General features: G+C 48.4%; 5 protein-coding genes and 3 long non-coding RNA genes across 29 annotated transcripts; 4 read left to right on the top strand and 4 right to left on the bottom strand.

Annotated features, from left to right (window-relative positions):
* Positions 1 to 188,102: 188,102 nt before the first annotated feature.
* On the bottom strand, positions 188,103 to 314,402 carry LOC111754290 (uncharacterized). Its single transcript, XR_002788996.2, has 8 exons — positions 314,154 to 314,402; positions 307,585 to 307,708; positions 306,882 to 307,012; positions 301,004 to 301,089; positions 205,453 to 205,571; positions 200,412 to 200,589; positions 193,793 to 195,444; positions 188,103 to 193,226 (listed from the first exon to the last, which is right to left on the bottom strand). It is a non-coding gene; the product is annotated as an uncharacterized LOC111754290 (long non-coding RNA).
* Nfia (nuclear factor I A) lies at positions 311,672 to 732,819 on the top strand. 8 transcript variants are annotated; one of them, XM_063259700.1, is made up of 11 exons: positions 311,684 to 311,898; positions 449,981 to 450,512; positions 599,550 to 599,615; positions 636,893 to 636,967; positions 649,013 to 649,130; positions 652,840 to 652,967; positions 671,260 to 671,388; positions 686,680 to 686,843; positions 688,983 to 689,148; positions 704,119 to 704,210; positions 726,200 to 732,819. In XM_063259700.1, exons 1-11 carry the CDS (start codon positions 311,803 to 311,805, stop codon positions 726,215 to 726,217), a joined length of 1,584 nt encoding a protein of 527 aa, XP_063115770.1. In that variant the 5' UTR covers positions 311,684 to 311,802; the 3' UTR covers positions 726,218 to 732,819. The 8 variants fall into 8 exon arrangements, with proteins under 8 accessions (XP_063115783.1, XP_063115770.1, XP_063115775.1 ...); XM_063259699.1 differs by having other exon boundaries at positions 311,693 to 311,898; positions 686,680 to 686,858; XM_013142882.3 differs by lacking the exon at positions 311,684 to 311,898 and adding an exon at positions 442,018 to 442,199 and having other exon boundaries at positions 686,680 to 686,858.
* A 99,449-nt stretch (positions 732,820 to 832,268) lies between these two features.
* On the bottom strand, positions 832,269 to 859,389 carry Tm2d1 (TM2 domain containing 1). Its single transcript, XM_003478833.5, has 6 exons — positions 859,181 to 859,389; positions 856,498 to 856,571; positions 849,422 to 849,530; positions 846,879 to 846,970; positions 842,534 to 842,607; positions 832,269 to 832,694 (listed from the first exon to the last, which is right to left on the bottom strand). Exons 1-6 carry the CDS (start codon positions 859,345 to 859,347, stop codon positions 832,584 to 832,586), a joined length of 627 nt encoding a protein of 208 aa, XP_003478881.1. The 5' UTR covers positions 859,348 to 859,389; the 3' UTR covers positions 832,269 to 832,583.
* Positions 859,390 to 859,425: 36 nt separating this feature from the next.
* LOC134478407 (uncharacterized) lies at positions 859,426 to 863,192 on the top strand. Its single transcript, XR_010051030.1, has 2 exons — positions 859,426 to 861,688; positions 862,268 to 863,192. It is a non-coding gene; the product is annotated as an uncharacterized LOC134478407 (long non-coding RNA).
* A 2,764-nt stretch (positions 863,193 to 865,956) lies between these two features.
* Positions 865,957 to 1,064,110, top strand: Patj (PATJ crumbs cell polarity complex component). 8 transcript variants are annotated; one of them, XM_063259665.1, is made up of 45 exons: positions 866,015 to 866,048; positions 871,390 to 871,474; positions 872,537 to 872,592; positions 872,686 to 872,852; positions 873,609 to 873,806; positions 874,835 to 874,974; positions 876,714 to 876,918; positions 878,688 to 878,816; positions 884,020 to 884,241; positions 885,974 to 886,076; positions 888,331 to 888,422; positions 888,892 to 889,027; positions 892,120 to 892,263; positions 894,237 to 894,313; positions 896,600 to 896,656; positions 901,601 to 901,735; positions 904,961 to 905,125; positions 907,802 to 907,933; positions 921,307 to 921,516; positions 923,942 to 924,058; positions 925,504 to 925,884; positions 928,971 to 929,088; positions 935,252 to 935,414; positions 936,545 to 936,616; positions 937,913 to 938,090; positions 942,303 to 942,413; positions 946,238 to 946,315; positions 953,487 to 953,598; positions 986,729 to 986,925; positions 996,031 to 996,122; positions 1,009,602 to 1,009,668; positions 1,024,716 to 1,024,808; positions 1,033,082 to 1,033,199; positions 1,035,845 to 1,035,978; positions 1,045,809 to 1,045,892; positions 1,048,938 to 1,049,131; positions 1,049,686 to 1,049,833; positions 1,050,293 to 1,050,379; positions 1,053,165 to 1,053,279; positions 1,053,676 to 1,053,713; positions 1,054,624 to 1,054,746; positions 1,055,132 to 1,055,236; positions 1,060,073 to 1,060,179; positions 1,061,358 to 1,061,481; positions 1,062,755 to 1,064,110. In XM_063259665.1, the coding sequence occupies exons 3-45, from the start codon at positions 872,571 to 872,573 to the stop codon at positions 1,062,917 to 1,062,919; spliced, it is 5,655 nt and encodes a 1,884-aa protein (XP_063115735.1). In that variant the 5' UTR covers positions 866,015 to 866,048; positions 871,390 to 871,474; positions 872,537 to 872,570; the 3' UTR covers positions 1,062,920 to 1,064,110. The 8 variants fall into 8 exon arrangements, with proteins under 8 accessions (XP_063115744.1, XP_063115745.1, XP_063115740.1 ...); XM_063259664.1 differs by lacking the exon at positions 871,390 to 871,474 and having other exon boundaries at positions 865,960 to 866,048; XM_063259666.1 differs by lacking the exons at positions 871,390 to 871,474; positions 1,024,716 to 1,024,808 and having other exon boundaries at positions 865,959 to 866,048.
* LOC134478394 (uncharacterized) lies at positions 1,040,030 to 1,042,137 on the bottom strand. Its single transcript, XR_010051013.1, has 3 exons — positions 1,042,034 to 1,042,137; positions 1,041,329 to 1,041,420; positions 1,040,030 to 1,040,546 (listed from the first exon to the last, which is right to left on the bottom strand). It is a non-coding gene; the product is annotated as an uncharacterized LOC134478394 (long non-coding RNA).
* A 9,755-nt stretch (positions 1,064,111 to 1,073,865) lies between the features above and the next one.
* On the top strand, positions 1,073,866 to 1,084,149 carry L1td1 (LINE1 type transposase domain containing 1). 8 transcript variants are annotated; one of them, XM_063259688.1, is made up of 5 exons: positions 1,073,866 to 1,074,043; positions 1,077,343 to 1,077,502; positions 1,079,100 to 1,080,134; positions 1,082,308 to 1,082,454; positions 1,082,896 to 1,084,149. In XM_063259688.1, the coding sequence occupies exons 3-5, from the start codon at positions 1,079,202 to 1,079,204 to the stop codon at positions 1,083,769 to 1,083,771; spliced, it is 1,956 nt and encodes a 651-aa protein (XP_063115758.1). In that variant the 5' UTR covers positions 1,073,866 to 1,074,043; positions 1,077,343 to 1,077,502; positions 1,079,100 to 1,079,201; the 3' UTR covers positions 1,083,772 to 1,084,149. The 8 variants fall into 8 exon arrangements, with proteins under 8 accessions (XP_063115758.1, XP_063115762.1, XP_063115746.1 ...); XM_063259692.1 differs by lacking the exon at positions 1,073,866 to 1,074,043 and adding an exon at positions 1,074,068 to 1,074,431 and having other exon boundaries at positions 1,082,308 to 1,082,385; XM_063259676.1 differs by lacking the exon at positions 1,073,866 to 1,074,043 and adding an exon at positions 1,074,068 to 1,074,431.
* A 6,338-nt stretch (positions 1,084,150 to 1,090,487) lies between these two features.
* Kank4 (KN motif and ankyrin repeat domains 4) lies at positions 1,090,488 to 1,110,231 on the bottom strand. The gene is made up of 10 exons (XM_063259663.1): positions 1,109,995 to 1,110,231; positions 1,106,799 to 1,106,873; positions 1,101,594 to 1,103,405; positions 1,100,483 to 1,100,594; positions 1,098,373 to 1,098,579; positions 1,097,102 to 1,097,186; positions 1,096,493 to 1,096,712; positions 1,094,851 to 1,094,993; positions 1,093,104 to 1,093,304; positions 1,090,488 to 1,091,586 (listed from the first exon to the last, which is right to left on the bottom strand). Exons 2-10 carry the CDS (start codon positions 1,106,812 to 1,106,814, stop codon positions 1,091,473 to 1,091,475), a joined length of 2,910 nt encoding a protein of 969 aa, XP_063115733.1. The 5' UTR covers positions 1,106,815 to 1,106,873; positions 1,109,995 to 1,110,231; the 3' UTR covers positions 1,090,488 to 1,091,472.
* Between the last annotated feature and the right edge of the window lie 1,744 nt (positions 1,110,232 to 1,111,975).

Raw genomic sequence — 1,111,975 nt, 5'->3', positions numbered from 1 at the left:
ACTGGTTTAAGGAAGAGATTACAAGAGAATTGGATGATAAATCCAGTGATAAGTGGTAGGAGGTTCCTGAGCTACTTCTTCCTCTTGCAGTGGATTCCTTGTGACCCTGGGTCACAAGAGCTGGCCCAGGGTAACCTTGCACTGACTGTGATGAAGGAATGAAGCTCTATGACTATGAGTGCCACCTGTGCTTTGGGGCTGGTCTGTGGGACGCAGCAGAATTACCATGCTGGAACTGGTGATAGCAAGGCCAGGCCTGAAGCCAGTCACTCTGAGACAGACAGAAGCGCTTCTGTTAAAGCTTCTCTCCACCCATATCTGCCTGCTGCCTGAACTCTGGGAGCTCTCTGGAGCCTATGAAAATGCACTCAAAGACCCTAGAGGACACTGCATTACCCCCACAGTATATAAATTTTCAAGCCCCATTTTCAGACACAGCTCCTCAACTTCTCTTCCTTCAGTCTCTGCCACATGTTCCTTCTTCTAGAACCTGACTCTTGTGTATTTTGAGAGGTCCCCTCTGCTGGTACTGGAGTCTCCAGTGCTGGTTCTTCATTGACACGGTTGTCCTTTCCTCAGCTGGAAATGATGTTCTTGTCTCTTTAAGTCATGACGCATTTTCTGTGCTTTGATAGGACTCCTCATTACTCAACTCAGGCTACTCTAACAAAACTACCGTAGACTGCATAGCTTCAGTAACAACAAAAGAAATTACTTTCTTGCAATTCTGAAAGTTATCAGTGGAAAACCAAAGTTCCAGCTGGGTTTTGGGAAACCCTGTCTTCTTTGCTGGCAGATGGCCTTCTCCTGCATATAGCTTCATGTATCCTTTCTTGCATGGCAGGAACAGGGATCTCAAAGATGTTTGTACTTAAAAAGCATTAATCCTATTAGATAAGATTAATGTCCTTACTCTTATGACCTTCTTCAACCTACATTACTTCCTTGAAATTCCTGCTAGTTATTTTAATTCATTCAAAAAGATTCATTAATCAACAATATGCCACTATACTAGACAGTGAAAATAGAGGATTAAGGAATACTTTCTGAACTTAATGGCTCAAAACCTGGTAGAAAAGACATGAGTGTTAAACAGTACTATTCCACATCCAGGAAGCAGTAGCAGGATCAGTCACTTTGAGTATGAATATTGTTTTGTTTTGTTTTGTTTTGTTTTAGGTACCTGAGATCAAACTCACAAACTCGTACTTGCCAGGCAGGCACTTATGCCACTGGGCTAAATCCCTGGCCCTTGGATATTGTTTCCCTATTTGAAACTCAAGCTCCTTGAGCTCCTTCTTCTTTCTCTGCTTCTTGCTGCCCCAGGTTGAGCAGCTTCTTTCTCCCAGGCCGTCCAACCTACGTTTCTGCCTTGGACCCAGTAACTGTGCACTGAAACCATGAGCTAAAAGAAACTTTTCCTCCTTTCACTCGTAATTATTAGGCATTTTACCATGATTAAAACACCCTATATAAAGAGCAGAACTTGTCTAAAGCACCCATTCTCACTCTTCCTGTCAAATGTGGCTTTCTTCAGGCAAAGATAAAGACTTTATCTTTAATCTGACAGGCAGGAGGGGGAGCCATGAGTGGACTCAAGTATGAGTGTACACCATCTTCTGGCTCCATTGTGCATCCTGAATCAGATAGAGCTTTGTTTCCTTGGAGAATGGAATAGAGGAGAGCTGTGTGTCCATAGATCTTCCTAACAACTAGAGGGATAGCCTGTGCTGAGTATTTGTCCGCTGATTTACCTTGGATACCTAGTAGCCCAGGGCCTGGCCCATAGCACATAGGAAATAACTGAAGTACAATTGTCTTCTCCATGTTAATCTCATGGCTACTTGGCAAGCAGGGTTCCACTAATTTATCCCTTCGACAACTAGTTACGGAGTTGGATTGGTATGCTGAGATTGGGATTGATATTTCCCCAAAAACTTTATTATTAAAAGTTTCAAGCCTATAGAAAACTTGAAAATATTTAACTATGAACACCCATATTCTCAGCACTAAAATTATTTAATTAACATTTTACTATGTGTATTTCATCAGATACTACTCATCTCTCAAGACCCTCATCAACCTATTGTAATCCAGGATAACTCTTGAAATCTCTACTTTCATGCCATAACATTTATTGCAATCTTCATGCATTTATTTGCCTATTTAGATATATTGTGTGTCATCTCCTACCTGTCAGGGACTGTGACACATGCTGGGAGTGCACAGATTAATTAAAATAATCTCATCTATGAAGAAGTCCCCATAGAGAGAGGTAGATTGTGGTAGGCAAAATAATGACCTCCAAAGATCCCACGTTTTAATTGCTGGAACCCCGGAGTGTACTAGTCCCATGACAATGGAAGTGAAGCCTGAAGATGAAATTAAAAGTAAGGGCTGGAACTTCAGCTCAGTAGTGCAGCACTAGCCTGGCAAGAACAAGGTCCTGAGTTTGATTCCTGTCAACCTCCCACCAACAAAAAGAGAAAGTATAAGTAGCCCAAATTATCAAGGTGGGTCCATTTTAATCACAAGAGTCCTGAATTGAAAAAAGAGAGAGTAGAGAAAAAGAGGAAATAATGACTATGGAAAAAGTACAAAGTACATACCAAGCTGGTTGGGTTTAGAGATAGTGGAATAGCCACTGCCCAAGGAATATTGAAGCTGGACAATGCAGGGGAAGAAAATGAGTTCTCTCTTAGAAATTTAGGAATTGAGTCTGAGAACATCTTAATTTTAGTCCAGTTCAGACTTGTGAGCTACCCAACTATAAGACAATGAGTTTGGTGCTGTTTGCAGCCACTATGTTTTTGTGACAGCAAGCCATAGGGAAACCATAGAGAGATGGCATTCACACATTATTTTGCTCTCATATGACAAGTCTTAAAATGTAAGAACCCACATAGCTATGTCAGAAAACACAGCACAGTCAAGATAGAGTTCAGTCCTTTTGGGCAAATGAACAAGAAGTAACTTATCAGTCAGTCAAGCAGGAAAGGGCATTCTGAACAGAAGCATGTTTGTAAAAAAAAAAAAAAAAAAAAAAAAAAAAAAAAAAAAAAACAAGGGCTGGGGATTTAGTTCAGTGGCATAAGTGCCTGCCTTGGAAGCATATGGTTGTGAGTTCAATTCCTGGTACTGATAAAAAAAAATACAATGCATTCTCAAAATGCTAAACCAAATGAAGAGTTGTTGCAGTGATCCTTAATCTCTTTCTATAGCAAGTATTTCATGATGCTCCTTTATTATCTGAATTTTAAAACACAATTTACCTCATACGTATGTGTATATTTACTGTCATAACTATAGCAAAATGGACAAATAAAAATAATGTATAATAAAATACTATGCATTTGAATGCACAGTTGCTTCTCAGGCATGATTGCCTTTGAATATGTCATAGTCATTTGATTATAGATGCACATATTTTCACTGTGCATGTAATGAATACAAATGCAAACTAAAGCAGTGAATGGTGATACCTCAGTGCCAGTGTTTTTCAAAATGGGCAGTGGAAGGTTGGTAATGCTCTGGGAAACCAAAGTATACTTTTAGTTCCATGTAAAGGTAGCTGTATTTTTTATGGAAGAGCAAGACTAATGAAATCATGCCAAAAAAAAAAAAGAGAGACAAAGAAATGGTAGATGATGGAATACAGTGAAAAGATGCTTTGCTAATGAAAGCTAAATATAATGGAGGAGAAGCTTACATTTTCTGCCTCCAGTTAAGCCTGGAGATATGATGGGCTTGGAGTTGTCATGGACTTCTTGAAATCTAGATGGGACAGCTGAGGACAAAGGCAACATAATACTTTAATGATATCACTGAACCACTGATTTAATAAACACTGGAAATGCCCTGTGCTCAGAATTTTCATTAAATTAGGCACATTTCTGTTTGTTTAGACTAATTCTACTTTTTTCCTATTCCTTAGGGCTCCAGGCAAAGTGACAGACAAGCTGAGCAGTGTGAGCCCATCAACTGATGTACCACAGTGGATGGGGAGAAGACAGATGCTGATAATGACCTATCTATACCCTAACCGGAGTTGTTATGAGGACTCCAAAGAAACCACACCTGAGAAATTCTACACATTGCTGTGCAGGTGTTCAGTCCTCCATGACTGATGGTTATTACTCATGTGTTCTGAAAGATTTGCACTGGGTTGATGATCTGTGTATCAGATTCTTAGTGCCACCATAACTAATTATTATTATCCAGTGGCTCACGAAACACAAATTTGTGTTTCTGTACTTCAGATATCCAAAATGGGTTGACCGGGCTAAAATTAATGTTTTATCTGGGCAAACTTCTTTCTGGAAGTTCAATGGAAACTCCATTTCTGACCCTTTCTGGTTTCTAAAAGCTGTCCATGTTCTTCCTTCTATATTTGAAGCCAGCAATCTCATCCCCACAGATTCTGTCCATCACACTTGCTCTAACACTGATGCCCCATATCCCTCCTATGAGAACCCTTCTAATCACGTTGTTCCTATCAGAACAATGGCATAATCTTTGTGTCTAGATCCTTAACAATGCCATGTCTGCAAGACCTCTTTTGCAATGTAAAGTAGCAACACATGAATTCCTGCCTACTGCAAGTTGGACAAGAACAACAGCCGGATTCAATGGTATCACAGTTAGGAGAGCATTTGCAAAAACAAAACAAAAAGATGTCCTTCCTTGCTCAGCTCCTTTAATTTGTAGCTCCTTTCCTTAAGTACAAATCTTATCCAGAATACTTTGGACTGTAAATTACAGAAACTCAATATAAAATAACTCACTCAAACTAAGGTTTAAAGGCTCAATTCACAGAACCTGATGCCAAACTCAGTAGTGTTCATTGTCTACACTGTGTCAGGAGCATATCCCATTTTATTCCTTGATCAACTTCCTTTTGGGTTGTCTTTATTTCTAGGCAAGATGATCAGCGTGGTCCCAGGTCAGCATACTTGTAACAAGATTGGTTCAAGGAAAAGCCTCTTATTAATGATTTAGCTCCTCCCCCAAGCCTAGAGAGATAAAACAGTTTTCTCCAAAGTCACTGATACATGCAAGAGCAAGCAGAGAGCACTGTGGTGCACGGAAATGCTGTGTGAGTGACAAGACAATGAGTTGTCACTTGCATGTACCATCGACACCCCACTGTGTTGGGGCTTTATAAGCAAGATTTCATAAAACTATCACAAAAATTCTAAAGATAACTACTGGTGAAACGTGTGGCAACAGAAGCTTGGTAATGTTCAACTGCCTACCCCAAACCTCATAGCTTGTAAATACAATCATAAGATTGTCCATCCATCTGTAAGCTTCTCTACATCCTTACTGATCCCCTCATTCATGTGAGTATGCAAGACACACTTCAGGACCAAGGCTGATAATCAGCTGAGCAGGACAGGATCTGTGGCTGGAACTCTCAGATCATAGGAGTCGGGAAAGCAAAGCAAGGGCATTGTGTGCCCGCAGGTAACTTGCCATTCAGGTGGTAACAAAACTGCATAGAATGCAAAACACTTATGCACCATGTGTTCTGGTAGGTGGTGTACAGTTTGGCTTGCTTCATTAACATAACTTTTTTACATACAACATTATTCTCTTTGCCTTCTACATAAAGAATCTAGGAAACATAGAAGACAATTTTCCCAGGATCTGCCTGCTGATGAGCAGAGCAGCTCTGATGCATACATTGGCCTAAACATGTTAGGCCAATGTTCTTCCCACACATTAATCCCTAAACACCAAACAAGTGCTTGCCTGGAGCTGCATGGAGCCTGTATCTACATCACTGTAGGACTCACAATCCTGTGATTCTCTTTCCTTCTCACCTGTTACAGTCCTGCTGTTACCAGCTAATTTAATTACTACACTTCATACTGTTTTTCACAATCTGTTACCATTTCCTAGAAGTGCTTGTTCAGTCACCACAGTTTGCCATGAATCCAGGCAGGCTGAAAGTTGCCAACCATGAGCTCAATGACACAACTGCAGCGTAAGTATTGGAACAACTCCCACAGTCAGGAAGCTCATACAAGGAGCAGGTTCTTGTTCTTGACCTCTCGTCAGTTTTACCAAACCACAAAGCAAAGGGAGTGGTGAGGATGTGGCTCAAAGGCTCACTGCTCTGAAAATGTTTTGTTGTTTATTTGATAAGAGGGGAGCAAAATCAAATCCATTTCACAACAGCACAGCTTGCTTGTGCCAGCCAGCTCACTGCAGACATCCTGTTCCTGTGAACAGGAAAACCAGGCGAGCTAATCACGGTTCATGGGCTTGTTACATCCCATTGCATGCAATCCCCATGGACTTGGTTGATTACTTACTAACTACTTCTGGTGAAGAAGCTCAAATGTTTAGGGGTAAGTTCACTTTAGGATCCTAAATATGCACATGGGTGGAGGTGAGTGGCAGTGAAAGCCACTCTAAGACACTAGCAAGTCTTTCCAAAGCCAGAAAGTCTTGGAGGTAAAAAGGAGCAAGGCATTGCATGCATGTGTGCAGAGCGTGAGTGATGGAGGGGGCAGGTTGGCAGAAGTCCCAGGGTTTCCACCACTGGGGAAACCAGATCTGGGAAGCAGAATGGTGCAAGGCCATGAATGACCCTAGCACAGCACACTAGAGAATACTGAAACCAGTTCCTTGTTGCAAACAGGAAACAAGGGTGGGAAAATGAACTTCCCCTTCAATTTTGTCAGGAGGTGACTTCTAGTAAATCACAAATGACATTCCTGAAGCAGTATGGCACTTCAGGGCTCAGTGAAATTGAGACTTAGACAAGGACACAGTGTTGGTGAGGAATGGGATGATGACTTCCTACCAGGTCCAAGAACACCTAAACCTCTGTAGAATCAAGATGAGAAGAAGCCAGAGAGCCTGGTGACCCCAGAGCCACAGGAGAGAGAAAGAAGAACTTAGCCATCTTTGGAAAGGGGTGGAGTTTCCCAGGGATGGTGTTGTCCACTAATTGAAGGTAAAAATAGGGGATCTGTCAGAGGACCAGAGAGACAACCAAATGCTTCTGAATAATAGAGAAAATAAGGCTGGCAAGGTGGGGCAGAAGCCCTGATCTGCAAGTTTCTTTCAGAAAACCACAACTATAACCCAGACTGGGGTATCTGCCATATGCCTTCTAATGCCTAGGAAAGTGGAGAGACTATGCATAGCCCAGAGAAGGGCACAGAGCTCTCATCTTTCACAAACCTACTGCCCCTCAGTAGAAGAAACTTAGTATAAAATACCCTTAACTAGCATCTGGATGCTGTATATCAGGCCTATATCAGCCACTTTATAGGATAAAGATGAATAATCTTCACACATTCTCTTACGAGTTGAAATCCTGGCTCAATCACTTTCTCTACCAAAGAGGTATATGAGGTGTACTTCTTAGCATTGTCATCAAAGGAGAGCAAGATGGAGATATATCAACACAGAGTAGAAGTTTAAAAATCTATTCCTTTCACCTGCATATTCAATACCTCCAATAGTAATGCTAATATTGTTCTCTCATAGATACAAATGTGTGATTTAAAGTGCAAAGACTAGCTAAGGAGAAACAAGCCACTTTTCTCCAAAGGCAGTGTAGATTCTGTGGTTTCTCAGGTATTAGTAATTGTTTCTCTAACAACTACTCTAGAACAGGCCAGACACTGAGAAAGTTGCTTTATATGTATTAGATTATCTTCTTGGCAAATCTATGGACTAAGTATTTTTATTATGTGGATTTCTAACCCCATACTTTCAAAGTAAGTCTTTCACTGGAGTTAGGTTTTTATAACTTCTTAATTAAGAGCTAACTTCTCAATGCCACAAACTAGTCCAGAACCTCTGCCCTGCTACAGGGGCCCATGATTCTGTCTTGCACAATCCTGGGAGAGACCTGCCCACCCCATATTCCTTTTTAAAAACATATTTGGATCTAGTTGCAGGTATCCATTGGCCAATTAAGACACAGTTGGAAAAATATCATTTATAGTTTGTCTGGGAAACTACCAAAGATTCACAGCACAAACCTCTCCTTTCTCCTGCTGGGAAAGATAATTATGAGAGATCATAGAAAGCCAAAATATTGGTGTGGTTTCACATTCAAAACAGCCACTTCCACCAGAAGACTGAACCACAGAACCCAGAGGGGCAAGCAGGATCCAGAAGCCTGGATCGAAGGACCATCAGGAATCAGGGAAAAAAGGAAATGCAAATGAATCATTTTCTCTACTCTTCCACTAACATCTGTCCTTGTTCAACTGTTTTTCACTATTAATTACCTTTCAAGTATGTTCGGTGTGCTTCCCATTTGTCTGCTTAATTTTTATCCTGCAAGATAAACAGCCTCCAATTAATATCAAAGGAATCTATCTGTACAGAGGTGAATAAACTATCTAAGTCACAGAGTCGGGCAAGGGGGCAGGATGGCTTGGACTGAGATCCTTCCTGGTCTAAGTCTCTCAGCACCACCCTGTGCTCCTGCTTTCTGACCACACCTGTTTCCCCACAGCCTCACATTTGCTCACAAGGATCAAGAAAGCCTGGCTGCCCGCCACCAAAACTTGCACTATTTTAAGCACCGTTTCTCCATGGAATGCTTGTACTCTTTTCTTACTTTTATCCAAGTATGTGATCTACTTCCCTAATTGCATTTGGCTTTTTTTGTTCTGCAGCACTTATTTCTGCTCTGCAATAATTCTATTTGATTGACATATCCCTTATACTTTCAGATTTTCTGTGAAATCAGCCCCTGCTCATTCCTTGGATTTGCAGGAGAAATAAGTGTTTTAAATACATTAGTGTCACTGATTTAGGCCACATGCAGAGATACTTTTGTGTTTTGTCTTTGATCCTTGAAGCTCAGAACATTGGAATCTTAGGGAGGAGAGAACTTGGAGCCGCTTTAACCAGAACACGGAGGATTGAAGATTGACCAAAATAAAATCTCTTGGGGAAGTAGATGATTGCATGGAGTTTTAGGAATTGAGAGAGCCTGAGTCCTTGAGATAGAAAAAGACTGAAAGCTTCCTCTTCCTTAAGACATGGGGGACATTGAGGGGCAGGGGAGATTCAAGGTAGGACATGTTGACTTAGAAAGTGGCAAAGACTAGTGAACAGATGCCAGGGAACAATCCATACACCCAGGGAAAGTTAAGGAAAATAAGCTACTTTCCAAATCAAGGGAATTTTGACAGAGGGAGAAAGAGAGAGAGAGAGAGAGAGAGAGAGAGAGAGAGAGAGACAGAGACAGAGACAGAGACAGAGACAGAGACAGAGACAGAGAGACTGAGATAGGTGTAACTGGGAATATCTAGCAAATAAGTGCGAGCCTCCTAAACCATAGTCATCAGCCAGGGAGGCAGAGCTCAGAGCCAGGGAAAGCCCAACACCTGCCTCCTAAAGGGCCTCAGGAACTTGCACTCTACTATGGAAAGTGAGGAAAAAGCTGAAAGCCCTGGAAGGACTAGCCTACCCCTGAGATGAGCAGCTTACATGAAGAGGACTAAGAATGCATTCCTGAAAAAGATGAAATAGGGCTTTAGAATAACGATTCACACTAGAGTCATGAATACTTGAGATTTTAAATTGTTGGACCCAGAATACAGATATTATAAATTTGAACTAAGCAAATGTGAATTTGACATATTTCTAAGCAGAGAGCTCACAATGATTAAAATGCACTTTCATCTGGAAAGGTCTCTTCAGAATAAGAAACACCTCCACCCATTTTCCTAGAGTAAAAATAGAGCCAAAATTCAGGAGGAAGTTTCCGCAGGAGAGATGGCTGGTGGGATGCAGCTGGCCCCGTGGGCACATAGCTGGTCTTGAGCCAGTTGCTGGTCACTGTGGGGTCAGCACAACAGCCAGTTGCAGCCCCATCAACCATGCAGTCTTGTCGGAGAGTCCAGGTTCAGTGGATTGAAACATCCTTTATGTGCTTTCTGAGTCCCCCATTTATCTTTGTCACCACTTCTACAATAGACACAGCTAACTAAACAAGCACTTGTCACAAGATAGGCCCTGGGCAATGCATACAGTGTGCACTATTTCAAGGGACTCTACAATAACTCTTAGAGATGACCTAGAAACATCTCACATATATGTGAGAAAATGAGTACAGAGAGTATTGCGCTGTTTACAGAACACATGTCCCTCATGCCTACAACATGTCTGGACTACAAGTGAGTGTAACGTCCTCTCCTCCTGCATCTGCCCATCAAGGCTTTACTGTTTTGTGTCCATTTGTCACCTTAGAGCTCCTGCACCTCAGGGCTGCAAACAACTATGGGGCAGAGTCCCTGCCTTCCACCCACATCATCAATGGAACTTAGTGATCAAGAAGTAAACTTGTATTACATTAAAGTGTGGAGATTTTGTCTTTGACAGCATCATACACCACTTGAGCCAATGTTAATAGTGAGATAAAGTCACCCTCAGAGTTCTACAAAACTGTCATAGAGTAAGATTTTAATCAGGATGTGTAGCAGACTCTGCACATCTAGACAAAACGCTGCACTCACTAAATATTATTCACCTTGCTTCTTCTTATTAAGCTGAGAGTTCTTTGATGGATGAGATTTTATTTTTCATTTTTGAATTACCAGATTTTAGTCCTTGGGAGGAAGTCAAGTAAAAGGGAATTGAAAGGAATTAAATTAAATTGAATGAGGTTCTTTAGAACTTTCCCAGCATTGTTGCTCACATCTCCACCCTACTAGCATCTTCCATAAAGCTAGCATCTTCAAATAATTGTTGCTTTTCCTAAATCTGTTGCAAATTCCCAGAAGTTATTTGTGCCTGAGTAGAAGTCCAATCACTGTGTCATAATTCATCTTGACACTTTCTATGTAAGGAACTCCTTCGGAATTTTTCACATCCTGTTGATGTGGATTATTCAGATTTGGCAGTGACTGATTAAGTCCAGTTTGTGGGTTTGGCATTTTCCTGTGCTATTCATCGTCTCCACAACAGCTCTGTGGAGTAGGTGTTATTGCCATTTCACAGATGGGCAAACAACAAGCAGGCCAAGGCTCAAAGACACTCAGGGCCTAACCTAGGGTTGACTGTTGACAGAGTGGGGACCAGTACTATGCAGAATGTGTGTGTGTGTTACCATGCTATCTAGCGTAGTGGTTAGTCAATTTTTTCAGGGCTTTACATACAATAAGAGCTTCAAATTCTACTGATAGGACATGAATGCAAACTAAACAATGAATTGTCCTAGAAACAACGAGGCAAGAGCTACCTACAACTTCACTGAGCCACAAGGCACAGCAAATGACTGCTGTAGCAAGATGAAGCTTGGGGCTTCTCAATTGGAAGACAATGAGCCAAGTCCTCTCATGCATGACACAAGCTGGCAAAATATCCTTAAAAGACTGGGGGAAAAAAGCTGAAAAACAAGAAACAGACCTCAGGGGCTCAGGTCTAGAGAAAAAGTTCATGTTCTGAATAATGAAGACAAAATGTCTTGAGAACAGAATAACAGAGGGAATCGTAACCAGTAAGTAGCCCTAGAACTATTAAGGAAAACTCTGAGAGAAGAATCACAGTTGCAAAGTGCTGTCTGCACAAAGGAACATGGAAATGAGTAAATACATGGTTATATATCAAAAACATTATTCACATGTTCAATTTTTAAAAGATTAGTAACTAAAACAAAACTCATAACAGTGTATTGAGTGGCTTATTATAATTACATAAGTAAAGTATATGATGAGAACACCACAAATGAAGGGACAAAATCAAGGGCTAATTCTTAAAAGTGATGGGTTAGAAATCTTAGAAAAGCAATTAATGTTAAAACAAAGAAATGTGGCCAAAAATCCAATAACAGATATAAAATAGAATACTAAAATATGTTGAAGTCCTCTGGAAAGAAGTCAGGAAAAGTAGGTGGATAAAAGAAGAACAAAAGAAATAGAGTGACTAAAAACATTGTAAGACAGTATATTTAAACCTAATCAAATCTGTAATTACATCAAGTATACATAAACCAAGTGCCCCAATTTAAAGTATGCTATTATCGGATTATATGAAGAGCAAGTCCCTTTTAAATACTGTTTTCTAGAAACACACTTAAAATATAAAACTAGACATAATTATAGAAAAAGGATTGGAAAATGGTATATCATACAGGCACTAAATAAAAAGCAGCCAAATTGCCTACATTGATGGTACAGAAAAGAAGACTTCAGGACAAGGAGTATTACCATGGATAAAGAAAGATTTTTTATAATGCAGCTGTGGACTAATCAAAAGATCATAACATTCTTCCTTGTGCATGCACTAAGCTATAGAACTTCAAAATACAGAAAGTAAGATTTAAGGAAAATTAATCCAGAGCTACATTTGGAGATTTCAAGTTACATTTTAATATCTGATAAAGCAAATAGATAAAAAATTCTTTGTTTTCATTAAAGATTATCCTAAATAATATTGTACTATTTAAAAGTACTTTCTATTTATGTTAATCCTCCAATTCCAGAAATATTTTAAAATTAAACAGCATACTCTGATTTTTATCTAAGAGTTTTAGAAGAAACTCAGAGGCAATCCCAAAGAAATTCAGCAATTATTTTCATTTAAAATATAACAAAATTTCAACTTACAAAATCAAAGCATAAAAAGTGGACAATCAATGACAGTACAAACTATTCTGTTTGATGAACTAACAAAAACTTAGTAGTATGATTATCTACCTTGCACACTTAAACATACATACAGTTATATCCTTTAGAGAACTCTCTTAAACAACTACTTCTAAGATAACATTATGTAATTTATCAACTAGTGATTTCTTACTTTTTTGAAATTCTGTATTATTTCTACCCTTTTTTCTGTTTTCTCTAAATAATAAAAAAATTAAATTAAATAACCTATAAAAATATATAACAAAATCTCAAAACATCAAAAGTTGTATAATGCCTTAGAAAAAATTTAAGCTAGTATTTTATCAGAAAAGAATAAAACTCAAAATCTATTGTCTAAACATCTGTGTAAAAAACAAGCAATTCTTAAAAAGTAAACTCAAACTAAAGAGCCAGGTGGAAAAATAAAAACACAGAGATGTTTAATGACATAGACACACAAATGAGAAAGAAAAAAGGAAACATTTAAAAATCAGAGCAAACTGCAAAAGCAGATACAAACAGAAAAAAGGGTACAGAAGATCTTCAGAACAATGTCAAAACAATTAACAAAATAGCAGACAGAATTTATTACTTACCAAAAATAAACTTAAATGTAAGAGAATTAAATTCTCTAATGTAAGTAAAGATATGGAGTTCCTGAATGGATATATGAAGCAAAAATAAAAACAGAAGGTTCAAGACATGCTGATAAAGCAAATAGATAAAAAAAAGTCAGAGATTGTGAAAATAATTATAAGCAGGACACAAAATTTATATTATTTTATGATAGTCACCCAGAGTTAAACACAAGAAAGTGCAGGAAATCTGCCCATAACACTAAGGACCCAGAATATTCAGACAAGGGCTTGGATTCCACAACAATGTTCTGCATGAGTCCAACTAAAGACCCAGAGCCTGTGACAATGCCTCCCACAAGTCCAACTGGAGGTCCAGAGCCCGTGACAAGGACTCACACCAGTCTGCTTTATGGATCTATGCTGGGAAGGCCCAAAGGTGAGCGGTAGAAGCCAGAAAGTGTATGCCAGTGGGATGCAGGAGCTGTGCCAGTAAGCTGAGGGCTCTACACTGGAGCCGAGAAGTCATGCTCAAAATAAGGACCAGGACTGCTCTGAAAAGTATCACAGCCAACCTCAACAACAAAGAGGTCCCACGCCCTCCGTCAATGAGAACCACTGAGTACATGCCAGGAAGCCTGTGTGACAAGCTTCTCCTGGAGATTAAACAGCACACATCTTCTCCCTCTGGAGACAGGAAGCAATGCTCGATGTAAGGAGCAGAATTCCCCCAAAGTGAGCCACAATCACTCACCAACAAGGTTCCGAGCTCCTCTGATGATAATGGCTGAATTCATACCAGGGAAGCCAGCATGACAAGCTCCTCCAGGAGAACTAACATCTCAAAATAGCAACACTTTAGGAGAACCTACAGCACCTCAATTGTCTTTTCCACATCTCTGTTTATATTGGCAACTTTCCTCAGGTGGGCCATCTATGCTCAGCACTATGCTGATTTAATTCAGCTGATGTTAAGTTGGCCACCAGTTGGTTTTTTGTTTTGTTTTGTTTTGTTTTCGGTCTTTTTTCCTTTTTATCGGTACCAGGGATCTTGCCTGCTTGCAAGGCAGGCGATTATGCCGCTGAGCTAAATCCCCAGCCCTGGCCACCAGTTTTTAATACATAGCACATGCCATCTATAGGAAATTCACCTCATCTTAACAGTACACAGAAAAGGAGGTCTGAGAAATGGAAACAAATTCTCCATGCAAATCAAAACTAAGACAGTATGAATCACCATGCATGCATAATATCAAATATACTATAGATCAGAGCTAAAAAGTGACAAATGTCATTGTAGAATGATTAGGGATCAATTCAGCAAAAGCAGATAACAATGGTCAGAATATGTACCCACATCACCAGAACACCAAAATTACAAGGCAAATATTGATAGATTTACAGCGAGTGCCAGACTGCAAAATAATAGCCAGAGACTACCATTACCATTTTCAACAATGGACAGAGTCTCCAGACAGAACACTGAAAGGGAAATGTTCTGCTGAAATTGCACCACAGGCCAACTGGATCACACAGTCATTTACAGAACATTCCACTCAATGGCTGAAGAAGACACATTTTCATCAACTGCACATGAAATGTTTTCCAGGCTAGATTCTATGACTCAAAAACATCTGGACAAATTCAAGAAGACAGTAATCATACCAGATATCATTTCTGATCATAATGATGTAGAACTAGAAATCAATAGCAACAGAAACTTCAGGAATATTACAGAAACGTGGACATTAAACGTGTTCCTACCTAACCAATGGATCAAACAATAAATCCAAAGAGAATTTGAAACTGTCTTGAGGCCAGTGTGAAAGGAAACACATCTAGCCAAAACCTATGGCAAATATAAAAGAGTATTAAGAGGAAATAGCAATAAGCATCTACATCACAAAAGAAAAAAATTTATAATAATCCCAAGAATCTACCTAAAGAAACTGAAAAAAAGTAAAGAACCAAATTCTTTGGTATAAGGAAGAAAGCAATACTAATTCTTTTCAAAATAACCCAGAAAATTAAAGAGGGGGGATATTTACAAACTAATTTTACCTGACCAGTGTTACTCTGATACCAAAACCACAAAAGGACACACACACGAAAGAGCACAAATTCAAGCAGCTGGGAAGTTTAGCAACTTAGGAAGACTGTGTCAAAATTTAAACTTTAAAAAATTAAAAGAGGTTGGCTCAGTGCCAAAACCCTAGGTTTAATTTGTAGCACTACTTCTCCCATAAAGGAAACTCTGGGTCTTATTTCTAATGAACACACATGCAAAAATCTTAATGAAAAACTAGCAAACAAAAAACAACTGTACATTTTATCATTATGATCAAGTGGGAATACTAGAATACTTCAACACACACAGACTTTGTATAATACATCAACAAAAAGACAAAACCCATGTGATCTTTTCAAGGGAGAGAGAAAAAGCATTTGATGTAGTTCAACATTCTTCAAGATAAAAACTTCTCACTAAATTAGGTATAGAAAGTAGACATTGCAACACAGTTAAGGCTATCTATAACCAAGACCCAGGTGACATAATATTGAGCAGGGAAAGAAAAGCTGAAATATTTTGCTGTGAGACCAGGAACTAGACAAGGATGTTCGCTATTACCACCTCTATTAAACCTCTTCAGATGAATCAGGCAACCAAAAGATACAACTGTAATGTTCTGAATTTGGTTCCTTTATGTTTCCATATTTATGGAATCTAGAAAGGAAGAGAGTTGACCTTAAAGTAGAAAGGGCTCATGAGGGAAAATGAAGTGGTCAGATGCAAAATAAGGAAGTAAGAAGCATGGAAAAGGTCCAAATGTGTTATATGCAGGTATGGAAATGTCACCACACAACCCATCAATTTGCATAATTATTATGTGTGAATAATTATCATAAAATGTTAAATATGTAATTGCAGTTACAATAACCAAAACAGCATAGTACTGGCATGAAAATACACAAGAGTGGAACAGAATAGGGAGCCCAGAAATGAAGCACATACATACAGCCAATCGTTTCTGACAAATGTGCCATGATATTCTGCAAGCGAATGACAGTGTTATCCATAGTGGTTGCTGGGAAAATAGAATGTCACCACAGAAGGACGCTACAACTCTACCTCTCACCATAGACAAAAAACCAACTCAAAATGGATTGAAGACCCATATGTACAGCAGAAAATGATGAAACTACTAGAAGAAAACTCTGGAGAGATACCTTATGGCATTGGGCTGGGCAACGATTGCTTAGGTACAACTACAAAAGCACAGGTAACAAAACAGAAGTAAAGGTGTGGGCTTCTATTAACCTACAAAGCTTTTGCACAGCAAAGGAAACAATAAGCAGAAGGAAAAGACAATCTGCAGAATATTTGCAAACTATACATCTGACAGAGGGTTAATATCCAGCATATATAATAGGGATTTAAATAACATTATCAACATGCACACATGTGCAAACACATCATTTGATTTTTAAATGGCAAAATATATGAATAGGCATTTTTCAAAATGAAAATAGAAATTTCATTTTACCTAAATAGTCACCCTTTTGGTATCTTCCAAGGGGAGTTAAAGTTTATTAATGAATACCCATGTTTAGAGCAGCACAACTCATAATATCTGACTCTTGAAATGGCCTGTATGTCCATCAGCAGATGAATGGGTAAAGAATTATGGTGTTTATTCATAATGGAGTATATCTTGTCATAAATAAGGATACATTTGGGGCTTTTAGGTAAATTTCCGTACCCTGAGGACATAATATTAAATGAAATAAATCAGGCACACAAGTTTAAATATCCCATAACTTCTGTTATATGAGAAACTTAAAGTAGACATAATTTTTTAAAATAAAATAATAGGAAATGGGGAGATAGATGTTTTGCAAATGGGAACGGGACCAAGAAATAGAGGGAGGAGAAGGGGAAAAGAAGAATAAAGGAGTAGATACATCAATCTAAGAATTAAGTTAAGTGTATGTATGTATCAGCTCCCCAAGATGAATGAATCACTATGTACTGCAAACACATACTAATAAAAAATTGAAAAAAGAAAACATACTCAAAGCCAATAGATATACAAAAAGCCTGAAAATTACTAATCATCAGGGAAAGGCAAATTAAAATCACAGCGAGTGACCATCTCATTCAGTTAGAATAGCTATTAACAAAAGAGTGAAGGAAGACAAGTACAGTGGTGCCTCTGTTGACAAACTCTTTTGTTTGAGAAAGTTTGCTCACAAACACAAAAGCACTTGGCAAAATTTTATTTTTCCTGGTGAACTTTACATTGGGTGACAACGCACCCTGGCTACCTCTCCCTCACGAACATGAACATGTCCTTCTTTTCTGGAATCACGGAGTAAATAAAGTCAGTGAGCCCAGGAACCCGCTGTAGGGAGGACCTGAGAAAGAGACTACTTAGACACTGTTGGGGAGGTGTACATTTCTCCCGCCATTGAGAAAAGCAGAATGCTCCTGTAGAATTGACAACTGAGCTACCTTGGCTGCAGCACCTTCTATTGGGTAGACACATAGAAAACATGAAAGCGGCATGTCAGGGAGACATCTGCAGTGTAACGTTGGTGGAAGCAGGACTCACAAGAGCAAACACTCAGAACCAACCTACCTGCCCAGTGATAGAAAAGCACATAAAGATGATGCAGTATATCTACAAAATGAATGCTATACAGCCAGAAACAAGTGTAGTGAGGTAATATGAATAAACCTGAGGTAAATTATTTTAAGTAAATTAAGCCAGAAACAAATACAAAAGCCACACGTTCTCACATGTGGAATCAATAAAAGCCGTATGTCACAGAAATAGGGTAGAACAGTAATGCCAGAGACTAGGGAGTTAGAGGAGAAAGAAGTAGAAGAGGAAAGGTCAGTTAAATCAAAGTTAAAATCAGATGGGAAGCACAAAATCTGGTGCTGTATGATGCACAAAGGTGACTATAGGTAACAATAAGTACTGAATATTTCAAAATAGCTACAGGAGACTTGTTTAATGTTCTTACTACAAATAAATGATAAACTCATCAGTTGATGAATATCCAACTACCTTATTTAATCCATATACAATGTATATATACAGAAAAACATTGAATTATCTACCATAAATATGTATAAAATGTCCATAAAATGTTTACAAGTAGACAAAAAGAAGTCAGAAAATCCAAAGTGTAGTCCTTTGTGTATATCAATGCACTTAATCCTAGAGAGCATGATCAAATTTGAGAAGGAAGTGGGAAGAGAAATTGTGACACAGGGAATGAAAGACGGCTGTCATTCTATTACTCTAAGCCCTACATGTAGGAAAAGGCACAATATGGAAAATGATCTACAATTTTTTTGCCAATAAATTTGACAACTTCAGTAAATGTGGTTACTGCATTTATATGTATAGAGCAATTTATTTGTATTATGATTTGAAGACAAAATTAATTGTAGCAAAAATCTTTCCAATAGTAAAGATTTTTGTGATTATCTCAATATGTACAGATGTACATATACCAAATTCAACTCTAATCCATAATAAAGGCCCATAAACCAAGAATAGAAGAAACTTCCTAAACTTGATAAAGTAAGGCATAGCTACCACCACACTCCCCTCTGATAACTGGAATGAGATAAGGATGGTGTATCTCACAATTCCTACCGTATATTGTACTGAAAGTCTTAACCAAAGAAAGCAGAAGAGAAAAAGAAATAAATGGCGCGTGTGTTGGAATAAAAGAATTACTATCTTCACTCACAGACAACTAATTATTTATACAGAGAAACATTAGCAACATACGAAGTTCCTACAATCATTACGAAGTAAATACAGCAAATCTCAGGATGCAAAAACCTATTGTCTTTACATATAACAACAAAATCTATTTTTAAGACAATAATATAATTAGCACAATTTATAGTTACCTGGATAAACAAGTACACTTGGGAAACTTTCATAGCAGTTTTATTTTAACATCACAAAACTGCAAACTATCCAAATACTCATCAACCATCTTAAAGGTGAACATGCTTATCTGATATAAAACTACTCAGCAATAAACATCCTAAATCACTCATACATCCAGCAATGTGGATGAATTTGACAAACAAATAAGCTACATAGAATTTGTGTGTACTGATTCTATTTATTTGAATTTTCAGTTCCAGCAATTTTGTTCTGCAATAAAAGAAAACAAACTATTAGCTGGCATTCATTGTTTGTGTGACTGGGACAGACTTACGGTGAACACAGAATGATGGTAGTATTCCATGTCTTGGTAAAGATGTGTGTGACACAAATAGTTGCAATTAAAGAAATTGAGTGAACTATGAATCTGTTAGCTAGCTTTCTTGCCACTGAGACACATTACCTGACACACAATATAAAAGAGGAGAGGACACACAATTTCAGCCATGGTTTCGAGAGATTCATTCCATGCTAAGCTGTGCCCAAGGCAGGAGCATCACGGCAGATGGCTTTGTGGAACAGATGCTTATCATGGCAACCAGGGAGCATAGCAGAGAAACAATGACAGAGAGGAAGGTGTGGGGAGACTTTACAGAGTTCTAGATGACTCTTCCATGACACACCCACCCAGGCGCACTTAGAAGTGTGCCCACCAATCCGGGTGTATCCTACAGCCTATCAAGGTGACACAATCAAGCTTAACCATCACAGCATCTGATATGTGTACCTTTTATTGAATGAAATGTGTACTCTAATCACAATTAAACAAAGGCATAGAGAAGAATGGGAAACAAGGAGTGGGAGCAGGAAAGAGAAGGGGAAGATGTATGAAAAAAAGGAATGAGGGGAGAAAGTAACAGTCTCAAAGACAGGGAGGACCTGAGCCAACAGCTGAGCAGAGAGGAGAGCAGTGCTTGGAAGGGGCAGATCCTGGTCAGAATTCTACCACATCTTAAGTGGTCAAACTCAGTCTCGGTGCACTAGAAAAGCATATTTTGGAGACACAAGATGGAAAAGATGGCTCTGACCCCTAACTTCTGCTCTATTGGTTCTAAATACCAGTGGGAACTATAAACGTCCATTCTCTGGGACTCATCTGTATAGCTCTCTTGTTCAGCTCCTTAACTCAGAATATAGAAGTTGCTCCAAATTGCCCACTGTATTTCTGCCAAACTTTCCTGTGAAGAATTGGGTGGCAGGTGTTTCATTCTGTAGTCATTCTTAGAAGGGTTTGTTCCCGTGTTTGAATGGAGTCACTTGTGTGTGCCCCTCCCCCCATGCTCACTGCAGCCCTGCCTGAGCCTATTCTTCTGGGTACCATGGAATGTTAACCCATTCATAATTGCAGTGATCATTCATTTCTCTGTCTTGCTTTGCTGTGCCAAGCACATCAGAGCTAAATTCTTGGCAAAGGATCTTTTGCTCACAATAGTAGAAAATAGGTCTTACTCTGGCCTGAAATATTTGCACTGTACTAGAGGAAGATAAAGTAAAGCTACGAGAAGTGAGGAAGGGATTTTTCAACAGCAATTGCTCACATATAAAAGTCAGCTTCTACTGCAGTTATACCAAAGTATAACTCCAGATTGTGGTGATGAAGTCAGAAAAAAAACCAATAATCTACTATAAAATGTGTCAATTGAGACTGCATTATATTCCTCCAAATCACTCTACTTAATGCTCATTATCATTTCTTTTTGCTTCAAATGTTTAAAATGTACACTTAAAGATGGATGCCAAGTAACTTGGTAACAAAAAATAATAATATGTAAGCTCCACAAGTGGACTCAAAAATTTGTGTGACTAGTTCCATACTGTGCTGTGTTCTCCCTGTCTCCGTCTGTTTTATCATAATACCTCAAAGATCAACACACTGCCAACACTGATTAGATACTGAAGGAACATGTGTTAAATAAAAGATCTACACAAAACTTTCCCTATCTGAGAAATGCCTGAGAAGTTCTGCGACAAAAAAGTCTAATATGTAAGTTTGGAGCATCTCAGCTTTCTTTGAACCAGACAGCAAGGAAACCTGAAATATAATTAACCAGCTGAAAATTATGGTCTTTAGTAAGAAGACTCATGTATTTACAAGAACAAGCATTGGAATATATACTTATATTAATAAATGACAAAAAATTTCTGACATGGTTAGAAATTTCAATGAGTAGGCCCTAATTTATATCACCACAAAGATTAATCACTGCAGATAAGTTTTATCATTCTCATGAAGTTGTTTGAACTTCAAACTGCACTAAGATAACCAATCACAATCTATTCTGATCCTGATAGCCAGTCACATTCCAGCTGCGTTAGACAAGCTTGTCCATATAAGAGCAAGTATGATTACTTGGGTATTTTTAAAATTTACTTATTGTATTTTTTGTGGTTTTTATATTGGGCCAGGGGTCTTCAGATTTCACTGAAATCCTTGACATATAATGAAAATTTGGAGATATGTTATCTTTTGGGGGGAGATGAAAGATTTTGCAATTTCATAAAATTAGGGGTGAGTTCATGACCCTAAGACTATTCCAGGCATCAGAGCCTAAGAGGCACCCTTGGAAGCTCACTGTCTCAAGTTCTATTCTAGTGAAACAGTGGGGCAAGGGGACACAGGTGGCTTCTTTGACCTCTTTAGATGTCACTGAAGGACCCAATTTCATCTTAACACAATTTCTGTGATCATATGAGGACAACTTTGGGTCAATGGTTAGCAACTATTTTGTACAGTCAAGGATTATCACCACTGCAAGAATTTCACAGTGTCTTTTATTCACCAAGGGGCTTTGTCATGTACTGTAGTTGTCACCTTCCTGTGCTTTCCATGGAGCTATCCTCTGGAAGATATTTTTGTCTAGAATAAAAGAATGCCTTCAATGCACTTACAACATTGTAGAGTCTCCTGAACATGTAAAAATTCATGGTTATGATTCCAACTGTGCAGCACTTGAAAATAGAAAAACTACAGAGAGAGTAAGATGATTGGTGATCGGGGTTGGCAAGAAAAAACGAATGTGCAGACCACAGAGGACTGTTAGAACAGCAAAACTATTCTGCAAGATACTACAATGGCAGACACCATCAGCATACATTTATCAAAGCTCATAGATTTGTACACAACATAGATTTTGTGTAAATATTTACAACAATGCACCACTCTGGGGTGGCGGTGATGAGAGCGGGGAGGCTGTGCCTTTGCATTTCAGAGGGTTATAAGTGAATTCTTAGGGCATTCTATTCAATTGTGTTATAAACCCAAAATTGAGTCTTAAAAGCCTATTTTAAGAAACAGTTTTATGGCCTAACAGCAAATAAGGTCATATGTTTTAGTTAGCTGGACCGGTTCTCAGTGAAACTCAGTGTGAATTTTTTCTGATCCTGGGTTGAAATAATTTTTTTAATCTTTAAAACCAATGAAAGACTTCCTTTTCCCTTGGCTAAAATCAAGATGGCAAGGCGTGCAGTAAGGAGTCAAGCCTTGCTTCACTTCATCCATCCACCAAGGCTTAAAGAAGGAAAATGTGAATACTGGTAACAAAGCCACACACATGCAACCTCTGATCAGATACTAGCCACAAAAGGGACCCAATTTGACTAACGAAACTAGAAACTCATTTCTGAGGAGCAAGCAAGGAAAAGAAGATCAGAGAAGTAGATAAAGAGACACAAGCATGTATTTCCTGCTACATCCCTACTCATTTATATTACTCAGTACTCTTGTGCTACCCAGTAGTTTCCCAACAAGCTGTTCAGAATGATTGAATTCCCACATAGATTCTCCTTGAGAGGAGAGGCCAGCCAAGTGAAGCAGTTTAATCATCTTGCCGATTTGATTTTTGGCATTCTGGTATATTTATCTGTCTCCTGGTAGTTGTGCATACTTGTATATCCAAAGCTCAGCATGGTACCTACACATGGTAGACATTCAACAAATGATTACACATTATACAGAAAAGTTGTCCTGAAAATGAATATTATTAATCACTTTAAAGCAGCGATTTTAAAAATTTGGTCCCTGGACTACACAGCATCAGCTTCACCTAAGAAATGTTAAAATGCAAATAACCAAGCCTCACCCAAGACCTGCTAAATCAGGAACTCTGGGGTGGGGTGGGGGCAGAGACTCCTAAACTAAGATTCTTCAAGTGTCCCTGTGATTTCAGTGTCTGTTGACATTTAAGAAACAGTTCTTTAGACGTTAGTCTAATGAACTAATGATCCAGGCTAATAAAAAAATGATAAACACAAATTACAACTTTAAAACCCAAAATTTGAAGTAAGACTACCATTGCATTTCTTCTCTATGGCTGGACTGGCCTGGGGAAGTCAAGAAGCTTCTTAAAAAATAGGCAAACCCTAGAGAGTTTACAGGACAGTTCTCATGTTGAAGCTCAAATAACAGTAAAATGACTACTATTTTAAAATATTTTCTAGGTGCCAACCAGTTGGCCAAGTAATTTACATATGTTCTGGTATCTTAATTTCACACTGGTCCTACAAGTTGAATATAATATTATCCCCATTTTGCACATTAAAATACAGAGTTGAACAAGGTGGCCTACTTTGCTAGTAAATATCGGAGTCAAAATTTAAACTTCAGTCTGTCCCACAACCAAGCAGCTTTGTTGATTACTACCATCTTGCCACTGAACTGAGCAGCTCTCCCCAAAGTAGGGGTGATCCAGCCATAGGGCTCTAATCTGGCAATCTCTTTGCCAAGACTTTGTTGTGAGGACAAAGCTAAAATGAACTTTGCCATTGGCTTCATATATGACTCTTGTTTTCTTCTCCTGGTTTCTGCTACCTGCATGTCTTTAGTTCTAATTAGTTTGAGTGCCAGCCTTCTACAGTCCAGGGTTGCTTCTCACCCACGGGATGCTGTACCTCTGTGGTATCATCCATTGTTGATCTCACTATTTTTCTTCAAAGAGATAAAATATAATAGTATTTTTGCCATATTGGAATTCTCAAAGAAACTCCTCACAGTATTCCTCTGTTGCCAATTGCAGTTAAAATCAGCAAGTATAATGGAATAGACATTGAGGAGCAGGAAGCACATGCTCCAATTGGAAGGGAAACGGAAGGGAGAGGGAAGTGGGAGGAAGGGAGAAGGGAAAAAAGAGAGTGAAAAGAAAAATAGGAGCAAAGCCTTTGTAAATGGGAAGAGGGAGAAGGCTTGAAGGGAAAGGAGGGGAACGAGGAAAGAAGAACTAAGACATTTTATGTATAGGTACAAATTCCCTAGAATGCATGTGATGAGCATGTATGCAAAACACGTACTAATGAAATTTTTTTTTTGTCTTTTTCGTTTTTATCGGTACCAGGGATAGAACTCACGACTGCCTGCTTGTAAGGCAGGCGCTTATGCCGCTGAGCTAAATCCCCAGCCCCACTAATGAAATTTTAAAAAAAATAAAATTAATGAGAAAATTTTCTATAAAATAGAGACCATAGGCAGCATATTACAGCATTTTTACCATCGCACTAACTTCTCTGTCCTTCTTCACATAACCCTTCACTCCTACAAGAATGCCATTAAGCTGGTATTATTGTGCCAAGTTTAGTAATGACAACACCAAGATTTAAAGAAGACAAATTCGTGGAATGACTTGAATCAAGGTCTTCCTGTGCCTCAGTTTCTGCAGCCTCAAGAGAAGGTTTGATGGCTTCCTAGATATGTGTAGGAGGTCAGAGAGAAGAAAGGGAAAGAGTACTTTTTCCTGTCCACTATTATGCTTTTATAATCCCTTCCATTTGACAGTGTCTTTCTGTTACCAATACTTCAGCTGAGTTTGCTTCTCCTGTGGCTTTGAATAGCATAGCTATTAGGCAGCTGAGTCAGACAACCATCAGCATCCTTGGCCTGGAGACCAGGAACATTAGAGCAGGGGCATCAACTGCTTTATCTGGGTCACCTGCCTAAGAAATGAAGAGCTAGGAGCTTTACCCAAGTGCTCTAGTTCCTGAGTATTTGCAAAGATGTGTTCCAGTACAGAGAGTTCCTATGGTTTCCTACCTAGCAGGAAAGACAATTCATGGAGAAGCCACAGGTAGATTTTGGGAAATGACAAGATTATGACTACAGCATCAAATCATCCCCAAATATGCTGAAAAATTAGTACAATTTCCTAAATCTTAGACTAGTCCTGGAAAGAGAACCTATTTTCTATTACCTCTGTGAAATACATATTTTGAAGATAATGGGTGCCCTGGGAAATAAATATTTCTACTTCCCTCATTTCTAGGATTTCCCCACAAAAACAAGGGAGCAGAAAAAAAGAGAATCTAGGTACCAAGCCATGCCTACTTCCCTGGTCCTGTTCATGTTTTATCTTTAACAAGTCTATCCTCAGAATCATGGCCATGGGTGCCTCTCCTTGCAAGAGTACACAGCTCTTGTTTTGGAGGTCACTCGGTCTCTAGGTAGCAGAGAGCATGCTGTTTTCCTTTCTTTTCTTGGCACTCATTCAGATTCCCAGGGGCAAGTTAGTGACCAGAGACTCCAGGAAAAACACAAATCCTTACCTAATAAAACACCAACAGACTTTCCAGGCCTCAGGGATAATAACACCCCTGCCCTTTCTAATTCTCAGACCACATTCCAAGCACAAAATGAAATCATTTTTGTTTTCAAAGTGATGCTAATTTATTAGCCATGGTGCAAATGTTGACTGTGGTAATAGAACTTCAAAAAGAAATGTCTGCAGTCCAGAAAGCTTGAGGGGGAAAGGGAAATTAATCAGGAGGTGAACAGAATCCAGTAGGCTCTCCATTCCAGACTGACTACATTTAGCAATTCATCCACACACTTTCCTCCCCATTCCTCAACTCTTTTGTTACTGACCTGAGAGTCTGGGACTTTGCTAGAAATGAGGAGTACACAGATGTGTGATCTGTTTTCTCATACAAAGTATGGTGAACACAGGGACAGATGTGGAAACAAAGGACTGTTGCCTTCCGATAGAGCATGAGCTTGGTGCTACAACACTGGTGGGGCCGTGCTGACAGGGGTAACAGGGAAGGAGGTGTCATGGAAGCCAGGAGAGTCTGAAAAATGTAAAAGCTAATGGATATTGAAGGAAAGCTTACACAAAACTTATTCCAAACCCAAGATCCTCCAAGGAAGAAAGATACATATGCTAGAGGAAAATCTCTAGGTGAATTAAAAAAGTTCATAAGGGACACAAATACTATTTTAGCTGTTTTAATGTATTTTCTCTGCTGTTTCTGTGGATGCCTAGGTAATTAAAGGTATTATTTAGGTTTCCTGGTTACATGCAAAAGAAACTGACTTGCTCTTGTAAGCAGAAGAGGAAATTACTAGAAAACTCTTCAGAGCCTATTCCACTGACAACACAGTGGAAGAACAGATGTGAGAAATAAAGAGCCCCAGAACTACAGAAGCAGACAGGAGAGAGGGCACAGTGGACTGGGCAGGGGAAATCTCATTCCACTCTGCCTCAGAGAGCACGCGAGTGGTCTAAGGCCACACAGTAACGAAGTGTCACTGAGGCCAGCTGTGCTGGAGGTGACTTCTGAGCATTTCTTTTGGGCCCTGTTAGGAACACTTACCATTTTATCGTGCTACAATGCCAAAATAATTTTTTCTCATTGCGTTCCTTTTTTTTAACTTGATCATCTTTCTGATAATTTTTTTTAAAATTATGGTGATATGTACATAATATAAAATATATTGTCAAGTCAGTTCAGTGGCCTTGAGCATGCTGACTGCTGTGCAGCCATGACTACTACATCTCCAGAGCCTATCAGTTTTGAAGAACTGAAACTCTGCAGCCACTAAAGAAGAGTCTCCATCCTCTGAGCCCTCAGGTCCCAGCAACTATCCTTACATAAAATTTCTTCTTCTTTTTGAGGGCCCCATGCTGAATGACCCTGGAAAACCTGCAAGATCTCCTACTCTTTGCCCACATGAGCCAGGGAGTGCAGGGTAGGTTCACCCACTGAGGACCCTCTGCCAGGAATCTACTTCTCAGTAGGCACAGTGATATGCAGCTAGTAGATTCATGGACCTGGCCCAGCAGCATAGGATTCTCTTGTAACCAAGCTGAAGCATCTACCCAGGCAAACTGAAATCAGAATTCACACAGCGAGAGAGAGAGAAAGCTAAATTTTTGTCACTTACTGAACAGAAAATTGGTGACTTCCTTTATATGATACATCTTAAGAATACAAAACACATAAAGTTCTTGCTTTTAAGAATTAAACTTAAATGGGAATTTGACTGGCAATTATAATGCATCTTGATGGTCATTTTTATAATAATTAATGAGAATATATAGAAAGAAAAGCCTATATTATCTTAGAGTATTAGTAAGGATTTTCAGAAGGCTCAGAACTCACTATTCATCCTATTTTCTTCACTGTAACAAAACACCTAACACAGCTAAATTTCTATTTAGCTCATACAGGCTAAAGGACATGATGCCTCCACCAAGACGGTTCTGGTGAGGACATCATAGTGAATAGCTGATAGCAGTGGCAGGAATAGCAGTCAGGCCTGCTGGGGGAAACCTCAAAGCTCTCATGGGAGGATTCTCTGGCTGCATCCTTAGTGGTGCAAAGACCTCCAGGACCAGACCACGCCTTCCCCACAGTGGATTTTTATGCTTGCACCAGGTATGAAGATGCCTGATCCGTGTGCCTGACACACAGATCCTGGAGAGCCAGGAAGATGTAGGGGCACTGAAGTGAGACTGGCCGTGAAGTCTTACGCACTCCCAAGACACTCACAGATCAGTGAGAGGTGAGAGAATTCAGCATATGAGGTGAGGACATAGATTTGGAAGGTGAAGAGCCTCTAATGCCAGGCAAAGAAAACTTTCTTAGCTATCTAAGACTAGAATTATTAATAGAGAGCCCTCAGGTCCTCTGTGAGTTGATGAGATGTCACACTTCCACCATATCAGAGCATGGGTATGGGATAGTTTCCCTAGGAAGAAGACCTGTAACTGTTTATTGTGGGGTCGGGAAGCTATGGAGTGGGGTGAAGACTATGAAACCATTGCAGTACCCTGTTCTCAATGTCCAGGTGCCCCCAATATGCCCTCTCTGATCAGTAGCTCGTGTATAATCCCCCACTGGTCCAACTTCCACCACTAGTCTTTACTGGAGAGCAGTGATGGAGGAGGGAATATGAAATGCGAGGAGACTGGGTAATTTTCCCTAGGAGTAGTGGCACGCTGGTTGCTGAAACAATGCACTCATCACAGTGCAAATCCAGGAAGCTCCAGGTGAAAGAATTGTCTACTATTAGACTCCACCAACAGCAAGTGCTTTTGTTCCTTCCCATTTTAGGGAACCCCTGCAGTCATAATGTGTATAAACTTTGGGAACACTGAGCCCGCTTAATATAGAGGAACAGGAACTGTGGGAGTGAGACACTTGCACAAAAAGTGACTACTGGAAAACATCTGCACTAGAACAGTGTTCAGTTAACTGTATCCTTGCCAGTGGGGTGGTGGTAATATCTATCTTCTCTCTCCAGCTTTACTGTAGGCATTAAACCAAAGAACATTGCAATGTAATGTTTCCTCTCTTCCTTGGTACCTCAAACAATGCAGGGCATATAGGAAGTTCTTTAAAGCAGAATACTTTACTAACCTGAATCAAATCACAGTGTATCCATTTGCATATTACTCAGCAAGGGTGCTGTGGAAAACATCTCAAAATAATAGAGAAAAGAAAACAAAGTGATACAGAAAAGATTGGATGAAATGGACAATATGGACAGGGCCAATAACCAGTGTGGGGACAGGGAGTCCTTGGAGAGAAGTAGAAATTAGCAGTTGAGGTCAACTGAAATGACAAACAACCTTCTCATCTTGATAAACAATGTAACTTGGAGATTGAATTTACTCTACCAGTATTTTAGTGATACCACATTGAACATCGTGGTTCAAATGAATTTTCAGGTAGACCACTCAGGAGACATGAAGAGGGGACAGGTGACTCACCTAGCAAACTGAAGGCGTGAAGAGTTTTACAACTCCAGAAAGAGATAATGAGACTAAATTTAACTGGCAGCAGGAGTGGGGAACAAGAAATACAAGGATGATAGGATACCAAGGGTGAAAGTAACTACTGGTATCAAAAGACCCCTACATTTGTGTCTTTGGAATGAATTATAAGTAATAAAATTTGTCAATTAAATGCTTTTTTCTTTATCACTTATTGATATGTGTATTAGCATTTTTTCATTAAACACATGCTCTGATTCCAATCAACAACCCAAAGAGAGACAGTTAAAAAACAATTGCTGTAGAGATTTTACTCACATTACTTATGCTGGGCAACAAACCTGCTCCCATATTAGTTGTCTACAGCTACAACCACTGAAATACCCCTTATGATTGCCAGACTTAGCAGAGCTCAGCTCTGAGTAGTCCTGCTCCAGCAATGTCGGTTTGGGGTATAGTCAGTAAGCCCTGGTTGCGCTGGACCATCCCATCTGAGTCACTCTCCACCCTGGCACTGGTGTTGGTTGCCATCTGGGGGCTCCACTGGGATGGCAGAGGCAATGCCTCTGCTTCCTTTCTCCTGGCCAACCTCTGTCAGTCTCATATCCACAGGTAGAGGATGCTGGGCTTTTTACCCCCTGGACTTGTGACGCTTTGGTTATAACTGCTGCCTCCTCTTGGATAAAACCAGTCTCAGGAACAGTCCCACTGCAAGGAGAAGGTGCTAAACATCACATGGAGACACAAAGCACAGGGTGCATGCTCGACAGCAGAAGACTGTTAGGGACCATCTTCCAGGGCTAGTGATTTCAGCTGAGTTCTCCAAGTTTCAAACTGAAAGAATACTAACTTGGAAATAATTTTATTGATGATTGGGAATCCCAAATCAGTATCAAAAGATAATTGGTTGCCATTCTGTTTATATTTCCTTGCAGTCTCCAATCCCATATTTCCACTACTCTCTCCAAACTAAAGAATCTTGTTTACAGGGCCTTTCTAACAGAATCTTCCATAGACAGAGAATCAATAAAAATATTGAAGACATCCTCTCTTTTCTCCTACAATGAACAGGCCACAAAAGGACCTGGTATATTTTCCTGCTAGATATAAATACACAACATCTCTGATCATGATCTCATCTCTGTCAGTGATTTTCAAATTTTAATGTGAAAAGGGACCACTCAGGAATCCAGTTAGGATGAAGGTTCTTCTTTGACAGGTCTTTATCACATCTGCAGAGAATCCAGGTGCTGGTTGACTATGGGGAATATGGATTGAAATCACAGCACTTGAATTCATGTAGAATATTGTTTCATTTCCTTCCCAAAACTACCAGTGACCCCTAACTTGTCAATTATTCCTTCTAAGTATCTTCCAAACTGGCATCCTCTTGTCTTCTCTGTTTTTCTAGGCTGGTCCAGACCATTGTAATGATCTCACTGTGTCTCTGGTCTTGGCTCATATTAACACACCCTCCAGAGTGTGGTTAAGATTATTGTTCTCACACAAAAGCATGATTATAAAACCCACCCACTGGGTTAATATTTGAACAAATGTCTGAACATTCTGTATCCAGTCTCATATTCTTCCACTCCTGCAACTTTCCACTCTAACGTTCCCATTTTCCCACCTGTAACATACGCATACACATGTGTACACACTTTATGCTCCATGACACAGTGTGCTCTTGCCTAGCATCTTAGCCTTGGCACCTGCTGCTTCCCTGCGTGTGGTACAACTTGGCTTTAAATATTAACTAAAATATTATCACATTCATTATATCTGAATTGGGGTTGATTTGAAACTCTTTCTCCAAAATGCTGCCTGTGCTTTGTGTGTAACCCCAGCCAAGCAACCTTTTGTTATTGGTTTTCATGCTTTTTTCCCCACTAATCCACAGGAACTTTAAAAACCACTTCTTGCTAGTACTGTATTCCTAGTGACTATTCCAACTCAAAAAAAAAAAATGATTACAATAATGCATGTTAATATATGAGTAAGTGAAAAATGAACTAACATTATTATTTGACATTTGAATAAAACTCAATTATTAGCCCAACACAGTTTTTGGGAAGCAAATCTCTTGTGCTCCATGTGCAGCCATCAGCTCACTGTTATCTGACAGAAAAGCAGGCAGGAATATTATAAATAGAAGTTACACTTTTGAATGTGTATTTTACATATGTAAATGCTCATTTAACTTCCAGTTATGAAATTATATAATGTAAGATCACTTTGAGAAGGACATCAAATTTTGAAAGATTTCTAGGCCATGTAACAATCTCCTTCTAAACTATACAAGGACTAAAGAAAATTTCAGATGTGTGGCATGTGGAAACATAGCAGTCCTGTGATCCACATTTTCAGCCACACGTGGTCAAGGCTTCCAATCGCAGTCACCAGCATAACCTCACCATGGCCCTACTGCAACCAATAGTGTTCCACCTTGGCAGAAAGACTTGCATTACTGCAGCTTCAGGAGACAGGGCGCGTGTGACTTGGTTTTGTCTTTTCTTCTTAAAGCTGCTCTGTAATTTCTGTAAAGCTTTTGCTCTTCAAAGCAGTAAGGAAGTTGTTACAGAAAAAAGAAAGTAGAATTTATGGAATCATAGCTTCAAAGAAGCTTCTCCTAAGGAACATATTTTTCATTTCAAGATATTGTTTTAAACCTACAACATTCATTTTTGGGCCCAACTTACAGGAAGAATTGCAAATTTCCTTTCAACTTGATATTGGAATAATTCTTGAACTGATTTAAAGTTCAAGAATAAGCATAGCTACCTGAGCTGTATATATTTATTTATTCAACAGTTGCACAAAAATTATTAAAAACTTGAAGCTGCTATTTTGTTTGAACTTACCAGGACATATAAACTAGACACAAATCCTGCCAAAGAAGAAATCAAGGCCAATTTGTTAAATGGCAATTGAAGAACAATAATGAAAATCTCATTATATTAATTCACTAAAGAACTAAATAAAAGAAGTGTTATTTCAATAAATTTTAAAACACGTATTTTTATTTTACTGTTGTCCCTGTGTCCTGAGGTGATTGAACGCACCTCCTTTCATGTGTGTGCATTTGTGCATGTGTTATCCAGTAGTGGGTCTGTGTCCTCTCCTTTTGTGTTGCATTTCACCTATTGTGCGCTCCACCTTTGGCCCAGCACAGCAACTGTCTGTGGATACTTTCATCAGCATACAGCAGAGCTCCCCAAAACCATTTTTTCTCCAAGGCAACTAATGCAGTGAACTAATTTTTGGTGGCTTTTGGAAAACTGAATTTTAGGAAGCCAAGATTAGAGCCATCAAGGAGCTTACTCTAATGGAAGAAAATGAAAGCATAAATTGTCACTTCCAACAGAAGCATGTTCTTCAGAGTGTACTGCTTGCTTCTTGTTCACACCAGCTCAAGTATGACAACGAGGTGTACACGTATGTCACAGGAGCATGAACAGAGAACATGGGACACCATATTCACACCCAGTAGACATTAGGCACACATGCTCATGAACAGGGGATGCTACAGACTCAGGAAAGAAGGACAGAATTCTGCCAATGTGACATCATGGAAGAGCCTGAAGGACAGTGGGTAACAGAAATAAGCCAGACACAGAAAGGCAAATGCCACATAGCCTTACTCACATGTAGAATCTGGGAAAGTCAAATTCAGAGAAATAGAGAATAATAGTGGCTACCACGGCCCAGGGAGTGAGAGAAATGCAGACCTGTTGGTCACAGGAAAAGATCAACAGGAAGATGACATTCTGGAAACCTCACATGTGACATGGGATCTATACTTACCAACACCTTGTCATACATTTGAATTTTTTAAGACATTGGATCATCAGTATGTCCACCACCACACACACACACAGTCACTATGCCATGATACGTGTCAATTAGTTCGACTATGGTAATCATTTCACCAAATATAACCACAAGCGTATACATATAACTGTATGTATAAGTGTGCAAGATAGATAAACATACTACTAAATTTTTAATAGTTCATCAAACAGAATAATTTGTGCTGTCATTGTTTGATTGTTCATTTTTTATGCTTTGATTTTGTAACTTGATCAACTAGGTCTAAGATAACAATATGTAATATAGCAACTAGTGATGATTTCTTAATGTTATTTTTTAAAATTCTGTGTCATTTCTACCTTTTTTCCTGGTTTGACTTTTTTTAAATAAAAAAAGAGTTGAAAACTTTCTTTAACTTAAGGCAACATAGTCCCTGGAATAACAACGTTCCTTGGACACAGGTCACGGTGCAAGCTCAAAGCCCATGCCAATGTACCAAGTGCAAAATTCAGATTTGGTAAACTCCTCGGGTGATTCTCAGGGTAGGCTGCCTGGCCCCTGTGATGAGGAATGAGTGTGGTGACAGAGGGACAGGTCTATGCCCTACATGGAACCAAGAAAGTTGGGGACCAGCACAAGATCTCAAAGCAGCCTCCCCAGGGTGGTAAGCCTTGGACTCTGCCCAGGATTTATCTCAGCTGCTCCTCTCACCCTCAGTGCTGTCAGGCTGCTCACAAAGTCATGTGTAACGGGAATTTCTCCTCTTCTCCCTCTACTCTCTAGTGACTTTCAGCAAGAAATACAAGAAAAGGAGAGTTAATAAGAGAACCTAAAAATGATGTACACAGTATGAAAATTTCCAGTTTTCTTTAATGCTGCAAGATGAGAAGAGCATGTGCTCTGGGGCAGATTAACCCTGAGTTAGGTTTGTCAGATTCAGGAAATAAAAGTACAACATAGCCGGTTAGTGTAGATGTCAAAGGAAAATTAAAATATTTTCAGTAGTGTAGTATATTTTTTCCAATATTTCCTTATATTAAAAATTGTTCTCTTTTTTACATAAAATTCAATTTGATTGGATATCTTGAATTTCACCTAACTTCATTGTAGATTCATCATTATTTACCATTCACCTACTTTTTATTTTAAACTGAGATAAATAGCAGTAACAACATTTTCTGTTTACTATGTATTATCCAAAGATTACAGGAGAATTATCTTAATAAACCCTCACAGTGTTGTTTATTAGATTTCCATTATTGTAACAGCTTACCTGAGATAACTGGCCCTAAGAAGGATAGAGTTATTCTGGCCCATGGCAGAGCTTTTAGTTAATAATAGTTTGCCCCATAATTTTGGATGAGAGAGAGAGAGTGGGGGGGGGAGGGGGAGGGAGAGGGAGAGAGCAAAAAGAAAGAGGAGGAAGAAGAAGAGGAGGGGAAAGAAGAGGAAGAGGGGGAAGGAAACCTCCCATCAAGGGAGCATCCCATCAAGGGCACACCCCAGTGATCTCACTTTCCCCAGCCACTGCTCCCTAAAGACCCCCCACCTCCCTGTAGTGACACAAGCTGGGAATCGAGAACATCATTAAGGAACATTGGCTCTGGAGACACGTAGGAGCCAAACTTCCTCACATACTGTTACCACTCCATTAATACTCACAATGATGCTGAATCTCAGTAATCAGGTCACCAAAGCTAGCGGAAGATAGGAACAGAGTTGCAGTCCATATCAAGCCTGACTCCAGAACCACAGCTTTGAGTGACTTACTCTATAGCCTTTCTTTAATTTCCTTCACTGCAAAATTGTGAATCTCAATTTCTTCTCAGGTACTGTAAAGACGGAGATTGTGGATCGTACTTTCCTAGTGTGTGGCAACTTACTGACATACAGAAAGGCTTAGTAACATTTACACTCAGAATGACCTAAACATATAGTGAGTTACATAATAACACTTCCATTTTACTGCAGATACAGTAATGATACAGAGGAAGAGAAGTTCTGGTTTATCTGCCTTAGGCTTGCTGAAGGACAGAGTTAAAGTTATACAGTGTGGGAGGAGTTGACTCTAGTTATACGGAGGTGGACAGCGGAAGTGAATGTCCTGCTACAGAATGCCACAATCAGCGGTGGAAAAATGATGCCTTGAGCATTGTTCTGACTCCCAAGTGGCTCTCAACCCCCACAAGCCACACTACTCCACACAGAGAAGGGAAAAGCTTTGGTGACCACGGAGACTAAAAAGCCTGCAGAAATGGTGAGGGATGAGTAGGCATGGCCGTCCAAAATGTGAGACTTCAAGACTTCTTTGGTGGTTTGGGTTTTAGTTAAAAGTAATAATATATATAAAATCATCTGATATTTCCACTTTCACTTACAGGGCAGGAATCTGAGGACCAGAGATAGCAAATGAAATGTCAAAAGTTACATTACAAATAATCATGGACCTAGACTGGAATTCATGGTTTTTGACTCTAGACCTAGTGCACTTTCACCTGTATTAGTTCATCTGTCCCCTCAACCCCTGTGGCAATGTTTTAAAGCAGTTTTGTGTTTATTCTCCATCATAAATGTGATAAGGAGTCATTAAGGCAAGAGTAGGGAGATGAGAGTGTGGGACATTGTCTGTTAATCCCACCTGACTGTTACCATGTGGCTCAGAGAGCTCGAGTTCCCAAATGCAACACATCTAGAACAGATTCTCGAGGCTTTGAACTCTGCCTGAAGCTTCTCGGTGTGCTCTGCAGAAAGGGGTAACACAGCCCTGGCAATGCTGCGCGACTTCTACAAACCAAACCAAGGGAGATCTGCCCTGGCGCCATCTCCAGAACCCAAGTCTGTTTCCACTTTCCTTTCCAGTTTAAATCAGCAAGTTAGTCACTTTTCTTACTTTAATTTGCCCTCTATTTGTGACAAATTTGTGGCACATGCATCACTATTTGGAGCTATAAGTGTGCTTTAAAACTCAAATATTGCACTTGCAAGACTTTAGCATTTTCATACACAGCAATTATACTGAAAACTAATAATAAGTGAAACAAGCACCACCACAGTGCAGGCTTGGAAGCCCTTGGCACACCTGGTCAGAGAGGTGCTTGATGCTCTACTGGCCCTGAGGCTCGGCAGCAACCCGCAATCAGTCATCCCTGGGGACCAAGGTCTGGCATTGCTGCCTTGGAGAATAAACTCTTCTGCAGATGCAATACACATGTTCATGGAGGACAGGGTAGGAAAGTCAGAGTCTGGAATGAATGGAAGCAAGGATTTGGTTGTTAAGTTTTAAAGAAATGTAGGACTAGGAATGCCTTTTACTTGGGGTAAAATGAAGATTTACTTTTGTGAACATGTGATGACCATGGTTGTAGCTGTGTAAAATCCAAAGTAAGATCTCTGCAAGTGAGCCAATTGGCCTCCCATGTTGGGGGACTAGTGGATTCACACTCATTTCTGAGCAAGGAGTCTCTGTTTTCTAGGGAATTCCATGAACAATTGTAAGGCTAAAGAGGAAGAGTTCCTGCCATGGCCTCAAAGAAACTTGCCTCCATAGGCTGCCATAAATTTTCTGAGGATAAGCACTCCTGTCACATATCATTTCAGAAGCAGGTATTGTTCCATAATTTGCACATGCATTCTGCTGTCATGTTAATGTACTCTTACACAAAGTCTAACTTCTCTCCATGGAAATTGGGTGTTTGTCTGTAACGGGGACTGAACCAAGGGTCTTCCAGCTGAGCTAGCGCTCTATTCCCTTAGGCCTCACCAAGTCACTAAGTTGCCCAGGTTGGATTTGAACTTGCAGTCCTCCCTCCTCAGTCTCCCAGTGTGCTGGGAATCTAGGTGTGACCGACCACAGCCAATTGAATTGGGATTTTCCACAGTGGATGCAATGGCAAGCAGGAGCACCAAAACGACACTCAAGATTTGGAGGCAGATTTATTTACACTGACTGGCACTGATCAGGAGCATTCCCAGAATATCAGGGCCCAGTCTCTGGCAGTCTAGAGCTTATATGAGATAAGAAATGAAGAAGTACAAAGGCAGAGGCTTGTCCATTGGGGATTGGTTTATACAGTGTGCATCATAGTGACCAGCTGTGCATCACAGTGACCAGCCGTTTCTAGAAGACAGAAGTAACCAGAACTGCAACAGGAATTGTTACCTGGACAACTAAGAAACAAGTATACTGGCTCGGGGGAGCCATTTTCTGTCACATGGGAGGAGTGAACACTGCATTAGAACATTTGATTCTGTGTAAATATAAAGTTATTTAAAATAAAAGGTAAGAGAGAAAAAGTTTAGAAATAGAGACTATAAAAGAAATAAATATTAGAGAGACGAACCTAACTGTTGACTGCCAGACAAGCTGCCAGTCTTCTGCATGTTTATTAAACTATACAGTGGAGGCAGTCCCTGGCCTTAGGAAGGATTAAGTGAGAGCTGTTCATGGAAAGGCAACATGGTGTGTCTTCTAAAAGCCAGGTCTGGACCACACCCTGACTGTATAGTTTCAGGGTGAAACATTGCCCAGGAACTTGATCTTACCTCGGTATCTATGTTGATATTCTGATAATGCACCAACATCAGTTAGGAGGTTAATGTATGTAAAGAACTGAGAACAATATGCCTAGTACTTGGCAATATGACCTAGATGTTCACTATGCTGTAAAGAAATAATTTGCATTTTGTCCATTATCTTAGTTACCTCCATCATTGCTGGGACAATATTCAACACCTACAGCTAAGGAAGAAGTTGATTTTGGCTCACTTTCAGTCCACAGACTGCCACCAGAGGGGCCTGGTGAAGGAAAATTGCTCACATCATGGCAGATAGAAGGCAAAAAAGTGCATCAAAGTAGGAGTTAGGAAGGGAGATGTAACCTTTCAGGTCACATTCACAGTGACCTTCCTCTGCAGGCCAAAATCTACCTACTAACAGCAAGTCACTTTTCAAAGGCTCTTTTTTTGAGTGAATGAGGCTTTGGGACATCCAGATATACACCCAAACATCCACAAAATGTGAGTTTTCTTCCTTTCCCAATTCTAAATTCAAGTCCTTAGATAGGCAACATTTCAAAAGTAACACAGGTCAGGAATCATGGTCTATTAATACTATGAAGCAAGGAGTGAACAGTCTTCCACTAGAAGTAAAATAAGGATGAATGCCACAAACATAATAATGAACAAAAGGTTCATGGGCCAAAGAATGGTTTAATGTATAATGACAGGTTCATGAAATAGTAATAGGTGAAATAAACCATCTTGTTCTAGCTGTGATGGGGTAATTGGTACCAGAACAATCCTGCCACCAAAAATAAAAAAAAAACACCAAGAGAAAATGTGAAACTATTGTCTTCATACATTGAGAGACTAACATCACAGACTGTTCTGTAAGAGAAGATGAGATCTGTATTTGCCCCTTATTTTTACCTCTACACACACATACTCTATTTCCTGGTTTAGAGAAGGAGAAGCCAATAAGTGCAAGGTGGTATCATTAAGCTTAGGACACAGAGCTTGAACCTCAAAGAGGAGGTTGGAGTTTGTGACACAGAGTGAATGAGAAACAGAAGCAATATACAGAGAAATTTAAATTTGTATCAAGTCCCTTTGAGTCATGGGCTGAAGTCCAAGGTTCCAGGCACAGGTGGAATTCCATAAGCCACAGCAAAAAAAGAGTAATCAAGGGAAAGAACAGCTACCAGAAGCTGTAAATTCAACAACTACTAGATAGCCTCATTCTTACAATCTGTATGAAAAGGGTCTATGGACGGTCTGGAGCATGTGTGACCAAGACAAACCGAGTTCTGTAGAAGAGGCATCTCAGAACTGCACTCAGATAGTTTAAAAACAACTACAAAAAGAACAAAATAGTTTTCAAGTTAATTGACTGTTTTTTGAAACAAGGCACTTATATAACAAAATCAAAATAGCCAACAAATTAAAATCACAATGTCAAATGTCCCACAGAAAATTACTAGATATGCCATGATGTGAAGAAGAGAACTCAAAGCCAAGAGACAAATAGTCCATAGAAACAGACACAAAAATGTTAACAATGATGATTTACTGGATAAAGCTTTAAAATAGCTTTATATACCTATTTAGGGAAAAATGAATGTAATGAGGATGGAATAAGAACTATGATAGACAAAAGACCAGTTTGAAATTATAAGGTGAAAATGATTGCACTTAAAATGAAAAAAAAAATCACACAAATCATAGTAGTAAGGGCATTAAGAAAGGCAAAATCATTAAATCTGTAGTCCAGGAAACAGAAACAGCCCAAGGTGGATTGCATACACATAGACTTACACACCTGTCTACCGAGAAAAATGGCTGATACAGCCTGTGGCGAACAGCAAGTCGTCCTCGGTAGTTACGACAGAGGAAACAAAAAAAAACAAAAAAGAATCTCGAAAGAATAATGACCAAAGCATTCCTAAGTCTGATGACACATGAGTCCACAGACCTAAGACCTAAGCCCACAAACTTCAACAGATGATAAAAACAAAGCAAACCACAGCAAGTCACCTAATAATCAATCTGAATTAAAAATCCTTACACACAGAGGAGCTAATAACCAATACCAATTTTACATCAGAAATTAAGGAAGCCATGAGGCAATGGAACAACATTTATGTGTTATAAAAAAAGTTTTAAAAATCAATAAAATTCCATATCCCCAAAGTTATCCTCCATAAATAACAGCTAAAGAAATACAATCACAGACATCAAAATTTGAAAGGATGTATCACCTTTTAGCTTTTATATTTTGGAATGCATTTACTATATTTTTTAACATATGAATATGGGATATGTATGATTATGGCATATATGATAATAACATATGATTATGATATTGATTAAAGATAACCTGCACTGAATTTCATTTCCCCATTGACTAATTGCTGGGGAAACTATCTTTCTATAAGAAATTCACTTGAAAATCTTGTAGTGCCTATTATACATCAAAGGACATCAAGCACACTTATTTTCAAGAAGTCTTGCCTAACTCAACTTTTACAAAGTAAAGCCACTTCAAAGCACACTCATGAAACAATTTTTATATTGTAAATATAACTTTACCACTTACTGTTTCATAAATTTTCATTTATTTTTATGGCCAGTTATACATTTTATAGTACAGGATTTCAGAATTAGAATTTTAACACAGAATTTATGATATTATTCCTACATGGACATGGTTTATTTTTGTATACATTGCCACAACTGTCCAGAAACTAACTACAATCATCTCCTTGATTCTAGGTGATCCATCCCAAGAACCCAGTGGATCTGGAAGCCAGGGACTACAGTGAATCCTACATGTGCTGTGTTTTTCCTATACATACATATGCATCTAATATTTAATTTATAAATTGGGTACAGGAAGAGATTAATAATGACTAATGAGAAAATTTAACAACTATAACAACATAGTATTGTAAAAGGTGATTGTGGTCTCTTTTGAAATAGCTTCCCTTTTGTTGAAGGAGGTCACTAAAGCCACAGATAACAAGCTGTGGATAAGGTGCTCCAGCAGGCCCTAAGCCTAAGAACAGCAGCACAAGAAACAGGAAACACCTTCAAGGTCCTGATCAACTGTCACCTGCTTTCCAAGGGCTTGCTGCATCCCGGCAAGGCAGAAATAATCAGGACTGTGGGAGCAGGTGTGTTCTTTCCATTAGCATGTCAATGAGCAGAGTGATTGCTTGTTTCTGTCATGCTGCTTTAGCTATCATTGTGTGCTTGGCACCCACCACCATGTCTAAGTGCTGCAATGGGCTCTAAAGAGAGAAGGAAAGCAGGGAGCAGAGGAGAGGAGAGGTAAGAGGAAAGAAACAATTTTCTTAACTCCAGCAAATTAAGGGGAGTGATTCTCATTTGGATGAAGCAGTTGTTTGTCCAGCAAGCTTCAATTTGCATCTCCTGTCACAAAGCAATTATAATCTCCCTTGGTCCCTTCACAGTAAGACTGTGTGAACTTCAGAAGCATTACTCCACTGTTAGACTGGTGCTTCTTGTCCTACTATGCCATATGAATTGTTTCCCTTATGATCTGGGGACAGTAAAATATTTTACAAATATTATTGTGCCAAGTGAATATGTGTAAAACTTGTCCTCAGGGCTTCCAGTGACGAAAGCGTATCTCACAGCAAAATAAACACACATCCCCAACCCCCAGGCAACACTGTTCACTCCCTTCTCGGGTTCCCAGAGCACGTTATTCATTCCTCCAGCACTCAGCGAGGGAGTCTGTCTGCTGCCCTGTGCAGCGGTATTGTAAGCTTCTGTGGAGAGAGACTGCATCTTTGACTATTTGCACCCAGTTCCTAATACAGGGATTGGCACATGATAGGAGTTCCATACTTATTTCCTGAATGTTTCTTGGATTCAAGAAGGTCTTGTGATAGTGACATTTGAATAACTTAAACATTTAGTCGACCTAGCTGTGTGACAGTCAACTCTGAGGGAAACTTCAAAACAAGAAGCCAACAAAAGGTCTTTTGTTGGTTTCTCACCCCGTGGAAGCCACATTGTAAAAGAAAAGGGGTCTTAAATCATTCTCAATTTCCCAGGAATAGTGAGGTCACCCTCCAGGACAGAACCCTCTGATAGTAGGACCATTTTGCAGCATTTGTAGTTTTCGCTTGAGACTTGTCAAGGCCAGCACTTTTAGATTTGTAGTAAGAATGCAGAGAAGAACAAACTGAAGGACAGAAGTAGAAAGAAAGATCACTTTCTGTTTGAGCACAAGTACATGTGAGGTTAAACCAGGTCCTCAGGACTTGGTGTTGAATAAGATATGCTCCATAGACTGGTTTATGTATTTGGGAGTGGGGAAGAAGGTTTCTATGTAACTCTAAAACACTTACTGCTATAATCTCAGAGTCCACCCAGAGAGAAAAATACATGAGCATTGAGTAATTTGATGTTCAGTTTTGCTGTTCGCTTGGCTTTAAAAATCCTATAAAACGTATTTTTGATTTACCAACAGCACAAATAAGCCAATAAAACTAACTGCATGGGATCCGTATGGGTTCCAGAGGGACCCCTACAGATATGCAAGGCCCAGAGATGGACAAGGAGGCACATAGAATATGCCCACAGATCCACAAGGCACATCCTAAAGGTAACTGATGCCCAGTAAATAGGATGAAGTATTGCCAGCTTTTGAGGGCTCACTCCTTTTCTGTTTGAATCTTACCAAGAATCTTGAAAAGTACAAGACTTTTTACCTTTTGGCATCAGTCCTCGCTAATGATAACCATCAGAATGAAATGTGATATCTCAGCCTCTGACACTCTGCTGCATCCCTCATGGTGCAGGCTGCAGATAGACCTAGAGCTGAAGGCTCAGACACTTCAGACCATGCAGGCAGTGTGCATGTGTGCCATGATCTGGAGCACAGCAAGAAAAGTGAGCCAGATCCAGGCAAGGTGGAAAGAAAATGTCCTTCCCAAGAACATTCCATTCTAAGCTCCAAAGGGTAGAACTTCTCTGCTTCGAAGATTCAGAGAAATCTGTGCCAAAATCCCAGCTGGCATTTCTGCAGAAATTGACAAGTTAATCCTAAGATTCATATGGAAATGGAAAGGATCCAAAATAGCCCAAATAATCTCAAAACAGAGCTAAGTTACAGATTTCAGAGTTTTTGATTTCAAAATTTACCATAAAACTATGGCAAATGGATAGGGTGGCCATTGCATGGGATATCTTAAGAATCCCCGGGTCAGCAGTCCCAAAGCAAAACTCAGACTGGTGGTCAGTTGATTTTTGACAAAAGTGTCAAGAAGACTCAATGTAGAATGGGTTTTCATTTGAACCAAGAACTCTGGGACAATTTGATATACACTCACTAGAGGATGGCTTTGTCCACTGACTTTTTGTCATACACAAAAATTAACTCCAAACATACTCCACATTAAGTATAAAATCATAAATCCCTTAAAAGAAAACATAGGGTAAAAAATTGGTGATCCTCTTTAAAATATATGTTAGAATAGAACAGAATAGACCCTCCTTAAAATATTTGTTACAAAATTATGAGAAAATGCTTTTAAAGCATATATTGATATGAATCCCAAATAAAAGAATTCTTACAATTTTCTGATAAGACAAAAATTAACTAAATTCTAAATATGAAAAATCTGACTAGATATTTCACTAAATAAGCTACATAAATGGCCAATGACCTTGTGAAACATACCCAACATCATTTATGCATCAGGAAAATACAAATTAAAATCAAAAGCTATCCCTTTTTCCACTAGAGTGGTTGTAGTCAGAGATAAAAGCAAGTGTTGTGGATGTAGAGAACCTGGACACTGAGGCGCAAGATGAATTGGTCACTTTAGCAAGCTCTTTCAGTGGTTTCTTTTAAATGACTTAAATTTACTGTGTGAGCAAGCAATTTCACTCAGCATCTATGCAAGAGAAATGAAAATATGTCTGTCTATTCAAAGACATGCAAGTGAATTTTCATAGCAATATTATTCATAATAAAAAAAGTGGAAACAACACAAATGCCCATCAATTGGACAATGGTTAAACAAAGTGCGTCATATCCATACAATGGAATGCAATAAAAATTACTAGTATATTCCACAACATGAAGAGATCACAAATACATTTTGTTAAGTGAAAGAATTCAAAGAGCCCAAGTGCTGGATTATCTCTTCCTAGGAAATGTCCATGAAAAAGAGGTGAACTTCACTCTCAGCACAGACAAGGCTTATTTACCCAGAAAGAATCTGCCTAGAGCAAGGGTCTCCAGCCTTAAGCCAAGCCCCTTAGCTGGCTTCAGACTCCCAGCCACACTTCACTGTCAATCCTCTTCTGTATTTATTATCCTCGTTTTCTTTTCTTTCCCACTAGGAAAGCACCTTAAAACCATGAATATGACCCCAACTCTCACACTGGTTACTGTTATGGATTAAAAACTAGTGGTCAACTTAAAACCAGCTGAATTAAATCAACATGGTGCTGCGTGTAGTTGACCCACCTGAGGAAAGTTGCCAGCATAAATAGAGATGTGGAGAAGAGCTTGGCATTGTGGGTTCTCTAAGTATTTCTGTTTTGAGTAGTTGGTTCTCCTGGAGGAGCTCATCATGACTAGCTTCCCAGTGTGAGTTCAACCATTGTCATCAGAGGAGCTCGGGACCTTGTTGGTGGGTCGCTGTAGTTCACTTTAGGGGAGCTCTGGTCCTTACATTGAGCATTGCTTTCTGGCTCTGGAGAGGAAGATGTGTGCTGTTTAATCTCCAGGAGAAATTTGTCACTCTGGCTTTTTGGCATATACTTGACTGTGCTTATCATCAGAGGAGCTTGGGACCTCCAGGTTGCTGAGGATGGCTGTGGTGCTTCTCATGGAAGCCCTGGTCCTTGTTTGAGCATGACTTCTCAGCTCCAGTGTAGAACACTCAACATACCAGCACAGCTCCTTCACCCCACTGGCATAGATTTTCTAGCTTCCACCACTGACCTTTGGACCTTCCCAGCATGGATCCATAATACAGACTGGCTTCAGTCCTTTTCTTGAACTCTAGACCTCCAGTTGGACTCGTGGGATGCATTGTCATGGGCTCTAGGTTTTCATTTGGACTCATACAGAACATTGCTGTGGGATCCTGGCCCTTGATTGAACTGTCTGTATTTTTAGTGTTGTAGGCAGATTTCCTGTACTTTCTTGTGTTTAACTCTGGGTGACCATCATAAAATAATATTATAAATTCCATATCCTGTTTCTAAATTTTCTCCTCACAACCCCTGACTATCACAAGTACCTAAAGAGACTTGAGAATCCCCAGAATTCAAGGAGAAAGATGCTTCTTTCAGCATGTAGGCCTCCTCTTGATTCCTTCTTTCTTTCTTTCACTCATCAGCCTTGGTTCTGTGAGCCCAGTGGTGATCTGTGAAACCAGGAGGTTCTCATCACTTTGCCCTGTGATTCTTCTGAGTGCTGCTGAAGCTTTCTGTGTGGCAGAGCCTGGCCTACCCATTGGTCCTCTGTGGTCCACAGGGCCTTCTCTAGGCTCCATATTGGCACTGATCCCTGTAGCATCAGCTGGTGTTTCAGAAAGACCACCTAGAATCATATATGTGTCCCTCTCCAGGCCTTGAGCCTTGCAACAGCCTCTGCCTTTCCACTGCCACCTGCTCCCTTTCCTTCAATATATCACATTCTTGACCCCCAAACCCATGTTTCCCTGATACAAGCACAAGCAAAGACCAGCACTTGCCTTGAGTCATTGCTCAGTCACTTTGCCCAACACTGAATCCTTACACTTTTCATCTATCATATCTCATTATGTGTGTGTCTTCTACAGTTCTGCTAACATTATTAAATATTTCAAAACTGTGAATTTCTTTCTTTGCCTCCTTTTTAATGCACAGAAGGGGATCCCAGTTCAAATTACCCTACTTACCTACTGGAGACCCTGTTTCTCCCTCTCTGATGTCCACTGCTTACAAGTTCTCTCTGCCAGTGGCCCCAGGACAACTGGAGCTCAATAGTCCACAATGACATTAGGACATTTACTTGGCTCATGGCACACCGAACCATCCTCACATCTCCTGTCCCGTGAGCCAAAAGATGCCTTCAAAGCCACCTCCATCCAGCCTCCGGCTGCTGCTGCTCCCAGTGTTCAGAGTCAGAAAACCAGATGAAACCCATGTGGCCACCGCACTTAAGTCTCACTGTTCCCAAGGTAATGGCCCTCTAGGACATCTTGGGAGCTCTGTGAAAAAGAAGAAGGAGGGCTATGCATAGCAAGGGTAATGAGAGACAGAGTACAAGTGACTGAGAGGGATCCTGTCCTGGGAATTGTACTCCTAGGCAACTGCAAATGTCTACCACAAGTGACAGAGGGAATTCTGATCCTGGGTAACACCTGAAAGCCAAGCAGAAACCAAACCCACAGCCTCAGAACATCCCACGCATGCATGCTCTTGGTGCCCAGCTGTGGGGAGCCAGTCTCCAAGAGAAGGTCCCACATGAAAATCAAGGGAGAGCCTTGAAGCATGGCTCAGGTGGACTGTGGGGCTCATGAGTGATACCATAAACTTCACAAAGAACCTGTCTTCTTAGACAGAAGCTGTTAGTGTGAATTAAGACGTCTGTGTGTCAGTCGCCGAAGGTGCCACACAGCCACTGCTGACCGTGTGTCAGGTGAAGACAGTACTAATTACTGTGTGATCCAAGCATGTCTGTCCCCACTCCTCCCACACGAAGGTCACTGAGCTACGGTGACAGAGAGGTTTGCACAGTTTTGGATTTCGCCAAGTGGCAGGTGGCCTGACAAACACGCAACTCAGCATGTTTTGTTTGGTCCCCACAGCTGTGCTGCCAATCAGTTCCGGATGGATGCAAGTTAATGCTAATTAGCTTCTGTTGATCTGCATATTCCAACAGCCTCCCAGGATTCCCATTTTGATATGCAAGAGTGCCAGTTGGGTATGTGATCGAATTAGGAAGCAAAAAAGATTTTCTCTTCCATGTAAGAAGATATAGTTTTGAATCCCAGCAGAGGTGGTCCCCCTTCCTTCCTAGAGAGCAGCTCTGGCATCTGGGTGACAGCCCAGCTCCACTCAGTGGCACTGTGGCTGCACATAAAGACAAAGGGTGATTCCTTCACCTCCAGCCAGCGAGGGCCAAACCCTCCTTCCAGCTGGCCCATAAACGTGCACTGCCAACTTGGACAAGCAAGCAATCTATACCTTTGCATTTGGGTCCAGTCTTTGTCATTAGAAACATCTAACAAAAATGTACCAACTTGAAGAATGATCATCTGTGGTGTGCAGAAGGCCTTAATTCTAAGGATTGTTTCCAAATCCATTGGGAATCCTTTTACAAACTGCTGTACTGGGTCTTGGATTCTTCAAGAACCACAGGAAGAGGCTGTGTTGGGCTCTGTCAGAGGGAAGAAGGTGAACATGGGTTCAGCTCATATAAACCTCCAACTATTGTAATATATTTTAATAAATTTTTAAAATGTAAGCAGCTATTCAGCGCTTATTCTGTGCCAGCACTTTGCACATGGCTGGAGATTCCAATACGAACAAGAAATTACTCATTTTCCTCCAGGAGCATATAATGAACAGATAATTACAACCGGATAAACAGGGTTCTTCTTTTCTGCTATGAGAACAAAACAAGTCGTGAGCTTCCCACATTGGATAGTTTTGTTTTCTTGAGTATGCTACTGATATCTGTAAGCCTTGATTTCTCCTTCTGTAAAAATAATGCGCCCACATTGTTAAGGTACTGACATAGCACAGGCATCCAATACATAGTATTTTCCTTCTATTTTCTCTGTTTTGGGAGAAATTGTTAGAATCATGAGTTCAATAAATTCTGGGGTGGAGGACAAGTAGAAGACATAGTTGGGTTTCAGCTGAGCTAAGAAAGGAGCTTATTAAACAGCACTTTGGAGTGGATGTATTCAGACCTTGCACTTGTATTTCATCAGGGCACTGAAAATATGATCTCACTGGGCAAACATTACAAAACAATTTTCAAAAGTTTTACTTGGCTGCAGACATTAGATAGCTCTGTTTCCCTGAAGTGATTAAACAATATTTCTTGGAAAATGTTTCTAAATAAAATTGAAAGTGAGGATTTTTTCTTATTTTCAAGCTTTGAATCTGGGGGACCCAATTGGTTTTTTGTGGGAAAAGCTACTAAACCCATTGCTACACTTACATTTTATTTATTGCATATTTTACATTGTCATACTTGCATATATATAATATGTATATCTCCATTTTCTATGTATATGCACATAACACACATAAGCATGCGTGTCTGTGTATCTAGTGTATGTATTTAAAGTGGACCACCCTAAGCACAGACTTACGTTCACTATGAGTTGAGAGTTGCATGCAGGCACTCACACAGGCTCGTGGGTTCCATGACACAGCATCCATCTTTATCATCATTCAGGAATGTATTGCAGTGATTAAGAGCATAGAATTTGAAATTAGACTTGAATTTTCATTCCAGCTTTATCATTATTTTCTATGTAACGTAGACAACTTTTATCTTACATCTCAATGACCTTCTCTACCAAATGAAATAACAATTATACCACCGCAAAAGGTGGTCCTGAAGATTTCATTATGTAAAAGTACTTGAAATTAAACTTGGCAAATAAGAAGACCTTTTATATTATTATTATCACTGCTATTATGATGATGTTGTTTTATTGTTATGATTATTTCTATTATTTTGTTACTGTTATTTTTACTTCATTCACTTGGTAAGGATTTTTTAAAAATATTTTACCTAAAAATTTACATTTTTATTTTAAACAGAATAATAAACAATATCAAGAACAAAAAAATATAGGATTTTAAAACAAGATGTAAGAAATCGTCAATGGTTTTTATATTGCAAATCATTATTTTCAAAACAGTTACTCAGATTACACAATATAAGCATGCAAAATTAACCAATAATATAAGCACTAACTGTTCCTGTTCATGAACTATTAGAATTAGTAGTACAGTTATCTTAGCTATCATATATACATACATATATATAATCATAACAAGATATATGCATAATTTCTCCCTTATTTTTTCCTTTCCCCCATCCAAGTTCTTTTCTTTTGAGTAGCTTCGTCTCTTGTCACAGTATGTATTATACATTTTGGATCTTATAAACTCTGTCAGTTTCTTATACTAGGGAGACAATACAATGTTTACACATGTGAATTTGATTTATTTCGCTCATGGTTTATTATTGCATTCATTTACCTACAAAAGCTTCAAGATTATCTTTTTATATAGCTGAATTGTACTGCACTGTATAAAAATACCACATCTCTTTTATTCATTTCTTAGTTGATGGGTATTTAGGTTGTTTCCAAGATCTAGCTATTATAAATTGTGCTGCTATAAACATAGGTGCACATATATCACTGTGGTATAATGTTTTCAGTTCTTCTAGGAAAATACCCAGAAGGGGAATAGCTACATCAAATGGAATCATCAATGCAAGTTTTTTGAGGGTTCTCCACACTGATCTCCACAGTGGTTGCACCAATCTGTGCTCCCACCAAGACTGGAGAATGGTTACATTTTCCCTCAGCCCTACCAACATTTGTTACTGGTTGATTTTTTGATGACAGCCATTCTTCATGAAGTGAGATGCAATCTCAGTGTTGTTTTCATCTACATTTCTCAAATACCAATGACGTTAAACAACTTTTCATATATTCCTTTCCAATTTGTATTTCTTCATCTGAGAAGTATGTATTTATCTGGGCTGTCCATTATTGGATGGGGCCTTTGAATTCTGAGGGCCTCATTTCTTAAATTCTTTATATGTTCTAAAAAAGAACATATAAAGAAGTCCTTCGTCTGAGGTACTGTTGGCTAAAATTTTTTCCCAATTCATTGATTTTCTTTCATTCTGTTGGTAATATCTTTTGTTGTGCAAAAACTTTTAAAAAGATGTGATCCCACTTACTGATTCTTTGAAATATTTCCTGTGCAGTTTAGTATTTATTCATGAATTGTCTGCCTATCCCTATGTCTTCAAGATTTCTATCTACTTTGTCTTCCAGAAGATTTAGTGTTTCTGTTTTAATATTTAGAGCTTTGATAGATTTTGATTTTAGTTTAGTGCATGATGATAGCCATGGGTCTAGTTTAAGACTTCAGCATGTGGAAAACTATTTTTCTTCCAGTAAACATGTTTGGCCCCTTTTTCAATGATAATGTGGCTGAGTGTGTTTTCAGTTGTGCCTGCATCCTCTATTCTGTTCCACTGATCCTCAAGGCTGGTTGTTGTTGTTGTTGTTGTTGTTTTTGTAGCACCATGCTGATTTATCACTGTAACTTTGTAGTATAATTTCAAGTCAGGGAGTTTGATGCCTCCTGCCTTACCTTTGTCACATAGGATTACCTTTGCTATTCTAGGTCTCTTCTGCTTCCAGTTGAATTTTAGGAATGCTTTCTCTAGATTGTGAGGTATACTAATGGTATTTTGATTCAGATTACATTAAATCTATGTAACATTTTTGGGAGTATAGCCATTTTCACAATGTTGGCTTTTTCCTGTCCATGAACAAGTGGTATCTTTCCATTTTCCGAAATCCTCTTCAGTTTCTTTTTTAGAGTATTGTAATTTTCAGTGTATAAATTATTTCAGTTTTTTGATGGTATTGTGAAGGGTGTGGTTTCCCTAATTTTTCTCTCAGTGAGTTTATTATTTATGGACAGCAATGCTATTGATTTCTGAGTATTAACTTTGTACCCAGCTATGTAAATTAATTTGATTATTAAAGCTAGGTATCTTTTGGTGGAGTTTTTGGGGTCTTCAATGTACAGTAGCATGGTGTCTATGAGTGATCATGATTTAATTTCTTCCTTTCCTATCCTTATTCATTTTGTTTCTCTCTTGTCTAACTGCTCTGAGAAATGTGTCCAGGACTACATTGAATAGGAGTGGTGATAGTGGCCATCCTTGTCTTGTTCCTGATTTTAGAGTGAAAGCTTTCAGTTTTTGTCCATTTAGTCTGATGTTGGCTGCTGGTTTGTCATAGATGGCTTTTATCAGATTGAGGTAAAGTTGATCTATTCCAATTTTCTGTAGGGTCTTTTAAATTATGATTAATGTTGGACTTTTATCAAAAGCTGTTTTTGCATCTATTGAGATGATCATGTGATTTTTGTCTTTGTCTCTGTTGACATGGTGTAATACATCAATTGATTTGCATATATTGAACCATCCCTGCATTCCTGAGATGAGTGCCACATGGTCATGGTATACAATCTTCTTGATGATTTTCTGAATTCTGTTAGTATTTTATTGAGGACTTTTGCGTCTATATTCTTTAGGGAGATTGGCTTATAGTTCTCTTTTTTGATTGAGTCTTTCTTTAATTTTAGTATCAAAGTAATACTTGCCTCCAAGAAGAAGTTAGGGCGAATTGCTTCCTTTCAATTTCATTAAAGAGTTTTGAGGAGTATTGGCATTAAATATTCTCTAAATTTCTCATAGAATTCAGCTGTGTATACATCTGGACCTGGGATCTTCTTTTTTGATAAGTCTTTAATTATGTCATCAATTTCATTAACTAATATTGGGTTATACAGAATTTATATATATACTTGATCCAGCTTTAGAAATTCGTATGTTTCTAAGAATCTGTTCAGTTCCTCTGTGTTTTCCATCTTATGAGAGTAAAGATTTTTGAAGTAGGTATTAATGATTTGAATTTCCAATTTCATTGCACTATTGTCAGATAATATTCATGGGGTAATTTTAATTCCTTTAAATTTGCTTAAGCATTTTGTATGGGCTAGTGTATGTTCTATTTTAGTGAATGTCTTATGTGCAGCTGAAAAGAATGTTTATTCTGATGTTGTTGAATGGAACACTCAGTAAACATCTACTAGGTCCATTTCACAAATGTGATTTAGTTCTGTTATTTCTTTGTTGATTTTTTGTTTGGTTGATCTATCACTTTGTTGCAATAGAGTGCTAAGTTTGCCTGTTAGAATCGTGCCATTGTTTATTTGATTTTTCATGTCTATTAATATTTGTCTTACATATTTGGTTGCTTCTGTACTTGCTGCATATATATTTATAATTGCTATCTCTTCCTCTTGAAGCTTTCCCCTAACAAGTATGTGTCTCTTTTTATCATTGTTTGTTTGAAGTTTGCCCTGTCTACACACAGAAAGCTACTCTGCTTTTTTCTAGGTTTCTGTTGCATGAAAGATTATTTTCCATTCTTTGATTTTCAGTCTATAAATTTCCTTTTGAGTTGTGTGTTTCTTGCATACAACAAATTGTTGGATCTTGCTTCTTGATCCACACTGCCAGTGCATTTCTTTTGTTTGGTGAATTGAGGCCATTTACATTGATGGCTTTGACTGGTTTATATTGGCTTCTCTCTGTCATGATATTTTCCTGTTGTTGGTTCCCTACTTTTTCCCTGTACTTAATTGCTTACCCTACTTGGTGCTTTCTTTCTCTTGTTGTTCTTGAAATTATGGTCATTTTTATCTCTTTCTAGAATATCTTTCTGTATTCTTTGTAGGGTTGGTTTGTTGGTCATGAATTTCTTCAGTTGTTCTTTGTCATGAAAGTATCTTATTTCTCCATTAACTTTGACAGATAATTTTGCAGGGTACATCAATTTGATTTGGAAGCTATTTTCTTTCAGGACTTCAAATACTTCACTCCAAGCTCTTCTTGACTTGAAGGTTTGTGTTGAGATGTCTGCCGTGGTTCTGATGGACTTTCCTTTAAAAGTGATCTGGTTTTTATCTTTAACAGTTTTTTCCCATTCTGTTCTTGTGCTGAATTTCTAGAATCTTAAATGTTATATGTCTGTGTATAGATTTGTTTTAATTATGACTAATTGGAGTTCTACATGCCTCACTTATCTACATGTCAGGTTCTTTCTCCATGTTTGGGAAATTACTTCTGTAAATAGTCTTTTTATGTCATTTTTATTGATCCCTGCTTTTTTGCTGACATCTATCAGTTTTATTTTTTTTTTCTTTCCATCGTCTTGCAGTGGCTGAATTATTATTTCTTAATTCCTTGTTATTTTTAAAAGATTTTTCCTTTCATGATCACTAGCTTACATCTTATCTTCAAGGTTTGAAAGTCTGTCTTCAGTTTCATTCAAACTGTTTTGACAGCTTTTGGTGGAATTTTTTTAACTTCTTGGATAGCTCTTTTAATCTGTTTCGTGTATACTAATTCTTTTCTATGCTGTTCATTCAAGGTTTCCATAATTTTCTTATGCACCTATATTTTTAAATATATGTCTTTTTTAGATATACTCAGAAATTCTTTCATTATTGACCGGAGCCGCGGGAGACAGGAGACCAAACTCGAGCAGGATCAGCTCTCAAACTTTATTGCGTACAGCGAACCGGACCTAACAAGGTCCGCCACCCTCAACGTTGGTGCCTCTTCCGCCCGTTGGGGGCAGGAACAACCTCTTATAAGGGGAAGCAGTATCCAATCACAGAGAAGCGCGCCTAACAAGCTGATAGGCTAGCGTCACGGGTAACTGGGCAGACATGACAATTTGGCGGGCTTGTTCAGGCCGGGAAGAACCCGGAAGCAGGAAATGGGCGCCATTCATAGGCGGCTTCCCACACATTATGGTTGTCATTTCTTTTTTTACTTGAGAGATTATTTCTGGTCTCATATCCTCTACAGCCTCATGGAGTTGTTTCTTTCAGCTGCTATCATTTCAGAAATTTCAGATGTGTTGACTTTCAACTTCTTCTATGTGTATAGCTCCTGGACTTGTTCTGGGGGGCTGGGGATGGAGTTTGCATTTTACTCCCTTGTATTGTCATTTTCCTGAGTTTCTCTGGAGGAACTGATTGCTGAATCCTGGGCACTTGTCGCACTGGCTGCCCAACTACCACCTAGGAGGATGGATCAGGCACCTGAATTCCTCTCAACAGTGGCTCCAGTGTGCAGAGGTGGACTCAGTTTCTCTCCTCCTGTGGCTCACTAGGGCTCCCCCAGTGGTGGAGGGGTGATAGGTGGGCTTTCTCCCCTTAAAACTTTAAAAGGAGAAAATATTTTTAATGTTTCATTAGAGCATGTACCATTTTCCAAGTGGTAGATCTTTTCATCATGTCTTGAAGTATATCATTCCATATTTGAGTAGAAATGTATGGGTATAGGTACTGAGCTATGCACTGCAAAAGAACTATCCTACCCTATCCTACCTGGATGATATCCCCTTCTTGTAGAACATAGTGGAATAAACTGATGCATGTGTTTTAAACTAAAGAGATAAGTGTGCTGTTTGGCAATGCATACTGAATGTATACTTTAGCACCTTATTCCTTTGCATACTCCTTTGTTTCTTTGAGAGAAAGATTTCCTTATTAAGGAAAATAAGCTACTAATCATTACTCATTTACACTAAGATGAGTATGCTTAGCAACCAAATTGACAAGATTTGAATCTTCATTCCACCTTGCCTAGCGCTGAGACCTCAGACAAGCAGTGGATTTGTAAATAAACACCTGAGCCTTCAAGCAGCATTGATCAAGGCTGGTACTGGACTCTGGCCATAGAAACAGACAGCAGCTCTAGTGGGGAAAGATATGCTCAGTAAATGATGTGGACATTTCCACCATCTTCTTGCGAAGAGTTTAATCCCTGAACTGAAATGGGGATAGAGGTAAAACATTACATATACTATTGCTTTCTTTTTATTTCTTCAAGAAATCCACGTAATTGTGGAAGTAATGTTTACTAGACTTCTTTGTAGGACAATGATTAGTGCTAGGAACAGAGTGTTTGGATTCTGATAATCAAAAAAGCTCATAAAATACATAAATAAAAGAAATCAATGTGATAGTTGTTGCAGTAGAGTACAATAAATAAGTATATGCAAAAAAAATAAGAAACAATTCTCTTCTTGGATGAAAGAATTCCTTAAAAAGTAAGAAAAAACTTGAGCTGCCCTAAGCAAAGTGAATATAACAAATAGGAAATGCAGGATATTTCAGGCAAATGGAACATTCAAATTCACTAAGGCAAGACAATGAAAGAAATACAGGAAATCAACATAAGAATTATGTGCCTTGGTCTTAGAACAGGAAGAGAGAACAACAAAGAAGCCTGAAGAGTAATGTCCCATACCACACTGGCCTATAGGCACCATCCTGACCTGGCCAGTGCCTTTTTCTTAAGGGCAACGTGAGACCATGGAAAGGCTTTAAGCAGATGAAAGACTTACTTATCTTCATTTTTAGATTGTGCATTCTTACAGGTATCAAGTATAAAGATGAAAAGGGAAACAGGGGCAGGAAATGATTTAAGAGGTCTTTATGACAGTGGGACCAAGAATAACAAAAGTTAGAGCAAAAGATATTGTGGCAGAGATGGGGATTTAGTTCAGTGGCACAAGCACCTGCCTGGCAAGTGCAAGGTTGTGAGTATGATTTCTGATACCAAAAAAAAAAAAAAAAAAAAAAAAAAAAGGTGTTGTGGCAGGAATGAGTACAAAGAAATATGTGTATGAGACAGTCATCTCCAAGATTTTGAAATTGGCCCATGGAAGGAGTGGGACATGGGGGCATATTGGTTTCTCCTGGTAAGGTGATAGAATTAATATAAGGATACAAAAAAAGCAAGTTGGAGGAAGGACAGGAAAGGCAAGTTTAGCTTTGAAAGTTGTGTAGTTGTGATATTTGAGGGCATTCAAAAGGAAATTCATATTTGGATATAGGATTTACAGCTGTAGGAGGGGTTAGGGCTAGAGATAAGTATTTAGAAACAATTAGCTTACAGTCGACAAGTATGATTTTAAGAACAGAAGACACAGCCTCCAGAAAGCCTCTAAGCTGTGATGAGAATATGGACCAAGAGGAAGCACGGGGAATGGAAGTGTCAGTAAGGATGATAGCAATCCCCTGTCCACTTCCTGTTATCTTACAGGTGCTGGTCATTAAGCGAAACAAGGCCCTGAGTTTGCTGCAAGAGCCTGAATTCTCCTCAAGAAACATTGCATGCTTCAGAGCTGTTTGTTTTCTCTGCCATGGTGAGCCCTTCTAAATCTAGTGCCTAGAGAGGGAAAAAAGAGACATTAATTCCAATCTTAACAAAAGGACTGATAATTTTGTGGCCATTATTTTGAATGATACTCTCACATTGTTTTGGACCTAAAGAATAACAGGACTTTTGCTCTCCCTTTTAATTGGTCAGTATCCAAAGCACAAAACTTCACTACACAAAAATTTTGTTTCCCAACTAAAATAGCAAGAGTATTAAAGGCCCAACAGTAGTGATGAGTAGTGTGAGCTTCTCTTGGTGGAGGGTTGCATTGAGGCTCTGCACAAAAGGATCGAAATGATGTGGGATCTGTCATTTTTCTCAGCAATTTAATAAACTTAAGATGAGATCCAGGTCTCATTTGAATGGTAAGCTTGGTAGAGAATTCAGAGTGAGGAAGGGCCACTTCTAAATACCACGTTAGGGTGTTTCTGATGGATTAAAGACAAGTTTTAACAAATTGGAAGGAGCTGATAAAACCCTGAATTTTATTCTGCTCAGTACAAAGGAAATGACCTCATATGATAACACCAGTTGTGATCATAAGATATTTTTTTACCAAAGATAATTATAAATGAATTTAAAGTATTGTAGCTGCTAGATTCAGAAACCACAATATATATCAGAAATTTGTTGATTCTCTAGGAAAGAACTTTATGAAGATTTGATCTATGGTACATCAGGTACAATAGGTAATTTTTTTAAAGTAACAATGGGCATAATAAACTTCTCTGCTCTCCACTGTTGCCATGAACTTCACTTTGGTTGCAGCTTTCCGTTCTGTCCTTGTCTAACCAAGCATTTCCTGAGCTCGCCTTGGCTATGTGTTCTTTGCTCTCCCAGGAAGCCGTCTCCTCCTCTGACTTAGTGAAAAGTCACTCTTTGGGATCACAGTTTTATCTCCCTGGGTCTGTGCCAGCACACTCTGCTGTCTCTTTCTCTGGCCTCAGTGGTACTTGCATATATCCCCCTGTGAACACTGATGGATTTTACCAGTTCCTGGCATACATGTTTATCTCCACAGTTGGCAGTTCCAGCTGTGTGGCTCACACCTGGTAAGCTGCTATGGTGATTACTTCTTTAAGCCTAGTTATCCTTACTCTCTCTCATACCTGAACTTCACAATCACCACTCAAGACTGAAGGACACCTACATTTACTCCCATTTTTCAGATAAGGAAGGCAATAAAACTCAGAAAGTCTGAATATTCCATGATAAATAAGTGGAAGTCCAAAAATAAACTCCTCTTTTGACTTCACATTTAACTCACTACATTTAATTAAACAGAATGTTTAGAGCCACTCACGTACTCATACTTTTATTCCTTCAGGCTGTCCTGTTACATAAAAAGACCTCAGGAGCATGTGTTGGCTTAGTCATAGTCCCAGCTTCATCACAGCCATTGTGAGTTTCTGCACTTTCCTGATGCACATGTATTTGCTCCTAGTACCGCGAGTAATATGCGTGAATCCACCCTTTACCTGGCAAGTAAAATATCATCATTAACGGCATCTATGTGCTCTTCCTGGCCCACATGACTATCCCCAGATTTACTGCCCTAGTCTAAGCTATCTCTATTTTCCACTTTACACTGATCAAGCCTCTGTTTAATGCTTAATTTCATTTTGTTTATTTTTGCTTCCTTTAAAACTTTTATTAAAATTATCTTGTTACAGTCTTCTGATCTAGAATTTATAAACTCAGAATTGTATTATGTATTATGAATAGATATTCATGATATAGTTGTAGTTCCTTCATTTTCATCACTAGAAAATGTTTCATTACATAAATACTGCACAATTTATTTACCTATTGCTCAATTCATAAGCATTTTCAGTTCTTTGTTTTTGCTATGATCAATCACACCGCATATATTAGCTTTTGGTTGCTGTGATCAAATATCTGAGAAAAATACTTAAGGAGAAAAAGCTCATCACAGCCAACAGTTTTAGAGGGTTCAGTCCATGGCTAGCTTTTGCTTTACTATAGGCTGATGTGAGAATGTCATGGTGGAAGATGGTAGAGAAGAAAAGCTGCTCACCACATGGCTTCTAAGAAGCTAAGAAAAGGAAAGAGCTAAAGAGAAAGAGACTGGGTAGGACCAGATACAGTTCCCAATTCCATGCCCTTTTATCCAGTGTCTTCAATGAAGGCACACTCAGTTTCTATCATCTCTCAAAATTCATGAAATTATGGTCTTACCAGTGGTCACTCCACCAATGACCCATGACACAATTCCTTCTCCAGCTTCCACTTTTAATCAAGGGTATCCAATCCCCTGTGTACTGGCTTCTGGGTGGACACTTCAAATTCAAACCATACATACCCTTCAGAATTTTCCTAATTTCTGAGAGTGGGATTACTGAAACGTGTGTGTGTGTGTGTGTGTGTGTGTGTGTGTGTGTGTGTGTGTGTGTAATTCATGGGCTACAATTGTGAGAACATTTAATTTTACAGGAAAATGCCAAATTACTTTTGCAAAATGGTTATAAAAATGTATTAAGTTGTCAACAAGGTGAGCTGTATTCTCTGTAATGACTTTGTAAGGTTTTTAATATCTTTTCAATCATGTAGATATTAAATGATAGCTCATTTTGTTTTTGGTTTTAATTTTCTCAACTCCATACAGAGGTAGAGAATGTCTTCAGAACTTTATATATTTTTGATACAAATCCATCGTCAACTATATGCATTTTCAGCATCTCCACCTGATAACTTTTATAGTAGACACCGTTCAAAAGTAATTGCTAACTGATAATAGTTTCCGGGTGCAATCTCCTCCTGAGGACTCTGCCTGGTCAGTGGACTGGTCTGACACCCTGCAGTTATCCTACACCCAATCGCTTAGTACCTTACACAGATGTCACAGGTTGTCCCTCACCTCGAGACAAATATTCCTGTGGTTCAGTTTGTGCCCCAGAAGTCTGTGTAGGCTCAGGTAGATGATAGATACCTTCTGAGTCCTTTCCCTTCCTCTTCTTTTTTGTTTCACTGCAAGGTCCTCCGGAGAGCAGATGGTCAACAAAACACTTCAGCGGAGGTCTCCATCTTAGTTCTTGCTTCTAGGAAATCCAACATAAGACATGGTGAGTTACCTTTTTGATGAATAATGCCTAATTTAATATGATGAAATTGATCATTTTTTAATTCACGGATTTTGTTTTTAAACTAGAAATCCTTCCTTAACCTATAATCAGAAAGATACCCTCATCTGTTATTCCCTGCCACAAATTTTTAAGTTTTGTTTGGACATTTAAGTCTTCAGTCACTCAAGAACTGATTTCTAGATAAAGACCTAGTGTGCTTAATTTATAGATAAATAACATTTTTATCCATATTGATTTATTAAAATCTTATCTTACAAAGTAAGTGGCCTGGGGGGGGGGTCTCTCCTTATCATGTATCTTTTCAGAAAAGTAATGACTTAATAGACATTTGAAAATGTCTTCTACATATTAAGTTTTGTGCAGAAGTTGAAGATATCAACACAAAATTAATGTAAATATGAATAATCCACTGTTGTCAGACACTTGCAACAGAATGAGAAAGATTATAAACCAGAACAGCTGATTTCAGAAAGCCGATAGTTTTGTGCAGTAACCAAGGTGTTAGCAGGTGAGAACTGAGAAGAAGCAAACATCTATTCATACAGTCCTTTTTTTAGTGGTACCTTAATCACCACCTCGTGTCTCAGTACAGTTCTTTCTTCTAACAAGTATCCTATTTGCTCACACTGGCTGGAAGGGACAAGTGGACCCCAAACTTGGCCTTCTTGAGACACAAGGATTAGTCTAGACAATGTGCTGCAATTAAGTTATATTAGGATCCTGATATAAGAATGTGTCATAGAAAAATTTTTATCAAACATCTACACTATAAATTCTGTTAACAACCTTTCTGCTAACATTGCTTACTAGGCTCAAAACAATCATATTCTCCATCACACTGAGAAAACTTTGGTGAAGTTTGGTGCAGTAGAAAAAAAGCCTGTGTCCAGAACACAAAGATGAGACAGTACAAAAGTGAAAAACAAAAAGAAAGGTACAAATTCTCTATGATATCTAAAATGTACCAATAAAATCTGACTGGAAAAAAGAAAAGTGAAACTCATGCGCAAAAAGGAGTGCTCACCTGAAGGCCCAGTCCCACGCTGAGAGGACAGGAGGACATCTTTTGCAGTTCTTCCTTCAGTCTTAGGGCTCCTCAGATTTCACTCAGGAATGTAAGAAACGAATGTTGCTTATTCAACTAAGAGAAAAACAACTAAATCAAGCATTGATTTTATCCCAGTGACAAGAAAGAGTGATGAAAGGGCTTTTGTTTTTAACTGTAGGGGATCATGGTTAGAGTTACCTTATGGAAAGCTCCATATGACTGCTGGGTGGTGGAGAGATACAAGGGGTCAATAAAACCAAGGGGAGCCATACTGAAGAGGCGAAGAAAACTAGGAAGAGACAGGGTCTATATTTGCTTAATTTCCTCATTCAGTCTACCTCCTCCTCTTTCGCTCTTCTCTGAATACAAAGACCAGAGTATCTATGTCCAATAGTTCAACAACATGTTTTGGTGTCCTCAAGGAAATATTGATGCATATTTTTATTATTGATAAAAAGACAATGAATACTTGTCTTTAAAACTTGCATTTTTTGTAAATAATTAGGTAAATAATTAGGTATCATTCTGTAAACTTCTGGAAAACTCATTAAAAAATTAAATCATCTATAACCCAAGAAATTAAAGAAAAATACAATTAAATATGTACTGACTTATCCTTCAGGATCATAAAAATGAAGAACTAAAGGCTTAACAAAATGCAACTGAATTTATTACATTTTAAAGTAAATTCTATGGAATGTTTAATTTTCCATATGAAATATATTTTGAATTTTTAATTGCCACTTTTCATAGTACACAAATAATGCTGCTTAAACATCAGTCTGTTTTTGGACATTCTGTTTTTTCCAATCCTTATAATTTTGAAGAATACTACGAGACATTCAATGTGTGGATCTTTTTCTGCATTTTCAATTCTAAGTTGGACAAATTTCTAATGAAATTACCAAGACATAGGTTATATTCATTTTTAAGGCTCTTTGCACAAGAGGACTTTGCAAATTAGACTGTAGACAGTATTTCAGCAGAGTACAACAAGTTTACAGTGACTGATGACTTCAAGTCTCAGAATTTCCCTGTATTTAACAATGCAGGGCAACCAGTTTCAGTAACATGTCACCGTTTGAGGTATAATGTGATAGGGTGGTTTCTGTAGCACTTTTGACCAGTACACATTCTGTAAAGTTTTCTAACTCTTTGCACAAAATATTCTAAGAAGCACTGACCTTGAAATTTGGTTGAATCTGTTGAATGTTTCTGTTTCTTTGAGAGTGGGTTAGAGTTTGAAATATTTTCACTTTCTGAAGAGAGTCCTACATGTATATTTTACAGAATAGGGATCTTTTTGTTGGACATGGAATCAGGAGTTACACATTTATGATACAACTTAATATCTTCATATAGTATTTGAGACTTTACTTGGTGTAATAAAGAATACAACAGTTTTTCAACTAACTTAGAACATGTTTCCAGTTTCATCAGTTGCTTGTTGAACAACTTGAATTACCTTAATTAAGCTAGTAATAAGTCTGAGTTAAAGATACAGACTTTTCTGGAAATCATGCCAGGAAAAGTCTTGAATGTCTAGGAAGAAGAACATGAAAAAGTGAAACCTAATGTAGGATGTTACCAAGTTGGTCACTGGTGCAAATGACTGGTTCTTAGTCTTCCTCCATGCAAGATTATGAAATGCATCTTAGGACTCTTTGCTTAGAAAAAAGAGGGAATCATTTACTCATCAGCAACTGTATCAGTCATCTTTCCCATGGCTGGAATACAATGTTCAACACCCACAATTTAAAGACAAGGTTTATTTGGCTTATGGTTTTAGTGGCTTCAGTACATGGTCAGCTGATTCCAAGACAGAAATTTCATGGAAGAAGAGTATGGCAGGGAAAGCTGATAAATTCATGGTAGCCAGGAAGCAAAGCTGGGGAACAGTGCTAGAAAAGAACATTCCATGAACCATATATAGTATATTCAAGTCATACTTCTATGATCTACACTGACATATCAAGAAGTGTGCTTTACTAAAGTGTGCTTTAGGTGGTTTCCAAGCCAATCAAGTAGGTACAAACAAATAAGCTCATTGCCACTTTCCATCCTGAAAAAACTTGACAGCTAAGTACATCTCCTTAAACCATAATCTCCAAACAAACACAAAGTCATAATTCTCTCTACCATGAAACCACAATCCTTTTTATACAAACACAACACAGTAATCACCTTTCCAAATCTTCAACAGCCCCAGTATTGCTAAAAATTCCAAGTCAAAGCCTCTTTTCAGACTAAGGCAAACTTTTAGCTATGAATGCCCATAAAAATCAAAAAGTTGCATATTCCCAAAATATAATGGATAAATATTCCCATGCAAAAAGAGTGGAAAATACTGAAACTCAGAAGGGCAAATGTTAAGCCCTAGAGTTCACGTGTAGTATCCAGGGCATGTAATGGTCAGATGTGAGTTTCCACACCTGGGGTGGCTCTGTACATGGCTTATAGCTTTCCTCCACACACATTCCATATTTCTAGCATCTCCAAATTCACAAGTCTACTTTGCACCTTCAGTTTCATTCTTTCAGCTTCATTCATGATCCTCTTGGAGGCTCCTTGCCTAGTGTCCTAGACCTTCTTTAGAAATCTGGGTGGAAGTTTCCCTTATTTCACAGCTCTTACGTTTCCTATGCTGGAAAGATCAGCATCCTATGGATGATGCCAAGGTAGGCTGCCAGCTTGGGCAAGTCAGGCCTCCTTGGGCCGTAGCTGCAGTGTTTTCTGAGTACGTGAATAGCTTAGTCCATGGCATCTAGGAAGCAGAACCAAACAACAGTACCAGAGAGGGGCTAGGCCAGAGCCTATCTATAGTGCTCTAAGTCTTGCCTGCAGACATTTTGGTATGCACATGTATACATGGCTCCCAAACCAATCAAATTGATACAATTAAGTATAACCACCTCAGAAACCATTTCCCATTGATCAAGGATAGTCCCTGAGAATTACTTCTCTTGCTTTTTAGGTTATATTTGTAAGGAAGTACCTGCAGAGAACTCAGCAAAGACTTGAGTGGGGCAAGATGTATCTGACTGTAGTTGCACAATGATGTTCAGAAAAGGTCACCACAGTAGCAGTAGTAGCATATAGACCCAATAAGGATTTCATGTTGCTATTATAAAAGAGATGACCACAAATTTAGTGGCTTAAAATAACACAAATTTATTATATTATAGTAATATGGGTCAGAAGTTCAAAAATGGCTTTTATGTTACTAAAACCCAGGTGTCAGTGTAAATTTGAAAAATAAATAAAAGAAACATCTATGCGACCACCATCCAGTTTAAGGGAAAAAAAGCAACTACCCAAGAATTTCTATGCTTTTCTAATCCTATTGATCACTGATCATTATTCTGAATTTTATATTTGTCTTTTTTAAATCCTGTTTGCTTTTTGGAAATTATCTATATATGCCTAATCTGAATATTGGTCAGCTTTCTAACTACTGGTACAAAACATTCAACCCCCACAATTTAAATGGTGATAATTTGTTTGACTCATGGTTTCAGAAGTTTTAGTCCATAGCTGGCTGGCTCCAAGGCAGAAATGCCAAAGGGGAGATGATTTGGCATCAGATATGAGCCCCAGTGTCACCCTAATGGCCCATTCAGACACGTCATCATAAATGTGCTTCACTAATCCCCTGGGTAGCTCTCTAGCCAATCAAGCTGACACAAAACATATTGTTAGAATTTTCTGTAAAAGAAGGATACTCAAGTCTTTCCACTCTTCACTCATGCTAATGTGTATAGGCTTCTTCATGCATTTTTACTTTTTTATATTAACTCACTGCATTGGTAAGCTATTAATCCACTCACTTGTCAGTAACTTTTTGAGTTGTTTCCCTTTGGTAGTATTTGTTGTGTTCATTTTCTCTTGGCTGTTAAAAAGTACAAAAATATTTGTACTTATTTCATCATGTACATATGTAAGAACTTCTCTGAAGAATGGTTATACAAGAGGATTTTAAGGTGGGAATGCCTTTAAATGAGGAGAGAATTCTAAGTTGCTTTTCATACAGATTATAAACTGTAACTAGTTATCAACGATCATATGAATTACTTTATTGTACATTCTAACTAAAATTAGATATTAACAGGGTTTTCAATTTTTGCCATTCTAAATGTTAAATGATAGATTTTGTAAAATAGCCAAATGTGTAAAATGTATTTTTTTTTTGGCAGTGCTTTTTATCTTGTTTACAAAACCTTTCCTACCTTAAGGTCATATATCTTTCGATATTATCCCCCAAAATTATAAAATTCCTTCTAAAATTAGAGACTTTAACTAGGATTATTTATTACAGAAAGAGACCAGATTTAGCTTTCCTATATGTTTAATCATTTTTCTAAGAATTAAATTGTCTCTCCTGTAACCAGTGATTTGTATCGCTAGCTCTCTATACAGTAAGTTTCCATGTATCTTAATGTTTTTGCTATTTGTGGTCTAACTTCATTAGCCTGTTTGTCTATAACCAAATTAACACTGCACCTATAATGTTTTTTTAAACAAATATTTTATAGACAATGGGTCAGGCATCCTTCTTGCTGATTTCTTCCCCTCTCGGTATTTTTGTTGTTCATAGATCTTCTTTTATAAAAGTTTTAGAATGAACTTGTAAAACAGGAGAAACTTGGTAACTTTTAAGTACTGGAGTCCTCTACTCATGAACAGAGTATATTTTCCCATTTGTTTAGCTCTTCAATGATTTTAAGTGCTATAATTTATCTTGAAAACTCTTATAGTTTTTAATATGCATGTGTGTGAATGGATAGGTGGGCTGGTGAACTGAATAAATCTTTGCTGTTATTATATATGGTATATTTAATATTAAAACATTGGCTTTTTCTTGCTTATGTGACAGAAGTGCAATTATATTCTATGTGATGATATTGTTTTAATCACTATTAGAATATTCTCTGTTCAATTTTAGTCATTTACTAGTACATTTTTGCATTTGAAATGGAAATTACAGTGAATACAAGTAAATAATAGCAATACTATGACTTTTCTATATTGATATCTTTAATGTATTTTTACTGTACAAAGTCATTGAAAATAAATTATTGTAGTTCATGTTTTTCTCGCTCAAAATCCGTAAATATTAATATATTTCCATGTGTTTAATCACTCATACATTTTCTTCTAAATTTTTAAGCAAGTAATAACAGAAATGAAGACCACTGATTATTCAGTGAGTATTTTCATAAAAATATATTTTATTCTGGGCATAACTAACTGCAATGTAATTCCAAAAATCAGGGGATTTCTGGAGATATTCTGGGGCATAACTGCAATATAATTCCAAAATCATGAAACTTAACCTTAATCTATTTTTCAGCCTTCAGATTGCCTTAATGTTTCCCCACTGGTTCCTATATTATTTTCAAATCAAAATAAAATCTTGGCTTACATATTTCAGTCTTGTCTTTTATAATATTATTATTTTTAAGAGACCATAGCAGGTATTTTTTGTATATTTCTCAATCTAGAATCTCCTGGTGTTTTTAAGTGATTGCATTCAGGTAATGCACTTTTGTAAGAATACCTAAGAAGTGTTGTGTCACAACTTGTGTGAGAAATAAAACAGCACTATGTCATCTGCCTGGTCATGATGTCAGCCTTGATTCCTGGTTAACATTGTGCTTCGGGGTTTCTTCACTGTACAGTGCTGCTTTTAAGTATATCATGAAGTAAACTGCAGTGTTGCCAAATGGTTATTTTTCTAGTTCTAGCAATACTTCTTCATTTCTTAGATGGCCTTTTACTCCAAAGAAGAGCTTTTGCTTATCCCAAGTTTTTATTTTTATTTATTTCTTTTTTTTTAAATTTTATTTAAGGAGAAAAAAGAAAAAAACAGAAAAGGGGTACAAGTTATACAGAATTTCAGAAAAAATAAACAGTAGGAAATCACTAGTTAATTACATACTGTCATCTTAGAAATAGTTGTTGAAGTTACAAAATTAAAGCATGTAGAGGGGACTTTCAAACAGTAAGACTGCAAACAGTTTTGTTCAATGATCCAACAAAACTCAGTAATATTGTTTTCTATCTTATACACTTGAATATAGATGCAGTTATATCTTTTAGAAAGCTTTCTTTTCCTTTCTTTTGTACAATGACAATTACACATTTTGGGTTTTATTACTCCCACATTTCTTATTACTTTTTTTTTTTTTGAAGAAAGTAAAACCAAATGTGGCATACCAGGACAGAGTCAGTCAAATCAAAAGGATGGACATAATACATAATGTAAAAACAAAATATAAGGTGATCAACAATGGTTACCATAATGCCTCTTGTTATCTTAAAAAGAATTGCCTATATCATGAGTTATAAAAAATTTAACAAAACAGTAAAGAATGAGACCAATAAAACCAAAACATTGGAGACATTAGAGGACTTCAAAAGAAGATAATAGTCAACCAGAATGGGCATCACAATGAATCTTATTGTCTTCATAGTTGTTGCCTATACTTTCAAACTTGGTACTATCAAGCACAACAGAATAGAGGAAAATCAGTCAAAACAAGATGGTGAGAGCAATACAGAGTTTCAAATCAAGTTAATAGGAAATCAAAGTGGGTTACTATAATATATCCTGCTATTTTTTATTTATTTTTCCCTTAATTAAAAGGATAAAAATGAAAAAGTAGATAATAAAAAGGAGATTGAGATAAAAAAAAAAAGAGGGCATAACAACAAAACAGTGCAGGTCAAAACATAGCCATTTAAGCAAAATAGTGTTCACCACAAGATAATCCCAACATAATAGTAGTTACCATAGTATCTCTTCCCTTAAAATCTTTGGGTATAACTTTGTATACTGTAGCATCAAACGTATCAAGACAAAGTAAAACCGTTCAAGAGAATGACAGTATTACAGAGTATTTAGAATCAACTAACAGAAAATGAACAATGGTTTTTGTATAATCCCCTTGTCTATAAAAGTTTTTGTTTATATTATCACATATAATAAAATCCAATAAGATACAACACATTAAAACCGATGGAGACAGAAGAACAAAAGCTTGATGGGACTTCAAAACAAGAGGATATTAAATCAGCACTACCTATTATGATGTCTTGTTTTCTCCAAAATGGCTGTTCTTACCATCCAACCTTCTCTGCCTCATTTCTGTTGAGCTCTTTTTCTGTCATTAGTTGTCAGTTAGTCCTCTTCATTTCGCTTTCTGCTCCATTCATTGTGGCCGCTCTGCCACTGTTTCTGGAATCTTGGTATTTTTTATTTATTTCTTTCAGTATGTATATTTGTTTGGATCCATGTTAAAGAAATTCAGGTGGGCCAGGGATATAACTCAGCAGCATTAGTGCCTACCTGGCAAGCCCAAGGTCCTGAATTCCATTCCTTGCACCAAAACAAAACTTTGTGTTATAAGATTCTTGACTTCCATGGGCCTTGGTTCTTCTTTCATAAAAAGAAAATAGTAATATTTATCACCACGACTTGCTATGTAGATTAAAGAAGTATATACATGTAAAGTTCCCAAAAATGACCAGCAAATAATTGGAGGATTTTATATTGTTAGTAGTAATATAATGATATTTGTCTGATTTTTATTTTTATATCATGAGAGGTTTTAGAGGTACTGTTGGTTCAGCACTTTATGGTTTTGGACAACCTATTTGATCTCTATCATTCTCATGTTCTGTGCCAATAAAACAAAGAAGTTGGCTTAAATGGTTACTATGAATTAAATTACATTTTTAACATAAGAAACCAGGATTTATACCTATAAAAATATATGTATAGATCCGATTTATTCCAACAACTTGCTAAATATTCTGTTTTATCTTTACAACACTAGTATCTTCCATAATTTATATTTATATGTATTTTAGTGCTCTTCCAAAATAAATCTTTTGTGTCTGAATAAAAAAAAAACCTTAATCACTCCTTACATTTTAGCAATATTAGTTGGATGCAGCTATTTTCCAATATGCTGATGAGTTTTGACAAAATGTAAAATAGCTGAAGACAGATGGCTTGCAGCTCCAACTGTTCGGGTCTATTTTCCTCTGCCAGCAAGGTCATTGATCCTTCAACTTGGTACAGCCTCAGACCACATGACACTCTGATTTGCATGTTAGAGGAAGAAGATTCAAACACTTAAATTTCTCTTTAAAACATATAGCTGCTATCATGAAATGTGACCAGTATTGCTTGGAAGTTTAATATAGATAGCCTTGCATGTGTCTTTACACATTGTTGAAATTAAAAAATATGCTCATGGACAGCAGTAGATTGATGAATCTCAGTACCAAACACTACCCAAAGAAGAGATTGCCTGGGACACTGGAAAGAGTGCTGCACTTTCTTTTTAATATCTGGGCTTAAGTCTTAATTCTATCTAGTCTTCTGAGCTTCGAGTTTTATTTCACATTGGAATAACATTGCATATCTCACAGAGATGTGAGAAAGAAACAAGCCAGTTTTAGTGACTGAATCATGCTTATTAAAGGTGTCCAGCAAGTGTCCAGAAAGTATGGAGCTGGGTACCAAGATAAACAAGGTCCAGAACGGCCAGATTAGCCTCCTTGAGGGTTTTTTCTAAGATGAACTTGGAGAAGTTACATGGAAAGACACGTGCTGTGCTGTCTTCTACTTTGAGTGTCTCAAGACTCCAGATCATAGGTTTCAAAATATCCAGTAAAATAAAATGCTGGCACATTTTAGTGGTACACTCTGTATGACAACCACTGCAACATTAATTGTTCATCCTGAACTTAGTACCTGTGTCTCTAGACACACTTGGCTTCCCATGCTTGAAAGCTTTTCCCATGCTTCTCTGCTAAGTAGGCTCTTCATCTTTCAAGACTGAAGATCTTGTATCAAACCATCCTTCTCTGCCCAGTGAAATCCTCCCCCTCAAAAAAAATATGCTTACTGTCAGGAAACCATCCAGACCTGCAGGGTCCTTCTACAGTGCTCTAGCCCACAGAGGACAAGTCATGACTGAAGCCAGCTGGCAATGCCAGGCTCTCCGTGGTAGTGTAACACTTCCTCTCAGCTATGTTGTTGTTCTCCAGTCTTTGGTTACGTATGCTGATGATGCAAGTGAACCCCGAGACCATTGTTTCCACATCTCACATTTGTTTCATTTCATGACATTGTCCACGCTGTGTGGACTTGTGTATTAATACTGGCAAACATAGGTAACAGGAAAATCCACTTTATCTGATCTTGAAGATAAAGATCAATCAGGGAAATATGCAAATGTAGAGCTGCTAAGGGGAGAGAATGACTATCACTTAAAAATCCTCTTCTACCTCCCCAACACCAGACAGCAGACAGAGAAGGCACAGCCAAGCTTTGAAGATGAACACCTAACAATTAGATTTTCTGAATTTACATGTTTTTACACAGAATTATTTTTAAATTAATTAATTAAAAAACCTCTAGACCAGGACATACTCACTCATGGGTTATCTTGTGCTGCGGGGGACATTAGTCAATGTTTGGGGGAGAAATGTTTATCACAGTGAGGTGGTAGTATTGGAAGGGAGTGATGCTGAGAAGCATTCAGCAGAAACCAGGGGTCCTGCTAGGTATTCTACAGTGCTCAGGGCAGAATCCAACAGGGCAGTATCCATTCCAAATGTCAACAGTTCTGAAGCTCAGAATCACTGTTCCAAATGAAGTTTCAGTTACTAATCCCTGCAAGATGTATCCTCGAATGTCTGGCTTCTGCTGTTTGGGAGGAGGAATTTCCACCAAAACAGTTTGTGGCCCAAGAGCCTTGGGCTTTGCTTGAAGTGTTCATGTGGATTCAATTCGGTTGACCTAAAACCTTAATGTTTACCTACTGTGCAAAATGCATTTGGCTGTACACTGTTAGAGAATATGCAAATAATTACAGTGTGCCCCGTAACCTCAAAATGTTATAATTCATTTAATGTGCAAGTTCCTAGAAAATGGAGCCATCAGTTCTCAGTATCTATGTGGTAGGTGTTCAACAAATACCATATTAATAAAGTATGTAATGAAGGCCAATTGGTAATTTTCCAAAATCTTCACTTTTCTCAATTTTCAACGTCAATCTCAACTTTGTACTTTTTTTGTTTTTATTTATTTATTTATTTATTTTTGAGACAAGATTTCACTGTGTACTCCAGATTGGCCATCAACTTGCTATATAGCCCAGGCTGGCCTCAAACTCTTGGCAATCTTTCTGCCTCAGCCTCCTGAGTGCTGGATTAACAGGCATGCACTACCATACCTGGCTATCTCTTCACTTTTGCTAGAAAGCTTGGCCTTATATTTAGTAAAGGAAAGGGACTATCAGTGTGAGCCAAGTGGGGACTTTGTGTCTTCTCTTTTACACTTGTCTCCTCTTTTGCTTCCCTGTCTCCTTCAAGTTTTACAGAATGAGGAGTCTCTCATGCTACCCAAGGACAACTTCACCTGTTTCCTTTTTTTCTCCCTAAACTCTATGATACTTGAGATCTGGCTTATGACTTATCAATACCACCTAATTTGTGCAGTATTGGTGTGAAGCACATAATTTAGTAACCTGGATCTAGCAATCCATGATCATCTCTTGGACACTCATTCTTTGCCACACAGGGTCCCAAAGAACAGAATTATTAGAACAAAACCCTTATACACAAGAAATGGATGAGAAGTCTTAGAGGAGTGAATAATTCTGAGACTGCAAACCCAAATGCCTAGGAATATGGTGTTACTATTACACAGAAAAAGAGAAAGCAGACAAAGAGATGATATAGGAACTCAGGAGCCAAGTTGGCCATAGACATATTGTGACCAAGGAATAAACAAGATATTGATAGGAAATACCAATATTTAGAAATGGGGGGTTGTCATTCAATACCTGTTAAGAAGATTTCAGTTTACTGAGGACACTCTGAGTCAAGGATTAAATTAAGAATTTTAAAATTTTTATTCTTCAAGTATCCTCTCAGAAAGAGGAAAAAATGCAATATTTGGGTAAAAATTAAATGTCTAAGCAGTTACAGTATTGTGTTAAAGCCCTGGCATTATGATCAGACAGATGCAATAGATGAAAACTTAAATTTAATACATCAACCCTGTGATCTTAAGCAAACATTTAACCTCATCAAGTTCTAATATTCTTGCTGTAAAGTGATAACAACACTAGCACAGCATGTTGAGGATATTTAGACATAATGCAGAGAAGATTTGCTATAGTACATGGCATATGAAAGTGAGTAATTCTAATGATGGCATATTAATTTTCCTTAGAGTTTTTCATTAAATATCTATTAACCAAATCTTAAAAAATAAGAAGCCCAATATGCAAATTCTTCAAAGATCAATACTACCCTATTGTTAAGTTCTATGTTCTATGAGCCCAAAATTTTATATTTTATAAATTATAATTTCCTGGCATCAATATCTTGAATGTTCTGTACTTTCATCTATAAATAGGATGATGGAAATTTATGTCAAGTAAGACTTTAAAGGTTCTCAAGGTATTTACAAATAGCAGTTGAAATTAATGTAGACAAGTGAGTCATTTGTTCATCTATTAATTTATTCATTCAACAAACACAATAAGTTCATTCTATATGAAAGGAAAGATGACGAGTGTTGGGGATTCAGAATAGAAAAGATCATGCCCTTCAAAGCTTACAGCCTTATAGGGACATAAAAATTAATTTACTAATGTGCAAAACCATACAAACTGATAAGTTTCCTGGATAAAAGCTGCAGTTATGGGATCATGGAAGGAGGAATCTGCTGTCCTTGGCAGTTGAAAGCAATCTTTCCTGGACCACTTAAGGGCAATTAAAGACTCTGGTGGTTGGGATCAGGAGAGAAGCAATTCTGGAGGAGACACTGTTCATCAGGAGTCAGGGTACCATACGGAGAGGGCAGGAGGACTCGGAACTCAGTGACCATTGTGGCAGTTACAGAAAGAGCTGCTTGGGTTTACACTCAGAAACATTTTCTCTCAGGATCATGGTTGCCTGGCAACCTCCTGCCAATACTCCAGATCCAGAAAATTGGACCTATTGAGATCCAGCATTTACTAGGCTTCTTTGAGGTGAGGGCAGAGCATAGTAGGACAAGGACTGGTCACTCCCTCCTGACAGGAGACACTTCCATCAAGGGCTCTGCCCGGGGACCCCCATCAGCCTGGTCCACCTGCTTCATCCTATTCACCCTCCTTCCTGCCTTTCTGCTCTGTTGAAGGATCAGGAGGGCCACTCTGCCTGCTTCCATTCTCTCTACTTTATCACACACACACACACACACACACACACACACACACACACACACACTCCAGACACAGGCTCTCTGTTTCAGACCCTCTGTTTCTAGTGGGACCCACAGCATACAAGGACCTGATTCTCAGAAGGAATACAATCCTGCATTGCAGCTGCAAGGCCTCGCTCCAGAACCTCAGAGCTGTGCTGTGATTCTCCCAGCAGGGCTTGCCAGAAACACCTTCCCACCACGCACATGGTACTGTGGGGCCTGCACAGGTAACCACCTTGCTCCAACTGTAACCCAAACCTGCTACATTTCTCCCAGCCCTGAGAATGTGCAGAGAGCAGCACCACCCTACTAGGATGGGGAGAGGGACCTCTTCTGCAAGCCAAAGCTGACATCTCAGAGCAGAAAAAGCTTTGGGCACAGAGGAGTCTCAGTGATCTCAGAGAACAGGACCCATGCTCCAGCAGCCACACCTGCTATGATCTGCATTGCTGTGATTCAGATGTCTTCCCGGACACACCTACAAGAATCACCAGTCCTCAAGGAATCAGTGCCACTGCTGATGGAGGTCTAGGGCAAAAACTACCTGAACCCCGTGTTCCACTATGGACTAGAGTCTGCCTTGCTGGCCAGTTACGAGTGGACTAATCCTCAGACTTACAGTGTTACCAACACCTCTGGTGACCACTTTGTTTTTTGGACTGGTGATTGAGCCCAGTACTTCAGCACTGAGCTACATCTGCAACCACATTTTTACTTTTTATTTGGCAACAGAGTCTCACCAAGTCACTAAATGGCCCAAGCTGAGCTCAAATTTGTAATACTCCTGCTTTGACCACTCAGTGTTTGGTGTATACCCCACTTTTCAGATTAGGCCCACAGAGGATCAGACATCAAAATAGGATTTGACACACAAGAAAATGTACTGGAGGAAATACCCATCTGTATTACAGTCAAGCCTGGGTCGGGGTGACTTGAAAGGTACAGAAAGGAAAAATCTTCATCCTGAGCTATGAGCAGCGAACTTTTTCACCCACAGTATCTGAGATAAAGACTTCCTGGGTAGTGATTCTTATCTGATTACCAAGTGATAGTAAACTGAATGGAAAGACTGAGGTGTAAGACCAGCACAGAGCGTTTAGGTACAGAGAGGGATAAAGAGGTGGACATGAGAGGATGCAAAACATGGACAGCTTCACAGCACACAGGGACGGACATCAGAAGTATCTATTCTGGAAGAAGCCCTGAAAAGCAGAGTGGACAGAAGCACTCAGCCCATGGACACCAGCAACTTTAATCTTCAGCACTGTGAATGCAGGAGCCACAGAGGATCAAGTCCTGAAGGACCAGGGACATGGGCTTCCTTACAAGCTGGTCTGCTTCTACTGACTCAGTATCCACCTCATTGGACATCTCATAGTGAGATGGCTACCCCAGGTCGTAATTATCCTGATGGATCAGAAACTCATACACCCAGTCTGCTGAGTAAGTGGGAATCAGACAGCAAGGCTCTGGGAAGGGGGCTAAGGAGGGGACCAGGCCTTTGTTGGCTGCTTAGGGGCAAAAGGCAGCCATAGCACACATGAGAGCAGTTCTTATTAATTAAAACAGCATTTACATAAATATGAAAGAAGTCACATCCTGAGGTATGTCAGCAGCCTAGAAGTCCAGGTGGTTACAGTTAAGAGCTGAGGTCTTGAATTTGAAACTCCACTGCAGGAATTCAGTCAGTTTCCCTGTTGAAGTCTTAAGACAGAATTTCTTCCTCAGTTTTTCTCTATTGTTGCCATATGGTTTGGTGTCTGGTGGTTCCAAACTCTTTTTGTAGCAACAAGGAATTGACCAGGATAACCAATGAATAGGTAAATGCAACTTTTATTTAAAGTAAAGGAAACAAAGGAAAGAGTGAAGAAAAGAGAGGAGAAAAAAAAAAAAAAAAAAAACATGTCCAACACATAGAGCAGGCCACTTAGAAACAGGCAAGCAATAGAACTTAAAGATTGCAGTGCAGGTGAAGTCAGCTGCTGCTGTCTTTTTACCAATGTCTATGACCCATCTTTTTTCAGACTGGGTCACAGACATTGCTGTGCCCATGCATGCTGGCTGTGATTGACAGGTATCTGGCTGTTTAGTCTCTGGCCAGATCACGTTACATCCTGGTTGTAATTGTTATTCTGAATCTTTGTGATTGATAGGCTACATCCTGTTGTCCAATCACCTGTCTCACGGCTCTCTCACATTTTACTGTAAGTAGAAAGGAGAAGCCAAAACCTTTAGTGCTCTGCTTAGAAATGTGCTCTGCTAAGCATCAGCTCATTGCACTCTCTACTCCATAGATACTGTCCTATTTCTGTTTCTTAGCAGAGAAACCATATTTGTCTAGTGCATTTGAATGTTAAGACTTGGAAAGGGAAGGAGGTTCAGGAAAAATTTCTGCTGGTCTCATCCTTGCACAAATATTTCTGTTACAGATAAATTGTTGTTCTTTGAAACGTAAATCTTACAGCGTGTGATGCTCTACTTCAGCTCCTCTGGCAGCAGCCTACCTTCACAGCAAGACAAGTCTCCTCTCTCTAAACCTGCATGGAAGAGGCTTGCAGGGTACACAGGGAGAGGGAGGTGAAGGCACAGACTGGACCAGCGGCCTCCCAGAAACAACACAGAATGTGCTCAAGAAGCTGACACATGGGCTCCCTCCAAGGCAGGTGACCAAAAACATGGCAGAGGAACACAGATTCAATGGCTCCAGCCAAAGTCTTCACCACTCTATTGTTTCTTTTTTTCCTGAGTATGCAAATATTTATTGTTGAACATATTTCCCCCTCCATAGAAAAGGAGATAAACACATCAGATGGCATATGGGGCCATGTGTTCCCTCATAAGGTGTGATGAGCTAGGCATCTGTGCCAGGTGAGGCACATTTGTGGTGAGGGTGGGTGGGTGATGAGCTGGAGAAGCAGTTGCACTGAGCCCTCAGGGACAGAGCCTCATGGGATGCACTGTGGAGCCCAGACACCTGGCTTCAAGATGGGGATAATAGGCTCAGGTTTGACTCTGTTTATTTAGCACCTTAATGTGAGCCTAATGGATTTTAGGTCATAACAAGTCCCTGGTCACCTTACAGAAAATCATAAGCACACACTGAGTCAAGGACTCGAAGGAACTGGGTAAGGGTTCCCATAGCTCTGGTTTGCAAAGGTGAACATAGAAAGACTCATGCACAGGGCTTTAAAGTAGAGGGAAAGATGTGATACCTCTGCTCCTGTAGTTTTTGAGGCCACAAGTCCATCGCAGCATTGGACACTGTTACTGTCACAGTGGCAGGCAGTGCTTATACTGTGGCCCAGGAACTGAACTCCAAAAACCTCCTTGTACTACAAACGTGGAGCTGAGGTAGAGAGAGTGCAGGAAGGAACCTCTGAGAGTAGGACTCTGAGAAGAGCTGCTGGCTAGAGCCCAGACAACAAGTGTAGTGAGTGCTCAAGTGCAGAGGCAAGCGACCAGATGCCACCCTGGGGAAGACCAAGCAGTGTGTGAGTGAGAAGCCAGTTCCAGGCAGGAGGCCGCTGCCAAGCATGTCCACACTGCACTAGGGTTGGGAAACTATATCTAAATCAGGACAAGAATGTGTCTCTCTTCCTGGTCTGCTCCTGTGTTGCACAATAAACTCAGATTATGCCCAATTACAGGACTTTTGGGCAAAAGAGTTCAGCATGTGTGCAAAAGTGTTTATGTGTATGAACATGTGTGCATGTGCACACATGTTAATGGAAACAGATGAGGCACCTTCCAAATCAGTCACTGATGTCTCCTAAGCACCCCACAGCCCGTGGAGTCTAAGAGGAGGGCAAGAGATGGATGCAGCGCTGAGGTGCTGCCCTTGACTTTGAAGATCTTAAGAGCTCTAACCAGATCCCAGAACAGACTCTTCCCTGTGCCAGGCATGAAGCAGGGGACAGGAAGGAGAATGCTAACTGGACAGCAGTGGCATCAGAGGCACCCCTGTGGTGGAGGCAGCATCTCAGTATCCTGTGAAAGATGAGCAGGATTTGGTCTGACAGGAACATTGGAAGAATAACATTTGAGCAATAGATGAGAGGAAAATGATTTTCTCTCTCAGAGAAGGAATCACATTCAGCATCTTATTCATCTCCAGGAATAATGGAAAGAAACCACATATTCTAATAAACTTCCAAGATGAAGGCAGAAGTTCAGAGGTGAGGACCACTGGAGCAGATGCATTTTACAAAAGTGAAACATCTCCTTGAAAGGAAAGAACATTTTTAATCCTAATTTTCTTCCTGCTTGCATCTCTCAAGTGAGAATTGCATAGAAAGCTGAATTGCCTGAATTCCACTGTGAATCTGAACACACTTCTTGGAGTCACAGTGTAAAACAGAGAAAGTCTGTTTGGAAGCACTCTTTACACTCCACAGTGGTGCAGTGTTGGGAGGATCTGGGGTTAGTGATAGTGATGGTGAAGGCAGTGATCATATCATACATTGCTTTGGCATTTTCACTAATATATTTGCATTATTCTGTGTGGACTGGTGTAGGACAGTAACACAGTTGGGGTCCTGAACAGTAGAAACTTGCTTCCCACTGTTCCAGAACCTGCAGGTCCAAGATCCAGGTCTACAGATGGTGCAGGGCTATGCCTCTCTTCCTACCTGCAAATGGTAGCTTCTCTGTATCCTCTGGTGGCCTATCCTACATGTGCCCAAAGGGCACAAAGTCTCCATGTTCCTTATTCTTCTAGACTCCAGTCTTATAGGATTAGAACCTCATTTAGCCATAATTACCCCCATGAAAGTCCTGTCTTTGCATACACTGACATTGGGGTTAGGGTTCAGTGAATGAATTTGGTGTGGAAATGATCCAGTGTGAAATTCTCCTAGAGGCCAGAGACCCTGTATACCATAGTTTAGTTTTCTCCTGAATTCCCTAATCTTCTTCCTGCAAGAGTGTAAGTCATCTGACTTGGGTGGAATCACAATTACTCTCTCTCTGTGAGTCTCACCAACTCCACCATGAGACGGGAAAGCACTGTCCTTATTGTCCCAGATCTGTACCCAACAATTAAGGTTCACAGTAATCATGCAGCAACTGCCAGTTTTTGTTCTAAGCTCTGCTTACACCAACCATCATTATTGTCATTGAATAACAAGGAAACTGAAGCCCAGAAGGGTTGTACAGTTGCTCAAGAGACATCCATGAAGTCGCAGAGCCAGTCTCCAAACCCTCCTGGCTGGCTCCAGAGCACATTGCGAACCATACAGTTCTGCCCCTCTCCTGATGGCCACATTTGTGCCAGGTGACTTGGTGCCACAGTGAGTTATGGCAAATCTGATAGCTTAAAAAACAGAGATCTCCTGTGACAGCTTTAGAACCCAGAAGTCCAGAGTCAGCACATTGTCAGGGTCTCCTTCCTTCCCAAGGCAGCAGAGTAGGGTCCATTCTTGTCTCTGCAGCCAAAGAGGCTGTCATCTTTGGTTGTGCCTCTGCAACTCTGAATTCTGCCTCCATCCTTACATAGTCGAGTCTCCTGGCCTCACTTCTGGGAGGATTGGTCTCAGCATTGGACTTCAGACTCATGGTGATCTTGTCTCAAATTCCTGTATCTTTGTGGCATCTGCAAATCTTTTCTAAATCAGGTAACATTCACAGGCCCTGGGGTGCGACGTGGGTAATCTCTGGAGGGCAACACCCAGCTCACTGAAGCACCACATAAATTGGGACTCGGGACACAGGGCATTGGTAGGTTCTTTGCCGGGCACTTTTCTCCTCAGCCCTGGCTCCTTGCCCTTGTCCCCAATGTGTCATGGACAGTGGCGTGTGGTGTTCACTGACTCAGCTGGACCAAGATGCACCTTCCCTAAAAGGGGGCCATGACAGAAAAGGGACAGAAACTGGTAGAAAAGGGCATAACTTCCCAGTGGAGCTGAGATAGGGCACTGAAGTGTCACAGCTTAGAGCACGGTACCAAAGAGCCTAAAAGTGGACCTCATGGGATGTGGGGCAAGCTCCAGTTTGCTCGCCCCTTGCCCTAGCCCTATACCCAGAATGAGCAGTGGAGGATCGGACTCTGTCCTGTGGCAGGGGAGAGCAGGCAGACAGAGCACATAAGACAGTCCAACCCCGGCCTCGGCTCTCATTGGCTCAAAGCTTGATTGGATGTCTGCTGTTTGGCTCCTCAGAGCTCCTCGGAGAATATCTTTTTTCTTGTTTTTAATTGCCCAAATACAAGTTTGGTTTCTTTTTTGCAACCCAAAACAACTCCTGCCAACCTGCTGCCTTTTACCCTCTGATGCTTACCTTCCCATTATCTCCAAGGTGATAGACTGAGCTCCAGAGAATGGTGATTGCTGCAGAGCTGCAGCCCTGTCACCCTGGTCCCTCGAGTCGCCCTGGTCCCTGGGGCACTCCTGCAGGGTTCAAGGCTCTCAGAGGCGAGGCTGGGATTTCCCTTTTTGCTTTGTTTTGAAGAATATGCCTTCTGTCTTTTGGTGGATCCCATAGTAGACTCTTGCATGGTGATTTAAGAAGATCTGCTTCAACGTCGGTACTGCACATCCACATGGGCTAATTAACTCTATTTGGCTACTTCACTACATGCAAAGAGGGCCAGAATGCTGGGACTTTATTACTTTGCTGCTATTCTCTTGGTTTTTCTTCTTTTTTCATCTGCTGTTTTGAGTATGTTATGTCTAATATTTTCAGTATTTCACAAAATCAAAGGCAAAATAAATTAACATAAGCTAATCAATAATATTTTGTAGGGCAGAAAGCCCTTTGAGACCTTATCTCCTTCATCGCTCTCCTGCCAAAAGGAAGCTGTTTCCACAGGCTGTCTGGGAAGGTGAGGGAGGAGCAAACTTCTCCTGAGCACTCCTGGGTCCTCCCCTGTGATCACACACCATTGTCTATTGAATTAATATCACCTTCACCTGAGCTCTGAAGTGGAAGACAGGGTCGGGCGTGAGCATGAACAGACCCACATCACTGACACAGACAGCGTGCAAGACCCCACTCCCTGCAACAGAGCAAGAAATTCTCCCTGAGGAGTCTGTGGTAGAGTGAAGCAAGGCTTGAAAGCCAGTTCCCAGGATATTTAAGAGCACAGAGTACAGACAGATAGAAGATCAATGCTGGCCGAAATCATCCCTAGCCAAGTAACCTTGAATAAGTTACTTAACCTTCCTATCCCTTTCTTTTCATTATTTTTAAAATGGAAATCACAACTCTAAAGTCACGAGATTAAGAAAAGTAAACAATATTTATTTATTGAAAACATATAGTGCACACCATATGCCAGGAACTATGCTAGATTCCAAGAATATTGCTATACATATAAAATATAAATAACTCATACATAAAATGTTTATAGTATATTAAAATGCATTTCATATTTATAATTATTTATAATATAATTATAATTACATATAAATCCTACAGACTTTTTATATATTTTGTAATAGTACGTATAATATCTGAAAATGTCCCAGGCAGTATTAACTCTCCCCACCCTTTCTTTAATGGTACTGGGAACTGCACTCAAGACCTCGTACTTGGCGAGCAGGCACTGTGCCGCTGAGCTACTTCCCCAGCCACCCTATATTACCTTAATGCTTCTGTGTACTAGGAGCTGGGGGCAATTTCTGTTCCCATTCTAGGGATAAAGAAGGCTACCAGGAAGTGGAAACCCACGGCCCAGGCACCTAATGCAAGCTCTGCAAGATCATTGTCTCCTAAAGCTGTGCCCTTATCCCACATTCCCTGGCTCTTTAGCTGTGCCAGAGCACCCTACCACCACAGCACATGCCTGCTCCGACATAGGCAAGGACTTATGGGAAAATGTGGCTAGCAAACAGAGCCACTGGAGCAGCCAGCTGGAGCACCACACCTCCACATCCTGTGGACAGTGCTGCAGTGACCTGCACATCACCTAGACCAGTCTTAGCACTCTTGCTGGAGAACGAGACAGGAGATTTCTTTCCACTGAGTGAGAAAAGTGGTAGCTGCTGTTGGGACGGGAACCTGACCCTGAGATCAGTGGGGAAGGGAGTAGAGCCATTAGACCTTGGGAGACAGAGCTACAATGAGAGCCATTCCCACATCATCAGCTGCATCATATGTCACTTGCACACAAGTGCTACTGCCTTACATAGATAGCACCACCAGTCACAGGTTATTCTCACTAACAATAAATTAATCAGGCATGGAAAGAAAAGGTTGCCTGCAGGAGTACCTGCAAAAACACTAAGACACATGGGATCATCACATACTCACAGAGCCTGAAAGTCCAGATTTACCCTGTTAGGTCTTCTAGACGAAGAACTCACCTTTCATGAGAGCTATAGTCATCAACCAGAATCTTCCTCTCCATTTGTTGCATGCCCTCGACATTTTAGGTAACTATACAAATCCATTCTGCTTTGCTGCTCTTTCTACCTCTATGATGAGTTAGCTGAAACTGTCAAAGACTGCTCATCCCAGGATACTGTGTCTCCAAGATCAGCAAAGCATCATATTTGTGTTAATCACACTAAGTGACTTTACCACTCTGCTCTCCCCACTTGAGAGCTCAGCCCTTGCTGAGCAGCCTGCTTCTCTGCAAGTAATTATCACTACTATGACTTCTACTTCATGATGAAGAAACCAAGCCTCAGAAAGTAGTGAGATGGGATGGCATCACAATTAGACAGTGATGGTGCCAGCTATGAACCAAATGCATCCAATCCCAGGCCCACATTCTGGGTATTGTGCAACCTTTAACTAAACTTTTGGCCCAACTGATATAGGAGACTGGGCAGAATAATGCTACCATTATGTGCTTTCACTGAGACGATGTATTCCAGCCCCCAAGTCCCACACAGACATATAGGGCTGCCTCTTGAACCTGAGTGGGACACCAGTAGCATCATGAGCTGCCCAACAAGAGCACATGGAGCAGTCAGATAACCATGCCAGTCTACACTGGAGGGCTGACTGTGGTGGAGGCCTCTTGGATGTACACTTTGGGGCACTACTTGCTTATTATTATAGACCTTGAGCTGGAAGAGTGGAACCACAGGCTCTCACAATTGTGGATTTCATGGGTACTAGATGGGTATTCTGGGAGCCCTGAGAGCCCCACTAGAGTGCTAAAATGGCTTCCTACTACCCCCCCCCCGTTCCCACTCCACCCCCAGAGTCCTGTGTGCTCCCAACCCTTGGATAGCTCTCCACACTAGATAAGCCATGAGTCTCTCCTTTGCAACCTCTTAGCACCCCTGGGTGATCAGAGGAGAAGACTGGAGGCTGGAAAAAGCCTTCTTGTGCTTGGATCCATATCATGATGCTTCCTCTGCAATATGACCCAGGATATATGAGATGCAAAGAAATTCTTATCAATACATGGCCAGAATTTTCATTTTTCAAGAATTTGGGTTGCAGTCTTATTAATGGAAAGGATGAGAAATCTTCATGAAAGTATAGACCCAGAGCATAACTCTACCATGTTTAATAACTTTAGGCTCTTGACTATTAATAAGTGCATTTTAGAATTCTGTCTATCCTGGGGTTTGTCTGCTTCCATTATTTACTAAGAAGTGCCTAATTAGAGTCCCCACTGTAAGGTGGATCTGACTACTCTTTTTATTTCTGTTAATCTCTAGTTCAGGTTTTGAAGATATTCTATTATGTATATACAAGTTTAGAAATGAGAAATTTTGGTAGATTGACCCTACTGCCCCTTTATGTAGTTACAAGAAATCATTGTTTATCTCCATCTCATCTGATCTTGTACCAGTATTTTTATGATAAATATTCACATGGTGCATCCACTCCCACACTTTTAATCCCAAATGTTCTGGGATCTCATATTTAAGATATGCCTTTCCTGGTTGAATACCTGTAACTGAATACTTAGTTTGGCATATACTAACTTTTATTGAATATTTATTCTGATTATATTTAATGTGATCTTGTGCTTATTGACATATTTGGGTTAAAATCTACTACTCTCCTATTTTCCTTTGTAGTTTTTATTTTTTTCTTTTTATGTAGCCTTTTTTGATTTATGGTATAATTTTTATTATATCCATTTCCTTTTTTTTAGTGTACTCACCATTCATTACTTTATTTTGTTCTTTATGGATGTCCCATAGATCACAACATATTTCCTTAATTTCCAGAGCCTTTTAAAAATTAATAAGCAATTCAAGAATTTTAGACCACTTCATTTACCATTTGTACTACTATTGTTGTGGATTGTAATTGCATATATATTAAATAAAATAAACAACTAATATTGCTTTATACAGAAGTAAATATCAAACCTTAATCATTCTTTATATAAAAGTATTCTAAGTGAGGCATATAGCTAAATTTAAAACTAAAACGATAAAGCCTCTAAAATATTAGAGAAAATATTTTTCAACCTTGAAAAGGTTGACAAGGTTTTCTTATATATAAAACAGGCAATATCAGCTACATGAAGAAAGAAATGATCATCCAAGCCTCATCAGCATTGAATGAAGTTTTTGCCCTTCAAAGTGTTCCATTAAGTAAACCAAAAGGCAAACGGCAAAGTGGAGACACTACTTGCAATTCTTACATCAGAGGACTTATGTAAAGAATATGTAACAAATTCTTGGGGCTGGGGATTTAGCTCAGTGGCATAAGCGCCTGCTATTGTGAGCAGGCAGTTGTGAGTTTGATCCCTGGTACCGATAAAAAGGAAAAAGACAAAAAAAAAAAAAAAAAGAACATGTAACAAATTCTTACAAACCAGTAAGAAGAAGACAAATTAGCCAAACAGAGATTTAAAGTCACATAATGAATAAAAATTACATGTTAATTACTTGTCAATATCTATCACTTGTAGGATATTCAAAAAATGCATGATGACAGAAGCCACACATCTCCTGGGAAGACTGAAAATTTAAAAATTAACCACATATTACTTGATCTTACCAGAACAAATGTTGATACAAATGGAGAATAGCCAAAACAGTTTCACTTTGGTTGAACATACAAAATAGTACAACTAAATTGGGGAACAGTTTGGCAGTTTTTAAAAATGTGTGCATGTATCTGCTGTATATATATATATATATATATATATATATATATATATATAACGTATGCATGTACCTGCCAACTGTTCTACAGCTAGGTATTTACCCAGGATAATCAAAAACATATGTCCGCACCAAACTTTCCTAGGTATTTTTATTGCAGTTTTTTTTTTCAATGGGCACAGCTGAATGAACATCCCACATGCCAATACAGAGGTGGCTGGATAAACTAACACATAATCATGCGATGAAACACTGCTTGATAATAAAAAAAAAAGAATGAACTATCAATAGCTGGGAAATATGAATGAATGTCAAAATCACTGCTGAATAAAAAGAGTCAGGTGAAAAACAGTACATGCAGTAGTGCCTTATTCCTATGAAGCTATGGACTATCCTGACAGACCTTCATCAAAACCATGTGACTCACAGACCTCAAAGCCAAGCATCGCATGTGTGATGCTTATGGCCTTAGGCAAAGCCTGCATGTACACTTTGTTTTGAGGACAGTACCTGCTTTGTACATGGAAAGGGATCATTTCTCTGTCCTGGCCTCTTTCCTACAATGGGGACAGACATCTGAATGCTCCAGCATCCCGTTGTTACACAGCTTTGACAGGACGAACTGTACTTTTAACTGAACTCAGTTGGCTACTGAGGACAACATTATAGTTCTGAACCTAGCTTCTAAGAAGCCAAGAGTATGAAAATCATCCCAAAGCCCCAGAGGACCCTTGCAATTCTCCATGGGCACATTGGGCATCACTGTAACCTGCAGCTCTAGCAGAGCTGTGTCAAGCATTACAAGCCTAGCTGTGAGGTCCATTAGTATAGTTCATACTGCACAGACTGTGTACAGCAGGTTTCTAACCTGCAGGAATATCTGTTGTGGAATTTGCAAATGTAATACACAGGGCATTATCTCTTAAATTTTTAGGCTTGCAATGCAGACACATTTGGCTTCTAGCTTGCATCATATAGCATTATGTGCAGCAGGAAGAAATCTCTTCCTTTGCACCACCTGAGTGCTCAGCACTCCCAACGTAGAAAGAGAGGAATCTACCATGATGAGAGGCTTACCTTCCAGGACAACCTTGCTTTCTTCCTGGAGAGCCACTTCTCCTACTCCTGGAGACCCAAGCGGAGTGACACTGCAGCGCTCCTGGGTTCCAGGTTCCTCAGATGTTCCTCCAGTCTTCTTGGATACAATGCCTGGGGAATTAATGTGTAGGGGTGGCATTCAGGAAAATCTACTTTGCCAGATATATAAAAATGTTCTGTGTGTACATTCTAAAGGAAATGGAAGCCATATGTTTCTGATTCATTTACATGTAATCCATCAAAATATTATTTTGTAAGAGGTATTTAATGTCCAAGAAACCTGCCAAGCCTTCTTATGAACATTTTTTTTTCCAAAGGGCCAACTGCATTGAGGCAGCTGTATAAAAGTTATCCTTGGAAAATGGAACTTGTTTCAAAATCTCAAGTGCATTTTAAACTTCCCAAGGGCAGCCTGCATAACAGAAATACCACAGGCTTTGGACTCAAACAGACTCAGATGTAAATGCTAGTTTACCTCTTATTAACCTTCATAAAAACATTTCTATATGTTCATTCATTTGTTTGGTGTGTAACCTGTGCCAAGCTAAGGATACAATATTGAATCAAGATCCAACAGTGGTCAAGCAGAGTAAGCAGTAACCCTCTGCTCAGAAATCCAGTACTCAGTTTACCTGAGCCCACATTTTCTTATGCTGAGAACAGAAGCTAATAATGTGCATCCCAGAAGACCTCCATCGTCTGGCAGGTAACTTAACTCCAGCTGGGCAAAACGTACTCAACACAAAGTTCTTTTCCTTATCATCCTCTTTCCCTTTGAAGCCACTGTCCCGCTGCAGTCTGTCTGCTCACGACACTACCACTGCCTGTCATCAAATGCCTGAAAGACCACAGTCACTGTGGTATCTCATTATCCATCAGAAGCAGGGCACCTTCACCTGAAATCCAAGGCAATCTATTTGAGAGTAGGAGTAAATAATAGTTTGTATGATAGTGAAAAGAAGCATGAACTCTGGAGTCAGGCAAATTCAGTTTGAATTTTGGATGTGCTATTCACATTTTCATCCTAGTCAAATTTCTGAGTTTTGCCTAATACATCCATATAATGGCCTTAAAATCATCAAATATGCCATGCTGCTGTGACCAATGAAATAGAGAATGTGTAGATGCTTCAGAGCCCAAGAATGAAGATGATATCACTTCCATAAAGAGTAAATCAAAATTTTTTATGCTTAATGTCCAAAGCTATAATATTGTAATTTTCTTACATATTATAACCTATTTAATATACAAATTTGGGGTTTTATTTTTTAATGGAAAGTAATCCAATAAATTTATCAACTTTACCCACCAAAAGAATACAAATAGCCATTGAGTCTCTTAAAGATGCCCATGGTTAAATTTCTATAACAAGAATACAAATGCATGATATGCGACTTAATATCTCCAAGAGTGTTCCATTTCAGACATGACTAATCAATGATGGATAACTTTCTCACTAAGTATGTGCACCCTGAAACCCTTTGTCTCAGCACTTTCTACAACCACGACAATTCACTGGGAACCAGCAAGCTAAGAGCCTCTATTTGCATTACTGTTGTACCACCACATCAGCTTGCATAACCTGCTTTTCTAAAATGTGATGTCTATTCAACAGACATTTACTTGGCATTTGCTCTGCCCTGGTTGGTCATGCAGTTACAGGAAAAATTAAGCTATGATCCTGTCTATCACCTGTTGTAAAGGCAGCGTGAACAACTGCTAAACAGAGACACAAATCAAGACAGAGAGGAAGACTGCAGAATGAGGGTAGTGGGTTTATTTTTGTTCTGTTTGATCACTGCTCTATCCAGAATGCCTAGAGTTGGTAAATTGTGATGATCCAAAGCTGTCATCAAATGAGCAAAAATGGGATGGATTTGGTCAAAATCCATTATATGTATCGAAATCTAGTATTTTGTAAAATTAATAGGTATTGATAACAATGGACTTTCTGATCACATACTCTACTGCCTTTGAGCATTAGCTGTGTTTATTAGATTTTAGTCATTTTGAGAATGTTGCCCACAATCCAAAAAGTTGAGGGACATAGAAAGGAGAGAGGTGATGATCGTGATGGATCTTAAAGAATAGAACACTTCCTGCCAAAGAGGAAAAGATAGTCATTCCAGGCAGAATTGACCTAAGCAAATACAAAACAGAATGAAAGTTCACAACTTGATGATGTTTATATCCTTGCAAACTTGGAATATAGGCCTCAGCAGGCCACTTCGTAAACTTGGACAGACGGGTAACAGAGGCCTGTGGCCAAGTGGAATAGAAAGCCAGGTCAAAGGAAGACTGTGAGAGATGCCAAAGAGAGAAGCTGTTCTTCATTGGTTTTGGACTTCACTATTTTTCCCAGCAGGCACTGCTGCCCTCTTGATCATTAGCGCCCGAACATCTTGTTTGTTTCCACCAGACGGAAGTAATATACAATTATGCAAATCATCTTAACTCCAAGTAAGGAATCACGGTCCAGTCAATAATGTTGATGCATTATGAAAGGGCAGCTCCTCCTGGAAGAAATAACACGAAGCGCTGATCATAAGCAAACATTTTGAAGCCTGCAGAGAACTGGTCCCTGCAGCGCAATCTATTATCATATTTCCACATAATTAGTTTGTTTTCCACTTGAAATCAGAAAACGATTCGACATTGCCTTCCCTGCCTCAGGATGGAAGAGCATCCTGTGGAATCCTCCTGTGAAGTTTCATATGGTGAATAATTAGTGAGAATTAATCTGTGGAAATTAAAGTTTGGAATATTGTACTACTCATGAATAGTGTATGGGACCATTGGATGGAGGAATAAAAGAGCCCACTTCTGCAGCAATCGCTGAGACTGCTGGCAATCTGCTCTTTCATCAGCCCTGTGCAAGCCAGAGGGTGGGGCGTGGCTACAGGCACCAGGGAAAGGGGTTCAATCTGTTCAGGAGGGAGAGGAAACGTTGCTAGGGACACTGAGCTTTGTGCTCACTGCAGTTGTCTGTTTGGAAGGGTTACCCTATTACCTGTAGGGCTTTCTCTAGTCCGATGGCATGTGCTACTTCAACCCTCAAACCACCTTCAGTCTGTATTCTGTTATCTTCCATTTACTGATGAGGAAACCAGACATGCAGAGGCACAGCAACTGATGAGAACCGTTATCCTCTAAGCAGAGATGCTGAGAATGCAGCACAAGTCTTTCCGATGGCAAAAGCCAGCAGCATTAGGGTCAAAATTCTGGTAGAGTCTGGGATCAAAGTGATGGAGGTTCAAATTTTACTTCCTCTAAGTATCAGTTTCCCCAAATGAAAAGTGTCTGTGATGAAATTATGTATGCTGTAAAGTTGTCTGAGTGTTACATGAAATAGTGCATATAAATGAGATGGTATCTTTACAAACTAATGACACACTAAGTCATACTTATATGAAATATTATAAAAATGTCTTCCCACTGTTTACTCTGCCAATCAAAAACATAAGCATCTCATCAAACCTTGAAAATAATTCCTTTCAAATGATTTCGGGATCTAGTTATAACTCCCTTTCCTCTACAGTTCTGTGGTGGAACTTTTTCTAAGCATCTGTACCTGGAAATAAATTTAAATGGAAAACTTGCAAATGATCAGGGTTAATGTCTCCAATTATTAAGTGACTAGAAAAATGAGACAGCAGGAATACCCAGCAGGGGAGCATTTTTTAGATGTAGAAAAAAAGATATTTTGTGTAGATTATAGAATGGCTTTACTTTTCATGGCTGTAACACATTTCAGCAATGGTTGATTACGATTACTCAAACAAGATGGTCTCCAGGGCTGAAAACAGTGGAAGATAGTACACATTTTCAAAGAACCAGTTCATTTTCTTTTTTCTCTACAATCATAAATGTAAATTTTGATGTAAGGAAAAGGAGTGCAAAATAGAAACGATTCACCAAAAGAACCTCAATGACCTTTCTTATTAATGGTTTTGACATATTTTGTGTTTTGTTTTGTTTGATTTGGTTTCTTTGAGGGAGAAAGGGAACATATTTTTCCATAATTGTTATACTATATCTGCAATTAAAATTTCCATTTTCACCAAAGGATAACAAAAAGCTTTTATTTCAAAGATTCTAAAAAATGTGAGCACGTTTATAAAAGTAAGGCACAGTCATGCTACAGAAAATTAATTGTTCCTAAAGTAAGGGATTGTTTTCATATTCAAAGATCACCTTCTGTTTCTTTCTCAGAGAGAGTGGTTTTCAACCCAAATGAACATTTGCCTCTCCAGCATCTGCTGGATTTGGAAGACGCTTCCAGACTGGGTTGAGAAATGGTCATTATGGTTAAGCTGTAGCTCCAATCTTGAAAATGAATGAATGGATCCAGTCCAGTCCTTTGGCTGGAACCCAGTCTTTAAAATCCAGCAGAACAATGAATATGTGTCTTTGCAGCCAGCTAGTATCAGACTTGGGCAGAGAGAGTGTCAAAATATTAGTGACTTTTTTACATTTGTCAAAGCTGAGGCCAATACAGGAAGTGCAGACAGCTTGCAAATGTGAATTGTGCACCAAAGGGTGTGTGTGTGTGTGTGTGTGTGTGTGTGTGTGTGTGTGTGTGTGTTTTCAGTCCTGCCCACCGGATGTCAATATTTCTTTGCTTTCTGAATATATCTAGAGCAAATGCTGAGTGAAAAATCTTTTACTTTGAACATGAAAGCTGCTACAGATTCATCACTAGTATGTCCACCACTAATTTATTATGCCAGGCAACATACTCAGCAGGAATGAAGGGGCCATCAGCATTTCCATGGCAATCCCTCCTTTTCTTTCCTCGGTCTGCAACTCATCTGCTTACTCAGTTGTTTCTGAACCTGGCAGGCAGGGTCTCCATGGGAGAATAAATATATTTATACAAAATGCTTGAGAAATGCTGCCCACACTGAGTTAGAAAAATAAGCATATGCTAGTGCTGTCTGGCACTCTCCTTGCAATTCCTGTATCACTCCAAAAGGGAAAAAATCTACAACAGAACATTTTTATTTTATTTAAAAAAAAAAAAAACATTGCTGGCAGCCAATGTGCAATATGGGCTTGATGGAGATTTTTTTCCTCCTCTTTATCTTTGTCTTTGCCTTTTCAAGGAAAACTACATAGGAAAACAAACTCACTGCCTCTAGAATAAAATAACATCTATTATTAGCATACATCTATCACCAGAGCTTTTCTCCTCTCTGCGTCTCTGTTCCATACACCCTAGAGTTCTGTGCATGACACTCTGACAGTCTCGGACTCTGCACAGTGAGATGCAGAGTCAACCAGAGACCCTGGACTTGGGCCGCCTCCTATGGTCACTGGGGGCCTGGTGCAGCGTTGGCTCCTAACCCTCACCAGCAGATACTATTGCACAGGATGAAGAGGTCCCGAGTGTGGACAGGCCCTGCACCTGCCTGCTGATTGTATCAGAGATGTCTGCTGCTAATGATTCCCATTTTGTTGATGTGAAAACTGAAGGTTGCCTAACTTGGCCAGAGACTGGACATTTCGAGTGACTAACTAGAAAGGCAGGGTCCTGGTGGTGATGATCTTGAACTTTCAGTGGGCCCTGGGCTCCTGAAAAATGGCAAAGGCTCAGCACTTGTGGCAGCATTCCTGCTAAAAGCCTACTGCCATGAGCTGCCTTCCCATGGGCCTCCCAGGAGATTGTCAGTGAAGCCAGGTTCACTTATGACATAGTGGGCATGGACCCTGAGCCCACCATGTCTTGACACTGCCTGGCTCACTTGGATCTTTCCCCTGAGCAGTCTGGGCACTGCCCACAGGCTCCATGGGTTCTTACTCTTGACTTTATGCATTCCCCAGGTTAGCACCTCGGCTTTTCTGAGCAGTGGAGCTGGGGCCTCAGCCTCACCTTAGCAAGGCCCACCCCCTGCAGCTGACCAGGGCCAAGGGCAGGGGTTACAGCTGTCCCTCACATGACCCGCATGTCTACCACCTGGCCACTTCTCTGCGGTCTTCTATGTTCTGCCCTGTACAAGAAAATGGCCCTCCTGGGAGCACAGGAGACTCGTGCCAATCTGAAGGTCAAAGGACTTGCTTTCACGGTGGCCTCCCTTTCCTTGGTATTTTGTGAATGTCTCCTCACTCAAATCCAGATTTGTTTTTACTTGACATGTTAGTAATAATAATGGTTGCTAACATATGTATAGCTCTTAGAATTAATAAGATTGTCACAAGAATCATAACCTCTATTTTGTGCAGTGTCTAATAGTTATGTTTTTAAAAATGCTTCTTCATTAATTATCTTCTTCTTCAAAGAGTCATATTTCTTCTCTTCTTTTCAAAGACTCTTCCTTTCAAAAAGTCATCTTGATCTGCAAGACAATTATTCCCCCATTTTTTTAAACAAGTCCACTCAGACCAAGGAAATGAAGTGATGACGGTCTGAGCCTACAGAGGCTAGTGAAAGGGAATGGGCTATCCTGAGAGACTTCTGTGCTGGCCTGAAACCCCTCCTTGCTTCGTGGGGTCTAGCAGGTGGGGTGTTGTGGGGCTGAGGCCATCTTCCTTGAGAAGCAGAGGAGATGGAAGTTAAGCTGTGGGACTTTTCATCTGGGCAGGCTCCTCTCAAAACTAATTTTAACTCATCACTTCATTTTCATTTTTTAGAACTGCCACCAACAGTATCATCCTCAAGTCCCACAAAACCATGGATTCATCTCTGAGAATAATTAAATATGTGTGTTTCAGAAATGTATTTGTATATCATTCTCTCATGAAACTGCTCTTCCCAGGTAGGACAATACCAGCAGCTACATAAAGGCTATTTTCATTGTTTTATTTTCCAAAATGAGTTCTGCATAATAATAATTTTATTAGACATAAAATCAGAATGGAGTCAAACAAAGGAGAATCTAAGTTTAAAAGGTGTATTTTTAGTCTAAAGGACTCTTCAAACCCTTCCATATTTTAACAGAAATAATGATTCTCAAGAATTCTCTAAAATTCTTTTTGAGATGAGCATCTCTTTGTATTAATAATATTTCCAAGAACAGTTTTAACAAATTCTAAATAAAGGGAAGGAGGTTCCAAGGAACCTTCATTTAAAAGGAAAAACCCCAATGCTGGACCTCATGGAGTTATAACTATCTTCTGAGTAGATTTCAGATTCCAGAACCCTTTATACTCCAGGATAAATCAATTTATCAAGTGGATTTAGATTGTTTAAGAAGACTTGACACAAGAATACCAGAGAAAGATAGGTTTTAGAAGTAGAGAACGCTGTTCTGGCAGTCTGCCCAGGCAGACTGGATTCAGGGTGACTCAGGTACTTGGGGACAGATACCTCTGGCTCTCGGGAAAGCAGAGGGAAGACTGCAGGAGATGCATGCTCTTCCTAGAGAAGGACACCATCCCAGACAGCCTCACATGAGTGTTTAGCTAAGGCTCTGCTGGTTTATAGTTCCCATTTGATCCCTTTCAGAATAGCTAAGGTGTGAGGAGAAGAGCACTGGACTTAAAATCCAACAGCTTTGATCTTCCTGAGCCTCAGTTTCCCCACTTTGAAGGAGGATAGAGTGAAATCTACTCAGAAGATAGTTATAACTCCATGAGGTGCTTTCCAGTGAACATGCAAGAAGCCGGCATGTACCTAGCACAAAGATGTTGGGCTGGAGCCGAACTCAGCTCTGGGTGGCGCCGGGTACATCTCTCATGTATAGAAGAGGAAACTTAATGAAAATTCCCAGTCAGGTACCTCAGCCAGGAAGCAAAGCACAACCTCAAACCCTGGACCAGTGGCTTTGGATCCTAGCTTTTACTTGTCTTTTTCTACATGCTGCATGTGTGCCTGGGCATGTGCATGTGTGTGTGCATGTGTGTGTGTTTCTAAGCTCTCCTCTTCAGGGATGTGGACTCTTTCAAGAAGCAGTATGCAGGCTGGGTGGGGATCCCAATCATATAAATAGAGACCATGGTCCCCATCATGTGGATAGTGTCTGAACCTCTCCTAATGCCTCTTGCTAGCAGAGTGAGAGACACTGAAGTCACCTTTTAATGTCAATGAAGAGGGTGATGACTTTTCCCCTTCCAAGAGCCAGCTGCACTCCCATAGTCCAGCCAGGCCCACCCCCGTAGAAGAGACCTTGAGTTACAAGAGATTAATTTCATTTGGCTGTCAGGCAGGAGTGCTCACTCGGCGATTTTTAAATGCAAATCCAATTGTGTATTGCTCACAAAGTAATTTTGCCTTATTTTCTTCTCTTTTTTGAAAGTATTGACTAGGATGCAATTCCAAAGGATAATGACCACAACTAGTTATATTAAAATGTCAGATATAAAGTAGAAGTAATTATCCACCCTTCAAGAAAATCTTGATAGATGGAGTCCAAAACCCATTATATAGTCCATTCATCAACATTTATTCAATACTCGCTATGTACACAATATGGTACTAAATGCATGGGGAACTATCAAAGGAAGGTGGAGACCAGCTCTACTCTTAAGAAGCATAGAACCTTGACTAAAATAGATTGTTTGTGACCAAGAAACAGAGAATAGGCAACCAACTCTACAGGGCCCATGAAGACTTGAAAGAAGAGGAAGAATTAGTCTGAAGAAGAAATGGTTAAAGAGGAAAGCAATAGGTATTCATTTGACAGATGCTAAGCAGCAGTGATACAGCATCCATGGTCTGAGCATTTGAGGGATTCATGTAAACCCTGTATTCTGGTGCATAAAACCAATGAAATCAATCCACGTGGCTTCACATAAAGATAGTACTCGGTAGGGAATGAAATAAGATAGTGCAATAAAAGGATATGATGTGTAAATGAAGAGATAAGTAGTGTAGTTTGAGCTGAATCCTGCATGACATGAAGGACATAGTCATGAAGAAATTTCTAGGCTCAAGAAACAGCAAGTTGAGAAATAAGTAAGTTTAACTTTCAAGAAAAGAAAGAAGGTACGGAAACAAGGATGGATTACCAAGTGGAAAGTGAAATAGTTGGTTGACCAGAGGTAGGCAATGGTCAGAGATTTAAGATTTGTAGGGTAGAGTAAGAAGTTGTGTATTTTTAAAATATAATGGAACATTACTGAAGGGTTCTAAGCAACAAAGAGGCTTGAACCAATTATAGTAAGATAACCAAGAGGATCTTGGAGCAAGAAAATTGTGAGTTGTAAGAGTTACTAAATCCAAGCAGGAACGATATCTGGATTACTTGTAACAGACCAAGTGAGAAATATGGGTGTTTTAACCCAGTGCAGTAGTTGTAGGGATAGAACCAGGATGTACTTTAGATTCACTGATGGGTAGGATATGAGGGATGAAGGGAAGAATCATGGCAACATTCTAGAACTTTAACTTAACTGTGATGACTTGACTTTGGCGGGGAATCAAACATTTTGTGTTGGGGTAGAAAGAACTGGAGAGCCTAGATGGAGCCACAAAACATACCTGCAGCACAGGGAGAGGTCAGGGTTAAGTTTTTGACACAGGGGTAAAACTCACTAGGGGGTAATATTGTAAATGTATTCAAATGCTTGAAGAAGAGGAAATAGGGATCTGCAGAGTTTGGGACAATGGAACACAGTCACTAGCATCTGGATAAAGCATGTTGGAAATGTAGTTGTCTTGGTCTCATTCCAAGCACTTCTGGTCCAACAGGTTTGGGTTTCTATCCGTGCTCAATAAGTGACGTGTGTGGATTTTTTTTAACCTCACACGTGATCCTGAGATGGAGAATTACTGATTTGCAGGACAGATTGAATACAGTTAATGGTTTCCCACTGAAGGCTGGAGGAGCTTGTACAGAATACTGCTATAAATAGCAAAGATTTGAACTGAAAATCATTTCTTTGTCTTGGGTCTCCAGCTCACAGCACTGGGAAGCTCTACTCTGCAATGTATCACGCAGTACTCATGGTTGCTCTGTGAAACCCTCTAAATCCTTTGTATACCTTTTCTGTGGCCAATGCAAACAGCTCATGAAAGAGTCTTCTCAAAAATACAGTGAAATTTTTCTAAAGAGTCAGAGGGGAAATATCTTAGGCTTTGACAGATATGAGATCTCTGTCACAGCTACTCAACTCTGCTCATTTATTTAAAAAAAAAAAAAAGCCATAAACTGAAGGTAAATAAATGAGCATAGCTCTACTCCAATAAGATTTTACTTTAAAAAGTAGGCATGGGACAGGATTGGGCCTGTGGGTCACCATTCACCCACCCTGACTTAACATATGGCAATAGGTAAGGAGAAGGTGTCCCAGTAGCAATGATAGCTAAGCCTTGTTGGAAGTCTTTCTATGTCCTTGACAAGTGCTACATTCTGTAAGATAGAAGTAAAAAAATAAGAAGGCAGCTAGGTAGGCAACTTCAAACTGAGGGAAAAGTTGCATTATTTCTCTCTGTGATGTTGCTATTGAATATTATGGGCTGGAGGTTACACTATGATAGAAGAAAAGTGGAAATCTGGGAGGGGCGGGTGACTTAAGCAGGCTGCTCTTTGGTTCAGCGGCTGCCAAGGCATTCGGCCCCATCATGTCGTAGTCCTTCTGTAAGGTGGAGACAACACTACAACATTTCTTATTGGCTTACTCTAAGGACCAAAAACTAAGGACAGAGAAAATACACTGAAAAAGGAAATTGAAGATGATCTCAGAAAATGGAAAGACATCCCTTGCTCATGGATAGGAAGAACAAACATTGTGAAGATGGCCATTCTCCCAAAACTCTTATACAGATTCAATGCAATCCCAATAGAAATACCATCAACATACCTTATAGATCTAGAGAAATCACTCCTAAATTTCATCTGGAACCAGAAGAGACCTAGAATCGCAAAAGCAATTCTAAGCAGCAAAGACAAAGCAGGAGGCATCACAATCCCTGACTTGAAATTATACTACAAAGCAACAGTAGTAAAATCAACATGGTATTGGAATCAAAACAGAGCTGAAGATCAATGGAATAGATTAGAAGATACAACCACAACTACAAACACACTCAACCACCTTATCTTCGATAAAGGAGCCAAGCAGGTTCACTGGAAGAACGACAGTCTCTTTAATAAATGGTGCTGGAAAAACTGGCTCTCCATTTGCCAAAAACTAAAGCTAGACCCATGTCTATCACCATGTACTAAATTAAAATCTAAATGGGTCAAAGATCTGAATATTAAAACAGAAACGCTAAATCTATTGGAAGACAAATTGGGTAGAAACCTTGGAGACATAGGAGTAGGTAGAGAATTCATGAATAGGACTCAAACTGCACGGGAAATACTTCCCAGAATCAATAACTGGGACCACTTCTTATTAAAAAGTTTTTGCATGTCAAAAGAAATCTCCAGCATAGTGAAAAGAAAACCCACAAACTGGGAAAAGATTTTAGTGAACTCTCTCTCAGACAAGGGACTCTTGTCTAAAACATATAAAGAATTAAAAAAACTCAGACCTTCAAAATTCAAAGATCCAATCCAAAAATGGGCATCTGAGATGAATACGCAATTCTCAGATGAAGAAATGCAAATGGCAAATAAATACATGAAAAAATGCTCATCATCATTGGTCATTAGAGAAATGCAAATTAAAACCACACTGAGATACCATCTCACTCCTGAAAGAATGGCCAGGATCAAGAAAACCAACAACAACAAATGCTGGAGAGGCTGTGGGGAAAAAGGAACTCTCCTGCACTGTTGGTGGGAGTGTAGACTGGTACAGCCTTTGTGGAGATCTGTCTGGAGGTTTCTCAAAAAGTTGGGATTGGAAATCCCATTTATTCCAGCTATTCCACTTCTAGGCATATTCCCAGAAGAACTGAAAGCATCATACCACAGGGATATATGTGCACCTATGTTTATAGCAGCACAATTTGTAATCGCCAGATCTTGGAAACAACCCAAGTGTCCATCAACTGAGGAATGGATAAAAAAGTTGTGGTATTTCTATTATAGTAGTAACTCTTTTTGATCTCCTATTAACTTGTTTTGAAGTCCTGTAATACTCCCAAGATCTTGTTTTGACTGATTAGACTCTGTTCCATTCTGTGCGATAGTAGCAAGTTTGAAGGTATAGGCAACTAATTTGAAGGCAATAAGATTCACAAAGATGCCCATTCTGGTTTGACTATTGTCTCCTTTGGAAGTCCTGTAATGTTCACAATGCCTAAGTTTTATTGGTCTTGTTCTCCACTGTTTTGTCCGGCTTTATAATATCTAATGAGATGGACAATTCCTTTTAAGGAAACAAGAGACAATGTTGATAACCATTGTTGATGACCTTGTACTCTGTTCTACATCATGTGCTATGTCTATCCTTGGTTTGGACTTACAGCTTTGTTTTGCCATATTTGACTTTATTCTCTCCCCCCCAAGAGAGTAATGAGAACTGAGGAGTAATAAAATCCAAAATGTATAAATTTTGTTATAAAAAAGAGAGGGAGGGGAAAAAAAAAAGAGCTCTAACGGATATAACAACAAGTGTGTTTAGGGATGTTAAATAGCTGACTATATTAATGTTTTTGGATCATTGAACACAGCTGTTTGCAGTCTCTCTGTTTGAATGTCTACTTTGTATTCTTTGATACTGTGATTTGAGCAACTATTTCCAAGATGATATTATGTAATCTATTAACAGGTGATTTCTTACTGTTATGTTTTTTTTTTTTGTAGTTATGTATTATGTGTAACCTTACACTGCTTTGTTTTGTTTTGTGTTTTTCTCTTTTTCCTCTTAAATTAAAAAAAAAAAAAAGAAAAGAAAATACTCTAAAGCCATAATTATATGTGGACACTACTATGTATTTGAGTAATAAGAACTGTCAGTTTGTAAATAATACAAACAATACCTTATGTCCTCTGAGGGAGGAAGGCTGCTGGGCTCTGCAAGCACACTACAAGACGCTGCACTTCTGTCTCTGCATTTCACACTTTGGCACTGGGCCTTTTTTTTTTTAGCTCACTCATTAATTCTGAGGGGATCACGGTCCCTAAAAGGATTAAGATAGGTAATTTGTATATGAAGCAAATTGCACAGCAGACTTTTCTTCCTTCCCAGCATTCTGTCTTACCCAGAACATCCCTTTATACTGAGTCACCTCAGATATGACTGCTCCCTTAATCTACCCATTTTGTTCATCTATAGCAAAATAAAGTTTCTCTGAAGGGCTCACTGACATTACCCTAACGTCTGAAGTATGTGATGTGACATACAAAAACGTTAATGTGTGGGCATGCTAATCAGAAGGGAAATGTCAGATCTGCATACATTTCGAGTGACCCAGCAGCGTTTACCTTAGAGCTACATCTCCCATCGCCTCATGAGGGAGCGGCTCCTGCAGCACACCAGGCCCTGTCCCTGAGAGACCAGACCTCCACTGGCTTGTAAGCACCAGAAAGATGAATGTCACTGCCTTGCAGTTAGTAACCAGGCTAATGTGATTTGACAAATGATGTTGATTTGGAAAGGGTCAGTAACCACTGGAACTGTGGAGGACAAGAGTGCCTGGGAGCTGCACAGAACAGCCTACTTAAACTGTTTGTTATGTAAATGTGAGTCTTACCTGTCAAGAGTGGGCACCCTGCAGCATCCAGAGCCAGGACCAGGCCACACACCCGATGGGATGCACGGCTTTGAACAGAGTCCTCTGATGCACAGCCCAGGAAGTTGAGAATACAAGCTGATCAGTCAGCACTTGGAGCCTCTGCACTCCATCTCCTGCATTCCCTGCTCCATACTGGCAAAAAAGTCAGAGGGAACTGAGTTCTAAACCAGTTACAGCTGAAAACACTAACTCCAATAGCACAGAAAAGAGCTAAGGGTCTCTCTGAAAAGCCACCATGATATCCTTGGGAACTGCAGCACCTCAGAGCTACGATGCCTCCTCCTCGCCTCTTACTCCACAGAAAAGCCTCTGTCTCTGGAACCATTCACCTCCTTTTTTGTCAGAGGCTTTGTTATGTGTCTCTCTCTCTCTTTTTTTTTTAATGAAAGGATCCATGAGGACATCTGCTTCCACCCCTGTGCTCCACACAGTGACTGCCTGTCCTCCCCTACTTTTTGCTGCCATGACAGAGGCTAACACTTGGGTCATCTGCAGTAGCAGCAAAGTTGGTTCTGTGTCCAGAGCCTGGCACCAGCACCTGTGGCTGGCTTCATACCGTGTCATCGCATGGTGGAGGTTGGAAGGCCAGAGGGCCCTGGAAAGGGAAGCCAATGCCCTTCTGCTCACAAACCCAGTCCTGCAGCTACCACTCGCCAGGTCAGTGCCCCCAGGACAACTCATCTCTCAAAGGTCCCACTTCACAGCAAGGCTGGGCAAGATCTAATCTCCTGCTCGTGAGTATGGAGCACATGTTCAAACTGAGCACTATACCTTTCTCTCAGCCTGAGAGAGGCTCCTCTGTCTCTCCCAGGTGCTGTGTCATGTATGGGCGGGGCACCTCCCCTTTCTCTTTGGATTTGCTCCAAAATTGCCACCCAATGGACAGGCTTGACCCCATCACTGTGCCCCTAGCTGGAGCCACCCCTGAAGCAGACCCTCCCACCCTGCAGAAAAACCGGGACTGCAGCATTATTGTGGAGTTCCTTTTGCACCCCCAAATCTGCAGTGGAGCCAGGGTAACCCTGCTGATCTCACTTCCAACATCTTGTTTCCTGTGCTCAGTTGCTCAGTTTGTGGCTGTTGAACATCATGAAGTAACTGGCAAGCCATGGCACTCTTGTGAGACAGGGAGCCCAGGGGGTTCTGGGCAGTTTCTCATTTTATAGTTGGTAGACTACACTATGCCCTTCAAGGGCCACAGTGAAATAATATATGTAAAGCACATCCTATAAGTCCTGTTACATAATTGATGCATAATAAATGTTAGCTGCTGCCATTATGAACATTAAATTCATAGCCTCTTTACCTTGGCCTTTTCTTTATGTTTTACTTCATTTCTCTTTCTTTTGGTAGAGGGGAAGGTACATAATAAATGGAAAAGATGCCCTTGCTCTTGTGAGACTAATATATATTTCTGAAGAGTCTAACGAAAATCTAACAGTTCCAGACTACACATGCTTTTAACAACTGAACCAAAGCCAGATTTCTTGTTTTTAATATCTTCATGCCAGTAGCTAAAAGAACATCTTGAGGCTGAAGAAAAGTTAAAAGGGATCCTGATCGGCCTTTGTTCATTAATTCATCAACAATGTATTTGGAGCTCACCTATAAAGTGCAGTAGCTTCAAGCTCAGAAGTGCCATGTGAATGTCAATTCTGCAACTCTTTTAACACATGACTATGACTTCCCTATCTCTTCCAAGTCTGAATTCTTCAATATGGAAATAGCTTGGTCTTAAAATCAAGAGATAGAGACTGTGTCATAGGGATTAAAAAGAACAAAGAACATAGTACTTCTAAATGCTAGAGAGCTAAGAAAAATAATTTTTAAAGTGTGCCCATTATGTGAGAATCCCATTACCCTAAATTAACTAACTGCTAATTTGGAATAAATTGATTTGATTTATACCATCTTGAAAATTTTAATTTTCAGAATTGAGCACCTATTAGCTAGGTTCCCCTCTACTTCCTGTACAGGATATACAACCTGAAGCGTGTCTGCTCACTTAAGAGCACACCGTCATGTCTGCCCAGCACAGCCCGGGAGACTCTCAGTGGTGACCCAGCTCAGGGAGTGAGTGTAGCAGCTGCACCACCCTTGACACCCAATTTGGGTCTACTTTCATGGTTGCTAATTCTTACCGAGTCTATGAAGTGATTATTGATATCTCTATTTTTATTGGCAAGGCACACAGAGGTGAGCTCATTTTTCCAATGTTTTCAGTTGTTATGTAGCAGGACTGAGCTCTCATATCATTTAACCTTTTAAAAGAAGACCAATCTTTTGCAAGTGGGAAGGAAACCAAAGTGGGAAGGAGGGGTTGAAGAGGAGGGGACGTGAAAGAAGGAAGATGTGCTCTGTCCTCACAACAGCTCCCCACCATGAGCGCCATCATTATGTGCTGCAAACTTGTATTCATAAAATCTTTTATAAAATAGATATTTAGGTGCCTAGGGTTTAACTCAGCAGCACAAGAGACTGCCCGGCAAGTACTAGGTTAAGAGTTTGATCCCCAGTACCAATAATAATAATAATTATAATAATAGATACCTCTACAGCAGCTCACTGAGTCAGACAATGCTGGGTGCTGGTTTGTGACAGTGGACAAGGAGTTCCTGAAACTGGGTTTTCTATGTCAGACCTGAGCCCAGACCTGATCCCTTCCAAACTTTCTCATTTCACCAACCCTCGGTGCCCTCTGGAGACATGAGACAGACTCCAGCTCAGGGAGTTAGGATGGTCTCATGGGGGACATCCTGCCTTCATGCTTTAATCAGAACATTCTCTTAAATTAAAATACAGCTTAGTCACGCATATGATTTGTCCCCCCCCCCCTCAATGTTTTTTTTCCATAGGGATGTCAGTTTTGAAAACTGGCTTGATTTACACAGATATTTTATTCAGAAATAAATTGAATTAACAATTTAAAATGCAGAACAGAGCAGGCTGGCAGGGTGCTAACGGCTCCATTTTTCTGATGAAGAGGGCATTCTCCAAGACCAATAGAGGACAGGACAGTGTCTGCTCCTGCTTGGGTCTCAGGAGGCAAGTTCTGAATAGCGTCTCCTGGAGAAGGGATGCCCAAGCCAGGCCTGCAGCCAGATGGGCCTTCAGAGTGGCAACCAGGCACCCTTCTACCCTGCACCCTCCCGCTCCTCTGTGCTCACAGAACAAATACCACAAGTCCTTGCTCTCTGTGTACACCCTGATTCCTGAAGCCCTAGCCCTCCTGCCATACAGGAGTAGCAAGTTGGCAGGTGAGGCCCCACTCTGGGACATGCGAAAGCTGTCACCTTGGCCATGCACTGCATGCACCCGAGCTCCTCATCTATCCTGTCTACTCTCTAAAGGGCAGCGAGGCAGCCTCTCCTCTCAGACTCAGGGAGGCTGATTCGAGGCAACTTCAGAGCCTGTTCTTTCCACCAATCATAACCATTCGGCAGCAGGGAACTGGGGCAGCAAATGGGGTCTGCAGTAGCTCAGAGCATGGCCATCTGGACCTGATTAGCGCTGCCATACGGATGCCGAGCCGACTGCTCGTCCTCTAATAAGCAATTCTCTGACTTTTATCTTTTCACATAGCTGAAGACATAAAAAGCGAGGGAACTAATATGAAATAAATGTATAACTCAAACCTGACCACCCTTCTTATAGTACAGTGTTCATTACTTTGACCTCCTAATGCTCCAGTTCCCCCTATAAAACAAGCAGGAGCCCCTTCCCAACCTGCAGGGTAACGTGGGACAGAGACAGTAGGCTGGACTCCACCTCAGCAACTGCCCAGATGAGAGCACAATGTGCAGGAGTCATGTTTTGTAGCATCCTGGTAATGCTACATTGGTGCTCTGGCCAAGGCCAGGTGAATACTTCTCATAAAATGTCTGAGCAGAAGACACCCTGGCCAGTATGAGAGGGTACAGAACTTTGTACAGGGACCAAAATGGTTAAAACCACAGATGAAAAAACAACCCATTCAGAAGCATTTTCAAAGACCCTAAGAGCTGCATTCTAGTTGACTTCCTGTGTCTGAGGGTTTCCAGCACAGGTTTGTAGACAGCGCAGAAGGCCAACAGGGCCAACCTTCAAATGCTCCACATCAGATTTCCATAACATTCCCATCAGCTGAGGACTCACTCCTGTGTGCTATTGGCAGGAAGGGGCAGGAAAGCGTGGGAAGAGCAGATATAGTGGTCAGTGAGGATGTCTCTCTGCTGTAAAAGGAACTGATTCCATGGTATGAGCAGCCCTGCATCCGGGGAGATAAGAAAGGAGCCCAATGGGACTGCAGAGAGAGATGCTTTCTAACCAGACAGGACAGGCAGACAAAAACAGGAAGAAATGTTTCCCCTACAATGTACCGAAAATTGCTACATAGTATCTTATCTATCTGCCTTTATTATTAAAGCAAAAATTACTTTTAAAAGGGAGGAAGACTTTTATTTCAAATTCCTATCTATAAAACTTATCAAAGCAATTTATTTACTTCACTTAACATTGTGGTCTAAAGGTACATTCATTTTCCTACAAATGCCTCAAGTTTATTCTTCTTTATGACAGAATAGTACTCCATTGTGTGTAAATACCACATTTGCTTTATCTATTCATGTGCTGGTGGACCTGTGGGCCACTCCCAAGATTTACTATTATGAATTGTGCTGCTATAAACATGGGTGTGCTTCACTGTAATATGATGTCTTTAACTCTTTCAAGAAGACACAAGGATAATACCAAGGAATTCTAGTTTTAGTTTTTGAGGAATCTCCATTCCGATTTTGATAGTGGTTGTGGTCTACAATCACACAGGCAGTGTGGAAGGCTCCCTACTCCATGCTCACCAGCATTTGCTGCCATTTGATTTCTCAATGGTGGCCACAAACACATACTAATAGCATATTAACCCTGAGGAAAGCAGAGTGAGGTAGTGCTTAGACGCAGACACAAAACCAGAGCCCTGGCTTGGCCTCTACACCTGCCATGAGGGCACCACTGGGAATCGCATAGGCCAGGCCAGCGCCCTGGCAGGGTGTCCCCCAGAGGCTGGAGGAGCAGGTGTGATCTGTCCTCAGTTAGCAGGCAGTAGCACCCAGTCCACATGCTTGCCTCCGCCCTGCACCTCAGGACCCCGCCCTACCGATCAGAGCCCCGCCTTTCCCTCATCCTGCGGTGCCCTTCCTGACACAGCCCTGTAGGGAGGGCTTGGCATGGCACTGTTCCCCATGCAGCCCCCTTCCCTCTCTCACAGTCAGTACAGCATCTTCAGAAACTCCCAGACACAAGGGAAATAAGTGCAAAGAGTTACTGCTCCACACCAACAATAAACTTCCAAATCATTTCATCTCAAAGTGCTTCCTGTTGGTTAGTGTTTCTCTTGCTAGGTTCCAAGCAAAAATGCAGAGCAAGCAGGCGAGGCCAACGAGACTGACGCTGGAGACATTGTTCATTTAGCACAATGTGTCTACTTTGGGATACTTTCCAGATGTGGCCAGATGGATCACGGCCACATGGCCTCCTGGACACTGTTGAGTCTTTTCAGTCTGATAGCCAGCAAATGTCTGTGGACACAGAAAAAGATGCCAAGCAGGGTCTACTTCAACTCCTGTGCAAGTTGTTAGGTAAAACTTCTTGACTGGAAAAAAATATGCAAATATCAATTTTCAAGATTATCACTAAAATTAGGCTCTGTAGAAAAGACGCTGAATCTTTATAAAATGCTTTTTTGGGCAAAGTCATATACTAGGGATTGAACCCAGGACCTTCACATCAAGCTACACCTTCCACCCCATTTTGCTTTTAAACAGTTTTGCTAAATCACTAAGTTGCTAGACTAGGCTAGAACATGGAGTCTTCCTGCCTCAGGCTCCCAGAGGCTGAGATTAGAGACATGCAACACCATGCCCAATGGAAATGCTTTTTTTTTATCAGTGCACATATTATTCACACTCCTCATTTTCACACTCACACACACTGCTAGAGTAAGGTTGTGTCCAATACTCAGGAACAAATGGGCTTCTGATGAAATAGCTCCCAGAGGACATGTCTCCGCAAGATTTCGAATACACTGCTCACTTAGTCTCTGCTACTCACAGCCCTGTCTGAGATTCTTTCCTAGACTGTACCCAAACAATGGCAGGACCTGCATCGAAATGAGATAAGAACACTCCAGTTAGAGTACCCAGCAGGGAACACAGGACACACAAGGAGTAAGGACAGGGAGAATTCAGGATGAAAAGGGAAATAGCAGTGAAAGTTTTTGAAAGAATGGATGGAGTCAGATCACTTGGACCTGGGGTTTAGGACAGGCAATCTATGCTTTAAACATCAAGAATCTTGATGAAACTTTTTTTAGCAAAAGTAACATGACCAGAATTTTGCTCCAGGAAGGTAAACACAGCAGGTGTGTGACATATTCAAAGCAGGGAGAGAGAATTGGGTCAATTATTTAGGACTATCCTCGAAAATGTGACATGGGGTTTGGAAAGCAGAAAGCAGCATGGTGTCAGGAAAACACTAACATCGAGACCTAAGTGTTGTCATTTTTCCACCTGCAGAGATGTGAGGTGCCTAGAGCGAGGCAGTTCGTCTCTTTGTGAGGCATCAGATTCAGCCATGAGCTTTGTGACACAGATGTGTGTGCCCCTCTGTCACCAGCAGAGCTCAGGTGGATGCCCAGTGACCCCACATGGCGGACACAGAGCAGGAGGCATGAGGAGGAGGCATCCGGGGGTGGGGAGCTCTGCAGAGCAGACACAGAGACCCCAATGGGCTCTGTAAGCCTGATGATGGACAGATGCAACTCCCAGTCACAGCTTCAGAGGAGCAGGAAGGATAGACTGTGCCACGGCGGACCTGAGCCCCACACCCCACAATCACATCTCCCCAATAGCCTGCATAGAGACAAGGCAAGACCCTTATGAGGGTACAAACACCACCGCAGGGTGGGGCTGCATCTATGAGGACACCAACAGGTTGGGACTGTGCAACCCTGACATCTCAGAAATAGGTGCAGCTACAGCACAGGAAGCCAGGAGGGCTCATAGCCTGGAGCTGGTTGGAATCCAGAGCCCAGTGCAGCTTGGAGTGAGTCTGTCAAATAGTTTAAAGAATACTAGCAACTCATCTCCAGATCTGGTGGTTCAGATCCTTCCCATTAATTCTCAGGTTTCATGTCTGTGTTTTGGATGTGGCTCTTGAAAAAAATGTCATTTACTTGCAGTTGGGTGATGACAAGGGTGATGGTGATGATGCCACTATCATGATCTTCATCTTTGAAAAGGAGAACTTAGTTCATTCACATTTACAGCCATAACTATTTATTTCCATTGGCTACTATTATGTCATTATGCACCTTCTCTTTGCCCTGATTTTTCTGTTTATGCTGTTTCTTTATTTTCTTTTAAATTATTTTTCTCATTTTTTTACTCATGATCACAATGCTCTTCCTTAAACTTGTAGAAACATAACAAGTGCACTTTATCAAAGCTCTAGTTTCATCAGTAACTTTTTGCTGTTTCTCACGTATATTCACCCAAATTACATCTGATATTGTTGTCATGTGTTTTACCTTTACGTGTCTTAGCATCACTAAAATATTGCACACAATCAATATTTTTTCATTTTGTTGTCAAGTTTTATTTATCATTCTGCTTTACGTCTCAAACCCTTGATCTAACTTTTGTTAGTTTGAAATTCATACTTTGAAATTTTCTCCAATAAAGTTCTACTGGTGAAGTAATTTTGTCTTAATTTTCCTGTAGCTTTACTTCTTAGAGTGTCTTCACTGGTGATCCTGTTCTGGTTTGCGCTGTATTTCCCTGAGCCCAGGAGATGTCTTTCCAACGTCTTCCAGCTGCCATTGCTGTCTGAAAGTCAGCCGAGGCCCTCGTCAGTTTTCCCTGTAGACGGTCACTTTGTAACGCCTTCATCTTTAGAGCTCTGCGGTCTTAGCATGATGTGACCTTTAATGTGGGCTTATGTGTTTAAGCATAAATTTACTTTTATTTGTCTTTCTTGAATAAGAATTTTCTTATTTTTTTATGTTTTGGAAAATTCTCAATCAAAATTTTTCAAATATTTCATCCTCATTCATCCTCTTCTTCCTATTTAATCAAATACAAGAGATGTGATAAAAAAATACAAGAAAGTTTACATATTTGGAAATTTATTACAGTAGGAGACAATTGCCGTGAATCCACTCCCCTTACTTTGAGCACATTATCCACAACGCTTGCCACTTTCTACAGCAGCTCTGGAGCTCTCTCTCCTGAGTATCTTTAGTTGTGCTGAGTCATTTTCAAATGTTGACCTTTCATGGATCATTCTGACTTTAGAGAAGACCCAGAATTTGCATGTATCACATTCAGTGAATGAGATGGATGAGGGCATATTACAATTTTTTTGTTTGATCAAAATTGTGGTAAACATTTCAAATCAACCCATCAGTCATGAAAACAAACTTCCACAGCTACTTTAGAAAGTACAAGTACAATGAGATGAATATATTTAGACTGAGGGAATATTTTGAAAAATATTAATAGCAATGTAGTTTTATTATTATAATAATCTTTAAATTTTTAAATTTAAAATCCATGGTAGTTTTTAATTGTACCACATTTTGCATATCACTAGATTTTACTCTATCCATATTTTCCCCTCAATTCACATTTTTCTGGTTTTGTTACATTTTAACTAATATTTGTGATATGTAATAATGGCATTCATCTCAGGGAATCAGTACACACACATACTCCAACTACATCATTACACTTCCTCTCCCTTCCCCTGTCTCCTGTCTATCTTTTTATCTCTATGCTGCTTCTTATTAATGGTCTAACTATGACCTAACTTATTAATTCTCTCAACTAGAAAATTACTTAATCTGTTGTAGCATTTTCTTTGAAGCTTTATTTCAAAAATTGTATTTTCTGTACATTTACTGGATTCTTCAAATTTGTTTGATCATTTTTTACTCTCCTAATATTAATATTTTCAATGTCTTTTTGTTTATTTAAGCTCACTGATTGTGCTCATTTAGTAAATTGGTTGTAGCCCATGGAATATTTTCTCCCTGAGAGCCTGTTTCTGATTCCCTCTATGTTTGCTCATTCTGGTGGTGGGCAGGACTAACCTGGCCCAGAGAAAGCGCATGGACATGATAGACATGATGAATGAGCAGGGCTTCACATGTGCTTGAGTTCCCTGGCTTAGCCCCCATCCTAGTACAGTCTGCCCTTAGGAAATCATGTCCCATGAAGCTGGCATAACTTCTAACTAGGTTCCACAATTAGAAACTTCTAAAATGGACCTGAGGTGAATATTAGAACTGAAGTTAAGATCAAACCAACCACCAGATCTCACAAAAGCCGAACTGAGTCATAATCTACCTATAAATCCTCAGCAGGAAAATTACTTTATTTTGGCAAGCCACTGAATTTTGGAGTCATTTTTCTAGACACTGATAGAACATAGATTTATGTTTGTATTTTAGAGTCTGTAAAGTAATTTTAATTTATTGGAGTAAGTCTGATTCTTTTATCTAAAGCTTCTGCTGGCTCTCATGGCACGTACTTGCTTGTGTGCTTTTTAATTTGTGGCTGTTACTTTATAAACCTTAAAATTTTAGACATGGTTGAGGTCTAATGTAAGGATTTGTTTCTGTCAAGCATCATTTGATATACCTCAAATCTAGGACTCTTAACTCCCAACTTAACATTTTTGGCTTCCTGCTGTTTGATCTTGGGGTTTTCTTTAGCAGTGTAGGTAGTGTTGATTTCAGCTATACATCTCAAAGATCAATATTTGCTAGTAAGGATGTTTGGGATAAATTACTCCTCAACAAAGTGAAAGATTAAAATATTTTTCTTGATGTCTTTGTGGGGTTAGAGAGTTCAGACTTACCCAAAGAACTGAGCAAACGGGATTGTTAGGAATAAGAAGGGAGAAACCTCTGCATTAGGGTACTTGGGCCATTGGCTGGCTGTCTGTAGCCCCCAACAAGGTAAGGTCCATCATGTCCACCACAGACTTCCAAAGCTAAGGAGTCTGTAAAACTGTGCTTGCTTTTCTAGGCCCCTGTGTCAGTGTTGGCTTGGTCGCCTTTCCTTATGGCCAGCTACTTCATTTACTTTAACAGACTGGGAAGAAATCTAGAATTCTTGGTTAATCTCATCTGTCACATTCCTGAAATAGAGTTTCCCATGTGTGCTGCCTTTTATAAATTTGTTGAAATATCCCACCTTCCAGGGGTCCCTTCTCTGTTGTTGTGATGTTTACTCAGTCATCGTGTAGCATGCATTTACATAGCGAGCATACCTTCTCCAGGAATAGGATCCTAGGCTTTTCAAATTTCTGAAATTTTTTTCAGATTTTTGGAATATTGTCACATACATAATGAGATGTCTTGGAGATGAGACCTAAATATAAACACAGAATCCACTTATGTTTCCTGTACACCATATATACATAGGCTGCAGGTAAATCCTACAGCATTTATTGCCATGTGGTTATCACATAAGGTCAGCTACAGCATTGTCCAGTTTTGTCATGTTAATGCTCTACGAGTTTGAGATTTGGAATACTGCTGACTTTGGAGTTGTTAATTCAAGATACTGAATCTCCATCAAGTACCTACCAGGAACCAGGTCCTCCTCTAGGTTCTGGAGATATGTAAGTAAATGCACAAGAAATCATTAGCTATGTGGGCTGATTGATTTTAAACCTAATTATTTACTTTAATTGTATTAAAGTCAAGCAAGAAGGGATAACACCCAGAATGATCCATCAGTGAACATTAGCTGAATGTTCCCTTGAATAGTATTCCATTTCTATCCCTTTTATTGAGCTTAATACGTTCTATGCAGTAGTCAAAGTATCTATGTATATATGATATACTCCTGAAATATTTCACCATATGAATAAGAGTACTTTTTAACTTTGATGAGCCAAAAATTACTAAGTATCATTAACATTTCTTTATATACAAACTCAATAGAGGCAAGAGCATCTCAAACTTGTCACATAAAAATCATACTTTACATATGCAAAACTTCAGAGCATATTTACCAGTTGAAAGGAACCACTAGCAAGGCAACGATTGGCAAAAAATCTGACAACTCATCATATAATAGAATGGGACAAGACCAAGGCAGAGAATGAATGAAACAATCTCAGTCTACAGATGGGTAAACTACCAACCCCCAAGAGAGTAAATCACTTGCCCAAAGTCTTCTAACAACAAAACTGAGGCCAGGAAAAGGAAATGTATTAGAGTTTTTTAATACTAATTTAGCTATTTGCTAGGTTTTTAAATTATATTTTGCCTGTAAATGCCTCTGGATTTTCAATGTAAATGATTATATCATTAAAATAGTAACAGTTTTGCCTTTTAATTTCCAATTTTGTTCTATGCATGAATTTGTCTTAATCTGTTGTACTTCCTGGAATTTGAATATAAATCCCTTACCTGAAAAATATTGAGTTCATTATTAGTGCTGCTGATTTTGAATGTTGTTACTGCCTTTGGTTCTGGTACACTAGGAAGCACCGTGCAGTGAGTACCACGTCTCAGGCATTGTGTGCTGTCCTCACAACCCTATCACCCTCTGTATTCTACAAGTATGAAAACTGACAAGGTCAAATTAAGAAACTTACCCAAGTTTCTGCAGTTAGAAAAGACAGATACTGTCTTATGTGTTGGCATTTTTGTTTTAGAATGTACATTCTTGTTCTCCACTAGACTTCTTCACTTTACAACATTCAGAGGATAAAGAAGTGTGAGCTGCAATGTCAAATATCACATCATAGTCTTTCATACCATCTTCTGACAGAACTTCTGTGGACCTGAAGCTTGCTTCAAGGTCCATAAAGATGGAAATCACGTTCATCAGCAGCTGCATAACTCGGTTAGGGTTCTAATGGAACCAAGAGCTGGGGTTCAAGTTAAATTTTCACACCCATTGGCAGCAAAGCTATTTGATAAAACTTTGCAGTTTTTAATTCTTGAAATACTTGAAGAGGAGAAGCTTGAATTGTTTCATAGACTTAAGCCAAAGAAAAGATCACGTACATATACATTTCCAATATATTCCCTTCAATTCAAAATGGTCACGCTCAGTTTTTAGTGCGTGTATGGAATGGTGTCTGGGTTTCTAAGAGCAGGCTGAGTCCTTCATCTTGCATCCTCCATGCCTAAGGTGGGGCCTGCCTCCTTGATGCTACTCAACAACTTTCTCAAACCAGTAGAAAGCAGCAGCTCACAGGGGATTCATAATAACCTGCTCTTGGCAGATCATGAAAAGAAGTTTGCAAGAGTAGACCTCTGAGGTTACAAACTTGATCAGGAGCAAAAAAAGATCCAATCTCAGATTTTTTACCCAAAGCCACAATTTTTCCACTAGAATACACAATGCATAGAAAAGGACACACTTTACAACTAGACTGTGACTAAAAGTTATGTGTCTTTGGATGTCATTTGCATAATAATACTTGAACTTGAATGGAATTGAAGGAGAACACTAAATCATATGCTGAATTTATAAGCTGATCACTAAAAACAGTTTATTTTGTAAATATAGAAACATATGTCAGAAAAATATCTCAGGCTTATTTCTTACTAGAAAAGTTTTTATTTTTCTCTCAAAAATGACATCTTTTGCCAAGTCTGAATTTGAGATTGTGTTAATGAAAAGCTGTGGAAAAAAATTCAAATCTATATTAACATGAGAAAATCATGGAGAACTGGAGATATGCCAAAGGCAGGCTAAACTTGTTATAATTTTGAAAGAGGAAAATTAGTAATTCCCAAGACATTAAAATGTATAAGTATGGCTTTATCCTTGGCAAGAGAGATGGTCGTAAATAGATTTCCTGTTAGCAGTGGGAAAAGTAAATGGGTCACATGAACAAGCCATCGTGGGCTCACGTGAGATGGATTATAGAAACCAACCTCAGGACAACACCATGGAAAAAGCAAGTACGATAAATAACAGAATGCTACAAAGTCTGTCATGTAACAAAGTCTAGTGCCACAAAACAGTCTCTCATGATAGCCTTGCGGAGTAGAGGAGGAAGCTAAAATTAGCTGCAATGGTGAATACGACAACTGTTGGTAGAACAACTCTAATTAGTGGTGTTAACTCTTTATTGCCAAAATGCTAAGTCCATAGACTGTTTTCCAAGAATAAGGAGAGAAAAGATGCAGAAGGAGAAATGTTTTTTAAGACAATAGCGGACGTGTGGAAAGGAGCTAGCTACACCTGCGCTATGTCCTCACAAAGGCAAGACAGTCAGTGAGGCGCTGGACCATGCAACACAAGCCAAGGAGCCATCACCTTTGAGGACTTGAGGGCAGCTTCCGAAGCTATGGCAGAAGATTTAAACACAAGTCTTTCCAGGAATCCCACATGATCACAGTCACAAGAGAGGACAGGCAGGCTGATTCCTCTTCTCCAGCATCCCACTCTAGAAAAACATAATAGGAGGAGCAGACAGTCATCTCTCCTTCATACAGGGACACCGTACCCAATGGGTCTCCAGTGACCTGCATACTCCAGTTTCTCTTCTCTGTCTTCATCTTTCGTAGCCCCTCAGCAACCCTCCAGATAGACTACAAGACCTTGTTAGCATTCCAGAGAGGAAGCTCTCTGGCCACTCTCAGACTCTTACATTCCTTTTTCCTTATCTTTATATTGGGGTGGCCTCAGAACCAGTCCTGAGTCATCTCACCTTCTTTATCTGCATTCACTGCTGTGGAAGACTCCCCTGGTCTCATGGCTTTAAATGTCACACATATTTTGATATCACAGCTCTTTACCCTCAGCCCAGACTTTTGAACTCATAATAACAAATCCAACTGCATCTCAAACACCTCCATGTGGCCGTCCAATAAACACTTCTAGGTCAGTGTGCCCAAACCTTGAATTCCTTGCTTCCCCCTGAAGCATACTCCATCCACAGTCATTCCTACCTCAACTTCTAACAATTTCACTCTCTGGCAGCTGAAACTAAAATGCTCAGTTATGCTTTCCCCTTTTTTCTCTCAGGTAACACCCAAAGTGCCAGGAAATTTTGTTAGATGTATTTCCAAAATCCATCTGGAATTTAGCTGCTTCTCCTTAAGTGTTACCCTCCCAAGCCAAAGCCCCCAAAACTTACCATAGACACAGAAACTTCCCAGTATGCCTTCTTCTTGCATCTAGTCTAAAGTGGCAAAGTTTTCTTTCTGCCATCTTGATCAGATCAATTCATTGTCGATGAAAGGGACAACTGTCCAAAACCTCTCAACATCTCTCCATTTCACCAGAGTCAAAGCTTGCTATGCCCTTGCTATGCCCATCCCTGGCCCTCCTTGGCCTCCCACTCTGTCTCCACTGCGACTAAGTGATGCCCCCAGCTCACTCCCACAAACCCTCTACTCTGTTCCTTCTGCAGGGTTCGCTTCACCTTCCTTCAGCTTCCTCAGAGCTCACTTTTTTGCTCAGCTCTATTTTGCTTTTCCTCTGAAAGTAACTATGACCTTGCCAACCTATGTACTTTACTCATGTTTGTTTTGATTGCTTATTCTATGTCTGCTTCTGCTACAGCAAGGGAGCCCTGTGGGCAGCAGTCTGCCTCTCTTCTCATTCATGTACTTCATATACTTAGCAGAGCCCTTTAGCCCGGAGTCAGCAGCCAGTAAAAGTTGAATTAATGTGCTTTGGAATGTTCCTCACTCATCCCTTGTGCTTGTAACCAGGTCAGGCAGCAAGAGCTCTTCACTACCAGTACGAACCCAACTCTTGATGTTGAAGAACCCAACAAAATGTACCAGGACCTGGGGACACAAATTCTAAGACAGTTTCCAGCTGAAAGTATCAGAAAAGCCTTTAACTTTGAACCAGAAATGTCAGTTATTTTGTTCTCTCTTCAGGGCCAGACGGAAAAGTTATTGAGTGACTGCCTGAATGGTTGGTCCTTGGTATAGAGATTCAAAACTCTGACTCCTGCAATTAACTTACACCTTTTTCCACTAACTAAGATGAAGTAAGGACCCAATCATATTTAAGAGTACAAAACGTAACAGATTTACACCTTATTATCATATGTTTTCATTCAGCTTCACTCCCATGAACAGCGACAGGCATCCTCACCCTGGATGGACTTGGAATCCTTCAGAACTCTGCCATGGCCCCCTACAGAGTCCCTAGGGAACCCCTGCAGACTCACCTTCCTTCTCTATGATCCTAACTCACCACTTTCCTTTCCCTGGCTTTCTCCCACCTTGGCTACAGTCCTAGCTGCTCTTTCTTTCTTCTTCACTGGCTTTCTTGCATAGCCTGTTGATCTTTACCAAGAGGCACTGTACTACACTGTCCCTAACTCCCACGGTGCCCGCACTCCCCCCTACCACAGGGCTGGATGAGAATAAGAATGTGACAACCTAGAGGGAGCAGTACTGTGATTCCTGCTGTTACTCTTTGGCCGGATCCAGATCAAGGTTTTCCTTCAGTGAGTTGAATATAGACACATGTTTGTCAATGTTTCAGGTGACAATTAGTTGGTACATATAGGTAGTATGATGGATGACTGAGTCAAGAGCGAAAAAAATAACCTAAAGAGCAGCATAAAGAGTAGGCTGATGTGAAAGAAGTGCCCGCTGAGGAAGAAGGAGACCCACATCTAGCACATAACAGGCACCGTAGAATGATTCGGGATCAACAGCTGAGTTAATTAGGTAGACAGACTGATCTTCTAAAGACCAACTCTGCTGCACACAATAAGGAATCACCTGGAAAAGGAGCAAGTTTTTGTGGAATTAGATTTACGGAGTCTTTAGGTGGCAAGTGCCCTCTGCAGCTCTGTGCAAGAATGAGCCCACTGCTAGTGAGGGCTCCTCGGCTGCTCCTATGTGCCTTGTGGACTGCACACCTTCCAGTGGATACTGAGATTCGGAGATCCTGAGAAGTGTGATCGCAGTACTGGAAGGCTAAGTTTTGATTTACTCACTTACTCAGCACTCTTAGGTGCTGACTCCAGGGCAAGTCTTTGGCTAGGGATTAAGATGAAGTTGTTCACATATGCATGGCTGATAAAAATGAGCATGTTACTTATTATTTTTATTACTAATTGGTATTGTAAGAGAATTGTTAATAATTATATAATAATGAGAAAATATAAAATATAATATTTAAATAATAATTTGTTACAATAAAAGACACATTGTCACTAACCTCCCCAAAACCTTTCTCACTTCAAGCACAGCACATCATACTTGCTACTTCCTTTTTTTCAGTTTTAAAGTGTTTATTTGAGCAGTGATTGATGAACTAAACATTGTTACTTTTTAAATTGTTATTGGTACGTGTTTGCAGTATGTAGACGTGACACTCACCATAGGGAACTGGTCCATGAACACAGCACAGCTGGATTCTTTCCACGTCCCCTGCCCTGCTTCTTCCCCCCTCCCATTGTCTTTTGGCTCCCTTACCAATTTCAAAGACCTAGCTCTCTCTTTCCTTTATGTCTATCTCTTTAATTTGTTTTTATGTTGGGCTTCTCACACAGCAGAAGTCACACACTGCTAAAGTTTGTGAGCCTGATTTATTTCACTTCACACTATGCGCACTTTCTGCAGCAGTTCTGGAAGTCCTCATTTCTGCAGGTCTTTAGTTTTACTGTCCTGGTTACTGAGATGTCACCTTGACTTGGAGAAGACCAAGGAGTCACATGGTGCCAGATCTGATGAATAAGGAGGAGGACACAGCCTCGTGTTTTATGAGCCTGCTTTTCCACTGGATGTCATTTGGCAGCAACATTCATTGTATTTTTTATCATATCTTGGAAAGAGACTCAGGAAAGAAAACTCTCAGAGCCTCTTCAGAAAGTGGTGAGGACAAAGGGATAAGCACATTCAAAGAGAGGGAAAGTATAAAAATTAAAATTAAAAATCAAAGAGAGGGCAAGATCTATGATAATCTACCTTTTACTGTAGTAATTTCTTAAAACTTAAACATTCACTGTATCTTTTAATCATCCCTTATATATAATACATTTTTCATTATAATTATATTATACTATGTATAATGACTTAAAACTATAATATCATTGCCATATCATCAATATTACTATTTCCTTTTATTCCATGTTAGTGATCAGTAGTAGAAATATTATAGTAAACATTTTATCCGATAGTCTTTTATATTTTAGAATTTAAGTGGAAGCCAGAAGATCCATGAAAGCAAGTATCCACTACTCTTATACACAATTTACAGTTAAATACAAAGTCAAAGTATTTGAAAGATAATCAAAACACAGAACCATTTTAAACTTTTCCAAATATTATAATTTGTTGATTACTCATCTCTCGATGATATCTACACTGCACTCCTCTGTTGAGTTTTTCTGAAGTGTTCAGCCTACCTAAAAAGAAATGTTACATTAGTTCACCCATCACCAGGAAGAAGATAATTGCCCTAAGTGGCTCAGTAACCACTATCAGTGACTGCGCAAGCCAATGCCTAAACACATGCATGGACTTTCCATGTGTGGACACCAACCAGGATGCTCACAAGGAGACTGGGGGCCAATCTGAACAGTTTAAGTAGTTTTATAATGGCCACATGATAAGCACAAGTTCCACAGACATAATGATATTTGAAAGACAAATTTAACTTGCTGGGGAGCAATTCCCTTCAGGCTATTTTCGATAGTCCTGATAGAAATACTGGAGGCTAAAGCAGTGTTTCCCACTCCAAGGAGAACTTATTTTTGCCCTGGTAGGGACTAGGAACATAGCAATGAAGCTGAGCTGGAGGCCCCTGCAGCCATTGAGTCCACAAGAAACCCACACTAGCTCATCTGGAGGCTTTAGGGTTGTCCCTGCCATGACTGAGTGGTGTCCAGCTGAACCCCGTGATGCAACTTGGGCCTCCCCTCTTGCTCCTCAGTGCCTCTGCCTGAAGAGATAGGTGCTTCTAGGTGACGCAAGCCCTAACTGCCAGGGTCCCCTCCTTTGGTTTCTTCTCCCAAGTCTGACCCTGTGATTCTCTCTGCACTGAAAGAGTTTGTACTCCTACAAGCTGATGTGGTTGGTGGAAATGGAGGATTAATTTACAATGCTTTCTTCTGTATTATTGAAATCACCCCCTCCATGATTTCTTTGTAAACAATAATAGGGCCCCAGACTTGAGCTCAGAACACTGAAGCATTGTCAGTCTGTTCCCCAGTAGATGTGTTACTTTGGCACATTCTCTGAGTCTGTTTCCAGTGAAATAAAGTAAGGACTTTTACCTCCCTACCTTCATGGCTTGATGTACAGTTCATAAATATGGTGCACATAAAGCCATTATGAACTGCACAGTGTTAATTAATAGATAATTATGTGATTGTGTTCTTCTGAACCTGTGTGTGTTCAGTATGCAATGTGCATAGTTTGATTCCCAACAGGAGTGGGGAATGGAAACTGGTTACGAGTTAATATGCAGATTAGTTCATTCTTTGTCAATTTTGCGCTTCTGTTCATTTATTTCATTCATGTTTATCACCTGTCCCAGGACTGGCATCGAATGTTGGTGCTCCAGCGATGACAGAATAATGCCAGATTCTGCAACCCTCTCTAGGGCTTCCTGGTGCCTCTCGGGTTTAATGAACTCCTTCATGAGAGTGCAGTCTCCTGCCATTCTTAGCCTCCTGTTATAAATAAAGCAACTTCAAGATTTCCACTACTATCTTACTGCTTTTAAAATTTTTACTATTTGTAAAATGTCTGCTGTTACTACTAGCCTGGAAGACAATGAGAGTCACCATGCCCACACTGTCACCTGTAAATTATTGGTTTAAAAGGAAGAGATGGATGATGAAAAAGAGTTTGGACATCTGGTACAGTGGGATAAGAGGAAATAGTAAGACAAGAAAGGCAGATGGCAGGGCACTGGATGGCTTTTATCTTAGTGGAACTACAGGACACTGAGACAGGAGCACAGACAAGGCAAGAAGATACCCACATCCACTCAAGGAGCTGTTGCATCTAGTCCCTGATCAGAACATGAGGCTAGGCCACTGTGTTTGAAGCAATAGTGTGCACACCTTAATTCAAACAGGAAGAGGAAGGTGCACCCAGTGTCCCTCAGTGCAGGCTCAGCCCTGCTCTGGGGCTCCTTGCAGCTACCTGGCTTCCCAGGATGCTCCTCTGAGGGAAGCACAGTAGCACAGATTGAGATCACGCCTGTGTAGGCTGGAGTGCACAGCAGTGACATGCACTGACCGCAGATCTCTTGAGGCTGTCAAGGGTATTTCGGGACCATCAGCATGAGGATGTTGCCTGTCATGGTCTTGAAGGGGACCACAGCAGGAGAACCACACAAAGGATGGAACATGTGAATGGAAATCAGAGTTTCCCTTGCCAACTGGGCTCCCACCGGGGCCCTGGTCTGCCAGGTACCAATTCATCCACCCAACTGGCTGCATACCTGCCAGGGCCCGAGTACAACCAAGGCCCACTCTGGGAGCAAAGGTGAGCACATGCTCAGCCATGGATGTCTAGAAGTTGTGGTCAGAGCAGAGGAACGGCATGGGGTCCATTCTTCCTCCGAGAAGTACAGGGTGATAGGAAAGCACTGACCTGGAAACAGCCAAGTTGCACTCTCATTCAGGCAAACTTTGATTCACTGATCTCAGCATCAAGAAAAGAAGACTTAATGTTATACAGGTCATAAGGATTAAAACAAGGGAATATATGTAAGGTGCCAGAATAAAGTGAGTCCATGAGAATTGGTACTTAATAGTCCGCTTCTACCACTGAGGAATAAATGAACATGCTTGTTATCAACATTCATATCCCTTATACTTGGTGAGTCTCATGAGGTCTTTGTATATATAAACGGTTACCATTTTGAAAAATTAGCACAATATATGTGTGAAGGTGTAGGCACAACTCAGCCTCTGAAGTCTCTGGGAAACAAATTTTTATACAAATAAAAAATTCTGAAAGCAATTTTAGCCCAATCCCTTGGCAGCCAAGAAACTGCTAAAGGGCACCCTCCTGTCCTGAGACCTCTGCTTAGCAAGAAGAGGAAATACTGTGGACTGTGGACAATGGACTGTGGACAGTGGATCATGGACTGTGCACCATGGACTGGGGATCATGGACTACGGACTGTGGACTGTGGCTGTTTCTCAGGAGCATACAAGTTTATGACAAATGGCCCTAAACTTCTTGGAGTAATTTTCAACATCAAAATTCCCAGAAAGAAAAAATGAAATGCCTCACAGCCAACACTTTTTCATTTTGGCTACTGAGAAGCTCCTCAGAAGAATAAATACTGCTCTTCTCCTTAATGGAACAGAGGATAAAAACTGAGCCCTTCAGCCACAGTGGAGCCACCAGAGCCATTAAAAGGTGAGACACCTGGTGTGTGACTGCTTCCGCTGGACCCACTAGTAGCTGCTGTGTCATTCTCAACAGTGCCAAGGTTTGTGTTCCTTCCTCAAGTTAAGTCCACTAGTTTCAAAAGTGAGGCCAGAAAGAGAAAGGCCACAGGAAACCCACAACACCAAACCCTGATAGGTTATACTAGATTTTCTTTTGCTCTGGCTGCTGCAACAAAACATCATCAACGTGATGCTTAAAACCACAAAAAATCTATTTGCCTTTCAGATACGAGGATCTGGGTCCAGTGTGGGTACCCTGGGTTAAAATCAAGGTGTTCTGTGGCTGAATCTCTCTTTGGGAGATCCTAGAGAATCCTGTTCCTGTGTCTTCCCAGCTTCTAGAAGGCCCATTCCTGGTTCAGGCCTCTTTCCCATCTTCTAATCACAGCAGAGTATTCAATCCTGCTCATCGTGTGGCTCCCCAATTCCTCTACCATCCTCATCTCTGCCTGACTCCACCTCTCTGAGATGGAGTCACACATAACTGAAACAGCTGACACATATACTGCATCGCTAAGGACTATGGGATTAGACCAGACCCACAGGAAACCCAGGAACATCTTGCCATCTAAGGCCATGTCACTAGTCACATCTGCCCTATCCCGTCTGTGGCATAAGCTAAGGTATTTGTAGCTCCTGGGATCAGCATGAGCATCCTGGGCATGCCGTAATTCTGCTGATGACACCTACAGGTGCTTTTCATGTATTACTCCCAGGAAACCCCCAAGGTAAGTGAGCTAGTTACCTACCCATTCTCGTGCAACAGAGTATCCGCAAATTAAGTAGCTTCCAAGGACAACCTTTGCTCTCTTGGGTCCTCATGGGGCCCTAAGTGGCTGGGACTGAACTCTGCCAGGCATCTGCATGAGCTGCAGTGTTGGATGAAAGTTCAGTTGCAGACAGATCTACCCTCATGTGCACATTGTGTGGCTGCTGGTGACCTCATTACTTCCCAGGCTGTTCTCTGGGGCCCTCACTTCTTTCTAGATGTTAGGCAGAGGCCACCCTGCCTTCCTTGCCCTGAAGTCTGTCCATATGGGAGCTCTCTTCTTAAGAAGGAATAAGCAAAGAGCATGGGAGAGCCCACCAGTTAGTTAGAAAACGAGTTCCTAGGTTGGCAAGACCAGCCCACAGAGGAAGAGAGGGCATGCAGAGAGACCATCTCCAGCAAAGGATGTGGGAGCTGTTAGAGAAGTAGCTTCTCACTGCTCCAGTGTTTGTGTCATTTAGCTACTGCAGAGTAACAAGCACCATAAAGCTCAGTGGCTTGGAGTACAATGGCTCCTTCTTGTTCACATATCTATGGGTCAACTGGGGAGCAGGTGAGCCATTCAAGCTGCAGGTCTTCTTGTTCTTGGCTGTGTGATGTGGACTGAGTGCAAATTTGTTGCAAGGAAACCCAAGAAGAAAAGTAGAAAACTCCAGGAAAGTACAACGGCATAGAACAGGGCTGACCCTGTTCCACTGCCCTGATCCCACGGTCAATGGGATGCACAAACCTGAACCCTAAGGAAAAGGACAGTGTTATGGTTGATACATTGTGTTAACTTGAAAAATTTAGAAATTTAACTAAGAACTCAGCAGTTCTACATCCTGGGTCATAGAGGGCATGTCTTATTTGAGAAGTTTAAGTGATTCAGCAGGGAGCCAAGGCCCTCACTCTGTAAACACGCTGAGCCTGGTGAGTGGAGGGCTCGGAGACGATGTGGACAGATAACCTGCATACAATGTAAGGCAGGAAAGAGGCTTATTTCCTGCTTTTGCTCTTGCTGCTTTTGCTGTCTTCTGCCACCTTGAACTGTTGCGCCTGTGCCATGTCACCCTGCCTTGGTGCCAGCTGATTATGTACTGAAATTTCCAGAGACTGTGAGCTAGATAAACCTTTCCTCCCTTAATTTTCGACATTGAATATTTTGTCCCAATAATGAGAGAAAAATAACCAAGCCAGGCAGGAAAACCAGTTCTGGTCTGAAGTCGCAAGGTCAAGCCAAGGGCACTGGAGGAGGTGAATAATTGGGACCTCCCTGTGCTATTGCCTTTTCCCAGTAATGAGATGGAGGCTCAGGGCAGCTAGAAGTTGTGCCTGAGGTTGTAGGACTCTAATCCCCTGTCTGGCTTAAGCACTTTCTCTACTGATGCCTACCTACCAAAGGCTTCAAGGCAAGGTGTCTGCATCATTTTCTTGCAAATGAAGGTGTTCATAGTCCACACTTCACTTTGCAAAGAGTTCTCAGAACCCCATCTGTCTCCCTTGCTTCCTGCTTCACTTTACACACCGGCAGGAGTAGCATGGCAATAAGATGGGCTCTGTAAATGGGGAAATGGATTTTCTTGCCACCTTTTGCATTCCACACCGGAATCCACTACGCCCAAGCAGCAGGACCATGAATAAACCTTTTCCCCGCACAAGCTCTGTGGTGCCAACTCAGCACATCTCCTGCAGAGCCAGGTCTGCATCTAGTGAGGAGCAGAACTCAACACTCAGTCATGTCAGTGCTGAAGGCAGACAGGGATGCAGACTCAGTGAGAGTCTCGCGGACCTTGACTGTAGCATGACACTGCCCTTCTGGGAGCAGCCTTTGTCCTAGGGTGCATGTGGCACCAAGAGCTAGCCTACACAGCCTCAGGCCAAAGACTCATCTCCTAGGGTGATCCTTTGGCTTCCTGTCCATCTCCCTCACCTGGAGCCCATCTGTCTCAAACCACCTGCACTTCCCCAAGAAAACACAGGGTCTCCAGTCTTTTGCACTGCTGGCCCCTCTGTGCTGCAAGCTCTTCCTCCCTTTGCCTCTCTCATTTATCCAAGGCCCAGATACACCCTTTGCAGAACTCTGGCCTGGCTCGGCGCCCTCTCCCCAGCACACGTGGAGCAGCGGCACACATGGAGCAGGGCTCACCGCCCTCTGCTGAGAAGCCACATCCTGCTGACCCTGGACACAGAGCTCTGGGAACTAAGGACTTTGGGCTGAATTCACACAATCCCTGGCACAGTGCCAGTGGTCATTAGATGTCTGCAGAAGAAAAGAATAAGAAAGGAAGGGAAGTGTGAAATAGAAAAGGAAAAAGAGGAGGGAGGACAAAAGGAGCAGGAGGGAGGAAGAGAGGCAGGAAAAAGGGAGGAGAGGAAGGGCCTGACGGACGGGCCCTGTCACCCACTGGATATGCCCTGCCTTGCGCCTTGCTCAGGGCAGGCCTGCTTCTCCTTAAGGTTCCCTGCTCCAGGGTTGTAGCCCACCAGGAAGCCTGTGTGAACAGCTACATATACTTCACAGAGCAGAGCCTCTTAGCCAGCTCCTCTGAGTGCTCCAGTAGGATCAATAACCAATCCAGGAGACAGATTGATATTAAATACAGGCTGAAAGATGGCAACCGAAAGCATAGCTGGGGAGGATGAGCAGACTGTGCCCAGAACCACAGTCTGGAGCACATTCAAGGCACTTGCTGGGGTTCAGGGGTAAAAGATTGAAGACCAGGAAGACTGCGGGCTGGGCTGGGCTGATTTGAAGATTAGTGAAGGGAGGGGCTCTGGAAAAAGCTCTTGCTCCCACAGTAGAAACCAAGTCCCTAGTCAAACCAAGAAGGAGTTTGTGCTGTGAGGGAGCTGTCCCCATGCTGATCACAGCTCTCCCCACCTCCCTACCAGGGCTGAATGTGACTGCTTACAATTCTGGAGCTGCCTTTGAACTCTAACAATTGCTCTTTCCGATCTGCACTGAGGCATTACCATGCCTGACAAGGCTCTTGCTGGACATGTTTGTATAATGACTCAAGCAACAGGGCCCTGGGAAGACCATGCAGATAGAAGACAAACCACATATGCTCCTTGAGGTCGCTATAGCATACACGTCTTCTACTTCCTCCCTTCCACCCATGCCCACAGAAAGGCAATAACTAGGTGCCTTGAATGTGTTAAGTTTCAGAGATTTGCTAAAACTCTAGGAGCTTCGCTTCTCTGAAAATCCCGTTTGATTTCTACTATATGAAATCAGTACAACATGTAGCTAAGAGGAGAGAGCAGCTGCAGGCTTGGCTTAGGGTACTCCTGACCCTGGCACTACCTTTAAATGCACTTGATGGGAAAAAAAAGATGAAATCGAGTGACTCTAGAGCCACTTTGTAACTGAACTCTCTGAGACTAACAGGCATTTCAAATTTCCATTTGAAAATAAGTTATCTTCACTGCTGTGAGGATCTGATGAAGTTTGGTGAATCTAAAGCAAGGCAAAGACCAAGCTATTCCTAGCGATTGGTGTGGGAAGAGACATGAATGAGTATTCTCATTAGCCAGCAGAGCAGTTCCAGAGCACAGAGCACATGTGGTGGTGAGTTCGTTTGAGCTGGCATAGCGAATGCCACCAAGTGAGTCTCTTACATGACAGAAATGTTTCTGATGTCTGTGTTGGAGGCTGACATCCTAGCTGAGGGTCCCACAGGTTCAGCTCTGGGCAGGCAGCGCTCTCTTCCTGCTCTGCATCCAGTCTTGTCTTTGTGTGGACTTTCTTCAATGTTCACAGACACAGGGTCTCTGCTTTCTCTTCCTCTTGTCCCTGTTTGGTGATGACTTGATCTTTATATAAAGGGACTTGGGGTACAACCACTTATGCCCTTTCAAAAGTCCCTCTCTGCCATTAATGGAACTATGCATACATTTGAGTTTCAGTTATCATACTCTGATCCTGTTCAAAGTGTGAATTTTTGAAAGAAGACTTCTTTACTTTCCTCACATACTAATCCCCATTTTGCCCTTGCACCTGCTGAAAACTCCATGCTAACAGCACTCTGCTCATTTTCACTGACTGGGTCACTTAACAGGAGATCCCTCTGGGTCACAAGGCAAATCTTCCCTCAATTCTACATATTGAGAATTTGTGATATGAATATATTTTACCTTATGCACTGCAAACAACTTTAAAACATCAGTTTTGTCATTTTTTTCATTACTACAGGTACAGTTTAAAACTTTACACTCAAAACTGATTTAAAACTCATCTCTTTCTCTTTCTCCCTACTAAGTCTTGGTTTCTCAAAGTATAAGGTTAGAAATGAGGCTGAATAGACCTGACTGTGAGATCTACACAGAGAAATCATATAGATTCAGGCAAAACAGGCCATACTTGACTCTGGAGAACCAGCTTCACGTGGGTGATGTCTGTACTGGTCCCCTGATGGTGGTGCAGCTCACAGTCTGCACCTTCATCTCAGGAAGCTGGGCGTGAGCTCTTCTATTCCATTCTCCACATATCACTATTCTAGAGTATGACAGGGCCCAGAGAAGAGTAAAAGAGACAAGAGTCACCTTGGGTAGCTTGTGTCAAGGAAAGTCAGCTTTGCTGGCCCTATGCTATACACTCAAGTTTGGGCCTCTCCCGAGGAAAACCTACATTCCAAAACCTAACCCCCATACAGTAACATGAAAGGTGGGTGTGGAAAGACTGTACCTTTGTGGGTGTTCAGTACTCACATAGCCTCTTCCACCAGGCTGACAACGCTGCATCATCCTGCTGTCTATGGACCCAGAAGGCTCTCGGCAAGCACCAAGCCTGCAGGCTTTGACTACGACTTCCCAGCCTCACAACTGTGAGAAACATGTTTCTGTTGTTTGTTGGCCACCCATGTGATTTAGTTTATTATAATAAGCCAAGTGGACTAAGATATCCAGATTTTGTCTATTTATCTTCTGGACATGTCTATAAATAACTACCATTGAACACATTATAACTATGGTTGGAATAATACACCAGATGATGCTTCCTAAATACCACACTTCATAATCTATAAATTCTAATTCACATTTCTCAGATTTTGACATTTCTGAAATGTGGTTCATGATAAGTGATGTATTGTAATTTTTTTTTCTTTTTTTCTTTTTGGTCTTTTTCCTTTTTATCGGTACCGGGGATCGAACTCACGACTGCCTGCTTACAAGGCAGGAGCTTATGCCACTGAGCTAAATCTCCAGCCCCGATGTATTGTAATTTGGCTGTAGGTTGTTTTCCTTCTCTTAGTGCTACATAAAACAACCCTGCATCTAACAATCAATAGCAACTTCAGATTGATAAAGTACAGCACATGCAGGATTCTGGCCTAAGCACTGACAAATGTGAACACATCTAGCACAGCAGGAGTATGGCTCTTTTCCAGTTGGGAGCCTGGGATAGGGCAAGTGTGTGAGGTGTGGCTATGAGAAGGGTATGCATACATGTTAACCTCCATGGACACGTGCAGCACACAGAGGATACAGTGGTCTAATGTAGATGGAGAACCTGGCTTTCTTAGAGAAGGACTTGGTTTCCTAACTTGTATGTCCCACGGAACTCCTCAGAGCAGGGCCACCATGTCTAATTGGGTCACACTGAGGTCACTTCCTGGACATTCCCATAGCTCCTGCCACTTCTTTTTCCACCTAGGGCCTGTGAACTGCTAACATCTTCTTTTCCATTGTCCCTAAAACAGTCTTTCTCCATTCCTGATTGGATAACTTCATGGATCTTCTTGGTGTCCAACAAGTATTGTACACACAGGACAGCCCTTGAAAAAGAAAATCCTGTTCTCCACGACCAAAGAAACCTCCTTTCTTCTTAATCTTCTTCTCATTTTACTTGTGTGCAGAGACTTTGCCTAAGACTTATATTAAAGGTGGCAGATTGATTAATCTGGCAGAAGAAATTTCAAGGCAATCAGATGTTGAGGTGGTAGCATAGCTATTGTTGGGGGTTTTTAGCCAGATTTATGGTGTGAATCAAGAGCAAAGAATCTAGCAGGATAATTTAAAACATTGTGAGTTTGGCCAGAAAGCTTTGGACTGTAAAGATAGAGCTGAGATCTCAATTGCTGAGAAGAAACAGAAAAATTAAAAAGGTGGCTTGCAGGCATCACAGGAAGAGGCAGTGTATCTCCATCCTTTGCAGCCTCAAAACTGCAAAGGTGAAAGACTGGTTTGAGGAGAAAGCTGCAGAGCACCATGTTCCAGAATGGTTGGAGGGAGCCACAACAGGTTCTAAAACGGTAGCAGCTGAACCAGGTTCCAGAATGGAGGTGATAAAGAGAAGCTGTTCCTCATAATCAGCTTCAAAGTGTTCCAGGCACTTGACCCCTACAGCCAAGACGAGGAAAACCTGGCTACTGCTCCAGCTGGCAGCAGACTTTGGCAGTATCCACATGGCACTGACTTTAGGTGCATGGAGAATGCATAAGTTTTGAGGTTAAAAGGCTTCCATCTTGATTTCAGAAAGCCTGAGAGGCCAGGCAGTGCACCCCTGAGAGGGCAGTGTGTGAAGCTGTGAGTGTGAAGTCAAAGGTGCAATGGAGAACCCAGAAGTTTGGAAAAGCCAGAAGCATGGGTTGTCTGAGGAAAGCTTCAAGGAATAAGCAGAGTGGGCCTCAGAGAGAAATTGTGGGAGTTATAACCACCAGAAGTGCCATGGGGGTGGAGTCACACAAGGCCTTTGGAGCTCACAATTTGCTACAGATGATGAATGTGCAACTACAGGACTTAATGTTTTCCCTGTTGGATTTTGAACTTCCTTTGTTTCCATTTCTATATGTCCCCATGTTTGTGCTATTAGAATGGTAATGTTTCCTTATACCAGTATATGTTGGAAGTGTTTAACTTTTTTTTCATTTCTCACAGAGTTATAGCTACTAGTTTGCCTTCGATCTCAGAGGAAACTTGGGACTTGGACTTTTGAGCAATGCTAAAACTGTTAGAACTTTAGCAGTACTTGGAGATGGACTAATTGTATTTTGCATAAAAGATGTACATGAATATTTAGGGGCCGGGGTAGAATGTTGTGATTTGTTAAAACATCCCCCCAAACTTCATGCAATCATGGAGGTGGCTGAATTTAGCATTTGGGATTGGTTCATCATCTAGCTCTGGAATTGGCAGTGTGAGTGCTGTAGCCACCCAGGGACAGTAGCCAGAATATAATATAAGGAAGAGAGGGAGGTACACTTTTCCTCCTTTATGTCCTTTTCACTTGCCACTTGTTGCCACCATGAATGGCTGTCCCTTAGCCACGCCACCCTGCAGTGCAGCCAGCTGAGTATAGACTGAAACCTCCAAAAATTGTAAGCTAAATAAACCTTTCCTTCCTTCATTTTGGGTGTCAGGTATTTTGTCTTAACAATAAGAGAAAAGGAGGCAAGACAAGAGTCATCTATAAAGTGTCAGGCTGTTCAGTACTTCTAGTGCTCCTCGATCTTTATGCAGTGTTAGCTCTGAAAGCTCCAGGAGATCAGATCAGGGACTCTGGCCCGGGATTTAGCTCAGTGCCATAAGCGCCTGCCTGACAAGCATAAGGTCTTAAGTTCGATCCCTGGTACCAAAAAAAAAAAACAAACCAACAAAAACAAATCAGGGACTCAAGATTCTCCTGTACAGCAATGCAGGGTTGTGTATCACTGCCCTCCCATCTACTTTAATCACTTACTATAGCTAATAATGAAAGTGCTATATGAACAGCATTAACGAAATGAGTCATACAAAAAAAAAAATTCTGTACATCCAGCACTGACCCATTTTCCCCAGAACATTGTCTCGCTGGCCAGCGGAGGTTTCTGATGTGCCTCCCACAGACATGAACATGCTGCCTGTGCCAGCCTGCAGATGGTGCCAGGGACACTGCTGACCATCAGCTCCCATATCCACATTGCAGCCTTGATGTGGCCCCACACAGAGGCCGCTGCACTTCCTGGCTTCTGATCAGAGCGACTCCGGTCAGCCCAGACACATTGTCCTCAGATGTGGGAGGCTGCACCCTCTTCCTCTTGGTCCTCCTTCCTTCCATCCTTCACTACAACTACCTGACTTGGGCTGTGGTCTGAGGACTTCCTGCCTGTGTCTGTGTTATCCTCTCCAGTGTTCCCTATGTTGTTTCCAGAGCCCACATCCTGACTGCGAAGCAGACCAGGAACTGTCACATCATCTCCAAATCACATTGGCTTTTTCTGTAACTCTGATGGCCTCCCCAGAAGAATGAGGCCTATATATTCCCTAGACTATGATTTTGACCACTTCAAAGCAATCAGCTAATGAATGGATATATAACTTTTATTTCAGGGAAAGAACAAGGGTAATAGATAATTTATTCTTGGAAAAAAAAATAAAGTAGTTCCATATTAAAGAACTCAGGGTGCAATCATGGATTGGAACATCTGAGGAGGCAAATGGTTGGGGGATCTGGGGGAAGCTTCAGATTCTCTTGGCTTCCTCCGTCTCAGAAGCCCTGAAGGGTTCTTTTAGCCCTAGCTGCTTATATCAGCACACTTAGTGCAGGACAGTGTGGTTCACCACATGAGGCTGCATGCACAACTGCCCAAGAAAGCTGGACCTTCAGCCAAAGCACATGCCGCAGCCACCCCACACACAGGACCCTGGCCAGCGTCAGACCACGGCAAAGGGGGGCCTTAAGAGTAAGGTCAAAGAAAAGAGCAGCAACAACAAAAGAGGACAACCAAACTGTGTTTTGTGACCACAGGCTCAGCAGGGAGCAGAAGGCAGAATCTGGGTAAGAAAGGAAGGCTGGCATTTATGCTCTTCTGGGACACCTGTCCTCCTGTAGTACTAGGATGTGGGGGCAGGGGGAATGCAAAGAAGATAGTCTTTTTTTCCTTTTCTTTTAAATTTTAATTAGCAAATTGCTATGAATTAAAAACTAGTGGTCAACTTAACGCTGGCTGAATTAAATCAGCATGGTGCTGAGCATAGATATTCCACCTGAGGAAAGTTGTCTGCAAAAATAGAGATATGGAGAAGAGTAAGGTGTGGTAGGTTCTCCTACATGTTGCTGTTTGAGCCATTGGTTCTCCTGGAGGAGCTTGTCATGACTAACTTCCCCAGTATGAGTTCGACCATTGTCATCAGAGGAGCTCAGGACCTTGTTGGTGAGAGTGGCTGTGGTCCACTTTGGGGGAGCTCTGGTCCTTACATCAAACATCACTTCCTGGCTCCAGAGGGGAAGACATGTGCCATTTAATCTCCAGGACAAACTCATCATGCTGGCATTCTGGCATGTATTCAACTGTTCTTATCATCAGAAGAGCTTGGGACCTTCGTGTCACTGAAGATGGCTGTGATACTTTTCAGGACAGCCCTGGTTCTTATTTTGAGCACGATTTCTCAGCTCCAGTGCAGAACTCTCAACCTACCAGCACAACTCCTTCATCCTGCTGGCATAGACTTTCTGGCTTCCACTACTGACCATTGGGCCATGGATCCATTTAATAAACTGGTCTGAGTCCTTCTTGTGGGCTCTAGACATCCAGTTGGACTCATGGGATGCATTTTCATGGACACTAGGTTTTTCATCTGGACTCATGCAGAACATTGCTGTGGGATCCAGGCCCTGGGCTGAACATTCTGGGTCTTTAGTGTTGTGGACAGTTTTCTTGCACTTTCTTGTGTTAAACTCTGGGTGACCATAATAAAATAATAATATAGATTCTGTGTCCTGACTCTAATTGTTCTCCTCACAACCCCTGACTACAACACAAATAATTGTATGTACTAATGAGATAGTTTGATATTTTGATATATACATATACATTGTAGAATGATTAAGTTAATTAGCGTATCTATCGCTTCAATTAATTTTGTGGTGAAAGCATTTAAAATCTACCCTTAGCAATTTTCCAATATTCATATTATTAATTACAGTCACCATACCATGTGATAGATCTTCTAAGCTTTTCCCTGCAGGCTAAGGAAACTCTGTGATTTCTGAAAAGCCTTTCCCCAACCCCACTCCTGGGAAGCACTGTCTGCTCTGGGTCCTGCACGCTCAGGTTTGGTGGATTCCACATGTAAGTGACGTCATTGGTGTTTGTATTTCTGTTCCAGGCTATTTTACTTAGCCCATGTGACCCAGTCTCATTTGGTTACTGCAGATAACAAGATTTCTATGTGCCTCGGGCTGAACATTTTCCATTGACTCTGGGTGACACATTTTAATTCATTTGTCCTCTGATGAACATCTGGGTTCATTCCATGACTTCCTTGCTAAGAATAATGAGTCAATGAACATGGACAGGCATTGATTTCATTTCCTTTCAAACTATGCCTAACAGTAGGACTGCTGGATCACAGGTAGTGTATTCTTACTTTTTTGGAAGAATTTCCACACTGTTTTCCATGATAGTTATACTAATGTCCATTCTTGCTAGGGTTCTCTATTCTCCATATTCTGAAGACAGTCCTTTCATTGTTTTGACAATGGCCATCTCAACAGGTGTGAAGTGATATCTCATTGTGCTTTAAATTTGCATAATGTTGAGTGATGTCAACTGTTTTTTCACATAACTGATGGTCACTTGTATATCTTCTTTTGAGAACTGTCTACTGAGATCATTTGCCTAGTTTTAAATCTTCAATCAGGTTATATTTTCTTGAAATCGAGTTGAGCTTTTTATGTTTTGGATACTAATTCTTTATGAGATATATGGTTTACAAATATTTTCTCCAGTCTGTAAGTTGTCTCTTCACCCTCCTAATTGTTTCCACTGCTGTGCAAAATCTTTTCAGTTTGATGCTGTTCCATTTGTCTAGTGTTGTTTTTGTTGCCTGTGCTTTTCGGGTCATAGTGAAAAAAATCATTGCCCACATCAATATTACAGAGGGCTTTCCCCCATGTTTTCTTCTAGTAATTTTACAGTTTCAGATCTTTTATTCAAGTGACAATGTAAATTAACTAACAATGTTGGCTCTATAAATCAATAAACTTGAGATAGTTCTCCATTTGTTTTTGTCTTCTTCAATTTCTTTCATTCATGTTTTATAATTTTCAGTATACATCTTTTATCTCTTTTGTTAACTGTAATCCTAAGTATATGTGTGTATGAATTATTGTAAATGGGACTATTTTCTTGATTTCTTTTTTGAACAGATATCTGTTAATGTATAGAAATTGCCATGGTTTATGTCAGTGGACCCCAAGCCTCATGCAGTTATGGACTTGACCAAATCTAGCATTTGTGATTGGTTTTTTTGTCTAGTGCTTGGATTGGTGGTGTCACCTGTCTAGGGTTGGACCCAGGATACAGTGTAATGGCAGGAGAAGATGTGTCCCTCTCTCTTTTCCAGTTCATGCCTTGCAGTTTGTGACTGTCATGTACAGCAGCCCCGCCATGCCACACTGCCTTGAAGCCAACTGAGTATGGGCTAAAATCTCCAAGAACTGTAAGAAATAAAGCTTTTCTTCCCTAACTTTGGACATGAAGTATTTTGTCTCATCGATGAGCAAAAAGTAACTAAGACTGAATTTGATACTAGAGCAGTGCGGTTGTCAATGTGACTACACCTGACCATGTGGTTCAAGATCCTTTGGAAATGGCTTGTGGGCAGAGTTTAGAAAGGTTCAGAGATGTTGCCTGAATGCATAGAGCTGGAAAAACTTAGGCTGTTCTGTAGAGAAGATTCTGATCAGAGCTCAGGCAACAAGAGGGCAGATAAAAAGCCTGTCAGTAAAGATCAGGCTCAGGAGGTTTCTGCTGGGAGGAAGGATGGCATTGGTTTTTGGACCTCTCACGATGTATTTATGGCTTGGCAGAAAGTTTGTCTGCATTTTGCTCATGTACAGAGACTTTGCCTGAAACTGAGATTAAGGGTGGTAGACTGATTAATATGTCAGAAAAAATTTCAAGGCAGTCTAATGTTGAGGTTGTGTAATGGATATGGTTAGGGGCTTTTAGCCATATTTATGTTGTGAATCAAGAGCAAGGAGCCAGAGGATGATTTAAAACATTGTGAGTTTGGCCAGAAAGCTTTGGACTGTAAAGATAGAGCTGAGACTTTGATTACTGAGAAGGAATAGAAAAATAAAAAACATGGCCCAAGGGCATCTCAGGAAGCAGTGGATCTCCATCCTTTGCAGCCTCAAAACTGCAAAAGTGAAAGACTTTGCTCTGGGGAGAAAGCTGCAGAGCACCATGCTCCAAAATGGTGACAGAGGCCACATGAGGTTCCAAAATGGTGGCAGCTGCACCAGGTTCCAAAATGGCAGTGACATAGAAAAGTTTTTCCTCACAATTAAGTTCACAGAGTCCAACGATCCAGACACTTGACCCCTACAACCAAGAGAGAGAAAAACCTGGCTACCACTCCAGTTCACAGCAAACCTTGGCAGCAGCCACAATGCTACTGATTTTAGGTGCAAAGAAAATACACAAATTCTGAGGATAAGACAGCTTCCACCCTGATAGCGAAAGTCCTGGCAGGCCAAGCAGTATGCCCTTGAGAGAGAAATATGTAAAGCATACAAGTGAAGCCAAAGGTGCAGTGGAGACCCTAGAAGTTTGGAAAAGCTAGCAATGTGTATCATCCAAGGAAAACTGCAAAAACCAAGTAGAGGGGGCTTAAGAGAGAAGCTGTAGGAGTTAAAATCCCTGGAAGTACCGTGGGGAGTGGAATCACCCAAAGTTTTTGGAGCTTGCCAACAGTTTTTTGGAGATTGCTTCAAATGCTCAGCATAGAACTCTAGGACATGTTTGTCTTGCTGAATGTTGCACTTGTTTTGGTTCCAATGCTTTGGTTTCCAGTGGTTTCCAATGTCCCCCTGTTTGTAACTTTTGCAATGGTAATATCTGTCTTGTGTCTTTGCATTTTGGAAATGTTTAACCTTATTTCATTTGTACAGAGGGTTACAGTTAAGAGTTTGCCATAGATCTTGTAGGAGATTTGGGACTTTGACTTTTCAGCAATGTTGAAACCATTTGGCAACTTGGAGATGGACTAAATGTCTTTTGTATAAAGGATGTGCATGAGTCTTTGGGGGCCATGGGTGGAATGTCATGGTATATGTCAGTGGCCCCGAAGCCTCATACAATTATGGACTCAACCAAATCTAGCATTTGTGATTGGTTCATTGTCTAGTGCTTGGATTGATGGTGTGAGCGTTTCACCTTCCCAGCGGTGGTTTCAGGATACAATGTAATGGTGGGAACAAGTATGTCCCTCTCTTTTGCCGGTTCATGCCTTGCTATTTGCAGTGGCCATGAATGGCTGCCCTACTATGCAACACTGACTTGGAGCCAACTGAGTATGGACTAAAACCTCCAAGAACTGTAAGAAATAAACCTTTCCTCTCCTAACTTTGGGTGTCAGGTATTGTGTCTCAGCAATGAATAGAAAGTAAACAAGACAGAAATGCTACTGATTTTGTAGACTGATTTTACATCCTGAAAATTTTTTGAGCTCATTAGTTTCATCAGTTTTGGTGGTACCTCTAGCACTTTCTATATGTAACATCATGTTTTTATAAGTAAACAGATACTTAACTTTCTTTCTTTCCTGTGTGGCTGTCTTTCAATTCTTTCCTTGACTGGTTGCTATGGCTAGGAAAGAAGATGCTCTTCAAGCATGAAATGTGAAATGGGCCTCTGATAGCTCCCTCTCCATCTCAAGATATGGCACTAAGGGCAGTTGTTTGGAAGGCATTGGGATCCTCATGAGGCTGACTGTAAAAATGCCCAGCTCAGCATCCAAAAAGTTACAGTCATAGAGGTGACAATCACTATAGTGTGCTAGATTCCACAAGGCAGAGGTAGAGAGTATAGGAGGGATGCCTGGTAATCACTTGAGTAAAATTTTTTAAGAGGGCTTTTAATACTTCATGGATATTTGTGAATATTCAGTAGGTTATGAGGAATTAAAGAATTGAAGACAAACAAAATGGAATTACTTGAAACAGAGTTCAGAAAAATTAATTTGTATATAAAGAGCATGTGAATGAATTCACCAAGCAGTCAAGAGATGATCATAGCATTTTATCAAGCAAACAATGAGAAAGCAAAGACTCCTAGAAACTCATTTACTGCATTTGCAAATCTTAAATCCCATTTCAAAAAGCTGAACACTCTGAGGGCCTCTGCAGAGACTGCCCACGCTGACTGCCTTCTCGTCATCAAGAATCTGCCAATACATCAGACAGCAAGGAACCCAGGGAAAAGACTGCATTTTTTACTCTTCTGGCATCTGAGTATGGTAAAATTAAAGAAGCTTAGGCAATGAAAAATAGCATACTTAATGGAAAAACTTTGAAAGAAAAGCGAATTAGCTGGGAACGGGGTCTTCTTATCCTGTTCTGCTCCCTCCTTTGTTGGCATGAAATGCTGATGTGATGTTGTTCAGTAGCTGTCTTGAGCACTAAGGTAGCCTTGAATACAGCAGTAATGTGCTAACAGTAATGAATCAGGAAGTGGCCCTGACCATTTTTGAATCTTGTTTATGATTATTTGCTATGTCCCATAATATACCACTGAAGTTAATCATGACTAATGAAGCCTCTTTGCAAAAGTAAACCTTTTGGCTTAGACATACTCCTTAAAGTACTTTCCAGGGGCTCATGGCATGGAGAATCCTGGCGAGAGGATCCAGCCTGAGTGGTCATGTGGACAAGTCTCCACCTCTGGAATCTACTCTGTTGTCTCACCAAAATGACACTACCTTCTCTCTGCTCCTGAAATTCTCTGCCCAGTCTCCTCCTTACCACCCCTGCCACCGCTGCTTCACTCCATTCCTTGGGTTCCCTAGTGGTCTCCAGTTTTCCCAGCCCTCACTGTGCTCCTCTCTCGTTCCACACTTCCAACTGTGCACAGGGCCAGTTTCAAATTTAGCTGCGCTCTTCCCAGACAGAGAATCTTCCTAAGGCAACAGATTGCCAGCAGGGAATTGTCCTCAGCCTCCCCCAACCTCCTAACCTGCTCCACACTCTCCCATCCCTCTGGGTCCCTCTTGAACTCTCCAGGGCCCTCGTCCACACCTCCTGGACTCCATCTATAGTGCTTTCCCCACCAGTGGGCTTCTTGCATCCATATCTAAGGTGTGCTGATCACCCAGGACAGCACTTCACTGAGGTTTTGGTTTCAGAATCAGTGTCTACTCAAATATCACTGTGGCCCACAAAATCATTCACCTATGTCAGTTATATCTATTAAAGGATGCCATTTAGGAGTTTAAATGAGAATAATTTTGAATATTTTCATTTTAACTCACTTGCAAGTAACTAATATACACTAGCACATTAAAAATATAGTTTGAAGAATGCTTCTGATAAAAAGTGGCATCGTTTTACTTTTTTGAGAATTTTCTAACACCTGGCTTAGTGAAAGACAAGTTGTCATACCTGTACCTATATTTAATCTGTTTTGGTGATATTGGTTGAGTACAGGAGGAGTTTGGATGATTTTGTGAGTGTCATTCTCTGAACCTGAATGAAACTCGATGCACAGTCATTCGCTGCAATGTGGGTCTGAAACCATGCCATGAGCTTTTCCTAGTCTGCCATGCTGAGCTCTGCTGGTTGGCCTCTTGTAGACCTGTATCCATGAGGAGCGTGGCAGTTGTCTGCAGAACACTGGCTTTGCTAAGACATACAACTCACCCAGAGGTCAATACACTGACCACTTCATATCAGAAGTCCCACTTATTGGTACTGACACAAATCTCAGGAACGTCTTCAAGGATAGGCACATATCAAGGGTACAGTGGTGGATCCATGAGTTTCAAAATCCTGGTTTTTACTGGAAAACTCAAATTTTACCATTGACAGCCAACACTGATAACTACTTTCCATGAAATAAAAATAAAAATATTCTCCATGAAGCAAGGACCAAGTCTGAACAGTCATAGTTCGTCTGAGCATTGTTCTTATTATTCTGTGAACGCTGCAGTGAGTTGAGCTAACTGCCCAGCCACCACTCCTTAAGGGAGGCTTCCACAGCCCGTGAACAGAGAATGCAGGGCATAGCCACCTGACATCTAGACTAACAGGTTGTTGGGGGGCTTGAGGTTCAATAGCTTTTCCCTGCCTATTCCAGGACATTATTCAGGAAAACTGGGTCTTATAATGTTGAGTGCCAGATCCTGAGGAGAACAGGGCTTCTTGGGACCGTTGCTGGGAGTTGCAACAGCACATGGCAGGTTTCCAGATCACTGGAATTTGGGGTCAGTAAGAAAAGACTTTTGGCTTCTTGGCCTCCCTAACCAAGCCAGGTCTTCCTCGTGAGCCCACGGTCTGTGCTCTGAGAACCACCCATCTGCAGGAGAATCTCCTCTTACTGTACCTCTGAAGAAATTAACTTTTCAGCACCTCTGGAAAGCTCTGGGGGGGATCTTCTGATCCCTGCATGATCCTGCCCCACAATGTGTGTAGCTGGCCTGGGAGTGAGTCCTGGAGGCCTTGGCCACAGAACTGTAGAAGTGGAGAGTTCACCACAGAAACTTCCCCGTGTTGGAAGCTGTTAGGAGACAAAACTTTAGAAATGGCAGGGACAGTACTCCTGCAAAGTGGCCAATAGACAGAGCTGAGCGGCTCTGCATTAGTAAGGAAGCAGAGATGAGAGGTGGAGAGAAAGCTAATGTGCCCTGCTTTTCCACGGTCAGCTACACTGCCGTTCTCGAGTGCCATGAACACCTAAATCCTTACCTGAACACCTTCCTCCTAGGAAGAAATTGTGTGTATATGTAAGTTTTAAAACTATATAAAATTGTAAAATTTGAAAATTATATAAATCACAGTTGTAAAATTATGTAAAGTGTCCTGTCACTTAAAATTAAAAGCCTCAAGGGAATGAAACTTAGAGCGAAGGTAGAAGCAATTGTGGTGCGCTCCTGTGCAGTGAGACCTTGCTCACCTCCCTGTGGCCGCCCTGCAGGGTGGGAGAGCCTCTCCTGACAACATAAGTACAGGTTGTCTGACTTTTACTCAAATTTTAGCAAATTAAATGTATGAATGGATAATTAATGAAAGAAGAAGAGAAAAAAATAAGAACATATTGATCAGCCATAAAATATTCTATTTCTTTCCAACTAAATCCATTTGTCTCTGCATCTCCATGACCTACTGTAAAATACCTAGCCCCACTGATAGTGTTGAGTGACAGGACATGCTTGGAAATCCTCACTAGGCAAAGTTGTCCTCTCTTAGGAAGCTTACCCTTGACCATGCCATGGAGCTGCACGATCTACAATTCCTCCAATCGGAGAGCTGGAAAGCTCATAAAATGTGTATTTTATAAATCAGAGGCACCCAAGCAGGCTCCACCTACTTTCTACCTATTTGATTAAGTAAGAAACAAAAGTTGGTAATTAAGTCCCTCAAACCACTGAGGAGGACTGGCTCATATATTGATTCTATGCCTCTTTAACAGATCTTTTAATCTCCATTTCCTGTCTGTGGCTGAAAGACAAGATCGGCCTTCCGGTGGTGCTAGGTTTGAACAAAGTGGCATCATTAGAGCAGTGCCCTAATGGTGCTCAGCAGGGGAGAAACAGCATCCGTTGTTTCACCATGGTTTCTTCTCTCCCTGGAAGTGTATGTGCTTCAGGCTTCCTTAGGAAGTTCAGACTGAAATAGCACTGATAGATGAGGATGCATTAACTATAACCAAGACTTCAGTGGATGGACTCCATCCATTCACACAAAAGCCACACAGCCTCCTGGGCCATGTCTGCCCTCCCCACTCCTGCAGTTTCCAGCTCAGATTTTAGGTCAAAGAAAAGATGAGTACTTTCTGCCACCTTTGGGCACTTAACTAAGGAGTTTGCAGTGCACTGAAAGGCACAAAAGTGACCCAAGTTGACAACAGCATTTGAAGAGGACATCAGGAGCAAATCAGTGACAAGTGGGTGTGAGCTAGTACAGCAGTCCTTTTCCCATCCTCAGAATTTATTATTTATAATCCTATGGAAACATTAGAATCCTAGTGAATTAATCCCAATCTACCACCTCCAGTGCAACCCACAGTGAGAATAAAGACACTAATACATATTTGCAGTTAAGGGCAGCCAAGGGGTCCTGCGTCCAGTCCAGATGAGGGTTCACAGAACAAATGCCTCAACCCAGGGCCTAACCTGGATTTTATTAATTCACAAAGAAGGGAGTAGCTAGAAGTAAGTCACTGTGAGAATGGCAGGAGATAACGTGAGTACTGTGAGCAGGGATAGCTAGGAGCCACAGGGCTCCTCTGCAATATACAGAGAGAAGGGTATGCAGAAAGACAAATCTGCATAACACAATTGAGGTAGCATTTAATGTTTAGGGGTCAGTGTCTGATCTCTGATGAATAAACCTTCTCTTCCTGGGAGGTCATAGCCTTTAATCTCAAGACTGCAACCCAGTTGACAGCCCTAGAGCTGTGTGGCTGTGCCATCCCACTGAGCTCAACCATTTGGAGGGAGACACAGAGACAGGAAAACAGGACTGTCGATTGGCTTCCAATCACACATCAGCACCTCAGCTAGCCCTGTTTACGTTGGTTTGAGCCCATTGAGGGGAAAAGGAAATGGCCTCACCAGCTTTGTACATATCAGTGCATGCAGACAGGGCCAGGTTAGCTAAAGTGGAAATAATTGCTCTTCATTCAAGGAGAACCATCCAGGTGGTCCTCTACATGCTAGGAAGACAGGAACTTCCACCATGGCCTGGCACTGGTGTGGGGAGATGTGCTGGTTGGTTAGGCAGAGCAGGCACCAATTTTGCTCTGTGCTAAATGGAAGCATTGCTTTTACCCTACAGCAAACCTAATGGGCGTGGTGTCCAGGCACTGCACAAAGGATATTCCACCTAATTCTTAACACAGTCTTGTCAAAGTACACTAGCACTTCTATTTTTTATTAAAAGAAACTTGCAATTGACGAAGTTAATTTAAACTGTCCAGTGGATTCCCACTGTCTCAGCCGATGACCGACGTAGAAGACAGCAATGCAGTAAAACAGGAGATGAGAAGGCAAGCGCCCGCATGCAGATCCAGTGCCATTGGCTCAGGTAGAACTGTCCTTGCACCCAGGGGACCCGAGTACTTCCTGTCCCTGCACCCAGGGGACCCGAGTGTTTCCTGCCCTATCTGTACAGGTGCTTTCAGTCTAGTTTTTTTGGTTTGTGTTTGCAGCATGTAATGATTGCTGTCCTTCTGTGGAGTTGGCACACTCACAGAACACATCTTAGCTCCTTTCTCCATCCTCTCCCCTTTGAGAAAGACTTATCTCCCTACTTGCTTTTATCTATCCCTTATTTACTTTCTTTTCACTTTGGGTTCTCTAAGAAGAGACACAGAGCCTTAGCTTTAGGGCCTTCCTTCTCTGAGTACCAATCATGCATCCTGAAGTGACATCTGCTTCTCCAGACCTCAGTTTTTTCTACTGTAAAATGGGCAGAGTTGTAGTCTGGCTCCCAGGACTGTCGTGAGATTCTGGGAAGATTCCAACTGTGAAAATGCTGTGCTTCACAGAGCTCTGTACAAACGTGAGCTATTATTATTATTGCTATCACCATAATTATTACATGGTGTTCTTTGGGCAAGACATTTATGTTAAACTGACGCAGCACATAATTGGAGTGCTCAAGTTAAATAAATGAAGTCAGCTGTCTGATTCCTTTAAGATAAATGATGTTATTACAACATAATTGCATAACCCCATATAGCTTACAGCAGCAAAAGGATGTGTATTTCACATGCCCTCCTATAATTACATCCCCATTATAATTTTGCAGTTAGTTGCGATGAGCTCTGGTCATGAAAACATGCCAATTTTGTATGGGATTGAAGTCTGCCTAATTTTAGCAAATTGAGAGTCACACAAAAGAAAAGAGATAAATACTATGTTGTTATTTTTCATTACAGAATTGCTATATTAAGAGGCTGCAATCCAGCTGTGTTTGTTTAAATAAAAGTGTGATTTGAATACCTCCTACAGCTAATGTTCCTGCCAATGAATAAAAGATAAAAATGCGGCTCTGGTCGGACGGGAGTCACTGTGTTCTCGCTGACTTGGAGATTTATTGTTCCACAGAAGGAAGTGGGAAGTGTGGATAGGGACCACACGCAGCGGCTTTTTGTGTATTGTTTCAAGCCACGCCACTAATAGATTTCTTCCACTGCAGCTCCCAGCGATTCAGCTGTGCTCAAATGCTCCACTTAACTGTGAAAAAAAAATAAAAATAAAATAGTAATTATGCTTCAATTGCAAGTGAAGCCCAGCTCGGTGCCACAAGGAAGAAAGTAAACAGAAACAAATATCAGTCAGGGAAGGCACCCGTACTGTGGAGTCGCCGAGGTAATGGGTTTGAGCCTCTTTATTTCTTCAGACAGACCCTCCCTGCAGGCAGCACTGCCTGTCTCAAGTCTCCTGTGCTCTCTTCCAGCTGTTCATGCCCACAAGGGAACAGCAAAGGTGGAACCCACATCATGGTCCCCGTGCGTCTGAGGTGATGCCCACATAGACTGGCACACAAGGGAATGATGCAGTTCCACCTCTGCCCTGAGGAGGTCACAGCATGACCCCACATGCAAGGTGTGCATGTCCCATCTCTAAACCCCCAGGTCTGGCTGCTGTTTCTAATATCATATTTCACTGCTTGATCTTGACCACTCAGTTCTTGCCACTTTCCCCATGTTGCCCTTACAAGTAGCTAGGTATGATTCTGTATTCTTACAGCACACACAAGAATGCACACATGCACAAGTCATTCTCTCACCCCCAGGCACTGTGAGTGCTACCTGCCCTCTAGCTGACTTCCATTTACTCTCCTCATGTAGAGAATTCTCTTGATTTTTCATGATTTAATTCAGCATCATCACCCAGAAATCTTCCCTGCACTACCACAGTCCAAGCACAGGATGAAAACACCTGCCCGCATGGCAGGACCACCTTACCACCTGCCCTTCTGTGTCCAAGCTTGGGGCTGGATCATGCTAGAGAGATGTGATCTGTAGTGTCCTGCCCTGCCCTGGGCTGAGGAGAACATCTCTTCCTTCCTTTCTCCCCTTTGCCTTCCCATTGATCCTTATTATCAACAAGAATTATAGCTCATGCTGGGGGTACATTTTCCAGATGTGCTGAGCTTAAATGAAGAGGTCCCCACTTGTATGAACACATCTCCTCCATATCCTTCAAGGTGGGAACCATGTATTTTCATCCAAGTCCTCAGAGTCCCTGACCCTGCCTGGAACTTCATAGACATATAGTAAATGATGGATGGATGGACAGGTGGATACATGGAGAAGTAAATAAACACAATTTAGGATGGCTGACATGCAAAAAGTGAGAACAAATTATAATTAGAGCCAAAATGAGTGACAATTCATTTACAGCTCTAAAATCATGGAGAGTCCTTAAGGAGCAAGCGACCACTGCAGTAGAACAGGTAAGGGGCAGGGTATCCCCAGCCAAGAGCACAGTAAGAGTAAGTCCTCATCAAACACACCCAAACTCACACCTTCCAAAGTGAAAATCATCACTCTGACAGACAACGGTCCAGGAATAATCAGCCTCTGAACTCTGGAAATGTTCCTCCAGGTCTGCATTTGACATGAGTGAGCAAAGCGTGTCCAGTGGCTTTGTCCTGTTGCTTTTCACAAACCCACATCTGACTGACCAGCTCAATCCCCCTGCCTCTATTATTGGGTGTGGCTGTGCACTGTGTGCGCTATGCCTTAGAGGGGACTGAAAAGTACAGCGCTGCCACCACTGGAGAAAAGAGCTTCACATACTGCCTTACAGCTACAGCTTCCTGAGTCCAGGTCCTGCTGTGGGGAGGGAAAAGCACCACCGGTTAGAATTCAGCTCCATGCTTCTTGTTTTACCTTCTGGGCTCTCTTGCAAAATGACCTTACAGCGGTCGATCATAAGTTTAAACCACATGAAACTTTTGTTCCATAGATGAAAGATTAGCAATTGTGTGTGCTTTGACTTCAGTGATTAGAATACTGCAGACTCGAGCACCTCAAGAACAGATCTGATTGTGTGTGCATGGTAAACTCTAGTGTAGGCCTTATCTCTATCATTCACTGGCCGCTAAGGGGAAACATGGTATTCTAACCGCTTTCTGCTTGTCTGTAAAATGGAGTTGGTAGCACCTACTTATAGCTATGCCAGGAAATGTGAGAACAAAAAGAAATTCAAATTACCTGGGAAGGAGGGAAGGAGGGCAAGGAAGAAAAAAGAATCAAATGTGTTCTGTTCACGTAAACATAATTATTATGTACTGCAAACGTGAGCTAATAAAAAAGATATACAAAGCATGGATTACTTGGTACAAAGAATGTACTCAATGGATTGTGATTACAAAAGACCAGGACCAATAAAAACACTCAGTAGTTTGGAAGAGAGTGGTATTAGGAAGATTTATTAAACAGCAAGTTACCACAGTGGATGTTCCTGCCTGGTGCTAAAATGCTTTATTGAAATTCTGTGGCGTGCACACAGTTCTGAAGCACGGGTGCATGGATGTGGACTTTGTCAGATCCAGTGGGGGCCTGGGTAGCTGACCAACTCGGGAAGGTCAGGACAGTCAAGGAGTTGTACTTGCCCTTTCTCAGTCAATTAACCAAATGCCTAAGTCCAAATAATATATTCAAACAGTAATCTTCATGATCAAATTAGAGGCAAGTGTTTTTTTTCTAAGGGAATTGCACAGGGACCAAAATAAGGTCTGAAATCCCCAGAGGAATCTGAATGGCAGAGGTTTCCCCAAGAAGAAGATATAAAGAATGCGTCTGTTCCCACCATCAGAAAGGGTGATCATTAATGGCAATAATAACAAACTAAGCTATGAGGACTTGCTGAGGCACTGGACAGACATAGCTTTTATCAAGTGGATGATACCAACTTCCATGCAATATAGCAATGATTTTGGCTGCATCTTGGAAATCTAGAAGCAGAATGCAGGGCTGAGTGTGGGTCCTGCAGGGAAATGTTGGCAGGGAAGTGTGTTGTAGCGATGTTGGAACGTGTGCTTGGGGACTCCCTTCACACTCCAAATGGAGAGGGCACATCTTAATGCATTGCTGAAAATAGTCACCAAATCTCCAAGGTTTCTTCACTTAGAAGAATTTGGATGGAGCATGTTGTGAGGCATCCTCATGGGAATTTCTGTAAGATTATCATTTTGAAGAAGGGATAAAAGAAAGTAAAAGGCAGACAGCCTATACTACACTGTGAGATGTTCTGATGGGAAGGAGAGAGCTCTTTGTCCAAACCAGCCCTGGCCATCAGCTGCCCTGCAGATTTGGGACCAGGAGACCACAGAGGCCGAGGGTTAGGACACAAGCTTCAGGGCCTCCTACTCAGGATCTGAGGCCACCAACCTCAGATCTGCCTCTCCACACTCACCTTCTGAGGAGGCTGCTACCTTCTGCCTGGTGGGATGTAGCGGTACAGACTTTACGAGGCCTTGGGTAATATGTGGTGGCTCTCTGGACCCTGGCCTACTTAGTATCTCAGAGAAGGCTAAGCTACAGCAGGAGGGTCAGGCATGTGATGTCCCCTGTGGAAGAGCACAAGACATTCACAGAGACTGAGCTGGGAGATTCTGAGAAGCCCAGAGCTGACTGGCACTGCCGAGCCAGATCTGTACCTGTCTCAGAAGGGAGGGTGCCAGGACACCCTCTTTTCTGGCTGGCCCTGGGGAGGTGGCACTGGGGGACTGAGCAGATCCAGGCTGGTCTGATGGCTGAGGGATGGTGAAAAATGGTCTAGTTTTTCCTTTCAGAAGTCTGAAGCCAATTCTGTGTGAGACTCTGGCCAGAAAGAGCCAGAATGAGCACCAAGAGAAGTAGAGTGTGAGCATATCTTCTCAATATCCTGAGTGGATACAAATGGGAAAGTTAAGGAATGAGGAGGGTACAATGTCTCATCAGTAGCAACAGGAAACAGCTAAGATGTTTACAGGTATCCACTATAAACATACAAATAAAAATATTCGGTAGTCCACTTAGTCTGGAAAATGCATCCTACTATATTTACATCCATCTGAATAATGATTCCTATTAGTACAGTGAATGGTTAGAGAAAGCTTTTAATTTAAAGAAATTTAATCATGTTCAATCTTGCATTTAATCACGTTTAGATGTTGTTTTGTTTCATTCTGCTTTTAAAACACAGTGCCATAAACGCCTCTCAAAACCCCCAAGATCTTATGAGCTCCAGAGCTGCAGGGACAGTACGGAGCCAGGGCCCCACAGGGCCTTGCAGTGTGAGACCACTGCCTGTGCACAGCATCCTCTAGCAGACTGCAGGGCAGCTTCAGGTGCTACCTCCTGGACACCTGGAATTATAAGCCGTGTATCCTGCAAGCCAGGAGCCACGGCCTGCACCCACACGGGCCTGCAGGTTAGTACATGACTGCAGCTGGATACTCTCTGGTGAGACTCACAGTCTCTACTGAGCTGGGAGTTCTTCAAGTTCAGGCTTAGCATCAGGGCACCCTGCAGCCTAGCACCTGCCCTTCACAGTGTTGTGGCTGAAAGTCTAAGCCATTCTGAGACTTCCTCCACCAAGGTAATTGTGTAACCCTGCCTCATTTGTCTGCACAGAATCAGAGTACTCACAAGACAAGAAAGCTGAAAATACAGCTTCTTGCTTGCCAAATAAGCAACTCCTGTCTGTGGTGTATTAACATGCCTCAAGAACATTTGTTGTAGAAGTTTTATCTTCCCAAGAAGGCCGGCAGGCCTGCGGGCCACTGGACTCACCATGGCTCCCCTTGGAACTTGTCTTTTCTCACCAGCCATGCAGCAAGGTTTGAAACCCTCGCTGACCTTGGCTTTGGGTCTTTGCCCATCCTGAGTTGCACAACTTCATCAGCTATTCCATCGCTCCTTCGTTAGATATGAAGCAGTAGTATTCTCACCAAGTTTTGGTTTGCTTCCCTATATTTTAAAGGCTTCAAAAACAATGTTTTGGGTTTGTTTGTTTGTTTGTTTGTTTGTTAATTTTGATGTAACTAAGTGTATCATGTTTTTTATGGCTGTAAACTTTTTGATTCCTTAAGAAAGCCTTTCCAACCTCAAATTTGCAAAGATGTTCTCCTATATTTTCTTCTGGAATTTTTAAGTATTACACTTCTGTTTATGGTCAACTTTGAATTACTTTTTATTTGTGATGTAAGAGTCAAAGTTTTTTTTATTTTGATTTTTCCCAATGTGAATATTTAGATCCTTCAGCATGAGTTATGAAAATTACTATTATCCTATTACCAGGATTTTTTATTTTTTGGAATTTTGCTTGAAAATTAGTTGACATAATAGGAGAGTCTGTTTCTGGATTCTCTTCTGATTCACTGACATATCTGCTCTTTTTACAGCCATATCCCATTTTCTAGATTTCCTTTGCTTCCAGGTAACTCTTGAAATAAAAAAATGTAAATACTCCAGTTTTATTAGATTTTTCTAAACAGATTTGTTATTTTGTGCCCTTTGACATTTTCATGAGTATAGAACCATATCATCAATTTCTATACTTTAAAAAGCCTGCAGATATTTCAGCTAGTATTTGATTGAATCTAGAACTTTTTGGGGGGAGAACTGGCTTCTTTCAAAGTTCTGAAAAGTTTTGTTTCCAGTGTTTCTGGAAGTACGTTTCTGGAGCAATATGTTTGTTTCTCTATGTCTGCTTCCTGTTTAATTTGCTCTAAAATCTTTGTCTTTATCACTAATTTTCAGCAATTTCATTATAACATGCTTTACTCTGCTGTTCTTCATGTTTGTGCACTTGAGGTCTACTGATCGTGATTCTGTGTGAATATTATAATATATGCATTACATTAGAACTATTTTGGTGATTATACCCTCACATATTATCAAATATAATTATTTTTCTGTGTCCCTTTTCTGAGTCTTTAGGAACTCCAGTTACATCCATATTGGTCCACTTGAAGTCATCCCAACTTTATTTTTCCTCATATTTAAATATATTTTCTTCCTGTGTTTATATTTGGTAGTCTCTTGCTGTCTTCAAGTTCACTAAAATTTTCTTCTGCAGTGCCTAAGCTTCCATTATTATCATCAAATTTATTTATTTTCACACTCACAGTCTTCACTTCCAAAATCCTGAATGGGCCCTTGGTACACATCTGCTTCACTTTCTGAGCAAATAGAAGGTCCTCACACTATCTCAACACAGCTGTCTGCTGGTTCTCACCTTAGCTGCTCTGGGTCAGCATCAGGAGATTAAGTATTTGCCTCACCATATTTTCCTCATGTGTTGCACGTCTGGTATTTTTTTAATTTAATGCCAAATATTGTGAATTTTATCTGATTTGGTCTGTATATTTTTTGTATTACAATCAATATTTATAGATTTTTCTTCTTGGATAAGTCCAGTTGACTGGGAATAGTTTATTCCTTTCAGATCTCGCATTTAAGATTTGCTAGGTGAGATCAGAGCTGCTCCTCTCTGTGGCTTCAGGTGGAGTAAACCTCCCCTCTGTGGCCCCACTCGACCAGCACAGGACTTGGAGAGTTACCGTCTGCACCCCAAGATGCAGACCCTGAAGAGTCTGCTCCAGTCCTTATTTCTGCTCCCCATGAAACAACAGGTGTTCAGGCTAATTTCAAGATTTTCTCCTTTCCCTCTGATTTTAGTGGCTTTAGTGCCACATTAAGGCATTTTCTTTTAGGATGGAAATTGTTTGAGCTATCTAGCTCACTTTACTTGGGTTAGCCTGGCAGGGGCCTTCCTTTACGTTGTCTGGCCTACTCTTACGTTTAGCTTTCTTCTCACACTGCTGCTCACAGAGTGTCTGACTCTCTGCACACACCTGCACATCAATGCTCCTTGGCCTGGTGGTGTGGGGTGGAGTGCTCTCTTCTATTCTGACTAATGCCACCCCCAGTGTACTGCGTTCCTGGGGGGCGGCCTTTCTTGGTGATTTTGAGCTTGCCCTGCATTCTTACTCTGCTTTCCTTTTCCTTTCCTTTTAGATCACATGCTAGGGAAAATCTTTTTGAGAAGAAACTACTACTTTCTAGCTGTGAAACCTTAGGCTAGACTTAGAAGGAGTGAAGAGCACTCCAGAGCTGCTACAGAAAGTGATAAATGATGGGGTAAGTGTATTTAAAGCAAGGCAAAGTACTTTGAGGGGAACTGGTGGAAATTTGCCTTTTGCTACAATTTTTAACTTAAACATTCACTATCTCAGTTGATCAGATCTCATAATAACAAAGTATAAGGTTACCTACCAGAAAATAGTAATGCAAACCAAAGTCAACACAGAGCCAAAACTCAAAAATCCAGAAGATGCCAACCCAAAAACTCAGATGCAGTTTAGGAGATAGAGATGAGACTTGCCTGTCACCAGCCAGTGTGCACAAATAACCAGATGTGGGGATTGGTGATGGAAGCAGTCTAAAGCCAAAGGGCACAAAGTCCATAAAGAGTTCCAGCCAAAGTCACCTCTGAGGAATCGGTCCAACACTTGGATTTTTAACATTGCGTGATTTTGCTTAAATGCTCTCCCTTCCAGTTCCCATTTGCAGCCTCACGGGCAGCATAGGACAGCAGTCCATTCCTGAGTCTCATTCCACCCACCCTGGACAACTTAACATTGTGACCTTGGCCCAGTCTTGGATAATGGATGTCAGCACTCCTCTTAATTGCTTGTTGTCTAAACAACTTCCTGTTTGTAGAGTATTCTCCATCTTACAAGTACTGATGGGACAGAGCCTAATTTCTGGCACAGAAGATAAGAACACAAGACACTGCTTTTATGGTCCCCATAACAGACAAAGTTTGGCAAATTGAATCCACAAAATCAGCACATGGGTCATGGTTTTGTTCACAACCCAGAGCAGCAGGCTAGATGAATGCATTCCCTCAAGGGTGTCACTGTGGAACAGGGTGTAAGCCTATGCAACAAGACAGCAGCTAGGGGGGACTCTGAACCAATGTTCTGGTGTGGAGTTCTGGTGGAGGAACCTGCGAACCTGCTTTGCACATCGTTTTCTTCTAAGAAGTTTCTTTATGTGAATCTGACAAAGTCAGTTTCTTTGTCCTGAAAATTCACGCTGAGATGAACATAGCTTCTTAGCATCAGTCACCTCACCCATGGATGGGACAGTAATCATCTCTGTCAGTGGAGCACTGCAGCAGTTTAGTGAGTGAGGATATGAAATGCCTAAAGGAACTCTTAAAACTCAGCTTGTTCATGGTAAATGTTTGCCATCACTTTTGCATGTTTTGTGCTTTGCAGGGAAACTTAGCAAATTCTATGTCACTGAAAGCTTGCAACAGCACTGAAGAAGATATTAATTTTTATAACCTGGGGAATTCAGTTCCCTTAACATTAAATACCCAGAATGAAAAGAGATAGCATTACTGAGAAAACTGATAGCAGACACAATCATCATTGATATGGATTAGGGAACAGCAGGACTGGATAGGATTGATGAAAGAAAGGGCGCTTTCTTTCTCACAACTCCCTTTCCTCCCTTTCCATTTCTTTCCTTCAAATTTCTCTTCCAGATCACTGATTTCTGTGTTTGCTTCTTTACCTTACCCATTCCCCTTTCCTCAGTTCTTTTCCCGCTGACCTCACTGGGGTCCCTGAACTCCTGCTCTGCAAGTCCCAGGTCCTCCTAACTTCTGGAGGAGGACTGTGAGAAAAGGGCGCTGCAATGAGTGTTGACTCCAGTGTTCAGAGCTGCAAGGGGAGAGGTTAGAAAAGAACACTGAAGAGATGCAGCAAGGAGTGAGAACACAACAGAGATTGAACAAGAAGCCAGAAAAAACAGTATTTCCAGAAACAAGAGGGCAGTTGTTCTCCTGATTCAGATTCCTGCTCGTTTGACTCCGACAAGAACAGAGAGCAGGAGGGCCTTCAGGGATAGAGCAAGATGATGGGGACGGAGGGAACTGGATTAGGTTGGCACCACAGGCAACAGACACTGGCGTGATGGCTCTGAGAGTGTCCCAGAGGGTGTGAGCAGAGGCAGAGCGACCAGCCACAGTGCACCAAAGGGACCAGTACCATGCACCACCACCAATAGCTTGCTGGGAGCCTGTTACACTTGGGATTGAAGCATTCACTGAGATTCTTGGTCACTTTGGCTTTCAAAATATGATCTTGCTTTGTTATTCTGCTTGCATGTATAGCATATAAATAAAAAATGAAGCCCAAACAAAGAGGTGCGGTCAGTAGCCAAGCAGGCTAAGAGTCAAGCCAGGCCTACTACACTATCTGGGGCCAAAAAGGAAGAAAGAAACAAACAAAATAAACTAACACACAAGCTGGAAACAGCTATCAGTGCAGGGCCAGGACCTCGCCAAGCCCTTGCTGCCCAGACACCGCTGGCCACAGCACACAGGAAGCCAGAGGGACAGAAGAGTGAGGAAAGCTGGGGTCCAGGAAGTTAGCAGGACCTGGGACTTGCAGAGGAGTTCAGGGGCCCCAGTGAGGTCAGCGGGAAAAGAACTGAGGAAAGGGAATGGGTAAGGTAAAGAAGCAAACACAGAAATCAGCGATCTGGAAGAGAAATTTGAAGGAAAGGAAATAGGGAGGAAAGGGAGTTGGACTCCAGGGAGAGAATGAGAGAGGAAATGAGGCAGGGAATAGCTCGCATGTTAAGCAGGAACACCACAGCTGAATACGGGTGCAGGAAATCGCATCAGGACCCTATGCAGAGGGCACCAGGGCTCTTGGGTCAGCCGCGTTTGGGGCTGCTTTGGGTCTAGCTGCTGTGAGTATCAGCTCGCTGTGTTCAGTGCACTTATAAACAGATATCTTTTGGCAAGAGAATCAAAAAGGCCTCCACAAGACCTGAGATTCTGGGCTCCAATCCATTTACTCTGTGAATTAATTGACTTTATTTGAACTCTCCTGTTTTCAGTTGGAAAATTCACTGTGCACATGTTGTACACACCTCAGATATCAGATAGCAAATGTACTACAGCCAGATTCTGGAACAGACCCCAAAATTCTTCTGTAGTCAGACAGGGGTTTCTCTGTGATTAGAAAAGATAACCAGGAGATAAATAAATAAACGGCTAAACTTTCTGAAATATTTTCATGTTTCCCTTTCAGTTCAGAAGCAGAGGCTCCACTGAGAATTGCAATTTTACTCACTACAAGGTAGGTAGCAAATGTACCTTCTTCCGAAGTAACAGTTGTCCTTAAACCTCAGGTCCAATGTTTGCCTTGTATTTCTCAGGATATCATTTGCGAGCAACCATTATCTTCACAAAACCCATTGTAGCTTTCTCTTACAATAAATATGAGTCATGATCAAAATTTGCAGTGAATGTTTAATTTTTAAAAATGACTACAGTGAAAGAAATTCTGCCTTCAAAATACCCTCAACACACACACACACACACACACACACACACACACACACACACACACACAATCTCAAACACACTTACCCCATGATCCTTACTACTTTCTGAAGCAGTTCTGAAAATCCTTTTTCCTGTGCACAATGTCTCGAATGGATTCAGGACATTTTCCTTGCATGGGCATTTTGACTTTGGGAATGAACCAGGTCTGGTGAATAAGGTGGGTGAGGACATATTGTCATGTATTGATCTGACAGAAATTTGAATAAATTCCAGACGTTGGGACAGCCACAAAAAGATACTCCCAAAAGAAGCCTTGTAGAACTGCTTCAGAAAGTGGCAAGAACAATGGGATGACCATGTTGGAAGGAAAGAAGAGTGTTTTCAGGGAGATTCATGATAATCTGTCTTTTACTATGGAAAAGAGGTTCATGGTAATCTGTCTTTCACAGGTAATGTTTAAACACCTTACTTAGACATTTACTGTATTTTTTTTATCACGTTTGTTATTTTATTGCATATAAGAAGTTTCTTTGTGCTGAGGAGCCCATAAAGTGAGTATTCTGGTTATTTTTTTTAAGCTGATATATTCTAAAAGGTTAAACCACCTAACCTTGTAGTCAGAATTTATGAATTCATGGTAGATAGCAAAAGATAAATATTCCAGGTTGCTTACACCAGTTAGTGGCTAGATATATGTGGAGAGAGGAAATGAGATAAAGAAACAAGGAAAAGAGAGGAGAGGGTGGAGAACAAAGTTTACGAACTCCTACGAGATGCTGAAAGAAGAGGCTCTGGGCTGTAGCCCCCAAAGCAAACCACAGATGTGTCTCGTCTGGTCTACCTACCATGACTACTCAGTTATAACCAGCTAGATCCATGAATGTGCTCTCTGTCTATGTTTTATTTTTCCAGAGCCAAAATCCTCTCATTTCTTTTTCATCTCCGTTTTATGATTTATTCTTGGGCTAGGTAACATAGTGGTGATAGCTTTCAGGGATAGGAATAGAGTCAATAAAGGTCAGACGCAGAAGATTTCGGTTGAATAAAGGGCTCTAGTGACATCTAGTCTCAAGACCATATGTGCTGTGCTCTTGCAAAAAACAATTGTCTACATTTTGCTCAGATCCTGAGACATTGTGGGAGACCAAGAATAAGGGAGACAACTAATGGATCTGGCGGAAGAAATCCAAGACAGCCCAAATGCAACCATTAGTCATAATATACAACTTGGTTATATTGGTTAGAAATGCCTAGGAGATTAGTAAAGAACACTTCTAGGTGTGTCTGTGGGAGTATTTCCAGAGATGATTGGAACCCAGACCAGCAAACGGGGCAAGATGCCATGGGCTTGCACCCCAGTGGAATGAAAAATGAAAGAGGAAGTCTGCTATGTTCTTGTAGCTTTGTTTAGTTTTGTTTCTGAAAATCCATTCCATCAGAGCTAGAATGTCTTTGGCTGCTATTGTCCTCGTGAATAGTAGACACCAGTTTCTTTACCCTCCTAAACACAGACTCATATCAGGACTCTGAAAAAAGCATCTAGACCTTCGAGTTTAGACTGATGCTACATCCCTGACCCCTGTTTTCTTGTGGCTCCAAGCTTCTTGTGGCTGAGCATTTACTGGATCCTACTACATCCCAGAGTAGAGTTGATCATATGGACTCTTCCACCTCTGAAACTGTGAGCTACCTAATAAAAGTCCCTTTTGGGATTTTATGTATATATAATGTTGGTTTGTTCCTCTTGAGAACACTCCAATACAGCAACACTCAGGCTGTGGCATGGGTACTACTGGCCACTTTTGACCAAACTTATAGGCAAATTGGGGAGAAAAAAGAAAAAATTCTAAGATTTAAATTTTGGTCCAGAGGAATCATGTGTAAAATTGAAGGCCAAATGTAGTTGCTGAAAAGAATGCCACCACTAAAAAGAAGCCAAGTGTAAAGAATTAGTAACTGGTGGTCAATTTAAACACTAGCTGAACTGAATCAACGTGATGCTGAGCATGGATGGCCCACTGGAGGACTGTTATCAGCATAAAAAGAAGACCAGGAGAAGAGTAGTGTTGAGGGTTCTCCTCAGTGTTGTTTGAGGCCATTGGTTCTCCCAGAGGAGCTTGTCATGCTGCCTCAGCTGGTATCACATAGGAGGTCTGGATATTGTTTCTGAGAATGGTTGTGTTTCACTTTGGGGAAACTTTTGTCCTTATAGCATCACTTCCTGGTTCCAGAGGTGAAAGATATATGCTGTTTAATCTCTAGGAGAAGCTTATCATGCTGGTTCCTTATATGAACTCAGCTGTTCTTATTGTTGGAGGAGCTTGGGACCTCACTGTTGCTGAGGATGGCTGTGGTACTTTTCAGGGGAGCCTTAGTCCTTACTTTGAGCATTGCTTCTTAGCTCCAGTGTAGAACCCTTAGCCTGGTGGTGCAGATCCTTAATCCCACTGGAATACACTTTCTAGCTTCCATTTCTGACTGTTGGACCTTCCCTGCATAGGTTCATGGGATAGACTTACATGGGTCTTTGTCATGGGCTCTAGATTTTCAGCGGAACTCATGCAGATTATTGACATGGGATACAGGCTCTCAGCTGGATTTTCTTGGTCTTTTATGTTGTGAACACACTTCCTGCACTTTCTTTGTACTTGACTCCTTGGGTGAGCATTATTAAGAATAATATAAATTATGTGTCCTGTATTATCTTGTTTTCTTTGCAACCCTTGACTATAACACCAAGTACTTCATACAGGGACAGGAAGAAAGCTGCCTTGAGGGCATCTCAGAATCAATAAAAACCCACCCATCTCAGGCTCAATGGCACAAAAGTGAAAATCTTCCATTTGAGAAGAAAGCTCCTGTGCCCTCTACCCAAGAATGGCTGCCTAAGGACTTTGTTCCCCAGGATTACTGAGGCTGCTGCAGCAGTGGTCCAAAGGGGCCTGAGTATTGCTCCTCCTGATAATTATCCTTGGTGCTATCCATGTGATACTGGTTTTACCAGCATGTGGAATGCAGGAATTGCAGAGTCATGGAAGCTTCCACCTAGATTTCAAGAGAATACCTGGGAGGCCAGGCAAAGAGCCTCTGAAAGGGAGGGATATAAAGTTATGAGAATGAACCTAACAGTGAGGAGAGAAGAGGGTACTGCCAGCAAGGCTCTAAGGGTGGGACCTTCCAAGTGTGTCAAACTCACATCTCACCACCATATGTCACAGATACAAACATGGAACCACAGAAGTTAATATAAGCCCTGTTGGTTTCAGCCTTGCTTTGGTCTATGCTTTTCTATCCCTCCATTTCTCTCTTTTGGAATCATGTAACTTGTTACTGGGTTTTTCAGAGGTTCGTAGCTAAGAGCTTGCCTTGAAGCTCAAATGAGACTTTGACTCAGACATTTGGTAGAAACCGAAACTGTTAAAACAAAAGCAAAAGCAGACTGCAGCCCATCAATCTAAAAACTTCATTACAGAAAGGAAACAATTAACAAAGTAAAGGGACAAACTATTAAGCAAGAGAAAATATTTACAAATTTTTGTAAAATTATTTACAAATATTTACCTCTAAAAAGGGCTAATAGCTATAATATATTAAAACTTATTAGAAAAATAAAAACAATTAATACATGGGCAATTGGCCTAAGTAGACATTTCTCAAAAAAAACAGGGCCCAGGGATATAGCTCAGTGGCATAAGCACCCACTTAGCGAGTGCAAGGTCCTGAGTTTGATTCCTGTATTAAAAAAAAAGGCAATCAAATAGCTAAAAGGTCTATTAAAAACTACTCAACAGTACTGGCCATTAGGGAAATGCAAACCGAAACCATAATGAGACACTACCCCAGTCCAGAATCATGGTCACTGTTACCAGAAAGACAAAGATGTTAAGTGCCAGCGAGGATGTAGGGAGAAAGGAACACTCAGGCACTGTTGGTTAGAATGTAGAATAACACAGCCTCTGTGGAAAACGTTATAGAAGCTCCTCAGATAACTAAAAATAGTTCTCTATCAAATGGCCCTGCAGTCCCACTTCTGGGATACCTCCAAAGGGAATGCAATTAGCCTGTCCAGGAGACGTCCACCCTCCTGTGTTTATTGCAGCTCTGTTCACAACAGCCAAGAAGTGGAAATGACCTCCCTACTCATTAATTGGTGAATAAGTGAAGAAAAGTGTATATTCACCATGGAATACTATTTATCCATAAAAAAGAATAAAATGTCATCTGCCATAACCCTGATAGGACTAGAGAGAGAGCATTGTGTTAAGTGAACCACAGAGACAGGGACTGGTGACCTCTCTCAGCTGTGGAAGCTAAAACATTAACATCCTGGAAGGTGACAGTAGAACACTGACTCCTGAAGGATTGGGGAGAGGCAGGAACAGGGGAAGAGGGGAGGTTGACCAGTAGGTACTAAGGTATAATTAGGAAGTTCTGGTAAAGTAAACCAGACACAGAGAACAAATAGTGCAAGTTCTTACTCAGCCTTGAAAGCTAGAAATGTTGATCTCGTAAAAGAAGACAGTAGAAGACAGGAGGGGTATAGTGGAGGAGGACTAAGAGAGATTGGATAACTCGTACCAAAACACAAGGCGAAGCTGGGCTCAGCAGTGCACATCTATAACCCCAATTTCTATAGAGGCTGAAGCAGGAGGATTACAAGCTCGAAGCCAGCCTAGGCAACCTAGTGCCACCATGTCTCAACATAAATATTAAAAAGGTGTTAGAGAGGCAGCTCAGTGGAGTCCTGGGTTCAATCCTCAGCACTGAGAAAACAAAACATTAGATGCAAGGTACAGGTCCTAGTGTCCCACAGCACAGCAGAGTAACTAGAGTTTTCGACTCACTATGTATTTTTTCTGAGGAGCTAGAAGAGAGTAGTTTGTAGATGCCTAACACAAAGAAATGATAAAAGGGTGACGGAAATACTACTTACCTAATTTGAACATAACACATATGTTCACATATTTCATTGTCACACTGTGCCCTATAAACATGTACAATTATGTATCAACTAAAAATAGATTTAAAAAAGTAAATACCATGGTCAGGGTCTAGCCCAGTAATGCACAGTGATCTATAAGAATAATTGACTAATAATTTCAGCACATCGACTGACCATGGAGAAAAATCTTAAGACACAGATGTTAATGTTTGTAGCGGTACTTGTTAGCAAGCACCCAAGACTGAGAACATCCAAAGTGACCTATTCTGTAGTTAAGATAATGAATGGACACACATGGCCTCAAACCGAACAGAATATTATGCAGCAAATAGAAATAATGAACAACATGTGCATAGGAAAAGGCATAGATTTCATTTAAGTATTCAATGAAAAAAGTAAACAATGATGTACATGGATCTATAAGTCTACAAGTCTATTCACTTGAAAATACAAGCAATTTTCAAGGAAAGACCACCTCTCAGTGCCAGGCATTCATCAATTTCATACTGTGTACATATTGATCTATGTGCTTTGTCAAGCACTGCACAAAGACGAAGAAACTGAGGCACAGAAGTGCCGAACAGCTTGCCTGGGGCCTCACACTGTGACTTGGCAGAGTGAGGACGGACCCCAGCTCGAGTGCCTGCGCTCTCACCCCATGTGTGTGCAGTCTCTGACAGTGAGAGGGGCACACACCAACAGATGTTGTGGTGGCAGTCGTGGGGCAGGGGCAAAGCAGTGGAGGTGGGAGAGAGAGGAAAGAGAAAGAGAGCACGAAAACATACTAATGTGTAAACGCCTGCCAAGATCGAGCACCAATGAGCCAGGCCTAACAGGGTGACTGCCTTCAATCTATGAATCTGAATTTTTTTAAAGTGCTGACATTAGCCTAAGAAGCCTGATTACTCTCCAATCGTAGCGAACCATATACTTCAGATACACTGTTTGCCACTAATCATCAATTTTGCAGAAAACATTAGCCCAGCAGGTTTACAAACATGCCCTGAATACCTGAATTGCTCAGATGGACCACTGACCTACACTGCACATTCTAGGTCTCTGCTAGGATTCATTGACTGTTTCTCCAGTGCCTGGAGTTCAATACCATCGAGCTTCTGCCCTCTGCCTAGTGAGTGGGTGGACTGGTGACCATGATGCCTACTTCCCACACTGTCTTTCCTCTCTCAGTTGTAACAGTGACGCATGACACTCACTTTGCCTTGTGTGCATCTACATGACCATGCACAGATTCATTCAACAGACGCTGAGTCCTCACTACCTCATACCGTGCACTGTGCCAGGTGACAAGGACACAGGGACAATCAGACACTAACCAGGACAAGACAAAGCTCACTATTCAATAGGAAAGATTAACAAATAATAACAAAAAAGACTGCAGCAGAAAGGAACTGGTATTAAATAAAATAATGTAGGTAAATAATTTAAGATGTCTGTGAACTATATCACTGTGGTCAGTCCTCAGTGACCATATCAACTCATATCATACCTCTCAAAAAAAGGTAGCGACCTCACTCAGGTTACTCTGAAAAATTGGGTGCTATGCAAGGGTCTTGGGCAGGGTCGATCTGGACCCTTACCTGCTGTGCTCCTGATTCCAGAGCACTGAAACAGCTCTTGTGCACCAGGGATGAGATGCCCTTTAGGAGAGGAAAGGCCATGTGTGTGCTAGATGACCTTCACCCCACAACCATGACTCCAACATGGCTGCAGTGTAGCATACTGATGATTAGCATCCATTCACCTCTATATAGGATCCCGAGACTGGGGTATCTACCTGGGGACCCCACCTCATCTAGGGCCATCCACACTGGGGGGAAGCAAAAAGTGGGGAAGTATGGCAACCTCTTACCACTGAAGCCCAGAAATGAGTAAGGCACCATCACAGGTCCACCTCCATGCAAGATGGCACTCAATGGCCCCAGCTCGGGCAGCTTCCTCCCAGTAACAGCTCCACACTGGAGAAAGGCATGAGGCTTGATGGTGCAGTGTGACCTCAAACTGAAGAAGGGCTGCTCTGGGAACAGCACCCAGGCTCCACTGCATGAAGCAATCCAGGGCTTTTCCACACTCCTGTCTCCTGTCCTCTCCCCCAAGGTGGAAGTCAGAGAGTACCTGTGGATATCTCAGGGGCTGCTGGTGGATTGCTTGTCTGAGAAAGTAAACTTCTCTGCTTACCCAGACTACTAGCAATTGTTATGACAACTAGAATTGCACTAGTGAAAATGTATTGTGATTTTATTAATAAAAACTCAGTAAATAATAACAACACAGCTTAGCACTTTTCCTAGCACAGAGTTGAGCTGAATAATGTCACATACTTGTCCTTTGCCACTTCCTAGATGCCTTTTGGGGACTTCAGAATCCTCTCCTCGTGAAATCTCTCCCCACCCATTCCTTTTTCCTGCGACCCCAGCGGTATGGTTGCGTATCCACTGCTGCTCATAGTGATGCAAGAAGAGATAGCCCTGAGAGGGAAGCACATTGGGCCAGAGAAATCAAAAGGAGGAAGGAATACGGGAACTTTTCTACACCATTTTCTCCCATCTGTCTGCTCATTCTCAGACTTCATTGTCTCCTAGCTCATCTCTGCAGTAGAAAAGATGCCCCGTTCTTGAATACCAATTTAATCTTCTTTACTCTGTCTTTTTTAAGTGAAATATGCATATTCACATTATAAATAGCCATCAGTCCTTGCAACTTTTAAGAACAAATGGAGTGTGATGTGAGGCCAACTCGTGGTAAAAGAGGCCACGCACTCTATACAGATGTGCTTGGGCCATTTATAGGATTAGGGCCCTGCCCTGCAGCCTCATGTCCCCATATCCACCAGTTTAGAGGGCTTTTCTCCTGATGCATTTACACTGGGGTGAGGCAAAATTCACCACACCGTCCTTGGAGGCACAATCTCTTCATTCAATGAAGGTGCCACAGGATGAGGGCCACAGAACAATGGCAATGGAGCGAGGGCCACAGAATAAGGGCCACAAAACGGGGCCACAAACTCATACGATGCATTATAAAAGCCAATGGCTAATGCTGAAGATGCTTCGTTTGTCCCATCTCCTCCTGCTGAGCATCAAGGATCTGGAGCTGTCTGGGTTTATTCTTTGATTTACCTTTGCATAAAACAGAAGCTGAAATAGTATTTCCATGGCAAGAGCTTCCTGTTGAAGTGTAACCTGAGGTGGCTTCTGAGTCTGATTAATGTCAATTGTGTGACTTTGGGCCAAATAAAAAGAATAGTACATACTTTAAAGCTCACTGAAATGTCAGAGAATAAAGTACATAAATCACATGGTTCAGAATTTTCCTACTGCTGCTTTACCATAAGCTTAATGACTTGAACTAATAATAGACATCCATTCTCCTATAGTTGTAGAAGTCAAAAACTGAGATGTCTCTTATTGGATTAAATCAAGATATTGGCAGATGTCTTAGTTACTTTTTTTGTTGCTGAGATAGAATATTCAACACCCACAAGTTCAAGGAAGAAAGGTTTATTTTGGCTCACAGTTTGTAGAGGTTTCAGTCCATAGTAGCTGGCTCCAAGGCAGGGTGGCTTGGCAGAGGGCATCACAGAGGAAAAACAATCCATAGTATGAGAGGCAGAAGCAGTCAACAGCAGCAGCACCAAGCTGCTTTCTTTCTGTCTCTCATATTCCATCAAGGCTGAGTCTATTAATTGGTGCCACCCATACCAAGGATGGGGCTTCCATTATCCACACCTTTAATTCCAGTGTCACATCCTTAATCCTCACTCACACATCCTAATCCAGTCACCTTCAAAAAGCCGCATCAATGACCGTATGGGCTTTAGGGGGAACATCAACATACAGGCCATCACAGCAGAATTCTTGGAGGATCCAGAAATACATCAGCCTGCCACAGCGCTTCCTATAAATGTCCATCTTTCTCAGAGAAGGCCACTTCTCCTCACATGCAAATGCAGAGCTGGGGTTTGAATCCAGATCCATTTCCCTTCTACTGCACACTATTTTGATGGTTTTACTCAAAACAACTGGATCCATTCACTCCAAGATTATTGTATGTAGAATCTTTGCAACTTCGTTTCTGCTTGTGGAAATTGTACTCATCCTTCAAATCACTTCTCAAGTTATTTTATAAGTAAGAGTCTTGGTTTCTTCAAAGATCTTCCTATTAAGGAGATAGAAAACAATTAAATAGCATAATATATGAAAATGTTCCCAGGAAACTTAATAAACATGCTAAAATTCATTTGAAGATTATTAAAACCAAACTCACAGGCATAGTCATAAATTAATCTTTACAGCTAGTTCCCAGGTTATTCTAATAAATGATATCAGTAATCTTGTTTTGTTTTGTTTTGTTTTGTTTTTGTTTCTTTCTGTATTTTCCTTGTATGTGTAGGCAAGGGAGGAAAATCAGTATCATTGTTCTAACCGGTGCCCAGGGATGAGGAAGAACTTACTGATAACAGACATGGAGGTTCCTTTGTTGGGCATCCACTCCATGCCAAATGATGCTCTGCTTTCCACAGAGATGTGTCCATGCAGTCACCCAACTGCCTCACGAAGCAATAGTATTATCATTGCTTATTGGAAGAGAAAACCAAGACTCAAACAACATGTAAGGTATCCAAATTCACTCAAGAAGAGGGAAAAGAAGTTACTGTAGGAAGCATATGATCTTTGGAATTAACAGAGCTAAAATCCTATGAATTTCTACTCATAGGCAGTTGGGCCAGTAAGTTTGCAGCTTTGTAGGAGCTGCCTAAAATAATATCTGTGAAAGCCCAGTACTGAATAGTGCCCCCACCTTGTCCTGATGTGGGGCTGTGACTTGACTTCACTTCTGTCTGGCCCAGAAACGTACACCCTACCTTTGCCAAATTCCTTGCCGTGGAAAGCTGCCTGGAGCAGATTTGGGGCATGAGTTTTTATGCAGTGCAGTTAGAAATAGAGTATTTATTTATTGATCGGGTTTTATTTCAAATGATTTTCAAAAAGAAAATAACTCTTGTCTCCTAAAGAGTCAATTGGAATTATTAGCCTATAGGCATTTATGGAGCCATAACATATGGGACTCTAATAAAAGAGATTAACCCATCTCGTCCATATTTTACACTACACCAGGCCCTGAAAAAGAAGCCTGAGTAATAGATCTCTTTTGTGGTTTTAATCATAACAATTGTACCAAATGACTTCTTTTTGTGCATGTGATAACATCATAATGGAGAACTAAATCGATAGCATATTTCTCAATCTAATTATATGCCTTGCATTTCTAAACCAGTTTTAATGAAATACAATAAGTGGTAGTGTGGAATTAGAAAAGAAAAAAAAAAGCACTAGCACATAATACTGTCAGGGACGGAAATAGAAGTCTGAACTATGCCTGTCTCTGAATGCTGCCATTGTCACTGTGCAAGAAAAAGCACTTTAAAAAAAAAGAAGAAGAAGAAGGGGCAGGCTAATCCAAACAAATCATCATTTTAAGAAACAAGCATTTTCCTAGAACAAGCCAAGCTACATCATAAATACATAAGGACCACCAGAGGCTCCACTCCATGGAAGCCTCACCTTCCTAACCACTTCGGCCACCACCTTATAAACAAGCTAAGACCACTGCATGATTTTAAATAGCCTCTCTCTTTATTTTGAAGAGTAATTCATGATCATTATAGAAAATTTGGAAAATGTTTAAAGATTACAAAGCAACAAAAATATAACAATCCCAAATCCCACACCCTGAGGTGATTGACATTTTCTTGGTTTTCCACCAGGTTTTTCTTAGGCACATCTCACATGTTTAAAATGATACAGTAATTTGGTTGAAAGCCTAGATAGTTCAAAGCAATAAATAGCCCACAGGCAAACACTGCTAAAGATGTTATTTTTAAAATGCTAAATCAGTTCTCAATGACTACCCTAACAAAGCACCATAGACCAGGTGGCTTAAACGGCAGAAACAATTGTCTCGCACTTCTTGAGGCTGGATGTCCAGGAGCAAGCTGTCAGCAGGTGGCTGCCTTCCCCATGTACCTTGGCACAGTCCTTCTTCTGCACACATCTGTGTCCAAACTTCATCACCTTCTTCCAAGGAGGTGTGTTCCATTGGCTTCTGACCAGCCTAATGACATCATCAGGGGCATATAGATGGGTAAAGACCTCTGCCATTCTTCACTTTAAAGGTAACCACCAGTGCACCTCAGAAGCTGCACTGGGGGAATACAGAAAGCAGTCTTTGTGTTCAACCACTTGGTATTACAAACACTAAAGTACACACACATGTGTCGAAGTGTCAGCAGCTGAGTTTTACCCACAGTATGCTCCATGTTATATTTTTGTGTATTTTTAATTTATTTTATTAAATGCTTTTTTTTAATTTTTCTTGTGGACTTAGCCCAACTCAGTACAACGTCTCATGAATACCTGCTCTTACAACTTTGGGAAGAGGTCAAAAATGAGTCACCAGGTGATCTAGCCACCAGTGACCACTTAGATCATGTGATCCAAAGAAGTCATGGCAGTGAGCTGGAGTAAGGTATGACAGATGGGGAAGACCTCAATTCAGATGAAGAAGAAAGCAGCAATGAAAATAAATAATTGGCTAATCAAAATACTGCAAAATGGTCATGTGTATCTGCATGATCCAGTGTTAGAACTGGATCAGAAAATGTTATTAGGATCTTGCAGGGTGAAACTTACTGCCCAGAGTGCCAACATAGCGATACAGTGGTGGAAACTAACAGATGTCTGTTACACAAAGTTTTAAAACACACTAACAGTGAAATATAAGTAAAACATTCTATGTACATCAATAGGAATATGCAAAAATATATTCATTGTGACACCTGACCATTTGATCTAAAAGCCCTCATAGCAGGACATTATCATTGTAATCATCGGAATCTAAAGGATTTATGAAGATGTGATAGATGTGGTGTTGAGATTTTTGCAACAATAATGACACTCAGGAGATTTGGTTTCCTTCAAAATTGCCGAGGTTTTAGGATGACAAAAAGACTTGCCAAGAAAGAAAAAAATACAACAATTTGGCTGTTCGGCACTCATTTTTTTTTTTTTTAAACTTTGTTTCAAACTGTCAAGCAATTTATACACCATCCAAATACGGGACAATTTGCATCATTTCATGATGTATTTCGACAATACAATCCAAATAAACCTTCCAAGTTTGGTATGCCCTGGTAGATACTAAGACACTCTACACCTTGAACTTACAAATTTATCAATGAACTTAGCCTCTTGGTCTTTTTTCCTGTAGTAATAAACCATATGACACTGAGAACAGACTCACTGTACCTATTTCACAAAGTAACCCAAATGTCACCGTCAACAATTGGCTCACTGGTCACCATTGAGGTGACATTTGCTAAAAGAACACCAGTAGACCAGCCCAGGAAACTATTCACAAAAACAAAGCTCGAATTCCTGAAAACATGTTGCAAGTTCACAATAGAGAAATGTATACTACAATCTTGGATTTCAGAAAGACATTAAACTTGGACTCCTTATGGCAAAGAAAAACAAAGTAATATTGATGCTGTCAACATTACACCATGATGATAAGACTGATAGTGAAACCAGGCATAGTAATGCCTGTAATCCCTGCACTCAAGAGACAGAGGCAGGAGGATCCTGTGAGTTCAAGGTCAGTCTGTGCTACACAGTGAGCTCAAGGCTGGCCTGGATTACATAGCAAGACCCAATCTCAAACAACAACAAGACTGATAATGAATCAACTCAAGTGAAGCCAGAAATGGTCTTATTTTACAACAACAAAAAAAAAATGCACTAGATGTTGTTGGCGAATTGTGCAGCAACTATGATGTCACTAGAAACACAATGTACTGCTCAATGGTCATGTTTAATTCAGTCTTAAATACATCAGGCACAAATAGGTTGAGTATTTACAAAGAAATCAACTGCACAAAAAATCACAGATGAAGCTTCTTAAAGGATTTAGACTAGAAGGAATAAATGATCCAGAAGAGTAGTACATGTCTCCCCAAAGAACTCTACAAAAGAATTCTGGAGCAGAACAGGCAGGTGAAACATTCGAAGAACCTCCTAGAAAGCAGGAGCACCAGCAAGATGTCAAGTGTGTCCTATCAAAGAAGACAGAAAGCAAAACGCATGTCCTGTCCGTGCAGGTGGAACATGCTGTTTTCGTGTGTGAAAACTGCCTTAGGTGTGATAACTGAAATGAAGATTATTTTTCTGGTAATGTTCTGCTTTCATTGTAGTAAATATAGGAATTTATTTCTGTCTTTATATTCTATAAGCAAGTGAACAGTTGATGCTGAAAAATGTTGATGTTTAAACACCCACTATATATTTGATATTGTTTTATTGTTTTATTTTCCTATAAGTGTATGTTGGGTAATATAATAGAAGTTTCTGAAGGGGAAGAAGGAGCCAAGAAAGGTGACAAGCATGGCCTGTCAAGCAGGAAAGGGGATCTAAGCACACGTCCTGTGAGGGTTAGCTAGCCTCGTGTACGGAGCACATGTGGGGACTGCCGGGGTATCATAAGAGAAGCGAAGATTTCTGTGCTAGAGATTTCTGTGGGACAATTTTGTCTGTGTTTTCACTGTCATTCATATAGGAGGTTGTGCTATTATTTTTTGTATTTTATAAGCAGGTAAATGGATGATGTCAAAAATATTGATATGTATTCTAAATACTCACCATATATTAAAACTTTATTTTAGCGATATTTCATTTTCCTATTAAGTACATATTGCTTAATAAATAAAACTCATAAAATTAAAATTAACAATTCAGCAATACAAATACTCCTTTATAAAAATGGACATTATATGCCCCTAAAACACACCTTTCAAAAAATTTGCCATGATGCTCCTAGCAATTTACTAAATTTCAAGACCTATTTGAAGACCATAACTCCCACTGCAGTCAGAATCTGAAATTCTATGAGTTAGGACTTCAAAATATTAATGTGAGTGACAGGGTATAATTCAGATTATAAGGGCAACACAAATACACCCTATACCGAATAACATAAATGTGTCATATTTCAGCAGGCAACTGAAAGATAAAGATTAATGAACCAGGGGCTGGAGATTTAGCTCAGCAGCATAAGCGCCTGCCTTGCAAGCAGGCAGTCGTGAGTTTGATCCCTGGTACCAGTAAAAACGAAAAAGACAAAAAATAAAAATTTTTTAAAAAAAGATTAATGAACCAAATCTGTGGTTCTGAAAAAACCTGAGTCTGTAGGGACCGAGAACTATTGAATATGTGGAATTAAAGAAGATATTTTTATTCTGGGAATAAATATATCAAGGTTCACCTTATACGGTGTATCAAAATAAGTTCACGCTTTAAAACAATAAACATAAAGAAGGAGAAGAGAAAGATGAGGAGAGGGTTGGAGAGGGAAAATAGAAAGCAGAAATGTCATCCCCTGAGCTGTGAATGTGACAGGTATTCGGTCCCCATTTCGTTCTGTTAATAACCAACACTTACAGGGCAGGGTCCACCAGCCCAGGGTGAGCTGGGCTCTTGCTGCTGCACAGTGGAAGGAGCTGTGAGACTGTGACCATGCAAAACAAGCTCAAGTCTTTCTTCTGGCCTGGTTTGCACTGCCCATTCCTGTGCACCAGCATCGCAAGCTTCACGCAGGAATACGTTCCTGCGTAAACTGTTTACAAAGTAGTTCTATGTATCAGATCCTGTTAGAAATGCACAACGGGGCCAGCCTTTAACAGAGCTCCAAGGAAACTGGAGCAGAAGCGTCCTATGCCGTGAGAAGAAGCTTCCATGGCCTCGGCACTATGCCTTCTGTCTCCCTGTGCCCTGACTGCAGGCTACGCTGAGCCCATCCTCCTGCGGACAGCAAAGCCTGGAAGGGGCCACCTCATCTGTCTCCTCCATTGGCCATATCACAGTGAAGCATCCACAAGGGCTCTGGCCACGCTCATAGACACTGCTGGTGACGGGAAAAAAAGAGGGAAACAGCAAGCAGCGTGTGAGCTGTGGAGGAGCTTCCCACGTGCCTTCTCACAGGCAAGGTCCTGGGTCACACATGTAGCTCTGCAGGACAGCTGCCTGTGGGGTCCTGAGCAGACCCTGGTCCCATTTGTGTTCCCAGCATCGAGAGAAGAATTGGAAGATGACTGTAGAGAGGAGAGTGCTGGAGACTTCAGGGCCCTAGGTCTGGACAGTGTGGGCATCAGTGCTCAACTCCTCAAGGATGGCAAGCATCTTTGTTCCAAGTAAGGCAGAGGCTCCCTGAACTCACCAGTGCAGACTGAGTCCTGATAGAATCTGATAGCAGCTCAGCACTCAGGACTAGTTAGAGAAATGGGTAAAGCCCTGCTGCTGTCTTAGGGCAGGAAAAGGATTTATCGTTTGATCCAGCGATGCCTCTTCTAGGCATCTTCCCAAATGAGGGCATCACATTACATTGTTACATGCACACTCATGTTTATATCAGCACAATGCATAACGCCAAACCCTGGAAGCGGTCCATATGCTTATCAACAGATGGACAGGTAAAGAAATTGTGCATTTATACACAATGAGTGCTACTCCGCATAGAGAAGGAAAATGTGTGCCCCTTGAGGCCATAATATTAAGTGAGATAAATCAGACACACAAGCTCGAATATCACATGGTTTCTCTTATATATGAGAATCTCAAAATGTAAATAAAGTGCAAAATAAAAGACAGATAATAGGAAGTAGAAAGATCTTTTTCCAATGCAAATGAGATTAAAAGAGGGAAGCAGAGGAGGGAAAGTGAGTGCAAAAAAGATTTAGAATGCGTTGTGTACATGTGCCAACTCCACACAAGGAATGTGGTCATTGTGTACTGCAAGTGTGCACTAACACAAAAAAGTATACCAAAAAAGGTGGCTTTTTAATAACTGGCTTTATAATGTTATTGTCATTAAAATGAAGGTACACTTTCTGGTTGATAATTGCTGATTTCAATCAAGATGCAGTGACTCTAAAATTGTCAACTCGGTGTTTATAAAGAGAAGCATTGCTCCAGAATTATACCAAACATGGTCTATGCACACCTGGACTTGGCCCAGTGAGTGACTATTTCTACTGAGAACCAGGTGGCCTGCATCTGGAGGTACCAGTGATTGTGGGTCCTCACCCATCTCCTGCAGGTGAGCTTGCTCTGTCTGTGTAACATGGTTGATGTTCCATGTTCTGTAGCCCACGACCCATGGCTGAGGACACTTGGAGTCAGACGTCAGAGCTCCTTGCTTGGAAAGATGAAAGGCCCAGTTGGGGTAGCTCCAGGAGCAGCATTTCAAAGGTAGTGTCAAGACCAGAATAACCACAATATTCCAAGACCAAGCAGAGACACAGGATCAGAAACAGAGGATGACAGGAAACTCAGGGGTGGCAGAAGAACAGAGGCATAAGAGCTTGTTAGAGACTGGAAAAGCCACCTTCGCCCTAACATCCTCTCTAGCCACCAGCCCTCTGCCTGATGCCCAGCAACTGAGCTCCCTGTGGATTCCCCCAGCCCTTCCATGATCTCCTGCTCAGCTCCACAAGGTGTACCTCAGCTTCTTGCAAGCCCACGGTGGCTGCACTATGGAAAATGCTCCCCCTGCCTGTCCTGGATGCCTGGCCTGGGTCTGACTCAGCCTCACTGGATGTTTGATCTCTGCAGATGAGGAATGAATTTCCATGGTATTCAAAATAAAGCTTCTGATCCCTGCTTCAGAGGGAACCACAGGAGGAAACCTTCCCAGTGAAGGCAAAGTGTTTTGTGCAACCATCATACAGACCAGCTATGGCCTCGATGAGTTAGCAGAGAGAGTTTGGGTGCCAGCAGCTTCACCAAAGCTCTATGCTTACTCTTGAACTCTGTCCCTCCAAGACCTCCACAGTTGTCAACAGCTTCGCTTGGCAGAGGGAGCATGTGTGGACTTAGTTGTCATGGCACAGGATGACGTGCATACTCTGAGGGAAGAAACTCTCTGTGGCTGCACTCTGGCTGGGCTAAGGAGCCTCATGCTAGCAACTCACTGTCTTCCATATGTTGGAAGTCACCAGGCATGAGGGACAAGTAATGTGGAAGCTACTGCTGGATGCAGTAGTTGTGTCGTCCCTTGCAGTTTGCTCCTCCCTACTCATCCCAGCTCCAACACACATGCACACACGTGCAAGTTTGCAGCCAGAAAATGCCAAAGCCAGGTTGGGGGGAGGTCAGTAAGCTGAGGGCTTACAGGATCTCAGAGGCCTTCGCCAAGCAGGGCTCTTCTGCCAGCCGAAGTTCTGTCAGGGCAGGTCCTGCTTCAGGGGTCAGTGCTCTTAGACAGAGTCAGCTTTTCTCTGGAGAACTCAATGCAGAAATTCCTAGAGACTCCTCAGGCAAGAAGTTAGCAGATTTTTCCTTTATTAATAAGAAGGACCAAGTACTTGGATTTTTGGATAGGTAAGGTGAGAAATTCAGGAGAAGGTGAACAATCAACCTATTAATAAGTGTGTCATAGAAAACTCTATATGTACAAGATATATTACATTACTATATTATAAATAACATATAGTATAATATTATTCATATTATTTTCATAACTTGAAGAAAATGAGATAAACACATATTTTTCTCCATATCTTATTCTTTTTTAAAATTTATTTTTAAAAGATTAAGATAAAAGAGGACATAACAAACCAAATCAGAACAGAACAATTTAAGCAACACAGTATTTCACCACAAGACAACCTGACATAATAGTAGCTACCATAATGTCTTTTTCCTTGAAATATGTGAGTATACCTTCATACACTATAGTATCAAAAATATCAAAACAGTATAAAATCATTCAAGAGAATGAAAGTATTACAGAATATTCAGAACCAACTAATAGAAAATGAACAATGGTTTCTATATTATCTCCTTGTCCATAAAAAATTTTGTTTATACTATCACACATAATAAAATTCAATAAGATACAACATGATAGAACCAATGGAGACAGAAGAACAAAAGCATGGTAGGACTTCAAAACAAGATGATATTAAATCAACACTGGCTATTATAATGTTTTGTTTTCTTCAAAATAGCTGTTTATACCATCACAGACAATAAAATCAAACAACTTAGGATAAAACCATTTGAAATAATGAATGAAAACATAAGGCTTCAAAGTAATACAATGGGGAATCATGATTATCATATACTTTTATGTATTCTTACCATTTCTTACACCAGGGAGACTATGTGGTATTTATACATGTGAGTTTGATTTATTTTGCTTATGAGTATGATCCCAAGCTGTGTCCATTTATTTATAAATATCTCAGTGTGATCCTTCTTTATAGCTGAGTAGTATTCCATTATATAAAAATACTACAACTTTTTAATCCATTCTTCAGTTGATGGACACTTAGGTTGTTTCCAAATTCTGGCTATTAAAAATTGTGCTGCTATAAACATGGATGAACATATATCATGTGGTATGATGTTTTCAGTTCTTCTGGGAATATTCCTAGAAGTGGAATAGCTGGATCGAATGGGCCACAAAAACTAGTGTATTCTAGGTTGCTGGAAGCTGGGTGGGCCCTTGACCACTGGTGGCGATGATGTTAAACTCTCCTGGGGCTCTGGATGGTGCCCCGACACTCACCCCTGGCTGCCCAGTTCCCTGGAATGAGAGAAGTTCACTGCACGTGGCCCAGGCAGGCCTGAAACCTGCAGAGCTGGCCAAGTGTGACTGGAAGCTGGGCAATTCCTTGACCACTGGGAGCTATGATCTTAAACTCTGCCAGGGCTTGGGATGGTGAGCAGACACTCACCTCCAGCCACCCAGTTCCCTGTATTGAGAGAGGGTCACTGGAAGTGGCCCAGGCAGGCAGGAAACCTGCAGAGCTGGACAAGTGTGGCTCTGGCCACCCAGTTCCCCAGATTCTCCACATCTTATTCTTAATGACTGTTTTGTTGTGACTATAGAGAGTGCTCCCCAAAAGCCCATGTATACAGACATGGCCCCAGGGGGTAGGTGTTGGGGCGCAGTGGATCTCCAAGAGGTCTGTCCTGCAGGGAGGTCCGAGATCAGGCTGGGGAGTCCTCTCCTGCTACTTGATCAGGTTGTAATCTCTCCTCCTCCATGATGTGACCTCTCCTCCTCTCCCCACCATGATGTTCTGTGCTCTCTCCCAGAGGCTTAAACCCATGAGATGGCCCAGCCTTGAGCTTGAACTTCTGGACTATGGGCCAAGTCAGTCTTTCTTACTTTCTCAAGTTGCCGGTGTGAGGTATAATATTTCATTGTAGAAGTGGAACAATGACTATATTCACATTTCAGTTGTGCAACTCAACTATCCCAATACTTTCTATAGCAGCTCTGAGGGGCCCAGGGACGCTGTCCCTGTAGAGGTCCTGAGGGGGCTGGGAATGCAGTCTCTGTAGAGGTCCCAAGGGGCCCAGGGACAGCATCCTTACCTGTAGAGGCCCTAAAGGCCCGGAGACACCATCCCTATAGAAGTCCCCTTACCTGTAGAGGCCCTGAGGGGGCCAGGGACATTGTCTCTTAGAGGCCCTGAGGGAGCCCAGGGATGCCCGTCCCTGTAGAGGCTCTGAGAGGGCTGGGGACGCCATCCCTAGAGTGGCACTGATGGGTTTGGGGATGTCTCTGTAATCGTTCTAACGGGCCTGGGGGTTTGCCTGTGTCTTTTGTTTTCAGTGCTCCTGCTTTTTTGGTTCTCTGGCCCCGGCACGATCTGGAGTGATATTTCAGTTTATTACAGAAGAGGGATAACAACTGCCTTTTAATGGCTGTGGGATGGTGACTCACAGCCTGCCAGCTGTGTTACCCCTGAGCCTCGAGCAGGCCAGCAGGCAGCATTCTGTCAGAGACACGCATCAGGGATGTGGCCTTCTGCCTGCACAGGGCACCGCCTGCTGCTGGCTTGATGTCTGCCCTTCTGGGAATAAATGTGCTCTTGCTGCAGGCGACAGGGCAGGACAGACTCGCAAGGCAAGGCGGGAGAACCAGGCCAAGGCATCCTAGAGCCACAGCCCAGCTCCCACCCACCTACCTCCTTGCCTAGCAGGAATCCCATTGCCAGGCCAAAGAGCAGCCTCAGGTCCACTGTGCTCAGAGCTCCCCCTCCTCCTTCCACTGGCCTCTCATGAGCTATTTCTGCTGCTTCTTTACTCAGGCTCCAGAATTTCCTGAGTCTCCTCTCGGTGCCAGGCTGTTTGCTAGGTGCCAGGAACAGAAACCTGAGTCCTTGCTCCCTGTCCCTGCAGAGGCCCCAGCTTTGTGAGTGGACAAGACCCTGGAACCTAACAGCAGCCCTGCAAATACAAGGTGGGAGAAAGTAAGAGCCAAGCCAAGGGAGCACAGGCCTTGGGGACTCGGTCCCAGGGAAACCCCTGCTTCATCACTTCTCCCTACTGGGTCGGGCTAGCATAGTTATTTTATTAAAAAACAAATTCTCATAGCCAAATAGTAAGACAGTAACAATAATTATTACATTATCTTCAATGTAGTTACTCAGTACAAGCCATAAAGCAGAATGATTCTTACAAGAAAGATACAAACAGATAAATACCACAAATTTTCCTGTACACAGACTAAGATAAATTAGTATCAGTGGAACAAATAGCATATATATTGAAATATTTTTAAAACAACGGAAATTTAGGGAAATATTTAAACTTCTCCCCACTTCCTGTTTATCTCTTCCATGTGATATTTGAGTTTGTGTGCCTGGTTTATTTCACTTAGATTACGTTCTCAAGTTGGATGCATTTACCTGTGAGTGCCTCACCTTCCTTATGGCAGCATGGTACTCCGTTATATGTAAGTACCTCATTTTCCATATCCATTCATCTGTTGATGGACGTGCACACTGTTTCCAAGAGCTAGCTCTATAAACTGCTGCTTTAAACATGAGTATGCATGTATCCCTGTAATGTGATGATTTTAACTCCTTTGGGGAGATACCTAACAGGGGGATAGCTGGGTTAACTGGAATTTCTACTTTTAGTTTTTTGAGAAATCTCCATACTGATTTCCACAGTGGCTACACTACTTCACATACCACCAGCAATGGAGTAGAGTTCCTTATCCTCCACATCCTTGCCAGCATTGGTTATTAGATTTTTTGGAGATAGGAGTAAGATACTACCTCAGTATGGCTTTAATTTGCAGTTCTCTCATGGCCAGTGATGATGAGCATTTTTCACGTATGTACTGATCATTTTCACTTCTTTCAAAATTATGTATTCATTTTAGTTGCCCATTTTCTGATTGGGTCTCTAATTCCAGGTGGTCTAATTTTTTTAAAGTTTTTTTTATATTCTTAATGTTGATCCTCTGTCCATGGAACAGCTAGCAAAAATGTTTTCCACTCTGTGTTTTCTCATTGTGTCTTCATTCTGTTGGTTGTTTCCTTTGCTGCACAGAAGCTTTTTAATATGAGGTGATCCAGTTTTTTTTATTTTTGATATTATTTCTTGCGCCATTGGAATTCTGTTCAGAAAGTGCTTGCCTATACTGATGTCCTCAAGACATTTATCTATTTTATCTTCCAGGAGATTAAGTGTTTCTGCTTTAACATTTAGATCTTGGATCCATTTTGATTTTAGTTTAGTCCATGGTGAGATTTATGTGTCAACCCTCAATCTTCTGCCTATGGATGTCAATTTTTCCCACACCATTTATTAAAGAGACTACCTTTCCTCCAGTGTATGATTTTGGCACCTTGCTCAAAGGTCAAATACCTGTATTTTGTTTCCTCTATTCCATTCAAACACATACCTGTTTTTCACTAGTACCATGCTACTGTATCACTATAGCTCTGCAGTACAATTTCAAGCCCCCCCAAATTGCTCCCTGCTTTGTTTCTGTTACCCAAAATTGCTTTTGGTATTCTAGCTCTCATCTGATTGCACATAATTTTTAGTATTCAAAGTAAAGATTATTTCTGTAGTAGAATTTTATTTGTTCTTTATAGTTCACATAAGAATTTATTTTTGTTTATGTTTTTTAGATTTTGTAACCAAATAGTTGATGCAGAAAATGTTGATGTCTATTCTAAACACTTGTTGCATATATGATATTTATTTTATTGGTAATTCATTTTCTTGCCAAGTGCACATTGTATGATAGGAAGCTCCTGACAAAACAGGAAGCCAAGAGAAGAGACAAGTAGGGCCTACCCCGAAAGGCAGGAAAGCAAAACACATGTGTGGTCAGTGTACAATACATGTGTATGGTACATGCTGCTTTCACGTGTGAAAACTGCCTTCAGTGTGATCACTGAAGCAAAGATTATTCTGCAGTGGAATTTTATTTGTATTTCCATTGTGGTTCATTTATTTCTGTTGTTATTTCTTAGGTTTTATAAGCAAGAAAATGGTTGATGTTCACAATGTTGATGTTTATTCTAATATTCATTACAAATTAAAATATAATATTTTATTTTATTAATAGTTTTCCTGTTAAGTATATACTGTTTAATAAATAAAAACTCATAAAATTAAAATTAATAATTCACCATTAGACCTAGTCCAAAAAAAAAAAAAACATGGACATTATATTCCCTCCAAAATGCACCTTTCAAAAAACTTTACCGTGATGTCCCTTGCATTTGAGGATTGGTATTAGATCTTCCCAGAAGTTCTTATAGAATTTTCTATAATTCATCAGGTACAATGTTTTTCTTACTGGTATTTTTTTATTACTACTTCAATTTCATTGCCTGTTGTTAGATTATTCAGGTATTTTAAGTCTTCTTGGTTCAGTTTTGTAATTCATATGTATCTAGGAATCTCTTCATTTCTTCTGAGTTCTCCAATTATTTGACATACATGTTTGTGAAGTAGTTGCTAACAATTTTCCAGATGTTAGCAGTTTCTGTGTGATTTCATCTCTTTCATTTTTAATTGCATTAATTTGTATCTTTTCTTCCCTTCTTTTTGTAAGATTGGCTAATGATTTAACTATTTTATTTAGTTTTTCAGAAAACCAGCTCTTCAATTTATTTGTATATTGATTTATTAGTCTCTACTTCATTAATTTCTGCTCTGATCTTTGTAATGTCCTTCTTGTACAATCTCTAGGTTTAGATTGTTCTTATTTTTCTAAGACCTTGAGATGCATCATCAGGTTACTTATTTGGGCTCATTCTATTTTTCTGACATAGCATCCACCACTATAAATTTCCATAATAAGACTGCTTTCATTGTGTCCCATAAGCTCTAGTATATTATACTGGTATTGTTTAACTATAGAAACTGTCTTATTTCTTTTCAGTTTCCTCTGTAACCCACGACTATTCAAGAGTGTGTTGTTTAATTTCCACATTTGCATAGTTTTTGTGGTTTCTCTTGCCACTGATTCTATTGCACTGTGATCTGATAATATGCACAGCAAATTTTTTTTTGCATTTACTTTGGCATGTTTTATTCACTTACATGTGATCTACTTTGGAGAAAGTACTATTTGCAACTAAAAACACTATTTATTCTGTTGTGGTTAGATGAGATACTCTGATATTTCTTAAGTCCAGTGATTCAGAAGTTTTGTTCAACTCTGATATTTCTTTGTTGGTTTTTATTTAGTTGGTCTATTTGTGATAGCGGGGTTCTGAGATTCCCCACAGTAATTGGATTGATGTTTCACTAATCTTTCATGCTCATTAGTGCTTGTTTTACAAAATTAGGTACATTGTGGTTTGGTGCATATTTGTTTGTAATTGTTATTTATTCCTGTTGAATAGTTCTGTTAACCAATGTGCAATATTTGTCTTGATCTCTTTGGCTTGAAATCCACTTTGAAAACAAGATAGCTATTCCTACTTATTTTGGGATTTCCATTGTGTGGAATATTGTTTTCCAACTTGGAACTAATTTTTTCAATGTATCCAAGTGCCAGTGGCCCAGCAGAAAAGTATCATGAGAGATGATGACGTGAGGCCCCTGGATATGACACACAGTAAATACTGAGTAAATGTGGACCACTAGCGCTTGGGGCAACTCACATTTCACTGCCACCTCCAGACATGAGACTATTCATCTTCTACACCCAGGCAGGTGACCTGGGAGTCTAGAAAAAATGGAGGAGTGGAGTCTGGTAGGGGACCTTCAGCCTCAGAACAAAAGAAGACACTATTCATCTGGATCAAGAACCAAGCTAGACCACTAGGGCCTCATAAATTCTCTACCTGGACTGCCAAACAGAAGAAGCCAATTGGAGCAAAGGGACAGAATCCAGAGCACAAGCCTAGAAACTGGCAATGTTAGGCAAAACCCACCCAGGAAGGAAAGTGCTGTGTAGAGGGAAAAATCTAGAGCAACAGCACTTTGGAAAGACTAAAAGTCACTCAGAAAAAGTGGGTCTTGAGGAGAGAAAGTTATGAAGAGTGACCCTTGAAAAGTAGCAGTCTGAGGTCTGAGAGAAGAATGGGAACATGCAGTGAGGCACAGTGTCAGAGAGCAGAAATGGCAGCCTTGCTAGAGTGTGGAGATGTGGTGAGGTTGGAGGGCAGGACCTGAGGTGTAGGAGCAGGCATGTAGCCAGTGACCCAACCGTGCTCCACTGCCAGTGTGGCTGCTCAACAGAGCCACCAGCCAAGCCCACACAGGCAGTACATGGGCCACACAACCATGTCCGGGAAGAGCCTGGTGTTATGGCTCATGTTTACAACCCTCCCTCCCCCTCCCCCCCCCCCCCGCAAAGGCTCATGAGATCACTGAATCTAGCGTTTGTGATTGGTTCATTGTCTAGTGCTGGGATTGGCAGTGTGAGTGCTGCCTCTGCCCAGGAGTGGGGAGCTAGCATACACTATAAAGGAGGAAGGGAAGGATGCTTCCCCCTTTCGCCTTTTTCACTCTTGTTTGCTTGCAGCCATGAACAGCTACCCCTTAGCTACACCACCCTACCTTGGAGCTGCCTAAGTGTAGACTAAAACCTCCAAAAACCATAACCTAAATAAATTTTCCTTCATTAATTTTGAACATCGGGTATTTTGTCCCAGCAAAAAGAGAAAAGTAACCAAGACACCTTGTATGGGTGGTGTATAAGTTTCCTCACATGGTTCTAATGTTTAGTCCGGGCTGCGATACAACCACACAGGCAGTCAGAGTCCTGAGTCTCTCCTTCTGCACTCAGAGCTTCATGCAGCTAAAAGAAAACATTCCTTTAACCTCAGCAAACACCATGGACACCGTGGTGCTCAGCCTATGCCAGGGCTCTGCAAACTTGAGGCTGAGACTCCACTGCTCTCTGCCCCTCTTAGACTTGATGGAACCAATCTGTTCACCTTCAGCTCTCACCCCATCTCTCACCACCTCAGTCCTTAGTCCTGCCCTGACATTAGTGCTTGGGCTGCAGTGAAGAAAATCAATTGAGCGATCTTGCATGTAACAAAATCAATAGTACCAAATCAAGTGAGAAGGGGGAGAGCAAGGGAGAGAAAACAGAATCAAGCATGGCAGAAATGGAATGAGCTTACTGGAAGGAGGGAGAAAAGGGACTAAGAAGAGCAGGTCAAGGGCTGAGCAGTGGCTCCTGAGGGAGTTTGGACACAAGTCTGTCTCACTTGTCTTATGCAGCCTCTGCCTGTGCAGGACCCTGAATGTAAGGAAAACAAAATTGTCTGGGGGCAAACTAACTCTTGCAAGTTCCTGTTATAATGCTAAGCTGTTTTCCATGTGCAGATGCTATGTAATCCTCACTAATAGTAATTTGATGAGGACACAGAAATTCCTAAGATTCTAGGCACCAAGTTCATGAACTCATTCGTCTCCATTTAGAAATTCAGGAGGGAGTCACTGTGAACATGATGACACCCTGAAGTAAGGCTCCTTCCCTGGATCCAGACCCCACAGACCCCACAGATATTCAGGGTAAGAGCGGGCTCCTTGATTCACTTGCTCCAGATTGGACCTCAGTCAATGCCAAAACTCAACCACTCAGGGTCAGCAAGGAGGGTGAGACCGGAGGGAGAAAGCTCCTGTGTAACCACAAAGAGTGCTCTGTGAGACCCTCAGGCATTGGGTCCTCCCAGGGGTCACTTAAGGGACTACAGCTGTCCCTGAAGACTGGGATGACTGCATAGTGGGACATGTACATAGCACCCCAGCAGGGCGAGGAGTCAAGTCCACTGTGCCCCGCTATGTGGTGACTGCATGATGAAATCATGATTGCTTCAGTCTCCTACATGACTTGGGCCAGGCAGGCAGAGGGACAGGTCTAAGAATAGCCTAGCGCTCTGTCCCCCTGGTGCTCAGGGGTTGGTGATCGGGACCAGGACAGAGCTGTCCTGAGAATGGCTCCAGAGAGCTGCTGTGCCTGTCCCCCATGTAAGGACACAGAAATGAGTCTGCATGGGAATGAGTCCACCCCAGTCACTAAATGTGCTGGCTACTTGGTCCTGGGCTTTGCAGGCTCTAGAACTGGAACCTAAGTTTCTGCTGTTCATAAGCCACTCTGTCTAAGGCACCAAGTTGCCCAGTCAGAGCCAGATAGTGCTGAACAGACAAGCTCAGGAGTGTGTGGCTAGCATTGAGGGTCAGCACAGTAAAGCTGGACAGGAGCGATAAAGCCTGGCCTCTCTCTCCTCTGCCTTTATCTGGCTTTGCACCACTGATCTCCTTAACTATTGCAACACACTGGTGTCTGCGATAAAGTAGAAAATGCATCCACAAACCTCTCCTGACCCTCAGACAGGTTGCATAGATTGCACTCCCAGAGGACACTCAGGCCCTGGTTACTGCAGGGAAGCTCCCTGAGAGGATGTCTGCAAAGTATTTGGCCTGGTTTCGCCTGGGGTGGTCCCTGTGCCTGCAGTCAGTTGTGTCTAGGGAGCAAGCTCTGCTCACAGAATGGATTGGTGATCTCATGTGAGAGGAACAGCAGTGATTTATTCAGGGTTTTACATTCACACAAGTGGGGAAGGGAAGGTTTTTACAAAGAAGGCAGAAAAATTAGGGTCTGTGCCCAATTCAGCAAAGGGAGAAGTCCTTTCGACATCAGCAGAGAAAGGGTCAGATGTTGTAAAGATACACAGCATACTTATTAATGCAAAAACATCATCCAATAAAGAGAGAGGTGAGGCCTGGCCCTCATCCCAGTGCTCACATATCAAGGAGTGGTGGCCCCTCTCCTTACTGGACACGGGGAGCCCCCCCCCCACAGCCCACTGCAGTTGGGAGCAGCTGTATGGCTACTTATGAGCACTGAGGTGAAATGGGAGTCTCTTCCAGATCTGCTCCTTGAAAACGGTCCTCCACCTCCCTGCCTTTCTCACTTCTCGAAGAAGTCTGAGGAACTGACCTGGGGAGCTAGGGAGTCCAATGTTGAAGTTTTTAGAGCCTGGACCCAAAACCAAAACCTGCTGACCATGAGCAGGTACACTGGGCTCTTAGGTTAGCAACAAAAGCACTTTGAAAATTGAGAGTAAGAGATTCATTTACAATAGCTTCTATTTCTGCCTTTATTAATATAGTTCATAAACACTGCATTAGCTGGAATCAACCACTTCGAGTTCTAGGTCTGAATCAAACTTTCTGGTGGTCTTAGAGAAAATGACTTCGAGTCTCCCCATCAATCTTCTTTACATCACAGAAACCTCACTGATGAGCAGAGATGATCCACATGAGCAGATCTAATTGCTATGTCACCTCCCAACTGCAGGACAAAAGATTAGACACTTGTCTCTGTCTATCCTGTCATAGCTTAGATATGCCAAGATATCATTTTAGTGGCTTAGAAAGCTTTCAGGTTTCTCAGTGAAATTCTCCTATTCAATAACGGAGGCAATATAAGTTATAAGCTTACAATTTCTCCCCTAGAATCCAGAAGTTATTTGCACTTTGAATTTTCTTCAAGAAATGGCACTTAAATGTGTTTTATTTCCTACATTAACATTAGGAGAAAATAGCTTGATCACCACTGATATTATGGAACTTCATTAACATCTTCAAGGAATCCAGGGTGATGCAGGGAAAATTTTATAGCTCTGCCCTTAGTCTTTGACCTGGAACCTCTGACTCCAAGGCAGTGTCCCAGCCCTGATCCACTGCAAACCCTCTGCCAGGACACCCACAACCACACAGGTTCCGAGAGGCTGGAACAGGGTTTTTGAACTGCTACCCAGCTCCTTGGGGACCATTGGTGCTGGAGTTTCAGGGAATCAGTTCCACTCATGGTTGGCCAGAGCAGCACTGACTTCGCTTTTACATGCTGAGCTTCTGGAGAAGAGTGCCTTCGAACAAAGTGCTCCCCAATTCTTAAAAACAAAAAATTGGAAGCTAGTAAATCAGGTAACTTTGGGCTGATAGTCAGACAGCAAAGGAGACAGTGAGGCATTTCCTAGTGCCAGATATGACACCCTAAACCAGTGGCATCCGGGTCCCAGCTGTTGTCTGTACAATGAATCTAATAGGAGGAGAACTGGGCCAGCCCAGCCAGTGGCAGCAGGACTGCCTTCAGCACTGGACGGGGAGCAGACAAGGTTGGAGAACTGTGCATAGAGAGGGAGAGGAGCCCCAAGAAAGAGGCTTTACATTCATTTAAAATGCTCAGGGAGCTACAGCTGTGGGCTAAGAACCATACACCTCCCAGAGGAGCACTTCTGGGGCCAGACCTACCTGTGAGAGTCCATCACAGAGGACCAAGCTGCAGGGAGGAAAGGCTGCACCAGCTGAAGGGCACAACATTCTCAGTGTCTGTGCACAAACACAGATTTTTCCCAGACTCAGACTCCCTCCGTGCTGGCTCGGCCAGTTTTTCCAGCAGGTGTCGGAGGCTGGGAAGATCCAGGTCTTCCCTTCAGTCGCACACTTAGTTTTTTGTTCATATTGCCTTGAAAACACTTAGTGAGTACCTCCTGCTCCCACCCCAGAGGCCAGCACTGAGGTCCAGAGATGGTGAAGTCTGGCCCAACCCTCAGGATGCCTTCAGCCCCTGGGATGACTGGGAAGCACCAGCAGAACAATGTACCAAGATGGTAGTGGGTGACACGAGTGAAGGCGAGGTGAAGGGGGTCCCAACCCACCCCTCAGCAGCCTCAGGTCCGTACCCCATGGCCCCTCTCTCACCTCACCTGTGCCTCCTGGATGCACCTCTTGTGCTGAATCAACAAGATCAGCCAGGACTCTGCAGGAGGAAATAATGAGGGCACCAGAAGGTCGCTGCAGATTGGAGGCAGTTATGTTGCTCGGTGATTTAGAGCGCGAAACGGTACATTTATTTCCATTAACTGCAATGAGCTGCTGCTCACGTGGGTGACAACAGCGCCACTTTGGCCTTTTGGATACAGAGCCTTCCGTGTTGCCTGAGTATTGAAAGTTCCTGGAACATGGAGAAATACAGGCAATTCTGTGCTTTCTCTTCCTCACCCCCCTCTACTGATCTTTCTTAGTTATAGACAAAGTCCTCATTTTTCAATCTTTCCATTAAGAAATACTTACTGGGCCCTGGTGCGTGCAAGTCACAGTGCTTTTGACAGATATGGAGGTGCAAAAGCAACGGCCCTGCTCGGAAAGGCTCTGGGCTCGTGGGTGATTAATTCTGTGTGCTGGTGCTGCGGTAGAAGAAAAGCCTGGGGAGCGGCTGAGCTGGAGGGGTGCCTGCAGAGGGGCCGTGTCCTCCTGAAATAAGGAGGCCACCCAAGCTGATGCCAAAGTGACCCTCTCATAGCAGCCCAGAGCTTGGCAGGTCCTAAGGACCTGGGGCCAGAGGGGTCTGTGCCCTCGCCTGCTGCGGGGCATGATTGTGCAGCCAAAATGAAGAGGGAAAGTAGAGCATGTGTCCTGTGCTACTTACAGTCTGCGACTCCAGATGTGTCTGCCAAGGACCTCGCTGGGCACACATGGCATGAGTGGTAGGGTCTGCACGTGTGCACAGAGAGGAGTCTCGGCGGCACTGCATTTGCGGGGCTGACAGCAGCTACACCGTAACTGTCTATGTGTCCTTTGCTCCTCCAGGTCTGTCTCCAGCCTCTTGACTCTATCTCTGTGCTCTTGGAGCTTTCGAGACCCCCTTCTTGGCTCCCACGACTTCCAGAGGTTACCTTGCTCCTCTGTGGCCATCTCAGCTGCTGTATTGGCCTGAGGTCCCAGCTCCGACCCTGACAGCCCCTGGTGCCACTCCTGCTCTTTGGATCCCTTTGCCTGCTCTCTTGTGCTTCCCCACATACAAGGAGAACTGCGGCCAGGCTTCACCACGGCCGACCCATGCCTTTTAAGTAATTCTCTAATCGCCAGGTCGGTGTCCATGTATCTCGACAGACACATATTCACAAGGTCCATGAAGGAAGACACGTAGCTATGCAGGGATGAGAGCAGATACGGGGTGTGGAGGTGACCCCTTGAAGCAGGTACTCTCTACTGGCAACAGACGAGAAGCGGGGGGTCCTGAAGGCAGGAGGGATGGCTCTCCTTGCTGTCTCTTCCCAAGCTGAGGCAGCTGAGAACAGGCTTTACTGGTCTTTTATTCTGCACACCAATGTGAAGCTCAGAAACTGAAGCACAGAACGGGTGGTTGCTCAACATTTGCACCCATGTTCCCCAGAGCAGAAGAGAGGGGGTGCTGTGAAGGGGCAGAGCGTCAGAGGGGTGGAGAAAGGGAGGAAGAAGGGTAAAAGCCAAGTCCTATTCGCTGCTCCATCCGCCTCACAGACAAGCTCACACCACCACCAGGACAGTTAACACGTCAAGAACCCTCCTCACAGTCGTTTTAGTGTTAATTCACCCTTGGGAGCCCACAGAAAACAATGTTGCCTCACTATAAGATCCAGACCCACATCTTCAATTCTGGACGGGAGTTCAGCTTTTAAGTCAGGAGCACTGTGCAGGACAGAGGCTGGGAGGTTGAGGCCCCACTGCTGGGTGCAGGCCACTATGTGGGAGACCCCTCTGCAACTCTCCAACTCTGACAGAGGACAGGCCTTCTGGAGCCAGTGTAGCCTTTGCCTTCTGCAACTTGCTCTCTCTCTCTCTCTCTCTCTCTCTCTCTCTCTCTCTCTCTCTCTCTCCCCCTGAAGAACAAACATACCCCCAGGCCACATGTGAGCCCTTCCTGCCAACTCCCGGCCTTGGAGTGTTGGGAGAGAGAGCCGAACGGCCTACAAGGTGGGACTAACAGAACAAGAGGACTCTGGCCTGAAAGCACCCTCTGTGGGCCTGGTCTGGTCTCCAGCCGCTCAGTGGCCTTCAGCTGTCATCAGGGCTACCTGGAAAAGCACACTCCGGGGCTGGGACAGAAACAGGGAGAACAGGAGGGTGAGTTCCTTCCTGGACCTGTGACTGATGGACGGTCCCCGCCCATGGGAATGCAAGACTCCAGGGTGGGAGTAGTGGGGAGAGGTGGAGCCTGGGAAGAGGCAGGGCCAAACTCCCCCTGCCAGCCATGACCTTGGGCGAGTCACTTCCCCACTGTGGAGGGAGAGCGGGCAAGGCAGAGGCCTCCTCCTCCATCAATCACCAGCTCTGCACCCATCTCACATCTCTGCAGCTCTGCACAGCTCATAAAGTACCTTACCTCATTTCATCCTGCAGCTCAGAAGGCAAGACTCGGCAGGATTCAGTGCTGACCTTACTTTCCCGAGGACTTTCCCACTGGAATGCAAAACTCAGGGCACTGAGTCAAGTTGCTTCCTAACCACCATCTCCAGAAACTGCTCTCCACATACACACAGATACACAAAGACACATACAGAGACACACACAGACAAACACAGAGACACACACATAGATACACAGAGACACACACATAGGTAACACAGAGACACAGATTCACACACACATAGATGCACAGAGACACACATAGATACACAGAGACACACATAGATGCACAGAGACACACATAGATACACAGAGACACACATAGATACACAGAGACACACACATAGATACACAGACACACACACATGCACATATATACACAGAGACATGGAAATACACACAGAGACAGACATGCACACAGACACACACGCACACACAGACACACGCATAGAGTTTCTTAGGGACAGCATATTTTAAAAAAGAATTCCCACACTGTATTTCAAAAGTGTGCTTGCCCTGCCCCACCTTGAACTTGATGAAAATGTTCCACAGTGAAGGTTCCTTCCAGGGCTGGAGGCCCACAGAGGGAATGCTTCCCCAGAAGCCTGAGGTTCAGAATTTACCCGCCATAGGTCTAGAGCCACACTACCAAGAAAGAAATTTCAGGCGAGGCACAGAGGCATAGCTCTTCAATGTAGAACTTGAAAGTGTATAGTCCACCCTGATGAGTCCTCAGAACACAGACACACAGTTGCAGGAGGCACTGTGAGTCCCATCGGTCTCGATTCTAACGCTGTGGGCTGAGTAACCTAGAGCACGGTAACTACATCTCTGCACCTGTTTCCTCATCCAGAGTTAAAGATTGCATTAAACGATCACTAACATGCCTTTTAGTTTATTAATTCTTCATTCTTTTAATGTACATTGATTATCCACCTTTCATCAGATACCATGGGAAGGCAGTGGGATGGAATGAGAAGGTTAATTAAAAATTAAGAGAGAGAGAGAGAGAGAGAGAGAGAGAGAGAGAGAGAGAGAGAGAGAGAGAGAAGAGAGAGAGAGAGTCATACCCTCAGGGCTCATAGTTTGCAGCAAGGAAGAACTTTGTGCGATCATCATCTATCCAGGGGGAGTGTGAGCTGAAGAGTCAAGGACTCTTCAGTGAAAGAGACAGAGAGCAGGTGCTGGCGTTCTCTGGGTGAAGCATGCTACAGAAACCATGTAACCTGAGTGAACACAGAGTGGTGGAAGGAAAGGGGTGGCAGGGTCACCCGTGCACACAGAGCAGAACTTGCGTGGCCGACGCAGTGAGCGGTCACTGGTGCTGAGACCAGGGAGCGACAGGGTGGAGTCTCAATCCTGTGTATGGCCCTTTCTGTCTTTGGGAATAGACTGAAGGGAGGCAAAACTAGAGGCAGGACCCCACTAAGGAAATGGAGATCTCTGTGCTATTCCCAGGCGGAGCCATTGTGAACTGAGGTCAGCGGCATTTGTGGAGAGCAGGAGGAACATGTGAACTTGTAGCCTTTCTAGAACACTGATATGATTCATTTAGCAAATACTTATGTAGTTTCTGATATGTGTCAGGCTCTAAGTACTTAGAAATATTAACTCACTTAATTACTACACTGAACCTCTGAACCTGGGGTGGGTGAGATACAGGTGACACTAAGAGAATCTGAGTCACAGATGCATGCTCCTGAGCTAGTGAGTCCATGCCAGTGGTGGTGAGTCTTCTAGAGATGAGTGCCCAAACTGCAACCCAAAACCCACGTATCTATTGCAAAGTGCCAAACACTGCAAGCCTGAATACTGATCACCCTTGGGAAGTTCCCACTAGTCACTACTAGTAAGTTGCAGCTCAGACATCATCATCTGGCACTGCTACTCCTTTCCAAGAACATCCATGGCTCCTGTGTGTGCTGTCACTCAGTGCTCAGCTGCTGGGGCTATGCAGGGATGACCTGGCTCATGAGCTGACAGAGAAGTCTTTGCATGTCCACTGCAGCAGGCATGCCACAGGGTCACCAGCACTGGTCTATGTCCTTAACCACTGCTGCCACCCAAATGTAACTCCAAGGCTCTGGCTTAGGCTCCTTTTGGGTGGACAGCCACGTCAATTTTTTGCTGATGGGGAAGAGAACAGAGAGTAGGAGAGAACTGAGTTCGCTTAGGAGCATGGTAATCAAGGCCCCGAGATATCAGGATGGAAATGGCCCCCAGGAGTTGGACAAGTGGGTGTGGAAATGAGAACAGTTCTGCTGGAACTGTCCCAGCCTTGGAAGCCTTCTGTGTACATAGAGTGAAGGGTGGTGGGGGCCCTCCACTGTCACTGGTCTGATCCATATAAAATGGCAGGTAGAGGTCTTCACACTGCACATCTGGTCTTGATCACAGGCTAAAACTGTTCTTCATTTCCCATGGAATGTTTGTTATTCTGCTAGTTGTGAACTACCTCTTGTCAAAGAACGAGGTTATTTTCACTGGAGGGCCATGTTTGAAGTATTCCAAAATACACAAAAAGAATAAGCAATTGAGTTACTGAAAGGAAATAAGACTTTAAAAGAGAATCTATAATAAAAAATTGAGGTGGATGAAACCACTTGTAAGCCTTGATTTCACAAGATCCTGTTTAGTAATCCTGCTCTTTAAAACTTTAGAAACTAAATGTAATAATTGGTAGAAGATATTGAACCTGTAATTTGGTCATGGTAGTTATATATTCACATTTATTTTATTAAAAATTTAGTAGAACTGAATAATTGAAAAGAAAACAGAGCTTAAAAACTTTTGCAAATACAGTTAAAAGTTGAAAACTGACCTACTGGGTAATGGCTACATCTGCTTTAAAATTATGAGTGTTTAGCTTTATTCTTAGAACTCCAATGCTTCGGACACCATTTGTGGAAAGAAAGACAGGAGCACTGGCCCTGAGTGAGCCGCCTCCATCTCCCACAGCCCAGATCACGCTTTGGTCTCAGCAGTGGTGCCACTGGGTTTTACTCCATCGCAGCTGCCTAGAGAGGGACAAGGTGGTCTCCGTTCTGTAGTGCAGAGCCAGAGCGGGGAACTTGCCTGGCTGAGCTCCTGCAGGGATAAATGGTGGCACTGATCACTGCCCACCACAGCAAATCCACACTGGGTTTGGGTAGGAAGTAGCCTCTCAGGGCCCAGGTTCCTTCCCTCTTCCAGGCCAGCACTGTTCCTCCTGCTCTCCAGGACCCTTCAAGGACCCAGCTGCACCCTCCTTCCAGACACCTCTGGCCCCACCTCCCTGACCAACTCGAGGAAAATGCAGTCTTTGCTCTTGCTTATCTGCACCCCTGCATGGTCACATGGGACTGTGGGCTTCCCATGGGTCATGTCAGCCTGCCATGCCACACTGCCAGGCCTGTGCAGCCTGGACCTGCAAACTCTTGTGAAGTGAACCTCACTCAGGTTTTGCTGTGGGAGTGCTGTGGGGAGACTGATGAAGAAGTGTGTGATAAATAGCACATCCCTTGACCTTCAGAGTCATAAACAAACTGGGTAATAAGCAAAGGAGTGGCAGTTTAAAGTCATCAATTCAGAGCTACTCACTGAAGCTTCCTGCAGTCTTCTTGATTGTTTTAAGTAACTTTGGTGCCATCCCAGTCTCTACTCCCTCAGTCGCTGTTCTCGTAGTGAGTTATCCCACAGGCCAGGCCTTCTGACAGTACACCAAGAGCTTAGTTGCTCTCTACTTTTCTACTTCTCTACTTTTTAAATAAAGAGCCAAACATGCAACTTTCTGACCATAATACCACTTTCCCCAATTCTTTCCCTCAGTTCTTCCTCCCAATCACAACCTCTCTGCTCTCCATCTCTAGACTGTTTTCATATCTTCCCAGTCTAGTGAGAGCTCCTAGATGCTTACTTCAAGCCTCTCCAGTGTCTGGTCTTACCCCATCTCCTTGTGCCCCACCAACCAGCATGCCACTATTATTCTGTTTGCTTATTGCATTATTTTCCCTGAAAAATTATAGCTTATGAGGAGGCACAGACTTCTTTTTTTATTCATTTATGTTTGATTGACACATGATAACAATGTGTGCTTATGGGGCACACTCTGATCATTTGGTGTGTGCACAATGTGTGTTGATCAAAACAGAGTAAGAGGTATATTTATCTCCTTAAACACTTACCATTTGTGTTTGGAGCCTACAGATTCCTCCCTCTTAGTTCCTCATAAAATATACAATCAGTTGCCTACTATGGTAACATGACTATGCCACATAACACCAAGACTCATATGGAAATGATTTTAAGAAAATATTGATTTTAGTACTTGTACTGATAGATTGTAGGACATGGACCAGCATAAGAGTCAATATGGCTTTCTCAGCACCAAAACCAAGAGCCAGCATCTTGAGCTCAAGGAGAGTGAGAAATGTGCAGGGGCCCCAGAAGAGCGCCACACAGAAGAGATAGTAGCTGCAGGACGAGGTTGCTTCTTCCCAAGAGGAAAAAGAAAAGAGCACCCCAAATTATCCTCACCTGACTGAGGAGTCTTGTCACCTCTTCCAGGGCAGTGTAAGTCCATAAGAGAGAGAGATCAAGAGAATATAGAGGGAAAAGCATAGTTGTAAAGGGCATTTCCATCTAATGGTGGTAAATAACTCACCAAATCACACCCCACTGAGAGCAGCTCAATGAAGAATGGAGCATCCTTAAAGGATAATCATAACCTCATATTCATAATGAGATCATGTGGGGTACTCGCTGTACCCTAGGAATCCTGCCATGGCTTTAACTTATAGTTGCCAAATGTTGGCCACAATAGTACTCCCATTGAACAGATGAGAACAAGCAAAAACAAAATGCCCAAAGTCACACATGAATTAAGCAGCACAGTTAAAGCTCTAATTTTTCTAACTCTGTAAGCACTCAGGATGACAGCCTAAGCATCCATTCCCATGTTGCCTTCAAGATAAACAATTCCAAGTCATATCACCAATATGTGCAAAACTCTGTACACTGGCTTTCCTGAATCTGCTTCTCAGAAGTTGTTAACATTTCCTTCCTAACTTCTACTACTGCGATGACCTGTGTCAATGGCAAACATGCCAGCAGACTGGACACAGTGGTTACACGACACCCCTTGCTATGTCCTTAAAGTCCCAATGCCCAGGCTTGAGAACCTACATAAACATTGACTGACCATAGCAGGCCACTTTTAAGAAACGATTTGATATTCTGGAGCTATCTTTTTATATTTTTAATGGGACAACAAAACTTGCCTCGTGTCATTTCACAAGGACTTGGATGGTCTATTCAAAGTGCTTAGCACAAATTCTAGCACATAGTAAATATACAAGAAATTGTTACCAAAAAGAAGATGAAGGACAAGTGTGGATGGACGAGCAGAGCAGAATTTAGCCAAACTCTCCCAAGCCAGTGTTGCTACTAGCCCAGAATAGGGAGAGAGAAAAGGAGAGAGAAGAAGGAGGCAGAGACTACAGCTGGAGATATAAATGCAGACTCTTCCTGGCTCCCTGAGAGTGTTGTGACAGCAAGACAACGTGTGAGTGGCTGGATGTCCTGGGTCTGGAAGACACCTCTCAGAGGAGAACTTCATGAAGCCACGTGAGACGAGACTGGTCTAGACGGTCATCCTTAGGTCAGCTTTATCAGACAGCCCCTCCACCCAAGACCCTCTTGTCTGCATCTGACATACATACAGCACATTTCTTCACCCATACTGTCACAAAAGAGCAAAGCCACCTCCCCTACCACCACCGCCGCCTACATCAACACCGCCTTCCGTGAAAATCTGCCTGTGATCCAAGATTCAATCCTGGTCCTCAGTGTCCTCAGCTGTAAAGTAGCCACCCTCAAGGCTGTGACAGGAACATGAATAATAATCACCACATTTAAACCTTATTTTTGGATTGAATGGCCTCAGTATGCACACACAATGGCCCTGGGAGGGGAGGTGAAGGTTTGTACACAGCCAAGCATTCATCGTTGCTGTTTGTTGATTCCTATCCATCCTGCTTACTATAATCTGTTCTTTGGAGTTTAGATTAATGCACAATATCTTTTCTTATGTGACAGTAATAGAAGAGTTTAAGTGCATATATTTCAGCATCTACTTTTGAGATGTACCATCCCCAAACACACTTGGAGCTCTGAGAGGACACTATTGCCACCATCTTTGATTCCCTGAACCTCTCAGCACTCATGGTGAGGAAACACTGAATAATGAACAAAAACCAGAGTGGGACAATGCAGCTGTTGAGGGCTCAGGCAGGGGATGCCTGAGACCTATGCCTGAGGATGGAAAGCATCTGTGGTGTCTCCGAGATGAGCTCCTCTGCATCCCTGCTTTCCGAACACGTGTTCCCTGTCTTGGGCTCCGCAGCTGTGGTCCGCAGAGCCAGGTAAGAAGGAAACCCAAAGCTCCATCTTAGTGCCTTTCTCTCTCACATCATCTCATCCCAGGCTGAGCTGCCAGGGTCCTTTAGCCTCACGCAGAGTCCTGCCAAGCTGGCTGTTCTTCTGTGTGTGCCACGAATGTTAAACGTCCTTAAAGTGAGTTGCTACAGAATTCATTAGGGCAGGCAGTATCTGTGCCTGGATCACAGTAAATTAGTTTTGCATCAATATTGCTTTGTCTTTTCAGACCTATTACCTGGTCAGTTTACATTAAACCCAAGATTAGTTAAAGCTCTTAGCCACTGACTCTCAAAATTCAGCATACATCACAAACACCTGGAGCTTTAGGTCCCCATTTACGATCCAAATTCAGTTGACCTGCAATAGGCCAGACAATCAGTATTTTTAACGTTCTCCTCCTTCCCCGAGAATCCTAGTGCTGGTGATGTCTGGCATGCATTCTGACAGTGCTACAGTCAGTCTTTGTCACAGGTGCTTTCACATCCCCTCCCACTGGCATTCTGGGTGAAGCTAGCTTTGAAGGTCCAAGTTCATAACACTGCATGTATGGTGGGAAAAAAGAAGTGTGCACTTTGGCAAGACTTGTGTTCAAAACCTGGCTGTGTGAATACTGGCTTGGGCAAAAGAGATAACTGAATGAGTTTCCATACCCTCCTGTGTAAGTGGGAGCACACTCCTGCCTGGGGCACGATTCCCAGTGTTCTGTAACTGAGCAGCTCAGGCTTAGATAGAAAGTGCTGGTTCATTGGAGGTGCCCTCAGCTGGGGCCCCCCTGGATCCCAGCACAGGTCTTCAGCCAACCTGATATCATCTCCCAGCAAAGCAAATCTTCCTTCCAGTCTCACATCACTGGGAGATGTTATCTTACCACTGTCTCACTGTCAACAGTGACACTTAAGCAATACACAGTTTTCCCCCTGAGGGGCATACAATATTAACATCTTAGAAATACAGTTACTTAAGGTTTGTGTGGGATCCTTGGCATATATTTCCGCAGTGCTCGAGACTAAGGAACTACAGTGATACCTAGTTATGGAACTCAACTTGTTCCAAATGCATGTTTGAACAATGAAAAGTTCAACAACTGGACATATTTTTCTCATAAGAAATAATAAAAAACAATTGGTTCTGAGGTTCAAAAATTACATTAAATTTATTTTTCCAGAACTTTAACAAATTTTTCAATGATTTCTTTCTGTAACTCTGTTGTGATTCTTATAGTTTTTCTATCAGTTTTACCTTCTTTGGAGCCATGGTTACGATATTCTAACACAAAGCATGCAAAACAGCAGAATACCGGATGTTTAAACACGCTGACACACTGTACATCTACTGGGTGAGAGCGACGCTTTCACTGAAGCGTCACCCTCTGTGTCTGTAGTGAGACATGATTTTCAGTTCAAATGTCAAGCAAATTTATGAATATGAGCAGATGTTTTTCAAAATTTGCTGCTTGAGTAGTCGAAAGTTCAAGCTCAGAGTGGTCCGGCACCATGGTATTAGTGTATAAACTTAAAAATCTCTCAAGATCATTCTTACATACAACCCAATTCAGGAACTGCCTCTTTAAGTAATTGGCAATAATGTGGTTTACTATGTGGTATAGATTAAAATTGGTGGTCAACTTAGAGCCAGTGGAATTAAATCATCATGCTGCTGAGCAGAGATGTTCCACCCAAGGCAAGTTGCCAGCATAAGTAGAGACATGGAGGAAGGAGAAAAGAGGCATTGAAGCATTTTGGGTTCTCTTACGTGTTGCTGTTTGAGCCGTTGTTTCTCCTGGAGAAGCTCTGGTCCTCACATTGAGCATTGCTTCCTGGCTCCGGAGAAAAAGATGTGTGCTGCTTGGTCTCCAGGACAAACTCATCACGCTGGCTTCCTGGCATGTACTTGACTGTGCTTATTGTCAGAAGAGCTCAGGCCTCTGTGTTGCTGAGGTTGACTGTGGTGCTTTTCAGGACAGCCCTGGTCTTTTTTTTTTTTTTTTTTTTTGAGCGTGATTTCTCAGGTCTAGCATAGAACACTCAACCCACCAGCACAGCTCCATCACCCCTCTGGCATTGACTTTCTAGCTTCCACCACTAACCTATGGACCTTCCCAGCACAGATTCGTAAAAGAGACTGATGAGTCCTTGTGGGCTCTGGACCTCCAGTTGGACTTGTGGGAGGCATTGTCAGGAGCTCTGGGTCTTCATCTGGACTTATATGGGACATTGCTGTGGGATCCAGGCCCTTGGTTGAATATTCTGTGTCTGGTGCTGTGGACAAATTTCCTGAAGTTTCTTGTGTTAACTCTGGGTGACCATCATAATATAATATTATAAATTCCATGTCTTGATTTTAATTGTTCTCCCCACAACCCCTGACTACAACACTATGTCTCAAAAACAGGATTGACAGGCCTTTTAAGCTCTAAGTATTTACTCCCTGCATCCTAAGACAAATCATGGAAAAGTGCAAAGATTTGTATTCAAGAATGTTTAATGCACATCTCTTCACTGTAAGTAGAAAAAGAAGGAATGGGAAGAAGAGAAAGAGGGAAGGAGTTCGAGGAGGAGTTAGAAGAGAATGAGATAAAGGATATGACTACATGTATGTTTCAGTGTGTAGGATTGATGACCATATTATTAAGTTTTTGTTGGATTGTTGAGCAGAACTGTTTGAATGTCCACTTTTTATGCTTTAATTTTGTAACTTGAACAACTATTTCTAAGATGACAATATATAATTTATCAAGTAGTGATTGCTTAGTATTTTTTTGGAATTTTGTATTGTTGCTACCCTTTTTTCTGTTTTGCTTTTTTTCTCTTTAAATAAAAATTTTAAAAAAAAAGAAGAGAATGAGAAGAAAGAAAATGTCTGTAGTGAAATATTGTGTATCAAAGTTTTTTTTTAAATATGGTTCTCTTTATCATATCATGCAGTCCTAAAATAGACTGCCCTGTTTTATTATGGTTACAAAAGAGTACGAGAGGTATAATCACATCTTTTGTTTTTTAAATCTGTAACTATGAGAGGCATACAGCAGAATATTAGCAGTAATTTTAACTAGATGTTAAGTTATAATCTTCTACTAAATGCATCATTTTTACATCAAACCTTAAAATGTCCTATTTTCCATGATAGAATTTAGATCAAAACCATGCATGAGCACTGGAGACTGTCCTGGCTAATACTCCCCATTAATCAGGGTTATGTGGCCATCATCATTTAACCAGTAGGGAGGAAGGCAGTGGTTACTGAGAACAGATGAGATGTCTCACAGATGCCATCCAGAGTCTCACAGCCCTGTGCACTGCTATGGCTCTTGTTGTATAGCTGGCAAGGATGGAACTTGGCTAGATAAGTAAGCATGCCTGAGATGAACACATGAGAAGAGTCCATGAGCTCTCGTTGTGTCATTTCTCACATCTCACACCTATGGGTCTACAACTACCCCAAAACCAAAAGTTTAGCTTTTATAGAAAGCAGTTAGAGAGCATACAGCCCTACTGGCTAGGGCACCTGAATCTCTTCAGTCCCTCGGTGCTAACTTGGCCCCGTGGAGCTGCCCTCTGGTCTCTTGTGCACAATGTTGTCTTTCCAGGTTTCCTGAGGGACATTCCTGGAACCTCCTGCAGCCCAGCACATTGTGCTCTGCAGGGCAATGCTGAAGCTACCCTGAAGGCCATGCACAGGTCCGCCAGGTGCGGCAAGGGCAGCCTGGCAGAGCTGATGCCAAAGTAAGCATAGGGAAAGATGCAGGAGTCAGTGGGCACTTTGCCTGGCGAGGACTCTGGGATAGGACCCTCCATAGATATGCAAATTGAATTCTGTGTCATTTGTGCTTTTTCAATAACCTCAGCATGTGTTGGATATGTACAAAAAGAACCATAAAATAAAATTTCAGACAAAGGGGGAGTCAGAACATAGAAAGGGAAAGAATTGGTTGATTCTACAAACCAAACAATGGGTCATAATAAATTCGCCAGCCATTAGCTCTTTGGTTGCACAGAACAAAGAGATGGAAATGAAATGGGCGAACAGAGTTTTAGTTAACTGTTTGCTGGCTGGGCTGCTTCCAAGTAGCCAAGCAGACAGAACTTAGGAGGAGCCAGGGAGCTGTCTGGGCACCTGACACCTCTGGGGTCTATCCTCACTGCCTCCAGGGGACCCTGGCTCTTCTGCATGTTCAGGTGCCATGGGGTAATTTTTCCTTTGGAAAAACATGTAAGAAAAAGATCCAACTTGGGACTGGGATTGTAGCCCAGTAGTAGGGCACTTGCCTAACATACATGAGGTCTCAAATTTGACCCCCAGCACTGAAACAAAAACAACAACAACAAAAAAAACTTCCAAATGCCACCAGCTTATCCATAGGCACATGACCTCCAAAGAGCTATAAGACAAATGGGATATTAAGGGAGAAATAGATATAAAGAAAAACAAAATCAGAAATATACAGAAAGAAACTGATGGAGACAGTAGGAACCTGAACAGCCACTGTAAAAGCTGGATTCACAGCAGCTCCCTATCACTCCTGCCCCAGTCCCAAGGACAGCGCCATGAACAGAGCTTCGCAGCTGTCTGCATGCTCCCAGGAGCCTTTCAAGAATGCAGGGGAACATGTCTCTCTCAATCACTAAAGTCTCCATATTAGTTTGTATGTATCTCTTCATTTTTTCATTCCATTAGACTCCAAAATCCTTGAGAACTGTGACTAGAATTCAACTATGTATCCTAAATGCCAAGCATTGGGACTGACTCATTTTAAGTATTCCAGCAGTGCTGTAACATTTACTAAATGAAAACACGAGTTTTGGATAAAAGCATGGGTGAATGGATGGACAGAAGAATAGGGTGGGTGGGTGGATGAGTGTGTGTGTGGATGGGTGGATGAGTGTGTGTGTGGATGGAGGTTAGGCACACTAATCCTCATCCTATCGCTCTTTTAGGTGTTACTATTTCCAGTTAACAAATGAAGAAGACTGTCTAGACCCAAGTCTGACCCAAGCCTGACTTTCTACCCTTTAAAATGGCACCACTCAAACAGAATTCAGACCCCGAACAACAGAGAGGAGCAAAGCCCTGGAGAGGTTTGGGCAGCAGATGGGTGCAGAAAGAGGAAGAAAATGGAAGAAGACAGGTTGGAAAGAAATTGGGGCAGAGCTGAAAGGGGGTTCTGCTTGGTGCCCTCATTACAGAGGACAAAGCGTTGGCTGATTTGAGAAGTGACTAATGAAGTGTAGGATGAACATAAGCCAGAAATGTATGACATCATATTAGCATGGAATCGGAGTGTAAGAGGGACTTCTAAATCCTATTTGGCTCTGACAGCAGGTGGACTGGGGTTAGGGATTTGTAAACTGGCCAAGGTCATCCCTGGTAGCCCTAATGCAAAATGAAGGTCAACAGAGATTTGATAAATAAACAGAAGTGCTCGGAGAGTCTGCTGTCTGCATTAAAAAGGGGAAAGTGATCAGGCAGCTCTGCTCAGTGAGGCTGGAACACTCTCCCTCTTAAAGACATAAGCCCCATGGACCCTTCTTGCCATAATTTTCAGAGTAATATGATTTTTGACAAATTCATTAAGCAATAAGACATGACAGACTATAAATTGCTCCACTGTTAATTTATGTCCACTCTACTTTTAGGCATCCAGCCAAAGCCTGGTCTGATCTGAGAGCAAAGATATAAATTGCCATTGTGTAACCAGCATGTGTGAGGACCAGAGAAAGATGCCATTCTCGACTCCTCCACTCAGAGGATGAGAATTCACCCCTGCTAAGCATCAACATCTGCTGTGGGCCCAGGGAGGGCTGCATCCGGAGAGAGCTTATCAGGGCTTGAGGAATGCACATATAAGTGACAAGCCCACACTCCCACTGGCAAGTCCTTTCTTACAGAGCACAGGAAAAGGAGTGATTGGGTCTAGAGTTACCACTGATGAGGGAAGGTATCAGGAAGTCTTCAAAGAGAAGACAACCTTTGATTCTAAAATAAATGCAGACATTCCTCACATGGGGAATTGGGAAGTTCATGGTGGTCATGAGCCTCAGCGGCATAAGGTGGGCCATGTTCACAGACCTGGAGCAATTTGGTACAACTGTATCTTGGAGGCAAGTGGATTTCAGAGCAGTTTACTCCATTAGAGAGTACATCTGCGTCTGAGTAGGAGGCCCTGGACTCCACGCTGGACATCGAGGAGTTTATTCAGTGTTTCCCTCCTGTTCCTCTCCATGGCCACTTTCTCTTCTATGATGGAAGATTGAAGGCTCCCTGGAGAAGAACAATTAGATGAATATTTGTCAAGAAGGATCTAAATGTGAGACGGCATGCTGATTTGATCATTTAGGCAACAGACAGCAATAAAAAGAACAATAATTAATCTATGTTCCTTGCCATCTCCCTCCAGCAGCTAAAGCTGCAGCATGGGTTAGAAATGGCCTTCTGAGGGCTCAGTCCACTGGGGAGATCCCCAGGCCTTTGCCTCATTACACAAGCACAAGTCCAGGACTCTTACTCTACGCATCTGGGGAAAAGCCAGGGGAAAATTCCACTCTAAATAATCTCCATGCCACCAGCCCTGGTCTCACTTCATCAAGTGCAGGCCCTTCCACATAATCCTCGACTGGATGAATCAACCTCTACTCTGTGGACTGGTTCCTGTGTAAGTTTCCACCAAGCTAGAGCTAAAGAAAGAGGAAAGGAGGAGAGATTTCAGGAAATTTTTCCTAAACAGGCAGCAGAATCAAGGGACTCAGTTAATAAATGAACCAGAACTCTTGGGTTTTCCTCTGCCTTCTCACTCACCAGCCCCATGACCCTGGGCAGAGATGTCTCACCTCTCCAGGATGCCTTGGAAATTAGGAGGATATAATGCCTATATGAAACATCAAGAGCAGAGCAGGTCCTCAGAAGAAGCTGTTGGATCTGAAACTGCAGTCAGCCAAGGTTGATCTCCAGAAACTTGCAAAGTTCTGGTGGGGAGTATCCAGTATGTTGAAAAGGGGATCTTTTCCAAAAGCTCAATAAAGTCATCAGCATGGTGTCTTGGCTTTTGAGCTCTTGCAGTATTTGGTCCGATTGCTTTCAGCCACTGGGATCTTTTAACAGGCTGCTTTCTAGACCAATACTGTTCATGGGGTTGGCACACTTTATTTGTTTTCTTCAACTCACACAAGGAGACAAGTCCCAGGGTGGGGTGGACAGCAAAGTTTTGTTTCCTTTGAATCTAGCCATGTGTGACATACAAGTTCCTGGGGAGTCCTAGAGTGATTTAGACATGGCTTGCCTGCTCACTGCAGGAAACCTTGTGAAAGAGGACTGACTTCTAAGGGGAGGTGCACAAGTGGCAGAAAGATACTGTGGGTATCTCAGTCCTGGGATCCAAAGCTCCACCCTGTTACCAGGGAGACCTGGTGTAAAGTAACTTCTGAGACATAGTTGTCTTGTCTAAAATGTAAATTACAAGTCCTACTGAAAGGGAAATTAAAATTTTAAATAAAGCCTGCAAAGAACACCCTCAAAAATCAGGCACACATGTCTGGACAGGCCTGATAACAGAACATTTTTTTCATTGTATAACCCCTGCCTTTACTGTCTTTGTATAACTGATGGCCTTGCAATGAAACCTGAAATGTTAAGTTAATGTTTAAGCTCCCTTGGCAACCTGTGATGTCACCCAATCCTCCAATCATAATGCACTAAATCTGCCTCTGCACCTCCCCCTTGATCTCCACATGAAAGCCCCAAAATCCTTCTGGTTGGGGATCTGACTCTTTAAGAGAGATCCCAGTCAAACCTACCTGTGTAATAAGATGCCTCCTAAACCTCCTCACTGCTGATTTTTCCTGTGTTTGCTCTGTAACACTACTATTTGTTATTATTTGTTGGCTCATGATAAAACAAGTGACAGCACATTACAACTGCAAAGTGTCAACATTTGTGAGTATGTGTTATGACTCATCATCATTGCTCACAGTGATGGACTAACAGGCTTTGCTGCCTGTTACATCTTTTAATCCTTTGGTCCCTGTTACCCCTTGACTACTGCCTTGGTCATTCTGGATCACAGGCAAAAAAAAATTCCTTCCCAGATGGTTCAAATGTGGAGACCTCACTGCACTCCTATTTGGAGAATTATGAGCTCAATTAAGGGAATGGACAAGGGATGGTGCAGTTCCAAGCAACAGAGTGACAACAGGTCTGAGGAGACTTACTTTCCTTCTGACTACACAAATTTCCTGCAGGGCTGCAGCTCAATTTTAAAGTCACCAGGAAGGGAATACAAATAATCAGTTCACTGCTCAAACCCTCAAGTCTTTGTGGCCATGTGATATTTCCAGTATCTGCTCTCTGTCATGTTCTGTGCCTGTCACCCAGGAAGCAGCATCTCTCGTGGTCATGAGCAGTGCTCTGGTTCTGATGGTTTGTCTTCAAGTCTGCCATGTGCCAGCTGTGCAGCCTCGGCCTCTCTGAAGCTCGGTTTTCTCGTCTGGAAAAGGGAACTTACAAAATGTTAATTTCATAAGATAATGATAATATCAAAACTGTAATATTGGTAGAGCATTTTACAAGATGCATAGTAAGCACCATAAATATTAATGATGTTTCTGTTTTACTTCCCACAGATTCACTTTTATTGTCAGAAGTCTCTCTCTCTCTCTCTCTCTCTCTCTCTCTCTCTCTCTCTCTCTCTCTCTCTCTTTCTCTCTGGAAACTCTTTCCAGGCAAACCTCACATCTTTAACCTTTTTGATTGATCTACCCAATTTGTAACTAAAAACCAGGGTCTTCTTGGCAGAGCTTAGGAGTCTACTTCTTTTTACATTGACTTCTTGGCTGTATTAATAGAGATGGCCATTCTTAGAAGCCTTTTTCCCTGGACCTCTGTGTCATTATCACCTTGTTTTCATCGTTTCAGAGAGACTGTGTCCAAATGATTTGTTTTCTTTCCATAAGAAAATGCTCCTTTCCTCTTACCTTGACCTAGTATACCTACATCACACAATTGCTTCAACCTGAAGGTCTCACATCTTTCTTATTTCTTATGGCCAATAGTTATGAGGCTGTATATCATAGTCAGAATGCTGACATATATCTGGATCCATTTGTTTTTCTGTGTCCCTAACAGCAACATGTTTATGAGAAGCATCATCATCTTTTGCTAAATTCATTGAAATAATTTCTTAAGTGGTTTCACTGCCTCTTGTCTTTCTTTTTCTACTCATCCTCCACATCATTGCAGTCAGGAAGATGTTCTAGAGAAGACACTGTTTGTGTCACCACTCTTGCACTCTTGACTCTTCATTTCCTATATTAAAGGTACATTTTCATGACTGCTAGCAAGACCATCTAGATCTAACCCATCTCAGCACTCATCTAGAGAAACACTGTCTCACTCACCCAATTTTAAAAATGACTTACCAGGCCCCAGTGACCCAGCTTCCCTCTCCTGTGACTGGCACACCGGAACCCCACCCCACACTGTAGTCAGCTCTCACTCATCCTCTGTACCTCAGCCCAGGAGCTGCGTCCTCTGCGATCTTTCCTGACCCTGAAAGTTGTCCTTTCTCCAGGCATCTCTATGGTTGGTAAGTACCAGTTCTACAAAGGTAAGAATCACAGTCTTTCATCCTATTTTAAACTTTGAGCTTGGTCTCTAGCACTTCTGAATGAGGGAAGGTTCATCAGTGCCTCACACCGTTTGTCTGATCCCTATTTTCCCAGCTTGCCTCCCAAACAGGTAAAAAATTTGGAGACTCAAGAATGGTGTCCACCTTTGGCCAGTTAAGTTTAAGCTACATCTCTGTGTTACAGACATCATTTTAGATGCTCCAAAAGAACTGCATGGACCCTGAATATGCGCACAAAACAAAAGGTCAATCATCGTGAAGTGAAATGAGCTGTGAGTAAGGTAAATTAAAAGTTGCTTTTCACATGAAATAGGCCACATAGGTACTTGTTTTCCCAAGATTTCCTTTTTCATTTTAGGAAAGGCTTTCAGACCATTCACTCACGAGTCTAATACCTTCAGTGCACAGCTTTTAGCGCTGCACTAAACCAGGAATGCCCACCTTTCTGTCAGTAAGGCGACTCTTCAAACAAAAGACCTGTCCTGAATATTTTATTATACATGTTATAAAAAGCTGATTCACAGTCTGTTACTTTCCTTACTTTCCACCCGTTACTTCTATGTAGGCTGCCTTATTCCAATTTAATTATGTAATAAATTAAAATTTTTTATACACTAAGAACGTGTCATTTTCACCAATGAAAATTTCAAATTTAAGAATTAAGGTTTAACAAAAGTTTCTCAAACTAGTCTTTGTCACTTTCCTATTGCTGGGACTCAATATCTAACACCCACAAGTGCAAGAAGGGAAGGTTTATTTGGCCCACAGTGCCCAGTGAGTTCACTCCAAAATCAGCCAGCTCCAAGGCAGAAATGTGCGGTGGAAGAACCTGGCAAAGGAACGCTGCTCAGTCTAAGGCAACCAGAAAACAGGAGAAGGAGGGAAACTTTTGGGGGACGTTTTAGATCTAAACCATAACATTCCACCCCTGGCCTCCAAAAGAGTCATGTCCATCTCATTCTGCACAGTGCATTTAGTCCACCTCTAAATGTCACCAAACTCTTAACCATGCCAGCATTGCTGAAAAGTTCAAGTCCAAAGTTTCCTCTGAGACTCAAGACAAACTCTTAGCTATGAGCCTCTGTGGGAAAGAAAGGAAGGTTAACTACTTCAACATTCAATGCTATGGGTTAAAAATTCCCATTCCAGAGGGGAGAAATAAGAGATCCAAAGGGATTAGACCAGAGCAATACTAAAACCCAACACGGCAAAGCATTCCATCTTGTAGCAGTATGTCAAGCACCCAGGGCAAAGGATAGCCCTACCCACACAGCCTTCCCAGTTGCATCCCACATTGCCTGTAGCTTTCTTCAGCAGACCTTTCATGTTCCTGCCACCTCCAACGTCCTGGAGTCTCTACTGTGCTTTTGGCTCACTCACATCTTCACACACTGTCCACCCAGGGGCATACTACCAGGTCTTCCTTTAAGATCTATATAGAAAAGTCTTAATTATCTCATAATTCTACCACTCTGCATGTCCATAAAACTAGTGCTATATGGATGGTGCTAAGGTTTTCCAGCAGCTTAAGCAGTAGCTTAGACTCCTCATACCATAGCTACAGTGATCTTTGACTGCTTAAATGGCACAGCACAATAAAACGAATCCCAGGGAACTAATTCTTTAGGTAGCCTTTCTCTAAAAGGGAACCCAGGAGCTCTCTAAAGAGAGTTTGGCATCTCTGTGGAGTGATGGGTAAGTTACTGCTGATTCCTAAGACATCATCAAGCCATCTTTCTTATTGTCCTAATTAAAAGTACTTAACACCTTTTTAATGCAAAATTTTTTCAGCACTCACACACTTACACACACTTCCTTTCTCATGACATTGCAAATTTTTCATATCCATTTTTTGTTGTTGATTGTCACTGTAAATCAGTAGTATCCATGCCATATCCTGAATGTTGGATACTTTCCACTTTGAAATTCCCTCCACTAGATTAATTAATCAGGCGCTCTTAATCTTAGCCTCCCACAAAATCTAAGGACATACACAAGATGAAGACAAATTGATTGCCAGCATATAAATAAATGTGATCTAGAGTCTAATTGCCAATAGAGTCCTTGTTCCCCCAACTAAAACCTCCTGAGCCTAGCCTTTACTGTACTCATTTCTATCAGCATTCTGGTCTTCTGAGCTTCAAAAAAATCTCCCATCAATGTCTGCTTACAGTATTCTGCAGCTTTTCTAACAAGCATCTCCATACCTTTCCAAAACCTTCCCATAAATCAGTTGCAAAGGCATCTGAACCTTTGGTAAGGAAGAGTCAGAACAATAACCTTCTTGATACCAATATCTGCCTTAGTCATTTTCCCATCACTGGGACAAAATAGCCAGTAGAAGCATAGAGTACAAGGGCATGGTGGACAAAAGCTGCTCACTCCATGGCAACCAGGAAGCGGAGAAAGAAGGGACAGGAAGATATAACCTTACAGGCCATGCACCCAATGACTTGCCTTCTCCAGCTAGGCCTGCCTTCTATCAGCATGTTCAGCTCTGGATTCAACAGATTAACCCACTGATGGGTACAGTATCCCCATGATCTTATCCCCTTCTAACACATGAAACTTTTGGGGGAACATTGTAGGTATAATAATAATCCTATCAAATGAATACATGCTAGGTTGCATATTTCTATTGAAAGCAAAGGCAGTTCATCTCTAAGACATTACATAACAGCACATGAAGAGATGAAGCCCTAATATAATCTGAAGAAAACATATCTGTGCTTTAGTTACTACCAGGGATGGGCCATTATAACACACCACTGTCAACGTGGGCTACTTTTAATACATTGCACTGCCTTCCTTCAGGTAATCAAAGAAATACGCTTCAAGACTTTTACACTCATGAGGCAAACAATTGAATATACTTGCAACTGTCAAACAGAGTCAGAAATTATATAATCAATTGCAAAATACTAGGTTTTGAATGGCTTCCTGGGAATTTGGGGACAATTAATGGAAAGAAAAAGGAAGGGCACTCCAAAAGGCAGAGATGCTTTAATAAGAGGACAGAGATATGAGTAAGCACATCTTCATGGAAGACAGCAGAAACATAGCTGATGAAAAGCAGTGAGAAATAAAGCTAAACACGTAGAGATAGCCCACATTTTTAAAAGAAAGAATATTAAAATCTACATCTAAGTTAATGCCCAGCTTTATGAAAAATTGTCTTCAATTCAATTTAGCTATCATTTTGAATAAAAATATATTAGATGGATATCAATACTCTTGGTAAGGTTTCAACACTGGTAACTAAGTAAAATGATTTTATTTACCATTAATTTCCTATTTCCTACAGGGACCCACCATATTAAGTGCTTTGAATACATTACAATCATAGAGAATCTACATGATCATTCTATTTGTAGGTAAAAATGTGCTTCCCTTTACAATAAGAAGAAACTCAGACTAGAAGAACTATAACCTATTTCCAAGTCACAGGTTTCAGATTAGGTCTTCTGGAGTATGCCCTGAGTCTTTACTTAGCATGCATAGTATTCAACCTCTGATAGCAATTTGAGGGTGTTGACATTTGAAAATTTGAAGATACAGTTTTGTTTCTTGAAGGTTAATATAGAGTCTCTCTCTTCCACATTCCCAACCAAGGAAGCTGTTCAGACAAAGAAAAATTACAGGAAAGAAAACAGCAAAGAGATTGCCCAGTTCAGGATTTCTCTAACAGGTTGGTGTGACACACGTGGGTAAGATTGGTAGATGTAAGATTTTCCTCCCACTTTTTCTGTGTTAAGCTAGTCAAAGATGCAAAGCAGAACCAACCCGACATGCCATAGGGATGCTGAAAGAGGAGGTGCCACACCTACCTGTGTGGTCCAGGTCCTCTGGGGGAGTAATGGGTGTAAGTAGCAGACAAAGCAAGACAGCAAATGGAGACCGAGCTCCTGCATTAGGAAACCTGATTCCTCAACTGGAATTCCAGACACAGCCAATCACAAGATCTTCCTAAGCAACACAGAAGGAGCTGGGAAGATAGTGCTTTCCCTGCAGGCAGAAGAAGAAACAGGAGACAGGTTACCCCTCAATTTACCCTACACACATACACAGTAAGGATAAAGCCACACATTCAGATAGGTCCTGCCATTTCCTAAGCATTTTAAAATTCATTATTTCATTTGAACTTTACAACAGCCCTTCAGGAAAAAAACAAGGCACAAAATGTATAAGTGACTTTGCCCAGATTAGGAAGTTAGCAAACCATTTATTCAAAAGCTGCCAACCAACTTACCTACACCCAATGATGCTGTCATTCAGAAACAAAGGAGAGATAAACTTGCCTGGAAAACCAAAAGCTGAGGGACATTTTAAAGTATAAAAATTACTGGTGAAAGTAACTACACCATGTTAAGACTCATGCATGTGAAGAATCTATAAACAGTTTATGAGAACTGATCTTATGACACATGATGAAATGAACAGATACTCTGAAGAAAAAGAGACTAAAATACCCAGTGCTGATCCTGGAGTGTCATAATGTGAAACCCAGCAATAGTATTATTCTTTGTTCAGAATGATATTAGCCTGCTTGGATTTATTCAATCTAAACATAATTGAAGATATGGATAACAGCATGTATGTTTAAGTGTATAGGATTGATAACCATATTTCTAAGTTTTTGTTGGATAGTCAAACAGAAATGGTTGCAATCCCACTTTATATGCTCCACTTTAGTATCTTGCATACTATTTGTAAGAAGACAATCTAATCATCAACTAGTGATTTCTTACTGTTTATTTTTTTCTTTGAAATTATGTATTATTTCTACCTGTTTTGTTTAGTCTTTCTTTAAATAATTTTTTTAAAAAAGACACTACAGTACCCAGTGCTGATCCCAAAATATCATGATGTGAAATCCAGCAATACTATAATTCTTTGTTCAGAATGATTTTAACCTGCTTTAGTTTGTTTAATCTAAACATAAATGAAGATATCGATAGCTGCATGTATGTTTAAGTGTATAGGACTGACAACCATATTACTAAGTTTTTGTTGAACAGTTGAACAGAACTGTTTGCAGTCTCACTGTTTGAATTCCCACTTTATATGTTCCATTTTTGTATCTTGAACAACTATTTGTAAAATGACAATATGTAAACATCAACTAGTAATTTCTTATTATTTATTTTTTTCTCTGAACGTATGTATTATTTCTACCTATTTTCTGTTTTGTTTAGTCTTTCTCTAAATAAAATTTTTAAAAAAGTACACCAACAAAGCCAATATATTCTAATACTATAATTGTGTAAATCACACTTATATCTTTAGTATAAAGATTAAAAGACAAAACTATTAGTAATAATAATAACAGTAACTTTTTTGGAGATATGAAATATAAAAAGATGTAAAATGAATAATCCCAAATAGAGGATAGAGTGAGGTGATTTTGCTTTGTTTTTGGAAAACAAATTTAGTTACCAGCTTTAAATATCCTGCTATGACTATAATACATTTCTTCTTAGCTACATGGTAAATGCAAAGCAAAAACTTGTACTAGATGCACTGAAAACAAAAAATCAAGATATGGTATTAGAGAAATCATCCAAAGAGAAAGACAGTACAAGAAAGACAGATATAACCTATAATACAATTAGAAAACAGTTAACAAAGTTGTAGTACTAAGCCCTTATCTATCAATAACTGAGTATAAATAGATTAAATTCTCCAATTAAAAGATGTAAAATTGTGAATGGATTAAAAATAATAAAACACAACTATATGCTACCTACAAGATTGTTACTGCACATGTGAAAACATGAATAGTGAGGAAAGAAAAGGATCTATCTATTCCATACAAATAGAAATGAAAGTAGAGCAAGAATAGCTATACTGGGGGCTGAGGATTTAGCTCAGTGGCATAAGCACCTGCCTTACAAGCAGGCAGTCATGAGTTTGATCCCTGGTTCCGATAAAAACGAAAAAGACGAAAAAAAAAAAAAAGAATAGCTATACTTATAGCAGATAAAATAGACTTTAAATGACAAATTTTAGATGAGACCAAGAAGGTCATTATACAAGGATAAAAGGGTCAATTCAACTAGAGAATATTACATATATATATATATATATATATATATATATATATATGCAACACCAGAGCACCAAAATATGTAAAACAAGTATTCATAGAACACACTGCAATGTAACAATGGTAGGGAATATTAATATTCCACAGTCAACAATGGATAGTGCTTGCAGACAAAAAGTCAGCAAAGAAACACTGGAGTGACCCTCATTCTAGACTACATAGACCAGCAGACAATAGAGAATATACTTTCTTCTCAAATACACATGGAACAGTTTACAGGGAAAGTCATATGTTAGGCCACAAAACTAGTTTTAACAAAGATATTGAAATCATACCTAATATCTTTTCTGACCACAATAACATAGTATAAAAAATCAATGCCAGGATAAACTTGAGAAATACACAGAAATGAAATAACATGTTCCTGAATAACTAATGGATCAATAAAGAAGTTTAAATGAAATTTTAAGTTTTTGAGACAAATGAAAATGAAATGCAATGTCCCAAAACTTATGGCATTCAGTAAATCACACCTAAGAGGAAAGTTTATAGTAATCCATCCCTACATCAAAGAAAAAGAAAGACTGCAAATAAACAACATAGTACTGAACTTAAGGGAACCAGAAAAACAGGACCAATTTCAATTCTAAATTGGAAGCAGGACTTAAATAAAATAGAGGCAAGAAAAAAATACCAAATATCAATAAAATTAAGAATGGTTTTTGAAAAAAAAATGACAGTATTTAAATTAGATGCCCAACAAGATTGTTAAAATACCTTAACAGACTTCTGTTTTTAGAGCAGTTTTAAATTCATTACAATGAAATCGAGAGGATAGTGTGCAGAGTACACATGAGTCTCCCTCTGCCACACGTGTGCAGCCTTCTCAGCAGTCAGCATCCACAAGCGCATCACTACCAGAAGCCTAGCTAATGTTAGAGCTCGCTCTTGGAGTCGGTACTGATTAGGGTTTTCTAGAAGAATGGAATGGATAGAATATATACACATATACATAACTATGCAAGGGGCTTTATTAGGCGAGTTTACAAGATCAGAGGCAGGACAGTTCACAATGGCTGTTCACGTGCTGGAGCTGGGGGATCGCAGTCTAACAAACTGGAAGACACAGAACAAGGCAGATCAAGGAGGCAGCTCCCATCTGAGACAGAAGGCCTGGAAGCTCCTTGGAGAGGTGTTAGTATGTGTCTGCACTAGAAGCTAAAGAATTTGGGGTGTGCTGTCCGCAGGCAATAGGAGCAAAAAGTTAACCCACTCCAGCAGAATGGAGCTTTTCAAAACACTCACCAACTTCCTTCTTTCCCTTTCACTCCATCCTGGCTGCAATGGAGTGCTGGAAAACTGCACCGTGGGTAGGTGGGGACCTCGTGGGCATATACGAGAGAAAACTTCACATACAACACAAAGATTTTACACTCTCCGCTATGTATTATTGCCTACTGTGGAAACGAGAGAACAGGCATGATGCAGAGCAACATTATAGCACCCTGTATCATGTGCAAAAAAAGAGGACACGTGTCTCTATCTGTCTTCATTTACCCTGCACAAAGCAGTTCCAATAGCTGGCAGGAACTGGCACAGTGTGGCATCAGAGGAGCTATTCTGGGTGACCGAACACAGGATGTGAGGGATCCCCTCCCAGTGTACCACTTGAGGCTTTTGCACTTTAAACAGTATAAATACACCATAATCACATCCACTGTTAGGCCATGAGTGTCACCATCGGAGCTGGGCCTGCGAGTTCTGGGAGAACCCGGCATCACCAGCTCTCCACTTTTCCTAGTGATGAGTCATCAAGATCACTCAAATTCTTGGGCTGGTGAAGGGCATGTGCCTGGTTCCCTGTTCCAGGCACTCATTTAAAAATGGGCAAGAATGCATTAGGCACTCACTGTGCATTCCAGGCAGAGGAGACAATGGCTCACATTCAAGTGGGAGAAGCCAAACAGAGAAGCAAGGGAGTGTATGCACACATGAGTGTGTGTGTGTGTGTGTGTGTGTGTGTGTGTGTGTGTGTGTGTAGCTAAAGGGATAAATTTAGCTGTAATACCAGACAACTTAACACCCCTCAAAACTTTTATACCTTTCTAAACTCTACCAATAGTTCATGAAACCTCACAACTTTTGTAGGTTTCTTGAATATGTCCCATCACTGTGTAATCCTCACACATTAACTTCTAGATTACTTACCTGCTTTCCTTTGAAAATACATACGTCAGATTGTAAGGCCCTGAAATCCTGGCCCAGCTTCCTCACCTACCAGATGGACAGCACAGAAACTCATTTCATTTCCAGAAGCCCTGGTTTCCTTGATTGATTGATTGATTCCTATCTCTAGGAATTGAGTGACTTATATTTTAATCTTTCGATAAGATTTTACTTAAATTAATGGTGACAGCTGTCTTAGTTGCTTCCTTGTTACTGGGACCTGATAACCAACACCCACAAGTTAAAGGAGAGGTTTACAAGGCTCATATACTGTAGAGATTTCAGTCCATGACTGGCTGCACCAAGGCAGAGGGGCTGATGGAGGAGAAGCAGCTCATGGCAGCAGGTAGCAATCAAGGGAGAAGGAGGGGTACATCTGTCTCCTTCCAGGCCATGCCCACAGTGACACAGCTCCACTCACCAGGCCTTGCCACCCAACAACACATTTACTATAACCTTTCAATGGTCAGTGAACTAATCCACTGACAAGTACCATGTCTGCATGATCCAATCACCCCCCAAATCCCCATCTATGAATGCAAGAGGCTTTGGGGAGCACATTAATATACAAAGCATAACCTAAATGTGAAACTTACTCAGTGACACTCTGGTGAATTTGAGGACTTCCATGTTCTTCCCATGATGAAAAAGTTGTCATGTGTGGATGCCAAGTATGAGAAGCAAGTAGTGGGAGGCACACAGGAGGACCATAGTGCTGTCAGAAGGAACAGAGTGTTATTAAGGAAGGAACATGTGTATTATTATTATTAACCTGAACTGCCCAATGATTAAAATTAGCAGTGTGATCTTGAAAGTTACTTAGCCGCTCTGAGAGGCTGATTACTAATCTGTGACCTGTAGATAATAACCATTCTACTCATGGGATTCTTATAGGGAAGAGTTAAACATGCAGAGGTGAAGCACTTAGCACTAGGTCATCTGATACCAGGACACTGACACATCCTTGGAAAGCTGAGCTTATGCTTATCCATGTAACCAGGTGGGAGGTCAGCTAGCTGGGAACTGGAGCCCAGCGAGAGCAGAGAGCCCCAGGTGAGAGCCAGCAGGGTACTGGAACTGTGGCCAAGGAAGTCCCCATTTCTCCAAAATTAAGCAGGAGGTGAAAATCAGGGAGACCCAGACTTGAAAAAACAGTGCTGTGTCACACCCGAGCCACAAGCATGTCTGGGTTTGTTTGATCAGGGAGGTTCCAGGGCCTGGTAAGCAAGAGGTTGTGATTCAATAGACAGATGGACTTGGGATTTCATTCTTCTGGGAAACACCAATGGGTAACTTCAGGTCCCCGGCCCTCAGCTTCTTGGCAATATGCAGTCACCAGATTCAGTCACCACTGCAGCATGCAGAAAGCATTCTGCAGGTCACACAGCAGAGCCCTAGGGTCCAGCTGGCACATCCTCCCAGGTCACAGATCATCCTGGGACTTTGGCCAAGGTTTCCACACCTTCCAAACCGAGTTTCCTTAACTGGACATGGAGCATAATAAACATTTCTAATTACAGAGAGATAAGAAAAGCCCTGTTACAATGATGGCACACATTTTGTACTCAAAAAAAAAAAAATGCTGATTGGTATTGTTTATGACTACTTTTTATATTGTTTTTGTTTTTGTTTTGTTTTGTTTTTAAGCAGAGTGTTACTAAATCACTAAGTTTTCAGGCTGGGCTCAAACTTACAGTCCTCCTTCCAGGCCATGCCCACAATGCCTGGCTCCTAGAGTGCCGGGATTAGAAGCATGCACTGCCATACTGGTTTACGGTTGCTTTTTAATAGGCAGTGTGCCATGTGAGGGGGACATTACAGTCAATAAAAATCCTTTCATACATTATTTAAAGACAGATGCCGGCTCCCCCACTTCACACCCACTTCAGCCCTGCGTGACTTTGGCCCTGTGAAACTCCCTTCCCTGCCCTTTGCTGGGTGAGTCTGATTTGCCACTACACCTTTGCAATGTGACATCCAGCGTGGACACAGTATCCACCGTAACACCATAGTGTAATCCAGTTGAACATTATAGAATGGGACTCGACTCTGACCTCGACACTGTACCGTAGCTGTCCAGCCTGCATTCCCTCCTCATCTCCATTCCCACAGAAGCCCCAGAGGAACTGTGACAAGGCTGTCGGACCCATAGATACACTGTGTAGCCAGAGAAAGTGTTCAGTTATTTTTAAACAAGATTCAAACAATTAAAGATTCTGTATACAGATCCAAAGTAGAAGAGTGGCACAGAAAGAGTGTTTCATACCCTGTTTCTCTTGCACGAGGTCTAGATTGCTCTAAACTTGTGCAATGGAAAACACAGATGTTTTCATCTGGAAAAACAATTAAAATGAATAAAATGGCAAAGCTGAGCCAAGAAGAAGTAAACTTGAAAGATACTGTAAAGGCAAACTCCATAGTAAAGTTAAGAGCATCATTGTTATTAATGTCAAGAATCCTTTTATAAAGCTCATGAATTCCATTGAATAATGAAGGTGTAGCAGCTTTGTACCCCTCCTGAGGCAACATCTTCCAGGGACACCTCCTGATAGCCAGGTGGACCAGTGAAAGCTACACTTGGACACAGTTTGCAGGTCATCCCACAGCTGAGGGACTTAAGACCATGTACCTTCCTGTGGGACACAGAGCCCTACTGCAGAGATTGCACTCTCTGAATGTGAGGGAGGATTGTGTCTCATCTTTGAGACATGTGCCTAGGTACAAGCATCAGGGACTGAGAAATCATAGCTGGAAGAAAGAGAAGAGTTTAGCATGGACATCATATTTTAGCATCAGGGTTTGGATGGCCGAACAGCTCTTTAATCAAAGCCAGCCGCTCATCTCAGGCTTTGTGAGTGAGCTAATTAGCACTGGCCAGAGACTTACCAGGTTCACCAAATGATTAATCACTCAGTGGACTTCATTCCTCTTGCTTTCTGGCTGTCTTTGGTGCCTGTAGTTGGTTTTCTTGTATTTTTTTAAATTAGCATTTTAATAGGTGGCAGTCCCCATTCAGGGTTAAAAAAATGACATTGCCCTATTTTAACCATTTTTTGTTCAAATAAAAATGAGACAGAAGAAGTCCTTTTCTAGGACCGATTATGGGTTGGCCAAGAAATGAGAATCCTTTTCTGAGTAAATCTGGTGCATGGGCCAGAGCGGGTCAGCTGCTCCATGGGAGGGCTGGGCCTCCTTCAATACACATGCCTGGCTCAGGGAAGCCGCACGTGTCATCTTCCACCTACTTAATTTTTACTGCTTAACATAACTGTCAAGGGACAAGAAAGCTGACCATTTCAGGAAACTAATATGGGGAATAAAATGCAAATCACATAGTTTTGTTGAGCAAATTAAGTCTTACATATTTTGTTGAACATTTGACATGAGCAAACAGATTGCTTTAACTGAAATGGTCCAGCTCTGATTAATTCCAGATTAATGATATTCTTAAAAGTTTCGTTACTGAAATTGTTAAAGAGCACAATTATTTTTAAAAGACAAATATCATAGAATGGCCCAGTTTTGGTTGAATATTTTGGAACAGTTATCACCCACAAAACATGTAAGCAGCTAAAGGGAGTTATCACTGGCCAGATTGTCTCATTCAGGCAGTAGGAGCCCTCAGGACATACCTTGAGCCAGGTCCTCCGTGACCTGTGGCTCTTCACCATGCACCAGGAAAACAAATGTGTCCTAGTGACCAGTGACATTTATATGCATCCAGATAACAATTTATCAATGTGTTCATAATAATTCCTTTTCAGGCTCACTTCCTATGTTAGATTATAATCACATTATCATCCAAGGCTGTATGCGTAAAATTCCTACGCATCGTACATAGGAGGTGATTGAATAAATGCTGGCTTCAAAGCCAGTGTGGCTGGACCCTGACAGTGAGTGTAAATGGCCAACAGGCCTTCATCCTGTGCAATGTGCTCTTCAGCCCAGGAACGTAACACTGCGTGATTTACTTTTCCAATACTGTAGCAGTTTCCTCAGTGACTATGCTTTCTGAGGGGAGTGCGTCAAGCAGTGATGAGGTGGCATACGAGGAGGTGAGCGGGAGTATGTCTCTGTGTGTGTGTGTGTGTGTGTGTGTGTGTGTGTAATGACTGAAGGTGATGAAGGTCATCAGGGACTCTGAAAGTCAAATAAAAGGTTTTTTAAACTTTATTTTAAACAGAAAAACAAAAATGGATAGAAATGATAACAGAATTTCAAAAAATAGTAGGAAAATAACCCTAGGTAATATATTATGCATTATTATCTTGAAAGTAGTTGCTCAGGTTACATGATCAAAAGTGAAAAAATGATCCATCAAATGATGAAAGCACAAATTATTCTTTATGATGAACTAACAGGATTAGCAGTATAGTTATCTATCTTGAATATATATATACATAAATGTACATATATGTACACCTGTTTACATATAATCTTTTCCTATCTTCCTTTTCTCCTTTCCCCTATCCCAGTTGTTCTTTCCTTTTGAGCACTTTCCCTTTCATTATCACAATATCTATTGTATATATTGGATCTTATTACTCTTTCAGGTTTTTTATATAAAGGAAACAATATGATATTTACACATGTCAGTTTCATTTATTACACTTATGGGCAAGGTCTTAAGTTGCCTCCATTGACCTATAAAAGCCTGAAGTTCGTCCTTCTTTGTAACTATTGAATACTCTATGTAAAAAATGCCACCTCTTCTTTTATTCATCTGCAAATGATGGGCTTTTGGGTTGTTGTCAAGATTTAGCAATTACAAATTTTGCTCCTATAAACACGGGTGCACATATATTGCTGTGGCATGACATTTTCAATTTTTCTGGGAAAATACTCAGAAGGGGAATAGCTGGATTGAATGCAACTTCCAATCCTAGTTTTTTGAGGAATCTCTGCAGTGATTCCAAGGTGGTTGTACCAGGCTTCATTTCCACCAGCAGTGGAGAAGTGTTCCTTTTTACCCATAGCCCCACCAATATTTCTTATCGATTGATTTCTTGATGGCAGCCATTCTTTCTGCAGTGAGATGGAATCACAATGTTGTTTTCATTTGCAAATCTCGAATGACCAATGATGGTGAAAATTGCTTCATGTACTTCTTTGTCATTTGTATTTCTTCATCTGAGAAGTATATGTTCAGTTCATATGTTGGACTCATATATGTTGGACTGGATCTCTGAATTTAGAGGACCTGATGTTTTTCAATTTTTTGTATGTTTTGAGATATAGAATAGTTGGCTAAATTTTTTTTTCCATTCTGTGGGTTTTCTTTTCACTCTGTTGGTGATTTCTTTTGAAATGAAAAAAACTTTTTAATAAGATGAGATCCCATTTGTTGATTCTTTGAAGCACTTCCCATGCAGTTTGCATTTTGTTCATGAACTCTTTGCCTATTCCAATGTCTTCAAGATTTTTACCTACCTTGTCTTCCAGTAGATTTAGTGTTTCTATTTTAATATTTAGATCTTTGACCCACTTCGACTTTAGTTTAGTGCACGGTGATAGACATGGATCTAGTTTTAGTTTCTGGCATGTGGAAATTTTTCAACACTATTTATTAAAGAGGATGTCTTTCTTCCAGTAAGCATGTTTAGCCCCATTGTCAAAGATAAAGTGGCTGAGTGTATTTGTATTCATGTTTGCATCTTCTAATCTGTCCCATTGATCTTCCAGTCTGATTTTTCATTAGTACCATGCTGATTTTATCAGAGTAGCTTGTAGTATAATTTCAAGTCAGGGATTATGATGCCTCCTGCCTTGCCTTTCTTGTCCAGGGTTGCCTTTGCTATTCTAGGTCTCTTCTGTTTCCAAATGAATTTTAGAAATGTTTTCTCTAGATCTATGAGGTACATTAGCAGTATTTTTATCAGGATTGCATTAAATCTATGTAACAGTTTTAGGAGTACTATCACTTTTACTACATTGGCACTTCCTATCTAAGAGCAAGGGATATCCTGCCACTTTTCTGACATAATCTTCAATCTCCTTTTTTTTAGAGTACTGTAGTTTTCAACGTATAGGTCTTTTACATCCTTTCTTAAGTTGATTCCTAAGTACTTCATTTTTTAGATGCTATTGCACAAGGTATTGATTCCATAATTACTCTCTCTCAGTGAGTTTGTTGTGTAAAGGAATGTTATTGACTTTTGAGGTTAGCTTTGTTCCCAGCTACTCTGCTGAATTTACGTGTTAATGCGCGTAGTCTTTTGATGGAGTTTCTGCAGTCTTCTCTGTAGAGTATCATGTCATCTGCAAATAATGATAGTTTAACTTCATCCTTTTCCATTACTATTCCTTTTATTTCTCTCTCTTGTCAAGTTGGTCTGAGTCATGTTTTCAGAACTATATTGAATAGGAGTGGTGATAGTGGACATCCTTGTCTTGTTCCTGATGTCAGAGTGAAAGTTTTCAGTTTTTGTCCATTTCATACAATGCTGGCTGTTGATTTTTCATAGATGGCTTTTAAAAGATTGAGGTAGAGACCATCTATTCCAGATTTCTGTAGGATTTTTATCATGAACAGGTGTTGGACTTTATCAAAAGCTTTATTTTGGTTATGGCTGTTTGGAGTCCTATATGCCTCACTTATCTGTATATCAGATTCTTTTCTCCTGCTTGTGAAATGTTCTGCTATTACTTCTGCAAATAATTTTTTTAGTCATTTGTATTGACTCCTGCATTTTTGTTGACACCTGTCAGTCTTATATTGTTTTTGTTTGCGCTGTCTTGTTGTCTCTTGTTATTTTTAAGAGTTTTTTCCTTTCACGATCACTATCTGTGATTCAGTATTCAAGGTCTGAAAGTCTATCTTTAGTTTCATTCAAGCAGGTTTCAATGGAATTTTTAATTTCCTAGATACCTCTTTGAATTTGTTTCATGTATTCTATTTCTTTTCTATATAGTTCATTCAAGGTTTTCATCATTTTCTCATGCTCCTGTACTTTTATCTTTGTCCCCTCTAGCTATGCTGAGCAGTTCTTTCATTAAGGTTGTCAATTGTTTTTTGCCTAGGAGGTTATTTCTAATCTGATTTTCTCTATAGCTTCACGGATTTGCTTCTTTACTTCACTTGCTACCTTTTCAGAAATTTCAGGCATATGACTTCCAGTGTTCTCTATTTCAACATCTTCTGTACTTGTTCTTGATGGACCGGGCATTTGAGATTGCATTTTCTTTTTTGTTTTCTCATTTGCATCTCTTGGGTTAATATTTTGGTCTTTTTAATCCTGCTAGTCTCAGCTGGCATTCGGTGTGTCTTAGGGTCCTACTGTGTGGTTGATGTTCATCTAATTGCTGGGCATTATATTCTAGGGGAGGACTAGTACCCTGAGTTTCTCTTATAGAGCCTGTTGGGTAGAGTCCTATATTCTTAGACTGACTAGCCCAGGAATTTTGATGTGAGCCAACCCTTCGCTCATATTGTTACTGTGACTGCAGGCTGTTTCTGGCTACTAGACCCATCGTCTATAGTGTAGGCCCCATCCAGGACCCTACTGTGTCACTTGGTGTCTCACAGGCCCTTTTGGGTTCCTTGGGGTAGAGGGAGGCCTCACCAGACCTCTCAACTGCTCACCTGGGGTTATCTGTGTAGAAGAAGGATTCACCTGCACTCTTTTGGCTCACATGATCCTCCAGATGAGGGGAGGGTTTGCTAAGTCTCCTGTTGATCCACTGAGGTCCTCTGCTTGAGGGGGAACTCATGGCACTGTTGCTAGCCTGCTGAGGTCCTCTGGGTGGAGAAGAGGTTGCTGAGGCTCCCACCAGCTCACCACCACTGCTCGTAGGGGTTGCTGACAGTCCGTGGCTGCTAAGGTGAGGGGGAACAGCAGCTGAAGCTCCCTTTGGCTGCTGAGGTTTTCTAGGTGCAGGAGGGGTCCAAGGCTCCACTCAGCTTCTGAGGTGATCCAGATGTATGGGAAGGGAAGCTGAGGCTCCCCTCAGCTGCTGAGGTTGTCTGAGTGTGGGGGAAGAGTGGCTGACCTCAAATAAAAGTTTTCAGCAAGTGGATGTCCTGTAACATTACAGCAACATGGAGAAAACAAGAGGGTCCAGAATGCAACAGGAAAGATTGTATTCTAGTTATTATTTCCATTTTCACCACTGACCCTAAATGGTCAGATCTTCTAGAAGCTTATTAAATGGACAGAAATCGGTCCTTAAAATGGGGCTTTGATTATAAAAACGAAAGGTTTTTCAACAAACGCTTCTTTGATAACTGAAAAATGGTCATCACAAGAGAGTTCATGATAAAAAAAACTAAGTTTTCACTTCAGGCCTCAGATAGTTGCCCAGCCAGTAGTGGTCTGGAGGGAAGACATGCTCCCTCCAGAGGGAGACACTGGGTACCACCTAGCATGAAGAGCACCCCCAGAAATGTGGAGAGGTAGGTCATCATTAGTCTCCTTTCTTGTGGGTCTACCAGCCTTGGATCACTTATCTGGCACTCCAGGATAAACTTTTTAATGCAAAATTCAGTCTCAGAGTTCACCATAAATTCATGCTGCTTTGAATTTCCCTGCTGCCCTCCCTGGCTTTCTCTACATGATCACCAGGCCTACATTGTGCTTCTGGATTGCAGTAGCCCAGATTAGCCAATGTGTTTGCATTTTGTTCCCACTGAACTAATAAAGGAATTTTTGCCTTCTTTGAGCCTTTTCCTCCAAGCAATTACTGGATTTATGCAAATAAAATCTCACTCCTGAGCATAACGTCTCATGCAGGGTTCTGTACCTGACCCCCGAATGTATGCTCTCACTATGCCTTGATGGCATCCAACCAATCCTTAGACCAAGGTTTTATAAAGCAAGAAATTAAAGCAAAGATAGTTTTTAATTGGATTCAGAATAGATTTTCAAATTGAGAGATCCATGTTCACTTAGAATTAAAGCAACAGTCCCGTCAGGGGTAAAGACTGAAATTTTAAAGGGAAAAAAAAAGCAGAACAATGGAGCAGGGCAAAGTAACTCATTTTGAAACATTTTTATTGTAATATGAGTTATTTTGAATGAATTCAGCTTAGTATTGGGGGGACAGTCCGTTCATACAATGAGCCGTGCATAGTTGCCACGTGGTATCATGAGAGTGCTGTCAATAAACACTAAGTCTTTGAGACAGTCAACAAGCCAGAAGAAGCCCCAGAATTGAAAACTGTCACTTTCTGGTTCCTCTGAGCACATTCTTTACAAACTGTATCCTTCATTTGTAAGATAAAAATTGAGGCACCAATGTTTGTGGTAAACAGCAGTCTGTCCAATATGATTACTGAATCTCACAGAGCATGTGTTTTCTTTTCTTGACCAAATTGAAGACCACTTAATTTGTATTTTCATGGTTCCTTGGATACCTTCCCTTTGTCAAGCTTTACATTCGATGATACAAAGGATTCAATGTGCCAATGCTTCAAAAACTGTGGTAATATTCTGCTCAAATGGAGAATATGTCTTTTAAGTAAATTTTCAAGAACAGGAAAAGAATATGAAATATGTATCTTTTACCCCAAAATTTGCAAGTAGGTAAACAAAGCAATTATTTCTGTTTTTGATGTATGACAATAATGTGCTTGCTGAGTCCTCCCCGCTTTAAGACAAGGCAAAGCAGGCTGGGAAGCAAAGCCAAATAGCAGTTAAAGCAAGCACCTCTTCCCAAATTTGTGGCCTCTCTATTGCTTCTCCAGTCACACTGGGTTTCATCTGCCTGAATTCCACAAATGGAAACATCATGATTTGTTTCACAGAGGATCCTCGGTGTTTCCAAAAACTGAGCTCCATTGGGCCTGAATCTGAAGTTTTCCCAACATCCTCAGACAAGCCTGGGCCTGTAAGTTGACATGGCCCACACTGAAAGAAGACTCGGCTCAACCATAATTCATCTGCAATAGGAGGAAAAGTATTTGCAGCACAAGAAGCATTTGAGCCACATTTTGAAGAAACGTTAGAGTTTATGCAACACTGCAGTAATGATTCACAAGGCAGAAGTGTTACAGAGAAAAGAGAATCATTACAAAAGTCAAGTATTCAATCGATATTAATCAAAGTTAAAGATGTCCAGAGGAGAATAGCTTGGCCTTCTTTGCACTCCTGACTCATGGGAACAACTCAACGTGAATGAATGAAAGAATGATTATTTTATTGTCCTTGAGCAAATTAAAGCAAGGAAGATTCCATTTTAGTCACTTTTAAAGGAAATTTCCTTCATTTTTAGGGTTTTGAGAACAGTGTCAGAGAGTCACAGGAAGAAAGTGATAGTTAAGTGGATTGTCAGTGTGACTGGCTTGGGAGCCACCCAAGTTATTAAGCAAATCACTCTTTTGGGTGTATCTCAGTGGATCATGGAGGCCTGGCCTTAAGAACTGTATGTGGCTCCTAATGTCTTCCTCCCTGGCCTTGTACCCCTTCTCTGATTCTCAATCATCATGAACTAAATATCTTTGCTCTACCACACAGTTCTGCCATGACATTCGTGCCTTGGAGCCAAGCAATCACAGGTTGAATGTCCTGAAAATGTAAGCCAGATTAAGCACCTTACCTTTAAATTGTGGATATTGGGTATTGTGTCCCAGAAACATAAAAGTTGACTAAAAAAGGAAAATTGGGACCAGAGAAGTGGGGCCATTGCCTTTGCCTAACCATGTGGCTCACAAACCTTTGGTACTGATTTGAGGGAAGGTTAGAAAAGTTTAGAGATGGTCTGGAGAAATCCTACAATGGTTTGAGCAAAGCCTGATGAGTAGCTCTGGTTCATGCCCAGAGAATCAGATGATAAACATACAAACAGTAAAGGCCAGGCTCATTTGTGAGTTTTCAGGTGAGAATGAGATTTCTTTAGGCAGCTGGCAGAAGTCTATGCATGTTACACTCTTTTATATATATAAAATACATATATATATATATATATATATATATTTGTACCAGGGATTGAACTTATGACTTATCATATAATTGCTAGGCAGGTGCTTATACCACTGAGCTAAATCCCCAGACCCTGCATGTTACACTCTTGGAAAAAAAAAAGTCTACCTTTTGCCCATATCGCGAGACCTTGCAGAACACTGAAATTAAGGGCTATGCATTGACTGATCTGATGAAGAAAATTTCATGAAAACCCAACATTCAGTATGTGGTCTAGGTACTGATTCAAAAAGAAGAAGTATGACCGAAAAGAGAATCATTACAGAGGTCAAAACAAATGGATCAATTTTAATTAAATTTTAAGGTGTCCAGAGAAGAATATCTGTCGGTGTCGCTCCCGGCCGGCAGGAAAGACACACGACAAAGTCTGGCGGTGTGCAACCTTGTCTTTATTTGTCTCCGCGTGGGCCCCGCGAGGCCTCCACTCTGTCACCAGCCCTTTCTCGCCAGTGGACTTTCTCTATCTCTCTCTGTGCTTCTCTCTCATAGCAGGAGAGGCACTCACTTTTATAGGGTAACAGTGGCCAATCAGTTCAAAGCACGCGATGCGGGCTGATTGGCTAACATCAGTTGTTGCTAGGCAGACTATCTTACAGAGCGGGTTGTTTAAGTCGCCAGGGCAATCAAGGGGCAGGAAGCAGGCGCCAACTTGGCTCACTCGATGGGAGGGGTAATCTAGCTCAGGCTTTGTTCTTTCTTACAGGCCTCACGTCCGCCAAGTAAGGCGACCGGGCTCGGCCGCGGTTCCCAACATCTCCCCCTATTTTATTTATTTTAAATGAATGTACGCATCGCAGCCCGCCCTGGATTGAGTGCAGAGGCTTATGCCCTGTGTTGAGGCCCACCGTAGGCCCTTGGCTTGGACCCTGGTTGGCCGCCCCTGGGTCCGCCAAGGCCTTGAGACCCTCGTCCTTTTTCCAGGGCCAGGAGTGAACTGGACGGAACCTGGATGCACATAGGCATGCACTCATGCCCCTCCGTGTGATCCCCTCGGAGAGGCATCTAGATCTGGGCAGATTCTAGTAATCCAGCGGCTTTCGTGCAGTATGGGGTAGGGCCTGGCTTAGGTCGAGTCGTGCTGGGGAGGCACGCTCTTACCCGTCATTGACTCACCTACCCTGCTGTGTGGTGTCAATAGAGAAGGAGTGCGGAAGACCCGCCACATCTAGACCCGGTCGTAGGCCAGTCGAGCGAGCCATGCGTAAGCCTGGGGGTCATTGTGCCCATCACGGGCTGCTGCCAGGGCCGCATGGGCAACCAGGCGTACTTGACGCCGGGCCGCCGCAAGGCGCCCATTAATAAATGATGTAACCCATCGGAGCAAGAATGGTCCTACAAGTAAGAGCAGAAGCAAGGAGCACAGGGGACCTAACAATGGTAAAATATAGGGGAGCAAGCCGTTCCAGGCCCCCAAAAAGGGATTGTCCTGCAGTTCTTTTAGGGCTCATCTTGTTGTTGGGTCTGCGGTTGGCCTCTGGTGGAACAGGCCTGATCTTCAGTCGAGGGACTTGTCGCATGTCAACCTCTCTGGGACCTACAGTGGTTCTCGTCCCGGTTCCTGCAGAAAAACACAAACCGCACCTCGGTTCCAGCTGATTACCGGATCCGGGCCCATCCATTGTCATGCCATAGATAACCGCGCCTTTGGAGGCAGGCCTTGGCTTACTCCCCCTTTTTGTTTTTTATTTATTTTTTATTTTTTTTATTTTTTATTTTATTTTATTTTATTTTTATCGGTACCAGGGATCGAACTCGCGATTGCCTGCTTACAAGGCAGGCGCTTATGCCGCTAAGCTAAATCCCCAGCCCCTGTTTCTTCGACCGGCGTTTCTCTCAGCCTGCTCGGCAGAGAACTCTGTGTACCATGCTCGCCAGTCAAGATAACTACCCGAAGGAAGGCACGCCTTGGCCAGCTGCATCCAATCACCCGGTGTAAGAGGCTGAGAGGCAAGATTCTCTAGCATAGCTATGGTATAAGGAGCTGTGGGCCCGAAGGTCGTGACAGTGCTTTTTAATTTTCTAATCTGTTTTATTTTAAACGGTTCCCAAACATTGAGCCCTTGGCCTGGGGCCATTTGCACAGGAAATACTCCATAAGGACCGTAATCTATTCCTTGCATCGATGGATCCCCTCCGGGCCATCGTTCACCCCTCCATAGCCGCCCATGAAAATACCGTCCGCCCCGCGGCGCGACGTCATAGGACGGTGGTCGCGACAGAGTGGAACGGGGCGTCACTTCCTGTGCCGGCTGAGAGAAGGGAGGGTCCCCTGTAGCGGCCTCTCGGCGGGGAACCGCTTCTGGAAATGAGCTCCAGGGCGGAGCGGATGGCTCTCTATCTCCTCCCCGCCAGGGAGCGCTCGGGGGTCCTTTCTCCTCTCTCTGCTTTTCTCGAGCGGCGCATGCACACAATTTACGGCGCAACTCGGCATAGGGGTTTTGGGCCTCTCGGCTTCCTGCCCCACCTTCTAGTTCCTCTTCGCTATCTGAGTCGGAGGACTCCAGAGCTTGGGTGTCCTCTATCTTTTCCTGGATCTTTTCCCCCTGGACGGATCCCTCCCGAGAGCATTTCGATTTTGCCTGCTCAAAAGCCTTGCGTGCGTCCATGATTTCCGCGTCTCTAACTGCCGACGGGAACCCCTTCCCCTCCCCTTCAAGGCACGCATGTATCATTTCCCACAGGGGGCGAATAGCCGGCGAAATATCGCCTTCCAATTCCGCCGAGGCGAGGTCCCCACCTAACTTCTCCCATGACGGCAGGTTTAAATGCCCTGTGGGTAAAAACCAGGGAGCCACCCTATCTACCTCCGCTATGAATAGTTTCAGTGTTTTTTGACCTACCCTGAGGTCCCTAGATTTTAAAAGCTTCTTAAGGGCCTTTACCAAGGGCCGCGCCTCCGCGCTCGGTAAATTACCCATCCTTAACCTCCGAGGGTTGTTACTCACCGCGTGTGACTTAGAGAACCCGTCACCTACGCGTGAGCCTGAGGGGAGTCTAAAAGCCCTGTAGGTGCGCGCCACCCAGAGCCCAGGCTTATCCCCCACTCACCTGTCCGGCAGCACCACGCTGGAGCGTTGCACACCACCGAGGGGAGTGATCAATTCCCCGTACGGGCCACCAGATGTCGGTGTCGCTCCCGGCCGGCAGGAAAGACACACGACAAAGTCTGGCGGTGTGCAACCTTGTCTTTATTTGTCTCCGCATGGGCCCCGCGAGGCCTCCGCTCTGCCACCAGCCCTTTCTCGCCGGTGGACTTTCTCTATCTCTCTCTGTGCTTCTCTCTCGTAGCAGGAGAGGCACTCACTTTTATAGGGTAACAGTGGCCAATCAGTTCAAAGCGCACGATGCGGGCTGATTGGCTAACATCAGTTGTTGCTAGGCAGACTATCTTACAGAGCGGGTTGTTTAAGTCGCCAGGGCAATCAAGGGGCAGGAAGCAGGCGCCAACTTGGCTCACTCGATGGGAGGGGTAATCTAGCTCAGGCTTTGTTCTTTCTTACAGGCCTCACGTCCGCCAAGTAAGGCGACCGGGCTCGGCCGCGGCTCCCAACAAATATTCTGACATCTATAAGATCTCACTCACACATGGTAACAACTCAATAAATGTCAGGAATGTGGAATAGTTGCTTTCAGCCAAATTTATAGTGATTAGGGGCAAAAAGAAGCATAGCAAATTTTGAAAAATTCAAGTTTTGAACTTGCTTTGGTCCTGTTCCTTTGTATTCCCGTGTTTTTAACTTTCAGAATGAAAATGTTTATCTTATATCATTAATATGTTGGAAATATTTAACTTTGTTTTCATTTGTACAGGTAACAGTTTGACTTAAATGTAAGAAGAGATTTGGGACGTGCACTTTTCAGAAATACTTAAACTGTTAGGATTTTGGTAACTCTTAAAGATGGACTAAATGACTTTTATATAAAGGGATACGCATGAATCTTTGGGAGGCCAAAGATCATTATGTTCTAATGTAACATAATATACAATGTTATAGTTCTAATGTAATATAATGTTGATAGACATAATACTGATTCTTATGGATTGTTAAACTTGTTTTATAATGTTCAAGTCAGAAATGATAATAATAAGCATATCTTTGCATCTGGAAACTGGTTTAAAGAAATGTGTTTGGTTCCCAAGTTGACAGGGGTGAACTGTAATGGTTGATACATTGTGTCCACTTGAGAAGTTTAGAAGTTTAATCAAGTGATTAAGCAAGGGATCTGGGACCTCAGTTTGTAAACATCCTGAGCCTATGCAAAAAGAGGGCATGGAGATGGTGGATGAGCTCCACCTGCCCTGGGTGGTAGCCTGCTTACAATATAAGGGAAGAAAAGAAGCTTGTTCCCCCTTTTGCTCTTGCTGGGTTTGCTCTCTTCTACCATATTGAAGTGCTGCCCCTCAGCCATGCCATCTTGCCTTGGGGCCAGCCTATTATGGACTGGAATCTACACAAACTGTAAGCTGAATAAATCTTCCCTTCCTTAATTTTGGGCATTACATATTTTATCTCAGCAATGAGAGACTGCCTAAGAAAGAATCCAAAGGGGCTGTGGAGACCCCAGGAAGTCAGAGATACAAGAAATAAAGAGGGTTTTTGGAGGAAAGCTGCAGAAAGTGAGTAGAACCAGGCTGAGAGATATCATGTGGGCTGCAACCAGCAAGGCACAGTGGTGGTGCCATCCAAGCCCTCTGGAATTCACATGTAACCACCTCTGAAACCATGAGCTGAATTAATCCTCTTTTCCTTAAAGTTGTGGATGTTTGATTTATTTTCCATCAACCGCAAAGCTGACTAATATATGTTGCATCTGAAAATCAGGGTTTACTTACCATTCAGGACCCAGTGCTGCTGGACAAATGTCCTTTGTATAAATGGATCACCATACAGTCCTCTTAGTCCCACACAGGCTTGGCTACAGACCCTGCTTCATGAGTCTCAGTGGAAGCAGGAGCTCTAAGCCCCCTTGCACAGATTCCCTTAGCATCCTGTGCCTCTTGTACATAGCTCTGAGCTTCTGCCACTCCTGAAACACCAAGCACAGACTAACCCAGGTTCAACAAGAGAAGGGAAGCTCATCCCTTCCCCTCTGGATGAGATTCTCTCATCTCTGCACCAGCACATAGGCCTCTCCTGAGTTAACAAATCAAATGCAAGAGTGTGTGTCTTTCTCCAACTTATCACAATTTGCATTTCAATCCTGACACATAAAAGCTATTAACAACAAAAATTAGATTAGGAACTCAAACTCAGAACAGAGATAGGAATCTTTTATTATGTTAAATAAGAGGGAACATCACCTGCCTTTCAAGTCTCTTAGCCACAGCAAAATCCTAAATAATGTTGCAGATATTTTCTGTCCCCATTGTTACACTGATATCCATGTTACTATGGACAAGAGAGTGCAACAAAATGGAGCTGAGAGTGAAGACTGTACCATCCTAAACCCACCACCTCTCATCATAGAGCCATTTGTTCTTGAGCAAAAGCTGCCCCCACAGACCTCCCAAGACCATAGTGGAGAGCCAGGGAGAAAAATGTTGTAAATGTAGGGGACTGGGCAGAGAGGGCCTGCTACACCAACTACACTGAGTTGGAAGAAGCCCAGAAGAGCTGTGTGTGCTCCCCTGTGACCCTAGAAACCTGCTCAGCCCCCAGGAGTCTAGCTGGCCTCCCAGCAGGTTCTCATGCTCTTCACAGTTGGTCCTGTTGCTGTCACCCTGACTCTTGGCAACCTTGGAGAAAAACAGCCCTTGCAACAACCCACAGAAGGGCTCAGAAGAAACGCAATCTTTTCAGAGCGCAAAAGCAGGGCAATCACCTGCACAGGGCTCGCCATGGGCCTGAAAGGCTGTTTTATTCAGCTACCAACTGAGCTGTGAGAGGAAGGTGCTTCTCCAACCCTACCTCTAAAACCTGCACAAAGCATCAGTTCAGAGACTAGTTGTGGCCTCATTCCCTCCTAATGGCCCTCTGATTGGGTTTCCCTGCAGAAATCCTTTCTACTCTGCTCTCCACGCTGCTGAACTCCTCCTGCACAATATCCATGGAGGGCACAGGCAGAAATTATATTCCAGAAAGGAAATTCAATGCCCAGCTATGATACTGGGCATGGCAGGGGCACTCCCTCTTCTACAGAGCTTCAATGTCCCATAGACAATGGGCCTCTGTGCAGCCTGTCTCCTAAGGCAAGGGTTGTGTCCACACTGCATCCCTGGACACTTTGAACTGCTCAGCATCTGGGAACTATTGGGCTACCGAGGAGAGAGATGTGGAGTCTGTCCCTCCAAATAACTCTCCAGCAAATCCTGTAATTCCCCTGGGTGATGCCAGATCTTCATCGTTTCATTCTTTTACTCATGTTAACAGTCAGAATCTGCCGACTGCCTGCCATCATGTGCTGGGCATCATTCCTAGATGCTATGGAGTGACACTTGCTCCTCCAGGGAGGGAGAGTGGCTCTGCATGTGCACGTGGTGTGCAAGTATCTGAAGAAGCACTTTGCGAGCTAGTGTTGTGCCAGGCATTCTTTTGCCTGCTCACTATTATGCATCATATTGAACTTCCCTTCTGTCCTGATTCCCAAGCCCTTCTGGTTTACTAACATAGGAGAATAGCAGTCACAATGTTAGGCTTCCCAGGTGTTCTCTTAATAGGGAGACTATAAAACAGCCTCACACCTGTGGAGAGTGATCAGGCAGTGCACTCCAAAATTGCACATGTATTTATCTTTCAACCTGCAACCTCATTCCAGAAATTTCTTCTGAATTTATTCCCTCCAGAGGCCAAGGGCCCAGAAACCACCTGGAGACAACCAAGAGGAGTTTGTGACAGAGACTGAAAAAACTGAATACCGATATCCAAGGCAGCGGCAGCAAAGGACGCACTGTCTGAGCAGACTGAAGGTTTCCAAATGTGCACCAACTTCTTTTTTCTTTCCCTTTTTATTTCATCCAGGCCACCAGCCTATAGAGCGGTGCTGCGCACACATGGTGAGTCCCCCTCAACTTGTAGCTCATGTGGGATCTCTCAGGAAATGCCCACAGACACACCAACCTTCCCCTATCAGCAGGGAATTTCCTAGTCTAGTCAGGCTGACCTCTCACAACCCATGGTCACCATGTGCAGCAAAGAGAGAAAAATGGGGCAAATGAATCTGGAAAATGGTATGTGGCTGTATGTGCTTTGTACTATTACTTTTTAATTTTTCTTCCAGTTTGTAGTTATTTCCAATTTTTCTAAAGATTTTTTTTAAATGTTGAGCTTCCATTGACTCCATTTTGGGACAGAAATGTGAATCTGGTTGCTTTAACTTGTGCTCCAGTGAATATCAGCACATATATGCAAATAGCTCTTGGCTACCATGTGACCTCCCCAAAGCTGCTTTCTGAATTTTCAGGCCAGTGGGCATGTTCTAGGTTACTTCTGCATTGCTGTGCGTGGAAGGAAGAGTGAAGACAGTTAGAGGTATCCTTGGTGAGGATAGGTCTGGCATAGGCCTCCTCATGTCGTCTGGAATAACTACCACATGTGCACCAGAACTACGGCAAGAGCTCCACACAGTTTACCTCTTTTAATCCTCACAACACTGAGACGACAGCAACGGTGTCCTTGGGAGGGAAGCTCAGAGAGAGAGACTGAACTGTGGGAGCACATCCAGGTTGCCTGGTTCCAGATCTCTTTGATGTGTGAACTCCACCATACTAGAGAGGCCACACCCATCAGAACAGTCCTCAGGGATGCCAGCTCTTGGCCCAAGTGCTCCATCTTCTACCAAAAATGCTGCTGTCCAGCCTCCCGGCTCATAGGCCCACACCATCACCAAAAACAGGAAGGCAAATGCATGCATAATCTTGTTTTCTTGTTATTGCATCTCTGTTTTATTTTCTGGACTGTAACTTCCTTGAGACTAGAAATTGCCTTTTCTTCCTTATATTCCTAGCACCTCTGATAAGGCCTAGCCCTAACAGATAATCTCTAAATGCTTTTGAATTTGTATTAGGCTTTGGAAAGTACCCACTGAGCTTTTAAAACTGTTCTATAATGCTCTCATTTTATTCATACAGAAATCAAGGTTGAAACTTGAGCTTGAGTCAACAGCTTGATATGGTTTCTTGTAAAGGCTAATATGACCTTAAATCTCATTAACAGAAGAATCGTATAGAGAAAGAAAAAGGGAATGACCTAATCTAATCTGCTATCCCTGATCAAGCCAAGGCAGAGACAGACCAAGTTCTCTATCCACTTTCTGAAGGCAGATATAGTTCAACTGGTTACACCTGAGAGCAGAACAAGCACAGATGGTGCTCAAAACCCCTGCTATGCAAGCAAAGAGCAAAGGGACCAGGGCTAAGGACAGCTCAAAGGAAGTCATAGTGGCTATTTTTGACACCTTGGTGTACTCAGTGCTTCCAGGTAAGCACCAGAAGATGAGATTCAGCTCATGGCTAGAGTCACTGAGCAGGACTTTGGCTCAGTCCTGAACACTCTTCTTTGGTACAGCTGCCCAAAGACAGAGTGAACTGTGTCAGATGATAGCGCTCTGTCACTAGAAATGCACAGGCAGTGAGTGGAGGGCCATGCATCAGGAAAGTTTTAGGGCAGTGTCAGCAAAACCCTTACAGCTTTCAGAGACAAAATCAGTCCGTGCAGCATGTATGCCACAGGCTCACCACCCTGCTCAAAGGTGGCTCTGTGTGTAAAAGCAGCATGCTGGATTAGTGGATCTCAAATGTGGGTCCTTAGACCAACATAAACCCACCACTGACCCACTATAAAATAAGCAAAAATAAAGAAACAGTAAGAAATGTTTCACAACATTCTCAATTAATTCAACTGAAATTATTGCCTTCATTACAAAATTATGCTTTTTCCTAATGAAATGAGAATGATAGGAAATGGTGTTTTTAGTGTCTTGAATTGGCAAACAAAAGAGGCTGACTACCCTGTGTTGACTGCCAAAATGTCCTTTAAAATTATATTGGCCTATGAAACTCCAAAGTCTATCAGCTAATGGCCCAGACAAACCGCAATGCTCCTGCCATCCTGAGAGTGGATAGTTCTCCATTTCCTAAGCTCTGCACTCCAAGTCCCACCAACTCAACCCAGCATGACCCTGTGGTGTGGAATTGTAGGGGCCACTGCTCACCAGCCAGGAGATTTTGGTATCTTTGAACCTCAAGATTTTACTGCTAATATAAGAGTCCTTGACTTTGAAGCCCCAAACATATGATAACAATGCTAGTGTTTGTACTGCTTCTAGCAAGAGACAGAATCAATTTCTCCATCCTTATACCTATATGGAACCAGCACTGCTCTGGCAGAACACAGCCAAATGACATCCTGAGGTCAGAACCTACATGTCTGCCCACACCTGCCCTTGACCTGGGAATGTTCCTTGCATCACCTGCAGGCAGGCCAGCCCCACACTCTAGTCCAAACCCAGCCAACATCCAGGGAGATCACTCGAGGCCAGTGGGCCTCTGCCCCAGGGGTAGGAACTTCCAGTGGAGGTAGCCAAGCCTGACCTAGATCATCAGAAACACTCAGCCAGTCATTGGGCTCAGAAAGACTAGCAGATGGTAGTTACACAAAGCCACCACGCATTGGCCTAATCCATTATTCAGTGAAAGCTCACTGATACAGTTCCTTTTCCAGAGGTATATCTTCCAGACTAGTGACCTTGAGCAAGTGACTTACATGGTTTTAGCAGTGTCTGTAAAACACATGAAAGATTCCTGCTTTCAAAGTTTATTGTGAGAATTTGTGATATAATGTAATTAAAGTAATTAGCCCACAATGTTTGGCATATACTACCACGTCAGTAATAGCTGCCACATTATGACTGGTAATGCATGATAGTGACAGCAAAGTAGCAGTATGTGCCAGTTAATCTTGATTGTCAACAGGACAGGATTAAGAGATGGACCAAGCCATCGATGAGTTCAGAGTTTGAGTTGAAACTCCAATACCAAAAAAAAAGGTGGGGGGGGGGGGCTTAGTTGGAGGGCATGAGCCACGGAGGGAACATGAACTTGGGGTCTGACATCTGCTCCCTGGGCCCTATTTCTCCAGCTGTTTCCTTCCACTTTCCTTCTGGCTGCCGTGAACAGAGCAGCGCCGCCCCAGGCTACCCTCTTCCTGAAGTCTCTGTCTTGGGTCTAGCCAACTAGGGACTGATACTCTGAAACCGTGAGCCAAAATAAACCTCTGCTCCCTTACATTGTGTGTCAGGTGTCACATTCTGGTGACAGGAGGTGACTAGTTCACAATATGTCCACCACACTCCAGCTGCCCAGATTCCAACCCAGGAAGCTGCCAGCAGAGTAGTTTGAAGTAGTTGTTCATTCTGTGATGTTAAAGATACGTTATACATAGTTGGCTCAGCATAGCTTGATTTTCTACTTGTAACTCACAGTTGGAACTGTTCCGCCAGACAAGGTGGGTTCTAGGGTAGCTGGGAATACAGAATTTCCATTCCCCTCTGAGAGAGTTGACAAAGTGACCATTCCCAGAGACGAAGGGCTCCAACGGGACAGGAGGGCTCATTTTAAGACCATTGCTTGGACCTCCTTCCCAGGACTCACAGTCTTGATACAGCCATCTAGGGGTGAGCATTTTCACCCTGTGTTCTGATAAAGAAGAAGAGGCTGCTGAGTTACACCCATGGCCATGTGGTCAATGAGGGCAAAGCCATGGAAGCCAGCAAGGCTGCTCCATCTCTGAGCCTCACTTTTCTTCTCAGGGTCATGCTCGAAATCTCTCATGCAGTAGTGGCTTTCTTTCTCCCCCAAGCCCACTGGCTTCCCAGCCCACCAAGCCCACAGCCCTCCATCCTTCCCCTCTGCACACAAAGGAGTGGTCTTTTGTCTCACTGTGTCCAAGCTCACCCTCTGCAGTGGCCCCACCCTGCCAGGGTGACCTCTTGACACACCCTGGCTGTGTGGCTTGTGCCCCACACTCCTATCTCATCTCGGCCTCACAGCAGAATATCAGCACCTTCCACGCGGGGGCGCTCTGCTGCCCCTTCAACCACAGAGCCAGCCCTCACCAGGGCCTGTACACACCCGCTTCTCCTTACTGCCCATTCTTTGTGTCCAGTGTTCTGCTACCTAGGACCATGACTTCAGGACAAACTCGGACTTGATCTCTAGGTCTCTCCCCCAGTGCCCAGTGCTTTGCCCAGGCTTTCAGGAGAGCATTCCTTGAATTGCAGTTGTTCTCACATCTTGCGCATCAGAATCACAAAGCAACACCACCCAAAATCAGATTTTGATGAAACTATTTTCAATTGGTACCATGCTAACAGGGCAGGTTAGGATTGTGGCCTCTGCTGTTCAGTTAGGTGGCAAAAGACCAAGGCAGAAACAAGTCAGACATCTCTAATCAGTTCTCCAATCATAAGTAACTGGAGGCACTGAGGATCTCGGCTGTGCGGAGCAGGTTTCTGACAAACACCTCATTTACAGCTGCAGTAATTTTCAAAGCAGCCCTGTCTTAAGCTGAGAACACTGGGCTAAAAGAAAAGGACGAGGGAAATTCTGATGGGATAGATGGCAAAAACCTGCAGGCTTTGACTTTCAGAGGAGCCAGGGGCAGAACATAGTTTCCTTGTGGGCAGAACAAGGAAATCTGGGGAGAAGCAAGATCTTCCCAGAGTAGATGCTAAAGAAATTAAATCTGCAAAAAGATGGCCAAGGCCACAACCATGAGCCACGTGGTAAGGAAGAAAAGTGCTTGTTGGGCCAGCAGCAGAAAAAAAAAAAAAACAGTGAAAGGAAATGGAGAGGGAGGAGGAGGCCTCAGGGCAGCCTGGCCTGTGCCCTCTGCATAGGGTCCACTCTCCAAACCCAGAGGAGACAGGGGATTCACATGGACCACGGGGAACAGTCTGTGAGGAAAGCATGGCATCAATTCCTTGCCTGCACCACAGAATCACAGAACAACTCTCTCCTTCCAGTATGAAGATGAGCTTGCCTCAAGATCACTCAAAATGTGGAAACCAAAACACCCATGAGTGTCTTTACAAAGTCTGTGATAACAAGCAGCAATTTGAGAACACTTCAGACAAGAAGCACTCTCCGGCAGAAAGCAGCACTCAGCAGCTGGCGGCCCACTGTGGGGCTTGGTAGCCAGCAGGAGAGCAGATGTAAGTGGCCATGGAGAGACGTGGATGTGGCCCAGGAGTGCCATCTTACTGAGGAGAACAGGGAGCGTCAGGAGGACACCCAACACAAGTCAACCTGATAGTTTCGTATTTCTAAGACCATGAATGGGCACCCTTACCTAAAAATCAATGCCTGTACCTAAAAATCCTTTTCCTCATCCCCATAATGTATGCACAGTACTCCTGGCTTGTAGTACTCCTAAGACTCAGGGTCTCTTCTGGTGAAGTAACTGAGGCACAGAATCCTTACTGGTTTTTTCTTCCATTAGTGTCAAGAGAAAAGGAATACTGCTGCAGCATGAATATTTGATTTTCTAGGGTGCACATACAAACACTCATCTTCATACAATTTCAGTGTCCGTGGGGCTCATCCCAAGTCCTCCACAGATACCCACATCTGTGGATGCTCAGGTTCCTCATATATAAATTACATAAATTACAAACATACTCCTGTGTACCTTAGATCATCTCTAACTGATTTACAACGCCTAATGCCAGGTCAGTCTTTATAAAGAATTGCTCTGCTCTATTTGTTTAGGGAATAATGATAAGGCAAAAAAAAAAAAAAAAGACAAATTTTTTTCAAATATTTCCAGCTGAAGTTGGCAGGTCTCAGTCGCACGGAGCCAACAGCTTCACACGGCACACTTCATCACCTGCCATGCGAACACACCTGAGAACTCAGGTTAGATTTGACTCTCTCCTGCAAACTTTTCACAGCCGCTTGATTTTTATTCTTAGCAGATACCATATTTACAAAACCTAAGGAAGACAATTATTCCTTTAAGAAATATTTGGATGTAGTTTTTATCAAAATACCGAGAATTTTGGTTCTTGGGCCTATGGTGTCAGTTGCCTGGGGCCCTCGTAGGGAAAGCTTTTGAACTGCACCACACCTAGCAGAAGGCAATTCATGGTCCCCACAAGGAGGGAGGTCACACAGGCAACACAACAGCCTGTGGTCATGGATCGATTCATATGATCAGTACCTGAGCAGTCTGTTAAAAGTCAGACTAACTCTCTGTACAAGAATTAAAGACGCCGAGTGAGGACAGGCACTCAGATTGTTTGCTCCACACAGGCTGACTAATCAAAAATTTACCCATGCATGCCAGGTGGGGTGTAGACAGCCCTGAGAAGAAGGGGTGTCATTGCTTCCTAGTGGTCTCTACTTCCTATACACGGGACATTTCCATAATGGAAACTACTTTAAAATGGAAAATTAGAATAGAGTTAATGTAAAAGCTTCTGGCATTCCATGCATAAATATCACATTGTCTCTGTGGTGTGAGAAACTGAAAGTGTAAATAAGAACCAAAATGTATAATAGATACTGTGAAGTAGGAAGAAATTGTTCAAAGGGAAAGAGGACCTAGGGAGGGAGAGAGAGAAAGTAGGGAATGGAAAAGAAAGAAATGAGAAAAGAAGGAAAAATGGAAACGGCTTTATAAGTGAGAAGGGGAAGAAGGGTTAAAGGGAGGGGAGGAAATGGGAAATAAAAGAGGAATCAAGTTATACAACGTTCAGGTACAAACTCCCTCTGATGAATGTGATATATATATATATATATATATATATATATATCTCCAACAAACTTAAAATAAAATACTATTCTTGCATAGATATACTAACTGCATGAAAAACCATTTACCACATTGAGAGATCTTTTCAATAAAACCCTATTTTTGTGTGTAATCATCATCTGTCAATGTCTTAATGTGTAAATTTTTTGGACAAATGAGAACTAAAATAATGACAGTGATAATCACAGAGAAAATGTTACCCCTACATCAGAATGTTAGCCCAGATTTTTAAAATTTATATTTTAAAAGGAGGAACAAAACACCACAAGCAAGAGGTATGTGCAAAGCCCCACGGACACCTAGGAGGCAGGGGTAGGGGGCAGAGCGTCTGCTACCAGCTTCAGAATCCCTGCGGTCTCCTTCTGGAGGGAACACCAGAGGGAGGGGACCTCCTGCTGCAGCAGGAGTTGGAAAGGAGGCCACAGAGAGGAAGGAGTCAGGCAAGGGCCAGTGCGTGCTTCACACACAATTCCAGCCTCACACAGCACTCCACAAACACACGCACATGCACATGCACACATGCGTGGCTTGTCAATTAGGTAAATCATTACATTTAAATAAATCATTGAAATCTGATGGTGATTAGGGTTACAGAATTCTACACATACACTGAAGTGTTTGGATTTAAAACACATGATTGTTTTTCAAAAAATTGTTTTGAATTGTCACATCACAGGTGAGCTCCCTACCCTCAAGGAGAAAGGAAGGAACCTCCAAACAACAAGTAGTTTGGAGCTGCCGAGTGTGAAGCAGTCGGAAGGGTCCTTTGTTCTCAAGTCAGCCAGATTGACTGGCACAGGGTGGTTATGCAGCTAGGAACTTTATGTCCACAGCCCCTGGAGTAAGAGCTACAGAGGGAAAGAGGAGGGGACCCTAGATCCACCTACGATCATTGTAGAAATCAAATGTACAAGGTAGCTGTGGGAATTTCTGTCAGGGAGGCCTGGGGCCAGACAGGGAGCTGGCACAGGTACACCAGGCCTGGAAGTGCCCAGGCTGTTTCCTGGGATTCAGAATGAAAGCGGATCCCAGCTGCCTAGCAACCTCATGTTTATGCAAGGATCTGAGGCTGGCAGGAAGAGAAGGAAAACAGAGGCCAGTTCCTGGAGGACAGCTTTCTCAGGAGGACCCAGCCCTGCCAGGCCCAGGCTCCCTGGCTGGCGCTGACCCGGGAACTGAGCTAAGGGCTCTGGGGTGCTTGTCCCCACGAATCACAGCTCTCCAGGTCATGTCATTGTTTTCACAGCTGTTCAGCTGCTCCTGCTGGCAGGATGGACAAGTCCCAGTCACTGACAGACAGTGACACTCGCCAAAGACAGGATGCATGGAAAGGCCTGGGGAGGTTGGGAGGGACACAAAACTCTCCCTTCCAGTAGATGACCAAATGCGATGACTTCTTTTCAAGAGATCAAGGACAGAACTTGGGAGTAAACTATTCTGCAGCTCTAAATGTGCTAGCAACCAAGTTTTTCTGGTGAAGGTTATATTAGCTGATAAAACAAATAACATTAAAAAGCATCACAGTTTACATATCCCAGGCCATAGAAATCTGTTTAGTCCTCACCACATTCAGTAACAGTCTCCAGTACGAGAGGTAGGCGTCCGGGTTAGGGAGCAGAGGAGGAGGAGGTTCAATGACAGTGCAAAAGGAAATGGCTAACTTTATGCTCAGCACAGTCCGTGTGTCATCTCCCAGATCCACGCTACAGTGTAGGTAAAATTGTCTCATTCAAATTCATTCAGACACTATGGAAATCCGTGGTGGAGACTTCTCAGAAAGCTAAAGCTAGAAATCCCATGTGACTCAGCTGCTCCCTTTGTGGGTACCAAAGAGTTAAGTGCATCCTTCTCCAGCGATGCACACATATCCAAGTTTGTAGCAACACAATTCGTAATCACTAAATCTTGACAGTGGTCTCTATGTCCATCAACAGACAAATGGATAAACAAAATCTGGTATTTATACACAATGAGCACCACTCTGTCACAAAAGATAGACTCGAGTCATTTGCAGGAAAATGGATGCTCCTCAAGACCATAATGTGAACCGAAATAAATCAGGCACACAAGTTTACCCGAGAAACCTAAAACATAAGCAAACAGCAAACTAACAGAGAGAAAACAGGAAGGAAGGAAGGAAGGAAGGAAATGGATGTTCCTCAAAGGGAAAGCGGACTAAAAGGTGGAGGGAAGGCAAAGGGGGAAGAGCAGGGGACATAAAAAGAATTTGGGTGTGTGACCCTCACATCCGCTCCCCAAGATGAATGCAATCACTGCACACCACACTCATGCACTGATAAAAATAAAATTGAAAACAAAATGAGGAAAATGAGGCAGCGACTTGCCCAGGAGGGTAACAGTGAGGAGAGGAGGCTGCCAAGGTAAGAGAGACAATGGGATGGGTTCCAGGCTCCTCCTCACTGTGTCTGCCTGCTTCTAAAGGCAGCAATCTGGCCCACTGACCGGAAGTTGGGTGCATCTGCAGAGCAGCAGTCTTCCTGCCTCACCCTCTCCGGGCTTGAGTCTCCTCCTCCGCTCCCAATCCGCAGTCCCACGCTTGTCTTCCTGTGCTTCCAACTTCAATTCTAGTGGGCACCCTCAGCAACGCAGGACCGAAACCTCTGGTGTCCTTAGCTTAACCTCACCTCCAGGGTCTCATCGGCCCTTCAAAGTCACACAGTCCCAGAGCTGGGACCCCTGGATGGCTTGTGCAGCCAGCGTGCATGCTGTGATCAGCACACTCACCATGCAGGGCTGTACACAGATCTATTAAGGTTCTGTACAACCACGTCGTGTGCTTGAACAGGGACCACGTTTTACCCCTCTTTCAATCCTTCATTCCTAATAAATACTAAGTATGGGGCCAGGGATTTAGCTCAGTGCTGCAAGCACCTGCCTGGCAAGTGTGAGGTCACAAGTTCCATCCCCAGTACCAAAAAGCAACAAGGCTCTCATAAACATTGTTGTGCTAGACATACGAGTGATGAGGCAGTAAGATGGGCAGACTCAAGTGTGACTAATTGGAGTTCACCTTTGTGTCACAATATGAAGAACAGACACAAACACACGTTGGCCTTCAGTGACTGCCACGGAGCTCTGTGAACGCTGCCCCTGCCCTGCTGTGTAGACCTGGACCAGCCACACGCTCTGGGCCACCTTCCGCCCGAGAGGTCGCTGGGGGATCACCCTCCCTCCTCTCTGACTTCCCTGCCTGCTTAACCTTCATCCTCTTCATCACATTCTCAGACCAAGGGCGAGGCCTCTTTCTCCCAGAAGCCTTCTGTAACCTCTCTCTGTCTCTCCCTGTCTCTCTGTCTCTGTCTCTCATTCTGTCTCTCTCCCCCCTCTCTCTGTCTCTCTCTGTTTCTCTGTCTCTGTCTCTCATTCTGTCTCTCTCCCCCCTCTCTCTGTCTCTCTCTGTTTCTCTGTCTCTGTCTCTCAGTCTGTCTCTCTCTGTCTCTGTCTCCCTCTGTCTCAGTCTCTGACTCTCTCAGTCTCTCTGTCTCTCAGTCTCTCTCCCTCTCTGTCTCTGTCTCTCTCAGTCTCTGGCTCTCTCAGTCTGTCTCTGTCTCTCCCTCTCTGTCTCTCTCTATTCTCTCTGTCTCTCTTGGTCTCTCTCAGTCTCTGTCTCTCTGTCTCGGTCTCTCTCAGTCTCTGTCTCTTTACATCTCTGTCTCTCACTCCTTGTATCCTGTATCTCTCTCTCTGTCTCTCCATCTCCCTCTATCTCCCTCTCTCTGTCTTGCTCTCTCTCTCTGTGTCTCTATTTCTCTCTCTCTCTCTGTCTCTCTCTCTCTTTCTCTCTCTCTCTCTCTCTCTCTCTCTCTCTCTCTCTCTCTCTCTCTCTTTCTCTCTCTGTGTGTGTGTGTGTGTGTGTGTGTGTGTGTGTGTGTCTCTCTCTTATGCAGTGGAGGTGGCCACTTCTCCTTTTGTTAACACCCTGCTGGCAGCTTTGGTAGGAATACTGTACCACAGAACTTGGTGATGCCAACCCTCAGGACATCTCAGAGGCCACTGTTAAATATTCAGTTGCTGCACACACATGGCCCATGGGCCTCGATCCACACACCCAGCTCATAGCACCCTACTTACGTGCTCCACATACATAGCTCCACTCCCTGATTCCCACTCATTTAGAGGCTTCTGTTTGGATGCTGGTTCAACACAGGTTAGGCGCTCGTTAAAGAAGGAGCACAGCTCATCTTTTGAATTCCTGTCCAACTTCCTGACAAATGCCAGGTAGTCAATAAACACAGAAAGGATAAACAATAATATTGTAAAATTATCATTAAAATTTAATGAATACTCAATACTTACAACTAAGAAGCAATGAGCAAGAAAATGCTGAGGAGACTCTTCATCTCTAAAAAAAACTGCAATTACTTCTCCAAGAACCACCACCACCGTCATGGGTGCTGAGATCTGGAAAGCACGAGCCTTTTCTGACCCCGTGTGACTCTGCTGTGTGTGAACTTGTCTGGACATTCTGGCTGAACCGTTCCAGGCAAACACTGGATCCCGCGTGGGCAGGACCAGATCCACTCCGAGTCACCCAGCAGGCAGATGCGGAGGGAGAATGCTAGCCCTGGACCTCTGGTGTCCTCTTTGCTGCTCCCTCCCTCTGTGTCTCCCTGCCTTGGGGGAGGCAGCTGGGAGCTGAGGGCTTCCCTGGAGCACAGAAGGGGCACTCTCGGTGGTCCCACGGCCTGCCCTGTGTCTCTCATCGCTCATCCGCATGTGGCCCCCACCCTCAGCTAGGACAGCGGGCACTAATCACTTCAGCTGGCAGGAAGCTGGTCTCTAGCAGGGGACTGAGACCCTGGGAACATCCTCAGGCTGACTCCAGCTGGTCTCATGTGACACCCTGTGATCTCAGAGGCCTTACGCTCCTGATACTCACTGTACCATGCCTGAGGCCTGAGGAAGCACTAAGGACCTCCTCTGTGCCCATGAAAGGAAAAAACTGGATGAGAGAAACTGTTCTTTTGCAAACTTTGTTCTTTTGAAACTGCCTAGCTCTGTAACTGTTTCATGGCTTTGGAATTACTTTCTTGATTCCTGTAACCATGAGAACGTAACCAAACATACAAGATGTCTGATTGTAACTGATGTCATTGATCCAGCCTAGTAACCAATCTTCTCACCTTACTAGTAACCAGAAGAACTGGAGGTTGTTCTGGCTCTTTTGTACCTCCTGCTTATGCAGCATATGAAAGCCCTGCACCCTCAGAAGTCAGGGCCTGCTACTCGGGGAATGGCCCCATCAGTGCTCATTGACATAAATAAATCTGCCTCCAAATCCTGGGTGTCATTCAGTGCTTCCATTTGCCGAAGCATCTGGAGAACCCTGAATAATGGGTGGGGTCACCCTCCTCATGGTGCTGAGTCCTTCTGCCCCTGCTCCTGAGTTCAAAGAGTCTGTCTTCAACGTAGTGGACCAGAGAGGAACTCGCCTCCTTTGCCTGCCTTGCTGACTGGTGAAGCCCTGGGAACTCCGTTAGAGAGGGGAGAGAAGCTGACGAGCCGCCCTCCACATGAGCGTTTTCTCCCACCCACCACAGCCTGCTCTCCATGTTCCCCTGCATAAGGGGCAAGAACTGGCACACACTGCTTCATGGCTGCCATGCGGGGCAAAACCCACATGTGGCCAGGACTGGGCATCACAGCAAGGGCTCCTCTGGCCTCTGAAGGTAAAGCAGCAGCATCTTTTGCTCTAGCTGTGTGGTGCCCCACAATATTTTATTCCCCGTGATAGATTTCTGTGCATACCAAGGACTCCAGTAAGCATTTTTATAGGGATTATGTTAAAATAATAATCAGAACCTTAGTACAGATAAGAACCTTAAGTTTCTCAAAGGTTAAACCACATGCTCAACATAGCATAGAAAATAAATTCCATAGTAAGTTCAGACAGAAGTGGATTTAAACTAAAATCTTGGGTTTTTTGCTGCTGATAGCTTCGCTCATCTCAAACCTGCTCAGCTGAGGACCTGCCTGGTTCTCTGTACAAATCTCCTCACCCCTGGGGTTGGATTACCAACGCCATTCCAAATGTGTTGTGCCTCCAAGGCAAGATTATCAGCTCCCTTTATTAGAAGCATCTTTATTTGCTCATCACTGCCAAGAAACAGACAAGGAGGGAAGCTGGCACACAGCAGAGGCTGACGATGTTACAGTGCTCCCAGGCGGCCTGCCCTGCCTGCCCGAGGTAAGCCAGCTCATGGAGTCCCTCCTCACACTCAGGAAAGACCTTGGCTTCCAGAATCCACTTAAATGCCTCACCTCAACCACCAGATGGTTCTTGACCCCCAGTGAACACAAAGAGTGGATCACTGCAGAACTTCTGCAGTCCTATCAGTGAGGTTCCCAGAGTCTGCAGGCTTTCCAGCTGGGACTTCTGATCCCACAGCTTCCACCCCTCTCCTGACTCTTACCAGCCCAGCAGCCACATGGTGGACCAGCTCCTTCTGACTTTGGAGGTGAATCACATGGGGCATCCCCCAAATCTCACCAACTCAAGGGACAGACCTTGCACCCATTTCTGCATGCCTCTGATGGGTTGTCCACAGGACTTTGGAGGATAGTCCCATCTTCCCAGGGAAGGGCTGGGTCCTGCCTCTCCAAACAATGGCCAGGCCCCACCCTCTCCCCTCCTCAGTGAGAATAAGCCCAAGACCTTCTTTGTGCTCAGGAGTGCAGAATAGTAGCAAGGGAAGAGTCTGTTACCTCTTTGCTCTTCTCATCCACAAGAAATTACAAGTTCTGGGTAAAAATTCCATAATGAAAACCAAAATGATCATTTCGACCATGTCTTTATTTGTTTCAAGCAATCTTCTATTCCTATCCAACATTACCAATGTCATTAACCCATTCGGCACAGAAGCTCAAAGCCTAAGACTAATGTGCATGAAGTACATGTCACACCCCACCAGGACTGAGAATCAAGGTGGATGCACGCTGAAATAAACACCTGCACAGGGTGACACTGTGCCTCTACTCAGCTCCTGTGGCTATTCACAGTGATATGAAATAGAAAGTGCTTGCATTTCAGCAGGTTTGTAAAGATTTAGAGGCTGTCCTGAGGAAAAGCTGCCTAAGGCACTAAAGCTTCAATCTCTGTCTGGTTCTGTGGCTACTGATAAGTCCTCCCTCAAAGTCTAGTTCATTTCCTCCTCAGGAATGAAGAAGAGTAGGCAGGATAGGGGGAGCCCTTCTTCCGTACGGTCGCAGGACATCACATCGCTTGGCCTGCATTGCTTCTCAGCTCTGCTGAGGCCCACTCTGAATGCTCTGCTCTGCATGGCAGCCTCATCTTTCTAGCTCTGTCCTCCTAGTCTCCAGTTGAGACCCTGTAAGTGCTGATGTAATTCCAGGTGGAAGAAATTGCAGACCTCATAGATTTCAAGGAAGTGACCCATGTTAGTTAGCAGCCCCCACTCAAATGCCTGCAACAGCAGCTCACCAGGAGAAAAGCTCCTGACTCACAGCATGGGAGAGTCCAGGTCACATTGTGGGGAAGCCATGCACCATAGCAGGAGCATGTGGCAGCAAGAAGGCTCAGCAGTCCTCGGTGTGTCTCAGTTACACCACTGCATGGTTACTGCACCCACTGTCAACAGCAGAGACCCCTGCCCAAGATCCCTGCAACAGGAAGTGTCAGGTAAGACTTTAGCACCACACTACAACATTGTGCTCCCCGAAAAGGGGCCCTGGCTGGCACCCCAGCAGATGGATCTGGGGCAACTCCTCAAGAGAGAAATGCCTTCCTTCTTATTTCTATCCTGTAGTCCAGGGTCTCTTTGTCAGTGTGACCTTCCAGGAGAGCCCCTGAGTGCCCCCAGGACTTGTCCCTCCTGCTGTCACTCATACAAAACCTCCATACTAGATTCATGTCCCATTGCCCTTCTCCAGTTTCAAGCCTCACTTAACTCTGCCTTCTCTCGCCTTCTTTGTCCCTCTGGAGTGTTACTTCTGGGTGGCTGCTCCCTTACTCCCATGGGTGGGTTCCTCTCCCCAGGAAGTCTTGAAGAGGGGATGGGGCTGTTCTGGAGAGCACCCTGGGATTGCTTCATCTGGGTTTCAATTTCTGCTCCCCATTTCCTAGCTGAGAATTAATAGGGAAAATATCTGATTTCCCTTGGCTTCAGTCTCCTCAACTATAAAACGGAGGTCAGAATGGGATCTAAAAATAGGACTGCCTGGAGTTCCAAATGAGCCAATAATTCACAAGTCCTATATAGAATTTAAATCGAGTTGGTAGTATTCTTAAATTTGTTTTTATGACTCAAGAGTTATGTTTTAAAATCTAAATCTGTGAGCAGCTCTTCTGCACTAATCGACTGTCATGTCTAACAAGAACAAACAAAGATTAAAAAGCTTGCTGTGTGCAAAGACATGGGCTAAACCACTGTCCAGTCTTTGCCCCACCAGCCCCATTTCAGCCTGAGGGGTTTTGAAGAGGGGAAATACATGTGCAAGCACACAATCCCCCATTATTTCCAGAACTATAACTATGGAAGAGATTGCATTTGCAATATTTATTTGAAATAAGCCCAAAGTAAGTGATACCCCAAGGACTAGTCACTGCACTAACCTGTCAAAAAATAACCGGGGCAAGGAATTAGAGGCTCCTGATATCATCTGTATATTTACAAGAGGCTTCGCTTCAGAGAGGTGGCTCCGAGCCGGATCTCAAGACCTTTATTTGAACTCTGGGCTGCGGTGTAATTGACAGAGAGAATTAAAGGGGCTGGGAAGACCTGGGACTGAACTTTTTCAATAGTCTCAGCTCAGCTCATGTTGCTCATGATATTAGAGGCTGCCGTGATGATATTAAACGAAGCCGCGCTGACAGAGATTAACAGAGTATGCAATTAGATTTAAACGCTGTAATTGGAACATGCTGTTAAGTGCTGCCATCAGTCCTGGTCTCCCCTTATAGTGAGTACGTCTCTCCTTGGGCGGCTCTGAGAATTTAACACTGTCCTCTCCAGCCGGGTGTCTCCCCCCACCTACCAGGGGAGGCGACCTGCACCATGGCAAAGTCAGATGCACTCTCCTGCATGTCTCTGGAACTCCTGGTTTCAAGTGTGTCCAAGGTCAGTAGGCCTTTTGGGTTCTGTGACAGTCAATGTGGAGAGGAGGGCAGCTACCACAGCCGAGATGAAGCTGAAATGACACTGGTGACAGCACGTGCCCAGCTCTGCAGACAAGCCATGGATCTAACCTGAGTCCTTGACCCCAGCTCCCACACTGTCCTCAGGGCTGCCTGGGTGTGATCTGAAACTCCCTTCTGTTCACTGAGCACTCCTCTCCAGATGGTGGAGCACTCAGGCCAAGATAGGACCAGCCACCATGTTGATGCCCATTACCCATGTTCCCTAAGTGTCCCCCATCTCAGCTCCACCTGACACCACCACAGGTGGAGAAAGCCAGCCACACTTTATCCTTGGAAAGCCTGCTGTGCCCACACACTCGTAAGTACAGGCAAGAATAGCAAAAGAGGACCCTAAAATCTGTGTGACTCAGTTTGCTCTCTTGCAAAGCACAAAAGCAAAAACAGTGCCATCATTTGCAAGGATAATTTCTATAAACCTATTTTTCACAGATGCTCTAATTCTGATTTAGAGATCAGTTTTCTGTCATTATGACTCCAGTGGCCACAAAAGTCTTGAGGGAAAGGGGAAGGCTCATAAGCTGAGCATCCGGGACCGTGCTCCAACTGCATGCAGAGACACCTGACAGTTTGAGGCTTATTCATTCACACATATTTTAGACACTAGGCTTTAAAAGTAATGTGGAATTGCATCCGGTGGATATGGGATCTAAAGTCCCCAGAGTTACCTTAGCAAGTTTATCTCTCTCTCCAACATAGAAAGAGGAAGACCAGTGCAAAGCAAAGTAACTTTACTGTAGGAATTGCATGAGGAAGCAGTATAAAGCCACTCCATGGAGTGAGGGCCCAGAGCTGGGTCACAGCCACATCTGGCAGTCATGTCTTATGGGGTAGAGTCCCAACTCCACCCTTCTGAGGGTTGACACTGGATTGGTTGGGTATTAGGCTTGTTGCTAGAGGTTTGGGTTTTGCGAGCTAATAGGGCAATTTGGGTTGGCATGGCAATCTGCACAAGGAGGAACCAGGGAACACTGTCGCCTGCTTCAGAGGCAAAACTACAATCTGACATCTTCAGGAAAAAAACCATGGAAGTGCTGCTTTTTCCACCCTCTGAAAGGGCTGGGATCTTTTAATCCTCTCCAGGCTCTCTTCTGTCCCTATAGTAATTGTTACCCATGTTTCAAATGTCAAAGAACAGAAATCCTTCTTCTCATCAAGTCCATAGGTACCCACTTCCCTCTCTGTGAAGGAGCAAGGAAAACAAAACAATAACAAACAGCTCGCCATGAAGGTTAGTTTCATAGGCAACTTTTTGGAGACAACTTAATGACAGTTGAAGAAAACAAGAATATTTTTCCAGTTTTAAGAATTTATCTTGGAGATCTTCCTGCATTAATCCATGAAAAGCTCTATAGCAGATCTCAGGGTGCCAGGCCTCAGTGGTGAATCGAGGTTTGCCCAGGTTTGGTTACGGAGAATAATGTTGCAGAGGCCATTTCTCACACAGTAAAGCTCTTATGGTGGGGTTTTCTAGAAATCAACCTATAGAATCAAACAATAGATCATTTCCCATTTTGTTTGATATTATTTAGACTTCACTGCTTTTCATCCTACCAGCAGCTTCATGCAGTGTTGCCCACAAGAAGCTTCATCAAACATTTGAACTTTACCAGTTTCATAGGTAAGGCTATGGGAGAATGACTTCCAATTTTTCCCCCTCTTAGGCAAAAATTTGAGTGACTTTCCCTGTTATGAGACTTTCTAGTTGGAATTTTGCTTCTTTCTGATCTGAATAACATATCCCTTGCTCAATGGTCCTTTCCATATTGACTTGCCAAAAGTATTTATGCATTACAGATATTAGACCTTTGTCATAACAAACTGCAGAGGTCTGGACTAGGGTCAGATGACATTTTGTTGTGGCAAAACTGAGTCCAGGAAAGAAATGATACCTGAGGAAGTCAGGAGGCAGTAACTGGCCCTGGCTGGAATATGTTCCAATGAAAGCCAGGCAACCCAGTATCTGTGAGCCAGCATTTTATACAAGACACAAGCCGGGGTGAGGAAGGCGGGACAGGACAGCCTGGCAGGTCTCTGATTAGCTGGCAGGGTGAGGTCATTGGTTACAGGGCTAGATTAATGATCACCAATTACAATGAGTGACCATAAAACTCAGTACAGTCAGGTTCAGTTATACTCTTGTTACGGGATCATAAAAGCAACCATAGAGCCACAAAACAGTGACAGAGCTAGACAGTTCCAAAACAACAAAGCTTCAAAAAGAATGACTTTTCCTTGTACAGTCTTTCCCTTTCAATTTGACTCCATTCATAGCATTTTTGAAAGTAGATACTTTAACTGTACAAGATGAAATTTATCAACCTTTTTCTCGTCTAGCTTTCTTTGCATTTTGCTTAATATTTGAAAAGATTTTTGCCATTTCTATGTAATAAAATAATTCTCACATGTTCTCTTCTACTACTTTTGTGATTTCATCTTCACTTTTAAGTGTTTGTTGCATCTGAATTCATCTCAGTGGACAACATGACTATGAATCCAATCTTGTTTTGCAAATGGCTACTTATAACTATTAAGGTCTGGGCCAGTGACAACTGGCATTTTAAGAGACCAAGTACCCAAACTGCAACTCAAGTCCTACTTATTTATCGCCAAGTTCCAGCACTGCAATTAAACCTGAACACTGAGGTTTTGTCCTTAGGCTTATTAACATGAAGAATTTCGTCAGTACACATCTTCATACTGACTCTTCCTTACACTCCTGAAGTAACCCCTCTTCCTGTGGCACAGAATTCATTAATATGTCACTACATTCTTTGAGCTACCATTTCATTTGGAAGTTCACATATTAATTATAAAAATATTTTCAAGTGTGCAAACATTCACTAGTTGATCTTGAAGATCTCTTTAACTTGTAACACCCATTGAGCAAATTCTAAGAAACAGGGTGAGAAAAGTTAGAGGTTACATACTTTAGTGCTAACTATAAGACAAAGGGGGATATAAAGAATTGTTTTCTGGGCTCCCTACAGAGTCTAGTTCTAAACGGGTACACAAGATATGTTTGCTAAATAACTAAACAAATGAACAAGGGTTACAGGACATTTGGGAACCGCGTGATAAGGCAGGAGGTGGCACCAACATAGGGAGGCCCGAAGGCCAACCTGAGGATAGGCAGGACACAGGGCTGACCCCACAGGTCTGACATTGGATCCCACCTGTCCACCAAGGGTGAAGACTGGGATCCAACACTGAGCTCGCCTTACTGTCTGGGAGACAGTGAGAATGGTAGGAAGTATGGGGCCTACGGACACAGGAGGGAATAGTCTAGGTGATCAGTGAGAGCCTGCTTCATAAGAGCACACATGCTAGTTCAGGGGGTGAAGCATGACCGCACCTCACCCCACACACATGCACAATAATTGTTCTGCTCTGTTCTGCTCTGCTCTGCTCTGTTTTGGTTTTTGTTTTGTTTCACAGAAAGCAGAACAGCAGAACAGTGCAGGCTATGGTAGGAGCATTGGGTTTTCAGTGAGGCAGAACCTTGGTGGACTGTGTGGCCCTGGATGTGTTATTAAACACCCAGCCTCTTATCTACTGCTGTGAAAATGAGGATGCAACACTGACAGTGTCACTGTCCCTCTGAAATCTGGGCAGTGTCCTCTAGCTCCCAGGCCACAGCCTGACAGCACCCGGATGCTGCACAGCTGACAGGACACTGGGCCATCCCCTGACACCTGTGTGTTCTATCACTCAGGCCCTCCCACAGGGTGGAGCTGTGTAGCACCAGCCCGGGGCTGGACAATGGGAGCCATCCTATTCTGCTCTCAACCCTGGCCCCTGCTGCCTGGGGGGATGGACCTCACTGTTCCCACCTGTCACGACCTGAGGCTACTCGGCTCCTGTCCATACCCAGGGCCCTAGGTGCACACTGCCCTGTGCAGTTCATCAGGGTGGACCAGACAACGGTCTGCATCATAGCAGTGAGGCATGCATCGTGGAGGGGTGGGGCTTCTTGATGTGTGGTGTGGAGGCCCCTCAGTGGCACTAGGAAATCTCAATAGGTGCCCTCTCCCTCTCTGTTGCCCTGGTGTGATTTGCACACCTTTGCTTTGTCCCCATTCTTGTCTTCCCTCTTGCATCCCCTAGCATAGTAGCTGTCTCTTTTTGGGCAGCCTTCCCTAGCCCAGCTGGCCAGTGCTATTGTGGCCTCTGTGCCTGTCACACTTGGTGCCTGCCACCCTGTCACTCCTGCAACTGTTGGAAAGGAAGCCAGGAGCTGGCCCACATTCACTCAGGGTGTAATTGCTGCCAGGCACCAGGTCAGCACCTTGGAGCCAGCTTTCCCTGGTGAGCAAACATACTGGACAGAGCCTGGTCCTCCCAGGGAGCACCATTCTGCTGTCTCTATCCGCAGCTCCTCAGCCGGCTCAGCCATGGCCATTTCCAATCCTCTTCCTCACACTCCAAATGCTTTCCTGGATGCAGGGAGCTCAGCAGTATCTCCCTCCTATCTGCCACCCAAGAATCACCCCCATCTTTCCCTCTCCTTCTCAAGAGCTGTCTGCCAAGTTCTCACCCTCCCTACTCAGGCTGCACACCAGATAGGTACATGTGTGTGCACGGATGTGTGCCCTGAGTACCTCAGCCCGGGGCCAGCCCAGGAGCTCCTGAGGCATGAGCACACTCTGCTCTCCATCAGCCTATAGCTCTGTATGTGGTGCCTTCACATCTACGTCTGCTCACTGCCCATGACTGTGACCCCCAAGAGATACCCATCAGAGACCCACAGGCAGAGCAAGGAAGAGCTAAATCATGCTTGTCCTCTTTCCTCCAGGCCCCAGGCCCAGGCCTACAGTGGCTACATCCCTGTGGCCTTTGCCTGTGCCTGCAGAAGCCCCTCTCCAGGACTTCTCACCCACAGGAGACAGTGGCCTCGTTTGCACAGACCCTGGGCAGCCTCAGGGCTTCCCTTACCTGGCTTGAGTCACCAGCTTCCTGAGCTGATGGTCTCCAAGCCGGGATCAGTCCCAATGGAGGGGCAGTGCCTGACCTTAGCCACTGGTTCTCCTGCTACAGGGCCCGGGCTGTGTTTGAGAAGGAGCTCACAGCAATGTGGGACATGGATGCATTTCCTGCTGGGTGGGCTGGGTCAGTTAAAGCACAAACTCCCAGGTACCCCACCTCTCCTCCCAGTCAGGTTCTCTCCTTGGCACTTCCCGGCAGTGTGACACTCTGTACTTCTAAATTTTCATCTCTTTTCACATGCACATCAGCGCCTCCAGAAAGGAAACCCCAAAAAGGCAAGAACTCCTGCTTGCTTACATAATGCAAATCCTCTGCACATAATGGGAACCCATGAAGGACCTGTTAACAAATCAATTAGGTGTAGTGGTGCACCCCTATGGTCCCAGAACCTGGGAGACTGAGGTAGGAAGATGGCAAGTTCAAGTTCCATCTGGAAAGGTTAGGAAGACACTGTCTCAAAATTAAGAGATAAAAATAAAATGTGCTTAGGCTATAGCTCCATGCAAAGGCCCCAAGTTCAATCTCCAGTGCAAAAGTCAATCAACTGAGAGTCAGTGAATGGGTGACCAATGAATCATTAAAATAAGCACAGGGCCACAGGGCAAGTCAAACGCTAGGACCAAATACAGCTACCACCCAGGATCTGGGCTTTTCTCCACCAAGACTAAGTTGTGGCAGGGCAAAAGTCCTGGTCAGAGGCCCCCCGGGCATACACCTGGCCTGAGTCACCAGCTTCCTGAGCTGATGGTCTCCAAACCCAGATCAGTCCCAATGGAGGGGCATTGCCTGACCTTAGCGCCTGGTGGGCTGCAGCGGCTACTCAGTGACAGCCTCAGCCCTTGGAGAGCAGCGTCCCCTGTCAAAGCCTTGCAGAGACCAGGCTGTGATGCTCCAGGCTCCTCTACCCTCCTTCTTAGGCAGGAGGCTGAGCGGGATGCAGAGAGGAAGAGAGTCAGGAAGTGGCACAGCAGGTCGGCAGGAAAGCAGAACTCAGGGTGGTCTCTGTCACTGCTCAAGGTCTCACTTCATCCTGAAGCTGTCCTGATGTGGGGTGGCAGGGGCAGCACAGAGAAGGGTCAGAAGGTGGGAGGGACCTTTCTAGACTCACACAAACAGTTGGGCTCCATGGAAGCTCAGTGCCCGGAGAAGAACCAATCTCTGCAGTGAGTGGTTAATGGAACCCATGCGCAGAACATTTCCTTATACTCATTCATACATATTTATAAAGCATGCTTTTATGTCAGGCCCTGGGGTTATAAGGATCAATAAGATGAGTAGAGGGCTTGGACAACCCAGTGACTATTGGACACATTTTAGTGTTGGATTATTCCTGAAAAAGAACAAAAGCCATAGGTGCCAGGATGCATGTAGAGGACACAGGAGGATGAGGTAGGAAGAGGCGGACACCACATGTTCCAAGACCCCTGCAGGACCAGCAGGACTATTCATAAGAGAGAAGGATGAAGAGGCAGGGCTTAAACTGTGCTCCAATGATGAGGTCACCAGGCGCCCAAGAAAAACAGGGGCATGTGGAGGAGGACTGTCTTAGTTACTTTTTACTTCGTCGCTGAGACAAAATACCTGATGCCTAAGTTGGGAAAGGAAAGGTTTATTTCTTACAGTTTTTGGAGGTTTCAGTCCACACTCGGTTGGCTCCAAGACAGGCAGGCATGGCTGTACGCAGTTCATGGTGGCTGCAAACAGCAAGCCTGAACCAGCAAAGAGCAAGACACACCTTCTTCCTGCCATTACATCATGTCCTGGATCCACCCCTATGTGGGTGCAGCACTGACACCATCAATTCAAGCACTAGACAATGAACCATCACAAATGAACAATGCAAACTCATGAGGCCTGGGGGACAGACATAAACCATGACACGGACACTGCAGCAGAAATCTGGGTAGAAGTTGGCCATGTATGTTGGTGACCAGTAGGGATTTTGTTGGGGGATAAAGCTCTTTCTTGGGAGGCAAAGACACCAGAGCTTTCTGTGTCTAAGGCACAGGATTGAAACAGGACATTAGGGACACAGGTAGACACACCTCTCCTCTGCTGTCCTCTGCTGTTCCCTCCTGGTCCCAGGTGGCCCTCAAGTGCCTGACAGGGCTGCGCAGCTCAGCCCGTACCTCCTCCTCAGAGCAGCTCCCCAGGTCTTCCCTGCAGCCCCCAGACAACTCTGGAGTTGTGTTCACTCAGATGGACCAGTCCCTGGGTGCACAGCCTGAGCCTAGGAGTCCCAGCCCCAGGGGAAGGCACCTGGCAGAAGAGAGGTGGGCTCAGCTATCCCAGTCTGGGCCTGAAATCAGAGCAGCCCTGCTTGGGGCTGCAGGAGAGAAGAGCCAAAGGGATCCCCAGAGTGTCAGTTGAGAAAGTTCACCACGCAGCTTTAAAGTAAAAGATTTCCCACTCTTAAGCCACTGCAGTTATTTTTCGGGAAGTGTCAGCCAAGGATGGTGCCTTCTCCTGTCCAGAGCATTGGATGATCTAAGAGTCAGATGTTCTCAGAAGCCATTTCTCACTCCGTGAAGAGAAACCCAGGTGGCCACCAGACCAGTAGCCAAGCTGTGTATGCAGTGCAGGAGTTCATGTGTTTCCTGGACACCATCCGTATGGCTTTAGCAGGACCCTTGTACTGAACTCAATATTCCCTCCAAAGCCATTAATCCACTCACAGCTACTTCTGGAGGTTGGAATTTACTTGGCAACTGTGCCTGGAAGGTCCTGGGAGGGGAGAATGTCCTCCTGCACAGATTAGACAAACTTCGACCAGGAGACAAAGTCTGGCCTGGGAATTGGAAGTTAGGAAACAGAGTTCCTGTCTCAGACCTGCTGATTTCCAGTGTCACTGTGGTGCCTGTGAGAGGCAAAGATGCACATCATGAGATATGTTTATGTGTACACATAAAATGTACACACATGCATCATATGTATTTCATGTGCACATACCAGCATCAATAGTTTAGCTGCTATCGTGATGATTCTGTTGTTATGAAAGAGTCGGAAGCTATGACAATGGAAGAAAGAGCACTTTCCTGTAGCATGGACATTGAGTTTTACTTTTACAACTGATAGCCCTGAGCACAAGGCCTAATCCATTGCTCACAGTTAGTGTAATTTCCTTCTGTTTCCCCTGCTTATCAAGGAGGGGGAGGCAGGAAACACAGGGATGGCAAGCTGAATAAACAGCCCCTGTCCTCAAGAGCAGTTTCAGTAGAACCTGGCCTGACGAGGACCACGTAGTGTCTTGCAGACTGTGCGGGTTGAAGAGTCCAACATGCTTCCTCTGCCATCCTTTAAGGAACATGGGTCAAGCTCCTGAACAAGCTCAGCCTTCATATTCAGAGCTCTTGAAACATGAAATTAGAATAATTAAATAATTTGCCTAAGCTCCCAAGGGTACTTACTGGGCAAAAGGCAAACTAAAGCAGGTCCTCTACTGGGCATGGTTAACAGCTCAGACAAAATGCCTCACTTCCCAGTCCGGCCAGCTGCTGGCTATGGAGCAGGTGGAGTCCCAAGAACAAATCAGAGTGGCTGCAGTGTGAATGCTTTGCTGTAACAGCTCTGGAAGCACACCACACCCTTAATTGTCTCGGGTCTCTTTTTCTAGTCTAATAACTTTTTAAACCCAGAGACATATAAATGAATAAGACACATGAAGAAAAATCTTGACATTGCCATCACAAGCAAAAACATGACCCCTCACTTATTCCAGAGAACAGATGAATATAGATCCGGGTGGCACACTCACTGAGAGTGAACCAGAATGCTACTCTCCGTGTACAAGTGTCAAAAGATTCTCTAGTGTCCCTGGAGCATGGCTGGGCCAGTGCAGCATCCATCCTACACATGTGCACTGCAGCCACCCCTTCTCTTTCTGGACTTTGATTTTTTCCTTTCTGAGCTTTTAAAGGGAAACTTCTCCCTGCTTTTGGGTGCCCTGTACCCTACACAACCCTGCAACAGATAGTAATCTGAGTCAGCTCTCATGATAAACACATTGACTGGACACTAACTTACTATAACTGGGTTCCTCCAGAGAGCTTTCTGAGGACTGGAGCTTTGTGGTTCACACTTTCAGGAGGGTTTTACTTTTTTCTGGTGGAACTAGAGTGAACAAGCTGAGGCTGTTTCTTCAGAGCTCCTACAGCAGGGGAATGGCCATCTTTGCTGGATTTGCTCACAGATGCTCACAGGAGGCAGGGACCAGAATGTTTTGCAGTGGAGAAACGCAACAAAAGGAGAGGGCACCAGGGAGCCCTCTGTGGAGTCTGCAGCTGGAGGAAGCTGAAGCAGGCCACTAACAAGAGTGGGACACATGTTTGACCTGGTAAAAGGAGCAGATGTGTTTTTTTGGTTGGTTTTGAGTAGTAAATGGAGGTGAAGATAAGGAATCCAGTAGTCACTAACCAAGTCTCAACTGCTGGAACCAAAAGCTGAGATCTGAACCCCTGGGTCAACTGCTACAGCAGTTGTGGATCAGAGTTCAGCTGCAAGTGTGATCAGGCTAGGTTAGGGACAGTGTCCCTGAGCCCTTGCCTTTGGGCACTGTCTCATTTTGGAGAGGTTGATCAGTCAGGGAAGATAAAGGGCCCAGATCTTCACTGCCATCAGATTGTCTGGTTATCTCCATGGTCTTCTGTATCACAATGTTGTATCATCATATTGATCTTTGGTGGGTGCAGATGCACAGAAATGGTTAAGGCTCTGGACAGAATGCAGTGAACCAGCATCACAACTACTGTTACACAAACAAGAGTAAGTGATGGTCCAGGCCAAGCAGAGAGCAAACCCCAGACACCATGGAGAGTGACCAAAGAGACCGGTCTTGAGGACAACTTTTCCTGAGGGTGAAGTGTAAGCTACACTACTTTACCTATGCTATTGATTTAAGCCAGCAAGAAGTCGCAGCAGCAACATAAATACCACCATTCCCAGACAACCACAGACCCAGAGCAAAGCTACTGTCCCTCATTTCTACTGCCAACAGCTTGAGACTGATCCGCACCCTATCTAGGACAGGAGTGGTACCATTACAACTTCACAGGCTTAGTGATAAGTGTCTTGTAGTCTTTGCCATTTGTATGGTCTCACCATTGGGACACTGCTCTGATTGTCCACAAACAATGGGTGAGGTGCTCTAAATGGAAGGCCGAAAACCAAGTTTGGCTTCACAGCAATTGGGTAATAGAGTACCTTCCAATGAGCTTGGCGTGCCACTGTCTTCTTAGGTCCCTTCTAGAGGACAGAGCCCTGGTTGAAGGTCATTAGAAGCTTACTTAGGTAGACCCTAGATGGGGCTGTCCATACTAACCACAAGTGGTACACGGGTCCCTTGCAGGATGTAGCAAGGCAGCACCAAGCATTAGGGGTAAAACCCATTAATTCATGAGCCTTCCTGTTACCAGTTCAAGAGGACAGCTGATTGTCCCCCAAGGGACTGAACTGTGGGATGTGGACATAGGGCTAGTAAAATTACCTTGGTCAAGGAAACACAGAAGTTGTTATAACCACCCTAAGTTTAAGGATACCAGTGTGCATTTAAACCTTTCCAGAAAGTTTGAGCAGTAAAGGCAGGGTGGTTTTTTTAGTTTTTAATCATACCTTAATGCAGTTTATATTCAGTTATAAATATGCATTTATAAATATAAATATGCATTTATAAATATTCCTACAATGGCCTTGTGACTCAGTCATCTCTGTAGGTCAATTAAACAAAGCCTGCTGCCCATTCCCCTGCAAGAATAAAGCCCAGGTTCAAGCCCCAACATCAGAAAAAAAAATAATGTCACCCTTTAAGCCTGAGAAATCTTAACCCCTTCAAGTTTCTTCTGAGTAGCCCTCAAATGAATGATTTGCTTCTGATTCAAACATTCCCTTGAGTGGCCTTTGAAAGCCCAAATCATCCTGGTCAGACTATTAAGAGAAATGAGTGCAAAACTTAGAGCTATAATAGGAATACATTTAAGACTCAGGAGTTATTTCCAGCAGTTGGAGAGGATTTCTGCTTAACCAACCCCCTGAGACCAGTTCAAAATGATGTTTTCAACTGAGTGTGTCTCCAGACTCGACCCTACCAGCTGCTGTAAGGCAGGCAGCCATCTCAGCAGGCACAAAACTGGAGAAAAGGGTATCGCTGGATGCAAGCCAGGCTCTCCGGTCGAAAGAAATCTAGGTGGAAGGAGAACTTTATCCCATTTTATTGGTCACCCATGGCTAACTCTGCCTGGGAGGAGGCTATTCTGGTAAGAGTTACCAACTCCATGAGGCTAGCACAAGCACCATTCTACAAAGACCTTCAGATAGGAAACAAAGAATAGTAAAAAAGGGCTGAAGGGAATGACCTGAGCGCATAATGATGTTCCACAAATGGAACCCAAAACAGCTTCTACCCCAAAAACAGACAGCCAAGGACTCAACTCCAGACAGAGGTCAGACCCAGCCCTGGCCAATCCCATGGACACTGACCAGACCAGCTGGGAACAGGAAGATACAGGGCTTGTGGGCAGCACCTGGTCTGGGGCGAGGGTCCGAGTGATGGGCAACACAGCCCACGGACTGTGGACAACCAGAAACACTGAACAAAGACTCCCTGAACTAGGACAGACAGGACTCTGATTCTGAGCCAGCAGTCTAAGATCGTTGTTCATCCTTACTTGCATCTGGCAGAGACAAAGGGCAGGTGGGAAAGTGGGAAATCAGATGATGAGAGACGGGTGCCCACTGGAGAAATAGAAGATGCACCTGCTGTGGGCACGGGAAGCTCTCTCTTGTTAGTCCTGCAGTGGAATCAGGAGTGAGAAAAAGGACCATGTCCTGAGCCAACAGCTGTAGAGTGGGCTTTGTCCCCCAGTTGCTACACACACAGCTGGGCTCTGAGTTCTCATGTCTCCTGCAGGCTGGCCCTGTCTGCTTACACACTCAGCTTCTTGGTCTTCTATTTTCTAGTTCACTTTCTGCTCCTGCTCTCCATATTTTGTATTTATAATTAAAAAACTGGACACAGCCTAAGTGTCGAACAGCACGGGGTTACTGATGGCTATTTAATTTGTATCCTCCAGTGTCTTAAAGTTGGTCCTTTATCATTATTGGTTTATCAGTTCCAAAAGTAGAAGACACTAGAGATGCAACGTCACAGGTTCTCAAATAGGCTGGCTCCCGATTACATTGTCTAGCCCAAGTCATACTTGGTCGATAGCAGCACAGGCCCTCAGAAGAGCAAGGAGGGCAGATGCAGGAAGCCGTAACAACAGGAGCTAGTGTATTCAAGTCATTAAATCTTCTTTTGCATATTTTAAACACCTATTACTTCTGTGTTACAGATGAAGAAGCTGAGAGAGGCTGAGAAATGTACTACCCACGACACACAGCTAGTAAGCAACAAGGCAGGATGTGTGCTCAGGCTGGCCAACCTCTTCATCACCAAGTTTTTAGCCAACTTAACTAGGAAGCTGTGCCTGCAGGCAAACCAAGCTGTCTCTGGGCCAGTTATTACACCTGGGTAAGGAGTCCTAGCACTGCAGAGCATGCTGGCAGCACAGCTCTTACTCAGTTATTAACTCACATGAACTCTAAATTTCTCACCTGCAAAACAGGAATAATACACCCAGAATCAGACAAAATCTGTCAGGCATTCCACACATGTATACATGGTGCATCAAAGCACTTTGAAGGGGCCAGGGATGTTGGTCAGCAGCACAGCGTCTGCCTGGCAAGCACAAGAACCTGAGTCTGATTCTTAGTTCCAAAAACAAAACAACAACAAAAAGAAATCCTTAAATATGAAATGAAAAGGGCAAGAAGAAGTACCTTGCAGATATTCTTTCACAACATAGAATATCTAGCGAGGTGGAATATTTTAATCAATTGTTAGGCGAAGAAAGACAGTATTAAGTAACAATGAATAGTTGCAAAACCACCTTCTAAGAACAGGTGTGTCTTGTTAACAATAGGCATTTGTTTGGTAGAGTGCTTTATGAAACCTTAGACCACAGCTTATTTGTTCTGTAAGGAGAAATGGTGGCCTGGCAAACAGTAATTCCCCTCTATCTGCTTCCCCCAGATGATGCTCAGCCTTCCTAGAGTGCTGAAAATTAAAGATGACCAATTTGGAAAGGCACAAATTGTTAGCCCTCCACAACCACCATATCCCTTGGTCTGGTCCAGCTAAGGGTTCATTCACAGAAACATTACAAAGACTGAGAGCCATTAGGCATAGTGACACAATCTCAAATATTTAACTTTTTAATCTACATAAACAGTAATTTCATGTGCTTCCACCCAATATTAAGTATTGAGACTACTTTAAACCAGGCCTAGGCTTAGGGTAATTTCTTAGTAAACAGTAGCTAGCCTTATTGTCAATTACCAGGAAGGGGCCAGCTAACCTAGGGAACATCTAGCAGATAGCATTCATTATGGTTTATACCTGGATGTCCCCCAAAAGCCTCATGGGATCATAGGAGGGGTTTGGGGGAGGTGAGTAGATCATGAGTGCTATACTTCTAGAAAGCTTAGTCCATCCATGAGTTTATAGCTCAATGTGCTATCAGGGGAAGGGGCCTTTAGTTGTCACTGAAGGCATGACCTGCAAGCATTCATCTCCCTCCGCAGCTCCTCCCCTCTGTCTCTGCTTCCTGTCTGCCATAATATGACAGCTTTCCCTCCACCAAGCTCCTCTGTCAAGCTGGCCTGCCTGGAGCCAGCAGACCAAGGAATGAAAACATGAGCCAAGGTAAACCTGTCCTCCTTTCAGTTGTGAATGTTGAGTATTGTATCCAAGCAATGGGACAGACACTGAGTATTTAAAGTTCCATCTAATGGAGGAATCTAACAATTCATCCTGACATCATGGTCTGGAACGTCAGTGCACTTGAGGCACAATGTCTACCCATGGTGTTTGACTGGAGCACAACACCAGAAGTGGCCTAGCAAAAGGGAGGCTATTCTCACATTTCCCAGCCAGCAGCACTCCATCAAGGACCAGGAACGAGTACGGGACCGCACCAAAGTCCAGGTGTGGGAACGGCTAATGTGAAGAGAAAGGTGGACATGGAAAAACAGTGATTTGATTTCCTTCTGCTCTCACTCCCAAAATACTTCTCAATACATTAGCTCAGGTGTAAGCTTCAGGAAAAGCAGTGATGAGGGCAGGAACACCTAAGCACATGGAGGCCTTACCCTGCCCTTGATCACACATCCTTGCCAAGCACTTGCTCAGGGCTCAGAGATCCACAGGGAAGGCCCTACAAGTCTTACAATGAGGCAGTGTTCAATTGTTTCCTTTTACCAAACCCAGAATTTCTCAAATTTATTTAATAACTTTTTCTTCATAAAATGATTAACATTACCTGGAACCCAAATTGTCAAATGATGCTTTCAGACATGCTTTGTGGTTTATAAATTTCTTGTATGATATTCTGTGCACTTAGCTCAACCCTGAGCCAGGACGAAAGGCTGTGGTGGCCCTGAGTGTGGCTAGAGTCTTCTGAGCAGCATCTGGACAGCGGAGGAGATAACCAGCTCATTCTCCTACTCCTTGCCGCTCTCCACCGGGACAACTGTGGAATCCGGATGTGTCCCAGATAGTGAAACAGCATCAAAAAGACAGGATTCAAAGGCCACTCTGATTTGTACTTAGTAAAATAAATCTCTGCATTTCTCTAAAAGTTTAAGAAGGAACTTTGAGTAAAATGTAGTCAAGGAGAGCTTCCTAGAGAACTTCCTGAAGTTTTCATAATAAGAGTTGGCAGAAAGGAAGAGTCAGAGTAGTGAGCTTGGGAACAAAGAGAAAGACATCTACTGACTCAGACCGCTACACTTGTTTGTACATTTACAGGGCACCAGTTCTTTGAGACCTTTCCTGGAGTGATAGGATCAGTGTGCCTTCTCCTGGCTGCTTATCAGAAGGGACCTTATGGGATCATAGAGTCTCCCAACCGCAGATAAGCATGCAGCTTCATCTGGCTTTCTTGGGACATGTGGCTAATGCTTCTCTTTGGAACATTCCACTTTAGATCCAGCTGGGAGAATCCAGCTATACTGAAGGCCCGCACACCAGCACTCCACAGTGCCTGGGGAGCTGGGGGAACCAGGGGCTTCTAGAGTGACAGTACACCAATTCTCGATGCCAGGGAAGCTCTCTCCCCAGGCTGTGTCCAGGATTCCCACCATCCCACCAGGAAAAGAAGCTCATCTCCTCCAAGCCAGTCACTCAAACTTGCAGAAAGAAACATTGGCTGTGGATGCTGTATGCATTCCTGGGTTGATTCCAGGGGCCAATCTGTCTGGCCAATGTCTCCACTGAAATGCGTAAGGAAAGCAGGAGAACCACCCCCAAAAGAATGGGTTGCTCTGGAGGAACAAAGTCACTTGAAATCCCAACAGTGACTTAAAATCTTACAGCAGGGTGCTGTGTTCATAAAGCAGAGTAGCTCCCTGAACCTACGTGTAGTGCCAAATGACAAACGAGGTTGCTCCCCAACTGCACATGAGCAAAAACTCTTTAGCTCCCTCAAACTCGAGGAATGTATTCTCATGGAGTGTTAAAACCTGCCAGATGCATTCTGTTCTCTTTCCAAAGATGTGTTGTCTGTGCTCTTGCACTGGGTATTCTCTGGACACAGACCATGCTAGTTCTTTTTTGTGGGCCAAGAAAGTAGAGCTTGGAGGGTTTGGGTTTCCAGCCCAGGCTCATGTACTGCTAGGTTCAGACAGACACCCCAGATCTGGTCTTCAGTATCCAGATCCAGAGCCTCACATTCAATCCACTTTAAGAGAACAGAGGAAACCATTGAACCAAGATTTATTTATCTAAACAAAGCAAAATAATTATTAAATTTATGTGCACAAACTCTAAACATGAGTATGCGGAAGTGCTAGCCATTCAGACAGGAGGCAACAGTGGGTTAGGTCACAGAGAGACAAAGATGCTAACCGCAGCCCCAAGCTGTGTCTTCTCTGGTGCCTAAGTGCCCTTGCACCTCAAACAAACCCCACACTTCTTGGAAACTATTATCCCACTGAGAATCAGAGGAGGCGTGCAATCCAGTAAATGCAATTAGCAGTCTCTCTGTATGTTTCCTCGTCTGTTTTTCTCCAGAATTCAGAAAGCTCACATTTTCAAAATGCATTCTTCGTTCTTCTAAATGACCAGAGTCACCCACAGATTTTCCATAGATCCACCATGTCTACCCAGGTAGTCCTTGGGATACAGAGAAATATCTGCCAAGCACCTCTTATGAACAGCACAATATTCTAGGCACAAAGGGACATGGGGATAGGAGAAAGAAATGTAAACACAAAGGAAGAGTCAGCCAGCTGCAGAGATCAGGCAAGTGTGGCAGACTCCAGCACCGTATGGCTCTGAGGTGCTTAACTCCATCGTAACGTGGGACTAACCCTGCGGTGAGACGGGCACGTTTGTCTTAAACTCAGCCAGTCTTACAGAGCCAGGCCTTTCCATCCAAATGTCTGCTTCAGATTTGCTCTCAGATGTCTCACACAGCTCCCAAATCAATATGACCAACACTGAACGTGTGGTTGTCTCCTTCATTTGGCATCTTCTGTGATATTTTTGCCTTGGTAAAGCCTCACAGCAATTCCTTCCCAACATTCTCATCACACGAGGGATTTCAAACTTCACAAGTGCAACATGTCACACATACCAGCTTCTCGGTGCATCTGGTCCAGACCAACATCAATAGTATGCTCCTGGGCCCACGGCCAGGTGAGGCATGGGACTTGGGCCTGGCCTCTCACATAGACTGAGAACTCCCAGAGGGAATGGCCAGGGCTCCATGACTGTGCCTGGGGCCCACAGTACTCTGCATTGCTACCTGCAGTCACTGAACACCCCAGTCTAGCAGTCACATTCTTTGTAGTACTAGGGATACAATCCAGAACATTTACACTAGGGTTTTTTCCCCCAGTACTGGGGATCAAACTCATTACCTCACACTTAGCCAGGCAAGTGCTTATACCACTGAGCTAAATCCCCAGCTCCCTAGCAATCACATTCTTTTAGAATAATTTGAGAGAAGAAAAGGGCCATGCAGGCCACAGCTAAAGATCCTACCCTTTTTCTGCAGGGCCCTTAAATTCTAGGCACATTCCTTGAATCCTTGGCCCAGTCACAGCAGTGGAGCCCACATTGTCATGAGAGACATCACTGTGCTTCATTGGGCTGAGATTTGAAATTTAATGTCTTACCAACAAAGGAGATAGCTCGTGTGCACTGTGTGAGATGGGGCCCTGGAATCCCTCTCACCAGACTGAGAGCCTGGAGTCTGGGAGCTGAGTCCAAGCCAAGATTGCTCCCTTGTGGAGCCCGGCGCATGATCAATCTCTTCAGACTCTGGGCTTCCTGTGTACAGACGTAGATTCCCCCACATTTCACTTCTCATGTGAAATCAAGAGACACCAATTGCATTAAGTTTTAGTTCTCGGTTTTCAGTAATTGCATTTCAATTTGTGTCTTTCATTAAATGGAAAATCTGAGTTGACTTTGGTGGATGGTGAGCTCACCAAGTTCGTAGAGAAAGGGCATAAAGACCACTTGTCTTTTGACATCCTTTCTGTGAGTGAAGAATTTAAACCTTAAAAAGAAACCTGGACCTGTGGTCCACCTGGTGGGAGAGCACTCTCCTTTGGGTTGGACATGCTGTGCTCATCCACAGACAGGAGAGGGCCTCCTTTTCCTGAGGCTGTAGCCCCTAACAAGCAGCATATGTGTGGAAGCAGAGAAGCCACAACAAGCGGGATGGTGGCTGCAGATGCAGCATTTAGGGCTGACGGGGGCAGGGAAGTCCCTCACATGGTGCTGGGATCAATTTGGCTTTGCTCTCCCTGTTTCCAGCGGCCAGCACCTGTTTCACGTTTGCCTTTTCATAGCAGGCCCACGGGCTCACCAACTACATAGAAGCCTGGGTGCAGGATGTGTGTGGATGCGGCTTTTAGAGTAAAACTCAGAGGCACGGGAAACAGAAGGTAGAGGGAGATCATGAAGGCAATGGTATTTGCTCTCCCCATAATGGTGTGGTCCTGCCTGCCTGGGAGAAGTTTCTGGAATGCAAAAGTGACAGCAAACCCCCACCAACATGGACCTTTTGTCTACATCTCCGGTCTAGAATACTAGGGGCTGCACCAGTTTCTACCTCATAAGCAAGGCATCTGGTGGACAGATGGCAGGAGCAGCTCCTTAGCTACTTCCTGTTTCCTGAAGCTCACATTCCTCTGTCCTGATAGTGTTCTACTGCGGCTTCACCTTGCACGTTGCTGTGTTCTCCTCCTCGCAACCACTCTAATAGAGTCCTGGCCACGCTCAGTATTGTTCTCTCAGCTCCCTCCGGCCAGCCACCCTGCTTCTGACCCCAGATCCCCAGGCCTGAACCTCTGTCCCAGCCTAAGGGAGTGGACCTTGTCTGAGCCCATCTTTTGGCAGACACAGCTTTGACCCTTGGAATTACTCTGATCGTATAGCACCAAATGTTTGGAAGCATGAGGAATCAGGGAAAAGAAACTAAAAAGCAGCATCTAGGACAAGCGGTAGAAGTGACTGGAGACATTTAACCAGAGTTAAAACTCCACGCAACACTCAGACAACAGACAGACAGCACCATGTCTAGGTCTCGCACTTGTTTATATAGACTGATGTGCTTTCGTTGACAAAACAGAAACCCTCACCCCTCGTAAAGACACATAGAGTCATCTTCTCTGAGGAAGAGAGTGAAGGTGATGTGAGAGGCTGCGTGAATAATTATCTCCAAAAGCTAAGTCAGAAGGAAGTTCCCAGAAGTGCTGTCAGTGTGGGAAGAAGGTTCATTAAGTCCTGCCTGATTTGTTCTACAAATCACCTCAGGGAAGTCATGACAGGGGAGGGGCTCTTGTTAAAAGAAGACTTCTGGGGAAATCCCCAGCAAAACAAGACAAATGGATCCATGAGTGCAATGGCACCTGGGAACAAACCTTCCATCTATCCAACTTTCCTTCTGAGAAGAGGTCCAGCAAAAGACTCTCCTGACTGGAGGGCACTGGCAGCTGAATAGGTGGGAAGAGAGCCAGTAATTTCAGTACAACTCAGCCAGAACCCTGTACCAGCAGAGCAGGGCGTGCACCCCAACCAACCTGAACCAGAGGTTTCCCAGAGCGTATCTGAACCAGCTGGAAGGCTACATGAGAATGATTAGGATGGGCCTGGGTGTGGCTCAGGGCAGAGTGACAAATGAAAATCTCAGGGCTAGTTTCAGCCCTACCATGGTGAACAAGCCCAGGGCCTTGTCCTGGTAGGCAAGTGCTCTGCCCCACCCAGTGCACACATTCCAGGGCATGCAGCTGTGTAGTAAGATCCGGTCACAGAGAGAAAATGTCTGCACACACACAGGACAGGAGAGAACAGCATAAAGTTATTATTCTGACCACATAAGTTCTGGTTTTGATCTAAAAACAAAGAAACAGTAGGAGCTGAAAAAGCCAGGGAAAACGCTTGTATCTGTACAGGTTCCCTGGGGCAGGGGATTAATATTGTATATGTGATATGTGAAGGGTTTTTAGAGAGGCCCATTCTGGCCACCTGCGGAGTCGGGTGACGCAGCACAGGGGGGCCGCTGCACCAGGAGAGCAAAGGAGCGGGCTCACTGCAGTCCCATGAATCCACCTCAAGGGCAGAGAGTCTACACCAGCAGCCTGGAGACAACCGTCCAACAATGAGGAAGCCTAGAGCACTGCGGAGAAGCCAAAGCTGCTTATTCCACCCGTACCACAGCCTGGGCTGGCCACCCATGTCCAGGTGGGTTCTACCATTCCAGTGAGTCCATCACCTATACCCAGAACTGTGCCAAACCATCAGTAGGGCAATTCTTGTTCAAGTTGACACCACGACTACCACAGCACCTTTGTAAGCATTGTCAGGAGTATTCTGAGTATCACAGACTTAGAACCAGAGCCTTCAAATGCTGTTGAATCAGCCTGTTGCAGACCAGAGAGGCAGCAGATGGCAAATTTCCTTACCCAAGGTCACACAATCAAACACCAGTAGAACAAGATGGAGGTTTGTTGTTTGACTGAACACAGTTTTAGGGATCGAACCCAAGGCCTTCACACTAAGCCACAACCACAGTCCCTCTCCTGTTTTAAGACTGCATCTCACCAGGTATATTTGCATTTGAAACCTTCCTGCCTGTGTCTCCCAGAGTGTGCCACCATGCTTGGCTTGAGAGCTCTCTGAAAATACCTTCCAGTGAGTACTTCCAGTTGCAGAGCAGAGTTAGTGCTTAGTATTTGTGCACTAATGAATATCCTGTTCTGTAGGTTAAATCTAAGGCAATCTTAAAACACTGATTTTAAGAGAAGCAACTCTAGCTGAAGATGATTGCAAGAAGTCTTTGTCCCTCAAATGAACCACATGGGAGTCAGATTTCAGGTAGCCCTCGAACTGGTCTATTTCCCAATGGAATGGTGTAGTTTAATCAAGCACTGCAAACTCCGTCTCAGGAATCTTGTCCCAGAGCCTTCTATGTGCCAAAAAAAAAAAAGGTGAATAAAACAAACTCTGGTCCTAGGACTCCACTTTCCGGAGAAGGAAGATTATGTCCCACTCCTGAGGCATCTGACTTCATGGGGCAAATGTGAGTGTCGGGCTTACCCCACTGGGCCAAGGGCCTCTAATTTAGGTGGATCTGGGAGGGTTTCCTGGAAACACTTTCAGGCTCAGCCTTGTATAACAGCTGCATCCTCAAAGGTACCAGGAAGGCAAGGGTACCCAGTAGAGGACAGAGTGGTCACTCACGCAGGTTTGGTAGTGCTGTTCACAGTGGGCCCTGAGGGTCCAAAGCAGCTACACCAAGAGCAGCGCCCCTGAAGGGATGCAATGCTGTGCTGGACTGGAAACCAAGTACACCCAGAAATCCAGGTCCTTGGAAGCAGCAGCTAAAGTGACCGGCCACCATCTGAACAGGCCATTATTTGCAACTCTGCCCACAGGGGCTCCTCAGCTGTCCAAGCACTAGGAAGCACTGCCCCTCTCCTCTGCCCAAGCAATAATGTGTGTGAGCAAAGGAACAGCCCTGTGCCCTCCCCGGGGAGGTGAATGGCATCCCTGGGCACAAACCGCAGGCAGGATTAGGGCTCAGCTGCCCCTATTAGTAACTGCTCTCTATTGGTTCTTCATCTCTGTCTTCTCCTCACCTTCCTGAGTCTTGTCAGATCACCTTCAAGATCCCTGGCACCTGACTCAGAGGGTCAGGTTCTGTCTCTGTGGCGAAACCAACTAAGACATCATCAGGAAACCATCATTAACCACGGCTAAGTTATTACTGAGAAGCAGATCACACTGTGAAGAAGAAATTGCAGAGATAAGCCAGCAAGCCGGGAAGCAAGGGAAGGTGGCAGAAGGTGGAGAGCGCAGCAGCAGGAAGAGCCACAGAGGGACAGGGGTTGGGAACCAGGCGATGAAGCTGACCGAAAGCTGGAATGGGCCCACAATCTGGGTGAGACCAGGGATTCATGGGTTCTTGATCATTTTAATTTCTGGTCCTTTTTGAGATATCAATGAAAGCTCTGGACTTTCTAGCCTGACAAACAAAAATAAGTGCATACAAATAATTTTGCTTGCAACTTGAGGCATTTCCAAGCCCTAGGTTAAGAACCCTAATTAAAGTCTCCATGTAAGGCTGCACTTTGGGCCCTGACTGTTGCAGGAAACCGTGATACTGAGTCTACAGTTCTGCAGACCAGCAGGTGTTTATATCAGGGCTCCAGTATAGTTAGTTTTCCGTTCTGAATAGAACTCCGGAAATCTGTATACTTTTCACAGATTGAAAGGGAGTTTGGGGGAAAAGTGCACAAAGACTCCAAGTGTTGGCAACCAAATGCACAGTGAGGCTTCAAAGCTTGTGGCCTATAGAACCTAGATGCATCTCAGCGGTGCTGCAGGAGTCCCAGCCACATTCAAATGCTCTGTCTCCAAGATCCTGGAGCTGCAAGATCACCAAGCCAGAAACACACTCATGGCAAAGATGCTGCCCATGCAACCATGTCCAAGGGCATGACTGCGAGGGCCTGCAGTAGAACTAGTGTGGTGGTGAGAACGGAGCTGGGAAAGGAGCAGAGAAAGGTGAGGACCGACACAGCAGAAACACAGCTGCAGGAAATGCATGCTGATTCCAGAAAAAAAAATAATAACAGGCAGGATAAAAAGCAACTGGATGTGGAGGATTTGAAGGAGTAACAGAGAGAGGAAGGATGAAGGATTTATTTACCTCTTTTCTAAAAATGAAGTTAAACAATACCTGTCATTTTCTGAGCAGCTACTATCTGGAGAAGCAATGCTCAACATCACAACTTACAATAATCTTAAATAACATGCTAGCTCCCTGACACAGGTCACAGGCTATGTAGGATGTGACTGAGTTTGTCCCCCGCAGGTCCCTAGGAACTTGGAGAGGTGTAACTTCCGCCCCGACTACAATCAGCATGCATGCACCCACCAGAAGGACAAGTATGAACTCTCAGCCCTGCTGTCCACAGCACTCTTGGCCTCTGTCTTTCCTCCATGGCCGGGAAGTGAGTGGGCTAAGGTCAGAGGACACAGTGTGGGAAGGAGTAGGCAGCTCCGCAGATTGGAGTCCTGAGGTTCGCAGGGCTTTGACACATTTGCCTCAGGACCACTTCCCTGCCCTGTGGAGCTGTGCCAGAACCCTTCCTGCACTCTTATTGAAGAACCTCACTCCACCTCTCTGAGAGGGCAGCCAGGAGACACTTTTATTGGTAGCCATACTCAGGGTGTTGTGTCTGCCCCAAAGGCCATGTGTCCAGGGCTTGATTCCTGGGGGCCCCATGGGCAGAGGCACCCAGGACCCATGGAAGAGGTCTGGGACCCCAGTCTGGCTCTCTTCCTCTTCCACTCTGGCCCTGAGATAGCCCTTTCCACTCCAAGCATTGCCATCAAATCCCACCACGGAGACCTGAAAGCAGCAGCTCCCCTGTGCCACCTAGAACCTCTAAAGCCACAAGCCAAAACAAGCTTTTTCCTCCATGAGCGGACCCCTTCAGGGCCTTGTTATCTGACAGGAAGCCGGCTGATACGCTGGTCTAAGCCCACAGCTCCTTGTGCTTTGATCTCACCTTGCCTCCTGGAAAAAGTGCGGTGCTATCACTGGAGGAGTTTGTGAGCTGTTTAGCTCTTGTTCATTCAGTCAGTAAACACATGATACTCACCAACTGTGTGTCAGTTGAGTGCTAAATAGATAACTTTAAACGGGGGTGGGGGGACCCCCCACAAAACTCTGTTTTGCAGAAACTGCTGGTCCAGTATGAAGACAGAGAGGAAAATAGGATGTGGTCAGCTGCAAAGAATGAAGATCCAGCCCTGACTGGACCCACAGCATCTGCAGAGCTTTCAGCATCTCCTGCAGGAAGTTCGAGGCAGGACTCCTTGGAGAACAGCTCGGTGATGTCATGAACGCCTCCAAAGGCCTCCTCCTGCATGTTCATGTCTGGACCAAGGACTGGAAATAAAAGGGAGTGGAACAGTCGTGACACACTCTGGAGTTCAGGTAGCAGCTGCACAAAATCAGGTTCTTTCATCATGAAATGAGAGGGGTTGTGGAGTCACAGCCAGCCCATCCTGGGCACAGGCACCCTAAGAAGCCCATGAGGCTGTGCTGACACAGAAAGATGCTCTGGAGCCTTCAGGAGAGGTTGGAGGCAGAACCAGGAACAGCTGCCATGGGAGCAGTCTGTAGACTCGCACACACCTCTGGCTTCACTGACCTAGTGGGAGTCTCTAGGCCCTCGCTGTGGGACCCAAGGCTCAAGGCTGGAGATGAGGACCAGCCACTGTCAGGGAGGAGGGACACGAGAAGACAAGCAGAGGTCACCACGCATGGGGCCAATCTCACCCCAGGGCCTTCACTGGAGTCGCTGGGGCCCTCCCAGCAGAGACAGTAACTTGGGAGGAAGGAAAGACACCAACGGGAAATGAGGGAGACCAGCGCAATGTCTCTATTCAGATTTCAGATAAGACACGGGATTTGAGAACATAAGCATAACCGAATGATACACAACACATAGCAACACTGAAACATTTACCTGTTGTTAATCTAAAAGTGAGACTTACCCAGGCAACCCTAAATCAGAGGGCAGAGAAAATAGGGTGCATGTGAAAGTGCTTCCCTAGGGCTACAACAAACACTGAGATCCAAAGAAAATAGCCACAAATTACGATAATAAAGCATCACCTTCCAGGGAACTCCCAGGAGATGTGGGTACAGGGTACAGAGGGCCACAAAGCAAGCCCTGACTCCGTCACCAGGTCCAGGAATCCTGTCCACAGCAGCATTACTCAAGCTTGACCTCAGGGACTACTGAACAGCAGAGCACCAGGCCTGACACCCACAGGCCCACAGGCTTCAGCCTGCTAGGGTCACATGTTACAATCACTGGCCCCAAGATGACCCTGGAACTTAGATCAGGGGCCCTCCAATTTATGTGTGCAGAACATGCATCCCCACCCTTTCCCATGATGAAGCCTGGACACACAGGGAAGACTCTGGTGGAATCCCTGCTTGTTGGAAAAATGCTGATAATTGGATTCTACTAAGCTCATTCTGACATACACCCCTGATATGTATGTTTATCTAAATACAACTACTATTTTAAATCACAAAAATGTAACTTTTTTTTCTGAAGATGGCCTTACCCTCCCAGATTTGAGACCACTGAACTTGCAAGATCACTCAAAATGTAATCCAGTAAAAAATAAATAAATAAAATATGGTCTCTGCCCCAGCCATAGCCATACCATCTTTGAGTTTGGTGGGGCCTCCAGCTCCCAGCCCGCCATGGCTCCTGCATCAGGGTTTCTAGGCCAGGGCAGGTGGAATTCCCCTAGTTCTCTGAACCACCCAGGGACAGCAGGTCCTGGAAACCCCAGGCCACATGAGCAGTGAAACACAGTGCCCTGGGCCCTAAGACAGAGAGGACAGGACAGAGGCACAATCATAAGACAAAGCTGAGCTGGGGCAAGTTACTATACTCAGACACTGGAATTGTTCTTTGGAATTAAGAATTTTTAATAAACCATGATGATTACACTATTATCCAGCAGTCTAGAGTTATTTTGGTGCTGTTTCATGAGATAGTATTGTCAAAGAAAATTACCGATTCTATGCCATCCAAGAAAGTGTCCCTGCTTAGTGAAAACAATGATTCATTTCTCCCAGAGGTGAGGGTCATCTGAAGCTCAGGAGTCTCAGTACTCCAGAAAATCTGGGAAAATGGGGACGAGTGGTTACCTCACCTGGACTCCATTGTGCCACTGTTTGATTTTCCTAGAGAATCAACTCTGGTTCTCTACTCCTGTCTACCCCCTAAAGTCAGTGTGGACAGGGAGAAAGAAGCCCCTCTGCCTACAGACTGCTTCTCACCATCACAGAACAGCCAGGCAGCGTGCAGCAAGCTCAGTGCCGAGTCTCTGCTCATCATCTGTAGACTTAGGCAAAAACTCCTGCCACGGTCGCGGTCAGCACCAGGAGAGTGGTGCTGAAAAGTACCATCTGCATTATGGAGGTCCCTAGGGCTCCAAGGGACAGTCACTTGAATCTCAGGGGCACACAGGCTTGGGAGACACAGGTCCTCACTTCCCCCAGCCCCACACCTCCCTGGGCCCATTATTTTATCTCCCTGAGATGATCCTTTCTATCAGATGGGGATTCAAATTACTTTTCTCACAGAATATTGAGAAGATGAAAAGACAGTGGTCACAAAGTGCCTGGCATATTTGAAGGTCCAAAGTATTAGTTCCCTTCCCCATGATTAGAAGACATTCAAAGACTTAATGACAGTTTTTTGCAGTTAATGCCATGAATAGCGTCATTATGCTTGCTTCCTGAAGTGCAAAGCCACAATAACACTCCTCTCTGCGCCCAGGCTCTTTGATGTGGCAGGGCTGGGAAAGGGTGTTATTTCCACTCTGTGAAACCACGTCAGAGGGCTGCCCGCTTCCCCGGAGGGAGTGAAGGGGAGAGGCTTGGGTACGGCCGAGGGCAAAATTCACTGCGCCCCTCCAACTGGGGTGCCCACATGCCAGCCTCGGTCATCCCTTCACACATCAGACATGAAATAGACAAAAGTTTAGAAAATCATTCCCCAAAATCCCAAAACAAAAATCCCTGAAGTATTGGCAGCACCTGTCCTAGTAGGAAAAGGGGGCTGAATATCTCTTTCATGCAAGGATTCTGCAACATTTCATTTCTAAAAGGTTTCATTCATTTACCAACCACCAATGAGCCAGGTAAGATATACATGAATAGTCTCTGCTTGGCAAGAGGCTCAGGTTTAAAGTGAGCAAAGTCATGATCCTATGAGAAGGCATTGGTGAGGTGGTCAGGCTGAGGAACACGGGTGGCCAAAAGGCTTGGCTTAGAAACCCCATCCTCAAGTCCTCAGATAGCAGCCTGTTCCTCAATGGCAGTTGCAGCCAGGAACCCACATGCTGTCCGTGGAGGGCAGCCGGTGCTGGATGATTCCTGGTTCACAGGAACAGGGCCTAAACAAGATCAGAGATCAGAGGTCTGAGCCTTAAGGTAGCAAAAGTCTCAATCCCCCTCCACTTGGCCCACAGTCTGACGTCCACGCTCCTGTTCCAGGTCTGATGTCCATTCCAGGAGCACCCAGGGCAGAGAATCTATTCATTCCTATTTCCCTCTCCAACTAGCACTGGACCTAGCAAGGCACAGGCATTCATTAGGTGAAACAAGAAATGGCAGTGTCGTGTGCTCCTCCAGTACCACCACGGCTCCCACGGTCTTCCCAGCCACTGCTACAAAGATGAAGAGGATGCCAAGGAGTCCACAGACTGACATGACCCTCTGTGGCTCCACTGCACTCTCAGCTCACCTCACTTCCACCCTCTTTTGCAGCAATCACTTCTTGCCACCTGCCCACCTTCTTTTCCAAGCAGGAAAGTCCCCACCAATTTTCCTAAGCTGCCATTCAAATTCCAATATTCAAAAAGAGCACAGTGGCAGAAACTATGGAGCACAGATGAGAGAATTTGGATCTGTATCCTGAGCATGGGTTGACTTGGGGAAAAAGTATGGCCAAAAACTCGAATTTGAGACAGTGGTTAGAGGTAAAATAGGAGCTCCAGATTATAGAATTCTTGCCAACAAAAGAGGCCCCAGAGGGCAGAGACTGGATGTTGGAAAGGCCAGAAGCAGCTCCTGGAATCTCAGCAGGTAGCAGCAGGCAGGGAAGTGATCTGCCGGACTGCAGGCAGCCCCAACCTTGTGGAAGGAAGGTGAGGGAGGAAGATGAGGATGCAAGGTGAGCAGGAGCCTCAGCCTGGGTGAGACCCCAGAGAAAGCTCTGTGGAGAGGATGTCAGGGCTGGAGAGTGGTCCAGCCTCACCCCTCCTTTGCTCTAAGCCCTGCTCCAGAATCAAGCCATGGTCCATGAGGGAGCTTGGGGACACTCTTCTCCTGTGCAGTCTTCCCCACTCCAAGTGCTTTAGCTACAAGCATCTACTACATCTGCACATCTCTGTCCTTTCTTCTCTGCAACAGCATTTTCTGTCATGTCAAGTGCTTCTCTCTGTCTAAAGATGAACTGCACAATGGATAAGTCAAGCAGTTGGGCAATAGACACCAAGAACTTTGCAGTTGGTGTGAACACAGACATTGTGCACTGGGACCCTGGATGTACATGTGTGGTCGGCAACAAGCAGGGAAAATGGTGCGGGCCAGCATGGCCTCACCAATCCCAGGAACCAGACTCTGCAGCCAAGGCCAGGCTGAACAGCATAGCCACATCCTTTGCTTCACACTGGTGTGGCAGGGACTGTGCTAGACATTGCTCTGTTTTTAAAATCTCCATGATAGGTAAAAATTAATTGAGGCAGTCCTCTATAAAGAGGCATCAGCCTTCCATCGATTGTGTGATTCTGTGTCTCCTGATCTGCGGGCTGGCATGAGACAGAGAGCACTGTATGCAGGGTAACTACATCACTGAACCATGTGAAGCGATTCTATCTGGAATGTGAAGCGGGGCTTTGTTAGTAACAATGCCGGGGAAGGACATAAGAGGGGTCACTTCTGCCAAAGCAGTACTTGGTGACCTTCGTCTCCACCCAGGCCTTTCCCCTTCACTCCCAGGACCAAGGAGCCGAGGGGAAGAGACATGGCCAAGAAAGGCTGTGACAAGCTGTGCTGAACACTGAGCCCTTGGGGGTTGCATGAGGGCACAGACACAGGAACAGGAAAGGCAGGTCAAGCTGCAGGTCCAAAGGAAACTGGTGAGCAGGTTGGATCGAGTGGCACCAGGCTGAAGGTCCTGGCCGAGGACCAACCACAAGGGAACAGGCAGGCAACTAGAGTCCACTGCCTGAATGCCAAGGCAGAAGCTTCCCAGCAGCTTTCTGTCCTAGAATATGGCAGCCTCCATTATAAATAGAGCAGGAGTCCGGAAAAAGCACAGAGGATTCCAGAGGTTGGACATCATTTATCCAGCAATGTGGAGGGCAAATAGCCATGGCAAAGGCAAGGCCATTTTTTATTTTTCTAGTTTTGCTGAGTAGTCTCTTGAGAGTCCACTGGCACTAATATATATGGCCCCACTTTGAAGGCAGGTGACTGAGGGCACCCTAAATTGTAAAAATAAATAATGCCAATACAGTTTCAGCACACTGTACTTCCGTCTCAGGCTGCTCACACATATGAGGAAAATATAGTTCTTTTTCAAAATTCTACTGTTGACTTTTTACTTAGAAGACAAAAGAACATTGTGACCCTCAATTTGCAGAGATGTTCTTCCTGTGATCCAGGCCCTTACCAGCTATTTAAGAAGCTATTGTCTTTTTATTTAACACTTAAATCATACAGAGTGAACACAGCCAAGCCACATGGAGGAACACAGCCAGAGTGGTTGCTAAAAGTGAGTCCTGACTGGTCTGCAGTTCAGAAGAAGCACTGAAAATTTGGTACAGTATTAAACAGACATGAGGTCTTGATGTCAATTAAACCCAAATTTCTATCTTCATTCCACTTTTTCTTTAAACTCTTGAACTTCAAATATGGGCCTCTGTAATAAGCGTCTAAAACCTACTTCATAATGACTATCAAAAAAATAACTGAATTCTGTTGGTAAATTGCCAAGTATCATATCTAGGGTTTAGCCAGCCCCAGTGGCACTAACTCTCTTCTCATTTCTCCAGACATGCTCCTCACCCTGCTGATCATTAGGGTCAAGTCCACCAATTCCAATCTCCTTCTTCCATGACCCATTCAAAACATGATACACAGCAGTAACTTTCAAGCTCCTTTGACAAAGGGTCACCTAAGGCACTTGCGGTGAATGGAGTTTCAGCAGGATCTGAATGAAACCTGGAAATCCGTATTTTAGCATTCACTCACTCTCTGTTTTTCCCTGCTTCCCTCTCATCCTGAGAGTCTAAGGTATCTGAACACTTGGAAATCTCCTGACAGAAAGAAATCAGTTCAGGGGACTGTTTCACTATTTCCCTAAACCTTCTGGTGCTTCCAGAATCTCATATGGAGAAAACAAAAACTAGAGACTTAGGAGTCTTTAATTCAAGACCATCATTCATAAATAAGGTCTGGCATCTGTATTTTAGCAGGTTCACTGGTCATTCTGATGCTTAGCCAGGCTTGGAAACCATGGTTGATTCTGCAAGATTATAGTCTTCCCCTCTCCAATTCTGATGACCAATTTGCATAAAATCACAAAACCGCCCTGCACTGGATGTTACTGTCCTGTAGGAGTGGAAAGATTTTGTTACCTAACATTTCAGTCAGAAGCTTTCTTGGATGGGGTGTAACTCATAAGGGTTCATAATGACTTCGCTGCCCACAGCCAGCTGGAATTTGAGACCTGGGTCTTTAGTGTCACTTTTTATAAAAAACATGAAGTACAGGAGAGAGCAAAGTTCTTACATGCAAAGTTCTTACATGTTAGTCCTATCCTGGGAGAATGGCAGAAGAAAGAAGCGACATGGGGGCAGAGAATTCCCCTCAGTGTTCAGAGACAACAACAAAGAGTTGAACAAATTATCTTTGCCCAGCGTAAGTCACCATGAATTTCACAAGTAAGGCACTCACTATCCCAGACACCACGCTGAAGCCAGACCTGTGAACATCAGTAACAATGCTCATATCTGTTCCACTAAATGTCAATGCCTGTCCCTCACATGTGCTCCACCTCCTGCCGATCAATGGTCTCTAAAGTCTCTCATGGAAACTTTGAGCTGTATTCCAGTTTAGACTTTTTACTTACTGCATGCAGCTTCCTGAGTAGATCCAGCCTACACGTGCTAAGATGACAGGATTTTCAGCTTTGAGTGAAAGCTAGGCTGCAAAACCAGCCTCATCACCAGGTCATTGCCAGTCCAATGGGCTAGCAGAGAGGTACTTCAGCACTTTGAAGTCAATTCCATGAAACACAAAGATCTCAGAGGCTCCCTGTGTGTGAATGATCAACAGAATATCCGGGAACACACTGAAGCTCATCACCGCCTTCAAGAATAGACCATTGCCAGGGTCACAAGCAAATGCTTCTGGTCACGTTTGAATATTAAATTGTTCAGCAGCTCATATGATTATATTGAACCAGAAGCCCAAAATAACTGACTTCAAATCTATTTACAGGAAAGTCCTGAGAAATACAAGGGTAAATCAATCCACTAAGAAGATTGTCAAGTGTGTGAAAATTTCTCCTCCCAATATATTTCTGGTGGATTTATTGGATTCTCCCACTGAAGGAAGATGATGTTCCTGAAGACAAGGCTTGATTTGTTCAGAGCGGTTTTCTGTAATAGTTTTCTGTAAATATTAATACCTTCCTCTACAAGAAGCTATAGTGTCACAAAGGTACTACCAGTGGCAAAAATTTTTTAATCACATCTGTAACAGAGTGTCAACCTGACTGACTTTGGGATCTCCCTGAGGGTTGATGGGGCACACTTCTGAGTGTGTCTGGGTGGTCAAATAGGTGTGGCCCTGTGATCAGTGCTGGTCCCTTGCTCTATTTCCTTCCCACCATGAACTAAGCAGCTTTGCTTTACCCTGCCCTTTCACCATGAGGTCCCTGGCCTTGGAACCAGCTGACCATGGAGTGAACCCCATAAAACCTCTTACGGAGGAGATTAAACCTCTCCTCCTTTCAGGACCTATGCTGCTGAAGCAAACGAGCATCTTTGCCTTTATATTATGGGTGTTGGATACTCTCAGCAATGGGAAATGTACAATATTATTTTTAGACATTCTTGATTTTTTGAGACAAAATTTCACTGTGTAGCCCAGGCTCATCTCAGATTCTCAGTCTTACAGGAGTATGCCACCATGTCTAACCCATTTTTAGCAATTATAAGAAGAAATAATTAGTTATTAAACATTTACTGTGCATATAATACAATGGTGATATTAAATCATTTTTCCACTTCTTTCCAAATCTTCCTGCCTGTAAGTCACATTCTCTGACAGCCTTCGACCATTAAGTCAGATGGGAAGATCAAAGATCAAAGGGAGGCTAAATCACACCAAATTGATCTTACGTTAATGCAGAACAGCCTCACACATCCTTCACAACTCAACAGTCTTAATATCCAGGATTTGTAAGAAGAAAACAAATATTTTGAATTATGATAATTCCCTTTTTAAAACCCACGCTGACTTAGACCAGGAAAAACGGTACTGCTAATTTCAGAGAGAAGGTTTTTGACAAAAATTATATGAAATTTGATTAATGATTTGACCATTTTAACCTGCAAAAACGCCAGGTTCAGAAGATTTATCCTAATATTTCTTTCCACATTTTCTCCATGGCAAATATAAAGTCATTTTAAAATCCAAAAGTAAATAGTACTATTGTTACGAGGAGTTTATTGCAGGAGTCTCCTAGAGGTAGCTTCTAGTTCATTCTGTCCTGAACAAAGAACTGGTCGAGACAGCTTGTATGGCAGCAAGGTTTTACAGTTGTTGAAAGTAGGAAAAGAGCAAGCTTGGGCTAGGTAAAAGAAGGGAAGTAAGTACACTCTACAGCGTAACAGTGGCCGCAGTGAGAGAACAGAGTAGCAAAAGCTCAGTGTCACCTGCCTTTTTTTATTTCCCCTTTCTTAGGCTGGTGTCAGATCAAGACTTTCCTATGGAAAACCTGGTCAAGTTTTCATGAGAAATCCTCATTCAGGATTTAGATCCTGGATCCTGGAATTCCATAATAAACAGATCACACCTACTTCTCTATTATTTCTCCAGCCAGCCTGCTATGCCTGAATCCCCTGCCTCATTGTATGTGTTCATGTATGTGCATTTTTTATTTCCATCAGTACATGTTCGCAATACATAATGAGTACATGCACTTTGAGGAGCTGGTAGATGTATATAACATATTTTAATTCTTTCTAAGTCCCCTTTTCCTCCCCCTCTCTTATTTCTTTCTTTCTTTTTTCTTATCTCCTTTCCTTTTACAAAAGATTTTTTTGCTTCCTATTATCTATCTTTTATTTTGCTCTTTCACTCATTTTATATTTTGGTTTTCTTATATAAGAGAAACCATGCAATATTTAAGCTTGTGCACCTCATTTATGTCACTTCATATGACACTTCTGAAGTCCATCCATTTTCCTATAAATTACTCAAATTTTATCCTTCTTTATAGAAGAATCGGACTCCATTGTATATAAATATTACATTTTCTTTATCCATTCATCTATTGATCTATTCATCTATTGATGTGCATACAGGTCACTTCCAAGTCTTAGCACTATGAATTGTGCTGTTACAAACATGGATATACATAGATCATTGTAATATGATGTCTTTAATTCTTTCAGGAAAATAAGGAGAAGGGAATAGTTGGGTGCAATGGAATTTCTAACTTCAGTTTTTTCGAAAATCTCTATACTAATTTCCATAGTGGTTATACTAGTTTACCCACCAAAAATACAGAAGGTTCCCTTTTACCCCGCAGCCTCTCGAGCATTTGTTATTGATTTCCTGATGATGGCCATTTTTTCTGGAGTAAGATGGAATTTCAGTGTTCTTTTAATTTGCATTTCTCTAATGGCCAGAGACGATAAACATTTTTCATGTATTTATTGGTCCCTTGTACTTCTTCAGAGAAATTCTATCTATTTCAGTGGTCTGTTTTTTTTTAATCAGGTCTTTTATTTTGGCAGGTCTAATCATTTTTAAGATTAATAGCTCTTTTAAAACAGGTACTGACATAAATGTTTTGCTTGTATTAACTACTTGCACTCTCATCTCTTTTGTTTACAAATGTACTCCAATCTCCTAGAGCATAGCCTTGAGTACACAGAAACTTGATTAACATTTGTCTAGTAAGTAAACAACTCTGTGAAGTCAGGCTTTGTGCCGCACACCTGTCATCCTAATGTTCTGGGAAGCTGAGGGAGGAGGATGACAAGTTTGAATGCAACCTGGACTGGACAACTTAGTGACTTAGCCTCAAAATTAAAGAAAGAGAAAGTGCTGGGAGTATAACTCGGGGTGATGGTCCTGGTTCAACTGCCAATACTACAACCAATAAGTAAAGTAAACAACTCTATAAAATGATTATCTACATTTGTATATAAGGAGTAGAAGTGGAGTATTTATCTTCTCTAAGATTTTACAGTCAGTAAAAAGAGTCAGGGTTCAGAATAAGGGAACGGATTCCCAAAAACATCAAATGAGTTGCTCAAAGTTAACAACTTTAAATCTTCTGACTTAACCACTGTGGGTGTTTCATAGGACTATATACCAAGTAAAAATAAATTATATAGAGAGACAGGAAACAAGACAGAGAGAGAGAAAGAGAGAGAGAGAGCACCTAATATATTATTAGTGCCCACAAAATGCCAGCAGCTTCTCTTTCAGACCTATTCTAAGGGAAACAAGCATATCCATAGCTGTAAAAGTGCTTTGAATGATGTAAAACACATCCACACAAGGTGCCGTGAGAATATCCTGATTAATGTGGATCATACTTGCCCTGGGAAGCCTCAGACATGCAGATCCATCTTCCTTACCCAGGACCAAGTGCCAGCTGCTCCCTGCCCTGATGCAAAGGACACTACTTACCCTTAGGTCTGACAAAGGAGCCAACGGGCCATCCGGACACCACACTCACCCACTTTGTTTCAGGAGCCATACTCTCTGTTCATTGATTATCAGTACTCACTGAGCACCCGACACAGACATACACTGCCATGTGCCTCGAGGTCCCTGCAAGTCACCAAGAAGGAATGGCCTCTGTCATCACAGTCTCTCGGAAGGATGCTTCTCTCACGCAATCTCACTCTATTCCACAAACAGCCCCTGGGTTGAGTCCACTTGATGCTAGCCCACACTTCAAGGTGAAAAGATGTAGCTAAACAGGGTGAAGGGATTGCAGACTCCTCACAGGGCCTGTGAGGCTGGACTTGCATGTAGCTGATCCCAGACCCCATGGGAAATTTCTACAAACAACTCTCCTGGAGTCAAGGAGGACTTGCTGAAACTGCATGGCAGGCTGGAAGCATGATAAATAGTGGAGCAGGGACCTAATTCTCACCCATCCAGGGGCATAGCCACTCCACCACCTTGTTCAAGGGAAGCCTGAGAAGATGCCCAGCACCTGAAGGCTCCAGCAGAGATGGGCTCTGACCACATGCCCACAAAACTCCCCAAAGCATCCTATATGCAAGTTTTAAGGATAAAAATACCGTCTATCTTCAGCTTACAAATAAGGTACTATCTACCAAGGTATCAAAGATTTTAAATTTTAGTATTCACAACGCTGAAGTAGCATGTCTCTGGGAAAGCATGTGAATTCCATTTCCCACTGAGGAGGCAGCTTCCATGCAACACTCCCTCACATGGCACTGGCTTCATGTAACACTGTCCTTCACGTGGCTTCGCATGGCACGGCCCCTCACATGGCACTAAACACAGATCCAAGGCTGCTCATGCTTCCTGGTGTGCAAAGGAAACCTGATTAACATTTCATACACCCAGTGGCTCTGCGTGGATCCTGGGCTTATTTCTCTCCTCTCTTTGTAATTATCATCTACTCTTAGTTTAGCAGCAACATTGACTTAACACATTGGGTTGTTTCATGAACTGTGTAATACACGTGCATTTTTTGTGATCTGGTGGTTTTATAGTGTATCTGATGTGTGCATCGTGTACAGTAATTCAAACACCGATTTCCTGCAGAAGCAGGTGTGTGCTCAGTCAAGTTTCTTTAGGTGGTGCTAACTGGGTGCTGGTGTGGCCTGTGGGTCTGACCCTGTCCGAGTCTGATGCATGGGGCTCCCTTCCCAGGCCCTCCCCACATGGCTGAGAAAGCCCTGATGGAGCTGCATGTGCTACAGCTTCCAGACAGTATGTGAAGAACATCTACCTGCTGCTGCTGGGGAGTGAGAGGAAGAAGCGGAAAGAAGGGAACAGCACTGACGCTCTGCCCCTTCTACAGATTTAATCCTGCAGTCACTGTTATCACCACTAAATAACAAAAATGCCACTAGAGATCCCAAAGAACAATTACAGCTATTTTCTCCTGAGAAACTAGAGCTCAAGCTCTCTGACACCTGGTGCACAGAGGAGTCTCAGGGAGGAAGAACGAGAGGCCCGTGTGGGAAGCCACAAACCCTGCCCAGAGTCCGCTGACTCAGAGCATGTATGTGTGGGGCAGAGCACTGAGACCTAAGGTGGGACAAAACCACGTTCCACTTGCAAAGTTTCCAGAGGGCCAGATCTTCAGTGTGAGCACGAATCAAATTCTATCAGAACCACAAAAAAAGGAACTCTCATAAGAAGAACATGTGGAATCTGAGTCTGAAACATAGCAGGAAATGTCCAAGATACAACCCCAAATCCCTCAACATACAAAGAAACAGCAAGATCCACTCATTGTGCAAAGACAAGTTAATTAGCAGAGACCAACCCACAGGGTACCCAGAAACAGGAATTACTGAGCAACAACTGTAAAAACTCATGGTCTGGCCCAATGATGTAAGGGAAAATATAACAAATGAAAAACAGAAAATCTTAGAAAATTAACAGAAACTATAAAAAGAGAAAAAGAGAGATTCTAAAACTGAAAATGTAAAATTTGAAATTTTTAAATGTGTGGTGTTGACTTAATAGAGCAGAAAATATAGTAGAATCAACCAACCCAAATATAAGTTTAAAAAAATCTCATCTGATAGGAAAAAAAAGCTTGAAAACTTATAGGACAAAGTCAAATTGTATAACATGTATGTAAGTAGACATGCACACACACACACAGAGAAAGAGATTAAAAAAAGAAAAAAACACAAAAAAAATAAGTGAAATTTTCCCATGTTTCCTAGAATCAATAAATGTACAGATTCAAGAACTCAAAGACCTCAAAGTAGAATAAATCATTCTACTGTGATATGAAGAAAATCATCATATCACAGTTAAACTGCCAATGACCAAAGAGAAGGCCACCTCAAAGTCATCCAGAAAAAGAAGACACTTAGCCCCACAATGAGAGTGATTTCCTGAGGAGCACAAAGGGTAGAATACAGCCTCCCAACATCTTGAAAGGGCAGAAAGAAAATAATTACCAACCCATAATTCTAACCTAGCAAAATAGTCTTTCCAGAGGGAAAGCAAAGTGGGGCGTAGTCATGCATCCCTGAATCCAGCACTGGAGAGGCCCACGCAGGAGGATTGCTGCGAGCTCAAGGCCAGCCTGGGCTATGTGGTGAGCTCAAGGTCAGCCTGAACTGTATAGTGAGACCCTGTCTCAAAAAGATTTTAAAAAAAAAGAAAAAGAAGAAGAAGCAGCAGAGGAAGAAGAGAAGGAGGAGGACAATTAGGAGTAAAGCAAAATAAAGATCATACTGTAATGTTAAAGCATGAATTGCAAGCTCATGTTTTTCACTAAAACCAAAAAATAACTTACTTTCTATCATTCTTCCTAAATGAATTTTTAGCATTAAAGATTTTAAGCCATGGAGTTGAGGAATAGAAGAGAGGTAGGTGGTCAACACCAAAGACATCACTTCCCAAGGATGCTCCAAATGTCCTGCCACCCAGCCCCGATGGAGCCCTCAGAGCCCTAGGTGGCTTTGGCACTTTCTTCCACTGCACTCACACCTTGGCCTTCTGGGACACCCTCCTGTCTTTCTGTCCTAAGGCCCTTCATCCTGGAAATCCGCCTAACAGACCGCTCCACTCCACTCTGCACACCACAGCCAGGCTGATGAGGACCAAGGAACTTCCACCCACAAGCACTCACTGAGTGGCTCTTGTGGGCAGTGTGGCAGTGCTAGGCACTGATGCGTGGTGATGAAAAAGGCAGGTTTCGTCCTTCCCGTACAGGTGCTAGGGAGCCATTCATCCTGTTGGAGCAGGGTGTAGCCAGTGAAGCTTGTATTTATAAAAGCTCTGTAAAGAATAGGTGGAGAGAGATGCCCCTGAACGAAGGCAGAAGAACAGAGGACAAGGGGAAGGACAAGAGAAGCAGAGTGTTTGGAGGTGACTGATGATGTAGAGAATGGGGACAGTTCTCTGAAATTAATGTATGTGAGAATATCTTAGAAGAAAACTTCCAGGGCTTGGTGACAAATTGTTTACAAATGGTGAGGGAGAGAGTTTCAGAGTAATACCTTTTTCCTTTGTCATCAGCAGGTGAAGGAGGCGGTGTGTGAGCTGGTAACTGAGAGATCATGAGCTCCCTGGAAATCTTCGCAGTCTCGAATTGGAGATGCCCAGTGGACAGTTTGCTGTGTCTCATTCCATACACACCCTGCACCCAGCTCAGTGTATACTTTAAAGTAAACATCCAGGACAGCTCTATCAACTGACCTCTTTAGAATCAGAAGGAAAGGAGAGGTCACTTGCTAAGTATCGACTCGGGCAGGCATTTATCTACATGGTCCAAGTGAGCCTCGCCATAGCAGTTCAACTTTAATATTGCAATTTTGACTGTACAGAGAAGGAAACGGACCCAAGGAGATTAAGTGACACAGCAAAGAACTTAAACCAAGATTGAAACTTGGATCTGTCTGCTGAACAGTCCTTCGCAAAGTCTCCCCCCACCGCCACCACGATGCAGTGCTGATTTTGTGGAAAATGAAACCACTCCTGCTCAGCAAAGCTCTTTTTCCCTCGCTTTCCCACTCACTTCTTGTCCCTCCCTCAAGTCTGGATGCACCCAAATGAAACCAGCAGTTTCTCCTTTGTGTCTGCTCGAGATTAGGGGAAGGAGTCTCCTGCCTTCTCTGCTAGCACTTCACTCAGGAAAAATGCAAACAGAAAATGGAAAATGCTCCGAGTGCTACCAGATTACGGATGTGCTCATTTCATGTGCTGTTCTCAAAACTTTCAAGGGAGCTGAAATCTAATTTAATCTATTATGTGATTGTACTAAATTACTTGACCACATCAAAGCTCCCCCGGCCTCACACTCTGGGAAGGGACATTATAAAACGGTTTTCAAATATCTAATGCTGCCTCTCAGGTGCCTGAGCCTGGGACGCCAGCCCCAAACATAAAGTGCTCCTGACAGTTCGAGATCAAAACAACAGAGCCATTATTCGGGGGCTGGATGAAATACCACAACCATTTCTTATTAGCTTCAGTCATTAAAACCAACTTAGTAGCCTGGCTATTTATGTTGTGTTTTTTTCCCCCTCTCTTTCTTAAAAAGGAAGCAGGGTCGATCTTAATGGAATGGAAGAGGGGAGGATTTTGAAGATCAAGATTACGAGTAAATTTCCCATTAATTACATTGTTTTCTGCTTTCGAAAAGAAAACCAAAACCAGTTTTCCACTCTGCCTCTGTATCTAATCTTAAACATTTCAAGAAAGCAAAAAGGGATGTTACACATCTTGTTCTTCATCAGAGGGAAGAAACCGCTGCCCTCCACCACACTACTACTGGCCAAACTGTGACAATACTATGTGGGTGTGTGGTGAGGACCCAGGGAGTCCCACAGCACAAGGTGGGGAGGGTGGCTGGGTCGCCACCTCCCAGGCAAACTCCTGTGACACAGTGAACTTCGCCCATGTGAAGGCAGGACCTCTCTGTCTCTCCTGGCTGGGACCACTTTGAAAGTGACACAACCATAGCGGTGCCAGTTCAGCCTGTGCATGAGGTGGGGAGAGTCCAGGAGGGCTTAGTGTCTGGGGCGCAGGCTGAGGGACCTGGACCAGAACCAGAACCAGGCTGTTTTCCACCTCAGTGCTGCCTTGCCATGAATACCAGGGACCACTTTCTTCCCTCATACCACACCCAGCCCCCACACCTGTGCTGTGGCTGTGGAAATAGCCGTGTGACTTGCTGGGATGAAATAAGTTACTTCTTCAAGGCCCTTAGAATAGTGCCAGTCCCATAGCAAGCACCCTATAAAAATCAGTCACTGTCCACACTGTGCCAACATGCTTTATCTCATTCAGCCCTTCCATGAGCACTCCCAATTAGCATATCTATTTCAAAGATGAAGAAACTGAAGCCTATTGAGATCACACAGTTCACCAGGAAAACAATTAGGAAAGATATTCGACTGGTAGACCAGAGATCTAGTTCCAAGTCCCCATCTGTAATGCAGAGCTTTTGGGCACTGCCTGGGAAGATAGGACAGTGGGGTCCCAGGCACAGCCTCTCCTGGCCTCTCAGAGCCTATCTTTAATTCCTCAGCCACTGACTCCACAGCAGCAGGCACACATGCCTCTTCAAGACACAGAGTAGGAAGCTGCCACCACCTACCACCTGCACAGCCAAACTTTGTGGGTATCAGCCACTGGTTCACTGGCACTCAGGAGCCAGGAATGCCTGCTTGCTAATCTCTGCAGCTCCTGGCCCCTCTCTGAGTGTGAAATCCACGGAAATGCCACCATCCCATGACAGTGCTGAGCCTGGCCTTAGTAGTCCTTGAGGATGTACTTAGAGAAGGTGAAGGTGACAACCGTTTACAGTCAGGGTCACAAGGAACTGAAACATCACAGAAATCTGGAGGTCCAGACACAGGGAAACCCAAAGCAAGAAATGTTTCCCAGAGATGGACTGTGAAAGATCTAGGAAGCGTTTCCCTTGCAGGGAGACCCTGAAACCTAGGGTTCTCCTCCAGTCAGAGATGGGCAAAGAAGAAACAGATGAGAGGAACAAAACCACTCCACAGCCAGAGAGCAGACCTTCCAGCAGTGGTTTTCTAGGAAGAAGCTAGGAAAGGAAGGGTTTAGCCTCATGCTTCCTGATTTCCACGGCTTTCTCCAGCATACAAAACACTTGTTGGTTGTGTGTGTTTTGGATTATGAGGGAGCTTCCTTTAAGGAATCTCAAAACCGGAAGTGGAGCTGTCCTTAAGGAGCACCCACCACATATCAGCCCTGTGTTTGCACCTACAGCCTCCCCTACTCCTGTAAGGACTGACTGACTCCACAGCAGCAGGCACACATGCCTCTTCAAGTCCTAGGGTACTGAAGACTGATCCCTGCAGGGCTACAGTGATCCCTGCTGTAGCTCCCCAGGTCAGGGCAGTTCAGGGCCCCCCCAAACCACCTCGTCCACTTCAGGCACCACGTGGGTCTCTGGGCAGTGGCCTCCACAGCCCCTTCCAGTCTTGCTTTCAAGCACCAGCTATAAAAAGACATGCACTTCTCTTTTATTTTGTTGAGGTAAATGACACATAACTTGAAATTTACCATTGTAAGGCATACAGTTCAGTGGCATTTAGTGCACTTGCAAGGTTCTAGCCATCACCACCAGTTCAGATGCAGACATCCATTTCATCCCAAAAGGAAACTCCCAACCATGAAATTGCCCCTGGGCCCTACTCCGCCAGGAGCAAATTGGCCTCTATCTCTATTTCCTGCCTCTACTGGACCATTCATTCAAGGAGATCGTATTGTGTTGGCCTTTGGGTCTACTTATTTCAGTTGGGGTGCACCCTTTCCTTTTCAGGACTGTGTAATATTCTAGTGTGGGAACAAACCAAACTCCATTCCTCCCTTGTCAGATAACAGCATTTATGTCATTTCCACTGTTTGACTATTATGAATAGCATCACTACCAAGGGTCATATAGAATTTTTAACATCTGTTTTCAGTTATTTGTAGTCTATACTTAGGAATGGAGGTACTAATCACTACGGCACTCCTGGATTTAACCAACCTGCCCCTCCCCACAATATCTGCCCCACTTGAAGCTCCTCCAGCAATGTATGAAGCTGCCCATCTCTCCACACCTTCCTGGAACTTTCTATTTCTGTTTCACTCTGTTTTATTTTTGAATTACGGCCATCCCCGGGGTGTGGGGTATTGTGCTTGGTTCTGACTTGCAGTTCCCTAGTGGCGAAGGATGAACAGAGGCATCTTTTCAGGTGCTGTTGGCCATTTATTTACAGCATCTTCTTTCTGGGTGATGTCTGTTCACATCTTTTCCCCAGTTTCTTGAACTGAATTATGTAGGTCTTTTGCTCTAAAGCTGTAAGAATTTTTTATATATTGAGGCTTCGAGACCTTTGTCAAGCAGATGATGTGTAAGTATTTTCTCCCAACTGAGTTCTCTCTCTCTCTTGGCAGTGTTCTTTATTAAAAATAGAGTTTTAATTTTGACAACCTAACATCTAATTTTCTTTTGTGGCTTGTGTTTTTGATGTTATGCCTAAGAGACCATTTCCAAATCTAAAATTGTGAAGATTACTCCATGTGTTCTTCTAAAATTTGCCTATTTTTAATCACTCTGTTAAAGTACTTGATTCACTTTGTGCTGATTTTCTGTGTGGTGTAAGATAAGGCCCAATTCCATTCTCTTTATGTAAACTTAGAATTGTCCCAGTGCCATCTGTTGAAAAGACTATTATAATTTCCCCATTAAATGCATCAATCAACTCTATGTGCCTGGATTTATTTTGGAACCCTCAGTCCTGTTCAGCTGATCTATGTCTATCCTTACATAAGTACTACAATCTTCATTACTATGAAATACATTTTCTTTTTGCAGTATTGGGGATTGACCCAGGGCCTTTGCACTGAGCTGCATCCCCAGCCCCTTTTTAATTTTTATTTTGAAACAGAATCTCATTAGGTCACTAAGTTGTCCAGGTTGGGCTTACACTTGTGATCATTCTGCCTCAGGTTCCCATACTGCTGGGATTATAGGCATTTGCCACCATAGTGGAAGAAATCTCTACATTTTCAAGCAGCCTCTCCAGCCCTCCAATATCCCTACCCTCTGGTTAGAAATCCCTCCTTGCCTCATTGTTCAAGTAATTCATATGTCACTGCTAGCTGCTGGCCCCCTCTTTACTATCATTGACCACAGGGTGGTTCACTTTGAGGGAGCTCTGGTCCTTACTTTGAGCATCATTTCCTGGCTCCAGGAGTTGGGGGGAGAGATAATGCACTGTTCAATCTCCATAAGCTTATCATGCTGCCTTCCTGATGGCTACTCTCATCATCAGAGGAGCTTGGGACCTTGTCACCAAGAATGAGTTCACTTTGGGGATGTAGTGGTTGATTGACTGTGTTGAAACATTTAGAAGCCAAACTAAAGGGTGGCTCATCTCCTGGATGGTATAGAAAGGAAGGAGGAAGGGACCAATGAGGTTCTGTTCTTCAGAGACTCTCCAGTCATCACCTTTGGCTTGGACATTGTCTCCTGGCTCCTAGTGCAGACTCTTCAGCTTCCGCCTTGGACCTTCCATCGCAGACCCATCAGCCTGCTGCTGTGGACTTGCGTGGGACACTTCAGCGAACTCCAGACCTTGGATTGAATCCTTCAGCCTCAGCTTAGAGACTCCCTCTGCATGCTTTCTCATCCAGCTCAGTGGCTGACCATCACAAGCCAACTGCCGAGGATGGCTAAGGTACTTTTCAGGGGAGCTCTGGTTCTTACTTTGAATGTCATTTCCTGGCTCCATTGCAGAGCCCTCAGCCTGCTGGCACAGACTTTCTAGCTTCCACTGTTGACCTTGGGGCCTCCCCAGCACAGATCTGTGAAGAAGACTTGCATGAGACATTGCCATGGGCTCTGGCTTCCAGTTGGACCCATGTAGGATATTGTTGTGGGATCCAGGCCTGCAGTTGGATTTTTGGGGTATTTAATGTGTGGACAGGTTTCCTACACTTCTTGTATTTGACTCTTTGGGTGACTACTATAAATTATGCATCCTGCATTAAATTGTTTCCAGTGCAAACCCCAAACTACAACACCCTGCACACAAAATCAGTTTGAACACTGCACCTACTGAGAGATAACTACTTTCCTTTCCACCTTTGCGTCCCCTGGAAACAAAACATATTTGCCTTCCTGCTATCATTAAAACATCTATCTTGATCCATCAATCAACCAATCAATAAATAAAGCACCAAAAGCCTTGAGACCCTCTGTTTATTTTAATGAAAAAGCTTTTTATCTTAAAGGATAACCAACCAGCCTTCAGTTTCAGGCATCTTAGTGTAAATTTCTTGGAGAAATTCTTTCTAATATATCTTGTACTCTTTTGTTTTGTTTTGTTTTGTTTTGTTTTGTTTTGTTTTGTTTTTGGTACCGGGGATCGAACTCACGACCACCTGCTTGCAAGGCAGGTGCTTATATCACTGAGCTAAATCCTCAGCCCCATATCTTGTATTCTTAAATAGTGGAAAATCTTTCATGAAATTACAGACTAAGGTGCAGTCTATCCAATTTGTCCATAGCAGGAGCTTCCTCACGGGCTGAGGAAAGTCCTCCAAAGGGAAACCCAGATCTGTGTCTTTTGAAATCACTCATTCCATAAATGTGGAGTTGTGTTTTCCTGGGAACCGACAGAAGCCTGAGCCCTACTTTCCTGGGCTCAGTCCACAGGGGGTGGGAGCCCTACCTAGGGTAGGTTTATCAAGCTCAGAGAGGGCAGAGCCTGCGATGGAAGGCTGTGTGGTGCTTCCGTGTCCTGGGGGTGGGAGGAGATTCCCGAGTCTTCCTTGGAAGTAGACAATCTGCCACATACCTGTGTCTGTCCAAGGCATAATCAGAAGATTGTACTACGAGGCTCAAAGTCCTTCTCCTACCACATAATAGTTTATAGGCGGACAGTATCCCGGGACCACTCAGGAGCACAATTCTGGTCCCACCTTCCCGCTTCCATCTGCAGTGCAGGCCGGTAAGGTGGGAACACTGAGCCTGTCTCTTGACCCAGGGACCACACACATGTCCCTAAACCATCACCAGTCCCGATCCCTTAGCCAATCTAGGAGTTTACACAGATTAGAGAAACTGCAGGTTCTAGAACTACACGTACCATGTGGCTAAGCTAATGTTTTTCAGACTAACTTTGTGACACTAAAGAATATTTTACTTCTAAACATCAATATATTTATCTAAAAGTGGGAAGATCCTGCCTATCTAATAGGTTTTCTTAATTGACTAAATGTGCATCGAGTACTGTGATATTTTCATGCATGGGATAGAAAATTAAATTCTTTTCCTACTCTCACCACTTTGTCACTGATCTTTCTTCCATCCCTACATGACCCTGAGATGCACATAGAGGTCTGACCTCTGACACAAGGGTGACATCACATTACCAAAGTGATTCCCTCATCCACTCTTCCCCAAACATCTTCCACTGTAAGCATTTCCATTGGTAATTCCACTGACTGAGGATCAGCTATCGGTGCCTGGAGAAGTGAGCAGAGAATCCGAATACTGAAGATGTAGTATACCCTATGCACGGTTAGATACTACCTTTGTCTGTCTCACAACACCACAATGGGATAAGCATGGTTAACCTCACTGCACATAGAGCAAACTATGACTGACAGAGCTGGGAAGTGGAAGAAATAATACTTAATCCCAACATTCACGCAGGAACACCTCTGACAGCCTCCCTGAAGGAGGAACACTCAGCTTATGCTTGTCCCCTCCCTGAGCTGAGCAACTCTTTGCTTGTCTGCTAATTATGACAAGCTCTCTCCTAGCAGCAAGCATGCTGCCCATGAGTCGGGTGCTGCAGAGGTCCAGTGGTCTCCCAGACAGTTCACCTAACAGTCCAAAAACCATTGGTTTGTTTTGAATGAAGATTCTCCATCTTGCCTACAACATCCCAAGGATGATAATCCACTCTAGGGCCAGCTAAGATCCTAAATCAGCCCCAAAGCAGGAAGGACAAAGACAATGAGGAAAGCCATGCTTATTTACCACTTACACTGCCCAGCAGCAAGGGCACTGCAGGCGATGGAGAGTGAGAGAAATTAGACTATAAAGAAATATTTGACAGTGTTTCCTTAATCGTGGTCCACATCTGCTGATCCAGCCAGAAGCAGGGCAGAGGTGATCCTCACTATGCCACAGCGAATAATGCAATCATATTTCTGATATCGAACTACGTTTAACTGTCATATAAATCCTGTCTGACTCAGTACCGCACCTCGCTATCCCAGGGGAAATGCACGGCTTCTTTCTGCAAAGTCAAACGTGGCCTGACCCACGCCTCTGAGGCTGCACACAGCCATGTGGTCCCCACGCCAGCAGCCCAGGTTCCTGTTCACACACAGGGGCTTCACCAGGTGACACTGAGCAAAACACTCACCTCTCTGGAATTCAAGTCACCAGACAAGTCTCGTGCAGAAAGGTCAGCATGTGGCTCAAGGTCACAGTTAAATATCCATTCTAAGGCCATCAAACATCAAGCCATGTCTGTCTGTCTAGAATCACAAGCATGCTTTCCCAAAAGCCAAAAAGTTCTAGCACTGTAACTGCCGTCTCTGCCAGAAACTTAGGCATGAAAACCTTTAAGAGCGGCTTCCAGAATCTTACTCTCAGTAGACCAAACTGCCCAGGGTCTTGAAACAGGGAAATGTATGAAATAAGCACGATGAATGTTTAAACTTGACTTCAAGAAACATAGTGGGGGAGCAGAGATGATCATCCAGAAAGCTGGAGGGGTGCTTTCTTGACCTCTAGAAGGGAAGGAAGCAGATTTGGAAACTACCTATCTCACCCTACTTGAGAAGAAGAACAGGAAGAGAAAGAGGAAGAGGGAAAGGAAGAGAAAGAAAGAGGAGGAGGAGAAAGGCACAAGTCTGTAATTCTGCCTTCTTTCCAGCTGCGTGAACTGAAAAGCCCTGTGCAGGTTCAGGGCTTGAAGAGGAAACAAAAGGTCGCTTTGTGTCCAGTGAAACTTACCTCTGCAGACCTGCACTGCTTCCTGAGATACAGTCTGCAGATGTGCTGGGCTGAGAGACCTGCCCGCTGCTGCTTCTGGTCACAAGACAAGAATGGACACTTTGTGCTAGCTGAAAGTGACACTCTCTCTGGTCCCTGCTGGGGTTACTCAGTGGGCACACTTCCTGCTAGAGAAGGAGGGGTCAGTGGCAGGGGCGGGGGTGGTTTTGTTTTGTTCCTTTGTGAATTTGTTTAGCTACTTACAGAGCCCTGGAGAAAGCAAGTAAGTCAGCAGAGCATTTTTCAAACTGTATTCCATGGAACCCTTTCACAGGTTGGACAGTCTAAAGGCCGAGGGCATGGGGCAGAACAGCAGGATGGCTCGTCCCCACTCTGTGTCCCAGCCCTCCTTACCCAGCAGTCAGAGTGCTTCTGACAGCTGACACTGGCTCGTTCAAAATCTGAACTGATGCAAAAACAGTGTTGAAAACTATAGTCCTTGTAGGAAGATTCTAGAGGATACGGGTCCCCCTAGAAATCTCTTCTAAGTCCTGTTAAAATTCGGTGATTTTGCATCATTCACTTCAGCTCTGGTCTTAGTCTTATCACCCACAGAACCAAGAAGTCCTCACAGCCTGCAACTCTGGAGCACATACCTAGCCCATCTCATTCATAAGTGTTCATGAAAACACAGGGGCGGGCACTTCTGACTTCTGAAGAGGCAGAAGTGGAAAACAGAATCACTCTTGCCAGGAGAGAGCCCATGATACGGGCTCTACACAGAAAAGTTAATTGAATAAATACAACAAAATACAAAATATACCATGTCCAGGAAATGGGTAGTTATTTTAAACTGGATCCAGTAAAGTTTTCTGAGGTCAATTCCAGGTACTGAAGAAACTGAGACCTTCAATAAATAATCCACTCCCATGCAGGCATAAAGACCAAAGAAGGAGTAGAGGGTATCGTGCACCCCATCCACGGGACAGCCAGAAAAGGGGGACCCTGGAGGCCCATGCATGGCTCAGTGCCCAGGATGGAGCTCGAGCCAGCCACATTGCCATCCAGAATTGCTAACAACAGCACATAGGCTTCCACAGAGACTGGCTTCACTCTTCCACCCCAAATTCCAGGCTTTCAGATCCTTGTGCTGCATAAAACACAACTCGGGCACTTCAGGAGCAGGTGACAGCCCAGTGGGTCAGGTTTTGAGACGCCTCCCAGCAAACACGGGCCAGATCCCCCACCCAGCCTCACCACCAGCTGGGGTGTGATTCCGGCACTTCGCTTAACTTATGTTGTCCTGCCTTTCTTCATTTGTCAAATGAAATGACATCCACACTTTGGCTTCACCCTCATCTGCAGGTCCCTAATTTCTGAAATCCAGGGATTGGCCAGAGTCCTCTTCAGCCCCCTCAAGCCCTGTGCTTCTCCATAGTTGCTCCTAAGTAGGAAAAAGCTCTTCAGCAAAGGCTGAACTTCCACCACAAGAAAGATGGTGATGGGGAAATCACAAAATGCACTGGTTTACTTTAGTTCAGAAAAGGAATTGGTTGCAACAAAATAAGTACAGGTCTCTCCCAGAGGAGATCAGGAAAGAAGAAACTGTGTACAATGGTTTACTTTTCAATTAACATAGAGTATATCTCTTTCTGACCTTATTTATAGGCCTCAAGTTAGCAAGGGGTGCAAAACACACAGGAACTCACTGTCAGTGGAATTAAAATTGATGGAGTATTTAAAGCAGGCTTTTATAAAGGACATTAATTTTTGTCCAGTGAAAAGGATGAGCTATATTAAATTGATGCCTAGGTAATCAAAAAAGAGGATACTATACAATTAGGGAAAAATTAATTGAAGAGAGAGCATCGATCTTTTCTAATTGTGTGTACATATAGGAACTATTAATGGCATAAGATATAAATGAGTTTATACTGGATTATTTTGCGAGCTGTTAACTTAAAAATGTCTTCCAGAATCTCACTTTACCTGTGACCCTGACTTAGGTCCTGCGAGAGGAACTGTGTGAGCTTTCAGCAACAGTGGCTTCCCGCTAGCCCTATTCCGCCCACTTTGTGTCACATCTCGCCTACACCACAGGTGCTGGTGACCAGCAATAGTCTCGTGCCCACAGTCAGACACAGGGTCACAGAACCACACTGGTCGTCGCTGTACAGGGAGGTCCCACCCATGGATATCACCATGCACAATCACCACTGTCCTCTCCAGGTCCTCTGGACTCCAACTTCAGCATCTGCACTGATGCACCAAGAAAGTTGCTAGGGGTGTATTTCTTGGATCCTTTAACCCCCCTTCTGGACCTTCACATCATCAACACCTCCCACAGAGGTGTGAGATTCAAATGCTTGGTAAATCCCTGTTCAAACATTCACATTAGCTCTCCTTCCCTGATGGGCCCTTGGCTAATTCAGAAGATTCTGCATAAACACTGAGGAGTTTCCATGGTAGAAACCCAAAGACAGCATGGCCCCAAAGACTGCACACGAGGTAGACTGACGGACAACTGGGACATTGTTTGCAGAGGCTGAAAAACAGCAAGTAAATTGCTATCGGAGACCGGAGAAGAGGCAAAGCAAACCCTGTGGTGGTAAAACAATTGGTAAAGCTGTCACTGTGGTAATTGAGAAGACAGACTATGCATTTGATGGACTTGAGCATCTGCCTTTAAATTTTCCAAGCTGAATAGTAAAAGTATCAGTCAGCATTTTTTACCCATATACAATGAAGTAACTTAAGAGAGATGAACTAAAGAAATAAATGGTCGGTTTTAAGTGAGAGTGTTTTTTAAAATATACATGCAAATCAGGATGTTATGAGCAAACACTTCAAACACAAGCATGCGCACATGCATATTCATCATGAATTTGCTGCAATAGAGATGAAACAGTTTCACATTTTCAGTCCCTCCAGCCAGAACCAAAGTCCTCAGATTAATGACTCGCTTTGAGATAATATCAACGTATGCCTGTGACTCTAAGATTCTGTAATATGACCTCACAGAAGTTTAGGTCAATGACAAATTGATTTTTCTCAATTAGCAAAAAAGATTGTAAGAACCAAAAAGTATTGCCCAATAACATTCTGAGTAGCATAAATTGGAGAAATATTTCCAAAAAGACTCATTAATAATATGGCTGAATCCTAATAAGACACATAGGAAATCCATAAAATTTTAAGAGACTTATACTTTTAAAGGCAATGCTAAAATGGACTATTAGGAAATAAAACCATTCAAAGGATTTCTGTGGGCCCCAAAATTTCCATGGACAAAAAGTAAACTAACAATATGCTCAGCTGCATACACAAGTCATCTCTTAGCAAATTGTAAAGAACTCACAGGCTCTACCAAAAAACAGGAGTTTCAGGAGCAAAGGAGAACACTGGGCTAGAAAATCATACTCAGTTAAACAGTATGTCTCACCACCACCATAGCCAGTCACTCTAAAAGTATGTGGTTGTGGAAATTTCAAATTTCTACTCCATTCTCTGCCCTTTTAATAAGGCAATTGTCTTTTTTAAGTATTCTTTCTTGGTATCACCATCGTCTGCTGCATGTGTGAAGGAAACAGACCTGGCCTTCATTGTTCATAGATCTCCAATCAATAGCCACCACCTCTGTGATAGTCAATCCTGACTGTCAGCTTGATTGGTTTGAGAGCCACAACCTCTCTGTGTAATAACATACACTCTTTGTGAGTCCTGGTGGGTCTTAGATGCACAACACAAGACACAGTATTGGTCCCTGGCCCTTTCCTTCCTGGCACTTTTCCTCCTACTCTGATTCCTAGGTGCCATGAAGTTTCACTCCACCATGCTCTTCCATCACGATGTTCTTGCCTTGGAGCTGACCATGACTTAAACATCTGGAACCGTGAGCCAAATAACCCTCTCCCCTTTTATGTTCCAGGTGTCAGGTGATTTGTCACAGCAGTGAGAAAGCTGACCATGATGACATCAAGGAACCACAGTAGAGCAACTCCATCTCCATCTAGACATGCAGCAGATAATGAGACAATGAATGTCAAGCCTGTGAAATGATGGAGAGGAGTCTTTGAGAAGATGAAAATGTTTTATGTGGGAGCAATGTAAGTAAGTGCAGCTACAGAGTTTACTCCTGGGGAATGGCTAAGAATGATTACAAAGTCTCTGAAGTTCCTCCCATCAAGACGAGAAATCTGTTTCTCTATCCCTTCCATCTGTGATGGTTTTGTCACTTTCTTAGACAACAGAAAGCAAGAGAAGTCATACATTTTCTGCCTCTGAGTGCTTCTGCTCTCAGCATTGTTCAGGGTGCAGCTCCTACCTTTACCCTGATAGGCACTTCAGAGCAAACCCAGGCTAACTTCCTTAGAAATGAAACACTGCATCACAAGGGAGATAACGTCGAGGCAGGGAAAATCTATCATCTAAACTGTTGCGCCCACTCCAGATGAGCCCCAAGCACCTGAATATGGCAGTAGAGTCCAACCATTTCCAAGAAAATCCACGAATGACCTGAAGCTGCTTGCACTCGCCCAGACATCACAGACTAGGCCCATCTGAATTGCACCCCACAGGACCCTGCGTGCATAAGTGGCTGCTGGTTCAGCCACTAAGTTTTTAGCTGGTTTGTTGTGCAGCAATGGAAAACTGAGATAGTTAGAGAGAAACAAGGATTTACAGTTAGAAACCTGGGACTGATTCTCTGGAGCACAGAGCCAAGGGTAAGACTAATGAACATGGTAAGGAGACACTCAGCCCTCGTTTTGAGAAGATGTCTCGCATTTGTTCATGGATATTTCTCTCCTTTTGAGAACCTACATCCTGGTTCTCTTATCAGACTAGATTAAAAAGTGTTCATATCTCAAAGTACACTGCTAGCTCACAACACAAAGGAGAACACAGTCGCAAAAGTCAGCATCTATAGCACTCAGAGTCAAGTAAACTGGAAGACACAAGGTTGGCTGATGACTGGCTGCTGCATGGAACATGCAGCACACACAAGTTGGCAAGTTTTCTCCAGGTCATGGAAAATGCAGGGGAAATGGTGAGCTTAGTGCTCAAATATGGTTGAAGAGCAGGAAAGTTTCTTTGCACTCAAAGAGACCTTTATCTCACTTAGCCATAGGTGGAATTTTAACAAAACCAGACCAAAAATCCAATCCTAAAGAGAGCTGAACTACAACACAAAATATGTCACAGTGTCACAGGGGCTTTTGTACTAAAGTTATGGTGATGAATGAAAAAGATGGGTTTCTGTGGGGTTGGGGACTTTGAACCGCACATCATCTGAGAACCCTTTGCCAGTAGAAGCAACACTTCCTCTCGAATGCTTCTAGAAAAAAGCATGTTGTGACAGCTAAAAGGCACATTGCATGTGGCTGGAAATAGAGCTGCTTTGATTAGCAAATAACACATAGGTGAGAAGATGAGATCCAGCTCTAACACTATGAGGAGCTAGGCGTGATAGGAGATGGTCCAGAGCAAGAAACCAAGAACCAGTTAGCAGAGTGCATGCTACTGTCTCCAGATCAGAACTGTTTCTTGGCATTTCTTGAGAAAATCTTGCTTTTCCAAATCCTAAATCCCAAAATAAGCAGTCAAGAAATCAGAAAAATGACAAAGAAAATTGTCATTAAAGTTTAACAAACTACATAGAGACGTTATGCCGCTGAAAATCTAGGTGGCCATGAACAGGTCAACTAAAGCATCTGAGTTTTGTCCTGAGCTAAGAAATTTGGGTTAATCCTCCATGTTTATTCTAAATATAAAAATCCATGCAAATCTATGGTTATTTCAGAAGTTTAAAGTTCTGTTAAGAGTTCATCACAAATTCAGTAAGATGGTACCTCCTTAAAAATGTGTTGAAAAATATGAAAAAGAGAAGAATTTGAAAGAAACTATGAGCAAAACTTCAGAAATGACAGGAACCACAGCCTTTGAGAAAATGTAGTATGCTGGTTCTTCAGACACTGCCTATATGATTAATCGATTTCACTTTCATCCTTCTGTCTTTCCATTCAAGATCCATATCCCCAAGCGTGACACCAAGACTGTACTCCCACATTCTTGCTAGGGGTGGCTGAGAACCTCCCTGATATTCCCACTGGGAGAGCAGGCCATGGAGAAAACTGATTCCCTAAAGCTGACAGGTGATGAGCCCACAAAGTTACCAATGCCCACAGCTGGGACTTAAGCCAGGAGAGCTGGTACCGTGTTACTCTACTGATGCTTCCTTTTAAATTCATTAGGGAACTGTGTGTGTTGTACGAAGTCATTGTCCCCGAACCAAGGACAAACAACCTAGAAAATTCAGCCTCCAAAATTCAAATAAACTGATTAGGTCACCAAGATGCCTAGAGATTAGAAATGATGATTTTGAAATGAGATTCACTTCTTAGGAGCATGGAAAAGCAAAGACAAATGACTTGGTTTTGTTTTCATTAGACTCTTCAGCCACAGGCAAATACTCATAAAGTGAGAGAGTATTTAAATATATGAATGCAAATTCAAGAACTCCAGCAGAACAGGTGAATAATTTATAAGCATACAAATCAACCCAGCACTCCTCTGGCACCATCAGTGTGTGTAGACACCAAAAGCCAGGTAATTACTCAGTAATTATCCAGTTCTTAACTTGAGGCTTCAATATTAGCACTGAAAATTATGTACTAGTTATACTTGGAATGTTGTAAGGTTTTCAAGCAGAATGAAATTATCATGAATTAGCAGCTTGTTGGCATCTTTAAAGAGAATTTAAATATTTAGCGTTGAAATGGACACATTACAAGGGTCTGCATATGTATTAGCAACACATCGTATGTGCATTGCTTTCTATTCATAGGGCTATGTGTGCATGAATGTGGGTCTATTTACGTTACAGTCATAAACATGAACAAAGACGGCATTTTTTAGAAGATTCATTGTTCAAAATGTATTAGGCTGTGCTATTTACTTCAAGTGTTCCACTAATAATTAAAATGAATCTGTAGAGAAACCACTGTTCTCTGACTCAGTAAGCCCAGCTCTGGAGACTGTGGCACTTGGCTGGCCAGTGTTCTCACTGAAAAAGCATGGCACCCAAGCCTTTTGTCAAGCCAGCAATCTGGAGGAGAGTCCGGTGTTTGTGTTGTTAGGGCTCCCTGGGGAGTTCCAACACTCAGACCTATTCCCAGAACAAGGCCAGAGTGGCAGCCTCACCCCAGCCAGACCGATCCAATCAGAATGTCTCAGTGGGGACCAAGCCTGAGCACTCTGTGAAGCACTATGAGGCACAGACAAATAATATTTTCATGGATTCATTTCTTTCAGGTTATGGCACTTACTGAAAATGACTCTAAGTCACTCTAGGGCAAACCAGAGGATACTGAGGTGTTGATATATGGAAATATGGGCTTGGTTTTAGGAAACACTTTTTCATTATTGTGCTTGTTATTGTGGTTTACAGTTAAAATGGCACAGAAGCCTCAGGTGCTTGGAAGGGGATCCCAGGACTGCTGTCCCTGACTTCCTATGAGCAGGTGGGGCCACAGGGGACAACCTGGAAGGGACAGCTTCCCCTGTGCCCTTCCTCCCTTCCCTCTCGGATCCTGACCACTGTGAGGTGAGCTGCTCTCTGCCGCTGCTCTTGCACCATGCTGTTTTTCTATTTATATCATTGGACAAGGTCTGAAGCCATTCAAGCTGTGGGCCTCAATAAACCCTGCCTCCTTCATTGTCCTGGTGGTGGGTGTTGTGTCTAAACAGTGGGAAACCAACAAACACATTCATAAGGCTGTTTCTAAAATATTAAGAGAGACTAAATTTAGAACTTCTAGAAAACTTTTCAAGTATCTTCACAAATTGGAGTTTGCACCTGTGACTTGAACTTCCTTATCTGTGACCCTGTTTGAAATAAATACTTGCAGTTTTGATTAAGACTTTCTAAGACAATCTAGTCAAATTTTTAACAATCTCTGTGAAGGAAAAAATGTGTTATTTACAAGTAGGTGATAAAAAAATCCAAGTCATCTTTATTAAAACATAAGGCCATTAAACCCACAACTATGTTAATTGTCAGTTAAAGAGTGACTGTATGGCTGCACATCCCTACCATGGTGAGCACAGGGCTTCCCTTCACATCTCACCAGTGCTTGTTATCTCTACCCTTTTCAATAGCGCCTTTCTACCTGACGTGAGCTGGTCTCTCACTGCAGCTCCAGCTCAAGTTTCCCGGTGGTCAGTGATATGGAGCATGATTTTCACATTCCTTGGGCCATTTGTATGTTTTGAGAAAAGTTTCTTTAGATTTATCACCCATCTTTTAATCAGTAGTAAGAGAGAAGACCCTCCATCCATACGCCAGAAGAAAATGGTTCTACATGTGCAGGAATCTTCATGCCCAGGCCTTCTGAGAGAGAGGCTGGTCAGCCAGCTAAGGCACCTCCTCCATTCTGCATGCCTGTTCCACTGTTTCCCACTTTCTGAAGAGAATCTGCCCCTATTCTGAGGTTTTCACGTGAGAATGATGCTTGGCTCGACTCAGCCCTGAGCTGCAGACCCTCCATGACAGGTGTCCAGTGCCCCGAGTGAGTCTGTCCCATGTGTTGTCCTCCCGGGCCAAGCACAGAGCTGAGCCCTTGCTGGGATCCAAGGATGGTGCTGAGTGGCTCACAGACCTGGGGCAGAACTGAGGAGGAGGAGAAAAGTGCTCTGTGGGAGGAGGGGTAGAGAACAAGGGACCAGTAGCAGAAGAATCTAGGGTGCTGGTAAGTGCTCCATGTAAGGAACAAGTTCTCATTTCTCACCCATTAGCATCAGCAAGGCAGCAGCACAGGAAGCCCCAGAACCCACTGTCTTCCAGAAACCTGACTAAAAATATATGCAGAAACCTTTACGGGAACTGCAGAAGGTACACAGTTTTAAGCAAGTTCAAAGCCAAGAAGAGTCACAGTGAAATGGCTGTGCCAGGCATGGTGGCATGTGCCTGTGACCTGAGTCACTGGGAGGCTGAGGCAGGAGGACTACAAGTTCAAGGCCAGCCTGGGCAATGTAGGGAGGCTCCATCAAGAAAGAGAGATTGAGGGGCCTTCCTGAGACACTGGTTTCTGTATGCTTTGCGCATAGCGCTCAGGAGGGAGCAGTGTTCGCTGCACTTCTAGGGGCTGAGAGGACAGAGTGAGCTCAGCAGCTTATGGTTTTAGGGAGGTAAGAGAAGGGTGGAGCATGTGTCCACCATCCAGCTCACTCCAGGGAGCTCCCCAGGGCTGGACCTGACTTCCTGATTCTGTGGCAACTCAATGGAATGTGCCATGCTGCAAAGAGGCACTAGAGGGAGCAAGAGACTACAGGCTTTAAGAAGCCAGTAATCCCTTCACTTGGAGTCCATATCCACCACAGAGAAGGTGCCATTTCCGAAAAACTATGAGGTTCTGAGAACATTTATCTGGAGTAGCCAGTAAGTTTCCTTTCCTGTACAAAGCCAACATGTAAAGACTGAGAGAGGGTTCTTATTCAAATGCACAACTCCAGACAAAGCTAAACAGCACATAAAGAAACTAGAAGACATGGCCCAATCACAGGAACAAAATGAATTTCCAAACCTAGTGTAAAGAAATGGAAATGTACGAACTATTTGACAAAGAATTCAAAATAATGACAATAAAGATATTCAGTAAATTCACAAAAGTAAAAATAAACAGAATAATAGTATCACCAAAGATATAGAAAGGATCTTAAATAGCCAAACAGAAATTAAAGAACACAATTAGAGAACTAAAAAGTTCACCTTAGGAGTTCAAGAGTAGACTTGATAAATTAATTCGGAAACAGATATTTGCCAGATGTGGTGGTGTATGCCTGTAACCCCAGCATTTGACAAGCTGAGACAGAAGGATCACTGTGAGTTCAAGGCAAGTCTGGGATACATAGTGAGTTCAAGGCCAATCTGAATTGCATAGTAAGACTCTGTCTCAAAAGAAAAAAATACGGATCTCTTGCTATTACCCAGAGAAGCAACAATAAAAATGAATGAGAAAGAGTGAAGGAAGCCACAGAGACTTTCGGATGCCATCAAACTAACTAATAAATACATTTATGGGAGTTTTGGGGAAAAAGAAGAAAAAAATGGGGCAAACAGATTATTAAAAAAAAATAATGACCAAAACATCTTAAATCTGTGGGAGGAAATGGACATCTGGATTTAAAAACCCCAAAGGACCCAAAGTAAAATGGCTCTAAGGTCACATGCACTGAAAGAGATTATAATCAGAGACAGAGACAGACCTTGGAAAGCAGCAGAGAAAAGTGACTTATCACATACAAGGGAGATTCAATGAGGATATCAATAAATTTCTCAGCTGGGCCCTTTCAAGACAGAAGGGTTCAGGGTACATATTCAAAATACAAGGGTAGGAGGGACCTACCAGCCAAGACCACCCTATCTGCAAAAATTTACCTCCAAAAATAACAGAAATATCTTCACAGATGAAGAAAATTGGAGGTTCTCATTATCACAAGACCCATTTTTCAAAAAATGCTAAAAAAAAAAAGTCCCTCAAATTGAAATAATAGAAAAGCATATGAAAGTATAAAACTCAATGGTAGGGGTAAACATATAGACAAATATATAATGCCACCATGCTATAATAATGGTGGTGTATAAACCAATCTTAATTGTAACACTAGAGCAAACAGAGTCTAAAAATATTTAAAACTATAAAAATATGACAATATTTGAAATATATTGAAAATACAACTTGTGATATTAATAAAAAGGGGGACCATAAAGGTAGTTTTTTAATATACAGTTGAAGGTAAGTTTTATCAGCTTAAAGTTGGTAGTTATAAATATATGATGATTTATGTAAGCCTCACAGTAACCAAAAAGAAAATACTTGTAGAAGACACAAAAAGAAAAATGAGAAAAGGGCCAAGCCATGTCCCTGCAAAGGAACTCACCAAACAATAATAAAGAGAAAAAAAGAGGATCCAAGAAGCTATAAGACACACAAAACAATAAAATGGTAGTTATTAGTTCATTTCCATAAGTAATTACTTTAAATGTAAATGGGTTAAATTCCTCAATTATAAGACACAGAGCAGCTAAATAAATGGAATTTTAAAATCAAGATCCTACTATGTGCTATCTTCAAGAGACTCACATTAGATGGAACACACAAGCTGACAGCAAAAGTATAGATAAAAATGGTAACTTTTTGGTAACTAAGAAATAACAGAAGCTACTAGACTAATGGTAGGAAAAAAGACTTTAACATGAGAGACAAAGATGGGCATTGTATGTTATATAATGATAAAGGCATCAGTTCACCAGGAACATATAATAATTCTAAATACAAATAATTGTATTTATATGTACATATTCTATGTTAAAACACCCACATATATTGTAATGATTAAAGTTAATTATCAACTTGATAGGCCTGGTACTACCCAGGGGGTTAGTAAAGCACACTTCAGGGTGTGTCTGAGTGGATCACAGAGGTGTGACCTTAGAGTCTATGTCTGGTCCTTGACCCTTTCCTCTCTGACACTCTTCCTCTGCTCTGCTTCCTGGCTACCATGAACTAAGCAGCTTTGCCCCACCAGGCCCTTCTATCATGGTGCCTCTGCCTTGGATCCAGCTGACCATAGGCTGAGTCCCCTGAAATTGAGTCAGATTAAACCTCTCCTTCTTTAAGTGGTGTCAAGTGTTTTGTCCCAGCAATGGAAAACATATATATATATATATATCACCTTGATAGAAATAAAGGGAGAAATACACAAATACACAGCAACACAATAATGGTAGGAGATTACAGTACTCCACTTTCAATAATGAATGGAATATCCAAACAGAAAATAAATAAGAAACCAGTACATGTGAACAACACTATGACCAGATGAACTAAACAGACAGAAAAAAAACATCCCACCCAACTGCACCAGGACTCTCTCTCTTCCCAAGTGGAGGTGGAACATTCTTCAGCATAGACCATGTTAGGACACAAATCAAGTCCTAAATAACTAAAAATGGAAATCATACCAAGTACCTTTTCCAACCATAATGAAATGAGACTAAAGGTCACCATCAAAGAGGTATAGAAATTTAGCATTTAAAATGTGTAGAAATTTAGCAACACATTCTTGTGCAACCAATAGGTCAAAGAATATGGTAGAGCTACATTAGAAAATACCATGAGACTGATGAAAACAAAGCCACAACATACCAAATCTTAGGCTTTCAGCCAGGGTCTGCTTCCCAGCAAAAAATTTTATCTATGATAAAAAAAGACAGCTGAATCTAGAGTCTGTGATTGATTTGTTGTCTAGCACTAGATTTGGGAATATGACTGATATACCAGTCATAGGGCAGATACCCAGCATACAGTGTAAGTGAGGAAAAGAGACTCGATTCCTCCTTTTTCTCTTGCTGCTTTTGCTGTCTTCTGCCACCCCAGCTTCCATGATAGTTGCCTCTTTGCCATGTGCCACCCTGCCTTGGATCCAGTTGATTATGGACCAAAACCTCTACAAACTGTGAGCTAAATGAAACTTTCTTTTCTTAATTTTCGGTGTTGTGTATATTGTTTCAGCAGTGATAGAAAGGTAAATAAGAAGCTCACTCTTTGTCTTTTTCCTTCCCAACATTTCCACACTCTTTTCATGAAGCCATCATGTAGTAGTCAGGGGTTGTGAGGAGAGCAATTAGAATCAGGACACGATTTATATTATTATTTTATGATGGTCACTCAGAGTTTAACATAAGAAAGTGCAGGAAATCTATCCACAACACTAAAGACATAAAATATTCTTCCAAGGGCCTGGATCAAACAGCAATGAACTACATGAGTCGAGATGAAGACCCAGAGCCCATGACAGTGCCTCCCACAAGTCCAGCTGGAAACTAGAGCCTACAAGAAGGACTCACACCAGTCTCTTTTATGGATCTGTGCTAGGAAGGCCCAAAGCTCAGTAGTGGAAGCTAAAAAGGTTACGCCAGCAGGGTGAAGGAGCTGTGCTGGTAAGTTGAGGGTTCTACGCTGGAGCTGAGAAGTCACGCTCATAATAAAGACCAAGACTGTCCTGAAAAGTACCACAGCCATCCTCAGTGACACAGAAGCCCCAGTGATAAGCACAGTGGAGTGCACACCAGGAAGCCAGCATGATGAGTTTGTCCTAGAAATTAAACACCTCACACCATCCCGTTTGGAGCCAGGAAATGATGCTCAGTGTAAGACCAGAGCTCCCCCAAAGTGAACCACAGCCACTCACCAACAAGGTCCCAAGGGCCTCCGATGACAATGGTTGAACTCACACTGGGGAAGCCAGTTATGACAAGCTCCTCCAGGAAAACCAACGGCTCAAATGGCAACATGTAGAACTCAAAGTGCCCCAACACCTCACTTCTCCTTCTCCAAGTCTCTACTTACGCTGGCAACTTTCCTCAGGTGGAACATCTACACTCAGCAGAATGATGATTTAATTCAGCTGACGTTAAATTGACCACCAGTTTTTAATCTATAACACAGCATTATTCCAGTACCAAAGACAAAGACATTGCCAGAAAGATAAACCACAAGCCAATATACCTGATGAATATAGATGAAAATGAACAAAATACTAGTGAGCTGAATTCGTACCATGTAGAAAAGATTATATACTCTGACCAAGGACATTTTACCCTAAGATGCAAAAATGGTCTAACCTACAAAATTAATCAATGTAATATGCCACGTTAACAGAACAAAGTATTAAAATTGTGTTCATCTCAACAGATACAGAAAAACCATCTGACAAAACTCAACACTTACATAATATAACACCCAACAGGCCAGGAAGAGGAGGTAGTCCCCTTGGTGGGTATGCTGAGAGCCCCGTCTGACAAGCTCACCCTCACATGATATTCAAGATCTCCAAGGTCAGAAGAAGGTGAGGTGCCCAAGGTCAGCACTGCTGGTTGAGTTCTCAACACATTTGGGCTGGCAAAGAAGCCAAAAGACAATCACAGAAGAAGCATAATTATCCCTATCTATAGGCAGCACCATCTTATACGTCTGCAGGCCCCACAGAAAGGTAGTTAGAATTAATAAATAAATTTGGCAAATTTTCAAGATACAAAATCACACCCAAAATTTGTTGCATTTTTATACACTAACAACAAGCCAAAAAGGAAATTCAGAAAACAATCCTATTTCCAATAATATTAAAAAGATTAAATTATTTAGGAATAAACTCAATCCAGAAAGTAAAATACTATACAATTGAAAACTATAGTGTTTTGGGGAGAGATTAAAGACACAAGTACAGAAAATAACATCTCATATTCATAGCTGCAAAAACAGTATTAGTAAAATGTCGGTACAACCAACCAGAGCTACCAGCTTCACTGTGTGCCCTGTCAAAATCCCAATGGCACCTTTTTTGGCAGAAACTTCTTTTATTTTTGGCAGAAATATTTTTTAAAATTCCATCATTCACCTGAAATTTAAAAGTCCTGATTAGACCAAAAAGTCTTGAGAAAGAAGCACAAACTTGGAAACTCACCTTACTTGATTTCAGAACATACACCAGGCAGCCGTGAATACAACAGTCTGTGCTGCAGCTTAAATGCAGACTGACTCCAAAGCCGTGGTGTGTTTAGGAGGTGACTGGGTCTTGGGGTGCTGTATCATCACTGGATTGTCCACTGTGGAAGTCGGGAGGGCTCCACATCACTGGAAGGGTCCTCCCTCCTCGCTCTGCTCCCTTCTGCCACGACATGAGCAGCTGTCCTCCCTCCACACAGGCCCTTGCTTCAGGCCACTTCTGCTAACCATGGACTGAAACTCCCGAAACTGTGTCCTCCTTCAGCTCTGTGTCTCAGTAACAAGAGATGGGCTAGGATAGTGTGATACTGGCATGAGGACAGACACACAGTCATAGAGCACACTAGGAGCCCGGAAGCTATCCGGAGGTCTTATGATCAAATAACCTTTTACAAAGGTGCCAAATCTGTACAAGGGGAAATATAGTTTTCAACAAATAGTGCTGAGAAAAGATGCAAAAGAATGAATTTGACCTTATCTCACATTATACACAAACTTAACTCAAATTAGCTTAAAGACATAAGTGCAAGACTTGAAACTACAAAGCTCTTGAAAGGAAACATAAGTTGAAACTCCCTACTATTGGTCTTAGCAGTGTTTTTTTTACTATGATAGCAAGAAAACAGAAACAAAAGCAAAAATAAACAAATAAGAATGTGGTGCAATGGTGTATGCCTAGTAATCCTAGTCACTTGAGAGGCTGAGGCAGGAGAATCTCAAGTTTGAAGTTAGCCTGGGCAACCAAATGAGACCCTACTTGGACAGTAAACAGGGCTGAGGATGCAGCTCAGGGGAATAGCACTCCTGATCTGATCCCCTGTATTGCAAAACAATCCTGATGAATAAAGAGACAAACAAGCAGAACTACACTAAATTATGAAGCTTCTTCACATCAAAGGAAATAACCAACATAATGAAGAGAGAACGGGTAAAGATATTTGCAAATATATCTGATAAAAGTAGAATTCTAACTGCATTAACAAAAATAACCCAAAATCTGAGCAAAGAACTTACAAAGTTTTTTTCTCCAAAGAAGACACACAAATAACCGACAGGTATGTGAGAGGATGTTCTATACCACACATCACCAGGGAAATGTAAGCCAGCCCTGGTGAGATGACACCTCCACCCTGAGAGTGGCTGGGGGAAGCTGGAACGCTGTGCACCATGTGTGGACACCGAGCATGGCATCCCTGCATGGGAAATGGTGAGTAGGTTCCACTAAAAATTGACAACGGAACTACCGTGAAAGCCAGTAACCTCACTTCTGGGTAGTAATCCGAGCACTGAAATCAGGAATTTCAGAAAGATATTTGCATTCCCCTGTTAATCACAGCATTATGCACAATGTTCAAAAAGTAGAAACAACCTGAATGCTTACCCATAAGTTCACAAATGAATGGACAAAGAAAACATGATTCATACAGATAATGGGCCTTGAGAAGGGCATGGCGATACACACCAGAAGTCCCAGCATTCAGAAGGCTGAGGAGAAGGATGGCAAGTTCAAGGCCAGCCTGGGCTGCATAGCAGACCTTGTCTTAAAAAAGAAAAAAGACAAAAAGTAAAGAAACCCCCAGACATATAGTACATGACACGAGCCAGTCACAGAAGGACAAACACAGCATGATTCCACTTACCGAGACATCCAGATTGGCCAACTCACAGACGCTTGAAAGCAGAGCAGTAGTTGCCAGACGTGGACAGGGCAGGCAGAAACAGGAAGCTGCTGAGCAGTGAGCACAGTTTCAGCTGTGGGTGGGTTACAACGTCTGGGTTCAAAGCTTGGGTCACACTACTTGCCTCAGCCCTTGGGCCTCCCTTGGGTCAGGGAGCCATGAGGCCAGCAGAGATAAGGCGCCAGGAGGGAGCTTTGAGACCAGTTACCAGCAGCACACACGGCTTTTCAACACTGTATGCCCTTCAGTATAGAATTGGTACCTTTTCATTAACGGAACTTTTGACACTATGGAAGCCAACCAGAAAGAACACATAATTCCATCATTTATAACCACAAGCATTAACACTGAGGAGTATCTTCCTCCTGTCTTCTAACAAGTAAGTCGTGGGTTTTCCCCAGCCTGGGTTCCTTCTGCATGTTTTCACAGTACCACAGCAGGAGCAGTCTCCATTTGTAAGCGTTGTTCTCTTGTGGCTGTGGAGCAGACCTGGATGTTGCTGAGCCGCACAGAACTTCTTTTTCCCTTCATTTCTTCAGGGCTTTAAAAAATGTTAAAATGAGCATCAATCTGGCACAGTCATCAGACCACATTTACAGTGAGACTCCAGAGGAGAAATCATGGAGCTAGAGAAATCAGGGTTCTGAGTCATCCAATACATAGTAGGGTTAGGGATAAATTCTGGAAACAGAATAGAAATAAAAATAATAATGTTTACCCTTACTCCCTGTGGCCAAGAGGCAGACAACCCCTGAATACTCTAGTCTGTTCCTGCACTGCCCCCTAGAAAACCCACTGTGACACACAGAGACCAAGCAGAGCCCTCAGATGCAGCCTGGGGCTTTTGTAGGGCTCTTTGGGAGCAGATTCCCACATCAAGCCATGATACTAGAGAAGCAAGCAGACACACTGTGTCTGCCACTGCCAGTGTAGCCTTACTCCTGTCCCTTACCTGAGTCACGGTCACACATGGGGCCACCCAAGAGGACGGCTCTCCAGAGTCCCCGAGCGGCAGCCTCTCAGGGTTCCCCGAGGAGCTGGCCAGGCACAGATGCTGCTGTTGCAAAAGCATCTTCCCAACCAGAAGCCACCACAGAACACCCCCATGCAGTGCTCCCATGGGAGGACGCAGGCTGCAGTCTCAGGGGGGTCCCTGCTCCCCTCATCAGATGTGCACGAGGCCAAGTAGGTTGGAGAAGAAAATCTGGCGTCAGACTCTGCCAGTCCAAGTCATGGCTCTGCCTCTTGCTGAGATGGGACTAACCCTGCAGGCCTCAATCTCCCATCTGAACTATGATTCGGAGGGCAGCCACCTCCCAGCTCTGCGGAGGCTGGGACGAGACAGCAGGTGGAGTGTCGATATCAAGTCACAACAGGTGTCCCATCCCTTTCAACTGTTACTGTTATTTCCAGGAGTTGCGGCAGGAGCAGACACATCCTTCCCTTTCCCTGTTGATCTCTGATCAGAAATCACTTTTCATCATGGACAGTTCCTAAAGTAGGCATTATGGCCACGAGTCCAGGAGTTCACAATGTTATCACATTTACCTTATCTCAAAGGTTATTCATATCTCAAGGCAATCACAGTTGCCATCAACCGCTGTCTGTAAATACATTTATGTTGCCACTTGCTATCCTAGGAGCTCTGTATGACAATATCTTCTTCAATCTCTGCAAGACTGCAAGGCATTTTCATTACCATTTTGCCAGTGAGCAAATTGGCATGGCAGTTTAGGGCATCTGCAACAGTCCTGTACCTAGAATCCAAGCTCGTCAGTCTCCAGCCTGGCCCTTTGCATCTGCCAGGGGCCTCCCAGACCTTTCCAGTCAAGGAACAGAGAGTAAAGGTCCACGGCCTTTCAAGCCATCTGGTCTCAACCCTACCATCTCTCCTCTGGTCTCCCAGCACATGAACTGCTATAAACAAAGCATAGTGAATGAGCATGACCATGGCCCACAGGCCTCCTTGTGATCACTGAAACCTGGGTTTCATACAATTCCCTGTGTCATTGTACATTATTCTTCACCCATGTCTTCCAATCATTTGCAAAGGTGGAAGCAGCTCTTAGCCCGTGGGCCATACAGGAAAGGGCAGGTGTGCAGGCCATCCACAGAGAGAACAGTAGGATGCAGGGAGGTGAGACCCTCCCACTGTGCCACGGGAGACAGCTCAGAATGGGCTAGCACCAGGCCCTTGCTTCCTTGCGCTGCTCTTCATCCTGTGGCCCTTCTGCTCCTCCTCCCCATGCCAACATCTGCCATCCTCCTCACCACCCAGCAAGCCCACCCTCATCACTATGGCTTGCACGAAATGCAAATAGCCCATCCAACCCCACCCCACGCTGTGCTCCCTTAGTGTCACATCCTTCTGCTGCCTGTGTGCTGGAGGTCACCGCCTTGCATGGGGCCAGCTCTGTCCTCATTAGACAGTACCCTGTCTTCTGCACAGGACAGCTCTATGAGCACAGGAAGCTGGAAGAGGGAGAAGGGCAGGGGCTGAACATCAACTGTCGGTGCAAGCCCTTGAGCCCCGAGTGCAGCAAGATGTGGAGAGAAGCCCTCTGCCCACGAGTGGAGGGCAGCAGGAATATGGCCCACAGTGGGTGCAGGAATCCCATTCTCCCAAGGCGTGGTCCACGCTCCCTGTGAGGTAGAGTCCAGTATGTGGGGACAGAGAGGAAAGGCGCAGAGACAGGCATCTCCTCTTCTCCCTTCACAGCCCAGGGACAGGGCACCAACTGAGGCTCCAGTTCCCCAGGACCCCCATGTCTCTTGCAGTAGGTCCACTGCCCATACAATGGCAACTTTTTAAAATGTGGTAGCAAGTAAAAGGACCTGACTGGGGACCCAAGATAAAAAATTAGGGAGCTGGGGTGTAGCAGGAAGGAGTGCCTGCTCTAAGATCTTTTCCCATCCCCCTCCAAGCAAACTGTCTCTCTTCAAGACAGTACAGGAGCTTAGAGCTTTCTCCAAAGTTAACCTTTGGAGCACAAAATGTAACCACACGCCATTAATGCTGCAGATTTGGGGATCTCTTTTTCGTTTTCTGGCCCAGATGCTCTGTGGGAAAGATACACTGAGGCAGGAATACCTGGATAAGAAACACCGATTTCGCGTGCACACTGCCTTCTTGGCGCCCTCTCTCCATAGCAGGTTTCCAGCACAGAGCATGGGAGCTTCTCGCTGACTTTTACCTGTCCTCCCTGTCTGGAGACAAAGGCTGCTCCTGGATGCACCTGGGCCGTTCTGTTTGAATTGGACGTGGAGCCTCTTCCCTGCCTTCTAGGAAGTGACCTGAGTCATGGGCCTCGTGCTGTCAGCTAACTGAGCTATTGGACCCCCAAGCATGGAAGATCTGTGGGACGCCACCCCGGCTGGTGGGGACACTGGAGCTGGGATTCATGGGTTTTGTCTTTGCCACAGTCAAGCTAAGGGCTCTTCCTAGTCCACCAGGCTCACTCCAAGTGCTGGGGGTCCTGGCCCCTCGGCCCTAGCTCAGGAGGGCATTGCAGAGGCACCCAGCCTCCTGGGCCCAGAAGGTCCCATAAGTCTCCGTTAGGACCAGCCTGGTTTCTAACTTACCCTGCAGGTTCCAGTCTGGCTGGCCACCCAGGAGACTTCCTGTTCACAGACCTTCTGAGTCCCACACAAACCCCAACTTGCTTTTGGGGATCTCTCTGGGACTTCTGCACCTCTACTGCTACCCAGTGAGGAACAGCCCAGCCACTGGGGTGAAATGCAGCCAGGTCAAGCGGTGGCCAGAGCCCAGGTCATCAGAATGACACAGGACAATGCAGTGTTGGCAACCATGGTCCCTGTGGCAATGGCCCCACGAGCACCTGGCCCTGAATCCTGGTGACTCTGCTGGGCCTCGCTGAGTCCCCTCCTCTTTTTAAATGAAAAAAGTTCATTTTGGTAAAAGCTGTATCTCCTTCACCATAATCCAAAGCACACAGGAGGCACTGCATGGCTCGAGGCTCTGTGCAGCACCTCCACAGGCCAAGCCTGAGGAAGGAAGCCTGGACCCTGGGCACGGGACAGGCACAGGCCCAGCATGCAGGCAGGAGTAGAGGAAAGAGAGATCAATGTCTCTCCAGCACCTGCCAAGGGCCAGTACACAGGTTAGTGTTCATCTAACCCTGCACCAGTCCCGAAAGTCAGTCTCTGTCACCAACCCACTTACAGACAAGGCCAGCAGAGGACATGCCCCTGGGTGATGCCACATCTTTCTTCTTTGCATCCTGAGACCCTGCCTGGTGGCAACTACCTGTCCTCAAATCCGTGTTTATAACATAGATTAAGTGTTGTTGCTAGCATATTTCACATACTCAGTGTTGCTACTTCACTTCCATTTTTCTAAAAATGACCCACCAGAGCCAGGTGGAGGCCCAACCTCACATACGAAGGCAAGAGCACATTGCTCTGGTGTCCACAGAGAGCCTACCACCCGCCCGTGGGGTAGGACCCTGGCAAAGGAGCTGATGCTGCTACTTTGTGTGAGCTCAGGTCATCTTTGCCAGCTGGGCAAGGGCTCTGTGATGATCTCTGGAATTGCATGGTCCTGAACGTTAGCTCACTCAAGATGGTTCAGATCCTTCCTCTGACCATTTCAACCAAGCCCCTGGGAGCATCCCAGAGATATGCAGCATTCAAAGGGTTAAAGGAGGCTCAAGCCATCTCCCTGGATAGAAAACACTTTCTAACCCCATGAAGTAGTAAGTTTCAGGCAGCCTTTCCCATGATTTAACAAAAGATGTCTGAGCATTGTGCGTGTGTGCTGTGAGTGTGCGTGCACGTGTGCTGCTGTCCTGCTCCATAAGGAATATGGCTCCCCTGCTGTCTGGGAGAGATCACTTCCTCTGTAACACTAATACCGTGAGCTGGAAAGCCAGCCTGGTGAACAGAGCGCTCCTCACTGCACTTCTTGGCTCAGTGAAGAATCGGAAACAGATGGTCGTGCGGCTGGTTCCCACCCGAGCCCGTGCTGCCAGCCTGCGGTCTTCAGCGGGCTGCTGCTGGCAGCGTGTGACTGGAGCGTAGTAGGACAGTGGCAAAAGAAATCAAATCTTTTCCAATGAGCAGTGCATTCTAATGAAATTTGACAGATCTGACATTCTACACCCAACATCTAGTTAGAATATATTAACCTTTTAGTTTTCCTAAGCGCCTCACAGAAAGTTGTGAATGTGCTTATTAGAGGGTTGCACTGTGTTCGTTCTTTTTTTTCTTTTTAACAAGAGGCACAGAGTTTAGTCCAATCTTGGGTGACAGCTGGGAAACAGAGAATCCAAAGAGAGAGCAAAAGTCAAAAAGAATTTACGAGATGAAATGAGGCACAAGAACTGCCACCAAAAAGAAAACTAAGTCTTTTCAGGACATGGCAAAGAAAGAACACATACACATACCCACACGTGTGGCACACACATACACACTGCACATGCACGCACATGAACATACATGCTCACATGCACCCACACATATGCACACATGTGTGCACACATAAGCATGTGTGCACATATATGTACACACATACATACACATGCATGCACGCACACATAGACACATGCACACACTCACGATCCCCAGGCAGATCACCTACATACATGGGGGTGGCTAGATCTGGCAACATCAGGGTTGCCCTCTCCCTGCCTGGCATTTGCCTCTGCCATTTGGTGACACAGCCCTGCCAGGTGAGGTGGGACCACAGCTTATTCAAGTCACAAAACTCAACCCCATCGATGGTATGCACCTGATCAGGGATCATGGCCGCTTTCTCTGAAATGGGATAAATCTCCACCAAGAAACAGAGCATCTCCTGGGCTGTGGGGACTTAACTCACCTTTCAAGTGGCTCCTTCCTCTCAGCCCAGAGCCCACAGCCCACAAGTGATGAGACACCCAGGGGAGGGTCACACAGTGAGGCTCTGAGGACCATCTTCGTGTTCAACACCTGATTCCATTGGAGGAAGACCTAGGTGTGAATGGTAGATGACCTCTCCTCAATACAGACTTGTCTTGTCTTGTCTTGTCTTTTCTTGTTTTATCTTAGAAACCCATTGCCCCTTCCTGAACCTCTCCACAGCCTCAGCAACATTTCTCATTTCTCCATGTCCAGCATTGTTGTCACTCAAGGTCATCAATGTTTGTTAAGCCTCATATTTCACAGTGTAAACAAAAGGGAACATATCTCCCCAGAGCTTGGACCTGACAGGAGCCAGGCACAGCGTTCGGGGACGAATCCTCACTCTGCCTGTTCAGCTCGCAGCTTTTGGCCTGACCTTCCCCTTTCTCTCCCTGACCTGTAAATAGGAAGACGCAACATCACCCTGCTTGCATGGTACATGGCACCTGAAAGCACCTCAGGAGCCAGGCCAGCCACAGGTCCTGTGTCTAATCCCTCTCCACTTCTGGAGGCTGCACGACACCGATCATGATCCCCGCACTTGGGTGCCCCTCCACCTCTGACTCTGGAACCCTAACAAGTCCCCGTGCCCTCTGAAATCTGCTTTGCTGTGTGTAAAATGGCACCTCCTGAGAACCTACCTGGAAAAACAGAAAGAACTTGGAACAGTGCTGGGCCAAGAGCATACACAGGGTGTGTTAGCAGTGATTATATGCTGCATTCAAAGTCAAGTTGCTTTCCGAAGGTTTCACATTTCCAAGGGTCCTAGAAACACAGATTAAAAAGTAAAAGAAACTTAATTGGATGCACTGAAGAATTTGCCATTTAATGGATGAGTGAATGAATAAAAGACATATGTTCTTCAAAGACAGGCAATAATAACGCAGGCCATCTACATCAAGTACCAATGGGTAGTACAGGCACGGGAGGCAACAGGAAGCCGAAAGAGCTAGAGACACTGGGACCCGGCCAGCCAGGCACTAACATGGGGAGGCAGACAGTGAGCTACCAGGGAAGAGCAGCGCCAAAGTACAAGAAGAGGCTGCATATGAGAACAGTCCGGGACACAGGGCACCAGTGCTCTGCACCATCCTTCTCTGACCCGTGGCCTCCCTGCTGACTCCAGGCTCCTCAGGCGAGGAAGGCACAGTCCCTGCACTACCCCCAGGACTCAGGGTGATTCCAGCAGTGGGCACTGAGTGCCTCCGTGCTGGGAGCAAACTCAGGTTACCACAGAAGGCTGGAGGGAAGAAGCCTGGTGCAGCCTCCCAGAGCCAGGCCGGAAAGGGGGGCAGAGGGCTCCCCTCCTAGGAAACCAATAGAAACAAGCACCATCGCACGTCAGGAACCACGCACCAGGTGCAGGCTGTGCATCCAGCTGTGACTGTGTAGCCATGCACACGTGCACGCACACACACACACACACACGCACACACACACACAGCATTACAGCCTACTTTCCTGATCAGTATGGAGCACAGAGACTCCGAGAGGCTGAACAGCCCACGAGAGATCACATAGCCAGCAACCAGCAGAGCCAGTACGTGGACTCCCGGAGCAGTGCTCCCAGCCATGCTCTTGCACACACTGAGCAGCAGTCAGGTCCCTTTGCATGCTGCCTACATCCACACAGCAGACGCCTGTGTCTCTCCTCTGTGCCACAGACTTCACCCAAGTCCGCCGCAGGAGAGGCCAAGGGGAACCCCATGCTCTGCATGCTCGGGGATCTCCCAGTGAAAGGGGTGCTGGTTTATCTGGGGCGCCCTGGGTCCGTGAACAGAGTGGGCTGGAAGTGACTTGCACTGAGTCCAAGGTTCCCTGCAGTGACAAGTCAGGACCTTTCCCGGTACCTCTTCCTCTCCCCTCAGTGCCCACCCTGACTGCACTGCCCAGGGTCCCATTTCCTACTCATCCTCAAAGGGAGTGAGAAATCTCAGATTCCAGGGGCTCATTTCTTGACAGGAGCGCCGTTTCTGCCTTAGATTCACCCACATGCACTGCAGAGAAGTATTCAAATGACAAGAGTTAAATTCAAAACATGTAGCCACTTTCTGTTACATTTTTTTTCTGACTGAAAGCAAAGCATTTAGATGTTTGTTTCCAAAAAGGCATCTGTCAGCAATCAGAGGGGAAAAATGCATAAAGCAAATGAAATTGTTTGGAGTAGCATTTCCTGGATCACGTTAAATGCTTCAATTGCTCCCCATTATGCTCACCAAATAATTTTATTTCCCACAATAATTGCAATATTTAGCATGTTGTATTTAATCTTGTTTTAAGGCTATTAACAGCAGGCCGCACTGTGAAAGGACCGATTGCTGTGTGAAGAAGGACAGCTTCCACCAGTCTCTTAGAGAACAGCGATGAAGTTAAGCGCACCTAATTGTTCTGGATCTAAAACACTATTATCCAGTAATACGCTTCATGTCTGTGTTCCAACCCGCTATGCCACTGCCTCAGATCTTCCAGTTCCCACACGCACCGGGCAATCTGGACTCTGTGCCCCTGTGCCCTCTTCGTTCCTAGGTGCTGGGACAGGCCACTCCTTCCTCCCTCCTTGCCTGGCTGCTGCAGGACACGCTCAGGTCGGCAGACTGTGGCCAAGTCCAGAGCCTCTGGGCCTCCGAGCCTGGACCAGACCCTGAAGGCAGCGGACCCTGGTCCTGTCTGTCCATCAGAGACGAGAACAGTGGCTGCAGCAAGGCAAGAGGCAGACCCAAGACAACACACCCGCATTTCTTTTCCTATTTTCCTTTCCCTTTGGGGGAGGGGATCTATTTTATGTTTTATAGAGTTTGCAACTTCTTATCTTCCTCCCAACGGTGAACTGCAGCTTCCCAGAGCAGGTTTTGGCTGGCGGGGTCCTGAGGAAGGGCCAGCTGCAGCTCCCTGGGTCCCTGGGTCCCTGGGCACCGAAGCGGGGTGACTAAATATCTCCTGAGCCGCCCTCTCCTGAGGGGAGAGGCCCAGGTGACGGGAGAAAGTACACAGGCACAATGCCCTCCATAATTAGCCTCAGCCTCCTTCCCATTATGTCGAGGGTGACGAGGAACAGCAAATTATTTATTATATCTGTGCCTTGCTCTTAGATGCCCTCTGTGCATCATGCCTCAAATCAGAAAGCATTCCTGATGAAACTGGATGAAATTCACTTAAGTAAAATTATTTCTGTCAAAACAGCTAGGTACTGTATTACCATGACATTAAATAGTTAAAATAATACCTTCTAAAGAAGGTGTCAGAAATAAGAAATTTTTAAAAATACCAAATTTTATGGCTTCGTAACTTAAAATATGGCCTGAATAAGTTAATCTAAATATTATTCTGTCAAAAATGTGACTAGAAAGAAATCCAAGTGGAGCTGCAGGGGCAGAACTCTGCAAGCAGTCTCCCTGGGGAGGCCTTGAGAGTCAAAGGTGGGTGAATCCCCCCGCCCCCCGCCTGCTCGGCACGCTGAGAGCATGCAGCCCACAGACCCCAGCCCGGCTCCTGGGACGGTCGCTTAGGTCTCAGCAAATGAGGGGGCTTTGGTGCGTGCTCCAAGAAAGGGCCCTCTGCGGTCCCTGCTGTCACCCGTCTGAAGGAATAAACAGAACTGACACAAATCATTCACTCTGCTTCCTTCTGCCCACGTAGTCCTGGATAAAATGACTTGAAATGTAGCAGTTGTCTGAAGTTTTCCTCAGTTAAAAAAAAAAATGTTTTTTAGCCCTTCTTATTGGCAGGTCTATGTTGTGGATTCTCTCTCTCTCTCTCTCTCTCTCTCTCTCTCTCTCTCTCTCTCTCTCTCTCTCTCTCTCAGAAAAAAAAAAAACCCCTCAGTTTACAATCCCTACAAAGAAAATGACTAGCTTACAATAAAGAAATCAGAAGTGATCTTCCCCTAGTTAAGGAGGTACTTATGTCAATTATAGCCTCACTTGTTTTAAACTAATTGATAATGCTCAATTACTTTATTTAGAAAAACTGGAGAAGTCCAGAATTAATTTTTTTGAAAGGTTCCCCAAAATATAGGCAGTGTGTAGCCTGGGAGAGGCTTGTATCGGCAATGTGTTTCTTTACTCCCAGGGAAAACACATGTCTCCACAAAATGCCACTGAACCAAAACCCCAGGGGCTGGAAATCGGCTCCTTCACAACCAAATTCACAAGCAAATCCAATTTTTAAAAATAAGGTGAAGAAGGGGAATATTTTCTCCTGGAATTTTTTCTCCTCTTTGGAAAAACCTGTTCAGCTAGTCCCAGATTTAGTTTTAGACTTTTCAATTTGCTTCCAACAGAGATATGTAAGACAGCAAAACTGAAAAACTGAACTAAACATTTTTTTTAAATGCGCAGCTCACGTTCTAGAGAAAAGTGGCTGTGAAAAACAGATACTGAATCAGACTTAAAGCGAGGGGGGCTGGGGGAGAAAAGCCCAAAACATTGCATGATAGTCTCTAAGCAGTTCCATCTGTCAAGCAGAAATTTTAGGCTAATAGCCTGTGGCGATCTTCCTCCCGTCCACTACCTGCCTTTGTCCTATTAAATCTCTTTATTCTCCTTGGGGGTGGGGGGTCGTTGTTGGGAGGAGAGGGAAAACCTTGCAGACCAAAATCATCTGAGTGATGAAGCCCTAATTTTAACCACCTCCCTTTGATGTGAGCAGTGGGCTCGTGTTTGCAAAGAGGAGAGAGACAGTCCTAGCAGCAGACTCCCATCCACTTCACCTTGCTACTGGGTCTGGAGAGATTGGTTCATTGTCAAGGAGATGTTTTTACCCATGATTCCATATGGTGTGGACCGGACTACATGTTGCCCCACATGCCACCGCAAATGTTTTCTCAATTAGGTGTCTTATCTCCTGTGAGCTAGCATCACATGAAGCCTGCTGACAGCGTAATGGCAGGGAAAGCTTCCGACGGCTCCATCAAATGGCAGCTCTGCTACGACATCTCGGCCAGAACTTGGTGGATGGTGAGTTGGCAGCCGGGACTGCCTTTTTTTTTTCTTTTCTACTTTCCCTCCCTCTTTGACAAAATGTCCCAGACCTCACATTCATCAAATTCGCGTTTGATTTTTTCACACTCTTCAGCGAGGCAGTCACACTCCGCTTCTGCCTCCCCCTCTCTGCACTCGGCAGCTCCACTCCCAGCAGCGCTGGCCCTGTGTGCCGGGGGACAGGGTCTGGAGTTTGCTCCTCTGCTTTTAATTTTTTTAACAGTATCAGAAGTTTTAAGGTGGAGTGGGCGTTCTGGCCAGGCGATGTCCGGTACCAAACGAGACACTCGTCTGCCCCTGGGGCTTTGCCCTTGCTCCGGATGGCTTTCCTGGCTTTGGTGTTTTCTGAGGACGCATGTTGGGCACTGGGCAAAACCAGCCCCAAGTGGACGTGTGTCCTGCCCCGCTGGGGGCCTGTCTCGGTGACTGGTGCCAGTGCTCTGACTCCCCTCTACCTGTCCGCCAGCAGGGCAGAGCTGGCACTAATGTCCCCATTTGTTTGTGTCGGATCAGGTCCTGGTCTCTCAGGGGCTCCAGCTCTGAGTGGCAAAGCCTGCACCCCGCCTTCCAGGGCTCTGGGTAGAAGTCAGTTCCAATAAAGTTCCACCGTGCAGCCGCAGAACGAGTTAACTCCTGGTGCTGGTCACCCAGGACAGGCCACCTCTGCCCGCGAGGACTGAGAGGTGGGGCCGGCGGGAGGTGCACAATGGCTCATTGTCCGGAGGAAGCATGTCTGCGCCTCTCCGCCGCCCTCGTTAGGGTGGTGTCCGTTAAGGATTAATTCGTTAGCAGTGTATTTCTAGTTTTCCGTAATTATTATTCTTGCGGCAAGCGTGAATTCTTCCAGGGAGTGAAAAAAAAGTTGCTGCCAGGACAATGAATGTATTATCCGTTCCTAACTGGACCGTGAACTTCAGCTCGTTTCACATAGATATCAGTTTAAGAGAGCGAGGTTGAAGGGGAGACTGGTGAGTGGGACTACAAAACAGGACACGGTTGCGCTCGCCGTGCGATCTGCAGAGTCCTTTCCCCTGCGTGGACCGTAGCGGTGTCGTTGTGGCGACTTTTAGGAATTCGGAGGATGGAGAGGCTTTTAGAAGTGAGCTGCCACAGGATGCCATTCGGCTGCTTCTTGGGGTGCACAGTGTCTGTTCCAAGGACTTGGGCGAAAGTGCTTGTGGGTATGTGTGTACGTGTGCATTTTAACCTGCGATTTCTTAGCCGGATGTCAGGAACTCCACCAGTGATTTCCGGACAGTGTTACGTGCAGCTTTTGGCTAACGAGGCTGGCAGTAGACTATCCATTTCGACCCTGAACTTCTATTCAGGGCATTTACATTCCCATTAGCTTCTGCCAGCAAGAATAAAGTTTACTTATGTACAGCGATGCTGCTATTGCTTCACCCTCTGAGGCTTGTTAAACAGTAGAATTGAATGTACGGATTGGGCTATTATTTTCTAGACTAACTTGTAAGTTTAAAAAAAACTGCCTGCTGATGTCATATTCTGAGGAAAACATACTTCTTCTTTGTATCTTGAGAGTGCCTAGGTTTTATAGATTGCTACATTTTGTGGCAATTTGTGTCATCTTTATTTCTTGCAGAGACCACCAAATGCATCTTTCTTTAAACTTGGAAAACTGTAACTTCTTTTTCTGTAAAGTTTACTTGGAAGTTGCTTTTCATTTAAACTTATTTTACAGATGTTCTACCACCCGGAAGATAACATATAAAAGTAGTGGAAACATTTTGCAATGCAGCTGACTAAAAATAAACAATGCTGAAAGCTCACATGCTGCTTAGCTGCAAACACAAGGAAGTTTCTCTCAACTTCAGGTCTTTGCTTTGAAAAGGAGTGAGAAATCAGAGCGCTCTCCGAAGAAGCTGAGAGAACAAATCCATTTTTTTTCCCTTAAAGGCGACCATATAGCATAGCATTTTAGATTTACCAGTTACAAATAATGCTAGTGTAATGTCTTGTGATCAATGAGAAATTTCAGAAGAACTGGGTGAAGGGGAGAGGGCTAATTAAAATTACACAAATTTCACATTTGCTCTGAGCTCTCTCCTGGAGTAGTCCTTACCCCTCTCCTTCCGTTCTCTGTCTCACTACTCCAAACAATTTTCCCAACTGAGAAAAATTAAGCTTCCCCCTGTTGATAGGGATCTTTAATCAAAGGAGAGCACAAGCTCTGAGTTTCCCAGCAAAAGCGAATAAAGCTTTAAAATTACCTCACCGCTGTCCGGCTGCACGGGCTCTGCTCCTGGTGGGAGCCCGGCTGGGTGCTCCGCACAGCATACAAAGGCACGCAGTGAATGCCCTCCACGGCCGGCCTCAGCTGCCAGCTCTGGGATATGCAATTTTGCGTTTTAATGAATCGTAAACAATTTGTATGGCAAATGAGTTTGTTTGTTTTAGTTTGGGGGCATATGTTGGACCGGGTTGTGGAAGTCATCGCCCGCTCCAGAATTTTAGGTGACATGGGCTACAGCCCGGACCATTTTTAGTTTTCTAAGTAATAAAGACACGCTAGGATGAAAGAAACTGGTTAATAAAAGACTGGGAATAACAACCTCTCTTTGCTTTCTCCCCCTCCCCCACAACTCCGGCTTACAGTAGGGGATCAGTGCACTTTTTCATAACTTTGTGCCAGTCGGCTGACTCGACTAATCTTGGATTCGTTTTATATATAAAGTATAGCTGTCTTAAGAAAGGCTTTTTGTTTAAGAAACAGTTGCTTTATAACTTAAAATGTTGCTTGGGGACATCCCTTTTCAGTCACTTTTTGCTGCTGTTGTTGAGGCTTATAAGAAATGATAAATGTGTTTTTATGTCATAGGGGAGCAAGGAGTTGCTCTGAGTATCCCAAAGTCATTTGAAAACTTTTATTCAAACTTGCAGAGTGTAAACAATTTGAAAGTTAATGAGCGGCCAGGTCCGAGTGTGCACATTTGAACAGTAATTACCTTTGGCGCTGCCACTTATGAGGGATCTTTTGATATCTGAACCACTTCTCCACTGCTTTAATCATGCAAATCAAGAAATGGATATTACGTATCAGCTTCATCTAGCCGTGTTGTGACATCTATAGTTGAAATCTCCCGAAAGAAAACCCTCGTGAACATTTCCTTTGCTCTACATGAAGTGGAAGCACCTGGGTGCTCCGAGCTATCGTTCTGTCCGGGAGGGTCCTGCCTGTTCTACCCGCGGGTGTAAAAAAGAAGCCACAAAAAAAATTCTCCTCTCCATGAGGATTTAGCGATGCCAGTGTGACAGACAGGTTTTGTGTGAACTCCAAAATGCACTTGTCTTTCTCTGGCCGTTCAATTTAAAAACTCCTGGAGGCTCTGAATGGTGGTTCCCAAATCACACTACAACCCTTTTCGCCCAAGCCAGTCACTCGAGCACTTGGTTCAGAAATATTCTCTTTAGCAATTGATGTACAATCTTTCAAACAGTAATTGTGTGCCATTTAATCCAAATTTTTACAGCTCAAACTTTGTGCAATGGGAAAATGCTTGGGCAAGCAGGATATGCTGTGCCTTTTGGCATAAATATCTGTATTTAAAAGTAATCGTGGAAAAACTAGCAAAATTCTTCTATGAAACACAGTCTTGCTGTATTCAACAATTTTTAAAAATCTCTATCCCGCTTTCCACATGATTGGTAACTTTAACCACTGCAGACCCAAAATTAAGAAGTCATATTTCATGGAAAACTCTTGTTATTGTTACTTACTTGGATTCATATCTTAAATTGTATTTACTGTGTCAATTTTTAAAGTAATTTTCAACGATGTTTATTAGTGACTGCTTTCTCTGTTCCCCTGAAGACATTGCCTAATGAAGATTCGTCTAAGAATTTTCACTGTTTAGTAATAATGATGAAAATAACTTGGAAATTACCTCAGTGGCTGTAAATGAAAAACTTAAAAGGAAGAGAATCAGGAAATAATGAGGCTTATCATAGTTTCAGCACCTTGTACACTTTTAAAAGAGTCCTTAGTAAATACATTTGTATACCTTACACTTTATGCATTTGAGCACTGTTTTTTATTTTTTTGCAGAGTTTATTGACCCTACCACCTCAGTGTTTTTAAATGCACAGTTTAAAAATTTTATACACCATTGTAAATATGTGTAACTTTATTAGTTTTAAGAATATATTAATTTCAGCAGTTCCTCCACATTCCAAATATTATTTGCTCACAGTATTAGCAGTAATCAATTCTGAGCAAAATCTGATTTAGTTGGGGTAAGGGTTTTTTTCCTCCCACATATATTAAGTTATCATTATTTTCTTTTAGGTTAGCCCTGTACAACATTCTCTATCGTCTGCTGAGAGACACAAATACGTTAAACTTGTTCATTTCTCCTCTAAATCTAATTATGACCACAGTGTCCCTCATGCGGAAACGTGATTGGTGGTTCAGGCCAGCCTGTGGACTTCCACTGTCCTCTTTAAAATCTTGGTTTCCTGTTGTTACGCTCATATTTCTCCTGTGAACTTTAGACAGTGAAATAAATGCTCTGTCCTTACTTATTTTCTAGTTGATTTTCCTTCACCTGTCCTGAATATTGTCAGGAATGTTTCTAATTTAAAACCAAAAGAGTCAGGGGCTGATTAGAAGACAGGAAATTGAGGGATTAAACTGTCTGGTCCCACTTCCTCCCTTATCAGCTCTCCGTCACCCACTCTGGATTACAGACGCAACGGCATGGTCTTCACAGGGCATTGTTCCTGCTGGTGTCTGGCTGCACGCAGTGCCCTGTGCATGGTGGATGTCTGTGCATGCGTGCACGCACGCGTGCCTGCCGGGCTATGTCGGTAGGTCTGTGTGTGCTCTTGCGGATATGTCGGAAAGGGCTATCAGGGACTTACACGTGGAATAGTCGGGAACCAAAGGGGCTTATCCCATGGATGTGAAAATTTCCTTTCAAGACTATAATCCCAGAGTATTTTAAAACTTTATTGAAATGGTTTTGCAGCCCCCAGTAAATAACGTCACACTGTAAGGGAGAAAGCAAGAAGCATATTTTGGAAATGGAAACTAGATGACTCCAGCCCTTATGCTGCCTGCTCGCCTCATTTCTGCTCTGAGTAGCACACACTGCTGTTGTAGGATGGAGTGGGGACCCGGCAAGTGCCAGGGATTCGTCCAACAGCCTCAGAGCGCCCCAAGAAAGGCTTCTGAATGTTCCAAGTGGGAGAGTGTCAGGGAAGGGTGTTTGGCCAGTGATGAGACAGAAAATCAGGACAGCACTGTAAGGGTCGGTCCTATGCCCTCCGGTTGTGTAAAAGTAAAAACAGTGAGAGCAAACCTCTGCTCTAGATGAGTGTGTGCAGAGGTGTGTTCTGGACGCCAGATTGCGAGGGGCTCTCCTGCCCACCCCACCTGTCTGCCCTCAGGAAGCCTCGCCCGTCCAGCCACAGGGCATTCTCAATGGGTGTCGAAAAAGCAGATGAGGACAGACAAGCACAAGCTGATGACACGTGGTCAGGGTGGGCTGCACACACTGAGGGGCACAGTCAAGGGCGGCTCCCCAGTCATCCCTTCCTCCATCAGGTCACCCAGAGTGGACTGGACCCTCCTGAAGCCAGGATCACTTGCTGCTTCTGCCACTGCCATTTGGTGGGCTCCATGGCACCAAGGGCTTCTGAGCACCCACCAGAACCCACCACCCACCTGACTTGTGGGCCCAAAACCAGCTATGAGAGTCTGTGCTAGAGCTTTGCAGTTTGTTTCACAGAATTCTTGTCACAAGTCTACATAGCAGAGAACAGAGACCTAAGCAAAGTTTCTGGCTGCCCAAGAACATGCACTTGCTAAGGATGGGCTGCTTGCTTAATGGTAGGCCCAGTCAGTCTGCAACAGGTGGGTAGCCAGGGTGTGATGCTATTAGAAACCTTACATGATGAGGGCCCTCCACCCATAGAACAGCGTTTTGGGAGAACAAATCTGTTAAGACAACAGAGCCAGAAAAAGTACACAGCGTTTGAAGCAAGAGCAGGATGCTAGTCTTGGAATGTTACAGAGTTGTACCCATTCCTGGGGGCACAATAGGAAACACCCGGAAATCCATGAGGGGCCTGAGGGGCTCTGCAGAGGATGCGCTGTCCTGTTAACACAGCTTCTTAGCAGAACACGTGCAGGCCTGGGAGCCCTAATGTGCTCAAGTTCTTGCTGAATATTAGGGACATTTAATCTTTATTCAGCAAATATTTCACTTACAGTTTTAAATGAAGCATACCATTTTTTTAAGGCCATCTTTCCAAAGAAAGTTTCCTGGTTTTGGTTGTCTCTGGAATGCTAACATCAAATAGTATTGGTGTTCAACATTGTTCCTTGCCAAGGGAATCTCTAATTATGGGTTTATTCCTATGCAAAGTTTTCGGTAAGAAGAGACACAATGCAAGATATCTATTGCCTGATGCCAAAGATCTTAATATAGTTACTACAAGTAAACACTTATTTTCCAGTCAACTGCTGACTGTAAACACTGTGTCCTGGCCAAAGCTCTTCAATGACGCCACATATTGGGTAGATATTTTACTCCTTAAGATCCAAACTCTTTTCCTGATCCTGATGCACACGCGTTGTAGTCCTGCTGGCTGTGTGTGATGCACAGTCATCAGGAACCAGCACTGGGTCAGAGGTGGGAATCAGGATCCTGGGCACCCCGGGCAGAGGAGGGCGCCAGCATTTGTGGGCTGAATGGGGTGCTCGGTACCTGTGCTGACCTGCGTCCCGCTGTGTGACTCTGTGCAGAGAAGTCTGCACCCACCTGGGGGGGGACACTTCTGGGCCCAAGATGTCCACCTGCCCCCACCCTAAATGCCGCCATCTCTCTCCCCCAAAATGTGCCTTAGTCAGAGGCAACGCCTCACAGCCAGGCTCCATCAAACTCCTTCCAATATTCAAAAGATAAACACTGGCAGCTAAATAATCGATTTCACCCATTCATTTAAGAATCAGTTAAAATCATGATATGTTGTTTTGTTGTGTCTCACTATATTTCAAGAAACCAGTGACCCTGGTTTTCACAGTGTCTCTGTCTGGCCTCACTTCGAGGAAACAGGGACCTCTAGACCCTTGTAACCCACTGCCTGATGCTGAGGGCTTAGTTGGGACAGTATTGTTTGTAGGAATGCATAAGAAGAACAGGAAGAATTCAGCACAGGGTAACTATAAGTGAGCTGCTATAATTTCTTAATTGAAAAAGTCAAGAAATAATACAGGTTAACACAGATGCTCGCAAATGCAAGTGTCTTTACAGCAGAGAGGTCAGTAAGGCTCTAGAAGGGTGGTGATGAACCCCTCAGAGCTCTCAGTTGTAATTAACCGCAAATGTGGTGGGAATGGTGGAAACAGTGCCTGTTTACCACTCAGTAAACTGGGACTGATACAGTAACTAACAGAATACACCTGCTCCTTGGGGCTTACAGCTGCTCAGCATTGACATGGATCAGGAGATAGAAAGAGACTCTACCTCCAAATGTTTCTTTCCACAAAAAGGAAGAATCTTGGGGTTCACCCCTGGGGAAGGGGTTGCAGCAACATGAGGGCAGAAACCACGCCTGAGGCAGAACCCTTCACATGGGAGCTGCTCCTCCTGGCAGGCTGTGGTGGGTGGAGAGGAGAAGCACATGAGATCCTCAGAAAGCCGAGGGCTCTCAGCGAGGAGAGCGGTTAGCACTGCAGCTGGCCGTTACCAGAGGAGGGTCTGGGTACAGAAAAAAAGCCTGGTGACTGTGGAGCCACCCCAAGTCCTGCCCCGGCCTCAGACTCCTGCGGCACCTTGGCGTTGCTGGAGTCTGACAGCAGTGATTTCTACATGAAGGGTTCTTCCCAGCACTCCAGTTGGGAACTGAGGTCTGCAAACCCCAGCCTTCTGCAGGCCCAGGGCACTCGAGGTCCTGTCTGAGCACCATGGCTCTTTACTAGTAGTGTGCCAGTACTACTGGGCCACGCTGGTGTCTCCCAACCTGGAGTCACACTGCCCTGGGTCTCCTGGCAGGTACTCAGGGGGAGTGCAGCATCCATGGAGAAGCTACAGTGGTGTGGGTCCCCCTGACTCTGCTTCCCAGGAGCACCAGCTCAGAGCCTGCCTGGTAGGCCGTGAGCACAGAGACCCGTGACGTCCCTGTGCTGACCACTTGCTCTCATGGCTCCTGAGCCCAGCCCGTGCTCTGCACACAGCTGCGTTCCTCCTCCTTGTGTCCTGTGATATCGAGGTAGTCCTTCCAGGCAGCAGTGGGGAAACTGAGTCCTGCAACAAAGAAGCTGCACACAGTTTGAGAAGCTGGGAACTGTGCTTGTGACTCAGGCTGCATTGTGAGGCCAGGGCCTGGCACCAGCTCGTTCTGACTGGGGCTCAGAAAACACCATGCCCACTGTCTGGGCCATATCCCACCTGTATGAGAGAGAAGAAGGCCACATCCCCAAGGCTAATGCCCCCAGACTCGGGTTGTCATGAAGCTGGGTCTGGTGCGGGTCTCTGGTGACCATTCTGGGAAATGCCATGCAGGGTACCCTCATGGGGGGGTTTCTCCCTTCCTGAGTGGTGAGTTGACAAGAGAAATTTATGTTTTTCTCTATGCTTTTGTATATGTCTTTATTTATGTCCACACTTATGTCTCTATGCTTTTGTATATGTCTTTATTGCTAATAAGAATGGTGTTGAGCAAAGCTATGTTTTTGCAGACACCAGAGCTCTGCTCCTGGACCTCAGGAGAGCAGCAGCAGCACAGCTGCAGACACGCATGTCCTGGAAAGCTCAGGTTTGGGAGCTGCACTGCTCTCAGGGTCATGGGAAGGAGGGGTGCACACTCAGTCCCAGGTGCCACTTCTTACCTTGTACCTGCACTCTACTGCTGTTCCTAAGACTTACCTTCCTCCAGTGGCCATCTCATCCAGGTCTTCCCCTCCCAGAGCAGACCTGGGCAAATCCTGGCTCTGTCATGGACGGGCTGTGTGACAGGGAAGGGATGCTGCTGTGGTGTACTCTGAGTCCATTTCTGCTCCTTCAGATTGGAAATATAATCGTCAATGTGTGATTAAATGAAACAATGTGTATTGCACAACTCAGAGACGCCATACTCTTGCTTATTACTCCATGCTTCCCATTCAAAATAAACCCCATCAAATTTATCTCCCAAGTCATTCCTGCATCCTCTATTCTTTCCATCCCCGCCGCCACCTTGTCTAGCCCGCATTACCTCAGCGCTTCCTGACTCGGTTCACTGCATCTGGCCTCGCCCCCCCTCCAGTTATTCTGCAGCAAAGACTGAAGGACCTCCTTAGACACAATCATCACCATTTCAGTGGATGCCCTGCTCTCAGGAGCACAGCAGTCTGATCTGTGCAGTTCTGTCTCCCAGCCTGCCTGTTCTTCTTCTCTCACTGAACACACTCCAGCCACTAACCTCTGTCACTACAAAACTCTCCAAATCTCTGTGCCTACACATGTTTCTCCCTTCCCTAGGAAACTGCACTTTCTTTGTAGTTAACTTTCTCCATACAAACATGGTCTTTCAGGAAGGCTTCCCTGACTCCAGACCACATCAGAGAATCTGAGTCTCTGCTGTGAACGCTGCCAATACTTGGCGTTCACTTACGAATAAACAAGCAGAGCCCTCTTATGTTCATAACCTTGTGATGATATCTTTCTCTTTCTCTCCAAATACTGTAAGCTCCTCTAAAGATAATTTTGCTTTTATGTGTTTTCTCAAACCCAGGACAGTGCCTGGCACATAGCAGGTATGAAGTCAATATTGATCAATGCAGTGAGCATGTGGCTAGCAGAGTATTTACCACAGTGAACACTGACATTTGCTCATTATCCTCACTATTGTAATTATATTTTCCATACACCAAAAGGTAACCAAAAGCAGTTAAATTCTCCCTTATATGTCTTTAAAGAAAATCCGTTTCTCTATAGTAAAATAGAAATTAGAGACTCAATTAAGAACCTAGGTTTGAGACCTGACTGTCATGTGCTTAGGATATCGTGGCCACAGATTTCAAGTCTACTACCGCTGAGGGTTAAATGGGTCCATGAATTGGTGTGATTGGCACAGCGCATGGCCCATTGGTAAACGTTTAATAAGTGCCGCGTTAGTAGACATCACATTAGGATAGTCCAGAATCTTTCTCCACTAATCTGTGTGGACTTTATAATGGCCCTGACCTTTCTGCTTGTCAATTTCACCGTCTTCTAAGTTTTTGTCCCTCTCTCCACAAGGTTCAGAGCACAATTTCAAAGATCAAAAGACTTAGGAGAAAGAAAATCTTTGCAAATTATGAAGTGAGATATAATGTAGAAGGATGCTACTGGCAACCCTTAAGCCAGACTCCCAATAGCCATATCCAACCTCAGTCCACATGGCTTCTCCCATCTTCTTCCTGATAGACTTCAGGGGGGATGAAAGTGTTTCCACACAGAGCCACCAAGTATCGGACAGGAGAGGTCCTCGCACGGCTGTGTGAGTGGAGGGGATGGGAAGGTAACCCAGATGGGGTGACTCAGGAAGTCCCAGGCTCAGAGGCAAACGTGCCGAATTCCTCCTCCCAGTGCTTCAGCAGTCCAAGCTCAGGCACACTGAGAAGTGCAGCCAATAGCAGACCGCCCACCCCCTGGGTCGGTGTGGGGAGCAAATCACGGGGAAAAACCACTGAGAACACGCCCAGCACGTGTGAGGCACTTAACAAGGGCCAGTCAGCCTTGTGCTTTTCACCGCCACCATTCCTGTTAATCAGCGCATTTCGGGGCATGGATACTGCAAGGTCTAAGAAAATGGCAAAGTGGTTAAAGAATACCCTTCAAGATGGTGTGTTTGGGTTTGAAAAGAAAGAAATCGCTTTCCTGATGTGTGAGACCCGTCTGCCCTATCACTTCAGCTTGGGCACGTGGGTATCACGTGGTAAGGACAACTTCTTGGAAACAGAATTTACCACAAAACACCTGATGACTAACCTTCATCCCATACTGTGGATGTGATAAAATTTCATCCAAGCAAGTGTGGTCTTACTCAACACACAAACCCCGTTTTCCTAAATAACGGCTCAGTGAGAAAGAGTTGGAAGGATTGCTGTGTAGCTTAAATTCACGCTGTGTGAGTATGGCTTTAGTTCTTGGTCTGGTCATTTGTCCAGTTCAGCTCAACAACCCTTACTGGGCATTTCCTGGGAGCACCAGTGACCTCTGTGTCTGTGGGAGGTGGAGCCATAGCTAACTCTTGAGTTTTATTTACTACTGCAACCAGTAAGAGACAAAAATTGCTGTTGCAAGGAAACAACATTGAGAAACTATGAAAGTATTAACAATGTTTCTAAAAATAAGCGCAGCAGATCACAAGTATTTGAGCACACCATGTACCAGGCCCTCTGCTGTCTACTTACTGTCCAGTGCTGGGTGCCCACAATAGCCCTATGAAGTGCTCCCATTTTACAGATCAAAAGCTGAGAAGTTGAGTAACTGACCTAATGTTGGCTCACAAAGCTAGCTAGCTCTGTATCGTGGTCTAAAACTCATACCCTCACACCCCAAATCTCCTGAATATGCTACACAATTTATTGTGTGTTATAGTAATGTATGCTGTATATAATTTGTATTAGTCATTAATCACTAGTATTGTAAACATTTTCCACATGAAGAAAAATACCCCCAAAGCTCCTTGGGATCCAGACTCATGGTTGTAGACCTAAAGACTTTCTGCTGAGCATCATAATTAGCTCCCCCAGGAGCCAAGCCCTCTAAAAGAATTGCAGACCTCAAACCAGAAGCCCCTGGTGAAACCCCTCACCCCCACCCCTGCTCAGAAGCCAAAGAAAAACAACACTTCTTTTATTTTTTTTAAAGATTTTTGAAATTTTTTTATTTTAAAAAGATTAAGATAAAAGAGGACATAACAAAATAGATCAGAACAGAACAATTTAAGCAACATAGCATTTCACAAGACAACCCGACATAACAGTAGCTACCATAATATTTTTTCTTGAAATATTTGAGTATACCTTCATACACTATAGTATCAAACACAACAAAATAGTATAAAACCACTCAAGAGAATGAAAGTATTACAGGGCATTCAGAACCAAATAACAGAAAATGAACAATGGTTACTATATTATTTTTTTGTCCATAAAAAATTTTGTTTATACTATCACACATAATAAAATTCAATAAGATGCAACATGATAGAACCTATGGAGACAGAACAAAAGCATGGTAGGACTTTAAAGCAAGATGATATTAAATCAGCACTGGCTGTTTCTTATTTTCTTCACAATAGCTGTTTATACCATCACAGACAATAGAATCAAACAACCTAGGATAAAAGCATTCCAACTAATGGTTGAAACATTATAAGGCTTCAAAGTAATGTAATAGGGAATCATGATTACCATATACTTTTATGTATTCTTACCATTTCTTACACTCAGGAGACTATACGGTATTTAAACATGAGTTTGATTTATTTTGCTTATAAGTATGGTCTCAAGTTGTGTCCATTTATTTATAAATATCTTAGTGTGATCATTCTTTATAGCTGAGTAGTACTCCATTGTATAAAAATACCACAACTTTTTTATTCATTCCTCAGTTGATGGGCATTTAGGTTGTTTCCAAGATCTGGCTATTACAAATTGTGCTGCTATAAACTGGGTGCACATATATCACTGTGGTATGATGTTTTCAGTTCTTCTGGGAATATGCCTAGAAGTGGAATGGCTGGATCAAATGGGACTTCCAATCCCAGCTTTTTGAGAAATCTCCAGACTGACCTACCCCCTAACCAGTATGTAATGACCTTCTTTATCTCTTCAGATCATTCTTGGTTTGAAGTTCACATTGCTTGCAAACAGAATAGCTACTCCTGCTTTTTTTAAGGGGAGGGGGTCCTGTTGCATGAAGTATTGTTTTCCATCCTTTGACCTTCAGTCTGTGAGTTTCCTTTTAGGTTAGATGGGTTTCTTGCAGACAGCATATGGTCGGATGTTGTTTCTTAATCCATTTGGCCAGTCTGTTTCTTTTTATTGGTGAATTGAGACCATTTACATTCATGAGTATAACTGTTATATATTGGTTTATTGTTGACATGTTATCTGTCTGCTGTTACATCTTTATCTTTCCATTCTGCTTAATTGTCTGCTTTGCTTAGTGGTTTTTTCCTAAGTATAACTAAACTGTCTTTCAGTATTCTTTGTAGGGTTGGCTTGGTGATCATAAAGTTCTTCAGCTGTTCTTTGTCATGGAAGTATCTTATTTCTCCATCCATTTTGAAGGACATTTTGCAGGGTACATCAGTCTAGATTGGAAATCATTTTCCTTTAGGATCTGAAATACTTCACTCCATGCTTTTCTTGACTTCATTGTTTGTGCTGAGAAGGTTAGGGGAAAACTTTAAGAAGAAGAGATAACAATCTTAAATATATATGCACCAAATTTCAGAGCACTCAGTTATACAAAGCAAGTATTAATAGAAATGAAAAATCAAATAAGCAATAACACAATTATAACAGGAGACCTTAACATACCATTGACACCAAGGGACAGATCAACCAGACAGAAAATCAGCAAAGATATAACCGAACTGAATCACACCTGTGAACCAATGGACTTGATAGACATTACAGACTGTTCCATCCAACAACATCAGAATATACATTCTTCTCAGCAGTACATACATGGGACATTCTCTAAAACAGACCATATACTAGCCCACAGAACATATTTAAATAAATGCAAAAGAGTTGAAATTATCCATGCATGTTAACACTTCTTTAAAAATACCAACAGCCCAGCTGGGGATTTAGCTCAGCAACATAAGCTCCTGCTCGGCAAGCGTGCGATCATGAGTTCAATCCCCCAATACCAAAAATAAATAAATAAATAAAAATAGCGACAGCGAGTACTCAGGCTTGGCTCCCTGTCAATTCTGCAGAAAGCACCACTGACCACAGTGCTCTGACAATGATTGGATCATTCATAAGTGAGAGGCTCAAGTCTCCAAGCTCGCACATTACCTCCCTGTCCTGCAAGCTTGCACATTACCTCCCTGTCCTCAGAAGCCTACAAAGGACCCCCCTGCCTCGCCTTGGAAGCACCCCCAAGGGTCACCATATTTGCCCTTGTCCCTACTCCTGCAGCACAGGGGTCCTGCCAGCAGCATGTCAGACTTGGGTCCCATCCATGAGATATCTCATTTGCATATGCAAATATCTGTATTCCAAAATGCAAAGCAAAACTCCAAAATCTTTTTTTTTTTTTGTCTTTTTCCTTTTTTTATCGGTACTGGAGATTGAACTCACGACTGCCTGTTTGCAAGGCAGGCGCTTACACCGCTGAGCTAAATCCCTAGCCCCAAAACTCCAAAATCTTAAACCTTTGTGGTCTCCAGGACTTCAGGTAAGGACCACCTGGCCTGCATTGCAGGAAAGCAATTCCTTGTAGTCACCTGCATCAATCAGAGAGGGACATGCCAGGAAGCACATTTATGGTTACTTCTAACCGGATATAGACAGTGGCTGTCTGAGACTGCTATTAATTATGATAACAGCAATAAAAACTATAACTCCATCTTGTTCCTCTCTGTACTGAGCATTGATCTTTATCTGAAATGACAAACATTTTCTATGACAATTTGCTTCTACCCCAAACATCTGGTATCGGCTGGCAGCTGTAAGTTGATGCTCCAGCTTGGTGTGTGGTTCTGGGAGGGTGGGACGGGAGCCGAGAGACCACCGAGACCTGGAGACATGTGCTGCCCTCTCAAGAGCCAGAGCAGCCACCACGGGGGCAGAGGATGCAGATGGCCACGGCAGACAGGAGTGGGGAGGCCCGAGAGGACCCGGTGTGGGCATGAGCTGGAGCGGGCAGAGCTGGAGACGGGACAGCTCAGCTGGGAGAAGGGTGCCAGGCCTGAAAGGGTCCTCACCCTGGCACAGTTACCATACGGCCAGACCTAGTATGCTGGGCCCAGAGCCTGGCGGGGAGAGCCACTGTTCCTACCCAGGCACTGTCTCAGAAGGGGAAGCCCAGGAAATCCCAGCACTGCCCTTGTTCCTCTGTGACCTTAACTGATTCCCCGAGTCACTCAACAAAAACTCATGGAAAGCCCATGCCCATGATGATCCGGGCTTGATGGAGTGTTGTAGTCAGGGGTTGTACACAGAGAACAATTCAGATCAGGACATGGAGTTTATAATATTTTTATAATGGTCACCAGAAGTTAACACAGGAGAATGCAGGAAATCTATCTGCAACACCAATACCAACATAGATTATTTAGTCAAGAGCCTAAACCCCATGGCAATGTCCCACATGAGTCCAGATAAAAACCCAGAGCTCAGGACAATGCCTCCCACGAGTCCAACTGGAGGTCCAGAGCCCACAAGAAGGACTCACGCCAGTCTCTTTTACGGATCCATGCCGGGAAGACCCAAGGGTCAGCGGTGGAAGCCAGAAAGTCTAAGCCAGCAGGATGAAGGAGCTGTGCTAGTGGGTTGAGGGTTCTACACTAGAGCCGAGAAGTCACACTCACAACAAAGAGCGGGGCTGTCCTGAAAGGCACCACAGCTGTCCTCAGCAACACGGAGGCTTTGAGCTCCTCCGACAACAAGCACAGTCAGGTACATGCCAGGAAGCAGCGTGACGAGTTCATCCTGGAGACCAAGCTGCACATGTCTTCCCCCTTCGGAGCCAGGAAGCAATGCTCGATGTGAAGACCAAAGTTTCTCCAGGAGAACCAACAGCTCAGACAGCAACTCGTAGGAGAACCCACAATACCTCCTTAACGCCTCAACCCCTCTCAACACCTCCCTTCTTCTCCACCTATTTATCCTGGCAACCCTCCTCAGGTGGGGCATCTTCTCTCAATGCATGCTGATGTAATCCAGCTGGCGTTAAGCTGAAGAGGTCAAAGTTTTCAAATCATAACATGGAGAAACCAGCTACAACAGCAGCCAAAAGAGCCCTGGTCTCGGGAAGCCCAGCCACGACCTCTCTTGTGAGCTGGACTCCTCTACAGGTTTATGGTCAGGGCCTCAGTGGAAAAGCAGATGTGAAAATAAAAACTGCAAAATATTGACCAACGCAGAGATGAAAGCAGGTCCCACCCACACCAACTCTCAGCCCAACACTGCAGGCCCAGGCACTGACCCTCAGCGCCATACCACCTCACCCTGTGTCTCCACAGCGTTCCAAAGCCTCAGGGTCCCCGCCAGCATCAGTGCTGTGGAGCGAGCCTTGGTACACTCCTTAGGACCAGGAGGATTTGCCCAGTCCTCATATCATTCTGGGATGGAAGCTGTTTCTCTGGCACAGGAACTGTGAAAAGCCAGATGAGCTATCAGGGAACCCACGCCCTGGCCCCGCAGCCCAGTCTGGCTCAGATTCACGGAGTTCAGTGTGCCTTGGGAACCCAGGGCCCAGGGCAGGTGTCCGCTGACCCAGGGAGCTCAGGCACACTGTGGCCTACATCCAGTGCGAGTACAGGGTCTTGTTCTGTAAAGGTGATACCAGGTGTCTGTAAAACATCCCAGGGATCCACCCTGTCCCAAGCTTAGAGTCATCTTCATATTTCATCCTGCTGCCCAGCCTTCGAAACACTTTTTTAAAATTGTTAAGATAGACAATAAAAATCACTGTCTCAGACTTTCAGGGGCATGCTGTTCAGAGGTCCTGAGTTCCTCTGCCTGCCTTTGAGGGAGGCCTGGCTGTCTGCTCCATAGACCACTTGGGCCTTGCGAAGGTCCCGCCCGGCCACCTGTCTGTGAGCTATGGGGTTGGAACTGGAGCGAGGTTCTGGGTCATGTGGCAGTCTGAGTGTAGGTTCTGGGTACTCTACAAGCCGAGCCCACCCAGCTTTACACCTGGTTCCCTCCCTCGGTGCACAGGTCCTGCTTTCTCCACATCTGGCCCTGTGTCGTTGTGTCCAGCATTTGAATGTATGTTGTGTTGTTTTGTCTGTGTGGTGGAAGCTGCCCTAGAAGCTGGAATTAGACTCATTGAGGTTTTAGCCGGTTTTAACCCGTGTGGCCCTGGTGGCCAGAGGGGTCCTTTTCCCGCCTTGCCAAGGACAGGACACCTCCAGGGCCTCCTCTCTTGCTTGCACCTATTTGAAGGAACCAGCAGGTCCTTGGGAATCCTCTCTATTTACACAGCACACCATCACCCAGGCCACCTGGCCCCAACCCGCCTGCCTGGCCTGAGAGCAGCAGACAACGGCTACTTCATTTATGCACACACTGGCTGGGGCTCCACGCCGGAGAGACACCGTGGGTTAACAGTGTCACTAGAACTGCAGGAGGGCTATTCGTCTGTTCCCTCCTTCAGTAAACTCTTTCTGGGTTCGTCCTGGTGTGGAAGGCGGTCCAGACACTGAGGGAGGACAGCAGTGCCAATGCCATCCCCAGGCATGAGACAGAGGAGCAGGGAGGTGATTTACAGAGTTTTATTTCCTGCCCCATCCTTTTCTTGTCATGAGGCCACAGAGGCCACAGGAACCGCACTGCCCTGGGTGGTGCAGCAGGGATTCCAAGAGCAGCTCCATGCAGAGCCACCTCATAGGTAGCTGAGGAGGTCAAAGGCTCTCTGCCGCGGCAGTCCTGAATGTTGTGGTATGTGGTCCTGAATGTTTGCAAAGTGCACAGCACAGTGTCAGGTACATAATTTACACTCAAAGCTGCAGCCACCACTCTCTTAATTGTTAGGTAAGTGCATCTTTTTTCCCTTATTTGGGAGTTTTTCACTCTTCAGTCTTGGCTTTTTGGCTTTGGGCAGAGGAAGGAGGAGGAATTCTTTTATTTTGTTGTTTTCTCCTACAGTTCTATATGGCCCTCACTCAGGAATGTTCCTGTGTGTTTCACATCACACTAAGTCTCCTTAGAAAGAGATGACGAAGCTTATCCAATAGCCACAAATTTTATAACATGATTTCAGCAAAACAAGAACTTCCTATCACATATGGATCTGGAAAACAAAAATATTTATATAATTTTTTAAAACTTTTCTCCTGGAGAATCACTGCAGCAAAGCCAGACGGGGTGGGGGAAAGCCTGTCTTCAGGACATGGGAGTGGCTGGTGCCCCCAATCTGTGAGGACACGGCAGGTGGCTGTGCCCCCCTCCCCCCAGAGCCACCGGGCCATGTGCAGAGGTGGCAGCCGAGAGCCTGACAGAACCACTGTGGTCCTAGGGACTGCACAGGAAGGGGACATGCATCCTAGGCTGGCCACTTGCACTGGCTCCTGGACAGTGTACAGCCAGCTTCCTTTCTAAGCTGCCCAGCTTCGCGGCTAATATAAAAACAGGTGATTGAGGAACTCACTGCTTTCTTTGCTGGTGTTCTAAGCCTAGGCAAAAAAAGATCCTACAGAAAGCTCCCACTCAGGGGCCAGTGAAGTTCACAGACAGGAAGCAGCCCTTTCATGGCAGTGTCATGAATGTGGTCACCTGGAAGCCACCTTTGCACTGCCACCGACATTTTAGAACGAGAGACACACACGCCTCCCCCGAAAAGTTGGCAGTGCCTGAGTTCAGTGCTGAGTATCCCCCCTTGCAAACCGTGACGATGCTCTCCACCACCTGCTCCCCGCCGGAGCCCCTGGGGGTGCGCTCGGATCCCGGAGGGAAAGGTGTTGTTCCCACCGCAGGGGAACATATGGACAGGGAAAGAAAGTGTGTAGACACGTATGTTTCTGTTTAAACTCTGTGTGCAACACTGACTTTTATCTTATTTTGCCTTTAAGCTAAACTGCATGGGTCACATTTAGAGCATATGTTGTTATCACTTGCCTTTTTTAGCTCAAGAAAATTGAGTGAATGATGGCTATTGTTTCCCATTTGCTGTGGCCAAAGTGGCTGTTTGGAAATCTTCTCCTCCCCATTAGTTTCTTCTATTTTTACCACACAGAGGGTGAGGTAGAGGCGCTTACCTCCCTGTCTATCATCTGGGGGTATGGGCGAACCAGTTTTTGACATTTTCAAATCGGCAGAGTGCGACTTTACAAGTGAGGAGCTCTGTCCACTCCTCTCCATGAAGGAGTGCAGACAATAGGTCTCCATCTGCCTCTTGCTAGCAGCTCCTAACAGCCTGGTCCTCTCACTTGTTGCCGTCCCTGTAAGGAGCTTTCAGGATGCTGGCCTCATACTGTGAACTCAGTCTGTTTGCTACGGAGACCATGCTTTTCAGGAAGCCTCTTTCTCAGGCCCACTCTAATTGGCAGCCAGGTGATACACACCCAAGAGGGTGGCAGTGTCCTGGGGTATAAAAAGGAAGCAGTTTCTGTAACTGGATTAGTGCGGAGGCAGAGCTGGAGGAATGTTGTCATGACTGGAAAGCAGCATTGTTGAGCAAATGAATACATGAGAAGCACTTGCTAAACTAACTGGGTTTTGCAGTTTTATGCACATTTGTGTGATCCTCTTTATTGATGCCGGAAACAATTTGCAAAATAGAAACAAATTCATGAAGAAGAAATATGTTTAGAATTATTTGTTTATATAACAATTTTAAAAAACACACAGGAATCCAACTGCCACATTTCATGCACTAAATATACCATATGTAGAAGCCCTCCCTCAGAAAATTCGACGGCAACCTTTGCTATCTGATGTGACACAGGGTATCCTCCTGTCTTCGGCCTGCTGAGGTCACCACTTCTAAGCTGAGGGAGTTCTTTGTGCTTGTTAGTGAAGACACCTGTATTGTTGCTGTTTCTGTGTTTGGAAGCTGATGGAAAGATTCCTGATTTCTCTTAAGATGATGTAAGGAGGAATCGTGACTCCAGCGACGGATGATGATGATGATGATGATGATGAAAAATGACAGAGTGATATTTGCATGTTTTCCTGAAAACAGATCCATGTGTTTTTAAGGCCATGGAGCAATTTTTAAGGAAATGTGTGTGTTTAGAGCAGCCAGCCCTGTTCTTAACACATGGCCTCACAGTCATGCATCTGCTCAGCTCTGGTCACAATTCCCCCAAGAAAGTGTCATCCCCAGTCAACAGAGGAGGGGTGTAGAGGACACAGAAGTCAGCCAGCACTTAGTCACACAGCCATCCGCCAGGAGGCCAGGACAGAGTCAGGCAGGCGACATCATGCCTGAGCCCCACACACTGCACCCTGTGGTGGGGCTTGAGTCCGTACTTTGGTTTGTCATCTAGACCCCAAGCACTGTTCTTTTGGAGCTTAGAGTCTGTCTCTGTGCCTACTGGCTGTCCCCACCCAGGTACTCCTCTTGCATGCCTGCTCCCTGGGGCCCTGCTCTGAGAAGCACACTTGTTGCTGTCTGAAGCAGTGCAGGACTAGGAGACTTGGCCAGGCTGGACTCCAGGCTTGTAGGTGCAGGTTCCATAGCTCAGGACAGAGTGAGGGTAAAAGCTGGTACCTAGAGCCTGTGGTCAAGTGGTCTGCACAGGTCAGGCACAGGTGCCTGCCACCACTGCCCTGAGGGCCAAACACGCAGGCGACCAAGGGGCTGTCTCAGAGTTGTCTCTGGGCTTGGCGATCTCTGGGTGCTCCCCACAGATGCACCTGATCTCTCCCCTGGGCAGATGTGGCGTTCACAGTGGTTCTGCGGGGGTGGCTGTGAGGACCAACGTTTCCTAGGTGCCTGCAGAACATAGCTGTGGCAGGTTATCAATGCTGACAGCTGGGCCTCTGCCCACAGAGGACCTGCCCAGCACAGTGTGAGGTCGGGAAAAGCCGCCGGAGGTGGTCTCACTTGGGCCTTGAGGTTCCCTTTCACGGTCCTGATGCAGAATGACTTTAAAACACAAATAAAAGCTGTCTTTCCCAAGATCGCTGTTTTTCAAAGAACAAAAGTGAACTTGCTAGGACATATTCAAATACCAGCTGTTAGTTTCTCATTAATCTCAGCTGCCCGCACAATAGCGTTGCTGGTGGAATGAAAGCTGCCTTCCGGGGTGGCATGGCCAGTGCTCGAGGGTCCTGCAACGTATGCTCAGCCCTGGGAGCCTGGGAGCAGCTCCCCGAGTTGAGAGCCAACCCAGTGACTTCCATGCCTGTGGGCGACGTCCTCATCCCTCTCACTCCCTGAATCCAGCGCTGACTGGGCGAAGGCTCAGCTCTTCTACTTTTCCTCTGTTTAATTGCTTTTCTCTTCCCACCCCAGAAGAAGGGAAAAACTGTCACTGCTCAAAACAGGAGAGAAACGCAAGAACTCCGTTGCTGGGAACTTACAAGCTAAATGGCCCTGGCCACAAACAGCCCCTTTCTGTTCTGGTTTGTGGTGGAATGAAAGATGCAATTGTCTGGAAGGGATGAATATGGGATCCATGCTGGCAGGGGTCAAAGGCCTTCGTGTGCAAAGGCCGCTTGCTCTCTGGCACAGCTCCCTTTGTATAGCATAGTTTGGCAGGGCTCTCCTCGCACGCCGGCTACCTGCCAGTGCAGCTGGCTCCGTGTCTGGTGCAGACAACAAAGCGTCACTCAGCAACCAGCAGCTCCGCATGGGGCCGCTTTTCTCAGATGACAAAGAAAGATGGGCTATACATCCTACCATTGCTGCCCGCTGAAAGGACGCTTCGATTGCACGGCTACAAGTTATTGTTAATTATGCAGCAGTAACTGGAGCTGCAGGAGCTTCCGGGGAGGGTGCTGCTCTAAGCTGGGATCAGGAAGGGAAGGGTCTGCCTGCAGGAAGGACTAAGTGGGCGAGCAAAGCCTCACCCACAAGAAACCTGAGTGCATGAAGAAGGTGAACCCGTGGTTCCGCCACCTGCTGCTGCGGGTCAGTGACGTGACTGATGAAGGAGCAGTCAGTCGGCAGAAGGGATCTCTGTTATAGGCAGTTTGGAACTCGTCCTGCCCACACTCCCTTGAAAAAGCAGCACCAGAGGTTTCCAGCATTTCCATTTTTAAGAATAATTTTAAGCAATTTATCACTTGGCTGTAATGCACTCGCCCTGGGCTGAAATCAGTAAGTCCTGCAATGTGGAGATAAGGCCTGCTTGAAGGTTGGGGAGAGAGGACCACAGAGCGCCTGTTGTCAAATAGCCAGAAAATTGGAATTAAGGAGGTGTGCCTGCCCCCCTTGGCTAGCGGGGGTGGAAAGCAGCTCTGGGGTGCTACCCCCACCCCAGCCTCAGGGTGCTGCTGTGGGCTGTGAGAGACCATCCCAGGTTTAGAAATCAGCTCAGCCCATGTGGGCACCAGACAGGAAAGGCTTGGGGCTGTTCCCACAGGAACCTTTGTCCTGCTTGGAGTCTATTTGTTTCCCCTCATAGTCTCTGAGGGCTCCCAAGGCAGTGTCGGGGTTTGCAGTTCTGCTAATTCATCTGCTTGTCCCTCAAAACACACCAGTTTGCAAGAGGAGCCGCTCCTGGGGCTACATGAGCCCAGGGCTGATTTTGAGGGCTTGGGCTCTGAATGGAGATGAGGCTGCCAGGAAACATCTGGCCCATTTTCCACGATGCACTCCGAATTCCGTGGGAGAGGGTCCCACGTCCACGTCCCTCACCACGCGGCTCCCATCACTCTCCCAGTCCCACGCCCCAGCCTGCACCCAAGCCACACACCCCGCTCCCTGCCCAGCCTTTCCCAGGGCACGGAAGTCGGGGGTGGGTCAAACAGCCTGGGGCAGGTGAAGGTCCATGGTCTTTCCTTTCCAGCTCTCCTTCCTGGGTCTAATTTTCCGCTCCTCTGTCCCTCCCATCTCAGCTATTTGCCATAGTTATATATAATTTAACATTATACAAAAGCATTGTCATATCAAACATAGTGAAATGGATTCCAAAAACACCATCTGGTATTTGGGAATGCACTGTGAGTTGGGAACGTGAGAAGAGATATTCTTTGCCACTTTGCTTGGGATCCAGCCATTAGCAGTATAATTGCCAGGGAGAGGTGACGCTCCGCTCCGAGCGAGTGGGTCCCCCCACCAGGCACCTGTTAACTCTGTGAGTCCTGGACCTCACTGAAAGGGACCTGAGACGGCACAGTTCGTAGCAAAGACAAATGAGGAGGGGAAAAATGAGAGAACAAGACCACAAGACCAAATGAACAATGGAGAAAAACATGCTCCCTGTCATTACTGCTGCTGCTGCTGTTGTTTAAAGAAAATAGGATAAGAGGACAGGAAGTGAGGGATGCAGAAGGGTGAGAATGGGGATTGGGTTAATTGTGCTTTAAAGTTATGGGGTTTTCAGGGATTTGCATGATGAGCGCTTTAGTCCAAAGCCTGTTTCAAAATCCTCATTAGTTTCTCTAATCCACCTAAAATTATGAAGCCCTAGATTGTGAAGGTCATCTGTGACATTCAAACCTATTTAGTTTTGTAGAGGCTTGCATCCAGAGAGAGAGAGATACAGAGAGAGAGAGAGATACAGAGAGACAGAGAGAGACATACAGAGAGAGAGATACAGAGAGATACAGAGAGAGAGATACAGAGAGAGAGATAGAGAGAGAGAGATACAGAGAGATACAGAGAGAGATACAGAGAGATAGAGATACAGAGAGAGAGAGATAGAGAGAGAGATACAGAGAGATAGAGATACAGAGAGAGAGATAGAGACACAGAGAGAGAGAGATACAGAGAGAGAGAGAGAGAGAGAGAGATACAGAGAGAGAATAACAGGATAACTTGAAGTTGTCCCCAGATCTCTGGTCAGGGGCAGTCACCACATGAGGGAAACAAAGACATACAGAGTATACACGCCCAGAGGCCTGTTGTTTTCTTCATCAATTTGAGATGAGAACAGTTTTAAAATTTTTAAAGTGAGTTTGTGTAACAAGGAAAAGGAGTCATCCACTGGACAGAAATCAGAGACAGGACTTCTTAGCAGGAGATAAAAATAAGGAAAGAGCAAGAAAAGAAAAAAGAAAAATGCAAGACCCTCGCAGTTATGTTCGATCTGGCTTTCACCACCAGGGTCTGTGTCTGTTTCAGACGACAGAAATAGTCTGGGGGTCACAGTCCCGTCCCGCCGGCACATCGGAAGCTGGGAGTTGTGCGACCTAGAACTGCCATTCCATTACACGGATGAAATGATATCTGCGGTGGATTGCACGCCTGCCAGCGACGACACAGTGAAAGCGAGCCCTCTCTGTCTAGCTCCTGTTTTTAAATATTTATATCTCTGGCAGACTTTTGGGGGGTAGAGGAAACTGAAAGCTCTTTTGCTATCTGTCATTTCACCCAGGCAGGGGAGAGAGAGTCTCATGACTTGATTTTCCTCGAGTTTGGCACTGGGAACAGGCGCTGGCATTTCTCTGGGGCGGTGAATTTCTTCTTGTGGAAAGATGGCCTGAACCGAGGACTTTCACAAGAGCCAGCAGCCGCTTTCCATCGGGGCCTGGGGCAGGGCCAAGTTCCCATTAGCACTGCTGTTCAGCCCAGCCGCCTCACCAAGGGCCAGCGCCGCTGAGGTCATGGCCTCTTAGGAGCCTATCGAGGAGGCTGCCCTGGGTCACCCGGCCTCCTCACCTCCTACGTGGGTTCTCACTGTGATCCGCCGCTTTCTGTTTCCCACCCAACCCCAGTCACATTTACTGAAGGCCACTGACCTCAGCCTCTTTCTGAGACTGTCTCCTGCCTTGCTCTGAACCAGGCTCTGCAGTCTATGGCTTCAGAGGCCCACAACCTCAGCACAGCCTGGACCTCCTAGCACGTCCTCCTAGCATGTCCTGCCACAACCCAAGAGTCCCGAGACTCCCTGTAGTCTGCATGAGCCAGTTTGTCAGGGACCCAAGCCACCCTGTCACCCATTGGTCCCAGCACACCAGGTTGCTGTTACCCAACCAGCTGGTGCCTCTGGCTGCCTTATGATGCCTCCTCTTGCTGAGTATCTTGCTAAACACAAAAGTGCACATGTCCAACTCGGGGCCTGCCCTCAGGAAGCTCTCCAGGGAGAGACCAGCTCGTCCCCGTAAATAGCCATAACTGTCTTCTCCTAGTCACATGCCTTTTAATTTCTAAGGTTTGTGAGACTTTTCAACAGCATCATTTGGCAGTAATAATAAGCACGAATGTCCCAGTAGAGAGGATTCATTCAATCTTCCCTGCAAATGGGGCCTTTTCATCTACATTGCCTTGTTTTATCCCTCCAGAGCTCGGAGCCATGACCCTCAGCAGAGCTGGGCAGATATCAAGTGACCTCCAGGCTCATGCTGCTAGCCCCGCACCAGAGCCAAGTGAAGGGGACCACTTCTGTTTGTTTGGGTTGGAGGAGTGAACTTGACTCAACTTCCCAGTGCCGTTCCAGTTCCAACAGTGACTGGCTTAGAAGCTGTTTGCAGATAGCAGCAGAATAAGCCCACAGGCCATGGAAATTGTTCTTTAACCTAAGCATTTATCAGTGCCTGGGATGCCCTGGCAGACATAAATGTAATTCAGCGCTGATTCTTTCAAGAGGAGCAAAACCTAGGAAAGTCAAGGCAGCCTGTTTATAAGGAAACTGCAGTGAGGAGCCTTTCTGGTCACCAGGAGGAACATGCCAGCATAGGAAGCTCAGGAGGACACACGAGGGGCTGTGACGAGGCAGGCTCTTCTCAGGGGAGGGGCGCTCACAGGTAGGAATGGCCGTGTGCCACAGGTGCTTGGCCCTCAGTCTGAAGCAAGGTGTGCAGTGGCAGGGCCTTGGGAAAGGATGGCGCCTTAGCCAAGTCTTATGCACAAATTTGTTGCTTGATGAATATTCCTTGATGAGGACAACATATTACTTAATAGATGTTACTTAATAGATATTACTGAGGAAGGATACATGTGCTGAGCTTTCAAAAAAAACATGAAACAAAATAAAACAAGCCAGGTGTGGTGGTGCATGCCTATAATCCCAGCATTCAGGAGGCTGAGGCAGGAGGATCGTTGCAAGTTAAAGACCAGCCTGGGCTACAAAGTGAGCTCAAGGCCAGCCTAAACTGCATAGTGAGAACTTGTCTCAAAAAGACAAAAAGGAAAACAACCCCTTAGGGACTCAGTGGCACAGCACCCACCTGACAAGCACAAGATCCTGAGTTCAATTCCTGGTACTAATAAAAAACAAACATCCAGGACTCTTTTTCCTGTTGGCTCCCAAGAAGCACTTGGGAAGCACCAGGTGGGGCCTGAGGCCAGCTAGATGGTCACCTCCATCCTGCCAGCCTCAAAATTAGAAACCAGAGACCACCACGTGTGCTGAGGGGGAGCCAAGCATCTTGGGGAGCACATGCCATGGAAAACTGAGGAGGGGAGTTTTTAAAGGTAAAGGAGGTGGATGCTGTCAGATACTTTAAAGCGATCATCCTTGCCAGGGAGGAGGGGACCCGTGGCTGGGCAGGTGTCCTAATAAAGGCCTCTGTGGTAACTGAGAACCCTTCCTGCATAGCTCTGCCTTCATTGGCTTCTGTGGGTTTTACAGGAGCGACTCCATTTTGAGTCTGAAAATCCCTCTTTTCTTACCCAGTTCCTTTGAGAAATTTGCAACATGGGGTAAAGATGATGCTGTGAAGTAGTATTTCCGAAATCATCAGGAGGGCACTATAAAGGGATGCCACAAAAGGCCCTAGGCCTAGACAGGGCTGGGTGACACTGTTGCAGTGCTGGGCAGAGCCGCTGGGAAGATGCGGGTGGGGGAAATCTCCACCATAAGAACGTGGACACGCTGAGCAAAGAGTACCTGTCAGCTTCCTGCTCTCCCTGACACAGCAGCCCCAGGGGAAAGGAGGACTTTGTGTTTGGAGCTAGACCAACAGATGTTGGTCCCCTGGCCTCAGACATTGGGCAGTGGTATGCATGTTGCTATTTCACTGATACAGTGTTGCTTTGTCATTTCAAACTGATAATATTTACTCCATGTTCAACCATAACATTTGACCTGGGAGGTATGAGCAGTAATTGCAAACAAATCAGGCTCTGTATTGTCTCTATTTCAGGCCTCACGCAAATTCTGGTTATGCCAATAAGTAGTGGAAGCGGTAACATCTGTGGGTTCTTTGTTTGTTTTTTGCTAACAGCTTGACTGTCGATCTCAAGATACTCTTCATGTAATCATAGCCATTTTGGGAGTTGGGCTCAGGGCCTCTGTGCTAAGCTATAGCCCCGACCTTTTTTCTTTCCTTTTTTCTTTTTTAATTGTCTGACATAAGATCATACTAAGTTGCAGAGTTGCCCAGGAAGGGCTCAAGCTGATGATCCTCCTGTCTCAGCCTCTGGGAGTACAAGATTACACGTAAATGACACCATCTACAGACGGAGGCAGGAGAATGAGACGTTTCCACTTCCAAGTCACAAAGATAGCAAAAAGGGGCAAAGCATAACAACACTCACACAGCTGTGTGTGCGCCCTGGCTTTGGGCACCGTGGGGCCATACCAGGAGCCAACAGCTGCACACATGCTGTAACCGGTTCCCTAGGTGGACCCGCCATCACCAGTGCTCAGCTACAGTGAAGATATGACCAGAGGACAGACAGACAGCGGGACCCTGCCCTGGGCACCTGGGACTCACTTTCACAATTTCAGGCTAAAGTCCAAATTCTACAAAGATGGCACTCAGCGCAGTCTTCCAGTCGGCACCGCAGTCACAGCAGCTCAGCGGCCACCATGGCTGCAGACCATTGACTTCTGACACAGAGTTCCACGGCCCAGAAGGTCACTGGCCCCTGGTGCTTTGTTTGCCTTTTTCTGCATTATGATTTTCCTACAAAATATGCTCACAAAGACGAAGTTTACTTCTGAGCCCCTAGAAAACCCATAATCTAGCAGCTTGGACAATATATAAATATTACTGTAGGTGTGCAGACACAAACTGGTCATAAATGTGAACATAACATATAAAACCACTAACACTATGGATTTTGTTTCAATTTTCAAACTAGATAAAATGGCACAAAATAAATTCACACTGAGTACCTCCACAGCAGAACAGTTTTGTTTCCATGAAAGCACAGCTTCCCGAGCAAGACTGCCTCAGGGGTGCATAGGTATTTCTGTGTTAATGCGTATTTCCTGAAATGTGTGCTAAATATTGTTTTTCCTGGTTCCTGCTATGAGCTGCATTTTCCTTCTTAGTGTTATGATTTATAAAATTAAGGAAGTGAGCTAATTAAGCCACATTACTAAGTAACTAATAGAACAGGTGAGCACGGAGAACACTGCAAGGGTGAGAGGAGCTGGGAAGTCGGGCAAAGTTAGACTTGGCCCTCTGGGGTCCACATGGAAGTCCGAGCCCCATGAGCATCCTCACCAAGGTGGGAACCCACAGTGTGCACCCCGCCCCACCCCAGGGGACTTCCTCGTGGGTTGGGCTTTAGCATGGTCAGCCCACTCTGCTGACCCGGTCCCAGACCCCACTCAGAGATCTGCAGTCTCACTGATGGTCCAGAGATAAAGGAGGCCAGAGTGGTCAGCTCAACCTTTGAGGACTTTCTTGAGCAGAGCTAAATATTTTCAGCTGCTAAAAACAGAAATCATGATTCAAACAAGCTGAATTTCTCTTCTATCTGGGAAGGGCAGGACACCTAATCTCACTCTCCGGAAGCCCAAGACAGGAGGGTCACCAGCTCAAGGGTCACCACCTCAAGTTTTTAGACAACACAGGGAACCCAAGAAGTCCACCCTACCCACTCCAGCACTGGAACAGAGTCCAGGGTAATTGTGGGGAGCACAGAAGTCCCTACCATAGAGTGCTGGGGCCCAGCCTGGGGCCCAGGAAGAGGAAGCACTGGCCACTGTGGGGCCAACCCAGAGCAGGCCTGCTGCTCTTCCAACAGGCCTCACTGTGGCGGGCAGGGTGGGGTGCGTCCTCAAGGACCCAGGAGCCTGCAGGAACAGCAGCCCGCTGGACCTCAGGGTGCCAGTCCCAGTGCCAGCTCTCAGTGGGAGAGCAGGTGGCGGCTCCACCATCTCCCTTTAAGAATGCTCTCTCCATGGTCAGCCCTATTGCTCTCATCACTGAAAATCCACCCCTGACCCTCACGTCCCCTCAGCCAGCTGGACCCTGCTCCTCCTACCGGCCCCTCATGTTCCCAATCCCTCAAAGACACACTCAGCCCAGAAGTTAGCTTGGTTGCTACATGAGGGGGAGGGACAGAGAGTTTGAAACACCTAAGATCACCCAGCTTAAAGAAAACAAGCCCACTCTACCTCTTTCCTTCTGTGCATGGGCGGCCCCAAGCTAAGAGCAAGAGGGGACTTTCCACAGACACACCCCAGCACAAAAGCACACTTGAGATCCAGTTGTCCTAGGAGACCCGTACTCTAAGAACCTGGTGTGCTTTAAAGTTTTATGTGAAAAACCTCTTTATGCCTCTTTACAAAAGAAGAAAGTCCAACCATCTCACTGCCTCTAGCCCATGTAGCATCTCACCATGACTCAGTTTTCCCATGTGCCTTCTGTGGAGATTTGAGGCCAGACCCCCAGGGCTGCTTCCCCCTTCATCCATAGCTCAGGAGAAAGTCCTCATCCCCAGTCTGTACAGCCCATTGGGTCTGATAGGTCCCCGCCACCCTGACACCCACCCACAGCCTCCACTGACTGGAGCCAACCAATACTAGGTGCAGAGCTTCGTGGACCAGGGTCGCAGAGCTTCTCAGGTGTCTGAGGCTGCAGGGCTTGGAGGCAGCGGAACAGAAGCCCAGTGTACAGTCATTACAGGGACAAAGACAGCATGGTGTTACAGTGGGTCTACATGGGCAGCCTCCAGGCAAGTACCCTCTGCAAAAATGGCCCAGGAGCCACACCCTGGCTTCCAGCCACCTGAGTGCACAGATGCAGTCTTGGGCATCTGTGGGGAGTCTACTTGAGGAACACTGTGCAGGAGGAAATTACCCCCACTTTCCAGCCAGGCTGGGGCCCTCCTGAATGATGCTCTCAATACAGAGGCTGTCCAGAGCAGGATGGGGTGGCGGCTGTCACCTGAACTGCATCACCCGGTAGCCAGGAAGGGAGAGACGAACCGACTGCTAGAAGTCAGGGAGGTGTTCCATGAGGCCCAGTAGAGCAATGGCTCCCTGGGACCAGGCTGCTTGAGGAAGCTTGGCCTCCCTCAGCCCCTGAGTGCACATGAGACTCCTGCCATCCCTAAGCAAGAAGTCACCAGCAGCACCAACTCCAGGGCTGTTTTCCTGGGAAGGAGATTGCGTGTCAGTGGCTGCCAGAATGGGTGTGGAGGCCACACAAGTGAATTGTGAATTTCATCTGTCCCAGGCAAGCAGAGGTGTGGTGACCCCTGATCCCTTCCAATACCTTCAGACTTCATCCTGCGTGGACAGGCCACTGCGGGTCACCCTACCTGTATGCTTTTCCTCAACCTTCCACACCAAGGACGAGGGCTGCAGACCCCAGCCCAGATCCTGTCACCGCACTAATGGCGAGGCCCTCAAAGCTCAACCCTCACAGTCCTCCCGCCCCCCGCCCCCTGCCCTGCCCAGCAAGGCGCCTGGGCAGGTGTCCCTCGCCATATGCTGGGGCAGGCTGACAGGCCCCGGCTGCCTGCTCTGAGTCGCTCTCCGCACGGCCTGGCCCTGGCTGCGCCTTCCCGCGCCTGCAGATGCCAAGCGCGGGAAGGTATTTTTAAAGCCCGGCATCTGGCTCCTTGGCAGCCTGGGCGCTGGGCCGGGTGTTTTGAGTTGCCCTGGGCACTGCGCGTGACTTGGCGGCGGGCGGGCAGCGTCTGGGCTCTCGGGAAGGCTTTGCGCACGGGAGGGGCTACGGTGCACTCTGGCCCAGTCCCTCCATGGCATGGGCTTGGCCAAGGGCTTTTGTGGCATTTTCTCCTTCCTTCCCTTTAGAGAACATGAAAGAATGAGAGAAAGCTCAGGTCTGTGAGTAGAAAGGCGTGGCGCCCGCGCCCACAGAGCCTGCAGCGTCCTCCCTTCAGCCAGCTCTCCAGGGAGTGAGGGCTTCTTTCTCCTTTCGTTTTTTTTTTTTTCCTTTCTTTTTTACTTTTAAAGTCTGAGACTTTCTGACTATATTCAAATAGCTATTTAAAAAAAACCAATACCCACAGCAGCCTGTTACTGACAGCCGTGTTTGGCCTCTCTGTTCCAAGAAAGGTACATGCTAGGAGCCCACAGGCCAGGCCTGGACGCTCGGGGACCCCATGCAGGGTCTGGAGACTGCAAAATGATCCCTATGGGGCACAGATTCCAAGGTTACTAGCCTGCCTCCCACACATGCTGGCCAATGACCATGTGGGTTGCTGGGGGATACCAGGCCCAGGCGACCACAGGCCTGCTGCATGGAGGTGGTGGCTCTGTCCTGCCTCCTCCAGGACAATCCTGACCTCATGCCCACCCTTTGGGCTGGGGTGGGGTAGCAGAGCCATCTTCCCAGGGCAGCGTTACCCACCTTCTCCCTGGCAGAGCACAAGGGCAGGGGAAGGCACTTTCCTGGGGTCGCCCTGCTAGCAAGTGGGGAGAGCAAGACCTGCTGGACTCTGAAGCACAGATATAAAAATGGGCAGGGCAGCTGCACTCAGCATCCAAGACCAAAGCAGCTCCACTGTACTCTCTGGGAGGGGAGAGGAGGGGAGGGGAGAGGAGGGGGCAGGGGTCGGCCTCCCTGGGTGGGGAGGTACAGGGCAGGGCTCTGACCTGGACAACCAGGTCAAGATGAAACCCTTAGCCCTGCCTGGGCTGGGGGGTGCCTGAGGGATCCACCTACCTTCCAGCCCCAGCCCAAAAATAAGAGTTCACTTAGGGGAGCAGGCCTGTGGGGAGGCTCTGTGAATACTGAGTGCTGAGCTCACAGCATCTCTAGGTCACACTGCTGGTCTGCAGGGAGCACACATCAGGAAGCTCAGGGCCTGAGTCTGAGGGTGGAAGGTCATGCCCCACCTGGGCCAGGACGGCAGGACTGCGAGGCCTCCCATGTGCTCCTGGGACAGTGGGGGACCTGGAGACTCGGGGTGAAAGATGGCCCTGGGCATGGGCACAGGCAGAGCTGTGGCCACAACCCAAGTTCCAGGTGGGTGAAGGGGCAGTGGTGGCACAGCCCAGGGAAAAGAGGAGGCTGGCCCTGCCCGCCTGCTGCGTTCTCCATGCCTGGGTTCTTGGCTGCAGAGTGGCCTTGATGTTTCCTGGGGCAAGCGGACCTAGGGCAGTGCTAGGGGGCACCAGGTGCCCCCCATATTTCAGCAGCACTCATGGGGCCCTAGCACCTACATCAAAGGCTTTGCAGTGACTGAGGCCGAGGGATGAGCAGAGGGGTGAGGACACGCAGGACTCCCTGCCCGGCTTGAAACACTGGCACACGTCTGTCTCAGTGGTCCTGGATCCCACATCTGTGCCACAGCCCCTCAGACCCAGTGACAACAGAACTCACAGGTCCAGGGCTTCCAGGACCAAGATGCCTCCAAGTCTCAGGGCCACGGGGCACAGAGCATATTTCACCAGGCTTTATGTCCACGGTGGGGTGATGGGCTGGGATCTGCCCCTTACCGCTGCAGGACCTTCCAGGTTTTGGTTTCCTATCCATAAAATAAGACCTCAGTGCCATCTAGAGAGGCCTTATGATGTAGAGCAAAGGAGGAGAAGATGTGGACCCTGCGAAGCCTGTGTCCTTGTCCTCTGTGAAGCAAAGGTATCTGTCAAGTGACACACAGGGCAGCATCTCGGGAACACCCTTCCTGACGTAGTGTGGATCCTTGCAGAAAAGGACAGAAGGCTCCAATCCTCGCCGTCTCCCTGGGTGGACACAAAGCCAGGAGGTCTTTCTCCCCAGCCTTCATTTCTCATTCGATGGCTCCGATTCCAGCAAGTATTTCAGCACTCTTGCAAAGTGACAGCACTGGGGGCATGCATGTGAGCTCTCCTGACAACTGTGCCACTGTGCTGCAGAGCAGGACTGTGCTAGGCTCGGTTCCTCGGCCGCCTGGCACTAACCAGCCATTTCACTGCCCTGTCTGAGGAAAAAATATTATTTGCGTGATTTGCTTGTTCGTTTGTCAATACAAGCAACAAGTACACTTCAAGGAACAAGAATTTCATAGGGTTAGTCTTTTAAAAAGTATTTCATAGGCTGGGGATTTAGCTCAGTGGCATAAGTGCCTGCCTTGCAAGCAGGCAGTCATGAATTCGATCTCTGGTACCATAAAAAAAAAAGAAAAAAAGTATTTCATAGTCAAATAAGTTCAGTAGTTAAAAAAAAAAAGCAATTTGCAAACAGGATAAAATTTCTGTTTCCTGCATTTCCTAAAATTATAAAGCCGGTTAACTGATCACAGGTGAAAGACCTCCAGGATGGTAACCCTGAGGGCAGGTCTGGGCACGCTGTTAGTCCCCACCACACACTTGTTTCTGCAGAGCTGGTCCTGGGACTCACTGCCTTGGGGTAGGCAGAGCCTTGGCCTAGAGAATACACTGGGGCAATCACACCCCACAGCCGCAAGCCCTGGGCCTGCCACCGCCTCTGGACATGGATGTCTCCGTCCCGTCTGTCTCTTCCCAGAGATTGCTTGTCCCAGTTGTGATTTTGGCTCTCTGTAGCAGGGCTCGAGGAATGACAGAGGGATCCAGGGGAGTCACTGATGGGCCTCACCAGGGCCTTTGAGCTCTGCACTCCCTGGGCCCCAGGTGCCTGGCAGAGCCCAGCTGGCTGCCCTGACAGTGGCACCTCCTGTGTCTGTCACTGGCTCTGGGCCCCCAGCTGCTGGCATCCTTCCTTTTGGGCTGTACCATAGTAGGCTTAACAGAAGGCCTTGGGGGGGGGGCCCTGTAGGGGAGGATGGGCGACTCAGGTGGGGAACACAGGGTGTTCACCTGCATCACCTGCAACAGAGGGTGGGAGACCACAGTGGGGCCAGCAAGGGGTGAAGGGCTTGAAGGGACAGGCAGGGGAAAGCACTGGAAGAGGCCGTGGGGACACCGGCCTGCTCATCATCTGTCTCCTGGGGACAGCTGACAGGAGTGGGTCCAGGAGTCTATGGGAGCAATGGCCAGAGAGGAGGACACTCTTTCGCCACCCTCACTGTCCTGCCCTGAGTCACTCCTTCCCTACTCTGTGCCTGGCAAGATGCTCTCCGTTTGCTGTGACTCCATCCCAGCAGCGCCTACTCAGGGATTGATTTAAAAGAAAGAACTGAGCCTCTGCACACTGTCTGCACATCTGGGGCCAACATAGGTCCTGCAGCAGTCTGTTCTGGGCCCGCCCATCCTGTCCCCAAGGCCAGTGCCCAGGACACATAGACTGACGACCCGCTGGACCTCAGGGTCCTCAATCAGGAAAGGAAGGACTCCACACCTGTGACACAAAAAGCCCCTTTGAGCTCTCAGATTCCTGAAATGTACATGCGGTCCCCCAGGTGAGGCCCTCTTAGCTCTGTAAGGAGCTTCCTCCGAGTCGCTATGGTAACCAGAGAGTGCGGTAAGGGAGAAGGTTAGGAAACCTCAGGTCTCCAGCGAGAGGTGAAAATAGCCTTGTGGGAGTTGCCTCCAGCTTCCCAAGGAAATGAGCAATGTGGCCTTTCATGGGCTGTGTGAAAGCTAACCTGGGAGGAGTCGTTAGATTAAATGCTGATGCCCATGTGGACTGGGCACCCGCTGCGTGGCTGGCCCAGGTCACCTGGCTGTCAGCTGGGAAGATCGTCCTGTGAAAGGAGGTGTGTGTCCAGGGAAGACGACTTGGGATGAGCACTACTTAGAGGGCAGTGCTCAGGGAGCTGCCTGGTGGAGGTGATGTCCCAGCAGACACTGAAGGGTCCAAGGCGCACTAGGGCTATCCCAGACTGTGCGGACAGCATGCAGTAGTGGGCAGGGCCTGGAAAGGAGAGGAGGCCACATGGCTTAATTGGACAGCGAGGCAGACAGCAGAAGGCCGGCCTGGAAGGCAGGTGAACCAGTTGTGCCCACAGAGGGAAGCTCCCCCTTATAGTGGGTCCCTGCCTGTGTGTGGGCTGCAGCTGATGCGGGCACCAGTTCAGCCACCTTGCCTTTCACAATGTGCAGCTTCCTTATTGGATGCCAGTGAACCAGAGCTCATCTGGACAAAATCACCCTAACAACATCATCCAACCGAGAGCTCTCGGGTTGGGAATACCAGCTCCCTGCTGACTTAGCACACCACGAACAGTGACTGACAGGGAGGACCAGAGGCTGCCGGGGGGTGTCCTTGCCCGACAGGTGCTACAGTCCAGGGAGACACATGGGACAGCAAGACCATGTCCCGGCTCCTCAGCATTTGGACCTGGGAGGAGCAAAGAGCAGGAAAGGGATCACCTGGGACTGAGGGGTCCTGGGGTCTTCCCAGGGCCTATGTGTCCTCATTTGACCTCACAGTTTACCAACCCTAAATACACCAAACCTCTTGTGAGCTTGGTGAGGTCAGCACAGGCTGACACAGGGAGAAAGATGAGGTCATTATCAAGACAACCAAGACCTCCAGAAAAAAGATCCAAGTGTGAAGCCCATCAGTACCTCATGGGTCCTAACCAGCATCTGGCTGGGCAGTGCAACACCCGATGACTGGGCAGTCATGTTATTCCAGGGGCAGGTAGCACCTGAAACACACACATGTCACTTACCCAGCAAGAATTGCTGACAGTTGCTAAATCCTGGAGGAGTAGAGGCTGAGAATTGGGCAAGACACTGGCAACAAGTGGCTTGCAGGGACCAGTGAGCTGGGGTTAAGAATGGCAAAGGGTTGGCATAACATGCAGCAGAGGTAGGGCTGGAAGCCACAGGGAGATTCGGTGCCAAAGAAGGGGGAGGACAGTCCCAGCTGTGAGTTGGATGGGCAAAGATGAGAACAAACAGAAAGAATATAGAGGGAAGCAGGGAACCACTATTAAGGAGGTGCGGAAGTGACCAACTCAGAACTCAAGACAACTGAAAGCCTCAGATAACAGAGAGGTATAGGCTAGGGAGCTTTGTTACAGGCAGAATTGTGTCCCATAGAAAGACGAATATGTGAGCCTCTTTGGAGACAGAGTTGCAGGCATGATTAAGTTCTGAGAAGGTTACACTGAGCTGAAGCTCACCAAACATGTGCTGCCTCCTGAGTTTGCCAGGCACCACAGTGAGGCAAGAGAAAGAGTCCTGGAACAGTGACTGTCCAGTAGGACCGCTGTCTTCTAAGCGGCAGATGCTACACAAGGGGCTCTTGGTGAAGACACAGGTGGGGGCTAGGGGATGCAGCTGCCAGTTAAAGACCTCACAGGGCACCCAGGAAAGCACCAGGCATCAGGCCTGCTGAGGAAGGATTCATCCCGTGGGTGTCAGAAGGATCATGACCCTGCTGATCCAATTTGGGCTTCCATTTTCAGAACTGTGAGACTCCATTCCTGTTGCTTGAGGCAAACTCCTGGAGACAGTGGTTGCAGCGGCTGGGAACCTGCACACCCTATCTCCCAAGGAAGGTGCAATCCACAAGATACAGACCCCAGGAGGCCGAGAGGTTGCACTCAGGACTGATGCTCCCAGGAAGGGGCCCCATTGCTGGGGGAGGGTCTCTGTTTCTGTGCTGGGAGAATGCAGGGCACAAAGGAGCTGCCCCTGGCAGGGACAGAAGAGGAGCTCCCAGGGACTCAGCCAGGCAAGGTCACTGTCTTGGGCCTCATCTTTTCATCCACAAAATGGAGAAAATAATTGACTTGATCTCCTGGAGGAAAACAATTTTGAAAAGAAAGCGTGCCTATGACAGGGCACACAGCAGTGCATAAAATGGTGTACACAGTGTTACACACAGTGGTGCACATGAGAGTGCATGCATTAGTACACACAAGGATGCATATGATAGTACACACAAGGGTGCACATAATAGTACACACAAGGATGTATACAGTAGTACATACAATAATACACACAAAGGTGCATCCAATAGTACACACAAGGATGCATACAGTATACACACATGGTGCATACAATAGTACTTGCAATAGTATACACAGTGGTGTATATGATAATGCATACAATAGCACACACAATGGTGCAATAATAAATAGTGCATTAGTAGAGCATGCAACAGTGAATATATCAGTGTAGTGGACTGGTAACTCATGGTTAATTTAAACACTAGCTGAACTTAATCAGTGAGGTGCTGAGCTTGGACAGCCCATCTGAAGATTGTTGCCAGCATAAAAAGGAGACCTGGAGAGGAAGAATAATATTGTAGGTTCTCCTAAGGTTGTTGTTTGGAGACATTGGTTCTCCTGGAGGAACTCATCATGCTGGCTCCCCTGATATGAACTTAGCTGTTATCATCAGAGGAGCTCAGGGCTTTGTTGCTGAGAGTGGCTGATTTACTTTGAGGGAGCTCTGGTCCTCACTTTGAGCGTCACTTCCTGGCTCTGGGGCAGGGGAAGATGTGGGCTGTTTAATCTCCAGGAGAAGCTTGTCACGCTGGCTTCCTGATATGTGCTCAGCTGTTCTCATTTTTAGAGGAGCTCAGGACCTTGATATTGCTGAGGGTGGCTGTGGTATTTTCTAGGGGATCCATGGTCCTTGTTTTGAGTGTCACTTCTTGGCTCCAGTACAAAACCCTCAGCCTGCTGGCACAGATCCTTCATCCCACTGGCATAGACTCTCTAGCTTCCACTGCTGACCTTTGGGCCTTCCCAGCACAGATCTGTGGGATACACTTGCATGGATCACATCATGGGCTCTAGGTTTTCAGCTGAATTCATGCAGGTTATTGCCATGGGATCCAGGCCGTTGACTGGATTTTCTAGGCCTTTAGTGTTGTAGACAGATTACATGCACTTTCTTTGTATTTGACTCCTTGGGTGAGCATTATAAATAATACTATAAATTCTGCATCCTGTATGTAATTGTTCTTGCAATCCCTAACTACAACAACCAACAAATGTACACACCCCAGGATTCTGAGCTTTCCCCCACCTCTAAGCCCTCCCTGGAGTCCCCAGCACTCACACTCCCCCCTGTCTCTTACCACAACCCCTGATCCTCAGGGCCTGTTTCTGTCTCCAAGACCACCCCACAACACATGAACCTTTGTTCCATGAGACACCAAAACACAATCTGCCTTTCTCCGTTCACCTCGCCTTCGAGCCAGGTCATGAGGCCCCACTAAAAGCCAAAGGAAGATGAAGACAGGTGTATCTTCCACGAGTCAGTGCTTGCACCAAGTGGCCATGCCAGCCCCTTTCTTTCATAAGCCTTTACTTTGACTTTGCTCCACTCCAGCCTGTTAGGTAGAATAATACCCAGCACACAGTAGGTGCTCCTCTGGGCTAATGTCTTCATTCTTGGCCTGAGCTCAAAGCAAGGAGAAGCCAAAGAAAGAAAAGAGACAGCTGGTAGCTCCAGAGAACTCCTCCATCTTTCTGAGCAAATGGGAAATGCTGTCCTTGAAAAAGGACATGGGAGCTCAGAATTCCAACATCAGTCCTTCCAGGCAACCCTTGTACTCCCGAACCCTGCCGAGCTGGTCACCTAGCGAATTATCTGATTATTGGTGGCCTCAGTGCAGCTTCACTATAAGACGGCAATGAGCCCCAGTCTTGTTAGTGTTGGCTGCTCATGATGTAACAGGATCCTGGCCATGCTAAGTGCTCCATCTGGAGCCGGCTCTGAGCACCAGGAGAGCTGGGTCCACTATGCCTAAAGGTCTTCAAGAGATGGCTCAAGTTTCCCAGACTGTCACAGCATGAAAACAAACCCCTTTCAGCTGTTTAAACATAACCTCAGGGAGTGGTCTGTTAGGTCCCTATCTTCTGATACATTTGCTCCATACATTGTTACATTGTTACCTTCTCTCTGCCCACTGTTAGGTTGTTACATACACCACACACTGTTATGTTATTGCAGATCCACAAATTGTTACATGGTTGCATTCACTCTCTTCTTTTGTTGCACCCTTGCATTCATCCAGACACTGTATCTGAGCAGCAAGTTTGTGCCAGGCACTGTTCTGCTATTGAGTTCCCAGCAGTGAAAAAAGCAGGAAGACTGAAACCTGCAGAGAAGCCTGTGCTCTGCCTGGGGAAGCCTAAGGAAAGCAACCTGGGGAGGGAGGATGGGCCTGGAGAGCATCGGGCTGCCTCAGTGAAAGGGCTTCTTGGGGGCTGAAGGCAAAGTAGTCCCAGTGGGCTGGCTCCTCCTGAGTGACACACAGGGCTCTGTATCCAATCTGCTGGGCAGAAGTGGCCCTGTGTTTCCCACATCCTACACTGCTACCCCTTGTACAAATACCAGGCCCATCCTGATGACTCATTTCAACCTGATGACCTCTGTGGACACCAGTGCCAAGTAAGGCCATCCTCAAGTCACTCCTGTAACATAGGAGCATTCAGTCACCTAATGGCCAGATTCAGTTAATAATTTCTACTTTGAAGCAATCTTTCTGCCCATTTTGCTCCTCTTAAAAGTTCGGTAACACTCATAGAAGTGCCTGCTTGATGTAGGGTTGTGATTTCAACAGTTAGAGATGTCTCCAGCAACAGGCAGAGGAGAGAAGGAATGGGATAGCTTCCGGCCTGGGCAGGCAGTGTCCCAAGCTCCCGGCCCACACGTCAAGTCAGGGGCAAACTGAGATGGAGCAGGAAGCTCAAAAGCTGTGGAGAGATTTGTAATCATGTGTGGCAGGATCATGGCACATAATAACATGCTGATGCCCCAGCACTCACTGTGGCCCCGTGATTCTCCTGCACCACACAGGGCTCCTCACCAACCCGGTGCAGCTTCTCCAGGGCAGGGCCCTGCCTACCTGGGTCACCAGCCTGGGTACCACTTGTCCTCCTACTGCACACTGCCCTGAGCAGCAGACATACAAGGGTGCACCATGCACACACAGGAAAACACACATGTAAAGTCATGAATAGACACACATGAGCACACAGATACATGTACATGCACACACAAATACACACATACATGAAAGCATACATAAACCCATGTGTGCATGGATACACAAACACATGTGCACAAACTCAAGTATTTACACATACACAAAAGCACACGCATGCCCACATATTAACACATAAAAGAAAATGCACATACATAAACCCATGCCTGTACATGGGTACTCACATCCCACACACATAAACACAGGTGCGCATGCACACACACAAAAGCACACACATGTGCATAGCCTATGCACTTCCTTCCTGCTCCTCTAGACTCCTCAGCAGGTGTCACTGATCTCCAAGGTTCCTCAGACCCTGACAGAGGATTCTATTCCCAGGCGCTGGGTGGCACCTGTCCTGCCCTCCTCTCAACTCTGCCACACACACTTGAGGTTGCCTGCTCACCAGCAGGGTCAATCAGGTACCATTCCATCCTTCATCAGCCAATCTGAGTCACCGCCAGGTCACAGGTCCTTCCCAACTAGGAGGAGGAAGTGGCTCTAACTGGACCTGTCAGCCTCACCACAGGAGGTACAGAGCGAGTAGTTTTCACACTGAGTCAAGTTAAATTAGGCCTTGGATGTTACAGGGAGGCAGAGCTGAGGCTCTGTGCTTTAGGACAAGATGTGGGTCGCTGGTCAGTGGTGTCACGTAACCCTGCCCTGAGTGATAGAAGATCTGCACCCCTGGAGGGGCCATCTTGGACTGGGGGCAAGAGAAGACTAGGGGAAGGCCTGGCTTAGTTCAACCCATGGAGAAAGCCCCTTGCCAGCAGGGATGCAGCCACTTATATCTGACCAGGGCCCCCAGCATCCCAGAGTCCATCCTTTGCTCTTTTCCTGGGAGATCAGAGCTGCTGGAAATGAGGAAGTGACCAAGCTTTTGAGAAGCTGGGAGGTGTCTGTCCCAGCAGCCTTGCCACTCTGACTCAAGGAGCAAATACCAGGCTTCTAAATTTACAGAGAAAAAGGCCAGGCCTCTGGACACAGCAAAGTGCATGCCAAACAGGGCCCCTACTGGAGTGACGCTGGGCCCCAGGAGACCCTCCTGTTGTGTTCCTCAAGGATTCCCTAGGGTGCAAGCCTGAGGCCCGTGCAGCCCAGGGAAAGAGCCCATGGGACCCCAGGCTGTGCTGGGTGACCCAGCCAAGGGTCCTAGCCTTTACAAGAGATGGCTGGGGCAAGCCAGAAGTCCAAGTCAGGCAGAGTGGAGCGGGAGTCTTCTCAGTGAGGACTGAAGCAGGAGCCCCGAGTCAAGGGCTTGCTTTGCAGGCACTTGCGGCAAAGGATATGGGGCAGCAGTGACCCTCATCCCAAGCGAAGGCTGGCTTCTAGGCAGTGAGCCCTGGTTGTGTTCTGTGCTGCTCATCTAACGTAAGTGTTTCACGGTGCTGGCCCAGGACCAGCAGCACTGGCTTTGCGCATATGACACTCAGGCTGGTCCTGTCCTTTGGATCTAAGTGTCTCAAGGCTGTGTATTAAAGTCTCCTTGCTTAGTTCAGTGCTGCTGGGCCTGGAGGGAACTTTAGGGAGTGGAGAGGCTTGGCAGGAGTCCTGAGTCATGAGCTGTCCCATGTAGCAGACACTGAGACCTTGTCCCCCTCCTCTTTCTTGGGTCCCAGCCACCATAAGGTAAGCAACTTGCTCTGCCCTGTGGTGCCCCGAGCCAAGACCCCAACTGGGAGGCAAAGGGAACCATCGCACTTGTCAACTGACCACCTCAGATGCTTTGCTGCAGTCCTACAAAGCTGCCTGACACAGTGGTCGGTATGTCAGGGTGAGTGCTTTGGCTGTGACTTGCCTCACCAAAAGCTGGCAGTCTCCTGAGGCTGGGTCCAAAGCTCTGTCCACATGAAGGGCAGCCTGGGAGCCCAGAGGAAGCTGTGAGAGGAAAGCTCAGCCAGACACAGCCGCGAGGTGGATGGCAGTATCGACAGGTTTCTGCAGGTGACAGTGGATTTTGGCCAAGGGTCCTGGACCCCAGAGGTAGCCAGGCATTGTTTACCAGGTGGTCAGAGGCCAGGTCAGCTGGAGCTGCCCGGAGCCCGACACCCAGGTCCCCCTCCACAGGCATCTCTGTGGCCCTCACTGGCCCCACTCAGGGAACAGAAATCAGATCACACAGTGCCTGGAGTCAGATATGTGACCAGGCTCAGCGCTCTGTGAAAGACTTCACCAGCGATGAAAATAACTTTCGCCTGCTGCATTTAACATCTGGTGTCACAGATTTTTGCTGAGAGCCATAAAATCACTAACTTGCAGAGAAAACCTCATTGTTGAAAAATATATTTATGGGGGCGGGGTTGGCAGCGGAGTCTGGATGTATTCCTGGGCCGCCTCACCGCGCGCCTCGAGCAGCCCTTTGTCTCCAGGGTGGATGATGAATCTCCTGAGGCTGCAGGAGAAATCTGGGGCAGCAGAAGAACAGGCCCAGGCCAGTAGCTCTGCCCCGACTGTCGCGGCCCAGGGAAGAGCTCCTCACCCTGGAACATTCGCTTCCTTATCTACAAAACACAAGCAGCCAGCAAGCATAAAAATAGCCGCCGCTGGGGTCATGGGTGGGTGCTGCCTCTTCCTCCTTTTTCTTCCTTCGCTGCCCCTGACATTTCCTCTAGGGCCCAGTCTGCCTGAGCACTGATATTTGTCAAGGGCCATCTGCTCCAGGAGCCTGCCTCGCTTGGCCAAGGCCACACTCCACAGAGCCAGCTCCACCCTGCCCAGCCCGTGTCCCCTGGGGAAGTGAAGCCCTGAGGAGGGGACCAGCGATTTACCACGATGGGCACTGGGAAGCCCCTGTGCTTGCTGATACAGGAGGGAACTGTGGGGCAGAGGAGGCCACAGGAAGGGAGATGTGGTGCCGCTCTTTAGCCAGGGTGGACAGGGCCTGGGAACACAGGACTTAGTGACAACAGGTGAGCCTCAGCTTGCCTTAGGGTTACGGTGAGTTTTCTCCCTATGGAGTCTGTGGGGGCCCCAAGGTCCCTGGATCTGGCCTCCAGAGGTGGTTTCCACCCACCATTTCCCCACTGGCCCTGAGAAGGTCATCTGGGGAAGTGAACAGGGATGCATAGACCAAGCCATGCATGCCAGATGCAGCTGGGATATATGAGTGGAAGACCTCAGTGGTCCCTCAAGGAGAAAACTGGGCCCTTCTCAGTGTCCTCAGTCTTTACTGAAAGGTCTCTGTTGCTCCTTGATTACAAAAGTAATCATTTGCTGTAGTAAACTATTTTTGGGTTTTTTGTTGTTTTCTTTTTTGAAACAGGGTCTTTCTATATAGCTCAAGCTAGCATTGAACTCACTATGTAGACCAGGCTGGCCTCGAAATCTTAGTGATCCTCCTGTCTCAGCCTCTGGAGGCCGCATCCCTACTCTCACCCCTTTGAAGCAGGTTCACTATGTAGCTCAGGCTAGCCTTAAACTTGAAGTGATCCTCCTGTCTCAGCCTCCTGAGTGCTGGAATTACAAAGCATGTGCTACCATGCCCACCTAAGGAAAGTAGTTTTTAATATCAGCAGATACCAACAAGCCTGCTAACAGAAGACTAAGCCCAGAGAAAAACCTAAACTTGACTCAGTGCACTTATTAAGTACCTACCATGTCCAGAAGAGGCATTGGGGTTACCAAGACTGGTAAGGCAAGATCTTGTCCGGCTGGGGCTTGGAGATGCCAACTTGCAATTGTTGCTGCCCAGATGCTTTAAACTGAGCCCTAGAGCTCTGTCTGGGAATTGGCCCCACCCCCTGTACAGTTTCAGTGGAATTTTGGTCCTGTTCCTGCCCCCGCCACTAACCCTCCTTCTTATGAAGCTGACCCTGTCCACCCCCACCTAGGTTCCCCTGTGAGGAGTCAGCCCAGCCCAATAGATCAACATCTGGGCAGAGGGCAGGATGGCAGGCATGGGACAGGGCAGCAGCCTAGCTGTCCCCAGTGTGAGCCCAAACTCTCATCCCCTGCTGTAGCACAGGAGAGGGAAGGTATGCTCAGGAATGCCCGGGAAGCACCAGTCCCCTGGGCCTGAGGAGCCACTCACTCGGCCCAACCCTTAAGTTCCCAAACATTTGGCCACACATGGTAGAGACACTGGGGCATCCCAGGAAATTTGTTTTGGGGTGAGTGGTGGTGCAGTTATTATGCAAGCACATATTGTATTACTATTGTGCAAACAAACACTGGATTTGGTGTCCTGAGATCACCCGCCTCTCCCAGCCACTGTTGAAGCCCTTAGTGTTGTGCAGAGGTCAGCACTGGCCCAGCCCTGTCCACACTGCACGTCCTGCCCACTGCTTCAAATGTCTTAGCAGAATGAGCTTTCCAGCACTCCAGCCCGAGCTGCTTGCAGCACTCAGCTCCACAGGCCTCTGCCCTCCTCCAAGGCTGGACTCTGCTCTGTGGCATTGCCTAGAGCCTGGGAAGACCCCCTCCTGCTCTTGCCCATAGGTGCATGGACTTCTTCTGCTGGGTGGGCTCAGCCGCCTTCCCGGCTGTCTTCCTGCCAGTTTGGTTCATCGTGCTATCCCTGGACTTAGAGTACCAGGGCTGACTCACAGTTTTCTAATAAGAGATAGAAACTGGGCTGGAGATGGAGGTTAAACAAACCCCAGTGAGAAGAGATGAAGGAAAGAGACGTTTGGCGGGAAGTGTAGGCGGAGCCCCATTGTAAGTGGCATCTTGGTTTCAGAAGGGTTTCCAGCAGCATCGGCAATGTTCAGATGGGACAGTGGGCTGGCTGGGGATGGGAGAACAGGTTCTGAGGAAAGGGGACTTCAGACACAACAGCAGGAGGTCAGGAGGGAGCATGACCCAGAGCAGCCAGGGTGTTGGGTGCAAACCTGAGTCTTCAGCTCATTGGAGTCGCCTAAACTGCTCTTAGCTGGACTGAACTCCGCACAGGGCCAGGACTTGGCCACAAGTGCAGGCTAAATGGGGACACCTGGAGGATTAGAGGCATGCAGGGACAGGAAGGCATGCAGGTGCTTCTCACTGTGTGGCCTCCGCCTTTATTGTATAGACACAGGCTCCCACGCAGTGCCCACTGCACTCCCAGCCCCGTTGCAAAAATGCATCTTCAAGTTGTTTTCATTCATACCTAGAAATTAACCTCTGAGGGCCTGTCATCAGAGGTCTGCTCCCCACACCGGCTCAAATCCACGCTGCAGGCTTAGTTACATCAGGAATGGAGCAAAGACCATACATGCAAATTGTCTGGATGAGAGGAAGACAAATAAAAATATGTGCATGAGATTCTTTCTCCCAAGCAAGTTTGTATTCTGCTAGTAGCTGATGAGGCAAAAAATACACAGTTTGGGTCAGGGGATTTATTATATACATTATTAATACTGCAAAGACAAACACGGAGTTTGAAATATACTTTGTGTTATTTTATAGCCTCTTAATTTGGATGGAAATGATTTCTAAATAAATCCTAAATTCCTAAACTCATATCTAGACCACAAGTGAGGAGAAAGTGAGGAGAAGCCATCACACTAATTTAGGATGATGCTGTGGCAGTGTTGGTAATGGTGAGGAGATCCGTTAGTAAAATGGAGGAAGAGGCAGGGGGGCACCGTCAGTCTGTATCTGGGTGGAAATTCTAGGGAATAGGAGACGGTTTCCTGTTTGGCCCCCACTTCATTTATTTATTTGGTCTCCTGACAGCAATGAGAAAAGAAAAATGCTAGATGGATGGATGGCACTTCTAAAATGGGGATAATTTAAGCACCTGTGTGGTGTTTTCCCCCAAATCCACAATACTTTCTTAATGTTCTTGTACTTCCTGGAATGATTAAGACAAGTTTCTGTGTGACCCAGTATCAGCTGAGGTCACATCTGACTCTGAGATTATAATAAAATTGCTGAGATGCACCTTCACCCCATTCCATGTGGCTTCAATTTTTTTTCTTTTTTGGTACCGGAGATCAAACTCAGACATTGCTCTTGCCAGGCAGGTGCTTATGCTGCTAAGCTAAAGCCCTGGTCCCCTCACACCATTCTAAATCACAGGTATACTCTCCACACCATATCAAACTCTAGACTCCAGAGTTTAAATATTGTTTCTGTCTTGTTACTCAGGTTTCTATTTTCACTTCTGCTATATTTAAATAACATTCTTGCTTCCCTTCTGTGTCAATCAACTTTGTCTCACTGGAGCAGAATACCTGACACCAACTTGAAGATGAGAGATGTATTTTGGCTCATGGTTCAAAGATCTCAGTCCATGGTCAGCTGACCCCCAAGGCAGGAACAGCATGGTGGGAAGGTGTAGGGGAAAGTTGCTCACCTCATGGTAACAGTTCCGTAGAGGAAAGTCCGGGGACCAGACAAAGGACCCAAGATCATGACTCCACAACACCCCAGAGCCACCAGAAGTGTAATCCCCTGAGTCTCTCAAGCCAGTCAGGTTGTCAGCCAAGCATAACCATCACATCTTCTTGTACGTGTCATCTTCTTTCTGTTCTATGGGGACTGAGCCACAAAAGTTGCTGTTTCCCCTTGATCTAGACAAACATCGCTCCTGAGCAGCTTACTGAGAACACAGGGGACAGTGAGGGGTGGTTTCAAACAGAACAGGAGAGCACATGCCTGAGTCTTCACTAGGCAATTAGACATTTCTGTTCTAAACATTTCAGCATACCTGCTCTCTCCCACAGAGCTCCAAATCCCTGTTCTTTACTGTCTGTTTAGATCTCTCTTCTCCTCTCCTCAGAGCCCTGCCATGTGGTGACACAGAACCTCCCTACTGTCCTCAGTGGCCCACTGACCCAGCCAGCGTGCATCCTTCTCAGCACACAGTATAACTTAGGACATGTTTAGGGGTGCCTCCGGTCTCCTCTCCCACCTCCTACATTAAAATCAACCCCTGAGGGCTTAGAGATCCCACAAAATGCAGCAATGGTTGTTGGGACCATGTCCACAGCCCAGCTGCATCAGGCAGTAGGAACAGTGCTGCCCAAAGCAGAAGCCAGGCCCTCACGTCACTGAGGACACAGCCTCGTGGGAGGCAGAGTGGCTCAGGCTTCCTCAGGAGAGAAATGAGGACTCCAAAGTTAGATTCCTCAGCACACGTCAAAGTAGTCTGGGGCAGGAGATTCAAAGCCATGCCCAAGTCCAAACAAAAAGTTCTGCTCACAGGATTTTATGCATCTTTTTAACAAAAAAAAATTATTTTATATAATAAAGACATAACCAGGTGTGGTAGCGCATACCATACCTTAATCCTGGCACTTGGGAGGCTGAAACAGGAAAGTCAGTATGAGTTTGAAGTCAGCCTGCATTTCATAATGAGTTCAAGGCCAGGCTGGAATACATAGTGAGACCTTGTCTCAACAAAACAATATAAAAAATAAACACATAAATAACACATACTGCCATGGACAGACCTGTTAGATGGTATGTAAACATGACGCATGGTTACATAAGATCCTCTCTGAGCACACACATCATCTTGAGATACTGGAAAGAGGGAGAAAGCCAGCATGGACAGGAACTTGTATGAGCTTCTTGGGCTTCTCCGGGGAGGAAGAGTGACAGGTTGCACTCCTGTCACACTTGGTCTTACCCCAGCTTCTTACGTCTCACAGGGGTGCTGAGAGGACATTGCCAGAGGTGCTGGAGCCAGGTAGGGCTCAGCTTCTCCAGACAGGAAGTAGCAGGGCAGGGCCAAACTCAGGTCTTCCTGAACCAGGCCCTGCCATCTCTAGTACTGGACAGCTCCCCCTCTCCACGCAGGAGGACACAGAAAAGGGAAGGCAGGGGACAGCGCAGAAGCAACCTGGGATGGGGTTTGCCCCAGATCAGCCCTGGCCCTTCTATCCTATCCTGCCTCTGTGCTGCTGTTGATCGACTCATGGTTCCATCTCTGTTCTGACCTGTGCTCTGGTCTGTGGGTTGTGATCTGGGGACTCCTCAGTTCTACTCACCCCTGACTGGCCACCGGCCATGTAGGAGAAGGCTACTAATCCAAGCTTGGGTTTCTTCTCTTGTAGGAGGATTGTGTTGGAAAAGGAGGTCTGCACCTCACACAGCCTCTGTCTTGTGGTCTGTGCAAACAGAAAGCAGAATTCTCCCTTATTCTCCACTCGTCAAATACCGGTATCTGGGCCTTTCCTGGGGTGAGAGCTGGGGACCAACAGGGTCTGCTGTACCTTCCCTCTGCTCGGAGTGGCTGAACACCCCTGCAAGGCCCCAGTGCTGTGCTCAGGCCCTGCGGTCCACCAGGGTACACAGGAAGCCATTCACTCTCAGTGGAAAATGCCCACCCAGGCCCCAGTGCCTGGCACACTCCCTGCCACACAGAGAGGAAAAAACCGGGGCCAAACCCAGCCCTGAGCAAAAGACACATTTTCCACATGTGGTGCCTGACACAGCCACAGTCTTAGTGCAAGCTCTGGTGTGGGAGCCATGGAAGGTTTGGTCCTCCCCCTTTCCAGAGGCCACAGGAATCAGGGATATTGGGACAGGGGCCAAGGCCAGGGCCAGCAGGAACACGGAGGGACACACACCTGGTGGATGTAGTGTTGGGGCCCTGTAGCCAGCCTTGCTGAGCCAGAGGGAGGATGACGTGAACAGCGGGAAGGGAGACAGGTAGGCATGGTCGCTGGCCTCTCTCAGCAGCCCCGCAGCCTCCGGCCTTCTTCCTGCTCCTGCTGGGCAGAAGGATGAGGGCCGAGCAGGGTGAGAGCCGACCCCGGACAGTGTGGAGATGGCTCTGGAATCCTACAGAAAGCTGCGGGCCTTGGGCCATCATCAGAGGGTCAGTACCACTGTCCCCCACAGGATGCGTGCCCGTGGCCATCTGTGTCCCCAAGGCCGAGCACACACGTGTGTGGCCATTATCACCGGAAAAGTCCTCTGCCAACAAGCACAGACCCATGAGCCTCTGCCTTGCTCCCTTTTCTCTGGCTTTTCAGCTGACTCACAGAGCTGCCCCTGCCCTGTCTGCCAGCTTCCCCACCAGGAAACTCCAGGCCCTCAGCCTCCCCAGGCCCCTGCTGCGTCTGCAGGGCGTGGGGACCTCACCGCACAGGGACGGCCAAACCCAGAGAGGAAACTCGAGCAAAGTGGTTGCATCCTTTCGAAATCAAGCCTCTAAAAGCTGGCGGTCCCTGCGCTGTGAGAAGACTCGGCGTTTCCAGCGGGCCGCGTTTTATTTCACATAATTGTAACCATCTCGGCCGTCAATTAACGTTGAATGTTACCTTTGGGATGGGATCAATTAGGGACCTGCAGATTGAATTTAGAATCATGATTAGCCTGTTTTACATTTTGCCTCATTTTCTAAAATATACAATTGTCTGATTCTGCCTAGTTTTTAAAAACATATTGTAAACTTATTTATTTTTTTAAACCAAAACAGACACAGAAGGCCAGTTGGTCTCAGGAACCAAAGCGAAACGGAGGCTGGGGCAGGGTGGGGAGGGAGTGAGGTTTGCGTTTGATTAGAGTCAATTCTTAAGTTTCCACGGCAAGAAAATACTGAATGCAGGGTAATGGTGCTGGATTTTCTTAAGAACTGAAATCATTATGCCCTGGCTGCAATCCAAGTTCTCCCTGTTCTGGGTTGCGGCTCAAAGCAGTGTGGGACATGCCCCGGCACTGCAGTCATTCGTGTGATGTCGCTGAGCCGAGCTTCTGGAAGGAGACAAAGGACTTCGCGTCCCAAAATGCTCTGCTGGCAGAAAACCGACAGCAGCATGAGCTACGCCGTCCCTGGGCTGCTTCGACCCCACATGTGTGCTGACTAAAGTGGGGGGCGGCGAGCGCGCTTGTGTGAGGCTCTAGCGGCCAAGACAAAGCCCTAGTGGGGGTGCACGTTCATTCAGGGTCACTTGGGCCACAGCAGCTCCCTGCTTGCACTCCCACACAGGCACAGGGCACACGCACAGGCAGACATGGCATGAGGCCTGGGGCTGACCTGCCAGCCAGCCTGGCCTTCCTCGCCGGTGGAAGTCCCGGTCTGCAGCCCTGGCCAGATTCGTCAGCATGACAGGCGAGTCCAACTCCTCCAGCCAGGGACACAGTGCGCATGCAAATCAGGCGGAGCCTGGATTTGGCTGGGTATGTGGGGCTGCGCATGAGTCCTCACTCAGCTTTCTCCTTGCCCTGCACCCTTCGGGATTTGATGTCCACTGCTAGTGTCCATTGTGGAAGGAAAACTTGGAGCATGCGCGCTGGGAAAAGCACATCAACAGAGTCCCCTTCCCTACAAACTGCATGGCCGAACACGGACACACAGGGCTGCTGCCTTAGCCAGCAGGCAGAGGGCTCCATCTGGACAGAATCTCTTCCAACTGAGAGGCGTCCAAGGTGCCTTTGCTGGGTGGGTACAAGCTGCCTGTGGCGGCTCAGCCCTGCTCCCAGGCACCTCGGTCATCGTCCTCTGCCCTGACCCCAACCACCCACCAGAGCGGTCTACAGCCCATCCAGAGCAAACCAACATGAACACTTTTCTCCACCAGGGCAGCCCTGGCCCAGGGTAACCACAGTCCAGGGAGCCTACAGAGAGGCTCAAAGGAAACACTGGGCTAGACTCAGGCTCGGACAACTGCCACCTGCTCACTCCTCTGCTCCCATCCACTCAGGGCAACAGCAGAACTTTCTGTGAGGCCAGAGTGGCCCCTGCCCTGTGTCCCACATACGGTTCTGTGACCTTTGATGGCCCTAGCATCTGGGCCACATAGACACAGCCCTTGCTTTCCTGCTGTTATTCAGGGGCCCAATGGAGCATGCACTGTGTGGAGGACAAGAGACAGGTGGCACAGAGAGGCACATGGACAGCCCCAGCTGCATCCAGCTAGCAGGAACCTGCTTCTTCCCCTAGTGGAGTCTGAAGGCTCCCGAGGGTTTTTGGCAGGCCTGTGCTGTTAGGGTGACTGGAGCTCCAGCGCCTCAGGAAACGGCATCTCTGACCAGAGCTGTATCTGCCTGCTCCTGAAAGTGGCCATCAGTGAAAAGGTTCATGCCAGGCATTCGTGGGTTCAGCAGGTTTTGGGAAGACACTGCTGGAGTGTGGAAGGAAGGGCAGCCGCTGCCGAGGAACACGGAGGGAAAAGCCCTCCCTGAGCAGAAGTTCCCAGTGTGCCACACTCCTGCCCTCCACAGAACTCTGGTTGCCCCAGCCCAGACTCTGCCCCTTGTCCGCTGCCCCCGACTCTCTCTGGGAGAAGGCCCATCCCATCCTCAGGTGCAGCACTTGCTCTGTTCCCGGGCTGCCGAAGGCTGGGTCACAACCTCGGGCAGTCACATCACTGAGCCTTACCGATCTCACAGCCTTTTCCTCCACACGGCTTCCTCCTGAGGAAAGTCAGCGCCACACAAAAAGGGATCATGTGCTATGGATGCCCGAGGCACGTGCTCAGCACAGAAGTTCCTGCTGCTTCCTGAACACCCTCCACTGCGGTGCTGTGGCACTGTACCACACCCCACTCCCAAGAGTCCAGCTGTGGGAGCAGGTCCAGTCTCATGAAGTGAGTTACTTCCCCCAGTGTGAATGGGGTAAGAGCAGTGCCCCACCCGGGGGGCAGCTTCGGGTGAAATGAAATCATCGCTCCGCATGGGGCTTGGTGCCCGAGTGAGCCCTGATCGGGCCTGCCACTCCCCTCATGGTGGATGTAAAGCTATAGTCATGGCGTGTCGAGAGTGTGGCATTTGATGATGAGAGTCTCTCGCCCCTGAACGTCCTCCCTCAATTCGCTCAGACAGCCGGGCACCGAGTTAGCATGTGGACAGAGGGTAACAGACCTCTTCATCGCCGTCTACAGACCTGCTGGACAGCAGTATGATTCGTCTTACCAAAACCTTTGTATGTTGAAGCTCTTAAGTCTCGGTTTATATTTGCAGCAGACATTTGTTTGCCTGTTAATTTTATTAAAAGTACTTTTGACACGTGGTTGTTAATTTTTGGTACTCAACCTATCTAAGCTTTCCTGTGTGACTCCTCCCTTTGATTTCAAGCTTAGAAAATTCTTACCGCAGAGATTAGCAAGCTATTTACAATATTTTTGTTCTGGTGTAAAAATAGTTTTGAAATGCCAAGTGATTCATTAACTAAATAGATTCTGAAATTTAATGTTGATGGTTTCTTCTCTCACAATCAACCTTTATAGTCTACATTTGCAGAGGGGACATTCCTCATAATCTTGTTTGAGGGGTTAAACAAGAGTCAGAATTGAGTCCTTCCAAGAAGCCCTTTTCTGGGTTCAGCCCCTACCCCTATCCAGCTGGATGGACCCCTGGAGTCTGAGAAGACACATAGACATCTGAAGAGGCATTTGCCACAGCTAAGATTTGCTTGGTATGGCCTCAGCCCTCCAGGGATGCTCCTAGTTCTCCCCACAGAGAGATGTTTGCAGAGGAGCCATGGTGTGAGCCTCTGGCCCTTAGCCCTGAACTCACATAAACTCACATGAGAGAACCCCAGAGCCCCTCACTTTGCTCAAAATGGAGATCACTCTTCCAAGGCATGACACGATAATGCACATCAAGCTCTGTGGCCACCAGTGGTGGTGTGCTGCAAGGTGACTGCACTACTGGCCAGGGCCATGGTGCTCCCATCACCAACTGAGATAAACCTCTCTCTCCATGCAGAAAGGAGTGACTCAGACTTCAGTGACTCTGGCACCATAGCAGATGGGTGGCAGCAGGGTGAGCTGCTGGGTCCAGGGAGAGATCAATGGTTGCCCAAGCTCCCATGACAAATGACCACAGCAGGATCATTTAGCTGATACCAATGTTTCCTCCCCAGGGTCCTCTGGGCTCTGTGAGAGAGGAAATCTCAGCTGCAGAGCTGCTGCCATCGGCTCCTCCATAAGTCTTTCTTTTTAGACATTTGTCGCTAGATTTAGGACCTGAATAATTTCATTTTGAAATCCTTAACTACACCTGCAAAAGTCTTTTCCCAAACAAGATCCCATTCACACGCTCCAGGGGCCACTCTTCAATTAGCTTCACACAGCGCACCTTCTAAGGGAAGGAGGCAGGGAGATAATGGTCAGCGACACCTTGAGCTTCACCCTGAGTTATGGTCAATATATGAGCAGCAGCATTTTAATCATCTCCTCCAAACATCTAAATCAGTAGGAAACACAGATGCTGAAATGCATGGAAACCGGAAGCAAAGATGAGTGCCACATACATGTGACACCTAGAGTTCATCCTTGGAGGAATCCAGGGCCCCGCTGAAAACTCCAAAGACAAGAGAGTCAGGAAATCCTCAAGGTGTTTGAAAGGTGCCCCAGTTGGACAGAAGTTCGTAACACTTTCTTCCTGCTGCCTGTCTGGCTAGTGACAGGCAGGAAGTGTCCAGGTGATCCGGATCACTTCCTTGAAAACACAGACCCTTGGTAAATGTTAAAGATAAGGTGAGCTGACCATGGAGAGGAGCAAGGCCCTCGCTGCCCTCCTGAGACAGCTTCTGCCAAATGTAGTAGATCGTGGCTGTCATGTCCCTGTTCTGGAAGCACTTTGCAAAATGATCAGTGTGGCCACAACTGTGGCCCCATTTGAGCCCCATTTTCTTCCTTTTTCCAGATGAACTTCAAATGGCCTTTCAGGGTTTCCCCTTTCCTGAGATTTTGAATGCTCAAACATTATGATTCTTATAATGGCCAGATCTCTGAAGCTGGGTGGGCAGGAAGGACATGGCACTCATTAGGCTCTAAATTGTGAGGGTGACCTGACACTGTCCTGGAGCCCTGCCCCACACAAAGGTAGTGAAGCCCTAGAGTAGGCCCAGGGACGCAGGAACACCATGCCTCATCAGCACAGGAGTAACGCACCGTAGCACTCAGGCCTCAGTTTACCCTTCTTTAATTGCACTCCCTCCCTCCTGTTCCCTCCCCAGGGGATCCTCAGGCAGTCAGTCTTCTGGACCCACAGGAGACAGCCTTCAGTCTACCTCATCTCCCGGGCACTGCAGGGTGCAGCTGAGTTTGTGTGAATTTTAGATTGTCACTTGGTGAAGAGACTTTTGGATTCTTTTGGATTCTCTGCCTTGGTTTATCGCAGGCTCCTGTGTGTGTGTGTGTGTGTGTGTTTTGCCTCATCCTCCAAAGAGAACCCTCACCCTGTCTGAGGTGTTTCGGTAGTTTCCACTGGAATGTGAGCTTCTGTGGAGTCTAAGGTTAAGCTCTCGCTAATTCGGTTCACCAAGGATGAACAGCAATAAGACCAAGAGGGAGCAGGCTGGCGCGCACACTGGAAACCGGGTCACCAACCTCGGGGAAGGCTGTGGGGGAGGAGTCTGGCGACCATGGTCGCCATCCAATGACGGATGCAAGGGCCTCTCGTTCTCCCTCATACTCCTGGTAGCTGGCTGGTCACCAGGTCCCAGCTCCGCAGCTCAGGGATCTCCCAGGTCCGGCCTGCCTCCTCATGCACACAGAGCCTGTGTGTGTGCTGAGGCCTGGGGCTCTGTGGCCTGCTCGTATTTGTGCCTATGTGTCATGTGGGATCAGTCTATGCACAGTGGCTCTCGATGAGGGCTGGGGTCAAACTTCCTGGGGTTTTGTTTCCGTCATCCCCTCTACCAAGTGCACCAGTAAGTGATGATGGCACTTACTGAATGAATGAGTGAAAAATGATGAGTAAGTAGAGGCACTGGTGAATGAGATGATCGATGGAGTCACACATCAGTTACATCCTGCCCTCCCTGCAGCTGTGTGCCATCCCCAATACGAACACAGATGTAATCCTCCACATGTGTTAATTTCACAGCCAGCACTCACACTTGACAGTGTTTTCATGTGTGAACACTTTAAATCAAGGCAAAAGACCTTTCTTAAACTAACGTGATTACCCTTGACAGTAGCGGTATAAACAGACTTGTGTAGGAAATTTGTTAATTATCTTTCTGCTGTTAACATCCACTTTGTTAAAACCATGAAAAAACATCTTACTGTTGAACAGTAAGGGGCCTCCCGTGTGGGAATCTGCCAGAACGCAAGTGAAGAGTAATTGCATGACTTCTCCACGACTTTCTGCCAGACAAACCCAAAGGCCAGCAATTTGCCACAGTAGCTTCCTCTCCCTGTGTGAAGCCTTGGTGTCAAAATCCAGTTCAGTTATCCTTAGCTGGCAACCGCGAGGACCGAGGTGTTGGAGCAGCGAAGCTGTCCATCAGTGGAGAGCTGCAGGCATCTCCTTCCTGGTTTGTTTCTTTAAGGAGTGTTGATGTAGCTTCTCGCAAGGCCTCTTGCTAAACCCTGGTGACAGACAGGATAAAGAGGTGTGGTCCAGCAGGGGAAGCAAACATTAAGTCACAAGCAAACCAACAAACAGAAGTGACAGAGACCATGAAGTGCTTACCGGCAAAGGAGAGTCTGTGAAAAGGAAAGGCAGGTATAAGGAATGCACTTTAACGAGGGGTTTGGAAGAGACCATCATACGTGCTGCTGCCTACCTGTGACCCCCACAGTTCATGTTTCTGTGGACATAATGAGGGCTGGAATGAGCACAGGGAGTTCCGTGCAAAATAGAGGAAGAGAAACCAGACCTCCAGCTCCGCACTCCGAGGAAACAGGCTCTCTCTGGGTCTTGGGCAGGCAGAGAATGAATGGAGAAGGAGAAGGAAGGGGCAGCAGTCCCGGGACCAGTGTGCAGTGGACCAAGCTGAAAAGCAGAAGGAGCAGGTGGAGGGGCCACAGGTGCAGGCCGAGGAGCTGACCACTGGCCACAGGCAGGAAGAACAGCGAGGCCGGGGAAGGGTCTCGGGGCTCCTCTGCACTTGGCGTTCATTTGTAGTTTCACTTGTCCTCGTGTGCAGTGCACAAAGCTCCCGGTCCTTGCAGGGGACTGGTGACACAGGGACAGAGCACACCTGGATCCTCTTTCCACCCCGCCCCACCGTTCCCCATCTCTCAGCCCCTTCCCATTGGAGGACCTATCTTCCTACCTCCTAATATCTTTTATTTTGCTCTTTATTTATACTCTGGGTTTCTCATGTAAGAAAAACCACATGACATTTAAATCCCTTTGTCCAACGTATTTCCCCTAATACTGTAGTCTCAGGGTGTGACCCTTTTCCCACAAATGACTCCATTTCATCCTTTTTATGGCAGGGTAGTAGTACTCCTCAGGCTGTGAACACATTTTCTTTATCCATCAACGGACTTGCAGGCTGCTTCCAAGCTTTAGCTATGATGAATAGTGCTGCTATCAATATCACCATCAGGCACATGGCCACGCAAGATTAAACCAAGGACACTCGGGGCAGCAGGACACCCAGATCCAGGGGACATCATTAAAACAGCAGAACTGCCCAGCCTGGCAGTGCACCTCTGTAAGCCCAGCACTTGGGGAGGCTGAGGCAGGAGAATCACAACTCCAGTCCAGCCTAGGAAATTTTGTGACTTAGTGGGCCTCGGCCTCAGAATAAAAAATAAAAAGGCTGGGAATGCAGCTCAGTGGGAAGGGTCAGGGCCAGTGCTGAAAGCAAGCACAGCACAGCTGCTTCGTCCACAGCTCCACAGGTGGCCACAGTCAAGTTGGACCCCTGGGTCCCTGCACTGTCAGTTGCCCAGGGTTCATGGCGTGCTCTAGCCCTGCACCCTGTGCTCCCAGGTGCACAGCCTTCCCATCTCGGATGAGGATGCAAGGCTCTGCTCTGCTCAGCTCATGGCTGCCCCATGATGCAGGAGCCCAGTTCACAGTAGGCACGTGTGGACTGCTCTGCAGCTCCTTTTGCCCTGTCCCCACCTCCTCCTTGCTTTCCTCACCTAGGGGATGAGAAGCTGGAGGCCCCACTTCCTGCACCAGCCCAGGTGCCAGCCCGCTGTGGCCAGTGGCCACCCGAGACCCTCTTGCCACCCCTCCTCGCACCTCAGATGAATGTTTTTTTAATTTTAAAAACAAAGAATAAAAATGACACTCCAATAATAGGAGACTAACATTGGCTAATATATTGTGTATTGTTATTGCCAAATGAATTTTAAATTAACCACAACCTAAAAGATTTTAAAGTCAAAGATGGCAAGAGATGGAGCAAGTGGCTGCAGCCCCTGCTAGAGTGCACGGGGTGATCTGGTCCGCTTCCTCGGCCTCAGTCTCTGCCCGTGAAGCTGAGCTTCATACTGCAGTGTAGATGTGGATGGCTCCCAGGGCTTGGCAGCCTTTCCTGCAGCAGGAGTAGCACAGGCCAGAAGTGAGTTGGCGACACCACCAGCCTCAGGACCCAGCCCAGTGCAGTCTGGGGTGAGCCCTGAACCTGAGGACCAGATCCAAAGGGAGACCCCACCCTCACTACGTCAGGCTTCACTACCCCTCTGCCCCTCTCCTCCCTGCCTGGGCAGCGGGGCGCAGTCTCCCTGAAACCCTGCTGTGCTGATTATCCATGCAGTGGGCAGCACTGCTTTCCCACTTGCTGTGGTGGAAATGAAATCTCGAATTCCCCAATGCTCAGGAAAGGAGCACTGTGCGGCCTGACTCCCACTGCAAGCAGCGCTTGTCTTCCACCGGGGAATGCAAAGTGCATATAGCAAGTTCAGAGGGAAAGGAATGGTGGGGTGAGGGGTGGGGATTTAGCTCAGCAGCGTAAGCGCCTACCTGGTAGTGCAAGGTCATGAATTCAATCCCTGGGACTGAAAAAGAAAGAAAAAAGAAATTGTGGGGTGGTTCCATTCAACAGAAGGATTTGGGGTGAGGATTGGGACAGGCAGGTATTTTTAACCACAACCCGGTCCTTGGGGGTCTCCTGTCACACACCAGTCAGCTCAGGTCATCAACTTCTGTAACAGAGGCAGCAGGGTGGTCTCAGGGAGCAGGGTTCCTCCGTCGTCAGAGCCCAGGGCAAGGCAACAGCATCACTGTCAGTCATGATGGGAGGGGAAAAGAGGAGGGGCGTTGTCTGACCTCTAGGAGCAGCCCAGCCCTGCCGCTGGCCAGTGGGAGACCGCCTAAGCAGACTCCATCCAGATCACAGGAGAGGCCTCCCACTCCAACTCTGAGGAAGCTTCCTGTTTGCACAGGTTTTCACGGTCCATCTCTGCCCTGCCCTGAGAAAAGCAGTAACTGCAGCCCCTCCTGAGATGGGAAAGAAAGGGACATGCCTTCACCCCACTCGCAGGCCAGCCAGGCCCCTGGGCTCTCTGTGGTGCGTCTGCTACCTGGGCCCCGTTCCCCTGTCCCCTGCCCTTTGGCCACTGCTGGGGACTCAGTGCCCTTCCAGTCAAGCATACTTTGACTAATTAATTTATTCCATCTGTTCTTTCCTCTGGAACTTGGACCACAACACAAAAAGCTCTGAAACAGACTTGGTTATTCTGCTGATAGCCAGGTCACTCCTACCTGACAGAGCGTAGCACAGAAGGGCCAAAGAAAGGACTCCTAAGACTTTCCCCTTTCACCTGCCTGGCTACTTGGCCAATACCCCTTCATCCAGCCTGTGAAGAGCACAGAGACCTCTGAGGCTGTGTGGAAAGAAGTGAATCTCTACAAAGGAACTTTCAAAGCCTCACCCTGTTGAAGTCACTGGTGTGAGGGGTAGGTAGGAAAGGAATGCACGATTATTGAATGTATGTATGAATGAATGAATGTATCAGTGAATGAATGAATGAATACTACCGCTCCAGCCCTGCCCGTGAGCCAGCTCATCACCAAGAATTTTCTTATAGTCTTAACTGTAAGAATGACCCTGCGTGTCTCTCCTTGGTCACTCAGACCTGGAGTGACAGAGTACAGTCCAGACTCGGGCCTGAATCACCTAGATCTCTCCTCCTCCCCAGCTACACTGTTATCTGTGCATTTTTTCTGTGTGTCCCCCAAAATTATTTTGATTCCAAGTTTTCAGTAGGACCCCTCCTCAATGTGTCTTCAGGGGTTTGAGACACATTGCCACTCAGCCACCTCCGAGTGCTCCCCCAGTTTCTGACACTGACCCCATTGTTCTAGGGGGTTCTGCAGCTGCTCTGGAGTTGTCCTTCGTATCTCCAGCCACACTGTCCTGGTTCCCTCCATGTTCTAAACCCATGCCTGATGTTGACCTTCCCTGATCATTTTGACCTTGGGGAAGAGCCAGGAGTGATTGGGTGCCAGATCTGTTAAAGGGGATAGGGCTGCAGCGTCAGGTTTTTAGGAGGTGGCTTTCCATTGGATGGAGCAAAAGCTGCATCGCATAAAGACCCTCAGGGAAGAGGACTCCACCAAGGATGATGGGATGAGAATGAAGGGGGGGCCCAGGGGAACCATGGCAATTTGTCTTGCTCTGTGATATTTCTCAGTCTGAATCTTCACTGCATGTGTTATCACCCTTGCTGGCTGCTGTGGCCGAGGTGCCCTAACGCCCAGGGGGAAACCAGCACTGCCCTTAGCATGGGGGCGTGGAGGGGAGAGTGCCTTGGTGTAGTGCCATAGGGAGTTCAGACTGGGCCAGCTGGGCTGTCCCCAGCTCAGGGTGGTGCCCACTCCAGCCTGGCACAGAAAGACGTGGCCCTAATTGCAGGAAGGATGCACGGCCTCCACTCCCAAAGATGTGGCGTGGGCAGCTGTGCCAGTGCTCGGCCCTGCAAGGCCCCAGGTGTTTCTTTGTGCTCACGCAGAGCACTGACATGGTTTTCCCTCCTCTGGTTTGGAAGAGGCGGTCCAGTGTGTTTAAGTGACAGTGGTTGCAACATGTCAGAGTGGGAATTTATTATCTTGGCCCCAATAGGTCTTAATAAGCCTCCACAACTGTTTAGGCATTTATTCTATTAACGGCTGTTCATTCTGGTGGCTGCACCTGAATATTCATGATCTCCCCATCCCCAGAGCTTCCCGCAGCAGCTGTTAGAAACCACGGCAAATGTTCAGGAGAGTTCCACAGATACAAACCCAGGCGACGGCCAGCCCGGCCTTCCAGGCTGCAGCATGAAACATTTATGGCTGGTGGGTGGGGGGCAGTGCTCACCGGCCCGAACTAATCCAGCAGACAAAGGTCCCAGAGAGCCAAGGCCAGAGGCACCGGCCATCCTTTTCCACCGACTGGAAGGTTTTCAGTAAATCCTGGAGGAAAAGAGCCAGGCTCTGGGCTGTGGCAGGTGGCACACACTTTAGGGGACAGTGGGGCAGCTTGCATAGGGAATGCTTCCTATAAAAATATCAAAAGAGAAAGGATTGGCGGTGGCTTCTCCAAAGGGATATAACTGGGAATGACAGGATTAAATTAGCAGGAGGAGGATCTGACATGGAAATCAGCACAGTCTCCCCTCAAGCCTGTTTCCTGCCTTTCAAAGCATAGTGCAACGTGGGAGGGTTCAAGCCCATCTTTATGACTGAACAAATCTCCCCCTTGGGCAAGTCACTTAACAGCAGTGCCTCTATGTCCTGATTTATAAATGGGAGGGGTGGGAAGGCTGTCATGGAAGACAACATGAGGACAGCGTCTCATGAAGCAGAGCGGTACTGGCACACTGTAGATGCCTCCTGTTCTCTGTACATTGCCCAAGGAAGAGGTTTGCAGAGTTGGTATAATGCACAAAGCCAAGGAGGAGTAGATGTTTCCCTGCTTCACTATGGGAAGCCAGGTTCCCCTCGCCAGCAAGGCTGTAAGTGGGACACAGATGTGGACTGCACCCCAAGCAGCGTGGCTTGGTGCAGGGAAAAGAAGACTGGGTCGTAGTGTCAGAATGATGTATGTTTGCTTTTGCCCTGGCCTGTGGCTGGAGAAGGCAGGGATTTTAACTCATGCCTGTATCACATGTAGGAGAAAGGTATGAATGCCCAGGCCATGCAGCCTCGACGGCCACAGTGTGTTGGACCCAGCCCATCAGCTACCCCTGTGGGTCTTGCAAGGTGTGGACGGAGGGCTCTACAGCCAACTATGATGTCTGTAGCCAGGTACCACCTCTACCGAGCCAGAGTCACAGGGGAGGACAAACCACAGGTTCCCTCTGTCTGTAGGTGCCTCCTAACCTTGCATGTCTTGGGGTGCAGGGAGGGTGAGGAAGACCCAAAGCTTCTCCAGAAGAGGCTCCGTGCTCCTCACAGCAGGACTCATGCGCTATCACCCTGGTTCTGTTGCAATTCACACCGCTCATGGACAAATGCTCCCACCATGGGGATGCCGGCCTTGTATTCCCAAAAATCCTCAGATCCCCGCATGGCATTTGGAAATTCAACTAGAAGAGACAGCCCAGGGTGGTGATGCACCCCTGTAATCCCAGCTACTCATGAGGCTAAGACAGGAGAATTGCAAGTTCAAGGGCAGCCTTGGCCACCTATGATACCCTGCCCTAAATACAGTGAAATAAAGAAAATATAAAAGGAGATAAAGTAAAGGAAAATAGAGTAAAATAAAACAGAGCACAGCATGGTAATACGGGCCAGTAATCTCAGCACTCTGGGAGTTTGAGGCACAAGGACTGTGGAGTTCAAGCCCAGCTCGGGTGACTTAACAACTTAACAAATCCTACTTCACAGAAAAGAAGTTTAGGGATGTAGCTCATGGTCAAGCCCTGGATTCTATCCTGAGTGCTGAAGACACACGGCATGATGCAAGGAGGGAGGGAACTACCAGAGACACTGCACCATCACTGGGTTCATAAACTGTCAGTAATACCCACTGATTAAGCACAGTGACCAGAGTCTAACGCACTGTGCTATGAGAACGTAAGGCCTCCTTAGTCATGCTTTCTCAGTGGTAGACACTGTCTCGGGCTAACTTCAGCACCTGGAATGCAATATGAAAATAACTGATTTCTAACAGCAGAATCATGGTGTTGCCAGTGGTGCTGTGCATTGCTCCTGCTCGTCTCAGAAACGATGCACTGCAGGGCTGGGTTAGCGAACACACAGGTGTCGTCTGCTTCTCCCCCAAATCTGTAAATCCCTGACTGTGACTCAGGATCCTGGTTACCAGCCTGGGGCTGGGTTTCCCATCTGAGATGATGTGGTTTCTAAAGTTCTTAGGAGCAGAATGAGCTCCCTGCTCTCCTGGTGAACTGGGAAGCAGATCCCAGAGAGAGGCAGCTGCAGGCGGGCGGAAGCCTGCGAAGGATGGCAGCTGCTGTGAGGGCTCTGAGCCTCTCCCGGAAAACAGTGCACGGCGCTCTCCCAACACTTGGGGCAGCGCTCAGCTTGCTCAGGGAGAGATCTCAGGAGCGCCCACATGAGGGCGAGTTTCAGGGACCGTGCCTGGTTCCTGCAGAACCCCACCCTGAGCAGAAGTGGGTTCCAGCTCATAAGGGAAGAATACATTTCAGCAGATGAAAGAAGAGGGAACAGCACAGAAACCCGAGCAGAGGCAGTCACAAGGCCAGAACCTCACAATGGGACCCGTCTAAGGCATCCCGTACCCTTTGTCAGATATGAATGATTCCTTTTTCTGTGGGGCAGGTGGGGAGAACTTGAGAAGAAGGGCCTGAGTGCATTTTATGAACAAACCTCTGTCTAGCAAGCAGGGCCTGGGGTCAGGTTGCAGCTTCTGCGCGGCTCCCAGTGCTGGCAGAGGGAAGGGTTGAAAGATGCTCAGACCACAGCGCTGGGATGTACCATTCAAGCTCGCACTCTGGGTTTTTACTGAGTCTGTGCTGGCTCCTCTGAAGTCCTCTGCCCAGAAGTGAAACACACAGGGGCAGAAACAAACTTAATTAAGGTCCTGGAAAGGATGCTCGACCTGCAGGGCCATCCCCTGGGCCAGCGACTCTCAGGAATTGTCAGGAAGACACTCTTGCTCCAGAGGCCCACACAGCAGCTCGCTTTAAACATTTGAAAGCCAGGGTTTTTTAAAGCATCAAATAGATTTAATGAAATATTTCATCTCATTCTGAAGAGCTGGGATCTGTAGCTCTAGTATCAAAATAAAAGGGACCATTAGAGATACACAGAGGACCATGTGAACAAGAAGTGGCTCTTTTCACCCTTCCATTTGCCTGACTGGAAACTGCCCCCTGAGCGGCTTTGGCGGTTGGTGGGGGAGTGGGTGCTGGGGACCTAGGGAGGAACAAACCGAGGGCCTTACCATCTAGCAGACAGTGAAGGTTCGCTCCTTCCTGGAAGAATGGAACCTTAGCCTTCAGGGTGGCTCAGGTCACCCAGGAAGCATGTGGCAGCCCTGGGGCAGGGAGGCTGGGAATCCACGTCTATAAGGAGCACCACGGTCAATCTGGCCCAGGCAGCCCTGCTTCCCTGTCTTCGCCCCGGTGCTCCACACAGGAGGGCCTATTTCTGGCTCCGGGCCCTTCAGCCTCAGTATCTGCCCATATTCTCTTGGAGCTCAGTCCTTACAGACCAGGTCCCCGGAAAGCACTCATCCATGCCAGCTCGCTCTGACACCTTGCTGTGGCCTCCTGAGTGCTAACCCAAGCGTGCATCCCCACCTTTGCAGACACACAGCTTCTATAATGTGACACCAGCATGAGCAGGGTACAGCCACTCTCGGTGTGCTGCCATCCCCAGTGTCAACCTGGGACATGACTGGTCAGCCCTTTACAGCTGTTCGCACACACGTCCGTGGGTCTGCACTAAAGCACCTAGGTAAAACCTTTCCTCTCCTGGCTGTGATTTAAAGAGTTGATTTCCAGAGTCTCAGGTATAGACGCCATAGGGCTAGTGGGTCATTTGAGGGTCTGATAAGCCGCTATTCTACGTTTAGAAAACTACTGCTCAGAAGACCTTACTTGTCTGCCTATAGAGCACAGGGTGGGCCTCCTTGACACAACCCTGCCCACAGCCTGTGAGTCCAGAGCGAGGAGATGACCTATGAGTTCACTCCTCTTTGTGGTGGGGTGGTACTCATGGATAAATGCCATGTTTTCTTATCCACTCATCAGAGGGTGGACATTGAAGCCACTCCCAAGACTGAACTGTCCTGAACTACGCACCATAAACATGGGTACGCATGGTCACTGTAATATGATGTCTTTAACTCTCTGGGATGATACTTAGAGGGGGAAGAGCTGGGTCTGGTGGAATTTCTAGTTTTGGTTTTTTTTTTTTTTTTTTTGAGGCATCTCCTTACTGATTTCCACAGTGGTTATACCACTTTACATTCCCACCAACAATGCAGAAGGGTTTTCTTCCCCTACGGCCACACCAGCCTTTGTTGTTACTGTATTTCTTAGTTATAAGCATTCAAAGTAAGTTGGATCTCGGTGTTGTCTGAGTTTGCATTTCTCTCAGAGTTAGCAGTGCTGGACATCTTTTTCCTGCACTTATTGACCACTGGCACTTACTCTGAGAAGTGTCCATTGGGTAGCCCATTTTTTTTATTTTATTTAAAAGGAAAAAGAGAAAAACACAAAAGAAAACAAAGCGGTGTAAGGGTACATGTAATACAGAACTACAAAAAAAAAAACAGTAAGAAATCACCTGTTAATAGATTACATATTATCATCTTAGAAATAGTTGCTCAAATCATAGTATCAAAGATTACAAAGTGGACATTCAAACAGAGAGACTGCAAACAGCTGTGTTCAATGATCCAAAAACATTAATATGGTCAGCTATTTAACACCCCTAAACACACTTGCTGTTGTATCCTTTAGAGCTCTTTTTTTCCCTCTCTTTTTTACAACAAAATTTACACATTTTGGGTTTTATTACTCCTTAGTTCTTATAACTTTTGGGGGGGGGGAGAGAATAAAGTCAAATATGGCAAAACAAAGCTGTCAGTCAAAACCAAGGATAGACATAGCACATGGTGTAGAACAGAGTACAAGGTTATCAACAATGGTTATCAACGATGTCTCTTGTTTCCTTAAAAAGAATTGTCTATCTCATTAGATATTATAAAGTTGGACAAAACAGTAGAGAACTAGACCAATAAAACTTAGGCAGGGCAGCCCATTTTTGAATTGGATCTTTCCTTTGGGGGAGGTCTAATTTTTTTTAGTTCTTTTACTTATCCTACATGTTTGTCCTTTGCCTGTGGAATAGCTGGCAAAATGTGCCTGGGGTTGTTCCATTCCATTGACCTAAGCTTATCTATTTTTGTGCCAGTATCTTGTATTTTGTGTCACTGTAGCTCTGAGTATAACTTCAAATATAGGATTGTGATGCCTCCTGGTTTTTTTGTTTTGTTTGTTACCCAGGATTGATTTAGCTATCTTGAGTCTCTTTTGATTCCATAAAAATTTTGAGATTGTATTTTCTAGCTTTCTGAGGAATTCTATAGGTATTTTGACTAAGATTGCACTCAATCTATATATCATTTTCTGATAATATGGATATTTTGACTATATTCCTTCCACTTATCCAGGATCAGGGCCAGAGCAGCCTGGGCCTTCTGTGGGGATTATTTCTGATCTGCACCTCTGCCCCACAAGGATACACCACTTCCCCACATTACAAGGAAGGACATGAATACTCACAGAGCGACTTATGTGGCGGGACTGGATTAGAACCCAGATCTCAGCCAGTACTTGAAAACTGTCCTTTTGGAGAAAGGATTGTCCTAGCCAAGCTTTGAACTAGATCCGCTCCAGCTGACACACATTGGCCAGATTTTTATATTGACTGAGCAGCTGTTACCGGCAGCAATCCAGCATGGTACCACAGCCTTTGTTGCCGGTGAGGTCGCTGGCCTCCTTTGTTGCCTCTGCTGCCCAGGTAAGCTGGCCCAGGCACAGGGGAAGAACTTGTCCATGGCATCCTCCCCTAGCTTGAGTGATTGGGACCTGAAACACATTATCTCTCATTGCTGAGACAAAATACCTGAATAAAGGCCAAAGTAAAGGAAGGAAAGGTTTATTTAGCTTGAAGTTTGTGGAGGTTTCAGTCCATTATCAGCTGGCTCCAAGGCAGAGTGGCATATATTTCATGGCAGCAGAAACCAGCACAAGCAGCAAGAGCAAAAGGGGAGGAGCATGGAGAGAAGATTCTTTCTGTCCCTCATCTGATATGCAGGCCACACCCACCTGGGTGCAGCACTCACACTTATAATCCAGCACTGGACATGAGTCACTCACAAGCCTGTTCCCCTGACTGCATGAGGCTTTGAGAGATTATTCAGTCTCAAACCGTAACACACATCATTACCCAAGTCTGGACCACATTTGCAGCCTCCTCCCAGCAGCCTGAGAATGAAGGCGAGTGAGGGAACCCAGAGCTTCTGCCACAGAAAGAACAAAGCAGCTAGGACACTGCTCTCCTGCAGCCATCTCTGGAGACACAAGGATGGCCACTGCCATAGTGGCTCAGGGCTCATCTGCACCAGGCAGAGACCCAAGCCTTGGTGCTCATTCTCAGAGAGGAGGGCAATGCCAGCCTGCAGCTGGGCACAAGTAACAGACTGCAGAGGGGAGCTGAAGGAGCCTGGGAGGATGGGCTTTGTGCACGAGCCACCTGACAGCCACCATCACTGCTGCTGGAACAGCGCTGTCCCCATGGGGACACTGACTGGCAGGGCACCACACATTGTCCATGCAGAAAACATTCAAGCAGGAAGATGATGCAGATCTCAGCCTGAGCGAATCTGGAGCCCAGAACCACATCAGAGCTCAGGATTCTACAGAGCTTGCTCTGGTGAAACCTAAAGGAACCAAGCTCCCCTGTGGCTGAGGAAGCAGCTAAAGCCAGCTCTGAGTGTGGCCCATGAGTTGTAGTCAGAGGGAAAATGCGCCCATCATGTGTCCACTGTTCTGCTGGAAAAGGCATTAAATGAGACCCACATCCGCCAGCCTGTGCTCCTGCAGCTGGTCAGTTCTTCTGCAGATTGTGGGATTTTAGGTGCATACATGAAAACAGACTAAATTCAACTTAATCCCACAACATGCAAATCTTATTCTGAACAAAATAACATCAGGACAGCCTAAGAATCATTCAGCCCTGTGTGGTGTAGTAGCTACTCAAAAGGCTGAGGCAGTATCTCAACTTTAAAGCCAGCCAAAGTGATTTAGTGAGATGTTGACTCAATGTAAAATGTAACTTTTTAAAAGGGGTAGGATACAGTTCAGTGCTCCCCAGGTTCAATTCTCAGCACCACCTAAAAACATTACTCTTATTTTCACTCAACAAATATTAAACCAAGCTGTGGTACCTACCACACAAGATGTTTTGGGAGACACCCAGTTAATTAAAATCTAGAAGACTAGAGGAAACTGCACTGTGGAAGGATGGTGACCCTGTGTCTAGATAATAAAACCAATGATAGAAATGACAAGTGGGACTCCAGGCCAGGAGCGCAGATAACTTTCACAGTAGGACGGGGTCATGGTGCTGGGAGAGGGGCACCCAAAGACTCCCTAAATAGACGCTGAATTCTCTCTCATCCCTGCGCTGGTCTCGGATGAAAACCAGACTAGAGAGAAAGGACAATTCCCCAGGCAAGGATGGGAGCAGCAGCCACAACAGAAAGACAGAGCGGTGTCCACGTGGGCGGGAGGGTCAGCTCTAAAGGGGCTTTGTGGTAGAAAGGATGAAGGGGAAGCAGCCACTGCAGGAGGAAGAGAGGGGACAGAGCCCTGTGGCCAAAAAATGGCAAAGCTCTAGGAAGAGGCGTGGGGAGGCCAGATAAGCATGCAGCGAGGGATGAGGCAAAGCAGCCCCTGTTCCCGTCCCTAGGCAATGAGTGGAGAGTTGGCAGTGTAGGGCCTGGCAGGGCACACACTGGGGCAGAGGTGAGGGCCCCGGGGCCGCCTGGCAGGGCACACACTGGCAGGTAGTTCTGCAGAGGGCACTGAAGAAGAACAAGCACAGAGCATTGGGTAGCTGACAGCACGTGTCTGCTGTGGCATAAATTCCCATGCAAAACACTCAATACTGAGTGTACTGAGCAATTGCCCCTGAATAAGAGTGGGGAGAACATTTGTGCTTGTGGGCTTTCTCATTGCTGAGATGCACTACCCGCCCTCCATGGTTGAAGGGATTTTTAATGTGGCTCACAGTTTCTGTCGCTGCTAGCGAGGCAGGAACATCATGGTGGAAGGGCATGACAGGGCAAAGCTGCTTAGCTCATGGCAGACAGGAAGCAAAGCAGGGGACAGTACCAGAGAGGAAGGGGTCAGGGACACTGATCTCCCCAAGGCCACATCTCCATGGCCATCCAGACTCCCCCAGGAGTGGATCCCAAGCTAACCAAGTGCATACTCTACCCTAACTGCGCAGACCTAGCGCAGGCAGGAGCAAGGGAATGGCCAGGACCACCGAGAGTACAGACACACAAGATTGGGCCTGGAGGGAGGGAGGGATGAAAGCAAGCATGGGGTTGGCCCTGAGCAGGTAACTAGTTCTCCCCTCAGGCCTCAACACTAATCGAAAGGCTGGTGAGATCACCTCTGGTCCCAGGACAGCTGTGGCAAGGTTAGTGGGCACCATTCTCGTGGGCCAGGAAGAGTGGCTGCAGCCAGCCTTGGCCATCTGTGGCTGAAAGGCCAGAGAGTGAATGAGCAGATGAGAAGAGGGTAAAGAAAACCAGGGAGTGAGGTGGGAAGCTGAGGTTCCCCAGGAGAGGAGGGCATGTCAAGGACTCGTGTCAAGGCCTTGAAGGGCTGCAGGAAGCTTTCACACATGTCCGTTTCTGCCTCTGTCTCACTCAAGAGAAAGGCACTCGTAACTTGAGTGTAGGTGATGACTGGAGACGTCCCAGGTGTCGAATGGAAAAAGGAAAGATGGGAAGCCAGATTGCTCCATCCTCAGTGGGCAGCCTCGCACACCATACATGCCGTCCAGGGCCGAAACCTGAGCCTGACCACTTCCCTCAGCAGCAGGAGCATGGCCTTGGGTGCTGGGGTGGGTCAGGGCCTCAGCCAACTGGGTGACATAGCCCTACTGCGGCCCATCTCCTGCATGACTCCTGGCTTAACTTGGGTGAGACCCTCAGTGTGAGCTCTGGACGGAGCCTGGATGTGCAATGTGGTGCCACTGCAGCTCTCTGCAACCCTTCCTCTCGCTCGCTGATCACTGTCCTCTGTCAATACCTCGCAGCCCCATGTCACCCTTGATCCCAAGAAGCTGGCTGTCTGAAGTATCTGACACTCAGGGAAGTGTGGTGTTTCTGTCTCTGCACCTGAGGGCTTTCAGTGTCCCGTCCTCCTCCTCCTCCTCGAGCTGCACCTGAGCTGTGGTGCTGAGCAGGGGCCCCTCCCCAAGGCACACCATCCCCCCTCATCCATGCCTCACCCCTGACACCGGATTTCTCCGTGCCTTGGCTGAGGGAGGGGGCTGCAGAGGACGTGGGAGTGTTATCAGCCCTTGGAGCACCTGACCCTGCTCAGCATAGCACTGCCAAGGCACAGAGAGCTCTCGGGTGAGGGGTGGAGGTTTTTGCAGCCACATCTGCACTATCAGCTTGGCAGCTGCACCCCATGCATTGCTCTCAGTGTCCTAGGTTCTGACTCCTCCATGTTATCTCCAGACCCCTTCCTGAACTCTGGGGTGGCAGCATCACAGGGGCTTTTGGGAAGGACTGTCCCTCCCCAGACCAGAACCACCATGAGACCAGCACCAGATCCCCATGGTATCCATTTCCAGCATGTGGAATGCAAGTAGGATGCAGGGGTGACCAAGAGTGTGAGCTGTGGCCCTAGAGAGTGTAGCTCAAAGCATTTGCCACACAAAGAGTTAATGAGGGTGCCCATGCAGGGAGCCCCATGGAAGAGCGTTCTGAGTGTAGAACATGCGCTCTTACGGTAGGTGGTGTTCTTGTTACATGTTCATACAGACAGCGCTAATTAACCATCTGAAAGGCCACATCGTTAAATGATTTCCTTGCTTAAAACCCTGCAGGTTTAGTGCACCCCGAGGCTCAGGTCTAGGACTCCAGCCTGCTCTCCAGGCTGCATGCTGGCTGAGAGCAGCCTGCAACGGAGGGTGAGCTGGAGAAGAAGGAAGCCTGGCCAGATGCACCCGACACAGAGTGACTAAGGTGCTATGGTGCAGGAGGGTGGGCCAGTGGCTCCAGGCTGGCAGGGAATGCAGGCCCTGATACTGTTCTGTTCATGAGGATATGGAGAATCAGAGATCGTCTCAAAGACTATTCCTGAAAGTGCAAGTCCCTGGGTTTCTGCTTCCCATCCCTGACCTCATCCTGTGCACTAGGGTCTGAGCGAGGCACCTCCGTCCATCTGAACTGGGTTTCCCTGCAGAGAGGCTCTGAAGAACACACAAAGCCTCTTTGTCTCCACCAGGGAAATGGCCGAAGTACAGAGGCAGGAATAGGCTCCTTGCAGCAGAGAGAGGGAGAGAGACCTCTGCCCATTGCCGCCCCAGCCTGCTCCTGCTTGACTAGGTCAGGACACGTGCAGGCACAGAGCCCAGCTCCCTGGCCAAGTAGACACTTCTCTGGGACGTGCTTTGGCAGGCAGCATGATGACAGAGCCTCTCACTCGGAAAGTGCTGGTGCTCAGACACATCTGGGAGCTCACAAAGAGGCAGCAGTGCCTTGCCAGCTGGGCCTCCCCTTCTCCGCCGCAGGCACAGCCAGGGAGCAGTGTGCCCATGCTCGTGTGTCTCCTGGTGCCCATCTTCTCCCAGTGTCCATCTCCTCCCAGAATCACCCTGGGTGACCCAGGCTCTATGAGGACAGGGAACGTAGACATCACCCAGCAAGGACTGGGAGCCAGAGCCATGGCCAAGGTGGCAGGAGGCATTTCCTGGTCCTTCCTCCCCATCATCCTAGGGTGACGAAGAGGTCCAGAGGCACATGGAGTGGGGCTGGGACCTACCCTGCATCTCCCTGTCTCCAGCACTCAGTCCACCCTCACTGGCCTGACAAGCACTGAACCAATGGCTCTAAGTGGGCACTGCCCTCAGCACACGCAGGCATCTCTGGCACCCTGAGTAGTGCCACCAGTACTCCTGTGAGTTTCTGGGGGAGGATTTCTCTGGCCAGCTCCAGAACACAGCCTAGTTCCACTCAGCAGCAGGTCAATACTGACCCAGTGAGACAGTGATGTCCTGGCCTTGGACTTCCTTGTTTCTGCAATGGGAATCACACGCATTGCCCTGGGACACCACACTCCATGGTGGTCCCCAACTCCACAGTGAACGAGGAGCCACTGACAACTGAGAGGGTTTCCGCTTGGCCCAGTGTCCTAGCAGCCCCTCTGAGGGACCCTGGCACCTCAGGTCCCAGTTTATCTCTGCCCTGCAGCAGCAGCAAGGTGAGGGACAGCACCTCTCAGGAGCCTTCTGCAGATGCCTTGCTGGGCCAAGCAGTGTCTCAGGGCCCTGCCACCTTAGCCAGCAGAGACACTCAATCCTGGTCCAGTGTGGAGCTGGACAGAGTCACAGCTCTGAGGCTTTGTGGAGCACTATGCAGAAGGTGAGGCTGCAGCCCAGGAAGCTCCCAAGAAGGCGGGGCTTAGCTATCATCTCCCTCTGGGGTCAGACACCTGGTGCTCAACGCCACTCCCAGAGCCTTGGGGCTATTGGGCTCCTCCTGGTCCACCTGGGGCAGCCAGAGGAGAGCCTAGCACAGTCTCAGGCACATGAGAAGTGTTCCAAGAACTTAGAGGTCCTCGTCATCATCCTTCCCTGCTTTGGAAATTCCAGGCACACAGCACCCCTCATACTCAGTCTTGTCCCTCCCTCCAACCCAGGTCGGCGGTTAGGGTCTGAACATTTCCCTGACCCCTGCCCATAGAAGTATCTCTGCACCCTTCCCCAGGCAGAGCAGTGCTAGCTGAGACAGGTGTCTCCTGAAGTTTCTTCCATCCAGCCACACTCGCTAAAAATGTGAGACAAACCACAAAGCCAGTCCAGACCCTCAGGAAAGTGGCTCTGTCTCTGGATGAGGGTTGCTTCAAGAAATTTGACAGTTTTTACATTCTATCATAGTGATGTGCAAAACACACCTGGCCCTCAGAGTAATCAACTGTTTCTATCAGAATTTCTGTTCAGAAATTATTGCAGGGCCTTTTACAGGAAACAAGAAAATGTGTGCTATACTTTTCTCCTAGCACTGTGCTTGGTATTGGGGGGAGGAGAATTTAAAACATGTTTTTGATCACGTTTGCCCTTACAGTAATTAGCATCTAACTGGGCAGGGGAATGTGTGCACAAAGACAAATCTCAAGGCCAGAGGGAGTACCCACAAGGCAGCGGTAGAGCAGCGACCCCCAAGGACAGATGTGGCTAAGTCCCCTGGGTCTTACACAGAAGAGGGCGCCTACATCAGGACCACACAGGGCTGGGCTGGCCTGATGCTTGGGAAAGGACTCTTGGTGGGGAAGACCTTCAAGCGGTCTGGAAGGATGGTCAAAGTTGTTCCAAAGCACCAAATGGCTCCCTGCTGACCTTCTTCTGCCTACTCTTCTTCCTTTAGAAAAGCCTCCTTACACCCACAGTCAGACTTGGTGAGCAAAAGGCCCAAACACTGCCTGTCAGGAGGGAAAAGTTCCTGCCTGTGGAGAATGAGGTCAGTGGCTCTGTATGGAGCCCAGACTTCGCCCACCAGTGGGCAGGAGAGCCAACCTCTCTGTTTCCAGGGTCCACTTTCTCTCCCGTCATTTACAAAACCTCCACCACTCTCTTCCCACCACAACACACAAGTTTGCAAGCACAAAGAAAATAAGTACTGCTTATTTAAACTGAAATACCATGAAATCTGTCTTTAACAAAAGTCATAGAACAAAAACAAAACCAAGAAATTAGATTCAAATATTAGATCAGGAAACCATAGTATAAAATGTAATTTTAAAATATATGTGACTCATGATCATTTTAAAGAAAACTGTCAAACCAAGAGTAAATAAATGAGAGTCACTGGTTACCACACACCAAGCTGTCTGCTGGGCCGGGGGATGTGGGGTTGAGGGGCACAGTTGTTTCCCCATGCAGGGCAAACGCTGCCCCATAACACACAGTCCCTATACAGGGAGGACTCTTGGGGACCAGCGGGTCACACCCACACCATACCTGGATGGCAGAGGGCTCCCGGAGGGAATCATGCTAGAAAGAGAAAGGCAGTTTGAAGGCTAAATGGGGTTTCCCAAGGTGAATAAACAAGATGCAGGCTCCACATGGCAGCATCACAGAGATAGAGGCCGTCACATGCTGTGACCCCAGGACTGAGGAGGAGGCCGAAGGCAGAGAGGCGGGTCAGGATCACCACATGGCCTGGCCTGTGAGCATAACTGGGCTCCTTCCGGCCATCAGGATGAGCCATGGAAGGCCAGTGGCAGCTGTGAGAACTCAGTCCTCACTCAGAGCCATCATTCCGGTGTGGGCGGAGGCTGGGCTGGAGCAGGAGGCCAGGTCAGAACAGATCCCAGAGCAAATGGGTGAGCAAAGTCAGAGGCCTGGGGCTGGGGCGACAGCCATGGGACAGAAGGCTGAGGTCTGTGAGCTGCAGCTGGAAACATACACTAGAGGATGAACAGTCCCAGAGCGTGACCAGCAGCATCTGCCGTGGCTGCGTGTGTGCCTTCTCCATTTGCTCTCTGCAGGTGTGTGGTCCGCAGGGCAAATGCGTCTTAGTAATCTCTGGAGACAGAACCCCCACATCCTGGTCCCCTCCCAGTCACTGTCTGTGAGTCACTCATTCCCTCTGAGACCCAGAGTCCTTATTTATAAGTTAGTTCATAAGTCTTGCCTCTTAACTTTGCATAGTGATTTAATAGTCATGTGATATATTATTGCTTAGCCAAAGAAGTTGCAAAACTGAAGTAAATCATCTCGCGCTCTATCATATGAGAAATATTTTGGGTGCAAATGCCAGAAAAACAAACTGAGCTGGCTCACTAGAAACATGGACTTACCAGGGACCTGTGAGCAGAGCAGGCTTCAGACTCTGCTTGGGCCCAGACGTGGCCATAGATCTCAGCTTTGCTCCTCCATGATGGCTCTGTTCTCAGGCCCACCTTGTCTTGCCCTCCTGTCCTAGCGCCTTTGAGCACATGCCCCACCACACATAAGGCCTCTCCCCGTAGGCTCTTCACCAGCCTGGGTCCACTCTCTTGGCCTCAACTGGAACAGGCCGGGGGCCTGTGATAGGATGGGATTCAGTGCTGGCTTCCGATCATATCAAGCTCTCCACACCTAGGGCACCTGCAGGAACAGAATCAGAGGGAGGGAGGCGTGATTCTTTCTCCAAAAGCAAACTCGAGTATTGTCATGCAAAGTACAACAAACCCACAGTTCCTCCCTCAGGCATGGGCTGTTACAAGGTGCACCCCACCTAAGCCCCTGCCGCTGGGCAGAGGAAGAGGGCTCTGCTGGCCATGGGTGCCAGTGCACTGAGGCCAGTGCTAGAGAGGCCTTTTCCCATCATGAACGTAAAATGGTTACTTCTTCTAGAACTTTGATGTGTTCCTCTAAGTACTCTCTGAACCCTGAACACTGCCAGGGATCACTAAGAAACACAGTATGGGCGGGGGGGAGGCTCCTGCAGTGACAGCCGCCCTAATTGGCAGGAATCAGATAAGAGAACCTGATGGCAATCCATAGTAATAGGATTTGTAAAACCACTCTTTTCCTCCTAAACTTCCTTCTGATCCTGGCAGACCTCCCATCTCTGTAAGATGTAAGCCATTTCACCGTCTTTTAGCCAGCCACCTTGAGAGTCATTGCCAGCCTGCACCCCATCCAGACATGTTCAAGGGTGGTGCACACAGAACCATCGGAAAGGAACTGTAGAGGGTGCTTTGAGTCCTGCCCACCAGGTGACCCCCGAGAGACCAGGCCAAGGCCTCCATGCCCCCCAGCCTTGCACCCCAGTACTCCAGAGCTCAGGTTGAAAAGCAAGCACCAGGAGGGCAAGGCCACATTGCCTTCGTCCCTGACTCCACCACTGACCACAGCACTGGCCCACAGCAGACCTTCCACTGATGCCTCCAAACCAGGGCACTCATGGTCTAGGTGCCAGTAAACACGAAGACCTGAACGACGGGTTGGAGCTTGATCTTACAGCCTGTGTTAAACCTGGAGCACCTGACCAATGTAGAAAAGGCTCACACTGAGTGTGCTCTGAGGGTGTGTGGTCCTCCTGTCCCCACAGCACGCAGTTGCTTCTTCTCTGAGGCTCAAGACCACCCTGTGGCATCAACATAGCAAATCTGCTAGCTCCATCTTAGACCTGAGCTCGTGTGGGAGATGTGAGGAACAGAGATCCTCAGCCGAGCTCCTATGACTTACTAGTGGAGACCTGAGCCACGGCCCTGGCTGCAGTACCTCAGCCTCCCCTCCACTGCCCTGCCACCCACAGAGGACTGGATCAGGACAGTTTGGGATGAACACTGAAGATGGTCAACGAAGAGTTCACTGGAAATCTGGGATGTTCCCGAAGACCTGCAGTGTCAGCAGCACCGTCCTCATCCTTGTCCCTTCTGGTCACCACCCAGGTGTGCAGCTATTTCACAGACAAAAGAAGAGAGAACACGCCAGGATGTCCAGACCACACTAAATTGTAAAATCAGCTAACAATTGTGTTAAACCTAAAACCCAAGGCTCCTAAGTTACTGCTTCCCTTTTGCTTCCTGCTTGGGCTCAAAAACTCTGAGTCAGAATTCCTAGATGTGGGAAAAGAGGAGCCCGCATTCCAGGAAGACCTTTCAGCACCTGCCTGAGCAACTGTCCCTCCCAGCCACCTCCCTAGGCCAGCTCATCTGCTCAGGTGGACGGTGCACCTGCTGCATGTCAGGATCCCACAGGTGGGCATCTATGTAGGGCAGGTTGCACCTTTGAGAGGCTACAGTCATGGCTGGGCAAGGCAGGCAGGGCTCTGCCATCCACACAGCACTATCTGCAGCCAACATCCAAGCCCTGAAGACCCATGTCCTCCTGCAGACAGAGCGTTCAGACTGGGCAGACACCCGGCTCCCTGAGCACCGTTCTTCTGCTAGTCAGTAAAGGCTCAGGGCTCCCAACGCAGTGCCTGAGGTTAATTAAGAATATGTAGAAGTTTATAGTTTATACAGCATAATCCCATAAACATTCATTAGTATGCTAATAGACGGTAATGGCTATGTGAGCATAAAGTCACACAGCAGACAGGGGGCTGGCCTGCACAGCCAGAGAGCTGTCAGCCCCTCCCAGTCTTAAATCATGAGTACCAGTGTGATCAAAAATATGGTGAATGCATTTTTTTTTTAAAGCATACTACCAAAAAGTAATTACCAGAATTCCCCTCACTTTGGACACTCATCCCATCATTCTTGTCATTTTTTGATGCAGTTCTGGAAGTCCTCTCTCCAAAGCAACTTTGCCTGAGCTGTCGTGGTTGGCTCAATGTCCTGAATGGATTCAAACACTTTTGTTGTCATCACGATTTGGGGTGGTGGGGGAGCAGAAGTCACAAGATAACAGATCTGGTGAATAACATGGGTGAAGACACAGTGTGGTATTTTCATGTGATAGAAAATGCCACACCTAAGCAATGTTTGACACAGAATATCATAATGGTGACGTGTTTAGCCATTTTCCCATTTCTGGAGCTGGAGTGTACACACACCCTAAAAAGCCTGTGTGGCATTTGAGGTCCCCATGGTGTTCCTGGGGGCACACTCAGCCCCACGATTCCATCAAGGTTAGAAGCACAGTCACTGTCCCCTTGGTGCTGGATCTACACTTCACATGAGAGAACTGGGTGATTCTGGGGCCTCCAAGCCTTGGTCTCAAGGTCATAACTACCAGCCCAAGTTCTGTCTCCACAATGACATTTCTTAGAGATGGATCTGAAGCAGCAGGATCCTGTACCTCAGAAGAAACTAACCAAACTGCATGCTAAAGGGTCCGCGAGCCATGATTCACAGTGCATTCAGAACACACCTCTCCAACGGCAGCCCTCAAGGCTGAGCATGCCCTTCCCACACTGCAGACCCTGACAGTGCTCAACTGCAGCAGAGCTCGTGCTTTGTCACTAGGCAGGCACAGGCACAATGCCCCAAAAGCTCACTCCCCGGGTGAGCATGACTGGGCTGGAAGAAGGCTGGACTAGATCTGGAGACCAAACGCTCCACCCCCAGACATGGAGAGGAACAGATGTGTCCTGAGATGCACTCTGTCCCTGAGCTTTGCCAGGGACTTTTCCACTGACGTCCCCTCTCTGGGCTTTAATGCCTTTCTTCATCTCTGAGGCTTTTTGTTCTCTTGACTCCCTGAAAGTCTCACATCATCTCTTCCAAACACACAAAGTCAAAAAACGTAGATCAAGTCAACGACACAAAGCTGAAATCTTTCCACTTTCTTAAAGTCTACTGGAGGGCAGGTTAGTGCCAGAGAGGTGACACAAAAAGCATGTATCACCTGGGTCCTCATCTTCCCATCACCTTTGGTGACCAGGAGCAGGGACCTGGCAGCTTGAATCATGCTACGATCAGCATCAGAGGCCGAGCTATAGAAGGCCGAGCTGTGGAAGGCCGAGCTGTGGAAGACTGGTGGTCACCTGGATAGCAGGCCAGTGAGATCTCGTGATGCAGGATTCCTGGGAATACTAGAAACACAGCCCTCAGTGGCTTCTGTTTTACCTCACAGCCTGTGATGCACCTGGGGCCAGTTCCCTTTGCTGCTATGTAACGTGTCATCCTGCTAAGCCACAGCTGAGTTACCCCCTCTGGCACCAGGAACCTTCTACCCACCCACCGGGTGCTCAGGATACACGGGCACTGCCGGGACCACCAATATGTGCTTTTTTCTAGTGTGACTGAGGGCTGCCATGGACACATGCATGAAAGAGGTGCCCATACAATCACGGGGCTGTGGCTCTGAGTAGAGAGTGCACCTGGTGTGGGTGCCATCACTCTGCAGGAAGCCAGTAACCCGACAGTTTTCCAGCCCGGCTCCCTGCGTTCCTCTGGTGGTGGTTGAGGACAGCCCTCACCTGTCGGGGAAAACCGGGAGGGCCGGCCCTGGGCCAGGCACGTCCAATAGCAGGACGCGATCGCAGCAGCAGCTGGTGTGGGGCAGGAGGGCGCGTGGGCCGCCCTAGGTGCATTCACAGGGCCTCACTGTCTCCCAGAGCCCTCCTTCCACCTGACCTGGAGCATCCTGGCTCCAAGCACAGAGCCCGCTGAGTCAGCACCATGCTGGCGTGCAAGTGCACACTGGGTGCGGCCTGGGTGTAAGGCTGAGCAATCACATGCACACACACCGCCCGAGCCAACAGAAAGAAACTGTCGCATAAAACTTCCCATTGATTTGAGGCGGGTCCTTGTAAACCCCATGGGGCAGGGTTGCTCTCAGCATGATTAATATCCCTGCCTTCCCAGCATTCCTCTGTGCCTCCTCTCTCCCCCAGCCCGTGGGCAAACACACACTCACCTCTCCGTTACCCACTCACACACACATGCTTATGTCCTCCGGGTACAAGCTCACAAATTCATACAGATGCACACTCACACCCTCCCTGTCACATGCACTTACACCCTCCCTGTCATGCACTCACACACACAATGCACACACACCTTGCCTTGTTACACACACACTCACACCCTCCCTGTCACACACACTCACAATGCACACACACCTTGCCTTGTTACACACACACTCACACCCTCCCTGTCACGCACCTGCAGCCTCCTCCCCAGCAGGGGCATGCGTGCACCCGGGCTCCTCTCCCCCAGTCCGTTCCTGTCCCAGGGTTTTCACACTCACCCCAGTCCTGGCAAGCACCTGCCATGTGGCCAGCCTTTTCTCAGGAAATACTGAGGTCACAGGACCCAGCCTAGGACCCCCATGCATCCCTTGTCTGGGCCTGAATCACACCCACTGCTCAGCTGCTACCCCACGGGGCTCAGGAGTTTCCTGTCCTGGGCTGGCTTCCCAGGACTCAAGCAGGAAGGGCCTGGGACAGTATCTCAGCAGATTCGGCTTTGTGTCACATGGGCTCACACCTGCAGCCATCGGGAAGTTACCCCTCACCCCAAGTTCCCACCCCGCACCCCAAGCTTCTCCCCACCCAGGGCCCCAGACCAGACCGCAGCTTGCTGCTCACCAGGAGCACAGCACCCAGCCCATCACCTTCTAGGCCTTAGGGGACAGGAATGTGAGCACAGGCACCCCTCAACCACTGGACATGCAGCAGCAAGGGACAGACATGCTCCTGGTCCCTGGGTCACTTTCTGTGCAGGGTTCCGAGGTGTGGCACTTCGCCCTGCCATGTGCTGTGGCTCTGAGAGCAGCCAAGCTCAGGCACAAGAGTGGCCTTCTGGAACAGCTTCAGAGCATTTCCGTGAGTGTGTGACTGTCCTGTGGTCCTTTCTGTGGTGCCTGAATTCTGCCAGGTGCCTTGGACCACGTGTGTCCCATCTCTGTTCGTCCTCAGGGGAACCAGGGGCAGAGGCGGGGTGGGGATTCCCCCATTGTGGTGCAGACAGAAACAGGAGAGTGTCACCAGCGGCATCATGCCTTCCCTTGAGGAAACGGTCAGGCTCTGTGTGATCAGTGCATGGTCTCCGTGCAACTGACCCAGCTGCCTGAGTGGCCTGGAATTAGTAACCCATCACTTCCAGGCTTGAACACCTACAGCCATCACTCAGGGCATCCTTGGTGACTTTATGTGTCAGACTCTTCACTGCCATGCACAGTGAGAGCTCAGAGCCCACAGACAAAGAGGTGGAACTGAATAAACACTTCCAGCCACCATGTGTCACCTTGTGGGACCCAACCTTGCTGGGGGCCTTCCCCTGGCCATCCTAGCCCGAGTTCCCCCGACCCAGCTCTGTGTGACCTTGGGCAGGTGTCTCACCCTCTCCAACCTCAACTTTCCTCCCTGGTAAAAACTAGAATCATGATCACAAAACCCAGCTCTTAACTGAATGACACACACACACACATTTCCCAGAGCAAGCTTGGCTGGTGGCCATTCTCTGAGCACAGCATTATCTGGTGTAGCAATAATAATCAATGTGCCCTCCTTTGTATCAAGGCACCTCAGTGCATGGCTCTGTCTTCACAAGGAGAGCCACAGACATGGGACATGTGTCCACAGTTTGCAGCTACAAGATTAAAATGATTATTTTAGAAAGAAAGCCAGCAGCTTGCTGGAGGCAATGTTTAAAATAAATTCAGATCGATGGCCCTACAGATCCCGGCTGTCCCAACTTTCATGATAGAAGACAACGTGTTCCCAGTAGAGCAGTTTCATTGCTGACAGTGCTTTGATAAACTTAATCCAGCGATGTCCCTGAGTGAGAGGGGTCTACCAGCAGGGCTGGTAGAGCACCTGGGCTCTTGCTGGAAATCCTGCTTTGTTCCACATCAGGGCAAAGAAAGGCTCCTTCTCCTCCAGGGCCCAGGGTTATTCTGGAGAGGTGATGCCCAGTGCCTGCCTGACAGCCTAGGGAAGAAGTCCTCAAGGCAATCTGCTCAGAGACAGGGAAGTCCCAGCCAAGCCACTTGCAGGCTGTTTAATTTTTAAAACATGGGAAAGTGAGTTCTACGGCAAAGGTCCATCCAAGATTTCCTCAGACCCTCTGGAAAGTACTAACAAGCCATCTTCATCTGAAATGTGTGCTGCTCCAAGCCCAGGGCTATTTACTGTTTCCTAGGCTCCTGCTAGTTCCCAGTGGGGGCACTGAGGTCTGGTCACTGCATAGACATCCAGGGTGTTGCTGGGCAAAGACCTCCAAGCAGGCTTTCACTTCCACGGGGTCCTGGAGCCTGCACTGCACTGTGTGGAGAACTCAGCGCCCTTAAACCACTCACCCTCTCCTCACCCCACTCCAGACAGAAGCCTTCTTTCCAGACTCTCACACACACACACACATATGTGCACCTACTCTCAGAAGCTGAGTGCTGCTGAGAGAAGCTACGTCGCACACTTGTGAGAGTGCAAAACAGGGGTCACAGAGTCCCAGTCACAGTGGTGAGGATGGGCTATGCCCCTGGCTCCTGTATGCTCTCTCTACCTGTGAGGTCACCAGTCAGGGCCAGGAGGGCTTGGCCAATGTCATGAGGCCACCTGGCTATGAACTCACATCCTGGTTTTCACCCTGGAGATCCAGGACAGAGCCTCAAAGAAAGGGGAAGACATTGATCCTCAGCTCCAATCTGGTGACAGCTCGGCTAGAGACAGAGCTAGAGAGGCGGGGGGGGGGGGGGGGGGGCACGTCCATCAGGAGCTGAGCAGCCACTGTAGGCTTCCAGGAACTCTGGTCTGTGCTTTTCTGTGCCCATGTCACCACCGCCCTTGGGTGGTGTGACATACTCACCTGCCTCCAGTCAGGCTGCCAACGTATTGCCAGGGAAAAGCTGAAGCTCCCTGATATGAGCCACCACCCTCAGCATGAGAAATGTGATGCCACCAGCAGCAGACACCACCAGCAGCGGCAACAAAGTCACCCACAAGCAAGTGCTTAGCTTTTATGAACTTCATTTTGAATACACATTATTTAACTGGAAACTGCTGTAATCCCGTCTTTAACAACCACCTCACAAAATTCCTGCCAGTGTTAACAGCTGGCTCTGGTGGTAGCCATGGCCCATTCCACCCCTGGGCATCCCTTGGTCCCTTTGCCCCTTGGCCAGGGCTGACCAGTGCTCCAGGAACAGACTGGGACTCCAGGTGGCAATTCAAGGGGCCAGATGTGTTCTGATGACTGTGCGGAGCCATCTGGAGCAGAAGCGGCTGGGCCAGTGTTACAGAGAGCAGAGAGCCAAGCTTGTGGAGTGAGTCCTCATGCCAGGAGAGCCAGGCAGGCACCATGGGTGACACAGTGCAGAGGGAGGCCAAGCCAGGACAGAAAGGAAGGTTCTGGTGAGCGTGGCCACAATTCCATACCTGAGATGTGGCACTGTGGCCACTGAGCATGCTCAGAGCAGGCTTCCAGACCTGTGCTGCTCCAGATGCCAAGTATGCCATCAGCCGGCTTTCTGCCCCACAACAGAATGCGTGGTGACCAGCTCAGAGAGGGAGACAGTTACTCAGCTCACAGCTCAGAGGTTTCCATCCATGCCTGTCCCCAGCATGGAAGTGCTCAGGAAAGGAACTCCTTACCTCCTGGCCATGAAGCAGAGAGAGGGGTGAGGCTGGGTCCCACGGCCCGGAAGGGCTCACCCCGATGACCAGAGAAGCCTCTCAGCCCCATCTCCAGCGGCTCCACATAGGGACCCAGCTCTAACCCAGCAGCGCAGGGCCTGTGGATCACCGGCACTCACAATAGTGAGGCAGTGCCTCATTCAGACCTGTGGTCTCCTGTGTGTGCAGGGGCTTCCGTGTTCGCTACCTGCGGCCTGCTGTGCATGCAGGGGCTTCTGTGTGCTCTGCCCTTGGCCCACCGTACATGCAGGGGCTTCCCCAGGCTCTACCCATCGCTGACCTGGAGGGTAAGGCAAGGGGGTCTGCCCCATCTGTGCTGACCATAGTACCCCTCCCTGAGTCCCTGCCCACAGCTGTCACCTCAGAATGCAGCCCATACTCCCCATGTTGTAGGACAGGGAGCCCCCAGTGCTGTCAAAGACCAGGACCCACTGAATGCTTCTAGGGCAGGGTTTTCTGGGCTACTCTGTCCCTGAGTAGCCGGACTTGATGAACAGCCACTGGGAAGCATAAGTATGGTGGGTGCAGAGCCTCGGGAATTACATGGTCAAATCCCACCCCATTCTGGAAAAGTCACCATGGACTCATCTGCCTCTCACCCCAGTGAGTCTCTGTCTACCAATGCCTATAAGGGGAGAGGTCTGTTTCCAATTAGGACTTCTTTAAAAAGTGCTTTTAAATGGCCTGTAAATTAACCCAAGCAAGGCCATGAAGGTGGGTGTGGCCACCACATGTGGCACCCATCAGCCAGCAGGCAGGAGGTTGGGACACCTTAGAAAGTTACTTTGTGCAGTGAAGCTGCAGGGTTAGTGTCAGGCTTCAGCATGTCCTCCACCCAGCAAATCCAGGCTTTGGAGTTTCTACCTGGGGTGGACCTCGCCGCCAGGTCCAGCTGTCCTGAACCTGAACCCCAAGCACAAGCTACATTATGTAGTCCTACCTCAGACAATTTTCAACTCATAACTCTTGGTCAGACGGCAGCAAGACTGGGAGGGATGGGTGAAATCCTCAGGAAGATGAGGACTGAGGGGAGGGATGGCAGGATACTGGGGGTGGGGGACACAGGGACTGGGAAGTCTTCTGTCCTGGCAGCTGCAGAGTCTGCAGTACGCCTGTGTGGTGGGGGATCTGAGGGTCCCAGCGGCTAGGCAGAGCCATGGAGGGTGGCAAAGCTGTGGACGGAACCTGCTGGCCCACCTGGGAGGCAGAGGGCTCCACTGAGGCTCTGGTCAGCACTGAGGCTTATAAGTTAGGCCATGTTTTATCACAGATGTATGAAGCCTGACCAGATACACAGTAACTGTTAGATTCTTAAAGTTCAGTGACTTTAAGTAAAAGTAAACGACATGTTACCATGAACCCTGTCAAGATCTTCCCCTTCCCTCAGACACACTTGCACATCGTTCTTTTTGCTTTCTGAAGCAGTACTGGAGGCCTCCTCATAGAGACCTTCAGAAGGGAGGACACCAGATCCCCTTCAGGAAGTGGCAAGGTTGATGGGACACCTGTGTCACAGACGGCATACATGTAAGGCCACCTGTGAATGACAGGGGAGGTGCTGACATGGCTTGGGAGCCCCAACTCCTCATGACAAGCCCTCAAGGGCACAGTTCTGACTCCCTGGCCCACAGACCTCAAGTCACAGCTTAGTAAGTCACACAGTGTGAATCTGCATCTGGGCTTTGTGACCTCAAAGCACCTGGCAGAACTCTCCCCATGCTGAGCATCACAAGTGCACAGTGAAACACTACAGCGGATCTGGCCTGCGGGTCCCAAGCCTCATCTGGGTGTCACAGGCAGCACAGGTCACGTCTCTTGGGCAGGGTCTGCACCGTGCAGACAAACACTTCCTGCCTCACTGATCCAGGATGACCAGCAATAAGCACAGCCTGCACCTCAGAAAGACAAAAACCTTAGCCACAGTGCTGGCAGAGTCTGCCCAACGACACCAGGAGCAGGTACCATGGAAATGAGAAGGTGGTGGCAGCACGGGGAAAACCAGGGCATACTTCACTTGGACGGACAGGCAATTTTCAGTCCACTCCCATGGAAATCACTTGGGAAAAGTCTAGCAGTTATTAAATACGCCGGGCCTGTGAAAAGACCCATCCATCACCAAACGCCACGGCCGAGCTCTGCTTAGCACAATGTCGACATCACAGCACTTGATTTAGGCCTGGCACGAGAGGACACCGTAAATCCTGTCATACGGCAAGAGGCACAAGATGACAGCTCCTCCAGAAAGTGGAGCCAGGATGCAGATGCAGCGCAGGTCCGGAAACATCTGCCTGGGGAGAGACAGGACTAAAACAGACACAGCTTCCAAAGACCAGAGATTTCCCCGTGGAATTCCAGGACCTGGATCTTCAGTAGGCCTGAAAGGGTGCAGTGTCATCCCTGTGGCCACCTCCTGGGTTTGACTCTGGGCTTCTGGTCCCATCACACACCTGCTGGGCCACTGTAGGGCTTAAAGGATGGGAACTTGGCTGCCCCTGGCCTCCCCCTGCAGTCCACACCCAGAGCCTTGGGCCCCCCCCCCCCACAGTGCGCCCCTGGCTGCACTGCCCGGCCTCCCGTTCGGCTCCAGATGTTTGCTATGCCCTAACCCTCACCACCTGGTGGCAAAGTTGGGAGGCAGTGGTTCAGGAGCAGTGACAGTCATGATGTCCCTGCTGCAGGGACATCCATGTCACAGCTGGGAGAAAGCTGCGTGGACACAGTGCAGCCCTCACTGCCCCCTTCTGCTCTCTGCCTTTTACCTGGGGACGGAGGCCACCTCCAGAGCCTGGAAGAGGTGATCTCTGTTCATCATGTGTGATGCCCTCCAATCTCTGCTACAGCAGAAAACAGGCTGACACAGCACAATGCAGCATCCTCTCAACACTGCTGTGATCCCACTCACATGTCAACCTAGCTAGATGCAGCAAGCATGCCTATAATCTCTGCAAACTGAGAGGCTGAGGCAGTGGGGTGCAAGTTCAAGGCCAACTTGGGCAATTTAGTGACTCTGAAAATTTTGTCTCGAAATAAAATACAAGAAAGAGCTGGGGATACAGCTCCATGTAAAGGCCTTGGGCTCAGTCCCCAGTACTGAAAAAAGAGAGAAAGTCATGGTGCACTCGTGTCCCGTGTGTGCTCAGTCTCCACACAAGCACTAGGCTGTGTCCTTGAGCCAGCCTACAGCACCCACGCTGTTGGGGCTGCTCACCTACGGCTTCCAGCGTCTGCCTGTCTTCATCCTCTGACCAGGCCACCTGCAGTGACACCTCAGCAGCTGCAGTGTGTCCTGATGGTCGTACCCTCTTCCAACTCTAACTTTGCCAAAGGGAGGAGCAGAAAGGTTTGGTCCTCAGGTGACCTTTAGGAACCCTGGGGTAAATCGTGGGCTTTGCCCAGCCCTGCCACCTGAGCTGCTCACACGGGAAGTGGCCTGGCCATGACAGAGCCATCAAGCAGGGCTGGGGGACAAGGACATTGTGAGAGCTGTAACATCTATGCAGGGTAGTGTATGTCCCTCACTAATACCAACATGTCAGGTCTGTATGGGGTTCAGTGGTTACAAACCAGATGGGGCAGCAGGGTCACACTCTGCCTCTGTGTCCCATAAACCCCATGGCCTAGGCAACACCCACACCACACTTGCCCACTGTGGGAAGGGATGATTCTGCCTTCACTCCAAGGTGCCAGTGTAGTAGCCAGAGGACAGAAACTTTCCCGGCCACTGTGGGGTGAGCTCCTGCTTCTTAGTGCCAGCAGCCAGGGCTCTATGCCCCTCCTGGTCTGCTCCTTGGAGGCCCCAGGAGGCCATTGGGGCTCCCTCTGGAGTGTCCTCTGCCAAGCCTGTCCTTCCTCCTGCAGCCCTGGCCCTCAGGACCTCAGGCCCAGCCTGTGCTACCTGTCTCCGGGTACAGGAGCTCTCAGAGGAGGGAGGGCAGGGCCGGGAGGGAGCTGATGGCTGTGTGCTGCTCGCATCCATTTCCCTGCAAGTTGCTGACTTCAGCTTTCCAGAGCAGGCGCTGGCCATGGTCAGAGACAGCAGCAGCGCACACGGCACGGCTGTAAATCTGCAGGCCCTGTTATTTAAGAGGCCCGACTTTCCCACGTTGCGATATTAAAGCAAATCTGCCCACTGCCATAAATCAGCCAGGCTGCTTCCGGCCAGCCGCACGGCTGAGCTGGCTGAGATGCCCAGGACTCTATACATGCGAGAGCAGGGGCGGGGGTGTGCTTGCCTCCTCCCAGAAGAGTTCTGCACCCCTGGGCTTGCCTGTGACCTCAGGGCCACGAGCATCAGGAGCATTCCCCACAGAGACCTCGAGTCTCAGGGCTATGTGCTCAGCCTGGAGTTCTAAGCCGTGTCGAGGGCACTCCAGGAGATCCCGGACCACGTAGGGCAGCGTGACGGGCAACCCCCGAGCCCTGCCCAGGGCTCGTCCTTCACAGCCTCTGTGCATGAAGCCAAGATTCACGGGCGCCTCCCAGGGCCTACAGGGTGAGCCCAGCATAAAGCATCCACTGAGCCTGGTTGAGAGTCTGTTCCCTAGCTGGGGCCTCCAGCACACCAACAAACTCTGCCACTAAGTCCACTAATGGCCCCTATCCCCAAAGGAAGCCCTGCAATCCCAGCACAATACGGCAGGTGCTCTGATGCAGGCCCTGCCTTCAGCCTGGTCCCAAACCCATGTGGGGTTCTGTTGGGGTCCTCATGCCCTCTCCTTGGCTCTCTCCTCCCCAACTATGCTGTGGCCTTTGAACAGGGCCTCATCCAAGGAGGCCAGAGCAAGCCAGACTCCAGGTGCTCAGCAAATCCTGGGCTCCCAGCTTGAGGATGGAAAGCTGGAATCCCACACACAGGGTCAGCCACAGCTGGAACCAAAACACGGACATTGGCTCTGGGCTAAGACCACATCCTTCCTCCCTCCATCCTTGTCCTCTGTTAGTAGTGCTGTTGCCTGGCCTACCTGTGCACACTGAGCCACGGAGCTTACCCTCTCTGCGCCATCCTGGGTCTCCACTGCTGCTCAGCAACCCCACTCTGTCCCAGGAAAGAATCCTGCAGAGCACCCTGGGCACCTGGGGCCCTGTGGCTCTGGCCAGAGGCTGGTGTGACCAGGGCCTGGGAGTAGAGGGCGAGACATCTATACTGAACTGCCTGAAAAGCAAAAGGCCTTGCAAGGTACCACACGAATTTTACCAAAGATTCCAAAATGTGACTTAAGTACTCATGGCTTAAAGGGATTTTGTTTCTGATACTTGCTGGCAGAAAAAAGTATTACCCCTGCATTTCAATGAGGAGAAATACACAGCCTGCATTGGGCCAAATCCATTTATTTAAGTTATTTTCTAAAATGAGTGTAATTTGGAAATCATCGGTGTTATTTCCTCCCTGTGCGGGTTAATGCCTCACCCGTGGCCCCAAGAAGGGACGCTGTGTGCAGAGTTGCTGGCTTTTTATTTAGAATGGACTGTGCGAGTGATTTGTGGGTGGAAAAAACCTGAATAATTTAAAGTAGTCTCTATGTGCTGAGAGCTGCAGGTTTTTTTTAAAGTACATTTTAAATCTTGAAACTCTCAGAGATTAAGAGCGATTGGCCAGGGATTTATTTGTTGCAGTTTTCCTCTCGAGTCCACAGCTTTCCCAGCCCCGTTCTTCCTTGGGCCTTGTCTAGAGTGAGGAAAAGACTGTGGACAGCCTCCTCCTCTAGAGCCAGAACTTCTGCTGCTTCTGCGGCTGAACCCTGGGTGCAGAGAACACTCAGCACACCGCAGTAGAATGGGGGCCAGTTGTCCTCTGGAGTCCAGACTCAGGGGTGACAGCAGAGGCCACTCAGCAAGCACTGGGTATAGCCAGGCCCAAACAGTGCTCCCCACCCTGACCATGCTCACCCCAGGGCTCTGCTGCTGCAGCACCCAGCCAGCCCCTGACCCTTGCCTCAGTCTCTGCCCTCTCTCGGACAGCAGGAAAGGCAGCACCCAGGACCCTTGCCTTGCTCACGTCCCTCTGTGTCCCTTTGGGGAGGGCAATAGGCACCTGAGTGCTGACTCAGCGAAAGCAGAAGCGGTGAGGGCGCCTTGGTCCACCTGCCTCACCAAGGTCCAGACCAGGCTCCTGGCCCAGTCTGCGCCCCAGCCAGTGCCTTCAAGGCTTTGCTCACAGCCACACGCCTGGGATTCCTAGCTGATTCTGTGTGCTTTTATTGTTCCTGAAAGGCCTTTCATCCTGTTCCACATTGATATATCCAGGCTAGAGTTAGAAGACCGGCTAGAGAGAGCTCAGCTGTGTTTGCTGTTGTGTCCTGCAGTGATGGGGAGACATGGGGCATAGGCAGGACACTGGGGTCCAATGTGTTAATTCAGAACAAGATTGCAGAAACATGGTTTCTCCAAGCAGATCCTTCCCTGCCATCCGAGAGCTGACAGCCCACAAGGAGGCTCTGTCACAGCTCTGCCAGGGGCAGGGACCTGACCCACATGGGGCAAGGGTATCAGAGGGTGACCCCCAGGACAACCAGGAGCTCAGTGCCACAGATCCCCTGGCTGGAGCTGAGGCTGCCTGGACTCCACTCCATCGCACAGGTGGAGCGACACAGCTGAGCCAGCCTGGATCCTCCCCAGAGTGGGAACAGAGAACCAGCTTTGCCAGGCTTGCCGAGCTCCACCAAGCTCCCTGCCCAGAGTTAAGACAGTCGTGGTGGCTCATCCACCTGGAGACAGTGCCGACCCTGCCCACAAGCTAGGCACACTGGCCGCGCTTCCCTTCCCCTCCTTAGTGCATGGGGCTGATCTGGCTTTGGCCATCAGAAATCCCCCTCCAGCCTACACGCTGTTCCTGAAGAGTAAGGCACAATTAGTGACAACAAGAACAGCAGAGGCACACACATGGCTCCACTCCAGGGAGTCCGGACAGGGCAGCCAGGGACTGCATGGATGGTGAGGTCTGCACCCCCCACAGTCTGTGGAAATAGGGATCAGACCCCGGGCCACTGCAGGGACCCCAAAGAGAGGCGTCCTTGGGGAGCAGAGGTGGAGTGGCGTGGGAAGGGAGTGAGGGGCTGCAGGCCCAGCCTCGGCAGTGCACCTCATGCACTCCACGTCCTGTTCCCCTCCTCTCTAGCCACTGGCAGGGGCTACCGACTAGGAGCAGTCAGAGGGGCTGGGCTGCTCCGCTCCAGCTTCACAGAGGCAGTCTTTCTTCACGCCAACCCTTAGGCGGAAGGGATCCAAGGCTGAGGTGTGGCCCAGGGTGCCAAGGCTAGCATATATGAGGCCTGGGCTCAACTTGCAGCATCAACACAGTTAGGCAAGAGACAGAAGCAGAATGGTGAAGGTGCCCACAGCTGGGCCACCTGGATTCCCAGGGACGGCCTCACCGGGTCTGGCTCAGAAGACCTCCAGACTGGGGATATACGTAGACACCCAGGAGCTGGGTCAGAGGGAGCTGGGGCTGCTGACAGAGGACACTCAGGACCCCCTAAACTGTGCAGTGGGGATCCTGGCAAGAACCTGGTAGAGACAGAGTCTGGAGCCTGGTGTCGCCGACCTGCTCCCACAGCCCAGCACACAGCGGAAAGGAGCAGCAGAAGGGAGTGGCGCCTGTACCCCCAGTGTTCTGGGAGCCAAATGTGTGCAGGCTGACTGCTGTGAGCCAGAAGGCATCCAGTGCACTGGGTGCTGGTGTATTTTTCAGTACTGGGCCTTCACAATGAGCTACATCCCAAGCCCTTTTAATTTTTATTTTGAGACAGCTAACCTCAAACTTGTGATCCTCCTGCCTCAGCCTCACAGTGCACTAGGATGAGAGCCTGGCACCCACACACCTGACAAGTATGCCCTTTTTAAATTTGGTATCTCCCCCTCAAAGGGCTATATATCCGGCCTGACTTTTTGGTGCAGTGCTGGAGATCAAGACCAGGGCCTCCAGACTCTGGGCAGGGACTCTGCCACTTCCCTGCCCAAACCCACTTAGGCATCTGCGCCTTGCTGCCTACCTCAGGGATTCTGCAGGCCACAGAGCTGAATTCCAACTCTTCCATCAATTCAAATATCTTAGAACTGTTTTAAAGCTATTTTAATTAAATTCAACATTTATTGGTAATTTTTAAAACAGAGCTTTGTGAGTTAGAGATAGACACCATCTTTTACAAAATTTTCAGCAAGAAAGATACTGAAAGGATTAACATTAAAAATTCAGGGAAAAGGCCAGGCCTGGTGGTGCTCCCCTGTCTGTGGTCCCACTATTCGGGAGGCTGAGGCAGGAGAATCACTGTGAGTTTGAGGTCAGCCTAGGCTACATAGTGAACTCAAGGCCTAAACTGCATAGCAAGACCCTGTCTTAAACAAACAAAAACAAAATTCAAAAATAAGACAGCAATGCATACTATCATAAATTCTATTCAACATTTTTTCTGGAAGTTCTAGTTAACGAAATAACATTTAAAAAAGAAACAATTGGTTAAAACACTGAAAATAAAGGAAAAACTTGTTATCAGATAATTCAAAATATTAATCTACTAAGGACAAAGTTCCCAGGAACGTCCCACTGCAAGGGACCTGGCAGTCGAGCAGCAGCAGCAGCAGCCTGGGGCATGGCAGGTGCTGCACCTCTGCCAGACCTCTGCTCCCAGGCTTCCCCTTCCCTGGACACCATCATGAGAAGCAACAATCCCACGCCATCTCAGCAGACGCCCCCAGGGCAGCCCCTCCAGGAGGCCACACCAGGAGTCTGAGCAGCAGGTGGGGCATCAGGACCACAAAGGGATTTGTCTAGTGGACAAAGGACTGAAAGAACATCAGAGATTCTGGAGGGAACTGGAGGCTCACTGCACTCATCTGGGCTGGACTCCTCAGACAAAACCCACCTTTGCCAAGTGAGTCTATGACTTCCCTCAAGGAGAGCCTGCCAGAAACATCTTCTCTCCCTCCGTCCCATGGGAATCAAGTCTCGGGTTTAACTGGTAAAGCTGGAGTTCGGGTCTAGGGCTCACTCTGCCTTCTCCACCCAGCTTTGCGCTTCCAGTCTTCACACAGGAGCCCAGCAAAACAAACACCAGGGCCTCGGGCAAAGGGGGCACAGGTGTGGGTGCAATTTGGAATCTCCTATAAGAGACTGAGAGGAGGTGTGAGTGCTGACCTGCACGCCAAAGCTGTCAGGACTGACTGGATCCAACCACAGGACCTGGCGAGGCCAGCACAGGTGCTGGAATCCAGAGGCCCTGCCTGGAGTCCACAGTTTACTCATCCAAGAAGGCATCTGCTTAGGCCAGGACTACAGAGCAGTCTCATTCCAGTGTCTGTAAGAACAAGGTTGGGGGTGTCCAGGGAGATGCCACAAGGCAGCCAGGGACACAGCCCTGGTCTCCTTCTCTCTGGGTTTCCCACTGTGCCCAGCTCTGCCTCCAGTGACATCTGCCCCCAAAAGTGGGGAAGGACAACCAGGGCCGTGCACCTTCGGCTGGGGCATCAGTGCCGGGGGTGATGGATGGTTGCTGGGCTCAGTTACAGCCAGATTTAATCTGTCAAGGTGCGAGATCGGATTTCCCAGGCATTCTGCTGAAATGTAGAGGGTTCCCTAGAACCCCGTGAAAATAGGTTTTATTCTTGATTTCTGTTGCTAATTGTTGAGCAATTAGATTGAAATTTGATCTATTAATCACTATGAAATTGTACCAGTCAGATTCTTAGTGATCTGCATTTCCTACTCCAAATAGGGTGCACTGGAAAAAAGTGAAACATTTTGAGAAAAACTCTTTTTTAATTGACTCAATTAAAAATATAGTAGGACACCAGGCACAGTGACACACACATGTAATCCCAGCTACTGAGGAGGATGATACAGGAGGATCTGAAGTTTGAGGCCAGCCTGGGCAACTCAGCAAGACCCCACCTCAAAATAAAATTTAGAAGGGATGGAGATGTAGCTCAGGGATGGAGTACTTGCCTAGCATGTGTAAGGCCCGAGTTCTTCAAAGACGTATATATGTATGTGTGTGTATATAGGTATGTGTGTATATAGAGAGATACATGCATACTATACTGTGTATGTGCAGTATGTATATGTGTGTCTGTGTACCATATAGTATATCTTACACAACAAGTACTGTATGCTACACTCACACATAGTAGGAGGGGAACATCGGCCAAATGCAACGTTTCAGTTATGGGAAAAGGCTCGTTATCTTTGGCGCTCTGATGCACAGCTTAGCAACAATAGCAAAACTACTGCTTCCATACTTGCAATTGTTAAGAGGACAGATCTTCAGTTAAATCATACACATGCATGGTAACTACATGAGTTAGTGGGTGTGTTAACTAGCCTGATGGCAGTGGTCATTTCCCTGCAAGAATACACCATGCACACACACACATCAGGTTACACACCACATACCATGCACACACACATCAGGTTACACACCACACACCATGCACGCACACACATCAGGTTACACACTACATAAGCAGGACACTGGGAAGGTCTCGGGAAGTCCCGACAGACCTATGCCTGTCAGAAGGGAGGGTCGAGGCACTTCCTCCATCCTGCCCTAGAAAACTCAAAATGCATGCGGTGCTGTTTCTGATTCATGTTCCACTGGAAAGGTTGCAAATTAATTGCAATTATGCCTTCTGTATGCCAAGTGATAATTTACTTCCATTAATTATCAGAAGACGGACTGCTGTCAATTACGAGCCCGCTGCTGAGGGTGGGGCTGCCCAGCACTGCAGAATCTAACAAACCTATGTTTTGCTCTTTCTTTCCACTTTCAATTAAGCGATTATCATTGCTTTCACTATGGCAAACACAATGGTGAGACAAGTCCTTCTAACCTTCGCCTTAATCTAAGCATCAACAAGACTCCTGGAGCCAGGCGGCATTGTCACACCTGGCGGGGTACGTGGTTGGGGCAGGGGGGGCACACTTCAGAATTAATGAGTGCAGCTGTCTTTCTTGTGGCACTCACGAAATGGGCCTCTTTAAAGTGCCATCATCACAATATTGACAGAGTTATTCATAGCATCGCCATCGCTCCTGCCTCGGCAAACATGTTGCTGCCAGCCCTGGCCCCTCCAGACCAGGGATCAGCACCAGGTGGACCAGTTCTCCAAAGTGATCTGCAAACATGCTGACAGCTAGAGAAACTCTCAACAAGCCACTCTGATTGCTGTGGGGGCACCAGGGGCAGAGTGGCTGTAGCCTGAGGGCCAGGAACCCCGAGCAGGGTGGCAGCCTGTGTGGGGCAGCAGGAGCCTGAACTCAGGACTCGGGCAGGGGTGGGAGAGAGGGTGCTTCTGCTCCACCATGCTGAGAGGGCTCTGTGTGCCCCTCCGCAGCAGATGCCAAGGACTGACGGTCCCCAGCTCAGCTTGGTTTCATCAGCCCGCTGGGTGTTCGAGCCCCACTCCCAGTGTAATAAATCTGTGCGATATGGTAGTCAAGTACCAGGGACCCTTCAAGGTTGCATAAAACAAAAACATGGTACATCTGTAATCCCAGCTACTCAGGAGGTAGCTGAGGCAGGAGAATCACAAGGTCAAGGCCAACCTTAACAATTTACCAGGACCCTGGCTCAAAACAGAAAGTTAAATTACTGAAAAAGTTGGGGCTATAGCTCAGGATGCAGTATCCTGGGTTCAGTCTTCAGTCCTGCAAAAAAACACATACGTAAATCATCTTTTCCCTTTTAAGGATGCCATAGTCCGTTTGGAGACTCCGTTTCCTTTCTTTTAATGTTTTAAGGTAAATGTTCGAGGACTTTTAATGTTTTAAGGTAAATGTTCGAGGACTCTCTCCCTAGAGCAGCTTGGTGGGTGCAGAGCGGGACCCCAGCCTCCCGGCTCTGGGCACTGGAAGGGGAGTGGGGCCTGTGGAGGTTGATTCACCAGACAGGGCAGCAGGGATGCTCCGGCCACAGCCCTGAGCAGTGAGTGGGAACCCCGCACTGGCCTTCCCCTAGACAGGTGCCCCAGAGGTGGGGAGAGGGTGGTGCAGGGGTTCCCTCCCCAAACGGCAACTGCCCACGGAATGGGCCTGGCTCCCTGAGTCTAGGGTTTCGTGGCCTCGGGCATGGACTTGGGAACTGATTAGCTTTCCTGCCCAGATTCCTGCTGCAGCCTCACTGCTGTGCATTGCGACAGAACCTGGAAATCACTGGGGTCTTGAGTTTGTCATTTGGTGGCACTGAAGCTCCATGTGGGCTCCATGCCTGGGCAGGCCATACTCAATAAGTGCTTTTTAGATCAGACTCCTGCAGCAGGAGGAGTGGTCCTCCTGTGCCCTAAGGCTCTGCTGTCCCCTCCAGACTCCCCCTCTGTCCTGAGCACCTTGCTCCACACTGCAGGACCACTGGGACTGGGGTAGAAGCTGCAGTTGCTCTCCAGGACCTGGGGTGATGGGCAACGGGGTGTGCGCCTCCCTGTGGGACCTGGCACATGTCTGCAGTCCACACACGTCCTGCGACTGCTGGCTACGAGCCGGCTATTGATTGCAGGGGAGAGCGAAATGGGGTATTGGCATTCCAGTACTTACTTTATTGAGTGGTCCTTTTCCTCAGAAGTATTTAGAATGTTCAAAATAAAGTCAGAGAAATTGAATGTATTTCAAATATGAAAATTTAGCAAAGTGGCCCTGGGCTGTGGCAGGTTCCGACCTTGGTCCCTTTGCCTGGATCACCTTGAAGCAATGAATGTCACGGAGCCATCCTTATAGCCACTTGTGGGCAGCCCTGGGCTCCGAGCCCCATTCCCACACCAGCTGTCTGGTTCCTCTGCCTTCCTGGGCAGTGGCCTGGCTACCTGGGGAGCAGGAGGGGCAGAGCTCCACCCAGAGCTGGCCTGGTCACTGAGTCCTCCTGCTCCAGGGGAGGGGAGAGCACAGGCCAGGCTCTGGGAGCTGGGAGGAGGAGCTCCTGGGGCTCAGTCTGGCCAGGTTCAGCACGGTGAGATGAGCCCATTCTCCCACCTGAGCCTGGAGTGCCCAGACAGTGCGTTTGCGCCCCAGCCCTGGCACGACACCTACCGCGCAGCACACAGAAGGCGTCTTCCCATTCCAAGCACCTCTTGCTCCTTGTGTATCGCAAGGGTGTTGAACCTCAATGAGCAAAGAAAGACGGTGCTGCCGCTGAGCTGGGATGTTGCTTGCTAGCTGTGCACTGCTGTGGGTGGGTGTGCATGCATACGTGTGCCACATGTGCATGCATACGTGTGCCACATGTGCATGGATGGTGTGCACCTTGGGCTCCCAGCTCCATCCTGGACCCAGGACCTGGGGGAGCACCTTCTGAAGAATGAGTACAGGAGGCAGCGCTGGGCGGGTTTGCGGTTCTGTCCCATCACCCCCGAGTTGCCTGAGATCCCGTGTGCTCATTGCCCCCCTAAAAACAGTAGGGTTTCCCCATCACTGTGCCCCACCCCAACCAGACACCCTGAGGACCAACTGGGCAGGCTGATCAGTGAGCCAGGAAGGCCTTTCCATCAGCTCATCCAAAGCCCTGGAACGTACATGTTCACCAAGGGCAGCTGTATTGATTCTGTCTAATTGCACGTATTTCCTTACACTTTTACTGAGCCTATTTTCAAGGCACTAAAAGACCGTTCACATTTCTGAAAGAGGATAAGCAAGGTTTCAATTTGGTACCCTTTGGGCATGCTGTCACCCCCAGCCTGTGCCAGGTTGTTACAAGATGAGAGGGCACCACTACTCTCAGGAGGAGCAAGCCGCCTTCCCAAATTGGTCAGCACCAGAAAGCCCCACATGCCACTCACTCGTGCATGTGTCAGTGTGCCACGGCTTCTGAGTCCCTATGATGTGCTAGAAGTGCAAAAATGCATTGCGCCACACAGAACTGCTCTCCAGGGCTACTCAGGAGTGTGGAAAGGCAGGTGGATAAACAGCTGAGCTAGTTCACCACACACAGTGCACTAGGATCCTGCAGGACACCACTGTGGTTCAGAGCAGGCGGTGCTGATTCATGGGGTGAGAGCAGGGCAGGCTTCCCAGGGAGCATGATGCAGGCCTTGGCGTTTCCAGCCTCACAAGGTAAACAGGTCAGGCACTGGGGAGCTGCAGAGGCCCCAGGCTGGGGATCCACCACAGATCACCCCAGGCACACAGCCTGACCTCAGCACCATTGTCTACACCACAGCCGGCCACCCCAGTACTACAGTGAGCAGCCCGGATGAGGACCTCCCTGCCCCTCCTCCAAGCCCACCAAGGACTCTGTGGGTGCAGACCAAAGGACCAACAGCAGAGAGGGACTCAGAAGCAGCATGGCGCTCTCAGCAGAGGACAGAGCTAGGGGCAGACGGCCTGAACCGGAACCACAGTGACCCAGTCCACTGTGCAGCTCCTGGCTTCATGGGACCCTGAGTCCACCAGAGATGAGAAGCCTAGCCAGAAGGATACGCTCCAGCCAGCATCATGGACAGGACTCAGCAGATCCACAGCCCTTCCTACCTCCTGCTGTGTGCAACACAGGAAGCTGGTCACAAAGTCCCCAAGCCACTTAGCCCTGGTTTTGAGGGCATCAGAGAGGGAGGAGAAGGGAGTAGAAAACTTCCAGGACTTGTTTAACTGACCAAAACAATCCCATCCCATGGCTCCTCTAGGCCGAAATCTCATGATTCTCCATGGGCCAACTTCTATGCCTGTTTTGAAGCCATGCAAGGAATTCCTCCAGAAACCACCGTACCTGGCCACTCTCCTCACCCTGGGTTGCTGGGGGGCTGCATGTCCTTTCCTTCCATCTAATGGCCTGTCACAGGTGCTGCAGATCCTGCTTGAGAATCTGCGCCCCCCCCCACCAATTCCTGACCAGCCAGAGCATGGTTTCCAGTGGGCAGAGCCTTTCTTGTATCCACCCTTGGTACCAAGACACAGCATGCCCCGAGCAGGTTCTACTGGTCACAGGGGTGGCAGCAGTGGTGAGTAGGTCAAGCGTGAGCCTCCCTGACCTTCCACAGATCTATTTAGTGTGATATCCAGGGACTGGCCCCCAAAGCACCTCATGCCATCCACTAGTTCTGAGACTTCTCACAGACACCATTGGTAATGAAATCCCCTGAAGCTGTCCCTAAAAATCCTGGCTTGATAATGCTTCCCAGCTGCATTCTGAATCTGATGCTCACCTGTCCCTGCCTCCTTGCCCTCCAGATACATCCAGCCTGACAGTTTCCACCAGCTTGCCCTGCCAGCCAGGGCTGTGGGCTTCTGTGGTAGCCCAGTATCTGTCGGGGAGAAAGCCACTGTAGCAAGTACCGGCTTCCATTATATAAACACACACTACCAAGCCCTCGGTAGCATAAGCCAAGGCAGGCTTGTCAGGCTGCAGCTTAACATGTGTGTCACCAAGGGACACTGGATCCCAGCAGGCAGCCACCCTTCCTGACGTCCTGTCACTTGAGTCCTTCCCGAGTCTCTGAGTGACTCCCGCCTCATCCTCCACTGTCGAGGGCTCCCATGGCTGCACTAGCATGGTCAGGGGAGTCCAAGGTCACCTCTCTCAACTGCCCCTTGGCCTGTGAGGTAACAGAGAGCTCCCAAGGCAGGGGCAGTGGCAGGAACAGCAGGGGCAATGGAAAAGCAACACTGGACGCCTTTATAAACGTGTGTGGTTCAAAAGCCCCAAACACAAGGAAGAGAGGGATTCAGAAAGGGAACCCATCTTGAAGTGGAACACACTTCACAGCAGCATTTCCCAGCAGCGTATGAGAGCACATGTGGCAAGAGAACAGCAGCATGCGCTCTCATTGCAAAGCAGAGAAAAAAGAGATCAGAATCTCTGCACTCAAAGGCAACGCTTTAGAAGTCTCCCACTTTTTTGCCAAAATCACACAAATACACACACACTCATGAACTCCCACAGTGAGGTCATTTCTAATTGCAGTCATCAAACAGTAACTTTGAACATTCAAAAACACCCTCCCTGATAAATTATCACGCCATTAAATATTGCTGATGCCTCTGTCAGTCAACACTAAGTATGCGTTCCTGTAAGTTTTTGGAGGGAAGCATAAAACATATTTGGTTTGGTTCCATTTAGTTAGGAATAAAAATACTACTTCCCCAAATGATCGGCATCGCAAGAACACTGCAGCCGCACTAATTTCTGCCCGTCACACTTGCCTCGAGCTAACTTCGGAGAATTCGACATTACAGGGCTTTCAACCTGCCTCGAGGTCCTGCAGTGCCCCCACACAGCATGCTCTTCAGCAAACGGCCACACCCATCTGTGATGTGGACATTCCCTCCAAGCTGAGATGAGCAGGCTTGATGTGGAGAGGGCCTGGAGCAGGGAGAGGCCTCCGGCCACGTGGGGCTGCCGGGACTTGCCTTGGCCCTGAGCAGTGAACTGAGCTGATTCTCAAGGCAGTGAGGGAGGCATATAAATGCCACTATTTCAGAGATGCTCCTCCACTGCCCTGCTCAGAACTGCAACCACTGAGTCAGCCCTGGAGGCACAAACCTGCAGTTCCAGCTGTGAGGGAGGCTGGGACAGAAAGGTCCCTTGAGCTCAGGAGCAGCCTGAGTGCGATTCCATCTCTAAAGTGATAAAACTGCAAGCACTTTCCATACCACCTGCTGCTCCTACCTGCCCACCAGTGATCTCCTGCCAACCCACATGCTTGCCTCAGGACGTCCCTCCCTGGCCCACCTTGGAGCACTGTCCCTATGGCCCTGGCTGGCTCTGTTCATTCTTGTGTAGCTCGTGTGCCCTATCCTCAAAGAGATGTCAAATGAAGAAAGAACAAGAGAACCAGCGGAAGGACCAGGTGCAGTGCAAGGGGTTCTTTGAAGTCTTGGAGTGGAAAAGCATAGCAAAGGGAGAATGGAAGGAGAGGAAAAATTGGGGTGTTAGGAGGCAATAGAAAAACAAATAAATAGCTTTATTTATTTGTTTGTTTTGAAACAGGGTCTGATTTTGTAGTTCAGGCAAGCCTTGAACGCACAGAAATCCTCCTGACTCAGCCTCCTGCAAGCTAGGCTTACAGGCATATGCCACCATGCTTGGCAGAAATGCAGCTTTCAGGCTGGGGATGTGGCTTATTGGTAGAGGTCTTGCTTTATATGCAAAACACTCTGGGTTCAATCCCCAGCCCCACAAAAAAAGAAAAACAGTGCCCCACAAGGAGCTGTGGTTCAGGCATCAGGAGGGGCTCAGTGTAACACACCTCTCTGGGGAAGTGGAGAGCTGCTCTCCTGCGGAGAAGTGGCCTCACTGACTGAGGCAGCTACCAGGAGACGATGGGGTTCTTGGGGTAGAGAGATATTTGCCAGTTTTTCAAAGGCAGCCCCTTTACATGCCTGAGGATGGGATGCTGGGGGCTGGATCCATGCAGGGACTGCAGTGTGAGCAGGTGGTGTCTGAGCACCAGTCTGCAGTTTCCCAGCTCCTGCTTATTGAAGCATTGTGTTACTGTCCTGGCTGGAGGTCACTGACGCTGTGGTAGAGGCCAGCACTGCTGGGGAAACTCTGTCCCTTAGGGCAGATGGTAACATAGATGCTGATATCAGGGCCTCCTCATGGGCCAGCGGCACTGCATCATCGACAGGTGTTGGGCTCCTGGGCAGGGCTGGGTTCTCCCCTCTCATACTGGGGTCCAGTGCTTATTTTATAGTTAGGCAGCATCCAGCATCAGGACGATGAAAGCTGGGGTCCCGTTCGCTGCTGAATTCCAGCTGTGCTCTCTTTGCTGTCACAGAATGGATGTTCCCATGTCCTGCAGGGCCAGAGTGGACTCTTGCCAAGGGCACAGTCACACAGTCTGTGTGACCAGCCTGGCTGCTTCCTCCTCTGACTCCAGCATCTAGGCATGAGGGTGGCCTTTGTCTCCAAGTGGGCTCACTCCAGTGCTTCCAAATCCAGGGCACAGGGACAACTCCCAGCACTTCACGGTTCCTTCCCACAGATGCCCATGGGCCCTGGTGTTGATGACGCAGCAAGCCCAAGAGGTGACTTAGGATAAACTGGATGGATGGGAGCGCCATCCCCAATTCCCTCAGACTGCTCACAAATAGACTGGACGATGCCAGGCAACCAGTCAGCATTGCTCTTGGCTTACTCCAAGCCTGGGTGCCCCTTGGGGAGGACATGCTGGCTCGAGGTTTTGCCAGCCAGGCAGTGGCACAGGTGATGTTTTGGGAGAGCAGAAGCAGCTGCTGGGCTGGGCCTTCCCTCTCCAAATGCTAGCCCTCAATAGGCCCAGGGAACCACGTGCCCTGGGAGCCTTGGTATACGTGGTAAAATGAGAGTTACAGGAGCAGAATCTCCCAGGACTCCTGATGGTGGCCTACACTGCCCTTTTAGCACATTTCCTGCCGTGGTTACTAGGGTATCCACACATGGCAATAGTGTGTCACTGATGCTGTCTGAGCAATAACCAGGAGTGCAATTCTGGGTCAAACATTCCAGAATCAGATTTTCTTAAGCGCCCTAAAAATGCAGCAGATTCTTGTGTAAATGATCATCTCTGAAATCTCACAAAAGACTGGTATAGAATCTCTCCAGCCACATATCAGTCCACGAAGAGGAAGCTGTGGCGGGATGCCCTTCTTCAGGGCCCAGAAAGGCCACACACCATCTCAGGCCACCTCAGCCAGCCTCACTGCTGCAGGCAGGGTGGGACTCCCAGGTGCAGACAGCACTGCCCTGGTGCTAACACACCCAAAACTAGAACTGGGGCTTTGCACACCTGACTATAAAGCCAGGCAGCCGGCAAGCCCAGCCGCCCTGCACTGAAAGGCCCTCACCCTGCTACCATGCCAGACGGTCCCCCAGGCCCCCTCTCCTACACATTCTGCTGCTCCTGTTCTCCTTTGGACTGGCACATCCTCCTCTTAGACATGACATGCCTGACTGCCGTTCACACATGTGTATTTCTGGGCTCACCCCTCCAAGTGCTTCTGCACCAGTCTACTACCATCTATAACTGAAGTCTTAGTTTAGGGGAAGTTTCTCACTGATGCCTGTAGTGTCCTTTAATGAACAACTAAAATGTCTAGATATTTACCCAGGCTACTGACATAGCTCCAGGCATATGTGGTCGTGCCACTGATTTTTTACAGTCCAATGCCGAACTTTCCATGTATTCTTGTGAGATCTCATCTGTGGTTTTGGGCTAATGGTCTGGCCCGTGGAGAGTATTCTAAATCCAGATCCTATCCCCTGCCACCCGGCACTCTGTGATCTGTAGATGTCACTAACTGCAATATCCATTCCACATGCTAATAACAGATAGGAATGTTAAGATGCATGAATGCACGTGCAGACGGCCTGGGGGGGGGGATCAGCATGGGATAGGGAATTCTGGCCCCAGGACAGACCCTGATGGAGCTGGCCTCCCCTGCCAGGACACTCTGCTATGCCCCAGGCTGGCATGGGAAAGCTCCATCCCCTGCTCATAAGCCTGCCTGCCTTAATAATCAACACCTGTGAAACATGCTGGGGTCACAAGAACTGGGGATAAACAACTGAACTAATCGCCTTGTACACGGAATGCTGCTTGTAGAGAGGTAACATGGGAGGCCTACGCCTGCAAGATGGAAGACTGAAAAGAGCTAAGCGAGTGTGGGAATACTTGCTTGTAATCATAGGCTCTGGGAGGCTGAGGCAGGAGGATGACAAATTCCAGCCCAGTTTCAGTGACTTTGCAACTTAGCAAGACCCCAGAACAAAGGGCCAGGATGTAGCTCAGTGTGAAGGTCAGGGTCAATCCCAGTGCAGTCAGCCAATCAGTCAACCAACCAATAAGGATTCACCCAGGAAGAGGCAGCAGCACTGAACACAAAGGCCAAGAGTGCTTGACTGGAAAAGGAGTTGGAGGGGAAGACACTGTTCTCACCGGTCAGTTAGGAGGCTCGCTGTCCATTTCTGCATCCACACACTTTCATCAAAGGTCACATACGAAGGCCGCTCCAGCCACTTCAGCTCCACCAGTCGGTCCCTGCCTTGAAAACCCTGCCACAGGCCCTGTTCCACGTTCACCTAATCAACACATCCACTCTCTCTCCCACCCCACCTGTCTCTCAGGGAGACAGGTCCACCCCATGCTCTCCGGGGTCCTCCCACCAGCTTGCCTAGTTCCGGAAGCCAAGATAGCGGTGAGCAGGGTCCCAGTGCAAGAGCAGCAGGTACGAGGAAGTGACTCCTGGTGGTGCCCACTCAGCTCAGAGGGACCACGGAGCGCCAAGGTCTTCTTTTCATAAAAGAAAGCTCGCACTCGCTGCCCAGTCCTATTGTTTTCTAAGTGCAGCTCCGGCCTTTGCAGATCTGAGTTCTGGTTCCCGTGTCATGAGCTGTTGTTGATTTTATGCACAGTTTCCTTATTTCTATTCAGACATCATGAGCTTTGGAGGTGCTCACAGCAGGAGGGTGTGCACACAGACACTGCTTCCTCCACCCAGTAGGGGCACTCAGAAGAGGGCAGGAAGTGGCTGCACCACACAAGACAGCCCAGTGGTTAGTTAACAGTGCATCTCGGGGCCCCAGCCTGTGGGGGCGGGTGTCTGTGACCAAGCAAGGTGTGGTGATCAGCACGATCCAGGGCCAGGCCTTGGCCAACCTTGGTAGCCCAGGCCAAGGGACAAAGGACAATGCTGGCCATACCCTTTGCCTGCTTGCTTGGGCTTCACTGCACTCTGTGTACTGAATGGTGCCCGGGGCTGTGAGCCCGCTAGGCCAGCACAGGACCCACAGCTGTGTCCCAGGGAGCCCACATCCTTTCTTTTCTTCCTAGTATTGTCTCCCAGTAGATATCACTGCAGACCACAGTTTGGATTTGCTTTTTGTCTCTTCCTATTTGGTACTTTCCATAAGTCGTATTCTATGTGATAATTGTTCTATGGTTGGCTTTTTGGGATCAGTATTATATTTTTGAGATTGACCCATTTTTCACCAAGTTGTAATTCATCCATTTTTGCTATTGTGTAGGACTGCAAAGTGTGACTATGAGATGATTTTATTTATCCCATCTGCCAGTGGTAAATATCTAGATTGCTGCTAATTCCTAAGGAATTTCCATGCTATTGCTGTGAACTTCCTTACACATGTTTCTTAAGGCACAGTTTTCAGTGGGGTCCATACCTAGAGAGTAACTTTTGGGTCACAAGAGTCTTTGCTTCCCTTCCAGTCCATGATGCCACGCTGCTAACCATGGCACACAGACTCCGCCACTCTAGCACTGGGCAGGGCATCAGTAGCTCCGCCCCCCCCCTCGGGTTCAGGCTTGTTTTCTTTTGTGTGGTACTTGGGATTCGTCACTTTTCTGTAAACTGTGTCCTGGCCACAGCCTTTATCAGTCTTATCTTTCACAAGCACCTTTACCCCTCCCGGTGGTGTCCAGAGGAAAAAAAGATTTCAGTTTTACATAACTGTTGTCTCAAAATTCCTTTTTAAATTCCACGCTTTATTTTACAACTATAAGGAACTTTCTCCCAGCCCAAGGTGTAAAGCCCCTGCCCTGTGTGGTCTTCTAGAAGCTCTGCTGCTCTGCTCCTCACGTTTCCATTCCTGGTGATCTGGGATGAATCGTGAATTCGCTGGTTTGGGTCCAGTGGAAGCCGCGGGTTGGTTCACTTTTTCTATAAGGACGGAAACTGGCCCGGCTGTCTCTCCAAAGCAGCAACAACCTTGTTCCGAATGCAGCGCCCACACGTGCACTGAGTCACACAATGCCTGCATTGTTTCTTATTCAGGCAGCGGCCCTGCACGGATGCCTGTGGTGTTAACTCCAGTGGCCCGACTCCTGCCGCTCTTCTCAAGTGTCTTGGCTATGTTCCCCCTTTTAACTAGTGTGTGCTTGCAGCACCTAGCAATGCATCCACAGTGGGCATCGGCACACAAACGGATGGCACCCCTTCTCACCCCCTCCCCTCTCCCCACCCAGACCCCTTTCCACTCCACAAAGCTTGTCCCTGTTTCCTGTCACCTAGCTTCTATCTTGCTTCTAAATCACTTACACTCTAGCTTGACACATAAGAGAAACAGGCCATATTTAACCTTCTGTGTCTGAGCTACATCCACTTTGCTACCCTTTGCTACCACGACTTTGGTGGATGCTTCCTGGTGCTGAGGGTGGCTCCACCTCACATGAGCCCCCAGGTCCTTCCCCTCCGCCACTGTGGCTGCTTCCTAGATGGAGCTAGAGTCATGCTGCTGCAAACACTGTGACCCCAGGTCATTACCTCTCTCAGAAAGACGCCGGGAGGTGTATACACAGCTGGGTCAAACGGACCTCTAGTCCTAGTTTTCTGTGGCATCACAGCACTGATTTCCACAGTGGTTGTACTAGTTTACACTCCAACAGTGCAGGGGCTGGGGATTTAGCTCAGTGGCATAAGCGCCTGCCTTGCAAGCAGGGAGTCGTGAGTTCAATCCCTGGTACCGAAAAAGACAAAAAAAAAAAAAAAAAAAAAAAAAAAAAACAGTGCAAAAGGGTTCCTTTTTCCCCGTGGCCTCGCCAGCGTTCCTCATTATTTGATTTCTTGGTGACACTCTTTCAGGAGTAAGATGGAATCTCAGCATTGTTTCAATTTGCATTCCTATAATGGTGAAAGATTTGGAATATTTTTTTCATGTACTCATGGCCATTTGCACTTCCTCAAAGGAGTTGTGTCTGTTCACTTGTTTCCCATTTTTTGATGGGGTCTTTTATTTCGGAGCATCGTTTTTTGGTTTTTGGGGGGGCAGGGGGGTTAGTTTTTATATTTGCCAGACAAATTTGTTCCCTACCTGAGGAAAAACTGGCAGAATGTTTCCCCCAATGTAGGTTGTCTCTTCACTCAGTTGTTCCTTTGCCGCACACAGGCTTTTACTCAGAGATGATGCCACGTGCTCACTGCTGGGGCTACGGCTGTGTCTTCAAGGGTTTTACCAGTGTTTTATTCCAGCAGATTCTGTGTTTCTGTTTATATAAAGCTTTGGTCCATTTTCATCTGTCTTTAGGGCAGGGTGAGAGACAGAAGGCTGGGCCGTTCCTCTCCACGTGGATGACCCTTGCCAGCACCACCTGTTAAGCAGGCTGTGGGTTCTCCAGGGGCTGCCGCTGGCCTTTTGTGTAGCTGCAGGTGCCCACGCTTGTTTCTGCTTCCTCTGCTCTGTGCTACTGACCCGCATGTCTGGGTTTTGTCTGGTACCATGCTGTTTTTATCACGAAGCTCTGTCATATGATTTGAAATCTGGGACTGTGATGCCTCCTGCTTTGCTCTTGTTGTCCAGGGTTGCCTTTGCTATTCTTGGTCTCCTTTGGTTTCATGTAATTTTAGGATTTCTTTTCTAGTTCTGTGAAAATGCTGTTGGAATTTTCATGGGCACTGCATTAGAGCTATGGAATTTTTGTTAACATGGCCATTTTGACTTATTGATTCTACCTATCCAGGAGCAGGGGTGTCTTTCTACTTTCTTATGTTCTCATCAGTCTCTTTTTTCAGGATGCTCTAGCTTTCATTTCAGGGTTCTTTTACTTCATGGTTAATTCCTACATATTTAACTTTTTTTGACCTTATTGCAAATAGGTTTGTTGTCCTGCTTTCTTTCTGGTTAAGTTCATTGTTGGTGTGCAGATACATTACTGGCTTTTGTATATCGATTTTTCATCCAAAAATATAGAACACTTCACAGGTTTGTGTGTTGTCCTTGCCCTGGGCCACTCTGGTCTTCTCCAGTTTAGTATATGTCCTGTTGAGGCAAGCACCTTCTCAGCTGCTGATTTTATTTGAATTAACATATGCATTTAGAATAATCTTTTCAAGCTCCATTTTAGAAGTTCTACTGGGATTTTAATTAGAAATACATTAAATCTATAGATCTGGGGAGAATTTATATATGCACAATACTTTGTTGCTCAACTCTGAACATAACGCCTCCTTTATTTTTACTCGATACTGTTATATCATCACACATCTTCTGAGGCTTATTCCTGAATGTTTGAGTTTTTATCATTAATTTAAAATAATCTTTTAAAATTTTTGTTTTGTTACTGTTTGAAGCTATAAAGGTACAATGTTCTTGTATATTTATCTTTTATCCAGTGATATTTTAAGTTCAGTTTCTAATTTCAATAATTCATATATTTTGGACTTTCATTTCACTATACCATACACAAAAAATGAGTTTATTTCCTTACAAATGGTGTTTCTATTTTTAGTATTCGGTAGCTACTTTTTTTCTAACTAAGGAAGTTTCTTGTATTCCTTGTTTGCTGAGGTTTATTAATCATAAATAGATACTGACTTTTATCACATATCTGTATAATGATCATATCATTGTGATTTGTCTTCTGTACTCAATCAATGCAGCATTTTGGTTGAGTTTGGAGTGTCAACCCAAACCTGAGTTCCTAGAATAAATGCAAATTTGTCATGATATATTATTCTTTTATCTGACTGCTGAATTTTTCTTGCTAATATTCTATTTAGAATTTTATAACCATGTTCCTAAGAAAGATTTATTTATGAATATATTAAACTACTCCATAAAGATTTGGTTCTAAAGTTATGCTGGCATGATAGATCAAATAAGATACTGTGTCTCATTCTCCTTTCCTCTGGAGAAATTTTCAGAAGGTTAGCCTCACATACTCTCTAAATGATAGGTAAAATTCACTGGAAAAGCCAGTTCTAGATTTTTGTTAAGAGATTTTCAGTTATGGACTTGCCTTCTCTAATGATTATCAAACCATTCATATTTCCTCTCTACTATCATTATTTTGATAAATTAACTTTTAGAGGATTTGTCTATTTCATCTACATTTTCAAGTACATTTGAAGAGTTATTCTTACTATCTTTTCATTAAATTTTAAGGTCCCATTGTTTAAGGTGCCCATTGTCATGTCCTTTTTTATTTGTGATATTGGTTATTTATACTTCATATTTTGTTTTCTTTTCCCGTTTTTTGCTGTTTACTTTTTTCCATGAAAAGTTCACCTACTTCAGTCACCTCTTCAAATAAACTTTGGGATGTCTCAGCACTCAGTTCCTTTGTTTCTGCTCTATGATATTTCCCATCCTCTACTTCATTTGACTTTAATTTATAACTTTCTCTTTAAATTCATGAAATGACTGAATAGTAAATAGATTTCAGCCTTCACTATGTTTTAATATATATGTGAAACTACACATTTAATCTAAGTATAGCTTTATTATACAAATATTGATGTATTTCCATTATTTTGTTAGCTTACATCATCTTCAAACTTCAATTGTCCTCTCTTGCTCTGACTATGTAACTGCAGAACTATATTCACAATTTCCAGATATGTGGGGATTTCCTTTTACTCTTTGGTATTGATTTCTAGCTCCATTGCCCAAAAGGACATTTTCTGAAAAGATTTACAGATTTTTTTATGGTTTAGTAAGTTTTGCATGTTTGTGGGGAAAAGATATGTATTGTATGTAGTAAGGGATTTATTCTACATACACTTATTAATACAAATGTGATCATAGGGTTGTTAAAATCTTATTTTTATTGATTTGTGGGTTTCAGTTCTATTAGATACTAAAAGTGATTATTAAAATTTTCTTTAACATTATTAGTCTATATCAACTTTCAGTCTTGTCAGACCTTGCTTTATATGTTTTTGTGTTGTGTTATTGTGTACATACAGTTTCATAAACATTAAGTCTTTCTTCAGGGCTGTTTATCTGTCCGTAGCAATGCTACAGGATGCACAGAGCTATAACAATTATGCTCTGCCTGGTGCTTGTACCAGGTACACTTTTCCTCTCCTTCTAACTCTTATACCTTGTCCATCGGCATGCAGGTGGTAGGCTCCGTGTATCTGCAGTATCCAGGGCTCTGTGTCCATGTCCTGCTTCTTCTGCCAGTCCCCTTCCTGTCTTCCTGTTTCCTCCTATGCCTGGTTGTTTTCTTCTGACACAGAATTCACTTAAAGTGGGGACAATGTCCTCTTACTCAGAGGGAATCTGTGTGTGCCTCTGCCTTCCAGCTGCAGTCAGCTCAGTCCAATGCAAAGGTGACTCAGTTCCAAGTCCTCGTGTGGCCCCTGGCCAGCAAAAGCCCTTGATGGCAACCCAGGCCCATGTGTTAGTGTTGTCCTGGGCCTCACCCTCCTCTAATCTGGCCACATGATCTTCATGACCCTGCTAGGTCCTCAGAGATGCGGCAGATATCTTGATATTTCCATCTGCTTTTCTCACCATCCATGTGAGTGACCTGTCCAAGCCACCTCTCTGACATTACTAGATGGATAGAAAAGTTGGCTCCTATTTTTGGCTTTTAATCTAAAGGATAACTTACATTATTTTGACTATAGTTTCTTATGACTTCTTAGTAAAATTTAGAAAATGTCAAAATGAAAAGAATAATCACTTACAGTATCTCCAGTCTGAAATATGTTTCCTACTAGTCTTTCTTAGATGCAAATATTTGTAACAAAAGTGGATGACACTGTAGTTATTATCTTATAACATAATACACTCATTTGATACCCTGCAGAATCTTGATGGCTGTATAATACTCATGCTCATCTACCACAGCCTATCTAAACAATTCTCTAGAGAACTGGCTATCGGAAGTTCTCCAACTGCTCAGGAGTGTGCAAATATTGTCACAATGATTACTCCATTCAGTATCTGTAGGAAGCCTCTGCAACATAAAGACCTGTGGATGCTCACGTCCTTCATGTAAGCTGACAGTGTGCGCATGTAAGCTAGGTGCACACATGCGTGCACATATCCTGTGTGCCTGCTGACACCTGAAACAGTACGCGCTGTGTGCTAACTACACTGCTTCTTTGCCTATGGAAGGAGGGGAGGTGTATGTTCAGCCCAGTTCTCGTTGCAAAGGATCCTCTGTTGGCAGAATGCAGGTGCAGGGCCACAGATACAGACTTATCCAAGAGTTTGTGATTATCTCCTTAGAATAAACTTCTAGAAGAGAACTGGAAATAAATTTTAGTGGTATAGGGCCTGCTTGGGGTGGGAAAGACCTTGGATTCTGTCCACAGCAAACACACTCACAGACACACATGCACTCACACACATGCATTCCCAGAGTCAGAGTTGTGGGTCAGAAGACAGAAGACCTTACAGGCCTTATAAAGCTATCCTTTGGAATGGTGTTATTAATGTACACTTCCACCAGCAGCACTGGAAAGCGACAGAAACTTCTAAACCAGATTAGAGCTTCTGAGCACTTAATCCTGTACCCACATAAATACGATTTATCATTTTAAAAATTTATGAAGCACACCAGAAGTTTTCTGCCCCATTTCTGCCTTGAGAATGACTTTGATTTCTCTCTTTACATGGAAAATAAGCCAGGAGCTTAAAGACTAGCAATTGGGAACTTAGCAACTAGAGAGGAGCCACCTTTGTACTGGGCACCTGCACAAACCTGCTTTGTGGAGATCCCCAGAGACACTGACTTCCAGCCCTCCAGCAGTCTCAGAAGGCTCCTGTTGGGGCAGGCAGACACATAACTTCCTCTAAAGGAGTATACCAGCTCCTTCCACAATCCAGGAGACCAGTAGGAGACCTAAGACACTCCAGGGCAGACAAACTTCAGCTTGAATTACCCAGGATAAAGTCCAAACCCTTAACAAGGCCTGTGAGACCTGATCTGTGGCTCTCTGCTCCACAAAGATTTCTGCTTCTACCCAAGAAACTTGTACCTTCACAGCTGGACAGCCACACTCCCTCTTTCCCCACCACACTGTGGGTATGGTCTCCTTGGTATGGTCTCCTCTTGTCTTCTTTCACTGCCAACTCTGACTCCCCCTGAGATCCAGCCTGAGTCTGCTCCCTGTGACTCCCAAGGGCTGCAGCAGGGGTGACTCTGATAACACTGGCTGGTCTGGACTGTAATGCACACCGCAGGAACCTACCAAGCACTCTCCCAGCTTGTTGCTAACCGAAGACTCCTGACAGCAGACATCGTGTGGCATTTCCCTTCACTCATTGAGTACCGCACTGCAAAATGACACGTGCGGGGGAAATTGTACTAAACTACGCTTTCCTTCCCAATGGTTGCTTTCTTTTACTCATTCCTTTAAAGTCCAGCACTTTATTAAAGAAAATGCAACTAATTATCTCATTCCCACTAGTAGTAATGTAGAAAATGTAGTTGTGCAGCCTTCTAGAATCATCAGACTGGAGGAACTGACAACCATGAGCCAGGCCCCTCCCTTACCTTTGTAGTGAAGATAGCACACTTCAGGCAGATAGAGGCCACACTGCATTTTGGGTGAAAACAGCAGTGGTGCATGGGTCCTGTGCATCTGCACCAGTGAGATCGGGTCTCTCGGGGCAGCAGCCCAGAGCAAGGGCACTGACTCACAGAAAGATCTCTGCCTGCAGGCTTCAGCTGCTTGGAGAGACAGCACAGTAGCCCACTCCAGCCTCCCACCCTGCCCAAAGCGGTCAGCACAGACGTCACACAGGGGTGTTGCTCTGGGCTCACTGCTGCACATGACGGTTAAGCATAGAGGCCTAAGTTCAGCCTTTTTGAAGTTGGAAAAACAGAAGCATGCAGGCACTCCTGTCTTCTCAGCGAGGTGGCAATGGAGTCAGACCTCTACCCTAAGGCTCCCTGCTCTTGGTTACGTGCATGGAAAGCAAATAGCTGCTCCTGGGATATCTATCAGGATAGAAGCTGAGAAATCAGACTTGGCAAAGGTGTGTACCTGCCCCTGCAGTTATAACTCCCATATAGTATTTTAGCTTTATTTCTAACTATTACTAGAAACAAAGTCAATGGCAACAGGTCCCTATTACTAGAAACAAAGTCAATGGCAACAGGGTCACAGGATGGCAAAGGGAGGGCCTGGGTATAGGCATGCATGGGCTGGCAATGTCCGGCTGCCTTTGGCAGCAGGCAGCATCTCTGCCTGGGACTCCTATGGGGCAGGGGCAGGTCAGTTACCTGTATCCAGTGGCTGTTCTGCCGAGTGAGGACAAAACCTTGAAAGGTGCTAAGACCAGTGCCGTGATGGCGGGCAGGCTTGGTGTCCATCGGTGACTGCAGAGGGCACATGCATAAACCTAAATGGAACATAATCAACAGCTCTGCCCAGGGTGGGAGCTCCCTGCCGGGCCCCCAATGGAGGCCTGTGCTTCTGGAATCACCTCAGCGAACTGGGTGGCCAGCTCCCCAGTCTGGACCCATGGCATCCCGCACCCAGGAAAGACAGTCCGTGGGTCGGTGCTGAATGCCACGCAGAGCAACCCAAACCTGGGTTTCCGCAGAGCAGTTCTTCCGGATCATAATTAAGGGTTTGAAAGTCAAATGATTTAAGTGCTAGTTTTAATTACCGCTTGGTGAACTTCAGTGTGTTCCAATTGTCACAACTGTCCTCAAGGATTACTCCCAAGCCAGGCAATACACGGGGAAATTATTAGCTCCTACTCTGGAACAGCAATTATCTGCGTTACAAGGTTTATGCAATTAGCCGGTTAAGATGTCATTACGGTTCGCCATCTGGTGCACAGGAGCGGGCACGCGCTCCAGCGGCGCACCGCAGGGTCGTCCTCGGGTCTCCTCTCCCAGTGCCGCCAGGGGCAGGTACTCGCTCCCGTGCACCTCCTCCCCGGGGAGCACTTGCAGACGTACAGGACCACAGGGTCAGGCCAGACCAGGAGCCCCGGGCGCAAACGGAGCGCGGGACGGGGTTGCGGGCGCCCTCTGGTGTCCGCCGCGGGTGGGCGCGGACACTGTAGCCAGCCATTGCAGGCTGAGGCCCAGGTGCTCACGTGGGGCAGGACACCGCCGGCCCAATGCAGTCTGCACCGCCAGGTAGATCTGTACCCCAAGCCAGACCCGGACTTTGCAGGTGGTGCCTGAGCCAGGATGGAGTAGCCCCAAAGAGCAGATGGTGGGGGGTACCTGGCCAGGCCAAGCTGCCAGGGACACAGAACAGGAGCCTCTGTCCTGCTCACTTGGACACATGTATACACACGCACATATATGCAGGAGCACACACACATGAAGACACATGCACACATGTATATACATCCACACAGATGGTCACAAAGCAGGCATTCGCACACACACATACACATAGGTACCCACATGTGCACATGCATACATGCACATACCCGCACAAACCTACATGCACACACAGCTGAGGTTCTTCCTTCTTTGTGTGCAGAGTCTCCTTTGGTTAGGGTTGGACTGGATTTGTGTGGAGGGAATATCTTGCTGGGGGGAAATTAGAGTTCACTGGGGTCCATGGAGTCACCTCTGAGCCTGAGATCCTGAGGCACAGCAGCAGCATGGAATTCTGTGTGGGCCACCTGGGATGCAGAGAAGCCCTCTGCCCATGGGGGCTGAAGCCTTGGACACTGTGGTGAGGAGCAAGGGGCAGGAGGAGGAGAGCCATGCTTTCACTTCTGCAGAGGCCACATGGTGTACAGTGGGGCTCTGCACCCAGCAGCGAAGATCAGCCGAAGATGAAAATGGAAAGTCGCCATCACAGAACAAACCTCAGAAGCAGCAGAGGAGCTGACTGGATCAATCCAGGAAGCTGGCCGCACAGATCCAGGCACTGACCCCGACACTGGCTCCATCTCAGCTTCCCTGTGGGCATCACCCATCAGTGTTTAATACAGTCCAAGTGACAGTGCCAGGAAAGGAGCCATGGCCCTCACAGATGATAGTGCAGGCCAAGAAGGCTGAGAGTCTGGACAGGTGGCTGAGGCAGGGAAAGCACAGGTCCAGGTCTAAGGTTCGTCAGTGTGAAATGAGCTTGGTGGCACAAGGGTCCCACGCAATCACGTGGCCCTAAACACAGCAAGGAGTGACATGACCCCTTCATCCTTCTCAGCTGTTTCAGAATGGCTCCCATCATCCTGGGCTTCTCCGGGATCTTCAGGGGTTCTTCAGATAAACATGTGGCTGGACCCATGCTGTCTACAACCCTGTGGCCCCAGTGCTGGGGCCCAAAAGCTTGGCCCACCACCAGGGAATCCTCCAAAAGCCCTGTTGTCCTAGTGACCTGCTTGCTGAGCAGCAGCCCCCTGAGTCTTCTAGAGTCAGTGACTTGTCACACCAGTTTCTTGGCTGAAACTCCCATTGCCTGCCATCAGCAGCAGCCTTTCAATCTCTCCAACAGATCTCGTACCTGTCCATGGTAAAAAGCCTCCCCATTTTAATGAGCAACTGCTTTTCCAGAGCTGAGAGCACATAGAGCAGCAGCCCGCTGCCTCCCCTCACTCGGGGGGCCACCGTCCTGAGGGGCAAGGCTTCGACTCCACCAGGTGATGGGAGAGCAGCAGGGAGCTTCAGGGCAGCCCTGTGACAGCACGGTTGGACAAATGCACTGAAAGGAAAGAGCTAAGGCAAAGCGTAGACTCAGGCACACTCGCACAGCCCAGGCATGCCCCGGCACATGGCACAATCACACACCAGGGAATAGAGCAGGTGTCCCTGGGCACAGTGCTGCCTCTTATCAATACATGTGCATGTGACTGTGAGAAACGAAGCCAGAAGCTGCAGTGCCTGGCTTTTCTGAACCCCGTCTCTAGCAGGACATTGATAGAGTTCACCCTGAACGTGACCATGTGAGCAACACCAACATCATAGGATAGAGACACAGGCCACAGGGCGGAGCAGCAGCAGGTCAGGGCAGAGCTGGACATTAATCATCACCTCACTGATTCACACCGGAAGCATGGACTTGGGGGTAAGGGCTGGGGTTGTTCTGCTGCTTAGAGCATAAACTCCAGGAGGTGCACGCTTTGTATTTCCCTGCCACCTAGCAAGGCGTGGATCCCATAAACACATTCCACAAAAGTTCGGGTGCCAAAACTTCGGGTGCCAAATCCCTGTTGTCTGATTACCAACTGGCCCCAAAATCTGCTGATCCAGCCACTGACATTTCTTTTGATGAGGTTAAAGTGCTGGAAGCCCAGCAGGGTTTGTAGTGAAGCTGAAGGCTCCCAGGTGTAAACTGTGACAACCCTAGAAGCACACCCCTTCCCTGCATGGCAGCCAGGCCTGACTTGTCAAAGGCTGGGCTGTCCATAACTTGAGGCAGCAGGACTACGTGTGGGTCACAGGAGCAAGAAGGGGCACCGTGTGTTCTTCCAAGCTCCCATCCAACCCTCTCACTTGACTCAGGTCTTGTGATGAGGTTGGCTGATTGGTGTGGAAAGGCGCTGGATGGGAATGGCACAGCTGGATACTTGGGTGGGCCAGAAGAGCTCCTGAGAGATCACTGCACAGTGGTAATCTGAAAGTGATGGGTCAGAATACTGGGTATACAAACTCCATGGTGTTGCACTGAGGACACAGCTCAGTCGTTGAGTGCTTCCCTGGCACCCAGGAGGGCCCAGCCCCCTGGGTACTCGACTCGCCATAACCAGGTCAGCAGAGCTCCATTGCTCCAGCTTTAGTGCCTAGAGAACAGTCATCTTGCTGGGGCTGGGGCTGGGGCAGCAGCTGTGGCCCTGAGTTGTGGGTGGCTTGGGTGCTGGCAAGGAGCTGAGCCTCCTGTTTATAAAAATGGCCCCTCAATCTTAGCTTCTCTCATGGTCTCCTCCCCACTCCATGTTTCCTTAGGAAGCATGCTACTACTCTACCGTTAACAGACCGCCAGCCCCCTCTCAGTGTCCATGACCAGTACCCACAGGCTATCGTGCTGACCAAGACTGTGGCCAGGAGAAGGTGTGGGCTGTGAGGCCAGAACTGGATTTCCTGTGGCACCTCTGCGTGAGGACTGCAAGCCCCACTGCCCAGCCCCAAGTGAGACAGGAGACCCGCTGCACCTCTTCTGAGCTGTCCCCCACAGAGCAGCTCTTGGTCAGTTGCTCCAGGCAGTGTTGGCAGGGGAACTCAGGGCACAGGACACAGGAGCTGGAAGCTGGTGACCAGCCTGCCTTCTCCAAAATGGCAATGCTGCACACCACGTAAGACCATGGCGGTTACATGACCAGTGAGCCACTTAATACAGTGTGTGACTAGTCAGCAGCGACAGTCATCTGTGGCTCCCAGTTATCCCCTGTGCATACAGACAGCTGAGGGACCTCACCAGTTTTGGGCCCCCAGCGCACCAAAGGAAGGCTGCAGCCTCTGGAGCAGGTTGAGAGCTTGTGAGTTGAGTCAGGGTCTCCCCCAGGAGAGTGGGGTACCGCAGGAGCCAGGCCTGCAGGTTCACCTGGGAATCTCATCTGGTCTCTACGGGGAGGACACCTGTCACTAGTGGAGCCCTTGTGTCACACACCTGCCCTGGTCCATGAAGCATAGCTGGTCAGCTGGTGCTTCCAGAATTCCCAAGGACACCCCAGTTCCCCTGCACTGGTGTGGACAGGGACTCCTTAGCCCTTCCTTCCTTTCTCCCTCCTTTTCCTCCTAGTGCTCCCTCCCACCCCTCCCCTCCCCTCCCCTCCCCTTGCCCTCCTCCCTCCCTGCCCTCTCCCTTCTCTCCTTCCCCCCTCCCCTTCCCCCTCTGCCTCCCTCTTCTTTCTCTGCCTTTCTTGGGCTCCTTCCTCCCCCTTTCCCCTCCTTCTTCCCCCTTCCCCTCTTTGCCCTCCCTCCCTCCTTATCCTCCCTCCTACCCTTCCCGTCCCCTTCTGCCTCCCTGGCCTTCTCTCTGCTCCCTCCCTTCGCTCCCCTCTCCCCTCCCTCCTACCCCTCCCTCTCCATCCTCTCTCCCTCATTCCCCTCCTTTTCTTGATCTTCCTCCTCCTCTCCCTCCTATCCCACCCCTGCCCTCCCCCCTTCTCCTCCCCACCTGCGGGCCCCCTCCCAGACCCGCCCGCAGCTGGCTCTGCGCAGCTAGAGCGGAGAGGGCAAGGCCGGGTCCGGGGTGAGGGCAGACGCCCAGTTGCACCTGGCCTTTCGGTGTGCAAGCAGCCCCAGCGGGCTCAGGGTGAAGTCTTCAGATTGGAAACTGGGAACACCACGCTTGGGCCACCCCCATCTCCCACCTGGCTGCCAAGGGTCAGGGTCTCTCTCCCAGGTGACCCAAGGCACTGAATAGGGTCCTGTGTCGCAGCGGGCGGCTTCTGCAGGGCTGGTTCGGGTTTGGCCGAGGGCACGGCGCAGGACTTGGGGTCCCGTGGCCACCGCTGCTGGGGCGCAGGTCCATTTGCCCCATCTAAGACACTGAGACTACTCAACCGGCAACTGCGACCTGCGGAGCTCACAGTGTGGCGCTGAATTCGCTTTCCGGAAGAAACGGGACGGTTCCTTAATTGCCTTCGCGCCCTCACCAGATGGGGAACATTGAGAAGCCCAGGAAACAAGCGGCTGGGGAGCGGATGGATGAGAAACTGAGGACCCAAGGTGCGAGGGAGGCAAGGGTCCCACGGATCCTGGTGCCCCAGCAGGCAGAACCGATGGCCGAACCGTCCCTGCAGCGCCAGCTCAGAGCGCGGGCCCAGGTTCGCACCGTCTGCGACTCCGGCGTGCTTGGCCCGGGGCAGCTGGGTTCGATGACCCAGCACTTGCAACGCGGTCCCACGCGGCCGGCGTTGAGCACTGCGCGATTGCAGTAGACCAGGGAGCAAGAAACTTTGTAACAGTCGAGTCTGCAGGGAAGACAAAGCTGGAAGGGGCTACATTGTAGCGGAGTAGCCTAGGGGACGCAGCAGTGTGGCCTTTCTGCTCTGGGGAGGAGTGGGGACGGGGTGTAGCTCTGGCTCCTTGAATTCCCCAGGATACTTCCGGAGCCAGCAAGCCGCTCTTCCCCAGCCCAGTACCTTAGGTCACCTCCCCTCCCCTGGGGCATCAGGGTCATGCCCTCCACCAGGCCCCTGCCAGAGAAGTCGCAAAACCTACAAAGTCTGCACCTTCCCTCCTGAGTTCCTTAGACAAAGCCCTCCCGCCTGCACTCGCACTCGCCTTAAGGACAAGCGCAGACCCTGTTACTGCCTGAGGACCCAGCCTGACCAGGGACCCAAAGGGGAGGCTTAGCTCTGGTGTTGGGAGAAGAATTACTCCAAAGATAAATGTCTGGGGAGTTTCCGGGAGCTGTGAAAAGCAGCGCCCAGGTTCAGCCCTCAGCTCCAACCTGCCAGCCCACGCCCAACTTATCCCTGCCACCTGGGAAGCCCTCTTTGCAGCCCAGGCTGCACTGTCTCCCTTCCCTCCTCTGGGCCCTTTCTGGAGCAGGCAAATCCACGGGGTGCGGTGGAGGAGACTGTGCCTGGGATTTGGGTTTGGGCTTGGTTCTGTTGTCGGGTTTTGATTTTGGTTTGAAAGGCTAGAAGGTTTTAAACTCGTGCAGTAATACCTTTTTGAAAGAAAGGAAAACCTTGAGCCTGCTGCCTTCCTGTGATCTAGGCAGACAGGCTGGGCTCCCAGTGCAGCTGTCCCACCAGGCACCAGAGCTCCCAGGACTGGTGGGAAGGGCTTTTGAACAGTTCCTAGAGTCCTAGGCCTGCCAGAGGCTCCCCACCCCAGTTGCCAGTGTCCCATATCAAGTTTCCCAAGCTTCCAAAAGATCTTGGATTTCCTCTGCAGGTCACAGTCCCAGCAAGAGCATGGCTGCAGGGTCCCCTGGTCCCTTGAGGAGGAGGGGTGTGGATGCTTTGGAGCCCAGCCCTGTCCTGTCTCTGTGACCCTGCGACCCAGGGCAACTGCCAGCCCAGGGAACTTATCTCCGCACTCCAAGGAGCTTCCCACTCCAGAGCCCCAGCCCAGCCCACAGCCACCTGCCCATCCCACCCCAGGTCTCTCCCAAGGGAGTGTGCTGGGATATGGAGAGGGTCTAAGGTAAAGACTGAGAGGAAAGGAGGGACAGGCCAGTGGGGCCTGGGCTTTCGATTCCCCTGCAGAGGAAGCCTGGTTTCCTCCCCACCTGCAATCCAGCCTGGAATCAGGTCACAGGTGCTCAACACCCAAAGCCATAGTGCAGACCCCAGCACCCACTCACTCTGGCCTTGAGGACACAGTGAGGACTGCTGAGCTCCCACATCAAACAGAGCCGGCACTTGGGGCCCTATGAAGTCTAACCTGGCTTCCCTGGCTCACCCTGGAGCTATGACAAGGCTCCCATCCCATCTGAAGAGGTGCTGGGCTCCTGGGCCAGGCCTTCACTCCACTCTCAACCCTAAAATCTGACCCCACCCCAGGGCTGTGGGCTCACTCCTGGGATTCCTGCTCTGAGGCAGCACAGCCAGGGTTCTGCCTAGGATTGGAACCAGCTAGTGCTCTGGGTCAGTGTCAGCCCTGTCTCTCCCCACAGGAGTCTGAGGGGCTCTGCCTGCAGTTGATTTCTGGAAAACAGAGACAAGGAGGAGTTAATCCCATTAACCCTGCACGTCTAGACAGCCAGATCAGTGTGCAACTCTCACCAAAGGAAAGTTACTTTCTGTGAATTAGCTGAGATGCTAATTCACAGGTGTGTTTAGCAAGTGCTGATTTAGATGGGTGTGTTTCAAGTGCTGATTATTAATGAACAGGAGCACTGGAAATGGTTCCAATCCCCACACACTTTGACCCCTTGAAATGGTCTTTCTCCTCCCTTCAGAGATCTCACTTTTCCATGACATTCCCCTGAGCATGTATGGAGCACGATGCGTGCCCAGGGCTGGACAGTGACCCTCAACACAAACAGTTTCTCCCCTGCCAGGACTCTGGGCTGTGGCCACCCAGGGGCAGACAGAGCTGGAACCAGGGGACCTCCCTGATTCTCCAAGTCACTGCAGGACCCTACCTACACTAAGCCAGCACTGACAGTTGGCTGAGATCATGGTCCCTGCCAGCCACCACCTTTTCCTTTAGACGCTTGGACATCTCCAGACATGCGCACACTATCCTATATGATTTTCTTTCTGTGTTAAAATGGGGACTTTGCCCCACGGGGACACCCCCCCCCCCGCCAGCGTGCTCATGTGACTTGCACTGGGCGCCCCGCCTGTGGATTCTCTTAGTTTATTTGGTACCCCTGGTCCTTGCTACAGAGTCAGGTCAGCAGAGCCAGGGTCCAGTGGGGATGAGTTCAGCAGTTTTGTGTTCCCCTCTTATACTGAGCTACCCAGAGCCAGTTTTGTGTTCCCTTCTTATACTGAGCTACACACATGTGTAGGGTGCACTTATTGGGTCTGGGCCCAATAAGTGCACCCTACACATGTGTACCCTGCACTCAGGTACCTGTGAACCATGAGCGTGCAAGTGTGTGTGTGTGTGTGTGTGTGTCTTATAATTTAAAGTGACACAACCCAGAGTTACTGGTAGTGTGCATTTTTTTGGGATTACATGCAGTCTGCCCACCGGAGAGCTTTGAGCCCCGGGGTGGTAACCAAGGTTGTGCATTATAGCAGCAAGGGCGCAGTGATTCTCTGACCAAGTCTCTTCTGTGGCCCTTGCCACAGACAGAGGCGACCACAGAAGCCTTGAGGGATGTGTGCATGTGGCCTGGGCTGGCTGTGCCCCTGGGATTTCAGTTTTCCTTGGGAGTGGAGGGAATAGAGCCCGGTGAGAGCGGGGAGGCCTCAGGCTTGTCTCTTCCCTTCCTGAGCTGGTGGTGAGGGCTCCAAGGATGTCCATGGCTCTCTAGTCCCTCTGACCCCTCAGGTCACCACTCTTGGGTGGCCTTTGTCCTGGCTGCTTTCTGACTGACAAGTGGTCACCAATTTTCTCTCCTTTTGAAAGTGGTCCCTTTTGTCTGGTTATCAGGTTTTTTGAATAGAACCAGCCAGCTCCTGCCTGGCCTGGCTTCTGCCTGTGTATACAGCCCTGGCTGCCCTCTGGGGTGACCCAGCAGCCCCCCACCCCACCCAAGTGCTGGGTACCTTTCTGTAGCTGTGCTCAGAGCCACACCAACCAGTAGCTGTTTATTTCCCTTTGCTGGGGCCTGGTGCGCCCCCATCCTACCCCTGCTCTCCCAGTCCCCAGGAACCATCCACACAGCCTGGTGCTGTTGTGACCCCATGTCCTGCCTGCAGGAGGAAGGGTACCCAGGGTGCCCCACTGAGCATGCAGCACTGCAGATTCCTGACAGCTTCCCAAGGCTTGAGAGAGCAGGTGAGGAGTCACTGGGGCAGCCCTGCTCCCCATGCCCGCCTGTGGGTGCAGGAAGTGACTGCAGCCTCTGCAGACCTGCAGACCAGGAGAGTGGAAGGAAAAGCCACTCTGATGGCCTCCTTTGACCTGGGAAAATTGGCCTGGATGTGGAACACTCATGTTTAAGAGAAATTAAATGCCCCATGTAGCAACACAGTGAGACCCATTTAGAGTCAGTGTGAGTTGTGCTCAGCCACGTGAGCTACTGCACACAGCTGAGACACAGCTTTCTAACAGGAAAAATCCCAAAAAAGGCAGAACCAGTCCCAGACGATGACCAGCACTTGCTGCCGGCCTAGCTCCTAAAATGCACCTAGTCTGGCCAGTGGTTAAGCCCTGGAATCTTGCACCACTTCCCTGGTACTGGATTTGGGGGGGGGGGGATTTTAATGCAGTTACCAAGGAAGAGGCAGATGAAGTCCACAGGCCCCGAGGCCCCAGGGGACCAACACATCCCCTGTCCTAACCTTCTCGGAAACAGCCATGGTCCAGGCCTAAGAGCTGGGCAAGAATCTAACTTGAAGCTATAAAGTCAGTATATGTGACACATGGAAAGTAGGAATTCTCACAGCAATGAGGGAGAACTGACAGAGCAGGCCTTGTCAGCCAGGCAGGACCCCAATCTTGGACCAGCTCCCCTAAAATCCACCAGGCTGATGTTTTTTGTGGTGTCTTCTCCAAAGCCAGGCCTGGCCACTGCAGATCCTGTAGGACAGCAAGTGAGCTTTCTGGAGCTTTCTTGGTGTGGATTCTGCTGGAAAAATTTAAGATTTCTAAGTGTTTCTGCCTTAGGCTGTTTCACTAGTATTTCACTAGATGATCCTGATAAATATCTGAAAACCATAAATATCAATTATGGCATTTTCTTGATGGTTTTTATTTTTAAGTAACATACAATGCCATGATGAAAAACATCGGTTTTCTCATATTGGGATTGTTCCATCAGCGATGTGCTTTTTAATTTTCTACTTAGGATTCATGTGCCAAATTTAGGTACTACCAACTGAAAACCTTAGGGTCCCGTACCACTCAATCCAGTTGTTTTATCTGCACACCTTGGACATCTGTGGTTTTAGACTTAACCTGGAAGCTGAGATAACAGTTCATCATGGTAAAGTTTTTTTTGTTGTTGTTGTTGTTGTTTTTTTAAATCGAAGCAGAGGCTTTGAGCAAACTGAAACAACTGAGTGATCCAATATTAATGTCAAGACTATAGAGAGACTAGCAAAACTGGGGTGCTTTAACTTTATAAAGGAGGAGAACAAGCAAAAGGGAGATACTTTCTAAACCCGGCAGTATTTTTCAGTGAAGTACATTTAGCTTAGGAGATAACAGGAGTTTGTGTGAATGTTACCTACTAAGAAAAACTCTCTACCCCTGCTACAAAAATCAAAATAGTGTTTTAGATAACAGTATGGTAATAAATATTCTTTAACCTGTAACAGAATTGATTCCCTCTGAATCTGACTTTGAGAAAGTCAGTTGAACACTAGTAACTATTTCAACTCACTCTGCAAGAAGCATTATATCTGTACATTTTCAGAATTTTCCCTAATTTTATACTGTCACATTGGAGCACATTACGCACTGTCTTCTGATGCTCCAGGAGAGACTCAAAAGGTGTCAAGTAGGCACAGGAGATGGGCAAGGGAGTCAGTGGGCTGCCAGGGCTCACTGTGCCGGGAGCATCCTTGGCACTTGTCCTTGCCAACAAACCCATGGCAAGTGGGGTGACAGGCCTGCCACGGTCACTTACTCTTAGGGTGTTGATACAGATCTGTGGGTCAGGCTGACCTTTCAACTCACTATGTAGCCCAGTAAGGCCTTGAACTCACAGTGATCCTCCTACCTCAGCCTCCCAAGTGCTGAGATCACAGGTGTGTGCCACCACGCCCAGCTTCATGATAATTTACTTTTAAAAGACCCAATCACTTTTCCCCTGTCCCACAGACCAGAGCCACTGCTGCAGCACCAGGGATGTCTCCTGCAGGCAAGCCTGTCTGATCAAAATCAGAGGTCTTTCTTTTTGGTACCGGGGATTGAGCTCATGACCGCAAGCTTGCAAGGTAGGGGCTTTTGTGCAGAGCTAAATCCACAGCCCCCAAAATCAGTGGCCTTAATAAGCATGCTCCAAAAGATGTTAGGTAGTAAGTGTGAACTTGGGTCATGGACAGGCCTGGTGGAAATGCTTTGGTGGAGGAAAAAATGTGTTTCTCTTCACTGTCTCATGACAAATTAAAATATGCTTGACTTATGGCCAACTGTGTAGATCTCATGAGGACTGGCAGACTGATAGGGATAATGTTAAAACCAGAAATGCCCATTGTTCTTAGGCATCTTTTCTGAAAAAATAACTCATCTTTCAACATGTCATAAGCATACCAAGCACATGATAAACTTCAGCTTCTCAGCTCTCAGCCCAGCCCCCGTGACACCCTGGCAGTGCCAGCATCCTCACCAGTCTAAGGTGCCCTGCCCCATGGCTCTGCGTGGTCTTTCCTGGCTTTCTTTCTGTGATAAACACAAAGTAGAAATGACACCACACTGCAGAGATGCACTGTCCCCAGCATCTCAGGAGCCAGGAGGACCTGCTAGAAAGGACCAGAACATCTGAGTGTCGCACCCAGGCCACCTCCTGCTCACTTCATCCATGTTTCCCCAGACAATCCATTGCTGTTCATTTTTTGTTTGTTTGTTTGTTTGCTTCATTTTTGGTACTGGAGACTGAACTCAGGACCTCACACTTGCCAGACAGGTGCTTGTGCTGCTGAACTAAATCCGTGACCCAAAACCAGGGTTTTTTTTCCCTTGCCATAAAAATAATAGTCTTTGGGGATCATTCATTGTTTTCATAGGTACACAATTATGCTGATGCAGCACAAATTGTAACTTTTACAGAAGAGAAAATAAGAGCAAAATGGCATCACCATGCGGTTCCTTCATTTCACAATACTCCGTTACTTATGTGCAGAATAACATGTAAAGCCAGAGCTAGACTTCTCACACCCCAGTTCAGGAAAAATTCCACGTAGTCAAAGATGTACTTTGTAGAGTTTTCCACAAAGTGTAAATTGTGACAATGTGTGACATTTAGGATTTTCAGTGCTGGAGCTGGGACTCCAGGCCTCCCGCAGGCTGGGCAAGCGCCCACCCTCTCAGCCATCCTCCGTAGGCACTGTTCAAATGTTCAAACTCCCAAAGGGACAGTAATCTTCTCTCACAACATTTTTTCAAAATCACTCTAACATCAGAGCTGAAGAACATCAGTTCATGGGCTGTAGGTGACAAGGTACTGCCGAGCACGGCGAGCAGATCCACCTGGGGCTGGTGGAGCAGAGCCAGGTAGTTTCCCACCATGGGCCGGGCCCGCCTTGCTACTTTCTGTTCCAGCTCAAGCACTGGGTCTTCTTGATTACCTCCCATTTTCAAAACCAAAGGGAAAGTGAGAAGGTAGAGGACAGAGGGATAGACAGACAGCTTGTTTCTACCTCTCTCCCCATTCGTGCTGCTGGCTGCATGGTTTTTCTGAACAAAAGCTCATTTACATGGGACCAGGAGGCAGCTGCAATCACAGCTAATCAGGAGGCTGAGACAGGAGTATCCCATGCTAAAGGCCTGCCAGAACAACTTGGGGATACTGTGTCTCAAAAACAAAAAGAGCCAGGGGTGTTGCTCAGTGTCAGAATGCTTGTTTACCATGAGGGGTCCCTTGCATTTAATCTCCAATATGAAAAACATAGCAATAAATAAACCCTCCTTGGATTACTATTAATGACTCGTAATGACTCCCAGAGCATCACTTTAAAAGGTCATCACAAGGGCCAAGCCTGTGGTCCTAGCACACTGGGAGACTGAGACAGGATGATCACAAGTCTAGCCTGTGGCAAATTAGCAACTTAAAGGCCCTGTCCCAAAATAATAAATAAATAATTTTTTAAAAGGCCGGGGCATTTGGCCCTGTGAAATCCCTTGGTTCAATACCCAGGTGCAAACACAAACAAGCAAGCAAGCAAAGTGGGAACCAGTATGTTCTCTTAATGACCATTCCTTCCTCATCATGTGTTTGTCAGGGGTTGCAATGTGGGAATAATTGAAGTCAAGGCCTCCACACCGAGCTTTATCACCGACTTTTTAAAAATTACTTATTTTGTGTATGTATTATATTTTGTGGTTCTGGGGATTGGACTCAGGCTCTTCATACTGAGGTACATCTCCGGACTTTTTTTTTTTTTTTTTTAATTTTAAGATGGGTCTCACCAAGTCACAAATTGCCCAGGCTGGGATCAAATTTACAGCCCTCTTGCCTCAGCCTTCCAGAATGCTGGGGTTACAGGCATGAGCCGCTATGCCTAGCTCTGTCCTGTCTGGTCACCTGCTCGTTTCTTGGCAGTGTCACGTGGCCCTGCCCCCAGGGGGCCCTGTTATATCCTGGAAGAAGCAGTTGCTCCAGCACCCAGGAAGTGTTCCAAGGTGACTTACAGAGGCAGGGTGGCAGCCAAGTGTCTGCAGGTCTGCTCCACACACTGTGTGTCCTTGGAATCTTGGAGGCTGTGGCCAGCGAGTCCTTCAAAGATGTTTCCAGAGCTGCAGTTGAGTGGCAGGTGCTTGCCTCCTGCTCAGTGCCCCAGGCTCAGTTCCCCAAAGTAATGTAGTCTCAAAAAAAAAAAAGAAAGAAAGAAAGAAAGAAAGAAAGAAAGAAAGAAAGAAAGAAAGAAATTAAGATTAAGATTGTTATTCCCTTCCCAAAGAATAAAAATCAAGTACCAGGAGAACAGGCAGCTCCACTCCTGGACAAGGACACAGAGATTCACATGGATACTTCCACACACCCCTGTTAATAGCAGCATCATTCACAGTAGCCAAAAGGTGTGGGCAGATAAATGGGTAAGCAAAGGTTCAGAGACACATGGAAGCATTATCTGGTCCTGAAAAGGAACCTTCTGGCTCCTGCTCCCCCATGGAAGAATTGTGAAATGTTAAATGGAAAATGCCACTCATGAAGGCAGAGACAACAGGAGTCTGAGTACGTGTGGCCCCAGGTGGTCAAATATCGAGAGAAGGCAGGAGCATTCCAGGTTTGAGGGGTGGTAGCGCTACTGAGGGAGGGGTGGGGGCGCTGCAGATCCTGGCGGTGGTGTTGTACTCAGTGTGAATGTGCTCAAGTGTGTGCATGAGAATGGTTACAGGGAAGGAGACAGGGCTGGACAGCACCCTCCGCCCATGGCCCACTGCTGTGACCTGGCACCCTGGGGCCCCATCTCTCAGCCCTGCAGACACCCTTGTCCCACTGTGCCACCCAGAAGGCACCCCACGCCTACCAAAAGAGAGTCTGGGAGGGACCCCTTTGAATGCATGGTGCTGGGGAGGTCAGGAACAGGAGGCCACTTATAGCCCTTTCCCTCCCCTGCCTTTCCAGACCTCTAGGCCTACGGGTCAAGGGTCACTGTGGACAGAAAGGGATCATGCAGGCCACCTTGGATGCTCTGCTCAGGAATCCAATGCAAGAGGGCAGGAAGTCCTAGGCCAGGTGGGAGGCTGGGCAACCTGCCAGACTGTGCCTCCAGAAACCATATGTGCATGCACGTGTGTAGATGCATGCATATTGTAAGAGGTGTGTGTACATACATGTATGTATGTATGTGCATGTATATTTGTATGTATGCTTGTGTGTATACATCTACATATGTCTGTGTAAATATGTATTGCGCATGTGTATGTATGCGTGTATATACATATATGTGTGTATATGTATATGCACATTGGGTCTCCTGTAGTGTGAGGTGGTGCCTGAGATAAGCAGGCTGTGTCCCTGTGCTCACCTTTGATCATGGTGAAAGACAGCTTTTGTACTTTCAGAAAACTGAAGCCTGGATTCTTCCTAATACCAGACTTCATAAACTAGGGCTTGGAGAGGAATCCGAATGGCCTACGTGACCATTAGTGACTCCTGATGATTTCCCAGGGCCTGATTTCCTCCTGTGCCAGGCACCTGCCTGTCCTGCGGGAAGGTGAAGGTTAGGGTGTGTGAGGTCCTACAGAGGTGAACTTGAGGCCTTGCTGCTTAGACTTCTGGTTTCACCAGTGTATGCCCTGTTCCACGTGGCCCAGTTCCTGGCTCTGTTTTCTGTCCTGTGAAGCTGGAAATGCCACTGGTTATCCATGCATTTGTTTGCACCAGTTTGCTGAGGACCCACTGTGTGTATGTGAGGATGAACCTATACCTGTGGTTTCACATCCCATTGAGAGAAGCACAAAGGAACAGCTGCCAGGCAGCAGGAAGAGGGCTGCTCTGAATGAGTCAGGGAGCGGAAAACTGGTGGGCTGGGCAAGCCCACCGAGGGAAGGTGGGTCAAACTGGTTCCCAAGAAACAAGAGTGGGCCAGGGAGACAATTCAAGAGCTTCCCGGCAGAGGGAATCACATGAAGGAGGAGAGAGAGAAAGAGGAACAGTATAGTGTGTTAGGAAGTGATGTCAGCAAAGGGTGAATGCTTCATCCAGGCTGGACTGAGGGGCAGCAGGAGGAGTCCCAGAGAGAAAGGGAACCTGGGAGAGAAGGTGCATAATAAAGCAATCTGAGAGGCTGCTAGATCACCTAGATTGTTGGTTCTCTCCCAGCATGGCTGCAAAGCAGGAAGCTGAACAGCTGCCTGGACACAGTCTCTGCTGAAGAAGCAGTGCTGGCAGAGGCCTGCTTGGGACCAGCTGTGTGTCCCCTCTCTGGGCACCCTCCTGATCTTACAGTTCAACAGAGGGATCTCTTGTGGACTCACCACATGAGCTCAGGACAAATGTCCTTGAGCAGGGGATGTGAAAACCACACTGGGCAAATCTCCTCCCCTTCCATAGAGAGGACTTGGTTGTGTCACCCAGAACTTTGAGGAAGGCTGGTAAGACTGGTGTTGCCCTGCTTGTGTTCTTGTCCAGGCCGAGGAAGAAGGGGGCAGTGGGCATGGTGGCTGCTGCCACTCAGGGGCCTTCTTCACGCCCATATTTAAGCTTTCTTACATGTCCATCATGTATATTACAGTGTTAGCCCTTCAAACACTGACACAGGCGAACGAGCGAAATGTGAGACACTGTGTGTGAGCGTTTGGTTTAGTGAAAACAAATTGATGATTAGAAAACAACAGGAGTTGCAAACTGTGTCTCTAATTCTGTGAGGCTCTGGGGTTCTAGCTTTCACTATCCATGTCCTACAAGAGGATTATGTTTTCATTTGGGTCAACAAAGCAGAATTCCTGGAAGAGCCTATTTTCAGGCTTTATAGCCTGGCTGTCAATGGCCGTCCCCAGAGGCTGGCTGCCTGTTGCTTGCTTTTGTGGCTTTTCAGTGGCCTGGTGGAGCCCAGGGAGGGATGCAGAGGCTGAGGAGAGGAGTCATCCGTCCATGAGAGCTGCAGTCGGGAGCATCGTCTGTGGTGTTTAGTGCTGCTTTACATGGCAGTCTGGAAGCAGAGAGGGCCTCTTTCGCCAACTGATTGTACTACACCTCTGCACATTGGATTTGGGGCACTCTGGATGATCACCACTCCTAAATTCTCTGTGTTGGTCAAAGTCCTTGAAAACTAAAATCAGTGGTGGTGACCCATGTTTGCTGCCGCCTTCCTCTTTGTCATTCATTCTAGCAGGGCTCTGCGTTTTCTTACCCTTTTTTAAATGGCTCTCTTTGCCTCCAACACTATAGTATCTTTCTAATTCACCAATCTTTATATATCTCAGAGCCAAATACCTCTGATATCTTCCTTATCTCACAAGCAGAAAAGGTTCAGATGGTTCACAAGATTGCACTTCCCTGCTTCATCTGCCTGACACTACATCCCGGAAGCCGAGTCAGGGGCTCCATAGGCCATCATCGAAGCACCCTACTCTTTGGCTTCTCCTGCAGTGATGCCCTGTTCTCCTGGAGAGGAGCTCTGTGGCCCTGCCATCTGGTCTGAATTCCATCACCATGGTCCTCTATGTAGACCCAGGAGGGACACTACCCTGGGCACACCACATCCAAGTGTACTCGTCACCTTACGTTGGCCTTGAGCTCCATTATCTTTGTCTTTCCTATCTTAAGAGGAAGGAGTTACATCTTATTCTCTATCTGCAGATGTGGCACTGTTGGTGTGCCTGGGATGCGGCATCATTACATTCTTTCTGTACAGGTACACACAATTCTGTGAATTTTTCCAGTCTTCCTGATAAGAAAGCTAGAGAGGGCAGAGGTGAAATAATCTGCCCATCATCACATGGACGACCAACATTACAACCAAAGTTAACCCCGGGGCCTGTGCTAGGCTGCTGCTGGCAGGCTAGAGACATAAAAGGCCACTTTAGAAATGGTGCCACCTACCACACTGGAGCAGGTTAGCGAACAACAGGCGGTGCCCAGGCAACCCACTGCCTCCAGCTGCTGTCAAGGCTCAGCAGGGGTGATCCAGAGTGTACCAGGAAGTACATACCTATGGGCTTCTCAGAGGCCTTCACTTCTCTTTCTGCTGTTGGCAGTGACCTTACCGGGTCTTCAGAACGCCCAGCTACTCCCCAGCCCCTTACTTTCTCAGGGTCTCACTAAATGTCTTAGTTGCCTGGGCTGGGCTTGAGCTTGCCACCCTCCTGCCTCTGCCTCCCAAGGCACAGGGATCCTAGGTTCCTCACCAAGTTTAGCTTGGTTCTGACTTCTTGGTTACAAGGCAGCTCGCAATGGTGTTTTTCTTTTTTTCTTTTTATTTTACAGATGTTTTTTCTGTCTTGTGGTCATATGATACCAGCTGGATGAGACCTAGAACTTACTTTAATTACTTACACAAACTATGAGCCAGGCATTAAGATGCAGGCCTATAATCAAGCCATTGAGAGGGATGAGCCCAGCCTGGGCAGCTTAGTGTCTCAGTGAGAACTTGTCTCAAAATATAAAATAAAAAAGGCTGGGAATATGGTTCAGTGGTGAAGTTTCCCTGGGTTCAATCCTCAGTACCACCAAACTAAAACAGGGTCTTTGCTGTAAGCTTTATTCTCAGTCTATTTTAATTTTTTTTTTTTTAAGCCAGGGTTTGAATCCCCCTGGCCAGGCTCAAACCTGTAATCCTCCCACTGCCCAGAGTGCTGGGGAAAAGTTATTATTTTTTAACCTAAGGCACCGCCTCTCCTCATATGTGTATCAAGCAGAAATGCATGCTCAGAAGACTGGAATCAGGCCCTAGTTTCATGCAGCAAGAGCTGTCTGAGCCTTGAACTGCAGACCAGAAGTGGAATGCTGTCTAATGCCATGGAATCAGATCTCCTAGGACAATGCCCCCAAACCCACCCCCCAGCAGGAGACTGAAGCTATGGACTGGGCCTCAGGTCCAGCTGTGCAAGGCTAGGTTGGAAAATCAGGCAAGGGCCAGGCTGCTCCCTGTTCCTCTCAACTTGCTGGAAAATGTGCGAAGAGCACATTTTCCTGGGATTAGCTAGGGTTCAGCAAATGTCCTAAGCTACCTAACTCAGGCAAGCAAGCACAATTCATGGGGGGGGGGGACGCACCCTCCCTGTCTTTGCGGATGTCTATCTTTGCTGGGGGGGGCGGGTACTGATGGTGAAAACGTAGAACTCTGTTGAATTATCCACACAACGCGCTCTGAAAGGAAGAGCCCAGATTATTGAAATAAAATAAGCCAGTGAGATGTAGGACCTCGGCTTCCAGTGATCATCTCCACCCTCAGCCACCGGAGGAGGTCAGAACCCTGCAGTTCCCCTCAGAGGTAACAAGATCCTGGCCTTAGACTCAGGGCAGATTCTATGCTAGGATGGGCGCCTAAACTGCACCAGCACTGGCGAGGGGAAGAGCTTCATTCTCCCGCCCTACACCACTGTCTGATAACCCGAAGAGCACAGGCCGCTCCCTCCTGCAGCCAGGCTCTGCCACTACCACTTCAGGCAGGGCATTCTGCACTCTCTTGATTTAACGCTCCAGAGAGGATCCTTCGCTCTTGGTCTGCGACAGTGCAAATAAAGGTTAACTCTCCCACTAACCATCGTGAACCGGCCTCGTAATTCACTAGAGGCGCTGCACAGAGCAGCCAAGAAAGCAGGTGTGCAGACTGGGCGCCGCGCCACGCTGCGAGCGAGCGGGTCCCTGCACACCTCCCACCAGGCCACCCCGGACTCCTGTGCCAAGAGGCAGTGTCCCACTGCCTAGCCGTATCCCGAGCCAGCGCCGATCGCCGGGTCCCATTGGCCGTGAGGCGGACGAGGGAGGGGACATGGCCTTACCGCCCCGGCCTCCGGGGGCAGGGGATTGCGAAGCCAGAGGAGGCGCAGGGCCCACTGGGGGCGAGGCCGCGGCCCAGTGTTACCGAGGTGTTTCGTAAATGCTGAGGGGCGCCCCAAGACCCAGAGCACCCCCGCGCCACTGTGTGAGGCTACACGTCGCCGCCCGCGGCCCCACCTCCACGGAGCCCCGGTCGGCTCTGTGCTGGGACGCGGTTCAGTGGCTGCCGTTTATGCTGTGTGCATCAGGGACCGGGTTTCCTTTCTTTTTTTTTTTTTTCCGAGATTTGAAAAAAAAATGCTGAGCTTAACAGATTTTTTTTCTCCCAGCGCTTGCTCGGTTGTAGCAAGGGGTGGGGGATCCGGTACGTGCTCCGCGCGTTGGAAACGTCCGGCCGCTGCAGTCAACCTAACACGGGAGAACCGCCGGGACCGAGCATGATTGACAACTCGGCCTTCTAATCAATGGGGCAGCACGGGAGAGTGACAGGAACGACGCCCAATCAGGAGGACGCTAGGGTATGCCAGGGGGCGGGTGGAGAGAAGCTGGGGTTCTCGGCAGCTCCTAAGCGGGTGGGGTGCGCTCAGAGCTGTCAAAGCTGCAAGCTCTTCCGGATTTAGCACAATGGGGAAGAGTTTGAGAATTTAAGGGTTGGGGAGTGCAGCAGAGGATTTTTGCATAACTTGTAAGCCTTATTTACCCTTTGAGAAAAGTAAAAAAAAAAAAAGTCTGCTGGAGAAAGAGTTAACTTTGGATTAGCTTTTACACTCAGGGAAGCCGGTCACTGGTGGAAGGCGAGGCTCAACTTCTTCAGCAAAAACGTGGCTTCGTCTTGCCGGCTGGGGACTTTGGGGAGCAGTGCGGAGTACATGGCATGCTCAGGACTTCTGCTCTTTGGGAAGCGATGGCATTTCAACTAGTTTGCAGAACAGGAGCTTCTCCTGAGCTCTGAACAAACAGCAGTGTGCAGGGACAGAAAATGATTCCCAGGCGCGCGACAGCTGTTTTATAGATTGGAGAGGAAGAGGGGTGGGAGTGAGCTTCCTTGCCTGTGTTTGAATTCTGCTGTTCAAGTACGTGGTGAATAGCAGAGGGCCAGGGGCTGAGCACGTTCTTATTTCTTCCGGTTACCACCAAAGTACATGCAGGGAGGCAGGGGAGGCCCTGAAGAGCAAACTCCAGCCCAGGGGAAAACCATTGGTGCAGCAGATCCTGGTGGAATCATTGGCAGCACCCGCTGGGAACCCAGGCCCGTCTTCCTGCTTCCTCCTCCCTGAGAAGTGCAGACACCTAAAATTCTGTTGGAAAGTAAATGGAAAATAATTGGGTGTTGGGGGGGGGGGTGTTGTCAATTCCCATCCAACTATTTCCCAAGACATCAGGCATTCCAATCAAATCTGCTTTGGAAATGTGATGTTGGAATTCCTTTGGATTCTCAGTTCAGCAACATGATTCAATTTAGCGTTACATGTAGCTAAGAAAAATCTGCACACAAGTGACCAGCAGGTCAAATGCTAGACAAGAAAATGCTGTAAAATAGTAGTTAATAAAGTTAGCGTTGGTAAGAACTGCTGAGCGAATGGTGTGTCACGCACGCCATCCCCTCTTCACGGGTTAGGCATTAGAATCTAAATCATATTCATAGGATTTCCCTATTAAGTAACCTCTGAAATGAGAGGGATTTGAAATGTCCATAGAAGTGAAACCTTATTGATGTAATTTATATATCTACGCGGATTTCACTAAAGCTGGCAAGGTAACGTTTCTGCAAATAAAACACAGTAAATGCAAGGCTGGGCTCCGTGCCAGGAAGAATATGGATAGCAGGGAGCATGACAGGAGCCTCCTCTGCGCAGAGACAATCCCATTTCAAGACAACCTCTTACCACTTGCAAAATAAATGATCGGAGCGGTTATTTCCAATAAGGGGTTTACCCTTCCTAACAATGGTTCACTTATATGACCGCAGTAAACTGGTCTTCCTAGTTCACCTGTTTCATCACTGCTATCCTTCCCCCCCCCCCGCCCCCCGCGTCTCCATGAACTCTGGACAGAATTTGCTTTTGCAACCTGGGACGCAGGCAGAGAGAGTTGGAAACATTTTTAGCCTGGTCTGCCCTTTGAGGAACATCTGTTTCTTTGTGTGTGTGCTTAAATTTATACTTGTTGGAGACAAAGTTACCAGGAGCCTTTCTGCGACTGTAACTCCTCTACTGTATTTTTCCTGGTCGGTCTGGCTTCTGAAGGCGCTGGCAGGTCCCTTGCTTCCCTAACCGGAGGGCCGGGCGCGGGGAGTCAGGGGGCTGGGGCGCAGCCGCCCGACTCAGGGCCTTGGACCCACGCGCCTAGAGGGCGCACCCCGTGCCCGCGCTCTGGAGGTTCACGGAGGCGCCAAAAGTTACTCAGGATGATTTTGCTAACCGCAGAAAGCTGGAATCACCGGCACAGCCACCGCTGCAACAAAAGAAGTTTTCAAAGTGGAAATATCAGCATTAAATTACTTTTCCCCATTGAAAAAAAACAGGGCGACTTGCCAGTCCTTTTTTTTTTTTTATTTTTTCCTTGAGTCTCAATCAAATAGGAATCTTTGCAGCTGCGAAAGGTGCCTTTTCGAGCCCCTGGAGTTAAATTCCAGCCAGCACTGCAGGAGGGCGGCCCGAGGGTACCCGGAACAGGCAGCTTTGCTCCGGGTCTCCGCGGCACGCAGGGAAGGGAAGCAGAGCTTCCTTCGAGGAAACCAGAGGCCTCAGGGTGGGACCGTGTCCCTGTACCATTACCTCCCCCGGCCTAGAGGAGCCCCGAAGCAGCCTTGGGGCCGTAACTGGAAGTGGGGGCACTGCGCCGAGGCCTTAGAGAGGAACCGCGGGACTTGGTGCAAGGGCACCGGCGGGGAGCGGAGCCTGGAGCCCGGGATGCAGCAGCAGAGCTGCTGAGCACCGGCGTGGAGAAGTTTTTAGGCAGAGGCCGCAGTACCGGCGGACAGTGTTTTGTTCTCGCTCCGGGAGCGCGGTCTCTGCCCCTCACTTAGGAAAGCACGTCTGCGCGCGGCCTTTACCCCTCGCTGTGGCCTTTCCTGCGGGGACTTCCTTTGCCACCTCCCCACGACACCCGCTCGCTCCCGGGATCGGAGGCGCGGACTCTGCAGCGGGCTGCACACCGCCCTGCGGGAACGAGGCGAGGGCCAGGCTCGGAGCAGGCAGGCGCGGGCAGGCGAAAAAACAAAACTGGAAAAGCAGGCTCGCTGGCAACCTGCCAAACCCTAAAAACCACCCCCTTCTCTGCCAAAACAATACTTTGGCAACCCTAAAATAATTGCAGGAAGCTCCTTTCCACTCTAAGAACTGTTACCTGGGGCCGGGGAGAGGGGTGCGCCAGGCGCCCCGGGGTGCGCGGCCCGGGGCACGCGGGGACGGGACGGACCCTTCCCGGGCGCCGCGGTCGCAGCCCTTCCTCCCAGGGACGGGCGCGGCGGCTCGGGGCGCGGGGGTCTCCGTGCACAGTGCGGTGGCGCCAGGTGCCCGGTCCCGGCCCTGGGAGGGGACACCCGTTTCCCCACCCCCGCCCCCGGGCTGCGGCGCAGAAGTTGGCGGGGCCCGCGCACGGGCACGAGGCGCGCAGCTCCGGGTACCCGGGTCCGGGGTGCAGGGTTCGCATCGCGCACACGCGCGCCACCGGCCAGTCCCCGCCGCGGTCCGCGCAGGTCTGCGGCGGTGGGGGAGGGGCGCGGAAAGTAGTTTGTCGCCGGGCGCAGGCCGCGCGCGGGCGGGCGGGGCGGTGCGCGCCGCGGCCCCCTCCTCCTCCCGCGCCCCGTCCCCTCCTCCTCCCGTCCTCCCCCTCCCGGTCCCCCGGCGTGCGGGGCGGGGCGCGGCGCGGGCGGGCGCGGATCGCGCGCTCTGCCTTGGACGCGCGGCCGGCGCGGGGGGCGGGCGGGCGGCGCCGGCGGGGAAAGTTCGCGGCGGCGAAGGCGGCGGCGGCGGCGGCATGTGAGCGCCGCTCTGCTCCCTCTCCGCGGCCGCAGGATGTACTCGCCGCTCTGCCTCACGCAGGTAAGCGGGGCGCGGGGCGCGGTGTCCGCGCGGGGCCCGGCGGCGTCCCCGCGCAACTTCCCAGGCCGCGGGCCCCGCGCCGTGGATCGGTCCCGCGCGGCCTGCTGGGGACGCTGCCCGTGGCGCGGCGGTGTGGGATCCACGCGGGACGGCCGCCCAGTCGCGGGCGCAGGCCACTCCGGCCCCAAATCTGGTCCCCGCTGCTGCATTCATTATTTATTCTGCCCGAATGCGCGGAGTCCTTGGGAAGAGAAAGTGCAGCCCGCACCCCCGCTTTATACCCTGCGCCCCGACCGAGCGCGAGTCGCCACGCGAAGTTGTGGGCTCCACGCGAAGCGTGCTCGCCTCTGCCCAGACCGACCGCTCAGAGCGAGAGATAACGGTTTAGCCCGGGACTTCGGAGGCTGGGAGTAGCTGAAGCTCGGTGCTCGGGTCTCCAACTCATTTCCCTCAGACACCCTGCTCATTGCAATCCCGAACTGCGGCAGTACCGGCGATGGGATCTCAGAAGACTTGTAAATGCATCTTTTATGTCAAAATGGTCTGCTTGGGATTTAGGCCTAACATTAATACTGGAAAGCAGTTGTTTTTAGTTATTGTAAAAGTTTTTTTTTCCTCCCCTAACAAACTTGCAAAGTTCCTATTTTAGGAACTTCTGGAAGTATGGAATGAAACTTTTCCAACCACTTCTGGCGAGGTTCACAATTGCATATGGATAAGATGCAAAGTGTTAGGATCATTTGAATGAATTAAAGACTGCAGTGAAAACGCTGAGATTCAGAAGCTGAAGTTGTCGCTGGCTAAACTTTGCAACACGCAGAACTTGTAGATAATAGCAGTGTGCTGCGACAAGGAGTGACTGGCAGATGCTCCTATGTCCCTTCCAGGGGCCCGAGGAGATAAACTGGGCTTTGGGGCCATGCGCATCTGAGGGTACCTGCGTCCTGCAGGCCCAGCACACCGGGACTGTAGGAGCCGGCTACTGCTTCTGCAGCTATTAGCACATTAACAAAGATTTTTTTCTTTTCTTTTTTTTTTTTTTACTTTTGCATATTTGAGAGCATTGATTATGCATTCACTAGGCCTTCGAACATTTATATTTGGTTTAACAGTTTCTAAGAAAATATACAATAAATAGTGAATAAAATCTCATTTTAAGGGGAGCTCTTTTAGAAATTGATTTACAGTTACCTAATTTTCTGGAATATTTATAACACTTTAAAACCAGTGTTTAGAAAAAAAAACTTAGCTTATTGTTCATTTAAAAAATTCAGTAAGCTACATGAAAGAATATATTTCCATATACTTGTATATAATTTTAAAAAACTTTATCAGGAAAATGCCAGACAGCTGACTTTAACCTGGAAGGGGCATAACATAACTAAATCATGTACCTGACTGTACAATGATAACCCAGCAGAAGTTTATAAGTGAACCTTTTTTTAAAAAGTAGATTCTAGAAATATCACTATTTTGTGGTTCTTAAATTTGGCTTCCTTTCAAACAGATCAACATTTAGGATGTTCTGATTCAAAGTAATAGCTGTTAGGAACAGGGTTTTGCTTTTATTTTTATTGGTGGCCTGTAACGTTCTCACCGACCATGTATGTAATATATTAGTCTTTGCTTTTTCTTGAGCATTGTGAAATACTACATAGCCGATGGTGTTTTGTTTAACAGCATGATTTATAAGGGCATAATACCCCCCCCATCACTTTTGCCGTCCCTGGACATTTCCTGCAACCTAATGATGATCTTACATTGCTGTTCTGAAGTGTTTCTCATTGTGAGTTGAGAAAGACATTTTTTAAATATTAACTAGTACTGAAATTGTGCATTTGAGTAAAGTTTTCCAAAATATTGTGCACTTTTACTGGCAAATTCTATAAGTCTTTGGGGGCTAGTATGTTATAAATACTTTTGATGCAAAGTTGGGGTTAGATTATTCTTAATGACTGGTTGACATAGTTGACCTCATTTCAGATTTTCACGATGAGCTGTATGGGACTTTGGTTGGCAGGTAAATTAATGCTTCTGAACTCCAAGGAGCATGGTCCCAGTTTTTAGAGAAGCATTTTGAGAATACCTTCAAACCTGCAAAGTGCCGTACTGTGATGTTTCCTTACGATGGTTATTATTAATAAAGCTTTAAAAGAAGACAGTATTTTGGTGTAGATGTGAAATGTCTGGAGCCAAGTTGCTATTGGTACGATAAAAAGGCACAGAGGCTTTGAAACAAGGTCTTCCCTTCAATGGACACTCAGTGTAATCCACGGTGGGCTCCAGGAGTTTCTTGCAAAGTGGTCCCCAGTATGGGTTCCCAGTGTGTCCTGTGTAGAGATGAGCTGGGTCCCTGTCAACACTGTCACAAAATGTATGTATTTTAGAACATTTTAAGGATGAGCTCAGAATTTAGTAATGTTTAAATGCTTTGTGGTTTGGCATATACCCGAGCAGATAAACTGTGACTTGTCCCTTATTTCTTTCTTTTAAACTGTGGGAATAAGAAAGACTCTGAAACATCAGAAAATTTAATAGTTTATGATAAAGAGTAATGTAATTCTCGTAGTATTTTTCTCTTTTCTCCCTTCACTTCAATGCTTGCTGTGAAAGCTAGCTGCTTTACTTACGAGTTCTTTTATTGAAAAGGAGCACTTTTCAAAGATAAACTTCAGACATAGAGCCTAGAATTAAAACAGTGAGGAAAAAATTAAATGTCAGTTATTGCAGTGATTTATTATGTATGATATTAATGCATAATAAAAAGTCTTATATGGCACTTAGATCATTGATTATCATTTGTAACATTTTAACAGACTTGACTATTAAAATATTTCACCAATTTTATTTTCTAAGTTTACATTTGAATTTAAGCAATTTAATAATTACTTTAATAGTAATAGTATTTCTGACCTTACAATTACATGTACTTAAAAAGTATGTACTTAGTATTATCTTGAAAAAGACAGCATTTTGCGTTTGTCCTATGTACCCTCTTAAAAAAGTCATCAAATAGCTCTTTGATTTTCTTGTCCTACTTATTTGAAGGTAAATAATTTATCTTTGGAGGGGGAGTTATGGGCAGAAAGAAGTTACGTAAGATTACTGTGGGTGAGTTAATCAAAAGTTAGATGTACTCTGGAAGCCTGATAGAGTTTACTGTTTAATTTTTTATATGTCCTAACCAAATGTCAGCATGAAAATCAAACATTTTGCGTAAAACAAGAAAAACTTCAATTTTTAACTCCAGTTTTATTTTCAAATTACCTGAATTTTAAGAGGCATCTGTGGGGGCCTAGTGGGCACTCATAAACATCGAGCCACCAGTTTCTCTGTTTCCCAGTGAGGAAAGCTGGAAAATGTTTCTAACCCTTAAACTGCCTCTCTTTAGGAATGGTCTATGCCAAAGACACCTTGCAGCGTGTCACTAAGTCGTGTGTATTCAGTGCGGCTCTATCCTCACCGTGACGCCTTTTGTTTACTGTCTGGCCTGGGCACTTTTCTTTGTTTTGCTTTGTTTTTTCCATTGTATCTCAGTCCCATGCTCTCAACAGTTACATCTTGGGCATAGATCTTTTATTTTCACCTAATGAATATAAAATAATAATAATAATTCCCCCTCCTCCTCCTCTTACTCTTCTTCTTCTTTGTATAAGGACTTGCCAATTTTTTTTTTTTTTTACTTCTTTGACTAAAAAAAAAGTTTACATGCAAATGCAATATTTAAAAGAAGAATCAAAAAGGTCAGGAAGAAGAAGAACTATCCCAGGGTTCCGGGGATGTTTTCAGAGGAAAGCCTTGTGTTCATTGATGGCCTGGCGTTTTTTCCCCAGACTTTCCTGAACACTGACTGGCACCTCCACGCTCGCAGGTGCCAGCCTGGCGGTCTGGCTGGGTGCGAGTGCCGAGGTCAGGGCTGGGACATGGTGGTACAGATCGCTTCCTTGGCCGAGGCAGGGCTTGTGTTGTTAGAAACATGGAGATCAGCTTCCCTTGCTGCCGGGAGGACCAGGCCCAAGCAGAAGCAGTGTGCTTTGGCACAGGCATGCAGACATTCTTGGATTTTGGCAGTTTCTTGTCTTCCAGACGGTGAGAAAGGATACTGATGTTTGTCGCCTGTCGCTGGCTTTCCCTCAGGGTTTCATGTGAGATTTTGGGAAGGTGACGTGTGCGTCCAGCATCGGGTGGATGGGCAATGTTTAGTGGCCTCTCAAGTCCCTCTCTTCATGTTTCTGCTGTCCCCCTCTTCCCAGGATGAGTTCCACCCTTTCATCGAAGCACTTCTACCCCACGTCCGCGCCTTTGCCTACACGTGGTTCAACCTGCAGGCCCGGAAACGAAAATACTTCAAGAAACACGAGAAGCGCATGTCCAAGGAGGAGGAGAGGGCCGTGAAGGACGAGCTGCTGAGCGAGAAGCCCGAGGTCAAGCAGAAGTGGGCTTCTCGGCTGCTGGCGAAGCTGCGGAAGGACATCCGGCCTGAGTACCGGGAGGATTTTGTGCTCACGGTCACGGGGAAGAAGCCTCCCTGCTGCGTGCTTTCCAACCCGGACCAGAAGGGCAAGATGCGGAGGATTGACTGCCTGCGCCAGGCGGACAAAGTCTGGCGGCTGGACCTGGTGATGGTGATCTTGTTTAAGGGCATCCCGCTGGAAAGTACTGATGGCGAGCGTCTGGTGAAGTCCCCGCAGTGCTCCAATCCCGGGCTCTGCGTCCAGCCCCACCACATAGGGGTGTCCGTCAAGGAGCTCGACTTGTACCTGGCCTACTTTGTGCACGCGGCAGGTAAGTGTGGCGCGGCCATTGGCCGGGACTGCGCACACGGCGCAGTGTTGCTGTCCCAGGGGCCTCGAGTGCTACACGCTTTTTTTTTTTTTTTTAATTTTATTTAAGAGGAAAAAGAGAAAAACACAAAACAAAACAAAGCGGTGTAAGGGTACACATAATACAGAACTACAAACTAAAAAAACATAACAGTAAGAAATCACCTGTTAATAGATTACATATTATCATGGTGCTACATGTTTTTGAGTGAGGTTCAGGCCACGTCCAGGCAGCCATGTGGCTTCAGGGACAGGCCAGAGGCAGCCAGCTCAGCTGGGCCTCAGTGCCCTGGGACCCCGTGGAGGCTCAGAGCCACAGTTTCTTGCAGGCTCAGATCCCGGTAAGTAGAGCTGTCCAGGGCAGGTGGCCAGATGGGCCAGGGGTCCCACCCACAGTCTTGGCGGAGGTGAGTGAACCCTCGCGGAAACCCTTGTCAGAAGGAGGCCTGCCTGGCCGGGACTCTGGTCCTGGGCCTGTGGTCTCCTGGGGAGGCAGCTTCTCTAGTCCGCTTTCTTTGGGGAGTGTTTTTAACTTACAGGGGCCTTGCAAACCTCCTGCCAGTTAGGACTTTGGAGGTAAGATTACCGTAGATTACCATTAAATTGCTGACTGTTTCTGAAGGAAAGATGACCACACTGATCTGCAAGTTTGGAAACTTTGTATTTAGGAATTCTTAGGGTCATCTCCAGTAGCTAAGGGGACAGCCCACTGACGTCTTTTAAGTTGTCGACAGAGGGTTGTGCAGGAACACATAGAGAAATTGCTACTGATAACTGACGCAGTGAGTTGTTTTGATTTTTTAATAAAATTAATTACTGTTTTTAAAGCATGTTTTACCTATGTGTGTTTCAGCATTTAAAACAGCATTCGGGGTAAAACTGTTGAGGTCTGGCTAGAATAAAGCATTTTTACTTCGCTTCTTTTGTCCTGTCGTAGACAAAGGCTCATTGTGTAGATGTGAAGGCTCAGGTCTTGTGTAACTTGTTGACTTTTTATGTGTACGCTGCGGTCCTGCTAGATTGTGGTCATGGCAGTCCGTTGAGCCAGATGGAAGAAGTAAGTTGTGGCCTCCTGTAGTGACTCGTTTTGGGGTATATTTATAATTTTTTCACAAAGGAGAGAACAGATACTACCTGCAAAGTCCACATTGCAATGTTTTGCAAAAATACTTTAAACTTTAAAACTGTTAGCTATGTTTTAAAGACGTCAGCTGTATTTTCTATTAGTTTTTGGTATATGATTTAGAAAACGAACTTTTGTACCCATCTGTCCTTACTTAAGAAACTGGAAAAATTAACTTTGCAAGCACGTCACATCATCATTTGCATTCTGTTGGCAGGGGATAGATGAGTATTTTAGAAGATGTGCTCTGTAAGCGTTTCAAATATTTGGGTTTTTGAAAATGTATACTTAATTATAAGCTGCCTGTTGCTTTAGCCAGTTCTAAGTAGCAGAAAAGAAAAAGCCAACACCTCGAAAATAATCTCACAACAGGAGCAAGTGGCCTTCTTAGACTCTCAATTAACCCCACTTTCGTCTGTTTTATCTATGATCAAAGCAAAGTTAAGAAATGTTTTCATTTATTTGCTTTTCTAAGAGCATCAGGGTGCACAAAAAGGCACTTTTTCAAATCTTGTGTTTATCTCTTGGGTGTTTAGAAAAATAACTGATAGGTCGCAGTAAACGCTTCAACTGGCCAACCCAAAAACTTGAGTTTTCCAACAGGTGACACAGGCCACTTGCGTCCTTCCTTACAAGAACCCTAAAACGACACGCCTGGATGGTTGTGTGCGTGGGAGCAGGGCCCATTCTGCATTTCTCACCAAACACGTCCCTAGATGGAAGGAAATGCACACACCCTTTCTAGCTGTTCTTGTGTATGTATTGTGTCTCCTCAATGCAGGCTTCTTATTATGTTGTTGTCTGAACCCTTGAGCTAACAAACTGCTGGCTGTTGTGGCAGCTGAAGAGTGGTGTTGGTAGGGTGACACTTAGAAGGTGGTAGGAGAGTCGGCATCCTGACTGCCTGGGAAGGATTTATCGACTCCAAGGTGGGTCAGATTGCCTTTGAGTGGGCTTTCCCGACAAGGCCTGGGAGCGACCCAGCCAGGTGTCCTGCCTTGGTGCTCTCAGATTGTGCTCATGGCTGCTGAGTGTGTAGCAGTGGGATTACAGAAGTCACTAGGGCCTTTTGTCTGAAGTATTTTGGGTTAGACTTTGGAGATTTGGAGACCTGTTCTTTGTGGAAGGGAAGCTGCCAATATAAATAGGAGGTAGATCGGTCAACGTACATGCAACTGATTTGACAAGCATCTGTTATGATGCTGAAGATTTGTAAACACTGAACAATGTTTTTACCTCCTTAAAAGTTTTGAGAACTCGCCAGTATTGGCAGGAGGCAGAGCCCTTGAGACTGCTCCAAGATACATGCCAAATGCATCGTGGCCTCCTCACCTGTAGTGAATTTCTGTCTTCGTTTCATTGATACGCTGTTTTTCCTTTCCGAATCTGCCACCCCCACCACAGAAATGTGATCTTTTCTTTCTGAACATGTGTACAATAACTATTGCATCATGCATTTAGATTTTCTCTGGAAAAATATTGCCTATCTCCTTGAGTACTAGAAGCAAATGCAGAATCAGTCATTTTTTTAAAAATAGAAGAAAATTATTCTAAGGTTTATTGAGATGCAAAAATATAATAATAAGCTACTTTTGGACTTTTCACCTTAAGTCCACTGGGATTAGAATTCTGTGAATTTTGTGGCTGTTTGGCAGTAAGGGGTGCAGTGAAATAGGAGTGATTCCTTAAGCCTAAGAATTTCAAAGGCATTTAAAAGGACAGAACCACTCTATGCCCTTACTTTGGGCTGTGTCCAATTGTGCTTCCCATGTATAACAGGATGATGAGATATTATGGTATTGTGGAAAATGGTTTTCTTTGTGGGCATGTAAAGCTAATTTATGGGCAGTCTTTAGCAGATGATCTGTATCAGAATCTGCAATATACCCGGCACGTGGCAAGGTCACAATTTAAGTTGTTAAGGTCATAACCTTAGCCACCAGGCATTTGACCTTTTAGATAAAGTTAACCTTTGTTCATTAGTAGGCACTCAACCGAGAACTTTCTGGAGAGTTTTTTCTTTTTTGAAACTGCTTCTGTATGACTTCTAGTAATGTAATCAGATTCTAGGAGGATTCACAGTCTGGTTGGTTAAATTTTGTGAAAGCTTAGACTGTTTGGGGGCTCGTGTCTTGGGTGGAGACAGATTGCAGTACTTATACCACAGAATGGCGTCGTCACTGTTTGTGTTTGGTAGTTACCACCAGGGTGGGTGGCGAGTGCCCAAGCAGCTGTGTGGCGACATTTAAAAATTCAAATTAAACAATGGAATTATATCTCATGAACCAGGGCCTGTGCTAATTTTCAAGTGGCCTAGGGCCCTAGTGCTAAGTTGAAATGAGCATCTTCAGTTTTGCAGGCATGGGATGGCCTAAGATTGAGAGTATTTATAGCCATCTTAAAATTCGCTTTGAAAGGCAGTGAGTGGCCAGAATTTGTCAGGTAACTGCTGTGACCGCTCATTAGCCACGCCCTGCGTCAGCAGTGTCCTCGTGGCAGTGTGGATGCTTGTTTTAAGATAGGAGGCAAAAGCTTCTGCACACAGGCTTTGTGACACACGGCTTGCTGACTGCTCCAACCCTACTGGGGTTAACCTGGTCCAGGGACGCCAGAGGTGCCCTTACTCCTGGAGAAAGCTGTTTCACTGTCTCAGAAGCCTGGTACCTGTATGGAAAACCTGTACAGTGCTGTTTCTAAAAGCCATGTTACCCATGCCATATTGTTCACTTAATTATGCCATGGGGATGCTCATTCTAAATGCATAAGATCACTGCTACTTCTGCTCTGGCATGCCACATGTTCTTTCACCTGAGAGAGGGGTGCGCCCGTTGAGGGGTGGCATGGCTTTAGCTTGGCTTCATGCTTGCCATTCCTTCATCCAGCAACCAGGAAGGCATGATGTGCGGATTGCCAGATGGTCGGGTTGGCAGATTGAGAACTCACTTCCTACTGCGTCAGAGCAGGTGTGAGATCAGGAGTGTCTGCGCGTGTGCGTGCGTGCGTGTGTGCATGTGCACACATCCAGGCTGCACCCAGAGTGCTGCCCGCGCACCGGGATGATTTCTTTTCAAAACCTTTGGATAAGCTTAGTGCAGACGGAAAAATTATTATTTTTAAAAATGAATCTTATTACAATGTTAGGGTTTATACTTTTATGTCTAATTATGATAATACCTTAATTTTTTGGTAATCTGACATCAATGTGAAGGAACATTGCCTGTCTAAAAATAAGATGTGTTACATGGATGTACCAACTCCACAAAGGAACGTAAACATGTTCTGCAAACGTGCTAGTAAAAACTTTAAAAAGTTTTTTAAAAAAGCATCACTATGTTCTGTTAGGAGGGCTCTGTGTGTGTGTGTGTGTCTGCTCAAGTCTAGGACTCTGCATTATCGAATTAAAAATTTTCAGTGTCTTAACAAACTCTCAGGCAGAAAGTTGTCTAGTTGATGTGCATGACTGGTAGTGCTAAAGTATTTGGAGAAAGAGGGGATGGAATGAATATACAGTGATTATTAAGACAGGAAGTATTCTATTCAGTCTCAAAGTTCTGCCATAAGTCTTCATCTAGACTTCGTGGCACACACACACATTTTTAGAAATTTTTATTTATCCTTTAATTCTTTAAAAATAGAACTAGCAGGCAACAAACTTGAGGTGGACATGGCTTATACGCCTGCAATGTTCTTTGCATAGCCTGAGGATGGGCATACTACCGGGTCAGAGTGTGGAAACTAAGGCCTTCACCTGGGAGGCAGTGCCGAGCAGGGGTGGCAGCAGCAGCAGCAGCAGCAGTTGTGCTGGGGGAGCCTCGGAGGGAGGTAGGGCGTGGTTAGGAACCCTCCCCACGCTGCTGGCTTCGCCTGGTCTTCCTTTCCACCCTGTGATGAATAGCATTAATTTAAACCTATTTAAGGCCAGTGTGGGAGAAACCACAGCCTTTGTTGTGGTCAGTGCTGTACACAGTAGGACTGTGTGTCTCACTTGGTCAGGGCCTCAACTGCTTCCAGAGGGGCAGGATAGCCCGCCGGCTTTCAGCCTCGCACAGAGGCAGCAACAATTCTAATTGCTCACAAATGTCAATATAGATTATTGAAAACAATTCTGAGGATTAGAATAGAAGAAGAAAACATGAAACGCAGAACTGAGCTGAGCAGTGTGCTTGATGCTGGTTTCTTATCAATCCAGCCCTAATTTCCCCGTGCTTCTTTGGACCTTACGGCTTGCTTTCCAGTGTAAGCTGTCGACCCTGGAGGGGCGGGAAGGGGAGGAAGAGGTAGGTAGAGGAAAGAAAGGGGAAGAAGGGATGAGCGTGCTTTGTGAGGAGAAACAAAACTGTGAACCGAGACACAAACAGAGATGTGCTGGAGTGTTCCGGTTTATGACTGGACAGGGATTTGAGGCAGTGAGATACCAAGTGGGGAATTTTATGATCCCTCTTCCCATCCCATGTTTTGCGTAATTTGTTTTGAATTAAGATACTGTTTGGGGGTTTGGGAATTTATATTTGAATTTTTAGAAAGACAAGTTGTGTACAAATTCTCTTTAGAGTTTGGGAGTCCAGGTAGTAAGTGGCTTTGCAGGACCCAGAAGCTTGGTTTAGGGGCCGGGATTTTCACTTTGCTGTGTAGAGGCAGCTCTTACTGTAGCCAGCCTTAGGCTCACTCCCAGCAAGGTGACTCTGGCATACACATTTCTGACCCAAACTTCGGTGTCTCGGTGTCTCTGAACTTGGGATTTTCTAGCTGCTGCTTAGACAGAAATGATGTTTTTCATTAGGTTTCCCCCAAAATGTTAGAAAACAGTTATTCATGTTTTGTTATGGTAACTCCACAGTTTAAAATATTTTTATCTAATGGAATTAGTCCTCCCATTAACATTCTAGTTAAATAAACATGGTTTGGAGGCAGGAAAATGATAAGCCCAACAAATGAGAAATGCAGCAGTTGTAGAAGAGAACATCTTTGCTGTTCTCTTTGCAAAACAAGCTAGCGAAGATAAAACTGAAAGGAAGAGGTCCATTTGTGTTGTCTTGGTCTTTCCTGAAATGTAGTGTGTTGCTAACCCAGGAGTGGTAGGATGATTGGAGTGGCCGGAGATCGGACTGGAATGGCTTTGAAACCCTTTGAGAACTTTAAATGCATTTCTTTTCGTAATTTTCAGATGCTTTTGTAGTGCTAGGCTTTGGACTAGATCGGTTGAGTATAGAGAGGGAGTGGGAGGGACGGAGCGGGGAGACAGCAAGCACTGCCCTGAATTTGCCCTTCACGCCCTAAGTCACAGGGCTGGGTGGCAGCTGAGTGCCGTCACACACCTGCCTGGGGTCACCAGGAAATGTAGTCAGGTCCATTCCTGTTCCCAGGGCTGTTGTACTGAGGAGTTTGGGTCCCAGACCCAGAGCCAGGTCACACTAGGTTAGCAGGGAGAGAAGTGGTCCTGTGCTTGTCAGCGTTGGCTGCAAACTCTGGAATGACTTGTTCTTTCTTGTTTTCAGGCTGTCAAAATCCAGTGAATAGAAGCATTATAACACAGGTTCAAGAGCACCCCCGTTTTTTTTTGTAAAATTAATTAATGAGTTCTAGATGCTTTGGAAGCCATTAAATATTAAAGCGAACACTTTTTAAAAAATTCTCTGAATTACATGCAGTATTTTACTATGTAGATTCTTGTACATATTTTTATATGCACAAGAAATATTTTTAAACTTCTTTTAATGATGATTTTTAAATTTTAAATTTATTTTGCTCTCAAAAAATTCTTTGGGTATGGCTTTGTGTAAGAAAAAACTTTAGTTATAGCTATATAAAAAAGGAAAGCAAAAATGCTAAGCAAAGAATAGAGTTTTATTAATTTAAACTAATTAATTTAAACTGTTAAAATAGGAAAAAATTGAACAATGGGGACAAGTTCCATGTTAATGCCTTTAAATGCCTGAGTCTTATTTTTACTTTTTAAAACATGGATGACATTAGTTCTTAATGACTTTAGTGTAAAACCTGGAAGCTTCACAGGATGTGAATTTTATGATTGTAAATAGGAAAAAAAGAACTAAAAAATACAATTGTACTCCATTAATTCGTTGTACGCATGAATTTTTCTAGGGTGTTTTTTTTTTTTTTAATTGCTGAACTCATAGTGAATAAGAGAGAAATACGGCTTTCATTTTGAGAAATGCTGGTGAATCTTACAGCTCCGGCTGTGGGGTGTCAGTTATGCTGGAGTGAGAAAGAAATCTGGAGCTGGGGGATAAATGCTGTGGATTGGGAACTGAAGACTGGGTTCACACCTTTTTCCCTAAGTCCAGGGCCATGTTCCCCTTTCTGTTTCTGGCTTGTGCCCATGGTGGCCCAGACGTTGATTTTTTAGATGCAATTTCTACTTTTAAAAATATCTTCCTTTAAAAATATTTTTCTCCTTTAAAAATATTAATTGCTAATTTTGAAATGCTATCTGGGCTAAAAGAAGTGAAGTGAAATCAAAATGCATTTTAAAAATGGGCACTATTTAAAAATTTGGGGACTGTCTGGGTAGCATCTGCCATTGTCAGGCTGTTGTCCTGGTTGCCATGGTTTGGGTGATTTTATTTCCTCCTGTAATTTTGCCAGCCCACGATTGGGTAGCGCCTTGCATTCACGCTGATGAAGAAGATGTCTGTGGTGAGTCACATAGCTCAAGCCGAGCGGGAATTTTTGGTAGGGAAAGGTATTTGCCAATGGGTAATAGGAACTGTGATGTTGAAAATATCAATCTTCATTTTATTTCAAAATCAGGAATGTATTACTTAATATCAGACACTTGACACCATCTCCCTTTCCCTGCAGTCTTTCCCTTTCCCCTGTTGGGATCATTTACAGCTCTCTGTGTTTTCATCTTAAAGGGGTAAGTTACTTAGTTTTAGTTCCAACATAAACTAAACGTCTTGCATACAGGATCCCATCAGCATCACTTTCAAATATTCTTCGAAGGGAGCAAGTCCTAGGTTGAAAATTCTCACCAGCCTTGGAGAAAACGTCGGCTACAGAAGAGGCAGAGTAAAAGGCGGCCAGGACAGGTGGGTCTCTTGTGAGAGGACACCTGAGACCTGCTCCAGACTCCAGATGGGCTCCACCCTTCTGGATGGCAAGGTGAAGACGCCCCGGGATCCCTGCACCCTGTGGCTGGGGGAGCACATCCCCTCAGATGGCAAGCCACAGGCAGCCTGGATTCCGACTGCATCCCTGAGTGATGGCGCACACTTCCGGCGCCGTCCATGGAAAATGTGCCTGAGAACATCTTCAGTTGTAAGCCATCTGAAGTTGAAGCGGAATGATTACAAACGTGGAAGGCGAGGCACAGGTTCCAGGTGAGAATTTTGGTGGAACCTCGTCTGCGTGGGAAATGTGGCATCTTGCATGAGGGTTTGCAGCCCTGACACGGATGCGTGTGGCACAGAGGCACCGATTCCAAGGCTCCTGTTGGATCCATCCCGCGGCCTCCCGCCTTGCTTTGACATGGGAGCGGTTCCCCTTTTGGAGTGTAGTTTCAAGTAACTTCGAGAATGGAGTCTTTGTAGCCGTGCTGTTCAACAGCGTGACTATTGTTGAGTGTTCCTGTCGGGGACAGATAGTCATTGCAGTGCTTTTATTGTGCAGCCTCTTAATATGTGACAAAGACTTTTATTCAGAATTCCTTTTTTAAAAATGTACTTTTGGGAGTTTCTTCCCTCTCCATGCTCAATCAACAATTTCCATGGTTTAGGAAAAAAAGTTTCAAGTGAACTTTTATTATTTTGTTAGCTTATAGTGTAGACAAAAATCTTATTTTATAAACTGCTATGAAATATTTATAGTCTAGAGTTGCAGTAAAATGTAGTGAGGATAAAGAATAACAAACCTTGCCGTCTAATTGGGCCGAGAATATACATATATATCTATATATGTTTGTTTTGTTTTGTTTTGTTTTGAGAATGAATGCAGGCTGAAGTAAGGTTGAAGAAGTAATTGTTCTAAAGATATTTGTTCCTCATCTCAGAAAAGACAACGAACTGCAAAATGGATAAATGTAATCCTTGTACTTTTGCCACCTACATTTTTAAACCACAGAGACTGATTTCTCTAAAAAGGTCAGAGGTTTCAGACAGAAAGCTCTATAATTCTTCAAAGAGAGGAATTTTCAGTTTTGCTGTATAAGGACTGATTATTCATAGCTTTTTAATACCTTGAGGTTGAACCTTCGGCAGCGGAGACACAGGACGAGGAGTGTGAGTCCTGGTCGTGAGACAGCAGAGTGGGAGCCTGGACCGGAGGTGGCCTGGGCTAGAACACAGGCCCGTGGTTCTGGTGCTCTTCTACGGAGCCACTTAGTGGAAAGTAGGGGAGAGAACTTGGGCAGTTCTGCTTGGCCATAGTGCATTCGGTTACCAGCTGTCTGAATGCTCTGGACATAGGAGGTGCTTGCACATCTGCGTGCCATTTCTTAGGGTTACGGTTAAGGGTAGGGTTGGCTTAGGAAATTGTGGATATGGATTTCTTATGGTTTTCTGTGGGTTTGTTGTTATTTCCCTTTTGACTTTTCTAAATTGGGGAGAATTTTTCATGTGGGGCAATAGGGGAGAGTAGAGATGGTAGAAAACTTTGTTGTGGGGTTCTGTCCTTCTCAGGAAACAGAATTGTAGAGAACCAGGAACTCATTTCAGGCACAAAGTGGCAGTGCCAGCGTGGAAGCCAGAGGTGTGCTCCTAATGTATGGTATTTAAATTGCCTTTTTGTAGATGTTCTTATCTCTCTGCTTCACTTGAGAGAGCTTTCTACAAAGCCCCGTGGTGGCGTGAGTGAGGAAGCAGGCCGAGGAGTCCCTAGCTATGTGGTTCAGAGGCCTCTGTTCCCCGGTGACATATCTCTGGCTCCAGGGTGTCCCCACTGTGTGAGGTTCGATGCCCAGCTTTGGAATTTGTGTGTGAGCTGAAAGATGCTCTCTGGAATTGCATGATAGTGCTGGGGTCAGTGCTTCCTCTGAAGCTCACAGAATAGTGATGAGCTAGAGCCTGTTCTCTGCGTTCGCCTTCCCACCTTGATGGAGCTGAGTGGCCACACCTCCCTTTCCAGGCGAGGAGACGGAGATCTTGTGCTGGGGAGCCGGGGTGGAGGTTCCTTGTCAGCAGAGAGCAGCTGTGGTGTCAGCCCAGGTGGGCGTCCTCTGTTTGTGTCCACACAGAAGACCCATCAAGGCTGCTTCCTTTCTCAATAGATGCTGCTGGGTCATAGGAGTTCCATGCATCAAACTCTTTCTTGTTTGAATTTTTGCTGCCTCTTGGAGACTGTTGGTAACAAAGATGCAAAACTGAAGGAAATGGCATGACATGGATCAAGAGTATCTTAGATGACCTTTCCTCAGAAGTGAAGATTTTAAAGCCAGAGATGGTGGGGACAGTATCCTTACATGCTGCAGAACGGCACTCCTAAAATTAAAAATTGCACACAAACGATTGGAAATCTGTGTGTAAAAAAAGAAAAGAAAATTAGGATTTTTCCATCCAGGAGGCTATAGGCAGTTTTGAACTTTGTGAAACGGGTTGTTTTCATGGCTTTGTTAACTGCGCAGTGCATGGCGGAGGACTCCGCCCTTCGACTGTTAGGCATTTGGGTTTCGGTTTTGTATCCAGAGTTCCCCATGCTCGAGTGTGGAGAACCCAGGCTGGCAGGCGGCAGGTGCTTTCCATTACTGCGGTGCTCGCTCTGCCTCATTTTCCCTGGAGAAAGTTGGTGAGGTCCAGAAAAGTTCTGTTTCCCCTTTAAAAAGGACATCCTTCTAGTAATGTTGAAGCATAAAACAAATAGAGTTACAGGAAAACCTAACAGCAGGAGAACTCAAGAGGGAAAAACAGAAAGGAGGGAGGCCTTGGAGACAGGCTGCAGTGAATTCGCTTGGCAGGCAGTGGAGGTTCCAGAAGCACAGCCAAGTCCCGAGGAGCCAGCAGGGCCACCTCACCTCCCTGCCACGCTGCCTGGGAAGGAAGTGAGCAGTCCCAGATCGCATGGTGGACGCAGTTTCCTGAGGTCTGGAGCTGCCTGGCTTTTTTTGACCTCTGCCTCAGGCACTGACAGAGGCATGTCCCACCAAGAGTGCGAGGGCAGAGTGCGTACTAACGGATGGCTGTGATGTCCCTGGGAAAGTGTGCGGGAGGTGACCACAGGGGGAACTGCTGCAGGCCAGGTCAGAACAGCAGCAGCAGCCACAGCCACACATCCGGGATCTGGGCAGCGTGTGCTGTCTTGGCCGCTTGTTTAATGTGAAAGTGAAATTGTTTCTCAGGCCATGGATGTGTGTTTTTCTGCGCATAGAGCACAGTGCCAGTGATTTGTTCTATAATTATTTTCCGAAAGCAGAGCGTATGCATGCGGCATTTGAGAAATGGCCTGAGATTGTCATAGAAACTCATCCCGAGCACTGTAAATAAGAGTGGTGGGGGATTAGTCACAGTAACATGTGGGCATCATGAAACTCAAGACACGGCTCTTTGTTTAACAGTCGCCGAGATGGGGGAGGCAAACTTGATATGGTGCTGGGACGCAGCCACGTCGCCTCCCGCGGACAGCAGAATGCGCCTAGGATTTTAGCAGTGTCTGGTGTTATTTTAGGGGTGTCTTATTTCCGAGTAATGAAAGTTAAAAAGTTGAAGGTCTTTCTGTTGGCGCTGCTTATGGTTAGACTTCCCCCTCCCTGGCGTGTAATTCTGAGCGGGATTTTTACAGTTCTGGCTATAGTCCATTCTCCTTCAGCTCCGCTTTCTTTGTGTGATGAGAATAAAACCGAACATGTTGATGATAAACAGCCTTCTTTAATATATGTGTGCACATTATTATTAGTTATCATTTTGTGTGCCAGAGATGAAACCCCAGGCTCTCCACTGAATGGCACCCGATCCCTTCTTTTAAGCTTCAGAGGGATCTCACAGGTCCCAAAGTTGCCCCTCCAGACCTCAGGCAGTTGGGACTGCAGGTGCATGCTGCCCCGCCGGCCTAGTATATATTCTTAATTATCTATTTTCAGGTTAGAGTTGAATCTGTAGTAATGGCATTAATGCCCTTTTCTGTTTTCTAATCCTCTGTTTAGAAGGAAATTGAGAATTCCTTTATGTAACGCTTGAGACCTCTGGCAGCAGCCTGCTTGTCTCGGAAGGAGGGAAGTGCACCCCTCTGCATGCCCTGCCCAGTGGCATCACCGTCCTTGGAGGGAACTCTGGGTCTGTGGCCTTGAGCAGCACTGCAGGCTGGAAGGAGGTGCAGGCCAAGGGCCTGAGCTCCATGGGAGCACTGAGTCCTGCCCACTGCTGTGCGGTCGCATGCCCTCAGCAGTGGGTGCAGTGGTGATGAGGTGGGGTAAGTGGATTGAGGCAAACATGTGGGCTGCTGTCGAAGGGGGTCAGGGGCTTTTGGTGTTGAGTTAGCAGCAAACACAGCTTGCCCCAGGCCGGGATCCAGGATGAGCCCAGAGGAAATGCAGAGCCTGTCTTGGCCTCCGAGGGCCTCTGGCGCAGGCATCCTCCTCCTGGGAACACAGTGCAGTTTTCTTCTGTCTTGTACTGCCCCTGCCGCCTGTCCTTGTCGTCTTCCTCTGGCTGAGCTCTCACCCTTGCAGGGGGGCTGGTCATTGCCTCCTCACAGTGGCTCTTTCTGACCCCAGCTTGCACACTGGCCTGGCCTGATGTGCCGAGATGTCCTTGAGCCGTCCTGGGATGTGGTGCCTCAGTCCATCAGGGCTTCTGGTGAGGCTGCCCAGGAAGGGTTGGGCACTGTCGTGCCACACTGTTCTCATCAGGTGGGTGATAAGACAGGCTGGAGCCCAGCGAGACCCGGTGCAACTTAGCCCAAGAGTCAGAGGCTGGGTGTCATCCAAAATAGTGAATTGGAATGGAGCCTTCCTCAGCCGGACAATCGCCCTTCTCCCCTCATCATGCTAACCGCTGCTTCTGATTCTTTGCTGAGAGTTAGTCTCCTTTTTCCCAAAGGGATTTCAACGTGTGGATCCTTACAGTTTCTGAAGGGAGATTGGTGGTGCTGGCCTTTCTGACACAAAGCTGCTTGGACTATGTGTTTTTCCTTCTGAGGTCCTAGTCTTGACTTGTATCTGAATCTTGTACACAGAAGAGACGGGGGACAGGGTGACGTGTCCCTGGCTGCCACACAGCTGTGAGGAAGTTGTTTTTCTACTTGGAGTCCTTTATCAGGTACCTCCTGTGCCCTAGGAATGTGGTTTAGAGGAGGTTTCTCCTGGCTGAACTTGCAGGGAGCGCCACTTGAGCTATAAATGGAGCTTGGTCTTGGGGTCGGGTTGGTTGTGAATCACATTGCTCCTCAGGTCTGGCGAGTAGTATTTGGAGTCCCAGCCGCCTTGCTCAGCACCATGTGCGGCAGTGTACTGTGGTCCTATGGCCAAGGCACCGCAGAAGGGCTGAAGATCAGAATCGAGGTGCTGGGCCAGTTCTGTGTGGCCGAGCTCCTCGCTTCCTCTGCTGTCCAGGGCGCTGCTGTTACTGCCTCCATATAACAACTTCCTGAGCTCCAAAGTGCAGTGGCACACGTACCTGTGGCTTGCCAGTGACGCAGGTCTCTGAGAGAGGAGCAGAACCCAGGCGAAGAGGGGCATTTCTTCCTGACACTCAACACTCAGGATTTCACTTCTGAAGGCATGCTCCTTATCGAAACTGCTGCACTCACAACTTTCTCAAAAAATTGCTTCTGATTGCCCTGTTTTCATATCTAAAAGCTCCCATGGTTTCAGCAAGGGATAATGAAAGCATTTGGACAAAATGTATTTTTTTTTTAAACTAAAACTTAAAAATGGTGAGAAAAAAATCGTAAAATCATATGAAAATTAATGTGCTTTAGGGGGACTGCAGGTGAGTCCTTTGATAATTGAAGGCTGAAAGAGCAGGTTCTGGCTACCTTCTCCATGGCTGGGCACTCTCCCAGCAGTGGAACCAGGTGAGCTCAGGGTGGGGTGTCAGGGGCAGTACCGGGCATGCCAGGGCTTCCCAGCTGAGTCATCTTAGTGGAACTATTTGAAGCATCATCTTATATGTCTTGCAGTTCCTTGGTAAGGCCATGAGAATCTAAGATGCTTTGATGTTGTAGATTTTCATGTGTTACTCAAAAATTATCTTTAAATGACAGAAATACTAGTCAAGTATTGGAGAGGTGAATATCTCTTTTATTTCTTAAAATGAAACCAAAATGATGCTTACTAGGTAAAGTTTGAACTAGGGAGTACTCTAGGTTGTTTATTCTGTGAAGGATTATTGGTCTCCACAGAAAAAACATAACGGAATTATAGCATCTTGATGGAAATTGGTGACTTTTGACTTGAAGTGTTTGTGCATTGACAGTGAACCCCAGCCTTTCTGGGGTGTCCGTCTTTGCAGTTTGCGGGCCACTTACAGGCATAATCTTGACCAGCCGAAGTAACTTTACATCAGCCACTGTTAAGCTTCTCGGTGAAATTCTCATTCATTTAATTCCCTGTATTTTTGTATCTGAGAGTGATTCCTTCGTTCTGGCGCAGTGGGGGGGGGGGGCTAAGGTGCTCTTCCCGTCTCTCAGTTGAACTCACCTGAAAAAGCTGTGGATGACAGCGGGTCGTCTCCTTCAGGAAGGTGTCTCCAGGAAGGGCTCAGTTCTGACTGGGCTGGGGCTAGCTCAGGCTTGGGGACCTCTGGCCCCATTGGATTCATCTGTGACTGCCGTGTGCCAGTCACATTCAGTTCCTTTTTAAAAGTTCCCTATGGAGGTGATTTGGAGGATCTTGGCTCTGTAACTGGGTTTATTTTTGTCTTTGAGATGGGGTCTCACTGTGCTACCAGACCTGCCTCAGCCGAGGGGCTCAAGCAGTCTTCCTGCCCCAGCCTCTGAGTAGCTGGGACTCTGGGCAACACATCACTGTGCCCAGCTTATAACCAGATACTGGGTGCTGTTGCTGGAGGAATGTTTGAACTCGTTCATCACCCACTCATTCTTCTGCCAATGCTCAAAACTCTTAGCTTGTTGAAATATATGTGTGTGTGTGTAATCATATATATATATATATATATATATATATATATCAGTGTACACTATACATATATTAAAATATGTGTTATACGATAGCATATATATGTATCAGTGTACACTATACATATATTAAAATATGTGTTATACGATAGCATATATGATGTATATTTTTTTGTGGTGCTGGGGATTAAACCCAGGACCCGATGCATGTAAGGCAAGAGCTCTCCCACTGAGCCATATCCCCAGTCCTAAGCGTATATATTTTGTATAGGTCTGTCATTGCCCAGCTTTTAACAACAGACCTGGTTAATCTTTTCTTAGCCCCTTTCCAAGAAGAGAGATTTATTTTAAACCAAACAAAATCAGGACACGAAACAGACTGTTTACAGACGGAAAATTGCTTCTCCCACTGAGGATAGTGCATGAAGGGTTGCTGCATGTGCTTAGTTCAGCGTGCCTCTCCTGGTAGGATAGATACTTGGATACTCCGTGGGGTGGGAGTCAGGCCCCGCTTCCAGTTTCTGCCGCTGACCGGCATGGAAGCCTCATGTCTTCTGTAGGATGTCAGTGTAATACCCCTTCTTATAGGTGTGGCGTATGTGTGCAAGGTCTTCGTTAGGAGCCACAGGTCCTTCCTAGGCATCCTTGTAAATGTAAAGGTTTTAAAAAGATAGTGATGTTTTATCCTCCTAATTGGTTGTACCAGTTTACACTCCAGGGTGCTAAACATTCTGGTGACCTCTATGTCCTCGTCTGTGTTTACTGTTGGCATATTTTTCTTTTTGACATGTAGAGACTATAAAATAATATTTTACTGTAGTCCTAATCGGCAGTTCTGACTTGATTATTAATGAAATTGAACATCTTTTTATATAGGTATGAGCAACTCACTTTCTTTTATAAAATAAATGTTGTCTTTTACTCACTTTTTTCTATCTTGTTGCTCACCTTTTCTACATATTTTTAATTTTATTTTCTTTTATCTTTTTGAGACAGGGCTTCACTATGTAGCTCAGGCTGGTCGTGAACTCAAAGTGATCCTCTTGCCTCAGCCTCCTGAGTGCGTGTGCCACCATGCCTAGCTTATCCTCTCTGTATTGATTGGTAGGAGTTTTCAGTAGATCTTTGATTCTAATTCTTTGCCAGCTATATATTTCAGATACCTTTCCATAGTATTGTGTCTCATCTTTTTATTATCTTCGACAAAGAATTCTAATTTTAACATAATAAAGTTCATCAATAAAGTTCATGGCTAGCCTAGCTGTGTTCTGATCTTCTGTTCTCCAGTGTCACAAATATATGATTCTTTTTGTACGGTTTTCTAAAGGTTCCTTTCACTTTAAGTTTTTGTACCTGGAATGCATTTGTGTGTATGGTGTAAGGTAGAGATCAGGGGTACTGTTTCTGCAGGAGTGAAGAGTTTTCACTGTGCGGTACCAGATTGCTTCTCTTCCTCACAGGAGCCTCAGGACCCCCTCTGTGTCTATGGGTTTTGGCATCAGTGCGGTATCTTTCGGAGCCTGGTGTCTTCTGTGGATGGACTCATCCACCTTGCACTACCTCCACACAGTTCTGGGCCCTCAGTGCTCTTGTCTAGTCCTGATGTCTGAGGAGGCAAAACTATAATCTTCCTCTTTCAGAAGTGTTTTTAGTGCTCTTGGCTTTTTGGTATTCCAGGTATATCACAGGGTCTTTCCTCAGGCTGCTTGGACTTCGCCTACCAAGTGGGGAGTCTGTAGGCAAGGGGAATGTGCATCTTTTTAAACCATCCGGTCTTATTATCTATGAACATGGTATGTCTCTGAATCTATTTTGCTCTTGTATATTACAGTCATCCAGGTCTTGAAGATTTTTTTGAAAGCTGGTTTTGTAAAGTACTTTTAAAGTATTTTAATTGTTGTTTCCAATATAGTACAGTTGATTTTTAGGTAGTAATTGTTTATTCAATTGAATTTACGTATTTGAGGTAGTAATTTCCTTATAAATTCTTTTGTGTTTTCTGTGCAATTGTGTCAAATGTGAACAGTGACATTTTCAGTGAGACTTGTCCAGCTTGTATGCTTTTGTTTTCCTTACTCTCCGGCTCCACTGTGTGAGCCCTCCTGCTCAGTGCTGGGAAGCCCGCTGGAGACCATGGGAATCCTTGCCTCTTAAAGTCTGGATTCCCTATTTAGTTTGCAAACAAGAGTGGGACTCATGAAATGTCTGTTTAAATATTAATTTTGCTCATCACATTCTAATTGGATAAAGAGTAAGTCTTGCCCGCATTTGTTAATTTCCCCTTCATTTTTCTAACTGTGGTATCGTCTGGTCTGTGGGACCTGTAAATTGAAACCTCACATTTTCCTGTCAAATGACTGTATGCCAAGTGATATAGTGTATATTAATTAAGGGCAAGTGGTGTTTTAAAGACTGTAGTCATTTAAAATTTCACAACAAGAGGCTTGTTGGTATGCAGCAACCATTTTGGGTGCTCAGGGAAGAGAGAAACCAGGTTTTGCATTGACTTTTTTGAGATCCTGTTGTATGGATCAGTCTCTCGAGTTTTGATTAAACTGTAGAAACCTTGAGTATCTGTTTTTTAACTACTTAAAATGTCTAGTTTGGTTAGGCCGTTTTTTTCTTTTTCTTGTGTAATTTTTGTTAAGATTGAAATAGATGACTTCCAATCTTGTGAGCAGACTGCAGGAAGACAACTATTAAAAGTAGAAAGCTATTAAACAGTCAGGGGTTTATTATGCTTCGGTGTTTTGTTTAAGTCTCTTCTTAATTGGTTGATTAATGTATGAGAAGTCCTTTTCCCTTCTCCATCTCTACAGATGGCAAATGGTAGGTCCCAACTGTCATTGTTCGCAAAAAAGGTTATGGTTCAAAGTCAAAGATTCAGAGATACCACAATAATCAATCATAGGAACTTGTCTCTGTGTGCCCAGCCAGGCAAAAGTTAGGCAGAAGAACAGTATTTACTCAGAATCCCTTAGGAATTTTTTTTTTGGTACATTCTTGATTTTATTTGGAAGAGATTATTTAATTAATTGAAATGTCTCTCTGAAGCCATTTAAAAAATATGAAAAATAATGGTAAACAAGTTTTCTGTTTATCATACCAAAAATTGCTTTAAAATGAGTATAATACAGAAAGTGTCATTCCTAATAGATTGGGATTAACATTTCAACTTTCAAAGGGATACCTTTTTACTGAGCTCATGTGAAGGTGATTTATAATGGTTAACTTCCTTTTTAGGAGGAAGAATAGAATTATGTTCTGGTATTGATTCACAAGAGGATTTGCATTTTATTCATGCTATAAAAGTGCTTTTAATGAAGACATTGTGGTAATTGAATCTATACAGTGTATCACTATCAAAGTATCTTTTTAATTATTTTATGTTATATAATTTAGTAACAATTTAAGTCATGAGAAAGGGGATGACTGTATTGTATCTTGGAGGTATAATGTATAGACTTTAATTTTCTTAAAGTGGATAGCAGTTAAGGACATTGTTGAGAAAGAGAGAGAGGATGTGTCAGCGAGCAGGGGTGGAGAGGGCTCCATTACATTCAGCACTGCATGAAACTAAGTCATAGAGTTTTGTTAATTAAATTCGGTGGCATCCATTAGACCAGGGGAACGAGGGGGATGCCTGGCGCTGACACAGCACAGGTAGGCAATTGGCTAAATGGCCCTTTCCAAACTACTGCACACGTTTCTTTACTCGTTCATTTTTTAAAGTGAGAGTTTTTACCCTTAAAAAATCAGCTCTAAGCATTGCTTCTTAAGGGTAGAGGTATTATTTTTATGTAGTCTCTCGAGGAGGAATTACTTTGTTAGCTTGGAAATGTATAGTTCACATGGAAATTATTTGGAATAAAATGATTTTTTAAAGAAATGCAATATGTGCAGGCAAGTCTATTAACAAAATTCATACATGTGTATGTTTATATGTATTGGTATAGACAAATGTATACTTAAAAATTATAGCTGTTTTCAGTCTAAAAGTCTTATGAGTCATAATTGTTCTTTGAATTTTTAAGGGTCCTAGGCGTCATAATTACAATCTATATATAAAATCAGGGAAAGTTACAATAATTATGGGAGTATAAAAATGAAATTTAGGTGGTGGGGTAGTGTGTCTACATTTTGGCTTAAGTCACTGCTTTGGAGGCTTTATATGTCAGACTGATAAGTTTCTTACCACAGTGAAATGACAAGAATACCACTCAGGCATTGGCTGAGACATGATTTTGACAGCCAGCAAGTTTGCAGTGTTGCTGAGTGCACAGATTTCTACTTCCTGCCAAGATTAAAATTGGCAAAAACCAAAAGGATATTAGGGATTGTCACTTTAAGAAAAAATAACACGGTTGTGTTCTGCCTTTGCTTAAGAAATAGAAGGTTGATGTCTTGAACCCTCCTCTGTTGAAACCCCTAAGTTTGCAATCAGCAGAAGAGTTTGATTAGAGTGAGCGTCAAAATTAAATAAGTGAAGTCCTCTGACATCGGTGAGAGTTAGGCTCCGTGTTGTTTCTCTGAGTGGTCATGACTTTTCCTTCAGAGGGAAATTTCCTCACAAAAACTGTAAAATAATTTTCTCGAGTCCCTGAAACACAGAGGCCTACTTTATGTTTGTGGATGTGCAGACTACAGGCTTGCTTGCCTTACTTCCTGAGTTTTCCTGTTTTTTCCTGTGTGAGCAGATGGTTTTCCTTTTTATAAGTTGCCAGGTCTTTGCTGTAACAATGACTGAGCACCTACTGTGTGCAGGCCCGGCCAGTGCCTACCTGGAGTGTCTTTTTCTGTACTCAGGGCTCTTTCTTAAATTAGGCCTTAAAATGAGGGGGAAATGACACTGTGTGGTGGTCGAGTCCCACCAAAACCTGCTGGTTCCTGGCTGTGAGCAGCAGCCCGTCCTTGGGAAGCAGCTGTAGGTGTGCAGGCCAGTGGGAATGTGGGAACCTTCCTTCCTGAGCGGTGCTTTCTCCAGCCTGGGCGCCTAGAAAGGGAGATTGTTATGCGTTCTATTAAATACTGCCAGTATGATTAATTTAAAGGGTTACATTTTATTGAACCCTGATGTCGATGTTCTTTGTCAACCCGCATTCACAGCTAGTTAGAGAGTGTGCAGCATTTATCAGAACTTTCTGGAGCCCCTCAGCTCATTAGCATCTGAATCTGTATTCAGCGGTTAATGTCCCTTACTGCTAGAGTGCTTCATTCTTGTTTTCAATAAGCCAGTTGTAAAATGTCAGACTGTCACTTACAATATAAAAAACCAAAAATGATGGTATTTGTAAAAATGTTATCACCTCATAAAAACAAATTGTAAAGACATGAAAGTGATCTTGCTATGCTGGGCTTTCAGAAGTGAGTTAGTGCAGTTACTCTAAATACCAGTTGTGTAGATTCCCACACTTTTTTTTTAACCAATGGAGAGGTTTACACAAGCATAATTTAAGTTACAATTACACTAATTAACATCTCATTTGCATAAATTGTTGAAGTCAAAACAACAAAGAATTGTCTAAGAAGCTTAATCCTATTTGTCCAAAATAGATTTTTTTAAAAAAGAAAAGTTCTGAAAATTGGCAGCTTGTGTATGTCTTTAGTATGTTGAGCTGTGCTGTTTTAAAAATAATTGCTCTCAATTTAAGAGTATATTTTTCTGTTCTTTTTAGAATTCTCCAGTTTTTGTACACTTTCAGGATAAGAAACAAACATGTTACACACTGAATCCTAAATTAGTGCTAACACAAGATTAAAATCGGGGTGCAGTATCATTTCTATGCAGTGGTACACGGTGACCACCAGCACGGAGTGGATCTCACAGTGAAGAGCCTTGCTTCTGTGTGTATATGTGAGTACAGGAGTTTGTACACTTAGCGGGGCTCTGTGTTTTGAGTATTTGCTGGTCTTTTTCGGGTTCACAGGTGTTTTCGAGTCTTACATTCGTCTTTCTGTTGTTGAAGAGTGCAGGGATGTTACAGGTCGTCTTTAAGGAGGAGGGAAAGAAGTCTGAAAGCCTTGGAGGACGTCCTTCCGGGCCGTCCCCATGCAGTGGGCTCCTGGGTGACTTGACCCACTTTCTTGCTTTCAGTCTCCTCAGCTTCAGGACAGGTTTGCACCCAGAAGTTGCAGGTGTTTCCCAGCTTGCTAGGGACTGCTGACCTCATCTAGTAGGGCTGATACTCAGGGACTGTGCCGCTCGCCTTGGGGGATCTCAGTCCTGTGGAAACAAAACATCACATTAGAATTTAGGCTTTCATTGCTATTTCTATAGTAATTGTTAATTAAGGTATTGCAATTAGTTCCATAATTTATTAAAGCATTTCCAGTGTTTTATTGGTCCTAAAAATAGAACCAGGTCAGAAATATCAAGAATGAAACTTTCTCTTTAAAATTATGAGCTTTGGGGCTGGGGATTTAGCTTAGCGGCATAAGCACCGGCCTTGCAAGCAGATGGTCGTGAGTTCGATTCCCGGTACTGATAAAAATGAAAAAGACAAAAAAAAAAATTATGAGCCTTTTAAAGTATTCTGTTTGCAGTAGTACACTTACTCTGTCGTAGTCGCAGTTTAATATATTTTGGAATTTGGCTTACCAGAGCTAGCTCACAGATTTGTACAGGGTGCTGGCTCCATGTAAGCCACCAGGTTCAGTGAGGCAAATGGCCTCAGGTTCTGTGGGCACCACAGAGAACATGTCCTGCAGGAACTCCAAGAGCTTGCAGTGAGGCTGGGGCAGAGGTGTGGGCGGAAGGATTGTTCAGATGCTGGAGGCTGTGGAGAGGGGCTGGAGCCCTGACCAGTGGACTGCCTGCCGAGGGCTATGGTTCACATGAGCACGGCTCTGGGGCTGGCTGAAGACTCAGGCGCCAGTGCTGGCAGGGCCTTGCACAGGACCTGTCCTGTACCAGGAAGCAGCTGGTAGGACGAATCCTCGGGGGCTTGGGACACCGAGGAGGCAGATGAAGGATAGTGGGTGTGCTCTCACCACCTGCAGAGTTGGTGGCTCCTGCTTCCAAGGCCCGGAGAGATGAACCAGGTGCCTTGGAAAGAGCAGGAGCACTTCTGCAAACATGCATGGCTTCCAGTACTGAGTGGCACTGAAGATAACGAGACACAGTTATCCCCTTGTTATTTTTAAGAGTGATTAACTTGCTGTGCATTTGGAAAGACCTGTGTCAAGAAAATAATGTTCCTTTTCTCCGTTTCAAAAAAATGACCTCCAGGTCCTTTTCCCTTCTATTTTGCAAAATGGAGATTTTAAAGAGAGTAAGTTTTAGGCAGGACAGGTGTTAGTGCCTTGTGTGTGGGGAAGGGTAGGTCAGGGATTCTAAGCCCAGAACCAAAAAGGAAAAAGAACATTTTGAGCACACATGGTTTCATCTGAGCGTGGCTGAACTGTTATGCTGTCAATATTTGATCTTTCCTGGAAGCTGGGTCGTGTCAGAGTCAGGCAGGAGAAAGTCCTGTACTTTTCTTGTTATCTTTTAATAGCTTATCTCTGATAAGGCTGGGCGGCTGGCCATGGTCACCTTTATTGTTCTTCTTGTCTCTTCTCGGTGTTTGCCTTGAGTGTAGTGTGTTACCTGAGGGAGCCTTCATGAGGCCACACAGGTTTGGTCCCAGTCCCCTGACACCCTAGTTGGGGTGTTTTGATGTAATCAGTAAGAGGCTGGGTGTTGTGATCAGTAGGAGGCAGTGGCTCAGGTCCACAAGCAGAAGACCTCATTCACACACTCGCCAGACACATGCTGATTGCGCCTTGGAAATGAAGTGGCCCTGACAGTGTCTGGAGAACAGCAAGGGAGGCCAGCAGCTGTCCTAGACTCATCAGGAGGAAGCCCGGACGGTCCTTCCTGTGATGCCACCTGAGGAAGGCCAGGAACCCCAAAGCCAAGCCAGGATAGAGTCTCTAAGAACTAGGGAGATGGCAGAGGAGCTCACGGTGGAGGAGACAGCGGCCGCCCGAGGAGCTCACCCATGCTTCACGGGCCACAAGTGAATGGCATGTCCACCCACTTTTTCTCCTCTGACGCTGTGTCCCTTGGCATAGCTAGAGTCTGGCTGAAGTATGTGTTTACAATTTCACATTCCCTCAAAGAATTCATCGTATGAAACCTTAGAACCTCAAGTGTGATAGAGGCACCCATGGGTCTCCTGCCCCTGGCCTCCGCCTCTGCACCTAGAGTCAACTTTCTGTCCAGCGCAGCAGGAGGAGGGTCGCACGTCATCAGTCCATCTAGGAGCCCCCTACCCCATTGCCCTGACCTCAGACCTGAGCTTAATTTCTTCTCATCCTAGGGCTCTGCAGCTGTAACAATTTAAAGCAATAAGAGCTAAGCCCAAATTGGAGGACACCCCTTGGGTTTCAGTGGGGTTGTCGTAGAATTTGAGGAAGGCCTCACATAGTGCCGAGTGAGAACCCTGTTCACCAACAGCAGCAGTGAGAGGCCTCCCTGGATATCTTGCCACACCAGCACTGGTGCAAATAACCACAAAGTAAGGGCTTTGTGTAGCTGCAGGCATGGAGACAGAATAGCTACTAAAAAGTTTAGACAGCCTCAGTGAAGAAGCAGAGTTGGTGCTGGGACTTTCGTAGCAGGATGAGGCCTTGCACACTTGATAAGCACAGGTGTCTTCTCATAGGTGAGGTGGTTTTCTGATGCAGTTTGCCTGGCATGCATCTTCTCTATGGTCTATTATCTTGTGGGAATGCCATTTGTTAAGCTCAGATCTGTGTGCATCCCACCCAAATGAAGACGGTTTCATCAGCAAAGTGAATTGCATCTCTTCGTAGACTCCAGAAATAAATTACCAAGGATGATGGCAGTGGGCGGGGCTGTTTGCTTATCCCATCACTGGAGAGCAGTCAAGTGAGTTTCCTATTTTCCTGAGTCCTGAATTCTCATTTTAGACATCTGTTCAGACGCTTTCTAAACCGCGGCATATTCTAAATGAGCATTTTGTTAAATGGATGAAGGAAGACTGAGTTTTCCATTGTTAGGTGAAACCTAATTAAAAATTAAATAATGACCTTGTGTTGGCTTGTAAATTCCTTATTTCCTGCATGTGAGTATATTTTGTTAGAACATTCCTTTTCAAAGCATGCTTTTCTTTTTTTTTTTAAATGACAAACACTTTACAAATACTAGTTGCTTTTGAAGTTGCCACAGGGTATCAAAGGCCAGTGGACATTCTTAGAGGAGCATGGCTTTATGGGAATGCAGAGTTATTTTGTTCTTGTGCCTCAGCCTGTCCAGCATGACTGCGCCACTGGGGTGGTAAATTGCGGCTCTAGTCTTAGGGCTCCTCTGGAAATTGTTTGTAGCCTAATAAAGAAAACTTTCTCTCTCCCAGCCCAACTCACTTTTTTTTTTTTTTTTTGTCTTTTTCCTTTTTATCAGTACCAGGGATAGAACTCATGACTGCCTGCTTGCAAGGCAGGCACTTATGCCGCTGAGCTAAATCCCCAGCCCCAGCCCAACTCTTAGTGACGTCTGGCTGCTCTGTGGCTCCCTCCAGTCTTGCTGCAGAGGTGAACCCTTTGCTAGTGACAGAAGAGCCAGCTCCCAAGGGGAGGGTGTTTGTGATGCGTACCTGAGCTGCCACTCAGGTTTTACTTGGTCTCCCATTACCATTTTTTCTTCCTGAAAGTCTAACTTCCTGCATCTAGGAGCTAATTTCTCTCCTCTCTAATCCTTGGTTTCAAGTCTATAATAATGTTAGAACAAAAGAACATTCATATTTGTGGGTAGCCATAGTTTTTATGTTAATGTAACAATATAACACATATATATAATTTTGTGTTTTCCTTTCATTTGATTTTTTGATAGACATAACTAGAAGTTTTAAAATCAGTCTTCAGCAAATACTTAGCCTAGTGCTGTTTCCTTAGTAATCTGTGACTGTCCTGTAGGTATCAGACTTTCAGATATCAAGCGTGTCCTGGGCACGGGTGCCATTCATGGAGGAAGTGTATGAAGTAGTCTCTGTCTTCGAGGTGGGGACTCAGTAAACACAGGCGGTTGTTCAGGTCTCTTCTGGTTTCCAGGCAGCACCCCAGAGTTCCCGGGCACAGAGTAAGCCTTCTCCTGGCCAAAGGAGGGAAGGAGCTTGTTGTTCCACGTCACACAAGGAGCCTTCCTTCCACATGTGACTGTGTGCTCAGCGGAGGTATGGTCCGTAGCTTATGTGGTCAGCTCTGTTGTCCTGGGAACGGACAGCCCTGCTCTCGCAGAGGTGACTGTGGCAGGAGATGGCTTAAGGCTAAGTAAACAAAATTGTTCCTGTGCACTGCTGAGCATGGTGGTGCACACCTGGAATGGCAGCACTCTGGGGGCAGAAGTAGGAAGGTATCAGTTGGAATCTGGCGTGGCTAACTTACTGTCTCAGAAATAAAAGATTTAAAAAGGGACGCTGGAGTTGTAGCTCAGTATGAAGACTGTAGGTTCAGTCTCCAAAACTGGGAAAAAATTTCCGCCTGTGATAAATCTCAAAAGCAAATAAAGAGTAACAGACATTAATAGAGGAGACCTACTTTAGAGGGAAAGTGGGATGTGAAGCTTCCAGGTAGAAGTCCAAGGGTAAAAGACTTAAGAGGGTGTGTGTGCGCGTGTCCCTCTAGGGACTGAGGGAGGAAGGCGGGAGAGGCCTGAGGTCTGCCTGAAGAGGAGGAGGAGCCCGAGGCTTGCAGGGTCTGCGGCACAGTGGCTTTCGGAGCCAGGTCTGCCCGACTGGACTCTGCAGAGCAGCGCTTGGGCAGTGAACACCAAGGGCTGCATCCCAGGGAGTGGGAGGGAACGGCTGCTTTGCGGATCTGGACCTGGTCTTTGCAGTCTGTAGAAAGGGTAGGGATTTGCTGTGATGAGATGAAACTAACCTAGAAAATTATCTCAGCAGTCTGTGAAAAGATGGGCAGAATATGAAAACACCGTCAGCCTTTCCCTTTATAACACGATAAGGAAATGATTAATGTTAATTTTCAGATCTCTTATTGTGACCTACAGTCTTACTAGAAACCTTAAACATTCATCTGCACGACTGGTGATTTTGGCTTTCATGGAAGTATTTTCCTCCCTGGCAACACTTAAAAGCCTGGCTTCCCCAGTTCCCCAAGTCCAGCCTGGGGCCAGACTCTCCTGTGTGTCTCCTTTTGTACCAGGAGGCCTTGGTGTCCAGGGCCACACGATTAATGACTTTATCATGTAGGTAACTCAGTTACTCAGCAAAGCAGACGATGCATACTTCGAGATAGAGATGTCAAAGATAAACTCAAGCCTAAAGTGTTTAGCGAGAGGAAATTTCTGTTAGCCTAATTAAGAGCCACTGCAGGGAAATGCAAGCTAAGGACGCATGAATCAGAGAGGTCGGCCTGATTGTGCAGGCTTGGCCTTCCTGCAGCAGAGGCCACTCGGGTGCTCCCCAAAGAGCAGTCGCTTGTCTTTCTTGCTCAGGTTTTGTGAGGAAGGTCGGCCTTTAGGTTATGACCTAAATGTGTGTGCATGATGTCGGCTCGCTCATTGTTGAGAAGACGTGTGTATTGTAGAAAGGGTAGGGATTTTCTGTGAAAACCCAGTGATCGTGTAGCAGGTTCACACCTGGACATCAGTGTTTAACGCCCCCAAATCTCAGCAGCTTTGCATCTGCTGGTCGGAGCTGTTTTATCAGCTTGGACGTCCTTTTGAAATGAACACTGAAAGGAAGCAATCTCCCGCTGTAGGCCTGGCGGTTTTTTCCCAGTGAGTGGCCCATGGCTAGCATTTGGGTCTGGAGGTCAGGGAAAGATGCCGCTGCTTCTGCCATAAGCCCCTGGCCCTGCAGATCAACTCAGGTTTCTCTGGCCTCACTCTTGTGGTGTCTTCTTGATGGTTTGGTTTGTCCTCTACAGTATTCGGGGCTCTGTAAGATGTGATGATGGCATAGACATGGTTTGTGCACTGACACCCTGACACCGTGGCCCGGATTCAAGGATGTGCAGCACATGGGGCCCACCTCACCCACAGAGCACACCAAACTTGATATATTCTGATGGCACCTCTCCAGAGTGACTAAGGAGCACATTCATCTAGGTGATTAGTATTCTTTCTGCCTGCCAGACTTAAGGATTGTTTGGAAATATTGTTAGAATCAAAATCCACGTCTGTTGCTGCACAGGGCTGAGCATCCTAGGCACATCCTGGCCCTTTTGCTTTCCCGACATCCATGCATCCTTCATGTCCATTGCATGGCAAGGGTGTTTGGTGGCACCGTGTTGCCTCTGAAAGAGCGGGGTGCCCATTCATGGCACCTTGGGGAGGCTAGTGCAGCCGGCTTGTCCCATCTCAGAGGACACTGGAAAACGCTGGGAAGTGTGGCAAGGGTAACACTCGAGGTTGGCCCGGTTTGCGCTTCTGTAGAGGCCACCAACCTGTCGGTCAGTCCATTTTCAGCTCTAAGTGTCTCCACCTGCTTTAAACGCTGCAGCTCGTTCTCAGTTCAAGAAAATCGAAAAGACTGGAAATTGAGAGTTACAGGTATAGCGCTTTAGGTCTGCATATCAGATTTAAGGTTCACCTTCACAGTTTAGGATGTGCCTGGCAGCATGCTTTGTTAACGTTGTCTGCCAGCCCCACTAATGGGAGAGGTTTAAAAATCTCAAATAAGCTCATGGCAACTGTATTAACAGATTGTAAAGTTTGAAATTGGCCTCCAGGGCTGAGGAAATCCAGCCTAAGGTGTTGTGTCTTTGGTTACTCAACAGAGCAGGCCGAGGGCAGTGCAAGACTGCCGTTGTCCAGGCGGTGCAGGCTGAGCCCAGGCGGCCTGTGCTTGGCCCCTGCCGGGGCTTTTCTCTACTTTCTTCTCCGAGTAGTATTGTATGCTGCTATTTTATTGCTTTAAAAACATTGTCTTTGGGCCAAGAACACACCTAAGCTGGATTTTGGGTTCTGATGGAAATTAATAATCACATACTCAGAATGTGGAAATATATTCTGTTTGCAAAAAATGACACTCCTGTAAGAACAAAAATCTAGGGAGTGAAATAGGTAAGAAGCCAGAACTGATCGACAGAGTGATAGATTTTAAAAAGCAAACTTCTGTGTATTTCTGTCCTGGAATTAATTTTCAGTGACAATTAAGACATTTTTCTACTCATATGGAATCAGTTTTTACCTCATTAGCCGGAAATACTGAATATACATTCGGCACAAATATAGTTCATTTTGTGAAGCAAAGAATTTGCACTGTGTAAGTAGAATTGTGAAGGAAAGTATAACAGCATGCATCATGATTTCAGGTAACTTTCACTAACATGACTCCCCATTCATGCAAAAGCAGGAGAATTTTAATCTAATGTTGGGGAACGTTTCAATGCATCCTCTAGTATTTCTTTCGCTAAAGCAAAATGTTCACTATCTGCATGGTGGTGGGTAGCTTGTGGGGTGGGGAGGGCACCACTTTCCATTTTCTTTCAATCCGAAACTTACATAACTGCATGTTGCCAGTTCCTGTTACTGCGTAGGCAGATGTGTGGTGGAAAGAGATTCCACAGGAAGCTGGGCCACCTTCCCCAACAAGAAGAAACAAGCGAACAAATCAATAAAAATAGGTCAAGCAATCACAAGATGTTATAGCTAGAAGGGACCTTAGGTTTTATTTAACCCAAATTTTAGCATTCAGGCCCTAGAAAAATGTATATTCTCTGATTGTGAATGAAACTTTTCCATAGTTAAAAGTTAACTTTATTAATGTGTCCTCTTGTTTACAGAGATGTCTTTGTGGCTAGTTTTACAGCTCCAACTAGGAACAGTCTGTCTTCTCCTTGTGTTTGTCTGGATGCCTCTGTGCCTGTTAGTCCAGGGGTCTGCTCGCTTGTCCTGACATACAGAGACAGGCGACAACCTGGCATGAGAAACTGCAAAGTTCCCAGTGCAGTGGAGCAGTGCAAGTTGAGCTTTGGGCAGGGAAGTTGCTGTGGGGTCATGTTTTACAGCTTTCAAGGGACCCACATGGTCCCAGAGTTTGTGTGGGCAGGGTGGTCTCTCTAGACACCACTGCCTGCCAATCTGTCCTGAGCATGTCGCTGAACTGGCATCTGGAAAACACTGGAGCTCTGTGGCTTTTATCTCCCACCCCTAACACAGGAATTGCAAAACACCTTTCTTTAAATATTTTCTCTTTGTGGTGCAACTGGACAGGGCCAAATTCCAGCCTTCACTAAAGTTTCAGCATGACCAGTTGTTAGAAATGAGAGTGGTAGACTTTGGGTCTGGCAGCTGAGCACTTGAGCTTGTCGGGATTATCGCCTGCGTTCTGCCCATCCCCAGGACTCACCCCGTCCATGTGGTAGCGCATCTCCCTGTGCCCAGGAGGAGTGCAGTGCTCACCTGTAGTCCTTTCTTCTAGAGCTGTTCCCTGAGGCTCTGGACCAGTCAGTACTCTGCAGTGATCCGCTCACAGAAGAGCCTATCATCCCAATGACTCCGTGAAATCAGCTGTGCATTTTCTATATGTCTTCCATCCTGGCTTGTAAACATGGTTTTTGTTTGCTTTCCTTAAATCATCTTCCTAATGGAGACCCTAGGGATAACCAGGCAGAACCATCTTCATATTAGGAGGCCACTTCCCAGGGGCACAGCCTGGTACACAGCTGCTCTGAGGGTAGCTTCTCATGGGAACACAGAGAGTCTGGAAAAAGACCTCCACTTGGGGTTCTTCGCTCTGTGTAATTTTCACTGAAATTATAGGTTTCTTGTAATTTGTTTGAGACGATTCAAGACATTTTTCAGAGTACTCAAATATAGGTGAAAGAATTTCAAGTTTGCTCATTTTGGCATAATTTTAAAACAAAAGTGTTACTGTTGGATCTGGGCATGTGATGGGTGAATGAGTGTTTCAGTGAAATGACATAAGTCTGTATAATTTGGAGGGTAATGATGCCTTAGAACAAGAATAAATCTGGAGCCATGGAAAAGCTCCACATCCTAGATGAATGTATGCTTCCTCTTATAATTCTGAAAAATAAAATTAAACCTTTATTTATATGAATACACTAGGGGAGAAAAGTGACATGGACCTGGTTTGTGATATATTTCAGAGCAGGAATATTAGCCTTAACCTCTCCCTCTGCATTGCATATGATATTTCATCCATCATCTTTGTTTTAAACAAACAATACACAAGCTGTTGCTGGCATTGGTATAAAGCTCTGGTCCATCTGGAGAGCAGGAATGTAGATCAGGAAGATAAGAGAACTGAAATTGGGTGCGAGGGCGCACGCAGATTTGCATGTGTAAAACCTTTCTGTTTTACCAGCTTCTTATCAAATTATTTAATAGTAGGCCAAACAGATTTCTCTCTCTTGAATCTGAATGCCCTGCCAGAGGAAGCATTGTTTTACAGTATTTCGGGAAGAGCAGTTGGGTTCCAGAGACAATTAAATAATAAGCCATTGGGGTCATCTGTCTTCTCCGGGTGGAGCGTCAGTGTGGAAGAGGGAGGAGAGGAGAATTGGTGGCGGAGTCAGCTATGGCTCCAGTTGTGTGGTTACCAGCCAGTCTTCCAGTGCTGGACCTTCAGATCAGTCCACGGATCTGTGCAGAGCTGAACGTGAGAGCTGTCCCTGGGCTCACCGTTCACCAGGTTTCGTAGGCCCACAGGTAAGCTGGCCTGGGCCTGCCACTGTGGGAGCGCATGTCGTGAGCAGTACCTTGAGGGCCATGTGATGGAACAGAATTGCAGTGGAAGGAAAGTCAGTTGTGTCTGGAGTGGACAGGAAGATTTGGTCCTAAGGACCTTCTGTTTCAACAGGCAGAGGGGTCGGCATTCCAAGTATTTCAATAGCGAGAGGTTCAGAGCAAATTATCAGCAGAGTTCCTTCCAGTTCCACAGTGGTGCTGTCAGTGTGAAATTCTTGGAATAGCTCTCCACTGATGACTTATTCTCTGAAAAGTGTTTACGGTTATGGTTGAAAGAGAATAATCATGAAAGAAACAATGGCTATCTTTGCACTTTGTGTGCATCTAGATGGGCACAGGCAGCCTGTTTCCCCCTTTTAACCATTGCCCCGTTGGAAATATGGGTGCCACAGGAGGTGGTCGGCACTTCTAGTTCCAGGGGAGCCTGGCGGGAGCCGCTGTCACCTGGCCTTCTTCCACGGCAGAAGGCGCCCCACCCCAGGGCCAGCTGAGGTGTGGCCATGTGCAGTGGGCTTCCAAGACCATCGGCCACCTTCATTTCCATCTTGTGCTGGAGGAGCCAGTGTGCGCTGCTTGGGAGCCTTGGGCCTGGGGCTTTGCCTCCTTTGTTATTTTTAACTCTTTAAAATTCAAAAGTGATGGCCAGTGGTCATTTGACAAAAGAGATCCTCTTTAAAATTAAATAAACAGTTCAGCCCAAACTCCTACATAAACCCATGGGTTGGCAAGAAAACTTGTGTATCTCCTTTTTGTTGTTGCTGTTTGTGAATGGCAAATAATTTATTCACGTGTGACATTTGAGCTGGCGTTTTCTTCCTTCCAAGATGACAGTGGCTTCCCCTGCATTATATTCTACGGCGAGTCAGAGCCGCCCTTTGCTTTTGTCCCAATTGGTAGTTCTGTTTTGCCCTCTTGCCTTCTTCACGGAGACCTTATGGTATTTCCTAACCCTCAGACTGTTTTGAAAGGCTTTGATTAAAATATGCTGATAAGAGAATTTGATAACAGAGGGAGGAACAACAAGGCTATCTGGAGAAGACTGAGCGATTTGGCAGCCTAGCAGATTCTATTCGGAGCACACAAAGAGATCCTGGAACGTTTTACAGCGACCACATTTAGGGCACGGTATGAACTCAGGTTACCTGCACCATACGGGGTGGTATGGAAACATTTAAGAGCTTATGGAAAATTCTTTGAAATACGGTGGAATGAGTTCGCAAGCATATTAAGTTTAAGAAGGAAAATAAAAGCATTCATTCTGGTTTTCAGGAGGCTCTCCAGAAAGGAAAACAGAGGAAAGCACACCCCTTTTTGCTCTGTGTACATAACATGGAAGAGATGGCACCTCATCAGTGTCCAGCCGCCCAGACCCCAGGCTTTAAAAGCAGAGGCTGTGGTGTCGAGCTGCCTCTTGCAGAAACCTGGTGTGCCCCAGCACCCCGACCCTGCCAAGCCTTCCAGGGGGAGTCGGGGAGGTGCTGGCAGGGCTCACACTGAGTTCTCAGTGTCTGAAGGATACTCGAGTGTATGTTTTACGACCTCCAGTGCACGGATGAGAAAACCAAATTACAGAAGCACTCAAAACTTGCCTCAGCTCCCAAATCTATCTGGAGAGAAACTGAAATCACAACTCAAATCTTTCTTCTCTCTGCCCTGCTCTGAAGGAGGAGGGCACCCTTTCCCAGCTTCTTCTGTATCAGTGACAGCGATTGTTCTAGAATGCTTTCTTCTACTTAGCTGAACTCTGTCCTCCATTAGTGTCCTCTCTCATTGGTCCAGATGCTGCCTCAGGAATGGCACAGACCTCATGGATTCCTGCTGACAGCCTTTGGTGCCAGTGTAATCCCTGCCATCTTGTCCTTGGTTAACTCTTTTAGAAGTGAAAATTCTCACACATGATCGCATGTCATCCTGGTGACGGCGGTTCCCCCTTCAACATACAGAGCTCTTTGGTATCCTGGAGGTCTGGACCAGAGACAGATGGCTCAGCATGCTGTCCTTAGAGCCGCTGATGCAAACAGAGTGGGTAACAGGGTGGTGAAGTGTGTTCCTTTTGTGAGCTGCTGCCATCGCATGCAGAATTCACCTTAACCTGTGCATTTTTCTGGAAAGGAGGTCAGTGACTGTGTCACATTCTTGAAGGAAATTATTATTTTAAAAACTGGAGAAATATTCAATGGAAGAACTTCCTCCAGATTGAACTAATTAACCTCTTTGAGGAAGGATTCCTAAACAGCTGTAAATTCATAGAACTTGGCCATCTCTTGACAATGTTATCTTGTCCAGGAGACAGGTACAAGTAGTCTTACAAGATGTCTGACTAACAGTCAGCTTGCAGCTATTTTCTTCATTCTCTTGATTCCGATGGACCTTGAGAAAGAATAATTTATGTTCTTAAAAGTGAAAAAAATCTGTAATATTTTTAAGAAGTAGGCATTTTAAAATAGTGCACATAAAATTTTAAAAAGCTTAAAATGTGAATATTAGGTTATTTTTTCCCATTTCTCCTTGTTTTCAGTCTTCAACCGAGGTAGTACTCACCAACATCCCTTATGCTCTGGTCTGCAGGAAGCTCCCAGCTGTTCGTGGAGCGTCCTGGCTGCCCAGCCCTTACACCAGAACCTGTTTGGGCTTCCTTAGGAGTCTGGCTCCTCAAGGGCAGGGAGTGCCAGACACCATGACCCTGGCATTGAGCAAATCCTGGACTCTTGAGATTTGTGGACTTCAGCTGAATGGAAGGATATACATGAAACAGCCTGCTATTTAATTTTCAGTATTATAATTTAGCCAGTCTTTATTTTGCCTTTATTTCAGGTGAATGACCTAAAAATACAGTGGTATCCAGCACCTGATAAGTGGGTCATAGTGAGAGGTTATCCATAGGATCAGTAGAGGGCCAGTCAGAAGTGGTAGGCTTTATGACGTTCAAGATGGAAACTCTGTAGACTAAATGCAAAAGTTGTTAATGCGAACCCCTTACCTGTTGTTGAAGGTTGAAGGTTGAAACGGGAATCAATAATTTTACTTTTGTACATAGGTCTTTCCTGACCTTGGTACTGCAGAAGGACTAACACAGGCTGATGCTGAGAGTCAGGGTGACTATCCTAAGAGCACTGTTTGTTTCAGTAAACAAAGGCCTTTATCTCACCTATTTCTTCTTCTTTTTTTTAAAACTTCTAAATGTTAAAAGTACAACATTAAGTTAAGGTCATGGTTAAACCACATAATAAAGTACACTTGTCTGGATCACATTTATTGTATGTGCGTCTCCATCATTTTACAGCAATCAAGCTGATGTCCAGTGCTGGCAGTCAACCCAGGACTGCTCTGCATGAGCTCTGTTCCATGAACTGCACCCCAACCCCCAACAACCTGGTTTACAGGACAGTTTCCACGAGGTGAAATGTGTATGCAGAAAGACAGCAGTCAAGCTCTTGGATCTGAGATTGTCAGTTCTCTGCCATATTCCTGTGTCAGGGACATTTCTGCAGGCGGGTGGGGTGTGATGAATGTGTCAGGAATATGGAACAAAGCTGTGATGTTGGGAGATCTCCGTGGTCCGCGAGAGGACTTCCATACCATACTTTCCACAGCTGTCCCTCAAGAAGCCTGTTAGGGTGAGGACCCCGACTTGACAGACAGGGACACCGATGTGGAGCCCCTTCAATGCGTGACTGCCTTCAGGTAGCTGAAGTCAGTGTCATGGTCCACGCCTTGTGGCCCTGTCTCCTGGCTGTACAACAGGCTGGTCACAGGCTCCCAGAGGATTTCCAGGGAGCACTTGGACTGGGTTCTCAGCGGGGAAGTAGGAAGAAGAGACCGGCCTCCTCACATGCTTGTTTGCCCTTACCTGGATGTGCTTTTTCAGAGTCCTTATGGAATCAGGATTCCTGCTTTGACAGCATCAGAAATCCAGAATGTCTGCTGAAGGCAGATGTTATCTCGTTCTCTTCAAGCAGTGGACGAAGGAGACACACCCATTGTCTTGGAACTTGCAGATCTCTGTAACCTTTTAAAATAAAATAGGAGAAGTTGCAGCTTGTACCCAAGGGAAGAGAAACTTAATGAGTAGAAAAGTCAGAATATACTTAAGAAAACAGTGGAATTAAACACAGGACAAAACATGCATCAGTGATGCGTAACATTTTTGTTAATTGAGTCTTAACAGGTTTCTGACTCACGCAGCAATCCCAGAGAAGTGGGTCAACCTGGAGCCTCCCAAGCTGGGCAAAGCCTCGCTGCCTGCACACCTGAGCATCAGCGGCCCGCCCCCGGCTTGGTGTAGGTTCCAAGTGCTGTGGTGGTTAAGCTTGAGCTAGACTCCAAGAGTTTATTTCCATTAAGAAAATGAATCTTTTATGTGGACCAAGGTCAGGTTAGTTAATTTGTTTGCTTTTATTGGAATAACTTTTCCCATTCCAATTCATCACTTAATTTTAAGTGGTTCCACTAAAATACCCATTAAAGTTCTCTGTTTCTCCAAGACTGTGCTATGACGGGTTCATGTTCCTTTTGTTTTTTTATTTCTTGAGATATGAACAGTAACTTTTATGGTCATTGACCTATTCTTTCTTGCCTCTAATTTCCCAACATCGGGGACTATTTTCTACGATACCAGCTTGAGTGCTAATTGCAGAGAGACCAAAGGACTCTGTCACAGGGAAGAAGATTAGTTATAATATATAAAACACTCCTGAAGTGTTTCTTTAATTTGATTACTTGTATTTTAAGTCCTGTTTTCTTTCTGCTCACTTTACCCACTTCTCAGTGATGTATTTTCAACTGAGCATTGACTCCTGTTAAAAAAGTAGGAACTAAATGTGACATTCTCACTCTAATTAGTGGTGACAAAAGATCAATTAATGTTATGATTTTAAAGAGTGCCTAGATGTGTTGTTTGTGATGTGCAAATGTGACAGTTGCTTTGTTCATTGACACCGATGTGCTGAGTTTCTTCCCCAGATTGTCGGGGTGCACTGATAGCTGCTGTGCACGTTAGGCTGTGAGGCGAGCATCTTGGGGACAGAGCAGAGCCCCAACATCTGAGCTAGAGCCGTATTTTAGCATGCTTGACACCTCTCCTTGGTCTGTGATGCTGTGTCAGCAGCTTGGCTCTCTGGGTCTGGAGCCCAAGCTCTTAATATTTTATCACTAAATGCTTAAGTGTTTATGTTGCAAAAAGAAAAGGAAGAAAAGATTCCCACTCGGACTCTCGAACACGTGTGTCGGACACTGTGCTGACGATGTTGTGATGGTTTAGGTTCCATGCAAGGCAGTGATTTTTAAGTCGATGGAGCGTGGTGGTGAGGGTGTGATTTTTGCAGATCTGGCTGGATGTCCCTCTGATACAGAGCAAGCTGTTTTTCCTACACTGAGGCCTGGGAAAGCTCTGTTACTGTTAACAGAGTAACCGAATCTCTCTTCTGAGCTGTTGCCAAGCAGATGTAGACTTCTGGAATGCACCCAGAGAACTTCTACAGCTGAGACTTGGGCGACTTGCTGCTACTTCTGGCTCTCCTGGTACCTAGCAGATGAACCCAGTTTTGCGTTGGTAGGTCACAGTTTCAGACACTTCTTAAAAGCACTTACCTTGAAGTAAACCTGTGGGTAGAAATGAGTAAACCCAATTTGTCTTCTGAGACAGCAGTGAAGTTGTGCCCAGTATTGGCCGTGTTGCTTGGGGCCAGGAAGAATAAGGACTGATCCTCCACAGAGGCCACTTTGAGGCTTGCAGGAGCCCTTGCACTCGGCTGTGCACTGCCCTTACTAAAGGAAACCTGGCCTGCAAACTTCATCTGAAAGTGGGTCATGGTCTGGGATCTACCTCCCATTCTTAGGTGACTGGCTTCCACCATCTTAGCTTACTATTTTTCCCATGACGTGAATATTATAAAGCTATTAAGGGTAAGGACATACCAACAATACGTGGTTAATTTATCAGGAAGTTGGCATTTCTGTAGCTTTCGTTGCAGGCACCCAGCATTTGTAGTAGCCCTTCAGGTCACTCGGGCAGCTGACATCCTATAAGCCAAAGAGGTGGCTCCATTTCTCGGTGCCCGCAGAGGCCGCTGCTAGTGAACTCATCGACCAACAGCCTGAAAGCACAGTTCAGCAGGGGTGGAAAAAGAGGGAGAGAGGGAGAGAGGGAGAGAAGGGCAAAGAAACTAGACCCATTTTTTTTTTTTTTGTAGAAGGAACTGGAAGAGGAAAAGTTGCATACCACTTTAGATGTGCACACTAAAAACTTAGAGCAAATCCTGAATCATACTAGGGCTCCCCGAGTTTGGAACACAGCTAGGGGTAGCTGTCAGGTTCTCTCACACAATAGTGGCCTTTTGTTTCAGAGTTTACTCTTGGCAAGCAGCTCCCTACCACTGTCCATCTCTCACTTGGAGGCGGCAGCACTGGGGATGGGCAGCAGAAGCCCTCACCCAGGCTTCGAGACAGTGCTTTGTGATTCAAAAGAAGAAAGGGAGAGAGGAACACACTTTCCCAAACAAGATGTCCGTGTGCATGCTCCGAGATGCCATGTGTGCCCCCAAAAGGGCACTTGAAAATCCCTCTCCATAATCTTGAACCTGCATGTTTTCTGAAGACTTTTATTTTCCTTCTCAGCATAACTCAAATAGATGTTACTTGGCTGTTTACTTAGATTGCTGGTGGAGGGTGAGGAAGGAAGGGAGGAGGGAGTGGCTGGGTTTATTTGTTCTTTGTTGACCTAATGAGCGCAGTTCTTAAAGTATAATAAATATTTATATGTGATCTTAATTTTTAATGAGTCTCATAAACTGGCTGGTATAGAACAGTGTATGAAAAGCCATATATATTAAACTGTAATTATTGTAAACACACGCCTGTGTACACTGGAATGGTTTATGAGGGCGGGAACTTCCTGCTCTGTTTACGGCTGTTTCCCTCCTCTCTACGATCGTGCCCAGCAGGTAACTGGCACTCCAGGATGTTCTCTGTGGGGAGAATGACGTGTGCAGTGCCCTGTGCGGGGATGTGTTGGTGGGAGGCTGGTTGGGTAGTGTTGCTGAGGTGTACAGTCGTGATCATTTCACTTCTTGGCGCCTCCGTTTATTTAAGCAATGAGAACGAAAATCCCTGCCTGTCTTGCCTTTTGTGCATGTTTATAAGGATCATTTGCTGTCCCAGGGTGCAGAGGGGTGATTTGGAAGCTACAGGGTGCTTGAAGGAAATGTGTGTGAGCGTGTGAGTGTGAGTGCGTGTATGTGTATGCGTGCGTGCGCAAGGGTACAGAAAATCCTTTATCTCTTTGCTTCTCAATTTCTTTTCTTAGGAAAATCAGATTATGTAAATCCCATTATGCACAGCCCTCCTCTGTTCCTCTAAGCCTCTGTATTCCATTACCTCCAGGAAATCAGAGCAAGGTGGTGGCAGGCTGGGCTGGCATGGGGGCGGGGCGTGTACACTCAGGGGGGGTCCCCTGGTGGCAAGCAGGTCCCGGGGCTCCTGCCCCATCTGAACAAAATGGGACATGGAGGTGGTGAGCCGGCCGCTGCGTGCCCCTGGGATGGGTGCAGGGGTGTTAGTTGTCAGTATGTAACTGGCAGAGAGGCTGGAGTCGTCGCCAGGAAGCAGGCTCTGAGGACTTTTTTTAAAAAAAAGAACAATATGTGTGCGTGCGCGTGCTCCCAAGTGTGTGTTGGAAGCATGCCCAGAGCTGCACTTCTGGAGGGGAACAGGAATGAATAGAGTACCACTGGTGTGATCAGGACTGTGTGTCTCACTTTGAGAACTCGAGGGTCTGTCCTCAGTCCCCTCGCTGTTAGTTTTGGAATCGGGATTCATAAATAACAAAGCCTGGGTCCTTCAGGTTTACACAGTGCCTCAACTTAGGAGGGAACTGCCTGGAGGCTGCAGCAGAGGAGCCCTTAAGAGATCATCTAGTCAACACCGTTAGCTTGGGTTTTTTTTGTTTGTTTATTTGCTTTTCTTGCAGTACTGGACACAGAACGCAGGACTTTTTCACTGAGTTACATCCCAGCCCTTTTCATTTTTGTTCATTTTGAGACAGGGTCTACTAAGTCTTGGAGTTGCTCAGGCCGGGCTCAAGTTCATGGCCCTCCTACCTCAGCCCTCTAAGCGTACCACCAGGCCTGCAGCCCGGAGAGCCCAGGCAGGGGCCTCGAGGCAGTTACTTTAGTCAGCACCACAGCCAGGCCAGCCAGTTCCCGGGTTTCTACCCTTCCTTCCTGTCACCTACTCAGTTTTCTTAGAAGTAAAACAATATCACAAACTCCTCTCGGGAGAGCTCCCAGAATACAGTTAGAATTGATCGCTTCAGCGCCACATTTGCTGGGTGGGTTGAGCTGGAAACCAAGTGTCAGGTGAGGAAGCCTCAGGGTGTTTGTGCCTGTGCCGTTCCTCGCCAGACATACCCAGAGAGCCTGTATTTTAAATTTCAAAAGTGTAAGCATTTTTGACACTCTTTTTTCAATGGCAGGGGCTGCTGAGAAAATCACAGTGCCCCGTCACAGCTTTTGTGGCATAGGACCCACGTTGCTCTCCAAACGAGGTGCAGAGCTTGCCTTGTGTGCCCACCACGGACAGGCAAGGCCGCTTCTGCAACATACGTCGTCCTGAGCTCAAGTCCCTGGTTGCTTTCTTGATCAGCTTTAACCAGACTCTCCGAATGCTGTGACCTTCACCAAGCTGTTTTCCCCTACAGCTGAGGATAGCCTGAACAAGCCCGGCTCTTCTGTGGTGAAGCTGAGACTGTTAAATTTGGGTGTGGGTTCCCACTGATGTCCCCAGCATGCAGTGGCGGAGGAGATGATGAGGCGGTACTCCCCGAAACATTGCCCTGAAATTTGATTAGACACATTATACATAAACTCCTAGGTGCTCTGAGAAGGCAGTCAGCATTCCAGCTGATGAGAAGCTCACCAGTACAAAAAGGCAGGGCTGGGCCCAAGAGCCTTTCTAACGCTTGTGAGTAACAAATGCGCCCCAACTGCTAACCACAAAGCTGGCTGCACTTCAGTGCTGATGTGCGAATCAGTTCTGTGATGCTCTTCGAAATGTAAAGCTCCAGGCTGCCCTTCTGTCTTCTGAAGTTTAGTACAGAGCACTGGCAGGGTCTGCATGCATGGAGGGAGGACCATGACCTGGCTCTGGAGTTTTGGCAGGCTTGGGTTCAAATCCTAGCTAGTCGCTTGGTGCACCTTACCAGCTTCTTCTTTGTAAAACAAGGGAACTAATTCTTCTGGAAAAGAGACGAAGTCCTGCTGTGTGGCAGGCTCTTGGCACAGAACAGGTGCCGAGAGATAGGTGCTCCAAGTTTAAAGAACTTGCACTTGGTTAAGAGCTTGGCTTCTCTTTTTGTTTGATTTTGTTTTTGAAGTGCTGGGGAGGGCGGCAGGCAGGGTCTTGCAGCCAGTAGGTAAAGGCATGGAGCTACATCCTAGCCCCAAGACAGAAGAGCTATGCTTTCACTGTAAACATTGTATCTCTTATGCTAGGGTTGGAGATACCAGTAAGGGAGAATAGTAGAGGATAGAAGCTTCTAGCTTTTAGACAAAATGATGACTTGAACTAGTAAGTAAATGACTTGGTGGGTGCTATGGGCCCAACTCCATGCACGAGGAAGGAAAGGCCCAGTAGGGCTCCCTAAAGGGTGCTTCCACACAGAGGGGTCAGGGTTGGAAGTCAAGGCTCTCATGGGCTCTCATGGGCATTTGGATAGGAAATGCACCTGGAAGAGTTCACCACTTCAACCCCCTGCAGTTGTCACAGGGATCCCTGGTCTCCTCCCCCAGGGTCTCCACACCCTGGAGTGGATCTTGAGCTCACTGACTTTGCTTTGATACTTAAGGGCATCTCCTCATACCTCTGCTCCAAGAGACACCTGCCTCTGGGTGTCTAGTGGCCACTGTGAGCCTGTGTGTGGCAGTGGCTGGTTGGGGTTGATTTCTACACTCTCGCTCACCTGGAAGAGGAGCTTCAGGAGCTGTGGTGCCTCTTATGTTGTAATAGATATTGTACAAGCATTAATCAGTGTGCAAAAATTAAACACTGTCTATCTCACTGTTAGCGCCTTTTCTTTCTTTCTGCCTATGGCCTTTGCCTTGTTTTATTTCTTATTCTGAGACAGCGTCTCATTTAGTCTCTTAAGTTATCTGGGTTGGGCTTGAACCTGAAATCCTCTTGCCCCAGCCCCCATGAGTGCTGGAATGACAGCATGGGGTTCATCATGCTTATCTGCACTCCAGTCCTCCCTTCTCTTTTTCTCTTCTCCCCCTCTCTTTTCCTCTGTCCTTTTCTCTTTCTTTGTTTCCTATTGAAGGACCAAATTAGAGCGCGGAAGTGGTTGTGGCAGCTTTTTTAACCTTGGAAAGATAAAGAACAAGAGCATACTTCACTCACTTTTAGTCATGCAAAAATTATTTTCAAAATACAAAGGTCTCACCCCACTCCCACAGAGGCGAAAGCCCTGTGGTCTGACTAATTTGTGGTTAATGCCTGGCTGTCTCACTCCCTAATAAAGAATAAGTCCTTGTAAACTCCGAGCACTTGGTTTCCTCATCTGCGAAGCAGAAGTAACCCTTAACTCCCGGGGTGACTCACGGGTGGGAAGAAGGGGTGCTGAGTCCCAGGGACGGGCACCCTGCTCTGCTAGCATTTGTTGGTGCTGTAGGGCAAGCCTGGCCTCAGCATAGTGCTCCTCACGAGGGTGTCTCTCCCCCAGGAGACCACAGGCAGGCCACAGGGTCAGGGAAGACGTTAGGGTGTCTCATGGCACCCCAACACCACGCATGGGCCCCAGGCTCTAACGTCCTTCTTTCGAGGGTGGTGAATATCAGTTTGAGTGTTTCTTGTGCTCCAGCTGTTTTCTGTAGAGTTAAAAAGTGCTTTCTGTGCTGAGGAACTTTTTCACAAAAAGAACAGGTTTCTGCAGAGGGTTGAGTTAGCTGGAGGATGTTTTGCAAATTTTGGAAAATGGCGCCCTGCAGACCTGTGGAGGCCTAGGGGAACCCAGACCCGAGGCTCCTTGAGCCTGAGTGACACCCACTGAACGAGATGGGAACAAGTGGAGGTGGAGGCCTGAGACCACTCACTCCCCTGCTCCCAATCCTTACAGGACACTGATGCAGCAGTCGGTGGTGAGCAGCAGGGCTGAGATAAGTGTGGAAAATTGGCGAGTGTGTGTTTCTGTAGCAGCTTTCTCCTACACTTCCCCGAGCCCTGCCCTGCCCTGCGGCTGTGAGCTTGCTACTCACGGAGAGCTAAGTCCTACCCCAGCTTTCCTTCCTGCTGCCCGTGGAAAATCCCCAGTCCACCCTGGGGATGGATGGCCCTGGATGATGGACAGTATCTGGCTGGGGTCTTGTTGGGGTGGTAGAAGGCTAATGCCCAGGATCTGAATTTATACAGTAAAATATACATCTTATACTCCAGAATAAGAAACAGAACAATTTACAGTAACTTGCATTGTCCAGAGAGGCAGGAGAAATCCTGGTGCTCTCTGTGTAGGCCTGTGGCCCTGCTGTCTGTGAAGTAGCCTGGGTAGTGGTGCCCAGTGACCAAGGAGGAAGCGGGTTTCCAGACTGGCTCCTTCTCCCAGAAGAGAGCACAGGGAAACTGTGTATTGGCCTGGGCAGGGACAGAACTGGAGGGGTGGAGTGGGGTGAAAATCCTCACCTTGTTACACACAGACAGTAGCAGGGGCCTGGGGCGCCTTGCATGTGGACCTGGCCTTCCACTGTGGGAGGGCAGGATGGAGGGGCTGATTCAACCATAGTTCCTGTGGGCATCGCCTGTGTGGATGCTGACCACAGACTACTAGGGACCACAGTGTGATGTTGCCACTGAAGAGGCTAACACTGTCTTGGGCTGTAGTCTGACCACAGCTGGAACTCGTGCCAGTCCTGGGTACAAACTGCTGTGCGGAATGCCAGCTAAACACAGGCCTGGATGGTGATGGATGCAGAGACTGTTATGTGAGGGGCTTTTGAGGAAAGAATGCTGAGGAACTGGAGCAGAGACTCCTTTGCTAGCCTGCGTTCTAGGCTGGACTTGTATAGTTACCAGCGGAGGTGAATGGGCTTCTCCCATATGGCCCAAGGGAGCAGGTGTTGTCTTTTCCAGGAGCTTTGGACCTGCACAGCTCAGACCGCACAGCCGGAGCAGAGCAGACTCGGAGTCAGCATCTCCTTGCACGCCTGAGCTATTTGCCTAACACATCTGCTGGTCCTCCTGCTTCCGAAAATGCCTGGCTGTCACCATTCCTATCTTGTCCAGGCCAGAAATCCAATCCTCTTGGGTCCTTTTTCCCAAAGGGAACCCCACTGCATTTAAGTCACTGCATGCTGTGGTTTGTGTCTGGCTGTGCCCCCTGGACCTCAAGTACTCAATAGGTGCAGCTTGGGGTGCGATGGACCAGGGTGTACAATGCTCCTCACTGCATCAGGCACTGAGGAGTGTCGAGCCAGATGCTGGCTCGGGAAGCGAAGCCTGATAGGAGGAGGTGGTCACTGGGTGTGGCCTGGAAGGATCCCTCTTCTTCCTCCTTGATCTCCCTCTCTCTGCTGCCTTCTGCCCACCATAAGCTATTTCTCATTTGTGATGCCCCTCCACCACACCGCTCTGCCTTGGAACCAGCTGACTCTACAAAACCTGAGCCAGGAGGGAGCACTCCTCCTTACACCGCACACCTCAAGCACTGTCCCGGCAACAAGAAAGTAACTGAGACACCCCGTGGATGCACTCCTATTAATCATGATCATTTCTGAAGAGTTTTCAACTGTTAAGCACTGAGTCATTCCGAAGGACGAGGAGACTGACTTTACTCACAGCAAGAGAAACGTTTTCTCTCCCTTCTGCAGGCCAAGGCTAAGTCTGTGTGACTCACACATTGATGTTCCGCTTGACCCCAGATCCCTGCTATTTCCTGATCCGCTCGTCTTGACCTGTTTCATTTCCACACCAAAACAGTTGCACTAATGCTATGATCACACGAAGCAGATAGTAGCTGGCCGATGTCACTGGCTGATGTATGGAAGGCTAAGGTTTGTTGCATGTGCAGCTGTCTTTGCAGTGGGAAGGCTGATGTAGTAGGTGTGCAGCCGAGCAGACTGCTGGTGCCTGCTGCTGGTGGGTAAGGTGTTTGTGGCAAGTCTACTGTGGTACAGAAGGGTGGGCCCTACCAGCAGACCTTTCCTGAGGGCTCTAGCAGCCAAGGAGTTCAAGGAGTTAAAACTGGGGATGGGGGGGGCAGTCCAGTGTGGAGCCCTGAGAAAGTTTTTTCCTTTTTTTTTTTAATTTGTGCTTTTGGCATGCTAATGCACGCGGTTAGTCTCTGCAAGAAATTTCCGTTTAAGAAAGAATTTAAAAACATGAAGTGCTCAATCCATATCTCTTAAACAACTAAAAAGACTGCAATTTCAAATGAGAAATTATGTTGCAAAGAAGAAAAAAAGTTGTTTATTATGGCTCAAAATTTTAATCACCCAAGGGCTGTAACGTTAAAAATAGACAATTCTGCCTTCTGTTTATGGCAAACTTGGCTGAATCTCGGCAAATTTCAAAGCTGAACATACTGTATGTTATTTTTGCTTAATTTTAGATTCCACATTTTTAAATTATTTCTTACAAGAAGCATATTTCAGGATATAAACTTAGCCCGAAGAACAGTATTCTTGATTTCTGCCCATATTGAAACTTCTTTGAAAATAGTAAACTATGGTTTTGGGATTTTCCTATTCCCGAGGGTCCAAACGGGTCCCTTTCTGAGCCGCGCACATCGCCAGTGAGCACGGGAATGCCAGGGTGCCGGCTTCCTTCTGCTCCTGGCTTCTCTGTTTCATTCTGGCTCTCAGGGGTCTGTGTGGGTATCCACAGGCCCACTAACTTCTCCAGAGTGAGTGCAGGGTTTCCTGAGACTTGAGCCCTCGCTGGCTGGGGCGGGCAGGGAGCAGAGGCCCCAGCCTGGGGTGTCCCACTTTGCTGGGCCTGCAGACAGTGCCATTCTCTTCCCCAGAGGCTTTGGGCCACTGCTTGGCTGAGGGGGAGGAGGACCGTCTGGCCTCTCCTCTTTCCTATCCTGGAGGGGTCTGACTGGGCCTTTCCTCAGCAGCAAGGGAAGGATGAGGCCTTTTGGGAGGCAGGAAGGCTCGGGACCCATCCTCACATAACACCTAAGACCTGAGCATGTCCCAGAGCTGGTCAGCAAACTTGTTAACACTAGAGCGTGAATGCTGACCAAGGATGGAGAGCCCTAGGATGACCCTGAAGTTCAGGATGACGTTATGCTGCTGGGAACAGTTGTCACCATGTGCATGCCATGTAGAGGGCACTTCCTGGGTGCTGTTCCCAATGTTCCCAGGACAGCTGGGCTGCCTGGGATTAGGGACGCACCTTGGGTCCAGGTGTGCAGAGAGCCGCACAGACTCATCAGTGGGTACCATGTTAGTGCCAGCTCTGTGAGTGTCTCGTGATGCCATTACCATGAAGGCTGAGCCAGGATGCCTACTGTGGTACCTAAGCCCTGTGCGGCTCCTGTTTCCATGCAGCTCACACAGCTCCGAGTTTGCTTTTGTTTTTTGTGAGTGGAGAACAGGTCAGTTCCATCTCGCGAAGGTTTTCTGGGTATCTGTGATTCATTAAGTAGATTCTGCCAGAGGCCATGGACAGGAAACTCAGAACCAGCCCTCACAGGGGTCCTGCAGATTCACAATCCGTGGTTCTGGGGTCACATGGTGACAGCAACCCTTGGGCCCTGTTGAAATCCAGTCCCTGTCCCCCTGTAGACCTCATGATGAGACCCTGGGGAGCAGGCCACCCTGCAGGTGCCCCTGGTGCTCAACTGTGAATGTTCTAAAAGGTGTGAGCAGTGTGTGTTTCTGTGGTCAGTGACAGTGGAGAACTTACCAACTTGTCCCCTGCGCACGTGTGTGTACGCACGTGTGCATGTGTGTGTGCATATGTCCTCTCATGCTGGTATCAGTGATGGCACAGCTCAGACACTGGGCCCTTGCTAGCAGGTACTCTTGGGCATTGGCACCTAAAGGACTTGGCCCTGGGGCCCCAGGCACCTGGGTTCAAATTCCTCCACTGCAAGCACCGGCCACATGGCCCAGGAGCGTCTCTGCACTCTCCAGCCTCTGTCTCCTTGATGCCTTTCGGGGAACCCGCTTTGCGCTTACTGACACAGGACAGCTGCCCTCTCCCTGTGATCCAGCGTCTCACCATCTCAGATAGCTACTCAGGGCACTTCCCGAGACCATGGTGGATTCATCTTCTCTGTGTGAGCTAGCCAAGGCCTGTGACTTCTCTCCTGGGTCCAGGACAGTGAGTCAATACCCGGGACACAGGGACCTTGTGGAGGTGGGGGCGACCCATGCCTGTTCATCCCCCTGTCTTCCAAGCTCCTGTCTGAGTGGGACCCCGCCTTCTGCTTCCCCCTCAGCCTTGGACTCTCACGCACCCCTAAACATTCTTCAAGGAAGGATTCATGGATCTTCCTGCAGCTCGTTAGTCCTTGAAGCGCTTGTGGTGCTAAGTGCAAATCTGGGAGTCAGATCTTTGCCTGCTTTGTGCCGCTTCAGCACAAGCCAAGGAGAACAACGCTCCTGGAAACCAGCGCTTCCCCCGGGCACGCAGGAACATGCACTGCAGCTAGCATTTTCCCATATTTTCCCTGGCTTCACTCTGAGTTTTTGTTCTGCCATTTTTTATTACACACTACACTGCTTGGCCAGCACCGGCAGTACAGTTACCAGGCAGGTGCGTTCTCAGAACCTGTAGGTCCCGCCCACAGGACTTGCAGGAGGTATCATCGTTCACTGGACGGCTGAGCGACCATTCACGTGCAGGGTCCTCACCTCACCTTGGGTGTTTGTGGGTTCCCAGGTGGAGCACACACCTGCTGCATGCCAGGCCTTGTGCCAGGCATGAAGGTGTTATGGACCACAGATACTTACCCCTCCCCTACCTGCCACCGGTCACTCATTTTACACACACAGGTGTCCATGTAGAGCCACATACAGCAGCTTTGGATGTGGGTCCCCGTGTCAGCTCCCTGGACCAAGTGGTACAAGCAAACTGGGCCTGCTTGTGGGCCTTCTGTTTTAAATGTCACAGGGACTCAAGTCAGACCTTCTCTGTGCCTTGTTGGCCTGAATTTCAGATTCCTATAGCTGCTAAGACTCAGGAGAACAAACATAGTGATTTAGAATAATACTGATTTATTCTTTTCCTGTCCTGGAGGTAGACATCTAGAACCCACCTTACTGGGCTAAATTTGAGGTAGCCTGTGGTGGCTTGTGGGCAGCTCTAATGGGTCTGTCCCTCACCCCATGGAGCCCCTCAGGCTGGCTCGACCTCCTTGGCCCTGGTAGCGCCTTCAGAGCTCCACTTCCAGCTTCTGGCTTGCTGAGAGAGCAGTGAGCATGGCCCGCTGGCTGCAGAAGCCAGGACAGCCTCTCTACCTCTGTGTTCCTAACTGTGTCCCTACAGAGTCACCGTGGTCACTGTCACAAGCTCAGGGATGTGGCCATGGGTACCTTGGAGAATCGTTATTCAGGCAGAGAGCTCAGCATCCCTGGGCGTGGCCCTGTTTTACTTAACTTCATTTAGCAAGGTATTTACTAGAAGTTGGGTTGGAGGTGGTAAGGCTGGGTACTGGCAGATGTCATCCTGAGCCTGCCCAGGCTGCACTGGTATGGCAGGGGTATGGCAGAGCCAAAGGCAGCGGCTCTTAGGATCACCACCGTGCAGGTGAGCGGGATCCCAGAGCCTGCACCATCCCTGCCAGGCTCCCCTAAAGTCTCCCATGGACAGGCTAGTTTTTGGATATCCGAAACTGCTGAAAATCAAGGCGAATGCCTCAGTAATCTTTAAAGTCTTAAAATTTCAGAGAAGATGCTCTGTATGGAGGTGGGGCCTCTGTGGTGAAATCAGGCCAAGGTACAGAGAGACAGGATTTTTAGAGTCCTGCTGCATGGAGCAACTGAAGTCCTGCATGGCTGTTGTTGGAAAATCATTTTACTGCTTTTATAGCATTCAGGATAATTCTTTTTCTTCCTATGGAAATAGACCTTGGGCTTTCTGTGCTACTGGAATGCATGTAATTTTAACTCAGGTTTTTAACCTGGTAGTGTTTAATGAGGCCATGTGAATTTTTATGGTGCCAGCTGCACGGAAGTGTGTACTTTGAGACTCTAGCTGAATGAAGACGGCCTTGGTGAGAGCTAAAACCGGTGAAATAGGGAGCCTCGGGGTTGCTCGGCATGCGTTGCAGTTGATATCAGGGAGCGGGCACAAGTTCGGTGTTGCCCTATGGTGCTGACAGTGACGGTCCCTGTGCACAGTGCTGGAGATGCCCTTGTCCAGGTGCGGTGGATTATGTTTTTGGGTCAGTTCAGAGAAGCACGGGGTGTTTTCTTGTGCTGTGGTTTATATGACATGCTCGACACGACATGCTGCATGGCCAGCTACTTCGGGTGCTGCTCCTTGTTGAGAAGTGGCATTGGCCCTTGTGGCATCCACATGGCCCGGCGTTGGAGCATCACACCTGGTGTGCAGCAGGTGCACATTGATGTTTGTGATACGAGGGAGAAGGCAGGTGAACTCAGGCCCTGCTCACCTCCATTGCCCTCTCCGCCCCCAGCACTCTGCGTCAGGTGTTTGGCCTCTGATCTCGGTCCTGTCCCATGCATCTGGCTGAGTCCTGCTGCTCTCAGGCCCTGCCCCTTTGCGATCTGCTCGGCCCGGCTATACTCTGGTCTCGGGGCTTTGATACAGCTGCTGGAATCTGGTCCCAAGCACCTCCGGGAGAGCGCTGACCATTGGTACTGTACCTTTGGCCATGGTCTCTGGATTCATGGGAGCTTCTCATGCAGAAATGCAAAGGTGCAACTTCAGGAACGGGAAGAGAAGCCAAGCCCCCTGCAGACTCTGGCCAGAGGGATGCCGAAGAGCACTGGTGGGGACCACTGATGACTCTCAGGCTACTGACGCCCAGCAGTGCACAGGCAAAACCAGACCAAGACTCACCCGCTGCTTTCCAAGCATAGTTCAGAAAAGTATGGTGCTGACGCCTGCTGTGGGTAGGAAAATACCTGAGCTGGCTTAGTGTTTCTTTGCTTGCCTTGTACTAATATTTCAGAGAAAATCCTTTTGTCATTCAGGGTGTGCAGAGCCCCAGCCTCAGACTGCACTGTGCCTGTGCCCACGCCCACTTGTCTAGTGTGATTGCTCTCGTGCCTGATGTCCATGGGCATGGTCTGCCTCGGGACTATGTTCACACTTGGAAAAGGGAAACCAGAAGGAAGGGCCAGCTCTGGGTCCCAGCCAGCTCCAAGGGCAATGGAGCAGTGCCACTGTCACTTTGTTCATAAGCCAGTGTCAACTTTCGCATGAGGTGGACATGACTCATGTCTCTTCTCTGTTGCTGAGGGCAGTATGACCTCTGTGCCAGGGGCTATGTGACCTCAGTACTGAGGGGTCGTGTGACCCCCTTACTGGGGGCTGTGTGCTAGGGCAAGATACTGAGCTTCTCTGCTGCTCAACCCGCACCCCGTCGCTCCCTGCTACCCCACAACATGCAGCTAATGGGGTGGTTTGTGATCAGCTGTGACTTTGACCGAGTCCCATGTGATTTTGCTATGCATTTGGTGGTTGTGACTACTGGAGCCACCTCTGCTTCATTGGAGTAGATTGTAAGGGGTCTTCTGAGGTCAGTGAAGACAGCTCAGAGGCGTCCACTGCTGGGGCTAGGGTCTGAGAGAGGCCTCCACACTCTGTGTGGCTTCTGCAGGTATAGTTTCCTCTGGGGAATTCGGACTTGAATCCGTTCCCTGTGTTCTTGGTGTTGCAGAGATGGCTGGAAATGGGTCTGGGTCAATGGGTGAGACCCATTCACCCACACCAGCACCAGGCCTTGCGTCCGCTTCTGGCCTAGCTGGCTGTGTCCCTGAGTCCCACTCCTGGGACTCTCCTGGCCTCCTCACTGACAGTGCCTCCTCCTGCCTGGAGTTGGGAGCTCCAGAGGAAAGTTAGCCAAACCGGGGCCGGCTGTCAGAGCAGCCTAGCATCCTGACCCCGGGGTGTCCTCTGGGGTGCTGCAGCACATCTGGCCAGCAGCCTTCCTGCTGCACAGCCTGTGAGTGGAGGTGGAATGAACACATACAGAGAGGGACCCCAGGGTGTAACAGCAGCCCGCAGAGCTGGCCTCTTTGGTGATGTTGGGTTCCAGTGGGCAGTGTGAGTCCAGCTTCCCAGAGCACCAAGAAAAAAGCTCCCCCACCAGACACCCAGTAGCTACAGCACCCACTCTCTTCCTGAGGACCAGCAGCTCCTTAGCCGTGGTTCCAGAACCATGACCAGCTTGGAACAGATCCAGGGAGGGGAACAGAGGGGGTCTCAGTGCGAGCGCAGGGTGAGACAATGCCAAGGTGAGAGAGGTCGATGCTGGGTTCAAGATGGTTTTCAGAAAGGGAGATGTGTGTGGTTTGCTGTAGAGCTAGGACTGCAGTGTGAGGCTGGCCACTGTCCTCCCCAGCAGCCACTGTCTCCAGCAGGCTGTCCAGCCTCACCGTCCTCTGGTTTTGAGATCATGGAAGGGCTTTTGCCTCCTCAAGTGGGGTGAGGTGGGGGAGGATTGCAAGGACTGGGAAGTGGACTTCTCGCAGGTTTCTGGAGTGGGCACAGGCAAGGAGAACCATCCAGCACACGGGAGGCTCAGGTTCTCCTTTCGGTCTGGGGTGATTGATTTCTTTTTTTCAAGGTGCTGGGGGGTGGGGCATTTTAGAAGGGAAAGAAGCTGGGGAAATCCCTTCTCAGCCTTTTGGCTAAGACCAAGTGAAGAAGCTGGGGAACAGGAGAAGAGAAAGCATGAGATTTATGGCCTCTGGATCCCTGCTTTCATGTGGTGCAACTCTTCCTAGTCTTGGAATTTCACAACACCTTGAGAAGTGGCCCAGGCTGAGACATGGTGATCTGCATGTAAAGGTGAATCGAGCTGTCCAGCACAGCCCTGACTGGGACAGGTGTGGGCTGCATTTCCACTGTCCCCACATGGCCACTGCTGAAGGTGCTCAGGGTGGCTTCTTCAGCCTGGCCTCCATGTATGCCCATAGCTGTCCTCTCCCGAGAAGGGTGGAGGTCCCAGCCTCCAATGCCATGTAACCCCATGCTGGTGAGTGCCGCCGACGCCTCGGCCTCCGATGGTAACTAAGACCTTAAAAATGTGTGTCTTCCATCTCTATCCCACATGGCCTCTCAGGTAACATGACCCGGTGTGGCCACTGAATGACCCGGCTTACACTTGGATTACTAGACACAAAGCAAATTTATGGTTGTTTATTCTCTCCTCCTATCAGCTATTAGTGCCTAATCATATGGTCTATCGATCATGAGATTAATCGCCTGCCCAGAGAGGCAGCAGGTCTTGTGGAATGCTGTACCGTGCCAGCCTGAACTTCAACCTTTTATACAAACTGGAGGAGTCAGGACCATCATTCACTGCCGAAGGCCCTAGTCTGGCCTCCTGAGCCGTAGGAGGTAAATCCCTTCTTTTTCAAACAGTGTACTTTGCACTTCCTTTCTCTGTGTAAAACTGCACCTCACTGGGTCAGGCAGGCACTTGTAAATAAAATCCCTTCCAAAGCATCCTATAAATAATGATCTAAGCTGAAAATATGTGGGCTTTATTACACAAAGCCCCATAGTACTGCCGTAATTAAAGGTATGTCAGTATTTCTATTATAAATTCTCATTTTAGAAGATTTATAACTGGGCTATTCAAGTTTTCTCAAGCTAAGACTTTCCAGGGTCTGAGGCCTTCTCATTTTACGGAATGCATTTCTTTGAAGACATGAAAAAGTAAAGTCCAGAGGCCTGGTACCCTGGAGTGCAGACATTCAGCCCTCGGCCTGGCGACTTGGGCACTGCGTCCCCAGAGTGGCTTCTGTCGCCGCCTGTGTTCTCCGCAGGCTGGGGGAACAGAGGGCCATTGTGCTGTGGCTGTGGTATTGTGATTTTGCTTCCTGGTCTGTGTGTCCTGCTTGGGCTCCGAGGAGAGTGAGGGCAGGGTTTTAAATCATTGCTCTTTCTGGCTTTGCTTCCTACAGAGGGTCGGGCCCAGGGTGAGGCACCAAGCCCATGGAGTGCTCAGAGCAGGGTGGGGGCTAGGCCTTTTGCTGCTTCCGACTCAGCGGCCCACGCTCATGGTGGGGAGACCTGGCGGTGACTTGGGTCTCTGAAAGTGAGTTCCCCAGTAAGTGATGTGAGGTATTCTGTGTGTTGGGAGCTGCAGTGTCATTTCAGACATCCATGCCTGACTGTCTGTGAATGGACTCTCCTTTCTGGTTTTCCCTGATTCTACTGCTCCCCGCCAGCTCAGGTCCTCAGCTTACTACTCCACCTTCACTGACACCGTGGCTGTTTCCTTCCTCTGTGCTGTTACCATCAGGGACCTCAGCCTTCAGTGCTCACTCCCCGTTGGGAACACTTCTGTCCTCTGCACGTAGCACAGTGGTTAGTGAGTGACCTGTGCTCTCATGGGCAGTGCAGGCAGCCAGGTAGAGCCAGGCACACGCCGGGCTGGCACCGTCCACTGTGGGTGCGCTTCTCGCTGAGGGTTTGGTAGAATACACATGGCTCCTTGAGCTGCCTGCTGCTCTTATGGATTCTTGTGTGAAGCCCTTGCCTTTGTATAGCTCATATGAGCACATATAGCTGATGTCCCTGACTGATTGGGTTGGGAAGTGGCTCTACAGCCTGGCTTTTGCTAGTCAAAGGGATGAGGGGGCTTCCCAGGCCGAGCTTAGCCAAGGCCGCTGCCACTGTTTTCTCACCAGTGGACAGTGCACTAAATCCGATACCTGCTCCAGGTTCAGGAAAGCTTTCCCTTTCATCTCTACCCGTGCTGTCCGGGAGTACTGTAAATCAGGAACATAAAGAACACATGTCTAAGTGGAGCATGTTGAAGATCTGTAAATAAAGAAGCAATCTGCTTACAGAGTGATCTAAATTTGACACTTGACCTGCATAAAACAGTCAAGGTCACACAAAAGGAAAGGGCTTTTGAAGATGGAACCTGGATTTAATCAGATTAACACAGACACAATTGAACAAGAAGAGATGGCATCTACATTATTGCCCCAAGCTAAGGCTTTGGGCTGGGGTGATTTGGGTTTAATTGTGTCTTGGTTGCTTGTCAATCCTGTCACCTTGGAGAGGCAACTTAAATCTTCATAAAGTTTGGTTTCCTGGTTTGTGAAGTGGAAAGCATAACAGCTAGACTGGAGGAGTAGACGAGAGGAATCCACACACTTTTATCATCCTGTTGCTCATAAAATATAAACAATGAATATTCATTATCATTATTTGCTAGAGTATAGTTGAAATATAGTTCTGAGCTTGAAGTTTTTCTTTTAAAGAGGAGAATAAAGGTTTTTTTTAAAGGACTTCTCCTGGGTGCTGAGTTACCCACTTACATTTCCAGCAAGTTCTGTATGTTTGCAGTTTTATGTTCCAAATGTGTTGCTTTTCATTTTTCAGAAAACATGATGGCTGACTTCGGAAATCTAAAGTCAAAGTCTCTCTTAGCAGTTCCTCTTCCCACCAGATCAATCTTAATTAAAATTTTACCACCAAAGCTTCATGTACCCATATGGACGTTATTAATTATTGGTGTGCTGGTGAAAGTCCTACAGTGACTTCATCAAGAATTAAAACCCTGGAGGAAACTTTGAGCCCTTGAGGAATCACAGGGCTGGGAGGAACCTGAGTGAGCTCGTCCTCTTCTTGTCCAAAGCCCGTTTTACCGAGCAGGAAAGCTTACTTAACCAGGTGAGCACAGGTTGGGCAGAGACAGGCCAGGGAGTGGCTTTTCTGTTTGTCCTTTCGCAGAGGTCTGTACCGCTTTGCCTCACTGTGACTCTGCCCCTGGGTGGTGGGACCTGGATGTATCTACCAGATGCCATTGAAGTGTAGCACTGGGCATTGCTTTGGTGGCAGAGGCGAGGGGCGGTAATCATTATTAATGGATTTCATTATTCGGGAGAGCATTTTACTGACTGTGGAGAATTCATGGCATTGATCTATTTTGCCTTGTTTGTATTATACCGGGCAGTTTGAAACGATATTCTCTAAGCGGGTAGGCTGCAGAGTTGTTCGGTCTTGCCGGTTGCCGCATCAGCAAGGCCCTCCTTCTCCTGCTCAAAACACACAGTTCTGCTGAAAGAAACCCTTTGACTGGTCCCCGCACCCTGAATGTGTTTAAATCCCTCACTACTGAAATAGGAGGATTACTACTGCTATCATTGTTCTAAAACAAACTTCCTTTTGGACGATAACAGCAGCGGTAAATCAGATGTTGAAGAAAGTACCAGCTTAACTTCAGTTTGCTTTAAAAGGGCTTCCTCTTTAATTGACAAGTGTCATGTATAACAGAGGACAGCCGCTAGCATAGAGGACCTCCTGGCGACTGCCTGCTGGGCCGGGGCTCTTAATGAACCTAGAAGTGAATACACCGAGGCGCCAAATTAAAGCCCCCAACTGTGGAGTATTCATGCTGCTGCTGATGGCCAACCCGATGGCCCTGCGTCTCGCCTCTGCCGTGCGGCAGGGCGGGAGCCATGCTGCAGTGGCCTGGTCCTGCCGGGTGGCATTGGGGGTGACAGCAGAGATTCTGGTGTTGGAGCCAAGGAGTAAGCACACAGAGCTATTTGTGGGGGGCTGTTGGTGCTTTGTGATCATGGTGAAGGTACTGAGCCATTTTGGACACACATAGCCTCCTCAACTAGAGGTGGCTTTCTGGAGCCCTGGAGGTTGCTAACAGCCAGAGCCCCCCACTTTGTACCTCCCGCTTTCCTTTCTTCTCCCTAAAATAGAACAGAATTGGTTTTTATAGAGATGGTGTTTACAGCCATGCAACACACTTAAATAAACCCCTAGCATAATGTCCGTAGAGGAAGGGGAGAAGAGCGTATTGTTATCAAGTTAAGTCATGGACAGCAGTGATATTTTATTTATTAAAGCATGTCTGAGACCCATCGGGAAGAGAGCACTGGTTCTGAAGTGCACAGATTAGAAAGGAATGTGGAGTTTGGAAACGTGGCAGCCTGCAGCCCTGGGTATGGTTTAAATTAAACCTTTTTTTGGAAAGCAGAATAGCTGCAGGCCACATTTAAGGAAAAAGTTACAGCAGAGTGAACTGGCTGTGGTTTTTCTTCGACTCTGTCACTGGCCCACTTTCCCTTGTTTTAACACAGAAAAAAGACTTTGGACTCCTCAGACCAACCACACAGCTTCTCCGCTGACCACAAAAAGGAAGCGTGGTGGGGCAGCTGTAGGGTTAATACCCACTGTCTCTTACCCGACAGAGTGTGAAAACTTTTATAAGGGTTCTCTGGGCAGACTGACACTGTGGTTGGACTTTAAACATTTTAAATCAAGCACAACTTTGAATTGCATTATGCCACACTGTTCTATAAATGGTTATGTGCGATCCCACTGTTAAAAGTTATTTACTCGAGTCCCCAGGTTTCAGAGGGATAAACCACTAACAGCTTTGTGTATCTTAAAAGAAATACATGGAGAATTAAAGGTATGGCTATGCCAAGTGGTCTCAGACAGAGAAGGTGCCTCTCAGTCAGATTTAATTGGTCTCAAGCAATGTAGACCATTGGCTCTCAGCAGAGAAGCCTGTTCATCCTTGGGAATAATAAGATTAAGAATGAAGATTCTACTTTGATCAGCTTTGCTATTTAGCCACACTTATTGGTTTGTTTGTTGTGGTGCTGGGGATTGAACTCAAGGGGTCTTGCACATACTAGGCAAGCGCTCTACCACTGAGCCACACTGCATCTTTAAACTAGGCAGAGATTGTCTTTCCCATAGCTGTGTGTCTATCTTAAATGACAGTGTGTGGCTGTTGTGATGTCTCATTTTGCATGCCGACACACTCAGATATCGAAGTGTTCTGAGCATTAGTGTTAGTGATTGAAATCTTCCTACCCTGATTGATTTTCTAATCGTGTGTTCACACAAAGCATCTCTGAAGTCACCAGGTGACCAACAGAAAGCCCTAGTAGGTAGATTTATACTTGTTTAAATGCCTAGGACAATATATTATAAAAGAAACAGTTTGAGCTTACATTTTATCATGCTGAATTAGTCAGCAATGGGCCCGGTGTCAGCATTGTGGTTTGTGTCTAACAAAGATCTTTCATGCCATGGCTTGGAAGGTTAGAGAGGGGTCTTGGCACGCACGTTCCAGAGCCTGGGACTCCAGTGCCATGCAGTTGATGCTCAGGTGACCCCAGGTTGTGAAGGACGCTTGCTGCCATCCTCAGAGGAGCTGGTGGTTGGGGTAGCAAGTTGTCCTCCTGCCTGGGCCATCACAACACTATCTAAATCCTTCCTTTTATAAGCAGGCATGCGTTGATTGGGCTTGTTTTATCAGGTGTCTGAGAACATCTGTTTTGTGCTTTCCTGGCCTGATCGGTGAAGAATGTGGGAGAGAAGTGGTATATTTTCTGGGCAAAGTATTTCAGCCACCCTGAAGTAGTTGCATAGCATCTTGATCCTTCTTCATCTTGGTGGAATTATACTGTAACTAATTGAATCCATTGATCACTGTCTTGTTTTTTTTCCATCTTCTTGGAGGATTCATTTCATAGGGGTCTGTACATCAGTCAAGAAAATGGCTACGGAGGAATTACCAAGACAAGTAATAAAGGTAACTTAACCTAGAATAATATGTTTTAAGGACAAAACACTCTTAAGTGTCCTTTACCTGGTCAGAGTTAATTTCTTAATTAGCCCATGTTGGAAAATAAATCCAAACCTGACTCTAGCCAGTAGTTTCAGAGAATGGTTAGAAAAAAAAAGAGGGAGGAAGAGGCATTGATGGAGGGTTCCCAGACCTGGCTTCTAGGCCTGTCTGTTCCAGTGCGTCTAAGACCTTAATGTGCTCGTGAATCAGCCGGGCCACATGAGCCTGCGGGTTCTGTCCTGTGGGCTTTGTGGAATCTGTGACCTGCCTTTCGAACAGACTTTCGGGAATGTCTGAGCCAGGGCCTCGGCCTGAAGAGCAAGTACCTCTGGTCCCATTCAGCTTAATGGCTTTGACCTCACTTTTTAACAACGCTGCATCTTTATTCCCAAACTGTGACAGAGCTGTCTGGTCTTTGCCCACTTCATCAGGGTGCTCTGAGAACGAAATTAGATAATGGAGATGAGATTTTAAAATATACATGATTGCAAGACCACAAAGAATTTTGTTTCTAGACAAACAGGCTATGTGAGCTATTCTGCAAAGGGGCGCACCTGGACCTGGGAGGCGGCAGAGAGGGCTGGGGCCTGGTCTTGCCAGCGCCTTCCTGTTTCTGGCTAAGTTGCTGCCCCTCTAGTGCCCCAGTCTTGTCTCTGCGGTAAGGGTTTAGCCCATGCTGGTGCTTCTCCAGGTAGGGTGGCATGACCAGCAGCCATGGCTGCTCTTGGAGACTTTCTAGAAATCCAAGCCCCAGCCCTTTCCTGGGCAAGGCAGATCTGAAATTCTGGGTGCAGAGCCCAGCACCCTGCTTCCTAGCAAACCTCCTGGCTGCATCTGGACACACTTGGTGAACTCTGACCAGGTACGGAAGCTCTCCTGAGGGCCTTCCCAGGGAAGCCTTGGTCTGGGGTGGACAGGAGTGGGTGGCCGAGGGTGCTGCAGTATGTGACATGAGCTCGTGGTGGGAGGATGCAGGTGGGCTGAGCCTTGCCTGTCTGGAACCCGGATGCGCCTGCATTGACCGACACCCCTGTCTCTTCCCACGCTGGGGCTGCCTTGCTGGCTGATGAAAACTGGCGGCACAGAAGCCAATGTGCCTGGCAGAGACTCTTCTGTCCTCCTCCTTGGCCTCCTCTGGTTCCTCGTGGCCGTCACCATGGTATAGCACCACCTCCCTTTTCTTAGAATTTTATATGTGCATCAGTGTAAGATGGGGAGAGCTGAGAATATAACACGTTTGGGCTTCTTTTTTCCCAGCCATTTGCAGTTAGATTTCATGCACTTGCAAGTCTGTGCTTTGCTTTTACATTTGGGCACGCATCTGCAACTAGCAGGAAGCATAGCCAACTTCCATTTGTCCTTTGGATTCTATCAAGTTATAAAACTCAAGTACAGAGCTGTTGCCCATGGAAGAGACCCTCAGTGATGTCTGACAGCTTCTGTTCCAGATGCAAGCTCAGTTTTCTGTTTTTGAGTAGCAGATGAAGTCAAAGTGGGTGCCCGTGTGAGACCCTAATGTGGAAGCAGACTCGAGAGGTCAACCAGGGAGAGGGGCAGTGGGGACGTGGTGAAGAGGTTGGGGTCAGATCGAAGCTTGAGCCATCTGATTGGTTCATTTCCTCGTCCCTCTCCCCCCACTCTCTGTCACACACACACACACACAATTCATATATACTTATGTGTACCTGCTTACATGCACGCATACACACATAACAATCCTATGTACATCTATTCCAAAGTAGTTCTTTGAATGCTGACTGTATTGGGACATTTTATAATAACCTGTATTCCTAAGAATATCCTCTTATGAAGTCAGAAGGAAATGCTCATTTGGGAAGGAAAGGAAAGGAAGGAAGAGAAGTGAAAAAAAAAAAAAGAAGGAAAACTGGAAACAAAGACTTTATAAATGAGAAGAAGGGTTAAAGAGAAGGGAGGAGAACAGGAAAAAACAAGAGGAAATGAGAGGTCATGTGCAGGTACAAAGTCCCTATGAGGAAAGTGATCTTTAGGCATGTTTAAAATGCACCAGTAAACTTAACCAACTAAAAGAATTGTATGAGTTGTGTAAGAAGAATGAGTAACAAAGTATAGAAGATTTCCCTACCAGGTGAGTTAATGTAGAAAGCAAGGGTCCTCAGCATTGTCCCGGCCACCTGCAGTTGAGGAGGGCTGTCTGGACAGTTTTTATGTAGAGAGTGCAGATGTCCTCCACCCAGGAACCCTGTTTTCAGCACCAAATCCTTGCAGAAATAACATGCATGTGAAGTTGAGATTGTGTGGCGCACTGGACCTGTTGGCTTCTGCCCTTTTGCCTTGCTTCGCAAGGGTGCTGCTTTGGGCGGCCCAGGCGGTGGCTTCCACCAGGCTCTGGTGGGAAAGCCTGAGAGGTAGGCCTAGGGCTCAGCACACACGGAAGGTGCAGAGCCGCACGGGCCACACTCAGCAGCACGGCTGTGGGGTGTGCATGCCAATGGCGTGGCAAGCGTTGGTGGGTTCACTGCTCCATTTTTCCAAGGGCTAAGACTTGAGGTCTTCAAAGGCAGCTGGCCTTTGTTTCTTTTTCAGTACAGGGGGTTGAGCCCAGGCCCTCCCATATGTTAGGCAGGTGCTCTGCCACTGAGCTACGCCCAGCCCAACTCTCAGTCTTTGTCGCCTCCTGGGTGGGAGGATTGTGTCTTTGTCTTCAGTGTGAATGAGCAGTCCCAGCCCCAGGGTCTCCTTGGCATCTTGCACACTTACGTACCTCAGTAGAAGGTGCTAGAAGCACTTCCGACCCCTTGTTTTCTGTCTGCCCCACCGAGGGTGGAAGGTTCTGATTAGCCAGCAAGCACCATGCAGGCCTTGCAGTGTCTGCTGCCGCAGCAGAATGGATGAGCAGTCTCGGCCCCCAACGTGATCCATAAAACTCTTTCAGCCCTTCCTTTTTTTTTTTTTCTTGCATGATGTCTAGTATTTGCAAATGGAAAATGGCTGAGGAAAAACAGAGTGAAAGTTTATATAAAATATTTATACCTTAAAGATCTTTTATCTTGTGTCATTCAAGAGATAGAGAAGTGAAAAATGTATTGAGAGTACATTATCAAGAGTACATTATAAATTTAAATCTCAGATTGAATAATACCAGCTGCTAATGTGTGGAGCTTTGGAAATGAGTCACTTCTGAATCTGAAGAATTTACTGTATCAGGTCAGTTATGCTTAAGAAGGAAGTGCCTTTTGAAAAGAATCCTATACCGGAACCCAGACTGACACTAATGGGATCAGATATCAAATCTTTGACATGACACTCACATTAGAGGGTAGCTACATAGGTGCAGGAGGTAGGAACTGAGACGTTTTATGAAACATTTCTTCAAAAGAAATCTCATACTTCTGGTTTCATCTTGTAAAGTGGTATAAGCTGTGATTAAGAACTATGTGTCTTGAAATGAGAGGGACTTAGCTTGAAAATTCATATCACTGCTTATTAGCTGTCTGATTTTGGATCCATTCCTTTTTCTGAGACTTAATTCACTTTAAAAATAATAGACATAATGGATATTTTAAAAATAAAAGGCTCAGTGTCATAGTACTTGTGAAGAATTTAGCATATTAGCATGAATTTCACAACCTCAGCAAGTAGCAGTAGCCTCATGAAGGTCACGCCATTCTTGGGTACCACGGCATCTTCCTTCTTTCTGTGTAAGGATTCTGTAGAAGCAAATCCAGCATTGGCACCCCTGTTGGAAAGTCAGTGGTCAGGAAAAGACACTTTCATAAATGAGTCTGTGTGAACTGAGTATTTAGATTCAACCAGCAGAGAAGAAAACATTTGGTTGTAGTACTATGATGCCGTTGTTTCTATAGTGTGGTAGTATTTTTGTATCTAAGGTCTCAACGTTAGTGCTCAGCCCAGCTGCAGAGGTGATGAGAGAGTGAGGAAGGCTGTGGGCGTGGGGAGCTCATGCTCCTTGATGGTCCCATTGCAAGGCCTTTCTGCGTTTGCCACCTGGTGCCAGATGAAAACCTGGGCCCAGTCCACCTCTCTCCCAACAATACAGAAATCCAGATTTTTGTATTGTAGAATGTTTTAGATAATTTCAGCTGTATCTTGAGAATGCTGATGGCTGCAAGAAACAAAAATCTTAGTTTATCAGTGGTTGAAACAAAGATTTAGCTTTCTTATGTAACAGTGAGTCCAGAGGTACCCTGCCATGTTGTTTTGTGCATTTACTAATACCAACAGGAATCCAGATACTTTCCATTTTTGTATTCTGATGTGTTTTATATGTTGACTTTTAAAAAATGCTTCTTAATTTATTGGTGCCACATGTACAGTCGGGGCAGGATGGTGATGGGTGGTGGGTTGAACTGGGCCTGATTTGTTCCATGTGTCAGGAGAGAGTACAGAAATGTACAACAGAAGATGTCTCCTTGTGGTTTACTGAAAAAAACCTGGGTTATTCCAGGTGCAAGGGAATTTGGGAAACAAATATCTAGCATTTCAGTCTCTATAAGGGAAGGCTCTGGAGATGTTGTTTAGCAGCTCTGCAAATTCCTGGGGAACCAACCCAATGTGTGACCCAGCTACAGGGCCCACAGATGCCATGACCTCCAAGGTGTATTCCACATCTCCAGATTGGAAGATTATAAATCAAAGGTACCATTTGTGCAGGAAGATTGGAGCTTTATTTTTTAAATCAAATGGCTTTGCATTGTATAGGGTAGGTCATTGCCAACTCTCTTAGTTACTTTCTGATTGCTGGGACAAAATACCCAACTAATAGAGGAAAGGTTTATTTCAGCTCATAGTTTGTAGAGGTTTTAGTTCATAGTCAGGTGGCTCCAAAGTGGGGAGCATGGCAATAGAAAAAATAGTCCATGGCATGTCAGGTAAGAAGAAGTGAGACTGCCTCCTTCTTTCCCTTTTTATTTCATCCAGGCTACAAGCCTATTGGTTGGTGCCACCCATACCCATAGCCAATCAGTGTACTGACCTAATATCATACACCCCCAAAAGCCCCACTTTGAGTGCAGGAGGCTTTGGGGAAGCCATCAAGATGTAAAACCAGAAAACCCAAGTATGAGCAAACCATTGAGGGCCATTGTATAAATTTATTTCTTGGAAAACTATCATTTTAGTAGAGAAGTTAGAAAATAGCATTTAATGTTTTTTCCCCTCTGTACTGAATTATAATATAATGTCTAAATTATCCCCTACATATATTTTTTTAAACCATGGATACTTTTCTTTCATTGTTTTTATTCTTAAGTAAATGCTTGTTTGGTAAATCATTGTCATCCAGCCTTTGTTGGAAAGAAACATTTTCTGGCTTTATTTATCTGTGTATGTAACTGAAACGTTGGGAAATTCTTCCAAAATGCTTCACAAGAGCAACCATTTTCAAGCCATGGAAAGGGTGCTTTACGTGTATATGTGTAGCTGAAGTGCTCCTGAACGAGTGTGTACTTAGCTAATTAAATTCAGAAATTATGGAAACCTGAAGCACATGCAATCACAGTGAAGAATGCTCGGAAGGGAGCCTGGCCCCAGTGCATGGACTCCTCCCTGTATGGTATTTTTGCCCATGTCCTTTGGCAGAGCGTGGTGGTATCCACTGATCTTTTATGCCCTTAACAAATTCAAGAAGCCATCCTAAGAAGACAAAGTGGGAGAAAATACTTCTACTCTTTTGATCTTGAGCGCTTCACAGAGTTGCACCCCAGAGTTTCTGTGCTCTAGGGGTTAATAAAAGAGGAACTCCTCAGAGCCCCGAGGGCCACTCCTCAGCCTTGTGGGGGGCTGAGTTCAGGTCTGCGGGCTGGCAGCCTACCGAGGAAGCTTTTACAACGCAGACTTCTAGGACGCAGTCCCGAATCAGGCTCGGCAAGTCAGCAAAATCTCTAATACCACAGGAACGTGAACTACTTAACCTGAAGGTAAAAAAGAAAACCGAGCTCATTAGGGAAACAGCACAGAGAGGAGGCAGGTAGCTGTGTGACCAGCCCATGTGTGTTCCAGATAGTCTGTTGAGAGTAAAAGTACTGTCTGGATGTAGTGTCAGAGTCTCCTTGAGAATAGTGTCATGGTAGTTACTGTTTTGTTTTGATAGGAGGCTCTTCCCAAGACAAGGAAGAAAGAGTAGGGAAATGCTTTTGTGTGGGAAAACAGTATATCCCCACCACGAGACACACTAACATCAAACCAGGCAGACAAGGGGCATCATGGCAGCCACTGTTGATTTCCTGTTACCTCATTTTGAAGCCCTGTTTGATGTTTTGTCTTGGTTGACTTTACTGTTTTGTTTGGTTTTATTCTCTTAAAAGTACAAATTTGAAAAACAAAAAAACCCCAAACCCAGTCTGTCCCCACTGAGTGTGTCCTTGTAATGCACAGAATGGTGGGCCAGGTGCATCCTCACGGCAGCCTCTGCATTGGATGCTCTAACCCTGCCTGGGGAGGACCCCAGTTCTCTGCCTTGTGTGGCTCACTTGAGGGGAGGAGTCAGCACGTTTTGGAGCTGCCCTCTGAACCCCACCCCATCTGTGCCCGATACTGGTCTTCTTTCCTGGCATCAGAAGGTCCACCCACACTGGGCAAGCAAGAAGAAAAATAGCAGATGGACCTAGCTGTGGGCAAATGTATGGTAATGTATTTATGGAGAACTACTTACAGGCTCTGGACTTGGTGCTATTAATTATAACTCATGAAAGGAACCTGGGAGTCGCTTATAGATTGTCCTTCCACGTGGCTGTGTGCTCCTCCCTAAGCACTGTCAGTCCGACAGTATTTATTGGGCTCTTACAGGATGGGAAGATAATGTTCTCGTACTTGAGGAACGTCCACCTTTTCCCATATGGCTTTTCTAATGTTGCTGTAGTGAGAAAAGTGCCCGAGAAACCTCTGTAGGCAGCGCATCAATCTGTATGTGGAAGGATAGATAAGTGTACTCATTTATGACTAGATACTGATAGAGCTTATGTTTAGGAGACGAAGACCAGGACTTTGACTTCAGAGTGAGATTCCTCTTCTCCACGGGCGGCATTTTCTTTGTAGAGTCATTAGGAATTATTTTGCAGCTATTAAAATTTGCTATCTCGATGCTTGGTTATTCACTGAAAGGAATGAAATATTTATTAAGGTCATAGCACTGTACAAAGGGAGCCATGGAGTGATTTTTGTGCTATGCTGTTTGGTAGCAATATTTTGCTGGGTTGCAGCAGTGTCTGTAGATTTTATTGATTACAATTAAGTTGGTCTGCGTTGTCTCTAAGAATTTACATGAGCTTGGAAATCAATCTCTCCATATTCATTTCAGATAGTCTGAAAAAGGATCATAGCAGAAAGAATAAAACCACAACTGTTAATCCTGTTATTTCTTGGAGCTAAAATGATGTTATTTCCCCTTAAAACACTTTCAGGTGCTAGGTGTTAGGATCTTCTTGGTTTCCTTTAATTTCCCTGACCTCCAAGCTCTCAGAGTGTGTTACGGTTTATTCTTCTCTCCAGGAGATTTCTTGGTGTGCCTAGCAAAACCTGTAGCTCAAAGCTGGAAGCTTATTTAGATTTCAGTATTAGATTCTCTCTACATGTACAAATTTGGATGTAAACTTAATAAGATTATGAAAATTTTGTGCCAGTTGATACTGTGTGTGCTCTTGATGGAATGGATAAATGGCCAGTGGGGATGGAAGGGCCTGCACTTCAAGTGGAACAGTGGGAATGTTGTCAGGGCTTCACAATGAAAAGATTCCTCTCCCTCTGTGAATATATTTTGAAGAATGGAAGATACATTTATATTAAATATTTGGGCATTAACAGTCATACAAGATTGTGGAATTAACCCTTCCAGATGGAGAGGGGACCCCTCATCAAGAGTGCAAACTTCGGCTAGTAGTTTGTGCAAGTGAATAACTGATGTGTTTTAACAATTTTTCTGAAGCACAGATTTCAGGGATATTACCAGTGCCAAAGAGATCTGTCTCTGTGTGCATGTGCAGTCTAGATATTCGCTGAAAGATGCAGTTGAAAAAGTAACAGCTTCTGACAGGAAACCTGGAGTAAATTCACTTTTACTTTTATGGTAAGGAAATATTAAACAAAAATAAAAGAACAATATTTAAACATTAATTCACATTAAATGCACAGCTGGGTGAGACTTTGCTTACTGAAAATCCCCTTGAAGAACAGCTTCTGTTTCCTAACCTAGAGACATTTCAGTTTACTAAAATGCAGCTTATGGACACCAGCATACTGATTCTTGAAGACCTTGGTTCTTGAAGACAGTGAGTGAAAAATTCTCATGTTATAGTTCTCAAAAGTGACACTGTGTTTGAGGTACTCCAGGACTGTTTCATGATTCTAGCTGGAGGCCTGTGTCTCTTTTCTGACACTTGAGAAATTAAGCCCCAGCTATAGCAATCTTGGTGTTTTCTGTAAGCCTACAGCTTTGATGCTGAGTTTTTAAAAGCTTAATTGTGAATGACTGTTAAACATTTTTCATTTGCCAGCTTATTTTTTTTTTTTTTTTTTTTTTTTTTTTTTTTTTTTTTTTTTGCAATAAGACTTGCTCTCTTCACTTGAGAATGGCCCAAGTTTGTTGGGAAAACAAAGTCTGTCTTATCACAGTGCTGCTGGTAAGGAGACGTGCGCAGCTTCCAATGCAGAGGAGACCTAGGACCATCCTGCTCGTGTGTGGCTCTGTGGGAAGTCTCATGGAGAAATGGCGACTGTGAAACTCAACCCTGTCTCTTCGTGTGGGGAACTGTGTTTACAAAAGTTAGCTGATTTCTCCTTAAAGTGCACACACATGAAAGAAAGGGAGGAAATTTTTAAAAAAAGAAAGAAGGGAAAATTCAGTGGGCCTCTAGGTGTTTTCCTGCTACTACAGGTTTAAAAAGCAACACAGAAGGCCTGTAGCCTGGGTTTTCCAGCTCCATGATGACCACAAAAGAGAAGATTCTTTTTCCTCTGTGCTCTTCTGAGCTCCAGTCAGACTTGGCGACCTGCTGGCAGCTATGTACCTGCTTGTCCAGCCTCACACCTCTGCCTGGGGCAACCCTTCCACCTGCATTTTCAAGGCCAACTTTCCTGGAACCCTTTGGACACCCCCACAAACATGAGTCTGTGAATTCCAGTGAGGTTACCGTACTTGTTTTGGGTTTGTTTTCCTATGTTCTTGTTTACTCATGTGCATGGTGGCACTCAGTGGTCTTTGCTAAAAACCCGCTTTTCTTGGACTTTGGGTTACGTCCTTAGTACTTCGGGGTTTGTGATGTCAGTGTCCCCTTGGTTTTTATCTTCCTTCTCAGCTTCCTTTGGAACTCTCACTGGATAGAAGCAGTCTTTGATTCTGTGGTATCCTCTGCAAATTTGGCTTCTTACATGAAGTAGCCAGTCAAGTAAATGTTCCCTGAGTTGAATTAGTTACTAAACCGGTTTTCTTCTAATTGAACAGCAAAGATTGGCTTTCCTTAGAGATTTAAATATAGCCATCTGCACTGGCACTGATTCTTTGTGTGGTATGGACAGGAAAGTTTTCCCAGAGCTCCTACTGTGCGTTCTTCAGGTGTTTGCTGGCATTGAGAGGCATGGGAACAGTAGTGTAGGTCAGGCAGGGCCACCTGCAGAGCCTGTGCCTCAGGCACATTGTGAGGGTGCCCTCTGACACCTCCAGCTATACTTCTCATCCCGGGTCCAAAGGCACCCATGGCCCCATAGGGTTACAGGACAGTCTCACTCTTTTGTCTCCCTGAAAGATGCCAGGAAGTGGTTGACCCTGGGACCCTGGGTTGTGACACATCACAATTCCTGGGCCTTCTGCCTGGACGGGGACATGGGGTTACAGGTGTGACAGGGCCTGGAAGCCAAGCTCCTGAGAGGATTGGCACTCAGACCTCGGCCTGGGAGTTGGCTTTTCCTCATGCCCTGGTCAATGTGGGTTTTCTGAGTGTCCTGTGCTAGGGACAGGCTCTCTCCACCACTCTCCTCTCCATCTGGTGACCGGCAAGGCCACTGTGGCAGCACTGTGAACTTCCTGTGAGACTGTGTCCCTCGTGGGGTGCAGGAGGAAGTGTGTCTTCGCGGTGGGACTTTCAAGAGTAGGTCTGAGCTGAGCAGAAATTCGTATCACTGCCATTCTAACGGCTGGCCACTTATCACGAGGCTGGGCTGGCATTGCTGATGAGCATGCACAGGTGTTGGGTCTTGATAAGCTTCTAAAGAAGTGGGCTATGTTTTTTTGAAACAGTTGCTAGACCTTGTTTCAGTTTCATTTTAGAAAAGAGAAGGAGATGGACGTTCTTTCCTCAGCAGAAGAGGACAGAAAGTTCATGGAAAATAATGCCTAAGATGCTTATGCACTGTTGGCCTCTGCTGTGTTTTGTGCATGTGTGCATGTATGTGTGAATATGTGCATGTGCAATGCATGTTCATGTATATGGTCTGTGTGCATGCGCGTGTATACATATGTTCTCACATGTCAGTGTGAGCACACACAAGCTCAGATGCATTGGTCATCAGGTTCATGCATCTGGTTTGTGTATGTGCTTGTGTGCACATGTGTTCTCATAGTCTATGAGCATACAAACTCACATGTGTTGGTCAGTATGTTCATGTGTGTGATCTGTGTATGTGCATGTGTGTTCTCACCTATATGTGCACAAGCTCCAGTCAGTATGTACCTACTTGTGGTCTGTGTGCTTGCACATGTGCATGTGTGTTCTCATGTCTGTATGTACTTGCGCAAGCTTACACAGGATGTGTTGAGGTCAGTATGTTCATGTGTGTGGTCTGTGCACATGCATGCACATGTACATGTGTGTTCATGTCTGTGTGTGCACACAAGCTCACATATTGGTATGTTTATGCTTGTGGTCTGTGTGCTTGCACATGTGCACGTGTGTTCTCATATGTCTGATATGACACAAGCTCATATGAGCTGATCAGTATGTTCATGGGTGTGCAGGGGTGCACACATGCACATGTGGCTGCTGGTGTTCATACTTAGAATAGAGTCTTAAAATGCATGCCACATGGGCTGTGTAACCTTGGAAGACTTATTTAACCTCTCAGTGTCTTTTATTCCCTTTCTTTTATCAAATTCTGTTTATTCCGTATCCTCTGAAACTGTTGCATGAAAGGAACTGTGGAAAAATTTTAGTGTTGAAATTATTCCAAGCCAAAGAGCATCACAATGGGACGATGCTGTTTAATTCACCCTCTTGAAGAAGCTAAGCGAATGGAAATGGGATCAAGTTAAAAAGACATTTCTCAGAGGACAAGAAAGACTGATATACCTGCCAAACTGAAATCATTCCTTGAATTTGTATTTTAAGTGTAATAGAAGATATTTTGGAAGTAACCAAGTAACTGTAGTGGCATTTCCTCCTGCACAGAACTGTGGTAAGAGGTGGTGCAGGCCGCACAGCCTTGTGAGCCCCGTCGTGGCACACACGTGTGCAGGGGTGGAATGGGGGCTTCCTGCTCAAGATGGCTCCCCTGGTCTTGTTTGAGGCCTGTAGGGGGTGCTTGGGGCAGGGACAGGAATGGCAGGGCCTGCTGTACAGGAGATGGTCATCTCCTGTGAACCCCTTGGGAATTTGGGGGAAATGAGAAGAGTGATTTCAAGGGGTTGTCCTAGGACCTGTGCCACTGAGCACAGAGAGAAATGTCTGTGATGATTCCAGATCTAGAGTAGACGCTACAAAGGGATCCTCAGACTCCAAGATCTTCCGCCTCCAGCGGAGAGAAGCAATAATTTATGGATCGTTTAGGAATTATAGTTGGGGTCTTTCTCCCCTCAATCCGCTCTTTCTCTGCCATGTGACCGGAATTCAATTATCAGTGCCATAAATAACCTTGCGGATGGGAGCCGTGTGTTTGGCAGTGAGTTTCTGCTTCCTAAAGAGAAGGGGACCTTCAGATGGTTCTAGAAGCAAAGTTCTAGAAGCCATGATCCGCAAGGCAGGCAGCCATGGGGCAGGGCTGCACCTGGAGGAGTGGGGCAGAGGAGTCCAGCCTGGCTGGCCACTGAGTGTGATGGGGCAGGGGAGACCCTGAGTGTTTGGGAAGCAGCTGCCTTCAGAAGTGCATTCGCCCAGCAGTCGTTCGTGTGGATCTTCAGGCCCTTTAGCATCTCCATAGCACGTCATGGGCAGCTGCCTTGAGCATGGTCTGTGCTGGCCTCCACGGGCTCAGGCAGCCCTGTGGGCCCCTGCGGCACTTGTCCTGCCTGCCCTGTGTCCGTGTTCCAGACTGGGAGAGGTCAGTGTTTCCTGGGTGGCAGTGGCATGTGCCTTGCAAAGTAGCCGTTCCACACCTATGCGGTCAGCAGGTAGCAGCTCAGGGACTCCTCAGGGTGCCCTTCTCACCACAGGTGTCCTCACGGGGAGGGCGTGACCCATGAGATCACCTCAGGAGTGGGGACACTGTTCTTGGTTATTTGTAACAGAACTTGACTGTCCAGCTGCATGGGGCTTGGACAGCGGCGATGAACCTTTTAGAGCTTTTGGGGACAGCAGACAGCTGCTGGGTCAAGAAAACAATTGTAGCTTAGCTCATCGGAGGTTAGAGTGCTCTGTGTTCCGTAGTGTTTTCAGCTGCAGAAGGGACTCCTTGGCATGCCTACCTGCCGGTCCTCTGATTTTCTTTTTTTTTTTTTTTTATTTAAGAGGAAAAAGAGAAAAACACAAAACAAACCAAAGCGGCGTAACTCTGATTTTCCTGATAGCTCCCTGAGCAAGGGTGGGCGAGTACTGTCACCTGCAGCTCAGGTGACAGACAGAAGCCCCGTGCTGGGCCAGCCCAACACTTTATGACCCTGGGAACCACCTGACTCATCTGGGTGACCATGGCATTTGGCTGCAGGGAGGAGTGTGGGGTCAGAGGCAGACAGGCAGCAGGTGCTGCGAGGCAGGAGCTGAGTCTGCTGCACAGGTGCGGTGTTGTCATAGGCGGAGTGCCATGGTGGTTTCCCTTCACCTTGGGCACCAGAAGGGTCATGGTGAGGGGTCATGGCTGTGGGGCTTCACTGTCAGTGTTGGAGTGGACGGCGGTGATTGTACATGAATAGGACAGGAGGCTCCTCTGGGAGGGACAGTCTGACCATATCCACACCCACCCCCCAGGTCCCTAGGCAGGGTGAAGAGGTGCCTGTGCCACAAAAGGGACACTGGGTCATGCCAGGCCCTGGCTGTGGGCCAGTAACACCTCTGTCAGCCTGTTTCCCTCCTGTGCTTCTGGGGGGAGGGAAATAACCGCAGGATTCAGCGAGGTGGCTTGTGTCACTCTGCAGCAAGAAAAAGCGGGCGGGCAGACTTGAGGGCACCAGGTTTGTCCTTGCTCAGCTTCAGACTCTGCTTGTCACAAAACCTTTCTGGGGTGTCACGAGCTTGTGTCGACCCTGGAGGTAGGGGGCCGTGCACCCAGTCTGCCCCAGCCGGCACTGGCACGCAGCGCCCCTGCCTGATGACGAAGAGGAGCTGGCAGCCAGTCCCCTTGCCCACCCTGTGGTGTGAGAGTGACAGGTGCTTTCCACAGTGGGGACAGGGAGGGGACTGCAAAATGGGGATGAGCAGGAGGCGCTGACACCCTGGTCGGGAGGTAGGGGTGGCCAGGACCCGCCATCACCTCAGGAGCCCTTTCCTGCCTCAGCCTGCCCTGCTGAGGGGACTGCTTCAGATAAAAACTGGCAGACAGGGAGCAGGGCTCAGAGGTCCTGGCACTGCCCATCAGCTGCGGCAGACACACCAGGCTCTGTGCAGGAATCATCGGTGGGATCCAGCAGGGCCCGGGGCAGGGCTGGTGCTTCTGAGAGGGTGGCTTCTCCCCAGCGCCAGCGGCGTGCTTCACAGCTGTTATCTTAAAATCCACACGTGAACTGGCCAGTCAGAGCAGGCACCGAGGGCTTCCTGGCACCTCCAGATGCAAGGAAGGCCGAGGCAGGGAGAGCACACATGCGGGCAGCTTGGACAGCACAGCAGGGCCTTCTGCTGATTTCACTTAGTTTGTCGTCAGTATTCGTTCCAGCATGTAATATCACATGTGTCTTGTGGACTCAGTTTATTAGAATGCCACATCTTTGTCAGTTTAATACCAGTCAGCTCTGCCCCCTGCAGCCCTGCAAAGTGTGGCTGTTTCTGTGCTTATATACATTTTTTAAAGACGCAGAATCATATTGCAATGAAGTGATTTTTAAAAATCTAGCTACTCAAGAGATGCTTGTTGTATTGTGTTTTTGTGGTTTCTAGTTATTTCTTTCTTGGTAAAAACAAAATTAACATCCTCTGTAGGGAACTTGGGAATATTGAGAATACCGAAAACAAAAAGGAAGTGACCGTGCTCTTCCAATGCTGCATTTACTTCTGCATGCTTGTAACAGACACACAGAAGCAGCTCATCCATTGTGAAAAGAGCACTAGTGCAGGTGACGTCACTCTACCTCCGTGCGGGTCCCGGTGCTGACTGAGGTGCCTGGCACTCCTCCTGCCCTCCGCCTGACACCTATGCATTGCCTCCCTGCTCCACAACGCCACAGTCACTAAGGACAGACAGCTGGACATGGCCCTGGTGAGCAGAGCCTCATCCTAACAGGAGGTTGCTGTGGGGTTGTCACAGTGTCAGCAGCATGGACTCTGTCCCCTGGGACACCTGGTTCCTGCCTGGTATCCCTGCCTCCTCCACAGCATCCAGTCTGCCTGATCAGAGTAGCTCTGCCGAGTGGCTCTGCCACTTCTTCTGGGAGACCTTGACATTTGCAAACTTTATTCTTCTACTTTTGTCCCACATGGTAGCCAGTCTTGCAAATCAACCTTGGGAAGTTAGCATTCTTAATGAAGATCTATAGGAGACTCTGCCCGTAGCAGTAAATCAGCTCTTCCCAGGCACCATCCGTCTCCCCTCCTGGCACGTGGGCTGGCGTGTGGCACCTCGAAAGCGCTCATTTATCTCCTGTGGGGCCATGGTTATCCCTCTGCCTGCTTCCCCATCACCAGGGAATAGGTGGACGCGTGTGGCGGGTTGTTGTGTGCTTGGAGATGCCAAGGTCAGCAGAATAGGCAGCAGAGGTGGCACACAGGCCCGCCTTACCTAGGGCAACACACCCCTCCTGAGGGAGGGTGCTGACTGTCTTTATGCTTTGTTAATTAAAGGTAAACAAACAAAACAACACAAACTCAGTTGTTACCTGGGGAATGCTGGTCATAGTGCCTATCTGAACCTGTCCTTCGGTACGTTGGACCCATAGTTAGCTGTGTTGTGATAGAGGATGGTGAACTTGTTTACTGTGTCTCAGCTTCACTAGGTGCTCTCTGGATGCCTCCCTTTCCTGCAGAGAGCAGAGTTGGAGCGGCCACACATGGGTGGGCCCATGAGCTCCTGGCCCGGCGTGGCATGCACTGCCTGGGGTGCTACTCAGGACAAGTCCCGGCTTAGAGGTCACACCACTCACGGCAGACTCAGTCTCTCCAGAGGTGACCCAGGTGGGTGTGGGCCCAGGAGAGGAGCCTAGCCACTAGGAGGCCAGAGCACTGGGTTAAGTGCTAGGGTTGCCTAGGAGCTGCTCCTGAGTCTGTCTCTCTGTGCCTCTGAGCCTCTGTCCTGGCTGGAAGGGGCTCTGGGCGCTGAGTCTGAGGTTGGGGCTCCTGTGACTGGTCCAGGGGACCCGCAGGGTGTGACATCCCAGAGCCAGGCACTGGAGTCTCCTGCCCAGAGCTTCGGTGCCGTATGGATGCTTGCTGGGGGGCATCTAGGACACGGCCGAGGGCACCTGGAGACAGTGCCTGGTACTAGATGTAGGAGAAAGACAGGCACCCCGTCAGTTTGGGGCCATGGACTGGCAATGTGTGGGGCCATTTGCTTCCTTCCCGTGTCTAGGTGTCTGTCTCCTCGTCTGTCAAGCGAACGTGACTGCATCTCGGGTGCCTCAGAGCCACAGCTGCAAAACAACTCAAAGGCTTTCCATGCCCCTTGAGGCCCTCATGGCCCAGCTGAGGACCTACAAGGTTCTAGGTACCAGGAGAAGTTGAGGGCAGCCCTGTGCTCCTGAGAAGCCTCAAGGGTGTGATCCTGGGGTCACAAGCTCGTCATGAGAACACACCCACATGCGACCTCTCCAAGACCAGGTGCCTGCATCTCCACCCTGGGGCGGGCGCTCAGGCAATCTAGCTCACGGTTGGGTAGGGCAGCCCTGTCCTTCTGCAGGCCCATCCTGCCTCGAGGCCACAGTGGCCTCTCGGCTAACCTTCTCATGTGAGCGGCAGGTTCCAGGTGGACTGGGATTCTCCATGCATGCGGAGAACTTGGCCCACACAGGCCAGGAAGGCACAGTGCTGGGGGTAGGGGTGTGCTGGTGCCCCACCCAGCCCCTGTGCCAGGGTTCACGGCAGGGTGCTGCACTGGTCTGTACCTCTTGCCCTCCAAGGCCATGACCAGGCCTTCTGTCCCTCACCCTGCCACCCCAGCTGGCCCCAGGCTTGACCACCAGCACTGGAGAGAGGACATTAAAAAACCCACACCTCTGACTCATGCTTTGATTTTGCAGCCTGAAGAGGCAGAGATGCCATAAGGAGCTTTTAGGGGCCATCACCGTGGAGCCTCTTTATTGCCTAGCAAAAGCCTTAAATGATGATGGGAAACCTCATTATTGATTGGCTGACTCTTAATTCTTCCTCTTTGGGTTTTGAAGTAGAAGCAATGGCCCAGAATATTTATATTACTCATTGGATACATTAAATGAAACATATGCAAGTCCTGCAGCCATTTAAGATGAGGTTGCCACACTGGTGAATAGGACTTTATCACCAGCGGGGAGAACAGGGGCTTTTAGTTGTGGCTTCTCTGGAAAGCACTGATGTTAAGAATGGCTGGGCAGAGGCCTTGGGGCTCTCGGAAGGGGCTGGGTGTGTGATTTCTTGGAGAAAACTCCTTGGGCTCACCCTGCAGGACTCACAGGTGTGTGGGGTGGTGGCAACGTGGCACAAAGCTTTGCCCCCAGCCATAGGCCTCACCGTCTTCTTGGTGGGAGCTGTATAGGGCTGGTGATTGTGCTGTGGGACTCACATCTGGCCCATTCTGCATGAAGATGCTGGGAGGCATGGGAGGTACCACCTAAGCTCTAGGAGTTAGACCCTGTTCCTGTGGCTCAGCTGAAAGGTGGCCTGGAGAGAGAGTTGGTAGATTCTGCTGCATGACTCAGCTAACAGAAAGGGCCATGATTTTTTATGGTTAAGTGAGTCATCATTCAAGCTTCTGAAGGACTTTGACCCCTGGAAGGGACTGGGCCAAAGGCAGTGAAATGGTTAACATGCCTGCTTGGCTTCCAGGTTCCTCAGATCAGCTTCCTGCCTTACAATGGGTAATTGTTGGCCCTTGTTGTGCAGATGCTGGTGCAGATGGAGCCCTGTACCTGCATGCATAGCAAATGAATTAGACTGGCAATCCCCTTTATAAAGCATAAATATGTAATTTGTTCAGCTGTTGTAATTAAATATGTATGTGTGAAACAGCCACCATTCAGGTCATTAATGATGCGCCACGCCAAATGAGCGCTCACAGACAGCAGGTACATCCCAGTGGCCAGGAAATTGCAGGCAACGTAGCCCCGCATTTTCCAGGAAGGGTGCGGGAAGCAGCTCTCGGAAGAGGCTGTGTGTACAATCATTTCTATTTGAAAAGTACATTTTTGTTCTACATGAAAGCCTGGAAGATGGAATTACTTTTGTTGCCAGTTTGGCTTTCTCATTGTTTAATATTTTATCATACAAATGCCAGAGACTTTATTAAATGTGCTGCTTGGTGATAAGTGTTAAGTATCTACTTACATATAAGCCAGCAGTCACTCCCTTTTGCTACATGATTGCGATTGAATTGATGTATCATAGCACCTTGGAATGCCTTGATTATTTCATTGCATTAAAAAATCTTGTAATAACTCAGCTCTATTCCCCACTGATAGATAAAGAAATTCCTCTGGTAGTAAACAGTATTTTTATTTCCATAGAAATTGGACTGAGAAAAATGTAGTTATCAAAATATAAACAAGTAAAAGTGGTAAATTTGCCTCTTGTGTTCTGATTTCCAATGAATTACTTGTGAATCCAAGGAATTTCCTAAGAAAAGTGTCATCTGTGGGTCAGAGTGATAGTTTTTTAAATTTTAAGATTCAGAGTTTGTAAAAAGAATGCTGTGAGGAAAATAATTATTCCATCCTTGCGTGGTTTCAGGTTACAGTTTTTGAAAGTACTTGAAGCTGGAATTTAAATATATGAAAACTATTTTTACCTTGAATTCCTTCTGTATTTGTGCTTTGGTTGCCTACAGACAGACTATTTTTAACGCTCATGTTGTTTTGACGGTTCATACTGAGGCTGCAAGAGCTAACCATCTTGACCTTTCTGTCCAGCAGGGCAGCGGGAGGAAGCACCACAGAGTTCATTCTGTCTTGTTCACAGCTGGGAACAGAACATTCCTCTGTGACCCCCTTGCACACAATTGGCTGGGATCCCTGGAAGCTGGACTTGATACTCTAAATCCCTGGCTTCTGAGGTGGAACACAGATCAAACTCAGTGGCGCATTTGGTTAAGAATTAGACAAGAATGCAGTTGTTAAAAGTTGCACAAACAATTGGAAGTGGAATTTTTTGATACAGTGATTTTAGTTTTGCAACAAATTCAAATTTAGAAACTTCCTGAAGCCTAGGGTTAGTGAAGATCCAGGATCTTGAGGAATTTTCAAATTTAAAACTCTAAATTGTGTACAGGTATAAAAGCTTCATTTTCATTGGCAAACATTTCAATTAAGCAAATGTGTATTTTATTTGAAACAGATGAAAACATAACAGCTTGGTTTGTTTTACCTATTTTTCCATAATATCAGCAAAGTGACTTAAGTTTTTATCTTCATATTCCTTGATTTTTCTGTTCCATTCTCTATAGAACTCTTTTGTTCAGAAAAACAGAAGTATTTCATGTGCAATGTTAAAGAAAAGTTTGATTCTTGCAACTTTCTATAAAGATAAAAATATTTCATAGATGACAACAATTGAAAATATTACGACTTATCTTAATTGTATTCAAACTCTTCCCAGACAACTGAAAACCATGAAAAGACTGTTCTCTGTCAGCTACATGTTTAGCATTACTATGAATTCATAACTTTTCTTAAGATTTTCTTCAAGGTCCCTTTTTTCTACTCAGCTCTTTTATCCCAGATAGAGATCTTAGTCTTTTGATGGCCAGCTGCTATTTCTACTTGTTTCAGAATTAGAGCACTGGTAAAATGGCAGTGTATATATATGTGTGTATACATCTGTATTTTTTTGAGAGAGAATTTGAAGGATGAATGACTTTGTATAAAATGCTTTATTATAGCCATCTATCAGAGATTTCCTACACTTTCTAGCAGGAATTTCAAAGGTGTATAAGTTCATCACACGATGATCAAAGAATTCAATTGCAGAACACTTAGGAATAAGAATTGGGAGGGGAGCCCTGCACCTGAGAAAGTGGGAAAATAGGGGAAAGATCACAGTCCCTAGTAGGTAGTTTCAAGATGGAGACGCTTGTTTTGCAGTTGTAGGGACAGTTCTGAAGTGCGGGTTGGGTTCCTTCTGGCTCCTTGCTCTGGAGGAATGGATGTAAAACCACCAGTATGTTTTCTGGTCTTGTGTTAACTGTGGCGAGGTTGTGCATTAAAGAACATGACCATTACCGAAAAGGGTGGGAACACCCAGTGGCCACTGGCTAGTGGCCAGGTGATTGATGACAGCACCACAGAAGGGCCTGGCCAGTGTGCTGTGAGCCTTTGCTGGCAGTTGCTGTTTTGGCCACCACTGCCGTAAACACTTTCCCTTGGATGTTGGTTTTCTGTTGTGTCTGGCAGCCACACAGGGCTGCTTGAACTTTAGCCAGAGGCAAATATTTATACATCAGAGTGTGCAGTGTTCAGCTGGTCAGGCCTGAGAGCGGCCTGGCGCGTCGGCGGGAGGATGCGTCTGCCTGCGCCTTCCTTCCACTGCGTCACACGCACGGGACCACCTGGAGGCTGCCGGGGCGCAGGCTGCGCCCCCCTCGAGCACAGCCGGGCTGTGCTGCCAGGAGGAAAGGAGCCGCCTCTCCTGACGTTTCTGTCGGCCTCTGCAATTCATTCCTCTTGGAAAGCGTACAGTTAATATTTTTCTGGAACCTTGTCAAGCTTCTGACAGAGTCCGAGTGCATGCCGAACTGTGTGAAACTGAGCCGGAGAAGCAAGTGGTGAGAAATCTGTTTCCACTCAGATCTGGAAGGTTCAGTAAAACAAAAACAAAAACAAAACAAAAAAACAACCAAAACAGAAAGCTTCAGGGGGCACTGGAGCGTGGGATGGCCCGGCCGCCATCTTAAGGAGCCGGCGAGGCGACTTCCGCTCCCCACATGGCGGCCGGCTCAGCCGCAGCCAATGGGCGGACGGTGCCTGGCCACATGACGGCCACGAGGCGGCCGCCATTTCCTCGCTCCGCTCCGGAAGGAAGGCGGGCTTCCTCGGAGCTGTGCTCTGCCCTGCGTGCCAAGCGCACCTCGGAGCGTGTCTAGCGGACTGGCTCTTGTCCACGGAGTTATTTTAGTAGGTAAAAAGTCTCGAAGCACTTGAGCTTTGTGCATGCTTTATGTAAAATGGATTTCCCTCTCTGGCCCGGGGCCAAGGCTGCGGCACACTCGCGGGGTGAGAAGAGCTGCTCTGCTGAGAAGCGGGTGGACCCACACACTGATTTTTTGGCTTCTGACCAAACAAGCTAGATGGATGCCAAAATCCAACAAAATAACACATTATTGTGTGATAGGAGCTGTGCTCCCAGCGAGCAGGAACTCAGAGGAACTTCATACTGGCCTTTTTAAGAAAGCAGTGTCTTTTCGGGGACTTTTTTTAGGAAAACGCCAAGAAAATGGCAAAATGCAACCTGGAGAGTGAGGTGTAATTTACACATGAGCCCGAAGGAAGGAACTAAGAGAAACAGAGGAGTTTAAAATTACTTCCATGGACTTTTCCCCAGACATAACACAGTGCTCTGGCTGGACTTGGCCTCAACTGTTTTAACCCTGCAGGGCCTGCCTGTGTCTGAGCTGCCTGCCTAGGGAACTGATTTAACCACTTCAAAAGAAGCTAAAAACCCAGAGACAGCTGCAAGTTCCAGAAAGGGAAGTTTAGCAGATTCATGAAAAGTCACAGAAAACTTTGTAAACATAGGTGCTTCGTTAGACCTTTACCGTCTGACGTCTGACTTGGAGGGAAGTCTGTGGATGTCTCATGGGATCTTAGCAAGTCATAAGGATCCTATGCACCTCAGTTTGCACATACATATGCAATAAGGACACTGAAGAATAGGGTTCCTCTGGGCTCAAAAGACAGAAGTTGAATAAATAACTGCAGTATGTATAAAACACATCCTCATTTCTGTATGGAAATTTGTTCATCAAAAGACAAAGGGTCTATCCGGTTCCAGATGCTATTAGTTTACCCAGACAACTTCAGTAATCCTGATAGTTCTCAATTTTCTGTTTGTACTCTTCATGTGGTATCCAGGGTGTAGTTTCAAAGAAGTTAGTTTGTATCCTCCCTCTGTTTATAGAACTACATAGTTTCCCATATATTTAGAATAAATCCCAAATCTGTTGCTATAGACTGTAGACCCTGAGTGGACTAGCTGCTGTACCTACCTCTCCAGTCTCACTTCATTTCGATTGCTGTTTGGATGCACCAGCCTCACTGGTCTTTTGGATTTTAAAACCTGCTAATCCCCTTGCCACGTACTATCTGCTTAAAGTGCATTTTCCTTCGCTCTTCTTATAGCTGGCTTACTCTTGCCTTTCAGCTCTCACTTCAAGTGATAACTCTGTAGAGGACTATTTAAGACTAGCCTTCCTGTTTGTGTTTTTCATAGTGCTTTTAGCAATTTGAAATGTACTTCTTGATTTATTTGATTATTCATGTTTATTTACTCATTACTCTTTCCCAATCCAGTGTCAGCCTTACAATGACCACTTTTTCTACTTTATCCATGGACTCCCATGGATCACATTGGGAATGGAATATTGGACAGGTTACAATAAAATCTGTAATTCACCTTAAATTTCAATTTCACCAAAATCCTAAATCTAATTACCAGTATGAATAAAGTATTTGTTACAAGATCTCTTGTTAAACCTACACAGGAGAGAATACAAAGCGGTGGGCATCAGTCTGTCCGTACCCAAGTCCACCCTTGAACTGTCATGTGAACTGCGGCTGGGGATCCTGACACTCCAGACCCATGTGTTTGCCTATAAGGTGGGAACTAAACAGAGTTGTCCATTACAGTATTGCTGTAAAGACTGCATGATTTCATGTTGTAGAACTCTTTAGCATACAAATGTTTAAGATTACTGTTGCTGCCCTTGCCAATCATTAGTGACTGTGCCAGGCTCCCTACTACGCAGTGGACAGACAACTGTAATAAGAAACTATCCTTTCCAGTAGAAAACACTTACACGAAGAGGTGAATTATCTTTCATGCATTGTGGCAAGAGCACTTGAAATACAGGATCAGAAAGTTGCAAAAAAGGAGTACAGGTGCCCCAGGGAGGGAAACATTTGATTCAGGTCATCTTTTAGATAAAACTTGTTTCTATTTAATTCTTTGACTAATGTACCTAGGTGTTTTGCATACACTGTTTTATCTAATCCTTGTAGGGCTCTTCAGAATTAGTGCCATTGGCATTCCCATTTTAAAGAGAAGACACTGAGGCAAAGAGAAATGGCAGGCCTGAGGTCATATAGCTGTTCAGTGTCAGTACTGGGTTCACTCCTTTTTTGCAGTGTGTGCTATCCCTGACTTGTCATTCTGGGAATTCAGTCACATATTTTGTCTTCATAGTACACAGAATCTTAGAAGGATCTACTGAAGAGCCAGTTTTACCTGGCAGCCCTTTTTCCTAAGGAGTAAACTGTTGACTGTCACGGTACCCACCTACCTTGGAGGGTGATTTCAAGAGTTAACAGAGATGATCCTGATAAAATGTTTAGCATGTTGCCTGGTATATGGTGAACATTTAGCAAGTGTTTGCCATAACTACCACTACTGTTATTCCATGTAGAAATGAAATCTGTGATTCCTGGGACCTGCCTGGGTCCCTCTTCCCGTAGTATAGTGTCCACGCTTAGAATGTCACCTCCACAGAGCCTGAGCTCTCAGCAGCTGGCCTGGCACATGACCCAAGTTGCCAGCACCATCTTTCTGCTGCCTCTCTGACTGCCATCACTGCCATGATAATCTGAAAAATCTCTTTTTCCAGTTTTCATTTCACCCAGGAGTGGCTGCCACCTTCTGTGGCAGGCTGACCTGTCCTCTGGTGCTGCTCCTCTATAGGCTTGAGCTGAGCTGGCAGCCACAACCTGCTTCCAGTCCTCCTGTGGTACAAAATTCTACAAAATCATTTTATAGTTTCCCTGCTGTAAAGACTTCAGAGCTGTGAAGATCCTGTGTTTCACACTGCAAGTGTCCTGTGCTGGCTGAACCCACCCTGGTGTCCATGTCCCTGGAAAAGGAGCCCCAGGGAGGGGTCTGGGCCCTTCCCTGTGGAGTGGGCAAGGTGGCTACAGGCTGGGAGGCCGAAGCAGGCTGTTCCTGGGGCTGGACTCTGTCCCCAGCGTGGGGAGCTGGTTTGGCCAGGCGTGAGCTGCAGCAGCACTTGCTTGTCCTTGAAGTTTTCTTGTATGACCATCTTTGATTCAGAGGAAGAAGAGCTCGGTGCCTGAAAGCACCCAGAGTTACCACACAGAAACGGCCAGCCGCGCAGAACAAAGGCCTCTGTTGTGTGGTGTGCTGGGAACTGAGAACAGGATACCAGGCATTTCTTTTCTCCTTTTCTTTTTTATTTCAGCTTGAAAAATTCTCCCCTCTGAGCTGTGCTTCCTTGCTTGGATCTTAGAGCAGGGTGTGTTAGTAACTGGTTCAGTGCCTGGCCTGCCTCTGCTGCGACTGAGGTTAGGCAGATAAATGGGACTGCTGCCGGTGTCCTCATCGTCCCCACTGTCTCTGCTGGGTAGAGTCTTGTCAGTCCAGGCCTGTGCAGACAGAAGAAGTCTGTGTGTCTCGAGTAGTGACCAGCATGAAGTGGATCTCAAACTCCTTCAGTGTTTTCCTTTTCCCTGTCGCTGTCCTGCCTGACTTGTGGTTTTTACAAGTGACATTACTTAAAGCCACACTGGTTTGGTGCCTGAGCTGGTATTCAAAGCCCTGTGTGTCTGATCCCATCCAGGGGCAAGTCACTGAGGCTTAGTAACTATTTTCTCATTTGTGAAGCAGGGGCAGCGAAGACCTGCACCCCAGTAGGCTCATTGTGCAGAGGACCTGGGACCACGTGAGACGCGGTCCGGTCACGGTCAGGCAGTTAGGCCAGCAGGGGCCCGGCAGGCACTTGTGACCAGGTTGAAATTTGGAGCTGGTAAGAGGCGGGAAGTATTCTGGGGCCCAGGAAGTGGAGGCCCTGGTGGCAGGGCTGGTAGCCCTGGGTGAAGGTAGCATGGGCTTGGCCTTCCCACTACCATGGTGCCAGGCAGCGACCTGTCTGAGGCGTGGTGTGGGAGTCCTCTGAGGTGCTGGTTGCCTCCTCTGGTCGCAAACAAACAGGCCCAAGTCCCCAAGTTTGCGGCCCAGGCGCTGTGACACAGAAAAGACTCGGATGGCCTGCACCTAGGGTGCAACCCTGTGTGCTCTCTGACCCTGGGACTGAGTTCAGGTCCACCTTGGCTTCCCTGAGCAGCTCACATCTCAGCTTTAGAAGGGGTGGCACTGATGGCTGCCCCCATCACAGTGCTGTGTGATCACAGTGGCACTGAGTCAGCCCAGGAGATGAAATGAAGGTAGTAGTGCTGAGTGACAGCTCCAGTGGCCTTCAGCAAGTGCCTGGTGCACAGGGGCCCTGCTCCTAGCCCGGATGTCTGCCACCTCACCTGTGCTCAGTCCCCTCATGAGGGCTCCTGCCTCTGCAGGAACAGACAGCCCCTCTGGCTCCTGGGGCCACTTGCAGTGGGTGAGGTTCAGCGTGGGCAGTTGCTCATTATCTCTGTGCTGAGAGTGGATGGGGACATGGCCCGATCCCAAGTGGGGCTGCTGCATGGATCAGGACTTGGATTCCACAACCTTGGCATCCTGTCTTTTGCTCATGGTGCAGATACACTCCTTACCCCATTTCCATGGTTGTGTTACAAGACTTGGTTTGTAGTGTTTTCAGATTTTATGTACTTTTTTTCAAATTTTATTAGCAAATGTTTACGCAGTGGTTGTGTTCCTTGTGAGGAGCTGGCCCATGTACAGAACACAGCTCATTCTCTTTCCGTTTGGTTTTTCTTCCTCTCCTCTCTCCCTCCATCTCTTGGTCCCCTCCCGTTTGCAAAAGATCTGTCTCCCTGGTTCTTATCATCCTTTATTTAGCTCTTCATGTGTATTTTAGGTTTTTCACACAAGAGCTTATGTACCTGATTTGTTTCACTTTAACACTGTGGTCTCAAGGTGCCTCCATTTTCCTACATATGACTCAAGTGTGTGCTTTACAGTAGCAGAGTGGTGCTCCACTGTGTGTAAATGCCACATGTTCTTTTCCCATTCATCTATGAGTGGAAGCTTGGGCTTTAATCAGGCGCAGGGCAGAGTGCTAACTCATCTGTGTAAAGGTTTGTTGCAAATTCTATCATCCCTGTACTTTGTGACATAACTGGACATAATTGTCCAGTTCATAGTACCCGCTGAAACACTGCAACAGCAAACTGATTTTCTGAGTTTTAGGGAGCCGCAGTGTTTGGAATCCATGAGTGGGGGAAATCCGGGCCCAGGATGAATGAGGATGCACCAAAGCTGTGGACCAGACTTAGGTATGGTCCGTGGTGGATGTCCATGGCCCGAGACGTGGCCTAGGCCTGGATGTCCTGCAGGCCTGGCTGCTTCTCCCTTCTCATCCCAGCCTCCGACCATTTTCTCTGTGAGCACCGAACTCCCCTGGCAGATTTTTAATTGAGGTTTTGTACTCTTAATGGTCTGGTACTAGGAAAAGCCGACTTTGTGCCAAAATTTTTCCAAGATCAGATGAGGGCTTTTGATACCACACTAAATTAAAAATAAATAAATAAACTGGCAATGAAAAGGAGGGGTTTTTCCTTCCTTTTTCCTTTTTTTTTGCAACTGAGTGAGCAGACCCACTTGTGAATTTCAGGCATGTTTTCTTAGAACTTCAGCTCTGTGTTGCTGCTCAGCTCCTTAATCTGTTACTGGGTAACCCCAGAAAGAATGTTAGACCCGACCATTAGGAGATTGGGGATTTTGCCTCCTGACCATTATTGAAATTTGACAACATTCTCTTAGTGTCTGCTTTCTTTTAAGGATTTGGCTATCAAAAATAAGAGTAAATGAAAGAAACCAAGAGAAACTAATGACCAAGTGAATAGTAGTATTTAAGGTTGTGAGTTGCCATGCTACCAGCCTCCCTCTGGCCTGGGGGTGACGCTTGCTGCGTTTGCTGGAGGCCGAGGTGGTTTGTGCAAGCTTCTGCCCTGACAGGAGACCCCCACAGTGCCCATGGGAATGTGTCTTGCATGGCTCCTGGCCATGCCCGTCCTTGCCAGCCCAGGCTGTGTCTACTGTGTACCAGATCTTGAGCTCAGATTCGGAACTCTAGAAGATGTGGCCTTGGATTGTGAGAATCCTCTGTGAACTGGTCCTCGGACGGGTTGGGTTTGCATCCCAAACCAGCACAACTTGAACGGAGCATGGGCTGTCCCCAGTGTGCCCGGCTTTTGCCACGCCCAGCCACTCACCACCAATGGGGTTTACACCAGGTCACAAAGTGTCCTATGTGGGTGGAAGTTTTATCTCTGCAACTCAGAATGGTCGAGTATGAAATGGAGCAGAAAAATGTGGTGACAGAGGGGGTTTCCTGTGATTTTAAGGTTTCTTTCCATCCCTGAGTGCCACAAGAATGATCTGTTTTTCTGGCTCCTAACTTCTCTATACCAAGGAATAGGGATGTGGGTTCCCTATGTGCTGATTGGGACTCCCTCTGTTACCTCTTCCTCCTTCCAAATAAAGATCGAACAGCTCCTAAAGCAGGTAAAACAGAAAAAGTGCTTCTAACCTGTAAGCAAAGTTAATATTCCTCCTCTAGTGGCAAAATGCACAGTAGACACCTTCCAGTGTTATTCTGCAAATATTCTGCTTATTAGTTGTAGTAGGATAAAAGATAATCATCTATAGTGACATTTTGCTTCTGCCAAAGATGATACACAGATACATTTGCTGAAAAATTTACAAATTCATTGGATCCTAGAAATAAGTTCTAACCGTTAATGTGAAGTTTTTCCTTTAAAAGTTTCCCCATAATGTACTTGCTGCCTCTACTAGAAATACCCAAATGCAAATATCCCACTGCAATAGGGCTGACAATTTTAATGCAGATATTTAAGAATATGTCTCCTTATGCTTACATGTTGAAAAAAAAATTAGGGCTTTGTCTGCATACATCTAGAATCAACTTAACTTTTTGACCCAATTAGCTGATTGGCCTGATGAATTTAATTAAAATAGGGAAATGCTTGTGCAGAGAACAGCATTAGTATAATGTGGTGGTTAAGATGAACAAGATTGATTTGATAATTAATTAATTTGATTAACAAGATAGTTTTATGTCTAGTGGAAATCTTGGTTCAGCTCCTTCCCAGCCATGTTGCCGCAGCCTCACAGCACCTAACCCTGCACCGTGCATGGAGGTGTTAGAAAGCCCCTGCCCCTGTCTTGGGAATCCCATCGGCAGTGCACAATGCCGAGGGAGTCCTGTGAGGTGCTGAGTGCACCATGTGGCTGGAAGTCAGTGGCAGAGGAGAGGACCATCAGGTGTTCCTGGTCGCACAGTCTGTGCCCTGGGGAGGACAGGATAGGCAATACCTCCAGGTCGCTGTCGGGGTCTGGGGGAGCAGGGTCACCACTTTTCCAAAGGCCGTGGATTCTTCCTGTGTGTGGTCCACAGCTTTGCAGCACAGACACTCCTCTTTGCTGTGCTCGCATCAACTTTAGGCTTCAATTGCCAATTGAGATGCCGTAATGCAGACACCGCTCAGCTCCTCTGAATTAATTTGACAGAGCCTGAGAGGCCGATGAGGATGGGTGAGGAGCCTGGCTCTGAAGGCAGTGCACTCTGTGCTGCAGGAGACCCACCCTTGTGCAGAGGCAGGACAGGGCCCTGTGGGCGCAGCACTGTTTCAGCTGCCACCACCTCAGCCCCTGCAGCCTCTTGTCTTCCATCCACCTCCCGCTGCATGTGCCTCTGACTTCGGCAACCACATTTCCCATACCAACGACCAGGAAGCTGTGTGGAAAGGTCTCAGTCAGCTCTGCAGGGATGTGGGTAGGCACAGGTTTCCCTGTTCCCTCTGTGTTTTATGAATCATGAATCTGGCTGAACTGGGCTCCTTTGTCAAGGGTCCTGGTAGCATGCACGTGCTCAAGCCATTGTGAGCGTGCTTCTCTGCAAGCAGGGTCACCTTTGCCACATGAGAGGTAACCAAATACCAGGCATGTGAGCACTCATGAAGGCTGCACAGGAGGGCAGCCGCTCGGAAGGCTGAGGCAGGAGGGCAGACTCGAGCTCAGCCTGAGCAACTGGGCGAGACTGTCTCAGGATAAAGTTTTAAGGAGGGCCTGGGCTATAGCTCCGCTGTGGAGCATGTGTGTGACACCCTAAGTTCAGTCCGAGGGGGCAAAAGAGAGAGAATGTGAACTTGGATGGGAACTGCAACCCGGGGAGTGTAAGTCCCTCACCTAAATCATGATTTGTTTGGTCCCTTTCATTTCGACATCCAGTCTCCACTTTTCTCAGTCCACAATGTGTTCCCCTGGACTTCCTTACACGCTTTCCTCTATGCATTATTCTTCTATTTTTCTTTATATTGTGTCCCTAAATGTTGACATTAAAGTATAATTTAACACCTTACCTATATTTGAAAAATTTATTTTTGTGTCATACTTATGAATTCTTTTACCCACTTCTAGTTCTAGTCTTTTCAGAAGTGATGCTTGATGATATTATATTAGAAATGCTATCATATTGTAATCTACTGGAGATTCTATTTCAGTTTTCATTAATATAACCAGGGTGTCAGAGGAGATTTCAGGTACAGCTAAGCCTGGTGCTTCTTACTGAGCAGCTGCGTTTCCGTAACAGTCTTGCTTGGTTGTGGACTTTGCTGAGGACTTCTTGTGGATGGGTCTCGGCCTGCCAACCACATGGCGTGTCCCAGTGCATGGCTCACAGTCTCAGCCTTGGTTTCCGGGCAGGGCAGTGACTTGCAGAGGACTTGGAAACTGGGGGGTGGGAGCCAATGCTGGGTGTCCACAGTCAGGATGACTCAAGTAGTAGGGATCTAGTAGACTCTGAAGATCTTCATATGGCAAAGACTTTATGTCCTTTGCGCAACATTGTGTCCTGCTTGGTGGCATCCAGGTGGTGGCTGTGCCCTCATCCACCTGATTGGAAGGTGGCTTCACATCAATCTGGAATAGTCTTGGCATTGAGAATACAGCCTCCTGCTTTTCTGTGCGGCTCTGACAGTACGTGTGGTGTGCTTCTGTGTTGGAGCACATTGAGAGGGCAATGCTCATGGTGGGGCACTTCTGCCTTGGGCCAGTGCACTTTGTTCCAAGCTCAATGCATGTGGATGCAGCCATCCATGGGCTTACAACCGAGGCCAGGTCTGGGGTCTCCAGCCCACAGCAGTGCGGGATGAAGCTGGAAGCAGCTGGTGTTAACTTTCTGCTCATCCTTTCTCCATCCGCAAAATAACTTGAAGTGGAATTGTGGCATAAGTCTGTTTCTGTGTTCCTGACAGTGCCCGTGCTAAAAGCAAAGTGAACTTCCTGAGCTGTGTCCTGAGTTCTGCGTGTGTGTGGTGGGATAGTGAGAAGCAGCACTGTGGTTAAGTTGCTGAATTTGGATCTCCCATCTCTGACAAGTCTACCTCAAACCCACTTGATTGGCCAGATTGCAGTGTTTGCAATGAGGAAAGGCAAAGCTTTGGCTCCTGTGCCAGCCTACCGCAGCTTTCCAGGGACGTGGAGGGCGCCACCCACCATGTGTGCCCTCCACTGGCTCTCTCAGTCCAAGTTTGTACTTCAGGGTGACTCCCGGGAAGCACGGGGTCCCAGAAGTCCTGTCTGCCGTGTTGCTCGGCTGAGATACCCTTGTGCCCACTTGGCACAGAGGACCTTGTCAGATGGGCCAGGAGAGGGTGGTAACAAGGGCAGAGGTGACTTGTGAGCCCGCTTACAGATGTTTCCAGCAGCCTGCTGAGCCCTGAAGGTCACACTGGCCACCATCTAGTTCATCCCAGCAGAGGAAGTTCTGGGAGAAGCAGCAGCCGGCAAACTTGACCTTCACGCCTGACGCGTTATCTGGGTATTTGTACTCATTCGAGATGCAGCTTCTCCTCCAGGCAACTCTGGTTTTTGAGGCACATTTGGGCACCAGAAGAGCTGATGCCTGTGGATCCAGAGCAGGTGGCCCTTGAGCTGCTGTGCCACTGTCCCAAGGCACCATCACCCGACCGTCTTCTCCCAGTGAGGCCTTTGTGATCCCAGTCTCCGGCAGTGTCTGCCCATGGCAGGGAGGCGGGTACCGAGTGCGGGCGGCACTGGCAGAGCCCTTTCCAGGCATGTTGGCGCCGCGCACACGGAGAGCTCTGTTCCTGCCAACTGTGACTTCAGAGCCCAGGTCTGTTCCCGAACCTGGCCGCCCAGCTGTCAGCGCGTGGCCATATGTCATCAGCACATGGCGCCCTAATTAGAATTTCAAATCGCGTGCATGTGTGTGTGTGTGTGTGTGTGTGTGAGAGAGCATGTGTGTGTGCGTGTGGGCATGTGCACACTGGCCGGCTGCTTGGAAGACAGAGCCCTTGGCATCCGCACTCTCTGTGTCCTCTGGTCACTGTGCTGCCAGCCCAGGGAGGGTGGGGAGAGCCCTGGCCCCAATAGATGCCGTTGCCCCTGCTCCGTGCTGTGCAGCAAGCGCAGTCCTCTGCGAGGGACAGTGGCCAGTGGCCTGGCCCAGCCCAGGGTTCTGGGGACAGGAGTGTGGCCCCTCACCTGGCAGCATCTCTCTGCGGGAAGGATACATTAGCATCCCTTCTACAGGGGATGCAGTATAACGAGGGAGGGAGGGCTGCCTAGGGGCAGACAGGGTGAGTGTGTCAGAGTCGGTGTTAGCTGACTCATAGTCCTAGCATGGAATAAGGGTGGGTGATTACTAAACCATTTCACTGATAGGTGGGCACTGCCCTAATCCCAGTGGCCTGGGCAGACATAAAAGGGCAGAAAGAAGATGCTAAGGTCCCTTGTTGCTTTGCTACCTTCTGCCTGCCATGGACTGTTCCTCCTCTGTCATGAGCCACCCTGCCTTGGAGCCAGCCTGAAACCTCCACAAACTGTGAGCCAAATAGACCTCTTCTCTTCTAACTTTGGGCGTCAGCAGGTGCTTTGCTCCAGCCATGAGAAAAGTAATTAACACACACCCTCATTTGAGGGCTGTGTATTCTGAGGCTGACTGAGGTACTATTCCACAGGGACACATCTCATGCAACGTAGAAATGAGATTTGAACCCAGATCTGTTTGACTCAAAACCATGCATAATGTAGTGTTTCCTCGCTGTGTGTGTGTGTGTCTGTGTGTGTGTGTGTGTGTGTGTGTGTGTGTTTCATCCTAATTCCAGCTTCCTAAAGGTGAGGTGTACCCCATGTGTTCATTTTTACACAGAGACTGAATACCCCTTACCCAGAATGCTTGGGACGAGAAGCCTTTCAGAATTTGAATTAAAAAAAAAAAAAAAAAACACTGCAATATGTGCAGATACAAAACGAGCGGTCTTCAGTACCTCCCTGGTCTCTCTGGTTTGGTTGTGAAATTCATTTGTATGTTGTATGCATCTTGCACACACAGCCTGAAATGACTTTGCAGTGTTAGTCTGTCTGCATGTTGGTGGTGGCCCTCTCAGGTCAGTAGAATTCCCCACTCGTGACGTCCTGTCAGCCCTCAGCATGTTTCAGGTATTGGACCATTCTGGGTTTCAGAGTTATGGGTTAGGGATGTCCATCCAAACTCTTGGTAAATCTGGGGGACACATTCTGCCATTCTGTTCCTCCTGCCCTAGTTGCCATTTGCGGTGGTGACAGGTAGGGTTATTTTTTACCTCAGCCAGGTGGGCAGCCTCCTGTCTGGTGGCAGAACATATCAGTGACTTATTTTACCTTAGGGTTTTTTTTTTTTTTTTGTCTTTTTCATTTTTATCGGTACCAGGGATCGAACTCACGACCGCCTGCTTGCAAGGCAGGTGCTTATGCCGCTGAGCTAGATCACCAGCCACTTTACCTTAGTTTTTGAGACAGGGTATTGCTGTGCTTCCCAGGGTATTCTCAAACTGTTGCACTCACCCTCCTGCCTCAGTCTCTTGTCCTGTAGCTGGATTACACCGTGCCACTATGCCCAGCCTCAGCCGTGGTTTAGTTTGGATGTCAGTAGAAGTCCCACATTTAACTCTGTGAATGTCACTGCCACAGATGTCCCTGCCTGGGCTCACGTGGGCCATCAGGGTGAGTAGCACATTTGTTGACTTCCTTAGTACCTTGTGGGGACCACTGAAGCGGCTGTCTGCAGTCAGGCCTCCATGTCGGGTGCTGGCTGCCGCATGGACTCGGGGCCTGGCTGGTCACCAGCACTGTGGTCTCAGCAGAGCCTCGGCCTGTCTGCACCTGGAGTTCCTCTCTGTCGAAGAGCGAGGCAGCACTGTTACTGAGGTGCCCCAGATGGGGGAGCAGCCACAGCCTACGATGTCGCGCTTTCCGGGTGGGCAGATCTGTTCTGTACTGTGGGCTGCTGCGAACCTCCGGCCTCAGCTCAGAGCTGGAGCCAAGATGGAAAAGTGCACTCTCAAGCCTGAAAAGGCATCGGTGGTACTGGCAGTCACCACCTGGCCCCTCTTCCTGTTCAGCAAGTGCCCCAGGGCAGCCGGCCCATAGCCCAGGAAGGAGGTGAAGCCGGAGCCAGGCCTGCAGCAGTTTGCAGTGCAGGGCACTCAGAGGCAGGGGCTCTGGGCCCCTTCTCAGCTGTGGAAGATGTGATTCTTAGGAAACTCCTGTAAAGGGGAGACAGGACTGCCCCAGAACAACATATGCCGGGGTGGGGGGAAACCTGTGCTGCTGCTTCCATCTGGGCCCAGGCAGCCCAGTGATCACCTGCCACTCGGGCAGCGCCACCCTGAGGTGTCACAGCTCTCGCTGTGGTTTCTGGGGTCCCCAAAGTGTCCCATGAAGACACTGGTGTAGCAGTCAGTGTCAGCCTCAAGGTGGTGTGCACACCTCCCAGAGGGACTGGCTCAGTCTGCTTGGTTTTCTTCTGAGCTTCAAGCCCAGTGTGCTTTCTGCACTCACGGAGGCCCAGAAGTTGGTAGAGAGTTCATGGGCGTATTATCAGGGTTCATATGATAAAATCCAAGTAGGTAAAAAGACTGGAAAACATGATGGTGAAATTTGGGGCTTCAGGGCCCCAACAGCACTCAGGGAGAGCCGACCGCAGGATGCCTCATGCTTCGAAGATTTATTTCAGTGTATTCCTCAGAAGGTATGTTTTTGAGATTTATTGCAAATAATTCTGTTAGTCTTATCCTAGATACTTTGATATTCGAGGTGGGTAAGAAAGAATGATGCCTACCATGTCTGGAGAAATGCCATAAATTATTACATAGGTTACGTGAGTCTTTTCGGTATCCATGGCTAACTTTTAAAATGACAGAGTTATAAATATGTGCAGTTGATGCACAATTATTACCAATTTTTGTGGCATGAATGTGTGGAGAATTCTTTATTTTCCACCCTTATGTTTTGTTTGAAAAACGAAACTTTTAGATTTGTGCAAGAAGAGAATTAGCAGGCTGTGCAGTGAAACCCAGACACCCTGCGGGGAGGATACACCAGCGTCACCCTGGAGGGAAAGGAAGGGCTCTTCGTAAACTCCCTGCCATGGCGTACTTCAAGGCCTGGTGTAGAACACGCAGGCCGGAGAGTCAGGCCCTGCACCTCTGATGTTAAACGGTGTGCATGACCAGAGCTGCGCACTGTCCATCACGGCTGCAGCTACTTATCATGTAGTGTGTGGAGGGCAAAGCCAGGATCTAAACACAATGACTTCCTGTCACACTCCCTCTTTGCTCACCCAGCAGGGACTGTGGGTGCAGAGCAGCCCCATCCTTTAATTTCTGAACCTGTCTTCTGTTCTTCACCGCCCTCTGAGTCAAGGCTGCTGAGCAGTGGGGGGGGGGGGGGCTCCCCAGAGAGACGGCACTGCAGTGATTGGTGAGATTGCTTTGTGTGGGTCCTGGGGGCTGAGTTTAGGGCTTCCCTCCCAAGAGGCAAGTGCTCCACAGCCTTTTAAATTTTTTGCTTTTATGTAGGGTCTCACCACTCTAAAACCCTCCTGCCTCAGCCTTCTGAGTAGCTGGGATTACATGTGTGTACCACCACACCTGCTGAGTGTGCATTTTCTATTTTGGCAGTCCTGTGGATTGATTGCACAAAGTTATATTCCTAGCCCTTTTCATTTTTAATTTTGAGACAGAGTCTCTGTAAATTGCCAAAGCCAGGCTTAAACTCTGAACCCTCTTGCCTCAGCCTCCTAGAGTTCTGGGATTGCAGTTGTGCACCAGTGTGCCCAGCTTGAACACTCCACCAGTAAGGCGTTTCTTCCCTGTGAGTCCTGCAGGAGATTTCTGGCCCAGCCTCCTGGCCCTTGGTGGAGTGAGGACCACAACCCACCTCACCACGGGGTCCCCTCAGAGACCTGTGAACTCTGGAGAAGATCAGGCCCAGGGGAAGCTGGTTCTCCGGCTATCCTCAGGTTCCCAGGTATGAAGCCCAGCTCTCGGCACTTGAGTTTTGCTGTGGGTTGTCGAAGGCCTGGAGGACCCTGGGCTGGGCACTGGGAGCCGGTCCGGAGCCCAGGACTGTGGCCTCGATGCGCCCACTTGGGCGGGGCCCGCAGGCAACACATGGGAGTGTGGCAGGGGCCACACTAGGTACTGGGCAGTCCGTGGGTTAGTCTGCGCAGTGGCCGGTCGCCCCCTCTCCCATCCCTCCTCCTCCTAGGGTTCTGTCTGCAAACCCCACCACCACTACCACCGCAGCGCTGTCTCTGTCCAGGCAGGACCCTGCAGCAGCAGGGCCTGGAACGTGCTGGGAAGCCCCTCGCATGCCGGTCACAGGACGCTATGTGAGATGTCACAGAAAAGCATGCGACGCCACGGAGTGCGAAGCTGTGGGCTCCAGCGAGTGGGAAGCAGAGACAGGAGTGTGGTCCGAGCCTGAGAGTTTGAGGCCAGCGTAGGAGTCCGCTCCAAGCCGAAGCCGCTGCACGGTGGGTCCTCAGCGCTGATGCTGGGGAGAGCAGCCTCGGAGGAGGCACTCCCTGCACTGGACTGTCTTGCAGCCTAGTCTTGGTGTGTTACCGTGTTACCCCGGGCACCGCTCCGTCTCTTCCACAAGTGCTGTCACGTGGCAGGGGGCCCTGCAAGGCTCTGCAGGATGCAGTGGGGAGCCCTGGGGGACGTGGGATACCCTGAGCAGAGGTGTGAGGAGGCCCTGGCCCTCTGGGGGCCCCTGGGAGACCCCGGGGCAGAGGGGGGAGGAGGCCCTGCCTCTCCCCGCCCAGGGGCCCGGACGCCAAGGCCCAGGCGGTTCGGAACCCAGTCCTCTGGTGAGTTGCTCCGCTCCTGGCGGTCTCCCTGGGCCCCTGCGGCCTGCGGTGGCTCCGGGCTCCTTCCGCAGAGAGGTGCCGGGCTACCTGGAGCCGCTGAGACCTCGGGCCTGAGAGGGTGTGGGCGGCCAGTTCACGTCCGGCCCATGTTGGGTTCGTGTCCAGGCGGGGTCGGGAAGGCGCAGGGCACTCAGCCCGCAGGGGGACCCTGGAGCCCCTGGCAGAACGCAGGGTTCCAAATTGGAAGGTGGCGTTTACACTCAGTGCCAATGGATTTTTCAGAGCACAGCGCTGGCTGGCCGGGCTGCACCCTGCCCGCCGGATTTGCTGTTTCTGGGCCGCAGCCTGGCTGGGGCCCGGGCTGCAGAGTCGGCTTTTCCTCGAATGCTTCGTGGCGTTATGTGTTTGGTGTGATTTTAAATCTGTTTTTCTGTGTCAGCCAATGGGGATGAGTACTGTGCAGCACCTGTGGTCCGAGCCACAGTGTGCAAAGCAGAGCCAAAATAAATGGTTTATTTTAAAAGTTTCTCATAGCAAGTGCTATGAGATTGTTGTAGACCTGTAAAACACGAAGGTAGAAGTCCCATGAATTCCACCACCAAAGCAATCCTCATGGACACTGCTGCGGCCTCCTCCCAGCTGAGCCTTATGGTGGACTCGTGGAGTGCAGGCTGAGACCCCCAAGGCTGCCAGGACAAGGATAAGGCCTGGATGCAGCCCTCACCTTGGCCCGAGCACCGGCGCAGCCCAGTTTGTTTGGGTTTTGCTGTGATTCCTTTCCACAAGCCTGGTTTTGCTTGTGGCTCTTGTGCCCCAGGGCGTGTATCCTGAGGGCTTACCTCCCTGTCACTACTAGGTTCAGATCTGGAACAGAGAGGTAAAGTAGAGAGGGTGGGTAGCGACTCCCGGCTCAGCCCAAATTGGCCACTGCTGGTTTTTGTTGAGTGTGTCTTCATTTGTATATGCTTCCTAGTGTGGCCTGTGTTCTCCAACATTTTTCATGTGGAGTCTTGCTTGGTTCTGTTAAACCAGTCCATTACTGGAAAAGGACAGGAAACATGAAAACGCATTGAGAAGCATGGGGGTTGCCAGGGATCCTAGGAGTCAAGGCGATGCCTCAGTGACCCCTCCTGAGTGGACTGTCAGACTGGCCTTTCTCATCACAGAGTGCACTGGCTCTCCTTTTCTGCTGGCTCTTTGGACACTGTCTGCTTGCAGTGCTAAGACAGCCTTCTTTACCCAAGAGAAGAGCACAGTATTCTCGTTTGCCTGGCGCTCTGGCATTTAAGCAAACCAGAGAAATGCATAAATTTAGCAAAGGATCAGGGCCAATGTGATGGCTGAACTGGCATCATTTCACATTTTTCATGTTCTGTATTTATAGCAATAAATTTGAAGTAAGGAAATAGCTTGCAGGGCTTATGTTATATGAGGAGAAAAGTTTGCACACTTGCACGGCTCTAGGGTGCCCTTGTGTCTGCACCCTTCTGCCCACTCCCCTGGTCAGGCAGGCTGCATCCTCCTGGGATCAGGAGACCCCAACCGCAGCCTACACTCTGGGTAGGTCATGAGCTGTATATGTTGTCCGGAGACACAAATGATGCTCAAATTTCTCCTGGAAGGTAGCAGTAGTACTTAGCAAGGCTTTATTAATTCTGAGAATTTTGATTCTGTGGGGTTCTTTCTTTGCAGTTTCAATCAGCACTTTGTCATGGATCAGAAACAAGTTTCAATAGTGATGATATTTAAATGGTAATGATAAGTAATAAACACATTTTTAAAAGTTAGCAAGAGAAGAGCCTTCGTGGATAATCTCATTTAGTTCTCTGACTTTTGAAGCCTTATTATTATTGTACTCATTTTATAGATGAAGAAACCTTTTTGAGAGCTTAGATTTCTGTTTTCAGAATGCAGCTTACAAGTATCTAGGGAACACCAGAAAGCATTCCCTGTCTAATCCTGTGTCCTCTTCCACTGGCTGTCAGTGAGAGGTATGTAGAGAAGGGTCCTATTTTCAAGGCAAACTTTAGAGAGCACATTAGGTCTTCTTTGGATTTTTGGCTGAGGAGAAAGGGGTTGTTCAGCTGTAGGAGATTCTAAAGGAGGGTGCCAGTGAATCCTGAAGCTCACTTTTCTAAGGGAGATGGGTGAGGGAGCTGGGTGCAGTGGGGGCCGAGTTCACCTGCTGCAAACCAGAAATGTCCCTGTGTGACCTTTGACACAGATGAAACTTGTTCTTTAGGGTTGTCCAAAAAATTACACCTACCTCCAAGACAGTTAATCTGGGAGGTTGTTTTAGATTTTAGAAAGTGGGATTTTGGAATTCTGAGTGTATGATAGGGACCGTGAGCCCCACAAGCTCCTACCTAGTTATCCTCCTATTGTCTCCCGAGTGTGTGGGATGGCATGCGGTGGGTGACATGGAAAGGGCCCCACAGTTCTTGGGAGGAATAAGTGAGGGGAGGGTGTTTATGAAGTTCCCTCTCACACCCTGCTCAGGAATGGCATCTGTGACATTTCATAGACCCTGGCAGAGGCGGGTGGTCTCATGGACTGTCCTCCTCCCGTTACATGGTATGGAGACATTCATGACCTGGTTTGAGAAAGGAAACCCACGTTTAGGTCCCACAGAGCAACCCTCAGGCTAGCAACCCCAGTCTGCTGGGGTGGAGCTGTGGGAAGCAGGGGCCTGGTTAGGATAATCCTTGCATAAGAGAAGTGGGCTGTGCCCGTGCCTCCCTCTGGGGGTCTGGCACAGGTGCCTGAATAGGCTCAGCTGAATGGCTCTCATACAGTCACTGTCCCTGTGCCTGTCCCTCCTCCTTTGTGGTATGTTCCTGGAGCAGCCCAGGCCTCTGAAATCGGGCAGTTGGATCAGAAGAAAAAGAAACACGAAAAGTCCAGAACAGCCCAGGGTAGCGATGATGCGATTTCACGTTTAAAGTAACCTGGGTTTTGGTTCCCAGTGCATGGAAATGCCATAGTGTGGCCAACGGTCTTGAGCACCCAGCTCTGGACTCTCCCATGTGTCTGGGGGGCAGTTGATATTTGAGTTCACTCAGGCATTGGGCCTGATGCTCCAGGCTTGGATACCATCTGAGTCAGAGGCACCGAGGGCCTAATATAGATTTTGTGTGAATGTTTCAATGTCAACAGAAGATGGGGCTTGTGAAGCTAAGTGTGTGTGTGGGACAGACTGCGAGACCACATCCAGGGGGTCCTGGTGTTTGTCTCCTGCTCCGATGCAGCCCACGCCTCTCCCTACACTGTTTCATCTCCAGTTGGTGACATGTCATTCTGATCCACACGGGCATATGAGGGTGATTCCCCGCCCCAGCTGAATTCACATTAGAAGAACTGCAGCCCCAAGGCACTCTTATTTTGCTGCTTTTCCTGGGTAAAATGCCCTTGATTCTACATAGTGTGTGGGAAAGATCTATTACTGTGTGAGTCCAGTATCTTGGAAAGCATGGCAGGCATCTCTGAGAGTAAAACCTAGTTCCCCTCCGCAGTGACCACCATCCTGCACTCTGTTGGCTCAAGACAGGGGTCAGGTGCAGGTCTCCCAGTGTCTCCTGGTTTCCTCAGCCTGTTCACATTGCACACAGACACACACACGTGTGCGTATGTGTGTGCACACATGTGTTCCTGTCCCCACATGTCGGTACTACCTTTCTTGACCGTCCCAGGAATGGGTCTGCACTAAAAATTGGGTTTCCCCTGAAGAATGGCATCCACCATGCTTGGGCAGCCTGTTCCGTCCATGTGTGTGGGGCCAATTCATGGCTATGCTGAGACCTGAGGGGCAGATGATTGAAGATGCAAATCCATGGCTCAAATCAGAGAGGATGCCATGCTCCTGTTCTCTGAGGCTTGTCAGGAGTCCCCAATAGAGGTCTTCAACTTTGGATTGAACCAGTTAGTTAAATGGACTCCCCTCAGCCCTTGCTGGGAAAAAAAGAAAGTCCAGGAAAGCAAGAGATTGCTCATTTATCTTACATTGGATTCCAGGGATGAAGACTGAGTTAGAAGCTAGAAAGTGGTTTTGGTTGATAGAAATTAAAGTTAGGCAAATAGTGAATTCCATCTGCCTATTAGCACCTTGCATGGACCTCACATAATACATGAGTGTTGTACCTGTGTGTATTTGTTATTATCGTTGTCGTGCCATCCACTGCAGAGAGGAGAAAACGGAGCTCCGGGGACTTAGGAAGTTTCCCTCAAGTTATTAAACTTACTTTTGAGTCTGCCTATGGGACAGTACCCCTGCTCACAGATCTGTGCTTTCACACACACTTGATTCTCCTAATGGAGTGACCATCTTCTGTCCTCAATCACGCTAGTGTCTCTGTCATGTTTTGTAGCCATGCTTTGGTTCTGAAGACTTCTTTTTCTGCTGCTACATCATGTTTGACAGTATGGAAGAACTGAAGATGTTTCTAAATGCGATGTTTGTTTAATGCCTCAGCCTATTTAGAAGTTGATATTTAAGTTATACACTCTGCTTGCTACAATCACCACTATTTGTGAAACAGGCCTTGGTTTGCATTTATCCCTGGAGTTAACTTCTCTGGTAATAATAATATAATCAAATGTGCAAAATTTGGCAAGATCAAGTAATATGCTTTTCCACCTCTCTGACACCAGATAGAATTATGACATGTTTAGAATTGTCAACAAAAGATGTGCCTGCAGGGAGCTATTTACCAAAATGCAGGTGTTTCTCAGTGCATACATTTCTGTAAAGACTGAAAAAAGTGATGTCTAAACAGAGTTTTTAGCACTGCATCAAGATGTATTTTTAATGCAGAGATTCAAAAACACATTTGATGGATCCTTTAAGGCTGTCAGATTGCTCTGAACAGCCACACTGCTGTCGAGGTATGGAAGCGGGGCTGCTGTCTGCAGCAGTATTTCCGTTCTGTCCTCCACAGATGGGAAACTTAACAGGGCCATGTCTCTGTAGTCACTGGCCATGCAGTGTTGTCCACTTTTGATGCATCCATTCAGGTGTCCCTGTTCAGGAAACAGAAGCATTAAAACCAGCACGATGGAAGACAGAAGATGGTCACTGCATTAGGAGAATCAAGTGTGTTTGAAACTAGGTGGAAAATCAGCAGATGAACCCTGCTGATAAACATTCAGCTTCTTCTCTGCATGACTAACCGGAAGTCTTTTCCGGTAGTTACCAGTGACGATAAAGGATGTTTAAGTGACCTGGCAGCCTCGCAGAAGTGTGTCCTGGTCAGGAGGGTGGGACCTGCCGATCCATGTCCATGGGGATCCTCTGCACAGATGGGGTGAATGCAGAGCCGAGGACTGGAAGTATTTTCCCCAAGAGTCGACCTCTGCCCTGCTCCTCGAGGTTGTCGTGACTGAGCAGGGAGATGGAGCAGGAAAACACAGGGCAGCTTCCAGGAGCCTTGATGCAGAAAATCATTCCCCACACTCGATGGCTTATTCACCAGGAACAGCACAGTTTCTCTGTTCAGTGACCTCACTGATCGGAAAGGGAACCCTGCGCGGTGCTGACGACGGCACCGGGCCTGGTGAGGTGTCCCATCAGGGTTCCATCTGAGCACCTATGGCCTGGTCTCCTTGAAGGGGTGTGGTCCAGTGGCCACCAGGCTGTCCTGTCCTCTTGTCTCCTGTCCTGGAGGACGCACTCCTGAGGACCTGCTCCGTGCCACTCCTGGGTTCAGCTTTTAAGGAATGGCACACTTGCTATTAGGAATTCCCAGGCAAGGCAGCCACTTCTGTCCTGGGTGAGACTCAGACACCGTGAGTGGAGATCACTCCTCCTCTCATTTGCCTCATGAACCCAGGAAGCTTCCCCATGTTCTCCAATCTGAATAGTTAATTTCATTTTAAAAATTGGAGGAAACAACTGATCGGTCGGGGAAATTCATTGCCTCCCAAGCTGATGGTCGGGATTGCTGTTCATGCGTCTCTGGCGTCAGTGCAGCAGTTACTTCCACAGCCCTGTTGTATTTTTCTGCCTGTGTGTGTGTTCTCCTGAACAGGGATTGCTGAAGCTTTGAAGTAGCTGCATCTATGGCATGAACTCTATTAATGTGCTTAATTACGCCAGGAAGCAAACTACAGGTAATTTCAAAATTTATGGTTGGGACGGATGCTCTGTGCTTTTCCTCACACCATTCTTTCATCTGGGCATCAGGGTGTTCACAAAGTTGTTAATAACCCGTGATGGTGCTGAAGCCTGGTGGGAAGGACCTGGGGTCTTGCTGGGGAGAGCTTGAGGCTGGAGAAGGGAACTTCGGCAGGCAAAGGTGGAAGGAAGCTGTGGAAGACTACCCGACAACCCCTGTGCAGCCAAGCATCACCATGGCTGGGAAGGCTGTGCGCAGTTGCTTTGTGAGAGCCCCAGGATAATGAAGCCAAGTTGGGCATCATACTCAGCCTGGCACTGCACTCGGAGCCTGGCCCACCCACCAGCCCCATTCCGTCAGATTGGACTAGGTAACATGGGTCCTGTATGTGGATCTGGAGATAATGTCTAAAAGTTTTTTAAAAAATCACTGGCACACAAAAGATACTTAATAGATATTTGTTCCTTCTAGCCAAGTGTGGTGGTGCCAGTACTCGTGAGGCTGAGGCAAGAGGATCTCTCTGAATTCTGGCTAGCCTGGGCTCCATTATGAGTTCAAGGCCAGCCTGAATTATAGTGAGAAACTGTCTCAAAAGCCAAAAAAAACCACAAAGTTTGTTTCCTTACTGTTCATTCAGAGCATGAGGCAGAAATCTGTGGGTTCCCATAGCCCTCACCAGCGAAGGCCCATGGAATTGCTGGTAATTCCAAGGGATGTACCCAAGTATGCAGGGACACACTTGTGACTAAGGCCCTGTGGCCCTATCATCTCCTCCAGTTTGTTGCGGATTTGTACTTTGATTCTGCATCCCAGAGTATCCTTCGAAGCTCGGGGAGGGAGGGGCTCCTGATGGAAACCGGGCTCCTCGCACTGTCACTATCACTGTGCTGAGGACAGGAGGTCAGAGATCCTTGTGTTCCGTTCCTGTGCCCAGCGTGCATGCACTTTCCTGGGGGAAGAGGCCTAGCATTCACCCCTTCCAAAGAAAACAGGACTCCAGACAATGGACCATCGCTGCCAGTGGCGATTTCTGCTTGCAGGGCTTTGTCTGAACTATAAATGTCGCCATCAATGTTCTTAGAAACCTCACTGTGTCTAGCAAAGTGTGGTGGCACCCAGGCCAGTGTGAGATGCCCAAGAGCACGCGGGAAGGAAGAGAAATCAAGGCTCAGTGCCCCCTGACCTGCTCAAAACCCAAACCAGGGAGAGCAGTTAGTTCTGCTTTGAGTCTTACATAATCCTAAACTCTGTGAATTATTGTGACTTGGTGATAGTATTCTGGTTTTCGACCTGTCAGCAGGTACCAGGTTTAAAAGGCATTAGAGGATACATTCGTAAAATTACCATCTGGCTCATCCTAGCATGTGGCATACACTGTGGCTCACTAATCTCAGTGGCTTTGTGAGGGGTGGTGGTTTTAGCTTCACCAACATGTGTGAAGACTACTATGTCCATGATCCTAGGCCATCTTCCTGCCTGTTACAACCTGTTCTGTGCACTGTGTGCATGTGTGTGGGTACATGCATGTGTGTGCATGCAGGGATGTTCCTGGGCACTCAAGGAGGTATGAATGACAGATGGTCATGTTGCATCAGTCCAGGTTCATCTGGGAGAATTAGGAATAGCATAGAGCTCAAAGCTGTCTGGTCAATCGCTCATGTAGGTTTGTAGCAAAGTCCTATTTTGTTGCCTTGGCCCACCATGATTTATGCACACCGATGTGGTCACACCCTGGAGCTGGAAAATGTGTTGTTTTGTCTTAATTAGAATTCCCATCCTCATGGGAAAGGTGTTTTGCTTTCAGGAAAGGCTGTCCCGCACCTGGAGTAACTCCATTGTGAAGCTGGGGCTGATGTTTTCCACTGCCGCAGGTGAGCAGTCACTGTTGTCCTGAGTGCAAGCCAGAGACCAAGTAGCACTGTGTTTTGTGTCTAGTACAGAAGTCCAGTGGTTTGTTTAGATTCATGATTAAACTTCATTCAGTACACGTGCACTGGATGGCTGTGATGCTCAGGACACAATTGTGTGTTCTAAGTTGTACTGTAATTGCTTTTCAGAGTAAACATCCAGAAATTATTTTTATAGTTATTAGCAGTGTCTTCATTTTCCCAGCAAAGAATGGAGAGTCAGTAATTCCGTTCCATGTTCAGCCTGCGCTCACCGGCATCTTCTCCTGGCCACTTGGGTGCTGCAGCACTATCTGCAGTTTTCCCAAGCCTTTGCAGAGGAATTGTTATTTTCCTGTAACCATCGTAAGAGTATTCTTGAAGGATTTGTGTTTTTAGAAGATTTAAAAGAATTTTTGCTTCATTTTGGTTGGAAATTTGGTGTCGCCATTGAAACTTAGAAACCAAACCAAACAGCTTTGAGCTCTCACTCATAATTTAGAACATTGAAAGAAAAGAAAGCAAGCCAGTTTTGCCCTCATTCTACATATTCATTATAGTTTGTTTATTTTAAATTCTACTAAGACAGACTTTACTTCTTATGAACTGTTACAAATAAGTTGTTTAGAAAATCATTGAAGAAAGAGAAAACCCGAGCTCAGTAATTACATATTTTTCAACTACAGTTGTTACCTAAATTACGTATCTTTTAGCCAAAGTTACATAATCTTTCTGGTTCTCATTCTGCTTCTTGGTGGTTTTCAAATTTAAGGGTCTTTCTTCTATTTCATTTTTCTTTAAGACTTTCTTGCTGAAGAATTAACCTAAAGAAATGAGATTGAGTTTCACAGTTCTACTCTAACATCAGTCTGTCTGTTCTTCTGGCTTTTTCTGCCCAGGCATCTGGGAATGAGATGCAGTGTAGGGAACAGTAATTAACACTGATATTCACATGAAGTCACTGAGTTCTCCAAAGTGTGTTTACATGAGGACTGAATTTCACAGACATTTAAGTGGTTAGAAGCACAAATGTCTTTTGTTCTGTTCATTCTTAAAAACAGCAAAAACTTACCTTTACTTATTACCACAGGATTTACCTGCCCTCATCATATAAAATGTAGAACATACATCCTTATAAAAAGAAAATGAAGTTACTTAGGAAAAAAGAGAGTAAAATCACCTGAGGAAAATGGACACTAGCATTTGCTGTTGGAGAGTTTCATTGTTCCACCCAGATGTTGTTTTGTGTATAGGCATAAATGCGTGGTGAAGTCATTCTGGGAAGACAGCATTTGTGGGAGCTCTGATGGGGAGAAGCTGTGAGGGTTGCTGGACTCTGAAAGGGAAAGGAGGACCATAGAACCCCCAAAGTCAGTGTCTGTAGTGTTTGCAGGAATTTGTTACTTTTTGTTACTTTGTTTCTAAACAAAGGGTTTTTAACTCTGGGTGTGTGTGTGTGTGTGTGTGTGTGTGTGTGTGTACTTGTGTGCTTCCTGGTGCAAATTGCCTCCCGACCAGTTACAAAACATTTCAAATGCCATTGGCATACTTCTTGAGATTCTCTCCAGCTTGTGGGTTTGTGGCTTCGTCCAGCCACAGGCCTTGGAGAAGTTACTGCTACTGTATTATAACACACTTCAACTCAATAGCAATTCAGGCCTTACTGGGTATTTACCTAATTTATTGTGGCAGTGTGGTATTTAGACCACTGATTAAGTGAAGTTTGTCAGTATAGTTAAAAGAAATTAGAGACACTATCATTGCTAAATCACTTTACAATTCAAAAAAAGAAGTGTAAACATATGAATCCATTTAATTATAGTAGTGCCAATTATAAGAGAAATTGCAATGCAGAGAACAGTGGCTTTTATGGAATCGTAATAATGGCATGTATTTATCTTGGTTTGGCAAGTTAGGCCTTTCTTTAATAGTTGGCTTTGCCTAAATAGAATGTGGTTTGCTGAAACCCACAATAACCCCCACACCCTCCAATTTGTTATTGTGAAAGATGCTGAACAATAATCATGCGGTATGAATGATTAATGTATGCATGGGTGAGTGAGGACCTTTGAGGTTTAAAAAGTGTTTTTATTTGCATTCTTCTATTGGTGGAAGGTATAATACACATAAATAAAAGTCCACCTTACATATTTCCATCCATTTCCACACAATCCTAGCTTTAATCCATTGTTTGTTGTTTTTTTGTCTTTGTTTACCCAACACCTATCCTTTAAGTGTATTTCAGATGTAGTATTTGATGTTTAATCCACTTAGAAAAAGTACTAAGTACTTTGATGATGGCTTTTGCAAAACAGAAATGATAAGTTTAAAAATATGTGAAGACTGGCAAATTTAATTCATACTGTTGAGGTCACAGGATACCTGTTAGAATAGCAGTTATATGAAGAGCATATGTAAAAAAAATCACTCACATCCTCTACTTAATAAAATTACTATTATTATCAAGAAAGAGGTGCTATCTAGTGGTATAAACAAAATGACTATGAAAGTGGAACATTTCTACACTTTAGTTTCATGCTTTTGTTTGTGTCTGCTTCCTGCTTTCAGAAGATAAAATGTAGTGGCTCCAAACTTGGAGGAGGAGAAGGAATTCTGATTTGGTAAGCAAAAGAGGAGAGGATTTAAGCTTAAAAAGAGCTCTGATAAACACTTAAAAGTTCACAGGGATTTTTATGTTAAGATAAAAACCTTCCATAGTCAGTCAGAGCTTACTGGAAAAGCTGTGTGCTATAAAGGACATTAGGTATCCAAACTTTGAATTTTTTAAAACATGACGCAGCTCCCAAGTTGAAGATAAACAAATGATGGGCTTAAAAATTGGCATCCTTAAGGGGTTAATATTTTTATTACTTGAAATTTGCTATAAAATTATGGGCAACCCCTGACATGGATTGGAGTGCTTTGATTATTCTTTTCTCGATAAATAAGAGGGGCCTGCAGTTAATTTCAGCACTGTAATTGAGCAATGCATTCTGGGAAGCTGAAAAGCACTGTAAGATGAGGAAAAGTTTTAGGGACTAATCATGAGAAGAAAGGAGCTTTTCATAGCCCATATGATGCTGTTGTCAGAGCTAAAGGCAGATAATGATTCGGTAATAATGGCACATTGTGCATATTTAAGCTGAAAAGATTGGGGTGAAATGAACAGACATTGTTGGTTTGTTAAAACAGAACATTTGGTCTTTGGGCTTCAAAAGCACTCTGAACTCAGCACAAAATTTTTACTCAAATGTTCCTTAAAACAAGACACTTTTCTGAAAGTTACATCAAGCATCGTCACTCTAAGATGTTTAAAAATGGTCAACGTGGTTTAATTTTTACAGTAGAAGTTGGTGGTCTGGGCTCTTTTTTTGTTATGCAAAGGTTAAAGCTTTTCGTGTGCTTTCCCTTAGGTATCTTTTTCTCTTGCTTGGAGGAAGCATCACCTCAGAGAACATTCTCATAGCAGCCATATGAGATAGTCGGCATAAGGCCAAGTTATCAGGCTGGGGAGCAAGTGGCTTCTGCCTGTCTCTCACCTCTCTGCCCTGCGTCTTACAGCCTGGAGCTGGGTCCCTTGGGTCTTGTCTCTCCCTTCGTTAGGCTGTGTCCCTCTAAAACCTGCTGTTTCCATCCTGGAGCTGTCTGTCTGGAGCAGGTGTGGGGGCCCTGAGGTTCCCTCTTTTGCTCAGGGTTGATGCTGAGCCTCACAGCTTGGTCCAGCTCGGGAGGAGAAGGAACTGGCACTGAGCTGAGGGCCACGTGTGGGAAAACTCACCACATTTATGAATGGGTGCTTAGAGTTGATTGCATGTGATGAGAAGCTTGCTCCTATTTTGCCAAAGTATTGTCTTGAAGTAATATATATTTTTTAAAAAGTTAAAATGTGATTCAGTTAGAAAAAAGAACTTCCTAGAATCACAATATGAAGTAAAGTAAATCAGACATGCATGCTTAAATATGGCATGCTTTCTCTTACACAGAAATCTCTAACTATAAATAAAGAGGAAAATAAAAGACAGATAAGAGGAAGTAGGGAGAGAGATCATTCTCCAGTGGGAAGGGACCAAGCGATGGGGTAGAATCCAGGTGTGATGGCATACACTAATGAAAAAATAAAACTGGACGAACAGAGTAAGTTTAAGACAGAACTCAACCCTAGTGTACGAATGGTTTGTATCTGTCCAGTAAGTGTGCATTTATTTTACATGTTATAACTAAATGACATAAATAATTCCAAGCCTGGTATTTCTTTTATTGAATAAACTTCTCAGGTGCATTGTTCCACAGACTGAAATGAAACAGATTTCAGAGGCTGTACAAAGTGTTTTTCTTGAGGAAAAGATGATTACTTATAACAATGGATTCATAATTTAAACCAAAATAACTTTTTTAGTTTCTGCTCTGAGATTTTTGAAGGGAGAAAATGTTGCTGTATGTTTATACTAACATTCATTTTTACCCATATGCTTTAAATATGTGTATTTGCTTAACCAAGTATTGTTTATTTTTAGAACTGTTTTAATTTTTCTTTTTAGCTGGAATTTTTAAAAACAGAAGTTCTTTGAAAATTAAGTTAAATAAAATTGCTCTATTTAAAGGACATTTTTTTTTTCAGGCATTTGAACCAAAAACAGAATCGTCTATGACCAATAGGTGATAGGCAGAGTCTAGGGGCAAAAATAAAGCAGAACTGGTGTTCACCAGGAAACGCTCCACGGCCCAGCATGTTGCTGGATCCCCGCTCTTGGGGAGCAGCTTGGAGAGGAGGCGTCCAAGGGAAGCGAGCATAGGAGCGGCTCGCTACAGTTCTGCAAGGAGATAGAATTCGAATCGTGATATCCTACGGCTCGAAAAGCTCATAGGTTTTCAAATTTGATTTAAAAAGTTGAGAATATAAAATGAGGTCCCTTGAAACTCCCAAACTTTAACTTTTAGGACACAGATTGAATGTTTCAAGTTACATGGTAAACCATTTTCTGTAATCAGTTTTTGATTTGCCACCAGAATTGTTTGCTGTAATTTTTTGTCCCAAAGTGCAGAACTCTCATTTGATGTTAGACAGTAATTTTATTCAAAATAGCAGTTACTAAACCCTGTTCCACTAACTTAATTTTGTTCATTAAATTCCCGTTTTCTGAGCACACTACCCGATGACCAAAATCAAGGCCATCCCAGGTTTTCCTGAGGTTGTCAAGTGAAACTTCATCACAGAAGCCTCCCAGCGAATTATCCTTTAATTTTGTTTTAAATAATTTAAGTTTTGTATTTAAAAACCAACCTGCTTGAATTGAAAGCTGGTCTGTGTCTATGAATTTCCACCCGGCTCTTGCCATGGTGCACAGGAAAGCCCGTGCTGGGGGAGCACGGGAGGAATGCAGGGTGGAGAGGACAGCACAGCGTTCTCTTTACTGAGACAGCGACAGTTGGTCACACATGGATTCTCAAGGGGGGAAGTTATCAAAGAGTTTCGATTAGGCCTTTTTTTAAAGTTTTTACTTAGTTTGCTGTTTTGTAATTACCTTCCAATTTAATTTTAAACATTGTTACTTAGGTTTAGCTAAGTTAGTACCACAGTGTGTTTTCTGGTCCTGGTGCCTTCTGTTTCACACCATAGAGGAAAGCTTTCTGCTGTCGCCTGTGCTCCTGGGAAGTGTGTTTGGAACATGCCTTGCTGCCGTGCATGGGGTGGTGACTCCCAGGAGTACAGTAAGGTCCTCAAGTGCCGACCTGTGTGGTTCCCAAGTGTGTGTGAGTGGAACCCTTTTAATGGGTAACCTGTTAACCTCCCCAGCCGCAATTTGAGAAGTTTTGCCTTTTGATCTTTTCTCTGCATCCGACCGAAGAAATTTAATCTACTTAAGTCCTTCAGTGGAAAAATCATATTCCCCTGACCTGTGCTCTTCCAGAGCTCTTGAAAGCGGTCTCCCCTGTCTGTGACGGGTTTGGTGTCTCTGGGGCAGTGATCTGGTCCTGTTGTCCCTGTCTGCACACCCAGGCTGTCCACTGCAATGTCCTGCAGTACTTCGGGTGATGTCTGCACCCCAGACTGGCTCTTCCACGTGGGAGAGTTTGTTCTAATAGAGCTCTCGGAGGTTCTCCATGCTGATCAAGAAGAGAGAAGGTTGTTGGAAATGTTTTGCTACTAAGGTCACTTCCTGTGGCTCTGGAGTCCATCTTAAAAGGTCTCCATTCATTTTATCTTAGAATTTGGAGTACTGGAAAAAAATTAAACTCTTACTGTTATCTGTAAAACACTTTTTTTTTTTTTTTTTGTCTTTTTGAGACAGGTTTGCTCTCTGCAGTTTAGGCTGGCCTTGAACTCCCTTTGTAGCCCAGGCTGGCCTTCAACTCATAAAAGTTCTCCTGCCCCAGCCTCCCAAGTGTGGGGATGACAGATGTGTACCATCATGCCCAGCACAAGAAACAGACATTTTAAATGCATTATTTTCCAGATTCATGACATAGGAATTCATTGAATACTTGTTTCAAGTTTGCCCCATTCCTTAAAACATGTTCTCACCACTTCTTTTTGAAAAAAGAAAAAAGCCCAGGAGAAGAAACTAATTGGAAAGTTTTAACCTAAAACTCAGTGAATATTCAATATAAAGACATTATGAGTTTTTGTGTACTTAGTATTTTTTTGTATACTTAGAACAAAAGTTTTTTATCACCAAAAGAAAGCTTTTTTCTCATTTAAGGCTGACATTGGCAGTATTTGCTGAATAAGCACAAGCAGTTCTTTTTTTGTTATAATACATATGTTTGTATCTCTATGAGATTTTAGTTTGTGAGTACAAGAATGTATTTGTGAGTGTATCTCATTAGCATGAGAGATGGCTGTTTCAGTATTGAGCTGTGACTAAGCTAGAAAAATTTTAGGTACACACACACATACTCTAATACAATACCAAGTCTAGTCCTATTAAATGGGCTACAGTGATACCAGAAGATAATTCAGTTTATTAGATGAGTGGCTTGTGATTTTAGGAGACCTTGAATATAATGTTTAAAAATATAATTGAAATAGGATCCTGACAATAATTCATGCTATCTAATTAGCTAATGCATCAGTTGTTAATATGTGTATGTCTGTGTGCATGTGTGTGGGCATGCGTGTATAGTGCTAGACTGAACCCTAGGTCTTGCCAGTGTTGGGCAAATGCTCTACCACTGAGCTGAGTCCCTGGCCCACAGTTATGAGTACTTTTAAGATATTCAGTGAACAAAAATACAATGTTGGGCACCCAGCAAATATGGGAATGGAAGAAAATCCAAGTCCAGCAGGGAAGTCACACAGTGGCGTGTTCCATGTGGTCCCAGAGAGGCATCACAGGTGCTTGGTAACCAGCTGGGGTTATTAAACCTTACATTTGCCTCCTGCTGTCTGTGTTAGGCTTGGTGACAAGCCTGGGAAGTAGCACGTGCCTCAGTAGTTAGCACTTCAAGACTGTGTTTTAACAAGTCTGCAGATACGTATTTACACGATAGACCATACTAACACCTCCCAGTGTTATCTGTCAATCAAGATTTAGTAATGTTCCCCGAAAAAATGTGTTTGGTATTGGTTTTCGTTATTACTCTTCTTATTCGAATTTTTATGCACTCATTTAGAATTTGCAGTCATCTGACCTCTCAGCAGCTTTTCCTGAATGTTCGGTCAGCCCTGTTTCCCAAGGGTTTGCCAGGTCTTCCTAACTCTGGGGAAATGGGAACTCCAAATGCTGGGGTCCAAACACAGAGGGAAGGAGATCTGTAGTGGCTGGGCCCGAGTGCAGGGCCCTCATTGTGTGCTTGGCAGGTGCCCCTCATCTTTGTGTTTTTATTTTGGTCGAAGGACTTTCACATCAGGCAGATACTGCTCAGAGTTTTATTTAACCTTCAGATGCATCTTGCTGTGCAGTGAATGTCTGCTCAAGAGTCTAAGAAAGCTTCGTGGGAAGAGTGCAGCCATCCGAGCCGTCTGGGTCCGGCAGGCTGCCAGTTTTTGCCAATATGCCCGAGCCACCTGGTCACACGCTCGGCCAAGTGTGCCACCCCAAGCCGCCGGCTCTGAGCTCAGGGCTGTCACAGCAGGGCCTGGGAGTGGGTGCCGCCCTCCTGCTGGGTGGGTGGTTATCCTGGGCACTGTGTCCATGGGCTCCCTTTGTTTGTAGCAGTGCTCGCTGGCGTTGAACCCGTGCCTGAGATGAGCCTGGGACAGCAGCCTGGGAGCCTCTGCGTGTGTCATAGGCAGACATGGGCAGGCTGGCAGGCAGGCAGGCAGACAGACAGACAGACGGGCAGGCAGGCAGACAGTGTGCACGTCTCTGCTGCGGCGGCACTGTGTGCTTGCTTCTGCTTTGCTTTCTCTGCCGCCGATTCCAATGCTTATTTTGGGTGGTTCTAGCTTTTAAATGTTTAGAAACGTTTGTTCCAAATGTGTGTTCACTTGGTTTCCCTGTTGTGTTCGGTGTAGAAATGGTGGAGCAGTCTCATAATTTACTTACCAAGCCTGATTTCATGGTCTTCAGTCCAGCTGAGGGGCCAGCCAGGAGGCTGAGGTGTTGGTGGAGCCCAGCAGCTGGGTTTGTTCTTCTGAAAGTTTCAGTAGGCAACGTTGTGCTCTTGAAAAGTGGTGTTCAGGACTGGATCTAAGAGTTATACGGTATTGTGTTTCCCTTTTTGCCTTGACTTTCAAGACACTCAGAGATAAATTTATTTTATAGTCTCAGCCAGTATTTCAGCCTAGCTTCTATCTCTTCTGGTTAATCCCTGAAGGTTTTGTTAGTGACCTTAAATTTATATGTATGTGCCTATAAAAGATACTTGTGAACCATCTGCAATTTAGGAAGGCAGGTCAGATAAATAAAATTTCCGAGTGGAAACTTGGTCTACTCCTTCTTCAGTCTTTCCGTGGACTTTCTGGCTAGGTGTTTCAGAGAAGGTACTGGTGATTTTGGTGTCCGCATCACTGTTATCAAAGTGCACCGCTTTGGCCAGCTGGTGTGTGTGCGCTCAGCATGGCCCTTCCCTTGCCGGCTCGAGGACCACTGTCACAGATCTGAAGATCTGTTTTGGCTGGGCTCCAATTTAATCAGCTTGAATGGATCCTATTGAGTAACCTGATTCATTCTCCCTGCGGAAGAGCATCTGAATATACTATTTCTGAGCGGGTTCTTTCGGGTGAGAACTGTCCGTCATTGCAGGAGATCTGTGTGGATGTGTGCCCTGGGTGCCCACTCTTGCTGCAATGTATGGCCAGCACCCTGTGACACCCTTGACAAAGCCCCAGCAACGTGGAGCTGCACCCATGCACGAGATGGATTGAAGCTGTAGGCAAGTCCTGGGGCTTCGGGGTCTGCCACAGGCCGCAGCTTTGCCCACCCACTTGTGTGTTCTTGGCTTGGCCCTGGCCTAGGTATGGGATGGTCAGAAGTGAGGGGAACTGTGGTTCACATGACCACACTCACACAAGGGGACAGGGCACTGTTAGAAGAGAGGAATTCAGCTTTGTGGTACCTGAGACACTCTGGAATCTCTGCAGTGTGCATCTCATGGCTTACTCTCCAGGATTCTGCCAGAAGGAAATGGTGGGCTTTCAGTTTGTTCTCTATGTGCACATGACAGTGTCCAGCATAATGTCAGAGCTCTGCAGACCTTTCCTGGTTTGTGACTTGTCTCAGGGTGTGCGTCTTCAGTGTGACTTTACAGATCTTGGCTGCAAGGCATTTATTAGCTCTTCATCTATTTGGGGGTATAAATTTTTCTTTTGAAAACATTTGTGTACAAAAATAAGTCAGTAATCTGTACAAAGAAAGGGCTGCTGTTCATACCTTCCAGATTAATTATCTAAATGCTAAAAAGAACCTTATAAAAGTCCATTAATAACCAACAATGCAAATACACCCCAAAATAATACGAAAATCATTCTCCTCTTTTAAATATAGGGAAAGATATGCATGTTTCATCCGAATTGTCTGAAATAAGTGATTAATGAAATCAGTTAAAATGTTCTAAAGTGCAACGCGATTCTGCCATGGATCCAGAAGCCTTAATTCCTCAGTAAAAAATAGCTTGCTGATTTTACTACACTTGAACACAGGATATTCGTGAGAATACATTACAGTTTCCCTACTGTTGTCCTCCTGCAAGCCAATTACCTAATCATATATTTGTATAAGAATACTATTTTTTGCTTGATATTTTATGATACATTTATAGTGCAATGAAATTCCTACCAAATCTTTTAAATATTTTCCCATACACAGAGATCCTCTGAACATCGCAGCCCTGGACATGACCCTTAGGAAATGTTTATTAAATTATACTTGGTTTATTAAACTAGGTGTGCTTATCAGACAGAAGTGGGATGTTAAGCTGGACATCACTGGGTAAGAAATCATTATCGATTCATTGATTGAGAGTCTAATATATGCAGGGCTGAAAGCCCCACCTGTGCCTAATGGAAGGTCAACAGCTAATTGAGTCAGGGGCCACCCATCTTTCCTTCCTCTCCAGCATCTAATTATTAGCTTCCAACATAATTTTCTGGAGAAAGACTTTAAATGTTTAATTTTCTACTAAAACCTATCTCACAGGGCAAAAGGATTTGGGACACTGAACACTGATCACAAAAGTTTAAGAACTTTTGGAACCAGTCACAGAGGAGAAGAGTGAGTGTAATGGGATGCAGTATGTGAGGGGATTCACACCCAGCGGAGCAGTGTCATGGGCACCCCCAAAGACCAGGCACCCAAGATGCCCTCAGTGTTACTATGCTGTGTATTCACTAGGGTTTAGAGTGGTTAGAGTGCTGCAGTAGTAGCTGCATTGGAAATCAGAGTTACAGCTGTTACAGAAGAGGAGACAACATTACCAACTGTTTGTAAATAACAGAATTATTTACTTAGACAAAGGGTTCAACTAAAAAGGCTTAGGAGTAGAAAATTTAGGAGAATATCTAGTGAAAATCAAGATTCTTGAACCAAAAATGTTTGTGATGCAATCATCTCCCTAAGAAGCTATGGCTGAAAAAAGATCTCAAGCAGGAAAGCACTGGGGCAGCATCCCTCAGAATAAGAGTGTGTGGTACAGCGGGGCGTGGGGAGGCCAAGGTGAAGTGGCCAGAGCAGTGCGCTCCTGTGTCTGTCGGACAGGCAACTGGACCTTCTCCCGCCTGCCTGGTGCGCTTCCCTGGGCCGTGGCCTCCGTCTCTGGCCACACTGCCTCAGTGCCCCACTCTGGGCACGGCTTTTCCTCCCAGAGAGGAGGGACTGCTGCCTTGCTGCCCAGACAGCCACTGTCTGGGCCGCTGCTACTGAGGCCGAGGCAGGGCCACCCCACGCCACCTGGGACCTAGGATGCACACAGCCAAGGCTAGAGCTATGCAGAGCTCAGTATCAGTGTTGGAATACATATTTACAGTCTCCTTCCAAACAAATTTGGTATGCACTCAGCTCAGTGTTTTGGGGATAATTGATGTAAGTAATAAAATTATATTCTGGGGACAATTGCCTTAAATTCCTTAGTGTTTTTGGCAAACTGGAGTTAATGATAACCTGATATAAAGGGTAGCATTCCCATGTTTGACAAGTGTTTCATTTTTTTCAGGGTTAAAAGTGAAGTTTGTGGGGTAGAGTGTACCTTGTGTCATGTTGTCCCCGCTAACACTTTCTTTGTTAGACGTTATGCCTAGGTTAAGTCATTTAGATCATTTGCTAACATTTTGCAATTGCATACAGTGTTTTACTTATGCTTATAGTTGATACAGAACCCTAAAAACATAAACTTAAAATCCATTTAGGAATTGTTACCCAAGTTCTGCTGCGTGGTTGGGACTGAGGATGGGACTGGGTCCCAGAAGCCATGAAGCCCCTTGACCTTGGAGTCGAGTTCAGGGCACAGTCTGGTATAGGCAGTGCCCCACCCAGGCTTTGCAGACACAGATGGATGGACAGGGCGCGGCCCCTCAGGGCTCAGCTTGCAGCTTGGTCCTCGAAGTTCTGCTGCCTGATTGGGGCTCCAGACCCATCCTCTCGCAGAGGGGACCTAGCAAATTGGGCATCCTAAGGCATGTCTAGAGAGACCCAGAAACGGGGCAGTGGCCTGCGATTTTCTCACCGCCCCCTCCTTCATGAAGACATTCCTAGGAATCAGCACCTCGGGGCCTGCCTCCGAGCTCACACACAGTGGCCTTGCACACCCCCTGGTGTAAGATCATGAGCACCCTGCTTGGCTGGACCAGGTAACCCGAAGGGGAGATGAGGCCTGCGTGTCCTATGAGTGCACAGATGTTTCATGGCCACGAGTTGGGATGATACAGGTAGAAAAGTCACAAGTGAATTATGCAGGCCATCTCAGCTCAACACCAATAAAATGTTTTTACTGTACCACATCATCTGAGATTCTGCCTATGCTACAAATTTAAAGAGAACCAATTTTTGAAATTTCCAGAGTCGTAGAAGTTGTTATTTGTACCATATTTCAAATTTGCCGGCCTGTAAATATTAGTTCCATTAATTTTGGCAAATTAATTCACAGAAATTATAACAATATATTTTATGGCAGGGATCTTTTCTTAAAATGCATTTCCTTCACGTTGTTCCTGTTCTGAGTATAAAAATTTCTTTTCTTTCCTTTTCCCCTGTTTTTGTGTGAAATTTTTTCACTTTTTAAGACTCAGCTCAAACTCCATCTCCAGGAAACCCTACAATAGGGGGTGAGGCCCCACATGTGTGCCTCCTTCCCTGAGCTCTTAGCTGTTTCTCCTTTTTCTTTCCATTTTCCACCCTGGGGATCCTGCCAGAGCCTTTGTGTGCTGGGCACTGGCCATTGGGTACATCCTCTTGTGTCCCACTAGTGTTTTCTACCTTCAGTCCTGGCTTATTGCTCAGTCTGTGGTTGTTAAACTTCTGAGTTTTCAGCTTGCAGCTGAGTCCTCCAAACTCTAAGTTGTTGCAGCATCCACTCAAAGTCTGCACTGTGCTGGGCTCTAGAAAGTTGTTCTTTTCTCTTGTAAATGTTCCCCCACCCCTGCATTGATTGGGTGCCTGTTACAGTCTTGTCTAAGCTGTGCATTGGGTACTGGAGAGGACAGGCAGCTCAGAAAGAGCTCCCTTGATTTGGTTTGCATAAAAAGGCAAAGGGAACACAGTTTGCATGTAACTTTTTTTAAAAATGAGTTTAGTTTTTTCAAGGTGGTTCCAACTGGGTCTTTCTTTGAAATAGAATAGTCTTGATGGCCATACCAGGTGACATCATCTTTGGTGTCTGGTTTGATATTTTGGTTCCTCCTACCTGATGAGCTGGTCTTGATCCTTGTCAAGCTGTTCCCCACCTTATGAGATGCCATTCTCGAGCAGGAAGCTGCCTCTGTGCTGGAAGTTTTAAGGGTGATAGGGAGCCAGTCGACAGGAAGACTGCATGCGTTTCTAGAATGGAGAGCTAAGCTACCACCTTAAAAGCCAGAAGCGTGAATGATTTGGGGGATGACAGTATGCAATGTATGATTGACGTGTTTCGAAATTTTGTTTTCTTTTTTCTTTTTGAAATAAAATGGGTTTTAAAAAATAAAAGCAAGAAGAAGGAAAAGAAAGGGTTTGTGAGCTCCTGACTGGATGTGTAAGGAAGAGGACCAGGTCCCCCTCCCCCAGCAGCTGAAGGCTGCTTTGCTGAGCCATTTCTATGGAGTAGCACCTGGCGGGCCTCCAGCTCTCACCACCTAACTCAGTCTGGCCCACGGTGGCAGCTGGAGGTCACTTCAGAAGCTTCCTGTGCTTCTCAGTTTCCTGCCGCCCTCCCTGCATCCCTCCCTTTACTCCGCCTTTCCAGGAGCAGTGGGCAGCGGGCAGCGGGCAGCGGGTGGGTGATCCACACTCACATCCCAGCACGCTTACTATTTCAGAGAAACCCATCTGAAAAAGAGCCTGGAAGCGAGGGCCAGACAGAGGGGATTTCTTAGGCTCCTGTCCATGTGGGGCAGCTGTTCTGCATGGCTCAGTCACCTTCGCAGGATCTTGAGGGGAGGCATGAAGCCATGGCTTGGACCTGGACCTGGAGTGTGTTGTGGCTGGATTGCTCAGTGCCTGGCAGAAGAGAGTTCCAAGCAGTGCCCTCGGCCACATGTTGACGTATGTCACACACTCTTCCCATCACTTATTTGCTTGACTATCACAAGCACGCAGGTCTTTACATGTCACCCTCAGCAATGGCAGTGGACACTCAGGGGAACCAGGGGTCTGAGCATTGGCCAGTGGACGCCTGCCCATGCCTGCCACACCACCCATGGGCCTGAGAGTTTGCCTCAGAGCCACTTATGCTGGCCGGGAGAGCTTTCTGGGAAAGGACCATTCTCACTGCTAGCAGTGCTACTTCACTTGTGCCATGTCCTGCCAGTTCAGAGCAGCCCAGTGTCTATATGGGCAGTGCTATGGCAGTGGGGTCACAGTGGGTACTGTGGGAAGGGGTTCTCAGGCTGATTTGGGCACGGTGGTGACTGTGTATGGGGTCCCCAGGCAGGTGGATTCATCTCTCCAACTGCATCCAGCTGCGAATACTGTGGGGCAGTCCTGTTTGTCAGCAGTGAGAAATCTTAAGAAAACTAAATTCTGGGAGAAGACAATACAAGTAGCCTCTTTGAAATGACAGCCAGTGACTTCTTCATATGCTCCTCCTAGTGCCTGAGGGGTCTCAGAGTTGCTGAAGGAGTGGGTGGACACAGTCTCTGGTCACCTGGTGTCCCTAGCACTTAGAACACTGCCTGGGACCTAAACAATGGCCCCTCGCTGCTCCCCATGTTGGGCAGGTGCGTGCATTCAGCGCTATGGCAGTTTCTGATTTGCATTATCGAGAGTTCCAGTCACTTGTAGCTGTACATCAGGTAGAGAAGCCTTCTCATGACTCTGCCAAGTAAGTCCTTAGTGTAGTACTCATTGCTGAGGACTTCATAAACGTGAAGGTGAGGACCAGCATCGTTGGATCATGACACAGTAGAAGAATTTGTCTGAGAACTGGCAGTGCTCTGTCCCTACACTGGGCACAACTGTGCTTATGTGTACGAAACTGGACACTGAGAAGATCAACAAAATAGTTTTTCTCATCATGAACAACATGGGCAAAAGCAAGGAAGTCAACAAGCCCTGTTAAGGCCTTATCAACACAACAGGCAGAGTGTAAGACAGACTGCGTTTCCACTCAGCTCCCCTCTCAGCTATGAACTCTGAGGTGAAGGGTCTGGAAGCTCCATACTCTTGTTTTCATCCACAGCTCGCTAAGATCGTGCCTCTCCCAGGTGTAAAATTGGCCTAATGTCCTCATCTACCTATCGAGGGAGGTACGAGACTTAATTAGTGAACAGCTGCGAAACCCCTGGAGAGTGTTAGAATGGAAGTACGTTGTTATTAATCATCATTATTATTGTTATTATTTTTAAATGGCTCAGAGCCATCTCTAAATTTAGTAATAAAATGAATGCATCTAATAATTCTCTCTGTGTATGTGCTCTGTGGCCATGCATTTCACAAATTAAATGGCAGAATACTTGTATGATATGATTATAATGATCCTAGTAAATGATCCTCAACCAATTCAAAATGATATGATTAAGACCCCAAAGAGCTAAAGCAAGTGCTTGGTTTTGTTACCTTTCAGCTTGTTGATAGTCCATTCTGTGTTAATTTATGTGAAAGGGAAAACATGAGCTCTTTAAAAAAAAAATCATCTTAAACTTGCATGTAGATTTAACTCACTCCTTTGAAACACTGTGTCTGTAGATGCACACAGTCATCTCAGGTAGAGTAGGCTTGACGTCCTCCCATCAGCTGCCAAGTGAGGCGCAATGTGTGATGGTGTGAAGCTGCCTATCGTTGGGGTCAGCAGGGGAGACTGTCGTGTGTACAGTTTTCCCGTCATCCCTGGCCCCTCTGCTGAGAAGCCGCGTTGTGCTGATGTAGGTGCAGCTCCTGGGTCTCGGCAGACATCCTGGCTGCGGTGTGTGGCTCGGGCTCCAACCCAGAAGCCCTGAGCCTGCAGCTCACTGGGGTGCAGATGAGAAAAGAGAGAGAAACTCTATCCTTTCTGGTGCTTTTCTCTCCTCTTGGTTACCCATCAAAAATCAATAGCATGGTCGATAGTTGGGTTTGAGATGTTGGCTCCATGCAGGAGCTTTTCCAGTTCAGACCTTTGGTGTGTGAGTCTCAGACATTCTAACCTGGTGGGGAAGTTTTGATAGCTGTCACGGCCCTCCGGGATTGTGCTTTATTCCCAGATGGCCTTTGAAATTGAGGGGGGAAGTAGAGATCAATTTTTATATCATTTAGTTGTTAGGGGAAATTTTTTTTCTGCACACTAGTCTTTTAAAAATTTACCATATTTATTTTTCTTCTAAACAGCAGGAGCAAAATGAAATCTTTTTGTTCACAAATATTTTAAAATTTAAAACTTTAGGTCACACTCCAAGTTTGTAAGATCCATTGTACCCTGTGTAGAATTTCTCACCTTCCTTTTGTGAGGCACAGAATGACACTTAAATTTTAAATGTGTCGGTTGGACAACCCAGCATCTTCTACGGCAACATCTAAGGGTGGCAGGCTTAATGTCACATAGTGCTTCTGCAATCTTAATGCCAGTTATGGTTTCTTCAAAATTATTTGGGGGCTTTTATACACATAGAATAATTAGAGATAATCAGTGTAATAAATGATGAAAAGTTTTAATTTTTATTTGAGTTTTTTGTTAAATTTACTGTCTGAATTAGTAATCACTAATTTTTTTCTACTAAAAATTATGTTAATTGCCTGTTTTTCTTCTCTAGCAATCTTTACTGTTTCTCAATGAAATAACTCATTAGAATTATACTTAAAATGCTTTGAGGTTCTAGCATCTTCAGTGAGGGTCAGATGATAATATCATGTTAAGATGACTTTCAGTTTTAGAAGACGAATGCTAAGTGGAATTAAATATTTTTGTAAAATTGTGTCAAAGCAGCAGTATTTTCAGAGGTGCAAATACTGTCTTTAAAATTCCAAATACATTTATTTGAAATAATTGTCAAATATTTGAACAGTACTATTTCACAGGGAAAACAGGAATCAGACCTCATCCTCAGACAGTGTTAGTTATCAATCCTGCTGTATTAATTGAAAGGAATGGTATAATCTTATAAAGAAACAGGCAAACTCTGGGCTTTCCTTGGTAGTGAAAATATATCATTCATGTCTTCCATTACTGTGCTATAATTATGGTAAGTGAAGCAGAACAGGATCGATAGAGCAATTTATCAATGCATTCCAAACTGTTCCAGCGTGGCTTACGTCATACCCCTGCAGAACCAGCCTTCAATAAAGAGACATCTAATCGGGTAACGACTTTAAACTGATCCATTTCAGCCTAATGCCTTTCTGTGTAATGTTCTCATTTTGAGCGTGGCTTAATTAATTGTTTCAATTTTGTATAGTATTATGTGAATTAAAATATTTCCTGAATTGAAATAAGTTCAATCTTCAACTTTAAAAGCCCTGCAATAGTGCAAACCTTGCGACTAGTGCATGACTTTTAGCCTTGTGCAATGCAATTGTGAATTCCCTTACAATTGGAACTAGAATTCAAGGTGGGTATCCATGATGCCCAAGAAGCATTAAAATTTAAATAACAAATATTTGGCTAGAAACTAATAATGGCAAATTTTTATCTTTGAACATTGTAATTATAGGCTTATAGAAAGAATAGCTCATTTAACTTTTTAATAAAACTATATACAATATACTGTTTTTATCATATGCTTCTGGCCCCTAAATACTGTTATGCATTCTTAAATGTAACATTGAAGGGAAGATACAGAATCACACATTAATGTGTTATTTATTCCAATATGGGAAAGATATTTTCAAAGTACTAAGATTGTCATTTTTCTTTGCCATTTGGTATAAAATTATCGCTTAGTGTCATTTTGGTTAGTCCAGCCTTCTGTGTAATTATATAGGTCTAGTAATGATGTCAAAGTTACGACAGTGCTTTGAACTATTTGTAGTTCAAATTTTTGGATATCAAGAAATATTTTCAAGGACAGAATTTGTTTTTGATTGTGTTAGACACATTGAAATTTAAGGAGAAAAAAAGCCGAATATAACAGATCTGGGTTTTGGAGAAAAGCAGCTTCAGTGAGATTTTTCTTTCTGTTTCCCTTGTGTTTTCATTTCGCCACTTCCTGGAATTACGTTCTTTTGGGAGGGCTGTGTGTAATTTCCCACCTAAGGAGAGTTTGTCCTGCCTTGCTCTAAGGGAGCTTTGCTGAGCTCCCAAAGCAGACATGGGACCCAGGGCTCCAATTTGGTGACCCTTTCCTGGAGCCACCCGTGGAATGTGGTGCAGCCCCACTCTCTGCTACTTCCTGTCTTGAGTTTGCACGGGCTCAGGAATGCTCGATAGGAATCTCAGTTGCTTTTGCTCTCTCTCTCTCTCCCTCTCTCTCTCCCTCTCTCTCTCTTTCGCTTTCTCTCTCCCCCCTTTCTCTCTCCCTCTGTCTCTTTCAGTCTCTCTGTCTTTCACCTCCTGCTTACCTACCCGTGGGCAGCCCTCCAGTATTGTTTGTTAAAAGCTTGTCTGCTAAAGAGTTAAGTCAGATTTTAAGCTGCTTTCATGCAGTGTATTTAAGTTAAGCAAACTGGATGTCATTACTTCAGTGAAGATGTTGTAAATTCTTTCCCTGGCGAGATTTTTGGGGGTTATTGTACCTGATATCACATTGTATTGTTTAATGCAGACTATTTTTAACCAGCCTTGTATTTAAACAGTGTCAGTGAATTTTGAGAGCTTGCCAAACAAATTCTCAAAATGGTTGCCAAGCCGTAAGATGGCTGCCAAGGTCTGAGCACACTGCACAGGTTCAAAATGGTGACCACTGTCCCAGCATGTGTTGGTCAGAGTCTCTAGTGCCGGGCTCCCCTCCACAGCTGCCACCCAGAAAGCAAGGCGGAGAAAGGAAGATGCGAGACTTGGCACCAGCCCCTTGGCACGGCGGCCACAGTGTCATCCAGAGATTCGAGTAGTCACCGGTGCTCCTTGCTTCACACACTTGGCAGAGGCGACGCAGGGAGTACGGGAGGTAAAAAACCACCGTAAAATAACAAGACCGTTTCCTTCACCTTGTCTGATAGGCGCCAGATAATTCCCGGGGAAGGAGGTGGGGCACCGGGCTAGGCAGCCCTTCCTGAGAGCTTACTAAATGAGATCCAAAAGCATGAACCATGACTTCAGGCTGTGCCTTTTTGTACTGCTTGCCTGAAGTGGCACAAACTTTATATACAACAGGTTTAAGATTTATTTTAGTTTTGCATTTGTTTACTTAAGTTTATAGCAATTGCTTTCTGGCAGTTGTGCTACTTAGCAGATTGAATAAAATCATAAGGGTGAATTAAAACATACTGCTGTTAGTGCTGATTAGAATTTTAGCTCAGTGTAAATACCGGATGCAGGGTCCAACTTTTCAGACACTTGGCACGAGCTCAATAGGGATCTCCAGGCTACACGGGAGACAGTGTGTGAGCTTGGATGCTTTCAGAATTCTTGGATAGGTGCAGCAGCTACTTCTGTTGGCACTCACTCCACTGGGCTGGCTACATCGTGGGCTTAGATTCCAAGGTAGACCGAGGAAGCCAGGGATATGATAATAAGGCAAAAGAGTCTGAACCTAAAACACACGACCTGAGAGAAAAGAATTTTATTTAAACCTCATACATTTTTTGCTGTATGGTTGAATTAATGATATAAGCAACTAATATGAAACCAAGTTGAAAAACTGTAGAGTTTGTGGTATTTTGAAGAATATCACATAGCAGATACATTTCTGAAGCTTGTTGAAATATTTCTCTATGATACTGTAAGACTACAGATAAATTAACTCCTCCAGGAAGTTAATGAATTCCTTAAACAAGGCTTCTGTTTAATATACATGGTGGAGGAGATTTCTGAAGATAGTTTTTAGTTGATATAGCAGTTTATTTAATGCTTTAGTAGCTATGCAGAAAAGCTAGCAGTTGTGGTGATTCTGCTTTTGTATCATCAGGAGTCACACTGCTGAGTGACACTGTTACAGTCATCAGGTTTGCATCGCTCCAAGTCTGCAGACAAAGAGTTTGTCTCATCATGGAGTACTAGGCAGCCCAGTGTTCTCTGCATGCTCAGTCACAGAAGGTGCCCAAGGCCTGTGACTCTTCAGTGCTTTCAAACTAGTTTTTTTCTTGCTGTTTAGTTCATGATGTTTGTAGCCACCTGAGCTTCTTGTGAGTCCAGTTCCCATCTTTTCTTATAGGAAGCTACTGTTCACTAAGGCCAAATCCCTCAATAACTGAAGACCAGTGTTATCGACAGTGCTGAAATTTGAATTCTGCATCCTTCAGTGTAAAAGATGAGTGCCCATAAGGGTGCTTCAGCATGAGACGTTTCAGTGCAGAGCTGTGGAGGCATTGCGAGGTTAGCCAGGCGAGTTGTGCCACGGAAGCTGCAAAGCATATCTATTAACCCACACACATGGGCTGTCTGCAGCGTTACGCGTAGCACAGCAGACGTAAGCCAGTGCACTGAAAAGACTCTGGATAATTCTTAAACATCTTGCTGTGAGTTAGTGATAAGCAACCCAGGTAAAACCTTTTCTTTTCAAGAACAGTCGAGGGACAGGCCCCTTTACAACAAATCAGGGTATATTTTTAAGCTCCAGATTAGGAATGTGTAAGTAGTACTAACTCAGGTTTGTCAGTTTTGGGGTTTTTTTTATTAAATATTCATTGATGATTTACTACTTATTCAGGTGAAGAACATTGTAGCAAAGGCAAAAATTAAGCTGTTCCAAAATACACAGATTTTACTTTATTCATAACAGATTATACCTGTGAGCATGTAAGCAAGTAAGATGTTTCAAGTTGCCTACAGAATCTGAGATTATTCTAAATTTTGGAGCATAAGTTGCCAGCAGGTAATGTTTATGTAGGTAAAGCAAGGCACAGTTTTTTTACATTCCCCAAAAATTCACCAACGTTCTTTCTTATTTAAAAAGCAAGAGGAACTTTTGAATATTTTAAGAGAAACTTGATTTGTCTTGCCATAGTCCTTATTTTGAGTGAGTGGATCAGATTCTTTCGTTTAGGAAATTTTTCTATTAGCCCCACCACAGTAAGTGGAGTATTTTCATTTGAAAGGGTTGTTTGTGTTAAGATTCACACAGTGGCGTGTTTTGCACTTCGCCCATTCTGTGTAGTATGCACACGTAATTATGCATGGCGTGCATGTGCGGTTCCTGAGTACCCGGTAACTGGGATTCAGAACGTACGTTCTGTATAGTAACTCTCTGCATCGGGCAACCCAAACAGCTGTTGCTCCTTTTTATAGCTTCTTTAATCTATGTGCCAACAAGTCAGTTTACAGAATCTGTTTTGTTGATGACCGCGGCGATAATAATTGTGGTGTTTTGTGGCTTGGCAAAAGGCTGGGGTCCCCTCCGAGGACTCTCGCCAGAGGCTTTGAAGGGGTTGAGGTGGGTTCACTGCCAGAATGAGTCACCGCTCTCTATTTTACTTGGTGTCCTTCTGCCAAGGTCTCAGACACTCTCTGTTTGCATTCTTTTGTAGGCTTTCCTCCCCGCACTGTGGCTTTCTTCACAGCCAGGGGCCCGGCTCTGCCAGGGTAGGTGAAGGAGGGCAGCCGCAGCGCCATGGGGCCGGCCGGGTGCACAGGCGGCCTCGCTGTGCACGGGCTGGAGGCTCTGGCTGTGGGCGCTCTGTGGTCACCGGGACGTGGCCTGGAAGGGCTCAGATGAGAGGCTCACTCACTGCAAAGTGGCCTTCGTATCATGTTGGCTGGGTTTTAGTGATTTTCGTTGTTGGTTGTCTAAAACCCTAGATTATTCCTGGGTTCTGGCTATCGGCCCAAGCCGTGAATTTTTCCTTAGACAAAAGGTTACCATCCCTTTCCTCCTGAGTGCTGTCCTGTTTTGCTTCCCATAGCGTATTTTCTACACATGCTCGACAGACTTCCGAGAATAATCCTAAAATTTATTTCTACCTCCTAGATTAAAGTTGTCACTTGTGAGTAGACTGAGATATGCATTGTTAGTCTGTTGTGTGTGGTGCACTATGTATTTAAACGTCTTCTTCATGGAATAATTTCAGTAGATTGAAGTGAATTGCACTAAATGTCCTCCTACAAGATTCTTCCAGCTCAAATACACATTATGAATAGAAGGATTTGAGCCTTAAAGATGCAGGCAGAAATAGAATTTCAGCATTATGTGTGGCTGATACACTTGGACACATGATGACTTACAACTCAGACATTTAGATGGCATCTTCTGAACCGGAGTTATATCACCATCCGGCAATCTAATAAACTAGTTACACAGGGTTAGATTGAGGCACATAGCTCTTGCTTTGTAAGTATTCATTTGTTGAGTTAGATCTTTAAGCACATTACACACAGTAAGACTTCATTATAACGTCCCCTGAAAACATTTCCATAAATATAAAGTAAAATTTTCAAACTTCAAAGCCCTAACTGTGGGCACCAAAATATTTTCCATTTATTATGAACCAAGCTTTTGTTCTTAAGGGGAAAATGCTATAAAATTGGCTTTATTTAACACTTTGTTTACAAAACAATTGAGATTAATAATTGACTATTATTTCTTACAAACATTTCAGTTATGAAGCATATAATTAGAAAGTCAAAGAGTCTGAGATACTGTTGAGATGAATATTGATCCATATTCTTTGAAGATCAGAGATTAGTACTGAAATGAGTTAATGCACGTGAAATCTCTTTGTAAGCTAAAATATTCTATAAATTTAGTGTTTAAATTTTCATTTCTTTTTTGTTTTCTTAAACTTTGGATTCTCAGACTCTCCATGTTTCTGCTTCATAATTGTCATTTAAATAGCAAAAATAAAAAAGTGGAAAGAGTTCCTGAAAACCTACAGTCACTTTGTAATATAAATTCATTCCTCACTGAGATGCTTAGAGTTCACGGCAGGATTCCAGGACAGGAATACTTTCAGATGATCTGTAGGGGCTGGGGATTTAGCTCAGCGGCATAAGCACCTGCCTTGCAAGCCTGTGGTTGTGAGTTCGATCCCTGGTACCGGTAAAAATACAAAAAAAAAAAAAAAAGATGATCTGTAAACTTCTCAGTCCCTGGTTAATGCTCAACTATGTGAGCAGCTCCAGGTGAAGGTCACTTGAGTCATGTGTGAACTCCACAACCAGGGTGAAGTCCTATGCAGTGAGTATGTTCCCCAAAGACACAAAGTAGCTAAATCTGCTACAGCCAGTTAAAACTTGCTGTTTCCTAGAGGCTGCATCGTGGGCCCACAGTTTGAAGATGGGCTTTGCCTTTGGAAGGGAGCCATTTTATTTTGGAAGTATGAATCATAACCATCTCAGTATTTAAATATAGTCACCCCGATGCGAGAATCTGGTAACAGTGCTGCCTGAGAAGGGGACTGGAAGCTTCTTCTGAGTGTGGGTACCCTGGGGTCTCAGGAGGTGAACAGGACATGGATGGCATTGTCAGAGTGGTTGTCATTTTAGTGGTGGCCTTGATAGTAGATATTCTGGTCAGCCTTATTTGGAAAGAGTAATGGTATCTTACATGGAAACTTTTTGCCAAATACTTGCTTAAAATAAGACTCTTGCTGCATTATTTACTATGACAGTGAGTAAAGGTGCTAGGTATTAAGCAGAAGGAGAATCACCATTGTCACTTGGCTTCAGCTAGTTGCATGGTTTCAGATGCAGGTGCATTAACCTTTGGGGGACATCAACGTCCTCTTCTGAGAACCAGAGGATGAGGTTACGATGGCTTCTCATATTCCATGCAACTCAGAGAAGTCTGGAAGCCACAGTCTTTGCATCCTTGTCTGATGTATCCCTTTCAAACATGGGACAGCTGGTTGGAGAGGACAGCTACTAATCACGAGCCTAATTTCTCATGTTCATCACTTCAGTCAGAGGGCATCGTTCCTGTGTTCCCAGTGGTGGTGCTACTCTGCTTGGTGCCAGGCTCTGGGCTCTTTCTGTGAGTTAGCACAAAGGTCATCTTCGTTCTTCATTGGTAGACTCTGTATTTTAGTGGACAAGTGGCTTTATTTTATGACTTAGCCTTTTTCATGACTGTTTTGCAAGCTAGTGTCTTAGAAGCTCAGGAATCCCTTGCCTGTAAATGGTGCTGTTTACCTAAAGTGTTTACTCTTGGCTCACATAGGTCCATTTGGTCAGGACTGTGTAGTGTCACGCATTGTCATTTTGAATAGACTGCTCATCAGCCATGCTCTCGAAAGAAAATCCTACCCACCCTCTGTCCCCAGGTGGGTGCTGTTGGGTGCCAGGGAGAGCTGTGCTTAGGAAAAAGTTCTCCTTGTCTTCAAGGAGTGTGATTCAGTCCCAGGTCCATCACAGAAAGTGTTGCACAGGCCTCCTGCCCATGGATAGCACGACATCACACCAGCAGCACCTTCAGGGCCAGTGTGCACTCCCCTGTCTACCCTAGCTCATCAGACCTGAGGCAGTACCCTGGCCTTGAGAGTGGGACACCCCACCCAAGTTTGGTGCAGAGAGAAAGGGATGTTGGGAGCCCATGTGACACCCACATCACTGTTTAAGGTGCTGTCTGTGGCTGGTCCAGCTAGCGCAGCAATTCTAGCTGCTTGTTAATCCACACAGACCTGTGACGGGTATTGCGTCAGCCCATTGCGTGAGTGCTGTGCTTGTTATCAGTGCCACTCTTGGAGGTGAGTGGATGGTAGAGGCCAGAGGATGCCCTCAGGATGGTCCTGGCCACTGGCCACCACTGCAACCTCATGAGAGGATCTGCTATCCACAGGCGCTGGGGCTTAAGTCAAGTTCCTACCACCATTTGGGAGGCGTTGTGGCGCTGTCTGCTGCTGGTGTGACTGTGAGAAGGGCTTGTGGCCACCCAGCCACAACAGGAAGAGGAACATCGGATGTGCTTTCGTGTGTTTCCTTGTTTTGAACTTTTGGGGTTCTGTTAGTATGCTTTCATCTTGATTTCTGAAGGCCTGATGAGTGAAATTCCTCTTTGGAGTTCTGGGAATCTCTTCCATGAGTGTGGCTGATGAGAGTCTGTACAACCTGCATTTACCAAGCCAGATGGAGAGGAGAAGATGGGCTGACCTCAGCCAGCCCTCCTCCCAGCCAGGAGACATCCTACACTGATTAACCCCAGGCCTGGTGGACAGATTCAGGCAGGCAAGTATAGTCAGCAAAAGACTGCTTTAAACTGAAAGGCTCTGGCGAGATGGATCTGGGGGAACCTCATGCCCAAACTTCTTGAGACATAGGCTGGCTGCCTGGTAGGAAACCAGCCATGTGCGGGGCCAGCCTTGACCTGGTCCCAAATGAATTAAAAGCAGCCACCTGGCCGCATGTTCCATGCCTCTGAGGGTGGCGTCTTCCTCAGGCTGTGTGTCCTTGGGTTGGCACAGGGCTGCTGCCTGTGCCAGCTCGGGTTGGAAAGCTATGAGCAGAGACATGAAGGGGAATCCATGTCTCTCCCAATGTAAGGAGCTTCCCCTGGGGTGTAAATGGTCCTTCCTAGGTGCTATTAGAAGTGTTTAAAGCACCTGATTATAAAACCATTACAAGTGAAAAATTGCCAGTTACCCCTCCCGATTCATACAACCGATTTATAAACTCTTAGAAAATTAGCATTAAGGCTTCTTTTTTACCTCAGTGATTTCACAAACAGAGGGTCCGTGGTCCCTTATTGGAAGAACATGCGTCCAATTTTGTTTTGATTCTTACTCCTCAGTATGCAGCTGATCTTTGTGTACCTCCTGTTAATTATTTATCTGAACTGTTAGAGAAAAGTAGGTAATCATCTGGTGCTTCATTCAGAGATACTAAGGAGAAGCATTCATCTTTTAAATGACATGCATCCTGAAAGACACAAGCAGTAAGTTATTACTTTATAATTTCACTAGGATCATAATATAAGCCATTCAAAAACACAATTTATAAAAGGTGCTTAATAAAAATCTGTTTGTTAAAAAATGGTCATAAGAATTAAATTTACAGAATTAGGGAGGAAAAATTTAAAACTTAAGAATGTGATAAAGTAGTACATTCTTTTCAGGAGGAAATAGTTCTATAAATCAAAAGGTTTACTAACCAAATATTGTAGTTGGGAAAACAATGAGATAATTCTGTAAGAAAATTAATTGAGCCATTACATTAATTGTCTTCCACATGCGTGGCATGAGCACTTGCTATTGGATGGAGGAGTCATAAGTGGGGAGGTGGAAGGAATGTGTGAAAAACGAGTACTGTTCATCCCCCTGCTCCCGCCGAGAAGTTGGCGTGTATGAGAGACACCCATGAACTGGCTGAAGGCAGAAAGCCCGGGAGACATGGGGACATCATGAATAGACTTCTACTGGAAACATATTTCTCCTGGAAAATATTTTTAAATTATACTTGGTCAGTACAAGAACACAGAAAGAATACTGACGTTTCCAAGTCTGTTTCCCAGAGATGTTTCTCCATAGTGTTTGTAAGATGCAAAGTATAAGGGACAGTTCCTTGTCCTAGTCCTCGATACTAAAAATAATGGTTTTAATTGGATTGCTTCTTTGGAAACAAGACAAAGAGTGCATTCTGCTTCTGAGTATTTGTATTCTAAGTATTTGTAATAATATAAGTGCTAGCTGTGTGCTCGCATTGATATGCAGAGGCAGGGCTGCCCCGGGTAAGCAGGGTTCGCCTAAGGGTTTATAATAATGTCCATTTACATGCAGGCAGGCAAAGTTATTTTTCACCTCAGCTTAGCGGACCAGCTCCACCTTTCTTCTTAGGGCTCTTTCTCCACTCTGTTTCTAAGGGCAACCAAAGCGTTGCTTTCTGTTGAGCTGTCGAGTGTCTATCCTGACCGGTACCGCTCCAATTCTGTGTGGCGCAGCTGGTGTGTGTCATGAGTGTGACTTCTCCATGAGCGTCGTCGGCTGACATCAGCCAAGGAGCCCGGCCAGGCCCTGCTTGCTGCTGTGTGGTCGGGACCATGCAGTGCGAAGCAGTCGGCCCTTTGTCTGCCTTCTGAGGCTGCCCCGGTCAGTGTCCCACCTTCATAACACAGCCTTGAACTGACTCTGTGAAGTATTTTTTAAAACTTTAGCTTGAATTTTTTCTTCTACATAGGAAACCATGTTTAATATTAAAGACCTTAGTATGAGATACTATTGTTGCTTTTAACGTAAAAGATCTTCCTGAAACTCAGTGTGGATTCAGTTCATCTGAACTCTGTCTTTGTTAAACTTACTTTACCTTTAGATATTCACAAAATCCCAGAGGTCACTTCTGTCCTTCTTTGCAATGTACAAGAAACGCATATACCCAGAGCTCTGGGGAGCTCTCGTTTCTGGTATTTTCACTTTTGTTCTGTCTCTCTGTGTTTGTTCTTTGTTTAAATAAACTTTTGTGGTATGTCTTTCACACATCATCGCGCCTTTCTTCAAAGGTTTCTTTTAATAACTTAGCCCCAGCTCACTTTTCTTTTGCATATGTAATTTATTTAACTAAAGGTCAGTGTGTGCGTGTGTGTGTGTGTGTGTGTGTGTGTGTGTGTGTACAGACACACATCTGTACAAATAACAGTTTCACTAGAAAGGAAAGTCTGTGATCTCTGGTATACTTTAAATATACAAATACATATATATTTATAGATATAAGCCCAGGGAGAGAGAACTTGCTGAGGTGGGGAACCTAAGTTTGGAGCCAAGCTGTTAAAAGTCCAGACTTTTCTGTCAGTCATGTCTGTTTCCTTGACCGGCGATGGGACAACAGTATTTACTCTGCAGATGTGGCTGGGCAGTTCTGTGCATGAAAGCCCTCTGGAGCCAGCTGGGCCCTGTGCTCATTCTTAGGCCGTCAGTAACGACTGGTGGTACCGTGATGGTCCACATCGCTGTACATGCACACGGCAATGCAGGGCATTTATTTTGTAGCTAATAATAACTGATAATAATCAATTTATTTTTGCAGCTAATGAACTAATCGTAAGTATGAACCCTATAACGTGGTACATAAACCTGAAAATTATAATATACTGAAAAATCAAGACAATATAATTTATGTGATTATTTTCAGTTGTCAAACTACCTGATATTAAAATGGAAATTCATTTGCAGTTAACACAGTCACTTTTAGGAAATCTTTTACTGATCACAAATTCAAATGAACACAAATAATATTCTGAGAATGGTTCAAAATAACAAAAAAATATAGAGATAGTCTAGAATTTGAAAATAACTCTATTGGGAACTAAACTGTCCTATTTTTCTTGCTCTATAAATACATTTGCTCAACTTAAATAACTTTTATAGCAGGTAGATAGAAGTTTATCATTTTAAATACATTAACTCCAATGAAAAGTTCTTCTAATTATTTTATACTTTTGCTTCATGAAATTAGAGAGTAGAGCCATGCCAGGATACTGAGGAAGGGTGTCCTTATCCCAACTTCAGATATCCTGTGTCCAACATAAGTTCCTGCTCAGGCCTCTCCTCAGTGACCTTAGAATTAGGTTTTCTCTGACCGGACCCTCAGGGAAGAAGACCAGCACTGCCTAGCTTGCAGGGTTACTGAGGATTCTGTCGCTCAGATTGCACCCGTGCTGGGGCTCACTCAAGACCCATGTTCCTGTTGGATAGGTGCTAAGCCAGCCGAGGCCCTCCCAGACTTCTTTATACTGGTTCTGTTCATGTTGCTATTCTTTCATAGAATCAGACTTACGTAAACCAATGGCATTCAAGTTCAAAATGAAGAAAACAGTTTTACTTCTATAAAACAGTGGTGATTTAGACAGACTTGAGGAAGACAAGTTACAAGTTTCTGTCAGACTGATCGTGGATAGGAAGCTGCACCAGGTTAGCAAAATTTGTAAAAATGTCAAGGATTTCTGTGTCTAAGTCACTTTGGAGGTATCTTTCAACTTACCCTCCATTTAAACCCTTTCAACTTACCCTCCATGAAGCTGAAAAGTCCCTGTGGTGGGTTGGAGGTGTGGCTTGTGTAAGAAGGGTGCTGCAGACCTCATTAGCAGACTCATGCTTTTGGTTTGATTTTATTTCCATTGTCCTGTTGGCACTGCATCATGGTCCTGCTCGTCACGAGGCGTGATGCCTGTAACAGGGCATTTCGGCTCTTTGCACATCCCTTTCTGTACTCCCATCTTCCCTCCATCTGGGCCCCTTCCCATTCACAGAAGGTCTGTGGCCCTGCCTCCTATTATGTGTCTCTCATGCTTAAAGTTTTTCTTGCCTCTGCATAAAAATATTGGCCAAGGCGTGTACATACGTGTATCTGAAGCTCAGATACCTAAGGGTGTGTGTTTCCTGTGAAATTTCCTTCTGTATCTAGCTGTTTAGGCTGCTAGCTCCTACAGCTCTGACAGAGCTTTTCCTGCGTTCCTTACTCATGTTCTCCCCAGCTGTTACAAAGTCCAGTTTCCTTCCTTCCTTCCTTCCTTCCTTCCTTCCTAGGGACAGGAGAGAGCTGGCTGCTGGGGTGAATGTGCTAGGTTTATAAGCAAGCTGTGCATGGCACCAGGACCTGGAATGCTTAGTCGAGGGTTTTCTTTTGAGGCCAGGCCAGTTGGAGGACTCTAAGAAGACCAGGCCAGCCAGGGCAGGTGCCCAGCAGTCTGAGCAGAAGTGTTTCCTAGTAGCTCAGTGGACTGCATACAACGTGGAGGCCTGAACAGAAGAAGGCTGGCATCCCAAGCTGGGAAGGCCTAGGATGGTCCTGAGCTGGTGACTGGCTAGACAGGAGGTCAGCAGCCCCCAGGCTGCAGCTCGGTTTCCAGGTCAACATTTTGGTCCTTGCCTGTCTCTCTGCCATCCCCACTCACCCACCTGACTTGCAGAGACAAAGAGAAAGGAGGGGAGGGAGAAACTGCTTACTGTCTGTCCTCACACAGACAAACCCCAAAGCCAAGGGACTAAAAGTTCACCCAGGGAGACTGGTATTTTTTGCGAGAATAGTGGTTGATGTATCTTTGCCCTGTGTTTCCCATTGCCTAAATATACTCCTTTTGTGGTGGTAGTGGTGGTCTTGGTGTTGCCCCCTACTGATTGGCATCTGACTGTGATCAGTGAAGCGTTACTGGCTAATCAGACCTCTCTGATGGCATTTGTGATTCAGGCACGTCCTCCTTGGAAGTGAGGAATGGCTGTGTTTGTAAGTTTGGAATTCCCTGTCGCTGGGCCATGTGCTGGTGGCCTGTGCAGCCTGGCGCGCCGAGGTGTTTGGGCGGGACGTTGCAAACACAGAAGCTTTGCACGAGAACTTGTTTCACACAGCCCATCTGACGTCAGCTGTGGTGCTGGAAGTAAGATCTCGGTGTCCAGAGTGCCAGGCAGTTCATGCAGAGGTTAGCTCATCTAAGTGGTCCTCTGTCATAAAATGGGAACTAATCTCCACTGCTGTTTTTGGAGAAAACTGTAGGCCATAATTACGTGTTAGCACTTTTTAAGCAGCTCCCTGAATTGTCATAGTATTTTAAGTGGACTCTTTTAAAATGACCTTTCATGTTTGAGGGTGAAAATATAGCTTACACAGGTCTGTAGTTAGCAAAATACAAGGATCTAGTAAATGACAGATCATCCGTACCGCTCTAGTTAAACTCTCCTCAAACATCACAAGCCCGGCCAGGTTGGGCGGGGAGGACATGGGAAAGTAGAGTCCCTGTCGTCTGACCACAGAGCAGTCCAGTTGGCTGGGCAAGATGTCACGTTCAGTAACTAGGGCCCTACATGGAAGCCGGATGCAGCAGTCAACAGAGTAAAGACTTGGCCATGAAGCAGATTTCACAGGGCTTTTGTGACCTGCTCATCAAAAGTCGCAAGCACCAACACCCTGTGACAGCAGTGCCTCCCAGAGTCTGCAGCGGCGACCCCCCTCATGGCAGCCCTCTGCAGATAGGCGACCCCGAACACTTTCCTGCCACATCTCTGCCGTATTAGTAATACAATTTCAGTGCTGGTTTACAAGACTGTCTCATCTGCCTTAAAGCAGATTGCATGGTTTGCACACTGTGAATTGTAATTACAGTGTGAGGGTGCTTATTATGTCAACAACTGGCATGAGAACCCCAAGCAGCAGGTGACCCCAACCCTGAGCCGTCCATGACAGCCAGGACCCCTTCTCACGGGCTCATCGAGCTGAACGTCCAAACTGAAAGGAGCCCGGGGCTGTGCTTCCTCGGCCCCAGGGGAGGAGAGGCACAGCTCCCTTCTGTCTTTCTGGGAGGTCGCCAGGAAGTTTGCAGGGCTCTGTTGCTGTCAGAAGCTCAAAAGAGAAAAGAAAAAACACACACAAAACAAAACAAAATGCCACACACACCACAGAGCCATCCACCAGTCGCCCCAAGCCCATACACTTGATGTTTCCCATAACCATCCCGAGATCACAGTGCTTCTGGGTCAGCAGTGCGGGCCTGGCGCTGCCTGGCAGGGGCTTGCTGTCCAGGGTTGAGGCCGGTTTCTTCACACTCACAGTGATGCCTTGGGGCAAAACCACAAAATGCAGTCCACACAGATACCATCTGGTCCATCTGATATGTGTCTGCCCCACTGATGCTCAACATGGGGCAGGAGCACAAGTTTGGAAGCCTCAGCCTATGTATTCACCTGGCAATGACAGGTGCACCACCAGCAGGGTGCACCCCAGGAGCCTGAAGGTGGTCAGGAGGGGTTGGGATGGTGTCTGTCCTCAAAGTAGACACTCGGGTTGGCTTTGGTAGACAGTTCTGGTCTTCGGTGGCCGGTCCATTCTCACACCCCACCTGGGACCCCGGATGCCCTGCCACCCAGGGTTTCACATCCTGTAAATAGAAGCCTTGTTTCTTCCTTATTCACATCTTTGGTAATACAGAAGTTGTGGTAGTTGATTGAATGTTTTAAAATTTATGTTTAACTGGTAGAAATAAACATGGTACCTGAGAATGGGATGTTATACAGTGTCTCAGTGCCAGCATCCAGCACGTGAGGTTTAAGCTAGACCAAGCACATTGTGTCCTCAAACACTCAGCATTGCTTTGTGTTGAAGGTAGTCAAAGCCTTTTCGATTTTGAAATGTGGTTTAGAGTTGCCCTACTGTGCGCAGCACCCAGTGCCTTCTGCTCCCACCTCATCACTGAGAAACACCGTCATGGTTTATGTCAGTGGCCCCTAAGCCTCATGCAATGATGTGTTTGTGATTGGCTCATTGTCTAGCACTCAGATTGGTGGTATAAGTACTACACTCGCCAAAGGGTGGAGCCAGGATATAATGCAATGGCAGGAAGAAAGTGTGTCTCTCTCTCTTGCCAGTTCACCTCTGCTGTTCACAGAGGCCAAGAACGGTGGCCCTGCCATACCACCCTGCTGCTTGGAGCCAGCTGAGTATGGACTGAAACCTCCAACTGTAAGAAATAAATCTTTACTTCCTTCATTTTGGGTGTCAGTATTTTGTACCAGCAATGAGTAAAAAGTACCCAAGACACCCCCTCACCCCTGCCCCGGCGCAGACTATGAACTTGAGATCCAGCTCCCCATATCCTGAGCCCCCAGGAAGATCAGGTTTGCACTGGGAGAGGTTTTCCAGCCCCTGTGAACCTAGCACCCAGATTCTATTTTGCTTCTTTTCATCAAAGGAAGTACAGAAAGAGGGCTAACCCGTGCTGCGTGCCCACGTTGACTGCAGCTACACACTGCGTGCCAGGGAGCAGGATTTCAGGAGGACACGTTTCCATCCACTTGGAAAACAAATGAAAACTCTGGGGCAGAGGTGCATTCAAGTGTTTTAAAGAGACAGCAGCTAGTTGTTTTATGGCAGTCCACCTATATTAGCAAATTTGCCAGTAACTATTTTGCACTTATGATTGTTAAGGTCAGTTATTTCTGTAGCGGGAGGGAAATCCAGTTTCTTTAGCTGAATTTCCCTCAGTTACCAGGCAGGGAGGGAGGGCTGGGCAAGGGGATGTGCTCCCCAGTGCATGACGCTATGACTGGCCCAGGGGATCTGTGTTTTAGGGGCACCTTCCTCCCTCTCTCTGTGTTACCTGAGCAGTCCGCCCTGTTCTGGGCTCTCGGCACACACCACATTGCCACCTGCCTAGTGGTGTATACTCTGTTATTATCTGTGTACCCTGACTCCACGCCTTGATATTCCACACACAGTCTGTCCGTAGGTACCATCGTATATACAACACAGAGCCGTGAGACATAGCCATGTTGAGAACTTTTGGATGGTTTTGGAAATGACATTCTCAACTTCAGGTCAAGTTGGATGGGACAGTAGCTGTGGCCCTCCAGACACGGTGCCCCACACGGCCACGGCGGCATCTCCTGCCTGCGCTCATGTTCCTGCCCCTGCTGTGGGTGGATATATCTAATTGGTGATGTCTAGGTATCCGTATGTTAAGTGTCTCTTGGAAATTATGGAACCATAAATGTAGAAGTCCAGCATCATGTGTTTGTTGGAATTTTCTGAGGTAAGGACCTAACAGGATTATAGCCAACAAATGACTATAAGCTTAACTATCTTCAGAAACAGAATTCTTTTCTTAGTTTTAAAAAATTTATTCTTGTTTACTTTGAGTTTTTTGTATTGCTTTCTCTAAGATAGGGTCTCACTGTGCAGTTCAGGATGGCCTTGAGCCCACCATGGCCCTCCTGCCTCTGCCTGCTAAGTGCTGGGATTACAACCCTGTGCCATCCGCCTGGGTTTGAAGATGTTTCTGGACTCCTCTCCCTAACGCACTTGTACAGAACTGCCAGAATTGCCTTGTGAGTTGAGTCATCCACCTCGCTTTCACGATAGCCTGGTGCTGCTCAGGTTCTGGAGTCCCATTTCCTGATGGCGTTGTTAGGAGTTATTAGACGAGCTGTCCCCATGGCTGTCAGGAGGAAGTCGGCCCTCATGCACAGCCGTCTTAGCAATCTTAGCCTTCCTGGAAAACTCTGGCTTTTGTTTTCTTTGCTGGATTTTGTTTCCTCTAGGAGATAGGAAGTCTGTGAGCCGCCTCTGGGAGAGACCATCGCACACCGCTGACCCCCTTGGTCCCTCCCTCTGAGCTCCATGAAGGGCAAGAGGGGCGGCTCTGGCTTTTTTCTGCCCCTCTCGCAGTCACAGAGGTCTGAGCAGCATGCAGTGTTGGGTGCCAAGCAGACTGGGAGGGACTGCAGCTGCTCTCTGTTCCCAGGAAGGGACTGGGTCCCACTGTGCGTGCTGGCCATGGCATCTGTGTCGGCAGAGACAGTGGCCTGGTGTGTGACACAGTGCAGTGCAGTGCAGTGCAGTGTAGCAGCTCCTCGCCCAGAACAACTCCACCTCGAGAATGGTCAAGTGCGGTTCTGGTGCACGCAGCTTCACCCAGGAGTGGAACCCAGAGTCCAGTGAAAACCCTGGTGGACAGCAGTCACATGTCGCAGCTCACCGTGGGCCAAGAGCAGTGCTTCGTCTCACAGTGTGTTAGTGCCCACAGACATTTGCCATTGTGTGTGTTTCTGTGCTTCAGCTGCATAGAAGATTGTAACCATGGCTCCAAACAGAGTTAAGGGTACTTGGTCCACTACAGTCTTAGACAGTGGGCTCAGTTCTCAGAACGTTTCATATTCCAATATGAATTTGGAGCGAATCAAATTCACCAGCAAGGTCTCACTGTGGGGTAATGTACTTGGATGAAGCTTCAAGTTAAAGCTGGTGGGCACTTGTCCTCAGGAGAAGTGACAGTGTTGGCAGTTGTTACCACGCAGCCAGAAAGTCCCATGGCCAACCTGTGTCACACTGGGTTTAGAGTCTAAGCCGTGGATAGCACCCTCACAGGGCGTGCTCTCACAGCAGCCCTCCACCCAGGTGCTCTGTCTGCACAGGTGCCATGGGTGACGGTGGCATGCTGGGCCCCATGCAGTACCTCCTAGGCCCACATCACCTGCGATGTGCACAGACGGGCTCACGCCTCAGGAGTGCGCTGCAGAATTTTGGTGGTTTTCCCCATGGAACAATGTGCTAGCTAGCTGGTTACTCAAAGAGGATTCACAAGGAATTTAGTTCTGTTTCCATTTCCTCAGTTGCCACTGATCTGTAGTGTTTTAATCAGTGGTTTGAGGACAGCCAATCCGGAGTTATTTCAGGCTTATCTGTGACATCTGGAGTTCCATTTATTCTTTTGCAACCACTCATTTCTTGGAAAATGCAACTTGTAGGGAAAAAATGATTTGGACTCAAAGAGTAGGAATTTTAGGGGAAATCTAGAGCCAGTTTAGTTTAGAGTCCTTCAGGGAAGGCTGCAGCAACCCAGGGTCCCAGCATTGACTCTGGACTCCAGGTTTCCCGGTTCTGAACTGATTTGCTCTCGGGGGCTGGGGTGGGGTTTAGCCAGGCCCTGGCCAGGCCTCCTCTCTGCCCACACACTGAGGCCCCATCCCTGCAGCCACAGCAGGATGTCTCGGATGGCAACAAGGGACTGCATGTGTGCTGGCAACCTGCCTCCCGAGCAAAGGTCACTTTTCTTATTACAACAGGGCTAATCAGTGGGCTTTCCGATGTGAGATGTTGCTGTTAGGAAGGTGCCCTGTGTGCCCCAGAAGGCAGCCAGGGCAGTGGCAAGGGCCCTGCGCTGCAGGTTTTGTATGTGCTCTCCAAACCTGCAGGAAAGTTGGCCTTCTAGACTCAATTTCTGATCTTTTTTATTCTAAAACCAGAGTAGAAACATAGACATAAAGGTACTCACATCAGCTGGCCTGTTGGCACATCGTGGTTACCTGAAAATGTTGAGCCACACATGCTGTACCCTCGGGAGAGTCTCTTTTTCCTTTCTTCTGGCAGGCATTGTGGGACCTCCCATGGAAACAGAGTTGGAGAGTTAGAGCCCTGGGCACACCCCAGCAGGGGTTTGATGGGCCAGGGAAAGAGTTGAGGAGACCTTCTTTGTTGTTGTTTCTCTGTGTTACTCTCCATTTCTATGTAAATACCAGCTTTTCTCTGTAAGTTCCCTTGGAATGGTACTTCTATTCATGATGATGTCAGTGTACGCAGATTGAATAATTTATTACCATATCTGCTTCTGGAGAGACACTACTCTTTCTATTACTTTAAGATTTTCTTTTTGCCTGTTTTTTTGTGGAAGGTCTTGCAAATGTACGTCTTTAAAGTCTGCCTCTCTGAAGCCTGCTTTGTGGGGCAAGGGAAAGTGCATGTCCCCGTTAGGGGCACTTTGGAAGCTCAGTGCTCATGACAGCATAGAGAACAGGCCGTGTTGTGTGGCAAGCAAGCCTCTGATGTACTTTGCTTTCTATTGGGCCATCCTTTGGCCAAGAAAAGGAAATCATAAAATCATTAGATGAGCTGTTAAGGTCTCAAGTGAAACTGGACAGTGAAAATAAATTTGGTAACTTTTTGGAAAGTATTTGGGTAAAGTGGAGTGATACTTGTCCATTTCTATCACCATAGCAAAACACCTGAGGCTATAAGCTTATACAGGAAAGAGGGTTTGAAGGATTTGCAGACTGAAAGTCTTAGCAGCATGGTGTGACTCTGGTGAGGTCTCCTGATGACCACAGGTGAGGCAGAACAGAGCATCAGAGGGACACTGGGCAGGGCCAGTTTCCAGCAGGTCCCACAGAACAGCACCATTGTCCCAGGGTGCTCCCCTGAGTCCTGGCACCCACACACACAGTGCAGCTTTCATGGGCCAAGGGCTTTAGGAGCAGCAGCCAGGACCACAGGCAGTGAAGGGAGGTCCAGTGCCCCTCAGGTTACTGCTCAGCCCCCTGCTGCCCCCACATGTGTGCTGGGCTGGCCTTGTACCCCCCAGAGGTGCACTCCTGCCCTAATCAGCCTCTGCTTTCCCACACCAGTGCAGAGCACATTCCCATCGCCTCCTAGGGCTCCCAGGACACTTTTTTTTTTTTTTTTTTTTTTTTTTTTTTTTTTTTTTGCTGCTTCTCCTTTTTCCCCCTTGTATGTTTTCTTTTCTTTTCCAGTAAGTAAATAAATCAGGAGTGCACTGAAGAAGGATAGTTTCGGGCCCCAGCCCTGTGTCACTGAGTCACGTTTATTCCTAGCCAGTCTTATTTGAGGTTGCAGAGCTAAACAGAGAGGAGACCCAGGCCCTGCAGCTGTGGGTTCCACAAAGCTCCTGGAGCCAGTGCACAGGTGTGGGTGTAGCAGAGGAAATGCAGTGTGCCTGGCACATTGCTGCCTCAGCCTCCTCTGAGGCTTGGCTGGCACACACATCTCCACCAGGACCAAAATATCTGGGCTTCCACAGAGTTAAGAGCTCAGCTATTATTGTTGGATATGAAACTAATAGAGAAGCCATTTTGGGCTCTGGTGGAGCTCTCCCTCCCTCCTGCCAGCTCCAGAGAGGGGGTGGAGGCAGAGACACCTCAACTTCCAGGGGCAGAAGTGATAAATGGCAGACTTCTGGGGACACAAAGAGTGACTTCAGGGCCCCGCTGCCCTCTGCATCCCTGCACAGTGGTGAGTGGATATTTGCCTGGCTGCTGCAGCAGCACCTCCTCCAGGAGGGTCAGCAGTCAGCATTTGCTGCAGCGCAGGGTCCTCGCTGAGGTCTGAAGGGAATCAGAGCAAAGCTCCACGCTCCCCGCACTCTCAGTGCTGAGGAGCAATGTTGAAATAGCACTTGGGTTTAGAGGAAGACTTCCTAGGAATCATGATTTTCTATTAAAATAAATCCAGGTGTTTAAAAAAAAGCAACTTTTTAAAAGCACATCCTGAAGATAGTTCATTTGGCTAATCCTGCACCAACCATTACAAGGCTTTAAGCGGAAGACAATTTAATTTCAGGATTATTATGGAGCAGCTCACTCATCCATGCTGAGTTACCGGGATGGAAAATAATTTTATCTCCCACCCGATGTAGTTGCAGGAAGGAAAGGGAGAGTATGGCCCAAAGTGAAAGCAAGGACGTGAGATGCTGTAGGCAGGAAGGGGCCTGCCCTTTGGTGGGCCCTAGGGGCCGCACTGGTGGACACCTATGAGTTTCTCAGGTGCAGTACTCATCAGCAAATCCGTGCGCTTAGTCCTCTGGGTTTTTCTTCTTCTCTGGTGATGTTTTCAGTTTTTTTACTTGCTTCAACTCAGACATTTGTGAAATTTTCTAACCCAGTACAGCTTTGGTTATAGATTAAAGTTCACAGGAGAATTCCAGACTGATCTTTTCAGTGAGCTCAAGTGCTCCTGCGAGGAGAAGACACAGAACCTATGCTTCCAAGCGTGGTTCAAACATCCACAGCACTTGAGATAAGCACCATGTGAAGAAAGTTTAAAACATTGTGCTGTAATTAATTTAAAATAACTTAACACTGCATATGTCAGGAGGGAAGGCAAGACAGAATCCAAACAGAAACTCCTCAAAGTGGAATGACTCATTTAAATCATTTATCTATCATAGGGACGTAGAAGCAAAATGCACATGACTGTTTCCACTTGAAAAGTGCTTGAGTGAAATGATTCAGATTTTACCTGTGTTTCACTGTGGTGACACAGGATGTCTAAGAGCATCTTTGAATCAGCTAGAAGAACAGTTCCCTGTATTTGTGCATGTGAGTTACAGGTTCTAAAACCAAGTTACCAGAGAAAAACGATCATCAGGGTGGACATTGAAAGCACATTCTTCTAAAGCTGTGTATTTTCGAAGTTAAACCTAAAAACAAGCTGAAGAGGCAGGGAGGTGTCCCTGGGGCAGAGCACTTGCTGAGCTCAAGGAAGTCCTGTTTGAGCCTGGCAGAGGCCATGGGATGAGGAGGGGAGAGGAGGCAAAGGATGCTGACCTGGGTTCTAGGAGCTACCATCCAGACCAAGTCCTTGGTCCCTTCAGGAAGCCTTATTCACCAGCTCTTTAACCCAGTGTTTCTTGATGTTCTGGGTGACTCAACGGGCCAGGACAAGCGGCTGTGCTCAGGGGTTAGCCAAGTTGCAAAGACAGACCATTGCGACTTTTTTTTTTTTTTTTGTCTTTCCTTTTTATCAGTACCGGGGATTGAACTCACGACTGCCTGCTTGCAAGGCAGGCGCTTATGCCGCTGAGCTAGACAGACCGTTGCGACTCTTGAGTGGGCTGCTTGTGGCCGTGCGTGGAAGAGTCCTCCAGCTCGTGGTGGTGACTGCACTTACCTCATGCCTCATTACACTTGTGGTCAGCAGCACACAAGTGAGTGTTGTCCACCCTGTTGATGGAAGGGCAGGCTCAGCCTCGGTGGCAGCCCAGGGCTGGCAGCAGGGTAACTATAGACCATTCTGACATGGAGCTCTGCAAAGGGACACGTGGCCTCACAGTCTGGTAATTGTTTGAGAGCGGAGAGAGAATTGGCAGGCCCAAGGGGGCAGATGGATGATGGTGATTTGGGACCATGAAGCAGGGCTGCTGATGCCCATCCTGTCTGTGCCACAGGAAACACAGCCCACCCAGAGCTGGAAAGGTGCCCCAGACACCTGTGGGCATCTTGAGGCCAGGCCCCGAACTGACTTTTCACCTTCTGATTCCAAGTCCATTGTACCAAACATGTGTTAGCATCTGTGTGTTGTAGACTCTGGGCCATGTGCTAGTGAAAATGAAACCTAAGACAAAGGAGTCATGTGATGTCTTAACCTGTTTATGTGCTTTAGGAAACCTGCTTCCACAGAAGGTACAGGTGGATGTGTATGCAGAGTGACTTCCAAGAGCTTTGGGTTGTGCCAGGTGGCACTCATGGTTTTGGAAGGTTGCATGGGGCCTGGGGAGGAGGAGCCCTGCCAAGCCCACAGGGGTCCAAGTCACGTGTTCACAGCACTCTGTGAGACTGTCCCACAGCTCCTGCAGAGGGGTCTGCTGCCGAAACTCCTTTTGATACTGTTCGCCATTTCCCACAGGGCTAGTCTTGCAGGGACAGCTCCATGTTCACATGAAAGGACCCTGCCGGACCTCTCTGTGACTCACTACACTAAAAACCAGCCACAGGTCCTGCTCCTGAACTCTCTTCCCAAGTGCACTGAGCACCCTGCCTGCACGAGCAGTAAAGAACTCAAAGCCACTGCAAGGGTGCGAGGGACTGGCCTCTCAAGTGACGGAGTTTCGTGGAGGGAGACGCTGTGAGCCTTGGCTTTGCAGCCTTTGTCCTGAAGACTGGAAGCTCCTTGAGGGCAGGCCCCCACCTTCCTTCATGTTGCCTCCTTCATGGCAGGCTGTGTGAAACACACAGCAGGTGCTGAGCCGAGGGACGGATGAAGGAGCAGAGGAATGAAGGAGTGGACTAGTGGACAGCAGTACTGCAGGGGCGTTTCTGCTCCGCTCAGCTGCTGTGTTATAAGCGTGGCCACCCCCAGCTCCCTGGCCTGTGCAGCCCTGGCTTGGCCTCTCCTCAGTGTGGGAGTCCTGGTTTCTCAGGTGCTTCAGAGGGGGAAAGGGCAGCAGCAACAACAGCCTTCCTGGTGACCTTGGCCTTGGAACACTGTACCCTGCCTTGGGCCTGGACCTGTTGTTGTGGCATCCTACATGCAGAACTGCGTTGGGCTGAGGCTGGGGCAGGTGTGCTGTGTGTGTGCCGAAGGCCCAGTCATCTGTGTCAGTGGTCACCAATTGTTCCCCACATGTTTCTGTCCCGAGGTGTGCCCTGCGGGCTCCACACACGCACCACCTCATCACGCAGAACACTGAGGGCGCCACGGCGCTGGGGTCTTCCTCACCTTACCTTGAGACAGTTGTCATTATCTTTGTCTAAAGGTCATAGCTAAATTGAATAAAAGGACAGCTGTGTTTTCCTGTCGATGCACAAAGGCAGTATTGACTTCCCTAATCCAGTTTGCTGAGGGGTGAGAGAATTAAATTAGATATCTAAGCACAGAAATTGAGAGCCTTTGAAAACACAGATAAGGAGACAAGACTATATTTTCCCCTTTCCCAGGAGCTCTGAGCTCAAGATTTTGCAGGTGCGTCATCTGATCCCTGGCCTGCATCGATCAAAAACACACCAATGCATATTTAATTAGCGAGGGGACCCTGGCGCAGCCCCATCATCCCCGTATTGAATGGACTGTCAGGTCCCTCGGCCACCCTGCGCACCGCCCTCCCGGCTGTGGAAGCCTCTGGGTTTGTCTGAGCAGCTAAAAAGTTTCTTTGTTTTTAGCTGCTGATGCATACAGCGCCACTGAGGAGCATACAAACAAGCAGAGTCCTAAAGTGTTTATTTTGTCTAGGAAGACAAGCTAAATCCTCCAACTTCTCCTATAACGTTTTCAAACCCTGAAAGCCAACGAGAAAAAAGAGAAGAAATAGTGTTCAACTTTCTATGTAGATTTTTTAAAAAAGAATCCATTACTTTGAGACTTGAAAGCAAAAAGATTCTAGAATAAATGCTTTAATCCTGAAAGTAAGGGATACATTCTTCTCTATTGTTTTCTTTTAAAGCACCCTGTTTTTGGTGATTTGGCAGGGTGTTGGTGGAGAGGGGTTGTTTACCCATTCACTGTGGGTACTGAAGTCCTGTGACAGGATCCTGGAGTGCCCTGGGGAAGACAAGGACTATAGATAACTTTCTTTCAAGGACAAAACTTAGAGCTGAGGTTTTCTTTTCCAAGGCTCTGGGGAGCTGACGTGGTGGGATTCTTGGTGTGGCTGGACAGTGTGTCCCACGGATTACTGTTCATCTGCACACAGGTTCCAATGCCATGTGTCTGACAACCACGAGGACACAACGAGTCTCAGGTGAGATGCGACCTGTGTCCTGGCCAGACTGGAGAAGCCGAGGTGCGCTCCAGCTCACCCTGCGGCGCTCTGGCCCAAGTTGGAAGTACTTCTTGTTGGGGAAGTAACAGGGCATTTTTTCTCCTGAGACAATTTGGTGCCGAGACTGCTGGGAAATTCATTTGCATCCATCTTGTTACAGAGACTGACTACTTCCTGTCCCAGACAAAGTGCTGCCTGATCAACAGACTTAAGTGTCTGTCTGGAGTAAACACCAGCAAGCTGAGATTTACATTTCCATTACCAGACAAAATCACTTTCCCAGTATATGGAAATTAAGAAGCTATTCCTTTAAACCAGATCCAGGATGCTAATTTTTATATCAGAATCACATAATGTGTGGATTGGGATTGATTTTTAAAAAGAAAAAACTATTTTGAATAAGACTTACACAACAGTAATAAATGTACCTTGATTTTATTTTATTTGGCAGTTTATGAATTTCAAAACTAGGTTTTCTTTCATTGTTTTCTTTGATCCATGCAATCTTGTTAAGTTAGACAATGATCAGTAGTGTCCCCATTTCACAGCTTAAGAAACTGAGATCTCAGACAGCGTGGCTAAGAGTTTTAAGCTTTGCGACTTGACCATTTCATACTAAATTCAAGCGCAAGAAGGGTAGCACTTGGCATATTAGCTTGTATTTAAACAGCACGGGTACCCTTTTTATTCTTTCAGTAAATCATAGACCTCAGAGGCATAAACAGTGTCCATGGAGTAACTCAATGGGCTCCCTTTCACTGGCTGTGTTTATCTTTATAGCATCGAGTATACAGGAGCACTTTCTACTTTAAATTGTAAATAACTACATGAGTAATCTTCTGGTATCTATAAAAATCCCAAGAACCTAGCATTGGCATTAATTCTAACTGTGAGAAAAAATGGCTGCAAGGGGGACTCAAGCACATCCGACCTGGTGATTTTACAGCCTGGGCGCTTCCTGCAGTCTCTGCACAATAAGGAGTCAGTAAGTGGAGCTCAGAGTTAATCCCAGGTCACTGTCGAATGTCCATACAGCTCCTACGGCAGAGCAAAGTTCAGAAAGATTCCCTCACATTTTAATGCAGTCATGGATCCTTGTTGGAGCAACGTGCTAGTGCTCAGTGCCACGGACCCATGGAATCACCAACTCAGACCTCGCTCCCAGCCTCCCAAGAAAGCCTGTTGCTGCTTCAGATCATCCCGGCACAAGCGGAAAGCTTGGTGACTGAGTCATTGCTTTCAGGGGGACTGACCTACGATTTTAAAGACTAGATGAGTCCCCCACTGTCGTCTCACAGTAGTCACGTCATTTAATCTTTTCCCAGCGTGTTAAGCTGTGTGTCACTCTACAGCCTCCTTGTGTGCGGAGGAAAACAGCACATTGTGAGGAGGTGGTTAGACGCTGAGTCACGCTTCAGTCCAGCAGTCTCAGTGCGTGCGCAGTCCGACTAGGCAGATGGGCCCTAAGTGCCAACATCCATGCCAAAGCAATCACGTTCCTGCAAGTTTAGTATTTCGCAGTTTTTGCTCAGAAAGGCATTCCTAAAGGAAAGTTTTGGGAAGAAAATGGTAGTAGCCTAGATTACATAAGACTCCAAAACAGGTCTTGAAAATGCCACCCCAGAGGTGTGCTACCTCTGGGGATCCCCAGAGCAGCTGGCAGCCCCCAGGTGGTCTGTGGACCCTTTCCAAGAGGTAGCTGCAGGGACACAGCCTGCCCTCTCTGTGGAATCTGGAGTCTGCAGACCAGCTGGGCTTCTGGGGCGGGAGCTTCCAGGACTGCATGCCCCTGCCCCTTGGGTGTGGAGGACTCCCTCTGCTAGCGTTCACACTGCTGTGGCCATGAAAACGCATGACTCCGGCTTGCTGCCAGCATCGCAGGGATCAAAGGTTGCATTTCACATGAAAGATAAGGTTTCTGTTTGAAGAACCATGGAGTGTTTCCATTTTTAAAGCTTTGAAAAGCTTACATAGTATGACTCACCTCCAAATGTATCTGTTTAAGAACTAGGCTGTTGTCTAATAATGTTTCATTAGATGAGCCGCTTATGCACATTAATTGATCTGAAATATTGGTTTGGCCAATCACTGCACAAAAAGGTTCTTATACATTCTCTGGAGATGTTAATAATAATCGCACATTTTCAGCCGTCCAAACTTAGTGATGGTGTTACAGATTTCTGTTGTTTGCCAGACTGTGATGGATAATGTTATATTTAGCTAGTGATGTTGTATTCGTTAATGTTTACACTTCAACTACGAGTCATCCATGCATATGGACACCGTACACTGACATTTACATTTTCAGATGTTTCTTCTTGCTTCAGTGCTAAGATCATGTAGGAAAAAATAGATGATATTACTAAATATTATAATATAGTAATAAGAGGCTGAGAGTAATAAGCAAAACGTGACTATCATACCCATTTGATTTTCTAGATTTCCTTACTGTAACAAACATTCAAAATAGGGTAACTCTAGCACTTATTCTGGCAATCAGAAATAGAATTATGTTTTCTATTATTGCTTTGTTTTATAGGTATAGAAAAATGAACTCTCTGGCCTAACTTTATTGCAAAGTACTCATCTTCCCAAAATGTAACTTCCCATATCTAAGTGTTGAATGTCTTTAAGGGTTACAATTGCAGGGGTAACTTTATTACAGTCAGGATGTCATTGCTCTATTTCTTGTTTTATTTACCCCAGGAATTTTCCTGATGCTTCGCAGAACATACTCACTCCTGTTGGTACCTTTCTTTTTTTTACGCTATAAATAACTTGTCTCTTCCAGGCAGAATTTTCACTTGTTTGTCTTGGTGTCTGGCAACTGCTTGGCTTAGAAGGCTTTTCCAGCCTTCAGCTTTAGCCAGGTCACTATGCACATAGGGAGGCTGACACTGGGTTCAGTTATTTCACTGATCTAGTGTTTGTGCTTTCAGGAGCCGAGCTCTCTGTTGGTGTTTGTGGTCCGAGCAGAGTGGCATTGGTGTGTCTCCCCTTGCCCTGTCTGCCACAGCTTCCTCAAGTGGTGCACAGGGCATTTAGGGTTCTGGGCAGCTTTGGAGCGGGTGGATTTCACTAACCCATGGATCTGGAGTGTGCAGAGCACCCCTACCATTCGTCACTCCATCCTGCACACATTCCAGAGGCCTTCTGTGTGCCAGACACTCCCTCCTGCCCAGCCAGGTCCTCAGAGCCAACTCCTGCAGCTCCTGACCACTACAGCCTGGCCCAGCTGGGCCAGAGGAATGCCCATTGCTTTTCTTTGCCAGTCTCCACGAGGGGGAACTCACAAAGATAAAGCCCTATGGCGGCATATTCCTAAATCCTGCTGCTCATGTTGAGGGTGTGCCCTGGGTTCTGGTGCAGTGGTATTGGGCGTGGGGGTCAAGAAGCTGAGCCCATTGAAGAATCCTCTCTGCAGTCCTGTCAGATGGACTTCGTGGCTGCTGGCCACCCTGTCATAGAACCTGGGGATGTAAGAAGAGGAAGAAGAATGCTTTCTTGGGGGCCCGAGTATGCATGAGCAGCCTTCACTGTGGTTCAAGAGAAGGTTGGAGAAGACACAGGGAAGATGGAGCCAAATACCATTCTTGCCTATCGCTGAGAGGAATACAGTGCCAGGGAGCAGTGCCTAGATCTTTGCCTGATCAGTCTTTGCCATGTTAGCATGTTTCTGTTGCTCATTGCCTCACCCAAAAGTGTGGTTCCTGGCTGCAGGGAGCAGTTGGAGGGGGGCCCAGACAGACAAAGCACAGTGCTGGTGATTGGCCCCGGGGGAGAGTTTCTGTTCGCATATCACAAGGTTTATGGGGGCACAGGCTGATATATAGATGCTGGGATTTACTGTATTCCTTTTCCTTGTGGTGGTGTTGGTAGCGGACTCCCCACATCTGAGAACCCTAGCAGTGCAGCTGTGGACTCCATAAAGATGCGTGGGTGGGTGGTTACCAGTGCAGTTGAGAGGTCTTAACACAGTTGCCTTGATGCAAACCCTGTCTGTTTTAGGATTAAATTTCTCCTCCTACATTTTTTGAAAACCAAAAGAAACATTGCATTTCAAGGTTAGACTGAAATCTAAAAGTCCTTAAACAAAAGGCGAATCCCTTGGAGGGGAAAATTGGTGGTGCCTCTGATGAGCCTTCTCTCAATGGCATCTCCAACTCTGTCATTTAAACACATTCTCTTCATTTTAAAATACAAATCAAGCAGAGAGCCAAAGAAAGTCGCTATCACAGAGGCTCAGAAACAAGAGAGACACCGCTTTAGGCAGTTGGGTTTTTCAGTCAGTAGGCATCAACCAGCCACATCGTAATTGTCCAAAATCAGAAGACAGAAATTACCTTGGCTTCAGACAGGTGTCTACCACATATATAAAACAGAAAAGTAATTAATTGTTAACCTTCTTGATAATATTTTAATGCAAGTGCTAAGTAGCCAGGTCTTTCACTTGTATAATTATGTGTGGATAGCCTTTGTAGTTCTGGTCATCTGGCTGGCTCCATTCTCGCCCCTGGCCTGCCAGTGTGGAGCAGCGCCAGGAAGGCCAGGCAGGCTCTTCTCTTTTTTGGTTCAGAAAGAGCAGCAGATTCGGTGTCCTACGGCAGAGCAAGTGTTGCTGAAGATTTTAGACCCTTACTTTGTCATAGAGGGCTTTGGCATTGCCTTAGCAGTGTATGTATATGTCCCATGAGACCATTACTGAGGCGGGGCACTACAGGCGGTCTGTGGTGGAGCTCTCGGAGCAGGCCCTGCAGGCCAGCCCTGCCGTTTCCCTGTGCAGTGTCCACTGCTCTTGGCTGACTTGTTTCCCTGTGGCTGGGAATTGTGTGCTATCTGAGTATGTACCTGGTACTCACGCTGTATCGCTGGCTGTGTTTCCTGGCACTGAGTCTGCAAAGGTGGGGTAGCCCCGTACAGGTGAGAAGAAGAAGAGCAAAGAAGCCCACTTTCAGATTATGACCAAAAGTGATCTAGGGTCTCCCTTCGGCCCTTTTGCCAAAATATGAATGAATAAGTATCAGAAAAATCATTAATTCTTTTACATCTAAGTTAACTGAGAGAAAAAATGTCGTCTGTTTGTTCATATGATTAGGTATTTCACCTAGGAGTAAAAGATGTGCCTAAGCTATCACATAGAGAATTCTGTTTGCTAGAATTATAAAGGAAATGGGTTTGGCAAAATTTTATGTATTTGTTTAGGAATACAGTGAAGAAAAATTTTAATTTCTCCTAATACAAAAATTAGAAATTTTGCTTTAATTTTATGTATACATATTAGTGGCTTAAAATTGTCCAGAATAAAAATAATAGAAGTCTGTGTCCTTTGAAACATACTGGATTATTTCTGAAAATATTTAATTTGTAATTTCTAAAGACAAAGTTATAGGGTCTTTCCTTAGAAACAGAGAAAGGAACTAGGCTACTTCTAAAATTGTTCAGAAAGTAATAGTAATGTATAATAGCTAAAATTTCAAACATAAGCCCAATGTAAGTTTCTTCTTATGTCCAGTTTTTAGTGCAGACTTTGTATTTAATTTTGCAGTTTATTCTGAAGGATTTGTTGTGAATTTTGTCTTTGCCATGGTGATTGTCACAAACTGATAAAAGCTGTCACTTTGCCAGAGTTAAGTACAAATTTACCTTTTTATATCTTTTGTGTCTTGGGCTTCTTGCTGAAGCACAGGCAGATCTCAATCAGCTAATTTTAACCCAGCAGGACCCAGTAGTTCCACAGATATAGAGGTGCTTTTGGTTTTGTTGTAAATAATTTAGGTTTGTTTGTTTGTTTGTTCATTTGGATTTTTTTTTTTTTTTTTTTTTTTTTTTTTTTTTTTTTTTTTGGTCTTTTTGAGACAAGGTCTCCTAATGCAGTCCAAGCTAGCCTTGAGCTCACGGTGCAGTCCAGGTTGGCCTCAAACTCCCAGTGATCCTCCTGCTCAGCCTCCCAAGCACTGGGATTACAGGCATGCACCAGCATGCCCAGTTTATTTGTTTGCTTTTAAATAATACTTTAAACTGTTATAACTCAGAAAATACAATTTTTTCCTTTGAAACATTTTGCTTGCTTTTCTCTTCTCCCCAAAATGCATCACAACTACATTTGCTTCTAATTCTGTAAAATTCTTTTAACTTTATTTTATCTAACTTTAAAACCAAGTGTTGCCTTAAATCGCCCTACTTAGAAATTGCTTTAGTTGAATTACTTCTCTTTTGGTGGTACTGGGAATTGAAATCACAACCTTTGCACTTGCCAGGCAGGCACTTAGCCGCTGAGCTAAATCCCCAGCCCTGAGTTACTTTTCTTTAGTTCAAAGGTCTGCTTATGTTGTTAACTCAAGAAGTGACTCTGATTGTATAACACCATCTCTGGCTGTCTGAGTGGGTAGGCAGGACAGTGCCCTCGCATCTGTGTCACGCAGCTCCACAAGCGCCTGCGTTGGAGTCTGGAGATTGGGCCTGCGTGGCATCAGCCTGCAGCAGCTGTCCCTGCAGTACAGAGCTGCCTGCCAGCAGAGCTGCTGCCTGCTATTTGGGTTGATTTTATATACCAGCTTCAGAATGTATTGTGACACTTGATTTCACGTCTGAATCAAGCTTCAGATGAGCGTAATGAAGGATGAAGTCTTTGTCAGGCTCCAGTGTGTAAATAACGGAGACAAACAGTGTGGAAATGGTCTCTCTAGGAGCACGTGGGTTCCACAGAACTTCAAATTCTGGTCTGGCCGGAAGCAGAAGTCACTGGAGGTGCGAGCAAAGCCCAAGTTCTAGGCACAGCCCGTTTGTCATTTGTTGTGCTCTCTAATCTCCCCTTCAGTTTGTAGGCCGAGCCTTTTGCTCAAGCTAGCACCTCTGACTGACCTACTTTCCCTCACAGACCCTATAATTTTTGGCCATACTTTTATGTTTTTCAGATTCAAGTCAATCTGAAAGTCCCAGCCAGCCAAGTGATGCTGACATTAAGGACCAGCCAGAAAATGGTAAGTTTAGCATGGGACTCTAGCTGCTGCTTTAGAGGCCACGGCAGCCAACCAAGGGTTTCGGGGTCTGTTGTGTGGGTATCCGAGGCAGATGACCTTGAGGACTCCCAGAGGAAGCGTGAGTAGAGCTCTCACCCAGTGGCCCAGGCCCTGGCCAGCACCATCAGGGGAGCTGAGTTCCCAAGAGAGCTAGCTTCCCGATTAAACTCTGAGGCTGGACTTGGTTTACTCACTGGATTCTGGCACAGCAGGAAGTGGGAGCCAGGGCCTTCACATCCTTTCCATCCCTTTTGAAGTGGCAGAGGTCCTAGGATCCTCACTAGCTATTCAAAATCCTTCCTGGACACTTGTTTCTGTGACACTTAGACCTCAGCCCTTGGCTAATTGCTTCTGAAAAGCAACCTCTGCCTTTGAAGTAGTGTCACACTTTAGATTGTCTAAAACAAAACAGCAATGTGATAGGAGAGTATTACATTTGATAGTATAAGTATACAGATTTTCTGTGTCAGTGAAGTAGAACGCACATTTACTTGAGACTGTAACAGTGCCTAACAAAATGCTAAATATGCAGAATGCACTCCACGGGTGAAAGACTGATACAAGTTGGAATTTTGGATGGCATGGGACCACTAGTTCCTGTGAAAACAGACATGAACTAGAGAGATCCTTGTCATTTCTAAACATTTGGTATGGGAGATGTCATCTCATAAAATTCCAGAATGTTCTTCTCTGGTCTGTTATTTCTCACCTCTGATGTATTGTAGATTGTCTAACTTCTTGGAGTATTGATTCCAAACTTCTCTAAACCTGTGGCTGTCACCTGCTGTGGAAGAATGAAGTAGTATGCAGCCACGCTCACTGTTTCTCATGCAGTTAGGGGGGAAACTCCTGCAGTGTCCAGCAGTACTGCTTCTCTTGTCCACCACACTGTGTGTCGCCTGCCCTCCGTGACCTCGCCTGCCGCTAGTCTTTGGTTTTCTGTTCATGTTTCCATTTTGCTCCCCAGCCAATCTTCCCAAAATGACAAAATCATGGAAGGACTGTGGGGTGGAAGGGGACTGACGGCCTCGGACACCCTGTGCCTTCAGAATCTGCCTCATTGCTTGGCCTGGGAAATCCCTTTTGACAGACTATGGCATTAAGTGGGAATATTCTGGCTGCTCCTCTCATCACCCTGATATTTTGGTGATATTTGCTATATCCAAGTTGTTTTTGCTTTTTAAGAAACTTCTGGGGTCACAGACCTGTGAAGATTTGTTTTTAGTGTCATAAACAGCTACATCCTATTTTTTGGTGGCATTTTAAGGAGTGTTATTTAAAGGCTGGTTTTATTCTTTATTTTCCACTTGACTTTATGAATGATGCTTGAATGTTTCCCATGCTGCATTTGTACACAGTCTCCTCGAGGATGGACTAGGACACCTGTCTTGTTTTAGGGGATGGTCTCGTCTCGGTGCTTTGAATGCACTGAGCGCCGAGTGTGTCTGGCCCTCACTGTGGCCCACGCTCCTTTGTCTTCCTGAGATGGCTGAGAGCTCCCTGGGAACTGAGGGCCTGGCGTGGGTCAGTCCAGCCTGTGCATTTCCCTTGCAGAAAACAGCCAGGATTGAGCCAGAGGCTTGGCCAAATGCACAGCAAGGCTTGGCCAAGTTTGCTTTTAACTCCAGATTACTTGTTGGCTCCCCAAGGAATCTCGGAGCCATTTTGGGGAGAATGTGTGAGTTCAGAAAAGGAAATGTGCATGTCCAGCAGCTACACCACGCATTCCCACTCTTCAAGTTCCTGTTATTTCAAGGTAAAAGAAGTAGAAGCTGCTCTGCCTTAGACCAGCCCAATTGAAGAGTCACCAGGGTACTCTGCATCCTCCATCTGCTCTTTGTCCACTGCAAATGAAGAGATTGAGGGGGAACGACTTTTCTCTCCCTTAAGACAGCTGGCCTGAGCATGAGCAGACGGGGCTTGAGTCTGGGGTGCCACTCAGAGTGTGTCCTCCCTTCTGGTGAGGCCTTGAGCCAGCAAGAGGTCCCTGTTCTCCACCCCCAGTATAGGGAAGGGAGTGCCCCAAAGCTATCTGTTCTGTTGGTTCTGGGTGAGGGGCTCTCGCAGTGTTTCAACAAAGCTCTGTGAGGTTTCGAGATCCTGCTGGGTGAGAAGCCATGGCCTCTGCCCACTGAGTGAAGGAGGAAACCCCCTCCCCCACCCCACTGCATCCATGCGAGGGAGCACACTGCTTTGTGTCTGAGCTTCGAGGAGGTAATGGAACACGAATGGCATTTCCCTGGTGAACCAAGGAGAATGGGTAGGCAAATGGTAAGGTGCTGTTTTGTCCAAAGCCGTAAACCAGGCCACAGAACTCTGCTTGATGTTTATGCAGCTGTTTCTTCCCTGTCCCACCAGATTTTGTTTCAGTGAAGTTTTTCTTTCTTTAGCGTAGTCCCTTAAGACTCAACTATAAAAGAAAAGAAGTCCTCAAATTTGATGAGAATTTCTAAAGAATTATCTGAAGCCCAGACACAAAATATCAGACTCTCTGAAACTCAAAGTTGGTATAACTTAATGATTAGAAACCACCATTTGGGTCAATAGCAGCCAGGTGACTGAGCAGCTGCCCCCATCTCTCAGCTACTTATGAGTAGAGACACCATGGAATCCAGCCCCTGGGTGTCAAGGTGAGGGTGTACACAGGAAATGGGGTAACTGAGGGCCCCAGGAACTGTGCTTCCTGGAGCACCAGGAAGACTTGCTCTGAATGTAGGGAGCCTGAAGCCAGGGCCTTGGAGGGGTGGAGTGGTGTCAGAAATAAACCAGGCTTTCTGGAGATGCTTTTGGTAGAGAGATAGAAATGCCAGACACAGATTTCTTCCCTAAGTCCGCACGGTCCGGCCTCTGCTTCTTGGTTAGTGCTGTCCTCATGCTCTGCCCCTCTGCACGGGTCTGAGGGCCAGCAGACCAGGGAGCCAGAGTCAGAACAAACTCCAGATCCAGTTTTCGGGAGAACAGGGGGTTGGAAGAAGGCTTCCCCGAGGTGTGCTTCACAGGAGCTGCCTTTTCTTTGCCTCAAACCAGATGGAATATGGCTTAGTAAAAGGCAAACTGATTAAGGGTAGGACTCACAGCAGATCCCTTTTAAAAAGAATTTTGCCCCATACCTAGCTGTGCCCTAACCCTAGAAAGCTCCCGGTGCTCATGGCTCATGAACAAAACTGTCATACAGAGGAACGTGTTGATGTTGTCCCTGACTGTTTTTGAGTGTCTGCTCACCACTGAGTTACCAGAAGGTTTCCAGACTAGGAAGCCACGCTCTGGAGGAGCTGAACATCTACCCTCGGACAGGAAAAGGCTATGGGCAGACACAGGGTGTGCAAGCCTAGGAAGCCAACCTGGGCTGAAGGTCGATGGAGCTGGGCTCCTCTGTGTACAGGCATGGGCACAGGAGCATCTGCTTGATTTTTCCAGGCTGTGCATCTCAAACGAGGTTTCCAGCCACAGCAGGGACCATCCCCTCAGCCTTTATGCACAGGGCTGCAGCCTTGCTTCCCACTGTTTGAGCCTCCAGAAGGTTGTAAGCTGTACCTGCTGGACCTGGAGTTGGCACAGCCTTTGAACTATCTCTGCGAGTCTCCAGGATGGAGCTGTGGTTGCTAAGCAAAGTATTCCTGTGGCAGACCTTTGAGGGGCTGCTAGGTGTCCACACGGCCTGTGAGCTGCCTCCAAGCCAGCATCCCGGAAGATAAAAAAGACAGTGTGAGGCTCCCTTGCCAAAAACAGCACAGAGTTCACATTCTTCCCTCTCATTGCCTGCATAGCCACCCTTAATAACTTCATCTTGTGGTTTTTAAAATTACAATATTTATGACAGAAAACCCAAGTTGGTACTTCTGTGACTTCCTCTAGGCTTAATCCTGTTTGTTCCTCTTCGCTGGTCTGGTGATGGCACAGCTGTTGATGACATCAGTGCTCAGATATGCCTTGGCCAGTGGTGGAAAGGCGTTCATTGTGGTGCTTGCCCCAGATTTTGAGGACTTGCAGCATGATCTGCCAGTCTGAAATCAGCCTGGAGTAGTAACTGGATCTAGATCTCATGGCCACCATCTTGATGCATGTCTTTCTAGGCTTGAATTGTTACACTGAATATTGTCAGATATTGCTAGATAGATAAGGAATGTATTTATGTTCAATTCTGTCTGCATTTCATTGGTTATCACTTATTTCTGCACATATTTTGAATATTTTAATGTTTGCAAAATGACTTCCAAGGCTATTAACTTTCTGACTTAATATTTATTGAAGGATTCATTTTGTTATTTGGAGATGAGATAAGAAAAGTATAAATTTCTATTTCTCTTTTAGATCAACATTCTTTTATCTGTTAATATGTTCTTTATAAATTAAAGACCCTCTGGTTAATGTTCTAAATTGCTTTTACTACCTCCTCAAATATACAGTAGATTTATTGCAATATTATATTGCAAAATTAATAGTGGGAAGGCAAAATAAAATTGATAATTCCAAACTTCAAGAATTGTCACTACTGGATAGACTGGTGCTTTAAGGGTTACTTTGATGAATGTGTCAGTGGGATTGTTTTAGGAATTCCGAAGGCACTGCAGTCTTCCAGTTTGCATTTACTGGGCAAGTAGGAGCATTCTAGCACCATTGACTTGTAAATACAATCTATCAATATTTCATAATTTGCATGACTTTCTCTTACAATTACCTAGCAACAGTTATTCTCTGCAGTGTTCTTTCTAAAAAAAAACCCTGCAGGGACAGACACAGTAGAGTGACCACCAAAATAGCAGCTATAACGGTAGTGATCAATATTCTAAAATATGTAACGGTCCCAACTCAGGGAGACATTAAACCTAAATGCCTCTGGTTTCCAGCTCTGTGTAATTAAATTCAGACTGATGAATTTTTAGCAGTGTGGTGGAGCCAGCACTCCTCACAGAAACCAGGGAACCAGAATGTGGCTCTCACTCAGCCTGGGGTGAAGTGGCCCTGCTCTCTCCAGGTGTCCTTTGAAGGTGTGGCCCGTAGTGGCTGGCAGGCTCCCCGGGTCTCCCCAGCCTTGGCACTACAAAGGCTGTATGGGGCCACATGGGTAGCAGCATGGGTAGGGGCCACCAGGAAAGTGTGGGAATTCTTGAGAAGCAGCTCTACCTGTCCGCGGTTCATTGTCCACACACACTGGTTCGCTGGCTGCACAGACAGTAGCCAGAGTCGAGGCCATTTCAGGTCCTGTTCTCCTGACCTTCCAACTCTGAAGTGACTGGAGGGCCTTTCTCACCTACCAATAAATTCAGAGGGGAGAAGAAAAGAGAGGCTTTCTTTCTGGTCTTCAGATTAATTTGTGGTATGACTCAGGCCCTAGGAGTGATGGAATGGCTATTGACTACTCCAAGCAGAGAGGTATTTCTAAGTGTTTGTTCATAGACTACATAGGATTTTGCAAATATGTCCACAGAGCTGGATTCTAAAAATATGAAGTGATACAATTCACGTAGGGTTGGAACTAGGTTTCAGACAGAAACTGCTAAGGACCTCTCCTCCTCCAGTCTCAGGGCTGGAGAAGGTGCTGCAGGTGCTGGGCCTCGGTCCTCACCTGAAGTGGCCTGCTGTGCCTGGGACTGAAGCCCAGGCCAGGTGACAGCCCTGATAGTGCAGGGGACTTGGAGCATTGCCACTGGCCTGGCTTAAAGAACTTGCTAGGACAGTGTCGGGGGCTGGGCTGAACCAGGCCCAGTGTCTGAACCCAGCTTGCTGCAGGCCCCAGAGTCACTTCTGACTGACACATGAGTGGGAGTGTGTCAGTGCTTGCTGGGAGGGTCATCCATTTGTGGACAACATTAGTGAACTGTAATAGAAGTGATCTGTGTGGACATTTGGAGTCCTTCATCCAGATCGATTACTTGTCTGCTCAAAGAATTCATGTGGCCACAGGGGCTCTGGCACCTCACATCCTCTCAGCTTCCCCACTCTGCTTCAGGTTCACCTCTCCCGGTAGCCCTGGTCCCTCAGCGTGAGCTCGTCATTAAGGAAATCTGTGGATGCACTGGAGGTTGCCGCCTGTCACACTGCTTCATTTCTGTACCCAGAGGGGACATGGGAGTCTCGTGTGCCTTATCCACAGGCATCATGTGGCACAGACCCAAGACAGAAGTGTGGCAGGCACTACAGCAAGGCCCAGATAGGTAGGAAGCACACCCAGCAAGGAGCAGTGCTCACTCAGATCTCTGCAGACACTTTGCAGCCAGGGAGTTTCTCAGGAAGCCACGCTTGTAAACTGGGAGATGAATTCGGAGAAGCCAAATCACAGCTTCAGAAGAGGTCAGACTACCAAGGGAGAGCCACCCCCACATGCCCGACATGAGTGCCTGCTCAGGGAACCAGCTGTCCCAGTTGCTCAGAGCCTGGTACCTCAGCTTCTCTTGAGCTGCTCTGGAGGGCATTACCAGGAATCTGCCGTGCACGTCAGGCTGTGCCCTGGACGTATAAGGGAGGCAAGTGGGTGCCGTTCGTTCATTCCTTCGCTCACACATATTTACCAGGCATATCCATCGTGCTGAGCAAGGAAGATAGAAGCCTGCTCCTTGTCAAGTTCTCCCTTGTGGTGAGAAGACAGACAAGTGGCCCCAAGGATCATGGAGGGAGAAAAGCCGGGTGAAGGCACAGAGGGCAGAGGAGTAGGCTGTGTTGGAAGGGTTTTGGAGCTGAAATCTGCAGGCTCAGCAGTGAATGTGACTGCTGCTGGGGACTCCTGTCCTCGAGAGAGAAGCCGTTGATGGCCCTGAGGCTGCTGCAGCAAATCCTCCGTGTGGGCTTTGCAGAGGGTCCTCAACATTACCGTGTGTCCTGAACAGTGCTGGCATAGAGCTTGTGGGCCCCTGCAGTGTCCCCCAAAGTGTCCCTCCTGTGTGTATGGTGGAGGGCCAATTGCCTGCCAGGAATCTTGGCTCCATGTACCCACTCTCGCCGTTATTCCTTTTTCATAGCTGAGGTCTGAATCAGTGGCAATAGCTTAACTTCTGTCTCACTGCACCATTGGTTTATAAGCCCTTAGATCTCAGGTACATGTACTGTGAAGACTGATTTTGCTTAGTAGCTGCTAGACTTAGCAAACTGAAATACCAGATGCCAAGTTAAATTTGAATTTCAGATAAAAACAATAAATCATTTGTAAATAATGCATTGGATATATGAAAAAGTACACATTGGCAGCACATGGCTGTAATCCTAGTGCTTGGTAGGCTGAGGCAGGAGCATTGCTGTGAGTTGGAGACCAGCCTAGGCTGCATAATGAGTTCAAGGCTGGTCTGAGCTAAAGAGCAAGCTATCTCAAAAAAAACCAAAATAATTAAATAGAATAGAAATTTTAAAATATCCATATTTGACCTAAACCAAACCATGTATTTTACTTGGCAGTCACACCCCTGCAGATCACACAGGCCACCGTCATACGCAGCATGTGGAGGCTTTGGTCAGCCTGGCATGATTTCCTGATCTCAAGGGCTCAGCCCACTAGAGTTCAGCCCGCTGAAAATGAAGCCAGGGGAGAGTCCTCCAGGTCCTCAGGACAGGGCCGCTTAGATCCCATTTCCCCAGCCCCGTGCCTTGGAACAACAAGCCACGACAGGCCCCACAGCCTGCGTGGCAGGCATGTGAGTGTAACCCGCAGAGCCCAACTGGGCGGCCACAGGGACAGCGCTTCTCCGGCACTTCTCAGCGCCCACACAGAGGACGTGTATCTTGTCGCAACATCTAGGGACTGGCAGACCTTTACTTCAGAAAGGTGGTAAAAATAGAAGGCATCAATAGGAGAGCCGGGGCAGCTCTGCCTCAGAGATAAAGTAGGGGAGAAACACCGCAGATAAGCACTGGCCATGCTGTCTGTGGCTTGGCTTGCATGTTCATTGTCCTCGGGACTCCTAGGCCAGGGATGACACAGCTGTGGGAGACAGTGGAGAAGCCACTGTGGCTTGTGAAGCCTGCAGCTGAGAGGAAATGGCTGTGCACGGGTTGGACGGACACACATGGAGAATAGGGCTCCAGGCATGGGGCTGCAGAGCCAGGTCATGCTGACTTCCCCAACGGTGCTCACCATTGTAATGGACTTCCAGGGATCAGGTGCCACTCCAGGTCCTGCAGCGTGACCGGAGGTGACAGGAGCAGCCAGGAAAACCCACAGAGGATAGTTGGAGGGACCCTGAGAGGGAATACCAAGGGTGGGGAGGCCCAGGAGAGCCACCCATGGAAGGGGTTATGTCCACAGCTCACCCCCTGGGTCCCTGGGGTGGGCAGCCCCCTGGGTCCCTGTGGTGGGCAAGCCAAGTGGCTGTTTGCTCCTGAGCCATGTGCTCGCCTGCAGATTCTGCCTTCAAGATCTCATTTGATCTGAATGCAGTTTTGAAGATAAGTGCTTTTAGCGTGCCCATTTTACAAACAACCTCACTGAGACAGGGTTTAGACAGCGTGTGCACAGGCTGAAAGGCAAACAGCACACAGATGCCCCAACTCCCCAGCCAGGCCGTGTAGTGCACTGTGCTGTTACAGAAAGAAGGGAATTCAAACTCCAGTTCTGCAGCTCACTAACATTAAGTCTCATATTGCTTTTTCCTCATTTTAAGGTGAGATGTTTCTGTCGCGCTGGAAAGTGTACTTCCCAGCACCTGGTTTGGGTTCATGTTCATCTTCTTCCTCCTTCCTTTCTGTCACATGGACAGAAATCTTCACTTATCTTGTCTTCCTGGGCACCTGCAGCTTGATTACATGCCAGAGCTGAGCGGGCAGTGTGTGTGTGTGAGTGCGTGTGTGTGTGTGTGTAGCACGTGTTCATGTACCTGTGTATGTGAAGTATGTTTGGCTCATGTGAAGTATGTTTGGGTACATGGAGCCAAAAGTGAGTCTGTGGTTCAAGAGTGGATATTTTTAAGCAGTGGACTAGATTTTTGCTTTCCTTCCCTGAAGGAGGTGGAGGTGCAGGGAGAGGTGGGTGTGTGGAGTTCCTACCAGGTGTCATGTTGTATGTTGCACGGCCCAAGACAGTTTCAAAGTGTGTCAGGTGCAGAAGACATGGGAATGTCATTGAAAACAAAGTGTTTCTTCCCATCCCCTACTTGTTGTGCAATACACTAAAAACTTTCACCTTATCCCTTTCATTTTAGATGACTGAATTATTTGAAAGAATGAGTTAATTCTCCATTTCATGGAGCCAGACAAAATTCCATAGGAATGGGACTCCTGTGTGTCCCACACACAGAATCTCACTAACATCTTGTGCAGTGGCAGATGCTGCCTGAGCCTGGTGCTTTGGTCTCGTGCCAGCTGTGCTTTCACCTGGCTCTCACAGCTGTGGGCCAACAGCTTGGCGTGGCCCTTGCAGATGAGACAGGGGTACAGGGCTGGCCCAGAGCTTCCAGCCAAGGTGCTGGAGGAGCCAGGAAGAGCATCTGGCGAGGTGCGACCCGCATCTCCTGCTCCAGGGAGAGTGGCAAGGCGGACTGAGCCTGGGGTCTGTGCTTGCAGCTCAGGGCTCGCACTAGCAGCAACTCCACCTGTGAAAGTTGGATTCTTCCGGTAAACATGGGACCAGGTGAGTATGGGCTGCTTGATGAAGGAGGCAGCTTCTATATTTGAGAGGCAAGCTCCATTCGAAGTTGTCACCGGAATCCACAGTAGTGAGAGGTTGGGGGCTCCTGGAGGCCGGCAGGGCAGAGGAGACCCAGCCTACACTCTTCCTGGACACTATAGGACCAGGCTCTGCCTCGGCAGGGCTGGTCGTGAGCTCCATGTGGAAGGCAGCTCGAGTGGGGCATCTCCAAGGAAGGGGCTGAAGCTGGTTCCACAATACAAGATGCTGGTGATGTGGCACCCTTGCCCCATGGTGTGAGCGCTGGCGCTTATACGGACCCTACGCATGGCAGGGTGAGGAATCCAACTGTGGAGGACTCTTGTAGGAGACCCCGAGATCCTGAGTGTGTCACCTCATGTGCCACAAGGTTCCAGGGAGAGAAGGAGAAAATAAGTCAGGGCCTGTGACAACATACAGTCATGGTTGTACAGTTGTGTCATTTACTGATGTCATAATTTGTACATACCACAGTACGTGATACTACATAGTAGTACATATTAGAGCACAGGGTTGGTGCCAGTAGTAGTGATAATTAATTAGCTAACAGTGGGCAGTCTGTCAGTTAACCAAACACCAGCAAAAGGAAATAGAAATACATCCCTGTATGCCAACAGAAGACCAGTACAAGGTATGCAGAACTCCAGCCTCCCCTCAGGACCGTGACAGGCCGTGCGGTGACATGTACTGTCTGACACAAGTCTGAAGGGGAGGAGGTAGCATAGGAAGAGCTGAGCTGGTTTTTAGGGTGTTTGGTATGGTACTGAGGGTGGAACCCATAGGTCATATGTGCTGGGCAGGAGCTCCACCAATGAGCCCCACCCTCGTCCAGAATTACCTCTGTCGTTTTTTAGAAGATGCAGCATAAATATAAAAAGGAACTCCAGTTTTTCTGTGGGTGTTCCAGTGTGTCTCACTCTTCTCAACTGCACAGTCTTGAGCAGAAGCTCGCATTTGTGGTCCAGTCCCCATGGTGTCCTGCGCTCAGCATATGGTTTGAGAGCATAGAAAAGGTGACGAGGAGTGGAAGGAGGGCAAGTACAGTCCCAGGAGTTTCAGGATGGAGGAGCCTGGGCTTGGCCTTCCCCCTGCCTGTCCCCACCATGTGCCTTTATCAGCATGTGTGCTGCGCTCTGGGCTGCCGAAACCTGCCCTACGCCCACCCTCATGTGGGAACAGGCATGGGCCGTGTTCCTCTAAGGCTTCCATGGGAGGCGCGCCATGGAGGATGCCACAGCCAGCGAAGGGGAGTCCTCAAGCCCTTCTTCCAGGCCCGACAGGTGCACCTCCACTCCCAGGTGTGCCATGACCTTCCTGTCTCTCGCATCAGCCCTGCAGCCCACCCAGGACCTGTGTGCCTCGCCGTGCGTGGCCCTGCCCCGGTGGGGAGGTGTGGGCCTCCGCTCTGCTCCTCTCCTCTCCCGTGTTGCACAGTGTGCACATGGAGTTATTGTGTGGCTGCTTCAGGGAAGCAGGCTGGGACAAACAGCCACCTGCATGGTACTGCAAACCGAGAGGTCCCCATCCTCCCCTCTCTCCTGTCTTCTCTGAGCTGCTGCAGGGCAGTGGTGAGTTCTAAATGCAGAGGAGTTTCACTGTCTCTTAGTCTTAAGCTTAACTTGCATTTCTGGAAATTTTTCATAACAAGAAATAAGCCATTGAGGTATTTTCCAAATTAGTGGGCTCCAGCTCTTTGGCAGAACAGTAAACAGGGAGTGTGTTCCATTGGCAATGGGTGATTGGGAGCTGGACCTGGGCAGTAGGAGGCACACATTGGGCAGGGCCCAGCAAGGAGGCTCTGGTTCTCCATGGTCTCCCCACACAGGCCTGGCCTGCTCATCTTGTACAACTGGGCACTGGGTGCTTGCTGGGGAGCAGAGTCCACTGACTGTGGCTGACAGCTAAAGACATCTGTAGATGAGAGGCGGAAATGAAATTAGAAAGTGACTTTTTTGGCATCCACCTTTCAAACCTAGGCTTTGCCACTTTACTCTAATTTGATTTAGTGGATGTCGGATGGAAACTAATACAGTTAAAGAGAACTTCATGTAATCTCACTAACATCCTTACAGCATGATGCTCAAGGTTCTCTGGTCAAGGATATTTGCATTTGCATTTATAGAACAGTTAGAGCCAGGATGTGATGCACATGAAAAGTCCTTGCTTTGAGAATGACATTTCTAAGCTGTCAAAATCTAATGTGCTCAAAGCTCAGACTGAAATGGCCTTTCCTTGTGTAAATATTGAAGAAAAGGCTTTGCATGGCACTGCTGACGTCCCTAGCTGGGGTCCCAGCCTGCTAAATGAAACTTGGCAAAGGCTGGCCATGGAGTTTTGGTTGTAACAGAATTCCTGTGCATGAGAGGGGAGTGGAAGGCAGGGCCACGCAGCCTCACTCCTCCACAGAGACTCCATGGGGCATGAATGTGTCCAGGCATCTTTGTCACTGCACTGTCCCCTTCTCCAGCCTCCTGCTGTTTACAGTGAGCCGTAAAAAATCTTCACATCTAATCTTCACATAGTACTTTCAATCCCATCACAATTGATTCATTTATTTATTTATTACACATCTGCTGCCTGCCAGCAACTGTTTCAAGCCTGGTCACAGGGTGGAGGCATCCAGAACAGTAGAGCCCTGCACTGAGACCTCGATGTCCTTTGCCCACCCTGCGGTGTCCCACATGGTCATTCTGCCCTTCTTACCCTACCACTTCTCCAAAATATACCCACCTACCACCAGCAGCCCGCTGACTGAGAGGCTGCTGAAGTCCCTCTGCAAATTCACCAAGTTGTACAGCACAATGGGAAGCCGATTGCAGTGTTCCCGGTTCATGTGTCCCTGTGCTGTGTGTAGAGGCTGGCGGCCGGTAGCCTGGAACTCCTAAGCACAGGTCCCTATGTGGCACACAGCCGAGGACTCCATCTGCCCATGGGGGATCCTGCTGTGGGGTACACTGTGGGCACCTGTGGTGCTGTCGGTCGTGCTCGTGGTCCCCAGCCACATCCTCTGTGGAGCCCCATACCTAATCCATGCCTTCAGCAAGTAGCACAGGCTATGTATGCTATGTGAGGTGGGTTTGTAATCATCTGTTCACCCTGACATTTAGATCGTTTTCAGCAGCTTAAACTTTTTCTCTGGAGGAGACAGACCCATGCTGTGACTGTGTGGTTTTGGTGTAGACATCTGTATCATAGCTGCTGACTTTCGGAGGAATATGTTCATCACCAGCAGTTCTCCTTTGTATTTGGAAGTCTTCAAAGAAGGCATTAGTATCTGCTTTCTTAGGCTCCAGTCAGAAAGGTCTGGTAAACTTAGGTCCCTGAGAAGTTGCTTGTAAGATGGTTGAAAGATTTGATCCCATTTTGAGTCCAGCTCTGATCTCTGCTTTTGAGCCTGCTTCTGCCCCTCACGCTGATCTCTGCCCACCATGAATGGTGCCTTCAAATGTCTGTGCTCCCTTTAAAAAGTAGCAGTGGTGAATCTCATGGAGAGAGAAGTTTGAGGTACGCAGGAAGGGCTGGCTTGCCGGCCTTTGGGTGCACTTTTCTGGCTGCACTGCATTCCTCTCCCTCGGGTCTCAGAAGGCTTCACTTGATCCCACCGGTGGAGGTAGGGGTCAGGCACACCAGGAAGACCCCGGCTTTCCCTTTCCAGGGCGTGGCTTGCCCTGTGCTCCCAGGGGAGGCTGCACTAGGCTCCGAGGTGTGGGAGAGTTGGCCAGTGGGAAAGCTGCCTTGGGTTAAATGATTGGTTTGTTTCACTGACCTGAAGAAAGTTATATGAACCACAATGAATCACGACAATTACCAACTTAATTTCTTTTTTTACCCTGTATTTATTTAAAAGGTTTACTCCGTAAATACAGGGCCTGGAGATAAAAGGTTTCTTTACAATCACTTTCTTTCGGAGACGTGTTCATTAGTCGGCATTCATTTAAGTGGGCTCCGCTCTGCAGCCATTAGAAGTGTGTGTCCACATTTTCATTGGTTTCTCCCTCCCTGCTGCATCTCCTCGGTGAGAGGCAGTGCCGTTAACCTTAGCAGTGCTGTGACTGTCTTCCGACCAGCCCATTATTGCAAACCACCCATCTGTATCGTGCAGTGCTTAAACCACTGGTTCCTAAACAGGAAACAGCCCTATTGCCTTCCTTGGAATGGTGATAGGCACCCACTGAGTCCTTTTAGGAAGAGGCTGAGCAGAAGCACCCCGGGCCCCCTGGGTCCCCTTCCTCTGCTGTAAACCCTGCAAAGGCGGTGCCTGAGTTCCGCTTTCCCCTCCAGTGTGCAGCACATGCGTGCCTTTGGCACTGGTTCAGACTGGAGGTGCAGCAGTGCAGCCTGGTCTTGTGCTGCAGCGGGCAGGCAGGTGCATGGCTGACTTAGCCAGGGCACTTAGCACTGCAAGTGCAGAGCCTAGAGCCTTTCAGAGCCAAGGCTTAACCTGGGCTCTAGAAGCTGAACTCTGGCCGCAGAGGAGGCAGTGGAGGAGGGTAGCTCGAGAAGGTTCCAGAGCCATAAAACAGCACCACAGGGCAGAGCAGATGTGGAGTCTGAGGAGCATGGACCACGGCCAGTGCAGGTGCCGGTAGGAGGAAGGTGTGGCAGGAGGTTCAGGCCTGCAGGTTAGAGCAGTGCTGTTTCAGCTTCAGGTATTCCCTGAAGCGCAGGTCAGGCCCTAGACTCAGTCATTGAAGCTTGCAGCATAACACAGGCCTGTCATTCAGCCAGCAGAACATTGGTAGAAAAGACATTGAAGCTGGGCATAGTGGTGCACCTTGTAGTCCCAGCCCTCTGGGAGGCTGAGGCAGGAGGACTGCAGGTTGGAGCCCAGCCTGGGTAACTTAGTGGCTCAGCAAGACCCTGTCTCAAAGTAAAAGATAAGGGTGGAGGGTGTCCTGTGAAGGCCCTGGGTTCAATCCTCAGTACTGGAAAATAAAACAGGAAAAAATAAAATGGAAAGCATTGAATTAGGAACCCAAAACAACTGGCTTCTCTGCTTGGCTGTGCCATTAACTGGCTGTGATCTCAAGCAAGGAGCTGTCTCTCCCAGAGCCTGGGCTGGCTCTGCTGTCAGTTGGGGATAATAACAGCAGCTTCCAGACACCGAGATTTGTAAATGGGATCGTGCAGAAAAAGTGCCAGGCACAGCTCCCAGCACAACACTGTGCTCAGAAGAGGGAAGCTACCCTTCGAAGACGGTGGGTGCCTCATCTCACATCCGTTGTGTGTTGCTTTCATGGCAGTGACTTACAGCACACTCGAAGGAAAGTCCCTGTTCAGGGTGGCACTAAATTTGAGAATAAGATCCTACGTATTCCCATGCCGAGAAAAACCGACAGAAGCCGGAGCAGTGCCTGCCTGTGCCGGGAGAACAGGTGTTGAGGGTGTTGAAGCCCGAAGGTGGTAAAGCTTCCTTCCACGCCTGTCTGCGTCATAGCACAAGGGGGCTGCTCTGCGCACTCACCGTGTGCAGGTTCCCAGCAGCCACACAGAGCTCGGAGGACAAGGTCTTCAGCAGCTGGAGGACAAGGTCTTCAGCAGCTGCAGGCCAAGAACTGTGCTCTGCGGGCTGAGTGCCAGCCAGGCAGGCTCTCAGGCAGAGTTGGAACCCAGGCACGCCACACCCACTTGAGCAGCATGTGAGCCAGCAGCCAGGCTCTTGATGTCAGTGCACATAGGAGCAGGGTGGGCGCCATGCAAGGCAGAGGCAGGAGCAGGGCCACAGTGCAGGCACCCACTGCTATCTCTCGCAGGCTCGCTGTCCCATCACGTCTGCACTGGCTGCGATATGACACGTTTGCATGGTGTCTCTTCACCGGTTTGTGCTCTGCCTTAACTGACCTTTGCGGCTCCCCTCTGAACTCCGAAAAGGCTTAGATGTTTGCAATTCTGACCTAGATCCATCCGAAACTTCAGAGAAATGGGTTTTAATTGATAGTCCCCATCTGAGGCCTCTACTTATTTAATTCTTCCTAACTTCATCTTGATGCCTTTAGAAGATAAGCTTTCACCTGAAGCCCAACCTTTAGGAAAAGTGTTTTTGGTAAGGGCAGTCCTCATGAGAAGATCTGTAGGTAAGGAGTTTGTGGGAAGTGTCTGGCAACACCAGCTCCCAAGTTCACAGTGCACAGTGACCTCTCAGACCGTCCAAATGGAAAGTCCCAGTCAGTTTCCTGGAGATAGGCTTGGCTGTCAGCAGCTTGGCATTTCAGGACAGAACAGTGGGTATACACCCTGCACTCAGAGCTGCACTGGTGCTGCAGCACTGTCTTTAGCCACCTCGAGGTGATCACATCTTCCTTCTGTGCTTCTTGGGTGAATAGTGAATGGCTCAGTTGTGTTTAATAGCCAGAAAGACAGGCACAATCAAGCCTGTGCTCCCGTGGGGAAGATCCCTCATCCCTTAGGCCTTAACTGGTTTCATGTACAGACTCTTAAAATTAGCTGCTGAGTTCTGTACTCAGGAGATCAAAGAGTTTGCAGGTTCCTGAGTGTACTCTCACTCTACAGAGTCCAGCAAGGATCCTGGAGCCAGTTCCATGAGCAGGTCTGGCCCTCTCAACAAACAAATCAACTAAGAGGAATATTTTCACTGTTTGAGCGGGGACAGGACCAGCTTGGCAGCAGAGCATCAGCCCAGTGTCCACAAGGCCCTGGGCTCTGTAGCAGCACTGAGTCCACAGAGTGACAAACTGCTGTTTATCTTTGCCGTCCTCATTTTCTGCTGTCACAAATGCAGCTCGTATGGATGATTACATTTTGTAGCTGGACAGGAGCAGTGGTAGGAACATACATGCTGCATCATACAGGGCCGTTCTCCTAAGCACCTTCCTGCGTGTGCATTGTCTCCTGGGGATTCCTGCAACTTTTCTAGTTAGTGATCTGAAAATGGGCCTGTACCTGCTTCACCAGAGTGGGAGCAGTAAGCACATGGACTCTTAAAAGATTGACACCTGTCTGAAATTTTTAGGAACTATTCTGCTTAGAAATTAGGTTCCAAGAATTCTAAATACACCATTAGGCAAAATAATATTTTAGAAACTGCCATTAAGCACAGCTGTTTCTGTATGTTTGTGGACAACTCAAGATTTATTAAGGTAATTAAAATAATTCTCTATGATGACTTTCTCACTAGAAACCAGCTTAACTTCTATTACATGTAAGAGTTATTTCTCTTGAAAATATACTACTAAGATTATACACTTTCTAGTTATCAACTGTACCTACAAATGCTTATATGTGCATATAGAAACAAAAACGTGTAAAAATCTCCATTTTTATAAGGATCAGCGGCCTTTAAGAACATGTACAGCAAGATAGAAAAATATCAGCAGGTAAAATGTGAGCACTGGGAAATTTGTAAATTAAAGCAGAAAAGTTAAAATTAGAGAAAAAAATTGAACAGAGATTCAACCACATTGTTCTCTGTCAGTTCTCTCCAGTTAGTAACACTAGAGGTAGAAGTTTGGTTCTCAATTTCTTGGCAGCCAAAAGAAAAAGAGAAACATCTCTGATGAATATGTGGTTCCCATTACCCATGAGAAAATGAATGCCAGTGTCTGGTGGGAAGAGAGCTGTCCCTGATACCTGGTACTGACTGACACTGACATCCTCAGGAGCAACTGTCCTGTGGAAGGAGGCACAGAGAAGCGTGGTGAGAAGCGTGGTCTCCTAGGGCTCAGCGACCAGACGCCTGGACCAAGGCACCAGTGTGTGCTTTGTGAAAATAATCCCGCAGGATCCTTGAAGGCAGCTTGGTTCTAGGTCCATCTGGAAAGGTATGCTGGAGAAACTCCAGTCATGAGATTTAGATGTGCTACAGAAGTGGATAACCTCCCATGATTTCCTGTAGGCAGACTTTTAAACATTGTGTGGTTGCTCTGACGTTTGCTTGAGAGCCGGATCCATGTGCTTCCCAAAGTGAGCGGCAGTGCAGCCTCCACAGGTGGAGAGCGGAACCCTTCAACAATGGCTGTGGACACGGCGCCCAGGTGTCTGCCCTGATGTTGTGCTGTCAGAGATGTTCGCCTTGAGGTGTGAACACATCACCCATGGTTTCCACCAGTGGCTTGAGGAACCCTTGAAGAGTGGGTGATGCTCCCTGTCATATAGAGAGAAATGCAGGGCCTCCTGAGAGACAGCACTCTGGCCAGATCATCGCCAGGCAGACGCGCTGGAGCCTGGGTCCTTGTCTGCCAGCAGTGTCTCCAGGCATGGGAAGAGGGTGGAGGGTGAGATGGGCTTTGTCACCTACAGAGACAGATGGTGCGCTTTTTCCTTAGTGCTGTGGGCAGCGCTTCATGCGCTGCTGACCCTGTGACCATGGCCTGGAGTCTCATGCCTCTGAAGACGGGTGTTAGCTACACCATCCCTGTCACTCATCACCAGAAGAAAGGGCAGCAGTCGGCAGAAGGACGTGTTTGAACAGCTGCTGTCTCCATAGGATAGGTAGAGTTTCCCCTCCGACCTCGTTCCCTTTCTGCAGGGAAGTGTGGGGCTGGGCCCATGTCCTCACCTGGCCCCGATGCTGTGGACAGGTGTCTGGAGAAGGGCTCAGCCCTAGGTTGCAGCCGCATGGGATATGGCAGCGTTCACAGCTTTCGAGCTGTACTGGGAGGAGCACGGTGTGAAAGCATGCTCTGCCGTGCCGCCCCCTAAACCTTGGCTGCAGTTGCTGTGGGAGTGGAACCTCACATCTGTTCCTCAAGGGCGGCAGGGAAGGTTAGGACAGTGGTGCAGGGCGCAGCTTAGCGTCTGGAATTCTGTGCTGGTGGAAATCCCCCTTAGCCCCAGCACAGAAGAGAAACATGTGCTGCGCGGGTAAGCTCTTCCCCAACAGGATGTTTTATTTTTTATGTTTAGTCTTCACCCATAGTAACAATTATAATGAATGCATCAAAAATAAAGCACACAGACCTTGTGACCTATCTTGTAATCAACACAAATTAGTTTTGGAGCAGGAAAATCCAGCTGCATATTAGTTTTATTAGATGTTCCCAAACATTTTATTACAGTATTTTGGAAAAAACATCCACAAACAAACCTAAGTTTTCTATGTGTTTTCTATTCAATGTGTATTTTATTTTTGAAGGGTAATTAAATAGTATGTTTATAATTCCTCTGTCCTTAGTTCATCAAAATGCTGCCTGTGGGGAAAATGATTTCAGTGTGGGAAGTTATTTCTGATTCCAACAACCTGTTCTTAAAAGGGGGACTGCATCTTTCACACCCCTGCCAAAATTCTCCAGACCACAAAAATGCTTTTAGAAGTTCAGCATTACTCTGGTTGGTTTTAATGATACTGAGATGATCTGTTCCAATGGTCACAGTCACTACTGTTCATCAATGAGATGAGCTGTGCACCATGTCTGCTTTTTTGTTGTTTTTAATCCTACTTTATTGATGAGGAAACTGAGATTCTGACAGAATAAACTCAAGCCAGAGGCTGCTAACTGGCTGAATGGAATGACTAGAAGCTTCCTTTAATGGCCGGCAGATGTTTCTTGGATGCCCACTTTGCCCCAGTCAGCTTTCTGAATTCCCAGGATCCTGAGATCCCTTGTGTCCCTGATGGAGACAGGACTGAAGGCCGCATCAGAAGAGCACAGGATGTGAGAGGGCAGTGAAGGCTGCAGATTTTGAAAGACTAAGGAAGGAGGAGCCGGGGGCTTGGGTTTGAAGGAGCATGGGTGCCATTCGGTACTGAGAGCTGGCAGCTGAAGGAGACCGAGGAGTGAGGGCTTAGCACCCTGGCAGGCATCAGACAGCTGGAAGAAGCAGGCAGGGAGAGGGAGGCAGGAACCTGGGGAGGAAAAGGCCGAGGCACTTTGGCTTCAGCAGCTGCTGGAGCCCCTGGGAGTTTGTGGAGGTCCAGATCGCAGGCCCCTGAGTCCCCACTGTGAAGCTTGAGTTTCTAGATTGAGGTTCTAGGGTGCAAGGGCTCCTGGTTTGGGTCACACAGAGACCACAAGGCTGTGGGAGCTTGACCCCCCAGTGCTGTAAACTGATCCCAGGCCCCTCGGGAGAGAAGGCACAGCAGGGCTCCCTGAGGGGCTTGCCACACAGGGTGCAGTCACATGAGGTTGGAGGCCACCAGTCAGTGTGCTCTGGAAGCCAGGTAGCCTCCGGTCAGCCTCTGTTTTGAGTAAGTAGAGCTTGTCCACAGGTTTAAGAGAAGAGTAGGAAAGAGACAGCATTCAGAGCAGGGCTCCTTTTCCAGCAGAGTTGACCAGGGTCTGCATGGGACTGTAGGACTTCATGGAATGTCCCTGGGGCTGGGAGGTATGGTCCCTCTGCATCCTGCCCTTTGATCTAGATCTGGTCATAGATAGGATAGAAGAACTGGAGAAGTAAAGATGTAGCATTCTAAGGACTTTGATTTGTAGTGCACACAAATCCTCCTGGAGACGCCAGGTCTGCAAGGAAGAAGTGAGAGAGAACCGAAAGGTGCTGCCTGCACTTCTGCCATGCCACGAGAGGGGCAGGGGGAAGGGAGCTGCATTGAGTCCCGGGGCCCTGAGCCCTGCACCGCCGAACGGGGCACCTCATCCTGCGTGGGGGAGGATGCGACCAGACGTCAGCTGCAGATCAGCCTTCCTACCCAGGCGGAAGTCAAGTAGGTTCTGTTTGCCTTTCAGTTAGACACCTGCTGGTCCCTCACCAAAATGTCCACTGGACGCAGCAGTAGTGTAGTGTGAAGTGCAGTGCATTGGGGGAGGGAGAGCAGAGGGGGTACAGTAGGTGTTAATGGGGGGCCTTGGGAGAGCGAGGCACCGTGGTCCGGCAGCAAAAGTCGGGAGAAGGAAGTGTGTGTCTGCTAGGCGTGAGGATCAGTTCTAGTGTCCACTGTGCATATTCCCAGCCATTCCTGATCTTGAGCAGGAGGGTTACCAGGTCACCACCAGTCTGGGTGAGTCAGAAGACCCTGTACCAAATAAAACATAAAAAGGACTGGGATAGAGCTCACTGGAGAGTGTCCCTGAGTTTGCTCACTAGTCCTGCCTGCCAGGAAAAGGTTGTGTGCTAAAGTAGCTAGAAGAGAGCTTTTTTGATTGCTCTCACCACAAGGAAATATTTAAAGTAGTGGATGCACTGTGTTGCTGATTTGGTCACTACATAGTGTGTGTTGTGCCCTATAAAAATATACAGTCATATGTCAACAAAAATCAAGGAAAGGGAAATGGAATTATAGTAGAGAAGGAGATGGTGAGATCCAGAGGCACTGAAAAGGAAGGAGGAGTCCTAAGGAGTGCAGAGCAGAAAGAAGCCAGAGTCCAGGAGCCTCTGCGTAGGGGAGGCAGCATCTTCCTGTGGCCCTTGTGCCTCAGAGGCCTCAGTCCACAATTGAGGAGCAAATCCCTGAAATTGCAGGCCACACTCAGGACTATGAAGCTGTGATTGCTGTGACAGGTGGGCCACGAGACATGCTGTCCACCAGCCCTGCCGTTCACGGGCCTGGTGTCCACAGGACCTGCTGTCAATGAGACCTGCTGCCCACAGGCCTCTTGTCAACAGGGCCTGCTGTCCACAGGCAGACCCCAGGTTTTCCTGAGCCTTTCCTCATGATAACCAATGTGTCTGAAGCAGAGCTGGGAGCTACTTTTGTCAAGAGCCAGGAAATACAGGCCCTTTTGTCTACCATGTAAACAAAAGTTATTGTTATTATTATGTCAGTGGTAAACTGCCCAGGGACCAGAGGCACCTGCTGCGAACCCTGCTGGCCACCGGCCACTGAGGCATGATAGTATCATCTTGGGGTAATGAATTTCTTTCCTCTCAGGCCATTATCCTCACCCAGGCCTGGCTGGGGGGAGGAGAAGCCTGGTGGAGGAACCTGCTGTCCCGGGTTCCCAGCTCCTGCAGCAGCTGGGCTCTCTGCTGGGATGTTGCAAGGGAGATTAGCTGTGCAGAGGATCTCCATGAGACATCAGCCAGCTGCTGAGGTGTTGTCGATTGTTCACCCTGAAGGACTAAGGCTTTTAACGCAGGTGAGAAGGGACTTCCCTCTCAGGAGCACGCAGCCTGGGCTCACAGGTTGAGCAGAGGCTGTTCACGAGGCAGAACTGTTCCCGAGCTGAGTCGCAGCTGTGGCACAGTGCAGGGTAATCACCACCATGGCAACGGCAGTAACTCCCATCTGGAGGCTAACAGAATGGCCTGGTTGATGCCCATGGAAGAAGAAAAGTTTGGGACCATTTAGCTTCACTTCCTGGCTCATCCTTCATGACCTGACGACCTTGAGCCAATCACTCAGCTTGTTGCTTGGGAAGCACAAGAAGTCAGTGTCTGACACTCAGATTGTTTTTACAGTGGTCAGTCTTCAGCCACCAATCCCCATGGGCACTGCCACCATTGTGACTGTTAGCAGTTGGTGCCTTAAGCAGGAGGCCAGGTGGTGATGGTCACCCAGGCCTGGTTACTTTGCATCACTAAGCCCTGAGGCTGACTGGAAGCTCCTGGAGTTCTGTGTCCAGGCACATGGGACCCTCCAAGACCAGGCTCTTGGCACTTCCACCGCAGTCATCAGAAGAGAGAGACCAGCGCTGCCTCCCCTTGAGCACTCTGGACTGTACCCCAGCTTCCTGTTCTCTCTACCCTTTCCCCACAAAGCCTCAAGTACTCCAAGCACCCTGCTCCTGATGCAGACCCAGCACTGAGTAGGGCTTGGTCAGCACTATGATGAGACCATGACGATCCTGCACCGTGGGCACCCTGGCTTTCACCAGGCCTGTGAGCACCCTATCTCCCATGCTCCTGGCCATGTGCTCTCTCTTCTTCCACTGGTTTCCTTTTTTCCTCTCTTTCAGCAGCAAGAGAGGAAGGCAGGAAACCTTACACGGAAGTTTCCGCTTGTAAAAGTTTTGTCACAGTGCTCATCTGTTCAGCAGGACATACATTTGGCCAGAAAATCCCTCTCCTCTCATACCCACTTTACTGAGCCATCATGGAAGCAGAAGCCATGCTGCTCATGGTCCACCCATATAACGCTGTTCTCAGAGCTGCTGTCCTGGAGGGCACAGATCCCCAGGAGCTGGGCAGCAACAGAGATATCTGTGATACAAGGCTCAGTGGGCGTCACCTGGCCAGGACATATACTCGAGGCACTGCCCCTCGGGCTCCATGGCCCCTGCAGGCAGCTTGCTCCTGGTGGACACTGGCTACATCCTGGCTGCAGGCCTGAGGCATGTCTCAGAAGGGACTTTGAAGGACTCACTGTCAGTACCTGTTGGGTCACTGTCTTCTGAGAAGTCCGTGCTACATGGAGTCAACTTGACCCAGAGTGGGGGTCTTGGCACCTGTTGTAGTCAGGGGTTGTTGTACACAGAGGACAATTACGACCAGGACATGGAGTTTATATTATTATTTTTATAATGGTCACCGGGAGTTAACACAGGAAAATGCAAGAAATCTATCTGCAACACCAAAGACATAGATTATTTAGTCAAGAGCCTAAACTCCACAGCAATGTCCCACATGAGTCCAGATAAAAATCCAGAGCTCAGGACAATGCCTCCACAAGTCCAACTGGAGGTCCAGAGCCCACAAGAAAGACTCACGCCAGTCTCTTTTACGGATCCATGCCAGGAAGACAAGGTCAGCGGTGGAAGCCAGAAAGTCTAGGCCAGCAGGATGAAGGAGCTGTGCTAGTGGGATGAGGGTTCTACACTGGAGCCGAGAAGTCACACTCAAAACAAAGACCAGGGTTATCCTGAAAGGCACCACAGCCATCCTCAGCGACACGGAGATCCTGAGCTCCTCCGACAACAAGCACAGTCGGGTACATGCCAGGAAGCAGCGTGACGAGTTCATCCTGAAGACCAAGCAGCACATGTCTTCCCCTTCGGAGCCAGGAAGCAATGCTCGATGTGAGGACCAAAGCTTCTCCAAGAGAACCAACAGCTCAGACAGCAACTCGTAGGAGAACCCACAATGCCTCCTGAATGCCTCAACCCTCAACACCTCTTTTCTCCACCTATTTATCCTGGCAACTTTCCTCAGGTGGAACATCTTTGCTCAATGCCATGCTGATGTAATCCAGCTGGCATTAAGTTGACCACCAGTTCTTAATCCATAACAGCATCCTTGTGGGGAGCAGGCTGCGTCTGTCTTTGGTCACTGTCCTGGGCACTGTGGGATCTGGCAGCAGTGTCTGCAGCCCTCTATCCTGGGTGCCAGATGCTCCTCAGGCACTCACAGCTGTGATGTCACCAGTGTCACCTGAGGACAAAAACCCCGGCCGTAGAGAGGCTGCGAATGGAAAGACAGGTGGTGCCCTACTGTGGGGCACCAGCACGGTCCTGTCCTGAATGCATGTTCATGGCACAGGGGCAGTGCTGGGAAATGGCCTCTGGAGTGCAGCCTGCCAACTTCCATGCAGGGTCTGCATGTGTCTGTCCCTTCCTTGAGGCAGCAGTGGGGTGAGATGGAGGCTGGGTGTCCCACACATGCCCGGCTCCTCTGGCACCTGGTAGATTGCAGCCATTCATCCTGCAACCCACAGACTGGGCCTTGGTGCTCAGGCTGCCACTCTCTCATATCTCTGGCTGCAGGGTGGCCAGGACGGCTGCTGCATGCCATCTGCCTGCGGGACAACTGTGCTTTCTCATGACCTTACAGATCTGTGACCAGCAGCCCGGCTGGGTCAGCACGGTGCAGATGTCCCGCACACTGATCCTGTGGGGCAAGCTCAGCTGTGACTGCCTGGCTTGGCACACTGCCCTCTGATGCCCTTAGGCCTGTGTGGGGCTGTGGGTAGGCACTTGGATATGGTACTATGCTCCTAGCACTCTCATCACCTCACCCTGGGGCAAGGCCAATGACCACACTGCCATGGCCCTTAGTAGGACTCTGTGGCCAGCACTCTACCCGCCTCCTCTGGGACTTGGGCAGTCACACAGGGCCTCTTGCAGTAAGGGCTGCACTCCTCAGGGTCACATTTCGGTGCCCAACAGCAACAACACAAAGTGGGAAGAAAAGCATACAAACCACAAGACACAGATGTGTCCCCAAGGGCTGCCCTGGGGCATCAGCAGGGTGGCTGGGGGCTCCAGGCAAGCAGGCCAGGCCAAGGTGGAACCGCATCAGGGGAGGCAGGGTGCTCGGGTGGTGTGTCCTGAGAGACCTGGTCTCGGGGTCTTGATGCATGGAGGCAGCCTTCCCCATGGTCAGGGAGGACGTATAGGGGACAGCCCGAGGGCCTCAGCCTCAGTGGGGAGCTGGGCCTCGTGCCCTCCTCTCCTGTAGTTTGCAGAACAGTGGGTCAGTGGGTCAGTGGGTTGGTGGGTTGAGGGTGGGATGTGGGGCCCTGCCTCGAGCTGCATACGCAGGGTAAACTCCTCCTCTGCCCTGCCACACAGGAGGAAGACAGTGGGAATTAACAGCCACACAGACACTGTGAGTGCCTGACTCGGGGTGAGCACTCAGCGTTACAGCTCTCTTTGATTGTGTCCTGTTGGGACCCACAAGAGATCGTCCTGCATTTCTCTCCCTTCACACCCGTGGAGGTCTCTGTTGACCAGGGCCAGCTACGCCACTCCACCAGAGTGCCTTCCTCATGCTCAGCAGAGTCAGCACCCGCACCCCTTGCAAAGCCCTGGCCACCTTGTCCTGTGGTCCTCACAGGGGGCTGCCTTCCTGGGCTTCAGTGACTGGACCCGAAGGGCATGGTTGTGGTGCGTGGGCAGAGCAGGGTCCAGCAGGGAGTGTCAGATTTTACAGGACACAAAGCTGACAGTTGTGTCAGACCCAGATCTGATGCGAAATTAATAATCGCTGAAAATGCTCCTTAATAAAAATACATTCACCTGTGGCTCAAGCCAGCATTACTCCATCAAAGAATGTGTCTGAACTGCGGGAAACATCCAGCCATAGCTTGTAGCCCCTTCAGACTTCAGAGCTGTCTTCACCCCATGGACACACCCTCACCACAAGCTCCCCATGCCTATCTCTCACTGTGACCCTCTGCACTCACACCTGTGCCCTAATCTTGGGAGCAGCTGTCATGTCTGCTGACGCCACCCTGCACAGTGTGCTGCTCTGAGGACTCAGGAATGTTTGAAGGTGGTGGTGATCCCAGGGCTTCCTCACCAGAGTTGATTAAAGCGTGGTGGGATTTGCTCCGAGTGGGCCATCTGTACTCCGTTCAGAAGTTGGCATTGACAGACGTTCAGCGGATGAATAAATTAGGCTGCAGAGAAAACTCTAGGTTTATAGTTAAAGCACCCTAGAACCACAGACCACACTTTGGTTTTCTCTCCAGCCTGCTGACTCGCTTTCAGGGTGTGCTGTAAAACAGGCAGCACTGCTGGTTTCACCGGTGGCCTTCAGAAGAGCAGGTGGTGTAGATTCGTCAGCAGCCGTGTCCCTCCAGGCTTGGTGCTGATGGCAACACTGTCACTCAGAAATGCCTGGGCAGTGATGGGTATTTCAGACGCCCCTGGATGTGTCTCTCTGATAGAGTGCTTTCCTCTGGCTGGCTGCTGAGGGAGTAAGGGAGGTGAAACGCATGCACATACAGGTGCGAGACGTGTGCACATGCGGGGCTGCCTGTCTTCATGACAGTCCCCCACCCCCGGGAGGTTTTGCAGACTTCTTGATGTTGGGGACAGAAGTCAAAGCAAGGCTACATCCTCTCAAAGGACTTGCATGCCTCGGGGGCCCTGGGCAATTGCCCTTGTCTCCTACCTTTGGAAAAACGGCAGGTATTCAATCAAGTATGTGAGTGATTGAAGAAAAGGAAGATCTGGACAAGCCGCCTTGCTTCTGAGCGACCGGCCGAGGCTGAGAAACTCGCTGGAGACCTGGCTGGTGGCACCTGAGGCTTCTGGCTGCTTTGCTTCTTTGCTCACTCATGGGGTGGTGTTGGCGTGCTTTTGACTGCAGGAACTGGGGTCATCCTGACCTTATCCTTCTTTTACCTGTGTCCTGCCGCAGTTAGCAAAGAGCAGATTGCAGTTTTTTCCCCATTTTTTCCATGTGACTCCATTTCCTTGGAGTCCTCTGACTTTTAGGGACCATGATGCAGAGGTGAACAGAGGAGACCCTAAGTGATTTCCCGGCAGCTTATCATCACATGGCTGAGTCTTCTTAGCAGCCCGAAAGAGGCCAGAGGTTTGGTCACCACGTCCGCACAATGTGCAGACCCACTTGTGCCGGTGTTGGGGTGAGCACTCTCCAGGAAGTGAAGAATGTTTGCATCTGAGGAAGGACACAGGGAACTGAGGAGGAAGGGGCACTTTGAGAAACTGTCACTGCTGTCAGCTCCTGAGAGTTTACGCTGTGACTGCAGAGAGCAGTGCAGATGGCCAGAGACAGGCAAGGTGTGAGAAGGGTGCATCTCACATCGCTGCACCCGGGCATGTTCAGGTTGGGAGCTGTGGCTGCTGCCAGCGTAGCCCAGGATGGCGTGGGACCTGAGGCACTTCAGGGGCGGCTCTGCTTGACACAGAGAAAGACTCAGTGCATTTGGAGGCTGGGTGTGTGTATGGGTTCCTGCCTGTGTCACCAAGGGCATCAGTGACCAGAGCCACTTGCCTGCAGCCTGTCCACCACCACCTGCCACAAAGGCCAGGCTCCTGGTGTCAGGAGCCCAGTGAGGTGGCCAGCTCTTCTGAGCAGAGGAGGGAGCACTGAGGGCAGGCCCAGTTCCTTTCTGAACTGGATTTTTCCAGTTCATGACACCAGTAATTGTCTACTTCCTATCCCCTTTTAAACCTTCAGCAGTGTCTTATGTTTATAAACAAGTAGTAGATATTATTTGAAAAATACTGTGAAACAGAATTAGAATTCCAAATATGTGTTTTCTAGAACAGATACATTGTGTTTAGTTGCTCACAAGGATTTTTCAGCAAACCAAGGTCTTTAAAAAAAAAAAAAGTGAGATGGGAGTGTTGGTGGACGGCTGTCATCCCAGCACTTGGGAGTCTGAGGCAGGAGGACTGCTACAAGTCTGAGACCAGCCTGGGCTACAGAGTGATTTCAAAGTCAGCCTGAACTGAATAGCAAAACTGTCTCAAAAAGACAAAAAAAAGAGTGAAGCTTGCAAAATATACAAATAGGTAAAATAGTCATTTTCATTCTCTGTAAAATTTTATCTGCTTTAAGAAAGATTGACCTAAAATCCAGTGTGAAAGTCTCAGCAGCTGTCACCCTTGAGTCCTAATTTAGGGTCAAAATCTGGATCCCCACATCCAGGGTCCCACTTGGCCCTTGCAGATGTTCAGGAGGCCTAGACATCATGAAGCCTTCAGAAGAGTGTCATATTTAAGTTATTTTAGGTTTATAAATATTTTTATAACTATTAGAAATAAATGTGTACACCATATCATATATAAGAATTAGATTACTGTAGTTTGCTCTCAGCTTATTTAAAATAATTTAGAGGCTACATACTATTAATCTCACTTTTTAAAGACAAAAACCTAAGAAATATCAGTGGATTTGTTTTTAGTAGTAAGTTTTGTGTTACTTGTTATAGAAAAAAATTAATTTTTCTCAAAAATTCACTCAAATAAATTGTAATGCTATGACTTACATATGAAAGCTCTATAAGAATCTCTGAGTTAACTTTCCTTTGCAAAAGAACATGGTCATTTTAAATGCTTTTTCTATTAAAAGTCTCTAGATGATTCAAGATTTAAGACATAAGCAACATGTTTTTTATATGTAATAATATCTTTTTTAACACCTTTCTGCTCTGGGTTCTGGTAAGCTTTTTAAGTGTCCTCTATTGCCAACAACCAACATCTAGGAAGGTTCAGCTATTGTCACTTTACAGACAGGAAAAGGGACTCAGGGAATTTAGGGATCTACTGTCTGCAAGACTTCCCTGTCGCCTTTTGTTTTAATGTAAAAGCGCCTTGAAAATAAGATTGGAGCATTTCTGCAAGGGGCCCTGTACTCCAGGAATGGACGGGCAAGCTTACCCTGCTTTATCGTTTACTTGGAGTCGTGGGTTTTTCTTATCACAAACAGCTGAACACTCTGAAAGCATGTGGATAATCGCCTGTTTTATAGTAGGTGTGTAACTTACAGATTAGAAGCTCACTCTGGAGACGGTTGAGAGGAGGCGAAGTGAGCAGCGTCACGCACCCTGTGTGGACGGACGCACAGCTGACATCGCCACTGCAAGCTGACACTTCCAGAAACAGCAAAACACTCACTGCAGCGGAAATTAGGTTGGCCTGCGGGAACCAGAGACCTAGCCTGGGGGACCCTGCCCTTCCCTGCCGAGCTGGAGGACACCTGGGCAGGTCTAGGAGTTTGGCAGAAGCGCCCCTGGAACAGAAGCCAGTGCCCGCCTGTGGAGCTGCTCTGGGAGTGGAACTCCTCCTCAGCGCTCTGCTTACAGAGCTGTGAAACAGCACCAGGGCCATCTCTTCCACCCAGGGGCTTGCTGGCTTTATCACGGTCTAGGGTGGCTTCCGAAGGCTTGGAAGACACCATCACGGGCCTCTGTGAGGCCACACACTTGGCCAGGGCAGTGTCCACCCAGCTCAGGTTTCATTTGTGTAAGGGACAGTCCTGTTGAACGGTGTAGAGATGAGGGTAGTCTTTAGTGAAACCCATGGCCCGGGAGGGAAGGCCCAGTGTGTGGGGAAGCCAGACAGCATGAGTGAGTCGCCAGTCCACCTCCCTTCTGCTCATGTGGTGCTGGGGCTCAGGCAGCAGCAGAGGAGGAAGTCCACCAAGGTTCGTGTGGGTGAGCTGACCATATTGCCGGGCCACAGTGTAGTTCTGATGGCCTGAGCCAAGCAACCTTGTCTTTGGAAGGAAGTAGCTGCTCATCTTTTCTCATACTCTTCTTGAATAAGCTGACGACGTTGGTGGAAGAACAACTCGACATCATATCTACCTTCATATCTCTAAAAAAAGAATAGGAATGAATGGGTCGGAAGAGCTGGTTCATTTCTGTGTCCATTCACCTCACCAGTGCTCAAGATGCATGCTTTCTTTCATGCTGTATTCCTGCTTTCAGCTGATCCTTATTCAGACTGTGTATGTGTGTGTGTGTGTGTGTGTGTGTGTGTGTGTGTGTGTGTGTCTGTCTGTCTGTCTTAGTCTGTCTCTGTGTGTGACAGATGCTTAAATAAAAAGTAAGCACAATAGAGATCATTTGGGAACTCAGCTCAAACCCCTAAAGGAAATGTGTGTGAGGGGTAGTGTGCACAGCAGTCTCTGGTGGGGCAGTGCCCGTCCTTGGCAGGGTGGGAGGGTCGCAGAGTGCCAAGGAGGGAGCAGGTGTGAAAAAGCCCCATGATAGTGTCTCACTGGGAGAGATTTTGAAAAGAAAAAGGGGAGAGGAAGAGCCCCCACCCTTCCACGATCACACTCTATTAAGCCAGGACCAGGAAACAATTTCTAATCAGCCGCTGATCTGGGCAGAGGCTGTGCCCCTTTTGTGCGGGCCTCAGATCTGTGCTCTCCATTCACAGGCGCTCTCTTCCAGCTGTTGTCATTGAAATCCCACATAATCTTCCAGGGTCGGAGGCAGTCACCCATGGCTGCTGCAGTTAAAAGGTTATGCTGATTTCTGTTGTCAAATATTGGCCCCTTTCTCTTCCAATCACTGCCATTCTGCTTCTTTTTAACAAGAAAAGCCCAGCCTAGAATTGCATTACATGACTTTAAAGTCCTGGAAGTGTTCCTCCATTGTGTGGACACGACACGGCCTGTGCAGTGCCATTCATCCTGCGACACCTCCCTGAGAATGCCCCACCTCTGCCGCCCTTGGTGTTTGTGCTGGGCCAGCAGACTCCAGAGTGTTGTGGGCTGCACAGGTCCCCACGTGGCTGCGGTTCCTGCAGAAGTGTGTCATCCTGAATCTCTAATGTGATAAGCAGTGCATATCATAGCACCAGTCACTCGGTGACTGCTTGGTAAGTAGGCGAGTGACTGAAACGTTGACCGCTCCTCGCAGTTTGGTCTAAATATTCACTAGTTGCGTTGTGTATTTGGAAAACTGCATACCTAGATGTATCACTTCAGGCCATTGGTGATTTTCTTTCCATGCTTGGGACACAGCAAAATGTCTAAAACAGCACAAGGCCTGCTCACCCTTTCTGTACTGGGTCCACTGCCCCAGGAGGGTTTGCCATAGGGCACACTCTCAGAAAAGCCGGCTCCACTCAAAGTAGCCCTGAAGAAGGGTGCAGGGTGCCAGGCTGTGGAGGACTTTGCTGTTCTGCATCCGTGAGCCAGGTGGCCCTGGAGTAATCCAGTCTCGTGTCTGTTTTATTTAAGGAAATCAGTTTCTGATGCATTCAGGGACTACATTTCCTTATTTCTTCCCCAGCATGCATAAAGGATTTGTAGCAGAACTTAGGTTACTATAAATCCATTTGCAAATTACCAGTTGTTACTCCAAATTTATAGAAAAGTTTGATTTAGGACCTAAAAATGATAAAGTTGCTTTTAAAAAGAAAGCCCTTTTAGGCCAAAACTAAGTCAATTTAAAAATAACCCTAAATTAATAGTACATTGCAAAGCATCACAATTAATTTGAAAGGACTAAATTTATAAAATATGGAACATCCTATGCTAATTATTGTGGGCTTACTGCTCTTCTGACATGGCGGAAACTTTTCTGTTTTATTTAGGTATATTTTCAGTGATTCCCTCAGTTGAAACTTCTGCTTGTGTGGAGGCTGGTTTGAGCCAGGTGCACTCCCAGAGCACCCTGTCTACCGCAGATCTGACAGACCGTGAGTGCTGAAGGGCCACATGACAGGAACTGCCATGTGGCCGGCCAGGCGTGGGAAGAAGGCCTGTGGGCTGAGGCTAAGAGGACCGGCTCAGCCCACGAAGAGTGCCGAGGCAAGCCAGTATCTTCAGGGCCACGGCTCTGCCAATTCTTCATTCCAAAATCCCTCTTTTTGTAGTAGTGTAAATCTCTAGGTGGCCTTCGGGCCCTTTCCATTTCCGGGTAAGCCCATAAGGTCATGTGGCCAATGTTTGCAAACATATGGGACAGTAAAATGTTTTGTAATTTTTAATTTATTTTATTTATTTTTATTTTAACTGTAGAAATTGGCAAAAAAAATAGTACATGTGATGGATTAAAATGAAATTTACACAATGTATTTATGCAGAGACCTGAATGTACCTCGGTTCAAGTCCTCACTGCCACTCTCTGAGTGACCAGAGGGGAATCACTCACCCCTCTGAGCTTGTGCTTCTCCTTTGTAAAATCACAATGTCCTCACCTATACAGGCAGTGAGAGCAGAGTGGGGGAGAAGGTAGCAACATTGAGCAGATTGTTTTCTTTTTGTGCAGTACTGTGGATTGAGTGCAAAGCTGTTGTACCTGCGAGTTACATCCCAGCCCCTTTTATTTACTTTCTTAGTTTGAAGCTGAGTCTCACCAAGTTGGCCAGGCTGATCTCCAACTTGCAGTCCTCCTGCCTCAGCCTCTCGAGAAGCTGGGATTATAGGTGTGGGTCACGTCACCCAACTGAATAAATGCTGCTATTGATGACAGTACTGCCCAGAGACACTCCTCAGAGGCCTGTCTTGGTCTGGCCACATCCTAGCATAGTCATGCTGGAGGGAGCGGCTGGGGCCAGAATGGTCCAGCCCGCACTGAACACACTGACCTATCTCACAGACCATGCTGCACAGCCCCGCCATGATGTTGCAGCGGGGAGAGGAACGCAGCCGGCTTCTCTGTGCAGAGGAATTCCCACCGAAGAGCAGTGTCCCTGTCAGGGCAGAGGACAGTGCCTAAAGCCACCGAGTGCAGGACTCTCCCAGCCTTAGGGTGTTGATGTTCCTGCTCCTTCTCCAACAGTGAATGCAATCATGTTTTTCACATCTATGCTGCTATGTAGAGTCTTTGATTCTTGTGTGTTTGTGCCTCTGTTCTGGTCTGAGTTGGGTGGAATGTTGAACGGCCTGACCCTGGCAGAACATCCTGGGGGCACGGGCTCATTCGGCATGGATGTGCTATGGAGGTTGGGCGGTCGCACTGGAAGAAGAGTGTGGAAATACGTTATCAGATGCCAGGTTCGAGAGGCTTTAAATGCATACCTAAGGTTTTAAACTTCATTCTCAAGGAACGCCAAGCTGTTGGTGGCTTTCTCAGAGGAAAGCCCTGGACTATCACCCACACTTTCCCTCCTGTGCTAGTGAATTACAGTGGCACCAGACACCTGGGTGACTCGCAGCATTTGTGCATGAGCAGCACAAGTCTGGGGTGGGGAGCAAGATACATCTGTTGGCTCTCATCCCTTTCAGAGTGCCCTGTGCAAAGTGACAGTGGTGCTATGTCCCAACTGTACTGGCCACCCAGGCTGCAGACCTGACCCATAAGTAAAAGGGAAATGTCACAGGCTGTGTTGATTAAGGTAAATACTGAACTAGTCTAGGAAGGAAACAAAATTTCCTCCCCCATGACAGGGAGGGCACTGTAAGGATGGCAGCCCTGGATATACCAACTCCGTGCATCACCTCCCCACCTCGGGTGCTCTCGCCAGGCCTGAGGGCCTTGTGCAAATCTGGCATCCCCCCACCCATGGAAAGATAGATGTTCAGTTCCCCCGTGAAATGAGATTTGGTTCTGATATGATGGCATTTTCCATAATCCTTGCTATTATCATTGAGGTTGGGAGCTGCTTTTCCTCACATCCATGAAAGAATTTAGCTTTTTACATTCCTCCCTCTCACAGAAAGTCTCACCTGTCCCCCCGTCCGTCCCCCCCCCCCCGCCCCAAGTACAACTGACGTCACCGCACGGAAACAATGCTCTAATGGAGAATCCACTGAACAAGACCTCCAGAGATGGAGCCTTTAGCCATTTTATCTAAAGTGAGTGAGGCTGTGCTCATTTCAGCCTCCCATGCAGTTGCCCCTGAACAGCAGTTCAGGATTCAGGAAGAGCTCGAGCGGTCCAGCCCTTCAGCTGCGACAAACCTAGCAAAAGTGTGTGTTTGGTCTTCATTTCTGAGGGGCCCTGCTCCACGTATAAACCTTAGGGCCTTTGGAAATGTTTGATCAGGTTTCAGACTGAGGATCTTTTCACAAGAATAACATCTGAATCCCAAGCTGCTTAAATTTGCCCTTGTAGTTTCTTTTCTATTCTCCTTTTGCTGTAGAAGATAACAAGATTGGTGAAACTTTCCTGCTGGTCCTTTCTGGGATTTGGTGTTACTGAGGCTGGGCACGGGCTTGTGCAGGTGTGCATGGAGTTTCGTCAGCCATGGCACCTCCACACCAACTCTAGGGGTTCGTGTCTCCTTATTACCTGCCTACAGTTTATCGATAGGGTTCCCAGTAATTGGGGAACAAAACCAGCTTCATAGCCACTTAGAGATACATGGGACATTTCATCAGGCCCACGTTAAGAACAGAAGCTAACTAGACACTCTAATAGTTCTGCAGAGATGGCTACGTCAGAACTGGAGAGACAGTGTGTTATACACTTTCCACCCACCTGGAAGAAGCATGAGGATCATTTTTGCAGGGACTTCAATGAGCAAACAGTACTGGCTTCTTGGGGATTTGGTCCCTGATGACAGTTAAATAGCATGGCTCTGGGACTCTGTTTTTCTTTGGTCTTCCAAACTGGAAGGAGACAACAGCAGCTAGGGACTCCTGGCCCCACCATCGTTGTCAGGGAAACCTGCCAAGCCTGCTGGGCCAGAAGCGCATCTCAGCAGGTCTCCTCCACTCTGGTCCGGGTTTCCAGGGAATGTCCAGAGGTTCCTGCTCATGGCTCTCCATGCCAATGGCCTTCTTGCTAGTTAAAGGCCTGCTACTGAACATGGGAGGCAGAAGGACGCATTTGCGTGAATCCTGGTGGGAGCTGGAGCTGGGTTTGTCTGGTTCACGAGGTGCCAGGCTGGGAACTGAATCGGAGCATTGGCTTGGAGGACACAGCCGGGCAGAGGAAAAGCAGCACATGGGTAGAGCTGTGTTCAATGGGACCCGCAGAGGGAGAAGACGGCTGACAGCAGTGACAAAGGTCTCAAATGGTGGGAGGATGGGTGCTGGGCAAGAGAAAGGGGCGTCCCTTCTGTTCCTGCCTGGAGCCCAAGGCCTGGCAGGAACAGAAGGGATGGAAGAGCTGGCGCCAATTAGAGCCATGAGCTCTGACCATGCGGGGACTCAAAGGGTGCCCTGTTCCCTGCTCTACCTCAGTGCCCACTCACCCCTACATCTGGCTCCTCTGCAGAGTGGGCACCCTGAGACGCCCACACTGCTCACCTGCTCTTTTCCTTCGAGTCATGTTTACCATCTATCCTTCCTTAAAAGTTGTTTTGATGTTTTCAGCCCTCTCTATTCCCACACTGTGGCGTCTGCAGGGGGAACTCTGCAGCCTGCTTGATGCCTGGCCCAGGGTGGGTGCCAGTGGATACTGTGGCATGAGTGGGTGCTCAAGTCAGCCCCAGCAGCAGGGTGGGAAGAGGCAGGGGTGTCCAAGGCTGAGATTGAGAATTGGGGGTTGCCAATTGATGGGTCACAGAGGAATTATCAGCCCATCACCAAGACATAGAAATGGAGGATTCAGAGGGGCAAGAATAGGATCCACTTGTAGGTCTGGATCCAAGCAAAAGATAAAGACTGAGGGCCTTTGGTTTATGGATTCATTCATTTATGCATTCCCAGACAACCGCTAACAGCTTTGTCTTACACATTAGAGTGCAGTGGTGGACTGGTCAGCCAGGCCAGTCCTCACAGATAGCACAGTCTAGATTGGTAGCTGACATCACAGACACGGATAAGATGATTTGGGTGTGCAAAGCCCGAACCTAGGGAGCATCAACATTTAAGAGGCAGACAAAAGAAACCAGACATCCGGGAGATCCCCAAATCTTGCATCAAACTCAGCTGAGTCTCTCAAATGTATTTCTTGATTTTTGGTGGCAGGATTAAAGTGCCTGTGTTTATATTCACTCCGTGCAGAAACTCTTGTTAATTCTTCCTTAAAATAAGGGATTTCAAAGATTGGAATGGAAGCAAGTATCAGCCCGTAAATCAAGTGACAAAAAGAGAAAAGCGCAGGAGTGGGAGCCCGGCCGGATTTTCCCGTCCAGCTCTGAGCGCCCTGGCTGTGCGTGCTCTAAGTCCGCTGTCATCTGTGTTGTGGCTGGATTTCCTCTGTGATTATCTGTAGGATAAATATGATCTTACTTGTGTCCCAATAAGAAAGAAATGTTGTGGTCTGTTTTGCCAAAACCTCTTTAGAGAGTTTTTATTTGTTTATTAATTTTTCTACTTCTCAGTTCTCTTAATCCAAGAGATAGCGCCTTAGGCACTTACTGAATAAAAGCAAACTGAATACCTGGGTGTGGGGTTGTTTTGATAGGTGAAGTTTCTTAAGCACATTTAAGTAAAACTTCATCATTGTGTTATAAAGCTGTTAATGATTATGGCATATCCTAAAAATTAGAATGGTTTTATCTAAAATACCAGAGATATATGTTGGATATCAAAGTTAACTGAAATTTTTTCTTTTAAATCTCAGTAAAAATCTTCCTTATCCAAAAATCCATTGTAACCAAAACAAGAATAACTTAATAGTTTCATTAGTAGTCCACCAAAATGTTAGTGATTTTTGCATATGTTTTCATGCATGGTATTTGATAAATATATCAGTACCTATTTAGTACCATATATCAACTTGCTTTCTCCTATAATGTAAAAAATACGGCTTTTATTTTAAAAGTCATTTATCTTTGAAGTGCTAGATACTCAGATTGATCTGTTCTCTTATATTATGTGTCTTAAAGGTTATGTTTCTTATTGCAAAGAAGAGTTACTTTAAAAATCTCGTTAGCTAACAACTTCTCTGAGCCAAAGTTTAAAGCTGGTAGATACTAGTTTCATAGACAGATCCTCAGCTAGAATCTACCTGTTGGCAGACTCATAGAAAACTTTGGAGACAGAAAATTAACGAGCACATGGTAGATTTTGGATTTTTTTGTCATTTGTGTATGTGTCTGAGTATGCCATGAAATTACAATGAGTAATCATTGATAGAGGTCCTATTAATTACCTTAGAGGAAGTTAAGTGTACTCAGAAAAATGAAGTAGGCATCAAATTCATGGATTCCTCAACTCTAAGCTATCAGTTTATATTTTCTCAAAAAAATAATGAACCCAAAATCATTTCTTCTCTAAACATATTTCAGTTTTCATTTGTGCACAGAATAATTTCCTTTTATACTTAATGGAGAAGCTTGCTTTGGCTTTTGCAGCCTCCTCAGATCTCTCCATGTGGTTCTTCTAGAAAGGGAGGGTGACATCTTAGAGTCTTACTTGACTTAAACTCATAACTAACCCTGATCTGACATTACTCAGAGAGTAACGTTCTAGACTGCGGCTGCTCTTTAGCCTCTGACTTTCATCCCGTTGGTTAGGGTCCCAGAGGTCACTTGAGTAACCCCTTCTTTCAAATTACCTTTTGTTTCACATTTCCCAGTGAATTTTTTAAGACCATCTCAAAAGCCACCCTGTTGTGTCATGGCTTGCTGTAGCCTCCAGACTCAAACTCAGAGCCAGCCCTGTTGCCAGATGACTGTGTCCTACCCCAGCCCCCGCCCCCTGAGCAGCCCGGCCTGCCAGCCAAGGGCATCCCCTCATCATCTTGAAACCCCAGAGCCTCAAGGCCCAGCACCCACTCATGGCACTTCTTCTGTTTCTGTCTCCACAGGACATCTGGGCTTCCAGGACAGCTTTGTCACGTCAGGCGTGTTCAGTGTGACTGAGCTGGTACGAGTGTCACAGAGTGAGTACGATTTCATTCCAACTGGTCAGGTGGCCGTGGGCCTGTGTTTGCTTTCCATGTGGGTCACGGGAGGCAGAAAAGCTCCACACCCTTGTCCTGCTGCACTCCAGGAGGATTGTGGGATTCCTGGGAACACGAGGTGGGGAAACTGCGTTTCAACAGACCAAGCTTCTGACCTTTAACAATGGTAATGTACTCAGTGTGAGTGACATGCGCAGTGTGGTCATTACCAGTCTGTCGATAGGACCACAGCCTGCCCAGAAGCTGCTGTCACTGCCTGCTCCAGTGATCAAAGGCCCATTGATTACACTTGTGAGGCCACCATCCACACCATGCAAGAGGAAGTTAGGAGCCTCTGTCTCCCTTCTGTCTGTCTGTCTGTCTGTCTCCCACATATACACAGTTGCCCCTCTAGAGCGCCTCTGTTTTTATTTAAAAGTGTGATGCTCTAGGTCCTAATAGAAAAGGAAAAATAAATACCAAACACTAACATTTTCTCCCCCACACATGCCTCTGAAGTACCAAGCAGGGAATCTTTACATTAGCAAAGTGACTCCTGGGAGCGTGGCCTCTTCTTCCTTCACCCTGCATAGCGGGACTAGTCTTAAGGGCCTTGAAGGTCAGGAAGAGCCCAGGCTGAGGAGAAGCCAGCTGGCCAGGCTCTGAGACTGCTCACTCTGTTAATCTGCTCAGTGAGAAGTCTCCATCTCAGAGAGGGAGTTGAGAGTCACCCAGAGTCACCCTGAGGTCCAGTGCTGGGTCTGCCTTAGGCGTGGCAGAATCCATATGCTCAGGGGAGCTTAGAGAAGTGACTGTGTGAGCGAGCCAAGGGAATCAGTGGGTCAGGATGAGGGTGCTGGGGTTCCCAGTGAGGTACAGAGGAGCCAGGTCCAAGACAGGCCCTGGGAGAAGCAGGCTGCATGGAGGAAGCCTGGACAGGCCACTGCCACTGCCCCCTGGGTGGCCAGAGGGAAGGAGCAGCATTGGGGCAGAACCTGGAGCCCAGTGGCTCTGCCCAGCTGGCCTGAGGTGCCAGTCATTGTTGTACTGCAGGATTTAGAAATTGCCAGCATGCCACAATTTTGTAACTAATGATGGCCTTGACACATTAAACCCTTACCCAGCTCCAATCTTGCCTTAAAGAAAAGGCTAAGCCCCTTTACTCCAAATCCGGTACTCTGGACCAGCAAGGTCCTTAGAAACATGTTGATGGTGCTGCCCGGCGGGCTAGCCAGCGATGTGCCCATGCAGAACAATGGTCACTGGCGCTCAATGGGCACAGCCCACAACAATACTAGGCCATCTGTGCTCTCCTGGGACCGAGGGCGCTGGGCATCTGTGGCCTCCAGTGCAGATGGAGGAGGTTCGCCCTAGCTCGTGTCAGCCAGAATGACCCAAATACTTACCTGCACTTTCCCAGCATGTTTTCTACTCAGCTTTGTTTTTCGTTCTTGAACTTTAGTTCTCCTGCTTTTCGCTGCTGGGTTGGGATCCTGGGCCCCACGCACCTGGGTGGTGCTCACGGCCGGTCCGCAGTCCTGAGTTGAGCAGTTCCAAGGTTGCAGAAGACGCCCACATCCCTTGTCACCCCACAGCTCCTGCTGCTGATTCTGGGGTTGCCCATGCGTCACCAGAGACGAGCCGAGGCACATGGTTACCAACTTGGGCCCACGCTGATGTTAGGGATTGGAGTTCGCACGTGAGCTTTGGTGCCTGTTGTTCCGTGGGTCTCAGCACAAGCATGTCCTGACATACGTGTCTGCTGTCACTACATCCCAGGCCAGCGCGCAGTTCCCAACCTGTAGATGCCAATCACCTGCTCCCATCCCACACAGTCGCCATCCTCCAGGCTGGGCAGCCCTTCCTGCCCGGAGTCCAGGGTCCTCAGTCAGGACAACCTCACTGGAACAGGTTCTTTCTGGGTGTTACTGTTTGACTGCAGAGTTTGATACTGTAAATATTTACTTTCCCCAGGTTTTCAGGCAGTTTCTGATTTTTGGTTTCCTTCCTTTAAATAAAGGGAGAGGTACTGGTCATTGTCCTTGGGAGGGCTCCTGGAGGGACCCTGCTGGGTCCTTGCTTAGTGTGATGTCACCACACATGTGGCCTGGTAGGGAGCACAGGGATAGGGAGCACAGGGAAAATTGACACAAGGGAAGGACCACGGGGTGTCAGCCAGAGAGGCACCGGCTCCTGGAGACCTCTCCCCACCTGTGCTTGGCACCTTTGGGTTTCTCACAGTCCTTGGGCTGGGGAAGGCAGGAAGGGACAGCCCTTGGCAAGGGCCTGACTCATGAATGCCAGAATGTAAGTCTGCTTGCTGCCTTTCCCCACAGGTCAGGGCCTGTGGGGGTCACACTGGGAATTTAGGACTCAGTTCTGAGTGAGGGGAAATACAGGCCTCTGGGGAAGAAGGGAGGGAGGAGAGGACAGGAGGGGAGAGGGAGAAAGGCGGGGAGGGGAAGAAGGGAGGGGAAGGACAGGAGGGGAGGGGAGGGGGGAAGGGAGGGCCTCCTCACACACAGCCTTGGCCACCTGGCCCGAGCTGTCGCAGCACTGCTCCTGTTTCCTATTGGTCAGGCCAGGGTCTCCTCAGAGCCCTGCTTGGCACTCCCACACATTTCCCAGCATCCGCTCTTCTGCCCATTGTCCTCTTCAGCCACCTCTGTCTTGCTAGACAGAGGTGGTATGCAGGTGACTTCACGGCTGGGGCCTGGCTGGCAGCCTTGGCCTCTTTGGGTTGGAAACCACTCTCCACCACATGCTGTTATGGGTCCCAGGAAGCAGCTACAACCCAACGGGAAGGGTCCTAGCTGCTACGTGGCTGCCAAGGGGCCCTAGCCTTGTCCCATGGCCTGGAGCTGTGCTCTGCATGGGAGAGCAGGACCCCAGGACCCCTGGGAGCCAGGTCCCCAATCTGCACCTACACACCCAGAGCTGGCCATTCCACGAGAACCACCAGCCATGGAGGACCAGGCTAGGAGCTCTACGGCAGGCCGGCTGAGAAGAAAGCCTGGCTGAGCGAGCCATGGCTGTGGCCCCACGGAGTCTCTGGTCACGAAACATCTGGGCCAGGCGAAGCCAGGCTCAGGGGCTAATACAGGGGCGTGGCGCTGTGGGTGTTTGGGAGAGGCAGGCCATCTAAGCTGGGCTGTGGCTCCTCCACCTAGGAACAGGGTAGTTGTGCTCATGGGGAAGGTTAGTCTTAAAATTCTTCTGAATGAAGCCAGGCAGTCTTGAGCCTCAACGAAAGAAACAAAAGAATGCTAGTAAGACCCAGCCGAAGACAGCGCGGTGACCTTGCGCGCATCCACTGTCGTCGACTCTGCGGCCGCCCACTCAGGCTGCACTGGCGATCAATATCCTATTAGAGCAGCACAGAAAGTCTCCGCACGCCCCGTGGTTAGCCGTGTTTATAAATGGGGCTCAGTATAATGAGATCTCCATAGCGGTTTTGTGGGTGATTTTAAAATGAGCATCACCCCTTTGGTGTCTGTGGGCCCACGGCGCCTCCTCTGGGACCCAGCCGACAGCAGGGTGGGGTCCCTTTCAAAAATCACAATATCTGCTTCCAGAGCGGCTTGCAAGGGAACTGTTTGGCCACATCATAGAAATGTTGACTGGCCCTGTGTCCCTTCTGCTTCTCCCGTCTGAGCCACCTCACTCTAAAGATGTTATAGCAGTGCCAATGTCTCATTTTCCAGTTGCAGTCACCCCTTCATAAAGAGATGAAATAATGAATATTGTCATCTCTAAGAAAGAAAAACATTGGTCTGGCTGGCTCCGTTTAGCAGATTTCCTCCACTATAATTCAGTAATTGTTCCAAATAAATATTGAAACTGAATTAGTTCAGAAGCATGCTCTGCATGCATATGGAAAGGGATTTTATTCCTTTCCATACCTGGGGTAACTGTCTGGGTAGTAAGCTGGCTGCACTTGGAAAGGACTGGCGTGGCAGAGCTGCTCGCCCCACTCCCAGCCCGAGACACAGCCCCATCCCCCCACCCGCCCCGTGTAACATAGGTCGCTTGGATGAGAGCTGCCCCACTCACCTTCCCGCTAGGCCACCCTGCCTGGGAGATGTGGGATCTTTGCACCCCCACTCAGGGCAGGAGCTAGAGGCCTTGCTGTGTGGCTCACCTGCCATTTATGCTCCGCTTCCCAGACCATGGGTACTGTTCCTCAGGGGTGAACCCTCGCTTCCGGTGACATGCTGGCTTGCTGCCTGCCTTGGATCCTGTGTTCATCTGTCTCTTATCTCCCCGTGGAAGTCTTTGGTTTGCTTTCTGCCTATAATGTGTGAATTCATAAGCAAGAGGCAGCTTGGTGCCTGCAGTCATTCAGGGTGGAAGGCTGGGAGTTGAGCTTTACCTCTGGGTAACTCCCGACTGGGCAGTGTCTGACCAGTATCACCTTTAGCTTACATTTGTTTAATCAAAAGATATAAAGTCCCTACCAGGGCTGAATGCTAGTGCTGAAAGAGAAATGGCCTTTGGGCGTGGCACATGGACTGAGAGACTCTGCTCAGCTCCAGTGGCCACTCTGACCGTCCCTGCACAGGGCCTCAGTCCTCCTCTCTGTGCTCAGAGCTGACCCTGGCACTGACCACAGTTAGCGGGTTTATTAGAGAACAGCTCTATATGTTTAAATAAGGATCAGGCAGTTTTGGAATCACGTCTCATAATTGATTTATTAGAATGTTACAGTGACCCCTGCAGAGTTAATGATTCTGATTCTGCAAAGATGCCAATCCTCAGCTCTCCTTCCTCTGCTTCAGAAAGCTAGGAATTGTGATTCCTCACAGTTTTACCCAAAGTTTGTTTCTACATTATTCTCAAAACTGCTTTCCTGAAACTGCAGATGTTCGTATCTAGTAAGTAAAAGACATTTTTGTGTGTTTCAAAAGCTGGGACAATCCTTTGTACCCCACAGTAAAGCCACAAAGATGGTTGAGCTTTGGGTGGGACATATCATCCTAGGTGATTTCGGATAGGACAGGGGTGCAGAGGGAGGATGTGGAATATCGGTGTCTGGGTTGAGAGTAGTGGAGGCTTTGCGTTGTCAAACACTGGGACTGAACTAATCCAGTAAGTGATTAATAGGAGTACACATAACACCCAGGATTCTTCAGTAAATGGAAGAGGAAAATGGTCAACATGAAAATATCAAGACATCTGTGCCAGCGTGGTGCTGGGAAGAGACTGGATGCAGCCTGAGTTCCCCATGGCTGGGGCCAGGCTGTCCAGCATCCCTTGGAAGGGCCAGGCAGAATTCCTCACTGTTTATAGACCAGCATAGTAGAAAGGCTGGGCCGCCCAGCCTGTCTCCATCAGGGAAGACTGCTCCTCAGCTGAGGCTGTGTCACGTCCTGAGCGGTACCACATCTGACCTCAGCTGAAAGCCTAAGATGCAAAAATCAATTCCAGTCCCCAGGGCTGAAGCCACTGATGCAGGAGATCAGTCAGCCCTGCCCGTGCTCCTCCCACACTGTTGGACTAGGAGCCAGGGCCTCTCCACAGACCAGCATAGCCAGGAAAGCGAGAGGGCAAAGGGATATGGAGGCTTCGCCCTTGGGTGCAGAGTGGTCACTGTCTTCTATTTGCATCTCTCAGATTCCTCTCCCTCGAATCTCAGAGAGGACGGAGAGGTCGCAAGTGTGGAAATCTAGGCGACACCTCCCTTCAGAGTTTGGATGTCTGGGCCTGATGGCACTCGAAGTCCTCACAGCTGGTTTCCCCTTCTGTAAATGAGAGCAACTCAGATGCATATCCCATGGACAGTATTGCCCAAGTGTGTGGGGAACTCAGGTGGAGCATGTGGTTTTAGTTCAGCACAGTGCCTACCTCTGCACATGTAATGCATGAACTGCCCCATGCCATGTGCTGGGAGGCACGCCTGCCTCTGCAGGGCACATGTCTAAGTTTCTCAGGGTCACGGCCAAACTTGCTGCTGGAGAGGAAGCGCCTAGATATCATCATTCACAGATCCAACCGACAGTCACCATCTGTTGTAGATAAGCCAGCTTCATAGTTCAGAATGAGGTGGGAGAAGGTATCAATGATTTACTCTTATTTTAATAAAATGAAAACATTTTCCCTAAAATAAAAATTCTTTTACCTACCCCTTCCTACCCACTGTCTCTGTCTGTCTCTGTCTGTCTCTCTTTTGAACTTGTGCCTGGGAGTCATGATTTTGTCAGCAGCTGCCTTCCATGGAGTTAAAAACACTCTGCTGGGTTTGGTACCTAACGCCACATTTCATGAAGAGCATGACTCAAACCTTCTAATAGCAGGCAAGCTCCTTTTCACATCAAGGGAGATCCATGTTCTAGTTCAGTGCTTTTCTTTTATGTTCCTGTTGGGAACACTGTTCTCCCATCACGCATTTGGTCAGAGCTTTCAGAAGGCAAGGTTGGAATCAGGAGCTCGGCTCTGGTTTACAGACCAGAAATCTGCTTGGGCAGGAGTTACAGGAGCTTGTGCTGCAGACGCTGCAGAGAAAGTACCTTTATGATTGATTCCACTCAAGTCGGGCTGACTGCAGTGTCGTCATTTTTCCAGGCCCTGGCTGCCCACACTGCCCACACTGCAGCAGGCTCAATCCACAGGGTGTCTGAATTATGGCAGGCTCTGTCTGCTACCTCTTTCACAAATTACTTGCACTAGTTTCTTTTTCCATGCAAATTCACCAGTTTTACAACCCTTGCTCATAGCCACAGTCAGGAAACTCTGGCAGAGTGCACAAATTGATAAAATGAGTTAATTTTACTATACTTATGTGTTTTTTACCTTCTAAAAGCCAACTCTCATAGGCAGTGCCCAGGAAGCATGTCACAGTAAAAAGGAAGATAACAAAGGAGTTTGATTTTCTTGCCATAAATTACTTTCCAAGTTAATTCCTTTTAATGATGATTCCAGATTTGCCTGAGTTTTCACAGCATTGTGCGTTTTACAACTGTGCCTTTGGTAGAAGAGGAAAAAGTATTTTCCCATGTTCGTTCTTTTTGTGCCAGTGACATGGACTTTCTTACAAGATCTCTGCCTCTGGAATGCAAAGCAACACTAATTGTTCTGGTGCAGGAGCTGCCAGCTGGGCCGGGTTTCCTCCCCGCCTGCTCCAGGCACCAGTTCCCAAGATCTGCATGAGGACAGGGTCCTGCGCTCTGAAGGAAACACAGCCAGGTCTCTGGGGCTGCTTTATAAAGGTAGCAGTGCGTGCTGAGCCCCATCTGACTCTGGGGGCTCTGTGACCGGCATTCCTCCTTCTTGGGTGCTCATGTGGACCAAAAGAGCCCCATTGTTGAGCTCTGGTGTGGAAGCCCCATGCGGGACACCGCCTGCCTGCGTGGATGAGTCTCCTCTGGAACCAGCCAAGTGAGCACATGCCTCGGACCCAAGGCAGAACAGCAAGAAGGTCTCTCAGACCTTGTGCATTCACAGTGGGCCAGACACTCCGCTCAGCTGGTCACATGTCCAATAATTCCTGTCACACAAGTGTGCCCTCAGCACTGTCATGGCCCAAACAAGGAGCTTGGAAATCGGAATGGAATTTGTTTCTTCCCATCGTCCTCTCTTCCCAGCAGTGAGAGCTGAACAGATCTCCTCTGGCAGGTGGCAGCAGTTCAATAACCATAGCCTTTTCCAGCTCCTGAAGCGCGCAGATGAGGGTCATTAAGAGGGTTGGCGGCTGGAGCAGCCCCTTCTTCCAGTAGCCCGCATTACTATAATGATTCCTTAATAGCAAACCATTTATTAAGGAGTGACACAGAGTATATTCTACTCATGACAGGAAAGAGTGGGGCTGTGTGACTTAGAAATAACATCTGAAGACAGTTTCCAGAAGTTAATCTTGGAGCGGACATGGGGACCCATGCCTGTCATCCCAGCACTCGGAGTTTGAGAACGACCTGGGTATAAAGTGAGTTTAAGGCCAGCCTGAACCACATAATGAGACCCTGTCTCCAAAAGACAAAAAAAAAAAAAAATTAACCTTGGAGACAGGTCTGTAGGGAACCTGACACCCGACTGGAGCAGCCACTGCGTGGCTGAGACGGTGCACAGCTGCCACGTCTTCCACTGTGTAGGGTTCTAGGTTTCCTTTATGTGGTTCAGAGTTCTGGGCCAGGAAGAGAATGACACGCCCTTGACTCAGCTGTGGATGCAGAGCTGCAGGCTGAGCTGTCACGTAACTGTCACCAGGAGACTGACCTCTGCCCCTTGACCTGGGAGATGCAAGTGGCCTCTCTGTGCCACAGACCCTTCCCCATGGTGTTCTGAGGACCAAGTGAGATGATGTCCATGGCTGTCCAGGGCTGTCATCTGGCACCTGCCTGAGGTGGTGGCAGTGGCACCTTCCACACTGTCCTTGTCGTTGTGAGAACATGAAGCTAAGCATCTCTGTGTCATGCCCGGTTCCAGGCTCATGCAGGCCCCAGACATTTTCACCCAGCTTTGGCAGCTCCCTCCTACTGGGGAGGAAATGTCACCGGTGGGACAATCAAAGATCTGCAAGCCCAGGGCCACCAGCCAGAGAACAGGACAGATCACAGGGTGGGAGCGGGAAGTCCTATCCTCCTCTGCACCATGCTGGGCGGGCAGGGGCTGTGCACTCTCTGGTGTCACCACAGAGTGAGTGCTCATCCCCGACCAAGGTGGCCTTGGAGAAGTCACCTCACTCCTGAGACGGCAGTTCATTCCCTCATTTGTAAAAGCGGCTTAAACCCATTCCTACCTAACGTGCACTGTCACACACGCCTCACTGACCATGCTCTTGCTAGCAGCGAGCGCCACTTACTGCTTTATGTCCTCTCACAGTGCACAGTTGGCTTGCCCAAGTCCGAGGCCCCTGGTCCAAAATTTGTTCCCTGTCTTGACAGCATAGTGCCAACAGCTCGGCATAGGCCCAGGTTCCTGCTCTCCAGGTCACTCTGGCCCCCATCCCCACACTGATGCCATGTCTCTTGCCTCTGAGCCTGCACATCGTCACAGGCTGGGCAGAGGCACCACTATCCCCATTTGCCTCCTCCTGACCTTTCGGAGGGCAGTTGTGTGGTGTGTTCAGGCCTTGCATCGGTGTCCATTCAGGGAACAGAGACTCTGTGCTTTTTATCATCCCAAGTTTAACACAAATTCCATGTAGTCACTAAGGTACCAGGTAAAGGCACAGACAGCCTTTGAATTATAACATTTAACTCTTATGTGCCTTCCCATAACCAAGGACAAGTTATTCAATCTCAAGCTTCGTTTTTCTCACCTAGAAAATGTGCTTTCCTGAAATGGTTGTTTGGAGGATTCAGTTTGGCACAGTAAACAAAATGCCTATCGAAATTTGGCTTTCAGGGCCATGGGAAGAGCCTGCCTGCAGCCCCAGCTTCGTCGTTCCCTGCCACAGGCACCTGTCCTTGCATTGAAGTCTGCAGGTGTCCAGACAGCCCCTCCCGCAGGCGCTGGGCTTTTCCTGGCCAACGATGGTCATGACTCTGTCAGGTTCCACCTGAAAGCCTACCCTGCAGGGCACATGGGCTCTGAAGAGCAGATCTGAGGGCGCCAGGCCAGGCCCAGGCTGAGCCTCTTCAGGATCCTTGAATCCAGGTTGGAAGCCAGAGACTCAGTCTTATTGCAGAAACGTTGGGACGATGTAAAGTCTACCCGCTCCAGTGATGGGTATGCAAGGCACCTGGGTGGAGGCACCAGCTGCTCTGTGCCTCAGCGGGTATCATGGGTCTCATGGGCAGACTCGGAGGCCTGGCCAGGACATGGATGAGGCCACTCCTGCAGGCAACACATCCTGCCTGCACGTGTGTTCTCCCTCCTTTGGCTCTGTCTCCTTGACAGCTGAGGAGCACCCTCGAGGGAAAGCTCCTAGATGGATCATGTAGTGACAGAGGACTCAGGGGGGTCACCCTGCTCTGTGCCTTCCAGGAACTGGAGGACCCTGCTGCTTTCTCTCCCCTCCCTCAAGGCCACCTGGGAAGAAAACCCATGAAGACTGTAGACACTGATGGCTGGCCAGCTTGTTATAGTCCATGACCTCCGGCTGAGGACAAGCATGACCCGTAGCCCAAGACTTGTCCTGCAAAGATAGTGAGTGACCTGCATGGCATTTGAGCCTCATAGCTCCCAGCCTGTGTCACACAGAAAGTCTCATGAGCTACAAGAAGAGATCGTGCAAATCTGCCTCCCACCTGACACCTGGGTTGGAGAGATGCGGCGTCCTTGCTGCCAGCCGTGTTCACGGGTGTCGCCAGGTCAGTCTGTGCGACACGCATGCAGCCCCTGCTTCTAGGACAGCCTGAGGTGGAGAGAGGCACCGGAACTTTGAACACTACATTCCCGAGAGCTCCATGTCTTTCATCGTTTCGCAAGTCTTCACATTCATCAGACAGCTCAGTTTATCCCTAGAAGTTGCCGTGCCCTGTGTCCCCCTTCCTGCCCACACTGACCCCAGGCTCCTCGCCCCAGTGTCCTCCTTTCTGCTCCCTGCATTCACCACCCCAGCAGCTGTGCTCTTCGGTTTCACTGATTCTGCCTTCACCAACTCCAGCACACCCTCCCCACACCCGCCCCTGACATGATCTCTAGAGATGGCTGACAGGGCCGTGCGTGTGGTCCCCTCTGGCTGGTGTGGGACCCCCTCTGGATGTCAGGTTTGGGGTGATGCCTGCTGCATATCCCTCATCTCACCGAGAGTGAGGCATGGTGTGGGCTTGGATCCACATCATTCTGTCTGCCAGGTCCACAGCCACCCAACCTTCTCCACAGAGTGACATCACCTGGGGGAAAGGGGTGCAGCCAAGCCTGCTCCACCCTCAGGCTCCACTCCTGTCAGCAGCCTCCAGCCCTGCCCTCAGCTTTGCCACCTCCTGGTCCAGCATCCCAGTTGGGACCTCACACTAGGATGGCAAAGGGGACCTTTAGGCTTTCAGTGATGACAGACAGATAGCTGCCACCACTGCAGGCTGTGTGGGCACTGCGTCTATGCCAGGTTCCACCCTGGCCTGGCCTTCAGTTCCTGACCAAGTGTTTTCTCTGAAGTGGGTGAGGAGACTGCATTTCGTGGCTGTGCTGTGCCAACAGTGCTGGCCCCAAGAATCCTGTGGAATGGAAATCCCCGGTCAGTCCTATTCTGGTCCCGGCCTTTCCTTCTGAGAGATGTGAGCTTGTTCTGAACCTGCTCATGCATCGAAATGTATGGACTGTGTGTGCTGAAGGCTCTGGTCTGTCCAGTGTACGATACTGTATCCATCTACTGTGCTGCTGTCAGAGCACCTTTCAGAGAACTAGTCACACTGTTGTAATGCCATTACTTTTACAGACTTCTGTAAGATCGGTAGGTGTGGTGGCTCATTCAGAAATGACCGCAGCACCTTTGTAGACAGGCTTTTGGAGGCTTAGGACACAAAGTACAGGAAATTGCAGCTCACAGTCAGCTCTAAAAGCACTATTACCAGCTTGGGACTGAAGGCGGGGCATGTGTCTGCTGAGTTCGTGTGCAGCAGTGGTCAGTGCATGGGTGGGCCAGCAATCCAGGACAGTTTGTCTACAAAAGTGTGGGTTCAGGGCCATAAGTGACAGCTTATAAAGTGAGCTTATAAGTGAAGCAGCAAGTGAAACGAGACGGCACCCCTTGGGGGGCCCCTTGTGGGGGCTTGGAGGAGGAGTACCCCACATCAGAATTCAGAGCAGAGCCCTAAAACACAGGTGACGAGGAGCTGCTGAGACCCGGCAGTCACAGTGTCCAGGAAGCGCTCTGGCTGGTCCCTGGGGAGGGCTGAGCCCAAAGCAGGCAAGGCATTAGTTCAGGCTGGAGGATGCTGTAAACCCGCAGTAGCTTACGATTAGCAAGGTAAGGGGAGGAGAGGGCTGGAGAGAACCGCGCCTCGGGTGGAGGCTGTTGTCACCGCCTACCTCCCTCGAGTCAGGGCTGACCCCTGAATACTGGGGAGAATTGCAAACAGCAGAGAGGCTGGTGCTCCGAGGAGCATTACCCATGGGTCTTCCCACACAAAGCTTAACTGATGCGTCTTCCTCTCCTTTCCTTTCCAGCACCCATAGCTGCAGGAACTGGCCCCAACTTTTCTCTGTCTGATTTGGAAAGTTCTTCATACTACAGCATGAGCCCGGGAGCCATGAGGAGGTCACTACCCAGCACGTCCTCCACGAGGTAACCCACGGTGGCCCTGGTGGAGTTGACAGTGCATACCCCAGTGCAACTGCACCCATGTGGGTGACAGGCATTCAGCAGTGGGTTTGTGGTGGGGACAGCACCAGAAAAGCAGGTTCAGCCCCCACAGGCCTTGGTGTCACTGGAGGAACATAGCACATACACATCAAAAAGTATCCAAAGGTGCTCACCTCTCAGACAGCTGAGAACACTGAGCAGAGCAGTACACAATGGGCTAAAAAGTAGTTTTCAGAGGCTTCATCCCAAACCAACGTCCTGGGCCTGGCCTGGGTCAGAGGGAGGGCACTACTATGGGTGGGTGGTCACAGAGGGCAGGGGGCCAGGAGGCAGACACATATTTCCTGAAGCATTGGCACCCTTGGCTGGGAACAGAGGGCATGCATGGTTCCTCAGGCAGGAGGCAGCACTGGTGACAGCAGTCCTGTCCCCTGCCCACAGCCAATGCTGCTGCTCAGTCTCAGCCCTTCTCCCACTGAGACCCCAAGCTGGGGTTTCCTACAAGACTGACTGACATCCTGTGCTGAGGTTGTAAAAGACAGGCAGCAACCACAGACCACAGACGGCGGGACCCGGGGAACCCACAGAGGAGCAGGGCTGGGAGTGCAGCCGAGCCACCTCCTGGCCTCCACATCCCCACTGCTGCAACCCAGAGGCTACAGTCGAGAAGCCGATACCCAAAGATGCCCTTCCCCGGGCAGGCATTCAGCAGCTGAGCCACGGTGTTCTTCCACACGCCAGCATTGGCCCTGGAGTGGGCGGAATGGGCTTTCACTATGCATGCTCTGCAGAGGAGCCTGTTTCTGTGTCTCCTCAAGTGAGGCCGGAGCTTTGTGATTTGGGCCGGTGTCCAGTTACCGACGTTTTCTGGTGGAGACCCATCCTAGGCTTTGGCTCCTGCATCTCACACATTCTTACTGTGACTGCGTCTGCCTGGTCATGTCCCGTGCCTCAAAGGCCACTGGAGGAACAGCTCCTCCCCACGCAGTACCTGGCCCTGATGGCATCTGTGATGTGGTCTGAATGTCCCGGGCTTGCTGTGATCACCAGCTCTAGGGAGCATCATGCTAGAGGGCGGTGCGGAGGTTCTCCTGTTTGCAGGAGGACATGGGTTGTGCCTCTGCTCGGGCCACGTGGGCAGCAGCCGATTGACAAGCCTGTGGCCATTTCCTTTCCTGTGAGCAGTGTGTGCCCCGGGCACCCTGGTCCTGTCCCTCACCTCAGCCTGGCATCCCGTACTGTAACTGAGCAGGAGCTTGTTAATCACATCACTTAGAGGCCGGCATCACCCAGCACCCTGTAACCACCAGCCCGACCAGGAGTTCTTTATGAACTTCAGCTACAGATCATCCCTCGTTGCTGTGCCTGTTTTACTCTCATTGTGCTCTTCCTACAGCAGCTTTAGGAATTTTTTCATTGCATAGACTCAGAGGGGTCCGTGTCAGGACAAAAGACACACAGGACAACACAGAGTCACTTCAGAGACACTGTCCACATGGTGGTCTGGATGCTGTCACACTGGCCAGGTCCAAAGGGTCTGCCAGGCCTGAGCCTAGGACAGACAGTGCCACCCATGTGGCTCTGAGGGGACCATAGCCCTGCCCAAGGCCAAAGGCTGAGTGGACACAGAGGTCCATATGCCAGGCAGGGTCTGTAGCACGAGTGTCACGTGGTTTTTCCCATGCAGCCCTCTGGGAAGGGACAACTCAAATGAGAGCCCAGGAGGAGGCACTAGCACCCTGCCTTGGCCTGGCCTGAGGGATGACACCCCAAGTCATCCTCACCCTCTTCAAGGCACATACCTGTTCCACCCTTACCTGAGCCCCAAATTCCTTGGAGGATGGAAACTGAGCCTCCCAGCTCAACAGTGAGCATCGGCCATGGGTGGTCATGAGCTCTTGGGCTGAGGAGGAGTCTGCAAAAGGGACCAGAGAGCTCCACAGCATCCTGGGAGTGCAAAGGAGAGGTTTGTGCGGCTGCCCATCTCCCACCTGATGCAACCACGGCAGATGCCAGCAGACACTACTGTCACCCACCCCCTGGAGAACTTGTGAGACACACAGGTGTATGCACTGGGAAGCACCGGTGTGTCGCTCCCTCTGGCATTTTCCCCCTTTTCTGGAAAGCTCTTACTGCTGCTTCCTGTTCTCAGACGCTTGTGGAGAAGAAAGTCCAAGAGCCAGAGTGAGATCCAGCACCAATTCGTTTCTAAAAGTGAAAACAGGAAAAGTGAATAAGGGAACTGGACAGGTGCTTTCTGCAGGGTCTGAATTGCTTCAGGATAAATATCTCCACAGTCACAGAAAGAGTAATGTAGACCTCAGGATGGAATACGTGTCCGAGCCCAAGAACTTCATGGAGGCTGACCCAAAAGCAGCTTTCGGAAACAGTGGCTGAGGCTTGGGGGGGCATCATCTTCTGTGGCCTGCTCTGCGGGAAGGTCCCTTCCCTCACAACTGTCATCCTCTGTCCTGACCTCAGCTCCTAGAGTCCTGGCTGCGGATTGAGGTGTCTGCTGGTGATGCAGGGCCTGTCCCCTGCAAGGCCACTCCTACTGGAACACGCTGGGGAGTCCAGGCTGAGTGGCAGGCCTGGCCCATAGGGAGTGTCCTTGGGAGTGGTGCCTATGGTGCTGCAGGTACAGGTGAGCCCTTGGTGGCCACTCAATCGGCAGCTCCCAAGCCAGGGCCAGGGCAACAGGCCTGGGCACTAGAGATACGGAATCGTCATTCCAGGCAGCGAGCCGCTCGCCTGCAGCCTCACACTGCCCCGAGTGTTCACACCGCACCTTTCACAGCCAGAGCGCTCAGGAGGTTTTCTCAGTTCTCCAACTTCCAGGATGATTTGAAGTGGCTTTTAGATTTGACACGTGACAGGTGATAGATAAGGAAAGATCCAGAAACAGTACAGAAAGCCAGGAACCTGGACCGAGAGCCCTGCTTCACGTCTGGCCTGAGCTTGCAGGTTTCTGAGGCAAGAAGGGGAAGCCATAAGTTGTATAATTTGTGTTTTCTAATAAAGGGGCACAAATGCATTCAGAGGCTAGATTTTCTAGGGTGTGTGCATTGAAGGAATTGTGTGTTTGCCCTCTCACAAAGAAAGGATTTCCACAAGATGTGGCTTTACCCAAAGCTTCCTCAGGTGGCTCTTTCTGAACTTCAGGAGAGCCCACAGTAACCCTCATGGACATGTTGAGGCTCCACTCTGGGCAGTCAGTTGCCTGGTCAGTCGCCTGGCCTGGTCTTGCTGAGCAAACAGTAGCAGACACAGCCAGGCCAGGCCCTACTCAGTCCAGAAGCCCTGCCTGTACCCAGGTCCTGCCACCATCCTGTGTCCATCTCCTCTGTGCTTATGTCCTGCAGCCCACAGGGCCACTGCCACCCACCCTGTCCTGCTGTGCACAGGGCTCGGGGCCTGTGCTGGCTGCTGCATGTGACCTGTAGACCCTCAGGGCCTTCTCTGCCACCACCATCCCCTGATAGGGTCCCTGCATGCAGTGGGCACCCCTGCCCACTCTCCACATCCTGGTCCGGGGGGGACACAGGAGCTATCTCTGTAGGCTATAGGAAAGGTGTAGGCCATGGGCACCTCCAAAGGTTCCACCTGGTTGCTGCAACCAGAGCTGGGCCAGGCTGGGCCGGGCCAGGGAGGAAGCACTGGCTCCTAAACATACACCCCTTTGTCATTGCAGCTCCACAAAGCGCCTCAAATCCGTGGAGGACGAGATGGACAGTCCCGGCGAGGAGCCCTTCTACACGAGCCAGGGCCGTTCTCCTGGCAGCGGCAGCCAGTCCAGCGGGTGGCACGAGGTGGAGCCAGGTGAGTGACCCAGCCAGCAGAGCCAGTGCCAGGCACAGCTGCACTTGTGGCCTAGTGGCCACGTGGAGGGGAAGTAGCAGTGGGGAGCATGATTCCCAGGACTGGTGCATAGTTTTCCCCTCAGGGATGGTCAGCTGTGTGGATCCAAGGTCCCATTTGCATTTGTTTTTGCTTTTGTTTGTTTGTTTGCTTGTTTGTTTGTTTCAGAAGGGATCTCCCTGTGTTTTCCAGACAGCCTCAGACTCCTAGGCTCCAGTTGTTTTCCTGCCTCAGCCCCGAGTGGTAGGGACTGCAGTGTGTGGGGTTTTCACACTTAACACCATTTGGTTTAGTTATTAAAATTATTTTTAGTAATCATAACTTAAACCCACCAGCTTTGACTGGATTGGTAGCACAAGAAAGGAGAACGAGTCCTTCAGGCTGGAGTTTGTGTGTGGATTTGCAGGCGCATGAGCTATGTGGTACTTTCCAGTTACCAGCTGCCCTCAGAGTCATGCTTTGTGACTCTGAGAGCTACCATGGCTTCCCACCCCAAACCAGGCCAGCAGCACCCATCTAACCTGGGCTGTCGGGCCTTCGCTCGGGTGCTGAGTAGTAGGAAGGGTTCTGAGGGCAGAGCTTTGGGCCGCCTTAGTCACTGTCTGCCCTGTGTGTGATGGAGGGGCCAGGGAAGGCTGTGGGTGACCCAGGCTCAGGACGGCTGTCTATGAGCTGGGGCGGAGGCCCCTAGCCTGTTCCCGCTGTGGGAGCTGGGCGTGAGCACGCCAGTCTGACCCTGCAATGTAGATGGGACAGTACATGTGAGCCCGTGAGAGCTGTGCCCTTCGGGGCCTGTCTGCATTCACCCCACAGGGCAAGAGCTCCAAGCGAGCCGTGCGCCGACCTCATCCTCAGATCCCAGCTCCTTGAGAAGACAGCACCCTACCCAGGATGGGATGGGGTATCAGCAGGCGCCTGAGCCAGGGCTGAGCCATAGCCCCTGCAGCCACTGTGTGTGGATCTTACCATTCTTGAAAGCTATGCCAGGCCTCCACTTCCTGGGTCTCCCCTGGCTCCCCACTGACCCCATCCCCAGCTCAGCATCCACTTATCCCTCCACAGTGTCCACAGGCCCTGTCTTGAGGGTTGCTATGCTGAGCTCTGTGCCAGGCCCCAGGGACTTGGATGAACTCAGCGTCAGCCCTGCCCTAGAAGAACTTGAGGTGGGGTAGGACAGATGGTCAGCAGTCACCATATGGGACACCACGGCTACCCCACACACACTGCTGGGTGGCTCTGCGTTTCACGGCACTCCGCTACACACGCACACACAGGCCTTGGGTGCTTGGCCAGCGTGGCTGAAAACAGCATGGCAGGAAGCGCTGACTGTGCGCTGCTGAGTCTGTATAGTCTGGTTCTTGCCAGTGGGAGGTGGTGAAAAAGAAGACCCATCAGGAAAGGCTGACATCCTCGGCATTCCTCTGTGTTGGAGAAACACAGACAGGCTGCTGCCTCCGGCTCCACTGCAGGCTCCAGGCCTGGTCTCGGCAGGGCACAACAGCCAGGGTATAGGGTGTTTGCACACGGTGCTGGGTCCCCCGAGCACCACCTGGAGCCACTCCTGCTCCCCCTGCCAGAGTGGTCAGTAGCTCTGCAGTTAGACTGCACCTGGACAGGGCTGCTCTCCTTACTATCCTCATGTCATCAAAAACTGGGTTCACATTTCGCGAGGGGTCCTGGAAGCAGTGCCTGAGGAGACAGCAAACTGCACTGCAGGATGGCACACCTGTCTCTCAGTGCCAGAGTGTGCGGGGGACTGCAATGCTGGTGCATGCTCCTGCCCGGAGGTCTTCACCAGAGCCCAGGCCTGGCCGAGGGCTGAGGTCTCAGGAAAGAGGTGTCTCCCAGAGCAGCAGAAGACTGGGAAGCCTGCCAGGCTGCGTGGCAGTGGCGAGGGCTTTCGCAGCCTCTCCTGGAGTAGCCCGTCCTGTCCGGGAAGTACAGGAGCGGGAGACTAAAGACACTGTTACTGTGAAACAGCAGCAGCCTCGGGTGCCCCATGCTGTTCCTTCTACTTACTTTCATTTCCTAGTTGTTGCAAAATGGAGTTAGATTCGAAGCCATGAAGCTGATCATGCACTAACGAAATGAGTCCTATGAAATTCTGTCAAGCAAAAGCACATATACCATCCACTCTTGTCTGTCTTTACAAATGAGGAATCGCAGGGAAACTGAAAATGCAGAGACAAAGGGAGCCTGCCAGTCGGTACCTGCCATGGGCCACACACTGTGTGTGGCACTTTCACAGGAGCACAGACCGTGTGCCAGGCTTCTTACACCCTGACCACCTCAGGAGTGAGTGCGATTTGAGGGTTCTGCGTCCACAGCAGATGCAGACTGCGGGGAGACCAAGCGCTGGCCAGGCCCACGGACATCTGCCCGTGCATCTAAGACCGTGCTTCCCAGCACACCTGACTTGAGGTGTGAGCTCTTGTCTTCTCTGCTTATAACTGCTTTTACCTCAAGTGGTTATGCTTGCATTTTAAGGTCTCTGTCTTAGATCTGTGTTTGGGTTAAAAACATAACAGTTGCAAATCATCAAAGATACCTGAAAATTCCTGTTTTTCTTATCCCAAACCTTTGCCATACAGCCTACACCAGAAAAGGCGTGCGCCATGAGGAGTACACATGGGGCTGGGCTCACTGAGTCTCAGGAGAGGATGGTTGCTGTTACAGAGGGGTACCTGCCACTTTTACCAAACTCAGACAGGTCTCAGCCTAAACCAGCTGCCAGCTCCCCCTCCATCACCTTACAGTTCGTGACCCTCCTCTTTCTTTATGCTTCTTTACCATCACTGTTTCATCCTCACAGAGAAGGACTCAGCCTCTCATTTCCACCTCCGTACCTGGCAAGGATTCACACATCTTAGGGTCTCAATAAACATCAATTGATCAGGTGGGGGAAGCCATATAGTAGAGCATTTGGGTACTCTGGGTAAACCCAAAGGCAGAATTTGCTGCAGATAATCTTCTCAGATTACTATTGTTTACTACTTTTCATCTATATGCTTTCGGTTATGTCCAGTTATTAGATGGTAGGGGGCAGCCATTAAGTCTCAGCCAAAGACCCACTAGCAAGTAGCAAACATCCAGTGTAAGACGGATGCCCCTTGCCGTCCACAGTCTCCCTGACACTGACCACCCTGTGCTTTAAAGCAGGGGGTTCCTGCAGTGTGAGACAAGGCCAGCAGGCCAGGCAGCCTGTGCTGGGCACAGGGTCATGGCAAGTCAGGACCCAGCACAGAGGGAGACTTCGGGCAGCAATGCCATGTCATAGATTTGAAAATAGCTAAGAAGTGATTTGCAAAGTTCTCAAGTGAGCTGAGGTAACAATAGGCTAAATACCTGAACTGGGTCATTATGAGGTAAGCATGTACAGGGATCAAAGCCTCATGCTGTGCCCCATTAATATGTTCAACTAACTGTCTATCAGTGACAACCTTGTGTATTATTTGGAGGTGAGTTTTGAAGGTAACCCCTTCATGGTGAGCTCCCCCATGAGTGTTGACAGTGAGTTTCAGGCAGGTGCTCTGGGTGGCTCAGACAGCTCCTGGCTCACCGCCTGGGAAGTGCCGAGAGTCCACCTCCCCAATCTCCTGGTGTGGTGAAAGCCCACAGGAGAGCTGCCCCATGGCAACCATGGGAGCTCAAAGAAACAGAGACCCAGATGGCTCAGACCCTAGAGCCTCCTGAGGCTTCCCGCCGCTCAGATGTGCAGTGTAGAGAGGAGCTGTGAGGCAGCCTTCCCTGGTGCCCACATGCTGCACCCACAGCCCATGCAGAGCCACACACCACAGTGCCGAGCTCCTGGCTTCTCTGTGGTCCTCAGACCCGGCGAGCCTGTGTCCATACAGGGCAGGGGTCACTGTACCCTGGGCAGCGCAGATTCTCACAATACTGAAGGAGACCCTCTCCCCTCTGCTGCACCTTCCTCAGGCATGAGAGCCCTGTGTGGTGGTGTGGCTGGGCGTCTTGCCATCGTCATCCAAGTGAGTCAAGTTGCTGAGTCGTCATAAGAGAATAAGAAGTGAGAGAGTAGAAAGTCACAGAGATGCAGCAGGGCTCCATCTGGGCCACAGCTCTGGCAAAGCCCTGAGCCCCCCAGGGTTAGTCACACCACCAGACCCGGCCAGCAATGCCCACGTCCTCTGTCCCAGCATCAAATGATGGCATGAAGGCAGAGGCCTCTCTAAAAGTTCGTGTTCAGCACGTGAGCTGCCGCCTCAGCAGAGCTCACCAGTGGACAGGGTGGGCAGGCAGCTGGGTAGGTGGCGTTAAATGTGACTGGACAGTTAGGGCCAGCGTCCTTAACAGTGGCAGCTGAACTGGCTTGAGGTTGAAACCTCAGAAGTGAGACTCTTATCACCTAGGGAGCATAGAGAAACTTAAACTGCCTTTAGGTATCTTCCCTCCTTGCTTGTGAGGTAGCCCCGAAGCATCCCATGACCCTTCTGCAGACTCTCTATCCCCTGAAAGGTGAGCTCACCCCAAGGGCCCAGGGAAGTCCACACATGGCCAGGTACACGCATGGCCAGCCTTGGGGCCACATCATGTAGAATGTGTTGGCGGTGGTCATTGTCAGCAGCTATGAGGTGAAGTTCACTTTTCATTGTGAGAAACCATGAAATCAGAGCACTTTTCAGTGAAATTTAGTGCTGTGTTTGAATGCAGGTCTAAGAGGCTACGAAACCTTTCTTCAATAGAAAAATTTCAAAATTTAGTATATTCAATTATATTATAATTATATATATTATAACTATTGTATTGGAATCTAATATATCCTATAAAAATTTTAATATATTCAGTTACAATTGTATATAACTGTATCATTACCATTTTGAAACCTTAAAACTATCAACAGACACAATTTCACTGGCCAAAATGCTGGAAATTCCAAACAGTTCAGTGAAAGTTTAAAAGCCTAATATGCTAAGTGTTAAGTTTAGTTAGCTTTCAAAGATACTCTCAGGGATAAATTTTCTTCTTCCCAAAGAGGAAGTAGTTCCACTTTTTAAAGATTGACATTAAGTATTTTAATAGCGTGTTCTCAGTGTCTGTCACACATTTTCAAAATAGAAGAATATTTCCATTCTTCTGACATGTGGTCAGCGATAACCGAGGCACTTGGGAGTGGGGTTTGGTGGCTCAACTGCCAGGGGCCTAGCAGGCTTGCAGACCCACATAAGCTCGCTGTCATCTGAAGGCCCACGTGCCAAGTTCTCTTGGGTTTCCAGCACCACAGGCCTGATGTGACTATAGCAGACGTTTGTCATTCTGGGCAGAGGAGGGAGACCAACACACTCTCTGGCTTGACACAGAGGGGGCCCCCAACTGCCTGCAGTGGCACCTTGACTGGCCTGCGCAACTCTGGCATGTATTGTGGAGAAGACGAAACTTCCACCACCGCCTCCAGAATGGGACAGTTGCTGTGCAGAGCATTGTCAGTGGGTTAGTGCCTTGGCATTTCTCCCACCACAACAATGGAACTGTGGGGCAGCACCGTCCTGTGACAATGCTCACCTCCCTCACCTCTGCAGTAGTGACCCTGGTCAGGAGGCTGGTGTGCATGGGCCCTGCATACAGTGTCAGGGCCTGCTCGCTAGTGACCCACTGCATCAGGGACATTTCCCAGGGAAAGTGAAGCTTATCACTAATTCAGGTCTTTTCGCTGATAAAATTGGCAAGTTGTGTGGACTGAATCTAGTGACAATAATCAACAAGCTTATGTCATTAAATTAAAAAAAATTATTTATATTCATGAATTTCTTTAAAATATTTTATAGATAAAGACAACTGACTAAGAAAGACCACACACAGGTTAGCTGTCTAACACCAGGGGAACGGGCCCCAGTCAGAGCTGCCCAGCAGTGAGACACAAGTCATAGCCCCATCAGGCATAGGTTCATGACAGAAAAGGGCCCAGAGAAGCTCCTGGTGGAGTCCAGAGCATTCCCTACCGGAGGAAGGAGCCACCGCCTCGCACAACACACATGCTCTGCATCGTGTGTTCCAGACACATACACTAACCCACGCTCAACAGGACCTTTACCCACATGGTGCGTGGCAGGCATTCAATTAGCGTGCATGGGTTGCGTCGGGAAGTAACGGTGAGATCTTGTGCGTGCTGCACAGCCCTCAGTGTCCACCCCTCACTCAGAGCCCAGGTGCACAGCCTCTGAGTGCAGAAGCTTCTGGAAGGGCAGGTGCTGCATTTCTGCTGACATTTCCAAGTTCCTGACATTGCATTTGAAGATGAGGCTGTATGGCATCTGAGTATGGGTAAGAGACAGGACACACTTCCGATCTGTGTGATGTCCTCCTCTGCCTCGGGCCTGCACCACCCCTGCAGGGCCGGAGCTGGAGAGCAAAAGCTGCATTTGTGGGCTGGGACCTAGGGTGCTATGAGGAGGAGCTGTGAGGAGCAACGTCATACTCTAAGGGGAGAGGCCCGGAGCTTGGAAACTGTAATTCTCATGCTCTGCCATGAGCAGAGTCTGGGACTGCTTAGCAAATTACTCTGAATTTTCATTTTCACTGGGGACAGTGGGCAACCCTGCTTTTTCCTAGCTGTGGAAAGATCAAATGACAAGTGAGAGCTGCCACTTACCAAGTACCAGCTGGGTGCAGACTCCTCACATGGCATTGTACACAGGCTGCCATCACATATGCAACTTAAGCCCAAAGGGTTAAAGAGCTGTTGTGTGCTTCTCTGGTAATGTGTTGAAAACTCTCAAGTGCTGTATGAGTTAAGATATTCTGAAATGTAACTGGAAACACACTGTGCACATCTGCATCTAGAAGACGAAAAGGGCTTTGCGGGTGCTGAGACACCACAAGGCACGGATGACTGCCCAGGCCGGGCTCGGGGCCACACTGTGGGTGTGGTGGTGTGGGCTTCCGGTCTCCCAGAAGTCCTCGCCTAGCAGAGGGGGTGCCCTTCTGCACCAGTGGCTCCAGGCCAAAGCAGCCTTCAGACTTGTGGAAAGTGGGGTTGAGCAGATTCAGTTACTTGGAGGAAGCACAAATATTCAGGCAGAGATTAAGTTCACCAAAGAGTAGAATAACCAGCAGCTATAATTGAAAGAGGAGAAACAAAAGATAAAAAGAAATAGATGATGGTGGACAGAGAGACAAATGAAAAGACACACAGGAACATGAGACTTAGGGTTTGCTGTGGTGTTTTCCTGTGTCCAATAAATGTTTTTAAATATTTGTAAAACTGCAAACAAGGTACTTTTAGCTTCTAATGCAAAGACAAAAGCAGTGCTGGAACTCCTCAGCTGTAGTCTGTGAGCACGGTGTAGGTATTTCCTAGACTCCAGTAAGACTAAAACTAGATTAACAATAAAGATATATTTGCTTACATCTAAAATATCAAAATGTTTTATGAGAAATAGAAATAGCTATGCTGACTAAGGTACTGCGGGCCATACATGTTTCTAGACTGTGAGCACACATACACTACTGCAGATAGCCCGTGTATGTGGGACACAGTACACATCCAGGCATCCAGTTCATGTCCGAAGCCATGCAGACCACAGATCGTGCTGCTGCAGGCTATTCTCCCTCTCTTGCCTGATCTCATGTTTCCTATGTAAATGTTTAAATGTTAAATGGCCACATGTCACACTGTCGGACTGCATGCAAATGGAGTCTCATTTTGGCCATTGGTGCTTTATCGGGTTGGGTCAGTACTACCACACCAGAGGGAGGAGAGAGGTCTGGATCTGCAGATGTCGGCCACAGCTGTCCTGTGCAGGGATCACAGTAATGGCCATGTACCTGACACTGCCTACCCTCAGGCTTCAGAGTCATCAGAAACTCACAGCAACACAGCAGGTCAGACTGCTTCCAGAGGGCTCCTGAGTGACAGTCCAGTGCCAAGATGGGAGGGAGCTGTCCAACGGAGCACCAGCTAGTCTCCTAGGGAGGTGCTTAGGCGTGAGAAAGTCACTTTGCCAGAGTAGCTCTTCAGCTCAGGAAGCTGAGCAGGTAGTGACTGACTGCAACTGCTGCCTGGAAGCTGAGTCCCCAATGTGTACTATTTCCCACATAGGATATTTCTGTCTAAATGTTAAATAATCAACTTTGTGGGCTAGGCTCTTCAAAAGAAAGACCCTACTCTGCCTCTTGCTAACCAATTGAAAGCCCCACAGAACCTTGGGTTTTTAAATACTGATCTGTGGAGCATGGGCCCCTGTTGGAGTCCAGCGCCTCAGCCCACAGTGGAGGCCCTGCTCATGGAACTGGCTGCAAATGCGCTATACTACTTCAGATGGTGCCTCAGGGCCCCTGCTTCAGGTGGACACATCTTTCTGTTCTTTTGGAAGAAATATTCCAGTTTCTGGGGATCATCCATCTTCTGCTTCCCTAGAGGTCTTTCTTGAAGGCATCCTTTGCATAGCTGGAAGGCTCTCAAGGTGTTTGAAATCCTGAGCCTGGCAACCCTGTGTCCCTGTTGAATGTGCAGTGTCCTCTGCCTCTGGGATTACTCTGTGTGTTAGCCATTCCATTCTGGAAGTTACTTGGCTGTGCCTGGGACAGGTAAAGTCACGGGTCCCTGGTGGTCTGGCACTTGGTGCGCCAGAGTCCATGTCTGCTTATCAACCATGTCCTGAGCCCAGGGCAGAAGCAGTTTGACCAGAGGCCTCATGGTGTCACACATGCTGAGACACGGCAGGGACACGTGGAAGCCACCCTGTGTGCTCTGATGTCAGGTTACATGTGTGAGGTTGGAGCAGTGAGGGGTACTGGGGACACTCCGTGGGCTGCTTGCTCTTTGATATTTATCACTGCGAGGTGGCAACACCTGCTTCTAATTTTAAGAGTTCTTTCTTCCAGAGAGTGATGTTTTTTCTTTAGAAATTTTATCCTCAGAAGGCTTAACTAGTAATTTTTCTTCTTTGATGTGCTGGATATTTTTATGAGTTTGTCCATCAGCACTGATGCCCTAACATGCCTTTAGTTTAAAAGGAAAAATCTTTGTAACACATAGTCCTTGTGCTGGGTCATATAAATTTTTGTCTTAGCCACACATTTGGGGATTTTTCTAGAGATAAACTTATCAAAAATGTCATTAGCTGCCACTTGGACTACGTAATAGTTGCCTCAAGCTGACTAAACCCAGAAACACACATCCACTATCCCTTGCGGGAAGAGTCCAGTAGTTATTGACGTCCAGTACTTGGGTTTGGCTATCTTTCCCTTTAGGAGCAGGCCTGGAGGCAGCTATCGTTTGAGAGTCCGTGAGTGGCGGGGCATCTGGTGGCAGCAAGGATGGCTTTCTTGGTTGTGTCTTGTGCGAAAGCCTCTCAGAGGTGCGGGTAGTATGCAGCCCTGAGTGTAAAATGTATGGGAAGCAGTGTGTGGCTGGAAATCCATTCCGATTAGCCCGGGGATGCTGTCCGCTTAAAATCTGATTCTTATGTTTCATTCCAAAATGAAAAAAAAAAAAAATGTGTGACTGTGGAAAAGAGTGTTAAATGATGACTCCAGAGAAAATGTCGACCATGAGCAGTTTTCAGTTAAGTAAAAACCAAACTTTAGAACTTGGACCAATAATACAAGAAAGAAAAGGGTAGATCATTACCCGACGTAGGAAAGCGGCGCAGGTTTCTCCAGAGATAAAGGAGACTCTTGCCCAACGGCTAAGCAGGAGGAGCTCGTCACCCTAACTGATACACAGAGCTCTACCAGGCGTTAGCCTTTGTGCCAGAGAAGTCACTTTTAATAAGACATTTCCAAAATATGGAGACAGTAAAGAAAACAGTGCAGTTTTTGATAACTGCACTCATAAAGGGATCTGTCATTATACTGTCCCATAAGGACAGTGTGCAGAGACACGCTGACCCCTGGATGAGGCTGTGTTGTCCGACGGGGACTGTCTTCTCTGTCCACCACAGCTTCCGCTGTGCACAGAGTGCTTTTTTCTGATAGGTTGTCACCAAAAGCGAGTGATCTCGTCAGACACTCCACTTCTGACAGTGGTGCCTTTGCTTGCACAGCTTGCTTCAGTGTGGTTGTCTCTCATGTCATTTTTGTTGGCATTAAAAGCTAATCATAACATGGTCCTTTTATATGTGTAAAACTGTATTTGGTTTTGTTTTGCAAAATTCCTGCATCATAAACATTCTTGAACTTGAGGTATTTTTGAGCTTTGAAATGAATGACCTCTGGGCTCATCTATCTGAAAATGAAGGCATAGCTCTGGGAGAGATTTTCCTCTGAGAAATGAGATAGAAGGTTTCTACATTACCTGGGAGGAAACATGTTACCCTACACGCACCCTCAAAAGCTGTCTTTGAAAACTGCGTTCCCAGGTCAGGACAAGGCACTGTCCATTTTGCATGTCAAGAGCCATGCAAAGTCAATCCAAGTCTTTACGTGGCTCTGGCTTCTCACTTCCTCAGCACCACAGCTTTTGAAGGCTAAAAGACAGGATTGTGAAGAGTGGCGGCAGATTTCACCAAGTAACAGGTGGAGGTCAAAGTGTGTACTTGCAGGGAGGCTGAAAAATCAAATGCTTTGTCATAATCAGGTTGCACAAGAAATGCTGACTATTTCTAGCCAGATTCTAGCTGACAAGATCTTTTCCAGTGCTTATTACTTGATTTCACAGATCAAGCGATTGGAAAAGGCCTAAAATTATCTCCTTTTTCCTCTACGAAGTGTTTCAATTAGCTTCAGATTTCTGTACTTGAAGCAACATGATGAGTGATTTGTATGTGTCAGGGGAATGCTGGACCTAACTGGTCCATGTGGTCAGTGTGTCCCGAACACGGGATATCATTGACTGTGTGTGTGCAAGTGACTTTTACCAGTGGGGCCTCACACTCCAGGTATCGATCTCATTCTGAGGATGGGAAAGAAACACATGCTAGGACACACTTAGGTTCATATCACCAGAGCTGAGGTCATATGCCCAGGAAAACATCATGGGAAAACTTCAGACTGGGGCTGGGAGAGCAGAGGAAAAGCATCCTCTGCAAATCTGGATTGCATAGTGCATTTGCTTTGCTCTGGAAACCTAAAAAGCTCAACATTAAAAATACTCAAAAGCAAGCTCCCGCCTTGCTGCCCAGCAGAGCCTGCAAGTTGCTTGGTGTCACGCAGACACAGACGAGGGATAGGTGAAGTCAGCACCATCCTGTGTTGTGACCAAGGCCACGCGGCTCTGAGCACTGGAACCTCAGACGTGGTGCAGACTGCATTTAAGTTTGAGGAGCCAGAGATGGCTAGGTACCATGGTGGACAGGGAAGATTTGCACGAAACATATGTTTACTTTTCCAGCAGAATGTCTAAGCAGAATAGATGAAACGAGGTTCCATTCCACTTTCATGCAGATAACTTACTTTTCTCAGATGTATCTCCTCCACCACAGTCCTATGTGAAGTATGGGGTCACTTCCAGCACAGGGATGGGTGCAGGGGGAAGGGGTACCCTCTGTCCACATGTTAAATGTGGAGCTGTTTCCTTCGTCCAGTCCTGAAGGGAAAGGAAATCCTCCAAAGAGTCAAGAGACTTCTGTTGCCCCAGAAATGGAGTTCTCTGTGATATTTTCCTTGTGTCTATTCTTTATTCTCTCTATTGTAAATTTTCACCGAAAGTAAACAATTGAAATACATTAGAGAACTCAGGGTTTCTTTTCTCTTGAATAATCCATATAACTTTTACTCCATATTCCTATGTATTTTAAGTGAAGAAACTACTTGTGTTGCCCAGCCTTTGCAGAGAACGACCTGAAGTCATTTATGATGCAGTAATTCTTTGGAGGTCTCTGTAACTCATTTTAAATGGTTGCATATAGAGTAAGAAAGATAAACCTCAGAAGCTTTATGAAATCTTATTTTGTCCTTTCCATCATAAAAGTGATTTTAAAACATTTTTATTCACCGAGAAAGGATAAAAATCAAAACAGAATGTTTTACCTTTTGGTGTTGAGTGTGTTCATTGCAGTACATGATGTGAAACACAAAGCTAATGGGCTTTATCATGAAGACAGGGCTAAGAGAAGTGCGGTATCTCCCCTTGGTCCCGCGTCCTGGCAAGTGCACTTCCTTACACCTGCGTGAGGCCACTCTTGGGATGATCTGGTCACCAGGGGGGGCGGGGGTCTGGAAAGTCCTGCTCTTGTGCTGGGGCACAGCGTGGCCCTGTGTCTGGAAGGGATGTGTCCCAGCTTCCATGTGCTGGTTAGGAGGACTCAGAACAAGGTCCTAGTCCTCGGCTGTCATCTTGGCTTTGAGAAACATCCCCAGAATTTACACTGGTGCCATGGTTGTGACAGGCACAACTGGGCCGTGTCCCCCACTGATACCCGGAGGAGCAGGGACTCAGTGCACATGAGGTCAGGGCCACAACGGCAGGCACAGCCTCAGGGCCTGTGGGCAGAAGAGCATCTATCTGCAGTTGCAAGGTCATGAACCCGTGCAGAACATTCTCTCCCACAGTCCGCTGGCATCGAGGAGGGTCCGCAGGGGAAGGTGCATGAGGAGCGACCTGTGGAGATGCGTGGGGCATGCTGGGGACACTTGGTGTGGATCTGCTGCTTGCCTTGGGTCACAATCTTCAACGTGCCTGTGATGTTTACTGTCCTAGGCTCTGGATTCAAATTACAGATGATACTTTGAGCATATCATTGAAATCCTAAGTGACTGCTCTCAAGATCACGCAAAAGCTTTGATACATAAGATAGACAGTCCTGGAATACTTCAGTCCCTTTCAGTGCAGCTTACAGAACCCTCTTTTTTCTGGTTGATGTTTTTCCCCTGTGGAAAACCAGATGAGAAACTTCAACTATAAATGTGCTTTCTTGATGTGAATAGGATGCTGTGTAGCACAGCAAGGAGATGACACAAGGGGCTGTGTCTCTGAAAAGTGCACAAGTGTGAGGACCCTTACTCTACCTCGGGAGCCACTGCCTCTCGCCTATCAGCAGGAAAAAGCGGAAAAAGCATGGAACAGCCTCTCTTTGCCTGCCGGCTTCTCCGTGACGATGGAGTCCTTCTACTTTGCCTCCCCACTCTCACTCCCTGCATGTCCCATCACCCAGGCTCGCATGCATCACTGGCTGGCTCACCTTCCTGGGTGTTTGCTGTGTCTTCTGGGCTGTGGTCAAAACTGCATCCAGGTATGTGACAAGTCACCGGGCCCCAGTGTTCGACCATTGCTGAACACCTCCTGATACGCCCTGCCTTACTGTGGCACTGTGGGCGTGAGGGAGAGGAAAAGAGAAGGCTTGAGCCTCGTGTTGCATGGCAGAGTAGGGGCGCCCAGTTTCCAGGCGGTTTCTGGAAGGGATGGGTGTACAGTTTGGCCGCACCTCTTAGCTCTCCTGAGCTGTTTGAGGGGTGGGATGTTGTAAGAATCACCCCAGCAGGACGCTGGACCTGAGGACATTCTGGACTTGCCACTTCTCTCCCCAGCCACATTTGCACCTGTCATCCAATGACTTGTTGCTGCATTTTATCCCCCAGACACCCAAGGGAACACATCTGATGAGGCCCGTGGCCTGGTACAATGTTCACCAGGGACTGTTCTCAAAGGGCTATCAGTTGATGAATAATTCCAACACAAGGTACACTGCAGGGTACACCAAGTGTCCTTTTAAAAACTGATTGTGCTGGTCCTCTGCTGCCAGAACTGTTGTGTCCAGCAACCCTTTCCTGTCCTCTCTCCCCTTGATAGCGTCACCTGACCCCTGAAGGTGTTTCCAGAGCAGCACCGTGAGCCCAAACCCCATATGAACCCCAACCTTCATCTAACCCTACCCCAATCCCAACCCAGCTCTGACCCCAGCCCCAGCCCTGAGATTTCCCACGCTACATGGAGACTGCTTTGCAGTCAGTGCTGAGATTCCCAGTCAGAGTGCTTGGCAGATCTCCCCACAGGGCTAGAGGAAATATAACTTTCCTTTGTTCCCCAACTCTTTGTAATGTCTAACATTGGGCTACAGCAAAAGATTACCTAAAAGAAACCTTGACTTCTTACAGGAGACCTGGAGAATTTGTTCAAAGTTTTAAATATAATGTAATCTGACTACATTTCCTGGAAAAGTCAGAGGGACACAGAAGTTTTCAGTGTTGATCTCTTCAAAGCCCTTTTATGAGAAGGTGTCCTAGCATTTTTGTTGGCAGCAGGGGGCTCATGGAGGATGGGGCAGGTAAAGCCCCCTGAACCCCGGAACCCTGGAGAGAAGTCCTCTCAAGGCAGAAGCAAGACCACAAGACCTGCGGTTGGACTGCCGCTGTATGACTGATACCACCCGCTGAGCAGTCTCAGTGATTGCCTGCGTCTCTTGGTTCTGTGGGTCGGTGCCTGGCCCAGTCGTCATAGCCTGAACTCCCGGAGCATACGCTCACAACCATGGGCAGGATCCAGCCCCCTATGGCTGTCAGATAGTCCCCAAGTGGTCAGTGGCCATGTCCTCGCTGAGGGCCCCTGTGGCCCGGGCACCTCTGCCCACCTACCTGCTCTGCCTACGGCCTCTTTTATGACTCCCTTGATGCAGCAGGGCCCAAGCATCATGGCTTCCCTTGGCTGGGTCTCTGGTTCTGTCCTCAAAGGTGCAGGCACTGCGTCCACAGAGCCACAGCCCTGTCTCCAGCATGCTGGAGTGTACTGACGCACTTGGGCCCCTGGCAGGACCTGTTGGGTCCTGTCTGCTGCACGGTTGTGGAGTCCCTGCAGAGGATCCAGGGCAGTGAGGAGGCCTGTGGGGGGAGGAGGGCTTCCTCATGGACCTCAGACCACCTGGGGCCCTGGATCAGAGCCTGGGTGCTGTGGTTTCCACCCCATTAGCATTGCCTGCTGAGTACGGCTTGGAGCAGCCTAGGGGCACTTAGACAAGCATGGCCTTCAGGCACCCTTTCTTCACTCCTTCCCTCACAAAGTATCCTCTACCACTGGGCAGCCCTGCCCTGCACACTGGCTATGCCACCGCAGCTGAGGGAACAGAGCACCCCATGGAAGCTCCTCCCTATTAATCTGTGCTGAACTTTGAAGTCAAATTTTGTTTCAGCCACAAGAGTAGCATTACTTTATCTATAACCTCCTTTTTTAAAGGAAAATGTACTTTTAGAAAATACATTGAAATTAAAGTTTTGATTCATTGAGAAAAAGGCAATCATTAAATAATACACTAATTGTGTAACAATTGTATCTACATAATTGACAACAAGAACTTTTAATAGGGATCTTTTTTAAAGTAATATACAGAAGCCAAATCAAAACTAAAAGTAAAGATTTATACTCTCTAGCTTTTGATGCAGAGCAGTTTGCTGGCATTTTGAAATTTCATCTGGCCAATTAAATATACAAAGCAAATTAACCAAAACATACATTATGCATGTAGAGAAAATATTAAAGTATATAATAAGGAAGTACGCTCGATAGGAGTCTTTAAAAATTGAAAGCACAAAGTAATTTTGAGGTTCATGACAGCCCTAGGGTTCGAGTGCTCGGCAGTGATAAATTCAGAAGACCGGACAGAGCTGTGCTTGCTGTCAGCATAGGCCGAGAGCCTCTACCTCACCCCTTCAGGGAGTGAGAGTTCACTGGTCCTTAACTCGTTTGCCAGCACAATTTCTGGGGATTGGTTTTTGCCTGAATTTTATGTACAACTCCTCTTAAAGCGTAAGAAGTGGATTAAAACCACAGTGGCTTTTCTGCAGTGCCCAGAATGGCAGGGAAACATGAACATTTCAAAAAAATAACTGTCGAGTCCAGCTGTCCGCTTTCTTCAGGAAGGGTAGATCAGACATAGGAGTCTATCAATGACTTCATTGTTTGAAGGAAAACCCCCATTATCTTCAAAGTTTTGACAATTTTCACTTCTATTCTATTACTACCTCTTTCCTGACACATAATTCAAGCATTTAACTGAGTTTAAATTAGTGGATTGGTTGGCAGCTAAACATGGATTTGTGCAAGAGGTTTGAGTAACTCGAGAGGTGAACATTTTCTTCTTTGATTTTCTCTTTGGAATTCCTTCCTGCTGTCATCCTGTGATGGCACGTAGGTTACTGGCAGTAAGCTCCAGGCACCTCCCTGTGCTCGATCGCTGGCATGATGTGGCTGGCTGCCTGTGTGTGTGACAATGGTCACTGGGCAGAGGCTGCGTCCCTGTTTTAAGTCCTTTTTACTGTGGGGCAGGCTGAGATCCAGACGTGCCTGTTAGAATGAGACAGCGTGGTCCTCCACGCTGCTCTCACCTCTGACCATGCGCACATGTGCTTTGCAGTCTGCAGTTTCTCTTAGGGTCAAAGGCCCTGCTTTGCATGTCCACAGTCATCAGCAGAGCCAGGTAATGCTGAGATCCCACAAGCAGGTCACCACCTCCTATACCACGCTCTGAGTCTTTGGGAAGTGTCTTGGGCATACAGAGGGGCAGAGGAGGCACGGGCTGGGTCCTTGTGGCATCTTCAGATGTCATCACACTGAACAGTCACAGCATGGCACAGCATTGAGAAAATTTGCAGTCAGAGACATGATAAGATACCACCCAGACACACCCAGTGTCTGGTCACAGTTGCACCCAGGGCATGTTTAACACAGTAGGTGTGCAAAACAGCAATCAACCCAGGTCATTACTTTATTGCTTGTTTCTTCAGCTCCCAAACAAACCTCTGGTCATAGGCCGAGAATAATAGAGATACATGTAGGGGAAGTAGTCTTTGGTTCTTTCCACATCCACCAGTTCTGTGCTGGAAGCCTGAACGAGCCTGCCTGTGTCCTGTGCAGCGCAATTCAGGGCCACTTCCTGCACTTCCCACTGACTCCTGTCTCACTGGCACCTCCTGGACCTGTGCCCCACGAGGCCCCACACTCCCATCAGTGACACCCCCATCCCAAGCCATTTCTGAGGCAAGAGATAAAGGCAGAGAAAGCCTCAAACCTCTCTAGTAAAGCTGTTAACACAAGCTTTGATTGTAGTTAGCATAAAAATAACATATGCTTATCATGGGAGAAGCAGGTAAGCAAACCTCCTCCTCCCAAACGCTGCTTTGTCCTATTCCATGTAGAGAAGACGCCCTTCAGCACGGGCCCCACTGTGGCTCCATGTCCTGCCTGACCTTCACCTGTCCAGGCCCTTCACCTGCCCACCTAGGGCTGCTCGGTATGGTGGACACTGGCATGAGTGTGGATGTCCACTCCTGCCGTGGTCCAGCCCTGGCCTCCTCCACAGGAGCCCTGCATCATTTGTCCCCAGTTACTGGGCACTGAGGTTTCATTTTTACTTTTACCTTTTTTTCTATTATAAATAGTTTATTGAACGAACAACCAAGCTGCCACTGTTGGAGGCATTTTTATGTTAAAAGAGCTAAGTTGTTTGAAATGTGGAGAAAGCCAGCTACATAGCAGGACACAGGGACACTGGCGAGGTCTTCCTGTGGTCAGAGGTCATGTGCAGCTTTAGGGAACCGCTGGTGGCACAGAGCCCAGGTCAGCTTCTATGACTGTAACGGTACCTGCGGTGACCCAGAGTGGAAAAAGAGGTCCGTTCTGGTCACAGTGTCAGAGGCCCAGCCTGACTGCTTTGATTTACTCCTCGTTTCATTTTTGTTTTATTGCTAATGGTGCATAATGATCACACTCCTGCTCGTAGTGAGTGGTGCCCACGTATGATGTCTTTGTTCTTCTCTCACCCCCATCCTTAGTCCCTTCCTGTTTGCAAAAGATTGACCTCCATTTCCTGTTATCTAGCTTCAAGTTTGCACTTTGGGTTTCTCAGAAATCGTGATACTTCAGCTCGAGTGTCTGATTGATTGCCCCTAATATGTGGGCTCCCTGCCTTTTCCCAAGGGCCTCAGCTCTATCGTCCTCATAGTAGTGTTGTGCTCCCTCTGTGCAGATACCACACTGTCCGTGCCCCGTTATCTGTGCTGGCACCTTGGTAGCTTCCAAGGTTTGCTGTCACACTGCTATACACATGGATGTTTGGCGAGGCATAGCTGTTCCCCTCAGGGCTAAGCCTCAAGAGGGCATGCGGAAGGGGCCAGGGTCTGCAGCTGCCTCCCAGCACCCTGGGATCCTGCAGGTGCCTTCCACAAAGCCTCAGAGGAGCAAATCCCACAGAGGGAGGACCAGGGCCCCTTGTGGACTGTCAGGATGGCAGGGATACGCATTCCCTGGGCCAAGGTACCCCCCAGCTCCTGACAGGCCTCAGCCATGGGATCCATATTCTCAATGCCGCCTTGGAGCACACCCATGACATTGTCCATGGACTGAAGTGCACTGATTCCTTCTTGCCAGGAATGCCATCTCCAACCGCGCTGAAGAAGTCGGAGAAGTCAGGGTTCAGCAGCCCGTCCCCTTCACAGACCTCCTCATTGGGGACAGCGTTCACACAGCACCACCGACCGGTCATCACGGGCCCCCGAGGTGAGCCACTGAACATGAGCTGGGACCCATGGAACCGAGTGTGGGGGTATTATGCCTGTGGGGCTGCTCTGGGGTCTTGGGCCACAGCGACTTCACTTGTCCTCTTTTCAGGGAACAAAAAGGGGCCACACATGATTGTTGCTCATTGGAATCAGCAGAAAAGAAGGACAAAGCTTGAACTGAACCAAAATCAAATGCACCCTAGAAGTGCATGTGTATGTGCTTGTGTGTGTGTGTGCGTGTGTGTGTGCAGGCAATCACCTGTTTTCAAGTCGGAGTTGTTACTCGTTCTATCCCCCCAACCACAGGAAAGCGGGTTCAGCCTGCAGCCTTGTGCTGGGTGTTGACGAGCAGTCCCCACCCCTCCTCTTGAAGTAGGGGCAGTCGGGCTGGTTTATATTGCTGGTTTTCATTATTTTTGCCTCATGTGCTTTTAAGTTTATTATTAAAATATGTCCACAAGAAATACGATTTGTATTTCACATTAAAGACAAGGCTTAAACCTCAAGAGAATGTCAGCAAGTCACTTAATTTGATCTCACTGCAAGATGAAAATATTTACTAGTTTGTCTACACACTCCTGCAGCAGGAGCAGGAGTAACTGTGACCCCATTCATTTCTCCCCTCCAACCCACCCAGCTAGGTCTTCCAGTCCTGTTAAGGGCCTCTGTCGTTGGCCAGCTGCTGCTTGCACTTCTTGGAGAGTTAAGGTCTCTCATCTGCCCTGACACATCTGGGCCAGCGGAGGTTGCCAGCGTCACCTCCCTGTGAGTCCCACAGATCTGAGCCCCTGTGTGTGTGATCTGCCTGTGTCACAAGAAGCACGGCTCCCAGGAGAAGAGCACCTTGCCACTGCCACTGCGGTGGCCTCTAGGTCAAAGAGTGAAATCTCACTGGCTTGCTTTTTAAATATCAGTGATCAGTAATAACACCTTCCCCAGACACCTTGTGATTTCATACACATTTGGAGCAAGCAGAGAGATACCGTAAGGAAGCGTGTGTCTGTATACAGCCTGGAATGGCTGCATGCGATTGGACCTTTTTAAATGAGGCGGTATTATACCCTCACCCTGCAGCACTCACTGCACCTGTGGCCTGGAGCAGGGACCAGAGTCACGGAGACCTTCACTGGGGAGTCCATCGTGGGAAGATGAGGCGGGGGATATTTCTCATCTCTATGTCAGGTTCACACTTTCTCATGCCAAGTGAGCGTTAAAAGCACAGATTCCTGCAGGAGCTCAGAAAGAGGTGAGGTGCTCCTTCCGGTCACTCATTCCATAGGCTTTGCCAAGTCACCAGGGGACGGTATAGAGAGAGATCAAAGGAGACAGGCCCTCAGAAGGTGACAAGAAACAGGCTTGGTCATTTTATCAGAGAGGAAAGGCTTGGGTAATACTGAAGTCAGCTCTTCCTGGCCGCCTCTGCAGATGAAGCGTGTTCCAGCCACTCTTGCCCTTTGGTCAGCCTGCCGGGTTCCCATGTGGAAGGAGTCTTTCCTCCCATCCTCACCTTCTTGCACAGAAATCAAAATAAAACATTCTTTGGAGACTCCTTGAAGAGCATAAAGCAGAGACATGTGGCACCACTTAGTATGTACTGGAAGTGCTTCTTCGGGGCCTTGGCTTCAGGCTACCCCAAAAGCACTGTGACTTTTGAGCAATACCCCAGCTGTGGGCTTGGGCTGCTCCATGGGCGGGTGGAGTTTGGGGGCTGCTGTGCCCTGCCAGGCAGCTCCACACAAGAGCACTAGTCTCCTGTCTCACAGCACTGCTGGAGGAGCACGCCTGGTATGGAACTGGGGACACCCACACATCACGCTCACCAGATTCAGGAGTGCTTGCTGTGTCACTTGGTCCTGCACTGTACCTGTTGGGCAGCTCAGCTCATCCATGTCCCATTTGGGCTGAGGACTACATGTTTCAGGGAGATTTCAACAAATTAGAGGCAGGGGAGTCCATAACACAGCATCTGTGTGGCCTAAGATGACATGTTCTTGGAGGACAGGTCAGCCTCTGACCACTCACCTCAGAGAGTGACAACAAAATGGAAACCGTATGCTTCAGGAGCCCAGCTTTACAGGGAATGTGCAGAATAACATGAGCCCCTGGCTGGACCCCAAACAGGAACAAGGGTGGGCGGGTGGCACAGGACATATCCACCTTGGTCAGCATGGTATGAGATGTCTGCCTGCACCAATGCTGTGAACAAAGAGGAGCCCCTTAGCTGTTCCCATCCTCCAACAAAACCCAGCCGCTTCACCAAGTAAATGCTGATCCTGTCTTTGCCTGCAAAAATGAGCTTGGTTTGGATGTGTGAAGCTTAGTTTGGAAAAGAAACTTCTTCCTGGATCCAGTGCACGGTAGGGACAGGCCACTCAAGGGGATGGCGTGGTATGACAGTTGCTCAGGCCAGGTAGGCCCTATCACAGGATGCCGCAGCCTGAGTGGCATGCACATAGGAGGAATTCACCCCTACAGTTCCAGCAGCTGGTGACAGACTCTTCCAGATGTGCCCTGGTCCCCAAAAGGGCACCACCCCAGTGGTGTCGCCTTGGGATATAGGATTCAACATATGGGTGTCCAGGGAGGGGCTACACAGTCAGTCTGCACAGCAGCCATGTAACACAGAGGCCCAGACTTGGGTGGATGGGCATTTGAATCCTGTGCCACCACTGGTGTTCAGTATGTGGCCACCTTTGGAAGGGCGGGGACGGAGCTTCCTGGCCTCTGCCTCAGGAGGGTTGTACGTTGGAAGGAGTGACTGACACCATGTTTCTGTAACCATGTGTGCTGTGTCTGGAAATAGCCTGAGCCAGCCGGCTGAGCAAACCAGTAAGCCGTTTCTGTCCTGGCATGGAGATCCCTCACCACCCTGGCCACCTCAGCTGTCTGTGTTTTACCCGTCCATCCCCAGGCCGAGCCCAGGGCCAAGCAGAAGAGCCCTTGCCTAAAATGCTGAGACCAGAAGTGGCTGTAGCTTTGCAATTTTTGCATCTACACAGTATTCTAGGATGTGACCAAATCTAAACACAAAGTTCATTTATGTTTCATGCACTCATCACCTGAAGATCATTTCCTACCATATTTAGTTGCCCTTGTATTTGGACTGCAACCTGTTGCATGGGGCCGATACAGGAATTTTCCCCTTGTGTGATGTCCATGCTCAAAAAATTGAGGTTTCACAGCCTTCTCAGACTTGGAGTTCTGAGACAAGGGACACTCAGCTTTTGACCAGCAGCTCTGCCTGCTGTGTGCACCAGGTCCTGCCCCAGAGCAGGACCTGGCCAGGGTCTTGTTCTCCTCCTGAAGTGCACATCTGTTGGCCACCCCGAACTGAAAGCCAGGAAGCCAAGTGCCACTCACAACTGTGCCTGAGCTCTGCCTCACCCAGTGGGGATTTCAGGGTGGATGAAGAAAAAGTCACTTTGCATGTGAAAGCACACAGAAACTGTCTCTGCTCTGCCCACCACCTGTGCCCCAGCAGTTCCGTGGGCTTCAGAAGAGAGCAGCATGAACGTGTGAACTCTCAGGAAGTCCTCCAGCAGCAGCTGACATGGCAGGGAGCTGGGGCCCTCATCTGCAGGAGTGGTACAGGCTAAGAAGGCTTGGACACTGGAGCTAAGGGTCATCTCCCTACATGCCGTCCTGCCCAATTCCCCATTGACACTGACACAGTGGAGGCACACGGCTGCTTAAATCCAATCCCTGTTCTGCTGGTGGCTTTCTTTGCAGCTTGGAGAAATCATCTCACCCCAGCCTCAGGCTGACCATCTGTGGCATGGGAATGATGCTTTGCCGCCTGTCACTGTGTGGCTGGGATTAAACAAAGGGTTAAACTGTGCTGGAACGTCCTTGAGTGGAGCTGTTAAACATCAGCCAAGGCGTTTGTAGGATTAGACTCTCTACACTACAAGACTTTCAGCATCAAGTAAAATCATAACCATCCGCAAGTGCTTAATCATGCCAGTTTATCTTAGTGATGGTAAACCAGGGAAAGTCTTGTTCTTTTACTTGTGTTTTGGGAGAGTTGTACATTTGCCCAATGACCTAAGGGTCCTTTTTTTGAGAATTATCTGATGTAACCATCAGTGCTGTTTCTTGAAGTTTATTTTTCTTCCTAAAGTTTTTTTTGAAAAACGAGTTAGTGAATGATACTCATTTTATTTAAATAGTTCACAACCAGTCCAGGGGCTCCATGCTGGAGATGCAAAATGGGGAGAGGAGGGCACAGAGACAGGGCAGCTCTGGGGTCTCCTAGTGCAGCGGTCAGCACTGAGCACGCTTATGTTCACCATCACTGTCTAGTCCAGCATATGTGATTCAAGGCTGCTATGGAAGCAGCAGAAGCCAGCGAGTGTGGACACTGACACTGGTTTCATAGGACTTGTCCTCCAAGGCCTGTATACAGTGCTGAGTCCCCTGTGGGAAGGGTTGGGTGGGAAAGGAGATGAGTCCTGGTCCCTCTCATAGAAGGGTCAGATCCTGGGGAGTGTGCTGTTGACCTTGAAGGCCTCTGGCGTCCTTCCCACAGACCTACCTCCTCTGCACATGGCTGGGCAGTGACCCAGCCAAGGGGACACCACTGTGCCTTCTGGACCCTCCAGCACCAGCGTCTGGACCCAGACAGATGTCTCTGTTTTGTAACACACCGGCCTCAGGCTTTTCTCACAGCAGTGCAGCATGGACGGGGACGGCCATGCTGCTGGGGATTGTGTGTCACGATGTGGGCCTCACACTCCACAATGGCAGCAAAGCAAGCGTGACAGGGAGGACACACCCAGTTCATCCCATCACCGGCATAAACCACAGGGCAACCTAGTCAGCACAAAGCCAGCCTGCCCCACCCAGCGGTAAGACAGGAAGACAGTATAGATTTTGTGTTCCAAGCGGAGAGCTTCGAGAACTTGGCACCAGGGCAGACGTGGTCGGTGAGCAGTTCCGTGCAGCCCTCATGTTCTGAGGATGAGGGCTAAGGAAGCCAAAGACAAGAGCAGGAAGCAGGGCTCCAGCTCAGTGCTTTTCTTCTCTTTCTGTGGTTCCTCCCATTTGCCATTCATCGGGAGAAATAAACCACACTTATTCAAGTAATTAGTCTATACACTCTTTATTAGGCAGAGACATAGCTTGTTCATGTTGATCTTCTGATAATCATGGCATAGCTTGCATTATCTCACTGTGCTTTTCACAGCAGCCGTAAACAAATCACTTTGCTTTTTCATGAGCCCATGGTTCCTTCTACCAGCAAATTCGATGCTTCTGTGAGCTGCAGGTCCCGTTGAAAAGCTTTCGAGCTTGACTTTTTCCAATACTGAAATGAAGTGGCAGCTTCCTGTTGCCATCTGGGGTCTAGGGCCCTCCCCGTGTGTGTCAAGAGCTTGCAGCATGCAAGTGCTCTTCCCATGCTAGATAGTGGGGAGAGGAGCGTAGCTACCCTCATGGCCACTCTCCTTTGTCTCCATCTTGTCTGAGGAGAGGACAGGAAGCCAGCAGCTGCGCCCAGGTAAGCAGCTCTAACCTGAATCTGAGACTCTAAGACAGAAACCTCTGAAAGGTGTTGGAGCTCAGGCTCTGACTCTCAGTTAGGGATGGTCAGTACGTAGTCTGTGCAAGTGTTCAAGGATCCAAAATCACAAGCCCTTCTGATTCTAGGTGTTTCAGGGAAACTAACACCCATCAGCTACACTGAAACAATGGTGATCCCACCCAGGATTTACCTCTGGCTTTGAGCTCTTGTGGTCCTGTCTGAAGAGGCAGTGCTGCTGTCTGACCACGAAATGTCATGGGGCCTAAGGTTTATAGTATCTCCTGTTGGGCCAAGAAAAATACTCCTTGGAGAATTATGAGCATTAAGATCCCTTTCCAGGAAATTGAGTCACCAGGAAGGGTCAGGGAATGTGGATTCTTGATATGCAAGAGTAACAAGACACAGGAAGGAGAGGAGAGATAGGACGGTGGCATGGTGACCCCAGGCGGTAGGGACCATGTTATGACCACGGCTTGCCCCAGTCCCTCAGCCTCCCACCACACGGGAGGAAAGCACTTGGTGAACACATATTTGCTGAAGAAATGCGTGGATCTGATGGAAACAGTGGCCTAGGAGTCACCATGAGTCCTTCCCAGCCCCGCCCCCGCACCACAATTAAAAAGACATTAAAGCCTTCTGTGCCTGGATCAGCTGCCCTGGGGAGGAGCCTGGCATGATAAGTGATCGGGGTTGTTTGTGTGGTTTTAATAAGAGTTTCCACCTTGATGGGTATCAAGAGAATGAGCTTGAAATTACTGGGACCCTGCTTTATGGACTGTTGTGGAAGCATCCTGAGGGTTCTGTCCAGAGCAAGAGTCCTGCGGGAGGATTGTGCAGCCCCATGCTGTGGGCTTTGCGGCTTCCTCTTGTCATCTCCGCAGCTCTCTAGCTGCTTAGGAAAGCTTTTAACTGAGTTGTGGAACATGCTGGTGCTCAGCTGGATCTAATTTGTCTCTCCTGGTTTATGCATTTGTATCAAGAAAATGGGAAACATTTAAGTACCTGTTGCTGATGAGGCCCTGGGATAACCTGCCAGCAGCCGGCAAGGTGTCCGCTGTCACTAGAAGACATCACCCCAGGAGACGCTGCCAGTGTGCTCCCTGAGGCATCCCTTGAAGCATGCAGGCCTCAGAGAGGCCTGGAGCAACTGAGAGAAAAGGGCCAGGGACGCGGCCGAACAGTATGGCTCAGGCGGCTTAATGGGCAGCACCAGCCTGGGACTGGAAGGAACTGGACGGTAAAGAGGAAATGCAGCTTTTAGCAAAGGCTCTTTAAGTCCCAGCTCAGGAAATTATTAAATTCATTAGCCAGATACTTAACAGCCAGCTATTACTGCCCAGTCAAAGGAAAGAACAGTACAAGCAAATGTTTTAAAACTACAACTAAACAAAAGTCAGGAAGCGTGTAATTAAAACTGTACCTTTATTGTATTGTAAAGGGCTTCCTTGTGACATGGAAAATATTTTAAGGAAGAGGCCGCCAGGCTTGTTCGTCTGCAGCCTGCCTCAGGGAGCATTGCCCTAAATTGCCTGTGTGGCCTCCCCAAGTGACCAGAAGGGCCTCACAGCCTCGCGGTGCTATGCAGTTGCTCCCTGGTTACCAGATAGACCCCTGACAGGGTGTTCCTGACAGCCATCATCCACAGCCACGCAGATGTGTGACATGCCTGCCAGCTCCATCACCATCCCCACAGCACCCTAGGGAGAGCTCCTGTGTCGTGGAGCCTGGTGAGCGTTTGAGGCTAGGCAGTGGGAGGTGACCCAGCTCTGGGCACCAGTGGGCACAGGCCTGGCCCTGAGGACCTGCACTTGACCCATTCCTACTGAGGACACCTCCTCCCTCAAGGAACCCCGCCTCTGTGTCACTTTCTGGATGCATGGCCATAGACTACACTGTACACATGTGCGTGCACACACACATACCTGCTACTTCAGCTGACACATGGCGTGAGCATCCGGTGCAGTGTCTGTACTTCCATGGTGGACAGTCACAGTGACCTAAAGGATGGCACAGGCCCGTGGAGACTGAGTGTGACTTCAGGAGGTACAAGTCCGTGTGGTGCAAACTGCTGCCCAGTCGCCCCCTGCGGCCACCTGGCTTCAATGTTCACGCAGCTGTAGGATCTGTCCTTTGTGGTTTACATTAAACCAGAAATGACCCCACCTACAGAACATGCAGCACACTCACATCGCTAGGCCCCCCCAAAACATTTGGAAAGGAAATGAGCTATTTGGCCTCTGAGAAATTGTTTAAATGGAGCAGAAGAGTGTGCATGAGACAGCAGGGTCAGCCACTCATGGCTGCCGTGAGTCCTTTGTCCTCTGCCAGCCTCAGTTTCCCCCTGCCTGACACAGAGCATATTCTTGCCCCATAATTGATATACAAGAAATGCCCACTGTGCTCCCTCTCACTCACTCACCTGCCCCAGTGCTTTGGTGTCCCCGTGAGTGGCTCGCTGGCCTCTTCCCTCCCTCTGGCCTTTCCTGACAGAGAAGCACAGTACCTTTCTCCTATCCATGCCTGGCCACCATGGTGACAGCTGCTTCTATTGCTGGAGAATGGCACAGAGCTGAGCTGGGAGTCTGGGGCTTTGGAGAAGACTCAAGAGCAGTGTTCATGACCCTTCCCCCTGCCACGCTCTAGATGGATGTCCTCCCTCCTGCAGAGCAGACATTATCAGTGTGGGGAAGAGCTGGGACAGCCAGTACAGGCCTGGGGAGCATCTGTAGGGAGCCAAAGGTGCCTTCTGTGGACACATTGTGTGCTTCAGAATCAGGACAGAGCTCTACATCCCTGGGCACGGTAACTAGAGTCACAGTGCTGCACCACGGGTAGTGGAAAGGAGATGTATACATGAGGACCCTCAAGTGAGAAGACCAAGCTTGAGCACCCTGAACACCTGGACAAGGTGGACAACAGCAGGCTTGGCAGAGCCTGTCCTCCCTGCACGGGCTTACTCTCTAGGACCCTGGAGAAGGTAGGGTTCTGGCCTCACTCCCCCCAGAGAAGGGCTAGCCCAGCAGAAGTATACTCCAGGGCACTCACAGCTGGCTGGCCATTTGGCTCACTTTTTAAACAGCCCTCATGTTTAAGTGGCCAGGGGGTCTCGCTGGCGCAGTTCGGGTTACCGCTTACCAGGGGCCAGGCTGGGGTTGTGAGGTCCACCCCAGTTCAGTGCTGATGGAGAAAGAGGTCCCTGGGGACTTAAGAGCTCAGTTTCTGAAAAGGCGAGAGATTCCAGGTGGGCAGAATGCACAGCTGCCCGCCGAGTGGTGGCAGACCCACCACTCCAAACCCATGCACTGTTGTCTGTGCTTCTGGCCAGGACTCGTTCCTGCTGCCTGTGTTTTCAGAGTACAGCAAGACCAGGCTTTGGTGGTGACCACTAGTTTAGGCCACCTCCCTGGAGAAGCAAGGAAGCAGTCACCTCTCCACTGCCTGGTGCTGCTACCCTGCCCTGTGTGAGGCTGCTTGCTTTTCTTGTATCTTCATGTATTCTTGGAACAACCAGAAGACACTAAATAACTCAGTGTCCACCATGCTGCTTAGCACACAGAAAGTTCTCAACATGTTTCTGGTAGAAGGAGCCTCTCTGTCCACTAATTCAAACCTCCAGGGTCTCTTACACCAGATCCCTCAGCCTCAATGTCCAGCTAAGGCAGTGCAGGCCCAGAAAGGCTGAGCTGCTCTTCACCATGTGGCCTTGTTTTCACTGCCAGGCTTTTGTCTGCTGTTCTTTGCTCTTTCTTATTAAGACCTGCAATCAGCATAGGTTCAGCCCAGTCCACTGTCTGGCAGGCAGGGCATCCACCAAGCCTGCTTCTGAGGCCCTCTCAAGCGGCACTGTGCCTGGCCTCCTGCAGGGTCACTAAGTGTTCCCTGCCTGTCCCATTAACATCTGAACCTTCAGTCTTGTGATCAGGTTTTCTCTCAAGTAATCGCTTAGGCTTGTCTTTCATCCCATCTACCTGCTCTTCTGACTCAGCATCACCTGAATATTCTTAGAAGCTGTTTCCTTCATGGAATGCAGTCCTGTCCACTGTGCCTGCTAGTGGTGGCACTTGGTTTCTGCATTGATCACAGCTGGTAGGTGGCATTGTACATGACAACTCCACAGTGAATTCATGGATTTGCCCAGTTCAGAGCATGCTGTCTGGACCACAGCTGAGTTCGTGTCTTGTGAACTCTGGACTCTTACACTCCAGCTTGTTAAGAGTGAAAATTCTACAGCCTTCCCAAAGTCAAAACATGTTAAAGCCGAATCAGATATGCCTATAACTTAATACCCTGGGACCATCGTAAGGTGAATTCTTTTACGGGCACCTGTGCCCTGTTTCAGATCTCTTAGATTTTAGTGTTCTTCTGTGGATCCATGGAAATGAGCTATTTGTAAGTGTAACCCCAGAGACTGAATTCCATATGCCCACTAGACCTTAAAACCAAGTGAGCCTCAATGACAGTTTATCCAAACTATTTTGAGACTAGAGAAGCAGAGAATTTGCCTGCATTTATCAGCCAGGTTGTGAGAGAGACTAAATTAAAATGTGGGTTCTTCTGAAAGACACTGGTTTTGGTCTCCCCTAGAAGACCTGGTAATTCAGATGGAATAGAGTCATCCAGCCACCCACCCTGAGCACCTTGTGTGCGAACAGTGACATAAAATCAGTGTTTTGCGAGGCACCACCCAGCATCATCTCAGTTGACGTTTCCAGGTTCTCCCACACATATCTCAGCGATGTTAAAGATAAGAGGTACTCATTTTAGAAAGCTTGCCCAAGTTGAAGCTTTGTTCTTTAAAAAAAAAAAAAAAACCCACCTCCCCAAAGCTTGAAAATTGCCAACTCCTCTGTCCTCAAGTCTCTGTTAAAATAAATCCTGTAACTCCAAACTTCTCAGCTTTCATAAATGGCAGGCTGATTCATGCATGATTTATAAATTATAGCTATGGACCATTAAGATAGACCTGTCAGCTTTAGGTCGGCTATAATGGCTTTCTATCATGTGGTTTTGAATTTCTGAACAAGCGGAGTACACAGTAGTTGACAACCCAAACAATCCGAGTTCCATTTGCCCTTCTAGAAGGCTTCTTTTTTTAAGTGGGTTTTTCTTCTGGCAGTCTCCTGGAGCTGTGCTCACTTGAAGGTCTTCACTCACTAGGAATATGCATATTGGGAATGCTTCCTGCCGCCCTCGGCCAGATGGCAAAGTCTGCAAGAGTGGCTCCTTTTCTAAGTGGTGATAAGAAAACCGACCAGAAGCTCACTGCCACCCAGACTCAGGATGGTGACCACAGGATGTCCTCTCACATGCAGGAAGAAACCCATGTCTGGCACTGTCTTTGTTCACGCCGCACCTGGAGGGGGTCAATTTTACCTCGCCTTGCCTCTTGGCGGCTTCTCTGTGGCACCTCCCATAGAGGAGTCTGGTGCCAGAAAGCAAAGCTAACGTGAAAAGAATCCCAGTCCTCTGTCCAGTCTGTGAGAATCTGCCACGGTTCATGGTCAAGGAATAAAGCAATTAGGCAGTGTCAGGGATGCAGAGAACACATTTCTACCCATGAAATTTTGGTTTGAGGAAAAAATGTAGGAGGGTCCATAGAATTCTTAGAGGCTGAGCTTGAGGAAAACCTCTGGAAATGGTAAGAAGAGGTTGCTTTCTTCTGTTTCTTTCCTAAAACTTCACAAGGTACCACCCATCCAGTCACCTCCCAGGTGCCACCACCTCTTGTGTGGCATCTTCTCACCCCACTGTGTCACATGCACCAGTCCTGAGCAAGCGCTACTAAGACACGTGTGCACATGACAATCAGAGCCTCTGCGGATCCCACACAGCCCTGCAGAGTGCCTGAGCCTTCTGCTCCCACTCCACCTCCCAGGCTGCCTTGGAAAGGAAGAAGAGGCAGTCTGAAGCTTAACGTATATATGTATTCAGTTGTGTTGAATGTTTAGCTTTTTCTCCATTTTAAAGAATTGAGGCATGGGAGAAATTAAGCAAACCAACCTGTGTGACCTGCATTTTTTCCCTGTGTAATTTTACTCTCAGTAATAGGATCACTTGGCAACAAATAACCACGCCCAAACCAACTGAAAGGTTCTGGTTCTCCACTGTCTCGCTGTGGTGGCTCTGTTTGGGAAGTGTAAGCAGCTCCAGCCAGAGAAACTAGTCATGTTTCCTTCTAGCCTATTCTTTTTTGGATGCCTTGTGGAAAGCCCAGGCAGTTGCTCTAAACCAATTTGGCTGCTAATTAAAGGTTAAACTAGTGGTGAGAGCCTCCCGGAGTGCCTGTGTCTGATTCTATGCTCCTGGCCCAGGATCTCAGGGTATTAGACCCCAGAAGCAGCCAATTTCGCAGTCTTTTAATACACAAAATTGTATTACCATCAACATGGGTACAGATGGGTGCACTGCAATAAACTAATCACTTGAGGAAAGCCTTTGTTGACTCTCAAGTAAATAATGCACATTTTAAAGGATGTAAATACGCATTTACACAATATACTATAATTTTTATTGTGTCAACTACTAGAACACATACATCCTTAGGAAGTGTTCTTCTTCGTCTCAAACTGGACGCCTACCATTCTTGGCATCTTCGTTAGCATCATACCATGCACACATCGGCAGCTCCTCTCCTGCAAGGCCTAGTGTGGCCGTCTCAAAGGATGTACCATGAATTCACTGTCTGATCTGACCCGGTGACTCTTTCTAAAATGAAGCCAAGATAAGGAGAGAAAACAAGGAATGCAGAAGAAAGAAGAAAAAGTGAGGCTGACGAATGCTTAGCGCTGAGCCTCTAGAAGAGGAGACGACTTCCTGTGGAGAAGCGGCAGGTGTTTATAAAAGTGAACAAAATCTTCCACGTCGGGAGACTTACTCCTTCCACTAAGGAGGGGAAAGCCCAGGACCTTGGAGATCTGCACCCTGCTTTGCAGTGAGCTGATGACTGAATGGTGTCCCCAGCTCGGCAGAGGTGTGGAGTGTGGCCCTGATGCACGCTTGGCACTCTCCAACTGGAAGCCACAGGCTGGGCAACTTCCTGGCCTAACTGAGGAGTAACTGATCCTAATAAATCAGCCATCACAGAACTAATTCCATGTAGCACCATATAGTCTAGGTTTTGTGTTAACTTCATACAGTAAGGAAAAGGTGAATAAATCATTTTAGTGAAATATAAGGAAACTAAATTTAATTGGCTGACAATTTTCCATACATGTTTAAGTAAATAGGGATAGGTATGGTTCTTAACAATCAGTGGAGAGATGCACATGATTTCCTCTGTCACCATGTTTTAGCCTTACCTGTCCAGCTAGCTGTCGCTGAAGTAGACTCTTCCTTGGGCAGCACTGGCTTTGGCCTCCAGGATTTCTTAATCTGACATTTGCCATTCACTTCCTGCTAGCGCCTGAGGCAGTTCCCTTCTGCCTCTGTATCATCAAAGTCATCCTCTCGGGGTGCTGTGTGTGTGTGAGAGAGTCTGCGTGTGTGTGAGTGTGTGTATGAATGTGTGTGTGAGACCTGTGATGGAATCTTGCTGAGTCAAGTTGCAAAGCTAGGCTCAAGCTTGTGACCCCCACCCCTGTCTGAGCCTCCAGAGAACTGGGTACAGGCGTGCACCCCAGGCCACTTCTCAGGGCCTCTTCACTGTGCCCTACCATCTTTGTGCCTGACACGCCGCAGAGGCTGAGTGTATTGTCCCGCTAAGCTCTGTCCATGGCAGCCTGGTGGAGAAACACCAGCTTCCGCTCTTCCTAGAGTCATGTAGTCAGATGCCGGGCTTGAGGGAAGAGCTTCTTCCTTCCAGTCAGGATGACTTCACTGTGGTCCATGAAGAAATCCTGTGGTTCTTGTAAGCCAGCAGCACAGTTTCCAAGGTGAGAGCTAGCCAGAGCCACTCAGCTTTTGTGTTTGAATCAGACACCATGATGGATTCCAGCAGGAAGTCTGGATTCTACAAGCTGCTTGGCTCTTTTTACCTGGTGAAGAAGTGGAGTTTTTTTTTTAACACCAAGTACATTTATTAGAAAAGAAGAAAGTTATGAAATATCCTCATATTTTTCCTTAAGAAATTAAAAATACAAGATAATAAAACCAAAAATGAATAGAAAAAATAATAAATATCAGAAAACACAATCCCTTATCAAACTGTCAACATCATTTTTCACAAAGATTAACATTTTGATTCTCATGTTTCTGTAGAAATAGAAAAGACTCAAAATAGTTTAAACAGCTTTGATAAAGGGACAGAATTAGAGTTCCAGCCCCCCCAACCCCACGACTTACCACAGAGTTACACCAGTCATGGTAAACAGCATCAATATCAAGACTGACAAACCACCAAGGTGGTATGAAGGTATGAAGCCCCAAGAGTTTTGCTCTTATCAATTATTATTTGCACAGTGAAAGAATATTTGTGAAGTGCTGGACTTGGTGCCGAGGATTCAGCAGGAAGAAAGGAAGAACAGAATAGCTGTGTGCTGAGAAGGGGAGCCTGGAGAAGTTGAGGTTTATGGGAACCATGCTGAGGATCCTGGCCTTAGGTCATGTCCAGGGCCCCTTCTCTGTGTGGTTCGGGCTTCACCATGATGAACTGAACTCCGCGAATGTGAAGTTTCCATCGCCCCATTGGCAAGGCGTGGACTGGACTCAGAGCTGCTCTCCAAACCCCGTTCTCTCTCTAAAAGCTCTGCCCGCTGCTGCAGGCTGTGCCGTCCTAACCGTGCTCCTCCTCCCTTAGCTCCCACAGGACACCATGAGCTGCTGCCAGCCAGGCCACGCCCACAGGGTGCAGCACCCCTTTTTCTCGAAAGCACTGGTGTATTCCTGTGTTCTCTTTGCAGGGACTCCTTCAGTTCACACATTGAAACTGTAGGAAGTGCAGAAAAGATTCATAAGCTCACCCCCTCACTTGGCGCACTCTCCTCTTCGATGACAAGTGACGATGGCTGCGTGGCTTGACTTACCTGGAAGATCTTCACTGCTTGACTGTGCTGTCCCTCCTCCAGCCCCTGCATCAGTTGTCCTTCCAGTTGGAGGGCAGAAGTTCTCAGAAAGACTGCCAAGCATCTCACTTCAGTTTCATACAAATGTGCAAATGTACAAGGCCTAAGTGGAAGGAAGCCATAGGTGTCTGAGTTTTTACCAGTTTTTAGTTTTTATGGGCTGAGGGCCCACATTTTAGCAGGGGTCACCTCTACTTGGCCTGTGGGTTCCCCTGCTCTGAATTTTCTGTATTGGCTTCAAAACAGAAAAAAAAAAAAAGCAGAAATGCTCCATGTAAAGTGAGCCCCCAGATTCAGGTTCATTAAGTGATCATTTACTAAATACTTCAAAAACATTTCATCCTGAGGTAGCCCCTGGAAATTCTCCTGAAAGGCACTCCCGCAGTGAATTACCGTCTGCAGTGTGAAAGGCGAACCATGTGTGCAAACCAGGATTTGTCGTGTGTAATGTCAGTTAAATCAGATCTAATCTACCAGATACATTTTTTTATTGCTGGCCTCATTAAAAAGGCTCTTAAGGTAATGAATAAGCTTCATCTTCACCAAGGATGATTAATGTCCGCATAACTTACATCCACTGGAAGAGGCTGGCCTGAAATTCGACCCTAATCTCACCTCCTTGTTTGTCTTAGAGCCTGCAGGGAGCAAGTTGACCAGACCTGAGTGGGCCGACATCGGCCAGGCCACTCCCTTGGAACAGGCCGCCGAAGCAGGTGCAGTCACAGGGAGGCCACACCCTCCTCTAACCTGCTGTCCTCTCTCCCTACAGCCAGCCCGCATGCAACGCCGTCAACGCTCCACTTTCCAACGTCCCCCATCATCCAGCAGCCTGGGCCTTACTTCTCCCACCCAGCCATCCGCTATCACCCTCAGGAGACGCTGAAAGAGTTCGTCCAACTTGTCTGCCCTGACGCTGGTCAGCAGGCCGGACAGGTGGGGTTCCTCAATGTAAGGAAACCTCTTTTCTTAAATTTCTCTAGAAATGTTAACCAATGTAGAAATAACAGGGAAGGCCTTGTGACTGGAAGGGCATAGTGCTCCGTGCTGTCGTGGGATTGCAGGCCAAGGCACCTTCGTCCTGAACTGTGGGAAAGCTCACTTGCTCCAAGGAGCGATTGGCCAGGGCCTAACAACCGTGTTTGTGTTATGTTTGCAACTTTGAGAGGAGGATGTAAATCACCTCCACGGCGAAGCATGTAACCCTCTAAATTCTGGGGGCTGATGGTTCCACAGCCTACATTCCAACCCCAGGACACACACAGTTAACAAAATAGAAAGACCGAATAATTTGGGGGCTGTGGAGGGAGGTGGGGCAGCAGGGGACAGATGTTTCAGATCAGCCAAGTTGATATTTTTAAAAAATACAGTCTTCTAACACTTCGAATCAAGTTGACCAGTACTTGAACTCAAGATGCTAGAGGCACAGTTTATTATGGTTTGTTATTTCTGTGAATAGTTATCTTTCCCACTTATCTCTGCATAAAGCTGAACCATATTCAATAGTTTTGAATGTTTTTATTTTCTCTCAAATAAACCAAAGAGTCATGATTTGAAATAACATTCCAAATGTGAAAGTAACTTTTAAAAAGCATGAATCCTATTAAAAATACAGAGCTAACTGTTTGCCGTGAATAGCTGTATCCCAAAGCCAGTAACGGCAACAATCAGGAAAGACCAGCGTGAAGCCAGGGTCACTCACCATGCTTTCCTTGCCACACCACGCAGGAGGCACAGGCTGGCGATGTTACTGTCGCCCTGCCCGATTCCTTGGCACGCCAGCTCATCCTGTTTCCAGCCCTGTAGAAATACCTGACTCTGCACATCTGAGCAGGCCAGGCACTTTGACTATGTCTGGCGTTGTGTGAACAGATACATTTCTGTCTGGACAACAGATCGATATGGTGCCTTTCCCCTTTTGTGCTTCTGTGTTCATTCGCCAGCTTCTCCTAAGCATTCACTTAGGGCCTCCCAGTGCACTCAGAAGCCACGGGCAGGCAAGCACACTGGCAGGAAAGCACCCACCCTGACGGTCAAATGAGACGGCCTTGAGGAGCAGTGCTGTGGTCTCAGTGACCGAGTCGGGGATAGCAGTCCCTGCAGGACTGTTAAGCTCCTTGGAGGAGCCTGGGCAGCAAGTTCCAGACCAGCTGGGCTTCAATTCAGGGCTGCAGCCTATATCTGAGCTGTTCCTGTTGGTTTAATAGCATCACTGATGAAATCTGGAAATTTTGTCCAAAAAGCCATTCAGGAAACAGTGAAAACACTATTTGGTCACCAGCACCAGGCTTCTGACTTCTGAATTTCTAACCTGTTTTTTAAGTCTTGACATTGTCTAATGTGACCGTCAGATGCCCCGGTTTGTCTGGACCTGAAGTTGGTAGGGCTGTGACAGGTGTTTTCATGGGGCTGTCCTAAAAGCCTTGAGAATGGCAGACTTTACTGATCTCTTCATAAGGAAATGTTCTTTTCTTCAAGAGCTGTTAGTTCATTAATGCCAAGCAGTCAACCAAATATGACTCCCTTGACGTATATTTGTATAATGTAAATCAAAATTAGAAGTGGTGTTTTTGCCTAGCAGAATTCTCTGCCTGATGTTATACAATATATGAAAGAAAAATTTTATGTTCACTTAACACATTTATTAAATGTTATATAAGATCAACTTTGAAAGGTTAAGATAAGTCCCAAATGCATACTTAAAAAACCATTTTATTTATGCAAAGAGATGCTGAAGCCTGCGACTATAGTCCATGAGCCGCTCAGCTATCTGATGAAGGTTGAGTCACTGTGAGAACCGTGCTAACGGTGGAACTTAATGTGGAACAGCAGTGTTCCAAGCAGCAGTCAGTACCTGGTGACAGACCCAGGGCCTTTGTCACTGGCAGTCACGTTTGGACCCAGAAGTGAGCAGTGGAGGTGGCACAGGCAGGGTGTTCAGCACTCGGGGAGCATGTATCCTGTCCTACGGTGGTTGTGATCTGTGTTCAGGGGTCTTTGGGTTTTGGAAGCCACTGATGCTATCTGACGTGTGTCTCTTCTCTTTCCTGTGTGTGCTTCCTCCCCACCTCACAGCCCAATGGGAGCAGCCAAGGCAAGGTGCACAACCCATTCCTTCCCACCCCGATGCTGCCGCCGCCGCCGCCACCACCAATGGCCAGGCCTGTGCCTCTGCCAGTGCCAGACACGAAGCCTCCGGCCACGTCCACAGAAGGGGGCGCAGCCTCCCCCACCTCCCCAAGTGAGTGCAGCCCAACCAGGCACCAGTCACTTCCTGAACACAGGGCACTTGAGTCACACCCTCAGGGCCCACCCGTAACACCAGTGTGCCGTGACTTGAGTGTCCAGGTGCAGAAGCAGGGTGAGGGCAGGCCCCGGGCTACCGGATTCCATGCCTGATCTGAACGGCCCCGAGTCCACCCCAGCGGCTGAGCTGCATCTGCTTGCAGAACAAGCTCTGATGAGCAGACATTCCCGACTCTTCCGTACAGCCCTGCCTTCCAGGAACATCATGTCCAGAAAGAATGCACTTAAGAGGCTTAAACATTGTGCATCAAATGACAAAGAGCTCTTAGGTCAGAGTGTCAGCTTTGCTGGACCGCCAGCAAAGGTGCCCAGCTGAAGACCATAGCCAGCACAGGGCAGGTGCATGGCCAGGCACAGCTAGGGGTAAGCAGGGCATAGGATGGGTGGGAAATTGAGAGCTCTAGCTCTTCCCTGACCATCAGGGAACAACTGATCGGAAAGCACGGGGCTTCAGAACCTTTCTGTGACAGGTGATTACCTGGTGAGCTGGGGAGCTTTCTTTCCAGATATATCCTCGTATTTTAGAGATGGCACAGGCTAAAAATATCTTCAACACACAGTCACAGCTGTGATCAGTGATTAGTGCCTGAAACAGTGACCAAAAGCCTGTGGCGGCCTGGAAGGCACTGATCCCTGTGCTCCAGAGAGGGCTGAGGGAAGGGAAAACAGAGCCAATGGCAGTGACCCCAGCATGCCTCTGCAGGTCTTCAGAAAGAGGGCCGGGCCGGGAAGGCTGAAGAGAAGGAGGGGGAGGAGGAGAAGGAGAAGAAGGAGGGGCCAGAGGACTTGGGCAGAAGTGCAGGGTGGCAGCGTGGCAGTGGACCCAGCTGTCCTGTAGGAAGGGCTGTTAGCTTCTGGGAGTTGTTGTCACGGTATCTGATGAGCAAGGAGAGCATCCAGCATAGGCAAGGGCCTCTGCTCAGGTCCTGGTCCCTGGAGTTAGCTTTGGAGACAGAGTCCTTTGTGGCCATCTCCCGGAGAGTAGCCTGGGTTATCAGCACTCAGGCAGCTGGGTGCTGCATGATCAGTGCTGTGCGTGACCTCTGTGCCCAGCGGGCAGCTTGAGAGACCTGCTTCTCTAGGTGAGAGGCTATGCAGGACCGCACTCGTGAGCAGAGGCAAAGCCCTGTGTCCCAAGATAGGAGAGGCTGGGCATGACCCATGGCACTGAAGCTCCACAGAGGCAGGGCTCACAAGGCATCACAGCAGTGTTTGCGTGAGTCAGAGAACAAGGTGTGACTGGGACCATGATGAATGCAGACATTGTAAAAGTGTACTGCGGGAGAGACGCGTCTCTGCGAACCCCTCACGAGCCACCCCGACTTGCCACACACCCGTCCCATCCCAGCCACTTCCTGAGGCAGCTCTGGAGTGCTGTCTCCGCAGGGTCTCCAGTTGCACTGTCCTGGCTGCCTCAGTGTCCCTAAGGAATTCAAAGTTTTTCCCCTGTCCTGGTCATTTTGACTTTGGTAAGGAGCCAGAAGTCACACAGTGCCAGATCCTGTGACTAAGGCGGACGAGGACACAGTGTCATGTTTTTGCCTTCCTGCCTTTCTGTTCATCTCCCCTGGTAAAGATGCTCAGGGGCGGGGACTCCAGGGCTGCTCAGAAAGTGGCCAGGATGATGGGTGGGTATATGCCGCATGACAGGGAAGATTTCGAGGCAGATGCAAGGCATGTAGTGTTGACCATGATACAATTTTAAAATGTAAACATTCACTGTATATTTTGATCCGCTTCTAAATGTTCCCAAGCTCTGCATCTCTCCCTGGGCACCTCAGCTGGATTGGAGCTCCATTCTTTGCTTCCCCTGGTACCTCATTCCCATCCTCTTGTGTGTGACCAACTCTGCCACTGTCCTGCACAGACCTGCTAGTAGACACTACTTGTTCCAAGCAGACTGCTCACTACCGTGCCCGAGCCCCTGCTTCACAGGAGCGGCCCAGGCAGGCCACAGTCCTGCAGCAGAGGGCTCACAGGGCTAAAGGATACACACCTGCTGTTTCTTCTGTGGCTTCACACTGTGACGCGGTTTCCTGTCTGCCATGTGGATGGTGACACCTGTCTGGCAGGGTGCCATGAGGTCACTCAGATAAGCACTCCCTGGCCCAGGCATCCAAGTACTTCCTTATCTACCACACTCGCACAAGGGGTGCCAGGCCTGGGTGGCATGATGTGACATGGTCCTTAAGAACTGGAGAGGCTGCTGACCACTCCAGCAGGTGACAAGCAGGAGGGTCCTGCCTGACCCTGCTTGGGGCGGGGGCCATGCCCACGAGAGGGTGGAGGCAGCCTCGGGAGAGCGGGAGCCTAATGTGGGTGATGGAGAATTTCTCATCTGGCCAGGCCCCTGGGCCCACTGGAATCACAGTCTTGCATTTTGTGCTCTACTGATGAGACAGAGATGAGTGGGAGAGCTGGAATTCACTGGCACTCTCCAAGCCACCCCTCTGTAGAATAGCTTCTCTAGAGACCTCTCCCCAAGCCACATAGGATAAACCTAGGAACAAGTCAGCTGGGAGGCAGTGTCCCACTTTCAGGTCAGAGTACATCCCCGAGCAATGTAGCCACACACCGCTGCCCAGCAGGCCCAGCAGGCCTGGCCACAGGCAGGCACCATGGCTCTGTGCTCCCCACCGCCTCCATGTTCGTCAGGGAGACAGGAGCAGAGGACTGAGCCGGGGTCTAGAACTAAGTGATGAGAGTCTGAGGGGCCAGCAGGGACAGATACCCAGAATGGAGCTGTGTCCCACAATCTCTGCTTGGACCGTCCTCCTCCCTGCCGCCTTCCTGCACAGAGCCCTGGGTCAGGCCAGCACTGCACCTGCTGCACAGAGCAGAGCAGGCACAGAGGAGGCGGCTCCCAGAGGGTGTGCAGGAACCAGGCACACACAGGTTCCTGGGAAAAGGGCTCTGAGGAGCAGGTGGTTCTCAGCTGTTTAGCAGGGTTGCACGCTGGGGTTGGAGGAGAAGGCAGAACTCTTCCTGGGCGGCATCTGTAATCGGATTGTTCCAGATAAGAATTAGGGATAAACTCTTGTCCCACAGATTCTGGGCTTTCTTAGAAGTTAAAACCACAGGATGGCTGGGTCGCATGTATCTGTGTGGGTTTGTCAAAGCTGAGTGAGCAAGGAGGACGGGCATGGAGGTGACTCGTGCGGGTCGTGGCACTCCAGAGAGCTTGAGCAAAAGGCACCACAGATACACAGCGTGCACAGCCTCGGACAGCCTTTCCTGCTGAAGGGTTTGTGGTGCCTGGCAGTGAAATACGATTTGCCCAGGTCTCTTTAGAAGTGTCAACGTTCTCATCTGCCCACAGGCACTACACTAACCACTGTCCACTTGTCAGCAGACTCAGGAAGGACCAGTGATGGACGTGCTGCGCTGTGCCATGCTGTGGCCCAGCACCGTTTTTAATATCCTGCAGTGAACCACCAGCAGATGCCAGCCTCAAGCAGGGTGTGTGCTTTAACTAAGCAATCGCCTCTGGTGCTAATAGTAAACTTCACAGCCTTGGCCAGGAAAACGGGTTAGGCAGATCTGGGCAGGGGGTGGGAGGATTTGCCTATGAAATAAATACATTTTAATAGGAAAAGTCCTTCCCAGTGCCCTCAAAAACCCAAGAGAGTGGGGCGAGGTAACAGGCCTGTCCTCATCACAGAGAACTTGTATGCCCTTGGTATTGCAGGAGGTTAGTGGCCTGGGCAGGACAAGGAGGGTGCCCAGCTCCACTGGCACAAAGGGCATCTGTCCCCATGAGAGGGACTCCATTCCATCCCTATTCACAAAGCACCATCCATGGGCCAAGAGTTCATCGAGGTGCTGGCTGCCAAAGGGATTAGGAGAGATGAAACCCTGACCTCACAGCGCTTTTATTCTAGACAAAGACCACTGCAGAACAGGAAGTGCACCACGTGGCTATGGAAGATGCAGCAGCACAGCGTGGGTCAGCCACGCACGCAGCAAAGGCTGCTGAGCCAGAGACTTACGGGCGGAAGCATCCCAGAAGCCACTGGCGAAGTCCAGGTTGAGGGCCAAGAGCACACTGGGGACGCCGGGGCTGCCAGTGAGGGCCACTCAGAGCGCAGCTGCGTGGGCCTCAGTGGATGCAGGCCGCTCTGCTGGGCACGGATTGCTAGGCGAGGAGGAGAGCAGTGAAGACACTGGGTTTTCAGAAACCCTGACAGAAACACTGCTGCCGCATGGTACCAGGAGCCAAAGGAAACACCATGCAGGCTTCCTGCCCTGCGGGGCTGCAGTCTGGCAGGAAAAGGACACAAATCCGAAACACAGAGAGAATAGAAAGCTGGGATGCTGGGACAGGCCACAAAGAGGGAGCCAGGAATGCCAAGGCCATGCCCTATGCCAGCACCTGGGCATAGAAGGCATCAGAAGGTGGGGCCAAGGGACTTGCTGACTCCCCAGGTGAAAGACAGGACAGAAATATCAGTAACAACTCCGCCCAAGAGTTCTGCACTGAGCCCTGCAGGACAGGGTGGGAAGATCAGTGACCAGAGCCAGGAGGACCCCTGCAATGCTAAGCCACCGTGTGGACAGCTAGCTCAGGAACACATGTGCGCCACCCAGGGCTCCAGAGACCACAACCCGGGGCAGGAGTCCTGGTCATACCTAGGTCAGCTGACGGCGGGGATTCTAATGCCTTTCTTGTGCTCACTTTTTATACAGTAGGCTGAGACTGAGGTTCTACTACAAAGATGGGCTTTTCATTATTTCCTTCTGAAATGAAAACTGGCATCTTGGCCAGGCCTTTAAAAATGAAGGAAAAACCTTCTGAGTTATGATGAAAGATAAAACATTCATATTCCCATTTTTTTAATTAATTAGGAACACAGAAACTCAATTTAAAACTGTATAAAAGACTCATCAGCATTTTGGGCCAAGCCTTCTTTACTATGGACTTCTGCAGTTCTGAAGTGGGATTCTAAACTTGAAGCATGTAATACTGACATTCCCTTCATTATCTTCACAGGTCTGTGGTCTGTGTGTGTTCATTACATGCATGGATGTGTGCATAGTAATAGGAACACAGTGTAATCCAAGTGGGGAGGGAAGTGTCTGGGTCATTGTCCCCATAAGTGATCCGCAGTACCCTTATACATAGGCAGCATCCTAAACACCCTCCTTACAGTCCTTGGGGTTGGGTGGCTCAAGGTGGCTCCACAGTGGAGTCCCACGGGATCACCTGGCCTCACTGTGCCTGTACTGTGGAATCTACAGCTGCCTGCTTATCCCAATGTTGGCAGCCACCAGTGTTCAGCTTCCGCTAAAACCTCTAGCACCTTTGGAAACGTTTTATGGGTGTCATCGCAGCGCATCCTCACATCAGCCCTGTAAGTAGATTCTCGCAGCTCCGTCAGAGGAAAACAAGGCCTGGAGAGAAGGGAACATCCTGGGGATGCCAGGAGCACAAGGCAGACTCTGCCGTCTTGAACCTCGCCTTCCTGTGCTTTGCTGTGGTGTACAATCTTTGCCTTCTTTCTTTTTCTTCTTTACTTTCCGTTCTTTTTAGTGTGTAAAAACCTTGTGGAGAGAAATAGAGAGGAAACTGTAGTCACTATTTCATCAGGATGAATTGGTTTCTGGTCCTGAGTATGTGTTATTATAGGAAAAGAAAGAAAGCAGAAGATCTGGGGAGAGACATAAAGACCATTTCCTCTTTAAAGAAGAAATGGTGTGTTATAAGAAAAAGAGCAAGAAGGAGGGAAAAGGGAGGGAAAGAGAGAGGCTTCTTTCACCGCCCTTCCATGATTGACGTCTAGATGGTAATGTTACCCTTTCCTTAATTTTTCAACCTTACACCTGAAAGTTCTCCTTGGTAAACAGTTGTGCAAGTTTGTACGATTCATGAACTGCAGATGAGTACAGGAAGGTTCTGAAGAATCCCTTTGTTCCCACACCCACGACAGCGACATCCCGTGATACTGGGTGCACAGGGACTGACTCGGGTGGCTCTGTGTCCACACTCACTTTATCCCGTCACAGTGCAGCCGCCCTCCTGCCACACGCCCACATGTGACACCCTTCTGCATTAGCAAATGAAGAAGAAGACCCAGCCGTGCTGTTTTACGCCTACAGTGGTGTTTCAGAGGAGGAAAGGGATTCTTCAGTAATGTGCGCTTGGACAGCTGAGTAGCGGTCTGGAAAACTCCACACACAAACATCAGTGTCACCTGGAGCCAAAGCATACACAGTAAGTCCTGACTGAGGGACATGGAGTCACAAACTTCCATAGGTATACTGTGTAAGACTCACTTTGTCACTCACAAATGATCCTGACTTACAGACAATTTTCCCAGAATGGAATCTGTCCCTAAGTCAAGGACTTACTGTAATGTGCTACTGTTAAACCAAGGGATTCCTGTAATCTCCATGTTCTGGGAGGCTGAGACAAGAGGATCACAAGTCAGAGCACAGGCTGGGAATTTAGACTTTGTTTCAAGATTAAATAAAAAGGACCTCTGGGTTCTATCCCAAATACCACAGAAAGAAATTAAACCATAAAATACCACAAGAAAAAAATTAATATACTATCAAGGAGAGAGGAAAGCCTCTCTGAAGCTCGCTGAAAACCACATCCATGAAAGGCCTCAAAAGTGAATGCCTGGAAGACATCATAGACAAAGCCAAGAGACAAGAGCTAAGGTGGAAAAGAACGACCCCCACTATCAAGAGGATGCATTGCTTAGTGGACTTTTTAAAAGAGCAGACTGACAAACCCACAGAGAGACAAGAAAATGGTGGAGACAGAGAAAACAGGTCTGAAAGGTTTTTCCTTCATGAACTGCAAGAGCAATGCAGATTGAAACTGGAATGACAATTTCGCTACCCGACCAGTGAGGCTGCAGAGCACCTGAGCATGCGGTCACTTCACCAGAGCACTGGACCTGGCTCCGCCTCTTGGGAACAAGCCAGTTGGCGACACGGGGCCATTGAGGTTGTAAGGCAAACTTGCAGCACAAGTGCAAAGCGGCTGCGTTAACTTGAAGTATAAGCCATGGGAACATTGGACGCGAGGGTGGGCACGGACAGTGACAAAAGTGACCTAAACCCTGGGACCCATCAGCATGAAGGGACCAGAGGGCTGCGTTTCTGGGTGGGCTCCAAGGCACAGGAGGTGGCCAGAGACCATGTATGCAGAGTGCATCCCATGTGTGGAAGAACAAAGCCAGGCAGAGATGGCTTCAGGAGCAGGGGTCAGGGCAGGGGCATCAGCAGAAATCAGAGATGCTCAGTTTAGAGCTCCTTATGCATGGTGCAGAGTGTGGCCAGGTCAGCATCTCCGCAGAGCTGTCGCTGGGCCACAGGCTTTGCCTCAGGGGCCCCTGGAGCTCAAAGGTGCACACACTTGTCTTAAATTGTATTGGTTATTAGTACTTTCCCAGAACATTTGGATTTTGGAAACAGACCAATATTTAATGTTTAAATCTGGAAGGGGAAAAGAAACAGAACTACTGATGATATGGCAGTGGCATCACCCTAGATGCCACTGCATAATTATATGACCCTGCAGAACTGGGATCATGAGCCTTCGTCTAAAGAAGGGGAAGGAGGGCCCAGGTTCACACTCACGCCCTTGCCCTAGACCCTGCTGTTCAGAGCAGTGCCATCCAGCGTTCCTGTCAGAGCCCAGGGCCTCTCCAGAAAGACCATTTCACACTGTTTCAGGAATAGCCCCGTCCCTGGTGTGTTCAGATGGAAACCACAGAGCCAGACAGGACACAGGCCAGGAGCCAAGGGCGGCAGAGGAGGAGCGCAGTTACCAGGGAGCTGCGCGGGAAGAGCACGTCCACACAGTCTCCTGTCCCACAGAGCCAGGTGTGTTTCAAGACTTCCCTGGAATTGCACATGGCACTCTGTGAAACTGGAAAATACAGACAAGAACATAAATACATGTAAGTCATGTTCTCCTGTAGTCCACAACTACACACAGCTGCCTAGTGTGTGTCTGTGTATTTGTGTGCGTCTCTGCGTGTAAAATGATCGGGGTCACACTGGATATGCTGTGCAGCGTGCTGTTTTCTTAATCAGCACTTCACACTTTTTGTACTCATTGAAAAGTTGGTAAAATACAATCTTGCATGACTTAATCTGCATCCCTACTGCAGGCATTCACTTTGTTCCGACCTATGGAAAATACTGCGTAATATCCTTAAATATAGTTTTGTCCCCAACTCTAATAATGTTCTTAGGATATAGCTATAGAATTCAGATTAGTAATACAAATAATACGAACAGTACCCTTTAAGCATATTACTAAAAATAAATAACTAAAAAACATTACTAAGTTGCTTTTCAAAGAAAGTTGAGATTATGGTCTACAAATTCCTTGTAAGGCTGATTATGACATGGATTCTTGAAAAGCTTGAGCACTTTTTTTTTGTTTGTTGAAAGGCAGACATTGGGGGGTATATTGCCCTTAATCAGGTTTTGAAATCAGTAGCCCATGACTAGAGCGTTCTATGCTTCTCCATACTAGAAAGCACCGTGGAGTTGGGGGTTCCTATTGGATTGGCAAAGCCCCTGCATAGAACCTAGAGCACCCCACAAGTAGATATGAAGTCCGCTGGACAGCCCCGGCTGGCCCAGGCCTCAGCTGAGGCCAGTCATGGTGGTGGTGAGCCTGTAGGGGTGAGCACTGTCCACCTACCAACCACACACCACCCACTCAAGTGCTGAGGTAGGCAAAACAACTCACACGCGAGGAGCTCTTGTCTTAAAGAAAAACAACGTGTGTGCCATGGGCTTCCACCACTGTCCTTGGAGAATGGGAGTGGCTTGTGTTTGTCACAGTGGACACTTTACAGAGGCCCACTGGCTTGCCAAGCTCAGACTTCCAGTAAGGAGCAGTTAGCCCAGGCTTTCCTGATTCTGAAATCCTTTACCTCTGACTATATGTCACGGCCTCAAAAAGAAAAAATCAAAAATTTGAGATTTTCAGGTTTCATTTGTGTTGATTTTATTTAAAATTAAAAATAATGGGAAGACATTTAAAAGTCATCTATAACTGCATCCTTCAGAGATAATTGTTTTCTGTGATCATTTTCCAGTCATTTTCTGCTCATTTTAATCATAATTGATAGGGACATGCATGAAAATGATTTTGTAAACTGATCTTATTCATTTTATTTCATATTGTAAACATTGTGGTATCTCTGAAAATTGTCCTAAGACATCCAGGGCTACAGTCCCCACGTCTGGATTAAGCATCACTGTGTCCATTGGTCCCATGAGCTACTCTTGGGAGCAGTGGCACAGTGGGCACCACAGATGTGACCTTCATCTGGGCCCTGGGTGGCTTGGAGGGTGAAACCCGGATACACACAGGTTCCAAGCACAGCTGGTACCTGTAGGCAGCACCAGAAGTTTCTGGAGCACTGAGCCAGGGCCCAATCTCAGGTCCTTCCTCAGCAAGCCCTGTGCCAGGGGCGCCTCAGGCTCAGGGGGCGCCTCAGGCTCAGTGAGCGCCTGTGTGGGCTGAGGCCACCCGAGGCCTACACGGGAAAACAGACAGCGGTGGGATAAGCATTCACCATCAGAAACAAAGCTGAGTTCCTGGCCTTCGCAAACTCATGGAGAGAAGAGTGGGCCAGGTGCCACGTGAAGCACAGCTTTCCCCTGGGGCGTCCTCACCTGGGCTCAGCAGTGCTGAGCATCTGCACCTTCCTACCTGCCTTTTACCTCCAGTCTGAACGCTGCCAGAGCCTTTTCCTGGGTAGAAAGCCCAACCAAGTGGGCCCATCGGGCCTGCTGGTTCTCCTCAGCACTTGGTGACCTGTGGCCACATCAGACACACCTGTGCAGTGTTGCCACACGCATCAGGTAGCTCGAATTTATTGGGAGTCAGAGTCCCTTGTTTCAAGAAGGAAGCTGGTAGGTCTGCCGCTTAGTTTAACAGAGAGGAGGCTTTGGTTTCATGTGTTTGGGCTGTGCTTTGTTGTTGTTGGCTGTTGCTTAGATCCTACAAGGAATGAAGTGAGCCCACAGAGGTGACTGAAACCATGTCAGGTCAGAGTGGTCCACTGGCTGTCCAGACTCTGCATGGAGCGCCAGGCCAGGCGTCGCTGGGACCCACACTGGGTGGGCTCTGTGTTCACAGGGCTGGAGAGGGGCCCCAGCCAGCTCCGCCCCACAGTGTAGTGGGGTGGCCCTAAATTCTGTCCACACAGTGCACCTCTCGGAGGAAAAACACTCTGGTGTGCCCCACCCTCCGTGCCCTCATGAGAACCAGCACTGTTCAAGTCCCTCAGTGAATTCAGCTAGAATGGTTTCCTTGAGGAATCAGCAGGCCTATCTTCTTGACAGTTTCTGCATCTTTTAAGGAGTGAAGACTTTCTCACAGAACTTCTTAGGTGGAGGGAGCAAGCTGTGGCAGCACTGGTGCTGCTCCTGGCAGGCACTGGGTCCTCTCGGTCAGATGTCACATGCTGCACACAGGACCCTGCTCCAGGCTCGGCTGTGTTCCTGAACTTGTTCCACTGCTGTGGCCTGCACAGGTGTAGAATCTCAGGTCCCCTGGCCTCCCATCCTGGGACAGAGCCCAGGGCCCAGGTCAGCAGGCAAGAGCTCTGCAGATGAGCCATATCCCTGCCACCCTTTTTGAAAATAAGATTCTTTTGAAGCAAGGTTTCACAGAGTTGCCCAGCTGGCCTTGAAATTGGGGTCCTCCTGGCTCAGCCTCCTGAGCAACTGGGCTAAGGGGTGTACACAGCCTCATGGGAGTTTCTGAAGAAGAAGCAGAAGGTGTAGTGGGTATGTAAGACAAGAAGGGAAAGACTTGGAGTTAATAGCTGTCTCGCTGTCTTGCTGATGTTTCAAATCCAAATCTGGTGTTTTTGTTTTTTGTATGAAACTTCTTCCTCTTAAATGGAAACAGCTCCACAAGCCTCTTCCCTGCATTTTCTAGCCATTTGGGCCCCTGAGCCCTGATGCTGCCTTCCCTTCCCATGGCAGAACACAGTCTGCACACTCATGTCCCTCTTCTCCCAACACCCTCTCCTCCCGAAACCCTGCAACCCCTACCCAGGATTTGATGAGCCTTGAGTTCCACAGAACCATCAGCCTACACTTGCGAGGCCCCTTGCTCCTCTGGTTGCACTTCCAGCTCCTCCTGATGCCCCCCTCTGTCTGTGGCACCCCAGGTTGTTGGGTTGCTGCTGGCCTCACTTCGGAACTCGGACTTCCCAGAGCAGCAGAGTGCCTAGGTCATCTTTGCCCTCCGTGTGCAGCAGCCAGGGCAGGTACTTGGAGTGTGTCTTCGGGACGGGGAGCCGGTCTCTCCTGTGCTGTCCAGCACGGGGGCTGGGAGAGGCAGGTGTGGGTACAGGATGACCATGCCGCACTCATGGCAGTGGGGTCGCTGTGAAGCTGAGGAAGTGCTTCCCGTCCCACTTCCACCCCTGGAGGCCAGCCTACCAGGCACAAGTCACCTTGTTGCCTCTTGTATCCCGACGTAAACTCAGAACCCAAAGCTTATGGGGCCTCTGCAGTCTCTCCCCTGCCCCAGGTGGTCTGCTGCCTATGAGCAGGCATGACCCAACCCGACCCAAACCAGCCCTCCATCAGCTGCACCAGCAGACGACCCTTCCTCCCTTTGCTGCAGCCCATGACTGCTCCGGGCCTGGAACCCACCGCTCTTCTGAGCTGTGCACAAGCACACATTAGTAAGTGTACAGAGTGGGTGATTTTATTCATAAGAAAACACAATTGACATCGGTGCAAGTGTTTCAGTAACTCAATAGCACCTTTCTAGGTCCTTTTGTTAAAGACGGAAGAGTTAAGCATCTCCACCCCCGGGTGCTGTGGTGCTCCTGACCTGCCTGTGCAGATGCTGTGACTCAGCTCTGGCGAGACCACTGTCCCAGTTCAGCGCTGGCCCTGGCTCAGGACAGCGGTGCCTGCTGGGGTGTGGCTAACTCCCCACTATGCAGTTGCTGTGGACTGGCCCTCCTTGGCCTCCTTGCAGCCAGATGCCAGCAGCGGCCTGGGAGCTGGGCCCCAGCTGAGCTTGGAGGCAGAAGGTGGGCAGGTTTGCTGCCTGGGGAACTCACTCCACACTGGGGTTCTGGAACTTGGTGCCATGGTGCGGGCTGAAAGGGGGCATTTTGAATACTGCAATGAAATGTGTCAGAGGGGGAATCAAAGTGAGACAGCTCTGCAGAGGTGAGAGGGAAGCGGCTGAAGTGGTCTCCCTGACGCAGAGGAGATGATTGCCAAGAAGAAAAGCAGACGCCTTCTACCTCAAGAGCAGTTCGATTCCTAGCATCATGCTTGCCCCAGGACTTTTTTGTGGTACCAGGAGTCAAACTCATGACCTCGCGCTTGCCAGGTGATACTGTCTGCTGGGCTATATTGTCCCCAACCCTGTCTGTATGTCCTGCTGAGGACATATAGCCAAACATTGGCATTATCAAGTCATCAATGTTTCCTGAAAAGCCCCGTCCCAAAGCCCAGAAATCTCTCCCATATCCCAGTTTTCTGGGTTTCTTGATTTCCCAAAGCTCTTTTTGCGATACTCGATTATTGTGCTTATAAATGAGGCCGGAATTATAGCTGAGGAGACACAAATGTAGTGGGCTGTGATGGTACCCTGGTGATGTGTGGTGATGTAAGGGCCCCATTGCCCTCTCTTGGTTTTCTGTTTGTGTTGAAGCTCTCCACTGTGTATGCACAGTGGACTCACCATGGTGTGTGTAGCTTGTTCTAGTGGAAAGTTCCAGTGGAGCTCTTGTTCAATTGCAGTTTCCTTGAGAAAGTCGGAGTCACCATGCCAGGTGTCACCTGTTACAGAGAGCACCTCTGGGTATGGCCACAGAGGTGGGAGAGGAGTCGGGGTTTGTTTCTGCCTCTCCACGCTTCTCAGGTGTCCCCAGTGTTCTTGGAAGCTGGCTTCCTGTGGATTTCGTTGTTCTCTCTTGAAAACTGCAGCCCCACTCCACTGTTGCCTCTGCCCCGTCCTTTACTAAGCAGGAGACGCTTGGAGCACCAAAGGCCCTGGGGAGGTCCAGGTTTTGTCGGCGGCTAAAGGAAAATTCCTAGCTTCGAGCCTTCGAGCTACTGAGTGCTGAACCACCCTCCACGTGGCAGTGCTTGGGTTAGTACAGGTGGGGAATGGGCGTGAAACAGACACCTGAGCAGGCGTGAACCCGCCGAGGTCGCATCTATATCTACGCAGTGCAAGAGCTCACCTACCAGCAGGCCCTCCAGTGTCCCCACGGCTAAGTAGCCTCAGTGTCTGCGACCACAGTGTCTGGCCACACCCTCCGTCCCTCCATCTGCCTCCTCTCCCCCACCCCAGCGCCTCCATGCACTGGAAGGACAGGCGCTTGACCCTTACCATACCCATGGGCATGCGCACAGGGTCCCCACATCTTCCACAGCCTGAAGGATACACTGCTGGGGTTCCCGTCATGGTTTTCAGAAACAGATTTCTGTTCAGGCTCCTGACAGTGCATCAGGATAAAAGCCAAGCCTAAAGGAAATAAGGCCTCAAAAGTATTTTTTTGAGCTTTTTAAAAATTAAATGTCCAACCTATCAGTGAGAGAGGCACCCGCAGAATGACTAATGCAGAGGTTTATCTGGACTCTGTTAAGACCAGACTGACACAGGATGCAGCGGTGGGGACCCAGGGTCCAGGGGGCTCTGCACGCCACATTCAGGGCAGGTCCCAGGGTCATCACCAGGTGAAACAGTTCTGCTACTGCTGGAAGTTGCACATGTGGACAGATTAGCCTCATGCTCGACCCAGCCGTGTGACCATCACAGATCTGCTCGGGTGGCTTGGCTTTGACCTGAGACAATCACAGGGGCTGAGCCAGGTGGTGGGGTTGGTTCTCAGATGTGTTCCGCAGGGGGACAAAAGCAGGCGCAGCTTCCCGTAGTGTAGGAGCCCACAGGAAGAGACTGTAGTGGTGTTCACAGGGAAGACAGTCCATGATGTGGAAACTGTGCGTCCTTTGTTTTTCAGACGGTGTGAACCTAGTTAGCCCCTAGGATTAGCCTTTTATAATTACTGGAATTAAGCAGTAGTCTAGATCAGCGATGGGGAACCTTTCAGCTTTCAGCAATAGCAAACAGCCTGCTGTGGCACACGGGCCCTGGGCTGGCTACCACTGGTCTAGAGGGTCTAGAACTAAGCAGGAATGTGAAATGAGCCCTTGGCGTTTCTGGTCAATAAGTGAATTGTGGAAAGCTGAAAACAAAATGTACCTTTGGGTTTGCAAGCCAGTGAAACACCCAAGCCACTGAATGTTTTTCTCACAGGAGTGAAGCACTTACATAGAAACATAAAAACTGACAGCGAGGCTTCCATGTCCTATGGGGCCCAGAGTGATATTCTGGACATAGAGGGTCTGGGCAGTGTGTGCCCTGAAAGGAGGAACACAAGGAGGACTTTACATGTAACTTAGTGTCCTAGTGATTCTAGGCATGCAGAGAGGCTTATTCTACCTGACTCCACCTTCTTCTGGGGACTCCCTAGTAAGGACCCATTCCTCCCGCCCAGGGCCAGCCTGTGCCCATCAGGGCCGCCCCAGCACGAGGAGCCAGGCTGCAACGTGATCGCGCTTCCCTCCCTCCTAGTTCCTCTTTGGGTTGCTCAGAAGCCTGGGCCTCTCCTCCCCACCTCCAGAGCTTGTGTTTGACGTAGGAAGCAGATGTCAGGTGTCCTGTAGCTCTCCTCAGGGTGCTGGGAGAGGAGCTGCTGTGGGTCGCAAAGCCCACCAGAGGTCAGCGAGTCCCCGCCCCGCCAGCCACAGCAGGCGCCCTGGCCAGCCAGTGTCCACACTTTGCCTCTAACCAGTGCGCGGGCCTGGAGACTGTGTGTTTTGGTGTTGTGTGTGCAATCTCGTGCTGCTTCCTGAACGCATGTGTCCCTTCCCTTCACAGCCTACTCGACACCCAGCACCTCCCCCGCAAACCGATTCGTCAGTGTTGGACCACGGGATCCAAGCTTTGTAAATATCCCTCAACAGACACAGGTGGGCCGTCTCCTCTTTTCTGTATGTGCTGCAGCTTGTTCTCCCGCAGGTGCACGGCATCGCTGCAACCTCTGGCTCGGCAGCCTGCCCAGCCCCGCCCCACCCAGGCCTTTTCCCACACATTTCCTCCTAGAGTCATACAAAATGTCCCTGCAGCTTCTGCATCTATCTGGGGGGTGGAAGAGGAGGGCTTCCATGCCAGAACTGCTTTTGCTGTGGCAGGTGAGGGTGCCGCGGGCAAGGCTGATGGCCAGAGTGCAGGCAGATAGAGTGGGGCCCCCAGGCCCTGGTGCATGCTGGGAGGGCCCCCAGCAACTGGCAGGCCTGAGAAAGGGCTGTGGGACGTGTTGAATCTGCGAGGTGTTTGGAGGGGTGGCCTCTACCCTGGGGGGCAAGGTGTTGGGTGGGAGTCATAATGTGTGCTGGATTCAGGCAGTTGATAGACAACAGCAGCCAGCCCAGAGCTTGTCTTTGAGGCACTGGAGTTTGGGGCAAAGGTAGTCCAAGGAGAAGGAAGAGTTTTGTGCAAAAATTGTAGTGGCTGCCATGAGCTGAGATGCAGAGACACCATGCCAAGACAGTGCACAGAGGTGTGTGAGGTCCTTGGAGTGGAGTCGGAGTCACGTTGGAGTCTCCTAGTTAGATATGACCATCTCATTCCTGATGCAGGGGAGCATCTGCTCCAAGAGAGTCTGACCATGGTGTCTGGACTCTCTGGGCAATGTTCCCTGTGCACAGTCTCCAGACACTGCCCTACAGTTGTAGGCACTACCAGGCTGGGGACCTGATAACTAGTGACCAGGCGGAGAAAGCTGTGGTTTACAGCTAGGGTGGGCACCTGCCCTTGAGCTCCGCATGCCTACCCTCACCTCCCAAACCACTGCTGCAGAGTGGCAGGGTTACCATCTCCTGTTCCAACTGCCTTGAAATCTTCCAGTTATGGGCCACTTTCCATACTTTCACATGTCCAAATGCTTTCCGGGAAGCTTGGGGTTGCATATTACCTTGGAAATATCAAAACAGAAGAACAAGCTCCCCTCTACTCTTCTGGGCTGTGTTCGAGCTCAGTGAGGGCAGCTGGGGCGGAGGCTGTGTGTCAGTTGATGGCTTTCTTTTCTTGGAACACCAGTGTGCTCAACACGCTTCATTGAGAGCCTTAAGAATGCAGCTTTGAAATGTCCTGCTTGACCGTACGTGGTATTTTTACATGAGCTCTGATGCACAGTTCTGAAATTACACCCAGTGTTCCATTGAATGTCTCTATAGTTAAAGCATGTTATATGCCAATATTGTTTTGTTTTATAAATATCTTTAACCCCAAAACTGAGTCTTCATGATGCTGACCACAAAAATTCAATTCTTAAAATTCCAGATTTTCCACGCATCTGGCTGAATGATGTCATGTAGACCTAATACTGACAGCTAGAACTAAATTTCTTTGATTTCTGTTAAATATTTGGCATCACAGGGACAACAGCTTAAACATGTCTTATCACAGTGACACCTGCCATATTTGGCTTGAAAGCCATTCCCATGTTCTCATGAGAAATTCTAATAGATTTGTCAATTTATGTATATAAAATTTTGAGGCAAAAATTGCATGCTGTAAAAATTTTAATTCATACTGTATATATCAACTTTTAAAAATGAAAATGTTTTCTGGAATTGTTTAAAATGCTAGATATGTATAGATATAAATACAAAATAGTATAGACTTTAATACAGACTTCCTTTAAGGTGGATATTGGTTCAGGAGGGGGATTTTTAAGAGGCTTTTAAAACTCAGCTTGAGCATGGTCTACAGATACTTTCCTAGGCAAGCTGAATTTTTCTCTGTGGACAACTTTGCTGTAAGGCATGAAATTTGCATTAACTGAATTTTGGGAAAAGTTTTCTAGAAAAGCAAAATTTTGCTTTGTACCTCTAGAAAAATAAAAATTGCAGAGTCCCTATCTTAGTCACTTTGCTCATTGCTGGCCAGCTTAAAATAGCAGAAGTTTATTTTGGCTGATGGTTCAGTCAAGGTTGATCGGGTCCAAAGAAGAAACGGCAGTGCACAGGGGCTACACAGAGGAGAGCTGCCCACTACATAAGGCACAGGAAGCACTGAGAGGGGAGCATGGAAAAGAGACAATAAACTCCCCAGGCCACGTCCCATGCTCACCTCTTCTCCCCAGGCCACGCCCCAAAAAGCCTCTGTAATTGTCACCTTCCAGTAATGGATTGAGGCTTAAGAGTGCATCCAGGTAGAAACCCTGACAGTCACTTAGGTGCTTTTGCTTTCTAAATTTGGGGAGGCATCTGCAAGGGAGGCCCTGCACCAGGCAGGATTAGAGGTAAATGCCTGTCTTGTTCATGGGGCGGCAGGAGTCTCACTACACAGGCTTTGAGTGCACACCCTGAGCCTCTCAGGAAGGGCCTCCTCTGATGGCCTACACTCCCATGGTACCAGCGGAGCCCCAGTGGCTGGAGGACAGGGAGTGCCCACCACCCTGGAGGCTTCTGTGGCCGCTGCAGGATGTGTCTGTGCTGGCACACACTGGCCATTACATGTTGCCACTCGTGCCCACACCAGCAGCAGGAGGCAAGGCCAGGTGGAGACATTTACACCTGCATGGTTGCTGGACCCCCCAGAGCCCTGCGTAGCACAGCACACTTGGGAGCACGGTAGAGTCTGGAAGCTGTGATGTGGAGGCAGGAAACCAGGCCCAAAGGACAGATGCTGTGTGTGATCACATGGAAACAGTCACTGCTGCAAGGCTGAGGCTGAGGCAGAGGTGCAGAGCTGCAATGTGCAAGACAAGAACGACAAGAATGGCGGTGCAGGCGCCCAGTGCCTCCCTGCTTTGTCCCTCAGAGCTGCTTGTCTAGTTAAAATGAGCCAGGTAGCCTGTGATCCCAGCCCTCAGGAGGCTGAGCCAGGAGGGCCACAGGTTCAGGGTCAGCCTTGACTGAAATGAAACCCAAAACAATACAGAAAAATGATTAAGAAAGTGGACCTTAGGTGTTTCTACCACCATTTCCAAAGTGTAGTCAGTGGATAAACCATAACAGTCTCTCTTCTCTGTGAGTCTTAAACTGTAACGTAGTGGGTCGTTTGCCGTCCAAACCTATGCTGAGCAAAACCCGGGCCTCCCCTTGTGCAGGCCAGCGGCTCTCTGTGACCACAGAGTTGCAAGGGCCCAGAGAGGTCTGAAATGGATGCCTTGGCCTTGGGATCCAGTGTTGCTACCAACTGCGCAGGGGTCGGGGTCAGGCCCCAGTGCTGTTGGCCTCCGCACCCGTGCCCCCCAGCACCCTGCACACCAGTCGCATCATTTCCCTAACAAGGTACCACGGCTTCTTGCCATGCGAACCGGGAAGATACCAAATCCAGTGACAGTCATTGAAGACATGCCGTCCTCCTCCTCTGCGTCTGGCTTTCTCTCCACAGCCCACCCTGATAGCCCTGAACCCTCCTGCTTCTGCCTTCTCGCCTCTGCTCTGTGGGGCGTCCTGTCCCGCACAGAGACCTGACCAGTGTCCTGCACACCCACAGGGCAGTATGGTGTCATGGGAGAGGATATCATGTGCCAACAGCAGGAGGCCAGTGGCTGTTGTGTCCAAAGCTTAGCTTGGTCTCCAAACACCAGGGCCTAAAGAGGCCTGGTTTAGAGGAAGGAGGCTCCTGCGTCGAGATAGGCCAAGAAGCATGGTTCTTATGCTGGCTGAGCCCTGACTCAGCCCGTCTGCCTTCTGGGGTGATCACAGTGCTCACACAGACATCATCCCTGCTCACGCCACACAGGCCTGACTCCTATGGGTGAAAAGCAACTGCAGAGAGTTCTAAAGCAGACCCCTCCTCCTCGTGCCCAGCCTGTGGCAGACGCATGGCATCATGATGCTGTCGCAGAGCAGGCTGCTACCTCAGCCAGGCTTGGAGGTACGTCCTTGCAATCCCAGTGCTTGGGAGGCTGAGGCAGGAGGATCACCAGGAGCTCAAGGACATGCTGCCCATGTTTTTGAGACCCTGTCTCAAAAAACCTAACCAAAGACAGTAAAGGAGAGAAAGACAGACAGACGATTTGGACTATTAGGAACTGCACAGCCTGGTACGGCCCTGACTGTTGACAAAAGAGTACGTTTGCTGTGTCGTTTGTTTAGGACTTGCAGAAGTCTTGGCTGCTCAGCCCCTGCATTCACAAATGCATGTGAGCCCTGCCCTAAGGGCCTGAGGACCCAGTGCTGCTGGCCATGGGCCAAGTACAGCATGGGAGGTGGGGGTAGGTCCCATGGCTAGGTCTGCTGCTGCAGGGTGGGAGCAGTGATGCAAGGCCCCTTCACAAAGCCACCCTACTCTTGCCACCAGGCACTTCCTGGGCCCAGCTTCCTACTCTACTCGTCCCCAGACCTGGCACCTCCAAGAACAGGCGCTGCGAGCCACCTCGGCGGGGCAGCTTCCAGCAAGCAGCAGCAGGTCGAGCGTGGGCTTGGTGCTAGTCATTTCCTCAAGACCTGCAGTGGGAAAAGGGCAAGAGAGACTGGGCTTTTCTGTCTCTTCCTCCTGCCTCTTACGGGACAGGCACAGGCAGCTGCCTCCTGTCCTGTCCTCTGGACCAAGCAGACTTGGTCCTTCCTGCTCACAGGCACCTGCAGGAGCCCAGCCCCTCACCTACTACCGCCCTGCCTGTGCCACAGAGCAGAGGCCATGCATGTGTCCCACCCAGCCAGCCAGCACAGGGATGGGCCGGACAGCACAGCAGCTTGGCTGAGCTTCAAGGAAAGCTAGGTTCTGCCTGCTCCCCGCCCCACCTACAGCAGAAGTAGAAGCCGGCATTTTCCGCATTTCTGCTCCCTTGCCCAGACGAAGCTGCCTCATCTAGAAGCAGGCACACATCATCCTATCACTGTCGTTGCTTTCCTCTTCTGTTGAGTTCTCCTAGGCACGTTTCTTGGTGCGTGTGGAGATACACAGAAGCTCAGTAGGGGTCCACAGGCATGCCTGCACTCTGGGTGTGGGGGTGCTGGGTTGTTTGTGTCTTAGCCTCTTCAGTGCAGGGGGAGGAAAGCTCAGTGCTCCATTATACCTCCTGTGATGGCTCACCGCTGATGCTGACGGAGCGCAGGGGCTCCGTCCGCCCAGCAACAGCCCTTGGGTTGGGGGCTGGTGTGGTTCCCCACCCCACAGTGGAAAGAGCTCACGTGGGGCCCAAAGCTTCAGGCAGTGGAGCCAGCACAGCCATGGGCAGAACCTGCCTGCTGACGGCTGCACCCAGATGGCAGGGACCCATTGCCCCACTGAGCATCAGCTATAGAGCCACCCAGAGGCCTTGAGATGGGGCCCTATGCCCCACATGGCACCCTGCGGGCACTACGTCCCCAAAGCCCAGAGCAAGGTGTCCCTGGGGCAGGGGCCCTGGCAGGCGTCTGTGGACAGGGTGTCTGTGGACACTCCTGGACACCAAATGACACCAGGCTGCAGGGAGAGCAGCCTGCAGTCGTGCTCCCCGCCCACATATCAGGCAGCACAGGGCTCCCAGCGCCCACAACTCACCAGCACATGTCCACCACGCCCTGTGCACAGCCCAGGCTCACTGGGGCTGGCAGCGGGAGAAGGGAGCCGCAGAGGTGGGCCAGGGTTTTGTTGATGGCCCCACAGGGAAGTCAGGGAATCACAGGGTCAGTGCGGACTTATGTTCTGGAGTCCTTGCCAGTGCTTAGGCCTTGGGAGGTGCTGGCTTGCTCGCTTGGTGAGAATTCCAGGATGGAAAGGGGAGCAGCTCAACCCTGAGTCTGATCCTCTGGACATGGAATAGAGTCCTCACACGCTACTTAGGGCCTGGGGTACCGAAGAGTCCTGGGTGCTGAGGGGCCTGGGGTACTGGGGAGTCTTGGGTACTGAGGGGTTTTGGGTACTGAGGAGTCCTAGGTAATGAGGGTCTTGGCTACTGAGATTTTGGGAATTGTCCCTTGAAGTCCAGCTTCCTCATCTAGGAAGTAGAGGTAATATACCAGAAGCTGCCTCCTTGAGGAACCTGACTAAGAGTGGCCTAAGCCAGTCAGCTATCTTTCACATGGGTGTGGGAGCCAGTTCAGCTCAAGGCACCCGCAGGAACCTGTGCCTTCCTAACGCCCTCCCCACACCCTTAGCATATTCTCTTTTCCTCCTCATGCTAGGTACCTGTTTGCACAGTGGTGCTGCAGCTCGGAAGATCCCATCTGTACCAAACCTCATTATTCCTTTCCTGTCAGGGAAAAAGCCCGTCCATATCTGTATCCTGCTGGCAAAATTCCACATAGATTTCTTTGGTTAAACTGAGTCCCATTTTAATTGTTAGCTACAAAAGGTGCCGGGAGCATCAGCAAGGTGTGAGGGCCCAAGGAGGAAGGGACAAAGGGCAGCAAGCACCTTCCCTGATGCAGCACTCCCTTCATGAGCCTGCAGCACGGCCATGCAGCATCCATGGTCAGGCGGCGCCCTGCTGTGGGCCAGGCCTGGGAACACTGAGTGGGGACATGTGGTGGCTTGCAGAGGGGAGCATGGGGTACCCTGCCCACTGCGATGTCCTCACCACCCTGGTTCTGGCTGGCAGGCACGTGACGCAGCTCAGCGTGCACTGCAGTCTCTACAACACAAATGGTGGACATGCGTGTCCCCCGCAGAGGGCGGGGGCCAGGGATGCGGCAGGGCTGGGTGGGATACAGTGCAGAAGGGTCAGTGGCCGGGTCCACAGCACTGGGCAGGGCAGTGGGGATAGCCAGGCTGGTGCCCTCAGCCAGGGCTGCTCCCCATCACTGGAGCCTCAGCCTTGCTGGCCCAGGTCCTATAAGGGACGCGGGGCTTCCAGGACTGAGAAACAGAGTCTGTGGTCACCTCCCCCAAGAGAGTCAGCCTGAGCTGTCCCCTGGGTCTCCATCAGTCCCTGCTCCTGCTGTGGGCATCCCAGAAGGTAGGAGCAGTGCATTCATCCATGGAGACTGGAGCGTCACCATGGCGGGATGGGCCCATGAACTCTCTGCCCACCCCGCCCTCCCTGTGCTCCTTGTTGGGAGACACCATGTAGGTTCAGGGAGGGATGGGGAATGGACACCCAACCTAGAGTACAATCTTCTACTAGAGGTGACTGCAGCTATGCTGGGCAGCAGCTGAAAGAAGGGAGGGAGCCCCATGGAACCGAGCTGCACCCCAGAGAGCTCAGGCATCCTGAGCTGCAAGGTGGGCATGACTATCTGTCTGCACTTGGGCACTGTGAACCGCACATGGGCATGCGTGGCCACAGGCCTGCAGTCCCTGTCCCGTCCCTTATCCAGGTCGTGCCAGGGCGCAGCTTATTGCTGGCTCCCACCCCACCTGGCCATAGCCACCACGTTAGCTGCTTTGCAGCTGCACTGTTGTATCCACTGCTGGCCGAGCTGTGGGACAGCCACTGCAGGAGGAGCATGGAGAGCAGCCTCCCTACGCACACTGAAAGAACAACATGTTCTTCCTGTCTCCTGTCTTGGTGCTCACACAGCCCGGCCATTCTCCCTGGCCCTGCCTGCCACTGCTCTGTTGGTCAGTTGGGTCAGGGTGACAGCCACAGAGGGGGCTGGAGCACCCCCTCCTGCACCGTGGCCTGGCAGCTTGGGTTCCCGCCCTTCCCTCAGTGCCACAGGGCCACCAAATCACATTTCCCTGATGGATAACCCTGAAGGCCTCTAGCAGTAGAAGTGACCCTGTGCAGGAGCACAGGCACATTTCCCAGCTGGAGAGAGACAAGGACAGGACACAGGATGCTGCAGTCAGAAACCTAGCAGTGGGGTGAAAGCGGTGGGGTGAAGCGTCACCATGTCCATACAACATGCTGGGTCTGGGAACGGCGCTGGCTGGAGAAGCCCACTCATGAGAAGTGGGCCGAGACCCGAACAGGGAGGCTGCTGCTCGGAGGCCTCCTGCTGGGGCTTTGTGTGACATTTTTGGCTAAGTGCACATCTTTAAAACACATTTCATTAAAGTTCAACTTTCACGGCTTCTACCTGTAGACCCTCATATAAATCCTACCGCGTGGACAAAAGTGAGCAGGTGACATTTGTGACCTGAAACTGAAAGGTCAACCTTGAATTTATAGCTTTTTTAGTGGAAAGAGCATAAAGATTCCTGCCAACTGGAGTCAATCCATATTTTAATGTTTCCTAGTTAAGATTATGAAATCAAGGGATTAGACTCCTGCTGCCAGTGAAGGTCAGGCGTTAACTGTGACGGGCAAAGCATCACTCCCAGGGGGCGGCAGTCCATATTTCAGATGCCATCCCACCCTGGGCAGCTGGGAGAGGAACTGCCCATGCCCAGGTGAGAGGAGCCTCCCCATGGCCACTGAGCTCAGCACTGATTACTGCTGTCACCTGCTGGCTCTTGTAACATCCCCCAGTGGCAAGAGTGAGGTGGGTACTCCCATGAGTGCCCATCCCCTCGAGGACTAGGGGCAGGAGCGAGGTGACTATGGACAGAGTGTCCCGGCTGGCAGGCCTGCAGTCCCCTCGCTGTGTGCATCACCGGCATACGGCTTCATAGGCAGAAGAGGCGTGGGTTTCGCTCAGACATCTGCACCTTGACCAGGCTCTTGGCTTCCTCGAATTTTCAGGACGCTTGACTCGTCTCCTTTGGATTTATTACTAAGGGGCAAACAGTGCCTGAAATATCCCTGCAGGATGGCATGGATCATGGTCCACCCTGAGAGTCCTGAGATAGAGAAGAACGGAGCACAGCCGCTTCGGGTCTCCTGCAGAGGGTCCTCTTCCCTGCGACCCACACATTCCACTTTAGTGAAACAGCAGCTCCCGATGAGCAGGGACAGCTAGGGAGCAGACCCCTGGGGTCGGGGAAGAGATTTGAAAGGGACACCTAGTTTGTATCTCACAGGAGTGGCCCTGGGTTCTCCCTGTGCTCGCGAGTCTCAGAACAAAATCGTGTCGTTCAAATGTAGCATGTGTGCACGCTTGTGTGTATGGGCAGGGGCACCTGTGGTGTGCATCCTGGGCCCTGTCCTGCCCTGGCTGGCTTGTCGCCACACAGCTCTCTATCTTTTTGTCCTCCTTGGTGCCGACAAAGGTTAGAATTGCCACAGCCAACTACAGAGTCCCGGGGGTGGCACTGCTTTCATTTAAAGTTCAACATTTACATTTGAGATTTTGACTAATTTTTGTACTTGCATTAATTAAATTGAAATTGTTTAATCAGAATAAGACTAAAATTGATCATTAGGATTAATTTAAACTGATAGGCTTTGTCTGCCTTCCTAGACAAATATTATGAAATACAGTGATAATGAAGTCATGAGAGGCCTCATTTCTTGCCTCCTCTGCCCTCCATCACCCTCTCTGAGGAACTGCGAATGGCGTTCTCTGTGGCATCATTACCATTCAGCTAGGGGCGCTTTGCTTAGCTGACCTACCCCAGATATTTTCTGGGTGGAAAGATGCACACATTTCCTTCACGTTACCCCTTTGTGACATCACAGTGCCCCGCACTCTTCTAAGAAGGTGATTCTGGGCCCCAAGGCCACAGGTCACGCAGACCTTTGGGAGCCAGAGCAGCTGGATGAACGCTCCTTCTGGAATTCATGGGTGCACCCTGTCCTGAGCCATTACCGCAAGGTCTGGACCTTCCAGAGCACTTTCCCTGGCAGCTCGCTGAAGTAGAAAGGGGGCAGAGCAAGGCCCTGCAGTGTGGAGGGGTTTCGGCCACGTCTCTGGCACTAAGGGAGGTGAGGGCCAGCACTGCTCCCCACGCTGATTGGCCTCCGGTGAAGAGCTTGCTTCCTTCGCCCCTTCCACTAGCATCACAAAGAGATGTCTTCATGACATGAACAGCTGTGCCCTCTGTTTGCTGAAGGAAACTACAGAAGGGTGGTGTCTTGGCCACCTTGCTCGTCACTGCGACAAGATACTCAGCACCCGAAACTTAAAAGGAGAGGCTTATTTTGACCCACATCCAAGAAGTCTCAGTCTGTGTAGTGAGCCAGCTGTAGGCAGAGGTGGCACAGAGGAGAGGCCTGGTAGAGGACAGCGGCTTGCATTACGGAGCACGGGAACTGAAGCGAGAGATGAGAGGCAGCCCTCTGGCCTCGCCTCCAGTGACCCCTCCGAGAACCGAACCCCACCTCCCGGCACATAATCCGAACTTTCCAAACTGATGCTGAGCTCAAAGCCTCTTGGGGGACATCTGGATCTAACCGATAACATTCCACCCTGGCGCCCAAAAGACTCACATATCTCTTTGTGCAGAATACATCTCATTTCCTCCACTGTTTCATATTGCTGAAAAGTCCAAGTCCAGAGTCTTCTCTGATACTCAAAGCAAGCTCTGAAAAAATCAAAAAGAATGTTAGATAGTGCTGACATACAATTGTAGAGCATAAAGATTCTAATTCCAAAAGAGAACTAGGCAAATAGCGGGACAGACATTAAATCCTGTAGCTCTGTGTCCAGCACCTGGGATAAGCTGTGGTGAGTTGTGAACTCCAAAGGGTTTGGGTGGCCTAACCTCTGTGGCATTTCTGATGCCTGTAGCCTTTATGGCTTCTCTCGGGCTGGCTGCCCACTCCTTCTGGCTTTTCTCAGATGTTCCATATTCCTGGTTTCCAACTTCCTGGGGTCTCCACTGCACTTCTGACTTCACTCTCACAGCTTCACACACTGCCGTCTCAGGGGCACACTGTGTGGCCTCCCAGGGCTGCTTCTGAAATCCAGACAGAGGCCTCCCTGACCCCAGTTTTCATGTCCATAAAACCAGCACTGTATCAGTGATGCCAGGCTGTGCTGCCAGTTGAAGCAGTAGTCAAGCCCTCTTGGGTCATAGCTCTAGAGGCCACCAAATGTCTGGATGGCTGAGCACTGTGAACCATAGCCCAAGGCACACATCTCTAGGCCTCTGTTCTGGAGCTCAGTGCCACATGGCTTTTTTTCTCAGAGAAAAGTCTCACTTTTGCAATTTTGAGCCTATGAAAGGTGAGGTTTTGCTGGTTCTTTATGTTATGGAAGTATCTTTCCAATTGTTTTACTCGAGAGTATCTGACTTCTATTTAATACTAATCTCTTCAGCAACAAGGCTCTCTTCTGCTCCAACTTGGCTGGCCCTTCCTTTTTGGGCAGATAGAAAATTTTCAAATGGGCTTTTTGCTCCTGACTTTCAGCATAAATCTAGACAAAAGAAGCAAGCAGTGTTTATGCTACAGCCTGAATATTAGGCTGCCTTGAAATTTCCTCCATCAGATTAATCAGTCCAGCACCTTTAATCTGCATCTCCTGTACCATCTCAGGGTATAGTAAAATGTAAGCAAGTTTGCTGTAAGAGTGTAACATGAATGACCCAGAATCCAAATCCCAGTAAGTCCCTGCGGCCAGATGAAACCTCCTGAGCATGGTCTTTCTGTCTGCATTGGGAGCTCCAAGGAGAATCTCTCATGATGCTCAATTCACAGCTCTTTGCATCTAAAAACCTTTCCAGACTCCTGCAAACCAGTTTCAGAAGCTTCTGAACAGTGTGGTCAGGTAGTTCATAGCCTCCCCACTCAGGGTACCAAAATCTGTCTTGATCGGTTTCCTGGTAGCTTGGACAAAATATCCAAAGCTTCTAGCTTAAAGGAAGAGAGGTTTATTTTGGCTCTTCTTTTAGACATTTCAGACCTTGCATGGGCGGCCAGCTCCAGGCAGAATTGGCATGGCAAAAGGGTCTGGAGGAGAAAAGTTGCTCACCTCATGGTGGCTAGGAAGCAGAGAGCAAAAGGAGGAATTGGGAGGGAGACAGACCCGGTTGCAATAGCAGCTCTCTATGGTGGGGGTTCAAAGGGCAGTAGAGGATGAGCCAAAACTTTATTGGTATGTATGGAAAAGAAAAACCAGACAGCAGAGAGAACATGGGATAGGCAGCCATTTGGGGTGGTCGATGTGCTGATTGTCATCTTCCACAAGGTCACAAGGTTGGTCCGGGGGTCTTGGGTAAAGGCCTGGAAACCTCAGAGCTGAGGGCCCTGTTCCACCCCGTCACCATCCGTTCCGCACAGCACTGCATACTTGTACTTGTCCTGTGGTAGAAACTTGTCGATTTCTTAGCAAAGGGTTCTACTCAGAAGCTTATTTATGTGTAGTTTGATTTTAGAAAGCTCTGGATGCTTTCAGCATTTGAATTAGGCTGAGTTTAGGGAATTTGGAAAAGCAGAGTAAAATCCTATGGTGATGTGTATACCACCTGAGCCAAGGCCAGGAGCTGGCAGGCAGGCAAGAACCCTGTCTTCACCAAGATGGAAGGGAACCCCCCACACCCCAAAGCAAAGCCTCTGCTCACTCCTGCCCCGGATGGTGAAGAGTTGTTGGGAACTCAGCCTTCATGTACAGTTTTGTGTCACCCTCATGGCCCTATGTGGAAAGGGGTCCTGGGCACTTCTCAGTGTCTCCCAGAGCTGCCGCCCTAGGCTGGGTAACCTCAGAGCCCACAGCAGGGCTGGTTCTTCAGATCTTCCCTGAGCCAAAAGCCTGGGATTTGTGCTCAGCAATCAGCAGGCCTGCTGCAGGGTGAGGGTGGCACCCTAGCCTTGTGAGCTCTGACTTCAGGGAGTGGGGGTTCAAGGCAGAGTCCCCATCCTCTTTCCCTATTGCCTTGTCACCATCCTCTGTGGAAACTGTGCTGCCTCCTCTGACCCTGGGCCCTGGCTTAGTGGTGAGGCTGAGTCTCCCCTCAGCCAACCAGGAGCGCAGTGCCCCCGCCGCTTCCCTGGAGCACTGGACAAGCCACTTCCTACCCCTTGGGCTCAGTGCCTTCCCCTAGGTCCTCAGGGTTCTTGGTAAGCCTAAGTGGGATCCCTTCTGGGCCGGCGACTTTTCTCTTTGCAGCACTGTTCACTTCCCCTATGAGCAGAAAGTGGTTGTGCCCACAGTCTAGTCTCTAAGGAAAGCAAAAGGCACCGATACTTCCCTGAGGAGCCGGGACAGGCCGCAAAGACGCTTGTCAAGGGTGCTGTGGCCGTCCAGAGTGCACATCAGGAATACACAGCTGCTCTTCAGCTGCAAGGATGACCAGCACCTTCATTCTCCCACCCAGGGCTGCTCGCTGCAGAGAGGCCCACACTGCCTGAGAAGGCAGCCACCCTCCAGCTGGAGCACATTCCTGCACCAGGCCTTGGAAACCAGCCACCTCAGCGGCGTCCAGCAGGGCCTCCTGGAAATGAGGTTCCTGTGAGCTCCAGGAGTGATGCGCTTTAAACCTGAACGGGAACTCATGAACAAGTTCCTGGCGAACAGTGCAGAGAGGCTGGCGTAGTCAGGAAGTCATGTTTTAGCTCGGATTATTCACTGCTCTCACAGAAGGAAAATCTCTAGGTGTTCTTAGCTTGAACCGTCTCTAAAACAGCAGGAGCTGGCAAGTCCAAAGATGCCTGTGATTGCAGGCAGGGTCAAGGCTGGCTGGCCACATCACTTGTACTTGCAAAATAAATAGTGGTCTCAGGAATGAGAGGGTTTTTAAACACATAATCGTCACACAACTGCGAGATGGTCCTCATGTGACTGCAGTGGCCTAGCACTCTGAATGTGTGTGTGTGTGCATGCAGTTGTGTGCATGCAAGGGCTCTGATTGGTTCCTAACAGAGGGACGGAGGGCTGCCACATGGAATTGATCCAGAATCCTACTGAGAGCATTTCTCTTTCCAAGCTTAGTTGTATAAAACACATTCTTGAATCAGTCTTTCATGATCTTTGCTTGTAGAATCTCTACCTCCTTGCTAAAAACGTAAAAATGAGTTAAGTTCACCGCTTTCAAGTGCTGTGACCTCTCTCTGACCTGGAGTCCGAGTTTCTGTCCCAGGCACATGTGTCACATACATGTCCTGTCTCTGGTGCAGCCCTCAGGGCAGTCATGGGACTCTCACCATGCGGGTACCGGCCACAGAGGGCACCACTGCCCTCCTCAGGAAATACCTGGAGAGAACCTAAGCGTGGTACTGAGTGTTGCTTGATTGTAAATCTACAAATTTAGGAGGAAATAATTCTGAACATAAAGAAGTATTTGCTGTTTCAGCATTTGAAAATACTGTCATTTGAAACTGCAGCTTTCCTTATGTAGGTTTGTTTTGCAAGTCACGTTGCAACAAAGACAAATTCGGTTGCCATAAAATCCTAAATGGGACCGTGCAGGTAGGGGGAGGCCCTAGCACTGTCCCTGCTTGGGGCTTGGGGAGGTGTTGGGGAAACTGACCTGTTTCCAGGCAGCCTCCCAGAAGCCGTTTACATTGTAGGCCAAGAGGTCAAGGCCATTTGGTGTTTTCATTGCCACCCTCATGGAGATCTAAGGAGGCCCAGGGCCCAGGTTTAGGGCTCTGAGGCCATGACCTGATTTGTTCAGTGGTCAAGGTCATGCTGACCTTGTGAGGGTACAAACAGTTGCCCTCTTCCAGTGCCACGTCCCAGAAGAGACTCCTGTCCCAAGGGGTCTGGGGGGCAGTGTCCTTGGCACAAGAGGAAGGTGGTGGCATGAATCTCTGCACTCCACCACTGAGGGCTGGGAGTTATGTGACCTGCATGCCATCCAGGCCCTGCCTCCATGCCCCAGCTCCTTGTGGCAGCCTCTGTCCCCGTTGCCTTCTCCCTTTGGTGTGGACAGGGCCTGTCCCTGTTCCCTCTCCCAGGGGGCTCAGCTGCAGGTGGTGAGGAGGAAGGGGCCCCTGCAGAGGAGCAGCCCCCAGGTGGCAGCATCCAAGGTGGTGGTGCGGGTGGAAGTCGGAGAGGAACTGGTTCCTGGAGTGGTAGCTCTGGCAGAACTTGGGAGCAACTGGTCTGTCCACTGGACTGTCTACTGCAGTGCCCTTTTCCTTCCCAGACTCCATCTACCTGCACATGCAGGCAGCAAGGCCTCAGGAGGGGTTTGCCGGAGCTGAGCCGGGTCAGAGGCTCGGGAAGGAGGCCTGGCAGGATGGCGCAGTCAGGGGCGGCCTCGCTCTGCTGCGCTGGCCTCACTCCCACGCCTCTGCCTTTAAACAGAAAGCCCCTCCCGGGCCACTGCAGGGCTGGCCCCAAGTGTGACTGTCTGCACTTGTTAGGCAACAAGCATTTAATTAAATTTGGAATCCGATGTGTAGAAAACATACATTTTTTCATTTCATAGCTCCGCAGGAAATTGTACTCCTTCCTCCCTATTCTCCACAACTCCCTCCCTGTCAGCAGAAGAGTATTTTAATGTGAAAATCCAAGCTTACAAAGGGCTGGGCCCCTCCTCTGCGTTTGCCCTGGGGGCAGACACCAGGCCCTAAGACAGCGGCTTTCTGTCTGAAAACACAGCCAGCCTTTTATGGGCCGGAGTCCCACACGGAAAAGAGCTTATGCTATCTCAGGCATGAAAACGCACCACTTCGAGGGTCTGTAAAGCCACCTTCCACCATGCTCTTGTGCGACGGTGATGCCTCCTGAAAATCTCTGGCTTCAATGGAGTCAAAACACAGAACAGACCACAACGAGGGGTTTGGGTTCAAGGCCAGGGTTGTCCAGCCCCGCCCAGCACATCCGGCGGAGTCACCCCAGCCGGGGAACGGGCGATGGACGATGGCCCCTTAATCTCCAGGCTGCACCTCAGATCTTGGGCAGCTTCCGTGGCGCAGGCTCCCTTTAATGGACAGAATCTATTTTTCATGAAAAAGCAGGAAATAAGCTGTCTCTTTCATAAAAAGATTTACAAAATGTAATCATTGTTGAAATATTCCCTTTGAACTGCCGTGTCCACGGGGGTCTCAGCTCCCAGAGCCAGCTTCATTAGAACCCCTCCCCCTAGGCTCCAGAAGGCAGGTACGCTGGTGGCGCCTGGCTTTGATGTCCTGAATGAATGAAAGAAAAGCACAATAAAAAAGAGCTGTTGATCAAGCATAAAATACTCTTTAAGCTGACAGAATGGCAGCGTTAACACACCCTAAGCTGCTTTTAGTTTTTCCCTTTTTCCCCCTCACATTTTCCTGTGCTTTGTGTACAGTGGGGGTTTGTATTTTATAAGAAGTCTCTGATCTATGTAGTATGCCATTCGCTAACAAAAACCAAAATAGGATTGTTCCTCCTCCCCACCCCCACCCCCCACGCCTGCCGATGTCCTCCCTTTCCCAGCGCCTGGTGCGGAGTTCAGCCTTGCAAGCAGAGGCAGACCCCTCACAAACCCGAGCTGGTCCCCTTTGTGCGCTCTGGGTCCGTGCTCCAACTCTGAGACCGCAATTAAAGACAGATTTTTTATTTTCTCAGGAACTTTCTCTTGCAACTGGGGAAAGGGGCGGTATAAGCTGCTACTTTTAACTAAGAAATTATCTTTAAATGAGAGGAAACGCCTTGGGGAGCCAGGTCTTTGCGAGGAAGCCTGCTGGCTCCCTCACCCTGCGGCCCTAGGCTGTCCACATCCGCCTGGCTCCCTGGTTCTCTATGCAGCCGGGCCAGGGTCATCTCATTTCCTCTCAAGACAGGCAGAGCTGTCGCTTCTGCTTCCTGGAGCTGGAAACAGACTCAGAGGTGCTAGCTAAGTTGCTGGAACTTCTGACCAGCACCCAGTGCTGTGGGTGGTTATGTTCTGGTCCTGTGGACCTAGAGTCCTGATTCAGGACCATATTTGCACAGCCTCTGCTGAGTCTTTAAGCAAAGGCATGGGCCAGGGTGCACTTTTGAGCCCCAAAGTCTGGCTGCAGCACAGGAGACTGCTTCATAGACACTCTTAGGAGGCCTGGGGAGCCCTGCCCTGGGTGTGAGAGCCAGGCCCAGGCTGTGGAGAGGTTCCCACTTGGAACCCAGTCTGCGGGGCTGGCTTGTGTGCACTCCAAGATTTGGAGGACTGGATGCCTTGCTGGGTAAAAAGATGAGTGTTTTCCTGTCTTGAGGTTTGAACCAAAGCGAGGTCTTGGCTGGAAGCAGCCAACCACCCTCCAGAGACTGTTGGTTTGGCCACTGCACTGGGCTCACAGCGAGCAGGCTGCAGTCCATGTTCCCAGGTGACACACATGCTTCAGAGGTGGCAAGCCCAGCTGGGCTGGGAAAGGATGCTGTGGGAAGTGCTGAGCAACCAAGGGATCCTGTGTCTGCTGGGGACCTCACCCATCATCAGGGGATGTGCTAGGTGCCTGGCCTGGCCCTGGGCTCCAGAAAGCTGCACTCGACCTGTTCCTCTGTCTTTTCCCTCAGGTTTGCTCAGCATCCCATCTGCTGGCCATGGGCTGGGACCCAGGTGCCCCAGAGGCAGGTGGACTTCTTGGGAAGAAGCAGATGGAGCTCAGGCTCTGACTCAGGTAGAGCCCCAAGAGTCAGCCCTTGGGACAACCAAGGACCAGCAAGAGCTAGCTGGGCTGAGCAGAAGCCACTCTGTGCCAGTCCTGGTGACGGGGACAGCCACCGAGGGGAGCGGCTGTGTCTGGCCCGTTAACATCTAAATAGTTTCCTGCACAGTGAACAGGCCTCAGCTCGGAGTTATTGAAAACAGACTTTTCTTTAATTAACAAAATACAGTCAGACAGAAAAAGATTGGAGATCAAAGCCTGAGACTGGCAGTGCCAACAGCTGACACCTGTGCTGCACCAGCTACCCTGGACGGCATCTTGTGGTGCTCAGCCCTGCCCCCTGCTGCCACAGTGATGTAAATATCCTGGGTAAGAGTTCAGGTCCCTGCATCTGGAAGGGCCAGGAAGCCTGCCTGTGGGCAGGAGCTCCCTGCCGGCAGGAAGGTCCCAGGCCCCTCCGTTGTCACTGCATCCAGCACAGCAGAGGTGGCAGCAGAATCTCCAGGCAGAGCCCATTGAGAGGCTTCCCTCCCTGGAGCAGGGATAGCGCCATCGGGAGCGGACTGACTCGGCCAAGGCAACTCATCTGCCCTGAAAGGTGGGTTTAGTTCACCCAAACGAGGGCAGGAAACCACACCACTGGCTAAGCTGTGTGGCCAGCACAGGCAGCATCTCCATTTCTGGCCATGCCGGCCCCAGCCCAGGAGGTCCAGCAACTGTGTTCTTGAGGGGGCCAGTGGGGCGCTGGGCCCTGCACCACTTTTTCCCTGCTGATTACCTCACACGACCCACCTACCATGCCCAATCCAGGCCGCTGCTCTGTGGCCTTTGCTTAACTGTTTCATTTGACTAGCAGTTTCTGCTGTCAGCCTCTCCTGCCCTCCCTGGCCCTGCCTTTGTATGGACATGAGTCTCCTGGGTGAAGCAGTGTGTACCCAGCCTCCTGGTGACGCTGAGAGGCCATGCCCAGCATGTGCCTCCCTTGCCGTGTCCTCGGGAACTTGCTGCCCGCATCTTGGAATATAGCCCCACTCCTGATCAGCTCTCTATCAGCACTAGCGCAGTGCCCCTGGGTGCCCAGACCTCCTGGGCTTCCTCCTGGGGGTGACTCGAAACCTGAAGACTGTGCAGACCCCAGAGTCCTGACAGAAAGGGAGGCAACCTTCGTGTGGCTGTCAGCCCAGAAGCAGGAAGTGTGATCCACTCCTCAGAACACCACGAAGGGGAAGAAGTCGGCTGCAATGGTTAAATGAAATTTCATAAGTGCGCTCAGCAGTGGAGCTGTTTTGCATTACATGAGGTGAATGCCGGGAGACGCCACAGCTGCGGGCACTTTATTAAACCCTTACTCAGCACTTTCCGACCTGATGAGATTACTTCTTCCTCTGCGCAGAGCAGGAAAGCTGAGCTCCGGTCCTGGACTGCAGATGCCTTTGATGTTTCACCTTGAACGCAGGCGAGGACGCCCCTCTCCGCAGACCATCCCCCACCCCAGACGCTGCTGGAGCTAATCGTACCCAGCTGAGTGGGAGAGGCCTGGACTGGAAGGGCAGTGTCCTGCAGAAAGACAGATCAAAGCTTGTGTTTACTTCCTTAATGCAAATGTATCCTGATCCCATCAGCAGATACCACTGTACTATTGGGCTCCTGCAGATAAGGACAGAGGCTGCTTTGTAGCCCTGTGGCTGCAGCAGGGTGGAGTAGGGGCTGTCGGCTAGGAAGGCAGGGACCCTGTGAAACCCAAGCCGCTGTCAACAACTGTCTGAAGACGGGTTTTTGACCCTCCATAAATGAGCTGTGTTTCACGTGTCAGTATTTTCCCAGCGATTTGCTGTTCCACCTCAACAGTTTCACAGTCTCGGATTTCCCTTCTGTTTCTCTGGGGATGTACAGACTCACTCTTCAGTGAATGTTTTGAAATTGCACCACTTACATCACAGACAGAGTGAGAAATGGGCTTTCTCAGTGTGGTCGCTTGGTGGGCCCTGTGAACAGTGGCTGCAGCTCGCAACTGACCACGCACAGGCTGCACACCTGGCTGTGGGCTCTGGAGGGCCAGTTGCAGACCGTGCTGAGACCATCTGGCCACGCACATAGTATCATGGTTCTGTTAGAACTGGTCATCAGCTACCTCCACAGATGACTGAGTCAAAGCAGCCTCATTCAAGGGGAAAAGATCCTTCTCCCTGCGGTTCCCTGACTGACTTTCCCTCCTGGAAAGCCCTGGTCAAGTGGCTGGGTTAATTGTCATGAAGATTAGTGTGATGTTGAAATAAGTGCTAATGGTCAAATTGCAGGAGAGAAAATGTGGAAGAATGGGTTTGAGTCAGGGCCTGAAAGGGTTAATTAAGGGTTTGCACGGGTTAATAAAGACCCCCAATCCTTGCCTTAGGAGTCCGGTGATGCTGCCTCTGTTGACTGTGTGGCTGCTCAGAGCACAATGGACCCCTGTGTCCGCACATCACCACTGAAACCATCTCGGAAAGAAAGTTCGCAAGCCTCAGCCGAGACAAAAGCCCAAGAGTTGCAGTGCGCAACTCAAAACCCTGGAGTCAGCAACTTCTATTGATTAAAAACTAACCTTTAAAGTAACTCTGAGAGTGTGTGGTTAGCATTTAAATTTAAACATGTCATGAGTTGATTTGTGTTGCTGAATACCAACTCCGAAGGAGTAACATTCACATCGCTTTTTTTCCCTAATTCCCCTAAGCAGCTAAAGTATTTCATGAAATGTCAGGGGGGCAGAAGGAAGACAGGAGGGGCCGAGCTGGGCCCCTGCAGTTTTCTTTCCCATGCAAATCCGCACCCCCAAAGGAAAGTGTGCAGGGTGAAACACAATAATTAGTCCTTTGTCTAACTTTCGCAAGTGCCAGGGAAAGACAGATTAATTACATGCACAACAGTGTTGGTTTTTGGAGTGGGGGTCCCGCTTGCTCTGTAAGTCATAAATTAGGCAGAATAAATACTTCAGTGTGTTTGCAGTGGGCCTGCTACGTCAGAACCACTGGAAGGCTGGTGGGAGGAGAGCGAGGGTTTCTTGCTAATGATAGTCACGTCTGGGTCTGTCTGGTTGCTCGTAGCAACCAGACATGATGTAACACCAGGATGAACTTGAACTTGGGGGACTTGAAAAGGGAACAATAGACCAGAGCAATCAATAAAGCCTATTTCAGTGAAGGATTACAGAACTGCTCTGGTAACCTTGTCGGCAAGGCACATGCTGAATAGTAAGATGTGTGAAGAAACTTTTTTCCTCCTGCTTTGCTTTTTAAGAGAAGTGCAGAGGCACTGCAGATTTTCGTGGTGCCCTGAGGTCTAGTCCAGACATGGAGGCGTGGAGAACTGCTCCCCCTACCGACTCCCAGCACCCCTTGTCCGCCCTGGGCCCCTTTGCAGGAAGTCCAGGATGTGCTACTTTCAGGAAGTCTGTGGCAGCCACCCCAGAAAGGTGCTGCAGACCACCTGATAGGGTCTGGGGCCAGCATCCCAAGTGCAGGCCCACGCAGGGCTGCATGGCCACCAGCTCACTCGCCTTTGCCAGAGTCCCTTGGCCGCAGCTAGGACGATGTCCTCTCAGGCCACGCTGTGGTGTGCAGGCTTGAGGTCAGGAACCAGCTGAAAGCCTCAGGAGGGGTGGCTTCTGGGCTCAGGTAAGGGATTTTAACTCCCCTGGAAAGCGAAGGTGGCACTGGGGGTGCTCAGCCCAGCTCCCCAGAGCTATCCCCAGCCGTTGATCCTGGATCAAAGCACTCTTCCTTCCTGACAGTCTCCAGGACAAGGGCACACGGCCTCTCACAGGGTCCAGCAGGCCGCACCTTTTCTGACACAGGAGCTCAGAGAGTCCCGAGGCACATGCTCTGGAGGAGCCGCTGACCCTTGACCAATGGCAAATTCGATGGTTGTCAGAACGTTGCTAGCGCAGAGCTGGCAAAAGCCACGCACTTCAGTTTCACTTGGGAAACTAGTGCTCACCCATGCGTGGACACTTTGTTTACCTGGCTTTGTTTCTTTGCTTATAAAAAGAGGCCAGAAGAAGCAGCAACGTGAGACTGATGGTGTCCAGGCCAGCACCTGCCTAGGCAATGCTGAGACAAGGAGATGGCTGGGCCTGCAGACGCGTGAAGGGGACAGGACGGCCGGGTGCCTAAGGGGGAAGCTGGCTGCTTCCCGGTTGTCCTGTACCATGTCCAGAAATAGTACTTGAGAGACTGAGCTAAACAGGACAGGGATGACTGCTGGAGTCACCTGAGTCGGGGGCATCCCAGCCCTGCTCATGTTGACCTGCATTGCTCCCCACCTTTGGCCACCTTTGGCCACTTCTTCCAGTTGTTGATGCAGTACCGTGATCAGCCGGTTCTCCTCATTCCCGGGGATGCTGGGGAACCCGTCAGAGTAGCTGGAACAGCCTCACCTTCCACACCTCAACTCCTCCTGGGGAATGGAAGAGGGCACCAAGCCCCCATCCAGGGCTGGCGGCAAGCCAGCTGCTCCCCGGTGTACATCTCCATGCTGTGGCACACTCAGGACAGCAGCAGTGCCCAGCAGCCCGCAGTCCCCACAGTGCTGCTGCCGTCCCTCAGCGCTGCTGCCATCTCTCAGCTTTGTCTACTCAGTCCCCATGGCTGCAGGGCCAGCTTCTGAAACACGCGGTTGTTTTCCTAAGTCCGCAGGCTTCTGCAGCAGTGCAAAGGGTAGAGCTTGGGGCCTTGTCCTCCCGTCTAACCTCACTTCCTTTTTGTCTTGCAGTCCTGGTACCTGGGATAAAAGTCACAGCGTCCCACCACCCACCAGACAGACCACCAGACCCCTTCTCAACTCTGTAACGGACGCAACCTCAGCCCCGCGCGGCTACCACTTCACTGTCAGTGGAAGGGGAGGAAACACCGACTCAGATCCACCTGTACACGGAAACCGCAAGCATTATGGTCCAACAGCAGAGGCCATAACTCTCGGGATTTTTTTAAATACTTTAGGGACTGTCGTAATCTCTCATATGGTGCTGGAAATGGCTGGGCTTTGTCGCATGTGAAGTGTTCTGGGGCGCGGCCGAGGCACTGTGGCTGGCGGCGCCCCTGCTCGGCCGCGGCAGCACCCTTCCCGGCAGCCCGCCTTTCGCAGTGTTCCATGAATTGCCCCTCGCAGGCGTGGCTTCCCCAGCAGGCGGGAGGCAACGGCCCGAAACCTTCCACAGTAGCTGAGACCTGCGATCCGTACTCCCGGGACGGTCAGAGGGCAGTGTTTCTGTAGCGTATTGGTAAAGGAGAATGCGGTTGTGTTCCGTTTCTGTTTTCTTTCAGTTTGGTTTGGTTCGGCCGTCCGCAGTTAAGCCCATACCATGGCCCGCAAGGACAGAGCAAGTCCGCAAACGGCAAACGCTACTGCTGTTCAGTTTTCAGAAAGTTTGAGATGCTGCACTTACATTTAAAAAAAGAACAACATTTTTTCAACAATTTCAGCAATGACACAAAAATTCACTTGGAAATGGGGAAGATGGTCTGTTTTGATAGAAACTGACAGGAAACGATCAAAACAATCGAATTTTGAATTGAGTGAAGTGCAATTTCATCGGATAGCTGAATATCTTTGTAAGATAGAGATTGTTGAAAATTCTATTTTTGTTTTTCAAGTCCTTCCACCCCAGGACTCTAAATTATTGGGGTAAAAAACAGCCTTGCAAGAAAAAGGGGAGCTATTTTTGCTTTTTATGTTTTTTATTGTTAAACTTGTATCCCTTTAAAAACTGAAGGAAAATTTAAAAAAAAAAACAAAAACAAATCTAATGGTGCTTTTACCACAATATGTTAACTACATTAAATGCTAATTATTTTCTGTTATCAAAGCACATAACTAAAATGAAATCCTGGTATCTGTTAATTTTATAAGCTAGACATCACTATCATGAATTATGCCAATTCTGAAAATTTTTACATGTATCTGGCAACATAGGATTTATCAGTTATCAGACACCTCATTCTACCAGAGATCGGCCAGAGTTTTAAAGGCCTTTGCGTCCCTGAACCAGGCTATGGGAAAGTGATGATGATGATGATATGAAGAAGAAACCAATACTGACACAAATGCTGGTGCCCACTCAGATCGAGGGTACTCATTAGGGAATAACAAAAAAAAGTTTGCACCCCCACATGTCCTGTATCTTATGTAAAAAAACAAAACAAAAAAAAAAACCAAAAAAACAAAAAAAACCAGAAACAAAAAAAAAAAAAAAAATGCAAGTGATTTTTCTACCAGACAGCGAAGCACCCCTTGCTTCCCGTGCAGCTTGGAGAAGGTTCCCTATGCTATACATATATCCGCGTCCTGGCAGCGGCCGGCCGCACGTGCCCGCCGCCCAAGGAGTCTGCATGTTCTAGTGTTAGTGACTAATTTTATATAGTTAACGTAGGCTGAAGTAGAGTGCGTCACGGCACAGTAGTGTAACCCTCCTCTAGGCACTTGCCTTTAAACTATGTTCTCCAGCCCTTCAGAAGGGCCCTACTACTGTCCTATACAATCAAGTAACTGAAATTCTTGGGAAGTCACTTTGCTCCTCATCTTTCTCCCCCAAAATGATGTTGTTTTGTTTTGTTTTTTTTCCTTAATTTGCACGAAAACAAAAATTCCATATCAATGTGCCTTGCCCTGGATAGCAATTATTTGTGGAATTGTTGCACATGCGCCTCTATTGAAAGGGGTTTTCCCTCGTCAAGCATTTGGAGACACTTTTTGTAAATGTGACTTTTATGTCAGCCTTCGTGGGTTTCAACACCTAAACTAAGTAGACAGCTAGCTGTTCGCAGATAGGAGTAGTCTTTATTGTCCTGTGTGGTCAGTGGCAGTGCTATTCTGAGATCTGTAGAGGCTTAGAATATCAGTATTTTTGGATGTTGCTGCATTTTACAATTTATTTGGAGTCTTCCTTTATTTTCCCCCCAGATGTATGAAAATATGCAATACCTGCTTATGTCACGTAGAGAAGCTTAGCAATGATTAATTTTTCTTTTGTTCTTTTTAATTTGACCAAAGTCAGTGCTGCACTTGACGCAGTGTGGTAGGTGTGTTCGTCGTTGTACTTTTCTGTGAGTTTGAATGCACGCGCGCGGGAAGGGCTGGTCTGAGAGAGCAGTCAGACTGTGAAGCACTAAGCTGACCCTGCTTCAAGCAATTTCGTTCTCACAACTCTTCTTTCACAAGCAAGCCTTAAAAAAGACGACTCCTTTTTCCTCAGCTCCCATGCCCCATTTTTCTTGGCAGACTACAGTCAATCCACATTCAATAAGAAGTATATAATGCCCATTTTTATATGCACATTTTTAAACTTCCAAGTTCTGAAAATTGTTTACTGGTTATCTCTATTTAAGGAAAAATAATAAAATAAAACATTTTGGATTTTCCTACGTGTCTGGTAAGTGGTTGAATAGTCGTTTGGCGCTGTGGTACGGTGTGATTGTCAGCGTACGGTGTCACTTCCTGTAGCCAGCATACGTTGCCTTCCCCGATAGCACCTAGCTGGGCATTACTTTATTACGACATATGTGCACTAAAAAGAAAAAAAAAAAAAGAAAAAAAGGAAAGAAAAAAAAAGAAAACGTAGCAGCTTTCAGTGCTTCACAGTGAAGGGAAAAGAGCCTAGACAAACATTTTGTCAGAACCTTGCGATGAGCCAAGGTGTTACCAGGAAATTGGTTGTATATATAAGAAAACCGCACCCTTTTTTAAACAAAACAAATGAAGCAATAGTTAGGGCAGTTTTAGTTGTTTTTAGTGAGCATGTTGTAGTCATGACTGCAAAGAGAGGATAAACTGCCCACGGAGAAGATATGTAATTTGTACTGTTGTATAGTTTTATTGATCACACTGATTTATTCTACCCTATTTTATAATGCAGGACTTTTGTAATGTTGTTTAAATGAGGAAACATTTCTGTCAAATTAGCCTAGTGAAATTTCTGATTGTTCATTATAAAGACAGCATTCATAGAATTGCTTTTCTTTCTTTTTCTCCCCTGTGGGAACTGGATTTAAGTTTAAAACGTTCCTGTTTCCTGTTTTGTAAGTATTTAAATAGTTATTTTTTCTCTCAATGGTATAGCATATGCCTATGCTTGAGAAGCGTAGGTCTACTGAGAAACCATTGTAAATGGACGTTACAGGTGTGCTGTATTTTTGAAGGTATTTTGTTGTATTAAGTTTGATGAAGCTAAAATTAGGGATCTCTGAACAGATTTGCAGGAAAAATGTTTCAAAGGCTTTAAAGCACGAGGGAGGCAGTCTAGGGTGAGGATAGAGGGACGGGGCGAAGGCTCCAACACTGCGTTACCTTTTCGTTCACGTTTCATCATCTGAAAGCAGCAGGAAACTAGTTGGTCGCCATGGGCTGGGGAGAGGCAACCGCCCCGGGCGGGCCGAAGCCTGGCTGGGCGCAGGGGGCCTGGTGGAGGCCTCGCTCTGACGCTGGGCCCACGGCCCGGTCAGAGGGCAGCAAGCTGAGGTCGGCAGGACCTCCTGGGGCGTCCATTTTCTCTTTGGCAACCGGGGCGGAGGCACAGACCCTGACTCCTCATCTTTGGGCCCTCGCCTGCCCTCCTCGGCCTCCGGAGGCTTCGCACCTCACCCCTGCATGCCAGCTCTTCGCCCACTGCCCCCACCGCCTGCGCTGCCCACCAGGCCCACTGGGCAGGCTCCGTGCTGCCCATGGGCTCCAGGCTGTGCAACCCAAGCCTGCGGTCCCCCGCCCCGTCAGGCGTGAAAGACTTGAACCTGGAGCCTGGCCACCCAGCCCCGGCCACACTCACCCGCCTCGCCCATCCCGCCCTTTAGGTTCTGCGGTGACCGCACCTGAAAGTATTTATGAGACCCGAGTAAAATCCAGACTTTCCCTGGGACGCTGGGGGGAGGGCACCGAGGGCGTCATTGGTGGCTCCCACCCTGTCCTCCCATGCGGCTCTGTCCCTCGCTCGCTGGCTGTTGTCTCTTTCTTTTCCTTTCTTCCTGGGTGTTGGTCGCAGGCCTCTGTAGAGCAGTCAGCAAGGCAGGCGGCGGTGTGGGCACAGCTCTGGTGCCTCTCGCCACTCCAGGCCGCTGGCCAAAGCCCGAGCTCTGGGTCTGCTGCAGACCCACCGCCTCCGGCCAGCAGGGGCTGTGTACTCTTCTCATTAGCATTGCGGATGTTTCCCTTTTATTTTTCCCAATAAGAAATGCAGTGGGATGAAAATTGCTTTGATAGATAGCAGGTACCATTGAAGCTATTCCATAGCACTTAACTGTAGTGAATCCTGTGTCACCAGTTCTGAATCAATCTAATGTTTAATGCAAATCCATTACATGGTGCTATTACAGGCTGACAAAATGATTTACACAGATGTGACAACTTGGGCTCAATTCACTTTGCTTTCCAACAGTGTAAATGCATAGCAGTGTCTATCTGCATGAGAACTATGCACTAATCTATCTGAAGAAAACTATATCGACTTTGGTATCTACTTTCCGTTTACTTCAATCCTTGCCTTTTGGTCATTGTTATAATGCCAGCTTTAGGACAGAAAGAATTATAAGAAAACCAGCATAATACCTGATATATTAAAATGTAGTGCCTGTGAAATCTGTATTATATTGCTCTTCTGAAGTAAGATTTTTCTACACCGGTAGCCTTCGCTGTCTGTCGGTCAGGACCTCTGGTATAGGCGATGTAAGATAACCGTACAATATAGTGCATGCTCTCCATATGCTTAGTGGACTGTGTGAATATTACTCGCAGTTATGTTAGCCTTCTTTTCTGACTCAGTTCTTGTCGGCTAGGTTTAAAGGTGTTCACTGAGAACGAAAATTCTGTCTCTTCTTGATTTCCAGTGTTTTCAGTATTTTGGAGGTATACATTTACTTAAATTCAGTATTACTTGTGTTTTGTTTTGGTTTTGGTTTTCTTTTCTTTTCTTTTTCCTAGGGGGCAAGCATAGGTATTTGATTTCAGAAATCCATACCTGGTGAGACTTTTGTCTCTAAACTACATTTGACTTCCACGAACTCTGCCACAAAGTCACTCTGAGAACATTCCCAGGTGCAGAGCAGCACCCGGCCCAAGAGAGCTGCACTGCCCGGAAGAGTTTGCGTGGAGGACAGAACCTGGCCAGGTACCATGCTTGACCGCTCACACCAGACCTCATCGTGTTGAGGAGAAAGGAAAGAACGACTAAGGAATCACGTGGCTTTTCGGTTTCATGCACAGTTGCAATAGTTCTTCAACAGTAAAACTGTACAAAGTCTGGGCCTGGTTCATAGCAAAAGCTTGTTATTAACACGGAAATTTTTAGATACACTTTTTTTAGGCTCAATTTGAAACTGCTCCCCTCCCAAGTTAAATCTGTTTTTTTAACCCTAAGCCAGCACCATCTGCCTTGGATTCCCCAAAGGGTTGTGTTAATCAGGTTAGGGGACCCCGGGCTGCGCATGGGGCCAGCATGGCTGCCATGGGGCAGGGCCTGGCTCCCCACAGTCACACACCCTCCATGTGCCATGCACGTGGCCACAGAGCCCACGCCCAAGTGCTCGAGTCTGGCCCAGGCGCTGTCCAAGACTGCCAGCTGGGCACTGAGCTCTCAGATCCTGCCGGGGCCACAGCCTCTGGGAATTGAGGCCTCGATCCTGTGTTTTGTGCTCACCTTCTCAAAGTGTGCCCCCTACCGGCAGTTATCCTGGTTTTAAATGGTATTTTTCTCTTGGCAATAATAGTAATTTGGCTTTTTATCATCTCAGCGGAGGTCACAGGGCCTCTGGCCGTGGAGTACACATGTGACACAGCCGCTCTCTCACCCTGGGCTCACACGGTCACCTCTGCCCTGCCCGCCTTGCACGCCCAAGACACCAGCGGACTTGCAGGGAGCTCAGTGGGTCCCCAGGTCCTCAGGGCCCCAGGACGCCTCCCACTGTCGCCTTAGCCCCTACCCAGAACAGTTCATGCGCACAGACGCTGTCCATGAGATGTCTCAACCTCCATTTCCATTGTGGGGAACAGGCGAACACCCCAGCAGTGAGGAGAGAAACCCCTCATGACGCTGAGCAGCCCCGTGTTAATAACTTAGTCTGAAAGCGGTGGTTATGAGCTGGGCCCGTGCCTCTAGTGTACCGTATTGACCTTCATAGTTACCCTTTTAGTTTACCGTGTTCTGTGAAAATTTGTAATTGGTTGAGAATCACTGTGGGCGTCCATTCTTATTCAACTAAATCACAGGTTTTTTGAGCTGGTGTGGATTAGTTTAACTCTTGTATTCAGCCATTAGTGCTACCACATTCTCACATTACAGTACAATTACTGGAAGCAAGTACTGCATTTCCTATGCAACAAAAAGGAAAAATAAAAAATTGCTAATGCTATGTGAGCAGCGTTGTCACTTGCTGTGCATGGTGCTGGGTGGCTGAGTGACTCGTGGTGGGGTGCAGCATGTGGTGTTCCTGTGGGCAGTGTTGGACCACCCCTGGGTAAAGTACAGGGCCTGGCACCCACGGTGTTTACCTCGAGTGCCAGCCATCTTCCAGCACAGGAACACTGACATGAGTCACCTTTAGGGCGGAGAGGTTATTTTGGCTCATGGTTCCAGAGGGTTCGGTCCACAGTCAGCTGGCTCCAAAGCAGGAGCACTGTGGCCAACGGGTTGGTGAGGGAAGCTGCTCACATCATGGTGGCCGGGAAACAGAGAGAGGAGAGGGGCTAGGACAAGATCTGCCCTTCCAGGTAACGCTCTGTGATCTGTCCTCCAGCCTTCACCGTCTACAGCCCACTCAGCTGGGAACTCCTCGGTGGGTTCATCTGTCCAGCAGATGAAGGCTCTGTGACCCAGTGCCCGTACAGAAGCCTCTGGACACAGGAAGCTTGGGGCTGCTTCAGACCAAGTGTTTCACCAGGGGCTCATTGCCCTGAGAGCTCTAAATTTTGTGTCAGTGGGCCCCTCACCCCCAGGATCAGGAACAGGGCACCCCAGGTTTCCTCACAGCCTCTAGTGCAGCCTCCACATTGACTGAGGGTTCTGCCACCACCCTGAGGCATGGGTAGCAGAAGGGACTGTTTGGATGGCCGCACCTGAGGAGGCACATGCAGCAGGTACTCAGGCCTGGGGGCTGGGAGGGGCAGCATCCAAGTAGGGACACTGCATGGCTGGTGTTCAGATGCCCAGGAAAAGAAGGGTGAAATGCTAAGAATCCAGGGCAGAGCTGAGGGTACTGGGGCCTGTGAGGAGGAGGCAGGGCCAACCAGAAGCCCCACTGTCCCCTGCTGTGACTCCGGGCAGAGCTGAGCCCCATTGGCTTCCTGAGGTCTTGGGAGCTGTGCAGTGAGGGAAGCTGGAAATCCCGGAGCCTAGACAAATGCCAGCCCAGACCAAGAGGTGAGCAGGGAAACCTGAGAGACAGGGACCCAAAGGCAGGGAGCCTAGCTCCCATTGCCACACTGAGTGGTACTGACCGCTGTACCCTGGCTGCTCCTTGGGTCAGCAGGGCATTCAGGCTGAAAGCACTCAGCTGAGACAGCACAGAGCACGGGGAACATGGGGGCAAGGGGGAGAGGCCCACAGGAGGCTGAGGTGGGAGACTCAGGTGGAGGAGGAAGGGGCGGGGCAGTGGCCATGGGACGCTCCACAGACCCTGTGGGGCACAAAGCTCAAGAGTAGGTGGGCCTTTGGGCAAGACCAGGGTTGGCCCTGCAGAGCAGCCGGCACCCCAGGGTGGGGACAAGAGATTCCACCGTACCCTGCATCCCAGAACCCTGTGCTGAGCCCCTCCAGCACCATCCCCAGGCTCCACCAGATGGGGTCACAGAACCAGGACTCCAGGGGCCAAGGAGTGGAGAGCAGAGGGGAGGAGACCCGGGAAGGCAGTGGGTGTTGTTGGTACCCTGAGCACACTGCTAACAAGGAGGAGAGCAGTGTCCATGGCCACGTCCAAGTTCCGGGCACCAACCAGCCCGGGCATTCTGTGGAGGGGGAATCGAGGCACCAGGCCTGTCCTGACTCAAGCAGTGGGGAAGGCAGAGTGACCAGAGCCCAGGATCAGGCACCTCACTGCCTGGGGTGGAGTCCAGGTCTCATCTGTGAGCTCGGTGGGGGTTGGCATGTGCCTCAGTTTACACCCCACAGTGCTGTCACATTAACCCTACCCCACAGGCTGTAAAAGGAGCCATTCGAGAAGCAGAGAGCCAGGGTTATGTCAAGTGAGCTCTCACCCCACCGGACTCTTGGTCTCCTGACCCATACATGAGCAGAGCCCTCTCCTCCCGTGCAGGGAGAGGGACTGGTAAGCAGGTGCAGGGGGTCCAGGTCTGCGGAGGTCTGGAGCAGGCCTGAGTGGGGGCCAGTGGAGCACTCCTGACTGACCACTTGGGGTTGGTGGGCAGGGTTGGTGGAGAGCGGAGGATGGGACGAGCCAGGCTCCTGCCAGCACACACTCAGAAGGCAGCGGAGCCCTGGGTGCTTGGAGAATCCATGTCCAGTCCACCTCCGACACATATGCCTGCATCACCTCTGCTTCTCACCTGGAACGTCCAGTGCAGCATGATGCAGAGCTGGCCTTATCCCTGGCTGCACTGCCTTTTGCTCCAGCCAGCACCACACAGGGTGGGACACGCTGGGTCTGAGCCCCTCTGTCCCCTTGGCAGTGATGTCCCACCTAAGGTCGCCCCCCTCCCGTTACTCTGAGTCAGCCTCAGCTACAGCCCCATCTCATGGCCCTCAGACAGACGCGGACCCTGTGCAGGATGTGCAAAGGACCAGTTCACACCTGCAGCCAGCCAGGCTTCACATGCCTGATAGGGCTGGAGATGAGGCCTCAACCCAGGGGGCTCCTCTGCACCCCAACTCTCAGCACTGGCATCTTCCTGGCCACCATGCTGCAGAGCTGGGTCACTCCTTCCCATGGATTTTTGGAGGGTTCTGGTGCCCAGCCATGGGATCAGAGCAGCTCCTCCCTCGGAGGTCAAGTCAGCAGGCTGTCTCCATGGTGATGGTGGGGTACACTGAGGCCCCCTCAGGTTTGAGCCCTGACCCCAAAGCCGTGAACAAAGCAGTAGGGCTGAGAACGACAGCCTGCCCACTCTGCCCCTGCTCCTAGCTTTCTCAAGGGCTAAACAAAGTGACACTGCCAGCTAAGGGCAGGGCAGGACCAGACTCCTGTGCCACTCTGGCTTGTGTGGGGTTTCCTGGGGACAGAACAGGGGCACAGCATGCTCCCCAGTCTGCAGCATGGTGCCCTTCCTCTTTCCCGTCTCGCCTTGGCCTAGGCCACAGGAAATCACGAAGACACTGCATGTGCCATCACAGAGCAAGGCCGTGGTCCCCTGAAGCCCAGGACTGGAGCTGGCAAGGTGGAAACACCAAGCTCGGACAGAGAGCAACCATGGTCCGCAGGCGCTGAGACTGGTGTCACGCCAGGCCATCAGGCAGAGACTGCTGTCTCTTCTGCCCTGGAAATCCCAGCCTCACATGAGGCTCTGCTGCATCAGGATTTGCTCCCCAGGCTGAGAAGCCTACAGGATATGGCCAGGCATCAGTAGGCAGGCATCTCCCAAAGTCGCCGCACTGACTTGCAGGGGACTCCACCCAGGTGCCCATGTGTCCACGAGGACTCCATCCAGCATGAGGGCATCCGGGGCCCATGTGTCTTCCTTGCAAGGACTCTGGTCAGGTTGGCCACCTGGAAAGTCCCACTTCATGGGCATCCTGTGACTAGGGTGCAGAGCTGCCCCACTGGTCACTCACTGCTTGTCCCACAGAGATCTGCACCCAGCTGGGCTCTCAGGAGACTTGAATAGTGTCGGCCATGACCCAGGACAGCACTGATCCCAGTCTGATGAGCCCAGAGCCTGAGATGGCCAATTTTCAATGAGTTGTGAAAGTCACGGTAAGAAAACTCATTTCTCTCATGACCCTGCTGCACCCTGAGGCACACACACCAAACAGGGTGGGTGACGTGTGCCTCCACACACCTTATCCTCTCCTCCCTCGGGGGCGGGTGGCCTACAGGGACCTCGCCTACCCACAGAGCAGGCGCCACAGTCCTTCTGCACTCAGAGGTTAGGAAAAGCATGGGTAGCTGTCACACACACAGCTACACTCACCCCAGAGCAAGACCCAGCCCACACACATGGGCTACACTGGACCCAGTGGTTGCCTGGTGCCACTCGGGTTGTGGCCAGAGTGGGCAGCATGGCCATGGCCACCACATGATGGTGTGGGGTCCTGGTCCACTGGAGCTCCTGCCCCTGTCCCCACACAAAGAGCCATGGGATGGCCAAGCCCCAGCAGAGCCATGTCAAGCAGGGATCTTCAAGAAGCAGAGCCCACAGGCTGGATGTTGGTGTCTGCATCCGTGTCTGTCCACACCCATCCATATCTGCATATCCACATCCATATACATCTGCATCCGTGTCCATATCAGCACCCATCTCTGTGGTACATGGAATTGTGGTGTCCATGCCCACACTCTGCTCTTCGCCAGCTGAGACTGACAGCGTGAGACCCAAGAGGGAGGCTGGCTGGTGTGGGCTACAGGCAGGGTGAAGCGCTGTCATGGGACCACCATGGCCTGGCCCACTCCGGCAGGTGGGGTGGCAGGTGACAGGTCTTGCTTCCCCAGCCCCGTGATCCAGCCAGGCCCTCAAAGATGAGAGAGGTTTGTGGGTCTCCAGAACCAGCAGTGCAGACGCATGCAAGATGGCCCTCAGTGGACCTCCTTCCCCAGGGCCCAGACCTAACAGTTGCCATCCAGCAGTGCTCTCTGTTATGTAGCCCCCAGCAGCTCTGCGCTGACTTCTGCACATTGTTTGGGCTGTGAAGCCCAGTGGTCACCACCAGTGGACAGGACTCTCCCAGGAGGAAGAGCCCTGGGGAGGCCATGCACAGAGCGATGACGTCATGTGAGGGCCAGGGCACGGGGGAGACAGCATTGGATCCTGCCCAATCAGGACACAGGACCTGAGCATCCTGCCTTCTCCCTGTGGCCAAAGCCTGTACCCCTCTGTCCCAAGCACATGAGTCCCTAGGTGTGGGTGCATCTGGCTCTAATGTGCCTAAGCCCTGTTCTGTGGTCGACTCAGCAAATGAGCATCCCTATCCTCTCCTGGCACGCTGGTCTGGACTCTGCTCCTAGGCAGCATCACAGCAGGACACCTGATTCGTGCTCTCCTGGCTCTGCAGAGGTTTCTCTGCACTCCAACTTCAGCTCCACACATCCCCCTGGGGCTGGAGGAGCAAAGTGATGACTTGGGGTGTTTTCCGCATGCTTCTTGACTTTGAAACAGAAAGGATGACAATGCACAGCAGAGGCACCCCTAGCTTCTTGGACAGGATCTCTTCCAGATCTGTTACAAAAATGAGGGCCAACCCCAAGCTCCTTGGCTACAAATCGGCCTGCACCTTCTGTGACCGGGGCCAATCAGCTGCCTGCTGTGAATTAAGGCTTGGAGGAGATTCTGCTCCAAGGCACTGCTCTGCCCTCTCTCACCATTGGTCCCTGCGGAAGCAGCAGCAGCCATGAGGGCATGGACAGAACATGAACTGAGGGCTATGACCAGCGCCCACTTCCCATGTGGGAGTAGTGTCCCCACAGTCAGCCCACAGGCACCACATTGCCGCCTGCCATCACTGATTCATGGGCTCTGCAGGAGCCCAGCTCCCTCCTGCTCCACAGGGGGGGGGGTTTGGACTCTGGGGAGGGATGCACGGGGAGGGGACTGGCAGTCCCCAGGCAGGAGGACAGCAGCTTGAGAGCACAGGGCCTCAACACCATGCGGGACACCAGGCGGGACTGAGGACAGCAGCATCCTGGAAAACATAAGAGCCCGAAACAGGTGTCACCCGGGGCCTTGCTGCAGAGAGAAAGCAGAGCGGAGCTCAGGCACCAACAAGTCCGAATCTGACAGACATATGAACTGAGCAGGCCCAGGAGCGGCCCAGTGCTGTTCATCAAAAGACAGCAGTGGTGCTTACACTCACAAGTCAAAGTTCCCACCAACGCCCTTTGATTGGTGGTGCTGGGGAGCAATCCCAGGTCCTTGCGAAAGCCGGGCCGAGGCTGTCACACAAGCAACAGCAAAGCCCAGGAGCCAGCTTCACCACTCCAGGTGCTGTGGCCGCAGGACCTCTCCAGCTGCAGTGATCGTTGTCTCTGAGGAAAATCCAAAGAATAAACCAAAAGTTCCCAAAACTAATAAATGAGAGCAGTAAATGCATCATCTACTGCAGTCCCATCATGAAGACCCCGGTGTCATGACCTCATCTAACCCTGCACACCGCCAAGGGCTGCAGCCTCAAACCCACTTACTTATCGCAAAGTACCAACATGCAGTAAAAACCAAATACTGAAGTTTTAGTTCAGAAAAAGCAACTCATACATTAACATCTTTTGCCCTATAAGAAAAACATAACAGCATGTATGTGTGGGTTCACCACTACTGATTACAGGGTAGAGAAATCAGCCAATGTTCCATCAATGATAGCACATGTTTAACACAAAAAAATCCATCACACTTCTATGTCATAGTAATGAACAACTGAAACTGAATATGCAAACTACTATTCATGTCAGCAATCTAAGCGCACTCAGTATGGCAGTTGGTTTCCCAACCTGGCAAAAATGCCTGACACCAGCAAGGAGAGGAGGAGAGGTTTGTTTGGTTCATAGTTTCCCCTGGGTTCAGTCCGTGGTCAGCTGGTTCCAAGGCAGGGACACAGATGGAAAGGGCTGCAGAGGACTGCTGCCCATTCCATGGCAGAACAAGAGAGAAGAGGGAGGAGCCGGGAAAGAGAATGCCAGTGAGCACCTCCAGCCAGGCCCCAGCGCCTAACAGCACATAAACTCATCAGTGATGAACCGGCTAAAGAGAACAGGACCCCATAACCTCAGTACGTGCTGAGTCTCACCAAGTCTCACCAAGTCTCCAAACACGTGAGACTTGGGGGACATTTTAGATTTAAACTCTAACATTCCACACCTGGCCCACAAAGGCTTATATCTATCTCATCAAACAAAATGCATTTAGTCCACTTCAAAGAGTCACCAAAGTCTGGCACTGCTGAAAAGTCCAAGCCCAAAGTCTCTCTGTGATTCAAGACAAACTTAGTTGCAAACGTTGGGCATGGGATAGACATTTCCACTCCAAAGGAAGAAATAGGAGAACAAAAAGCAACTGAACCAAGGGAAGCCTTAAGTCCAGCCAAACGAACATTAAATTCTGCAGCTCGTGTCCAGTTTCCAGGGAAAGAAATGCGGAGAAGTGAGCTCCAAAGGACCTGCGAAGTCCTGCCCGTGGCCTTGCTGGTTGCAGGCCGTGTAGTCTTTCCCTTAGGATGGCTCTGCTCACTGCCTGCCGCTTTCCTCAGCAGATGCTCCATTTTCCTGACACCTTCAGCTTCCTGGGGTCTCCACTGCACTTCTGACTTCACTCTCACAGCCTCACACCCTGCCCTCTCAGGGACACACTGCCTGCTCTCAGAAGCCTTACCCTGAAGTCTGAGTGGAAGCCTTCATGACTGCACAACTTTTGCATGCTACGTGATTCTTATACCTTGTTGATGACACCAAAGTCTGCTGCCAGGTCAAGTAGTAGCAAGAGAACTGACTCCCATGGAATCGATTTCCTAGACAATCTTTCTCCAGCAGGCATTTCAGGAACTCTCTTCTCAAATGAGTGATTCATAACTTTATGCTCTTGTGTCTACAAATTATGGGGGTTTTGCTAATTCCTAACATGCTTTCAGTACATCTTATGGTCCTGATGCAAAGTAACTAACTTCTTTTCAATAACCATGCCCTCCTTTGCAACAAATTTGCAGGCACTTCCTTTGTGATGAAACTGCAACCTTTGCACATCTACTTTTTATTCCTGATTGCCACTGTACTTCTGGCTAAAAGCAACCAGCGGTATCCATGCTGCACCTGAATGCTGGGCTGCTTTGAAATTTTCTCTTCCACATTAATTAGTACACTGCCCTTAATTTCGGTCTCATGCAAAGTCTCAGGACATGAGAAAAATGAGACAAACTTTCTGCCAGAGTGCAACACATACAACCTCTGGTCTAATTGCCAGTGGAGTCTGTCTTGATTACTTTTCTCTTGTTGCTGAGAAAAGATACCCAACACTCAAAATTAAAGGATGAAAGGTTTATTTAGTTTACTTTTGTTGAGGTTTAAGTCCATACTCAGCTAGATCCAAGGCAAAGTGGTGAGGCTGAGGGCAGCCACTCATGGCGATACCAAAAGTGGCAAGAGTAAAAGGGAAAAAGGGGAAAAGCTTGCCTCCTTCCCTCCCTTACATTGTATGCTATCTCCCCATCCCTGGGCAGGTGCAGCACTCACACTGCCAATCCCAATGCTAGACCAATCACAGATGATAGACTCAGCCACCTCCATGACTGCATGAGGCATTGGGGGGCATCCAAACACAAACTATAACATGAGCTCTAACCAGAATCACCTATCAGGCTCTGCTTAGAGCATTCAGAAGCTTTTCCAAACTTTTCCATATCCTCCTACAAACAATTTCCAAAATCTTCCACATGGTCAAGAACAGAAAAGACCTTACTCTCAATATGAATATCTATGTCAGTTACATTATCATTGGGTAGACAAAACACCCAGCACTCCTGCCTTAAAGAAGGAGGGGTTTGTTTGGCTCCTTTTCCAGTGGGTTCAGTTCATACTTGGCTGGCTCCAAGGTAGAAACTCTGGTGAAAGGACATGGAGTAGGAAATCTGTTCATCCAGTGGAACCAGGAATCAGCAAAGCAAGGATCCAGAGACAAGAACACACCTTTCCACACCCCCGGGACTGCCACCAACCAGGCCCCAGCACAGTCAGCTCTGAACTGTTTGATGGATGGATCCATCGATAAGTAATGAATGGCCCAATCACCTTCAAAATGCATGGGACTTGGGCGACTGTTTAGATCTAAACCTTAACATTGAATCAAATAAGATCTATTCTGTGTCTGTACACTGAACACTATAAAACATTGATCAAAGAAATTAAAGTGGAGAAATACACCATATTCTTGGGCTGCCAAGCTCAGTGTTGTAAGGGTATCTGTTCTCCACACGTTGATCTGCAGTCCCAGTGTCTGAGGCCTGAGGCCAGGGCAAGGGGGACACAGGTGGATGTTAAGTGGAATCAGGCCTCCAGGTGGAACCCAAGAGCCAAGGACCATGTGGCCCCTGTGCTGTCCTTTGCTGTGACTCCCTGCTCCTCGGGGGTCTCCGCCAGGCCCTGTCTTCCCCTCAGCCCACGCCAAGGGACAGCTCCGCATCCTCCCTGCAAGCCACAGCTCCTGGACAAAGGATGACAATGGGCCAGCACCCTGGAGAGCAGACACAAATGCTGAAGGATGGGCAGGGGCCATAGGGCGGGTGTGACACGGAGCCTTGGAGCTGACAGAGGCAGAGGTCAGTGCCCACGGCTAAGGTGCCATCTTACTTCCTGGCTCAGGTTGAATAGTGGTGAGGTGAGGAATGTCCTGCTCTGTGCCCCACCTGCCATGCCTGGCTGTAGGTGTGGCCAGAGTGGCCACCACCCCCCAGGGACCCACACTGCTCCAGCCGGTTGGGACTCTCTGTAGCCTGCGCATGCGAATCTGTTCCCTGGCGCCCAGCAGCCCTCCTATGTGTGTGTCAGTCACTAAAGCCCTACCTTTCCACAGGGGACAGTGCCCAGCTTGGGGGGCAAGCCTTACCTATTAGTGCTAGGCATTGCAGGAGAGTCACACCAACTCCCTGGCCCTCCCGAATACCACATCCTGAGGGGCCCTCAGAGCCACACCTGGGGCATCTGGGTGGACACAAGAAGGGGTGGGGGACATCCATCCCAAAACAAAGTTGAGGAAATTATTTTCTTTTAATGTGCAAGGAACATCTTTTTTTTTTTGTCCTGGGACTCAAACTCAGGATCTCACGCTTGCCAGACAGGAGCTGTGCTGCTGAGCTCCATCCCTGGCCTGAGAAACACATATTTTTGAATGTGGTGTTCATTCCTTTTCTGTTGGTATAACAGAACACTGTGGAGGCCGGACGGGACGTCCTGTCTCGCATGGCCCTCAGTGTGGCCTTTGGTAAGGGCTGACAGCACATGCCGGTGTGGACAGAGAAGCAACAACTCACCCTGGGGAGAACCAACCCGGGTCACCCCAGGAGCAGCCTCTCCCAAGGGCCCCCACCAGACCAGCCCTGGAAGGCCCCCTGGAGACACAGCAGTCATAGAAGGAACACTGGGGCTGGGTGGGTGGGGAGCAGGGCCTTGGAAGGGGAACCCAGGAAGCCGGCAGTGGCCGAGGCTGCTGGGTCCTCAGCTGGCAGATGCAGATCAGGACACCAAGGGCCAGCGTGAGGCCACAATCCTAAAAACACAGTCCTTTATTTGGACATCGCATGCCACTGATCTTACCCAGGGAAACACTGAGGGCCTGTGTGGGGAACCAGAGTAGCTGGGGGGTCCCAGAAATCGATCCCAGGGGGCAGCAGGGGAGTGGAGCTGATGAGGACGTGGACAGGAAGAAGCAGGTGCTCTTCTGTTTACCATAAAATCAGCACCCCAGCGAGCCCACCCCAAACTTTCCCATGCACCTGTGGGCCAGTCCCTGCAGCACAGAGGCCCAGGTAGCCTGAGGGGGCTGTGAGAGGCAAGCAGCTGTAGAGAGAATAACTGCTTTCCGGGAACATGGCGGGGACACAGCTAGGTTGGGGACTCCGAGCTGCGGGGCAGCGTGGGCCGGGGTAGGGTACACGCTGCTTCCTGCTCACCCAGCTGCTGGTTTTGCTTTGCGTATCTGCAGAACTAGGGGCTGGAGTGGGACCTCGCTCCCACCAAGCAAGAGCTCCACCACCGAGCTACATCCCCAGCCCTGTTTGGATTTCTGTGCCTCTCCCAGTCTGGCCTCCACCTTGTGACCCTGCTGCCTCGGCCTCCTGAGTCTCTGGGCTCTCCGGTGTGCGCCCACCCTGCCCTCTGCCCCGACCTCCTGCTTCTTTAAAGGTTTTCAGAGATCAGAACTCCAGCCTTACCCACTGCTAGGCTGGGGGGCAGCGTGGGTTCGGCACCCTCGGAATGAAGGGTGTCTGCCTCTCACGGGCTTTGAAGCCAGAGGCTTTGGCATGGGTGATGCGTCATCCTCAGAACACTCTGTCACTCGCAGGCTCCCCCCACTGCACATCGACAGGGTCACTTACAAGGCCTTTCAGATTCACGTTAAGGGCTGGCAGCCATTTAGCGTGGCTCTTGTAGCTAAACGTGCCCGCTGCCGGGGCAGAGGGAAGACGGATGCCTCTTCCCCCAGACAGGCCAGGTCTGCGCACGGTGATCGGCTCGGCACACAGCACATGGTATTGATTGCCTCTGAGTGTTCTGATAGGTCGTTAATGCGGGGTATTAATGAAAACAGCCCCACTTCATTTTTAAATTAACTACTTGTGCGTTGAGCAACAGGAGCTGATAAATGATGGCAATAAATTCGTGATGGAGATTTATGTCCTTGTGACTCAAGAGCCGGGCGTGAGCTCACTGAGGGGGGGTGGGGAAACAAAACAGACGACGAAGGAGCGGAGTCCCCAGAAAGCCCTGCTCCCACAGTGCCCGTGTGTTAGCGGCCACCTCTCCCTCCCTATGTGGCCAGGACTGGAGGAGCAGGTCCCCACATCCCAGGTGGGCAGTGGCCTCGACCAGATGGGAGGAGGTGACAGCAGCTCCTCTGAGACAGTGGGACACCTGGCATTTCCTCAGCACCGCCCTGGTACTGCCACGCCAGGTCTCCGGGGCACCAGGCAGCAGGAAGGTGGATTTCTGTGAGTTGTCAGCCTGGGCTTGGGGCCCACCAGGCAGAGTTTCCTGCAGTCTCCATCACAGTCCTGAGTCACTAGTGGCTCCTATTAACCTGTCATTACCTCAGTTTGGCAAGGAAGAAGAGAAAGTCCTAAAACTGGGGCACACCTGGACCCCTGCACTGCATGTGCCCAGAGCCCAAAAGGCAGTGAGCGCATGAGTGTTGGAGTCACAGAGAGAACTGGGGTCCCCAGCACCCCACTCACTGATGGGCACCATCTTCCATGAGGGTGACTCCGACATCACCATGGTGGGGTGGCCACAGTCACCCCAGTGGTGGCCGGGAGAGGAGAACACACCTGTTCACAGTGTCCTGCTGGCTGTGTCCTGAAGAAGTCACCTTGCTACCGCAGGAGGCTGGGGGACAGGACAAGGAGCTGGGAGGGAACCCACTTTCCAGGCCTCAAGGCTGAGCAGCCCTTGGATAAGGACGTGGCCAGTGGCAGGGAAGGCACACCCAGCTAAGCACCTTGAGGTGGCCTTGGGTACAGATACCTGGGCACGCATAAGCATGGCAGGCTGACTCTCTGTCCCCTGGAGGGCCCTGGGGACACAGTGATGGCCAGTTCTGACACAAGGGCAGTGTTGTGACTGGGACAGCAGGTTCAGGAGCAGAGGAAGGCAGCAGCATCACAACACCACAAGTTGTGCCATGAAACCATGGCAACAAAAACACCGTGCAGACCCTGGAGACGGGATGGAAGACTCATCACCAATGACCCAGAAACCTCGGCTAAGACGCAGGGGACAACCATGCAGGTCCTCACCCTGCTCTAAGGTTGGAGGAAAGGGGGCGAGGACCTGGGTAAGAGATGGGAAACTGAGGCTGCTGTAGGACAGGCAGGGCGAGCACTTGAAGCCACAGCCCCTCGAGGACTTCCCAGATGGGTCCCCAAAATGATAGTAAGACAACTTAATGAGAGCACACGTCAATGACACAAACAGCAAATCACTAAAAAGAGAAAAGAAAGGCAGAGCTACTCTCCCCCAACAGAAGAAAACCTCCAGTCCCACATTGGTACTTTTGGGAGGGAAAAGCCATAGCTGCAGTCAGAATCGGCCACCGAGTGAGATGCAATTATTCCACCCTTCCCAGACACATGCACCCGCATTCTTGTCCCGGCATCTGAAGGTGACCTGGACCTTAGAGCCAGGTCAGCTGCAAGGCCATCACAGCCACGCTCTCCTTAGCTCGGGTCAGGGAAAAAGCCATGCGGAGAAGCTGGCCTCCCAGGCCTCCTGGACCTCCCGGGCCAGCCACTCAGCTGCTGCCTGAGGTCCACTGCGTGTCAGCAGCTCGGTGGAAGGGGAGAGCCAGGAGGCGGCCCCCTCAGCCGGGCTTCTTGCTCCCCACAGGCAGCAGCTGGGGCTCAGGCAGCCAGGAATCCATCCACCACCAGCCCAAGGTGGAATTTGGAATTTAGATGGTGGGAGTTCAGGCAGCATCCATTACAGCTCAGTTTGTGTGCTGTGTGCCAAGATCCAGCGCCATCACACAGGCCCTGTGGCGAGAGAACCAGGAGAGTGTGAAGAGTCCGTCACAGTACCAGTCCCCAGGGTCCCCACCTAGAGCCAGCAGTGTCTGGCTGAGGTGCTGGACATCCAAGGTCACTGCACCACAGACATCAGAAACTCTGCTCCCACATGATTCACGTGTATTCGGACACGTGCGGGCAAGGGAAGAAGAGGTGGCCGTCACCTGGTGGTCAGCGCTGATCATGGACCGGACTGCATGGGAAGGTTCATTGACACCCACATGCTGCTCTGAGAAGGGCAAGTGACTGACCATAAAGGACACAGATGATAGAGGTTGTCCCCACACGGAGGCACACGGGACCTCCTCTGCTGTCCCAGAGTACCGACTCCTGAACATCTCCAAGGTGTCATCCACCAGGGCCAAGCAGATGCCTGAGCCTCCCTGGGAGGAGCACAGCTCAGTGAATCAGGAGATGGACGGAGGCTTCACACCCACGGCTGTTGTGCGGTGGAGTAACACGCGTGAGGCTGCTGCGGCCTCAGTACTTCTGGGGCATCGGACCCACCCGCACCTGGACACGGCTCCCCCGGGCACCACGGGAAGGGCAGGAGGAGGAGGAGGCTGAGCCCCTGTGGAGACAGTCCACCCTCACTCAGAGCTCATCCAGCATCCCCACCCCGGCCCTGGCCTCCCCCTTGCCCAACATGTTGTCCCCCGAGTAAGGTGAGGTATAAACAGTGGCACAGGGCAGAGCTGGGATGAGGAGGTTGGAGTTGCACCAGGACTGGGCTGGTTCCACTGAGCCCGGCTTCTGCCCCACGCAGAACAGCGTTTCTGTCCCTCCACTCAAGCAAGTTTCACATGAAACGCAAGGAAGCCCAGCCCCCGTATTTATAAACATGCCAACTTGCAAACGGTTGGATGGGCACCTGAGTTACCGACTGTTAAATATTTAAGCTGAATTCTTCATCCATCAGGCTCTTGGGAGAAGCCGGGACAGATTTACAGTGCTAGGCTTTCTCTGGTGAGCTGGCAGCTGGCACCCCATCAATCACAGCTAGCACTGTGGCTCTCAGCCCTGGGCACCACTATTGGTCCCCGCTATCCTCTGAGGGAGGCCCTGAGACCAGCGGGGAAAGCAGCTCTGATCCCAGCCGCCACATCCAAGGCACCCTGAGCCCGACGGTTGCAGATTACAGTTTAGTTAAAAGTGTGAGGCTTCCAGGGCGCAGGGACCCGGAGTTGTGGGTTGTGAACCTGGGTGATTTACTTCATATCTCCAAATCCCCCTCTCCATCTGGCGTGTAGGGATAATAACAATAAACTAGAAGGATAGCAGAGGAGGCAGCCCCAGGCCCAAGCCCGCCGAGATCCCAGCCCAGCCCAGCCCAGCTTTTGTTGCCAGGACCAGAATGAAGCTTCCTGATGGGGCCTCTGGCCCCTTCTGCCTGGGGCCAGGCCTGGCACTGCCCTGGGTTCTCCCCTGGGCCTGAGCACAAACCGGCTCCCAGCGTGGCAGCCCCTGAGCTGTGTCTCCCTGCTCCTGAGTGACAGCAGAGGTCACACGTGATGCACACGCACACATGTGTTTATAACAGGCGCTGTTTACTGACAGCCTGCTGTGTGCAGGCACTGCTCAGAAAGCCTTGCCTATGTGTGTACCTCACTCCTTCCACAGAACCCTCTGAGATGCGCCCCAAGTGTTTAAGGCGTCTGTGTTCACCCCACTGGTTTTAAACACCTGGGAGGACAGTGCTTTCTGCAACAAAAGAAATCTGCCCTGCCAGTGCTGTCTACACAGCCAGCACCCATCTGACAGGCTCTTGGGGACAATTAACCATTTTATTTTGAAGAAATTGGTCCCAGAGCACCCTGTGGATACCAAGATTTGTGATGCTCAAATGTAATCATTAGGCATAGTGGCGTACACCTGTAATCCCAGCACTTGGGAGGCTGAAGCAGGAAGATCGATGTGAGTTTAAGACAAGATTGGGCTACCTAGTGAACTCAAGGCCAGCCTGAAATACTGGCTGTCTCAAAAAACAGAAAAGACCCTGTCTCAAAGAAAACAGAAAACCAGGGGCCAGGATATAACTCAGTGGGATGAACCTCTGCCTGGCAAGTGCAAAGTCCTGTGTTTGATCTCTAGTACAGGCAAAAAAAAGAAAAACTCCAACCAGAAAGCCTGTTTGTAAGACCCTGTCTTCCAAATGAAGAGATAAGGTGTAATATTTGCACGTAATCTGCATATATCCTCCTGTAGACTCTAAAACAGATCAACACCTGATGCCGTGTATGTGTTCTCTGTAATTGGCTGTCACGCTCCTCGGGGAGTAGTGGAGGAACAGCAGGTGTCAGGTGTGGACCTCATTCCCCACATCACAGGGGGCTGGATCTCTGGACCCAGAGCCAGGGATACAGTGCTGACTGCACTTGAGGCGGAACTGAAGCTGTAATTCACTGGGAAATAACTGAAATGTAAATGCCTGCGTGAAGCTCTAGCAGCCCCGCTGGGCAGCGCCAGGCCAGTCTCTGCTGCTCCGACCCCAGGGCCATTGCAGGGAGTCGGCGCAAGCCTTCTGTAGGACATCTCAGAGTCTTGTGACAATGGCAGCCTCAGACACCATGCCTACGGCGACAGAGTCTTTGCCACACAGCGTCCCTGGTGCAGCCCCTGACACCCTTACTCTCAGACTCAGGGTCCAGGAGGTGGGCCTCCTCTTGTGAACACTTCAGTGCTTCGACACTCGACTGAACTGACTATGATGCACCCTTCGGGAGCCCCACATTAGCATCCGGGCAGACAGCCCTGTGACTGATGCTGGCCCACCCGCAGCAACTCAGGAGTGAGTTCTCAGCCCCTGCAGGACACAGGGCACCAAGCCTGAGGGTGAGTCAGCTTGGGGTGAGTCACCCCTGGAACCACTCAGTTTCACCTGAAGAGTGGAGAGGGGGTGGGGCACAGCGGGCGAGCTCAGGGTTGCACTGCAGGACACAGAGCTGGAACGGAACGTGCTCTCAGCCCAGGCGTCCACAGCCCAGGGAGGACAGAGCTCACCACCGGTGGCACAGGATGCTGAGGCTGCCTGTGACAGTTGCCCCTGCCCATTTTTCTTGCCTAATGCCCATCCCACCTGACTTCCTGTCACTACCTGGTCAATAAGGATGCAGTTTCCACTGTCCCTCTTTCCTCAGTCTCCCCCAAAGCGCTTGTGTAAACGCAGCAAGCTTGAGGGATGTGGGGGGAGAACCGGGGCTGTTGGCTGCCCAAGGCTGCTTTGAACCGACTTGAGTAGACGGGAATACTGTGTCTCTTCCAGTGCTTTGCTGTGTATCTCAGTCACCTCCTCGTGGCTGAGACACAGTGAGGGTCATCCACAGTTCACAGGAAGAGGGGCTCGTCCTGGCTCTACAGAGGTTTCAGCCCTTAGTGGTTGCAGGGCGGGTGTGTGGCAGAGGGCAGCCCATGGCAGGGCAGCAGGAAGCAGAGAGAGACGGAGGGGGAGGCGGGGGTGGACCACTCTGGCCACGCCTCAGTGACTCCTCTACCAGCCCGGCCTCCTGGCAGCGAGTCAAATGTTACCTTCAGCGGCATAAGTGCCTGCCTTGCAAGCAGGCAGTCATGAGTTCGATCCCCCGTACTGATAAAAAGGAAAAACACAAAAAAAAATTGTTTTAAAAATGTTACCCACGAAGTCGGTCACCTTCCTAATGCTACCTGTGTGTTCTGGAGGCTGTGGGGGACATCAAAGCGAGCGGATGTGTTCAGGGAGGCATGGCCGTAGACAGGACATCTAGATAGAAATGTCACACCATTTACCTTTGCATCCTAGCATCACCAACTCCATGGCACAGGACCTTCTACTTGGGAGGACAACTCAGGAAGCCACTGTCCTGTGGTGGACAGCAGAGTTCAAGCCCCCAGCTGCAGGACACAGGATAGATGCATTTCAAGGGCAGGAGGTTCCAGAACCCCAACCCCAACCCCACCTCTACCCAAGGAAGAGCAGAGACAGGAAATGAGGTGCGACCCTGACAAGACCTGGGCTGGAAGAAAATTTGGGCAGCGAAGACCAGAGGTGCAGGCCGCGGGGACATAGATCATCTCCTGGGCCAGTCGCAGCCACTCCATTGGGGTGCCGGGGATGCACTGCAGAGAAATGACAGCTTCTCAGCACATGAGCTGGGAAAAGGGCCCCGACTGCAGAAGAACAAAGCTATCCCTGCCTCACGCCGCGCACAGACAGGAACTTAACCCGGATTAAAACTTGGGTGTAAAAACCAAAACCTTGGCATTTCCAAAGGAAAGCGCAGGGGAAGGCCCCTGAGGTGGGTCTGTGTGAGGGTGGTGCCCTCTTCTGCTCTGACACCAAAAACACGAGGAACAGCAACAAACAAAAAAACCTTTGGGCAACATGAAAACAACTGACAGAATGAGAACTGACTTAGAAAAGCAGGGAGAGCATTGGCAAGCCACAGCTCTGCTGAGGAGTTAATACCCAGAATTCACAACAACCCATGTAGGTCCATGGCAAAAACAAAAGCAACCTGATTCAGAGGGGCATTTTCCCATGGAGACACAAAATGGCCAGCTTGAAAAGGCACTGGACTCCACTGGTCGTCAGAGAAATGCGGAAGATGGCACCTGACAGGTTGCTATCAAGGGGCAGAGAAACGAGTGCCACTAAGAGCACCATCAGAGGGGTTGTGAGTGGCCAGGCACCCACGGCAATGTGTGAGCACCCAGAATCCTGAAAACGGCTCTCCTGCCATCCAGCCGTGCAGCTGAAGGCATCAAAGTCCTGTTCAGTATGGTCTGCACCCACGCGGTTATCGCAGCATGGAAACAACCTGCAGGTCCACCAGCAGACTTACGGATAAAGAAAATGCAGCAAAGCATAAGACTCCACCGTGTCCTGTCCCTGTCACTCAGGACAACAGGGTGGAACTAGGGCCTGGGCAGAGTGAAGACAGACAGAGAAGCACAGATGTGGTCACACGGGCAAGATCTGAAACTGATGCAGAAAAATAAATGAAGCGATGGGCAGACCAGAAGTGGGGATGCGGGGATGTTGGTCAAAGAAACAAACTTGGGGCGTGAGATGAGCGAGTTCCAGGGCTCCAGGGCACAGTGCGCTGGCTGCAGCCCAGGCACAGACCTGCAGTGTGACACATGGTGGTGTGAGTGATGGTGGTCACCAGCCTGCAGGTGACCGCTCATGTACATGGCCACTGCCCAGCATGCACACAGCCTGTCCCATTTGTGTGTCCCCTTTGCCTGTCACACAGGCAGGTGCAGCACACTCTCCACACCCCTCGGGTCAGAAGCATGGAGCTGCTCAGGAGGCCCTGCATGGGGGAGGAAGGGACAGGTGCCCATGTGTCCTGTGACCGCAGCAATGCCTCCAAAGAGCTGCATGTCCAGGCCACATCTCTGTCCCCACCCAATGAGGCTGCCAGACCAGAGCTCTGAGGAGGTCAGGCAGGTGACGTCCAGGTGCACAGTTCCTGCACTGCTTCCCATGCCCTGGCCTCTTACCCCAAAGGTCCCCAAGAGCACAGTACCTCTGTGCCTAGGCAGGAAACCAGGGTTATGTGTAAGTCAGCCCCTGCCGAGTAACAAGCAGCCACATGCGCTGGCTCAAAGCAGCAGTCGTTCGCTCCATTGCTGTTCCAGGTGAGGCTACTGGGCACATGCGTGCTCATCCTGTTGCGGCCAGCAGTGGTACCTTGTAGTGGATTCAACCTTCTCTCTTTGCCACCTCCCCCTCTCTGCCCTGCCCCTGGCGATCATGACTCTGCTGTCTATGTCCGCCTTCGACTCTTAGGGACGCCTCGTAGGAGAGGCCACGCTGTCTTCAGCACACAGCACAAGAGCACCTGGTCCTCCAGGTGCACCCCAGGGTCCCAAGGGACAGGTCACCCCTTTTGCAAAGCTGCACTTGCTCTGTTGTGACTGCGTGTTGCATGCGTGGCCTCCATCCCTCCTGCAGCGATAGTCACTCGCTGCTCAATAGATACCGTGACGTGGCCACAGAGATGGTGGTATGCTGTGTCCCCGATGCCCGAGTTCCCAGCCATCGGCGCCAGGCCCGCAGCGGCTGCTGGTCACAGAGGTGCCCAGGGTTTCCCAGTGGGTGCACTAGTACCCCTGCACCCCAGGGCCTGGGCCTCCCCCCCGCCTCCTCGCAGCCTTGTCCTGCAGAGCCTTCTTCCAGCTGGCGTCGGTCGGTGTCTCACTGCGGCTTTGATTTTCACGTATCCAATGATCAGTGATTTTGAGCACTTTTCACATTGGCCATTTCTGTCTTCTTTTGAAGAAATGTGTATTTAGACACTCGCTCCTTTTTAGTTAGATTATTTTCTGAGCATTTTGAGAGACTGAATTGCTCAAGTTCTTTCCATAGTTTTGATTTAACCCTTCATTGGCATGCTATTAGCATAAAACAGAATCATAGGCCAATACCAAAGCACAGAGATCCCAGAAACAAACCCACATGTTACAGTCGATAGATTGTCAGCAAAGATGCCAGGAACACACAGCCCCCTCAGTAGACGGTGTTGGAGCAACTGGCTGTCTGTGTGCAGAAGAATAAAACTAGACCTTGTCTTGCTCCACACACAGAGAAATCTTGAGATGCATTGAGGACCTCACATAAATCCTGGAAGTGTAAAACTCCTAGAGAAAACATAGAACATGCTTTACAACATTGATCCGGGAAATGATTCTTTGGGAAATGAATCCAAAAGCAAACAAAACCCAAGCAGATAAGACACGGGATCACATCAGACTACAATGCTTCTGTACCACTGGGAGTGGCGTGGTCAGCACTGGCTGGGAGAGATTTTGACCTCTCACATCCTGCCTCCCACCTGGCCCTGCCACCTGGAGACCTCAGTGGAGATCTCGGGAGCAGATGCTGATGGCTGCCCGCTGCAGTCTCAGCTGGTGTCCGGCCTCTATCCCTGCTCTCGTCAGGGGCCTTTCTTGCCCCAGGATCCCGCATGAAGCATGAGGATCGCTCCTGGCTTGCTCTTGGCTCATAGGCAGCCACTGGGGGCTCTTCACTCCAAGACTGGAACTGCTGGGCAGGAGTTGTGTGTCCACATTGCTGAGGAGGAGCAGATGGCACCAATGCCCAGCCCTAGACTGCATGCTGCTGACCAGCAGAGGGGCGGTCAGTGGGGCAGTGGCCAGTCGAGCACTGCCAGTGGACATCAGAGCCAAAATTAAGGAGGTGAGCCCTGGATCTTTTCACCTGGCCTGGTGAAAGCTTTATCAAGGTGTGGATGAATCCTGGAATCCTGCCATTGTCCAGCCTGGCTCGATGGTTCTCCCCAGTTCCAAGGGCTCAGGTTGGCTGGCGACTTTGTGAGTGGGAGGTGTTTCATGCACACAGAGTCTGGGTGGAAACTTCTTCTAAGTCCCTGTGGCTTGAATCCAGCCTGCAGAGATCATGGGGGCATTGTCCTCCAAGCCTGACAGTCAGGTGCTTAGTGCAGGTGACCAGGCAATGATGGGACCCAGGCCACATGGGACCTCTGGCTCCCCACACACCCTGGAGAGCTCAGGACAGGACCCTCTACCTCCCACGGCAGGGGATGCTGTGGAGCTCATGGCTGGTGGAGTCAGTGCAAGGAGTCCCTCCTTGCTTTTTAAAATAAACAGTTTATTTTCATCAGAGGAAACAAAAGCGGAGGGAGAGGGTCTCTCCCCGCCCTCCCTAGGCTCCTGGCTGAAGCCCCGCAGGCCCCGGCGCTGGCCGGTTCCAGTGAGCGCTGGCCGGTACCATGAGGCAGATCCTTGCGCTCTGGCCTGAAAGCAAAGACACTGGGAGGAGCATCAGCTACCTCTACATAAGTTTATGTTGCAGGAGACACATAAGAAACAACCCAGGAAAACGAAAACCCTGGGTGTTTGGTACTAGGTTTCAGGAGCGTGGGGTAACGAAGGTGTGGGGTGCAAATGGCAAAAACAGGGCAAAGCAGGGTCTGTCTGTCACATTCCCCCTGAGACCCTTCATCTCCAGAGCAGCCCCCTCTTCCAGGAACGGGGTTCATCTTTGTCCCCACGACAGGGCAGGGGAACAGTGATGTCGGCAAGACCTTCCTGCTTCTGCTGCCTTTTCAGGGTGCTAGGTACCAGACTTTGGGGAGAAGGTCTTGAGCCCCTACTAGGGAAGATTAAAATTAAAATTAAATCAAAATAAGGGTTTTTTAGATAGCAGATGCTGCCTAAAGAAAATTCTAAAGATGTACAGAGATATGGAGACATAAGAGGGGACAAGGGAATAAAAAATAAATTTTAAAGCAATTTAAATTGGTACTGACTAATGTAAACAGTAATAGCTTGTGGTAGGTATCATACAGAGAATTAAAATACGTGACGATAAGTATAAACACGGGGGCTAAGACATGGTCTTAACAGCCTAAGGTTCTCACCTTTCTGGTATCAGATTGCTGTGTTGATATAAACACAGTAACGTATCACTTTATTTTTGGCAGTCTTTTCCTTTTTGTACCGGGGTCAGACTCACAACCTCATGCTCACCAGGCAAGTGCTTCAGCTGCTGAGCTAAATCCCTGGCCCCTAATGTAGCATTTCATAATCTCTAGGATGAATGCCACAGGAATATTATAAAACAACCAAAATGCTAGCCCAAAAAAGAAGAGAGGAAAGGAAAAGCAACAGAATGGAACAAATGCTACCGTTGGGGAATAGAAAAGTAAGCTGTCCCCTCTGCCAACAGAAGACCAGTCCTGGGGAGCAAATTTGGGAGCCCCCAAACACACATCAGTGTTCTTTGGGAGCAAAAAGATTTCAACCCAGATAAATCAGTCACTGCATGAAATTTCAATAGAATAAATATCTCAATTAAGGTACAAAGACTTGGCCAATCAAACACAATTGCAATTAAAGGACAAAGATTGTGTCAAACAAAACACTGCATGGTTATAAGCGATACAACATAGCTGTGCGTGGTGGTGCACCCCTGTAATCCCAGCACAGGGGAGGCTGAGGCAGGAGGATCATTGCAAATTTGAGACCATCCTGAGCTACAAAGTGAGTTCAAGGCCTGCTTGAACTACATAGTGAGGCCCTGTCTCAAAAAGAAGAGAGAGACAGAGACAGAGAACACAGATACAAGCATGCAGAGGTCGAAAATAAGCGAGGCGCAGCACAAATGTGATGGGACCTGTGGGACCGCCTCCCATCATGATAAGGGAGCCCCAACTCTCCCACTTTCCAGGGGGAAGGAGCACTGGGCTCACAGCAGAGCGCAGAGTGGATCAAACCCTCAGCGCAGAGCCAGGAAGCAAGAGCGAGAGAAAGAAAAGAGGCCCAGGTCCGGCTACCCCTTCTGGGTGCCCGCACGTGATCGAGGACCCCCTGAGGCTACCTCCAAGGTCCCAAACACTCACAGTGATGCCGGGGACAGAGCCTTTAACAAGTGGGGACTGAGCTCCAAACAAGCAATGCAGAGGACTGTGTTCCCAGGCAGCACAAGCCGTTCTGCGGGGACAGAGCAGCGTTCTGAAGCCTGTGTCCTGGGAATGCGCTTCCTGCACAGACAAAGCAAAAGGAGACCAGAAAGAAAGAAGAGAAAGGGGCCTCTTGGGGGAAATGCTAACGAAGGGTTGTTAGACAGACTTCGAGTGTCATAAAGTCCCCTCTCCTCGTGCACAGCTCAGGGGTTCAGTTTACCTGCAGAGTTGTGCCCCTACCCTCACTACCTAACTTCAGGACGTTTGATCACAGTTCTTGTTAAACAGACACACATTACTTCCCAGCGCCTCCCTGCTGAGCCCCAGAAGCCCGCGATCCCGCCTCTCCGCAGTTTCTGAGTCTGGGCATGTCACACGAGTGGACTCCTACAGGCTCAGTCTCTGGGGCTGGCTCCTCTCACTTGTATAATGTGCTCACTCACCACGCATGCCATGTGACCTGCACCAGCGTTGTGTTCATGGCTTCATGGCAGACACTGTTAGGACGCATCATTATGTTCCTTCATGTAGCGGTGGGTGAACGCTGAGCAGCTTCCCACTTGGGCCCTTATGGACTCTGCTACGAGTGCCCTACTCTCATGAGGACAGGCGCCTCCCGTTTTCTCAGGTATACACAAGGAGCAGAGTCTCTGGCTCGAATGGTCCCTCTGAGGTTCGTGGTGCCCTGAACTGTTTTCTAGGCAGGCTGTGTGCCTGCACTCCCGCCTCCCTGCCCGCTGCCCGGCTGCTGCTGCCTGCGGTGCAGCAGCCGCGCCTTGGAGGGCGTCCCCCTGGGCTTTCACTGAGCTTCCCAGTGGTAGCCGCAGCTGTTTCATGTGCTTGTTGGCAGCTGGAGGTCTTTGCAGAAAGGTCCCCTCAAATCCTTTCCCCCTTTTGACAGCTTTTCTGAGATACCATTTATGTGCCAAATAACTTACTCATTTAAAGTGTGAGATTCTATGGGTTTTGCTGTACTTTTACTAACTTTTCAAAATTATGTGACAAAGTTTGTCATTTTGTTCTATTTCACACGTGCAAGTCTGTGGTATCCGTCATGCTCGCAGGGCTGCATGACTGTCACGGCTCGCCACATCCAGTGTTTTCACTACACAACACAGAAACCCCGGCTGTCAAGCAGCGATTGGCTCCCACCCTCCGGGAGAGCCCTGCCGAGCCAAGTTTGCCCGTTCTCGACCTTTCACACAGAAGCCGGTGCCCTGAGGAGCCCTGATGCGGAATCTCTGTCTTCCTCGGAGGAACTGCCACTCAGACCTTTGCCTATTTTAAAACTGGGTCATCTTTCTACCGTCAAATTTTATAAGCCTTTTCTAGCTACAAGTTATTTATTAGAGATTGTTTTTCAGTTTTACATTGTTTTTGTATTTGAAGAACAGAAGTGTTTTTTTTAATGATTTTGTTTAAAAATGGAGAGCTAGTCATGGTGGCATGTGTCTAAAATCTCAACATTTGGGAGGCTGAGGCAGGAGGATTGCTGTGAGTTCAACACAAGCCTGGGCTACATAGTGAGTTCTAAGCCAGCCTAAACAGTATAGTGAGAGCCTACATTTTAAAAAAGCATTTAATTTAGCTGCTTTTCTCTGTAGCTATGTTTTTATTTATGTGCCTGTGAATACAAAATCATAAAACTTCACTTTTTTCTTCTATCGGAGTTTTGACTTCGGCCCCTCATTGAGGTTTCCCCAGCACTTGGAGCTTGTGTTTGCAGTGCCATGAGATGTTCTTTTGCTGTGGATGGCATGTTTGCTGAGCAGATTATTCTTTTTATTTTAAAGGGAGAAAACAATAAAAACAATGATACAGAATTTCATACCAAGATAATAGGGGTTGGGGCTGGAGATTTAGCTCAGCAGCATAAGCGCCTGCCTTGCAAGCAGGCAGTTGTGAGTTCGATCCCTGGTGCCAATAAAAACAAAAAAGACAAAAAAAAAAAAAGATAATAGGGGTTAACAATGACTGACACATTTTGAATTGTTATCTTCAAAGTAGGTGCTCAGATTACAAGATACAGGTACACACAGCCGGTCAAACAGTATGGGCACAAGCCGTTCTTTCAGCGCACTAAAACGAGTTGGTAGTCGTCTAATTATCTCAGCTCTCCATCTATCTATCTATCTATTCTATATATATATACATATTTATATACACACACAAGATATATGAGTATATGGGCTTCTTTTCCCTTCTTCCTTTTCTCCAGTTGTTCTTTCCTTTCGAGCAGTTTCTTTCTCTTTCATGTTATCTATTGTAGATTTTGGATCTTATTTACTCCTTCAGCTTCTCACACTAGGGAGACAATACAATGTTTACACACCCAGGTCTGATTTATTTCACGGAGTGTGGTCTCTAGTTGCATCCATTTACCTCTAAAAGCCTCGAATTTACTCTTCTTTACAGCTAACTAGTACTCCATTGTCTAAAAATGCTGCATTTTGCAAATCTTTCCTCTACGAGTTGTGCTCATCCTGTTGTTGAAAATGCATGGGCCATGAACGTCGGGATTTATTTCTGGACTCTCGGTTCTGTTCCTTTGGGTCACAGGCCTGTCCTCTTTCCACACCACCCTGCTGCCATGGCTGTGCAGTAAGTCTGAAAATCAGTGTCAGTCCTTCAACTCTTGCTTCTTTCTGACTAATTGAGGTTTTTGCATCTGCTGGTGAATCTCAGGGTGCTTGTTGAGTTTGGTAGGGAGAAAGCCATGTGAGATTTTGAGAGCTATTGGGTTGAGTTTGCAGATCATTTGGGGGAATATTACCTTAACAATAGTAAGTTTTCCAGTTCGTGAACATGGAATGTCTTGTTTATGTAGCACATCTTTAATTTCTCTCAGTAAACAACTCGTAGTTCGTTTGTTAAATGTATTCCATTGTGGAAGAGTTCAATAAATATTTTCAGTAACCTGTGGACTAGACAGCCAAAAATACAGCCAGCAAGTATATAAAAGATGTGAACTGCGTAATTGAAAAATTAACATGATAAACGTATGTGGAACATTCTAACCCACAACCACAGAGCAAGCGGGATTGCCAAGCGCGTGTTGACTGTGTTGCCTTCTGACGCAGGTGGGGTGAGCGCTCCAACTTCATTCCTTGGTGTCGCTTTAGCTTACTTGGGTTATTGTGTCTTCCTGTAAGTGGTAAAATCACTTTGTCAAATCCAGATCCTCAGCAACACAAGCCGGCCAGGGCTAAGGGGGACCGCCCGCCCCTGTGGGTGCACTGGGTCTGCCAGGAGTGCTCCCGGCAAGCCGGCAGGGCCCCTCTTTCCTTATGGATATTCATAATCCTATAGGCAGAAATTTTTAGAAATACGGTTGCTCAGGTTTTTGTTTCTGATATATAAAAAGCTACTGATGTTTGTATGTTGACTTTGTATTCAGAGAACTACGAAATTAATTTCTTAACATAGACCCTTGGGACTTTCAGTGTGCATAGTCAGCTGGTCTCCCAATAATAAACTTTCTTCCTTAACAATCTTTAACCTTTATAATTCTCATTTTACAGTAACAACTAAAACTGCTAATATGATGCTGAATAAAATTCTGGCTAGCAGACAATTTTATGCTCATTTTGAGAAGAAAGCTTTTACAATTTGGTCAGTAACTTGAATTATCTCTTCTAAGTTGTTTGCTTCATTTTCAAGAAACTATTCTTAAAAAGAAAAGTTCTTTATTTTTCTCTGAAGGAAGGTTCTCACTTGTAAATCACTAGGCTTTGTGTTCACTTGTTGATATAAGTGGGTGTAGAATTTTATTAACATTTCTGTTGGAATAAACCCCATCTGATCTTGCTAGACTGTTGTAGACCGGGCTGCACAGGGTTAGGCTGCTGGACTCTGGGGCCTGGTGTGCTTGGAGAGTGCGTGTGCCCTGAACTCTGAAGTCAAGATGACACCGCAGCTGAGGCGACCAGGAACGCAGCATGCTACTGAGGCCGCCTGCTCCAGAGCAATAAGCTGGCAGCCGTGGACGTAAGCCTTCTCTTCACTGGAAAGTTCATTGCCTCTGTCCCGGCTTTGCAGCTCTGGGCTCTCGTGCCCTCCTCTTCCTGCACCTCCAAGTCTGTGGAATAAATACGGGCTGTCCAGGGAAGTTCATGGTCTCATCTCCGAGTCTTCACTCCTGAGAGTCCTTACCTTCCTAGAGCCCCAAGTCATACTGTTCTCTCCTTTATGTAAGCCACTGCCATCCACTTGTTTAGGAGATTGAGATTAGGCTGAGACCCCAGTACTATATATCAAAAAAAAATTGTGGCTATGTTCACTAAGGAAGAGAGTAGACAAAACTCTGATTTCAGAGTGCTGCCTGCCAGTGACCACGGGACAGCATGGTACGCTGGGGCCTTGGGGATGCCAAGCCAAGTGTCTGAGGCCGAGGATACAGCTACAAGAGGGGGCTGTCCACCCACGGCACAGTGACCCTGTTGGTAGTGACGTGAAAGGGGAAGGCTTGTGCTGAACAGTGTGAAGCCCTGGTTCCAGCCCTGGAGGGACAGCGCTGCTGTGCCCGGAGCTGACCCGCCCCATGATCCTGCTGTCTCAGGAGCCCAGTGCTCGGGCCAGAGATGCCAGCAGCTTCTGAACAAATGTGAACATGGAAATGGATATGGTGACCAGGCTGGAAGCGGTGTCAGCTGAGTGCTTTTCTCAGCCCTGCTCGGAGGGTTCTGAGAAACAACAGGGACAGGGCAAGGGAAGTGCTAGGGGCAGGACAAGACCTCCACAGGCTTCTAGTCAAAGGCCACCACCTGGCCAGGACATGCTCATCATACTCACTTGTCCAGTGAGTTCCATGGCAAGGTCTCACCCAAGGACAGCTTTGTGTAGGTTGAAAGAGCTGCCCAGATACAGCCTCCAGGCTCTCCGCAGGGCGAGCACGGCGTTCTGACCTCAAGGCCAGCAAGGACAGAGGCTCCTTGCAGGGTATGGCTGTTGTTTCCAGGGTGCCACTGCCATGAAGCCCGGTTTCACTGTCCTGGAGCCAAACTGCAGCCTGGGGAGGGGGGCAGGGCCCAAGTTCCTAGGGAAGAGCTGGGCAAATTGAGCTGGTCTCTGTTGCCGTGCCTTGTATCGGGGAGGCAGACTGCCCCCCTGTAATCACCACTCACTCCACACAACACCACCCTCACCATTGGAAGAGGGGAATTTCAGTTTGGCAGAAAACGTAAGAACAGCCCATATTCCTAGGACTTTGAAAAGCAGCAATTAAAACCATCCCCAGCAACTTAAAAATTAATTAATTCCTTTCCAGTTAGGCTGCTAGCCCAGTGGAAGCAACATCCTCATCTTGTTCATATACAGAGGAACATCGACTCATTATTTCTCCATATCTACCTGCCGTATCTATCTTTATTTGGACTTTTACAAAGTAGTCACTGAATTGTGTGCACCAGTAAATGCATTAACTTTGTGCAATTTCATGGAGATTTATGCACCTGCAATGCTGAATATATTAAGTTCCCGTAAAAGCTGGCATTTGGGGTATGTTCCTTCCAAAGACCTGCCGGGGTACATTTTCAACATGGAGAGCAATTGGCAGGAAGCAAAATCAATGGGCTTAAATTATTAAAATTCTGAGCGGCTGCTAGGGATTGGGTCAAGTATCATAAAACTCAGTCCATCAATTTACCTTTGGTATTAATCTGAGCCTTGCACCTTGCCATGAAGATCAGGGGAACAAAAAGCTGAACCATTCTCGGCTAACAGGGAGGGAAGGCCTTCGGCGTGGCCTCGGCCCCAGGGGGATCTGTGGGGCAAGGACCACACTGCGGCAAGTGGCAGCCTGCACTGCAAACGCCCGAGGCCACTGTGAAAACATAAATGGTATCAAGTTATTGATTTTTTTTTCCTAGAGACCACAAATTAGAAGAGTCACTACTAAAAATCACTGGTCTATCCACAAATTTTAATTAAAGCATAAATAAATCATTTTAGCTGCAGCACCTGCATATAAACCAAGGGGGAGATGGTACCAAGACGGCGCATGTCAACATCGGGTGACAAATGTCATGCGGCAAAATGACTGGATTGAAAGCAGACCCTGGAGCTAGCGCACAACACACGTGATCCCCAGGAAGCTGCTACGGCAAGGAGCCCTGAAACCACAGATGGGGGGCTCGAGGGCTCAAGGGGGAGGGTAACTTGGTTAAGTGGCATGATACTAGTTTTTATTAAATAGAGTGAAGCCCTGTAATGAGATACTAGAGCTGCCGCCCTTTGACTGCCCTCATGATGGAGACATGGATCCACATGCACACACAGCAGTAACCACACCCAGGAGGTCCCGAGCACTGACCCCATTCCAAAGTAAACACACTGTGAGGCCTGACAGAGGTGGTCTCTGGAGGACAGAGGCTGAGGGGTGGAAGCTCTGAGCAGCCTAGACCACATCACATCCAGAAGGAGAAACTGAGGCCGTGGAGAGAAGAGGAACTACCCAGGGTCTCTCCCATTCTGGCCTGGTCTCGGAAGCCAGAACAGTAGCGCCAGCGTGGCCCAGCTCGGAAGCCTCAGCAAGCACCCCACAAGGCCCCCCGAACCCTGACTCCTGGGAACTAGGGACTCGAGACGAGGCAGGGCAGAGGCTGAGGTCATGGTCAGCGTGACCGGCTCAGGGACACATGGACATCACCTGGCAACTGTGCAGCCAGACCAGCCTCAGAAAGCAGAGTACTGTCTGCAGCGGTACCACATCTGCAAGCATTGGTAAAAGAAGTAATCCAATCTGTCCTTCCTTTCTTTGGCCTCCCTTCCTTCCTTCTCTCCTTCCTTCCTTTCCTCATTCATTCTTTCCTTTCTTCTTCCCTTCCCTCTGTCCATTCTTTCTTTCCGCAAGCATCCCTCATGTCCTCACTCTCTGCTGTGAGTCATTCAGGACAGAAGGGCACAGCAGAGCCTGCCCAGAGGAGGATTTGCAAACTGAGAACCATGCTTGGCACATGCAGGATGAATGCCAAGCACCCTGACCCTGGGGACCCTGGAGGGCCACTCGACTCCAGCAGAAGAGCGGGGACGCGGGAAAATCTCACGGGATAGTGATGATTGGGCTGGATCTCCTCACATGCACACGAGCTTGGTGAGAGAAAAGACACAGTAAAACTTGGAAACATCTGGAACTTCACTCTGTGTGTGCAAAATCTTGTCTCTTACCAATTAGTAGGAGCAGGAAACTCTTCCTTAGAACAAAGTCAACCAAAGCTTAGCAAACGCACTAAGGGCCCATGGGGGCCAGGTGGCTGGCTCCATGTCCCTGCACACCACCCCCCGGGTGGGAAGTAGCTGCTTCTTGGCTGTATCTGGCCCCTTGTCCCAAACATGCTTGGTGGAAAGAGAGGGCAGATATCGTGCTGCTCTTTCAGGAAGCAAACAGAAGTCAGCACTGGCAAGGCCTCAACGCAGTGCCTAGCATGTGAAGAGCACTGTAACCACACATGTTAACCCAGACACACACACACACATGCACGTGTGCACACAGGCACCACAATAACAGTGCTCCCTGGTGACAAATGTCCACCGAGCACATGCAGCTGTTACATGGTGGCAGGGACAGCGAGCCCATCCCACTGTGCCCTCCACTGAGGAGTCCAGGACACCATCCTCTGCCCCTTGGTTCTTGCATGCCCAGGATCCTGCATTTCTCACTCCCATCCCATCCCATCCACCAACCACCCGGCCAGAGCTGTGACTCACCCCATCTTCACCCCTCACCTACAAACTCACGCACTGAGCCTTTCCAGGGTTGCATCAAAGGTCACCGCCAAACCCCACCTGCCTCCACATCCAGACACTGACTCAGAGCCCCACTCAGTCACTGAGGAGGGACCCAGCTTCAGTCACTCAAGTGAATTCCCATTGCTGTGGGGTACACAGTGACTCTGAGGCCCAACGAACCCACAGCAGCCTAGCAAGTGGTGCCAGGTACCTCGGCCTCATTGGCACCACCCTCTCTTCTCACATTACCCTCCCTCAAGATGGTGCTACCATGGTCCCCAACCTTCCCCAGGCTTCCTTACCAGCCCCTGCCACCCCAAGCACAGTCCTGGCCTCTCTCCACTGGGGCGCCACCCCACCCCAGTTCCTTTGTACTGCCCGGTGGCAGGGTATCGCAGCCCAGCCAGCTGCCTGGAAAGAACATGGGTGGAAAGAACATGGGTGCCATCGGTCTAGGGGGACACGTTCGCAGTGTGCGTCATTTTTGAGACAGGACTGCGGAGAAGGTACCAATTAGTCCTATGGTGTGTATCCGGATCTCTTCTGTTACACAGACACCCCGCTGTGGAGATGCTAAAGAGAAAGATGGCTTCCGCAACCCTGGGAGCCACGGTAACTGACTCCACATCTCTGACTTTGTCACCACTCACAGCCCCAAAGCTGGGTGGGAGAGGCCTGGCTCCCATGGCAGCGTACCTGGGTATGGACCTGAGCCTGCTGTGCTGCCTGTTTATAAACCAGGTTTGCAGTCATTCTGGGTGGAGTACAGCTCAGTGGTTCTGGGTTCCACACTCAGGCTACGGAAAGGAAAACAGACCCATTCTGCCACTTTGCTTGGCCACAGACCTGAGCTCAGAGTTCTAGCACGGCCAGGGAATAAATTGGCAGCCTCGCCTCTCTGTCCTTCAGGGCCATGCGTCTCACCCTTCTGCGGTTTTTTGTTTTGTTTTGTTTTGTTTTGTCTTTTTCCTTTTTATCAATACCAGGAATCAAACTGACGACTGCCTGCTTGCAAGGCAGGCACTTATGCCACTGAGCTAAATCCCCAGCCCCTGTGTCTCACCCTTCAGGGCCACATGTCTCACTGGGCTGCGCCCACTCTTCTGTGTGGCTCTGCTGCAGAGGAGTCACCAGTCTCTGTCAAGGACAGGAGTTCAGTATAGGACAGGGAAGGGCAGAGTGCAAGCCACCAAGATGGTTTCAAGGTAAAACAAACCAGGGAAAAGCAAAGGAGACTGAGCCCCCTGGGGTGGGGTGACGGCCAGTGTGGCCCTGCTTGATGACTGACAGCTGTTCCTTCTGTAGATCTCTGCTGTCACTGTAGAGAGTGAGCCCTGAGCGGGCAGAGCCCAAGGTGACCCTAGTGCAAGTGGGCATTGGGTCCTTGTTCTCCATGCAGCTGAGATTTCCATAGCAACTGGACACTCTGGGACACCCGCCTAGCCAGCCCGAGAGCATCATGGGATTGGCCCCAGAGAAAGGCCAGTGGAGCAGGAGGTCAGAAATGTGTCACATGGGGCTCATGGCTCCCCATGTCCTGATGCCAGCTGGGCTCTCTGCTGTCCTGCCAGTCCTCCTCCTCTCCCTTTTCTGTGACAGCCTGGAAACGAAAGCAGCCGTGTGCCCACAGATTAGATACCCCTTGACCCCCGGTGCTGTCCCTGTCCCGCCAACCTCTCACTGGCCAGAGCCTCCCTGCAGGGCCCCCAGCACATCTCCCTGAGCTTGTGCCCATGCTGGAGTTGACAAACCCACAGCCCAAGAGACAGCTGCTGCCCAGTTTCCCTAGCTCTGCCCCTGGATGTGGCTCTCAGGGACTCTCAGAAAAGTCCCTTGGCCTCCCTCCGCCACTCCACTGCCCTCACATCTGCTTAGCTGACTTTAAACATTGGCCCCCAGGACAATTGATGCTTCTCAGCCCCAGAGACCAGAGGATGAGGCCTCTCGTGGCCTCCATGAGTTGGAGAGGGAGGGGTGTCAACCCTGCGCCCATACCTGCCCTGGCACCCACTGGCCCCTTGGCCAGGGAGAAATACTAGTGAAGCCTCAGTCCTGGGTGGAGAAAGGTGGCAGGCGCAGGGCCGAGGCGCCAGGTAGTAGAAGACCAAGACCCTAGAAGGACCAAGCTTCATGCTGCCTGATTGAGAACGGACACGACCACTGTGCCTCCACTTCTGTGAGTGATAAAATTAAGGCACAGAGAAGTTTGCTGACTGAACGAAAGCGGCAACTTGCAGGAATGGTGGAGACGGGTTCTGCACCTGCACAGACGGACAGTGCCGGGCACTTGGAGCCCTGCCCTGAGCAAGCCCAGCTTTGGCCCTGAGCTCACCCACAGGGCCTCTGTGCAGACAACAAAGCACGCTGTCCTCCAGCACCTGCTTGGCCATCTGTAGCTCAGGGCCTCGTCCTTGGGGCCTGGTGTTTATCAGATGCTCATGTGACCAGGCCCCTTGCTGCACCCCCTCCTGGCACACAGGGAGCACAGTGTGGACACTTGAGTCCAGCACAGATACTAACACCCATTCCATTCCAGTCTGCACTGTGTGTGTTTGTTGAGTGACTTGCCTGGACTCAGCCACAAGTTGTCTGACCGGCGCAGCCCCCCCCAATGAGACAGAGGACGCTCTTGTTGGTAACAGGTAACTGCCGCTTTATTGTTGCGGGCTCTGGCTTATATATTCGGCCGTGACCAATCACAGGCTGCCACGAGCTGCTCACGAGGAGGCAGGGCTGGAATGGGACGTGGGCTCTGGTTAATATACCCAGCTGTGGCCAATCAGGGGTTGCCACAGAATCAGCACGGGGCGAATACGGAGTGAGCACGGGGTGGCTAGTTTGGAGAGGGACGTAGCACATTGGGGAAGCTGACGTGGTCCTTAGTCCTGGGTGGGGTATGGTATGTTGAGCACCTGTGCCCAACAGTTGTCTATACTGTGCCATGTGCCTGAGGTCCCTGGGGACCTCCCTTGTGCTCCTACCTGCAGTCTGATCACCGGAGGGTCACCGCTGGGCTGGCATGAGCTACCTCAGCTGGTAGGGTTCTTTATCCTTTACCTCAGATGAGTGGGTGGCTCCTCTCATCCCCTGCCCCTCACTCAGGGGAACACGTTAGCCTTGGTTTCTTCTCCAACGCCAGCTGAGGGGCAGGAGTAGGCACAGTCACACTCCCAAACTTGGTCTTCGTGGCCCATGCCACTCCTTGGTCCTTCAATGTGAATCCCCCTGTGACAAGGGCACCTGCCCTGTGTTGCTTGATCTATGTGCAGAGTGGGGACACCTCTGGGTCAGCCCTGCACCCTGTCTAACATGTGGGCACAGCCCTCCTGACCAGTCCTGGCTGCCTCTCCCCATTCTCTCTACCAGACTTCTGTGATGCCACATGTCTTGTCAGCAGCACCAGCAGCTTACTCTAAACACCCTCCACCGAGATGTGGATAGTTTTCACCCCATCCTAGATGAGATCAGGGCCCCTCGACAAGGTGGTGGCCCTTGGGTAAACACAGGAGGCCTGGTGCCCTCTCACCTGGGCACAGCTTCTGCCTTCCAAGGCAGAGGTGGCGCAGGTGGGGATTCATACTCCTGGAGCCACAGCAGTGATGATGGGCTCTGCAACATGTGGTGGGGAGAGGAGACCTGGGAGCTGCACATGCACTGCAAGCCTCCCAACCTCAGCAGCCGTCAACACTTGAGGGCGTGGGCAGGCCAGGCTGGCCGCACTTACCAGATCTGCTGAAGTTTCTCAAGCAGCTCTTTCTCCAGGTGCTGCATACCCTCAGGACAATTTTCAGAAATGTAAATGACCGCCATTCATAATCAGCGCCAATTAGGTTGTTTTTCTGGGCAAAGTCTACCCAGAGTCCCAAGCCACCATCCGTCCTGTGGGAAGCCTTGGGTCCAGTGCTGAGCTAGCTGATTGGGATGGACCTTGTTCACTCGCTTCCAATATGCACACGGACTCCACTGTGGGCGGTGAAGGTGCCACCCATGTGTCATTTCTCTAGCCAGATCTGTGCCTCCAGAGTCCCAGGGCCCCTTAGACAGCACCAGTGCTGCTCCGTGCCTTTATCCCTATGTCACACTCACCACGTTTTGAAAACTAGGTATTTCTGAGGCACTCATCTCCTCTTGCTTTTATTTAGCAAATCACACCAAATTGTCTACCAATTGTCTCTTAGCGGTTATCGTGCCACTATTTTGGGCACCTGTATGTAACTTTTTAAATGTTTATGAGTCTGTGCTTGTGGCATGTGATTGATGATCACACCCACTGTGAGGCGCAGATGTGGACAGAACCCGTCTTTGTTCTTTCTACTCCCCTCCCCCGGCCTTCCCTCCATTTCCAGAAGCCTTCCCAGTCACCAAAGAGCCACCTCTTTGCTTCTTGGCACCTTTTACCTTGCTCTTTAAGTTATTTATTCTTTGGGTTTCTTAAGTAAGAGTCACCATGCGGTATTTAAGCTGGGTATCTGATTTATTTCACATATCATTATGGTCTCAAGATGCAGGCATTCTTCAACAAATGACTCGAGTCTATCTTTACAGAGGCTGGGAGTTTAGCTCAGCAGCATGAGCACCTTCTTGGCAAGCATGAGGTCATGAGTTCAATACCTAGTACCAAAAAAAAAAAGCCTATCTTCACGGTAGAGCAGGACTCCACTGTGTGTGAAGATCACATTTCCTTATTCCCTTCCTCCACTGATGGACACATAGGCCACTTTCCAAGACTGAGCTACTCTGAGTTGTGCTGCTGTAACATGGGTATGTGTGGATCACTGTACTACAATGTCTTTAGCTCTTTGGGGAACAGCCCTAGAAGGCAAATAGCCAGGTCAAATGGAATTTCTAGTTTTAGTTGCTTGAGGAATCTCCACACTGATTTCCATAGTTGTACTTGTTTACATTTTACCATTAATGTAAAAGGGCTTCTTTTCCCCACAGCCTCGCCAGCATTTGGTATTATTTGACTTCTTGGTGAAGGCCATTCTTTCTGGAGTAAAGTAGAGTCTTAGTGTTGTTTTAATTTGTACTTCTCTGATGGCCAGTGTTATAGTTTGAGTCTAGATGTCCCCCAAAGCCTCATGCAGTCATGGGGGTGGGCTTCTAGAAGTTGTGATTGATTCATGGTCCAATGCTGGGCTATAGCCACTCACAACCCTGCCCTGTATGCAGGGCAGGCATCCTGCATACAATGTAAGGGACCGGAGTTTTCTCTCAATGCTCTTTCCTTTTTGCTCTTGTTGTTTTGCTGTTTTCCAGAGACTACAAACTGTTGCCCTGTGATGTGCCACCCTGCCTTGGAACCAGCCAAGCATGATCTGAAACCTCCACAAACTGTGAGCTCAATAAACCTTTCCTTCCTTAATTTTGGGTGTCAATTTATTTTGTCTCGGCAACAAGAGGCAATTAATCTAGACAGCCAGCAATACTGAGCATTTTTTCATGCACTTATTAACTGTACTTCATTTCAGCTGCCCATTTTTTATTGAGTTTATTTTTAGGGGTCTAATTTTTAGTCCCTTATGTACTATATTCTAGATACTAGTCCTCTGTCTGAAGAGCAGCTGACAAAATTCTCCATTCTGAAGGTTGTCTCTTCATCCTGCTGGTTGTTTCCTTTTCTGAGATTTTTAATTTCTTGTGATTCCATTTGTTGATTCTTGGTGTATTTCCCACATAATTGGGGTTTGGATGCCATATGCTTAACTCACTTTGAGTATGAGAAACTTGAGGCTCAGGAAGGCTGAAGGTCTGTCTTCATCTGTGCAGTTTTGTTCCAGTAGGAAACATGGGCCATGTGATTTGTAAAGAAAACACGCTTACTTCTTGCTGCCTTTTAGCTGGGACATCCAATTCAAGGAGGCAGCATCCTGAGGTCCTCTGGCCCACGGTGGAAGTGAGAAGCACAAGAGGGGGGCGCAAAGCTGAGATGCACCCTGGAGCTGGGAGCTCCTCCAGAGCAAATGGCTTGAATCATCCCTAAGCAGAGCCTCCTCACAAGTCACCTGAAGAAAAACTACCTTGAGGATTCTGTGTCCAACCCAGAGACTCTGGGGACAGACACAGTCCCAGGGGCGCCTACTGAAGTCCCCAAGGGTGAGTATGGGGTGGCACAGTGAAAGCAGACCTGCTGCCTCCAAGCTCCCCTGTGCTCCCCGCTGCCTGCCTGCTCCTCCTCTGAGAGGAGAACTCCACGCATTTGAGGGAAATCAGGGCTGACACCTTGGATCATCTGCTGCCTTGCGTGCTCTGGAAGCCTGCTGTTTGTCCCAGAGCGAATAACCCACCCGGTCTCGTCACGCTTGCCGCACTTTGGCGTGCAAAATGACTGATGAGGAACCACAGAAATGAAACGAGTGACCTTGCTGCACCACCCCAAGCCCCCAGATGACCTCGGTTAATACCACACTCTGGCCTATTTACAAATATGTGGCCCACAATCTGCGAACGTAACTTGACCGCAGCCAGTCTGGTCCTTGTTAACCGTGTTGTGACGAGAACTCGCACAAACAGCATCAGGAACCACTTAGTTCGGACCGGAATTGTGCTGAATTCAGGCTTTTCTACCCCTCCAGGAAAAACAACAGTGAGGAGAATAAGGCCCACTCTCCGTTTCTTTGCACTGGTTCGCAATTATCTTCCAAAACAGTGTCCCTGAGAAGCCCTGGCTCTTCTGTAGGACTCCAGTGGGTCAGCTGGTTGGTTCCTTTATGTAAATCTAATCTCTTACCTTCCCCACCAGACTGCAGCATCAATAATGCAAGAAGGGTAAAACTGGAAAGAATCTGAGCAGAAACCTCCGAGGAAAACATGGTTTTCATGGCAGGAAGAAAAGTTGACAGTTGATTAAATTGTATTAGACTATAAACTTAGTGGGTGTTACACGACCTCTCCCACACGCACTGCACAAGTCCTGCTGAGTGTCAGCCGCCTCTCAGGAAGCCTCAGCGGGCACGGTGGACTCGCCTACCAGGGGATCACTGATGATGCAGCCCGATTCCTTCCTCTGTGGTGCGCTGGGACTGAGCACTCCCTGACCCTTCCAACTCTGTAGCTGCCATAGGGCGTCTTCAGCCCCGTTTCCTCTCCACCTCTCTCGGGCCCTGCGGTGAGGCTGGAACTCTTCTGGCCCTGGTTTCTGCTGCCCAGAGCCTGCTCTGGCTCAGATCAACCATATCCATGCACCCCTGCTGGGTGGAGAGGAGTCACCAGCACTAATCCTTCCCTCTCCGCAAGTTCGGAACCCTGGAAAAGGAACGCAAAAAACGCAGGCAGAGTGAAGCCAGGGGTCACCTTGGCGCTGGGGACAGGGGACCTGCAGCACAGGACTCACAGGCAGAGTGGCCTCTGGGTTTCAAGGAACTCTGAACGCCCGAGTCCCCAGGCCTCCATGGAGGGCTGCAATGGCATCGGTGACTCTCAGAAGGACAAGCAAAGACCTGAGCTGACCACGCCCAGGTCATCTGCCCACATCTACCAGCCAGTTGCTTTGCCGCCTGTCCCAAGAAGAGGTGAATGGAGGCCAGAAAAGGCCAGCGTGTGACCCTGGGGAGCTCACCCACCAACCTGGGCACACCACGAATGACAGGGAAGTGTTTGCCCACTAGGCCCTACAAGCCACTGCTGACCCACCTTCAGTGTCTGTGGCTCTAGGGTGCCCTGAGAGTCTAGGCCACTGGTGTCCCCCCAGCCACCCAACCTCCCCTTCCTTTTTGTACTTTTTCCCACAGGCAGAAACCACAGCCAAATTGGGTAGAGGAGAGCCGGAATTCCCATTCAAGTTGGGGATGTTTGTTTTTGTTTTGGGGGTTTTAGCTTATTTAGTGAACGACGGTCTAGACTCAAACATGAAAAATCCTTCTCCCAGTGACTTCCCCGAAGTATTCCAGTAACTTTCACCTAAAATGGCATGTTAAGTAAAACTTTATGGCCATTTTCAGCTATAAAAATATCTAATGCAATGTAGTTGACCTAGATTACAGCCAACTTCATTGTCCCTGTCCCCAGGCAAGAGACTGACTGCCCACAAAGGAAGGGAGAGATTTTTCTTTTTTGCTTTACTTCTTCCTCTCCTGGTTTTCTCTTTCTTCTGTGTTTCTAGGCCTTAAAATCTCCTTTAGAAGGGAGTGAAACCCTACTTAGGAGGAGTCCCTTCCTCCATAGCAGTCAACACTCATGTGCGGCAGAAGACTAGGTTCTTGCATGGGCACAAAGCAAGCTCACAGGACTCACAGGTCAGCACCCTGCCATGGACCTGCACTCTCGCATGACTGTTCTCTTCCCGAGGGAGGATCCCACAGCACCTTTCCAGGCTGAATGCATGACACGAGGGCCTTACCCTAACTGCAGAATGTTGCTTTCTTTCCACTAATAGAACTGAGCAGGGTAAGTGCTCCAGCCTGGCTGGACCTTAGGAATCCAGGCTTCCTCATGTACTCCACATTTCAGCCTGGGGGAGAGACCAAGGGAAAGTCAGAGTTAGCAGCTTTGCCTTCAAAGCTGGATTTGGACATGGAAGTTCCCACCTGTCACTCGGCTGACATCCTCCTGGCCTGACATCAGCCATGTGACCATACATAGCTGCAAAGGGAGCAAATGGCTGGACAGTTGGGACCAGCTGACCAACCTGTCACCAAGAATGGGCCATGGTTGCAGACCTCTTCTTTGTCTCCCTGAAGTGACTTCCTGCTCCCATGTCACTGTACACACAAATGTCTGCAGATGCCACAAGGATCTGTGAACACGTCTACCCGTGCATTCATGGGACAGCAGAGACGACAGCGTTTCTCGAGATGAAGTCAGAGTAGGAGTGGGGAAGTTGTAGAAGACAGAAGATCAAGCGGCAGAGGGTAGACCTGTAGAGGTGGACCTCGTCCTGAGTGCAGTCATGGTAGATGCCATGAAAGACGGAGCAGAACAAGCTACATTCACAAAAGGCAGCCCTGGCCCCAGCATGCGCAGGAGCTGGCAGAACCATGGGGTGCACCTGGAAAGACCGAGGGAAACGGTCTAACATGTTGACAGATTTGCCTTCAAACCCACACCTTCATTCTGTAGGAATGACAGCTTTCTTCTCTGTATATAGCCCAACAGATTCCCCAAAGGATCTGGATGACTTTCATGAATGCTGTAAGTGCTACAGTAAATACAAATCCTCATTTGAAAAGTTGCGTATCTAAGAAATACTACATTTCTTCTGTCTTCTGTAGATCAGACATCACTTCTAATCCAAGCTTGGCCACACTGGGTAGATGAGAATTCAGCCTCCACCCTTTCTGAGGTCCTCAGAAAGAATAGGTTCTTGTGAATGCCAGACATCCAGGGTCTTCCACACCTGCGGCCCAAGGAGCTGGGAATTAGGTCCATGCGGCCCGAGATGTGCTCACCTGGGGTCCAGCCTCTTCTCTGGAGCTCGCTCGCCTTTGCTTTCTTTACACCTGCAGATCTGCAGGTTCCAGACCCTCCTATCTACCGGGAGACTTTCTTCTCTTGCCAAGTTTCCCTCAGATGCCCTTTTTTCTCACCCAGAACCCAAACTCACCCTCCTCAAAAGCTTCAAACATTTATAATTCACTCCAGAAAGGGAGGCATCGTGATGGGGCAACCCCTCAAGCAGGTGGGCACAGTTTGCAAGCTACCTTTATGGAAGGAGAGAAGCTGCATGAATTAATGTCAAAAATGGCTCTGTCCTGATGCCATGTGACTTTTTTCAAATAGAATTTGTGGTGAATAGAAAATAGGATTGTGTGGAGTGAGCTCTGCAAACTGCAAATGCTTCCCAAAGACAAGATCACTTTGGCTCTGAGCCAGCTCATAACCAAAGGAAAATGGACCTGTGAGCTCCTGCTCCACTTGCCCCGACATCGGCATGGGCGAACGCACCTGCTGTTCGGGAGCTCCTGGTTTCGCTGCCCCTGGGGTCGGAGGGAGATTCCTAACAAACTCGGGAAGGGAATACCGCATGACACAGACACACAAGTTCAACCTCCTCCGTGGTAAAGAGCTCTGCCAGATGGATTTTCATAATAACATGAGCTCCAGACTGCTCTCCTGGACAACTAAGGGGCCAGCAGGAAGAAGGGCAGAGCAGGCCCGCACCCCAGACCACAGGTTCCCTGCAGGTGGAAACGCTCTGCTGTAACACGCAGAAAAATACAGCCTCGTACTGGAGCAAACAAACACAGCCCATAGAGAAAGTGCCAGCTTGTGTCGACCTTGGTCTTCACCCTGGTACAGAAGCCCTGCACAGGGCCCAGGAGTGACAGATTCGGGGAAGCCCCACTTCCTGTCCCCAGGGCCCTGATGTGCTCTCCAGCAGCGCACAGCATAACTTCACTGGGGCCAAGTCTTACCACAGGGATCCTGGGGAGACAGAAAACGCCAGTCTTTAGCAGGTGTTATTCCTGGGAAATCAAACCACAGGTGATTGTTATATTTTGCCTTCAGCTTTTCCCCATTTTCAAATTTTATAAGGAAAAGTGATTAACATTTAGTGATGCCTGGTTGTAACTGAAGACCCACAGAAAAGTAGCTTTTCGCTTCTGTCATGCATGAAGTATTCCAGAATGAGATGAGCTGCGGTCTGGGATTTGCCTCACAATAACTTGGGGCGCAGGGAGGGAGAGGACACGGGGTAGGGGGGCACAGATGAGGCGGGACCGGCCAGGAATCACTAATTGTTCCAGCCAATGACTGACGGGCCGTGGGGATTCGCATTGGTTCTCTAGTTTCCTCTAATGGCAGCTAAGAAAACAATCGGGATGAGCGTGCACTGTCTAAACCTCCACTTCCGTTCGCTGACCATAATGTGAGTAATAAAACACTCACCTCTCAGGACAGGTGAAGACTCAGGGTTAACACCATAAGCCGCCCAGGATCATGCTCGACTTTAAGTTAAAAATATAATTGTTATCAAAACTGCATGAGCCAGAGGACAAAGACCCAGAGCACCGGGGTCCCTCGGCACCCTGCTCCTAGAGAGTCCCTGTGAGTTCTGCCAAGGAATTTCAGAATCAGTTGCTAAAGATGTTTTTTTAGGGGTCAGGGGTTTAGCTCAGTGGTGTGAGTGCCTGCTTGGCAAACACGAGGTTGTGAGTTCAATCCCTAGCACCAAAAAAAAAGATATTTTTTTAATGAAAAGAGTCAATGATTACAAGGAACTGGCTGAGTTCACTAAGACACAGGCTACCATTTGAAATTCATTGCTTTTTTTTTCCTGGAACCAGAAATCAAACTCTGGTAACCTTGCGTTTACCAGGCAGGCACTGTGCTGCTGAGCTACATCACTGGCCCTTCATTGCCATGTTAATTAAGTGACTGACAGATGCAGGGAGTTACATAGAAATGCCCAGCATCCGCAAACCACGCTCAGATCTTCACAGCCCAGCCTCCTGAACTGTGTTTCAGAAATGTGTGCAGTGCTGGGTGACCGGAAACAGACAGCACCACGGCCAAGAAAGGCTAAAGACTCAGAACTCGGCTCACATGACAGAGAGCAGAGTAGGGTCCTAAGAGACAACAGTTCAGCAGCAGGAATGCAAAGGTTAACTGCTGTAGTACAAAACTGAGTTCTCAGGGAATCGTGGGGGACGGGGCTGGCAGGGTCAGTGACAAGGGGCTGGCAGCAGGGACCAAGTGACAGAGGACAAAGCCTAGGCACCAGAAGGACCACGTTCAATTCGCATCAAGACAAAGCCAAGGGCTTGGCCGACAGCCCTTCCTTGGGATGCCCCCCTCCCCCACACCATCGCGCTGACCCCGGACCACCAGAGCTGGGTTCCAGCCTGCGTCATCAAACTCACTTTGTAGCCTAGGCTGCTCTTGAACTCAGTGATCCTCCTGCCTCAGCCTCCTGACTGCCGAGATTATAGGTGTGTGCACCACCACACCTGGTTTAGATTTAAAATTTTTAACTCAACAAAGTTTTATTTATTACTTATTCTTTTTATTTCAGACAACCAAATCCTTAAGAAATCAAACATATAGATGGACTTTAAAATATTTGAAGGTATTTAACAAAGTGTATAAATGAAACCCAGTATTAGTCACAGGACCTCTGAAAGGTGATTATTTTACTTTGCTGCACTTACAACAGTATCAATATGATTTGAAACTAAATGTAAAGGCTTATAGTAGAACATGAATTTGAAATTTTAATCAAAGAAAATTAATCTTAAAAACTAAACTAGGTCTCTGATTAGTGTTTCTGTGCACTAAATCTGTTTTTGAGAATCTCTCAACTGGGCATGGCAGCACGCCTATAATCTCAGCACTCTGGAGGCTGAGGCAGGAGGATTGTCATGAGTTCAAGCCTGGGCTACATAGGGAGCTCAAGGCCAGCCCGAAATACATGGTGAGGCCCTGTCTCAAAAAAATAAATTTATGTAATTAAAAACTCTTGCCCACACAAATGAGGAAACTGAGGCCAACAGTGAGAAGAGCAGACCTGGGATTTGATATCCTGTCTTCCAACTGAAAAAGAAAAAACCCCAAGTCATGTTTTCATCTTTCTTCACCACCGTCCTCTGGCAAACAATCAGACAACATACAATGACATAAACCTGAGCGAGCCACACACGCCCTGCCCGAGGCCTGCGGTACCGCCCAGTGTGGACCAAGGCAGGGTGGGGATTAAGCTTTGGGTGGGATTAGCGAACTTTAATTATAACACAGCCCGGAAAACACCAGCACTGCGGCCCTGGTTTGGCACAGGTGCGTGTACTTCGCCAGTTTCTCATAGAAGAAACCCAATAAACTGTGGCTGACTGTTAGACCCCGGTCTGTTTGTTTTGTTGATAATTGGGTTTCCCTGACCTCCAGCCTTTTCCTCAGAAGGCTCTGAGACCCTGGGGGGCAGAGGCAGCACAAAGCGGTGCCCGTTAAGCATCCTGCAGGAACCCCACATGCAAGTCCCCCAAGAGGGAAGCCCGATTCTGCTCACTCACAGCAGCTGCCCCCCAGAGAGCTGCCTGTGCCACAGAGCTGTCGGAGGCCTCTGTCTAGAGCCTCTTTGGTAGCCCCAAATGCCACTGTTAGCAAGGGGGACAGTGGTGTGTCTGTCAGCTTTGTCACTGTGACCGCCTACCTGACAAAGTCGAGGTAGACAAGACTCATGGTCTCTGAAGCCCAGTCGTGGTTGGCTGGCCACACTGCTCCTAGGCCCGTGTGAGGCAGGAATAGCAGGTGCAGAAGGGCCGGCAGAGGAGGGCTGCTGGCCGCAGGACATCCAAGAAGTGGAGAGGAAGAGAGAGCCAGAGAGGAGGGACTTCTGTCCAGATGCAGGTCCCAGGCTCACTCACAGCTCCTGACTTACTCCCGGGAGCCAGGCCCCGGCAATGCGTCCCAACAATGGCATCAAATTAGCCTCACGACCCAACCACGTCCCAAAACCCTGTCTGAATGCACACTTCTGAGGGACAGTGCCAAGGACACAGCCGGTGGCCTTCCCAGCAGACCAGCTCTCTCTCCCTTCATGCTTCCCCCTCGCTGCTGCCTCTGCTCAGGAGGCGGTGCAGGGAAGAGACACCCAAGTGTGCTGTGCTCTGCTGGCCTGAGCAGCAGCACTGGATGACAGCCCCAGACTCCAAGGGTCCTGGAACCCTGTCCTCCTGGGAGTTCCTGAGACCCATCTGGCCAACGAGCAGAGCCTGGATTCAGCGCCCATGTCTGGCCCACGGATCTGCTCTACACACACCTGAATGTTCCTGCATCAGCCTCCAAACCCCTGCCAGCCACTGCTCGGCTGGTGCTTGAGGGCTGAGTGTAATTCTCACTGGTGTGAGTTCCCTGGACTATTGATTTAATAATATGCACCGGTTTCTCTAAAGCACCCCAAAGAAAGCAAAGCAAAGCAGGAACTGATGTCTGTGCTTTGTTCACATGACCATTCGGGACCAGCAGAAACAATTCTCCAGCCTCTTGCTCCATGATGGCGCCGGTGCAGGCAGGAAACCACATGCCACTTGCTCCCCGCTAAGCTGACTGTGCATCCCATGCCTTTCATGCCAGGTGTGTCACCTTCAGGAGAAGCCATGTCCCCGAAACAGCCCTCGGGGTCCAGGACTCTGGTGAGTCCAGGTGGTAGGAGGACAGGTGCCAGCTGCCGGGTGCATGCTGTCAGAGGCACATGGCTCCCACTGTTGTCCCAGATGCCAATCTCCTGCTGGTGCCAGGAATGCCGGTCCCTGGGGAACAGAGCTGCTAATGTCACCATGGTGTCACCCAACTGCCATCTCCTCAGGAAAAAGACTCTCTACCCCACAAAGCCTGCTGGGCCCTGGCCTCATGATCTCAGGGGACCTGAATTCTCCATCACGCAGGTCCCAAGACAGGAATCAAGCATGACTGTGCCGCTGGCTTTCCAGGCGCCCTTGCCTCTCTGAGCATGGGAACCCCACGGAGCAGGCCCAGGACCAAGAGGTCAGCCTTGAGCATGGGACACAGTGACCAGGATGGGTATTGCATGTACACAGCTAGGGTCACCATGCTCAGTGCTAAGGGGACTGCACCGGGGCCGTGCTGTGCACAGGGCTGGGGAGAGGATGCCCTGAGCACTGCCCTGAGCCTATGCCTCTTGCTGCTCAGGGTGCCCTAGGAAGCCACCCTGGAGGCCAAAGAGGACACAGGTCTCTGCCAGCTGGAGCCACAGAATCTGGACCCCCTAGGGCTACTCATGCAGAGGGCTGGAGGAAGTGGGCTCCTGGGCTGATTCAGCCCTCTTCCTTTTTATCACTTAGCTTTCCATCCTCTCCAAGAATGACGTTAGCCATAACTCCATGCTATTTGTCCCATGCTTTGAAGAGGAGGAAAGAAAGAAAATATAGGTAATCACAACCAGCGTGATTTCACTCGGGTCCTCGATCTCCTTAGCCAGCGTCTGGTTCTGGTGAGAGCAGAACGAGTCCAGCGAAGCACTTCCTCTCTCCGTGTTTCACTAGGTGGATCACTGTGTCCCGTGTGGGCACCATGCTGCGTGGGGAGCACACGGCAGTGGACGCCTACAGGCAGCGTCCTGCTCTCTCCCCAGCCCAGGGGGGCTCCTCCAGGCCCAGCACTCTTCAGGGACTCAGCTTCTCCCCTCACAGGGGCTCCCCATTCTCTGCACAAACCCAGTCTTTGCCTTTCACTGTACTGTGCTCACCTGTGCCACCTGCTCCTCATTAAGTGTTTGGCAATTTCCCTGCCCACCTTTTGCTCTTGGTCGCTTTGCAAACATCTGGAGAGAATTAGTGGCAAGCCTCTGGCTCGCCCATCTTGAGTTTCAAGGGAGAGCCATGTGCTAGGGGAAGCCGGTGCCCTGTAGGACCTTTCTCTGTTAGCCTCTTAGACAAAGAGAAAGCAGGGGTCACCCCCGCTTTTTTGCAAAAGCTTTACTGCTAGCAAAACAACTGCTCCCCTCCCAGCAAACAGGAAAAGCAGCCACCGGAGACCAGGGGTTCATAAGCTTTTTTTTTTTTTTTTTAAGAACAAAATTTTAGAATCAACAGCTGGGCGTGGTGGTTCACGCCTGTAATCCCAGCACTCGGGAGGCTGAGGTGGGAGGCTCGTTGCGAGTTCGAGACTAGCCTGAGCTACAAAGTGAGCTCAAGGCCAGCCTGAACTGCATAGCGAGACCCTGCCTCAAAAAAGACAAAAAAAAAAGTGTTAAAAAAAATTTAGGGTGCTGGAGGTTTGGCTCAGCGGCATAAGCGCCTGCCTTGCAAGCAGGCAGTCGTGAGTTCGATCCCCGGTACCGATAAAAAGGAAAAAGACAAAAAATTTAGAATCAAGTACTAAAACATGTAGGGGAAAATCAGGAGGAAGTCAGTAAGGTCTGGCTGAGTTCACCAAACGCACAGCACAGCACATCAAATTCACTGCCATTTTAATTAAGTGGCTGGACTGAGCAATGGAGAGAATTCTATGAAAATGTCCAATTTTGGTCTAGGCCTTCAGGAACTTGTATTGTTCTGGACACTAGGCCCATGGTTAGCTGGGTGCGATGGTGCACACCTGTGATCCCAGCACTGGGGAGGCTGAGGCAGGAGGATTCCCAAGAGTTGGAGACCAGCCCAGGCTACACAGCCCAAGGCCAGCCTGAACTGCGTTAGCCAGACCCTACCTCAAAAACATCATGTCTCCAAAAAACAGCATCAGAGATTTACTGCCTTAAATCATGAACACTAAGATCACAAAATGGACTGGGGAGCAGAAGCACTAAGTGGGCCCAGCTTAATAATTTCCACAGAAAGAATTCACTTTTTCCTGAAAGTGTGACTGTGTGGGGAGAGAGAGATCACAGGAAGTCATGGCCCTGCTTTGCTAGAATACCCCGTCCAGATGTGGTGGCCACAGTGGCCGGCCGGGTCTCAGCAATGGGGCTGCTTGGGCGGGCCTGTGATGTGGCGAGCACTGGAAGTGACCGCCCTGGCACAGGCAGGAAGACACCCGGAAGAGGGGAACTGGCCTCCTCGCCCCGGGTTCAGGCAGCCACGGGCACGCCTCAGGGTCAAGGAGAGGACTTCTGCTTTGGCTGGGGTGAAATTTGGGGAGATCTTTCCATCTCCAACTGCAGGGCTAGAAATCCATCCCGACCATTCCCCTCCCTGCCTCTCCCAGCACGGGGACCCATAGCACCTGAGCCTGCAGCAGCAGGATCACGGCAACTGAACCTCGGAAACCACCCACACGTCCGCCGGTGGACAAGGAAACATGGCATTTGTATATGACAGAGCACTACCGTGCCCTAAAGAAGGATGAACGAGTCATCTGTGGGCAAGTTGGGTATCCTGAGATGACATCAACTGATGTAAATCAGACACAAGGCCAGTGTCACTCTTACATGAGAACCCAAAGTATGAGTCAAGAGCAGAATGAAAGGCAGGTAGTAGAAGTGAGGGGCAGGCTTTCTCACGGCGGGGATTGGGGGCAGGAGACGGGACTGAAGAGGGAGGTGCCTGCGCCTGGCCTGTCCCCCAGGAGTGCAGTCTCCGTGGGTCACAAGCACGCTGACCAGAGCAGAGCTTCTGTCCCAGTGTTTGGAGTCTGAAGACCTTGAGCTGCTAGCGCCCTTTGTGACTGGACTGAACCCCTGGGCTGCTGGTGCCCAACCAGGGCAACCCTGCAGGCTCCGTGAGCCATGCTGGGCAGGAGGGTGGAGTGGCCTGGCCCAGGCCACTCCCAGTGTGAGCTGCACACTGTGTTCAGCCCGGGTCCCGACATCCTCGATGCCCACCCCATCCAGCACCCAGTCTGGACGCCGCTGCCTACTGGGGACTGACCAGGCCACCACACATCCTGTCTGCTGAGTCCCAGGTCGGGAGGCATCGGGGCGTTGGACACCTCAGGCCCAGGTCAGGGATCAGCACAGAGAGGGACGCTGAGAGCTTTGGTGCAGAGCAGTGGCCACAGGGCTGTGTGGGCTCCGAGTAGAGGGCAGCACTGTCCCACCCAGCCTACACGAGGAGACTAAGGCCAGCTGCAAGTAGATGGGGCACAGGGACTGGCATCTGACACCCAACCGAGCTCTGCCTCAGTTCCAATGGGCCATTGGGCCTGGGCTCCTCTCCACACAGGCACCATGTCACCTGCTTGTCATGGGGCAACCCCTGGTGCGGGCATGTGGGGGACTCAGGAGGAAGGCTGGGGACTCAGGAGGCCAAAACTGCAGGAAGGAAACTGGCAAAGACACGGCTGCCTTCCCTTAGGGTTTAACCCGTGGTCTCATGGCCCTGGCTCACCAGCACAGGGCTTTCGGGTGTTGCGGGGCCCCGAGAAGCGCAGGCTATAGGGAGGCTGAAAGCGGGATGCAGAGCTGGAGGAGGGCCTCAGAGTGCCTAAGGGCCCTGCACAGTTCTCCGAGCACTAACAGCACCCGTGAGCTAGATCCCCCTCCCCAAAGGCCCCTTGAATCACCCTCCAATAGCCAACAGGGCCAAGGCAACGGAGTGGGGCTTGGACAGCGGTGGAGTTTCCAGCCTCCCCCACGGCTTTGCCACGCACCCCAGCTCCCTGGCTCTGGCTTCAGCAAAGGGCATGAGCCACCACCGTGTGTTTTGTTAAATCCCGTACGTTAGAGAGTAATTTACACTCCAGTCTCGCTGTAAGACCCTCACTGAAAATCGTTTTGCTCTCTTCTGCTTTTCTCTGCTCTGCAAATTTCTTTTAACAAACATGGTGTCCTTTCACACTTAACAATGTTTAAGGTGTAATTCTTGGCAGAAAGTGAAGCCTGGGCTTGAAGAGCTCTTGTGGCCCATGGCTCTGGAGACAGATGTCATCTCTGGGGTAAAGCGGGAAAGCGCATGGCCTGAAGTTCCCAGCACCCACTTCGGGCTGCCACAGGGCAGCTGCTTGGCTTCAGTGACACTGAGGCACCAGGCTTCCCCCAAGGGATGGCAGCGGCCCAGGCCGGCCTCTCCACCATGTACCAGGCTAGGAGGGCACAGGCAGCACAGTGACGCCAGGAGACACAGGTGCAGCGCCTCCCGAGGCCCGCCAGGTGCCTGAGATTAAGGATCAGAGTTGGGGGTGGAGAGGAAACAAGGTAGGACAGAAGACATGGAGACAAGGAGAAAGGAGACAAGGAAAACCATAACTAAAAATCTGTACTTTTAAAAAGACTGCAACCCTGGGGCAGAGAGCTCCCCAAGCTTCTCTGCACCTGTGTCCCTGGGCTTCCTCTGTATCTTTCTTCTGGTCCATCATACCCAAAACCCCTTAAAGGTGCTAGATCCATAAAGCAGCTCCCTTGATAAAGGGGCAGCATCTGAATCTTAAAGAACCACTTGAAAGCCAGGCATGGGAGCATAATGCACAAAGCTGAGGCAGGAGGAGTTCAAGGCCATGAGTTCAGGCCAGCCTGTGCTACACAATGAGTTAGAGGCCAGCCTGAACTAGGCAATAAGACCTTGTGCCAAAAAACAAAAAATAATAAATCACGCTCACCTTGGGGCCCCTACTTCAGGCAGCACTCTGGTATTTTCATCTTCGGGGTGCAGGTGTGACTGGGAGAAGAGGGGTGCTCAGGACAGTCCAGGAGGAACAGCGCTTTCCCTGTTTCCTTCCGGGGCTCCCTACTTCACGGTACCACTCACCCTGAAAACACAAAGCTCCCAGCACAGACGCTGGTGGGAGCCTCAAAGGAGCCCGCACCCTCTGCACTCACGCCACTGCCTGTCACACACAGCAAGCTTCAGCGGCATCCTCAGCCAGCTAAGCAGGACCAGCAGCAAGGACGTTGCTTGTCTGGTTTTGATTGTTCACCCTACTGGGGATAGAACCCAGGGACGCTTTGGTTTGGTTTGGTTTGGTTTGGTTTTTGAGATAGCTATAACTAAGTTGCCCAGACTGGCCTCACACTTGTGACCCTCCTGCCTCAGCCTTCTGCACAGGTGGCTCTCGGGCCGGCGATATCTGTCTGTAACCCCTGTGCTCCTTGCTAGACTGCTGGTGAGTCCAGGTACACATCTCTGGAAAGTGGAAGGACCTCATCCATCAGAGTGTTCCTAAAGCATCTGACACTGACACACACGACTGCACTTTGCCTGACTCAGCCTCCACACAGCACAGCGGGGAGGGAAGCCGCCTGTCTGCTCAAGTGTGCTGGCCAGGGCTGCGGCAGGCCGAGGCCCCTGGGTGCAGGAGAAGTCATTCTGCCTCGCTTTCGGGAAGGGCCCAAAGAAAGGCCTGCGATCAGGCCCAGGCTGGCAGTGGAAGAACCAACCAGCCTGCTGTCCCCTGGCGGCCTCTGCCAGCCTCGGGGCTTAGTGCAGAAGGTGGGGAGAGTGGGAGAGGGAGGCTCACCCACAGGGCTCTTATACACGTGCACACACTCACATACACACATACACACCAGCCACAGCTTCCTGTGGGTGCTGGTGAGGCAGCCCTGATTGGGTTTCTGGTGCTGTCCTGCAGGGCTCAGGGCAACTGTGACTGCTCCACAGTTTCATGTGGACTTCAAGAGGGCACCATCCACAGCAGCACAGCATTTTCACCTCAGGAGTCTATTCACAGTGATAGCCTTGGTGGGGAAGGTTCCTGAAGCTTTGATTATACACATACCTCTGCTAGGTGCAGGCTGGCTTGGCAACCTGGGGTGAGAGAACCTGCATGCAGCCGATGAAACCCAACGGCAGTGTCCTCTGCGGGCCTGGGCTGTCTTCAGCTGGAAAAGGAGTTTTTCCTTGGCAGCACTACCTGAAAACTTGGTTAATTAGGACTAGGAGCTCTGGGAGGGTTTGGGTGACTGCAGCTGCCTCTGCTCCCCCAGAGCTGCAGGAGAGACTGGGTGTGTGTGTGTGTGTGTGTGTGTGTGTGTGTGTGTGTTTGCATATATGTATGTATCATATGTATATATGCATGCATGTATTTATATGTGTACATGTTAGTGTGCATGCATGCATTGTGTGGGTATGTGCACAGGTCTGCTGTATGTGTGCAAATGTGTGTACATAGTGTGTGGGTTTGTGTACATTTGTTTGTGTGCATATGTAAGTGTGTGTGTGTCCAGCAGTGTAGCTCAGAGCCACCTGGGGAAGGGTCCATGTCCTGGGGTGGACAGGCTGGGACTCTTCTACTCCGCTTGACCTCAATGCCTTATGCTGCTCACCTCAGGCACTGTGGCTGTTTCCTGAGCCGTAGTGGGGGTGCAGGGCCCCCTTTCTCCTCCATCACCCGGCATCTCAGGAAGGCTTCTGGTCATTCCCAAGCCTGTCCAGGAGGGCCACCAGTGCCAGTGTCTCCAACTTAGGACTTGGAGTGAAGCAGACCATGTGGCCCCAGACCCATGATTCTCTGCTTTCTTCTCCTGAGCAGTGCTAGGGACGGAATCAGAGCAAATAACTGAAAATACCACAAGCTTACTGTTCTGCTGACTTCAATCAACCAGTCCCAACGTCAGCAGTGGTTTCCCTCCCACCTGCAGATCTGCAGAGCAGAGAAAGATTTCCTTTTTGGCCTTTCCTTGGTATGAATTTGTGTGTATGTGGAATTATTTGCAGTCTTGGCTCACAACTAAATGCAGCAATATTATAAAAGAATGAAATGCAGTGAGGTGAACCCGTGCTCCCCGGCTGGGCTGGAGGGGCCTCCTCCTCCTTTCCTTCCTGCCAAAGGCAGAGCGGAAGCGCTGTCCTTCCAGAGTGTGCAGAACCAAGCCGAGCAGGAGTCTGGGCCGTGTCTCTCCTGCAGAGCCTCGAGCTGGGGCACTGAGGTCTGAGTCTGGGCCCAGTCACCTGGCTGTGAAAAGCCCATAATGAAGGGGCAAAGCCCATTAACAATTTGGCCAAGGTGGGAGGGTGGCAAGTTGGGCCCTGAGCGCAGTCGCTCCCTGGTTTGCAGCCTGCAGAACAAAAGCCAGGAAACGCCCCATGCAGACATCGAGGGCTCTGGCCACCCGAGGCCCAGAAAGGCCAAGTCCTGCTTGGCATCGGAGCAGGGTGTGGCACTTTGCACTCTTGGCAGCAGGAAGTGGGAGATTTTCGTCTGAAAACCCTAACTCCGGGACCCATCCATGCCCTAGTTTGCATGGCCTCATTTCTCTGGTGGGCAGGCAGCGCCAGCCCACCCTCCACCTTCCCATGCAGAGGGGCTTCCCCACGTGAGTACATGCCTGCACGTGTGTCTGCGCGTGTATCACCAGGTTCACATCCCCCCACCCCACCCTGCAGGCGACATCCAATGCCAGGCCACAGCTCCAGGCCCGTCCATCCCTGTTGCAGGCACTCCATTCCCCGCCACACGAGTTCTTGCAGTCCCAGTCTCGGGAACCAGGATCAGTGCAGACTTCGACGTCCTGAACAGCAAGCACCACGAAACCTCAGGCCCCTGCTGGCTCCTGCCCTGGTTGTGAATCCTCCTTTTGTCCCGGGCACCCATGTCCATACATCTCAGTCCCCTCAGTCACTCCATGATTGCATCGTGATTGCATCATTGCTGCCCAAGGACATGTGGCTGACCAACCCATATTTTACATGGCCATGGCCCTACAACAGAATGAGTGGTGCTGGCTATTCCAATGTGCCAATAAGCAGTTACCAAATGCTCCCTTTCTGTGGAACTGGGGAGTCAGGCAGAGCAAGCATGCACTCAATATAACTTTTATTTAGCTAATTACTACTATAACTGTCCCATCTTACTGGTAGTTATTGTTATTGGCCTTTTCCTATGCTTGATTTTTAAGTTAAACATAGATAGTGTGACCATCAATTATGACATGTCACACTGACCGGAGTGAGGACCACCTAGCAGATTAGTAAAGCACAGTGGTGGGTGTGGCTGTGGATGATTGACAAGCCAGTCTGCAAACCGAGGGGCAGACCCGCCCAGTTATGGATGGCAAAACCAATAGGCCTGCGGTCTAGACAGGCTAAAAAGGGAAAGCAGGAAGATGGTGCAGGTTTTGAAGAGCTCCAGTCTTCTTGAGCTGGCAGATCCTCTGGTGTCATCACCTTTGGATACTCATGGCTTCTTCAGCTGTGCCACACACTCTCACAAAAGTAACTTTCCAGGAAGCTTCCAAGCCTTCAACCTCAACTGGGGCTGCACCCTCGACCCCTCAAGTTCAGGAGCTTTTGTTTTCCTGGACTAAACGGCTGCTGGATCCCCTGGCTCACCAGTGCCATAGCCTCTGTGGCCTAATAAATCCCCTTGCATGACTTCACCTGCATGTTCTATTGGTTCTCTTTCCCTAAAGCACCCACTTAGTACACATAGGTGTGTAGGTACAGGGAAATGTGGTGTAGAGGGGAGAGCTGGGTGCCATCCATGAGCACAGGCATCCAATACAGGTCATGGAGCACAGCCCCATGGATGCACGTGTGTCCAGCTGCTGTGCTCCAGGGGCCAACAAGAGAGAAGCGTGTAGCCCAAGGTTTTAGCTTCTCAGCCACAAGTGCCCTGTTTTCAGTGTAGTAGCCTCCCGCAACCCTTTCCCTGGCATCTCCAGTTCAGAAACCGGCGCCTTGATGTCTCCAGGAAATAAATTCCTCCTGTTATTTACTGCAGTGGGAAGCAGCCATGGGCTGGTGGCAGGGGAGTGGGTGGGGTCTCACCCACCTCCATCCCTCCAACTTCAACCCACCTTCACGCACTTCCAGAGATACTAGATGCTGCCAGCTCCTGAGCCGTCACACCGCTCCTAATATAAACCAAGTCGCCGCTGGGGTCTCCTAGGCCAGGCCCTGCTCTGCAACCTCTGACCACCAAGGTTTTCTGTTTTCTCCTGTCCCACTGTCTCGTGTTCCCCAGTGTCAGGAAGAAAGTCCAGATGCCCATGCCCAGCTTGTCAGCTTCAGCAGTGGAGCTATCTTTGCTTTTCACCAACTCACCCTGGAGACTGAGATTCCACTGAGTCTGTGATTCCTGGGCATCTAGAAGTTGTGGAGACTTTGTGGAGAGACGGGAGCAGCTCTTCAGAGGTCCTGCTGCTGTGATAACATGGCTAACCCCAGAGTCACTGGGCCAACCCCAGTGACACAGCTGGACACAAAAACGCAAATGCTGTGTCATCTCATGTAGATTTTTCTAACCTCTGTTCCTGGGCAATTCTGGTAGAAGCAATTAACTAAATGTTAGGAGTTTGGACCTGAAAAAAGGCTCTTAATTCTTCCTAGAAAACTGGGCTTCCTCTCCTCCATCCACCCTCTGGATGTCCTCAGTGCAGTGAGCTGTGACCAGAAGGCCCCTGATTCATGCAGCTGGCCCTGACATCAGAAGACCCCATGATTATAGAGAAACAGAAAGACTTGTCATGTTTCATAAGCGATCAGGGAAGAGGTTGTAGGATAGTTGGCAGGCCATATGGGGATTCTCATGAAACAAACCAAGCAGAGGCCTCTGTCTCAGAGTCACAGTTGCAGTGAGACATGCAGAGTTTCCCTCATTTTTTTTTTCTCATTACTTTTTTCACATGAAAAAAATGTGCCCCACTGTGTTCGTGATGGGAGGTGAGAGGGTACAGACACTCACCTCTCATCTGTAGAAGGAGAAGGGTGAAGCACATGGCCTCCCAAGGCAACTCTCAAACTGTGATGTTAATCCACGATTTTTTCTAAGAGTTCAAAGAAATTCTGGGTTTCTGAAAATACGGTACTCTTGAGAAATCAAAGTTTTATTGCAGGGTGTTGTTAAAAATGAAGCACTTTCATGAACTTGGCAGAGTTCTAGGGGAGAAGGCTGTGAACCTGAGATACGGCAACAACAGTGCCAGACTGCGGAAGGGCTCCAGTGACCACAATCCGCTGTAGCAGCCTGGGAATTCTGAGTTTTACAGAACAGTAAAAATAACTGATATCTGCCTGATGAAAGGAACTTCATTAGTAGACTTTAAAATAAATAATAAAATGATTGAGTGATATCCTGTGATATTATGGAGCAACGACTTCCTCCCACCCGCAGGCCACCTCCCTGAGGCTCTGAGCGTGGCCGTCCAGCGGTGAGGACAGTTACATCCATCTCATACGTGGTCCCTGTGGTCAGGTTCGATCTTATGCACTGATGTTTTGCCTCGAGGTGCACATGCTCAGGCAGCTACTGTCACTTTAGTCTGGACTCTAAATCTTAAAAAGTAAAGAGCAAATATAAACCCTGAACCCAGCCCCCAGGAGCTCGGCCAGATCACAGCTGATCGGCAGACTTTACAGCATAAGGAAAAATGTTTGTTGTTTTCAGCAGCTGAGTCTTGAGAGAGTTGCCTCACAGCTTTATTGTGGGAAAAGGAGGATGAGTGTGGGATGCAGGCTGGGTCTCACGAGTGATGACAACTTTGGTGGCTGTGAGCATGTGTTCTGGAGCCTCTCTGGGATTCCATGTGTTCATCTGCAAAGTGGAATCAATCGTGGTACCAGTTTCACAGCAGAACATGTAGAACCCTGTTGTAGTCAGGGGCTGCAAGGAAGACAATTACACACAGGGCCCAGAATTTACAGTATTATTTATAATTCTCATGCAAGGAGTCAAATACAAAGAATATGCAGGAAATCTGTCCACAACACTAAAGACCTAGAGAATCTAGCCAAGGGTCTGGACCCCATGGCAATAACCCATGTGAGTTCAGCTGAAAACCTACAGCCCACAACAATGACCCATACAAGTCTATCCCATGAAGCTGCACTGGAAAGGCCCAATGGTCAGTGGTGGAAGCTAGAAAGTCTATGCCAGCGGGGTGAAGGATCTGTGTCAACAGGCTGAGGGATCTGTCCTGGAGCCAAGGAGTAACAATCAAAAGAAGGATCAGAGCTCCCAAAAAGTACCACAGCCACCCTCAGCAACAACAAGGTCCCGAGCTCCTCCCCGACAATGAGAACAGCTGAGTACACATCAGGAAGCCAGCATGACAAACTTCTCCTGGAGTCACAGCCCACACCTTCCTCCCTGGAGCCAGGAAGTGATGCTCAAAGTAAGGACCAGAGCTCCCCCAAAGTGAACACAGCCATTTTAAGCAGCAAGGTCCTGAGCTCCTCCAATGGTAAAAGCTGAGTTCATATCAGGGAAGAAGCTCCACAAGCTTCTCCAGGAGAACTAATGGCTTAGAAAAATCCACACCACTCTTCCTCTCCAGTCCCCTTTTATGCCGGCAACAGTCCTCAGGTGGGCCATCTACACTCAGCACCATGCTAATTCAGTCAGATGGTATGTAAATTGACCACCAGTTAGCAATCTACTACGAACCCCAAGTAGCCAAGATCAGAAAAAAACCAGTCCACGACTCATCACAGTCAAAATACCACAAATCCAACACAAGAACAGAAGCTTTCAAAATGTGACACAAAAGCAATGAATCACTTAGGAAGCAAACAGTTTTAGAATTACAAAAGATCTCCCACAGAAACCTTAAAGGCAGGGAGAGGCTCAAGTGTTTCAGGTCCTAAAAGAAAACAACATCCAATCCAGACTGATATATCCTGCAAAATCATCTTTAAAATTTGATGGAGACATAATATGTTCCCATGATAACGCACATTCATGACACCACACCAGCACTCTAAAAACTTCACAAGGCAATCCTAGAAAGAAACAGTGCCTCTCCACCACCAGCAAGCTGTGAGGAAGGGGACACACCCCACCCATCACCTCTCCACTGCCCTGGAAACCTGCTTAGAGATGCCTGGGACTTGGCGACAGGCCTGCCCAGATGGACCCAAGGGTAAATCCACTCTAACAAGGGGAAACACTTAGCATACAAACCCTGAGCTTACCATGGGTTCTGTTATATAACTGTAGACTCTGCTCTGAAGGAGTAAAGTACAAACTCAGTAGTTACCACAGTTTGACAGTTTCTAAGTTGTGCTTGCTGCTATCATCATTTCTAACTGTACCACTGTACCAGGGTGTCATATCTTTTGTAGTCAGTTCTTCTCTCTTGAGTAACAATATTGAGAAGCTCTGGGATAACAATCCCACCACAGCTCTATGCCAAAACATTGGGGACTCAGTTAAACAGAAACCAACATTCAACTGGGAAGGAGAATCTAACAGATACAACTAAAAATCTCCTACACATAGAAGGTATCTCTGAAGAACAGACTGTTTCTAGAGCAGCCTTTATACTAGTAATATTGCTACCTACCACCAAAACTCCAAGGATCATCTCAGAAAGCAGAGTAAGTTTTTTTAAGTAGAAAATATCAAGACAAACAAGTAAAATTCAATCTCAAACCTCCAGCCCATCCAGAATAAATCCAAAAGACATAAACATAGAAGAAACTGGAACCTAAACACCTGAAATTTCAGAAATGAAAGAAACAACTTCATGAGGCTATAGAGAAAATCAGATCAGAATTAGTCTCTAATGTTAAAAAAAAAAAGAAATGACAACCATAATGAAAGAATTGCTGAGCATATCTAAAGAAGACACCAATAAAAAAAAATAGAGAGCATAGGATAATGGAAACCTTAAGTGAACAGTATGGAAAGGAATTACAATGCATGAAACAAATTCAAAGAGATAGGAAATTAAAGATTCCATTAAAAGCTGGCAAAATTGCTTGAATGAAACTGAAAGTAGTTTCAGATCTTGAAGACAGGATGGTAGCTAGCAATCATGAAAGGAAAGTTCTCTTAAAATACAAAAAACTAGGAAATAACTCAACAGCTGCAAGATGACGCAAAGAAAAGCAATATAAGCAGGAGCCAACATAAATGGCATAAAAAGACTATTTGCAAAAGTAATAGCAGAAATTTTCCCAAGCACGGGAAAAGAACCTGACACACACAGATAGATAAGTGAGGCATATAGAACTCCAAACAGCCATAACCAAAATAAATCTACACCCAGACCTATAATAACCAGGATCCCAAAAATACAGCACAAGACTAAAATATTAAAAGCTGTTAGAGAAAAGAAACAGATCAGCTATAAAGGAAAGCTCATCAGAATCACAGCAGACTTCTCAACACAAACCATCAAGTCAAGAAGAGCTTGGAGTGAAGTATTTCAAGTCCTGAAAGAAAACAATTTTCAACCCAGATTGATGTCCCCTGTAAAACTATCTTTCAAAATTGATGGAGAAAAAAGATGCTTCCATGACTAACGACTACTGAAGGAATTCATGACCACCAAACCAGATCTACAGAGTACTGAAAGTTCCAAAAAGAGATAAAAATGTCCACAATTCTAAGAACAACAACAAAAAGAAACCATCAAGCAGGGCAAGCAAATAAACAGAAAAGATAAGTCGGGAACCAACAGCAGGAAGATAATATGACAAAGATAAGCTAATACATATTAATTATAACCATTAATGTTAGGGGCTTCAATTCACCAGTCAAAAGAAACAGACTGGGAGAGTGGATCAAGAAACAAGATACAACGATATGCTGCACATAAGAAGCACATGCAACTCCAAAGGAAATCCATAGACTAAATGTGACAGAACTCAGAAAAAAGCAGGGGTAGCTATTCCTCCTGCAGACAATGTGAACTGCAAACCAAGAATGATCAGAAGATATAAAAAAGGTCATTGCATACTTGTTAGGGGAAACGTCAAGAGGAAGAGATAACAATCCTAACTATACATGCACCAACTGAGGGACCACCCAGCTATGTAAGACAAATATTAATAGATCAAATAATCAATAACACAATTTTAATGGAAGATTTTAACACACCACTATCACAAAAATATAGATCAACTAGACAAAAAACCAGCAAATAAATAAAAGAACTGAACCTAACTTGTGAACAAATGGACATAGTAGACGTTAACAGAGTATTTCACCCAACCATATCAGAACACATTCTTTGCAGGCACGCACGTTTTAAAATAGACCACATACTAGCCTATAGAAAATGCTTAAGTAAATGCAAAGGCACTGAAATTATCCCATGCAGATTATCTGACCATAAAGCAATGAAATTGGAAATCAATAACAAAAGAAACTGCAAAAATTAAAGAAAAAATTAAACAATATCTGCAATCAAACGAAAATGCCAATACAACTTACAGGCACCTGTGGATACAATGAATGCAGTCCTCAGAGGGAAATTTATAGTGGAAAGTTCTCAATCAGGAAAATGGAACAAGCAGGAATCAACAACCTAATGCTGCATCTCAACTTACTAGAAAAAGAAGAGCAAATAAAGCCCAAAGCCCAAAGAAAGGAAGAAATTATAAAGATCACAGCAGAAATTAATGCAATCAAGACTAAGAAAACAATTCAAATAATTAATAAATTAAAGAGCTGGTTCTTTGAAAGAATAAGTAAAATTGATAAACCCCTAGACAACCTTATCAAAAAAGGAAAGAAAAAATATAAATCCATGCAATAAGGAATGAAAAGGGTGAAATTACTACAGATCTTATAGAAATTCAGAAGATCATCAATACCTACTTCAAAAATCTTTACTCACATAGGTGGAAAACATAGCAGAAATAGACACATTCCTGGAAACATATGAATTACCAAAACTGGATCAAGAAGATATAAAATTTCCAAATAACACAATATCAGTTACTGAAATTGAAAATGTAATTAAAGCTTACCAACAAAGAAAAGGCCAGGTCCTGGTGGATTCACAGCTTAATTCTATAAGAAATTTAGAGAAGATTTAATGCCATTACTCCTGAAGCTCTTTAATGAAATTGAAAGAGAAGAAATTCTCTATAACACATTCCTGCAGGCAAGTATTACCCTGAACCAGCCAAAAAAGAACTGTAGGCCAATCTCCCTAATGAACATAGATGTGAAAATACTTAATAAAATATTAGCAAACAAAATGCAGCAAATCATCAAGAAGATTGTATACCATGACCAAGTGAGATTCATCCCAAGAATACAGTGATGGGTCAACATATGCAAATCAATAGATGTAATCCACAATATCAACAGAGACAAAAATCAGAGACAAAATCACAACAGAGACAAAAATCACCTCATCTCATGATCATCTCAATACAGGCAGAAAAAGCTCTTGACAAAGTCCAACACACATTCATGATCAAAACCTACAGAAAACTGGAATAGACTGTCTTTAGCTCTATATGATAAAAGCCATCTATGACAAGCCAACAGCTAACATCATACTAAATGCACAAACACTGAAAGTTTCCAACCTAAAATTAGGAACAAGACAAAGTTGTACACTCTTACCACTCCTATTCAATATAGTTCTGGAAATACTAGCCAGGGGATTCAAACAAGAGAGGGAAATAAAAGTAATAAAGATAGGAAAGGAACAAGTTAAATTATCATTATTCACAGACAACAAGGTACTCTACATAGAAGACTCCAAAAAGCTCCATTAAAAAATTTCTAGATTTAATAAATTTAGTAGCATAGCTAGACACAAAGTCAGCACTCAAAAATTAATAGCCTTCTCATACACAAACAAGAAACTCATTGGAGAGAAACTAGGGAAACTATACCCTTCAGAATAATATCCAAAAAATGAAATATTTAGGAATCAATCTAACAAAGGAAGTAAAAGATCTGTATATTGAAAATTACAATACTCTGAAAAAATAAATCAAAGAGGATCTCCTTGTTCAAGGATAGTAAGAACCAACATTGTGAAAATGGCCATACTCCCAAAACTGTTATACAGATTTAATGCAATTCCAATCAAAATGCCTCTAGCACACCTTACAGATCTAGAGAAATCACTCCTAAAATTCATCTGAAATCAGAAGAGACCTAGAATAACAAAGGCAATCCTGGGCAACAAAGGCAAGGCAGGAGGCATCAGAGTCTCTGACTTGAAATTATACTACAAAGCTACTGCGATAAAATCACTGTGATACTGGGAAAAAAAAAAACCTAGATCAGTGACACAGATTAGAAGATGCAAACATAACTACAAACACACTCAGCCACCCTATCTTTGACAAAAGGGCCAAGTATATTCACTGGAAGAAAGACAGCCTCTTTAATAAATGGTGCTGGAAAAACTAGCTTTCCACATGTCAAAGACTAAAACTATAACCATGCCTATCACCATGCACTAAATTAAAGTCAAATGGATCAAAGAGCTAAAGATTGAAACAAATCTACTAGACTACAGTGTAGATAGAAATTTTGAAGATATAAGGTTAGGTGGAGAGTTCATGAACAAAAACAAAACTGCATGGGAAATACTTCAAAGAATCAACAACTGGGATCTCATCTTATTAAAAAGTTTTTACACCTCAAAGAAATCATCAACAGAGTGAAAAGAAAACCCACAAATTGGGAAGCAATTTTAGCCACCTGTCTCTCAGACAAAGCCTTCTACTAGGACATAATAAGAACTGAAAAAATCAGGCCCCTAAATCCAAAGATCCAATGCGAAAATGGGCATCTGAGATGGACACACACTTCCCAGATGAAGATATACAAATGGTAGATAAATACATGAAAAATGTTCATCATCATTTGTCATTTGAGAAATGCAAATTAAAGCAACACTGAGATTCCATCTCACCTATGCAAGAATGGTTGTCATCAAAAAATCGTCCAATAGGGGCTAGGGGTTTAGCTCAACGGCATAAGTGCCTGCCTTGCAAGTGTGTGGTCATGAGTTCAATCCCTGGCACTGGTAAAAATAAAAAAAAATAAAAAATCGTCCAATAACAAATGCTGGTGAGGCTGTGGGGAAAAAATACCCTTCTCCACTGTTAGAGGGAGTGTAGATGGGTGCAACCTCTGTGGAAATCAGTGTGGACAGTCCTAAAAAAACTAGGATTAGAGGTCTCATTCAACCCAGTTGTTTCGCTTCTTGGTAATTTTCCAGAAGAACTGAAAACATTCCACAGTGACATCTGTGCACCCATGTTTATAACAACACAATTTGTAATAGCCAGATCTTGGAAACAACCCAAATGCCCATCTACCAAAGAATGGGTGAAAAAAGATGGTATTTTTATACAATGGAGTACTATTCAGGTATAAAGAAAGATAAACTTGAGGATTTTATGGGTAAATAGATGTAACCAGGGACCATACTCACAAGAGAAATAAATCAGACTCGCAGGTATAAGCATCATATTGTTTCCCTAGTGTAAGAAAATGAAGAGTAAATAAGATCTAAAATGTACAATGGAAGGAACTACACAACCCTCATAGTCTCCCCTGCTGGGCGGGGAGAAAGAGGAGGGCGGCCATGCCCTCTCCCTTAAACAGCTGGCTGATTCCAGAACAGGAGCTAGGTGGTAACTCCTGGAGCAAAGAAACAGCCTCACGATTGTATGGTCTGATGACCTTGCAAGCCTAAAGCCGGCAGTCTGGGCAGCTATTTAGAGGATATCAATATGCAGTCAAGTAACTATGTGGATTTCCTACTGTCTTGTCATTATTTCATTTTGTTTCATTTTATTGTTCTGTTTTATTCCCTTTAAAGTAAAAAAATATACAATAGATATTGTGAAGGGGGAAGAAGCTGCTCAAAAGGAAAGAACAACTGGGATGGGGGAAGGGAGAAAAGGGCAAAGGGAAATATATATATATATATATATACACACACACAAGACAACTAAGATCACTGTACTACTAATTCTAATAGCGCATGGAAAGGAACGGTTGGTTCTTACATTGTTTGATCAATTTTGCATGCTTATATCAGACAATCTGAGCAACTATGTTGAAGACAACAATATGTAATATAATAAGCATTATTAATTTCCTATCACTTTTTATGAAATTCTGTATTGTTTTATTATTTTCTGTTTTCTTTAAAATTAAAAAGAAGCTGAGGTTTTAACTCAGTGGCATAAGTGTCTGTTTGACAAGCACAAGGTTGTGAGTTTGATCCCCGGTACAAAATAATTAATTAATTTAAATGGAAGAGAGATGATGATGCTACCTATAGCAAAAGGCCCAACAGAACAAGTGCATCAGGTTGGAAAGAGGAAGTGGAAGGGGACCAGGGGGGTCAGCACCAGGGAAGGAATGCAATGACAGAAATAAATACCTCAGTATTTATCAGTTATAACCACCAATGGGTGTGGTCTCATTTCACCAATCAAAAGACACAAATTGATAAAAATGGACCAAGAAACAAAATTCAACAGTATGCTGCATACAAGAAACACATTTAATCCAAAAGAAATCCATAGATAAAACTCAAAGAATGGAAAACAATATTCCACGCGATGGAAACTTGAAAACAAGCAGCAATGGCTCTCCTCTTTTCAGACAAAGCGGACTTTAAACAAAAACTTAGCAGAAGAGACAAAAAAGAGCACTGCACATTGGTTACGGGAACTATCCAACAAGAAGAGATAGTAGTTATAAACACATGCACCAAAAGACATCACATAGGGTCTCATAAAACAAACATTACCAGACACAAAGATGAGGCAAACATCAGTGCAAGCATAGCAGGGGACTGTAGTGCCTCCCTCTCACAGACAGACAGCAACTCGACCTAAAATCCACAAGTATCGGAACTGAACCAAACCTTCAAACAAATGGACTTAACAAAATACAGAGTGCTCACCAACAACAACAGAATATACATTTTTCTCAGCAGCACATGGATCTTTCTCCAAAATAGACCACATACTGACGAAAAAGAGCGTAATGAAGTAAATGCAAAAGAATCAGATTTTACCATGCCTATTATCAGATCATACTGCGCAGAAACCAATAGCAAAAGGAATCACAGAAATTTAGCAAATGCACAGAAACTAAACACTCTTGGATAATCCATGGGTCTCAGAATAAATTAAGGAAGAAATAAGACAGTTCTTAAAATTAAATAGTGTCAATATGACACAAGGAAATTCATGGGACACAATGGAACAGTTCTAGCTGTGAATGCCCACATCAGAAAAACAGAGCAAGTACAAATAAATAATTTAATGATGCATCTCAAGGTCCTAGAAAAACAAGAACAATCCAGTCCAAAGCAGGAAATTAAAAAGATCAGAGCAGAAATCAATGAAATGGAGACTAAAAAAATTACAAAGAGTCAATGAATCAAAGAGATGTTTTTTTTGAAGAATAAACAAAACAAACACACTCTTAACCAATTTTACCCAAAAAGCAAAGCAAAAAAGAAAGACAGAAAAGAAATCAATTACAATTACAAATGAAAAAGGTAAAATCATAACAGACACTGCCGAAATTCAGATAATTAGCAACAACTTCACAAACCTCTACACCAATAAATTGAAGAACAAAAAAAGGAGGGATGCCTAGACACATATGAATTACTAACACTGGCCAAACAAAAAAATTTTAAAATTCTGAACAATGAAATAACAATGAAACTGAAATAAAAACCCACCAACTAAGAAAAATCCAGGACCTGATGGATTCACTGCCAAATTTTATAAGACATTCAGAGAAGATACACTTTCAATAGTCCTCAAACTCTTTAATGAAATCAAAAATGAAAGAACACTCCACAGTCGTTCCTGGAAGCTTGTGTTACCATAATTCCAAAATCAGACAAATTATCAACCAGACAAAGTTCCAGCTTTAGGGCAGTCTCTCTAAGGAACACAGATGCAAAACTCCTCAGTAAGATACTGGCAAGCATAATGCAGCAAATCATCAGAAAGATCATAACCCATAATCCATAATCAAGTAGCTTCATCCTAGGAATGCAAGGGTAGCTCAACACAGTCAAATGAAGATGTAATCCACCACATAAACAGAAGGGAGAATAAAAGCCACATAACCATTTAAACAGATGCAGAAAAACCCTCTGACAAAATCCAACATCCATTCATGACAAAAACACTGAAAAAATAGGGATAGCAAACCTTATCTCAATATGATAAAAGTATTTATGATTTACATACTGTGAATGTCATACAAAAACTGAAAGCTGTGTGTCAAAAATTAGGACCTAGACAGTGATGTCCATTATCACCAGTCTGGTTCAACACAGGCCTCAAAACACTGGCCAGAGTGGTCAGGCAAGAGAAAAAACAAAAGGGACAGGCATGGTAAAGGCTGAAGTTGTTGGCTGCAGATGACACAGTCCTTTACTTACAGGACACAAAGAGCTCGCCCGAAAGACTTCTAGAATAATCGAAGCTAGTAACATAGCAAGAGACAAAATCAAAACATAAAAAACAATGGTATTCTTTTACACGAATACTGAGAAAGAAATCAGGAAAACAATAGCATTCATAAAAGCATTGGAAAAATTAAACATTTAGGAATTAGCCCAACAAAGGAAGTGACATATCTCTACAATGAAAACTATATCACTCTGAGAAAGAGGACCAAAGAGGACATCAGAAAACTGAAAGCTATCTCTTGTTGCCGGATAGGCAGAAACTATAATAAAATGACTACACTTCCAAAATGATATATAGATTTAATGCAATCCCAGTCAAAATATCAACAGCATTCCTCACAGATCTAGAGAGAAGAACCCTAAAATTCATATGAAGCCAGAAGAGAGCCAGAACAACAAAAGCAATCCCAGGTCTCAAAGGCAAAGCTGGAGCCCTCCAATCCCAGGTTAGAAGTTATTTTGCAAAGCTACAATGATAAAAGCAGCATGATACGGGCAAGGAAACAGACATGAAGACTGAATGAACAGAACAGAGGAAGCACAAACAACCCCAGGCACATTCAGCTGTGTGGCCTTTGATAAGGGCTCCAGTAATCTTAGTAACGATGGCCTCTGTAGTAAATGTGCTTGGAAAGCTGGATATGAGTATGCAGAAGGTTGAGTCTAGACCTTTATCTCTCACCACATACTAATCTAAACTCAAAATGGATCAAAGATCCATGTCAAAGCAGAAACACTCAATCTGCTGAAATATAAAATAGAAACAATTCTTGAAGACGTAGGCATGGGCAAGGACTTTCTGAACAGAAGAACCCCAATGATACAAGAAATAATAATAAGAACCAACAAATAGGATGACACCAAATTAAAAAGCTTCTGCACAGCAAAGGAAACAACCAACAGAGTAAAGAGACAACTTAACACAATTGGAAAAAGTTGTCAGTTGTACTCCAGACAGAAGACTGATATCTAGAATACAGAAAGAACTCAAAATACGATACCCCAGAACAAAAGACCCAGTCAGAAAATGAGCAACCAAAATGAACAGATACATCTCAGAAGTGCAAATGGTCATCAGTGTAGGGGAAAATGTCCCAAGTTGGTGAATGTTAGAGAAATGCAAATTAAAACAGCACTGAAATTCCATCTCACTCCAGCAAGAATGGCATTGTCAAGAAATCAACCAATAACAGGTGCTGGTGAAATTTCGGGAAAAAGGAACTTTCTACATTGTTGGTTGGAATGTAAATTAGTACAACCACTAAGAAAATCAGCATAGAAATTCCTCAAAAAAACTAAAAATAGGGCCAGGGGGTTAGCTCAACGGCATAAGTGCCTGCCTGGCAAGTGCAAGGTTGTGAGTTCGATCCCCAGTACAAAAAAAAAAAAAAAAAAAAAAAAAAAACCCTAAAAATAGGAATTCTATTTGACCCAACTATTGTCCGTATAGGTATTTTCCTGAGTTAAAGTGGCCTTATTACAGTGTTAAATGTGCACCCATGTTTATAGCAGCACAATCCACAATAGCTAAATTTGAAAGCAAATTATATGTCCATCCACTGATGAATGTTTTTTAATGTGATATACACAATGGAGTACTACTCTGCTATAAAGAAGATAAATGAGGCATTTGTAGGTAATTGGAAGAACCTTGAGACCATCATATTAAGTAAAATAAATCAGACACACAAGCTTAAATATAGCACGGTTTCTCTTGAGTAAACCAAAATATAAGAGCAAAGTAAAAGGACGTAGGGAGATGGATCATTTTCAAATGGGAAGGGGAACAAGAGATGGAGAGAAGGAGGAGGGAGAGGAGGGAGAGGAGATAAAGAATTGAAAGTAAAAGTGCAAAAATGAGGACCAAGAGTGGGGGGGTGTAAAGGTGTGTCCTGCGCATGTGCCAGCTGCCCACCCGGACCGCAATCTTCACTGCAAACGCAGACTCCTAAAAACAACAAGGGAGAATCCTGTATGCAGCAAAAGTATTCTTCAAAAGTGAGAAGAAACGGACATTCTTAAATAAAGGAGAGCGGAGGGAATCCCATGCCGGAAGTCCCGCCCTGCAGCAAGCGCTCCCTTGCATCCTTCCGGGAACGTGAGGACCACGCGGCAGCCTCAGCGAGGGTACCCCGGCATCTGCGTCCCGGAGCCTCCCAAGCTCCCAGGCGGGGCTTTGCTATGCCATGGACGCGGACCAGGGGTGCGTGATGACCGGTGAGTCCACTCCTTGGCCCGGATGGTTCCGGGTGCGGATTAAGATGGGGAAACGCAGCTGGGCGTGAGCGCGCAGGCCTAGGGCTGTGCGGCCCGGGTGGCACCCGGCACGGAGACCCGCTGCAGCCCTCGTCGCCTGCTGCTTCTCGCTGCTTGGTTGCATCTGTGCCTTCTGCCTGCCCTGCCTGCGTGGACCCTGTCTGCTCTGCCCGCCGCCCTGCCGTGGAGCCAGTGACTGCGGACTGGAGCCTCTCCTCTGTTAGCTTGTGTGCTGGGTATTTTGTCTCAGCAGTGAGAAAAGTAGCTGAGAGGCGTCTCTGTGAAGGTGCACATGTGAGAAATTACAAAAGCGCTGTGGCAGGGTGGCAGTTTGTAACTGCTTTTCCTCTGTGATTTAAGAAACCAATATATTTTTTAACGTTCATCTGAAAGCAAGGTATTACTGTAACTTTGGTTTATAACTCCATACTCTGTTCCCACAAAATTTAAGGTATAATGAATGTAGTTAGAAGAATTTTTAGCAATCGGATGTAGTCCCAAGACATGGGAGGCTGAGGCAGGAGGATGGCAGTGAGTTTGAGGCCAGCCTGGACTACACCACAATACCCTTTCTGAAAAAAACAAAAAATAAATAAAATAAAATCAGAAGCAAAAGGGAGGTACCCCTGAGGATCCGGTGGAAAGAAGGATTACAGTAGTACCAAGAGCACCAGCACCCCGGTGGCCTGTGTGCAGCCACTCCTATCTGTGCCTGGCAGAAGCCATGGGGCCTCTTGTCTGGCGATGCAGGCCCCGCACACTGGTGCTCAAGCTGCCATCCCGGAAGTGCTGCCCTGCCTGCACTCCACCACCCTGACGGTCACTGTGGCCTGGGTCTCGGGATCATTGGTGACAGCGCCCTCCACACCACACTCAAGGCCCACAAGTTAAAGGAGCAGACGTATAACTCACAAGTAAGGGCGCGGCAGGAAGGCCCAGCAGCCCTGTGAGTCCCCTACTCACGCCCCCACAGGTCTCCGAGGAGGCCCCATACCCGGGATGATCCAATTGGCACGAGCAGTCACTTGCTCCCTGAGATGGTGACGCCCCCTCAGCCGCAGTGCTCAGTCCCAAGGCTGCGTATTAGCTTCTCGCAGGTCTGTACCAGCTATCTGTGCTCCTGCAGGCCCACGCGGCCATGGACTCAGGCTCCATCAAACCACTTTTCCTTGTTAAAAGTCCTTAGGGCCCTCAGGGGCCATGCAGGCCTTCTTGGTCCAGCCCCATGGACAGCTCCAGCCTTTCCTGGGCTCCGAGTTTGCCCATTTCTGGCCACTTTGTTCCAGCAGCAGCTTTGTTCTGCTCCTCCGTGCTTCTGTTGCTGCTGCTCCTACCACCAAAACATCCATGCTGCTCTTCAGCTGGGAGCCCCTAACCTCCCATTGAGTCACCTGAGAGGCACTACCCAGGAATCACCACTGCCCCAGATTGGAGCTGAGGTCCCACTTGGGGTTCACACAGCACCTGCCCTCACCTGCCGCCCCTCCTGTGTCAGCAAACACACACCTGCTGAAGCATGCACACATCCATCCTCCTCACCATGCTGACCGTTCCTTCACTTCTTCAGAAACTTTCTCATAAGAACTGGCCATTTCCAAGAAATATCCACTGCCTGTACATTGTCTCGGTCATTTCCTCATTGGCTGAGACACCACACTCAAGGCCCACAAGTTAAAGGAGCAGAGGTTTTCGCTGATGCAGTTTGCTGAGGGCTCAGTCCACGGTCGGTTTGTTGCTCCAAGGCAGGGTGGTGTGGCAGAGGGGCCTGGAGGAAGACAGCTACTCACTGCAGGGAAGACAGGAAGCAGAGGAAAAGGGAGGAGCCAGGGAGGCAGATGAAGCCTCCAGGCCACACCCCAGTGACCGCCTCTCCTGGCCAGACCCTCCCGCCTAACAGCAGTCAACGATGACCTTCAAAGTCCCCACCCACCAGCACACAAGGCAGTGGAACATCCAGATATGAACCATAGCACCCATCAAAGAGAGAACCAAAGAAGAGTGAGGGCTTCTCCAGGGAGGGATCCCACCTGTCACCGCGACCATCGCTGTCACTCCATTGTGGGGGGCAAGCCCGTTCCTTCCTCCCCTGGCTTGGCAGGGACCCATTGGGCCATCCCAAGCCACCACCTCAGGACGCCATGAGCCACTGAAGCCCCCTCCATCATGGGTGCACAAAGGGTCCACGATTTGACCCCAGGACCCTGGGCAGAAAAGGCCCTCACTTCCTTTTGAGCTTAACCCAATGATGACAGACATCTTGGGCCACCATCAGCCACCCTTCCTGTCCCAAGAGAGCAGGTCCAGGGATGGCACAGACTGTGGAAGCCCAGCGTGGTTGGCATAGGTGAGAGAGGCGTGGCACCCTGGAACCTCGAGGCGGTGTGAGCAGCTCACACACACACATCAGTAAGATGGGGATTCTCTGTGTGTAGAAAGTATGCAAATTCCATGCCCACCCTGCACCCAGAACTCCTAGGATGTCACTGGGTTCCACATCCAATCTGCAGCGCTGCGGCTGGCAGATCAGAGCAGGGCTGGATGAAAATGAGGAGGATGAGCACACAACACAAAAAGCTGGGCGCACTCCCCATGACACAGACCCCTAGGCGTGTGCCCTGGTGGGCAGTGAGCCAGGCCTGGGTGTGGGCTGCGGGGCACAGCGCCAGGTCCGCACGGCCCACCCTGGCAGTGCCCACTGGACAGTGTATACCTGCAGCACCTCGTCACCCAAGGGCAAGGACTCTGCTCCCCAGCTCAGGCTCCTCCATCCTTGTCCAGCCTTGTACCACCTGGCCGGGGCCCTCACTGCAGTGTGCCAGTCTGTGTGCTCGGGGACAGGTGTGAGCCGCAACTGTGCTTGCAGATGCGGATGTGGTGCAAGCTCTCAAAGGCCCAGCCTCAGGGATTCAGCCCCAAGTGGGAGGAGCTGGAGCTTCTGAGCTGTCCGAGGTCCGCACCTTCCGCTGCCTTGGAAATAAACGCAGTAGTGCTTTACTGGGCAAAACTCATCTGACTTCCAAACCTTTTTTCCATTTAAGGCATATGTCCGATTCAAGGTTCTCTCTATTTCTAGACAACAAACATAACCATCTTTCAACGTCCCTGTGAAAATTATGAAGTTTTATATTCTAAAAACAATTCAAAGTTCCTTGAATCAGAAATAATCCTGCTTAAATAGATATTAGGTATTCAGTTTACACGAATATGGGGAGGTCTCATGATGTCACCATATTAGCCTGACTGGGTTTGAACTTGTGATCCTCTTGCCTCAGCCTCAGGTCCTAGGTTACAGATGTGCACCACCACATCCAGCTCACATGATGTTCCTGAAGGACTGCAGATGCACTCACGGCAGCAGGGCAAGGCCCTGGGCTTGGTCCCCAGAATAACCAAGCATTAGAACACGGCATATCGCAGTGTGGGTCTGAGCTAGCTAAAGCCTCCGCTCCTCCCCTAATGTTTGCTGTGCCATCCATGCTGCTGTGTCTCCCACTGTCCAAATACACAGAAGCTTTTGAGAGCATAACCAAGAGCCCACCAGATAGGCACAAAAATGCAGCCTTTCAGATCAGAGAAATGGACACGCATGGTGATGCAGACCTGTCACCCCAGCACTTGGGAGGCTGAGGCAGGAGGATTGTTGGGAGATAGAGCCCAGCCTGGAATACACAGTGAGTTCAAGTCCAGCCTGAAATGAAGGGTGGGACCCTGTCCCACCAAAAAAAAAAAAAAAACAGAGTAGAGAAACGTGAGCTAAAGCAGCACTGAGATCCTATCTCAGTCCCCAAAGAATGACCATCATCAGGAAATCAAAGAACAACAAGGCTCTGGGTAAAAGGAACCTTATGCACTGTCAGAGGGTATGGACAGCCACCGTGTTCTCCAGAAACTGAGATTCCACTTGACTCAGCTATTCCCCTCCTGGGCTTCTTCCAGGAGAGTTACAGACATTGTATGACAGTGATCCACCCACAGCCATGTTCCCAGGGCACAATTCACAGCAGCTAAAGCTTGGAAGCAAACTAAAGGTCCACATGCCGTGGAGCACTACTCTCCCATGAAGAAGGGTGACCTGAGTCAATGGTAGGAAAATGGATGCACGTGAGTGTTGTAAAGCAAAATAAAGGGACACATGAGCCTAAAAACTACAGGATTTCTTTTATGTGAGAAAACTAAAATACAAGTAAATTAAAGAGCACAATAAAAGATACAGATAAAGAACAGGGAGGGAGATCTTTTGCAAAAGGGAAGGGAACAAGAGATGGAGAGGAGGATGGAGGTGCGTCCTGCACCCGAACCAACTGCACACCAGGCATATAAACATCATGCACTGCAAATGTGGATAATGAACATAAAGATAAGTACATTCTAAGACGGGAAACGCAGCCTTTCCAGTCACGGTAGACAAGTGGCAAGGCCTGGGGGCAACTGTGGAGGGCAGGGAGCACCCGGGGCTAGGCGCAGGGCCTGCCTAGCTTGCAGGGACCAAGGCAGCCAGGCCCGAGAGCAGCCAGCCACAGGGAGTGCAGCGGGAGCCTGTGTCACAAGACACCTCAATGGCCCTGAGTAGTTAACTAGTGTTCACATGGAAAGGAGGCACTTTCTCAGCAGGATCACTCCACCACCCTGACGTCAGAGTCATGGGAACCCCGCCCCAGGCGCTCAGTGATACCACAGCCAGGCAGCATCCCAGGGCGGGGCCCATGCGCCCCTCAAAGTGTCAAACCCACACTGTGCGCTGCTGCTGTGTTGTGAAAATTCAAAATTACTGTTGATTCGAAGGCTCTTCAAAAAGCTTTTTTTATCCCTAGCTGACAAAAAAAAAATGAGAACAGATTCTTTATGTGTGTCATTTCCCAATCTTGCAAAAGGAAGAGGATAATTGCAGGAGGAAGAGAAAGATTATCAAGTAGAAGAAACTCGAGAGGAAATATCACTGCACATAGTTAATGACATGGGTGAAAAAAACCCACGTAAAGCCAGAAACCAACAGAAAACGGGCCGTGGATGCAGCTCAGTGGGGAAGAGCTCACCTGGCTTTCAGGAGGCTGTGGGTTCCATGCACAGTGCTGTGGATGGATGAGCAGATGATGATAAATGATAGATAGATATCTGATAAATAAGAGAGACAGACAGATGATGGATTGGTAGACAGGGACAAGCTAGATAGGAGATACACAGATAGCTGATAGATGGGATACTGGTGAGAGAGACCTCATAGGAAGATGACAGATATGTAGACAGAGGATAGATGATAGGTGATAGATAGATGGTAGCTAGATAGATAGAGGATAGATACATGAGGAAAATGAGGATTTGATGTCTTTTGCAGGACGTTCACAAAACCTCCCCAGGAGAACATCCTCATTCAGAATCCAGACAGTGTGGCCCCGAAGGTTCCGCCCTTGTCTGAGAGCTCTGCAGCCTGCAGGGCCAGGCCATGGGCAGGCCGCAATGGGGCCAGGCTCCGCCCTTGGAGGGTGGTTCAGAAGCAGCCACTGTGCTGCACGGTGCTGGGGCCACCTCAGCGCTAGGTGCCTGCAAGCTTGTGAGGTCAGGGGCAGTCCCTCCACCTGTGAGCATGCGGAGGATCACATAGTTCCAGGGTCCAGAACATTCCTCCTTCTCCTTAGCACCTGCTGACTATTCTGCGGTCCCATGGGGCTGGGAGAGTGGTGCATGGTGAGTGAGACCTCTGGTAGACCCTGCAGTTCCAAGGGCAGCCTCCTCTCTAGGATTGGTGCATCTGTCTGGGTGATGGAAAGCTGCAGTCCACACAGCTTCATTTAAAATGCAAACGCCGCCTCCACTGCGCAGCCCGCAGCACCAGGGCACTGAGCCTTAGCCAATTAGCCCACCTGACAGTCACTTTGCAGGGCTCAAGCAAAGGCTACACAAGTGGGCTCCACTCAGAGGCCAGGGGGCCAGAGCACAGTGACCTGGGCTCTGGGAGACCAGAAGGCTCAGCAGCAGGGGCCACAAAGGCTCCGACTGCAGGTGAGTGCTCAGCACAGCACAGGAAAAGGATCCTCGACCGTGCTTCCAGGGGGAAGCGTGAGGATGCGTGAAGACCAGCATCCAAGAATGCAGCAGCTCTGGATCATCCACATGGGAATCAGCCAGGTGTGGTGGCGCATGCCTGTCGTCCCAGCACTAGGGAGGAGGCTGAGGCGGAAGGATTGCTAAGAGTTGAGGCCAGCCTGGGCAGATAAGACACCTTGTCTCAAAAACCAAAATGGAAAAGGAAGGGCGCAGATGGCTGCAGGGTTGAAGGGTGCTCAGGCCAGTGCCATGCAATTTCAGCATCACCTCAGCACACTGTGACACCCGGGTTACTGCAATGGTGGACATGTAGCGGGAGTGAGGCTGGGGCTTCACACACAGGATGGGGCCCAGACACCAGGGCATCCCCCGAAGAGGAACAAAAGCTTCTGCATCTGCAGCGGGAGAGCACTCTCCCTGGCTCAGACCCAGCCCTGACCGACACCATAACCCAGCAGCCCTGGTGGGGATTGGCGTGACAGCATCCCTCGATCCACCCTGGCCACCAGCTTGGAGTCTCTAGTTTCTGATCCTCAAGGACCTGCTTTGAAGGGTGGGCATTTGTACTGTGGATGTCACTGCACTGGGCCGTGTTCCCACCATCGAAAACTTGCTCTCTCAGGAGTGTGGTTCTGGGGACTGAGCAACCTGGGCTGTCGCATGTGCTAAGCAAGCACCCTACCACCAAGCTGCACCCCCAGCCCTTGTTTTTACACTTTAACTTGAAACGAAGTTAAGCTACGTTACGAGGCTACCCTAGAGCTTACTGGAGACCTTCTTTTTTTTTTTTTTTTTTTTTTTCCTTTTGGTACTGAGGATCAAACTCAATCAACCATGAGCTTGCAAGACATGTGCTTATGCCGCTGAGCTAAATCCCTGGCTTGGAGACCTTCTTGCTTCAGCCTCCCAAGCAGCTGGGATTAGAAGCAGTCGCCACCACATCAAAATAGAGTTGATTTTTCAGAGGTGGCAAAGGTCAGTGTCCAGGGGCTGGAGCTCAGTCTTGGAGTCAGCTGGCCACAGAGAGGGAGGACACTGTGGGGATCAGGCATGCAGAGGTGCCCTAGTCCCTACTCACCCTGTGCCTGGTCCTCAGAGAGCAGAATGCAGCTCTCAGAGTTACCAGAGGACAGCTGTGTTCCACACTGTGCGGTGGGTCTCACACCAGACACCAACTGGTTCCAAGCAATGAAATACCAGAGGTCCTGTAATCAATTCTGCCCTTGAAGAAATGGACACTGCACGTGCATCTGCCCATGGATGTCACACAGGGCTCTGGACAGCGGGCAGTGCACAAGGGCCACTGCGCCATCTTGATCCCCTTCCGGCCCCTCTGAGCTGATTGCCCATGCTGTGCCATGCATCAATCCTGAGTCTTGGCTGCCCTCTCCTCCCCCGCCCTCCTTGGCTTTGTGCAGAAACCTTGCTTTCCTCCGCGGCTGCCCCGGTCACTCCACCCAGTCCTCTGCCTGCCCAAGCAGCGCATCTCGATGTCCACAGGCTGCCTCTTGTAGATGCATCACAGTCCGTGTCCAGTTTGCATCCAGGGATGAGAGCACCCACCCTCGCCCATGGAGCCCGGAGAGGCTGAGCTCCACCCCCAGCCCTCTGGCTGCTGGGCTCTGCACCTTCATGGAGCTCCTAGACACTCAGACGGAGCCTCTCATCTCGTTGCCATCTGCTAATGGCAAGCTTCACCAAACAAGAGCATCGACATGCAGGTGGGGGCGGGTGACAGTGACCAGACCCAGGGCAGGTGGACTCCTTCAGTGTCCAGAAAACCTCAGGGGTGATAGAGGAAGGGGCTTCCTGCATGCCATGCCTGAAATCTAGGTTCAGGCTAGGGTGACTAGGGTGACTAGCGTGACTTTAGTGTCACCAGGGACCCCTGACTTACAGTACTCTGGCATTTTCAAAGCCCCCCAGGTTGTTTCTCTCTCTCACTGTAACCTGATGAGCACAGCTTGTGAAATGGGAGGTGGCTGTGGACTGCAGCCTCCTAACCACGGGCTCTGTGAGGAGCTCACTGGCTTGGCTGGGTTTGAGGGTACAGATGCTTCAAATCCAGGGAATTTGGGAACAGGACACCAGCCGTACACGCACCCCACAAACCATCCCGAGTTTAGCGGGCATCACTGAAGCACCCAAAGCTGGCAAGCCTCTGGCTGGACCAGGACAGTGCCAATGAGACAACTGAGGTCTGCAGCGGGGAACCAAATACTTCCGCAGACCTGGACGGCAAAGAAACAGAAGCTTGGACTTTGAAATTTCTTTAGAGTCAAAGCTCAAGATAAAGCTGGAGTACTGGAGAGCTTCTTTAACTATCGTCAGATGATAGCTAATGCCTCAAGACCAAAAGGAAGAGGCCAAGGCTGACCATGAGGTTTGGATCACAAATTCAATTCCGTTGCAGGCTTGCAAGTTCTTCTATGTGTGAGGGAGACTCCGACCAGAAAAGAGCAGAGCCTGGGAACTCAGCTGAGCACAGGGAGTGAATTCAGATGAGGACAAATCCCTGTGGCTGCTGGGACCCACAGCTCACTTCCCACAAAGGGGCTCTGTCTCCCCAGCCTGGCGGTGACAGAGCCAGCCATGACCCTCCCTGAGGAGCCACACGCCCTCCTGCACCATCACCACCTGTCACCGGCTCACCCTATCCTGACCTACGACAGTCTCACCCTGTCATGGCTCCAGGAGAAAAGCAGAGAGTTAGCCCTACAAGTATCTGCAATTACCTCTTTATTTAGACTCGCAGACACCTGGAGGAAACGTGTGCTAACAGCTTCATGGTGGGGAAAGGCAAGATCAGAGAGCAGGAGTTATTAACGGAAAGGCACTTGCTAGAAATTTGAATTTGGTGATTTACCTTGAGAGCATACAGCTGTTTGCTCTGAAATCTGATTTTAAGAGGCCTATCCCGAATAAAATTGAAATGTCAAAAATTCCTGGGCATGACGCAGGGTGGGAAATGCAAAGACTGAAGGAGTTCATGGGATTAAAATGGTGTTGTAAAGGCCAGCAGCAAACTCAATCCCTTCTGGACCTGAAATCAAGATCCCTGGAAGGAAATGCAGGACCACTCCAGAGATCAGTAAACTGTCAGCAGAAAGCTAGGAACCACAGAGAAACCGAGGATAATGCAGAGAGGAGACCAAAGTATCTGGCATGCTAACCCAGCTCCCTGGGAGAGGAGCAGTCTCCAGGAACACAAGGCAGCCGGGGTGGGTCAGCAGCCCCAGCCCCAAGCAGAGTCCACAGGATGTAAGCTGCAAGTGCAGGTGGAGTTTGACCCCACAGTGGCCCTTTCCACACAGCAGCCTGGAGGTAGAGAAATTCACCGGGCATCTGCGTGCTTGGAAGTGGCGGAATCAGGAGGCGTTTTGGGAACAGGTTTATTGTTTAAGACTGAGCTACCCGGGAATCAGAAGTCACAGAACACAGTCTGGGATCCTAGGGTCACCCTGCCACAGAGACTGGGTGGGAGAGAGACAGTCACATGGCAGTGCACGCCTGTAATCACAGCACTCGGGATGCTGAGGCAGGACTGCCAAAAGTTTGAGGCCAGCCTGGACTACATAGTGAGACCTGTCTTAGAGAGAGACAGACAGACAGACAGACTGAAAGGTTAAGCATGACAAGATCAAGTTGTGAGAAGGACACAGTGGCCCTGCCCTCTGTGGAGATAGGCCAGGCCAGACCCTGTGGTTTGGAGAGGGAGCTGGGACTGCAAGCTCTGCCATCAGGTCCTGCAGACTGCTGTCCACTACTACTGTCCACTTCCAGCACAGAGTTCAGTGGTCCACACAGCAAACTCTCCCATCTGCACTGTGATTAAAGACATGCCCCAGTTTGGACAGCTGCCAAATCCTGGGGTGCACAGACAGAGGAGCGCAGAGATCAGTAAGGGCACTGCATAGCCCTGAGATCAGTAAGGGCACTAAAGTGACTCAGAGGCAGCAGTGGCCTGGGGTGCACAGCAGGGTGCGACACTAAAAGATGCTGGAGTGGACACAGTCCTAGGCAGATGCCACACCCCAATGACCACGCCCAGCGGATAAGGAAGGGCCAGGCTCAGCACCCATCCAGGAAACCTGGCCATGGACACGGCAGGGGACCCCACTGCGATTCCCCTCACCCGTGTCTGGAATGCACAGCTCTGGAGGGAGCCATCACCCAGACAGAGGCAAGAATTCTTTCGGCCTGTTTCTCCTTTTCTGCTTTTGTTGCTTTTCCTCCTATCTTTTGCACTTTGTTTTTTCTTATCTTTCTTTTCCTTGTTTGTCTTTTTCTATTACTTTTATCTAATTCCATTAATTTTCTTTTATTCTTTGTGTTTTATTTCACTTTCCTTATCTTCTGTTTCTTTTTTTTTCAAATTTTACTTCTCTCACTTTTCCTTTCTCTCATCCTCTCCTTTATTTTTATTACTAATAAGCTTTATAAAGTTTAGCTACTTAGTTATGCTATTATTGCTGAGTTTTTCTACTGTCAATAATGGCTTTGCTTTTAGTAGATGCTGTCTGGCAATATTGGTTTGTCTCTGTGTGTGTGTTTTTATCACAATCTCTTTTCTATTGTTACGGATGGTATAGTGGTAGCTATTATTGGTTCTCATGCTATGTCAACAACCAGTTTGTCTTTGACTATTATTGCTGATTTCTTTTCTATTATTAATGGTGGCATAGTTGTTGCTTTTAATTGATTTTACTGTGTGCCATTATCTGGTTTGTCTTTGTGTTGTCAACATTACTGCGTTCATTTTCTCCTCTCTGAGTGGTGCTGGAGATGAAGCCTCCAGAAGGCGGAGCACTGAGAAGACCCTGAAATATTATGCTGAACAGGTTGCAGAGGGATAAAACACCGAAACATCACCAGACCTAATGACGCATCCCAGGGAGAGAGAACCTAACTAAAGAGATCGCCACCGTGTGACACAGTTTCTCCATCCTGAATGACCTTCAACCTGCCATGCAGGAATAACAGAGACAAAGAGAGCAAGGCAGCAAGAGGCCCCCAAGATGCCCCCCAAACCCACAACTGATCTCATAGACTCTGAAGTAGAGGAAGCTGCAGGCAAAGAACTGAGAAAACGCAAATGGTCAAAATGTTTGACAGGATGAAAGAAGAAACATAAGCAGATATTTAATGAGTTCAAAGCACAGTGTCACAAACAGAAGGCGAGGTGGATGTGGCAGAGTGACACCCTGAAAACAAGATGCATCCAGGACTGCTAGATGATCCAAAACACAAAACCCAAAACCCAGAACTATAGGAATAATGGAAAAATTATAAGATGATTCAAAAAGCCTAAAAAGTATATTCAATAAAATTATAGCAGAAAATTTTCCAAACTAGGGAAAGAATTCAATATTCAAGTACAAGAGATATATAGAACTCTATGCTGCCAGGAAAGAACCCCTCCTTAACACATAATCAGAATTCCAGAAATTCAACTAAAGAGTAACTCATAAAAACTATTAGCGAAAAACAGCAAATAACCTGAAAAGGCAAGGCCAGCAGAAGGACTACAGATTCTTAACACAAACCTTAAGGCTAACAGAGCATCAAGTGGAGTTTTTCAAGCCCTAAAAGAAAACAATTGTCGACCCAGTCTTCTTTATGTCCTGCAGAATTAGGCTTCAGAACTGATGGAGAAGTAGAGATTTTCCACAGTAAAGAATTCTAAACAGACACATGACCACTCCACAGCATCACAGAAAATACTTAAGGGAATCCTAGACAGAGCCCACCAGCACTAAAGAATACAAAAAAAAGTACACATCTAACTAGGACAGTAGTTAAACAAAAGGAAAAAATAATAAAGAGATCGCACTGGAAAAATAAAGTCATGATAGATTTCGGAAAGCACTGTACCACAACTCCCGCTGTCAGTGGTCTCAGATCCCTAATCAAAAGACAAACTGGTAGACTGGACCAAAAGAAAAAGCAACCCTGGATTGCCTACAGGAGAGACTTCAGCCAAAAGAAGTACACAGACCAAAAGTGAAAGGATGGAAAAAGACTCCATGCAGCCCGATCCCAAAAAGCAAGAGCAGCAATCTCATTCTTAGACACAGCTGACCTCAAGCCAAAACGGATCTGAAGAGAACAGGACAGCCACGACATACTGGTAAAGGATCAAGTCAATGGGAGAAGATAACAATTGTAAACACCCATGTATCAGATGTCAGGGCTCCCGGCTTCACAAAATGTCAGGTAGACACCAATACCGTCACAGCAGGGGACATCAGTACCCCACCTTACAATTAGACAGGCCAACGAGACAAGAAGTCAATGAAAAAACATCCCAATTAAGCCACACCATGGAATAAATGGACTTAACCGTCCTGCAGAGTGTTTCATTCAACAAGAGAATAGACAATTTTCTTATCAGTACATGGAACTTTTTTCAAAACAGAATATTATCTGAGGCCATAAATCATGCATAAATAAATACAAGAGAACTGAACCCATCCCTTGCATACAATCAGATCATAGCACAATAAAACTAGAAATGAACAGCAAAAGAAACCACAGAAACTATGCAAACACGTGGAGATTAAACTGTACGTTGCTGAACAATCAATGGGTCACAGAAAAAATCAGGAAAGACATTTTCTAAAAGTTCCTAGTATCAAAGAACAACATGGCAAACCTGCAGGACACAAGGAAAGCAATTTGAAGAGAGTTTATAGCTGTGAATGTTCTCATTAGAAGAACAGTGATTCCCAAATAAGTGACCTAAGGATGCTTTTCAAGGTCCTAGAAAGACAAGAGCATTTCAAATGTCAGCCTACTGGGAGAGAGACATCAAAGAGCAGAAATAAAATGAGACTTCAAAATGTATGCAAAGGATCCACGCATCACAAAGTGGGTTCTCTGAAAGGATGGCAGGGCAGGGAGGGGAAGGGGAAGCAAAAAGGGTAGAGATGTGCTGTGTACACATGCGATGACAGGGCCTACCACACACCGCAAACACCCGGCACTGAGGGAAACTGAGGAAAAGCAGCAGGGGTTGACAGTGCTGGATTGGAAACAGTACACATGGCCTGCTCCTTCAGCCTGGAGTCGGCCTGTCACCCATCACTGGGCCAGCCCAGAACCTCACACCCTGAGCCCGGTACTGGGCCTGGTGTTCCCACAACCTGACAGCTTAGACACAGTGAAGCCGTTTGAGCAGGAGGGAGTGGAAAGAGCACATGCAAAACAAAACATTTTACATTCCACGTCCTGTGATCACAGCCAGTCGAGGGAACAGTCTGCGCGTTGCTGCTCAGAGCCACGGCAGAGCTGGGATTTCTGAAGAAACAGCCAAGGAGGCCGCCACGGGTGCCAGGATGGGACCAACACCAGGAGGTCCAAGGGCAAGGCCATTTCGACTTCAACAGAAATAACAGACCAACTTCAAGTGTGGGTGAGCTTATGAGTTTACCATACTGCTAAAACAGAAAGTAACAAACTGGTTGCCGTCCAAGAATAAAAGGGAACCCAAGTCACTTCCTTTGGAACAGGGTGAACCAGAGGGAAGAATCAAGCATTGGCCTGCCCTCAATAACCAAATTACAGACAAGGAGAAGGGTTTCCCTCTAAATTACCCCAGCTAGTGTGAAACTGGGACCACAGACTATCACGGCTTTGAAGTCGCCAGCAAATAAACAGGTCTAGACCTTGAGCATCGCTGGATACTAAAATCATACAAGGCACAAATGTCAGACAGACCATACACACTCTGATGAGAGGGAACAGCGCTGCCAGAGTACTGCAGAGCACTGCAGTCTAAGTCTAGTCCAACTGTCTGTCCACAGGAAGCCAAAGGGTGGAAAGCACATGACGGAATGCTTCGGGAATGCCCACCGACCAACCAGACATTGGGAGCGCAGCTCAATGGTCAAAGCCCTGGGTTTAACTCCCAGCACCCCCAAAATCCACGGGGGTAAACTGTCACAGTGGCATGGCTGAGACCCATGATCAGCAGTAAAGGCCTAAAGTGTACAGCGAATGCCGCCCAGAAGACAGGAAGGAGCCTGTCTCGGCAGGGCACCGAGGGGTCCAGGCACGCCGGCTCCCAAGGGCTGGGCTGCGCATGTCTGCACTGGTGGGTTGGCCACAAGGACACTCGCCTTGGTGGAGTTCATGAAGCTGTTTAAACATAAGACAGGGAAGGTCCCAGAGGGGTGGTTTTTATGACAGCCCCGTGTAGTTGCCATGTTGGCCACTGTAAAATGTGTGGGTTTTGAAGAATGACCACACATTCTCTTAAACTCCATGGTACAGCAGCACTTTGCCTGCAGTTTCTCTTTCGAGCCTGGGCCTCCACTGGAGCGAGGGACCCAGAGTTGGGCTCAGTGGGCACATGGGACGCACTCAGGGCCTGCAACAGCTGGCCTCTCCCTTCGGGTAAGAAAGCAGCTCAGCCACAGGCACCGCAGTAGCTCTGGGCTCACTGTCACAGCTGAGTCAGCCGGAAGTCGGTGGGCTGCCCCTCTAGAGGGCGTCCCGCGATTCAGGCGTAGATGTCCCTGTATTCCTGAGACCTGCAAGCAGCTGTACCTTGAACACCTCTGTGGAGCACAAAAGTCAAGGGTGAGACCCAAGAGCCCAGAGGCACACACAGATCCACTTGAACTTCAGAGGCAGCTCCTCCCATGTTTGGTTCCTTATTTGTTTGTTTTGAGAGACATAGTCTCGACGTGTAGCCCAGGCTGGCCTCGAGCTCACTGTATAACCCAGGCTGGCCTCAAATGCATGGTGATCCTCCTGCCTCAGCCCACTGAGTGCTAGATTACAGGTATGCGCTACCACACCAGACAGCTCCTACCACAACTGGATCCCAAGCCAAGCCACGTACCAGGTGACATCGAAGGCTGTCAGCCCTGATCAGGCCCCAGAGCAAGTGGCAGTTCTGTGGGCGGGAGATGGAGAGGCCCTCGAGGAATCCCAGTGCTTAGCGAGTCATCGGCACTGAGGACTTGGGATAGGTGGCTCCAGCAGGAGAATCAGACAAGGAGGCCTGGGGTGGAAGCAGAGTCGTACTGGAGTCCAGCCTCCCTGCTGGGGCCATTCTGTGTGCAGGACATCGCTCTACCTGTGTCAGAGCTGAGTGGCCAGGGCAGAGCTGGGCACTGCCACAGTGAAAGTCTGCAGATCCCGGGCCCAGACCCTCCCAGTGACAAGGGTGCCACCACTGTTGTAGGCCAAGCACAGCTCCCTGACCTGGCACTGCTTCTGAAGGATGCAGACAGCTCCTCCGGGGTTCCAGGTTGCACAGCTCGGCTCCTCTCCACCCCACTGGAGACGATGCAGGCACAGGATGGGTAGCTGCACACAGACATGTGGACAGAACCAGTGCTACATGTGGCAGCCCAGCCCAAGCGACCTGTCCCACCATCAGCACCAGTCCAGAAAAGGACAGACTCTCCCAGGCTCACTACGGTCCTCATTGCAGTATCTGGTTCATTGTGACTGCTGAGAAGCTGTCGTCTTAAAACTGACGCTGCTGGGCGTGGTCGTAGGGAACCACTGAAGCTGGAATCGATCACATGTGTGGGGCCAAAGCAAGCCCTGAGAACACAGAGAGCTCAAAACAAGCCAGGTAAACAAACTGTTCCAGTACCAAGAAGACAGGGTCCAGGCCGGCCAGGCAGACAAGCTGCTGGGCAGCAGGCTGAAACTGACGTCCTCCCCCTGAGTGTATAAATAAATGTGCTGCGGTGGTTGAGCAGTTCCTTCTCCCATCAGGAGAGAGGGCTCCGCCTGACCCAGCTCTGTCTCTTTGCTTTGTTTTCCCATCCTCTCACCGTCCTTCCCTTGGAGCATCCAGAGCTGCAGCTGGCCGCTACCCCGTGGTGCAGGCCTGTGATCCCCACACTTGGTAGCCTGAGGCTGAAGGATCACTTTGAGTTCAAGCTACTTAGTGAGTTTAAGGCCAGCCTGCACTACAGAGAGAGACCTTATCTCAAAAGAAATTTTTTGGACTGGGGATGACCGTAAACCCTGCACTACATCCCACCTGGTTGGTTTTTTTTTTTTTTTTTTTTTTTTTGGTCTTTTTCCTTTTTATCGGTACCAGGGATCAAACTCACGACTGCCTGCTTACAAGGCAGATGCTTATGCCACTGAGCTAAATCCCTAGCCCCCATCCCATCTGGTTTTAAGATTAGGAGACAAGATCTTACTGTGTTGCTCAGTTGCCCAGGCTGGGCTTGCACTTGCCGTCCTCCTGTCTCAGCCTCCCAAAGTGCTGGGATCAGAGGCGCACACCGCCATCTTGGTATGGCCCAACTTGTATTTGGTGCAGCTATGTTTTAAAGTAATACATTAAAGTTCACGGAAGAATTTTTCCCAAAGAGAGAAGTTCAAAGCTTCTTTCCTGAAATGATGGGCTACATGAGTTGCTGTGTTCTTACTGAACTTCTCTGGTCTCTAAAATTCACTCCGCTGAGTTACTGAGGGGTAGGGAGACGGGGCCTGCCGCATGCTCATGATGGGCTTCCCATCTCTGTTCTCTGCACCCCAGAACCCCTGTTGCACTCCTTTGCCCTAGGCAGACAGGGCTGGCCCCTGTCACAGTGCCAAGGGCCAACTCGGTCCCTGCACATGGACAGCAGCATGGATCCTGGTGGTGCCCCCTCAGCTCAGCCAGGCGAGACTCACCAGGAAGGGGAGACCTCGAGAGTCCATGCTCATGTCTGGCTCCTAGGCTGAGTGTGTGGGTGCTTCCTGCAGGAGCTCTGCTGAGACACTCAGACCCCCATGAGAGCAGGAAAGGCCAGCAGGAGAAGCCAGCAGGCCTCATGCACGCCAAGACTGTGATCTCGCAAGTGACCCAGCAGCACCTCCAAGACCAGGAGCCAGGCCTGGTCCCCCTCACTCTGCTGAGGTCCCTCAGCTTCACTTCTGGCTCCTCCTCAGTCCTCCTGAGATTCCTTGGCTTGCAGGGTTGATACACTGTTGTCCAGGACAAATCAAGCCTTGTATTTGTCACCAAGAGACTATGCAGAAAGCTCCCTCACAGAGAAATGCAGGTTTAGGCTCGGTGTTTGTGTTGCAAGGTTACTCAGTGCCAGTCAGCAGAGCAGGGCGCAGGCACAGACTCTCCCGGTCAGCGTTGAATTTGTTGTGTCGCACCCTGCTCGGAGGGAAGGAACCGTCCAAGAGCTCCCAGCCTGGGGACTGTGCTTGCATTCGCCCCGCTTGCACTGGCAGAGCCATGACACAAGACCCTGTCTCACAAATCAAAACAGCACAAAGGGCCCTCACTCGATTGTTGTGGCCTCTCCTGGAAACTCACCCAAACTATCCCTCAAGGAGCGCAGAGGAAGTACTTCATCCTGAGTTGTCACTGGCTTCCTGATGGCTGCCCCAATCCCCCAATCCGGCTCTGTGTATCCTGGGAACCCCACATTCGGTTCACACCAGGAGCCCTGGCCTCTGCCAGCCCCCAAGCAGCTGTAGGGTTCTCAGCTCACAGAGAACGTGGCTCTGGAAGCCTCGCTGAGTGCACTGAACATCTCTGGACTCAACTTTACGTCTCGCAGCACTGTAGTGACATGGGCCCAGGAACAGGAGAAGAGAGGTGCGAGGGAAAAGACGGGAGCAGCAGTCCCAGGGAAATGGTCCTTTTCCCGGTGCGCCTGTGTTGAGAATGCCGAAAGGGGAAAAGGCTGCTGAAGTTGTTACCAGGCACTCGAACTCTAAACCAAGAAACAGGAAGAGATGGTCCCTCTGTTCTCCCTTCTCTGGGGTGGCGAGCGGACGGGCCCAGGCCCGGGCCTGGGGTGATGTCTGGGTCCTCTGCAGGGGTCAAGACACCTTAACATGGATGCAACTCATGGCCGGGCTGCGCCAGGGAGACCTGGCTGGGCCACAGGGTGGGGCCCCGTCACCCTTCACACTGCACCTGGGTTCTAAGCTCTGATCCAACACGCATGGCCTGAGCCCAGGACGGGAAATGTTCAGATTGGTTCACAGCTTTTAAATATCGAGTCAACATGCTGCCAAAAGTACAGGATGTACTCGGCAAGGGGCGGGAGGGGATGCTGGGTCTTGGTGGAGCTGTAAAACAAATATTTCTCTTCTTGTTCTTCTTTTTCAGATCCAGCTGAGCAGGGTCTGGGATAGTGTACGCCAAGTTGCTGTGCCTAAGCATCTCCAAGCCTCCTTTCGGTTGGCTGCCATGTGTAAGAATGTACATGTGAGTGTGTGTGCGTGTGTGTGCCAGTATGCATGTGCAAGTGCCCTTGTGATTCTGGAGTCGCAGGCCCACACACAGCACCCACCGGCCTTCCTTGTCATGGTGGCCAAGCGGAGCACGCAGACCCTTCTGAGACCCAAACCTGTCCCCTGTGACCAACTGTGGGCTGCGATAAACCACCAGATGATGACCTCTGGGACTGCACTGGGTGGGGGTGAAGGGACACTCAGGGGACAGGCTCGTTCGCTCTGTGAGGGACTGGTGAGCAACAGGGCTCTGCAGGACTTATAGGAGGTGGCGCTCATGAGAGGTCTCCAAGGGAAACGAGGGGAGAGAGGAGGGCGGACAGGAGAGAGGGGACCGTAACCTCTCTTAGACATATAGCCAGGTGCAGTGGGCTCAGGGCCTGGGGACTGGTGACCCAGGCCTGGAAAGCTGCAGCCGTCCATGCGTGATTGACTGGTGGGGGACAGATAGCAGCAGGAAATGTCAGGGTCCCTGGCATGCAGGTCGGGGTGCCACTCTTGGGTGACAACAGGCATGGCCACATGGCCCACAACCGTGAAGCAGTGATGGAGTGGTGATAGCAGTGTCCAGGGCCCAGGGAGTGGGGCTGCTGTGGGCTGCTCAGGCTATCTCTAGGTACAAGAGACAGCAGGGACCCAGTGGGCTCAGGGCACATCAGGGTCCCAAGGCAGAGGCTGAGGGGGTGGGGAAAAGGGGTCAGTGGAGGCTGGGGGGCAGAGTTTTTGAGGAGAAACCCAACTGGGGCACACTTCTGGGCTGTCCTCACCATAAACCAGCACAGGTGCGGAACAAGACCCCAACCTCCACTTGGTGGCCAGTGTGGCAGGGTGAGGCCCTGGCCCTAGCTCCTCAAGGCCCTGTCCTTGTATCTCATCCCTGGATCTTGCACTCCAGAACCCCCAGACAGGCAGCCAGGCCCACACCCATCCATGGCACCAGTCAGGTCCCTCAGGTTCCACTGATACAGGAACAGGGCCACACACAGAGTGTGCTCAGCCAGTGACTGCTGGACCAGTGGACACACTGACAGATGGGTGTGGGCAGGCACATGGATGGGCGTGTGGGCATAAAAAGAAACACAAAGCCACTGAACAATCCACTCCATCACACAATGAGTCCTGATGTGGTAAAAAGCATGTGACCATGCTAGGGATGAAGGGGAGATACAGGAAATGGGCACCAGGTGAGGTTTCTTAGCCCCAGGTCCGTGGAGCTCCAGCATGTCTGTGAAGCCCAGCAGAGTATAGGCGAATTTGCACATCTGTGTGTGTGCAGGGCCATTTTTCTGGAAAAAGGAACTGAAGTTTCTTTGGGGAGTGGGGTACTCAGGATTGGATTGAGCATCTTTACACTGGTCTATGTGCCCAGGCCTTTTTTTAGGGTCTCACTAAGCTGATCTCAAACTCACAATCTTCCTGCTCAGTCAGCCTCCTGAGTAGCCAGGATTACTAGTTGTAGTCAGGGTTTGCACAGAGAACAAGACAACATAGGACACACAATTTATAGTATTCTTTATAATGCTCACCCAAGGAGTTAGTTACAAAGAAAGTACAGGAAATCTGTCCATACACTAAAGACCTAAAGAATCCAGCCAAGAACCTGGATCCCATAGGCAACAACTTGCATGAGTCCAGCTGAAGACCCAGAGCCCACCACAATGACTCATGCAAGTGTGTTTCACAGATCTGCACTGGGAAGGCCCAGAGGTCCGCACTGAAAGCAAGTCTGTGCCAGTGGAGTGAAGGATCTCTGCTAGCAGGCTGAGGGCTCTGTACTGGAGCCAGGAAGATCTCCAGTACAGAACCGGAGTCAAAGTAAGAACCAGAGCTCCTCCAAAATTACCACAGCCATCCTCAGTAACAACGAGGTCCTGAGCTCCTCTGATGATGAGAACAGCCGTACTCCCATCAGGAAAGAAGCCTAAGCTCCTGAAGGAGAGCCCACCGCAACGGGAGAGTCCACAGCACCCAACACCACCATCATCTTCCTCTCCAGGTCTCCTCAGGCTTGCTGCAGTCCTCAGCGGGCCATCCACACAGCACCATGCTGATTCAGTTCAGGTGGTGTTACGCTGACCACCAGTTTTTAATCCGCCACAAAAGCTACAGCCGAACTCTGTCCACAGGGCCAAGGGAGCTCAATAACTCTGAAAGGCTAGGGCTCTCTAGGACGTAAAAGGAGGCCTGTTCTAGAGGGTTAGGGGTCTCTAAGACGTAAGAGGAAGCCTGTTCTAGATGGTTAGGGCTCTCTAGGATGGAAGAGGAGGCCTGTTCTAGAGGCCTCAGAATCTCTCAGTGATGAGAAGCAATGAGGGCAACGGAATTCCAGCACCAAAAGCCCTCAGTCTGCATGAGCCGCCCTGGTCTCCACACACCTTCCGGGGTATTTTAGCATTTCCCAGTGCTGCCCTTCAGGGACCTGTGCTCACTGTTGGGGTCCCCTCCCACCCAGCAGAAGAACCTCGCCAAGGTCTCCCGTATGGGCCTAAGTCCTTTCCCTAACCAGCTCGCAGCAAGTACAGCACCTCTTGCTGGGTGTCAATTCTTTACCTCATTGTGCTCTCGTCTCAGCGTTTCCACTGAGCAGCATGTCTGCAGCCTCCTGAACATCAGGTGGGCGATTAACCAGCACAAATTCAGTGAATGTCCCAGATAAAGAGGCTGCATACTTGTGACCGCAGTGCCCCCACGGTCACAGGTAAGGGGCCAGGCGCTGCTCCACTCACCCGCTCCTGCAGGCAGCACGTGCAGCATCTCCATACCCGGACGAGAGATGTGAATGAATGCAGGGACCTTGACTTCACAGGTGCCAGGCTGTTCTTAGTGGGAACATCAGTGGTGTGGCTCTTGCCCTCCTCCAGTGTGCGCCATGGAAATCAGAAGGTCCCTTCTTGGGCAGGAATCGAGGATTTGTGAAGCACAGACTACAGCTCCTGCTGGGTGCAGGGAAGTCTCCAGTCCTGAATTAAAGAGCTGGAGCACCTGAGCAGCCAGGCTGTGCTAAAGGAAGTGTCAGGTCCCCAACTGCCAGCCCGAGAAGGTCACAGGAAGGCTCTTCACTCAGCGCTGTGCTGTACCACGAGGCTGCAGCACTGTACCACGAGGGTGCAGTGATCAGGGCCCTGGTGCACCCTGTGGCAGGACATGCATGACAGCAGCCCCTACCGGGGCCCTGGCTCAGGGCCAGCACCGGCACAGCGCCACCACATGCATGAATGGGGCCGTGCCAGAGCGCAGGGAGGGACAGTCGCCTCTCAGCTTCGTCTGACCCATGAAGCCCTACCACTGATTTTGCTGGAGATGACTGGAGATGATGAAGGTAATGAAATTGTCAGCTCTGTGTGTGCAGGAGTGTGCATGTGAGTGGTACCAGCCACGTCTCTGAGGCGGAGCACACACTGGGAAGCTGTGGCTGCACTCACCCCGCACTCTTCCTCCACAGCAGGGCACAGAGCTGGGCGCAGGCCGGGCTTTCCTGTGTCCTCTAAAACAGCTGACTCACAAGGCCTCAGACACCAGCTTGCCATCGACGGAGAGTGCGGGAAGGGAGGACACTTGGCTTCACTGTCAGCATCTTGGAGAAGACACTTTGCCAGTGATTGCAAACTGCAGGAGGTATGAGCCCTGGACCAGAGCTGGGTCCAGGGATCCAGTCAGTCCACTCTGTAGAAACGCTGAGCAATGTGCAAATGTCTAAGTACACACACATTCACACACACACATTTCTATGCAAAGATACACACAATCTATGTGTATATGTATACATCTTATGGAAGTTCTGTTTCTATTAGCAAAATAAAGTAGAAACAACCTAAATGTCCATCAATAGAAAAATGATTAAGACCTTATATGACCATGTGTTCATGCAAGATTACATAGCCATTAAAATACAGGGGACCTCACTTCACAGACGAATTTGTTTGCAAACAATTTCATTCACAAACAAAAGCATCTGGCAGGAGCTGGGGATGTAGCTCAGCAGCACAAGCGCCTGCCTGGCAAGCACGAGGTCATGAGTTCGATCCTTAGTATAAAAAAAAAGGGGGGGTAGGTTTTTTAAAAAGCACCTGGCAAATATATGTTTTGTTTGCAAATTCTACATCATGTGACAAACACTTCCCTTACACAAACATGAACATGACCATGTTTTACAAAACCGTGAAACAAAGTAAATTCATGAAACGAGACACCACCGTATTAGAACACATAGCTGGAGGTGGTGGCATACCTGTAATCCCACCACCTGGGAGGCCGAGGCAGGAGGATCATTGTGAGTTTGAGGCAGCCTAGGCTACATTAGTGAGTTCAAGTCCAACATGAACTACAAAGCAAAACCCTGTCTCAAAAAACAAAACAAAAAAGAACCGATGGACTAGGTTAACTATGCGTGAAACTGCAAAATACAGCTCTTAGCATTTGTACAGACAAAAAGTGAGAACCCAGGCCAGCGGGAGGAGGGAACCAAACTGGGTGTGGCCATCCATCATGCATTTCCCTTCTGGATGTCAGTTCCGGGTGACCAAGCCTTGCAGAGGGTGGTATGCAAAGGGGACAAAAGGGAAGGCACCTGCCGAGTGGAAGGAAACAGCGAAGCCGAGAAGCCTTTCCGAGAGACCGGACACAGTGTGGCCCTCTGAGGACAAAAAACAGAGCAGCGGCCATAGCCGACGTCCCCCTCTGCTCCCCAGCAGGACCTGTCACTGCACCCACAGCAGAGTGGAAAGCGATGCCAGCCCTGGCTCTGTCACCGTGGTTGTGGTCAGGGTGCGAATCTTCAGTCTCTAAACCACCCTTGCTGAGGACACAGGTCCTAAGGACTCCTGCCTACCGTTCGCAGCCCGTAGCTGCCGGACACTGGGGAACCAGTCACATGCAGAGCTGTGATTAGAGGTGTGGGCCGCTGGAGGTAGGGGGAGGCCATGAGGAAAGAAGGAAGGAGAGGCAGAGGAGGAAGCTGTGCAGGAGGGAAGGTTTCTGCCCAACAGGAGCAGGCGACCCCACTGTTGGCCCTCAAGCACCTGGCTCAAGACTGACACCCAGGGATGCCGAGAGGAGAGTATGGGTGACATCGCTGACACTGCCTGCTTGGTGCCTGAAGTCAAAGCCCAGTCTGCAATCAGAGACGCTGACAACAGATGGGAGCTGTCTGTTCCCAAGGCTGCTGACTAGGAAGTCAGGGTCTTGAGCAAGCAGTGAAGGAAAGAGGAAGGAAGGGGCTGGGGTGAAGGAGAAGGAAGGGAAGAAAGCTGCTGCCTCCCCGCGTTCCCCACCTGAGCCAGAGCAGCTGGGTCGCTAGAGTTGATCTTGTAACACAAGGCGGGTCCTTCCTGTGTCCCTGCTTCCCCAGGCTGAGGCAGAGAAAAGTCAGGTTCTCAAGGCACTCAGGGCGGCCTGCCCATCCTTGGACCCTGCGCCAGGGACAGCAGAGCACAGAAACATGCAGGAACAAGGAAGGCCTGGTTGTGCAGCACCCAGCAACACGGACACGTCCTCAACCGAGAAGTGGCCTTGCAGATCTTATCACAGTGAGAGTCTTTTTATTCTGTACGTGTTCTCATTAGGCATCTGCCACATGTCAGGCACCAAGCTGAAAGTCCCTGGTAGGGCTCACATTCCAGGAAGAAGACAGAGCCCTCTGCAAGTGCAAACACGGGTGTGTAAGTAAGTGGGGAGGGAGGATGGAAGACCCGCACAGATGCAGAGTCTAAACCCTGCCTGTCCCTGGCCCGTGGACCACAGCCAAGCTCCCTGACATGCTGAACCTGCACATCTTGGTGGGAACCAGGGGACAGCGGCAGCTTTCCTTGCATGGACTGAGCAATACTTGGGAAGTGCTGACCGTACTTCTCCCTCTGTCTCCCTCTAGTGACGAAAAGCTCTGGCCTAGCTCTCAGCTCCGCTCTGATTTCTTTTTTTCTCTCTCAACTGCATCTCATGCCCAGTCTTACTCTGTGTCACTGTTCCTGACAACTCGTGCACCTGGGTTGTGGCTTCCTGCACAAGCTGGGGAGAGGCAGCCACATTTCTTGTTTTCTGGGGCCCCTTGAAGTACTCAGGTCAGTCCAGGGCATGCAGCAAATATACAGTGAAATGGTAAAACCTGCCAAATTAAATTAGCAATCCATCATCAGCCCAGTAACATCGACTGTTTATCCTCAGTGAACTGCCATGTAGCTGGAGTTTCTCGTAAAAGGCCCTCCTTTCTATAATATCCATTTTCAAGTTAAAAAAATACCGAGGGCAGAGGCCTTTGATTTTAAAGAGATCTTCTCATGCACCTCACGTTTGCACTTGAAATGCAACTTTGCAACGAAACCAAAACATAAAACCAGCAAAAAGCCCACATAGCATCCTAAATCTCAGAGTCTGGGTGTTGCTCCCTATTCCTAAGACACAGAATGCTGAGCCTGGGGCTCCCCCTTGCCTTCCCATCTGCCTCCCCTTTTGTGCACAGAGGAGTTAAGGTTTTAACTACAGCGTACAGCTGCGTGCAAGCTGAGCTCTTGTCTCAGTGAATGCGGGTTAGAATGTGCTGACCAGAGTGGTGCGAGGCAGAGTAAAGTGCTGGGGGCACCACGGGGAACAGAGCACACTGCACTCCTCCTAAGTGCCTATCACTTAGCTGCATGATCGGCTGTGTGCCCAGAATTATGAGGGCCCGACCCGGCCCCATTAGGCAGTATGTGTTGCCACTCTGCTTAAATGTGTATCAGCCAGTTGCATAATTCAGCTCTGTGCACCCTGCCTCACGCTCTGGATGCCAGGGGTACAGTGTAGTCCAAGAGAGAAGGAAGAGCCGCAATGCTGAGGACATACCATCTTCTATCACCTGCCTGGACGCCGTGCGCGGGGGAGGTGTCCCTGGCCACGGGGCTGGAGTATGGTCCCCACCCCAGATCAATCCAATGGGTCTACGGGGAAATAGAGCCACCCGTGCAGATCTGAGCCAGAACCCCACTCTGGCCCCCGGTGGCAGTGTGCCCCTCCCAGGGCAAGAAAAGTGGCCTCCCTGGCTGCACAGGAGCCTGGCAGATTGGGGCTCTATGCTGCCACTCGCCCAGCTGGCAGGGCCAGAGGGGAGGTGCTCGGTGGCCACACAATAACTGGAATCTGTCACACAAGTCCATCACAGGCTGAGGACTGGGGGTCAGTGAGGTTTGGGGCAGAGAAGGTAAGAGAGAGACAGGAGCAGCCCGCTGGGCTATGCTGCCGTGGCCCAGGCTCCAGCCTCGCCGTGGGGCAGCTCGGAGCTTTCCCCCATGTTGTGCCGGAAGACACTGCTCACAGCCCAGCAGCAAGTCCAGGGTCAAACGCTGACCAGGTGCCCCAAAGGCAGAGTCAACGACCTCTCAGCAGACACTGTGGCCTGACACTTGAAGCCCTTCAACTGTGGCTATTTCATCTGTCACTGGCCCCAGCAGCCCACACAGGGCCTGGTGGTAACCAGTGGTCAGTGGCAGCTGCGTGACTTTATGAAAGACTGTCTCATTGTGGCCTTATGGCAGCAGGCACCCTCCCTGCAGCTCCAGACCCTTGACAGAGGACTTGGAATACAGTGCATCCGCCGTCTTCTCCTTGTTACACTCATCGTGTTCTCTCTGGTGACTGACAGACGCAGAGGTGCTGATGCACTCAGCCTGGCCCCTGTGGTCCCTGTTCCAAGCCCAGCTCTGCAGCCCTGACACCCACTAGCACCCGCCACCCTGCTTCCTGGCCCTGCCTCTTGGCCTCCCAGACCCACGTGAGCTCTATTCACCAACCGTGCTGCCATAGAGGCCCAGCTTGGTTGGTGCTTTGATGTTTGGTGCTGCAGATCTTCCTGGGCCTCAGTTCCTTGGACCCATTGCAGTCCTGCTACATCTAAACATGACAAGGAATTGATGGGGTTTCCCCACTCCCGTCAGCATGATGCTTGACAGCGCCCCCTTCAGCACTTCAGTCCCAAATCCAAAAGCTGAACCTCCCGCTCCTGGCTTGTGAGCCAACGCTCCCCCAATCAGCTGTGGACACATCATTCTGCCAGTCCTTCAATCCCACCCCATCAGAACCAAACAAAAGCAGGGCTTACTTTTTCCTTTGTTCCTTCCAGACAATGTGCATCTCTTCGGCAGCCCTCCTGTGCCCCCAATAAATGCCTCTTTTCTGTCTTTGTTTTCTCTCTTTCCACCTCTTTCACTGGAGGACTGAACAGGAATTCCTTCTTGCACCACACACAGCAGCCATGCTTCACCTGTCTCACCCTGACACAGCTCCATGGCGGCTGCCTTGCCTCCCTCTCTGAGTGCTCCACCAGCTCATGTGTCAGTGGTCCTCTGCAGGCATCAGTCACAAGTGGCCTGTGCTGTGGTGTGCATGTCCTGGGGGCACCAACCTCACGGGTTCCTGTGTCAGTTAGGGTTATTAGAGGAACAGATGAAATACAATAAAAATGTGACAATGCATTTACGAGGCATGGAGTCAGGTGTGGGAGACAAAAGGGCCATCTGCACACTGGTGAGCAGAAGGACCCAATCAAGTCAAAGGCCTGAAGCTCATTGAAGAGTCCCTGAGAGTCCTGTGTCAGGAGTCCACAGGTCTGTGCTGGAAGCCAGGTGATGCTGAAGACAATCGCTCCCCAAAGAAGCAGAAGTGAGCCTTCCCTCTCCTTTCCCTTCTGATCCCATTCAGGCTGCAAGCCTGTTGGCTGAGCCACACCCAGGGCGAGGCTTCTGCCTTCGGTAAGTACATCATCCAGGCACACCCAGAATAGTTCTGGCCCTATTCAAAGTGACACCACCACTGTCAGCAACCACATCTTGACAATATGATAGCCAGACACACTTCCTTAAACCATACTTAGAATTACAACCACCCTGTGTGTAACAGAAGCACTAATTCCCTCCCCAGAACAGAAGGCAAAGTATTTTGCTTTCAATGACGTTTCTTTGGGTGATGTAAGGAACTGTGTGGTCTCCATAATTTAAACACTGCAAGTTTAACATTACTTAAGAACCAGTATTATCAACACGCTACAAAGGGAGAAGACAAAGATACCCATTTAATATACGTGTTTACATGAACAAGCACCTTTACAAAATAGGAGACAATGATCATAGTGCATTCCTCTGTTGATGAGTTCCTAATTGGTTCCTAGGGAGTGGGAGCTATTGGAGAAAGTCACTGGTGCGGCCCTGAAGGGTGTATCCTGTCTCCAGTCCCTATTTCTCCTCTCCTCCCACCCCTTCCCTACCCTCTCCTCTCTCCCCCCTCTCTCCTTCCTAGCTGTCATGAGGTGAGCAGCATTCTCCCACCACACCTTCCACCACGATGTTGCTTCCTTGGAGCCACCAACCATGGACTGAAACCTCTGAAGCTGTAAGCCAAGACTAAGCCGTCCCTTCCACGCTGTGTGTCGGGTGTTTTGTTCTGCAGTGGAACATTGACTGATATCCCTCGTACTGCAGCTCCATGTAAATGCAACACCTTGGCAGTGTACATGTGTGGTACATGTGCCTCTGTGTCATCACTGTCCCTTAGAGCTGACGGTGCTTATTCATCCCACCATCCATTCCATCCTGCAAGCGCACAACTTCACCCTCCTTTTGAAGGACAGGCTGTTTTCCCTCCCAAAGACTTCGGAGAGGGCCCCTTATGCTTCTTAGGCAGGGAATGACACAGGAGGACATCACTGCCCTCTCTGCCTCCTGCACCCGTGGGCCACACAATAGGTGCTCGATAAACATGGGTTGAACTGGACCTGTCAGGGAAGCCTTTCACAAAGGAAGCTGTATGGGCTCCATAGACTGGAGTGTCTCCTAGCCTTAAGAACCATGAGTAAACTAAGAGCAGCTCGCACGTGCTCTTGCATGTTAGGCGGTCATTTGACCATCAGTGTCCACTTTGCACTGAGGAAGGCAAAGTGTGAACAAGCCCAGGCCTCCACCAAAAACAGAAAGAAAAGGCATCACAGCGCCGGGCCCTGGGAGCAGGGAACTGCACAGCACCCGTCTTCCTGTCTTCCTGTCTTCCTGGAGCATCCGATGCCTGAGCCCGTGGAGGGAAAGGCCGGGAGGAGAGAGGGAGGTGTGGGAGCACCTGGGTCATCAGGGAATGGGATCAGGTGGGAACACAGGGTCCTGAGATGGAAGGAGGAGTAGACACAATGGGGGTGAGCTAGGAATCTTACTTGTGGTCTGTTCTCCTCTGGACCTTGCTGAGGGTCCCTGCTGACCAGGGCCTGCGTATCATCCTGTTCATCTCATCTCCCTTCCCAGAGTGAGTGCAGAGGGCTCCAACCCCAAGAGTGACAGTGGGATGGCCTGTCCTGTGGGACAGAGGTGAGTGGGTGGATGGACCCAACCCATCAGGCAAAGGAGGGTCCCCGCCCTGACCAGAAAAAAAAGGCGCTGTCCCTTCACCTCCTCCACACTACAAAACTGTATCTCCGCTCTCTGCTGCTTCTTGCCGGAGGAGACACCCTGAGCTTACCTCCTTGGAGCAGCTTCGGGCTGCCACGTGCCAGGCCACCTGTGCTTCGGCCTTTCTGTTAGTCAAAAGGGCAGAGGCTAGGCAGCGGTCACCTCAGGTGCAGAGGGTTCTGCGTCCCCAACACCCAGGGGAGTGCCATTTAGTCAAGTCACCAGACCCGTGGGCCGACCCCTGCTTGTGTTCATGGCCCAGGCACCGATGCAGGCCTAGCGCAGGGCAGATGATGGGGCACTGCTCACTGACAAAAGGGCAGGGCTTTTCTGTGTGAGCTGCACCCAGTGTAGCACACATAGCTGATTCCCAGACCTTCTACCACCAGGGGAAGCGTGGGTGTGATGAGGGAGGCTGACATCCCCAATGGCAAGAGGACCCGGGCTATGGGGTGGTGAGGCAATCCAAGGGGGCCTTGGAAGTTAAAAGGGGGCAGGTGGCCAAGAGGAGGTGACAGAGCCTGGCGCGGTGGCACACGCCTATGATCCCAGCACTTAGGGGGCTGATGCAGAAGGATCATTACAAGGAAGATCAAGATCAGCCTGAGCTACAAAGCTCCAGGCCACCTGAACCGCATAGCAAGACCCTGTCTCAAAAAGATGAAAGACCCCCCCCCCCAAAAAAAACAAAAAAACAAAAAACAAAAAAACAAAGTGACAGTGGTGAGGGCCACCAGCCGGAGGGCAGGCGATGCTGGAGGGGAGAACAGTGGAACAGCCTTGCCCCAGAGACCTGGCCTCATGGAAGGGACTTGTGGTTTATGATAATTTGTAAAGGAATGCGATAGGAAATGAATATACCTAGCCCTACCCTTACAGTTTAAGGCCATACACAACTCAGTGATTTTGCTTTTTATTTATTTTGAGGCAGGGTCTCACTATGTAGCCCAGGCTGGCCTTGAACTCACAATGCTCCTCCTGCGTCAGCCTCCCATGTGCTGGGGTTACAGAAGTGTGCCCCTACCTGGACATCGTTAACAGATGCAGATCAGATCTATAGGCACGGAGGGTGAGCAGGATGAGGTGTCTGAAGGTCCGTCCGACTGATTCTGGTTCTGTGACCCTGACACAGGAAGTGCTGGCATCTCTCTCACTCACAGCTCCACAGCCAGAAGGCCTCCCTGCCTCGTCAAGAGCTGGGTCCAGAAGGGGCCGCACTGGGCAGTGGGCTCATGGTCACAAGCCTGGGCCAGGGAAGCTGCGCCTGTGCATGTGGCCTGAGTGGCTCTGTAGTCGCTGTGGCCTGGGAAGCATCACTCATGGGCGCGTCCTGAGCAGCCCCATGACGGGCCTGGCCCCCACTCGTGTTGGGTCTCCTTGCTTCCCCACTGCTGTGAGGTCAGCCGCATCCTCAGCCATAACTCCCATCCCTACGGGCCGCCTTACTCAGGCCCAAGGCAGCAGCCCCCAGATGGACAGATGGACAATGGGTGGAAACCGCCAGGCCCTTCCCACTTTGGCATGGAGATGAAAGCGAGACTAACATCAAAAAGTATCAGAAGTGCTGAGAGGATCACAGCAACCTATAATGCTAACTGGAAAACTCCCAGGAGAAAACCAGATGAACTCTCGTCTGTGACATTTCAGTCATTAAAGAGGCAAGGCAGAAAGAATTAATAGAAGTTAGACATGTTTGGTTTTCAAAGGACATGGGCAAGAGAATGAAAAGACAGGCCAGGCATGGTAGCATGCACCTACTATGCCAGCACTCTGGGAAGCTGAGGCAGAAGAATCACAAGTTTGAGCCAGCCTGGGCACTTGATTTAGTAAAATCTTGCCTTAAAATAAAAAATAAGAAGTGCTAAGAATGGAGTTCACTAGAGAAAGTCCTGATGGTTCAGTCTGTAACCTGTAATACTGGAGGGAGGAAGAGAGACTGAAGGAGAGACGGGGAGAGATCCAAGACTGGAAGAAAATAGTTCCAAGAGACATATATGACACAGAAATGCTTTCTAAAATGCCCAAAGGACTCTTAAAACACAACCAAAGCTGGGCATGGTGGTAAACACCTGCACACACCAGATACTTGGGAAGCAGAGGTATGAAGATCCCTGGAGCCTGAGGAGTCTGGAATACAGCAAGCTCCACCCAACTCAAAGAACCCAATTAAAAGTGAGCCCAAGACTCTGACCAATGCCAATCTCTGAAGGAGATGCAGGTGACAAATAAGCACCTGTCACCTGTCACCAAGGAAATGCAGCTTAGGTGGCCATGAAATGTCACCCCACAGCAGGCCAGCCACACTGGACCCCTTCCTATGCAGGCTGGAACAAGGAGCACAGGCTCCACCCCTCATCCCCCTGGACTCACTTGAGAAAGCCTCCTCCTGCACTTGCAGTGGCACCAGGGGCTCTGGGAGAGCAGGGGACACAGCCAACTGTGCCTCTTCCCGGTGCCCAGGCCTGACATTTTCATTCCCAATTCACTCTATAGGGCTGCATTTGCCTAATTCTTTTGTTACAGCTTAAAAACAACCTATATACTTTTAAAAGACTGACCTCGAAGCCCTTTTCAACTTTAAGACTCAGTGGTCGGGCATGGAGGTACATGCCAGTAATCAAGCACTTGGGGAAGCTGAGGCAGGAGGACTTTCATGAGCTGGAGGCCAGCCTGGGCTACACAGTAAAATCAATGCTAGCCTGGACTACTAGTGAGACCCTGTCTGAATGAAAGAAAAGGAAAGGAAAAATAAAGAAAGAGAAAGACTGAATGGCTCATCCCATTGATAAGGAAGGCTTTGAAAACCTATTTGGGGGGCTAGGGATTTAGCTCAGCGGCATAAGCGCCTGCCTTGCAAGCAGGCAGTCGCGAGTTTGATCCCCGGTACCGATAAAAAAAGAAAAAAAAGACAAAAAAAAAGAAAACCTATTTGGACGTCAGCTGGACGCATGTCTCCCAGCCCAGACTCAAGACAGTAAGAGACAGGCCGAGTAAGAGAGAAAAGCACCACTAGCAGATGGACTGCACTTCATGCCATTTACAGCACAAAACACACCCATTTCTTCTCCCTGACCTCTGCAGATGGTCAAGGAAACCTTACACTGCGAGGGGTTGGGACACCTGCCCTGATCCCTCTCTGGTCGGTGGCTCACAGGGAGCTGCTATGTCCTGCACGGTACCCGGCCCAGCTGCCCTCACACAGGCCTCCTCCACCACAGAGAGCACCGCTGAAACCCTGCCTCCTCAGAAGATTTGAGAACTGACCAATGTAAGGCAACTAAAGCAGAAGCCTTGGTGCAGCAGAGGCCCGCAGCACGAGAAAGCCGACCCAAGACTGCTGGGATGCCTCACTCTACAAGTGCTGAAGCCCAGTGGCGATTCCCATGGGCAGGGCCGCACTGGAGGTCAGGGAAGGTACTCAAGGGAGGGAGGGTTTGGGTGTCAGCAGCTTCTAAGTTTAGGGAAGAAGCCAAGGAAAACTGAGGACCACACTGACCCTGGACAAGGCAGATAGTAATGAGTTGTGGCCCTGGCCACTGAGAGCACCATACTGGTCACAGCCCTCACATGGCCAGCTGCCGCTCGCCCAGCCTTGGACAGCACTGTCCCATTGGGAATTCTGTCCTTTCACCACATCTGCTGCAAAGAAAAGGTCTGAACCAGGGATGGCAGGCGCAAGAGGCACAGGTGAAGATCCTTTCCGCAGGTTCTGGGGCCCGCAGGCTGGTGACACAAGAGCTTCCTGACAAGCAAATGAAAGCAGCTCTGCTGGCGCCCCAGTTCCGCAGCTGTCCTAACTCTACTGCACACAGATGCCACTTGCTTCCCGCCCAGGCTCTGTCCCCACGACCTGGCTGGTTAATGAATCAGGGCTGAATGTGGAGGCGCGCACGGCGCGACCGATGCCCTGCTCGGAGGGAAGGAACGGTCTAAGGAGCCCCAGCCTGGTGACTGCGCTTTTATTTGCGCCACTCACACATACAGGGCCGTGGCGCGGAGCAGAAGACAGGAGGGCAGCTCTGTGTTGCACGGCTCGGCCGGCGAGACTCGGTGTTGCTAACAGGCGCACTGCACAGGGCAGCCTGGGACTCTGTCAGACATGCGGCGCCGTGCAAAGAGGGCACTGTGAGTGTGAATGACGCACGCCTGGCCCTGAGTCCATGCAGCCGCCAGCCAGGTGGGTCCTCATGGCGGATTCTTTGGGGCATCAGGCTGTGGTTAGGGTTCAGTGCGTCACCTTGCGCTTCCCCGTCGAGGTTTATGGGTACAGCTGTGTTTTCCGAAATGTTTCATTGGTAATACTCAGTCTTATCAGCCTGGTTCCGTAGTAATCTATGATGTAACTACTTCCATCTGAAGGTCCAACGATCTAGGAGAGAGAAATTGTCAAAGGGACTCAATTACAAACAGCTTCACAATACTTTGAGCCTACTTTTTCAGTTTTTAGTATTATTTCAGTAGCTACAGAACTCGGCTCTAAATTAACTGCAAAGAAACCAGGAGAAGTCACGGAGTGGTGCTGCAGGGGATAGGATCTGCCACAACTCACTGCACAGCTCTGCACCCTCACACTCAGACTCCGCCGGGGTCTCAGCTCCCGCTGCTACAGCAGGCTACATCTCAGACCACAGAGGCATCAGAGGCTGGGCCAGCTCCCTGAAGAAGCCACAGCAGGACTGTCCCTTGACAGATAGAAAGGACCGGAGGCAAACGCCCACCCCAAGCATCCTGACCACTGAACCCACGGTGATGTCCCCTGGACGTGACCTTCAGCACCTCCTTTACGGCAGCAAACCTCCAACGCAGTCCACCTGCGTGTGGCCCAGAGTTCCACAGGCAAACTGAGCTACCTGGTTCCAACACCCTGTAAACTGATTTGCCCACGCCGGGCATGGCTGTGCATGCCTGTAGTCCCAGTTACTCAGCAGGCTGGAGCAGGAGGGTCTCAAATCCAAGGCCACCCGGGGTAGCTCAGCAAAATTCTGCCTCAAAATAAGACATAACAAGGACCAGGGTACTTGGAGTAGATAGCCCCTGGGTTCAACCCGAGACCCCAAGACAAAGATGAACGAACAGAAAGCACTCCAAAACCCAACGCCAGCCTGATGCCACCCTAATGCCAAGCTGCCACACCAGCTTGGGCAGCTCCCCCAGCTCAGGGCGCCCAGGCACCCGTGACAGTGCTGAGGCCTCACTTCAGAGCCGCCCCAGCCCAGATACCACAGCACCAAAAAGGAGGAAGCCACAGCCTACCACACCTGGCTCCGCTCAGAAGATACAAGCCCAGGACTGTCCACCTCTTTCTTTGACTCCTACTGTGGTGATGCTGTTCTCATGAGCCACGCCACTGATGGTCACAACCCAAGAGTCACAGGCGAGTTTGAAACATTCAACTAATGCATAAGATGATTAATAGTTTTTCAAGCACAGAGATAAATTATATTAGGATAAAATTCGAGCAGAAATCAAAATTCAAGCAGAAAAGCAAGCAATGTCAAGACTTACAAATGGCTTGTGAAGAACTCGGTCACATCTTTTTAAAATGGATGGTATTTAAAACCCTATGGTATTTAGTCTTCTGATGTAACAGTTTTACCTAAATGTGCCAATATTAGAAATTATATCCTGTGCAACAACTGAAGCTCACGGCAGGAAACAAACGTCAGTGGCTGCAGACATAAATGCTCCCTCGTGGGGTCACATGACTGCTACAAGAGTGCTGCTCGAGCTGCTAGAGCCACACTCGAAACACCACACACCAAAGCTGGGTGCAGCAGGGCACGCTTAGCATCCAGCCCTGCAGGGGTTGAGGCAAGAGGGCCACTCGATCGCAGGGCTTTGAGGCCAAGCTAGACGGCATGGCAAGATGCCTCAAAATAAACAAAACAAAATCCCCAAAGCAACCACTGCATCAACACGGAATTCCTCCAACACTCAGGCGCTGCGCTGGGGTGTGACACGCAGCAGAGATCTCTGTCCACAGGGCGCTGACCAGTGTGAACAGCCTGGCCACGCTTTGGCTTCACCGTCTGCTACACACAGCAGCTCGGGGTTCAGGGCACAGCCCTGCCCAGGGAGGATTCACCAGTCTGTGAAGCCCAAAGGACGGCCCAGTCAGCGAGCTCTACACTCCCCAGTCCTTCTGGTCTCTTCCAAACCCCACAAAATAGAACCAGCCGCCCTCCAGGGACTTCTTGGTTCCGAAGCTTTCACTGACCACGACCTGAACTGAGAGCATCCAGCCGTGGAGGCTGAGGCTCTACTAACGGTGCTCACTTTCCCTGACTGTTCACCAATGAACAAACCCACTCCCCCTGGTTAACTTTAAAGAAAGACATCAGCTATGACAGTTTCAACTATTTAAATGCCCATTCCCTCACCAAAATTTTAAAAACCACATGCTTCATCAATGTGCCAACTGTGAAGTCTCTCATTAAGAGACTGGTATTGTGTTGTTAATCATACAATTAGAAATGTTTGCAAACAGCCACACTGGGAAATGTTTTACTTTGTAAATTTGCCCATGCCCATTTGTATGCTGACAGCAGAGTAAGAAAACTAAGACATGAGTTTATTTCTCTGCTAAGTAATACCCTGGGCTGGGGTGCAAGTCAGGAGCAGAGCTGTAAGCTGGGGCACGGCCCTGTTAATCTCCAGCACCAAAAACAAAAGCAAAAACCCCAATCAAGCAACCAAACAAAACACCATGAAGTCAAATTCTACTTTTTTTTTTTTGGTCTTTTTGAGACAGGGTCTTGCTATACAGTTCGGGCTGGCCTTCAGCTCACTTTGTAGCACAGGCTGGTCTGAATTTGCAACACTCTTCCTGCCTCAGTCTCCTGACTGCTGGGATTACAGCCTCTTGCCACCACGCCCAGATGCCAAATTCTAAAGTACGAAGCCCACCAGGTTTCTGAACCCTGTGGAAGAACACCTGTAGGTGTTCCCCAGTAACCACCTCTGCACACCACGAGCACAGTCTCCACTGCAGAAACCTTGGACCGCAAGAGCAACCTTGTGCGCTTCCATTCGGGCCGGTCTCTGAGGCCTGCACTGCCCACGCTGCCAGGTTCTGCGGGTTTAGACGGCAGAAACACACCACTGTGGAGGCTGAGGTCTGAGGCCAGCACAGCTGTCCCCCCAGGCCCTGCAGAAGGGCACACCTCAGTCCCACCTAGCACCTCACCACAGGCTCAGGGCCAACTGTCACCCATGACTCGGGGGACTGAGGGTCCCCAGGCCACCTGACGACCTCCACCTCCACATCTCGAGGTCCGTAGGTCAATCATGTCCGCAGAGCCCTCTTTGTTCCCATTAAAGTCACATTCCCGGCCCTGCGGCCTGGACGTGGACATCTTCCACCTCCTCTAGGCAGGTTAGAGGTGGGCTGCATAAATGTTACCTGCAGCACAAGGTTTAACCAAACTCAAACTAGGTGTAGCAAGGCTCTTCCATAGGTGCAAAGCAGAATAAACGCAAACAGTCTCAAACACACACAAGACAGCCTCCTGTTTGCTGACCCTCAGCCTGATGCCCAACCTAATTCTCTACAATGGCTCCAGCCTCACCCACCCGGGCAGGTCGAGGACTGGGACAGTTGCCTAGGGTTTAAACCATGATGCCCTCTGAATAAACACCTGTTTGTGGTTTATCTGAAGGGGACAGTAGGATTGTGTTCAGCTCGCAACCCCTCCCACTCAGACATCGCCCAGCAGCACGCATGTGCACACACACACGGGGCAGGTGGGGTGTGAGGTCCAGCGTTGACAAGGCCACATCTCTCCCGAGCTCCACCCACCCCCCTCCACCTCAGAGCCATGTGCCGTCCTCACAGTCAGGGGCAACCCCACGGACACACTGGTGCCAGCAGCTGCTCGGGAAACTGCCCACAGGTGACCCGCACTTCTTTACTGCTGGGCTTCTGGTATTTTTCTCGCAGAAATCACTCTGATATTCTAGACATCAGGTCTTATTGCTGGTATTAGTTTACCTGTCTGTTAACTTAGTCCACTGAATCCTTCTGCAAACAGAGCCATGAAGGTCTCCTCTTTACTGAGCATGTCTGGACACCTGCCTTCAGCTTGGGTAGCCCAGCCTGCGAGAGCCCAGGGTCCCATCCTCAGCACTGTCAAAATCAAAACATTTAACTTTTCCCAGGTATATACCCAACAAACTGAACGAGAACTTAAAACACATCTGCACACAAATGATCACAGTAGCATCATTCGCAATGGCCAGAAGGTAAAATCAACTCAGGTATTCACCAACAGACACTAAAATGTGTACATCGGGTGAAGGAATACTATTCAGCCATAAAAAGGAATGGCACTCTGATACATGCTGCAATGCCCACCAACTCTGAAAATGCAGCAGGCAGACTGGATGGCAAAGGTGAATGCTAATTAACCAACGGGCCAGGAGCTACAATAGGCAGCAGAGCAGGGAGGGGAACGGGTAGCTGACCATGCCTCACCTCCTCGGGTGTGACAAAGTTTTGGAAACAGATGACGGTGAAGGCCGCTGCCCTGAATGCACTGATGCCACTGAAGTGCACACTTGTCAAGGCTCAAACGGCGCCTCTGTGCTGCGGCTCCACACACCGCGGTTCTCACCGCTCAGACTTCAGTGTTGAAGCTGCAGTTTAGGGACTGTCAGCTGTTGCATAAAATGTATGTTTGCTTACACACATTTAGACAGCTGTGGACATGTGGATATGAGATTAAACCCTGGGCCTCTGTACAGGGCTACAGCCCCAACTCTTGTTTTATCCTTTGAGACATGGTCTTGCCAAGTTGCTAAACCGTCCAAGCTGGGTTTGACCTTTCTAGGACCTCCGCCTCTCAGAGTGCTGGGATTACAAATGTGCACCAACATACCCAATTTAAGTAACATTTTATTTGTTTATTTAAAAACAACATATGTAGTTCAGGTTGGCCTTAAATTCACTATGAAGCCCAGGCTGGCCTTGAATGTGTGGCAATCCTCCTGCCTCAGCCTCCCAAGTACTACGATCAAATGCATGTGCTATCACACCCAGCCATAGGTATTTTAATGAAAATAAATGCAATTGTAAAATGTACCTGTAAGTGAGCACTTTATCACCTAAACTTTAGCAACAGATATGACCACTCATTTTAACAGCGGGATATGTTCACTGAAGTCATGTTTCTTAGGTAGCTCGAGTTTTATAAGTTTTTAAAAATGAATGCACTAAGAAACGAAAGCCAGGTGTCATGGCATATGCCCATGACCCCAGCACTTGGGAGGCTGAGGCAGAAGAATCACTATAAATTCAAAGCCATTGGGCTCCCCAGTGAGTTCAAAGTCAGCATGGACTGCAAAGAGACCCTGACTCAAAAAGGAAAAAAAGAAAACATGAGAACACTTTATATAGTTCTATGAACACAGCCTTTTTCTATGTGAAACAGCTGAGTTTGGGATGTATACAAGTGTTAATGCACACAAGACTTCCTCATCTGGTGACAACCTAAAATCCTCAGCACGCTGCAATAGATGATAAACGTGCAGCCCACACCACCTCGTTCCCAGCCAAGTACTTTTCTGCTTCTCAGGAGCGAAGTCCCTGTTTGTGTCCACAGCTGACTCCTCTGCTGGGGTAGTTTAATACGAGGATGCTGAACACGCGAGGAGCCCATGAGCGCCAAGCACCCAAGCCCTAACGATGGTAGAACCCATGACTGCGGCCGGAGCCCCGGCTTCACAGTTGCACACGACCAGCATCAGTGTCACCCTTCGGGAACGAGTCAGTCACCGCATCCCCCTAACACAGTCGCAGCAATGGTCGCAGGACCAGGTTCAGATCCCCTCTTAAAACTCCCCGTGTTCTAAAGAAAAGGCTGCCCTTGGGATGTGTGAGAGTGCACACAGGGCTCTCAACAAAGCACAAGCCACACACACCAACAGTGACTTCTGCTTTCCAGCTGACTTACCCGATACTCACACCAGAGAGAGCAGGGAACAATCTGCTGGACTTTGTGCTCACTGGCAGCCCTTAGCTCTCAGCACAAGTGGCCACTCTGCCCAGCTCTCAGGACTGGTGGGTGCAGGGCTCACAGGTGCAGCCCCTTCTCATGGAACCTACATGATGCAGGCAACCTGCGATGTCCCTGACAAAGACAATGGCAATCCAGGAGGGACCCTTGGCTCTGACCTCAGCCCCAGGGGGAAAGCCTGGGCTCTTCAAAGGTTTAGTAAAACCAAAAGATCACACATGCTAAAGATCAAGCTCCTTTTTCTTTTTTCTTTTTTTTTTAACGCCTACAGTTCCAAAGGAAATTGTTATTTCAGGTAAGTAGCATCTATTATCACATCAGTCATTGGATCATCAGACGAAGCCCTTAGGAAAAACCTCACCCTACACCTAGGCTGGTGCTTGCAGCCCCATTTCAATGGCGGCATAAAACCCACCATGAGTCTCGCATCACCTCACCTCAAGTTCTCCTCGTACCTCTCGAGCAATCCTGTGAAATCCAATCTCGGGCCTGCTGCAGCCTGCCTGAGTCTCTCCCAAGTCCTCCACTGAAGTCTACTCCCCATGCAAATACAGCGGGGGGCAGTCACGTCAGGGGGTGACCCTCATGTCCCTCCTGACACCGAGGACAGGTCACCAAGCTGAGCCTTTGTCTTAGGCTCCCAATCCACAGTCTCCTCCGCTCGCCTCGGCACTGCCTGCCTCATGTTGGCTGTGGGGGGTGCACGGAGACACCAATTCCTCACAAAACTCATGCGTGAGAAACCAAACTTGGTGTGAAAAGCTACAAACCAAACAAACAGAAAAATCAAAGCAGTGCAGAGCCGGTGCCCAAGTGCGCGACATTTTAAACGGCTGGGACATGTTCTACACTGCGACGGACTCACTTAGAACTATGAGCTCCCTGGAGATTCTGTCACTTTTCCAAGTTGGGGCTGCTCATGGAGTTTTAGTCCTTAAAGAAACCCATCTGGCAGTATCAACAGAAATGACAAGAACAATAATTTCTCCAAGATGGTGAGATTTTTAAAAATTTTAACAAAAAAAACCAGCCACAGTTCTCCAAAACACTTTCTGTATCTGCCACACAAAATGGTTTCCCTCTGCTCTGACTCGCCTTTCTGGTCTGTGACTATCTTACTTCTAACAACAGAAAAACCATTACTTTTGTTTGGCAGAGCACGCATCAATGATGTGGGTATCATCTGAAATGTACAAGTTATGTGTGTGAAGAAGTTTAACTGTAGTCAAAGCATTTTACCCTGATAGAAAGCTCTCCTGGGCTGGGCTGAACACCAGACGCACAGCTCCTGTCACGTCTCCTAACCCATCCTGCACACGTCATTGCTGGTCCCACCCTGAGGTCACCCTCAGTGAGGTCCCCATGAGCACTTCCCACACTGGGGTGGCACAGGGCACCCACGTGCCTTGTTGTCTCTTGAGCCAATCAAGAGACAGCACATTCGAGTTGTGTACAGCTGCTGCTGAATGAAAATAGCACGCTGTCTTTCAGTAGATTTATAGAAAAGCAGAACTACTCTCAACACCGGTATGAAGTACAGCAGAGTAAACACATAAACCAGTAAGAGGGCCTTACTAAATGTGATCATTGTTCACATCTTCTGTGCTACACTTTTATGTAAGTGGCAGTGTAAGACGTTCATACCAGCATCACCACAAATATCAGAAAGCACTGCACCAGCCCTCACGACAACCCCGACTCCGTCACAGTCTTGGGGACCACCCTCAATTACAGGGCCCCCTTCGGTTGCCTAAAACGGATGTGCAGTGCATGATGTATGTGAAAGTACACAGACACAAAAGAACCAGCTTCACAGGTCTTCAGAACTGGCTGATAAACACTACCACACAGCAGGTGCGGCGGCGCCACCCACACCCCCAGCTCCTTGGGAGGTTGGGAGGAGGGTCACAAGCATGACACCCAGCTGATCCTGTCCCTGAATACCAAAATGAAAGGGCTGGGGATGGAGACACATGACAGGCCCTGGGCTCCACCCCAGCACACACATGCTCACACAGTCACACGTTCTCACTCACTCACGCCACGAGCTACCTATAGGTGAGAGACTACTACATGTGCCACATGTGCCACTGATTGAGATTTTGGGGTTTTCTCCCTGCGTTCTATTCACTATTTCATCTCACTTATGACTCACAAACAAAATACTTAGCCAGGCATAGCGGTACACGCCTGCAAGCCCTGCATCGTGAAACGCTGAGGCCTAGGGGTCACAAGTCCAAGTCCAGTCTGTGCAACGTACTTAGTGAAACTTTGCCTCATACTGAAAATAGGTCCAGGATGGTGGCTCAACATGGAGCCCCTGGGTTCCAGCCCCCAGCACATCCCCAACGTGTGCGCACACAACAAAATATAGGAACCCCCCCATGTTTATTAAAGCACAAAAACATAAACATAGCAACATACAAAACGTGATTACTTTAGCAAATACGTGCACTACATTTTATATTGTTTTGGTTCAAAAATGAAGCAAAGATTTTTGTTATACACAATATAAAACAAAGACTTCTCTCTTTCCTCCCCCTTTATCGAGCCCAAGTCCAAGGCCTTGTGCGTGGCAGGCACGCATCTACCCCTGAGCTCCACCCTCAGCCCAAGAAAGGCTTTTAGAGGTCCACGTTCCACGCACAGCATTCCTGGGATCACAGTCCCACAGGTAAACCCTGCTAGTTGATGGAGAATATTTAACAGCAAAGTTAAAAGAAAAATAAGACATGAACAAAACATAGTGGGAAAGAAGTATTAAACAAAACAAAATGCAAAACAGCCATTGAAAAACTGGAAAAATACGTTCGCAAAAAATATTAATGTATTTATAGTAAAAAATTTGATTTGCTGAAAAAAATTTTCCTCTCAAACTGATGCAATCAACATTATATGTGCATTACTAGCAAGATGCAGAACAAAGCTACACATCTTATTTACCCGCATCCAAAAGCTGTCCACCAGCCACATCTATTAAAATGTGTGCAGGGAAACTCACTGCAGAAACGCAAGCAGTCTCAACCACTACCTCCATATTTTTTAACAGGACAGATATTCAACTTCAGGAACCCTAGGAGACCTCCCACGGTGAACATACTAAATACACGCGCTCATGGGCCAGACCTACCTGCCATAACTGCACGGAAGGGCCCTCGCATGAAAACACAAACTGAGAAGCGACCTTCGCACATGCTCCAGGTCCCATTTACCTGGAAGGATCCCAGTTCAGTTCCCTGGAGCCTCGCTAAAGCAGGATGCCCTCTCCAGAGCATCTGTGACAGCTCCCGCAGCCTCTTCCTGCCATTCCGTTCGGTCCCGTCACCGGCAAGGGAGAGCAGGGAGGGCTGGGCTGGGCATATGTTTCAGAGCAAACGCAGGGAAATCCCAACTTGAAAACCAAATATTTCCCTTGTTTAATTCTGCCATCTTATTGGTCCATATGCTGCCTCCTCCTCACAGTATGGTCCCAAATCCACGGACTCTGACTTCCTCTCAGTGTGTGACAGTGAGCACAGGCACACACAGGGATGCGAGGGCACTGGCACCACCACTCTCCCTGCAGACAGCAGGGGCCCCGGGCAGGGTGCTGGGTGGGGACACATCTTCTCTAGCTGGGGCCTGCTCAAGAGCTCACCCTACACAGCCCAGCACCACTCAACAGGCAACAGCCATGGCACCCACAAGGCTCAGGATAGCACTCACCAGGTAGGGGCACAGATGAGCAGGTGCCCCTGGCTGTGCATACTGGGCCTGCACCCCTAGACACTACGCAGGCACCCACAGCTTCCCTGCACTCTGTGGCCTAAGCCTGCACCTGACAGAAGGTAGGCACAGGACGCCCCTGTGGGCCCTCGTTCTGTCAGGTGACAGACAGCAGGAACTGGCAGCAGAGTGGGGACTGTGAGAATGAGTGGCACAGAAGGACTCCAGGCCACTCAGAAAGAGACGCCTGGCACTCACTGTGCTCAGCTCCACGACCTCAACCTGGGCTGGTGACATTGTTCTACCTTTCAGGGTCACAACCTGGGAAACGCCAGCTGGAAATGCGGCCACACCCCTCGCTCCTCCCAAGGAGCCTGAAGAAAGTGCTCCTCTTTGCTCCCACAGTCATATATAAAAATACACACACACACACACACACACACACACATACATTAGGAGTAGTTTCCATTCCAGGTTGATGTTAACTTACCTGCATTGAAATAAGAATAAAATCGATTAGGCTCCCAATTCCACAAAATCCTACAGTGCAAAACTTTAATAAACCTAGAAAAGAAAGTAAAGTCACTTATTACTTGGGGTGACCTACAAATATTAACAGATGTCCATGTATATACTATGTCTTTATAGTTAGAATATAAAAGTAATACTTTAAAAAATCCTGTCTTTATCTGAAACTCTAAGGAAAGCTTAAAGGAATCTCCTATAGACAAAAGTCACAAAATAATTGATTTATTTAACAAATGAATTTTTCCACCATTTGGAGGGACATCAGTATAACTTGACAAACCTCCTTCATACAGCCTGGAAATGCACGAGGTCTCCACACCCTGACACCACAGCCAGAGAACACCCTCTCCCCTGAAATCCACATCAATTCATCTATTTAGACTTCATACAGTATGTGATCCAATCTCTGGCTATACACTTACAGTACAAGATACGTAGTGTTGTACTGCACATAATAATAATAATGATCAGGAAGAACTGTGTTCTTGAATTACAAGCTTCTTCTTGAGCAGCCCGGTTGTTGGTGCTCAGCGCCAAGCACCACATGGTCCGCAGTCCCAGCTCCAGAACTCAGACCCCAAGCAGGAGATCACCAGCACTGAAGCCAGGACGGACACAGGACATCATCCCAAAACATGACTGCAGGAGACAACACGAGGGGCGGGCATGAACCCAGGGCCTCCACAGGGCTGTTTCTACTACTTTATCTTTTATTTAGATACAGGGAACTTGCTAAGTCTCTAAATTACCTGGACTGGGCTTGAATGGGGATCTTCCTGCCTCAGTCTCCCAGACTGCAAGATTACACGTTTATGCCACCATACTCGGGTAATTTTTGTTTTTATGTATCAGTTTAGAAATAAATTTAATTTAAAAAGAAAAAGAAATGCTAATTTTGAAATCCTGAAAGGCAAAGAATAGTTATTGCCTTATCTATTTAAATAAAACTACGGATTGTAAAGCCGATTTTTTATAACACTAACAAATAAATAACATAAAAACACAAATACAGCAAAAAAAATCTACTTGGGTATAAAATTTCAAAGTCCACCAGCAGGGCTAGGGCTGAGGTCGAGCGTTGGTGCTGGCCAGACACTGGGAGCCCTGGGCATGCATGAAAAGCACCGCAGGCGCAGTGCCATATCCTCTCGGCCGAGGCTCGCTGCCTGCGTCGCCACTTGAAGAAGGCAGCATGACTCACACCCAGGCTGGTCGGCAAGCGTCTGCGGATGAACACCTGCACTCTGTCCGCTCCTGAAGATCCCTGAATGCGTCCTGCGGTCAGCAGATACCGCCAGTCCAAACAGAATGGAATAAATGACACTCTCAGAGGCAGCTAGGATCTGAGCTTAACAACACACAGCATCCTGTCATTCTCACGCGAAGAAAACATGCATATTTCAAAATGAGTATCACTATGAAAGAATCTTTCAATTAACTGCTCCCAAAACCACTATTATATTTAAGAATTCCGTAATAAGTACACATTTACTAAGGGGTAGAGTTTAGGGTTCCTACCATGCACCACAGGGAAAAAAGGTAGTCTGGAGCACTCCCTGCAGGAGCACCTGAGTTCCGAAAATCCCTTAGCCTTGGGTTCTTAACTAAATTTAATTTAAAACACTGAAAATTTTAAATTCAGGCTTGGTGGCACACACTAGAGAAACTGAGATTCAGGCAGGCAGATCACAAATCAGAGGCCAGCCAGGGAAACATAAGCTGAGTCCAAAGCCAATCTGGATACAACTGTCTCCAAAAAAAAAAAAAAAAAATTAATACTACTTTTGTTTTTAAGGGTGGGGAGTATCTGTTCATTCTGTAGTGCTGGGGATTGAACCCAGGGCTCCTGCGTGCTAAGTAAGTACTCTGCCTCTGAGCTGTACCCCCAGCCTAAAGCTAACTGTTACCAAGTAGGTTTGGTTACTGATAAAACAGACCAAATACTTAGTATTAACGTAGTTTAAACGTAAGAATAAAAATACTGACATGCTTAAAGAGATAGGAGGATTTTTAGGTAAAGATTAAAAAATCAGATGTGTTCATTTTGTGTTTCTACCTCTAGGACCCCACTAAGCATGGAAAAACGACTTTTAAAAGAGTGACAAGGTCAGCCAGGTACAGTGACACGTGCCTGTAATTTCAGCGCTGGGAGGCTGAGGCAAAAGGATGATGAGTTTAGGCGTGGCCTAGTAGATTTAACAACTCGGCAAGACCCTGTCTCAAAATAAAAAATAAAAGGACTGAAGATGTAGCTCAGTACAAATGCCCGGGTTCAATCCCCAGTGCTGCCAAAACAGTTGCTGAATCAGTGGCAGGTAAGACATTAACAAGCCTGGAAAGCAAATGAGTGAAAGTGGTTTCTTTTCTCAATTCAGCAGTCAAAAAAGTTCTTAATAACCACAAGCAGTTGTGATAAGGTAATCAGCTCATTTATTTGTAAAGCAAGCAAGAGCCTTTACAGTGAAGTCAAACGTGAGAAGTTCAATCTGCATACAGATGGACTCAGCCTCACAGTGAAAGGGTGTCTGGCTTACATTGGCAACCGACTGGAGCAGTAGGGACCAGACACAGCGGTCCTGGGGAACCAATGACCCATTCTGTCCGTTACCCAGAGCGCCAGGACCTAACATTTAGTTTTTCTCTTTATTTTTCTTTTTAAAAACAAGTGAACTGAGGGCTTTTATACCACCAAGCAACATTCCCAGCCTTTTTTAGTTTTTTCTTTTTTTAATTAGATAGGGTTTCAGTAAGTAGACGGACTGCCCGGGCTGGGCTTGAACCGGCAGTCCTCCTGCCTCAAGGTGACAACTTGAGTGGACTTGAGTAGGAAATGCCAGCTGATTGGCTTGGCACAGCTCTGAGCATGGCCGAGTGGACCTGGTGAAGATGGAAGACGCCTGCTGGGGCGGGCGGCACCAGCCAATACACATGCAGTCTGAGTGGAATGAAAAGGGGAAGAAGGAAGGCTGCTCTTCTTTCTCTGCCTTCCGTCTCCTGGCTCCAGGTGGGACTCTGCAGTGAGCGCCCGGTCTCCTGCCTGCCTGGGTCCCCTGGCTCTCCAGAGCACTGTCGGCCCTCCTGCACCCTCAAACCCCCAACCGCAGCCTAGCTGGTACACCACATGGATACCATTACATTGAGTCTGTCACTCTGGTAAGCACTGACCCACACACTCAGCCTCCCAGAGCATGGAGACTTGCTTCACATTTACTTTCTGTTTAGTCCACATGCCGTGCAAACTGCATCATTGCCTCTGAGAAAATGTTCGACAAAATAAATTGGTGAGTGCAGCTACAGTGTGGTTTGCAGCTACAGTGTGGTTTGTACTGAGAGACTCCCAGCCTGAGTTTCAGGTCTGACTCTGAGGACCCAGCTCCCCAAGTCCGCAATGCAGCCTCCTCTCCCGACTCTGGTGGGAGAGTTGGATGGGCTCTGCTGCTGGACAGCAGAGCACCAGACCCTCACACTGCCCAGCAAAGGCGGCCGGAGCCAAGGATGGCACTGAAGAAGGCTTCAGATTCAGGAGAGGATCCTGGGGACACGACTCAGGGGCACACTGCGTGGTACAACTCCCGATGCCACTAAAAACGGAAAGTGGCAAAACAGTCAAGTGGCCCTGGGTGAATCACTCATCTCAGGACAGTTCCCATCTCCACGAAACAAAAGTGGTGACCAACACATCACGGGTGACAGCAAGGCCCAAAGGGCTTCAAGAGGCCCTCTTGGCCTCTTGAGGAAGTTTCCCTACCTCTTCGAGGCCTGAGGACAGGGAGCTCAGTCATGAGGCTGAAGCTGGGGAGCCAACTGAAGGGACTGTTTGGGAGGGAAGAGCAGGAAGTGGGCATAGAAAGAGTGAAGCGAGTTATATACATGAGAAATGTCACCATTATGTGTGTACCCGTGCACTAGTAAAAATAAAAATTTTTAAAAAGGAAGTGGTACTTAATAAAAGCTCCAGGCACTATGAGGCATTCTCCCCAGACTGGCGAGGACAGCAAGAGCTCGTCCTGCAACAGCACCTCCATCTAGGGCAGAGGGCAGAGGCTGGCATAGGGAAGCACGCGCGCCTGTGAACGCTCACCTCCTGTCAGGGCCGCAGCCCGCTGCTTTCAACCTATGCCTGCACTGCCAGGCCCCACACTGGACATGTTTTCCTAAAGGAGAACGCGCGACAAGGCAAACGCAGAGCGGGAGGAGGCCAATTGCCCGCTCCAGTGCTGTGGAGCTTGCAGGGCACCATCTGAGATCGCATGCTGAGAAGGCGGCTCACCAGGCCGGCCTGTGCTTTTCTGTTGGTATCTACTCACCCAGGGCAGGGTAGCCAAGGTAAAACCGGTCTGCTCCCAGCCATCCGAGGAATAGGGACAGTGCAACCGCTACTTTGTACGAGTAGCCGTTTCTGTGCAGAAGGAAAACCAAAGTCACATTCACATGTTTCCAGAGTGTGAGTACTTCAGAAAATAACACTGTGAATTACTGTTCTTCATTCACTGCCTCATTCATTCCCTAATGCTCTGTAGGTGGCCACTGTGTGTCAGGCACTTCTTTTAAGCTATTGGGAGATATTAAGGAAGAAACAACAAAGATCCCTATCCCTGAGGAGCTTACGTTTTAATGATAGCAAACCAAACACAAAGCTAATAGAAAAGCAAACTGTATTGTTAGAAAGTCATAACTGTCACAAGAAGAAAAAAAATAAATGAAGTGATGTGGGCATGTGGGGAATACAGAATGCCAGGGTATGTAGGAATTCTAGAATGCCAGGGTTTGTATGGAATCCAGATGCCAGGGTGCATGAGGACTTCAGAATGCCACGGGGAATACATGGAATGGTAAGGGATGAACCTTCGGAGACAGTGACATTGGGGCGAAGACCCAGGGAAGGGAGGTTCCACGCCAGGCCGAACCTCACAGGGCGGAATAGCCCAGACAAAAACAAACCAGCACCCTTCAGACCTGCGGTCTCCACAACCAGGAGCAGGAAAGAGGGAAGAGCACAGGAGGTGGGGTCAGAGGAAGTAGGCCATGAAGGTGGCACTGTCCCTGTGTCCCACTGTAAATACACTGCCTCTTACTCTGAGAAGTGGGAAGCTACTGCAGGGTCTGACACAAAGGTACAACCTAACGTGGTCAACACTGTGAAACAGTCACGCTGGCTACTGTGCTGAGAATTACAGGCCACAAGTGAGCATCTCTCAACTCTGCGACCATAGCAACTACAACTACAAACAACTACCCAGACCCTCCAGGCTTACACCAGTAAGCATGACCCCCACCTGTGTGCAGTGAAGAGCACCTCAGATTTAGGCTGCAGATCTGGGGGTTTCTAGACCTGAAACTCACAGTGGAGGGCCCACGAGAGGCCAGTTCTTTCCAAAGGGGAAGCCAGGCCCCACACCTGGGCTTCTGCTCCTCTGGTGCCTGCTAATATATCTTAGCCTCATTTAGTGCTGTGGCCAAACCCACAATCAATACTGTAGGACTCTACACAGCCTGAGGACAGAGACCTGGTGACAGACACCTTGACGGGACCCACCAAGAGGGAGGAGAGTGAGTTAAGCCAACTTAAAGTGCCCTAGCAACAGACAGTGTGAGAGGTGACCAGACTCCAGACACACAGCACTCTCCAGCACAGCCACCTGGGCTTCCTGATTAGTTTTGTCTTCGCTGTTGGTTTGTCTGTCTCTCTATTTGTGATAGCATCTCACAGATCACTCGAGCTGGCCCTGGACTTGCAGTGATCCTGCCTGGCACACTGAACTTAGGGTACAAAAAAAGAAAGCAGGAAGAGAGGCACTGACGACTTCATCCTCGACACTTGGAAGGATGAGACCCGCATTCATGAGCTGAGAAGGCTGAGAATGCAGGGACAGAAAATCAGGATTTCAATTTTGGGTATGTGAGTCTTCGGAGTTTATCAGACAGTCAAGCAGACTCATCCGGAACAGCTGGATTTAAAATTCTGGAGTTATGGAGCAAAGTCCAGCCTGGAGAACACAGCTGCAGACACTCAGGACAGGGAGAGGACGTGCCGAGGGCCACATGCGTGCCCTGTGAGTACCGGAGTGATCTGAAGAACTGGGCCCTGACACTCACACACACGAAGAGATCCTGGAGCAGAAAAGAAACCCAAAAGGAGACTGCGGCGAGGCAAAGAGTGAAGACAAAAGCAAACAGCAGAGTCAGGTGAAGGTGGCACTGAGGACACATGCTGACCGCGGGTGAGGGCACACAGGAGGCACAAGCTGAGCATTTCCACCACACTGAGAGGGTGGCGCAGTCTGATCACAGGTGAGGCCAGCCTGGGCTACACAGTGCAACCCGGTCCCACAAACCAACCAACCAGCAAAGCAAAGCTAAGCTAAGCAAAGCAAAAAGCATGACTGAGAAGGGGAATGAACCCTGAAAAGCCATCATGTACGGAGGTGAGCCACACTAAGAATAATCCGGAAAGGAGTGGCCTAGGCAGCCACCAAACTAGTTTTGTTTTATTAGACAGGCTTCCGAGCTCCATTTTAGTTGGCTTCACAGTTTGCCTGCGGAATGAAGACAGCAGGGCAGAGCAGGGTGCCTTCCCCAGCCTGGCTTCGAGGCTCTCCTCCAGAGGCTTCCTCTTTGACATCTGTTGGCCGAGCAGCTTTCAAGGGTTCCAGGACGGAGCAGTGCGGGGCTCCCTGAAGACATTCACGTGAGCACAGGCACACATGACACACAGCTCCCTGCAGACACCAGCAGGAAGACAGACGAGGTGCACATCCAAGGTCTCCTCTGTGACGATCTGTTTACCCCAGACATGCAAACACTGTGTGGGTGAGCGACCTGAAATCCTAAGTTTCGGTCATATACTTACACATTCCGGCAAGGTACAACCTTGTAAAAACCAACTTCCTTTCCAGTAAAATGTGTTTCGTTGCCACTAGAATCCTTACATATTATATTGGGTGCCGGGAGACATGGAACTAAAGGCAGAAAAAACAAAGAAGGTGTTAATTTTCCTCCACTAGAAACAGCGTGTAACCACTTTGTCTGAAGATTACCAAGTACACAGGGAAAGACAAAGTCACAGCCAAGTGCTCCCAACACAACACCTCCCCAAGGGGCCAGCGAGGAGAGGCTGCAACACAACACGGCCTCGGACAGAGGACAACTGTGGCCTGCGCCCAGTCCCAGCCTCTGCCACGGACAGAGGTGAGGGAGGGAGAGAGGGCTGCATGACACTGCTGCCCTTGAGCAGATCTCTCGGATCTGCTGCACAGGGAGACCTTGTCTCAAAAAACCAAAGCATCAAAGCCCAGAAACCTTAGGAAGGTACCGATACACAGCAGCACCTGGCATGGCACATTTCAATTTTGGGTATGTGAGTATCTAAGACTGGCATGGCACACTTCCACTGAAGTCCTGATCCCCAGGACCTTGGAATATGCCTCACCTGGACTCGAGATGGTACCATTAGGACAGCATCAACTCAACTACAGACAAGGCTGCTGATACACGAGGGACAGAGTGCTGCCACCGGTCTGGGCCTCGCTGTGCTCTGGCTGCAGCCTCGAGGACACAGAGAGGCCAAGTGGAGATGAAAGTGGAGGCCGGACACTGGGAGTCTGGGATGGCAGGGCCGGCTTCTCCTCAGAGCCTGAGAGGCAGCAAGGGCCCTCGACAGCCTGGTGTCAGACTTCCGGCTCCAGGACCCTAAAACATCACACGTGTTGCCTGAACAACCCTGTGACGGCACATATGTTGCCTGAAGCCACCCATCCCTACTTGCTGGGTTCTTAGGAGAACCTCCCTGTGGACCAGCATGTCAGTCATCAGGTGTGTAAGCCACAGAGACATAGAGCTTAAAAGCTGAAACTCTTGCCTTGATGAGTAACATCCCTTAGTCCACAAAACAGTAACCAGTACACACCTATAATTCTAGCACTTGGAAGGCTGAGGCAGAAAGACTGAGAGCTTAAAGCCAGCTTAGGCTACACAGCAAGACCTTGCCTCAAAAATCCAAAAAAGAAAGAGAGACCTGCAAGAATATCTACAAGCACAGGTTTCCCACAACCGTGGGTGATGGGCATAGCCCAGCAGTGAGTTCAGCCCCATAGCCCCAGCCTGGGTTCAGTGTCCAAATAGAAATTCAACTTTAAAAATTCTCCCATCTTCCAACTACTAAGCAGAGAACAGTGCTGTGATGGTTGATACATCGCGTCAATCTGCAAAGTTTAGAAGTTTAAGATACTCAGCAAGGAGTCAGAATCCTCACTTTGTAAACATCCTTAACCTGTATAAGGGAGGGCACAGAGATTCTGTGAGTGCTACACCCAGCCTAGGGGGCAGAGGGTGATCTGTGTGCAATATAAGGGAAAAGAAGAGCTTGTGCCCTGATTTTCCTCTTGCTGCTTTTGCTGGCTGCTGCCTTGAAATGCTGCCCCTGTGCCCTACCACAGTGCCTTGGAGCCAGCTGATTATGGACTGAAACCTCCACAAAGAGTGAGATAAAGAAACCTTTCCTTCCTTCATTTGAGGTGCCAGGTATTTTGTCCCAGCAATGAGAGAAAAGAAACCAAGACACAGCACGCTACAGATACATCTGGAACATTTTCTCCTCACAAATGCTACCCCATCCACTCAGGCTCAAACTGTCACTCTCCTGTCACACAACCTTGCTAGCTCTTCTTGCAGATAACCAAAAATCACACAGTGACAGTCCCAAAACAAAGCACTGTGATCCCAGCTGCGGGTTATCTGCAACTGTGCCTGTCTACTAGAAATGCCCTGTTTTCAAGAAGACAGCTTTGCACCCAAACTCTTTCTGCTTCTCCCCTTAGAGGAACTGTGCATTCTGGGCAAGCACTCCACCACTGAGCTACACCTCCAACACCCTGTACGATACTTTAAAGACCAAACCTGTGTGGATAGTCATAAAAATGTCTTGAAAAAGTTATTAAAGACTAACAAATCGTGTTTTTCTGTTGTTTTAACTATATTTTAGACTATGTTCAAACTCTCATACTTGAATTTTAGTTTTAATGGCATTCAATCATTTCTACTAGCCACTCTGTACTAACATGAGAGGGGAGAAAGAGGCAGGGAGGGAAACGCCCACTGTTCCAGGCCTAGACCCTCAGGAAAGAGGTCCCAGCGTGCAGTTTTAAAGTCTGCACCATTGGCTGCAAGGGATGAAACATGCACACCCGGAGGAAAAGTTCAGGCTGCCACTGCGAGCAAAGGTGGGGCGAAGTGAGAAACCTGGAAGAGATCTGGTCACACCACAGAGATCCAGGCAGGCCACCACCTGGCTGCAGCTGAGCTCTGCCTGCCTAGGGAGAGGTCCAGGACCCATCTGACTGTGGGTGGTCCAGCTGTTACCGGGGAGGGAGAGCATGTGGTGTGGAGAAGCTGGAGAGAGGAGCCATTTGGAGCCTGCTGTTCCCTCCCTCCAGGTCTACAGGGTTCAACCGCCGAGATCAGAAGCAGGGACCTGAGCCGGGAGGAGTGCAACAGCGAATGGCAGCACAGCTAGCCCAGCCTGTGTGCCGCCGGCAATGCACACACCTGCCTCTTAAGCCCACTCAATGTGATACACGTCATCACGGTTCCACTCACCCCTATAAAACCATGAGGGAGGCAAAACCAGCACTCAGCGTGGCCCAGGCCACAGCCTGGAGTGCAAGCACCCCAGCACACCATCCCAATCTGCAGGAAAACAGGGTGTTCCGTCCCTTCTGGAAGCAGATGAATTTCCAGGGGATTTGATGAGTTGATCAAAGCATCCTAAGCAGGTAACTCTATGTCGTTGGCCAAAACTCATTACTCTTAGTCAATACCCTTGCCTGTTACACACAGTAATTCCACACTAACACTGATAACAGCAAGAAGCAAACATCAATGGCAAGACTAAAGAAGCCAGTAACCGATAAAAGCTAACTGGTATACAAAAGCAAGCAATGGCTACAAGCTTAAAATCCACTCCATTGGCAGTTTGCTTGCAGAAAGTGCATTTCTGGGCAGCACCTGGGCTGGATGACGTCACCCAAACCAGGCAGAAGCTCAAGGAACCTCTGCCTGTGGAAGAGCAGCACGAGGCTGGGCTGGAGCTCAGCGGCAGGCAGCCCTGGCAGGGCTGGGCTGGGCCCCACCACAGCAGCGGCCCACCGAGTGGGACCTCACACAGTGCCCAAGGTGGGCCAGGCGTCCCACACCCAGTACTGGCTGCAGGCTGGAGAGGTGGGGACAATTCCCAGCTTCATGCAGTACCATAGGCCTCCGGTGTTCCAGACAGGAGCTCAGCAGTGAAAGCAGCCAGATTCCTCAGGATTCCATGGTCTCCCTGGAGGCCTGGCTGGACTCCTCCATCAAGGCCACCTACTCCCTAGGGAGCAGATGCCCCACAGGCAGCCATTGGAAGCCACCACACTGTCCTAGATGCCCAGCCCATTCACCACACCCCTTGGCCCTGCCTGCAGGCCAGAACATCAGTACCCTACTGCAGTTCTTCACCTGAGGCCTCATCCGACAGGATCTTTTGCTTTTTTTTTTTAAACAGGCACAGACACACAGAGAAATGCTAACCAGAAATGACTGGTTAAATTTGTGTAATCATGATCCAAAAAGGGTCAGACTGGATATTACCTCTGTACCGAGTTATACTGTACAATGACAAGCTAACTAAACATGCAACCCAGAGTCCAAGTGAAAACAAAACCTGGAAGTAAAATGGGCAAGAACCAATCTCCAGTATTAAAAGACAGATCTCCTAAGGGACTGCTTCTATCAGAAAAACCATGATTCTGCAATCAGAGTAAAGAACCGTTTGGGCCAGAATCACAGATGGATGGATAATAAATCTAGTGGAAATTTTTGTTGAGGAATATGATATTGTATGGTCTTTAATAAGCCTCCCATGAACTATTTATTTGTTGCAAAGAAAATTCAACTCGGTAGCGCATATACTGAAATTGGGAAACTGAACTACACAATAGAAAAATCAGAGCGTTCAGCAATGTCCATTCCCACTGAGGGACAGACACCCCATGTCCCCAGATGAGAGATGCTGAGGCTACCCCAGACTCCACGTAACCTTCCATCCTGCAGTGCTGTTCCCACTGGCACCTATAGTCCCCTCAAAGCCTTGTGCAGTCTTAAGAGGGCTTTCCAGAGACGGCTGGATCTACATGTAATGCTGGCATTAATGGTGTCCTACTAGGTGCGAGTGGGTGTCATGGAATAAAGGGACAGAAAGCAGGCTGGTGACTGTCACTTGCTGCTTTGCTGCCTTTTTTTTTTTTTTTTTTGGTCTTTTTGAGACAGGGTCTCTCACTATGCAGTTCAGGCTGGCCTTGGGCTCACTTTGTAGGCCAGGCTGGTCTCAAACTTGCTACAAACTGTCTGCCTCAGCCTCCCAAGCGCTGGGATTACAGGAGTGTGCCACCATGCCCAGCTAAAATTTATTTTATGTCTTTTTTTTTTTTTTTTTTTTTTGCTCCCCAGTGCCAGGAATTGAACTCGAAACCTTGCGCTTGCCAAGCAGGTGCTTATGCTGCCAAGCTTTTGTTGCCTTTTGCCATGAGCTCTTTCCCCTCCGCAGTGACCTGACAAGCCACCCTACCTTGTAGCCAGCTAAATAAACCTTTCCTCCATTAACTGTGGGTGCTAGGCATTGTGTTTCAGCGATGAGAAAACTAAGACAAGTAAATAACCTCAGTCTAACCATAAAAAATACCAGACAATCCCAAAGAAGGAACCTTACTTAATAAAATAAAAGGGATGTCAAATATGCCAGTATCACAATAGAGAAAGTCATGGAAATGTTCCGATAAAAGAAAACCAAATGCAAAACTGATTTCTAAAGATCCTGTCCTAAAATGAAGGAAAATGCTACAAAGGCTTTTGAGTAATTTTATGAAATCAGAATGTCTACCGAAGTATATAGCTATCTACATCATGAAACGTACTGACATTTATAACTGACCTGTGTTTATGTTAAGATCTCTTAAGAAAAACACGAGTAGGGGCAAGTAACTGGGGAGAGAAGGAGGAAGGAGGAGAGCAAAAGAGGTGGGGGAAGGCCAAGTGCAAGCAAGCTCACGCCAACACCTGACGGGAAGCCACACCAGGCTTCCTTCTGGGTACGGGTGGAAGGGTATACCCCATGGTACTCTTCTGCTCAAAACTGTCCTGAAGTGTAAAATTATCTCCAGATAAAGTGAGAAAGCTAATTCATGCCTTTAGAAGCTGGTCAGGAGGCTGTCATGGCCTTCCTCATGATGGGCTGCCATATCCTCCAGGACACTGTCATCCTGCCTTTTCCTTAGTTGGCCAAGCTTGCTCTGCAGAGCCACTTCCTCAAGTTTTCACCTGAATTTTTTCAAGTAAACTGTGCTACCAGAAAACTTTAGAAAAGCTGGATAGGAAAATGGTTAACATTGAAGAGGGGTAGTAACCATGAGAGGGTCAGGGGATCTGGCAAGTTGTTTTCTTTTTAATTGATAGAAGCTTAATGCATAATTGCCAAAACCTGTAAGCCATCAAAAAGTCTTTCAACAGATGAATGGATGAACAAACCGTGATACATGTGTAATGGAATGTTACTCCATGGTAAAAATCCATGAGCTCTCACACCACAAAAAGATCTGTTTAAGGACAGCTTTTACTTACAAAGAGAAACAATGATATCAGCTTCCCTAACTTACTAAGATATTTTTACAAGTCGGCATAGGGCTGAGAGTGTAGCTCAGTGGTAGGGCTTGCCCAGTATGCATACGGCCCTGGCTTCAAGCCCCAGGACCACAAAAAACAACTCAGTGCCCTCAAAATAGTACCATTTCATTGCCATCAAATCAGAACTCTAAATAGCTTCAACCTCCATCTGTGTGGATCCTACTCCCTGCTATCCGCACCCCTTTGAGGGAAAAGACCAAAGAGGGAGCAGTCTGCTCAGTGTTACCCGCAGTGCTCATAACTAAGTTGCCCAAGTCCTCGGTCTGAAGGGGATGTTTCCCTAACACCTGCACCGCGGGACACCCTCACTGCTGCTTCCATCCTTCAGACATGTTACAAGCATAAAACATGGGCCGTACAGTTTCTCATTGTACTTCATTGAACTATGAGTCTCTTGCAAGTTCCTGTTCAGCAAACTAAAGAATTATCTTTCCATAATATATCCTGAGAAATAAAATGTTATGCTTGAAGGATTTTTTTTGTTGTTTTGGGGGGGTTTGGTAGTGAGACCCTATGTAGTACAGGCTGGCCGTGAACCTGCTTATGCAACCCATTCCTCCTGCATCAGCCTCCTGAATGCTGTGATTAAAGGTGTACACTACCAGCCAGGCTGTCCTTGAGATTTGTGTTTTATATACCAGTTAAAAAAAATTTGGCTGGGTGTAGTGGTACACTTCTATAATCCCAGCATTCCAGAAGGCTGAGACAGGACAAACAAACGTTCAAGCACAGGCTGGCAGTTTAGCAATTTGCAAGATCCTGTCTCAAAAAACAAAAGTAATTTAAAAGAGTTGAGTTGGGGTTATAGCATCACAGGAAGGCTCTGGGTATAAGCCTCTGTATTGCAACAAAGAAAAAGAAGCCTCAAGAAACAGATAAAAGAATATAAACTGATCAAAGGTTTGAAATTAAAAATGAAAATATAATAAAATTGTCAGTTTATATTAAGAAAGCAAGATTCTCTTGCTACTTAAATATTGTAGCTCAGTGGTAGAGTACATGCTGAACTTGCATTGCAGGGAAACAAAGAAATTAATCAATTAATTAAATATCAACAAGTACTAGCCAGCTCTCTAAATTTACATTGCTCTGAAAACTGAGTTACATGTAACCTAAGAAAAAACACATTCATTATCTTTAATGGTGATATACCAATCCACGAAATATAGTAATTTGTTTTAAAAATAAGTGTTAAAGATATTATTCTGGAAGTCTTACCATGAGCTGTGTAGTTTGTGCAGTTAACTGGTTCTTGTGTAGCATCATTTATTTTTGGATCTTTACAAATATATGTTAAAAAGTTAAGGAAACACCAACTCATTCCCAGCATAAAACATTATTATGTCTTTAATAGCAAATATATTCATATTGAAAAGCTGGTAATGAATAAGTCAACAAGCACAGGTACAAAAAGATTTTTAGCACTGCTAAATAATTCCTGAAAATTAACTTAATATGGGAAAGGTGAAGACTAAATTATATATGTATTTTTTTGTTTTGGGGGCTTTTGTCTTGTTTGGAAGCAGTTTCCCTCTACATGTAGTCAAGGCTGGCCTTGAACTCTTGGCAATCTTCCTGCCTCAGCCACCAGAGTGCTGGGATTAGAGATGTCCACCACCACGCCTGGCTGGAGACTATATTATTAAAAGGTTAGCAGAGGAGCTGTCTTTAAAAGACATCAGTCAGGACATAAGTGCTAAGCAATATTAAAGTAAGTTATTACCAATTATGAGGGCTTCAGGTTAAAATCAATTCTGCTCTCAGAGATCTGACAGAAAGGTTTGGGGTAGTGTGGAGGACCAATGGACAACTCTCCTTGGCCCTATGTCCATCTACTGGTATGTACAGAGCTAGCTAGGCCATCTCCCTTTCCCCTCAACTGCCTCTAAGCAATACAAATCTGGATGGCTGAGGTGCTCCTGCTATTCTTTGAAACTAGGCGATAGTGTTACCCAAGGATTCCCAAAAACACTGTGGAGCTGGGGCTCCAGGGCAGCCTAGAGATAAAAGGCTCTGACTGCCCAGGGCAGAGAAGTTCGCACAGAAAGCTGAAGCACCACCCCCAAAACATTAAATGCATTCGTGTTATGCAGATTAAGTCTTTCTGCATTTCCTTCTTTCCATATTCACAGTACTCAGGAATTTCCCACCATTCTCACAGTCACTTATCCTCAAGTCACTTCCTCACAGATTAATAAAATCTGGGCCTGGGCTCTGGGTTGAGGCCTTTGTTCCAATGAACCTTATCTTGGTTGAATTTAGGACTCCTTGGCTCCCCATAACTATAAATGCCTAGTGTCTTGATTCTCATTGTGGGATGCACACTGGAAGTGGTAGACTGGAATTAATTTATTGGAATTCCAGTAACTTTCCATGGGATTACAAATACAAACTTCGCAGACTGCAAGGAGGTTGGGGAAGGGCTCTCTATAGGTGGACCTATTATGCCCACACACAGCAGCACAGCCTTAAGGCTCAAGATTACCCCTAATACTCTAGACACAACCTGATCCCGTTCAGGGTTTCTGAATCCTTCTCAGAAACTTGAGTCAGAAATAATGTATCTTGTCCAGCTGTCCTCACCTCACACCCTGCACATTCCACCACTTCTCTCCAAGTTTCCACTCTTCACACTGCCCAATTATGTTCTTAGAATCATCTCCCTACTTTTCTAAGAGGAGTGGACCTAGACTGATTTTTTTTTTTTTTTTAATCGGTACTGGGGATCGAACTCACGACTGCTTGCTTGCAAGGCAGGTACTTATGCCGCTGAGCTAAATCCCCAGCCCCTAGACTGATTCTTAGATCCCAAGCATCACTGAAACAGGCAAAGCTGGCTGGGGCAGTGGGTGGCACCTCTCCACTGCAAGAGCCCAGGGCTACTGGACGCCTATGCAGGTAGCCAGCATAAAGAAAAGCAGACTCCACTAGGAGCCACAGGCTCACTCCCCATGGATTCAAGAGCCAGGGTGTACTTTAGTTCTTCCTCTTTTCATCAGTTGTTCGGTCCTCCAAGTTCCCACTGCAGAGGCAGCTTTTGCCTCGCTCTTCAGTTTTTGCATAAACTTTTGGCACCGTTTTTGGCTTGTCTAGTCCAATTCTTTGTTGGAGGCAAGAAGGACCTGACATATTTTTCACTGGCGAGCCATTTTTAAAGGAATTACTCGATTACATCACGGTATGGAACAAGTTGGAGCCACAATGTGAAAACTGAATATTGGCTAACGCTGCCCAAATGTCAAAAACGAGACAGAATTTTCTTAATTTTTCCTTCACAGACTTGTTCTTGTACAGGCTGAGTATCCCTTAGTGAGTCACTGCTCAAGAAGTTTAATTATTGCTTCTCGGCCTTTTGGCTAAGATCAAATGTAAAAAGTTTAGATTTGGGGGCACTGAAGATCTCAGGGTTCAAGCTAATGATGTTCAAGCAGTGTCTCTAGCTCATTATTTTTGTTTGAAAGCCTGAGTGATGGGGCTGGGGATTTAGCTCAGCGGCATATGCGCCTTCCTTGCAAGCAGACAGTGTCGTGAGTTCGATCCCTGGTACTGAGAAAGACAAAAAAAGAAAGCCTGAGTGAGGCAGTCCCAGCTTTGTACAACAGCAGCTATCTCCCTTCAGCTCTGTGCACCAACGCTCAGTGGTTGGCTTCGGTCACCTAAGGCTCGCGCTGTCCCCTGCCGGGCGGGGTTCGAAGTGGGCCGCTCCGGGGAAACCAGTCCTTGGGGACCCGGTCGAAGACAGGCGACTACGCGGAGCTCGGAGCCTCGGTGACCCCTGCGGTCTCCTGCCAGGGCCACTTCCGGGCGCCAGCTCCGATGCTGCCCGCCCCTCATCCCCCTGCCGTCCCTGCCCCGTCCCCCGCGTCCCTTTTCTCGCGCGAGGGCCGCTCTCCAAGGATATTGCCCCATGCGGAGGTCCTCGCACCTCGGCGTCTCCTCGGCCCCGGCCGCGGCGCTGGCAGCCACCCCCCAGGGGCCTGAGGCGACAGCCGCAAGCCAGAGGACGCCAAAGAGCTGCGCGGCCACACAGTCCAGAGACATGGGCCGCGAGGCCCTGGCCGCCGCCATGTTAGCACCGGCGCCCCGCGCGCTTCCGCTTCCGGTCACGCCCCCGAGGGCCGACGGGAGAGAGGGCGGGGCGGGAGGAGGTGCTTAAAGGGCCCGCGCTACTGGTGGTCTCCAGCCTGCGAGCTCCTTCTACGGTGCCAGAAAAGAATTGGAGTTACAAGCGCTTCTAGGCACCGCCTGGGCAGGTTGGGCGTGAGCTCCGTCTCACCCCGAGCTGGGCACCTTGGCGTCCCTGCCCTAAAGGGCCCGCGGTGCTGCCCTCGGTGCTCGGCTCAGTGTTGGGCTCGCACGGACCCAGGTCCCGCCGCCAGACAGCTTGCCAGGCCTCAGGATCTGTGTTTCCTGATCACCCTCCCCCGGGGCGCCTAGGAAGAAGGCGGGGAGCAGGGCCTCTGCCTCTGCTACCGCTCTGAATCCTGGTGGTGGGAATGCTTATTTGCTGTACTGGAGATAGAACCAAGTTCTTTGCACCGATCAGTACCTGCAGCCCTCTTTCTTAATTTTTTATTTCGAGACAAGGTCTCACCAAGTGTGAGTTGCCCAGACTGATCTCAAACTTAAGATCTTCCTGCTCCAGCCTCCCAGAGCGCTTTCGGTTTATTTTGCTGTTTTTAATTTAAAACATTTATGTGTAATTACTTCATGCTTTAGGTCAGGTTTAAATGGTAGGAAATTTGAAATGTACAGTACTAGTTTAGTTTTAAATCTCCTAAATGCACTTCTTCATTCTCTTTTCCTTCTTTTCCCTTTCCTTCTTTCCCTTTCTCCCTTCTTTTTTCTTCCGCTTTGAAAACATAGGGTTTGAGCGTTTATTATGTGCCCAGCATTAGGCTACAGTGCTAGGCCCTAGAGAATGAAATGAGGATTCAAGAATTAAGCGGTTAGGGCCTGGGCTTTAGCTCAGAGGCATAAATGCCTGCCCAGCAAGCAGGCAAGGTTTGTGAGTTTGATCCCCGGTACCAAAAAAAAAAAAAAAAAAACGCTTCGGTGGAGTAAGAAAAAAAACAGTACTATTTGATATGTGTTACAACAGAAATACCTACTAGTTAAGATAGTTTGACAAAAAAAAAAAAAGATAGTTTGACATGTTTTGTTTTGAAATAAGTGCTTGCTGTGTTTCCCAGCCTGGCCTCAAACTCCTGGGCTCAAATTTTTCTCCTGCCTCAGCCTCTCCAGCCGTTGGGACTATTGGAATATTAGCAAAACCTTTGGCTTGTTAAGAACTTGTTCTAATACAGAGCTCGACCTCCCGCTAGGGCATGGGCTTTGACACAAATACTCCCCAAACAGTACTTGGGACCATGTGCCTGGTGTACAGCCAGCGCGGCCCCATGGCCTCATCCCAAAATGAGATTTAGGAAAGGTTATCAATGGAGGAGTCAGTCAAATTCAAGTCAAAGATCCAAGTATCTGTTACACTTTCTATCTTGTGGTAACTGACAGCAACTTTGCAGTTTTTTCTATTTTGACTTTCAGAATGTTCCAATTTGATTTTTTTTAATTTTGAGGGGGTTTGGGGTTTTTTGTGGTTTTTTTTTGGGGGGGGGTGCTGGTACCAGGAATTGAACTCATGACCTTGCACTTGCCAATCCAATGTGATTTTTAAAATATAACTCATTTTGCACTTCTGGTTTCCTGAAACTAGGACCGAATCATGTTTCCCCACTGACCACAAGGGTATTGCTGATCTTCGTATTTGTGTCCATATGCATGAGGATTTTGAACAATCTACTTTGAAAATGCTTATGCTGTGCTGATTAATCCCATTATAAAATCTATTTTTATAATTTAATGATTACCACTGCTCTCTCCCTATGATTAAAAAGAATGAAAAGTGAAAGTAAAAGAGAAATAACGTTGGCTCTTGTACTCCCGCTGTGCTGAACAGTGCACTGTCCGGACCCTGACCTTTCCCTGCTGAGCCTGTGCTTGCACGCCGGGTGTCCTGCGCCCGCTGCCCACAGCGATTCCTGCTTTATGCTTTGTGAGCGCCTGCCTCCCAGCGTGTCCAACGCCCAATTCCTCACATAGAAATGTTTATAGGGATTCTGTGGCGTTCTTAGGAAGGCACAGCTCATGAACAGCACTGTCCAGCATGGTGAAGGAGCAAAAACACAGGAAAGGCTGACCTGAGCATGAGCAAAAGACCTCAGAGTGTGAGGGCCCTGCCTTGGCCTTGGTGCCTTTCATCCCTCAGGTTTTGTAGACACCTGATTGCCCTAATAAGGTGGCTCTACTTAGTGACACCTTCCACAGAGACCAGCCTGACTCCAGTGTCTGAAACGTGATGATATGAAACACGGATACTTTACCTGGTGTGGAGATCAACCTGGGCACCAGAGTGAGTTCAAGACTCTGTCTCATATAAAACATTTACCCTGAAGCCTTTTGGGTTGGACTAGATGGGATTCCCCACCCCATGACAAATCCGTGATTGCAGAGTTCTGCTAGGTCTTGGCTCCACCCTTCTGCAGGACTTCTGGACCTGGGCTGTGACCACCTGTCCTGTGGTGCTGCAGTACACCACTCACCACCTGCCAGGCCTCCTCCGGGTGCCCAGCTATAGTGTGACAGAGTCCCGCCCCTCGCAAACAGCAAAGTCAAAACAAATCGGCCTTCTCAATTTAGCCACCAGGGTTTTTCCCTTCAGGCTCAAACCCACAGTCACTTTTATCCTTCAGTTTTCAATTTGTTCTTTCTTGGCACCTTGATTTCATCAGTAAGCAGCTGAGGTGTTAACATTTGTGCTGCGTGCCCGTGTTCCACGAGGTTCCCAGCGTCCCGGACCTGCCGTGTGCTGCCCTGCAGTGACCGCTCCATGCCCTCTCCCTCCTTGCATCCACTCCATGTTTGTAAGCAGTTTCCAGATGAGCACTGACTTCACATTTGTTTATTGATTTGTTTGGTTTCTTTGAGATAGGATCGCACTCTGCCGACTGGGTCAGGCTGCCAACCGAGGATCCTCCTCCCTCATCCCCGAATTCTGTGTTTGCTGCAATGCAGGCTTCAAAGCACAAGTTCTTGAAGATTAAGTTTATCTTCTGCATGTTATGGAAAAGACAGTCGTGAAGATTCCCAGGAGACATCTGGAACAGAAATAAGTTCCTTTGAACATGTATCAAAACATTGAAAAATTTTTGAATTTTAAAAATGTTATTAGTACTTGTTTGCAGCACATAATTACATTCCTCATGGGTAGAACTATTTTTAGCTCCAAGTACAGGCTAGGGAAACCTCCCATTAAATTGGAGAGATGGTGGAGAGATCAGTTAGAGCCCGCTCCTCCGGGGAAGTAGCCTCGGGCCAGGCCAAGGGGCGGATCCGTGCATTCCAGGCAGGGAGGGACTGCTGATAACTATGGAATGGCCATTCCAGGGACACAGTGCTGGACTCTGGCCTCTGGAGGAGGACAAGGAGGATGTGTGAATGTGAACCTAGGAAGGAATTTTAACCCTGCTCCAGGCTCAGTTCAGAGGCTCTGGCTGAAAGGGAGGAATGCAAGAAGCGTGATCCCAGCACCAGGGAGGCTGAGACAGGAGAACTCCAGAAGTTCGATGCCAGCCCAGCTAATAGTGAGACCTGTCTGAAAAAACAGAAACAAAATCAATATTCAAGTGAAAGCTCCCCAGTGGTGTGGGTGGTGCCTTGTGGCCCTTAGGCTTCAACTTCTGTACAGCTGTCCCTAATTTGGGAAGTATCCCCTTCCCCATTTCACCTGAGTGATCGTAAAATACCCAGTCCAGGCCCAGTGAAGGCCAAATCAACACTTCCAGCCAACAGGACAGGATCTCATTTTGATGTCTGAGTAATATTCCCCCAAGCATTAAATGTTTATATATATCACAGGGGTTTTTTTGTCTTTGTTTCCTTCTTGTGGTCCTGGGGATAGAATCTGGGCATGGTTCTACCCCTGCGCTATATCCCAAGGCCTCTTGTTTTTATTTTGAGGCAAGGCTTCCCAGAGTAAGCCAGGCTGGCCTCCATCTGGCCACCCTCCTGCCTCAGCTTCCCAAGAAGCTGGTACTGCAGGCCTGTGCTGCTGCTCGGCCACACACTGCCCACGATTTCCTTGTCCTGTGTCTGGTGGACAGGACAGGCTCTGCCATGCATCCTGGATAGCGTGAACAATGCTGCAGAAACCCTCAGGGTGCTCAGGGCTTTGTGACGAGCTGAGTTCCGTTCTTTCGGAGTCTGACAGCGGGGTTTAGTTGTTCCACAGAGGCCGGTATTCTCCTCTTTGGATTGTGATTGCTGTGCCAGGCTGAGGGGCCGCTTGCACAGGCTGGGAGCCATGGTGCAGAGCCCTTGGTCACTCCTGGCCATCTGTCTAGTCTCTTTTGGGAACGTCCTTTGAATCATTTGTTGATCTTTCAGATGACCATGGTTGTTCTACTGTGAGCTTCTGAATTCCTGTTTATTCTCCACATTGGACAAGTTCTTCACAAGTGTTTTCCCCCCTTTACTCTGGTGATTATTTCTTTCACCGTGGGTTTTTTGGTTTTTTTGTACCAAGGATTGAACTCATGACCTTGTGCTTGCCAGGCAGGGGCTTACACCACTAAGCTAAATCCCCAGCTTGGGTTTTTTTGTATTTGATTTTGATTTTCTGAGACAGGGTCTCACTGTGTAGCCAGACTGGCCTTAAACTCATGGCAAGCCTCCTGCCTCAGCCTCCCCAGTGCTGGGTTTACCACCATGCCTGGCGAGGCTTTACATTTATATCTTAGCTCCTTTTGCATTGGTTTCTGTCCGTGCTGAGAGGTAGGGCTCAGTTTCATTCTTTTACAGAGGATATTCTGTCTGCCCTGCACCATTTACTGAAAACAGTGTCTGCTTTCGTAAATTTTATTTTTAGGAGTCCCTGTTTCCAACATAGGATTCTCAGGTTCAGTGTGGGGAGCTGGTGCGTGGAAAATGCACACCTCCTGTCTGTCTCATGTCCCCTCACGTTCTGGTGAGTTTCAGGTTCCATTGCTGCACATGGGCTGGCTGCACATTTGGGTTTTGTTCTGCCCACCGTGCTGGTTTTACGCTGGTGCACACTGGCTCTTTTGGGACCCTTGGCTTTGTAGTATGTTTTGCACTTGGGATCCTCTTTTTTTGCTCAAAGCGCTCTGCTGCTTGGGGTCTTTTCTGAGTCCATATGGATTTTAAGGGTTGTTTTTCTGTCTCTATAAAGAATGCCTTGTGTGGTTCAGTGGTGATTGCTTTGAATCCATCAATGGCTTTGGGCAGTGTGGACATTTTAACAATGTCAGTCCTTCTACTCTGGGAACACTGAGTGTCCTTCCGCCTCTGTGTTTCCGTGTGTGTGTGTGTGTGTGTGTGTGTGTGTGTGTGTCTGTGCGCGCGTGTGTGTGTCTGTGTGTGTTTGTATATCTGTGTGTCTGTGTGTGTGTCTTTGTGTCTGTGTGTGTGTGTGTCTGTGTCTCTATTTCTTTCATCAGTGTTTTGCAATTTTCTGCACAGAGGTCCTCTCTTCTAGGGTTGAGTTTATCTGAGGTCTTTGTCTCTCCTGTCTTTGTTCTCTGAGCTGTGGTGAATAGGATCCTCTTCTTGATGTCTTTCTCAGCCTGGTCATTACTGAGCATAAAAAGGCTCCTGATGCTGGGCCTCACCCACTGTGCTGCCTGACTGCGGTGGAGTGGATGCCCTGGTCTCTGCAGTTAGTGGAGCACTGCCCGCCTCCTCGTGTGTCCTTGCAGCGCTGCTTCCTGAAGCTATGGGACGCCTGCTGGCCCAGTGTCCTCATGCTGAGCAGTTGGGAGTCCCCCTCCTGCTGAACACACACCTTTCCAAGTCATCAGGGAACCTGCCTGTGAATCAGATGCCAGTGACTGAGTTTCTTTTTCACCATTGGTTCTTGAAGTAAAATGCCCAGAGTGGAAGTCCAAGGCTGATGACACCCCAGAGGCTGAAGGAGGCCTCCCCAGCTGGTGTCAGAAGTCAGGCTGTGAGTCAGGAGGGAGTAGGGCTGTGTGGGGTGGGGTGGGGCTGGAGGTGGGGGTGTGGCTGTCAGGTTTGGGTCCTGGTCCAGGGATTCCCTGAGGGATCAGGTGAGGTAAGGTTCCTGAGGAGGACTCGGGAGCCAGTTTTCTGGTTAAATAGGAGAGAGAATGGGGCAGACACACCCATTCACCTCCGGCCCACCTGCTCACCCATTCACCAATCCATCCACCCACCCACGAATCCAACCCCCATCCACCCATCATCCATCTACACACCCACCCATCCACACACTCATCTACCCACCCATCCGTCCACCCACCCGTTCACGTATCCACCCATCCTCCCACCCATCCACACGCTGCAGTCCGGGGCCCAGGGCTCTGCTCTGCAATCTATCCTTGGTCTGCAGATGCGGAGGATAGAGGAGCAGGGCAGGAGGGAGCCCACCGGGTCATCGCTCGCGCCCTGCCCCGCTGCCCTCGCCCCAACCTCCTCCCAAAGGCCCCATCTTGTCCCCTTCTCAGTCCCCATTCGCAGACCCCCATGCCGGGTTCCCCGTGCTCCTCGGTTCCTCCCTGTCTCCCCACCCCTGCTCCCGGTCCCCGCCCCTCCCCTCCCCTCCCTGTCCCCGCTCCTCCCCTCCCCTCCCTGTCCCCGCCCCTCTCTGTCCCCGCCCCTCCCCGTGGGAGGTGCAGGTGGCCCCGCCCACTTCCGTCCAGGTGAGCCACCCGAGTCTGCGTGGCGGCCGACAGGTAAGGGCGGGGGCCCGGGGACCCCAGACCCGAGCGACCCCGCGCCCCGCCCCGCGGCCCCGCGGGCCTCCGGCCTGCACTCTCCTGCCTCGGCGGCCTTGTCCGGGCGGCGGGGCCACGGCCCGAGGCCTGGTTCCGGGGCATCGCTGAGCTGGGCCGCGGCGGGGTTGGGGTAGGGACCGGGACGCAGGACACGGCCCAGCCCACCGCGGGTCAGGCCTTCGCACCGCGGACCCGCCCGCCACTTGCAGGGCACAGCCCACCTCACCCGCGACCGCGACTGCGGCCACCCGGGTCCCAGGCCCACCCGGGGCGGGCGACCCAGCGGCGAGGCGGCGCGGGGTCCCGGCAGGTCCTGGTCGAGGCCCCGCGGTGCGGTTCTGGTTCTGGTTCCCTGCCCGGCCTCGCCGGGAGCTTGGCAGGCTTGGGGACCTTGCTGTGTGAGATGAGTTCCCCAGACGCCAGTGGGATTTTCGGCAAGAATCCTGGCGTGAGCCGGGAAGAAGTTGGGTCCTGGCCTGGTCCCGGGCCTCAGTGGGCTGCGATCCTGCTGTCCTTCCCGGCGAATCCACAGAGCCGTGCGGGGCCCCAAATGCCACCCCCAGAGTGGGTGAGTCAGGCAGAAGTTTTGAGCAGAGCTGAAGCCCCCAGAGGCACACTGCTGACTGTACAGGGCATTTTCTTTCAGTTTGTGTTTTAGAGGTTTGCAAAAGGGAAAGTGTTAGTGGATTTTCTTTTTTTTTTTTTTTTTTTGAGTCAGGGTTTCACCATGTGTGATGTAGGCTGGTCTCACCTCACACTCAGCAATCCTGCCTCAGCCTCCCGAGTGCTGGGATTACAGGCATGTGGGATTACAGCGTGTCATTATGCTTTCTTACAGTGAATTCACCTGGAAAACTTTGCACTGTTGAGACAGTGGTTTACTATCCCCGACCTTTACACCTGCCTTGTGGGCCTTTTTACACCTGCACTGTAGCCCTTTTCCCCCACTCTTGGTTGGTCCTGGGTTTCCTGGGCTGGCCCCAGTTTATCTTCCTGCCTCAGCCTCCCCAGGGCTGATGTTATGGCCAGAGGCTCACACCTGGCTCCACAGCTCCGCAGCTGTAAATCATGCAGCCCACGTTCTCACTTAGTTAAAGTTTAAAGAACAGGAAAGCACGGGAGGTGAGGACAGGGCAGCTCCGCATCAAGGCCTCCCTTGCCTTGGTCACAGAGCCAGGCTTTCTTTGGCATAAACGCGACTGTCCTGTGTCTTATTTGGGGTTTTTGTGTAGGTTTTGGGTCGCTTTTAAAGCCCCTATTTTATGTGCTGGAGCAGGTAGTGGGAACTTCAGTAGCTGTGGATGCTCCTCCTTTTGTTTGTCTATTTTGAAGGGCTGGGATCCCACCCGTTCCACCTGCGCTGCACCCCAGCCAGAGCCCTGTGAAGCACTGGAGGGGCCCTCATGGCTCTGATAGGCCCTCTGGTTCTGCTCTCCGTCCTGCCGGCTGCAGTGCCTGTCTTGAGGTTGTCTGATCTGTGTGCCCCAGAAGCTCTCCCCACCTGGAGGCTGGTTCTGGGGGCCCTGGGGTGACGTGGGGGTCAGGGCCTGCCTCACTTGCAGCCACTTTGACAAGCAGAAGTGTTTTCTGGAGACGCCCTTCAGGGTCTTTCTGAAAAGTCCAGCTAGGCCCCGTCACACAGTGAGCCTTTGGCAGGTGAGGTGCTGGGCTTTTTAACATGGGAGTGAGCATGCAGCTAGTTGGGGTGAGACACTGTGTGACTGTAAAACACACTGGATTTTCAGGCAGTTTAAAATACCTTATTTACCTGGGTGTGGTGGCGCACACCTGTGTCCTAGACTCGGGAGGTTGAGGCGGAGGATCCACAGGAAATAGGCCAGACTGAACTATATAGCAAGACCCTGTGTCTAAAAACAAAAAATAAAAACATGAAAGACCTTAGTACTGTGACAGTGAAGCATAATTTGTATATATTGGATTAATTGAAATGGCATCATAGTTAATCGGGGACTGCTGGGATAGCCCTGTGGCTCTGCTGCAGCCCAGGTGGGCTCCCTGCCAGCTCCTGGGAGGGGTATGCTCCCAAGGGCTCACCCTGCACAGGGACCTTTAAACTTGGCCTGTGGTTCCCTTGGGTCTTCTCTAAGTGGCTTCTCAGAGGTGCCAATTGCTGACCCCTCTGCCCCCACAAAACTTCCTGTCACATAATTTAATGGTTAGCTTCCCTGAAGCCCAGGAATATCACCAGCCTTCTGGTCTGGAAGAAATGCTCACCGTGGCATTTGGTGAATGGGTACTGTGTGCTAGGTCAGAGGGGCCAGGGTATTTTATTTAGTCCTTTCAACTTGGATTGATTTATTATTTATTTTGTGATCCTGGGGATTGAACCCAGGGCTTTCACAGTGAGCTACATCTCTGACTTGTTTACTTTTGTGTATGCGTGTGTGTTTTATTTTGAGGCACCTTGCTAAGCTGATAAAATCACAAGGTTGGGCTCACTTTCTACCACCCTGCCTCAGCCTCTCAGATGCTAGGATTACAGGTGTGACCACCACACCTGGCTTGTTTTGTGTTTTGAAACAGTTTCACTATGTGGCCCAGTTGGCCTTGCACAACTGACAGATCTTCCTGTCTCAGCCTCCTGAGTGGGATTTTAGACATACACTAGCACGCCTGGTTCTTTTTAAGAATTGTATCTTCTGTGGGGCGAGAGTGGAGATGCCTATTAGGAGTCGGGGTGGCAGGCGCTCCTTCTGCTCTTCTTTGAGGACCCTCCTGCTGCTCTGGTTCACCATGGGAGTCTGCCCTCCCCAGGATGACCTCCCTGGTTATGGGCCTTCTCACTGTGCTCTCCCTAGGATTCAGCTCCCTGCACAGTTAAGCTGACGCTGAGGAAGGGTCCTGGGTTCCATCCCCAGTGCCACAGCCAAACAAGACAGAAGCAAACCCAAGACAAACAAAATCTGAAATCTCCAACACAGCCTGGGTTAGCCTTGATGATACAGTCTTCCCGCCTCAGCCTCCCGTGAGGATGGGATGGGGTGTTTGTGACTGTAATATTATTCATTTTGGGGGGGTGAGCTCAGCATAGCACCCGCTTGGATCTGTGCTGTGCAGCAGCTGAGGGTCTGAGGTGACAGATGCTGCTCTGTGAACCAGTGAGATAGGTTTTCACTGCTCGGCGCTAAACAGAGAGGAGGTCTGTGGATGGGCCTAGGGGGAAGGAAGCCCCTGTCCCCACCCAGGCCTGGACTTGGCACACAGTGATACAGCGCACTGCCCCATCCACCAGGTACTGTGCTGCAGGATCTGGGTGCCTTCCCTGCTTAGGAGATGGAGGGATCTCGGCCTCCTAAGTCTTCAGAAGAGAGGGCTCAGAGGTCAGAAGAGTGCCTGACAAAGGTCTTTAATTTGCCTAAAATTTTTTTTTTTTGAGGCAGGGTCCAGCCATGTAGCTCAGGCTGGCCTTAAACTCATGGTAATTCTCCTGCCTCAGCCTCGTGAGTGCTGAGATTACAAATGTGCACCACCATGCCCCAAAGATTTGCCTATATTCTTGACATTCTTGATCTGAAGAGGTTAATAAAACTTTTCAGTAAGTTTTCTTCAACCAGAAATTTAAATTAAGCTCCTATCTCTGTCAGCTTTTTTCAAGCATTCCATTAATAACATATTGGCTTCAGACATGGTTTTTATATATACATGAACAACACAATATTATAGTGATTTCTTTGGATCAGATCCCTCAGCAGCAGCCATCTAGGGAACATTCCCCGCCCCAGCTCCTGATGGGTGCCCGGAGTGTGTGTATGGAGTATAGTCGCAGGGCTGGACTGGCCTCACTGCAGGTGCCTTCTTCCTCTGGGAACCCCGAGGTCTGCTCTACCTAGGCCGCCTCCCCTATCTCTCTTCCTCTGCGGATGGGGCATGAGTGTGGTGGTGTCTGGGCTGCACTGAGTGCCAGTACCACTCAGTGGGGTGTGGAGGCCTGGAGGCCACCGAGGAGGCGCCCAGCTCGGGGTCGGGTAGAGAAGCCGCTCTGTCCTCTGCTGCCCCGTCCTCGGGTACTGCAGTCAGACCTTGGCACTGTGTGCCACTGTGCTGCCCGGGAGGATGCCTGTGCTGATTGGGACCGCGGTCATAGGCTGTATGGCCAGCCAGGCCCGTGGAGCTAGACGTCCTCAGATCGCTGTGACGCGCCTCAGATGTATAACAGGCGGACCCATGTCCTCTCCAGGGACCCTCACGTGTGTGTGCTTCATGTGCCTTGCATGTGTCTCACGTGTGTGCTGTGTGCGGTGTGCATGGCCTGGGCTTGCCCTCCAGCCGGACGGAGCCTCGAGTGCTGCATTCCCTGGGTCCTTGGCCCTGCGCCGTACCTGTGACGACCGTTTCCCTTCCAGGATTTGATTTTCCCAAGAGCTGTGCTGCAGAAAGCCATGCAGTGATGAGCAGCCTCACGCATCTGTGGCTGCCGCGGTGTTTCTGCAGCAGAGCTTGGCAGAGGGCAGTGTGGGTGGCTGTGGCCTGAACCCACCAGGTCCACTCCCGTGCTGCCAAGTTGCCCTCGTGAAGAGGCTGCTCCGTGCCCTGTTTTTCTGTGGATGGGGACCCTTGGCCTCTAACAATGAGTAAATGCCGTTGACATGGAGGGTAAAAGCGGGGATCAGCTGCCGTGGTTTGCACTCTTAGCTTTAAACAGGTCGGTGTATGGTTTGTTTTGGGACAAGACCTTTGTGTATAGCCCAGCTGGCCTCGTGCTTCGACTGTCCAGCCTCGGTCTCCGAAGTGCTAGGCTTGTGGGTGTGTGCCCATGCGCATCTCTAGAGAGCTCTGCGCTGCATCCCACTGGTCTGGGCACGTGTGTGGTCAAAAAGTGTGGAGCCCTCCATTGCCCCCCTCTGGGCACAGGTGCCCCCAGACAGGCAAGAGTTCTGAAACCCCCCAGAGCCACGGTCCACTGAGCTGGGTCTTTGGACAGGCTCCTCGACTCTCCTGGATGCCCTGACTCTTCTGGATGCCCGGCTCTGCCCTGTTGTCCCCTGCACGCTCCTGCTCACCATCCTGTCTAGTGAAACCCTGGCCCTGCGCCATGTCCAGGCTGACGTGGGGGAATTTGGTGGCCTGAGGCGCAGGCTTCCCGAGGGTCAGGACAGCACCTAAGCAGGTGCCCATGCTTCCAGGCGTGGCCAGGGACGCTGCCTTTGAGCTCTGTTACCCGGTGCTCAGGCTCAGTCCAAGCAGATCGCAGGAAGCTTCTCTGTGGAGAGCCACTCTGGGGACTTTGCCAGGTCCCCTGAATCTTGGTCTCTCATCTCACGTGCTTTTCTCCACACAGGATCCTTTCCAAAGTCTTCGTCATGGAGTAATACAGACCGAGAGTGCCTTGTTCCGCACTGTATGCACACGTGCAGCGCTGCCCGGTCAGTCCATGGCGCTCCTTCGCCTGCGCGCTCTCGAGCCCCTGCCCAGTGGCAGGAGGAAAGTCCTGTGTTGCCCTCCTCAGCCGGGGCCCTGTAATTAAAGGGAAAAGAAAAGCCACATGTTCGTGTGTGTCTGTAGTCACCGGGGAGGCTGAGGCAGGAGGGTCACTCATACCCATGAGTTCCAGACCAGCCCGGGAAACAGAAAAAAGTGAAACAAATGAAACAATGGCAAGAAGAACGAAATAAAAGAGAAAAGTGTGCACGTTTATTCAACATGCCACTGTGCTGAGCCACCTTTTGCATTCGTATCACTAATTAATCTCCCTCTGCTCTGGGTAAACAGTCTGTAAGGATAGGTAAGTATATTGGGCCTGGTGGTGCCCTGTAATCTCAGCCCTCAGGAGGCTGAGGCAGGAAGATCACTATAAATTTGAGGCTAACCTAGGCTACACAGTGAGTTCAAGGCCAACCTGGAATATACAGTGAGACCTTGTATTAAAAAAGTATATGAGTGAGTCAACTTCACATGAATGAAACTCTTCTTTCTGTTTTTGTTTATTTTCTGAGCCAGGGTTTCACCATGTAGTTCAGGCTGGCCTTGAACTCACCATGTAGCCTAGGCTAGCCCCAAAGAGATTTTCCTGCCTCAGCCTTCTGAGTGCTGGGCTTGTAGGTGTGTGCCATCACCCTTGGCTTGACTTGTGGCTTTCTTAAGTAAATAGTCTGTGAACCCCACGGGGAGGTCTTTTTGTGGACATACACCATCACTTCTCTTGGGAGATACTGGGGAGTCCGGGGGCTGTGATTCACCCCATACCTGCATTTCTAAGTCAGGAAAAACCCCCTGATGTCTGGAGGGAGGTTTAGTCAGAGAAGGAGGCGAGCCCCTACCCCTCCCACAGCTGCCTGCTCCCCTCCCCCCCACTCCAGGGCAGTGACCTGGATTCTCCGAGTGTCTGGTGCCAAGGATGGAGGCCGCCTTGGGCTGTCACTCTGCCTCACTCCCCTGTGGCGCAGACACTGTGGGAATTCATCTTTGTGTTTTAAATTTCCCTGCAGGTTTCTTTGCAAGTGATTGAAAAGAAAACTCGCGATGCCCGAAAACCCTGCTACAGGTAGGTGTGACTGAGCCTCGAGTCTCGTGTACCATGTCACGTGTCATGTGTCTGGGCGGTGGGGGGGCAGGCACTCACAGCTCCTCCTCTTAGACAAGCTGCAGGTGCTACAGGTGCTCGAGCGGCTGCGGGCTAAGCTGCAGGACAAGGGCGACACGTCACAGCATGACACACTGTCCACCTTCTGCGACGTGCTGCAGAGCCCGCTCTTCACCCAGATCCTCACACTGCAGAAGTCCCTGCGACAGCTCAAGGGCCAGGTGAGTCCCCAGCGTGGCATGGGCAGCGGCTCGTAGAGAATGGTGTTGGCCGTAAGCTGCCAGATGCTGATGGTGCGTTGTAGGCCGGGGCTTTGGGAACAGGGTTCTGTACTTAGTTAATAATGTGGACAGGTCCCAGAACTCAGGAGGCTGAGGCAGGAGGGTCACTGTGAGTTCAGAACCAGCCTGGGCTCCATGGTGAGTTCAAGGCCAGCCTGCACTGCACAGTGAGACCCTGTCTCCTCACTCTCTGTCTCTGTCTGTCTGTCTGTCTGTCTCTCTCTCTCTCTCTCTCTCTCTCTCACACACACACACACACACACACACACACACACACACACACATGCACGCACGCACGCACGCACGCACGCACGCAGAGAAATGGCCCAGGTGGTGGCTCATGCCTGGCTGTGCTTTACTTTCATGTGCCTGTCTCTCTCTTTTTCTGTTTCTGTCTCTGTATTTTCTTTCATAGGCTTGTCTCTCTCTGTTTTTCTCTGTGTCTCTATCTCTTGTTTTCCTCTCTGTCTCTCTCCATGTCTGTCTCTCTATTTCTGTCCCTGCCTCTCTCTGCGTCTTTATTATCTTTTAGTTTTGTGGACTGGGCTCTCTGCTCCCCGGGCTGGGCCCTAGCTTGTGCGCCCAGCCTCACGCATGTTTCTTCTGAGCCCTGCGCCTGTGCGGCCGAGCCGTGCCAGGCGGTCAGTAGGAGCCCCGTGCCCAAGATCTCTGCTTCACTCTCGGCTCGCCCCACAGCTCAGCCACAGCCCCTCAGCCATACCTGCCAACTTCGACTTCTCGCGGAAGGGCCTGCTCGTATTCACCGAGGGCACCACTGCCAATGGGCAGGCACCCCGGCCCGCTGATGCCTGCGTGGCCGTCCCAGGACCCGGCCCCTGGGCCCTGCAGCTGGGCAGTGACAGCTTCAACGCTACCGTGGAGCGGCTGGCCCAGGTGAGGCCCCTGCAGAGGGACCCGGCTCGCGTCTCTTGCTTGGGGTTAAGAGGGAAAGCACGGATGTCTGGGGGCTTCGTGGGGTGTCCCACATGCAGACTGTGCACCTCCTGCACTTTGGGGAGCATGTCTCCCGTTTTCCATCCGGCTGTTGAAAATCTGTTGTAAAATCCCTTGAGAAAACCCGTGTCGGGAGGGCGATCTTAGAGATCCAGCAGCATCCAAGGCCCTTCTCCTAAGAAGAGAGAACCCTGGGGCACTCCTGGGGCAGGGAGCATCTGTGTAGATGGCCTCAAACAGCCCTGGAGCTTTTTAACTTTATACCAAAACGAACTGGTGGTTGCTGGAAATAATATGCCTTGGGCATCTAGGAAAATGATTTGAAAGAGGAACCCCACTGCAGCCCTGTACCTATTTAAAGTTAAATGACAGTTGGATTTGGGTGGGTGTTAATTTTTGTTTATTTTACCACCTAATAAAGAGCTTTGCACATGAAATTTGAGTTTGAAACTTAAAACTGTCTGAACTGGGCAGCATGTCACCTTAATCCCAGCTGCTAGGGAGGCTGAGGCAGAAGGGTCATGAGTTTGGGAGAGCTTAGACCTTTTAGCAAGACTGTGCCTCAAAATAAAATGTGCACCAAAATGAGATAAAAATAAAGTAGTCTGCTCAAGGTGTGGTAGTTCAGTTTCATTTGGGATTTTTTTTTTTTTTTTTTTTTTGTATTAGGGATTGAACGCAGGGCTTTCTGAGATGTATCCTAGCCTGTTTTTTACTTTTATTCTGAGACTTTTATTCTGGGAGGCTCATTAAGTTTCCCGGCCTGGGTTAGAGCTTGCAGTCCTCCTGCCTCAGCCTCCCAGAGTGCTGGGTTGATGGACCTGTTCCTCCATGCCAGGCTCCAGCTCCTTGTCTGACTTCAGGACTCGATCTGTGTCACTAGTAGATTCCACACACACGAGTGTGGCCCAGGCACAGTGCATGCTGGGGAGTGGCCATCCTGACTGATGTCCCCTCTGTCCCTTCAGGGCCGGCAGGTCGAGTACATCAGTATTGAGCGGCCGCCAACCGGGGGCCTGGGCTTCAGCGTGGTCGCCCTGAGGAACCAGCGCCTAGGGGAGGTGGACATCTTCGTAAAGGAGGTGCACCCAGGCAGCGTGGCCGAACGGTGGGTGCCGGTGCTTCCTGATGGTTCTGAAGGTGGGGTGCTGATGGTGGTGATGATGGGGGTGATGACGGTGATGGTGCTGATGGTGGTAATGACAGTGATGATGGTGATGGTGGTGATGCTGGTGGTGATGACAGTGATGATGGTGATGGTGGTGGTGATGACAGTGATGATAATGTGGTCCCCCAAGTCACACTTCTCACCCAACAGATTTCCATGACCCATGCCTTTCCTCAGCAGCAGCCGCCTCATATGGTTCAGTGCCTGGGGAGCAGACACCCAGGATGCCGTGGTTCAGGGTTGGAGTCTAGTTCTGTTGCTAGGGACGGGGGTCTGGAGTGAGGGCGCTGCCTTCACAGTGTGGCAGATCCATTGCTCAGCGGCTGCTCTTAATTATGGAGGACCCCAGACTCATACGTTCCAGGGATCGGAAACTTGGGGAGCTACAGTTGAGCTGGGGCAGCCCCAGACCTGGGGAGCAGAGGCCGAGGCTCAATGGGGAGAAGCAGGTCAATCAGAAGCAGGAAGTGAGGGCTGCCTGGAAGCCCGGGTCTGGGGTCAGTGCGAGTGCAGCCCTGGGAGTGGGTTTGGGTGGAGCCTTGGGTGCCAGCTGTTCCCCCGTCCCAGGGTTCTGGTTGCTGTGCCTCAGCCATGACAGCTCACGTGCTCTGAGAGGCATGAGGCAAGGGAACGGCTTCTCGTCACTCAGCTTGTGTGCTCAGGAGTGTTATTCCAGGTCCCTGAAGAAATCCTCCTTTATGAAGCAGACCTCACAGGTGTTTGCTTTCTCTTTTGGGGATTCTCTCTCTCTCTCTCTCTCTCTCTCTCTCTCTCTCTCTCTCTTTCTCTCTTTCTCTCTGTCTGTCTGTCTGTCTGTCTGTCTGCCTTCCTTGTTTAGAGACCAGGCTCTTGTTAGGAAGTTCAGGCTGGCTAGGACTCACAATGGTCCTCCGGCTTCCACAGGTGAGCGCTGCCTCACCCGTCCTGGGTCTCCTCATGGGCAGCAGCAATGCACGGTCAGCCACGTCTCACGCACTCACTCCCTCACTGACATAGCTCTCATGAGTCCTTGGCCACACTTGAACCTGGGCTCCTTCAGCCCCAGCCCCTCAGCCTCAGGATGACAGGCAAGCACCACCCTGCCCGGCCCCCACAAGGACATGGGCATAACTCCTTGGGGTGCTGGGGTCCTGGGGTCCTCTGCAGACCAGTGGTGGCAAGGGAGCACAGCAGGGGCCTGTGTGCGGCGAGGCTGCGCTGTGCTGGATGCAGTGACCCCGGTGGTGGGTGGAGCTGGCCGAGGACTCCGAAGTCCATTTGAGTGGTGCTTGCGCTCACAGAAACTTGGCAGAAGGGCCCTGAAATTGTTCGTGTTCATTTTCTTAGGCGATGAGTTTTACAGTTGTGTGCATGCATGTGTGTATGCTTACAAGTGTGTGCGTATATATACATGTGTATGCACACATATGTGTACATATGTGTGTGTATGTGGATATATGTGTGTGTGTGCATGCGTGTGTGTGTTCACGCAGCCTGCATTCAGTGAGGCATTGCATGATGAGTGAGCCAGTTGTTAGGCCTCAACCAATCCGGGACTTGGGGACGCATACCATGTGCAGGACTAGTGATCTTTGGGGTGTGTACGCTGCAGCAGTGCCATGAGCAACACACCGCTCCCCAGTGTTTCGGACCGTGCTGTGCCTGCTGTAAACGTGACTTTATTTTCTCCTGTGATTCAGGGATCAGCGGCTGAAGGAGAACGACCAGATTCTGGCCATCAACCACACGGCCCTGGACCAGTCAGTCTCCCACCAGCAGGCAGTTGCCCTGCTGCAGCGCAGCACGGGGCCCCTGCACCTTGTGGTGGCCAGGGAGCCGGTGCTTGCGAGCAGCGGATGCCCTGGAAGCCCCCCGGGCCTGGCACCCTTGGCTGCGCCTGACGTGGTGAGTCGTGGGCAAGCACGGCCCTTAGTGTGGGATGCGTGAAGGTAATTTCCGGGTTTTTTGGGGCAGGGTCTCCCTGCATGATATACTTTTTTTTCAATGTCCTATGGGTCTTCTTAAGATTACTTTTAAATATATAGACCATTCTGAATAGGAGGTGTAATTTATTTGATGATGGAAAGTCTTGTGTTTCCCAATGATGGAGGGTTTTTACTAGAGTTTTACTGCTGAGCGTTTGAGGAGTGGTTATTTTAGAAGCATTATTTTTGTGGATGATGGCAAGAGTGACGGCTTGGTTATCGATGTTGCAGAGTTACAGGCCTTTGCCTTCCTGGGAGGGTGTGCAGTGTATGGCTCAGAGGAAGAGCTTCTGTCTCTTCTGGGAGCCTCAAATTCGCTTTGTTGATTTTGGCTGCATCTTGGGAACGCAGATATAAATCCTGTGTCCTTACAATGCTAAGAGCTGGCTGCTCTCTCCGCTCTTCCTTCCTTGGGACGGAGGGAGAAGCAGTATGCTAGGGCACAGCGAGGGCTCATGCAGGCAGTGTTCCTGAAGTAAGTGAGTGGTGGGCGCCCTGTGTGCAGAGATCTGGGCTTCCAGAGAACAGGCAGTGCTCCTGCTCCGTGCTCTGTATGTCTTCTCAGTGCTCCTGCGTGCTTATTTGATTATTTGATTATTATTTGTGTGCGTGTGGGTGGTGTCAGGAATCGCACTCAGGGCCTTCTTGCTGAGCAACCTCACCAGCCCTTGCTTCCCCTCTTACTTTAGGGTCTTGAAGTACCTAAGATGCTGAGGCAGGGTTTGAACTTACAGTCCTCCTGCCTCAGCCTGCAGAGTGCAGGAGTCACTGCTCTGTCTGCCTGGTGTCTCTTACCCATGCGTTGCTGTCCCCTCCCCTGTGCTTGTGTGTCATTAAGACAGGGTCTCACTGTGTAGCCCAGAGTGGCCTTGAAATCACAGAGACCCTCCTGCCTCAGCCTCCTAAGTGCTGGGATTATAGGCATGTGCCACTACGCCAGTTTGTCGTACAGCTTAAGTGCCCTCTCCTCACCCTGAATTATGTGTCTTAGGCCCCATCCTGGCCCCTCCATGACTCTTTGAGATTTGCCTTCAAGTTGAGGGAACACTCTTTTTGGTGCTGGACCTGTGCTCTGTCCTGGGTGCAGACTGGATGGTTCTGGCACAAAGTGCTGAGGGCCTGACACTCACCCTGTGGTTTAGTTGTGTTTCAGATTCTCTCCTGGATCACGTATCCCTGAGAATAGGGGCATCTGGGTTTGTCTATGTGTGTCTGTGCACACCTGGGTGTCTATGTGTTTATCTGTGTACGTATGTGCATGTGTCTGTGTATCTGTGCACCTGTGCATGTCTATGTCTTATGTGTGCATGTGCAGTGTCTCTGTGCAGTGTCTGTGCACTGTGTGCCTGTCTGTGTCTCTATACATGTATGCCTGTGTCTGTGTGTCTTATGTGTGCCTGTGCACGTGTCTCTGTGTGTGTCTATGCACTGTGTGCCCGTCTGTGTGTCTATACACATATGAGTGTGTCTGTGTGTCTTATGTGTGCATGTGTGTCTCTGTGTGTGTCCATGCACATGGGTGTGCACTGTCTGTGTGCATGTGTCTGTTGCGTGCCTGTGTTTGTCCAGCCCCAGGGAGCGCTCTCGGCGCTTGGTGCTCATCCTGGCCTCAGCTGGTCATGGTCCGGAAGAAGCAGGCGCTGACCCCTGTGCCCTGACTCCCTGGCTCTGTGCTCTGTCACCCTGCAGGTTCGCTGGGGCCACATGGAGGAGGTGGAGCTCATCAACGACGGCTCTGGCCTGGGTTTTGGGATCGTCGGGGGGAAGTCGAGTGGCGTGGTGGTGAGGACGATCGTGCCTGGAGGACTGGCAGATCGGGTAAGTGGATTTTGGCTTTGCAGAGTTTAAATTTTATGACATTTTATAAATGAACTACTGGGACATGTGACTTTATAGCTAGAACTTAGTATTGCTTTAAAAATGAACAGGCATGTGGCAGGGTGAGAGAGGGCCACATAGAAAGAACCCACCTCAAAACACAAACGAACAAAAAGTTTTATCCCAGAAGTGTCGGTACCTACTTGGCTTCATTTTACACAGCTCTTAATGGCCTTTTTTTTTTTCCTTTCAAAAAGAGTTGTTGATAAACATTCTTGCTAATCCTAAGGAATGTCAGACACCCACAGGCCTCTCCTCCAGGTTTACTTTCAAGGGTTTAGATTATAAATCAGAAGTGCAGTGACCACAGTGCTGCTTGAATTAAAATTCCCTGATACTGCGAATCAAGTGTTGCTTTTCATATTGTTCTTATTATCATCATCATTTTGGCTTTTTGAATCAGGGTCTCACTATTAGCCCGGCCTGGCCTCCATGTGTGTACTGCCACACCCAGCCAGCAACTGTTTTTCCTTAATTTCACACAGAATAAAATGTTAAATATCGCGTTTGGCTTTTAAGAATTACTTCTGAAGTTTCCTTGTGAGGCCCCTGAGCATACATACTGAGCATGTATTAGGTGGGAGGCTAGGATAAATTAGAGCTCACTCCAGTTAGTGCCACGTCAGTGTACTGGACAGAAGTCTGCTATCGTTATCTATTAGTATGTCAGCATCTCCCTTCTGGAGATATAAGCAGGAAACAGGAAACGCATGATGAGTTCCTCCTTTCTGATGGAGATTGATCCAACTTTTTTTTTTTCATGGTACTGGGGATTGAACCCAAGTCTTTGTGGTGAGCCACAACCCAGCCCTTTTTAAATTTTTATTTTGAGATAGGGTCTTGTTAAGTCACTAAGCTGACTAGGCTGGACTCAAACTTAGGACTCTCCTGCCTCAGCCTTCCAGAGTGCTGGGATGCCAGGAGTGGCCACCACACCATGCCGGCTGCTCTCCCCTGTCCAGTGGCGGCTGGGGCTGATGGTCCCACTGCCCCTCCAGTCTTGTCTGTGTCAACAGCAGGAGTTCTCCAAGCTGGGGCTCTGGGCTCTGGGCTCTGGGGTCTGAGAACAAGTGAGCCACAGCAGAGACACAGTCACATCTCTGACCCTTCCACCCCTGACAGCAGAGAGGCCGTCGCTGCTGGAGTCTTAGTATAAAACGTGGCCATGGCCACAAAGTGTGTGTGGCCTCCACATTTTCTCACTGTGTATACTTCCCACAAAAGAAAAGAAACACCAGGTCATATAAGGCTGTGCGTAATGTAAAATCACTAATTCAGTGACCTTAGACCTCTGATGTATCTTTTTAATACTGTGCAATCTGTCTTAGTTACTTCCCTGTTGCTGGGATAATATACCCAACATCCATGAGTTATAGGAGGAGATGTTTATTTGGCCTACAGTTTATCTCTAACAGAGATAGACTCCACAGTTTCAGTCTCTAGTCTGCTAGCTCAATGGTAGGACAGCATGGCAGATGGCACCACAGAGGAACAGTCCATGGCAGGGCAGGCAGGGGGCAGGAAGCGGCTGGCCTCCCTTTCCTTTTTACTCTATTCAGGGTACAAGCCTATTGAGTGATGCCACCCACCAGGGTGGGTCTTTCCCTTACCCACCCCCAGTCCTGTGCTTCCCCAATCAGTAGACCAATCCAGTTACCACACCCTTAATCCAGTGTCACATCATGATCCAGTCACACCCGGACGCCCACCCGTGAGTGGATATCAGATACAGCATGAGCCCTAATAGTGACCAAATGGAAGGCTCCAGTTAGGTCCTGCCCTGGGCCAAAGCACAAAGACTGTCCTGGGAAAAGAACCTAGCTGTGAGATAAGCTAGATCTTTTGTTAAAAATACAGAACAGAATTTTTATTTTTGAAATAATAACTGTCATAAAAATTATGTTATGCAGCATTTAATAGAAACTTTTCTGAAAATGAATAAAATGAGCCTGCTATGCCCAGGAAAACACTTATAGTGTTAATCAGCAATGATAAATTTAGAGCTTTCAAAAGATTGGAAGTTAAAAATATTATATTTACTATGCCCTTGAAGTTTCTACTATTTGGAGACTTTTCTGAGTGGATTGTTAATGAGGGTCACCAATGTAATTTTTTAGGATAAAATGAAATACATTAATATGCAGAAGATCTGTATAACTATGTGAATCAGTATTTTCTAAATACCAGTATGTGCTGTGTTAAATTAATTCTCTGAGTTACAGAAAGGTATGTTTTTAGTTTTTGAAGAAAATATTTGATTTTTTTAGTTCTTTTTGTAGTTCAGCCCTGACTTGTTATAGGTTTAAAAAAAAAAAAAAACAAATAATTGGAACATATGTAGAGGTAGGATCTTACTTTGTTGCCCAGGTTGGCCTCAAAGACCTGGACTCCAGGGGTTTCCTTACCTTGGCCTTATAGCTGGTAGGATTACAGACATTTTTTTTGGTACCAAAAATCAAAATTTGGGACCTCATACTTGCCAGGCAGGCACTGTGTCACTGAGCTATATCCCTGGCCCTATTTCTCCTCCTCCTCCTCTTTCTCTTCCTCCTCTTCTTTTTTTGTTTTATCCCTGAAATAAAATGGATTTAGAAAAAAACTAGAGAGATTTAATATTTCCTCCACCTAACTGGCCCAAAAACCAGAATTACAGGCTTGCAGCACTGAGCCCAGCTCACATACCTGTTTTTTAGTTGAAACTGTCAAAAAAATGTGAGTGTAAAATAGCTCAGCCCGAATGTGTTTGCTCAGATCAGCACACTTTCCCTCTGCGGCTGTGCAGGGGTACCTGGTGGTGTCACCCTGGCCCTGCATCCCCAGGTAGCTGATCGGCTGCTTGTTCTTTCGTTCTCTAAGACCTCACAGCTATCCAGGCCGGCTCCTAACGGTTTTGGAAGCCTGAGCGGGGCGCAGGGACCCAGCTCCTCCAGTGTCCTCTCGTGGGGACGGGTCAGGAAGTGCCATCCCAGGCGCTGCTAGCGGGCTGTCATTTTGGTGTCTTTCCCGTCAATCTATTTTTACACTTGCCAATTCCTCAGAACACCTGCTTTTCTGCCAGAAGAAAATGTTTGACTTTCAGTGACAGATGCAAATTGTTGGTGTCATTTCCAATTAAGAGCTGAGGTGAAATCGCAGGAAGTGGTGCCTGCCAGGACTCCTGAGGGCTGCCTTCTGGGGTGCCCTGCTGGGCGCGGCTGCACCTGTGTGTCCACCTCGGGTGCTGCCTCCCACACAGCAGCTGCTCCTGCGCTTCCTGTGCTGCCTAGCTGAAAGCAGCGCCGAGGCACCGCTGACCACCTAGGGCCTTAGCCTCTGGGGCCCCTTTTCCACCTCCCCACTCTGAGCACTGCTTCCTCCCCGCCACTGGGGGCGCACTCCTGCCACTCCGCTGGAGTCCTACCGCCCACAGCACAGCGGCAGCCTCACCCACTGCAGCCTCAGACTGGCGCCCTCCCAGCAGAGCGGGCTGATGGAGGCCTGTGCGTCTCTGTCCCGGTCTCCAGTCTTTCTCCGGGGAGGTTTCATGTGTAATTTGCAGACGCTGCCACCGGAACCGCGTTAGACGTTTAGAGCCAGGTTTGCTCCTCGCTGCTTTTCTCCTTCTAGGGCCATCTCCCTCTCCCACGTGCAGAATGCCTGTTTTCGCGCCTTCCTTCCTTGTTCCTTTCCTTCAAGCTGACTTGAACCCAAGGCCTCATGCCTTGGGCAGCACTTTTCCACTGAGCTATGCCCTGTGCCCACAACATGGTGCCTCTGTTTCTCACCCTACGGTGCAGGAAGCGATAAGTTAGCTGCCCACTGAAGTGCTGCACCCTGGGGATGCTGAGGCAGGAGGCAGCAACAGACTGTGGGCAGCTCCCACGCTCACCTGAGCCCACCTCCCAGATTAGAGGGTGACCCAGGAGGGCGGCTTCTGACTGTGAAGTCTCACAGGCGTGGTTTTCTAACTCCCAGCTGTACTGGCTTTGTGACAGGGTGCTGTGAGGAATTAAAGAGGAGTTGGGGTATCGGGGTTACCCTCCTTAAAAACGCAGAGGTGGACCTGCTGCAGAAATTCCTTGGAGGAAAGCTGGGCGAGGGGCACCTCTGGACCAGCATCTTTGATGTTTCTCTATGAAGCATGCATGGATGCATACACAGGCATCCACGGTGCCCCACGCATTTAGGTGGCAAAAGTCACCCCATGATCACCAGTGTCCTTGTGGCCCATGCAGGGCTGTCCCTCTCGGACGGAGCCCAGAGGAGGCCTGCACTCGCCTCCTGGCTCTGACCCCAGCCCCCACACCCACCGGCCCCCGTGCAGACCCGACCCACATAGTCCTTGCCCTCAGCTCTTCTCTGTCCACCCCATGTCTCCCCTGTGTGTCTTTCATTTGTTTGTTTCTGAGATGAGATCTCACTCTATAGTTCAGGCTGCCCTGAAACTCAAGGTGATTATCCTGCCTCAGCCTCCTCTGTGTCTTCATCTTTTCTGGATACTCAGGCTAGATCATGGGGCTTGAGCCCCTCTTTCCCACACCCCACAGAGAAGCTCTCAGCAGAGCCTGTTGACACTGCTTGCAAACATGTGGAACCTGCCTCCTACCCTCACTGCTACCCTAGTCCATGTGGCTGACGTCCCCTTCCAGAGCTGTGCTGAGTTCCGGCTGGCATGGGGTCTCGGGCCGTTCTTCTCCTGTTGTCCGTCATCAGTGACCCTGCCATACACGGTCGTCGAGGTTGCCTGTCCTGTCTGACCCACTCTCGCCTCCTGTGCTCCTCCAGGTTCTTTGCTCAACCCCAGTTGCTCCATCCCAATGTCGCTGAGCTCAGTGACTTTGTCACGGTGCAGCTATCTGGAGGTTTCTGTCCCCTTCCTCCTCGAGCCTGGGCTTCTGTGCCCTTCCGGGTCACAGGCCGCTCATACACTGGCCTTGATGCCAGAATGTATACACATGCGTGTTCAGGGTTCTACTGCCAGAATCCTGTGTTAGGCAAGTCAGCCTTCACCCCGGAGGCTCAGGGACTTGGCCTGCGTGAAAATTCCAGCTTTTTACGCGGCTTCCTCAGGAGAACTCATTTCAGCAGTGGGAGTGGAGGAGTTGCAGTGGACCAGGGTCATGACCCTATTGGCTGGGGTGACTTTTGTTTTCTTGGGTTAAAGGATGGAAGGCTGCACACTGGGGACCACATCCTGAGGATCGGCGGCACCGATGTGCAGGGCCTGAGCAGCGAGCAGGTTGCCCAGGTGCTGAGGACCTGTGGGAGCATGGTCAGGATGCTGGTGGCCCGGGATCCAGCGGGCGGGATCATAGTGAAACCCCCCACACCCACCACCTCGCCTGTCGCCCTGCCTGCTGTCCTGACCAGCAGGAGCCCTGCTTCGGTGAGTAAGAGATACCACCAGGGTCACACCACCAGAGAGGCGGGTGTGGCCTCGAAGGAGACCTGGGTGAGGTGCAGGGATAACCTCAGTCCCTGAGGGGTCATCGCTGGTGCCAGCGGGATGCCTGGTAATGACACTTAGCTGCAGGGACAGGTCTCCCTGCAGGAAAGCAATAACGATCTCAGTCTTGACTTCTGGTCACTGCCCAGCTCTGCACTGTCCTGTGACCTCGAGTGGGGCCACCACCCCTCTGCAGGCTGCAGATGCAGCTCAGCAGCTCAGTGCTAGGTGTGTGGGGCATGGAAGCTGGAACTGGGTTCAGGGCTCTTAAGGATCTGCTTGAAAGCCCAGTAAAATGAATGCAAAGCCAAGGGTCTCAGAAAGAGGGCCCAGTCCAAGGTAGGGGAAGAAAATAGGGTGATAGTGGCAAGATCCCCAGTCCACATCCTGAGGCCTCACTGTGGTCTGCAGCAGGGTTGCCTGCCTTTTCCTCCTGGAAGCCACAGGATAGAGGATTTTCTTTCAGATTTGTTTGCTCATGTCTGCAGTGTGTGAGTAACGGCTACGTCCACTGTGGGGCGTTGGTCCATGGGCTGCTTCCCAGTCTTCCCAGTCTCCTCCATTCCCTCTCTCATGCCTTCCTCAGCTGGAAATTTTCTTTGTGCTTTCTTTCTTTTCTTTTTCCTTTTCCTGTATGCTGGGGATAGAACCCAGGACCTGGTGTGTGCCAAGCAAATGTTCTCCACTGAGCTATACCCCTAGTTCTTCATATTTTTAATTTTGAGATGGGTCTGGCTAAAAATGTGGTGGCACACATCTGTAATTCCAGTGGAGGCTGAGGCAGGAGGATCACCATGAGTTGTTGCCAGCCTAAACTAGAGAGCGAGAGCCTCTGTTATTTTTTTAACAAAAAATAGTGTTTGAAACAGCCTGGGGGACTTGGCAAGGCCCTGTCCTAAACCTAAATGGTGGCTGAGGGTGCAGCTCAGTGCTCACTGAACTTAACCCCCAGCACTGCCAACTGTTCCTTCATCCAAAGCAGCTGTTTCCTCCCCTGCCTTTGCTCCAAGCCCAGAAGCTTCCCCTTTGTGAGGACCTGAAGGTGGGGGAACAGCATGTGATCCAGTCCATGCGGGTCCCACCCGAAGGTGGGTGCTGTCCTAGGCCCAAGCTCTGGGACAGAGATTCCAGAACATTCAGGGTCAGTCTTTCCTGTAGAGCTCACAACTGCTAGCCTGACTTTTGTTTTGCAGTGTCCTGGGGGGGAAGCGTCTCGGGGTCTTCCCGAGTGGCTGTGTTGGTTTTCTGTTGCTGTGGCCCATTCACTGCAGACACAGCTGTGTCGGTTCACAGCTATGGTCAGAGCTCCCAGCTCAGACCCCGAGCATGGCACGGCCCAGGTGCTGGCCAGGCCCACTGTGGCCTGGGCCGTCCGGGTGTGGGTGGCCCAGTTCCCATGGCTGTCGGGTGCGCAGCCCTTTTCTGGGCTGCCATCAGCCTGAGGTCTTGCACCTTGGACAGGTCCTGGTCCAGTGCTGCTGGACACAATGATTAGATGAGTTCTTCTCCCCCTGCCACCAGCGGTCTAGCACCAGAGCCACTTTGGAGGCTGTGGGCCACAGGAATCATCCTAAAATTCTGCTTCCTGTAGAAAAACTCGATGGCTCTCCCACACGCCTGTGACCATAGCTGCGTAGCCAAACGTATAGTCAGGCTTGCTGTTTCCTCCTAGGACAGTTCCTCACTTTTTGAAACTCACAACGTTGAACTCGTTAAACAAGACGGGCAGAGCCTTGGGATTAGGATTGTTGGCTACGTTGGAACATCTCACACAGGTAAAGGGGTCGCCGCTCTCCTCTGTCACAAGTGATCATGCAGGGCACTAAGGGTTTTTAGAGTAAAATTGTGTACCTTCTGTTTTAATTTAATCCCTGAACAGTGAAAGCATGACTCTAGAATAGCAGCCAGTAACTTTTCAGCAATTAGCAAATCACCTTTTCATCTCAGTGGTTTAATGGTGGGGCTAGAATTCGTCAAGGCCTGCATTTAACTGTCCAGTTCAGTGAGTAACATTAGGATTCCACCTCCTGCTGTGCAGAGCTGTAGCCTGCAGTGTCCTGTCACTTGGCGCTGTGTCTGTGCGGGAGTGAGGTGAGGGTGTAGTGCCGCACCTTGCAAACAGCTGAGGGTTAGGGTTATGTTTAATCACGGAAAACGGTAAAGCAAGTATTTGTAAAGGAGGAGCAGGAAAATAAAGTAAAAGCGTGCACATAAGCACATGGCTGTGAATAAAACTGAGTAAGTCTCCCCACCTCCCACCTCCCCTGCCACTGAGTCCTGCAGAGAAAGCTTTGGTAGCTTTCACAGTGGGAAGTTTCCTTTTATTGTAAGAGAATCGCTGGGATAAGAGAAAGTAAATCTTTACATTAAGTTTGGTAATTGCATGAAGATTCAGTTGTGAGATCGTTTATCTTTCTGAAAAGCAGCAAGATTGGAGCGTCCGTTTCTGTTAAGCAGTTACCTGCCCCGCAGCAGGTGGAGCATTAGGGTGCTCATGTATTCACGCCCGACAGTGACATTCCTGTCACTCTGGCTTGCGCTATTTTAGCCTCATGACACACTGTTTTTCATCTTCTTCTAAGTGCCACCGTTTTTAGGGTTAGAATTTAAATGAGCTCCAAAAGAGTGAAGCGTAGATTTTATAAAAATGTTGGAAAAAAAAAAAAAAAAGAAAAGCATGCTGAGTGGTTTTCCGAGTGTTACGTCTGGTTAAAGGAACTGTGGTTCAGTTTCTAAACTCACGGCTTAGTTCCTAATGAAAACAAATGACCTGTGGGAAACTGAGAACATTCGATGTTTGTGTTACTGAATAAAGAAAACAATCATTTTGCTTCTTTCCCCTCAAACAAAGTTTTGGGGTCTGGTGGTTGGGGAGAAGGTCAGATGAATCCAAGAACTAGAATATTTTAAAACTGCTTTGTCTGGGGGGTGCTGAGCCACAGCCCTGCCTGCTCCATTCTTTCGAATTCGTATTCTTAAGGGTATGTTTGCTCTGTCCAGTTTATCGGACCTTTGAGGATAAGGTAGTGCTGGAAGTTCAGGGAAATGACTAGAAGAAGAGTCTAGGTTCCCAGCTCACGCTTATAATCTCAGCTACTTGGGAGCTGAGCAAAAGAATCACTAGAGCCCAGGAATTCCAGACCAGCCCGGGTGACACAGTGATACCCATCGCCCACAGTAGTGGAAAGGAAAGGAAAGTCTGCTAGAGAGACAAACGTGTAGCATGTGAGAGACATCAATGAGAGAAGTATTTTTGCATAGGTATGTGGTTATCATGGGGGGGCATATGAAAAGTTTGATTTAACAGCAGAAAATGAAAATTCACAAAGCAGGAGTTGTTTGGGCTGGGAACAAAAAAGCAAAGGATTTGATAGAAGGCTTGAGATTGACAGGAAGAAAGAATCCCTGAGAGGAAGTGTGGAGTCGGGAAGACGCTTGTGTTTTGGGTGAAATCAGATCTGGGGTGTCTGGGCCTTTATCAAAGAGATACAGTGAGGGAAATAAGTTTGCTCATAGATTCTGAGGGACCTTGAATGTGAGTCTGTGGGGTTCACGTGTTGTATGTAGGTCATAGGGAATTGTTTTGAGTTTATTTGAAATTAACAAAAGATAAAACCACTCGCGTTTATGGCTCCCTGCCAGTGCCATCACAAAGGAAGGCACATTTGTGTGGAGTTGTAACCTGTGTCTGTTCTACAGTGGAAGCCCAGTGCGGGTTCTTGCCAGTCACCTCGTCTTAGGGTGTGGGAGGTGCTCTCTGCAGGGAGTGCTGGGGACACGGTCCCACCTGGAGTGGACCGGGGAGGCTTGGCTGAGTCATGGCAGCCCTGAGCCCAGCCAGGTCCCGGCAGTGCTTCTCAGAGGAACAGAGCGCGGTCATTTGCATTGGGGGCCCTGTGAGGGTAACAAGCTGGAAGACCCTGAGCTTCTCTGCCCGTGTTCCAAGGATGTCTGTCAGCCTGGCCTCCCGCCCCTTCACCTGTTGGTGGGTGCGGTGCAGTCAGAGCTCTGTGCCTCTGCCACACCCAGGGGAGCCCGCAGGCATCTACGTGAAGAGCATCGTGCCTGGCAGCGCGGCACAGCACAGCGGCCAGATCCGAGTGGACGACCAGATCGTGGCAGTGAGTCTGCTCACCCTTGGACCGAGGCCAGGAGGGTGACCCAGGGGAGGGGCGCTGGGTCCTAGAAACACCAAGTTCACAGTGAAGTTGCACTCGTGTTTCTTCACTTATTTATTTAGTTCTTTTGGCTTTTGGAAACGGGGTCTTGCTCTGCAGTTCAGGCTGGCTTTGAGCTCACTCTGTAGCCCAGGCTGACCTCAAACTTGCAAGGAACCTTCTGCCTCAGCTTCCCCAGTGCTGCGATTAAAGGCTTGTGCCCCCAATCCCAGCTTCACTTGTCCTCTTTTGGCCCTGCATTTGCTTTTTCTTCAGTCAGTGAAGAAACCACTTAGTAATTGTGTTGGGAGGGAAGAAGATGTGTGCATCTCCAAAGTCCTGGGATTCCGGGAGACTCCAGGCAGCCCTAAGTGCTCTATGAACTCGCCTGCTCTCAGGGTGACGCCTCTGCCCCTCTGAATCCTGGCTCCAGGTTGACGGTGTGGACATCCAGGGCCTGGCCAGTAAGGATGTCGTGCAGGTGCTGCAGGCCTCGGGCCGCGTGGTGCACTTGACTCTGCTGCGCAGGAAGACGCCGGCGCCCTTGCCCCAGCGGCCCTCGGAGACAGGTGACGCGGCAGGTCCCTGGGGCATGGGGTGCCAGGGAGTGCCGTGTATGTGTCAGGGTTGGGCTGAGGTGGTGCTGGCTGGAACACCCCGAATCTGCCTGTGCAGCCCAGCAGCTTCCCCGAAATGCTGTGGCCCCTTGGGCGGCTGGGAAGCCAGAGCTCCGCTTCTGCTCTTTCCGAGCTGTGCTGATTTGTTTCGTAAAGGTCAGCAAGGGAAAGTAAAGAGTGGGTTTGTAACCCAGAGCATCTTCATTCGAGAAATGGTTCTTGTTGTAAATTTGCTATGAAAATAGCAGCTCTTCACGCTGGAGAAACGCATCACGGCACACAGGCCAACTTTGAGCTTTCAGTTTGTGAACGCATGGGTGTCAGTAGGAAGTGGCCGTGAGGCCTGACCATCAGTGCTGCTGCCAGGTCAGGGAGGAGGGCTCCTACATTAGTGTTCATCAGGGGTGAATCAGTGGGCCTGTTTATGCCCCCCTAAGGTCACGAAGCTGGAAGGCTTTGCTTTCAAACCCACATTGCTTTCTGTCAAAACCTTTTTTTGTTTCTGTGTTGAACTCAGGGTCCTTATTTATTTATGTACTTTCAGGACAGGCTCTCACTAGTTGCTAGGTTGCCCAGGCTGGGCTCAAACCTGTCATCTTCCTGCCTCAGCTTCCCAGAGTGCTGACATTACAGGCATAGGTCATAGGCTACACTGGAATTTTTTTTTTTTTTTTTTTTTCAGACAAAGTCTTACTACATAACCCAGGTTGGCCTCAAACTCAGGGCAATCCTCGTGCCTTAGCCTTTTAAGTGCTGGGATCACAGGTGTGTGCCACCACCCCTGGCCAAAACAGGAGCTTCTAATGTTTTATGTGTTCTAAATTTTGCTGCTGAAGGCAGATTCCCAGTTGGGTGAATTGTATGGATGAAATACAGCACAGTTAGTACAATTAACAGTTAGTACTTGGACAGTACCCATTGCATTAATGCTGTGTTGACCTTGAAAGGCTTACATAATGGTTCCTGTTGGTGTCCTGGTTGGTTTTCAGAGGCCCCCCCCAGGGCCCTGCTGCCAAGTCTGTGCGGGCGTGGCAGTGTCTGGGACTCGGCAAACCCTCACTGGGTGTCTGGATTTGGAGTCTGTCTGGGATGTATTTGCCCCAAGGTCTGTGCTCTTCCTTGTGGCATTGCCCAAGCTGGGCCTCCCCTTTTCATCCTCCTGCCTCAGCTTCCTGATCTGCCAGGACTGAAAGACTTTGTGGATGGGATCTCACCTAATCAGACTTGTGACTCTCATCAGCAGCTTTGGTTCACCTCCAGAAAATAAACCTGTACCTTCGTTTACCATCTTTTCAAAACAAGATTTTGTATGTAGTGCAGGCTGGCCCAAACTCCGGGAGTCTCCTGCCTCAGCCTGCCAAGCGCTGAAATTGCAGTCCTGCGCCCCTACACCCAGTTTAAACCTGCACACTCTTGTCTGTGCTCTGGTCCCCTCCTCAAACCTCCCTAGCAGGTCTTAGAAGCCCAGCCCCGTGGCTCCCAGCATACTGCTCTGTCCTTTCCTCTGCCTGTATCACCTCCCCGCCCCTCACCCTCAGAGCTCGAGGCCCTGTCTGCTGAGGACACCCCATCCTGCTCCCTGTGTGTCCCGTGGCCTTGTGTGCCAGCTGTTTCCCTGCAGCACCATGGGCGCTTCACACCCCAGCCCTTTCTATGTTTTAATTTGAGACTGGATCTCACTGAGGCTCCAAGTTGCCAACACTGGGCTCCAAGCAGTGATCTTCCTGCTTTGGCCTCCCAGGTAGCTGGGACCACAGATGTGTGCCATTGTGTCTGGCTTTTAACTTTATTTCTTTTTTAATTTTAAAAAATGTTAAACGTACAGAAAGAACTAGAAAATAATGAGTACCCACAAACTCAGCATTCAGATCCGGTCGCTCCCATTCACCTAAGCTGTTTGTCCCTTCCTGACTGGCAGACACGGGGACACTGGATGTACTGAAGTCTTGGGTCTTTTAGAAATCAGAATGTTTTCTTATATAACTAAAGAAAATGAGTGAGAGTTTACTAGTATAAAATTCCAAACACATACCTAAACGTTTCCAGCACCCCAAGTTTCTCTCCTGCACCTCTGGTCCTCCCGTCTGGTCCGGGAAAAGCTGCCCTGTCACAGGTTGGCTCCCCTGTGCTGAGACCCCAGGCCTGGCTGCCCCAAGCCACCTGCCAGCCCACAAGCTCTGTGAAAGCTCAGTCCCTCCACCTCTGGGGCACCACCCCGCTATCCCTTGTGCAGTTCTTTAGCTTGTTCTTTGTGCACCGTGTTTCCTCCAAGTGTGAGCAGGAGCTAAGTCTCTGTGGGTCCAGGTCATCAGAGTGATGAGGGTGCTTTATAAATGGCATGCGAGTATTTGAGAGTGACCTGAAACGGTTCTTGGTCCGCTTGTCTTATGTTCATAGACCCCAGGGATCTGCTGACGACCCTGTGTAACTGCAGCTACCTAGCCAGCTCAGTGAAGGGCAGGCTCCTCTCCACCCAGGCTCCCCCATGACAGTCCAGAGTCCTCAGTGCTTCCCGGCCACAGCCCAGGGTCCGGCTTGCGCTGCCTGCCTTGCTGTTTGTCTACCACATGGCGATGTCATAAAACCTTAGTGCTTCTTTCTCTTTCTTTTTTTCTGTTTATTTAGGTTTTTGTTTTGTTTTGTTTTGTTTTTAAGCAGGTCTTGCTATGTAGTTCAGGCTGTCTTGGAATTTATTATGTAGGCCATGCTGGCCTGGAGCTCACAGTGGTCCTCCTGCCTCAGCCCCCGGAGTGCTGGGGTGATAGGTGTACACCCCCAGGCCTGGAGTTTTCCTTCTTAAAGCTGTACTGCAAAGCACCCACCTGCTCGTCATCAGTTGACTTCACTGTGTCTTCTGTTCCCTTCCTTTTCCCTCAGCCCCACCCATGACCTTGGCTTCATCATCAATTGATTGATTACCCAGTGGTATCTGGGGTGAAGGGATCAGAGATGAAAATCCCCCAAGATGCTCGTGCAGTGTGAAAAGGTCAATGGCAGTGACAAAAGTCCACCAGCCCTGGGATTCACTATGATTCTCATCTTAGGATCCGTCGTGGGACCACCAAGGAGCCCAGCCCTCTTCTTGGCCGGAGCGGTGAACACGGAAACAAGCCTGGATGATGAAGAGGAGACCAGGGGAGACCTGGATAACTATGAGCAGGCCAGCATCTGCGCCCCAGGGAAACTGGGTAGGCTGGCGTGCGCCCCTAGCCCTTAGCCTCCTCCTGACGACTTAATCTGGTGTGAGCAGCCCCAGAGGCAGGGTGGAAATTTAGACAGGATGCTTCCGGTTCTGCTTTTGTGTGTTAAGGCAGGTCTTGCTACATAGTTCAGGCTGGTGTTGAATTTGCTGTGTAGCCCAAGCTGGCCTTAAACTTGTGATCCTTGTGTCTCTGCCTGTCAAGTACTGGAGTCTAGGTGTGCACCTCAACATGCAGATTAAGAGGGGATATTCTTAATATAACAATCTTAACTTTTGCGGCAGTCGGGGTCCAAGCACGTCCTCGCTTAGTTCATTTAATCCTGGTAGTTTCGAGTGTGCATTCATACGAGGTGGCAGTGTTTGTCTTCACCTTTTCAATCACTGTGGTATGCGTCAGTGTCTGGCCACTGATGTCCGCAGCTGTAGGTCTCAGATGTCCTCACTCACACAGCAGGGCCTCCCCTTCATGAGAGAAGCTGATATGTGCACATTCTCGTGCTGCCTCAGAGCACCAGGCTTCTATGGGTTCTCTGTGGTTTTCTCTGTAACTGCTCTGTGACTTTGTCATTTGTTCTTTGACGTGAGCTGCTGTCTCACATGCTCCTGCCGGGAAAGCTTGGCCCGGGCAGCACCTTGGGATCGGGTCCTGCCTCTTTGACCCCAGTGGGTGGTTTCAGCTCTGTTGAGCTCCGGGTGGTTTCTGGTGAGGTCTCAGGAGGACCGAACACCTCTTGATGGTGGACGCAGGCTCCAAATGCTGTGTCGTGGGTCAGCTAACAGCTGTGTTTTGAATTTTCTTTTTGCACCAATGTAGCCACCCTAGCAGCCGGGTGCAGCATGCTGTCGCTGGTGCAGCTGGACGTGGCTACTGAGAGAACAAGCACCCTGTCCTCTCTGGAGCCCAAGAACCGTTTCAGTCTCCTGGCTGCATTCTCTGGGGTTAACAGGGGCTTCAGGAGATGCTGACTTCCCTGTGCATGGATGGCAGCTTCGGCTCAGATCCACGCAGCGGATGAGAAGCCGCTGCCTGACAAGACACTGGAACTGGTTAAGACCGGCACAGGCCCAGGCGCTCTGACATTTTGCATGTGATAGGATCCATAGCCATCTCGTGTGACCCAGCAAGCTGTTCTTAGGGCCTCCAGGAGCTTTCTGCAGACCCTGCTCCCGCTCAAGCCCAGCCTGTTGCCCTTGGCTGCTTGGTTGGGGAATTCAGGTGCTGTGTGTCCAGGCCCAGTTGTCGTTTGGGGCCAACCCAGCGGGTTCCGTGTCACTTTGACACGAGGCCCACAGCTGCCTCCGCAGGAGGCATGTGCTAGCCTGGTGGCAGCCGGGGGAAGGTGGACGTTGTTGCACTCTCTGCTGTTCACATGCACACAGGCGGACAGGGCAGTGGTAGCACGATGATGCCCGCCTGTTAGGGTACACGGAGCCCTGGCTAGGGTCACACAAAGACAGTGGGTGCTCTCCATCCGACGTGACCCTTTACAGTGACCTCACTTTCATGACAGTGATGTCACAGGAGCACCAATGTCCTGGTAAGCAGGTGTGACAAGAGGCTAGCGTGAGACCCAGGTTCTGTGACAGGAAGGCTCTCGCAGCTTGGAGTGAAAGCGGACATCCCTGTCCTCAGCCCCAGACTGGACAGATGCTTTCCCAGTGGGGCGGTGAAGGGATGGACAGTAAATCCACTCCCTGCGTGGCCTCACTGGGCTGAGCCGAATGCGTGCAGCCCGTGTGTACAGATGAGCCATCTACAGTTCAGGTCTCAGCCCCTCGCCGTTCCTTCCCTTCCGGCAGAAGCCTGTGGGTGATGGTGCTGCACTTCCCCTCACCCCAGCTGGGAGTCCCAGCTCCCACCCAGCTCCCTCCTTTCCCCTTCAACTCGAGGTTCTCTGCTCCTTGAGGGTTCAGTGGTAACATATGTTCCCCAGCGCATCACCCTTCTCTTCTGTCCAGAACGAGCCTCAGAGTCTCCAGAAAATGAGCCGAAGTCCAGATGGGAGAAACTGCTGGGCCCTGACTACGAGGTCATGGTGAGTGCGGCCTCCCTGTCCTGGGCACTGGCCCCGCAGGGCAGAGACCGGAGCTGAGCAGGGCCAAGCTGCCTCCTGTCTTCTTTCTTCTTTCCTTTCTTCCCCAGTGAGTCGATCAATTGATTTGTGAACATTTAAGTCGTAAGAACAGTTATGAAGCACACGTGAGCTCCAGCTACCGATAGCAGACGCTGGGTTCCCGTGGAGCCATTTAGCCCGGCCTCAGGCAGTGGAGTGGAGGGAGGCGGCCGCCTCTCCTGTGCCGCCTGGGTCCCTGCTCAAAGTCGCTGGCGTTTTTTGATTCCTTTTATGATCTGTTTGTTTCTCCGTGCATTGAAAGGGTAGTGGCTGTTAGTCCTGTGTTTCACAGAGAGATTTACAGTTTTATAAGACAAATGATGGAGAGACGATCAAGTGTATGTGAAGAACAGGAAGTAGCTGAGCTGAGGCACAGCTGTGGTGCAGGGCCCAGTCGCCTTCTTCCGCCTGCCCCAAAGCCGTCCAGTGAGGGGTCATGTAGGTCTCCCTGTGTGAACCCTGAGAAAGCCAGTGCTGTGTAAGTCATGACTGCCCACGAGTGTGCTGAAATCAAATGTCCCCCGATTGTGCTGTTGCCCGCATTTTCTTACCTGGTGCTTGCCATTAACACTGGCGGGCTGGCAAGAGACACTGCCTGCCCTTGGGTTTGAAGACCCAGCACTGTCTGTCCTCAGCACATTTCCGGTGTCAGTGCCAGCTGAGCCTGCGTGGCCCCTGCTTCCTGTTCCTGCTCATTCTGTCCTTGCATGCCGTCTGTCCACATGGCAGCCATCACTGGGCACTTGGCAAAGGGTCCCACTGCTGTCCTTAGTGGTTTGTTTTGTTTCGTTTTATTTTTGAAAACAGGATCTCATTATGTAGTTCAGTCTGGCCTTGAAATCACAGTGATCCTCCTGCTTCAGCCTCCTGAGTGCTGGGATTACACTTAGTGGTTTTGTTTTGTTTTGTTTTTTGTCTTTTGAGACAGGGTCTCGCTATGCAGTTCAGGCTGGCCTGGAGCTCACTTTGTAGCCCAGGCTTGTCTCAAACTTGCAACAATCCTCCTGCCTCAGCCTCCCAAATGCTGGAATTACCACGCCTGGCTTACACTTAGTGGTTCTGATAGTCAAGGAAATACAGGTGGTTCACCACCAGGTTCTTCTTTGCTGAAGTTTTGTCTTCCCCATAAGCATCTTTGCAGGGGTTTTTTGTCACATGGTGAGGTATAGCAAGGGAGCTAGAAAGAGGAGACAGGCTGTGAAGTTGAAACTTGAGGAGCCAGCGTGTTTATTGATTGCTGAGCAGTGCCAGGCAGAGCAGTGGCTCTGCCTTCGCCATCTGCAGGACCCACGTGACGGAACTTGGCGCTGCTGGGAGCTGAGGACCACGCGGTTCGCCGCCTGCCCCGCCCTGCACACGCATGTACGCCGCAGCGGCAGCCGTGAAGAGGGCGCCTTGGGCACCAGGCAGGACGCCTGCTCTGTGTCCAGGTTCCACGCCCGGCTGAGAAGCATGGGTTCCCCTGTGGGACAGGGTCTTGAGTTGGGGCTTGACCAGCTGCTCCCCAAAGAGGCCTGAACTCTCCAGGGAGGTCAGAGGCCACAGTTTCCCAACTCCAAGGACTTTCCTGACCTGCAGGTTTTGTTTAGGGCCTGGGTTTGAGAGCAGAGAGGTCACGGCCTTGTTTTGGTGCAGAGTGCAGTGGTTAAGGGTCTGGTGCCATCGAGGCCACAGTAGCTTTTAGGGAGCCTGGATTTCTGAGCAGACTTGAGTCTGCGCTCTGTCTACTGCCTCGGTGTTTGTGGGTCCCGATGCTCAGATCTAAGCAGATTCTCGAAAGACACTGAGTCTACACTGGACCCATGCGGACTCTCCCTGCCACCCCTCAGCACAGCCCTGCGCCTTTTTCTGTGGCATTTGTGGCCCATTAAGTGCTGTGAGTAACATGGATGGGATGGGAGTGTGTGAGAGGCTGTGTGGGGCCTGTGTGACTGACCGGCTTGAACAGACTGTGGCTTGTTTCCCGGGGGATCCTGACACCAATCCCAGATATTGCAAGTACTGCTTTGAGATAAATCAGGGGAAGAAATTGATGTGGAGAACCACAAAAACCCAAATATCCTCAGAACTTTTACGTTAGGTGCCACATGTACCCATTTCAGAGCCGTTAGGGAAGTTTTCAGTAGACACAGCAGTGCCCAGGTTTCGCAGGTGTTTCCAGGGACCCTCGGCAGACACGGGATCATGTGTGTCTTTCTCTGTGTTTAGGTCGCCACTCTGGACCCACAGATTGTTGATGACGCTGAGCTGCAGAAGTACTCAAAGGTAAGCACTTTAAATTCCTGCAAAGGACTCTCTCTCGGTGAGTACCAGGACATAGGCCAGGTGATTACTGGAGGCGTGAACTGGGAACCCCAGGACCGCAGGAGCCCCGTCACTTCCAGAAGCTCCAAGCTCAGGAGTGACCCTCTGTCTGCCTCAGAGGGAGCAAGAAGGGTGATGGGCAGAGTTTCCTAAAAGTCAAGACAGTGTTGCAGACCCCAGAGACGCCTCAGGTCGGGACAGGCAGGACAGCGAAAGCACGAGCGGTGGTCGCAGTGGTTGTTCTCAGTTTAAAAAGTTTCTGATCCTCTTTGTTTCTAATGGAAAAATGCAGGAAAATCACTTCCACAGTTCTAGACGGTTTTAGTGTTCTCATACTACATACTATCTTTGTTACATATTTCTGTTCTGGAGAATCAAGGCCAGGGTAGATGAGCCTTGAAGACTTCTCGACAGCTTCTCGGCAGGTGATAGACAGGAAAGATTGATTTTCCTGCCAGAGCAGATTGAGCCATCGAGGGCATAAGAACCGAGCCTTCCTCAAACTCCGCCCTCACTCATGAGGCTCAGAGCGAGGCTCTGTGAATATCTCTCCTTCCAGTGCCCGCTGGCTCCCCTCTTTTTTGCCCTCTCGTGCTTGTTTGCCTTGCCTGTTGGCTTTCTTCTGCTGGGGTTCATGGAGTTGTGGTCCTTGAGATCTCTTTATAGGATGTTCTTGAAAACATTTTGGAGTAAATTTCCTCAGATTCCCTTTGTCATGGAAGTATCTTAGTTATGGAAGTATCTTAGTTCTCCGTCAGTTTTGAAAGATAGTTTTGTGGGATACATCAATCTGGGTTGAAGGTTGTTTTCCTTTAAACTTTAAAATACTTAGCTGGGCGTGGTGGCTCATGTCTGTAATCCCAGCACTCGGGAGGCTGAGGCAGGAGGATCAATGCGAGTTCAAGACCAACCTGGGCTACAAAGTGAGCTCAAGGCCAGCCTGAACTGCATAGTGAGAGACTGTGTCTCAAAAAGACAAAAAGACCCCTTAAAATACTTCACTCCAAGCTCTTCTTGACTTGAAGTTTTGTGCTAAGAAGTCAGCTATGATTCTGATGGACTTTCCTTTCGGGGTGCTTTGTTTCTTTTCCCTAAGACCTATTTTTTTTTTCTTTTGTCTTTTTGAGATAGGGTCTCACTGTGCAATTCAGGCTGGCCTTAAACTCACTTTGTATCCCAGGCTGACCTCAAACTCACAGTAATCCTCCTGCCTCAGCCTCCTGAGTGCTGGGATTATAGGTGTTCCTAAAAGGTTTTAAGGTTGTGTTTTTGTGTTCAGTTTCTGGAATCTTGAGTATGAAACACCTGGCTGTAGGTTTATGTTTGTTTGTTTTGTTGTTTTTGATCATAGTTAATTTGAGTTTATTTGCCTCAGTTTTCTGTATGTCACATTCTTTTTGTCTGCCAGGGGACTTTTCTGCTGTAACGTCTATGAGCAGGTTTTTATGTCATTTGCGCTGCTTTTTCATTGATTCCAGTCAATCTTTAAAGTTATTTTTTGCCTCATCCAGCCACTGCTGGGTTGATTTCTCATGGTCTGCTGCTCAAAGATTTTTGAGAAGTCTTTTGTTTTCATGATCACTAACTGCAAACCTGTCTTCAGTATCTGAGCCCCTCTCCTCACACTGGCCTCATCTGCTTTGAAAACTTTAAGCAGAGTTTTATTCTCCTGGTGATATCTGCTTGAACATGCTTCATGGATTCCATTTCTTTTCTATGCTTTTCTATGCTTTCTTTTCTATAATTCCGTAATTTTCTTAACCCTGTCTTTTTTTTTTGTCTGTGTCTGCTCTAGCATCACTGAGCATGGTGTGTATTTTGGTAAACTCTGCAGTTATCTGAGAGATTATTTCTGATTTCATTTTTTCCAGCGTCTCATTCATCTACCTTGTTGTTACCACTTTAGAGAGGTCTGGTGTGAGCTTTCAGATTGTCCCCCTCACTGCCCCTGGATTTGCCTTGGTGATGCCTACATGTCTGGATGTCTGGGGTTGCATCTTGTTTCAGTGTAATTCCTGGGGTGATGCTTGTGGACTGAGTGCAGTGGGTTGCTTTGTTGCTGGTGTTTAGGACTCTTAGGCAGTAGCTGCTTCTCCGAGGTTTCTTCCAGGCGTAGCTGGTTTTGGAGTTCTGAGTCTGTTGAAGGATCCTACCTGCTCACTTTGTTGGCGATGAGAAGCTGCTGCTTGCTCGGCCCAGTCCCTGGCTGTCTGGCACTGTGCCGCCGTACTTTTTGTAACCCTCATCCAATCTCAGACATGGAATACCAGGACAAAGAGCTGTGCAGAGCAACTGTGTCACTTTTGGCTATGTGATAGCAGTGTCAACAAACATAGCCTAGAATGTGACAAACTGAGCTGTCAATTAAGTTGTCATTTTTAACTGTGTGAACTAGATTTGTGATTATGTAACAAAATCTAAAATGAGCCAACATACAAGTCCTCAATTAAGGAAAAACTAGAGAAGTGGAAGAAAAGGAACAGATGAGAAGTAAGGTTGAAGGACAAAGGGGCATCACACTGACTTTGGGAGACTGGTGCAAAAGACTAGAGGGAAAGTGAAGAAAGAGATAAAAAGAAGAACAGAGCCGCCACCACAAAGAGGCTAGAAACCACATAAAAACAAGATCAGACAACGAAGGAGAGAAAAAAGAAAACAAAATAAAAAATAAAACCACCACAACAAAAATGAATGACAAAGAAAAAAAGTCGACTTCCAGGTTTGTCTCTGCTGTCACCGATAGACATGTGGACCCAGCAAACCAGCAGCAGCTGTTTTATTCCTGCGGTGGTGGAGAATCTTACTCAGGCTGCACTTGCTGGCAAGTCAGACTTTCTCAGCTTGCAGCTGTCCAAGCACATCCCAGGGGTCTGAGCACAGCTGGAGCCACCAGATGGAGTTCTGAGCCCAGCTGGCCCCTCTCCAGATGGTGCCTGGCTAATTAGCTGCTGTCTCTGTGGGACTACTGAGCCCTCAGCACTCACCACCAGGTAGTACTGTCTTTTACATCTGCTGCTCCTCTCCATTGCCGCATCTCTGTAAAGGCCTCCAGGGTCACCAGCTGTCACGGTCACTGTGTGTCTGCAGGTTCGAACCACTCCTTTTGTGTGGTGAGTCCCAGCTCGGGAAGAAGGTACTGCTGGCTGCCTCCTCCTCCTTCACTGAAGTTTGTCTTTTCACTCTCCCTATGGACTCCAATTCACACTTAAGATTCTTCCAGGACCCTCTTTCCTGTCTTCCTTGTGCTCCTCTGTGTGGACGGTGACTCTCCAAGAGGCTCTCTCTCTGCTGCTTACCACTCTGCCATCTTGGTGCTCCTCCTGGATCTTGTTTCTTGATCTAGTCTGGCAGTTTTTTTATTTTGATTGGTGAATTGAGACTATTAGCTTTGATGGTTATAACTGAGATGTATTGGCTTATGCTTGTCATGTTGTTTTCCTGTTGTTGATTTTCTTTTTCTTCAGCCTTCAGCTTCTTTAATTACTTGCCTTGCCTGGTGGATCCCTCCTTTTTGGATTCCTGGATTTGTAGTCCTCATTATCTCTTTCTAGAATGTCCTACTGAACATTTTACAGTATGGTGTTGTAGTCATGAATTTCCAAAGGTGTTCTTTGTCTTGGAAGTGTCTTATTTCTCCATCAGTTTTGAAAGACAATTTTTTGGGGTACATCAATCTGAGCTGGAGGTTGTTTTCTTTTGAGGCTTGAAATAATTCATTCCAAGCTGTCCTTGAGTTGAGGGTTTGTGCTGAGAAGTCTGCTGTGATGTGGTGATAGGGTTTGCATTAGCTGATTTCTTTTCTCTAGCAGGCTTAAATACTCTGTTGTTGTGCTGAATTTCTGGAATCTTGACTATGCTATGGCTTGGTGTAGTTTCTTTCTTTTCTCATGCCTAATTGGAGTTCTGTATGTGTTAATTATCTATACGTCAAATTCTTTTCCCCTGATTGAGAGGTTTCTGCCCTTACTGTGAACAGGTTACTTTTGTCATTTGTGCTATCTTCTGCTTTTTCATTGATTCCTATCAAACTTTGGTTATTCTTCTTTGCATCAGACAGCAGGTGTTGGATTGATTTTTTTTTTTTGTAGTCTCTTGCTACTTTTAAGAAATCGCTCTTTTCATGATCACTAACTGCAATCCTGTCTTCTAGATCTGATATTCTGTCCTCACATCGGCTCATCCTGCTGAATACATTTTCAGTGGAATTTTTAATATCCTGGATATCTGTTTGGATTTATTTCATTGGTTTCCATATCTTTCCTTTGTTGGGTGTTCATGATTACTGTAATTTTCCTAAGCTCCTCTATTTTTTGAATTTTATCTGTATCTGCTCTAGAATCACTAATTGTGTCTTTCATGATGGTTACCATCTGTCTTGTTATCTGATAAACTATTTCCAGTTTGATTATTTCTAGGGCCTCATTAATCTGCTTTATTACGTCTGTTATAACTTCAGAGGGTCCAAATTCAGACTTTTGAATTGTTTCACTTCATTACCTCCTGTGTTTGCCAAGCTGGAAGTTCAGGGTTCCATCTTATTTCCATGTCTTCTCATTTTCTAGTTTTGAAAATTTAATTCCCAAGTTGGTGCTAGTAAGTTGCTTATGGTTGGTAACTTTATCACTAGTATTGAGAACCCTTAGGAAGTGTCTGCTTCTCAGAGATGTCTTCTAGATAAGCTGGCTTTGAGATTTTGAGTGTGTTGCAAGATCCTACCTCTTCTGTTTATTGGGGATTACATGTTGCTCCATATTTGACCTAACCCCTGAATTTTTGGTACTGGCCTGGATTTCAGTGACCAGATTCAAGCGGTGCTTGCCACACGTCAGAGTGACCCCTGCTGGAAACTGAGCAGGTGAGTGTGTCCTCGTCACGTTGATGCCGTGGCTTTGTGTGTTGCTGCAGCTGCTGCCGATCCACACACTGAGGCTGGGCATGGAAGTGGACTCCTTTGATGGTCACCACTACATCTCTTCCATTGTTCCTGGAGGGCCCGTGGATACCCTGAACCTCCTGCAGCCAGAAGATGAGCTTCTCGAGGTAAGATATATGGAGGAAGACAGATGCCAGGCGGAACACGTGTCCACTGAGTTATAAGTGTCACCGACGCCAGCAGAGTGTCAGCCACTTGGATTAGAAACACTAACAGCTTACATGTGGCAAGGGAAGAGGGTGCCACACTGTCAGGCCCTGTCCTGATCTGCTGAGGTTCCTGACGTGTTCTAGTGAGTGCTTATTGTAAGGATAGACTAAGAAGCCTGATAGCTTCATTTCTGTTTTTCTTTACAAAGGATGTAATCCCTGACCCTTGTTTACACAATGTGGTCACGCTGACTATGGTTCTGCGGATTATTTCTAACAAGGCTTGAGCTGAGTGACTCCAGGCTTCTGTCTAGTGGATGTTACTCTTCAGATTGTCCCCTGGAAGTGGGCTTTCACTGGGGTAGACTCCATCAGAGCACTGCCAGGGCTCATCTGCTGTCAAGGACTTGTCTTACTTTTCTTCTTGCTGAGACAAAAATAGCCAGTACCCAAAGTTAAAGGAAGCAAAGTGTTTCGTTTAGCTCACAGTTCATAGAAGTTCCAGTCCATAGTAGCTGGTGCCAATGCAGAGCAGCACAGTGCAGGGCCATCGCGTAGAGGAACAATTCCTGGCAGGGCAGGCAGGAGGCAGCAGGCTGCAAGCAGCAGTAGCCTCCCTTTCCCTCTTATCCCATCTAGGGTACCTGCTTTCTGGGTGGAACTTCCTACATCCAGGTTGGGCCTTCCTATTATCCACACCCAGACATGTGATAAACCAATCACTGGACTAATTCAGTACTGTCCATCCTTATCCTGGTATCACACCCCACGATCCAGCCACCTCCATAAGGCCATCTATGAGTGCCTAAGGCTCTGAGGGGACAGCTAGGTAGAAGACAAAACAGGGCTTTCTCAGGAGACTGTGACACTGGAAAATTTCATTGGGAGCCAGGAAAAAAATAAAAGAGCACTGAAACTTCTGCTTCTAGGATGAGAAAATAGGACTTCGATTTCTGCAAATCTATGCACTGAATTAGTGATAGATGAAACTGTCAGCCCATGTTCCCTAATTCCCATCTTACTATTTTTCCCAAAACATTCTACTCCTGGAGCCCCATTAGTTATACTGCCCTGGCTGCCTCGATATCTTGAATTCATTCAAAATGTCTACTTTTCATGGTGACCTCGACTTCCGGACGAGCCAGAGGTCTGAGAGCGTCGGATGTGGCGAATAGTGGGCAACACCATGTTCGCCCGAGCTGCCACACTCACCGTGCTTTGATTGCACCTTGTAGAGACACACAGGAAAGGGATTGCAGGGAGCTGTGAAAGTGGCAAGGTCAGCAGGGGGCATGTGTGGGCAGAGGGTTTCAGAGGGATTAACAGCAGTGTGTCCATACTAAGTAGTGTGCGGGGGAAGTTTCTGTCTCCTCAAACCCCATTGTGGAGGCACGAGTAGAACCAAGTAGTTCACTGATGTCTCGGACGGGAAAGCAGATAACGTGAGGCTCACGGTTCTAGCTTTCTAGCGTAAAGCTGAGCGGCGTGCAGCTTGTTCACTGGCTGGTGTTACAGGATCCCTGGCTGGGTGGGAGTAGAGCAAGTGTAGGTGACCCCAGCCTCAACGGGGTTCCCCACTGCACCCAGGAGGAGAGGCAGGAGGAGGACGACCAGCTCTGCTGCACAGGAACAAGAAAGGAGCTGAGTAAATAGCTAAAGACAAAAACCCTTTTTAGTGCCCGCCATCTGTTGCATGTGCGCGGCACCGTGTGGTTCACTTTGGGGCTGCAGGGGCTCTGCTGTCTGTGGCGGTGGCCCAGGTGTTGCTGGGCCAGGCCTCCCTGACTGTTTTGTGTGTGGTCACTCTGCAGGTCCTCCAAGGAGGGCCTTCGTGTGCTATGGACTTCCTGGCATGGGTCCCCACACAGTCCCGCTGGGACTGAAGTGTGATCATCACATGCCCAGGCGGCTCAAGGACTCAGCCAGTGCTGGTTTCTTTGTGAATAATGAGGAGCCCAGGCTGTGTGTGACCCAATGACTGAGTGCGGCCTGTGACAGGCTTCGGTGCCTCAGAGACAGCAGGGCCCCAATTCCCACTTACGGCAACTGCAAACTCAGTTCCACTGTGTGAGATCCAGGACACTACTTCCCAGACAGCCAGCTCTGTGGGCAGCGGGGCATCAGTGCTGTCCAGCTGGGGGGGGAAGGAAGCAGCTAAGGCTGCTGTTCTGCCCCCAGGTGGGACAGCTCAGGGGAAGGATCTGTGCCCTGAGCAGGGGAGTGGACAGATCAGCCTCCGGGGGCCCGGAGCTAAGGGCACACACGCAACAAGTGGGGGGGGGGTGTCTTGCCTGTATCTTGTGCCACACAGATCTGCAAATGGATGAGTTTTGGTGGAAAAGGTGAATCATTACCAAAGAATCTTTGTGAAACACAAGCTCTTGTGCACAGTAACTTGAGGGTAGCACACTTGCTGTGGACACACAATGGCCGCGTCAGCACAGCTCACAGGAGTGGAGCCTATGTGTTAGGTGTGTTCCTTCTCAGTGGTGGCTCCTGCATGGGATGCCATGGGACCCTCAGTGTGGGCACTGGCACAGAAGACACGGTTTTCCACAGCCCTGAGCCCAGAGCTGGCATCTGTAGCCAAGCTCAAGGGCAGTGCAAAGGCTAAGAAGAGTCAGCAGGGTGTGCATGCATGTGTGTATGTGTGTGAGGCATGTGTGTGAGTACCAGGCATGCAGTGTGCATACCAGGTGTGCAGTATTTATACCAGGCATGCAGTGTGAGTACCAGGCATGCAGTGTGTGTACCAGGCGTGCAGTGTGCATACCAGGCATGCAGTGTGTGTACCAGGCGTGCAGTGTGCGTACCTGGCGTGCACCGTGCTTAGCTGGCGGGCAGCGTGCGTACCAGGCAGGCAGCGCCACTCTGCAGATGTTGGTGGAGCGGGTCAGAAACAGTCCTGGGAAAGCCAGGGGAGAAACCACAAGATGCTTGAGATGTTAGGGAGGTCAGGTGCTCTCAGCTCCTTTCTCCACGCACTTTATTCTTTCTCCACCTGAATTCAGTGATGATTCAGCCTTAATTTTGAGGGTTTGGAACATTTTGAGTAACTACTATGATAATGCAGTTAAACAGACCCGCGTTCAGAGGAGAACAAGACTGTATCCTGTGTTTGTTTTGGAGATGGCACAAGTTTGCCCGTCTCCCTGGTCTCCTCAGTGCTGACCTTCTCCCCAGGTGAACGGCGTACAGCTTTTTGGGAAGTCCCGGCGGGAAGCAGTCTCCTTCCTGAAGGAGGTGCCACCCCCCTTCACTCTGGTCTGCTGCCGGCGGCTGTTTGATGATGAGGCCTCTGTAGATGATGAGCCCAGGACCGCTGACACCTCTGCTCCTGAGATGCAGGTACCAGCTGGCTGGACGTGACCCGGGGACGTAGGGAGGGGTGGTGTGGCAGGGAGAGGGAGCCCCTGGGCCATTTCATCTGAAGGACACAGTGATGTGTCCCCCAAGTACTTTCCACTCAGTGCCCTGCAGCTGTCTTTCCTCGAAATGCTGGACATGGATGTGCTGCGCTTTGAATCTAGAGAGCAGTTGAGGAACTGCTTGCATCGCCTGCTTTGGTGGCTAGTATGGTGCGCTCACCTTGGTATGGTTAACGTGTTAGTGGGAGCAGGAGGCCTGAGCGTTTCCCTTTCTCAGCCTGAGGACCTGTGACCAGTTCCCCAGGGGGTCTGTATGGTCCTGGAGAAGCTGGAGACGGCATCCTGCGAGGCGTGACTGCAGGGTGGAGGGGGCGCAGTCTGCTCTCGGACTCTTCGTCTACAAGCACAGGAACCAGAGTTTTGTGGACACTTCGTCGTGTTTTACGCCGCTATCCTCCTCCCCACAACCTTGACTTTCAAGTCTGCCCACCCCGGTTGGATGCTGGAGTCTCCTTTACCTGCCCAGGAGGGTTTCAGCTTCGCTGACCTTCACCCCACTTCTGCCACCTGCAACCGTGAATCCGTGGGCAGGGACCTGGATTTCCGTGGTACCGTAGTGGTTGTGTGTGGAGCGCAGTGCTCTGTGAGGGTCAGCAGTGTCTCCCTGCTTCCCTGCTGTGCCTGCGTGGTTCTCACTCCTCAAGTTCCTTGGGGCCGACTCCTGGGCCTCCGCATGCAGAGGCCTTGCCCCTCCAGGATCACTGGCAGTGCCTCGGACTGAGGCCGTCTGCTGTAAACACGAGAGCTGGCAACCCAATTCCACCAGAGTGATGTATTTCAGGTCGGAGCGTAGTATCTTACACACCCCGGGGAGTTCCTTGACATTTCTGTAAATTGCTGCTGCTGCTGCTTCTCCTCATTATTATTATTATTGTAATTACTTGTGGTTTCTTAAAACCCTGGCTCTCTTCTCCTTCAGTCTTTTTATTTAGCCTGAGAGTGTCTTGTGTCTCGAGCTCGGGCAGGTTCAGGGCTCAGCCCGCCTACCCCTCATTCATCAGCGAGGGCACTGAGCTGCCAGGAAAGCACCGGCTCGTGGCATCAGCCTTTGGAACTTTCTCCTTGTTGGAAGATTGTTTGCTCTTTCAGTACATCTCTTGCTCACATCTGGCTGAAAACCCAGAGGTTATTGATCTAGAACATTCGGCTTATTTCTTTCTTTCTTTCTTTCTTTCTTTTTTCAATCGGTACCGGGGATTGAACTCACGACTGCCTGCTTGCAAGGCAGGCGCTTATGCCACTGAGCTAAATCCCCAGCTTATTTCATTCAGGTCTTATAATTCAAGAGCCTAGAAACCCATCTCGTACTTAGATTTAGTTCACAGGAGAGTGGGTGTTGATCTCCTGTGTCCAGCCACACCAGCTTGACATCCAGGCCAGCCTTGCTTGGAAGTGTTTTTGTGCAGTCTGGGTGCCTTGTGCTCCCGCAGTACAGGGAGAGCCCCTCCGAAATTCACCCAGGGACTTTTCTGATAGAGGCTGCTCATGATTGTGACTCCAGGAGACAGCGTTTGCATTTCGTGAACTGAGGTTACACAGTTTAAAGAAGTCTGCTTTTAAAAACTATCTTTTTAAGAGAAACACTGAAAAGTTGATAATTGACTGAAGTCCTGAACAGACGATTCTGGGAGCTTTAAGGGCAGCGTGGCAGGGAAGTCTGGCCTGCTCTACAGTGGGCCCACCCACTTTTCCCAAGGCCAGAGCCAGCATGGTGAGCAGCTGAGGGGAGAAAAGAAGAAAGGTGCTCTTGAGTTTCGTGTAGGTCAGAGCATCCGGGGAAGACAGGTCAGATGAAAATGCCGCACCGCGAACCATGTGAAAGCGGAAGGGTGTGGAGGTGCTGTTGTCCTGTGCCCATGGCCCCAGCCCTGTGGCTGTCTCCCGGCTCTTGGTCATGCAGGGGGCAGGACCGAGGTCAGGGACCCTAGGACTGGGGGATCTCGGGGCTCAAACTCAGGAGAAAAGCCCAGAAAGGTGCACTGCACAGTTGGGTAGCTGTTTCCTCCAGGACCCTATTTTATGACTTTGACTCAGTGATTTTTACCCCTTTTGGGGGTTACATAGTGCCCGAGGAATTGGAGTTTTTTCACTTCATTTTTCCAGTAAAGATTTTGGAAAACTCTTTGGAGTCTAAAGACGTAGTTTCTCTGTGTCCTGTTCTGCCTGTCTGTGTAATGGTAATTTCCATCATTGTGATTGTGAGTCCAGATATTGTTTTTAAATATCTTATGCACTTCTACTTTGTATGATGTTTCTAATTCTACTTAAATTGCATATCTTTCCTTTTATGCTTCTAATGGGATGAAAGACCTCATTGAAGTATAAGAGGTCAGTGCTAATACTTTTAATGAAACATGTACTTTGCATTTTTAAAAAGCCTGTGTGAACAATTAGCATTTTTAAATGTTTGGAGTTTCATAGAAACCTTGTCACGACTGTTTAGGCCTCAGTGCATGGTGCTTTTAACAAGACCATAAAGAAAAACTGCATGCCAAAGAGAATGCCCTGGTTTGCGAAGAAGCTCTGAGACTCTGCGTGCTTTCATTCTTTTGAGAACGGGGGGACGGTTCTGAGGCTTTTCTCCTTGGTGTTCCAGGTCGAGCAGAGTGTTGATGCCAATACCGAAGAGGACGATGACGGAGAACTAGCCCTGTGGTCTCCGGAAGTCAAGATTGTCGAGCTGGTGAAAGATCATAAAGGCTTAGGATTCAGCATTCTGGATTACCAGGTAGAAGAACCCATGTGAGGGTTTTCTGTTTGTTTTTGTTTTGTTGGAGGGATTGGCTTATGTTAAAGCTATATGAAGAAGTAATTGGTTTTTTATTTTATTTTTTGTCTTTCGTTTTTATTGGTACCAGAGATAGAACTCACGACCGCACACTTGCATGGGAGTGCTTATGTCGCTGAGCTAAATCCCCAGCCCCAAGAAGTACTTGTTTAAGGCACCCATTGACTTACGCAAAAGTGAATCCCAAAGAAGGGATATTATATTTCTTCTGTTGTTAGCTTTAAAATTAGTAGCTCTGGGTGCTGGGGATGTAGCTCAGCGGCACGGTGACTGCCTGGCAAGTGTAAGGTCCTGAGTTTGATTCCCAGTACCTACAAAAAAGCAAAAAACAAAACAAAACTACAATAATAGTAGTAGCTCTGAAGTAATTTGCACTAAGCCAGCAGCTGTAGTAGCTGCAGTTTCATCTCAAGCTGCACGATGTTTCCCTCGGCCAGCAGCGCAGTAAGTCTCCTTCCAGCCCCAAGCATTCCTCAGATGGCAGCGAGGCAGAGCCACCGGGATGCACACCCGATCTCCTGGCAGATGTGGCGGCGGGTGTTGGTTGGTAGAGGCACACTCTGTACCGTCCTGTGGACACATCAGCAACACGAATCAGGGCACAGTGGAGCCTTTCCCCTGTTGGAGAGTTACCAGAGGGGAGGAGAGATCAGTACTCATGCCAGCTGGTGTAACACAGCTAAACTGTTTCAAAAGCAAATCACAACTGATGCCAAGTAAGAGCGCTGTATGTCCATTAGAATATGGTATATTGAAGAAATAAAGTACAACTGAAACCTTAAATAAAATAAAACTGGTAGCTCTTAGTGACCACAGTGTTGGATGACATAAGAACCAGACAGTACAGAAAGTGACAGTTTTATGTTGTCTGGGGAGCAATCTGTGAGACTTTAGAGAAGAGAGCTCTATGGGTGTTTTAAAGTGGGGGCCCCTAGCTTTCCTGAGATACATTTCGCCTGCATAAGGGGATTTTAGTGTATTTGTGAGTTGTGCAACCATCTCCTTGGCTTCTTTGTTTTGTTTTATAGAGACAGGGTCTCACTATGTAGCCCAGACTGGCCTCAAACTTGCCATAATCCTCATACCTCAGCCTCTCAAGTGCAGGAATTACAGGCGTGCGCCAGCACATTTGGCATAGCACCAAGTCTAGGATATGCTCAGCACCCCCAGAAGCAACCCCATGCACATTAACAGTCACCCCCAATATCTGCGCCCCTTCCTTCCCTTTGTGTGAGGTTTTTGTGGCTTTGCTCACTTGTTAATGTCAATGAATTTAAGCAAATAGAACTGTTCTTGGTGAAATTGTGTTTACATGGATCCTAAGATCCGGCACCTGTACAGTTGCGGTTGTAACTCGGGCAAAACTCCTGACCCATTAGGGGCCACACAGGGGCACAGCACACGCCACCCTGGTTCACCAGTCACTGTCACGTTTTTAGGCCGCTGGTGATTTGGGGGAATAAAACTGTTGGCCCGAAATCTCCCCTTCACATGCACATTTCAGGATTTTAGTGCTGCCTGGGCTCACCATGGCTTAATAAAGCAGAATGTACTTTATCAAAGCACATAAAATGCCAAGCAGCATAAACATCAATTTTTAAAAATATAATAAGGCAATTGGGAACAGATGAAAAGAAAATCATTTTGATCGTTATGTAAGAACATTGAATTCTATGTTTCGGCAGTGCGACTCAAAATTACTAAAATAAAATAAATGGCATGTATTTCACTTTTGCTGGCATATGCCTGTGCCAAACAGCCTCTCTTTTATAGTAACTTGTCTTTGGACTATTACTGAATTACAAGTTGTTGATTCCAAAAGAGTGTTTTGGGAAACATTTTTATCAAGAAATACCAATACTGTCAGACTCCGGGAGCTGGGACGGTGAGTGGTAAGGCCTCTGAAGGGATGGCAGAGCCTTTGTTCCTCCCATTGTGTAGCATTAGTACCTGGCAATAGTAACTAATAAATATTTGCAGAATTTGGGCACTTCAGCTGCCTAAAATTAACTAAAATTAAATGAACACATTCAATGGGAGTTTGTCAAGCTTTTTACTACTTGAGTTTTAACACCGTCAAGATACAGTCTTAGATATTCAGCTGCTTTTCCACTATCTTGTGTGCACACACACACACACACACACACACACACACACATAAAACATAAAGCTTTTTGAGGTACGGCTTTGCTGTGTAGTCCGAGCTGGCCTTGGCCATGAATGAATCTCCTGTGTACTGTCAGCTGGACTTGAACTTGCAGCCCTCCTGCCTCAGCCTCCTGACTCGTGGCTTTACAGGTTTGTGCCAGTGTGAGCCACACACCAGGCTCTGGCTCACCTTCTTCTGCAGTAAGTGTGTGCCACGCAGTGTTTGTGCTCCCAGTGACATCACCTGCAGCGTCACATTTTGAATATTATAGTGTTATAGCAGAGAAGGACCTCAGGACGTAAAGCCTCAGGAAAGGTGGAAAGAGTAACTTTGTGGAGAGCTGGCAGGATTCTGCACGTCTGCCTCGTCTTGTGTCAGCGATGGTGATGGTGTGGGCTGTGTGGGTAGGGAAGTAGGAGGCGTTCACTTACTGTGGAAATGTGATTTTACCCATCGTCCCATTTAGAAATTAAATGCAAACATTTCTGATGCCATCCCCACAGATGGGCCGTCCTGCAGAGTGTTCCTCTGGTCTCCCCTTTCACAGCCCACTTGGAGCAGGAAGATGCACAGGTGGAACCCTTGTTCGGTGGCATCTGAGCCTCCTGTGGAGTCACGTCCCCCAGGGGTGCAGCGCCTGACGAGCCTTGCGTGCGTTACCCAGTTATGGGTCACTGCAGAAGTTTGCGTTTTCCATAGTGGGCTGAACTGTGGGAAAATGAGAGTGAGCAGATGCAGGGGCTTGAGCCGGCCCAGGATACATGGTGTGGCTGCCTTGTCAGGCCTGGGGTGCTAAGGGCTGGGGACATCCTGTAACTGAGCAGAGAGCAGAGCTGGATTTGCTGCCGGAAGTGAAGGAGTTTGGCTGCTACAGAGTTCTAGAAGTCAGTCACATAGTCAATGTGGAGAAATTCAAAAGGCATCTGAAATTAGATTGGGGTAAAGGAAAATGACCAGCAGAAGAGAGAGAAGCTGTAGATTGAGACTCTAATTTCTCTGTAGGCCTAGGGTCAGGTGAAAGTAGCTTTTGTTGGCCCTGATTTGAATGGAGGAAGAAGCAATACCGGTCAGTCTCAAATGTCGTAGACATGGTGGGAAATTCACTGCTTTCGCTGTGACTTGGAACCTCACTGAGAAGGGGGAGGGTATAACTGATGGTGAGCGTTACCTGCAGCCGATCCTGGCCCTGGCCGATCCTGGCTGTGTGCGGGCGCCCTAGCCCACTCACCAGTGTCCTGGCGCACTTTCTTACCAGGTTGCACTTGACTCATCTTCATTTAAGAAGTGAGGAAACTGAGGCACAGCGAAGTTAAGTCTCAGTTCAAATTCACGCAAATAAAATTAGAGGTGGAGCTGCAGCCGCTGCGAGACCCCAGGCCTCAATCCTGCAGCCGTAAGGCCGCACTGCGTCTTTATTGGCCAGGGGCGTTTCCATGTGCAGTTTATTACCAGCTGCCCTCGGTAAATTTATTACAGCAGATCTTCCCGATTCTGTAGCTTTGAAAAATTTCCCATTTTAAAAACTAAGGTGCTTGGTAGTATTCTCGTCTTAGCGCTTAGATAAAAGTCCAGCATTTATTAAATGTTATTAATACAGTGTGCTCATATGCACTGTGTAAAGGCTAGCGTTTATTGCTTTAGAAGAAAATAACAGCGAGTGGAAGAACCCTAAGTTTGTGCAGGTAATTTGTTGTGGACTGACGTTCAGTAATGAAACAGTCATGAGGGAACCTGAGTGTGATTTTTAATTTCTACCAAAAAAGCTTGAAAAAGTTTAAACTATATGGATTTTACCTTCAGTTAACCTTATAAATTAAGCATGGCAAGTAGATATTTATGTATGTTGAACTGTGAATAACCCCTCAGGGTTATAATTCACGGGAAATGTGTGACATTGGCCAATTTTTGAACAGTAGCCATGATAGTGCCACCCCTGGTACTTCGGAATTTCAGTGATTTAGAAGGTAAAATTTATTAAGCAATAACTCACCTCTCTCCCACACCTATTCCTCATTTCCCTTCTCTCCTGACTCCACATTTGCTAAAGCAATGGTTTCAAAGACTTTGGGTATGGCTCAGACAGTGAGAACAGTAGAAACAGCTCGGGAGCACCGCCGCTGAGCGGTGATTTGTATGCAGATACTGCTGGGAGCACCTTCAGGGTTTCCAGGTCCAAAGGCAAAGCATGGCAAATTAAAAAGAGAATAGTGGGAATGTTCCTTTGTATGAAAATGAAGTTTTATTTCTAAAATAAAACCAATGGGTTGTAACATCAAAATAGAATACATGTGAACTATGTGGTGTTCCTGAGGATTGGGGTGTGGTACTGTGTGGCTATAATTTGTGAGAAACACTTGCTGCACAGTTTTGGCTCTTGGCTCTTGGGGTTTTGGGGTGTGTGTGTATGTGTGTGTGTGTGTGTGCTGGAGAACATACTCAGGGCTTTGAGTTTGATGGGCAGGTCAGTCTTTTTTTAAACTTTTAGGAGGAGATTATATAAATCTCATATATCTTAAAATTCGCCTTCTTTCTTTTCTTTTCTTTCTTTTTTGTCTTTCGAGACAGGATCTCACTGCAATTTAGGCTGGCCTTGAGCTCACTTTGTAGTTCAGGGTGGCCTTGAACTCTCAGCAATGGTCCTGCCTCAGCCTCCTAAGTGCTGAGATCATAGGCGAGTGCCACTGTGCCTGGAGGCTTTTTTCTTATATTGGAACAGAATGGCTTTCTGAGCAATGTCTCCCCTCACCCTCGACTAAAATGTTTTGTTTCTGTTTTTTATTTTGAGGCAGAATCTCAGTATGTAGTTCAGGCTGGCCTTGAACTCACGTAGCCCAGGCCAGCCTCAAACTCACGGCAATCCTCCTGCCTCAGCCTCTGTAGTGCTGGGATTACAGGCATGTACTACCATGCCTGGATTATAAAGGTTTTTATCAGAAGTGATATTTGCATATAGCATGAAAATTCAAAGATACATAAAAGCATCTGATAACAAATATATTTACTTTTGAGCATAATCCCTGTTACCCTTTAGGTAAAAACCAGTCTTTCTTTTGTGTTCTTCCAAAAATACGTCCTGAGTACGTGGTTATATAATTAATAGCCCTGCTGTTATTGCCATGATGTACAGCGTTTCAATGTTTTGACACATAAATGGGACATGTAAACACTTTTTTTGGTACTGGAGATCGAACTCATGACCTTGCGCTTGCCAGGCAGGCGCTTATGCTGCTGAGCTAGATCCCAGCCCTCACTGTCAGACGCGTTTTAAGCACCAGCTCTTCTCTCAGTTACGAATTTTCTTCTTTCACTTTGTATTTATGGAGCTACCTTATACTCTTCCTGGCTGCACAGTGTTTCATTGTTGATGCATGGGGTTTACTTAATCTGCCTGCTTTATCCAGTGAGTGTGGGAACAGTTTAAAGGAGGCCGCAGAGGAGATTTGTGGAAAACTGGGTAGCCAGGTGCCTGGTGGGTGACTCTGCTGGTGGTTTTCCGTGGTGTGGGCAGAGTAAGTGAGAGCACTTTGTAACTCTCTGTTTTGTTTCAGCTTTTTAGATGTCGGTAGTTAATTTGCTGGCCTGTGCAGGCACGGGACATCAAGTGCCTGTGCCCAAACATGTGCTCATGTCTCTTCTGCCAGTTGTAGTCACATCAGAAGGTGGAGCTCTAACATGCAGGAGGGGTGTGTAGGACTTCAGTTTTTGTCAAGAGAGCCAAGATTTTTTTTTCTTTTTGTTTTTGAAACAGAGTCTTGCTGTGTAGTTCATGCTGGCCTCGAATTCACTGTGTAGACCAGGCTGGCCCCAAACTTGTGATGATCTTCCTGCCTCAGCCTCCTGAGCACCAGGATGGCAGGAGGTGTGGGATTTGGGGAACACATACTGCTGCCGGCTGGTAGCGCTCACTGCCTCTGCAGCCCAGCAACTTCCTGTTCCTCCCAGCTGACAGGGGCATGGAATCCAGGATGCAGACTCCCAGGTGTTGGCATCATTTGAGCTGTGTGGATACAAAGAGCGCTAACGTTAAAAAGTCAGGCCCAAAACAGAACTTTCTTCAGAACCTAAAATTCGGAGGTTGCTCAGAGTGCAAGCGACAGTTTCCCATTCACATCCACCAGCCCCAGTGTGTGGCGGCCGCTTTGTTTTCCTCCTTCCTTCATGGAGAGCTCTTTGGGTCCTGGCACCCTGCAAGGTGCTGCCGCATGGCCCTGTGTGTGCTCCCTGCCCCCACCCGCCTCATCCTCACATATCTGTATATCTGTAATTACTCTGCATCATAACAACTTCCAGGTAATGTAAATTTTTTTCCTGAAATATGTTGAGGTATTTCTTATTTATAAATTCACATTGTGATTGCTGCACACACCATGACGTCTGCACCTTACCCACTTTCAAAGATCGGGCTTGGTGATGTGAGTGTGTCACGGTCTCCAGTGAGGTCTCTCTCATTGTCCACTTGGTGGGCTCCAGTGTCTTAGCCAGGCAGCAAGGCTTCCAGATGGAAGGCGTTCTCTGGTTCGGCTTGTTCCCTGTTCCTCGTCCTGGCCCAGGAGGGAGGTGAATGCGTAGGTTATCACAGCAAGTCACCAACCGCTCAGGAGAGCACGGGCTGCGCAGACAGGGAGGAGTGGCCAGGAGGGAGTGGCCCAGGGCAAGATTCCCCCAGTCAGGCTGAGCATTTTGGTCCTCCTGCCTCTGAAGGTAGATTTCTGAACCACCTGGGGAGATGCAGGACCCACCTCCCCGACCTCGCTCCCTTCCTGGAGGACTCTGGTCTCCGCCACTCACCCGGCTGCATCTCCCTGTGCCCAGTGAGTGGCTCAGCGGCACCTATCTCACGCACAGTGTGGAAAGCTCTCTCCTGTGCCCAGCAGCACGTGGGCAGCAGCTCCGGTCTGGCTGGCCTAGTGTGCCCTGCGTGTCTGCCTTGCATTCACTGTGGAGTCACATTTATTTCTCTCCTGAGCGTGGACGCTTGGATTGTTGGTGCCATCAGAAATCAGAGCGTCCCAGTGATCTCTAATCCACCCATGAGCACCCCTTGTTGTTCTTGTTGTCTCAGCACAGCAAGGGGAGAAAAGATGTTTTGCAATGCATCTTATTGCGTGTGGGGTGCGTGGTGTCGTGTGCTTTGTTTTGTTCTGTGTTCTGGTGACTGGCTGCGCAGGAAGGAGGCTGTGTGCAGTTGGTGACTGAGTTCTTGGAATATGTCACCAGCTAAACTCACCATGTTCACAAACACTGCGCATTTCTTTCATGGTTGGTGGAGTGCTTGGTGTTGTCTGTCTTTCCCCGCTTCTTTCTTACAGTGCTTCTGTGGCTATAGAAACTAAGGACAGATATGCCTCAAGGTACAGCGTCGGATTAGTGACGGCATTTTGGAGTTAGGGGATGGGAATCCTAATGTGTGCATCCAACTTTTCCATTTTGCTTTGGAGGAAACTGAGTCAGAGAAAGGAAGACACTTGTAAAACTATGTAGTTGGGTGGGGCCCAGGGTGGGGCTCACAATTGTCTCCATCATTGTGGGGGGGGGTATCTCCTTTGTCTTGCTCATGTTTAATCTTTGGCTTTTTTTTGTCTTTTTGAGACTGGATCTCACTATGCAGTTCAGGTTGGCCTTGGGCTCACCTCGTAGCTCAGGGGGGTCTCAAACCTGCATCAATCCTCCTGCCTCAGCCTCTCCAGTGCTGGGATTATAGGCGTGCACCACCACACGCAGCTACCTTTAATCTTTGAACTCCGCTTTCTGACACTGCTTGCGGTGAAGGTTTTAATTCACGCTATGACCCACAGCTGCTGCGGACCCCGCGGAATCCTGAGGTGTGTGCCTCTGTGTGTGTGTCAGCCTCACTTGGCCCCTCCTTCTGCCCTCTTCCCTGCAGAACAAAACCATCATCTTGTCTCCCTTCGGAACTTAGCTGCTTTCTGTATTTCCCATTTCACCCACTTCCTTGAGATACTGTTTTGAACTTTAGCCATTAACCGATTTGGATTTTAATTAACTACTGCTCAGCTTGAAAAATAGTGTCCGTGTTTTATTCTCCCAGAAGCTCGGATCCGGCTGTCGCTGTTTGCGTGGTTTTCTCAGCTGGCTGTGACTGAGCTGGAACCCTCTCCTCCCAGTGTCACCTGCAGACTTCCTGCTGTCTGGGGTTAGCACGCAGACACCCCATGCACGCTCCCACACCAGCGACAGACTATCTACCTGGTCCTGTGGCCGCCTGCGTGGCCGCTCCCTTCCACACAGCACACGCTCCCTGTCCCATCTGACGCTGTGTGCCTGGAGCGGGGCTGTCGCAGCCTCAGCACCAGCATCCTGGTGGCACTTCGGGGAGGCCTGGCCACAGGGAAGTTGAGGTGGCCACATTGCCCGGATTTTTCCTCTCGAGGCTCCTGGCAGCTTTGTGTTTTAACAGACCAGGCGACATCAGATGCCATGGTGGTCAGAGCTACAGGGACTGGTGGCTACGATTTTGTCTGAGATAAGCTAGAGTCTACTGCTCAGTGACCTTGCTGCATGGGGTTTGAATTCCTGTCCTGTCAGTGGTTTAAGCAGGTGTTAGAGCCAGAGCAGATTTTTTCGAAAACGAGGTTGTTTAGTATTTTGATTGTGGGTCTTATACCTCAATCCTCCCCTCACAACTCAGGAACAAAGCTGCAGGATTCAGTGTTGGGGCAGTGCCTCATCCCGCGCCCTTGCCTGTTGAGGAGGTGCATCTGCCCTCATTGCCTGCCCCTCTGGATATCTCCCTGAGCCCTGCTTCACCTCTCCTGGGCGATGCTGGAGGTCTGCAGCTAGGTTTCCAGCCACCTCCTGGTGAGTGTGACTGCCTTCTGGGGTTCCTAGGGTTCGGGTTTGGCTGTGGGAGAGCTTGAGGCAGCTCAGCCTCCACCCTGTGCAGATGACACCCTGCTCTCAACTTTGGTTCAGGCAAACCTGGGTGTCTCTCTGATCTCAGAATGCACACAGGTGTCTGCAGAACGCTTGGTGTGGTGGCTTCCACATCTGTGTCACTGGGTCCCAGGTCCTGCACTCTCCAGGGCAGGCGGTCTGGAGAGGCTTAGGGTGATCAATGGGTTAGGGTTAGGGTTAGAGTTAGGGTTAGGATCAGTGGGGACCATGGCCAGCTCTGTGTCCCCTGCCAGGACAGTGTACTCTGCTTGGACTGAGGCAGCGGCCTCCGGGGTCTACGGATGAGTGTGAAAGGACTGGGCCCCGAGCCTCTTGAGAGGTGACAGATGAGTCCCAGCCTGCTTCACTCTAGCAGAGCCCTCTCCCTAGGGAGAAGCAGCATTGCTCTGATTGCAGCAGCATCAATGGGAGAGTAACCACCTCTGGCAGTCGGTGGGGTCGCTTAAGTTTCTTCCTTTCCTCTGGGTAGGGGGTGACAAGGGAAGCCACTCGAAGTCCTAGGAGGCGACTCTTCCATCGTGCTTGGTGGGGCTATTGGAGGGTGGACGGTGCTCATGCTCGGTGGCCGGTGGCTTCCTTCTCACTGCCTCGTGGTCTGCAGGGAGGGAGGTGCCACGTGACTACCACACGCTGTGCCTGCCACTCTCAGGCTGCTGCGTGGAGGCTTCAGAGCAGCATTGGAATCGTGTTCTCTTTCCCCTAATCATAAGACCATTCCAGTAATTTCAATGAACTCTCAGAAGCGCAGCAGCAGGGAGAGAGAGTGCAAGGTGCTGTCGATCCATCTAACAGGAGGCCACAGCGCCTCCTAGAGGACCGGGACAGTGAGGACGCAGCACTGTGCTTTAGGCCATCTGTCTGTCCATCAGAGGAAGGAGCCCAGGTCTCCGGTGTCAGGTAGCGGTGCATCAGAGGAGACGTAAGGCTAGGGTGAGCCTGGTGGCCAAGACAGACGAGGGGCAGGGGCAGAGTGGCCACCATAGGGCAGAGTAGCCACCACGTGTCACAGCCCGGCTGCAGTGGTTCTGTGCCGATGGCATCAGGTGGGCCCATGGGACAGAGCCGCAGGTTGGGAGGACTCACTGCCCATAGTGGAGGAAGGACTCATGCTGCCTCGGAAAGTGGGTGGCCAAGGTGAGATCCTAGGGCGCAGGCTGCTGCCCGCTGACCATGACTGACAGCTGCCTAGGGAGACGGGCTGCTCCCAGGTGCTGGCAGTGGGGGTGAGGAGGGAGGGCATTGGACCGCAAAACCAGGGGACAGGAGTCTGTCTGTCTACGCAGGTTTCCTGAACTCCAAAACGGTACCTGTATGTAATAAATGGCGAACATTCCTATCCCCCAGGACCTCAGGGCACCCTGTGTGTGCCTTCTCCCTGTGTGGCAGAGCTGCCCAGATGGGGGTGGAGGTCCTGCCCATGCCCTCGGGGCTTCTGAGTCACGGGCAGGCACATGTCGATTTCCTAAGAGCTGTAAGGACTGTGACTCAGGGTGATAGATTGAAGCAAGCACACTGCCCCCGGGGAGCCCATACAGTAATGCAAGGCCTTTCCTGAGAGAGACAGTCAGAGGCACGTGGCCACGCTGATTTCTGAGGCTCTGCAGTTGGTCTCTAGTGCCCTCTATTGGCTACTCATCTGTTTAACGCAACATTTTTTTTTTTTAACCGCAGCATTTTGATTCTTGACGTGTTCCTGGGAACATTCCTTACCACAAAGAAAAAGTTACAGATTTTTTAAAAATTGTATTTATTTATTTGTTTGTTTGTTTGTTTTTTAAAACAGAGTATTGCTATGCAGTTCGGGCCAGCCTTGAGCTCACTTTGTGTAGCCCAGGCTGGCCTTGAACTCACAGCGATCCTCCTGCCTCAGCTCCCACCTGAGTGCTGGGTTATAGGCATGGACGTCACAGCTGGCTTGGAAAGGTGTTATCTTCCCTGAGCTGACTTCCATTTCCATTTTCTGTTTCCGTTGTTCCCTGAAGCACCTTCCTGGTTACAGAACTGTTAAAGCAGAGCTGTTTGTTGTAGTTGTACAAAACTCAGTGTGCTGGCAACCCACCATAGGCGTTATGCTGTGGCCACTCCAGGAGAGTCAAGTCCATTCTTTAGGGACCAGGAGCTCTGCACAGCCCCTGGGGGCCTTTCCTGTTGGTTCCTGGTTCTGCTCAAATCCATGTAGTGCTTGGGAGGTGAAGCCTGGTGTGTGACTCACAGGTTCTGGGAGACCTTGGAGAAACCAAGCACTGCCACCAGAGCCCGGAGCTCACAGACCCCAGCTCTGTGTCCTCCAGGTCGTAGCACCTTGATTCTGCCATGCCCGCTCCTGCACTGGAAACACACAGACTGCTCTGCTATGGGAGTCCCCACGATGCAGCTCCACCCCATCCTTTATGCCTCTCTTCCCAACACTGTCCTCACAATGGCCGCAGGGCCAGTGTCCTGACCACTTCCTGCTGTGCTCCTACCTAGCAGGGCTGTTGCATCCTGAGACTCAGTTTCCTCAACTAGGAAACTCAGACCATGGATTCCTCTGTGTCTTGGATTTGTTGTTAGGAGAGATGAGTGGTGGTTATCAGGCTGGGTACATAATATACTGGAATCGTGGAGACACGAGTTGTTTTGTGTTGTGTTTCAGAGGTAGTGGTGCAGTACTTTTGCAGAATATGGACCAAACACAGGGAAAAAGGCACCACGGTTAGGAGGCAGTTTATTACTCCTGTGGGTGCCTGCCTAGGATTTCTCCGAAAGCATCAGAGCCCTGGACCGAGGACATGGCTCAGTGAAACAGTGCCTGTCTGGCAAGTGTGAGGTTGTGAGTTCAATTCCCAGGTTGTGAGTTCAATTCCCAGTACAAGACAGACAGACAGACAGACAGACAGAGAGATACAGAGAGACAGAGAGAGACAGAGAGACCCTCCCAGTGAGACTTTAGAGCTTTTAAGGGAAAATGAGCAAAGAGGTACAAAGGCAAATTTGGCGCATGTGATTGGAGGGTTGGGTGACGTCCTGGATGGCTGAAGGAGTTTAAACATTTCAGGTTACATCACAAGGCTATCATTTATAAAAAGCATGAGTTATATGAAGAAGAAATGTTCTGTTACATTATAAGTTACATTTCAAGGCCATCAGCACTAGTTACACAAAGGCAGTAAAGATGAGAGTTGTACAAAGTGACATTTGAAGTTACATTGTAAAACCACCTGTTAGAGAAGCTTACACAAAGAAAGGAAGGTTCTGTTTCCAGGTTTGTCCGCACATGTCCGCTTGGTCTTGGCGGCTTTCTGGCCGGCTTCCATTTAAAATTTAAAATTTTCCCCTTTCAGTACTAGGGATGGAATCCGGGCCACCTGCACAGCAGGCACAACCAGAGCCACATGCAATTGGAGCTGCTAGTATTAATCCAGTGGAAATGTCGCTGTCACCTCTGTTACCTAATGAAAAGATGCAGCCCTTGAGGTGCACAGGAGACCTCCATGCTGGCTTTGTTGCTAGGTTCCTTCTGCTTATTGGAATGGTTCTGAACTAGAGACACCACCTTGTCCTCATTTGGGGTGTGTTATTTTAAGACACTGTGCATGTGTGTACATGCGTGTGTGTGTGTGTCATGGGGTCAGACGCAGAGTGTGCTCTGCCCCAGTCTCGTTTCCAGGCCTCAGTGAGCTCACTCTCTGCCGTGATGGAGGCAGTGGCTTCCGTGTCTTTGCTGTGCGTCCATTGCTTCCTTTGGGATCCTGCACAGTGCCTGTAGTTTCTTCAAGCACTTCTCTTAGAGCAGTGATGATGAACCTTTTAGCGATGAGTGCCCAAACTACACACAAAACCTGCTTATTTATCACAAGGTGCCAAGGCTACAGTTAGACATGACACCTGACTGCTGGCTAGCTGGGCTGGTGTCAACAGAGGGCTCTGAGTGCCTGTAGCAATACATGTGTCATGGGTTTGCCACTACTGTCTTAGCCAAGGGAGCAATGGTGGCCTCATCTCAGCCTGCAGTGTTGCAGGGCCAGAGCACTGCAGAGGTCCCTCCTGCTGTCCTTGGATCTGCAAGAAATGTCAGGTCCCAAAAGTCTGACCAGAGAGCTTGTTCATGTTGAGCACACAGCTGGTATCCTGTGAAGGACACAGGAGCCGAGACTGGCTTTGGCCTCTTTCAGAGTGTGAGTACCCAGTCCCAGCAGGCCTGCTGCACACAGCCACCCTGGCCTGCACCGGGCTGCGGGGAGCTGACCTGTCCCGCCTTGGTTCACAGGACCCCTTGGACCCCACGAGGTCAGTGATCGTGATCCGCTCCCTGGTAGCGGACGGAGTGGCAGAAAGGAGTGGTGCACTCTTACCTGGGGACCGTCTGGTCTCTGTCAACGAGTACAGTCTAGAGGATGCCAGCCTTGCAGACGCCGTGGAGGTGCTGAAGGCCGTGCCCCCAGGCACCGTGCAGCTGGGCATCTGCAAGCCACTGGTGGTGAGTGCTGCTTGGCTGATGTGGAAGTGACAGTCCTGGGATGCTGAAGGAGGGGGATCTAAGGGAGATGTGTGTGCGACCATGGGCTCACAACATCCAGAAACTAATGTCCACCCTGCAGGGTTTGGGGCTTGAAGGTCACGGTCAGGACAGGTGCTTAGTGCGTTGTCGGCTCCTGGCTGACACCATAGCACCTGTCAGCCTGCATCCGGAGCCCTGACGATCCAGCCCTCCTGAGCTTCACATGCCCCATGGGGTTGCTGCATGTGGCTGGAAGTCACACACTGACACTGTGACAGAAGGGGATTCTCAGGTATACACAATGACCCACACCATGTCCACCAGGCCTCGTCTTCCTGCAGCCTCTGTCACATGCACAGGCTGGGCGCTGATCTCAGCTGAGGCCGAGCTGAGCAGGAACCCAGTAGGCACCTCCAGCCCTGTGCCCTAGGCTCTCGGCCACAGTGCCCTGGGGTTCCTGTTTAGGCCTCGTGCAATGTGTCTGATGCAGGCGCTTGGTGACTGGTTGATTGCTGGCAGGATTCAGGAGACCTGGACTCTGTCTCTGGCCATGTGGCTTCAAACCCATGGCCTGCAGCCTGCCAGGAGCCCTGGGGAATGGCCAGGCACCCAGAGAGGCTGCTGAGTCCTTATGGCCTCAAGGGCCTGGCTCTCCTCCTGTCCTGTGTGGCTCCATGCAGCCGTGCACACTGAGAAGGGCGCTGTGGGAGAGGTTCCATCTTGCAGTACAGCATCCACTGCTGGGAATCTTCCTAGCTTTGAAAATCTCCTGTCCTCTGGGGTGCATTGCCTGCTGCAGAAATGCCGGCTGTGCACCCCAGCTGGTGGGCGGAGGTGGGTGGCTGTGCTCATGTGGGAGGTTTCCATTATGTTTATTTTTGTGGCTTTGTGTCTGCAGTGTGGTGACGGTGCTCTTCATGGGGCGCAGGTGCACAGATAGGACAGGACAAGACAGGTGTCCATGCTCCTACAGCCTTCTTTCCTGCACCTCTGGCTCCCTTCCCCTGCCGTTACATGGGGGCTCTCCTCTAAGACAAACCTCGGGACCCTGAAGCCGGGCGTCCTGCAGCAGGAACCTCCTCCCAGTCACCACACCTTCTGCTTTTGTTCTTGGTGCCAGAGTTTGAACACAGGGTTCAAGTGGCACCCTGGCCCCACATGGTACACGAGATGCCCTCACAGTCCCTGGCCTGGTCTGGCACTCCAGCTGGCTGGCCAGGGTCATCACACCGCTGAAGCAGGACCTCAGCTTCTGGCTGTGTGGTACATCAAGCTGCAACAGTCAAGCAAGCTCCTACCAGGGCTCACTGAGCCTTGTGGAGCCTGGGGCATGGGGCAGACGGAGCTGGAAGGCACTGTAGCTCCTCATGTTTGCAGCAGGGGGCTGTCCAGGCCCAGGGTTCTGTCCTGGCCCTGGGTGGACATTTTGGGGAAGACACTAAGGTTGGCATGGCAGAGAGCCTGCAAGTGTCTGGCAGCTGTAGAACCAAGCTGTTTATTCAAGGTAGATAATACCCACCTGTTTAATACCTGGGTCCCACAGGCCAACTCAAATGAAGGGACTGTTGGAAACGTGGTGACTTCAGAACCAGGGCTGACCTGGTGGCGGGACTGTGGCCAGTCAGCCATGGTTTCTCTTGGTCCAGTGGTTCATGAGGCTGAGTGCCCTTTGGGTGGATCACTGAGCTCCTGGGCTTGCCTTGCCCATCAAGGAAGGGGTCCCAGCACGTGGTCACAGGACCCAGGCCCAGAGCAGACAGCTGGTGCTCACCTTCTGAACAAGAACCAGCTAATTACCTGATGCTGGGCAAGCCACTGTGCCCTGAGCCAGGCGTGGTGGTTCACATTCTCATCCCAGCACCTGGGAAGCTGAGGCAGGACGATTGCTGTGAGTTCAAGGCCAGCACAGGCCACACAGTGAGTTAGTTCAAGGTCAGCTTGCAGTACATAGCGAGACTTATCTCAGAAAAACGGGAAATTCTGCTTTTCAGATTCCCTCTTAGAGAAACCTTTTCTCCTTCTTATTTCCAAAAAATCTCTTCTGACTTCCAAACACCAATAAAAACAAAGCAGAAAATGAGTGTGCCCCTTTCCTCCCCAGTAAACAATGTTAATCAGAGCCCCACTCCTAGAGTGTGTGTCTCCACACTAGGTGCACGGAGTGGGTCTGAGGAGAGATGGTGAATCCGTGCACCAGGCCGTGTGCTGGTGGTGACTTCCTGGGGTGCTCTGAGAAGGCAGGGAGCCCAGACCTACGTGCTACCCCTTCACTGTGAGAGCACCTTGTTCCGTGCGGTAGCTCTCGTGCATTTTGTTGTGTGCTTGCATGAGATGAGAATGGACCCGAAGAGAGCTTGGGTTGCCTAATGGAGCTGCCTGACGGTAAACATGGTTTGCATTTCAGGAAGATGAGAAAGAAGGAAGCTGTCAAGCTTTGCAGTCAGGCAGTAACGAAGACGAGGCCGGACCTGCAGGAGCCACAGGAGACGTGGAGCTGCCTCTCCTGCTCGAAGCCCCCCAGGTAACTGGTGACTTCGTTGCTGTGAGGGTGATTTGCTGTGCATTGAGGTTTCTGTAGAGGAGAGCAAAGCTCGCTGCCCCTCCCTGGCCAAGTGTTCAACAACCGGCTCACTTGGCGTCATTTTTTTTAGACGGAAGCCTTTGCCGTGTCACCTTCCGTCTCCACACGGCACAGGGCTCACTCTGTGTCGCCCATCTGGGCTAAATCCCGAGGAGCTGAACATGTAGCTGAAAGTAGACCACACTTGAAATGGAGCTGCACAACCGACTTTCACCTTCCTTATCTTGTCTTATAGGCAGTATATTTTGGTGCTTTATCTTCTTCCTTTTTTTTTTTGTACCAGGGGTCAAGCTCAAGATCTTGCACTTGCCAGGCAGGTGTTTATGCTGCTGAGCCAAACCCCCGGCCCCTAACTTTTTTATTCTTAAGTGAACCAGGCTTTTCGTCCTTTGCAATTAGGGGTGGTCTTGTGTCAGCTCAGCAGTAACTGGTGGTCTTCGCAGTATCTCACATTGATCTATGTCCTTGGAACATCTGTTACTTTTTTTTTAAGTGTAGAATTTTTGGATAAACTATTTTAACCATGTGATCTATTCAGCCACATCCTCTGACTGCATTTCTTTAAAGAAATAACCACACTGAAGTCTTTGATACACTGTACTAATTGAAAATCCTTGCCACAACAATGTTTAGCTGAGATAAAAGTAAGGTGAAAGTGGGTTTATCCTAGGAATGTAACCTCGTCTGAAGGGGTTTATCCTGGGACTTTGTGCTGGGGAGCACATGGTGGGTAGGTTTAAAGTAGGAGTCGTCATCAGCTCTTGTGGGGAACTGGCCCTCACCCGCTGGCGAGGTGCTTCGTGAGGCAGAGGCTCTCAGGTCCTCAGGTCACCAGGTGTCTGTCTCTGTCCGCACCTGTGTGCCTGTTACCGTTTCAGCAGCAGATTGCCATTTTGCTTGGTGAATACAGAATTTCACCATGGTTGCTTCTTTTACGATGTTATTAGCACAGGTGGAAGCATATTTCTATTATAAATGTAAAAGAATCCTGGTTGACACGTGCTGTCCATGGCTTCAGCTTACCTTAGCACAATTTTGTGCATTTAAATAACCATACTCCCTTCCAAGTCACTTATGGTGACACCCGGACTTGCTAGGAGTGCTTTCTTGGGTATTGGCTTGAAGTGAATCTGCTTATTCGCTGCTTTTTGTATTTGGTGCATGGATTAAATATTTAGCAAATTCCTTTCACGTGGTTAATGGATAATGCACCTGGAACAGGCTGATCACGTTCTCTGGGCAGATCTCGCAAGGGTCCCAGCCTTTCAGGGCTGTGGCTTTTGCGGACTGACTTCAGTGGTGGCCAGCCCTTTAACTGCCCAACCAAGGGCATTGTGAGGGCCAAGGCAGGAACAGGCTAACACAGCTGCAAGTTCCATTTTCAGGGATTTCGAGATGAACCGTACCTCCGAGAAGAGCTTGTAGACGAACCATTTCTAGATTTGGGGAAGACTTTCCGGTCCCAGCAAAACGAGATCAATGACAGCCCGGAGGCCTGGGAGATGCAGGAATTTCTGAGCCCGGCACTGCAGGACCTGGGCGAGGAACAAGAGATGCTGGTGGACGAGGAGTATGCACTATACCAGCACCGCCTCCAGGCCCTGGAGCTGCGCCCCGCCTCGTCCCTCCAGGATGCTACGCCCACGCCGACCTGCCAGGAGCTACACTTGGGTGCACAGTGGTTGTCTGATGAGTGTCCCGGTGGTGCTGAGTCCCCAGATGCTAGGTCCCTGCGGAGCGTGTACTCCACCGACGTGCAGTACATGGTAAGGCATCACCTCACAGCATCCACACCTCCCCTGCTCTCCCTGCCTAACTTCTGCTAGCTTTCAGAAACAAAGTGCACAATGTAAAGGTCCTCTGCTTGTCAGTCCTTGTTCACAAGGTCCCCACAGTGTGCACCTGTCAGCAGGAGTCTTCGTTATGCAGCATTGCATAGGGTCAGTAAGCTGCATCTGCCTTGGGCAGGGTTCCTCCCTCTCAATCCTATCTCTGGAGCTCGGCTCCTAAAAGATGATTTCTAACATATTTCTGAGCTCTCAAATGCTGATTCTGTAGTTGCACATTTGCAGAATGATGCTTTTCAAGACTGCGTTCTGGGTTAAAGTTGTGACTGAGAAAGGCAGGCCCCTGATTAGACTTGACTTGGACTGTATCAGTTGAAAGTATCCGTTAAGATCAGCATGCCTGGGGCTGGGGATTTAGCTCAGCAGCATAAGCACCTGCCTTGCAAGCAGGCAGTCATGAGTTCGATCCCTGGTACCGATAAAAACGAAAAATACAAAAAAAAAAAAAAGATCGGCATGCCGAGAAAATGTCCCCCATGGCACTGCAGGGCAGTGCCTGCCTCCCACGGCATGCACCCTGAGCACGTTCCATCCTGAGACGGGTGGGAGACGGCTTCGACTGCTCAGTTGGACCCAGGGCCTTGGGCACGAGGAGCTCACCAGGACAGAGTGATGTGCAGGTCTCCCTAGACACAGACCCCCTCTCCATACTCTCCTCGGGTTAGAGCTTCTCTCTAACCCAGAGCCATGGCTGACAGTTGGCCAGAGGAAGAGCACACAGCTGGACGCAACCTGATGTTCTAGAAACTGCTGAGTCAGTAACTGAGTACGTGAAGACCCTTAATGTTTAGCATGAACATTTTTTACATGCAGTCTTTTCCCCATAGGGAAAAGACTGTAACAGGAAGTTAAAGAGCAGAACTGTATGTGGAAAAAAAGTTCTCAAACATCTGTAGTTTGAAATCCTCTGAGTATTGAAATTAGCAACAAAGGGAGATACCTATTAGGGTAATCCTTATGAAACTATCTTTTTTTTTAGTTAAAATGATCAAATCTTGCAGTTTCACATTGTTCAACATAATAAGATCCTGAGAAAATTGAATGTGGCATTATGCCATAAATCAAAGAGAATTTAGAGAAAATCACATCTCAAGTGAGGAGAAAACACTTCAGGATAGACTGTGCACACTGACAAGCCAAGATTTCTGTCTTGTACATTAGATTGGAAATCTAAAATGTTAAATAAGTTAGCACAACTAAAATTATAAAATGATAACTAGTCACTAATGCCACTGAAACAGGAAAACTACTGTAATGATCAAGTGGCGATTGAAAGACTTTAGGAATCACATATACAAACTCCAGCATTAAAATGAAAGGCCACAGGTATGAGTTAAAAGTGTGATAATCATTTGTAAAATCCTTGACAACAGACAATCCATTGTATTGATACTGTTATGTAGGCACCTATATGAATTTCAGCTTTGGTCTCCTAGATGGAATTATGTTGCAAATGAATTAACATAATAATAATTATAGCAGCATTCTAAGTTTCTTAGACCAAGACTATCTGAAGTTTCTGGGGTGTGGATATAACTCACCAACATAAGAGCGTGCCTGGCAAGTACATAGACCCGAATTCAATTCCCAGTGCTAAAAACAATTTTTTTAAAAATAAATAAATCAAACTTACCAACCTATATCCCATCTGTCCCCAAAATGTGTTTTAAATTTAGATATATTAGCTATAAAATTTTTTGCATTTTTCTTCAAATAATGAGCTTTATCTTCTCACCAACAAAAGAGCAAAAAACAAAAGCTAACAAAACTTGTTACACAAAACAGAAAAACTATTTTTAATTGAAAACATGGTAGCTTCAAAACTGGTAGCTCACTTATGAGTTTATTAACTCTAATCTAGGTCTCTTGGGCGTGTGTGTGTGTGTGTGCCGTGCGTGTGCATTCATGCTTGCAGAGGCCACAGTCTTCACTGGGAACAGAGCCACCTCCCAGGGCCACTCCTGTGCTGCTGACAGGTGCACCCACTGCCCATTGCGAAGCCCGTGGCCTCTTTTTATGTTGTTTTCTGCAGTTTTTTGAGGCAGTCACTGTGTAGCCCAGGCTGGCCTGTACTCGTCTCTGTCCTGCCTCTGCCTCCTGAGTGCTGAGGTTAAGGACCTCCTGGGTCCCAAGCCGTTGACAGTTCGTGGGAGAGTTGCAGGCCTTTGTCCAGTGGCTCCAGCCTGGCAAGCACCAGGGTGAACCTTGCAGCTGACCCTGGTGCCTGCTAGCCTGGCAGCCCCAGCCAGGCAGGCATGGAGCGCGGAGGGGTCTCCCGGAGTCATCACTGTCCAGCCCCGGCCTCTTGAGCAACACTGTCCTGTGGATGAGGCACCGCCCCTTCCCCCAGAGCATTCCACCAGGACACTCTCCTCCAGCAGGAAGGTTGAAGCAAGCCCTCTTGCTACTGCTGGGCCTCAAATGTCTTTCATGTAAATACTCTGTCCCAGCATATTTTAGGCTTTCGGGAAGACAAGAAGGAGCCCCAGGCAAGTGCTCCCCTGCAGTTTGGCCTGGTAACCAGCCCCAGGCCTGAGCGAAGCTGCAGACAGAGAAGTGGGAAAATTCAGGGATGCAGCTTGGGCCAAGGCACTCAGGGCTGCAGTGGCCGAGCCATGAGACCCAGGAGGCCGTGTGTAGGGACTTGCATTTCACTGCCTCGGTGAGCAATTACTTATGTTCATTCAGTAGTGTTTAGGGGCCGGGGATGCAGCTCAGTGGCACAGCACCTGCCTGTCAAGCCCAGTACCAAAAAGAAAAAAAATCAACCACAAAAAAAACAATTCTCTAGTAGTGTTTAGAAAGTAACTTTTATTGCAGACATAGTGCTTGGAGAGAGCAAGCCTGTGGCCTGGCCTTATGCAGATGCCAGACGCTGGCGCTGGTGACCTCTTGCTGGGGGTGAGTGTGGGCAGCCGGCACTGTCCCTTCTTATCTGGCTGCGTGCACACGAAGTTCTCGGCATTCCAGCGACTGCTAACGCTGTCTCTTTCTTTCCTCTCGAGATGGAAGAGCGGTTTGGCATTGACCCCCTCTCCGTGCCCTCTGACGCCAGTGGCCCACATGGCACATTCGATGACCCAGAGCATCTTGGTTCATCCGGAGAAAGCAGCTTGGATTTAGGTGCGTGGCTTCGCTTGTTATGGGCACAGACTGGCCATTTGCGGTCTCTCTGTTCTGTGAACTTTTCTGAGGCTTTGCATGTGTTTCTGCTGCACAGTATCTGAAAAGGCAACCCTGGCTCAGGTTTCAGCTTAGATTTGCAGGTTCCGCTCTGCAGGGCTTTTCCGTTTCCTCTGCCTCCCGTCATGTTTTGAGTGGAGCCAATTAAAACTGAAACCGCTACCTGACGTTGAACCTCGTCTGCACTAATTCGCCGCAGCGTCTCCACTGCTCCTAAGTGGTGCTGTTAGCTCAGCCCAGGGGCTGTTAAATATTCATAAAGACATATTTTAAACATTTATGAGACATTTCACAACCGTGTATTATAGCCGTCTTTAGTACATTAATAACTTAGTCTCCATCAAAGAATTCTGAAAGTGTGGGCCTCTCCTGCTCCCCTCATATGGGAGGAGCTCTCATGAACTGCTGGAAACTTGACTTTAAAGAGAGTTTTTCTTCACTTAGCATGCAAACGCCCAGGTGGGGAGGGGGCTGCTTTCTGCTGTGTGGTTCCCAGACCAGCGGTCAGAGCTCTGCTGGCCTTTGCCCAGCACACCTGGCTCCCAGGGGAGCATGGGGGGCCTTGCCCTGGGGTGCAGGACGCCATCCAGTACAGCTGCAGAGAGTGACCAGGTGGTTCTGGAGGCCAGTGGGTGACACTATATTGGAGATCACGGCCCTCGTTAGCTCCCTGCAGCTGGCTTTTTCTGTTAGGTGGGGTTGGATGAATCCATCCAGCTTTCCAAGTTCAAGACTGGGAGAAGTGGGACTCAGCCCTCGAGCTCTCTGGGCACAGTGCTGTTTAAATTCACTGCATTTTAGCTCTCTCTGGCCAATAAGCCCCTGAAGTTGATCATGACACACATAAACGAGGGGACCCATCTGCTGCTTTACGGGGGACTATCCTTGTGTGGGCGGGGGCTTTACGCATCCCCAGGTGCCACCCTAAAGCCAGCGAAGCCCCTCCCAACCCGATTCTAGTGGCACAGATGTGGCGCTGTCTGGGGGAGTAGCTGCCTGGTCACCCAGCTGGTGCGCCAGGATGGACTGGAGCGAGTTACTAGGGCCTCAAGAATCAGCAATTGACACTGTCTGTGAGGGGCCACCTGTCCCTCTCTGAACCCTGCCTGTGCCTGTGGATTTGGGGTCCATGTGGGAAATTCAGCATGATCTGTTTTCAGATCTCTAACTCAACTGCACCCCAAAGACCCTTCCTGCAGTGGAGTCACATTTATGGGTTCTGGGACATGGTGTTTCTTTTCAGGGGTCACCATTTAACCTTGGATTGCCTTGGTCACTTTGCAAGACTCTGGATATTTATTCTTGGAGTGGTGACTTTGGGAACAGTGCCTGGTGTGCACATCTGGAAATATGGGTGGCATTTTGAGGCCCCAGAGCCAGCACTTGGGGCAGGCGGGAAGGTCAAATCTGTGCTGACCACCATGAGGAGCTGTTGCTGCAGGGCTGGGCAGAGTTCTGCAGCCATGCATGGAGTTCACTGTGCTCTGATTGGGGTTTTCCTCCGGGCACCCTGTCTGCCTCGCCTGTCCCAGCCCCCTCGCCTGGCTCCCGCAGCCCAGCCTGCCCCCTGGGAAGGGATTTCCCTGCTTGTTATGAGGGCACCCTTGTTGATCTGAGCCAGGGTCCGCCCCTTCCTAGAAGGTTGTCTTAGATTTGTCCATTGCACAGTTAATGTAAAATCACCGTTGGGAGCCTGTGTGCAGAGGGCTCATCCCAGGCCCTGTGTCACTCCAGCGGAGTAGCATGCTCCGCTGCCGAGATGAGATGACCACGACACCCCTCAACCAGCACAGCTGTGTGCCCTCAAGGAACTTGAAACCAACCCACCTGAGAGAGAAATCCGGGCGGGGCACCAGCACAGCATGACTGCAGGACAGGGACCTGGGCAGTCTCCGGGACTGAGTCCAGGATGAGCTGCTGTCATCTCTATCCAGTGTCTGTCCTGGAGGCAGGGACCAGGCCAGCCTGCAGGCAAGCGAGTGGCCTGGCGCTCAGCGTGTTGTCAGCTGCTGGTTTTCCCCTTTGCTGAGTTACTCAGCCCCCGTCCCGCTGCGTGGATTCTCCTCTCCTGTTCCTGGTGCCCGTGGCAGAGCTCTGGAGCCCGCTCTTGGCCAGCACGGGCTTGTGCTATCCGCCTCTTGGTGCCTGTTCTGGTCAGCACCGCAGAAGCCCAGGGACACAGTGCTCGTCCAGCTTCTGACAGTGTATGCAGAGCCAGCGGGGCAGCCATGAGGACATGCCCTGAGAACAGAACCAGCCCTGCTCAGCTCCTCTGCTTTCCTGCAGCCCCCGCACTGGGCAGTGCCGGGCCTGTCCCGAGCCTGGGGCCCAGGAAGACAGCTTGTGGAACAAGTGTGTGAGAAGCCAGGGGAGGACATGAGGGGCTTCTGGGCGATGTGTCTTCTACTGCATGTTTTGTGGGTTTTTTTTTTTTTTATTTAAATAGTCCCTGTAGTTTTCTGCCACGTCTTGAGTGTGGGGCAACAGAGCGGGACCCATAGTCCTGAGAGTCCAGGAGAAAAGCCCCAGCCTCAGATAAGCATAGTCAGAGAGAACAGCCAGAAATGTGCTGGGGGGTGGGGGTGCTCCAACCTACCCATGCGTGAGGTGGGGTAGTTTTCTGTCAGATGCTTAGTTCTCGGTCACCTTTTTCTTCTTTTTCTTTTTTGCTTTTTTTGAGTCATGGTCTCACTGTGTAGCTTTGAACGCCCTGTGTAGCCCAGGCTGGCCTCACACTCATATGGTGATCCTCCTGCATCAGCCTCCCAAATGCTGGGATTGCAAGCATGTGCCCCCACACCTGGCTTGTTACATTTAAAGCACTAACTGAGTGGGCTGGGGATTTAGCTCAGTGGCATAAGCGCCTACCTTGCAAGCAGGCAGTTGTGAGTTCGATCCCTGGTACCGATAAAAACGAAAAAGACAAAAAAAAAAAAAAGCACTAACTGAGATTCACTGTCAGATTCGTACAGGACTTTTGTTTCCTTTTCTAGTCTATCTTTCATCCCCCAAAACTCCGTGAGTCTGGGCCCGTTCTGTGCTGCACACAGAAGTCCTTGTAAAGTCATGTCCATCTCAGAGCAGCCTTCTCTGTATGCACAACTCCCAGCCGATGTCCCCGATGCCCGTTCCTTCCCAGATGCCTCAGCCCCAGCACAGAAGCTTGGCAACCCTGGACACCTGCACAGTGCCTAGAAAGCTCCTGGCCCAGCAGCAGGGACTCTGTGCATGTTTGTTGAGTGAACTTTGAAAGGTGTGAATGAACAATGCCTGTGTTGACACTGGAGAAACTGAAAAGTTTTGGGGGCTTTGGCTGCAGCCGTGGAGTTAACGCTTTGTCTCTCCTCACACTGTTCGCTGGGAAACAAACCAAAGAACAGAAGCTGAGTGAGATCTCTTCTCTTGGGCGTGTCTTCTAGCTTAAATTCTGCCAGAAAGTTTGAAAGCTCTGCAAGAAGCACACAAATCAAACACCACATTTCTTGGTGAGAGTGTGCATTTTACTTCCTATCGCTGCAGTAAAAACTGTACTGTTTATCACATGAACACATGTTTATCACAGTGGTGTGGTGTTTATCTCTTTGAGCTTTCAGCTAACACTTTACTCACATAATTTGTGATACATTTGTTTCTTTCAAGAACACAATTTTTAAAGAAGTAATTTGCAAGAAAAGCATTTTGTTTGGACCCCCAGCTCTTGGCTGCTGGGAGCTGCCCCACACGCCCAGAATGGCCCCTGGCTGACCCTGGCCTGCCTGGGCTCCTCCTGCACCCGGCTGTACAGGGCCAACTCAGCTGTGCGGATAGGTTTCTCTTATCCCTGTTTTCTAGAAGAAAATGAAGAACAACACGGAACTCCTTGGGTTTCTTCCCCAGAGTCTTGCTGTTTTAGGTACTTTCTTTTGGCTGAGACCAATACCTGGCACCCACAACATAAGGAGGACAGGGTTATGTAGCTCACAGTTCGTAGAGGGTTCAGGCTCCAAGGCAGGGTGGCATGCACAGGGCGAGTGCTGCTCGGAGCACCGCAGAGAGGAAGCAGGGCAGGACCAAGGGAGGGAGGGATGCACGTACACACACCCTTCCAGGCCGCACCCCGCGACCCTCCTCTTCCATCCAGGCTTCACCAGCCTCACAGTTAGCTCTAAACTCCTCAGTGGACTGATCCAGTGTTACGTATCACCCGTGACCCAATCATTTACCCAATGCTGTGGCTGATGAGCCCACAGGCTTTGGAGGCATCCAGACATAAACCATAACCTTGCACAGTATTGTGTAGATAGATTTCCAAGCTTTTCCTATGCCTTGTTTGAATGAACAGAGCTGTTTTGGGCTCTCAGTTGATAAAATAAACGGCATTCCCAGGCCCTGCAAGTGTGTGTTTAGAAACCCACAGTCACGCTTCAAAGGTATGGAAAATGCACAGGTTCTGTGGCACAGATGGGGTGATGCAAATGCCCCAAATCCATTCTAAGAATTATGTTAACTCTGAGCTGCTTTCTGTAAATGTTAGGGCCGACGCCGCAGGGAAAGAGACCCCAAGGACTCAACTCTTGGTGAGGGAAAAAAGTTTATTTCCATGCGCATGGGGTCCCCCAGGCAAACAAGTGCGGAGGGCCCCGAGGGGGAATTGTGCAGGGTTTTTAAGGGCGCAAACGGGAGGCAAGCGAGTTTACAGAAGCAGATTGTATTGGTTAATTTTGAGCAGCATAGGATTTGACAGAAATTGATTGGAGGGGTTTGGGGTTGAGTAACCATGGAGACTGGGGGTCCTAGCCCAGTCACTATGTGCCCAGAACAGAACAGTTACTTGTCTTACTTATCTCGTTGAGACAGAACAACCTTGCAGGTGCATTCTTTCTTTTTTTTTTCTCTGCTCTGATAGCTCTGGGGAGTTAGGCATTTCTTTCTGCTCTGCTCTGATAGCTCTGGGGAGTTAGGGAGTTAACCCTTTTATTCCCCGCTCTGGGGAGTTAGGGAGTTAACCCTTTCATTCCCCGCTCTGGGGAGTTAGGGAGTGAAACATTCTTTGCTGCTTTTTATAACTCGGGGAGGGGGTTATAACAGGGGGGTCAACTCTCACAGTAAATTTCATTAGTAGGCATCTGCAGTACATGAAGTTTACATTCATCATAGGAACTGGGTATGTGCAGTTTTTCTGATTTTATTTCTATTTGAGGAAACAGTATGTCCTTATTTTTTACTTAAAAACTCATTTTGATTTAATGTTAAAGAGGTACCTACCGTATGTGTCCTTTGTGCAAGTGTGTGGTGCGTGCCAAGACGCGTGTGCACATGTCCACACTCAGCGTGATTGCTGCACGCAGTGTGTCGGCAGTGACCTGTGGTAGTGGCACCGTGGGCTCCCGGCGTTTACCTGGGCGGAGGTGAAGGACAAGTTTTGGCTTCTCTTCCTTCCTTTCAATGGGAAGACTGCGTGCTCTTGGGCCTGGCCTAGGGAGAGGAGAGACAGTGAGGTCCCCAGCGGCTCTTCTCTGCATCAGGCAGTTTGGGCTTAGCACTGCCGCTGCCCACAGAGAAATGAAAACTCATGAGACTCTGGTGTGGGAATTTTGTGAGCATTTAAACTGCAGAATTTCGAATACATTGTGAATTCGGAAATTTATGAACAGGGCCTTTAAACACCTGCCTGGTGGGCTGCGAGTGTGGCTCAGCCATGGAGCTCTGACCTTGCAGGTGTAAGAACTTGGCGGTGACCCCACACACCTGTGTTGGTCTCACTTGTGTGTCCGCTGTCCCACAGGGTGACTGTCTTCTAGCCGGTGGTACGGCACACGGCCTGTGGTGTGGCAGGCGAGGCTGAGGACGGAGGACAGCCCAGTGCTGTCACAGAGGGGGTTCTTTGGCTCATCAGATATCACTAATGTGTGTTCTTCAGCCTGGCCTTCCTCTCTAAGTAGCCATCGCCCTGCCTGAGACAGTGGCGCCCTCACACTCACCCCACCCTCTGCACTGCACTGTCGCTTGCTTACTTTGACACTGTCCACTCTGGAGGGCTCCCACCTTCCTGCAGACACACCCTTTGCTGTTTGCTGAGTGACTACAGGATCCTGTGTGTCTTATAGTCTGTGTTTGTCTTCAGGCATGACGATCCCAGGTGCCGACCCAGGCCAGAGCAGGCTCCTGGACCTTCCCACTGGGGCTCAGAGGAGGGAGCACGACCTGCCTCTCTACCAACTGGCCAGGCCCCGAGAAGCCACACAGCCTTCCGAAGCGTGGCCCTCCAGACACGCAGCCGACGCACGGTAGGCCGCTGCTGCTCACGCTGTGGAGCAGGGCATACACCTTGCGTCTCTGCAAATGCACGATTTTGGTGGAGCATTTGGGAAATACAGAAAACACTGCCATAAGCCCTCCTGCTATGTTAAGTGGTTACTACGAGAATTCCACAGTGTTGAAAATGAGGCGGCACATGCAGTGTCCTGGGCCCAGACAGTTGCCCAGAGTGGCTGCTGGGAGATGGGAGGTTAGCTCCGGATCACGAGGGCCGATCACGGGGATGTGGGGAGGGCAGGGAGGGACGTGAGACCCAGAGTGGTGACGGACCGAGCTGTCCAGCTCATCAAGGGTCACATTGAGGGTCTAAGTGGCCCCAGGACCACAGAGCCTGGCAGAGCCCAGCCAGGCCGAGTGCTCTGCGCTTGCTGAATGCGCACATCTGTGCTGCACAGCCTCTGAGTGTGTGTCTTCTGTGCACACCTGCGACTGTGTGAAGGAACACACATGGAACCCAGAGAACTATTTGCTCTTGGTGGCTCCAGGAAAGGGCGGCAGGTGCTCAGAGTGGCCGATGGAGCCTGGCAGGGGGCAGTTCAGCTCCAGGGGTGGTCACTGCGCTGCCTTGTCCACCTAACAGGATGTTCTCCTAGCTGGTCAGTCAGTACTAAGTTCCCATTCTAAAAGAGAAACTGAGGTGAAATTGTGCAAATCAGGCACTAATTTAGAAAAATGACTTCTGAATTAAAGTACCAATATGTGTTTATCATCATTGCATGACTTACAGATCGTAAGTCTTTTTGTCTGACTTGCTGAGTGGGATTTGCTGTGTTGAATGTTAACCTAGTCTGAGTTTGTTTTGCATATTTATTGACACCAATATTTTAGCAGTTTAAAGCTGTTTAGTACCTGTAGGTTGTGCAGTTTCAAAAGTTTCCCAGCATCTGAGAATGAGAACAGCCAGGCACGGTGGTACAGACCTGTAATCCCAGCACTTGGGAAACTGAGGCAGGAGGAGCTCTGTGAGTTCAAGGCCAGCCTGGGCTACAAAGTGAGTTCAAGGCCAGCCTGAACTACATAGTGAGACCTTGATGCAAAAAAAAGACACAATGACCGAGAGCAAGTCTCCTCAGCTGTGCTCCCTCCTGTCTTCCTGCAGCGAGCTGCCTGAGAGAGAAGAAGGCGAAGGAGAAGAGACACCAAGCTTCAGCCACTGGGGGCCCCCGAGAATGTAGGTGGTCACTCGCCGGCTCTGAGAGGCCGCAGACCTGGTCTCCTCTTTGTCTGATGGGCGTTGCTCTTTCATGCTTGGCTTTTCACCACTGTGTTAGGCTTTATTTTGGGGGCACACGTTTGCAGTGTGTAACGATTGGCTCCCTGGCGGGCAGTGGGCACACGCCACACCTCCATCCTTCCTGTCGCCTGTCTCCGGGCGCCTTTCCGGTTTGCATGAGTCTCCGCTATACTGTTTACTTGGTGCTCCACCTGTGCCTTGGGCTTTTCTTCTGAGAGGACCACATGATACCGGCTGGTGCGAGCTGCACCTCACGCAGTGTGATGCTCTTACCTGCTCTGATGAGTGCAGTGATTCCCCATGCGCCTCCGTTTTAGTCCCGTTCTGTCTCATTCAGTGACTTGGAACCAACACGAAGGACCCCACTGACTGACGTCAGCACAGGGTAAACCAGCTGGAGCCCAGGGTGCAGGGAGCGGCGGGGCCTCTGCTGCCCCTCCAGACACCCCACGCTGAACCTGGCTCTCTTGGGGAGCTTGGAGTCCTTGTCAGGGCTGGGTGCTGGGGACAGCAGGTTCTCACTCCACGCGTTATTCTTCCCCCAGCCTGCTCAGCCCACCACTTCTCTTCTCGCAGTTGAATTCTGAGTTTTGCCTTCAGAGCTCTGAGTTGCTATGTTCTGGCTCCTGGCTTCTTTTGTGTTCATCGCTGGTCTGGTCGCTTTGGTTTCAGCAAGTCCCATAATTGTTTTTAAAATGATGGGGAAAAGGCCGCCTTCCAGCCTCAGAGTCAGAGGTGCCAGAGGTACGAGAGCCCAGAGTCAGAGTCCAACTGGACAGGCTTGTACCTGGTGCTCCAAGTGGCCACTTTGTTTTATTCCAAAAGCCAGAACTCTTTACTAAAAATAATCTGTGTGGCTTTCTTGATTTTTTTCCATCTATTTATTTCCTCGCCCTTTCCTGTTTTGATGTTGTGCATATAAATGAGATGGACCCAGCACAGAAAGCAGACTGTAGCTCAGACAGGAACTTAGGCCCACTGGCCCTCTTGGAGTCCCGAGTTATATTTGTCATCTGTTCCAGAATGTAAACTCTCACATGGCATCAGTTGTTGATAACACCTCTGATTTCAGCACCAGGTATAAGTTACAGGACTTTTATTAAAAATGTGTTTAGAAAATGTACTTTTATGAAACAAGTTACAAAGATATGGCACAAATGGAATATTCCTCGGGACAGCACAGCAAACTAAATCAAGCTGCTCTCAAGTGAGTTTCGCTTCTGTCTTTTACAGTGTGGAGATTTTCAGAGAGCCCAGCGTGTCTCTGGGCATCAGCATTGTTGGTGGACAGATGGTCATCAAGCGCTTGAAGAACGGGGAGGAGCTGAAGGGCATATTCATCAAGCAGGTCCTGGAAGACAGCCCAGCAGGCAGGACCAATGCGCTGAAAACTGGAGATAAAATCCTTGAGGTAGTGATACTAAAACACTGTTTGTGTCAGAAACTTGTCTTTTTTGAGACAGGGTCTTGCTATGCAGTCCAGCCTGGTCTTGAACTCACTGTGTAGCCCAGCTGGCCTCTGACTCATGGGGATTCTCCTGCTTCAGCCTCGGGGGTACCAGGGCTTCAGGTGGGTACCACCACCACAGCCAGCATATCTGAAACATTTTTAAGACAATCTAATGATCACCTGGTCAGAAGCGCTTTCTTTATGTGTGTGTGTGTGTGTGCGCGCGTGCAACTGGTGAATCCTTTCTGTTGTCTCAGTTTGTAAGCTGCATGCACAGCTTGTGAGTCTCTCCAGGGAGGCAGGGAGGAGGTAAAATGAAAAACGCACCTCGGGCTCGGGGCTGCAAAGGGCTCTGTGGGGCTCCCCCGCCCGCGTCCTCCGAGCTCCCACCAGGAGAAGCCATGTTGTGGGGCACCCCTCACACAGGGAAGCCTCTGTCCTCCCTGGTGACAGCACGCTAGGGCCCTGAGCCAGGCCCCTCACTTCCCTCATGTTTGGACCCTGTCATCACTGGCACTTCGGCTCACGACAAGGAGGGAGGGGCACCCCAACCCCTCCTCTGGATTTGTTCCGGGACAAACAGTCGGCCACCTTCTCCTTAAGTTCTACGTAAAGTGGACATGAGACTACCAGGCCGGAAGCGTCACCTCGAGGACCAAACCTGAGAACCATGGGAATCTGCTCTGAGGTGCAAACCTGGGTCACAGAGGTCAGGACTGCTGCCCTGAGATTCTGGGCTCCAGACAGACATGTGGCTTTGGAGTTGTAGGTCTGGGAACACAGGTACCTGTGAGACGAAGGACCTTGAGTGAGGACCCTGATCTGGACCAGAGTTCCTTAGGGCTTCACCTGTGCCTTACTTGGCCCTGGCCTGGGAGGCTCCCTCTCCTGCCACTGCTCAGGGAGCTCCGGGTTCTGGCCTTTCAGTGGATGGATGCTTTAGGTGCACCAGCAGTATGAGCAGTGATGACAGTGACCAAACGTCCCTCCCCTGGTGCCACATGATGTTGTAAAAGGAAACACTGCGTGAAGTGCCAGCTGCGGGGAGGGGCTGGGCAGAGACCACAGCTCAGGGACAGAGCGGGGGTTAGTGTGACTGTGATTGTTGCTTTAACAACCTGAGAAGCAGCTCATGTCACAGTGAGCCTCTCTGCAGTGACCCAGGAAGAAAAAGGCTCTGCCCAGAGAGCAGAGCACAAGCCTTGCCATCTGCCTCCGGGCACGGTCCCTAGTTCCTTAGAAACTGGCTTTAAACAGCCTGCGTGTGGCAGCAAAGCCTCTGCTGAAGTGACAGGCAGTGTCCGGACACAGCCCTTCAGCAGTCACAGGATGAGGACAGCGCCAGAGGCACAGGGTGCTGTCTGTGGAGAACCATGTAGGGACACGTGTGACAAGAGGACATGGCCCTAGGGATGCGTGGAGGAGGGAGGGCCAGGCCTTGAGGGCTCAGTGCTCCCACCGCCCCCGTGGGAAAAGCAACAGGAAGCAGAGTATGGGCAGGGCTGTGACAGAGCTGTACCCCAAGAGCTACAAAGTCTGGGAGGTCACCTGCCTGGCCTGTGGGAACGCCTGAGGACCCCAAGCTGGGTGCTGGGTTGAGGTTCTAGTTTGATGGCCAGGAAGGCAGGGACCTCGCTAGAGGTGGAGGCCATGATGCAGGGCACCTGGAACAGCGATGGAGAGGAAGGGAGCAGGCTGGCACTGGAGGCAGAGCATGGGAAGCGAGGAGGAGGAGGCTGAGGAGGACCAAAGGCCAGGAGTCAGGCCCTGCTGCGGGTCCCAGAGGGTGCAAGTAAGGTCCTACTCTGGGCAGAGAAGCCGTGCGTGATTTTGTCACCCCAAGACCTTTGCCTTGGAGTGAGGAATCTGACCCCCACGTTTCAGAGGACAAAGCCCTCAAGGTGGCAGCACCTATCTGTGGTCTATGGACCGTGCCCCCCAGGAAGCACCCAGGCGCCTCTCGTCACGGGCTGTGAGGACCCAGCTGCTGCAGCACTTCCAGGGCCCTGAACACCGAGGGAAGCTGCTGCTCGTTGCACCAGGATGAACCAGGATCCTGGTGACCCCACATGGTTGTGAGGGGACCTCAGATGGTGACCAGCGCAGCCATGCTTTGTCCTGGGCCTGGCAGCCTCGGGCAAGCAGAAGGGGCCCTCCCAGCATCCTCAGCACCTCCCCACCTTCACTGCATGGCTGCTGTGTCACTGCTGTGTCACCTGCATCCGCCTCGTGTTTCCCCAGCGGCCACCCAGGACAGACGGCCCTGACTCTCATCCTCGTCTGCGAACCCAGCGACTCCAGGCGTCCTGTGTGTGCTGTCAGCGGGTCCCATGTGCCGCCCTTCGCTGTTCCTGTTGGTTTAATGAACAGCGTCCCCACAGGTGCCCAGTGGCAGCACTGTGCACAGGGACGGGGGCCTGGTGTCCCCAGACTGAAATGTTGAGCCTTTTAAACCGCAGTCCACGTGAAGCTGGCATGTCATTTGTTTGCTTTTTTCCCTGTGAAGATCAGACTGAAGTTTTTTTTCTTTAAGCAAAACTTGGTAATTGGCCCTGTCTATATTTTATGAACTGTGTCTTCAAGCAATGACATCCATGTTTTAGATCCACAAGAAGAATTTTTTTTTTTTTTGTCTTTTTCATTTTTAACGGTACCAGGGATCGAACTCACAACTGCCTGCTTGCAAAGCAGGCACTTATGTGGCTGAGATAAATCCCCAGCCCCAAGAATTTTTTAATCTAGGAAGTTAGACTTTAATTCTCACCAGTGGGTCTTTGTGTGAAGAGCAGAGCTTTTCAGTGATAATTCCAAATTGAGGAAAACCTAAGATTATTGTACTGTGACAGATCCACTCTTCTGGCTGGCTAGAGTGGTCCCCATTTATCCCTGTGAGATCTGCCAGGAAAGCCTTCAGTCCCTGCTGTCTGTTCCCTGAAGCAAGGCGCTGGCTCCACGTGGGGTGGCCTTAGTTCAGCAGGCCTGGTAGTGAGGTGTTTAGTGGCCTTTGACTTAGGCTTGCGTGGCACCCGTCGAGTGGCCTTAGAAATGGATGGACTTGCTAACAGCCTAGGTTCTCCATGTTTCTAGAGTAAGGAGCCTTTCTTGGGTGGTCAGATGCACAGAGCATAGAACACTTTGAAGCAGGGAGCCTGTTTCATTGGTACCTGTTTTTTAATCCAATATGAGAGGTGGTGAGCCTCTAAGTTATGATAATGTGTATAAAATATTCCCCTCAATTTAAAAGACAGTGGAAGACCCAGGGATCCCCCTGCCCCACCGCTCAGAATCCTGTGCCATGCTGATGGCAGGGGTGCAGGAAAACGCTCCCCACTGAGGAATTTGGAAGGCGACTTGTTTATGACTCCGCTGGGTCAGGGGACTGAGTCTGAGTCCAAATCACCAGCCCCGAGTCAGCTAGGAGTTCGGCTTAAATCCATTTTGCAAGCAGGAAGGATAAGGCTGCCGGAGGCTGTCCCACAATTGGTTCTGTGGATTAAGTCACACGTTGTCAAGCAGACTAGTTAAAGCAGTTTACTTAAAAAGCAGTTGTTAACCGTAAGACAGGAATACCCTGGGAGGGAGAGGAGGGTGTGAGCGGACTCCCAAGCAGGGAGTTGAGTTAAACGCATCCCAGACATGGAGTCTTTGGAGCGAGTTGGAAAACCACATGTACTTTTCTGGGTAGGAAAACACGAACATTACAGCTGGACACAGCCAGGCTGACCTGGCGTGTCTTTGGGAGAAGCAGCTGGACACAGACAGTCAAGGCTAACTGGACTTCTAGGCTGTGTGACAGCCCCGTGAGCATAGGCACAGGCCACTGATGGGTTTTTACCTCGGTTATAAATGTCTATAAGGTTGCTATTCTGTAACTTTGCCCTTTCCACAGAGGTGACAACGTGGGGCTCTGTCACACAGCAGGTTGTTTCATATTTATCACAGAGAAGGGTGGAGCACCATGTGGGATGTAAACGGAACCCAGCTGTGCTCATGCTGTTTGTCGGCTGTGGTTTCTTGAGGGTGCACCATTGTTTTGGGCTCTCCCGGGGCAGCAGTGTGGTGGGCTCCCTTGCCAGCCCCTGCACTGTTCACAGAGCAGACGATCCTCATGACCTCTGAGTTGGCCGCCAGGCCCTCCAGGGCCTCCCATTAAAACTTCCTCCCATGTTCCAGGTGTCCGGCGTGGATCTGCAGAACGCTAGCCACCAAGAGGCTGTGGAGGCCATCAAGAATGCAGGGAACCCTGTGGTGTTTGTGGTGCAGAGCCTCTCGTCCATACCAAGAGTAAGTTGTGTGTTTTGTTTTCAAAAGGTTTAATAATATCCTCTGTTACGGTGGTCAAATTTTTGCCTACAAAGTTTCATTTTAGATTACATGACATACTCGAGAGTAGCCATCAGCTTTGGAGGGTTCAGCCATGGCAGCCAGCCCAAAGTCAGGAAGTCATGGCAGGAGGGCCCAAGAGAGTACGACTGCCCACCTCACGGGGCCCAGGAAGCAGAAAGAGAGGGGCCGGGACAGGATTCACCCTGCAGAGGCACAGTGAGCACCTTCTTCTTGGGATGCCCACCCCTGACAGCCCATTCAGTTGCAAAATCAGTGGGTCAGTCCCTCAGGACACTGGTCATCGGGACCCTTCACATTTACATCAGGACACTCGGAAGTTGTCTTCAGGAGAACTTGGTTATTAACTGAGTTGTCTTTTTCCCCCAGTTTTGATCTCCTCGTCAAATTAGAGTCAGTACAGTTTGTGTTGATTTAAGGCATAGATGGTAAAGTCAAGAGCCTTGTTTTCAATATCTCGGTCCCCTGGCTACCATTGGCTAAGCTGGAGGCAACTTAGTTCTCTATTCGGAGACAGTTACCTTGTTTATAGTACTTTTTTTTTTTTTTTTTTTTTTAAACCAGTACTGGGGATCGAACTCACGACCGCCTGCTCGCAAGGCAGGTGCTTATGCCGCTGAGCTAAATCCCCAGTACAGTTACCTTGTTTATGAGAAGCTTTGAACATAAAACATTCTAGAGGTTCCATCCAGTATTCTAGACATTTATTAGGACAGAAATACAGGCGTGCTGATGGTGCTGTTCCATGTTCTAGCAGAGACTGGAATTTACAAGTAGCAGTATCTGGTCACAGAATTCTGCCCTGTGATTCGTTCCTCCTTTGCTATGGGGTTCGAATTCCAGCGTGAATGTGGTGACCCTTTCACGGAAGCAGGATTTCTCTTTTTGATGGAAGACAGCTGCTTAGAACACAGGCACCGTGAGCAAAGGGAAGCACTGTGTGTTTAACAGGACGATTTGCTGCTCAGTGTGGCGAGGCAGCGGCTCCCAGCTGTTTGTGTGTTAGAGCTTGCAGACAGTGCTGTCCTCCAGGCAGACGGGCGCTGGAAAGCAGCCGGCAGTGGCCTCACCAGGACATCCCGACACCTGGAAGCTGCGGCAGGCAGCTCCAGCCCTGGAGCCGAGCCCCTTACCCTGTCCTCTGCACCCAGCTGTGAGGCGGGCCAGATGAAGGCTCTCGTTTTCATCCATTTTGAAAGTCAGAGACACTTTATTTAGAGTCCAGGTTTTAACCCCAAATTACATTAAAAATATAGTTAAGGCCATGTCTCTTACTTCTGGAAACTGAATCCAGTAGAAAAATCACCCAGGTTATTCTTTGCCAAATGACACTTCCTGAGAAGAAATTTGGACCACTGATGAATGGGTCTGATTGCGCACTTCTGGGGCCAGCTGTGAATGCCCTGTCGGGAAATAGTGGGAGCATTTACATAGTGAAGGAGTAACCCAAACTGCACACTTGCCACGGACCCAGCCTGCACTTGGATTGCTCGGCCCATAGTGTCAGTCGCTATGTCTTTAAACTTAGGAGGCACAAAGTGACTCCTGTCCTGTTAAGGCGGTCGACTCTGCACCAGTTCGCATCTTAGCAAAATGATGGTCATTTGTTCAGGTCACACAGACCACCAGGGACAGGAAACACTAGCAGGGCTTTGGACAGTGTTTTTTCTCCTCGATTGCCTGGTAACCTCGGACTCCTACGCTCAAGCAACCCCCAGCCCCAGCTCCAGTGCCTGGACCACTGCGGCCAGCTGCCTTCATCAGTTTGGCCAGTTCTGTTAAATGTTGGGCTTCCCTGAAAGCCTGAAATGCAGTCAGTTCCTAGTGGTCGCCCCTCAAAGACTCGCCCTCTAAAGGTGCCTCGCTCATGTAAAAGTCTGCCGCGTGCCGTACACTGCCAGTGGGCTGTGTGTGCGCTTGCCAGCGGCTGCTTTCAGACCAGCACCTTGCCTCTGAACGCTTGTACACTCCCAGCCATCAGGAAGCCAGAGAAATGTAGGTACCCACTTAGATTGGCTTGGCAAATGAAGGCTTCTTTAGGAGCAAAACGCTTGATTTACACTGCACCTCTGTAGGATATAACTTGTTCACCCAGGAACACAGCCACATTTCACAGCGCATCGAGTGTTTCACTGCATAGTCCAACAAAAGCCCAGCTCACTTGTCTTACGTCTGTGCTGTTTTCTTCCTTCCCGTGTTCTGGTTGAACTTCCTTAATATACCATTGTTTATGACAGCACCAACGTGGGCACATGCAATGTTTCTATATCAGTTTTTGCATATCTGTCGCATAGAAAAGTGTGTTTACTTTCACAAGAAACATACTGTCTTCCAGTTTTCTAAGAGACAAAGTGTGTTTGGTGAGCATTTCATGTTCTAAAGTTTGCTGATGCCATGTGTGCTATTCCCGAAGCATCACAGGTGTTCTGACATGTAGAGGTCACAGACACCCCATCTCAGCCCAGCCTTTGCTGGCCCTTCCACGGGAGAAGGCAGGCCCAGTGTGGCTTAGTTTCAGATTCTTCAGACGCCAGTGCCAGCCAGGCTCCCAACCTGGCCCGGACTGTGTGTGTGGAGCAGAGGCCTAAGCACCGGACATCTGACCGTGTTCAGAGTGGAGGCCCTGAGGCTGGAGCTTTTCTTGCTGCGCTGACCTGTTCTGAGACTTCCCTTTGTTCTGAGTTAATTCCTTAACACAGTGGAAGTGGAGCCGATTCATCTCTGCCTGCCCGCCTGCAGAGGAAGCAGAGCCCTGTTCTGTTTGGTACTGTTTCCTCGGCAGGCAGTCCTTTAGGGAGAGGAGGTTGGCTTTCAGTCATCACATCTGCCACCAGGTTTTATGCCAAGACACTGTGTTAGCCATTTGAAGAGCCATGAGAAATGACTAAAAATAACATACTTCCCTTAGATGATTCCTTATCTTAGACAAAAATGAGCCCCAAAGAAATGTGTACTATTGGCACCCTTAAGGATTAACATTACTGTTATAAAATTTAACTTCATGAATTTATAAACATTCATTGAGTATAGCTATGTATCAGGCCCCTTTCTTGCACATGGAGGGATGGGAGCACTGGGCCAGGCTCTCGGCGAACTGCCCCGACCAGCAGCGGAAGCAGGTTTGAGACCCGCCCATCCCCGCGCATCGGTGATGGCAAGGTTCACGGAGCACACACACCATGCTGCGCCTCGACCTCTCCCCGGGGCCCAGAGCGTGAGGTGGAGCTGCCCGGCAAATGCTCTTTCCCACTCTAGAAACTTACTGAGGTCTCCACGGAAGCTTTGCCAAATGAGCCCTTTAGTCTTCTCGGTCTGTTTTCTGGGCCACACGGCGATGTTAATTTTACAGAATTTTATGGGTATGTGTCTTGTCAGATTTCTGAAATGCTAACACTTGCCCTGATTGTGAGCCGCCCCACTTTAGTTATTAGACAAAGTCACAAAGCTGAGTAGAAAAGTGTAGGAAGAAGGGTGGATGTGTGGCTCAGTGGTTGAGCACTGTCTGACGTGGGCATGGCCCTGAGTTGGAGCACGTGAATGCACACAGGCATGTACATGCATGTGCCTGAGAAGTGCAGCACGTGAGTGCACACAGCCATGTACACACGTGCCTGAGAAGTGCGGCATGTGTATGCACACAGGCATGTACACACAAGTGCCCGAGAAGTACAGCACGTGAGTGCACACAAGCGTGTACATGCACGTGCCTGAGAAGTGCAGTGATTGCGGCCTCTGGACTCACAGTGGGTCTCTTTCCCTCCTAGGTCCTTCCCAGTCCGCATAACAAGGGCAGCAAAGTGGCCAATGCCCCGGACCAAGACACCCAGGAAAAGGAGGAAAAGGTGAGGGCCCCTCTTGGCTTCTAAGGATTGTCTTCATTTGCACGGCTGAGGAGCACCTGGAGACGGGCTTGAGGAGCATCTGTGTAGACTTGTGTGTGCATGTGCGTGTGTGTGCATGTGTGTACACATCTGTGTGTCCTCCCTAGGCCCTGGTTCTGACCAGAGCCAAGGCCAGAAACCTGTGATACACAGGCACAGATGGGGATAAGCCAGCCGTCGCTGGGCCATGTGGGCAGCATCCTGCTGGGCAGGGCACCTGTCCCTCCAGGCACTGCTGAGACCCGCCTGGCTCTTCTCCCGGCTGGAGGGCCCTGTGTCCACTCCTGGAAGACTGCTTTCCCCTCAGTCAGCCATCTGCCTGGGATCCCTCTGCTGCGCCAATAGAATTTATGGCCTGAATGTTATTTTAGGAACTAGTGTCGGGTAAGGGTGAAACCTCACCTTTTCCCATAAAGATAAATAGTATCTGGCCCCTCTGTAGTAGGGTCTCCTTCACCCACTGACTTGGAGTGCAGCCCTGCCCTGCCTCAATTTACCAGCTACGGCAGGTCTCTTTCTTTTTTCCGTTTGGACCGAGTGTCTGTCTACATATGTGCTCCATACCCAACCGTTGCACCTTGTAATGAACCTCATTTTCTGGGAGAGCAGTGTATTTCCACCTTCTTCTTCTAAAGCCATGTCTGTGTGCGGCCATCTTTTCTGTTTAAATTTAGAATCCCCCACCCAGAAAAAAATCCTCCACCCCAGAAAAAAAAGTCTTGGAATTTCAGTTGGAATTGTGTTGAATCTGTATATTATTTTGAAAAGAAGTTGGCTCTCTCTGATGATGTATTTTCTGTTTGTTGCTAACGTGCAGTCATAAAATTAATTTTCTTGTGTGTATTTGGTGTTTTATAACATTGTTCTCTCATTCTTTCATAGCAAGACTGACCTAGTGATACAAGCTGAGAGCAGGACAACGCTGACATTAAAAGGAAAAAATAAAATGTCTACAATCCTGCCCTCTAAAGACAAACCTTTTAAATATATCCTATATGGCCTTCTAGTGTGTTTCTGTACCCACAAATATATAAAGTATTTTTAAGGAGAATGTGGACCTCTAATTCTAGTACTATATCTGTAGATTTTCATTTTGAGATGTTTCTGTATAGGTAATAGATACATTGGGACAAGGTTGCTTTGTTTCTCTCTTTTCAGTATTTCTTTTTATCTCATGGTAGCTGCTAAGACTTTCAGTTGTGCATTTAATGAAAGTAATGAAAGTAGCAGAGAACCTTCTCGTCTCTTTCCTTTTGATAGTTACAGGGCCTTGCTATGGAATACGCTGTGTGCTGCAGGGATTCGTAGGCAGTCCGGGTTACGGAGTCTTTGTCTTTCACTTTCGTTTTACTAAGAATTCTTACTATGAACGGCTTGATGTTGCATTTTATAAAACATTTTATTCAGTGGAGTAATTATGTGTGTTTGTGTACAAGTTTTTTTCTCAGTGAATCCCTTAATATGGTAAATCGCATTCACAAATGTCAGAACGTGAGACAACTTGAATTCTTGGGTTAAACTTAATTTGATCATAGTCTATTTTTGCCTTTTGCTAATAGTATTTCTTTTATGGTTTTTGTATCCATGATCGTACATGAAATTAGTCTGAAGTTTTGCTGTGCTGACCTATTAGAATGTTCAGTAGATGTGTGTCTTTTTAGTCTTCCGACAGTGTGTGTGGAATTGTTATAACTAATTTCTTCATTGCTTAGCCAATTAGCCTCTAGGTCTGTCTTCCATACGGGAAAAAGTAAAATGCTGACTTGATTCTTTAGTAGTTACTGAACTATTCAAATGTTCTGTTTTTTGTTGGCTGTGGACTTGTTTCTAGGCATTCCGGGCAGCACCTAAGTTAACATTTGTGGAGGTGAAGTCATTCTGTCTTCTCTGCATTTATCGTCTCCTGTTCATGTAGTTCTTGTAATTCTGAATGTAGTTCATTGCCTAAATGTTTCTTGATTAATCTTAAAAGTAGTTTTTCATTTAATTCTTCTTTTTGAAGAATTAACCTGTGAACTGTGTTGGTCTTCTCCCTTGAATTATTTTCCTGCTTAGTTAATTTCCTTCTCTTCTTTATATTGTCTTATTTCTTTCTTTGGGTTTATTCTCCCTCTCCAAGAAATCTTTACTTTCTTGTAAAATTAATTAATTTTTTACCTTTCCTGAGACCCATAGATTTTCTTCTGTGTTTAATGCATCTCCATATTTTAAGTTTGAGCCAGGAGGGATGAGGCACTCTTGGAATGCCAGCGCTGAGGGTGGGGGGCAGGGAGCTGGGGCAGGAGGGTCACTGCGAGCTCAGGGCCAGCCTGGGCTGCATAGCAAGACCCTGTCAGAAAACAGACTAATGCAATAATATTTTAAATAGAACATCTGTTATCCAGTCTTTTTAGACTTCCAACATGAGTCCTCTTTTATTCTAGGTTTATTTAGAAACCGTGTCTTTAAATGCTCATTTGAATATTTTAAAAGGGCTTTTGATTTGTAACTTATTTCCATTATAATCAGAATTTGTGTAATGTTAATTCTTCAACATGTGGTTGACTTTTTATTGCCTAGTACATAGTTGGTTTTTGTAAAAGTTTCATTTGTGACTAGAAAGAATAGCTACTCTACTTATTGGGTACAGGCTTTTTTAAAAATGTGTTTATGTCTAATTCAGTTATTCAGATACAGTATTCAACATACTGTACTGTCTTATTTTTCTTAGTATGACTTAATAATTGCTCATTTTGATGGTAAAATTAGACTTTCTTCAAATCATTTTTAGGTTTTGTTTAACATGTTTTCAAATTAATCTCTGAGGTGCTTTTAAAGTTTGAAATTATGTGTTCTTCAGGAGTCCACACTTTGAGTCTGTGGGCACAGGATGTGATCATCACATAACCTCTGAGCCCACGAACCTCTGTGGGTTCTGTATTACCTCTGAGACCACAGAAAACATGCCAGCTTTCTCTCCATGTCTGCCTGGGGTTAGGCTCTGGGGTTTTTGAACTATACACATGCAGTGAATCCAGGTCTCCACCCTGGGCGCCTCTGCCTTGAACAGAATCCCCGGGGATGCCTTTCCTCCTTGTGTCTTCCAAATCAAGCCAGACCCAGGCTGGTAGCTATCCTTGCTGTCTCCTGTGGCCAGGACTTTGGTTTGTCTAAGGTAACTGCCTTGTCTTCGCCTACTGAAGATTTAGAAATTTAAAAACCAGCACTGAGGCAGACACTGGGGGAGGCTTGAGTAGAGACAGAGGCTGGCCTGCCACAACAGTGGCTGCGATTCCAGGGCAGCTTCCTGAAGGGATCCGCAGTGCTGGGCTATTAACCAGAGGGAAGGCCCGTCTGCTGCACCTGCTTGATCTCCATCCTGCTGTTCACAACTTCAGCACCAGGATTCTGTGGCTTCTCCCTGGTGGCCACGAGTAAGCACAGCTAACAGAGACCGAGGTCCCTGCCAGCCGAAGCCTTAGGTAGGCACAGCTTCCTGGAATCCTGGCAGACCCCCCCAGCCTTCCAGGTGGACAGGTTCATCCCTAGGGACGGGCTCAGGAGAGGCGGCACTTGGGACTCAGTCGTCCTCAGCTCTCATCAGATGGGAAGGAGCAGCCCTTGCCTAGTGACATGGTGCGAGAGTCTGGACAACACTGTCCGTCCTCACAGGAACCAGACCAGTGGCTCCTGAGAACCAGCGCCTGGGGGAAGGGCGGAGGAGAGGGGCCCGTGGAGCAGGAGAACCTTCGTCGTCTGGGTTGTGCCAATGGCCTCAGCTCTTTCCGGCTGTACCCAAGTGCAGGTTTCTATGGGCCAGTTCTCTCCCAGTTGCATGCACTGGAGCTGTAGAGACCAACAGAAATCTCTGTCCTCTCAGACCCAGGATTGGTGGGTAGCAGGGCCAACAAGAGAGAATCCAGTGGCTGCTAACTTGGTGACAAGGGAGGAGACCCGTGTGATGTGGCCCCAGAGAGGAACCAGTGTTGTTCCTTCAGGCCAGGGACACATTATCTTGCTGTCCCCCTCCCTACTGCTGGGCACCACCTCATCACCTGACAGACTTGTGACTAACTCATGTGAGTGAGTACAGGATCCCTAAACAGACAGCACCTCGGAATTTAGGGCCGATGACTGGCAGTGCCCTTCAGGCGTGGGCTACCTTGTGTGCCCCGCAGATCTGGGGCCTGAGGTTGTTTTAACCTCAGTCAGAGGTTATAGAGACCTATAAATATCTGTCATTTTGTGTGGTTTAAGGGTTTCTCCAAAACTTCGGACTCCCTTACTGCTCGGATTGAAAGGATTCAGTGTTGATCTGAAGACCCGAATCCTCACAGGAGACTGGTGGGCTGGTCGAGGAAGGGAAGGGGCAGGTGTCCCTTTCTGCAAGCCAGTGCAGACACTGTGAGTAGAGGAGAGGCCCAGGAATGAGGGGTTTGCGCAGGAAGTTTCCTCCACGGTCCTAGGGAGCCGCTGCTATGGTCCTGAGTGCTTCCACATGGCAGGGGCTCTGTGTGCCATAAGGACCTCATGGGGTCCAGCAGCCCAAGGCCACGTGTGCCCAGCAGCGTCCCAGTTACACTGAGGAGCAGCTCACCCCTCAGTGTGTGTGCGCCTGCAGGTCCCGGCAGCTCTGTGCTGGCTCCCGAGTCTCTAAACCACGCCTGCGGTGCCCAGCCGCACACTCTACTAATAGCAGAGTACTTTCATGCGGTGAGGGCAGAGTAACTGAAGTGAGCACAGTGCAATTAGTGTGCAGCTCCAGGGCATGTGTTTTCCTGCCCTGATCCGGGAGGGAGGCTCCGTGGTGACCCATCTCCTCACTCTTCAGAAGTTATCCCGGAAGTTATGGTTTCATATTGTTCTGTTTTTAATTCTCTCTCCATCTCTCCATCCCTCCTCTCTGATACTGGGGGCTGAACCCAGGGCCTTGCACATTTTGACCAGTGCTGTGTCACTGAGCTGTTGTCCCCAGGCCCCTTTTTGAATTTTAAGACAGTCTTGCTAATTTGTCCAGGCTGACTTTGAATTTGAGATCCTCCTGCCTCAGCCCCCAAGTATCTGGGATTACAGGCATGTGCCACCATATCCAGCAAGAGCTTTTCTTTCCTAGGGACCCAACACATGTTCAAGTACAAAAGTACCAGCCAGCAAAGAGAGTGCCTGACCTGCACATTCCTTGTTGTCTCTCAAGCAGTGGAGACCAGAGCCCTCTGGAACCAGCACAGAGTAGCTCTCACACTCCCAGCCAGTACCTCCACGTGGTCAAAGCAGAAAACCATCCCCACTTACTGCTGCTGTGACTACTGCCAGACCCGGGTCACAGCCTTCTCACGCCCAGAGCCACCCTTGACCCAGTATCAGAAACAAAAACAGAATTGGAAATAAAAAGCAGAGGAACAATAAAAAAAGAAAAAATCCTGTTGTCCAGTGGAGTTTACTGTGTGGCTGAGGCCCACATGGAGCTGGTTCTGGAAGGGGGGCCCACTCCCGAGCTGCCAGGTGTGACTCCCACAATACCGCACCATGTGCAGGCCCAGGGTCCGCAGGCTTCCTGGTCCAGGGTGCTGACTTGACTGCAGGGAAGAGAGCCTGGCTGGGCAGTGGCAGGTACTGCGCTACAGACGGCACGTGGGGCAGGAGGGCTGGGACCTCTGCAGCTCCCATGCAGGACTGGACTGCTGTGTGTCCCCAGTGAGGTCAGCCAGGTGCTGGGACACGGTGTTTACCTGTCAGGGAGCCGGGGCCGCCCAGGGTCAAACGGTTGTGCAGTCACTCAGCCCACCCTGCAGGAGGCACCAGCGCACAGTGTCTGCCCTGTGGGTAGCCTCCCCTGCCTGGCAGTGTGGCCTCGCTGTCCCTGGGATCCCGGGGGTAATGGGGCGGCATGCAGGGCACTCAGGAAACCACATGTGGCCAGGAGCCCAATCCCCTCGGTCCACCCACCTGTAGGTGCTGTGCGTGCAAGAGCTTAGCTCTCTGTGTTCCCAATACTGTCCTCAATGTCAAATAAAACTGCTTCTGAGAAAACAGGGTTCCGGGAAATAAATGGTTCACTTTTTCTCTTCATTTGCTTTACATTTGTTTCTCAATGTAAAAGCCTTGAAACACAGTGAAGGCGTTTTTGTGTCGCTGCTTAGCAGCGCTTCCTGTGGGCACCCTCCCTCCATCGCCTGTGCATCCCATGATACTGGCATTTTCTACAGCTACACAGATTACTGCTCGAACTAGACACTGCCTTGAGCGCACACGCGTGCTCCTTGCGGAATCCCAGGTGCTGTCTCTCTTCCGCCTGGAGGAGCCCCTGTGTCTGCCTCCTTTGCGTGGCCGCCGCCTACTCCCTAGTCAATGCCTGTCAGTGGGTTTTTTCCTTTGGAGCATAATTGAATGCACTTGAAGCAGCAGCAAAACAAACCTCACCCTAATGCTGAGACATTGTGAGGCTCAGTGGGTCGTGTGTTCTCTGCAGAGTTGTGACTCTCAGGGAGGTGAGGCATGTTTTTTTCTTCTGCACGCGTAGGAAAACATCTTTATTCTGAGAAGGTAATAGATCTTAGAGCTTTATTCCACTTTAGTTCTCTAGATCAAGTATTGTTGTTTGACATGTAAATGAAAAACTTATTTATGCAGAAATAATTACAGTTTCTTTTTAAAACATTAAAGTATGGGTTGCCCATCTATACATTATGCCTTTCCAGTTAGAAAAATCTTGATATTTCAAATACTTTACAATCTGTAACTTTAAATGAAGAATTTAAATAATTGCAGAACTAATGTATCAGACAGTTTTTACTTTTAGTTTTTTCCAAAGAAATGTCTTTCATAGAAATAATTTCATTAATATCAAAGAAGGCTGTGCTTCACAACCTAAAGAACATGCGGGGACCTGGCAGCCCTTTCTCCCTGGGGGAGGAACGAGTGCAAGGAGGTCGGGAGGCCAGCAGCCTTTGAGGCTGCGCTTTGAGTTGGAGTTGTCTGCTTCTGTGTTTATCGGAGCCCTTTTAAAAATGTGGGGAGCCTAAGGGCACGGGTGCCCTTTGTTCTATGATCTTCAAGAAGGAGGCTGTTGGCGACCCCGAGGCTCTCCGGGTGGTCTTCTCATGCCTGTGGAGAGGGGGAAAGCTCACGCTTCTCTCTAATTCTGCATCCTCAGAGGCGAGGAGCAGCCCCACCGCCAATGAAGCTACCTCCCCCGTACCAAGACCCTGCTGTGGAGGCCGAGGAAGAAGAGGAGGAAAAGGAGCCTGCCCGGCAGGACCAGGATGGTGAGTGCAGCACGTCGTCATGGTTCAGCCCTGCCCACGGCTCTCTGCAGTCGGATGCGGGCCGGTCCCTCTGTGCACCCAGGCATAGGACAGGAAGGAGCTCGGTCTCTGAAGCTCCATGGTCTGCTCTGAGCTCCTCTGTAATGACAGGGTGAGTCTGGACTCCTGGCTGTCTCGGGGACTGGATCTAACCCAGGACAGTCAAGCGAGTTGTGGGTGACAGCATGGTCATGTCACTTCCCCGAGCCACGATGACATTGCAGGACACCCACTGAGTCTCATCTGCCCTTCAGAATTCATGGTTTTCTGTTGCATTAGCCGAAACAAAATGCATCCCTACAGATACCTCATTGGAGACTTTGTCTCAGGGGTTGGCATTTCTTTGTGCATGGACAGCGTGCAGGGTTGGGTCTGACTGCTGTTGCTGTGCGGTTGCTCTGAGGGTGATGTGAGTGTTCCAGAGTTACATGAGGGACTCCGTCCAGGAATACACTGAAAACCACTGAGTCACATTTCCTGACTGGGTCTTGTCACAGGGGGATGTGTGTGTGCTCCCTTAGAGGCAAATTTTCTGTCTGCAACACAGAAAAGGGCTGAAGCTGGAAGTTCATTTTTGCATGCGACCTTAAGTCTTGTGGGTCCTCTTTGTAGCCCCGCTCCCCAGGGTGTGGCAAGGACGAAGTCCACGGCGAGCCTTCCGCTGGCTACCCACTGTGTCTTCACAGATGTTCATGCTCTTGTTATTGCTGATAATTATTATTAAGGCGACTTTATATTTAAAATATATCTTATGGAAATAAAATGTGTAGATATACCTAACTATAGTGCTCAAGTTGGCTTTAAAAACTTGGTTTATCTTGGGCAGTTTTACAGGCCCCTTTTGTTTTGCATGATTGCTTGTCTTTATTTCTTTGAACCAATCTTGGTTGACTGTTATCAGCATTTAGAAACTGTATTAGTGGGCCTGTCACAAACTAAATCAGACATAGCGCCCTGAGCCAGCTGGGATTTCCGCCTGACAGGGAGGAGCACAGGCCCAAGAGTGGCTGACGTGGCTGCTGGGTGGAAGTCCTCAGCCCCTGTGGGTTGGGGGCATGTCATAGTGCCCTTTGCTTCATGTGACTGGCATGCTGGCGGTAGTCCTCGAGCACTGTGAGACAAGCTCACCATTTGGAATGTGGGTGGCCATGGGTGCCTCAGTCTCCAGGTGCTGGGAGGCCAACGCACCCATTGGAAGCCTGGTTTAGCTTCCCAGAAGGGCTCTGGGTGTGGCCCGTGTTCCGCATGCATTGTTTACTCTGTCCGGCACCCACTTGCTCCTCAATGAGCCCATACAGGTGTCCCCCCAGTTACCTGCCTGTGACGAGTGCTGCCAAAGAAGTTTGAGAGGTCAGTGTAAGGGTAAGAGCTGTGACCAGGGCCAGCCCTGCTCTGAGGCTAGTGAGTGCGTGAGGGCACTGCAGTCACCTCTGGGAGGCTCTGAGTGCGCAGAGAAGGAAATCGGGCTTGGAGGAATTAAGGGATGTGACACAGTCACACAGCTAACAAACAGCCTACTGGGACTCACAGCCAGCGGTCAGGGCTGCAGTGCCAGTCCCACCAGCGTCCACACCACTGTTCCCTGTAGCACAAGTGGGCACGGAGACACATGGGCTGTCACAGGGAAGCCACTTTGAAGTCGTGAGGTTGAGGGTACATCAGCTAGTGGGCATGGAGTCACCTCTGTGGCAGCAGGGTCAGGACCAGGGCAGGACAGGTGCCATGTCCACCGAGAGCAGGGTCGGGACGGCACCATCTACACTGCAAGCCAGAGGCCTCCTGGCAGCTTCTGCAGGTCTGGCTCCCCCAAGTCTGTTCGGCTGTGAAGACACCTCCCCTTGGGTTCCCTTCCTGTCCCCGAGCGGTCAGTGTCACCATCTGCAGGGGAGCCTGAAGCACTCAGAAGTTCAATTTTCTGGTCTAGTTGAAGGCTGGCCAGAGCCTGCTCCCCTGTATCCTCTGGAAGGGACCTCATGGGTTCTTCCCTGTCCCTTAACCCTTCCTGAGTTAATGCTCTGCTCATCACCAAACCCAAAAGCAGTCAGGACATGGTTCTATCAGATCCCAGCCATCTGAAGATGAATCATTCTTTATGGTGGATAAATGCAATTACACAACTCCTGGCCTCACAGCCCCGCAGTGGACGGCTGGCACTCCCCTGGGAAGAGCCCCCTCAGGCTGCAGGTGTGAAATGTGCATGCTGGGAGCCATGAAAGGCTGTGCTCCCACGAGCAGGTGTTACAAGTAGGAGACTCGGTCTTGAGGGTGGCAGGGAATACAGACTGGTAGTCTGGTAGGCAAGAGAAACTATAAAAAGAAGACAGTTTAAATGGTGACGAGTGCAATGAGATAAGACAAAATAAACAACACTAAAGGGAGCTGAGGCAGGAGAGCTGCATGTCCAAGTCCTTCCTGGGCAACTTAGGGAGACCCTGTTTCAAATTTTAAAATAAAAAGGGCTGGGTGTGAAGCTCAGTGTGAAGACTCTAGGTTAAATACACAGTGCTGCAAAATAATAATAAGTAAGTAAAATGCAAAAAAAGTATTATGAAAATAAGTGCTTGGATGAGGCAGAATTGCAGTGGCCAAGAAAGGAAAGGTAGGAACTGAGCAAAAGATCAGGGCGGTGTGGTCGTCATGTGGCCGAGAGTTTTGAGCCCACGTGGAAACCGCTCTTCTACCACAGCCACACACACAGAGGCAGGAACATTTATACAGCACTGAAACAGAAGGCTCCCAGAGCAGCACCCCTACAGTATGGTGGATTGTATGCTTTTTCTGTATTATTTCATTAATAAAATGTGAATTGCAGTTGCATTTATTTCATGAGTTGCAACAACTGAGTTGCCTCCTTTGCAGAAGAAATGCCTGTCTGGATCAAAGGTCTGCCATCTGAAGCCTGGAAAAGCTCGTCAGAGCGGGAGTCAATGACCCCATCACGGTTTTTCATTCTTGAAGACGGGGAGGTCCCCACTTTTACAGTCCAGTTAGCTCCTCAGTGATGGGGTTACTTCTGACTCCAGGACCACACTCTGAAGCCACTGGTCTGGATGGCGAAGTCCTGGGGCAGAGGGTCCACTGAGGAACAAGCCCCAGCCCAGGAGCCTACTGCCCAGAGCCCTCGAAGGAGATGAGAGTGGGCCCAAGAGACCGAGTCTCAGGAAGGACATGTCTCTGCTGCCTAACCCAGCAGTCCACTAATGTGCCGCTGAAAGGACCAAGAAGCTGGAGACAAGAATACTCATTGAACCGCATACCAAGGAACTGATTAGGAAGAGGATGAAAAGAGGGTACATCATGGAGGAACTAGCAGAAGAGACTAAACGTCACACAGCACATGGTGCATGATAGAGCCTCCTTTTGCATTGCCGAACGCATCTCAGGGCACACTGTGCCTGACTGCCTAAGTCTTGTCATCATTAGTGAACCCAGTTTGCCTGGATTTTAGTAAAGCGTTAAGGAGTCAGAGGAATAAGGAGCAGCTGGATGCTCGCTTGGCAGAACCACAGCATCAGCCACCTCGGATCTGATGGAGAGTGATGGTCTGGAAGCTCTGGCACTCTGAGGACAGAGGCATCCCTGCCACAGCACAGCTGCATTGCCCCGTTGGGGCCCAGGATTGACAAAAGCCTGGGTGTTTGTACCAGGGCTTCAGAGCATGCACTTCCAGCCTTGCCTTCCTCTGGTCTCCTTCCCGGGTGTCCCTGGGCCCCTGGGGAGACACTGCTGGTCTGAAGCACCTTGAAGCCGTCCACCAAGATGAAGCATCCATCCCCGAAGGCTGCTGACTTTTGCTTTCTGTTCTCACTGTCGCCTGTCGCCATTACTAGGCTGCATCTGCCCCCTGGAGTAACGTGCTCTTCTGTTATTATTTCTCCTCTTTGTAGTAGATCAGCAAATACTGATGAGTTTTCCTTCTCATTTTTTTCTCAAATTTATAGTCCCCCACTCCCCACCTGAGGACCAGCAATTGAACCCAGGGCTCAGGTGTGCCAGGCGAGTGCTCGACAGCCCAACCCTTTGTTTCATTTGGAGACAGAGTTTTGCCAAGTTGCCCAGGCAGTCCTCAAACTTGTGGCGCTCTGGCTGAGCCGCCCCAGCAACTGGGATTCCAGGCATGTGCCGCTGTGTCCAGCCCCTTACATCTTTACTGAGGGATTTTAGTAATGACACGATGCTGCTCACAATTTACCGCTGTGCGCACGCCTCTGGATTAGTCATTGTGTCTTCCTTGGGTATGCAGGACTCTTTGAGCTGATAGCAAACTTCCTGCTCCCATCAGCTCCCTCCCTTTGTTTGGAAGTCCTGCCTGATTCTCCCTCCCACATGGGTTTCTCCACATTTCTGCCACTTGGCAAAGCATGCCGTGTAGCATAAGGGTGGGGTTAATGCTCAGCTTCCTCGTGAGCCCTGCGATTCCCTGAGGTGAGCGGCTCCTCGCTCATGGCCGGTGCCTGACGGAGGTTCATATCTGGGATGGCAGAGGGCCTGTGCCTGTGCACTTGCTGGTAGGCTGCCCTGAGGTCAGCTTGTGCGTGGCCTGCACCTCAGGCCCAGCACTGCTCTTCCCCTGCGCAAGCCCTTCTGTCCCCCAGAGAGGAGCGGCCATCTCTAGGAGTCCAGCCAAGCTGCCCTGTAAAGTTAGCCCAGTCTCCAGCCGTGCAGATTCCTGACTCAAGGCCTCTCCACGTTTTACTTCAGTTCTTCTCATTTGCTTTCATTCGTTTGTAGGGACAAGATGCTGGCTCAGGCCTCCCAAGCGAGTTTATCACCAAATCGGTCCTCGGAGCCTCCGTGGGTTCAGAGGGGATTCCTTTCTTAAAAAGCGGCTTTACTGGGGTGCAGCTTCCTTGGCAGATAGGCAGCTCACCCGGTGACAGGGCATACTCCAGCAGCTCTGCAAGGGCAGCACAAACACCGAGACCCAGGGTCTGAGGCAGATTTCTTCACACCAACGAGCACTGTCAGGATCCTTCCCAGAATATCAGGGCCCAGTCTCTGGTGGTCTGGGGCTTAGCAGGATAAGCAAGCAGGAAGTACAGAAGCAGAATGGTTTGTCCACTGGGGATCAGTTCTTACAGCGTGCACCACAGCTTCCAGCCATTCTAAAGAGACGGAGCCCCTGGAACTGGAGCAGGAACTATCACCGGGGCAACTAAGAAACCGAAATGTGGAAGGGGGGGCATATTCTGCTGCATTCTGAGTCTGTCACTGGGCTTAGAACACAGAGCACATTTTGTCACCCTCCCCAACCCTGCTTCTCAGCAGCTACTCCACACCCGTGTCTACGTGAAATGTTACACACATGTATAAAATCTAAGTGTGTATTTAACTTAAGAAGTGGTCTTTCTAGATAACCCTCACTCGCTCCTGTGGGGAGGGGTGGGGAGTGGGGACTCCATCACACACCTCTTCCCCAGACTCAGGTTTGGACAATGATACAGGGTTAGGGTTAAGGCTAGGTTAGGGTGCCAGCACCACCCTCCCCAAGGGTCTGCAGGTACTCAGAGCTGTCCCCTCCCCTCAGACAGAGCGAGAAAGGGACGGCAGAGGCCAGGGGAGTGGAGCCCACGCTCCATGGTTCAGAACCTAAACGTCATCTAAACGTCTTTTGGCAATGGTAAGAAAGGCTACGTAGGGATTATATACTTGAAAAGCTGACTCTCCATTCTGGTTTAAAGTGTTATAAATTACCTGATAGCAATAACAGCAAAAACTGGAGAAGGAACAGCAAAAACCTGGAAAGGCTATAGTTAGAAATGTAGGCCTCAGGCTGAGGACGGAGCCCCCGCCCAGGTCTACCCCTGGGCTTGCAAGACCCAGACCTTCTGAGATCTCAGGAGGCCCTGGCAAAAGCTGAAACCCAGCATGGACCTCGGGAGAAGGTGTGCAGAGACACAGCCCTCCCGTGCTCCTTCCACACACACACGCACACACACCCTGCTTTGGGTATCACTGTGCCCGTTAGGTGAAAGTCTGGAAGCCCATTTAAGAATTCATGGACCACAGGTTAGCAACCTCTGCAGTTTCTTCTTTAAAGGAAACTGTGAGCCTCCCCTAAAGACACTTTTCTTAATCATAAGACTAAGAATATTCTAGATTTCAGTATTCCTAAATTATGTATAAGTTTTATGTAATTTGAAGCCTGTCCTAAATGGAATACACTTTTAAACAAATAATATGCACACCTGTAATCCCAGCACTGAGGAGGCTGAGGCAGGAGGATCGTTGCAAGTTCTGACCAGCCTGGGCTACAAAGTGAGCTTAAAGCCGGCCTGAACTGCATAGTGTGACCTTGTCTCAAAAAGACTAATAATAATAATAATACTTTGATTGAAAAAGGACTTGGAAACGAACTGCTAGACAGTTTTGCAAAGGAAAAATGGTGGGGAAGCATCGTCCCCAGCTCTGGAGTCTGTCCTACACTGGAGGTTTTCAGACTCAGGGTAGAGGTCGCAGACACATGTAGCGCTCTCTTCTGACCGCTGCTGCAGGGCTGACATTTTTTTTCTTTCCTTCTTTCTTTCTTTCTTTCTTTTTTTTTTTTTTTTTTTTTGGTACCTGGGATCAAACTCCTGCCCTGGCACCTGCCAGGCATGCCCTTAGCCTCTGAGCTAACTCCTGGCCCCAGATTGATATTTCACTGTTACTCTATTTTTCTTGATGGAGGGAAAGTGAGAACCTGAAAACTGTAACAGTCTGACGGAGACTAAGAAATGAGAACGCAGCCTTTCAAGGTTACCCAGTGGCGTGGCAGGGAGCTTGCCAGACTGAGCTGCGGAGCCTGAAACACAAGCTCGTCCGTCACTCTGCCACGCGGGACTGAAGTTTTATGACAGTTCTGGCTCACACGGAGTGCACATGTGCTTTGTAAAGTTTATTCTCTCCACCGTCGATACATCTTCCTGTGTAGTTTTTCAATTTTAATAATTTTAATAGCTCGCTGCCATCCTCGCCCTTAATTACTCTAGTGTCCCGCTGCCATGGTGATAGCACAGCGACCACACGTGTCATAGGACACTTTCCACCCACACCACGATGACACACTCCCCAGGCCAGTGCTGTGAGTCCACGGTGGCCATCCTGGATCTCGGTGCTTTGCACACGGTTCCATGGTAGTGTGTCCTCCGCACTGTCACTGGGTCCCTGCCCGGCATTTTTCAGGCCTTGGATCTTCTGGAAGCCAACACCAAAAACCATATTTTAGCCAAACTCAAGGCCAAACTGGAACTTCTGAAGCCCATAGAGCTGAGAATACACACCTGTCCTCTGAGAAGAAGGTTCCAGAAAGTCTGATGCGTTCAGCTTCGCTGACTGCACTGCGCTTTCTGAACGTGTGCTCGTTTGGAAGGAAAGAACATTTCATCTTGCAATTCAATAATAAGAGAACAGCTAATCCAATCTTTTAAAACGGACAAAGCTGGGAACAGTATTTCTCTGAGGACACGAATAGTGAGTAAGCACAGTAGAGGTACTTTTGTCATTCGGTATTGGGGATCGGAACTAGAACACCACAACGCACTGGTGACTTCCGAGCCGCAGCCAAGCTCTCCGACCCTGCTGGGAGAATCGGGTGACAGCATGGCCTCTTGGGAAATGGCTCTCAGCTGTGCAGCCCAGCGGCTCAGAACAGAGGCGGAAAGTGTGTGCGCACTGACGCTCCACTGTGAGCATCAATGCCAGCACTGCTCTTCACAGTGGACTGGACCCTGCCCACTGCCCAGCATCAAGGGAGTGTGCAGAAGCAGAGTGTGTGTCGTTCAGGGGGAGCTGCCATGGAGGAACAGAGTCCCAATGTGCTCGCTGGGTAGGTGGGCAGCCAGCGCCGAATACCACGCATATGAAACGTCCCGAACCAGCTACTGGAGAGGGGAGGCCACTGTTGCCAGAGTTGGCATCAGGCTCAAGGGAGCTTGGGGTTGGGAGACTGATCTATAGCTGAATTGTTAAGACCGCTGCAAAATGTATAAAGTTTACCAGAAATGGTTGAATTTTGTATTTGTAATGCACAGCTATACTTAAAGCTATTCAGAGTACTTCAAAATTAAGTATTAGAGATTCAAGAGTCCCATTTGTAGGGACAGTTAAGTCACAGGTCCCCCTGAGAGCACGAGGGCAGTCAAGTGGTCAATTCCTGCTAAAGGGAGATTAACGTGACACTGCATCTGGCTTGCTAGTGATGCTCCCTGGGTTTGTCTCACTCACACGTGAAGACCCAGAAGCTGGGACCACACCATGTAGGCCCTGGGCTCTCATCCAGGGCTGGGCCACGAGGTGCTGGCAAGAAGTGAGGCATGGACGAGATCCACTGAGCAACTGGAGCGTTTTTGGCTGAAAAGTCTGTCTGCTTTCTGTGGCATCATCACGGACTCTGTGGTCGATCTCTGCCTTGCCGACAGATGTCACTGTGATCTGCCGTGATTACTGCCTGCGCTCTGGATGCTAAGGGCGTTCACTGCAGGTCATCCAGTGGCACCAGTGACTCCTAACACTGTTTACACATTCGGTTAAACCATGCTTTCGTTTATTTGCTCTCTTGGAGTTGTTTGTTTTTAGTAACTTTTGGTTTTGGGGTAGAATAGAAGGGAAAAGTAAAAGAGTAAAGGCCAAGATGTAGTGTTTTCTTAAGTTAAGTCTAAATTCCTTTTTCTCCTTTCCTACGTAATTAATCAGCCTTTTACAGACCCTTCACATTTATAACTAAGTAAATAGGAGTTGTTCTTTTTTTTTTGTTTTGTTTTTGTTTTTACCAGGGATCAAACTCATGACTGCCTGCTTGCAAGGCAGGCACTTATGCCACTGAGCTAAATCCCCAGCCCCTAGGAGTCATTCTTATTTCTGGTTCTCTAATTGGAGAATGGTGACCTTGGCTCTTTTTAACGCTGTGTTAATTCTGGCCCTTGCTCTGCTGGGGTGCGAGTACTGCTACTGTAAACAGAAAGTCACTCTGCTCAGCAATGAGTGGCCCCAGAGCTGTTGAGAGCTCCCCGTGTGGCCCAGTGTGTCGGGGCGCATAGAGGTTTTCTAGTCTACCTGTCTGGGGCAGGGTTGAGAGCTTCACTGATAGAAGAGCCAAGTGATGGCAGGTGGCTTAGGCCAGGCTGGGGTATCCAGGGAGGTCAAGGTAGAGTTCCGGGCAAAGGTCACAAAACTGCAATTTTATTTTTATAGCCATCTCTCTGGGGTCCTCACTTTTTCATGACTTAACTCCACAAGCTAACTTGAAGGCTGAACTGCAGAAGGAGCTTTTGCTGTGTGTTTAAAACATCAGAAAGGACCAAGGAGGTGACCAGGGTGAAGTGGCTCCTCGCGTGGTCACAGACCCCAGGGGCGGGTGGAGGGGTCTCGAGTCTTTTTCCATCTGACTGAAGATGCCGCTCGTGTGATGCACTGTTCCTGGCAGGAAGCTGGGTCGTTAGAATGGCATTAATTGTAGCAGCCCCAGAACAAATAGCCATGCTCGCCTTGCTTCCTGCTGCGGAAGGGAGCTGTCACCCTGACATGAGCAGTAACAGTGCACAGCTCCGCAGCAGTGCTAGAGTCTGAGGGTGACCCACGGGGAACAGGATTCGCCTCCCTGCCGCAGACTTTCCCAGGCAGCTTCCCGCCTGCCTGCCGCCAGCTGGAACTGGGAGGCTGCCTGCCATGAGCTCGGCTGACCGCCTCTCCTGACAGCAGCAGGTAGCCTGCATGAGAATAAAATCTGACGGGAAAGGCACAAGGTCGTCAGAAGACAGAGGCAGAGGTAGAGAGGATTTGAGCTGCATCCAGCGCCAGGCAGCTGTCAGCAATGCAGACACCCTGAGGAGAACTCTGCTCCAGGATGGTGCACGGGGGCTTCCCAGGTAAGGTCCCAGTTGCTGGCACAGGCAGGGATCTTTCAGGGTACAGTCAGTGTACTCCGAGGTCCTCGCCAGAGCAGGCAGCCAAGGGCACATCTGCACGTAGAGGTGATGTGTGTCAGGGCAAACCTCCTTGTTGCCCTTTGTGTTCACTGTGGCTTGAATCGTCCCTGGATGTTTCTGAAAAGTAGAGCCGTTCCTCAGTGTCAGGAATGCACCAGGCAGCTCCAAGCAGAACCCTTCCCATCGTCTTCCTGCAGGGCCCTTTCCTTTCCCTCCCAGGTTATAATTACAAAGTAGATCTGGACATTTATTATCATTGTTGCTGTTTGTGACTTCACCATAATAAAAAAGGAAGGCTATTTACATTGGAACAAGATTATTCTGATTAATTTGAAAACTGAGCATTCAGCATTGTGTAGATGGAAGGAATCACCACAATAAGCAAAAGACAGCTTTTCTGAATTGTAAAGCAGCACCTTCAAGATTCCAGCTAATTGTGACCAGCCCCATTCATCTCAGACTGCACATTTAAATTCCCAGGAGGGGGTGCAGCATTTGGCAGCTCGACTGGGGACCCCGGCTCACACGTTTGTGAAATATTACTAGGTTGGCCATACAATTTCATGCATATGCTTATGCTTTACTTTTAAAAAATAATCTGTTAAAACTAGAACTGCTTTTATGCTAGTAAGACATAGACTACTTAGATAATAGGCTCCTAGCTGGCGTGTTTTTGCTTACGGGAACCAACTGTGAGCTTGAAGGGCAGACCCACATTAAAGCCTTTCTGCCTGTTTTCAGCAGTGCACACGCAAATTAGGTTCTTGCTGCTGCAACGCAGGGTCTATGCTGCACTCCAAAGCTCAGCACCACCCTGCTTCTGGCCATGCTGTCAAAGTCATTGAGGGAGCTCTCCTCCTGAAACACGATTTCTGAAGAGTCTAGGGTGGGGTCCTGAGCTGTCTGTGATCTCAGTTTACGCAGATGCATCACAGATCGCTCTGGGGACAGCTGTCTACATTGTGTCCCTCCTCGATTGCCTTCCCATATCCCTTGTCAGCCTGGCCCGGGGATCTGTAGATCCTAGCACATCTCTTCAGACTCCCACTGTCACTTTCCTTTAGGCAGGTTCTTGATTTTCCCATGTGTTTCTCCAGATTTTATTTAGCGCAGTTTTTGTTGGTGTTGTTGTTTTTGTTTTTTTGTTTTTTGGGTTTTTTTTTTTTTTTTTTTTTTTTTTTGTCTTTTTCATTTTTATCAGTACAGGGATCGAACTCACGACCACACACTTGCAATGCAGGCTTTTATGCCCCCGAGCTAAATCCTCAGCCCCTGGTGGTGGTTTTGTTTTGGTACCTAGGATCGAACTCACAACCTTGCACCTGCCAGGCAGGTGCTTGAGCCACTGACCTAAATTCCCCTGGCCTTTTCTCCTGACATATATATTAAAAGATAGAATGAAACCAGAAACAAATAGAAGAAAATAATACAGATCAGAAAACACAATCCCTTGTCAAACTGTCAACATCATTTTCCATATAGATTATCATTTTGATTCTTACATTTCTGTAAAAATGAAAGACTCAGAATAGTCTAACCAGCTTTGATAAAGGACAAAATTAGAGCTGCATCCCTCCCCAATCCCACAACTTACCACAAAGTTACACCAATCATGGTAAAACGGCATTGATATCAAGACTGATAAACCACCAAGATACCAGTATAAAGTCCCAAAATAGACACCCACATAACAGACATTCCATTTCTGGCAAAGATGCAAAAGCAATTAAGTGGAGAAAGGATTGTACCTCAGTAAATATACTGTAACAACTGGACATCCACATGCAAAAAACCCAAACTTTATAGCACATCAAAAATTTCTGGGGCCGGGGATTTAGCTCATCAACATGAGCGCCTGCCTGGCAAGAGCGAGGTCGTAAGTTCGATCCCTGGTACCACACACACACTTTGGGTGTTTTTTAAAACATCCCAAAGTCAACTCAAAATAGCTCACAGTGGGTTAAAATGAAGGCAGATGTGGCTGAGTCATTGGTTCAAGTCATTCTCTCTGGGACAAAGTGCATGTTTTTTCATCATCATACTAATGAAACAATGCAATGATTATGTGTGTGTGACACATTTATTTTGCTGATAAGTTGCTTCCATTTACCTATAAAAATGTCCAGTTTATCATACTTTCTGGCTGAAAGTATTCTATTGTATAGAAATGCCACATCCTTTTTATCCATTCCTCAGTCAGTGGGCGTTTAGGTTGTTTCCAAGATCTGGCTATTATAAACTTGTGCTGCTATGAGCATAGGTGCACACATATCCCTGTGGTATGACGCTTTTAATTCTGGGAAGATACCCAGAAGGGGAATAGCCGGTCGATTGGGACCTCCACTCCTAGCTTTCTGAGGACTTTCCACAACAATTCCCACAGTGGCTACACCAGTCTGCACTTCTACCAGCAGTGGAGAAGGGCTCCTCTCTCCTACAGCCCGGCCAGTATTTGTTCTTGGTTGATTTCTTGATACCGTCTGTTCTTTCTGGGTGAGGAGGAGTCTCAGTGCTGTTCTAATTTGCATCTCCTGAATGACCAGTGCTGCTGAACTTTTCTCCAGATGTTAAATACGTATGTGCTTGCATCCCTTCCGTGTCCCTTGCTCCCCCATCATCCCTGCCATCTGTGCCTCGGCCCCCCAAGCCACTGCTGTCCCTGCTGTGGAAGCCACAGCAGAGCTCCCGGAGCCTCCAGTGTGGTCTTCTAGGAATTGCATTACACATGTGCAATCACCAGGAATTTTAATAAGACCTTTGCATCTTATTAAAATAATATATGAATGCCATCTTGTATTCTAGTAACGTTTCTAGGCCCTCACATGTGTCTCCAAGTGCTCCATATCTGTGTTACATGTGGCACTCTCCCCGGGTGCCTGGTCAGGGTTAACTCTGTGTGATTCTCATAACTCTGTATCTTCACTGCTTATCAAAGTTCCCATTCACATGTGCAAGTTGAGCTACAGAGCGAGCTTCCTGGCAGCCTTATGCCTTCGAACTGTGTTCCCTGCTCTGGACCCAGTTACATTTTTTTTTTTTTTTGTACCAGCGATCAAACCCATGACCTCATGCTTAACAGACAGGCTCTTAGAGTGCTGAGCTAAATCCCTGGCCCACATGCAGTTGACTTTAAAATCTCCTTTCCACTTCACGTCTTGTTGTCTCTTACGTACAGCTGCATGCAGCAGCAGGATGAAGGACCCGTCTCGGTCTGCGGAGGTTTACTTTCCCTGTTTGGTATTTGCGTGGAGACACATTACTCCAAATGAGTCCATATTGCTTTACTGTTAGTAGCTTGTGTTACTTTAAGCTATTTCAGATTTGCATGTGAGTATGGGTTGAGCATTCATCATTTTAATCAACTTAATGCTGAGCAGAACATTATAATTTGGTTTAAGGAGGCAGTGTAACCAAAATTTAGGAGCATTTATGGTTGTTTTCTTGTAGAGAATGCCTGTTCCTTGGTGACCGTGGGGGCAGAAGGCGAGAAAAGCCACACTTGGTTTCCATGGGGTTTTCTTACTTAGGTGTTACGTTACATAATTGCTCTCTCTCAACTGTTTATTTTGTATTTGTGATGCGCCAACATTGTACAGTCCTTACAAAGCATGAGAAATCCACACTCTTTATGTTTAGTGTGTCCCCCAAGGTCAGCCCTCATGTCAGTCACCTCCTGTTCTGGAGAACGCTTGGAATGATTTATCTGCTGCTCGGTTAGCTTGTGCCTGTGATGACCATCACGGAGTTGCTGTGTCTAAAGGAGCTCTTGGCCTGAAGGAGAGATACCTGCTGTGATCCTGTGCTGAAGCAACTTAGAATCTTTAAAAAAGTCATAGGTGCGGGAAGAAAGGGACCAGGAGGCCTTGGGGAGGCCGGGTGAGGGCCGGGTGAGGGGAGCTGGCGGGGCAGGAAGAGGCGCCTGCAGACCTGGGTCCACAGAGCAGAAAGGGGCGCAGCTGGGAAGTAGGGCAGGAGAAGGTGGGGATAGACAGGGTCCCCCACTTAGTCTGAGAACTCACTTTGTGAAGTAGGACTATATGATGGCTAACTCAAGGATGCCACTTTTTTTTTTTTTTTTTTTTTTTGTAACTTCACTCTTTTTATTTTATTTTTTTTTTGGTGCTGGGGCTCAGACTCATGACCTAGCATTTGCCAGCCAGGCACTTAAGTCACTGAGCTAAATCCCCAGCAACACTATGTTTTGTTCTATTTTATTTCATAGGGGAAAAGGTTTATTTAGCTCACAGCTTATAGAGGTTTTGAGGCTGTGTTTTAGAATAAAATGGATAGTTTTGTTTCTTTTTTTAAAAAAAAATTCATATTCCAGGCACTGTGCTAAATACTTTGCACACATTTTTCTTCAATATGTATGGTTTTATGAGTTTTTAAAAAAAATATCTTATTATCCTGTAGGTAAAATCTAGATGACTCCAAAGCCTACATTTTAAACAGGTTTTAACTCTACCTATTTCAAGGAAATCATTCCGCTTCCAAAGCCAAACTGACCACTATTCTTTGCTTTGGTCATTTATTTCTATGTCCAGTCACTGGACAGATGGACCCAGTTAGGATTCTGCCCTCCACCAAAAGCATGCCAGAGTCCTAATTCTGAAAAACATCCACTGTCTTCTTAAACTGCACTTTATTGTTGAAAGTTCCCACTTGGGAATAGGAACCGCAAAGCTAAGCCGAGGAGGAAGTGAGCTCCAATCTGGCCTGGGGCTGCTCCTGCCTGCTGAGGCGTCACTCAGCGGCCACTGAGGAGAAAGACCAAGGCCCCTCGTGGCAGCCGGATGGGCTGGGGCTCAGCGCGTCTCCAGGCCGAGGAGCAGCAGAGGCAGAGCCTCTCAGGACATCTCACAGACTAGAAATGCAAGAAGTTGTGACACTCACTAAGCTGTTTGCCCCTGATTGCCTCCGCCCGCTTCTGGGCCCCACGTCTGCTGCATCCTTCTTGCAGAGACCAGGACAGAGGGGAGAGCAAGCTGGGCCCGAGAGGGAGCAGCCGCTTTTGATGGACTGAGGCCAGAGAGCAAGGGGATAGATGGCTGGGGGAGAGAGACAGACAGACAGACACAGACAGGCAGAAACAGAAAGAAAGGTAGACAGAAAGATGGAGAGAGAAGGCAGAGACAGAGATCTAGCTCACAACTTCCTCTGGCTTCCCACCCAGGGTCCTCTTTGAGACATCAGCTGCTGCTTGCAGATGTTCTGCTGCCATATGCAGGGATAAATGTGCCTGCAGTGACAGTCTGGTGACAGATGTCATCACGCTGATCCCGCTACCTGTCTGTCCATGAGAGCCTCTGAGCCAGCCCCCACTCCATGCAGAGCAAAGTCCCATGCTCTGCTTGCCAGTGCGTTAGGCACTGGTTGCGTCCAGTATCATCAAGGCGTTGTAACTTGTGGTTGTTCAGTCCCCTGTCTGATTGTCCTACCATAAGAATCATATTGGTAGATGGATGATCTAGGTTTCCAGGGCCCCAGGACTGATGAGAACTAGCTTCCCGTCAGGGTCCCTCTGGGATCCATGACTCCTCTTTCTTGTGACCAACGACTGCCCCCCAAGTGTGGCCACGGGCACCCCAGAGTGCTACTCCTTGCATGCCTGGAGTGTGTGGCTGCTTAGCATCTGCCAAACTGATAGAAAGGAGAGCGTTTTGCACTGGAGGACGTTTTGCACTGTGAGGATGGCCAGATCTGTTCAGCTGCTAGAGCAGGATTCCCTGGACCAGCAGCTCAGGGAAGGAGGGAAACGGGTTCTGCCGTCCACAAGGGTCCCCTGAGAGGGCTCTCTCTGTGGGCGACATGGGGCAGTGATCACATAAAAGAAGCAGCATTTCTCCAGGGAGCCAGCAGCTTTCCTTGGAAAAGGGATTTTTAGTACTCAGAAAGGGATTTATGCCCTGGGAGAGGTAGGCAGTAGAATAATAGGTTGGTGAGTTGATTTTCCTGCTCTCGATCTCTGGTACGTAAGACTGTGGGTTCAAATCCTGCCTCACAGCTGTCTAAGGGGGAACCTTGGGCAGATTCACAAAATTCCCTGAACTTTCTGTAAACCACAGCTAATACCCACCTAGTAAGGTTTCCCTGTGAGCTAATGGCATAGCTCTGTGAAGTATTTAATGCATCACTTCTTAAATGATAAGCACTTTGAAAAGTTAGTGATGTGCAGTACACTTGTATACATGCACATACACGTATTTCATGTTAAATTTATTTTCCTTTATGCAAGATTGAAAGTTATTGTGATCCAAATATTGTGATCTCTTTTCTCATTTTTCTTACAACTTGAGAAATTTTATAATTGTAATCCCATTGAAACATTATTGGAATCTTGGCAAGTTAATTTTAATCTATCACCTCCAGTGCAACCCACAGTGAGAAGAAAGACATTAAGACATGTTTACAGTTAAAGGCAGCCAAGGGGTCCTGAGTCTGGTCCAGGTGAGGATCTGCGGAACCAGAGCCTCCCCCAGAGCCTCCCCCAGGATTTATTAACTCACGTAGCAGGAAGCAGCTCCAGGATGAGGTGGCTATAGAGTAACTCAAGGGATGTGAGCAGGTGGCCAGGTGGAGAGTAAGCACCACTGCAGGATGCAGGGAGAAGGGTGTGTAGGAAGGCCAGTCTACATTACTCCATCGAGGCAGCATTTGAATGAGGTAGGGGCTGCTGCTTCAGTTTCTGATATATGAGCTTTTGCTTCCTGAGAAGTCATAGCTCTCATCCTGAGGCTCAAACCCAGTTGACATCCCTGGAGCTGTGTGGCTCTGTCATCTCATTGTGTGTCTAACCTTTTACAGGGAACACAAGGCCAGGAAACAGGAAAGTGTCAGCTGGCTTCAAAGATTACACAGTGGTACCTCAGCCAGCCCAGTTTACATTGCTTAGAGCCAATTAAAGAGAAAAAAATGACATATCCGGCTCTGTACACATCAGTAGCTGGAGACAGGGCCTGGTTTAACTAACACGGACACGAATGTCCTGCATTCAAGCAGAGCCATCCAGGTCATTTTCTACAGAAAGCCATTCCTCTCGCTGTGATTGTAATGATGAAATAATTAGTTCACATGGGGACTGTGACAATCAGTGGTTTACTCAGTATTTTCAATTCCTTGTGTTTGATGGCGTGGACTTTGTCAGCTCACTTAACTGTGGCAATTTCTCTGTCTGTTAGAAACTCAGCTGTGATGACAGGAAGTTAACTTGCAGCTTGAAACATGGTTCTTGTTCTTCCCAGCAAGTGAGAGTTTCAAATAATCACTGGCCTGGAATATTTTGTTATAGGATATGAGGGGCTGGGGACTTAGCTCAGTGGCATAAGTGCCTGCCTTGCAAGCGTGCAGTCACGCTTTGTTTCATCCCTGGTGCCAATAAAAAAAAAAAAGAAAAAAACTAGGATAGGATACTTTCCTATATTATTCCATATGTACTTGTTCAACATTTGGGACATATTTCCAGCTCCAAAGTCCTCTATGGCCAAAGTACCTGCTACTTTGAAAGCCATAAAGAATTGCCTTGACTTTTTCAGGCCACACACATGCATACAGCGTTCATTTTCCTCGGGGCACAAGGCAGCTGGGCCGCATGGTGGGGAGGGTGGAAAGGCCCAGGGAACAGAGTTCAGTTGAGTGCTGCTTTGTGACAAGTTGTTGAGATGCGTGGTTTCTGGCTCTCCAAGGTGGGCGCTGGACTGAGTCATCCCTTTGGCTGCCCAAGTGCCCTGATCACCTGAGGAAGGTGCTCTTTCTGGTTCAGGTGGACACGGCTTTGAAGCACACTGTTGCCCTTCACCAGGTCACAAGTTCAGGTCTGGTCCCCTTGCTGGAGTGCAGGTGTGTGCCTGCCTTCTGACTGCTGTCCACGTCACCTTGACTGCCACCCCGCAGCACCATCTCAGCAGTGGTCTGCACAGGGCGCAGGTGACATAGCCACCTCCCTTGGTGGGAAGTCCCTTCTGCTCATGTCCACTGCAGAGCTTGGCTGTACAGAAGCTGTGAAGCCACAGAGCCGGAGGAGAGGCCAGAGGCTCCTTCTGGGCAGATGTGTGGCAGCCTGCAAGTGCGTACTTCTGTCCCCAAGAGCAGAGGGAATGCACCTGTGGGAGAGAGCAGACCTGGAAGCCAGAGAACAGCTCCAGAAAGGCAGGTGCAGGCTGTGGTGCTCACCCCCAGGCACCTGGCTGGGACCACCTGGGTCCAGGTGCTGCCCTGGGTTGGGACGTGGGTAGAGCAGGTGACGGGGCTGGGGCACAGGAGTGGTAGCCAGGGAGCAGCACAGGGCCCCAAGGAGCAACAGCAGAAGCTAAGAGAGGGCTCCCTCTGCCTCTGTCATTTCCCTAAGCAGGACCATGCCCAGGCCCCTGTCTCCTCCATGAGCCCAGGACCAGCGGCTCCAGCCTCAGCCTCACCACGTGTCTGTGTCCCAGGGTTAAGGCTTCGCTGGGAGTCGTGGGAAGAACTGGCGGAGTGGACGGTCCTGCAGTTTGAGACACACATGTTTACTGTCAAGGAAGGAGGAGGCTGCAAACGCCTTTCCACCGAGTTTGGCCTCTGTTTAGAAGCAGAGAGTTGAAACCACATGCAGGTCCCTTCTTAACATTTGCTTACTTGCTTGTATATACTTCTCCAAACTAGAAAAGTGGGAGACCTTTTTGGCCAAAAAGCGTTTTCTGTTGGAGGTTTTAAAGGTTTATGACTTTAGATTACACTGTTTATTCTAATATTTCTAGAAGGTAATGTGGATTATATTATCATTCACCCTGAAGCATATTAAAAAGTGGTGACCCTACACTTGTGACTAAACATAGTTAATAAAAGAAGATTGGCAGGTTAAAGGTTTCAGAGATTTCTTTGACATGGAAAAGAGATTTATATTCTGCCCCAGTTGTAATTTGAGTAGAAAACGTGGCAGTTTATACTCCTAATGTGTTTCTAGGACAGAGCTGAAGGCCAGGCTTTCACTCTGTATTTACATGCTGTGCAACCGGATCATTTGAGCGTGATGCTTTGAATGGTATAAAATGAAACCAGCTTTAGAAGGCTCAGCACTGTAGTTCAGAACTACACAGAGAACCTTCACAGTGCTACCTAAGAAAAGGATTTTATGTCTAAGCCCGAAGGGTTAACATACGCTGTTTTGTACTTCTGTATTTCTGACTGGTACGAAGCCTTCCCCTCCTTTGGATGTTCACGCTGTCGTGGGTCTTTTTGAGACAGGGTCTTGCTATGCAGTTCAGACTGGCCTTGAACTCACTGTGTAGTCCAGGCTGGCTTCAAACTCACAGCTGTCCTCCTGCCTCAGCCTCCCCAGTGCTGGGATTACACGTGTGCACCACCTCGCCTGGAACATTGTAGTAGTTTTAAAACTTAATTTTAGATACGAATTTGAACTTCCCTTGGATGCAGGAGTCCAGGGGGCCTCTGAGGTTCCTGCTCCAGTCTGTCTGGTGACCGTGCGCCCCCATTTCCTGGGCCTCAGAAAGCCGTCTTGGGGCCCTCAGGTTCCGGCCTCATGGTCTCTGCACCCTTCGTCTATGGTGTCCACAGCAGCAGCCCGCCACTCGTTCCCTCGCCTCTCCACCTGCTGCCCCTGCCCTTTCCTCTTCTCGCCCAGACTCGCTCCTGGGGAAAGTGTGCTTGGTGGCAGCCAGGCACAGCCACCTTCCCTTCGCACCTTTTGGCTGAGTTGTTTCCCAGTCTGCAAACTGTGCGTCTCCCTTTCGTCGTCCGCTTGGGGGAACTGCAAGCTGCCGATCAGGCAGGAGCAGCTGGAATGGAGATGTCCCCAGGGCCTGATCCCACGGCTGCCAGAGCCATATTGAGGGGCCTGCACTGTCATAAGCATCTCCAGACTTTAAGTCTGTGTACTCATTAAACCGCGCCCTGCTTGGCACAAGTTTAGTAATTACTCCTCATTCTCTAGTCCATGGTGCCTGCTAAGCATTACTGTAGCTCCTGTTTCTTCATCTTGTCTTACAGAAAGGGATCATACAGTACTGGACCTGGCTCATTTCACATAGCATAAGACCCTCAAGGTTCCTCTCTGTTGTATCACATGACAGGATTCCCTTCCTTTTGAAGGCTGCATAGTATTCCACTGTTGCAGTGTCTGCAGCATTTATTTATCCATTCATCCAATAATAGACCTGTCAGGTGCCTCTACCTCTTGGGGGTTGGGAACAGTATTGCTATAAATATGAATGAATAACTCTTCAGGACTATACTTGCACTTCTTTGGGATTTATATGGAGAAATGAAATTGCTAAATCATGTGGCAGTTTGATTTTTTTATTTTTAGTATTATTTTTATTATTAAATTTTTTGAGATAGTGTTTCACTATGCAGTTAAGTCTGGCCTAACTCACTTTGTAGCCCAGGCAGGGCTCAGACTCTCAGGGATCCTACTGCCTCAGCCTCCTGAGTGTTGAAATTATAGGCATGCGCCACCACTCCTGGCAGATTTTTAATTTTCTGAAGAACTGCCACACTGCTTCCCATAGTGCGGTGCCCTTTTGCAGTTGAACCAGATGCGTCCTGGAGTCCAGGTTTTCTGACCTTCAGCATGCCTATTTGCTATCCCCTGACCGTAGCTGTGCAGATGGGTCTGAGAGGGGCACTGTGGCTCTTCCACACACAGGACGCTGTGCCACTTTCCTGTTGCCATGTGTGCGTCCCCAAGAGCAAGGTCTGTTCCCGTCTTGGCCTACTTTATGTTGGGTTATCTGGGTTTCTTTCCCATAGCAAACCCATTCTCCTTCAACACTGGTGACTGTCCTTCCATGAACAGAAGCTTTCATCTGGGTAAAGTCTCATTTGTTAATCTAACATCATGAAGGTTTCCCTCTGTTTCTGTCTAGAAATGGAGGCATGGACCTCATTTTCTCAGTGATTCAATGGGGGTGAGGTGAGGAAGAGTCTCACTTTGCAGCCCGGCCTGGCCTGAGCTCGTGGTAACCTCTTGTGGTGCTGGCACAGAACCCAGATGCTCTCTACCCCTGGGCCACATTCCCAGCCCTTTGAGACCAGGTCTCACCAAGTAACCCAGGCTCCTCGGGACCTCAGCCTCCCGAGTGGTAGACGTCACAGGGGTCACAGTGTACACCTGTAGTCATCAGTGACTACGGGACATCACCATCACCCAGAGCCCTTGCCTTATGTCAGAGGCCCTTGGGTCCTGGCTGTTTTCTGTGGGACACCATGCACCCACCATCACCGTGCCATGCAGAGGGACTTGGCGGCCCCCACCCCCTGCTCTGCCAGGCTCTCCTTCCCTCCCCTCAGAGGACAAACTTTCCATGCAGAAACCTTAACTGTGCAGAGGGCGCCCTCCCCAAGCTTCTGGGACCTGAGTGGAAGCTCAGCTGAGACTCTTCAGTGCCGGTCAGTGGTCACTGCAGTGGACATGTGGTCCGGGGTGTATTTCCTGTCTCACATCCATAGTGAGAGAAGCTTCAGAATCACATGGTTTTGTTGGCGGCACCTTTCAGCTCCTGGCCGTCCTTCCAGGGCAGGGCACTGGCCAGGCTCTCCCACAGGCATGCCTGGTCCCGGCAGTTCTGTGAGTCCAGTGAGTGGTCATTTCCACTTCCCTCGAGTGAGTCGCTGGGACTCAGCCCCCAGGGCCTCAGCACATTACCCTTACAGACCTGCAGGAGGATTTTCCTTGCAGGTGTGAAACTTTCAAATCTAAACAGAGAGTCGGTGAGTGTCCACGTTCCATTCTCCTGGTTCACTAATTGCCAAGCTCTTACTGTCCATCTCAACTTTACCTTGTTTGTTTTTCCATTCCCAGACACCTTGTTGTTTCATATGTACATATATGTCACTCCATGTGGTCACTCGGGTACCAGCCACACACCCAGGGCAATTGTGGTTTTTAACCATTGTTGTGGTCACTTTTCTCATCGCTAGGACAAAATCCCCAGCACTGCAGGAGCAGAGAGAGCAAGGGCAGGCACCCTGAGACCTCATCCACAGTGACCTGACTGCCTCTTCCCACCTCCAAACAGCGAGTCAGCTGTGAGCTCCATGATCCGGTCACCCTAAAAGCACCGCCTATGAGCACAGGAAGCTCTTGAGATCATCTACCTAGAAACCATAATTCTAATGTACAATCCACAACCAAAATTTTTATTGCCAAAAGTACACTTTTACAAAAAATTCAAATTAAAACAAAATTCACATGTTACACTATTTTATGTGTCTTTTTAAAAAGTAAACATTGAGGGAGAGCAGGGGAACGGGAATAAAAATCAAGTTATATTACGTACAGGTATAAATGCTCCATAACAAATGTGATTACTATGTATATCTAAAATGTACCAATAAAATCTGGTTGAAAAATAGTAAATAACTTTATTGAACTCTACAAATAGAAACCATTTGGTACCGAACAGAGCAGATTCTGTCCCACAAGCACATCTGGGCACTGAGTGCAGCAGGGCTCTCTCCGGAAGCCGCTCTGCACCAGGTTTCCTTCGCTGTTTCTTTCCTTTTAACCAAAAGTAACCTCTGTCCTGACCTTGAAAGCCAAACTTGTCTTCACGTGGCTTTGAAAAACACAGAAACAGCCTTATGTCACATGCACACTTTTGTGTGTTGGATTTCCTAGCTCCACATGAGTTTCCAGAGCCACCCATGGCGTTGGCTATGAAAATGGCATGTGGGGCTGGGGATTTAGCTCAGCGGCATAAGCACCTGTCTTGCAAGCAGGCAGTCGTGAGTTCAATCCCCGGTACCGATAAAAAGAAAAAAAAATTTAAAAAGAAAATGGCGTGTCGTCGGTGTTGTGATGTTCACTTGTGCCAGGGTGTGTTTCTACTTTCTACTGTACATGGCTCTCTCCAAGATTGTATGTTACACTCCAGAGAATGCCAGGGTCAACCTGGAGTCTAGCAGGGGAAGTTCACCGCCATGTTACTGTGCAAGCTGCTTCCTATGGAAAGTTTGCTGGCAGCATACTGGTTGATTTGACATGTGATTCACTTAGCAGAAAATTTCAGATGCACACTATCAGCAGGGGACTTTTTAGCTCGCTCTCCATGGTCTCTTATGACAATTTTAATGATTCTTTGATGTGAGTTTCTGACTTTTTTTTTCCTTCTAAATCTGTGTTTGACTTTCCTTTTCATGCCTATTTCTAATATGAGGTGCAGGTTTATGAGACAAAGGATAGAAATGATTTAAAGCCTTTGTGTTTTTCTGAGTTCCACACACAAAACTTTTTGTTCACTTGGCCTGAGTTCTTCCCTAGGATCACAGACTCCAGAGCCAAACACTAAGGTGACGGCAGGTTTACTGGGCACCTATGCCTCGCAGAGCCCTCTGCTCCCCCGTGCTTTGGGTTCCTTGTTTGTGGAGCTGGATGATGACAGCTGCCTCCGCTCCTGGTGCTCCCACAACAGCTGGGGCGGGGGGGCCTGCACATACCAGCTGTGTATGTGAAAGCTGGTGCTATTATGTTTAATTTCAGTTCTGTGGTTTTGTGTTTGGATTGTAAATTTCCATCCACAGGTTCCTGGGATACTATCAACGTCATATCCTAGCAAAAATATCTTCTATACTCAAGAGAAAGTTTGCTCTTTTGTTGTGAAGTCAGATATGGTTGCCGTATGCTAGCAACTTTCCGTTTTCCCTGTGGATCTAAATACCCACTTGCCATTTGCTCCTTCCCACTTGAGTTTGTGTATTGTTTCTTCTGAAATGCTGTGGTTTCCTTTATATATTTTTATTTCCTAAGCCTTCACACACTGACTTCCAGAGAATTAAAAGTTGGTTATTGCATACAAATGATTAGATATTTTTCATACCTGACTTTTTTTTGAAGTAGTGGCATCATCGTAGTCATTGTATAGGATTAAAATTTAAAATTTTTTTCTCTTTGTCGTTGGAAGCCAGTCGGGTAGCTCAGTGCTTCTGAAATTGCCATGAGTTATTATTCCAGGATGCTGAACATTTGCTATTGAAATCCTGGGCAGGGATTGAATTAGGTTTCTGTCTCAGGAGGAAGGTTACCTAGCAACTCCTAATCGCCTGTGTGGATAGGAAGCTCAGAGGCCTCCTGGAGAAATCATATTGTCTTTCTTAGAAAGGGGAAAGTATCAATGCTCTGATACAGAGCTGTGAGCAACCTGGATTCCTTTTACAGGTGCCATCGCCCCGGGGCTGAACAACCCATGTGTAGAAAAAGCCCTACCATTCAGCAAAGTCAGAAGACTTTTCTTGCCCATTTTTGTGGTCTGATGTTCATTCAGGCATATGGGGGAGAGCTTGGTGCAGAGAAAAGTAGGTTGCTTATCTCATCTCTGATTTTTATTTAGAAATGAAAAGCCATGTAGGTCGCTTGAAAGAGGAGTCACTGCCACTTGACTGACATGTTCTAGCAGAATAGGGGAAAAGAAATAGCCTTCCTTTTCATGTTAGATTCATGGCTGAAGTCCCTGTCACTAAAGACAGATGAATAAGAGAAAAGCATAAGAAACATCCAGAGCAAAGTGAAAGATTGGCAGCTGGGTATGGTGGTGCACACCTAGAATCCCAGCCCTCAGGAGGCTGAGACAAGAGGATTGCTGTGAGTTCAAGGTCAGCCTGGGCTACATAGTTCAAGGCCAGCCTGGACTGCAGAGAGGGGTCCTGTCTCAAAACAACAAAAACAAACAAAGAAGACTGGGGACAGGAAGCAGGAGAGACCTCATCTTCAAATGAAAAGGAGATCAAGGGATGGAGGGAGAGGGGGAGAGGAAAGGGAATGAAGATGTGCCCTGTCCCTGGACTGACTCCACACGAGAGCGTGCAAGCATGAGGGCTAATAAAAAGCAAAACCGGAGCGAGCAAAAGTACAACCAAACCAAACTTCAATGCAGTTTACACTTCTTTAATAAACCAGGTGTTTTCCTTCATAAGGAAGCGACGTCCCACAGACAGGATAAAACTTTTATTTTGCTTGTGGTACTGGGGATTGAAGCCAGGGCCTCTTTAGCCCCGGGTGCATCCCAGCCCCTTCATTTTTATTTTGAGACTTCAAGGTTGCCCTCTTCCTGCCTCAGTGTTGGGAGTATCTGGGATTACAGCCCTGTGCCAGCGTGCCCAGTTTGAGGGGTGTACTTTTTTTTTTCTTTTTGGTTTTTTTTTTTTTTTTTGGTCTTTTTGAGATCTGTGTGGTTCAGGCTGGCCATGGGCTCACTTTGTAGCCCAGGCTGATCTCACTTTGTAGCCCAGGCTGGTCTCAAACTTGCAAAGATCTGCCTGCCTCAGCCCCCAAGCACTGGAATTACAGGAATGTGCCACCACTCCCAGCTCCGAGTGTGTGCTTTTTATGCCAGATTTGGTGAAGAACCTGAATGTCAGGGACACTTGTCCGGCTTCTCCTGTCCCTTGGGTCTTCAGAGAGGAGATATACCTGCCTTCCCACTCACAGAGGGGCTCTCCAATCAGGGTCTCCTATCCTACCTGCCTTGGGGGACGCTTGGGAAAGTCTTTCCTAAGCCCCACGGCTTCAAGACACCAGAGGGGGAGGAGACAGCCAGACAGCGCCAACACACGGGGTTCCAGGGTTGTGTCCCCGAACACCACCACGGTCTAAGATAGACTGCTTATTATAGATGCTTCCTAGAACCAGGAGTAGCCAGATTGGGGATCATTGTGACACCCCCACATTTTGCTGCCAACAGCGAGGAATTCCGTAGTGTGCAGGTGGGTGTGCATGGTACACGCGTGATTTTCCTCTAGGAGAAAAACCTGAGTCCTTCGGGTGTTTTGTTTGTTAATTTTAGAGGAGGAACCCACTGGCTTTCAGAATACTCTTTACCCCACTCCTGTAAAATATCTGTAGTGAAGCTGAAATGAGCACATTTTCTTCCACCCCACTAGCTGGCGTGGTAACCCCAGGCAGTGGGGTATGGGGGTCCCCCACGGAGCCTCCAGTCGGTGCTCAGGAGAGTCCAGTCCAGCTGCACCGGGGGAGGGAGGGGAAGGTGCCGCCTCTTCAGTCTTAAAATCTGGATGAAAACAGCGCCTGGGTTTTCAGAACCGCGCACTGGGCTGAGGCTTTTACTCACGCGCTGACCTCATCTTCCCTTTCCTGTCTGAGGTTTTGTCCACTGTGAGGCTGCAGGGCAGAGGCAGTTGCAGTGGGAACGGGGATACCGCTTCTGGTCAGGGAACAGGAGTAGGAGCAGGCCTGGGGCCAGTGGGGAGGCCGGGCTGTACGGCACTCGCTTCCAGTGGGTCCAGGCTTGGGGCAGGGGTAGAGGATGGGATGCTCTAGCTTGGGGGCCGACCTGGTCTGGGGCCTGCTGCAGTGCAGAAGGGCAAGGAGGCCGAGTTCCCACCTCTGCGGAGGGGGCCGGCCCTCTGGGAGGCCTCAGGAGACCCTCCTGCTTCTGCAGCTTCTGTTCTGCTGCAGCACAACCAGAGTAGAACCCAGCAGTAGAACCCAGAGTAGAGCCCAGCAGGGACTGAGCGCTGAGTGCTGACCATAGTGTAAGCCTGAACCTGGAGACGAGGCGGGGAACCCCTGCTTCCACCCCACGAGGACCTCCTGGTGGTCAGTTGTGGTGTGGTGAGCTCCCAGGTCTGTCCTGTACACAAGTGTCCTATAGGCGTCTGTCCTGTATGCGTCTGTCCTGCACACATCTGTCCTGTACACGTCTGTCCTGCACACATCTGTCCTATGTCTGTCCTGCATGCGTCTATCCTGCACGTGTCTGTCCTGCATACGTCTGTCCCGCTCATATCTGTCCTGCATGCCTCTGTCCTGCACACGTCTGTCCTGCACACGTCTGTCCTGCACACATCTGTCCTGTACGCGTCTGTCCTGCATACATCTATCCTGCACGCATCTGTCCTGCACACGTCTGTCCTGCATACATCTGTCCCACTCTTGTCTGTCCTGCATGTGTCTGTCCCGCTCATGTCTGTCCTGCACGCGTCTGTCCTGCACGCGTCTATCCTGCACGTGTCTGTCCTGCACACGTCTATCCTGCATGTGTCTGTCCCGCTCATGTCTGTCCTTCACTCGTGTCCAGCATGCATCTATCTAGTACGCATCTGTGCAGCACAGGTGTCTCGTGTAAGGAGCTGTTGTGGCAATGTGAGGATTCAAACATGGCTTCTTAAACTGATAGAGAAATTTGAAGTCAGTTTTTCTCTTCAGAATGATGTTCCTGCCAGACAGAGTGGTGCAGTCTCAGTGTTCAGGAGGCTGAGGAAATGCAAGATCCCCTGGACTACATGTTGAGACCATGGCTCTAAATTCGAAAAAGAACAGAATTAGACTCTGAGGAGGCCTCAGTTTCTAGCTAACAAGTAGCTTCCTAACTGTATTTGAGATCTTTATTCTTCAGTCTTGGTACTTTATCTGTAAAGTGGAGCTCTAGAGCAGGCAGGGACTGTAAGGAAAGGGAACTTTCCACAGTGTCTTAGTTCAGTTTTGCCTCAGTTAAGAGTTTGACTCAGTGCTCTGGGGACAGCAAGCTGAGTGCGTGGTCTGAGGAGTAGGCCCGTGGCCCTTCACACCTCTTCTGGTTCTGAGTCTGAATAAAAACCCAACTGAAGCTTGTTACAGGGCTCTTCCTGTTCTGAAAAGTGAAGAACTGCAAGCCTCCTGCTTTTGACATCTTTCCTGTTCTACAAAGTGGATTTTCCTGTTCATTTCTTTATTATTTGTGGTTCTGGGGTTTGGAGGGCCAGGTACATGATAAGCTCTACCACTGAGATACATGCCTAGGGCCTAAGAGTGGATTTGAAAAGAAAGTATACATGTACTAATTTGTTTTTCTGACAGCACTAATGGGTTTTGTTAATTTTGAAGAAAAATATAAGAGAAAATTATGCTTTTTTGGGTACTGGAAATTGAATCCAACCCAGGTCCTTATTTTTTTATTAGTCAGGGTCTCCCTTAGTCACTAAATGTCCAAGCTGGGTACAGACTTAATCCTCCTGTCTCAGCTTCCTAGAGTACTTTTTTTTTTTTTTTCATTTTTTCCTGTTTTTTTTTTTTACCTTTTATTAGTATATGTTTGCGAACATAGTGCTTACCCTAGCACAGGGAGCTGGTCCCTGAACCTAACTGTCTCACTCTTTCTAGGCCCTTGCCCCCGCCTTCCCAGAGCCCTCTCCTAACAGAAGGAATGCGTTGTCTTTGAGGGAAATGGTCCTTCGCTGTCACAGGGTTGTGTGTGTCACTCTTTGGGAGCAGTGTTGTGTGGCAGAGCAGTTACAGAGCACCTCTGAGATCCCTTGCTTGCGATTTTGCAAGCCTGAGACTGAAGGTGATGCTTGCCAGGCACTGTGGTAGGAGCGGAGACAGCCACAGAGTTTTCTACGAGGGAGAGGCAGAGAAAGCAGCAAGAAACCTAGAAAGATGCTTTCAAGGCACTGTGAGGACCTGGAGCTGGGTTTGCGTCCTTGTCTCTTCAGCTTGGCTGGGTGGCCTCAGGGGAGTTGTTTCAGGAGGGGGCAGAGGCGAGGCGACCCTACCGATAAAAGGCAGGAAAGGAAACAGGTATTAGATGAAAGGTTTTGGCAGTATCCAGCATCTTAGCCCTAGGGCAGGAACGTCCCTTGGAAGGGAATGAAGTTCATGGTGGAATGAAGTTATATAGCTGCTGGTGGCCAGAAGCAGAGCAGGAAGCAGTGCTGGAGCAGAAGGGAGAGGGAGGACGCAGACCCCAAAGCCGCAGCTCCATGAGACATCCACAGTGCTCCCCCAGCATCCACACCCAGTGCTCCCCCAGCTGCCCAGTGCTTCCAAACCCAGTCTCAGCGAGGAACCTCCTAACCACCCATCTACTCCCTTAACTCTCCACCCACAAACAGCTCCTTAAACCATACTTGGCCTCCCAGTTAAGACAGTGGCCGCTGCCTAATTCCACCTGAAGGACACAGTGTCCTGCACACAGCCACAAATACAGTCCTTCCCCAAAGTCCAACAGTGCTGGCAATTTTTGAAAGTTCAAATCCAAATCACTTCTAAGACCTGTCACAGACTAAACTATGAACCTCTGTAAAAATAAACAAGTTACATAATCCCCAGGTAAACACAGGTGCCACAGGTAAACATTACCATTCTAAAAGGGGGACAGGAAGGAAGGGACCAAGCAAGATTGAACCTCAGCTGGCCAACATAACTCCATTTCCAGCATGTGGGGGACACAATGGCCCAATGCGAGCTGGAAGGGTTGGGCTCCCACCCGGTGGGCTCGCCTGCCACAGCCCACGTAGCCTCTCTGTGGCTCTGTACTTTTCTTTGCCACACATTCATGTCCACGGAGAGCCAGCTGCCTTGGGTCTGCACATTTGACTTTATCCCCACAGCTCCGCATACCATCCTCCCAGGAGTGCTGTGCCTGGACTCAGGCATTCCTTAGAAATCTGGAGGGAGCCAGGCATGCTGGCACACACCTGTAATTCCAGCACTCAGGAAGCTGAGGCCAGAGGATTGCCGTGAGTTCAAGACCAGCTTGGGCTACAAAGCAAGCTCAAGGCCAGCCTGAACTACACAGTGAGACCCTGTCTTAAAGAAATCTGGAAAGAAGCCTTCCTGACCCTATAGCTCTTGGATTCTGTTGTATATGGTTATTGCTGGGTCAAAATGTAAGTTTTTAAATCGTGTTTTGCTTTTTATCCCTAATTCTCACTATAAATCTGACTGAAAAAAACCAATAATGATCATACTACAGCACAAAGATTGGACGGCCTTTAATTTCTTCCGTCAGATCAAGCAGTTCACCTTTTAACATCAGTTTCTTGCAAATTTTCAGGATCTGGGAAAAATACACATAAATACTTTTGCTAAGCTGACACACATGGCCCCTAATCCAGCTTCCAATGGAGCCTTTATTCCCAACGGAAATTTCCTGAGCCTGGCCTTTCCTGTGTTCCTATCAGCGTCTGGTCTTCTGCTCTCCTACCAGAATCACCAGTGTATCAACCCCCACTCACAGCTTTCCAGTGCTTCTCTAACCAGCATCTCCAGACCTTTCCAAATGTTCCCCACACACCAATTCCAAGAGTTCTAAGCCACATGGTCCGGTACAGTCATATCCAGGATCCACTTTTGGTGCTGATTTTCTACTTTAGTCACCCTTCCCTATTACTGCCACAATGCCTGAAACTCACAACTTCAAGGAGAGCTTTACTTTGGTAACACTGTGAGGGCATTCAATCTGTGAGCCATGACTCCAAGGCAGACGTCAGAGGGTGACAGAGGGTGCGGCTGAGCCAAGCTGCTGAGTTCACGCAGCCGAAGCAGAGCAGGGAAGCAGAGCTGGAATGTCGGGGGCCTGGGATCAGACACAGACCCCAGAGACAGGGCGCGTGACACCCCAGAAGTGTGCCCCGTCGGCCCCTCCAGGATCTCAGTTTCCCTAGATGTTAATTCTTTGTTAGATTAAAATACTGAAAATACCTTTTAGTGTAATTTTTCCACCTGTAAATTTAGGTGTAAAAAATACCTTTCTATTTTGTTTTGTCAGCTATTTTATTCTTAATCTTAAATAGACATATTTAATTGAATGCTTGTTCTATCCTGTAATATACTCTTTGAATTTCCTGTATTTTGCTGATGTGATGGTCCTTCTTGAAAGACTTTCTGACATTTAACTGTCTTTACATTTCTGAAATACACTTTTCCACATGTTACTTTCTTAGGCTGACTCGAAGTTTTTTGGTCCAAAAATGGTCAAATATTTCTTGACACATAGAGACCAAGTTAAATATTTTTATATACTATTGGATTAAATTAGCCTTTTCAAAAAGACTTTTACATTAGCGATCCTGAAAATATAAGTAGAATCTTTTTTGTGTGTTTATCTATTATGGAACTTATAATCAGGATTCTTCTATCCTCAAAAAGTGAAGCCAGAAAAATTTTAAAGTTACTTTTTCATGTTCTGGAACAAATAAGGAAAAAGTTTATTAGCTTGAAATTTTACCAAATTGAAATATAAAACCATCTAGCACTGAGTTTTTTATGAAAGGGAATATTATATATTTCAATTTCTTTTAAAATTACTACTCCATTACAGATTTATATTTATTCTTACAGTAAGTGTGACTTTCACATCCTTGGAGGAATGTGCCTGTCCCACATATTTTAAACTGCCACTATAGTTCATAATGATGGTGCTACCCATAATCATTTCACATGAAAAAACTGTCAGATATTAGTTCCCTTTTTTAGTTCTATAATTTATTTGTATTTTTTCTTCTTTCAGTTTTTTTCAGTCTTACTGTTTTCTAACAACTAGCTTTTCTTTTTTAACTAAACTTTTAACCATTAACATAAAATTCTACATATTACTGGGGTAATACGCTGTTTTAGTACGTGTACACATGATCTAATATTTAAAGAACTAGCTGTGAGCTTCATTGATCTCTATGTGATATTTTGGGGTAACTTCATTTTGATTGGCTTGGATAATTCTATTCTCATTAATAGATGCCTTTATACATGCCGATTTTCCCTTCTTTGCATTTGCTTTACACTTCCTTTTCTAACTTTGTTAGTATCATGTCTTACTTTTTTTTTTAACATTTCTTTTCGTCTGGTGAATTAGTCAACATGAATTAACTTTCCAAGTTCTCCTTTAACTGCCTCTGTTAAGTTGGAAACCTAGGATTGTAATTTTCGGGCTTTTTATTAATACTATTTGTAAATGCAGAGGATTTAAAAAATTATTTTTTTTGTAATTCACTTACAATGTTTTGAGTTTATTAAGCTGCATTCCAAGAACACAAGCCTGTGATGTGGATTCTTTGTTATTGAGGTTGCTATTTGGCCCAATGAAAGGGAAAACTTTACAAGAGAAAATGTTTTTTCTTAAAACTTTGTTGTTTGGGAACTGCCTAGCTCTGTCACTCTTTTGTGGCTCTATAGTTGCTTTTGCGACCCTGTAACAACAAGAGTGTAACTGACCCTGACTGTACTGAGTTTTATGGTCACTCATTGTAACTGATGGTCATTAATCTAGCCCTTAACCAATGACCTCACCCTGCCAACTAATCAGAGACTGCCAGGCTTCCTGTCCCACCTTCCTCACCCCTGCTTGTACCTTGTATAAAATGCTGGCTCACAGACACTGGGCTGCCTGGCTTTTGGTGGAAATTACTCCAGCCAGGGCCAGCAGTGTAAAACAAATCTGTTCACTGCCTCCTGACTTCCTAGGGTGTCGTTCCTTTCCTGGACTCAGTTTTGTGGCGACACCAAAACACACTTTCTGTAAATGTTTTAGGTACAGTTGCTCAAAAGTCTTTTCTGTGGTTGGGGAGCTCACGTGTGTGTATTACCCTGATCTTACTTTTCCTTAAGTCCTCACTTACTTTTTAATGATTTCCCTCCTTATTGTATCTTGGGGGTGTCAGAGCTTTTCGCTCCGTGTAATTTCCTTGGTGGGGTACTGTTCCTTTCCCAACCTCCTGTAAGGCCCGGAAGCAGCAGGGGCAGCTGAGAGTGCGTGGGTCTAGAACCTCAGATCCAACTCCCCCAGGGCCCTCTCAGACCTGGGCACCTCTGTGTCATTTCTGGAAACTTCACCTTCAGCCTCAGTCTTACCCCTCCACCCCCGACCCACGGAACTTCTAACTTGTGCCCCACACCCCACACCTGCCCCGGGTCCAGCAGCCCTGCCCAACCGGCCTCTCTGCTTGTGGGATCCCGGGCCGAGTCGTCCCCCCGACCCAGAAAATTCTTCCAGCCGTGTCGGTTCCTTGAATTCTAAACACTGGCACAGCCGATAGAACTTACCAATAAATTAGCATTTCCTGGTGCCCAGCAGCCATGGGGGTCAGAGCTTTTATTTAAACGGGTTAACCTGTTTAAACTGTTTAACCTCTGTTGTGTAGGGTGCTGTGTGGGCATCTTGGGGCCCCAGCTCCCGGTCCCCATTCCTTCAGCGGCTTGTTCCCAGTAGCTGGCCAGTAAAGCCACCCTGAGTTTATTCACTGCTTTATTACATTGCAAGTCCTTTCATCTTACTGTATTTTGCAAACTGTGTTCTTTATTACAAGTTTTTGCAAGTCCTTTAAGATTCTTTTCAAATCTTTGTAAAGCAGACTTATTCTCTTTCTAAAATAAGTAGCGTGTGCCTAGACTGGCTTTACTGGCCAGAGCTCGCTGCACTGACCTCTTACCAGAGGGTCGGCCATTGTCTAATTGAACTTTCTTCTTTGTCTTTTTATTATAGAGAAAATCAGGCAGAGATATGCAGACCTGCCTGGCGAGCTGCACATCATTGAGCTGGAGAAGGACAGGCAGGGGCTGGGCCTCAGTCTGGCGGGGAACAAGGACCGGTCCCTGATGAGTATCTTCGTGGTGGGGATCCAGCCGGGGAGTCCTGCAGCTGTGGACGGGCGGATGCGCGTGGGAGACGAGCTCCTGGAGGTGAGGGCAGCAGGCGGTACGGGGAGAGGTTTGGCCATGTTTTCGTCAGCCTTTTGAAAGCACTTTTCAAGGAGCTTGACCCAGGATGCAGCAGGGCTGCGTATGAACCAGAGGCGTGAGTGTGCATCAGGGTCACACTGAGACCCAAGCACACTTGCACTTTGGGTTGGTAAGGAGGGTGCCAGAGCCAGCAAAACCCATGCCCTTGCATCAGGAGCGGCCCAGGTCCCTCGGGTGGCATTTCCGAGGTGGCTTGGGGGTTATGGCCTCATGGGCCCTTTGATCAGGAGGGTGGGGATTAAGTCAGCCAGGGTGGAGGGTTCCTCTGTTCATGACTGCCTGCACGAGATTGCTCTTATTTTCCTGCACGCACAGCCAGGGCTTCTATGCCACCCTGAGCTTCGTTTGCTGTTCGTTCATGCATTCATTCAATCCCCATGCTGTGAGTGTCTGTGAGGGTGTGAAGGGAGGCGGAAATATCCATTACCTCAGTTCAGATTGCTCCCACCCTGGTGGGGAAGAGCAGATGGGAAAGACTTCGCCCAGGGAACCAGTCCCAGAGACACAGGTGGCTCACTCACCATTCCCATCACCCAGGGTCAGATGCTGAGTCCCCCAGGGCGCAACCTGCTAGATGTGTCCAGGCCACTGCGCAGGAGGTAGGTCATGGAGACAGCCTGCTGGGCCCCATGCCAAGGGCACAGCTCTCCACACTGGCCCGGGGCCTTGCTTTTCTTTTCATGATGAGGTTGCTCATTGAATCGACTTCCAGAATCATGGGTGGAAGATGGCCTCACACACGGGAAGGCAAGGTCCTGAGGGGCTGGCTCTCCCTGAGCAGGGGGCCAGGCACCCACACCCTCAGACACAGATGGGAAGGCAAGGTCCCAAGGGGCTGGCTCTCCCTGAGTAGGGGGCCAGGCACCCACACCCTCAGACACAGACCGTACTCACACCCTTCCCCAGTGCACAGGGTGACAGTGAGTTGCTGGGGCTGGACACGGATGGGCCCAGCAGATGCTGGGAGCAGGGTGGCCAAGGTGGTGCGTGGGTGGGAGTTACGTGCAGCCCCCCAGTTTCTGATCACGGAAAAATGGGAGGTGTTTCCCCTTCCCATGTGCACCTGCAGTGTGGCTGAGCTCGGCGTGCCGGGTGTCCCTGCCTGGTGTGGCTTAAATCCACAGCACAGATGTTTCCCACGTGCACTGGGATAAAGATGTGGAACCACAGGTGAAGTCTGAGTACCTTCTGGCTGCTTCCACTTACTAAGAGGAAGGACTGAAGCCAGGTGACCAAGCCGATGCCTTTGGCTGCTCCAAGGCAAAGCCACTGAGCGCCAGCCATTTATCCTGTGCTGTTTGTGCCCAGGGAGTTAAATTTCTAAAATCTTGTGAAGACCTAAATGGGACCCAAAAGTGGCACACGGTAGTAAATAAATCACTGGCTGTTTTGTATACACAGACAAAATTACTGATAACTTCCAGTCAGATGTTTCTGTGGCCTAGATCGACTTTTTGGATCAGTACCTACTGTACCCAGATGCAGCTCTATGAAGTTTGTTTCTTAACTCAGTAACTATGCCCTGGTGGTCCAGGCTATAAAATACTCCTGTGTAGAACCAATAATTTGAGAGCAGAGGATTTCAAAATTATAGTGCGGTTATTTTTTCCTATAACTTCACTACTGGAGATAGCGTCATAATAGTTAATAACGCTAAAGGAGATTGATCACATTTTTTATCACACCAGTGGGTTCAGGTGGAACAGAGGTACCAGTGCTTTCTCGTTCTAGATATGATTTTGTCATATAGCAATCAAATCTCAGGGAAGCTGTTTGAAAACTCATACCCAACAAAAATAAGTGTTGTTTGGAGGTACTGAGGGTGGCCCCACCCTACACCCCATCCTGGGGTTGTCACTGCCCCCAGCTCAGCTCCGGAGTCACCAGGAAATCTGCACTGGAAGGCAGAGCTTGGCTGACCCCGTCTCTCAGTAACCAGTAGAAAGTGTCTGCTTTCCACATGAAGGGCTCGCTCACGTAGGGAGAAGGTGGTGGGGGTGGCTGTTTCAAGAACTGTGCTACCATTAGCTTCTCTAGCACCCCAGGAGAGGGCTGTCTGGACCCCATCTGTATCCTAAGGAAGCGGGGAAGGAAGAGGCAGGGTCAGTGGCTTCTCCGATTTAATTCTGGGTTAATCGTTTCCCTGGAGGGTGGTAAGGGAATCCTCAGCTTGTCATTTTGGTGTTGATGCAGGCGTAGATGAATGCAGCTCATGTGACACCAGCATAAAGCATCTGTCTTAACTACTTTTCTCATTGATGAGACAAAGTGTTGGCACCCAAAGTTAAAGGAGGAGGCCAGGGTATAGCTCAGCGGCACAAGTACAAGGTCCTGAGTTTGATTCCTGGAACCACAGTTGCTGGCTCCAAGGCAGGGTGGCCGGGTAGGGTGTGGGGGTGCAGTTCATGGTGGCAGAACACAGCAAAAGCATCAGGAAGAGAGAAGGGACAGACCTCCTACTGTCCTTGTATTGTGTGCAGGCTGTCTGCCCAAGGCAGGTGCAGCCTGGCACTGTAGCCCCAGCACTGGGCTGTGAGTCAGTCACAAGCTCTAGATTCAGCCACCTCTGCAGAGCAGCCCCCCAGGACTCATGAGGCTTTGGGGGTCATCCAGACACAAACCATATGAGCATCAGAGAGGACCTCTCATGCTGTAATGCCTCTGTTCTGCTTATCCTCTTGGCATTCATTGCCACTCTGAATTCACTTCAAAAAAATGCTATCAGTGCACTACACCCATCTCTTAAGATGCAGAGAAGAAAAATAATCTCTTTCAGGCCCGGCCTTGCTCGGAGGAGGTCTGCACATCTAACTGGAGACAGCCGCTTTGTCCTTTCCTGTTCCTGCTGGGAAGCCCCTGAGCTTCATTTTTGTCCTCTTCTTTCTGACTCACCTCTCGAGGGGAAGTTTGAACTTTTCGGTTACACCTCACTGTCTCTATGTCACTGGAATATGTAGGACAGAAGTCCGAATTCCAGCTAGTGTTGTCTGGCAGGAACGGCAGTCCTTGTTGCTGCTCCACTGAGGCTCGTTGCTGGCTGCGCTGAGCCAGGTTGTCTCACACTCCTGCGAGGAAGTGCTGTGAAACCAGAAAGTAAAAATGAATGTGGTTGGAGAAATTGATTACTGAGGAAAATGCAAAATAGAAAAACAACCAGGGAGCAGCTGTGCTGGGGAATGCACCTCCCTCCCAGAAGGAGCAATTGGTTTGCCCTTCTCTCCTGACCATTAGGAGACCTGGCCCAGCGCTGGTCTGTCCAGACCCTGCCGTCTCCACTCACTACTGTCCTGGTGACCAGATGCAACCAGGAGGATGGTGCTGGGGGTCCCAGCCACAGCACACTATTTCTGTGTTTTGCCTTATTTCCACTAACACCCAGTGACTCCCCAGCCACCGTGGCAGTGAGGAAGCGTCTGGGACCCTATGGCTGCTGGGGACCAGAGCTCCGTCCCTGTGTGTGCCATGGGTCCTCCTTGTACATACGTGTGATGAAGTTTAACATATAAGTTAGCAGCAGTAATGATGGACTGGGACAGTTGGGTACGGTAACAGTTCCGTGCCTCCATCTCTCCAGGTGTCTCCTATCACTTCACACTCTCACGTAGAGAAAGCTCTCTCCCCTGCACCTGGTCCAGCAGCACTGTCACATGGGGTCATAGGGACCTGGTCCATCTAGTAGTAGATGGCTCCGAGGCGAGTACATGCAGCACATGGTGTAAACAGGCTGGACAGAGGGTTGGGTCACACCCCAGGCAGGGGTCTGTCCTGCTGCTCAGAATGAAGCCTGGTTAAAACTTACAGGTTGTGGAAATGGTAAAGGCCAGCAAGATAGCACTTGCCTATAATCCCAGCACTCAGGAGGCTGAGACAGGAAGATCACAAGTTCCAAGTCAGCTAGGGTCACACAGTGAGACTTTTCTCAACACACACATGTGTGAGCATGAGTGCACAGACACAGGACAGCACACACCGTGAACAAGCAGATGCACAGAAGAGAGGAAAAGGAGAGTGAGAGAAGCTTCTAAAGGCCTGAGACACCCCTGGGCCGATGGAGGTGTTCACTGTGTTGATTATAGTGATAGACACGCAGGTGTGCACAGACGTGAACACTGATCAGTAAATATGTTTACTTTATTGTATGTTAACTATAAAAAAGATTATTTCTGGAATTTTCCATCAAATATTTTCACCCAGTTGACCACAGGCAACAGAAACCTGGGGCTGAGAAACTGTGACCTCAGGTTATCTCTGTCCACTGCCCAAGGTAGCACCTGGTGTCACCAGACCATGTCGACCTGACAGGTGCATGCTGCTGAAGAAGCTGTCCGACACATTTCACACACATCCCACCAGGAAGTAAGAAAGCAGTGCCGTGAGTGTCCCCCAGAGCCTCCACAGTCACGGCTGGACCTAGGTGTGTGCTAAGAGTTAAGGGTGTGTGGTTACTAAATTAATCCACTGACTGGTTGGCACGGTTCTGGGTGTGGCTAGCAGGAAGGCCCCTGGTATGGGTGGCAGCACTCTAAGGGCAAGTGACCTAGAAGGACTAAGAGAGGCTGCTGCTTCTCTTCCCTCATTTGCCATCCACCCTGCCTCGGAGCCAGCCAGATGTAGGCTGAAACCTCCACAAGCTGTGAACCAAATAAATCTGTCCTTCTCTGGCTTTGAGTGTCAACAAAAAGAGTAAGACAGCTAACGTCTGCCTCTTGGGACCGGTACCCTGGGCCGGGGAGGACACTTGTTCTTCAAGGGGGTCAGGCCTTGTCTAGGCTGTAAAAAAGTAGTCTCAGCCCGACAGCCAGAGACACTGCTGTCTGACATTGCAGAAACCTGGAGCTTTCCTTAAACTCACATGGAAACTTCTTAAAAACGCAGATGATAGAAGTGTCACATATTTTTTATTTTCTTCACTCCACAATGTTCTGCTTTCATGATAACACAACTAGATATGTTATCATACCACACCTCCTTAAGGGAGTGGTTTTCCATTTGTTGACACATGATGATAAATGCAGTACTCTTTTGTTGATATATAAATCTTTTGTTGTAGTTTCTCTGCTGTTTGTTTATGTATGGTTTTGTTTTAGTTTTGTAAGACAGGGTCTCACCAGGCAGTTCCAGCCGGCCTTGAACTCGCCATATAACCCATATGTATCTCACGGAGGTGCAAAAGGCCAATGGTTCATCTTCAGACTTGTGGCTGTCCTCCTGCCTCAGCCTCTCAAGTGCACCACCTGATCCAGCTCAACTTTTTAAAAAAATTTTGAGGCAAGGACTCAGTGTGTAACCCAGGCTGGCCTCAGACTCACAGTGATTCCCTTGCTTCAGCCTTGTGAGTGCTGAGGTTACAGGCGTGTGCCCCCATTTCTGCCTGGGTTTTTTCTCATTACAGGTTTAGCAGGATAGACAGTTTGATGCTTTATTTTTTAATCTTTTTAGGTCCTTAGCTACAGAATTACTAGGCCAGAAGTTAAGCTATAAAGTTATTCATCGTTAAAAACTTATTTTCTTTTTTTCTGCATATGTTTTATTCAATAAAGAATTAATAAAAGAAAACATTCTAAAAATTCTAGTGTCTTAAAATGTGAAGTTTAGAATATATTTGAAAGTAGATGGAGGAGGCGGCTTTGAGATGCTGTTTCCAGCAATTCAGTTACTATGAATTTCAACTCAAATCTCTAGTAATAATTCATTACTTTCATAATAAATCCTTTTGTTTTTTAAAAAAACATTAGCAAGGGTATTGTTGAGTATAATAAGTTATGACATATTCAATCCTCAGGCGAATCTGTTACTTGAACTAAATTTTAACTTTTGTATAATTAATACTTTCAATCCTTGCTTCTTAATTAAGTTTTTCTTCTAATTTGGAATGTCTTTTGAGTGGATTTAATGGAACTACTTTTGAGCAGAAATTTATACTCATGTTCAGTTGAACTGTGAAAAATGAAGAGTAATTGAAAACCCTTCTTCTCTTGGTATTTTTGAATAATTAACATTATTGAAACAAATCTCATTAGAGACCCCTGAAGTGAAGATTACGTGGTGTTAAAAAAGGATTTACATGCTTTGCTTTTGTGGAGTCATCACTGGATTCGCACTCATTCGCTTCTACACACACTGTGAAAGTCCTGTTGTTGAACTTAGGAGGCTGGGCTCACGTTGGGCTCCCCGCCCCTTCTACAGCAGCAGAAGCCACGGTGTGAGGGGAAGGTCAGTGGTGAAAGCCCTGGGTAGTGCAGAGCAGACGCTCTGGTTTGGGGCTGATGTCAGATGAAGAGACTTGGAGCAGGATTTAAAATTACTCCGATGGCCTTCCATGTTTACCAGTGAGCCTGTCCCAGGCCGAGGCCCCTGGTCTGAGATGGGCAGCAGATTCACAGTAAGTGACCCTCTAGGAATCACTGGTCCCAGCTGAGGTCTGTAGTGGCCTGTGATGCCGTGAGGGTACCAAGGACAAGGTAAGGCCACAGCTGAGGATGCCTGGCTCCCACCCATATTAACTAAATAGAGACTGCAGCTGCAGGCATCTCATGCTGTGTGAAGGTCAGACTGGAGGCAGCTAGTCCTCTTAACCAGCACGATGTACTTTTGGAGAAGTCTTTGAATGGTTCCCAAGGTCCTGTGCACTTTCCACTTTAACCCCTTCCCTTGTTTGAAAAACAAATAAATACAGGCCATCCGGAGAAGTTCTTTGTCTCAGCCCCCAGAAACTTGAATTCTGCTAGAGGTTTTAGAACCTCCCAGAACCCTGAAATCACACCACTTGTCTCTTTCAGTTAAGCCTTTGCTGCTTACCAGCTTGGGAGCTTGCAGGCCTGATCAGTCCCCATTGTCAGAGCTGCTATAATCTGGAAATTTGGAACCCAAGAAGAGTAAACTAATTTCGCCATGCAGTGCCCACTGCTCCCCACCCAGGACCAGACACCTGGAGCATGGGGTGACCAGTGGCATGGATTCCCACCAGGCTGCAGAGCCGTCCTCATCAGCACATGTCTGAGTTGTTTCCTAAACTAAAACCTCAGTGTTCAGGGTTAATTGCAGCGATGCATGTGCGGGTTTGGGTCCTCGGTGTGGGCCATCATCCTTGTCAGGAAGCAGAGGGAAAAGCCAAAAACAGCAGAGAAAACCAAAATTGAGGTCTAGAGTGTGACAGTGCCCCAGAGCAGAGGACCCTTTCCCTTTCACTCCTTGTGGACCCCAGCAAAGTTCTGAGTGTCTGAGGAGACAGGGTGGCCCAGGCTCTGTCCCCTGCATGTGGAAATCAGCATTTAGAGCAGTAAGGGCCCCATGGCTGTGTCTGTGGAACTCAACTGCAGGAACAGAAATTGGTTCACGTTCTCAGCCAGTGCCTGCATTGCCCCGAGTGCTGTGAATTGGAGGTGGAGCCATGGCATGCGTTTCTCTCCAAGCCGAGATATTGGTCCACCTTCTTTGAGACCCTCTTGGTGACAGATGGTTCCTTCCTGCCATCATCTCAGGTGCCAGCAGCACCAGCACCGAGGATACCGCCCCACTGTGGGCTCTGCCCTTGTCCCACCTCAGCACCCCACCTTCCTAGGGTTGGACTTCAGCAAACGCAGAGGCAGGGTGCAGCGCTCTTAGTGCAAAGGGCCAGCTTGGTCCAGAGCTGGGGGATCCCTCCTGCCATATGAAGCAGTAGCACCCTGGGCCTCAGGATGGCAACCCCTGTCCTTTGTACCACATGGTACACAATGGCCGTTAACAAGTAAACTACCAACACCACCGAAATCCAGGAAACCACTTCAGAAACCTTTATCCCAATACACCAGATAATGCCAGAACTCCTAAAACTCTTCAGTGAAATGGAAAAGCAGGTGCCTAATTCTGTGTGGGAAGGAGCCTGGAGGACTGACGCGCAGCATCAGCAGATTCCTGTGGGCTGGGGGCCTGGGTAAAGAGCAGGGGCAGGGGCTGGGGCAGAGGCAGAGGCGGGTGAAGCATTTTTCACAGAGAGCAGCATCGCACACCAAGCCAGCCTTGCCTCTGCAGGTTGGGCCCTGCCTCTCCAGACAGCTGAAACTCAGACCTCTCCTCCTGTTCCAGGGCTGCATCTGCGCTTTCTCATTGTGACTGTGGTGACAGCAGAGCTCTCTGTCAAGTGCGGCATTTCAGAGCTGTTGGGCAGACAGGTTGAGTGCTGACCGTGCAAGGCTTCTGTCCCCTCTCCCAGCCACTCCTGGAGGGCTCCGTGCTGTCCTGGCAACAGTGGATAGCACCAGGCCACTGTGAGGCAAGGACACCGGTCCAGATGGGTGCTGTGGGCAGGAGAGAAGAGCGTGACAACAGCTATTCCCACCATGGGAAACCTGGAGGGAAAATTCCTATCCTGTGTTTTTAGATCGTACTTAGTTGAAGCAAATCAGGTTAAAAACCCCAACACATCTTGGACACAAGCGGGTGGCTCACTGCTCGTGTACCAGAAGTATTTCTCTGCAGTAGACCTAAAATCTGACTTCCCGCAGGAACATCCTGTGTACCTCTTCCTGGTAGCTAAATCTGTGCTTCCTGAGAACCCAGATACAAAACCTGGCTCACCCGGCCTGCCGAGCATGGCAAATGCTCAGTCTGTTTTCTACATTTTGTAGGAACCTAAGGAACCCATAACAAATGAAGGCTTCACCGCAAAGCCTTTGCATTGAGCTCAGGGAGTTCTCTTAAAGCAAAAGGTCAAGGATGGAGTTCACAGAGTTTTTAATGGCAGCTGAGAGTTGGTGTTTGTATCTGTTACTACCAGGAACATTCACATTTTCGCATGTGTGAGTAGTCCTGTACACTTAAAAGTGAATACACTGGGGCTGGGGATTTAGCTCAGTGGCATAAGCGCCTGCCTTGAAAGCAGACAGTCATGAGTTTGATCCCTGGTACCGATAAAAAAGAAGAAGAAGAAGAAAAAAAAAAGTGAATACACTTGTTTAATTCCAGATATCCATGTGTGTGCTGTATTCATGTATAAGTATGCACATTTATGTTTTGTACGTTCAGACTGCATTGTTAAAGTGCATTTTCTTTTTTCCCAAACAGATAAACAATCAGATCCTGTACGGGAGAAGCCATCAAAACGCATCCGCCATCATCAAGACAGCCCCACGCAGAGTGAAGCTGGTTTTCATCAGGTGAGGCGGGCAGGGCTGGTTTCCTAACATCTCTGGCGTCATCTGGAGATCTTATTATCGGTGCAGAACTATTTTAGGTTTGATGATCTAACAAAATCATTGTCTATTGTAAAAATGCATTTGCCTTTTCTGATTACCACCTAAAGAAAATATGGATCTTTTTGATTATGGGTTTTTTTTCTGGTGTATTTTTTGTATTTTTCTGGTGTATTTTCACATGTAGCTGAGGTCAGTATCTACATTCCCGTTGTCAGCGTCTGTCCCTGGCTGTTATCTGTGTGTAAATATTCCTGAGCTCCCATACCTGCCTCTGCGAATTGCTCAGGTCACTTGCTGCCCGTGAACATCTTCCTGAAGAACCCATGGGAGAACAGAGCCAGAAAGCTTAGGCGAGCTCCCAGATAGTGTGCTGGCCAGGCTGCAGGGCGGGGAGAGGGCTCGGCTGGCTGCTGGCTCCACTGCTCCGCTTCATCTTAGGGGCCGAGCCCTGGGTGCCCTGGTATGGCCAGGATTGGAAATAGGTATGAGCGGGAGCAGGATGGTTCTCTGCTGGCTGAAATGACAGGCAAATCTGAATTGTTGTTAGAGGATGGAGTAGCCCCATCCCTTACGTGTTTTGGGGCTTCTTTTCCCTCGAGGCCTCAGTTAGCATCTGATGGAGGAGGACCTATCTCATTCATTGCAATTTTTTAAAAATTTAAATGATTGACAACATTCAGCATATAGCAAGAGCGGGAGAATATTTGGTGTGGGTGCGACGGAGGTGATTCCTCCCTTTCTCATTCCCACTATCAGGGAGGCCTGGCTGTTCCCAGGGATAGTGTGGGCAGGAACAGCACTGTCCGTCCAGTGCTAATGCAGTTGAATTTTTTCTCCCTGGGTCATCTTTCCGCCCTTTCCCTTGCCTCCCACAGCACTTCCGCCCTTTCTCTTTCCACCGAGTGCCTCTTTCTGTTCTTCTAGTGTTTTACTCACATTTCCAGAGGTGGAAATTTTCTTCCTTCTTGTCTGTGTGATTGTAACGCCAATCCCTAGGGACAAGACGCAAAATCAGTACCTGGAAACCAGTCGTGTTCCTGTACCTGAGGAACAGGACCACTGGAGAAGAAATCAGGAACGCAGTTCCATTCACAGCAGCCGCGAACCAAATACCCAGGACTTAGCCTAACTGAAGAAACTGCAGGACTCTGAAGAAAGAGACTGGAGAAAGGGGGCATGACGTGGAAAACTGTCCCCCGTTCCTGGATAGGCAGAATCAGTACCATTAAAATAACCACACTGCCAAAACTGACACATAGATTTAATTCAGTTCTTACTAAAATACTGTCATAGTTACTTTCTTGCGGCTGAGATAGAGTACCTGACACTCAAAGTTAAGGAGAGAAGGTCAGTTTGGCTCATGATTTGTACAGGTTTCGGTTCATAGCTGGCTGACTCCAAGGCAGGCGGGTGTGGCAGAGGTACGTCACAGAGCAGAAATAGCTCATGGCAGGCAGCAGGCAGCAAAGCAGCACAGTAGCAACGAAGCAAGTCCAAGGGGCCTTAGCAGCTTCTTTCTGCCCCTCATACACTCTCCCGAGGCACTAGGCTTAGGGCAATCCCAAACTAATCCGTGGGCGGTTTCATAAACACGCACCCTGGATCCCAGCATCACACACTCTAGATCCAGCCACATCTGAAAAAGCCCCACTGAGACACAAGCCATGACAAACACCAGCAGTATCCTTCACTGAGCTAGAGGAAAACAACCCTAAAATCAATACGGAGCAGAAGAAATCCAGAAGAGTGAAACTAATCCTGAGCAACAAGACCGAAGCAGGAGGCGTCACAGGTAAAGGCAAAGCTACAGGGACTACACAGCAGGTACTGGGCAAGATCAGACTGCGGATGGGTGGAACGGAGAGAGGGAAGAGGACGACCCCAGGCATCTGACCCTGGACCAAGGGCCCAAAGCACCTTGGAGGAAAGCCAGTGCCCGGTGTTCCGGGAAAACTCCCGCCCACTTGTAGAGGAATGAACGGAATCTCTCACCCTGCACTAAAGTGAAGTCATGACAGATGAAGTCCCAGGGTAATAACATCAGTGCTGGAACTGCTGGAAAACAATACCCAGGACCAACTCACAGGATTTCATCAAGCCGAAAAGTCTCTGCACAGTCCAGGAGGCGATCCACAGAGTGAAGAGAGCCCACAGGGAGACCAGCTCTGTCACCCACTCTTCTGTTAGAGGCTAACAATGGAACAGATGAGGAACTCAGGGTGTGGGCTTCCCTCAGACAAGTGCCCCAGTCCAGCACTGGGCAGGTGAGCTGAGTAGCCGCTGCTCAGAAGAGGAAGCACCAGCCGGGCGCAGTGAGTGTGTGAAAAGGTGTGCAGCATCCACAGCCCTGGGGAAATGTGGACCGGAACTCCAGGATCCAATCCTGTCCCAGGCACGGAAAGTGGCAAATGCCTCGGAGTGGGGGTGGGCACAAAGACCTGCATAATTACTGTGGGGATCCAAGAGTCCTCAGATGGTCCAGCTGTGCCCCTCCGGGTGTCTCTGAAGGATTGGGGACGGAGACCCATGTACCCACACTCCTAGCAGTGCAGCTCCCAGCAGTAAGGCTGTGCAGACAGCCTCTGCACCCCGACAGACATCAGCCCCAGGACTGAGGCACCACGTACCCTGGGGTGAGATCCCAGGCCGCAGTTTTAAGAGAAGCCAGAGGCTTCATAGTTTCCCTTCTATGAGAAACCTGGCACTGTGTAAATATAAGTAAACAAGGACAGGTCAGTACACAGAGGTGGCCTTGGAGGTTGGAGCATCTGGGGAGACCGGCAGGTGGGTGTGTCCCCAGGTGGCCAGAACCCATCAGGCGCAGTATCCAGTCATAGGTGCAGTAATTAAACCCCATCTGTGCTCCTTTCAACCTCCCTGCTGGGCTGCAGTCTCCTTTTTGGCCCCTTGCCCTTCCTGTCACTGAGGGTGGCAGATGGGGGTCAGAGGATGAAAAGGGAGCAGACCCAAAGGAAGTCCGGCCTCAGGAGACTGGCACTGTCCCCACACCCAGACGATGGCATGGAAAGCGTGAGGGCTGCAGTGGGGACCAGGTTCATGTCATCCCACATGCTGCTGTGACAGGAAGTGGGCCTCTGAGATGTGGGGCTGGTGACCTCTAGGCCCTGGGGCCCAGGGGGCCCAGAGAGGACTGTGCCACTCTCCAGGGACCCCATGTTGCTCTCTTGAGAGCAAGACAGAGCCTGGGGCTACTGCAGCTCGGGGTGGGCTCTGTCCCCAGCACCAAGGGAAGCAAAGAGGGTGGGGAGAGGTGCAGGGCTGAGCCTGAGGACCCTACCCAGCCTCACCTGTCACAGCGCTGATGAGAGTGTCTGTGCCCGTGCCAGGCCCTCCCCAAACACTGAACCCGCAAGCCGGAGTCCAGCCAATTGCACGCGTTTCGGGGGACAACACTGAGAACCTGGCTCTGACGGACACTTATCAGGGCATGTGGCGCGCACAGGTGGTACCCTATGGACACTGCTGTTCCTCCTTTGCACCCCTGCAGGGTGGGGTGACCTCCTCACCGGCTGGGGACCTTCTCATGGTAAAGAGAACAAAAGGAACCTCCCATGAGGTCCAGAGAAAATTTGAAGTAGGACCTTCCTCCTTCTATAGGAAGATTTTGTGTGCATGGTTTATTTGTTTGTGTTTTGAGACAGGGTCTTGCTGTGTAGTTCAGGCTGGCCTTGAACTCACTGTGTAGCCCAGGTTGCCTCAAACTCAGCAGCCCTCCTGCCTCAACCTCCTGAGTGCTGGGATTACAGGTGTGCACCACTACACCCGGCTAGGAATATTTAAATGATTTGAAAATATACAGAGCACAAAAGAAAACGCTGAGTTGAACTGAAATAATTGTAGTGGAGCCCATCAGTGTAATGCCTTATTATCTTAGCTGTTCAGAATGGAGCAGAATCGGGAGCTTTTTGTTCAGTAGATTGATGGTGTGTACAAGCTGGCGGATGCTGCTGCAGGCTTACTTACTGAGGAGATTTTAGGTGAGCGGGAAGATCTATGCGTATGCAGGAGATTTCATCTCATTGCCAGCTGCCTCAGTCACCTTGGTACTGCAACAAGACCGAGACCTGGCAGGTAACACGCAGCCAAATTTGTCTCCATATCCTGGAAGCTGCAAGACTGGAGGCCTGTGTCTGGAGGATCCACTTCTGCCCCACAGGCCGCATCTCCAGGTGGGGTCTGCTCAGAGCAGGAAGGGCCCTTGGGCCTGCTCCTGGGAGAGGCGAGAATCTCCTCCCAGCCCCACCCCGACCTCTACAGGCTCTGCCTGCTGCGCTCACCAGCAAGGTGGGTACAGGGAGGGTCACAGGCCTTCACCCCGCCTCCTGCAGGCCATCACAGCTAAGGTAGTCAGCCTTTGTTATTTGTGGATTTTAGTGTGTGTGTGTGTATTTTTAGGTAACCCAGTATTTAACAAAATTCTTCATGCCTTAGTCCCTCCTCCTGTTTTCCAAAGTTAGGAAGATTTTTCTGTGTTTAGAGAGTGAGCAAAGGTAGAGGAACAGTCCACACAGTGTCCTGCCACACACACTTGGACACCCTGAGGGGGTCGAGCTGCGCCAGGACAGGTGCCACCTTTCTGACAGAGTGACCTTGTCTGGAGGTGTGTGTGCCAGCCTCCAGCTGACCAGTGAGTGAGTGAATGACCAGGCCAGGTCGGCTCTGATGCTGTGACTGGGAGAAGAGGCGCTGACGCCCAACTGGGCTGGCCCCATCCCCATCCCCGCTCCTTGCCAACCTTAGGGAGGGCACTGTGGCCAGGGCACGGCCGCCTCCAGACCATGTGATGTTCGAACAGGGCCTGTGTGAGCTCAATGGTGTGTGTCGCTATGGTGATGTAGGGTCCTGGCCGCAAGGGTAGGGAGTAAGGGGAGGGGAAGCAGCTAGGAAGGAAGCAGGAAGCCGGAAAGATGCTCAGTCCAGGGAGCTCCACCTACTCCAGAGTGGTGAACACTCTGTAATGAAGCACTGTCTAGTCCAAGGGTTCGTTCATTAGCATCGTGATTAATCACTGGAGGAGACAGCTGTGAACATAATGTAAAACCAGTTCTGGGAAATGGGGCGGGGGCGGGGGGGGGGGTGGTAAGGGCAGAGACTACCTGGAACACTGGTTCCTGGGGGCTGCTACAGTAGCAGCTCCGCCTCCCCTCCCCTCCCCCTCCCATCTCCTCTCTCCTCCCCTCCCCCTCCTCCCCTTGTCCTTCTCCTCCTTCCCCTACTTCCTCCTCCTCTAGATTACCTGACATTCTACCAAGGAGTAGATCCTTGCTTAATTAAGAAATATATAAAGAAGAATTAACACAAATTAATCCCCAGGCCAATAAATTATAACCATACTTTATATCAAAGAGTGTCACAATTTGAGACACTTAAAGAAAAAAGCAAGTATTTTATTGTTCATTAGATCTGCACTGGACCAGTATAGACAGATGCAATGGTCTCCCATGGTGGCCCTGTGTGGCCTGGGAACATCACAGTGTACTTGTGTTCTGCTCATACGTTGTCACCCTTCTGTCACCCTCAGTGTTGGATCCACTTCCAGTTCACACCTGGTGATGATGTGTTGACTGCTATGTAATATTTCTTTCTCACTTGCCCAGACTACTTCATTACTCGGTCAGACCTCTTTCAGCTTCTCCCTGTGTATTACCCTATTTGGGGTAATACCCTTGAATTACCCTTTTTGGAGCAGTGTTATGCAAACCTTTATTTTTACCTATCTGGGGAACAAATCTTGTAGCAATTAAAAATTTATTTGTTTGGGAGGCTGAGGTACGAAGGTCCAAAATTCGAGCTCAGCCTGAGTAACTTATTGGTTTAGTGAGACCCTGTCAGAAAGAAAACAATATTATTTAAAAGGGCTGAGGATGTAGATCAGTGTGGCACCCCTGGGTTCAAGCTCTAGTACCACCAAACCCCCTTCCAAAACCGAAAGAAGCATGTGGTTTCAGGGAATCAGCACTCAAATCATCTCAGCGCCGTGGCTGTGGTCACACGTGTACTAGTAGTTCTGTGTCACGTGTACCTGTAATTGCTTTATAGTTGGTACTTCTAGCAAAACTCTTTCATTATTTGAAATTATTGATTCTTACCTGTCTATCATACAGAAATTTTTGGCTTTTATACCTCAGTAGCTCTTTTCTGAACTTATTGGCAATTGAAATAAGAATGGAATTGGATTTGGAATAATCTTAGAAAGCTGTTAAAATACATTGCAGGCGGAGTTTAGCTAGCTGAGGCCATTAGTCTGGTGACCCATTTGTGGAAACGTGTTCTTGTCATCCTCTTTCAAGGTCCACACTGACTTGTAATTTGCGTGGGGTCAGTGGGTCATTAACATGGATTAGCAAGCTGCTGATAAATGCATAATCACTCTCCCCCTTTTCACATCATGAGCTGTTGAACAGCCCTTAAATCATCCTCTACACACAGAACAGCATGTAGAATACTACCTGTCCTGCATCATCTGGGTCATGTCACAGCCTGGGTTCCTGTCAGGACTGCAAGCTGGGTTCTAAGGTGTCACCAGTACTGTCCCTATCACAAAACAGTCATCCCAGCGCAGCACAGCTCTGCGCCCAAGGCGGAGGGAGACTTGCCCGCCTTGGACAGTGCAGAGAAGCAAAGAGATGAACAGGGCACCTTCGGCCCCATCATGCCTTCCTCACTATGGAAAATTAAATGTCATGTGTAGCAGTTCACTCTCCATCAGTTAATTATGTGTGAAAGTGTGTGCCATGTAAAAGCTCCTGGGGCAAACGAGCTAAATGAAACCGAGACTTGGGGAAGATTCAATGCTGGCTTCCAGGCCCCGTGGAGGAAAACTGAGCTGGCGTGGGACCTGGCCCAGGGTTTTGATGGACCATGCATCTTGTCTTTGCAACTAAATATATAGGTGGGGCTGCTGTCCCAGATCACAGCCCTCCAAATGATGCTGGCTGGAAATTCTGGTAGCTTTGAGAGTCCCCTCACGCAGAGCTATTTAGCATCCCCTGTCTTCTGGTTCAGCAGGTCAGCCTCCAATGCACAGGAGAGGAATAGATCGTGCACTCAGCCCGAGCATCACAGGGTTGGTCTTTCAGTCCCTGAAAGACCACATTGGGTGAGACCAGCACCTGCTTGCACGGGTGCCATGGTGCAGCCCCTTCCCCAGGGATGGTAGGGGCTTGCACCCAATGGAGTCTCAGGCTAGGGGAAGGTGTCACAGCAAGGTGCTCACACTGAGGGCGAGAAACTAAGTGGGCAGAGTCCAGTGTGGGAACAAACCCCAGCCTTAGAGCAGATGAGGCACCCATAGCACTAAACCTGAGCACGGGAAACAGCTGCCCTCATGGGAGTGGGGGTTCGGGGGGGGGGGTTCACAACAAGGGTGTGGGCCCTTTGAGTGTCTTTAGGAAGCATCTTCTGGGCTCTCAGGGACAAGGAAAGATGCAGCACCCCCGAGAGTGCTCAGTGAAACATTGCCCAAGGTGTTTGGGCAGCTGGACCTCCAGGAGCCTCAGGAAGCAGGAGCAGATGCCAACCCACTGGGCTCCTCCTCCTCTCCGCACAGGGTCAGACCGCACTCCACTCCAAGAGGCTAACGGGACTCGTTTCCTGTCGAGTGCTGCCATCTAAATAAATTGCTTATTCCCGTTCGTAGGCAGGATTTGTAAGCATGATGCTTCAATAGCCTAGTGACATTGCAGGCCTTGTGTGTGGGTCACTGTGAGACCTGGGGGTGCAGACCTACAGGGGAAGCTTGTTCCCAACCACCTGGGGAGGCCTGTGCTTCTGCAGTTCCAACTCCATCCCTTGTTCAGGTCCCTTGTGCATTGTTTAGCTCAGGTTTCTTGTCTTCCTGTTACTGTCTGTGAGTTTAAGAGTCTGTGTCTCCTCAACGGTAACCTCATCAGGAAGGAGTCTGCAGTTGTGTCCCTATCGCATGGGTGGCCTTTGATGGACTGCGTTTGATGACATGTTAATACATTCTGACACAGTCCCGTGTATCTGTTTTCACTTTTGATGCCTGTGCTTTTGATGTCACTATCAAACTCGGTGTCACCAAGCAAAGTTACCAAGTGGTTTCTTCTAAGAGTTTTGTAGTTGCAGCTCTTGTATTTTGATCTGTGATCTACTGGATTTATTTTTACAGATGATGTGAAAGGAGGATCCAGTTCCATTGTTCTGTATACGAATAGTTTTTCCAATGGCGTTTCCCCTGCTGCATGGCCTTGCTATCCTTGTTGGGACTGTTTAACCTTCCCTACAAAGGTTCATTTCTGGCTCTGTCCTATCCATCAGTCTGGCTTCAGGCCAGTATCTCATTGCTTTGATTACCCCAGCTTTGCTGTGAGTTTCGAAGTTAGGAAGGGTGTGACCTCAGACTTAGTTCTTTTTCAGTGTCATTTTGGCTACTTGGGATCTCCTGAAATTCTCTATGAATAATTTTGGAATTGAACACTTGTTCATCTAAAAAAAAAAGAAAAAAGCAGAGATGCTCCTTGGCAATAGATCTTCATATCTGGAAAGTTACAGTGTTCCACAAATGTATATTGTATCAACATCTTCATTTATGCCTCTCATTCAGAAACTTGTGGCCTCTCGGGCTTCCTGGAAACATAAGCACGTTGACTTTAGAGCCCGCTGGTTTTTCTTTGCCACAATTTGTAGATTCTTTTAGTTTATTCTGGAGAGTGTCTCATGTTTATCCTAGGGAGTCAGTCACGGGTTGTTGGGTTAGCTTCAAATTACATGTTCACAAAATCTCTTCCTATAGCTTCAATTATGGTTAGAACTTTAATTGAGAAATGTAATTATATCAGAAAATCTGTGCGTGTGACCGGCCGACTCTGAGGATGAGGCATTTTTGGTAGACAGAATGAAGTTGCCGAGACAGCTGTGGAGTCATTGGAAACCCAGCGGGCTGCTCGCTGGAGGACTGGGTGTGCAGAGCTACGGAAGCCTTAGGTTGGGTGGAGGAGGAAAGCACTGAGTGCAGCTTCAGAACAAAAGGCAAAGATTCACAGAGTGCCCACTGCAGGGCACATGCGTGGCAAGGACGCAGCTAAGGGTGCACCAGGGGCTCGGCAGACAGCTGATAAGTAACTTGTGTGTCAGGCAAGAAAAGGAGCCCTGACTTGAGGACATCAGGCCTCCGTCTTTGGGCTTTTACCCCAATGTGGGTTCACAATCAAGAGTGCAGCCAGCTGAGAAAGCAGAAAAGGAAGTGGTATTAGGGACCCTCACCAGAGTGCAGGCAGCTCAGAAAGTGCATGGGTTAGGAAGGGACCATGGGACGAGACGGGGGGACACAGCCTACAAAGGAAGCCACGCAAGTTGGTGACTGAATAAATGAACAGAACTGGGGACCTGGCACCGACAGTTTAAATACTGAGATTCAGTATCACAAAGCCAGGAAACACCGCATTTTAACTCTTGTGGCTGTGCTTTGACATTTACATTACCAGATTGCATAGACTAAGAAACCAAGACTGAAGTGGTGTGGTGATACATGCCTGCACCCCAGCTACTGGGGAGGCTGAAGCAGGAGGATTGCAAGTTTCAGGTCAGCCTGGACAATCTAGTGAGACCTTGTCTCAAATTTTAAAAATAAAAGTAAAAATTCTGGGGATGTTGCTTGGTTATAAAACACCTCTGGGTTTGATCCTCAGTACTAGAGAGAAAGAAAGAAGAAAAAAAGAAAGAAACCAAGATTGTTAAAAGTTGTGCTGTATCTCAGCGATGAAAAGTACAGTGATCAGAAGTTACCAGTGACAGAATTTGTGCTTTCATCTGGATTTCTTTCTAGGGTAGCATAATTGTCCTACTACACATAACCAGGCATTTCTGTTTTAATTGGGGCGTGATTCACACTCAGTGCCATAGCTGTGCATCACCATCTGTTGTCCATTTGTTGAGCTTTGATCATGGCACACACCTTGGGATCCCTGTGCAATATTAAAACGCAGAGGATTTGTCCACCGCCAGTCAGCAGGTGCCGCTTCCTGCCTCTCCACTCCCAGGCCACGCCCTGAGTCCTGTCCTATGTTAGAGCTCCCTGGACTTGGTCCTGACGTGAGTGGAAGCTGGCAGAGCTCTTTCCTTTGTGTCAGATTGACTGCATTCTGCAGGGTGTTTGTCCACATTGTTTGTACTCAGTTTGCTCCTCTGGTGACTGAGAACCACTTTGCTCTGTGCAGATAGACAGGTGGCCCATCATTCTCCCACTGCTGGGCAGCAGCTTCCTCCAAGTCTCACCGTTATGAATGCAGTGTGGGCAGGACTTCACGGCTCCTTACAGGGTGGACTTCGTGTGGGCAGTGGACTCGGTGGACTCAGTTATGATTTGGTAAAAACAGCCCTGAGTCAGTGGCTTAACATGGCATAGATTCCTTCTCTGCTCCTCCCATCCAGAGAGCCAAGGCTGGGGCCTCTGTGCCCCTGTACACCTAGGACTGGCCCGACATAGAAATTAAAGAGGAATATAGAGCAGAGACCAATGACAGTCTGACAGCTGTCAGGAGGAGGCAGAGCAGGACTCTCAGCACCCTGTTGCAGGCTGTTTAAAATAAGTGTTAAAGCCTCTTATAGTCAAGGCATTGGTACACGGAGTGGGTAATGCAGATACAATACCCAGAATTCACTGCAAAATGCAGAGGTTGCATCAAGAGTCCACCGCAGCGCTCGGGAACCCATGTGTAGACCCGTGGGTCCACCTCAGGTCCTTCCTGTTAGACTCTGTGTGCTTGCTGACTCTCAGGTGGCTGTTGCTTCCAGCCCAGGGGCCCTCATGTTCCTTCCCAGGCACTCCCTTCCCCCTCAAGCCAGTGCAGAACTTCTGTGGCTCTGTTCTAACCTCTGAGTCCTGGGGGAGAGAAATTGGGCCAAAATGAGACAGGTACAACTCCAGCCTCTCTGAGTGAGGCTGGGCTGTTTGTGTCCTCTAGTGTAGACATAGGGTCCACTGGGGACTGGCTGTGAGTAAGGCAGACACCCAAGAGCTGTCCCTCGCAGGTGGTGGTGCTGGCTGCTGGCTGCATGTTGCCATTAACTCCTGGAAGCAGCTGGGACAGCACAGGGCAGGGTGTAAGAGAGCTCCCCATTAAGATTCTGCTTCTTCATCACCTTCCAGCTCTTTCCCCGGTGTCTGGTGACAGCTGGGGACACAAAGAAAGAAGATCCTGTCCTTGGCCAGGCATGGTGGTTCACGCCTGTAATCCCAGCACTCAGGAGGCAGAGGCAGGAGGATCTTTGCGAGTTCGAGACCAGCCTGGGCTACAAAGTGAGCTCTAGGCCAGCCTGAACTGCATAATGAGACCCTGTCTCAAAAAGACAAAAAAAAAAAAAAAAAAGATCCCATCCTAGCGCTGGGAGGATGAGTGAGGAAGAACAGCAGAAATGATTTTATCAGATTTGGCTAGTCCAGCGACAAGGACACACAGTGGTCCCCTATATCCTTCCGCAGTCTCAGTGACCAACAACATCAGTTTCCCAGGGCACTGCTGCACAGATGGCAGCACTCATCCTGACTCTTTCAGGACAGAGAACCACATGTGTAAGCTTTATTACAGCCGATGGTTATAATTATTCCATTTTGCTACTTTATTAGGTAGGTGTAGGCTTCAGCACTGTATGGTTGCAAGTGTCCATTGGGTCCCTAATTGGGGGCCACTGTACCCCACACACAGGGCTCAGTGACCTGGAAACTAGGTCTCACTCTGTGGGTGCAAATAATCCTCAGTCTCAGTCACCTTCTTATCACTGGGATGGAATGCCTGATGCCCCACTGAAAGGAGGAGAGGCCTTTTGGCTTGCTGCTTAACCCCTACTCCACAGGTCGGAGGAAGAATGTGGCAGGCAGAGGGACACAGTCCCAGAGGGCTGCTGGCTTCTTAAGGGCCTGGGTGCAGAAGGGGGGAGGCAGAAATGAGAGTGCTCTGGCCACACCCAGTGATGGCCCTGCACCGCTCCACCTCCCAGAAGGTTGCAACTATAAACCCTCAGTGGGTGAAGCAGCCACTGGTGAGCCTCGCTCCTGCATGCCCCACATCTTCCAGGAACCCCACCCTATCCTAAGCCCCGCCCCTTTCTAGGAGTCCTGCTCTGAGCTGGGGGGGGGGGGGTGGACTGTAGATCCAAACCATGGCTCTCCACAGGTTCCTGAAGATGATCATAGCACACAGGCGAGCATCTGCAGTTCACTGTGCCAAGGAAAGCTAGGGTAATTTTATGAAAAGGAGAGTCATATTTCATCCCTTAGAAGAAGCACTGGCCACGAGGTTCGGGTCCCTAGGCCACCAGCGCCTCCGTGGCTGGATGCCCTGGAGGGTAGTGAAGGATTGTGACCATGTAACTTCTCATAGCTGCTTGCTTCTCTCCATTAGGACTCATGGCAGGTTTTCTATGATGCAAGGTTAAAAAGTAAATGGACTTCAGAGGACACTGAAGTCACACTAATTTGGGGAATCGAACTATAAAGGGCCAGCTTGGCTGGTTTGAGCTCCCTCGGCCCAGAGATCCTGGGCAAGAATCTGTCAGTGCTGCTGGCCTTTGAAAGAGATACACAAGCCAAGTGTCACCTGCACTGTGTCGGGCCCAGGGAAGGGATGGGAGACTCTGACTGGGAGATCACCCCAGGGAGACACAGCCACTCACCCCAGAAGCCAGTTGCACCATGTGTGAGTTCCACCAAGGTGAGAACTGTGGCCCTGCTTAGCGAGACAGAGCCTGCTCAAGGCGATTGAGAAGCTGTTGGGTCTGAGGGGTCCCCGTCTGTTTTGGTTTGGTTCATGTACCCTTGTGCCCAAGGGGGACAAGGTGAGAAGTGGTACTGGGCCACATTTCTGCAGGGGCTTTCTTGTTCTGTGGAGGATTCATACCCACCTGGAATTTCTTAGTTCATCCCACTTTCCAGTAGCAGTCAAGGTACCTTTCCAGTAGCACGCTGAGAAATGATCTTGCCAAGGTCCCATGGCTAATGAGTGGGTTTGTCTCACTGAACAACACAACTCATCGATCCTGGTGCAGGGGGCGTTGAAGCCGGAGCAGGGTAGGCTGGCTGTGGGTGTCTCGGTTGTGGTGACTCTGGAGGGTACGGGACCAGCTGGGGAGGGCTTGTCAGCATGGAAAGGGTGCCCCTTGTTAGCTCTGGACAGGCCAGAGAGTGGACGAACTTAGACAAAAACGCATGGATGCCTTTCTGCTCCCGGGATGGCCCTGGCTCTTGTGCTCCCGGTCCCTGGGTGGCCCCCAAGTGGCCCTCACAGGGTGGCTCTCTCTTTGTGTCTAGCAGCTTTGCATGCTGGAAGCCCTGTAGGTAGGTGTCTTAGATTCAGTGGTGTTGTATGACCCTTTTCAGCGGAGTGCTGGGGCTCCTTGGTCACCCGAGCCAAGAGCCTGGTGTTTCCTGGTACTGATGCTGCTTGTCTTCCCATTCCACAGAAATGAAGGCGCTGTCCAGCAGATGGCTGTGCCCCCGCTACCATGCAGCTCCCCGACTTCCACTGAGGTAAGCGTGCTCCAAATTCTCTCCGTGTTCTCCACAGCTTGGCCGTGGTCATCCACCCCCATCCCCTACCCCAGTGTGACGATTTTGATTTCCAGACAGTGTCTGTTAACAGGAGAATTTCTTGACTAGGGCCAAAGGTATTCAAGGTATCAGTGTGAAGCAGCAACATTAAACCAGCCCGATGGGGCCTCCCCGCAGGCGCTACCTTTCCCAGAGCTGCTGAGGTTTGCTCAGGATGTCGAGTTCCATCTTTAGTGAGCATTTAGGAAGTTACTAGAAAGTTACTTGTTTTATGACTTTGCGATATTCCTTTTGTGATCTCAGAGTACTTTAACCTGTGATCGAAGTTCCTTTAAATAATTGCTTTCATCTACTAATGGAGAAACTGCCGGACCAAGATTGAAGTAGTATCAGTCTGCTTGTGGAGGGGAGAGCGAGACAGAGAGACAGAGGCAGAGACATTGAGAGAAACAGGGTGCAAGAGACAGCAGTTGCTGCCGGGCCAGGGACCCTTTACCCGAGGTGCTCGGAGCCAGGGGTGTCTCGGGATCCAGAATACTTGCATGCACACGATGAGGGCCCTTGGAAACAGGACCCAATGCCAACATGAAATCTGTCTGTTCCAAGTCGTATGGGTCCGGGTCGACTTTGATTTGGGGTGACACAGGCTGCTCAGAAAGTTCTGGATCATGGAGCACTGTGGCTTTGGGACTGCGCCAAGCCTGTGAATAAACTCCTGCTCCTGAGCTGAGGGGTATTTGTCCCCTTTATGAGTCTTATTTCTTACATGATATTTTTTTTTGATACGGGAGCCAAACCCATGACCTTGCACTTGCCAGGCAGGTGCTTATGCCATTGAGCTAAACCTCTGGCCCCACGAATTTTATTTCCTGAATTGCTTTTGAATTCCAAAAAGAAATGCATACTTTCTAGTTTTAATTAAATAATATGCAAGTGTTAAAAGAAAGGTTAATTTTTTTCCTACTAATGAATTTTTTCATTAAGGCTCCTTCCAAGCATTTGCTTTATTTTCACAACTCATGTGTGTAATTTTGCAGAGGTTGTGAAACTGGCTGTGCAGTTCACACTCATTCTTGTCTCTCACCCCTCAGGGTTCAGAACAAGCTGTGTGTCAAATACCAGCCTAGATGCTAGGGACAGTCTGGGGGAGACAGGGAAGGCTGCTGGCTAAGTCCAGCTTGCATTCTAGTGAGGAAAGGAAGATAATTAAGAAATAAACAAATTGAACCACAACCAAAAAAATAAAAATAGTGCCTGTTATGGTGACATACACTTGTCATCAGCTCTCAGGAGGCTGAGGCAGGAGGATCATTGCAAGTTCAAGGCCAGCCTGGGCTACACAGGCCTAGTCTCAAAAAACCAGAAGAAAAGAAGGAAAGAAAGGAGAGAGGGAGGGAGGGAAGGAGGGAGGGAGGGAGGGAAGCAGGGCTTATTGGAGAGCAGCAGAGCCATGCCTGGCTGTCCTCAGGCAGGTGGATTTATGACACCATGGTGATAAGCAGCAGCCAGGCAAGCACTCACCAGGGGACAGGCTCCTCCTGCTGGGGAGAAGGAGCTTCAGGAATGAGGGTCAGGAAAGAGATTTGGTGATGCGTTTCCCTGGGGCCTCTAGGACCTTTAACAGCAAGGTGACCTGGGGTATAGTTTAAAGGCTATTGCTCACCACCTAGGGGAGAGAACAGCTTTTCCTCCAGCCCCATGCATTCGTGGGGGACAAAACACAGGCTAAGCAGAAGAGAGCGGCTAGAGAGGGGCCACAGGGAGCCTTCCATGCAGGGAAAAGTGGCAGAGCTTGGGAAGTGGCTTGGACTCCAGCATTCAGAGCTTTGGTCCCCAAGCACGGTCACGGCCACGTTGTAGAAAAACCACGGGGACAGGGAGGACTGAGTCGGGTGCTGCCCCTCAGAGGAACGGAGGAAGCTGGTTGCCAGCACTCAGAGCTGAGGCTCCCCTGGGGCGGCCTCCCTGGGAGAGGGGACACCAGTCACCTGCTGTCCTTGTACATTGAACCCTGCTCCTTGGTCAGTCGGCAGAGTGGGGCCCGGCCCTCTCCCGCGCCTGTGCCCCAGCCCTTCACTCTGGGCAGGTGACAGGCTGCAGCCTGGGCTGTCCTTCTTCTTCTTTTTTTTTTATTTTTTTATTTTTTATTTTTTTTGTCTTTTTCATTTTTATTGGTACCAGGGATCAAATGGGCTGTCCTTCTTAAGTGTCTTTCTGAAAATGTCTTAATATGCTCTTTCATAATTGGTTTTTTCAAACTAACAGATATTCGAACAATCTCCAGTATGTTGCCCTTGAAAGAGCACCAAAACGAGCATTTGTGCATCTTCCTGGGTGCATAGGCCGTGTGCACACACCTGTGCATTTGTGTGTGTATGTGTGTGAGGGTGTCAGTCACTGGGTGCCAGCGCTTTGGTTCTTACAGTGTGGGTTCCCTTAAGGTGTGGGACTCAAGTCCGAGCTGTGCAGTTGGTGTTAGCTGGGCTCAGCCCAGCTTGACTAGCCCAGACAAGCTCGGGGCGCAGGGATGGAGACGTCGCCTACATCCCCCTGAGCTGTGCACAGTCGTGGGAGCGTGAGGGTCCCACACCTCTGCAGGTGGTTGAAGTATTTGCCACCATGTTGGGTGCTTGTGTCAAACAAATGCAAGGCGCCCCCTTCTCCCTGGGGCATGCATTATGAGGCCCCCAGGTGCACTCAGGGGCCACTGTTCAGTCACACCCGGTGCTCACATAGAACCGAGTCAGATCCCTTCTCAGAGGGGAGGAGTCGGAACTGTCTGGGGACTATTCGTACAAGCACAGGCCACAGCCTGCTTTTCCTTTGTCCTGTGCCTATGCCCTTCACATTATGGCCAGCGGGAGCAATGTTAGTACAGTGTCACACCACCTGGGATTGCACTTCCTTCTGGAGTGCTAAGCTGCCCAAGAAATATGCTCGTGACTGGGGATGAGAGAAAAACACCTAATTTATTGTATCCAGAAAGCATGGCTTTGCAGAAAGAGATCCTTGTCAATTCAACTGGCAGGGATCAGCCCATCACTCTGTGTTTTTGGAAAAAAAAAGTGTTGGATTCAGGAAATACAGGGATGGCAAAATTATACCAGCGGAAGATTTATTTTACAAACAAATTTTAGTTATACGAGGGCGGCACTGTTGCTGTTGTTTTTTATTTCCTTTGCCTGTGGCATCCAGAACCCACAGTAGTGTGCGTGAGTGTGCATACCCACATGCGCGTGCGCACACACACACACAGCGACATCCGGCTTAAAGCTAGGACACAGTGAGGAGCTGTCCAGGACAGAGAACAGGAGACTCGGCACAGCAGGAGGTATCCCAGGAAAGGGGCAGGAGGCGGCCTCCCAGCCAGGGGAAGCCCGGTGGGAGGAGCATGTGTGGACCTTGGCCTTGTGCCTGAGCCTCCAGCTCCAAGTGGGAGCTACCATCTTGTGGATGTGGAGGACTTTGTTTGTTTTATGTCTGCTCTCCTCAGGTGTGTAACTCCATAGAACTAACCTGCTTCTCCTGTCTTAAATTTCCCAGGTTGAAGCATCCATTAGCTACTTTCTCCTTGCTCTTTTATTCTTTTTTATAAAAACCATGAAAATTCTTGCAATCCCCAAACAAGTCCCCCAGCTTGAGTTCAAAAAATGTGGCAAAAACATATTTTAAAAAGCAGTGCTGATTTATTTTATCCTCGGCCCAGCAGCACAGTGCAGTTGGAGATTGCAAAAGCTGTGTATGTCCCGCACCCCATATTTGCAGCCTTTATATATATATATATCACTGTTTACAAAGTAAGGGTTTGGGCGTGGATCAGGAGGTAGACTAATGGGGAAGATCCTTGTTTTCCTCAGCAGAGAACAAAGGAGTCTAGCAACAATTAACAACCTTTTGTTACCTTATTTTAGTACCACATCTCTTATTTGTAGAGGGCAGCAATGGTTAACATATCAACTAGGTCACCCAGAGGGAGAAAGGAGAAGAAAAACGTATACAGAACAGTTAGGGTCACATTACAGGTATTTTGGTATAATACAAATATAATGAAGCTTTTTGCTAGTGTACAACATTCTCCACTGATTTTAGTTAGTGAGTCAAATCATTGACTCATAGGTATCTGTTTATAATCTTGCGTGCCTCTTTAAAATCATAAGCTTTTAAGATCTTTGACATAATTTATCAACTTGTTTAAAATTCAAGGCCCAATAGGAGGATTAACAAATGTCTTGCAGCTGTCATTATTAAAGCTGTTAACCAAAAGGAGAAAGAAAATCAGCATTTAAATTTACTCTGTTTCATCATGTAAGTAACAATTTTTTTTTAAAGTCAGACAGAGGCCTCCTTTGGTCTTTATAAGGGACAACATAAGATTATCAGTTACATTTGGCAATCTTAAACTTTAAAGAGTCCTTGGAGGGAACAACAGTCTACTGATAGCCTTTGGAAGCTGGGATCTGCTTGAAGTGGGAATGATGAATCCAGGCAGGCTTTTCAGCTACTTTGATAGTCTATTGCGGCTCAAGAGATTTACAGTGATGCCTCTTGATAAGGACCAGTATCTAGGCTCCACAGCAGGGTGTTTGTCTTCTCAGTGGGCAGCAGGTGGAGGAATGTTGGCTGAAAAGTCTGGCAGGACTTAAGAACTTGATTAGCTAAATCAGCTAATTTTTCTTTAGAAACCTTAAGGGTAAGAGGAAAAGGTCTCCCATATAAAGCCTCAAAAGGGGAAATAACTGCAACATAGGGGGTACATGGTGCACGCAAAAAAGCAAAAGGAAAGAGACTCGCCCAGTTCTTGCCAGTTTTTAAGGCCATTAGTAATTATTGTCTTTAAAATCTGACTTATCTTTTTTATTTGCCCTGAACTTTGAGGCAGGTAAGCACAATGGAGTTTTTAATTGATCAGCAAAGCTTAGGGTTAATTTTTGAGTTATCTGGGCTATAAAAGCCAGGCTATTGTCAGACCCCACAAATAAAAAGGGAGGCCAAATGGGGGAAACTGTTATCAGGGCTGACTCAGACTTAGTAAGCAAAGTTTTAACTCATCTATCATTATTAATAAGTACTAATTTTTTTTTTTAAGTCTAGGCTTAATGTTTTTTAGACCTAGTTTCACATAGTGAGCGGTTTCTATTTGTTGCAGTTGTTTTGGGTTCATCAATTGGCACTGAGGGCATCTGAGGCTCACAGACTGGGCGAGCTTTGATAATTGAGAAATAAAGAAATGTTCCCAAAAAAGGGCAGCTAGTTTGATCCTCCTAGGTGGGTGGATTGATGGGCTTGTCGGATAAGTTTGCGGCCCAAGGCCTCAGCTCAGGAAGGAGGATTCAGTTGTCTGGAAGTTGGTACCAGCCTCCAGGGACATTAGGCTTTGCTTGAAGCTGTGCAGCTAGATGCATATCTCTTTGAGTATAGACAGGTTCTGACAGAGTAGGGGGAACCAGCAGCAGAGTTGGGACTGTCTCAATCCCCACTGATTTTATAGCCGCCTTTCAGGCAGTGATGTCTGCCAAGTTATTTCCCCATATAACAAGATCATCTTCTGTCTGATGGGCTCTACAATGGATAATAGCCACTCTCCTTGGCATCAAGATGGCAGCCAACAAGTTCAAAATTTGGGGAGCATTTTTAATCTTTTGACCCCAGAAGTCAATAAGCACCACTCTTGATAAATGGCCCCATGATCATGGGCAGTAACAAATGTATACTTTGACAACTTGAGGCCTCAGTGAGGGCAATGAGTTCAGCCCATTAGGCCAATGTTTCCGGCTCCAGTGTTGGTTTCCATAGAATCTGAGAGTCTGTGGTAACGGCAGCTCCCGCGACCCACTTACTTTGATAGATGTAACTGCTTTGATAGAGGTACAAAGGAACTCTGAATAGTGGTGCATCTGTCAAGTCTGGTCCCCAATACAATTGTGGAGGGGCAAGGAGGGGCATCATCAGGCAGCAGAGTAGCAGAGTTCGAAGCTGCTGTTTCTTTTAAGCTTCTTTTACCAGGAGGGCCACCGAGGAAATCACCCGAAGACAGAGTGGCCATCTGGCTGCCACATAATCAAGTCTCTTGGAAAGATAGGCAACAGGCCTCTGCCAGGGTCCCAAACTCTGGATCAGTCCTATGGCTCCTACAAATTTTTGCACTTGCCTTTTAGTCACAGGGACTGAAATCTGTTGGATGGCTTGCATTTGCTGGGAGGAAAGAGTCTTATTTTTTTTTTTTTATGGAGAGTCCAACAACCACTGTAGTCTTTCTGCCCAGCAGAAACCTCTTAAGCCTGGTCTTTAGCGCCCTCTCGGTTGTCAAATGTCTTTTAAGCAACCTCTAATAATTGACTGAAGGGCATTCCCTCAGATCTCCCAAACTTCTGAAATTTTTGTCTAATGTCTGGCACAGACTAAGATACAAAGGCAATATTAATGGCCCTTGCAATTTTAGGTGCTACCAGTGTACAAATGTGATAGGCCTTTTGCTATCTTTTCAGAAAGCCCCGAGGGAGACTTACTAGCCAATTGTCTCATCTTTGCTATCTTGGGCAAATTGGTGGGTTTTCTGGGTACCCTAATAACTACTGAGAACAACTGGAGATACTGGGGAACCTCCTCACCTCTGGTTGTTCAATCGGGGTGGGACAAAAGGAAAACATGGTTCTGGCATTCCGGATCAGAGGGCAGGCTTCATCTGGATGGCACACCGCTTTTTGTCCCAGGGTGCCACGTGGCAGGTCATTATTTTACTGAAATTACATACTTAACAAAAAGAGCTTTTTTATAGGTAACAAAATTAATTATGCCATAGAATCTCCTAGATGTCCACAGCACATGCAAGAACTTGTATTTTATCTGTATAATCACCAATCACATTAGGCACAATAGTTTTTTTTTTTTTTAATTTAGTTCCAGTACAAGACGATTTTTTTTTCCCCACAATCAAAATGTCAATTCTGTCTTTACAATCTATAACATTCCTGGAAATTCCCCTTCCCCAAATTCATAGTATTGCAAATTATCCTGTTGGGCTCTTTGCTCTTGATTTGCAACATAAAGCTGGCTAAGAGCCCCCAACAATAGCCATGCTACAGAAAGCATTTTTACTTTAAAACAAAACAACCTTTTTTTTTACTTTACTTATTACCAGTTAGTTACTTTTTCTCTTGGTTTTTAGACATTAAAACCTTTTTTAAAAATCCTTGAAATGACCTTTTTAGTAGTTTAAAACATTTAATCATTTCATGTCTTTTTACCACATTAAAATGCTACATTTTTAAAAAACTGTAGGGGCTGGGGATTTAGCTCAGCGGCATAAGCACCTGCCTTGTAAGCAGGCAGTTGTGAGTTCGATCTCCAGTACCGATAAAAAGGAAAAAAGACAAAAAAAAAACCCTGTAACCTTTTTAACATGACCTGGTTTTTACCTGGTAAAGTTGATATAATTTTTTTAAAAACCATAAATATACATATATATGTGCACATATATTCACATTTTAACCAGAAAAAAAAAAATACTTTTTAAAAAGGCATGCCGAGGTTGCAAGTAATCAATTGAGGACTAAAACATGAAACAAGGCGCCACAAGACAAGACCAACATTAAAGACACAAAGGTTGTTTTGTGTACAGTTTGGTGAACTAAAGGAAATAATTTTCATTATGAACTTTGAGTCCAATGAGCCACATGGATCCTGCAACAGAAATGGGCAATGAGCCCCTAAGTTAGTAACAAATTCAACAAGTTCAGATGGGCCAAAAAACACCCCAAAGTTAGTAACAGATTCAAGCAGGCAGACAATTCCAAAGTACAAAAACACTGAACATAAATACCCACGGGCAAAAGGCCCCAAAGTTACGGATGGGCCAAAGCCCCACACATGGGCCGAAGCCCCACATTACAAACGGGCAATAGCCCCCGGATTCTGGTGCAGAAGGAGCCCTAGCTTGTCTGTAGTCATTGTGCGCATCTAATTATGAATGGGCAAAAACCCCGACATGGGCCAAAGTCCAAACAAAGTTACGAATGGGCCCCAAAAGCCTTAAAATACAAAAGAGTGAAAAGGCCCCCAGAAGTTGTCTTATTTTATCTGCAGCTATAAATGTGTGCACTCAGATTACAAACAGGCACAAAAAACCAAAAACTTACAGATGTTTAGCCGATTGATCAGTGAAAAAATAATTTGGGGGTCCCCCATTAATCCCGAGTGAGCCCCCAAATCTTGTAATCCACAAACAAGCCCCCAAGCTCGAGTTCAAAAAATGAGGCAAAAACATTTTAAAAAGCAGCTCTGATTTATTTTACCTTGGGCCCAGCAACTCAGTACAGTTGGAGATTGCAAAAGCTGTGTGTCCCGCACCCCATACTTGCAGCCTTTATATATGTATCACTGTTTACAAAGTAAGGCGTTTGGGTGAGGATCAGGAGGTAGGCTAATGGGGAAGATCCTTGTTTTCCTCAGCAGAGAACAGAGGATTCTAGCAGCAATTAACCTTTTGTTACCTTATTTTAGCACCACATGTGTTATTTGCAGAGGGCAGCAATGGTTAACATATCAGTTAGGCCACCCAGAGGGAGAAGAGAGAAGAAAAATGTAAACAGAACAGTTAGGGTCATGTTACAGGTATTTTGGTATAATACAAATATAACAAAGCGTTTTTCTGTTTCCGGGGAAGGAAGAGTCTCTGTCCTAGAGAGAGGGACTCGTGGGGTGGAGGTGCGCGTCGGCTTCTCTGGCTGCCTTCTTGAGAGGAAGAAGGTAGTGGGACTGGGTTCACTTCAAGTTTTTCTTCCTTATTTACTGGGAAAGGCAGCACACCGGGCACCCGAGGGTGTGGGAGGAGGCCGGTGCTCCCCTAGACCGGGAGAGGCGTCTGCCTGCAGGTCCCCGGGCGGGGCCCTGGGAGTGGTGGCCGGCGGCCAGCTCGTGCTGGTCGGAGGATGAGGAGGAGAGCGTCCAGAGCGGCGGGGCGGCGAGGAGGCGACGCCCCCGGGCGCCGCTCAGGCTGGAGGGAGAGTGAGGCCGCCTGGGAGCCGCCCACGGACTCAGCGGGGAGAAGCCCCGCGGGTTCCTCGGCCGGCCGGCCGGCTCTTGGGTGGCAGCGCTTAAGACCTCGCCAGAGCTGGGCTGGCGGCTCGGGAGGACGTCCGAGCGTGTGTACACTAGCACCACACACACAGGCGAGTGAGTACACACACAGGTGAGCCGGACACAGGTGAATACAGACACAGGTGAGTACACACACACACACACACACACACACACAGATGAGTACAGACGTTCCTTGGTTATTGACACACCCGTTTCATCACTGCTCAGACTTCGGACCAGCGGTTTGGACTCAGCTCCCACCCCCTTTTTTTTTTTTTTTTTTTTTTTTGGTATGGTTCTGTACATCTTGCTTATAGAGCCTCAACACATTTTTTGTACAGTTTATCTTGTGTATAACAGTACTCATTTTTACTGATTGTACAGCCCAGCACTAAAGTTTTAAGTTCTGTCATACGTGACAATATTGCATGTAAAAGTTACAGAAATAAAAGCACAATCATCAAGTTGAGTTTCCTTTGACCATTTCTGCATATTGTAATGTACATACTGTATACAGTTTCTTGTTTAGTTAATTGTGTGCCTAGTCACAGTGCCCTTCCATAACTTAGTTATTAAGAGAGAATTTTTATGCAAAACGAGGTAAAAGAAGAGTGCTTAAAAACTTGCAGACCTAGGGCTGGCGATTTAGCTCAGTGGTAAAAGCACCTGCCTTGTAAGCTCATGGTCATGAGTTCGATCCCAGTACAAAAAAAACCTTGAAGACCTAGGACTATTATAGTAGATATGTTTAGCTAATATTTTCTTTGTTTCTATGATGTAATTAAACCCTACTGTTCCTGTCTTCAATAAAGTCTTCTACAGACACACACACACAAAAAAAAAATATATATATATATATAACAAAGCTTTTTGCTAGTGTACAACAAAAATTTCTTCTGTACTTGGATTGTTGAACAATCCAAAGTACAGGTGCTAGGATTATTTCCAAAAGATGAAAAATATTTCCAAAAGATGAGAAGTATAAAATAAAAAGCGGCCTTTATTCTGAGAACACAGAGAGAGATGACCGGCACCCCCACCGCTGGCGTCCAGCGATCTCTCTGGCGGACACGTGGTGTGGGGGCATGTAAATAGTCTCGGTTTGGGGTGGAACCTAAGGCGGGCATTAGGGATGTGCTGGTAGCCCATTGGTCCTAGGTTTAGTGCCATATGTAAATTTTCAGGGGCGGGAAGATGGAGTCACAGGTAACTTCCTAGGGGCGGGGTGCATAGGGGCTTCCTGCTTCCGGTTGAGGCTTTCCTGGCTACAGTGTCCTGTCTGGGCCAAAACCCTTTCAAAAGGATCCTCTGATTTTTTTTTTTTTTTTTTTGTCTTGTTGAGACAGGGTCTCTCTATGCAGTTCAGGCTGGCCTGGAGCTTACTTTGTAGCCCAGGCTGGTCTCAAACTCACAAAGATACTCCTGCCTCTGCCTGCCAAGTGCTGGGAATTACAGGTGTGAGCCACCACGCCCGGGTTTGTTTTTTTGTTGTTTTTTGTTTTTGTACCAGGGATTGAACTCACAACCTTGAATTTGCCAGGGAGGAGCTTATGCCACTGAGCTAAATCCTTGGCCCTCCTCTGATTTATTTAAGGAACCCTGGAGTTTTCCCCAGGACACACACACACACGCATGCACATGCAAACAATGCATGTCTGTGAATGGCACCAGCTGGGACCAGAGTAGAGGCCACGCAGGAGACCAGAGAGCTGCCCTGAGTTTGTCCTGCAGTCACCAAGCTGATGTGGCCCCTGGCTTTGATGGCCCAGGTTAAATGCTGACCTTTGAAAGGATAATTTGTTGGTTCAGAATTTTCCTGTCTTTAAACTGACCCACTGTCTAGCATGCTAAAATCTCAATGTTTTCATTTATGTCTCATCATGGGCTATTTAGAGGCAACTTCTGGGTTAGCCACAATTCCCTAAGCAGAGGTTTTTCTAGCTAACAAAACCTCAGATTAAAACTCACTATAACACTTCTTTAGAGTCTGTAGACTTGCTGGACCTGGTGGTGCTCACCCGTCATCCCAGCACTCAGGAGGTTGAGGCAGAAGGATTGCAGCAAGGTTGAGGCCAACCTGAACCACGTACCAGAACCCTGTCTCAACAATTAGGAATCCATCATCTTACCTTTTTAAATGTTGTGAACCCTGTGTTTGGTGAGATTAGCCATCCTCACTCAGTACCGGGAAAGGAGAGAGCAGGGGCAGCATCGCTGATTCAGGGCAGTGCACAGGCACAAGAGCAGGTAATGGCCTTGGCCCCATCTCTCTCTCTCACCCAGAGTCCTCCAGCTGGTGACTAAGTGGGTCACCTTCCTCACGCATGACTTGGGGTTGCAAAGGTGTCAGCTTCTGCCTAGCTGTTAGGAAGATTCCAAGAGACAGCTTGGCACAGAAGACCAGCCCCCAGGGAAGTCAGGGTGGGAAGTTTGCAATTCAGGTCCCCACTGGGCAGCCTGGTAAGCCTGTCCAAACAGCCGGAAGGGGCGAATGTGGCTCAGTGTGGAGCTCCCCAGGTTCCTTCCTCGGTAATGGGAAAAAAAGAAAAAGCCTGGTAACAGGAGTTGACGCACCTGGTGATCTGCATTAACCCGTGCAGGCCTGTGGCCTGGGGGACCGTGAAGATCCTGAGAGAGGAGCTTCAGGGCGCTTTCTCCCCTGCATGAGATCTTACTGAGTGCTTCTGCAGAGCACAGGGTGGCACAGTGTGCCCACATACCTCGCTCTGTGTGTGTGCACACACGTGTGGAGAGACAGGGGACTCCCTGTTGCTTCTAAGGCCATGATGAGCCAAAGTGAGATTAAATCAAACTAAGAAAGTGATATAGTTATGAGATAGCCTCTGGGAGCCGTGATGCATGCCTATAACGCAAGCTACTCAGGAGGCTGAGACAGGAGGGTCACAAGTTCGAAGCCAGTCTGTGCAGCATTGTAAGACCCTGTCTCAAACTAAAATTTGAAAAGGGCTGAGATTTAGCTCACTGCTCCAGCACCCCCAGGTTCAGTCTCCAGGACTGGAGTTGGGGGAGAGAACGAGGTGTAAGATGCCACCGTTGCTGTGACACCATGTATTATTCTATAGTGAGTCCACGTTTTAATGAGCTAATGGTGTCAGAAGGCATAAAATCGAGCAGTAGGTACATAAACAGTGGACTTCAGAGGAAGTGTAGTACAGTGTGCACACCAGCCGTAGCTCCGGCACTTCTGACCCATGCCGTGTGCCTGGGCACTGGCGAGTGTGGCCAATGGTGTATTTCCACCAGCGTCAGCACTGCCGAGTGTATCATGATGGCTATGGTGTCACATGAGTACTGTCTGGGACCCAGTACTCTGGGGGTCTGCCGTGCCCGCTGCCCTCAGCTGGGCTCTCCCAAAGTGGCCAGGTTGGTCTCAGAGTCCTGGGCCTGGTGGTCCTCCCTCTGTGGCTCTGGTGCTGGGACTGCAGGGCCCACCCCCGTCGGATGGTTCTGGAGACAGAGCTGGGAGTAGAGCCATACCTCAGGCCCGGGCTGCCTTTCCTTTGGCGCTGTCTCTCAGGTTTGTCCCGTAGCCCTCCTCTGTTTAATTCTCAAACATGCAGAAGGTTGTGCTAATCCCTCTCTGATCAAGCAGGAAGGAAATAACTCGAACTGTCTGTCCCCTGGTCCACTCCCCATGAACAGACAGTTTTACAGCTGTGTCCTACACGGTGTGGGTATCTTCCATGTGAGTGTGTGTGTGTGTGTGTGTGTGTTTACACATATTATGTAGTTTTTCTGGAAAGTTTATCCTAGTTACAGTCTCAGATAAGTAAAACTCCTGTTTTCCTCAACATTACCAATACTGAGTGTTCCTTTTGTTCTCTTATGTATTTAGTAGCTGAAAGAATGCTAGATTTCTGCTTGAATTTATATATCTTAAATATCAAGTGAGATTGAATATCTTCAAATTCTGTTTTTTTATTTTATTTTAAAGAGGATAAAACAGAATAAAAACAATCAAAACAAACCATTGGAAGAGATAGAAGAGTTCAAAACATTTGAAAATCAGCGATAGTTACTATAATGCCTCTTGATATCTTCAAAATAGCTGCAGATAATGTCAGACATAGTAAAACTCAAAGAGAACAGAATAGAATAGAAACAATAAAAACAAAACAATGAATGCAATAAAGGACTTCTAAACAAGCCAATAATAAATCCAAAATGGCCACCATAATATTTCTTGCTATCTTTGAAATAGCTGCTTTAGCCATCGGATTTGACATAAACAAACAAAACAAAAGAAAACCCAACCCAACCAAACAATGGAAATGATATAGGACTTCAAGACCATAAGGACTCAACAGTGGCTGCAACCTTCAGAAGGAGACCTCCCCCCAGATGCCACACTGCGTACCACTATCCTCTGAACCCATGATCAGACCACTGGCCCTAGACCTGCAGTGTTAGACACCAAAGCACCACAGGCATCCAATTGCATTTCACCTCCGTAGCTGTCATCACAGCCTGTGTTTCTCCGGAGAAGCCGGTCACTTACGGCAGGGGTGGGGTACTTCTTGTTTGCCAGCCCATGCTGCAAGGAGCTGGGGTCTGGCTGTTCCAGTCCACCAGCAGCCTACCTGTGGCACTGGTTCCCAGATTCTCCAACTGTTTTCTTACAAAGCATCCCACAGCCTCAAGTTGGTGTAAATTTCAAACAAAAATCTGGACAAGTAACACGTAGCTTCACCTTGTTCTCCCGTGTCCCCCCAAAAGAGAGAAACTTCCAGTTGATCACCTGGAACATTTAACATGTCATAATGAAGTTGAGGGTGCGCCTCATGTGCTTGAGAATCTGTAACGGAGCCTGTTATTACCAGATGTCACATTTGTAATAAGCGCGTACCCTAAGGATTCTGCTGGGAAAAAGCCATAAAGCAAATAGATACTGTGTTCATTAGTCCTGCTGGGGGTTTTTGGGTGGTTTCCATGCCAGGTGGGATGCTAGGCACGGGTTTCAGAAAAGAGCAGCGAAAACACGGGCTCCTGCATCCACCCTCTGAGAAACCTGTAGTGGGGTCAGAGCAGCCACCTCACCCGAGCTGAGCCCGGGGCAGCGCCCACTCAGAGGTACTGTCTCAGGAAGGTAGCTGCCTACCCATTAGCTGCCGGATGTGCCGAGTTCATGGTCTCAGGACGCTGAGGAGTGAAACCTGGAACCAGAGGAGGAAGTTAGGAGAGTTTCATTGGAAACACGGAGAGAAGAACAACAGCTCCTGGATTTCCAGGAGGGATCCTGAGTGGGGTGGCCACGGTGTCCTTTGTTGGGGTGATTTACACAGCAAAGCCCCGGCGCGGGTGCAGCCAGCCTGTAGGATGTCAAGTGTAGCTGCTGAGCTGACACTGATCCAACAGGGAGACGAGTGATGGAGCAGGGACATGGGGGACCAAAGACATTCTTGGGAAAGGAGGGGACCACCTGGTGGCCAATGCCCAGCTGGACCCCAGACCAGGCAGTGCTGGTTACAGTATATGCTCCAGCTACTGTCCACCTCCAGGCAGGTCGGCTGCTGCTGCCGTCTCCCGTGCTGACTCACAAGCCCATTTCCTTCCTGTCTGTCTAGTGTGAATGCCAGGCTAGGCTCTGCACTTGCTTGGTCCAGCGTCCTCCGGCATCACTTCCTCTCATCTCTGTCCTGTCAGCCCCCATCAGCTGCCTCCTGGGGCTGGTTCTCTCATCCTTGGGGATAGCAATTTAGGTCCCTGTTTTCTAACTATAGTGGCTTCGGTGGCTTCTGTAAGATAAGGGGGTCACTTTCCCACAAGCTTTCCAGACCCACAATGTCCATTCCCAGTACCAGTTCCTGACTGAATGGTGGGACCTATCCTGGAACAGAGCGGAACTACGTTCAGCCAGACGCTGAGTGTCACGGCCAGGGCGGCCCTGGGAGTCTGACACCTCCGTCTTTTCTTCCCATGCCCCGCAGGACACGAGTAGCCCTGAGCCTGTCAGCAGTGAGGATGACGGTGGTCTGGAAGCCAGCAATGAGCCACTGCCTGAGAGCCAGCACTCCAAACCGGTGAGCAGCAGGCCAGTCCTGCCCCTTGCCCTGTGGGGTACACAGTTCGCATCTATGCCTCCCAAAAGGCTGCCACTGTGTATGCCACCCAGGTGCCTGGTGTCTGCTGGCAACAGTGTGGGTTTGTGCTGTCTGTTCCAGGACAGACAGCACAGTCCTCACCCTTGGACGAGCCCAAGGCCTGGGGCAGTCTCAGGGGCAGAGTTGGGCTCCTCCTGGCACTCACTCATTCACCTTTGCAGCACAGGGGCTGGCGACTTCCTGGCCTTATTCATCCAAGATTTATAGATGGAATCTTGGATTCCAATCCTGCCCTTTCCGAGCAGTGTGACCTCCAGGAAATACCACCACTTGCTTTGGTTTCTGTGTCTGAAATGAGGGAGGAAACAAAGGGATGTGGTGACAGTTAGAGGAGTTGCTAACTCCAGGGCACTGCTTCAAGGATGCTAGGAACATGGTACCTACTCTGCAGAAGTGAGCAGAGGTGCATAATGATGACAACTATGAAGTTCTCATTAAAGCATTGCGGTTCAGCCATAAAATGACTAGCTGCTCTGAGTGAGGTGTTAAGACACACGTGGCACACGGAAGTGAATCACAGCCTCCTAGACAGACCTGCTAATGCATGAGGGTTCTCCGAATGGCAGAACTAAAGGAGTGTTCGTGAACAAGAGCAGGAGCATCGGGAGAGCCTGGTCACTGGTCATGGTGTTGCCTTCCCGTCACTGGGACAAAACACCCTGGGACAAACCCACAGCCTAGTGAAGAGGAGGTTTAAGTTCACTCATGCTTTGGGGAGAATCAGTCCTTGTTAACTGGATCGTGGTACAATGGAAGAAGCTGTGACGGACTGCAGCTGCCCACTCCCGGGAGGAAAGGGAGGAGTCGAGAACAACGCATCCTTCCAGGTCACACCGCCAGGCCCCACTGCAGCCTGGCTGGCTCCTCCATACCCCTGTAACCCTGCATGCCTGAAAACCAGCACCCTGTGGAGGACACAAGGCTGACCACCACCTGGAACAGTAGCCTGGCCTGCTTGAATAACAGCTGAAAAGGACTCTGAGTGTCTGCATGGCTGAGCTGGGAAGCGCATCATTGGGTGGCCCTGAATGAGCAGGGTGCCTTGAGGCTGCTTTCTTGGAGCAAAAGTCTTTCAAAGGGGGGCTGGAGATTTAGCTCAGCGGCATAAGCACCTGCCTTGCAAGCAGGGGGTCTTGAGTTCGATCCCTGTTATCGATAAAAAGGAAAAAGACAAAAAAAAAAGCCTTTCAAAGGAGTTTGCCCTTCATCCCCAGAGCCTGAGGGGAATGCGTCCAGCAGGATTCTGAGATGCCTGGTGCAAAGTGCTTAGTTCCTTTGTGATGGTGCTGGTCTTTTCAGGAGCACAATTCTTTGGCCTCAACTTCACATATGATTTCTTCTGGGGCAAAATTGAAAGTTCTGTGAAATTCTCTGCTCTGCTCTGCCTTTTGTTCCCAGTTCTCACAATAAATCTGGCTAAAAGCAGCCAACAGTTCTTAGGCCACATTCTGGACTTCGAGCTATTTTGGAATTTCCTCTTCCAGATCAGATAGTATGCCACTTTAAAAATTCAGCCTCACACGGTCTTGGGACAGGGACAAGATGTGGGCAGTTTTCCTGCCAGCATGCAACACAGGCAGCCTCTAGTTGAGCTTCTTGTTCCGATCTGAAACCTCATGAGCCCAGCCCTACTCTACACATTCCTGTTAGCATTGTGGTCTTCTGGTTTCCAGCCAGAGTCACTCATCAAGCTCTGCTGTAGGATTCTAGAGCCTCATCCCACATCTCCAGACTCTTTGAAACTTCTCCTGGAAACCAGTTGCAAAGGCTGCTAAACCATATGGTCAGGTATTATCTCAGCAATGACCCCACTTTTCCGGTACCAGTTTCCTCTGTTAGATTCCTCATTGCTGAGGACAAAATGTCCAGCATGCACAATTTAAAGGAGAGTGTTATTTTGGCTTGGAGTTTCTGTGGGGCAGACCTTGATTAGCTGGCTCCGAGGCAGAAACAGCAGGGTGGTAAGGAAAGCTGCTCACCTCCAGGCATCCAGAGCAGGGAAAAGGCCCACCTTCAGAGGCACACACCCAGGGGGACCCCCTCTCCAAGCAGACCCCACCTCCTCATGACACATTCAGCACCCCCAAGATCCACTCACATCCAAAGAGCTTCACTTCTGAATACATGGGCCTTTGGGGGGACGTTCTAGGTTTAAACCATAGCGCTCAGAGCGGCTAAGTCTCATATCAGGCTGTGGCTAAGCTGAAAGCCCCTGAGGAAGTCAAAAAGAAAATTAAATGCTTGGGACATACAGTGGCACAAGGTCAACATCTCCTTCCCAAACCCAAAGGCGAAATAGGGGGATCAGAACAAGACAGTTGCACATCTTGTTCAAGCCCAAAAACCTCAGGACCAAGGAGTAGGTTTGGGCCAGTACCCAGCATGGGGGCGGGGGGGAGCCGTCTTACCCTCAGAATTTGTGCATTTTTCTTGCACCTAAAATCAGCACCTTGTGGATGCCGCCAAGGTTTGCTGCTAGCTGTAGCAGTAGCCAGGCTTTTCTCTCTCTTGGCTGTAGGGGTCAGTTGCCTGGATCCCAGGGCTCTATTTACCTGATTGTGATGAAAAACTTCTCTGTGTTGCCGCCATTCTGGAAACTCATGTGGCCACTCTCGCCATTCTGGAACATGGCACTCTGCAGCTTTTCCCTCTGAGCAAATACTTTCACCTTTGCTGTGAGGCTGCATGGGGTGGGACCCGCTTCCTGGGATGCCCCGGGGCCATCTTTCTTATCTCTCTGTTTCTCTTCAGGAATCAAAATCTCAACTCTGTCTTTACAATCCATAGCCTTCCTAGAATTTTCCTTCTGGCCAAACTCACAGTGTTGGAAATTATCTTGCTGGGCTCTTTGCTCTTGATTCGAAACATAAAGCTGGCTAAAAGCCCCCAACAATAGCCATGCCACAGCCTCAATGTTCGATTGCTTTTTAATTTCCTTTTCAAGATTAATCAGTCCATTGCCCTTTGTCTCAGTCTCAGGCAAAGTCTCTGGGCAGGAGCAAAATGCAGACAAACTTTCTGCCAAGCCATAACATACATCATGTGGAGCCTAACACCAATACCATCCTTCTTCCCAGCAGAAACCTCCCAAGCCTGGTTTTTACCATCAGGCTTTCTATCAGCCTTCTGGTCTCCTAAGCTCTGACCAGAATCTCCTCTATAGAACAGTCTAAGCTGCTCCAGCTCTATGCATCCAGGCGACATGTCTGAACCTTTCCAAACTCCACCCACAAGCCATTTCCAAAGCCTCTCGAGAAACATGGTCAGGTATAGTCACAGCAAACGACCCCACTCATAGTACCAAATTCTGTCTTAGTTACTTTATGCTCGTTGCTGAGACAAAATACCTGATGCCCAAGTTGGGAAAGGAAAGGCTTATTTCTTACAGTTTTTGGAGGTTTTAGTCCACACTTAGTTGGCTCCAAGGCAGGCGGGCATGGCTGGACCGCCATTCATGGCAGCTGCAAATAGCAAACAGCAAGTGGCAAAGAGAGACATACTTTCTTCCTGCCATTACATCACATCCTGGCTCCACCCCTTTGTGGGTGGAGCACTGACATCATCAATCCAAGCACTAGACAATGAACCAATCACAAATACACAATGCAAACTCATGAGGCCTGGGGGACACAAACATAAACCATGACACCATTGCTCAGGCTCCTGTTCCACCGGGCCATGCTCTCATTGAGGGCAACTCTCCCTCACTCGGTCTCTGATTCCAGTGCCAACAGCTTCACAGACATGCTGGGAAGTATGCAGCTCCTCAAATTAGTCACCACAGCCGGCAGTCACAGGCGGTACTGCTGCATGCTGTGCCCAGGTGTTGTCCTAAGGTCACGTATTCTGCCTCATCTCCATAACAGTGGTACGAAGGGAGCACGGCAAGAGCCCCATTAAGAGCATTGCAGCTGTGAACTCTCAGATAGGAGTGGACCTCACTCTGGGGACGTTCGAAGATGTCGGACTCTGTGCCAGACGCTGTCAGGGCTGTGTTCTTGCTGCCCAGGCTCGTCAGGGTCCAGGGTGTCTGGAAGCCGGCAGAAAAGCAGCAGTGTCATGGGGGACACTGGGAAGCACAAGGCAACCCACACTGTGCATTTGTGTCAGAGGCGTGCGACACTCACTGTCCGTTGCACAAACACTCCCAGAACGGAACTTGTTCATAAGCTGTTGGCTTACTATACCCTCATCACGTAAGCAGTGGAGAGACTGAAGCTCTCAGACGCTGACTGAGTTGCCCACCATCGCCCAACGAAGCTGGATCCAGACTGGAGTCTGCGGTGTCACAGGCGGCTGAGCTCGTGAGGCCACCACAGGTCACAGTGTGGTACCACTTCCCACTGGCTCTGAAGCCCAGCGGTGTGCAGCAGAGCTGCAGTTCCCAGACTTGGCTCCCCTGGCCCCAGCTCTGAAGACTGTGTTTCATCCTGGCGCGTGTGGAGCGGGTGCAGTGCCTGTGAGAACAGCCCCGGAGCAGTGGAGCAGGCCTGGCAGGGTGCAGGGAGGCTTGGAATGGAGCACCTGCCTCAGTCCTGGAGGTTGGCAGAGAAGTGGGAGAGGTGGGAGCTGACTGGAAGAGGAAGCAGGGCTGAGTCCAGTTACCCCTGCAGTGTCCTGCATGGTCTCTGCTCTCAGATGGGCCCTACTGCATGGGAGCTAGAGAACTTACCCGCCACCTTTGGTCACGGTTACTACTATGACCTTTATCTGATCCCTGCACACCCCTGTGGTAAGATTACTCTTTTTTAAAAAAATTTTTTTTACTTTGTTTTGTCTGAGACAGGGTCTCACTATGCAGTTCAGGCTGACCTTGAAATCCCAGCAAACCTCCTGCCTCAGCCTCCCGAGTGCTGAGGTGACAGGTATGCATGTGCCACCATTCCTGGTGATTTTTCTTTCCATTTTTTAACTGAGGAAACTACAGAGATCAAACCACATGCTCAGGCTCATAGGGCACTCATCTTCCAGGTGCTGGGGTCTCCACTGTTTGCTGTTCTGGTCACTTGCTGCCTTCCATCTCTGCCCTCGGGATGCTGTGTCCCCCAGTGGCTCTCAGACATTTCCTCAGGACCGGAGTGACTACCCTCCCCTGCCAAGCCCAGCTCTTCACATGTCCCCTCCTCCCCCAAGCTTGTCTCAAGACCCCACAGTGACCCCATAAGCGTGCTTGTGCCTGGAGGTAACACAGACATGCTGCCCACCCATCAGTGCTGGTTACCTGAACAACAAGAGGCCCCAGGCCCTGTGTTGCTCTCCCCAGGCCTCAAGCCCCCACATTGGCCCCCGCAGCTGTGGGGCTTCATCTCCCTCGCCGTCCTCTCTGTGTCTTTAGCACATGCACTTTTTGCCTCTTCTCAGATCTCTTAAGGGGAAAGTCTTGGTCTCAGGTTTGAACCCCAGAAGCCTGTTCAGCACGATGTGGGGAGACTGTGTGACAGAAGAGTTAGTGGCCGGGGTCACCATCACAGACCTCTCACCCAGCCTAGGGTGCTTTAATGTCACGTGGGGAGCACGTGGTATGCCGTGTGCTCACCGCTGTGTCTCTGATGTCCCAGGAGGACCTGTCCCCAGGGACTGGCCCAGGCAGGTCTGCAGAGGTCACTCGAGTCCCCAGCTGACCACAGCGGCGGCTTGCTTCTGGGTTCCGCTCTCCCTCAGGAAAGGGCTGGGATCCTGGAGGGAAATGTGTTAGCAGCAACAGCGAATGCCTTCTCACTCAGTGGTGGGTTGAAGTACATCCCACAGCCTAAAGCTGATCCACAGCCGAGAGTCGGCAGCTGTCCTCACCCCTGCAACTGCTACATGTGTCGTTCTGTGCAAACGTCAGTACGATAACCTTGGTGCGTTCTGAATTTTACTTCTCTGTAAAAGCTGCAGCAGTCCAGGGGTCCGCATCAGGCTGCTCCACCCCACACAGAGGGTAAAGGACCTGCAGGCGTCTGTCAGCCGAATGTTGTTGGCACAGTGCATCCCTGACCTAGGAACATTCAGGCTGCAGACTTGGACGGATTTACCATGTCAGACTCAGTCTGCTGAACTTCGGAACAAATGCGATTTACTCACTGTTGCACTTACTCTTCTCTTGTTGTTGGGACAAAATACCCGATGCCCAGAATGAAAGAGGGAAAGGAATATGCAGCCCACCGTGGGCAGCACCAAGGTGAGGCCCTGTGAGCGCTTTGCCAACCCCCACACCCTCCCTGCCAGGCTGCACACACTGGCTGACTTCCTCGGGGAAATGGAATTCCCCTCCCTGGAGGTTTTCAACCAGAAGCTGGATGAACATCATCACCGTCCTATAAAAGGACAAAATACTAGTAGCTGTTACTATTGAGCTCCTCCGCTGACCCTGATAGGGGCAGGGGCTGGCCTCTGGCCTTCACAGGAACCCTGCTGACCAGCAGCAGGGGATCAGCACTGCGGGGCTTTCTGTCCTGTCACTTTTCCCCTGTCACGAGGACCCAGTGAAGAACAGACCCTGCCTTAGAAAACCACAGCTGAGTATAACTTGACTTCTTTCTTATCCATGGGTGAAACTGACCCCAGTGAAGCCCAGCGGTCATCTGTGAAGCTGCAGATGCCACACAGCGCGGGGACATGAGAGACAGCAAGTGTCTCCCGCTGGCACCGAAGCCATCACAGACGCTACCTTCCTGCTCTCACAAGGTCATGCCCCGGACTGGTTGCAGAGAACTCACAGCTCACGGTCACCAAGGGCGAGTGCTGCTGGGCACTTGGGTTCTCCATGAGATGACACAGAGTAGAAGAGACACAGGGACAGTGGGGTTCACTTACCGCTTCCTACTGCAGCGGGCTGTGATGGATCTAGGGAGGCGCTGTGCAGCTCTTCCACAATTACCATTCTGGTGGGTCATTGTCCTCGGAGCTGGACGTCCATTTGTGTTGCCCCAGTCATTCCCCCAACCCATCTGGCACCAGGTAGGCCAGGGGCTCCTGCCCTGAGAGCCGTGTCCTTCCTCCTGCAGTGACCCACCCTTTGCCCAGAGCATGGCCTGAATATCGTTCCCTATGGTACTGGGCAGCTGTCAGCTTGGCCACGCTGGCATCCGACTCTCTCACCGTGACCCCCTCCCCATCTTCCTTTTGCTTTCCTGCTTTTGAGTCTCCACTGAATGCATCCTGAATGGATCTTTCTGTGTAATGGTCAGTGCTGGGTGGTAGGGAAAAGGATGAACACCAAAGGTCACAGCTTGGCAAGTACTGGGTGACACTTTGGACCCATGGCATCGTTTTGCTACCCACTCAGGCCCGCTCCACGTCTAACAAGCTGTGTGGCTTTGGAGCTGCCCATGACTCTCACCCCTTAGTTTACTGCAGGGCAGCAAGGTGCCCTCTGACGCTCGGGTTCTGGTGATCCAAGGAGTTCCTCAGGCTGGGAAGTGTTTTGGAACCAGAACGCTCTGCAGACCCGAATCATGGGCAGGCACACAATGGCGGCACAGCTCTGGCCCCCGGCTCGCCTGGTGTATCCGCCCTTCTCAGACCCTCCTCCGGGGACCCAGGAGACCAGCCGGGGGCTGCCTGTGCTTGGGTCACTTGGGTCACCCTCACACTCCTCGAAGGTCTCGCTGGAATCACGAGTTCACTTTCCCAGGCTCGCACAGAGCCATACCTGCCCCCTTGCTGGGCTGCAGCTTTGCCTCTCCCTGAGCATCCCACGGCATGGCTCACAGCTGTGGCTGTGCACTGAGGCCCTGAGACTTCCCGGGTGCTGGCTCTAAGCGTGGTCAGGAGTGAGTGGAATTGGTGCATCGGGCACTGTGGGCTTCACAGTGTTCGCCTCCTGCCCTCGTGTGGCCCATCCTGTGCTCTGGAGCCCAGCAGTGTCCACAGAAGAGCACGGCACCCCAACACCCAGGGCCTGCAGTGAGCGTGGCCCTCATGTGGCACAGCACACTGGGGATGCCTTGTGGGCTGCAGCAGAATGGGGAGACTGCAACCCTACTGCCTCACACACAGGCCACGATGACATCCTCAGCTCGTGTCTGTCCTCCCTGCCGTGACCGCACTCTGCAGTGTTCCAGATGTGTGGTTTCCGAGGAACACGGGGCACAGCATCCCCTTGACATCGCCCCACTCGCTGTCCAGTTGTGCCTCGAGGATTCAGCCATCAGAGTTCCGCTGCCTTTCTCTTCCTTGACATTCACAATTTGTCCTTCCTTCCACAGAACACCAGTGAGAGGAAAGAGCAGGACCACAGTCCCGAGGCCTCCCTGGCTTCACAGGAGGACCCCTCAGCGCCAGCTCTGCCGTGCCATGCAACAGAGGCTGACATCACAGACTACGGTACGGCCCCTTCCCTGGTGTCCAGACAGGACAGCAGGACCCGCCCCCCTTCCTTCGCTTAGGGACGTGGCCAGGTCACTGTGTCACCTGTAGCAGTGTCCTCACTGGCCACTGATGTCCTCTCCTGTGGTTGGACAGAAATGCCCTCAGCGAGTGTCACTTGTAGCCAAGGCCAACGGGGTCACTTTAGTTCGTGAGCACTGCTCAGGTTGGGAGCAGTGTTCGGCTCCCTGTGCTGATGGAAACTTGGAGGCTTCTTGTCAGAGCTTAGAACAATTGGTGTTTGTGTTCTGCCTTTAAATTCCTGGCTGGAACCACACCAACGGAAGATTCAAAATAAAACCCCTGGGTGAATAATGGGTATTTCCACCTCGTTTTTATGCAGTACTAATCGTTCAGAAATGCATCCTCTAAGACCCTTTCTCACCAGTGGCAGAGCACAGCCCGGGGTTAATGTGGCAGGCCTGATGGTTCTGTGGCATTTGTCTTGCGTATGGTTTTCATAAATGTTAACTCTTGGTAAAAAGTTTAGAAAATTGGTATGACTTTAAAGCCTGGGTTTATAGTGAAACTCTTCAGGAGCGAGCGTGGTCAGCCACCTATGGCCCACACGTCAGATGACACCCACCACCCAATTTTGTTTGGTCTGTGAGCTTTGAAACGTTTCCATGTTTTTAAAGGTTGAAAAAAATCAAAAAAATTAGACCTAGTTCAGACCTCCAGAGCTGCTGCAGGAAGCGGCCAGGACCATGGAATGAGTAGGGGGGCTTTGAGGGGAATCTGTGGCAGTGTGTCTTACTGGAATCAGTGCTTTAAATGTAAGCATCCCCCTTCATTTTCAGCCACCCCAAGTGAATTCTGGGTAAAACCCCAAGTCCAGCCCCGTCCCCAGCGAACCCCGGGCCCTTCTGTGCTGACCCGAGACTGTTCTGTGCTACCCTAGGAGGGGCAGGCCTCCAAGGATGGCCCAGGATGGCCACGCTGGTCCTGGGCCACCACACAGGCTCTGTCACAGCCTCTGAACTCCAAGGCACAGGCCCCGCAGACAGGACGAGTCCATGGGCTCTGCTTTGCGGACCCTGCATTCTGGACTTTATCGAATTTTTAAATGTCCCAAAATACTATTTTTTTTCTGATTTGCTACCTTTTGAAAACACCAACACCATCCTTGGCAGAGGGCTGTAGTGGCGGAGCTCTGCTGTGACAGCCAGGTGTGTGCACAGCTCTCCAGGCAGCTTCTAGCCTTGGCCGCTGTGATGGGGACCATGCTGTCGCCAGCCTGTGCTGAACAAGGCACAAGGTCGGGAATGAGTCCTCCCGGTCATCAGGAGGCTGAGCCCAGGAGAGGTGCCGCCTTGGGACACGACTGTCCACCAGCTAGCTGTGTCCTGAAGCCTGTGTCCTGAAGCATTTTGTGTTTTGCTTTTTTAGTGCGTGAGGTTTAGTTATCTGCAAGATGTGACCATTAATGGATCTTCTCTGAGCCTGTGAACCCTTTTTTCTCTCAGTTTTTACAAAACTCTAATGTGAAAGAATGACTTTTCATAAAGAAACTTCACAGGACAGCAGCCACTGTTGTGACAAGATGGTCACTCACAGAGCAGGAGGCCACGCGGCCTGCATTTTCCTGTGCTGCTGTGCACTCAAGGAGTGGCCTGGTCCCCTGGAGCAGGAGTGGCTCCAGTTTGGGGGTGTTTCAGTGTTAGGGTACTTGCAGAGACTAACAAGACGCCTTGGGGACGAGACCTCAGCTCAAACACAAAACTCACCTGCATTCCTCCCTGCCCTGCACACTCTGAGACTTTGTGTGACGTTTCTAGCACTCAGCGTTCTGATTGCTGGTGGCTCATTCCCAGGGGCAGAGGAAGACTGCTCTTTCCTCCTGGTTTGCAATGCGGGCCTGGTGCCCACAGGTAGAACATCCCCCCTGGGAACTCTCATGTCAGCACCTAGACGTCCACAGACCTCGGTGCCAGCACCCTGCCCGTCATGTACTGGGGGTGGCTTTAAGCAGCTGTTACTCTCAGTTATGTCCTGCTGTGTTGATTAAATCCCGTGCATCTTAATTCCTACAACATGAGGTAATTGAAAGTCACACCAGGTGTGGTGGCTCACACCCGTAATCCCAGAACTCTGGGATGCTGAGGCAGGAGGATCATTGCAAATTCGAGCCCAGCCTGGGCTACAAAGTGAGCTCAAGGCCAGCCTGAACTGGGGTGAGACCCCATCTAAAAAAGACAAAAAAAAATGGGAATGGGGTTCAGTTCTGGCACTGGGTTCTGTTATCAGTAACATAAAGAAGAGGAGAAGAGAATTTAAGTACTATTTCTTTCTCTTTTTTTGGTACCAGGGATTGAACTCACGACCTCATGCTTATAAGGCAGGCGCTCATGCCGCTGAGCTACATCCCCAGCCCAACTAAGAAATATCTTAGTGTTTTATAACTCAGGATCTTGTGTCATCTAAGCTGTCATTCTCATTATAACTATGCTTTTATGTACGCGGTCATTTAGTCACTCAATTATTCCCCTCTGGGTGTTTAAGCCCACAACATTTCCAGTTCCCTGCTCTGACATCAGAGTGGAGTGGCAGGCACAAGCCCAGCTACTCCTGCTCAGCGTGACCTGTGCCCCTTCCCTCCCCAGGTGACCCCCAGGCACCTCTGTCTGTGGACCCAGCCACGTGCCCCATCATCCCAGGCCAGGAAATGATCATCGAGATCTCCAAGGGCCGCTCTGGGCTGGGGCTGAGCATCGTGGGAGGCAGAGACACCCCACTGGTGAGTGTCCAGGGTATGCATGGGCTCGCACTGTGGGTGTGGAATGAGCAGGCTGCTGCATGTGTGTGTTCCTGTTGTGCCCAGCGTGGGTTTTTTCTCAGGGTTTCGTTCTGCCAGGATCTCCTCCCTCTCATCTGCCACTTATTTGTTCTGCAGCACTGGGGACGGAACCCAGGGCGTGCTGAGCTGTGTCCCAGCCCTTTGTCACAATTTTCATATTGAGACAGGGCCTGGCTGCGTTGCCCAGGGTGCACTCGAACTTGTGACCCTCCTGCCTCAGCTTCCCCAGCAGCTGGGGCAACACTGAGCACCACACACCTGCTGGAGCGTTGTCCTTTGAGGGCTTCCCAGTACAGCGTCACCGGGGCAGCACAGGGTACGGGGTGTTGCCCGGCACACACAGGCGAAGCTCTCATGTCCTCCACCCCACCGTGGTTAGTTCCAGGACACCAGGGTAAGGCGCCAGCCTGTTCTGCGGGGCGCACATGAGAAGGTGGCAATGCCCTGTGGGCCTTGAGCACCAGCTTTGCCGACCCCGCAAGGTGGATTGTTCAGGACCTGTCACTCATCACTGTTGCATGGCGCCATCAGGACGAGGCTTTTTTCAGGCAATACGTGGTACAGAGCTAGATGGGCAGGGTGCCAGGGGGACCCCATCTACTCCCATCACCCTGTGCCCCCAGCACAGTTCCCAGCCGCACCCCTGCCCAACACTGGCTGCACCCTTTGCGTATTTGTGGGCGCAGAGAGAAAGGTTCAAGGAGCCTCAGCCGGGGTTTCCCAGGCCAGCGGAGGTCTGTGGTCTGCCAGGCTGCAGTCCTAGGCTGTAAGCAGCACCGTTCCGGAGCTCGGGACTCCAGATGCTCCAGAGCCGTAGCGCCGGGCTTCCTGCCCTGTTCATCGGCCTCCTCCCCTCTCCTTCCACCCAGCCTGGGCTGCAGAGTCCTGGGAGCCACCAGTGTCTGTGGACTGGAGGATTTTTCCCCACAGCTGAGTAAAGTGTCATTCAACTCTTCTCTGGCCAGGCATCTATCATCCCCACTCCTCAGGAGACTGAGACAGGAGGGTCACTTGATCCCACAAATTTGAGATCCTCCTGGGCTACATAGAGAGGCCTGTGTGTCAGATTTCAAAGAAGGAGAAGGAGGAAGATGAAGAGACCAAAACTTCCCTTTGGAGTTCAGGACCACTCTCCCTGACCTCCGGAACCCACAGCCCAGATGCCCTGAGTGCACCTCTCCGAGTCAGCTCTGCAGTGGCCGGGGTCAGCAGGGCCAGCTGTCCAGCTTCCCCTTTTCCTCAGCAGCCCCAGGCTGTGTTTCTCAATAAAACAGCTGTGCACAGTGTCCTGTGACCCAGGCTTGGTGACAAGCAGGAGTGGTCAGCAGTGCTGTCAACGGGCACAGAGGGTGCAGAGGGCTGGTCTTGGCACGGCGTGGCTCCCAGGGGCTGAGTGCGGTCAGCAGGCTGGGGAGCTGTGCAGGCAGGGAAGCCCTTGGGCCGGAGCTTCGCAGACACGCCTCTTTCTGTCTCTTCATCTGGGGGAGCCCCCACCCAAGGACTCCACTCCCAGCCCCCAGAGACCCTGTCCCCTCTGCCTTGTGGCTGCAGGCATTTGGGCTGTCTTAGCCAAGTGGAATCTCCAGGACTGGTGCTAGCCCCAAACGGGCCCTCTATGCTGTCCACAGTTTGCCTCTCGCTGGGCGTGGTGGTACACACTTGTACTCCCAGCACTCAGGAGGCCAAGACAGGCGCATCGTTGTAAGTTCAAGGCCAGCTTAGGCTGCACAGGGAGTTGTGCCCAGCCTAGACTACGTGATGAGACCTTCAAACAAGTCAACAAATGAATCTGTAAATAGACACATAAATGGAGCTCTTGAGCCAGGACAACTGGGGCCTGAGATCACAGGCTGGCTCTCACCACTCCAGGGCTAGAAACCAGGCGGCAGCGCTGTGTGTAGCACTGCACCCGCACAGGGCTCTGCTGCACGGGGCGTGGGGTCCAGAGCAGACAGAGCTGGCGGGGACCCTCCGGCATCCCAGTGCAGTCTTTGCCCTGGGTGTCACGGCACAGCTGGGCCATCGTCCTCACGTTGCCTTCCTTGCTCCCTGCCTTCCACTCCCCAGCCTCTTTGGGGTGCTCTTTGCAAGAAACCCAAGGCCCAGCAGCAAGACTGCCCCCCAGTGAGGAGCCCGGGCTTACCACCCTGAGCCTGTCCAGTGTCCAGGATCTCCTGACCAGGCCTTGGTCACCCCTGTCCTGGTGGAGCGCAGCCAGCTCTGCACTCTACAGGATTCCAGAGAAGCAGGGCTCACGAGGTGTCTGCAGCCATCGTTGCTGGGGACCAGGCGCGGTAGAGACCAGTGGGGACCAGACCTCCTATTCCGAGACTGCTGCCCTGTACAACCTGGGACCCGGCTCGGGCCTCCCCAAGATCTTGGAGTCTCAGTGGCAGGGCCGGGCCAAGGACTTGGGCTTCACACTTAAGCCTGAGGTGCCACAAGCTCACAGAGATGACAGAGACCTGCACCTGACTCCCTGCCATGGCTGCAGGTGGTCTCCATCACCCCGCGCCCCACAGGGCAGCGCCTGGCCATGGCTGCAGGCGGTCCTCATCATCTCGGGCTCCACAGGGCAGGGCCTGACCACACTGAAGCCCAGCACTCGAAACAGCACTTTGTTCCTCGACTGCTACGAACTTGCTTTCCAGCCCCAAGCTGTAACCTGAGGCACCCACACCCTCCCAACCCTGCTGCGCCTCCCCGTCACATGGTGGGTGGCTCTTGGGGCAGGGGGAGCCCCCCAGCTGGGTGCCAACACTGCCCCAAGGAGTCACTAGCATAGAGGCTCCCTCTCCACCTCCTCCAGAGCCCCACTCATTCTGCATCTTCAGTGCTCTCCACAAGGGCTTCCAGCCTCAGAACCTCTGACCACAGCCGCACTGCCCTCCCCCCTCTGGTCCAAGCTGTGTGCCTGGCCCCCGGGTGTCAGGTACACTGCGTACCCAGTTACTGCAGCTGGGGCACCCTGTTCACCCACACATGTCCTGTGAGGGGGAAATGAGCACACAGGAACAGTAACCAGTGTATCCTGTGAAGAGGGACTGAGCACACAGGAACAGTAACCAGTGTATCCTGTGAGGAGGGACTGAGGCTGCAAGGAACAGTACCCGGTGTATCCTGTGAGAGGGAACTGAGCATGCAGGAACAGTACCCAGTGTATCCTGTGAAGGGGGACTGAGCACATAGGAACAGTACCTGGTATATCCTGTGAAGGGGGACTGAGCTTGTAACAGTACGTAAACAAGTCCTGTGGGAAGGAACTGGGTTAATAGGAACAGTACTCAAACACATCTTGTGAGGAAGAACTGAGCAAATCAGAAAAGGATAACCAGAAGGGAAAATGATGACCCCATGATTACTTAAGGCCACCCTTCTAACATGTAAAAGGATGGAATGATTCCCAGCCAGGCATGGTGGCACCCACCTGTAATACCTGCACTCTGGGAGGCTGAGGCAGGAGGATCACAAATTTGAGTCCAACCTAGACAGCTTATTGAAACCACCCTGCCTCAAAAGACAAATTAAGCAGTGGGAATAGAGCTCACTGCAAAGACCTTGGGTTCAGTCCCCAGCACCTCAAGAGAAAGAAAAGAAAGCAGCCTTACTCAGTCAACTTTCCTTGCCACTGGGACCAAATACCCAAACCCACAACTTAAATGAGAAGTTTACTAGAAGTGTTAGTCCCTGCATGGTGGGCCAGTGCCAGGCAGAAGTGGCATGGTGGAAGGTCTGGCAGAGGAACGCTGGTCGTGTCCTGTCCAGAAGCAGAGAGTAGATTCAGGGAAGGAGCCAGGAAAAGAGAGGGACCTTCCAGGCCATGCCCAGGGACTGTCTCTTCAGCCAGGCCCCACCTCCCACCAGGAGGTCTCCTGTACCACCCCATAATCCCAGCCCTTCCTAGAGCACCCTCCCACCATGAGTACATGAGAGTTTGAGAGGCATCTGGAGCTAGACCATAACATTGGCCCCCAAAAGACATGCACCTCTCTATGCAAAATGCATTAGTTAGCCATCTGTGGGATTTCCAAAGTCCTTATGATTTCAGCATTTCTCAAAAGCTAAACCCAAAGTCTCCCCCTCACAGAGATTTAAGGCAAGTTCTTAGCTGTGAGGCCCTGAAAAAATTAAAAAGAAAGTTAGACACTTCCAACATACAATGAATGGCACAGGATAGATCTTTCCCTTCAAAAAGGGAGAACTAGGGGAATGGAAAGGAATGGAGGCAAAGCAAGACCAGAATCCCGCAGCTCTGGGTCCGCACCCAGGGCAGGCTGGGGAAGATGTGGGCTCCAGCCTCCAGCACTGCCCAGGTGGCCACTCTCATGGCTTCTCTCTTGGGCTGGCTTTGCTCACGCCTTGTGGCTGCCCCAGGTTCTTCATGTCCCTGGCTTCGGCTTCCTGGGGTCTCCACTGCACTTCTGGCTTCGCCCTCACAGCTTCACACACGGCCCTTGGAGACACTGCCTGGCTTCCCAGACCCTCTTCCTGTGTCTCATCTGGCACACCTGTAAAGCATGGACGATGTCAAGGCTAGCTGAGCTCCAGCACAGCAAGGCCTCTTGCTCTGTGGCCATGCAGGCCCCTGAGTGCCTGGCTGGCTGCGCGTCGGGAGCAGAACCCTAGGAAGCCAGGTTCCTTTCCTCACAGCGCACCCTGTGGCTCTGTCCTCTGCAGGCTTTCCCTTTCCCACCCCTGAGTCTGCAGAGGGAACGGCGGGGTCTTTTGGATTCCTCCTGTGTCCTCAAAGCATCCTTTATAAGGCTGTAAATAAAGACCTTGGTTTCTTTTTATTGCTAATCTTCTCAGCACATAAATTCTCTGCTGCTCCAACTATGCATGGCCCAACTGTACAGGAGCTTCATTTCCAGTAAAACTCAAAACTCACAATTACTCAGCTGCATGGGTTGTTCTTGATTCTTGTTGTAGACCTAGCTAATGGTACCTTGCAAATTTCACCCCAAATTAATTGACCTCAGTCTCCCATAAAGTCTCGAGACATGAGTGAAAGGTAGACAGATACACTGCCGGTGTGTGATGTGCACGACCTGAGGAGTCCAGTGTGAATCAGCTCTTTGTCCCAGCTGAACTCAGCCAGGCCTTTGTCACTGCCTTCTTATCAGCATTCTGCTCTCCCAACCTCTGGCCAGAGCCTCTGATCAAGCTGAGCTCTCAGCATCTACGCTGCTCCCCCCCCGCCCCCGCCTGCGACCCCAAACCTTCCGCAGTGCCTCCTGCACACCAGTCCCAGAGTCTCCCGAGCCACCCAGTGCAGCCACAGCCCCCTCACCTGGCACTGACACCAGTCCTAGGCACTTAATCCGGGACCTGCAACGTACAGAACAAGAGGGCTTTTGGCTCATGGTTTCAGTCTGTGTGTGGCTGACTCCAAGGTGGCAAAGGGGTGGCAGAGAAAAGAAAAAGAAAAGGCGTCAGCTTCCCTGGAAAGCTCCCGCTCCCTCTGTGTCCTCTTCCGGCCCAAGGAGGTCCTGGGGCCCCCATCACCTCCTGAATCTTAACACACGGCGACCTACCTCAGCATGTGTGCGGACTTCCTGGCCCTGCCACCTGGGTGCCCTCCTGTGTCCCAGGGCATCCCTATGCCTCACATGTGTCTCTACGTTCAGCTGCCCTGTCCCGGCTGGAACAGCAGTGTCATCCGCTCTCACAGCACCGTGCCGCTCTGCAGGCAGCTCTGGCTTAGCCCACCCTCCCGGAACAGGGGCTCATGGCAGGCACACAGCAAGCCATCTCGGGGAAGGTGCACATGACCTTTGTCCTGTGCCGAAGCAGCCTGCTGTAACCCTGCACCCTCACCAGCAAGCAGAAAGCTGTTGCAAATTGGATGAGGCATTCTTTCTGCTGTTCCACCTCAAGAGAGCTTTGTACAGCCCTCGAGTGGAGGCCACAGTTCGCTTTGCCGTGCCATCCCCCAAACCAGATCCTTTTGTTGTTATTCTTAGGGCAGAGATTTTTATACAAAACATCTCCTTACCTTAGCTTTATTCTAAAATCAAAGCAGAGTTGGCAACAGGCCTGTGAATCACACTGGAAGAATGCTAACCCTGGCACCTCTGAATCTGCAGACTTGCATAGTTGTGGTCACGTAAGCAAAGACACTGCAAGCAGAGTCAAATTTAAATCCAGAAGGACCAGGTGGGGCTAGGGGACTTAAAAATACAACGCCAGTATCACCCACTTCCTTAGATAAATCTATTTCAGCATGAAAAATCATATTCATGTCGATGAGTGCCAACCCTGCATTAAATCAGACTTGGCAGGGGAATCTCGTGTTAAGGAAATGCAGAGTTTTCATTTCTGAGCTTCACAAGGGAAAGCTTTTCACACTTTGAGGCACAAGGCGTTTTCATACATTCGTGGCGGCTCTCACACTAGGTGTTTTGTGGCTGCAGTTTTTAGAGACCTGTAAAGAGGTGTGAGGGTTTATGACCCGAGCAAGTGCTCCAGAATTGCTTACACAGTCAATCATGTTAAAACACACCTGTGTGTGCATGCGTGCACACACACACACACACAGTGGTGCTGCTCTGAGCTTCATGCCAGGAGCCAGCAGGTCCCCTGCTGACATCACCTGTTGCTCAGGGCCTGAGCATACTCAGGAGTCCGACTCTGGGTGCCCAGCACCCTCTTCTCATGCTGTGACTGCGTGTTAAGATACTTGGACTCCCCCTCCGCTGCTTCTGCAGCAGACTTTTGGAGGTGCTGCTTGACACCTATGTGCTGTGGTTCTAGGAATCATCTCTGCTATGGTCCCAAAAGCCACATGGTCCACGCTGGGGCCTCGCCATGTGGTCACCCCATGTCACAGGCCTGCTGCAACATGGGCCAGTGCTTGGGGACTGGAGCAGGACTTACAAAACCTGGAAGCAGCAGAGAGAAGAGGGCGTGGCCTTCAGGCACAGACCATTCTTGTCTTCAGAATTTATGAGAGATGTCGAGACTGTCTCTAGATAGGGACCCAAAGTAGCGGAGAGACAGGTGCAGGAGGCTGTCTTTAGTGAGTACTGTATCTGGGATTGTTACCTGTGCCTCTGTCACCTACACTTTAAAATAAATACTTAGCCAGGCGTGATAACACACACCTGTATTCCCAGCACTTAGGAGGCGAGGCAGGAAGATCACCATGAGTTCAAGGCCAGCCTGGGCTACACAGTGAGTTCAAGGCTGAACTTCACAGCAAGACCTTATCTCAAAAAACAGTAACAACAAAATAGTAGTAAGAGATAATTAATAAAACCAGAGTTAAATAAATAAATGCATTTAAAAAGATTTGAATCCTTTAAATAACACGATGAAAGATGGACATGGTACACAAAACCTGTAACCACAGCAGTCACGAGACTGAGGCAGGAGGGTCATGAGTTCCAGGTCAGCCTAGGCCACATAGCATGACGCTGCCTCCAACACACACACACAGACGCACGCACGCACGCACAATGAGTTTGCCAGCTGCCCAGTTCTTCCTGGGCTTGGCCCTTTTTATGTTGCCTACTGCTGTGGGCTGAAGCAGTTTTCCTGATGTAAGGTGTTTCAGGCGTGGGTAGGAGGCGGAGGGCTGTGAGCAGGAGACGCCCCCCGCCTCTGAAATCCAGCCTGGCCATTTTGGTTAGGAGACCAGGACTTGAAAAGTTCCCAGCAACCTAACCCAGTTCTTTGCCTTGGCGCCTGAGCTGCACCCCTGTGCTGCCCCAGGGGAGCCAGGGATCCTGTGCGCAGCAGCCCCGAATGAGCAGCTCCTTCCCGGATGCTCTTGTGTCCCATGAGAGCCACTGCGTGGGGAGGGAGCCAGCCAGCCTTGTTATTTGTGATCCAGCCCCAGCTCCGCATATTCATCAGCACGCTGAACCCGCATTCATGGTCCGACAGCTCTTTAGTTTGCCTGCTGGCCTGTTACTTGTGTGAGGGCGAGGCCAGCTTCCTGTCCTCCCTTGTGGGCAGTCACCCAGTGAACAGCATGCACAGCAGGGAGGGGCTGAACAGACGAAGGGGAAGAAGAGCAAGTGCAGGAGCTCTGCACCCTACACCTGGCACGGGTCTGCACCCCTCAGTCGCCTGCCGTTTCCTGTGCTCTAAAGTGATCAAGGTGTGGCCTCGAGGTTTGTGCTGTGACTTCAGCGGTGCCACGGAGTCCCTGCCGGGTGGAAAACCTCAAGTTAGCTTCCACAAGAGCGCAGTAAACCTGGGCAAGTGTGCGAAACAGCTGCTGAGCAGGAGCTGAGCTGAGCTGAGCCCCACTTCTCTGCTTTGGAAGCTGCTCAGAGTCACTCCAGCCCACAAACCTGAGAGTTCCCCCTTTACTCAGCTGCAAAAGGACCCGGTGACACGAGTCTGAACCACTGGTTGGGAGGAAGCAGCACGGGTGGGAGCCACGACTCTGGCTGTGGTCTGTGTTTGAAAGCACTCCCTTGGGGCTGGAGATTTAGCTCAGCGGCATAAGCGCCTGCCTTGCAAGCAGGCGGTCATGAGTTCGATCCCTGGTACTGATAAAAAATGAAAAAGACCAAAAAAGAAAGAAAGAAAGCACCCCTCTTCTATGCTCCCCTACTCAAGTTCCCTGGTGCTTCCTACTTCCTCAAGTTCCCTGCCCTTCCTACTCAGGGCACTGACACGTGGGAGCCCACCCATTACCTCAGTGCCTGAGGAGCAAAATCCCGGCCACCACCACCTGCAGAGGGCGGGTTGGGGAGGGGGGTTGGGTTGAGTTGGGGAGAGTGCCCTGAGGACCAAGCTCAGTAAAAGGCATGTGTGGCCCTCAGTCAGTGCGGGGGTTCTTCCAGCCTGTGGAGCTGGTTGTTGGGGTTCCAACCTTGTGAGCCTACCTTAGTTTCCCCACACAGCCCGCATGGCTGGTCCCCACCAGGAGCGCCTGCCCCACATGGACTCTGGGCAGTGCAGACGCCCAGACAGACGCCTGCCAGCATTGGCTGGGACACAGCCGACCAGGCACCGCTGCTGGCTCTTGGGGCTGTTGGGCTGTCAGCCGCAGACGGCTTCTCCCCAAGGGCTGCTGCTCTACACAGGATGCTTGGGCCCTTTCAGCCCTGTGGAGTCCCACAGTTTCCCCTCACCTTCCATGAGCTTGAGGCTGCAACTCTGTACTCTGCATGAGGGTGGGACTCCTCCTTGTCCGCTGTGAGGGCCCATTCACTCTCAGGGCTCCTAGGCAGCTCTCCAAAACAGTTGCTCATGTGGTCCTGCCTCGAGCCTGGCACAAGGGCAGGAGTGGCGAGCGCTCCCAGCAGCCCTGCGATGCGTCGCCCTGCAGTGGGTTGGGCATCACCTGGGTCCTTCGGGGACACTTCGTGGCATTGGTGGTGGCCCAGGAGGTGACTTCTGTGGGAACCCCTGAGGCAGGGCCGCCCCCACCCTATGGCACCCCTTGGGGAATACTGGGGATTGTTCATACCCAGGGATGCAGGTTGCTTTCAAATCCATGAGCCAGGCAGGGAAGCCTCCACTGGGGGCGCCACACTGAGTGCTCGAGTTGAGCTCACTCTGCCGGCCCCGTCCCTCAGAGCCCGGTGCTTCCTCAGCACACATCAATGGCGGTGTCCATATCTACACAGAGCACAGACATACTGCCGGGTGCCTGGGGTCCCAGAGCCCACCCGACGGGGTGGGGTGGTTCCCATAGAGGAGCCTCGCTCACCTCCTCGGGGAGGGACCGCCATGGGTGCAGCCATGTGTGCTGCCCATTAGGCCACCGCCCGCCATGCTGGCCGGAAGCTGACCCGGCTTGTGTTTTGCAGGAAGCGATTGTCATCCACGAGGTCTATGAGGAGGGCGCAGCAGCCAGGGACGGGCGGCTTTGGGCCGGAGATCAGATCCTGGAGGTATGACTCGGGCTCGATGCTGGGGGGTGGAGACGGTGGCTCCAGGAGTTTGGCGGGCTGGCACTCACCCCCGCCCTCCGCACAGACCCCCCCCCCCGCTGCTTTCCCTCCCTCTTAACGAAATGTGCACCCCACAGTATTCCTTTTCTCCTCGTGAAATCATGGTTCCCCATGACAGATTACCTATATCTGTGAAAACGTGTAAATGACTTGTTTGGGGCACTTTTGATTCTCTTTGGCCAGTTAATTTTGTTTTGTTTTTTTGAGACAGGGCCTCCCTGTGTAGTTCAAGCTGGCCTTAAACTCGAGGCCATCCTCCTGCCTCAGCCTCCCAAGTACTAGAATGACAAGCCTAGGCTACCACACCTACCTCAAACTTTTGTAATTGTAAATTATTACAGTTCACAGTTCCATCATTTTGATACCCAACAGGATTAGACAGCGTTGCATCTAGATTTTCTTGCATCTCCAAAAAACCTAAATTCCCTCCTAAAAACACTGACATGTATTTATAAACATACATTCTGACTTTTTAAAGATATTCATGGCAGCTTAAATAGTACTTCCTTAATCCGCCAAAGCCTTTGTGTGAGTGGAAGGCCTTGCGGTGGTGCACTGGACCTGGTGCATACCTGTGACTCCTCGGGTGGTCTGCAGGTCCAGGAGCAGGTGTGCTGTCAGGCTGGGCTGTAGCACAGGGAAGCCCTGGGTTGGATGCTGAACGCCACAAACTTTCTACAAAACTGAACTGTTCGGCAAAACCACTGAAGTCTTTAGAAGTTGCCAAGCCAGGCAGCTCAGGCACCAGCGACTGGACTGGGAAGCTGAGGTGGCAGAGGCAGGCATGTGTGGGGCTCGAAGCTCCCACAGCTCCTTCCCTGCCACGGTTCCTTCTGGCCTCCCAGGCAGGCAAGAGCAGACATCCTAGACCAGAAGGGGCTGAGGGGGAGGCTCTCTGGCTACAGACAGAGCCCAAGCTCTTGGTGATCGCAGCCAGCCAGGCGGCAGGAGTGCGAGGTCGGGAAAGTGCAGGGCCCTGATCCGCAGCTCCCCGGCCTGTGACCAGCAATGGGGGCGGGGTGGGGGTGGGGGAGGAGTTTGCTTCTCCCCTCCCCAGGCTTTCTCATCAACTGCTATTAAATGCTGCTTTTAAATGGATAGTTTAACGTTAAAAACGGCACCAGTGTCGTCACACTTAGACCACCAGAGCCCCTAAGTCGCCCTGTGATCATCCATCTGGCTCCCACACGGTGGCTGGTGCTGCTCTGCACAAAACCAGGGCCTAGGGATCGGCTCCAGGCCCAGGCACAAGCACTCAGGCATGCAAGGCCAGTGCTGCGACTCCAGGCAGCACTGGGGCTCTGTTCTGGTTCTGGATGAGGCCCGGTCCCCCTTGCACTGTCTGCCGCCTTTGCCCCCATTCCATGGTGTGCAGAGATAGGAAGAGGGGACTGGGGAGATGGGGGGACGACCTGGCTCTGTCACCTCCACCTTCCCTGTGTCCTGTCCATCCTGCCCAAGGGGAGAGACCTTTGCTCCGCCCTGTGGCCGGTGTCCTCTGTAACACACACAGTGTCCCACGTGGCAATGAGGGGACATCATGGTTGCTTGCAGAAGTCTTTGGTCCAGCTGGAGGAGCCGAGTGCTCGCAATGGGCCTGGTGGCAGCTGCCCTTACCTGTCAGTCAAATGACAGCGCTTCCATCACAGGGATGTTTTACAGAGCCGCCCAGGGACATCCGGGGCACGGAGGCCACCTCAAGGCCTCGGCAACTCCCCACCTGTCTGGCCGAGTTGAGGGACAGAAGAGGTCTCCTGTGCCATCTGTTGGAATGCAGGGAAATAACCAGCTGCAGGCAGCTCCTGGCTGTGCTGGCCTCCCTGGGGATGGGTGTTATGACCGAGGAAAGGCATGGCCGGCCACTGCCCTTTAGTCTCTAAGGCAACCGTGCTGCACTCCAAGCCCAGCACACTGGGCAGTGTCTCAGTGCTGGTCCTTACCACGCACCTGTCACCCCTGAGGAAGCTGGCACTGGGCTGCTCCTGAAGCCCCAGGCCCACGGCCCAGCCCCTGCAGGACAGTCAGGCCGTGGGTGGTGGCCAAGGTGGCCCTGGGGCCACTGAGACTGGCCTGGGACCCTGTCTGCTCCCCACCCTATGCCTCTGACCCACACTGAAGCCCAGGGAGAACAGACCGCGGGGCCTGGCACAGAGATGGACATGGCCTGCTGGCCATGAGCCGGGGTCAAGTGCCTTAACTTCTTCGTGCCTCTGTTTGCTTACCTGTGGGAGAGAAGAGTCTGTTTCAGAGTGCTGGCGTGTGATGGGCCACGCAGACTCCCTGTCCATTTACATGTAAGGTGTTTTTATTACAGTGGGAGACCCTCACAGCCCCCTTGCGTCCCCACATCCTCCATCGTCCCACAGCAGCTCTACAGCGCTCTCTCCTGAGGGTATTCAGCCACACTGCCAGCTGCCTCCACATCCTGAGTGGGTTCTAAAGGTTTCCCTTCCCTGGTCACTTTGAATTAAGGGAACAGCCAGGAGCCGCACGGTGCCAATCTGGGGACTGAGGTGGATGAGGACATGTATCATGTTCTCGTTGGACAGAAACTGCCATAAGTATCTGATCAGTGAGGACTGATCCAAACATACGGGGTGGTTTACATTGAAAAGCTGCAGGCCTGGCGGTGCACGCCTGCAATCGCAGCATTCAGGAGGCTGAGGCAGGAGGGTCACTGCCGTGAGCTTAAGGCCAGCTGGAACTATGTAGTGAGACCGTCTGAAAAATAAAATAAAATTATATAAAATTAAATAAATTAAAATTACTATAGTAAAAGACACAATGCCATGAGTCCTTCAGAATCCTTTGCTTCCAGCACACTCATGCCCTCAAGCTGTCTTACACTAAGGACTGAGTAGGGTGCGTCCACAGCAGGCCAGCCCCAGGCACACAGAACCCAGCTGCCCAGGGGAGCAGCTGCAGACTGGAGACTTGGTCATGGCGTTGCTGCCGCTCACCGCCCACTCAACGCCCCTCTTACAGGTGAACGGCGTGGACCTTCGGGGCTGCAGCCACGAGGAGGCCATCACAGCGCTGCGGCAGACCCCGGCCCGGGTGCAGCTGGTGGTGTTCCGGGACACGGCCCAGTACAGGGATGAGGACAGCCTGGAGGTCTTCACTGTGGATTTGCACAAGAAGGCTGGCCGCGGGCTGGGCCTGAGCATCGTGGGGAAGCGGTAAGGAGGACACCGCCCAGCCCCAGGCAGAGGGAGTGGGGTGCAGGGCTCAGGGTACGGGGCACAGCTGGTGGCAGATACTGAGTGGCCACTATCTACAATAGCTAGAGTGGAAATACTGCACACCCAACAGTCAGGAATAAGGGAAAGCCACAGAATAGTATGCAGCTGTAAAAAGGAGGCAGCTGCAGCTGCTGACAAAGGTCAGTTGGAGCTACGGTAGCTCAGCCTCGCACACTTAGCCTGAAAACAAAATGAAGCCAAGCTAAAGGAGCAGTTGCTGAGATACATGGGGTGAAAACAGTGGGACCGAAGCTGAGGAGAAAGCGGCGTCTGTGGGGTGTGAGCACACAGTGGTCACACACAGCACACAGTGGGCAGGGCCGTGTGTTTGCACACGCCAGAGGATCAGGTAACTCGGGTGCCGAGGGAACGCACTCGGGGAACCCAGTGAATGCAGTTAGACTTTAGCAGCGAGAAAGATGGGAAGACGGGAGGAGGCTGGAAACCTCTGCGCTCTGGAGGGAAGGCCCTTATGGCCTTGTGTCCCGCAGGACTGGGAATGGGGTGTTCATCTCCGCCATCGTGAAGGGCGGAGCCGCAGAGCTGGACGGGAGGCTGACGCAGGGCGACCAGATCCTGGCCGTGAACGGGGAGGACATGCGCAGCGCCTCGCAGGAGACGGTTGCCACCATCCTCAAGGTGAGTCCCGAGAGCCGTCCCCTCGCACTCCCAGGCCATGTGGGCTCCACAGACCTACCCCTGCACACTTGGAGCCTGCAGAGCTGGGGCTGCGCAGAGCTGTGCTCTCCCTTGGGAGGCCCCTTCAGCACCTGCCCAGCTCCACTTCCACTCAGAGACTGTGGGCCTGGCCCTGGTGTTGCACATGGAGATCAGGGCTTTGCGGCCTTCTGATGTCCTGGCCAAGTCACTGCTCCGACGCAGGAGGCCCCACATGTCAATCCCCTCCACTCCCATGTCCCCGGCCTCAGGGTTCCTTCGGGATTCCACACTCATGGCTGCACCCACAGGAGGAGGGGGCGCTGAGACCCACCCTGATGTTCCATAGCTCAGTCCTCCCATGTGCTTTCTGGCCTGAGGCCGAGAGTCACAGGCCACGTCCATCCGTCCATCCATCTCTCGGCTTTCTTGTCTCCCCAGTGTGCTCAGGGCCTGGTGCAGCTGGAGATCGGAAGGCTCCGAGCCAGCGCCTGGACCTCCTCGAGGAAGACGTCCAGGCACAGCCAGGTTGTCGGCGGCGCTCCGAGGAGGGCTCCCTCCCCGCCCCATACCCAAAGGCTGTCCGTGTAGAGAAGGGGGGTCCGGGCCCGGCCTGGCTGCTGGCCGGTTCTGCAGGTGCTGTGTGTTTGAAATAAAAGCCAAAGTGAGGGAGTCATGCACCGAGCCCAGGTTCTTCTCTCCCTGTCGCCTGTGTCTTCCTAGGCCCCGTGAGCTCCGCCGTACACACATAGCCTCGTTCATCTGAGAGGGTATAGTGGGGCTGGGCAGCTGACTCGGGCTACTCCCCGAGGGGACGCCGGGGTCTCGGGAGGGAGGCTTGGGGGTGATGTTGTGCGGGTGAGCAAACATGTCACCTTTACTTGCAGCCAACATAAGTGCCACTCTGCAGATCAGGCTGGCCTTGAGCTCACTTTGTAACCCAGGCTGGCCTCCAACTTGCCATAATCCTCCTGCCTCAGCCTCCCGAGTAGTGCTAGGATTACAGATGAACGCCACTGTACCACTTTTTTATAAACAAAGAGTGTCCCCACAGCCTTTGGCTCTGCCCGACACCATCGAGGGGGTGTGCACTGCTGCTCAGCACAGTGAGGTTCACAAAGCAACCGTAGGAGCATGTGCGACCCCGTCTCCCAGCAGGTCGTGCACAGGCCTCTGTTGTGAGGTTAAGAATTTGACTTTCAGTGTCTGCCTGTCTGAGGACCCCGTCCTGAGTCACTCGAAGCCAGTGGTACCAGGTACTCCGGACACCTCGGCAGCCCAGCCTTGCCGCTGTTATTGACGCCGCCTAGCAGCTGCTGGGCCCAGTCAGAGCCATGGTAACTGAGGAGCCTCTCTTCCCTTCTCATCCCATTTGCTTCTGGAGTCCATGGCAGGTGGCAGAGGAACCTTCCAAGCCACAGTGCCACCATGGACCCATGAGGGGGATCGCTGGGCAGGGTCCCAGGCAGGCAGAACCTGGCCCCTGACTTCACTGAGCCTGGAGGGCCCAAGGTGCCATGCTGGAGAGGAACCTGATCTTCAGGCCACTGTGACGGCCACTGAGGAGCCCCCATGGGCTCACTGCAGATGGAGGGTGGTGGCCAAGGTACAGGCCAGGCACATCTGGGTGACAGCTGCACAGGGCAGGCCTGGGTGACGCTCCCCAAGAGGTGCACAGGGCAGGTGCAGGTGCAGACAGAGCCAGCCCCGTCTTCCCACACGGGGTGGAAGCTCAGCTCCTTTTAAAGAAGGGACGAATCTCACCATCAGCCCATGTTCCGTCTACAGCTGACACCAGGAGCGTCAGCCCACGAGGCCGAGGAGAGAAGCCTGCACTGATAGGATTGGAAACAACGACTACAGAGACAGGCTCTGTCCCGGACGGAGTGAGGGTCGGATTCCTGCCCAGGCTGTGTGGCAGAGACAGAGGCTGCCCCTGGCTAAGAGCAGTCATGACTCCCCACCTGAGTCACAGAGTGATTCACTGGGGCAGAGCACTCTGCTCCGGGCACCTTTCACGACCTTTGCTCGCATCTGGGAGTGGAACGGCCCTGGTAGGGACAGGAAGCCGCGTGCAGAATGTGGCCACACCAGGAGCAAGACGCCTGGGCTGGCTGCAGGGCTTCCTAGGCAACAGTTCCCAGCCGCTGTGGGTCTGCATCTCCAGGAGCTGGGTCACAATGGTTAGAGACCAGCTCCTCTCAGCGCCGCCTTAAACACTTTCAGATGTCTGTGTCCGGCCTGAGGTGTTCTGATGGCTGTAGTGCTCATCAAGATGAATTTCTGAAAACCGATGACTTGACTGACAAACAGAGCGCTTGTGATACGAAAAACAGGCCGGGCTTCCTTGGGGATCCGAGGGCGTGGACAGTGGCACTTCCAACCTCAGTCCTACAGCATGGATGGGCCTCTGCCGCACCTCCAGCCTCAGTCCCACAGCATGGACGGGCCTCTGCAGGGCCTCCGGCCTCACCATGTGTTTAGAACCCCGCGGCCAGGGCTCCCCAGTGGAGCCTCAGTTAGCCTGTGCAGCGCCCTGAGTTCCATCTCATGCCACAGAAAAGAGGAACAAGGTTGAGGGAGTCTTGAGGAAGGGCAGACTAGTGCATGACTTGCAGCATAGAGTTAGAGACGTGCACTGAATTGAGACACCTGGAGTAAGAGTGACCCTAGACATGGCTTCCAATTCAGAAGCGGGTTGGTGTAGCCTTGGTAACCTGGGAAAAGCACAGATTCCTCGTTGGTGACACTGTCAGAGGGCTTCTCGCTGTGCAAAGTGTAATGGGCAGTGACCGCTCTCACACACTCACACACACGGTAGACCGCAGATGTGCATTTAGATGAAGGAGAGGTCAAGTAACAGATTAGAGGCTTGGGTTAACTTATTACTGATGCTAGGAAAGTTTTGAGACTAAAAAGCAGCATATCCCTAAAAAGCCTCCTACCATGTTTGCTGCGATCCTCTGTGACTGCTCTAGATGCTGTCATCCAAGGTTTCTTGTGTTTATCTTAGCAAGCTGGGTGCCAGCTGGCATGGGGGCCCGGGCAGTGCCGAGTGACCCCAGGCCACCATGCTCCACAGCCATGGCCAGCGCCCTGGGCCAGCAGGGAGGGACGTGTGGTCCCTTGGTATCCTTGTCCCTTGTGAGAGTGGAGGCCACTGAGCCCTGCCTGGCCATCTGGGTCTCCTCCTTGGCCTCCTCAGCACCTTCGGTGATGTGGTCGGGGGCCCCACACCTGGCACCCCAGTGACAGCGGGGTTCTGGGGCCCACGAATTCTGCACACACAGTGACTGTGGGTCCTGCCTTCCAGGAGGACCCACGTGGCGCCCATGGCAGCTGCCCAACCGCTTTGGCCCCAGTCCTCGCTGGCCTTCAGAACCTGGTTGGAGCCCGAAGAGCTACAGGTCCTCTGGAGAGGAGCCCAGGTACCGGCCACATCCAGCCAAACTTGCTGTCCTTCCACTCTGGTGGCTTTAAGCCCATGAGTGTGGCCTGCCGAGCCCAGTGAGCTTCTGAGAGGCCTGAACAGGAGGGAAGGGCGCCTGTCCCAGGTCACAGGAGACCACAGTGGGATGGGGAGGAGTTCACAGGACCACCTTGGTCTAGATGGGCCCTAAGTCCAGAGGAGGCTGGGGCAGGTTGCTCAGAGCCTCTCGCCGGGCAGAGAGTGGCTTTGATGGGGGCAGAGACCAGAACAGGAAGTGCTGATCATGGCCCCTCCAAGCCCTGGGTCACAGCCTATGCTCAGCCTCTGTGACAGGCCTGAGGGCGAGGCAGGCTGGGTCCCGGAGCCAAGAGGCTCACGGCCGCTCTGTCCACAGGTGCAGACGCAGAGCCCAGAACGGTGGAGATCATCAGGGTGAGTTCCAGCTTCGAGCTCTGCTGTGTATGTGCTGGTTTGCAGAGGATTCTGCTTTCCTAGCGTGGTCTCTGGGGTGCGGGCTTTCAAGGCACCAAAGAATGCGGCAGCGGAATCAGGTGCGAGCGCTCGGTGGAGCATGAGGGGACCACTGCTTCAAAGTACTTGGTGCATCCTATCCTCCCCATCGTGTGCCTGTGTGTGTGTGTGTGTGTGTGTGTGTGTGTGTGTGTGTGCGCGCGCCCACAAGTATGCATGTGCGAGGGTGAGCATGTGGCTGAGCATGAGTGCGTGTTACAGTCTCTGCCCTGACCCAAGCCCCTCTACTGGGCGTGAGGATGAAAGCACAGCTGTCCCTGTGGTCACACCGGACTCTGCTGGTCTTTTTGTCCCCAGTGTCTTACCAAAGGGGCTGCCCAGAGCCCTTGACAGGGAGTAAATGACCAACGGTGCAGTGAGGGATGCCCCAAGGAACCCCAAAGGATGCTTGAAGCCAGCTTACACCCCAGGTTATGATGACACCTAATCTTACCTTTTCCTGCTCGGTTCAGCTGAGGGTTAAGGCTCCTGTGTCTCCCTGTCCCCTGCGGTCCCAGCAGGCCAAGGGCAGAGCTCACCTCACCACCACACACACATGGGTGCCCTGCAGACAAGCCGTAGCCACCTGTCCCATGAGCGCGCCAGGCGTGCGCCATCACGCCCAGCTCCAGTCCTCTCCATGAGGCCTCAAGCATCTCCCCACGTGGCACGTGGCAAGGGTACTGGGGCAGCGGCTTCTCCAGAACTGGCGCTGCCCAGCACCCGAGCAGAGCCCAGGTGTCCACCCACCCGGCTCCTCAGTGTCCACATGGCAGTATCTGTGACCCCAGCAGGTGCTGATTATTAACACAAAGGCCTCCATGTCCCCTAGGAGCACAGCGATGCGCTGGGGATCAGCATAGCAGGTGGCAAGGGCAGCCCCCTGGGGGACGTTCCGGTCTTCATTGCCATGATCCAGGCCAACGGGGTGGCCGCGCGGACGCGGAGGCTCAAAGTAAGTCGGGGGCGGGGGGGGGGGGGGGGCTGCGGGGCCTCATGTGGAGCTGGAGGCTCGAGGGGCTCGGGGCTGCAAACGCGCTCGCTCGCACCCCAGCTTCTGTGGAAAGAAGTGGCTGTCACCCCTTGGTAAAATCAGAGCCCCTGCACGCCCCCAACCACCCGACCAAAAGAAGTTTACGGTGTTTCAGCTTCGCTCTTCCGCCAGGCCAGTGGAATGCAAAGCAGAAACTGACCGCTGGGCGCCCTCCCTGGCGCCCCGGGGTGTCGTTCTCGCACATGTACACTCCGCGGGGACGCGGTGCCATCACGGTGGCCGGTGGGACGCGGGGCGCTCGGGTGTGCGTGAGCACCATGACTGTGAGTCTCCTCCGCGTCCCCAGGTCGGAGACCGCATTGTGAGCATCAACGGGCAGCCCCTGGACGGGAGGTCGCACGCGGACGCCGTGGCGCTGCTGAAGAATGCCTTCGGCCGCATCGTCCTGCAGGTACTGCAGCAGCCCGGCCAGGGCACCGCCCATGCGAATTTGGGAGGTCTGGGGGGGGCGCAGGCAGTGACCGCAGGACGCTGCTGTTCTTAGGGTCAAGACGGAGCCGGCAGCACAGCGCCTGCCTGGCAAGCGCAAGGTCCTGAGTTCTATTTCTAGTACAAAAAAAAGAAGAAAGATGGGGCTGGGGATTTAGCTCAGCGGCATAAGCGCCTGCCTTGCAAGCAGGCAGTCAGTCGTGAGTTTGATCCCTGGTACCGATAAAAACGAAAAAGACCACAAAAAAAAAAAAAAGAAGAAGGAGAAGAAGAAGGAGAAGGAGAAGAAGAAGAAGAAGAAGAAGAAGAAGAAGACGACGACGAAGAAAAAGAAAAGTACTGTCTCCCCGCAGGCCGTGCGTGAGTGCCTGAAGGTGCCACAGGTGGGGTCCCCCTTGGCTCTGCGTGGTAAATCAGCCAGGCTGCCGCATGGTAAATCAGCCAGGCTGCCGGCTCCCTGTGCGCCAGGAACCCAAGTTTGTGCAGAGTATCGGGACCAGGCTACCAAGCACCATGTCCTCCCGCCCTCAGAGGCAGAGGACACCGCTGGCCCCTGGGGCAGCACGGTCACGAGCCCACACAGAGCTGTCACCGGGTAAGGCTGCAGTCCTTGAGTGTTGCCCAGAGACGCAGAGATGGATGGCTGAGGGCTGCACTCCGCAGAGGTTTTGCGGGCTGTTCTTGAGGCAAAGAGGACAAAGCACAGCCGGCCACGAGGTTGGAGCCCAGAGAAGCCGGAGGAAAAACCACTCCCGGAGAACACACCGCAGGCACAGCTCCAGCGTCTGGGGGTCCGGGTCCAAGGCCCCGCAGACTGTCACAGGGATCCTGCCACAGTTCCTGGGGAGTGAACGCAGGGGTCTGCTGGTCCCCCATTTCCATGCGACATGAACTGGGATGCTGTGTGGACAGCCCTGGGCCTCCCATGTGTGGACATGCCCCTGTGTAGCAGCCTCCTGCTCCCGCCAGCTGATCCCTGCACTGGCTGGCTGCTGGCTCACCCTCCAAGATTGCTGTCCCCAGAGTTGCTGCAGCTGGCCCTGCTGTGAGCACCAGGCCTGGCAGAGCAGGCAGACATCCCTAGGCAGCTCCACCCATGGCAGCTCAGGCTCCCTTTTGCCATCTGTGCAGACACCAAGCTCAAGCCCTGAGTTAAGGACCTGTGGGCATCTGCAGGCTCAAGTACAGAGTTGGGGCCACAGCCCGGGCTGCAGCCAAAGCCACCCCACCACAGTGGTTACAAAGGTCAGGGCAGTGCTCTGGGGAGTGGGGTGTGAGCGTCTATGGAAGGACACTCAATCTTTTACATGAGGAAGTGACCAGGTATTGAAAATGTCCAAGTCAGGAAATAAAAATAAAATTAAAAAGTGTCATTCAGAAGTAGGGATGCTAACACTAGAAGAAATAGCTACACAGCTGAAAATAAGTTAGCAGAATCTGTAACAGCGAAAGAAGACGAGGGCTCTTTTTCATTCAATGCCAGGAGGTGTGCCAGGCGTGGTGAAGCACATCTGTAATCCCAGCACTCTGGGAAGCTGAGGCAGGAGAATCAGGAGTTTGAAACCTAGCACGACCCTATCTCAGAATAAAAAGTAAAAAGGAGCCAGAGATGTTGGTCAGTGTAAAGGCCTTAGGTTCAATCCCCAGTACTGGGGAGAAAAGAACTTTTTACATTATATACCCTACATGAAAAATGATTTTACAAATGGAAATAAAAAGAAACATTATTGGGCACTATTGAAACTGCGGAGAGTTGAGTATAGTTTAAAAACATAGAAGTAGAATTTTAAAATATAAAAGTTAGGGACTGGAGTACAGCTAAGGGCAGAACTCTTGCTTTGCATGCTCAAAGCTGGGCTCGCGCCCCAGCACCGAGACAGCAGTAGAACCTTGAGATGTGGTAAGTTACATGTGAGTCGGAGGGGGGAGGACTTGGCGTACTACAGTTCCACCTGTTTCAGGGGGAGTCAGCAGCAATCATGAAGATGGTGTGATGGGTCACACCCATAATCTCAGCTTTCTGGGAAGCTGAGGCAGGAGGAGTGCAAGTTTGAACCCAGCCTGGGCCACTTAGCAATTTAGTGAGATCCCGTTTCAGGAAAGAGGTGCTGGGGTGTAACTCAGTGCACAGCCCGGGGATTCAACCCCAGGACTGCAGAGAAACGTGGAAACAGGAACAGACATCTGACCGCATCGTAGCCCATCCCTGGAAGGCGTTTGGGCATTCACTGCATCTCCAGTGCGAGCATCCCAGCGTGTGATCGTGTGCCAGGCTGCCCAGTCTCTTACAGACTCCAGGCAATTTCCAGAAAATTCTGGAAAATGCGGGAGAACCCAGAGTCCAGTCCATCAACAGCTGTGCTTCTCCCGCCTCAGCCTCCACCACAGGACACCCTGCAGTCCCTTCTTCCAAGACTCTCCCACCCAGTGTCCCATCTTGCTGGGACCCATCCATCTCTGCTGGGGCGAGTGGGCGTGGGCCGTCCCCGCCCTGCTGTGACCCTGCAGGAGGCGTGGGCTGGGGAGGGAGACACAGGCGATCCATCGTGTGGCCAACATGGGGCAGGTTGTGATGGGCAGGGTGCCCCCTCAGGGCTCAGGTGTCACCTGGTTCTCCATGTACCCTGCAGGGATCCACGATGCAGAGGACCTGGCCTCGGCCTGCAGGGTGGACAGTGTACAGCTCTGGTGCAGTGGGAGTGGGGCATGGGACACAGAAGGTCCCAGGCCTAATGGCTAGCCAGGATTGAAGGAAGGGCCTGGCGCCGGGCTGGAGCAGGGTGGGGAACGGCTCCCTCCTGGAGCATCAGCCTGCCGCACTTGTCCTTCCCAAAGGGGACACCAGGGCCCTAGGGATGAGGTCCTGTGCAGCGGCTCCACCAGAGGGCGCCGTGTCCTGGCTTTGCTGAGTCCCTTTCTGGGGAGCCTTGGCCTCCTAGTGTAGGAGGCCGGCGGTCCTCGGTGGCACCCTTGGGCCCGGAGCATGTCCCTGTAATCTGAGGCCAGGCTAGTTGTGCCGTGCTCCTGGGGCCCCTGTCTGCTAGGATCCAGCACCGTGGGGGGTGGGTGCCCAGCCATGGGGGCTATGGACAGGCCCTGCCTGCAGACCCTGGAGGATTTGAGCCCCATGGTCCTCCAGAAACTGACCTCTCCTCTCCAGGGCGAGTGGACCCCACTCCACACCACACAGGCAGTGCTTTTCTACTCGGGGGTTAGGGTTAGGGTTAGGGACTGGGGCCAGTGCCAGGGTTCCATCCTCAGAACCGAGATGAGGAGGAGGGGAGGGGAGGGGGGGACAGGAGAAAGAGTGGACAAAACCCCACAATGAAACCAGAGGAGCCTGCCAGGCCCCTCTCTCTGTGTGCCCCCCTGGGTTCCCCATGCCCCTGCTGCAGGCTCGTCCTGTCCCCTCTGGGGACCTCAGGGGCGAGTAACACCACTGTGTCCCACAAGCCTACTGGGGAGAGAAAAGGCAGGTGGAACCTTAGAAAGCCGGTGCTGCCCATCCTTGCCTGCTAGGCATTGTGGTCAGCAGCTCCTCCAAGGGATCCAAAGCATCCCAAGCTGGCCCCACCTTCTGTCCTAACCAGCAGCATCACCTCCTTCCAAAACCCATCCCTAGCAGACCCTGTATCTCCTAGAGGACCCCAGGGATCCTCAGCCCATCCATGCCCCTTAGCCTCACTATGCTGAGGGCATTCTGGGAGCCCTGTCCCGTGGCCCCTGCTCCTCAAGATGGCTTCACCGGCTGCTTGGCCCAGTGAGTCCTTCCTGGGCCACCACAGAAGCTCTGAGGCTGAGGACTGCAGGGAAGACAATGACCCCAGCAAGGAGGCTCCGCACTCCAGGAAGTACAGTGCAGGGCTGTGAGCCTGAGCATGGCGGTCGTCCTGCTACTCAGGAGGCTGGGACAGGAGGTCAAGGTCAGCCTGAACTACACAGACAGACCTGGTCTCAAAAAGATTAAACAGGAGAGAAAAAAAGAAGAAAGGGTGAGTGAAAGAGAGAAAAGCAGGAGAGCTGAGGGAAAGCAGGCGGTCTCAGGTGGTAGGAGGAGGGTGGCGAGCTGTGCTTGGCAGTTGTCTTGGGGGTGCCCAGGAGAGAGCACAAGGCCCACAGAGGAGCAGGGAAGGACTGACCGACCCCAGGGCACCCGAGGGGTCCACGCTTCAGGTTCACAGGGAAAGCACCCTCCTTCCTGTGTGTCGGGAAAGGTCACCATGGCCAGGCAGTTCTGGGCTGCACATGGCAGCAGCTGCCAGGGGCCATTGAGAGCCAGCACTTGTGCAGCTGTGCCACATCTGGTGATGCCTCTGTGGACAGCTGGGTCCCCAAGTATAGGAGAGAGATGCGGGGGGGGGGGGGCAGTGTCGCCCTGTGAGGGAGGATGAGGCACTGAGAGGAGCAGAGGACAGTGACACCCAGGGTGTGGGCGGGGACCTATAGCAACCTGAGATGGGGAGGAGGGGCCAAAGGAGCCAGGAGTGTGCAGTCCAGATGCGGCTGGGGTATTGACAGGCGCCCCAAGAGGAGCCAGGTTGGGTGGTGCACGTGAGCTAGAGCTGGGGGAGCAGAGATGCAGGAGCGGAACCGTCCACAGGTGAGCGAGGGGCCTGTGCAGCTGAAAGGGCCGGCGCTGTGGGGCTGAGAATCTCGGGGCGGTGGGGTTGGGAGACAGCACAGCCAGCGGGAGGACGTGAGTCTCACATCGCTGGAACCACAGGGAGGGAAGGGCAACTGGGGAGAACGAAGCCCTGGTGTCGCTGCTCCTCTCAGAGACGCCCTCCTCTGTCCCAAGGTGGTGGCCGACACCAACATTGGTGCCATTGCGACCCAGCTGGAAACCATGTCCACCGGCCAGCACCCCAGCTCACCCGGCACTGACCACCCCTCAGAGGATGCCGAGTGAGTACCTGAGCCTCTTGGGGTACCGAGCCTCTGGGGTACCAAGCCCCAAGCACCTCCCAGGTTGAGGTGCTGGCCATGGGGAGGAGGGGCAGCACAGGTACTTCCCAGGTGCCCTGGGGCTGCCTGACCCCCATGCAGCCCGCACTCTGCTGTCTCTGTGCCTCTTTCCTTCGGGGCAGGTGCGCACAGAAGCCCCCACGGGCCGCAGCACGTTACAGAGACACTGGGAAGCCCAGTCAGGAAGACAGCAAATCTGGGCTCAGCCAGGGCAGCAGAAAGGTCCTGTCTCAGAATATAAACTCCCAGCTGGGGCTGCAGCTCGCAGCTCTACACAGAGCACTCCTGGGGGCCCTGCAGGGCTGGGGTCCCAAGTCAGGCAGCAGACAGCTGGGGTCCCAGGCACCAGGGAGCACATGAGCATGGCACTCCAGGAAGGAGCGCAGCCGCAGTGCTGCTCTGAGGCCTCGGGCTGCCTGGCTGCCAAGGCCAGTGCCACCAAAAGCCTGCACTGCAACTTGCCCTGGCTCCCAGGAGCACCTACCACCTGGCACTCTGGGAGGCTGAGGCAAGAAGACTTTGAGGTCAAGCCCAGCCCAGGCAACGGAACAACTTAGTGGACCTTGTGTCAAATAAAAACTACAAACGCAGGGGTACAGCTTGGTTGTTCAGCCCCAGTACACAAACTAACAAGAGTGCAGCTTGGGGGCCGGGGTAGCGGTGCACACCTGTAACCTCAGCTACTCAGCAGGCAGAGGCAGGAGGCCACCCGGGGTAAACTGCTGAGACCTCAACGCAAACTGAAATCTTTATAAGAGCTGGGAGTGAAGCTCAGGAGTAGAGCAGCTGCCTAACATGTGTGAGACCTTGGATTCAAGCCCCCGTCCTGGGGTGGGGGACTAAGCATAAGTCACACATGGTGGCCCATATCTGTGATGCCAGCATTCAGGCGGCTGAGGCAGGAGGATCTCAAGTTCAAGGGCAGCCTAGACAGCCATCAGGCAGTGACCTGACAAGGAATTTAGAATCGAGTTCCCAGCCTCACGAGGGCAGGCTGTAGCAGCCTCTGGGCCTTGCAGGATGAGTCTCCGGGTCGGCTCTCCCAAAGATGAACACCCCCCTGCTCCCTGCCATCTTTTCCCATTTCCCAAACTAAGCTCCACGCACTATGCTTTCAGGATACCCCCAGCTAAGATGATTACTTTGGAGAGAGGCTCAGAAGGCTTGGGATTCAGTATTGTGGGGGGCTACGGAAGTCCGCATGGAGACCTGCCAGTCTACGTCAAGACCGTGTCTGCAAAGGTATTTCACCGCTCCACTGTGCCCTTGTATCACTAAAAAGTCAGGTGAGAGTATTACGTGCCCTCTGCTGCTTGGCCAGGGGTTAAATGTGTGTGTGTGTGTGTGTGTGTGTGTGTGTGTGTGTGTGTGTGTGCGCGCGCGCGTGCATGTGAGCATGTTGCTTCTGAATCTCATAGGAGACCCACATTGACTGGTGGAAAGAGTTCTTCAAAATAGTAGACAAGGGATGGGGGTGCAGGCCTGTCATCCCAGCCCTCAGGAGGCCGAGGCAGGAGGATCTCAGGATCTAGACCAGCCTGGGCAATTTATTGACTTAAAAGAGCTTGTCTTTAAAAAAAAAAAAAAAAAAAACTGAAAAGAATCAAGGATGTAGGTCAATGTGAAGGCCCCAAATTTAATCCCCAGTTCTGCAAAAATGTAAAACATTAAAACAGCTTTGCCGAATAGTCCTGGTTTGACCCCCTGGAGAGACCTGGTTCCTCTTTCAGTTATGAGACACCACTACCTCAGAGGGTTTGAGCGAAGCTGTTTACCTGCAGGCTGCTCAGCTGTGGTGTTGGCCAGGTTTAAGTATCTTTAATACATAATTCACACCACGGCTGGGAACCTAGCTGATTGTCTAGGCCCACCCCTGCACCTCAAGCTCTGCATCCCATCCCCCTGCACCCTGCAGCCCTGCATCCTACTCCCCAGCACCCCATTCCCTACATTCTACCACCCCAGAGCCCCTTTCACCCACACCCCGCCCCCAGGATGACTGGAGTCTGGCCTGTGGAACCCACAGCTGCCTGTCTAGAGGAGTCTGACCTGGGGTCATACAATGTCCCCAGCCCGGAGGGACCCCGCCTACCAGATTCCTGCCCTCTCTGCAGGGAACCTTGCAGTTGCCTGGGCCGAGCAGACTCTGCCTGGGCCCTGGACAGAGTCCTTTGGGGCCACTGCCCAGTCACGGGGAAGTTGGAGCTTCCCAGTGAGCTGCCCCCTTGCACTCTGAGGTGGGGTCCCTGTGATCCTTTCCACGCCCACCACTCCCTCTGCCTCCCTGACCAAGCTCCCAAAGGGGCAGGTGGTGCCACTGCTCATGAGTGGGCGCTGAGACAGGACAGGGGTACACATCCCACGGCTGCCTGGCTGCCTCCTGAGGGCGGTTTCCGTGCTCTGGGATGGCACCGAGCCCACCTTAGCACTGCCCAGTGGTCACTGTTAGCCATGGTTGCACCTTCCCCTGCCAGTCCCGTGTCCCCACCTGCCTCAGCCCAACGTCTGCTTGCAGGGCGCTGCAGCCCACGATGGCCGCCTGAAGCGTGGCGACCAGATTCTGGCTGTGAACGGCGAGAGCCTGGAAGGCGTCACCCACGAGCAGGCCGTGGCCATCCTGCAGCACCAGCGGGGCACCATCACCCTGGCTGTGCTGCCTCGGGACCCCAGCTGCTGTTAGGCCAGCGGACAGAGAGGCTCTGGGGAGGAGACGCCCAAGCCAACCACTGCCTGGAGCTGGAGGTGACCGGGACAGGTCCGGTTTCCAACCTGGGACCAGCATCGAACGTTGGCTCTGCCAATCCAGGGCTTTCGCTTCCAATGATGTTTGCTGAGCCGAGCAGGCAGCTGCTGGGCCTGAGCATCTGTCCCTGCCCCTGCATTGGGAGCCAGCCGTAGCCTCGGGCCCTACTGAGGAGCTGGTGGGTGCTGGCCATGTCCCTCGCAGTGGACTGGGCTGGCCATGTATCCTCTCCTCCGCAGAATGGGAGTCTTATGAGGGTCGGGCCCACGCCTCCTGGTGGTCATACCATGCTTGTCCTTGGTGACCCTGGCATTCTGCCAGCCCAGAGAGGCTTTCCCTTTGTTCTCTGAGCTCCATAAATGAGAGACCAGCCTGCTCAGGACAGGACACTCTGCTGGCCACCAGCATGCACTCCTATCTGGGGTTCTGAGGTCCTGGGTCCCAAGGAAGGGTGAGGCCAAGCCACAGGGTCCACAGAGCTGCTCTTACTCTGCCTCAGTCAGACGTGGCCCAGTGACAAATTTGATTGTGCACCTCCACAACTGGTACCCAGCAGCAGGAACCTGGCTGGAGCCATGAACTCGGCTTGGAGCTCGGAGAGAGCCGGTGTCTCCTGTCTCCAGAAGCTTCCCTGGTGGACGGTCCCACACCAGGAAAACAGCGACAGCAGTAGCCCTCGGCACCCTGTCCCAGAGTGACCGGTGACCAGCAGGAAGAGACACTTGTTGGGCTCTATTTAAACAGCACCGGGACGGCTGAGGCAGTCCCAGCCACAAGCCCCTCTCAGTGCCCCCAAACCTGAGTGGCTCTAATGCCCGGTGTTTCTGGGTGTCAGCCAGGACTTGTCCTGAGCTGCTGAGGTCACCGGAGTATCCTGTGGCTGTTCTCAAGCAGCTGTAGGTGAGGCTGGAGATGCATCGCACCACCACTCTGGGGGCTCTGGTGTCACTGCTGAGGGCAGGGCATGGCTGGGATGGAGAGCCGGGAGTGACCCAGTAGGAGCCCAGTCACCTGGGGCACTTGCAGATGCACCTTCAAGGTGTCCACAGCACATGCACACAGAACCCTGCAGTGTGACTCCGCTTCACTTGGATGCATGGCCATTAAATACCCATTTGCAAGAATGCATCATTGCCTGGTCCTCGAATATCCCCCCTGGCTGAGCCGTGGGTGAGAGAACCAGGGACCGGTGCCTTCTGGCCCTAAGTGGAGAGGGCAGCACCAACACATGGCCACCCCCACCTCCGGCTGCAGATCAGAGCCCTGCCAAGCAGTTCACCCCCCAGCAGGGGCAGAGGACAGGGACCCCTCGGTGGAGCAGCTGTAGCTGGGGCAGCAGAGGGTGGGCCGCACTCAGTCCGGGGCTCTGGTCTCCCCAGGGGTGCTGTGCCCTGTGCCCAGCTGGGCTGCCTCCGGGGTTTGCGCCAAAGAGCGAGGAGTCCAGCCTTGCAGGGCTCCAGGACCTGCTTAGCCTGTCACACCGTTCCCTCACCCACACCCACACACCGTCCCCTCTCCAGTGTCTCAAGTGAGAGAGGAGATACCTCAGCCAGGAGTCCAGTGGCAGCTCGGAGGCCGAGGCCAAGGCCGGGGTCAGCATCGCCCTGCTGAGGCTGAGCCTGTCCCCTGGGGCTGGGCCTTTGGGAAGCCCTCAGCCACCTTGGGCTTCCTCTCCCTGAGCTACCTGATATCGTTTGTGAAAGGGACCACAGACCAGCCACTAGTGCTGGCAATCAGCAGCTACGTCTTAGACTTGTGATTAATAATTACTTAATTTAATAATCAGGAATTACCTCTTAAGCCTATAGTTCCAGTACCTGGGAGGCTAAGGCAGGAGGATCGCTTCAGCTCGAGGCCAGCCTGAGCTGCAGAGTGAAGTTTAAGATCAGCCTGAACTACATAGGGAGACCCTGTCTCAAAATAACAAAAATAAGCCAGGCCTATAATTCCAGAACCTGGGGGGCTGAGGCCAAAAGATCACTGCAAGTTGGAGGCCAGCCTAGGGTGCGTAGCTCTGAACTACATAGACCCTGTCTCAAAAAATAAATGAACAGCTGGGCATGGTGACACACGCCTATGGAGGGTAAGACAGGAGGATCGCTGTAAGTTCGAGGCCAGCCAGGGCTGCAAAGTAAGTTGAAGACCAGCCTGAACTGCACAGTGAGGTCCTGTCTCAAAAAGACCAAAATAAATAAATAAACCTAACCACTGTCAGGATGCCCCCAAAACATTTATGCAGGGACAGAAGGTCACTGTGCTGGGACACAGAGACCAGGGCAAGCTGCAGGCGCACTCCAGAGGGGGCCTTTGTAAAGGCCCAGGGCAGGACATGGGCTGGCGGGGAGTGGTCTGGACTATGCTCACAGTGAGGATGTGGGCAGGTGTCTGTCACAGCTGTATGTTCACAGCCAAATGCTAAAGAGAAATTGGCTGCAGGCACCAGTGCATACCCTACAGCCCACCAGGCGTGAGGCATGCATGCATGCGTAGAACCAGAGGGATTTCAGGTGGACCTTCAGGAGCTCCCTCTCTAAGAGAGCAGCTTATGACCCCAGCATGGAGAAAGGCTGAGGCAGGAGGATGTCAAATTTGAGCCCCACGGGGCAAGTTCACGACTTAGACTCAGTCTCAAAATAAAAAGATCAAGCCAAGGCTGGGCAGTGGCTCTGAGAAGCCTGGGTCCTGTCCCTGGGATGTCACACACAGCGTTGAGAGGACGTTTCATTTTGACCTCACAAACTGTCCCTGATATGTGACCCCTGCAGCCTTCTTTCCTGCCATCACTGAGGGGTGGCCACAGGGCCCACTCTGGTTCTGCCCTACTCCCCTGGGAGTCCGGGGTCACAGTCCCCTTCCACCAGCAGGCTACCCAGGCTGGTGGTGGGCGGTTTCCAACCCATGGACCCTGGAAGCAGAGTCCTCCATGGGATGGAAGGGGCGGAGGGGTGGTCAGGTCATATCCAGGGACACAGGAGGCCAGTGGGCGGAGCCCAGAGAGGAGGACGCGGCAGGGCAGGGCCCTGTCCCTCCATGCAAGGAGCCTGGGAAGGCGACCACGCCCCCGGGGTCCCCACCCGCGCGGCGCCTCTCAGGGACTGGCGGGCGGGGGGGCGGGGCGGGGGGAGACCCGGGGCTGGCGGAGTGGGGCACAACCGCGGGGCGGGACTGGACCCCCGGGACCTCGGGCTGCGCTGTGAAGGAGCCGCGCTGGAAACCTGGCCGGGCAGGAGCGCACGCGCTGCCATCCGGGGCTGCAGAGGCTGAGGCCGGAGAGTCGCTGGGGACCCAGCTCAACCCAGTCTGGGCCACGTAACAAGAGCCCGTCTGAAAAAACAAGAAAACAGCATCGCTGAGGAAAAGCAAGGAAACCGGGGTGGGCTCGGGGAGGAAGGGCAGGAGCCCCCGCTGCAGGGGTGACATCGCGGCCACACGGCCTAGAACCTGGTGGGATATGGGACGGGGGTCACTGCGGGTCGGGACCGCCCGCCCTCCAGCCCTGGGACCTGCTAACGGGTATCTTTGTGCGGCGCTTATAGCTCTCTGTCTGCTCGGTGCAGGGAATTTATTTAATGTTTATCTTATTTGCGGTCCTGGGGATCGAACCCTTACACTTAGCTACATCCCCAAACCTTTTTTTAAAAACGTGTTATGGTGATTTAAAAAATTTTTCAGGGGTGTTTTTTTTCCATGCCAGTGTTTTGCTGTGTAATTCAGGTTTACCTTGAACTCACTATGAAGCCCAAACTGCCCTCAAATCTGGGGCACTCCTCCAGCCTCAGCCTCCCGAGCTTCGAGGTTAAAGGCATGTACTACCACACCCTTTTGGGGGATTTTGGTGTTATTTTTGTCTTTTTGAGACAAGGTCTCTATGCAGTTCAGGCTGGCCTTGAACTCACTTTATAGCCAAGGCTGGTCTCGAACTCTCAACGATCCTCCTGCCTCAGCCTCCCGAGTGCTGGGATTACAGGTTTGAGCCACCACGCCCGGCTTTGTTTTTGTTTTGAGACAGAGTCTCACCAAGCAGACAGGCTGGCCTGATATTTGCAGTGATCCTCCTGCCTCAGCCTACGGGTGTATGATTATGGGGGTGCACCACCACGCCTGGCTTTATCATTTTGGGAACGAGTTTTGTAAAGTCACCAGGCTGCCCGGCTGTGCTCAAATTGTGCTCCTCCTGCCTCCGCCTCTAGCTTCCTTAAGGTGAGCACAGAATCCAATCTGGAACACCGGTATTTTAAAGTTTTGTGATCAGGTTTTTATTTTTTTAAGTAGTGAAACACCAGGCGGACGGCTGTAACCCCAGCACCCGGCACCTGCACCCCTCTTCCTGGGGTCCCACTCAACTCCGCTGGCCTCCTCCCGCTGCAACGCCGCCCGGGGAGCCTGACCCAGGCAGCGCATGCGTAGAGTGGGAGCCAGGGCCCCGGAGCCCGCGCGCGTCTCCTCTGCTGCCAGCAGGGGGCGCGCGTCCTCCAGGGCTCGAGCCGACCGGTTCTAGAGACTGTGGGGTCGCTGCCCAGGTCCAGAACGAGACCCTAAACGGGGCTTATGTGCCAGGCACGGTGTGCACGCCTGTGATCCCGCCGTTCGGGAGACTGAGGCAGAAAGATCGCTGCAGGAGACCAGCCTGGGCCAGAGTGAGACCCTGCCTCAAAAAACAAGAAACAGCAGAAACCAGGTGGGAGCTCTCCTCCTGTGTCCGCAGGAGCCACTGACCTCCAGCACCACGATATGCCGCGCACCGGGGCAGCTCCGGCCTTGTCAGGGGCCTGGGGGAGGGACCCTGGTTCCACCTTGGGCAGGTACAGCACCGCAGGGCTCCCCTGGCTGGGTCCCTGCATCAGGGCCAAGGTGCCCTGGGGAATTTGCTCAGCGGGCAAAAGCACACAGCACTGGGACCCCTTGGGGAGGCTGAGGCAGGAGGATGATGAGTTCAACCCTGGCCCGGACAATGATCTTGTCTCAAAAAACTAACAAAACCACCCCCCAGGGGTGCTTAGAGGGCCACCTATCGCTCTGTACACCCACACTGCCCATCCTTTCCCACTAAAGAGGGACCCGGCTGGCCAGGGGTACACGGGCTACCAATAGTGACCAAGAAGCTCTGTCCGCCTCCATCACCAGCATGACACTGCCCAGGCCAGGCCCAAGGATGATGGGAGACTGGGGTACCTGTAGCACCTCCTCCTCTGGGATGGTGGGGCCCCAGGGCCTGTGCCCTGTGATGTGTGTGTGGGTGTCACAGCTTGTCGCCTGATGGGCCCCCCTGCAGGAGACTGAGATTTGCCCTGAGCCTGTGCCCCACCCCAGCACTGCTCCTGGTGACAGCCAGGCCAGCTGTCTCTGTCCTGAAGGCTGGAAACCACCACTACCACAGGGCCTTCCTGGGACACTGATGCCCACTATCACCTGCGCCCTGGTGCACGTCCACCACAGTGAGGGGCTCAACCACAGCACTCCCCCAAATGTGCAGGGTCCACTTGAGGAACAAGAGCCCCACAGAGTGGGAACTGGCAGACTTCAGAGTGTGGGCGGGCACCACTCAGCTGTAAGGCCAGGTCCCCAGAACTGCAGACAAAGCCCAAAGCCCCACACCCATTCCCCAGCCGCAGCTAAGAAGACGCACTCTGTGCCAGGCACTGTACCAGACACCACTGCCACAGCCGGCCGTCAGGGTTTGCAACACTGAACCAGCACTGCAGGGCTGCAGGAGCCTGGCACAGCAGCCCCAGGTTCAACCCCCACGTCCCAGACCCACAATGCTGGAGGGCAGGTGGCATTGTCCCCCACTCTACACCAAAAGATAAAGGAAAGCAAAGTGTATCATAGCATAAGAATACATCTTCCTCAATTATCACCTGGATGTAATTCGCACTGGTCAAAATCCCCAGAGCAATGAAGCTCACGATGTGACCTGAGTTCCAGCTTCACGTGTCAGTGTCTCAGGACACAGAATGGAAACTGGAAGGTGTGCGTGCTCCCGTTCCGCTACTCTGGGAAACCAACCTGCAGTGGCAGCTGTTACCAAGTCTCAGGCACCGCAACTGAATTTCCTCAAGTTCTTTCTGCAGTAGGTTTGGTTTTCCTGCTTTACTGATTTTTAAAAGTTGAACCACAGGGCTGGGGATTTAGCTCAGTGGCATAAGCACCTGCCTCGTAAAGCAGGCAGTCGTGAGTTCAATCCCCGGTACCGATAAAAAGGAAAAAGACAAAAAAAATTCTTAAAAAGTTGACTCACAGAGTGTGTATTGGTCACCTGCCCTTTGCTGGGACAAAAGCCTGCAGTTTAAGAAGGGGGTTGTTTTGGCTCACGGTTTCAGCAGGTTCAGTGCATGGGAGACTGCACCAAGTAGAAACAACATGGCGGGGAAAGTGGTGGACCAAAGGTGTCCAACCCCAGGCACCAGGAAGCAGAGAGAAAGTGAGAGCCAAAGCCAGGGATGGGCCTTCCATCCAGGCGCAGTGGTGCTCACTTTAACCCCAGCACTCTGGGAGGCTGAGGCAGGACGACTGCCATGACTTGAATGGCTTATGGGGTTTCTGGGGAGAAAGACTACCACAAGAAGATGAGAAAAATCAAGAAGAGACAAAAGCTGGGCTCAAGTAGGGACCCCTGGCTCCTGATGGGAGGAAAGGAACTACCCCCTCACTGTAGGAGCGTTTATTTGTACATTTAGCATCTTAATATCACATGACACCCGTTGCCTAGTAATTAGCCTGTATGGCAACCTAAGGGCCTGATTTTGGGGTCCCGAGTCACTTGTTTTGGTGGCTTGCTTGAGGTGGCCTTTATTCTTGAGTGGTCAATCTCCAGCTTCATGGGATCCCTGCAGAGCAGATCCCCGCCCTTCTTTTCTGTGCCATAGATGGAACCTGGACCTTGGCACAGATCCACATCCCCAGCACTTCCTTGTTTTTACTTGGAGACAAGGTCTCACCAAGTGACCCAGGCTGGCCTCAAACTTGCACTCCGGCCTCAGTCTCCCCAAATGTAAGAATTACAGACATGCTCGGTGTCAGCTAACGCGTACCTGAAAAACTCAGTGCTTGGCCTGTAGCCCATGTGCTGTGAACATGCAGGGACATCACTGAGCCTCTGCAGGCACAGCCTGTCTGGTGGAAACCGAACCTTAAATTAGAAGTTTTCATAGGAAAATAAGCAGCGTCTCCAAACTTTCTGCTGAGGACACAGCCACACCGTGGTCTGCTCAGAAACCACAGCAGCCCGGGAGTTCAAGGCCAGCCTGGACCACAGAGAGAGACCTGGACGGAAAGATAAAGCGTTTGCAGAAAGGGGCAGTGATGGAGCGGGTATCTGTGTCCCCCCAGGACCCTCGGACACCGCTGAGCCAGCGCACGAGGAACCCTCTTTTCTTTTTACCAAAATAAATACCCTCCCTGATGAGGTCGCCAGCCACGTTACCCCGGAGTGGTTGTGTGACACCGAATGGCTGCAGATGAAGCCAGGGCCTTGCAGAGCTGAGCCCTGCGCTCTGGGACCCCGCGGCCTCCGCCAGACAGCTGGGAGCTCAGGTTCGAAAGCTTCCCAAGTGGGACATGCAGGTCCTGCCCTGGGGAGGCGAAGGGCCAGTGACGGCCTGAGGAGGGCACAGCCAGAGAGGGGCGCAGCTGAGGCTCCCAGGGCCAGGGTCTGGAGTTGAGGTGCGCTCTGGGGTTCACTCTGGCCGGCCCCTCCTCCGAGCAGGGGGTTCTGGACTTTTACAGCCTTGGAGGAACTGTGCCGGCGTCCAGAGCGCCCTCGGGGCTAACACCTGCTGGTCCAGGAGGCAGTGATGAGGGTGGGGTGGCCGAAGGTCGAAGAAGAACCCAAGAAGGAGGGATCCTGTCCTCACGCTCTGCCCTTCCCTTCGGGGGAGGGGCTGGGCACTCTCAGGGAGCTGAGCTCCACCAGTGCCGGGTCCCCGATCCCCGAGGCCAGATGGGGCTGCAGGACAGCGCGGGGCAGCCCCTGCTCCTGTTCCTCCTAAAATGCGTGTGTGTGTTCCCGCGGGACCTTTCTAACCCCGCAGGCGCAGGGTCTCATGGGGGATCCCAGAACTCAGGAGGCTGAGGTGGGAGGGGAGGGTCGCTGTGAGTTCAAAGCCAGCCTATGCTGCATAGCCAGATACTGACTTACAAAACCAAAAAAAAAAAAAAAAAAAAAAAAAAGACGTGCAGACCCAATGCTGGTCAGATGGGACTACCTGTGCAGCTCAGGCTAACGACCTCAGGCAGGTCCACTTCTGCCCATTTTGCAGGTGAGGTCTGGAGAACCCCTTGGCCCAGACTGAGTCCCAGCTCCAGAGGTTGACTGAATCACCTGCCCCACTTCTGTTTTCTGTGGGTGTGTAGGGTGGCTGGGGATTGAACCCGTGGCCTTCGCACTGAGCTCCACTGGGCCTATTTATTTATTTATTCACTCATTCATTCTGTCATCTGTTTGATATTCTCACCCTTTTTATTGTTGTTGTTATTGTATTTTTGGTTTTGAGGACAGGGTCTTACTATGTACCTTAGGCTGGCCTCCAACTCAAGGTGACCTTTCGGACTCAGCCTCCCGAGTGTACCACCACATCTGGCTGGCCTGCACTGAACTCACCATGCAGCCCAGGTGGTCTTCAGACTCAAGGCCATCCCCTTGCCCCAGCCTCTTTAGTGCTGGGATCAAGGGCGGTGTGCGACACCACACTCGGCTTTATTTTTTATTTTAAAAACAGGTAGCTGGCATCTGGATGTGGTAGCGCACACCTGTGATCCCAGCACTCGGGAGACTGAGGCAAGAGGACTGCCATGAGTTCAAACCCAGCCTGAGCTACACGGAGACCTAACCTCAACCACAAAAAAAAAAAAAAAAAAGGTAGCTGAGTTTGAATTTGGGCTGCATTTGAATTGAATCCTGCAGCCGGGATGGGGTTACAGGCGTGGCCGCCACGCCTACTCCACCCCAATCGGTTAAGCATTTTAGCTGGGGGCTTGGCGCCGGCTTCCAAGCCCCTGGCTCCCTCGCGCAGCTCGGCGGTCCGGAGGGAGCGGTCCGGCTGGGAGCAGATCCAGCAGGTAGGTAAGCGGGCGGCCGGGTGCCAAGAGCCAGGGTGGAGAGTGGAGGGTCGGGCGAACGTGGCCCGGGGAGAGGAGGGAGGCGCAGTGGCCTCTCTCTGTCCCCACTCCGCCCAACCAGTGGCCTGGGGCAGTGGCCCGGTCTCCGTTGCCTCCGGGCCCCACGCTCCGCCTCCCACACGTGCTGCTGGGGCTCCCGCGGGGTTCGGGTCCCTTCCCCCACCTAGCCCCGGGCGCCCGGGGGCTGGGCTGGGACCTGGGCGGGGGATCGTCCTTCTTGGTGGTCTGCGCTGTCAGTGGTACTCGGGGCCCTCCAGCACCTGGAGAAGGGAAGCTGAGGCAGGAGAGTCACGGGTTCAGTGCCACAGTTTTGGGACCTCGGGGTCAGAGTCCTCGGTCAGATCTAACAGGTTCGAGTGCGCGCGCGGTCCCTACCCAAAGGTGCTCTTGACTGCAGTGGCCGGAACCCGGGAAAGGCGCCCCGGCCCTTCCTCCCGAGACCCGGTTCCCCGGACCCGGCGGGTGCGGGGCCGGAGCGCGGACCCAGTGCGCCTGGAGCTGGGGCTGCCTCTCTGGGCGGCGGACCTGCTCCTCCGGCCTCGGCGCCCGGCTGCGGATCCGCGGGAGCGGCCGGTCGGGACGCGGGAAGGCAGGGCCGGAGACGCCCCGGTCCGGCTGGCCCTCTGGTGTCCCCTCCCTCGGGCTAGGTCTCCCGTTTGTGCTGGGAGGAGCCCCTTCTCCCCGCGCTGGCCCTGCTGGCCGCGTCGTCCCCTTTCACGTTTTCTTTGATCGGTTTTTTGGGGGTTGTTTGGGTTGGGTTTTGATAGGGGGATCAAACTCACAACCTTACACATATCAGTCATGCGCTCGTGCTGCTGAGTTAAATCCCCAGCCCCTGGTTTGTTTTGTTTTGTTTCTGGTACGGGGATCTATTTTTTTGTGTGTTTTTAAGTCAGGATCTCTTCCGTGTATTCTCGGATTCTCGAACTTAGTGCGGTTCTGCCTCGGCCTCCTGAGTGAGTGGTGGGATCACAGTGTGCACCGCCACGCCTGGCTGTTACTTTGCTTTTATTTTATTTGCTTTTTTGCGGCACCTGGATGCGCCGCGGCCTCTGACTAGGCCGGCTCTGGAGCAGGCCTCTGCCCCAGGCAGGATGCGCTGCCGAGGGCCCGGGTCCACCCCAGCCCGCTGCCCGACCCGAGGCCACCCGAGCTCACGGCGTCCTGTAACAGACAGGTGTGGGAGGCTGAGAGTGTGCTGGCTTCCACCCCCAGCCGGTGAACCCCTCCTGAGGAGGGTTTTAATGGGCCAAGCCTGGGGCTCAGACCTGTGACCCCAGCACCCCAGGAGGCTGAGCCAAGCGTTCTGGGCAATTCCGCCATACTCTACGCAAACAAACTAGTGTGAGTCAGGGTCAGTCTCTAGGACACAGAAAAAACACCGTCGACTGTTTCTTATCCTGTACATATTTTCTCCTCGCGTCTTTTCATTTGTTCCGTTTCTGTGGTCAGAGTGAAAGAAATCCCAACTTGGTCCATGTCCACTGTGAGTTTGTGATTTCTAAAGTTGAATGAACCGTAGGAACAACGGAGGCTAAGGGTTAAAAATAGTTATTGGGGAGGAAAGAGAAACAGAAGGGGCTCTGATGGGTCTGCTAGGACCCTTTTCTAGAAACTTTTCTAGAGCAAAACCACGAGTTGAGGCGGCGGAGGAGGTGAAAAAGGTGGGCATGAGGTGGGGCAGGACTATGGTCAAGATTAGGAGTGTAGTTGCTCAGGTAGAATTGGTTAAATTGGGACCATATGGGGAATCAAGAGTCAGAAAAAAGTGAGCCTGAACTGGAACAGGCTTTGCCTGCCGTAGGCGGTGGGGCCATGGTGCTTCCTGGCTTCCTCCAGGTTCAGAGACCTGTTTAGAATATCAATCACCTGCTGTTTATCCTAGGGGAAGAATGTGGGTGCCTGCATTTCAGCTTTTGTGTTGAAGGTTGCCCCGGAGCGCAGGTGTGTCTGCTCTTCTGCCCTGGCTCCTTCTAGGCCCAGGCCCCTCTCTGCGGGTATTTTTTGTCTAAAACTGGGTGTGGTGGCCCACACCTGTAATCCCAGCATTTGGGAGGCCGAAACAGGATGGTGGTAAATTCGAGACCAGCCTGGGCTGTGAAGTGAGCTCAGGCCTAGCCTGAACTGCATACTGAGACCTTGTCTCAAAAAACCACATTGTTTTAAGAATCTAATTTAGTTGCCTGTAAGGAGCACCTGGAGTCTCCTGCCTGTGTGCGCCAGTCCACTCGATGGACGTATCTTTCTGTGCAGTGGCCATGTGAGTGATTTCTAGTTACCTTCCCATGGTGTGGACACATACCTGGAGCGGCTTGTGCAGTTCTTCAACCAGGTAGGAGGTACAGGCCTGTAATATCTACTCAGGCCGAGGCCACAGGGTGTGGAGTTCAAGCTCAGCCTACAGGACCTAGAGGGGACCTCTCAGTGTGGAGAGCGGGGATGGGGCAGGGATGCAGTTTAGTGCAAAGGCCCTGAGTACAGGATGGGGGCTGGGCGAATCTGCTAGGGGAATTGCCCACAGGCCAGTTTCCTGGGCCACTTTATTTTACTTGCTTGTTCTGTGTGAGAGGGACTCACAATGTAGCCTGACTGGCCTTGAATTCTTCTGGAATTTGAAATTTTTTGCCTCAGCCTCCTTACTGCTAGAATGACATGCTACTTGTAGTTTCTCAGGCAGAGGTGACCAGGCTGACATTTGCCCAATGCTGGCAGGAAATAGTTTCCAAGTCCGAGGTCCGTTTGGGTTACCTCCCTTAAGTGGTAAAACTGAATCTTCCCGTCCAGCCCCCTTGGCTTTTCCTGTATTTACAAAACACAAAACCTCTGCAGCTCTCCCAGCATGGGAGCGCCCCCCACACCTTGTGGCTTAAGTCACATTGGAGGGTCACAAGCTGTGTGTGCAGATGCCACCAAGCACCCCTGAGTCCTTGGACCCTAGGCACGTCTGAGATTTTTTTTAGGTTTGAAAAAACTGCCCATTTGTGAGCTAACGAAGTTTTATACCGCAGAATGTAAGTGTTGTGGGTTTGGGGGCATTTCAGATTCAGGATTTCCCAATTCCTCGACCCGCAGCCCAAACTTGGTAGAGTTTTAAAACGGTGCCGGTGGTGGGTGACGAATTCAGATACCCTGCAGGGCGCCACAGTATGTTCAGAATTTTCTGGGCATTGTGTGCTCACTCTGTCACCACAGCCTCCCGCAAGGAGAGTGTGTGTTTGTGGACAGTTAGGCAGCGCTGGCTTTGGATAAGAAAGCACCCTCATTTCTCCCTATTTCATTGCCAGTCCAGTCGCCTTTTATCTTGGTAGGGTTTGTATGTCTTTCTTGGGCTTTTCCACTTCTGGAAGCTTTAGAATCTGGGCAGGACTGGGGCTGCACTGGGAGCTGCGCCCTTTCCCCTTTTTCAGTTTGGAGACTGAGTCTAAGTTTCCCAGGCAAACCTGAGACACCCCCTCCCCCGCCTCATCGTCCCAGTTAGCTGGGGTTACAGGTGGGCGCCACCATGCCCAGCTGTGTAAACCCTTTCAGGTGCTAGGGGGCTGGCTCAGCGGTGGTAGAGGTGCCTAACTGGCCCTCACCATAAACATGCCAAACTGAAAGACCCCTTAGCTAGGAGGTACACTGCTGTAATCCCAGCACTCTGGGAGATGAGGCAGACGAACTGTAAGCGGAAGCCCAGTCTGGACAACGTAAGGATTTAGCAAGACTTGTGTCAAAAAAGTGAAAATAAAAAGGACTGGGATTGTGGGGAGCAGCTGAAGCTCAAGTGTGTGGGGCTGAAGCTAGGCCAGCTCCGAGAACACCCAGGGCCAGGCAAAAGACTGCTAGGAAAGGGGCTGAAATCGGCATCATCTCCTGAGTCTAAACAAAGGTGCTGAGGTTCCTTCCTGGCCAGCAGGAGCGAGGGCTCCACCTGCGTCTGCTTTCTGCTTTTCCTGTGTTTTCCTATCTTGCCGCACCCCACCCCCAACACCTAGGACTGCAGCACGGTTGGCTCCTGGACATGGATGGACTAAGAAAATAGTGGGGGCGCTTCAGCGAGCAGAAAGGGGGAGAAGTGCACTGGGGTCGGTCAGCATCTGTCACAGGAGTGTCTGGTTAGTGGCACCATCAGAGGTCAGACTTGGGACAAGAGGGCCAGAGAGCTAAACAGGCTTAGGAGAAGAGGAGAGAGGAGTGGTTGCTCTTACCGGTTACTGAACATGGGGCAGAGTCCTGTGCTCACCCCTCCTGTGGACCTGGGTCAGTCAGGGAAGGTCTGGTGGTGGTGCGTCCATTGTGGCTGCACAGCTTGCTAAATTTCTTAAGTCTGTTTTCAGAAGGAACTTTAAATGTACAGACTTGGGAGGAAGTGGCCAAGCAGCTTAGAGGAAGTCCAGGGAAAAGGCAAGGCAGCAGAAACCTGTCTGGACCTCTGCAGCCTTCAGGGAGAAACTGCTGCTCTCCCTGCCTCTCACAGAGGGGGGCTGGACCCCAAGAGCTCCAGAGTGAGGTGGAGAAACAATGTTGCTTGTGTCAGCTGCAAGATGAAGTGGGGTTCTACTGTAATACAATGTAGATGGAAAAGCTCTGGTAAGGGATCTTGGAGCCCTGGAGTGGAATGGTTGATGCATTGTGTCAGCTGGGGAGTCAGGAAGCTTGGCTCAGTCCAATGGGGTCCTCACCTTGTAAACACCTTTCAGGGCCTGAGGAGTGGGATGCATGCTGCGCCCACCCTGGGGGGCCGCTTGGAGTGTTGAAGGGAAAAAGGTTTAAGCCCCCCTGTTTTGCTCTTGCTACTTGTTTTTTGTTCCTCTTCCTTCTCCAGTTCAGGGCTGCCCCAGCTGAAAGGGTGCTATAGAGGGGCACCCCCTTTACTGTTTTGAGACAGAATTTCAAAAATTGCCCACGTTCACCATGCCCGGCTTCTAAATAAATGTCCCTTTTTTTGTTTTTGGTAGCAGGGATCAAGAGGATCAAACTCACCTGATACCTTTTGCCCCTGAGCTAAATCCTCAGCACCCCCCCCCCTTTTGTTTTGTGGGGTTGTGGGTCTTTTGTATTTGTTTTTTGGTCTTTTTGAGACACCTGGCAGTTCAGGCTGGCCTTGAGGTCACTTTGTAACCCAGGCTGGTCTGGAAGTTGGACGGATCCTCCTGCCTCTGCCCGCTGTTCACGCCCCAGTGTAGGGGTTACAGGTGCCCTCTGCTTGGTCTGAGTGGGGCCGAGGTGCCCAGTGTTAAGTTCATTTATTTAATTTTCAGGACTGAACCACCTTCAAAGCTTCATGTGCAGAACACGAACTAACCATGGCCGGTTTACTTGCTGTCGAATCCCGGCAGGCGGCTATAGCCCTGGCCTACCTCAGCAGCTCCTGCCCTGCAGCTGGCTGTGGCCACCTTCCTGCTCCTCCTGCCAGCCCAGGTCAGTGCCCAGGGCTGTGCAGCTAGCTACCACTTCAGGTCTGAACTGCTGCACCCTGGGCCTCACCCTTCCTGGGGTGGGACTCTGTCCCTAACTTATGTCCGGTGCAGCTGTGAGCTCTGCAGCTGTGGCCTCTGCCCTGCAGTCACTGTCCTAGAGATTTGCCACGGTGTGCAGAGCTAGCCCAGCTGGGAGGCTGAATGCAGAGCTAGCCCAGCTGGGAGGCTGAATCAGGAGTCTCCTCCCTTCCACCCGCCATCCCACCTGTGTCCCCACTGGCTCCAGGCCATGTCCTCCGTGTGCAGCCCCTGTGCAGGGCAGCTGTGACCAGGAGGCACACCTGCCCTTCTCCCCAGCTGTGCGTTGCCTCAGCGTCCATCCCGGAGCTGCTGTTGCTGCTGCTACCTCCCTCTCCCCCTCCTCAAACCCAAGACAGCATCAGCGTGCCTCAGGCTGCCCCTGGCCATAGGATTGGTGACCACGCTGGCTGTGTCTTCCCATTTGGTCTCTGGCCCTCCACCCCTCTCCTGTTCTCTCTCCTGCCCCTGGGGGAACTCAGGCAGTGCAGGTGGTGGGGCAGAGGTGGAAAGTCCCCATACCCTGCAGCCCTCAGTGACTGAAGCTCCTTGGTAAGATCCTCCCTGTCACCTCGGATTTCTGTGGCTGGCCCATGCATCTTAGCAGTGTTTATTTTCTATTAGGGGAGAAGCTGATGGATGGAAGATCAACCCCTTTCCTCTTTGGGGCCTGTGCGGCTGTTCATGTGGGCTTCATATAAATTCTTAGCACCGGGGATTGAACACGAGGCCGTACTAGGCACGCGCTCTGCCCCCCCAGCTATACTCTCCTCTGGGTGTTGTTTGGGTACTAGAAGCTGAGCCAGGGCCTGCACACTGAGCTGTTTCCTCATCCCTTAACTTTTACTGGGCCCCTTCCCGAAGGAGGAGGCTGGCCCGAAGGCTGGGGAGCACAGTGGAAATGCAGAAGCCGAGCGGCTCACCTCTGGGGGCTGGTACTGGTAATGTGTGTCAGGTGGCAGCCCTTCCTGGGAAGCTGTAACAGCTGTTCACATTGGTGGACACCAACACCAGCATATGGAAGAGCATTTTCTTTCATTTCCCTGTCTTTTAGTTCCCTAGCAAATCTCATATGATCATGAATTCAGGGCCATGTCGGAGGTGGCCCTTTTCCAAAGGTGGTGGCTTCTTAATTCTTCTGGGCCTTAATTTGACAGATTCTCACCAGCTTGGCCAGACTGGGATCTTCCTGCCTCAGCTTCCCCATAAAAAGCTGAGTGGCTTGGGTTCAGGCCTCAGTACCACAAACAAAATGGTTCCTTCAAAGAAAGCATTGCCCAGCAGCCTGGCCTCCCAGTGTGCTGGGATGATAGGTGTGTGCTGCCACGCCCAACTTGGACATGACTTCCTGAGGTTCAGGTTGCAAATTCTTCTTCCCCTTGTTTCTTGTGCCTGTCTTATTTCTGGCCTTTTATGTTAGGTTTTATCTAATACATATCATGTAGTTTACTAAGCTCATTCTTACTGAGTATTTTAAATTCCTCAGTATTTATAGTTTTTAATTTATTTCTTTGTTTCAGGTGACTTTTTAAAAAAAACTTTGAATTTCTGAAGTCTACCCAGTGTGCAAGAATAGATTTACTTTTCCAGAAGAGAAAATCGGTTCTGACAACACAGCCACGATGTCCAGGGTCCGACCCAAGCTGGCGAGACCAGCAGAGGGACAGGAAGAAGTCCACAGGAGGGGTGGGAAGGTGTCCACAGAGACCGACAGGGCGGCTGCCCCGGTCCTGGACCCCGAATACGAGGACTCTTCAGTAGGAGACAGGAACGAGCTCAAGTTCCTAAAGGAGCGGCAGGACCTGGAGTTGGAAGAGGTGATGCAAACCCTCACCTGTCACATAAGGAAGCTTTGGGAAGCAAAAGTGACCACACCTGAAGTGAGGCCTTCAAAGAGCTCCAGCAGAAAGGAGAGATGGGCGGTAAAAGATCCAGCCTCAACCAAGCCGCAGCTGGTGGGAAAGATGGAAGATTCAAAAATAGAAGACACGGAAAGCTTGACCTCTGAAAGAAAACCAGCTGAACTGAGAAGAAAATCAGATGAAGCTAAAGCTCGCGATGCGGACCAAGGGACAAAATCACCTGCAAAAGTCGGAGTCAGGAAAGGCCTGGCAGCAGCCCCACGCAGTCAGGAAGGGCAGAGAAACCGCAAGGTCCTGGGAGAAGTTCTGGACCGAGTGAGAGAAGTGGGGGCGAGGAGGAGCCTCGAGCACCTAAAGGACGCAGAGAAGCCTGGAACAGAAGGAAGACTGCGGGGGGCCGCAGGCGCCTCTCTGACGCTGGCCGCTGACCTGTCCTGGGCAGCCCTGGAGGTCGGCCCGCAGTGGGGTCGCGTCTTCAGCATTTTGAAAGAAAATGGCTTTGACCCTAAGTTTCTGTGCAGGCTTGAACTGGCATTTCGATGTGATGGTGAAACACAGACTTTTTCAGACCTGCGGAGTCTCAGAAAGTTCAGCAGCCAAAAGGCTTTCCTGAAAGATGTGCTGGAAGAGGTTTTCGAACAGAATGCAAACTCCTGCCGAGGAGGAAGCCCACATGGCAGGCAAAAAAAGAGGGTGAGTATACCCCAGCACCTGTGTGTGCACTGCAAAGGGGGGGGGGTGCCGAGCTTGTCTCAAGGTTAAATCCTTTTTTAGAAAAGTTGCTTCCGAGCCAGGTGGGTGGGACACACCTGTAATCCCAGCACTTGGGAGGCCAAGGCCAGCTTGAAGTGCATAGTGATTAAAAAACCCCACCAAATTCTCCTTCAGAGCAGGGTATGGCGCCAGCTCCTTGGGAGGAGCTCCCAGAGCTGGAGCGGACAAGTTGAAGGTCAGCCTGAGCAACTTGCTGAGACGCTGTCTCAAAACTGAGAAAGAGCTGTGTGTAGCTCAGTTTCCTTGGGTTCAGTCTTCAGTATAAAAAACAAATGGTTCCTTTGAAGAAAGTGTTGCCCAGTGGCCTCCCAGGGTGCTGGGGTCAAGTGTGTGCTGAGTACCTGGCCTAGGGCTTCTTTCCTGTCTCTCCTTTTCCTGGTTAGAGGTGCCCACTGTGCGGATGACAGGCTGCTTTTCTCTGCTCGAGCTGTGGGAGATGTGCCATCCAGGGGTGCTGCTTTGACCTTGGCTGCCAGGGGAGCCCCATGTCTTGACACCAGGCTGGGTCTCCTGGCCCCCAGGGCCTTTGAGCTGGCAGGCACCATCCCCCCAATCACCACACCATGCTGTCTGTGAGCAACCCAGCCAGGCAGTGGACACCCTCCTCCTGGTAAAGGCCGAGACAGGAGATGCGGGCATCTGAGTCTAGATGTTGGAAGCTTTGCCTTGGGTGCTGAGCCTGGGTTGAGCCAGCCCCACCCAGTGTACTAGGGTGACCTCCAAGGTGGCACCCCACACTTCATGGTCTTGTTCATGGTTCCATGGCCCTAACAGTCCGAGGCTGCTCTGGTGGACCCTGCTTAGCTGGTAGCTGTGGTGGGATAGGAACCAAACCCGGTTTCCTTTCTGCTAGAGTTTAAAGTGTATCACAGGGGCTGGGGATTTAGCTCAGTGGCATAAACACCTGCTTGGCAAATATGAGGTCATGAGTTCAATCCCTGGTACCAAAAAAAAGAAAAAAAAAAAAAAAGTGCATGTGGGAAAATTAAATTATTCTGGGGGGCTTAAGTGTGCATCTGCCCCTCCCCCCCAGCACAGCATCTAACTGATACAGGGAAACAAAACTAATTGAAGAATGAATTTTAGGAACAACGAGGGTTAAGAGCAGAGTATATTTAGTGAGAGAAAGAAAGCTTCTGTCTGAGGGAGAGACAGTAGGGGTCCCTAGTCAGTTGCTAAGGGCTATCTTTTCTAGGGACTTTTATAGAGCAAAGCAGGAGGTGAAATGGGAAAAACATGAGAACTCACGAGGTGGGCATGAAGTGGGCCAGAGCTATAGTCAGGCAGTAAACTGTGGACCAGTGTGAAACTGACCAAATTGGGGGGGTGGGGATGGGGAAGCCAGTCAGATAGCCAGTGGGCGCTGCAGCGACTCTTCCTGTAGGGGTCAAGATGGTGACTCCTGGCTCCCTCACGGTGATCCGGACCTATTTAGATTATCAGGACTTTGGGTGTGGTTGCATTTGTTCTGCCTTTTGTCTTAGGATCCGCCCACAGCAGGAAGTGTCTGTCTCCTCCAAGGTCACAGACCCCTGGTCCTCTCTGTGTTGGCCTCATTGGGGCCCAGCACTGTCTGCCTATATAACATTTCTACCTAACTCCGCTGCCTGTAACAGAACCAGGCATCATGCGCCCTCCCTGGAGCCTTGCCTGGCCTTTAGAGCAGCTGGGCCACTGGGTGGCGCCACCACACCCAGCTGCTCTACAGCAGCTCAGCCTCTAAGGCAGCTGCCAGCTTTGCCCAGGCTGGGCTGTTCCAGAGACAGATGTTAAAGCAAGGAGCTCGGAGCACACGCAGACCAAGTGTGGGCCAAGGAGGCGCAAAGAGGCATGAAACTCAGTGTGTTGAGGCATTTTGGGGACCTGTTTCTTCAAGAACGAGTAGCAGGCTGGGGTGATGTGCTATGGAAAGCCTCTGCCTCGTACACGCAGGGCCTGGACTTGATGTCCAGCACGGCCAGTGGATGAATAGGCACCATCCAGCGATTTCCCTAGGTAGTCCTCACTGGCCCATTTCAGCCATGCTCCAGTGTGGTGGATGCCTAAGTGCTTGGCAAGCCTGGCTGAAGCTTTGCTTTCTTTTCCCTTCCAGGACAGCCCCCCAACAACCTTGGAGTGTGGAGCTGGAGATCCAGCGGGTGATGGCTTGAACTTCCTGTTCGTTAAAGAGGTGAAGGTGGCTAAGGCTGCGGAGAAAAGCCCAGCGTCTGCAGCGTGGAAGGGAGAGGAAAGCTCCCAGGTGGAGGAGGAGGAGGAGGAAAGCTGGGGCGAGGAGGATGACAGCTGGGGGGAGGAGGAGGGAGAAGAAACTTGGGGGTCGGAGGAGGAGGAGGAAGATACCTCGGGGACAGAAGAGGACAGAAGAGGAAGCTCTGAGATGGAGGAGCAGCAGGAGGGAGGCCACGGCTCGGTAGTGGAAGGAGAGCCTGAGCAGCAGCGGCAGGCGGCCAGAGGCAGCCCTGGCCGAGAGGGAGGAGAGGCCTCCATGCTGGGTCACTCCTCCAGGGTGAGGGAGGAGGAAGAGCCAGTGCAGGCCCCAGAGGGACAGGTGGAGGAGGAGGAGGAGGAGGAGGAGGAGGAGGAGGAGGAGGAGGAGGAGGGAACCGCCACCTCCCCAGGCCCAGGTACCAGAGTGCGCTTTCAGGGCTCGCTCTGGAGCTCCCTCCCCAAACCTGCGCAGGCACCGTCTGGCTCAAGGGGAAACCTGGATGCGCTGTCAGGAGTCACCAAGTTTGCTGGGAAGGAGAGGAACAGGACCCTGCAGGTAGAAGAGCTGACCCCCGAAGAAGCTGCGTTAATCCAGGAAACAGAAGAGAACTTCAGAAGACGAGTGGTCAGCATCTTGAGGGAGCTACGAGAGGAGGTGGACAACATGGGGCACCGCCAGGCCGTCACTGCGGCCACAGCAGGGAGATGCTCGCTGGACAGCCTGCGCAGCAGGGTGGGCCAGCTCGAGAGCAGAGTGAGCCAGCTGGACGACCAAGTGGAGGAAGTGGCCAGGGCTGCGGTGCAGATGTCCAGGCAGCTGGTGAACAACGACAAGCTGCGAGTCCGGGAGGACAGGTTCAGGAGCACCAACATGCGTGTGATCGGGGTCCCAGAAAAGGACACACGGGAGAATGGAGCGGAGGACATCGTCGGCGAAATCATGGAGGAGAACTTCCCGGACTTGAGTATCGCTGTGGTCAGTGCTCAGCGAGTCCCCGACAGGGTGGACGAGAGAAAGCTCACCCCTCGACACATCCTGGTGACGTTCTGGAGCCCTGGCGAGCGGGAGAGAGTGTTGAAGGCCTCACGGGATCGCGAAGTCACCTACAGGGGCAGGAGCGTCCGGCTGACGGCAGACTTCTCGCTGAGCACGCTGGATGCCCGGAGCCAGTGGCGCGACATCATAAAAGTCCTGCAGGACAGCGGCTTCCACCCCCGCATCCGCTACCCGGCCAAGCTCACCATTGACTTGGAGGGGAAAACAAGAACCTTTTTCGATGTCAACGAATTCAGGAGATTCGTTTCCCGTTTGCCCTCTCTGAAAGAGTTGCTGGAGAATGTTCTTTAGGAGGGAGCAAGTGCCACCGCATAACTCAGGAAGTGGGCAGCCTGAGCGTCTCACCCCCACCCTCCGGGGTCGCCACCAACAGCTCTGCCGAGGCAGGGAAGGACACTGGAAAGTTGGGTTTTTAAAAATTTAATGATGACTATCACAGCTGGCATAGGATGCTTGTTGAGTTTCTTTGTTGATGGAGAATGAACACAGGGTTTTTGCTCTGAGCTACTTCTCAGGTCCTTTTTTAAATTTTTGGGACAGCTCACTAAGCTGCTCAGGCTGTTAACTTGTGACCCTCCTGCCTCAGCCTCCTGAGTAACTGGGATAGCAACCTAAGAGAAGGGTGTGTTTATAATAAAGATTTTTCACTTGAGTAGGCTTCATGTGCTTCTTTTAAAATCCCATTGTACGTGGGTTTTTTTTTTTTTTTTTTTTTTTTTGTCTTTTTCGTTTTTATCGGTACCAGGGATCGAACTCACGACTGCCTGCTTGCAAGGCAGGTGCTTATGCCGCTGAGCTAAATCCCCAGCCCCTCCATTGTACGTTTTTAAAAGTGCTTTTGTCATTCCTGCATCAGCTCTGATTGTTGCAGGAGAAACTGAATCAACTAGCCAGGGGCTCAGGAGAGGAAAAAACATTTTATTGAGACCAGCCAACCCCAGAGGAAAAGTCTCCAAAGTCCAAGGTGGTGATTACACAGAATTGTGTTTTCTGTTTTAGTTTTTTGTTTTTTTTTTTTGAGACAGGGTCTACTATGCAGTTCAGGCTGGCCTTAATCACTGAATTCGAGACCAGCCTGGCCTACATAGTGAGACCCAGTCTCAGAAAAATAAAATAAAAATTCCCTGGCCCACCAGTACCTGGCTTCACGCCGGTACTGCCTGGTGACCCAGGCAGGTCCCCTGATGCTCCTGGGGCGCAGGCACATTAGACCACCACCCACTCCCTCCCTGGTAGAGCTTATGTTCAGGTACATATGTTCCTGACATCTGACCCTTAGGAGATGGTGATCACACTAGCCTGCCTCAGCTTCCCACTGCTGGACAATAAAAACAAAACAGTGGGAAGTGCCCATCTCTGGGGAGTGCGGCCATCAGGGACCCTAAAGCCCTTGCCGAGTGCCTGGCCCTGGGTGCTGTGACTGCAGATGTAGTCCAGCCTGGAAGGTGTCACAGCTCAGCCAGGATGTGCTGGGGAGGAGGCTATAGGTGTGTGGAGGCACTCCTGAGAACTGGGTGGGGCTCTCTGGCTTTGGGGTGCACATGTAGCTTTCTTGAGTTGATTCTAAATTAGAGACAAGAATGGTGAAGACCTGTTTCAAAGAAGCAGGGCCTGGGCACACACCTTTAATCCCAGCACTTGAGAGGCTAAGACAGGAGGATCCCTGCAAGTTTAAGGCCAGCCTACAAGATACAGCAAGACCCTGTCTCAAAAACCTAAACTGAAGGAGATAATTCTGTTGAAAACTGAGTTTCCCCCAAATCCAAATCCATTGCCTGAGGAATCTTGAGCTCTTCACAAAAAAAATGAAACAAATGAACACAGCAGGAGCTTAAAGGACCCCAGTGGGTGGGTGAGTACCTGGGGCTCTGTTGGTGCCCTCCTGGGGAGAGGTGGGGAGCAGATGGGAGGTCACCTCTGCACCTAGAGCTGAGTAAAGCCCTATGGCGGCTGAGCACTGAGGGGCCTGCTCCCCTGGGGAGAAGACTAACCAGGGCTGTGTGAAATACACAGAGGGTGTTTACATTTTATAAAAGATTACTGCAACCAGAAACATTTGTTACAGTGAGAAGCACCAGCATGAGCCCTCACATCCCTCCCCTGGTTTCACACACTAGTCCAGCTGCTTTCTGAGCAGCTCTGGGGAGCACTCTTGAGGGCCTTCAGCTGCGGCGTCCTCACTGTCTCCAGCACATGTCCTGTCCCTTCCATGGTCATCAGTTACAGACAGCATAGGTTGGGTAAAAAGGAGAGGCAGTGGACACAGCTGGGCCCTCCAGGGAGTGGGTTGTGCACCAGCCCCACTTCTCAAGGAAGTTTGTGAGGAAAGCCAAAAGGTGAGGCAGATTCAGGGTGCGACAAAACTATAGTAATCAGATGAGTGCAGTGGCTCAGGTGACAGGACATGGGAAGGGGGCCCAGGGCGATGCGGTGAGGGGCGGGGCTTTCCTGCAGGAGGGTAAGGAGCTTGGGCCCCCACCCAAGGCCATGGGCGTGGACTTGGCGCATCAGTCTCACCCAGCCAGTGTGCGGGTGCAGTCACCCTGAAGCCCAACTGTTCTGCACCAACCTTCGGAGGGCCCTGCCCTGTCTGCCTCGATATTTCTAAGTTAGTTCGCTGTCATCTGCGATACCAGAACTGCTTCAAAAAGTGTCGACAATGGAGCAGCTGTATTTGAAGTGAGGGGGAATATTCTAAAGAGGACTAATGGCAATGTTTTATTGTAATAAAGTTTTAAACATGAAGCATATATTCTGACCACACATATATTCTAATTAAGAAAATTTTATTTAGTTACCTATATTTGAGTAGAGTCTCATTATGCAGTTCAGTCTGGCCTTGCATTAACTATGTAGCTCAAGCCCAAACTCAGGGATTCTCACGTGGACTCACTTTGTAGCCCAGGCTGGTCTCAAGCTTGCCAGGATCCCCTGCCTCAGCCTCCCGAATGCTGGGATTACAGAGGAGCACCACCACACCAGGCTGAACTCTCATCTGTCCCTTGGTGCTTTTTGTGTGTCTGCTAAGCTAATTCTGGGCTGAGCATGTTTTGAGGGGAACGATGGGTCAGGAGGAACGGATTGGGGAGAGGGGATGCAGGAACCTCCATAATACCCGAGGTTCAGGCTGTCTCCTAAAGGCACTTCATGAACCATGATTTTCCTGGTCACCTCTTGCCTACCTTTACTCCTCTCCTGCACGGTGACTCCTTATTCTTCAGGGAGGCTGAGAGGCCGGAAGTCACCTCCCAGGTGCCCACCGCCCAGCAGGGCCCGGAATCTCGCTCTGACCTGGTGACTCCAGGCTCAGGCCCTGTTGCGCAGAGAACACCGAGTTTTGATGTCGGAGCAGCAGATGGGTGCAGGGTGTTCCCCAGGAGACCGCGGTAGGCTGGGGGCTAGGGGGCTGACAGGAAAGCAGAATCCTGAGGAGCAGGCTGGGGGCTGCAGGAAGAAGCCTCCCCTGGCCTCGGCCCAGTCCCGGAGCTGGGGCCACACTGCACACATCCAAGGGGCCTGCAGGCAAAGACACCCCAAAGGGAAGGAGGTGCTGGAAAGCCCCAGTGGTGACAAACCCAGACAGGGCAGCACCGGCAGCCCGAGGATGGTGCGGGAGCCCAGGTCTGCACAGCCTCCCCCCCTGCCAGAGGGGAGGGAATCCTGGTTCAGCCTCCCAAGTGCTGGGATGACAAGTGTGCACCCCACAACTGGCTTGGTGTCATCGTTGGAAAAAACAGGTTTCCTCGAAGAAGTCAACTAGTTTAAAATAATCAGCACCGCTGCAAGGCTTCTATAACCGAGATCTCCTGGGTGCTGAAAATGTTACTTCCTGTACTGAGACTGCTTTTGCTGAGCTTCTCCATTAAAATGAAGTCTGAAGTGCCTTGCAGGGTCTCAATGGATGTCGCTCTCTCTCTCTCTCTCTCTCTCTCTCTCTCTCTCTCTCTCTCTCACACACACACACACACACACTCTCACAGCGCCTCGGCCCCCCACTCCCCGCCACCCCCCAGGCTCCTTGTCCTGCTGGAGAGGCTGCATCCCATCCAGTCATGGGGCTGCCTGAGGGCTCCACGGGTGCCCCTGCAGCACGGTGACCACTTGGTGGCCGGTTCTAGATGGCAGATGCACAGGAGGGGTGTGGACAGAGGGTCAATGCCCTCAGACTTGCCCCGTCCACTCACAGGCAAAACCAGGGCTGAGGGATGGTGGCGACCAGGGGCTCCGTGTGGCCAGTGCTGAGAACCCTGCGGGCCCACCGCACTTTTGGGCGAGGGTGGCATTGCCCCCAGAGGTTCTTCTCATCCCAGTGAGTGAGTGACAGGCGAGTCACAGGCTGTGGTTTACTGTGACTAAATGCCCATGAGAAACTGAAGGCTAGCACGGGACCTTCCACACTCGCTGCCCCACATCTGGTAAGACCACTATGTCGGCTTTCCAGGTCACAGTGGTGAAGGCAGGCCATGCGGTGGGGGGCGGACCTCCTCCCCTCAGCTCTCTCTCCCACGTCTGCCTCCAGGAGTCCTTGGTGGCAGCTGCTTCACTTGGCTCCCCTTGTCTTGATGGCCTGTCTGTCCACTGTCCCCTCCTGGTCCCTGGTTGTCCACAGCACTGGAGCCTGAACCCAGGGCCTCACTCTGAGCTATTACATCCTCAGCCTTTTCTTACTCTTTCTATAGTTTTCTTTCTTCCTGCCTGCCTGCCTTCTTTCCTTTCTTAGTTTCTTTCTCTTTTCTTCTTTCTTTCCTTTTTTTTTCTCTTTTCTTTCCCCTTCCTTCCTTCCTTCCTTCCTTCCTTCCTTCCTTCCTTCCCTCCCTCCCTCCCAGGAACCAAACCCAGGAACTTGCACTTGCCGGAGGAATGCAGCATCACTGATCTATATCCTTGACCTCTTATTTTTTCTTTAACACAAGGTCTAAGTTGCCCAGGCTGACTCCAGCTTGTGATCTTACTGCCTCAGCCTCCCAGAGTACTGGATTTACGGGGAGCCTGCCTCACCTCCTCAAATCTCCCCATAACAGAAGTTGAGGGACTCAAAGCCTCTTGCCCCTGTATAAGTCTTTCACTTCTTTCGTAAGAGTAATTCCTAAATATTTCATTTTTTTGGTTGCTAATGTGAATAGTCCAGTTTGTCTTATTTCCCTCTCTGTGATTTTGTTGTTCGTGTATAGGAATGCTATTGATTTCTGAGTATTGATTTTGTATCCAGCCACATTACTGAATTTATTTATTGTATCTAAGAGTCTTTCAATGGAGTTTTGGGGGTCTTCTATGTAGAGTATCATGTCATCTGCAAACAATGATAATTTAACTTCTTCATTTCCTATCTTTACCCCTTTTATTTCTCCTTCTTGCCTAATTGCTCTGGCTAGTACTTCCAGTACTATATTAAATAGGAGTGGTGATAAAGTCCTGTAATGCTCCCACGATCTTGTTTTGACTGATTAGACTCTGTTCCATTCTGTATGATAGTATCAAGTTTGAGGATATAGGCAACTACTTTGAAGGCAATAAGATTCACTAAGATACCCATTCTGGTTTGACTATTGTCTTCTTTGGAAGTCCTGTAATGTTTACAATGCCTAAGTTTTATTGGTCTTGTTCTCTGCTGTTTTGTCCAACTTTGTAATATCTAATGAGATAGACAATTCTTTTTAAGGAAACAAGAGACAACGTTGATAACCATTGTTGATAACCTTGTACTCTGTTCTACATCATGTGCTATGTCTATCCTTGGTTTTGACTGACAGCTTTGTTTTGCCATATTTGACTGTATTCTCTCCCCCCCAAAAAAGTAATAAGCACTAAGGAGTAATAAAATCCAAAATGTGTAAATTTTGTTGTAAAAAAGAGAGGGAAAAAAAATAAAAAGAGCTCTAACGGATATAACAGCAAGTGTATTTAAGGGTGTTAAATAGCTGACTATATCAATGTTTTTGAATCATTGAACACAGCTGTTTGCAGTCTCCCTGTTTGAATGTCCACCTTGTATGCTTTCATACTGTGATTTGAGCAACTATTTTCAAGATGATAATATGTAATCTATTAACAGGTGATTTCTTACTGTTATTGTTTTTTTTTGTAGTTCTGTATTACGTGTACCCTTACACCGCTTTGTTTTGTTTTGTGTTTTTCTCTTTTTCCTCTTAAATAAAATTTAAAAAAAAAAAAAAAAAAAAAAAGCCTCTTGCCCCGACCACAGGCTGAGCTGCTCCTTTTCTAGTGTTCTGGGGAGCTGAGGCCCCCCTGGGTGTCCAAGGCCCTGCTTAGACTCTAGTACTGCCTGGGCTGAGTGTGAAGAGTTCACAAATGTCTGCATGTAAAAAAAACCTAACTAGTGGAAGATGCATCCCCATGAATCCCTCTCCAAAGCCTCCCCCAAGCTGTACACACTTCCTGCGGCAGCTATGAGCTCTCCCCCAGGGGCTTCATCTGTGCTGTCCTGGCTGCCTTGAAGTCCCAACTGGGTTGAAAATGGGCCTCTTTAGTGGTCACTTTGACTCGGGAGGACCAAGTCACGCGGTGAAGGTGGGCGGGGACAGCTTCGTGTTTTCAGGCGCTGCCTTTCATCGGAGGTGCCTGGTGCTTGTTGGCAGCGGCAGACATAGTAGATCAGACTTTGTAAGGAGCCTCAGGAAAGAGCACTTCCAGCGCTGTCTGTGGTCTCAGGTGACAGAGTTTTTAAACAGGGGACCTCGTGGAAGTTGCCCCCCTAGTGCGACATGCGGATGGCACCCTGGGGTACACCGCCCATGTGGCTCGGTTGTGGCCCTGCAGGCGGGGCAGCAGGGAGATGGGGCAGGGCCTGGTGGCAGCTCCCAGCCCCCTTCGGGGGACCCTGCTTGGAGCTCCCAGGACGTCCCCGCCTGGCTCTCGGCCCCCACGCAGGGCTAGGCGGATTTTCCTCCCGCACCTTTCACGCTGTGGGGACTTTCGGCCTCTGCTGTCTCGTTTGGCGCTAGAAAGAGGCTCAGGACCGAGCGCAAAGAAACAACGCTCAGACAGGAGACGGAGGGCAGCGTTTTAATAGAGACCCCAGGGACAGCCCGGGGCTTCCGAGTGCGGCCCAGCATCCCCAGGGTCCCGGGACACGGGACCCCACCCCCTGCACGCCGCAGGCCCAGGGGTTCGGGGTCACTGCGAGGACGGCAAGGCGGCCTGCGTGCCCACCCACGGCGGCTCCCGCGCTCACAGCCAGCCACGGAAAGCGTGCCCGGCTCCTCCACTCTCCCGGCGAGCAGCGCCCACGCCGGCACCGTTCCCGCAGGGAGACCCAGTGTGAGCAGCCTTCCCGGTTCCTCTGAGGGCAGCCTGCCGATCTGTGCCTCGCAGACAGGCGAGGAGGCCCAGGGAGGTCGCGGGGAGCCCGCCGCCCCGCCTCTGGGAAGCCGGGCACACGGCGGGGCACGGGCGCTTCAGCCCTTGGTGTGCAGGGGAGTTCTCCGCACAGGAGACTTTAGGAAGACCGCGTGCACAGCGGCCTGGGCAGCGCTGGTCCGGGCAGTGCACGCAAGGCCGGGCAGGAGCTGGGCCGGTGGAGGGGACACCCCACTTGCGCCCCCCCGCTCGGCCCCGGGGCGGCGCGGAGGCCGCGTCTCGAAGGACAGCGACGCCCGCCAGGGAAGCTCGCGCTCCTCCAGGGCTAGGGACGCCGGCGACCCCGCCTCTGCCCGCGACACGTCCTCGGAATGCGCGTCCTGCTCGGCCCCGCGCTCCCAGCCGTGACCCGAGCGCGCCCCGCTCCGTCCACCCTGACGACGGCGGCCCAGAGGGGCGCTGGCCGGTTCCGGCCTCCAGGGGGCGCCCGCGCCTTCTGCAGGGCGCACGTCGGTCACCGGGTCAGGCACCGCGGGCCGCAGGCGTGGGGTCCGCGCCCGAACCGGGCGAGGAACCGGCCTCCGCGGCGAGCGGCCCGGCACCCTCAGGGCGAAGCTGCGGACCCGGCAGCTCCTCTCGGGCAGGCGCGTCCCCCTGGGCGCCGCTGCCCAGGCCTCAGTTGGGCTCCGGGCCCGGGCGCCCAGGCCGCTCCGCGTGGGCCCGCAGCAGTCCCGCGATTTCCACGTGGGCTGGAGACTGCAGCGCGATGGACAAGGCGGTGCGGCCAGCCTGCGGGGGAGAAGAGCAGACGGCGTCACCCGGCGCGGGGCCACGCTGAGTGCACGGAACCCCAGGCGGCAGCCGCGCCGGAGCCAGCTACTGAAAAGCAGGCCCACCCAGCTTTCACTCTTTTCTTTTTTGCTAGGGCCCCACTGTACCCTGAGCTACCTCGCCAGCGGCCCCATCCCCACCCTGTGTTTGAAGTTATGTTGAGCCAGGAACTAACTACTTGGGAGCCATCTACTTGGGATCCTCCTGCCTCAGCCTCTTGATCCCAAACTCTGCAATCTAAATGATGAGTTCTGGGGGGTCAATGACCCTTATCAGCCAAAGACACACTTGCAGTTATTGGGCGGGGGGGGGGGGGGGGGCGGGACACTCCGTGTGGCTGCAGAATGTAAATGGAGTCAGTAGGCGGCAGCAGCGAGACCTGCCTCCCATTCTGCTTCCGGAGAGGTGAGAAACCCGCTCCTGGGCCAGGCAAGAGTTAACACCCAGTTTCACAGCCAGGATGGCTGTGGCCTGCCACTGCCACGACTATCAGGATCCTGCAGCCTCACAAGTCACAAACGCAGTGTGACTGTGACGGGATTAGCCCGACAGCTTAAAGTGGTGGTGGCTGCCAGGGTGGGCGGTGACCTCCGGGAGCCCGGTGCTTGGCCTGTGACACTGGGCTTCCTGACAGCAGTGCACTGGGATGACAGAGGTCAGAAGGGCTTGGCGCTTTGCACACCGGGTGTGTCCAGGCCTGTTAGGGACAGACCCCACCAAAAGCCCGGCGGGAAGCTTGGCAGTGTCTCACTCGCACCTCAGGCGTAGTCTGACTGGGGAGATTCCAGTCAGTGGACAGTTGGCTGAGGTGAGAGGGGCAGCCTAACCCGCAGGTCTCCGACAGCAGGAGCTGAAGCTGGGTTCAGCACTCAGCGCTGCCGTGTGCAGCCCAGTGGGGAGCTGGGGGCTTCTGTGTGCCGACCAGGACACTGTCACCCTACAGGTGCTTCTGTAGGAGGTGCCTGCCCAGGCTCCTTGCACTCAGGAGGCTGAGGCAGGAGGAACACAGAGTTTGCGGCCAGCCTGGGCTACATATTGAGACTGTCTCAAAAGCACAAAACCAGGCTGGGGATTTAGCTCAGTCACTCAAGCACTTGCCTGATAAGCACGAGGTCATGAGTTCGATGCCTGGTACAAAAAAAACAAAACACAAAACCAGCCAAAGAAGCCTTTGTCAAGCAGCCTGGCCCAGTGACCTGGCTGCCCGGTAGTGCTAGTCGGTGGCAGAGAGGTGCTGCCTTTTAGCGACCTCTCCTGGGCTGGCTGCACAGTCCCCACCACACAGCAGAGCTGGCCTGTCTGGGCCACTGCCCACAGCCGGTGGGTTGGGACGGCCAGGCCTGGGCACCTCCCTGGGATGGGGCCCCAGCTATCCCGGTATCCCGGCTCTCATGCCCCCAGCGTTCACTGCCTGCCACCTCCTTCTCTCCAGTGCCCCCCCCCCACCCCGCCGCCCACCACCACCACCATCTTACCTTGTCGGCCAGGCTGCTGTCGCAGGACGGCTGTGCCAGGAGCAGCTTTACCAGATCTGCGTTGCCATGGCGACAGGCCAGCATGAGGGCCGTGGCACCCTCGTGGTCCTGCAGGTTGACATCTGCCTGGCAATGCAGCAGCGCGTGCACCATGTCCCCGCGGTCATGGCTGACGCCCAGCATGAGCGCCGTTTGGCCTCCCTGGAGTGACCACAGGTACAGTGAGCTGGCCCTGCTTCCTGAGATGGGACCGGAAGCCAAGGGTCCCTAGCATCCCCGGGGCCACTGCATGCCTATCACTGCCATCACCGGGTCCCCCACTCTCCTTGCACTCAGACTGGGACCAGGACGTTGCTGGGGACAGGGATGGCCCTTGGTGACCTGGGTCCTGTTCGCCCTTGAGAAGAGCCGGGTGATGGTGATGGTGATGGGGTGAGCTCCCCTACAGGGTGCGTAGGATGAGAGCCACGCATCCGAGTGGGGGGTGACCACAGTGGCAGAGGGGGTAACCACAGTGGAAAAGGGGGTGACAAGAGCACTGCCTCTGCTCAGGCCACTCCGCTGTCACTCAGGAGTATGTGGTGCAGAGGGGCTTGTGGGGCTCAGACTCTGCTTCCAGGGGGCTCCTTCCCCTGGTGCACACCCAGGGGAGCCCAGCACATTCTGCCCTTTGTTCTGGATTATCTCAAAGACCACGGTAAAGTGGGCAGCAGCGGAAAGTACTGTGTGTCCTGCAACACCAGTGTACAGTGCGGGCAAGAGTCCCCAGAAGGGCCATTTAGCAGTTCCTGCCAACCCTGTAAGAGGCGGGGCCTTGAAGAGAGGAAGTGACATCATGGGGCGTGGCCTAGAAGGGCTGTTGAGCCCACCCTTTCCCCACTCTTTGTTCCCTGGCCCTCCTTAGGTGAGTGGCCCTGCGGGACTGTGCATTCCCCCCATGAGGCTCTGTCTGGCCACAGGCCCAAGGCATTGGCACCAAGATGCCATGCACTGAGCCTCTGGAACCGTGAACCAAGTAAACCTTCCCTGTGTGACACAGGCCATTCTGCTCTCCCGAGCTGCACTCCAGCAGCCCACTTCAAGTCAGCTTAGATCAGTGTTGGAAGCCAGCATGGCGAACTGCTCTGTGCTCCCAGCTGAGTCCCATCCACTCTGAGGTGGGCCCTACGGGCTCAGACAGCAGGTGCCCTCCCAGTCTGGCCCACAGCCAGAACCAGGACGTGGTCCACACACCTGTGATGCTGTGTCTACTCTGCCCTGTGGGGAGTCAGGGCTATAGCAGGTGCGATATGCTTGCTTCAGGGACAGCCATGCCCTTACCAGCCATGCTCCTGCCAGCAGGACTCTACAGTGGCTTTCTGGGGAAACTGAGGCCGGGAAAGGAGGCTCCCACAGCCCCAGGACTCAGAAGCGGCCCTCCTGTATGCCCCAATCCTCTCCATCAATCAGGCTGGGGCTCGTGTGAGTGTTAAAGCCTTTGGAGAAGCACAGGGTGATGAGGGGATTTTGTCAAGGCCCTCTAGAATCTTGGCCTGGTCAGGGGCCCTAGTCAAGGCCAAGGTCACCTAGGATGCCCAGGACCTGAGGCAGCGGTTCACAAAGCCCACCTTGACCCATGGTCTCCCTGCTTGCAGGCTTGGCTGCCACAGGATGAGACCCTGGGCTCCCAGGATGCAAAGTGTCCAGGGTTGGCACGGACTCCTGCCTGGGCCCCACTTGCTTGGGCAGGAGCACGTCCCCCACCCACCTGTGTGGCCTGGACATTCACGTTCCCTTCGCGCAGCAGCTGCCAGACCACGGCCATATCCTCGGTAGTCTCCGCAGAAGCCAGGGGCGTGATCATCACAGCAGTGTAGCCGGCTTTATTCTGGCGGTTCACAGCGCAGACGCCTATGGAAGGAACCAGATCACTGCGGCCAGGGTAGCCGGACGCCGCCACCACCATTCTTACATTAAACAATGAGGAGTATTCTACATAGAATGAAAACACGCCTGTATGTCAAGATGATGTAGTCAGTGGAATTTAAAACAAAAACAGCACGTGCCTATAATCCTGGCACTCGGGAGGCTGAGGCAGGAAGATGGCCACGAGTTCAAGGCCGGCCAGGGCTACATAGCGAGACCTTGTCTCAAACCCCCCAACCCAAAATCACTGTCCCATGGTGTGGGCTCCCAGCTCCTCACCACAAGAGCAGTCAGGTCACACACAGTGATGGTTGGTTTAAGTGACGCCACCACACTGGGCAACATGGTGGAAACCACCCCAGTCCCGGTGCTGCCGCTGAGCACAGAAGCCTGCAGCTCTTGGGGGTCTCCGCAGCATCCTCTGTAGTGCACCTGCTCTGCAGGAGGGGAAGCCCACAGCCACCTCACAGGCAGTGGGCCCTTTCTGGGGACCTCACAGAAATGCACGGTGCAGGGGCTGGAGGTTTAGCTCAACGGCATAAGCGCCTGCCTTGGAAGCAGGCAGTCGTGAGTTCGATCCCTGGTACCAATAAAAACGAAAAAGACAAAAAAAAAAAAAAAAAAAAAAAAAAAGCATGGTGCAGACAGTGGGCCTCACACAGAAAAGCTGGGCTGGCTGGACCAGCAGCCCAGCAGCCCCTAGCCCTCATGTCACCTCTCAGCACCATCCTGGAAGACAAGGACAGGCACCCACCTGGCCATAGGCAGCTGCACTTTACCCTTTGACCTCTGGAGTTTGCTCCAAGCTGGGTGCACAGGACAGAGGGTCGCAGAGTGAGGCCTGGCCCCTCCTGGGGCTAGGACAGGGCTGAGTGGGGATGGACTCTGCGTCTGCTCTTAGTGGTGACTGCAGTGGCCGCAGCACGAGGCTCCCCCAGGGCCATGGCTCCCACGCCACAGAAGGGACACAGGCATCAGCTGCTCCCACATCCACAGCACCCAACAGAGCTGTGGGCCTCTGAGACCATCACAGGTCACCACAAGGAAGGGTGAGTGTGGCCCTCTCAGACCCAACATAGGGAGACGGGAAGCGGTGACTGTCCCGGGGCTATGTGACACAGCTCTGGGCTGGCACAGGCCAAGCACAGAACATGCTCTGCACACCTGGCACCGTGGCCTGGGTGAGTTTCACAGCTCTCAGGAGAAAAGGGTTTCCTTAACTGCACAGCGTGAACAGTGCGGGAGGGGCCCTGGGCCACCAACAAAATGACCAGTCTAGCTCCTGGCATGCAGGGGACTCAGGGAGGACTCTCCCTGCTGGAAAGACGTGTGTGTCCTTAGCATAGTCCCAGCTAGTTGGCAGGCTGAGGCAGGAGGATTGCTTCAGCCTAAGAGCCTGGACAACATGGTGAGACCCTGTCTCTTAAAAGAGAAGTAAGGTGGCCTTGGAGGAGGCCCCGGGACGGTGGGGGAAGTGCACTGACCGGTGTCCAGCAGCAGCTTTGCAATGGGGAAGTTGGAGTGGGACACACTGTAGTGCAGTGCCGTGTTCCCATTGCCATCTGCCAGGTTGACCAGCAGCTTCAGGAGATGTGGAGACAGCGGCTGCACCTCGAGGAGGTAGGCGGCTACCACGGCAGGGCTGGATGACTTCCGGCTGGATACACGGAACCACTCTTGGCTGACGGTGTTCAAGCTTGGCCCCTGAGACCCAGAAGAGTCTGGTTCCACGGGGTTCCCTGGGCAGGAGCCCAGGATGAGCCAGTACAGGGTGCCTCACCTTGGCCTCCCTGCCTCTGCCACAACAGCCACGAGCATTGCAGTGACGCACTTTGGACATGGATGCCACCCCCAGAGAGGAGGTGGGTGGGGACCAGGGACAGGGCTCTCGCCAGGTACCCGGCCACCATGCATGGTTTAGACGCCCGCTCACAGACCCCTGGCTGTGCTGCCTGATTCCAGGGACCCTGGCCACCCCCACATGCAGCCCCCTCCACCGCCACAGCCTGCCCTGTGCCCCAGACTCTGCCACCCCAACAGGCCCCCCACACTACCCCTAGCTGTCTTCATGTGGCGATTAGAAAGGGCTGTACCAAGAGCGGGTCAGTGGCCACAGTTTCCAGTGGGTGTTGGCCTAGGGCCCGGCAGGCGCTGAGGAACTCTTCCGAGGGTTTGCACCTGGAGAGGACAACAGGAAACCGTGCAGCCATCACCTGGGCGGGGAGCAGACTTCCTCCTCCTCTTCCACCACCCGGCAAACACTGCTGTCCATGGAAACCAGGGGATGGCAGTGTCCCAACAGCACCTGGCTGCAGGACAGTCCTGAAGGACATGTGATGGCCCCCCACCCTGCTTTGTGTGGCCAGGGCAGAGGGGCCCAGTGTGCATCCAACCCTGGGCAGGGCTGGCGATCCTCACTGCTCAGGTGAGGAAACTGAGGCGGCCACTGATGAAGAACCTGGCCTTGGCAGAGGTGGGCTGTGGCCACTACAGCAGCATTGTGTGCTGTACAAGACAGGGCTGTGTCCATGTGGCCAATGGGGTCGGCAGCAGAGCCATGTTTCTGGCTTCACTGCTGCACCTCTGTGCCTCAGTCTCCACATCTGCAGTGCAGGGGGACCATGCATGACAACAGCCACAAGGCACTCCCATCACCAAGGTGAGGGGACACAGGCTTTGCATGAAGAGCTCAATCCTGACAAGTCTGTGACTGCAGGGGTCATATCTGTTCAGTCCAGACAGCACGGGAAACACAAACTCTGTGGACACTGCAACGTGGGGCGGGGTGTGGATGAGTGGATGGATAAATGGATGTGTGGACAGATGGATGGGTAGAGAGAAGAGCAGATGAGTGGGATGGATGGATGGACAGATGACTGGGTGGATGGGTGGGTGGAAGGATGGATGGATGTGTGAATGGATGGATAAATGAATAGATAGACAAGCAAATGAGTAGAATGGATAGATTGGTGAATGGGTGGATGAATGCATGGATAGATGAATGAGTGTGTGGTGAAAGGATGGATGGATGGATGTGTAGATGGGTGGATGTATAGATGTATTGGTGGACAAATGGACAGGTGGGTGGGTGGATGAATGGTTGGGTGGGTGGATGGGTGGATGAATGGATGGATGGATGGATGGATGGGTACATGGATATATGAATGAGTGGGTGGATGGATGGATAGATAGATGAATGTGTGGGAGAATGGGTAGATGAATGAATTGGATGGATGGATGGATGAGAAGATGAGTGGGAGGGATGGATTGATGAATGGGTGGGTGGATGGATGGATGGGTGGCTGGGTGGGTGGACAGAAGGGTAGACATTCACCCTCACCCCCCACTCATCCTCATGCCTCACCTCTCAGGCTTGGGGTGGGGAGTTCCCTCCTCAGTCCCACTCTCCCGGGCTGTGCTCTGGGTAGCCTCAGGGCGGGCCTGCTCAGTGTGGGTGTCCCCATCCCGCAGGCACTCTGGGTCGCTGCACTTCTTTTCAGCCTCGCTGTCAGACAGGTCCTCAGGGGAGCTGTCCTCACCGCTGGTTTCCTCACTGGAGGTAGTCTCGTAGCTACAGAAGGGGGCAAGGTCATGGTCCATCCTTCCTTCCTGCGTCAGCACCCCACGTGCAGTGGGCCTCAGCCAAACCTCTACACCTACACCCACAGGACAAGGAGGTGCCTGGGGTCCTAGTTGAGACCCAGAGGGCAGAGCTCTGGCTCATGCTGGAGGCCAGGCCATCAGGGGAAAGGTAACAGATGGACAGTGCCCTAATACACGTTCAAGGCTGAGGTCTCAGAGCCGTTTGTTTTTGGAATTCCCTTATGAGTTCCCCGAAAAGCTTGAAAAGTCTTCTCCTTCTTGTGGAAGGGGACCCTTCCCACCCACCTGCTCTGGACAGCAATGGGAGAACTCAGGGCTCTATGCAGCTCCCCAGTGTGGCACCTGGAGTGCCTGGGGCAGTGGAAGTGAAAGCCTGGCTGCCTGACTTGGGGTACCCTCTCCGCAGGGTTCCCAGGCTTAGCCTGAGACCCTACCACGTGGTGACATGAGGGTCACAGAAGATTCCATGACTCCAATAAAGGACGCTAGTTTGGGGGCACTGCACACAGCACAGGGACTGGTGGCCGAAGCTTTCCCCAGACCCCTAAAGTGCTCCCTCCGAGCAGTGGCCATGCCTGAGGCCCTGGGCCTGGGTTTGCAAGCCTGGCCTGGCCCCTGTCTGCTTAAACTCACATCTCTCCTCTCCTGCGCTTGGGACAGACAGCCTGGTGCTTCTGGGATGGACAGGCAGGGCCACGTGACACTATCACAGCGCTTGGCTTAGCACAGTTTCTGGGAAGCTCCCAGAAGTCCTATGCTCAGTGAGCACTGCTGTGGCCGGAATAGTGAACGAGACAGGACAAAGTGGGGGAAGGCCACAGACCCATGCCATGTACAGAACCACACAGAGCTGCGTCTTCCTGAGTGCTTGGCACACAAGTCAGTCACACAAAGGCCCAGGACTGGGGCCACGCTGCCCAGAGCTTGCCTCTGTCCCCACGGCTGAGGCCACTGCACGGGACCAGCACACTCCGCACTCCAATCCTCGAAGGCTGGCACCAGGCCCTGGCATGTGCTGAGCCAGGCCACTGCAGGAGCTGTGACCCAGTCCCTCTAGACTGGGGCACAGAGGTCCCTGTATCAGGCCTCGAGGTGAGGCTGGCTCTCCTCGAACAATGGCATCTCACTGGCCACATAGCACCTCCCTGTGACTACTCCACTGTCATTTCTGCTGCCACTCATGGGACTTCCATCATAACGCCAGCCCCCTTTGCCTCCAGTGTTGTCTCTAACGAGGTGGCCCCATCCCGCCTCCTGGTCACCAGTAAGCATCCCGAGCGTCACCCCTCTTCTTTGTTTTCTGACTGGCCTAGGATGGGACACAGGCACCCTGACTTCACTTACGCTGCTCCCCTGCCTGGTGGCCCGTGAGATTCTACCTAAGCATCTGCATCCCCGGGGGGCAGCTCACTAAGAATGGTTCCTGGACTGTACCGGGTCCAGCACCCACACCCTGGGCCACAGGAGGTGTGGCCAGGGTCCACAACACCAGACAGTGCATTTTGCACTGCCCAGCCTGGGTTTGGCTCACAGGAAGTTAAAGGAAAAGCGGTTCTATAGGTCAGAGGTGAGGGTCAGCAAATCACCAGACCCTACACCAGGGTTAGTGCTGTGGTTTGGGTCTTGGCCGCCCTGAAAGGGCTCATGGGCCCCTAAATCCCTCGGCCCCCCGAGTCCTGGCTCCAGGGGACAGGGGAGCTGAGGCAGTTAAAGGCAGCGGCTCCCAAGGGCCAAATGCCTGACACAGAGCGGAGGCTCCAGGGCCGCAGGGTGATGCCTGCACTGAAGTAGAAAAACCAGGTGCTCCCCGCCCAGGACAGGGACCACAGAAGGGAGGACAGGAAGGGCACGCGCACCACAGCGATGCTTACCCACCGTTAACCCCAACAAACTGCAGGCTCTTTCTGGCCCCGTTGCCTCCTGCGCGGAAGCCACAGTCTCTCTTTTTCATTATGGATTTCAGGCTGGTCGGCGGAGATATCTCTAGGCAGACAACACCGCAGGTGAGCACAACGTAGCAGCAGAACCAGATGCTTGTTCTGGGGGACACAGCTGCAGGTGTGTGAAGAGCACAAGGACAGCCCTGGCCATGGACGCCTTGGGTCTGGGGGCTCTGCAGAGCCCGGGCCTTCTGGTTGGTGTTGGTAGGACTACACTGGTCAGTGACACCACTCTGTGTGTGGTGGCATGTGGCTCCGGGACCCCTATGAGGCCATGTGGTGTGGGCACTGTCCTGGCTATGTCTGGATGTCCCCCAAAGCCTCTTGCAGTCAGAGTGGGGCTTTTCAGAAGTGACTAAATCTAGAGTGTTCGATGCTGGAGGTGACCCATGCTCTGATGCTAGGTTTAAGGGTGTGATGAGTATAAAATACAAGGGACAGAAGGTGCTACTGTGGTCACTGCTTGTCACTTAGTGCTTGTGTCCCTCTGCTCCACCATGGACTGTTTCTCCTCTGTAATGCTCCTCTGCTGTGCCACTCTGCCTTGGAGCCAGCCAATTATGGACTGAAACCTCTACAAACTGTGAGCTAAATAATGTTTCTCCAAACCCAGGCTTACAGAGAGCCTTTGATGTGTGAAGGCCAGAGGGAAAGCAGGCAGCCAGGGCTAGGAAAGGAGGAAGGGGTGAGGGGCACGTGGGCAGGGCCTCCCCTCCTTCTCTCCTAGTCCTCATCCCCTAGGATCCTGTGTTTGCATGAAGTAGGACCCCCACCCCTGCGCTCACCAGCTACCCAAGCCATAGTTGGGCAGAGGAGCATGATCAGGCCTCCATCCAGCTGGCCACCCTGCCTCATCTTTGTGGCTTGTGCTACCTGTGCAGCTGTGCCCTACAGCTGGACCCAATCTCCGAACCAGACAGAGGGGAGGCACCAGGACCACAGGGTTGCACGCACCAGGCTTCCCCACAGCTCTCAAGCCACAAGCCCTCGTGCAAACTCCCACACATGGGGAGCCCCTCTCCGACATCTCACGGGCACTCACCGGGGGCTGATGGGGTGGGAGCTGGTGGGGAGGGGGCTGGGTGCCCCGCTGGCTCCTGCTGGGGTCCCTGCGCTGCGCAGGCCGACAGCAGCAGGCTGAGTGAGCTGAGCAGCTGGCCGCGGATGCTGCTGAGCCTAGATGCCGGCTGCCTCAGGGCACTGGCCAGCTCAGGGTACCCATGCTCCAGGCAGCTCCACTGCTCCTGCAGTAGTTCCTGGATCTTCCGAACATATTGTCCTAGTGCGGCGTCCGGTGAGGACCCAGGCAGTCCAGCTGGGTGCTGGGAGCCGGCCTCTTCTCTGGCCACTGAGGCAGCCTCCCCATCACTGCCCAAGGTGCCCTCTGCAGCCAGGCCTTCAACAGCCTCCTGCCCCAAGCTGGCCGGCTCCTCGATTCTGAGCTCCGTGGAGAGGCAGCTATGCACGGGGGAGGCAGGGACAGGACAGGATTGCTGTGGCAGGGACAGCTGGGCTGGGCGTCCATCCCCTGGTGGGGCGATGTCTGTCACCCAGAGGAGGTTCCCCGATTCCCCCAGAACTCCCTGGTTCCCAGAGTCTGCAGGGCTCAGAAAGGTGACCCCGACACCCTTGTCATGAGTCTCCACACGGTGCAGGTCACACAGAGGATCGGTGCCCACTGCAGCATCTATGTGGCCCTGGGGATCCTGGGCATCCTGGCTGAGCTTCTCCTCCAGCTGGGCCACCGTGCTCTCCAGCTCAAGAATCCTCTGCTCCTTGGCCTCCAGAGTCACCCGGATACTGGCCAGCTCCTCAACACGGCTGGCCAGCTCATCCTGCAGGGCCCAGAGCTGCTGGCCCAGGCTGCCATCCAGGCCTAGGGCCTCTTCAGTGACGCGCATGCCCACACTCTGCACAGCCATCTCCAGTGGCGACGGTGGCGGGGGGAGCTCACTAATGTTCAGCTCGATGTCCCCCAAGGCCAGCTCACTCTCAGGGACTGGTGATGGCAGAGGTGGGGGGCTTGGGGTGGAGGAACCGGGAGTGGACGCCAGCTGTGTGCCCTCCTTCTGGCCTTCAGCCCCCAGGTGCTCTGGAACCACAGGCACACTCTGGAAGGGAGGAGGAGGGCCTGGGGGACATGGGTAATCCAGAGCCTGTGACTCTCCAGTAGGGAGCTCGTACTCCTTGGGAATCCCCAGAACCTGGTCTCCCAGATCCTTGGCTGTGTTGGCAGCTGACACCCCCGGCCTAGGGCTGGGGAGATCTGCAGGTTCCTCTGCAGGCCTAAAGGCTTCGTCCCAGGTGCCGCCTGTGTCCTGCAGTGGAGGAGGCGCTGGAGGTGTGGGGGGCCCCTCTAAGGCCCTGCTGGGCAGCAGTGTGGCCGGCATGCTGGATGCCCGCAGGAGCTGGGGCCGGGCAGAGGCACAGCTGGGCACTGCGTCCTCCCCCTGCCCAGTGGCCTCAGCCAGCAGGGCTTTCCTGGGGTGGCTCAGCTTGCTGCCCCCAGCCCAGGCCTGAGGGGGGCTGCTCTGTGGCACTTGAGGCCGGGTTTGCTCCTGCAGCCCCAAGGACACCTTCCTGGGCACCGCGGGGGACCAGGACTGCTGGAGGAGGGCAGCCGGGGGACGCACGCCGCTGCTGGGGAGGCTGAAGTTGCGGGGCAAGGTGCTGAACTTGGCCTGCTTGGCCCTCCGGTGGATCGGGACCCGCTTGATGGTGTTGCCCTTCTCAATGTCATCCACGTACTTGAGGAAGTCGAGGTCCAAATGGAAGCCGTACGGTGTCTCCACTGAGTACGGGCAGCTCTTCGAGGAGCCCCTCTCCTCATCCCGCTGCAAGGTCGGGTCCTGGGCTGGGAGAGGAGAACACAAGGTGAAGCAGAGGACACAGAAGCTAAATGTCACAAAGCCTCTCCTGTGGGAGGAGCACATGAGCAGATAATTCAGGGGGCAGGGTATTGCTCTGGGAGGGGAAAGGGAGAGGAGAGGGAAGGTGTGAATGTCACCATCGTGACCGTCATGTACCACAGACACCGCCAATCAAGCGTTTTTCAAGAAGGAGAAGCAGAGAGCTCATGAGAACTACAGGCCAAGGCCCCGGAGGAGCGGCAGTTCCGACTTGGCGCTGTCACAAGACACTTGTCACGGTCCTGGGTCCCAGCTGTGCCCAGGCCTGGTCTCCCAGCAGCACCAGGTAGGCGCCACTGAATCAGTGCACAAGGGTGGCGTAGAAGCACTGGGGCCTTTGTGTCTCAGGCTGCTAGGAACCTGCCCGTGTGGCCCCCAAACAGATTCACTGTGCTGTCTTGCTGGGTTTGAGTCCCACAGCTGCTGAGCTGCATCGGTCAGCAGTTAAGACTGAGTCGGTACCAAGTGGCAGCTGCTGTTCTGGATGGCCTTGCAGGAGAGTTACACAATTTTCTCGAGTTACTCAGATGGCTACTGGCAAAGCCGGAGGACTGGAGGAGCCACACCTTCCTCATCATTTAAGCACCTTCTGATGCCACAGCAGAGAGCAGGAGCAGAGCTGAGGTTCTCTGCCCCCAAAACTGCTCAGCAAGCAAATCCCACATCCAGCAGCCCCACCAGGAGAAAAGGTGGGGAGGGAGATGGGCAGGCGGGCGTCCTCCAAGGCCCCAGCACTCTCAAGGCCACTGGCCACTGGCCACTGGCCACGGGACATGGGGATGGGAACCATCTGCCTGGCTGTCTAGCAGTGTCACCTCCTGGCCCACAGGAGATGTCCAGAGCCCTTGGGGACCTGTCTCCAAGCCCTCTTCCTCAGATGACAGTCTCGTCCCTTCCGTGTCCCTCATGGGACATCCTTATTTCCCATGGCGTCCTGCTAAACACACTCCGAGCAAGCTGGGCCCAGAAGAGCTCAGGAACACAGATCCTGGAGCCCGGTCAGTGTCCCCACTCGGGGAAATGACCTCAATTCCAGCAGCTCCTCTTCCAAACTCAGAACAGCAACCCGCAAGCTGAATTAACTCCTAAGGGACACAGGTGCCTGCAGCACCTGGCCCGTGCCGCATTTGTGCCCTACCCGCACTCACTGCTGCAGTTAGTGTCTTGGTGGAAGCCAAAGTACACAAAACGGAGGCCACAGACTCTAATGACCATGCAGAAGGCCCTGTGGCTAACGAAGCCCTCCATTCTGGGCAAAATCACCTGCAGCCATAGCTCCGTCTTCCACCTGGGTCTCCTCCCTGAGCACCTGTGTACGGTAGGGACCCAGGGACCCAGAGGCGAGGCAGGTGTGGTGTCTGATCAGGTGGTGCCCAGCCAGAGCAGTGTGCTACGTGGCCAGGGAGGTGACGGAGCCAGGCACAAGGTGTCTTTTGCCCCTTATCTGTCCAGCTTCTTTGGAAGTGTTTGCTTGGACCAGAGGCTGGGCTTGCTTTCATAAGGGAGGAATGAAGCCAGGTGGCAGCCTGTCCCCAAAATGGCACCTCCATCCCACACCTGTAATTGTGTAATCCCCAAGATGACAGTGATAGATTGCGTGGCCTGGCAGTGTCTGCAGGGGGATGACGTACGCGCGCTGCTCTGGGTCCCAGACTGCCCTCCCCATGTGCTCGGCTCAGGTCCCCAGGAGCTGCTGACATCACCAGGCACACTGTACTTGGCAAAGGGCACCACCTCTTTAGGGCGGCTGTGTGGCACCTGCTTCCTGCCTTCCTGCAGTGGTGACACCCACGTACCCAGCTGCCAGAGCAGGTGCAGCTCAGATGCAGGGCAGCACCGCCAGCCAAAGCTGTGCCTTCCGGGAGAGGCCAGGGCAGGAAGCCCTCGGGGGTGGAGCACGGCCAGTGTGTCCCCAGCGGCACACACACATTTGTGTCCACATTCACAGTCATGCACTGGCACACACGCACTCACACCCACTCTGAGCTGGGCACCCTGCTCCGTCAGCCACGTGACGCTCACACCCATTTCTCCTGAAAGCACACACCACCTTGATCGGGACTTGGCCATACTACCTGACAAGGGGCCACCAGAGCTCAGGATTCAGGCACTGGCTGGGCAGGGAGCCATCAGAACCTTCCCAGCTCAGAATGAGGCTCTGATCGGATAGATGGGGACACAGCTGGGTTTGAGCCCTGTGGTCCCCTGCTCTGTGCACCCCAGAGCAAAGCATTTTATTCCCTGTGCCTCTGTCTCCCCACTGTAAACAGAGATAATGACAGCTGTTGGGGACCCCGAGGAAGGGCTCAGAGGGATCCCAGGGACCCTCTCTCTGGCCCAGGTTCCCTGCCAGGACACAGCCCTAGAGGAGCACAGAGCCCAGGTCCAGAAAAACAGAAAATAGCAAGAGAAGCAGCAGCTAGAGATGGCTCAGCACTCCCCACCTACTCTGCAGGTCCTGCTGGACATAGATGCCAGAGAGGATGGTACACAGGAGGACAGGGACAGAGGGATGACAGTCACTTGCTTGAGGCAGAGGGCAGCTGGTAGACGAGTGAGGGAAGTTCAACATCCACACCCAAGTCTCCAAAGGAAACAGAATGGAGAAAGTGGCCAAAGAGCCAGAAAAAGCAGGAGAGGGCCGGGCTTGGGAGATAGGGGTGGTGGTGCACTGTACAGACTCATGGTCTCGGCCTGAGATGGGCAGACCCATGAATGCAAGGTGACGGTGGACTCTCAGGTTCCTGACAATCCCTCAGGAGTCAGGAGGTCAGGCCCTGCACCGTGACCTTCAGCAAGTGACCCTAGAGGGGACTCGGGCACCTCGAGAACCTCCTGTGCCACCCAGGGGCACCCCCCCCAGGAGTAGGGCTGACACTGGGGACAGAGCAGTGCCATTCAGGGGCTAGTGATGCCCAGGGGGGGTCCCCTCCACCCTCCACCCTCCTGCAGGGCTGCCATCTGCTCTGGTCAAGTGTGCTCTTCTGCCACTGGGGGGAGCGCTCCCCTGTATGCTGGCCCCTGTATGTCAGGGACAGGCAGCCATGCCACCACGCATGGCCCATGGAACATTAGGGGACATTCTAACCTCGAAGCCCCACCCGAAGGCCACTCGACGGCCGAGACCCAGGTGCGACCAGAGCCTGAGACAGAGCTGACTTGGCCACAAGTATCCTCCCTGTCTGCTGCAGAACAGAGCCACCGTTCAGAGCCACCCTGCATCACACGAGTGGCACAGCCCTGCCCCACACTGCACCGGTCCCCGGGGACTCGGTGCCCACTGCTCCTGTGCCCCCAGTCCCCGTCCCCTTCACACTGGCCAAGAAATCGCTGCCTACCCCCGGGCTTCTCCATCCTGGGGCAGTGACCTTCCGCCTCACAGGCGCTCTTCAACCGCCGGTGTCCTGGAGACTCTGAAAAGGAGGAGAGGAAAGAAGCAGAGATCCCGTTAGAGATTTTTGGTTTGGGGATTTTTGTTTGTTTTTTGAGACAGAGCTTCACTGTGTAATTCAGGCTGTCCCCTCATTCCTGGGGATCTTCTTGCCCCAGCCTCCTGAGTGCTACGATCACAGGTGTGTGCCACCACACCCAGCCCATTAGAGTTCAAGTAGTTCCAGTGGGGACTTAGCACCCAGGAAAGTCAGCCCACTCTGCGGCTCTCAGCTACAAGGAACGAGAGGGAACCTGGCAACACCGAAGCTGAAGGGGGCAGAGGCAGCGGAGAGGCCTGGTTGAGGGACCACTCCATCCAGGTCTCCGCAAGCCCATGACAGAGCTGGAAGCTGGCCTGGCTCTGCTGGTCACGCAGCACTATTCCTGGACAGCAGGTCTGACCCCAAGCCAGCCTGGTTAAGTTAAGATTACAATCCGTCTCCAAGGAAGCCTCAATGGAGCGACCCCAGTGACATTCTCAAGGGACATACAGGAAGTGAGATCTCGGCAGGAGCTGGTGACCTTCAGCCATGGCTGGGGCCAGCGGTGTTACCCAGAGCGCAGGCACCAAGGGCTGCATGGGCAGCACCTGCCTTCAGTCCTGTCGAGACACACTTCTCCCTGGATCCCATCCACTCCAGGGTGCCCCTCTCCCGGTGGCGGGCAGCTCAGCTCCAGCCATGCATCAGTCCCGGGGGACCAACATCGTCAGGTCACAAGGCCACTGCAGCAAGACTCGCTCAGAGACCCCAGGCGAGGAGAGTGGTGAGAAGAGCAGAGGCGCAAACCAGGAAAGCTGGGGCGTGAGAGGGAAAACCAGGAAGACAAAAGTGTGGGCAGCCACACAGAGAGGAATCCAGATAGCGCTGTGCCAGACAGAGGTTTGGGAGCCCTTGTCCTGCAGCACCTCGGCTGCCACAACCTGGCCCGAGGGCAGCTTGTGGGCCAGGGAGGTGACAGCTCTCACCACCCTGCGGGTTCCAGGTCCTTCAAGACCTGGCCTTGGTGGAGCAGGTGGGTAGAGGAGGAGGTAACCAGGGAAATGGGGGGCACAGCCCTGCAGCTCAGTCCTGAGGGGGAGGCAGGCCTGGAGCGCAATGTGGGCTGGGGGCCCTGTGATGTCACAGCACCTGGGCAGACCGGGCTGGCAGCCAAGGCTCTACTCCCCTCCTGCATCTCTCACACCCCACAGCAGTACCAAACCGGGGCCGCGGAGTCTCTGCACACCAGAATCCCCTCAGGAATCCACACCATGGCCAAGAGGGGTCCCACCATTCCCATTTTCAGGTGGGGAGACTGAGGCAGAGTGGACTAGGCTGCCTGGGGCAGTAACAGCAGCTGTTGGAGCTGTATCTGCCAGGTACATTCGGTTAGGAGTCCATGCAAGAACACCTGTGGACGCTTATCCACCTGCACCCACCCTGCTCCTGCTGCTGGAGCTCACCCTGTGTTTTGCTTTATGAGACAGGGTCTTGCTATGTGTTTCGGGCTGGCCTTGAACTCACAGAAATCCTCCTGCCTCAGCTTCCTCAGTACTGGATTAAAGGTGTGTGTCAAACACTTCCTGAAGGTGGGAAGACTTCCTGGGGCCTCAAGGGGGACCCCAGGCCCCGCCCCCAGGAAAAGGGACCCTGGCTGGTGCTGCCCAGGCTGGACCCCACTTCTTCCCTCCCTAGCTGGGGAACTCATCCTGGCCCATCAGGGTCCTGTGGCTGCAGATGGCCCTGCAGCAGACGCTGGGTCAGGTTTCACCCGCAGCTCTGGACCAAGCTGCAGACTTGAGCTCAGACTTTTGGGCGTGAATCACAGCGGGCTGCGGGCAAAGGGGCATTGGCAGTACAGCTCTCTGAGGCAGGGGCTTGGGGTTCCAGGGCACAAAGGGATAGGACAGGACTGTCACAGCCCAGCTCCTCCTCTACGTGTCCCCTTCCCACAGTCCCTTCCCCTTCCCGTGGACGCCCGGGGGTCACCGAGGGTTCCGCAGACTGGGGCAGCGGGAAGCGGGAGGAGAGCAGCTGCCCACAGTCATTGGAGGTGCTGACACAACAGACTGCCCTGAGCGCCCCTGCACGGGATGCCCCAGAGGGGGCCTGCAGCCCCTGGGGTGCTCTGAGCTGTGACACAGGCAGGGTATCCAGACTCCCGGCTCTTGGGACCTGTGGCCACTCCGCTGTCACTGTTCAGCCTGTCCCTGGGCAAGGACCTCAAGGAGCCCAGCCTTCTTGCCAGCTAGGGGTGCTCAGGGCCTGAGGAGGTACAGCCCCTGCCCTCTCCAGCTCTGCTCGCCTGCGAATCTGAAAGCTTGTGAAGGTCAGAATTCCTGCAAGTCCATTGCTGCCCAGCTCCCCGTGCTAAAAATGTAGCAGACGCTCAGTCTGTCGGTGGGTCGTGGAATAAAACAGTCCATCTAGATGGCCTCATGGGGAAGCGCTGACAGGTGCTGAGACCGACTCCTCGCTTAGCCCGCACAAGCCACCTTGGCAACCAGGTCCGAGCTGCCAGTGAGAAACCAGCTTCCCCGTCGGTCGGCAGGGGCAGGAGGGCCGCGTCACTCCAGGGCCATGCAGTGCACTCAGATCCCACAGGACTTGAGGGGGGAGGGGAGGAAGACTGCCCAATTCCAGCGACACGGTCACCTCAGGCAGCAGCGACGTCCCGGTGGGGCTCCCGGCTGCAGCAGACCCGGTCCAGGAGGAGGCCGTGGTCCCCAGGTCGACCCTGTCCCCAGCGTCTGCGTCCCCTCACTTGTCCCCTTTATTTCGCCACTTTCGACCTCATTTCCAGCCTCAGCCCAGACCCCGAGACTTCCCTTCCTTCGTCCTGAAACCGAAGCTGGCTCTGCGTTCCTGCTCTGCAAACCTCTCCCCTGTGCGATAATAAAAACGCTCTGTTTCACCCCAGCGGGCTTCGTGCCAACACAAACAGCACCCTGGCTTTCCCGAGAAGAGAGCTGGCCCCACAACAGCCTTGGTACCCAGAGGTTCCTGGGGAGTCCACCTCGCACAGTCCAAGGTTCGGCAGGGCAGCCCGCGCCCCTGCAGGGCTGGCGGTTTGCGAGCCGAAGCGACCGAGCGGAGCCCCGCACCGCACCCCGCACCGTACCTGGACAGCCGCGGCCGGAGGGCCAGTCCTGCGCGGGGATGCAGAGGGGCTGAGCCCGCGCCCCTGGCCGGAGCCGCCGCTGCTCCACAGCGCTCGCGTCCCGCGGACCCGGAGCTAACTCGCTCACTACGGCCCCAACTCCAGCTCACTTTCCCGCGAGGGTCGCTCCTCCCGCCTGCATTGCAGCAGCCGCATCTGGAGGGCAGCGGGAGCCGCTGGAGGGAGGAGGCCGCGCGGGCTTCCGGGGGGGGGGGGCGCTCCCTGCAAGACCGGGAGGGAAGGAGGGTCCCGCCCACAGAGCGCTCTGGGCTGAAACCCAGCGGCAGCAGCGTCTGCTGCCCAGCTGCGGGAGGACTCGGTCAGGTGATCCGTGACCTTGCTGAGCAGACTCTGGCTTCCTTCGTGTTCCGGAGACCAGGTGGGCAGGGTCAGGAAGGAATCGGTGCTCAGTCCTCCGCCGGCCCTGCAGAGAGGGAGTCGCTCACCTCACATGGCATCCGGCAGCTGGAAGTTACTTCCCAGCTCCGCGGCCCGGGGAGGAAGAGCGTGGGTCCTTCCTGTGGCCGCTGGTCCCTCGCGTGCGCGCGCGCGCCCACCGCTTAGGTCTTTGCTCTTCAACATAGTCCTGGAAGCCTTGGGGTGCAGCGCATTCCCAGCTCAGTTAGCAGCATCCTGCCCCCACCGCCCAGGGTGCTAGGACTGCAGGACACCTCTGGTTCAGTGATGCAAGTCTCCAAGGCAGGCAAGGGGCAGAGCAAGGACAGTGACCCCAGAATGCCAGGGCCAGAGTGGTTGCTCAGCTTGCTGCTGTCTGCCGATCTGCTGCTCTTGACCACCCCATGCACACGCAACTCCGGCAGGAAGAGGAAAGTGGGGTGACAGAGGCCGGATTGCTGCCCAGGGCTCTAGCCTGGGGTGCGAACTGCAGCCAGCACAGGGAAGCTGAGGGGTGGGGTTAGCACCAAGGCCTCCAGGTCTGGCTGCCACACGTAGGAGGCCCCAGCCTGAAGCTGCTGCAGCCTAGAGAGCAGATGTGGGAATGGGGCACAGAGGTGTGTGTACTGCAGGGGCTCCACACCCGCACCATCCCTCATCCTCACCAGGATGGACAAGGTGGTCCATGGGGGGCCCCAGGGAACTATGGCTGCTTTGCAAGCTCAGCAAAGGGCTGGATGGACCTCGTCCCCTCATCCCCATACCCCAGGGTCCAGCCAAGCTGGCCCTGCTCCAACACGACGCCCCATCAGTTCCAGAGGCAGGGGCGGCACTGACCTCCACAGAGGCTGACGGCTGAGTAGCTTTCCAGAGCACCTGAGCGTGCCTGCCTCATGCCTGGTCCCCTTAAAGTATGCCCGTCCATCCTGTGCCCTGCCTACCCTTGCTCCTGAGGACAGCTAGAACAGAGGACGAGAATCCTCTCACTGAGGGCCTGAGTGACTTCCTTCCCTTGGGTGACCGGGTGGAGATCCCAGGGTTCATCCCACCTTCTCCCATGACTCTCCTTGGAAGTTTCTAGATCATCTCACTTCACCCAGAGATGAGAAAACTTTCTGAAGGGCAAGGATGGTGCGATGACCGCTGACCAGGCTAAGGGCCCAGCGTTTGCTTTTCTCAGCTGCTAAAAGTATCTGTGGTCACTAAGTCAATAAACCAAAGCATCAGAACAGGAAGGAATCAGAAAATTACCTGAGTGCTAAGGCTCTGTGAAAATCCATGGGCGGCAAACTGTCCCCTGATAATCTAAGACGATTCAGGAGCCCTTCCAAACTGTCGAGGAGCAGAGAATGTTTCCAGGAGGCAGAGTGAAGGAAGCGACCCATCCTGGAGGTGCACAGTTTGCTAATTCTTTGGCTGCCTGTGCTTTAGTGTCAAAGCCATGAGACTGATGCCAAGCCAACCTCGTGAAAAACCATGTTTTGTTCTGAGTTTTACACTTTGAGCCCTTCAAAGACCTAAAGACTTCGTAAGCTCTACCCCTTGA

Source organism: Cavia porcellus, unplaced genomic scaffold (assembly GCF_034190915.1).
Source record: "Cavia porcellus strain 051 isolate PalLab524CR breed Dunkin Hartley unplaced genomic scaffold, mCavPor4.1 scaffold_1, whole genome shotgun sequence".
Taxonomy (NCBI): Eukaryota; Metazoa; Chordata; class Mammalia; order Rodentia; family Caviidae; genus Cavia; species Cavia porcellus.
Note: the sequence above shows the minus strand (reverse complement) of the source record. Positions and strands in the feature narration are given on the sequence as shown.

Coding starts and splice junctions, on each gene's coding strand:
- Tm2d1 (XM_003478833.5), bottom strand. CDS start 859,347: ATGGCGGCGGCCAGGGCCTCGCGGCCCATGTCTCTGGACTGTGTGGCC. Junction 856,572..859,180: donor GAGGACCTCCGCATGGGGCA/ATATCCTTGGAG, acceptor TAACTTTTTAAC/ATATATTTGTAAAGATCCAA. Junction 832,695..842,533: donor TTATTCTTATTTCAATGCAG/GTAAGTTAACAT, acceptor TCTCTCTCCTAG/ATCGTTGGACCTTCAGATGG.
- Nfia (XM_063259699.1), top strand. CDS start 311,803: ATGAAGCCTGCTGACAGCGTAATGGCAGGGAAAGCTTCCGACGGCTCC. Junction 450,513..599,549: donor CTACTTTGTGCACGCGGCAG/GTAAGTGTGGCG, acceptor TATGTTTTTCAG/ATTCAAGTCAATCTGAAAGT. Junction 671,389..686,679: donor GGTCATCACGGGCCCCCGAG/GTGAGCCACTGA, acceptor CTCTCCCTACAG/CCAGCCCGCATGCAACGCCG.
- Kank4 (XM_063259663.1), bottom strand. Junction 1,098,580..1,100,482: donor TTTGTTGGGGTTAACGGTGG/GTAAGCATCGCT, acceptor CCCCTTCTGTAG/CTACGAGACTACCTCCAGTG. Junction 1,097,187..1,098,372: donor CCCCACCCCAAGCCTGAGAG/GTGAGGCATGAG, acceptor TGTCCTCTCCAG/GTGCAAACCCTCGGAAGAGT.
- Patj (XM_063259664.1), top strand. CDS start 872,571: ATGCCCGAAAACCCTGCTACAG. Junction 889,028..892,119: donor CCAGCGGCCCTCGGAGACAG/GTGACGCGGCAG, acceptor TTCTCATCTTAG/GATCCGTCGTGGGACCACCA. Junction 1,049,834..1,050,292: donor CGGTTGCCACCATCCTCAAG/GTGAGTCCCGAG, acceptor TTGTCTCCCCAG/TGTGCTCAGGGCCTGGTGCA.
- L1td1 (XM_063259688.1), top strand. CDS start 1,079,202: ATGTCCAGGGTCCGACCCAAGCTGGCGAGACCAGCAGAGGGACAGGAA. Junction 1,080,135..1,082,307: donor ATGGCAGGCAAAAAAAGAGG/GTGAGTATACCC, acceptor TTTCCCTTCCAG/GACAGCCCCCCAACAACCTT. Junction 1,082,455..1,082,895: donor AGGGAGAGGAAAGCTCCCAG/GTGGAGGAGGAG, acceptor AAACCTGCGCAG/GCACCGTCTGGCTCAAGGGG.